Below are 1,153,433 nucleotides of genomic sequence, written 5' to 3' on the forward strand. Positions count from 1 at the left end.
CATCTCAGTGTCTTCACTTCATTAAGGTATATTTTGCTATATGTCTGAGCTGTGATCTGGGCACTATGGTGCCCAGCTACTAAATCTTCTTTAAGACTTGCCTCCAGAAGATCTGAGTCGCCACTGCTGCTATAGGAAGGGGAAAGAACCAGAAGGTCCAGGTCAGCTCTCTCATGTGCTCCCCTGAGTATGGCCCGTATTACTGTTATCTGCAGCCTATTGATTTGAATTTATCACTTTGTGCTCCCCAAGTACATGGGACTTGGAAATGTGAGAGGAGATGAAATGTTGAGTCAATAAATATGTTTGCAACAGTGACAATGACTATTATTTTATTCATTTTCTTTTTAAAGAATAACACATTAGAATAATTTGTGGCCATTTTTATTTTATAATTGTTTTTCATCTCTTATTGAAAGAATACATTTTGTGTTTAATTTTATAACCAAGTATGCATATACTTTCTTTTAATTAAGAGATATATGGTAAAAAATTCATAATATCACTCCATAAGTACAAAATGTAATAAAATTTTTAAATTGTACACAAAGGCACTGAAGTGGTGTTTTTCTTTTTTATTATAATTAGTTATATATGAGAGCAGAATGCATTTCAATACATTGTACACAAATGGAGTACAACTTCTCATGTCTCTGGTTGTACATGATGCAGAGTCACACCATTCATGCAATCCTACATGTACATAAGGTAATAATGTCCATCTCATTCTACCATCCTTCTCACCCCCAACCCTCCCTCTCCCCTCACTCCCCTCTGCCAAATCCAAAGTTTCTCCATTCTTCTGAAGTGCATACCCTCCCATTATGGATCAGCATCCATATATTAGAGAAAACATTTGGTCTATGATGTTTAGAGATTGGCTTATTTCACTTAGAATGAGATTTGATTCTCCAACTCCATCCACTTACCTGCAAATGCCATTGTTTCATTCTTCATGAAGCCTGAGTAATATTTCAAACAAGATATCAACATACTCCAAAGGACCTTCATCCTATAAAAAAACTGTACACTGCTTTCATACACTTATACTTGTATTTCTTAACTGGCAAAAAGTAAAGAATATCTTTGAGAAGCATAAAAATAATCTACATTAAAACCAGAGCTTAAAAAGGCAAATAAGCCCTACAAACAGGAGAGTAAGGTTTCGGAAAATACAGAGTTGATAAAGGAGGATTTGAAAAAAATTTAATCATAAACTAGAGATTTTGAAGGCTGGTTAAAATGTTCCCCTCTGATTTCACACACAAGCAAATACAGCTTCTCTTTGGAGGAAACTGTCAAAAATTGTGCTGCTGATTTTCCAGAGTGACTTCAACCATGTATGAAATAGAAAAAAAATCTCAAAAACATGGAAAAAAGTAATAATAGTCTATGTAAATAACTCAGTTGTTTAGCAGAATATGAAATAATTTTAACTGAAAATGTTAAAAAGATACATCATAAAACCATACATTTGTAAAATTCTACATTCCAATGTTCCATTAAATGTTTGACACAGGATGAAAATAATTGATTGGCAGGTGAATATAAAAGAAATTCAACAAGATGATTAAAATATGAAATAGAATGGAAGAAATAAAACCAAAAGAAAAAATCAAATTTGTATCTGAGTATCAGGAGTAAAGAGAGAAAGTGAGAAGTTAAAGTATTCCAAAAATTTGTACTAAAATTCTGAAATTAACTACTAAAAAAGCAGAAAAGGAATTAATAAGTTCTAAGTTGGCTGAGAGAAAAAAGATATAGGAGACAAAACAATTGATTTCAAAAATGTAAAAAGAATTATAAAAACATAACATGTAGAAGGGAAAATGGCGTATACATACCCACACACATATAAGTATGCATATATTTGTCTGTATATATATGTAAATGACTAACTTTAAAATTAAAATCAGATTTCCTAATAAAAATCAATAAAATTCTTAGTCCTGTAATATATTTAACATCTGATATAATTGAAATATAAGCATATACATCACCCAATATTACATATTGCTCATCAATAAAAATAAGCTAGCAGGAGACTATAGAAGAATGTCACAATCATAATGTTGAGCAAAATAAATCAGATACAAAACTGTACACATTTTTCAATTTCATTCATTTAAGTTTCAATTGCAAGCCAAATTCAATGAAAGCATTAGAAGTCACAGTAGGAGTCAACACTGGTGCATGTGCAACAATTAAAATGGGGAAAGGGAAGATTCTTGGGTTTGGTTGGGTTCTGTTGTTTTGAATGTGGGTGTTAATGACATGGATGTGCTGAGTTTGTAAAAACTTATCAAGTTTTAGATTTGCCTGTATAAGTAAGTATTCTACTTCAATAATACATTTTAAAACAACAAGAAAGCTATGTGTTACAACATAAAGACTTAAAGCCATTATTATATATATAATATATAATATAAAACTATAAAGTGGTATACAACTAAAAAATGATACCTACAAATCTGTTATGAAATTGGGTGCTTTCAACATCTCTCTAATTTATTGAAGCTTCAAGTTATTAAACTTTAGTTAGACAAGAGAAAATATAGCAAGCAAAATTAACAACAAAATTAACAAGGCTTGCTTTATTAAAATATGTAGCTAAATCCCTTTCAATATGGGATATTTACAAAATTTAACTGTACTAGACAATATGAGAAATGAAAAAAATTCAAAGATGTGATATTAATGAGCCCATAATATAATTAAATTAGAAACTTATTAAAAAGGGATAAATGAAAAGTCTCCACATCAAAGGCATAAAAAGCACACTTTCAAGTAATGCATAAATGAAAAGGGGAATAACAATGAAAATATAAAAATATATCTGTAACTAAAAAGTAATGAATATGCTAAGAATGTTGAAATTCTGCTAGACTTATAGAAAACAGTTCATTAAACATGTTACAAAGAATAAAAGTCTGTAAATTGATCATAAATTGCAAAAATCTTAAAAAAATTTCAAAATACCTGATGATGGTAGATAATAAAGAGTATTAATGAAGTAGAAAACTATTCACAAAAGGGAAATCAAGAGGCTGGGCACAGTGGCGCACACTTTAAACCCCATGACTCTGGAGGCTGAGACAGGAGGGTCGCAAGTTCAAAGTCAGCATAAGCAACTTAGTGAGGGCTTAAATAATTGGAGATCCTGTTTACCAAATAAAAAATAAAAAACGCCAAGGATGTGGCTCAGTGGTAAAGCACCTCTGAGTTCAATCCGCAATGCTACCCTACCCCCACAAAAAGGAAATCAAGAGAACAAAAACTGAATCAAAACAAAAATTTATAAAAGAAATAAACCTCTACCAAGTCTGATATAGGGAGGTAGTAGGACAAGGATCAGAAAAAGGAGAATGGAGGACAAATGAAAAAATTAGGAAAGGGGCCAAAAACAACTACCATGAAGAATGACAAGCTGGAAGTAGCATGTGTTCATCAGACATTAATATTTTAATAAAATGCATGCCAATTCATTTGAAAACTTGGACAGCATTAAACAATTTTTTAGAAAAAAGATAATATTCTATAACTCACATAACCATTAAATAGGGTGAATTAGTAGTTAAATCATTCCATGCACATACTAGGAGCAAATATTTTAAAGTTACATTCCACCAACTTATAAGGAACAGATTATTCCAAAATTACACCATCTCTTCCAACAAAAAAATTTGGACAAATTTTGTCAACAGGATGGTGAGAAAGGAAATTCCAGGCTTGTATTCACCTACTATATGAATAATAATTTTGTAGCTATTTAAGGGGGTAAAGGTCTTTTGTGGGAGCTTAGGGGTTGAGGTAGACTGTTGTGGTTAAACCCAAGCTCAAATTTAAGTGACAGGCTCATTAACTTGGTTTCAGGCACAGAAGCATCCCTGTCCTCCTGTGGGTTTCGTTCATTCCTTTTCAGCCTCGGATCTGCCACACGAAACATAAGCTAAAGGACCACCGAAGAGTCAAGCCCACTTTTGCCTCCAGTGACAGGGCTACAGAATTTGGAGTCAGCTATGGATTCTAAAGCAGTACTGAGAGTCAGCTACAGAATCTCTGCTGCTTGTCTGAGAAGTTTTGCTGCTCTGAGTTCCTGGGGTATATTTGCCAACCTCAGTGCCACACCAAACCTTGAAGTGACCCTGAGAATCAGCTCCAGTTCTTCTTGGTTATACTGGGAACATGCCTGACTACATAGAGCCTGGTGTTCTGGCTGGAATTCGTGGGGCAGATTGACCAGCTTCCTTCCCACAGCAGATTCTGAAATGGCCTTGAGACTTGACACCAGGTCTTCTCAGCTGTATTTGCAAGTCCATCAACTGTGGACTTCATTGCATCTCCAGAAACAGGCACAGGATCTGACTCCAATGTCAAACTATGATTTATCAGGGCACTCTTATAAGTCTGGGACCTAACAGAAAAAAAAAAAAAAGAAAGAAAGAAAAAGAAAACCCTTTACTTGCCAAAACTTGTGCAGACTGTAATATTTGCTTGCTCCTTCAAATGCAAATATAATAACACAAGAATCAGTCAAACATAACAACACATATTCATAAATGTGTATACCATCTTAATAGACTGAAGTATAAAAGTCATACTATCACTCAAAAGATGTAGAAAAAACTCAACAACGTTCAACATACTTTCTGTGATGAAGATCTCTCAATAAATTAGGAATAAAAAGTTTGCATCTCAACATAATTAAGGGCATAATTAAGTTACATGTCCACACTGACACCATACTCAGTGGCAAATGGTAGAAAGCTCTTCCTCTAATATCAAGAGGAAGACAAGGGTGTCCATACTTATCACATTTATTCAATATAATTGTAATAGATGTAGCTTTAACAAGTAGTCAATAAAAAATGTAGATACCATCCAAACTGGAAAGGAAGAAGCAAAATTTTCTCTGTGGATGACATAATCTTTTACATAGAAATCCTTAAAGACTTCACCAAAAGACTGTCAGACTCAATAAAATTTCAGGACAAATCAATATAGAAAAATCATTCATGAGGCTGAAGCAGGAGAAAGGCAAGTTCAAAGACAGCCTCAGAAACTTAGTGAGGCCCTAAGCAACTTAGGGAGACCCTGTCTCAAAATAAATAAATAGATAAATAAATAAAAGGGTCTGGGGATGTGACTCAGTGGTTACGCACCCCTAGTTCAATCAATCATTCGAACAAAAAAAAAGTCCTTCAGGTTTCTTTACTAATAATGAAATATCTGAAAAAAATAAGTCAAGAAAACAATCTCACTTATAATAGTATTAAAAATAATAAAATATTTGTGAACAACTTTAACAAAGAATGTGAAAAATATATACACTGAAAACTAGAAGGTAGTGAAGAAGAGACAAAAGGAATGATATAAGATTACATGAATTAGAATAATAGTGTTAAAATGTTCAAACTTGAAGACCTGTAGATTTAATGCAATACCTATCAAAATGACAATGGCATTTTTCATACATACAGAAAAACCTATTCTAAAGTGCATATGGAACCACAAAATACACCAAATAGCCAAAGCAATTTTGAGAAAAGAGAACAAAGCTGGTGGCATCACACTGCCTGGATTAAAAGTACATTATAAATGTATGTCAATGAAAACATAGCATGCTGACATAAAAGCAGCACATAAATCATTGAAACAGAATATAGAGCTCATAAGTTAACCAATGCATGCATTACACTTTGGAAATGGCAGTAAAAACACATAATGAGGAAAGGAAAGTCTCTTCGATAAATATAGAGTGTTCTGAAAACTGTGTACACACACACAGATAAAAGAAATTGGCCCTTGCCTGAAACCATACACAGCAATTAACTTGAAGTGGATTGAATACTTCTATGTAAGATCAGAAGACATAACACTCCTTGAAAAAGTGTGAAAAAGCTCCTTGCCCTTGGTCTTGGCAATAACTTTTTATGCATGACACCATGTGCACAGACAACAAAAGCAAACATAGACAAATAGAACTACATCAATCTACAAAGCTCATCTAGAGCAAAAGATACATTCAACAAAATGGATAAGGCAGCCTATGGAATGAAAGGAAATCTTTGCAAGTCATATATCTGATAAAGGGTTAAGATGAAAAATAAGTAAGGAACTCATGAACTTAATAGTAGAAAAGCCAATATCCATTTAAAAAATTAAAACAGACCTGAATAAACAAGTTCCCAAAGAGGACATACAAATGGCCAACAAGTATATAAAAAGGTGCTTAGTATTACCAATCATTAGGTAATTCAAAACAACAAGATATCAAGTCAGTCCTATAAGGATGCTATTATCAAAGAGAGGAGACAAAAGGTATTGACAAATGTGTGGATGGAAGGGACCCTTGGACATTGCTAGTGGGAAGATGTATTTTTACACGCATTATGGAAAATGGTATGCAATTTCCTCAAAGGGATAACATTTGAACATGAACAAGGAATCTCACTTCTGGGTGCATATCCAAAGAAATGAAATCATTACCTTGAAGGAATATCTGCACTTCTATATTCAATGTAGTATTGTTTACAATATTTAACAAACAACTTAAATGTTCATCATTGAAAGGATGGATAAAAATAATCTAATATATTTGTATTATAATATACAGTGGATGGGCTGGGGATGTGGCTCAAGCGGTAGCGCGCTCGCCTGGCATGCGTGCGGCCCGGGTTCGATCCTCAGCACCACATACCAACAAAGATGTTGTGTCCGCCGAGAACTAAAAATAAATATTTATAATATACAGTGGAATATTCTTTGGCCACAATAAAAGAAATACCATTGTGAAAACATGGGTGAATCTGGAGAACATAATGCTGAAAAAATAAGCCATAGATTGAAAAGCAAACCTGCATGAATTCACTTATATCTGGAATCTAAGATGTTGAATTTAAGAAAGAATAGAGTATACTAAGGCTGAGAGGTAAGAGAAATGGGGAATCTTGGTCAGAGAATACAAACTTTAAGTTACAGATGAATAATTTCTGAGTATCTCAGCTACCATGTGCTTAGTAACAGATGAGCTAATTAATTTGAGGTATTCATTGCATAACATATATGCATACCAAATTATTACTGTGTAAACCTTGACTATATGGAATATTTATTTGCCAGTTAAGTATTTTAAAAGTAAAAATAAAGAGCTATATTGGGAAAAAAAAACTAAAACCCATTTCATGGGACCAATAAAAGAACACTATCAAACCAGTCTAGAAGAATTAGAAAAATGAATACTAGAATAAGTAGCATTATATCCTGCCATTTTCAAAACACATAGAATTATTAGTAATACCAACATTGATACTGATAAATAATTCATTGAGCACAGATTGCTTCAATTGTTCTAAATGCTTTATTTATGAAATATCATTTCATTGTCACAAGAACAAAAGAGATAGATGTTGTGTTAGTCCATTTTCTGTTTGCACTAACACTATACCACAGACTGGGTTGTTATAAAGAAGAGAGTTTGATTTTTGACTCAGAGTTTTGATCCAATGTGGTGAGGCTCAATGTGGTGATGATGTTGCAAAAAGTCCTGGTATAGCTCCAAGAATCACAGAATGAGAGGCAAGGAATGCATATGTTCTAGCCTCTCTCCCTCTTCATGTAAAACACCAGCATCCATTGGCAGGGCTCCACTCTGTTGTCCTTATCTAATTATTGTCACCTCTCCAAAGCCCCACCTCTAAACAGCGTACTCAGATTAAGTTTCTATTCTTTTGCTTCCCCACAATAGACATCAAACTCTAACATGAGGGGACATGGAAGGGATGCACCACATTCAGATCACAGAAGGAATAGCCTTTATTTTAAAGATAAGAGGTTTAAGAATCATGGCTTGTGCTTGACTTTCCCAAAGGCCACAGAAGATAGAACCCGACTGCAAGCCCAAGAAATCTACTCTGAATCCACACTCTACCACTACATCTTTAGGTATTGCTTACCTTTTTTTTTTCCTATCTAAGCAGTTTATTGTAATAATCTTTAGGAATAGACAAAACACACACTATTTGTGCCAATAAAAGAACCCATTGCCATGTTTTACCCATGATAACAGATAAAAAATATTTCAATTATTGTAACATGCTATTTCATAGTTGCTGTCAGGTTTTTATTTCTTGACACCTTTTGTGTTTTTACTGGGAAGTGGTAACCATTTTATCAATACATTTTTCCAGTATACATTCTGAGTAGAGATTAATACAAAAAGAGACTACACTAGAAAGCAGGATTCAATGATTACAATAAGACACCAGGCTCACAGATATGTTCATAGATAGTCATCAGATATATTTGTTGTGTGAAAAGGTGGATATGTGTGATTTTCATATTAAAGCTGCAAGAGTCTATGGTTTAATTTTTAATGATTCTGTGAATTATGAACTGCTGTCAGCTATTTTCATAGTAAAAAAATTGCAGTAGCATTAAAGATGCCATTTTCTGAAAAATTTCTTTTGAATGTACTACAATGTCATAGTTCTTTCAGTACTCATTTTGAATGTTTTTGAATGTGTGGTTTTGGATTACTACATTAAACTTCAGTAATCTTACCAAGCAGTGATAAGAAGGCAGGTCAGTCCAAATTAATGAAAAAAAAATAGAAATAGAAATAGATTTCAGTCACCCATACTTACATAGAAATATAGGTCTTTTTTTTTTCTCATCAATGGCTAGTTACAATTTTACTTCCTGTAGCACTTGGTTCTGTACTTTAAATCAGTGGTGAGCAGACAGAACATTCTTTACTTGTTCCCTAGCTTGAAAAATAGCAAATCTTGAAAAAGCAGAATGGAGTTATAGCTTTAAATAATGTTTCTAAGATATTCTACTAAAAAGAAAATGTTAAAAAAAATAGTCCATTTCATGATGGACAGTCTGAATCCATGTACTTGTCTGAAGGTCGTATATAGTAGTTGTACTAAATTCTACATACTGAAACTATATCTCATGAATATCCACAAAATGGATTTATGTTGCCTTATGCCCTCTTATCACTGACCACCAGGAAAGATAAAAACATATACTAGTGATTTATGTGTCCCAAATATCCTTGGCAGGGAAATGAATAAATAAATAAATATCAGAAAATTCAGACCATTTTCCTTGTACATCCATGCTCAATAGAACAGGAAGGGAAAAAGTTACATTTGAAAATCATTTATAGTAAGGCATGTGGAAAAAGTTTTAGTACTAACAACCTTTTTAACTATCTTCTATACCCCACATTCTAAGTCTTTGAGAGAAACACATATTTAATACTAGCCTTTTATTTTTTATTACTCATAATTGTAGAAAAACAAATATTTCTCTCCTTCAACTTTGAAAAATACTTTTCAGTACCATATAAATGTCAGCCATTACTGATGATGGAATTTCATTAGACCAATGAAAAGCAGAGCATTAAGAAAGTGGTTTCTACAGTTTACATCTAGAATGTCCTCCAAAAGCCCATATGTTGAGGTTTAGTCCTCTGCTTGGTGATATTGGGAAGAGATGGAACCTTAAAGAGGTTAGGACCTGTGGGTAGTCTTTGGTCACAGCCGATATGCCCTTGATGGGAACTATAGGACCCTGGTCACTTCCTCTTTTTCTATTTTTTCTGTTTCCAGCATTGAGACAAGGCCTTTGTTCTGCCATGTGCTCACTAATAATGATGTGCTACTTCACTATAAACCCCAAAGGAACTGACCCAATTAATCATGAACTAAATCCTCCAAAATTGCAAAACAAAAGAAACATTTTCTCTTCATAATTGATTGATCTCTGTTATTTGTTATGGTTCTGGAGAACTAAGACAGTGATAGCAATAAAGTGTGATAATCACTTTGGCAGAGTAACTTAGGAATACACAAAACCAGGACTATGGCGTGGGACTTGTAGAAGTGTTGAGAGAGTTTTGTGAAAGAAAGTTGAGCAAAATGAAGATACTGCCAAGATTGCCTCAAAGGGCAGGCATTTATGGAGGGCTACAGAGAAGAGAGCATGACAAGAACAAGTAATCAAAAAAAAAAACAAAAAAAAAAAAAAATGGGAGGGAAACTGTTGCCAGATGGGGCAGATCATGACACACTGATATCATAGCTTCACTTGGAAATGAGCCTGAGGACAGGAAAGGAGGAGGGGCACTTAATGAAAGAACAACCGGACAAGGCTCATCCTCCGTGGCCAAACTCAAGCTGTCTAATAACCAACTCTTAAGGATCCAGAAGTCTCAACTCTATCTGAGATTTGGAATATTAACTTCGAGCAGGAAGAGTGCTTAGAAGTCATGGGTATGGGGAGGTTCAGGTGATCTGCAACTGCTTGTCATCCTCCCAGCATGGGTAGAAGGTTGATGACGGCCTGGTGCTCCCTATGGAAACATTATGGTCACCCTTGAATTGCAGGGAGTGAGAAAATCTCCCAATGAGTACAATAATTATTTCAATAGATGATAGATAATCTTTTAGTTTGTTTCAAACTTGTAGCACTAGAAATGTGTTTCCAGTGAATTTTTATTAAGATTATTATATGATATCTGAGGGAAAAAAATCCATTGTCTACTTTTTTTAGATGTTTCTGACAAAACACTAGGACTTTATAAGCCACTATATTATATAAATTATATAAAGTAAAGTTGCTCTTTCTCTTTCTTCCCATCCCTGGAAGAACTCCTATAGAGCATCTTCAATTTTACTAATCAAAGTGACTTTCTTATAGCTGCTACACAGTTGGCATTTCCCGGGAACATGCTATAAAATGATGAATTTCAGGTTCTTTCTAGGCTAATAGTGTCATGTTAATAAATATCCCCCAAAATATTTATGCACACCTTAACATTTGCAAATCACTGAGCTACTTTAATCACTTTAAAAAATACAAGTTTTTGGACTCCACTCAATATTCAAATTAAGCAGAGTGTGAGAGGTAAGCACTGCAGTAAAAAAATGTAAAGCTTTCTGGGTGAGTCTAATATGCTGCTAGGTTGGAGAACCTCTAAGATAGAAACAGCCTTCATTTTGACACAGAAGGAATGGAGATAATTTCTGACTTTTCTAAGCATATGTGACAATTTTTTGTCACAACCAGAAGCAGACACAAGGTAACATATTACCAGGTACATTCCAATTCACGGAAAGTGAAAGACACATTGAAATGAGATTAGATCAGCGTGCAAAATCATATAATAATAGAGAATTAAAAATAGCATCTATTCCAGAAGTATTCAGAATAGTATTTTGATATTCCAACAAACTTCAATTCATACTGCGCCAGAAAGAAAAAAGATGCCTCATTTGTGTCAAAAATGCCTTCACAAAAATAATTTTGTAATCTTTTAGTCCTTATATTCAAAATTAAAGTTTTATAAAATAGTACTTCCTTTCATAAGATTATATATAAAATGGAACTTGGCATTTTCTCACTGTTTTACAGGCAAAACATACATCTAATAACAAATGAATAGATTTTTTCTTCTTTTGTCTCAAAGTACGAGGTTCTGAAAAAGAAACAATTTCCTCTAATATTTATTCATTGCCTTAAATTTATCTCTTACCCTTTCCTCATATGTGTGAAATCAGTTGATATGATTGTTCCCAGTTTCATTTTATATGCAATATAATTTTTTGATTTATCTTGATTTCATTTCAGAAAAGAATTCTTGTGCAAGTAGTTTTTGGAATGAGTGTTTTGGAGGCTCAGCATTTTTTTCCATGTAAGAATCCTAGACTAAAAGAAGCATTATCACATTACAAATGTCTACAAAGCCTTATTATTTCTCACTCTGAGAGATGGCAATAGTTGACAACAGGTGAGCAACCTCTCTCCTACTGTAGAATATTAATAGCAGCAATAATATCACTCATTTTAGCCATTTCTTTAGTAGACACCTTGCCATCGCTGTAAAGAACAGTCTATGAAGAGCTTGTGAGACTAATGTGTAGGTAAGTCAATACAGGTTGAGGTTGACTGGCTATTTAAGACTATTTAAATTAGTCTGGAAAAACTCTTGTAAAATTAATATATTTTAATAGAAATTATATCAATGAATTTATAAACTAAGTTTCTAACATGTTACTCATAAACTTAATAAATAACTTATATGTTTGTTCATTTTACTCTTCAAATCCACCTCAGACTAATTGATCATTTGCTAGACAATAAGAAGTTAATAAAAATGGTATAAAGAGGAGGGACCTTGAAATCTGAAGAAACTTGATGTAAACTGTGTCTTTGTTCCTTAGTGATGAGTGAAGCTTCCTATTACTTGGTTTCTTCAAGCTGTTTTTCACAAAGGTGAGAAATGGAGACAAAAGCTATGACTTAACATTATAATAGAACTATAGGGCCTTGCTACTATAGGCACATAATCAAAGGTAATGTTTTTGAATCTTGTTGAAAAAAAAGAACACTTAGAAGATGAAAACTGTGGAGAGAGAGAAAAACCAGCTTGTCACCATAAAATCATAGCTTTAAAGTGAGAAGGAAAAAGAAAAGGGAGAAAACAATTCTTTGTGTCTGAGAAGAAGACAAAGAAAAGAGAAAGGAGCAGAGACTTTATAAAGGACTTCCAGGGAGTTGTAAAGACTGCTAGTCTACCCCATCATTTGTCAGAGACTGATTTCCAAACCTGTTCTCAGATTTACCTAAAGAGAGGAGAGAGAGAGAGAGAGAGAGAGAGAGAGAGAGAGAGAGAGAGAGATTATACCCTACCTTTAAATCACTGAAACACTAGTTTTGAGATTGATGAGAACTAAGACAATACAAGAAAATATTGATACTGAGTGAAAACATTTTAGAATACTAGAGATAAAGAAAGGATTTAAAGAGTTCTAGTGAAATAGATCAAATAAAGGACTCAGTGATCAGAAATGTATCAGACTTCTTGATAGCAACCTTGGAAGCAGGAGGTCAGCAGAGCAATGCTTTCCAATACAGACAGAAAAATCATTTACAACTTAAATAGCCAGTCAAACCCAGACACAAGGGAGTATAACATAAGAACATTTCTGGATATGCACAATCTCTCACAATTTTTTCTCTTGCTACCTTTTCTAGAAAGTGACTTGAAATGTCTACCTCTAAAAAGAGATAATATACCAATGAAGGAGTTCAATGAATGCCATTCTCAAATATGCCACTTTGTTATGCTGTTTTCTTCTAACAAATGCCACTTGGGAAACACAAATGCATGGAAAGACTCTGCATGAACTTCCTTTATCTATCTATGGACTGATCCACCAAAAGGAACTTAACCATGAAAATCCCTCTTGGATCTCATCAACTAGGTCAACACCACATAGAAGCAGGTTTTGTCACAAGATGCCACCTATTCTTCTGAGGCAAGCTTCATCTTTTCTGCAAAACATTTCTCTGTTCTAAGTTACTTATACTCCTCCTCCCTTCTTCCTTGTAGAGAGGGTGTATAAAATTCTAGATCTCTCCTGGGTTGTACATTATTCACTTTTTGTTCCTATGATGTACTCAGGCAAGTAAACAATTTGTAAATATATTTTTGCTAATTTGTCTGCTGTCAGTTTGTTTCATAGACTCAGTTATCAAATCCTCAGAGGGTAGAGGAAGATTTCCCTTCCATACAACAGGAAAGAGGAAGATTTGCTACCCAGAATGTGGGATATTCAACATAAGAAATAAGAAAACGAATGGGAATAGGAAAGACAGTAGAATGAACCAGACATAACTTTCCTTGGCTCATTTATAAATAAAGTACCACCTTAACTCCACATCATGTACAACCACAAAAATGGGAAGTTATATGCCATGTATGTAAAATATGTCAAAATACACTCTATTGTCATGTGTATCTAAAAACAAGAAGTAAAATTTAAAAAGTTTTTTTTTTTAAAAAAAAAATAATAAAAATGGCCAGGAGGACAATGAAACAGGAAAGCAAGAAGGCAAATGTGGACCAGGCATACAGTTTGCAGGCATCCATTTAAGGCAGTGTGCTGCAGGAGACAGGTTGAGTTTTCATCACCACAACTTCTACCTTTGCATCTTTTTAACTTGATGACACTACTTGAAACTGTGTGCCACCCAAACAATAGCATAAGCCAAGAAAGAAAATTTGGTATACAAGAAATGAGCTGTTCCATCTAGGATGGCAGTGAAGTGAATTCAAAGCTAAACAGCTGGTCTACAGAGGTAGACCATGCAGGACAATAAAGGCCTCCAACAGAAAATTCTAATAAAGGAATTTGGAATTTACAGGTTACTTAATTTTATGACTTTTTTTAAAAAAAATGCACTTAGTATATAATAGAAGGCAAATCAAGATTTAATAATGCATAATAAATCTAGGAAAATAAAATCAAGCACACAAGAATTCTAAACTTCAGGAAAAAAGAATAAAAAAGTAAATGTAATAATATTAACACAATGATTGTTTTTTTTAAACAACCTAACCTCTGCATGTTGCTTTAACCCCAAATTTTAACAGGATTATACAAAATAGGAGAATGAAGGATATGAAAGAAACTTTCAAAATAAGAGATCTAAATCCTCTTTTGCTATAACAGGAAGTCAACTGATATTCAAAATAATAAATCCAATGACAGTAATTTATTCATCGTCTTTAGGATTATGAAAACTAAACAACTATAAGAGGGCCAAGAGTGCTTGCTTTTGGAGACAAAGACGGGGGTGAGGGGTGGGGAGGGAGTGGTGAAGCAGAGAGTCATTTGGTTTTAATCCTTTTAGTTTTACTACTTAACTTTTTAAGCTATTGTGCATGCATTACTTTGATAAAATAGAATTTAATGAAAATATTTATGATGCAGGTTTTAAGCCTCTTTGACATTATCAGGCTTACTTCTCTGGATGGCATTCATCTGCTTTACTCTGTCCACTTGTGTTTCCATCTTGACTCCTATGCAGCACTAAGACAGGTATATGCACATGGGCGTGAACACTGCTAAGCAAGCCTTATCCCACCATATAGATTCACGAGGAAATGTATAGAGGACAAGGCATTATTTTAAAAAGTCCACAGATAAAAGAAATTCTGTCTTTTCTCTGCAAACAGGAGGCTGCCTAGCAACCATCATCCTGCAGAAGGAGCAGAGATTAGACCACACATTTCCATTCCTGTACCTATGATGAGAGTCAGCCTATCAAAAATAAAAACTTACATCCCTGATTAGTTTGGAACCATTTTACTACTCTTAAATCTAACTTTCTTAAGAATCAGTTATAGGAAAAAATAAAAAATGCATTTAAGGAGAAACAAGTGCATTAAATTGCCTGCAGTGTGTAAACATTATTTTTCTTTCTAAATGGTTTAATAGTGTTAAAATAATGTGTGCAAACCCGATGCCAGACAATAAGCCACTGATGTAAAGCATATGTGGTTCGAAGTTGAAGTTGAGTGAGTTCCATTATGTTTCACTGCATTATGTTTCATTGCATTATCCTTTCCACTTGAGTAAATGTTCTGTACTCAATTTGGACTTAGTCATGCTGTAGTTTGCCTGTCAGAAAATTTGCATTTCTGTGATCAAAATGAAAGATGTGTTTGAAATTTATTGGAAAAGTGGGTGCAGAAAAGGCTTTAAGTGCTTCTGAGATCATTTCTCTTTTATGATGATTTGTAAAGAGCTTTAGAGACAAGGTACAAAGCTTCTAGGAGTGTCAGGAGTATACCTCCATCCTCCTGGGTGCAAGATTCCTTCCCAATTAGCACACACTCCATTAACTCTTTAGAAAGAATGAGTCACGACTGCTTTTCTTTGGTATGAAAATGAAAGGATAAGAAAATCAAGTATCTTTTATTCTCTGGCTCTCTCTCTTTCTCTGAACTTTGGGCATCTAATAACTGATAAAAAATCATGAAACAATTAAATGTCTCAAACTTTCTTTTTTTTTTTTTAATTTGTAAAATCAGTAGCAGTTTATGTATCCAATTAATCCAGCTCCACACCCCTCCTCTGTAGCTGTACTAAACCAGATCAGAATGAGTTCAAGGAAAATACATAAAACACTTTATGGCTGTCTTATTGTAAGTCTTTGGCTAAATCTTTTTCTGAAGCTGCCTTCTCTCTTCAGAGTTGAACAATAATGTTCTTGAGTGTTCTAGAAAATAGATGCCCCAGTTCTTTTCAACCAAGTCACTTTGTCTCCAAAGAAAGTCTTGATTCGGGCAGAGGTTAACTCCGATTTTGAATTAAAAAAATAATTCTGTCTCCTAATATCACCATCAAAGTTCATTTTCTAAACCTATTGTGAAAATGATATAAGACTAGTATAATACCATGCACCATGTGGAAACTCTTAACAGCCACTATTAATGATAACATGAGCTCTGAAAATCCCCATTCTTCCTCTTGGACCTTAAGGGCAATTGTGATGCCAGAACTTTTGATCTACTAGCTAAGCATTATTATAGCAAATGAGCATTAGTCCTAGGAAAATGTAAGGATGTGATCTTTTGTCAGAAAAAGAATGTACAAGCAACTTGGGTTCCATGTTACTTTTTCAGAGCTCTATGGAAGCCATGCCCCTGGGAGGGAGGAAAACAAGTACAGCTAGAATTTTAAGACTCATCCTAGTTTTTCATTTCCAATAAAGGGATACAATTACTTTCCCTTTGACAGAAATGACATCTTGTTAGCTAGTTATTGCTGGAGGTTTTGTCCTCCTGAGACTCCTTCTTGCTATTGTGTAGCAAGCAGCAGGCTCCATATTAAACTGTTACCCTCAACCTATGAGGAGTAAAGTCACTTCCCCAGCAGCCTAGCCTCATCCCCCAAACTCCTTTCACCTCAGTGGGGATCCACAATAGTAAATCAGTCTATGCTCAGGACTGCCAGGGTGAACAATAAATCACAATAATTCTCCTACCGTTCAGAGAGTTCTCAATTCTTAGGAGATTTTTAATCATAGTGGAAAAGCAAGGGTGTTAATGAGGTCTATAAATTAAGTTAAAGCAGGGTAATTACGTCCTATGTTGTAATAAAAGCTGGGGTGGCCAATATCATTAAGGCAAATTAAACACTTTCTCAGATTGTGAAGATAAATTGAATAAAAATATTACTGTAAACAAGGGCCTAGTTTGTTGTACTACATACTAATTATGGCATGGAGGCTACAATTGCTGCCTGGAGTTCACCAGAGCTTAGGAATGGCTGTGAGATTTGAGATAAGCCCTGGGCTGCATGTGGCTGGTAGGAAAGCGGAGATAGCATTATATGAATGCTTCAAGAGCAGCTATGGTCAGCCTTACACAGTCCATAAAATTGTAATCAAAATCCTAAACCAGAGGCCTGACTCAGGAGATCCCAACTCTCCAGGTCTAGCCACTTCCCCCCAAAAAACAAGCAGAAGAGATAATGTGAAAAGCAGGAATGAAACTTCAATCAATATGGACATATTGTGAAGGTAAAATGAAATCTCAGCTGTATCTTCTGGTTGCTGACATGAAATGTAGGTTCATATAAAAGAAGAATTGGGACAGGGGGGTGAGAGGTATTCAAAATTAAGGAGTCTTGGTCAAATTGTTGTCTGGTCAAATTCTTCAGTTCTGGTTCTTCTAGGTAGCTCCAAAGAAATTTGGATCATTGGGGATTAATTTCCACTGGGCACTCGGGGTTTTTAACTGTCAGACTTGGGATTCTGGAAGAGAGCAATTCATTTTCCAGTAATCATTATTTCTGTTGTGGGGAATTCTCATTCTGAGGTGATCTGGAAGGTGTATGACAAGGACTGAAGACTTGTAGATGCCAGTCTAGTAGTCCAAAGCAGGATGCTGGGGATCTCCCTGCATTTCTGGCTTCAGTGTTAAAGGTCAATGAGATGTGTGAGGCAAATTTAAGGTTAATAAACTAAATTTCTAGTTCTTAGACGAACACTCTTTAAAAATAATTCACGTGCCCACTTGCAGAGCTGAGTGAGTACCCAACCCAAGGTTTAAACTAATAAAGGACACAGATACAAACAAAGGCAGAAATGCCAAGAATTTTCGAGCATCAAATGCTTCTTTTTTTTTCTTTTTCCTTTATTTTTTTTTCTAAGTACTGGGGATTGAACCCCAGGGGCACTCAACCACTGAACCATCTCTCCATCTCTTTTTTTTTTTTTTTTTTGTATTTTATTGAGAGATAGAGTCTCACTGAGTTGCTTAGAGCTTGGATAAATTGCTGAGGCTAGCTTTGAACCTGTGATTCTCCTTCCTCAGCTTCCCAAGCTGTTGGTTTTACAGGTGTGCGCCACAGCTCCTGGCTAAAGCACTGCTTTTAATAACCACAGTTTTTCTAATTCCCTGTTACAATATTACAATGGCTTCCTCTTGCTCAGTGACATGTACATATTTTATTGAGATTGGTATATATATATATATATATATATATATATATATATATACCTTTTAGATTGCTTATTGGAGTCATCTTGATTCATGAGTTCATGACAGATTCTAACATGCCAATAAATGAAGTAAATAGATGAGACCAAAAATAAGTGGAAAAGAAAATAAATCCATATGCATTTACCTCCAGGGTAAACATGTTACAAATGATTGAATAAACAAAATTCTATATCTCACATTTGAATATATTTGTAATATGCAAAGTGTTTTCTAAAAACTGTTCTGATTGCATCCCAGAATTGAAAAACAACACTACAAATGAAGTACTGTTTCCAGTATACTGAAATGGAGACTGAGGTATTGATAAATTGCCTACCATGTTAAAATGATAACCACTGCTACAGGTTGCACTTATATTCAAAAATAAGCCTTTCTAATTCCAAAGCCCACATTGACGACTACCACATGACATGGCATATTAATCAGCATCAGCCATCTGTGAGCTGCTCATACGAAGCAGGAAAAGTGACAATAAATGATCGATCCATATTCTGGAATTAGAACAAGAAAGGAAAATCATGGAACCAAGCAACAATATGCTAAGAAACCCAGGACCCAAACAGGGGCCAGGGTAGATCCATACATGTGAGATCTAAACATATTAGTATTTTTTCTATTTCTAGTATTTTTTGAATAAAATGTAGAGAGAGTTAATTTAATAGTGTAGTTATGAGTACAGATTCACCAGTGCCAAATTCAAATCCTAGCTCCATTTTCATTATAGTTAAGTTTTGGGAAAATTATTTAATCTCTTTTAACTGTTTCTTCATGTATAGGTTGGGTATAGCTTTTATACTGGTACACCTAATGATTGTGTGGAAATTAAGTGAATTAACAGATACAAGGCATCAAGAAGGGTGTGGATACAACTGTTAAATAAGCATTTTTACTTTAATTTTTGAGAATCTTATGCGGACATTTTATTCTAATATGTTTATATCAAATAGTAATACATTCCCTGAAATGTTTTTATCTATTTTTTCTGTATTGATTTTGCTAAAAACAGTGGATTAGATCATATTCCCTCCCTTTTTTTGGATAAATAACCATAAAATCCAAAATAGTAGCCAATACCTTGTGAAGTGCAATGCCCACTCCTGTAGGTCATCAGGCAACAATATTTACCATGTAATTGAAGAACAGATATGACCTACATTTTCCAAATGAACACAATGGATGAGACTCTTCCCTTGTGCTCATTTGAAATACACTCAGCAAACCAAAAAAACAATCTGTCCAAAAAGAAAATTGCCTATTCTTCCTTCTTTCAAATTAAATATCATAGAACATTTTGCCTTTTTCATAACATTATGCTGTTTTTTTTAATTTTATGGGTCTTTTTTCCTACACTTGTTCCCTGATATTTTTCACCAACATTTCCATCTCTTATCTATAATACTATATTAATCAATGCTCTCCAGAGAGCCAGAACCAATATGATACATAAATAAACAGAAGGAGATTTATTTTAGAAATTGGCTCAAGCCATTATGGAACCTAAGAAGACCCACAATCTGCATCTACAAATTGGAGGCCCAGGAAAGCCAGTGGTACGGCTATATTCCAAGCCCAGAAACCTGAGAACAAAGAGAGCCAAAGGTATAATCCAAGTCCCAAGTCTATAGGCCCATGAACTATGAGTACCAACATCTTTGGGCAACAGAAGATAGATAGGTACCCCAACTAAAGCATAAAGAGGAGTTTGTTCTTCCTCTGATTTGAGGTTTTATTCCAGACCTCAAAAGACTGGTTGATGCCTGCCTGTATTGTTGGGGCAATCTACTCATTCTAGTGGTTCATATGTTAATTTTTTTCAAAAGCCCCCAACAAACAAACCCAGAAATAATTTTTTACTAGTTTTCTGGGAATCCCTTACTTGGGTCAAGTTGACAACTAAAATTAGTCATCAAGATATGATAAAGCAAATAAAAGAGACACTGAGGGGGAAAAAAAAGATATAATAAAGGGACATGACATGGTAAGTAAGTTCCATAAGGGCAAGGATGATTTTCTACCTTGTATAATGCTTTATCTCCACAATGCCTCACACATAGAGTCTTTTAATGAATATTTATTTATATATTCTTTTGTGTGTATCTCTACAACCACTCTTAAACATTCCTGGTCATAAATATAAAAATAAGTAAAATTCTTCTGCTTGTTTAACAGAAAGCATTCTGTGTCCTTGAAACTCTATAAAATAAACATCCAACTACCTATTGCTGGGCATCATTAGCTCCAAGTATAAAAGATAACAATTAGGTCAACAACTTCAAAATTTTAAATTTCTAGGCATTTTTAAAAGATTTATAAGAAACTCATACTAGAAAAATAGTTGACAATATATAATACAATACATAAATTACATTTACATGTGTAATTTTGAAACAGCATAAACTAAACTTTAGTAAACTTAATTACTGCATGGGAAAATTAAAAGACACATAGATTGAATTATTAAAAAAAGAAAAATATCCACCAAGCTGGCTTTATGAATTACAATTGTAGTAAAACTTTTATATTAAGTGAGAAATCCAATTCATATAACTTGAGAGGACATAATATTCTATTTTTAGTTCACTCTACCTTTTTAGATTGGTTTTAACAAAATTTTTTATTCTCTTTAACACAACTATAAATTGAGATTCTATAAACTATAATCTGATGATAATAAAAAAAATTTTGAGCCAGTATAAATATCTGAATTTAATGAATATTGAGAGCTGTCCATTAGTAGAGCATCATTAGGTACAGCATTATAGTTTTGTGAGATCAGATCTACCAACACTACACAAGAAATTTTTTGGAAAGTTCTGCAGCATGAGTCCACAGTGAAGACTGGCTAGAGGCCCTGCATTCACAATCCCTCCTCATGGCACAGCTGGACTTCATTCTCTCCCCACCTTTTATTTAGACTGGTTCAGGTAATCAGAACTCGTTGATGGAGGGAGTATGTGTGGTGGTGTCAGTTCCAGGCATAGGCAGTTAGGAGGAGCAGTAGCTTCTCAGTACCATCACTCTTTTTCCGTCTGTTTGTGACCATCAGCTAGCTATCTTGGCTAAATAAATGTGGAGCCTCCATCTCTGAATAACCATGGGAATCTGAGTCTCCAAATGAAACTAAATAGTATCTCTCTTATTGGAAAACAAAATTGTATTTTGTTATTGAGAACGGAGACTTTATTACAGCGCTTAGTATCTTTACTAATATACTTTTTATGCTTTTTAACTAAATGGAATCACATTTACTTTTATTTATTGACACAACAAACTACTTATATGCCAAGTACTGTGGATGGTACATGGAAATTCACCATGCATTAGCCTGAACAAGTTTAAGCCATTCACAGTGTAACAGTCAGGGGTTATGAGAAAAATCTTACAAAATCCAAATCTTAATTAACACAAATATCAATTAATATTTCATATACTTGTGATTCAAATTCAATTCTAAAAAATATTTTTTATTTTCTCCTTATTGAGTAATTGTGAAAATGGAAAATCAATATCAAATCCCTCGATTCCATCTCAGACCCAGGACCTGGTAAATAAGAGAAAATATGGAGGAGTGTAGCTAAAGCTCCTTTTTCCTGTAGCTGGTACAAAAGAGTTCTTCACATTTTGTTCTTTGCTCTGCTTTTCCCTGCCCTCATTCTTACATTAGTAAATGGTTTGAAAGCAAGGGAGAAGGGAAACAAGATATCTTAGATGTTTTTTAGTCTATGCTGGGAAACTGGGGGGCACATTTTTCCACCTAATCCCACATAATTGGGCAAGGGATTCTTCTGGAGTTCAAGAATCATAATTTACACTAAAGTTTGTACCTTTCCTGACTCTCCTTTTGTATGTGTTCCTGGTCACTGGTGTGGTCAATTGGTCACTCGGCGACATCAGTTGCAGGGGGGTACAGATATGATATCAACACACGGACACTGGGAGCTGGTGAGAGCTGGCAGGTGACAACCTCAGTCAACCTCCAGGCAAGCTTGTTTATTTTTGGAATGCATACGGCTGTTATAGGGTTCTGGTAGGGGGTGCCCGCCAATCACACATAAGCAACTTAACATCTATAAACCAATCATCTTATGCCTAATATAATCGCACTATGAGGAAGCACTAAATATTGCTGTGGCGATGGAAGGCAGTCTGGAAGGGTCTTTGTCCCTAAGGGAGGGGGGCTTTAAGAGTTGGGAAGTTTCATGCCCTGAAGCATCTGACCTTTGGTTTCCTGACCTGGCAGTCTGGTAGCTTGGCAAAGGTGACCACAAGGGCTAAGGATGTGGTTTCACAGATGGCTCGCTAGAGCAGAGCACCCCATCCTGCAGGTGTTCCTGTCAGGCCTGTACAAGCATAGGTTTTCCTACCACTCTAAGCTGTTCATAACTACTAGCTGTGGACAGAAAGTTACTCCAACATCCCTTAGCTCAGATATTTCCCATAGGTAACTGGTATAGGTTGACTAGAACTAGACTTAGGCATCAAAAAGCCTGTTCTCTTCAGCTTTAATGATCTCTACTTCTGCATGTTTCCTGGTATTCTAAGTACTGATTTGCTCACTTTGTCCATATGGATGCTATTATTTCTTCTAATAATTTTTCTTTGTCCCATGTCAAATCTAAAATGCATAATAAATCTAAGACACCTGCAGGTATAAATTACATCAATCCCCTTTTATGAACATTTTTTTGTTTATAGGTTTACATGCATTTAGCAAAGTATTTGACCAACTTGCCTTGTATTCTCTTGCCTAAAATGAGAATCCATGGAGGAAAAGATTCTACTACTCCAGAAAAGAGCCACAGGACTCTGATTCCTTCACTTTGTAGAATTTAGTTCTCTTCCTTTTGTTTTTAAATTTTTTTTTTGGGGGGGGGGTAGTTGTAGATGGACACAATACCTTTATTTTATTTATTTTTCTTTTGTGGTGGTGAGGATTGAACCCCTGGCCTCACCTCTACCACTGAGCCACAACCCCAGCCCTCAGTTCTCTTCTTTAGTTCCATGAACATAATTATTAGATTAAAGGCTGTTGTTATAGTTTTCAATTACAATTTCAGAATCAAATTTTGACCTAAGGAAACAATAAGATCTAACAACACAAACATTAAATGCCATCTACTATGTTAAGACATAGGTAACTACAGCCACAATTCCATCTCTCAAATAAGTCCCAGCATTTAATATCTATGAGACTTCAACAGGCAACATGAAGATAAATTATAAGGTCATGATATTGTCATACTATATTGGAATAAGGCCCCCAGATGAGGGTGGGAAAATGAATTCTAATTCCTCATAAGCTAATACAGTTGGAATGCAGCATTCAAAATATGAAAATGGGGCCTATGGTGTTTGCAATTAATGATGATTTCCTCATTTAGCATTTGTTATTTCCCCCTAATACCAAATGTAAGGATTTGTGTTTGTCATCATTAAATATTATTTTAATATATTTTCCTTTACTCCAAATTGTTTATTTTAAAAACCTACCTTATCCATCATAGACAGCACATGTTTAAATTGCTAACTCCATTTGTTTTTGTAATTTTTCTCTAATACAAGTGAAAACAAATACATCTTCATAATCTAAGTCAAGGACTAAGCCTGAAAGCATAATTCTTAAATTCTTTCTTACTAGTTTGCTATTACAGAATTAGTCACATTTATGTGTGAATTGTCTGTTTTTAAATAAATTGAAAGACTTTCTGCTTTGCCCAAAATCAACATAATCAATGTATCTAGCAGCAATTTTAAATTCTGAAATACTGTTGTACTTTGTTTTTAAGTTATATTTTTCTTACAAAAATTGTCAGCCAGAACTAGCTCTGGGATAAACTACTATCAAATTTAAGTATTCTGAACTCCCATTTCATAGTCCATTCTAGTTGGGAATGAGACTTTGAGCTAAGGCCAGTTGGCCATCACTTCCCTCTCTGGCTCCAATCCCAGATACAAATGTAATCTCCAAAACTGGGAAGAGGAACACTTGTGGGCATTAAATAGAAAAAAAAAAAAAGATATCTGAAAGAGGCATCCAGGCCAGGCCAATATAAAAAAAATATATAATAAAAATGCTAAGGATCATTGCATGCTTTGGTATGTTGTGTTTAAAACTTTAAAAATGCTGAGGTCCTACTTATATTTTCTCCTCACTGGCTCACAAGACATTGTCTAACAGAATGCATACAAAAATCATTTTAGAGTCTAATCAGCTGTTTAAGATGCTAGGGGAAAAAAAGTGTATTCCCCTAGCTGTTGCAATCTTCACCTCTAGGAGTAGAGGCTGAAGGAAATTGCTGTTGTTTTTCATAAAACCAGCAAGACATTATAGCCCAGATGCAAATGGGCTGTTCCTTGTTATAACATGTTTTGTTTTTCTTGGTGTACAGCAATTTATCAACAGAGACTAGGCATATCCTCACCATATCTGTTCATGGACACTGAGCAAAGTAAATGCTGAATTAAACTAAAATTAAACAAAAACGTTTGCCTCAGAGAATTATTTCACCCTCAGATAAGAAACCTCACTAAGATAAAGATGTTCTACTGGAACTACACACATTGTTTTTCTTCCCACCAGGTTGGGTGGATGAGGAACAGACCATGAACAATTATAGCAATCAGCTTCCTGGTGAGATGAGAGTAATAGCAATCAGTAAGGCCATGAGGAAACTGAGGCAAATCTTTTCAAAATGTCCTGGGAAATGACCTCTTGACTTTCAAAGATTATTAAACAAAAATTAATGTATGTATAAATAAATACAATGTGGAATTGAGAAAATATTCTAAAATCTTAAAATATGAATATAATAAATTTAATATTTTGATAGTTTTTGCTTTATATTCCCCCTAATAAAATCATAGCAAATGGGCACAATGAAGATTTCTATCTGCCTTCCAACCTCTGAAGTCATTCCCTTTCTCTTATCAAAATAATACTGCCTGAGCCTCTTTCCACCTCTACATCACCTCAGGAAGCTGAAGAGAGACCAAAGTCCTTATGGAAATATGCATAGATGTTTGCAACTCTGTGACATTATAAATATATCTGCATTTAACACTTAAAAATAGTGTCTACATTTTCAAGATATGTAGACAAAATTCAAAACATGAGCCATAGGAGGTTGGTCAAAACTATGGCTACAGAAATGTGGTCATTTTGGTTTTTTGTTTATTTTCCTCTGGGCTTGAACATACAGATGGTCTTAATTCTAATGTTAATTATTAGATATGTGTTCCTTTTATTAACTTAAGATTTATTATACATATCATACACATGCATACTAGTCTTATGATTCAGATATCAAAAACTATGAAACCACAAAATAGAAAAGAACACAAAAAGAAACATGAGACAAAATCATAGAAAATTAGACTTAATTTCTCCAGAAAAGACAGATCCTAAAGTCAGGTTAAAAATGCCAAATATATACTAAGTGCAAAAATAAAATAAATAAGTGAAGATGATGTGTACAGGTAGGCATGATAAATTCAAAAACTGAAGAAGAAATGATTAGATGAAGAGAAATTCAGAAAGAATATTTCTGTTAAATCCAAACCAAAAGGTCACACAGAGAAAAATTAAAGTATATTTAGATTGCTAAAACTGATGTTAGATCTTGATAACAAAACTGTTCCCTATATAAATTTCCTTAATACTTACTAACCAAAGCTTTCTAAGGCTGAAAGCAATGGCTACACAACTTTGGGTGATAGAGAAGATGTATTGAAGATAGAGGTGGCTGAAACCACTGTCAGTAGGCAGGTGGCTCTCTTCCATCTGGCAGGCCACAGGTATTTACGTAGTCCATCTTGCTATGGACTTTGGGCAAGTGGTAGGGGCTGTTGTTGTCAATCAGTATACTGCATATGTCAATTGATGCTTTCTGCTTCCTCCACTGTAATATCAACTACAGGATGACAAGATATTTTTTTTGTCTGTTTACTTCTTTGTTCTTAGAAACATGTCTAGCAAAATGGAGAATAAGCCCTGATTATTTTTTGAGAAGGAATAAAGTGATGTATCTCTCTACAACTGTCTTCTCTGCTCCACCCATTGGACTTCCCCCAAATCAATCCAACTCCTTCCACCTTCCTGTCCTTCAAGAGTGAACACACCTGCAAAGGATTTCCTGCTTTTCCCACCTTCAACATAAACACCCTGTTTTATTTATTTTAATAGACTCTATGTTTTAGAGCATTTTAGTTGCACAGGAAAATTGAGCAGAAGGCACAGGACTCCCTCATTTTCAATGCCACTTTGCTTAGTTGCATTTTGTTACATTGCCTAGGTTTGATTTCAGTTTTACCCTTTCATTGTGCTTCAATTAGCATGGGCCCAGATCAGACCTAGATATGATAAGACCAACACATAATATAGAAATTGGGAAAATTAATGTGCCAGATATTTATATATGTCAATCATAACCTCCACTTGTCCCATGGTGTACATTTTATTTAGCCATACCTGTAATAGTACATGAATTGTTATACTTTTGCCTTTTTAAAAATTTTTCAAAATTGTCAAGTAAAAATAAGTAACCAATAAAGGTTACAAATTGATATTTAAAAATCTATTCTAAAGTTCTTTCCTATAAGCTCTGAGAGCCCTCATTCCTAATTTTAGGCCCACTCATACTCTATTTTTCATGACTTATAGAGGAAAGATCATAGCATCTCTCCTCTGATATTTTCATATCTCAAATGAAAGGCAGTGTGGCTCTCAGTGTGCACATTTTGTGTACAGTAACTTACCAGCATGTGCCTAGTTTCCGTTTAAAATTGAAAACTATCATTTTAATTCTTGAGGACCTGGGTTCATCACTGGAACAGTCTTGACAATCCTCCCATGGGCTCATGTGCTTCACATCCTGAATACTTGTCCAGGGACCCTCACAACAAGTACATTTTCACTCTAAAAATACATAAGAACAGGATATGTTTAACCAAATGGAAGCATAAGACAGATCAACTGTCTCATCTTGCAAAGGATTCAAAATGAACATCCAGCGCACCGATCTCTTATTGCCTCTTTCAGGAATTTTATTTGTCGATCGCCTAAGGCAATATGCTTGCTGGTGTTTTTATTACTTACTTCAATCAACAACCTGTTTCATTGCACATTATGTGGATCTCAAATTGCACCTTGGCTGTGGAGCTGTGGATGTAAGCACTCCTAGCTGTAGCCTCCATCTCCCGTTTTGACGGTGCCCTGAATCACAAAAGCTTTTGAGGTAGTGTGGGCTCTCAGGAATCACTTGGGTTCTCAAAAGTTTTCTTGAGAAGTTTCACATTTTTATATGAGCTTACAAAGATTTTGTGGAAGCACTGGGAACAATTTGACATAGAGCCTGGTGAACATATTTCCCCCTCACTTTTCAAAAGAAATAAGCTTAAAACTCAGTGAGTCCTCTCTGCACATTCCATGTGTGCCTGTTTACAAGTCTCTATTCTCCAGATTTGACTAAGGCAGGTTAGCAAGGGGTACTTGCAGCACTCCACTCAAGGTTCAAAGGGATCTTATGCAATGGAAGTACATGTCATTTTTTATTGGATCAAACCCCAATGATTGCATTTGCAATTTAATTAAGGCAGGTTTATTTTTAGTGTTTGCTTTGAAAGACTGGTAGGAAAAGAGGCATGTTATTGCCTCTCACTAGCCAGGAAAAAACAGCAAATCAAAGGTGGGAATCAGTAAGAGAAAAGCAGCTAGGTAAATGATCCTAGAATCAAATATAGTATCAAATTTCACTCTGATCTGCACTATTTAGAGGAAGGACAAAAACAATATTTTTTTTTCATTTTAATACTTCTTTAGCTCCCTCAGAAATAATTTAGGCTTTGTTCAAATTATGAAAATTGGTACTACACAGTATGAGCTATTTGGCCACCAAATGTGACAGAAGGCAATGTTTTGCTTTTTCTGTTAACTTTTATGTGTTCTGCTATCTTCTCCTCCTTTGACTAAGTGGAAACTCCTTCTTGAGAGTCTAGTAGGATTTACATTCAAATGAGTTTTTTTTTAAATAATTTTAACTACTACTCTGTATAAATTACAAGCCTTTGTCCTTTTAACAAAGGCAATTTAACAATTTGGAGAAAAGATTTGCACAGAGATATTTTCTGGCAGTCTTGAAATTAAAACAATTAGGCACCAGCCTGTTCCTCTGATTCATGGTGGACATGGTTACTCAGGCTGGCCTCAGAGACAAAGCGATTAAGTGCCGGGCAAAGGTGATAATGAAATCTTCTACCCTGGGGTCCTTTTACAGGCTGTACTGTCCAGATTCATCCTGCTTTGACTCCACAGTATCTTTTGAAAATCATTTCTGTTTTTTGTCCTTTCCAGACAATCTGAGCCATCATCACCATCCTACCTGGGAAAAATCAGGAACAAAGTTTTCAGACTGTCTGCCTCAGGGAGCATGATGGTGAGCCGGGGCTCTTCCAACTATGTACAAATCAGTGTGAGATCTTCAGCTCAAAAGGGAAGGGCATGTAGAAGGTAGAATTCAGGGATTATTTCTTTCCCAGAAGTAGAGGGACTGCTTCCTGCCAAGATATTAGGGGAGAAATCCCTGGCAGTTCAGCCAGATGCTGAACAGAGCTGATGTGCGCCATGTTCTGTGACCAGCAGTGGCTGCCATGATGATGTGTTCACTTGAGCATTGGCACTTAGCATCTCCATTTCTGTACATATCTTACCATAGATCAGTGATACTAAGAAGCTTTTAGAGCAAGTTGTAATTGCTCCAACATCCAAGGACACACTCGAATGAAAGGGATACCAACCAGGGTTTTGTCAAATGCACAGTTGAGTCATGTGCAGTGAGAGCTATAAACCAGGCAGTCTGTGTAGGATCATGTAAAATGTGTGTGTCATTTTATACCAAGAAAGGTATAACAATGTGAGAAAATGTGAATATCGTTAGAGAAAGACAAAAACCTGAAAGACTATTGTTTCTGCATAATATTGCACCATATTTCATGCTTTTCCATGGGTTAAGGGATGAATTTGACAGTGTACAACTGAGAAAGGTTATTAAAGGATACCTAATAAAATTTGATAAAGTATTATATTTTTCATCAAAGACTCATAAATAGAAAGTGAGTGGACTTGGAATCAATTTCTCCCTTTAAAAGTAAAGACAACTATGACTCTACACATTAAATTATTGAAATTGGCTACTGATGAGGATTAAAGTTCAATTCTGAAAATCTGTCAACACTTTTCTCACTGGTGGCCAACTCAATAAATATTCAAATCAATATTTTGTGAATGCCAAAATTGCTTTGAAATATTATCTTTCATTCCAGTATACCACCTCAGTGAGACTGTGTTTTCTCTACAATGAGCTTCTTTAAAACAAAACATTGAAACCATTCATATATAAATTACTTCTCAAGAGGAACATTGTCATCAATCAACTGGAAATAATTAACTCTCAGCAAGATTATCCATCCCATTAAAAACTTAAATATTGATATACATGATGTTCATTCAATATTGTGTACAGGTGTTTAACATCACAATCACTGGTTCTTTCCTAACTTTTTTTAAAAATTATGATTGTAAAAAATGAAAAGTTAGCAATAATGATTCTCCAAATTAGGCCCTTAAATGCACAATGGCAATGAAAAAAAATATAGAAATAATGATTTTTTTCTATATTACTGACTTACATTTATACTGATTATATTTACTGGAATACAACTCAAGTCTGAAGATCTAAGAGTGAAAACTTTAATCTTATATTTTCTGTGCTTGTCAAAGTTTGTTTTTCAGTAATTATTTGTATTGCACTTTATAAATGTATGCTTCCTGACTGAATCACTCCCACTCCTTATTCTATTACTCTCCTGGACATTTTTTTATAAGTTACCCCATAAGACCATCAAATGCATTCTATTTCTGGTTGGAATACCTGAAGGGGGTCTGTGTTTTGTAGCCTAGGCTTCTTGATACTATTTTCTAATACTTCTTTGCCCTTTTATACTTTTTCTATATGCTGTGACTTAGATAATAATTCACAAGTTGAAGTTTTAAGATATTATCTTCTTTTAAAAGATCTTTTAATATATTTTCATTACTATTAGAAAAAAAAGAAAAAATATATAGTGTGTACTATAAGAAAAGAATGGTGACTTCTTTTTTCCTCCATGATTTGCCACTTTCCAACTTATTTTTGATGTTCCATCTACATTTGTTTTTTAATTTTATTTTTCTTTTTATTTTTCTCTAGTTTCTCAAAGAGTGCATGGTGATTTCAAGCACTAAGCTATCTTTGGGTCAGCTGAAAATGGTTTATTTTCACTTATTATTTAATTTATCTTATCTCTCCAGATCTCAGGTCAAAGGACACTCCTTCAATGAAACATTCTTTTAACAGCCTACCTTTGGTTTACAACTTGTTTCAAGTTTGCAGAACACTGTACATTTCCATTTCCTATTATTTGATAAATGTAGCTTGTGAAAAACACTTGGTTTCTTCCAGAATAAAAAAAAAATTAAATAACCAATGCATTATTTTTTCCATTGAGTCTTTACTACAAAACCTATTGCAAAACACAAAGAAGCCATTCCAAAGCTGAAACAAAACCACCCACCCACCCACATATGCTACTGATGCAATAGATTGTAAACCTTCTTGAATGTTAAAGAATATATATTTTAAAGTATTTTTGAAGATCTCAGAGTAAAATTTAATCATACATGCATACTATAGTATATTTTCAATTAACACATTATAATATTGTTTTTCAACATTGACATATTCATAAATGCATACAACATAGTTTGCTCCATTTCAATCCACAGTACTTGCTTTTTCTGTTCCCTCCTCTCTCCTCCAACCCCTTTCTTCCTCTATTGGTCTCTCTTCTATTTATTTATTTTTAAAATTGGTACTATAATTATATATTAAATTGGAATGTATTGTGATATGTTCATATATGCCCATAGCATAGTTAGGTCAATTTCATTCCCAAATTCTTTCTTTTCCTCTCTTTCTCCTTCCCTCTCAGTTGCCCACTTGTACTCTACTGATCTCCTATTTTCATGAGATTTCCTTTTTTATTCCTTTTTTTTCTCTCCAGTTATCTACACATGAGTAAAAACATTCTAAGTCTGGTTTATTCCACTTAGCCTGATGTTGTCCATTTCCATCCATTTACCAATAAATGCCATAATTCATTCTTATCACTGAGTAGAACTCCATTGTGTATATATACCATATATTTTTTAATCCATTCATCTACTGACAGACACTTAGGGTGGTTCCATAACTTGACTATTGTGAATTGGGTGCAATAAACATTGGTATGAATGTATCTCTATAGTATGCTGACTTTAATTCTTTTGGATAAATAATAAGGAGTGGGATAGCTGGATCAATTGTAGTTCCATACCTAGTCTTTTGAGGAATCTTTATACTGCTTTTTAAATTAGTTACACTAATTTTCAGTCCCACCAAAGATGTATGAGTTTATCTTTACCCCTACTTTCTTGTTAGCAATTATCATTATTTGTATTCTTGACAATTTTCATTGTAATTAAAGTAAGATGAAATTTCAGTGTAGTTTTGAATAGCACTACTCCCTGATTGCTAAGGATGTTGAACATTTTTTAAATGTTTTTGTTGGGCATTTGTTCTTTTGAGAGAGGTCTGTTGAATTAATTCAGTTACCCACTTATTGATTGGGTTATTTGCTATTTTTGTTGTTAAGTTTTTTGCTTTGTAAGTATGAAATATTTCTAACGACTGATGACCAAATGGGCTGACAGTTCTTTAGATTTTCCTTCTTTTAGCCAGTTTAGATATTTTGAAGGAGTCCTGATCTGGTATTTTGTAGAATATCCCTCAACTGGAATTTATCTGATATTTTCCTCATGATTACACTGGGGTTAGGAGTTTCACAGTCAGGAAGATCACAAGGATAAAGTACCATTCACATCAAAGTTATCAGAGGTTTACTCTGCCAGCATGGCTTATTTTTAGTGTTAAACTAACCAAGTGGCTTGTGTAGTGTGTGCCAGATTTCTCCACTGTGACTTAACCCTTTACATGCTATACCTTTTAGAAGAAAGTTACTATACCCAGTATTAAGTCAAGGGATAAGGAGTTAGGTTCTGTCACCCTCTTGAAATATTCTATATAAATCTTTAAAAAAAATCATTCTGCATACATGGAACATTTATCCTGCATCTCCCATTTATTAATTTATTCAAGGAATCATTTATACCAGTGTGGGTTCACAGATTTTTATTCATATTTAGTACTATAGTCTAGTATTACCTTTATTGGTTGCTCAAACTGTTCTAGCTGTCACCACTGGAAACTTTTACCAGCTCCTATGCCCCTTTGACATTCCCTCATTGTGGAGTTTTTCTTTGTTTGTCTTGCTTTGGGCACTTTCTTATTCCAAACTGTTTCAGGTTCATCATGTTATTTCTATGCATCAGGCTTAGAATTAGACATTTCTCAGAGAAGCCTTATTTCCTTTTACTGGATAAGGATATTTAAGAACCAAAATCTGAGTACAGAATCACCAGGGATTTGTTGCCTCCAGGCTTTATTAGATGACTGAACAATGAAATCCATGTTTGCATATTAATCCATGTATACATACATATCTGTAAATACATCTGAATGTTTCTATATCCATATTAAACTAAACATAAGTTCATGCTGATATCTTCAATGACAATCCAATAACTCATTGATTATTCTGTACTTCTCCCTTTGATTTTCTGTAATCTCTTACTCCAATAGTGAAAAACCTGACTCCCATTATCTGCCATTTCCTTTTTTTAAGTACAAGAATATTGATATCAAAATTATTACTCAATATTTCTCTGGGAAACAATTTTACTGACTATAGTACAGAATTTATATTCCATTTATTCTGCCACTAGTCTTACAATGTCTACTCATGGCCAAAATTACTTAGGTCAGAAAATTTTCTCTCATTCCCTTTAGTAAGGTTATTTTATACATTTATCATGCAATTTGATTCTCCTGTCACAGTTTGAATTCTATTAAAATAGCCTAACCTCCTAAATAATTTCTTCTAAATTTCATACAATTATATCCATTCATTATGCTATAAAGTTCTGGGAGTTTTGTCAAATTTATAGTATCATGTATCCAGCATTACGGTATCACACAGAACAATTTCCTCACCCTAAAATATACCCTGTGGTTCAATTTGCCTTTGAAAAACCCTGGAAACAACTAATCTTTATATTGTTATTCTAGTTTTTGGCCAGTATATCACTTTTTCAGAATGACTTCTTTCATTTGCAGTATATTTTTAAGATTCACCTGTATTATATTTTTTTTCATGGCTTGAGTATTATTAGTCTGATTGCTGCTGAAGCAGAATATCACAGACAGGCTAATTAAAAAGAAAATAAATTTATTGATCACAGCTTTAGAAGCTGGGAAGCACAGGAACATGGAGGAATCTTCTAGAAAGGGTTTTATTGTTGTCTGACAGTGTAGTGGCCAAAATAACATGGGAAGAGAATGTGTGTGTGAGAGATGTTTTATAGCAAGGCCACTCCCATGATAACTAGCCTGCTCCTGCCACACAGCATTAATCCATTCAGAGGGCAGAGTGCCCATGATCTACTCACCTTTTAAAGATTCTACCTCTCAGTATTGTCACAATGTCAATTAAATGTCAACATGAGTTTTCCAGGAGACTTTCAAACCATGGCAGCTTGATAGCTCAATCCTTCTCATCCTTGAACTCAGCTTCCTTTTATCCATGCACCACAGTTCATTTAGACATTCACCTGTGGAAAGGCATTCACCTATTTTAGTTGCTTCACGTTTTTGTCAATTATGAACCATAAAGCTGCTGTGAGCATTTGTGTGGTGGTTTTTCTGTGGATAAAAGTTACCAAATCAGTTGGTTCAATACAAAGGAAAGTGAATATTGGATCTTAGGGTTAATAGTATGTTTAGATTTATAAAAACTGTCAACTGAAAGGGGCTGAATCACTTTGTAAATCTGTCAGCATGGAATGAATATTTCTGTTTTTTTCTACAAATCCAGAAGCAACTGATATCACCAATTACTGAATTTTAGCCATTCTAAAAATTGTGTAATGGTTTCTGATTTTAAATTTCCTTCATACAAATAGTGTTGGTAATTTTTATATATTTATTTTCCACTTATATATTTTATATGGTCAGGTGTCTGTTCAGATTTTGGGCTTTTGTTTTTCTATTTTTGGTGTTGGAAATTGAACCTAGGACCCTCTGCATGTTACTTAAGCACTCTGCTGCTGAGCCAATTTTCTCTACTGCTTGGCTATTTTTGAGTATTTGTTGTCTTATTTTGTAATATTTGTGAATCTCCTCCTCCTCCTCCTCTTCTCTTGTTCTTCTTTTTTTTGTGTGTGTGTGTGTATGTATGTGTGTGTGTCTGTATGGTACTAGAGATTGAACCCCAGCATGCTTTCCACTGAGCTATGTTCCCAACTCTTTTTATTTTATTTTGAGAGAGGGTCATGTTAAGTTTCCCAGACTAACTTCAAACTTGTGATGCCCCTGCCTTAGTCACCTAAGTAGCTGGGAATAATGGTGTGTGCCATGAAAGGGCTCACATTTTTTAACCTTAAGTGTTCTTTGTGTTCATTTGGATACGAATCTTTTGTCAATATATATTTTGCAAACATTTTCTCTTAATATCTGGATAATCTGTCTTATTAGCAAATCCAACTCTCAGCTGCTTTGGACGCTGAAGGAGGAAGATTACAAGTCAGAACCCAACCTGGGCAACTTAGCAAGATCATCTCAAAATAACCTTGTTGATCTTTGACATTATTTTGCCTATTATTTATTGAGAATAAATTAAAGAATCAAGTTGTTGATAACTTCTCACAATACTAGCTAAAATTTTAACATTTGCTAAAATTTTAATTTTAATGTACAGATTCAATTAAGAACTGACATTTTAATAGTGTTGGGTTCTAAAATCCCTTGAACATATATGCTTCTGTAATTCATTTTATCAGTGTTTCACAGTTCTCCATATATAGATCATGTAGGTACATAAATTAATTCTCTATATTAACAGATTCAGTAAGAAAAATACTCTGATCTTATTAATAAATTCAGAAAAAAAATCGACAAATTTTAATACTTATTAATCATAAAAACCAAAAAATATAAATTGAAAAGTTCTTTAATAAAATAAAAGAGATATATTAAAAATTATAACAAATATTATAATTGAAACTGAGAGACTGATACTCTTCCTATAAGAATTAGAGACAATGAGAAAATTCTTACTATTTCCATTCCATATCAAACTGCAAACCACAATAAGTAAAATAATAAAAATATACAAACTGAAAATAAATTAATCAGATTGTTTTTACTTTCAGATAACTTGGTTATCTGGGTAGATATCCCCAAGAATAAAATATAATCACTTGGAACCAATAAATCACAATAGCAAATCTCATGATGCAAGATTAATAGACATTCTATAAATAAGCAACTAAATGTAGAATTAAAAAATTCAAGTATAAGAATAAACAAAATATGTATGCATATTCCATTAACCATTGATTTGTATATTATTTCATGAGTAGAATTTTTATTTTTTTACAAATATCTCTGTAATTTTTAGGATGCCTTCACTTAAGTATATTTAAAATCTCACCTGTTACACATTATTAAATTAGAACCCAGAATTTTTTTTTCTAATCCTGAGCAATGTAGGGACATTTCTGATTCTAGCTTCATTGTCAGAATTGAATTTACTCAATAGTTGTATCAGTTCATTCCATGATAAATTAATATTCATCATGGATCTCATGCCTCGCACAAAGCAAAATATGTAAGCAGTAATGTGGGTAAAAGGCATAAACTATCAATTCATTAAAGATCTAGAATATAATTTTAACCTTGTAAAACTTGTCCAAATAATTGGTAGCCCCCCAAAAGTAATGTGAGTAGCAGAAAATGATATACAACAATCATTTTTTTGCAAGGATGTGTATATCTAGGCACTCTTTAGACACTGCTGGTGACAGCAAAATATGACTCAAGATTTCCAAAAATAATAGGTGATGATCTACATGAAAATATAAAGTGAATGCAGTGTACTCAAGACATTTCACAATGGGCAAATGAAGATGTTCAACAAATCATAATTTGAACATAAAACATCTTTAAACAATTTCAATACTATGATTGTTGGCTGAGAAAATAAGCATACATCTAAATTCTGCAATACTTTGCAAACACTGAAAAGTATCTTGTAGATTTATGTGGCTTTATATGAAAACATGTCCACAGTAGTGTAAATATTATGTACTTAAATATATACATATGTTTTAAAATAACTATTATTTTAATGTATTGCCTAATTTATTTTAAATTTTATGATTGCATCTGTGTATGTTTGCCAGTCAGTGTGTTTGTGTATAAAAATAGAAAGACAGGGACAGAAAGAAGTTTATCAAAACCTCTGGCATAAAAGCTTTCAGGTGATTTTTTTTATCCTTCAGCATGTATTATTTTTATTATAGGAGAAATAATAATGCTCTTTTTTGATTAAAAACTACATTTATTAATTTTCCTAAAGGAAAGCACTAAAAATGAGCATTAGTATATTTTCCCTTTTCCTCCACTTCTTAATTGCAGATATTTAGTGTTGACACAAATATTTTAATTCAGTAGTTTTTCTTTTTTATACTTATGCTTGGCACAAAAATTGGCCTAATTCTCTGTTTAATTGTTTCCAATACTCACCATCTGTCCTTTTCAATAATGACTTCTCCATTCTTGACATATTTAGAGATGTTACCAGGACTCAGGGAGAATTCAGCTGCCCTGAACTTATGCAAGAACTGCTTCTCATAATGAAAATGAGAATTTCTCAAGATGAAAAATATGAAAAAGAAATCTCCCATTAAGATAAATAGGGAGTTTTCTGAGAAGAAATAGTAGCATCTGTTTCATGGCATGAGGGAAATAGGAGCAAGATCAATATGATGAGAATGTTATCAATAATCTGAAAGACAGATGTGAGACATGTTCTTAACATTTAGAAGAGAACAACTGGGTTAAACAATGAAGCTGAATAAAAAAAAAAAAACATGGAGGGAAAATCATTAATAACTGGAGTCCCAGAAGAAGAAATGAAAATAGCAGAACAGAATGAATCATGGCAAAGTTGTTCCTCACGTGAATTTGCAGATATAAAGCACCCTGAAAGCACTAGAGAAACTTCCCTTGTGTGGGTGTACATTTATGTACATATAAGGTACTTTAATTTACTCTTGAAGATGTGTTATTAAATCATACTGAACATTTATTTCTGCTAATTTCAAAGGAAAAGTTGTGATGAATTTTTTATTGCAGTGATGAAATTTTAACAATGAAATGCATCTGCACAAAAATAGCCATTTAGTAAACATAAACTGAGTTTGTTCAGGTCATACTGTTCCTTGCACTTACTAAGCTAGAAGGAGAGCTGAGCTGACAGTGTGGAATTGTGGTGTAAAAGGGTTACAAGGAAGATGGTGCAAAGTGGGTGATCTACTTTAGGTTCAATTCGCAGCTGTGTTTAGTGATAATTTTCTTTTCTTTGTGAAGTTTACACTAAAAGAGAATCAAAACAGGCTTTATAAAAAAAAGCAACTTCAAAGTTTTCTTACCTTGTTCGTCTTCCATTTTGAAGAAGCCAAGAGCAAATGTGAAGTCATTTTTTAAGAATTTTCTTTCTTTCTCCCTTTTTTCTTTCTCTCTCTCTTTTATCTTTCTTTCTCTCTTTTTTTCTTTTTTTTGTGTGTGTATGTTTGTGCAGCACTGTGTATTAAATGCAGAATCTAGTGCATACCAACCATGCATGCAAAAGTGTTTTGAATGCATTTGTCAAACTTTTTTAAGGCCTACAATAAAAGCACACTAAACATTTAGAAGAGAACAACTGGTTTCAACAATGCATTGAACTGCATTTAAAATACAAATTAAAAAAAAATAATGTATAAATACCCTTGACATAAAACGATGGGAAAACTTCCATGTAACCCTTGAAACATGGAAGTTTACCCTTTGCTGAGGAGATTGTAGCAACAATGAATGCCTAAAACAAAGTGAAAACTCTAGAAATTCTACTTTTCCATTCTTCTCTCTTGGTGTCCGTATAAAAGTATAATATTTAGGTCCAGCTACACATGGCACACATTTCCATTTTTTTCACCCACCTATTTCTCAATAGAAGCTGTTGGGGTGAGTTTGTGAGTGCGCCTTTGTGTTGAAATTACAGTGTCTAAATATCACTCTATGCTTGTGTTCACTTAGTCTCTAGGATTGAAAAAGTAAGTATATATCAAAAAATAGTAATGGAATATTGGTGTAAGTTCTCAGCTATTCTTGTGAGGAAAATTTGCTAATTAAATTTTTGTTTTCTTTGAGAAAACATACCAAGCGGATCTCATATTTAATTTATGTAATATTAAGTACTTCTTCAGATGAAATAAGTTCTATGACACTAATTAATCATTTACATTTCAAATATTTACGTGCCAGTTTTCATACTCGATCTTAACCTGAACAAACTCTTGGTCTCATTTTTTCCCTGTACTACCTTTGGATAGGACAGCAATTACCAAGGAGAATTCCCAGGACTCCCCTACATTGTTTTTGGCAAAATCTATGCAGAACAAACACTATATGATGATATCTTTAGCCATTTTTTTTTCAGCTTAAATACATGGTTTTGTCCTCATACTATAACTTTGAATAGATAAATGAAAATTCTAGATATATTTAAACACCCAAGTTATAGCTGCTATTTTCTCACTCTTATATAACATATAAAAGTCAAAAATGTTTGCTGTTGGGCCTTTTTAAGACACTATATCAATATGAAGAGAGAGTCAGGCAGAATTGGCACTGATGCCCAATCACAGCCAGAAGTCATGGAGTTTAACTGGAAAGCAGGGAATAGATACAGGTGGGTCCAGAATATTTTAGATTAGAGCAATCAGCCATTTCAAAAGTAGGTTTCATGTACCAGGAAAGATATGGGAAGCACAAATGTCTTTAGAAATTGCCAGCTGTGATAATTCTAATTAGTACTGACACACTCTTGTTATAACATCTGTGATATGTATATTTACCAAGAAAGAGAGAGAGAGACTACAGACTACTGCTTTGGACTACAGAGTTCTCTAGAGCTGTATGTAATTATGTTTCAAGCAGCAGGCAACTAGTAATTTTAAGGAAGTTTGTTTAATAATAAATGATAATATAACAAAATCTATTTAGAATCATGGATTATTTAATTCCTTCAAAATCAATTGATGGAAAACAGGGAAAGTTAAATAGAAAATAATGAAAAATGTCACCAACTTGATAGGGCATGCATTTTTGATGACAGATAATCACCTCATTTATATATATATTTTTAAATTAGTGTTAATTGCTTGATTAAATATTTACTATGCATCATTTACTTGAAGGTTTGGGGACCCATGAACAGTATCTGTTATACTGAAAGTGTGAATGCTTTTGAAATGAAGCAATTTGAAAATATTTAAGACATTAAATTAAAAGAATGGAGTAATGTGTGTATAAAAGGATATTGCTATTCTCTCACCAATAAAAACTTTCATACTTAATTTCTTAGAAAACAATGAAACACCAATATCCAAAACTAAAAAATAACAGATAAATTTGTAGCTAACATCTTAATATGTGATAAAAGTGCAATAATTGTGTTAAAGTGGATATGAATAATACACCGATATATTTCAGTACTAGATTATAAGTGGGAAAACTTGAAAATAGTAGGCACTTAGTGCCTACTATGGGTAATAATGATTTTTGCTTAATAGACATGGATTAAATGTTAGAAAGGGAATTCTGAGTATGAGAAGTGGGTTCTATTCTATCAGCGATGGGGAAAAAAATTGTGTTCTGTCCATGGAATAAGATGTGGGGAAAACAGAAAAGGTGAGGAACATCAGAAAGTGCTGACTAAATGAATGACAAGATCAAGACAGCACTGGGAGACAGACAGGAGTAAGTATGAAGTATAGTGGCTAGGAAAGAATGATTTAGTTTCAGCATTGATGTTACAGGGATGGTTCAGTTAAAAGTTGCAAAGTAGCACTGATCTTCCTCTTTTAAAACGCCTTCTTTAACCTGACAACCAAAGATGAGGAGGAGAGGGCTTAAGGCACCATTGGCCTAAGGGAGAATGGAAGAAACTTGACAGTGACTTTTTGGTTTCATTCTGGTTTTATACTGTGATTGTCCCATTTGATAAAAGTGAATCTGTGCCTTTGTCATCATTTTGTCATGCATTTTTTCCCAAAGTTTTTCTGATGTTTGTCTTGCAATAAATTTATACAGACTATAGCTTACTCAGTGAAAACAATATCTTGCCAATTATATGGCTTTTCATGCAATATGCTAATATTTTAGTTCATGTTTCTGCCTCAAGTTTGCAGTCATTGATCCAGAAGACTTATTAAATCTACTTTTACGGACTTAATGAGTATATGTAAGGCCCAGAGCACATCTTGATTTATTTTAAATATTGCCAAGCCAGTTCAGAACATAAATTATTTTTCTGAGCACTTTACTTCACAGTCCTTATATCATAATAAACAGGTCTTTCCAAAGCCAACTTAAGGCTGTTGTTATTGTATATCCTGTTTCTAATAAAAATTCTCCCATTTGTATGACCCCATGTTCTCTCATTAATTATATTAAAGTCATTATTGGAGGGCTTTAAGCCATTAATCTGAAGAAAGTAGCTAATAAAAAAAGATGATATATGTATAGAACTGCAAGGTCCAGATACATAGAATAATTGGAAATTTTTATTTGTTTTCCCTTTGAGTACCTATCTGGACATGATACTGTGTCAGTCAATTAGATAATGAAATATAATTTACATTACATAAAGGAAATTTCAGTGAAACAGAAGAAGTGAGCAAACCTTTAAAAACATCATAAATTATAAACCACATTTTGTTATAACAATAAAAACAAACTATTTCCGTATACATTGTAAACTGTTTTCAGTACTGTAAATGCACTCCTGTTGCTATTTGCAAGGTGAAGGGATGATATATAAAATGTTGAACAAATTATAGCACAGAGGCATAATTAGGAAGAAGGTAAATTCTGGATACCTATTAACCCCATATCAAGTGTTAAAGTTCAGTTGCTGGATTTGGAAGTACAAACTAGAGACTGGGCTGCCAGAATCCAAGAGCCTCAGGGAAAACCTATTCATTATGTTAAGGATGGTATGTATGATTGACAATCTGGGTAATACATGATTTATTATTTTTTCACATTTTTCAGACAATGAAGACTTGAGGCTTAAAAAAATTGTTATTATCCCATGGTCACATAGGTAGAAGGTGCTAAAAGTTGAATAGTATACTGACTCCAAAGTTTATACTTATAAAGTCTCTAGTATGTGATACAATCCTCCTAGGATTGCAGGGAAGAAGAAATCATCTTGTCTGACTAAAGAGATTAGAAACTGCAAAGATGTGAAAATATATCTAGGCCTTAAAGGAAAAATCACCTTTCAGTGCACATTTATATCCACAGGGTAATTGATGGAAGATATGTGAGGACAGTCCTTTTCTACAGATTTAAAAATTCAAAGCTTTAGGTGAGTCATGTATTCATGCCTATGCCATGATTAAAATAAATTTTCTTTAGTACTTAATCCCAAATTAGATATCCCTAAACTCAATTTTTTAAGAGGCAATTAATTTGATACTTGGATTTAAAATCATTTGGTGTATTAACATCAATCTTTGCAGTGTTTAGAAGTAGATTCTAAGATGCACACATTTCTGAAAGATGCTACCTGTGAAACTGATCTCTTTGTATTAAATAAGGGTAGACTCCAAAATGCCAGGACTGGGGAGGAAATGGTCAGTAGATGCTGGCTTGAGTTGTAAGGCTAATTCATCTTTGGCTCTGCTGTCTGTAGAGATGTGGCCATTCCTACAACCTGGCTGGTCAATTTCTCCAGCCTTTGCCTCTGTCAGGACATTCCCCAGGACTGACCTCCTTTGAATCTCCACATGCCACAAACTGCTTAAAGCTTTACAGCTATAATATTCTGGTAATGGGGAAATTCTTTCAGCTCTTAAAATATGTTTCAACCTGTTTCTTTTGCCTCTTTTTGTGACTGTAATGTTCTCTGAGCTGTGATACAAACTCCTCCAGGGCACTAAACAAATCTGTAATGACATGATGTGTTATTGATGAGTTGCTTCTAGATTTGTACTAAATGGAGAAGTGATGTCCTCTCTGTGTTCAGAAGAACTGAGAACCAGAATAGAGGGCCTTTACTCATGTCTAGTGGGATTGCTGTTTAGATGAAAATATTTGCATGATTTCTTTTTCTTAAATTTGTTTTGTTCTAGATGAACATAATATCTTTATTTTATTTATTTATCTGGTGCTGAGGATTAACCCAGTGCCCCACAAATGCAAGGCAAGTGCTCTACCACTGAGCCACAACTCCAGCCCATGCATGCTTTCTTGATAAAGTGATGCTTGCCGTCTGCAACTAGGTTGTGAAGGGTTTATCATTTAGATAAGGTTGTTCTTTGCTCAGTGTTGTACTTCTCCAGATATTTAACAATTATGTAAACCTGGACATAGCCTAGGACGAGTCAACCAATGATCAATATCATCATTGGGTTTCCTGGCCATTTTTGGAGATAGCTCTTTTCAGCAATTGAATTTCCCTGGCAGTTGCCATATCCACAGATTTATGGATATAAATGTGCACTGAAAGATGATTTTTCCTTTAAGGTCTAGATATATTTTGACATCTTTGCAGTTTCCAATCTCTTTAGTCATACGAGATGATTTCTTCTTGAGTATTCCATCTAACCTTATGTCACACATCACGGATGTACTGACGCTCCTAGAAAAAAAAAAAAAAGACAAAATAAGGACAATCTAGCCAATGTGAATTGAGAGAGAAATGTAGGTGTATTGGGGGCAATCAGTAGTGAATGGTAAAATAAAAGATATTACAATAATTTTTTGGCCAAATTAAGTTAGGGGACAGCTTATGAGAACCACAAGTGTGGTTAGCATATTTTCTGGTGCCAAAAAATCATCTTACTTATTTTTGTGTCCCTAGACTCAGTCGCAATTGTTAGTATATAGATATCATTCAATAATTGCATGCTAAATTAAGCTGATGATATTTGAGTAAATTTGTATATGCAAGAGAAGATACCAGCAGAGCAATGAAAACCAAGAGTCCAGGGAGAGAAAAAAAAATGAATTTGACCAGAAGAGGATATTAATTAAATATGCATAGGCAAGGAAGAATAAACAAGCCACAGATAAGAAAATCATGAAGCAGCAATCATAAGGAATTAGAATCAGCATTACAATATGTAGAGACACATGTGACTCTTCCTACTACCCATAATTACTACACTCTGAATCTCAGGCAGGAATAAAGACAAAAAGTAGATGTGGAAGCATTAATCAGAATAAAAAACAGAGAGGACATACATTTGTTGAGGCTTAAAAAAATTTGTTGAAAATGACTAACCTTAAATATTTGCAAATATATCTTCTGAATAGTTACACATAAAATTTCCATTGCACTCAATAATCTCAAAATGTAAGTTATCTTCTCTGCCTCTTCTAAACTGACTTAACAGAATTATCCTTCTTCCAGCTAGTGTGAGCTAAGCAAAGAGCACTATAATTGCATTTAAGTTCCCCAGAGTCACCTGAGCAGGGAATCACTATGCTGTTTCACAGATGAGGCAATGAAGTTTATGGAGGTTTAGGATGTTCAGTCTCCTTCTTTGTTCCTTCCCAGGTCAATGACATTGACTGCTATATTAATCTTTATTTCTCTGGTGTGATCCAAAGCTGTTTGTTTATACTTGTATCTTAGTACACATTGAGGTTTGCTTGGATTCTGAGTTATTTCTACAGTTCTTTCTCCAGCTCTTCTTGAAAGGTTGCTTGAGAGTAAAAAAGAAGAAGGAACTTTGCCCCAATTTTGTTTGAAAATCCTTAGAACTTGGAGGGATAATTTGCATATATTAAGTTCTTATACTGATTAATAAATGAACAAGGTAATCATATTATTATAAGCATCATAGGAAACTTTACTTGACAACAGCTCCAGATTAAGTTAATCTATACAATAAAACTGAAAAATAAAATTTAGGAACCAGTGAGTAGAAATTGATCTCATTCAATTCTTAAAGCAGCTATAGATTGCTTCTTATCTAATGATACATCATAAATTGGAATCTGAATTAGTTAGCATTTCCTCATTGCAACCAAATAACTGATATAATTAACTTAAAGGAGGAAAGCTTTATTTTGACTCACATTTTCAAAAGTATGGGTCAATAGTCATCTGGATCTACTGCTTTTGGCCTGAAGTGAGCTAGTAGATCATGACAGAATGAAGTGGCAGAGGAAATCTGCCTAGCTCCTGGCAGCCAGGGAACAGAGAGAGAAAGAGAATGGGGCCAGGGACAAGAAATAACTTTCCAGAGACCTACTTTCTTTAACCAGATCCCACCTTCACTGCCTCCATTTAATCCATTCATCTATTAATGAGTTAATGAACTCAAGTTCAGAGCCCTCATGACCCAATGGAGTCACAAAATATCCACTTCTGAACATTGCTATATTGGAGATCAAGCGTTCAACACATGAGTCTTTGTGCAACACTTTGTATCCAAAGCATAATGTCAACAGGGTCAAATAAATAAAATGGAGAAGACTTGCCATCTTTGGAACACAGGGCTCTGAGACACACAGGGCCCCTTTAATGGAACCATCCCTATGTTATTTGCTTTAAATATCATGCTGCTATATTCCATGAATAAAATATTTCACAAATAGATACTTCTTAAAGTCCTGCTATTGAACTTTGGTTCACAACTCCAAGGAGAGTCTTATATTATTATATCACTTACTTACAAAAATATATATTTCCGCTTTTCTCTAAAGGCTAAAACAAGTCCTTCTAGCTCTTTTTCCCAGTATCAGAAATTGATTATGACATTCTTAAGACAATGCATTTAATGTGTGTGTGTGTGTGTGTAAAGAAAATAAAGTTGACTTCATATATCCTAATTATTCTTATACCTAATAAAGTATCATGCGTAGTACCATGACTCAAATCTTTTCTTGACCATCAGTAACATCAGAGTTATCTCAGAGGCTCAGGAGGCTGAGACAGGAAGATCACAAGTTCAAAGCCAGCTTCAAAAAAAGCAAGGAACTAAGGAACTTTGTGAGACTCTGTTTCTAAATAAAATACAAAACAAGGCTGGGGATGTGACTCAGTGGTCAAGTGCTTCTGAGTTCAATCCCTGGTGCCTGCCCAAAATAATAGTAGTAATACTACTATTACTACTAATAATAATAACATCAGAATTATCCTTTGAAAAGCTGGGAAAAGTTTCTACCACCCATAGAAGTTGGAAATTGCATCCAATAAGTAGCATTTTCTGAAAAGTAAGGATTATGTTTTATGCAATCAAAGACTGACTGAATTTCAGTAGACTCAAAGTGTCTGTTTTATACAATTGCAGTAATAATATCTCACTATTGTCTTACCAATTACATTCTCTTTTAACATCTCAAATCTATCAGATCTCACTTCAATCCTACCCACTCTTAGGTAGCATGTAACATGTATACCAGGCCAGTGGTGTGTTGCTTTGTAACATCATGCCTTGCATAAATTCCTGTTGGACTTAGCTGGAAATTTTCCACTGACTTGAGCACAATCCATATTCCTTGTAGATGGAGCCTGGCCTTTCAAAATTACATAGGCCCTTTCAGGCCTAATCAACTTGGATATATGAGGTTGTAGTTTATGACATAAACTATTAAAACTGCTTTGGTTTCTAAAAACAGGACATTTTAGTCCTACAAATATTCATAAATCAGGCCCCATGTCAGTATGTTAGCAATTACATTAATTGAATATTGACCTTTAAAGCAAATCCTTTTAGTGAGGCTACCCATCTCATTTATAAGAGAGTTCTTCCTCCTATAGTTTTATCATGACTCAAAATAAATGTTACCTTAAGAAATTATTATTTTTCCTCATATTGCTGTCTATATTTACAATGATAATTACTTCTTTAAGCTGATTTCATTTTAGAAATATGGTACCTTCCCTCTATTAGATCTCTCTTTATAGTTCATTGTTTTTCTGATGTGCTGTCTTTCAGAGCCTTGGTCCATATGACCATTGGGATGACAGTGCTTTGTAACTTAGATTGTCTAATTCTTTCCCTGTTTAGTTGCTCTCTTCTTTCGTGTAGGATTATATTTACACAGGGATAGGCAAGGAGCCTCATGCAGAATGGTCCTTTCATGGTACAGTGTCTGCTAGTTCAGGCCTCTGCTGTATAAAATGAGCAGAGGAACTCTTCTGAGCATAAGCAGAATACAAGAAACCTAAGACTGTGAACCAGATCTGTAGATGTTTTTCTTGCCTGAAATTTTGTAGCCTTAAATATTTCTTCCTTTCAGCACAGTGTGTAATGGTGCAAAATATATTTAAAGATGTTAAATATTATCTAGCTTGACATTTAGATGAAAATATGCTTGAAAAAAAATGCCTTTGTAAGTCTTGCTTTGTGAGTGTAATTCCTTCACTAATCATCCTCGTCTTGGTGAAGCAAGGGTTACCTCTCGGTTTCACTTTATTATTGTGATTTCCTTTGATTGCTGGAGATCAGTTTCTATATGATTTTTCTAGTTTAGAAATATCTAGTGTTGAATAAGATGCACATGTAGAGTTTGGAAAATTATTTCAATTTCCTTAAATAAGTCTATTTCTTTAGCTGTTTCATTTCAGATCTTTCTAATCTCATTGCCTCACTTTTTGTCCTCAAGGACACCTATTATCACTGGTCATATTCACTTTCTCTGTAGGTTTTTGCAATTGTCGCTTTATTATTTCCCTTTTGTCATATTTCCATACACCTGTTTGAATCAATGCTTTTCTACCTCTGTTCCAATTCCAATTCTCTCTCTCTCTCTCTGTGTGTGTATGTGTGTGTTTCTTATGCAAGTGAACTTCAGTGTTTTCAGTTCCAGAAAAAATTACTTATGTATGTTACTTGACTAAAATTCTTCCCTTTTACAAAATAAAAAGTAATAGCAACAGGAAGAAGAAAAGCCATGATATAAAGTATACAGGATTATAAAGCAAAGAACAGGACTCAGATCCTGAGGAACTTTAAGCCTGGCTTTGCCATCAAATTTGGTATGATTTCATGTTAATCATTGAAATATGACATTCCATATTAACCTACCTGTTTCTATATAACTCTAAAGTTGATTCATGAGTAAATATATATAACTTTAATTATTCTAAATAAAATTCCTTAAGTAACTTAAATTGATAGTGTTTCAAGAAACCACAATGATGAAAATGAAATCCAGCAACTCTTCTATTACAAGCTTTCCAATCATTAAAATAGAAACTGACATTTATAAACCTTAGTTTTAGTGAGCTGCTCCTTGAATGTCAGATTGGTGATTAGGTAAAGAGAAAAGATAAAGACATTCTTTGTTTTTTATCCTCTGAGCTCACCTGGCTCAGAGGTGATGGATTGTTCTTATGCTAGGTTGTATTAATTTTTTAAATTTGTCTTATATTTTTATGTGATCTTCCATAAATTTGACAGAGTAAGACAAAATACAAGCATTTAAATCAAGGCTTATTGGAAAATATGCAACTTTTAAAAAGATAATACCATTAAGGAAATTTCCTACAAAAGTACAAAATATTACTGTAAAAAGTGACCAAGAAATTGTCAGCAAAATGGAAGAGGATCTATCTCTGAGCTTCCATCTCCTGACAAAAATACAAAAAAAAAAAAAAACAGCAGAAATTACCAGAAATCACTTTTTTTAGAGTTCTGGATATTGATCAAGTGTTTATAGCAAGCAGATTAATAGGGAATCTAGAAAAAGGGAACTTAAAATTGTTAGAAAATATTTTCATCATTTTTATTTTTTGTGCATATAACTTAGCTAATATTAGTTACAAGTGAACTGGAAGAAGAAACTGAATATTATGTTCAGATACCAGTACTTTTACTTTTTCCACATTTTTCTATTTTGACAGCAGTTTTTAATACAGTAGCCTGTGTTTACAATATGGCCTGTAGAATTGCAGTCCCTGGTTTTAGAGGGAGGATAAAATATATCTATCTGCAAGTTACTCTATAGATCTATTCTAACCTTGCAGAGTAATTTCTTATACACTATGCTGTATTTTGTCTAACTTAGAAATAATGGCAGAACAAAAAATAAAAGAAGCATTGTTCAAAAACATTTTAAGGGAAAAACATCACCCATAAATGCCTGAGGCACAAGATTACAGTTGAATCATAAAATAGACTAAATAAAGTCTGAAAAGTCTGAGAGCAAAAGCTGATGAAGGGATTTCTTCAGGAAGTTAGGTTACTCAAAAACATCCTTGTATTTGGAGTAATGTAGAAATCCACACATATTCCCAGGTCAAAAAACATGCTTAGAAAAGATGTGAGAAGACACTTAACATTTACTTCAGGCTTTTTACTAGGGTCAGTGCAAAAATCTGAGTGAGTATTGAAAATCCCAAGCATAGAGATATTTTTAAAGACAGCTGGTAGTATGGGTTAGTATATCTTTTTCCAGCTTCTTATATTCAAGAAATTATCCATCAAAGCTCTATTTATACACAAATTAGTGAACAGAATATTTAGTGACCACACATGAAAAGGAATACAGTCTGAGAAAATGGATAGAGAAATATATTATTCAAATGGAACATTATAGCCTCAAGAGATTTTTAAAAAGCAAGTGGAGGATAATTATTTCCAATACTAATATATTATAATATACAAAAGTACAATTTTCAACAACAACAAAATATCACAAGCATGCAAATGAACAGAAAGATATATCAATTCAACTGAGCAAAATAGACTGATACAGATCAGGGAACCCAACTTGGGACTTGTTAAATAGACCATTTAGAACAATAGTCTTAAATTGTTCAAAAAGACTTAGAAGTTATGTCATTGATGGCAAATTAGGAAGCTCCAAATCATATATACCAATGAAAACACCAAGTAAATGGCAACATGCAGGCCAAAGTAGCTGTGTAAGAGGGGTAGAGATTTGTTTAAAATTTTTAGCAACAAAAAAGAACTCTCCAAAGAAGAAAAAGTCTCAGCATAAGAATGAAAAAATTTGAGTGCATTCTTGTTTTTCTTTTTACCACCCTCTATACTGTTCAGCTTGACAAGGCAGGGTGGGAAATCACCTAATTATCCATTCTTTTTTTCAGAATAGGTGAAAGAATTGAAACCTTTCTGTAATATTTGAGATTATTTTATGTCATCAGAAAAGATTTGTTTCCATCTTGCCTGCCTCAGAACACAGATAAGGATGGTGCCATCGTTTTTGTCTCAAGCTGGAGGCCACTGAAAACTGTGATGAGCATTGTGACAATACAGCAAACCTGCAAATTTGTGAGAAACTGGGGCAATAAATTGAAGGCAAAAAAATGCAAAAATGATCTAAGGTCCTGAGAAAAATGAATAGAGAGACACTTAGGGACACTAAGACATTTAAAAGCATTCATTTATGTGAGAGAATTAGGAAACACACACAGATTAGGTAAAAAGACATACCAAGTAAACATGAGTTAAAGTTGGGAGCCTTTATGCCAAGGTAAAAATGAAGAGTTTTTCCATGCACAGAGCTAGACTGCAAGGACTGGAGCAGGAGGTTCTTAATTCAAATGTCTACTTTTTTTTTTTTTTCAACAATTGCAGGACTTATAAAGAAACAGGGAAACATGGCTCATGCAAAGGCACAGTTTGAAGCTGTAGAAATAGCGCTAAATACAACACAGTCCTCAGAATTATTTGACCAATACTTTAAAGTAAATGTCTATACTTTAAAGTAAATGTCAGTGAGTTAAAGGAAAACCCAAACAGAGGAATAAGAAGAATAAAACTATGCAATAATAAAATAAAATAAAAAACAAGACAACATAGGAGATAAATAGGAATTATAAAAAAGAACCAAACAAATTTTGGAACTAAAAAATACAAACTCTAAACTGAAAATGTTACTAGAGGGATTCAATAGCATGTCCAATCTGTAGACAAAATTTGTTCAGCATAATATAGACAATTCATTTTAAATGATCAAATCTTTTGAATAATTAGGCAAATAAATTAAGAAAAATGAACAGATTTTAAGGAATTTGTGCAATGTGTTTAAGCATACATGCATATAAGAGTCCTAATAAGAAAAGACAGAGAATAAATTTCCTTCAACTATAAAATTTGTAATTTTCCTCTGATTAACACTTTGGGGAAATGATGTTCATATTCGTTAGGTCAATAGGAAATTATAGTGTGTGTGTGTGTGTGTGTGTGTGTGTGTGTGTGTGTGTCTTTTGATATAGAGAAGTAAAGATACACACACAAATACATACACACAAACATACACACACACATACACACACATAGAGGGTGGGGGCATATTTTTGCTCACTTGGTTATGACTGAAAAAGTTCCAGGATCTGCAGATGAGTTACAAATTTGGAGATCCAAGAGAGCTGTGAGTGTTGTTCCAGAATGAGTATAAATGCTTGAGAACTAGGAGAATCAATGGTTTAGTTCTGATCAAAATGTCAGCAGGTTCTACAGACAGAAAAAACTGATATGACATTTTGAGTGTGAAAGCAAGAGAAAATTGACATCCCCCAAAATTTATTGCTCTATGCAGATCTTAAAATGATTGGAAAGTGTAATCTAATTTACTCAGTCCAATTATTTGTTTATCTCATTCAGAAAACTCTCAAAAACATCTAAAATATCATTTGACAATCACACTTGTAACAGGTTTCTGAGTAAAGGGCAGACTTTCATTTTTAATTCTCCATGAATTTTAGTCCTTGAAAAATATCATTTGTTACTGACTTAATCTCATCAATCTAACAGGGACCAATTCCCTAAATATTGACTAAGCTCATTTTGAAATAGAATAGTATTGTAATAATAGTATATATGCCATGATAAATTATGAATGCATTCAAGGAGAGAATTTAAAAGAAAAAGTGAGGAATATATATATATAAATCAATAATCCTTAGCAAATTTATTAAAAATTGTATAACTCTGTGTGTCCCTTGTATAAGATTGTGGTTCTAGCAGAGTACTTTTGTGAGTAGTTCTTATTGTCAGGCATATATGCATAAGATCTTCTTCTTTATAACCTTCTGGCTTTATTTTTGGTTAGGGCTTTGACAAAAATTACTCCATTTGTATTCTGATAACTTTCACAGTCTGTTTCAGCTGCTATTACAAAACAGTATAAAATTGGTGACTTATAATGTCATAAATTTATTGCTCACAGTTCTAAAAGCTGGAATGCCAAGATCTCCAGCAGAATGACCATGTTCTCACCTCTGTGGTGGGGGAGGGGTCTCTCTGAGACTTCTTTTTTAAAGGTATTAAATCCCTTGCATAAGAACTGCACCTGCATAATCCAATGGCTTCCTAAAAGTCCCACCCACTAATACTATCAACTTGACAGTTAAAATTTCAACATAAAACTTGAAGGGAAAAAATTTATACCCCAGGAGTTTCAGTTTACCTACATGTCATTTTTCAATGAGGGCACATGATTTTTCTGTATTCCTATTATTTCTAAGAAGTCTGAACTTACTGTCAAGCATTTCAGAAGAAATGATCCTGGGTACCCCTGTGTACTTCTACAGGTAGTTTTATTAACTGCAACAGAATTCAACTGTCTCAATTTAGTTTATCAAACCTAATTTAGGTCTAGAGAGTACAGGAACCAAGGGAGGCCTAAAGTCCAGTCTTTTAAGGTGCCACTATCTGAATAAAGTTTTCAAACTATGTCTGGTTCAATGTTATACTTTGCTCAAGACTAAAGTAAAAAGAAAAATATTTATAATGGCTTGGATTGTTCTCAACCAGGAAAGAGACAGCACTGTTAATGAGTGTCAGAGTTTATAGAATGGCAGAGGGGTCATTCTTAAAAAAAAAAAAATCTGGACACTGTGGCTTGAAGAAGGAGCTTGCATGATTCAGTGGTTAAAAAAAAAAGAAATATCTCTGTCTCTCCTAATATTCTATTTTATATTATTGCATATAATAAATATAATTGATAAAATATTAATATGTTAAATTTAAAATTATTTCACTATAATCACTCTCAGTAAATTTTCCTCTTTCTTGACATTACTTTTTTTTGTTCTTTTCAGATATACATGACAGTAGAGTATATTTTGTTGTATTATATATAGGTGGAATATAACTTATTCTAATTAGGATCCCATCCTTGTGATTATACATGATGTAGAGTTTCACTAGTTGTCTATTCATATCTAAACATAGGGAATTTATGTCTGATTCATTCTGTTGTCTTTCCTATTGCTATCCCCATTCCATTCCCTTCATTCCCCTTTGTCTGATCCACTGAAATTCTATTCTCCACCCTTCTTGTTGTGTGTTAGCATTCATATATCAGAGAGAACACTTGACCTTTGATTTTTTGGTATTGTTTTATTTTACCTAATATAATTTTAGTCTTCTTCATGCTTGAGTAATATTCCATTGTGTGTATATATATATATTTTAAATATATTTATTGTTTCATATATTTCTTCTGTAAAGTGCCTGTTTAGTTCCTTTGTCCATTTATTGATTGGGTTATTTATACATTTCATTTATCCATTTATTTGTTGAAGGTCACCTAAATCAGTTCCATATCTTAGCTATTTTGATTTGAGCTGCTGTAAACACTGATGTGGCTGTCACTAAGGTATGCTGATTTAAAATCCTTTGGCTATATACCATGGAGTGCCATGACTGGATCAAATGGTTGTTCCATTTTGAGTTTTTTGAGGAATCTTCATACTGCTTTGCATAGTGATTGTATCAATTTGCAGTCCCACCAGCAATGTGCGGGAGTACTTTTTTCCCCATATCCTCACCCACATTATTTTTACTTGTATTCTTAATAATTGCCATGCTGACTGGAAATGAGATGGATTCTTAGTGTAGATTTGATCTGTATTTCTCTAATTGCTAGAGATGTTGGATTTTTTAAAATATATTTATTGATTCATATATTTCATCTGAGAAGTGCCTGTTTAGTTCCTTTGTCCATTTATTGATTGGGTTATTTGATTGGGTTATTTATTTTGGGGGTGCTAAATTTTTGTTTAGTTTTTTTTTTTTTTTTAATATACCAGGGATTGTATCCATGGGTGCTTAACCACTGAACCACATGCCCAGTCCTTTTTATATTTTAGTTTGACATAGTGTCTCCCAAAGTTGCTCAGGACCTCACTAAGTTGCTGAAGCTGTCTTTGAACTTGCAGTTCTAATGCCTCAGCCTCCTGAGCCCAGCTGGTGTCAAGTTTTTTGAGTTCTCTATATATCTTGGAGATTAATGCTCTGAGGTGCAGGTGGCAACGATTTTCTCATATTCTTTAGGCTCTATCTTCACGCTCTCGATTATTTCCTTTGCTCTAAGAAGCTTTTAAATTTTCTTTTGTGTTTGCATTCTCCAGAAAAAAAATGGCCCTAGTAAGTTTTTCTGTGTAACAAAAGATTTCAAAGACAATTTGCTAGTAAATATATTTTCTACAATCTAAATTTCTTCAGAAGGAAAACTGTGTGATATCAAATTCTAATTCAGATGGTTCACATAATATTTATAAGGAGTTTATGATAGTTTAACTTTAAATTTAACTTTTCATTTTCTCCTTTTCCACAAATAGACTTAATGTTACTTGTTTCAAATGAATATTATTTGACAATAACTGAATTCATTCATTCTTGTTAGACAATATAATTCTAAACCCCAAAGTGTTGGGAAAAATATTTAACCAAATCACAAAAAAAAGTGTAATAAAGTTTTACCCTATTTTAAATGTATTGTCAAATCAGTACTAGAACTACTAATCTCTTAACGCAGTTATTATTTTTGTACTCTAAAAGAAAACTTTTAGAGGATAAGTTATTGTTCATTAATATTATTATTTTATATGCCCTTGAATTCAAAAGAGTGGGAAAACAAATAGAATTTTAAATGCTTAAACGTAGTAATTCTAAATGAGATTGCTAATAACTCTCCTAGTCATATTTACTTTTCAATGTTATCAACAACTTTGTCAGAGAAACAGGAATTTCAGTGCCAATGCAAGTGTCATGGTAATATACCAACAAACAAGGCAGAGCTACTGGTGTTTGCTCTTAAATATGTAAGTTAATGTATCCATTTTTTTGGTGATTTTAATAGACTATCAATTAGTATTTACATATTCATTACAACCTAACCTCAAATAATAAATAAATGAATACACTTGGTAAATATAAAAGAATATTAGGAAAACCAAATACTTGACCATCAATTCATACAACATATATAAGATTATTAACTGGACATACTTTTCACTAAGCTGAAAGATTTCTTACTTCTGAGATAACAGAATAACAAGAATATACCAATAAGGCTAAACCTTAAAATTTTTATAGCATAGGAACAAAGAATTCTTTTTAACTAAATATTTAATAAATTACATTTTTTAATTTGTTCTAATTAGTGATACATGACAATAGAATATATTTTGACACATTATACACAAATGGTGCAAAACTTTTCTTTCCTCTGGCTGAACATGGTGTAGAGTCACATGGGTAGTCATATAGGGTAATATGTTCATCTCATACTGTTATGGGGAGTAGCTTCATAAAGCACTCTAAGTCCAAATTCAAATCAAAAGAGAGCTTTATTTACCTGGCCAGGGACTGTCAGCCACCCAAAGAGACTCAAACTCTGTGGGAAGACAGTAGCTTCCTGGTCCCCCCAAGGAGAATATAAGGACAAAAACCAAAACTCAGCAACTTGCTTATCATTATGTAAGTTAGCCAATCACAGAAATTAAGACATTAATAAATGGGATTTGTGGGCTCTAAGCAGGACAGGAATTTTCCAGTAAGCAAGCAAGCAATAAACAGAAGCTAAAAAAAAAAAAAAAAAAAAGCATTAGTTTTGCAATTCAATTGACTACAGTCCTGGGTCCAAGTAAGTGCTAGACAGTCTGTTCTGAATTTAAGCAGGGGTCAGCAGGGTGAGAATCTACTTCAAAGTCAGGTAGATCAGGTAGATGCACAAGGACATTCAAACACAGGATGTAGCTCACCGTAACCACTGCTGCATCCTTAGTAGGGTACAACTTGTATGGTACAAAGTATAGAAAAACATTTTTTTAAAAAATAAGAAAACAGCTTTAGTTTCTAGTTCCTAGAAATGGGTCATGCAATTCTCTCTTCACAGTGACAGTAACAAACAATCTAAGATGGAGTTTCCATAGTCACATCTTTTTACTCAAATGATTACAGTGACCCTATCCCCACAATCCCAGCAAAGTGGGAATTGTTGCAAGTGACTAATGAGTCTCTACCAGATCAATTGCTTTCCACACTCAGTACTAGCAACTTATTTGATACCTGCTTAAAACTATAGTTATCTTATGGCCTACACATACATTTTCATCTGTCATATTGCTAATATCTATAAACCCTATGTTCTTTATCCTATACAAGGTTACAAGATCAAGTTGCTATGTTAATCTAACCTTATCTATATTAACCTGCTTGCTTATTGATTATCTATTCTATCTTGCCTTATATCTATAACCTATATCTATGACTTATTGATTACACTGATCAGTTCACAACAGAATAATACCACCGTCCTTCCCATCCCCACACCCCCTCCCCTCCCCTCACACTTTCTGCCCAATCAAAAGTTCACAGAATTTGTCAGTGTGACTAATGTGCCTAATTTGTACTTAAAAAATTAGAAGACATTCAACTGGAGGCTTTGATTGAATTATAATGGCTGCTTGTCAGCCATGCTCCAAAGCAGTTTAAATAATAAGGTCATGTTAGGAAACAAAAGCTTGTGTTGGTGTCTGTGTCTTCAGCTAAGGACTGCTGTTTAGAGAGAAAAATTGATAGAAGGAGTGTAGAGAGGTCGCTGATTTGAGATCAGCAGAGTTTTGTCAGGGGTTGTGTGTGTATGTGTGTTGGGGGTGTGGGGGGTGAGAGAGACAGTGAGAGAGAGGGAGAGGGAGAGAAAGAGAGATGTTGATTGAGGTTATTGCCTGTGTTGAAACAAAATCCCAGCCCATAGTTCAAATGAAAGGGATAGATATGAACTTCTCAGAAGAAAGAGGAGATAGGTCATCCTGCCTATCAGCCCTGGGAGGTTTCAGGGCAAGCTGAATTGAAACATTAACAAGGAAACCGGGCAGAAGCTCATTCCCCCCAAAATGGAGGTTAGAGCCCAGTTTATGGAATGAGTTTCAGGAGCTCAACTTGCATATTTCTGGCTTAGGACAACAGAGTAATCCCAGAATTTCATCTTCTAGACAAGGTCTTATATTATAGTGCAGTTTATTTTCTCAATGACTCAGACTATAGTTTGTCGTGAGCCTATATAAATGAGCCTAACCCCTCAGTTAGGCTGGGGTTCAAAAGGACTGATAATAGGCAAGAAGTAAATTGATGGACTCTATTAGTTATATGAGAGAGTTCGAGATTTATAGGAAAAACTGAAAGCATGAGTTGTGTGCCTTCTCATCAAACCCATTCCTTTTCCAAAGTTATTCTTCCCTCATTGTGTTTGATTAATTGAAGCACTATGCACTTCCTCATCAGAGCTTGGAGACCTGGATGGTCTGTAGACTGCCAATTCTCCTAATTCTTCAGACCTAGCTGGTTCCTCATCCTGTTAATATCTGTTTCCTTCATATAGCAAAAATTTCTCTGCTTTTTTTTTTTCATCATTCCTATTGTCAAACTCAACCTGGGTTAGAAGTGGAGGGTTGCTGAGTGTACTCAGGAACATAGGTTTTCATCCATATTGATTTATATCATATTTAGATAAGCCTTGGGACATCAGACTTTAGAGTTGAAGCTGGAACGAGTTGAGACCTTTGAGACTGTAGGATGGAAGCAATGTGATTTGCAAGCGATAAGGTCATAGATTTAGGGAGAGAGGCAGAGTGTAATGCTATGAGGTGAAACACATCCCTCCAAAAATTCTGATTTTGAAGTTGTATCTCACAATTGTCTCCACTTGGAGACAGGTCCTTTAAGGAGATAACTAAGGATAAATGAAGTCAAAGGGTCAGGGCCCTTATCTGGTATGATTAGTGTACTGACCAGAAGAAACATTAGAATCTCTCTCTCTCTCTCTCTCTCTCTCTCTCTCTCTCTCTCTCTCTCTCTCTCTCTCTCTCTTTCTCTCTCTCTCTCTCTAGCTCTGTGCATGAACAAAGATTTCCTGTGAGCACACAGTGAGATGGTGGCTGCCTACAAGCCAAGAAAAGAGACTTCAGAGAAAAATACTACCCTGCTAGACCATGGACTTGAATGTCAAGCCTCCAGAACTGTGAGGAAATATTTTTGTTATTGTTGTTTAAGCTGGCATTTTGTATTTTGTTAGAGAGCTTAAGCTGACTGATGCAGATTTTGGAAAACAACATAGTTCCCTGTCCTTCCTATTATCATATCCCTACACTAACATTGTCATTTGCCATCTAAATTTCTCACACCTCTTCAAATAAAATGCACATGATATTTTTTAAAAATATGTCTTTTCTATCTGGCATTAGCCTTTTTCATTTTTGCCTCTTAATAAATAGTTGCTTAATCCCTTAAGACTCAGATAAATTTATTCCATCACTCTAAAGCCATTTGGTCAATTCCTCATTTTATTTTTCAAATAAATATATTGAACATTTAAATCGTGAGATTGTTCATTTATAGATCTATTTTCTTTGCATTAGACTATGAGTTTCTTGGTACAATATTCTTTAATTTGGACAGACCTATATTCAAACCCTAACTCTGTGGCAGATTATCTTTCTAAGTTAAACTCTCCAAGTAAATTGAATATGATAATAACTACTTGCTATGTTAACATGAAGTTTAATTGAGATCACATATTTCAAGTACCTGTCAACATATTCAATAGTAATAATGTTATTTTAAAAATTTATTAGCAAAACATAAGCATTGCCCTATCTTCAGTTGGCACTAATTGTAAAAATGAGTAAATATATTAATGCAGCTTGGAAACAGTTATAAAAACAAGTGTAAGAAAGAAAACCAATAGAGACAGGAAACTAGAAGTGATTCTGAAGGATTATAGGAAACAGGGTCTGCCAGTCATAATGGTGAGCAGTTGAGTTTTAAAGTAAATAATTAATCTGGTTTCCACCACAATTCAAACACCAGTAGCAGCTTTTGCATTGTGTGTTTATTTTGTTCTTTATTGAATTTAATGTCCCACCTACTCATATCACACATTCCTGAAACTCATTTCCCTAAACTAATTTAAAAGACAGTTGAGGTCTCAAGGAGAGTCTGAAATTGATTAACTTTTTTAAAATTACAAACAAGTAAACAGCATTTGAAGACAGTGAAGTAGAGGCCAATATTGGCTGACAGAACAGATATGTTAGAAGGTAGAGTTTTCAAGTTTGTTTTTTGAACAAGTAGAGTGCTTTACTTACTTCAAAAGAAATTCACTTAAATTTTCAATGATATTAAGTTAGCTCACAGATCAATGCATAAGGGAATATTTTACAGTTCTCAACATTTTCAAAAAAACGTTTAATAATTTTTCCTTCTTCTGGAAGTATCAACTAACATCTTATATCTAGCCTATTTTCACTTCTATGCTTGTTTTTAATATCACACTTATCACATTACATTTAATTGATTCAGAGTATTGATGTTGTGTAGGCTGAACCACATATTTTCAGTATTTTATTACCTGTATGCTACTGGATAGCACAGGCCACTCAAAAGTGTTTTGAGCAAAATTTAAGGTGTGCAAGTAAAAGAATGGTTGCATTGTCATGCACAGATACTGTGGCTAGTATGCTTGCTGCCTCTCCTCATTGACATGAGCCAGCACTCAGACCTGTGATAGCTCCATCTTTCCCTGGTCCTCTTGCAGCTTCTCCAACTTTTGGGATAATTTTTTGTGTCTAACTACATGGTGAAGGGTCTTGGTTTCTGCAGAACACCCTTACCAATGAAGATTGTGAAAAAAGAATTTACACAAGTTTTAGTTCATCCTCTTGGGCTTCATTTCATGCTTGGGAATTCCAGTAAGTTCTCCCCAATTCACACACACTTTAAAACTCTACCTCCATCCTCCTTTCCAAATTGTTTGTCCCGTGAACCTCATGTGCCATCATCAAACATGAAGATCACAGCTTTAGCATCATTCTTGATCAGCTCCTACAATTGCACAAGGCCAAGGAACTAACAAATTATTTCATAAATATGTGTATATCACATATCTATGTGACACATAAATACACCCACCCACACATGCATACTTCCCATAGGTTAAGCATCCATAATTTATTTATTTATTTGTTTTTTGTACTTTGTATTTTAAAATTAATTTTTAGAAATTAATAGACTTTATTTTCTTAATAGCTTTAGGTGTACAGAAAAACCTGAGTAGAAAGAATAAATACTTTACATAAAAAATACTCCCTTATATTCCCTACCCCTAAACTACCCAGTCTCCACAATTATTATCATTTTTTATTGTGGTACATTGGTTACAATTAAAGAGCTAATATTGATGCATTGTTATTAAAGTCTCTAGTTCACAAGAGTTCACTCTGTGTTGTGCATCACATAGGTTTTAACAAAAGAATAATTACATTTATCCACAATTTCAAAGCATATTACAGAATCTGAAATGTTCTAAAATCCAAAACATAGTGAGTGATGACATAATACTGCAAGTGAAAAATTTAGCACCTCAGTTTAAATTGCAGATTGCAGTCCAAACATATGTACAGAAAAATTTTGTTCCTTACTTTATATGGCAGGTTGTGTCAAAACAAAGGCATGCTAAAAGTGGAGTATATAATTACCTTTAGGTTATATATATACATATAAACCACAAATAAACTACATGTTTAGACTTGGGCCCCATCCACAAATATCTCATTGTGTATTTGCAAATATTCCAAGATACAAAAAGTCTAAAATCCAAAACACTTGGCGCCAAGCATTTAGGATAAGGAGTACTGACCTATACACACATGTATACACACATATGTAATGTATATTTATCAGAAAAGCTGAAGAACCACATATATTTGTATAAATATGTATAAATACATGTATTTATGGCTATCAGCATACCCTCATTATAATCACTGTGAGCTGCTAAGGATAAGAGTTCTGCTCTAGGGAAATGTGTTTTTATCACTCTGTTACCAAGAACTAACATATTTCCTGATTCTTAGTAGATGCTACACAAAATATAACATTTAATTAGTTTACATTTTAAAATAAGAAACAACTACAAAATGCAAAGAAATGGAAAATTTTCCCCAGGAAAATTCTTACAACATAAAATAAGATCTATATATAAGTAAAACATAACCTAGAAGTATTCATATAGGACAACTAATTTTTACTTAGCCTTTGACATATATAATGCTTGACTTAGGAAATAAGCCCCCCAGTGCCAAGGTGCTGATGTATAAATCATTTGAACTCACATGGGTCATGAAAGCTATAGGCATAACTGAAAATAAATATGGTGAACATAATCAAACATTAGGGTTTAAAACTTGGGGTAACCAATATTTAGAGGCAAATGAACAGTTCCAAAACGAGACATAGAATGAAGGATGGAGAGGCTGTTGGAGAAATAAAGTTTAAAAAGAAAGAAAAGATAATAGTATAATAAAAGTAAAATGAAGAGGAGTGACTAATAGCTTTAAATATAGCAGAAGGAGCAAATGAAGAAAACATGGAGGATTTTTTGCTCAGCACACATTTACAGAGCCTAGAAAGAAGCATTTGGTGGAGTGCTAATGGCAAAATCTATATTGCATTGACATATTGAGTCAACTAGCAGCAAGTCATTGAAGATGTTATGTAAACTAGCTCTTTAAGACATATATTTTTAAAAGTAAAAACAGAATGAAACATGCTACAATTCCATAGTCAGTAATTATTTTTTGTATTTTAAAGCTTAGAAACAATTGAGAATATATATTGTTTGTTAGTAGAGGTTAAAAAAAAGAGAGAGGAGAATGTGAAAGACTTTGAAACGTAGAAAAATTCAATAGAGAAACATCTCAGATGCCTCAAGGAATTAGTTATAAAGCATTGCAGTTTTAGGAGGTTAAATAATAAAATCCCTCTCCTACACCATTCTAACTTAGTTAGCATCATCCATGGCAGAAAAAGCTGACATTCTATATACCTTTTGATATGGCACAATAATAAATACCTAAAATTATTATTCAGGAGGGCCGAGGCTGTAGCTTTGTGATAGAGCACTTGCCTCCCAGGTGTGAGACCCTGGATTCAATCCTCAGCACCACAGAAACATAAATTAATAAATATATTGTGTCCATCTACAACTAAAAAAAATTTAAAAATTACTATTCATGATTCTTATCATAATGGTTTAATTTATGTAATCCTGATTAAACTATTAAAAAATATAAAAAATAGAGCCATTCTGATGCTCAGCTGAATGAAACCTTTAAAACTGGCTGTCATGAAAAACAATTCAAATAACTCACCAAGTAAATAAATACTATGGTAAGACTGCTCTTCACGAAATAAACAAAGGGATCATAATAATCATGAGCAGTGTGTAGACTTTGGGTTCTGAAATAAACACTTTATTTAAAAAGTAACATGTTTTCAAACATCCACAGGTATTTGAATATGAATCGCATATTTTTTGGATGAAAAAAAAAAACCTAAATTTTGTCATTTTTAGGCACAATCATGGCGCTGAGGTCTGTAGGAGACTGTTATTAGAAAATGTTTGGTTAGTTCATCAGGAATGAAATGTCAGGATATAAACAGGTAGATGAAGACAGAATTAGCAGATGTGGCAAAATGTTGTCACCTGGTAAGTTCTGATAAGAAGTGTATGTGTTGCTGTTACTTAAATTTTCCTTAGTTTCCTGAGTTTTCAAAATAAAGCAATGGAGGAATATAAAATCTCTGCCTTCTCCTCCCTTTCTGAGCTGTGATATCAATTGAGACATGGAGTAAGATGTGGAGAGAAAAAAGCTATTAATAAGGAGACCTTGCTGTTATTCAGCAATTCTGTATTTGTAAATTCACCTGTGTGCTAAAATTTATTTGTAACTCCCCATATTGACTCTTGTGGCATTTTCATGGTCTTTCACTGACATTCGCAGAGCACTGAAAAACTTGAGTTGTCAAACGTGAACATTCCCCGCTGAGATGGTAAAAAGGGATACTCTGCCTTATTGTCTCAGTTCAGACTATGAACAAGTGTGCTTTTCATGATCTAAGTAGAGCTCTGGTTCTCAAATTTACATACTTTGGTAGTGATGTCACTGTTTAAAATGCCCCCTAAGTATAGTGCTAAAGAACTATCTAGGATTCCCAAGTATGCCTTATGGAGAAAATAATGTCTTAGATAAAGTCTTTTAAGGCATGAGCTATGGTGCAGTTATCTGTGAGTGCAATGCTAACAAATCTAAAAAGTAAATATTGAATAGGATGTCCTCAAACAAAGATATATGTACAACAAGGCTGTATGTTGTGATTAGAGGTCCACAGGAATTGCATGTCCCTAAGAGAAATGGCTCAGTCCTCACTAATTCAGTGTTCACAGCCACTCTATGGAATATAATTACCGTGAATATGAGGACCAGATATTCAGTCAATTAAATGGGGCTTTGGAGTCAAATGGGCTTGCATTTACCTGAATTAGGTTTTTATCCTTACAATCGCTCTCTTTCCTCATCCTAACCAGAACACAGAAAAAGACAAGGACAGGGTAGTCAGTCTTGAAAAGCACAGATGCCAGGTTGAAGGAGCAAGTGCATCAGTACAATGGCTTCCTGCCAAGAAAAAGGCAAAGTCAAGGAGGGACCTCATTGTCCTTTAACACAAAACACTGGGAGTTTTTTTTTTTTTTTTTTCTATTGAAAGACTTAAAAAATGTTGGATAGTGTATTTCTTTTTTTAATATTTATTTTTTAGGTTTTTTAGGTGGACACACTATCTTTATTTTTATGTGGTGCTGAAGATCCAACCCAGTACCTCAAGCATGCCAGGCAAGCACGCTACTATTGAGCCACATCCCCAACCTTGATAGTGTGTTTTTTTTTTTAATTTTTAATATTTACTCTTTTTAGTTTTTTCGGCGGACACATCTTTGTTGGTATGTGGTGCTGAGGATCGAACCCGGGCCGCACACATGCCAGGTGAGCGCGCTACCGCTTGAGCCACATCCCCAGCCCTTGATAGTGTGTTTCTATGATTATAGACATGGTTATAAATCTGAGGCCACTAACGTGTGTCCCTCCTCCAGTGGAAAGACAGGCTATGGGTAACAAGTATGGTGGACCAAACACGGTGCCCTTCTGCACCAGTGATGGGCTTGCCAAAATGTTGTGACAGATGGAATAAACTATGGAGAGTGCTTACAGCCCAAAGTCCCCAGAGGGCCTATGCATCCATATGGACATTTTGTGGTCAGGTCAGAGGCCCCAGGGGCTTTGTCTTGGAATCTGGGCTTCCTCTGTGAGATCAGAGACTTGGTCTTCACAGGTGTGGATGATGGACTGGGCCCCTGACAAGGTCTGCTCAGACTCTGGTTGGACAACAGAGGAATTTAACAGAAATTTGTCCCTGTGTGAGTTTTTCATAGCAGGCATTTCCAGGGAAGAGTTTTGCCACAGGTTTCTGCCCCAGGTACTTATATCCTCTTCAAGGAGGCAAAGTTCTAGAATGCCTCAGGCTTCCTCTATGGCATAGAGCACAATCCAGGATGGAAAATGTTGGGTTTTATTATCTATGAGACTGTTTCATATTTATATGTTCTTTAGGCAGAAAGACTGCAGTACACTTGGCTTTACACCTAGATATTTAATAATAATAATAAAAAAAAAACTCCTTCTTACTCACTTTTAAGAGTAGTAAAGTGGCATTTAATTCAGCAGGGTCACTCAGGAGGAGGTAGGTAGCTTCCCTCTGGGTCTAAGACAGAAATTAGTCTTGGGATCTGGGTTATGCTAACAGCTGCCCACTACGGGCATAGGGTGCTCCCTCCTTGACATTCAGAAGCCCCCTTATCCCCTTTAGCTGAAGAGAAACATTCCAGGATCCCAGTGAATGCCCCAAACTACAGAGTACCAATTTCTTGCATATGATGATCCTCCTGTACCTATGAGGAAGTTTTATTTATAAATTGTGCATAATAGGAAATTAACAGTAACAAATAATGAAACAAAAATATTAACAATATACTATAATAAGGTTATTTGAATATGATGTCTCTTTCTCTGCAAACATCTTATTGTTCTGAAATCCCCTATGATCTTTTTACTTTCCTTATTAGGTAGGCAAGTTTCAACTAATGGAGCACCTTAGGGCTTCCCTTAGCCATACACAAATTACAATATCACTACTCACCCGCCTTGGGACCACTGTTAAATAAAATAAGCATTACTTGAACACAAGCAACTACCATGCCATAACAGTGGATCTGATAGTCCTAATTGGCTACTAACTGAGCAGGAGGAGTATGCTACATGGACAACTGGACAAAGGAAGGATTCATGTTCTGGCAAGATGGAAAAGGATGGTGCAAATTTGCATTCCACTTCTCAGAACAATGTGCAATTCAAACTGATGAAATATATTGGAAAATTTCCATTCAATATTTTTGAAGTACAGTTGACTGTGGGTAACTGACACTCCAAAAATGAAGCCATATCTAAAGGACTACTACATAGGAAATTTAGAGAATTTATTCAGAATATGTTTTCTTTGGCTCTTCTCCACCCCTCCCCCCAAATTTTATATTTATATCCTGCAGTATATATTCACTAAAGAAGCAAGTGACAGTAACATATTCCTTAGTGGAAAGAAACAATAGGCTTGAATTCATCATCATAAACACAAAGCATCCTATATAAAAGAGTTTTTTTTTTCTTATTTGATATGACAGAAAAGGCTAATTGCCTGCCCACTGCCAATATCACACCCCCCAAAACACACACACATACACTCCCCCATCTCATTCTATCAGCTTTTACCTTATATCAGAAATGTGCATGCAGATGACCAGGATTGACAATTCACTACCCTTCTTCAAGGGTCACATGGAGGAGTTTACCAAGGAGCTTCCGGAAGAGATTTTCTTCTTTAGTAAACAGTTGCCCTCACTTTTGTTTGTGCTGGGAACTGCCACACTTCTATGTCCATGAGAAAAACATGGCCAGATGCAGATGCAGGGCAGATAAACAGGCAGCACTTGGTTCCTGAATTCATCAACCCAAGATCCACCCACTTCTGGATTTCTGGATACAAGAGTTAATGAACTCTTATTATTGCCCTTCTTGTAACTGGATTGTCTGGTACTTGCAGCTGAAAGCAATTTTATGATTCAATTTGTCTTTTGTAAGAATGGACAAAAGGAAATAGAGCAAGAACGGATAACTTGCTTTATTTGCACATTTGCCTAATCTCTGTGATTACCATGATGTATGAGCATATGTATCTCTCAGGTTTAAGCACAGTCTCAGTAACCAGAAAGAACATATTCTATTTATAAATTTCTTGGTCCAAAATTCTACTTTAAAAATGACCAAATGACCCTGAAATGTGAGGTAATGTGTCTATTCATTCCAAAAAGATACTCAATAGAATACAATGACTACATGGAATATTTTGATCATGTTTTAAATGTTTATCATAGTAATATGTTCATGGAAGAAGTAACAATCACTCCACCAAGTGTGTGTGTGTGTGTGTGTGTGTGTGTGTGTGTGAGTTTTTGTGTGTGTGCATGTTTGTGTGTAAATAAAAAACCGGCAGTAATACTTTCCAAAGTAAATTAAAGTCATAATCAGGGAGAGAAAAATTGCACAGACTCTAATGCTTAGCATACAGGAAAAAAATGTCTTTTAAACCACATAGATGAACAAAAGCCCCTTAGAAGCATTTAGACAGCGAAGCCTCACATAAAAGTTTGAGGTTTTTGAAAGTAGTCTTTGTTATCAAAGAATTTGTAATACTGGATTACTACTATACTTCTTGAGAGATCTTTTTTTTTCAACTCTTTCAACTTATTTTTCATTGTCTTTTCTCTTAATCCTCCCAAATTCTTGGACTTTTCAAAATATTTTCTTTTTTTTTTAAATTAAACTTAATGATGCCTATACTATTTAAGATTTGTCTTTAATTCCTTTCATCTCCTTCCTCCCTCCTTTTCTTTTCCTTTTTATTTTTTTCCTAGTATCTCTGAGCTACATATCAAAGACAAAAAGGATATCTACCTACAAAACTCCAAATATATATATATATATATATATATATATATATATATATATATATATATATATAAAATCTTCTATTTTCAATCTGCTGTTTTATATCTCAGTTTTCAAGATAGAATCACATTTGACTTTTCCTCTTGGCCATCTTTAGGAATTATTGAACTTGGAATTATAAAACTTTCAGCTCTAGTTAAATGCAGATCTAGAGTCAATGTATTAGGTTTCGAAAACTATACAGTGGTCTTACTTTTTTTAGTCTTGTTAAGTCTTATATAATAGTTTTTGATTTTTAAGTATCATTGAAGATTTTTCATCTTAGGAGTTAGGAGAAAACTACCCATTCAGGTTGTTACTCCATCATTTAAACCTTTTGCCAATTGGAAATACTGTTGTATTTAATCTATAATTTTCAGTTATATAGTAATTTTAACTGTTGTTCATAAGATTCATTAACTCCCTTTTGTCTCAACATATCATTGTATGATTGATTTTATTGATTTTTAGAACATTACTTCAACTCACAAACCCAAACATTTGTGGTTAATTTTATATTGTTTTACCTTATTTTCTATTATTGATTAACCAATTTTTCCCTTTTATTACTTTGTAAATTCCTAAGAATGGAAACCATGACAACTGTGGACCCAAACTTCCATGCAGAAATTCAACCAAGTGATGCTTATAATGTACCTTGCCATGACATATGCTTGGGTAGCCTTCTCAAGCATTTATAAACTCATATTTCTTATTGGTTCTCTGACTCATTTTATACCATTTTATACTAAGAAAAACATTTGTGTGTGTGTGTGTGTGTGTGTGTGTGTGTGTATGCAAACACTCATGCACATATTCCCTAGTCACACACTAAGGAAGGGATGGTAGTGGGCATCAATTGAAGGGGCTTATCTCAAGGCCAGGATTTTCCTCCTTGGAAGAATCACCTGCTAAGTCACCTGAGTGATCGAAAGAATATAGGGTCAGATTGAATGAAAAGTAATCAGATATTAAAGTTTTTTTGAAAACCAATGTAAGAGAAAAGCAACCTCATGGGAATTGAGCCAAGATTGCAAGCAAAATCTTCATAAAGACAATATTAGAGTTTCCAGTAAATCATGAAAGGTGCTATGCTTAGACCTGAACAGAGTCTAAGACATGCTTAGACAATGTACACAGCAGGGTGCCACATCTTACATTTCATGTTGGTAACACTGAATAGGACAAGAATATAAGGTGTTACATAAAATTGGAGAACTGTATGTATGACTATTAGTGCAGAGTGTTTGCTAGTTTGTCTAGTAAGAAATTAAAAATCTAGAAATCTATTTTAGTAACATGCAAATGAGGACATAATGACTTATTTATAAAGGTATTTCTTGCAGCAATTGGTTATAGTAGGAATAAATAATTAAATAACGTAAACTATTTAGAGTGTATAAGGAAACAGTAATTCACAGGTTATTATGCAAATGTAATAAAAACCAGAGATGTATAGATATGGCCTTGGAAACATTGTCAAGATGTGTTGTTGAAGAAAAAAAAGAAAAAGAAAACACAGGTGTCCTCTTGTTCTATCCCTCACTATCTTTATATGCACAATCACACACATAAACATATGCACATGTATTTATGATCTTCTAGAATAAAAATTGGCTTCAACTGTTATAGTCTGTAAACAAGTCAGGATGGCACCTGGCATTTTGCCAGAGGGAGTGGTTTATGAAGTAACGCCAGGGATCCATTAAGTGTGGAGATTCCTTACTGGTTGACTGCTGTATCTAGTTTATGTTAATTAAGATAAACTGTGTGGAATGTATAAATACCCCTCCTGTCCTACAATAAACGGCTCCCACTCCTGCTGTATCAATGTACACAAGTTGCTCGTCACCCCCTGGTTATTTTGGGGCAGCTGGACTGCAGCATTCAACAACAACAACAAAAAAATGTAATATGTGTTTTTACATGATTGAGAGGAAGGTCAAAATGTTTACACCTCTACATAAAGGAATGGGAGTGGGATTGTCAATTTTATCTTTTGTCCTGATACTTTGCATAATTTGTTTCTGTGCTGATTCTATCAGATAGATAGATAGATAGATAGATAGATAGATAGATAGATAGATAACCACAGCAAAAGTTTATCTGGTGGTCTAAGGAGGGAGGGGGTTTAAATCCATGTTATCCAGGAGAGGGGAGAGAATCCAGGTGAGAGGCAACAGAGAGTCCAGTCCCTGAGGTACCACAGGGAGAAATGGAGCATGGAGTAGAAAGTCTGGCGAGTGGTAGACAGGTTTCATATGGTGAACTTGATTCTTACTTTTTTTTTTCTTATACTATACAAAACTAGATTGGCCTTCAAAAAGAGATAAATTAAGCCAGGTACAATGGTGCATTCCTGTAATCCCAGCAACTCTGAAGGCTGAGGCAGAAGGATTATAATTTCAAGACTAGCTTTAGCAATTTAGCAAGACCCTGTCTCAAAATAAAATTGTAGCTCAGTGGTAACTTGCCCCTCATTTCAGTCTTCAGTACAAAAATTAAAACAAACAAACAAAAACAAAAAAGAAAAAAAGAGATAATCTATACTTTCTTTAAAAAAAATTAACAAGATATATGCAATTAGACCTCAAATTTTCTTAACTGAATTAATCTCTTTTCCTCAGTTGATTGAAATCATCACAGAAATCAAGTCCAAAAACCATTGGCATTCACATATTCAATATTTGAGCTTTTAACAAAATAAGGAAACTATTCTCTCATATAATTATTTGTGATTTTAGCTAATGTTTCATGTTCAACAATGTGCACTTAGACCTTGGAGTTTCAACTAGCCATTTACAGTTTCTCCCTTAAGTTACAATCTGTTCTCTGACCATGCACAATAAAGAATTGAATATTTGTGTGCTCTCAGTAACCACTATGTGAAGATGGCCAGAAAGCAGCCATTGCCCACATGCCAGAGAAAGACCACTTGCCAGAAACTGAATTATTGAGAATCTGATTCATGCCTTCTCTAGCCTCTGGATGTAAAACTAAATATATTTCTGTTGTTTAAGCCACACAGGGTATTGTATTTTATTATGGACAATATAATCTCGTACACATTTTGTCTGATAAATTAAATGCATCACTGATATGAAAGATTTACAAAACATGTTGGAGTATTCTCTATTGTGAATGTAAAAGTCTTATTTACTCAAATACTATAAGAAGAAGTTACAAAAGTTCTTCAGCCTACCTTCAAAAATCATTCACTTAAGTATCCCCCAATTGAGGGAAAAATAAAGATGCCAAAAACTGATAATTAAAAGAATATAATATTAATAATAATTATTATTTTCAAAAAGAGTGGTATAAGATACATTTCCAGCTGGACATAGTGGTGTACACCTATAATCCCAGCAACTTGGGAGGCTGAGGGCAGGAGGATCACAAGTTTGAGGCCAGCCTCAGCAATTTAGTGAGGCCCTAAGAACCTTAGCAAGACCCTATCTCAAAATTTTAAAAGTAAATAAATAAATAATTTTGTTGGGGATATAGTTCGATTCAATCCCTGGGTTCAATCTCTCATATAAAAAAAGACAGAAAAAAAAGATACATTCAAAACTAAAATTAAGGATGTAAGGCTTCATAAGAAATCTAAAACTAGTACACTGCTTAGGACAGTTCTTTACAGTCAAAGAAAAATAAAACTAAATGTATTAAAGACTTAAGATAAAACATTACATTCTAAGCAAAGCTTTGAAGAACTGATCACGATCAATAAAGTCCTGTCAAGAGAGTGTTTTATGGCAGTAATGTGACCCACTTTCATACTCATACAGAATTTCTCTTTGAAAAAGAATGGGGTAGTAGACTGAATTTCAATGGCATCGAACAAAAGATTCATTGTATTTGCTTAATATTTTTTAAAGGTCTGTGTCTAGAGGCTTTTTCTGCTTGAAAATAGAGTTCAAGAAACATATTATAAGAAGGGTCTTCTCTTTTATGTTATATTGCAAGTGTGCTCCTTTTATTTCACGTGGCTTTGCACCTGCTCTTAGGTGAAGATGCTGCTGAGCTTTCTGAATACTTTTTTGGAGGAAAAAGTTCCCTGATTCGCTCTACAGGAGTCAAGTTGACATTATTGATATACTTTAGGCAAAGACAAGATGGGAGTTTTATGTCCTATAGGAGTTTTTGTTGCCTGGGAACCCTCCCAGATCACTTAACGAGCATATTTTGTGCTTAGTTTTGGGGGTCTTATCCGACTTGCTAAGACATTTCCAATGCACTTGGCAAAAGTTTTTACTAGGTAAATAGAGGTCACCAAACCACTTGATTTTCAAATGCTTATTTCACACTCATTGATACTTTCTTTTCTTTTAGAATAGTTGTTCATTTTATTATCAAAAAAGGAGTAACACAAATATTCACTGTCAAGTTAAAATTTTAAATATTGCTGTAACTGAGAGATCCATACATTCTTTTTTAAAAGAGCTTTTGTTTAAATTTTCACTTGATCTTTCTTCATACCTTCGTATAGATTTTGAGTTTTTCTTTATTTTAGTTTTCTTTTTCTTCCTTGTGCATCTCTATGTTTGCTTTTAGTTTGTCCAAATTTAAACTATAAAAAGACCTGTTTACTTGATCTTTTGGGTGTATTTGCTTTGAAAATCAGTACTTTGGTTATTGTTCTATTAGAAAACATTTTGTTCTACAATTTCAGGCATATATATATTTACTAAGAGGTCAGAAAATCAGATTCTTTTCAATTCAAAAATTTCCCCTACTATTGATTTCTAAGTCATCCAGTGTATCACATTTATAAAAATTGTTCAGGCTTTTCTTTAAACTGAGAAGAACAGGTACAGTTCTAGATAAGACATGTCAGTAGATTTTCAAATGACCAAGATGCAAATGCAAATTCTAATTTTTCTTGAGAGAGAGAAAATATTGTATTTTCTATTTGGAATAATTCTTCTCTTAGGAATGAAGTTCCTCTTTGGGGATTCTAAATCCTTTACAAATAAATCTTTTGACATTTTCTTCATTTTAGGAGTCTGTCCCATAAGTATTCACTAGCCTCCCTGAATCAGAGTAAGTTGTTTGTTTCTTACAGTTTTCCTTTCAATACATTCAGCTGACACGTAAGGTAGTAACCAGGTTTTTCTATCCTCTCTGTAAACAGATGTCTTGTTCCTCTTTCAAAAAATCTAAAGATTTTTCACTTTCCTAACCCAAAGCAACATTTTGTTGTTGTCTTGATAAATATTTAGCAGGTTAAATATCTTGGTTATTCTTTGGCATGGAATAACTATGAAAAACTAATATTTGCCAATGTCTCTTTCATTTCTCTCTGTGTGTACCTAAACACACACACACACACACACACACACACACATACACACACACACACACACACACACACACACTATCTTCTACGTTGATATGAAATGACTTTTAAAGACATCCTTTACCTTGACCATCTTCTTCTGCCATGGTCACTACTTAGTCACCACCTCCACTATTGCCATGTCCCCACCCACCCAAATGCAGATATTCTGAAAGGCTTTCTGATATCTAAACAAATCTAATGAAGCTTGTGCCTAGGTCCCAGCCCCAGCCCTCATGTCTGTGGCTCCATCTCAATTTCCAGGAGACTTCTTTGACTACATTCAAAATATTACTCTGTGTGTTCCCATTGGTTAATTGAGAGGCTATGATCACTAGGTTTTTATTATAGAGTACTTGGATAAAAGGATGACAGGAAGTATTAATGGCATTTTATATGCTCAGATATTAGCAACAGTATGCATCAGATTTAGAGTGATTTTCTGAGCTAACTAGCTGATTAAAAAAAAAAAAAAAGGAGGATGGATATGGTATCCAGAGGGAGAATTATAAGGAAAAGGAGATTGAGAGGCTAATTCTTTGTGAAGAATTTGGAGAGATTTGGAAGACACTGTGATTAAAACATCCACATGGTTTTTAATCAATCAGATTTAACCTGAGAGAGCAGATTTGGAGGGAGATTTGATGTGTAATTTTTGCACACCAGTGTGGCATATACTGTGTAAAATACACTCTCTTTTTTTACATTTTGATTTGTTATATATGATAACAGGATGCATTATAATTCATAGTACACATATAGAGCACAATTTTTCATATCTCTGTTTGTATACAAAGTAGAGTCACATCCTTTGTGTCTTCTTATGTACTTAGAGTAATGATGACCAGGGTTTCACATCTTTGTATTGGACAGATAAGTCCTTCCTCCTGCCTACCCCATATATGTTCCTTTTCATAGGTTCTTCTGAGATTGAGATACTGAGATTTCTTCATCATTATCTGTCTTCCCCCCTTAACTATACTCAGGCTACCAAAAAATGTAAAGTAACTAAAGCTTGTCATTGGGTTATATAAAGGGTAAGAAAATAATTTTCTTTTTCTAAGCATTTGTTTAAAGAAAGAAATTGTAGCAATTTTCTTACAGCAGCAGGATCCACATTTTTTTTCCAATATATAGTCCTTTACCCTGAAAAGTTCCCTTTTTTTTTTTTTTTTTTTTTTTTTGGTAGTAGATGTGATTCTTTTAAAAAGTGTATGTCGGGGTAAGTATTTGAGACCTGGGATTAGGGTTCACCTAATGCCAGAAACTCAGCATGGACTCACTGTAATTTCCAGATGAAATTTGTGTGCAGTGTAAGAAACACAGAGATGGGAACAAGGTCACTGAAGTAGAAATAAGGACTATTGCCCTCACCTGCCCTTAAAACTTGCTGTGCTCCAGAACTTTTGGCGAAGCTCTATGTGATAGAATTATACAAAATTAGCAGGGATTTCACGTGTCGAATCTTGGAAGAGAAGCAATTCATTTGTTTTCATGCACCTGGCTTTTTAATTGAATGGAAACAAGCCTCTTCTCTTTTTTATCCTTCACTCATAGGCAGCAGAACTTTCTCCAGTGAGGCCTCTTTGTTATACTAAGTTTGGGATATCCATGTTGGCAGAAACTCCCAGCGCTGGTACACTGCAGGCATGTCATGTGCTGAAACAAAGCATGGAAGAATGAATAGGTAATGCCATCAGATTCTGAGCTCAAGGAAGCAAAATAACACTTTTTGGCACAACAAACGCCAGAGGACTTTTACAACCAAGCACATCTCTTTCTGGGGCCAATAAGGATTTTTAGGCCAAATCCTGATCCCTGGAGAGTATTTTCTTTTTTCTTGAACAAACAATTTCAATTTGAAAGTTTAATATTCCTAAGCACCATTTATACAAAGGTGTTACAATCAGGATCATTCTTAGTGATCCATCAGCATTTTGATGTTTTATAAGAGAATGTCTGCCAGAAGAGAACTAATTACAGAAATTTTTTATCCAATTAGAAATGATCACTCTATTCCAAGTTTTCTAAGGAATCTCCACACTTCTTTCCATATTGGGTGCACCAATTTGCAGTCCCACCAGCAATGTATGAGTGTGTATTTTTCCCCACATCCCCGCCAACACTTATTGTTGTTTGTGTTCTTTATAGCTGCCATTCTGAATGGAGTGAGATGAAATCTTAGAGTAGTTTTGATTTGCATTTCTCTAATTTCTAGAGATGTTGAACGTTTTTTTCATATATTTGTTGATTGATTGTAATCATCTTCTATACCACTCCTCAGTCTATGGACTCCTCAGTCTATACCCAAAGGACTTAAAAACAACATACTACAGAGACACGGCCACATCAATGTTTATAGAAGCACAATTTACAATAGCTAAACTGTGGAACCAACCTAGATGCCCTTCAGTAGATTAATGAATAAAGAAAATGTGGTATATATGCACAACAGAATATTAATCAACAATAAAGAGAATAAAATCATGGCATTTGCAGGTAAATAGATAGAGTTGGAGAATATAATGCTAAGTGAAGTTAGCCAATCCTCAAAAACCAGTTGCCAAATGTTTTCTCTGATATAAGGAAGCTGATTCAATAGCGGGGTTGGAAGGGGAAGCATGGGAGGATTAGATGAACTCTAGATAGGGCAAAGAGAGGGGAGGGAAAGGAAAGGGACATAGGGGTAAAAATGATGGTGGAATGAGATGGACATCACTACTCTTAAGTACATGTATAATGACACAAATGGTGTAAATATACTTTATATACAACCAGAGATATAAAAAACTGTGATCTACATGTGTAATATGAATTGTAATGCATTCTGCATAACAAATTAGGATAAGAAATAAAATTTAAAAAGAAATTATTGCTCTAGCTGGGAACACACACAATACAATGTCATCTTGAACAACTACAACAAACTAATTTTTAACATGACCGTATATGATCCTATGTATTTGGGGATTAACTGTGTCTTTAGAAACTAATTTTCCAAGGTTTAATGAATGGTTATTCATAAATGGAACTTGAAATCTGATACTGTAAAATTACAATTCCATCATAATTTTAAAAGGATTGCTATAGATAGACAAGAGTTAGGTTCTGGTACATTATGTCTAATCCATCATCTTCAGCACAGTCTGTATGAATATAACTCAGTAAGACTAATGTGGAGGGAATTTTCAGATGCCAATACCCTTGGTAAGATATTTTAATCTATTGTATTATGCAGCTTCTGACCATACTTCACTCTGAATTTTTCTCCCATTCTCACCTACCTCACTACTCCATCATTTTCTTCTATCCACTATCATAGAATCTTACGCCTCAGCTAAACAGACAATTTTATACTATAAAACTGCTGTACGATGTGGCATGTGAATCTTACGCCTCAGCTAAACAGACAATTTTATACTATAAAACTGCTGTACGATGTGGCATGTGATCTACAGTGTAACTCTGACTTTAAATTTATACATACTCATTTTATAAACTTTAAAAAATCATAACTTAGAAGAATATAAGATAATAAGTCCAAGAAATCCATATTTTCATTACTTCCTAGTTTTAACTATCAAATATTTACCTTTTAAACCTTTTTGTAATAAACATTTATTAGGTGCTGAGTATGTACAAGGTATATTGTAAAATTGCAAGTGGCAACCTGACTTCTAGAACCATAGCAGAACACAAGATAAAATTTGATTATGCAAAACTGTATTGCACCAATAACATACAAAAGAAAACATGGATATTGCTATGTTAAATGATAATAAAAACGTAAAACACTATGAGAAAAGAAAAGGATTCCACTATTTTTAGCTAAAAATATTACAAAGTTCATTTGCTGACTTTAATGGAGTGGAATATTGTACAACTAGAATATGAAACTGGAAGAGAATTTATGAAATTTGGGCAAGCAGGGACCCAGATCTGGTGGGACATCCATAACTTGTTCTATCTTAATAGAGGCTGTATAAAGCAATGAGGTAATAGTGAGGGAAGACAACAGGGGACTATGGAGGGTCTTCGATCAGTGAAACATTAAGGTCTTCCCAAAGAAAGATGTAATATGTTAAAATAAGAATAATTTGATTATTAACAAGATTAAGGCATGAATAGTAGATGGAAGACCATTATGACTATCCAGACAAGAATTACTAAATTCTTACTTGGAAAAGTGATAGAATTAACACAGAGAATGAATGCATGACAAAAAGAGATAGAGGAATTTTAGACAACATAACAAGGCAGAAGTGAGATTTTCAGCTAAATTTAAAATTTTCCGTCCTTTCCAGGTTGCAATTTATCTATTAATAGATAAAGAAGAACAGAAAGGACAAACCTATAATTTTTGACAATGAGTTTTGTGATAATTTAGATTCATATGAAATTTTTAAGATGTCAAAATAGTACAGAGGTCCTGTATAACCCCACATCCAATATCCCTTGTGTTTACATCTTACATTAGTAGGTACAATGTCCACAACTAAATAAACCAATGCTTTGCTATTAAATAAAATCTCTTTGATTCAGATTTCCCAGCGTATACCTAATTTGCTTTTTGGTTCATAATTTCATTCAGGATATCATACTGTATTGATCCACCATTTCTCCTTAAGCTCCTTCATATCACCAGTATCTCAGATTTTCCTTGTGTTTAATGACCTTGACAGTTTTGAGGATCATAGGTCATATATTATAAAATGACTCTCAACTGGAATTTATATGATTTGTTTTTTCTCATGAATCCACTTTGGAAAAAATTTGAGGCAAGAAGACCATACAGGTGGAAAGTCATTGATTATATACAGGGGATATGCAATCAACATGAATTACCATATTAACCTTGACTATATGGCCAGGTACTATTTGTCACTATCTTAAAAATCTCTCTCTCTCTCTCTCTCTCTCTCCCCACCCTCTCTCCTTTTTCCATGGTGCACCTATTGGAAGAATGTCACTGTGCAGTCTACACTTACATGGTGTGGAGTTATGATCTGCCTTGTCAAGATGATAAATTCGAGCCAGGTTTGGTGGCATACACCTGTAATCCCAGAAGCTTGGGAGACTGAAGCGGGAGGATTGAAAGCTCAGAGCCAGCCTCAGCAACTTAGTGAGGTCCTAAGCAATTTAGCAAAAGCCTATCTCAAAATAAAAAAAAAAAAAATAAAAAAGGATTGGGGATGTGGCTCAGTGTTCAATCCCTAGTATAAAAAAAAAAAATGAGAGTACTTTTAGAGTTTTAGAGTTGGTATTTCAAAATGAAAAAAAGTAGCCTATTTGCTAAGTAGATCAGTGGTCAGTCTAAATTAAGTATAATTTTTCCATCCATATAAATCATGAAATTATCACAGAGGACAACAAGCAGAGGTGGACATTAAGGCTATTTAGGATCCTGGTTATATCAACAATCTCATAACAACTCTGTGACATATCATTTGATTTTCTAGAATGAAATCAGAGATAAAATAGCCTATGAAAGAGCAAATTGTGTGTGTGTGTATGTATGTATGTATACATAATATATATATATATATATATGTGTGTGTGTGTGTGTGTGTGTGTGTGTGTGTATCCCTACAAATGTCATATCCCTACAAATTATACATATATATATATATATATATACATATAATATAATGTATGTAATTACTAATTATGATTCAAAAGAAAATCACATAAAGGCAATTTACAATAAAATGATATATAATTTAATACATGAGGGCTAAAGCACAGACAACCTAGAAGACAGTAAACTAGGTTATAATTTCATCATTAATCAAGTTAAGTACCACCAGCTGCTGAATCAAGAACCTTTAATTCACAACAGCTTCTCAGGACTGGTTTCTCTCATAGTCTGTTCAAGCCCTACCCAGGTAGGTACCCAGGCCTATACCCTGCAGACAGTCCCCTACTCCAGGGCTCAGCTTTCTTCACAGCAGCCAGTCTTTCCAAGAGCCAACAAAGGACACATGCTGGGAAGGCACCTGCTTTGAACTCTTGGCTGTAGAGGGTGCATAGGATGAGAAATGCTCCCATGGCCAGACCTGACTCAAGGGAGGCTGGGAAAAACAGTTCAGCTGCTCAACAAGGAATAAGAAAAGAGGTGGGAATTGATCAACACGGCGCCTCTTATGGTTTGAATCTGGACTGTCCCCCAAAAGCTCATGTGTTGAAAAGCATAGTCTCCAAGGCAGCAAGATTCAGAGATGGAGGTTTTAGGCAGCGATTGGATCTTACAAATGAGAGTATGCATACACTTGATAGATGAATCCATTGATGGCTGGAAAAAAATATTGGGAGTTGAGACCTAGCTGGAATAAGTAGGTCACTTGAGTTGTGCTTTGGAAAGGTTTACCTTCTTTACCTTCTCCCCAGTCCTTTTCCCCCGCCCACCCCTCCCTCCTCCTCTGCTTCCTGACTACCATAAGCTGAGTAGCTTTCCTCTACCACACCCTACCAACAGTGATGTTTTGTCTCATGTCATATAAGGTCCAACATAATGGAATCAGCAGACCACAGACTGAGTCTTTTGAAACCACAAGTACAAAAATCTTTCCTACTGTAAGTTGTTCTTGTCAGATATTTTAGTCACAGCCATGAAAAGCTGACTAACACGGCCTATGTGAGTGGAGTGGCTACCAATATAGACCAATATAGATGTACTTAATGGGCAACTCAACATCTATAAGGCATTTCTTAGTGGTGTTTTTGTTGTTGTTGTTTGTTTGTTTGTTTTTTCTGAAGTGGAGATGAATAGTTGTTAAAACTTGCAATAAAATGATGGTGGAATGTGATGGACATTATTATCCAAAATACAGCCATGAAGACACAAATTGGTATGGATACACTTTGTATACAACCAGAGATATGAAAAAAAAATGTGCTCTATATATGTAATAAGAATTGTAATGTATTCTGCTGTCATATATAAATAAAAAATAATTAAAAATAAAGAAGTATAAGCTTCCATTGACTTTTGTGGTGTTTTTTTTTAATGGGAGATTCAGTTAATTAAAATTATACAAGATATTTCATACTTACATGGAAAACAATCTGATCCTATACATGGGTAATTATAATCACACTTTCACCTCCATTATTGTCCTGGTCTCTGCTTACAAAATGCCAGTGGGATTATTCCATCTCAGATACTGAGATAAAGTAAATTACACTCTTCAGTTTTCAAAAGCCCCATGCAGGTGTTAGTATCTTGACTGTGAACTAAGAACTGGTAAGAAGAAAGAGGGGACAGACAGAGGTCAAGAGAAAAACAGAGTAGACAAGATGAAACAATGTTGTAATTTGGCAAAAGCGGAAAAGACAGATTTGAGAAAGGAAACAATGAGAAAGTCCAGTAGACCTTAGAAGATAGAAAATGAGATATAGTTTTTTGTTTTTTTTTCCCATAACTTTAATTAAACTTGAAACTAGGTCATTAATACCAAATAACATGTTGAATATCTATGTGCTATTCTTGTCAATAAAAATATTCAAATGATGCATTTCACAGGAAAGAAAAACACTGATTTCACATGCAACTGTACAGTCTAATATTAGTGCGGTCCTTCTAAATGCTATTCATATTATGGAAACATTATCGTTTCCATATATGCCCAGTTTTGACCACAGACATACTTGGCAATACCATAATGCTGCAACTTTAAATTAGCAGAGACCTGATTGCCCTAAACACTGCCCTCTGTTATCATTTTGTTTGGATTTACACCCCTTTTATTGGGTCTCACTTCTGGTTTAGGCTTCCTAGAAGAGTCAAAGTCATGAAAAATAATAACTTTTATCCCCCCACCACACTCTTCCCTGATCCTTTACTGACGGAAGTCACTTTCAAAGGCAGAAAGAATAGAAAATACGATTTTGAAAATATAATTCATGTCAAGGACAGAGGATTTGTTGTATCACTATTTGTACAATAATTAAGAATCTACGGGACAGAGGTGTAGCTCATTTTCTATCTTCTAATGTCCTCAGCCCTAAAAATTTTTAAAATAATTTTAAAAAAGAAATAAAGGAAGGAAGGGACAAAAGAAGGAGAAAAAAAATTATTAGGTAGTCAAGTCTTAATTAAAGTGTGCCTGTTTAATTTATCTATTAAAACTGCCTCAGATTGATATAATGCAAGAGCCCCTTGTCCAGTTCTTTAGAGTTCTGTGAAGTTGCCTTCTGCCCTTCACTTCTGTTATCTATCGCACACATCTATCTTTCCTCAGAACCTAATATGACAACTGGGAATTAGTGTGCAGTATTCCAGGCAGGAAGCAGTTTGCCTGTGCTGTGTTGAGAGGGGATGGCAAGCACTATGAAGGACTCAGGGGCTATTGACAGGGCCTCAACAGGAGAAGACAAGGACAAGAGGGTGAGGCAGGTGTGCTGAGCAGAGTCCATGGGAATTCCACACAGGACAAGTACCCATGGACAGATTCCAGGGAAAAGGTTGATACTAAAATGGAGGCACTCCAAAAGTGTCTCTCACTTTGAGGATTCTCATTCAGTGGAACTTTGACCCTCTTCTCTATGCTTTTTTTTAATATTTGATTAACTGGTTTACAAGAAAGTCAATGATATAGCTTTCTCCTAAAATGCTGGGAGTAAAGAAGCAGATGGTCAAGAGGGATCCTAACCAATTAGCAGAGTTATTTGATATAAAGATGAGAAGTCTAGTGCCTGAGTCAGAATTCAATATTGGCATTAGAGTATTCAGTAAATAAATAAAAAGTTCAGTTTGCAGACGGTGTTTCATTAAGCAGAGCAAAATCTCATTATTTCAGAACCTACTCATTCAGAATAAATGACCTTCATTCAGGAATGATAGATATTTTACTCATTTGTCCCACTTTTTTACAAAATCTTCACTATATTTTTTTTCCATGAGCATACATAGAAACCCAAGTAGCTATTTACTTACAAATAACTTTCTGAATGCAACAGATGATGATTATCCAGAGAGTAGAGAAAAAGTGAGAGAAAAAAAAGAATTCTTTTATAAAAGGAGGCTTTTAAATTTAATTTTAGAATTTAACCTACAGTAAATTTGAATATTTTTGTGTGTGCAATTCTAAGAATTGTAAAACATGTGCAGACTACTCATGCAACTATCACCAAAGAAGTTTCATCACCATGACTACCAGCTTTTTTTTCTTCCCTAGGCAATCCCTTTTTAGGACACTCCATCCTTAAGGTTGTCCATCACTGTTCTGATCTCCATGCAAGGATATAAACCACTGAATACTAGATTCTGTCACTTAGAATAATACCTTTGAGGTCCATTTAGATTTCTTAGCATTTTAACAGATTTTTCCTTTCATTGCTGGGTAGCGTTTCATTCTATATATTTACCATGCTGTGTTCTCCATTCGCATATTGAGGACATTATATTCCAGATTGAAGCAATGATGAAGGGAGTTGCAAAGATATTCACATGCAGAGTTTGATGGGACTATAAATTTTTATTTTTCTAGGATAAATACCCAGAATTCTATGACCACTATGTATTCAACTGTATTAGGAACTGCCAAATGGTTTCCCAGAGTGGCTTTACTAGTCCATATTCACTAAAAATGTGTGAGGACTTCCTTGCTCCATATACCACAGCCATTTTCAACACTTTATATACTTGTGATTCTAATGGATGTGATTATTGGTATCTAACTGCCATCTTGAGTTGCATTGCTAGTGAGATTAAATATGTCTTCAAGTGGTTGTTTATCTATCATACATCTTCTCTGGTGAAGGATCTATTCAAGGTTTTTACTCATTCTAAATTTGAATTGTTTATTTATTGATGATTTTGAGAGTTTTTCTTTCTCTATTTTTCTTCTTTTTTTCTTAATTCCAGGTATAGGACATTTGTCAAATATATAGCTTGCAACTGGCTGCTTCTTATCTATAGATGATATTTTCATTATCTCCACAAGAATTTCACAGAATAAGCAGCTTTAATTAAATAAAGCCTGATTTATGGTTGTTTATAAGGGGCTGTGCTTTTGGTGTTATGCCTCATAATCTTTACTTGAGGCAGGATGGTATTCCTCAGTTTTCTTCTTAAAGTTTGATTGTTCTCATTTTATTTTTAAATTCACAATCTATTTTAAAATTGTCTTGTCTATATCTATAAAACTTCATTTTATGATTTTATTTATAATTGTGTTTAATCTGCAGTTTAGTTTGGAGTTGACACTGTTATTATGGTAAGTGTTCTAATCGATAAGAATACATTCAATTTATCCAAGGTATTCTTATATCTTTTATTAGTATTTGTGGTTTTCACCATATGGATCATATCTATATTTTGATAGAATTTACTTAAATATTCCATTTTTTTGAAACTTTTGGAAATCTTAGTCATAATAGTTTAATATATTTTCCAATGTTTATCTCTAATGTGAAAAAATGATTTAAGTTCTATGCATTGATCTTGAACTCTGCAGTTATCATAAGCTTATTTATTAGTTTTAGGATATATACTTGCATATTTCTTTGGATTGTTCATGTACATCATTCTCATTGTCTTGAAGAACAGTCATTTTATTTCTTCATTTCTAATCTGTAGGCCTCTATTTTTCTTACTGTATATTGTCTAGAACTTTTTTAACTTTTTAAAATTGATTTAAATAAATAAATGACAGCAGAATGCATTACAATTCTTATTACATATATATACCACAATTTTTATATCTGTTTGTATAAAAAGTATTTTGACACTAGTTTGTCTCTTCATACATGTACTTTGGATAATGATGTCTATCACATTCCACCATCCTTCCTAATCTCCTGCCACCTCCCTTTCCCTCCCACCCCTCTGCCCTATCTACAATTCATCTATTCCTCCCATGCTGCCCCTCCCTACCCCACTATGAGTCAACCTCCTTATATCAGAGAAAACATTTGGCATTTGTTTTTGGGGATTGACTCACTTCACTTGCATTATCTTCTACAATACCATCCATTTACCTGCAAATGCCACAATTTTATTCTCTTTATTGCTGAGTAAAATTCAATTGTGTAAATATGCCACATTTTTAATCCATTCATCTACTGAAGGACATCTAGGTTGGCTCCACAGTTTAGCTATTGTGGATTGTGCTGCTATAAACATTGGTGTGGCTGTGTTCCTGTAGTATGCTGTTTTTAAGTTCTTTGGGTATAGTCCGAGGAGAGGGATAGCTGGATCAAATGGTGGTTCCATACCCAGATTTCTAAGGAATCTCCATACTGGTTTCCTTATTGGCTGCACCAATTTGCAGTCCCACCAGAAATGTTGCATAGAAGTGCTAAGCATAGCCTTCCTCATCTTGTTGCTGTTTTAAAGGGGAAAACATTGAGTATTTTGGCATTGAGAATGACAAAGGCTGGTAATCATGGGCACCATCTGGGAATGATGAGCAACAGAGAAAAGTAGCTCATGGCATGGGTGGGAAGTTCCTTTTCTATTCTCTGGATCCAATTGTGTAGAATTGTATTCTTTCCTCTATTCAAAAATCAATCAATGTGGATCCATAGGTATATATATGAAGTTTTTTAACTATAAATTTAATACAAAGGTTTTTAACTACAAATTCAACTTCTTTAATAATAATGGTACAATTTGTTTACCTGTTTCATCTTGGATACATTATAGTTGTTAATGATTTTTTTTAATTTGCTTTATGTTTTTGCTCTGGGTATCAAACCCAGAGTCTTGCACTTGCTGGGCAAGCATTCTGCCACTGAGCCACACCCCCAACTATTTTGTGAAGTTGTTTCATTTCATCTATCTTGTTAACCTTATATGTTGAACCTTTCTATTACATTGAATCTCTATATGAATTAACCAGCTTTATGTGGTTTCTGTCTTTTAAAATTGGTTAAATTTGCTTTTTGCCAAGGATGATCTAACTTGGTTAATTTTCTATGTGTACTTGTGAAGAATTTGTATTTTACTGTTTGTGGTTGTATTGTCAGAAAAATGTGAATTAAATCCTGTTGTTTGATAAGGGTGCACATTTCTTTATTGTATTTGCTGATTTTCTGTCTATTCATTCTATCAATACTGAGAGAGGAAACATCCAACTAGATGGTTGATTTGTTTGGTTTGTTTCTCTTTTTAGTTGTAGGGTTTTTTTGTTTCAGGTTTTTGATTATGACTTTGTTAACATGAAATGTCCTTCTTTGTCCTTGATAACTTTCATTTCTCTGAAGTCTAGTTTGTCTAATACTAATATAGGTGATTCCAGCTTACTTTTGATTTGGGGATTCCTTATCTAATTGAATTTTCATGTTAAATATATGTAATATGTAATTATAAAAGAGCTTTTTACAGGTTTAGGTTTGCAGGTAAACTTAGGGTAGAAATGTAAGAACTTCCTTATGTGTTCCACTTACACACATGCACAACTTCTATTGCTAGCCACATCCCATGCCACATCAGTACATCCTGACTATGGATGAACAGACACTGACATATGACTATCACTCAAAGCCCATGTTTTCCATTAGGGTTCTTTCTTGGTGGTGTACATTACATGAACTTCAAGAAATGTATGCTGACATAATATATCTGCCATTCTAGTATAATAAAAAATAGTATCAATGACCTAAAAATCCTTTGAGATCTGCTTGTTCATTATTATAATTACTGACAAGCACTGATTTTACTTCTCCACTGTTTCTCCTTTTCCAGAATGTTAAGAAGTGATAATCATATAGTATGAAGAACTTTATAATCATATAATATGAAGCACTTTAATATTTTTTTTTTCACATAGTAATATGTATTCAAGATTCCATGCCAATTCCTGGCTTGATAGGTCATTTATTTTAGCACTAAATAATAGCCTTAAATAATATTCCATGGATATAGAACTTTTTCTATTTAACTACTGAAGGATATCTTGGTTGCTTTCAAATTTTGACAATATGAATAGAACTGTTATAAACATTGATATGCAAGAATTTGTATGAACATAAAGTTTTTAATGCTTATGAGTAAATAGCAAGGAATGTTGGATCATAGAGTAAGTGTTCAGTTGGATATGAAAATTCCCAGCTGTCATCCAAAGTGGCTGTATCATTTTGCATGACTGCCAGCAATGAATGGGAGGTTCCTATTCCTCCACATCTGTGTCAGCATTTAGAGATGTCAGTGTTTTGAATTTTCATCATAATAGCAATATCTTATTGTTGTTTAAATTTGCAGTCTCCTGATAACATACGACAATGAGAATTTTTCCTGTACTTGTCTAATCTCTGGATATTTTCTTTGGAGCAAAATATGTTAGGCCTTTTGCTCATTTTTCGGTTGTTTATGGTTTTATTGTGGAATTTTTAGGAGTTCATCATATATCTAAAATAACTGTCAATTATCAGATATGATCTTTGCAAATAGTTTCTAGTGGTGTGCAATGAATCTTTTTATGACATTGTTTTTCACAAAGCAGAATTTATTTTTAATAAAGTCCATCATATCAATTACTTTTCTCATGATCATGACTTTTGTATTATATCTGAAAATTTATTATTATATCCAAGGTCTTCTGTAGTTTCCAACAAATTTATATCTGCATTTTACATTTAGTTCTTTGATACATTTTTAGTTGTTACTAGCTCTTTCTTATTTTCTTTCTTTTTTTTTTTTGCATGTTTATCTTCAGTTGTTATGGCATTTTAGTTGTAGAGGTAAAAACACTGTACTTACTTTTGTTTCTTTGAAACAGCAGTTGACTAGATTTATGTGGTTCTCTTTCTGAACTCTCTGTACCCTTGGTTGATTTCTGTTTTTCATTAGTAACACACTGTATTTATAACTGTAGCCTTATTGTAAATCTTGAGGTTGGGAATTATCAGTCCTTCAATTTTGTTATGGTAATTAATTCAATATTAATGTTTTCTATTCTTTGCCTTGTCACTTCATAAGCATTTTATAATCAGTTTGTCAAAATCCACAATATAATTTGCTGGAATTCTGATTGAGAATACATGGAATCTATTGATCAGCTAAGGAAGAACTGACATCCTGGCAATACCGAATCTTCTTATCTATGGATATACAGTATATCTCCACTTGTTTAACTTTGCCTTGACTTCTTCTATCAAATTTTATAATGTTATCATAGAGATATTGCACATGTTTCTGCTAGATTTACATGTATATAGTTAATTTTTGAGAAGGTGCTAATGTAAATGAAAGCATATGTTTAATTCTATATTGCATTTTCTTGGTACTGGTATATAGAAAATGATCAAATTTGTATATTAATCATATATTTTACAATCCTGCCCTGATTTCTATTATATTCCATTTAAATACTTTTTCACTATGAATAACCATATATATGAAATAATTTTCCTAAAGAGAATTTACATTTTTATATTGTTTGGTGTTAATTTTAAACTTATTTTTATACTTTCTGACTTTCAACTGGTGTGCTAAGATCATTTTAATTTAATGTAACATTTGATGTGATTAGGTTCAATTCTTCTCTTTAAAATGTGTATTTTAGTATTCTCTCTTACATTATTTTTTTCTTCTATTTTGGTTTGGGTTATTTGAACAACCATTAGCACTATATTTTAATTTAAAATATTTTTTTTCTAAATATTTATTACTTTATTTTTTATTGGTTGTTCAAAATATTACAAAGCTCTTGACATATCATCTTTCATACATTAGATTCAAGATGTGTAACCGATGTGATTCTGCAATCTGTATTTGGGGTAAAAATTCAAAATATTTTGTATGTTTCTTTAAAATATTATTTATTGAACAAAAACAGCATGATAGTGGCATAAAAACAGACACATAAACTAATGGGACAAAATAGAGGTCCTGGAAATAAACCCACACATGTAAGGTAAACTGAGTTTTGAGAAAGATTACATTGGCAAATGGACAGACTTTTTAAATAAATGGTGGTGGGCTGGATTTTCAAATGCAAAAGACTAGAATTGTCCCCTATTTCTCTCTCCTAGTCAGAGGTTAACCAAAGTTGGTCAATAAATGTCAGACCTGATACTCACAAAGTACTACAGGAAAATATTATAATGGAAACACTTTAATTTAAGACATAGTTAAAGATAATGATTTTCTGGATTAGACCCCCCAAACCACAATGGGATATCAAACTAAAAAGCTCTACAAAGCAAATAATCAACAGAGAAGTCCACATATAGAATTGGAGGAAATCTTTGCCAGCACTTCATGTGACAGAGGATTAATATACAGAATATAAAGAAAAAATTCAAAAACTTAACAAAAACAAGTCATCCAATTAAAAAAAATAGACAAATTATCAGAATAAGACTCTAATCAAAAGAAGAAATATAAAATTTCAATCATTACATGAAAAACATTCAATATCATTAGTCAACAGATAGATGCCAATCAAAATTACAAAGGAATACCCCCTCACCACAGTCAGAATGGTTATGTTATATTTTTAAATTTATGTTTTTAAATAACATAAATTTATTTTCTGACAGTTGTAGATGATAAAATTTCAAGATAGTTATTGATAGTTATTTCTTCTGAGACTTCTCTCCTTAGCTTGAAGATGTTCACATTTTTTTTTGGTGTTTATTTAACATTTCTTCTATGTGCATATATCCCTAATGTCTCCTTGCATTTGCATTTTCAAATTTCCTCTTCTTTTTTTTTTGTATTTCACTTTTCCTTTAAAAAGTGCTCTTTTTAGACATACATGAAAATAGATGTATTTTGATATATGTATGTAGATTATAACTTATTCTAATTAGGATCCATTCTTTTGTTGGACACAATCTGGAGTTTTGGTCATGTATTCATAAATAAATACAGGAGTGTACTGTCTGATTCATTATACTGTCTTTCTACTCTAATCCCCTTCCCTTCTCTTCATTCCCTTTTGTCTAATCCAATGAAATTTTATTCTTCCTCCCTTCCCCACCATATTGTATGTTAGCATCCACATAACAGAGATAAAATTTGGCCTTTGATTTTGGGGATTGCTTTATTTAATTTAGCATGATAGTCTCAAGTTCCATCCATTTACCAGCAAATGCCATAATTTCATTCTTCTTTATGGCTGGGATATATATATATATATATATATATATATATATATATATATATATATATATATATATAACATTTTCTTTATTCTTTTTATTCTTTCATCTGTTGAAGGGAATCTAGTTTCATTCCATAGCTTAGCTATTGTGAATTGAGTTGCTATAATCATTGATGTAGTTTCATCACTGTAGAATGCTGAATTTATGTCCTATGGGTATATACTGAGAAGTGGGTTAACTGGGTCAAATGGTGGTTTCATTCCAAGTTTCTGAGAAATCTCCACAATGTTTTCAAAGTAAAATTACACCAATTTGCACTCCCATCAGCAATATATGAGTGCATCTTTTCCTCCATGTCCTTGCCAACAATTATTGTTACTTGTATTCTTGATAATTGCAATTCTGAATGGAGTGAAAAGAAATCTGTTTAGTTTTAATTTGCATTTATCAATTGCTACAACTGTTGAACATTTGTTCATATATTTGTTGAAAATTCATACATAACTGTATTTATGTGGTTTTGTCTCTGTTTCTTTTATTCTATTCCATTGGTGGTGACACCTGTTTTGATGTCAATACCACGAAATATTTTTTTTAACTATAGCTCTTTAGTATAAATTAAGTCTGATATTGTGATCCCTCCTGCTTCCTTTTCTTGCTAAGGATTGCTTTGGCTATTCTGTGCCTCATTCTCCCAAATTAATTTTATGACTGCTTTTTCTATTTCTATGAAGAACATTATTGGAATTTCAATAAGAATTTCATTAAATTGGTATAGTGCTTTGATAATTGACCATTTTGACAATATTAATTCTGCATATCTAAATATATGGAAGATATTTGCATTTTCTAAAGTCTTCTCCAATTTTTTTCTTTAGTGTTCTGTGGGTTTCATTATAAAGGTCTTTTACCTCTTTTTTTTTTTTGATTCCCATGTTTTTTCTTTGTTTTGTTTTGTTTTGTTGTTTTTTAGGCTATTGTGAATGGGATAGTTTTTCTAATTTCTCTTTCAGCTCCTTCATCATTGCTGTGAAGGAACACAATTGGTTTATGGGGATTAATGGAATATCCTGCTATTTTGATGAATTAGTTTGAGTTCTAGAAATTTTCTGGTGGAATCTTTTGGGTCTTCTAAGTATAGGGTCATGTTGTCAGCAAATAGGGATAGATTCAACTCTTATTTTCCTATTTCTATCCCTTTAATTTATTTATTTTTTCTAATTACTTGGGCTAGGGTTTCAAGGACTATGTTGAATAGGAGTGATGAAAGAAGGCTTCCCTCCATTTTTCCAGTTTTTGGAGGCAATGCTTTCAATTTTTCTCCATTTACAATGATATTGGCCTTGGGTTAGTATATATGGCATTTATAATATTGATGTATGTTCCTATGAACCCTGATTTTTCTAGTGTTTTGAACATGAATAGATGCTATATTTTGTCAAATACTTTTTCTGCGTCTATTGATATAATCAAGTGGTTTTTGTCTTTAAGTCTACTTATGTGACAAATTAATTTCCAAATGTTGATGATGGTGCACTATCTTTTTAGTGTTTTTGTTTGTGATTTGCAAGTATATTATTAATAATATCTGCATCTATGTTTATCAAGGATATTGGTGTGATATTTTCTTTCCTTGATGTGTGTTTTTCCAGTTTCAGTAGCAGGGTGATTCTAGCTTGGTAGAATGAATTTGGAAGGTTCCCTCATTTTATATTTCATGGAATAATTTGGGTAGTATTGGTGTACATTCCTCTTTGTAGGTCTGGTAGAACTCAGCTGACAATTCATGTGGTCCTAGGATTTTTTGTTGGTAGACTTTTGATGGCATCTTCAATTTCATTGCTTGAAATTGATCTGTTTAAATTTTCTATTTGGGTAGGACATATGTCTCTAGAAATTTGTCAAAGTCTTCATAATTATCTATTGTATTTTAATACAGATTTTCAAAATAGTTTCTAATTTATCATCTGTATTTCAGCAGTGTCCATGTGATATTTTCTTTTTCATACAAATTTTAGTAATTTGAGCTTTTTTCTCTCTTTTTCTTCATTAGAATGGCTAAAGGTTTATCAAGTTTACTTATTTTTTCAAAGAAACAACTTTTTGCTTTGTTAATTTTTTGATTTTTTTTTTCATTTTCATTAACTTCAACTGATTTTAATTATATCCTGTGTCCTACTGCTTCTGGAGTTGATTTATTCCTGTTTTTCTAGGTTTTGAGAGGTAAAGTTAAGCCATTTCTTTGGTGGCTTTCTATTCTTTTAATGAACGAACTCAATGTAACAAACTTTCCTCTTAGAATGCCTTCATAGTGTCCCAGAGATTTAGATATGATGAGTCACTATTCTCATTTACTTCTATGTATTTTTTATTTTATCCCTAATTTCTTTTCCTATTCATTGATCATTCAATAGCATATTATTTAGTTTACAGAAGTAGTTTCTATTTTTTACTTTATCATTGATTTCTATTTTCATTCCATAATAATCTCATAAAATGCAAGGCATTATAATTTCTTTTTCTTTTTTTGTATTTCTTAAGAGTTTCTTTGTGGCCTAAGGTATGGTCTATTTTAGAGAAGCATCCCTGTGCTGCTGAGAAGAAAGTGAATTCAGTTATTAATGGATGAAATATTCTATATATGTCTGCTAAATGTAAAATATTAATTATATTTTAGCTCTATTTCTTCTTTTTAGTTTTTTTTTTTTTTGCAGGATATCTATCCAGTGATTTGAGAGGTGTGTTAAAGTCACCAAGTATTATTGTGTTGTCGTTTATTTGATTCTTGAAATTAAAAAGAGTTTGTTTGATGTATGTATATGCTTCATTTTTTGGAGTATACATATTTAAGATTGTTATGTCTTGTTGATATATAATTTCCTTGAGTAGAGTGAAATAGACTTTCTAGTTCCTTCTGTTTAGCTTTGCCTTGAATTCCACTGGGTCTGTTATGAGGATAAAACAACTGTTGAAAGATATTTTTTTCCCATCCTTTTTTTAAACCTGCAGTCTGGGGATGTCTTTGCCTATGAGATGAGTCTCTTGAAGGCAGCATGTTGTTGACTCTTGCTTTTTTTAATTCAATCTGCCAGTCTGTGTCTTTCAATTGAGGAGTTTAGTCCATTTACATTCAATGTTATTATTGAGATATGATTTTTTAAATTTTTTCTAATTAATTATACATGACAGTATAATGCATTTGGTATATTTATACAAACCTGGAATATACCTTATTGTAATTAAGATTCCAGCCTTGTGAATATACAAGATGTTGAGAGTCACTGTGGTTTATTAATATACTACCTACATAGGAAAGTTATGGCAAATTCATTCCATTATCTTTCCTATTCCCATCTCTTTCCCTTCTCTTCATTCACCTTTGTGTACTCCACTGAACTTTTATCCCCTGCAACCTCTGCCCGGCCCTGTTGTGTGTTAGCGTCCACGTATCTGAGAAAACATTCAACCTTTGGGTTTGGGGGATTAGCTTATTTTACTTAGCATGATAGTCTCCAGATCCATCTGTTTACTAGAAAATTTTGTAAAGTCATTCTTCTTAATGGCTGAGTAATTGTCCATTGTGTATATATACCACATTTCCCATTCATCGATAGAAGGACACCTAGATTTGTTCTATAGCTTAGTTATTGTGAATTGTGTTGCTATAAACATTGATGTGGATGTGTCACTGTAGTTTGCTGATTTTAAATCATTTGGATATATACCAAGGAGTGGGATTACTGGGTTAGATGGTGGTTCCATTCATATATATATTTTTTTTTTTGAGGAAAGACTATAATGCTTAGTAATTATACCAATTTTCAGTCCCATCAGCAATGTATGAGTGTACCTTTTTCCCTACATCCTCACCAACATTTATTAGTACTTGATTTTTCATAATTCTAATTCTGACTGAAATGAGTGGAAATCTCAATATAGTTTGGATTTTCATTTTTCTAATGGCTAGAGTTGTTGAAAAAATTTTTATATATTTGCTGACCTTTTGTATTTCTTCTTTTGAGAAGTGTCTCTTTAGATCCTTTTCCCATTTATTGATTGGGTTATTTTATTTTGTGTGTGTGTGTGTGTGTGTGTGTGTGTGTGTGTGTGGTTAAGCTTTGTGAATTTTATTTATATCCTGGAAATGAGTGCTCTCTCTGAGGTACAGGAGGCAAGACTTTCTCCTGTTCTATTACGTTTTGGATCTTAAATGTTTCCCCAAGGCTCATGTGTTGAAGTCTTGCCCCCTAGCTGATGATCCTATTGGGAGGTGGCAGAATCTTTAGAAGGTAAGGCCTAGTGAAAGGAATTTAGGTCATTGGGGGTTACATCTAATGACCCTAATCCTTTCTCTCTCCCTCTCTCAGCTACCAGTCCACCATGAGGTAAGCAGCTTTGCTCTACCCTATACTTACTGTCAATTTGGCCTCATCACAGGCCCAAGATAATTGGGCCATGTAGCCAAGGACTGAAAACTCTGAAACAATAAGCCTATTTTTAAGGTGTTAATCTCAGGTATTTTTCAGAGACAAAAGCTAACACAGTCAAAGAAAGAAAAAGAAAGGAAGAAAGAAAGGAGAAGAATGTAGAAAAGAAAAGGGAATGTTTAGAAACTGTTAATGGGAATGTAAGTTAATACTGACAATAAGGAGATTTTTCAAAAAAATAAAAATGGAACTACCATATAATCCAACTATTCCACTTAGTGTATATCTAAAGGAAATGAAATCAGTATGCCAAAGAGATACCTGAAAGCCCAAGATTATTGTGGCACTATTCAAAATAAGACATGAAATTATCCTATGTGTCCATCAAAGGCAAAGGGAAAAGGAATATGTGCCATATATACACAATGGAGTGTTACTCAGCCATAGAAAAGAATGAGGTCCTGCATTTGCAGCAAAATGTATGGAAGGGGAAAACATTGTGTTGGATTAAATATGCCACACCCAGAAAGATAACCAGTGTATGTTCTCATATGTGGAGACTAAAAAAAATGTCAACCTGAAAGTAACACAGTGATTACTAGAGATAGGAAGAGTATAGGAGGGTTAAGGTTAAACAATGAGAAGTTGTACTTGATCAGTGCATGCTATGCGCATACACAGGATTACCACACTAAACGTTCATGAATTTGCAGAATTAAGGCATGTTAAACTTAAATTGATTTTTAAAAATATAAAATGGGAAAATATTGCTCTAAGAATTATAGTCACATACTTTACCTTCACGGTTTACTTACCATAAATATTTTACTATTTAAGTTGAATATAGAAGTCTTACAACCATATAGGCCTCTCTACCCTTCCCTCATACATGTTGTAGTCACTTAGGCATCAAGTCTATATAAAAACTTCTAAAACTAAAAAGAACCAATAAAATATTTTAAATGTAAAAAATAAAAGCTTTCTGCAAAGCTATTTTTTTTCAACCTTCTTTTATACTGTAAAGATCTCTGTAAGGGAGTAATAACATATTATTTCCCCAGATATTTACCATTTCTGTTGCTTTTCCTTCATGTCTGATGTTCCAAGGTGCCTTTTGTTATTATTTCTAACTGAAGAGCTTACTTTGCTAGTTATTTAATATCAAATATTCAGACGAAGAATTGTCTTAGTTTTCCTATTATTGAAAATTGCACTCTAATACCTAATAGTTATTTTTGCTGGATATATAGTTTGAGGTTGAGAGCTGTTCTTCTTTAAGCATTTAATTTTTTTTCAATTCCTTTTGGTCAACATTCATACATGCCATTTATATATTTTTAAATCATTATTCCTAATAACCAATGTGCCATTTTTCTGTTGAGAAAAAAATTTAATTTGCCATTATTCTTCAATAGCATGGGGATGTTGAAATCTTGAATTGGTATGTTTATGTCTTCTGCAAAATTTGGGGAATTTTGTTCTTTTTTTTCACATTTTTTTCAACACTACATCATTGATCACTTTTGTGATTTTAATGAAAGAAAAATTCGATATTTTGATATTTTCCCCTAGTTGTCTTATTGTCTGTTCATTTTTCTTCTACCTATTGTTCCTACTGAGTAATTTATTTAGGTCGACCTTCAAATTCACTGACTATCTTCATTCAAATAATGGCCCTGAGGAAAACTATGTCCATGTACTTATTCACAGATTCTGAGAGTGTGACCTTATCTGGAAAACAGTTTTTAGAGATATAGCTAAGAGACTTCAGAGGATTTCCCCGTGACAGTTATCCTTAAAAGAGACACATACATAAGAAGTGGAGCTAGCTGACAAAGGAGGCAGAGAGCAGAGTGATAACAACCACAAAGTCAGGCTCTTCAATCACCAGAAGCCACAAAAGTCAAAGAACAGAGTCACTCATTGAGCTTCTCAATGAAGCACAGCTCTGCTGATGCCTTGATTTTAAAATTCCCACTTCCAGAACAGTGAAAGAATGAATTTCTTTTGGTTTTAGCCATCAACTCTGTGGTAATTGATGACAACAGCCACAGGAAACTAATGCACTAAACTAACTCACCATCCAATGTTTCTTTTTGAATCTTTGTTATTCTTTCTTTTAGTGTACATTTTAGTCAGCTTTTCATTGCTGTGACAAAAAGACCTAATATGACCAATTAGAGGAGGAAGATTTATTTTGGCTCATGATTTCAGAAGTTCAGTCAACAGTAGGCTGACTCCACTAGCTCTGGGCCTAAGATGAGGCAGAACACCATGACAGAATGGCATGGCAGAAGAAAGCAGCTCGGGAGTAGCAATGAGAAAGCACAGAAAGGGGACACCAGGGACAAAATATAAACCCCAAAGCCACACCCCCAGTGACCCATCTCCTCTAGCCACACTTGCTTATAGTTACCACCCAGCTCATCCTTATCAAATCAATCTACTAATGAAGTTACAACTCTTGTGATGTAAGGATTTCACCTCTGGAAATTCTTGCATTGTGAGGTTTTGGGGGACATATCATATCTAAATCCTTCCAGTGTATATTACACGACTACAGATTTCCACTTGGCTCCACTTTTGAATTGTCCTAGATTGGCTCAGCTTTCAAAGCCTTTGCAGTATTGTTCATATCTGATCCAATTGAACACTACCAGTAGCCATTCTGTGAACTATCTCCATAGTTTAGTTCTGAAATTCTATCAGTGCTGCTAAGAATTAGATCCACTCACACATAGTTTGGGATGAAGTCAGCAGTAGTTCAAGTCTAACATCTGGGGCTCTTTTTCTCAAGCTTTACTCTTTCTGCAATCCGCCCCCCCCCCCCGGTTTTTTTCTGGTTCTTTTAGTCTTATCTTCCTGTCGTCATGCCAGTAAATTAAAATTTTGATTGTCTCACAGTGTTGTCCTTTTCCTATGACGCGTACCCATATAAGGGATTCAATGACAGTTACACAAGGAGAAAGATACAACAACAGAGTTTCTCACACTTGTTGCATAGCTCCTCAGATCACAGCAGAGAATTTCTCTGTAGAGTTTTGAAGCTTTTGTCACTATCAGCATCATATTGATGGGTGGCTGGGGTATCAAAAATGAAGGTGGGGAGAAAAGAAGAATGCAGGATAACCCTCATTCTCAGTGAGCATTAGGAATTCTCATTCCAACCCCTTGTGTAAGAAGTGGGGAATTTCTTCCTCTGCTTTCTATGGTATGCTCTGATGCCCATGTCTGGGTTTAGGTGAGGCTGTGTTCAGAATAATGGATACCGGAGGAAACTATGGTAACTATCCTCACGGTTCACTTACGGCTTCAATCCTGGTGTCTCCCCAATCTCTCTGCTATATTTACATTCCATCATCTCAATGGCTTCTCCATGTATTCTGCCTAGTTTTATAGCTATATTCAATGGGGGAGGGATTTAATGTGAACAGTAAATGTATAATCCAACAGGATACAAGTGAGAAATTACTGATGTTGCAGTGACATCTATGCTATATAGATTGAAATGATGAGGTTGCCAATCATAATGGACTGATGAAAATTTTCTGTGAGAGCTTCTTTCATTTGTGAAAGTCTCCTGAGTTTCAATGGTTAAATATCATCCATTTCAAAGAAGAAAAACCACTAAAGTAGAAGAGGCTAAGAGAAAAAGTTGAGATCTTAAGAACAACCAAATTGTACAATGTCACATGTGGACCTTTATAATACAACTACTAAAACATCCATCATTCTCATTCCAAATCCTGATTACTGTCAATTCCATCATATTAGTGTCTCTAGTCCTGTAACAAAATTTATATATATATATATATATACACACATATATATATATATATATATACACACACACGTGTGTGTGTATGCATAGAGATAGTGTATAAATACAATTTAAACATATATATGTATGTGTATATACTGTGTATATACAGTATATAAATACATACTGATATACTTACACACAAATATGTTACAGGCACACACACATACACATTTAGATATAGAAAGAAAAATAGAGAGAAGCTGTAATTTTTACTATTTTCAATAAATGTATGTGTTTTAATTGTTTTTCATTTTGAGTACTAACCAAATAAAATATGTGTTTTATTTCTGACTGTTAAAAATTTGCAATTTTTTTTGCTTTTAATAATTTAGTTGTGATGTATCCTATTAATGTAACATCTTCATGTACTATATGTAAAGTACGCCATTTTACATTGTGTGCACTGTAACATCTTTTCTATCACAGTGATTATTGTGTGAATCTATCTAAGTATAAGTAATTGAAGACAAATAAATTACTGTATACTCCTTGGGAAAGATAGTTTATTATTTTGATAATTAATATCTCTTAGTAAAATCAGATTTTCTAAATACTCTCCTAGAAAAAAAAAAAAAACCTTCAGATATATACTTGCAAATGGAATGGTCTTACAGTTTTCATCTATTTAAAATTCAAGATTTCTTTCCACTCCAGTGTAATTCAGATTTTTAACTAATTTAAACTGCCATCTCATTAGTCCTGGATTTCTGAATCTTGATTATGCTTGTCCTGAGTCTCGGTTTTAGTTATTGTGCAGTTCCAAAGAATAATTCCGTGCTCTAGTAAGCATTGCCCTGTCAAACCCTTGAGCTGTTCTCTTCCAACTTTAAAGATACCAGTTCCAGCAGCAACTGCTGCTTTATCTGAGGAAGAGTTTTTAAGATCTTCTTCAGCTGTGTCACCTCAAATTTAAACCATCACCTTTGGTCAAAAATTTGGGGTTTAAAGCCAGAAAATTCTACAAAGCTATGAAAACAGTATGCAAGAAAGCAAGAAAATTTCTAAGATGATATCCCCCATGTAAAGTGCTACTATCTTCTCTGTTGTGCACCTGCATCAAGGCAACAGAGGACTTGAGGTTTTGATATTACTTGGTCAAACTGTCAGAGGAAGGGGGGAACAAATCTTGATACTAAAAAAACACCATTTCGTAGTATTTGCATATTTCTGAAAAGTCTAATCTAATGAAATTAAGTTTTGTAATTTAAAGGAGATAGTGTTTTGACAATGTTTTCTAGCTTTCTAACATAAATGCAAATCTGAAATTTGTCTAACACAAAGGAATGTTACCTAGTCAATTATATAGTTTAATTTAAAAGACAGCAAGGATATATATCAACTCCTCCATTGAGCTTTGTCCCAAAATAACCTTTTTAGTAACTCTGCTGAAGTTTACTTTAAAATCTCTATCATCACTATCAGCAGCTAAGCTGGTCAGAGTTTTAAGGCTCAGAAAGGTGTAGAAAGTAGCAATCAACCAGGGGAGAGGATGTCCAGTTAGGATGGAATACCAAATTACTCCACGTGCTTAAGTGTAGAAAGAAAAAACGTAAACTCCAGGGCAGTCACTGAACAATCTAGAAAAAATGGCAGTGGAAATAAGAGAGATTCAACCAAGAAGGGAGAAGGAGTGTATGGGTGTCATATGGAGTATAATCAATTTAGGATTAGACATTTATAAATTCATAAAGCTTGCATACAACCAGTCTTGAATTTCCACATAAGACAATTTGAAGTTAACCACTCACCTCTTGCAAACACACACATAGCTTTTACATGCTCCCCACAAGCTTGCTGAGTCAAAACTCAGTTGTAAAAAAGTCCAAAGCATCAACTGTCATGAATGCATTCCACTAATGTGCAATATTAATATGAGAAATCAAGAGCAGGAGGGAGAAGAGGTATATAGGAACTCTGTAATTTCCACTCATTTTTTTCTATAAACCTAAAACTAAGCAAAAATGTCTATTAATCAGTTAAAAAGGAATAATCTAAGACAGATGTAATCCATGGGATTTTTCTCAGAATAAACATTTCTCTAGAATAACATTTTTTTTTAAAGCCAACAATCCCATTACCCAGTGCCATTATCATCTAAGCCTTTGGGGCATGCAATGGACTATGGGTTGAAATGTGAAAGCCATTCTTTTTAAATTTAGTTTGTTTTTCGTGGAAAAGCAGCTGTGTTATTTTCTAGCAGCCATCTGCTTTCCTCTAAAATAATCAGCAGTGACTTCCTGGTTGATAACTTTAAGTTATCTATTTGTGACTTTTCTACTTGCAGAAGGTGGTCTTCCAAAGGAAGAACTTTGGAAATTGTACAGACTTTGGAATGAGAAAAGGAAAGAGACCAACTATTGAGAAAAACCCTGTGCCATGACGAAGCCTCACCTGGGGTACAGAAGGTGCTGGGGATGTAGGGAGAACCATTCTATGCAATTTTGTATGATAGACATTATGAATAAGCAAATACATTGTACTAAACAGTGGAACTAGCATAAAGTGAGGAAAAAAATAAACTACCTAAAGGGTATTAATAGCCAAAATTAATTACTTCTTTAAAGTATGAAAGCATAGTATGTTGTGGAAAGGGGGGAGGGGCCTGATGAGAGTAAGTTGTATTGTCCACAGATGCTACCAGTAAGTATTAGAACCCCCAGGTTAAATCTGCATAGTGAAACATTTGAGCATCACTAATCTGAAATCTGAAATGGCTCAAAGTCCGAAATTTTTTGAATCCTGACATGACATAGCAAATGGAAAATTCCATCAGCTGACTTCATGAGATAGCTTGCAGTCAAACTGAAGTATGCCAAAAATATTGGATAAAATATTTATGCAATATTACCTTTAAGCTGTGTTTGCATCTGGGTTCATGGAGCACAGAGTACTCACAACAACCTTGACATCTATGCAATATTTATATTCATTCTCATTACACAGAAAAAGAAGTTAAACTCAGAAAAGTAGAAAAGTTAAGTCAACCAGCCTACGAATACAGAATAAGGATATTGTCATAATTTGTATTTATCTGACTCCAAATACTTTTGTGCTTGTGCAAGCTCAGTCCTGACTTCCTGCTTGTCTGTCTGTATGTGTATGTATGATGTTTGATTTTTGTAAATTTTCCCATGCTATTTAATTTCACTTAATTCCTCTGAAGCTCTCTCTTTCTTGTATTACAATTCTCCCCTATAGACATGTCTATTTTAGAAGAATGCAGTGAATATGAAAAATCATGGATGTAAAAGCCTTGGTACTGGGTCTTCAATATCATAGGTGGTCATTTGTTAGTACTGAATAATTAAAAACAACAAAACAACAAAAACACAAATCCTGGCCTTCTCAGTCCTCCTTTGTCTGGATAAATTCCTTTGGAAAGGATGAGCATACTACTTTGCTTTTTCAGTGAATTAGTCCACAGTGTTTGGACCTCAGTCTTTGCCTCCATTATCTCAAGATAGATTAGTCCCCTTCTCCTCTGTAACTTGAAATAGATTGAGTGCTATCAATTGCTAGTCAAGTCACTTCACTTTCTGATTTGGAAATGGAATGAGTTTGTAGATCTTTATCTGTTTCTAAAAGGAGCTATTATTTGTGATTCTACTGCTTTAACTTTATTTTCCCTAAATGGTAACCATTAATATTACTTAGAGTGATTTCCATTTAAATAGCATTTGTAACCTGAGGTGTGTGATTCAGTTTTCCTAAGATATTTTCTTTAAAAAGACAAGTGTCTTTTAAGGTTAAATGTTAATTTTATCTTTAAAAGTTATTTTGATGGTTTTGTTTTGCTTTGTGGGATTATTTTTGATGAAATCTGGACTCACTGATTTACCACAATGAATAAAAATGTAAATTCCCCAGTGAAAATATTTTAAAGGAAACAGTAACAGTATACTTCTTGCAAAATTCATTTTCACAGTTCTTTAAAAAAAGTTCTGAATGAATTAGCATGGTCCTATAAATACCAAGATAATTCTACACAATTCACAGAATTCCCACTGTAAATATATTTCTTATCAATATTGCAATTTAATATGAAGAAATATGCTAGATGATATGATTTATACTATAATGTTTTGAAATATACCAAGTCCTGTGTTTATATGGAGAAAACCAGTGTGTCGGAAAATCATCCTGTGACTTTGGAGTAGACACAGACTTCAACCCTAGGTCTGTCGTTCACTGTGGGCCAGACCCTAAGTAGGTCACTTAGCTTTTCTGTTTCTCAGTTTCTGTATAAAAAGTGCATGAAGTATTTAGAATAATACTATCCAGTTATTATTAAGTGGTGAATAAGCTGTCTTTCTAAAGCAAAATGTCTTTTCTTTAGCATGACAGGGTGGAAAGTGGCTTGTGAAGAATGCTGCAGGATACAGGGTCCTGTGTCCTCATAGAAGCAGGCTGAGGTAAGAGCAAAGCTTGAGTGGGTACTGGAGGAGGATCCACCCTGAGTGCTGGTAGCCTGGCCTGCCTGGGGTTAAGGTGCCAGGAGACTAGTCCTTAAGCAATCTATTCACAACCTCCTTGGGTCCAAATCTGGGTCACATGGTGCTGCTATTTTTGCTTTTCATGGATTTCATATATTATGGTAACATACAGACAAGATAAAACATGCTACTTTAACCATTTTTAAGGATATAATTCAGTGGCATTAATTACAGTTCTATGTTTGTTCAACCATCACCTATTGTTCAATCTTCACCACCACCATATCCAAAATGTTTTAATGTTTCTAAATACAAACTCTGTGTACAATAAGTAATATCTACACTTTCCCTCTACCCATTACCTCATAGTCTACTTTCTATCTTTAAGAATAAAAAAAAAAAGGTCTAATCAGCCTATGATGCACCTTTGTGTGGAAGACTCAGAAGAAAAATTTTAGAGGAAGGTGAGGAAATACACATACATTTATTTACATATAAATAACTGCATACAAAATAAACAACTGAAGAACAAAATCAACAGAGACTTGGTTACAGGAGAATTAGAAACAAAGAAATGACTGTCCAGCTTGTTATTATTAGTATTTGATTATGAGGGAAGTGATATTTTATATATATATATATATATATATATATATATATATATATATATATATATAAAATATCTGTATTTAACCTTTTTTACATTTCTGGCTTGGGCTCAATTCAAGAGATGGACATGGGGAGAACTGTTGAGAAGTAGATTGAAAAGTGTAATTAATCAAATAGATCTACGAGAAGAACAGAGAAGTCCTAGGAATAATCCAGAATAGTGATGCATCCTGAAATTTTGGATACCTATCAAAATGTGAACACTGATATGGAAAACATGATCCTGAGGACAAGAAGAAGGATATATGTGAAACTGCAAAGCACAGTTACTGGTGTACCTATGTGATCACCCAGAAGTCACTGCCTCTTCATTCTTTATTTCTTCCTTTTATTTTCATGTAAAAAAGCCAGTGAGAAATCTACATCAGCTACAGCACACAGAAGTCCATTCTATTGGGGACCAGCAGCTACATCCAGTGGAGTATGTTATTGGAGATTACTGGATTGTCTGTCGAATTCTATCCATTTATCCTTGAAATGACTTCTCTTTGTTTTTGGTAATTTTATTATTCTTCTATTCTTTAATCATTTGATGTGAATGGTGGCAGTAAAGGTTGGCACCTGCCCTTCAGGGTGTGAGCTATGGAATCAGAGCAGGCATATATGATCCAGTATGGGCCAATCCAAGTTTTTAAGGGCAGTTTAAGTAAAAGTTAGGGATAATTCAATCCTTCCCCATTGGAAAAATTGCCACTGCATGATACCTGATAGCTCTTGTTGTGACACGTCCTTCCATTATAGATTAATCTTGATTAAGAGAACAAACTTGTGTATAGTCCTAAAAATGTGGAAGTTTCGTGAGTACTGTTTTAGCTTTCTTAAGTCTTATAATGAGGGCTCAAAATACTTTCTTTTTCTAATTTAAACTGCTTCTATTTGGCATTCCCTTCATGCACCTGAAGTATCATATATAATATAAAAATGTACTTTCTATTGCCTTGTATTTTGATTCTAGTACTATGAGTTAAGCAATTCAATTCGGTGTAGTCTTTTGGACTGCCAGTCATTCAATATTGAAATTTTTAATATCTTCATATTTTTATGTAACAATTTGTCATAGGATACAGATTATAAATATGTATTCCCTGAAAAACTCTCTTTGAATTTGATGTGTCTTCCAGATCTCTTGGCCTCCATCATATGGTCTGCTTTAGTCACCTTTTAAACTTTGGATTATAGCTCTTCTATACCTACTTTCCATCTGTGATTTCATCTTGTTCCTGACCCAGAACATCAACATCCATACAAAATAATAATTTAATATTCAATATTAAGATTTTTATTGCTTTCCAAATCCACAAAGTTGTGCAGAAACAAAACTTGCTAACTTTGTTTACCCATATTTTATTTCTGTCCTCACAGCCTTATTAAATTCTTTATAATCCATCAAATCACTCAAAATCAGACCTTCAAATAATATCAGCTTTTTTCAATCATGTTCCTCATCTGAATTACAGGATACAGGAAATTATTTTGTTTTCTCCATTATCTCAAAGATGATAATAACTATACCACTCTAAATGTTAAGATATGCTAATTAATTTCTACTCTGTATATCTTAAAAAATTAAGACAATATATCATAGAAATCCAATTATCAATATTTGTTTTACCTTAAATATTATTTTATTATTTTATTACCTCTTATTTCCACTGCTATGACTTTGGCAAACTTAATCAGTTTCTTGAATTAGTGAGTCATTTTTCAATAAAATATCCTTGTCATGTCTCACCCTCATCATTTATCAGAATGTTATTTCTAAATCCAAAATTGAATCTCCCATCACAAATCCTTCAATGGCTCTATAATGGTATAAAATAATCTACAAACATACTTACCCTGTAATTCACTCTGGCTTATTTATTTTTATCCTATGGTACAATCTTTTTAAAATTGTCTGAAATAAAAGTACACACCATGCATATGAGAAAAATTTTAACCCAAAACTTTGAACTCCCAAATTGAAAATATTCTTTTTCAAGACTTCTGATTTAAGTTTCTGTATTTGATCATGTTGATGTCTGGTGTTTAGGGGTTTTGTTTGTTTGTTTTTGTTTTTGCTTTGGTAAATAATATTAAGCCCTTTCATTTTCTAGAAAACAAAGGAATTAACAATAATCCGATTGAAGGATCAAAGAATCAAAAGGTTGAAAATTCTGGGGTTGATTTTTAGGCCTTCCAAAGAGCAAATAGTTTTATATCTCAGGATTGAGCAGTAGCATCAGTCTGAACACAAGAATCCTTGTAAATTTTAACAAAAGCAGAAATTATTAGAGGTATTTTGTTATCTTTTCACTGTAATGATCAAAATACCTGACAAGAACAACTTAAATGAGGAAAAGTTTATTTTGGCTCACAGTTTCAGAGATTTCATCCATGCTTATAAGGCAGCACCATTGCTCTAGGCCCAAATTAGGCAGAACATCATGGCATAAGGTTGTGGTGAAGTGTGCTGTTTCCATGATAGCAACCAGGAAGCAAAGAGAGAAAAGAGAATAAGCTAAAGGGAAGGTGAACTCTTCCAGGGCACATCTCCAGTGGCCTACCCTCTTTAGCCATGGCCCACAAGCCTATAGTTCCTACCCAGCTAGTCCACTTGAAATAGGATGTACTGACTAGGTTAGAACTCTTCTAATCTGAACATTTCATCTCTCAATGTTCCTAAATTTAAAAAGGGGTATTGGGGTGATTCTTCATTCCAAACCATAACATTATGGTTAAGGTAAAATAACTATTGGGATATCCATAGAACTAAGCTTTGGAAATGGCCAGGAAACCAGGATCAGCCTAAGAAAGAGGCTGTTGCTGTTCTTGCTGCACCCCAGTCTCCTCATCTCTAATGTGCTGTACTTTCTTTCACATTGTCCTAGATGAAAGTTCTACCATGGGGATTTCATTTGGTACATTTTCAATTTGTGCCCATGTTCTAGGAGCTAGGCTTAAAGGCAGGCATTGGTTTTTTTGTTTTGTTTTGTTTTGTTTTTTTTCTTCTAGAATGGGAAAGTACCCTTTCTTTTACTGAGACACTTATAATTTTAGATTTTCAAGAAGTTGCAGTGTTCTTTTGCTGAGAAGGAGAAATAAAATATCCTCTGTAACTCACCTCCTGTAATTAAATATCCATTTATACATTTTTTTCTATGCTATTGTACTCCAAAAATTTACTTCAGTTAGTTTCATGGCAGCTTCCCTTCTTGCTTGACAGCCTCCCAAAACCAGAACAAGTTTGGCAAAGTGACAGTCTCCAATAAAAAAAACACAAAGCCTTGGGATGTTACCTATTCCTTATTACACATTATTATCTCATTCCAATATCCAGAACACATTGGAAGGGGGAATGTTAAGAGTTGCCTTTTTCCCTTTCACGAAGTTTCATTTCTCTTTGGCTTTTTATTCAATGCCCAGGGACTAGAACTTAACTTCTCTGACTTTTTCTCTTTTCTCTTCCCAAACTGTGTCCCAAATTAGCAGCACTGAACAGACTCAACTTAACTTCCAAAATGTTTAATTCTATTTTCTTTCTCAATGAAGAGGTGAATTGAGACAGTTTTGTGGACATTCACCCCAGTAAGTAGGAAACACGTTTCTTCCATTGAGGACTTCAGTTCTTCTTTTACTACAAATAATAGAGGTCAATGTTCTGTGTCATTTTATATTGCATTATTAAATCAGATCACTGCCTGTACCACTCTTCCTCCTATTCGGAGAATTAAAATACTCATTGTAGGGGCTGGGGATGTGGCTCAAGAGGTAGCACGCTCGCCTGGCATGCATGCAACCCGGGTTCGATCCTCAGCACCACATACAAAGATGTTGTGTCCACCAAAAACTAAAACTAAAAAATAAAAAAAAAAAAATTCTCTCTCTCTCTAAAAAATACTCATTGTAGTTGATACTGAAGTAAGATGATCTATCAGAACAGATGAGCATATTCTACCAGCTGGTTACACCCAGGGTTCTTTGCCTCTACATGTGTTTTTCCTGAAGAGGAACATGGCCCTGAGCAAAAAGGACAAGCTCCTCATTAAAAAGAAAAGGTTACCAATAGCAATGTTGAAAATGGTTACAAATTCTTCCCAGGGTCAGCTTTCTTCCCAAGATACATCTATTTGGAGAGTAAAGTGACTCAGTCCCTTATCTTAGTCCTGAATTTAAGACAACTCTGCTTGCCATGTTGGTCCAGAGATCTGCATAGATCTCCATGTTGAAACTGCACCCCTGCTCAGCCCTTTTTTGGTAAACCTGCTTTCTTCATTCCTTCATAGATAGTTTCCAAGGGCACATCAGTATGTTTATTGCATGTAAAATCTATCCCATAGTCTAGCAGTGATCTTGAATCATACAAAAAATGATTAGCTTTTTATAAAAATATAAAATATGCTTAAGACTGATAAATTTATCTATCTAGCATATTGATTTTTAAAGAAAAATTTTTGGAGTTGTGGATGGACAGAATGCATTTATTTATTTATTTTTATTTTTATGTGGTGCTAAGGATCGAACCCAGTGCTTCACACATGCTAGGTGAGTGCTCTGCCACTGAGCCACAGCCTCAGCCCTGATTTCTTATTTTTGTGATATGATTTAATGACAATAGTGAAGCTCACTAAATATTTTTGTTTAATCCACAAAATGTCAATATTATATAAACTTTTGCAGATAATGAAAAAAAAATAGGAAATACTTCTCAATATTTCTCAACTCATTTTATGATGCCAGCATACATATGATACTTATCCTTGACAAGTGCGTTTAGGATAAATAAAATTACAGGCTAGTGTTGTTTTTTACAAGCACAGATGCAAACATCATAAACAAAACCCATAAAACCACAACATATCAAACCATGTTGAGCTTATTTCAGGAATTATATTTTTCAACATATACTTTACAGAAATGAGATATGAATATAATAAGAACACACACAAAAAAAACAAATAAACAAACAATGACAATCATGGAGGCATTAATTGACATAACCAAAAAACAATAGAAAAGTTAACTAAAATGTGCTGTATTTAAAATGGAATGATCTGCAGCATTGAAAATAAATAATAACTAGAATATACCAACACAGATGAACTTCGCCACATAATTTTAAATGACCAAGGCCATACACCAAAGAACACATACTTAGTGAATTCCAAATTCTGCAAATTTTAAAATCGAACACACAATATGTAGGCATAGCAGTGAGAAAAACAGTGGCTGGCAATAGAGAATGGGTTGGCTAATGGATTGGAGATGGTTATACTGCAAACAGAATAAAAAAAAATTCTCTGCTCATGAGGCTTATCATCTAACTGGAGTTGACAGGCAATAAGTAAGAAAATAAATAAAATATGTAGGCTGCCAGTTCATGATAAGGAGAAAAAAAAATATACCAGGAAACTAGAAAGTACAACATGTCAGGGTGTAAGGAGGGTATGAGTGGTGTGCAAGTTGCCTGCTATCATTAAGTTGTCAGGAAGGACCTAACTGAGAAAGGTAAATGTACATGGAGACCTGATAGAGGTGAGGGAGGCAGCTATGTGTGTTTGATGCAGTTGAACAGTTACAAGCAGAGAAGTGCTACTATTTGGCTCATGTTTTCAAGAGCTTGACTCTGACTGTTCTGATGTGAGGTGATGGAAGTGAGCTTTGTACAAGACTGAGATGATAAAGTTGAGGAAGAAATAGCAAAATAACAGAGAGAGAAGGCATATGTGGAAAATATACAACTGGTAGGATTTCATGGTGGATTGGATATGGAGGATAAAAGAGTAACCAAGAACAAACATGAAGTTTGTTTTGCCTCAGCAACTAGATTGTTTCCATTTCTTGGCAGGAAAGTCAGAATTTGAGCTATGGACCAGTGGAGAGTTTGTGATGTCTACTGGACATTCAAATGAAGATGTCAAATTTCCATCATGTAAAATTTAGATGGGGTTTGAGTTGGGATAAAAATTTAGCAATTATCAGCAAATAGCATTTATCACCTATGACAACTACGTCATTTAACATGGTGGAGGTGATGACAAAGGAGTAAGTAAAGAAAACAAGTCCAAGAATGGATCTGTGAGACATTTTGAAGTTCAAATTTAGTCAAATAGAAAAAGACAAGCATTTGGACTGAGAAGAGAAGGTAGTAAAGAACAGAACAAAATTAAAAAATATATAATTGCTTATCATGAAAGCCAAATGAAAACCCAACCTTTTTTTAAAAATAGTAATATACAAATAGTAACAGGAGGATTAAAGAGTAGACATTGGATTGATCTGTGTGTGAACAACTGGTGAGTCTAACAGGAGTGAATTTTGTGTAATGTTGAGTGTAATGTGATGAAGAATAAATGGGAGGTGGCACATGGGAGACAGTGAGAATAGGCAATATTTTCTAAAGATATGCTGTAACATGAACCAAGAGATGGTGAAGTAGTTGGAGGTAAGTGAAAAATCCAGAAGGTTTTTTTTTTCCCCAAAATAGAAGAAATTCTGGTGCATTAACTGATAAACATTAACATTAAAGGGGAAATTCAGGATTGAGGTATAACAGAGAAGATAGAGTTACTAGTGTAATGGGCTAAAGTAAGATGAGAAAACTAGTATGCAAAGACAGGAATTGCCTTTGGGAGTAGCATGAAAAATTTATACCCAGTCACAGCAAGAAAGTGAAAACATATGACTACAGAGGTAAAGGAATTAATATGATAGCAGGAAATATTTCTACTTTCTCTTCCAGTGTTGTTATCTCTTTACTGTACTTCAAATCAGTCAGATTTTCTCCAGTCCCAGGGATTTTTGATTATTTGTTTTGCTGATTGTTTGCCACAGATGTTTATATGTGTTTTTTTCTTTTGACTCCTTCAAACTTCTATACATCTTGTACCAATCTTTTTGAGATATCCTCTAGCCACCATACAGATAATGGCAACCTCTTATTTTCATTTCCTGCTTTATTGTTTTCTTTATCATTTAGTATCTATGTAATATATTGCATTTTTTATTGTCTTATTCAATGTCTATTTCCTTTGTCTCATATTGAATGAACAAATGAATGATTTGGCCATAGCTCTATCCTACATTATTGCTACAGAAAGCATTAACCATGGTATAGTCATATTTGGGCATGCTTATGTCTGGTTAGAAGTTATTATCAATAATTAACAATATTTATATTGATTAGTTAAGCTATTCCAGGATGTATCAGGAAATGAAATTATTGTATATATCCCAAAGAGACTAGCTAAGCATCATCTTTGTATCAAATGAGATATAGCTCCAAGAAATGAATAGACTAATTACACATTAATATAAGTTTAGAAAACCAAAATAATATTTAATAAACATTTGAAAGATAATAATGTGGGTGTTTTTTGGGGGGTAACCAGGGATTGAACCCAAGGATGCTTAAACATTAAGCCACTTCCCCCAATTTTTTTTGCATTTTCATTTTGAGACAGGGTCTTGTCAGTTGCTTAGGGCCTTGCTGAGTTGTTGAGGCTGGCTTTGAACATGTGATCATCCTGCCTCAGTTTCCTTAGTTGCTGGGATTATAGGCATGCACCACTGCACTGAGCATTGTAATGGTTTTTGGCAAAGTGGATCTTATAGCACTGAAGTTGAATTAATATATTAAAAAAGAAAGTTATTATCTTTAATCATAGATATTGAAAATTACTTGATAAAACCAGCATCGATTCCATACTTAGGTATGCATTTTTATAATAAAACTAAAAAGACAATTTAGCATGTTAAATGGATCTTGCCTGAAGCCTACAGTAAACATTAAGTTTAATATTCAAACATTAAAGGAAGCCACCAGAATAGCAAGTTTAATGTTAAAATAGCTATTTAATACCTAACTCACCATTCTGGTCACTGCAATAAGATCAATTTAAACAACATTCTGTAAATATGGGGATGAAAGAATTAATATATAGTTAATTTGATTGATGAGATTATCTACCTAGAGAAGGAAAGACAGGAAGTTACAGGATACCTAGAATAATTTTAACCAGTGTTGAGCTCTTCACAGAGTTCACTTAAAAATTTAGTCCATTATTTTCTTTAAAAAATTTATGGAATGTTATATTCTCTTCAAAAGTAGAAAGATTTATTACTTTAATATAATATTATCTGTAAATTAATATTTGAATTCAATTCAATTTCATTCAAACTCCTCTCTCCAAAAGTCTTTGTCTAGAACAGAGATCAACCAAATATTGCCTCTGGGCCAAATCTAACTCATCAATTTTGTAAGTTAAGTTTTACTGGAACAAAGCCATGATCATTTGTATACATACTACCCATGCCTGCAATAGTAAAATTGGGAAGTTGTAATAGATACTATGAACTCTGTAAGTCTAAATATGATTACCTAGCCTACACAGAAAATATGTGTTAATCCTTGATAGAGAAGTATAATGACTTTACATAAGGCAAGGTCATTCACGAAGAAGAATACCATATTCTTTTCTAAGACATGATGCTTTAAAAATTAAGAATACCATACTCTCTTTTAAGACATGATGCTTTAAATACATGAACTATATAAAGATTAGTCCCATTTGAAAAAGTCATAAAATCCAATATATAAGCAAATATTTATCTATAGGAAGAATGGAGATGGAATTGGTTACCATTGGAGCATAAGTACATGTGGAGAGTGGACTGAAATCTCTATCTTAAGTGTCTTTATTGCTTGATTTTTTTTTTGTTTTTGTTTTCTGACCATCTATCTACTTCAAAAGAAAGATGATAAAAAGGGAGATTGCCAACCTATGAACATGGTTCTGTTTTTCTCTTTCTTCTGGCACCTGGAGGATCAGTGTGTAACTCACATTGCCCTTTCCTGTTGTCTGACCAGAGCTCTCACCCTTCACTCTTCTCATTGCATGCACCTAGAGTGGCGCAGAGTGAAGAGGAAGGGTGAGCAGTTAGAACTTGCCTTACAGGGTGCTATGGGGCCTTTTTTTTCAGTCCTCAGCAGCTCTGGTAACCTGGTTGTCTTCAACAGCCTCATACCCCCATGTTCTCAGTTGGTTCTTTGAGGCCAAAACTCAGGGAAATTTGAAGTGACACTCTATCATTGCTTCAGGTGCAGAAATGCCCTTCAAGGATCTCACATAGCTAATGCCTCCGACTCCTGGTGCCAAGGTCTCATTCAGTATTACCTGATTATTTCCACACTTTTCACACTTTCAACAAAGATCTCTGGGAACACCTTTTTCCTATCAGTCTGCGGGGGGGGGGGATCTAAGACTTACAAAATTCTCAGAATATTTCATAGTCGTTTTATGTTTGAGCACTAACCATCAACTATTCCCCTCGCCTTATAAGAAAATCCATTTCATTTTAAGAAGTTTTATTTACAATAAAATTCTCCCCTAAAGTGATTAGAAACCTATCTATCTAGGACATTTACTGCTGGTTATATACAATTTGAGATTAGGAACCAAAGAGAGTGCAGTTGTCTATCTTCAGAACAGGTGCCCAAGTGTCTGTGATGGTCATTGATTGCTCAGAGATTTTTCTCTCCCAGCTTCACCTTCCTTGGTTTTCTCAAAACTCTCTCTTCTTTCACCTCATATTCCTGTTCCTTTATTTCCTAATTCATATTATTTTTCATTTCTCTCATCGTGTGGATTTACCTGAATCTGGACACAGATTCTTGGCCTTTATACTAGGAAAATTAAAAATCTGTTCTTTCCAATAAGGAAAAAAAAAAAAAGTCTTTTTTTTTGTAAACCTAGTGGCTTACCAAACCAAATACCAGACATGTTGGTAGGAGGTGAATTTTCAAGTGGCAGTCTAGATGTGATTCTCAAAGAAATGGGCCTCTGGCCTTGAACAATAAGTTGAGAGTTTTATGTGTGATAGTTCATAAATTTAGTTAAAAGAGAAATGATTATTTATCTTTAAAAGAAACATGAAAATTCCTGTCTTGGATTGGGATGATCAAATGACTCTCTAGCCCCCAGTTACCCCAGTGGCTGTGTCCTGGCTAGGTCCTGAGAGCAGTTAGGAAGAAAAAACCCTGATTCTCCTACTCTCAGATGTTCTCCCCAAATCATGGGAACCCCTTTGCACATGCTGTTGAATAACAATAGTTGGTAGTCAACAATCAGAAATAGTGGGCCCCAATTGAGTTCTTGTTCAATGCAGAAACCACACTGGAGGTTAACCTGTAGGTAGAAATATTAATGAGCACCATCAAGGCCTATTTCAAGTGAAGAAGACCATGGGCCTCCCCTCCTTTGTTCCCTCCTTTGTCCCAGATGTGGGGAAAAAAAAAGGTGTGAAAATGGGATGTGGGGGTGAACCCAAACGGAAATTGATAGGAAGGATTAAAACTCCAATGCAATAGCATTGGTGCTGTTTTTAATGCCAGTTTTACATAGATTTTGCTTCATGCTCTACCCAGAACTATATAAACCCTTAAACTAGCATACCAAAATAGTTTTTTTCTGCTATCAAGCCCCTCCCACATGGTGACAATTCTCTCTCTTCTCAATTAAGTAAATCCTGCTTGGTTTACTTTTTCTGTGCCTTATGGATTTTGTTCTTCAAATTTGTGAGACAAGAACCCAGAAAAAACTTGGCAAAGAAGGGAATCTAGTCTCATTTCAAAATTCTGGTTTCACCTCCTGCTCTCAGGTGTTCTCCCAGAATCTTGGAAATCCTCTGTGCACGCTGGCATGTGGGATATCTGTGGGTCTAAAAAGCCCTAGCCCACATTTGCCTAGCTCCCATGTGAACCATTTGGTTTTTTATTTCTTATTCACTTTATTCTTGAATTCCCAAGGAGCAACACTTAATCTGTTATTACCTAATTACTTGTGATAAGATCATGCTTTTCTGAGTCTCTCTGCTTTGCTCAAAGCCCCATCACCAGTGAATACCAATGGCTAAGCAGAAGGAATGACAGTATTACAGTTTCCCATAAATATGGATTGGAGATGGTCAACATACACTACACAGGTGTTTTTTTTGTTTTTGTTTTTTTGTTTTTTGTTTTTTTTTTTTGTTTTTTTTGGTCATGTTTCAAAGCATGATAGCAACACAGTTGCAAACTAAAATTCTATATTCCTATTTATTGGCAATATGCAATTCTTAGTAATGTAAAATCTATAGCTGTGTTCCACTGTTTTAAACAGTAAAAGTCTCCAGTTTGACTTGAATTTAATATACTGAGTTTTTGTATCTTTTATCTTGTTTTAAATACATTATAATTTTTCTATTGTTTTATTTGGTAACATAGTTTTTCTCCATTAGGGAAACACCATATGTTTAAGCAATAAAGTTTACTTCCCAGATGTTTTACTTCTTTAAAATATAGCAGCTAATTCATTTCCACGTAAAGATGTCTGAAATATTGATCTTGCCAACTTCAGATAGAAAATATAAATCTCCCTTCCACTGTAAAAAAAAAAAAAAAGATGGTAAATCATAGTCAGTAAAGGGCTAATGATAAATAATTTACATTGTAGTTTTGGTGTTTGAACTCAGACAGAAGGTAACTTGTGAGAGATTTTACACTATGCATCTGTAATGTTCCCAAGCCAAATAGAAAACTTTACATATGTTGTTGGCCCTGACAATTCCCCATGCAATAAATTGAATTCTGCTCCCTTCCTAGAATAATTGGCTAAAGTGTTAGAATACAAAGGCAAACATGTGCTGATCATCCTGCCAAAGAATGCCGGAAGGAGGAAGGAGATGCAGTCCATTAATAGGCATAGATTTGGGGCAGCTCCACTGTTGGATCTACCCTGTAAGTGAGATCTGCTTGTAAACAGAGTTGAGATCTATGCTGAGAATAGCACAGGTCAAACACTGGCAGTCACCATAGTTTGTTTATGCCTTTGCCTCCTTGGGATGTTTTCTTTGCTTCACTTCTTCTTAAACCAGAGAAGGAATGGCAATCTCCTTTGAGCTTCACCCTGGAGGAATTCTCTTTTCTCCACAGAACCAAACTGTTATCTTCTAAATATGGCGAGAAGCAGTTATTTAGTAGTGAGGAACAGAGGTTCAGGAGTGTTATGCAACTTTAAATCACTATCCCCTGACAGAAAAGAAGGGAACTACAGAATCATGAACATGCAAATGAAATAACTAAATTACTGATATTCATCCATAATGACACAGCAGCTAGCCTCTTGAAATCAAGGCAGAGTTGATGGAAAAAAAAAAATTAGTTAAGGGCATTAGTCTTTTCCAACAAAACAAACAAAAAGACACAAAACTCAAACAAGGTACTAAAATTTGGATAAGACCTATTAGGGTACAATAACTAGATGCATGATATCATTAAGAAGGAAATATGGAATTCAATATTTACAATTAGAAGAAAGATAGCAGACTCTTCCTATACACTGAACTTTTAATGTTGTACCATGCCTCATTAATTTAGTAGCAAAATATTTTAGTCTGTGTCCCCATGTGTTTTCTATCATATGGAGAAATCATGATACCTACAGGAAGAAACAAAAACACAAATCCTTTAGGAATGACAATCATAGAAACTGATCACTTATAAAACTAGGAGTCATTGCTATTGTTATAATTAATGCATTCTATCAAGTGCTTGCTGATATCATCCTATTATATCTTACTAATGATGTCACTTCATTTTCACAGCAAATTTAATATATCTAATTTAAGTTAATGCCATTTGGGGAGAAAAATATTCATTAGTGTAGTTATATTTATTAATTCAATTGTTGAATTATTTTCATTGTCAAATTTTTGTGTAAATAGTCCTATAAAAAGTGTAAAAAAATATGATATGTAAATTTCAAAACTGTTCAAGCTTAATGCAATTTTCACGAATCGTTTACTTAATCCTTACTATTGACATTCCACAAATAAGTATGAAACAATTATGAAAAGTGATCATGTATTTCCAATGAAGCAAATCTCAACCTATTTCAAAAGCTTTTAAAAATTATACCATATTCACTAATCACAATGAAATTAGGATTGACATAAACATTAAAATCAAATCTTTATTAACTAATAATAAAACATGCATTTCTATGGAGTTTTAGAAAAGACAAACTCTAATAAAAATTCAAATACATAATGAGAACTAAATGATTAAAATATTTCAAATGTATATTCAACTGAAATATTAGATAGAAATTCATACATCTAAAAACATTTTGAAAATTAAGAAAGAATAAAATCAATCAGCTAAGTCTCTCTAACAGAAAAGTTAAAAATCTAACCGAAAAATAAAGTGGAATAAAATAAATATAAAATTAATAGAAAGACTAAAAAATAATAGTTTGAAATATATATAAGCAATATTGACAAACTAAAACTATGATAACAAAGAGATAAAACATATATTGAAGGCATCATGAACCTCCCATAATTTAAAAAATATTAATAAAGGCTAGGATTAGTAGAAACCTCTAATGGGAGCTAATCAGGAGGCTAAGGCATAAGGATGCAAATTCAAGGTTAGCTTCATCAATGTCATGAAAACCTGTCTCAAATTAAAAAGTAAAAGGGGAATATAGCTCAGTGGTAGAATGCTCTGGATTCAATACCCAATATTGCCAAAATAGATTATCATCAATAGATAGGTAGAATTATGTTTATAGATATTAATAAAATATTGATGACCAAAACCAGAGAAGTTAGAAGTATTTGGTTTATGCTCAAAGTTGGCATATTATTAGAATACCTACTACTGTAATCCATCATATGAACCAGTTAAAAGTTCATGTATTAAATAACACATACATATATTACATATATATTTAACATATATATATACAAATATACTATATGACTGTATAATAAATGGAAATAAGATTAACAAATTTAAATGGCAATGCATGAAACAGGAATTTCCTTTACAGATAGAGTACCTATCCAAATTCAGGGCAAGTGTTACAGACGAAAGACAATAAGCCTCTATGTCTCATATTTTGGCTCCCCTTTAAGAGCATTCTAGAGAACCCAGACACAGCAACCACAAATTTTCTTTCCAAGATGATTTAATGAGCAAAATACAAATAAATAACAAATGATTCTTATAATTAAAAAGAGAATTTTGTCAAATTTCTGAAAATGAGATAAATCCTAAAAGATAAAGAGTAATTGACTTTTTACACATCTAGACTAAAGATAATGTAATTAAAAAATAATAATATCTAACTGTAATAAACCCCAGGAAATGAAATGGAGCCATGGAGAAAAATTAAGGTCTTTCTTGCACATCTATTTTTTTAAAAAAGATAATACAGAATTAATAGTACTCAGATTTCCATTCAGAAAAATAAATAACATATAATGTTTCACACAAAATAAAAAATTCAGGTCTAGGTGTATTGAGGTGTTAAATATGCAAGGTAAATCTTCAAATAAGTTAGAAGAAAATGAGCTTATTTTGATCACATCAAAGTCGCTATAGATTTCTGACCAAGATGCAAGTACAACAATGAATCAAGGTAAAGACCATCAAGCACAAATCTCTTTAAATAGTGACCTTGTACTATAACATGATATTAAAAAGAGTATGAAGGACAGCCTAAAGCAGAAGGAAATTATTTCCCACAGATAAAGTAATAATAGACCTAACAATGTTAGTCTTAACAAAAAGAAATTTTGTTGTCACTTATATTTCAGTAAAATTTCTTATTTGGAATGAGGTCTTGCAAATGGTGATTCAGAAAATAAGTTTTTCATAAATGGTTCACTATAACCTGGGACTAAATCCTCCAGTAGGTCTTTTGGATGCTGTTGGATGATAATTGTTGTGAGCGAGTTATCAGCAACTCAGACCAAATTTGTTTGTGACTTTCTACAGTGTTAGAATTTATTAAATAACAATGAATTCATAGGCTACACCTCTTTCAACAACGGCAGTTCACTGAGTACTTATGAGTCATCTAATATTCATAAGTCAGGCAATCACAGATTCTTTTATTCCACTCAAAACTACTAAAGTCAATAACAGTCAAGACATATATACTGCTTTACATATATGTATGTGTGTATACATATATATGTATATATATATACACATATATATAATCACCTTGAAAAACAATTTGAAAGTATGTAGTAAAGTTGAATGCATAAGTTAATACTCTGCAATTCTACTCATAAAAAAAAATTTAAGAAATTAGGCACTGAGAAAAAAATGGCAGAGAATGTTGCTTTCCTGGTTGCTTTGTGGTATGAAACCAAGAAACCAGATATGCAGCTTCTCAGCAAGGTAAAAAGAGGAAACTTCACTGGGAATTAATTCTAGACATTCAAAGCATATTGGGGATTCAGGAGGTTGGCTGTAACAAGGAATTTCCCAGTGCTGCTGGTGCCAGTGGTAGCACCTGTCAGTGCAATTTCCTTTGTGCTAAAATAGTAAAGGAAACTCACATTTTTAAGAGGTCTGAGGCATTTCTGGGTACGGAGAGGTGGGAGATAAAAGATACTGCCAAACTAACCTGGAAGGGTTCCTGCACAGTATACTTGAGAATAGAGGAAAGAACCATTTTGCAGTTCTTGGGCAGGGGAATGGTAGCTTTAGGAACTGAATCCTGGCAACTGTGCCTCACTCAAAACACAGGTCTGGCAAATCTACAGGACATAGCACAGAGTGTGTCTAAGTGACCAACAGAAAATCAAACATGGAGAGGGATCTATACAGAAGAATACTGGTTGTGAAAACCCACACAGCTTCTCTCCTCACCCTCTAGACTGGGCACTTGAAAGATTAGGATGGGAATTCAAAAAGTGCTGGAAGGAATTGAGTTCAGAGTCTGAACCTGAGAGTCCAGAAAACACAAATTCACAAGTGACTGAGGGGAACAGGATTGGCTCCTCCACTGAATTATTAAAACCTAGGGTTTTTCCTGGGGGACAGCCTCCCAGCACGGTCTAGCAACTACTCTGCCAGGGAAGTGGGCTGATTTAAAATCTGCAGACCAATCCTTATTCAAGGAAGAACCTGCAAATTACTTAATCCTAAACCCCAAAGCCAGGAGACCCACAAATGGGGTTTCCCTTTACACTCCAGAAAGTGCATATAACACACCTGTGAAGGGAGCTGAGAGCCTTTTGAACTCAAATGGAAACAATAACTCATTGACTTTTCATCAAGATCCTTTTTTATTTTAATTTTTCTTTTCTTTTTCCTTCTCCTTGTTCAATTGTGACCTGAATCATTCAGGGACACTTTAGCATATTCATATCTGTTTCATTTTTCCCATTCCTAGAATTTTTTTGATGGCAGTTATTTTTCATGGATCAATATTTTGAGGACTAATATGTTTGATTTGGGGGATATATATACTAATATGATTTAATATATATATATATATATATATATATATATATATATATATATATATATATATACCAGTGCTGTTTTTTACTCTTTTATATTTATTTTTCCATTATTTTTAAATTTTATTTTATAAATTTTTCTCTCACTTATCTATTTTACCTTGATTCTCTTTCTCATTTCTTCTACTAACAGCCAATTTTTATTGATCTCTCTTTAATTCTTCTTTATTTTTTATTTCTATTTTCTCTCCTCCCTCACAATCATCACATCTTATATCACTTCTTTTTTATGACCGTTCACCGCTTAAAATTTTAAACCCCATTCAAATTTACTGTTTTTAATGTGGGCAATAATTGATCATGTTATATTTGTTTATTGTTACAATTAATATTATAGATGCCAAATCAGAAAATGTTTTGTTTAATATGCAAATGTTTGCATTGTTTGTTGTTATTATCTATCTTCTGATAAACTGTGATGTATTGGAAACTTTCGGTGACACAAAAAGTCCACAAAGAAGGACACAAAAAGTTCTCAATCCCATACTTTAAATGGATAAACAAACAACATGAAAAAGCAAGGGGAAAAATCATCCCCCCAAAACCAAGTTACTTCAATAACCAAGTCCATTGACACCACAGTGTAACAAATGTCAGGAAAAGAGTTTAAAATGTTTATAGTTAAATTGACCTGCAAGGTAAAAAATGAAGTAAGGAGTAACTTCAGGGGAAAATAAAAAGAGAGAAAAACCAGAAGATGACTTCAAAAGAGGTACAGATTCTGAAAAAAAAAATCAAGCAGAAATACTCAAAATGAAGGAATCAATAACCCAAATCAAAAATATGTTAAAAATTAAAATTCATTAAAAAATAGACTAGACCACTTGGAAGATGAAGTTTTTGGCTTATAATACAAAATATATAATCTTGAAAATAAAAGTTAGCCATGGAGAAAGGATATTAAGAGACCATGAACAGAACTTCTAAGAAATATGGGATAACAGGAAAAGATCAAACTTAAGGTTTATTAGGATAGATGAAGTATTGGAGATACAAGTCAAAGGAATGAACAATCTCTTCAATGAAATAATATCTGAAAGTGTCCCAAACATTTAGAATAAAATAAAAAATCAAATATAGAAGGCATTAACAGGAACCCAAACATACAAAATAACAGACCCACACCAAGGCACATTATTATAAAAATGCCTAATATATATAATTTTACAGGCTGCCTGATAAAAATAACTGATCACATTTATAATGAAATCAATCTGGATGTAGCAGATATTTCAACACAGACCCTCAAAGCTAGGAGATCATGGAATGATATATAACAAGCTCTGAAAGAAAATGAATGCCAACCAAGAATACTATACCCAGCAAATTAAGCTGCAGAATAAACAATGAAATAAAAACCTGCCTTGATAAATAAATTTGAAACAATTAACTACTAGAAAGCATGCACTGCAAAACATACTCAATAAGATATTTCATGAAGAAGAAATAAAAATTAAAAGTGAAAACCAGCAAAGGGAGGAACCAGAGTAGAATAGTCAATCAAAGGAGAAATTAAATCAAATTAAAAACCAGAAATAAATCAAAATGATAGGGAATAAAATCATATCTCAATAATAACATTGAATGTAAAAAGACTAAACTCATAAATCAAAAGACATAGATTGGGTTTAAAATAAGACCCAACAACATGCTGTCTCTAAGAGACTCACCTCATAGGCAAAGACATCCCCAGACTGAAGATGAAGAATGGGAAAAAATATATTATTCAAATAGATCTCCTCACAGAGCAAGGGCTCTATTGTTAAACCAGATAAAGTGTACTTCAAGCCAAAATTAAGCAGAAGGGACAAAGAAGGCCAATATATATTGTTTAAGGGAATTATACATCAACATGACAACAATTGTAAACATGCCCCATACAATGGAGCATCTACATGCAGCAAAAACCTGCTCAATTTAAAAATCAAATAGACAACAACAAAATAACACTGAGTGACTTTAACATGCCTCTGTCACCAATGATAAGATCCTCCAAATAAAATCTAAATAAAGCAGCTACAGAACTAAAAGATACAATTTACAATTTAGACTTAAAAGACATATGTAGAATATTTAGTCCATCAATGACTAAATACACTTTCTTCTCAGCAGCATAAGGATGCCTCTATAAAACAGTCCATATGTTTGGCCACAAAACAAATCTTGGAAAATAAAAAAAAAATGAATAAATAAATAAAGACAATACCTTGCATTATTTCAGAACATAATGGAATTAAATTAGAAATTAACAATAAAATAAAAATAAAAGCCACTCTAACAAGTGGAAACTAAATAATATGCTATTAAATGACCAACAAATAGTTAAAGAAATCAAGGATGAAATGAAAAAAAAAACACGTAGAAGTGAGAATAACATATCAAACAAACAACATATCAAAATATGTGGGACACTATGACACTATGAAGGAAGTTCTAAGAGGAAAGTTCATTGCATTGAGCTCATTCATTAAAAGAATAGAAAGTCAAGAAATAAACAACCTAGCATTAAACCTCAAAGCCCTAGTAAAAGAAGAACAAATCAAGACCAAAAGCTGTAGAAGAGAGGAAGTAATTAAAATGAGATTTGAAATAAATAAAATTGAAACAAATTTTAAAAACTCAAAAAAAGAAACATTGATTCTTTGAAAAAATAAATAAAATTGATAAACCTTCAGTAGAGCTAATGAAGATAAAAAGAAAACTCAAATTACCAAATTTGTGATAAAAAGAAATATCACCATAGACACTACTGAAATACAGACAATAATCAGAAATTGTTTTGAAAATTTATACTATAATAAAATAGAAAATCTTGTAGACATCGACAAATGTCTAGAGACATAGCCTACCTAAGTTTAATCAGAAGGACATAGAAATTTTAAACAGATCAATTTCAAGCAATTAAATTTAAGACACCTTTTAAAAGTCTGCCAACTCAGAAACCCAGGCAGATATATTCTCAGCTGGCACATACCACACCTTCAAAGAGGAAACAATACCAATCTTTCTCAAATTATTCCAGGAAATACAAAAGATGGGAACCCTTCCAAACTAAGTCTATTAACCTAGAATCACCATGATAGTAAAATCACAGAAAGACATCAAGGAAATAAAACTTCACACCAATATCCCTGATGAAAGTAGATGCAAAAATTGTTACTAGACTACTGGCAAATCATAAATAAAAACATATTATCAACAACATGATTCTATATTTAGAAGACCCCCCTCCCAAAAAAAAAACTTCACTAGAAAGTTTCTAGACCTCATAAATGAATTCAACCAAGTAGCAAACTATAAAATTGACACCCATAATTTAATTGTGTTCCTATATACCAATGATGAATCCATTGACAAAGCAATGTATCCCATTTGCAATACCCCCCACCAAAAAAAAAAAAAAAGAAGAAGAAGAAAATACTTGGGAATCAATCTAACAAAAGCATTAAAAGATGTCTATAATAAAAACTAAAGAACACTAAAGAAGAAATTGAATAAGACCTTAGAAAATGGAAAAATAATCCATGTTCTTGTTTAGGCAGAATAAAGATTGTCAAAATAGACATACTACTCAAAGCCTTACGCAGATTTAATGCAATTTCTATTAAAATTCCAATAATGTTCTTCATAGAAATAAAAAAAGGGTGAAATTCATTTAGAAAAACAAGAAGTCCAGAATAGCCAAAACAATTCTTAGCAACAAAAGTTAAGCAGAGACATCACAATACCAGCCCTTAAATTATACAAAAAGCCTATAAAAACAAAAACAGCATAGCACTGGCAACAAAAACAGGCATGAAGACCAATGGAACAGAATAAAAGACACAGAGACAAACTCACATAATTATCTCATTCTAGACAATGGCACCATAAATATACATTGGAGAAAAGATAGCCTTTTCAACAAATGATTTTTGGGAAAACTGGAAATCCATATTTAGTAGAATGAAATTTAATCCCTCTCACCCTGCAACAAAACTCAACTCAGAGTGGATCAAGGATCTAGGCATTAAACCAGTGACCCTGCACCTACTAAAAGAAAATATAAGCACAACTCTCCATCATGTTGGCTTAGCAACTGCCTTCATCAACAGGACTCTTACAGTGCAAGAAGTAAAATCAAGAATCAATGAATGAGATGATATCAAACTAAAAAGCTTCTTCAGAACAAAGGAAACAATCAAGTATTTGAAGAGACTGCCTAGTGAGTGGGAGAAAATCTTTGCCACCTACACCTCAGATAGATCATTAATATTGGGGATATACAACAAATTCAAAAAACTAAAAACCAAAAAAAAAAGCAACACATGAGCAAAAGAACTGAACAGGCACTTCACAGAAGAAGAAATATGAATGGCCAACAAATTTATGAAAAAAATGTTCAATATATCTAGCAGTTAGAGAAATGCAAATTAAAACTACAGAGATTTCATCTCACTCTAGTCAGAATGGCAAATATCAAGAATACAAGTAACAATAAATGCTGGGAAGGATGTGGGGTAAAAGATACTCTCATACACTTCTGGTGGGACTGTTAATTGATGTAATCACTGTGGTAAGCAGTATGGAGATGCCTTAGAAAACATGGAATGGAACCACAATTTGACCCAGTTATTCCACTCCTCACTTTACACCCAAAGGAGTTAAAATTAGCATACTACAGTGACACAGTCACATAATGTTTATAGAAGCTCAATTCACAATAGCTAAGCTATGGAATAAGTCTAGATGTGCTTCAGCAGATGAATGGATAAAGAAAGTGTTATATGGACACAATGGAATATTGTGCAGCCTTAAAGAAGAATGAAATTATGACTTTTGCTGGTAAATGGATGGAACTGGAGACTATCATGGTAAGTGAAATAAGCCAATCCCAAAAAAGCAAAGCCCAAGTGTTCTCTCTGCTATGTTCTCTCTGATGCTGACACACAATAAGGTGGTGGTGGTGGTGGGGGGGGAAGTACAGAAGTTCAGTGAATTAGACAAAGGGAATTATGGGAATGAATTAGACATAAGCTTCCTATTTTCATATACATATACAGGACCAGTGAAAATCCATATCCCGCACAATTGCAAGAATGGGGTCCTAATCAGAATAAGTTATATTCCATGCGTATAGAATATGTTAAAATAAACTCTACTGAAATGTATATCTAAAAAGAACAAATAAATTTTAATAAAGAAAAAAATGATAAATATTTGAAAAATTTATAAAGAGGAAGTTAGATAAATAGATTCCTTTGCAGTTTTACAAAAGAATCAAAATACATTTGGGACAACAAAATTAATGAAAGAAAACTGAGCAAAACCCCTATGTAAAAAGTATCTTTGAATATGATAATATATTATGAAGTGAAAAAAGTCACAAAAGCATATGCATAGTTAACATTAAATTATAAATCACACAAATATATTTTACCCTACATAAAAGCAAGAGAACTAATAAGCATTAATACATTAACGTATAACTCTTTTGAGGAATGTAGATGGAGGAAAATGAGCAAGAAATATATAAATTGGCTTCAGTGATGTTACTACTGCTATTCTTTAATCTGAGGTGGTGATTATACATTTTTTCATTTTTTACAGAATATACCTAATGCACTTATGTATTCCTCTTTTTATAAGACTCAAGTAGTTTTTTTTAACTAAATTCTGTCAAACTGTATGAGAGAAACTGTCTGAATATATGAAAGAGAAAAAGGGACTGAGAGTTTAGAATAAATGTACATTCTGAAAGTCAATTTATTTTTGACCAAAGTGCTAAGACCACAGGGGATAAGGGTTGTATCTTCAATAAAATGCTGCTAGTAAAAATCTTCAATAAATGTTGTTAGTAAAACTGTATGTACACAGACATATTACCAAAATTTCAGTCTTTGTCTCCATGCCAGTTTAACAAGGAAGACATAATTTTGAGAAAAAGGAAAAAGAGGGTTCATTTCTTGCTAGCAATACAGATGCACAGGGGACTCCTGTCCTAGAATCTGTGATTCTGCCCCTCCAGAAGAAGAGAGGGTTTTTAAAGAAGTGATCCATTCTGGCTCTTCCCTGTTGGGGATTGTGATTCACTTCTTCATTATGGAGATAGCCATTCTTCTGGCACCATTCTTAAAATCTGAATTACTTGGTTCTTTGGTGGGTGTACTCAAAGATAACATGGCCTAGGATGAGGGAAAAAATGTAATCCTGTTCCCTGACCCTAGGTTAGGGTGGGGGAGAGGAAGAAGAGAAAAACCAAAACATATCCCTTTAAAATAAAGTCTTAGAGCAGCAAGGGCTATATTTAAAAGGTGAAGTGTATCAGTGTTACATACAAAAGAATGCAGAATATGTATGTAGAATATGTTAAAATAAACTCTAGTGTATATCTACTTGCTTTAAATCATATGAAAAACCAGCCCCAAATGGATTAAAGATTTAAATGTAATGCATGAAACTCCTGGAAAAAAACATAAAGGTGAAGCTCTGTGACATTCATGTGAGTAATGATTTTTTGGATATGAACTCAAAAGCAAAGGCAAGGGAAGGAAAAACAGACAAAAGGGATTAGATCAAACCAAAAAGATGTTGACCAGCAAAAGAATAGAATTGACAAATTAAATTAAAAATATTTGATTATATATATCTGAAAAAAGATCAATGTCCAAAATATAAAAGGAACACAACTCAATAGCACCAGTTAGATTACAAATTGGGCAAATGATCTACCTGAATACACATTGGTCAAAAGAAGACATTAAAATGACCAGGGACAAATGCAAATCAAAATTAAAATGTGGTATCATATCACACTTAACACAATGGCTACTATCAAAATGATGGAAGATAACAAATGTTGGTGAGGATATGGAGAAAAAGGAAGGCGTGTGCCCTGTTGGTGGGAATGTAACTGATTTAGCCATTATGGTAAATAGTTTGGAGCATCCTCAAATTTGAAGAGAAAGAAGCCATCAGTATTCCAGCAATCTCAGTACTAGATATACATACAAAGAAAATAAAATTAGAAGATTAAAAATATTTTTGCCCTCCCATGTTTATTACATTATTCAAAATAAAATTTCCAAGATGTAGAAATGGCCTAAGTGTCTATTAGAGGACCAGTGGATAAAGAAAATGTGTTATATATGGAATAGAATTGAATGGAATGTTCTTAAGCCTTTAAACAGAAGGAAATCTTATCATTTGCAACAATATGGATGAACTATGAATAGCTTATATTAAGTGAAATAAGCCAGGTACAGAAAGACAAGTACTTCATGCTCTGACTTTTATGTAGAATCTAAAAATCATTAACTCAGAGCAGTAGAGATGAATGGTGTTTACTAGCGGATGGGTGAAATATATGGCCCATACTCAAAATTGCTAGGGTCATTAAAAAATTAATTAACTGTCATAGAAAAAGGGAAACTGAGTTGATATAATGATTAAACACAGTGTGGTATCTGGATTGGATCCTGGAATAGGAAGTGGAAATTAATGAAGAAACTGTCAAAATCCAAATTTACTTATAATCTTTAAATTAGATTGTAGTTCAGCTTGTAATAATGTACCATTGTGGGTCCCTTAGTTTTGCAAATGAACACAATGAGGTAAAACTGAAATTGATTGAAGTGTATATAGGAAATTTTTGTGAACTCCTGCCACCATTTGTATAAATTGGAAACTATGCTTTAAGTACATATTTTTAAAGTGTTTGCAAATAGGAAAATAGATAGTTGTCTGAGTGACAGGTGCCTGATTTTGGAGTACTGACTCATGCTTGGGTCAATGTATACCTTAGATAACACAAAATATTTTATTGATGACAAAATGTTTTTAAAGAACTGAGAAACAAGAAATTTTTGTTGGATATCTTCAGAGATTTAATTGTATTAGGCTTGAGGTGAGGTGAAAGGTGGTATTGCAGATGACTGACAAGTGATCGAAGATGAGGAGCAAATGAAATGTTGGTAGGTGAGGTGAACTAGAGTAGCAATGTTCTTTTTGTCAATAATGGGTGGGGGAATATTCCAGAGCAAGCAGGACTGCAAACCATTCACCAACTAAATTGGTAGAAATTTTAGGGTAGGAATTAAGATGAGAGGTACCACCATAAGAGAAGGTAACAACAGAAATGATGAAATGAAGAAAGTCAGAGAATCCAAAGAAACATTGGCAATGAGGACTCAAATTGTCATAGCCAGATTCACAAGAACTAAATGATTTTTTTTTTGTCTGTTAGTATCTTTATCCTTCCCACAGTGAATATAGTTGACATATGTCACCAATAAAATCCTATGGATATATCATTTGTGACTTCTGAGGCTTGAACTAAATCATCCTGCCTTTCACTTTTACTATACCTTTGACTTTTTACTGTGGAGGAAGCCAGCTACCATACCATCATCCCTGTGGAGTGGTCCCTGAGGAGAGAAGTTGCCACCTCTTTCCAAAGGCCACAGATAGCTCTTCAGAATCATGAAGGAGCCCATGGGATGCACAGTCTTGGTCAGACTCTAACATGGCTGCTATTTCACCAACATGCTGACAGCCACCTTGTGAGGATCACCCCGGTAAGTTGTCCCAAATGAAACTGTATGAAATCTTAAATAATCATTGTTTTTATATTTGACTACTTTTGGAGGATGAATGTATTATGTGGGGCCCAGATAACTCACAACATACAGGGGAATGAATGTATTGTGGATTCACAAGTCACAGCTGAAGTATTCCAGAGACAGGAAAGTTTGACTTTTGAGTTTTTTTAACAAACAAAGTGAGGTGATTATTTTGGTCATTTGAAATATTCCTTTCAACTCCATCATTTTGTGATTCAATTTGCTTTTATTGGGTGTTAAATGCACTCACTCTAATGTTTACTACTACTGAAACTTGCCCTTTGATTCTCATGCTTGATTGATGATAAAGTCATCTTTGACTTAGGCTTTTGTTGTCTACAAACCTCCTGGAATGTTTTTGTTTTCTTCGTTTTTATTTCTGCCTTATTGTAATTTAAATCAGCTATTATCCTTTCACTGCAAGGAATATTGTTGGATTGTATTTTGTTAAATGGGGACGAAAGCTTAGTTTCATTATACTGATCAGAGATAAGACCTACAAGTGTTATGAATATATAACTCCCAATCAGAATTTGAATGATGTTCAATGAATGCAGAGAGATTAGACCAGAAAGGCTTTTAAACCTAAGTGGTTAGGGAAACTCTAAAAGAAACCGCTATTTACATTCTGACTTATTTTAATGCTAATAGCAAATAGAATCAAAAGATTTTTAGGGTCTTGAGAAATCCTTTGCTCCATTCATCTCTCCTTCTTCTATAAAATTGATGAAAATTTGACCTTTTTGGAAAGTACTTTAGGTGGAAATTACATTCAAGTTAATAAATGACACAGATTTTTTTTGCTTTTTCAAGCATTTGTCAAGTTTCTAGAACTTCTCTTAGGCCCAACAGAGCAATTCCATATAAAAATCCAATTTTAGGAATAAACCTATTAATTCAGTTTAACAAAAACTCTCAACTTAATTGTCTTATCAACCTCCATATCCATGTGGGTTTCTCATTCTCTACTATTCCCCAGGTGATTTCCCATTACCTTGGCCTGCATTCAGCAAGAATCCAATTAGGTCAGTCCAGAACCTCCATTACCCCTTGTTCGGTATGATGAAAAATAAAAGATAACTAAAGTGTGATTTTGTGAATGAAACAGGTAACAGACACACAGGTAACTTATATGTGGTAGTGAGAAACTGATGTGACTCCATTTTTGAGAAATCAGCCTCTACCTCAGAGCAAAGCCTCTCCAAGGAAGGGGGAATGACCCTTGTCCTTGGAAAAACTCACAGAGCACTCCTAGGCACATACCCACCCTGTTGAGTTGTTTATATACAAATAACAGGAGAGATCTGTGGCACCAGGTGTCCCTGACTCAGTCAGGCTAGGTGAGGACCCATAGCAACTCCCTAGCAACCACCAATCAGCATGAGACAGGAAAAATACCTGGGATGCCAGATGACCCTCCCAGTAGTTTATGGTGGTTGATAACATGTTGGGAAACCACATACTACGTCCTCCCTTTGTAGCTAAAACCAATCAGTTCAAGCGAATCCCTTTCTTGTACTAACCAATCACCCCTACCCAACTTGTTCCCGCCAGTGAATGTGCTAATCATGTTTTAGAGTTGTTTTATGATTTTCCCGTGGTATGTGATGATTTTCTAAGAGATGCTATGATGTATGTAAAATCCCTGCCTTCCCCAAAGAGTGTATAAAACTTCTGCAAACCCTGGGCTCAGGGCCTCTCAGCATCACCAGTTGCTGTTTGCGCAGAGGACCAAGCTAGCTTGCAATAAATGCCTCTTTGCTGCTTACATTGATCTTGGTCTCTGGTGGTCTTTTGGGGGTCCCAAACTCAAGCATAACAGTAGTAATATGAGGTTAAGGAAATAATTTTACAAACTGGGTCCACTGTGCTGAACCCACATGCTCTTTTTAAAAAGCAAGTTACCTGCATCTGTGCCTGGTTTAAGTCATCAGGTTATGTTATATTCCAAAGCAAACAATGCATTGTCTGCAGGAGAAATGCAGGTCTGAGAGGTTCTTTCCTGATAGTAAGAATGTTAGGGAGTATTTAGTGGTTAGCAGTGCAATACATGGTGAGTTCACAGGTTGATTTTAAGTTAGTCTTACAGGTTTTGTTGTTTTCTTTTTTGTTTTTTAAGTTATTGCCAAGGCATAGGGGTAAATAATTTGTAGCAGATAGCCCATGGGAAAACATCAGTACACAATCCTTGAGGAGATGAACAAAAGTAGAAGAGAAAATTGGGAGAATACCTCAGGAAAGAAGAATTTATGGGACTAACTCTTCACAGGACCCATAAACGTAAAGATAAAATTAGAAGTTATGGTGCCAAGTTTCTCTTACTAACTCAGGGGCAGGATTCTTCAATTCACAGGCTCTATAAAGTAACCTCTAACCAGTCACTGACCATAGTACCTGCATTAACAGGGGGGCTTCATCTACAAGTCAACCCTATGTTAATGTTTTAAAGGTTGTCTTGAGAATTGGGGTCCTCCTTCAGCAACCTTGAGAGAGCTCTCTGATTGAGCCTTACATTGCTTTGACTTTATTTTCACCTCATTTCCACTCTACTGTCATTTATAATACAGTTCTTTTGCATGGTTTTTGGTGTCTGACTTTAAATTTCTTTCATGAGAACTCAAGAACCAAGGTTTAGAGTTTCAGCTCCCTGCTTTCCTGTGACAGAAACAGAAGCTACACTAAAAGGGTGGACTTCTGTGACCCTTAAACAGACCAGATACCAAAAACTAGGGAGATAAGAATAATTTTCCCTAACCATAAAATCTGTAAAAAAAAAGTTCCAATTAGAACCAGTCGGCATAGACCAAAGTGACTCAGAGTTGCCTTGCACTTTTACCAAGCCATGGGGACTTGGAAGGCTGATGTCAGCCTGCTGTCAGTGAAACGTCAAGAGGCCAACCTGTATAAAACTCAAGACTTCCCTGGGACTCCTACTAAAACAGGAGGGCAGGAGAGAAATGCCATCATCCTCTTTGAGAGAACCTACTCTGTCCCTTGAGAATATCCAAATTTCCCTTTTCCTATCCCTTCTAATCTGGACAGCATTTCTAAAATCTCTCTGTCATTATTGCAAGAACTCATGAGAATTCCATAGCACACGCACTTGATCTGAAATAACAAAATTGCTTGCCTTACAAAGAGAAATTTTTCTTAACATTCACAACACTTAAAGAGGGAGAGAATAATGTGAAAAATTTCATGTGGCATACACTCAAGAAATAAGGCATATTGATCACGTAGTATACTACAAAATTATTAAAGTCTAGTCATGTAATTAGGATCACAGCAGGCCTCTTTGGAAAGATCTGGAGGACTCTGAAAGTCCCTGGATCCTGGAGGGGTGGTACTATTACTAGAGTCCTAGACCAGAGGCCTGATTCTCATTATACAATTAATCAGTTCTGGCCTATTGCCACAAGAACATAATAAAAATGGTAATGGTGAAAAGCATGAAAGGAGCTTTATTCAGTGTGGATATACCAAGAAGAACCATGTCTTTACGTTAATGGTAAGGAGGAGAGAAAAAGAAAAAAGAAGGTTTATTGCTTTGCTAGCAAAGGAGAAACACAGGGGATTCCTGTCTCAAAGGCTGTGATTCTGCTTGTCAGCAGAAACAGGACTTATAAAGAGGTGATTCAAAGCCTGCATTTCATGGTTCTCTGTTGGAATTTTAATTCACTTGTTAATTTGGGAGATAGTCATTTCTAAGATCTTCTGGTGCTATTCCCAAAGTCTGGATTAGTTTATTCCTATGGAGGTTGGGTATTCAAGGAGAGATAAATCTGCCCAAAATGAAGAAGAAGGTTATCCTGTTTCCCCTGAGATTAGGGAGGGTGAGAGATTAGGTATGAGCAGGGAGGAAGGAAGAGAAATAAACTTGTCCATTTTAAAAACAGGTTACAGTGGCAGAGCAGCAAAGGCTATTTATATATTCAAAGAATAAAGGGGACCACTGTTACACCTAACCCTGTTTTGAAGAGCTAACAATGACATTGAGATTTTATGCAAACAGAAATGAGGGCAGTGGTTGAAAGGTTTGTACAGCAGTGATACCACCGGTTATCAGTGAGGAGTCCTGCTTCCCCACATGTTGAAGTTTGAACATTAGAGAAGCACGCTGAGACAAGCGTATGAACCAGGGTTTATTTAAAAAGGGATAACATAGACTTCTCCCACGAGGGAGAAGGGTGCCATAGCTGGTATCCTGATATCCCAAGAGGCGAGGTGTTCTGCCCTTTTTATATGTCCTAGGCTTCCTTTGTTCTCCTGCCTTTTCCCCCTTATCTTTCACCTTCCTGTGTAGGGAACTAGGCCCAGGGATGCTTGGTGGGTGGCCAAAATGTGGGAAACCAGTGGGCTGAAAGGGGAAAGGGCAGGATGGAGTAGCCAAAGACACATTGACAACCTTATAGCTCCCTGTAGGGAAGGGAAATTCCTGGGACAGGTTATCTTGGCAACTGGTTGGTGCAGCAGCAAGTTCTTGATAAGATCCCTCAGGCAACAGTCTCCAACTTTCCAGACTCACTCAAAATTGGCCTCCTAGATCTGACCTGACTTGATTTACCTATCTACACTGACTGCCTATCTAATTCTGGCTTCAGCAGGAGGCTTTTCAAAGCTGCCAAAGCAGGTGATCTTGATTAGGTGTGTTCTGATCCATCATTATCTCAGGATTGATTAGGTAGGGCTTATCCCAGGTAAGAAGGTTGCTATTGCCTAAGGGGTGGCTTGCACTTACCACACAATGTTTATGTTCTCTGTCCTCCAAAAAAGTAAAAGAGATTCATCGAAAGAAGTACATTGAAAGCACTTATGAAATCTCAAAAATCGAAAGTCTTCAGGAGGAGGTAGTAATAGATATGGGGTTTGCAGCCTAGGTAGGAGTTAGATTATGACAAAAGTAACTTTAGTGTGGGCAAGAGTATACACATATAGACATCCTGGATGAGGCCATATGCAAAGATACAGATGTGCACAGAGTAAAATATGTTCACAATTTACAAAGAGCCAGAAGAGAAGAGAATAATGTGGTAGATAAAGTGTGAGACTGAATCCATTCAGTAAGCCAGGTGCCGTATCATGAATAGCTTTATGAACTTGGAGTTTTACCCTTCAGTTTATAGTGAGGGTTTGAGAAAATAAACTATGCACTTAGAATAAAGGAGAAACTGAAGAAATGACAGATGAAGAACAAAAATGGTCAGAGGGCATAATCAACAGTAGTGAAGCATCCATCAGCTTTCAATCCTTCTCCCTATTTCATCTAGATACTCATGTATGCCCAATTTGAACCAGGTATAGTGGTGGATTCAGGCTTTTACTCTGTATGGAAAGTGTTTCTTGAATGGGCAATCAAATTAGTCAAGGCTTAGTCATGAATGAGGTCATGCACTTGTATTCAGTAAGTGATGTTTAACAGCTTGCATAGCAGTTGCAAGCATTTGCTCCATAGTCTGGATCAGATACCTGAACTTATTGCTATCTCCTTTGAGAGCTATTAGTTATCTTCCCTTTCTTGTTTCTTGTGAATGAAGGAATTTCTAGAATGCCTTTGGGATCAATCTGCATTCATTAAACTTAAATATTAGCTACTTTGTCTAATTGGAATGTAATGATACAGATCCACCTTCCACTTTATCTTTTCTCTTCTCTACCTTTATCAGGTTATATGAAGTAATTAACAATATTGTGGTGGGAACTAGAATCCTGTGAAGTGTTTTCTCCTGCTTATCACATCAGAATTCCTGCTATGTCTCCTTTCAGAGAACAGGTCAAACTGAAAAGATTTATAAGGGAAAAATGAAGGATACTTGTCCAAATTCAGGTGTCAGTATTCTGAGATTCAGCAAATGAGCTAGAAAAGAATGAGCAGATTTGTCATTTAAAATTGCAAAAAATTTCACAAATAAGAGCAGAATGACCAAATCCTTTAGTCAAATAAACAACATCCAAAGATATTGTGATAGAGAAAAATGTCCTCCAAAGATATCCATATCCTAATTCCTAGTGTCTGGGAAGAAGCTGTTCTGTGGTGAGGAGAAACAAAGGTTATAGTTTACCTAATCTGATGAACTTAAGATTTCACTATACTATCTATCTCAGGAAGCCCAGTTAGTATCAGAAGGCATTCTGCCATGAACAATGAAGTCAGAATCAGAATCAGGGAGTGGCATCATGAAAGAGCATCAATTGGTCACTGTGGATTTCCAGAATTGATGGAGACTGCAAGCCCAGAAACACAAGCTGCCTCTGGAACTTGGGAAAGTCAAGTCAATGGATTCTCCCCAGAGGCTCCTTAAGGAATGGAGCCAGCACTCACCTTGAATTTAGCCTAGGGTGATCCTGACTAGAATGCTGACTTACAGAACTGTACAAGAATAAGTGTGTGTTCTTCCAAACCATTTGATTTATGGTTGTTTGCTATAACAGAAACAGAAAAAAAACAGAGTTCTCCATAAATTCATATGTTCATATAAAATGTTTTATGAGGAAAAATAGTTTACACATCTACTTACATTCAGAGATAATCAAAATACATAAAGTTTATGCCATGGTGGTTATGAAGTTCAATAATTAATAATAAGCTTAGTAATATATAAGTTTAATAACTGCCACATAATTTAGGTAAAAGAATCTGTTGACTTTGATAGTTCAGGGCAGGCCCCCCAAAATAAGGCATTTTGACATTTGAGAAAACAGGAATAACAGGAAGGTAGCCTTCATCTTCTGCTGGCCCTTGCCTCTAAAGCAGGTCACAAAGACCCTTGTTCAACTGGTGCCTATAGGAAAGGAACATCTTTGTCTTTGAAGACACAGAGCACAGAGCTGAATCTGAATATACTTTGCTAAATATTCCCCAGTTTGTCACCACTTGATCATTTCCTTTTGTTCTCCAATCATATTTCCCATGATTTGATTCCTTATCAAACCTAAGCATAAAAATGTATGTTTATTATGCATGTTTATATGTATATTTATTTATGTTTATTTATCAAATGTATGTTTATTTTTGAGTACTTACTTGCACACTTACTTGTGTGATTTAAAGCTTTTATTAAATAATTTTTATGCTGTTTCCTTATCAATCTATCTTCTTCTATAGGGACTTCAGCTATGAACCTAGCAATGAGCAAGGAAGGGAAATTTTCTTTTTCTGTACTCCTTAAGTCTAGACAGTCAAATCATTGCTTAATTCCATGAACTTATTTTTGACATCTCTTCATTTTACCTACTCCTTCAATATAACAATACAACAAAAATCTCCTACAGATACTAGCACAGCTGGGAACAGTGGCACCTATCTGTAATCCCAGCAATTCAGGAGGCTAAGGTAGGAGGATGGCAAGTTGGAGGCCAGCCTCAGGAATTTAGCAAGACCTATCTCAAAATTTAAAGAAGGAAGAGCAAGAGGAGGAGGAGGAGGAGAATAAGAAGGGGAGGAGGGGCGAGGGGAAGGGAAAGAAAAGAACAGGGAATATAGCTCAGTAATAAACCTTCAGAATTTAATCCGCAATTCAAAAAAAAAGTAAAAAGAAGAAGAAGAAGAAGAAGAAGAAGAAGAAGAAGAAGAAGAAGAAGAAGAAGAAGAAGAAGAAGCCAACAACAACAAAAACAACAGCACTGGATAGTCAGAGTTTTTTGGACTCTAGGGTGAGTAGGGGAATTCATGGATTGTATCATATTCTTCCCAGGTTCTGAACATACTGCCATGTTCCTTGAGAGGTATGTGTGTGTTGCTGAGTCTCAAAGTCAAAGCCTTGCATATAGCCAGGGAAACGCTCTGTCAATGTAAATCCACAGTCCTTTTTAAATTTTATTTTGGGATAGGGTATGGCTGATTTTCCCAGGCTAGCCTCAAACTTGAGATCCTTATGCCTCAGGCCTCAAGTAGATGGTATTATAGGAGGCTTCAATGCACCTGCAGAGTCCATTTTTACTATGAGTTTATCTGAAATATTTAATTGCAGAAATCCCAACTACAATAGAATCCAATAGAGAAAACAAGCTATATCCATGCTGTTGCTACATTTTAGGTTTTTTAAAAAAATTGTTTATTTTCTCTTAGTGAATCATAAACTCTTCCTTTAAAAGTTTCACTGCTCAGTAAAATTGATCTAAACATTGCTTTTTAATGGTTACCCAGGAACTCTTTTATACTTACATAATTAATATGATAAACAGTAATTGATCCTGCAATTCACTTTCATCAGTCTCTTCATATGTTTACAAAATGTTCACTCACATGTTTAAAGTCATTTTCCTTTACACTTAACTCTTCATTATTCTTGTTGATACAGAAGTTATCTTAATGAAGATAACTGTGGATGTAAGAACTTTAATGGAAAAAGGCACTTTGAAGGGAAAAATAGGAGCATTTTTAGTGGTTGATTATTTCAGTTCAAGGAGAGAACAGAGAGAGAGAGGAAGCCAAGGAGAGACCAGGACTCTAACAGCTCTGCAAATATTTCACAGTTATGGTGAAAGAGTTCAGGAGGGGAATTTTTTTTCCAACTATAAATGTAGTTTTAGATTAATTATATTCAAATTTGGTCACTATGATCAGGTAAGAATGTTAAAATACTATAAACTTAAAACTAGATATACAAGAGAGGGTCTGGACAGATTTCAGGATCAAAAAAGATCAACATCATATTCTATTAAGAAATTAAAGGGGAGGATGAATTCACAAATTGAGAAACAACAACCTCTTCTAGAAAAAATTAGATTAATATGCTTTCTTACCTAGCCATTGACTAAGTTTATTTGCTACTCTAACATAGTACATTCTCTGAGACTGCCTTCAATCAATGAGTATGTGTGCACAAGCGCGTGTGCGCACACACACAACACACACACACATACATATATAGAGAGAGAAACCAAAGCACATGTATATATATAATGAATATACATGTGCTTTGGTTTCTCTCTATATATATATTCTTAGTCATTATATGTATACATATGCTTTGGTTTCCATAATAAAATCACAATAAAGAGGAAGCTAAGAGAGAGAGAGAGAGAGAGAGAGAGAGAGAGAGAGAGAGAGAAAGCCTAACAACAGAGATTTTGTTTTCCATATATCCAAAGGCTGAAAGTCCAATATCCAGTGTTTCCAGGGATGTTTTTTACTAAGGTTTCTCTTTTCACCTATGGACAGCTGCCTCTCCCTGTCTTCACCAGATCTTTGTTCTGTGTATCTGCATCCCTAGTCTCTGCTGGAATAAAGATTATTAGTTCAGAATTTAACTCTTGACTTAGGGGGATCAATTCACTTTTTAGCTTATATTTTTCTGTTCATGCATATAACTGAGATATTCAAGATGGGCACTTGGAGATATATAGGACCTGAGTAAATAAATTTGAATTTGTGGGCTGAGGAACCTATGATTTAAAGTCCATGCATGATCATGTTTGCTTTGTGCAGACAAGAAGGGAAGTGGTACCCATAAACAGCAAAAAAAAAAAAAAAAAAAAAAACAGGCTGAATGAGCAATTGCATTATTCCCAACAGATCCTCCTGTTTTAGAACACTAAGATAACCCCTGAAGAATTTCAAATACATCTATTATTTTAAAATATCATATTCTTTTGCTTAGGGTCAACTTGGCTAAGAAGCCAAAGATGAGAGAGGAAGAAAGGGAATACAATCTTCTGGTGAAATTAGGAACAGAAATTATACTTTCTCTTAACTTCAGAGGAAGAAACTTGTTTCTGCCAAAATATGAGCTTAAGTCCTAGTTTCCTTTAGACATGAAGTATTGACAGATATTTGAAGGGGATACATGTTCATTATCTGTTTTAATGAGTTCATTGATTTGATTTCCAATGGGAATGGGACTTAGGGAGGAAAAATAGGCAAAACTAATTCATTTTTTAAATATATATATTTACAAGTAAGGAAAATAAACTCAGCTTTCTACCTATTCTTCAACTCTATATGAGCCTTAAAAGAGTAACTGAGAAATAACAAACAAAATCAACTTCATACATGAAAAGTGAAAAACCAGCCAAATAAACAAAAATAAAGTTCCTTCAAGTCTGTTATGCTTAAAGAAAAGAAAATGATGGAAAAATATTGACCAACGTATTTGAGTTAGATAAATTCACACCATTATGGAAATCTATGATATCAAGCATATAAAACATAGCGGCTTTGAATTAGAGGACCCAATTCTCTGACTGTCGCCTATACATGCCATCATCTACATATTATGTACAAAAATTCTATATGTAAGCATAACTGGTGTTGCTTATATTCACTGAGTTGGGAAACTCCTTAATGCATTGCTTCTAAATAGTTGATATTATCATGATGTTTATTTCAATCTTATTTTGATTTGGTACACCTGCTAGATTGAGTCTACCCTGGCTGGACTGATATACTGAAGTTTTTGCACTATTTGGCCTTTGGCACTGAGTCAGACATAGTGCATTCTCGGGAAATCTGTCTGTTCTTTTGCGAAGGTTCTGCATGATCCTTTGTTTGCTGCATCTGTTGTTCAGTGGTGTATTTTCCGGGATTTCCTGAATGTGAACACCCTTGAAGTACTCTAAGTGGAAAAGAGAACAGGGCAAACTTCATGGTGATGTTGAAGCCTACCTCAGCTGATTGCAGCAGGACTGACAAACAAAGCCAGGTTCAAGGGTGCCTTGCAATTAATGAAGTGGTACCATTAGTCAAATGTGATCGTATGGGGTGCAGGGAAGAACCACAGTAAGAGGAGCACTTGGGGGCAGGGGAATGAGAATAAAGGAGGATAGGTCAAAGCAGCTGAAGCAGGAGAGGAAGGCAGAGGTCATATCACTGAAGTCTTTGTATACAATTCAAAGGAGTTCTAACTTTGTTCTATAATTCTTAGTATTCAATGTTTTTCTTTTTTTTTATTTGATAGCCAAGCTATGTTTTAGCAAAAGAAAGGTTTTTCATATAAGAGAATATATTTCCCCAAACTTAGTTTTCACTTTTTTTTTTTTTTTTTTTAAGAAACAGACAGTTATAGTGAGAAATACTAAGAGGAACTGAAACAGGGTTATATTATCAGTTGAGAGAGGCACTTAATTTATCTTGAACTTTTATAATATTTCAAATGTGTGTCTTACTTGCCTCTGTGTGGCAATTGACCAATATTGAAGGTTTACAGATCCCATATGCATCACTGAACTGGGGGATGACTCAAGAGTATATTACAAGCAGCAAAGTATTTTCAATGAGAAAGTACATTATTTCTAGGTAATCGGGCAGTTTCTAAACTGCATTATTTTTCCCTATGTTCCCATCATCATTTAGGTACTGATCGAAGTTGCAGGTGAACCATGAAACTAGCTAAAATAATACTGTTTTCTTTTTTTTTTCTCTCCTAGAATTGTGCTATTGAGCTCTGACATTGTATGATCTCATGCCTCACATTGTAAAAACATAAATGTGATCTTAGGAGGTTATTCTTGCTGGCTAAATCCAAGTAGCATCATTGTCCTTTGTCATTCTTGTTAAGGCTGCAGGATGATATCAACACAGACAATACATCAGCTAGGACTCTGATTGGGCACATTCAAAGCAGACAACCTTTTGGGCTACTCATTCTCTTCATTGTTTCTGTGTACACATTCCTCTTCAATTTCAATTTCAATTTCAAAATAATTTTCTAATATCTCTAATAAACATAAAATGTATTATGCAGCACCTTTTCAATGAGTCATTTGAAAATGTATTTCAAACTAAAATGAGATGTTCTTATTCTTCACTAATAAAATTTTAAAAAATTGAAATATTGATAATATAGGATTATGCATACTATGGTACATTTGAATGTCTTACCAGAATATAAATAAAAATATCAGTTCATTAAATGAAAAAAAAATTCGCTTCTATAATCAGATTTTTATTCACTAATTACATGTTTTACTATTTAGTATGCTACTTTTCATATTTAGATGAGTAATATTTTCTGTGAACATTAGATTAATTAGCAATTACAAATTGGTGTAGCTTAGGATAACAAAAGGTCTTTGGCTCTAAAATATATTCCAATTGTAAGTATGATCATTTCATTTTCAGTGATTAATGATGTTGGCATTTGGTTCATAATGAAATTGTATTACTTTGACTTTCTACAGCATTCTTTTTTTAAGAATTTCAAAGTGCTTTTTGTGTGTCCTCAAGAAGTAGTACACAAGCATAGCAATCTTAGTTTTATAATAGTTAAGTCATTAGCTACATTTTTAGAAATTTATGCAATCTTTTAAATAATTCAAAACAGAAAAATAGTCCAAACCAAATAATTTAGAACTTTTGAGTGCTAAAGGAGATTTTTATACATATACACAGATTATATAATAACTGTATTTTTAAATTTAAATTCAATGTGTAAACTTTTTTAAAATTGCAAACTGAAAACATTCTTTGCAAAAAAGGTGTTAATATTTGTCCCAGAAAACTTTGAAATAACAGGAGGACTGGGGTTATGGCTCATTGGTTAATTGCCCCAGGTTCAATGCTCAGTATGAAATAAATAAATAGTAAAAAGAAATGTGCTAGCTATTTTGTATTGAGTATTTGGGTCCTGTGTAATATATTTTCCCAATAAATATACAGTTTAATATTCCTTACCAATAGTGCTATTCTAAATTTGCAATATATCACTATAAGAAAATATAACTATTACATTTCATATAATATAAACGTTCAAAAATTAATACATAAATTATACAGAAAATATTTTTGTAGGTACTTTTCCAAATGTTCTGACAACTGAAGGGAAAAATTTATATATCTATCTGCAAATGGATAAGGTTATTTCAGTGAATGAAAAATAAATATTGAATTAAAAAGCATGTATCCCATGATATATAAACCATGTAAAAGTGTCACAAGAGAGATTCATATTGGCTAAGTCAAGAATATGAAGTGTTCTGGGTACTAACATAATAAGTAGTCAAAAAGTATCAACTGAATTCATTGGCCTAAGATTGTTAAGGTTAGAAAAAAAATTTTTAGAACTTCAAATGTTCCAGAAGAGATATTGATAAGGACTGAGAGAATGAACAACAAAAAAAGAAAGATACTGGTACAATTATGAGACAGGACCAAAAGACACGATGCAATTTGAACATCAGCAGAGTGACAGGCATGGAAAGTATGATGGAATTCTTTGAATGCACCTTTGCTCAGCAATTTAATTTCTTTCAATTCATCCCACCATCAGACACCAAATGAAAAGAAATTTAAGGAAATGCTATTGTATTTGTATTTACAGGAAAATAATGTAATTAGTGGTATAAATGTTTCTCATCTTATTTCTTATTCCGAATTCTTAGGCTATGTATTATAATCTGAGTGTTTCTTTTGAAAGTAGATATAAATGAAAAAAAAATGCTATAATTTGCATATCTTGGAATTTAATTTGCTTACTTCTTAGCCCTGAGTTTTATTGCCTGACTTATTATGAGGATATAGGAAGAAGAGGTAAGTTGAATGATCATTTAATAATCATAAGAGGCTAAGTGTTTATTGTAGCAGACATGCTCTTTCCCTGCCCTACATTCCAAACTCATGTTCAAAAGAGCAAAGTAATTTCTCATGGGTATTTCTACCCCATATATTTAACCCACAACACTGAGAAAGATTGACAGAATGTGCATTGAAATGGGTTATTGGAATCTTCATTTCTCGTTGACTCAAATACACTGTCAGAAAATTATAATGGATGGCGTAAAATTATCTTTGAAATACTGCAAAATTATAAATAACATTTTGCTAATTTCTGAACAATGACCATTAATAATTTCTTTGCATTTTTTACAAAGTCAGAGAAAATATGGCAATATTCTTTGAGGGAAAAATTTTGCAGCTAGGTATGATGATGTACACTTGTAATCCCAGCAACTCAGTAGGCTGAAGCAGGAGGATCACAAGTTCAAACACAGCCCAGCAACTTAGCAAGATCCTTAGAATTTTAGCAAGATACTCTCTCAGTGCTTTTTAATGTGCTGGGTATGTAGCTCAATGATAAAGCATACCTGAGTTCATTACCCCATTTTAAAAAATACGAATTCAATTATATATATATATATATATATATATATATATATATATATATATATCAATAAGTGTAAACAACACCTATAAAAATCATAATGTAGCAAAAATTTTCTTTTTACAATTGCATGATTTTTAGGTCCCCAAAAAATTAGACTTCAGGTATCAGAGTACTCATTATGGTGAGAATCTATCACCTGCCTATATTAATTCCTTACACATTCCTTAGGAAATTGGTGGATTTTAGGATACAAAGAGTTTGAGGTGTTTTCAGTTCTAAAGCAGAGTTCAGATCTGATACTTTCTGAATGTTTCATTGGCTTTGAATGAGCACACATATGCATTAAATTATCAAATATCATGAGGCTTATTTTGCCAGAGTAAAAGGCAAGAAATTTTTAAAAATGATAAAAAAAGTGATAGAACTTAGCAATAACTGTTGAAACTGTAAGAAAATGGTTGACTCTAAATTAAGAATGTTAAAAATGAAAGTAGAATATAATTATTAACATAGAATATTTTCCATGAAATGACAACAAATTTTGTCTATCCAAAGGTAATGTATATCTTGGTCAAGTTGCTGGAATTCGAAATAAATAATTATTTATTCATGAAGATAGAAACTGTTATTCTCTTAAAAGAGGGAAAAAGGTCAGACTGCTCTCAGTGCAAATATAACAGATGTTCAGGAAACACAATAGCTAAACTGTAGAACCAACCTAGGTGCCCTTCAACAGATGCATGGATAAAAAAAAAGTGATATATATACATAATGGAATATTATTCAGCCTTAAAGAAGAATAAAATTATGGCATTTGCCAGTAAATGGATGGAGCTGGGGAATGTTATGCTAAGTGAAATAAGCCAATCCCAAAGAACCAAAGACAAAATGTTTTATGTGACATGCAGATGCTAATTTACAATCATTGGAGGAAGGTGCTAGGGAAAAATAGAGGTGCATTGGATTAGACAGAGGGGAATGAAAGGAGGGGAGGGGGTATGGAGGTAGGAAAGATTGTAGGATGAATTGGACATTATTATTATATGTACATATATGATTATGTGACTGGTATAACTTTACATGTACAACCAGAAGAATGAGAAGTTATACTCCTGTAAAAAATGTATAATGTGTCAAAATGGGCTCTACTGTGATGAGGAACTAATTAGAATGAATATATGTGTATATATATATATATATATTAAAAGTTAGAAACAATCTAAAAATTAAGTGCAAGACAATGTGTCAAAAATGCTTCAAAGGGGAACATCAAGCTATTAGAACTTGCATCATGGAATATAATTTTTTTTTTTTTTGCTGTGATTTGTTTTGTTTTAAGCAAAGTGCAAGCATCCAAGAGATCAACAAGAACACAGGAAGGAACACACTGTGAAACTAGCATCAGGAATGACAAACACTGCATCACTGTGGATTCACCCCATGTTAAGATTATATTATGAATAATCTGTCACTAGTTGGCAAGTAAGATAAAATTAATCATTTTTTTCAAAAGCTCAACTTATCAAAGATGTAAAGGGAAAAAACAAATAAAAATCTGAAATTCAATCCCTTCTTAAAGATTTTCTCTAAATTAAATTAATTAATAATGCCTTATAAAAATTTAAAGAAAATTACATAAGCATCGAACAGTCTTCTGGAGAATGGAAAAGAATGTCTTGCTACTCATGTAATGAGGCCAACATATTTTGACATCAAAATATGATGATCACTTTACAATAAAGAAACATTAAGGAGCTGGGGTTGTATCTTAGCTCTTGCCTAGCATGTGGATTTGATCCTCAGCACCACATAAAAAGATAAATGGATAAAATAAAGCTATTGTGTCTAATCAGAATTATTTTTTTTTTAGAGAGAGTGAGAGAGGAGAGAGAGAGAGAGAGAGAGAGAGAGAGAATTTTTATTTATTTTTTAGTTCTCGGCAGACACAACATCTTTGTTGGTATGTGGTGCTGAGGATTGAACCCGGGCCGCACGCATGCCAGGCGAGCGCGCTACTGCTTGAGCCACATCCCCAGCCCCAGAATTATTTTTTTAAAAAAGAAACATTGATGTAGAATGTATGAACATAGAGACAAAGATGTCTCAGTGAAATATTCTCAAAATAAACCTAGCAACATATAAAAGTGATAATACATCAGGACCAAATGTAATTTATTCCAGAAGTGCAAAGCTTATTTAATGTCATAAAAGTAGTTCATACAATTTAACAGTTAACAAAATGAACAATAACAATAACAATGAAACACTAACAACAAAAATATCTTATGATTAACTCAGTTGATGTAAAAAAGGTTTCTCACAAATTTCAACTATTTTGAGTAAAAAGAGTCAGAATCATAAAAGGGACTTCTGAATCTGACAAAGAGAATGTATTACAGAACCTACAACTTATATTATAATCTATACATATTAAAAACACAAGGATAACATTATTACACTTTTTAAGAAAATATTCTGCTTTGTCAGCAAATTGCATATATAAGGGAATTTCCTGAACTTAATAAAAACATCTTTGAAAATCCTACAGCGAATATCATATTTAACATTGAGAGACTTGATGTTTCCCCTGAATGCTCAGGAAGAAGGAACTCTTTCTTCTTATTATACTAAGCTACCTAGTTCAATAGAATATGAAAAAAAGAAGTTAAGGAATAAAATTGTTTTGTTCATAGAGGGCTGGATTGTCAGTGCAGAAAACATGAATCAACCAAAACACCTTCTGAAATGAATAAGCAATTATAGTAAGGTTGCAGTTTACAAATTTAATATAACATGCAAAAAAGCCAATTGCTCTCCTATATAATAGCAATGAACCAGTAAAATTTGAAATTAAAAACATAATACCATTTGCATTAGCACAAAATAATGAAAACTTTAGAATAAATCCAACAATCTACATGATTTAAAGTACAAAAGTTTGGTGACAGAAATAAAAAAGAACTAAATAAATGAAGAGAACTTTTAGATTCATGGATGGGAAGAATTTATTATTGACAGTTCTTGCCAAATATACCTACAGATTTAATAAAATTCAGTTCATTATCCCAACAAGTTATTTGTGAATTTTTAAATTAATTTATTTTAATTAGGTATATATGACAGCAAAATGAATTTTGATTCATTGTACACAATTGCAGCATACTTTACATTTCTATCATTGTATATGATGTAGCATCGTACCATAAGTGCAGTTCTAAGTGTACCTAGAGTAATGATGTCCATCTCATTCCACCATCTTTCCTGCTCTCATGCACCCTCCTTACCCTCCTTCCCCTTTGCCCAATCAAAGTTCCTTCATTTTTCCCATGCATCGCACTTTGCCTTTATAGATCAGCATCCACTAATCAGAGAGAACATTCGACCTTTGGTTTTTTGAGATTGGCTTATTTTGCTTAGCATGATATTCTCCAACTCCATCCATTTACCTGCAAATGCCATAATTTTACTCTCTTTTAATTCTGAGTAATGTTCCAATTGTGTATATATATTTCAATTGTATATATATATTTCAATTGTATATATATATTTCAATTGTATATATATATTTCAATTATATATATATATATATATATATATATATATATATATTCATCCATTCATCTATTGAAGGGCATCTAGGTTGCTTCCACAGTTTAGCTATTGTGAATTGAGCCGCTATGAACATTGATGTGGCTGTATTACTACAGTAAGCTGATTTTAAGTCCTTTGGGTATAGACCAAGGAACAGGATAGTTGGGTCAAATGGTGGTTTTATTCCAAGTTTTGTAAGGAATATCTGTACAGCTTTACAGATTGGTTGCACCAATTTGTAGTCCCACCAGCAATGTATGAGCATGCCTTTTCCCCCACATTCTTGCCAACATTTATGGTTATCTGTATTCTTGATAACTGCCATTCTGACTGGTGTGAGTTGAAATCTTAGAGTAGTTTTGAGTTGCATTTCTCTAATTACTAGAGATGTTGAACATTGTTTTAGATATTTGTTGATCAAAAGTATATCTTCTTCTGAGAAGTGTCTGTTCAGCTCCTTAGCTCATTTATTGATTGGGCTGTTGTTTTTTGTTTGTTTGTTTGTTTTGTTTTGTTTTTGGTGTTAAGGTTTTTGAGTTCTTTATATATACTGGAGATTAGTGTTCCATCTGATGTGTGTGTGCAGAAATTTTCTTCCAAAAATGTAGGCTCTCTGTTCACTTCATTGATGGTTTCTTTTGTTGAGAAAAAGCTTTTTAACTTGAGTCCATCCCATTTATTAATTCTTGATTTTATTTCTTGCGCTTTAGGAGTCTTGTTAAGGAGGTGTGGGCCTAATTTGACATGATGAAGATCTGGGCCTACTTATTACTCTTAATCGCATATAAGATACATTAAAAAAATAGTGCACCCTGATCAAGTGGGGTTCATTCTAGAGATGCAAGGTTGGCTCAACATATGGAAATCAATAAATGTAACTCATCACATCAATATACTTAAGAATCATATGTTTACATCAATTGATGTTGAGAAAGCATTTGACAAAATACAGCATCCCTTCATGTTCAAAACACTAAAAAAACTAGAGATAGTAGGAACATACCTCAATAATTATGCTAAACCCAAGACTAACATCATTCTAAATGGAGAAAAATTGAAAGTGTTCCCTCTAAAAACTGGAACTAGACAGGGATGACCTCTTTCACCATTTCTATTCAACATAGTCCTTGAAACACTAGCCAGGACAATTAGATGAAAGAAATTAAAAGGATACTGATAGGAAAAGAAGAACTCAAACTATCATTATTTGCTGAGGACATGATTCTATACTTACAGGATTAAAAAAGAACTCTACCAGAAAACTACTAGAATTAATTAACAAATTCAGCAAAGTAGCAGGATATAAAATCAATACCCATAAGTTAAATGCATTTCTATACATCAGGGATGAATCATATGAAAGAGAAATTAAGAAAACTATCCATTCCCAATAGCCTAAAAAATAGAATAGAATAAAATACATGAGAATCAACAAAGAGGTGACAAACCTCTATAATGAAAACTACATAAAAAAAAAGTTCAGGTGCAAAAGTAAATGGTGATTTCTTCTGGACAGAGAGAATAAAAAAAAAAAGACACCAAAGAGAGTAGTTTTGTTTGGTCAACAGTTTCCTAAATTCTTTGCTAAACTTAACAGATGCTGTGGGAGGTATAAGAAAAGAACTAGATATGATCCCTGACCTCTTGAAACTCATGCCCTACTGAAAAGAAAAAAGCTTTAAAAGGAAACAACAAAAGCAGCTATAAGTATATCCTTGATTCCAGATAAGAATTTTCTTTTTTTTAAATATTTTTTAGTTGTCAATGGTCCTTTATTTTATTTATTTATATAAGGTGCAGAAAATCAAGCCCAGTGCCTCACACATGGTAGGCAAGCGCTCTACTACTGAACCACCACCCCAGTCCCAAGAATTTTCTTGAAGAATAGAGAAGGTTGCTCTCAGAACCAAAAAACAAGTAGTAACATAAATGATAATGAACTTTTCAGCAATTAGATAAATGCACTTAAGATTGCATTTAAGTTGTATCATTCTCAAAAACAAAAGGAAGCATTCAAGACAATGAAGTGAATGCTCACTTTCTTTAAATCTAATTTTACTAAATATAAAAGCAGTACATAATATTGCTTAGAATTAGGAACAATGGCCACAGATGATTTGTGCACCACCTTGCCTGTTGTCTATATGAACAGTTCCATTCTACAAACCCCACGCATCCAAACAAGAGAAAGGCTTCCTTACAAATTATTCTGTTTCCTTACTGACACACATTACTGTTTCTCATTTTAGTTGCCTTTATTTTGACAATCTTTAAGTTTCCAATGATCATTTAATCCAAACTGGATTGTCAATTGTATGCTAAGTATTAAGTCTCCAAATCTGGTCTTTTTTTGTGTGCGCCAATTTTACTGTTATTTAATTTACATCAAATTGTGATTAGTACAGTTTTGGAGTACTGGAGTCCTTGAAAATGAGTATCTAGGGAGCCTTTAAGAAAAAAAATCATAGTAAGATAGATGTAGTGTTTACTCAAAGGTAAATAGTTTGCAAATCATTCTGTGCTCCCAATTCATTAAATTTAAAAATTTGTGAATTATGTGTCTACAAATTATTATTTTCCTAAAAAAACTAAAGCTTAATGAAAATTATTTGGAAAAGTATCAATCAGAAACATAAAAACAGGTCTATATGTAGAATAAGAATATCACCAATAAAAAAAGAATATATGATATATAATTACTAAAAATATATATAAAGGGCAAGAGAACAATGATACATATTTGTAGATAAAATATTTTATAATCTTATTTATGCTCAAGATATTCTAAAATAGAAATCTATCTGTTCTTATCTAGCCATGCGTATTACATACTAGAATACAAAAGAGTTAGGTTTTCCATACACTCAATGAATCACACACACACACACACAAAATAATCAGGTTTTCCCTTGTGTTCAGTATGCAAATATTATACAGGAACTAACAAAGTAGATACATGAATAAATTATTGAATTATAAGTTTAATTATTAATAGACATGAAAACTAATTCACAAATTAAAATTATAAAATCAAAAAGTTGCATTGCATTTTAAATAGAAATTGCACAGTTCTTATATATTTTAAAGATGGTTTATGTTAGATTAAGAGCTAATGCGTTTTTTGTTTGCTTGTTTTTGTTTTGTTTTGTTTTCTGCAGTGTTGAGGATTGAAACCCAGGACTTTCACATGCTAGACTGAGCTACATCCTTAGTCCATATTAATTTTAAATAGAAAAAAATGCATATCTTTCTATTAAAAATGAATGATGTTAACCTTATTAAGGTTGGAAAAGTATATGTACTCATTCATAAATACACATGTTTTCTGATGTGTTTACAAAGTGCCACAATTATTGACCCTGATTAGATTGAACTCAGTGGTAGACATAATTGATTGCTTATCCTGCAGCTATTCTTCTTATTTTGTCCTTCTGGCAGAGCGGGAACCTTCTTTCTCATGCTCAACTGCTCTGAGCTCATGGACAATGGCCACTTTCGAATCCCAATGTGCAATTTTTCTTAATCTAAATCCAATTATGATAATTCTCTTTATTTTGGCAAAGAATAGTTTTGCCAAGATTTGTCAATGTGATTATCACCCTAGCCAATAAACTACATGAAAACTTCTTCTGATGTTGTGTAAGAATTTTTTTTTCTCCCTGATAAGATATTCTTGCAAAAAAAAAAATGCTCTTTTTGCATTTTGCTTGAGATTTTGAACATCTTATGTGTGGTGTTGTGGAATATATTTTAGTTAAGAGAAGGAAAGACTGAAGACACACAAAATACTGAGGATGTGAAACAAATATTATTAGCATCTAAGTTTCTGGTGTTGTATGTATTGGTCGGGTAACTGATTCTGAAGTTGTATTCCCAGGGCTTCTTTTGATCTATGGCATTAAATTCTTCATTGTTTCAAACAATAACTTCCTTTCAGGACATCTATTACTTGTAGCCCAAAACATCCCAACTGGTAAAACAACAAAAGAAGAAGAACAGCAATACACAGAATAGTATAAGACAGGCCAAATTATGAAGAAAATATTTACATTTAAATTGATTTTTTATGCCTTGTTAAATATTATATGATAAAAATATAAGGCAATATAGAAATGGGGAAAATCAATCTACAGAGCACCCTAGTCTTCTAAAACTATTAAACAGGGTGCTCTGTAGATTGATTCATTCACATACAGGTTCAGAAATCACGATTCCAAGAGGTACTTTTGGCTCACATAAAACTTTTAACTTGCTAGTGTTGAAGAAAAAAAAAATGCATCTATCCCAGAATCAAATGCAACACTGAAATAATGTAAAAGAAAATCTCATAGGAGACAGCAATCTGATATTGTTACTCTTGACTAATAGAAACTTAGGTGGTTGGTATGTTGAGCTTTCATGATTCTCCAGGAGGACTCACCAGACCACACACACAGTTGCTCATACCCATGGCTAAGATTTATTATGACAAAAAGATGGAAAACAGATTTAACAAAGGGACAAGAGTCCTGGGGTGAAGTCTGAGAAAACTGAGGCTATGGCTTTCTTAGACTTATCTCAGTAGAAGTGCACAGGGAGACTGGAAGCTCATAAGGGATTTGGTACCCTTGGTTCTTACTGGAGGGCTCCTCATATAGACACCTTCTGCTTGGCAGTTATGAAAAGTGTCAGAAACTCATAAGAAAGTTTATTCAGAGTAAGTTATGTTATTTACACAGTGGAGGCTATATGAGTCCCTCTGATGACTTCTGGGAGTAGAATCAACCTTAGAAGCAGGCCATATTAAGAATAAGCAGTTATGCCTGATTATCTTGTGATAATTAAATTATGTATGACTGAGCTAGGCTCTCTGCAGATTAAAGACTATTTCTGCATGATTCTGTGAGGATGGTTTCAAAGGAGGTTGACATTTGAATTGGTGGACTCAGAAAAGTAAGTTCCCCTCCCCCGTGGGGTATCATCTGATCCATTCAGGGCATGAATATATATTTATTTAAAAAAATTAAAAAGCAGAGGAAGAACTTCATCCCCTTCATGGCTCCCTGCTTGAACCAGAAAACACCCTTTTCCTACCCTAGGATCGGGATGTACACTCTTGGCTCCCCTGGTTTTGGGGCCTAAAGATTGACTGAAACTACACCATTGGTATTTTTGAGCCTACAGTTTGCAGATTCAGATGATGTACCTAGGCATTTCCTATTTATTGTATCTCTTTAATTTCAGATCAACATAGCTTTCTTGTTTACAGTGAGGAAATAAATAATGAAACTTCAAAATATATAGGAAGTAGATCTTCATTTTTTTTAATATCTTGGTTCACTTTTAGTTTTCCATACTTACATTGCAATTTTTATGGACACATTCCAGAATTTAGCACCCAAGCTTTAAAGTGCATTGAAAATATGAAAAATGAAGAATCCGTGATGGTTTTCATAGTGAGCACTATTTAGATGGAAAATAAGAAATAAAACAATTGTATTCTGGTGTCACAGAAAAATGTATTAAGTATTTTGAAATACCAGACATAGGGTCTGGTAAGTGAAGTGTTTAAGGATATCTGAGTGGCTAAAATATTCCATTGCAATTCTTAACAACTTCTCCAGCTAACCAAGTGAGCCTATGTGCCAGGATCTCCATATAATTTCTCCTGCTCTGCAAACACAGAGCTTTAGTTTTGAAGTTACCTACCAGTTCTTGACCTGAGAACATCTCCCACTTATTGAAATTGTTCTTAATGTTATTACCTCTGTGATATTTTCCTATGTTAAACTTTCTTTTTTCCTAACTTTATGTTAGATACAGTCCCACGCAACCAATCACTCAGAGCTAATTAAGTAAGATGAGATACAAATCTCTCCTTTAGGACAATCATTAAAATTATAATATTGTTGGCAATTACACAAGGAAACAAAAACAAAAACTTGTAACAAAGAAAGCAGAAATGGCCTTAAGTCACTTTTTTTTTTTTTCAGTTTAGAACAACCTTTAAAATCTTACATCCATCTACAAGCATGTGAACATAGAACTATAATACACTGCTGTGGATTCTTTAAGAATTCAGAGCTTTGCATAATTATTATATAGACATTATAAATTTACAAGGAAAAACAAATTATTGCTAAGCAATTATGCCTGAACTCTGCACTAATTGGTGATTTTTGTTTATTTAAATATAAGTAGTTCTTATATTTCTGTGCTAATTAATCCATACTCAAAGGAGGTGATCTTATATAATGGCATTTTAAGGGATAATGTTTACTTTTCCCTGCCACATGCTTACAGACAGGCTTTTACTTTTGTTTCTCTCTTAGGACACATGCACAAAATGATAATGCTTTGCCACAAATTATTTGGCAGCTGGTGGGGAAATATTTAAGTCCATTGAATTAAGAAACCATTTTCCAAGCCCCCCCCCCCCAAATTACACTATAAAAATAAGAGTAACAGTTCATAAAGCAGGGTTTTGCACAGAAACAATTAGATTCTGAATTTGAGGACTTAACCAAACATAAACAAATCATTCTTTTTAGTTTTGCTTCACAACAGGAAGTTATTGCTATGGGGTAAATGGGCCCACATTAAAACTGCAAATTGATTTTTGATGAAATAAAGCTACCTGTAACCTAGAGCAAATTTGATGCCTTACTAAAGACAGTGTTAAGCAAAAAAGTATACACCATTTTCACAGTATAACACCTGTGAAAAACACAATTAAGAGAACTGCCTTTAGTAAGTTTGTTGTTGGTATGTACACAAATAATGTGATTCATTAGTTATTTTAGAAAAATAGCAAGGTAAAGACAAAGATAAAAAGGGATTATTCTTTAATAAAAAGCAATGATACAAATAAATCCTTGAAATTCTTTTGTGCTAAAAATGATAGGCATCCAGTTCCAGCTCTGACATTTAAAAAGATTAGCAGGTGTATCATTCCCATCCTGAGAATAACAATACACACTATAAAAAAGAGAAAAATTACAATAAAAGCAACATTGAAAGAGCTTTTCAATAGGGAGCAGAGAGGCCATCAAGGGACAGGACTTTTGCATAATTCCAATTGTTGTCCAGAGTGTGAACTTTGTTCCCTCCATCATTTGACCCCATGCTTCCAGAAGAAAGTGGTCACATTGTGCCCAGAGGCTCATGATGCACAGTAAAAGATTGTCAGAATCCAGTTTTCTGGAAATTTTCATTCTTCTTATGCACAATTTTCGTCATCTTCTGTCTTAAGTCCCTCTTTTTTCTTCTCAACATTTAACAAGCCATATATGTTTGACTTCACCTGTCTTCCTCTGAACCAGATAGCTCTGATTAGAGCTACCTGAACCTGACTTTTTTTTGTTGTTGTTAAAAATTTTTCCCCCTTTTAAATTAATATATAGCAGCAGAATGCATTACAACTCTTATTACAAATATGGAGCACAATTTTCATATCTCTGATTGTATACATAGTATATTCACACCAATTCGTGTCTTCATACTTGTACTTTGGATAATAATGATCATCACATTCCACCATCATTAATTGTCCCATGCCCCGCCCCTTCCCCTCAAACCCTGTACCCTATCTAGAGTTCATCTATTTCTACCATGCTCCCTCTCCCTATCCCACTATGAATCAGTCTCCTTATATCAAAGAAAACATTTGGCATTTGGTTTGGGGGAATGGCTAACTTCACTTAGCATTATCTTCTCTAATTCCATCCATTTACCTGCAAATGCCATGATTTTATTTTCTTTTATTGCTGAGTAATACACCATTGTGTATATATACCACTTTGTTTTATCCATTCATCTATTGAAGGGCATCTAGTTTGGTTCCACAGTTTAGCTATTATGAATTGTGCTGCTATAAACATTGATGTGGCTGTGTTCCTGTAGTATGCTGTTTTTAAGTCTTTTGGGTATAGACAGGAGAGGGACAGCTGGGTAAAATGGTGGTTCCATTCCCAGTTTTCCAAGAAATCTCCATACTGCTTTCCATATTGGCTGCACCAATTTGTAGTCCCACCAGCAGTGTATACCATACCTTATCCCCACATCCTCACCAACACTTATTGTTGTTTGTCTTCATAATAGCTGCCATTCTGACTGGAGTGAGATGAAATCTTAGAGTGGTTTCGATTTGCATTTCTCTAATTGCTAGTGATGATGAACATTTGTTCATGTATGTGTTGATTGATAGTACATCATATTCTGAGAAATGTCTCTTCAGGTCCTTGGCCCATTTATTGATTGGATTATTTGTTTCATATTTATTTATTTATTTATTTATGGTGTTTAGCTTTTTGAGTTCTTTATATACCCTAGTGAATAGTGCTCTATCTGATCTGTGAGAGGTAAGGATTTCCTTCCAAGATGTAGGCTCTCTATTCACCTCAGAGATTGTTTCTTTTGCTGAGAAGAAACTTTTTAGTTTGAGTTTATCCCATTTACTGATTCTTGATTTTAATTCTTGTGCCACAGGAGTCTTATTAAGGAAGTTGGGGGCTAATCCCTCATGATGAAGATTAGGGCCTACATTTTCTTCTATTAGACGCAGATTCTCTGATTTAATTCCTAGGTCCTTAATCCATTTTGAGTTGAGTTTTATGCATGGTGAGAGATAGGAGTTTAATTTCATTTTGATGCATGTGGATTTCCAGTTTTCCCAGCACCATTTGTTGAAGAGGCTATCTTTTCTCCAATGCATGTTCTTGGCACCTTTGTCTAACATAAGATACTTGTAATTTTGTGGGTTAGTCTCTGTGTCCTCTATTCCATACCATTGGTCTACCAGTCTGTTTTGGTGCCAATACCATGGGTTTTTTTGTTACTATTGCTCTGTAGTGTAGTTTAAGGTCTGGTATAGTGATGCCACCTGCTTCACTCTTTCTGCTAAAGATTGCTTTAGCTATTCTGGGTCTCTTATTTTTTCAGATGAATTTTGTGATGGCTTTTTCTATTTCTATGAGGAATGCCATTGGGATTTTGATTGGAATTTCATTAAATCTGTATAATGCCTCTTTGGTAGTATTGTCATTGTGATAATATTAATTCTGCCTATGGAAGAGCAAGGTAGATCTTTCCATCTTCTAAGGTCTTCTTTAATTTCTTTCTTTAGGGTTCTGTAATTTTCATTGTATAGATCTTTCATCTCTTTAATTAAGTTGATTCCCAAGGTTTTTTTTTTTTTTTTTTTTTTTTTTTTTAGGCTGTTGAGAATGGGTTAGTTTTCCTCATTTCTCTTTCTGAGGATTTGTCACTGATATATATACCTTTGATTTATGGGTATTAATTTTATATCCTGCTACTTTTCTGAATTCATTTACTAGTTCTAGGAGTTTTTTGGTGGAACTCTTAGGGTCTTTCAGGTATAGAATCAAATCATTAGTAAATAATGCCAATTTGAGTCCTTCTTTTCCTATGTGTATCCCTTTTATTTCTTTCATCTGTCTAATTGCTCTGGCCGGTGTTTCAAGAACTATTTTAAATAGAAGTGGTGAAAGAGGGCATCCCTGTTTTGTTCCAGGTTTTAGAGGAAATGCCTCCAGTTTTTCTCCATTTAGAATGATGTGGGCCTGGGGCTTAACATAGATAGCCTTCATGATGTTGAGATATGTTTTTGTTATCCCTAGTTTTTCTAGTGTTTTGAACATAAAGGGGTGCTGTATTTTGTCAAATAATTTTTCTGCATCTATTGAGATGATCATGATTCTTATCTTCAAGTCTATTGATGTGATAAATTACATTTATTGATTCGTATGTTGAACCAACATTGCATCCCTGGAATGAATCCCACTTGATCATGGTGCACAATCTTTTTGACATATTTTTGTATTTGCTTTGCAAGAATTTTATTGAGAATTTTTGCATTTATGTTAATTAGAGATATTGGTCTGAAGTTTTCTTTCTTTCTTTCTTTTTTTTTTTAATATGTGTGTCTTTACCTGGCTTTAGAATCAGAGTGATATTGGCCTTATAGAATGAATTTGGAAGTGATGCCTCTTTTTCTATTTCCTGAAATAAATTGGAGAGTATTGGTATTAGTTCCTCTTTAAAGGTCTTGTAGAACTTGGCTGTGTATCCATCTGGTCCTGGGCTTTTCTTGGTTGGTAGACTTTTGATGGCATCTGCTATTTTATCAGTTGATATTGGTCTGTTTAAATTGTGTGTGTAATTCTAATTCAATTTGGGCAAATTATGACTCTAGAAATTTGCCGATGCCTTTGATATTTTCTATTTTATTGGAGTATGGGTTTTCAAAATAATTTCTAATTATCTTCTATATTTCCATAGTGTCTGTTGTGATATTTTCTTTTTCATCATGTATGTTAGTGATTTGAGTTTTCTGTCTCCTTCTCTTCATTAGCATGACTAAGGGTCTTTCAATTTTATTTATTTTTTCAAAGAACCAACTTGTTGTTGTGTCAAGTTTTTCAATTGTTTCTTTTGTTTCAGTTTCATTGATTTCAGCTCTGATTCTAATTATTTCCTGCCTTCTGGTGCTGTTGGTGTAGATTTGTTCTTTTTTTCCTAGGGATTTGAGGTATATTGTTAAGTCTTTTATTTTTTGACTTTTTCTTCTTTTAAGGAATGAACTCCATGCAATGCACTTTCCTCTTAGAACTACTTTCATAGTGTCCCAGAAATTTCAATATGTTGTATCTGTGTTCTCATTCACCTCTAAAAATTTTTAATCTCCTCCTTGATGTCTTCTGTAACCCATTGTTCATTCAGTTGCAAATTATTTAGTCTCAAGGTGTTGGAGTGGATTTTATTTCTTATTTTATTATTGATTTCTAATTTCATGCCATTATGATCTGATAGAATGCAGGGTAGTATCTCTACTTTTTTAAATTTGCTAAGAGTTGCTTTGTGGCATAGTATATGGTCGATTTTAGAGAAGGTTCTATGTGCTGCTAGAAGAAAGTATCCTATATTACAACTTATAATAAGATATAAATTTGGGATACAGAAAAACAAAAATACCCTGAGTCTCAAATGAGAAGCACCCTGATCTCTTAGAATATAAGAAGCACTCATGAATTTTTGACATGCAGAAGAAGCAACTCTTGAGTAAACCAACCCATATGTTCTGAGCCCATGCTCTTAGTCTGAGCCTTTGACTCATGCCCTCACACACTAAAAATAACATGAGGACAACATGAAAGGCCTTAAAAAACTGGTGCAAAATTGTATCCTTCCATGCTGGCTGTCAGAATAGGTAGGCAGATGTAAGAAAGAAAGTTGGGAAAAGAAAATTCAGACTCTGACCCTGAGCCTAAACGGCCATTACACTGCTCAGGGACACCCATCCTGCAATTATACAGCTTCCTGTCAATGTAGAAAATATGGACATGGTTTATGCTGGAAAAATTCGAACATGATAAAATTGTTGCATGCAAATTAAGCCATGGCAGGGAACCACAGTTTCCACTTCTAAAAACATAACATATGAGGAGCTAGGCTCCCAGATTAAATATAAATTTTCAAATGCTGGGAGACCCAAGATATCTTCTTCTCTTAGAGACAGCCTACTCCATGAAGAGGTATACTTTCAACTCACTACTATGTCTCTAGACAAAATCTTTTTTGGGGAATACCAAAATGGAAGAAACCCTCTATAAGCTCCAGCTCTAGTCTAGCCCATGTCTCTAGAAATATCAAATTCTCAAAGATTCAAATTCCTCTAGTGTTTTTGTTTTTATTTACATGTTTTGATATCAGGCTTTCCCAAGTAGTCCTCCTCATAAAGCATTTGAGTGTTACAGCTCTTCACATTGCAATTCTTTGTTTATTGTGCAGGATTTGTGTTGGTGGGGTGCCACCATGTCAGTGGGTGGCTGTCTCTCCCTCTGGAGATGGCCCACATTCACCTTTGAATGTGTGTTTCTTACTTTACTCCAAAAGACATCTTTTCCTGAGAGTTGGCATTTTTTTCTAAATGTATATCTGCTTCCATAAATAAATCTGTCTTTGTCTTCGACTGGCATATGCAAAAACTCTTTTCCATCATGTATGGCAGGACTTGGTTTGTCCTGTGTAGAGGATCTCCTCTCCAGGAACTCCTCTGATGACACTCTAGACACCAAATGAAGTCCATTTTACTTTTAAAGGTTCTCAGTTAAGACTGATCATTGGTAAATGTAAATAAACAGAAACTCAACAAATTTTCTTGGGCCCATGGGGGAAATGAGACAATAGTACAAACCATCATCCTTAACTTGGGAGAGATAAGTGAATCCAGAGAACCACAGCTGGAATTTCTTTAACTAGAATTGCTAGAAATATAAACTCACAGTGACATTTAAATGATAATTTTGAAGAACTACTGAAGGGTGGATATGTACTAGTGTCGTAGAGAAAAAAAAAATTGGGTTCCAAAGTTTTAGGGAAGCCCCTATACCTTTGTAGGTTTAACCATCAGTCATTTCTTCAGAATTTCATAATAATGATCCAAGAATAAGATTTCCTAGCTTTGACAGGGGAAGAACAAGAATGATCATTGTGGTCAGAGTGTTCTATTCTTCAAGAGAAAGGACTTTATAAAAACTTTGTCCCATCTGTAGGAAACCCTGCCCCATTAATCTTATAAGGTCTAACCTAGAGGTAAGAGTGGGCTATCCTACTGCAGAAACAGGTAGGAAGCTCTGTCTCTAGAGGCACAGACCCTTTTAAATACTAGGTTTTAATCATGAGATAAACTAATAGCTTTATTCCCCTTTATCTTAACTACCACATCAACACAAATTCTGCACAATAACAAGGAATGGCAATGTGAAGAACTGTAATACTCAGGTGCTTTCTAAGTAGGATTATCAGGGAAAGCTCCCCCTCCCCCCAAAAAAAGGTAAATAAAAGCAAGAACATTGGAGGAATTTGAATATTCAGGCATGTGCCTCATGTACCTCTAGTAAATAGTAAATTCAGCACATCTCTAATAAAGATTAATATATTAAAAATCACCTTAGGGACTATATAACTCAGTTTCTATAATGCAATAAATAATGCCCCTTCAACGTTATAATGCATGCAAAAAATTCAGGAAAAACAATTTAAAAAAAAACACGACAAAAAGGAAAAATCATTAGAAGGAAGCTCTAATATGAAATACATTAAACACATTTAAGAATTATCAGAGAATTTAATCTAATCATGATTTATAGGTTAAGAATTTTAGTGAAATAAAGCAAATATGCAAGAATTAGTGGGTGGAATAAAGAGAATTCAAATAATAAACAAAAGGTAATGCTAAAAATACAACACACAATAGGAGAAATAAAGAATGTCTTTTGATAGTTCTTCAGTGAAGTGAACATGGCCAGAGAATCTGTGTGTTTAAAGGTTTTTCTAATAGAAATTTTCAAACATGAGTACCTCTTTTTACCTTTTCTCTTCTTAATATTTTTCTAGCATTTTACTTAAATAAACAGAAGAGGTCAAAGTTCATTATGCCAGCCAGAAAAACAAAACAAAACAAAAAAACCATGACACACCTGAATGAAAGATTACATTTGCCATTGATCAGTCTTAACTGAGAAAATTTAACAAGGCCCAGCATCTGGCTCTCCTGCCTTCCTGTATGTGGTATCTCCTTTTCCTTCACCACATAGGCCTTTGCATTTCTAAGATATGGCTCGGCACTCTCCTAAGCTTGAGCTTCCCTGATATAGAGCTCTGAGAGGCTGTTCCCCTCTATTTTCTGCAAAGGTACATTTGAATAAATGTAATGTCTTCACACCTATTTGATTCATGAACTTTGGTAACTTTGAGCTGCAGATAGCCCATGCATTTGGTTCCTGTATTGACTCTTTAAACTACAATGCAAAGTGAAAAATATAAAGAATTAAAAATCTAACAGGTGCAGTGGCACACACTTGTAATCCCAGCAGCTCAGGAGGCTGAGGCAGGAGGATTGCAAATTCAAATCTAACCTCAGCAACTTAGCAAGGCCCTGAACAAACTAGCCAGAAACTGTCTGAAAATAGTAAAAGGGTCTGGGGATATCTCTCAGTGGTTAAGCACCCCCTGGCTTCAATTCTTGGTACCAAATAAATAAATAAATAAATATGTAACAGAACATCCAAGAACTGTGAAACAATTTTAAAAAGTTGTATCATAAATTTAACAAGAGAACAGAGCAAGAAAAAATATATATTTTAAGTGGCAATATTGAAGAATTTTCAAAAATTATAAACAAACACCAATCTACAGATCCAGAAAGCTTATGATACACCACACAGGAAAAAATAAAGTTAACATGTTAATATTTATAATTAAAAATATTATATTTATAATATTTAAATAAAAAATAAAGTTAACATGTTAATAACAAGTTAATATTCAGAACCACTAAAAACAAAAGAGAGAAAAATGGGAGATCTTGAAAGAAACCTTAAGGGGAGGAGAAAAAGTGACAAATAAAAGAAAAATTTTGAGATGCCTTAAATTTAATTTCATTAGGAAAAGGTGAGAGGATGAAAAAAAAAGATGGAGAATTTTCAGTGACAAGTCAAAAATAAAAGACTCTTTGCCCTAGAAGGTGGGTTAAAGCCTTCACCCAAGCCCTATTAAGACACACCTGCAAGGTGCCGCAGCATTCCCGTTTGCAGCACTAACCAATACAGATGCAGAAATTGCTTCTCCTTAAGAATTACCCTGCTAGCCCCAAACTCTCTGTATTTCTGTCCTTTTCCACACCCAAGATGGGTTCAATGTAAACAAATTTTGCCTTTCTTGCCCGATTTTTCATTAACAAATAATCTGACTTTTTAGATCTGACAACTGTGACTTAGCCTTGCTGGGTCTGTGGGAACTTCTCCCAGTGACACAGAAGAAGAGATAAAACAGGAAGAGAATACCCAGGAATGCCTGAAGAAGGGGGAAATTCAACTCAGGACAAGTGGATCCTTGATGTAGGTAAATGACAGAAAAGAATTTCAGCGCACAGAGACACATGTCCCCTCAGTAGAGACACAGAGATTTATGTTGGAAAGCAATGAATACACATTCAGAGGAGAATGTGGGCCATATTGAGAGTAAGAGGTGCATTTTTGTCGTTTCTGGATCTTCTTTTAAAGGCAACTTGGTAATAGGGGGGTTATGGGAAGGTATATCCAAGATGATATCAGTCTGGTCATTCTCAGGATCCTTAGACTAATATGGTTTCCATTATCTAATCAGATATCATTGAAAAGAGCCCTAATTTAGAGGCTTCTTATTCTTTATTTATTGGTGGGCTAACTAAAAGCATATGAGATCATTTTCATAAGTGGGTGAATTTACAGTGACTTTAATATTTACATATTTCCTAGAAATTTGAGAGAGGCCTTTGAGAGTCTTACTTGGGGAAGTGATTGGCCTAGAAAGGTAGAGAGAGCTTTTAAATTAAAATTATTTTTTCTAGTTCTTTATGCCTCCTTTCTATTTTTTAAAATTTTCATCTATCCTACCTTACCAGGACTAGTCTTTCTTTTCTTTGTAACATTTGTGATGGCTCAATAAACCCTTTTATTTCAGAGGTATCTCCATCTTTAGAGTGTGGTATTATACATTATAACAATAGAGGAAAAAGATAAGAATTACAGGTGAACTTGCATCAGAAACATTGGATAAAAGAAATTAGTGGAATCAATGTTTATAACAGCACAATTCACAATAGCTAACCTGTTGAACCAACCCAGATGCCCTTCAGTAGATGAATGGATTAAAAATGTGGCATATATACACAGTGGATTATTACTAATCAATAAAAGAGAATAGAATCATGGAATTTGCAGGTTAATGGATGGAGTTGGAGAAGATAATGCTAAATTAAATTAGTCAATCCCCCAAAACCAAATGCTGAATGTTTTCTCTGATATAAGGAGTTTGATTCATAGTAGGGTAGAAAGGGGGAACATGGCAGGAATTGATGAACTCTAGATAGGGTAGAAGGGTGGAAGGGGAAGGGAGGGGGTATGGGGTTAGAAATGATGGTGGAATGTGATGCACATCATTATCCAAAGTACATGTATGAAGACATAAATTGGTGTGGATACACTTTGTATATAACCAGAGATATGAAAAATTGTGCTCTGTATGTGTAATATGCATTCTTCTATCATATATAAATAAAATTTTAAAAATTAAAAAAAAAAGATAGTGGAGCAAAAAATTTAAAGCATTAAAAATATAATGCAAATGTAATGAACAAAGATTTAGACCTCTCAATTTGGTCTGCAAATGTCCAATGAATAACTAAAAGGCAGATAGAAAACTCGGCCTCTCTGCCTCTATTTTTCATTTGTCGTCTTTGCTCTGAGTCATGCTGAATTCCAGAAACAACACATTTGATTGTTAAACTATCCCCATCTTCACAGTAGTAATTTTCATATCTGGGACAAGGCTCAGCCTGATTAACCCTGAGATCATGAAGGAACAGACCAGGATCACCTGTCTGGGCAGGTAGGTAAAGCCTCCAGCTATGCAAATCCTCAATCCTTGCCCTTTTTTGCTTTCTAATACAACTCAAAATTATTAGGAACCTCTTGAAGACAGGACTAAGACAGGTCTTTTAAGTGTAACTAAACTGATTAAAGCTCTTTTCGGCTTTTTATCATAACTTTTTCTATTTGGTTTTTGGGGCGAGTATCTGGATCAGATTTGTTGGGGCCCCCAGAGTGGAATTCAGGTAACATGGCCACCAACATAGAATTCTATATCCACTGACAATATCCTACAAAATAAAAAAGAAACCTCTGGTTAGCTCTAATATATCAAGTGCCATCATTCCTGTGCTCAAACAAGTAAAGAGAAGAACAAACTGAAAATCAGACTTTCTAAGCTCCAACAGAACAGAAATCAAGTTCTCAAGACAAACTACCACTTAAAAATCTGGGGAGACAGATGACTACATAGAAGTGAGAAGTACAGCAAAGACTAGCTTCTTGTGAGTAAAAAAAATATTAACTAGGATCATTAAGAAATGAATTATAGAAGGTTGAATAAAGATTAGCTTGATAGTTAAAAAAAAAAACCTCCTGAGGGCAATTTTAGGGGGTCTCCTTGGATTCATGGATTCCTTTCAAAACTTTCATTATGAATACTGAACAAAAATCCACCTGAGTTTTGGGTAGCAGGAGGATAAAGTTATTATTATAAAAATTTCTCAGAGCATTCTTGATAACAAAGATCTGCTTTTTAATGAAATTCATGTTACCAAAACCTTATCTGACCTGGAGAAACATCAATTAACGAACTCAAATATCTTCTGCTATTGTGACTTATGTAAGAGACAGAAAAAAGAAGAAGAAAATAAAACTCCTGGCATTTCAGTTACAGCAAACTTTCAACAGGGGCCAGGTCCTAGGAAGATTATTTTAAAATAGCACAGTAAAAACTAATTATCTTAGATACTATTACCTGATGTGTTTTATCTGATTTACAACACAAAATTGTCAGGCCTGCTAAGGCAAGAGAAAACACAATCTGACAAGACAAAGCAAGCATGAGAACAAGAATCTGACATGGCAGAGAAATTAGAACTATCCAACTAAGTATTTAGAACTCATAGTAAATATATTAAGGGATCTAATAGAAAAAAACATACCATATTTGCAAACACATGGGTAATATATGTGTATAAAGGAATTGGCAGAAACCAAGAAGGTTATAACAGACATGAAGACTGTTATAATGGACTCATTTATAGACTGGGTACAGATGAGGAAAGAGAGAATCTGATTATATGAAATAGAGAGGTATAAGTTCCATCCATAGAAGGGGGGACAAGATGGTGGGCCAGAGGGAGGCAGTATCCTGTGTGATCCAGATCTCACCTAGTCAGAATAAGCATCTCTGAAAGTGTTAGAAGACCCCTATACAGCTGCTCTCTGCAGAAATCACCAGTGCTGTGACACCAAACTGAGGTTCTGGGCCTCAGCATTCAAGTAGGATGCCCAGCATTTGAGCAGGACCCAAATCCTGGAATTCTAGCCAACGCAGTGCTCACAAGTGCCTTAGCAGAATCACCTATCAACACATCTGAAGATCTCAAGACTATGTTCTGCACCCATGCAGGTCACTCAGATGCTACCTACCCAAAGCACAATGCCATCACCCAGCTCCCCCAACCTCACCAGACACCCCATTGTTGAAGTCAGACTGCATCAATCTTGGCTTAACATTCTCACCATATTAGGAGGGGGCAGCTCCCAAATTGGATCTCCAGCAGCCAGGTACAAGGTTTCCAACCTTCACCCCTCCCCAGCAGCGGTAAGCCAACACAGGAGCTGCCCAACATAGCTGTGCAGTGCCACCAGGGAGCTGCCCATGGGTGACCTGGTATGAGAGGTTCCTCAATTAGGAACTGCTAAGGGAGAGGGACATGGAGCTAAAGTTTGGAGCCTAACAGAGAGACCAGGAACTGGGAAATCTCCAGGCAAGATAGGAAGATAGTACTGGGCACTCAAGTCATATGAGTGGTTCCAAAAAGAGACTCATGAGGTACAGTCTCCCTGCAGGGACTGGTGGGTGCCACAGCCGGCTTCCAGATGTCCTGTGCAAGGACCAGTCTTCCCACCCTGGTTACCTTCACCATTCCAAGGGCAGAGACAACAGCTTACAACAAACAGCCCCACCTATTGGATAAGAAGAGAAGCAGGAAAGATATGGATCTCTAAAACTAGCAACAACACTGGTTTCTTCAAGTTTATTTTTACCTCTTGTACCCCTCTATTCTCCAGTCCTCACATCCCCAACATACATGAACCAAGAACTTTGAATGAAATAGGATTTTGAGGACTGAGTCATCTGAATAATATAATATAGAGGTGTTGTACATGCCCTTTATTTTTCTTTTCCTTTTTCTTCTTTCATGTTTCTTTTCCCCTCCAAATTTTACTATTTTAACATCTGTATTTTTCTAAATACATATGTGTATTTGTTTTATATTCTCTTCCCAAGTACTTGCCTATCCTAAATTACTTCCTGTCTATTCTCATGCTTCTAATCCATTTCATTAGATTTCTCTTTTACATTTCCTAAGATATATCAACTCTATATCCTCACATCCTACCTCCTCAGCATATTGTCCTATGCCCCACCCTTAGTTCATTGTCCACTGTCAGAAACTGTAAAACTTTTTACAAAACTACTGATTATATTTAGATAATAATTCAACATTTTTGTATATTGAGACCGAGCTGTAAATGTCTTAATAACAAAAAATTTTTCACAATTGGTATATTATTGATATTGGGATCTGTTAACATTGTTCCTCCCCACAAAGGAGAGGGCTTGGAACCATACAAGAGCACTACAAATCTATAGGGTAAAACCAATAACACTCCAGACCCTCAGAGCTAAAAAGGAAGAAAGTGCCCCAAGCAAATCAAGACACCACATCATTAAAATCATTGGCAGCCACAAAAGAAATTACAGATAAGTAGTTCAGGATGTACATGGTTAAAATGATCTGTGAACTCAAGGAAGATATAAGAGAGCAAATACAAAGATCACTTTAACAAGGAGCTACGTAAACAAATACAGGAAGCAAAAGATCACCTCAACAGGGAAATAAGAGGTTAAAAAGGAAAAAAAAAAACAACACAAATATCCTTGAAATGAAAGAAACAAAAAACCAAATTAGAAGCTCAAAAGAAAGAATCACCAACAGAATAGATTATCTTGGAAGATAGGACATTAGACAATGAACACAACTTATATAATCTTGAAAAGAACATAGATCACACAGTGATAATGACCCTGAAAGCTAGAAGATTCTGGAACAACATATATCAAGCTCTGAAAGACAATGGGTGCCAACCAAGAATTTTGTGTTCAGCAAAATTAAGCTTAGGATTTGAAGATGAAATAAAAACCTTCCATGATAAATAAAATTTAAAAGAATTTATAGCTAGAAAACCAGCACTACCAAACATCCTTGGAAAAATATTCTATGAATAGGAAATGAAAAACAAAGAAAATCAGCAGAGGGAGGTTGTACCCTAAAGGAAAAACTAATCAAAGAAGAATATTAAGTCAAGTAAAATAACAAAAATAAACAAATATGGCTAGGAATACAAACTATGTCTCAATAATGACAATGAGTGTTAGTGTCTTAAACTCACCAATCAAAAGACATAGGCTAGCAGATTGGATTAAAAAAAAAAAAAAGATCCAACAATATGCTGCCTCCAGGAGACTCATCTGATAGGAAAAGACATACACAGACTGAAAGTGAAAGGTTGGGAAAAGTTATAACCCTCACATGTACTGTGGAAGCAAGCAGGGGTTTTGATACTCATATCAAATAAAGTAGACTTCAAGCTAAAGTTAATCAAAAGAAATAAAGATGGACATTATATACTGCTCAAGGGAACCATACACCAACAAGACATAACTATCATAAATATATAGGCCCCAAACAATGGTGCAGCTATGTTCATCAAACAAATTCTTCTCAAGTTCATGAGTCAAATTGACGACAACACAATAATCTTGGGTGACATTAACATACCTCTCACCACTGGATAGATTTTCCAAACAAACACTGATCAAAGAAACTATAGAACTCAATAATACAATCAATAACTTAACTGACATATATAGAATATTTCAACCTGCATCAAATGGATATACTTTCTTCTCAGCAGCAAATGGATCCTTCTCTAAAATAGATCATATAATATGCCACAAAGCAACTCTTAGCAAATACAAAGCAGTAGAGATACTACCATGCATTTTATCAGATCATAATTGAATGAAATTGGAAAGCAATGACAAAATAAAAAAAATAAAGATTACCCCAACACCTGGAGACTAAACACTATGCTACTGCATGAACAATGGGTTGCAGAAGACATCAAGAAAGAGATTAAAAAATCTTAGAGGTAAACGAGAACATAGACACAACATATCAAATCCTCTGGGACACTGTAAAAGCAGTTCTAAGAGGAAAGTTCATCGCATTGAGTTCATTTCTTAAAAGAAAAAAAGTCAACCAATAAACGACCTCATATTACATCTCAAAGCCCTAGAAAAAGAAAAACAAATCAACATTAAAAGCAGAAGGCAAGAATAATTAAAATTTGAGCTGAAATCAATAAAATTGAAACAAAATAAACAATTGCAAAAAGTTGACAAAACAAAAAGTTGGTCCTTTTAAAAAAAATAATAAATTTGACAGACCCTTAGCTACTCTAATAAAGATAAGGGGAGAGAAAACTCAAATTACCAGCATACATGATAAAAAGGTAATATTACAACAGACACTACAGAAATACAGAGTATAATTAGAAATTATTTTGAAAACTTATACTCAAAAAAAAAAAAAATAGAAGATAGAGAAGGCATCGATGAATGTCTTAAAGTAATCTGACTTGCCCAGACTGAATCAGGAAGGTGTACACAATTTAAACAGACCAAAATCAAATGATGAAATACAAGACAACATCAGAAATCTGCCAACCAAGAAAAGTCCAGTACCAGGTGGTCACACAACTGACTTCTAAAAGACCTTTAAAGAAGAACTAACATCAATACTCTAAAATTTATTTCAGAAAATAGAAAAAAAGGCAGCACTACCAAACTCATTCTGTGAGGACAATATCACCCTGCTTCCAAAATCAAGCAAAGACACACCAAAGAAAGAAAACTTTAGACCAATATCTCTAATAAACACAGTTGCAAAAATTCTCAACAAAATTCTGGCAAAGCAAAATCCAAATCATATCAAAAAGATCATGCACCATGATCAAGTGGGATTCATTCCAGGGAAGCAAGGTTGGTTCAACATACAGAAATCAATAAATTTAATTCATCACATCAATAGACTTAAAGATAAGAACATATGATCATCTCAATAGATGCAGAAAAAGAATTTGACAAAATACAGTACCCCTTCATGTTCAAAACACTAGAAAAACTAGGGATAACAGGAACATATCTCAACATCATAAAGGCTATCTACAGTAAGCCCCAGGCCAACATCAATATAAATGGAGAAAAATTGAAGGCATTCCCTCTAAAAACTGGGACAAGACAGGTATGACCTCTTTCACCAATTCTATTCAACATAGATCTTGAAACACTGGCCGGAGCAATTAGACAGATGAAAGAAATTAAAGGGATACATATAAGAAAAGAAACCTTAAATTAGCACTATTTGTTAATGATATGATTCTATACCTAGAAGATTAAAAAAGCTCCACCATAAAACTTCTAAAATTAGTAAATGAATTCAGCAAACTAGCAGGATATAAAATCAACACCCATAAATCAAAGGCGTTTCTGTATATCAGTGACAAATCCTCCCAATGGGAAATGAACAAAACTACTCCATTTACAATAGCCTCAAAGAAAATAAAATACTTGGGAATCAACTTAATGAAAGAGGTGAAATATATATACAATGAAAACTCAAGACAGAACCCTAAAGAAAGAAGATGGAAAGATCTACCTGGTTCTTGGATAGGCAGAATTAATATTATCAAAATGACCATACTACCAAGGCACTATACATATTTAATGCAATTCCAATAAAAATTCCAATGGCATTTCTCATAGAAATAGAAAAAGCCACCATGAAGTTCATCTGAAAAAAAAAAGAGAGAGAGAGACCCAGAATAGCTAAAGCAATCCTTAGGAAGGAAAGGTGAAGCATGTGGCATCACTGTACCAGACCTTAAAGTATACTATAGAGCAATAGTAGCAAAAACAGCATGGTATTGACACCAAAACAGACTGGTAGACCAATGGTACTGAATAGAGGACACAGAGACTAACCCACAAAACTACAATTATCTTATATTAGACAAAGGTGTCAAAAACATGCACTGGTGAAAAGACAGCCTCTTCAACAAATGGTGCTGGGTAAACTGGAAATCCACATGCATCAAAATAAAATTAAACCCCTATCTCTCACCATGCACAAAACTCAACTCAAAATGGATCAAGGACCTAGGAATTTAGCAGAGACTCTGTGTATATTAGATGAAAATGTAGGCCCTAATCTTCATCATGTGGGATTAGGCTCCAACTTCCTTAATAAGACTCTTGTAGCACAAGAATTAAAACTAAGAATCAATAAATGGAATGGACTCAAACTGAAAAGTTTCCTCTCATCAAAAGAAACAATCTGTGAGGTGAAGAGAGAGCCTACATCTTGGGAGCAAATCTTTACCCCTCACACATCAGATAGAGCACTAATCTCTAGGATATTTAAAGAACTCAAAAAGCTAAGCACCAAAAAACAAATAACCCAATCAATAAATGGGCCAAGGACATGAACAGACACTTCTCAGAAGAGGATATACAATCAATCAACAAATATATAAAAAAAGTTCATCATGTCTAGCAGTTAGAGAAATGCAAATCAAAACTACTCTAAGATACCATCTCACTCTAGTCAGAATGACAGCTATTATGAAGACAAACAACAATAAATATTGGTGAGGATGTGGGGAAAAAGGTACACTCATACACTGCTGGTGCAGCTGCAAATTGGTGCAGCCAATAAGGAAAGCAGTATGAAGATTTCTTGGAAAATTGGAAATGGAACCACCATTTGACCCAGCTATTCCACTCCTCACTCTACACCCAAAGTACTTAAAAGCAGCATACTACAGGGTCACAGCCACATCAATGTTTTTAGCAGCACAATTCACAATAGCTAAACTGTGGAACTAACCTAGATGCCCTTTAGTAGATGAATGAATAAAACAAACATGGCATATATACCCAATGAAATATTATTCAGCAATAAAAGAAAATAAAATCATGGCATTTGTAGGTAAATGGATGGAGTTGGAGAAAATAATGCTAAATGAAGTTAGCCAATTCCAAAAAAACAAATGCCAAATATTTTCTCTGATATTAAGGAGTCTGAATCATAGTGGGGTAGGGAGTGGGAGCATGGGAGAAATACATGAACTATAAATAGGGCAGAGAGGTGGGAGGGAAAGGGAAGGGGCAGAGGGTTAGCAATGATGGTGGAATGTGATGGACATCATTATTCAAAGTACATGTATGAAGACATAAATAGGTGTGAACATACTTTATATACAGAGATATAAAAAATTATGCTGTGAATGTGCAATAAAAATTATAATGCATTCCACTGTCATGTAATTAAAAAAATAAAATCAATTTTTTTAAAAAAGATCCATCCGTGTGTGTGCGCATGTGTGTGTGGTATGTATACAGATATGTATTATTCACATATATACACACATATGAATGTCACATATAACACACATATATGTATATATGTTATATCTTTATGTGTATTAGGATTGGTGGAAAGAGAAGGAAGTAATAGATTAAATACTTGAACTACTACTAACTGATAGTTTTTCATAATAAATAAAAGATATCAAATTATTGGACAAAGAGACTCAAAGAAAACCAATCAGGGTGAAAACCAAAAAAAAAATCTATGTTTAGTTATAAATCATACTTAAAATTTCTGGAAACTAAAGGAAAGAGAAAATCTTGATATAAGTCACTTGAGGAAAAAGGGTACAGAATCACTGTAGAAGAACAAGAATAAATATTGTATCTGACTTCTCACCAGAAGTTGTGCAAACACTGAGAGTGGAGTGTAAAATAGAAAATATTGGAAGAAAAAAAACAAAGCAAGTACGAAGTCCTAAGATCCAGAATTGTCAACACAATGCTGAAGACTAGGAACAAATTTGAAGGAAAATTACTACTCAAATAAAAAATTACATTGTTACTAAAATCAAGATATTATAATACTGGTGACAAAATAGGTTCATAGATAAGTAGTCTAAAATTTAAGTCCCCAAAGTAAACTTTCCTAAAATATAATGAGTGGTTTTTGAAAAAGAAGGAAAGCATTTTAACACAAATTGAAACAGTTGAATGTATATACCCAAAATAATATACTCATACAAATATCTGAATGAACCTTTCTTAAAAATAACCACCAATGAATAATAGACCTAACATAAAAATACAAACTTAGGAAACTCCTAGAAGGAAACATAAGAGAAGATCTATATAAATTTGAGTAGGTGTAAGAATTTTTAAAAATTCTTCTAGTAGTTCCTCTGAGGGCTTTGAACATGCTAGCAAGTGCTTTATCACTGAGCTATATTCCCAGCTTGAAGTATGAGTTTGAAAAGCACAATACAGAAGATAAATACATACATACATACATACATACATACATACATACATAGTTGAACTTCATTAATATTAAAACTTCTGTGTAAAAGACACTATTAAGAAACTGAAAAGACCTATGTAAACAAAGAGAATATATTTCAAAACACACATATGAGCCAAGCCTCATGGCACACACCTGTAATCCCAGCAGCTCAGGAGGCTGAGGCAGGAAAACCATGAGTTCAAAACCAGTCTCAGCAAAAGTGAGGCTCTAAGCAACTTAATGAGACCCTGTCTCTAAATAATTAAATACAAAATAGGGCGGGGATATGGGCTCAATAGCTGAGTGTTCCTGTGTTCAATCCCTGGTACAAAAAATAAAAATATGAAAGAAAAACATTTCAAAACACACATATGACAAGAATTGGTATCAAAATATGCAAAGAAGTCTTAAATATAAATAATTTAAAGCAAACAACCCAATTACATTGTGGAGTAAAAACATGAACACACTGATCTCTGAGGGATATAAACAGATGGAGAGTAAGCATAAAAGGTAAAGCTTAAAATGATTTGTCATTAGGAGATTTCAAACTAATATAACAATGAGAAATCATTATAAATTATTATTATGCCTAAAATTTTAAGAACTGACAATACCAATTACTGGGTCGGTTATAGTACAATAGGAATTCTCATTCTTTTCTTGTGGAAATGAAAAATGCTACAACTAATTTGGAAGATAGTTTGGAAGTTTCCAACAAAGTTGAACATAGTCATCATACAATCAAGCAATTGAGCTTCTAGATACTTATTAAAATGATACTTATTTCAAAATGATTCCACACCAAATCCTGTAGTGATTATTTATAATAGTTTTCTTCATAATTACTAAAACCTGAAAGCAATCAAGATATCCTTCAAAAGATGAATGGGTAAGCAACTATGTTACATTTATAGAATAGAATATTATTCAAGAATAAAAAGAAATGAGCTATCTATTCATGAAAATTAATGAATGAACCAGGCATGGTGGGACATGCCTGTAATCCCAGCAGCTAGGGAGGCTGAAGCAGAAGGATTGTGAGTTGAAAGCCAGCCTCAGCAATTTAACAAGGCACTAAGTAACTCAGTGAAACACTGTCTCTATATAAAATACAAAATAGGGCTGGAGATGTGGCTCAGTTGAATGCCCCTGAATTCAATCCCCAGTTCCAAAAAAAAAAAAAAAAAGAAAGAAAAATTAAAGAATGAATCTAACATGGATATTTCTAAGTGAAAGAATCCCAACTGAAAAGGCTACAGAGCATATATCAATGATATGACATTCTAGTAAAAGCAAAACAAGAGACAATATAAAGTTCACTACTTGTCACAGATTAAGGGGAAGAAGAGAAAAATTAAATGATTACAATAGTAGTTAACATCAACCATGAAGAATCATAAAAGATGATCACAAGAACACTTTCTTTTATATATTTATTGTGTTTTCTTCTCCAAAACATATTATCCCACACTCAACACGATTAAAATATTGATATCATCTCAATAGAAGACTTTTTACAAAATATCTAAGCAGTATTTTTTAAAACTGTCAAGGTAATCAATTTTTTAAGTGTTTGAAAAATCGTCATGGCCAACAGCAGCCAAGTAGAAACAGATGACAAAATTGAACTGTTGTGATGTGAACTAATTAAATACAATCAATATGAGTGAAAGCTATAGGTTATAGATTAGTAATATATATATATATATATATATATATATATATAATAGAAATAAGATTTTGATAAGTGAGATAAGACAATTATAAAGCAAGAACTGTTATAGACAGGCCTAAGACTCCATTTTGCTGTCTTATAAAAAAAAATTGTTACAAGAGCTGTTTTTGAGAAACTGAAATGAAAGCTGTTTTCTTATAATATATTGTTTTCTGCACTTTGTACCCTCATGACCCTTTTCTATTCCTCCCTACTTTTTCTATAGAGCTAAAAATTTGGAGAACCTAAAACTGCTTACAGAATTCTGTCCAGCTTTCATTGTCTGAAGGCCCCAGAGGTGGGTGACGGATTGTCTACCCGGGGCCTGAATACCCACCTACTGCTCACCATGCATGTCAGAACATGTGCCTAGTGTTGTCAATGTAAGCCAGGCTGCCATGTAGGGATCAGCCCACACCACCCAGCTACTGTGTATGCCAAGTCATTTTCTGATTGTCATGAAGACACCCACCATGAAAGGTACCCCACAAAATGTACTCAACCCAGGATATGGTGGTCTTGGTGACCTAAGAATTTAAAGTAGATTCTTGCCACTGCTAACCACCTGTTTTGAACTCAGGATATAGTTGTCTAACACCTGCTCAGACCCAAGATGCAGTTAACTGAGTTGCAAGTTGACTGCTTTTTAGCTTCTGTAACTTGATTGCTTGCTAACTAGAAAATTCCAGTTCTGCTTAGGGCTTACAGGTAACTACTGTTTTAGCTTCTGTGATTGGCTTACTTGCATGGCACTGAGAATGAGAATAGCCCCGAGCTGTGGATTTTGTACTTAAAATCCCAAGACACAGCCAAGAAATGGCTGTTCTCCCTCAGAGTTTTAATCTCTATGGGTAGGTGACAGTCCCTGGCCAGGTAAATAAAGCTCTCTGACTTAAATTCAGACTTAGAGTGTTTTCAGAAGTGGCTCCTCATAACAGAACATGTTACATGATGAAACAGAAAAAAAGAGACATAATGAGAATGTGGGAAATCTGAATAAAGTATAGAATTTAGCCAATTTTGAGCATAGGAATTTCATGTAAATTGGAGATGGGCAAATGGAGCATTTGTGAATAAAAGGAATAATGGTAGAAAGTTATCTATATAGTCAACATTTAAGCCATCCCAAACTAATCAGAGTCAGTATGCACATGAATCAGTCACATTAACATGATCACTGTACAGCCCTACATTTTGCCATTGTCTTGTTAGACACTGCTTTGAGTCATAGCTCTATTTCTCTTCTTGACATCTCTCTATCCCTTGCTGTGCAGCCAGTTTTTAAGCCATAAAGCATATCAGGCCTTCTCTATGAAAACATGATGAGAGGCTTTCCATCCTACTCTAATGATATTTCAGGCATTCCCAAGGCTGCAAGTCCATTAATCCTGTGACTTGACTGCTCACCTCTCTTCCTAGCCCACTTAATGCCAGCTATACTTGCCTCATGGCTTTCCTTGTAAAGGCCATGCACCTTCCTAATGAGAAGCCCTTCTTTGATTTCACTCTTCCTTCTTCTAGTGAAGATTTTTTTGATTTTCCTCTTCCTTCTCCCAGTGAAGATTTTCTGGGTAATTCTATCGATATTTTACCCACGTCACTCAGGCTTCTCCAAAAATGCCACCAGTTCTGTACTTTATCTCTTCACTTGTTTTCTTCTGAGTTGTTATTATTTTTATATTACATATGAGTCTTTATCACTTATCTCTTAGTCACTTTTTCCCTCATTAGATTAAAATCCTTAGAGAATTTTTTCTTCTTTGTTTATTGATATAGTTTCAGCACTTAAAATAATAACATCCTCAGCAAAATTGTGCATGAGGGCTTCATTCTACCTTTGCCATGTTTGGATCTAGAGCCATCCTCCAAATTCCTATGTGATGCAGTTTTGTTCCCCCACATGGGGCTGTTGACAGATGGTGGAAGCTTTTAGGTGGGGGAATAGTGGGAGGGCTTCTGGACCCTGGGGTCGTGACCTTGAATAAAATTGGGGGATCTCAGTGCCTTTCACTTTCCCACTTCACATCAAGAAATGGAAAAGTGATTTCTCTCCACCACACACTCCTTGCCATAGAATGCTTCCTTTCCACAGGCTCAAAACAAATATCCCGAGGTGGGGGTGCAAGTTGTCATGAACAGAAACCTCCAAAACTATGAGCCAAAATAAATCTTTACTTTTCTCATTACAAGTTGATTACCTCAGGTATTTGTTACATTAACAACAACAACAAAAATAGCTGACCTACACTACCTTTGACTACCGTTTGACCATCTTGTGCTAGAACTTTACAATGATAAGACTTCATCTTAGTCCAGAGAAGTGCCACTTACTGGAGGAAATGTAAAGATTGGTCAGATTCTAGATGTCACATAATGTTGTCAGATCACAGACATTTATCTCAGGGCAAGAGTAACAGACAGGGGTTTTTGGAAAGGAAGTCTCAGACAAACACAGAAAGAAAACAAACAATAAAATCTCCTTTTCTCCATTTTCACACTTAAACATAATTGCCCTGAAAAAAGTCCGCCTTTCAATAAAAAAGGAGAAACTGATAAACACATCCAAAATGCGAAATAAAGAAAAGATAAATTTTTAATATTTTACTACACAAAAGTAGAAAGCATCCAAAACAAATTTTAAAATTGTTATTTGAACAAGCATTTCAATACAAAGGGGGTCTTTCTGGAAGCTTCCAAATTATAGGTTACTTTATTTTCTCCAGTAAGTCCTAATCACATTAAACATATCTATTGAATTAATTTATATCAAACAAATGCCTATTTTATTTCCACTCTTCCTCCTGGTATGTTTATGTCACCATGTAAGACAAGGGCATGGAAAATTAATAATAAAAAAGATCTTCATAATAAGGAAGACTGACAATATAACTATGTAAAGTTAAATAATTGTGAAGTGAATGGCTATCATTACAACCGCAAATTGGTACTCATGGTAACTTATATAGGCGCAGGCACTGCACAAAATACCAAGGAAAGAAAAAAAAATCACTTCTGAATACAGAAATAGACAAAGATTCCACATTGAGCTGTTAATATTTTCTTTCAGTACTAGAGATCAAACACAGGGCCTCATAAACACTAGGCAAGCTTTCTACTACAATTGAGCTACATCCTCAGGCCTTGGGCTATTATTAAAATGTTATATTCAACCAGCAGAGAAATGGAGATGAGCACTGATAGATTAACAACTCAGTGGAAGAAAGCCAAAGAGTTATTATGAAAAAATGTGTGAGGAAGTCTACTTACAGCTAGAGTGAATAACTAGTGGCAGACAGATGCATCTGAAAAAGAACAGAAATATAAAGTGATATACATATTTGATGGCAGTGTGGAGATGCTAAAGTTGCAAAGTCTTGGGAGACCAAGGACCAAGATCTCTGAGAAAAGCTGGGGAATGCTATTTTGAAGCCATTTTCACTCAGTGTCTGAGTGAAAAGTGAAAAGTCTGGGCATGTAAAATTCAGGCCAAATACACAACCAGAATATCACCTTTGTCAAAAAAAAAAAAAAAAAAAAAAAGTCAGGCTGAGGGCCTTCAGAGAAAAAATTGAAAGACAACGAAATTACTCCAACCTTCTGTTGGCTTGTTGCCAAAACTGAAACTATGTGGGAGAGGGTAATAAAAAGAAAAACAGGAAATTCTTAAAAATGCTATAAAATTTTTTAGCAGTCTTGTGGTACTGAGGAAAGACATATTAGAGTTTATAACACCCATAAGTGGCACAGAGACAAGGAACATTCATGCTCCTAATTGCAAGATTTAGGAAGTCACACAATAAAAGAGACATGGATTTAAAAAAAAAAAAAGTTGCCAAAATATCAAAGTGTTGATATTTTGAGTCAATTGTATTTTCCATACTCTTTCTGTCAGGTGGAGGGCAAGTAAAATACTCCTGTTCAGGGATTTCAAGGAGTTCATAAATGAGTGTCCCAGTCACTTGTAGGCATCTTATAAATGCACTATATAAATTGTACAAAAGGAAAAGACATCTGGTAATCAATGTTTTATATGCAGGTATACAAAGATCAAGATAAAAATGCTTAAAATTAAGAAATAAAAAATACAAGTTAATTGGTTTATGATGTAGATAGGTATTAACAGGCAAAAGTTAAAATATATGTGGATAATATATTTAGGAAAACAAAGAATAGTGATTATAGAAAAACAAAGGATGAGTTAAAGAATTCATAGCTACTCAAGAACTATGTATTTTTTAAATGTTTTTTAGTTGTAGTTGGACACAATACCTTTATTTTATTTATTTGTTTTTATGTGGTGCTGAGGATCGAACCCAGGGCATGTGCTAGGTAAGTGCTCTACCACTGAGCCACAATCACAGCCCCAGAGAAGTATGTATTTTTTAATTAAAAGAGTAGATAAGCAGAAAATACCCATATTAATATGTGAAAAAAAATGTAAGCTGACAAGGACTGGGAAAAGGCTTTAGAAATACATGGGACATATTTAAAAAGCAAACATAGCACATTATTAAATATGCAGTAGGAGAGATAAGACTGAATGTGGAAGAAGAAATATTTAAAGCTGTAATGGGTGAATATTTTGCAAAATTGATGAAGTATATAAAACAAGAAAATAAACAATTATATTAAATAATAATGTTTTTTAAAAAAAAAAAAACACACATACACACATGTATATCTTCAGTAGAATCTAAAGCTTTGAAAAATGTAAAAATATAAAAAGTAGCCAGAGGAAAATGATACTTTTTTATCAAAGCTATGATAGAAAAACTAAAAAAAAAAAATCAAAACAAATGTAATACAGGAAACAAAGGAATGACTTATAGCTTTAAAATATTCTTACAAATAAAACTTCAGGTAGAGATGACTTTCTAGTGAAATCCTCTACATACATCTGGAGGAAAGAACATTAAAAATTACACAAACATTTTTATATACTAGAAAGTTAGAAAAAATGCCCTAGTTAGTTTTATAAGAAGAGCATCATCATGCCTAACCATAACATTGATTTTTTTAAAAATTTTTTATTTGTTTTAATTAGTTACACATGACAGTACAATGATCTTAACATATCATACATTTGAATCAGATGGGATATTATTTCTCATTTTTCTAAGTGTACAGGTTGCAGAATTACATTGGTCATGCAGTCACATATATACCCATAGTAATAATAATGTCTATTTTATTCTGCTGTCCTTCCATTCCCCCCTTCCTCCTCCCCTCCCCTCTCATCACTTCTCTCTACCCAATCTAATATGACCCACTTCTTTTTTTTTCCCTCACATCATCATACCTAAATTCTAAATAATGAAGGGGGTCTCCTTCCCTCTTCCATGCAATTAACCTTCTCCCTCCCTTTCCCTCTCACCTCTCTTCCCTATCTAGAGGTAATTTTCTTCTCATGCTCTTCCTCCCTACCCCATTTTGAGTCACCTCCCTTATATCAGAGAAGACATTCGACATTTGTGTTTTAGGGATTCGATAACTTCACGTAGCATAATCTGCTCTAATGCCTCCATTTCCCTGCAAATGCCATGACCTTGTTATTTTTTAGTACTGACTAATATTCCATTGTGAATAAATGCCACATTTTTTTTTATCCATTCGTCCTTTGAAGGATGAATTTCATGATTGCCTTTTCTATTTCTATGAGGAATGACATTGGTATTTTGATTGGAATTGCATTAAATCTATATAGTGCTTTTGATAGTATGGTCATTTTGATAATAATTAATTCTGCCTATCCAACAACAAGGTAGATTCTTTCATCTTCTATATTTTTTTCCTTTAGGGTTCTGTAGTTTTCATTGTATAGATCTTTCACCTCTTTTTTAAAGTTGATTCCCTAGTATCTTTTTTTTTAAGACATTGTGAATGTTTTCCTCATTTCCTTCTCAAAGGATTTGTCACTGATATACAAAAATGCCTGATTTATGAGTGTTGATTTTTATATCCTGCTACTTTGCTGAATTCATTTACTAGTTCTAGAATTTTTCTGGTGGAGTTTTTTTTTTTTTTTTTTGGCTCTTCTAGGTATAGAATCATATCATCAGCAAATAGATCCAATTTAAGTTCTTCTTTTCCTATATATATCCCTTTAATTTCTTTTAGTCAGCATTAAAAAAGGACAAAACCATGACATTTGCAGGTAAATAGATGGCGTTAGAGAAGATAATTCTAAGTAAAATCAGCCAATCCCCCTAAAAACAAATACCAAATATTTTCTCCGATATAAGAAGGTTGACTCCTAGTGGGGTAGGGAGGGAGAGCCTGGGAGGAATAGATGAATTCTAGATAGAGAAGAGGGATGGGAGGAAAAGGGAGGGGCAGGGGATTAGCAAGGATGGTGGAATGTGATGGACATCATTATACAAAGTACATGTATAAAGACTTGAATTGGGTGTCAACATACTTTATATACAAATGGAGATACAAAAATTGTGGTATATATGTGTATTAAGAATTGTAATGCAAAAAAAAAAAAAAAGAATAGTATTACCTTAGATTAGGTAGAGGGAAGTGAAAGCAGGAGAAGGCAGGGGGATGTGGGATAAGAAAGATAATAGAATCATACAGACATTACTACTCTATATATATTTGTGACTGTATGACCAATATGATTCTACAATATGTATACTCAGAAAAATGAGAAATTATATCCCATCTATGTATGATATATCAAAGTAGATAAGTGAATTCTACTGTCATGTATAACTAATTTTAAAAAATGAAAAAAATAAAAATCTATATATTTATTGTCATAGAATGAGTTCACTAGGTTGAAAAATTGGGTTATAAAACAATATAATCCTATTATGTTTATTGTAAAGAAAAATATACCAGATATATGAACAAGAGGCATAAGCACACTCTTTGTATTAAGCCTGTGTTTGTTTTCTGTAAATCAAATGTTTTTTGGAGCCTTTCTGTATTTCTAACATCTGTGGTCTGGCTCACTGGAAGTTCTATACCTTCAGGAATTGTGGTTGACCAATACCTAGAGGTAGTGAACAGTTCCCTAGTGAACACATCTTTCATATTTAGACCAATCTATCCAGAACCCACACTCCAAACACCTCCTTTTTCAGGTTCTCACACTGATGCTGTCCCCATCCTAATTACCCCAGAACAAGGTATCAGGCAAGTACAAATAGATCCTAAGCTTTAGAAATTGCTGTACTTATTTCAAATAGCCAGTCCTAGGCCTATTTATCCTTTCCTTTCTTTCCCCTTTTCCTTTCCTATAAAAACCACCAAAAAATAAAAAAAGAAAAAAAATATGTATATATTCACATATACACATATGTGTGTCTGTGTGTATGTCTTGCCCATATATCCCCTCATTCCTACTTTCTCCTAATTGATCTCAGAGACCCACTCCCATGGACAGTTTTCTCTTCTTGGACTCACTGAGTAACAAATTATTACAAGATGACAATTGGCTTCTGGCTTATCTGATCTGTTTGCCTCAATATACATGAATATACATAAAACCTATACCTTAGGTAATATTTTATACATTAAGTATATTTATCCAAACTCCCAGCACATGCATAGGAAGATTCTCAACATGATCAGTCATCAAGGGAGTCAAAAGCGATACTCAATGATATAACTTTATGCACCAGCTGAAATGGTTAATTTAAAAGCAACAGATTATCCTAAGTGTAGGATTAGAATACTCAAACACTACTGGTGGACATTCAAGTTAAAAAAATTCCAGAATAATATTCGAAGTCATCAACTACAGTAAAATAAATGAAGCTACTGATGCACATATATTAGATGTGCAATAAGAATGTGTGTGTATATTCACCAAGAGCAAATAAAAGAGAATGTCCAAAGCATCACTATTTGCAATGCACCTGAACTGAAAATGGTTATGTTTTCACCAACAATGAATAAGGCTTAGGGTGTAGCTCAATGACAGAGTGTTTGCCTACCATGCTGGAGACCTTGGGTTTAATCTCTAACACTGAAAAAACAGATGAATCAATAAGAAGTGGCAACACATATGAACGAAATCCTTCCACATTCTATAATAATACAGTAGAAAGTGCTAGGCAAAAAGAAGCATCTAATATGTGCCCCAGTCTGGCTGGGCACAAAATCACGAGCCACTCAAGCAGGAACAAACTTTATTTTTGAAACTGCCGCCAATGCCCCATACGCACCCGGGAAGATTGCCCATCCACGCACACAGCGTTCTCCCGGAACCCCAGAGGAAGTTCCTCCCCCAGAATTCCCTCCTACTGCACTTCCCCAACCAATGGGAACTCTCCAGGTGTCCCGTAGCAGGCTGAGGTGAACAGCAGGAGTCCAATATCCATATGAATGCAAATCTTAATATAATCATATCATCTCAATGGCTAGCTGGCGTCACCTTTCAACCAAAAATGCCCTGCATCATATTACTTGGCTGTCGCTCTTAGCAAATATGATTTCAATTATATAATTTCCCCAAACAGTCAAAATGACTTATAGCATTATAAACCAGAATAATATTTACATTGTTTATTAATTACATTTGTATAAGGTTATTAATGAAATCCAAGTTGGAAGATTTAATGACATTTTTGAAGCACCCACTACTATGCAATATATACATTTAATCAATGCAAAACAGTAGGTTGAATTTTATAAGTGTATATGAATATATTTGTAGAAAATTGGAAGCTTTTTAAATATTTAATTGATTCATAGAGTTGACATATTTTATGAAAATAGCTGATGATAATGTCAAGAATGAACTATATTAGAAAAGATAAAGAAACATATCAAATGATATAATGTCAACTTCTAACCCTGGTGATTAAAATAATTTTTACACCATTTGAAAACATACAGATGGGAGAAAATTTGGTTTAGCATAACCTTAGTCAGGATTTGGCTAGAGATACTGTTGCTACACAGAAAATTAGCCGAGAAAAGAAGAGACTATCCTGAGGGAGGCATGAATAAATTTATTGAGAAATATTTCTGATAGTTATATAGGCATTAAGTGAATGAAAGTATATAAAGAACCCAGAAACTCTACATATAGTCCATCATCATTATTCATGGATTCAGTGTAAATACACCTACTTGCTAGAATAGATTTGTTATCCCTCGCAAAAAAATAAAAAATAAAAATAAAAATAAAACTACTGTTAGTGCTTTCATGGTCATTTGTGAACATGTACCAGGCACCAAAAAAAAAAAAAAAAATTACAGCTACTCAATTTACATATGGCACCTGAGAGGGAATAAGGTAGAAACCCTACTTTCTTTTCTCCACTCTCATACTATTAAAGTTTCCTTTTCATGGTCTACTTAGTGCCATGTTTTGCACATTTTTGTGATTTTTATTGGTGATTTTTCTACTTTAAATGCCCCTACTACAAAAATGTTAAGTAGTGTTCCTACATGCAGTAAGGCTGTGACATGTAATGCTAATGGCTATAAGTCCACTGCTAGAGAATAAACAATATATACCAAATAAGTTGTCTGGAAACAGAAAAATGGGGGAAAAAAGCAAGTTTATACTTTTATCCTTTCACAAAAAAAGTGGTGATCTAGGGCTCAAGGGAGCACCATGCCATGTTTCCTCAGAGCAAGTCTATATTTCCAAGGTGGGTTTGACAGTAATGAAGGGGTTCTTGGATGTAACACTTCAGAGAAATTGAGGAGCCAGGGCCAAGACTGCAGTTGATCCCCACACAGATCTAATTCAGTGGCAACCATACCTAACCTGTTTTATTGAAAAAGGCTTGAAATCTACATTTTCAGATGGCCTAGGGAGATAGACATTGTACTTGGACTATAACTATTAGCAGAACATCCATGTTGGCTAACCACCAAGTGCTGAGCCCAAAGAATAATGCTTGTATATCAAGGGAAAGGTAGGTGTTATCAAAACCTCATCCTAATGGTGGGAGGAGAGCTGTTTATTAAGAAAATCTGGGATTTTATAGTCTGACAAGAAAAGAGAGCTTGAGGATGATGATGGAGGAAAGGGTTTTATACCTACAATAAGGAAAGCAATTTCATTAGAATATTGATGGAAAAAGTGAGATTGTTATAAATTCAGAATCAAACTATTAATAAAGGAGATTAAGAGGAGTGTTTAGAATTTAAAAAAAAAAATCAGAAACAGAGTGTGAGGAGCAATTTTGACCCAGACTCAGTGTTAAGAAAATATGCTCTCTTAATATATTTTTAAAAAGAAAAATACGATCAGATTAAAAATGTTAGGGCAGGGGGCGGTGATGCAAGCCTGTAATCCCAGTGGCTTGGGAGGTGGGCAGGAGGATCATGAGTTCAAAGCCAGCCTCAGCAATTTACCAAGGCACTTATACCCTGTCTCTAAATAAAGTACAAAATAAGACTGGGGATGTATCTCAGTGGTTAAGTGCCCCTGAGTTCAATCCCCAGTATCCCCCACACCAAATATGTTATGGTACTATATTCTTACATGGAGATGAAAGAGGATTGAATCCACAGCAGGGCTATAGCATTGAGTATGGATCTGCCACTTCTATAATGGGAGTGAGGGATGAAGGAGTATGGGATAAAAAAAATGAAGTCATTAAAAAAAAGGAAAAGATAAACATAAAGAAATAACAAAAATAAGTTTTGCGAAACTATCAAATATCAACATGGTCATTGATATCACATTGTTTTAAAATAAGGTCAGTAAAACTCTACTAGGTAATTATTATTTGTTAGAATGTGGGAATGCCATTAAAAAAAGATATGGAAAGGAATCAAGTTTTGGCTCTCAAGGTGCACAGAGCATGAAAGGTATGAGTATAATAGCAACAGGTTCAAGGTGGTTTTGCAACAAACAGTGGTTGCATCTACACCAGCTAGGGGAAATATTGCAAGAAAAGGTATTGCTTGAGGCGAATCTTAAAATGTGTGCAGGAGAGAGCTAAATGAATAAAAAAAGCAATATCCTAGACAAAGAGTATTCAGAGGCAAGGAAATATGATGAAGCATAGATAGGTAGAGAAACTAAAGCAGCTGCAAAAAATTTAAAAAGTAGCATCTGTGGGGGTTTGAAGTCAGGAGCTGGGAAAGTGGGCTGCAACCAGATGATAGCAACAAGGAGTGAGGTGATGAATTTTGTTTTTATTTTAGAAACATCACACAGATGGTAGATTGTACAATGTCATCCATCTTCAAAGTAAAATAGATAGAAGAGCCTTTACCTGAGTGTGGAGGAGAAATCAGTTGGGGATATGAAAGCAGAGGAGAATATTTTTAACAGCTGCTAAGAGTTTTAATGGGTCAGTTAGAGAAGGGGGAAAGAATTGCCAAGTGTGTCCCTCAGATGCTGGCCAAAGTTGCCTAGAGCATGAAGTAGGTGTCAGAATTATGTCAAGAACAGGCTGGGATGAGTATTAAGAAGAGAAGAAAGAGAAAATATTGCTGAGTTATGGTGAAGTGAGGTGCCTGGTAGATGAGGAGGATGAAGGGCAAAGACATTAAAATGCTGAATCTAGGAGTCTAACATGGGTGTGGATGGAAAAATAAAACCCTGAGTGAACTCACAATGCAGAAAGAGACAGTCTGATGGGGTAACTGTCCAAATGAATGCAGAGTGAAATAAAGGAAAGAGTCTTACACTTCAAAGAGGGATTATTTCCTAGCAATAAGGTTGAGGAGTAAAGTCAATGATAGTCAATGGCCAGAGGTGACAATTGAAAGTCTGAAGAAATGAGAGACTGATAGATAATTAATGGTGGTAAAGCTAAGCATTACAATAATTGATTAGAATAATCCAGGGTGGAGTCACCTATCATAAGGCCACATTGACAACTATATTTTTCTTGTTTAATGAAAGAACACTTGCATAAATGTTTAATGAATTTCATTTCCACTCACTAAGAATGAAATATGATAGAACATATTTTTTTACTTGTGTTTTAGTAAATTGGAGATATTACAGACTTAAAAGTCTTATTCTCTAAAGGTTTCATCAGAGTATTTACAAAGATTGTAATTCAAGGTATAAGAAAATTCTCTTCCTTTTCTTCTCATTTTTGTGTATTCTATAACATAATAATTATCACTGGCACTATTTGTAGGCTCTGAGATGCATGGAACAATGTGCATAGATTATTATCTGTTAAAACTGTAATTTTCTAGCATGGACCACAGTATATTCAATACTCAATCATATTTGTGAAATGAATGAATTAGTGTGAGAATTGAACTAAAAGTTTATGAAATTAAATCTCTGTTTTGTCATTTCTACTTTCCAATCATTGACCAAATGTTCATATTATTTTGAGTTTTGAATCTTTTTATGCAGTATTGATTATATAATAACAGATTAAATAAGAAACAATATAAAATCAAAATATTGAAGTGCCTCATAAAATTTTTGAAAGATTTTACCTGAATTAGACATTTATTTTGTTTTTACATTGCTAAGTAAGCTTTAGAGAGATAAAATTTTATATTTTCTATGATGCCTTCTTTTTTAAAAAAAATTATTTGTTCTTTTTAGATATACATGCCAATAGAGTATATTTTGATATATTTATACAAACTTAAAGTATATCTTATTTTAATTAAGATCCCAGTATTGTGGTTATATGTGATGTGCAGATTCATTGTGGTATATTCATATGTATACATAGGAAATATGTTTCAGATTCATTCCACTGTCTTTCCTATTCCCATTCCCTCTCCCTTCCCTTCATTCCCCTTTGTCTGTTCCTTTGAATTTATATTTTTCACCCCCCACACACATCTGTTGTGTGTTAGCATCCACATATCAGAGAAAACATCCAACCATTAGTTTTTTGGTACTGGCCTATTTCACTTAACATGATAGTCTCCAAATCTGTTCATTTTTACTAGCACATGTCATAAAGTCATTCTTTTTTATGGCTGAGGATTATTCCACTGTGTATATATACCACATTTTCTTTATCCATTTATCTGTTGAAGGGCACCCAGTTTGATTCCATAGTTTAGCTATTGTGAATTGAGCTTCTATAAACATTGATGTGCTTGCGTAAGTATAATATGGTGATTTTAAGTCCTTTTGGTACATGCCAAGGAGTGAGATAACTGGGTCTAATGGTGCTTCCATCCAGATTTTCTGAGAAAACTCCATACTGCTTTCCAGAGTAGTTGCATCAATTTACACTGCCCCCAGTATTATGTGAGTTTACCCTGTCCCCCACAGCCTCACCAAAATTTATTGTTGTTCATATTCTTGATGATTGACATTCTGACTGGAGTGAGATAAAATATCAGTGTTGTTTTAATTTGCATTTTTCTAATTGCTACTGATGTTGAACTTTTTTCATATATTTCTTTTATACTAGTAATTGCTAATGCAAATACTTTCCTGGATTTAATCATAATCAATCAACTTTTTTGTTTGTTGTTTAAAAATAGATATGATTATTAAGTAGTGAAAATATGAATTGTTAAATATGTAACTATAGCATTTATACTTGCCTCTGTAAAATCATCATTGAGATTATGACACAGAACATTTCTATTCTCCTAAATAACTATCTGTATGTGTCCAGAACAGCATAGCCTTCTAGGTTCTGTGAACACATCTGAACACTTGTTGAATTTATTGGTAGATTGTTCCTTTCAATTTATTCTTCAGTACTGCCTTGTACAAAGGACAGATCATCATTTTTCCTACTGTTGATGGATATTTGAATATTTTCTTATTTTTTTGTAAAGAATATGCTTTCACCAGTCTTTTGTAAATGTATTTACAAAGTAAATTAGGAAGTGTTTTAAATTTAATGATAATGAAATTAAGACATGCTAAATATTGAGGGTCCCAGCTAATCCATGCTGAGAAGTAATTTATTATATATAAATTTGTTCTCCTTAGTTATACATGATAGTAGAATGCATTTTGACTTCTCATTCTTCTGGTTGAACCTGATGTAGAGTTACACAGGTCATGGAGTCATGTATGCACACAGGGTAACAATGTCAGATTCATTCTAATATCTTTTCTATCACCATGCCCACTCCCCTCCTTTCACTCCCCTCTATCTAGTCCAAATTACCTCTAATCTCCACTCACCCCTTATTGTAAATAAGCATCTGTGTATCAGAGAAAACATTCGGCCTCTGGTTCTTTGGAATTGGTTTATTTTGCTTACCATAATATTCTCCATTTTCATCCATTTACTGGCAAATGCCATGATTTCATTTCTCTTTAAGGCAGAGTAATATTCCATTATGTATATACACTACATTTTCTTTATCCATTCATCGGTTGAAGGGCACCAAGATTGATTGCATAGGTTAGCTATTGTGAATTGAGCTGCTATAAATTTTAATGTGGCTGCATCCCTGTAGTATGCTGTTTTTAAGTCCTTTGGGTATAAACCTAGGAATGGGATGACTGTATCAAACGGTGATTCCATTCCAAGTTTTCTTAGGAATCTCCACACTGATTTCTATAGTGGTTGTACCAAACTGTATTAAGACCAATAATGTGTAAGTATACCTTTTTGCCTATATCCTTGCCAACATTTATTTTTGCTCCTATTTTTGATTATTGCCATTCTGACTGGAGTGAGATGAAATCTCAGTAGAGTTTTGATTTGCATTTCTGAGAGGTAATCTATAGTTTTAAGTGGAAATGTATCAAAACAAAACCCCAAAATAAATAATATCTGCTTTAATAAGTAGGAAATGACAAACAGGAATTTAATCGCAAAAGAAGTAGTATTAGATAGTTTTGGTAAATAAAGTACATGACAGTTATTTTTTAACTTTCAGATAAACAGTTAAAAACTAGTATAAACAGGTTCCAAATATTGCAGAAGAATGTATCTATACTGAAAAATACTATATATATTAATTTGTAATTAACTATGGTGACAATTTTTTTTATTTCTCCTATGTTTTAAAATTTGGAAAGTTAATAACTATAGTAAGATTACTAGTAATGAAACGGAAAAAAATATATATAATAAAGGTAAATATACATAGTAAAGGTATCAATGAAAATAAAAGCTATCCTTTCAATAACTAATAAATTTGACAATAATCGAGAATCTTAGAGAAAATTTGAACACATATAGGAACAAGCATACTCCTGTAAATAAAAAGATAAAAATTAGAAGAGAATAATATAATCAATTTTATGTCCCTAAATTTATAATATTAGATAAATGGCTGAATCCCTAGGAAAAACTCATCATGAGAAAATGAAAATATGAACTGAAAATTTTTATTGGATTTTTGGCATGAAGAAACTTTAACCCATAATTTTGAAAATTTCCCTCAAAAATATAATGGCACATTTACTTCTTAACAAATATTTATAAAATAAATAACATAAATCCTAGAAAACCCTTTTGTAAATTAGAAAAAGAATAAACATGCCAATTTACTTTCTGAAGATTAGCAGAATTTGATGCTAAAGTCAGAGAATTATTTAAAAAATTTCTAGCTCTTAAATGAGAACATTAAAATAAAAGAACAAATTAAATCAATATATCAACATATAAAAAGAATACTTCATCATGATCAAGTTCATTTTACATTAGGACCTTAAGGTTAGTTTGGCATAAGTATTATCTGAATAGATGTGTAATGAAGTTGTGTAGTAAACTAGGACTGAAGAGAGATATTTTCAATCTTGAAAAACAAAACTAAAAATACAGAAAAGAAAGTTGAGATGTTTAGCCTATTTCTGTTGAGAAAACAAGAACATTCCCTATCATTATTTGAAGGTTTTAAAATATTAAATAAGACAAGATAGGAGAAGACACATAACAGGGTTCATGATGAAAGAATGATGTCCTATTTTGCAGAAAAAGTAATTTTATAAATCGACACAAGAATATAAACATACATTTTAAAAAAAATGACCTAGTACATATATTTTTTATTGAGCTCAACAACAACAAAAAAATGTCATATATCTTTAGTTTTATTATTTCCAAATACATTTAGCCTGCATCAAGTCCCAGGCAAAAATAGAGCAGAAGACATTCTTCAGAATAACATGTCTACACCTTTCTCAAATTAGTCAGTAAAAAAAAAAAAAAAAAAAAAAAAAAAAAAAAAAAAAAAATTGTTGTTGTAGTAACAATTTAGATTCTTAAAAGAAACATATAGAATCATACATCAAATGAAAAGAATGAAACCACATTGAGTATTAGAGTAAAAAACAACTATAAAGCACATTTTAGGAATATATACAACTCCATTTAATGATGTTATTTAATTGATATCATTTTCTTTGGTTTACATAGGCAGAGGTCCTTGTTCTTCAGCATTATTCTCTTTTTTTTTTTTGGATGGGGTACTGGGGATTGATCTCAGGGGCACTCCACCACTGAGGCCATCCTCAGCCCTATTTTTTTTTTTTTTTGTATTTTATTTAGAAACAGAGTCTCACTGAGTTGCTTAGTGCCTCCCCATTGCTGAGGCTGGCTTTGAACTCATGATCCCCCTGCCTCAGCCTCCTGAACCACTGGAAATACAGGCTTGTGCCACCGCGCCAGGCTGTAACACTATTTTTGAACATTAGAAGATGTGAACAGGCACATTAAAAGAAAGAAAATACTAATGGCCAATGACCAGTGTCCCCAGCATTAAAAAAAAAATCTAAAAATACTAGTTAAAACTATAATTTAATAGCACTTCAAACATACCAGAATGTCAAAGAACTGTAATGTAAAAGACATGTAATTCTAAATGCGTCCAAGAATGGGAAGCAGCTACAACCCCATATATTGCTAGTGATTGCATCAACCACACAACACCATTTTGAAAAATCATTTGGCATTATTATTAGAGTTGACTATTACCTAGAAGTTTTACTTATTAGTCTGAAACCAAAAGAAATGTAGACATATGTATTTCAGAGATGCCTAGAGAATTATTCACAGCTGACTTAGTCATAATAATTAAAACTGAAAACAAAACAAAAAAAAACTGAAAACAATATAAACACTTTTATCAATAAAAAGTATCTATGAATTATGGTGTATCTACACAACAAAATTGTGGAAAGAAAAACTAAAATTAACAAATTGCTATTAGATGAAATAGGAAACAAAGTCTAAAATATAATGTTAAACCAGTGAGAGTGAATAAAAATTATTACATAAGGTATGCTTTTATTCACATAAAAATTTTAAAAATAGCAAAATGTATCAATTATGCTAGAACTCTGAATGATGCTTTACTTCTGGGGTGGGCGTGGATTTAGTAGTGACTATTACATCAGGTCTCCAGAGGACTTAGTATGTTTTATTTCTCAACTAAGACAATAATTATATGATGCATTCACTTTGTAATGAATCATCCTGTTCAATTTGTGCCTTTTCCTTTAGGCTTTACTGAAAGATGAGAGGTTATTACCAAAAAAGCTTTGCTGTGGTCTGCAATGCCATGGATTCATAACAGAGAGCATATTCATATCCCCAGCAACCTTACCAGCTCTCCTAGACAGTTGGTGTTTATTTATCACAAGAACACAGTGGTAAAAACTGCTCATAAAAATCTTTCTTGATCATTTTAATTATAAAAGAAAAAGTATATTTTCTAATGAAATTTACATGTCTAAATTATTTCATATCTGAAAACTTCAACAGAGGGTCAAAAGGAAAGAAGTAATCTCTGAAAAGCTGAAATGAGATTAAAATGATATTTGATCCAAAGTCCCTTAGACTCCTGAATTATGTCTTTCAAAGGGCTGTTTTCTCAAAGAACTCTCTAAAGAATGGACAGGACACAAGGTACAGTGTGACCTATAATTTACTTCCAAATCCCTATTTCAAACCCGGTGGAGTGGGGCTAGACTACATGGAGAATTTCTACGCTGAAACAAAAGATGTTCCTTGAACCAGAACCCAATTACAGACCAAAATACTTAGCTTCTTTTCACACATTTTAACTTTAAACCTACTACTGCACCAAAAAGAAAAAAATAAAGAAAAATAGAAATGGATGGAAGGGGTTTTGAGCATGCTAGCAAATGAGGTATGAGAAGGGAAATGACAAGAACACAAAATCCAGTGCAAGAGGGGTGTCCCAGCTCCCACAGGCAACCCCAGATCAGGGCTGGGAAGCCAGAGAAAATACTTTTAAATATATATATATATATATATATATATTATATATATATATATATATATATATTATATAATATAGCACTTACAAGTATATATACATAGGTATATATGTATGTATATACATATAAATACATACATATATATATATGATATATATGCATGTATAGATTTCTTTCAAAATATAATTTTATAAATTTTAACTCTACCAGTTTCTGGAACCTGGCTAAGTAATTGTAACTTCTGCCTCCTGAGTGTGTGTGTGTATGTGTGTGTGTGTGTGTGTGTGTGTGTTTATTCGAATGCATATGTGTGTGTGCACTTTAGTGTGTAACACACTGAGGAGCTGAAAGTATCCTCTTGTGCTTGCTAATGGAATGCAATCAAATTTCTCTTAGGTTACTGTTGAAAGAAAAGTGTTCCTGTGAACTAAACAGAACTGTCCCCACATAAAATAACTCAAGCCACGTAAGAAGCTAACCAACTCATGTGTTTGTTTGTTTTTTTAATTGTTGTTGTTTGTTTGCTTGCTTGTTTTTGCTTTTCTTTTTATTTGGGAAAGATTCTACTAAGTAACTGAAAATTGAGGACAAGATCCCATTCCCAGAGCAAATGAAGTAGGTAAGGACTATGTAACTCAGGGTTTCAGAATAGCAAATGCACTCAGATCAGTCTACGTGGCCATATGCTTTCCATGTTTTCCATCTTGTCTAAAAACTGTGCAGTAATATGGTATAATCTAAACTTTTATATGGTAGTTGATAGCATTTTTAGGGACACTGGTGGTTTTTAAAAAATTTTTTATTTGTATTCTTTAGACTCAATGAATCCTGGGTACTTTAACAGTTTGACTCAGTTTGCATTTAATCATCAAAGACCTTGTCTACTATGCATCCTTGATCACTAAACACATTTACTGATTTATTGTTTTTTTCAAAATTGCATTAATCTGTCATTGACTCCCTGCTATAGCCCGTTAATGAAGATGTTAAATGAGATTTGAATGAACACCATTCCTGGGAATGGCTCTGTGTAGAGCAATGCACAGTGATTTAGTAATAGCATTTAATTTTTTTGCCCTTATTGGAGTGTGTATATGTAAATCAATTTAAATTAATGTCACAATATTAATATTTCATGAAATAATGTATTAAACTGTGTACTAAGATGCCTAAATAGTACAACTCCCGCTGTTGACTCAAGCATTAATCTGGGCAATTTCACTTTCAAATGTCAACTTGCAAATGCACATATTTCCTTAAGAACAGGCAATGGGACAGGTGGGTCTTACTTCTTTGAACTCAACTGGTTTGAATGCAAATGTAAATTCCAGGCATATCAGTTAGTAGAAGAGGATTTATTGAAAGTCAATCAAGCAGATCACAAAATCCAATGCCCTTTACACAGACCTGTCATAGGATTTTATACCTCCACCCAAAGAGCATGCTGTGTAGCTTGGATTTTACTGTCAATGACCTCTCCTTGTCCCACACAAGAAGCTCAAAATAACATTAGAAAAGATTAAGACCATTGTCTTCCTTTTTTATTTTTTAAAGAAATAATGTCATAATGTCATTAAATCTTGACAAGGTTCATTTTATTAAAGTAAAGCTTGCAATTATATGACATTTGTCATTTAACAATGTTTTCCTTTGACTTATTCCTTTGGCAAAATTTGATTTATTTTTTAAAGAGCTTTGAGCTATAGATACACAAAATGCTTCCAAAAAGATGGTAAATGTCTAATCACCAATCTTTACACAAACAATGAAAACCAAAGTAATATGCAAGCTATCAAAGGAATTAAAACATAAAATTATATATAAATATTATAGAAGGTTTCTGTTTCTCCATTTTAATTCTTAAGAACTAAAGTTGAAGAAATGACTCTTACAACATGAAATAATGCTCCAATTTAACTCTATCTTTCAGAATTCTCTCCTTTTTGAGACATTGAATTCAATGACTTATTAAACATCTTGGTCACATGGTTGCCTCAAACATACACCTGGAGAAAAATTTAGTTCCTCCTTGTCATTTGAAGCTTTCATTTTTTGGTCCTTATTTTGTTGTAACAAGTTATAATGCACCTAATTGTCCCTGTAGTGGCTTATTTTTAAGGTATCCCCCCCCCCAAAGTTCATGAGTAATACAATGTAAGAAAATTTAGAGCTGAAAGATCCAGTTATAAAAGATTCTTAACCTAATCAGTTTTTTAATCCAATGACAAGGATTAACTTGATGGTAACTGTAGACAGGTGGGGTGAGTTTGAAGGGGATAGTCACTAGAGGCTTTCCCTGGAAGGTCTCATCTTTTCTGTGTCCCCTTCTCTCTTATTTTGTCTCTGTTTTCTGGTCCCCACTCACAAGCTGAGCAATTTTCCTCTATTTTGCCATTCCATCATGATGTTCTCCCTTACCTCTGGCCCAGAGCAAGGGATTCAGCCAACTGTGAACTGAACCTCTAAAACAGTGAGCCAAAATAAAGTTATTCTACTCTAAATTGTTCTTTTCAGGTACTTTGATCACAGCGATGAAAAGTTATACAATCAAAACTCCTTGGTAAGGTTGTTTTGTACTTTACTCTCCAATCCAATTTATATTGAGTTTTTGAGTATGGTAAAAGATAAGGAACTAATTTACTGTTTTACACACGAATATCTAGTTTTCCCAACACCATTTGTTGGAGAGATTATGCTTTCTCCACTTGTGTATCCTTGGTACCCTTTAGTGGTATTTCTTCAAAGAAGACATGAAAATAGCCAACAATGACACCTCTCCAGCTTTGCCCCACCTGCCTGTCCTTCAGACTAGGATGGACTAATTAGGTTCCATTTCTCATAATCCAATCATTTTACCTCTAAATATTCCTGCATTAATGAAGGAGCTTTTGAAAATTGTCAATATGAATGTTCATTACTGCTAATCATCAAGGAAATGCAAATCAAATCCATGAATCATCACACCAAGAAAGATGAGTATCGTAAAAAATGTTGGTAAGGATGTGGAAAAATAATAAACCTTGCATACTGTTAGTAAGAATGCAAAATAATGCCATCTCTTTGGAAAATAATTTTGAGGTTCCCGAAAACTTTAAAAATAAAACTACATATGGTCCAGCAATAATTTTAGATATTTATCCAAATTAGTTGAAGTAAGGATCTCAAAGAGTTGTTAGTACTCTCATGTCAACTTAAGTAATATAGGTATTATTCATAATACCTATACAACCCAAATTTATACTGATAAATGGATGAAGGAAATACAATACATATGAATGCACAATAGAACATACTCTGCCTTTACAAAAAAGAAAGAACACTTTGCAATATATGACAGTAGTGATATACTTTGAGGACATCAGGATATGAAAATTAAGCAAATCACCACTTACATGATGTATATAAAACAGTTAAATTCATATCATCAATGATTGGGATGCTGTTTGCCATAACATGAAGGGAGAAGAAAATGGAACATTATTAATCAATACACAAAAAATTTCAGTTAAGATGAACAAAATCTAAGTCAATGTTGTAAAACAATAATTATACACGTAAACTTTTTAAGACAATAGATCTCATTTTAAGAGTTCTTACTTCAATAAATACATAAAAAGAACAAACCTGAATACATTTCAAAATGGAAACAGAGGAAAAATGAGACTAGAGAGGATTTGAATAACAATCTTAACAATTTGAATTTGAGAGTATTACATTTTCTTTTCATGCACATAAACAATGTTTATTTTTGAAAAGTCACATTATAGGATACAACAGATTAACTTCTCCAGAAACAAAATAAAACAAAACAAAACAAAATTACAGAACATGTGTTTGCCAACAATGCAATAAAAATCAGAACTCAATAAAATGCGACAACTAAAACAGAAAGAAAAGCTACACATTTTTTTGGAAGTTTAAGCCATTCAAAAGTTTAAGCTGTTTATTCTTAAAAGAACAAAAATCTGGATTGACACTGACAAAAATGCATAGTTTTTAAAGACACTGTTTTTTTCAGTTGTTGATGGACCTTTATTTTATTCATTTATCTATATGTGGTGCTGAGAATCAACTCTACCATTGAGCCACAACTCCAGCAACCGCCCCCCCTCCCACATATTTTTATATAGAGATAAAATGTTGGATTTGAAAGTTTATAAGTTAAAATGTATATATTAAAAAAGCAGAAAAGCTGGTTCACAGTTCAACTTAAAAGGCTGGGAAAACAACCAAGCAAACAAAAAGTTGAAGAAATAAAAATCACAAAAATTATAACTATCTTATAACTAGAGCAGACTAAAGTAACTTGACATCACTAGTTCTATAACACTTATCTTATAATCCTATTATCCTTCCTATTTCATCAAACTATATTTTCTAATCCTAATTTATAACCTATAACTTACTGTATTGATTAATTTGGACCATAACAGATGCATGCCTTATAATGACTAAATGTTTTTAATTTATGGTATTTTTAATATGTTTAAGGATAGTATCCCAATTTCAAGTGAACTCAAGACTATTTGCAATAATCCTAATAAAAGAAGACCCGGCTGTCAAAGAGCACGTACTCCAATGCATTCAGATGCCAATACCTGTGGCGCTCATCTTTCTTAAAAGCTACAAAACTACGTATCCTGCTGTGACATCCAGGGCACCAAAGAGCTTCTCTGGAAATCACCCTTTCATTATGTCTTTGTAATTACTGTTTTCTGTCTGATGAATCTTACACAAGCTGTGAGACTTTGAATTATGGATCTAGGAGTTACAAGAACTAGCTGCAGTTCGCTCAGCTGTGCCTGTCTGTCCTTACAGCCTCTGTCACAGCTCTCCACTCCACATCTGTATTCATCTTCAGTGAGTTGATCACAATTCTAACTTACAGGACCTTGAGGTGAATTTCTCATTTAACAAGTGTTGTGTATCCATGGCGGGGAAGGGATTGTATACAGCAACACACAAGAGACATAATCTTTGCCCTTAGAACTTTCATTTTCTGGAAGAAACAGTGCAGCATGAAATATCACTTCTATTTTTATTTTATGGATTGAAAGTTTTGACTCTAGAATTTTATCTTAACCGGATTTTAGCAAATACACGTTTTGTTCCATGTGTATATGACAAATTACAGGATGCATAATAGAAGCTCAATCAAGGAAAAAGAGCAATGACTTGAAGCCTTTTTCTAAAACAATGGAAATATAAATCTAAAAGTAAACTTTCTTAGAAAAGCAGAGTTCATGAGTGGAGGATAAATTTTGAATGTTTTCACACTGAAGGAAATAGTCTTTCAATAAACATTTATTAAGTGCCAACACATATACCACCTATTATATTCCATACTCGCTTCACAGTTTGGTGATAGGGAATTAATTTATGAGTCAGTGCACAGTTTCGAGTGTCAATCACATTACACAGTAGTACAGAGGACAAGTGTCATTTTCCTGATCAAAGGTTAAATCTTTTTATGAATGAGCATACTTCTCTAACAGAGCACAGCTGTGGATAAGTAAACAGAGCAGGATGGAAGGAAGAAGCTGCATACGGGAGCAAGTCAACTCATAAGTGCGCCCCCGCCCGGCAAAAAAAAAAAAAAAAATAGGATGACAGAGGTCATAGCACACAAGATATCCCAGGGCTTTTCTACCAGGAATAAAATCACATTCACTAGGAGGGTTTGAAAATATATTTTAAACATATTCCCAGAAACTCCTGAAGTTAGAATAAAAGATAGAATAGAATAGAAGGTAGGACATGGAGTTTTGCAGGTCATTTTAATGTGCATTTGGAGCTGAGAATATTGGAACTGCACATCTCAAACTTTAACATATACATGTTCCACCTGGGGATGTTAGTATCATGCTGAGGCTGATTTAATTGTTCTGAGCTAGAACCAAGGTTCTGCATTTCTAATCAGCAGCCAGGTTATGTCCAAGATTGCTGGCTCTTCAATAGCTTATTAACTGTTAGAAATGCACAATTTTGGAGCACACACTAGTGCTACGAAATCATAACCTGCATCTTTGCAATATTTCCAGATAACTCAAATGAATGCTAAATTTTGCGAAAGGCTTCTTAAAAGTACGTTTTATACCAAATGAGGATAATAATACTCAGTGTAATTTAGATGTTACATGGTATTCTTCTTCCACTTAATGATTTAATTTAAATCCATATACATGTAACAAATTCCAAGTCCTAAAACCAGATAACATACAAAATGAAGCCTATCGCTGTGGTTTTCATAGTAGGGTACCCCAGCCAGCACAATCAGCATTACTGGGAAGATGACAGAAGTGAAAATTTGGAGGACACACCCAGGCTTAGTTTGTTTCAGCAAGGCCTCCAGGTGATTATGATGTTACATACTTGGTTTGAAAATTACTAGTTTATAAAATTACTGTAATTATAATACTATTGTAATACAATAATACTAAAACTATAAAATCATCATAACACTATTGAACTACTAGTATATAAAATTATTATAATACCTCTATAATGTAGAAGTTAAAATAATTTAAAGGACACAAACTAAATTCGTATGTTCACCTTAACTCCCTTAAAATAAAAGTAATTCAAGGAAATAGTATATTGATCAGTGTATTGTAAAATGAGATGGGTATCATAAATGGATGTTTTAGAAATCCCCAGAAAAATGAATGTGATGAATCATCAAGCAAACAAACATGCACGTGCATTCACTCATACAGGCATTGGAGTTAATGTCAAAACCATACCCAGAGAGATCACAAAGCAAACAAACTAAGAATTTTAGAAAGTTCTATAAAAAATTTGGAAAGACTAAAGATTAAGACTAAGATTAAGATAAGATTAATACTAAGATTAATCTAAGACTAAGATGCCTGTATACAGAACCAGTTTCTCTCATCCCCCCCCCTTTTTTATTGGTTGTTCAAAATCTCATCCCCCTTAAAATAATGGGTAGAATTGGAATAGACATAAATTTATGAAGTTGTTCAACTAAATGGTGAATGAACTATGGAGGGTTTTTAAGATTAGGAAGTCAATGAACTAGATAAAAAGAGATAGATATGGTAAATATCAAGTTAATTTTGAATTTGATGATCTACCAACATCTAAAAACTTAAAAAAAAATCTTTAGAAAAAGGAGTAAACTACAACTACAACTACTGTGCGTTTCTCAAAAATATATTCAAATTATATGATATGAATGTGCTGGTATATGTCTATACCTATATCTATATGTCTTCATGACCTTGGGTTTAGCAAATATTTTAAATTGGATTTCACTAAATTTAAAAGTTTTCTTTTGATTTGTTGCAAAGAATGCAATCAGAAAATCCATAGAATGGTAAAAATATTTGAAAATTGTATACAATCACAACATAAAATTAACACTTCTAACTCAAAAACAAAAAAGATAAACAAGTTACATAAAATTGAGAAATAGAATAGATATTTCTTCAAAACAGAAATGTAAATAGACAATAAGCACAAAATCTGTCCCACACCATTAATCATTAAGGGAATACAAATTCAAATCAAATGGGATCTCATTTCATATAAAGAAGAAGGTCTAGAATAAAAAAAAATCAGAAAATAATCTGTATCGGGGACAATGTAGAAATACTGGAACTTTCATACATTGCTGGTGAGAATGTGAAATGGTCTGGTGGAAACCAAGATGAATAAAAATAGTTGAGCAGAAAATGCTTATACATAATATTTATTGCACCATTATTCATAAGAACCCAAAGATGGAAACAACCCACAGGTTCACCGACTGATGAAAGGACAAACAAATGTGGTATAGATAGCCATACAATGGGATAATTTTTCAATATAAAAAGGAATGAAATGTATGCTTGAACATAGATAACCATGAATGTGAAAGTAGTAAAAGAAATCAGTTACAAAGGGCCACATGTTATACAATTCCATTTTATGTAGAGACAGAAAATGTAGTGGTTGTTTACATTTGAAGAGTAGGGATGGGAAGGTAGCAAAGTGGCAGCCATCTGGTATAGGTTTCTTTCTTGATGATGAAAATATTCAAATTTACTATAGTGATGGGTACACAGATCTATGAAAATACTAAAAACTATCAAATTCTAAAGTTAAATGAATCAATTGTGTGGCAAATGAGTCATATTGCAAGTTGTTTTAAAGCCTGATGTGGTTGCACCCATTGGAGAGGCTGAGGCAAGAGAAATAGCCCATTTCAGAGTAGGGATGACTTACTGACCTCTGTTTAAAAATAAAAAAAAAAAATTTAAAACCTACGGGGTAGCATAGTGGTAGAGTATCCCTGGATTCAATCCCAGGTACCAGGGGGAATAAAAAGAAAAAAGAAAAGCTTTTTTAAAGGTTTACTAAAGAACACTCCCAAGTCAAAGAATCTATGAAAACAGTGATCAGAATTTGATAAAAAGTTATTGAACATAAAATTACCTCTATAAGCATGAGGTACAAGCACGAAACAAAGTAAAGATCCCAGGCACAGGAAAGACACACAAAGAACAAATATATAGTTAACAGGACTCAGGAAAAAAAAAAAAGGCAAATTATGAGGCGAGATTTTTGTCAGAAAAATGTGATTAGTGATATGTGTGCACTTTTTTTTTCAATAAGAGTTTTAGAATGATTTAGCACCTTAAACTCTCTGAATGTATGATATAATTTAAACATTAACATTAAACAACTTTTAAAAAGAATTTTTTTAAAAATTTGAGCACTTATAGACTTCTAGATAATACCTGACCAGTATTCTTCAAATGTATCATGGGCATAGAAAACAAGGAAGGACTGAGAAACTCAGAGGAGACTAAAAGGAATTAATTCATGGAAAAGAAAAGGGAATGAAAGGAAAAACCAGTGAAATCCAGAGTCTAGAGTTCATCTAATAGCATTGAACAGATATTAATTCCTTAATTTTGATAAACATACCATAGTTATATGATGACATCCAAGAAAGTGTGTAAAACAGCTTCTCAGTCTTTGTGGTATCCACATGCATCAGAGGGTAGTATGTGGTGCACTCCAGGACATTTAGCTGCTTTCCTGACCTATACAGATTACACGTGCATAGTATACCCAACCTTGGAACTCCAGCCCTACATCAAGACCCTGGGTGGATGGATGGGTGGTCAGACAGTGAAGTCACCTTTAATTGGATACCACTGGACTACATTAATTTCTAATATTAGCTAGCCAGAAAAATCCTATTATCTTTTGCAATATGGGAAGGAAAAAAAATCAGAGAGGTTCAATACCTATGAAAATTCCTCTTAACTAACATTTCCTAGTGAAGGTACATTCAGATGTGATTAACTTACAGCTACCATAGTGGTTTTTAAAGAAAATTTATGTACAAACCAAAATGATACCTATTAGGTTTTACTGCAAATAGGACATAGAAAGCTGTTGATCTTTTCTTTTCTTTCTTTCTTTCTTTCTTTCTTTTTTAAGAGCTTTAGAGTTGTATATAGTAGTTGGGTCAGGAAACGTGTATTTTAAGAAATCTATACCCTACATTAGCTGTCTACTATGATGATAATACCACTCTAAGAAGTTTCATAGCTATAAAAGGCATTGCCATTATCAAGAATTACTTTGTTAGGAAAATTAGAGCTTGGAATTTAATTTTATTTCCAAAATCATGTTACTTAAGGAATTGTGGATATGAAAACAAATTCACTCCCAAGGGAAAAGTTGGGGATTTCATTCTTCAGAACTCTTCCTTCCTCCTGGCCCCTCTCTGGACTGTGGAAAACTTGTAAACTTTCTTATTAAGCATGTCCATGCCATTCACTGGTCTCTCAGAACCTGCAAGAACCTGTTTGTTGTCTGCTCTTAGGTTGGGTTCTTACTCTTCCAGCCTTTTACTTTCTATCCCTCAGCACTGAGGACAGTTCAAGACCTGATCTCTGTACACCCTTCTGAGGAAAATGTTACCAAGAACAGTTTTATAGAACCTTGAACAACCTTCCAACTTGATCACTATAATCAATTACCCAGGATCTGTCAAACCCATTATTTTTGTTGTCATTTCTTTTTAACCAACTTTTATAGTAGTGAATCTTTCTAGTCTGAATACTATTAGTCTATTTTCTATTACTCTAATGGAATAATGGAGACAGGTTACTTTATGAACAAAAGATGTTGAGCCCAGCTTCTATTACTGGGTTGAAGGGCATGGTGCTGACATCAACTCTGCTCTGGTAAAGATCTCATGGTGGATGCTATAACAAAGTGAGATCACATATAAGACAGAGAGATCCTATCTCCAAGCAAGTTCCCAGAAAGGAAGTCAAAGAGATAGGACACAGCCATGGTCCCTAATAACAACCCTCTTGTGAGAACAATAGGGAAGACACACACCCAATTATCTAAAGGACCTCCCCCAAGCCTCACCTCTTAGCATGTTATTGAAGACAAATTTCCAAAACATGAATCATTGGGAGATAAATCTAAGCCATACACAAACCACAACACATAGATTACTAGTCAAAATAAACAAAAAAGAAATGAAAAGAAAAAGAAAAATGCATTAATATTCAGAGAAGAAAATTTGTATACGAATGTATGAAAGATTAAAATTATGGAAGCATCTACTTAAAACATAAACCATAGTCTACCACCAACATTTCCTTAAGAGAAAAATTGCAAAAAGTGATATTAAGAACCATGCTAGGAGAATAAAAATGTTTCCCACTTACGAAACAAAAACCTCTATGTATTTTTCCTTAAAAGCATTCAAGTGAATTATACTCATTGTTTATAATTATGAAAGAAAATGTCTTTCTGTCAATAGCCTACATGCAATTTTTATGAACTGCAGAAATTATTATACTTTCTCTCTGTAAATGTCAAGTACAAAAATAAGGCAACTTTGATGGTCAGATGTAACATGATACAGATGCTGAGAACAGTTCAGTAACTTCTTAAAAAGATAAATCTAGAGTTACCAAATGAGTTAGCAGTTCTGCTCCTAGCTTCATACTAAAGAGAAAGGACGTCATTTGTCCCCACAAAATATTGTATATGAATTCTTACAGCACTACTATTCATAGTAGTTCAAGGGTGAAAACAGGCTACATGTCCATCACGTGATGAAAGGATAAACAAATACACTCTATCCATGCAATGGAGTAATCTTTGGACAGAAAGAAGTACATGTCACAACAAGGCTTAACCTTGTGGTCACTATGCTAAAGGAAAGAAGCCAGTCACAAAAGACCACATCCTTTAATATTCTATTTATATGAAAGTCCACAGAGGGAAATCTGTAAAGACAAAAATGAGATTAGTGATTTCTGGGGCTAGGAGAAGAGTTAGAAAGTTATGGCAATGGAGTGCAGGGTTTCTTCCTAAGAAATGTTTCATATTTCTTATATTGACTGTGCTGATGGGTGTGTATCTGTGTATGTACTAGAAACCACTGAATTATACACTTTACTTGGTGGAGAGTATGGATGAATGGATGGATGGTATGCGGATGATATGACAGTAGGGATGTTAGAGAGAGACCAAAAACCAGACAGAGGATACAGTCAAGAGTTGTTAGCCCCTCCGTGGGAGACAAACAGTTGCTATGAACAATAGGGTGGGTTGAAAGGGAAGAGGCTTGAGCCTCAAGTTTCTTGCACAGGGCCAGCTAACCTTGGCTGTTGCAACGCTTGGGATCCTCGCCTGCGCGTGTCTTTGGCACCCACCCGTTCAGCGTCCACCACCAGTGTCCATTTCCCACGCGCTTTCCTCGTGCCCAGGTGCCAACGGTTACCCGAGCCCTGGGCACTTTGCCTCTGGCCGCCTCTGCAGGCATCGGGAACTTCTGGAAACCGAATCCCTACTAGAGGCCGGGACCCTGTCGCCCGGTTCCCATGGGCAGCACCCTGAGTTCGCCTCAGCCCGCGCCGCCACCCCGGGTCCGGGGACACCTGAACCATCAGCTCCAGTTGACCTCGGCTCCAGCTCTGGACCCTGTTCAGCATGGCCACAGTGATAGCTGTGTCCGGAGCGGGCCAGTTCCCAAGATGCCGCTGGCCTGGAACTTCACCAAGCCAGGGAAGGAAGGCACCGAGCCATGGGGACGCTTCTCTACTCCAGAGACCCTGATGGGGCCGGATCTTTCCAGCGCTTGGGAGAATTACATGAAGCGGCGGCTCTGGAATGCCCGGAACCCAAGACGGACCTGGAGCCCAGTGACCATCAAGATCGCTGCTCCTCAGCGCAGGGACAGCCCACTGGCATCCCAGGGACAGGGAGTTCCCTCTGCTGAGCGCAGAGTCTCTGAAGAGCGCCCAGACCCCTGCTCCAAGGAGAACGTGCTGAGAGCGCTCAGCGAGTGCAAGAAAGGGAACAGGAGGTTTGATGGACCACTGTGGTTTGAAATCCCAGAGATCAAGAGCAGGAGGCAGAACCCAGAGCCCAGGCCATCTGCCTTCAAGCCTCGAATAAAAAATGGAGTGGTGCCTGCCTTTGTGCCAAGACCTGGGCCTCTGACTTCAAGTATCTACACCTGGAGCGTTAGCCTCTGTGATGTGGAGACTGACTACCCAGCCTACGTGGAGCCTTCCTTGTCTGCCCCCCAGCCTGGCCAAGGGGCCACAACCATGCAGGGCACTGAGTCTCGCCTGGAGAGCTGGGAGAAGATACGGCCTTCCTGTGGCCTTCACAGGCCTCCTGAGCACCAGAGAGGTGCCTGTAGAGTCCCAATCATCCCTGAGGGCACCCAGTCTGCTGGTCCTTTTGGCTTCTGAATCCAGCTCTGCCAATTCCTTCCGGAGACTTCAGCCTATGTATCTACTTTTGCCATCTGACCTCCAGGTTCTACCATAGCCTAGGACCCTGATGCTCCAGCTTACCAAGTACTTACTGCTCCATCTTCCTTACCGGCCAACCCCCGTGGACCAGCCTGTCCTTACTCTGCAAACCCACATTGAAGAATTGTTCATATTGAAACCTTTGCCTCCTCTGTGCCTGCCCTCTCCTGCCTGCCCTTTCTTCCCAGACATTTCAGAAAAACATGTTTCTTTCCCCCCTCCCATTTGTTCCCCTCCCATTTGCCTAGTTTGTATAGTTAAATATTTGATTTTATTTAAAACTAGTCAATAAAAAGGAGCTTTTCATGCAAAACTAAAGGGAAAGTATATTGCAGGCAGGGAAAGCGCCAAGGCCTGCATTAGAATAATTTATAATAAATAATTTATCTAAATTCAGTAAAGCTGGAGAGTAGCAAGTGAAAAAAACACTGTGATGCACTATGATGGAATATTGCAGGTGCAGGGGCCATAGTGAATAATATGGATTGTATTCTAAGAAGTATGTGCTCTAGGCAGAAGGAAGATAGAGATATGGGTGATATATCTATGTTTATATATCATATATATATATATATATATATATATATATATATTGTTTTTTTTAAAGGTGATTCTGGCTGCTGTATGAATAGTACAGGATCCAGGGGTAGCTATTGAAATAGAAACAACTAAAGTTAATACAGAATTTCAAACGAGGTGAGCATGGCTTGATCTGAGATGGAAAGGATGCATAAGGGCTGAATTAAAGGTGTATTTAAAAATAGGCATTATGGTATATTAAGAATTGTAATGCAAAAATAAAGAAATAAAACATAAAAATAAATAAATAAAAATATGTAACAAAAAAAATTTTAAAAAATAAAAGATAGGCATTATGGACTTGCTATCACTCTAGATAACAGCTTTAGGAAAGCGAAAGAATCTCAAGTCATTATTAGTTCAAGAAACAGGATAAAGGTAATGCCATTTATTGAGATGTAAAATAAGAGAAAATATTTGGAGAAATGAAGATATTTTTTATTTGTTTCTAGAAGAACTAGAACATATTTTATGTGAGTGAAATTTATCAACAATGCTGTTGAAAGAAAAAAAAATGAGCCTAGAACTCAGTGTGTGAAGCTGGAGAAATAAATTTGTGAATCATGAACATCTATGTTCACTCATAATAATGGTCCTTAAATCAATAGGCTACATGAAATAAACAATGTAGAGAAAACACAATCATTCATGAAATCCATGGTGTTCCAATGTTTAGAACATGAAAGGAAAAAGGAGACAAGAGGAAACCTGAGAGACAATAGTCATTGAGATGGGAGGGAATCCAGGAGCAGCAGTAACCCTGAGAAGATTTCCATTGGCTGGAATTTAACAGTCATATTAGTTGCTTGAGAAGTTAAGAAAAGAAATGTCTCATTATTGACCTTTTTTAATATTTATTTTTTTTGGTTATAGGTGGACACAATGTCTTTATATTTATGTAGTGCTGAGGATCCAACCCAGTGCCTAATGCATGCTAGGCAAGCACACTACTTCTGAGCCACAATTCCAGCCCCATCATTATTGACTTTGAGAAGAGAAATTTACATAAAATTTGGAGAGCAGGAAGCCTGAATTTAGTGGGAAGAGGCAAGGAAGGTTGGATGTGGAGGAAGGAATTATAGAAGTCATTAGCAAGTACTAAGTTGTGAAGTAAAGCAGGCAAGTAAGAATGCTGGAGGGAATTTTGTTTTAAAATTTTTTTTAAGAATAACAAAATGTTTCAGCAGTCAAGCATTTTTTGGAAAGAATTGGAGCAATAGAATGATCATGGAGAGTGGGTGGTATATTGATTCATTATAACTTCAGGGTTGCACAAAGTCAGGGGTGCGGAGAGGCCTGACATGGTAAAGTCAGTGATGGGACCTGGAAAAGATCTTTATTTTATCTATAAAGAAATATTGTTAATAAATGAGAGTGGAAAAGAAGTATCAAAGTTTGGAGACAAAACTAAAGATTTGAACTAGAATTATCAGAATGGGAAAAGAAACAGAGTGGGCAAATTTATTAGGATTATAAGAAAATATAATGTGACCATTCAGATTGGATTTGAAATTATAGGGGAAATCAGTAAATATGTTTAATTTTCTCTAGATTTTGTTTTATTTGTATCAGTACAAACATGGAATGAAGAAACAATCTGTGGAGAGGGAGAAAATATTTGTCAAGCAAAAATATAATGGGTCAATATTCAAACCATATAAGGAACTAAAAGAATTCAATAGCAACACCCAAATAACTTGATTTTTTTAAAAAAAAAATGGACGAAAGACCTGAATAGTCATTTCTATAAAACACCCCAATATCCAGCAGGTATATGAAAACAATTCTTACCATCTCAAATCATCTGGAAATGCAAATTTAAAACTATAATAAGTTTCTACAGTATACTTTTTAGAGTGACATCAAAAAGATGAAAGACCAGTGGTGGTGGTGATGGAGAGAAAGGAAACCCTTGCATACACGGGGGAAGGGAGATATAAATTAATATACCCATTCTGGAAAATAGTATGGACATTCTTCAAAAATTAAAAATGTATCACATAATTCAGCAACCCCACTTCTAGCTCTATATTAAAAGGAAGTAAAATCAGTTTGTCAAAGAGATATCTATTCTCCCATGTTCATTTTGCCATCATTCACAAGAGACAAGATATGAAAACAAATGTCCATCAATGGATGAATGAACATTAATTTTTTTTAAAGTGTCTTTTGACCAAGCCATCTGGGCTCTGGAATGCCAGAAAAGGGGGGGGGGTGTGGCTTTGCTTTCAGCTAAGGGACATTGCATAGCCAGTGTTTGTAAGGGGAGGAGCTGGTGAAGAACATCTACAGGAGATGAGAAATTCAGTGGGAATTTCCTAATCATGAGTTTCAGAAGATACTGTGACAGGTTTGAAAAGAATTGAACTAGAATTCTCAGACTGGGGAAAGAAACAGTGGAAAGACAGAATGGGAGCTACCGTAAGAACTAGAATAGTCTTAGAGGGCCTGATGTTCTTAGAATGAGGTTCCTAATGATGTTATTCAAGGCGGTGTCCTAGGCCTATCAATCAGATTATACTATACAGTAGTACGTTTTGTCAGTCAAATTATTGTACACAGTATTTATAAGGAATATAATATAAGGACAAATCTCACAAAGGGCATACAACTTGCACCTTGTGAGCCAGTACTGCTTAAGTACTGATTCCACTGTGAATAACATGAGGCCCTCTGTTCTCGAGCATAAGACATGAATATACAATCCTTGGGATAGAACAGAGATTCTGAAGCAAGATATCTAAAGTTTAATATATGATCTTGACATCTTCTGAAATATGTGTGAAAATAATTAACTGGTAAAGAATTTGAAACAAGTGTCTATCCAAATAGATATAAGACTGTATTTATATCTATAAATATAAGGTCCTGGATTTCTAAGTGTTCTGTATCCAAGTATTCAATCACCACAGACCAAAATTTAAAAAAAAAAATCATGTCTGTACTGAGTGTGCGCAGATTTTTTTTTCTTGTGATCATTCCCTTAACAATTCAAGGTAACAACTACTTAAATAGAATTTACTTAAATAGAATTAATAATAGAATTAACTACAGCATATTCATATATATGTTTTATGTATATGTATATACATATGTATATACACATGTATATATTCATATATATATATTCATATGTATATATATGAATTTTCACTCATTTTTCAAAACAAGGCCTGATAATATCTATTAATTTATAACTTATTATATATTTTAGGTAATCTAGACACTATTTAAAATACATGAAAATATGTGCACAGGTTATGTCACTTTTATATAAGGGACCCAAACATCTGTAGGTTTCAGTATTAGAGAGAGTCTTGGGGCATTAATCTCCAAAGGATGTTGAGGAATGATATGTATAATTAGGAACTCAATCTCCTTCATCACAGACATTCTTTGATACCCAATACCCTTATATTTCTATCAATTTAATTGAATTTCACCATAATTTTTTTTCAATGTGTTACAAAAACCGTAAGTAATCTACTTATCTCATAGAAGAATGAAATGTAAGCGCAGGAAGGGAGTTGTTTTTCTCTTTAAAGTTAAAATTAGTAATTTGGAAGCTCTTAAGTAGAGTTTCCAAAAATAATCCTTCTGCATTAGCTGTGAGGAAGTTATCTGTAAAACATTTGGAAAAAATATACAAATTATAAAAACTTTAAAAGCAAGTGACACAAGGAAGGAGGCTACATTTGTGACCCTCAGAGAAGAACATGGATTATTCTTTCACAAATGTAAGAAAGCACTAAGCCTTAGTAAGAAAAATAGAATAGTACAAATATAGCTATACAATTCATGTAAGAATAAGTCAAATTATTAATGACCTTTAAAATATTCAAAGATATATTTCGTTTATTCAAAAAATATATAACTACAGTATATTCATATATATGTTTTATGTATACATACATATATACACACATATATATATTCATATGTACATATGTGAATTTTCACTCATTCCCCAAACAAGGCCTGCTAATATCCATCCTTGGCAAGATTATAGGAAAATAAGTAATCTCATATAAATCTATTATATTGGTGAGAATGAGTGTCTATAAATTCTCTTTGTACATTTGTAGTTATTCATTTATTTTAGCAGTCATTTAATATTACTAAAGGATGCAATGTGCAGCAAAGCTGTGAACCATGAAAGAGACTAAAAATATATTAACAAAACTAATAAGAAGAAAAAAAGGGGGAAAAAGAAAACCAGAGGAGTCATTCTTATAATTTACATCAAAATGGATAGCATGAAGCAGAAATGGTTATGGTTGATAATGATTCTATAGTTTTGAAAGTTTGATTCAGTAAGATGTATGTATGTGAGCTTTATGACATATTTTTTCCTATTCTTAATTTCGAAGTGTCCCGCCTTCTAAACCACATGCCCATGTTATTGTTAATCTTTGATGATACAGGCAAAGGAAAGGAACAAAGAAATATTAAGAAAAGGAAAAGAAAGATCCCTCAAACCTGCCTGTACCAAGACATCAATATTTTTTTTTTCATTTTCTCCTAAATGCCATTTCTGTCTACTGGGATTTCAGACAATAGATTTCATTTCAGATGACAAGAGATCTAGTAATATTTCACTGGAGCTAAATTTTAATATAGTACACAAAACATTATATGATAATATATAAATAGTATATAGGACACACAATTACATAACAATTACATAAATAAAATATTTGAAGTAATTATTACTTAAAACAAGGAAGCTTAGAAGGTGTATATTACCCTTATATTGCACATACAATTTACGTGGACATGTGTATAGATGTGTGTGCATAAGTATATATAAAAACACAATTCTACTACCTTCAGTGTTGGATAGTTAATCTGAACATTTTGTTTAAAAAAGGAATGGTGAATATATATTGCTTTAACTTCTAATATAAATGTGTATTTGCCAAATTTTTTAATAAAAAAACAGATTTTTATTGGATTTTACTAATTGCAATTCTGCACAAAATAGTCCCACATCAGGTCTTCTGTTTATTTTTATTTTTATTTATTTTTTTTAAAGAGAGAGTGAGAGAGGAAAGAGAGAGAATATTTTTAATGTTTATGTTTTAGTTCTCGGCAGACACAACATCTTTGTTGGTATGTGGTGCTGAGGATCCAACCTGGGCCACACGCTTGCCAGGGGAGCGTGCTACCGCTTGAGCCACAACTCCAAACCAGGTCTTCTGTTTCTTTTCCTGATTTCTTAAACAGTGAAGCCAGAGTTTGAATATTTCCAAAATAATAGGAGAGCAGATTGCTTGCAGATTTTTCTGAGTGTTTTAGAGGTGACATTTTCTCAACTAATTCTGAAGGAATATTTTGGGCCACTTTAATTAAGCCTTTCCAAATTATTAAACTTAATTTTACAAAACAACTTTCTTACTGTACTTGTAATTCATTTATCTGTAAAATAATTAGATTAATGGAGAGGAGCTCAGCTAAACATCATCACTTTAGAGAGCTCATATATACATATTTATGTACTTAAAATACTCTAGATATAAATAAAATTGGAAAACAGCACACTAGAATAAGAATGATAGTAAAAGCCACAATTATGAACCACTTGTTAAGAAAGAATATAAAGAAAAAGAGATCAGAAAATAATTTTAAAATCAATAAAACTAGAATATGTTTCTGGGGTTAATTTATAGATGTTGAATAATAATATTTGAATAATAATATTTCATAAAAGATTAAAATTAAAATCTAAAATTATGCTTTGAATATTAATTTGGATTTTACATTTGCAAAACTAAATATTTCTAAAATATTTAACATATAAGAGATAATTACATTAAAATCAGCAAATAATCTTCCCTGATTTTTGATAATGCTCATAAATAAGAATTAACTTTATTGTTTATCTTCTGAGTATTTTCTGACTCCAGTATGCCTTGTATATGCTTGTTTCTGTACTCAATCTACCACCTGTGGCCATAAAAAAAAAGCTCAAAAGTCTATATTTCATAAACAGGTATAATTTTGTAGCTATATTTCAAAAGGTTATTTAAAACTAAGGCTTTTTGTTTTCATTTGCAGAACTTTTAAACCCTAGTTCTAGTTTTATCTAGGAAAATGTTCTGAAACATATTATTATGTTTTATAAAATGTAAAAATGAGGGTTGGAGATATAGCTCAGCATAGTAGCCCTTCCCTAGCATTTGTAAGCTATGGGTTCTATCTCTAGCACTCGAGAAAAAAGAGAAAAGAAAAAGAAAAATTGTTCAAAAAAACTGGCTTAAGTACATATTTTATATGTACTTAGAGTACTGTGTTTCTAGTTAAATACATGACATTTCTCCAAGAGACATGAAATTATTATATTGTAAAGCAAAAGTTTCTAAAAAATCTTTTAAGCAATTATAGCTCTCAACATTTTTTGACTTTGGAAAACAATAATTATGATAATAGCATACATCATAAGCTCAGGATCTTACATTATAATACATTAAATATTTTATATTAAGCTTTCAAAATCTTGCAAAACTTATTATTTAAGTTAATAAGATATTTAGAATGTTTTAATTTTGAAATTCCAACCATTGTGTGTTTGTAGTGTGTGTGTGTGTTATGTTTTGCTGGAGATTGAACCCAGGGCCCTCTTACCATTGAGCCATATTCCCAGCCCTTTTTAAAATTTTGAGACAAGGTATTGCTAAGTTTCCCAGGCTGGCTTTGAATTTAAGATCTCCTGCCTCACCCTCTTAAAGGGCTGAGATTATAGATGTGTCTCACCAGGCTAGGAGAAAGACCAACTCAGTTTACTTCCACAGTCTTTTCATAGAATGTGGACTTGCTCTCTATTGAGTTTCTATCTTCCCTAATACACTTAGTCCCAGGAGTAGCTTTGCATTAATATTTGTTGACAAGTATGAGCAGACATGGAGAGGAGCTCAGCTAAACATCATCACTCCAGAGAGCTCAACAGTGAAGTTAATTTCTTTGTATTTTGTCTCCTTTTTTCACACTGATCAGTGTTAAGTGACAAAGACATTTAACCAGATGGTCACATTATAAAATATATATTTAAAAGGGGATTAGGAAAACATGCTGTGAAATGAAGAAAAGATCCTTTAAGGTGGGTCCATGTGTCCCTCAGAATTAGAACTGACATAGACAAATTATATCCAAGGAAAATGCTCCCCAAAGTGCCTGCTTTTAAATCATAATTCCTCTTTCAGGTCTGATCTTTGGTTCTTAAGGTTTTGAGTGCAATTGTCCAAGCAGTTCCTGCTGGGACCCTTTTGCCTGTTTAGTATATGGCTCTCTCCTTGCCCTAATGCTTATCTTTAAACAGACTCAGTGTTCATGCCACACACTTTACCTTCCAAGACCCTAGGCCTCTAGGTTACTTTCAACTCTTTATTAAAAATTAATTAATTAATTAATTAGTTGTCTGGAGATGTAGCTCCTTGATACAAAGCTTGTTAACATATGATGCCCTTGGTTTGACTCTCCCTGAACATCTATGAAGTTAATGAATAAATACATAAATAATCTACAAAGCTATGGAAAGAAACAAAGGAAATTTATTCATTTGTTTGTTGTTTATTTATTTTTGTGGTACTGGGGATTGAACCCAGGGTCTTAGGCATGTGAGGCAAGCACTCTACCAACTGAGCTGTATTCCCAGCCCCAAGGAAATTTCAATGTATATTACCATGTGAATGAAGCCATTTTGAAAATCTATATATTGGATGATTTCAAAAACATAATAGGCTAAAAAAGAAGAAAAAAAACTATGGAGACAGTAAATAGATCACTGGCTGTCAGGACTTGGAGGGAGGAATGAATAGGCAGAGCATAGAAAGTTTTTAGGACATAAGTAATATCCTGTATGGTACTAAAATGTAGGATACATGTCATTATACATTTGTCTTTACTCATAGAATGAACAGCACCAAGAGTAAACACTGATGTAAGCTGTAGATTTGGGGTAACAATGGTATGTCAACACAGGTCATACACTTTCACAAATGTACCGCTCTAGTGAGGGTTATTAATAATGGGGAGACTGTGCATAGGTGGGGGCACAGAGAGTATGGAAAATCTCTTAATTTTGCTATTAATTTAAAACTGCCCTAATAAAAATGTTTAATAACAAGAGCAGTTAGTATTGGTACATTATTATAAAGTGAGATCCAAACCGTTTAGATTTCACCAGTTTTTCCATTAATGTCTTTTTCTGTTTCAGGCACCAATTCAATATACCTTGTTGCATTATATATCATCATCTCAGATTAGATTCCTCCTCTGATGTGTAAAAAATTCATCAGTTTTTTTTAATTGTTTTTCATGACATTGTCAGTTTCTAAAATGTCTCTTGATTTGGGAAAGAAAATTAAAGAAGTTATAATGAGTTTTAAAAAAGTCTTGAAGGAGACAGATAATACAAAAAGAGTTCATGCTTTAAAATATGGGATTAAGGTACAGTTTTAAAAATTATAATCACATTTGTATGAGTGGAACTTTTTATGCATATTAAATGTGGCTATACTGTCAGTGCAAATGCAATGCTGGTTGATGATAATGCTGCTAAATGAGAAGGGAAGTGGATAGAGTAAAAGAATAATGCATTACTATTGACAGGATGGCAAAAAAGCTGGCCTAGGGTAGAATTGCATTAAGCCCAGTAGAGGAATTTAAATTTAATTAGATTAAAAGGGAATTTAAGTATCTGGGCAATTATATCACTCTGACTGTTGTTAGTATCACGTTCATTTAACATTCTTAAAGTATTTATGGAGCATCTATATTGACCCTAGGCAGCAGGGATTTGATGGTGAACGAAACACACAGGAAATATAAGATTTGTGGGAAGATACTACAAGAAGAGAATTCAATGCAGCTTGATAAATTTAATTATATAAGCAGGAAAAAGTTTCTTTTTTTTTCTGTCTGGTATTGGAATTAAACCAGGGACACTCTACCACTGAGCTACATCTCCAACATATTTTTTTTTGTTATTTTATACACACACACACACACACACACACACGCACACACATATATACACACACACGTATATATGCACACATATATATACATACATATATATTTCTTATTAGTTATATATGATAGTAGAATGTATTTTGACGTATCATGCATAAATGGATTATAATTTCTCATTCATCTGATTGTACAATATGTAGAATTACAGTAATCATGTAATCATATATGCACATAGGATAGTAATGTCTGATTCATTGTACTGTCTTTCCTATGCCTATTCCCTCTTCCTTCCATTTATTCCCCTTTGTCTAATTCAAAGTATTTCTATTCTTCCCTACCCCTCACCTTATTGTGAATTCATATATAAAACATTTGACCTTTGGTTTTGGGGGGGATTGGCTTATTTCACTTAGTATGATATTCTCCAGTTCTATCCATTTATCAGCACATGCCATAATTACATTCTTCTTTAAGGTTGAGTAATATTCCATTGCACATTTTCTTTATCCATCGTCTGTTGAAGAGCACCTAATTTGGTTCTCTGGTTTATCTATTGTGAATTGAATTGCTATAAACATTGATGTGGCTGTGTCACTGTAGCATGCTGATTTTAACTTCATTGGGTATAAACTGAAGAGTGGGATAACTGGGTCAAGTGGCAGTTCCATTCCAAATGTCCTGAGGAATCTTCATACTACTTACCATAGTGATTACACCAATTTACAGTCCCACCAGCAATGTATGAGTGTATATATTACCCACATCCTTGCCCAGCGTTTATTGTTACTTGTGTTCTTGATATTGCCATTCTACTGAAGTGAAATGAAATCTCAGTGTAGTTTTAATTTACATTTCTCTAACTTCTAAAGATGTTGAACATTTTTTCTCATATTTTTGGACCAATCATATTTCTCCTTCTGTGAAATCCCTGTTCAGTTCTTTGCTCATTTATTAATTGAGTTATTTGTTTTATTTGTATTATGTTTTTTGAGCTCTTTATATATATTAATGCTCTGAGATGCAGGTGGCAAATATTTTCTCCCATTTTGTAGGCTCTCAATTAAAACTAGGGATAGTAGGAATATACCTCAAAATTTTAAATCTCATATTTTCTAAACTGAAGGCAAACATCATTCTAAATGGAGAAAACTTGAAAGTATTACCTCTAAAAATTGAAACAAGTAAAAGATGCACTTTTTTACCACTTTTATTCAACAACATCCTTGAAACTCTAGACAGAGCGATTAGAAGAAACAAAAATACTAAAGGGATACAAATAGAAACAGAAGAATTCAGACTATAGCTATTTGCCAATGACATGATTCTATATTTAGAAGATAAAAAAAAAACACCAGAAATTTCTGGAACTCATAAGAAATTCAGCAAACTAGAAAGATAAAATTAACACCTGTACATCAATTGTGTTCCTATACATTAGTGATGAATCTACTGAAAGAGAAATTAGGGAAACTACCCAATTCACAATAGCCTCAAAAAAATGGGGGAATCCATCTAACAAAAGACATGAAAGACCTCTATAGTGAAAACTACATAACATGAAAGAAAGATATTGAAGAAAGACTTAGAAGTTGGAAAGATCTCACATGTCCTTGGATAGGTAGAATTAACATTGTCAAAATGGCTACACTACCCAAAGTGCTATAGATTTAATGCAAATCTTATTAAAATCTTAATGACATTCTTCATAGAAATAGAAAAGGCAATCATAAAATTAATTTAGAAAAATAAGAGACCCAGAATAGCAAAAGCAATTCTTAGCAACAAAAGTGAGGCAGGAGGCAGCACAATACCAGACCTTAAGTTATACTACAGAACTAGCAAAAATAGCATGGTATTGGCACCAAAACAGACTTGGAGATCAATGGTACAGAATAGAGGACACAGAGAGACAAACCCACATAATTACAGTTATCTCATACTAGTTATCTCATTCTAAATTTTAAAAAATTTTTTTTTAATTTTTTTTTTTTGAGAGAGAGTTTTTAATATTTATTTTTTTAGTTTTCGGCGGATACAACATCTTTGTATGTAGTGCTGAGGATCGAACCTGGGCTGAAAGCATGCCAGGTGAGCGCACTATCACTTGAGCCACATCCCCAGCCCAGTTATCTCATTCTAGATAGCCTTGTCAACAAATGGTGCTGGGAAAACTGGAAATTCATATGAAGCAAAATGAAATTCAACTCTTTCTTATCTCTCGCCCTGACCAAAACTCAAAGTGTATTTTAGTCATTAGTTCAGAGACCCTGCACCTAACAGAAGAAGTAAACCATATCTATGTAGACATCATATCAGCTTACGACATGACTTTCTTTATAAGACTCCTAACGTGCAAGGAGTAAAATCAAGAATCAACAAATGGGATGAAATCAAACTGAAAAACTTCTTCCCAACACTTTTTTCATTTTTTATTTTGAGATAGGGTCTTGCTAAGTTGGTCCAGCTGACCTCAAAGTTGCAATCCTCTAGCCTCAGTCTCTCAAGATGCTGGGATGACAGACATGCACCACAAATGTTCATGTGAATATAAAAATGATAATTTTTGTGCTGTGGACAATTTTATTTAAAAAATGAAACATAAGTAGAAGCTAAAACAAAGTCATGAGGAGGAGAAAGGAAACAAAACATAATATTGGATGTGTTATATTTAAATTGCTGTTGGATCAAGGATGAGTATTGCTGGGGTTCAGAAGGCTGAGTGTGTGAATGCAAGTGCAGGCCGGTTTAATACATGGTACTTTTACAGGACAGTTTCAGTGAACATTGTTTGATCCAGAACAATATGTTTTGCTTGTCATCCAATCACCTTGGTTGGGATGGCAGATTATATACACAGTCTTAAAGCATTTTGGCTTATACTCTGTATGTAGCAGGGATATATGAATTTAATTAGGTGGGTACAACTAGACGTAAGAAGAATAAACAGGAGTATCCTGGTTTCTTTATTTTGGATTATTATGCTTGAGGTTCTTTTGACACATTCATGTAGAAAGACCCATTGGATAATTCAATATCTGACAGTAATGAAAATTTCAGGAGGGGTGTTGTGAAGTGGAAATATATATTAAAAAAAAAAAGAGTGCATCTCAGACAGACTTCAGGGTTGGCGATGACTAAGCAAACAGATTTGGACTTGGTTAATTATGTCTCTAGTTCATCATTCCTAAAATAGGCCAAATATTATACAATTCACAGTATTGTCAAGATGCAATGAAATAGCACTTAAGCCCCTGAACTCAATTAGAGATATATGCCACAAATGAGATTCATCTATATTCATGTAGTTATTAATGTAGAAGCAGCTACCATTTCTGTTCTCGGGTTGCTTTGGTAGAAGAAAAAGAACAGCTTCTGGAAAATTCCTGTATGTGAGGTCTATATTTTGCCATCAAGTAACTAGGGATTTAAAACAACAGGGCTGATTTGTTTATTTATTCCACAGGGTAGTTTAGGTAGGCCGGTGTGCCCGAAGGCAGAATAAGTAGGGATAATAATAGACCCATGAAATAGCTGTCTCTGTTTTTGAATTTTGTCTTTGATTATGCTCTATCTGTGTGTCTTGATTACAGAGACCTCAAAGAGTCTGGGTCTTTTCAGCCGCCTTAATGTCCCTTGCCAGCTAAGCCTGTAAAAGCATGCTTAATAAGATTTAAAATGAATTACCTGAATTCCTCAAACAAAACAAACCCTAGTCAGAGGTGGCATATAGATTTTTCTTTCAAGAGATAAGTAAAAAAAGAAGTAGATGATTAAAGGCAAAAAAAGATCCAAGGGTCACTAATATTCTGGAGATGCGGAGTACACAAAAAGAAAAAAAGCTAGTTAACCACATTTATATCTGAAAGAAAACAGGGACACTCATCCACATAAAGTTTGAACAAAAGAGTCCATATCACCATTTGGTTTGCAACTAAAAAGAGAACTCATTGTTCAAGAACTGACTCAGTGACTACAGAGCACATTAAAAAAATCAGGGTGGATTTTTCCTCCCCCACAGCTCTAATGACTCCATAAGAATTAAACTTTAAGAAGCCTAATTAAAAACTCATGTTTGCAGGTGTAGTTCCATGGTACACCATGTGCTGAGCTTGCATGAAGCCCTGGGTTCAAAATCTAGCATAAATGAATAAATAATAAAATTAAGCTTTTTTTTTCTTTTGTAGGTAAAGTTGACAGTTTTGTAACAATAATTTATTAAACAGTATTTTGCATAATCCCAGGCATTTGTTAGTTCCACTTGTGTGAGTGAGCAAACACCTCTCAAACTCTGAGAAAAACTATGTTTTTTTGCTAACTGGTATTCTGTTTCAAAGAACTGCCTGGATGTCCACTTGACTGGTCAAACAGGTAGTTCTGTAATAACTATAGTACACTAATTTTAGTTCTTTGGGGTAAATATCAAGGAGAGATGTGGTGGTTCTATTCTTTGTCTTTTCAGGAATCTCTGTACTTGTTTCCAAAGTTATTGTGTTACACTTTCAAAAATGTGTAAGTGTACCTTAACTCCCACATCCTTGCCTGTGATTATTGTTATTTGCATTCTTGATGATTTCCATCCTAATTGGGGTGAGATGATTTTCATCTCTTTGATTGCTAAGAATGCTGAACATTTTTTTTCATGTTTGTTGTCTATTTAGATTTCTTTTTAGAAATGTTTTTTGCAGATCTTTCACTCATTTATTCAGTGGTTTGTTAGTTTATTTATTTATTTGGGGGGGTAACAGGGATGAACTCAGGGGCACTCAACCACTGAGCCACATCCCCAACCCTATTTTTTATATTTTTTTAGAGACAGGGTCTCACTGAGTTGTTAAGCATCTTGCTTTTTGCTGAGGTTGACTTTGAACTCGTGATCCTCATGTCTCACCCTCTCCAGCTGCTGGGATTACAGGTGTGCGACACCAGTTATTAGTTTTTTGATGTTAAGATTTTTTAGTTCTTTATATATTCTGGTTATTAATTTTATATTGGAAGAATAGCTGGCAGAGATTTTCTCCTCTTCTTTGTATCTCTCTTCGCACTCTTGTTTCCTTTATTATGCTAAAGCTTTTTAATTTAATGTTATCCCATCTATTGATTCTTTTTTATATTTTTTTTAAAGAGAGAGAGAATTTTTTAATATTTATTTTTCAGTTTTTGGTGGACACAACATCTTTATTTTATTTTATTTTTATGTGGTGCTGAAGATTGAACCCAGCGCCCAGCGCATGCCAGACGAGCACGGTACCGCTTGAGCCACAACCTCAGCCCCCATCTATTGATTCTTGATTTTATTTCTTGAGCTTTAGGAGTCTTACTTTAAAGAGAAGTTGTTGAAAGTGCCAATTTGTTAGAATATTGCTCCTATGTTTTCTCCTTGTATTTTCATAGTTTCTGGTTAATTCTAGGTTTTTTATTCATTTTGAGTTGATTTTTTTTGTGTAGGGCAAGAGTAGGGATCAAGATGTGAATATCCAATTTTCCCAGCACCATTTGCTAAACAGCTACTTTTATTCAATGTATGCTTTTGGCACCTTGGTCAAGGATCAGGTGACTGTATTTATGTTGTTTATGTGCCATTTAGTTTATATTATTGGTCTTCATATCTGTTTTTATATCAATACCATGCTGGTTTTGCTGATGATATACATTTTAAATTTCTCACATTTTCTCTTGGGTAATAGATGAAAAGTATAAAGTGACAGTGTGTATCCCCAGGATCCCATCTCAGTATGTTTTATCCAAATCATCCTAAAATTCACAAAGACCTCTAATGAACATAAAAGATACATAAGAGCTGAAAATTCATCCCCTCAATAAATAGAGAAAAGAAGAACCCTCCACTATCCTACAATTTGAACATCAATACTTCCTTGATATATTCAAACCCAAATTCACCACTCATTTTATGTTGTTGCCTTAAAATTATATAGGATGTAAAATAATTCAATAAAAGTTTTTACTGAGAGCCATAGCCAAGTAGGAATGACACATGGCAATTTCCTTGTCAGCCTACCCCATGTTGCTTAGAGGGAGGACTCTCCATTGTGGAAATGGGCTTGCCTTGGACCCAGGTCATTTGCAGTGACATTGCATGAATGTTTGAGAAAGGTGACCCTGCTCAAGGACCGGGGTGGATCCAGGTTTAGGGCGGTTCCAGGTTTAAGGTGATTCCTGCTGGGAATAGGGCATATCCTGCTGCCTCAGGCGCCTGCCCGCTCCTTGAGTTCCCATTGAGTTCTCCAGGGATTCAGAGAGTATTTTGGGATTCAGAGCCCAGTGGAGAGTGTGGATTTTCCCAGAACGTGCGTGTAGAGTGCTGGTGAGAGTTCGGGAATAAAGAATTGCTGTTTGAATCTACAAGGCTGTGAGTGGCTCATGATTTTGTGCCCAGCCAGACTGCAGCAAGTTTTTGTTTCTTTCTTATTTGGAATAATTTTCTGATTTTTGGTTCTCCTATCTTTTTTCTAGACCTACTTTCCTGCATCTGAATCTTTCTGTGAGGGCTTCCAAATGACCTTCTAGTTAAGAAAAATGCAGCACATATTTGGGATAGATGGAATAAAGAGGAGAATCCATTTTGCCTAAAAGTTTTGTTTCAAAAGAAAGACTCAAAGTTATTCTAATTTTACTCTATAGAAAATGGCCCTGCTGGGCACTGTGGTACATGCCTGCAATCCCAAGGAGAGATTACAGGAGCCTTCTCAGGAGGCTAAGGCAGGAGGATCACGAGTTCAAAGCCAGCCTCAGCAAAAGTGAGGAACTAAGCAACTCAGTGAAACCCTGTCTCTAAATAAAATACATAATAGGGCTGAGAATGTGGCTCAGCTATTGAGTGCCCCTGAGTTCAATCCCTGGTACCCCCAAAGAAACAAACAAAAGGATCAAATACCTAGGACTGTTGGTGAAATTTATACATACAGCCTGTTCCATAAAGAGTTGAAGTATCAAAGTTCAAGGACTACTGACAAGTTAAGAGTAAGCCAAATATTGAATACATTTATTAATGGATGTTCTGTAAGGTATTCAGTGGTGATGGAGCTGGTTCTAGAAGTTTGTCCTCATTCTGAAAAAGAAAAATTAACACTAAATTCTATAATTATGCAAGAAGAAAGCTATATCATATAGTTTTATTTGTAAGTGCTTTGTATTATAAAAGTATTTTTAAAATTTTAAAATATAAAAATAAACAGCATTACTCACAATAGCCAAAAGGTGGAAGCAATCCAAATGTCCACCAACTAGTGACAATAACAAAGGACAGAATGTTGATACATGTAAAAAGTTGATGAGCCTCATAATCATTATGCCAACTTAAAAAAGCCAGACTACAAAATCCTTATAGAGTCTGACCATTTCAGGAAAAAAAAATCAAAGCTATGGAGACAGAAGTAAGTGTATTAGTGATTGACTAGGGGCAGGAATAATAATTCATTGTCAACCAGCACCAGAGATATTTTGAAATAATAAAAATGTTCTAAATTTGATTTTATATAAATTTACTAAACAAAGTAGAGTTTTTCACTTAAGAGAACTTCAGAATATATGAATTTCTTGTTAATAAAACTGTTAAATATGATGAGATACAGTCTGCAATGTCCAAAGGAGCTATTTTATTTTGATTTTCGCCACAGTGACATTCCCCTTTTTTAGGTGAGGGATTCTATTTTCTTCAGGAAAGTTTAGGATTATTAATGTGTAAATTTAAATGTAAGGTATTAATAATTAGTTTCCAATACCAAAGATATAAATTTATACAAGATAATAATATTAATTGTTATTATATAATATAATGTTGTTATAATATTGTTGGTATGGAGACTTTTCAAAATTTCTTTACCTATTAAATATATTAATAGTGAAAAAGAGTCACTAGTGATTGGTTTTGCCAAACCCTTGAGCCAAATCTGCTTGCTCCCTATCTTTGCTAAAAAAGAAAATAAAGAAATAAGAAACTAACCTTTATTGGGATTCAGGCTTGCCAATGGATGGCACAATTTACACATTGTATGTTGGTGTTTTAGTGCTGCCAAGAGAGACCATGCAGTTCATGAGGCCTAAATTGGAGTTCACTCTTTGGTCCATTAAGGAAAATAAAAAAAAAATGCTGACTCTAAGCTAAACAGAAGATGATCCAGAAAGAAACTCAGCAGCTTTCATCCTGTGAAGTCGTTTAAGGAAATGGAGGAGAGTCACACCAGGTGTGGTAGTGTTTGACTGCCATCCCAGCATCCCAGGAGGCTGAGGCAGGAGGATTGAGTTTGAAGCCAGCCTCAGCAATTTAGTGAGGATTTAAGCAGTTCAGTGAGGCACTGTCTCTAAATGAAATATAAAAAAGGACTGGAGTTGTGGCTCATACATTTAATAAATACAAAAATCAAAAGATGAAAAAGTGTTACTCTAACATTAATTTCTTTGATTCTATACCTCATATCTAAATACCCCTCTGAAAGCCAACCAGAATCATAGTCATAACTTACTTAAAATCTTCCATAGCTGATATGTGCATATATCTGACACCAAACATACCTGCAGTTATTTGGTATTTTGTTGTAATTAATTCCAATTTTTCCAGCCTAATAATGATGTATTTTTAGGGTTTTTTCTTTGAAAACACAAATAATGAATGTAATAGTTTTGTTCACATGACATTTGGCCCATAAATGAGTATAATTGTTTGTTAAATTCCTGGAAGTAGAACTGCTGAAGCATAGGGTGCATGCAATTTGTATTTAAAGATATGACTTAATTACCTTCAAAAGCGGTTTACAAAATTTAAGCTATTATCTACTGTGTTGGAAGGTGTGTATTTCTCCTGCAAACTCAACAACATAGTGTCTCACCAATGATGATAACAAATGTCAACACAAATGGCCAGGGTAGACCCCTTCTGTCTTGCTGAGATGAGAACAGAACATACATTCATTCCACACTCATTTATGTATCAGGGAAAAAGGGCATGGAGTATAAAAGATTGAGAATTGATATAAATGAGCAAAATCATCCAAAATCGACATTTTAAACCCAATACTTAAGGTTACTAAATTTGGAATGAACAAGGTGTTTGAATGAAAAAAATTTCTGAATTAAGAAAAATCCTGAAGCATTCCTTGAAAAATCTAAATATGCCCTGAAACTGGCCAGGGATATAATAAATGATAGAACATACAAAGGAATACAGGAGATATAGCAAGTAACTTTTCAGAACTGGCCATAACTCATTATGGAATGCTCAAAAAAAAAATTAGGTTACAGCATCCATATAGGGAATTCACCAGAGCTCAGCAGGAAGCTGCTTTAAGCTTTACATGTTGGGGGTGGGGGGTCAAAAAGTCAGTCAGTGTAGGTAGAGAATAATTGGATGGGATTGGATGGGAGCTGGTTCCAAAGGAAAGGAAATAAAATGTTAATACCTTCAGAACACTTTCCCTCCTCCAAACTGTTGCCAAGGTGACCTGCCTCCAGGAGTTTTTTTCCCCCTGCAAATAGCTGTTAATGACTAGCCCTATGTGAGCTCCTTTCTGCCTGTACCCCTGGGCGGCTTCATTTCCTGCCCTTGGATCACTCAACCTTTGGGGTCAGGTAGTCAGGATGGGAGGAGAGGGCATGAGAACAAAGGAAATCTAAAATGTATAAAAGGGGTAGGACACCCCCACTTCCTTGGGCACTACTTGGATACCCTCCTCTGTGGAGGAGCCTCTGTCTATCTCTCTGTTCTGTCCTTTAAATAAAACATTTTTTGCTTGCTTCAGCATTTCTCAGGTGTTCAATCTTCAACACCAAGGGAACAGGACTTGTCCCTGATTCTCATCACCAGTATCACTGTGTACCCAGCTCTGTCTACTAGTGTGTGTAAAATAATTTCTCATTCTCCTTCATCTTCCACATAGGGTGCAAGCACATCTTGGAGACATCAACCTTAAACCAAAAGGCAAGTGGGATTCAGAATTGTTGTCCTCAACTTCTCCAGAATAATGTATTTTTGGAACCATCCTATGGTGAAGATTTTTCATTTTTCTTTTTTTTTTATTTTATTTTATTTTTTTTAATTATTTTTTTTATTGGTTGTTCACAACATTACAAAGCTCATGACATATCATATTTCATACATTAGATTGAAGTGGGTTATGAACTCCCAATTTTACCCCAAATGCAGATTGCAGAATCACATCGGTTACACATCCACAATTTTACATAATGCCCAATTAGTAATTATTGTATTCTGCTACTTTTCCTATACCCTACTATCCCCCCTCCCCTCCCCTCCCATCTTCTCTCTCTACCCCATCTATTTTAATTCATTTCTCTCCTTGTTAATTTTCCCATTCCCCTCACAACCTCTTATATGTAATATTGTATAGCAATGAGGGTCTCCCTTCATTTCCATGCAATTTCCCTTTTCTCTCCCTTTCCCTCCCATCTCATGTCTCTGTTTAATGTTAATCTTTTCTTCCTGCTCTTCCTCCCTCCTCTGTTCATAGTTGCTCTCATTATATCAAAGAAGACATTTGGTATTTGTTTTTTAGGGATTGACTAGCTTCACTAAGCATAATCTGCTCTAGTGCCATCCATTTCCCTGCAAATTCTATGATTTTGTCATTTTTTATTGCTGCATAGTACTCCATTGTGTATAGATGCCACATTTTTTTTATCCATTCATCTATTGAAGGGCATCTGGGTTGGTTCCACAGTCTAGCTATTGTGAATTCTGCTGCTATGAACATTGATGTGGCAGCATCCCTGTAGCATGCTCTTTTAAGGTCTTCAGGGAATAGTCCGAGAAGGGGAATAGCAGGGTCAAATGGTGGTTCCATTCCCAGCTTTCCCAGGAATCTCCAAACTGCTTTCCAAATTGGCCACACCAATTTGCAGTCCCACCAGCAATGTACAAGAGTACCCTTTTCTCCACATCCTCGCTAGCACTTGTTGTTGTTTGACTTCATAGTGGCTGCCAATCTTACTGGAGTGAGATGGTATCTTAGGGTGGTTTTGATTTGCATTTCTCTGACTGCTAGAGATGGTGAGCATTTTTTCATGTACTTGTTGATTGATTGTATATCCTCCTCTGAGAAGTGTCTGTTCAGGTCCTTGGCCCATTTGTTGATTGGGTTATTTGCTATCTTATTGTCTAATTTTTTGAGTTCTTTGTATACTCTGGATATTAGGGCTCTATCTGAAGTGTGAGGAGTAAAAATTTGTTCCCAGGATGTAGGCTCCCTATTTACCTCTCTTATTGTTTCTCTTGCTGAGAAAAAACTTTTTAGTTTAAGTAAGTCCCATTTGTTGATTCTAGATGCAAAAATCCTCAATAAAATTCTGGCAAATCGAATACAAAAACACATCAAAAAATTGTGCACCATGATCAAGTAGGATTCATCCCTGGGATGCAAGGATGGTTCAATATACATAAATCAATAAATATTATTCACCACATCAAAAGACTTAAAGATAAGAACCATATGATCATCTCGATAGACGCAGAGAAAGCATTCGACAAAGTACAGCACCCCTTTATGTTCAAAACATTAGAAAAACTAGGGATAACAGGAACTTACCTTGACATTGTAAAAGCTATCTATGCTAAGCCTCAGGCTAGCATCATTCTGAATGGACAAAAGTTAAAGGCATTCCCTCTAAAATCTGGAACAAGACAGGGATGCCCTCTATCACCACTTCTATTCAATATAGTTCTCGAAACACTGGCCAGAGCAATTAGACAGACAAAGGAAATTAAAGGCATAACAATAGGAAAAGAAGAACTTAAATTATCACTATTTGCAGATGACATGATTCTATACCTAGAAGACCCAAAAGGATCTACAAAGAAACTACTAGAACTAATAAATGAATTCAGCAAAGTGGCAGGATATAAAATCAACACGCACAAATCAAAGGCATTTCTGTATATCAGCGACAAAACTTCTGAAACGGAAATGAGGAAAAACACTCCATTCACAATATCCTCAAAAAAAAATAAAATACTTGGGAATCAACCTAACAAAAGAGGTGAAAGATTTATACAATGAAAACTACAGAACCCTAAAGAGAGAAGTAGAAGAAGACCTTAGAAGATGGAAAAATATATCCTGTTCATGGATAGGCCGAACTAACATTATCAAAATGGCGATATTACCAAAAGTTCTCTATAGGTTTAATGCAATGCCAATCAAAATCCCAAAGGCATTTCTTGAAGAAATAGATAAAGCAATCATGAAATTCATATGGAAAAATAAAAGACCCAGAATAGCCAAAGCAATTCTAAGCAGGAAGTGTGAATCAGGCGGTATAGCGATACCAGATTTCAAACTATACTACAGAGCAATAGTGACCAAAACAGCATGGTACTGGTACCAAAACAGGCGGGTGGACCAATGGTATCGAATAGAGGACACAGAGACTAATCCACAAAGTTACAACTATCTTATATTTGATAAAGGGGCTAAAAGCATGCAATGGAGGAAGGATAGCATCTTCAACAAATGGTGTTGGGAAAACTGGAAATCCATATGCAACAAAATGAAACTGAATCCCTTTCTCTCGCCATGCACAAAAGTTAACTCAAAATGGATCAAGGAGCTTGATATCAAATCAGAGACTCTTTGCCTGATAGAAGAAAAAGTTGGCTATGATTTACATATTGTGGGGTCGGGCTCCAAATTCCTTAATAGGACACCCATAGCACAAGAGTTAATAACAAGATTTTTCATTTTTCTTAAGACTTTACATGACCAATTCTAACAGCTTTTAATGTTTAATAAGCCCATGATTTTTATTACTTTTTCTAGCCAATGCAATATTTTTGGATATATAGCTTTTCTGATGTTTCCACTAATATAAATGTTTTTGGAAGGGATATTCTGATATTTTAACATTAGATCCCTAATGGTATCCTTTTTAGATACTCCTTAAAAAAATGAGATTAAGCAAAAGAGAAGAAATATTTTTTAAGAATAAAATAATTTACAGGAGTGGATAAGAATATAATTTCCTAACTTGTTTCTCAAAATGGCTCCATCTTAGAGACACTATGTATATTCATTAAAATAATTTAAAATATATATATATATATATATATATATATATATATATATATATATATATAACAAGATGCACTGCTAACTTAATAGAGAAATAGTTCCATCACATTTCAATGTAAATGTTTTTAGTATTAATGAAGCTGAGCAAATTTCTTATACTTATTTCTTTCATTGCTTTAACACCTTAAAAGTGCTGTACTATAAATGTTATGAAATGTCGGGGGATAAATAATGATGATAATGGATTTTTTAAATGTCTGCTTTTTGTTTTAAAGAACATTTTTTTTTTTGCATTATGGAATTTCAAGCTTTATTCATTCTACTAAAAGGGTGACAATACTGATGATGTTGGTGTACCATAGTAATATTTCTCAACATGGGGACTGGAGCTGCAGTCAGGAGAGAAAAGGTGAGTTCTTTGTTTGAAGTCTCCAAGTGATTCTGGAAGTCTTTCTAGGTTACAAATTCCAGTTCTACTAGCATAGGTATAATAATAAGGGTACCTGGCATGCTACTTATTTAGGAATATAAGCATGTGTTTCATCTCCTAAAAATAAAGAAAAAGCTAAGTCACATATTTTGTATGATCTTACCTTCTTTTTGAAGAATAATATCTTAAGCATAATAACTTTGTATATTTACATACATATATGCAGGCATATTATATATGTACTTACTTGTACTTAAAATATTAAAGTGATACTATAATTTCTTTACAAGGGAAAGACATTTTCAAGCAATATTTGGTGAAGAGCTTTGGTTCAACTTGAGAGGAGCTGAAACTAGTTCCATTGTAATCAGTTCAGATGTTAAGCAATTAGTAGGAACATTTGTTTCAATGCAATTCATCAAGAGTTGTAAAATTTTTATCTCTGAAATATGTTTGTGAATATAATGGTATTCCTGTAAAGAAATTTGGAGTAAGTCAAAAAGATTACTGGCTTTCTCCACCAGAAAATTATGCTTTGTTTTGAGCCCACTCATTCAGGTTGCCTTTCATTGCCTTCCAACTAGATTATAATTTTGTAACTTGTTTTAATTGATAGCAGTGACAAGTAACTCTTGCTATGGAATCATAATTTTATTGTATTCTCTAGAAATTCTATTACCTCCCATCCAAGAGTATCTTCAACCAATAATCCCTCACTACCCTACCACAAAGAAAGTCAATTTGAAGTCTTTATGTAATCATATTTTCTCATCTTTCTTCTATGTCTATCACTATCTATCTATCTATGTATCTATCTACCTATCAATTTTGCAAGCATGGTCATACTTCAGGTAAAAGTTCAAATCTGTTTTTTATAGAAAGTGACCATTATCAACATAATCTTCATCACCTGTTTTCATTTGCATAAAAGCAAAAGATTACTTATAAATAATCAAGATGACTTCATAGTAAAGATGTGTCTAGGATCCGCCATCTCAGTGATCTCAGTGTGTCTTCTAGCTGTATTTCCATATGATTAAAAACAACTTCTTCATGTTGTCCCAAATTAGCCTGAATATTTACAATTATCTGTATTTCTTAAAGCAAGATTTCTACTAGAACCATTGGCAATTATATCCTATAGTTAATTAAACTAATGTTCACATATAATAGAGATATTTTAGGAAGTTGAGGTACAGCCAAATAATAGACTCTTCAAGAGATAATGTATATAAATAAAGATCTACCTATGTCAGAGACGTTTGGGAGGCATTCAGTTTGAAAGCAACAAGCTTGCATGAAATTAGTCATGTGTTAGCATATTAAGTGCTGATAGGACAGGAAGGGTACCCTAGGGTGGGGAGGTGGCGGGCAGGGGGAACACAGGCCTTTTATAAGAAGTTCTTAATGGGATGAAGTGGCTGTGGATCGACACTTAACAGCTGGTGCCTCATTATGTAAACCAATTAAAACTACTAAATTAAAGATACCCTGTTGCTGCTATGACAAATTGGCAAAATGATGGAGGAGGCCAAGACAAGGACATGAAAACTGCTCAGGAGAATTTGTGGAAAAATAGATATACAAATTGGGAAATCGTTGGGTACAAATATAATTAGACTGGAGAAGAGTCAGAGGGGCATTTACGATGCAATTTTAAATTGGGAAGTTTTATTTGTGCAGGGAGATAGTTCAGAATCTCTTAACAGAGTCTGCTGGGTCCTTTGGGCTGAAGGTGAAGACCAAAACAACTCTACATTCTAACTCTTGGGTCCTGAGATTGACCCTGTAGCAGGTGCCTCAGGAAACACAGCACACTGGCTCCCTGTGGCCTTCCTCTCCCCTGTGACACAAAGGGCTGGTCCTACACTCTTCTGTATCTCAGAAAACTGAAAATATTACCTTTACAGTGAAGACAGACGGTGCTATTCTCTGTCTTGCTATTCCTCTGGCTTTTGCTCTTGTCTTTCTCTGTCTGGCCCCTCCCTCTCTAATTTCAGATATAGAGAAAACTCAGGATTGACTTAAATCTCTATGTTCATAATTCACAAAAGTATTTGTTGTTAATAAGCTCACCTTTCATTTTTATGCAATTTTGAGGAAATTTTCATTTGATCTCCACAGTAACACTGATGGACTCACCAGATTACATTTGTAGCAAAATTGAAGCAAAATTGTTATTTTCTACATATCTCTAGATCAAAATACTAGGATATTTTGAAGAGTATTTATTTTTCTATTTTTGAACACATCAATGAAAATAAATTAAAAAATACTCTTAAAGATATGATTGTTCTGATATTTACCCATTTATTCACAGTGATTCAGCATATACTTTCTGCTAGGCAGCACAACACACTGTAAATAAATTCCACTAAATGTTTCCCATGAAATTTATGTTCTTAATGAGACAAAACTATAAAGAAACAGCCACACAAATTCAAAAGAAAATTATAAGTGACTGCTAAAATCAATAGGCATTTGAAGTGGCAGGGGCATAATCATACCACCTAATTTAAATATTTTCTATACTATGTAACAAATTTCTTGGGAATTTACAGATAGGATAAGAACTCTATTTATCATTTTCTTTCTCTCTCTCTCTCTCTCTCTCTCTCTCTCTCTCTCTCTCTCTCTTTTTTTTTCTTTTGTGGTTCCAGGGATTGAACCCAGGGCTTTGGGCATGTGAGGCAAGTACTCTACCAACTGACCTATGTCCCCAGCCCCAAGAACTCTATTCCAACATAAGCTAATTTCTACATATGGATTACTATGTATGGAAAATATGAATGCAAAAAAGCAACAGAGTAAAATTAGCTCATTACTAAAGCATTTCATAAATATGAAGGGTAAGCATATATTGTTGATAAAGATTATAATGAAATTAAATGTTAGTTTCAAGTGAACCTTACTTAAAAGTGTGTTCAGTCAGTGGTAGGAGAGATGTAGGTGGGTGGGTGATATATTTCACCCTCCCAAGCAATCTCAGATTGATATTTTAAAGAATTCCAGCATTATCTGCCAATTCATTTCTTTGTGTAACACAATTTATAATATGGTTGTTATTTTATTGCTGGATTCCCTCCTTTCGGAAAATTTTACCTGCAGTAGTGAAGGCAGGTAGGGGAAATGGATTAATGCTACATCTTACATACTGATATGTCCCCTCTGCCTTTTCCTTAGTGAGCTAACTTAGCAAGTCATAGAGGGAAAGCAAACAGCTGTGAAGGTGACAAACACAGGCATCTGCCCCTTGGCTTCTGATGATCCCCAGGCAAGCAACAGAGCCAGAGGGAATGTGTGCCCTGGCTGTTGGGAAGCATTTTCAATGTAATGTCTGCAGCCATCTGTGAAATATTACAGGTCATTGCTATCCACATATTGTATTTTACATCTGGCTTAGGTAAACATCTTATCCTTCATTTTAGGTTTACAGACTGAAGTGACTGAACCATGGATTACAACTGTCTTCAAAATTTATTTGTGGTCTGCAAGTACACCTGTGGGGTTTTTTTTGTGCATGTGCTTGTAAGAAATCACCTGCCTGAATCCTTTCCAAATTACAAGGAAATGTGTTTCCTGAAAGAAAGAAAGAAAAAAAACATTAAATTAGAGGTCAACCTTTTTATGCAAAGGAGACAATTTTGAAAAAACACTATGGTATGGTATAGTTTTGAGCCCACTCATTGCAAAAGCAATATGCACTCATTGTGCATATTTTGCTTTTTCAATTACTGTAAAAAACCCAGAAACACTGGGTTTATGTAATGAGTAAGTCAGATGTCATGAAAGAAATAGATTTGGGATGTTTAAAAATAGCATAAATATTTAGCTGTGGAAGGAATAGGATTTATATACCTATTCCTATAAAATTCTACATACTCATTTCAGCTCTACATTCCAGCTCCTCATTCAAGCAAGCATGTATATTCCAGTTCAATTGTGAAAATATTAATGCATTTTCCTTCAGCAGGTATTCATCCCCCATATGGTTTACTGGATGCTAAGTATTGTAGATGTTGATGCTGATAAGAGAGATAGGAACCTTATATTTCCTCTTATAGTCTAGAGGGAAACAGCTGAATAATCAATTACTTTGTAAAGTAATGAAATGAGGTTTCTTCTGTGGAAGATGAATTTAATTGTTAGAGGACACAGCAAGGGTTGTGAGCTCAGTATAGGGAAGTTCTGAAAGTCTTCACAATAAAAAATTTTTTAAGATAAGATTTGGAAATGTACCAAAGGAGATGGGTAAAACGTATGTTCTAGGCATGTGTAATGATATGAATATTTGAGAAAATGAAATATATAATATAAATAAATGTAAATTATGACTAATCCATAGGATTCAAGAATAACATAGATAGTTGGAGAGCCAACCAAATGCAATTTGGAACATTTTTTTTATAGGTGGTAAAATGTTGCTTTCAGTTAACCTATGCTTATGCCAGAGTGCTTAGGATAATATAATTGGACAAAATAAAACAGGAAAACCTACAAAGGAAGCAAAGAATTGTAGGTCAGAGAAGCACCCAGGAAAGAATGACATGAGAATATTCTGATAGAGCATCAGGGGAGGAATATATTTCGGAGGTTGAGAGTAGGCAAGATGTACAGTTATATGGGGAGGTCTTGCAAAATAAGGGTTAAAATGTGTCCACTGGAATAATTCGTTGTCAAGTATCTCAGATTTCAAGAAAATGGTTTCAGTAAAGTGTCTGGGTTGTGTTACCACGTTAAAGAAAGAGAGTCAAAGGGTACAAAAATGAAAAGATATATAAGAGGGAGAAATGTAGGGCATAACTAAAAGACAGACTTCCCAGAGAGGTCATTTGGGGAATATCAGTACATAAGATGCAATTAGTCTAAGATTGGAGAAGGGATATGTAGTGAGACTAATTGCAAAGCAGGTCTATGTCTTCACTGTAGTACGTATGTTTTTCCCCCAAGCCCCGTGCCTTAAAGGCTTTGTCACCAAGGTGGCATTTTGGGATGTAGTGGAACCTGAAAGAGGTAGGATGTAATGAGAAGTTCTGGGGTCATGGGTAGTGTTTCTTTGGAGGGGAATAAGGAACACTTTTCTTTTTATCTTTTTTGCTTCCTTGCCGTGAGATGAGTGGTCTTGTTCTGCTGTGTACTGCTTCTAAGATATGCTGCCTCACCACAGGCCCCAAATAAGAGGACCAACTGACCATGGACTGGAACCTACAAAACTGTGAAACAAGTTAACACTTTTTCATCAGTTAATTATTTTTTGTTATAGCAACAGAATGCTAACTTGACAAAGCTATTGGTGGTTCCATGAAGGGCAGAGAATTCCTTTGTAGATGGTTCTTTTTACCTTTGTTAATGCAAAATATGATTTCTTCAGGATAGGTATGGATATCAATTGAATTGTAATATTTGGAGAGATTAAACAATTGAAGTGTTTTGTGGAGAAAAGGAGGGGAGATAATAATGTAGAAGTGGTATTACCGTAAATACGTATTCAACGTATACTACAGAGAGCTAAAACAATAGTGACTTAACTTATATATAAGTTTCTTTCTCTTTTATCTAACAATTGAAAATTATTTTCAAACCATCGATGTTGAAGAGAGAATTTTTTTCAATCTGTCACAAAGATAGTTTTGTAAAATATAGTAAAAATTTATCATCAAAGTCAGGTTGCAATAGACATTTCTAAATGCTACTCTCCCTGCTTACTTATCCCATCATGGACGCTAGAAAGGGTGTTAAAGGATGTTAAAGGATGTGATCTGTGATCTAGGACGAAGGAATCCTCAAATGGCATGGTATCTCTACTTTATCAGCTTATACAGGGACCCAGGCTCTTTCTGTCTTGAGGTTCTTCATTGCCTCCTAAAGACACTAACTGTTTTAGTTGGCTTTTCATCACTATATTAAATGCCTGCGATAATTAATCTCAAAAGAGAATGAGTTTATTTTTGCTCACAATTTTGGAATTTTCAGTCCATGATTGATTAGTGCCTGTTGTTTTATACTTGTGACAAGGCAGTTCATCATGGCGTAAGTGTGTAGCAGAGCAAAACTATTCCATGAATGGAAAAGAGGTAAAAGAGAATACAAGAAGGGAGCAGGATCCCACAGTCTTTTAAAAATCACACCCCCAATGGCCTAAAGAACTTCACAAGGTGCCAAATCTTGAAGGTTCCTCCACCTCTCAGTAGCAACACCCTTGGGAGAAAGACTTTAACACATGGCCCTTTGGAGGACCTTAAACACCCCAAAAGAAAATCAAGACACTAAAGGAAAAATTCAGTCTCTGTTACAGAAGGATAAAAGGTATGAAAACTCATGTGGACTATCCTACAGTGTTGAAGAGCATGATTTATAGTGACTTCATTTTTAATGAATATAAAATTTCCATCAACTTTGCTGGGAAACCGAGGTATAAATATGTAGACAAATGATCATTGGGATTCTTCAAAGCATAAATATTAACAGACATCAAAAGAGCAATGAAACAGGAGAGGTTAAGTTTACCAATTGTGAGATTAATCTTCTGCACTTAGGGGATCTAAGTAGACACTATAGGGGACTGTTATATGCGCCTAAATTGGACAGGTTGCTACATTAGTTTTCATAAGAACTTGCTCAAATAGCACATTGGGAATAATTTATCAAGTGATCTGTAATCGAGGAGGTTGTGATCAGAGACTGGGGCGTATGGATATTCTGATTCAGTTAGTGACAAGAAGATAGTACGAAGGTGAAATGTGGGCAAATAAAGTGGGACGAAAATTGACTGTGATAGGGATACTAGAGAAAAGGGAATAATCACAGTGACATGTCCAAAATTGTTGAATAACTTGTGTGGTGATCTTCAAATCATGCAGAATGATTAAAAGGGCTATTAAGTTCAAGTCTAAGAGATATCTGCTGATTTTGTAATGACTAAAACAATATATACCCCACATGGAAAGACAGTACAAAGAAGAGTACTGTGTAGCAAAATCCATTTTTAAAAATTGGAATATTTATGTACGTTTTATTTGTTTGCTTATTTGTTTAAGAGAGGAGTAATAGTCTGAAACTGGCAACAATGAGCAAGTGGATATCTTACTTCAGGCAAAGTCAGAAGGGGATCATTGGCATGTTTATAAATAACTGGGCTGTGTTAGAATGTCAAATCAGGGTTTTCTATCCTTGGCCAGACAAAATAATGATTCTTTCATTTTGTGATGATGTTGAGACAGTGACTCTCCACCAACTCGCCTTTTTAAACACTTGGTCTCTATTAAATGTAGTTAATGAACAATATTCTTTCAATCCTGAGCTAGTGATGCACATTAGCTAGTATATCTCTAAGGACTAAAACATAATGTTCTGTGATTGAGGTTGAAAGACGATTTTTTTGGGGGGTAATCAATATCAATACACATGTAGGGTATTGTTGATTTTTGTTATAGTAAGTAAAAATAATTTCTTCCCTCCAAGTCCTTTTATTACTTTTAGCAGGGCAAAACCAGTGAAACCTAATTGCAAATTATTTTAAATTTATTTGTGGTACTATTAGAGCAGTTACATACATACAGACTATTTAAATGGGAATTCTCCATTCATAAAGTAGATATGAAAGATTTATTCAGTGTTCTTGCTAACAAATGTTTGACAACACACCAGAAAAACATGCATGTATGTGTTTATGTACCCACAGTGATTAAACATTTTACTGATTTTAACAATGTTCAGCAGTGAATTTATAAGTCTTTATAAATATATACCACTTATTTTAAATTCCTATTGCCAGTTGATTATACAATACTTTCATTTATTGTTGGTTAATTCTTATTTGTGTGACCAATATATTGGGCAGTTCAACCTTATTTAATAAAATCAAAGTAAAAATAATTGCTTGATTACTATTTAATTAAGTCAATCATGCTATCCATGAATGAGTGTCATTTTGACAAATATGCTTTGTTCCTGTCAGCAAATATAATTAAAGTGAAAGAGGATGGATGTATATTAGAATTTCACTCATTTGCCAATGACATGTTGTTGAATAATATAAAAGGTTTTCTTTTGTTCTTTGGAGAGGGGGTTACCAAGTGTGGGAAGCCACTCCAAATGAATGCACCTTTAAGTCTTGATGCACCCTGGGGATCTGAAAAACCACTGTAGTCTGGCATGGTAGTGTGATGACTCATGATTTGGTCTTTTCCCTCACTCAGATAATAAGGTGTGGCCCTGGGAGTGGCCCTAGAAGTAAACAGCACCCAGAGGGGTTGAACTACACTCACCTGTTCTCTTGTAATCCTACCCCTCGCTTCATTTGAATGGCTTCTTTCCAATAAAAGGGTTCAGCACGTGTTCTTCTTGCTCTCTTTCCACAGACCCCTAAGGTCAGAGGAGCCTTCACAGGACCCAAATAAAAATGTATTTCTCCCTCTGTGTGTGATAATTTCGTGCAGCCCAGTTCCCCTGGAGTGACTCTACATCAAATATAATTAAAGTGAAAGAGAGTGGATGTATATTAGAACTTCACTCATTTGCCAATGACATGTTGTTGAATAATATAAAAGGTTTTCTTTTCTGGGGGGGGGTGGGGTACCAGGGATTAAACTTGAGGTTTTCTTTTTACTTTTTGTGGTACTGGGGATCCAATCCAGATCCCTATGCAAATTTTCAGCTATTAAAATAATTACCCACATGCATATAATCCCAAGAACTAAGGAGGCTGAGCAGGAAGATCCCAAGTTCAAAGCCAGCTTCAGCAACTGTCTCAAAATAAAAATTAAAAAATTTTTAAAAGTATAAACATTTTTAAAAAGTGCTGAGATATGACTGAGTGATGAAGTATCCCTGGATTAATTCCCTGGAGCCATAAATACATACATACATACATACATCAGGAAATTTCTTTTGTTTCTAAAGAAAACTATGTTCAGAGGTTTCACTGAATATTACTGGAATTCTAGGTATTAACAGTTGCAGATATTACCCAGAGACATTTCCAGTTTATACCCAACTCTTGCATGTATATCACTATATCTAACTAGATTTTCTTTTTCCTTCCTAAAAATGCTATCCAGAGCAAAGTATAGGGAATTATAAGCCCCTATTTTTATATGAGATTCAAAACAACCAAAAGGGAAATCCCTGTGTTAGTTATTTAAACTTTAAATTAAATTTCTTTTAGCTGATTATAAAAGTGTAAAAATTATACAGAGTAATGGCATACCATGTGATGTTCTCATGCACATTTGCATTGGGTAATAATTAAATCAAGCTAAGTTTAAAAAATCATAAGTCAGACTAATTATGTCTGTCTCTTCAAACATTTATTATGTCTTTAATGATGGAAATTTGAAATATCTTTTCCTCTAGCTCTTTGAAGTATACATAATTTTTATCTATACTCACTTTGCTGTGCAATAGACCCTGAGTTCTTGCACTTGCAGCATTAGAAGATCATGTATTTACTTACTTTATTACTTATTATAAGACATTCACTGATTTTTTTCTTTCCATCAATAAGTTTAAATTTACCCTCAAAAGTACATGACATTTCTAATGCTTTGAATTGATTCTAAATTTGGTTTTCTGTGTTCTTTTTAAATTGTCTTCCGCTTTTGACAATGGTGTTCAGTAGCCAGATAATTCAACTTGAACAATATTATCAACTCCAGGATACAGCATTTGCATATCTAATTATAGCCTTTGATTATTGTGACAATTAGTTCAATTGTTTCATGATGAAATTAATGTTGCAAATAGAATCTGTACTGTGGTCATGGCTCTTAATTGGAGCCAGAATTGAAGCTGATGAAAGGAACAGAAATCATTGCACTACTTCATATTCATAATTGTAACTAACTCTGGCTTCTCAGATGCCTAAAATTGGAGTTTATTAGGTAGGAACAAAAATGACTTAAAGTTTGACAGTCTCACAGACTTGCTATAAAGATTTAGACTTTAGATTTTGACATACACCACGTAATAACATACACCAAGTAACATAGGTAAACCTTGCTATATAAATACTGCTGGCTGTACTTGGTTTTATTTATTTTAGTTTCCTTGTGAAGAGGTAGAGGAAAAGCAAGATGGGGAGAGAGAACATGTGTGTTATTACCTTTCCTTCTTGTCCTTCTCAAATAATGTGGCAAGTTCCAAGGTATTATCAGGTTATACAAGTTATTAACATTGTTCAACCAGAGTTCTAGAAACTTGATTTGTTAAAATGTAGTTTGCAACATGTTTTATAATGAGTTTATCTCTTACATGCCATTATTTCCTAGGAATTACTAATACAATTCATAATTAAAGATTTCTGCCTCTCAGCCAATGATCAAAGAATTATAATTTATGACTGATTCATCCATTTATTTCAACAACTGGGTCAACTATCCAACCTATTCCTGTGTCCTACTTATAATACAGCACATTTAATTCTTCTTAAATTTAAAGTAATGTTATACAGTCTCAAGTTAGACATCAACTACTATAGATAGATACATGCTATTATTCCCCAATTTTTGTGAATCCACTGGTAATTCTTGCTATTATAGTATACAACTGTTATTTGAATTCAATTCAACTTTTTGCAGGGGGTGGGGGACAAAGAAGGAACAAACAACAAAAACAGCACAATCATATAGGGAACAAAAATACAGCCTGTTTATACCTCCTACAGCTAAAACTAAGGAGGAAATACTGGCATTTTTGGTAGATTCAGATGCCCAAATTAGCTCATTAGCATCTGTAAGTGGAATTCCTTACTTTCTCTGACTACAAATGTTGGGGTTTAGTCAGCACAGTGTTTGTTGTCTTTTCCGAGACTCACTCATCATTATGACTTACCCTTTTCCCTTAACAATATTATCACCTGGCCAGCTGCATGACTGTGATACTCTCCAGCCTCCTGAGTGGAAGTCATTGGCCAGCCTCCACAGATCATCTGTCCCACCACTCATGAGTCTCCCATACACAAACACGGATAACAAGCAGAACTGGACAATATAAGCAGAAAAATGAGTAAAAGTGGGAAATCCACTCTTGAGGGTTTGGTTTCTATGCAGAATTATTCTTGTTTGGGTTGGGTATCTGCATGAGTTAATCCAGTGTTTATGTACCAAAGCACAGGGAAAGAGCAAATGAAAAGAAGATAAAAATAAACTACTAATTAATTACAAAATAATGAAATATTTGAAACATTGAAAGGAAAATGAAACTGCAATAGAGGTTTAGAGGCTGCTTTTGCTAAATGTACTGATTTCACTTGGGCCAGAAGATGACTGACAGATGGCTTAAAACAGAACAAAAACCTGTCATCTTGGCCTTCATTTTGTATCTGCCTCCTCTCTACCTTAAATTTTGGGTCAAGTTACTGCTCAAGTCTGTATCTAGACATGTTAATCATTTAAGGAATTTTACTCCAAAACTTATAATCTTCTCTGTTCAAGGCTAACTAAGATTTGTAGGGATATCAAAATCAACAGATTGCCAAGTATCAGCTTTTAAAATTATTTTTTTGCTCCTGACCACTGTAGGGGGGCTCAGATGTCTATAGTTATTGTTCTAAGCCTTAAGGAATAAACTCCATCTTGTCTTTCTGACTTGTCCTTCTCTCCTGAGCCATCCTCTCCTGTACTGACTTTAGATTCCAAGAGCAGAAAACCTTGCTGGCAGATCACCCCATGATGACACTTCCTCCCTTAAGCAGGAAAAACTACTTCATAACAAGAAGAGATATTGTCCCCACTAATTAGGAAAAAATCATCTCGTGATCTGAAGAAGATTAACTCCTCAGGTGATAGCAATTTCCTTGGATCCAGCAAGACTTTAACCAACCCAGACATTAGATAATGATAAACCAGACCAGTTTGACCAAGGCAGCTTACCTCTGTAAACTTCTTATCCCTGCTTCTGTTCCTTCTCTATTTAATATTGAAGCTCTTTTCAGTATGCCCAAGACATTGCTAAGGATACTGGTCCCCTGATCTTCCCAGTTTGGCTATACTTAGTAAATTCCTTTCCTACTTCACCACTACCTTCTCTATTTAATTTTTTAGGCAAGTGACCAGATCTGGTCTGTTGGGATTTCCCATAGTCAGATCTCCCTCTGGCTTAGGAGTCTGGTTATAAAATAAATGCAATTTGCTTTCTAGTAAGAGGGATGACTCTGGTTATTTCTGTTTAAATGATCATGCAAATCAATTGAGTCTTTGTAGGTACCTTAAGACAATAATTATGTATATCAATTGGCAATATTTCCTTGCTTTACTTATTACTGTATATGTGAAAAAAATTCTCTTCTGAACATGACTTTTATATTAGGAGGTTAATTAAATATTTACTTAGACTCACCTGGGAAGGAAAAATCCAATAATTTATCTAGGACAAGTGTGGAGCTTGGCACAGATTGTGTTTATTGATGTGCAATAAGAAAGCCCCTTAACAATTGCACCTATGTGTATTGCTCACTGTCTTCTTACCTGCTGGTTTATAATGCAATGATTCAGTACCAATGCCTTATAGAAAGATATCAGAGAAGTAGTTAACAATTTGTTTTGAGCTCTGTCATCTAATATCTATTTTCTAAAGGTGACATTTTATTTCTATCTTGATGTTGCTTGGTACCTATCATTTATCAACTGTAGTAGGTCCTCTTTATTCAAGGTTTTCTTTCCTCAGTTTCAGCTACCCACTCTCAACCATGGATAATACCAAACTCTTTATATAACATGCAATTAAATATTTTGAGACAGACCATGTTTACTAATTTTTCTTCTTATTAGTTATTTCTGTTAAGCTCCTGTTGTATTTAATTTACAAATTAAACTTTGTCATAGGTATGTATGTATAGGAAAAAAATAATACTATGCATGTGGTTCGATAGTGTGCATGATTTCAGTCATCTGCTGGGGTTCTGGGATATAGTCCCTGAGAATAAAGGAGGTTGGCTGAATGTGTTTATTCCTTGGGATCATAAAACATCCTAACACACATTATTTCAAATTCCTCAGATATTAGTCCTTGCTATTTACTCTCAATGTATTGATTAAATGTTAGTCACTAATAATTTATTAATCTACAACAAAAATGTAAGTACAAGTCCCTGACCTATAATAATATAGGTAAGAATAAATATGAATAAAGATACTAGCTAGTCAGAGGTGTTGGGGTTGTGGATCAGCGGTAGAGTGCTCTCCTCGCATGTGAGAGGCCCTGGGTTCAATCCTCAGCACCACATAAACATAAATAAATAAAATAAAGATATTGCATTCAACTACAACTAAAAAATAAATACATATTTAAAAAGATACTAGCTAGTCACCATGGTGTGTGCCTGTAATCTCAGCAGTTCAGGAGGCTGAGGCAGAAGGATCGAAATTTCAAAGCCAGACTCAACAACTTAGTGAGGCCCTAAGCAACTCAGTGAGACCCTGCTTCTAAATAAAATACAAAAAAAGGACTGGGGATGCGGCTCAGTGGTTAAGCGCCCCTGGGTTCAATTCCCAATACCAAAAAAATTTTAAAAAATATATATGTATGAATGCTATTTGTTTTATATTTATTCTTTCTGGAAACAGTGAAGTTAATAATACTCCTTTCAGACCCCAAATTCTTCTCTGAAAGTATAACTAGTTATATCCATTTTCAGTAATAATATATTATGAAATAATTTTGCCTAAAATTTTTATGATTCTGTTGGAATTCTCCAATTGTTTTGGTGCCATGTGTAGTCAAGAAAAAAAAATCATGAGATTTTCAATTTTCTTTTTATGTATAGGTTTAAAAAGAATATATTAAACTGAAAACTTACTAAAACTTTAATATAATTATGTGAAATATAAAAATTCAGGGTAACAGCTTATGGTACCACATATAATTTTAGCTTATATCAAGGAAATTTATTTTTGTTGTTGTTGTTGTTGTTGTTGGTTTTGCCAAATACTGAAAATAAAAGTAATCACTTAGCCAGGCTCCATAGTGTACACCTGTAATCCCAGCAACTAGGGAGGTTGAGGTGGAAAGATTGCAACTTCAATGCTAGTCTCAGCAACTTATAGAGGCTTTTAGCAAGTTAGTAAGACCCTGTCTTGAAATAAAAAAATTAAAAGGATTAGGGATGTAGCTCAGTGTTAGAGTTCCCCTATTTTCAATCCCCATTACATTCATCATCATCATCATCGTCATCATCATTATCATTATCCAGTTAATATTTAATAGCAGCAAAATTATTTTTTTTAAATTAGATCTAAACATGAATAGTTCATACTCCTCTCTGTCAAAGACAGAATTGGGGAGGTATTTGCTGCCTTTGCAATCATGGATATAAGGGATAGTTGTGTGATTCAATCTTTGTTACAGCATTAAATTCTAATGGGCAAACTTGACGTCTAGCTACTTGTTCAGCCATAGTAATAGTGAACAATGGCCATCAGATATGCTGGGTACTAATCTCTGCAATCTGTAGATATTGCTTCATAAATACATTGAGATTAAGTTGAAGATCTTGAAATGTTTTGGTTTACTTGGGTGAGCACTTTTTACTCATGCAAGAGGAAGAGCGAGACCTGGCACATATGAGGAGAAAAAGGCAGAGACTGGAGTGATTCAGCCACATGCAAAGGAATATCAGTAGTGACCAGAGCTAGAACAAGCAGGGGGTGGATTCTCCCCTGTAGTCTGCAAACTGTACATCAGTTTGTTCTCAGTGAATCTGAATTCAAACTTCTTGTCTTTAGCATTGAGGGAAAATAAATCTCTTTCATTTTAAAGTCTTTAAATTTGAGGTCAAATTTGTTCAGATGTCTTAGGAAGCAAAGGCAGCCATCACCTGAAAATGGTAATTGTGAACAGGTAGTCCAGAAATTGTTAAGTACTACTGTAAGTAACCAAAAATGTCAAATGACATTATGTTTTATAAAATAAAACCACAGAGTGAAACAATTAAAGAAGATAATTAGCCTATTAATCATTTTGATTACTCATGAGAAAATACTACTTATATAAATTTAAAATATACTTTTAAGATTACTTTAATCTAAAATTTTTAAAAATGTAAGCAGGTTTTTAACGAAAACAAATAAACCATGCAATTGGTGAAATAAGTGAATCAAATAACAATATGTGATCAAAATCAGTTTACTTCTATTGGTATTCATATCCCCATTTCAAACATAAATTCTTTTAAACAGATGCTAATAGCCATCAATCCTATGTGTGTGTATATGTGCATTCTTTTAGAAATTTATATTCACTTACTTCTGTCTATATACTTAAGGAGATAGTTATTTTGTGCAATAAGATCAAAATTTACCTATCTTAAAATGTGTGTTTGTGTGTATTTGTTTCATCTGTGGATACTTATACCTTCCTCCTGAGCCCTCTCACTGCTAGGTTAGTGTGTTTGTTAGTATTAATATGTTTTCATACTATAACTATTTTCTTCAGATAACACTAGGTCTTCTTCATGTAAAATAACATAACCAAATTAAAAATTTCGATGTTCTCTTACTGATTAAGCTCCATGTCACTCCTAAAATGAAAGTGGGTATGGACCAAAAAAGGGTGTGCATTTTTATCATAAAGGAAATAACTAAGTTTCTCTGTCCACCTCCAATCACAGAATGTCCTTTTGGGCATGTCCTGAGATAAAAATAAAAAATCCTCTTGACAACTTAAACAATGCTGTCATCAAGGTATTAACCGGACCTTTCCCTAAACAAAAAAATGACTAAATATCCACCTTTATCTTTTTCTCTATCTTCGTTGAGTTATTATTGCTGCTAAAACAAGGAAAACTCTAAGACTTACATTAATTCCCTTATCTCCTAGATAAAAGATTATTGAGAGAATCAAAGTGAATTGTCTGAATGTTGACAGTACTGACCCACCTTCTGAATCATCTAAACCAAATAAAAAGTGCTTTCCAACTAAAAGCTATTAAAAAATGAAACAGAAATAACTTTTTAACCTATAGGTGTGCTATTGGTAGTCTTTGGTGGGTTTATTTCCAACAAAGTTGAGGCCTGCAATGAGCAAAATTTATATATATATATATACACACATATACATACATACACACACATATATATATAATATTAATGTTCATACATACTAAATATATAAATAAAAGTCAGGTAATATAAGGTCTCCTTCTCATCTTCACAGCATTTCGCCCATTTCCCTGAAAGTATCTCTTTTCATTGTTGTTTCTTCCATATTTCTAGGAGTTACCCTAGATAACTTAGAGAGTTTGAAAACTCTAGATGTTAATTGTGGAAAGATAGATCCCTAATATATATGTAAAATGGTAATGAAGACATCCTGCAAGTACTGTCATAGTGCTTGGAATTCCAGGCTATTTTTTTACTATTTAATTGCAATTTGATTAATGAAAATAGGTGTTGCTTTACTACTTTTCCAGTTCCTAAATCTCCATCAGTACCTGTCCCATCCCACTATATCACATACCCTATGTAGATGTAGGTTCTCTTTTCACCTCACTGATGGTTTCTTTTGCTGAGAAGAAGCTTTTGATTCTTAACATTTTATATAAATAGTAGCATAAGGAATACATTAACACATGAAATATTTTCTACATTTTAGACATTTTAAGAAATATTTTTTACTGAGATTGTCAAAATAATTATAAGAACATTTCATTGATTTATATTATCCTTTGCATCTTACATTCATTCATATTTTACTTGTCCATTTCCAGCAATGTGTTTCTCTTCATACCTGCAGAAACACACACACACCACACATACCACAGAAAAAATACTACTTCAGAACATTTACTCATTTTGATTTTTATCTCTTTTGATTGGCTCTTAATGTGAACAAAATTAAATATGGACTAGAGGGTAGAGTATGAATAATAAAACCCAGAAAAAAACAGATATAATTATTTAAGCATGGGATAGAAATTAATTTATTAGCAATAATGACATACTTCACAGGTGTCTTTTGGGGCACAAATGAGATGATGATTGCAAAAGACTTATTGAGACTGGCATGTATTAAGCACTTGATAAACTATAGGACCTGTTTCTGTCTTCTAAGACCTGGTCCAAATCATGTCCTCTGAAACAAGGCAGAGTAATTTTAGATGCTTCTTTGCATGATCATCATTCACATGTTTGAAAGTAAATGTCATGTCTCCTTTCAGTCATTTTTATATTCTTTCAAGTCTCCCTCATAAAATAAATTTCTCAGGGATTCATTCACTGAATGTTCCATAAACACACTTTCTATCCAGAATGACCATAAGCACATTATTCTATACATGTGTCTATTCACTGTAAAATAGTTTTACTTCCAAAATTATGAACACAGCATTCCTAAAGAAGTCATACCTATGATATCATAAATTTAACAAATATATTCTCCAAAAATCCATTGTGAAATTGTATTTAAATCAAATTCTAACTCTCTGATATGTATTATATGATATATATTAATAATCTTCTGGAACATTATGATATTAGGATAAAAAGTTATTTGTCTTATGGATTTAAATCTGTAATATTAATTGTAACATAATTATATGCATTTTTTGTTAAAATATAAAAAGGTCATTCATTCAGATGTTGGACACTAGTATCATATTTATTTAAAGTTGTCTTATTAATTTGATTTTCAGGCAATGGGTGGAATCCAAATAAATATAAAAATAAGATTTAAGGTAAATAACATAAAAGTGCTCCTGAAAAAAGCCATAACTCACTTTTAAATATTACTAAGAAATAAAATATTAGCAAAGAGAGTTTATAACATCATTTTGAAAATAGTACAAGATGTTAATACGGTATTCATAGCATGAATGTTGGGATAGTTTTACTTTAAAGGACTAGTCAAACTAATCATATAATTCACTATGTCAATTGAATTAAGGGAAAAATTCACATGATAACCCTCATAGGTGCTGAAAAGAACTTTGTCAAAATTTAGCATCTAGTTCTGATTAAATTACTCAATAAAATAGAAATTAATAAAAGTAACATTCTTTCGTGTACACAAAACCTGTGACTTATTTTTAGCTAAGATTACATGTTTATGGTAAAAATGCAATTAAGCCTATAAACAAGTTGCCTTTGAGTTGATAAAAATGGAATTAATTTGAGGTAAGTTGATTAATTAGGTGAAAGACATAAAAAGATACGCTTCTGCTGATTTTTTTTAGAAATAAATGACAGTGTTAATGGAGGGCCACATGACTGGGATGTGAAGGTGATTTCCTATTGTTTAGAGCAACCCAGAGTTCAACAGGTGGTGTGAAAACCATCTGTTGTATCTCTGCATCCGGTACTGGTTCTGAGGTCAGTAAGGCTGGTTGTTGCCAATGGAAGATAGAGGTAAATGGCTGGGATCAAGGTAAAATTTGAACCCATGAGTTAAAACTGCAGACAAATCTTTCCCCTATAGTATCAAAAATGCAAGTGAACTCCAGGATAAGTATTTGAGTTTCATTATAGAGTAGAAAATTATCCAGGCCTAAGATTTAGAGCATGTGAAGAAAGAGATTCATTAAGAGGAAGAGAAAAAGTTGGTTGGTTGGTTTAGCAAAGCAAACAGTAAGGGTCAATAGGTCAGTAAAATGCATAACCCCCTAAAACACCATTTATGAACATACCACAGTGAATCTCACCTTTATGTATACCCATAAGGTATTAATTTAAAAATAATTATGAATAAATAGAAGGGAGAACAATAGGATAGAGGAAGAGGAACAAGAAGGAGAAAGGATAAGGAAAAGTATTGGAGAATAATTTAGAGAAAATTATATTCCATGCTTTTACAATTATGTCAAAATGAACCCCACTTTAAAAGCATCAGCTTCACATCATAAGCACAAGCCTTCAGTTCATAAAAATGTTCACTTATTGAATCCCAAATTCCAAATCCTATGTAAATTAACCTGATATTCAATCTTAATTTGGAAGTTTGTAAGAAAGAAGAATAAGGGCAACTGCAATCCCAGCACAAAGCCATCACAGATGCCAACGAAGAAATATAAGTTTCTTAATCTAGGGAATTTTAAGGGGTGTAGAAGAAAAATGGAATCATGCACAGGAAATACATTCTAAAGGTTTCACAGTTAACAATGCATCATGTTAGCAACATCTCAAATAATTCAGGTATATTGAATAATTTCTACTATACTTTTAACTATTTTTGATAATTTTTTAAAGAATGATAATCTAGAAAATGACTTCTGGAATGCTGGAATGAGAATAATGATGACTCTTCCTCGTAAAAATTAATAATAAAACTGGCAAAAAATTGCTGAGTCAAATATTTCAAGTGAGACTGGAGAGGGCTCAGGCTAGTTGAACACAACAACACTCTCCACACTTAATAAGCACCAAGGGGTGGAGGGTGAGAGGGCTGGTAAAAAGTCAAGGATGAAGCATACCTATGCCAACCACTGGGTAGAGCAGAAGAATCACAATTTATGCTACCCGAATATTCAAGTTTCAATAAGAAATATGAGCTTCTTAAAGAAAAAGAGTGTGAGTCAGAAAAATTAATAAATAAAACCACTTAATATAAACGATTTTATCTCTCAGCAGTTCAGGCATTGAACCTTAGCAAAGGCTTCAAGTCAGCTATTACAAATAGTTTCAAAGCACTAATGAATTTAATATTTAAAGAAGTAAATGATTGTACAGTGACAATTAATCATCAAATACAGAATGTCCAATACGAAATAAACACCATGAAAAGTAATTAAATGGAAATCATGGAGACGGGAGGTATAATGCTCAAGGAAAACTTCAGTGAAGGTGTTCTCAGCAGAATTGCAATTACAGAGGAAAGATCAGTGGAGTTCAAAAAAGATCAATAGGAACTATCCAATCTGGAGAAAAGAAAAATAGAATGAATAAATATGAACAGAACCTCAAAGAATGATGGACACCATCAATAACAGCAACATAGATGTAATGGCATTCCTAGAGTACAGTGGAAACAAAAAAAGAGTATCAATGTATTTTAAGAAATGTGTCTAAAAACCTCTTGAATTTGATGGCAAGCACAAATTTATGTGTTCAAAAAGTCAAATGAACTCAAAGGAAGAGCTGAAAATCCTCTAAATTATGCCCCAACAAAGAAGACCCATATTTAGACACATTTGACAACAAAAGACAAAGAAAATTATTTAATGCAAGGGAATAAATGACCCTTCACATACAGGAGTCCTGTGACATGATCGTCAGCCATCTTCTCATGAGAGAATAATGTTGCTGACCTGCCTTAAAAGAAATACTAAGAAAAGTCAATCAAGCTGAGAGAACATGAAGTTTGATGCTAGCTAAAATCTACACAAACTAAAGAGCAATGAACAAAAAGTATATAGGGAATATAAAAGACTGTAACATAACTACTTCTTTCTGTCTCGTAAGTGATTAAAAAGAAATTTTCTTTAAAAAATCTATTCAACTATAATAATAAAACATAAAGAAGCAATATATATGATAATAACACAGAGGGAGAGAAAATGGGTTCTCCTAAAGCAGTTGGGTTGTTAGTTTTAATCTGAAGCAGACTTTAGTAAGTTAAAATATATATTGTATTCCATACATCAAACTTTAAGAAAACAAAAATGTTACAAAACAATATGCAAAAAAAAATAAATTTTTGCAATAGGGTATATCAACAGAAAGCAAAAATAGGAGTGCAGGTAGAAAAGAGAAACAAAAATATTTGAAATATATAGAAAATAGAACAAAATAGCAGATAAAAATTCAACAGTTGCAAAAATTAAGAATAAAAGATGAATGATAACTATTGAGCCTACAGAAGTTTAAAAGATAATAACATAATACTGATAACAATTATATGCCAACAAATTATGCAACTTTTAAAAAGGTACTATAAAAGATAAATATCAGAACTTTCTCAAGAATAAACAGAAAAATCTGCACAGATTTGTACTAGATAAAAGAATAATTATCAATTGAGTATCTTCCCATAAGCAAAAAAAACTCCAGATGACCTCCTTTGGTGATTCCTATCACAGATATATAGAAGAAATAATATCTATCTCACACAAACTCTTTTAGAAAATAGTTTCACCTTAAATCCAAAATAAAGGAACAATGCTAGCAAAAATAAAAACTGATATCACCCCACATGTACATGGACAGACAAAAAAAATCAGAAAATAAAACAAAAAAAAAAAAAAACAGAACTACACACAAACACACACACACACACATGCACGCACGCACACACACACAACCACAAACACAAACACAAACACTAAAAAGAACTTTATAACATGATCAGATGTGTTTCACCCCAGGAACATAATGTTGTTTTAATATTAGAAAATTTGTAAATGTATAGATCATATTTATACAATGAAATACAAAACATAGATGAGCATTTCAATAGATGGATTAAAAGAAAGTGGCAAATTCCAACTTGTTCAGGATGAAACCAACATGCTATTTAAAATGTATGAATTGTTTATTTCCAGAATTTCCCATTTAATATTTTTTGAACCACAGTTGACTTAAGGTAACTGAAATCACAGAAAGTAAAACTTTGATAAGTACTGAATATTGGACTATATAAGAAAAAAATTACATAATGTTAGTTCTTAAATACCACTACAAAAATGATCCTTTCATAAGTTGGGTAATATAAGATCAAAAGATATGCATCAAAAGTTAACATTGAGAAATGGGTAGAAGCTAGAGAGAAAAACAGGAGAAAAAGGGGGGTAATCTCATGAAAACTGAAGGGGTAAACAGGAGCAACTGGAGAAAACAACTGAAATGCGATTGTGTGCATGTATGAATACGTGACAACAAATCTTCCTATTTTGTATAACTATGCATCAATAAAAATACATTTTGCATGGAAAAATGTAAAATTAAGCAAGATAATGATACAAATTATTTTCAAATTATATCTGTGTGAAAGAATTTGTACTGAGATTTTAAAAACAATTTTTAACTCAATAATAAAAAGTCAAATAACACAATTGAAATATTGGAAATAAACATACAATTGATTTAAAATAAAACAATTTTTTGAAATGCAGATAATGAAGGAAAAATGAAAATTCTCATAATACTATGCTGAAAATATTGTCTCAAATCTATTATGTAAGTTTCTACGTCAAAAAAAAAAAGGTGGGAGAAATGGGGAAAAGAAACAGAAAGGGCTATGGATATAGCTCAATTAGTAGAGTGCTTGTCTCACATGCACAAGGCCCACCTTGGTTCAATCCTCAGCACTGCAAAAAAAAAAAAAAAGAAAAAAGAAAAAAGAAAAGAAAAAGAAACAGAAAAGAAGAAGTTGAAAGAAAATGATAAGAGTATAAATTGTTGAAAATGAACACAGAAGGAAGGACAAAGTGGTGGTCTAGAGGAAAACTTGTAGCTTGGAGACCCAGATTTAAATAGCAGGAATACTGCTTCTCTGTGAGGTGGGTGAAAGAGGGATTTCACTCAAACTCAATACTAGACAGCCAGAGTGCCATAGAGAAAGCTGGGGGTACACTAAACAAGAAAAAAGGGACAAAATAGAGCTGGGCTGCTGGTAGAAGCAGTAGAAGTGGCACATAAGGACAGGAAATGTTGAAAAATAGAATGGACAATCAGCATAGAAAATCCTGTTTTCAGAGGCTCATCCTGCTTTAGACCAATCCAGAGGCTGTTAGGCACATTAAATTGTTACAAGGCAAATGCCCCATGTTTAACAACTGTCCACAGAGAGCAGAGGCAGAACCCATCTTGAGCTGACCATACTGCAACAGCCATCAGATACAGGAGTTGGAAAAGGAAGCTGGCTTCAATACACAGTCAGGGCAACAACAGTCATATGACCTAGATGGAACCTAGCAAAATTGGAGGAAATTAGGCAAAGATTGTATTTGGCCTTGGGTAATACAAGTTCAGGAAGCTGGTCCATTCAGATTCTTAACCTGAAGGGACCAGCTGTGGCTAGCTGGTCAGGAGTCTGAACCAGCAAGTGTATCTGTGAACAGAGACTCCATTGACACTACAGTGGAGGAAATGTAAGAAAAAGAATTTAGAAAGTTCATAGTTAAACTGAGCTGTGAAATAAAAAAATGATATAAGAAGTAAAATTAGAGAAAATACAAGTAAAATATCACTTTAATAAGGAGATAGAGATCCTAAAGTAGAATCAATAGAAAATCTTTGCAAGGAAGGAATTAATAAACCAAATTAAAAATTCAATGAAAAGCATCCCCAATAGATTAAACCACTTCCAAGACAGAGTTTCAGGCAATAAAGATAAAGTATACTATCTTGAAAATAAAGTTGATTATAGAGAAAAGATGTTAAGAGACCATCAACAGAATTATAAAGAAATATGGGATATCATTAAAAGGCCAATTCTAAGATTCATATGTATAGATGAAAGCTCTGAAGGAAAAACTAAAGGAGTGCACAAATTTTCAATGAAATAATGTTGGAAATTTTCCCAAAACTTAAAGATAAAATGTAAAATTAAATGGAAGAGGCATACAGGATTCCAAATATAAAAACCTACAACAGACTCACCCCAAGGCACATTATTATGATAGCATTTTACAAGCTGCTGGAGAAAGATGATAGATTACATTTAGAAGCAAACCAACTTAGAGCTCAGCTGACTTTTTAGCCTCGACCTTAAAAGCTATTTCATTCATACCAAGCATGAATGAAAATGGATGGAAACCAAGAATAATATATCCAGCAAAATTAAGATTCAGAATTAAATATAAAATAAAAACCTTACATGATAAACAAAAGCTAAAAAAAATTCTCACCTAGAAAGCCATCACTATACAACATACTCAATAAAATATTTCATAAAGAAGAATTGGAGAATAAAAATAAAAACCAATAAAAGGAGAAAGTACACTAGAAGAATAGTCAAATGAGAATTAAGTTTGATTTAAACATTAGAAATAAATCAATCACAACAAGACAAGGATGCCCACTTTTACTTCTATTCAACAAAGGTTTTAAAACTTTAACCAGAGCAGTTAGGCAAAAGAAAGAAATTAAAGGGATATGAGTATAAAACAAAGAGCTCAACCTATTTATGTTTGTTAATGACATGATTCTATATTTAGAAGACACAAAAAACTCCAGCAGAAAACTTCTAAAACTCATAAATAAATCAGCAAGTAGAGGATACAAAAAAAGAAAACAAACAAACAAATAACAGCAACAAAAAAACCCAGAAATCATTTGTATTCCTATCTCCAGTGATGAATCAGTTGAAAGAGAAATTGAAAAACTATTCCATTCATAATAGCCCCCCCCCCCAAAAAAAAAATCTTGGTAATCAATATCTAACAAAAGAGGTGAAGGACTTCTAAAATGAAAACTACAGAACTCTACAGAAATAAATTAAAGAAGACCTTAGATGATGGAAAGACCTCCCATGTTCTTGGATTGCAGAATTATTATTGTCAAAATGGTCATACTACTGAAAGTGGTATTTAGAGTCAATGCAATCCCCATCAAAATTCTAATGATGTTCTTCACAGAATTAGAAAAAGCAGTCATAATTTAATTAGGAAAAATAAGAGGCCCAGAATAGCCAAAGGAATCTTTAGCAAGAAAAACAAGCAGGAGGGATCACAATACCAGACTTCAAATTATACTAAAAAGCTATAGTAGCAAAAACTGCAAGGTGTTGACACCAAAACAGGCACAAGCACCAATTGAATAGAAAAAAAGAAACAGACAAAAACACATAAATACAGTTATCTCATTCCAGACAAGGGCAAAAATAGCATAGATTGGAGAAAAGATAGCCTTTTCAACCAATGGTCCTGGGAAAAATGGAAATCCATATGAAGTAGAATGAAATTTAACCCTTACCACTCAACCTTCAGAAAACTCACTGAAAGTGAATCAAAGATCTATGTGATAGATCAAAAACCTGTACCTTCTAGAAGAAAACATAGGCCCAACACTCACTTCAATACATCAGCTCAAGAACCAACTTCCTTAACAAGACTCCTAAAACACAAGATGCAAAATCAACAATCAATGAATGTGATGGCATCAAATTAAAATGCTTCTTCTCAGAAAGGGAAACAATCAAGAGCATGAATTAAGAGCCTATAAAATGGAGAAAATCTTTGCAAACCACACTTCAGAAAGAGCTTTAATTGCCAGGATATTTAAGGAAGTTAAAAATTTAACACCAAAACCCCACAAGTAGCCAATTAATAAATGAGCAAAGAAAGTGAATGAACATTTCTCAAAAGAAGAAATACAGTCAACAAATATATGAAAAAATGTTCAACATCTCTAGCAATTAGAAAAATGCAGATTAAAACTACTCTGAGATTTCACCTCACTCCAGTAAGAATGGCAATTATGAAGAATACATGCTACAATAAAGGTTGGTGAGGATGTGGGGGAAAAGGTTCACTCATATATTGCTAGTGGGACTGCAATTTGGTGCAACCACTCTGGAAAGTACATGGAGATTCCTCAAAAAACTAATAGTGGAGCCACCAGTTGACCTAGTTACTCCACTTAGTATTTATCAAAAGGATTTAAAATCAGCATACTACAGTGACACAGCCACATATATGTGTGTCGCAGCTCAATTCACAATAGCTAAGCTTTGGGACTAACCTAGATGTGATGAAACAAAAGGAGAAAGAAGCAAGATGCAGAGGCAAAAATGCTACTCGTCTAAGCTGCCGTCTTTATTTATAACATTCAGTCACATTAGGTCATTGGCACTATTAGTACATTATTGTTCATTATATCATTAAGCAAGATACATTAGGTTATTATGTAAGATGTTCTTGCTTATGATTAGATATGTGTTCTGGCCAATTATGTATTAATTATCTTAATAGCTTCTGAAAATATTGCAGAATGTTCCAGCTGTGGAAAATAGGATGTCTGTTATTCTCCGTGAGTTTGCTCACCAAGAGAAACTCACTATCCTGTACTTTTCCACAGTCAGAACCCTTACACCTAGGTACCTTTCAACAGATGCATGAATAAAGAAAATGTGGTGTATATACACAATGGAGTACTACTGAGCCATAAATTGATGGAACTGGAGACTGTCATGCTCAGTGAAATAAGCCAGTTCCAAAAAATGCCAAAGACCAAATGTTTTATCTGATATGTGGAAGAAAGCTCATAACAATCGAAGTTCAGTAGATTAGACAATGCAGTATAGAGGAAAGAGAAGAGGGATAAAAAAGGGAAGACAGTGAAATGAACCTGACAAAATTTTCCTATGTACATGTATGAAAACATCACCAGTGAATTCCGCCATTCTGTACATCCACAACAATGGGGATCCTAATCAGAATAAGATATATTCCATGATTGTATATTTATATCAAAATGCATCCTACTGTCACATATAACTAAAAAGAACCAACACACACAAAAAATAAGAAGATGTTATCTCCATTATCAGTACCTAGAACATAATTTGAGTTATAGGAGGTACTAAATGCTGAACTCATGGCTAATTAATAAGCAAAGGATGTTCACATATTCTCTATCAAGTTGAGCATAAAAGTTAATGAGTAAAACCTTGTTTTTCAGAACTGCAGAATGCCACATTAAAAAGTAAGAAAAGAAATCTGAAGTTTGGCATAATGTGGATAGTGGGATAATATTTAAATAGTCTAACCTTATGTAACTTAGAACTACTGGATAAGTTGACTCCCTGAAGACTAGAAGTGGATGGTCTATTTAGTTAAATTTATTTAACACAGTCACCAGAATAACTTAGTACAAGATGCTTTGTCCTCTTTAAAACTTGTGCTTTTGTTATGTAATAAAAGGTTTAAATGGATCATATTCATAGTTTTATGTAAGAAGAATAAGCTGAAAACAAGAGCAGATGCTAGCAACATTGATTCTAATTAGTCATATGAGTTGGGATTGCTAGAAATTTTTGATAACTTTCTGTGGCCTAAATCATCATTTAATCTTCCAGAAGGAAGAAAAATAAATTTTAAAACAGGTGCTTTATTAAGAAGACTTAGAGAATAACTATCTTTCAGGATAAGAACTAAAAAGACCCCCATGTAGCTCAACCCTTTTGATTATGTGCCTTATTGAACATATACCCAAACTATGCTGGCAAGGTAAACGATAGACATTTTAAAACTAAAACTAATTTTGTGAAATTCAATTATGTTGTTTCTGTTGCATTTTATCATGTTCATAAGTAATGAAATAGTTATTTGATTTAACATAAATTGCTGAGAATTATATATTATAATCCGAAGCAGGCTAAAAGTTATTAGAAATAGTTCCTAAGTCTTACCTTAAGAAAGGTGTCCTAGGGTATTCATCACATTCATTAATTTGTATTATTCAGCTACATGAGTTGTGAAAACCAGAGTTGAAAAAAAAATATTACCTATTATTTAAATGTGGATGTTTGCTTCCTTGTTATCTACAACAGATTCTCTAGCATCATAAGCCAATGATCCTTAACAAAACCACACATTGGTGAGTTTCAACAGTTTGACTCACTTAAATTTTGCTTTTGGAATTTCTTGTCTTTTCTTTTTCTTTTTTTTTAATTTGAAAATACAGTTACATTGTATTTGGGGGCAGAGAATACTGGGCCTCAAACCCTAGGCCTTATACCTAGAGCACGTGCTGTACCACTGAGTATAATCCTAACCCTTGAATTTGTACCTCCTCCCTGTGCAGCTCTCTTCTGAGTGTTCTGCTCTGGGGCTTAACCCAGAGACCAAATATAATATTTTACACAGTCTATCCTCCTAACTCACACTTTTCTAACCTATTATTTAAAAAAAAAAATCAACTGTGCAGTTAATTTCAGTTTTGGGAGCTACGTATTTTGAAGACAGCATGGTATGGTTTAGTTGAATCAAAATGGATTCTATTTGAAATGACTGAATTCAAACCCATGGTCCATTATTCAGAAACTATAAGGCCACAAGCAAGATACTAAAAGCATTAAGCCTGGTTTCCACGAACTACAATATAGAAAATAACATTTGTCTATCCCCATTGTAACATTTTTTTACATATTAAAATGAGAAAATGACATGAAAGAGCTTTGTAAGTGGAAATGTTGTAACACGAGTATAGTATATTTATTAGTTAATGTACTAGGGATTCCAGTTTTAACCAGAGATGCTTTCCCTGGAATTAGCTATGGCTGAACCTCATGGGGGATCTGGTGAATGCAAATGAGTTAGAGAATTATTGGGCATATCCTTTCTATGAAAACTCTTGGCCAACATTTTTCCAATGGGAATAAAATGTTAAAAGCATACATAAATTCAAGGAAAAAAAGGGCCAGGGGCAAAGGAGTGGTTCAAAACACACAATCGCGTCTGCCAAATAGATTGGCCTCTGCCCCAGCCTCAAGTCCGTTGAGTCTAAGGGCAAGAAAGGTGCCTAATAAGATAGTCAGTAAAAGCAAAAAGAGCTTTTCCCTGGGCTACTATAGAATGCTAAGAACAGAAAGCTTTCAAAATCATTCACATCAAAAACTTTGAGGAGGAGACATAGCAAAATCCTAGAGATAGACGTTATTGTTTAGCTTTAGCCCAAGAAATTCCGTGTACAGAGTTTTTACCTGAGGAGCAATCAGGTTTAGAGGTGATAAATTAGCATAAGTTAAACTGAAAGCACCAACGTAGGCTTTACTCATTTGCAGGGTCTAGTGAAGCATTGTTGATTCCTCAGAGTTTCATAGTTTTCCATAGTGTTGCACCTGAGGAGAACCAGAATATGCAGTACAGATGGGAAGGGTTCATCTCTTTACCTCTGGAACCTTCAACAATAGGCTCTTGCCTTTTTATGGATGGGGGTACAGGGGCAAAGGTGAAGGGAGGACTGAGGGTGTAAACATGCTGAGTCAGAGTAAAGTTCCCCAGACATGGTCCCAAGGAAGAGGCTGTCAAATGCAGGTACCTGAGTTAACAGTGCAGATCTATGGAGGAGCACAGCTGGCCAGAGAGACAAGAGTCTGTGAATGTGAATGTTGAGATGTCAGATTCACCCACTGAATGCTGCCTGCCAAAGCCTACAGTCAGGCATGAAAGATGGCATTTAGGATTTTGATCTTTATCTCCCTGAGTGATGAGGACCGGGGCCTTGGTTCTCTCAGCAAGGACATGGTGCCCTGACAACATTCATCTGCAGCATTTGTGATTTCCAGATCAATGTCTGTACTGGTAAATGTCTCATTAGTGGGCATCAAGGACGTCATCAGAGCACCCGTTGCTGGAACTTGCTTGTGATCTAGTATGGGAGCAGGATGGAAAGGAATGTCATAGAAGCCTCCCTGGTGCACCTCAGAATGTTCTACCATGAACTTAATTGAGGTTGAAATTCATCCAGCGCTGGTTGAAACAAAAATAAATATTTGAGACAATGCTCAGTATTGAGAGGTTGAGGGTCAGATGTGGATTTATATACCTGCTGTCTGTCAGTTAAGATCTGGAAAACCAATGGAGATTTCATCATCTTCTCTAAAGCTTCAGTTTCTGCATCTTGAAAACTGGGATGATAGAAACATCCACAAACATAGGACTGTTGTAGGGATGAAAATAATACTTCATGTGCTTCGGGAGTGAAAAGGAAATAAAGACAATGTCAGGTGAAGAAAAACTAAGAGAATTTATTGTCTGCAGACATACTTTAAGATAACACTGCAGCCAAAGTACTCACCCTATTCCTGGCATAATAAAGCCTCAATACAATTCAATATTAGATTGTGACCTCATTTTCCTCCCAGATATGTGACTTTGGAATGATGTCACTTTCACAATTTTACATATTTGCTTAATTCCTTGAAAAAGTCCTTGCTTAAAAATTTTGATACTCTGACACACATTCCTGATATTAATTAGTGACAAGAATAAAACCTTCCCTGTTCTCAGTTTCCTCAGTATTGAGTTTAAAATAGACAGTCTCTATTTTCCCTGGCAAAGGATACTCTAAGATTCCATTAAAATGCACTTCATTTTTAATACTTTTCCATGCTTCTCTTCAATATTTAATCACTAAAGTCACCCATCAACCAGGTGACAACCACTTATACAGTCACAGACTCTAAGTTGGAGTGAGAATGGGGGATAGAGCAAAAGAAAAAGGAAAGAAACTGATTAAATTTGGCAGCATTGATAGCTTGCATACCACCAGGAAGATGGAGATTTCATTAGACAAATGAGGGCATGTTGTTACAGATTTTAGAGCAGAGTGTGATTTTGTGAAGATAGAGATTTGTAATTGGAAAGATTAAGGAGCATTTCTTTTAAGACTATGAGAAAATGAAGATAAGAGTGGAGAAGAACCAGTCATTTAATAAGTGTAATTATACATTCTCCAAGTACTTTTCACTTATCTAATTTAATTGGAAAAATAAAGAATACTATAGCACATGTTCAGTTAAAAAAGATTATATTGCCTAAACCTTGAACAAATTGCATCAAGATGTAAAATTGGTGGACAACATACATAAGGTTAGACAGGCCTGGAGCTGTCATTAATGATGGCTTATACCATCCATTGGTCCCCTCTGTTTTGTTTAATGTTAGGATCAGCTGGAGGGAGAACAATTTACCAAAGGAAAGTAAGACATTATAAAGGAGTCTTTGAAATTTAGTTTATATATTGAAGAATCATAAAAGGTTTTCATAATGTTTGGGGGCTTCATTTTACCTTGAAACACTACTTGTAATAAGATTAGGTGTATTTTGTACACAGTTATATCTTTATTTTTTAAAGGCTGAGACTTTGATGGATTGTGCAATCATCCTTCTACTCACAAAGTGAAATTTTACAAGGCAAAAATTATCTTTGAAATTTAACAAAGATTCCTGTTGTTTAGGTATGGTGACAGTTTTCATATCCTTTTATCACATGAAAATTCAGAACCAAACACTGGAAAATATTTTCTTGTGTGATTTATTTTTAGTTATATTGTAAAAGTAAATTCTGTGGTAACTTCCACCAGATTGCATGGTATTGATTTCTATATTGTGCTCATATACATATTTATTGTTTCTCCTGGCTTGATCCACTTTTCAAGACTAGAAAATGTCCCCCTTCTAGTGAGATGGGTTTAAGAAGTACATGAAGCAAGCAGAAATTTTGCTTAGACTCTTACATAAATGAGAACATTTCTCACTACAAGAAAATGTAAAATGGCATACAAGAGTAGCTCTTTCTTTTCTATTCTCAGAAGACCTATATTCTCTGTAGCAGATGGGAGTATCAAGCTCATTTCCTCAAACATGGAAATGTAACTGAATTATAATACATGATATTTAAATGGAACATAATGGCAAATACATCTGAGCACAAGATTTGATAAGCTACATCAGCCCATCAGCCCATAGCTGCATTATATTGGCTATGATGACTTAGATCTACCCTTCAAAGGAAGGTGAAATATTCCATTAATGCTCTCTATAATTATGGCTTTGGTGGCAGGATGTTTCTCTCCATGACAATCAGCTAGAGTTCTCAAGCATGAGATTTGATTACCATTGTTTTGGTATGGAAAGCTAAAACATAATTGTCATAAAATTTCTAGCATCTCTTGTTTAATGTTCAATAGCAATCACATTTTCATACCACAAGTACCAGAAGGTGCTTTATTGAGTATTGACATAAAATTCACAGCAATACACAGATCATAAAAACAAAAATAAAAACAGTCATCCTTCAGAAAATAAGAATTGAACAGTAAAGTATATACATTTATTTGTGTTTTTCTAATTTAGATAAACTACTTATAAAAGACACAAAATAATTCTTTTTTCCTGTCTTGTTTTTTTTTTTTTAAATATAGGAGTCTAATATTACAAGCGATGGTTTTGACAGTGTATGAATCCTTGTGATATATTACCTGTTATTCACATCCATCCAGAAACTCACATTCTTATTTATTTTCCCTTTTTCTTCTCAACAAAATTGATGTAACCTCGTTGAACATTCTCACAGGATAGCCCTTCTTCCATAGAGACATTATTTCTGAGTCAAATGGAATCCACCAATCTCCTAAGTTTTCACGACATTGATTTCATATTTTACCTGTAAAACCTTAATTTGTAATTTATAATAGTTTCTGCCTAAATAACTACATCATCAGTCCTTCATCCTTTCGTTCTTTTAGTGACCCATGCTGTCTTGTTCATAGTATGCTCTTAAAAAAAAAGAAGCGAAAGAAACCATGGATGAAAAAAAAAAAAAGATGCTACTTCACATGTGGTTTTAATAAAAGCTTTTATGTGAATACTTCAAGAAAGAAACCACACATCAATTATAGAACAGCATTTCTCAAACTCCAGTTTCCGAAGACCTGCTTCACAATTACAAGAGCATACTGCTACAACTGCAGATTCCAGAGTCCTCTTCTAGACTTATCAGAATCTTAGACAATGGAGTCCCCCAAAAACAATACTTGAACATGCTTCCTTACTGATGTTCATACATACAGAAACAAACTGGAGATCACTTATGCTAATATGGGAAAATATTAGAGATTTATTTTACATAACTAATTAAAATATAGGATATTATCACTGGCCTATTTGACATTCGAATCTTCAATTCTTGAACCTTTTCAAATTTGTACATGTGAAATATAAACATAGTCTTGAATTATGAATGTGCGCCACAGGTACAGTTTTTCCAACAATATTTTATTAGGCTACTAGGATAAGTATATTAAATTGTTAGGAAAATCCAAAATATTAGTACATTAAGCCTCAGGATTAAAATGTCTTGCATCTGTAATGTAAATATTGAATGTGTGTGTGTAATGTATAATGTTTGAACTTTATGTGGTATTACTTATCAAATTCCTAGGCTTTTATCATTGTAATAATTCAAACCCAGTGAAGGAATTTGTTATTCCTCTACAATACTGAAGTTTTCTCTAAATATCAAATATAGGTTGTTCCACATTTTCAAATCCTCTATTTCAGCTAGAATTTTTTTAAAAAGGCACATTCTACCATATTCTAGTACTAAGAGTATGTTTAAGGGGACGGGGTTTGCTCAGTTGGGTGTGGAATGTTTGAGAACTGCTTGCCCAGCTCAGCAGCTCTGCCTCAATATTCCGTTTGTCCCTGAGTGGACCCAGAGCAAAGAGCCTGCACTCAATCAAGCCAGTTATTATAGTCACTTCCTCACTCTTTCCTTATCATTGCACTTATTACACATTTCCTTAGTCTTACTACTTAATTAGGACTAGTTAATTCTACCTGGAAGATGCAGGTGTGACCTGACATTATTAGAAAGCTTTAATCCTTGAAATATTTATGTAGCAATTAACCATTTAATCCAAATATTGATAAATGTTTTTCCCCTTCTAAATTAACCTGGAGAGTTTGTTCCCCAGCCTTTGAGAGAGCCTACCATGATGGATAAAATGTGCTTAACTAATATGGTATTTCATTTGCAGCTCACAGAGTAGCACTTACTCTGAAATCCTCTCACCCATTTGGCTCATGATGTCATGAGTTCCTAGAGATACATAAAGGCATGATCAGATGTGACCAGATTCAGGCAAAGATTCTTGAGTTTGGTTAGAAAAGAGTTTCTCTCTAAAGACAACAGGAATAAGGCAATCAGGAACGGTCAGGAAACCCAAACTCTCATGCTTCACCTGAGAAGGAGGAGGAGAAAGGTCCTTCCCAAAGAGACTTCAGGATCCCTACATAGTGAGTAAAGAAGAAAACAATATCTGTGGTTCTCCAAGCATTCGATGATACAAAACCCAATACACAATTTCAATTCATCCTTATACAAATACTTTTGACTTACAAGAAACATCATAGAAATGCTATAGATATCTGGGAAGATTCATTTAGCCTGAAAAGAGATTCTGCTATCTTAGATTACAAAGAAAAGATCAAATTTTATATACTCAAACTTTTATACTTAGTTTACTTAATATTATTTTTTTCTTAATTTCATTTTTATCTTTGATACTAACTCTAATGTTTTTGATTATGAAACTAGTAAATTCTTATTGTAATTCTAATTGTACTTAAGTATATAAGGCAATTTTAAATCCACCCATGACTCTATTACCAAGAGTTAATATTTTGATGAGTGTTTTTCCAATTCTAGTACTCTTATCTGTACATATACTTAAATTATTAACAATCTAAACATAATAATTTATAAACTGTATTTCTTACACTATATTATTGGCATACTTCCTATTTGTAAATATTGCTACATATAATCATATTTTGCTCCTGTATAGAATTTCATTTTATTCAATTGCTATTTTTTTTCTTAGAAATTCCAATAACATGTTTATGACATTACCTAATTTACTTAGAATGTATTCCTAGACTAGAAATGTTGATGGCCAAATTCATTTCTTCTTTTCCCTGTTACGTTTCTAATAAAACTTTGAAATCATTTGGGATTAAAAAAATAGAGACTATATCTACATGAAAGCATGTACTGTGGCAGGAGAGTCCTCCCAGTGGCCAGCTAAAGTGGTGCCATCATTTGTTTCAATTTAACATCAGAGGAAACATGAGAGAGGATGAGTAAGTCAGTGACATGAACATCATGTATCAAAAGGGATACAAAATAGCAATTTCTTTCTTGACTGCATTTCCCTTATAATAAATGCTGTACCTTAAAAATTTTTATCTTATTAATCTTATTTTTAATTCTTTTTGCTTTAATACTTCAAGTGCATTTTTCAAAGTATCAAGAGATATGTATATCTCAATATCCTTTCTTGCAAAGAATTAATTCTTGACACTCTCAGAATTGGGAGACAAGTCTTCATTAAGATTCCACAGATTGGAGGACCCACTGATGTTAAAAGAATGAAAGTAGACTTGTGAAAATGAGCCCTTACTGTACTGTGTTCATTGGCGAAGATGAGCTGGGAATCCATGCTAATTTCCAAGAGTCTGGTCAACACTGTGTATGGAGTACGGCATCTTCTTATATTATCTAAAGAGTCCCATCAAATGATTCTTATTTGCCTCAACAGGTAACAGGCCCTTTGTTTTGAAGTAGAGGAAGCAGGCTCAGCTGTTCTGTTCAGTTCCTCCTTTATACTCTTTCCCAATTGACAAGCTGCAGATCATCTGCTCTTCATATATGTGATCTACTTAAGACATTTGTGCACGTTTCCTTGTTAATGAATGTGTCAATGCCTGAGTCAAATGTCAAAGTCAATATGTGAAATTTGGATGAAAGTACTTTAAAGACTGTGCTTACATAGAAGATAATCCATGTACAAATTAATACTTAAACACATCAACCTAGGGACCATAATACTATCAGCATACCTAGGGAAGAGCATTGTCTCAGCTTATTAAAGGCACACTCAAACATGCACATGTGCACACATAAACATAAATAAAGAACCATGTTTTTAAATCAAAGATGATAATTTCTCAATTCAGATTACCCTTTATATGAAGTCCCTGGTTTTTCTCAAATTATAAGCTAATCTTGTTTAGGATTAATAGGTAACTCTAGAGGAAATCATCAACATCATTCAGTGTTTTCTCATTGTATGAAAGAATATTAGTTAATCAGAAAAATTCATATTTTCTGAAAAACATTGTTATATGACCACTAAACAGTAAAAATGATACTTTAGAAGAAAGTATTTTAAAAATTCAGACATGCATAAAGTCTTGGGTATAATATCTCACTTTCGTTCAAATAATTCTGTGAAAAGCCATGCAGCACAACTTTCTTCTGATGTGACATATTTCTGAGTTAAATCTTAGAGCATCTTGAAAGATAGGAAGGAGATGAAGACATCGCTTCTCAAACACCTACGTCAAAAACCGTGCGAGAAGCAGTGCTGGATAGTGCTAAAAGTGATGACAGTTCTGGAGCTCAAATCCAGACTGTGCATGAAGCTACAGCAAAGGTACTAGCACTTCTGCATATGGAATTGAAATAGTGTGCTGATCTAAATAATCAATAAGTACTTATGCACCTTCCATTATTAGTTTTATTCACATCTTGTTTGATAACATTTCAATTCATTTAAATTCACTTTGTTGATCTTTTATAATAAAGGAGCTGAACCACATCAACAATAGGTAACCACTATGTCAGAGCTAAATGAATTAATGCAAACTTGCCAGATGAATTAAAATTTTTTGTTATTTCCATTCACTTTGATTGTCTCCCTAAGTTAGAATAACTTTAAGTGGAAGAAACTCCAGAGTTCCAAACATAAATGGACTTTAATTTGAAGGACAGAGTGGAGAATTTTAAAACTTTATTTTTCCTTTCTATCATAATGTTCTAGGAGCTTTTGGCTAATATGAATTAAAATCTCACAATGACACTAACACTATTACCATCATCATTTTCTCATACTTCTGTTAAAAATGTCCTTGTAGTAAGTCTTCTCATATTTTAAGAGTTGACAAATAATAAAAATAATACAGACTATATTAGATATAGTTTAAAATTTGAGAAAAAACATTGTGGCTTATTGTTTTGTAAGCTGTAGATAAACAATCCTTTACATTTAAAATATAATTAAAGATATAATTTCATGTTTACTATTTTTCTAACATAAAATTGTATATATTATTAGGGTTCAATGTCATCTTTCAACAAATGTGTACATTATGCATTGATCAAATACAGCCTCCCTCTTTTCCACTCTCCTCATCTTGCCATTCCCAATTTCTAATGCACAGCAATATGAAGATTCCTCAAGAAATTAAGTCCCAAGTTATTGGACTTTCTCTTCAGGGTCTTGAATTTCCCTTGTAGTAACCCAGCTTCCTCCCTTTAACCATAGACTTCCCCATTTTCTGCTCATATTTAGGTGTGGCTAAGGGTCCTAGGTGGTTGTTTGTCTTTTCTATCTCTTCTGCATGTCCTATCTTCTACCTAACACTTCAGAACACTGTGCAGCTTCTTCCTTCAACTCTGACCTGAAACAACCAAGAATCAATCTTCTAACAATTTGCTTCTAAAATTTACAAATTTCTTCTCTCTCTCTCTCCCTCCCTTCCTCCCTCTCTCTAAATCATGCTCAATGTTGCCTGCTTCTCTGTTGCCTGAAAAAAAGTATGAACCTCCTACCACCAGGATCATTCTTAGTAGTAATAGTTACAATGAGGCAAATTTGAGCATGGCTGCCAGTTTGGTAACAAAGTGCTCCCATCAGAACAAATAAGACAAAGTTAAGACAGCTGCCTGTGAACTTTTCCCCGTAATTAACTGCAAGCACTTTCCCAGTTTTGTCCTTATTAAGAGGCAATAAGGTGGGAGACTCATTGATTTCCCAGTTTTTCACATCTAATTTGGTTATTGATTCCCATGGACTTCCTTCAGATCACATTAGTAAGTCCATGGATGCTCATCCTTCCTTTTCCAGAAAGCTGTGTCTGTGGGGCATCAACTCCATCTCTGAGATTTTATTCTACATTCAAGCTATCAAATTAACCAGCTTAATTTCATTGGTGCTTGCAGAAGATATTTGACTTCTGAGTCAGAGGAAAAGGCTTTTATTAGAGTCACAGTGAAAGCCAGAACATCAGGCTGTTGTTGTTGTTATTATTATTATTATTATTAGCATCAATTTTCTTGGCCATGTCTAACAGTGTTAACAAGAACACCAGTAGGTGACACCTTCAACCCTTGTGGAGAAAAACTCAAAGCTTCTGAGTTGTTTTTTTTTGTTGTTGTTGTTGTTGTTTTGTTGTTATTGTTGTTTGTTTGTTTTGGTGTTTTTTTCTTTATTATTATTATTATTATTTATCTATTTTTTTTGGGGGGGGGGGTTTGAGTGGCAAGTAAGCAAGCCTCACCTTCACTTTCAAGGAAGATGTCAACTTCATTATATTAGACAGTAAGCTCCAGTCTACTATTTGCTCTAGGCAAGATGCTATCTCAATCTTTCAAAGTTTTCCACTATACAAACATTCTTGAAAAGATAATTGCAGAACAAAGGGCAGGCAGTCCTCAGAATAGCCCTTAGAGATTTATCTCCCAAAGTGAGAAACTGTTGTCCCCCCCGCCCCGTTTTGCTGGGATAATTTGTTTTGGACATCAAAATTGTAATTCTATGAAAGAAAGAAACTACAACATTTGGTATGTTGAAAATATCTATTTTGTCAAAATATTTTTTCTGTATTTTGAAGAATGGTAGAGATTTTTGCCATTTTTTCTAATATAAAGCTTTTGATACGATGTACAGGAGATAATTACAGATCGCAGAAACATACATCTGGAAGGTAAAGACAGCTGAAGCATAACATACTGAATGTGAAAATCAAATGTACACTGCGAGAACAATTAAAATAAATGACCATCTGCATTCTTGATGCATGAAAATTTCCACAGACTTGGAACCCTAGAAAAACATCCATAGCTACTAATTTTGTATGTTATTCTGTTGGGAATAAGATGAGAGTTTTATTTACCTAATAAAATAAATAATATAATGACCAAAGTAAAAGTTTGTAGGGTAGATTTTACAAAAAACAACAATAGCTCTTTCAGGTACTGTTATCCATGTGATTTTGAGATGTGTCTTGTGCTCCCTACTCCATTCTATTTTTCACTCCTCCCCCTGATAAGAGCCTGATATTTCTAGACTCTACCAACTGGCTTCAACTTAACCCCTGGCTTAGGCTTGGTTCAGCCAATGGCGCTTACTTTCCATAGATGAAAGGTCAGTTGGAGAAAGAGGTCTGGTTAACTTCCTGTTGAGTTACAGCCTGGGCATAACTGCATTACTCTACCAAAAATGATAATTCCTGTTGGGTTGCCTCCCTCTGTTGGTTCTAACAGGTTTAACCTAATTCTTCATATTTGGAAATGGAAAGGCTTTCTGATTTTAATAATACAGGTGTGCTTACCTATCCCTCTGTGAATAACCATTGATTTTAATGTTTACCAATTTATGAAGCAAATAAGCAACTATCCTCCCTGTAGCAACCTTAGACATATAGCAGCAGACAGAAAATTAATTTCTGAATTTTATAACACTTAATGCTATTGCCAATTCCTGTGGTTCTGCAGTGCAAAGAGTTTAATTTAACAGATTTCACCATTTCATGTTTTAGGATTCTGCTTTGCTGGTCCTAATATGTCAGTTAGTGCTTAAACTTCTGACTTTTAATTTTCAAAAATATTTTGCAATTGTTTTATTTAAAGTCAAACCCAGATGTGTTGAGTCAGGTGTGTTGGTGCACACTTGTAGTCGCAGTGACAACAGCAAGAACTTGTCTCAGAATTTTAAAAAAGAAGCCATTTTGCAGCTTAGTGGTAAAGCATCCCTGGGTTAAATCTCCAGTGCCTAAAAAAACAAATAAAAGTCAAACACATTCTTGTGAGCATAGGTGTTTGTAAAATATTATGTGACTGGAATTATATCAAGTAAATATCAAACCAGACAGCTCTAAGCTCTTATTTCATACAGAAACACATACAAACAAACAGCCACAACAAAACAGTCAGAATTTTTTCTAAACAAGCTCTGTAGAATTTCTTGAAACACCTAAATAAATGGTGAATTTTAAAAAGCCATTCTCAAAAAATGATGTTAAAATTTTCTCACATCTTTATTCACACTTGCCTCACCTCTTCCTGGGCAAAATGGAAATCGGTGTTGTGAATGCTTCCCAACCCAGTCCCGGTTATACCTTAGAACCAGAGGCAGCAGGAAGACCTATTCTATACAGTAGAATTAGTATACATATAACCTATTCTATACAGAATTAATGTGTGTGTGTGTGTGTATGTGTGTGTGTGTTTGGGGGGATAGGTGAAGGACTGCTATGAACACTTTGTCTTACTCAGAATGCAGGTACAGCTGTGGCAAATACTACCTATAAAAGCTGCCATGGAGAATACAACCTACAGACAACTGGTGAGGGATTATTAGTGGAAATTACAATAGATCATCCAAGATGTAGGGGAGAAGTTGGGGTAGGAAGCTTTGGGAAGTTGAGAATTCCAAAGCAGCCATGCATATGAGGAATGTAGAAATCCAGGCATACACCCAGTTATGATTTGTGCTCATAGAGCCCTGAGAAGAACTTCAGATTTCTACTTTGACTTGTCCCTAGGCTCAAAGAAGGCCCAGAGAAACACTGAAGTTCCTCAACACAGAACTAATCTGCAAAGACTGGTAGAGGTAGCTGTCTCTCCACCCTCCTTCTGTATTTACTGTATGTTGCTTCATCTCTTATCATTCAAAGGCAAACTTGTGAAAACTTTAAACATGAGATAAAGGAAGAAAGGCTTTAATGATCACACATGACAAGAAAGATGCTTTTCAAAAATAGTTTAAAAAAGCATCCAACAAAATGGCATGTGACAATTTTAGAATAAAATGGCAAAAAGTAGAAAGGGGAAGAATTTGGTTTTCAGGATTATCACATTAAAAAGGCCCAGTTTTGAACAACAACAACAAAAAAAAAAAGCCACAGGGAATATAGAGAAGCATAGAATACATAGAAACATGAAAACATGGCCTATATAAGTTATCAAAATAACATAAATCATACTACAGGAAGGGCAAACATCAAATTTATTAAACACCAATGGAACAGAATAGAAGACACAGAAACAAATAGAAGAGAATAATACAATTATCTTACATTAGACAAAGATGCCATAAACATGCACTGAAGGTAGCCTCTTTAACAAATGGTGCCAGGAAAATTGGAAATCCATATGTAGCAGGATGAAATTTAACCCCTATCCCTCACCCTGCACAAAAACTCAACATACAGTAGATCAAGATCTACACATTAGAGCAGAGACCCTGCTTCTACTAGAAGATAGTATAGGGCCAACTCTCATGTTGGCTTAGGAACTGACTTCCTCAACAAGACTCCTAAAGCACAAGAAGTAAAATCAAGAATCAATAAATGGAATGGTATCAAATTCAATATCTTCTTCACAGAAAAGGAAACAAGAATGTGAAGACAGAACCTATAAAATGAAAGGAAATCATTGCCACCTGTACCTCACATAGGGCATTAATCTTCAGGATATATAAAGTACTCAAAAAAATTAACATGAAAAATAAATGCAATCAGTAAATGGGCAAAGGAACTGAACAGGTCCTTCACAGAAGAATAAATACAAATAGTCAACAAATATATGAAAAAATGTTCAATGTTTATAGCAATCAGAGAAATACAAATTATACCTACACTGAGATTCCATCTCATTCCAGTCAGATTGGCTTTTATCAAGAATACAAGTAAATAGTAAATATCGGCAAGGATGTGGGAGAAAAGGTACACTCATACATTGCTGATGGGACTGAAATTATTTGCAGCTACTCTGGAAAGCAGCTTGGAGATATCTCAGAAAACTTAGAATGGGAACACCATGTGACTCAATTATCCCACTCCTTGGCATACCAAAAGGACTTAAAATTCGAATACAACAATGAATAGATGTCCTTCAACAGATGAATGGCTAAAGAAAATGTGCTATATATACACATGTTGGGGTAGGAACTGAATTCCTCAACAAAACTCCTAAAGTGCAAGAAGTAAAAGCAAGAATCAATAAACGTGATGGTGTCACACTCAGTATATACAATGGAATATTACTCAGCCATAAAAAAGAATGACTTTTGCTGGTAAATGAAGGATGTAGGAAATATCATGCTAAGTGAAATAAGCTAATCCCCCCCAAATCCAAAGGTCTAATGTTCTCTCTGATATGCAAATGCTAACACACAATAAGTGGTGGAAAGTAGGGAAGAATAGAAGTTCAATAGATTAGACAAAGGTGAATGAAGGGAAAGGATAAGGTATGGGAATAGAAAAGACAAGAATGAATCAGGCATAACTCTCCTATGTTCATACATGAATACACCAGTGAAACTTCACATCATGTACAACCACAAGAATGAGATCCTAATTAGAATAAGTTATACTCCATATATGTATAATATATCAAAATACACTCTGCTCTCTTGTATATCTGAAAAGAACAAAAAATAACAAATAACGATTATAAAAATACTGTCTTAGATATTATCAAAGATCTAAGGAAAGACACACATAAAACTAGAGGAACTCAGAAAAATAATATTTGAATAAAACAAGAATATTAACAAAAGGAAATTATAAAAGAGAACTCAATAAAAGTCTGAACCTGGGGAATTATAATTGTTTAAAGAAAAATTCACTGAAACTGTTCAATAGCAGATTTGAGGAGCAAAAGGAAAAAATTATCAATTTTGACATGGAGCAACTGAGATTATTTAAGTTTAAGGAGCCTGAAGAACAAATGCAAAATGAAAAATGAACAGGAGACTTGTAAAACACCATCAAGTGGACCAACTTACACATAAACTGGTATCTCAAAGGATAACTGAGAGAGAAAGCGATAGAAATATTACTGAGATAAACATAGCTGAAATCTTTCCATATTTAAGGAAAGACATGGGTATGTAAATATAAGGAACATATAAACCCCAGGTAAAAGAAAGTCAGAGACTTACAACACATCTTGTAATTAACCTCTCAAAAGTCAAAAGTAAAGAGAAAAGTCATGAAAGCAATAAGAGAAAGGTGTCTCAAAATGCATAAGGGATCCACATAAGATTATCAGTAGATTTCTAAGAAACCTTACAAATCAGAAGACACTAGAATAATGTATTTAAATTGCTTAAAGAAAAATAATCAACTGAGAATTCTACATAGAGCAGACATTCCTTCAAAATGAGGGGCAAATTAAGGCATTCCCTGAGAAATAAAAATTTTACAAAAATTTATTTTCATTTTGAATGGGGTGAAATGAAAAAAACAGACAGTATTTCAAAACTGTATAAAGATATAAAGATTTCCAGCAAACCTAAACATATGGGCAAAGGTAAAAGTCAGTATTATTACAATTTTTCTATGCAATTTTTTCTAGAGCATTTCAAAGACAAATGTTAAAAATAATTTTAAATCTATAATACGTGGTACACAAGTATAAAGATGTATATAATAACATAAATAACATATTGAAAATAATGAGTTGTATAGGGGAAAATATTTTATATATGATTGAAGTTGGTATCAATTTCAATTAGACTATATATAACAACAAATATATTACAAGTAATCCTCTTGGTAGCCACAAAGAAAATAATTTTACAATATACACAAAAGGAAATGAGAACAGAATTAACACGTGTTACTACAAAATGTAAACTCGGAAGAAGGCAGGAGTGGTGGAAATAAGGAACAAAAATGCTATAACAATTATAGAAAATAAGTGTCAAAATGGCAAAAATAAGCTCTTTCTGTCAGTAATATCTACAAAAGTAAGTGGATTAAACTCTCCAAATACAGAGCAGATTTTGGCAGAATAGATGAAAAGAAAGGGGGAGGGTGATAACCCAGCTATATACTGTCTACAAAAGATTCAATTTAGATGAAAATACAAAAATTGGTGGAAGTTGAAATAATAGAAAAATATAGGCCATGCAAATCCTAATCAAAAGAGAGGCGGGGTAGTAAGTTGTCTAATATCAGACAAGGTAGACTTCAAGCCAGAATCAGGTATAAAGTACTTGAGAATTTTATACTGTCAGCTTGGGCTGAAAAAGACAAAGAGATGGTAAAATGAAAGAAGGTGGTCAAACTCCCAAACTTCTATAGGCAGGAAATGAACCAATGGCATAATTTAGCTGCAAACACAAGCTAACCCTCATGGGGGGAAGGAGGGGAGGGGAATAAAAGGAAGGGGAGAAAAGGGAAGGAAATGGGAGGAGACAAGAAAAGAGATAAGACTGCAGGAGGGTGGAGTCAAAAATAGAGATAACCATTCCCTAACCTTGATATGTGTCACTTAACTGAGTTGCAAAATTTCTTGGAGCTAGAAATTCTTTTCTTTCTTCAACATCCTCCATCTTTGATAATGTTTCTTACTGTTATCTTATGCCTATCTCAGGAAGTAGTTTTGAAAACAATGGTTTGTTTCTTGAGTTTCCCAGATTGACAGGATCTTTGCCTCAGAATAAAGCACATCCAGATACTCTCCTGTATTTAAAAGATAAAATCTGGAATTTTTGAATTGAGGAGATTAGATAAATTTTTAAACTTTGAGTTGATACTGGAGAGGTTTGAAACTTTTGCAGGGATTGGGATTAGATGAACCCATTTTTCTTGTAGGACATATATGAAGTTTTGGGGACAAAGAGTGGACACCCCCTAAAAAAGTCCTGTCCTAATTCCCATAATCTGTGAACATGTAACCACACAGGAAAGTTAGGTCAGATTTATTCCACTGTTCTTTCCTTATCCCAACCCTCCTCTCTCCCCTCCATTCCCCTTCACCTACTCCACTGACCTTTCTTTCTACTTTTCATCCCCCTGAAACCCCCATCCCCCCAGAAGCCCCCCCCCCCTCACTTTGGATTAGCTTCCACATATCAGACAAAACATTTGGCCTTTGATTTTTAGGACTGGCTCCTTTCACTTAGTTTATTTCTATTTATTTACTTTTGTGTATGGTGTAAGGTCCTTGCTTAGCATCTGGGTGGCCTTCCAAATTAACAGGAACCATTTTCCTGCCCAAGGGCATATTACCACTCCCACATACCAGCCCCACCCTTAGTCACCTACTTTAGGACCCACCTGGCTCTAATCACTGAGCCTCCCCCATAAAAGCCCAAGAACTCAAGCCTCTCTGGAGGCTTGAGAGAGTTGTCTCTTTCCACTATGGAGGAATGTGCTCTATTTGTCAGCTCTGACAAATAAATTCTATTGTGTGTATCTCTGCCTCACCTCCATCTTTCATTTCTCACTTGCCTCTTTCCGGCTTTCTTGCTTCCCTTGTGTATGGTACTAGGGATTGAACCAAGGAGGCTCCCCTACCACACAGCTACATGTCCAGCCATTTTTATTTTGAGACCAGGTCTTGCTAAATTGCCTAGGCTAGACATGAATTTGTAGTCCTCTTGCCTCTACCTCCCAAGTCTCTGGAAAAACAGACATACTCTATTGTGTGCAACTAAGAAAACAACTTTTTATATGTTGTAAGAACACTTTTACAAGATCATCCCTTGTAATAGCATAAGTTAGAAGTTAAAAAAGAAAGATATCTCTCAAAAATAGCAAATTATGCTTTACCCTCAGTAGAATAGGCTACAGAAAAAAGTAAGACTATGGAAATTGTTTTTGTAAATATATATATATATATATTTACAAATATACATAGCATTTGTGTGTATATATATATATGTAGCATTGTATATATATAGCATTTATACATATATTTATCTATGAGCATGTGTCTATATGATAAAAAAAAATGTTGAGTAAATTGTTTTGAAAGTTGTGATATAAATAGCAGTATGAGCAGTATGCTACATTTTGCATAAGTTAGTATATTGCATATCTGTATATTTTAAAATATTCACTAATCTCAGAAGAAGAAACAAAAACAAACATTACTTTGGGGATGGGCAAGGACTGAGGGAAACGGAGTAGGGAGCTTATCATTAGGAGTATTAGTCCATCTTCCATTACTAACATAAAACATCTGAGGCCAAGTATAAGTAAAATAGACCTATTTGGCTCACAGTTCCGGAGGGTCAAGGGAGTGGTGCTGCCTGCTGCTTGGCTCTGGTGAAGGCAAATGACATCATAGAGGGGGATTCATATGAGAAGAACTGATAACATGACAAGGAAGCCAGAGGTACTGGGCCTCTGGAGGACACATTGATCCCTTCTGAGCAGGCACCGGCACCCTTGGTGACCTAATGACTTCCTACTGGGTATTCCTCAATCTCCTAAAGGTCCTACTACCTCTTACCCTTACCACAGTGGCTGCTGTAACCTTCACCTGTGAAAAGAATTCTTATATAATACTTGAAACAAAACAATTGATTTTTCCTTAATTAGTTTAGCATTAATCTTAATTAGATTATTAGAAATTCATTTGTATTTTGTTTCTCTCTATATCATCTCGGAAATTATGGCAATATTTTATAATAAAATGAAAAAAATAATACTGTCACTAAAAGTTTGGTCCCTGTCCCCAGTGCCAATTTAATAATGTGGACATGGTTTTAAGAGAAAGGTATTTGCCTTGCTAGCAAAGGAGAAACACAGGGGACTCTGATCTCAAGGGTGACAGTCTGGGTATGCTCTGGTAGGGAACCCCAGGGCACCATGATGGCAGTGTTAGGATTCACTTGTTAATTTGGAAAATATTCACTTCCTAGATCCTGAGCAGGCATCTCCTTCCTGTAGTAGGTGAGTTCAGGGCAATTAACTAGGGAAAGAAAAGATAATACTGTCTCCTTAGTCTTGTCGGGAGGGGGAAGGGGGAAGAAAGAAAAAAACATTAAAAAACAAAAAAAAAACAAAAAAAAAAAACTTTATCAACGAGGGATATATTCAGAGGGTTACGATACAAAGACATTCAATGTGAGAATTTCACTGTGCCATAGCATCCTGATCTATATTTTACAAACTCTTCCAATTACCTTCTTACCTGAAAAGTCTACTTCCTTTTAAATAAGTGACACATACCTAGTAACATAATTCTATATATTGCACCAATCTTATTTAACTTTTACATTTAAAATAGTCTTAATTTATCTTTTTCCAGTCTGGGTCCTACCAATGAGGAACAACAATGACTAATGCTGGCCATGAACTTGACCTTTCCATTCTTCTTTCTATATTGCATCCCCTCCAAAATTATCCAGATCCACATGTTAAATTTGAGTGCCTGCCCCTCTGCCATTCCTGCATTTCTCTCCTCTTTATCATTCTGTCTCTAGCTTAGCTTTTCAGTTATTTAATATTTGAAAAAGTTATTCTTCTCTAACCAGCTAACACTGCAAGTTAAGTACTGTGACTCCAGGCCTGTATTTCACAGAAAGCAGACACCAACCCTCAGAGCCTAAATTAAAAAAATTAGAATCATATAATCCATGTGATAGTATATATGTAGAACAACTCAACAAAATACTGTTTTCCCTTCAAGAGCATCGCTCACTTCCTTGGCCCACCTGGACTCAAGAAAGGCAGACAGAAAACAATCAGTATAAACTATAAAGAAAGAGAGTTGGAAGGGAATGATAAAATGGTGTATTTTATATAAAGTTTAACTAATGTGGCTTAAAAAAGTCAGGGAAATAATAAAACTCAAAATAAAAAGTAGTTTAAGCATAAAGATTAATTTATTTTATTGTATTTAATAGTTATTGTGCCTGACATTAAATTTTAATGCGAATTTCCTAGAATACAGTCTCTGGTTTTTCTCAAAACCAGCTATCTTGGTTTTGAAATTTAGATTATTATATTATTAGTTCTAAGAAGGCTCAGTAATCATTTGGGATTGCTGTTGTTTTTCTCCTTATTTAACTAATTACAAAATTTTAAAGTAAATTGTTTTAAATGGTTACTTGAGAAAATGTATTGAGGTTCACTGTGCCTGCTCATATAATCTATGCTCTATATAAAGGGAAGGGGCCAGCAAACATTACATACCTATACTTTTCATAAGCAGGGTGTAAGAGGCATGTACTTTATTCATTCAGTCTTGCAGAGATCTGTGAGATGTTTCTGCTTGATAGGATCAAGGAGCACTGAGATAGCTTATTTAATCAAGACAGAAATAGTCATAGCCTCTGTTCACAAAAAATGATGCTCTGCTCCCCCATCTCTTCACCAGGACTCCTAAAGTTCATTCATGCCCTAAGGGACTCATTTTCCCAAGAGAAGTGGAGGCATTAGAAAATCTGGGAAAAACCTGGGAAAATCCCAAATTAATTTGAATGGATCCCTGTGTTTCCCTTGAGTTCAAAACACCTTCCCACTATTTTAGTCTGTTTGCCTCCACTAGTGCAATTAGATAGATTATTAAAAAGAACATAGAAGAATACAATCATATTTCAAAAGTGACCACAGAGAAGTCATTAAAGGACATAGAAAGACAAAAAATGGTGAAATTGAGCTACAGAGCCAAGAAGGTACATGTGTCATAGCACAGATTTAGACAGCTAGTTGCAAACCTCTGTTTAATCTTTTGAAAGTTTCTTAACCAGACTCTGTATCGCTTTCTTCATCTATAAAATGAGAAAGATAATAAATACTGGTTCTGAGTTTTAAATAACTTAGTTTGTAAAAAGATTAGCAAAGCCACTGGCAAAAAAAAAAAAAAAGCCCTGAATAAAATATTGATTTTCTTTTTAAATTCTGAATTGTGCCTTGTGTTTGAAGTAAATCTGATTATTCAGGCAGAGTTCTTGACATTGATAAAGTTTCTATTACACAAAAACAATATTGACAAAAACTATTCAAAGATATATGTGTCAACAAAATGCACACTCCATGAAAAGAGGTTATTTGGGTCTTGCTATATCCCAGACCTTGGAACGATAACAAGCACATAGAAGGATATCTGTGGATACATAAAATAATTTTTCTATGTTAAGGGTCTCTGCCAATTTTCTTTTGGCATATATCTGTGCTGGAGCAAAGAGTTTTCAGAGACAAATTAAGCACATGCTTAGATTTGGCATTAAGAACTCTGCCAAGACAGGGACTGACCAAATCCATGGGGATGACAAAGTGGAGTGTTGTAGAGATTATATGCTGCAGAAAAAATACTTCCCTCTACATCCCTGAAGAGACTAAGGCCAGCTGTCATTCTTGGCTGCAAAAACAAATACCAGTGCATTCTATTCTACTGCTCTAGCAATACTATTTTCCCTTCTCTGTCTCTCTATTTTTTTTTTTTTTTGGTTATTTCTCTCCCTCTCCCTTCTTTTCCCCCTTTCCCTCTTTTTATCCTCTCCTCCTTCTGTTCCTTCCTTCCATTTCTTTTCTTCTTTCCATGCCTTTATCAATTGTCCAAGTGAAAACATTAGACAGCTAATTGAGAAATATTTTATAGCTGGAAACATTGAACTAGAGAATAGAAGACATATAAATATAATACAGACATTTATTTCTTTGAAAATATTTCAGATTCTTGAAAGTTTAAAGCCATGGTACCAGGGAGGGCCAGTGTCCATCTTTGACCGCTGTCTATGTTTCTCACATCCACCTATTAGTAGAAAGAAGAGTGATGACAATTAACTTCATGTTAACTATTTAGGCTACTTGACATAGGACACGGAAGCACTACAACATCAATTTCATCATGAGATTTTATTGCTCGGATCTCTGGCAAGATACTGAATGAATGAGCTAAACGATTCCATCTTACAAGCAATTTCAAGGGATTTATTTGAAGCAGTTTTCAAAGTTTCTCTTTTGACAATTATAAAACCTGTTAGCCCTGTTCAACGCAGCCCTAACTCACATATAAATGAGAGAATCCAGAAATTACAGATTTTCCTAAGGATCTTGTGGATGAGACTGCTTTAATTATTTTGGTGATTTTGAAGCTAGGACACAGAGGAACAAAGAGAACCCCAAATAGCATCTTGGAAGGAGGTTTTCTGATTATAGGAATAAAATTCACATCGGTTGTCCTTATTTATCTATTCATGACAAACCTCCCCCTACCATTTATTGTAATCCTTCCCAACCACCTGGGGTAAAAATAGCCAAATAAATAAAGGAGAGAGAATTCCCTGCAGGCAAAATATAGAAAGGGAGAACTATCACATGAAAACAGAACTCAAGCAAACAAGATATATCATGGTCTCTGAGTATAAGGGAGGGTATTCTTATTTTGTTCTTAATCAGGACAAATGTAAAAAATTCTATGCCTACTACTATTTATTTCATTTTGACTAAATTCTTGTAATAAGTGTCAAATAGGAAAGATGTTACTCTGGGATTTATATAATCATATATGTTTTCTCTTCAATATGTAAGTTTTTAGTTTCTCCATTTAATAGCCATCTATAATTTCTGATGCAGGAAGTTTTCAGTAAAATAGTTGATTCTGTTCAATATTCTAAAATAATTATGCCTCACATTATGGAGATTTATATATGTTTCTTGGCATTTAATAGTAAATACAGGTTCTGTTGCTAAATATATATTTATCCAAGATTTTGGAGAAAGGCCTGAACCCAGCATACAGAGGGATTTAATAGTTAAGAATTCATTTATAAGTCAAAACCCAACAAAATACATAAAATAGTATTTTACTTTTCCCTTTACAAGTCATTAAAATTCAATGATACTGCTTGCTTCAATGTGTCACAGGACTTTTGATAGCCAGATTTCAGGGATTTTAATTGTCCATCATTTAACGCAAAACCTCTCATTTTTATCCTAATATGTAGTTTTGATTTGGTTGATATAATCACATTAATGTTAGAAGAATATTACAACTTCAAAATACTTTTCTTCTGAAAAGCCTAATTAGTTTAAGCTACAGAATAAATAATTGATTATGCAAATAATGAAGCAAACATCTAAAGATCAAAAAACAGCATATAATTGACATTCTAGTGGCAAATATACTAGAAGTTGACAAGAGCTGTTTTTCTTCTGTGTGTCAATTATGTATTTTTCTTAATGTCAGTCTTTTCAAAGAAAATGAAGAATTTATCTTATTGTTCATAATTATGAATTTTAAGATTCTTCTTACATATTGTGATTAATTTAATTTGTCTACATGAGTAGACTAAATAGTATAGTCTATTAAATACCATTTTCTTAGCTCTAGGGCCTGGGTCTGAAACATCATTTAGACGGAAACTAATGAAATCATCCTTATCTGAATGCTTTAACGAAGATAAGGATGTAAATGTCAATTCTGCTATTTCAGCGGGGCAACAAGTCACAGTGCTCAACATATAATCAAAGGAAACATTTAAAATAATCTCTGTTGTCTAATTAAAAGTTCAATTAAGGAAACTATAATGATCTTCACTGATGAACTTTCATGAAAGGCACATTTCAATTGATAGACTTTTCCTTTGGAAAAAACAAACGTGGAAGAAAGCCCTATATTTTCAGTGGAAGTACATTTGCCATTAAATTGGTTTTGAGGGCAGTGGTTATCCCATTGCTATTTTAAAATACACATAAGCATCTACAGTGCTAGAGCAGGCTGTGAGCATCTTCGGGAGGGAAGCCTTATACTGATTTGATTTGTAAAACCATAATCCACGTTATGCTCATTGCCTCCGCTGTGTCCTAGAAAGGCTGCCTGATACAGGATGCAGTGGATCAAATAGCCAAAACCAAAATTTACAATAACAAAACATATTCTGTGGAAGACTTTACAGTGGGTGACATGCTTCCATAAGTGCCGTCTTATCTGATTTTCACATTATTTCTAAGAATTATACAAGACAACTGTTATTATTCTTAATGTGCAAATAAAATACAACCGTTATCAGCAACAAATACTGCAGCCATGGTAGGTTAAGTGATTTGAACTAAATCCACAATGTAAATTATGAACAAGGACACCAAAGGCTGGATTCTCCAACATGTGCTATGTTCTTTCTGCTACATAAAATGCCTCTCAAGAGAGCAGCCAAAAGTCTGTTTTCCAAGAGGCTCTTAAAGCTTTGAGAGATATTTAGGAATCCCTATTAACTGTTAACTGAAATAACAGTCAAATCCATAAATGTTGTAATTTTCCCACTGCTTTTGTTGCCTTTGATGTATTCTCAAATCAAGCATGTCTCCTGAAGGGGTGAGAGGAACTGCATAGAAACATTGGTCTTTCTGAGAGAGGCAGGAGATCAATTCAAGGGCCAAAAAAGAACAGAAATACCCTTGCATCCCAGGTCTGCACATTCACAAAGAAAGGCAACAAAGCAGGAGGCAATTTTGAGGAACTAAACACAAATGTATAAACATGCACAGTTTATGAAGACAGGTTGCCCTTATAACCACATGCCATTATCAAGTGAACTGCTAGGGAATGGATGTGGTTTGAATGTTCTTCCAAGATTTATGTGTTGAAATTCCATTCCCATTGCAAGGTATTAAGAGGGTGGTGGTATTAGGAGATAGTATGAAATCTTCAACAGGTGGGATCTGTGGAGGGGTGGTTAGGTAACTGGGGTTGTGTCTTTGAAATGGACTGAAGTATTGCTCCTGGAATCATTGTTAGCTCTCTCCAGAGAATTGCTATAAAATCCTGGCCCTGGCCCCACCCAGGCTCTCTCTGACTTTCTGTTTTGAAATATGATTTCTTTCTCTTGTAAATGCTGCATGTTTCAGTTATCTGCCATGGGCCCTTGCCAGAGACCATGCTGTGTTGTTTGGGATTTTCAGCCTTCAGAACTGTGAACTAAATAAATCTCTTATTTCCTTTCTTTTCCCCATGCTTTCCTACACACCTTCACATTTTCATTTTTCTTAGATTGATGGTACCTGGCTCTGCCTTCAGTTATCAAAATATAAAGGAGACAAAGCAACAAAGAGACTCCAAAGACTTCAGTGTTGTTCTGTACAGGAGTCACCAGTACCTGTGGCTATTGAATAGTTGCAATGTGGCCAGCATAGTGAAAATAGGGTTCTTTTAAATTTAATTTATAATTTTAAAGTTAAATTATATATATTAAGTTATATGCTAGAAACTTAATTGAGTTACTAGCATATTATTATTGTTTGGGAGAAAATGGATATGTAAATCTACATTTTCAATTATAAATTATATATAATTTATACACAGCACAAGTATTGAGATATCCTGGAGTACACAGCATGTAAATGTTTTATTAACATTTATATGATTACATGTTGAAATTATATTTTTTTTTTGCAGTGTCAGAGATTAAACTCAGGCCTGTGCAACTAGAGTGCTCTATTACAAATCCACAATCGCAAAATTATACTTTCTATGTGGTATAATTTTTTTATAAGTGGTCAATAATACTAACTTCTCCTATTTCATTTAACTTTTTAAAATGTCTTATTGGAAATTTAAAAATTACATTTGTGACTTACACTGTGTTTTGGTTGAATGGGAATGAACTGAAGAGTAAACAAATATTTATTTTAAGAAATATAATTAATCAACATTAATATGTAGTAATGAAAGGAAAGTGACCATGAGATTTTTATTGACCAAGAGATTTTTATTGCAGTGGTGTCTGGGTGTCTGATTGACAGGGAAGGAAGAGAAAAAGAGAGGGGAGGAGGAAGGAGCAAAGAGAGGGAGAAGGAGAGAGGGCAAAGTGAGGGGGGATGGTGAGAGAGTGAGAAAGAGGAGAGAGTGAGAGAGAGAGGACAGAGATGGAGATGCCAAATAAAACCCTAAATGACAAAGTCTCATTCTGGATCCCAACAGAATCTTTAACTCTCTTTAATTTTACTATTATAAGGTACAGAGAGAGTGAGAGAGAGAGAGGGAGGGGGAGAGCAAAGCTCAAGAAAGAGAGAGGGAAAGTGAGAGAAGAGAGAGAGAGAGAGAAAGAGAGAGAGAGAGCGAGCAAGAAAATAAAGAGAGGGGAGAAGGAAGAGTTTTTATAGCCAAAATCTAATGGGGTCTTTGGGTCTGCAAGCGGCCTTGTTGGCATACAATGATTGAATCATATAGTAGTTGCTAAGGTGTCATCTTTTGCCCTCAAGGAGAATAGGCAGGGGCTAGATGTGGGTTTCCTTTGCACTAGAAGGATTGGGGTCAAGTGTTCAGCCTTGAGTGGGGTTGAGTGTTCAGACTTGAGGCAAACAAGTGAAAGGAACCAGATGGGTGAGGGTGAGGGTCGAGTGTTCAGCTCACCCTGCAGCTAACATTTGTTCAGCCTGCTCCACAACTAACAAGTAATATTGACCCAAATCTAATTTATTTTTCAACCTTGATTTCACTTTTACTCTATATCAGTAAATTCTATTTTATTTTGAAAGGCTTTGAAACAGAAAAAAAAAAATTAGCTGCCCTATGGAATGTCAGGCTGAGTCTTCCACATTCTATGATACTGTTTATTTTTAAAAAACTTACTCTTACATTGATTAAATACCTATCACAATACTTTTGTCTATACTCATGACCCATCTTCCATAGTCAAATGTCCACCTCTGAATTCTTTTGATAATTTATATCCTAAATATCATAATCTCCATATAACAGTATTAATAAGAACAATTATAATAATTTTCTCCATATTTTTAGTATAAAACTTTCTTTGAAATTTCACAGAAGATCTCTGTAAAATAACAAAACATTGTGGGTTTTTTTAGCCTCATAAAAGGAGAGATAGTAAAAAAATATATTTTTATATGTTAGTACTATGAGAAATATATAAGGCTTTGTATATTAGTCCTTCCTGACAGTGAAATTTTATTAACATGAAGATTTTAGGAATTGTATGCATTTTGGGAAGTCCCTGGAGATTTTTCAATATACCCACTATCTATAACATGGTGATTGAGATGCCAAATAAAACCCTCAATGACAAAGTCTCATTCTGGATCCCAACAGAATGTTTAAATCTCTTTAATTTTACTATTGTAAGGTACAGTATTAAATTACCCACATCCAGAATGAAACAATGAAATATTTTTTTTTCCTCTCTTTCTCTGATTCTTGGTTTCCCTAGTGCTGTGAGGTCCTTCTTATCTCAGAGTCCAGGAAAAATGTTTGAGGCAGTTACTTTTAGCTACTGGTCAAACAGTAGATTTTAAGCTGCCATGCTTACTCAGGTCTCACACTGTGCCAGAATCTTCTGTTTCCTCTTTAGAAAATTACTGATGGTTCACTGGAAAAAGAAGAAATTACATGGCTCTGAATGCATTAATAAAAGAAATAAATTTTAGTGTGATTAATTGCTTGAATGATTGTTAATATTGCTTTAATAGTCCATTTTCGGAGTATTTGAAGGAGACCTTTCTTTTCATTATAATCTATTGATAACCCACAGTAATTTAGTAGGCTCTGCTTTTTATAAACTAAAATGACAGTTTTTAAATAAAGTCAGATTCTCACCATGCCCCAGAATTTAGAAACTTCTACTAAATCTTCTTACTCTTCATGAGAATTGGTTATTTACAAGAATCCAATAAGAGTTCATTCTCCTTTTTGCAGGATATGTGAGTAAATCACCATGAAGGACCTTACCTTCAGTGCCAAATTGGCATGGTGAGCACCATTGAATTCACAAGACCACTCATTTTTAAATGACAAGTGTTGAACTGATGCCTATGAAGCATGTACTAAACATGCCTTCATAAGCCTTTTTCTTAGCCTCACATGTATGGAGACGATCAGATTAAGAACCTTGGGAAAATATGGGGTTTGAAGAAGAACAATACTCTCAATGATAAATTTATAGTTTTTACTGATGAATAATGATGGAAAAGGATTCTGTAAGCTCATTTTCATAACACAGAAGTAAAAAATAATAGAGGCTTTTAAGCCTTTGAATACTCTTATGAAAACTTCAAGGTGGCCTGAATAATTGCTCAGTATTGCATGCTTTAGATTTGTAAAGCAAATTCAAGAAGTTCTCTATGATTAACATTTATGCACCTCTGAAAATCATCCGGCCTAGTCTAATGAGACCAGCATTCTTTGAGATGATGAATGCTTCTTTGAGATTATTATTATCATAAGAAGTGGGAGACATTCATAAAATTTTTGTCTTCAAATGCAAAAACACCAACATTATTTGATGCCCATTAGTCCATTTTGTGCTGCTATAATACTGTACCTGACACCAAGTAATTTATAAAGAAAAGTAATTTATTTCTTACAATTCCGGAAGGCTGAGAAATCTAAGATCAATGGACCAACATTTAGAGTCTGATGAGGCTTATAAGACAGGAGAAGGAAGAAGGGTAAGGGAGGCAGAGTGGTGGATGAAACCTCTTTTATAAAGCCTTAATTCAATTCATGAGTTGCCTTGATGGCCTAATCAAGTCTTAAAGGCCTTGCCTCTTAATAGTATCACATTGACAACACCTGAATTTCAAAAGAGCCCAAGCAAAAATAGCAGTCACCTGTAAAATTGCAGGTGTGATTTATTGGGGGAGATCAACAAATGACAGTGTTATAGTTTAGATATGAGGTGTCCCCCAAAAGCTTATGTGTGTGACAATGCAAGAATTTAATGGTTAGATTATGAGAGGTGTAAATCAATTAACCATTAATACTGATAAACTGGATGATAACCTTAAGCAAGTAGTGTGTAGCTGGAGAACATAGATAGATCACTGGGGGCATGCCTTTGAAGCTTATATTTTGTCTTTGATGAGTGGAGATATCTTTGCTTCTTGATTGTCATGTCCTGAGCTCATTTTCTCCATTAAGCCCTTCCAAAATAATGTTCTGTCTCCCCTTGAGCCCAGAGTAACAGAGTCAGCTGACTATGGACTGAACCTGTAAAACCATGAGCCAACATAAACTTTTTCTGCTTTAAGTGGTTCCTGTCAGGTCTTTTGGTCACAACAGCCAGAAAAAAACTGACTAAAACATACAGCCTTTAGGTCAGTCACTTGTTTTTGTAAATTCTGTTTCACTGAACTACAATTATAGCCCTGTGTTTATATATTGTTATGGCTACTATTTTAATGTAACAACAGCAGAACTGGGTAGTTGTAATAGAGAATTTATGTACCACAAGCCCCAAATGAGGTACTATCTGGCCCTTTAAGAAAAAGAGTGTTAATTAAAGCCTAATACTACCTTTCAAATTACCTGCTTCTGAAGTAGCATGCACCTTTAATGTCTTGGAACTATTTTTTCAATTATCTCTGTATGTGTAAATTTATTTCATTATCCTTGATTGCCTACCTGTGTGTATGCATGTGTGCTTTGTTGCTGTTGTTGTTAATTGTGGTAAAATACACCTAACAAATTTATAATCTTAAGCATTTTAAGTGTGCAAATAATGAAGTTAAGTACACTCATATTGCTGCACAAACAGAACTCTTTTATATTAAAAAACAGAAACTCCATACCCACAAAACTGCCACTGCTCATTCTTGCCCTGCCCAAGCTTTGGCAACCACCGTTCTATTTTCTGTTGCTATGAATCTTAATTACACACTATTTGTCTTTTGCTGAATTACTTTTTTTATTTAGTACACATCCTCAGAGTTCATCTCTGTGGTTTGTGTGGGTGTATATGCATGTGTTTTAATTCTCTTTTTCGCTATAACATCTTCTTGTTTCTCTCATTAAAATAAAAACAGAAATAATATTTTATATTTTTATTACATATTCTTTTCATACATATTATTTTTTATCTTTAAAAATATTAGCCTGTTCGAAAAAGATGGCAGAAGAACGCTAGACAGTAAATCTATATCTACTCATAGCAAAGGAGGCAGGGAAGGAAAAGCCAAATGAGAAAAGGTTATCAGAATTTTTTTCCAGGATTTGAGGAACTGTGAACAATAACAACAAGTTTTTGCTTCTTACAAGTTTGAATAGAACAAAGCATATATCTGAAGTTATTATAGTAAATAGGTCTCAGTGGCATCTCTTAAATTGATGCTGATATTGAGATCAACAACCAAGGACTCTTTGGCAACGAACATTCTACTGGTGGTTTAAGATGCATTGGGATAGGCAAAGTCTCCGAAATACAAGCTAAATGGATGCATAAAGAAAAGATGAAAGAAAGAAGAGCAAAAAGTAGTCCTTTGTTTAAAGGAGGAAGTGAAAACTATACCTATAGATGGGTACATTTAAGGACACAAACCATTTCCCAAAGCCCATAACGTTTCAACAACATTGACACCACAGTAGAGGAAATGACTGAGAAGGATTTTAGAAGTTCATAGTTAACATGTTCTATGAGCTAAAAGACAACGTAAAGAGTGAGATCAGAGATAAAATACAGAAAGTGAAAAATACTTCAATAAAGAAAGATTCTGAAAAATAACCAAATATTTGAAATGAAAGACTCAATAAATCAGATTAAAAATTTAATACAAAGGATTCCCAATATATTAGACCACTTTGTTGATATATTTTCAGAACTTTAGACAATATAAATTTTAAAATAAAGTTGACTTTAAAGAAAAGAAGTTAAGACACCTTGCACAAAATATTCAAGAATATGGGATAACACTAAGTGGCCAAATTTAAGATGTATTGGGACAGATAAAGTCTTTAAAATACACGCTAAATAGATGCACAATATTTTGATGAAATAATATCAGAAAAATTTCCAAACCTTAAAAGTGAGCCAGAAACTCAAATACAGGAGGCACTAATGCTCCAAATATATAAAATCACAATTGATCCACTCCAAGACATATTATTATGAAAAAGCCTGAGATATAGAATAAGGATAGAATTTTAAAAGTGTGAAGAGAAAAGTGATCACATATATAAGTAAAGCAATCTGGATTTCTCAACCTATACCCTAAGAGCCAAGAGGGCTTGGAATAAATATACCAAACTCTAAGAGAAAATGGGTGCCAACCAAGAATACAATACCCAGCAAAATTAAGCTGCAAAATTGGAGATGAAAGATGAAATAAAAACCTTCCATCATAAGCAGAAGCTAAAAAATTCATAATTAGGAAACTTTCACTACAAAACATAATCAAGAAAATATTTCATGAAGAAGAAATGAAAAATAAAAATGAAAACCAGCATAGGGAGGAATTACACTAGAATAGTCAACTAAAGGAGAATCAAGTGTGAAATAACAATCAGAAATAATTCAGAAGATCAGGAAATGAAAAACTCTCTCAACACTGAATGTAATTAGTATAAACTTTTCAAAAACATATATTGACAGATTATATTAAAAAACATGACCAAACAATATGCTGTCTGCAAGAGACTTACCTCATAGGCAAAGACATCCACAGACTGAAGGTGAAAAGATGAGAAAAAAACATACAGAATTGATAATGTGGATCTAAATGACATCTATAGGACATTTCATCCACCAATAACTAATATTACTTTCCTCTCTGAAGCACATGGAACATTTCTAAAAGAGACCATTGTTTTAATCACAAAGGAAATCTTAGCAAATATTAAAAAGATAGATTTGCATTCTAGCAGATAGTAATGGAATGAAATCACAAATCAATGACAATATAAAAAAAAAACAGAAACAACTCTAATACCTGTAGATTAAATAGCATGCTTTTGAATAAAGAATAGATAGCAGAAGAAATAAGGGGAGAAATATAAAATTTCTTAGAAATAAATAAGAATAGTGATATCAAAATCTCTCAATATGCAGGATGTTCTAAGAAGAAAGTTCATAACATTAAGCTCATAGATTAAAAAAAAATATAGAAAGACAGCAATTAACTAATCTGACATTACATCTCAAGGCCCTAGAAAACAGAAGAACAAACTAACACCAAAATCAATAAAAGATGAAAAATAATTAAAATCACAGCTGAAATCAATGAAATTTTGGGGAAAATTACAAAAGATCAGTAAAACAAGAGTTATTTTCTGAAAGGATGAACAAAATAATAAATCCTAGGCAAACTAATCAAAAAGAAGAAAAATCTCAAATGAGCAAAATTCTAGATGAAAAAGGAAATGTCACTATAGGTAGAGGATCAACATAAACTATTTTGAAAATTTATAAACCTTGAAGATATTAAATTCCTAGAGAGATATGACCCACCCAAGTTGAACCATAGGATATATAATGAAGCTGAAGCAGCTATAAAACGCCTTTCAAGAAAGAAAATACTAGGACTAGATATATTCTCACCAGACATTTAAAGAAGAGCTAGTACCAGTACTCCTCAAATTATTCCATAATACTAAGAGAAAAGGAGAAAATCTTTTCAAACTCATTTTATGAAGCCAGTATCACCCTGTCAACAAAACAAGACAAAGACATGAAAAGAAAACTTCAGATCAATATCCTTGATGAATATAGATGCAAAAATTCTTAATAAAATGTTGGCAAACAACATATTAAAACATCTTAAAAAGATAGTGCACCATGATCAAGTGGATTCAACATACAGAAATCAATAAATGTAATTCACTACATAAATAGACTTAATAACCAGAATCACATGATTTTTTTCAATTGATGCAGATAAAGCATTTGACAAGGTCCAGCACCCATTCGTTTTTAAAACAGGAGAAAAACTAGGGATAGAAGGAACTTATTTCAACATTGTAAAGGCAATACATGACAAATCCAAGGTCAACATTATACTGAATGGAGAAAAACTAAAAGAATTTCCTCTAAAAACAGGAAGAAGACAAGGATACCCACTTTGACCACTCCTATTAAACATGGTCCTTGAAACTCCAGCCAGAGCAATCAGATAAAAGAAGAAAATTAAAGAGAAACAAATAGGAAAAGAGGAGCTCAAATTGTATCTGTTTGTTGACAACATGATCCTATGTTTAGAATACCTAGAAAACTCCCAAAGTCTTCAATAGCTCACAAATGAATTTAGCAGAGTAGCAGGATGGAAGATCAACACTCACACATCAATTGCATTCTTACCCACTAACTATAAATCTGCTTAAAAAGAAATTAGGAAACTTTCCCATGCACAATAGCCTCAAGAATAAAATAAAAATCCAACAAAAGAGTTGAAGAACTTCTGCAATGAAAACTATAGAACAACAAAGAAAGACATTGAAGAAGACTTTAGAAGATGGAAAGACCTCCCATTTTCTTGCATAGGCAGAATTAATATTGTCAAAACGGCCATACTACCAAAAGCACTATACATATTCAAAGCAGTTCCCACCAAGGTTACAATGACTTTCTTCATCGAAATAGAAAAAACCATCATGAAATTTATCTGGAAAAATAAGAAATGCAGAATACCCAAAGCAATCCTCAGCAATTAAAGTGAAGTGGGAAACTCATAATATCAAACTGCAAATTATACTACAGTGTTATAGTAACTAAAACAGCATGGCATTGACACTGAAATAGTCATGAAGACCAATGGAGTAGAATAGAAGACACAGAGAAAAAAAAAAACATATGAATACACTTATCTAGTACTAGATAAGATGCCAAAAACATGTACTGGAGAAAAGATAGCTTTTTAAAAGAAATAGTGCTAGGAAAACTGGAAATCCATATGTAGCAGAATAAAATTTAACCTATATCTCTCATCCTGCACAAAACTCAACTCAAAGTGGATCAACTATCTAAGAATTAATCTGCAACTCCTAAAAGAAAATGTAGTCCCAAGACTCCAAAATGTTGGCACAATAACTGACTTCTTTTATAATACTCCTAAAAAGCAAGTAGTAAAAAAAAAAAAAATCAGCAAGTAGGATGGCATTATTTAAATGCTTTTTTATAGCCAAGGATACAATTAAGATTGTGAAGTGAGAACTAACAAAATGGAAGAATGTCTCGGCCACCTGCTCCTCAGACAGAGCATTAATATCCATGATATAATAAGAACTCAAAAAACTCAACACCAAATAAATAACAATAATGAAAACTGAATCAATAAATGAGCAAAATAACTAAACAGACACTGCTCAAAAAAAAAAATGAAAGTTAAATCCATTAGGGAAATGTCACTGGTATATAGACATAGTGGTATATATACTTAGCACTAAAGAAGAATGATATCATGGCATTTTCTGGTAAATGGATGAAACTGGAGATCATCATGCTAAGTGAAATAAGCCAGTTCCAGAAATCCAAAGGTCAGATGTTTCCTCTACCATGTGGAAGCTATTCTAAAAATACAGTGGAGGATACAAAAATAGAAGAGTTGGAGTCTTGGGACTTCATTTTCTTCTAGCAGTTGCATGAATAGACATACAGGGAAGGAAGGAGGGATAGGATAGGGAAATTCAGTGGAATGAATCTGACCTTAATTTCCTATGTACATAGATGAATATACCCCAGTGAATCTTACCATCATGAAATTCACAAGACACTAATTAAAAATATATAAGAAAAACTATAAATAGCAGAAAGATCAATACAGTAGAGGGAAGGGAACAGGGGGAAGAAGGAGGAGAGGGAAAGGTAAAGTACTGGATACTAAAACAGAACTATTTGTATTCCATGATTTTATAATTATGTCCAAATGAATCCTAAAGTTATGTGTAACTAAAAAGAACCAGTTAAAAAAGAAGAAAGAAAAGGAAGATCAGTAGAATAAAGGAAAGAGACAAAGGGTCTGGGGGGGAGGGGGGGATGCTGGGGAGTGTTAAACTATACTGTTACATTGTGTGAATGTTCCAATATGTAACAACAATTACCATCACTATTTAAAACTATAATGCACCAATAAAAGAAAGTAGTAGATAGAAAAAACAAGAAATCAATCCCTTTTTCTCTTCAGGCAATTATGAGAGTGGTTGTACATCATTTCAGTTTTGAACACCTGGCATTGACTTGTCATAAGACATTTTAAGAGTTTGAGTTTTACTCCTGGGAAGCTAATATTTCAAAAAGTTAAAGAGTATAGATTTTCAACATGAGTCCAAGTTAAATAAACCCTAGGGTGTTTATTTTAGAACAATACTCATACATATTTTATTTGAAGAAAATATGTCAAGAGTTAATGGTAATTCCAAGGTCTGTGAAACAGCCTCTTAACTAAGCAACCTCTGGTGTTCTTTGGATAGAAAATCCCTGCTAATATAACCCATAATTTCTAATGAACCAATCAGTGCATAAAAAAGAAAAAATAATAATTTTAATTACATTAATTTACATTTGAATAGCCACATGACTATTATCTACCACAATGAGCAGTACAAGTCTAGAGAAAAAAATCAATAACCATATTAATAACTGAATAACAAGTGCCAAATCCATGTTAATTTGTTCTAGCAAAATGAATACAGTGGGGTAGTAATTAGAAACACCAAATAAACCCACTAATGTCAATTCACTGATTCTTCCAAAACCATTTCATTCTTCTCTGGACAAAACAAGTAGGAAAGTTAATTGTGAATTTGCCAGGAACCATTATCTTTGCATATTTTAAGGTCATGATGTGGATAATCATTCATGAAATTCTTTCTGTGTTGTGATTCTGCATTTTATTCCTATTTTTTAGGGAAAAGAGTACTTTATCCCTGACTAAAAATTATTTTTCTCCCTTCCAGATTGAACATCCTCCAAATCCATTCTGTAACATAACTATTTTTTTTTGTAAATTAGGAAAAAAAATGTGCTTAGTGTGCTAAGATTATTCATTTTAGTATTGACCATGTAATAGACCTATTTTGTATATAGAGATCTCTGTCACTATTTGGGAGCTATTAAGATCAGGAGAGAGGGTACATGAGAAATGACAGAGTCTGGCAAGGCAAAGATACTCTCAAGCCAGAAAAGACTTATGTTACATCAGGACATCTTGTTTTGCACTTAAGGGATTCAGTGTTGTTTGGAATTCAGTTTTTTTAAAAGCCTTCTATTTCATTTCATTCATTACTAAACATAGAGTTAATTTTTGGCACAGGCATTATATGACAGGGAATTCCTATTACTATTTAGCAGTCTTCAGATTCATTTATCTCTATATAACTTAGTTATGGTCCACTTATTGAGATGGTTAAGAGTTCCATTAAGAATGGAAGAGAAAATCTGGTTTTCTGACCAAGACTTGAGCAGAGAATATAAAGGCCTCCAATGGTTACTAATTCTTTCATGTTCCTTTCTTTATCATCTTCAGTGATGTTGAAAGCAGCCACAGTTCTGGTGTTTTTCACGCTGTGAACATATAGCACAATGGTAGGAAACTGGGCTGATCCAACCTGTTCTTTCAAGAACCACTGCATTTTAGGTGACTTATTCTTATTTGTTTGTTTGTTTGTTTGTTTGTTTATTGGTACCAGGGATTGGACCCATGGACACTTAACTACCAAGTGACATCCCAGCCCTTTTTAAAATATTTTATTGGAGACTGGGTCTTACTGAGTTCCTCAGGCCCTAATTAAGTTGCTGAGGCTGGGTTTGAATTTGTGATCCTCCCGCCTCAGCCTCTTGAGTTGCTGGGATTACAGGCATGCACCAGCATGCCCAACTCCTATTCCTTATTAAAACATCTGGATAATCTGTCTTTAAATCTAACCAGATCGGGTAATCTTCCCTAGAGATTTATAAGGTTGGATAGATGGAGTCACTTTTGTAATCATAATGATTGCAACAGAAGGATACAGTTACATATAAACTCTATATAGATATTTAGTAGAAGAATATTTAATAGGAATACTTGATAGAAGAATTTAGGTGTGTACACAATTATTAGAAAAGATAGTATGGTTTCTTGCCTGAGCTTTAAAATAAATGAAACTTGGGCTGAAATGGGAACTGATAAGTCAGTCAAAATCAGAATGCTATTGCATTAATTCTGTCTCCAGAATCTCATTTGTGATTTAATTTTGTAATCATGGATTATGTCTGAGCCTTAGGGATTTGAGGATATTTATAGAGACAGACATAGACATAGTCTCAAAAGAAGTACCCAGGAACCACTGGACTGCAAAAGGTGCCCATGAATCATTGCAATTGCTGAGAAACATAATCATTACTTAGGCCCTTATCTGCAAAATGTAATATGAGGGCAATACACAAGCTCAGGGGAAAAAGTGCAACTCCATTCTGACTCCAGGACCTAGCAGCTGTCCCTCTATAAAAATTAATGTCCCACATCAGAGGATTGCTCTCTCTCCCTATATTTTCCCTTGAATGGTCTTTCTTGCTCTACTCACAAAGCTTCTCACTCCCAAGATAGTGTACATTCTGTTCTGTGTCTCTGCTTTTCTAAATAAACCTTTGTCTGTGTCTCAGACTGGCTCCGGCTGAATTTATTTTCCATCATATAAGCCAAGGGCTCCACTTGTTCTAAGCTGATGTCCCCTCCTCAAGAAGTCTTTATACATCCAATGACAAAACAACTGGATCACTACTGGTGGCAAAAGCCATCTTCCAGAGCTTGGAATCATTTTCAAATTCTCCATTTCTTTTTCTTTTTTTTAAAATTGATTTAATTTTTTAAATACATAGTAGCAGAGTGAATTACAATTCTTGTTATATAGAGAGAGCACAATTTTTCATATCTCTGTATATAAAGTATGTTCAATTCGTGTTTTCATACATGTATTTTGGATAATCAAATCCATCACATTCCATCATCATTGCTAACCTTCCCTGTCCCCTCCTTTCCCCTCCCACCCCTCTAATCTATCCAGAGTTCATCTATTCCTCACATCCTCCCCCTTCCTACCCCACTAGGAGTCAGTCACCCTATATCAGAGAAAACATTCAGCATTTTTTTGGGGGGGGGGAGTTGGATAACTTCACATAGCATTATCTTCTCCAGCTCCATCCATTCTCCATTTCTCTAACTGCACTCATCCAATTTATCTGCAGTTATGACTGGCTCTTCTATTAAAATGTACAGGTGGTGTGACCATTTCTAACCACCCACACCATTAGGATTTCAAAACACTTTTTTCCCTCTGGATTATGAGTTTCCTGACTTATTTCTGTGGTTCCTTTCTTTACCCCTTCAATCTATTCTTCACAATGTAATAGATGAATCCCTATAAAGCATAAACACGACCATGTTAACACCAGGTAAAATCATCGAACAGAGCCTTCTCCTATTTAAAATTAATTCAAAATAACATTGTAATTAAAAACAACCTACATGTTGTTCAACAGCATGGTTTGTTTCCAAGACCTCTTTCTGACATATCTTTTACTCTGCTGCATTGGCTAACCATATTCACATTTTCACATCTCAAAAAAGTTCGAGTCACACATTTTTTAGTTTATCTTTTATCAGTAGGGGTGATTCTTTATATGACTGATTTCTGACTTCTTTGAGGTCTATTCTCAATGATTCCCTTTATTTTCTGTCTAAAATACAAATGATCAAACACAAAAATGGAAGGTTTGATTATTCCTTATCCCCTTACTATGCTCTGTTGAGTATACAATATCTGTTTCTTCTTTGTTCATTTGTTTCTGTATTCGGTTACACAATTCCTGTGAGGATAGGAATTAAGTCATTACTATTAATGTATGCTGAGCTCCCCAATTACAGTTTGAGAATTAATACATTTTCTAAATGGTTCAATAAATTCTTTCACAAATAATTAATTTAATAACTTTTATGTCAAAAAATCCCATATTTGCAATATGAAGTATATAATGCAAAATAAAAATTCCATTAAAGGATGTTGAACAAGTTTTACAGAACGTTCTCTTTTTTGCTGCATAATGCAGATTTTAATTACTGACACATTTTTTTTTACATTGGAAAGGTATACTGGTAACATATCTGGATTTCTATGTGATACAGTCAGATAAATCTATATGCCCAGCAACACTCCATACCCATCAATAAATTTCTTTGGTTATTATCTTAAGGAAGTGAACACTGTCCTCATAAAATCAAACTTAGTGATACTACATGGTACCATGTACTCAGCACCTTTTTTTTTTTTTTTTTGGAAGCATACATCCAACAGTTTTATTTGTGAAGTTATGAACAAGATGCTTTGCCTGATTTACCTATGTTAGACTTTGTTGAGGACTTTTTTTTTTAAGATACATGACAATAGTGGAATATATTACACTCATTATTACCCATTTATAGCACGTTTTCGTAACTCTGAAATGTAAAGTATGTTCATGCTAAATTATGCCATTATACATGTACTCTTTTTTGCATTACAATTCTTAATACACATATATACCACAATTTTTCATATCTCTATTTGTATATAACATATGTTGACACTAACTTTAAATCTTCTTACATATATTTTGTATAACGATGACCATCACATTCCCCTATCCTTGCTATTCCCCTTCCCCTTCCCTTTCCCTCCCACTCCTCTTCCCTATCTAGAAATAATCATCCTCCCATGCTTTCCCTCCCTATCCCACTTTTAGTCTCCCCCTTATATCAGAGAAAACATCCTGAAAGCATCATAGATCTAATAACACAGTGAAGAAGTTGAAGACCAGGATAAAGCAGGATGTGGAATTTCATATGTAAGCCTTGCATTTGGGTCATCTATTTTCTTTGGATTAGGGATCAATTCCAACTAATAGCTAAGGAAAGAGAGAATCATATCTACTAACATAGTGAGGGTATTTTAGCATCTCTTAGTAATTGAGGAAATCAAAGAGATGGAAAGAGAAACTGAGAGACAGGCCAAGAAAGGAAGAAGGAAAAAGAGGGCAACCAGAAGCAAAGAGAGAACAAAAAGGGAAGAAGACTGAGAGGAAGTAGCAGTTCTGAACAACATAATTTATGTATCTCAACAATAGTTGTATTGGTCAGCTTGATGGTGTCCCACAAGTTTCATGATCTGTTCATTTTTATTCATTATTCTTTAAATGTTTTTCAGACTTGGTATTTTTAATTGTCTTATCATCCCATTTCCTGATTTAAAAAGTGAAATTTTATATTCCATCATTGTAGTTTTAGCTCAGGATATTGGTTTCATTCTTTTGAGTAATATTTCATTTTTGATATTTCATAATTTATTTTTCAGATTCCTTTATTTCTTTGTCCATGCATTCCATTACTTCTTGAAGCATATTTAAGACAATGGTCTTAGAGTATTTGTCTGATAAATTTGATATCTGAGCTTCCTCGCGGGTAGATGCTGTCAAATTATTTTGTCCCTTTGAGTGATCCATACTTTATTCTTTGCATGTCTTTTGATGTTTCATGAAAACCAGTATTTGTTGACTATAATGTGGTAAGTCTAAATATCAAATCACTTTCTTTCTCTTATACTTTCTGAATTTATAAAATTTATTTATGTTATTGTAAAAGTCTAGTTGCTTAGTGGACTTCTCCAAATTGTTTTTTATAACTATATTCTTTATAGTGTGATCCCTGAATTCCTGTTCCTTTTACTTACTCTCAGCTAAAGTTATGACAGAGAAGAGATTTCCTTGTATGCCAAAAACTAAACAACCACACAGAACAAAAACAACAGGAAAAATAAACAAACATAATGAATTTTAAAAAATGAAATTAAATATATCTCCAAGTCTATTGCCCTGGCTCTGTGGTGGGCATCTTTTAACATTATATTATGCTTTCACGGAATATAGGGATCAGTCCAAGATAAAAGCAATAATATCTTATAGAATTTGTGAATATTTGTCTTGACCTATGCATGCTATAACTGTTTAAATCTGCTATATGCATGAGTGCTCTTAAATGTCTTAATTTCCCAAGACTCTCCTCCATGTTGTCATACTATGTTCTAAATGGTCTACTTTTCCTTTCAATAGTAGGAATTTACCCCAAGAATCTGTAAGTTGTTAATTCTTGAATAATTATGCCTATCCCTTTTTAGACCTGAGATTTAGAAGGGGGATACCTTAGATCCATCCTTTATGTAGCCCCAGGCCAATTAAACAGGCACATTCAATAAGTAGTCATTAACATCTGCTTTGCTTCCTTTGGCATAATGACAGGGTCCCACACTAGGAATATAAGCTTCTGCCATTTCAAGACTGCCACCATGCTGTGGAAGTTTGTGATAAAGAAAAGTAAGAAATAAAACCAAATTTCTTCAATTGCCAAGCTGTCTTTTCTTGAATCTGCTTTCACTTGGTTGCTGTAATTCTTTTAACTGTTTTCCAGAGACTTGACAAAGTTGCTTCTGACAGTTTCTGCTTGTGTTTTTGATGTTTCTGAGGGGAAATGAAAGATTGCAGCTGTCTATTCTGCTGTTATGTTGATTTTGCTCTTATGTAAGTTTTGGCTTCCTGTTGGTGTTCTCTGTTAATTAGATTTATGTATGACTTTGCTAGGGCTGCCATAAGAGAGTAACACAAACTAGATGACTGAAACAATAGAACGTTATTGTCTCGGTTCTGTAAGGTAGAAGTCTGAGATCAAGGTGTCAATGGGGATGGTTCCTTCTGGGACCCTGAGGGAAATTCTGTTTCATACCTCTTTCCTTTTGCTTTGCTAGTAATCTTTATAATTCTTTGTCTCATCTCTGCCTTCAAATTTACATGTGCTCTGTGTGTGTGTGTCTTTTGGTATCCGAATTTCTTTTTTTTAATAAGCTTTCCAGGGATATTGGATTAGGATCCATATTTTGAATTCATCTTAACTGATCATTTGCAAAAGTTCTGTTTCCAAATAAGTTCATATTTATAGGTTAGGATTTGAACATCTTTTTAGGGACCCAGTTTAACCCAAACAAGCATATGTGAGGTGTGTGTGTGTGTGTGTGTGTGTGTGTGTGTGAGATATATATATATATATATATATAATCTTTCAGGTGAATTGACCTCTTAATCTCCATTGACTTTTTTCATAGTCTATATTGTGTGATATATGTAGATGATGACTCAAGCTTTCTGTAGTTATTGCTTGTATGATTACTTTTTTCATCTTTTAATGTTTAATCTATTTTCACCTTTAAATCTCAGATTGTCTCAATAAATAGTTTATAGTTACAGTTAAAACATGTTTCTTAGTCCAATATCTACCTCTTAATTGGATTTTAATACACCACATTTTTGTTGTTATATGTAATAGTCATCAGCTACAGAACATTGCAGTTAATGTCATACTGCATATACATTGGCCTGCCTAGAGGATTATTTCACTCAATGACATTGTTTGTGTAAATACACTTGAGGATGTTCACATTAGGCCTAACAATGCATTTCTCAGAATGTGTCTACATCATTGACACTTGCCTCTGGTTTCATTCACAAGTGCCATTTGATTGTTTCATTCCTAATAGTCTCAAATTATTTTTATTTCTCTTCATTACTCCTCCTTTTGCATTATGTAAATATATTCCTACATAGAATATTAATTTCTTAATAAATTATTTTATAATATATATATATATATATATATATATATATATATATATATATATAGAGAGAGAGAGAGAGAGAGAGAGAGAGAGAGGTTTTTTCTTTTGGCTGTTCTAGGTTTATCATATAGACTTTAAATTATACAAGCCAGATTATAACTAATACTAGTTCCATTGATATATTATATATATAACTATTTTCCTCCCTTTTAAAGATATTATTATTACACATATTAGTAATATTCACATTTCAAAGCCAACAATGCATTTTAATAATTATTACTTTACAAACTCTCGTAGATACCTGAGTCTACTAGAGCTTACTTCCATCTACCTCTTTTGTGACATTATTGACAAATCTATTATACATACAGCACATTTCTACATGTTATAGGCCCACAACTATATAAACATTATTTTATGCAATGGTTTTACACACCAGCAATGAGAACACAGGAAATAAATATTTCTACTGTCTCTTATAATTTCATAATTACCAACAACAGTGGTTTCCTTTATTTTTTGGTGGTTGATCTTCATTCTACCTTCAGTTTTGAAAGATAACATTACTATATTTAGGATCATTGGTTGGAAGTTTATATTCTTTGAAAATATTGAATATGTTTTTCTAGTATTTCTTCCTTCATTTTTACGTTATTGAGGTTTCCTAGTTATTATGGTTTGAATGTGAGGCATCTCCCAAAAGCTGACAATGCAGAAGGTTCAGAGGGGAAATGATTGCATTGTGAGAGCCTTAACCCAATCAGTAAATTAATCACCTGATGGGATTGAGTGGTAATTGAAGTTAGGTAGGGCATTGGAGGCTTGGCTTTGGGGTATAAATTTGTATCTGATAAGTGGAGCTCTCTCTCTTTGCTTTCTGGTCGTCATGCAGGCTGCTTCTCTCTGCCACACTCTTCTGCTATGATGTTCTTCCTCACCTTGAGACCTGCAGAATGGAGCTGCTGTCTTTGGATTGAGACGTTTGAAATTGTGAGTCCCCAAATAAACTTTTCATCTTCTATAGCAACTTTGAGAAATGGCTATCTTTATCACATTTCTAGAGCTTGATATTATTTGTTTCAGTATAATGTTTTTAGTTACTTATTGAATAATTGTAATGAATCCTGTTCTCCTTTTCCCACTACACACTGTTCAGTGCATGATTTTCCTCATGGAGATGTAGCTGGACACTTGTCCACGGTTACCCTGGGATGACAATGGTTTGGATAGGGCTTTCTAACACATCCAAGAATTAAACTCTACAATTTGTCGGATGTTATTCTTGTTTTCAGCCATGAAATAAAGCATGAATTTAACTTAAAATAAGGTTAATAATTTGTTTATTATGACCCAGGAAGATTTTCCTCAGCTATTATATTCCCAGTTCTATCCAGAAAACAAGCCAACATACGCTTCGTCTTGTATATTATTCTCTCTCAGTTATTTTCTTCACAGTCTCCATTATTCTTGAAAATGCATTTAGGCTTAAAGTCAGTTTTGTGTATATGTATCAGGGGCAGTATTAGGAGCTATTTTTTATGCTAATCTTCTCCACTCAAATAAATATTTGAATCAGACGCTGAAACTGAAGATGGATGACAATGGACATCTTCTATCTGAGTGACACCACATCTTGTGATCTGAGTGCTTTATGGGATCGTGCCATCCTGAAGTTCTCTCTGTTCACCTCTCTGTGGAATCACTAGCTTATGAGCTATGTCAAAGGAGACCAAGGCCAAAGTATTCCAATATAACATGTCCAAGGTAGGGCATTCCTTCCACTAGTCCCTATGAAGTGGGGAAAGGAACACCCAATTGTAACACACATCTTGGTTCAAATATCAGATCCTTGCATTTCAACTATTTAACCAACATAGGTGTTCCTTAATATATGTTTCTTTTTCATGTTTACCCTTACAACCATTCAAGATCCTTTACATATCTTAAAAATATATTTTTATCATATTCTCTGGTAAGGGGGTCAGCAGAACTCTTCTTGTGAGAAGTCTATCTCATGTTGGTTTCCTAAATCTGACATGAAAAAAGTAAGTAACAAAGGACAAATATGTTCTATGCCTCAATGGATACTGTCAAGACAATGAAAACACAACATACAGAATTCGACAAAATATTTGAAAATTGTATATCTGGTTAGAATCTTGTATCTACAAATTATAATAAATACTTCTTCAAACAAAACTACAATCAAACAACCCAGTTAAAAAATGAGCAAAGAATTTAAGCAGACATCTCTCTAAAGAGAATATGCAAATGGCCAATACCTAACATTAATTATTAGGAGAGTGAAAATCAGAAGTATAGTGAAATATCACATCATATACACTAGTTTTTTTAATATAAATAAACTATCAGAAAATAACACATCATCAAGGATGTAGAGAATTTGGAGCATTCATAATGGCTGCTATGAATATAAAGTGGTACCATTGCTGTCAAGAACTTTATTGGTTCATCAAAATGTTAAACATAGAAAACCATATACCCCAGTCATTCCATGTTGTTATAGTTTAGATCTGGAATGTCCCCCAAACATGTCTTGGTTCCCAGTTGGTGGGTATTATTGGGAAGTGATGGAAATTTTAGGAGGTAGGGATTAATAGGAGGAAATTTATCACCAGCACTTGATCATGGTGACCAAGGGTCACATGCTTGAAAGATATATTAATGTCCTGGCCTCTTCACCCATCCACCCACTTCTCACTCTTCTTCCTGGCCATGAGGTGGGCAGCTTTATTTCAACATGTGCCTCCTGTCATGATATTCTGACTCACTAAGGGCTCAGAAGCAAAGGAGTCAAGTAACCATGGACTGAACCCTTTGAAATTGTGAGCCAAAATAAATCTTTGCTCCTTTTTAATTTTCTCAGATATTTTGTCACAGTGATGGAAAGCTGACACTAACACATGCATCTTGGAATATCAGATAATTGAATGTAGATGTTCAAACAAAAATTTGTACATTGATATTTGCAGCATCATTGTTCATATAGTTGAGATGTAAAAATAACCCAAATGACCATTAGCACATGAATGGATATAGAAAATATGGCACAATCACATAATAGAATATGATTCAGCCATAATGAAGAAAGTTGTATTGATACATGGTATAATATAAGTGAATTTTGAAAAGAGTTTGCTAAGTAAAAAAGGACAGGAAAAAAAAGACATATGCTTTTACCCTGTTAACATGAAATGTCAAGAATTGTCAAATCAATAGGTAGCAATCAGATGAGTGTTTGCTGGGACTCAGAAGATATGGGGGATTGGTAAAGACAGCTTAATAAACAATGGGGTATCTTTTCAAAATATAGTTCTAGAATCAGATAGTAGTACAGTAGTACAGATAGTATAGTGTTAGTTGTAAACCAATGTGAGTAAACCAAAGCCACTCTATATTTTAAAATGGTTTAGTTTTATTTCTGTGCTATGTGTATTTAATCTCCAATAAAAATTTAAAAAATAAAATAATGAACTAGGGTTCATTAGGTTCATTAGGGTTCACTCCATACACAATAAATTGAGATATGTTGCATATCTATATGTGAAACTCAAAATAATGAAGTATCCAAATAATAACCAAGAAGAATATCACTAAGAATTTAGAATAAGGAGCCACACATGCTGACACACTCCTGTAATCCCAGCAACAAAGGGAACTGAGGCAGAATAATTACAAATTCAAAGCCAGCCTCAGCAATTTAGTGAGACCCTAAGCAACTTAGTGAGAGCCTTTCTCAAAAAAAAAAAAAAAAAAAAAAAAACTCAAAAGGGCTGGGTATGTGGGTCAGTGGTTAAGTGCCCTTGGGTTAAATCTCTCTGGTACTAAAAAAGAAAAAAAGAAGTTTAAGATAATGAAAGATTTCTTTTTTAAATTTTAATTTGTTTTATATGACATCACAATGCATTACAATTCATGATACACATATAGAGCACATTTTTTCATATCTCTGGTTGTACACAGAATAAAGTCACACCATTCATATCTTCATACATGTATTTAGGGTTGTGATGTCCATCTCATTCCACCATCTTTCCTTACCCCCATACCCCTCTGTTCTCCTCCCTCCTCTTTGCCCTATCTAGAGTTGATCTCATCCTCCCATGCCCCCACCTCCAATACCATTATGAATCAGCATCCTTAAATCATCCTTAAATCAGAGAAAACAAAAAAGAAAATAAAGCCAGTAATTAAAAAGGAAAACAAAGATCACTTATATTTTCCCCTCCCCATTATTTATACTATTGAGTGAAAAATGCAAGCTTCAATGTATAAAGAACAATTTATAAATCCATGAAGAAAATATGAAAAAAATTAAAAGTTGAGGGAAAAATTCAAATGTACAATAAAAGACTCAGTCTCATTAGTCATTATTAAAATGCAAATTATAACTGAAAAAGAGATAACTATAGCTCACAGAGAAAGGCTGAAATTAAAAAGACCAACATCATCTATTTTCTGGATGGTAGAAATCTGGGAAGAAGTTTTGCTCTTTAATTTATTTAAAAAGAAAAAAAAGGAAAAGGAGACAAAGAAGAAGAGGAAGAAGAAAAAGAAGAACTCGTTTAACTTATAAGTCATGACTTTATTTCTTTACCCATCAGAGTGCCAATAACTGAGTCAAAATGCAGAAGAGTCAGGTGCCTTCAGGGAGAAAAAAAATAAGGAAGGACATGATGACATAGGAGGCATGCAAATGAACATTTTTATGATTAGTATAGGAGGAATAACTGACAGATTTCCACAGGCCATGTATGGCTGGCCAGACTATGAAATGAGGACAGCTGCAGAAATTGGGAAAGGTCCACCTTTTGCAATTTTTTTTTTCCAGAAACCCCACTGGTTACATACAGGTGATGGTTAAGAACTCTAAGAAATGAGCATCATGATAAAGATAAAGGAAGAGTGGAAGGAAAACATTGTGAGAGATGCAGGAAAACTCCTAATATTCTATCAACCTCCAACTATGGTCTGAAAGTGTCCTTTAGATATGCATATGCTAAAATCCTAATCCCCAAAGTGATAGTATTAAGAGCTTTGGGGAGGTGACTCAGTCATAAGAGTGGAGCCCTCAGGAATATGATAGATATCTTTGTAAAAAGAGGTCTATGGAGTTCTTTGGGCCCTTCTACCATGTGAGGATTCTGCAAGAAGGGCCATCTTTGAATCAAGAAAATGGTTCTCAGCAGATACTGAATCTGCTAGTGTTTTAATACTGACTTTTAGTTTTTACTGTTTTAAACAAATTGGCTTATGGTATTCTGTTATAGCAACCCAAATAAACTAAGAAACTCAGTTGTGTAATTTATATTTGGGGTGAAGGCAGCTGTTAATGGATTAGCTAAGAGATATTCTTCAGAAGCTCATTTGTTAATGCAGGAATATTCAAATGAGTAGTAAAAGATTATGAGAATTTTGATGTAATCAGTTCATCTGAAGTTGAAAAGACCACTGTGCCTGGTGTTAACTGGGCTGATGAGACATGGCTAGAAGAGGTGGGTCACATGCCATGGAAGGTTTTATCTTCCCCATGACACTTCCTTTTCTCTTTCCCTCTCTCTCTTTCTACTTCCTGCTTCCATGAGGTGAAATACACTCTTCTACTATGCTTTCACCATGGTATTCTGCTTCACCTTTAGCTAAGAGCAATGGGCTTGGCTGACCATAGAACGATGTAACTCTGAAATCATGAGCCAAAATAAAGTTTGCCAACTCTAAATTTTTCTTCTCAGATGTTTTGAGATGCTATTATTTTGTCTATCAAATAAAGACATAATCTGTTTTTGAAGATTTAAAAGCTCCTTATTCTTCTCCCAATTTTCATCAAAAGTTAGAGTAGGGAAGGTAAATATTACAAATACTGTGTTTTGACTTGAAAAGAAAGTATGGAATGAAGTTCGATACTCAAATCTCTTCAAGATGAGAAGGTTGTTCTGCAAGGGTAGGCCCAATGTAACCATAAAGTTCCTTCTAAGTGGAAGAGGGAGGCAGAGGAGAAAAGAGATGGCAACTTGAGGACTATTTGGTTCAACATTTTTGGATTTTAAGATGAAGGAATGAGAACGTGATTCAAGGAATGGAAGTAGCCTGCAAATGCTGGAAAATCAAATAAACATATTATCTGATAAAGCCTTCAGAAGGCATGAAACCCTTCTGATGACTTGATTTTAACTTTGTCAACCCACTTGAGAATTTGGATGTCCAGAAATCTAAGATAATAAAATTGCTTTGTTTTAATCCACAAAGTTTGTGATAGTTTGTTATATAGTAATAGGAAGCTCATATACTAATTTTATCTTAAATTATTACTAATGCTCTCTCCCTCTGGAGATGGCCTACATTCTCCCTTGAATGTGTGTCTGCTTTCTTAAATAAATCTGTTTTGCATCTTTGGGGAAAAATTTTTCATCCTAAAAAAATACTATTTTTTTCCTCCTTGGTGTTGAAACCAGGTCCTTGTTCAAGTTAAGTAAGGTCAACCACTAAGCTTCAATCCCTACTACTAATTTTAACCCTACAACCTTCCTGTTTTTTGCTTTAATGTTTGAAAACTTGGGCATGGATACAGGTTTATATTTATGTGAATGACAGAGTATAGGAAACTGATGCTAAATAATGAAAATATAAGCCATATATTCAGTTACACTTATGTCTTTTTTACACTGTGAAATTTAAAGATAATTAAATTTTGGTGAAAATAGACTAAAACAAAATGGTTTAAGAACTTATCTTTTCATTTTTATGACGTGGTCAATAAGGAAGTGACAGTGAGAAAGTAAATAAGTAAAGGTGATAATTTAGGACATGGGAAAGATAGTTTAAACTACAAAATTGTGTCTAACTAGTAAGCAGTTAGAGACATTGATTGATGAACTGAATAGCTTATGGCTTTGCAAGGGCATAAAATGAGAGAAGCTGAAGTTTGCAAATTTGTAATCTCCTTGTGGAAAAACAGGAAAAGACATCTCAGCATAATAAGATTAATCTATTAAAAAGCCAAGACTTGATCCATTTATCATTGTAATTCAAAAACAAATTCAAATACTGATCTGAATATTGTGTTAAGACCCATTGCTGATTATTATAGCATACCTGGCATTTTCTTTTATCTAATATCTAAAATAATCAACAATTCCTGGACTTTCCACTTTCAAACAAGATATTTTTTGTTTATTTATCTATTGATATTTTTGTACCAGGGATTGATCCCAGGGTATTTAACCACTGAGTCTCATCTCCAGCCCTTATTTATTTATTTATTTATTTATTTATTTATTTATTTTTATTTTGAGATAGGGTCTTTAAGTTACTTAGGGCCTCATTAAGTTGCTGTGGTTGGCTTTGAACTTGAGATCTCCTACCTCAGACTTCTGACCTGCTAGGATTACAGGTGTGTGCCACTGTCCCAAGCATAAGTCATGTTTAAATTTCAATCTTAGAGCCCTTGCCACCATGGCATCTTTCCCTGTAGTTCATCTATGGGGAAGAATAACACAGATACATATATGTTTACCCAAGAGAACATTTGTTAAGTGCAATTTACGATTGAAAATCAACAACTTTAAATCATTGGTTTTACTGATTTTCTTTTCTCCCCTCTGGACATAAACTACTTTCCTCAGGTCTTTTAACATGAAGAATGGTGACTTTTGATTTTCTATACTATTATCCATTAGTTTTAATATTTTACAAAATAAGTTCCTGTTGATTATGGCACAGATATCAAATGACATAAATAAGAAAGCAAAATAATTTTTCTGACAGGTTACATGTTGTCTTCAAAATGCAGAATTACTATCTCTGTAATCCACTGGTTGATTTTATTAATGCATATGAATTCTTTCTATTTTCTTTTCTCAGATGATGTTGTATAAACTAATTTTTAATTTCAATTACTTATTTACTGATAATGATGAAAAAATGACAATATATACATTTTGGGAAAATTACTATTGTGGAAATAATGATAGCACAATGACAGAATTATGTGCAAAACTAGAGAAGAACATGGTCTTACAATATTCTATCACATTATATTTTAAAGATTTTGTTAAGCTCATGTTTTGGCTAAAAATATTCTTTCCATTTAGTGAACAAACAAACCATGAAATTAGTATTGCATTATCTCTTCCCTTTATTAATTAAATATAAAGAATGACTGTGACAAGTACTCATGGTTAAAAAAATACTGAGAAATGAATTATTAATTATATTAAAATTGTACTTTCTGTATTCTATAAGAATACAATTTTAACTTGATATGATGAAAAAAAGTGATTCTGTATTAAGAAAACCTGTGATTTTTTTTTTTTTAGATATTAAACACAAAAACCTAACAGAAACCCAATTAGGCATTAAACTTGATGAAGCAAAGACAAATTAATTGGTGAATAAATATACTCAAAGTGCTACTTGATGTCTCAAAACAATAGGATTTAAAGGAGACTGTGGTAGATGAGGGTAACATGTTGATTCACAAAAAAGAACATCTGCATAAGGAGATTTTTGACCATATATCTTACTCAAATAACCATATAATTTATTCTCTAATATAGGGATTATTTCAAAATTAGAATTAAAAAGTCACTCAATATCCTGTATTGGGAAATCAAGATTTGGATGCCTTATTCTGCCCATCATAAGTGTTCTCCACCAGGGGGAATACCTAAGGATGAGTGAAGACACCACCACAAATTTGCAGGCAGTAGTACCAGAGAAAGTCATCTGCATGCTTAAAGCAGATATCAAGTCAAAGAGAAAATCAGACAAGGAATTCTATCTAAAATATATCAACAATCAAATAAAATACATAGTCTAGAGAAATAAAATGCCACTGTTGTATTAATAAAAGTAGGATATCCAAATTATTATGTTGTTTTTTATTTCTTCAGTTTGGTCCTGAATGTCTCTGGAGAGTGACCATAAGTTCTAACCCTGCCCTGATTGGGATTCAAAGGAGGGGCCTGAAGCTTTTTGCAGAACTATTTCATTGAGATTTTTAAGAAAAATCTTGCTGTTCCAAGTTTTCACAGGAAACTTGGGTATAAGAAGTGCGAATGGTTTATGTCTACCTGTGTCCAGTTTATTCCTACCAAGATAGTCAGTCTCTAAGAGATGATATCTGGGAGGAGAGTTAAGTTCAGGTGTGCTGAACAGGTGAGGCACAGAGGAAGCAATATAAAAAAGCACACAACACAAAAGAAGCAGCTTTGTTAATTACAGATCCCAGAGAGTAGAGGGAAGTGTATCTTGTCAGACCAATAGGAAAGGAGGAAGTCTCCAGGACATGTAAGGTCAACCAGCAGGAGGGCGACCTGAGAGAAGGAAAGAAGTTGTGGAACTGAAATCTTTCCTGGGGTCCAGGATGTAACCCAAATTGTTTTCACACAGGGATTTCTGACTGGTGAGTTTAAAGCACATAGGCATGAGTTCTGAAGGATCAGTCTGTGTGGAATGTATGCATCAGAGGAGGAACTTGGATAGGTCCTATCTGGGTGTCCCATAGTGAGGTTGTCAATGGGAGATGGTTGTATAAGGCAGGTATTCTGGATCAACCACATTGAGGAACTGGAAGGGAGGTAGAAAGCTGGAATCTTTATCAATGGTGACTGAGCCCTGCTTCTGAAATGAGAACACCCAACATGTTCAAAATGGAAGCCAAGGTGACATAAGATTATAACAGTTCACTACATTTGTCCTCCATATAAATATGAAAGAAGATCTTGATGCATATTCAATCAAGCATTGTAAAAATACCTTGTTATTATAGATATAGATAGTAAAGACATACTTAGATACAAATATAGACATATTTTATATTTATCTCAATTAGTATATCAATTTATATAAAATAACATGTTATTAAAAGTCCCATTACATTTTTCCTTTTGTTTCCTATAGATGTTTAATTTGAACTTGAATTTTTCTTTTATACAAACTCAAATATTTATACCAAGTATATATAATATTGATTTTATGCCTTTAATTTTATTTTATCATTGAAATATCTTTATAATTGTCATACATATTGGAATACAAATGATAATTATTTAATATCTAAAAATATTTAAATTTCACCAATATTTATAATGGCTGTTTTTATTCTTGAGCTTTATTTACTGTAAGTATGATAATAAATTTTTATTTGATATTTTCAGTCAGAATAGCAAATCAAACTATTTATCTAGGTCTCTACCTTTAGTTAGTAATAAGAACACTTCTTTCTTCCTCCTGGATATACATGTGAATAGAATATTTCATATTATGACCTTTAAAATCTTTAAAGACATAAATATAATGGGTTTTTTTGTATGTGATTTTGGGGTTTGAACCAAGGGGCACTTTACTATTGAGTTATATCTCAAGCCCTTTTCATTTTTTGTTTTGTTATAAATTTTGAGGCAGGGTCTCACTAATTTGCTTAAGTCGTCCTTAATTGGCCAAGGTTGGTGTCGAATTTGTGATAATCCTGCCTCAGGCTCCCAAGTCTCTGGATTACAGGCAAACACCACCACATCCAGACAAAGTAATCTTTTAGCAAGTCATTTTCAGCTTGTATTGATAATCCCATAGTTATTTTTTACTTAATCTAATTACTATGATTATTTATACTACTAGATAATAAAAATAATGCTTTCATTTCTAAAGTGGAGATTTGTTTAAACTTGATAATTTCCTGTATTAATGTTCCAAATATTGTTTGAGATTATTTCACTTGACATTTCTTTTATCAATATTTGTGTTATTTTACTCTGCATTTTTAGTTTTTCTTCATATCTTTTGAGTTTTTTAATTAATTCTATGTTAGATTTGTAGAAGGAACTGGCAAAATATTATTTATCTATGTTCTATAATCATACAGAAACCAAAAAATATTATATGCATACCTTAAAATAATTTTTGAATGTATATTTTATGACCTGTTTTTTTCTTCTGTGCTTTCTGGCCAGTTTATTAGATTTTGTTTTGAACTTAATTTTTCTTAATCCTCAAAAATAACTGTTTTGTATCCTTTGTATTGATGGGGACTTGTGCAACTTTCCACATTGATTAAACTATTTGCACCCTTTTTCCTGAGTGGATGGTGATGTGTTCTAGTGATAATTTCAACAGTCAAAATGGCAATGCTGGATGCTTACCCCTGCTCTCTAGTCTTTAGGACCATCCACTCCGGTCTTGACAACCCAAATTATATCCCAAGTGTAAAATCTCTAGTAGGTGAGGTTGGAAATTGTAGGTTGAGTTCTTATTAATGAATACATTTCTGTCTTTTTAAAATTTGTGTTTACTTAATACTTTCATTCCTAAGTTTATTACATCAAAAGTAAAGAGTGTATTTTCTGCTGCCTTAGTTTTTTTCAAAAATTATTTTTAATTCCTTGTGAATAATATTTTAAATAGTACATGTAATTATACCTATATATTCTTTAATTATAGCATAATTATATATATAGATATGTTTATTTGAACATCACCATAAACACTATTCTAATATTTATTATTTCAAATCTCATATTTTCTCCATGATTTTGTGTTCCATTTTGCAACTATTTCTTGCCATATAGTCACCTTGAATTATTACTAATATTAATATTAATAATATTAATACTAGTAGTAGTACCAGGGATTATACCCAGAGGTGCTTAACCACTGAGCCACATCCTCAGCCCTTTTTAATCTTTTTATTTTTAGACAGGTTCTCACTAATTTGCTTTGATTCTTGCTAAGTTGCTGAGTCTAGTTTTGAACCTGTGATCCTGCTACTCCAGACTTCTGAGCCTCTGGGCTCACAGATGTACGCTACCATGCCCAAACTTACCTTGAATTATTGCTGTTTACATTTTAGTCAGAGTTTTTATTTGGAATTTGATTTCTTAGTCTCACAAAGTCATATTTTCTTTTCCACTAAGAATATTTTTATTTTTGTTGTAAATGTTTCTGATATTTATATTGGCATCATATATTTAATATTCTCTTTTTCTTATGTTCCAAACTATATGCTTATTTTCTATTCTAGATTATTAAGTATGCTAGTAATGTTACAATTAAATATCTATTTCTCTTATTTTCATCTTTGCAAAATGAGTCACATTTTATTTTAAATGCCTAACATAAAAAGGAATAGTAAATATATAATGCTAGGATAATGTGACAAATTATAAGAAAAGGAAAAGTGAATTCTAACTACTTCTAACATAGAAGTAGTTATAAAACTATTCGATAACATTAGTCCATGATAAAAATGAACTTAATTAAATAATTAAATGAAATCATAAAATTATTAAAAACATAAGAGTTTTTATAAGACAATAGGACATTATTAGGATAGGTTCAAATTCAAAAATCAAAATGAATTAAGAGATTTAATTAAATGAGATTAAAGCTGAATGCATATAAAACCAATTAAGATATATATTAACAGAGAATTATTATAAAACATATACATTGCAGTATTAATAGTTGATATTATTTGTTCACCATTAAATGTGAATATCTGGCCTTAATAGAAAAGACTGGTTATAGGAAAATTCCATACATATACACAAATATTTGCAAATTGCATTATGGTCAATAGAGCCACTTTTATGTCAAGACGTTCAACTATGCTAGTAAACATAATGTCTTTTCTCTAGAAAAGAGTAAAATCAAAAGTCAGAGTACCAGCTATTGGGTGTGGAGAAAAATCTTAAGATATGTATAAATGGTAATGTTTTTTGGAATGTAAATTGTTGAAACCTTTAAAAGATGTTTTTGCAATTTATATTCAAATGTGTACTGAAATACACATTTACCACTTATAACATTTATCTTCAAATAACTTAAGCTAAACTCGCTAGATTTACAAAAAATAGCATTATTTATATGCAGCACCTTACTGTATATTCTGTAACCAACAATTTAATATAGAGAATTGATTAAGGTTGCAACTACTTTTAAAATATCATCATCTTTTTAAAGATCTATTAAATAAAGCAAATAACATTTTAACTTTATTTTTAAATTTGCAGAATTGTCTTTTTCAGCAGATGGTTTATCCTAGCAAATTTCATGTTCACACTGTGCTTTGCTTTTACGAGTTCCAGCTGTTAACTGATAATATTTTACTGCTGAATCTATCATGTGTGATATAATTGCTCATTATGTGCCTTAAAACACCAGCAATATAGTTATTTTCAACTTGGAACAAATTAAAATCTTATCAGCATTTTAAAAATCTACAGTTGTCTTCTTCTGGTTAATTATATTAAACTTATATTTTTTCTGTGTCTGTATTTTAGTGAGTCATATTGTCAAGAGTAAGAACTCAAGCTGGTTAATCTTTCATTTTTCTTCTCCATATACCTTGCACATATGCCAACAGTTTCATTTCTGAAGAAATATTCTTTTATATCTGTTTAATAAGATGAGAAGCCTTATAAGTTCTTCTACTGAGATATGATAGCAATGGTGGAAAATATTCTGGCTTCATGAACATAGTGATACAAATGATTATCTGTCCAACCTCCTCCAAGTGCTAAATGTTTGCTTCACTCAGTGGAATTCTCAGCCGACTGGGTTTTTCTTGTGAAATTATAAATGAGAGAATGAGAGCTCAGGCTACTTTGGGTACCTCATGTGACTCCTGGTGTAGAAAGTTGATTCTGTGGGGTACAGATAAATGAAGTGTTTGCTTTTCTGTCTAAACTAGTTTCTGCTGTTTCTCATCCTGTGAGATCTCAGATAATCTATATCAGTTTTCTGTTAAATTAAATAAAAATTAATGTAAAACTGCCATGCTACATAGTAAACTGCAACCTATGTGTTCATGTAACAAACATCAGTCTCAGCCAAATTAGTTATTAAATAAATGAATTTTATTGTCATGTCTTGCCAGCTGCCATGTTTCTGTATGCATTGCTTCCCAAAAGCAAATGAGTGAGAGAACATCCTTTTTATGCTATCCCCAAAGATTATTGTTAATCACTGTATATGGCAAAAGACAATCAAAAACTAAAGCTAGTGAAATCTACACATATTTTATATTCAATTTCCTTTATGTAGTGTTCCTAGTCTTGTAAGATGATATATTGGAAGTTTTAATGAGCACTTATTAAGATCTTGTTTGGGGAGAGGCTCAACACAGCTTATATTCTGAATCATCCTTAGTGGAAGACTTAATGAAGCACCTGATGTTCCTATTATAGAAGAGTAAGGAGAAGAGTGATATATATAAGCTACCTATGGTGAACTGTACCCTGAAATAAGGACCAACTTAATCTATGTACTCATTATATTAACTTCTGAGTGTGGTAGTGGTAGATATTCCTTTCCAAGTAAGGAAATAAGGGTTCAGCATTGTTAGCAACATGCATAAGCTAAAAACTAGTTATTAATTGTGTTCACTCAATACTGATTATTTCCACCTTAAGTGATACACTTATCATTGGTATTCTTTTGCCACAATAATTTCAAATAGCTCTAAAGGTAAGTATTGTATTAGTGAATACTTCAGACCATTTTATCTTTTTGATCCAGGTTATATAAATATTTAGCATGAAAACCAAAATAAAATGGTAACTTACATGTTCTGCACTAAAGTTGTTTATTTTAGAACAGGAGATTTATAGATTTACCTTTTCATTCATTTATTTCTGTAGGATTTGCCAAATCCCTGTAATTGTACCATTTGTGTTAATCTTTCTGTTCATTATTATGCCTAGAAATACCAGATGATTTAAATCATATTCCTCACTCTTGGTAGTGTTTCTAGACTATGAATCTATCTTTATTGCTTAATATGTCTATCTAGGCTTTCTCCAGTTTTCCAGTGAGTGTGTGTGTGACTTCTCATGTGGGTCCATATACGATTGATATATATGATAATATGACAAGATCACATATGATATGTCAGGATGCAAGATGAAAGTAAATTAATACCAATGCCTTGCATTATCTTATATGTATCCAGCCCACAATGGATAAATGTGGGAGAGGTAGTTGCCCCTTTCAATCTTATTAAAAATGTGTATGAGATGACAACATCTAAGTAAAATTAAGAGTAAATATTTAGAGTATTTGGGGAAGTAAAACTTGTTTGTTTGTTTTTTGTATTTTTACTTTTCACTGGAGATAATGGAAAATCAAGAAAAATAACAAAAAAATTACAAAAAAAATAATTAAGGAAATAAGCCAGACAGATTTTTAAATTAAATTTCCTTTAAAGTTAATAACATGATAAAATGTTTTCAGATGTGTTTTAAATAAATACATATGAATTATGAAATTATACAGCCACTTATTTATACAACAGTGGATGACTAGAATTTGAATTTTAGAACATATAAATATTAAGCTGACAAATTTTCTCATAAAAATTCTATCAAACAAAAATCCATGTTATATCCATCTGGTTTAAGAATTGAAATAGTTATTATATATCCTATGTGCTACATATAGTAATAAAAGTATAAATAATTCATATATAATTGATAATACAAAATAACAAATATATAACATAAATTAATAAACATGAAATAGTAATATATTAATACATGTTATTGCCAAACTCTATATGAGGACATTTTGAACTCTAATATCTCATAAAATTCACAGAAGTAAAGTAACACACCAGATGGGTATAATATTTAAGAAGTAGCCCATTCCTATCTTGGTATAAGACATTTCTGAACTTAACATAATGTTGCATTTATGGAGGGGGGAATGTGGGATAATGCTATCAAAAAATTCTAAAATTATTTTAAAAGAGTTTCTTGTGTGGACTTCTTTCAGTTCCCTTGTGTAAACATCACAACCAAGTTTTCCAGATGGTTTGGGAGGACCATGTTTGGTTTTATACAAAAGTTGCCAAAGTCTTCCAAAGTGGCAATGCCACTTTGCATTTCCATGCTGTTCTTTCCTGGCTCCCTGTGGCCTTTGTTGGTGTCAGTTTTCTTAGATTTAGCCTGTTAAGTAGGTGTGTCCTGCCATAGCCAGCCTGCCTTCCTTTCTCTTTTTCTTTCTTTCTTTCTTTCTTTCTTTCTTTCTTTCTTTCTTTCTTTCTTTCTTTCTTTCTTTCTTTCTTTTTTTGTTTAATTCACAATTTCCTAATGGCATACAATGTTGAGTAATTTTCATATACTTATCTGCCAATTGTGTATACTTTTTACTGAGGTATTTTCTCAAATCTTTTTTCTATTTTTTAGTTGAGTTTTTTTTCTTACTCTTGACTTTTAAGAGTTCTTATTTATTTCATAGATTAGTCCTTTACTAAATACATATTTTGTGGACATATTCTCCCAGCTTTGGCCTGTCTTTTCTCATATTTATTGACTTTATTTTGCAGGATGTGTTACTGAATATTGAATTAATAGTTTTGCATATCCCACATACTTCAAGTACTTATACATATCATCCCATATCACCTGGCTTGCATGGCTCTGATTGTAATCCTAGGTTATTCTGTGCACATATTCTTGTTCTGGTTTTAATGTTAAGTTTCACTAGGGGTTACCATACTTGGATTCTCTCTAGATTCTTGGGCCTCTGTATTTATGTGTTTTGTTAAAATTTGAATGTTATTTATTCAACAACATTTTTCTTTTCCTCATTCTTTTTTGTCATACCTATTATTCATATGTTTCACTGCTGGATATCATCTGATGTACCATGGAGTTTCTGAGTTACTTTATTCTCCTCTATTTCTTCAGTTTGTATTATTTTTATTACTTTGTCTTCAAATTCTCTGATTTTCTCATACTGTGTAATCCACTGCTAATTCCATCTAGTGAAATTTTAATTTAAAATATTAATTGTTCATTGATGTTCCATTTCTCATTTTTAACTTCTAGCTTTACCTTTATGTTCAGTTTTTAAATACTGCAATATATGCATAGTTATACTTCAAATATCTTATAAAGTCTTTCTTCTGTATCAGTTAAGTTAATCAAGTTTTCTCAGATTTATGGGTTGTGTTTCTTGCCTTTTGTCACATTAAATTATTTTGTTTTGGATATTGTGATGTTACATTATTGAATCTATATTTTACTGGCTACTTTAGAACAGTGTTTTACCCTATTCGGACAGGCAGGTCAGTAATCTGAGGATCAGGTTTTCTTCTTTTGTTGTTGTTATCATTTTAAAAGTTACTTTTTAAATTGCATTAGTTAGCATAAAGTAATATTTATCTCCACTTAGCACTATTACTGGGCATAAGCCTTCCATGGTCTCTATAGAATGTCCTGGGTGTTTGATGAGGACTCTGTTCTCTGAATGGTCAGAGTTTACATTTCACCCTGTTCTGCGATATCTTGGAGATGTTTAACCTATAACTCCTTGATAAGTGCTTCTTGCTGAGCTTTATAGAATTTCATCCTATATGTTTTCCTGTCCCCTTTTCCTTTCCTTTTATTTTTCTCTTTTATCAATAAAACATCTTCTTCTACTACAAGTTCTAGACTTTTAACTTTCTTTCTCACTTTCCTCAGCTCAGTGACCCAACCCTACTCTCTACAGGATTGCTCATCAAAGACATTGGTTTTGACATTGTTCTCAGATTGCAACCTGGAAAGGAAGTGGAACTCACTGTGGTTCTGTTTATTTTCTCAGGGTTCCAAGTTCTATTCTGCTTTATGTTTTATGCCTTGACCAAAGTTGTTTCCTGTGATTTACACAGGGTTTTTTGTTTATTTTTTTACTATAAGAGTGCAAGTCCTGTCACAGTTTCTACATTATGTCCTATAACAAGATTTCCATTCCTTGGTTCCAAATCCTGTATCTCAGGTGCTCTTCTTTTCTATTTTATAATCAGCCAAAGAACATAACACAACACTCACTACAGCAACACAGCTTCACCAGGTTGTATGGCAAATGACTGAGACTATGTATAACTTTATGCAGTACAACTACCACTAAAGCTGTATTTTGATTAATGCATTCCATAACTTTGTATCATTTACTTTCAATATATATAAAACATAAATATAAATTATAAAATCCTTAAGAGAATTCACTTTAAAAATATGACCTGATTACCTTTTAATTATTTCATTATAGTGTTCATTATTTTCTCTGCAGGGTCTAATATAAATTGGTACTTGAATCTCTATAGAAAACAAAAGTACCTGACAATATTTCTAAGTTAATTTATCTCAGTGTCAGAATATTTGTTCTTGCCATTGTACATTATGTACATTTTAAACCTCATGAGATAGCATTTTGTGGTACAGTCAATATCTATCTGAATTTCTCTTTATGTGTATTTTTTAATTTCTTTTTATAACTTCAAGTTTTTCATCAGGGATGTTCCATCCAAAAAATATCTTTTGGTATTTTCATTATTGTGGGTCCACTGGTAACAAATTCTTTGACTCCTGATGGATATTTTCCCAAGATGTAAAGCTCTAGGTTGACATTTCTTATTTCGAAACTATAAAAAAAATCAGTATATCATTTGTTGGCTTTATTTGTTTCATTTGAGAACTTGTCGAGTCTAATGTATTTTTCCTATGGTTAACTCAGTAATTTTTTTCTGTAAGTGCTCTTTACATTTTTATTTGGCATTTCAGAAATTTTCTGAAATTTCACTACTCTGTTTGTAGGGGTATTTTTTCTGTTCATTTTCCTTTAATGTTCACAGCTTACTAAACCAGTGACTTTCTGCCATTGGTCAGTCTCAGTAAAATTCCTGCCTTTCTCACTTAAAAGGGAGCATGGAATATTTCTACTTCCTTTCTTCCTAAAACTCCAATGTGTAAGACTCTTAACACATTATATTTTTAATGTTTTTTCTTTATTTTCTTAACTGCAATGTTTTCTCAATTCTCTTTTCTTTCAATTTTCTGGGTATTACTTTGGATTCTTTCTTCTGAATTAAGTAACATTTGACTTCATTTTCTTGTATGCTCTCAAATACATTACTTGTTGCCAAAATTTTCATCACTGTATTTTTCAGTTCTAGAAATTTAATTAGTTTGTTGGGGATGAACCAAGGGACTCATATACTAGATAATTTTTCTTCTACTGAGCTAAAGCCCCTGCTCAAATTTTAAAATCTTTAAACATTTACTAAAGTACTCGTCTTAATTCTGTATCTTCTATCTTCTTGACTATAATGAAAATTATTATTTTAAAATCAGTTTGGATTCTTTGTGTACTTAATACTGTGCCTGTTATTTTTATTTGTTTCTCATCATGTTATCTATTCTTTTACCTGTATAACTTCTGATGGCATATCAGATATTTATGATGAATAATTTCAAATAGATTTAGACTAAATTGATGTGATCTTCCTCCTGATCAGCTTTCATTTTGCTCTCTACTGGAGGCAAAGGCTGGGGAACATGGTTCCACTCCATGGAATCAAGGCTTGAGATAGTTCTAATTATTTTAGCCCCTGCCAAAGATGACCTATTTACTGCTTATCTCACTGAATAAATAACCAATGGAAGTCTAGAACAGAATGATTAAACAAATTTACATACCCATTAATACAAACATGAATACATATAGCCATATTGATAAGTATGGAAGTATTTTCATGAGTATGATTTCAGAATACAGTGGTATCACTCTTTAAACTGATAACTAAATGTAAAAAGAGCAATTTAAAAATCTCTTTTTCTTAACTAATTAAGAAATATTTTTGTAATAGATGTTAGAATATATTGTAATTGCTTGGGAATATTCCTATTTCTGAAGAGAATGTCTTACTTATATTTTATATATATATATATATATATATATATATATATATATATATATATATATATATATACATGTCAATAGGTGAGAATATTTCCAGTAGTCTTATGGACTTTTACATAGCATTGACATGTGCAATTTTATGGCTACTAGAGGTATGATCTCATGTGACATGTGTAATTTTATGTCACGTAAGATCATACCTCTATTGCCATGCAATTAAAATTGCTAATTAATGAAAATGTAGATTGACAGCAAAACAGTTCTTTGAATTTTTTCCCATAAAATACAATATAGAAAACACTATTATAAATATACTTAAAACCTCTTACTTTTGAAGATGGGGGAAGTCTTTGTAGTGGATTGGTATATGATAGTGAATAAAGAAAGATAGCTGATAGCAAAAGCATGTATGGATACCATGAATTTTTAAAGTTATAACTGTACAGGAAGGTTTAGGTAGATTTTGGGTTCTTGGTTATGGAGCTAAAAAGACTCTGAGAAGATGACCTTGGCATTCTTTGACTTGCTCTAAAACCCTGAAACAGAAAGTAGCAATGCTCTGGTGCCCAGTTTATTGGCCTCCAACAGAGAGACATGTTGAGCCAGTACAGAATGAAATGCACTTTAAAAACAAACAAACAAACAAACAAACAAAAAACTCTGTTTTATGTGATGAACAGGCAGTGGCTTTGTGGGATCAGATGGTTTCATTTCAAGTTTTCTGTTGTTTTGTGTTAGCATTAAATCCCTACAGATGAAGGCCTTGGGGGCTGTAAAGAATTTTGCAGCTCTTCTGCTGAGGGTAGACAGAATGTAAGAAGCAGAGCATCTCGTTTCAACTGAAGTAGACGGGAGTCCTAATCAGCTTTCTACCAGCCAGGCCTGGAAGAGTTCCCATGTTTATTTACTCACCAAATAATCCTCAATTTCTTTTATTTATGTGGGCAACATGGGAACTTCAGGAAGTTTCTTCTTTTTTTTTTTTTTTTTTTTTTTTTTACTTTTAGCATTCATCTCTAAAACTCTTTCCTGTTTTGAGAGAATAGTCACCCTCATTCCTTTGATTGGGTAGCAAGTGCTCAATTTCCATGTGTTTTAATTCATTTTGTGCATGTGAGAACTAAATGGCACCTATTAAAATCATCTACCTTGTGTTTGAAATGGTTCTGGGATCAAAGAATGACAGAATTCATTCTCTATCCATGGGTATTTGGGTGGCTGAGAATTCAGTTTTCCTGTGACAATAATTCTAGCAATGATAGAGGCAAAATAAAAGCTTCCATGCCAAGGCAGGAAAAGACTTCAGCTCCTCAATGGCAGTATAGACTGTAGTGTTTTCTAGTGGATACCTGGGTCACATGACTTGGGCATTATTTCTGGCTATACTGACTTTACATTGGATTGCCCAGTTGCCTTGGCAATTATTTTAAATAACCCCATTTCTCTTTACAAAAAGTCAATCACCATTTGTATTGCTTACAACTGTAAGTTGTACTGATTTCCCAGTCATCATTCAAATACCTTATTAAATAATCCTGCCTTTTCTTAGATTGTACACTTTTTCCCTAAAAATTTGCTGCTTTTTACTCACTGCCTCCACGTTATTGAGTACTGTTTTCATGTCCTCAATTCCCAGCTGATTTTCAAAGGTTTGCAATTAGATTCCATGTTTTATTTATTTATTTATTTATTGTTTATAGACTTTTTTTACAAAAAAAAAAAAATATTCATATATGGTGCTGAGAATCAAACTCAGTGTCTCACACATGCCAGGCAAGTGCGCAACGGCTGAGCCCCAGCCCCAGCCCTGTTTTCTTGATTTATATGGAATAAGAAAGATACATTATTTTTGAAAGCAAAAGTCAAAGCAGAGCAGGATTAGAACATTGGTGACATAGTATAAGTTCTCAGTTATCTTTCATACCAGATCTCTGTTTTGCTGACAGTATGTTATTATGGATAAAATCATAACTATTTTCCAAAACTTAATTCACTTCCAAATAAACACAGAAATAATTCCAAAAACATTCTAATCCCTTGGAAATAAAATATGTAAAATAGTCCATCCAGAAAATCTAGTGCTGAGTATATACTATGATAATTTTATTTTGGGCTAACAAATGAAGTCATAGCAGAATTAGACATGTGTATTATGGATTGTGGGTGTGTGAGAGTGTGTGTGTGTGTGTGTGTGGTGTGTGTGTGTGTATGTGAATATATGTTAATGAATACCAAAGATGTTGAAAAGTTCCATGCTATTATTTTTTCCAGGAGGGTGAATGTCAACTTTTGAACCTAATTAGGAAAAGGGTATTGCTTTTTCATATTTTTATTAAGGCAAAGACATTCTAGTTAAAAATAATTCAACTTACTGTAGAAATGGTATAAATTGCTGTGAAGTGAATTGCTAGCCATGGCCTGTCGGAGCAAATTTGTTATACAAACCTTAGATGGAAATTAGTGCTTCTGCATTAAAATCATCTAATTTACCACACTAAGAAAAAGCTTAAATTTTAAAAATAATTTTGAAGCCATGAAAAAGGCAAATATGCTCAACAAAGAACCAAGCAACTTGATTTAGAATCTCAGAAACAACAAGTACTCACATGAACCAATTGCCATATTTAGACAATTTTATAGTACTATCCATTCAAAAGCTTTCTTGTGACAGTCATTTTTATGGAGGGAAACTTCAGACAGCCCAAAACAATAAAATAATGACAAGATACTTAATGACTGATGTATCTCAATAAGTTTAATCTGTGGGTAAAAATGGTGAGTGAAAAAAATACATATTCTCTCTGAATATTGGTTCTTTGTCCTCTACTTCATTGGGTCAGTGTGTCAAATATAGGACTGGGGAACAGCAAGAAATGCATTCAGTATTGTAGACCTAATCTGGATAAATGCCACCCAGTTCTCTAAAATGACGCAGATCCCAACTCATAGATCAACCTTGATCATTTAGGAGATTAGATCACTATGCAGAAGATCTATGAACAGAACCATAGGAAACATGACCAAAGTGTCTTAGCCAAAGGAAGGGTCTGCACAAATATCTATGTATTGATAATACCCAAAAAGTAAAAGCTGATGTATGTTATATTAACAACAGTGCTGCACAACATAAATAAGGAGGCAGTAGTTCCCTTATATCTATGAGATAATTTAATCCAATTCATCAGGTAAAAATTTTAGTGATTTTTATTTTACCTTTTGAAAACACAGCCTCCACAAAACATGTATACACGCATGTCTGAGGCAGAATAAAACTGTAAAAATAGATGAGCTTAAGATGAGAAATGTGGAGATGAGTTGAGATGGAGACACTTAACTAAAATGAAAAAGAAACTGAGTAAGGTAAAATAATTATAAGGAAATTAATCTTCAAATAATAAAGAGGGAAAACATTTATTTGATAATGTAAAATTTCAAAAGAGGGTGAGCTGGAAATACAGTTCAGTGGTGGAACACTTCCCTAACATATGCCTAAGACCTTGGATTTGATCCTCAGCATCACACACACACACACACACACACACACACACACACAAAGACAGTAAACACAAACTTGAAAGTTTTAATGAGAATATGGAAAAGTAAGATAATTAACATAAAAGTATGAGAAAACATAAAATTGTGAGTGAAAAAAACTTAGGTGAACTTTAGAATTTTATATATTTTGGAATAAATCCTGAAATACATAAGGCAAACAATGAGAAATAATGTGATTGAAAATAAGCTTAGAGAACAGAATTAAATTTTAAAATTTTTGATGTTTTCTAAATTTATCTGAAATCAGATATTGACACCTTATTCAACATGATGATTACTGGAAAAATACTAGATGGCAATATGTTTCTACTTTATTGCAATAAAAAATAATACCTGGATAAAATTCTGTTGAGGGGAGGAGGTGAAGAACCACTGTAGACTATTTGCAGAAATATAAAATGGTACATCTTCTGTGGCAAATAGTATTATACCTCCTAAAAAATTAAAGATAGCATTTACATATGACTCAGAAATCTCTCTTCTGAGTACATACCCAAAGAACTGAAAGCAGGACCTTAATTAAGTATGTATACACCCATTTCTGAGGCAGTACTATTCCCAATAGCTAAAACATGGGAGCAACTGAAGTATTCATCAACAGATGAATGAATGACAAAACATGGTGCATACATAAAATGCAATGTTGTTCAGTTCTAAAAAGCAAGGACACATTTTGATACATATTTCAATGCATACAAAACTTGAGCACATTATTCTAAGTGAAATTAGCCAGTCACAGAAGAAAAATACTGTGTGATTCCTTTAAAATGAAGTACTCAGATTAAATAGATGATAGAGGAAGAAAGAAGAATGGCAGTTGCCAGAGGCTGGAGATATGGAGAATGAGAAATTGGGAATCGTTGCTTAATGAGTAGAGAGTTCAGGTTTACAAGATGAAAAAAATCCAGATAAATGATGGTGATGGCTTCACATTAAGAATGTATTTAGTATCATTGAACGGTAGTTGCAAAAATAATTAAGACGGTAAATTTTGTGTTGTATGAATTTTACAGTAAAAGAAACTCAAATATCTAAGAAATTTTTGTGAAATAGGTACAGGAATATTCACATAAAACTCATTTTAATGCATATATATATATATTTATGCATAACATTGTAAGTTTCTATATTTTATATTTATATTCAAAATTACATAATGTTAGTTGGACTTAGTGGCTATGTTTCTTGTTTCTCCTATGCTATATATAGTGTACAAATATAATAAATTAATTATTAATATCACATCTATTATTTCCTGGCTTGTACCGGGCTTTGTGGGTTCACTGTAAATAGAGAATTTTTGTACTTATATCTACATGGTACCTATTAGCATCCCTTTCTTAAATCAGGAGAAACTGAGCCTCTGCAAGGTGAAGTAAACTGCCAAAATAAAACTCAGCATTTAAGTTTGTATAATTCAAGAATCTGCCCTCTTTTCATTTATCTTTGCTGCCTTTTATGTACATGTTATGTGTTCAATAAATTCTCCTTCTTTAAATTGAATTTAAACTGTGAAGCTGTGTTTTGTTGAACAATAAATATGATACAGGATACTCTTACTATCATTCTGTCATGACCTAGTGCAGAAAAGAAGAAATTCTTTCATTTTGCTAGAAGCTTAAACTAATGAAAACGGCACTTCTCATGTTAACCAGAAACTGAAGGGAATCAAAGTGGATTGCATGAAATATAAACAAGCAAAAAGTAAATTAAATATAATCTGTCCTTTGTATCCCCTTATTATTTAACTTTTGAGTAAATATTTTTCCTCCAAAGAGTTCCTCCTTTTTAATTTAGGTCTCTAAAAAAAATTTTTGTTGTTCACCTGGGGATTGGACCCAAGGCCTCCTGAATTTCAAGGACACACTAAAACATAAATGTTTCCTGGACATGCGTCTTACCAAAGTATAAATGGAGTCTTGCTACAGAAGAAGTTCTCTCCATCATGATTAATTAAGAGCTAAACATTAACATGCTCTTCTCTGAACTTGAATGAAAGCTATCTGTAAGCCATACACGAAATGATGGAAAATGTGAGCACCGAAGATAAATGTTATGTCAAAATTTTCCAAGATGACCTTCCTTCTGTTTTCAATTCTTGATATGTTAAGAATTTCAATTCTTGATGTGTTAAGAATTAATCCTTTCATCTCTCTTTGCCCTTGGTCCAAAGTTGAGATGTACCCAAATCTTGTAAAATAATCTTATAATATAATAAAAAGGGAAACTTTCTTTCATGTGGATTCAAGCTACCTGGCATCTCTAAAGTCAATTCCTTTTTCAGTTTTTCATGCTGCATTGGACATAACTGATTTCTAAGTGGATAGAAGTGTGCCTGTGTTCCTTTTGATCCAAAATTACTGTACTAGAAAACAGTAAACTTGTATAAGATGCCTCTTTCTTTTAAGTTGGCTTTGAAAATTATGGGTCCAGTTTATATTCTCAAGTTTAAACATTTTTTTCCAATATTGGGAATATTATTTATGCTTTTAATGCATTTTGTGTTAACATTTTTGTATAATTTTGTATGATGGTAATAACAAAGATTTAACAAAGATCACAATCATATTTTCCTTTTCACCATCACAAAGTATGTGATATATTGCAATTGATATCAATTTAATTTCAGATTATGTGTCAATAGAATCCTATTCTGGAAACTGAAAATCATATTTTTTGTAATTTGATCGAATATTTGTTATTGGTAATTAAAATCATTGACTTTGGTTTCAATTTATTCAACTATTTTAAATAATTGCTAATAAGACAATGATTTGTCTACAAATCATTTAGAGGAAAAGCCAAAATTCTTATAATGGTCTATAAATCTTTTGTGATTGGATTCCTATATTAACTCCCAAACTCCTCTTTTTGCCTCCATCCAGATCTGTTGGTGGTCCTGGCCTCCTTACTTCTCCTTGAATTTCAAGGAGCCTCAGGCTCTAACTATTTCTTGGCCTGGAGTGATGTTCCTCTACATATCTATTGATTAGATCCCTCACTTTCCTCAAACCTCAGATTCTCAGTCAAACCTTATCTGTACGCTCTGTTCACAACTGTAAACTAAATACCCAACTGCAAAACTCTAAAACCCCAGAGACTTCTGTGTATTTCTTATTTTTTTAACTGTCATATTAATTCATCATTGATAATTTTCATCATTGATAATTTTCATCATTAAAGTGTGGCAGTTTTATATATATATAAATATCCACAGATGAGTATACCCATCACCAAAACTGTAGAACAGTTTCATTATCTCCATGAAACCCAGACCCTTTAATTATCAATCTCTTTTGCACCCATTCCCCAATCAGCCCTAAGCAACCATGAATCTACTTTTTGTTAAGGTTTTCTGAATCTAAATGGTTTCATATGAATGGAATCAGGTGAAACACATGGCCTTTTGTGCCCGGCTTTTTTCACTTAGCATGATGCTTTCAAAAGTTAATTTACATTGTAGCCTGTACCAGTTCTTCATTTTATGGCCAGATAATATTTCATTGTATGGATATAATATTTATCAATGGGTTGTTTTCATCTTTTAGCTATTGTGAATAGTGCTGCTATAAAGAAAACACCTGTGCACATTTTATTTTTGTTTGAACACTGTTTCACAATATTGGGTATATTTTTTATGTTTTGGTTCATTTTGTGTTAACATTTTTGAATATTTTTTTATGATGCTAACAAGGACTAAGATTCCTTCTTTTGCATGGGGCTATCCAATTGTCTTAGCATTTATTTAGAGACTATCACCTGACTTATTGAGTGAATTTGGCATCTTTGTAAATATACATTGTAATACTTTGCATTTTTATAAATATGCATTGACCATTGATTTGGTTTTATATAGACTTTCTATTTTATTATATTGATTTATGTATCTATCTTTAGCCAGTACCACATTTGTTGCTTTACTGCAAATTTTGAAGTAGAGAAATTTGAGTTACTCTAATTTGTCCTTTTGGCTATCTGAGTCTCTTGCTAATCTATATGAATTTTAGAATCACCTGGTCAATTTGTGCAGTTAAGTTAGCTGAGATTTTAATAGAGACTGCATTGAATCTATAGATCATGACAAAACTTTTGGTCCATAATCCTAAGATTTTTTTTCATTTTTTTATATCTTACAACAGTAATTTATAGTTTTTAGAGGAAAAAATATTTTACCATTTTTTAAAACTTCATTCTTATATATTTTATTACTTTTAATTATACATCAAATTGTTTTCTTAATTTTATTTTTTGGGGTATACATAGAAAAGTGTATACAAATAATTTTTTTTTGTATTTTGATCTTATGCTGAAATAACTTCTTAGTTCTATTAGTTGGTTGATTTATTCTTTATGGTTTTCTCTATTCAATATAATGTCATCTGCAATTAGAAAAAAAAGTTACTTCTTCCTGTCCCATTCAGACACTTCTTAAAACTTTCCTTGTCCAAATGATCTAGACAGAAATTCCAGTACAATATTAACTAGAAAAAGTACAAGCACACATCCCAATCTTGTGCTTGATCTTAGGGGCAAATGTGTCTTTCACTATTTGGTAGAATGTTAGCTATGGGTTTTTCACAAAAGCTTATACTCTTGAAGTCTCTTTCTATTTCTGTTCCATGTATGTGTGTGTGTGTGTGTGTGTGTGTGTGTGTGTTTAATCATTAAAATGCTTGGATGTTGTGAAATGTTTTTTTCTGCATCTATTGAGATGATAATGAATTTTTTAAATATTAAAATGACCTTGCATACTTGACATAAATCTCATTTAGTCAAGGTAATTATCCATTTTTTATGTTAGTATATTTTGTTTGCTAGTGGGGTTTATTTGAGAAAATTTTGCATTAATATTCATAGGACATTTATTTTACTTTTCTGGTTTTGTGATCTTTGTAAGGGTTTTGGTATTAGGTTAATACTTGTTCTGCAGAATTAACTGAGAAGTGTTTCCTTTTCTTTCATTATTTTTTTCCAAAAAGTTTGTCCAGGATTAACATTAATTGTTTAATCATTTCTTAGTATTCATTGATATAGTAATCTGGAACTGGTATTTTCTTCTTTCTCTTCCTTCTGTCTTTCTTTCTTTAAAATCAGTACAGAGCATTTATTATATATTCAGTATATACCTATTGAATTAAATCCAATTGAATGTAATCCAAATGCATTAATTTGAATTTAACTCTCCAATATACACAAAACAAGTTAATTAAATGATGTGAAGACTAAATATTCAACATTATAATTCTACATGAAATGGGAAATAATATGCAGGTTTTTTTTTTTAGAGAAAATAAAATCAATGTTCATTCTAAGAAATGAGCACTCGATAGAGACCAGGTGATAACTGAGTTTTAAATTCCTGTACTTTATATATTTTCATAGTTAAACACCCACGCCTCCCAGACACACACTCCATAGATAATATAATCATTTATATATCCCAGGGCCATTCATATTTTCAATTTTTTCTTGAGTCAGTTCTGGTATTTTATAGTTTCCTATAATATATCTATTCTGTCTCCTGTAATAATTGGGACATAATTGTCTATAGTTTAAAATATTTTTGTTTCTGTAAAATCAGTAGAAATTATTTTTTTTTCAATTCTAATTCTGGTTTTTTGAGGCTTATCTCTTTTCTGTTCTCAATTATTCTAGTGAAAGTATGTCAATTGGTTATTTTTTTTTAAAGAACCAAATTTTATAGTCATAAATTTTCTGTAAAGGTGTATATTCATTTCCTTTTTTTTCAATATAAACCATCAATGACTTTAATGACATCTTTTTAAAAATTTAATATTTTTAGATATACATGACAACGGAGTCTTTTGATATACTATATATATATATATATATATATATATACATATATATATATATGTACTATAATTTAAGGTCTGGTATTATGATACCTCTTGCTTTGCTTTTCTTGCTAAGGATTGCTTTGGATATTCTGGGTCTCTTTTTTTCTCAAATGAATTTCATGACTGCCTTTTCTATTTCTATGAAGAATGACATTGTTGGAATTTTAATAGGAATTATATTAATTCTTTGTAGCACTTTTGGTCATATGGCCATTTGGACAATATTAATTCTGCCTATCTAAGAACATGGGAGATATTTCCATCTTCTAAAGTCTTCTTCAGTTTCTTTCTTTAGTGTTCTGTAGTTTACACTGCAGAGGTCTTTCACTTCTTTTGTTAGATTGAGTCCCAATTTTTGGTTTTGTTTTTTTAGGCTAATGAGATTCGGATAGTTTCCTGATTTCTCTTTCAGCTGATTCATCAAGTGTATATAGGGATAAAACTGATATATGTGTGTTAATTTTATATCCTTATACTTTGCTGAATTTGTTTATGAATTCTAGTTCTAGTTTTCAGGTGGAGTTTTTTTTTTTTTGGTATGGGGGGGCTCTTCTAAATGTAGGATCATGTGTAGGCAAATAGAGATAGCTTCAGTTCTTTTTTTCTACTTGTATTCCTTTAATTTCTTTCTTTTGCCTAATTTCTCTGGCTAGGGTTTCAAGGACTATGTTGAATAGAAGTTGTAAAGGAGAGTATCCTTCCCTTGTTGCAGTTTTTAGAGAAAAGGCTTTCAGTTTTTCTCCATGTACAATTATGTTGGGTTGGGGTTTCTCTTATACAGCTTTTACAATTCCTACTAGCCCTAGTTTTTACAGTTTATCCCTAGCTTTTACAGTTCCTACTATCCCTAGTTTTTCTAGTGTTTTGAAGATGAATGGATGCTGTATGTTTTTCAAGTGATTTTTCTGCATCTAGTGAGATAATCATGTAGCTTTGTCTTTATATCTTTTGATGTGGTGGATTACATTTATTGATTTCTGTATGTTGAAACAACTTTACATCCCTCAGATAACACTGACTTGATCTTTTTAATATGTTTTGTATGTGATTTGCAAGTATTTATATAAGTATTTTTACATCTATGTGCATCAGGAACATTGGTCTGGTGCATACTTTCCTTGACCTGTCTTTGTCTGTTTTTGGTATCAGAGTGATACTAGCTTCATAGAATGAGTTTGGACTTAACTATTTCAGAATAATTTAAGAAGAATTTGTTAATTCTTTTTTGTAGAAATGGTAAACTTGGCTGAGAATCCATCTGGTCCTGGGCTTTTCTTTGGTAGGTAAGTTTTTTATTTTATCTTCAATTTCATCAATTTCAAAACTTAGATTCATAATTTTATTTATTTGATTGTTTTGCTTTCTCTGTTCCTCAGTATACTGTCTTTTCTTGCCTTCCTTTTGGATGTCTAAACATCAAAAAAATTTAAACCTTGAAATATTTTATTTGGGAACATATTAATTTGAATGCCTTTATTGTTCCTAAATATGCATACATCGATGTATAAATAAGTCGAATCATATACATAGAACTTATTATTATGTAACAGTGCAATAGCAGTGTTTTACTTGTTTTAATGACCTATGGAAACTCTTTCTATTTAAGTACATTTACCTTTCCACTTTTTAAATATAATTAATTAATTAATTATTTTCCATACATTGAGTGCCACATTAGATATTATTACTTTTGTTTTAACCATAAAATAAAAATTTAAAAATGATCAGAATAAAGGTCATCTATCAATTTATCTCTATTTTTGCCCATTCTGATTTTTTTGTAGGTGGTTATTTTTTTTATTAGTTGCTCAAAACATTACAATGATCTTGACATATCATACATTTGATTAAAATGGGGTATGAATTCTTATTTTTCCACATGTACAGATTGCAGGATTATGATTTTTTTTTAATTTGGCTGAAGTTCTAAGTCTCATCATTTGCTATCTGTTTAAAGAAATTCCATTAGCTATTACTAAAACACCAACTTCCTAATAAAATATCTGTCAGTTTCCTTTTGTCTGAGAATATCTGTATTCTTCTTTTATTCTTGGAGGATATAGAATTTGCACATGGCACATTTTTCCTTTCAGTACTTAAAATAATCTTATGCTGATTCCTTTTGGTCTTCATGACATCAGATGAGAAATCTGCTGTCTTTTGAAATGTTTTTCTCTCATATCATTACTGTGGACTACTTTCAAGATTTTTTTTCAGGGGTACGGGGGTTCCCAGCTTCTTGAGTCAGCAGATATCTTTCACTGCATTTAAGGAGTTTTCTCCAGTATTTCTCTTTGTGCTTTCCTAGTTCTTCCATTTTCTACTGCTATCTTTTCTGTCCTCTGGAACATCAATTTACAAAGCTTAATTATTTTGCTGTTGATTCCTAGGTCTCTGAAAGTGTTAATTTTTAATTTTTTCTTTAAATTTTAGTTTATTTTTTCTGTTGTTCAGTTAGATTAGATTCAACTGATCTGTATCTAATAGAGAGAATTTATTCTTGCTGTTCTATATTATGTTAGACTTTTTAGTAAATTATGGAAACCGAGGATGGTTTAAAGAAACAATTGTCCATTGGTGTTGAAAATGATAGTGACCTCAAATGGATGCTTTCCCTTGAAATTGTTACTATAACTGCAATGCTGCATAGTTTGTGTCAGAAGTCTCAGAATAAATTTGTCTTTATCACATCTTTTAATTGTTGCCTGTAAATAAATTATCCTCATGTTCTTTTCCCTACATACTTGGGAAGATAGGCCAGTTGAATCCCTATAATATAAACATTAAAACAATGATCTGTAGAGCTTCACAGTGGTCATTTCATTTCTCTTCTCTGCACCAAATATTTTTTCTTTTCTTTTCTTTTCTTTTCTTTTTAATGTTTCATCCATCCACAGATGAATATACAGTCTTCCCAGCACCATCTGTTAAATAAGCATCTTTGCTCCAATGTCAAATGTGTTTTGGCACTTTTGTCAGGGAATAGATGACTGCATTTATGTGGATTTGTCTCTGTGTATTCTCTTCTATTTCATTGTTCTTCATGCGTGTTTTTATGCCAACACCATATTGTTTTTTAGTACTATATATCTGCATCATAAATTGAGATCAGATATTGTGATGCCACCATCATCAATCTTACTGCTCAGGATTGCTTGAATATTCTGTGTCTTTTATCATTTCATATGAATTAGAAATGTTTTATTTATTCTGTGAAGAATTTCATTGATATTTTAATGATAATCACATTGACTATCAATGTTTTAATAGGGCCATTTTGACAGTATTAATTATGCCTATCCAAGAACATGGGAGGTCTTTCCATTTTCTTGTGTGTTCTTCAATTTCTTTCCTCAGCATTCTTTAATTTTTATTGTAGAATTTTTTCACCACCTGAGTTAGATTTATTCACAAGTATTTTATGTGTCTTGAGGCACATTGTGAAATTCATTGTTTTTCTGCATTTTTTTCTTTAATAGAAAAATCAGAAGGAAATCTAATTAACTTATCTCTTGTGAACTGCAATTTTTCTTTTGTAGCTTTTAAAATTTACCCTTAATCTCTCTGGTAGACATTTTAATTGTAATATATTTTGGAGAGAATATTTTTCAATCTTGTCTATTTGGGGGTTCTAAACATCACCAATATTCTAAATTCAATCTTATTCCCAAGGTTTGAAGCATTTTCTGATGGTATTCTTTCACTTAAAAAGTGATGCATTCTTTTAGTTTGTATTTCAATGCCTTCTTCTAATGCCTTCTTGGAATTGGCCTGTTAATGTAATTGCAGATTTTTCTGGTTATGGTCTTGTATCATCTTTTTTTAATTTCTCACTCTGTTTAAAAGTTTATATACCTTGCCTTCATAGTCTGAAAAATCTGTCATCTACATGCTCTAAATTATTGGTAATGCTTTCAATTGAATTTTCAATTTGATTTATTGAATCTTTCATCTTTAAGATCAACATAGACCTCACATTAATACATAGTTTATCCAAAAATAACCCAAGACTCTTCAGAACTAAAAAATAATAAGAATCAAATGTACCTACCAGACATCTATAGAATATCCTATCCATTGACACAAATTAATTCACTTTTTTTTTTCAGTTGTACATGGAGTTTTCTCCAAAATGGACTGTTATTTCAGGAAACAAAGTAAAATAAGTTTTTGAAAAAAAGGGAAAAGAATACATAATTTCTTTCCTTGAATTTTACCAGATCATAATGGTATAAAATTAGAAATCAAATAATGAAACCATTTTATGCATGTGGATTGAATAATCTGCTTTTGAACAAAGAACAGGCAAAAGAAAAAATCAGGGAGCAATAAAATATTTATAAAAATATGTTAGCAGAGATGGAAAATATAAAAAAATTTGAGGCAGTATGAAAGCAGTTCTTAGAAGAAAGTTTTTATTATCAAGTGTGCATATTAAAACAAACAGAACAGAAAAAAAACAGAACAGAAAAAAAAAGATTTGTTTGGTTCCTTTTCACAATTTCTGTTTTTATTAATATATTCTTTTATTTCTTGGATTTTGTTTTAGTTTGTTTTTTAGGTCTTCATTTGTCTTTTTGTTCATTGATAATTTTGAAATTTCTAAATTCGTTATCTGACATTTTTCTGTACTATGGGGTTCATGAGGACAGTTGTTGAAGTCTGGAAGCTATTTAGGATTACTCGTGCCCTTGGTTTTTATATTATTTGTTTCTACTCATCTACTGTAATGATAGTATTTTCTTCTTTTATGCAAGATAATATATAGTGAGCCTCTTTGTCTTAATTGTCTCAGGCTAGGTGTATGTCTAAGTGTCCGTTTTCCTACTCAACTAAACCCTGTTTGCTGCAATCAGTTCAAAACAAAGTCAGGTACTAATACACCTTAGGTTAAAAGCTTATTGAAAATATTCTCCACAAGTCCTCCAACCCAAGCATAAAATTGGAGTACTGTTATTGAATAGGTTGCAAAATTCATTATTAAAGGTAATAAAATTACTATTAAACTACAGAGCAGTAGGAAAAGAGAAAGAGTAAACATGAATAGATAAATAAAAAAGAGAAAAGTAATACAAATGAAGATAAAGAGAAGAAAAAATAAATTGAGGGGCAAGTGTAAACCACAGCTAGAAAAGATAGAATGAATGATTCCAATTAATCATTTGAAAGATTTGAAGAGCCCAGGCACTATGGTACACACATGTAATCCCAGCAGCTCAGGAGGCTAAAACAGGAGGATGGCAAGTTCAAAGCAAGCCTCAGCAAAAGTGAAGTGCTAAGAAATTCATTGAGATCCTGTCTCTAAATAAAATACAAAATAGGGCTTGGGATATGGATTAGTGGTCAATTGCCCTTGAATTTATTCCCTAGTACCTACCCCCCCAAAAAAAAAGATTAGAACAAATAGCATAAATTGGGTTGAGGACTGAAAAATTAAATATTAAGGAAGTAACTTTGATTTAATATGAAAGGCATTTTCTGCAAGATCAAAATTGATATTAGAGCTAGTTATCATATTATATACCAAGATATTGAAATTGGGGAGATTTTTTTTTTTTGAGTCTTCTTGATTTGGATTTCATCAGGATGTTGGATCTTTAGAAGATACCTACTATTCCTTAGCTATACCTTTAAGTTTCTCCAGGTATACAGGTGGCGATCATACCAGGATAATTCTGATACAACTCTAGGAGGCCACCTCTGATCTTTGGTGTGTCCAGGCATCTATCAGCTTTCTGGTTCATCAGAGATGATTTCCCCTAGTTGTCTGTGACTAGGAGGTGCCTGGGTACTGTATCTTAGGGGGTGAAATTTTCTATGCCTTCCTGAAGAAAAGCTTTGTTTACCCAGTGCTGTCAAATTTAATGTGGGTTCCCCTGTGTATATTTCACAGTTTGTTGGTATGGTGGCCTAAAGGTAGAAGTATGGCTGTCTAGTTGAAGTGGTGCTGGGTGGCCCATAGGATATTCAGGGATGCTGCCCTCTCTGGAGTACATAGGTTGCAGATTGCTTAGCTTATCTCTGGGCACACTGGGCAATGGCTGGTGTGTGTGGGGTGCTCCTCTGTAAGAACTTTGTGGGGTATACTGCATTGAGCATGTGCAATATTCTCTGCTAGTTGCTTGGAGTTAGTCTCAAGAAATGCTTTCTATGGGTTCATGTATCTGAATGAGAATTGTATCAACTAGCAATTCTTTTTTTTAAAATTTGTTCAGTTTAGATATATCTGACAGTAGAGTGTATTTTGACATATACATGAAGAGTGTAAATTATTCTAATTTAGCTTCCATTCTTGTGGTTGTACATAAGGTAGAAATTCACTATAGTGCATTCATATATGAGCATAGGAAAATTACGTCCAATAGCACTCCCAAATGTGGACCTTCCAAGAGGTGATGGGGAACAGGAGCCACTTCCTTGGTTGGTATGGTTTTATCACCAGCTTCTAGTGCTTGTTAGTCATTCCAGATTTTCAAATATGCATGTTTGGTGGGCACTGCATCTGCTGACTGTTCCTGTTTGATGAAGGAGCACAGGGCTCAAGGCTGTCACTAACTGCTGTGGGTTGCTGAGTTCTTCTCTTTGACAAAGCTTGTCGGTGAATGCTGTTTATAAGCACTTGATCCCCCCACCAAATCTTAGCAATCTCAAGCTTGTTGTCCAAATGACCACATTATTATTGACTAAAACCACATATTTTTTAAAAAGTTCATATTTCCATTTTATTATTTCTCTCAGAAACATTCATCCATTTTAATACTCTGTAGGTGACCCATACTTGAGAAGTGCATATGTTTTTTAGGGCAGTGTGAGCAAACTGTCTTAGAGAAGGCAGCACTTTCTTCTTCCCAGGAACTTTGGTGTTTGCAACCATACTTAGGTGATGAAGAGAGATTTTTGTTTCACATGGAGGGCTTTAATTCTTAAAGTGTTTTAGTATATAACAAAAATTAAATAATATATAACTAAAATGTATACACTCATATATCTAACATAGTATAAATTTAAGATCCTAATAGAGGGACTATTTTTATACCTATAAGCTAGAGTTCTTGCCTACTTTTTTTTTTTTTTTTTTTGTATCAGGGATTGAACCCCACTGAGCAACATCTCTAGCAACCCAGATCATTTTTAATTTTTTTTTTTTATTTCAAGTTGCTGAGGCTGGTTTGAACTTGTGATCTCCTGCCTCACCCTCCTCAGCCACTGGGATTTTGCTTAGCAATCTTGAGGCTCTGGGTTCAGTCCCCCCGCAACATAAAAAATAAATCAAAAAAGAAAAATTAATATTCATCAAATATAAGAATTAAATGATTAAATGATCATATTTGTGAAATAAAATATATTTGAGTAGAGTGTTTGTTTTAATTATAATTTATGTATTAATATATTTTAAGTATGCATATATCCTATATCTTTCCTGTTCAGCAACATATACAATAAAACTACTGGGTCTTAAAAATTTAATATTGCTTGAAATCAATTAGTACATTTATGTTAATGCAAAGGCATGAATTTGTTTAGTTTGTGCATGTGTGCATACCTCTGTGCATAAACTGTAATTCTATGCTTATAAATACAATCATCCCACACCACCCATGGGGGATCAATTGAAGGACTCTGCAGATACCAAAATTCATAGGTACTCCTATATGTCTCTTCTATAAAATGGTGAACTTATTTGTATGTAAACTACACATATCCTCCCTTATACTTTAAATCAACTCTAAGTTATTTATACTACATAATACAATATAAATGGTATGTAAATAATTATTATACTTATTGGTTAGGAAATAATGACAAGGTTAAAAAAATATGTACATATTATAAATAGTTGTAATCAGTTATCTGCAGGTGGATAAATCTTAATACTGAATCACATATAAGGAAAGTCGACTGTTGTTACAATTGTCCAAAGAATTTCTAGGATTTCAAGTAATATTTTAAATTGATGTGAATACAAATCATTTACCTATTAAAACTCTAATAGTGGAAAATTATAAAGATGCTCTTAAACTCATTCTGTGCACATCATTTTGCTTTAAATTGAGACGTTGTTTACAAAATATGTAATGATGCCTGTTTATAAAATAATCTTCTACATGAAAAGACATTTTCATCATTCGCAAACCCTTAATAAATTCAGACTAAAATTTCCGTTTATAGTACCTAAATTTTCATATGTTGTAAATATTTTACTGTCTAGAACATATTGGCATTTATTAATGTCCTCCACAAATGTTGATTTTAATGAAATTATCATGTACATTATGAATTACAAGAGGTTTGAGTTCTGATTTAATCATATTTTACATGTTAAATTGCATTTTAATCAGTGAAACAACATGTTCCTTAGCATGAGAAAGATCAAATAGATCACTGAGACATTTTTTGGTGACATATGCTCTTGCTTTACCCATGAGAAGCAATGGTTATAGAATGGACAGTTATAGACATGAATGGACAATGCAGATGCACTGGAAATAAGAAAGACAAGGCATTTGTGAAATAGTAAAATGCACATATCTTAATATTGAAGATCAACTCTTGAGTTTCTGTCTCAGTTTATGATCTCACTATAAAAATGCAGTAAGTAATATAAAATTTTGCACAAATGAAAGCATTCCTATTTGATTACCATGTAGATATTAGCATTTAACATGTGGCAATTTAAGGCCATCTTAAGATAAAATCATGGATGTAAGATAATAAAACAAAAAGATAAATCATAAACATTATATAAAATTTTTCTTGACCTTTTATTTAATACTTAATGTTTTCTTTAATAGCATCCAAACAAAAATAAATATACTATCTTAACTAGGAAACAGCCATAAGAAGTTAACAAATTTATGGCTTATAATAATAAATTTTGGAATACTAAACTATTTTTTCCTTACATATGCATTCCTTAAATATACATAGAAAATACAGATGTTTATTTTTATAATGTTATAATATGTAACATATGTGCTCTTATGGGAGAAATTTTTAGATAAAATTAATTAAGTTCATTCATTATTCATTTTCAATTGCATAGTATATGTTTATGCTTTTTATTATAATATACATCCAATAATATACATCATTAAATTATCATTCATCTGTAATGTCTTATTTGACAAGGACACATTTAATGGAAATTACTTGTATATAATATTCAAAATAATACTTTAAAAATAAATTAATTGCTTGAGGTAAGTGTATGAATTGAATATTTTAACACTTTATGAGCATAAACAACAGGTAATTAAATATTTAGATTCCCAAAATATTCATTTAAAAGTTTGATCTCTGTTTATAGAACGCTATATTGTTATTGGCTTAAGTAATGTCCAAGTCTCTCTATAGCTTGGACACATTTACTTGTTAATTTGAATTATTATTGTGTAGAAACAGTGTGTATTAATTTGTTAATATATTTCAATTTAAACTCAACAGACTTTTCTGTTTAATGAGAAATTTCTGTCCTTTTAGAAATAATTTTTAAAAATAACTTTATAGTAATTTCAATGCCTAGAGCCCAGATGTACTTGATCCTGAAGTTTTGCTATTTCAAATAGCAAAACAACACTAATTATAATTACAATAATAATACATTAGGCAGATACATGCAATCTGTTTTAGTCTAAAACTGTATGATTTTGATAACACAAATATAAAATTTTAAAGTATCTATGAGATTTGATATTTACAAAAACTAGGCTATGAGAGCATATTTTGGTCAATGTACAACTCTACCAAATACTGACAAAAGTGAAAATTACCTATCACATTTCTTCACTGCAGATGACCTGAGATCAGTAAGCTTTAAGATGTATTTTCTAAACCTGGATTGACACTTGAAAATAGTATATTTTACTCGTGTCTCCTAAATTTGAATTCTCAGGTTTTCTTTGTTGTTATTGTTGTTGTGTTTTTTGTTGGTTGGTTGGTTTTTTAATATATGGGAGGAGAAGAGTCAAGCATTAAAATATATCTTCAGCATGATAGCAGAGTCAAAATGCATGAGAATGTGGTGAAGCTGTTAATATCTGTCCCAGGAGCCTTTTGTGACTTTTCCCAGACTTTTCTTCCCTACTGATGTCAGCATTATTGGAAACATCATGTGTTAGTCAGCTTTCCATTTCTATGACAAAATACCTGAAAAAATAAATTTAAAAGGGGGGAAAGTTTATTTTTGCTTACATTTTCAGAGGTCCAGTTGAAATTTGTTGGCTCCATTATTTTGGACCTGTGGTGAGACAGAATATCATGATAGAGAGCATGTGGTAGAATAAAGCTGTTCATCTCATGGTGGCCAGAAAGCACAGAGAGACGGAATGAACATGTTTGTTTAGTGATTTAAGAGACTGAAAGGGTCAGGGCCCTAATATCCTCTTTAAGGGCACCTAACATCTTTTGAGGAGGCCTCATTTTCTAAAGATTCCGTTACCTCCCAGTAGCACCATAGGCTGGCCACCAAGCCTTTAGCATATTATCCTTTTGGATACATTTAAGATCCTACCATCTCAAATGTTTTTGTTTTTGTTGTTATTGTTGTTGTTGTTATATTCTCTATGTCAACAGCTCCCAAAGCCTTCTCCGTCAAAATGATGAAATGAGCTGTGTGTGGTGGCACATGCCTATATTCCCAGTGACTAAAAGCCCGCCTTAGCAACTTAGCAAGGCCCTAAGCAATTTAGCAAGACAGCGTCTCAAAATTAAAAAAAAAATAAAAAAAGGGCTAAGGATGTGGCTCAGAGGTTACGCACCCCTGTGTTCAATTCCTGGTAAAACAAACAAACAAACAACAACAACAAAAAAGATGAAATGAGGTGTTTTCATAGCATTCATCAGGAACAAGGCCTGGCAGATAAAAGGGAACATACTCACTCATGTTCTTGAATTTGCCTTTTCTACCTTCCCATTTCATTTTCCCCTTCTCCTGTCTGACTTCTCTTATGCCTAGAAGGTGCTTTTGAAATCACTAAACAAATATGCTCATTTCTTTTCTTAACTCCCAGAACAGATATGACATTTCAAGCCATATTCTTTCACTGTAATAACCATAACAATAGTAAGAAAGAGAAAGTAGATGCCACATTAGTTAAGAGAAGATAAAAATAGATATTCATGTTTAAAGCTTTTTAAAAAACCAAATAGGATATTGTCTTCCTGTGACTCTTTGCAGGTTCTTGAATGCCAACTATTATTTTAAAGGAGAACTTGCCCCTAGGAAAACTTGTGACATACAGAATAAATTATTAAACAATTTGTCCTTGGAACCTCCAGGTATTTGAGCACTTTTTTATTTTTCCACATATATCCTTGAGTTGAAAAACTGCTTGTGTATTCTTTTCATGAACAATTTTTTATGTAACTATATTATTTATGACAGAGATTGAAGGCTTAAGGATTAACATATTCTACTCAGAAGACAAAAAACAATTGTTTCATAAAGAGCACATGTATATGTTGACAAGATAGCTAGAGATATTTTTTAAAAAACATATTTTAAACCAATTAAAGTATTATTTTTCAATCCGCCAGCACTTTTTAATCTGTCAAAATGTACTTGAACTAAGAAAAACTATCTTAAACAATTTGAAATTTATTGTTCCTATGAGACTGATTGAAAGAATTATGGTATAATGAAATATCCTGATTGTCATAGTTTGGAAGTGGAATAATTCCTCAGAAATTAAACCTGCCAAGATAGTTTATAATGACATAGAGATGATCTAATTTATAAAATTTATAATATAAAGGAGTACAAGGAAGAAATGATAGATAATACAAAGATTTGAATTATAACTATACTAAAAGTACCTGTCTACATAAATTAGATGGACATGTTGTGCATATAATTGTATATTTGTGCATTTTATTCTTGCATGATATTTTTTGCTTTAATTTATGTTGTTTTTTATTTTTATGATGACTATTTTACATACAAAAGAAAAATTTGATCCAAAAATGAAGAAAAAAAATAGCTATTAATAACCAAAGACAATAATTGTATGAGCTAGGAATGCATGATGTATGTCTCACGCACACAGAATTTCCAGTGTTTATATATATATGATGGGCTGGTAAAAAGACTACAAGGAAATTATGTGTAAAGAAACTTGCTGTACATAAGTGTTACAAAAGTTATGGAATTTAAAAACACTGATAAATGACAGACAATGTTTAAGGATTCTTGGAAATTGCATAAATATCTGTGATAGGTGTGGAGCATCATAATGATACTTATCCCAATAATGTTTATTGAGGGTAGGACTGAAGCAGAAGTGGGGACAAAAGAAAATTCAAATTTTGATTATTTGAGTTTTATACAAATTATTTAGTTAAGTATTTGCTTCTGGTTCTGTTAACATTAACCAGTCTTATATTCCTAGGAAATTACAAGTGAAGATAATTTTGACAATGATTGGATTGAAATAAAGTAAAAAAATGATAATTAATCCATAACAGTGAGGCATTTTTAAGGTGTGTATCCCATATTTGGGAAGTTCAACAAACTGTGAGGGAGAAAAATTAATAGGAAGTTGTCCTAAATGGTACCACTACTTCTTGGAACCAAACTAAAGATCTCTTGGCTTACTTCTATTCAAATTAATTCTCAAAATATGCACACAAATAGTCTTGTAAAAAAATGAATATTTCCTATTCAAAATATATAAAAACACAAGGAAATAATATTTTATAATTTAAAATAAAAAATAGAGAATATAATCAGATCGACAATGACATCAGTTAATGGAAATTTCAGTGTTAGATAATAAAATAAATCTGCTTTGAGAAACAAGAACAAGCATACATCCTTAGGAAACTAAAATATGACTTTGCATATTTGAATAGTAGTTTGTATAAAAACATAGAATTTTATATTAAAACCCAATGGTGAAAACAGTGCATTAAAGAATATAAGACAAAAATAAATATTCCATAATGCACTACAGATAATCTGAAAGATGCAAAATGTCAATAGAATCATAATAAATATTGAGGATAATATGAGAAAATGCAGCATGAATTTAATGGGTATCCTAATGGGAGAAAGAAAAAAACTGGAAAGGATAATATATGAAAATATTCTACCTGAAAGTTCACTAGATTTCTGAAAGATATTACTCCACATATTCAAAAATTCAATGAATCAAAAATGAGATCTATATACCTATAAATCTCTTAATGAAATTGAGATCAAGAAAGATACTTTAAATGGGGCTCAAAAATCAAATTATCTTTAATTATATTGAAACCTGAAAATATGAAAAGTAAAATACAAACTAATTTATTGAAGGTAACTAAATGTCATTCTAGAATTTTCAACTAAGAAAAGTATCCATTATGCTATGACCAAATAAAAATATTTTTAGACAAACAAAATGCTACTAATAGATCTACAAAAAAATAAATTTCATGAATGGGGGTTGGAGTTAGTTAAAATAAAAATATTTTAAAAATGGATAAACACTGAAATAAGTAAGTTGGGAAATTAATTAATAGGATTGAAGTGTTCAAGGACCCCTATATTGTTTAACAAGAAAAAAAATCTTTGAATTATTTTAGAACTTTGATAACTTTGGCATTATGAATTTCTCTATTCTAACACAAAAAGTGTGGAAATTAAAGAAAAAAATGAGAAGAGGAAGTTAATAAATAAAATGAGACAATGAGTCATAATGTATATATACAAACTAGACAAAAATAAACAAAAATTAAGTTTAAACATAAACTTCCAAAGATTACCTAAAACATAGATAACACATTTCCATTATAATACCAAGAATGGCAGAATTTTTTTGCTTTCGTTTTTACTCCATCTGTGTGATGTTTACAAAGATATAACCAATATATAGGTTTGCAGAAGGCATGAGGTTCAGACAATATACATACTATGTCTATACAATATTCCTACAAATATGCCATGCAAACATATAAACTAAGTATAAAAATACATACAAACATGCTATACCAATACAATTTTTTAAAAGTTGGTGTTACAGCAATATTAGAAAAAAATTAATTAAAAACACTGAAATAAGAGACTGTATTCATTACAATAAAATTTTAAAATTAAGAAAATGTGATGATTAAAGTGTAAATTAGATATATAAATATACAGACATACACTTAAAAATATAGAGAGCAAAATTATCAAAACTACAATGGGAAATGGATTTGCCACTAAATCATTGTAGATTTCTAAAACATATCTTTCAGTAAAACAAAAAAATTAAAATGGCAAGTTTGAAAGAGCTATTTGATTAACATTAATTAAATGCTGTATGTAAAATATGAATGTTATAATTCATCTTATTTTCATTCTCATGAAGAATACTTACAAAAATCAACCTTTCTAGGACATACCAGAAATTCCAAGAATTTTCAAAGAAATAAAATGCACAAAACATATATCCTGGATGAAAGACATAACAATATATATCATATATATTTTGAGGTGAATAATTAACACAAGGAGAATAATTAAATATATGTGTAACAGCATTCATATACAGAAAGGAAATTTGAAACACCATATAGACAAGATTTATAAAATGAATGAGAGAGATATAGAAACTAAGACTGAAAAGGAGTAAAAAAAAAAAAAAGTAAGTAAAAGAAAGGAACAAAACAAAGAATGAAATCAGTAATTCACACACAGATGGAAATCAAAAACAAATTTAAAAATATAAAAGTTTATTCTTTGAGAAGAATATTAAGATAGACATTTTTAGCAAGACTGATGAATAAAAATAAATTGCATGAATAATGAAAAAAATGTTTGTTTGTTTGTTTGTTTGTTTGTTTTGGTACTTAGGATTGAACCCAGGGGCTTTTACCACTGAGTCACATCTCCAGCTCTTTTTTATATTTAATTTAGAGACATGGTGTCTCGATGAATTGCTTAGGACCCTGCTAAGCTGCTGAGTCTGGCTTTGTACTCATGATCCACCTGCCTCAGCCTCCCAACCCACTGGGATTATAGGCATGTGCCACCATGACTGGCTAAACAACCAATTTTATGAAATAGAAATTATACTAAATCTGAGCAACTGTAAAAATATGTAACAATGACTTTCTATTCAACCATGATAAACTATCATACATTGAAATGAATCTCCCAGAAAAAAAAATGTAGTTAAGTGATTCAGAATACACTAAGAAGTGGTAAGTTCTTCCCATTCTGCCAGTCACGGGATTATTTATATCCTATTAATTCTCAAAACAAAGCCAACTTTGAAGCCTGGATAAAATAAATACAGTAACTAATGGCAGGCATTGAAATGCACCCAAGCAGATTGGACGTGCTAGGCTACATTCTCTTGGTCAAAGCATCTAATATCCACATATTCTTTGCATCCTTAGTTCCACCATTAATCTTCAATGAATCATTAAATATATTCAATATTTCCATCAATCCTTTTGTCAAAATTTCCCTACTCATATCTTGCTCAGTGGAGTTCTAATAAACTCTTCAGGAAGGTCTAATTAGAGAATTCCTCAAAGTTTTGTACTTTAAACTGAAATTTAAAAAAAAAAAAAACTTTGGTGCTTGAAATACAGTGGAACTGACAGGTGAAGTATAAATATAATTTGTGAGGCAAGAGATTTATTAGGGATCAATATCTCTGAAAGGAAGCAGGAAAGCAGCATTCGAAGAGGAAATTGGTGAGCTATAAAATCCCAATTCCTTGGGAGACTCCACTTTATACAATAGGGATAAGTATTATACTCAGACCTGACCTAATGCCAGACCTTTTTACATGCCTTAGTATAAATAGATGGCATCATGACAGAGATGACCTTGCATTTGACAACCTTGCAGTAGATGTACTTAGCAGGTGGCATCAACTGCAGTACTCTTCACCTGTGCAGAAAGTGTTTCTTTGAAGGGGAAGGGATCTCACATTTGTGTCTACAATTGATAGTCTTTATTTATACTTTCCATCCTCACATATTTTAAATTGTTTTTCCACCACTTATTCTGTATGTCACCAACATTTGGTCTTATCAGTCCTTTTAATTTTAGCTGTTCTGTGTGTAGCAATATTTGTGTTTTAATTAGCATTTACCTGATGATCAATAATGTTAATAATTTTTCATGAAAAAATTTTAGTCATTTTTACTAGTTACAGAATTAGGATGACATTTCTGAATTTTTTAATTAAAAAAAAAGAATGTTGTTGTTCTTATTCTATGATTCCATTAGTCAAGCCTCTAAATTTTGGTCTGTATTTTCAGTTGAATAACTGTGGTATTCAATGAAGTAACTCTGTTCTGAATAATATAAACAACATTTTCTACTATTGTACAATCACTGTTCAGTCCACACTGCAGGTATTGAAATTCTCTGACAACCTGGCAATTTGCTGCCTTATGAAGGTACACTTCAGTATACAGCCCACAACTCTTGGGGGACTCAACTTAGGTATCTAAGTGGACTTCTTTGCACAGAAGTCCTTCATTTCTCCTACCCAGCCCCACTAATTTCATCCCTTAAGCAATCCTAGAGTTTAATTTAAATAACTTTTAGTCACTAAGTCAATCTTTAGTCCAATTCCTTTAACATGTTCTGAAAAATTCTCTCCAGCAGAAGCCAGGGTGAATGAGTGGCTCACTCTAAAGGGTTTTTACTCTTATGAGGTTATAATTCTAGCATCTGCTGCTAAGTACCTGGAATCAATGCTTCATATTTTTACTAACATTCAGTTGTTAATAATGAGATACTGATTTGTTTTTTTTAATTTTTTTTTATTTTTTTATTTTTTTATTTTTTTTATTGATTGTTCCAAACATTACAGAGCTCTTGATAAATCATCTTTCACACATTTGACTCTATTGGGTTTTGACCTCCCATTTCTACCCCAAATACAGATAGCAGAATCCCATCTGTTACATACTCACATTTTTACATAATGGCATATTAGTGACTGTCTTAATCTGCTACCTTTCCTAACCCCTACTATCCCCCCTCCCCTCCCCTCCCACCTTCCCTCTCTGCCTCCTCTGCTGTTGTTCAATTCTCTCCCTTTTTTCCCCCCTCCCCCTTGCCCAAAAAAACCTCTTATACTTTTGTGTATCATTGAAGGTCTCCTACCATTTGCATGTCCTTTCCCTTCTCTCTCCCTTTCTCTCCCCCCATTCGTCTTTGTTTACAGTTAGTCTTTTCCTCATGCTCTTCCTTCCTGTTTTGTTCTTAGTTGCTCTCTTTATATCAAAGGAGACATTTGGCATTTGTTTTTTAGGGCTTGGCTAGCTTCACTTAGCATAATCAGCTCTAATGCCATCCATTTCCCTGCAAATTCTATGATTTTGTCACTTCTTAGTGCTGCATAATACTCCATTGTATATAGATGCCACATTTTTTTTATCCATTCATCTATTGAAGGGCATCTAGGTTGGTTCCACAGTCTAGCTATTGTGAATTGTGCCGCTATAATCATTGATGTGGCCGTATCCCTATAGTGCGCTCTTTTAAGGTCCTCAGGGAATAGTCCGAGAAGGGCTATAGCTGGGTCAAATGGTGGATCCATTCCCAGCTTTCCCAGGAATCTCCATACTGCTTTCCAAATTGGCCTCACCATTTTGCAGTCCCACCAGCAGTGTACAAGTGTACCCTTTTCCCCACATCCTCGCCAACACTTATTGTTGTTTGACTTCATAATGGCTGCCAATCTTACTGGAGTGAGATGGTATCTTAGGGTGGTTTTGATTTGCATTTCTCTGATTGCTAATGATGGTGAGCATTTTTTCATGTACTTGTTGATTGATTGTATGTCCTCCTCTGAGAAATGTCTGTTCAGGTCCTTGGCCCATTTGTTGATTGGATTATTTGTTATCTTATTATTTATTTTTTGAGTTCTTTGTGCATTCTGGATATTAGGGCTCTATCTGATGTATGGGGGTAAAAATTTGTTCCCAGGATGTAGGCTCTCTATTTACCTCTTTTATTGTTTCTCTTGCTAAGAAAAAACTTTTTAGTTTAAGTAAGTCCCATTTGTTTATTCTTGTTGTTAACTCTTGGGCTATGGGAGTTCTATTAAGGAATTTGGAGCCCGACCCCACAGTATGTAGATCGGAGCCAACTTTTTCTTCTATCAGACGCAGGGTCTCTGGTTTGATATCTAGCTCCTTGATCCATTTTGAGTTAACTTTTGTGGCTGGTGAGAGAAAGGGATTCAATTTCATTTTGTTGCATATGGATTTCCAATTTTCCCAGCACCATTTGTTGAAGATGCTATCCTTCCTCCATTGCATGTTTTTAGCCCCTTTATCAAATATAAGATAGTTGTAACTTTGTGGATTAGTCTCTGTATCCTCTATTCTGTACCATTGGTCCACCCGCCTGTTTTGGTACCAGTACCATCCTGTTTTTGTTACTATTGCTTTGTACTACAGTTTGAACTCTGGTATCGCTTTACCTCCAGATTCACACTTCCTGCTTAGAATTGCTTTGGCTATTCTGGGTCTTTTGTTTTTCCATATGAATTTCATGATTGCTTTATCTATTTCTTCAAGAAATGCCGTTGGGATTTTGATTGGCATTGCATTAAACCTGTAGAGAACTTTGGGTAATATCGCCATTTTGATGATGTTAGTTCTGCCTATCCATGAACAGGGTACATTTTTCCATCTTCTGAGATCTTCTTCTATCTCTCTCTTTAGGGTTCTGTAGTTTTCATTGTATAAATCTTTCACCTCTTTTGTTAGGTTGATTCCCAAGTATCTTATTTTCTTCGGGGATATTGTGAATGGAGTGGTTTTTCTTATATCAATTTCAGAGGTTTTGTTGCTGATATACAGGAATGCCTTTGATTTATGCGTGTTGATTTTATAACCTGCCACTTTGCTGAATTCATTTATTAACTCTAGGAGCTTCTTTGTAGACCCTTTTGGGGCTGTTAAGTATATTATCATGTCATCCGCAAACAGCGATAATTTAACTTCTTCTTTTCCTATTTTCATGCCTTTAATTTCTTTTGTCTGTCTAATTGCTCTGGCTAGTATTTCGAGAACTAAATTGAATAGAAGTGGTGATAGAGGGCACCCCTGTCTTGTTCCAGATTTTAGAGGGAATGCCTTCAATTTTTCTCCATTTAGGATGATGCTAGCCTGAGGTTTAGCATATATAGCTTTTACAATGTTGAGGTAAGTTCCTGTTATCCCTAGTTTTTCTAGTGTTTTGAACATAAAGGGATGCTGTACTTTGTCAAATGCTTTTTCTGCATCTATCGAGATGATCATTTGTTTCTTGTCTTTAAGTCTATTGATGTGGTGAATAGCATTTATTGATATCCGTATATTGAACCATCCTTGCATCCCAGGGATGAATCCTACTTGGTCATGGTGCACAAGTTTTCTGATATGTTTTTGTATTCGATTCGCCAGAATTTTATTGAGAATTTTTGCATCCAAGTTCATTAGAGATATTGGTCTGTAGTTTTCTTTCCTTGAAGTATCTTTGTCTGGTTTTGGGATCAGAGTGATGTTGGCCTCATAAAATGAATTTGGAAGAGCTCCTTCTTTTTCTATTTCTTGAAATAGCTTGAAAAGTATTGGTATTAATTCTTCTTTGAAGGTTTTGTAGAACTCCGCTGTATACCCATCCGGTCCAGGGCTTTTCTTGGTTGGTAGTCTTTTGATGGCTTCTTCAATTTCATCCTTTGTTATTGGTCTGTTTAAATTTTGTGTGTCTTCCTGTCTCAATCTGGGCAAATCATATGCCTTAAGAAATTTATCGATATCTTCACTATCTTCTATTTTATTGGAATATAGGGTTTCAAAATACTTTCTAATTATCTTCTGTATTTCTGTAGTGTCTGTTGTGATATTGCCTTTTTCATCCCGTATGTTAGTAATTTGAGTTCTCTCTCTTCTTCTTTTCGTTAGTATGGCTAAGGGCTTGTCTATCTTATTTATTTTTTCAAAGAACCAACTTTTAGTTTTATCTATTTTTTCAATGGTTGTTTTTGTTTCAATTTCGTTGATTTCTCCTGTAATTTTAATTATTTCTTGTCTTCTACTACATTTGCTGTTGTTTTGCTCTTCCTTTTCTAGATTTTTGAGGCGTAGTGTGAGTTCATTTATTTGTTGTTTTTTTCTTTTTTTGAGGAAAGAACTCCAAGAAATGAATTTCCCTCTTAAAACTGCTTTCATTGTGTCCCATAGATTCCGGTATGTTGTGTCTGTATTATCATTTGACTCTAAGAATTTTTTTCATCTCCTCCTTTATGTCTTCTGTAACCCATTGATCATTCAATAACATATTGTTCATTTTCCATGTGGTGTAGGGTTTTTCCTTCCTTCTTTTATCATTGATTTCCAATTTCATTCCATTATGGTCAGATATGGTGCATGGTATAATCTCCACACCTTTATATTTACTTAGAGTTGCCTTATGGAATAATATATGGTCTATCTTTGAAAAGGATCCATGTGCTGCTGAGAAGAACATGTATCCACTTGATGATGGTTGATATATTCTATATATGTTGGTTAAGTCTAGGTTGTTGATTGTGCTGTTGAGTTCTATAGTTTCTTTATTCAATTTTTGTCTAGAGGATCTGTCTAATGGCAAGAGCAGTGTGTTGAAGTCACCCATAATTATTGTATTGTGGTCTATTTGACTCTTGAACTTGAGGAGGGTTTGTTTTATGAACGTTGCAGCTCCATTATTTGGTGCATACACATTGATAATTGTTATGTCTTGTTGGTGGATGGTTCCTTTTAACAGTATATAGTGCCCTTCTTTATCTTTCTTGATTAACTTAGGTTTGAAGTTGATTTTATTCGATATGAGTATGGCCACTCCTGCTTGTTTCCGAGGGCCATGTGAGTGGTATGATTTATCCCAACCTTTTACCTTCAGCCTGTGTATGTCTTTTCCTATCATATGAGTCTCCTGAAGGCACCATATTGTTGGATTTATTTTTTTGATCCAGGTTACTAGCCTATGTCTCTTGATTGGTGAGTTTAGGCCATTAACATTTAAGGTTACAATTGAGATATGATTTGTACTTCCAGTCATGCTTCTTTATTTATTTATTTTAGTTTGGCTAATTTTACTTTTTGGTTATTTTCCTCCCCCTTTACTGAGCTACTTCCTGCTATTGGTTTTGTGCACTATTTTTCAATTCCTCTTCTTGTAGTATTTTGCTCAAAATACTTTGCAGTGCTGGTTTTCTTGCTGCAAATTCTTTTAGCTTTTGTTTATCATGAAAGATTTTAATTTTGTTGTCAAATATGAAGCTCAATTTTGCTGGATACAGAATTCTTGGTTGGAATCCATTATTTTTCAGTGTTTGAAATACGTTGTTCCAGGATCTTCTCGCTTTCAAAGTCTATGATGAGAAATCAGTCGTTAACCTAATTGGTTTACCCCTGAATGTGATCTGCCTCTTTTCTCTCGTAGCTTTTAATATTCTCTCCTTGTTCTGTATGTTGGCTATTTGCATTATTATGTGTCTTGGAGTTGGTCTATTATGGTTTTGAATGTTTGGGGTCCTGTAGGCTTCCAGGATTTGGCAATCCATTATATCTTTCATCTCTGGGAAGTTTTCTACAATTATTTCATTTAATATGCTGTCCATTCCTTTGGTTTGAATCTCTGTTCCTTCTTCTATCCCAATGACTCTCAAATTTGTTTTTTTTATGACATCCCATATCTCTTGAATAGATTGCTTGTGGGTTTTAAGCATCTTTTCTGTGTTGACTATACTCTTTTCAAGTTGATAAACCTTGTCTTCATTATCTGATATTCTGACTTCTACTTGATCAAGTCTATTTGTAATATTCTCGTTTGAATTTTTAATTTGGTTTATAGTTTCCTGCAATTCTAGGATTATCGTTTGATTTTTTTTTTTAAGATCTCTATCTCCTGGTAGAGCTCGTTCTTTGCCATTTGAATTTGTTTGTTTAATTCATTTTCAAAATATACTTTTATTTCTTGGACTTGCTGTCTTACGTCTTCTCTAATATTCCTTTCCATTTGAGTTAGGTATGCCTTGAGTTCTTTCCCTATCCCTGCTTCTGATGTCCTTCTGATGTTCCTATGTCCTCCTGTAGAATTAAGTTGTCTTGCATTGTTTGTACTCCTTTTTCCCCTTGTTTTCTCATGTTGTCCACGTTACTTCCCAGCTCTTTTTGATTGTCGTGTTTCTGCTTTCTTCTATAGCTTTGTTTTGGTTCTGTATTACTCTGATGTCTCTCCTTTGTGTTGTTAAACTATGCCTGCTAACTTGGATTCCGCTGGGAAGGAATTCTGACGTCCGAGCTCCAGTGACAACACTGCTCTGCTATGGCGGGCCCCAGGCTCCTTGCTGGGGTGTCCTAAAGGGGGGTGTGACTGGACTATCTCTGTTTGGTTTCAGTTCCCAGTCACGGCAGGCAGGCAGTTTCCAGCCGCCCAGTATCACAGGCCGCTGGCGGGTGATCGGTCGTCTGCGGGCGGCGTTCTCCTACCGCCCAGTTACGCAGGCAGTGGGTGAACTGTCGCCAGCGGGCCTGCGGTTTCCAGCCGCCCACTCGCCAGGGTCTTGCCTCTAGTCTCCTGGTTTCTCCTGTTAGTCTTGGTTTCTCCTGTTTTGTTGTTGCAATCTGTCGGAAAGTGGTGGTGGATACTTTAGCTTTCCAAGATGGTGTCCACTGATTGCCTCAGTGAAGTGTCCACTGTTTTGATGTTGTAGTCTGTTTTGATGTTGCAATCTGTCGGAGATTGGTGGTGTATACTTCAGCTTTCCCAGATGGTGGCCGCTGACTGCCTCGGTGGAGTGTCTGCTGTGGGGGATGGGGCTGTACCGCTTTCTTCCCCTTCTGAAATCCCATACTCAGCCCAAGGGTCAGTGTGGGCTTGGCTGGCGGGATTCCACCTAATGGCAGTCCCTAATCTCCCTGCTTGCTAATTTGAGATACTGATTTATACATACCCCTATGTTGCTATGTCTTGCCTAATTGGAATTGGAGGTGTAAGTTCATTTTTTTCTTTTTCTCAATTTAAAAAAAAATTGCATATTTTAGATATTCATCATATTATTTTTGGTTATTTTTGATTCTTTGGTAAATAGCATTCTTGTGAATCAGGTCATAGAATTTTCATGACTTATGTCTACCCAAGGTAGCACTATTTCTTTCTGAGCTATTTTTCTGTTTTTATTATCATTGATCCTCTCTTGCATATTTCTCTTTATTGCCCTTTTAATTTATATCTCTCATGTAGACTTTAAATGTTTTATGTATTTTTCCCATGAAAAATAAAGTTTACAGTCACTTTTGTCTCCCGGTTTTTCTGTCATCATGGATTATTTTATATGTTATTAGTATAATATTATTCTACAACAACTAAGAAAAATATGAATAATTTATGCTATTTAAAATCTGCTTTATGACAAATGTTAATGTTTTTACTCACATAGATTCATCATTAGCATCTTTAATCAAAAACATGTCCTAAGAAAAAGTTTTTCACAAAATGTAGGCAATTTAAAAATGTGAATAAGTATTTATTTACTTATTCTACTGAGCAAATTGAAAATGATGCCATATATAGGCTTTATTTTAACATGAATCAGCATGTATGCTATTCAATCTTTATATGAATTATTTTGTTGTCTCTGATCCTTACAATAATCATGAATAGTTTACCTTCTCCAATTTTGCAATATAAAATTATAATATCACAGCTAAAAGATACAGAGCAGAATTCACACTCATATATATCAAGCCTCAAAGTTAATGAGATATTTTTCATATACAAGTAACACAATGTCTTCATAATTCTGTTTCACTTAAGCAATTATAGCCACTGAAAACCAGGAAAACAAATAACTGTACAACTATAACCTTTTAAAAAACCATTAGAATATTTCAAATTATTTGATAAATCTGGACCTTGAATTAAGAATCTCAAACATTATTCTCAAAATGTGTATATAAAAATACTATATATTTAACATAAAATGTTTTATAAATAAAAACTGCAAAATTTGTTATCATTATGCATTCCAGATAGTTAAAAAGTTAGAAAATAATACTTCAGTAAATGCTTGTGTCTAGAAATGGCTCACATCTTGCTCAACACCAGTAAATGATCATCTGTGAAATTGAAGCCCTGCACTTCACTGGAACCTTGCTGGATGTTCCAGGAGAGCAGGTGGTGTTATTATCAGCCCATGCTCTTGTAAAAGTATATAATGCTTCTCATAAGGAGCCCTTCATATTCAATTCCTAGCGTGGTATTTTAGGATAAGATATTTTTGAAATACTTCAATTCATAGGGAGAATATGAATAGTTTCTTAAATGTCAATGAAATGCCATTTCTTCATGTTTGAACAACTCAAAATTGGCCAAAGTACTTCTCTTCCAACTTTCTAAAACATTTTTTCTAAATTCTAAGAACAACCACAATAGATTTTAGCTACAAATGTGAGAATATTGTAAATGTCAGAGTGGATTAATTTAAAAAACAATTTTATATTCACTTTTTCATCATCATAAAATCGTTCTAAATTCTCCTAAATTTTACTGTAGACACTCATTTAAGTCAACATTCTGTCAAGTTGCTCTTCTAAAGACTATAATATGGTTTCATGTACAACTTACATATGCACATAAAATTAATATCTATGGCTGATTTCTCGAATATTTGAGAACTTGTCAAAAAAACTCTAGGTTAGGGCTGGGGTTATGGCTCAATGGTAGAGCACTTGCCTAGCATGTGTGAGGCACTGGGTTTGATCCTCAGCACCACATAAAAATAAATAAAACAAAGGTATTGTGTCTGTCTACAACAACAACAAAAATATAAAAATAAATAAAAATCCACTAGATTACTTTTAGACAAATATATTTAAAATAATTTTTAAAATAGTTGTTCTTAATTCTACTCTTTTTCTATAAGGATTTATATGCTTATAATAGTATGATCTATAAAGTATTCAAGTAAATTTGTTCCTCATGATCAAATGACCAAGGTAAAATAGCTTTTTATTTGAAAGGAAACAAAAAAAGTCCAGGTACAGTTTTAAATGACTACATTGTTAACAACCCGGATAACAAGAATTAGAATAAAAATGCACAAAAGTACCCTGTTTCCAGCAGTGAAGATACAATGACTACACAATCACAGCATATGGTCATGTGCATTTTTGTATACCAAGATGCACAGCACCCTCACCTTATCCCTCTGTTCTTCCAGATGATGAAATTCTGCATGAATTTGAGTGTCATCACAGTATAAAACAGGGGGTTCAGCCATTCCTATGTACCTACTCTTATCTTTACCTCTTTGGGTATTCAAAGCAAAAGTGTCTTCTAAAAGTAGAACTTCAAATTTCAGTGCAAACTATGTTTCCAACAATTGTCTTTGTAATGGTTTATGCAATGTTGGAAAAATAAAGTGGATTTTAATTTTTGATGTTTTCAAAGTGAGGTACAAAACATTGTCACCAATTCATTTAAAGTCAGCTACACTTTTCACTTGCTGTAGAAAAGGATTTTGTATCATTTATCTCTTGAAGGAATTTTACTATAGACACTGTTTAAATAGAGATTCTGTCAAGTTACTCTTTTTAAGTATACCCAGTGAAAAACAATTGATTTCTATCAATTAATATTATGGAAACACTCTAAGATGCCAAGAAAATAAGAGTAAGAATTTTAAGTACAGCCATGTTGTTATTAATGAAAATCAGATTTAGCTATAAAGTTTTAGTCACACTATAAAATTTGAATAATGATATGCATTTAAGGTAATTATTGACAAGTATTTTCTATGAACTAAAAGATGTCTATGATACATATTAAACATATATTGAAATTAACTTAAATATATTTTTTCTGATTGAAAATTAGAACTTATTTAAATCAATGATTACAAAATATAAATAAGAAAATGGAAATCATTTTTAATTTCAGATTACACTATTTACAAACAATCAATGCCATCACTTTGGTATTTCTCCTTTTACTTATTGCTTTTCTATCTCTATATGCATGTAAATTTATTACAAAAGAAATTATTTATGTAAAAGATTTATGCTTGAAAAGTATACTTATATTGCATGGTTATTTTCAAATTTATAATAATGTTCTTTTTATTTTTAATTGTAGCACATACCATTTTAATTTTAATGTACTCCACTCTGATTATCACATCAAAAATTCAAACAAGCCACTATTGCTAAATATTCAAGATTATATTAGTCAGTGTTCTATGAACAACATAAAAGGGAAAACCTTGCATATGCATATTTTAAGAGATATTCAAATATTTCTTTTAGATGTATTCCTGAAAATAGAATCTCTGAGCCAACATAGTAATATTTTTCTCTCATATTATTTGAAAATATATCAACATTACATTTCCTTTTGGATATATGAAAAGGTTGAAACTTCCAATTCATCTTTCTAACCATGTCTATATCTTTCATTATATTTTATTTAGATATAAATATGTCTTCAAATAATTATGTATTTTAAATATTTTGTTGTTTAATATGACTGGTAAAATATTATATGTATTCATTATATCAACTTTTGCTTTTTATTTCCTGGATCACCTTTTGTTATTGTTGTTTCTACCTACTATTATGCTTAGTGATACATATTTATATTGAACTATGTAACTAAAACTATAATTTTTAAATTTTCATATCAGTCTATTATATTAATGTTCCATTTATTTTCCCATTTATTTATACTTGGACATTTTAAGTCTCAATTTTTTAATCATTATTTCAAATACTAAATAATGATTGATATTAGGTTTTTTCAAGAATACTGGAACTTATATGCAAGGACTGCAGTACCCCAGAAAGTATATACATTATTGATCTAAAAACCATTGCCAGACTACAGTACCATAAATATTTAAAAGTAGAGTAATCATTTAGAAATATTTAGTAGGTGCCTAATGGAATAACTCAGGGCTTTTTAATATAAAGATAAATATATAGTGATGTATTTTTTTTCTTTTCCATATCAAGGATTTTTTTCATTGTATTTATAAAACTGTTTCCTCCTGAGAGATTGGAAATAAAATGTTCCTTTATTAGAGTTAATTTTTGAATCTCTGATCAGATTTGTATGTCTAAAAATGAAAATGCTATTCATTTATTTAAATTTTTTAGGTGATAAATATTTCCTGAAATATTTTTCAAAATTAATGTTTCTATCAATTATGTGGAAGAGGATTCTTGTTTCATATTTTTACAAAACATAATGTCATTTTGTGAATTTTTGAGAAAATCATATTGATAAATTTAATTGCAATTTTTTATATTTTTAAAAATTAGTATTAAGAGATTACTATTCAAGTTTTTCCCACCTGTTGGTTTACTTTTAATTAATAATATAATCTACTAATAGTTTTAATTAGTACAAATTGTTTTGTAATCAAATTATTAATAGTTAATAGTCTAACCAGAAGGGCTTATTCCTCTTATCAGAACACAAACTAATTACCATCAAATAAATGTTTTTCTCTCAGACAATAAGAAAAATCATTGCAAATATGATGTAATATAATGCTGTATGCATTTCATTGTTATTTATTTTCAGTTTATTTATTTTTAGAAATATCTGTTTAGAACATTTTGATTGTTTATATATCTTCTAATATAAAGCACTGGTTTGTGGCTTTACACAATTTAAAGATTTTTTAATGTTGTCTTTATAAAATTTTATTTTAGATATTATAACTAATGTTTTAATTGTATAATGCATATATTCCTAAATAGTCATTTTTTTTACATTATTCAGAATAACCTATAATTTAAAAATCAGAATAGTGCAACTTATGTTTTTAAATTTACTTTATTTCCAAACTAACAAAGTGTATCTAACCTCTGTGATTATAATAAAGAAGACTTATTTTGGGTGGTTTATTTATTCATTTAATCTTTAATAAATTTGAATTCTTTTTGTAATGGTCCATTGCTGACAGCACACCACAACAGCTGTATATATAATGAATGCTGTCTATAATTATTTTTTACAATTTTTGTTACCTTTAAGTGAATATGGTGCCGTACATTTTAAATTATATGTTTTTTAAGTTTGAAAATGCCCCCATTTTTGTTCTTTCTCAAGGTTGGTTTGGTTATTTGGGATCCTTTGTGGTTTCACATGAATTTTAGTTCTTTTCAGTTTAATCCTGATATCTGCCTATGGGGTTTTAGTAAGTGATTGCATTAATTTTGTTGATCACTCTGTATCATGTAGCCATTTCAACAATGCAGCTATTTCCCTTTAAAGAACATTCTCAGATTCCCCAGTGGATGTCTGACATCACAGATAGTACTGAATACTATATAAGCTGTATATGCATACTGTTAATAAAGTATATAAAATTTCGTTGATGTTCTTATTTAAAAACATTCTTTCACCCCAAAGATAAATCCCATTTGTTTGTAGAGCATGATTGAAAAATTCACATATAAAGATTTTAGAATATCCAAAACAGCTTGGAAAATAACAAGGTCAAAGAGCATGAACCACCATATGTTCGTATTTATTGTATTTATTGTATGATTTTGTCAAATCAATGAAATAAATTAAAGAGTTCAGAAGAGACTGAGACACAGACTGCCAATTGATTTCCAACAAAGATGCCAGGGGAATTCAATATGGAAATGTGTATTTTTATCAATAAAATCCTGCTATGAAAGTTAATATAAAAACTAAACTTTTTCCATCACTTCATGTACAAAAATTGAATCAAAATGGATCATAGAATAAAATTCAAGATAGGACACCATTAAACTGAAAAGAAACAAAAATCATTGGTGGCATTTGTCTACAGAAAGATGTCTTAGGCCACAAAAATCATGGAGCAAAAGTGGAACTACACAGATAAATTAAACATCATCAAAGTACATGGAGATTTGAAAATGTAACCATAGTAAGTGAGAAAATATTTTCAAAATATATTTCCTGAGCCATGATTATAATCCCAGCGTCTTGGGAGGCTGAAGCAGGAGGATTGTGAGTTCAAAGCCAGCCTTAGCAACTTAATGAGGCCCTCAGCAACTTAGCAAGACCCTATCTCTTAATAAAATACAAAAAAGTCATTGTAGTTCAGTGTTTAAGTGCACCTGGGTTTAATCCCTGGTACCAAAAATATACATAGATATATAGAATATAGATATATCTATATGTAAATATAGATGAATATATCTGTATAGATATAGATATCCTGATAAGAATTTTATCTACAAAGTGAGAAAAACACACATACCTCAAAAATCAAAGATATATCATCCAATTTAAAAAAAAGCAACAGATTTGAGCACTCATTTTACTAAAACAAATACATGAATGGAAATAAAACAAGAAAAGATGTTTATACTTCTCAATAATATTCTACTGAAACCACTATAATGGTTAAAATTGAAAAACTGGGACTTATGAATCTTTGCTCAGGATGTGCAAAGCTCATGTAAAATGGTATTAAAAAATTATATAACAATTTAAACACATATCTTCCAAGTGATCTTAGAATCCTACTTTATACATCTAAGAGAAATAAAAATGCATACCCAAAGAAGGACTAGTAACTAAATATTTATAATAGCTATGTTTATAAATGTCAAACACTAGTAAATGCAATTTCCAATAATAGGTAATGGATAAAAAAATAAAAGTATATCCACACAATGACAGGTAGTCTAGCAATAAAAAGCAACAAATTATTGACACATGCCAAAACAAGAATGAGTCTCAAAATAATTACACCAAGATAAATTATTAATTAAATTATTAATTAAATCAATGTGATCTACTCTTCTCAGTTACTCAACTATTCTATCTGACAGGATATGAGTTACATGAATGAGTCTCAAAATAATTACACTGAGTGAAAAGTAACCACATCAAAAAGGGGATATATATATATAATATAAATAATATTTAAAAACATATTACGTATGTATATTTCCATTTACACAATATTTTACAAAATACAAAGTAATCTGTGGGGACAAAGCAGAGAAGTGGTTATCTTACAGAAATTGAGTAGGTATGGTAAGAAGGATGAAATACAAGGAGCAGGAGAAATCTTTTGAGGATGAAAGACACATTCACTCTTTGTTGTGGTGGTAGTTTCATGGGTTCATACTTAACATTAATACTCATTAGATTGTACGTTAATTATGTGCATTTTATTTTATGGTGTTATAGATCAAAAATCTATAAAATGTTGATATAGGATGGGGACAAAAGTGGCCACCATAATTTGACCAAGACCGGTTGTGAATTAATAATTGTTTAACCTGAGTTATAGGTTCATTGGGGACTTATCACACTACTGTTTTTATATTTTACATACTTGAAACTTCCCCCAAGACAAAGTTATAAATCAACATGACCTGTTTTTCTCAGTTACTCAACTATTCCATCCAACAGGATATGAGTTACTACTTATGATCACTTTGGGAATGGACCTCAGGTTGTTTTAAAGGCTGAGATACTTTCTTCACCTTCTCCTTTCCAGTTTGTTACCTGAAGTTGCAGTCCGGTGAATGTTTTCAGTCTCCAAACTTTGTTTCAGGACACCAGCCATTGGGATAGAATGTAAGGTCTTCCATAGTTACTGAGTTTAAATTCTTCCCATTCCCTGCAGATAAATACATCTGGGTCTTAATGTGTCCTGCTTGGAAAAAAAAAAAAAAAAATTCTTAGATCAGACAAGATCTTTGGAAGGTGGTTCAGGCACTTCCTAGAACACTTTCAGTTTTGAGACAAGGTTCACCCGTTTTTCTGGCATTTACATGTGAGGCAACTGACACATTAACCAAAACATTAACAGCTGTTCTGCTGTTGTGACCCAAGAGAGTCATAAAAAGCAGTAAAGGAATGAGTCAAGCCTCCTTTCCATTCTGGATGACCGTGTCCTCCCACTGGCCAATATCTGGTGACAGCCTCCTCTGTACCAAGCAGAACACTCTGTGCTTTGAGTTGGGTGAACTGAACTTAAAACCTCTTTAGCCTCTTCAGAGATGGGTCTTTTTCTTATATTATTGCACACGTAGGGAAAAGATTAAAAACATTAAGTAAATTTTCTAAACTAACACTCACACTAAAGAAACCTGGTCTTTGAACCCATACATTGAACCCAAAGGCACATCTTTTTAAAAATTTTTCTTTTTTCTTTCCTTTTTAAAAAACTTTTCTGGGTTTTGTTTGTTTGTTTTTGCAATAGGAGATAAATTGTATTAATTCTTTCCTAAACCAAGTGACCTATTTTTCTGGAAATTGGGCTCTGTCTTTGTTGGCCCTGGGGTGATAAAACACTCTTCCAAATAGGCTGGTGCAGGTGGATAACTGCTAGTAAAGAGACATGAACCTGTTTACAAAACCTCAGGGTTCCTGCATTAGAGAAATTATATTCAGAGAAGTTTCTGTTGTGAATATGGGATCTATGGCATATAAGTACCATTCTGGAGGTTTATTGATGGCAAACTTTCCTAAATAATGAACCCGAGAACACCTGCATCAGAATCACCTGGAGTGCTTGTTAAATGGAAAGACAAAAGGTCTACACCTCAGCATAATACTGCTGCATCTCTGGCTTTGGTGATTAGAATTTACTGAATGACAAGAGATCATTTTGATGTTAGTTAATTAAAATATCACAAATGTAATGGGTTTTGAGGAAACAAAAAGCAAATACACAGTGCACCTGATATACAGTTTTTGTTTGTTTCTTTAGTTAGATTCCACAACTAAATAGTATATATAGTATAGTTTATATATATATATATATATATATATATATATATATACACACACACATATATTGATAGTATAGAATCCCTCAAAATTTCATTTGCACTACAGATTTTTGTCTTATCAGACAAAGAAAGCTGATCAATATATACTATATCTACTCCTACAGGAAAATTGTTCAGCACTAAAATCTGCCCTCTGAGGTCATCATATTACAGTGCATTTTACAATCTGTTTAATTACTTTTCCATCAACATAAAAAATTAATTGGACAAATATGTGTTGGTCTACTATTTCAGTATTCTATAATGGACCAAGTGTCTTTTTCACTGAAGGAAATATTTTTGTCCTTGTTTTTATGCTCCTCATTTGTAGACACTCACAGGGGCTCAAGTTGAGACAACTTTCCTTTTGAGAGAATTTTGCTTATTTTAGCAGAGCAATAGGCTCATAATGTGGTACAATACTAATCTAAATTAATTTAATGTATTTTATTGGATGTTTTTTCTCTTTTATCCATTGATTTTTTTTAAATGAATTCATGATAAGCTATTGCTTCCTACCAGCCCTACCCTGAGTCAGACTAGGAGTAGCCAGTTTTCCAGTAAATTACTGGATTGGCAAATGATGATGATTATTATTTTTAAAACTACGTGCTTGTAAAAAAAGAGATCCATTAAAGTCTCCTGGTAAGTACTCACATTAGAGATCTTTGGGAAGACTTTATTTCCTGTCTACAGATATATGGTCATTAGTCTCTAACATTCTAAATGTGTTTGATCTAATGTGTTTCCTCCGAATTTTTACCTTAAAAACACATATTGGTATTGGTGTACTTTTAAAGGAGACTCCGGAGAACTGTCTTGACCCCTCTGTCATGTGAGGACACAGTGAGATGACCATCTGTGAATCAAAAAATTGCCACCCCCAAACACCATATCTGACCATGCTTGATCTCAGATTTCTCAGTCTTCAGAAATGTGAGAAGTAAATTTCTATTATTCATTTTTTACTGAGTTAATAGTATTTTGTTATAGTGGGCCAGTTTGACTAAGACATTATTACATTAAATCACAGTTTCCACAACAGAGAGGTATTTGTTATTTGGTTGAAGGGTAATCTGCTTAAATTTTGCTTTTTTTTTTTTTTTTTTTTTGTCTTACTTGCTTTTTACCTTTTTCTCTGATGATATACTGTTTTTCTTCTAGGGATGACTCTGTATCCCTTGTTGTCACATTGACTGTAACACTGGATTAATGTTGTCAGACTTTGAGAGCCTACTGCTCTGCTAAAGCAAACGAGATTCTCTCAGAAGGAAAGTTTCCTTAACCTAAGCCCCTAAGTACTTCTGCAGATTAAGTTCAGCAATATAAGGACAAAAACCCTTTCATACATAAGAAATGGCACTTGACCAGCTAAAAACCCAGAAGTAACTCACCTGCATGAATAGATACAAGGAATTTTTGATAAAGATAAAAGAGCAATGAATTGGAATGTGGGTAGCCCTTGTCATAAATGGTGGACTTCAGCAGGGAAAACAAAAACTGAATCTTGATCAAAATATCAAAGCTTATAAAAAATTAACTTAAATTGATCATGAACTTAAATGTATAGTAAAAACTATACTACTTTAAAAAAAATAAGAGAAAAAATTTAGTGTCTAATGTGTAATAGTTTGTTCAGTTTGACCTCAAAGCACAACCATTAAAAGAAAAAAGAAAAGAAATATATAAATATATAGTTCTTTGTCATATGTATATGATATATATATATATATATATATATATATATATATATATATATACCAAAGTTCAACAGGTTATCAAAAAATAATCATTTAAATTAAAAACTATGAAAGGAGAAGATATACTGATGGAAACAAACACAAAAAGGATATCCAACTTCATTAATCAATAAGAAAAAGCATATTAAAACCATGATAAAACCTTTCAGAATGGGTGAAAGAATAACAATAACAATGGTAACACTAACTTGTGGTGAACAAACAGAACTGAAAAAAAAAAGTCATACTTCATTGGTGGCAAGGTAACTGTATAGAACTCAGAAATGTAGGCAGTGATTTTAAGAAACTAAACATGAAACACCCATAGAACCTAGCACAACTGTGTTAATAGAAATATATTTTTATCTCAAAGAAATAAACACTTGTGCTCATAACAGATTTGTTTGTAATAGACCAAAACTGGAACCAAACCAGATGTCCTGTAGTGGGTGAACATTTAAGATCTTATAATCCACATCATACACTACTCTTTGGCGAGGGCAAAAAACAAACTGTAGATACACACAATAATGGTTGTGAATCTCTATCCAATTATTCCCAATGAAAAAGGTCAGTTAAAGACAATATACAGTACAATAGCATTTATAGAATATAGTTAAACAACAAATCTGCAGAAATGAGAACAGGTTAGTGGCTAGAGTGTTCAGAAAGAGGTGAAGAAAGGAAGGTGATGTAACACCATAAGGGCAACAGGAGGGGTCCTTGCAGTGATGAAAAGGTTATGTCTCAACTGTGCCAATGTCAATATCCACACTGTAATATTATGTGACAGTTTTGCAAGACGTTACCATTGGAAAAGTTGAGTAAACAGAATCTCTCTGTATTTTTTATATGTTCATGTGAATCTATAATTATTAAAAAAAATTCAACTAAAAAAACCCCTTGATCACAAATTTTAAAAATGCAATAGAATTATAGTCATCCTCCAAAGTAGACACTGAGATTATCAGCTAAATAATATAACATATAAATGTAAAATTACATATTAAACATTTTAAAAATCTAAAATGAGTGAAAATATATCTCAAGTGAACATAATAAAAATGAACAGATTTGGAAACAGGCTGAAGATGACATGTGTGTGTTTATTATAAAGGGATGTGTTCATATAAATATGTATTTATGAACTTAGTGTAACTCTTAATAGCATGTTTAATGTAGCTGAGAACTCGTAACATAAAAAGATAAATATGTAGTCAATAGAAAGAGCTACATATAAATATAAAGAAAAAAAGAAACAAAGCATTGATAAGCAACTAGAGCCCAACAGAAATCAAACATACATGAAATATGTTAGAGAAGTAAAATTAGGGGAGAGAAAAATATCAAAATATTACTGGTTTGCAGAATGGATTTCAAATATGCATCATAAGATTCAGAAATCTAATAGTATATAAAATAGGTTATTAATTTTAAAACTTAAGATTTTAAAATTATATAAAATAATTTTAAGAATATCTCAGTTTTATCCATTTTCCTCTCATTACATATTTTGTTATTTTTATTACTAACCATAGAGTTATATGGTTGTACATCTCTCCTGGTGCAGATTCATAAGAATTTCACTGGGGAATCTATCTAGTATCAGGAATGGACAGTTTAGAAAATTAAAGATAACATTATAAATCAGGACAAGTTAATCTGTGGGTTTGTTTGTTTTAATAAAATTACATACAATTTCCATTGGTGCTTTGAAGCAGGTTATCATAGATTATATAAAACCTTAAGATTAACATGGTACATCATCATGGAAATGGATTTTCATTGATCCTGAGTAGGTTAAAATAGCATTTATATATTAAAATATAACTATAATAACAAACAATGTAATCCTGGAATAGTATTTAAAATGAACTGTGAGAGGAAGTTTTCTCTTTGCAGTATAGTGATCTACTATATCTTTCCTTGTGGATGTTGATCTCCTATAGTCTTCCACAAGGGAGAATTTAGTTGGTGATTATGAGAAACACTGGTCTATAGCCAATTTCTAATCACCCAGGTCAGAGCACCCGGATACCCTAAATGGAATTCAAAGGATTATGGGCTTGTTAACATGTCTATTTGTTCATTCATTCATTCAATTTCTTTCTTCATTCATGCAACAAATATTTATTGAGCATCTACCATGTGTAAGACACTAGGAAGACAGCAGAAAGCAAATCAAACAAAATGCCTTCCCACCTGAACCTTATGTTTCCATGGAGACTGTTGAATGTTGATGAGTGCTAAAAAGAATAAAACAGTGGAGAAGAAACATAAGGAAAGACTGGGGATGGGGAGACATTTTTTAATAGGATGGCTAGAGAAGGCTCATTAAGAACATTGTCTTGGAGTAAAGATTTCAAAATGCTGGAGGAGAAGCCTGAGTGATAAATCTTTCAAGCCTAGGGAAAACAAACCGGAAGTCGGAGGGTAAAGATATTCCTACACATGACCAAAGAATAACAAAACCAAGAGTGTCCCTGAAGGCAGACATGAAGATGGCTGCAACAACAAGGTCAGAGAGGAAGCTGGACCACAGACAGGTTGTACAGGTTCCTATAGGGACTGAGCACACATTCTAGTACCCACCACTGAGAGTGTGGTGTCTTAGCAATTATGTATGGGAATCAAGGGTAACCTGGGTGTCCCAGGTAAGCTGGACTATAAAGTCATCCTGTTTGCAGGCTGCATTTGAGACTTTAGGCTGATTGAGGTCACAGGGAAGTATTGAGTAAGTGATGGATGACCTGATTTCCATGGTGAAAGAATCAATAATGATTTTTGTGAAAATTGATTGAAGAACATGAAAAGTGGAATAAGAGGTATCTGCTGGAGTTATACTGGATTATGGTTAGGCCAGGGCAGGATAGAAGGAGTGAAAAGGTAAAAGCTATTGAGAAATTTGATAGATAGACACACACACACACACACACACACACACACACACATTAGGAGTAGATTCATCAGGATATAGAGTACTAGGCCTAAACTAAAATGTTGGATTTATTCTGAATGAGACAGACTGACATTTATTTTGTTGTAAGCAACACCTCTGCAGACCCTCAGATAGATTTTATTTTCTCTGGATCATCTGCAAGTGAAAATTTTTACACCGCTAATTTTATATGTTATTTGTAGTATATTTCTGACTTTTCTGAACAAATTGCCACCAAAGTGAAAGATTTTACTTTTCCCTTTGCAGTATTCAAATGATTTGCCTATAAAAAACTCAGCATTTTGGAATGAGTGTTGTGGCCCAGGTTAAAAGTCAAGTTTGTTTTTATTTATCCACTGAGTATAGGGACATTATAAATCCAAGCCTTATAAATCAAAGATTCCGCTAGACATGATATTTCCAAAAATTACATTTCTGATGCAGGGCTAATGACATGATGGTGTGATGTTATCTGCTTTTTAAAGTTTTCTCAGTTCTGTGTAGCATTGATTGGATAGCTGAGGGTGAAGGCAAGTAGGCAGTGATTTCACATTTACCATTAAACCTTCCCTAGTGATTTGGTGGCTAGTCTTGCTCACAAACTATACAACACAGCAGTGGAAGCTAAAGAAATACAATCAGACTGAACAAATCCTTCCTGAAAGTTTATGATGGTTTTGAAGGGTTACATAATTTGTCTTCAGTAATTCACTGCAAGGTAACTCTGTAACTCCTATAGAGATGACATATATCTTCAACTCTCTCAGTGTTTTAAACACTTTCTCAAAACTAGGTGTAGCTCAATGTTAGAACATTTGCCCAAAAAGTTTGAGGCCCTGGGTTGAAATTTCAGTACTACCCAAAAACAAAACAAAGGACAACAAAAAAGCTAATAGAGCAAGTTATACAGAAGTATATACAGAAGGTTATTATTTATTTCTGGTACTGGGGATTGAGCCCCCACACAAGCTAGCCAAATGCTCTACTACTGAGCAAAAACCCCAGCCTAAATTTTCCTATTATAAATTTCATGAAATAAAATTATAAATTTCACAAGGAGATATATATATATATATATATATATATATATATATATATATATATATATATATAAAACAACAAATATGGCTGGAGTATCAAGCTAGGTAAGTATATAGGCAAACAAAAACATTATTTCATGTGGCATTTGTATGGGGTCTTGATTTAACATCTGAGCCACCATCTTATAAGTTTTGCTTTCCTATACTTCCTCTTATCTGAATTCCCCCCGTCCTCCATTAGTGACCTATCCCATGGTACCATAACTCTAAGCCAATCCCAGAAGGACACAACTCCTTGAGTCTGGAAAGCCCCATGGTGCCATCAACTTAAGTCAGTCCCATGCTATTCCTATCAGCCTAGCTCTGATGCAAGCATCCCTGAGCCTATCCATAGAGCCACAAGTACAACTCCAAACCCCTAGCCCACAAAAGCTGAGCACTAGACATCTTGGGGCCTCTCTCCTCCCTCTGTAGAGAAATGGCCTTTATTTATCAGTTTTGACAAATAAATTTTTGTGTGGATCTCTGCCTGGTCTTCATCCTTTATTTCTTGCTCACCCATCTCTCGCTTTCTCACTTTCCTTTCAATTTGATTCTCTGCATCCACACTGGCTATGAAAATCTGTACATTAAAATATGAAGTTTTACACTACAATTAAAAGTAGAAAATAATTTATATACTTAACTAACTAGCACTGTAATTTTATTGGTAACTAAGATGAAAAAGAGGCTGAATACAATGACATGGTGTTTCCACTTTTATAAGAAAATAAAAACATCCCCACTGTGAATTTCTTTAGCAAGTAAAAGTTTTTCTCAAGTAGGTAATTATGCAATTGTTCAATTTTTCACAATTACTTAAATTTAACTATGGATATGTAATGTGCACAGAGATTTACCAGGGTTCTCTTAAAGTCAGCTTCAACAAAGATTGATTTTTATTCTTTTCTACAAAGAGATATGCATGTTGAATTAACTGAGATTTTTGCAATCAATGATTCTGACTTTAAAACAAGTGTGAGATGAATTCAACTTTACTTTCCATATTAAGCTTAAAACCCTGCTTACCTCAGGTCTTTGTTTTAGTTTGCTTTTAAAATCCAGGACTTTTGAGCTTTATTCATACCTCTGAAAAGTTTTGAGTACATATGCAATGAGTTTTTTAAAAAATGGTTTAGGATAATATTTTTTGAGTCCTTGAGTACCAGAAAAATAAATTCTACTATTTTTACATGTAAATGGGTTTTGACTGATTATAGATTTTCCAGGGAGTCTGCTTCCTTTGCAAAATTACAGACATTGCTCCATGTGCTTTGGACAAGCTTCACTGCAGAGGGGAAAAGATAACAAAAAGAATGTATATTTGAAAGTCACTTTTGCCTGACAATTATAACTTAAGACTCAATCCTACCAACCCACCTGGCCCCTACCATTATATTTTTCTATTTTAGCAAGTTTTTTTTTTTTTCAGTCAAAGCTGATACTGTTTCCCTTTTTAGTATATACAGATGACCTTCTGTTCTTAGTTTTTAAATTTCTACAATACATGTTCCAGAAATTTCTAAAAAAAAAAAAGTTCTGTTTTCTCTATTTCCTATAAATATGGGTGTCCAAAAGGTAACTAATTTTTTGATACAAATAAACAAAACAGTAAATGCTTTAAATTATGTATGTATGCATGTGTTTTAAAACTATGTATCAAGGCAACACACATGAGAAGGCACACGCCAACAGACTCACAGATTGCTTTTCTAGTTTTCTACAAATTCTCCCTAAAGCAGGCACAATGAGTATACTGTCCTTATGCCAATCATTCTGTTTTCTTTTCCAGCCTATACTTAAATCTTTTGAACTAGTATCCATTGTCCTGCATACTTTTGCTGCATACTTATCTGCCAGTTATGGCTTCTAACTGATTTTTAGTATCTATTCCAGAGCATTTATTTCACAGCAAAAAAAAAAAATCAACTGTCTTAGCATAGAGTGGTTTCCCCCATTGATGTTGCACAATCATCTGAGCCAACTGAGTATACAGGTCTCTTTACTTCACTCAAACTGGAAGCTGGCATTCCTGTTTCTATTCCGTCTGCATAGACTTTTTTTTAAAAAAATATTTACTTCTTTTTTAATAAAGAAAAACAGTGTCAATGCAGACATAGTATCTGCCCTCAGGAAAAAAAAATGCATTGTCTTCTCTTAACCATTCTCTTTGTCTTCTTTGTACTGGAGAAAGCTTCCTTTCATATTTAGAACTGGTGGACAGGTTGATGTGTGGTTAGGGCATTCAGAGCCACTGTCTCTAGCAGGTATTCAGTTCCAGCTGCACCTGCACCATTCACCAACTCAGCTGGCTCCAGAAAGCTATTCAACTCTGTAAATGTGGGAGAAAATAAGTGGATTTTAGAGAGACACCTGAATTCCCTTCCATTTTATCTAACTTTTTATGCCTGTGGACATGCTTTCAAAACAAGGAAACGTTTTAACATCAGCATTCAAATTTTTAAAAGGTAATGCCAACAATTTTAGTCATTTTTTTGTAAAGGCACTGAAATTTTTACCAGGGTTAAAAATAAAATGCAAGAAAGATTAAAATTCGTATCTCCAAGAAAGCAAAGCAAAAATATATAGTCATCCAGAAAAAAAAAAGAATATATAGTCATCCCTTGGTTTCCGTAGAAGACTGTTTGCATGACAAAATAAAATCCATGGATGCTCCAGTCCCCCCCACATATAACAGTGTATTATTTACATGTAACCTGTACACATCCACCCCTATACTTATGTCATCTCTAGGTTACTTATAATACATAATGCATTGTAAATGTTATACAATAGTTATTATGCCATGCTTTTTTGTTATAACATATTGTTTAGGGTAAAGGATAATAAATGTTTTACACCTTCAGTATAGACACATTTGTTTTTCAAATGTTTTTCATACATAGTGGGTTGAATCAACAGATGCAGAATGCATGGAGACAGAGGCCCAATAGTGTGTGTGTGTGTGTGCGTGTGTGTGTGTGTCATATACATATATGTACATTGTAAATAAAAAATGCAAATTAAGATCAAAATTATATATGCCATTGTACAGCCATTATTCAGGAAGCCTTTCCTAGGCACAGGTTCTACAATCATGACTTCAATCAAAAAGATAGAAATAATGAACCAGATTAGCCAAGAAAATAATGAAGCAGTTGGTAAACTGACAGACATGACATCATTACTCACACTGAAGTTACAATGATCAAGATAATTTGCTATTGGTTGGAGAATAAACACACAGTTCAATGGAATTAAATAAGGAACTAGAAACAGACTCATAAAAATGTACTCAAAAAATATTGATAAAAATAGCAAAATAATTCAAGAGGTAAAAAAAAAAAAAAAAAAAAAGATGATCTGTTCACCAAATTGTGTTGGAACAAATGGATACCCACAAGCAAAAACAAGAAGAAGAAAGAGGGAGGAAGAAAAGTGGAGGAAGATAGGTGGGCAGAGGGAATAAGGAAAGAAGGAAAGAATTAAAGAAGTAAAGAAGTAGGGAAGAAAGGGTAAAATGGCCCTAGTCACACACAGTTTTGACAAAAATTAACTCAAATGAATCACAAACTTCAATGAAAGTTTTAAAACAAAAGTTCTCAAAGATAACATAGTTGAAAATCTAGGTGACTTTGTATTTGGTGATAACTTTTCTTTTGGATAAAACACCAAAATCACAGTTGGCAAAAGAAATAATTGATAAGTTGGACTTATCAATTTTAAATTTTAATTCTTTAGAATACAAGTGTTAAGAGAATAAAAACACAAGCCATAGATTTAAGAAAATATTTTCATGTCATTTTATTAAGGTATCCAAATATTCAAATAATGCTTAAAATATAAGAAGGAAATAATTGATTCAGGTAAAAAATGAGCAGAAAATATGAACAGATTCCTTAGCAAAGATATATAATGGGAAATAAGCATATGAAAGAGCAACATCACAGGTCACCGGAGAATTATAAACTGAAGCATAATCAAAATACTATCATATACCTATTAGAATGAATAAAATCCTAAAACTGGCAACCTCAAATTCTCTCCAGGGTGTACAATAACAAAAATTCTCTTTCATTGTTAGTGTAACTAAAAAATGATACATCAACTTTGGAAGGCAATTTGGCAGTTGCTTACAAAATGAAACATATCCTTACAATACAGTCTAGCAATTTCAGCCTTAGGGATTTATTTAATTTGCTTAAAAGCTTATCTACAAAAAGTCTGAATATGAATGTTTATAGTAGCTTTACTTTTAGTTGCCAAAAACTAAAAGCAACCAAGCTTTCCCCCAAATGATAAAGGGATAGAATTTTGTATACATTACATTTATACAATGGAATGCTATTCAGGGGTAAAAAGAAATGCACACTCAAGCCATGGAAAGATTTGAATGAATATATCTAAGTGAAAGATGCCAATGTGAAAAAGACTAAATGCTAAATGATTCAAATTATATGACATTCTGGAAAAGGTATAATTATAGAAATTTAAAAGTCAGTGATTATCATGAGTTTGGAGAAAAAAGTTTGAAAGGGTTATATGCATGAGATTTTTTAAGGTAATGAAACTATTCACTACTATTATAATGTAATCATGGTATGTGATATTATTAACCTGTCAAAAATTGAATTTCACAGAAAAAAAATTGTGCCTTGTTTATGTGATTTTAAAATAATCACAATTTGAGTATGAATGGAATGTAAGTTTAAAGGGAAAATAAAATTGGGCATAAATGAATGCTGTTCTGTTTGGCAAAGTTGTTTCCCACAGTGGTACTGGCTTATGCCACTGTATGTGTGCACTGGCAGTGAATAATTAAATAGATGGTTAATAATGGAGCCTGATTTGTCACTGTTGGAGTGCGAGTTCACAGAAAGGCCAAGGGAGGAGATGGGGATGTTCTATGTGGTAATGGATTTGAATTAGAGAATTAAGCATTCACCTGTATTTAATATAATATAGATACATTCAGCTGCATACAAGAATATTTGTAAATTTGTGTATACATGGATTTGTATGTGGACATATACTTCTTTGTTCACTAACTTAAAGTCATATAAATAAAATGGCACCCTAGTAACAATAAGTACCCCGAGTGCCCAGTTCTTTGTTTTAAAATCTGTTCTCCAATAATAGAAATCAGGATTCTTTGGAGAAATGGTTGCTTCTAGAAATGGTGACATAAATTACAGAAGGATCAATTCACAGTGCCACAAAATAAGGAAGTACACAAAAACACACACACACACAAGGAAATCAACATTAAGGTTCGTATATCAAATGGACAGATGGGCCAGCTCTCAATGACCAAGTTCCTCAAATAAAGTAGTATTAGATTTTAAATTCAAATTTGAAATGAATCTCCATGTGTCCATACATGTAGTAATTACTTTTAGAAATTAATAAATTGGAGAGAGATAAATCTCCAATTCAGAAGTCCCAAATAAATTAAGTAGATTCTCTACCCCAAAGGTGAAAGCATCATTCTTTAGTCTTCAAATGTCAGCTCGGCATAGAGTCTTCATTCTAAACAGTAGAGAACAGAAAAGGAGAAAGAAAGGAATAACTTAAACTGGAGAAATCTGACAAACTCCACCTCATCCAGGAAATCAAGATCACATTTCAGTTATAAATTACACTGACAACATGAACTCTTGATATGATGTGATAAAATGCCACTTTTTCCATCTGTGATCTTCCTTCCTAACACCAGACTCTAGTGTAATCATAAGAAAAACACCAGACAAATTCCATTTGAAAGACATTTTAAAATATATTTGACTGATAATTCTAAAATTTTTTAAGGTCTTGAAAAGCGAGAAAATTCTACAAGCTAATAAGACATGAAGATATCATGGATTATATCTTACAACAGAAAAAAGATATTATGTAAAAGCTAAGAAAATCTAAATAAACCATGAACTTGGTGTTTTGATATTGGTTCCTTAATCATAACATATGAGCCATAATAATAGGGGACAATATGTGTTCCATATATGCATAGTCTGTATTATCAAGATTTTTTTGTAGTTTTGAGTGTTCAACAAACAATGTCTATAAACTAAAAATTAAATAAAATGATCATTTCATTTGAGTCTTAAGTTAAAAACTAACACAAAGGGGTAGACTTTGAAGAAAAGTGTTTGGATAAAAATTGGTGGTAGTTAAGCAAAGTGAAAAAAAAATCCCTGTTTATACAGTGAACTCATAGGCAAATTTTAAAATAATAGAAAAATGTAAGTGTTTTGGTATGTCTTATGCAATGTATATATGCTTAAGTGATCAGTCATTGACAAGAACTTTGTATTTTATTTTTGTTCTGAACATTGTTTTATTTTTTTCTTTCCATATTTTTATTTCTGCTGTATAGCTGTGTATAATGGTGGGATTTCTTGTTACATATTCATACATACACATGATATAACAATATAATTTGGTCAATAACTCTTTCCTACTCCTCCCCCTACCTTCCCTTACTACATGTTCCTTTCCTGCCTTTGATTTTCATGAGTAAATTTTATTTTAATATAATAATTCTTACCCTAATCAGTGTTAAATAAATAGTTTTGTGCATGCATGTGTGTGTCGAAAAAAAAGAGATTAATTTAGGGCTTTTTGAGCAATTACTCAAATGTAAAAAGTTATCAACTGGCTAATGTGTTGCAACTGGGTTTAAAGCTCATTAGCACTCCAGTCACTTTTCTCCCTGAAGTAAGCAGGAAGTAGCATATGATATGGCCCCACATGTGACTGGTTAATACAATTTCTTTAACCTTCAATGAAGGCACATCCAAAGTAATGAGATCACTCACCTTTGCTACCACAGGCCTTTGGAAGTTCCCACTGCAGATGTTGCTGTCAGCATTAGTACAAAGATTGGAGTGACTTCCAACAGTTTGGCATGGTCTGAGAAGGTGAGAAAAGCTTCACTACTCTATCAGCAGTGCGCTGTTGAGTCAGAATGGTTCCTTGCCTCAAGCAAAATGACGAACGCATTTGTCTTGTTCACTTGGTCCTTTTGGAAAATGGAATGTTAATATGAAATGTGTTAACAGAATATATATCTGAGGCCAATTTAGCAAAGTTTACTTGAGCTAGAAAAATGTTCTAGAATTCGTATTATTCTACATCAAAGATGGTTCCAAATGCCCCCTTGCCAAATTTACAGGTTACTTTCATAGCCAGAGAAAAGGAAATGACAGGAACAAACCTATTGGTTGCAGTTGGAGTTTGCCTTATATACACGTTCCAATGAGCTAGAAGCTTTCTGTTTGGCTGAAGCTCTACTGCTGTCACTGGCTTAGACTCAGTTGCTTAATTAGAAGAGGATGCTCTTAAGTTAGTTTACAACTTGTTACACTTCAAGAAGCTAGGATACTGTTCACTATAACCTGAAGCAGCTTTGGGCCAAACTTCATTGCCAATTATGGAAACGAGTTTAGTCCAAACTTATTTTGCTTTAACATGAGACACATTTTACTCACATGGAGATTAGGATATAAATTAACAGACAGGATTTTTTCAATATATACTCTATAGTTATTTTGGTGTATATAACTCCCCTCAAAATTTTGGGTTTATATATTCCCTCATATAGAGAAAATGGAGTTCCTTTAATTCAATTTCAAAGAATAATCTATTGTACTTGTTGAGTATATTTTTCATACTTAGGGCAAATAATTAGAGAACCAAATATTTGAAACAAAAAAGACAAAGAACAAAATGAATGAATGTTTTATAATGTTCAAGATATTTTTGAAAATCAATATCATACCTGATATTCCCTCAACCTGATTGTTAAATGAAGTTTCAAAAGTTTTATATAGATGAGTGTTATTTCCAAGTTAATTACTCTATAAGGGTTAGAATGATTTCCATGGCATGTCTTTCTATAAAAAGGCTATTTTTCTAAGTTGTCTCCCTCATCAAACTAAAATAGAGAACTACTTTATTATTGATTGCTAATAGGTTGACTACTGAATTATGAGAGGGTCATAAATTTAACAACTTGGAGGCATATACAAGTTACAAATGTCTCTTGGTCCTGACGTTCTTGTATATGGTATTAAAGAAACTGATAATTTCTAAAATGTTTCATCTGAAGTTAGACAACAGAGATGCTCCATGAAAAAGTAGGATTTTTATGTTATTTGTTTCTGAGATACCTTGCAATTTCTGCTTACTTTTTGATGGTTTATCACAATAGGATATTAAAGCTCTCACAGGCAGAGTTGGAGTGGAAAGAACATGGATAAGATGCTTACCTGGCTTTACTTATTCATTGCAGAAGTCATTTTCAAACTAAGTATTATCAGTAGCTCAGAAGAATCAGTATTTCTCACAAACAGTTTTGAAATATCACATGGAGCCCCACAAATATGTACATATTTGGGCTTTTATGTATCATTTGAAAACAAATTTAAATTTTAAAAAAATTTTAAAGAAGCAAAATGCTAATCTAACATCCAATGAAAGGTCGAAGTCAAGTTTTTTGAGTTTAATGGTGAAAATAAGGAATGACCACTTAGGAAAATGCTAACTGTTATAAAACAATTATAAATCTCTTATAAACCTTAACTCATTTTCCAGGAAGAAAAATAAACCCAAAGAGTATGTAAGAGGTCTTTGTAAAGGAATAAAATTAACAAATCATAGTTTAAAATATTCTCGAAAGTGAATACACAACAGCAATAATGAGACCTATTGGTCCCCCTGACTTGACAGCTAGGACCTTGTTTTAGGATTACTCTTTAGCCTCAGGAAGAGTTCCAGATTCTTACTTGCACAATGGATACTTAATGAAAAAATGAGTATGAGAAGTACTTTTGTGAGTTTCTGAACTATTTTCTTTTCTGCTTCAAATTTCTTATTAATGCTTCATTAAAAATAATGTTTCTAAAGGAGAAAAGGCCACTGACAGACTCCAATGTTAGATATCTTAACCAATTAAACATCTAATTATTAGATATGTTGGTTATGTGTCTTTTAAAATTATTATCTTGGAAGAAAAATAATTTCTAAAATTAACATTTAGAAATATTTGCCTGAATAAATGCAATCATGATATTACTAAATGTCTCTTATGTTTTTATACTAAAGAACACATTATCAAAAATTAAAGACATTTATGATGTTAAACATACCTATTTTATTTAAGAATAAGTGAAGCAAGAGGTACAGTGGCACACACCTATAATCCCAGATCTTGGGAGGTTATTTAAAGCCAGCCTCAACAATTTAATGGAACCCTAAGCAACTTAGCAAGACCTTGTCTCAAAATAAAAAATAAAAGCGCTGGGGATTTGGTTCAGTGGTTAAGCATTTCTGGGTTTCAATCCCTGGTACAAAAAAAAAAAAAAAAAAAAACAGAAAAAGAAGTGAAGTATATCTACCTTTAAAAGAGGTTCAAAAATTATGCATTTTTCTTAATTTCTCTATTTGGAATTTTATGTAAAGATATAACTGATTATATACAGTACACATTTCAAGTACTACAGAAGCTTAATATCTGAATGATTGATTTAAATTTTCAATGTGATCAATCAATTAGAAATAAATTAGCAAAACTGAACACAATCTAGATTATGGGCATGACTTTACTTGTGACATTATGCAAATTTAAGCTTGAAGCTTTAATTTTCAGTTGTTACCAAAATCATTTTAAGAGTGACATGACTTTTTTTGAAAATAAAAAAAGTCAACTATTTAATAATGAATAATAACTTTTAAAAGATTTTGTAATACATTGATCTATGTTTTTAGTATTTTTATTTTAATTGTGATAAAATGCATAAAATACATCATATTAACCATTTTTAGGTGTATGCTTCAGTAGCATGGAATGTATTTGCATTGTTGTATGACAAATCAACAAAACATTCATCTCTCAAAAGTGTAGCTCTCTATCTGTTGAACACAGTTCCATTTCCTCCTTCCATCCCCTAAAAAAACCACCATTTTGCTTTCTGTTTCTATGACTACTTTTGAAATCTCAAATAAGTGCAATGATAAAGTAGTTGTCTTTTTTGACCGTTTTATTTCACTTAGTATAATGTCCTCAAGGTTCACCTATGCTATGCTATATTAACAGGATTTCTTTTTTTCTAAGATTGAATAATGTTCTTTTGGGCCTATGTGCCATACTTTATCAATTCTTCTATCCCTGGACCTAGAGATTTCTTACACATCATGGCTATTATGAATAATGGTGCAATGAACCCTGAATGGTAAATATTATCTTTAAGATTCTGCTCTGAATTTCTATGGTATCTGGATATTGTATTATTTAATTATATGGGAGATATTTTAAACAATTTTTGAGAAAATTCCAAATGGTTTTTCACAGCATTTGCATCATTTCACATCTCAACAAATAGTATGCAGACCTATTCAAATTTGTCCAGATCAACAACTTATATTCTCTATATATTTTTGACAGCATCTACTGTAATGGGTACAAGATGATAAACTACTACTACTATTATTATTATTACTATTATTATTACTATTTTACTATTTCTTTTTTTAGCTTTAGGTGGACACACTATCTTTATTTTATTTTTATGTGGTGCTGAGGATTGAACCCAGTGCCTCTCGCATGCCAGGCGAGCACGCTACTACTTGAGCCATATCCCCAGCCCCTATTATTTTAATTTACATTTATTTCATGATTAGTGATACTAAGCATCTTTTCATGTGCTTGTTAGCTACTCATATCTCTTGGTTAGAAAAATAGCTATTCAAGGTCTTTGCCCATTTTTTTTTTAGAGTAGATATTTTTTGTCATGGGGTTGACGAAGTTCTTGTTATAGCCTTGATATTTATCTCTTATTAGACAAGATTTGGAAATATTTTCTGCCTTTCTGTACCTTGTCTTTTAACTATGTCATTTGTTTTCTTTAATGTACCAAAGTCTGTGAAATTGATGTAGTGCCATTTGTGTATTTTTGCTCTTTTCCCTGTACTTTTGATGTAATAACCAAGAAATCATTGTCAAATACAATGTTATAAAGTTGCATTGTTGTATGACAAATCAACAAAATATTTTCATCTCTCAAAAGTGTAGCTCTCTATCTGTTGAATACAGATAGAGAGCTAAATGTAAATTTAAAAAAAACAAACAAACTGTGGTTTCTGGCTACAGTACCATCTGATCCTGTTTTCTTCAGGGAATTTTACCATTTTAGGTATTGAATTTAGACCTTTAATCTGGTTTTGGAGAAATTGTATATGTAACACAGTAAGCATCAAACTTCATTCTTTTATAGGTGGATATCCAGTTAACCAGGACCATTTTTTAAGAAACTACCAGTTCCAAATTGAACAATTGTGACACACTTACAGATCTATTGTCCATATACACAAAGGTTTACTTCCCTTCCAGGGTCTCTCTTCTGTTTCATTGTTCAATATATTTGTTTTTATGTCCACATCACATTGTTTAAATTATTATAGTTTTATAATATGTTCTGAAACCAGCAAATGTAAGGCTTTCAAATTTGTTCTTGTTTTTCAAGATCATTTTGGCTACTTAGAATCCCTGAGAATCCATGTGAATTTATTTTTTTTTTCATTTTGTTTTTTTTTCCATTATTGTGGGTTGATATTTTATCCTGAGACATTACTAAAATTTTTATTAATTTTAATGTTTTATGTCTTCATTTGGAGAGTTAAATCTGTTCACCATTAGAGTAATTATTAATACTCAATAACATATTACTACTATTTTTTAAATCCTTCTCTTCCTTGTTTTTATATCCTTTTGATACCACAATGCCTTTTTGTGTGTGTTTCATTGATTTTTAAAAATATTTTGGCAGTGAAATATTTTGATTCCCTTATTCTTTTTCTTCGGGCATAGGGATTACATAGAATATATTAAGTCTATAACAATCTACTTTAAACTGATAAAAACTTTATTTTCAATAACTTATTAAAAATCTACTCTTTTACATCTCCGTGTTCCCCACCCAAGACTTTGTAGTATGGATGTTTCAAATTACAACTTTTAAAGTTTTGCTCCTATTAACATCGATTTACAATTATTTTATGCCTCTCTTGTAGAATTAAAAGTGATATATATGTTGGTATTATGTTATAGGATTCTGTTTGCTTATATGTATTTCTTTACATGTGTGTACTCTGTAATTTTATATAGCTTTGTGTTCCTTTTAGCATCCTTTTCTTTTTTCAATTCAGAGGACTCCCTTATCGTGATAAAATCTCTCAGCCTTTACACACATTCCTTGGGTATGCTGGGTTATGTCTCAATAAATAGTTCATAAGTTGAAAATATCTTAAATTGAAAATGAATTCAATACATTTAACCTGCCTAACATCATAGTTTACCAACACAGTTATACATGTGTTGTCATATATTTGTAGTTGTCTAACTTTATATTTCACTGAGTATCTTTAAGATCCTTTAAAAATTTTTATTTCTCTGATAATCATAATTGTCCATTGCTTTATGGACATTGCTGGCAACAATCTAACAATCTTTTTTTTTTTTTTAATTGACATTTAAGCCTGTGAAAAGCAACCTTCTTTTTCAGTCAAATACTGGCTTTGTACAGAAGACTTTGAATCAGCTTGGCTAGAGATTTGCAGCTCCTTTCTGGAAAGGCATCTTTTCTGAATTTGCACATGAATTTCTCAATCATAGGGATTTGGCCATGTTTCCTTCTCAATAGTCTTATCCCCTGTGGTTTCTGGCTACAGTACCATCTGATCCTAATTCTAACTCATCTAGGGCTTTGTTTTCAGCAGCTTTTAACCTGGTTTCTGTATAATGAGGACTTTCCTGTTGGGACTCTTGAATATAGACAGAAACTAGTCAGTTAGGTTTCCTCTCAAAAACATTAGACCCCAGTGTGATTTTTCTCCTTCCCATTGAGGGAGAAGCTGTCAGTGAGGGCTTTTTTCAATCATGGGGGATAGGTGTAAAATAAGCAAATGCCAACTATTTCATTACTGCAAAGGTGGTTCTAGGTTTTGTACTCACATAGGTGCTACAGCTTCTTAACTGACTTCTGGAATTCTCACAAGGGCAATTTGGTCCACATAATTTTTTCTAGTCAGTGTCTTAGAGGTATGAGATTGCCTATAGCTCACTGACATTATAAATATTTGGTATAGATAGATAGATAGATAGATAGATGATAGATAGATATTAAAAAGATTAATGTATTTTAAAATGTACTTATTTCAGAATATTAAATAAAAAATAATAACTGCATTTTAAAGTTTCCCCTATGGAGGGGCTGGGATTGTGGCTCAGCAGTAGAATGCTCACCTAGCACATGTGAGACCCTAGGTTTGATCCTCAGCACCACATAAAAATAAATAAATAAAATAAAGGTATTGTGTTCAACTACAATTAAAAAATAAATATTAAAAAAAATTTCCCCGATGGAATGCATAGTTTATTTTTATAGTTTATTTATAAATTCATCTTTAATTTACATTTCCACTTCATGATAGTTTTTTTTGCCAATATAACATCAACCTTATTCAAAACTTAAAAATAATATTCATTTATATACTTTATTATAATACATGCAATTAGTAGGGTACTCATTCATCAGGATGCTCATATTTTATCATCAGCTATGATCCTCTTTATTAAGGTTGATGTTTTCTTCAGATCTGAAATTAGGCAATTCCTTAGGTAATTGTCAAATAATGTAAATATATTTTTCAAAATACAATGTTGATTTTGATATCCATTTTTCTAGTGAAATTTGAAAAGTGAGAATTGTTAAACCCTTTATCAAGCTGTTGTAGTCATATTGTGTCATTAGACAAGCCTCCTAGAATTTTTCAGTTAGAGTAACTACCCATTCTTTTCAGTTGTTTAAAACATTTCAAAGAACAGACATAATCCAAGCATTTCAGAAAAAAATATGTATGTGATTATTATTATTTTATCTCTATTTATTTTTTTCTAACTTTAATATGTTTTTGAACATACATTTTTAAAAATATTTTATGTTTTTTACATTTAACATTTTTCATTTAGTTGCTTGTGGTACTTTTTCTAAATGAAAAATTTTATCCACAGCAATCAATTTTTAAATCATTGTACTTATATATTTTTAAATATCTTTCTATTTTTTTGTTTTGTCTTTCTCTAACAAATCACATTTGGTTTTAATGAATTTCTTGATTCAATTCACTTTATTATTTCTAATTTTTATATTTATTATTTCATCTGCAAATCAAAGACTATGTTTTTGATATTAGGGACTCTGAACTTGAATATGCAACTCATTTTATTTTCTTCAATTTCTTACTCAGTTATTTTTTAAATTCACATTTGAGGGTATACACTTACTTTGGAGCCCTGTAGATTTTATGATATAAACATTTTTTTCTCCTTTAAGTCCTGAATCAATTACAAGTAAAATTTAAGCTTGAAAATCTTTTATTTGTGACCATTGATTCATTTCTATTAGTGAGTCACACTTTATGCCATTAGAATAAAATAATCTATTCTGTGTGTTTCCTATTACATAATATGTGTGAACTCATATTATTTACAAATATGTGTGCATATGTGTATGCTTTTTTGTGTGTCTAAATCTGAGTTAATGTCAGTTTTTAATATACATTTAATCTCTATTATTTACTTTCTTTTAACAAAATAGTTCTTTATTTTTACTTTAGATAATAAACTATTAAAAATTATTTTATGTTTTATATATTATTTTCTATCTTTCTGACTTGTTTCATTGATAGAAATTTTCATCCAAACTTTATACTTCTTTGTTTCCAGAAACAGTTACAATATATTTTTTACAATATTTTTGATCACTGTTGAATTTTTAAAATATAGACAATCATTTTTAAAGCAACATCTAGTTGCTTCCTAATTGTGTCTTCTTAACATTCATTTTTATCTAGTTAAAATGCCCATCATAGCTTTGGTTTTAAGTTTTATTTTATCACTATCCTTGTGTTTTCCAATATTATGTGGGTTTTTAAATTATTTAAATATTCTTCATAAAGATTTATAAAATTTGCTTTTTTTTTGGTTAAGTGCTTCATATGATTGAGACATATCCCTTTACAGTTCCATCGTTATAATAAACCTAATTTTCTCCCTATTAGTGCCACTATGACTGTGTTTTTATGTTTGCTGTTCCTGCATTTCTACTTTATAGCTCTGTTACATTGCATTCATTAATGATAGACCCAGGTTTATTCCAATCTGTGTTCTTATTCTATTCCACTTTGAAAAAATAAAAGCTATTAAGATTTGTTCCAATTATTCAGCTGAATTCAAATTACTTTAAATAGTTCAGTGCTTTTAATTATTTTTCTTAATTAGTCAATAATTATTGATTCTTTAAAGTGTTTATTATTTTACTTAACTTTTCAACATTTTTGCTGATGGAACTCCAATTGAAAAAGACTTGAAACAAATCAATTTATCATTTGAATTCTTAACTGGTTCATCACATTTTTATCTTTTATTATCATGACTATAGTCTTAACTATGTTCTTCATAGTTATGCTTCAATTTGATTATTCTTTACTATTAGTTTTGAGACCGCATTGCATCATATGTTTTTATTTTATGTCAATCATGGTCTTTTAAATATGTGTCATGTGTTTTTTTTCATAATTTTAATTTATTTTATTTATTGTTTACTTTTTATTTCTAACTTGTTTAAAATTTCCTATTTATATTTTTGCTGCCACATTAGTGGTAGATTTTCTTCATTTTGTGTTCTAATCATTCTTATTTGTATAAATGGGTATTAATGAATATTTAATGTATACTTAGTTTAGAAATTATTTGTTGATTTACAAAATTAACTCTCTAATCATTTGTAAGTCGGAAATCATTATCATTTTACTCAAGCATTTTAATTTTTATAATGCATGGAGCTTTCTCTTAGTTATTAGTCTAGCATAGGCAGAATATTGTTAAAACTTTCTCTTTTTTTATTGGATTTAATGAAAATACCATTATACATGAAACTGGTTAAAGATGAATAGAAATGTTTAGTTGATATACTGAGTGTAACTCAGTCACCCATAAGGTTGGCCTCCCACATTCCATTATATTCTTGTATGTTTTTCTTCAAACAAAATTGAAAGTTGAATTTTATCACCTATCTATACAACATAAAGAAAAAAAATGTCATATAGTTTATTGCTATAACTCCATGTATTCTTGGAATAATCTCATTCAGTCATGGTGTATCTCTTTAAATATCTTATTTGTTTAGTTTGCTAATATTTTGCTTTTGACTTACATTCATATGCTTAATCAAATTAATCTTTGGAATGTTTTTTGGCTAAATATATTTTGTCTTAATGTCCAATATTTTATTTGCTTTGTAATAATAATTTGGAAGATTTTTTAATTGTTGATAGATATGCAATGTTTAATACTGTTGTCATAATCAGATTCATAAAAAAATTGGAAAATATATTGTAAATCATTTTCAGTGAATGAGTTTTTTATGGAAGATCAACATTAAAACTTTTAAATTCTATTTTCCCATTTTTCTTGGGTTAACCAGATAATTTTACTTCCCATAATATTATAATCTGATCAACTTTTTCAAATATGTTAATATTTATCAAAAATAAGTTTTTACTGTTTTCATTAACATCCCCTTTTAAATTATTATGTTTTCATTATGGTTCATTTTATATTCTGCATTAAATTTTAAATCAGGTTAATCATTTTACTTTCATTTGTATTAATATATGAAATAAGACAATACATTTTCTTTTCTTTCTTTTATTTATTTACTTTTTGGTACTAGGGATTGAACCAGGGGTGCTTAAACACTAAGCCACATCCCCAGCCCTTTTTTAAATATTTTATTTAGAGACAAGGTCTGACTGAATTGCTAAGTTTCTCAATAATTGCTGAGACTGACTTTGAACCACTGCGCCCGGAAGGGCAACACTTTTCTTCTGTGGAGAATTTGTACTGCCTTTCATGGCATGTATGTGGAATTTTCATTATTTGTTACTATTATTAAAATTTCGTATATACTTCACTGTTGGTTTTACTTCTGCTTTGAACCTGCTGGTGATTATGAAAGTTTAAATTTCATGAGAAGGAAACTTTTGTTTCTAGTTGTGTTATTAATGCTTAGTTAAATTTAATGTAAGCATAGGCTATTTTCTTTAGCATTTTAGTTTCTGGCAATATATTTATGTTACCCTCAGTTTTTGTGACTGTTTCATGGTATTATCAATTTATATTGAATTTGCTCATGTGTCATGAGTATGCAATAATAATGATATCTATTTTTATGTGTTTTCTCCATATCAATAAATGGAAAAAATAATAATCTATTATCAAGTGGATTGGAGAAGATGAATAACATTTTCCTCCTATCAAAATGTTGTCCTAGTATTTCGGTAACTTATCTATAGTTTTGCATCTCAATAAATACAGTATACATTTTGCACTGATATTATTTTATCATTACAAATTGGTTTCTTTTATTCTACTTAATATATTTCCTGATTTCAGAGAGTTATTATTTGTTTTAGTGTAGTACAAAGAATCCCCATTACTATTTCAGATTAGTGTTTTAAATTGCATTGATATAATAACTATCATGTTCAACCTTATCATATTTAATGATATGATTTCCATTTGTGTTGCTAGATTATTTTAAAATATTTACTATGAAGCTTTCAGTTTTTTAATTTTCATGTGAAACTATGTATTTGCATATCACTGTTTTATTGTTCATGTTTTCAGTCTGATAATTGGAAGGCTTGTTTAAACAAAACTAGTGTGAAAATATTCAAGTGCTTTAAACCATTAATAATTTCATAATATTTTCCTACTGTGAATTGTAGTAACTTCATGACTCTGGGAAAGTAAAATTTAATTTTTTTCCCTCACCACAGTACTTGACCTTAATTTTAAAATATTTATATGGGGCCTAAACATATTAAAAATAAATTTGACAAAGCAGATAATAATTTTGGCTATAATATTGTTACTATGCTTTTAGAGTTTGGAGAGTGAGACAAATATGGAAAAAGAAATACATGAGATTACATGATAGGCATACTTTACAAATTATTTCACTTTCCCATTTGGTTCTAATGAAATGCTAGGTGCTCTTTCAAGTGGAAGCATGACTACTTTTTGAGAGACCTAATTGAATTTGAATAGCCATTAACAACAACAAAAACAACAACAAAGTCAGATAATGTAATATATAGAAAATTATGAAGAAAGGAAACATTTGAAATAGAAATTTTACATTTACTTTGAGCTTGTGTTAGGGAATAGACATATATGAATCATGGGAACACAAAATTAAGATACTAATTCTACAAAATGAGCCCACTGGGCTGCTCCCCACATACTCTCTTTCCCAGGGAGCATTTTACCTTCAGCCCTACCTGACCTAAGTGGACAGGATGAGTCACTTTTCTCAGTAAACTACTGTTCACTGCAGGGGAAAAGCAGGCCCAAAATAATGTTGATAAGAGGAGCCCAAGTTACCCTGAAGCGAGAGTCTTTGGTGATTAGATTCTGAAACTAAAAGATAAAGATAGTTCCTCTTAATCATGAAAATTGTGAGAATGTATGGTTAAGAATCCAATTAGATCCCTTCAGCATGGGCCCAGATCTGACATCATCTTGTTGTCAGTCAAAATCGAGGAGGTGGACCTGAGGAGACTCTCTGGAGACTTCTCTAGGATCCCCAATAAAATTGGAGTGCAGGAAAAGCATGTTGTCCCTCTCTTCTCTGAGAGGGCACACTCTTTCCCTTGAGAGTGTCCCCTTTCCTTTTTTCTTAACCCTTCAGTAAACTCATTTTTGTTACTCTGAGTGACATGTCTGAAATCTTTCTGATTTGATGGCAAAATCTGGGTTTGAAGGGTGGGGTCTTTGCACTGCCTCAGTTTCTCAGAAGACCCCAGCTCTGTACTGCTTGAAGGAATTGAACATATTCTAAAATGAATTATATTGGAATCAATTGGGTAATATAGCTTTGTTATAGAAGAAGAGAAAATATAAATAATAATGAGAAAATAAATACATGCAATCCTTATGTTAAGATTGCTTTAATAATGATTTTTGTTTTTTTTACTTTACAATGTAGTGAAAACAAACTGTAGAATCATTCTCTCATAAATTGCGCATGATAATCAATGGTTCATTATAAAATAGGCTTTGAGTTATATGATTTTTCCCAACTCTAGGTTAATATGACTGTTCTGAGTATGTTTAAGGTAGACCAAGCTAGGTTTTTTAGTATTACAGGTGGACTGGATACATTTTTAACTCCATAATGAGTTTATTGGAACAAAACTCCAATTTTTCCCCAAGAGCATTTGTGCCTAAATAAAGTAGAATTCCTGTTTTAGTTTCCTGTTTCTGTGTAACAAGCCACCACTGACTTGGCAGCTATAATGCCTGAGGTTGTGTGTGTGTGAGAGAGAGAGTGTGTGTCTAATTAGTTTCTGTAGGTCAGAATTCAACTGCAGGGTGACAGAATGTTCTGCTTTATGTCTGATTGTTCTGAGATCAAGATCTCAGCTGGAGCTGCAATTTTTATTAGAGGCCCCAAATTCTTTTCTCAAGCAGAATTCATTTCCATGGAAGACAGAGAATCCTATTTTTTCCTGCCAACTATTGACGGAAGCCACCCATGGTTCCTTTCCACTTGGCCACCAGCAATCAACAACATGGATGGTTGTTATTTTCCAGATAAACTAGACTATATCTCAAAATTCCATGTTTTAATCAGATGGGAAAAAGACAGCTTTTATAAAGTGACCAACTTGTTAGGTCACAGTAAGGATTATCTCGCTTTCTCCATGTAATATAACAATCAAGGGATTGCTATTGTTCACAGTTTCTTCTCATACTCAGAAGAGAATGGACTATAAGAATAAGGGTTGTACTCATGGGATTTCAATTTATATTAGTTACAAAAGTCAATGCCATCAAAAGAATTTATGATTAAATTCCCCAAAGGAGCAAATGTTGCCAAAGCTCAGTCCTTGCCCCTGATGCCAATTCAATAACAAGGACACAGTTTTGAGAAAAAGGAAAAAGAAGATTATTGCTTTGCTAACAAAGGAGAAACAGAAGACTCCTGTTCCGAAGGCTGTGACTCTGCCCATCAATAGGAACAGGAGGCTTTTAAAGAGGTGATTTAAGGCTACATTGCACCTGTTGTGTCTGGAGTTGTAATTTATTTGTTAATTTGGGAGACAGTCATTACTGAGATCTTCTGGTACCATCCCCAAAGTCTGAGTTACTTTGTTCCTATGGTGGGTGTGTGCTCAAGGACAGATAAATCTGCCTAAGAGCTAAAGAAAAGTAATCCTGTTTCTGCCTGAGATTAGGGAGGGAGAGACATTAGGGAGGAACTGGGAGAGAGGAAGAGAAAGATACATGTCCATTTTAAAAATAAGTTGCAATGGCAGAGGATAAAGTGGACCACTGTTACACAAATACATCACACCACACCAGGCAACTTGGAGAAGCACCAAGCTCAGCTGGGAGAGAGAAGAAGCAAGGAAAAAAATGGCCCATAGCCTTTATTGTGTTTTCAATGAGAAAAGATGGAATGAGTCAGATTAAGCAGCTGAGTTGAATGTGGATGAAATAATGCTAATAATTTGCATTTTGTAAAATAATAAGTAAAAATCTGGACCCTGGAAGAAACTGGTTGATCACTTGACAGGAAGAGGAATAGAATTTAGAATTCATGACTCTACAGGATTAAAAAGACTCCCTCCCTGCTTTTGGAGTTCTCTACTGAATTGAAAGGGCAAGAAGAAACAGGAAAGAGATAAACATTAACATAACACAATAAATTGAGATTAAGAAAAGAAAAAAAACAGGCATAAAACAAAGAACTATAATTATGTTTTGAAATAACTCTTGGCTTATTAACAAAGATTGTATCATTAAATATGGCAAGAGCACAAATACAAATTCTTTATTCAAGTTTCAAAACAGCCTTCTATCTTCTTAGGTAATAGCTCTAGCTGAAAAAATGTTTGTGAAAGCTTTCAGGATCTGCAGAAAGCATTATTAATGATCACTTCAGAAGAGCCCAAGGCAATGTGATAAGATACCCAAGGGATCTGTAAAAGGTACAGTCCAGGACTAATTGAAGACATTTCCCTAGCATTCTATGGAGACCTGCACAACATCTGAGCAATAGCACTTGTGGGTATTTAATGAGCAAGCAGTAAATGTTTTTTTATGAAACTATTGTGGTTTACGTATTAGGAACCTTATATAATTCAATAGTTTACACTTAAAAGTCAAAAACAGTCTCTAACAGTTTCACCTGAGTTATGATTTCATAGAGACAAATGCCAAAGTTTTGGGCTAAACTCTTGAGGTTTCTTGATATAAAGATTCCTTGGGTTCCCAATGGTAGATATAGGGGTGGGTTGAAGAAACTGATAGAAGTTGATATAGAACCTCGATCCCAAGCAACCAAAGCCAGTAGAAAATCTTAGATTTTTTTTTCTTATATTGGAAATGAAAAATGTGTTTCAGAAAAATCACACACAAAATGATGCAAGAATGGAATAGTACTATGAATACTTTCTCTAGCATTTATGATTATGTCAAAATGAACCCCACTATTATGTGTGACTATAATGCACTAATACAAGCATAAAAAGATGCAAAAAAATTAAGAAAACATCTGAGAGGAAAACTGAACAATCATTGCTGCCTATAGAATTATAAATCTCTGCTAATGGGATTGCTGTTTCATAGTACCAAACAAAACAAGAATAAAATGAAAGGAGCATTTTGTAGTTAGGGCAATCTTCTGTGGAAATGAATAAGTTCAATGGCATCAGAAATTCTGATCTGGCAAAAATCACAGCAATGTGAGGTCTATTTGCAGAAGTCTCAAAAACATGATGAACTTCACACAGAGTAAAGGAAAAAAGTCCTGAGCCAATTTTATTTAAATTCAAATGTCAGGATGACATAAATTGTGATTTCTGGATTATATTACTAGAAATATGAATGCTATAAGCCTTATAGGATAAAAAAGTTCTGTGATTTTCAACTATATTCCAATGCCTCCTCAGTAAGAAAATCAAAACCTTGGCTTTTCCAGAATGTTTATATATACATATATATAAAATAGATATTCAAATTACTGATTTTTCACTCAGAAATATTGGTCACTGATGTGCTTCAAATGGTAGAAAAAGGAGGTGAGAATTAGTTAGACACTAATTATCTGTCTGCCTGTATCAAATTAGCCACAGGGCTTCAATTTAGGGCATCAAGCAATTTATGCTCTAATCACACAGTTGAAACCTCCAAGGCAGAAACTAATATCTAACTCAAGAAAAGCAGACAAGATTTTAAGTACATGGTAGATAGTGCAATCTGCTTCAAGTAAATTCTAATCCTGTAGATGACAAATATTGCCTGAAATAATTGTTATATATAGAAAATATTATTTGATGATCAATTTATTTCACTATGTGATAATAGGGTAATGGTAAGAAACATAGAATCAGTGCCTTGGCATGCAGATTTGGGCATTGATTGTAATTCTGACACTTATTAGTTTTACTTAGTTTTAAAATTCATTTAAAACTCATCTATTTTAGGAAATTCAATTTTCCAATATATGAAATGCCCAGATAATTATGCCAATCACATATATTTAATTATTTGAACAGTAATAGGATAGATGAAGACCATTGGTAGTCAAATAATCTAGGACTAGAAAATTTGAAGGTTTTTTTCAGATTTCACTTTTGATAGGAATTTATGAAAATAAGACAACATTTTAAAGGAATTTATACCTGATATATCTACATTTATGAAAATGATACATATTCTTGAATATTATGAAAGTGCAATTAGACATCATCAGAAATATAGCAGAATGATTTTATTCAAATAAGCTACCAATGGTTTACCATAAATATAGAGTTCTCTGTTTTCTAGGCAAGTAAGAGAATAAGATCTCTTGTTAAATGGGGATAGCAAAGTGATGATCTGGAAATGAAAAATAAAATTTATGCAGAAAAATCAAGGTTTCCATCATCAAAACCAAGATTATTTTAGAAACTTGGGGATGTTTCTAATATTTAGTTTAAAATATTCTAAAAAAGGTGTTGGACATTTTTACTGCTTATTTTTAAGCAAATATTGATGTTGAAAACCAAATATGTGTCAAACATTATGCCAAGTAATTTGGATCTAATCATGGAAAGGATACAGCATGAGCTTTCATATGAGAAGGCAGATATTTGAGCAATTGATAATTTGAAATACTGTATAAACTGGTAATTTCAAGACATTTTGCTATATGCAAGATTTTATGAGACTGAAAAGAATGTGCAAATTTAGGTATGATATTTTCCCACCTATTTAAACAGGAAACAAAGAAATTAGCATAAATTTTCATTTGAATCTCTTCATGTTTCAAATATGTTTTATTGGCAATAATTTCAACATTATTGTTTCTCCAATGCAAATTTCCCTTGTTGTTAAATGTATAAGAAGTTTAAATTAAATTCAAAGTAGTGTTCCATTAAAATAATACACTGAAAAATTGTTACTTTTAAGTGTTGAAGAGATTAAATCACAGACAGAAAGCACTACTAATTGTCCCAGTATGCAGGAAACCTCTTTCACACATGTTCACAGCACAATGCTAGGCACATAGAAACTATAAATGTGCTCAAAAAGAATGCTTTAGAATAGAAAATGAGAAAGGGATATGTCGAATTATGTTAGAAGATAGAATAATTACAGCATTTTTAAATTGTAGGTTGTTTAGTCTTGATAGTGCAATTTCATCCTTTCAAGAAATAAAACATGAATTTCATTTTGTTTTCACCCTGCAGGATCCTAGTAAAGGCATAATATAAGAAATATAATAAACATCCAAATAAACCTAATTATTATAGTGCATCACATAATATGATCACTTCCTTTTAATTTACAGAACTCCAGACTATTTTATTACTGCAAATCTAATTACATTTAAGTTAATTTTTACTGACTAATTTACATTTGTTTAGTTCTAGTGAGTTATTGTTAAGGATTATAAATACATAAAGTAAAAATATGATTTTATGTTTATGAAAGTACATGAAAAATGTTAATTTGTTATGTAAGGTTGTAAGCTTTTTTCCCTTTGGAAATTATATAAAAGACTAAAGCTAAGCAGTGTAGCTTTAGAAAATTATTCTTATAATTTTATTTCATAATCTATTAAACATAAAAAGTAGAAGCTATAATATAATACAAATAAAAAGTACAACTCTTCTATAATTCTTTTCTGAACCACATATTTAAATAGAATTTATTACAATAAACACTCAGATTATTTTCTATTTTCATGAAACTACAGTTAAAAATAGAGTTTGTAATATTTCTATGGTCTGACTTAAAGCATATATTTTCTCAAATACTAATGCTACTATATATAATGGGTAGCTATTGAAATAAAGAAAACTATAATGTGAACAAAATGATCTTTTTTTCTGAAACACTAAAAAAAATATAAAACAGATTCTCAATCCTAGAGAGCAAAATAACACTTAAAATGTGGATATTAAAATAGTCTGAATTCCTGATTTATACAAGGAGGAACTAAGAAGTTTATGAGATGTCTTACATGTCTCCTGTGATATGGCAAATTTAATATGACAATTGAAATAGATTATAAAATCTGTCTCTCTAAGTTGATCTCAATACTATATTTTATTGTATAATTTTACTGTACCCAAATACTTGGATTGTCATTTCCACTTTACTTGCTATTTGCATTTTTTTCTTTTAAAAGGTTTTTGGAAATATAATTAACATGCCATACGATTTAGACCAAATGAAACTGCATATCATTTAGGGCTACCTCTTCACCCTAAGCTCTAGGCAACCAAAGATTCAGATTCTGCCTCTGTAGATTTTTTTTATTCTGAGAATTTTATACATTTATAAAACTGAGCTGAAAATTTTGTCAATTTTTTTCTGCCTCTCTTGACATGATTATATCCCCCTTTTGGTATAGTGATATATATATTATATCAATTGATCTTTAAATACGGCAATCTTGGAAAAACCACACTTGATTATTTTGTACAACTTTTCCAGTAGTAGAATCAGTTGACCAGGAGTTTTGCACTTGTATTTACAAGAGATATTGGTCTCAAGTTTTCATTTTTATAATATTTTTGTCTGATTTTGTTATAGTAGAATAGGCTTCTTAGGATGAGTTGAAAATTGTTCCCTCCTATTTCATTTTTAGGAAGTATTTGTGAAGACTTGTCATTAATTATTCAAACACTTGGTGGAATTCTCCAGTAAAGCCATTTGAGACTGAGATCTTCTTTTTAAATTTCTAATTCAATCTCTTCTTTTAGGTCTATTCTCATTTATTATATATCTCAGGAGTCAGTTTGGGGACTTCCTGTATTTTAAGGAATTTGTTTCTATAACTGTTGTCAATTTTTTTTCATAAATTTTTAAGTTGTTTATAATTCTCCTTATTATTTCATAATATTGATAGCAATATCCACTTCTTCTCTATTCCTGACTCAATTATTTGCGTCCTCTTTTTTTGGCCAATCTAACTAATGGCTTGTAGTACTTTAATATACTTAGAGAATCAAAGTTTGATGCTATTATCTCTTATTATTTTTCTGCTCTCTATTTCATGACTTTTTGTTCTATTCTTTATTACTTCTTTCTACTTTTTGTTTGTTTGTTTCTTTTTCTACTTTTCTCAATGTCTTATTACAGTAGATTGCTGTAGTTCTTTCCTGTTTTCAATACAGGTATTTAAAATTCTAAATTTCTTCTGTATAATTAAAATTTGCCTGCTTTTATCCCAAGTCTTTGGCATTCAGGTGATGAAAATTTGTAATTTTCCAAGTGATAGATGTGTCTGGGTTATTCCATAACCCTTTATATCACACATAATATAAAGCTAATGAAGTAACTGATATTGAGGATGGTAATGCCAAGAAGACCAGTCATGTGATTAGAGGGTTGGAGTCTTGAATCATGTAATATCAGCCTGACTTCCTCCTCCCCCAACCTTCACGATAGGGAGGAAGACTAGATATCAAATTCAAATTTAAATTAACCATGTCTATATAATTGGATCCCAATAAAAACTCTGGACACTAATGATCAATAGAACTTTCTCATTAGAAAACATATTATATTATATAATATGCTCATTGGATGTTAGGACCTGATTCCATGAAGCTCTGCGTTCTGAACCCTCTCAGATCTCACCCTTTGTGTCTCTTCATTTGGCTATTTCTCATTTGTACCCTTTATAACAAAACTAAAAGAAAAAGTCATAACTATAAGAATAAGATTTGGATTTGGAAATTTCCTCCCAAGACTCATTTGTTGAAGACTTGGTCCCTAGTGCAACAATATTCCGAGGTGGAAGGCAATTGGATCATGAGGACTCTAATCTCATCTGTGGATTAATTCATTGATGAATTCATGATTTAATGACATTACTGGAAAGGTAGAAACTGTAGGAGGTAGGACCTGTTTGGAGGCAGTAGGTCACTGGAAGGTTATGTCTCTCTGCCTCGCTTTCTTTCTTTCTCTCTGCCTTCTGGTTGCCATGAGATAAAGAGTTTTTATCTGCTACACTTTCATCATGATGTTCTGCCTCAGTTTAGGCCCAGAGCAATGGAATCAGTCCACTATGGACTAAAACCTCTGAAATTATGAACCAAAATAAATATTTCCTTTTAAAATCTGTTTTTCTCAGGAATTTTGTCACAATAATTAAGAGTTGGCTAACAATAAGTGTACTGATTTCTTACTGTACTACTCATGTAAACAGGATAGATATGAAGAAGTTTGGAAGATACATATGCCTATAATTTTCATACAAATATCCCTAGAATTATTTTATAGCTGACATAGGAATATATTTTAAATATTGAGACTACTGAAATGTATTTTAAGAATATATGGATAAATTGAGGAATCCAAATTAAACTTTAAAAAGTATAAGGAAATTCTCAAAACATTATAATATGAAGTGGAAAAGTATAAACAAATATGAAATACAATCTATACCAGAATCACCTTCAGTGATTATTAATAATACCAATTCCTGGGAAAAGATTTTCAGAGATAATACATTTTGAGGATAAGGGTTGGAAATCATCATTTTTGTAAGACATCCAGGTAATTTTTATCTATACTAAAATTCGAGAACAACTGTTCCAATCTAAGACATTGTCCAGGTACCTGGAAATATAGAACCTCATAGATAAATAAATTTCTTTCTGGAATTAAAACATCAACATACATTTCCCCCTTTGTCCACTTAACTAACATGTTTTAGTCTGAGGTCTTTGTGGTGCAGAAGGAAAAATCTTTCAGTGCCCTACAACCATCCTTACATAAATAAAAGACAAGGGTTGGCTTTTACTTAATCTTTTCCTAAAATAACAGTTTTCATTAACAATCTGTATCATACTATTTCAAGTTAATTTATTATAAATTATTACAAGAAATTTAAGTTCACACGCATTAGAAATTTATTTAATCTAGATAAATTAGAGTCACAGTAAAATGTATCAGTTTAATCTCAGATAAGCCCAGTAACATTTTTATAACAAAACACTTGATATTTATTATACTTGTTATAGCTTAAAATCAGATTTATATGTTCTGAATGTCAGTCACAAGAAAGGAGAATTGATTCCTATGTAAAAATAAAGGCCATAGGTTTATCTTAGTCCTTTTATGCTGCTATAATGAAATACCATACACTGAATTACCAACAAACATTATTTCTCATAGTTCTGGAGATTGGAACATCCAAAGTATAAGTACCTACAGATAGATCAGTGTTCTGTGAGGCCCTATTACTGGCTTATAGATGATGTTTTCAACTATGTCTCACATGGTGGCACGGGAAAGGCTGCTTGCTTGGATTTAATTTTGTTGTTGCTGTTTTATTTTGTTTTCCTGGGGATTGAACCCAGAGCTACAAAGCATACCGGTCTTTTTTATTCTTTTAATTTTATTTTTTAATTTGAGATAGGGTCTCCTAATTTTCTGTGGAATTCACATAAATTGAAGACTCTCCTCAAATTTATGGTTCTCATGCTTCAGCCTCTTGGGTCCTTGGGATTACAGGGGTGTGCCACAGAACCCAGTTTGGATTTGTCTTTTTTAGGAGCTAATTTCAATTATAAGGGTGCTACCCTCATGACCTAATCACCTCCCAAAGCCTGCACTACCTAATGCTATCACATTTCAGGTTCAGATTTCTATATGTGAATTTGGAAAAACCACAAATATTTAATCCTTTGGAAGTATTACTGAAAATTCTACTATGTATTGAGGGATGACTTTGGAAAAGAATATTAAATATTTGTATTTCCCTTGTACATTATATAATTCACTTGCATAACTTGGCAAGAAAAAAAAAAGGAGGTGACCCAAACTTCCAAATGCTAACCAACTGAAACTTCTGTGTGAGTATTTTAAGTTATCAAGGAAAAATAGTAACTAGAGATGAAAATTAGTGGCTATTATGAAGCTCTTCATTTTTACCACATTTAAAAAAAAATTATTATGAAGTGAAAATTCTCATGAGAGTGTAAAAGTCTAATGAATGTTTTATAATTTTGGGCTTCATCCATTGGGAAAAGAATATTTTCAAGATTATAAAAGAAAATGTGAAAATCACATTATAAAGGTTTTACACTCTGCAACTACAGTTTCAAATCATTTAATTTTTTTTCAGTCATTACTATAAATTAGTTGGCATTATTTTCAATGTTTAAAAATATTTATTTAGCTATTTTGTTTTAAACACACTCACTTATTAATAATTTACCTTCTCTTAAGGTAATATTATTTATACTTAAAGAAATACAGCAATGGTACATTTTCCCCAAAGCTTTACATAAAAATTATCAGAGTACAATTTTTATGCTCAACTTCATATGATTTGTGTTTCTGTCACTGAAAGTAGCAGTTCAACATTAAGTATTTAAAGACAGTTACTTATAAAGATGCATGGTGACTTGATTTCTGAACTAATATTCATATTTAAAAAATAGTTCAAAAATTGTTTATTTGAAACATTAGTGTTATATTAATGATATTTATACCTATTGCAGATATTTCTCTTTTAAAATATATATTTATTTATTTTTATGTGGTGGTAAGGATCGAACCCAGTGCCTCACATGTGCAAGGAAAGTGCTCTACTGCTGAGCTATAACCCCTGCCCCACAGATATTTCTTAAAAAGCAAGTGTTTTAGATAGCTGTTTCCCTGCTGTGACCAAAAGATCTGACAAGAACAATTTCAGAAGAGGAAAAGTTTATTTGGTGTCTTAATTTTAGAGATCTCTATTTGTAGAGGGCCAATTCCATTCTTCTGTACAAGAGGTGAAGCAATCCATTGTGGTGAAAGAGTGTGAAAGAAAAGCCAGCTCAGAACACGTCAGGAAGCAGAGAGAGAGACTAAGCTAGGCTCACCAGGAACAAAAATTTTACCCCAAAGGCTTGCCTTCAGTGACCCACCTCCTTCAGCCACACCCTACCTGCCAACACATACTACCCAGTTAATTCCCTTCAGTGTACTAATGAACTGATTAGGTTAAGGCTCTTATAACCCATTATAATCATTTCACCTCTAAACTTTCATGCTGTATCTTCCACAGGAGCTTTGGGGGAACACTTTATATGTAAAACATAAAATTTTTGCCTTTGGCTCCCAAAAGCTCATGCTAATTTCCCAAATGTAAAATACATTTAGTCCATTTCCAAGAGTCCTCATAGTCTCACCAGTTCCTGTTTTGCCCCAAAGTCCAAAACCAATGTCTCCTTTGAAACTCAAGGAAAATTCAGCATGATATCCTATGATAATAAAATGCAAGTTACTATATCTAATATGTAAAGCCACAGAGTAAACATTTCCATTCCTTAAGGGAGAAATGGGAGATACAAAGGACAGAAATCCAGACTTGCAAACAATACTTTTAGGTCCACATTCAGCATCTGGAGCACATGGTAGCCTGATGTTCTCTCCAAAGGGCTTCTGTAGCAAGATAGTATACTTTACAATAATCTCTTATGTTCATACTAATGTAGTTTGAAATAATGCAGCAGAACTATGTGGGATTCTCCCAAAGCCTAACACTCATAATCTTTGTGTTCTGAACAGATAACCTTTAAAAATGTATTACCTTTCTACATGGGATGGTTTCAGATATCTTCTTTATCTACTTTTAAATATAAATGGTGCTTTTTAAATGAAAAATGTAGGACACAGAAAAAACACAGACAAAAATACATATGAAGATTAAGTAAACTTTGCTTTAGGTCTTACTCAGTAGTACATTTTCATGGTAATATTTGATTTTTTAAATTCATCTTTTAAATTTAAATTTTTATTAGAAGTTGACATGTTTGTATAAATTTATAAGGTATAAAGTGTTATATGATTTACGAATACAATGTAGAAAAACTACATCAAGCTAATAAACATATCTATTGCCTCAAATACCATTTTTTGTATTGAGCGTATTGAAATCCACTCTAATTATTTTGAAATGAACATCGTATTGTTACTTACTATCTTTGTCACACTGTGCACTATATCACAAGAAAAGAAAATGTATTTCCCCTGCCTAATATTTTTTAGTAGTTTTTTAATCCCTTTAACCATCAAACTTTTACATCTTAATTACTGGAAAATCTTATTAGAAGAGAGCCTTGAGCAAATATATCAATTGGCCAGTTGGCTTAAATGATGCTTAAACTAGACAAAAATCACAAGCAAAAAAAAAAAAAAATAGCACATTTTAGAAAAAAAAAAGTAGTTTACATATTTCCCTAGTGTATGCAGTATTGCTGAAATCTGTGTCTATATTCCATTTATATTTTCATTTTTATTACCAACCTGCTACAGTTATAGTGAAGAATTTTGTTTTCTTTGAACCCTGCTGTGTCTGGGATCTATGTCTGGTCAGGTTCTTTATTCTCCCGTGACTGATACTTGGAATTAATTCTCCAGCACTTTCTCAACTAAGTGCTGAGGAAGCCACTTCTTATTTGTTCACCTGTCTGGTTGGAATGTTATGTCAACAGAATCAATTCCTATCATTTTTTAATTCTCACCAGTTTATTAATGTCCCCATATTAATTAGATGATTCTTATCTTAATTAATATGTAGATTATCATAGTTGTTAAATTTGGATTAAAAAACTACTAAAAAATAAAAATTGCCAAATTAAATTATTTGTGGATAAGTATTTTACTCCATATATTTTGTGTCTACATACAACCATTGTAGGAAATTTCAAGGGCACAGAAGTATTTTGATGAGGTTGTAGATTAAATTTGATAAAATCACTAAGCCAACTGAAACTGACTATTCAAGAGAAAGTTTCACATAAACCCAACAGATAACTCTCATATTAGCATTAAACAAACTGGTTAGAACAAGCAATGCATCTCTTACCCAAAATGCCTGAGGCCGAAAGTATTTTAGATTTTCTTTACTTAAAGTATTTGACTATATCTGCATATATGTAATAAGATATCTTTGGGATGGGACTCTAAACACAAAATTTATGTTTCATATACAACTTATACACATACCCTAAAAGTAATTTTATGCAATGTTTTTAGTATAGCTGTGTTTTGACTAAAGGTCATTACATGATTTGGATTTGCAATTTTCCACATGTGACATCCTATCGATATTCAAAAGGTTTCAGGTTTTGGAGCATTTCAGACTTTAAACTTCTAAATTAGGGATTATCACCATGTCAATGAAAATTCTTTGAGTCATTTATTAGACACTCTTTTTAAGAAATAAGAAATAAAGGCACAGTGAGATAGAAAGAAAATGGAAGATAACATAAGGAGACTTTTAAAAGTCAAATAAGATTTTCCATGCTAAACTGAGATCTGATGGAGAATGGGAGTAGCACAGTAGTAGAAAGGTGGAGAATGTAGCAGGAGGCTTCTAGGCAAGAGAACATGGCAGGGGCAGGCTTTCAGAGGTCAGCTAGATTGTGCAGAGAACTACAAGTTCCATTTTATATCAGTATTGAAGGTATACTACCAATAGTGAACATAGTGTTTTAATTTTCCCTACTTTCAATATCTATTTTTATGATAAGCAAGTAAAGGTTTATGTTCAGAGGTTTAAATGCCATTTTGGAGGTTCCTTAGGTGAAAAGAGGCCTTAGGGGCATGAAGTAATGGCACTTCAGGTGGAATTCAGAGTGAAAGGCACTTAGAAAGTTGCTCATAAGTTCCTCGGTGCCCAGATGAGGAACTAAGAGATTAGAGTGTGTATCCCATGACCACATAAAAATCTCAGTATTTGTCTCAAGTGTCAGATTTTGCCAGTGAATGCCTAAAACCTGTCTCTAGATAGCCATCTTAAAATTCAAACCTGGTACTTATCTTTTTCTTTCTTGAAGTCTGTTTCTGATTTATCAAATCTTTGTTTGTTCCCCTGAACAAAAAACAGCATCTTAAGTATCCTTAATGGTGTGGCGGGATCTTTAATGCCTAGTTAACAGATTCATAATATACATCAGGGTTTCTATGAGGTATTTGAAATGGTCATTAGAAATTCTACATCATGAAACATCTCCTTGGCAAGTAGTAAGCCATATGGGAGGACTCCAATAAATTAGATGGCTCCTAATCAACCAGATGGAAATTAGAATGCATAGAAGATGAAGTTGCATGTTCTATCGAGGCCATTACTCCCCATCATGTGTCCAGTGACTTGAAGATACACAGCTGCCATGGGCAGACTTGCTAAAGGAAGCCTGTAGTATCAATATTTAATGTTACCTACTTATGTGAGACACAGGGGCCTTTTCAGTTGAAGAGATTTAAGAAAATGTATCAGCTTATCTGCAGCTTATGTTGAGAACCAATTCTCCGATTCTCTGTATTCATTCCAGAGGTCCTTTCCCAACATATCCACCTCGAAACAAATGAGTAGAGAAAAAGGCATTATAAAATGTAAAAGAAAAATTTTAATGTGATACATATTAAACTATTTCAAAGCAAAGGCACACTTATGTAGAAGTGAAGATATTCTGTATTCAGCAGAAGGGTCTCCCACTTTGACAATTGATTTTGCTGCTTTTAATTCCTAACTAACCCTTTATCAGAGTAGAGAATTTTATATTTAAGAGGAAGCTGATAAGCAACTTACAGGTTATAGAAAATCAAATAACATGGTTAGGTAATACTTGTTAATATTTAAGTATTGTCTAGATCCTGGTCCCAGGGATTTGCACATTTCATTTTTCTTGACATATTCCTATGTGGGAAGCAATCGTATTATCCTAATTTTATAGTTAAGTACACTGAAGTTGAGACAGTATGACTTTTCTATGTCCCCCCTTTAAGTATAATATTATAATCGTTATACCATTCTGACTCCCTTTGCTTGAATTTTAAATTTAAGCAGTAATACATTCTTTATAGTGTTTAACTCACTAACATTGCTTTATTCCCATTCTCAGTTCTTCAGTAAATTTAGAACACTCAGGTGTCCATGACACCTCTGGTCTCTGCCTCATAAGCCATTCTTGAAATCTTTCAGTTATGTCCACTGCACACAATCTTCCAGAAGTAACTGGCAACTGGAGAAAAATAGAGGGTTCAGGTATAAAGAAACAAAGTGTTCCCAAGATCAGTGGGAGAGACATAAAAACCAATAACATGGCACAAGTGGTCAGTGCCATAATAAGGAGAGGGTGGCACTGAGGTATAGCCAAGAGTAAGAAGGAACAGAAACCACAGAGGAGGAGGGTGGGAACATCTGTCTGTCTGCAGCTGTGTAGTGTGTAATCAATATGCCTTTTAAAGAATCTAGAGTCAGAGCTAGAGCCATTGCTATTCTGTAATTAAAAAGAAATAATCATTCCCTCAAATTTAGCTGGGCTAACAATACATTCTATGAGTGGATATGCTGATTTCTTTACCAAGAAATTAGAAGAAAAAAATTAAACGTATTTGTACACAATCTGAAAGTCTATGAATTTCCAAGCCCCAATTCTATAGTGTACTTGCCTTTATTATTATTAATTTTTTTTTATCTGATGATTCTTTTTGTGAACATCATCCTCACTCATGTTTTAAATAGTCATTATAAACTGGTCAAATTATATATAGTGATGATATATGATCCTCCAAAGAAAAATAATCAAAGAATCATTAAAATGTAAATATTACATATATACATATATATAATGTAAATGTTTAAATATATATGTATGTGTAAAAGTGGGGTGTGTGTGTATGTGTATTTATATGTCAGTCACATTGACACATAAAATTACCTACCAAAGAAGGTTCACCTGATGCCGCAGTCTGGCTGGGCACAAAATCACGAGCCACTCACAGCCTTGTAGATTCAAACAGCAATTCTTTATTCCTGAACTCACACCGGCACTCTACACATGTTCTGAGGAAATCCACGTTCTGGGCAAAATCCACGTATTCCACCAGGCTCCGTATCCCAAATACTTTTTGAATCCCAGGAGAACTCAAAGGGAACTCAAGGTGCCCCGTGCCTGAGGCAGCAGGATACTCCCTATTCCCAGCAGGATACACCCTAAACCTGGATCCGCCCTAATCCAGTAGGATCCTCCCTAAACCCGGATCCACCCTGGTCCTTGAGCAGGGTCACCTTTCTCAAACATACATGCAATGTCACTGCAAATGTCCAAGGCAAGTCCATTTCCACGAGTCCTTCCTCTAAGCAACATGGGGTACGCTGGCAAGGAAATTGTCATACCTACTTGGCTAATGGCTCTCAGCAACCTGAGACCAATAGATATATATCAACTGGGAATTGTTTGCATGTACTTTTTGAAGCCCCATTCTAGATTTACCTATTCATCTACCTATTCAGAAACTTGGGGTAGGCTCAGTTATCAGTGTTTTCAGAATACTTCAGTCAATTCAGATGTAAGTTAATGATGAAGATAATAAGAAAGATTTTCTGGATTCTTGGTATAATATTATAATCATTATACCATTCTGACTCACTTTGCTTGAATTTTAAATTTAAGCAGTAATACATTCTTTATCCTGTTTAACTCACTAACATTGCTTTATTCCCCATTGTAACTTTCCAGGTCAGAGAAGAAAGTTATAATTTAGGGTTATTTCCTGCAGTTTGTATCTACACCAGGAAAACGTCAGGCCTTTTAACCCAAATACATGAGCTATCTTTTATTTGGTATGATAATTTTCCAGGTGTGTGTTTAATATGCTACACATAGAAATTTTTGAAGACTGCTGGAAAACTGTAGAGTTAATATGCTTCAGAAAACAGCACATAAATTTTGAACTAAGCATCAGAACACCAGTGTTTCTGTCTCAGGTCTACCATCCACTCAACCTTACTGTGTTTGTAACTTCAGTTAAATTCTTCAAGTATCAAGGTCATCAGCAGTCACTTGCACAAATATTGCCATTCTGTCCTCCTTAGAAGTTTGTTTGAGGGTAAAATGAGAGAAAAACATGAACTACAGTTTTTGAAACCTGTAAAAACACTGACAAACACATAAATAGAAACTGGCTAAGTTTGACCCTAGAATATATTGAAAAAGCAGTGTCCCAAGAATCAGTGGAGAAAAAAGCATCAGTATGAGAGAAGGCAGCAAAAGAGTTATTGAGCGGTGCCGTATTTGTATTTCCTTTCTTTTGAATCATCCATTAGGGAACTGAGGTAGCAAAGGAAGAAATAACTAGGTCTCTAAGTGGTGTTTATTCTTGGTAGTTTGCAGGCGACATTGACCAGGAACAAACAGATGAGAAGCCAAAAGACTTAGGAAAATGTACTGCGAGATTAAAAAAAACTTCAATGACTGCTTAAACTTATAGAAATACCATTGCTATTGAAGCCATACACACAGAAAGTGGCATTCAATCTGAGCAGCTCACAGAGGGTGTTTTGCTTCCAAGCTTGACTCAGGTTCATTTGTGGTTGGTTGGGGAGCTCTTAGGAAAGTATCAGATCTCCTGTCAGAGATTAAGTTTTCTCTCTTGACCACCATGATGTTCTTGTACTGTTTTACATTCTTCTTACTGAATGGCCTTTTGTGGTGCACTTATTATATTCATGTTTCAACATTGTGGGGTCAAGAGGTTGTCATGCAGTTTGAGACTAGATTAAATCATAACTAATAGATTTCAGAGTAGTAGCAACATAGGTGGAGTTCAAGGTTATCTTTGTTCCTAAGATGAGTGCTGTTTTTTGTTAGGAAAAATTATGTTTATATAATTCAGCCCCCAACAAAATGTTAAAGCATTTTTTAAGCTGTGTAGGAGTCAGTGAATGCCAAAAAATGTCTAAGAATTCATATGGAATATATTCTTAATCATAATCACATGTAGAATCAAAAACAGAAAAATAACAAAGCAAATAAACAATCAAATCTTGTAGTCTCAGAAAATTATTGATTAAATTTACACAGAGTAACCATCTGCATAATTTTTGCTTTTCTGGACAGTCAAAAAGAGAATTAAGCTGAAAAATTTTAAAGCATCAAAATAAAAAAAAAATTACTGACTTTTTTATATTTCATGAGACATTTAGGAAAAAATTTCATGAAAAAAAGAATAAAATTAAATTTTTAGTGTTCAATGGAGGAATCCAGGGGGGAAAAGTATTTTTTAAAATTTGGAAAAAAAAATATAAATAATGTTATTTAAAATTTAGAAACAATGAAAAGACTGAAAAAAATCAAACCTTAAATTTCTGGGAAAAACACAAACACACAAGAAACATTCAAACCTTTGAAGGAGAAGAAAACAATATATAAACTGCAATAGGAAATGTAAAAAGTACTGAATTAAAAACATTGCTTATAATTTGAACACTCAACATATAGAATAAATTGTTTATAAAGCAAATAAATTATAAAATGTATCTTAAGACATACAAGATTTGAGTATCATTCCAATTATACAAATACTTGTGTTTCCTGCAATGGGAAACCTTTCTCTTCTTATATTACTTTTTCTTCTCTGTGCTTCATTTTTGACATCAAATAATTTTGACATTATGCCATCCATCTCAATAATCATTCATTTCAATACCTCTTTCTCCATTGGTATGTAATATGCTGCTTAATCTATGCACTGAGATTTTTTAAGTACTATGTTTTAATATGTCCAGTTAACTTTATTTAAAACCTGACATTCCTGCAACCTGATAGAACACATTTGGAAAATGCAAGGCTATCAACACATCACTTAAGTGAAAGAATGTCACTTAAAATTCTGAGATAGGCCTATTGTTCCTCTCCAACCCTATATCTCTGCTTCCTCTTCTTGACTCCTGAGATAATTTCCATTGTGAGGAGATCCATGGAACAGGGTGGAGGAGAGTGTGGTTGTGGAGTCATTAATCAAAACCTCCAGAGACCAAGCAGGAAGCAGGTCTGATTTTATTGTGCACTTACCATGTAGCTAAGCAGATTATAGGCAGCCACCAATGCAATTTCTTCAAACTTTCCTTGCAGCACCCAATTGAGGAGCAGGCCGTGGAGCAAGCACAGGGACTGAAACATGTGGCCTCATGCCCAGGGATGTGTCTATGGAATAAGCTGGTTTGCTGCTCACAGGCCTAGCGTAGGGGAGTGGTTTTCCCCTCAGATGCCCTTGATATATGCCATGTATGCAGTACTTCATGCACTTGTCCCCACACTTCATTCTAGTAGGTGAATTTATCATTAGTTTGGTTTCTTATAAAATATCTTATGAAACCAATGTATGTTTTCTTTCAACTATTTTCCTTTTGTATTCCACTTTATTCTAAATTTTAATTTCTTTGTACAGTTGTATTAAATGTTTACCTCAACATTATTGTTCTACCATGCATCAGTGTTGATTCATCTAGGCATCTGTAAATTTCACTGAATGTAGTACTTTACATGTAGACCTTTACATAAAGACCTAGTTTTTATGTCTGTTCTTCTTGATGGACATTTAGAATGTTTACAGTGTTTGCTATAAAACAGTTTTGCTATGAACCTTCATATACACTATATCTAAAGCATTCCCCAAAAGAGCATATATTAAAGGCTGGGTACTCAGCCCACAATGCTATTTACGAGCTGGTAGAATCTTTAAGAAATAGAACCTCTTAAAGGAAGAGGGATTTGTGTTATTGAAGGTGTGCCCTCAAAGAGGGTATTGGGACCATACTACTTCCTAGTTCTCTTTGCTTCTTGGCTGCCATAAGGTGAACAAGCCTTCAGTGTCATACAATCCTCCATGATGTACTTACTGTGTCATTACAGTCTCAAAGGAACAAGGCCAAGTAACTATGGGTTGAAACTTGTGAGACTGGGAGTCGAAATAAATTATACAATTTTTTTCATTTTAAGTGGATTATCTCAGGTAACTTGTCACATTAAGGGAAAGCTGAGTAACAACCGCATATACATTTTCTGATAGCTATATGTAAGGTTTTATCAGGTATCTAAAACTAGAGAAGTTAAATCACAACTAAATCATAAAGTACAGGCATGCTTATGTGTAAGATATATTCTAATTGTTTTCCAAAGAAATAGCCTCCCATGAAGTGACTTTTCAAGATTTTGTATCTTTGCCAAAAGTGTTCCCTGAAAAGTACTTAAAAGTGAAAAATTAAATAGAATTATGTTTTGGAAGTTTATAAATGTATTTTATCAAGTTCATGGCATATCTATCAATCTGTTCATTCATCAATCATATACCTATATATAATTTACGTTTTTCTTCATGCATGGATATTGTACTACTTAAATAATCTATTTCTAGTGAGATGGCCAAACATTTTATCTTGTTTTTCTGTTTGTATTTCTTTCTCTTCCCCTCTCTCTTTTTTTTCCTTTCCTTAGACTTTTTCTATAAGAAAGAAATGTCTTGCTCTACACTGTGTCATACAGAAAAATACTTCAATTTTTTTTTCTGTAAATGTTTTTACTTTACTCTGGTTAAATCAGTTCTTGGACATCAAATGGCTTGTGGCTATTTTATTATCTTTTTTTATTTCACTATAAATTGGGGTGGTATATTTTTGTTGTTTCATTGAATACTTATCCTGTGATGTTCTAATACTTAAACACATAGTTCTCTTTCAATCCTACAAAATCTACACTTTGATACTACAAAAGCTTTTGTCTTGCAACAGTTGTAAAAAGTGAAACTCATTGACCTTATGTAGCAGGAGAAATGTTTGATTTTAATTTTCACTGCTTTGGGGACTCTTGAAGATATTTTACCTATAAAACATAATTCCAAATAAGACATTGAGGTAAGTAATTGGATGGAGTTATTTGGTGTTGCAAATGTTAATGTATGACAAACTCTTTAATTTAATAGTGATTTTGATTTAGGTACAGTAAAATCAGCATAGAGTTTTTCTCTAACTAAAGATAATAAAATGACACAATCAGATGTTTTCCCATCTATTTTAATTCATTATATCAAAATAACTTATACACATTAAAAACTGTTTTCTATTGGCATGACAGGAGACCAGACATCCATATATTTAACACTCACTGTGGAAGGCATACACTTTTTCTCATAGACATCCAAGTGGAGTTCATTTTATTTTCATCATTTATGATACACTTCTTGAATATTTTAAAAAGGCTTTTGTTCTTAGAGTTTTACCAAAATTTATACTTCAGAAGCAAACTTGCTTATTCTTCATGGAACAAAGTCATCATAACAAAAATTTTTACTTTATGCTAATTAGAATGTTTGATAAAATCTGAAGGTGAAGAAAAAAGAGCAATTAGCAAAATGATATTACATGTACTGTCAGGTAACTTCTAAACTTTATTTTATTTAAACTCTATGATAATTGACAGCTTTATAAAATTTATACTCTTCCAGATTAGCAAAATAAGTGATAAAAGTTAACCATCCCATTCATGTCAAAGAAATATCAAGGGGTAAGAATGAATATTTGAATGAATAATTGAAATGTTTCAAGTCTTTTTTCTTCTTTTAAAATTCTGCATTTATTTCACACTGAGTCTGTGGATGTATTTTTTTACTGTTTTTAATGTGCATTCAAATTAAGTCTAAAACTATCTTAAGATTCTTGCTTTTCCCATTAAAAAATAATGGAGAAGTTTAGAACAATCATTTTCTCTCTAAGATAATTTACAGCAAGTCACTTTCCTGATGTAAAATTCCTTTCATTCTTTTCCTTTTTTCTTCTTATGTATTAACAAATTAGAGCATTCATATCTAAAAAGTATAAAATGGCATCGTGATTTTTTAATACAATGGGGATTGACCAAATTAAGTTGATTAACATTCTCAACTGGATCAGCTCATTATGCTTTTAAAAACACCAATGCCTCACTAAAAGAATCAGTAGTCTGGAAATGTCATGACAGCATCATTCCAGTGATTCCTAATAATTATAACTATTTTGTGAATTGTTTTCTTCAGAAAAACTTGAGCTTGTGATTTTACTGAATTATTAAAATGTTTTAAAATAATTTTAGTATATATTTACATCTGTATGCACATATATACATAAATATCACTTATATGCATTCTAGCTATAATTTTATTATGTAGTGATCATTTGATAAATAAAAAGTAATCTAACTTAAATGCATCGTTTAATAGCTTAACTTCATTCCACAAAACTTTTTGCTTAAAATAATCAAAGTATTGATATTTAGACTTTGGTCTTGAAATCCCTTTAAGTTAATTAATAGATAAGTTTATGCATATTTCCTATTTTAAAAATTAAATCATTACTTTTATTATCTAGTATTCTACCTCACCATAACTTCTCTTTAATTCCTCAGAGTCCATTAATTTCATGTGTGTATCTGAAAGGCCTTTTCATACTGTAAAAAAAAAAAAAAAAAAAAAAAGGGATTTAGCTTGATTCAGAGTCATTGCCTGATTTGACACAGAATACTTTTCTCAAGTTTTCATAGAATTGGGAACACTCAGTGTTTGAAGTGATTTGGACGTATGCTATGTTTTATGAAATTTGAAATCCTACCAAGAAACTTTGAAATCTATGTTTGAGACACTTCAGTTAGGAACAGTTCACCACTTCCATTTACAGACTCAAATTTGTGGAAGAAATGTCTTTATGTGGAGTAGTAATCCATTTGCAGAACCACCCAACCAGGGCCACTGCTGTTACTCTTAGCTTTAATCCACATAAAATTATACTTACATCATCATAAATGATTTTCATATTTAAAGACAAAATTCATTTTCTCCTTTAATAAAAATGTCTGGAATATATATATATATATATATATATATATATATATCTCCAAAAACAGTAATTATTTTCAATCTTATTTCTGAAACTGACTCCATATCTACAATTCTCCATCCTGTCCCCATGCATTTCATTCTATCTGTATTTTTCAGTTTTAACATTTTCAATTGAGTGCAATATTTCCTCTATAATGTTTAGCACTAATGCGTACTATCATTTGAGATACATTTCTAAGCATTTATGCTGGATTTTATATGCAATGCCTACTTTAAATTTCAAAACATCTATGTGTTTTTAAAATATTATTATCATCGTATATAATTTATAAAACTAAATTGGGGAAATTAAAATATGAAACAATAATCTGCAACATATAATAGAAATGTACCTTCATAATAATCACAATTATTAGGTTATGGCATATATTTTTTGACTCTCTTCAGTGCCATGGCCACGCAACAAATCTTTCTGTCTCCTGCTCTTTCTAGAAACATGAAGGGTCTGTGGAGCACATTTCAAGACCTAGGAGCACACATTTTTCAGCTCTGTCCACACACATGCAAACAGCTTCCTTCACTTTGTAGAGCTAAAATGAGTCTACCTTGGGTTAAGTGGAATAGGAAAGAGAGCCATGTAGTTTCTGGAAGTGGGTTCAGAAAGTTTTAGTCATGAATAGGCATGACTCCAATAATTACTATCCCAATATAACAACCGATTAAGTATCTAGTACCCACAGCACAACAGTATACTAAGTTTAGATGATATTTAGGTAACAATGAGACTTTGTCAGGCACCTTGGCACACTCCTGTAATCCCAGTGGCTTGAGAGGCTGAGACAGGAGGATGGCAAGATGGAGGCCAGCCTCACTAAATTTACAGAGGCCCTAAGTATACTAGTGAGATCCTGTCTCCAAATAAAATTTTTAAAAAAGGTTGGGAATGTGGCTCAGTGGTAAAGTACCCCTGGATTCAATTCCTGGTACAAAATAATAATAATAATAATAATAACAACAACTATAATATAATAATAATAATAATAATAATAATAATAAAAGCTCTTTGAGATGAAATGAAAGGACACAGACATTAATTCAAACTTGCAAAAAAAAATATATAATGAATGAAATACCAATATGTAAAATGACTTCATGTCAACTCAGAGCTAAATGGAACAGAAAGTGCCCCATCAAGCCACACCTGATGATGCAGATCATCAGACATTTGTTTTAGAAGAGAGAGCCACAACAAAACTTGCCCATTAACCAGTCACACAACAGAGCAACTCCTGACAAACGTACCTGCTTACCTGCTTTAGTTAGCTATTTTGTCATTATGACCAAAAAAAAAAAAAAAAAAAAACTTGTAAAGAACAATAACAATTAGAGGAGAAAAAGTTTCTTTATCTCATGGTTTCAGAGGTGTCAGTCTATAGACAGCTGACTCCACAGCTCTGAGCCTGAGATTAAGCAGAACTTGTGGTAGAAGGGTGTGGTGGAGGAAAGCTGCTCAGAACATGGCAATCAAGAAGTAAAGAGAGAGAGACCACACAACTCCAAAGGCATGCTCCCAATGACGGACCTCCTCCAGCTCACCCTGGTTGCCTGGAGTTACTGCCCAGTTACTCTCTATCAGTGGATTAATGCACTCATAAGGTTAAGGCTCCAATAACACAATCATTTCACCTGTGGGCATCTTTTTAGGTTGTAACTAAGTTCAAATTATTCATTCCCTGATCATGCTTTTTAATGCTTTAATAATGTCCACACCTATTTTTCTTTATTTCTTCATTTTTTTTTTCTTCAGGTCTGGTTGGTGGCTGCTGCTGGGCTTTCCCTTCCTGCCCATAGGTGAAGAATAGCCTTCCATGTCTCAAGTATGAAAAACATTGATATGAATACAGGGATGTGATTCTCAGGTTTCCGTTTTTAAAAGAGCATGGTGGGGTCTCTGGTAACAATGTGGACTATTGCAGGTCTGAAATGAACCCAGGAAGAGCACTTCAACAAGTATCCCCAGGTCACCTGACATAAGTGATCCCGATCATACCTTGAAAAACAATGAAAAAAGGAAGAGACTGACATTTGGTGGTGACAAATAAGACTACCAGATATATAAAAGGCTGGTGAAGACGTTTCTGCACCCACTGTCTGACAGGGTCACACTGTGGGGTTGCTGTGGCAGGGCCACACCAGTCTGGAAACTGGAACCATTAGGAATATTAAGGGTTTTGTTTGTGATACTCATGATATGGATAACAGGGCATATGACAATCAATAATAAAAGTATGTATTGCCTGAGATTGCAGGAAAATTCCCAGAATGAGACTAAGGATACATGCCGTGAGGTGTGTTTCAGTATCTCTCAGGATACAAACAACAGTGTTATTCCTCAAGCTTCAACAACAAGAAATATTTATCCCATGGTTAACAATTTACCCTAGTCCCCCTACAACCCTAGGCCCTGCCACCGCATCCTCCATGCTGTGACCCTGTCAGACAGTGGGTGCAGAAATGCCTTCACCAACCTTTTATAAATCCTAAAGCCACAACCTGTACAACAGCCTAGCTACAGAAAAACAATTGCTGTGCCAACAATACAAGGACCACCATATGTAGCTTATGGTATCCCCCTTGAGGACAAGAGGCTAATAAAAATACATCCCCCCAAACAATAAAACCTCCTTTGCTTTACACAGAAACTTATGATGAAAATGGAAAACCACATAGTTAATATAAATGACAAATGGGTTGAGGTGTAAAGCCCTTTAGTTAAAGATTACAAAGACATAAGAATTGGTGTGCTCTAACCAGGGATCAAGGAAGTTCTTTAAGAAAGCAGTTGAACAGGTCATCTGAAAAAAAGAAAATTACCTTGGAAATTTAAAAAAAAAAAAAGAATAATGTAAAATTAACATAGCTATATTTTAGAGGCATTTCAGAGTAGTAGGCTTTTAAATAATAGACTTTCACTACTTTGAGTATGTTTTAAAGTATGCTTTAAAGTTAAAGGTTAATGAAATATTTATAGGTATGCTTTAAAATCACAAGTGAATAATAGGTCAATAGTCATGTAGTCTAGTTGCGTTGCCTAGCACCTAGTGATTGAAGTGAAAACGTAAAAGCTTAATCATGACTGACTAAGGTTACAGAAAAATATTTTATTTTTATTTATTTTTTTTGTGTGGTGCTGGGGTTTGAACCCAGGGCCTTGTGCATGTGAGGCAAGCACTCTACCAACTGAACTATATCCCCAGCCAGAAAAGTATTTTGAACAATGTACTCAATATCTTAGGTAATCAATGTATGCCAGAAAAGATTGTAACTATTGAAAATTATGTAAATCAAAAAGTTTTGGGCTTTGAAGCTATCCGTTAACATATACGTGAAAAAACACCTATATAAAAGGTATAAAAATAAAGATCCCTCCAGGGGCAGCAGAGATTTCTTCTGGAGGTTGCTGGTATCTTGCAACCTATCATCCCAACTCCTCTTCTTTCGCTGACGCCACTCCTCCTTCAGGACCCCTGGAACCCCACTCCCCCGACAAGGGCTGGACCTCAGCAAAAGACATCTCAGTCAAGTTGTGCTCTAGGCCTATTTATTGCCAATGATCATCTCCACTCACAAATAATCCTCTCCTTTATGTGTGCCTGGGGTACTATTTTGTGAGGTGGTGGGTAGTAGAGTCAGGCACATGTGTACATTTCCTGTTTTAATTCTTGAGCTTTGTGGTAGGTGTTTGTCTCATCTATTCTAAGGATTTGGTGAGATGTGACCAGTGCAGTCCATCTTCTTGAGTGGACTTCCTATAAATGCTGCTGCGTCAGGTCATGCTGACCTTGATTGTACAGGATACAGCTCTATGCTGGGACTCTAAACTGCCTCCTTCTGTGGAACAATTCCTCAACCCAGACTGAGCTGACATGCTATAAATTTAATATGGTATGCTATTTGTAACTACTTTTCAAATATTCTACAACTTGGTTATTGATTTTTTCTCCTGAAGGTAAAAAAATTCTAAGATGACAATGACTTACCAAGCAATTTAATTTTTATTTTTATTGTTTTTTAAATATTATCACACTTGAAAATCAAATATCATTCTAAATTATACTTTGTAGACTGTATTATTGTTTTCCTAGTAATCTGTGTTTTGAAAAAATAAATTATCTAAGTGCTTTTGAAATTAAGTGCTTTTGATCATATACACCTCTAATAATGAGGTGTATATGATCAAAATATATAGTATGTATGTTACAAACATGCCACAATGAAGCTCATTATTCTGTCTAATTAATATACACTAATAAAAAACTTACCTAATTAAAAAAAGAAATTAAAAATATATTTGTCATCAAGTTGTAGCATTTAATATCAGGCATCCAACATAGAACATCTCTCAAAATAATGTTTTCTCAGCATAATGCCCCTTGACTTCTTAATCCAACCATGGAGAATACCAAAAACTCTCAATATGCCTTTCAACCAGGGGTGATATAGGAAGACAATTGGGTTTGATACAATTTTTAAAGCATTTTATAAAACAAAAACAAAATCAGGTACAGTCAGGCAAAAGAATGAAATTGGACTTTCTTATACTATATACAAATAATAACATATAATGGATGAAATACATAAATGTGAGAGCTACAATGATAAAAATCTTAGGAAAAAACAGGGAGAAAATTATTGAGACATTGAATTTGGCAGTGTTTTATTGGCTGTAACAAAGAAGCACAAAAACAAAAGAAAAAATAGATTGAAATTTATTAAAGTTAAAATAACAAAAATAAAGAAAAACTTCTGTGCATCTAACTATGTATGTTTAGAAAAAACTAAGTTTGATTTTTTTTAAAAACTCCAGCAGTAGTCTCTGTGTGACAGGCAAATATAACATCTTTAGGTTAAACATAAAGAAAATTCCCAACCTAATAAATGAAATGATACCTTTATGTATCTTATTGAACTAAGTAACAAAGCCTCCTATTTCTTTATAAGAAAAACTCCATAAATTGAAAAATCAATTTCAAAATACTTTTTTCAGTCTATGATATAACAAATAAACAAAATGCACATGTTTTATATCATCTTAATAATATAAATCATTACAATAATGCACATACAAACTTAATGTTCATAATTGCTCCTGATAATCCAATATGCCACATAACATTGCTAAATAGAGCCTATTTTCCATCGTTTTTAATGAAGAAACCTAGAAATACACTACCAATTACCAACTACATAACAAAAACATTGAAAAAGCCCTTGCTTTTCTAACACTTATCATGCTGGAGTATAAGATGCTTGAACTTTATCACCAAACAGCTAATAAAGCTGTTAGCAAGTATTTGCAATAGTGCTCCTTGTATAACAAACTCTTCTCACTTTCTTCCCTTCCTTTCCCAGTTTTCTTTGGCACTTGTTCAACCTTGAACTTACAATCATTCTGGCTCAGATTTCTGAGTAGTTGGGATTATAGGCCTGTACCATTGCATCCAGCTCTGTTTCGTTTTTATAAATCTTTATTTTCCCCTTTTTGATAATACAGTTTTGGCCTTCTTTTCTTTCTTTCTTTAATTGGAAAGTCTTTTAAAATTCTTATATTATTTAAGCTTTAAACTTAATTTTCTTGATTTGTAACTTTAAAAATAAATTATTATCTATTGATGAAGAAATTAATAAATATTTATTACTTTGAAATTACCTACTTGTTTTAGTTTTCAGGATTTCAGGATTTCTTCACCATGCAATTTATCAAAACTGGGGCTCAGGAAACAGATCCTGAATTTCTGCATGTCTGAGAAGGCCCAAAGACTGCCTTCTAACTTGAAAGACAACATAAAGGGTCTTTGAATGGTTCCTGGAAGAAGTCAAAGAAAAAATAGATTTTGTTCCTTAAGTTCCATATTTTTTTAAAAAATATCACCTTTTATAGCATATGTATTCATAAACATTTACTTTTTTAACCTTTAATATTTTATAGGCTTAGTAGAATATCATTATATATTGGTTCTTAAAATGATTTTGAAATTGATGATTGCTCAATATGCAAGTAAGAATTTTATTCATTTAATGACAATTTTACATTTTTTGCATATAAAGACATTTTAGTTCACATTGTTGGGTACACAGCTTTAGGGACACTAATTATTTGATTTTGGAGTCTTTATACTTGCACTGTTGCCTTTATTAATCATCACTTTAATTGTGCTCATTTTTGTTTATTTCTTTCCCTGCATATAGTTCACCTCATAGGTAATTAGTTTGGGATCTCTTTGTATCGGGAGAAACTAGAACATTATGATTACACTTAATTATTTTAGTTGATGATTCATAATAGACCAATAAAAGATATTCTCCAGTTCAAATAATGTCCTCATCTCAGATAAACCAGGTCTTTTATGTCTTACAAGCTTGTTATGGTTTAGATGTGAGGTGACCCCCCAAAAGTTCATGTGACACAATGGAAGAAAATTTAGACATAAAATGATTGATAGGGTTATGAGAGTCTTAACCTAATCAGTGTGTTGATCCCCTGTTAGGGATTAACTGGGTGGTAATTGTGGGAAGGTTTGGTGTAGCTGGAGGAAGTAGGGCACTGGGGGCCTGACTTTGGGTTATATTTTGTTCTCTTAGACATACCTCTCTTGATTCTTCATGAGCCATGTTCCCAGTCACTTTCCTTCACCACACTCTTCTGCCATGATGTTCTGCTTCAGGTTGAGCTCCCAGAAATGGAGCCACCCTTTTATGAAGTGAGACTTCTAAAACCATGAGCCCCCAAATAAACTTCTCCTCTAATTTTCCTTATAAGGTCTTTGGTCACAGTAGCAAAGAAAACAAAATAAAAAACCTTGACTAAAAAAATACTGCTATTTACTGTTTCATATTTTAAGTTCTCATTTTTATTTATATACACTTATGTATATATAAATATGTATGTACATATCGTCTGCGTATCCATTATATATACGCAATACATATGTGTATATATATGTATGATTTTAAGGTAGAGCTAATTAGAAGAAAATGATTTGTTCACCATCTTTCCAGGAAATATTATAGGAAGATAGATATACAAGTTTTAACTCTTTCCTATTTTTATAAATTTCCGTTAAACCTTCTTCTCTCTGTGACTGTTTTCTTGTAACTCAATTTTACATTTAAGGGCTAGTGATTTAAATCATATTTCAATAATGAATGTTGTTTAATATTTTGCTTTAAATTACTTCTTGAACTCTTGTGATGTGATTTTTTTCCTGTTAATTGGTATATTCTCTCTCCTTTGATTTTTTTCTTCTTCAAACATTCAAGAAGAAATGTTGTTCTTTTATTTGCTGAAACAATTCCTTATCATGTATTCTTTCTTCATTAGCCATAAATTTATTATTCTCATGCTGTCTTTATCTATAGAGAAGCTCCAAAAAATTTTTACTAGGATCATTTTGGCAATGGTTAATTCTATTAATTTAGTTTTATCCCAAAAGCAATAAGCTGGAGCATAAAGCACCTTCAGTATTTCAGAAGTTTTTTTTCACCAGATTTGCTCTAGAGTCTATTTCAATTTTTGGAATATATTCTCTTTTACTTTGTAAAGTGCGTTCACGCTAGCACATGGGTTCTTTTACTCCCAAGTTTTTCATGCGAAAAATCCAGACTTGGATGCCCATACTTTTTACCCATCAAATAGAAGTTTATTTGTATTTATTTAACTGACTGTAGTTAACACAGCCTAATTAGTTCTTGAATTTTTGTCCTCTCAATTCTTTTTATCCTCCAGATGATTCTGTGAGGAAAATATATGAACTGCAACAAAGTACAAATTTCAGGAGTGGAAAATATTTGGTTATCTTAGAAGTTGAAAGTGTATTTGTCATCATCCAAATCTCCCATATTCTGTAGTATACATATGGATCAATGCTGATTGTCCCCAATTTTTTGGTTCTATCTTGTTGTATGTCACATACTAATCTAATTCATTTACATCATGTAACTAACTTTGAAAGAAACTTTGACACTTAGAGAAGTAGAGGTTTTCTTTGTTGTCATCCTTCCTTATTTTGGCCCTAAATTTCTACTATCAGGGTAACTATTTCTAATGTACACTTGTGTCTATTCCCTTATTTAATTGAAGATGTCTAAGTCAATTCATGCTTCTATAACAAAATATGTTATACTGGGTAATCCATAAATAATAGGCACTTTTTCCTTGTCATTATAGGGTAAGAAAAGACATCAGCAGATCATTGCCTATAGAAGGCTCTCTGCTTCACAGATGGCCCCTTGCTGCTGCTTCCTCACATGGCAGAGTGAATGCTGTGTTCTTACATGATAAAACAGCATAAAGGTTGAAACTCACTTCCTTGAGCCTTTTTATAGAAACACTAATTTCTCGTATGAGTCTAATCAGCATCTAAAGGCCCCACTCAGTACTAATATTGCATTAGACATTAAATTTCAACCTGAATTTTGGAGGGACTCAAGCATTTAAACTACAGTCATGTATTATTGATTTTTTAAAGAATTTTTTGTTTGTTTATTTATTTATTTTATGTGGTGCTGAGGATTGAACCCAGTGCCTCACACATGTGAGGCAAGCTTTCTACCACTCAGCCACAATCCCAGCCTATATTATTGATTTTTTTTTAATTTTAAGGGAAAGGTTAAGTAAAACAAAATGGTTTGTTCATTATCTTTCCTGGAAATATTCAGTATTTAATGAAGTGGCTATAAAATTTAACTACAAGTTATATAGCAACACATTCTTAACCATCTTTTTTTTTCCACTGTTTCATATAATTGTAACTAACCCCCTTATGCCCCCTTAACCTTGTTTATCTTTCAGTTACTTTCAAGATGTGCAATACCAAACCATGAATGAGCAGCATTCATTTCATCTTTTAGTTTTCCAAAAGTTTTATATCTGATTGTTACATACTATGGAATGAACCTCAAGTACCACTGATGTGATACTTGTGGACATTATCTTGTCAACACACAGAGAAAATTTACTCACACTGACCTGTTAAATCTCTAATTCTGAAGAACTAAAGCACTAGAGGGCCAATGAAATTGGTGAAGTAGGATCAGGGCTGGGAAATGCACAGAGAGCTACATCTTTTCTCTGTCCCCTGATGCCTGTGTGATGACTGGTTTCTTAATGTAAAAGGAAATAGTAAACTCTTAGTATTCTCTGTGTGATTATGAGATCAACAGAACTACTCTCAAAGGCATGTCTACAGACATTTTGTCCAAAAAAAATAAATAAATAAAAAATAAAAAAGCAGGAAAAATCTTCTCTGTATGGGAAAAGCAACAAATCCTTTATTACATGTGCATCATTAAAAAAATGATCTTTTTAAATTTTATTTTCTACACCCTCTCCCTTTTAAGATATCTGGAGCAGATTGATTTGCTTAAATTTTTAAATATGTTTATATTTCTCTCTTCATATATATTATTTTAAAAATCTTTTTTTTTCAGGAATTGTGCTCCAAGCTACCTTCATAGAATAAAAGCAAGAAATACAAACTATTGCCTGAAATCCCAAGTAGAAGACAAACAAGTGAGAGAAATAAACAAAAACAGTCACAAAGGTAGTTTTTTCTTAGGCATCTTTCCTTTTCCCTCTGAGAGTACCACTTTTAAAAACGAGAGCAAAAATCTGAGATTATAGAGGAGGCATCCTGGGGAAGAATCTATCCTGTCTCTCTAAGGTGTGCTGCAGCTGCAGGGAGTGGAGATGGCTGTTTCTTTGTCTGAAATAAGCCTTCCACAAGTATGATTTTGAACAGTGAAATTCTACTTATTCTTCAAATCTCATTTCAATGGTTTCTTTCAGAGAATCTTTTCCATACCCTTCAGAGCAGGTAAGGGAAGGAGACCTACTGCTTTAGCCAGCAACTTTTGTTACAGTACTTGCCACAAAATATTATTTAAAAATTCATTTTGAAATTCTTTAAGTCTGTTTCTCATGCTGGAATATAATCACCACGAGAAAGAGACTTATTATCTTTTTTTTTTTTTTTGGCCATTTTTCTTGTGGTAGTTGAATGCAGTGTCTTTAATAACATATGGTCCTGAGATAATTTTAGCCAATTTTACACACTGCAGGGATATTTATAAAATTGGGGAAAGTACATTTCTCATGCAGAGTTCTCATAAATGGAGTACATCATCTATCCATTCTGTTTTCAGAAGAGCTTACTTTCAGGTGTGCAAATCACTCAAACATTTACAAAGAATGTACCCATGACATCTTTAACCTACTCCTTTGTTCACTCTTAGGAGAAAATAAAAAGACAATTCAGGGTGTATAAGTCTAGGAAATTCGGAATGGTTTTTCCAAAATTCTATTCACAGGAATGAATGAGTATCATTAAATTTGATTAGTCCTAAAGAGAGCTGGGAAGCAGTAAAGGATTCTCAGACACTGAAAAGAAGGTGATGTTAATTGATGAGTTCCAGGATAAAGATGGCTCTTCTCTGCTTAAAACTGTGTTCATTCCAGGTTCCCCAAATGAAGGGAAATTGAATTTTCTTATATTGCTTCCTAAAGCCTTTAGAGGTGAGGGTCAAGCCCAGGAGAATTTCTGGTTTTTCACCCTCAGCTGGCTATATTCCAAGGCTATGGACTAATAAGGTAAAAATGCAAAAGTCAAACAAATATGGTTGCTAGTAGATGCTGAAGGTTCATGCATCATATTAGTAAGCAAATCATGGAAAAGATAAAGTTTGAAGAGCATTAAGAAGCACGGCTAGGAAAAGATTGCCAAAAAAGGCCATTACTATCTAAATCCCTAACTGGTTCATGTTCTAGGATAATATTCATGTTTATGTGTACTAACTTCTAATATGATAAGGCTATAAAATATCTAAACCCTTGCTATTAAGGGAGGTTAGTTAAAATAGATTCCCTATAATAATCAAAGTGTCAAATGAAGGCTCAATCTTATAGACAGACACATATACACGAAGATAATGAAAGATATATAGATTGATAGATATTGCATATATATGTACGTACTTACACAGATAAATATGCAGATAGATAGGCAAATATAAATACACAGATATATATAGAGGCAGACAAAGGTAGTGAAATACATGGGTGGATGGAAGGATGGATGGATGGATTGATGGATGGATTGATGGATGGATGGGCAGATATATTATCAAAGCCAACATGATCTTGTTTTATTTTCTAGTTTAGATTGACTTTTTAAAATAGAAATGTGAATGAGGTATCTCTGAGGTTCTAATAACTTTAATTTTCAAAAGGGCAAAAATTTTAAGGTATCTCCTTTTACCTGACGGTACCACTGTAGGGTAGTCAAATTTTCGAAAGAGTGGATGCTACTCTGTAACTAACAAAAGGAATTATCACAACTGCCACTAGGTCCCTTTACCCCAAACAGCATTTACAAGTTGCAAGTAGTTCCACTTAAATTGAATGTTGAAACAAAATGTTAATCAGAAGTCGGTTGAGATCATTAGATTTCTAAGAGATAAAGCATCTAAAATTAGAGACGGTCAGATGAGAGGAGAATGAAGGTGAAGCCCTGGTAACCAGAGTTGTCTCCTGACCATAACCACCAAAACTACCTTCCTTTGAGCCTAGTAGAATGTAAACCATAATAAAAGACCACTGAGTCTTTAATGCCAAATAGTTTCCACAAAGTTAAGAAAAAAAATTATTCACACAAAGTTGCATTATTTTTTCAAGTTATCTATGTGATTTAAGTTAAATGACAGTTTTTTTTTTTCCTAGCATTGGCTCTAGCAGATAGCATTGAATTGCTGCTCAAAAAATGAATATTACTACCTTTATTTTTTTATTCCACTGAATTTTTTGAATAAGGCATTTTGGAAATAAAAACTTCAAGAAAGACAACTACCAGGATTAGGGGTGGCAGTGGATTCCGCTATCAAAATGTGCTGCTAGAAAGAAGAGTAGCCACCTCTGTCACCTCTTGATTTTCTTTCCCAGAAATGGAGGCAATTAGGACAAATTTAAGTCCAATAAAAGTCCTCTAACGTTTTTCTATATGCAGATGGTATTTTAAATTCCTCTAATATTTTAGGGAGGGATTTAAAGCATTCTGAAAATTAATTTCTGAACTCACTAAAGTTGGGGTTTCTTTCATTCACATTTTTACCTTCATTGATTAACCCCAGGAACATCAAAGCTTATTTCTATTAAAGATTTGTGGTTTGAACACTGTTTTGGTTTGGATAAAACTCTCATGTGAGATAATACAAGAAAGTTCAGAGAAGAAATGATTGGGTTGTGAGAACCTTAACCCAATCTGTCAATTAATCCCCTGATGGGTTTAACTGACTGGTAACTGGAGGAGGTAGAACATTGGGCATGGGGCTTTGGGTATATATTTGTATGCGGTGAGTGGAGTCTTGCTTTCTGCTTTCTGATCACCACATGAGCTGCTTCCCTCTGCTAAACTCTTCCACCATGATGTTCAGCCTCACCTTGAGCCCCAAGGAATGGACCTGGCTGTTTATGGACTAAAAACTCTAGAACCATAAGCCTCCAAATAAACTTTCCCCCTTCTACTATTATGTTGGTGGGATCTTTTAGTCATAGTGACAAAAAATCTGACTAAAACAAACAATTTCAGCATTTAGCCACAATTCAAGAGACTCATGATACAGAGTGAGAGCTCTTCTCAGGCTGCTAGATTCTACCAGATGGAGATGAACACCAAATAAAATAAAATAAAATAAACACTATATTCCAAGGATGTAAAGGCCATATAAATGAAAAATAAAGGAGTGTAGCAAAGAAGAGGAATGAGAGAAATTTTAAATAGAGTTGTTAGGGTAGGCCTTGCAGAGACATTTGATTATAAATTTGAGGAAGTAGTAGTAAACCTTGGTGATACCTGTTGAAGGATCTTTCCTGAAAGAAGGACCTTCCAGTGTTACAGTGTTAAGGTAAAGCATATCTGTTATGTGTATGAGATGGTAGGGAAGAGAATATAACCAGGGAGAGTTGAGCTGCTGGGAAAATGGCATAAGCTAACAGAAAGGGATTGGGTCCAGGTGAAACACGGCTTCACAAATCGTGGTGAGGATTTTTTTGCATCTATTCTGAGTTAAATGGGAGATTTTCAAATTGCAAGATTTTGAAAAAAGAGTAACAGGATGTGGATTTATGTTTTAAAATAATGTGCAACTCTGTGTGATATGGAGAAGGGGAGGGAAATGAATAAACAAGAAAAGGTTATGCCATTAATACAGATAAGACTTAGTGAGGTCTTGATTGGAGGCCAGGTTCACAGACCAGGCAGAGCAGTGAGAAATGACCAGACTCTGGATGTATTTGGGTAGAATGAGCAACAACATATTCTAATGGATTTACATCTTTATTTATTTATTTATTTATTTATTCTAATTAGGCATATATGACAGCAGAATGCATTTTGATTCACTGTACACAATTGCAGCACAACTTTTTGTTTCTCTGGTTGTACACAATGTAGCATTGCACCATATGTGCAGTCATATGTGTACCTAGGGTAATAATAATCTCATTCTACCATCTTTCTTGCCACCATTCCCCCTCCCCACCCCTCCTTCCCATTTGTTCAATCAAAGTTTCTCCATTTTTTCCACACCCCCCCCCTTCACATTATGGGTCAGCATACACTTATCAGAGAGAACATTTGGCTTTTGTTTTTTTGGAATTATCTTAATTAGCTAAGCATGATATTCTCCAACTCCATCCATTTACCTGCAAATGCCATAATTTTATTCTCTTTTAATGCTGAGTAATATTTCATTATGTATATATACCACAATTTATTTATCCATTCATCTATTGAAGGACATCTAGGTTGATTTAGCTATTGTGAATTGAGCTGGTATAAACATTGGTGTGGTTGCATTATGCATTATTATAGTATGCCAATTCTAAGTTCTTTGGGTATAGACTAAGGAGTAGGATGACTGGGTCAAATGGTAGCTCCATTCTAACATTTTTAAGGAATCTCCATACTGCTTTTCATTTTGGCTGAACCAATTTGCAGTCCCACCATCTATATATGAGTGTGCCTTTTCCCCCACATCCTTGCCAACACTTATTGTCGTTTGTATTCTTGATAATTGCCATTCTGACTAGCATGAGATAAAATATTAAGAGTAGTTTTGATTTGCATTTCTCTAATTACTAGAGATGTTGAAAATTTTTTTCATATATTTGTTGATAGAATGTATATATTCTTCTGAGAAATGTCTATTCAGCTCCTTCGTCCATTTATTGATTAGGTTGTGTGTTCTTCTGCTTTTGCATTTGAGGGTGAAGAAAATGTGAGTAGCCAAGGTTGACTTCAGTGTTATAGGTCTGAGTAAGTTTAAAACAAAAATATACTGTGCATGGGATTGAGGAAAGCTGTTTGGGGAGCAGTTGGGTAGTGATGGTGGATGCGGAGGTATTGGGCTAACACTTGGATTTCTGCTTTGACATTTCATGTTAAAATATCAAATAGATATCCCATGCAAATTTCAAGCATGCCATTGGGTATTAAAGGCTGCAACAGAATTAGGAAAGGTCTGAAATTGGGATATTAATTTTGTAGTCAGTATATATGTATATTCAGCATTAGTTTGATACTGGAGAGATAAGCAAAAAATATATAAATTATGGAAGCAGGTGTGTATCTACAGTAAAGCCTCATCTCTTTGCAAAACAAAAAGTACATAAGAGTAAGCATACATGGTAAATAAAAGAGATTAAGACACTTCTTCTTGATTTCACAATTCTTATTCTTTTCTAACATTTGCTTTCCAAAAGTATTTTTTGAGTGTTAAATAACCAGAAATAACTTCTTGTAATTGCATAATCATATGCTATTCAGAATTTCCTAATGACAGTCATTTTTGCCAGTGAATAACCTAAGTATATTAAGTGGGTTTGAGGCTGAATTTTTACTGTCACACATTGCTTCATTCAAACTAGTTTTCTAATTCAAACTATATATTCCTTCTTCTATTATTTTATATTGTATTATTAGATTGTCAAGATAAAGACTCTGATTTAAGAAAAAATAAGAACATAGTTTAGTATGAGCCAAATATGAGTGACTGTGGCCCAGCAGCAAGAATTTAAGTTATTCTCAATGTCATATTCTGCCATGGGAGATGTTACATGAGCTTTTATAGCCACGGAACAAAGTCATAACTTAATTCATTCAGTAATTGTATTGGTAGGGGCACTAGGTAGACAGGCTAGATACAACAAATCATAGAAACACTCTCTGTGGGTTTCAGATGTTATCTTACAGCATCCTGAGCTGTAGGGTTGGTAGAGACTAGAAGAAGTGTGCTAAGCTAAATGATATATTCCAAGAGGTTTACCTAATAGTAATGAAAATCTTAGGTCAGATACAAAAGTAAATGTCTATTAAAGGGCTTAAGTTATATTAAGACAAATTTTTTTTTCTTGACCATTCCACCTCTCTAAAATCATGATGGTCTTCGCTAAGGTTAAGCAATTTGCAGAATCTTTAATATAGGTACTACTTCTTCAAAGAACTACAGTTTCATGTGACTGTAAATTCATACTTTCTGGTTATTTCCTTGGAAAAGTTAATCTAACATGAAGTGAATTCTCTTGTTAAATCTGATCAGAAATAATGCATGTGATGAATTTAAAGCAATAAGAATGGAAAAAAAACAAGTAGATATAGACAGAGACTTATGGACTGCATAATATGAAAAATTTTGCTAATGTCACTGGATTGATTAAATGGGAATTATAAAAAATAATTTTTTTTTTTATAACAAAGTACAGCCACTTGAATACTGTGATCAGCACAGATCATTGAACAGAGAATTAAACAGCAACTGGAACTATGCCTCCTGGCAAAATAGAAATATCTTCTCAAAGTGTAGATCATCATTTCCATTAGAGTGGTAAGGGTCTGCTACAGTCATGTGACACTGTCAGGTGGTTTCCAAGGCAGGGAGCAACATGATCTGTGGCACAAAGACATGCTTCTGATGGTGGCACCAGTGATCCCTGGAATGGCCTCAAAGGTGTCAGAAATGAATAGTGAGTAGCTGGAACTGGAAGAGACCAAAATGATGGAGCACACTTGGTCTTGAAAAGCAACCCAGCTCAAGGAAAATTCTTACTAGTGGTGATGATCTTTTCAATGCAGAGCAGACATCCTTGTTTTTGAAAAGAGCTGAGTGCTTGAAATTTTCCTGAGCAGAATGTTTGAAGTCATGCAAACTGCAGTGGCAAATAAGGCAAAAGCATTCTCTACATGTAGAAAAATCAGCAGAAGCTTTCAAACATACAAGTTATGAAACGACACAGCTGGGATTCTTTTAAAGCAGTGTGTCAAGTTATTACTCAGAGACTGAAGATGTGGATTTGCTTCCTGCTACATTTCTCTGAAAAGCAGTTGAAAAGAACTGACTGTCTTCAAAATGTGGAGAGAAACATGAACATTATTTATGCTATTCAAGCTGGAATTTCTCTACTTGTGTTGAAACTTTAGCCTTTAATGTCAGTCAAAATCACTTCCACTTAACCAGATTATTGAGATGTTGAGGCCCTTCTATGCCATGGAGAGGTGGCAAATATAGTAAAAGAGGGTTGAGAGAATCAATGACTTCAGCCCAAAAGACTAGGATTAAAATACTTGTTTCAAAAGAGTCTTAGATAAGAGAAATGAATTTCTACACTTCAAACATGAAGATAATAAGAGAATATGTCAAAGTATAGAAATTTTATGATGAGTGAGAAAATTTTTGTGAAAATTACTTTTGACAATGTAGCCTCTCACACACAGTAGGTTGACTATAGCTAACTAAAGTGAAAAATGGGGAAAAATATTGGCAGAGATATGGAAAAATTCAAACACTTTGTGCATTGTCAATAGGAATGTAAAATGGTGCAGACACCATGGGAAAAAATATGGTTGTTCCTCAAAATAATTAGTAATATAATTACCTTATGATCCAGAAATTCCATTTTTGAATATAGACCCACATGAGTTAGCTAGGTCTCACAGATTTATTTATGCATCTATATTCATAGCCATTATTTATAATACTAAAATGTAAAAACAAAACTAGTGTCAAAAGATAGAGCCCTTCCTCCACCCTATCAAGATACTTGTCCCTGCTCCAACCTGTTGCTAAGGTAACCTGTCCCAGGAATTGCCTTTCTCTATAGGGAGCTATAAGGTTGTTAATTAATGTGTCCTTGACTGCTCCATCCTTCCGTTCCCCCTTCAGCTCACCTGTTCCCACCTTTTGGTCATCCCAGGGAGCATTCCTGGGCCTAGTCACATATGCAGGAGGAAGAGAGATAAGGGGAAGAGGGCAGGAGAACAAAGCAATCCTAGGACCTATAAAAAGAGCAGAATGCTTCTTGGGATACCAGGATACCAGTTATGGCCCCTTCTTCTTCCTGGGAGAAGTCTATGTTACTCCTTTCTAAATAAACCCTGCTTTATATAATTAGGGTAGACAGAGAGAGAGAGAGGGAGGCGGGGAGACTCAGAATAACAAGACACTGGGGAAGAAGTGCAGAGTTAAACTAATACTATCTGAGTTTAAGACTTAATCTAAATCCATAGTAATTAAGGTAGTTTGGTACTGATGAGAGAATAGGAAAAAAAAAAAAGTAACAGAATAAAATGTTGAGAAATAGATGCCCACAAATATATTCAACAAATCTTTGACAAAACAACAAAATATAATGAAGAAAAGAGAATGTATCTAACAAATGATTCTGGAAAAAATTGGATTTCCACATGACACAGGAAAGAAGAATCCAGGAAAAAAAAAAATCTTTCACAAAAGTTAACTCAAAGCTGGGCGCTATGGCTCACACCTGTAATCCCAGTGGCTCAGGAGGCTGAAGCAGGAGATTATGAGTTCAAAACCGGCATCAGCAACAATGAGGAGCTAAGCAACTCAGTGAGACCCTGTCTCTAAATAAAATACAAAATAGGGGGAAGATGTGGCTCAGTGGCCCAGTGCCCCTGAGTTCAATACCTGGAACAACAACAACAAAAAAATTAATTCAAAATGGATGACAGAACTCCTTGCCAAATTCAAAGCTCTAAAGCTGCTGAAATATAACATAAGAAAAAGTCTAGATGATGATTTTGGTGATAGTTTTTAGATATGACACCAATGGTACAATTCATGAAAGAAACAAAAATTATGATGGAAACTTTCTTCTCTGTGAAAGACATTGTCAAGAGAATGAAAAGAAAAGCCAAAACCTGGGAAAAATGTTTGCATAAATAAATACCTGATCAACTATCAGTAAAAATACAAAGAACTCTTAAAAAGCAGGACCAATCATTATTGGTGGGAATGCAAACTGGTACAGTCCCTTTGGAAGATAGTGTGGCTGTTTGTTATAAAACTAAACAGAGACTTATCAAATGATCCTATAACTATGATCCCTGGTATTTGCCCAATGGAGCTGAAAAGTCATATCAATATATGCGCTTAGAGAAGATTGGTTATTAGATATATATTAATATATATTATATAATGAACCCAAATACACACACACTTTTGCACAAAATGCTATGGCATTTTCATGTTTTGGTAATCTTAATTAGGAAAAAAATTGGGGGAAAAAAATGAACCAGAGATGCTAATAAAAATCTTAACGTACAGCAATATTACCGAATAACTCTACTTCTGGGATTCCCTTCTATGAATATAATTTGTAATGTTTAAAATAATAATATTCTTCATAGAAAATATTAGAAAGCAATTTAAATGCCCACCATTCAAAAACTGATCATGCAAATTATTGTAAATTAAAATCTCAGGAAAATATGCAACCTTAAAAATTATTGATTTCTTTTAATAACACTGCTTAATACTTTTGCATTGCTATATAAGAAGTGACCATGTTTAATGGCTTAAAACAATGCATGTTTATCTTAGTTTCACTACGTCAGTACTCTGTCCATGCCTGGGTACTTTGCTCAGGGTCTTAACAAGGGTAAAGTCAAGGTACTAAATATGCTCTAGTCTTTCTGTCTCCTCTCTTACCCAAATGTATTTTTTGTGTCTAGGTGATGGAGGATCAGACTCATTCCTGGGTATTGGCGGGAGACTTGTGGCAGTCTGTGAAGCTGTCCATGCTTACCTGCTATGTGGTTCATCCTTTGTCAAGAGAATGAAAGTTCACAACAAAGCTGACTATTTGCTTCTTCAAGATTAGCAGGAAGGTCCTTCTTTCAATAGCTAAGACAGAATTTACATTTTTAAATATTCAGTGAGCCAGACATGGTGATTTATTCTTGTAACCCCAGCTAATTGTATAGCTGAAGCTATAGGGTTGCAAGTTTCATACCAGGCCAACAGGGCAGGTTAAGAAGACCCCATCTCTCTCTCTCTCTCTCTCTCTCTCTCTCTCTCTCTCTCTCTCTCTCTCACACACACACACACACACACACACATGCACAAAAAAAAAAGAAAGAAAGAAAGAAAGAGAAAAAGAAAAACAAGATAAACAAAACGGCCTTGGGATGTAGTTCAGTGGTAGACTCTGGATTCAATCCTTAGTGCCAGAAAAAAAAAAAAAAAAAAGCACACATATGTGTGCTGTGCTATTCCATCATTTGTTGTATTTTCTTGGTTGGACACAATCACAGCTGCTTCCCACATTGTGATAGGAAAGGATTAGACAAGCACAAGTCACAGGCATTCAGCTCATGGTTTGTCTGCCACACATGGTAGAGGAGTGAGTATAAGAGTAAATAAAAGTAAAAACAAAAAACAAAAAAAAAAAACAGAATACATGTTGTATAACCTTGGATACAAAGAATACTTTCAATAATAAACAAATATTCAAAAATTTATGGGCTGAAATAAATGAAGCACCAATTTTCTGAAATCATAATATTTAATTTTTGAGTTAAAAATACTTAGAAGCAAAGTAAAAAATCTTGAGTTTTGTCTAAAACAAAAATAAATAAGTAAATGAATAAGATACTCTAAATTTCTATTAGGTATACCCAGGAAATTTGAATAGGTTATATTTTCTTAATTTACCCTCATATTATTAGCACAGGCTCCACATCTAGTTTAAGATTATACATTATAGAGTTGCTTCAGTGTCCTGGTGCTGCTACACCACGGAGCCCATGCAGTTGCCCAGTCAAAATGCAGGAAGAGACCTAGACCCAAGACCAGCTCAGGGACCAAGTGAAGATCTTTGCTTTCCAGGTAGAGATTGCCCAGAGATTGATTTTGTTGATCATCAACACTTTCTACTCCAACAAAGAGATCTTCCTGCGGAAGCTGGTTTCCAAGTCCTCAAAAGACCTGGACAAAATCACACAAAATCTTGACGGATCTCGTTAAGCTAGACTTGGGGAAGGAGCTATGCATTAATCTCATTCCAAACAAATAAGACCAAACCCTCAAGATTGTGGATACTGGAATTGGAATAATGACCAAGTCTGATTTGATCAATAACCTTGGTACTATCACCAAGTCTGGGACCAAAGCATTCATGGAGGCTTTGCAAGCTGGCACAACATCTCCATGATTTGCCAGTTCATTGTGGGTTTTTATTCTGAGTTTTCAGTTGCCTGGAAAGTGACTGAATAGTATGACTGGGAGTCCTTGACAGGGAGGCTTCTCCATCACCATCAGAACTGACACAGGGGAACCAATGGGTCATGTTACAAATGTTATCTGCATCTGAAAGAAGACAAAACTGAGTACTTGAAGGAGATTGTGAAGAAATATTCCCAGTTTATTGGCTATCCCATTACTCTCTTTGTGAAGAAGGAAATTAATAAAGAAGTCAGTGATGATGAGGCTGAAGAAAAAGAAAATAAAGATACTATACCTCTGCTTCTGGGGATGAGATTGTCTCTCTCAAGGACTATTGAACCAGAATAAAGCAAAACCAGAAACACATCTATTATGTCACAAGTGAGACCAAGGACTAGGTAGCTAACTCTGCCTTTGTGGAGTGTCTTTGGAAGCATGGTTTGTAACTGATCTACATGATCAAGCTTATGGATGAGTACTGTGTCCAAACGCTGAAGGAATTTGAGGGGAAGACTTTAGTTGTCTGTCACCAAAGAGGGCTTGAAGCTTCCAGAGCTGAAGAAGAGAAGAAGAAACAGGAAGAGAAAAAAGACCAACTTTGAAAATATCTGCAAAATCACGAAGGACATCTCGGAGTAAAAGGTTGAAAAGCTGGTTGTATCAAATGGATTGGTGATCTCCCCATGCTTTATCATCACAAGCACATAGGGCTGGACAGCAGACATGGAAAGAATCATGAGAGCTCAAGCTCTGAGTGACAACTCGATAATGGGTTACATGGCAGTGAAGAAACACCTGGAGATAAAACCTAACCACTCCATTAATGAAGACCTTAAGGCAAAAGCAACTGGAGTTGTGCCTTCTGAAAAAAACAGAAAAATCTTCTGAAAGTGTAGATGGTCATTTCGATTAGAGTGGTAAGGGCCTGCTCCAGTCATGTGACACTGTATAAGATCTGGTTATCTTGCTGTATGAAATTGCACTCCTGTCTTCTGGTTTCAGTTTAGAAGATCCCCAGACCCATGCTAACAGGATCTACAGGATGATCAAACTTAGTCTAGGTATTGATAAGGATGATCCCACTGCTGATGACAACAGCACTGCTATAATGCAGAGATATCCCCCTGGAAGGACACGAGGATATGTCACGCGTGGAAGGAGTAGACTAAGCCTCAAGAACCATTCATACTTGTGTTCCCTGCTTCACCTTCATTCCTGATACGTTTTCAAGGATTTTTTGTTTGTTTGTTTGTTTGTTGTTGTTCTTTGTTTTTGTTAATATTTATTAAACAGTCTTTATGGCATGACAATCACTACTTAACGGGGAGATAAGATTTCTTTCAAGTGATGCTGTGATACTTTAAGCACTAAAACAGAGGCTAATAATCTTTTTTTCCAATTTCACATTGGCTTATTTTAACAGGTTGAGATGTTTGTTCTAAGACCTGTAACTGAATGTTAACTTTGTGGTCTAAAGTGTTTGTTACCAAGTTGTATCTCTTTTGTTCCAGAAGTGTTCTAAGATAGACCTAGATGTTTAAAAGAAAAAAAAAAAGTATTTGTTAAAATGGCTTGAGTTTCATCTTGTTAGGATCTATTTTTAAAATTTTCCATCCCTTATATTCACCCATTGTGAATGTACTAGTCCTCTAGAACCCAGTATGCGAAACTGAAACAACTGGCTTAGAGGAACTCTCCAGGGCTTGTTTTCCAAAGAAAAGTAGTTAGAAAATAAAACATAAATCTCCCTAGTTGTGTTACAAAGCTCTTCAAAAGTAATTCAGTAAGCCTCCTAGATGGAAATAAGTAGATCCAAGTCAATATTTGGCTGTAAAGAGTAAAAAATGCAGAAAAGTCAAAACAAAAACAATAACAACAACAAATTTCTACATTATAATGTAATTTTCCATCAAGTATTAAATGTAGCTTTAGACGCATATTAATCACAGGAGCATTTGCATTATACATTCAAATTTTTCTAATGGACTGAATTTAAGCCCCTATAACTGAAGAAATGAAGTTTCAAGTCAAAGAAATGTTTTCCAAATATTTGAAAATTTAAAATTTCCCAATATTTGAAAATTTTCCTGACCATACTTTTAAAAAAAATATTAACCATCATACTAGAGTGTAAAATGATACATACAAAATTTTTAGAAGACCAAAAAGAATATAAAGGTCAAGACAATGAACTTGGGGTTCACCCAGAAGATTTGGTAGAAAAATAGTAGTTGAAATGAATACAAACAACTTCAAAACAAAAAGGAATGAGAAAGCGATATGCCTGTGCAAGTTACTTCTCTTACAAGAATATATTGTTTTAGCTGGAATAATTTCAGTGATTTAAAATCAGTAGTTTCTTGTGCTCTTCAGAACTGAGCATTGAAATCTGAACCCAATAAAGTATGCACACACCATTTTAGAAATAAGTGGAAGCAATATTAGAATATGAAGTCACAAGTTTCTCTGATTTCTCTGATTCTTGTCTCCACTACTAAGGCAGGTCTTCAAATGCTGCAATGTACTTTTGTGAGACTGATCAGGTGAACTACTTTCTGCATACCTTCAGCAGTTTATCTGTTGATTCTGCCCATTTAACTCTGCAGCTTCCCTGAAAATCAGCAATCAGTAGCAAACCATGAATTGCTTGACACGGATCATTACCTCTTGTGAGTATCAGTGCTCTCTGATCATGTTGGTGATGAAATGATTTTGATACAGCCTCTGCCCACTGGAAACTTCCAACACAAAAGACTCAGAAACCTTGATATGCTGGATACATTTTCAGAAATAAGGTATTCAAGCAAGTCTATTTCTGTTTATTTTCTCAATGGGCATCTTATAAGATAAACACAATTGCAACTCTGGTGAAGAAGACAAAGGGGAATAGTCACAAGGTCTTTAGATTATACTACTTACTTGCTGAGGGCCATTGCCAAGTAGGAATGACGCATCGATATTTCCTTGCCAGCGTACCCCATGTTAAATGGACTTGCCTTGGACATTGCATGTGTCTTTGAGAAAGGTGACCCTGCTCAAGGACCAGGGTGGATCCATGATTAGGGTGTATCCTGCAGGTTTTAGGAAGTATCCGGGTTTAAGATATTTTGGGTTTAAGGTGTTACCGGTTTAAGACAATGTGGTTTTAGGGAAGTTCCAGGTTTAAGTTTATTGCTGCTGGGAATAGGGCGTTCCTGCTGCCTGAGTTCCCGTTGAGTTCTCCTGGAATTGAGAAAGTATTTGGGATGTGAATTGTGTGGGAGAACGGAGATTTCCCCAGAACGTGTGTAGAGGCTGGTGTGAGTTCGGGAATAAAGAATTGCTGTTTGAATCTACAAGGTGTATAGTGCCTCCTGATCTTGTGCCCAGCCAAGACATTGGCACTTAATATACATTCAAACTACAAAAGTGAGGTAACAAAACAGAAGGCTGCCATTTTATTATAGAGAAACTTTTGCTCGTGGGGAGACATGATAAATGTCTATGAATTCTTATGAAGTAGTTCATTTCTTTTCAATCTATCCAGAGTGAATGACTTTGTTGTGCCATTTTTAATTTTAATAATGCCTAAATATTTTAGCAAAACATAACCAACAATGAAAAGAAATAAAATTACTTTGCAACAATAATAATACTTTTTTTTAGAGAGAGAGAGAGAATGAAGAATGAATCTTTTTTTTTTTTTTGTAGATGGACACAACACAATGCCTTTATTTATTTATTTTTTTACGTGGTGCTGAGAATCGAACTCAGGTCCCGCCCGTGCTAGGTGAGCTCTCTACCACTGATCCACAATTCCAGCCCAATTCCATAATATTTTTGAATGCTTTATTCTGAATTTCTTCTTTTCTGTAATCATAGACAAGGAGCAAATTTTGTGGAATCTGCTTTCTTGTACATTCCAGGAAACAATGATATATTAGATAAGCTTATTGACATGATTGTTGAAGTACATATAATCATAAGTCTCCAGAGCTATTTATTATAATGTCCCTTAAAGTAAATAATAGAATAATGCCAAATTAAATTTCAATAGTATACATTCTAGGAATGACTAGACTAAATTATTGCCCAGAGAAATAATTCTTTAAAGATGTAGATTTAACCTAAGGTTAAAATTTAAAATGGTTTACTAAATAGTGTCAGAAAACTTATCTGCAAAATTTATTTCTCTAAAATTGCTGTTATAGGAATTAATGAGCAGGCAGTTAGCTCAGCATACATTTTTTTTCCTTTTTAAATATAACTTCACTTTGCTTTTTTCTTTAAAGAAAATAGTTTTACCTGATGAGATTTTGTTAGCTATGGCCAAATAATTACATTGTATTCCATTTTTGCAACCAAAAATATGAAGATATTTTATTTACCAAAATAACACTTTCCAAATAATAAATTATCTTTTACTACAATGTTAACTTTCCATTCCATGGAAAATTTTAAAAGATTTCAAAAAAGGGTATGAATTTGGGGTGGCCATGGTTTAAAAATTAGGATTCAACTGAAACTAGAGTTAGAACCCAAAAACTTATTTGCTGAAAATTTTGAGCTCTTTATCATCTAAATATCTTGACTGGCAATTAATTTAACAATTTGGATTTTTAAAAAAAAATAATGTGTGTAGATATATAATGTTATTTCAATTAAAAAGTACTACTTTATATCTTGTCATGTGATTCTAAACACAGCATAAAAGGCTAATTAACAAGTCAACTGAATTCTTCAGTGGTTGAGGATTTTGAATACTTCATCGTTTTATACTTAAATCTTTACCATAATCATATTCATATGTATGAGGCTGAGCTATATAAAAAGATATAAGAATATCCCCTATACCTGGTTAATTAGATATGCCCTTATTAACTTCTTTACTATTTACCCAAGGTATATGTAAGAAAAAAGACTAATTTGGTTATTCAATAATGATTACATAAAAATCATGTAAATTCTCAAACATGTAATGAATTCATCATAGTCTGAGCTTTTAAGAACACTGATTGCTAATGGTTAAGTAGTTTTCAGATATCATTAATAAAATACATGACCATCATTTAAAAAGTTATGCAATGCTTCCGATTTTATAAATAACATTTTAAGTTAGGCCCTACCACAACAAACTTTCTTTCTGCCTTAGTTGAAGTATAATTTTTTTCTAAAGATCTTTCTTTAGATAAATTAATATGGATTTTTAATCAACAATAGAAATTTCTAAGGTTCTTATAAAAATTAAAATGAATAAATAGACATATTCCTACACAGATTGTCTCTTTACCTCTTCAAAGAATGAAGTGAGTGTCCAAAGACTGTTATTTCATCTTAGGGAAAGTGTTCTACATTGTCTTCAACAACTTGAAAATGATAATTGAAGAATGGAAATTTTATAATATTGAATTTTCAATATTATTATTGATAACTTTTGATTGAAATTGCACATTGCAGTGAAATCCATATACAAGCACACTAAATTAAATCTCTGGACATTTATGCTAAGTAATTTCACTTTTTAGTGAACCACAAAATGAATTATTGGATACAGTTAGCCCCAGAGAACTTATATATTTTATATATTTTATGCACTTGTTGGAAAGCTGCCAATTAAATATTGGATGACATCTGCCAAAATAAGTATTATATTTTAAATATATCTGACATTGTGCCATTCTTCCTGCAATTAATAAGGTGGCAGAGCTAATTGTCTGTTGTGTCCACTTCTACAATATGAAAAGAAAAACTTTATACTTAGCATTGAAGAACAGCTATATAATTTTCTATATAATAGTAGGAAGGAGTACTTTAAATTCATTCTAAACTAGGTTTAATCCATTAAAATCTGCAGAAATATAAAGTAGAGTATGATCCATTGTGCAAAAAAAGATTAACTCACATATTTTGAGACTACTACAACTAATTCTGATCCTCTTTTTTCTTAAATCAAGATGCAAGAACTTTAAATAAAAATGATGTATGGGATCATGCAGATTTTTTACAACTTCCTCTGTATTGATTTGTGTCAACTGAGGTAAAATGTGAGTGATGAGTGTTCATTTTGACCTTACAGACTGCTCACAAAGTGATAGGAAGTAAAGCCAAGATTATAAAGAAGTTACTATGTCCAAACCTTAATGCTCTGTGTGGACAATTGTGACCCCCAATGGCCATACATCCAATGAGACTGACATACGTTGTGATGTGAATAAAATGATAGGTTTTCAGCTGGGAGTGAAAATGAAGGTTCTCAAGTTTCTACATGGGGGAAAAAGAGAATGAAAAGAATGAACAACACTATTATGGCTGGCTAAGTATGATGATGTCCATAGACTTATCAAGGCCACACCTATAGGGGACTAAAAGTTTCTGCCAGTTAAAAGGCATTCACAGGCGGAGAAATTGCATCATAAGCTATTTATTTTATTCTATATTTTTAATATTCATGCTGGAGATTTAAAATCATTTTTTTAGATAAGTTGGCTTTCGTTTATTTTATTTCTTATGGGTGTGCTAAAGAAATGGTGAGCTATATGCAACAAATAAAATAATTGAAGACACTTGTATTTCCTTTAAAAGTTAGAACCAAGTAAACAATGTTTCTTATGCCTTAAACAGTATCTGGCCTCTAATATTTTACATACTAAGTTCACACTATGTTAGCTTCAGCAGTTTGACTTTGAGAAGGAGAAGGTGACACTAGAACCTAGAAATAATAACTTCAAGTTTGGTAAACAAATGACCTGGGACTTAACTTAGCCTGTTAAGTTCTATTCCTTCAGAAGCAAAAACTGAATATGTTACTAAGAAACCATATGTCCAGGGAGAAAGAGAGAAGGACAGAGATACAGGGAAAAAATAGAGAGATCCCCTCCTGGAGTATATCATCAGGTGCAACTGGTTTGAGTTCTACAACACCTTCTCAGGGAGATTTTGTGAATGCATGTGTCAGAATCAAGAAATTCCATGTTAACAATCAATCAAATGAAGTTTGGATTTCTGCATGAAATCAGGAAATGGGGAGTGGATGGTAATAACATGGAAAATGGAATCTTTCAATGAACAACAAAAACAAATGGAATTTAATTTTGCTGTGAAATGAAAGAGTTAGAAGTTAGCACTCCTGCTTATATTGTAATTAAGTGCCAAACAAATAAAAATCAACATCTTGTCTTGGATTCATTCCATACCTGAGTTTTCAGGGCTAGCAGTCATTTTGAAAACTGAAAAGATAGACAAATCCCATAGTAACATCTTGGACTGCTTTCTGCTTTCAGATAGGAGATAGGGGGCCATAAGCAGAAAGAAACATTTAAATAATAATTTTGACAAATTGCTCAAAGTTAAGTGTAGACTCTAATGATAGTATAAAACTCCAGGGGGTTGCAATCTTGTAAGTGGAATCACCTATTCATGGGTTGTATATCTAGGACTCCAACATGTTGTCATGGTTAACAGCTAAGGCAGTTCCCCTTTTGACTCTGACCAAGGATGGAAGAGTAGTAACTGTAAAATAGACCCAGAGCCTGCCCCATAACAAAAGTCTTTCCAGGGGGAATCATTTAACTATCTTTTCTTTTGTGGAAGAATTTCCTTTATTCTTGCCTGCCTGTCTCTATAGAGTAGTGTGTGTGTTTGTGTGTGTGCGGGTGTATGTGCATGTGTGTGTGTGCGCTCGCACACATGCGTGCATGCACACAGTCATAAATACCATACTATTGGAAAATGTTTTGGAAGTGCACAGTTAAGATACAGAGGTCAATTAGAATATTGAGGTTTAATCATATTACGGAATTCTGCTGCTTCACACCTTACCATTACTGACCTTCAGTAAACAAATACTAGATTAAAAATGAAAGAAATTACATAAGCAGAACCTCTCTGAGAAGTATTAAAACAAGCCTAAAATCAAGAGGGAGTCAGAACAGTTAGTGGAACTTGAGAACTTAGAGACTCACAGCATCAACAAGCATTAAAGACACATCAACTCCTGGGAAGAGTTATATAAATTCAAACTCTGTAATGGATTTACTTCAGTTTCTATTTGCCTTCATATTATATCCTGCTGACAACTAAAATCTCCAATGATATCCAAATTCAAGTGTAAAACAGTCTGAAAAAGATAAAGTAACCAATACCACTAGACACAGTGATGATACAAATGTTCGAAAAATCAGGAAATGACTTCATCTATGATTAATGTGTTAAGAACTCTTAATGGAAAAAGTAGAAATATGAAAGAAAAGATAATGTGAGCAAACAAAAAATGTGTTGCAAAATAAACGCTGGCTTCAGAAACAGAGCACTGATCCTAGTATGAGGACCCCACCTTCATGACCTCATCAACTCCAATTACCTCCCCAAACATCCATTTTCAAACAAGTCACATTGTGGGTTAGAATATTAACCTGTAAAAGCAGGAGGAAGGACAATAAGTAATCACTTAAAAATATTCTACCATGGCCCCTTCCCCCAAACTCATGTCCTTCTTGCATGAAAACTACATTCTGATTAAAAAAAAAAAAATCTGACTAGTCCTAAATTTAATCAAAAGAGACAGAGACTGGAGCCTAGGAGATAGAATTATTCACCTAACAGCTAAGGGTCAAATCCATAGAAGCCTTTTTCACACTCCTGAATATATGTTGAACCCTTGATTTACATCATGATTGCCCACCAGATGCCACAACTGCTTCTGATTTTTATAATATTTTTCCAGACTATTAATATCAACCAATCTGTAAGCAACAAGTACATCTTATGAACTGTATTTCTATCCTAAAGCTTTTCTTGCTTTACACTATCCCACACCATTCATCTATAGCCAATGTAAGTTCAATGTAAAGAATTTGGCCTGCTTTTCCCCAATTTTTTTTGTACGAAAAAATGAAAATATTCTGGGCTTTAGGTTTGGCTGACATATTTCTATCTACTATCTATCTTTGATGCTAACCTTGTCCTAGGACCTGCATTCACTCAATAAACCCTTTTATTTCAAAGAATTCTTGGTTTCAAAGTTTTGCTTTAATAATTTCTTTCCAACAATCCAAAAGTCTTAAATTGTTCCAGCATTAACCCTATAGTCCAAACTCTCATCCAAATATCATCTAAATCAGATACAGGTGAGACTAGCGGTCTCACTAGAATTTTTTTTCCATCTTTTGGAAAAAAATTCTCTATAATTGTGAATTATTGAAGCCAGATAAGTTATGTGATTTTAAAAGAAAACAATGTAATAACCATAAGAAAGATATTCCCATTCCAAAAGGGAAGGGGAAGAAATGATGTTAGGAGCCAAGAAAGTCTACAACTAGCATGGCAAATCCCAATATATCCTAAGCCATGAGAACAAACCTCTTTTATTTGATTTACAAAATAATGGGGAATTGGCAGAGAAATTTTCAAATCTTCAAATTTGTTTTTTGTTTCTTTCTTTCTTTTGTTCAACACTTTCTTCTTACTACCCTGACATTTTATTATAACCGGTTAGGAACAACTACATTGCTTTTTGGCTAGTTTATAAATTTTATCAGCTATATGTCTAATTTCATTATTCACAAGTCCTACTTTGCACAAACCATTAAAAAAATCAGTCATATTTTTTTTGTCACTTTATATCAAGAATAGCCTTAACTCCATTTCCCAATAATATATTCTCTACTTCTATCTGAAGTATCACTGGAACCTTAACATCTGCCTTTCTAAATATGCACCTCAAAATTCTTCCAAACTCTAGTCATTACCCAATGGAAAAGTTGTTTTCACATTTATAAATACTTATTGTACCAACACTCTCAAATAAAAACATCTACATTTTTAACTTGGCTTCAATAACAAAATACAGAAACTGGGTGGCTTAAACAAAAGAAATTGATTTTCTTGCTGTTTAGAAGAATGGAAATCAACATAAAAGTGCAGAGCAATCCAGTTTCTGGTGAGGAATGTTTTAATCTTGCCCATGTGCTCCTTTTTGTTGTGTCCTTGCAGAGGACAGAAGAGGGGTGAAGAAAGCATTGAATACTTAAAAGTGATAATCCCACCATGAAGGCAAGAATTTTATGAACAATTCCAACCCTATTTACCTCCTAATAACATCACAATGTGGATTAGGGTTTCAAGGTATGGGGTTTGGAGAGACAAAAGAGTCAACACATGACAGAATACAACTGTAAGAAAAAAAAGTGAAGCTTTATTTGGTTCATAAGTACACTGGAATTATTAAAGAAAGGAAATTAGTGAACTGAGTAATGAAAAGTAAATAAATAGAACACAACTTCCAAAGTTAGGACTGTTTCAGAAAATATAATTGAAGTATCAGAAGGGGAAAAAAGGAAAAGAAATGTGCAGAACTGCCATGGTGGTCAAGAACTTTCTGCAACTAAGGAGACATCAAACCATAGATCAGAGATCAGCAAGGAAAATAAAGATGAAAATAAACAAAAAAAATCTAAATTTAAATCTGCCATAGTTAAGTTGCAGAAACCAAAAGAAAAAAATGAAGAAGAAGAAAAACAACACTTTTTTCTATTTTGGAACAAAGATAAAATTCACAAAAGACTCTTAATCAGAAATTACATAAGCAGGAAAAGAAATGTGGAACAAAATATTGAAACATCCTCATAGAAGTTAAAAACTTAAAATTTTATACCCATCAAAATTATCCTTCAGAAGTAAAAAATGATTCCAGGAAGTGACATGAGAAAAATAGTAGAATACAATCCCAGGGCCTGATTTGCATTTAGAAACATAAATAAAAATAAAAATAATATGTAACTTCAAAAATGTTCTTAAATGGGCTGGGGATGTGGCTCAAGCAGTAACGCCCTCGCCTGGCATGCGTGGGGCTCTGGGCTTGATCATTAGCACCACATAAAAATAAAATAAAGAAGTTGTGTCCACTAAAAACTGAAAAATAAATATTTAAAAAATTCTCTGTCTCTTCTCTCATTCTCTCTCTCTTTAAAAAAAAATGTTCTTAAATATAGTCAAAGTTTACAACAATCAATAGAATATCCAATAATAAAATATGACTTTCAAAATGGTAGGAAATTTTCAGCCATTTTTATTCATTCTTCCTTCAATTTCTCCCTGGTACAAAATAAATTTATTATGGAGGAGGATGCAAATTAATTATCAGTTTCTTTGCGTAAACCACAGAGACCTTTGCAATATTCAAATTAGTCTAGTTGCTGTCTGAAAAACTTATCTCTGGGCTTTTTACCTGGAGCCTAGATAGGGAAAATAAGATTATTTAAATTTTAAGTTGAGCAATGTAGTGAAAAATGGTAGGCACTGATTATAAAAGTTTCAAGTAGACCACAGGATGCCTAAGGTACAAAATTGTGGGCAATACACATAATACACGATCTAAGGCATCAAATAAAAGCTAGGGTAAGAATTTTTGACACACTACATTATTCAAAAGCAGTAATGAAGTAATTGTAAAATTTTTCACAAAGAAGATTAACACCAATCCTTCTCAAATTCTTCTAAAAAAATACAAGAGGAAGGGACACTCTCTAACTGATACTATGAGGTAAGCATTTTTTCCAATACTAAAGTGAAAAGCACTACAGGAAAAGAAAATTACAGACCAATTTTCCTTATGAATACTGATATAAGATTAATGAAGAATAATATTAAATATATCATACACCATGACCAAGTGGAACTTATTTCTGGAATGCAAGGATCATTTAATGTATGAATAATGATCTATATAATATTATACATCGAAAGAAAGAATTAAGGGTGGGAAACGTGATCATCTCCATTGATGAAGAAAAAGCATTTGGAAAAGATTCAACATCTCTTCTTGATTAAAAGCAAAAACAAAAATTCTCAATAAAGTAGGAAAAGAAGAACACTTCTACAATATAAAAAAGATTAGAGAGGAAAAACTCACAGCTAACATACATAAAGATAAAAGATGGAAAACTGTTTGCCTAAGATCAGGAATAAAACAAGGAAATCTAACAATTGCCACTTTTATTCGATATGGTATTGGTAGTTTTCCTTTGAGTCATTAGAAAAGAAAAATAAATAAAATGCACCCATAAAGAGAAGAAAGAAGTCAAACTGTCACATTCATGGGATATGATTTCATGGAAAACCGAAAGATTCTTCCAAAAACAAAATTTAAAAAGTCAGAAAGTTTCCGGATACAAAATCAACACTCACAAATCATCAGCAAAATGAAAGAATAGTAAAAAAAGATAAATAGTTGCTCAGGGTCTGGGGAAGGAATGAGACTTAATAGATGAAGCACAGGGTGATTATTGTGCTGTGAAGCTATTCATTGCAGTTCTTCTAGTGATGGATGGATAAAACCTTACAAATCAAATTTACAGCACAAATAGTGAATCTTAATGTAGATAATTGTCTTTTTAGTCATCAGTTTGGGAAAACTCTGATGCAGTGCAGAATGTGGAAAAACAATATAATTATATTACAAGTATATGAAACAAATTCACTGAAAAAAATGAGATAAAGCGTTACTTTGCAAATGAGTGAAGTCTATAAAACTAAAAACAGAAAGTAATCCACATTAGCACTGTATTCAAGCCAATGAACTTGCTTACTACAAGTTTACAGGTTAATAATCCTGATACTTCAAGACAACTTGAAGCATATTGGCATTTACAATAAATAAAAGAATGGCCAATGGTGGGATCCAGACTATTAAGTTCTCCACTGTTGAAGTAAAAGTTAGGGATAAGCAAGAGGAGGGGGCTCTAAAAATCTAAGAGATAAAGGATTTGAGTATGTAGAATGAATTCATGTATAATTTAACACAGATAGAAATAGTTATAGATGTGTATACATACATGGGTTAGTATATACATATGTATTTCCTTGCTCTGTGTCTGAAATGACCTTAGAGCAAGTGTAATCTGCAAAAAAAAAAAAAAAAAAATGAATGAACTTAGTGTTCATATCTTGGTTTCTAATCCAACTCTCCAAAAAAAAAAAAAAAATGAAAGTAGGTCTTTTGGAAGAATTGGCTGAGTCTGGGCCTAGGGCAAGAAGTGCTTAAGAGTATGCAATGCCAAAAGGTCAGAAAATGTTCAAAAAATAAAACCGAGCAAAACAAAACAGAACATAATAACAAAGGCATGTTAAAGGGACACAGGAGCCAACAGAAAGACCTTCCAATGACCAATTTGGGACAATTTTAAGCAACACAGTAAAGTTGTATTTGAACTATAACCCAAATGTAAAATAAATTTGTGATAAAAGTCAATAAGTGCATGGGAGAGAAGAGACTAATTTTCTGTGAAAAACTCTAAATAATTGATGTAGATTCCACCTTCTCAAGAGGTAGGGCACCACTCCCTACTTTTCCATAGTGTTATGCTTCCAAAGAGCACAATATGGGAAGGGAACTAAAGAGCAATTGTACGTTGGTGACATCTGGCACAACTTACCTCAGCCAGGTGGTTAAAATGAATAACAGTGATGTCATGTCATCAAGTACGAACCTTTGCTATGATGACCTAAAATGGCTTGTTTTGATCTTGTCATCCACTGAAAACAAAACAAAACAAAAAAACATCTGAGTAACAGCAAAGTCGGTCAAAGACCCATGTCTACTCAATTAAACATGAGGCAACAAAGAAATCTGAATAAAATATGGGTATTAGTTAATAAGTGTGTGTGATAAGGGTTCATTGATTGTAACTATTATACTACTAATATCAGATAATAATATAATGTGGGGAAAATGTGGGGTAAATGTAGACTCATTTTCTCTAATTTTTGTATAAACCTAAGACTGTTCTAAAATTAAAAGTCCTCTAAAATTAAATGCTTGTTTAAAAATAAGAGTACTGAATATGTGTATTGTGTATTATAGACCAAGAATCTTGAATGTTAGATCAGTATTGTTTGCCAGTTGTATATAATTTACCTAGTTATGAAGCTTTTTAAGACATTTGATTCATTTTCTATGAAAGGATGTAGAGAATTGGAAGATCTCAATTACTTCTATCTTTAATATGGAAATACCTGAAGGCAACAAAACATTCTACGTCTACTTAGTTTACTTAACATGCACCCACATTATAGTTTATAATCAAAGGTTACAAAACATTTTTTAAATTGTGATCAATTGCTAATAGGAGTTAACTGGAAGTATTATGTGGAAGTTGAAGGTTAGTTAGAGAAAGGTCATGGGTTAGTAAATAAAAATTGAAAAAAAAAAACTAGCCAAAACTAAGTCTACACAAAATACTTTTCCATGTGTTCAAATTTTTTTTTCTGTATATTCCAGCAAGTGTGAAATACACCATATGTTTGTGTTCATATTTTACCAACTAACATCTTGGTTTTACTTTCTACATTATATCCTTCCTTGCCCTACTGCCTTCTATCATGAGCAAATACTGTCAAATATTAATATTAAACAATGTTCAACCTGTTTTATAAATCCCATCCCAGTGTTTGAATTTGGTTAAACATCCCACTAGAGTTATGTTCCATTCAGATGGCCTGAAGGGAAATCTTGTCCTTCAGTTTAGATGTTACCTGGAATCAACTTTCCCTCCTCAATTGTCAGTTGGACAAAACTGCTTTACCTGGTTGATGATCTATAAATATTTTACTCCTAACATCTCCCTCTTTTCAGTGTGCTTTAATCTCTTATATGTAAGTATTAATTAGTGTGTTACTTTTCTTTTAAGTGTCACAATTATTTTAATACCTCTTCAGGGTGATAATCACAGTTACATGAAATGTCTGAACCTCTCTACTTTGCCTCTCTACTTTTATCTATATATATAATTCACGATAGTACTTTACACTGAAGTATAATAAGTCAAATTAAGCATTTGGATTTTCTTTTTAGTTAACTTACATGCATATTTTGCTTTTGTGTGGGCATTGTAATATAAGGCATATTTTAATTAAACCTTCATTCACTTTTGCCTTGTGATGTCTACAGAGACAAGTGGATAGAGTTCATCCTGGAAAATAATAGAAACTATTATTTTTTCTCACCATATAGGTTCAGGCTGGCATGATGACAGCCATCTTGAGTAGAATGTTCCATGATGGCTCCTGAGTTACTTGGGTCAGTTTTCCTTACATACTTCTCAGCATGCTATGAACAGACCACATTTTTGGAGTGGTATATGGACTAGAACATGGCGCCAGAAATGTGTGTGACCATTTGATATTAGTCTATGATAGACCCAATATATTCCAGCTTAAATGAAGCCACTTTTCCTGGCCATTTATATGTATATAGTTATACATGAATATAGTATCATTATTTTATTTTATTTATTTTTATGTGGTACTAAGGATCAAACCCAGTGCCTCACATATGTGAGTCATGCACTTTGTCACTGTGCCATAACCCCAGCCCTGTCCTGGCCATTTTTTAAGGTCCTGTCCTTGTAACCTAAATTGCAGGAATTCATCTGGTCTTGCTGTCACTGAGAACCATGCTTCTGTCAATAAGTCCCCATTAAATTGAAACTTGTGCAGTCCTGGATTAGTCTGCCTCTTTTCTCAATCTCATAGCACTCTGGGGCTGGCTCTCACACCCTGGGACCAGGTTTTCTGGAACACTCACAAATCAGACTATGATTCATAAAGAAGCATCCTCAGCTGGGCATAAAGGAGCTTACTTCTCTTTCTGCAATCACCATCTCCATTCTCCTATCTTCCCCTGTGACCTCCAGTTCACTAGCTTTTTAAAACCTATTATTTTAAAGTGGAAAGAGCCCCACAGTCCTGTATAAGAATTAAACTTGAGTATTTACAATTTAATGTTGAGGTCCACTAGGTAAACATATTTTGCCTCCTGGGTAAGTACTAAAACTCCCATTCCCACCTACACAAATTTTGATTCTAGTTGATGTTAAGTGGCCAGCTGTCTCACTAGAATAAGGATAAAAAGGAACACATTGCTTTTTATTCCTATTCATGCAATATATTCTGTTGTGCATGTGCAGTATGATTTAAGCACTTAGAAGTTAATTAAAACATATCAGATATTCATGGCATATTTATACAATTTATCAGAAATAAAGTAGACAGAAAAAATTTCTAAACATGTCATAGGGATATTCTTGCAAACAAATCAGTATTACTGCGTGACTCCAACTCAGGTACTCAGGAACTATTTTTACAGATATATAATATCATCCCCATGGTTACTGACTAACTTTGTCCACATGATTCTTGAATATAAATCTGAAGTAGGAAGTAGGGAAACTTAGGTCTTACTTTCCATTATCTTGTTTTTAATTAATTAATTTGTTCTAATTTGTTATACATGATGACAGAATGCATTTCAATCCATGGTACACATATGGAACAACAATTTTTCATTGGTTGTACACAAAGTAGAGTCACACCATTCATGTCTTCATACATGTACCTAGGGTAATGATGTCCATCTCATCCCACCATCTTTCCAACACCCATTCCCTCTCTGTTCCTGTCCCTCCCCTTTGCCTTATCCAAAGTTCCTCCATTCCTCCCATACTCCCTACCCCATTATGGACCAGCAACCACTTATTAGAGAAAACATTTGGCCTTTGTTTTGGGGGTTTGGCTTATTTCACTTAGTATGACATTCTCCAACTCCATCCATTTACCTGCAAATGCCATGGCTTTTTTCTCTTTTAATGCTGAGTAATATTCCACTGTGTATATACACCACAATTTCTTTATCCATTCATCTATTGAAGGGCATCTAGGTTAGTTCCACAATTTAACTATTGTGAATTGTGCTGCTATAAACATTGATTTAAATCCTTTGGGTATAAACCAGGAGTGGGATAGCTGGGTCAATTGGGCCCTGGATGACTTCCTTAACAAGACTCCTATAGTGCAAGAAGTAAAATCAAGAATTACTAAATGGGATGTATTCAAACTGAAAAGCTTCTTCTCAGCAAAAGAAAGTATCAGTGAAGTGAAGAGAGAGCCTGCAGAATGGGAGCAAAGTTTTACTACACACACATCAGATAGAGCACTAACCTCCACGATATATAAAGAACTCAAGAAACTTAACACCAAAAAAACACAAATAACCCAATCAATAAATGGGCTATGTAACTGTACAGACACTTCTCAGAAGATGATATACAATTGATCAACAAATATATCAAAAAAATGTTCAACATCTCTAGCAATTAGAGGAATGCGAATCAAAACTACTCTAAGATTTCATCTCACTCCAATCAAAATGGCAGCTATTAAGAATACAAACAACAATAATTGTTAGCAAGGATGTGGGGGGAAAAGACACACTCATACATTACTGGTGGGACTGCAAATTTTTGTAATCAATGTGGAAAGCAGTATGGAGAGTCCTTAGAAAACTTGAAATGGAGTCACCATTATCTTAAAGTAAAATATCAATTCAATGCTTTGCAATGGTTCCACCAAAACTTTAACTCCAAATATAGTGAAAGCAGGGAAATTCTTTTTTTTTTTTTTTTGGTAGAATTTTGGCTGATGAGTCAATGTAGTTTAATACAAATACTACTACAGTATTTCCCTTTGAGTTGTCCTTCTTTATGTAATTCAATCGGTTTTAAAACTCAAATTGTATTAAAAGACTCAAGAATTCTTTACATTTGTTAGTTATAAGATGGAAAAAGTAAGACATGACAGACAAGGAGTGACAAGAATTCACAAATTATGTAAGATCACAGATGTGTTTGTTAGGGAAATAATATCCATAGTATGTGTAGTATACAACATGTTTTGAAAATTGTTCTAAAAAAAAGAAAGAGCTTTTGAAATAGCTTTAAGCACTTTTTGTCAGCTTCTCTAAGTAATGACAAGTGGTACAGCTGATTATGATGCCCAAAGGAGAATGTTTTCAGATTCAGGAATTGATATGGTGAAATGGAAAACAATACACTGCTGTGTTCAATTTTCATTTGAAAGCCATTATCAGAACTGGGTAGTAAAGGTTCAAAAAAAGGGGAGAGAAGTCAGGCCTGTAATTACAAGGTATAGTTCTTCTAAACATAATGTTCTTCTGAAGCCAGCAACTAAAAGGAGCAAAGACATTAACTCATAAGGAAATATAATACACTGATATGGCCAATGGATAAGATCCTTGTGGATATGTCTCTCTGCTTGGAGACTGGGAGATAGAAAGTAATATTTATCAATATTGTGAAAAAGATTATCACAAAATTATAAATATGCATATTTAAGAGCTTTGAAAATTCAATGACTTTAAGAGAAAAATGTTTTCATAAATTAATAATTTAATATTTGAGTCTAGAATTGTTTGCCATATTTTTTACAACTAATTCTCCACCAGTACCACACACACAGGCACTCACACACACATGCACACCAAACACTCTTCATTAGTTTATCAAAAACAAAGAAGTTAAAAGCATTTTTACTTTTTAATAATCACATATTACTCTCTCCTTTATGTTTTAATGATAGCAAAAGTACATCCCCTCATCTGAGGAAATAACAGGGACAGGGCTGTAACATTTAAGCAAACAGATCATTCTATGGTATTATCTGTCATCTCTTTTCTTTTATGATCCTGCTTCCTGACTTAGGGGTGCAGTTGAGATGTATATTTTTCCCTCAAAGAAATAGAAAACAATGATAGAGATTACAGGTGAAAGATCTAAGGACATTGGAAATAAACAAAAACAATGCGCCATTAAAACAAACTACAAAATAAGGGATGAACTGAATTTTTAAAGGAAAATAACCTCTGTAAATAACCCACCCCATTACTAAACTGTACAAGAATGTTAACATTCCTTGGAATTCATTCTGTAAACTAAGTAATATTTGACTTGAAGAAGAAGGCATGGGAGAAAATTCTGAAAAAATAGATTATTCTATTTTTTATCAGATAGATGTGGGCAACTTTTATATGTTCATCACTCATGAGAAAACTAGAAAATAAGACTTGAGATTTTCTATGGAACTGTTATCTCCTGTACCTACTAGTGAAAAATTAATAAGTTTAATAAAATATCATGAAGATGAAAATAATATATACACATAGACTATATCCACTGGATTAATAGAGATTTTACAATTTGAATAATCATAAATCTTGTTAATTGATGAAAAATATTGGTCCTTTTCTGGAAAAAAATACACATACAATTTTACATGTGAAATTATGGATTATTATCCATTAACAGTGAAATTCTAGCACCCTAACATCCTCTGAAAAAGAAGTTGTACCTAGTCTTTACACACACACACACACACACACACACACACACACACACAAAGTTCATTGGGGTTTTATATTAGTACAACAGGAATGTAATATTTAGAAATATCTAACTTCCTTGTAATCCTGGTTTCTGTTTTGCTGTTGTTAAAAAACAAGGTTTCATCATATTCTAATAGTATTATTTAATTAATTACCAGAACTTTATTTGGAAGTAAAATCATCAAATTATTGTATCAATTTAAGAATTAGATTTTTTGTAGAGTACTTGCCCAGCATGCACAAAGAAGTCTTGGGTTCAATCTCCAACACCACACAAAAAAAGGAAGAATTATATTTTTTAAAATGTTGCTGTGGTAGTAACCTAATAAAGAAAAAAATATGATTCCTTAATTTCAACTCAATTTAAAATTATATTCAGTTCCTATGAAGAAATAACAATGAAAAAGTACAGAGTTATAGGATATTTCATACAACTAAGAATTTGGCATCATCTAGTCTGTAGCTGAAGACATGAATATAATATGATCATTTTCAAATAATGTACAATACAGATGGAGAAGAACAAATGAGACATCCGAAGTTATAAAGCATTATAATGTCCCTATGATAAAAGAAATAAAGAGGGGCTGGGGTTGTGGCTCGGTGATAGAGCACTTGCCTAGCATGTATGAGTCTCTGAGTTCAATTCTCAGCACCACATATAAATAAATAAAATAAAGGTTCATTGACAACTAAAAAAAAAAAAAGAAAAGAAAAACCTTAAAATATATTAAAAAAAGGAGTATTTTTTTAAAAAAAACTCATAGAAAGGGTACATAAATCTAGTAACATTTCAGGTTCAGGAAATTTTATATAATCTAACAGAATCTAACATTTGAGCTAGGTATGAGAAATATCTGGGGATTGAACAGATGGAATATATAGGAAGAATAGAGTGAAAAACTGAATTGCATTTTAGAAATTAAAAAATTTAACAAATATGGAGTGAAAACTCAATGAGCCCTGCGTGATGGCACATGCCTATAATCCCAGCAATTAGAGAGGCTAAGACAGGAGGATCATGACTTTAAAGCCAGCCTGAGCAACTTAGAGAAGCCCCAAGCAACTTAGTGAGACCCTGTCTCTAAATAAAATATAAAAAGGGGTAGGGATGTGGCTCAGTTGTTAAGCACCCCTGGATTCAGTCCCTGGTGCAAAGAAAAAGAAAAAGAAAAACCCACTCAATGAAAGGTCCCTTTTTAAAGGAACATTTGATAAGCATGACACAATCATGAGACTATTGTACAATAACTAAAATACTTTGATTTATTATAGAACATGATCAAATAGTACTGAAGGATTCCATCAGGAAATGACAAGACTAGGTAGAACATTAGAATATTTATTCTGGCTGAAGAATGAAGGATGGACTAGAGAAAAATAAGAGAAATGATAAGGAAACGAAAGACTGAGATATTTGAGTAGAGTTTAGGTAGTAGATTGACAGAGCTTTATCATCGAATGCATTAGAAGACATGAGAGGATTCCAGCGTGATATTTAGGTTTTTGGTATAAATTGTTGCCCCAGGGATTCAATTCTCAATAGTAATCTCTATGTTCTCTTATTGACAAGGAAGCATTTCTTGATAGATAATAAACTCTAGCTACCACTCTGCTAAGTCCCCAGTGGAATGAAAAAGAAAGTATAGTTCGGTAAAACTTACCTTGGTAAAACTTTTAATTTGTTGAACTGATATGACCACTTACAAGACAAGATTTCACTCATCTTTTTGAAAGATAATTATAAGAAATGATGGAATAAATTTAGAAGAATGGACCAACCAATATTGTTTTCTGGGCAAAACAAAAACAGACAACAACAGAAAAAAAAAATGCATGGTGATTTGAACCAGAAAAGTGAAGTGGGTCTTTATTTTAGATGTGTTGAAGGCCTACTGTCAGGACCTTGATCAATAAACAAAAATGTAATGAATACACAAATACACAAAAATGTAATGAATATCCAAGGAAATCATTATTGCCCATGTTGTTTAAATACAGAGTTCTTTGAAGGTATTTCATTTTAGTTTAAAAGAAAAACAAATGTTTATAAAATATCCAGATTCTAATAATATTTGTTATCATTTATAGGGATACATGAGCATTTGAACTGAAATTGTTTTCCTAGAGTATGATGACTGCTGGGTCCATGGAGGAGAAGTGATAAAATAAAGCAGCTATTGCCCATGACAAAAACACAGAAGCAAAGAAGAACTTGCTATCCTCAATCACATTGCATTGGTGGAACCCAGTCAAAAGTCACCTGGCGTGAGAATCTGTGTGACAGAGAGACCAACTTCTGGGCAGAGTCAGACAGAGCAAAGTGGGGAAAATGGATAGGAAAGAGGATAAGTGAAGAAAATACATAACACACACACACACACACACACATCCCTTGAAAGCAGATAGAAACAAAATATATTAATCAATGACTAAAAGAAATCATAGGTGGTAATAGTAAAGGATCAAAGGCTCAATATAAAAACTGGTGAAATATAGAAGCAGACCATTTTGAGAAAATAAGAAGTATAAGACACATATAAAACTTTTAAGAACTGGTGATAAACATCATTGATATGCATACATTCAAATAAATCTTGATTTTGTGAACATTTCTTAGCTATCATGGTAACGAGAACAAAGTTTATGAGCACACTTTATTGACAAGGCTGTGATGAAGTGTCTTACAGCTAGGTGCAGAAGTGAATTCATACCAGCCCTAAGAATGACACTTTACAACACCACTGTTATTTCACTTTAATGTAATTATTCTTAAAGGTATACATTTGTACACTTGAAATGTTATATACTTATGGTAGTCTTTCTAAGTTCTAAAATTTAAGAAAATCTAAATAGAGTTCTTGGCATGTTTATGGCATGACACTACAACAGTTTCTATATATCCATAAAGAAAACGATAGATTAAGTCCAATACGTAACTGAAAAACTCTCTGAGGGATAAGCATATTGGGTCAATCTCTGTAAGTTATATTTTGAAACTAATAGTAACTTGTCAGATTTGGGTGATGGATGCTGAAAACTTAGAGAAAAAGGTGACTTTAATGTATTTATTTATAACTAAAATATAAAATATGTAACATTATTTGTTTAAATATATTTATCTATTACTCTGTGTACTCATTTCTAAAAATTCTAATAGTCAAAAATTAGAAACTTCTGGAAGTGAATGCAGCTATATAGTCTTCCCTCAGAGACTTTTCAATCCTTCTCTGCTCTCATAATTTAAGAGTGAATATATGCTAAGACAGAGGAATGGTCACGGTGAAAGGAGAAAAGGGTGAAAGATTCAGTCTATGTCATACAACTAGTATTAATATTAACATATTAGTGTAAACTCTGTTAAAGGGCACTATAATTTTTGAGTTTATTAGATATTGGTCTCTATGTCTCTTTTGAAAAAAGCTTTAACAGTTTTAAGATGTTTTCTACTTTATAAATAACATTTTTGACAATTCAATGAAAAAGTCATAACCATTTGCATCATATAATTGCAAAGTGGAATTTTATAAGTTTTTTAACCACTTTGAGCTTCAAAAATATACATGTCTATGAGATTACTCAATGTTGTGAAATAGATATATACACACACATATATACTATACATACATATATATAAATTTATCTTTAATAGGGATAATTGGTTACTTGATAGGATGAAAAGAATCTAAAAAATTACATCTCTAGAAATATTAGACAAATAAATGTTATTTTGCTTTTTGAAGATTTTTACAGCTTTAAATGCTTCTTGAAGTAGACATTGAAAGAAATTAAATATACCTGAAGGAGAGGCAACAGTTAAAGTATTAATAATTAGAGACACTTTTTAAATCCATTTTGTGTGATTCCAGAGCATTCTGTTGGTCAACAAATAAGTAGATAATTGATAAAATGTGGATAATAATATCACCTAAATAAAAATATGTAATTTAATCAATCTAAAACAACAAATTCAAATAAATTTTAGTACATGTAAATATGTAAGTATTGAGTTTGTATATACACATATATATGACATACATACACACATATATCTGACTTTATAAGATTTTTCTGATAATGGAAAATAAAAAAATGCTCATTTAGTACATATAAAACCTGCTGCTTCTATGATATGAGAGTGACAGAATTTCCTAAGTGACAGCAAGATACTTTTGTTGTACATTGGGTAACTTTATCCATAATATTGAATTATTACCAGTTATCAAACACCTTTTCCTTTAAAAAATTCTTGAATAAAATATGTACATTTTATGACTAATTGAAAAGTTTCAAGACCAGTATGGTGGTATATACTTGTAATTCCAGCAGTTCATGAGGATGAGGCAGGAGAATTGCAAGTTCAAAGCTAGCCTCAGCAATTAAGCTAGGTTCTAAGCAACTTAGTGAAACTGTTACAAAACAAAAAATAAAAAAGGTCTGAGGATGTGGTTCAGTGGTAAGTACCCTTGGGTTCAATTCCTAACACCCCTCCAAAGAAAAAGAAACATTTCTTATATTTTTTATTTTCCCAAATAATGATCATTTGCAGTGTAAGTGAATGTTTTCTATTGATTGAAAGTAATTGATTATGAGGCTCTGGGCATAATAAATGTCCAAATGAAATTGGTTGCATGATATGACAATGTATTCCTCTTTGCTTGAAAAAAGATAAAATTACTAGAACTAGTTAAATGATAAATATAATATTTTAGAATTCATAAGTAATAATCTGTGCTAAGAATTTTCTTTCAAAAGAAGGTACATTTGTTATGCAGAAACAACTTTATGGACTTTGCCTTTATCTAAGGTTTCTCTTAGTTTCATATTTTGCAGGCATTCTATAGTAATCTTGTACCTAAGGCAGAGCAACACAAGCATTTATTTAATTTGTAGTTGTGGCAGGAATTCTTATTCATAACTTTGTCTAACAGTCCTAGAAACTTTGAAGTAAGTATTATTTCTTTTTTGATGCAGGTAGTATTATAATTGAAACTCATAATAATGAAGTGGGAACATCAAAGTTGAACTTAAAATAAACCAAAGCAGTCAGTCAGTTTGAGATATTAAGCACTGGTTCAGTAAAGACTTGACAATAATTTGACAGTTTTAGTTATGTTGGGGTTTAATTTAAAGGAGATCAGATGTTTCACTTTGAAATTCACACTTCTAGTGAAAGAGTGCTTTGCTCTTAAATTTCTTTGTCTATGCCATTCATTCAGTCTGATTTTCAAGAAATGGAATGACGTGTGCTTAGTTAAGAAATTTCTGGGAGATTCTTGATAGCTTCTGCAAAGTCTTTTGCCCCTTTTGACCTTTTGAAATTGTACTTTAGAATAGTAAGTTCTCTTCCATTTAGAAAAAGTCTCTTTATGTCTGTAGCAGTTTCTTTGCTCTTAAGCCAGAAGGAGGCTATTAACATTTTTCAGAGAAAAAAAAATATGTGGAGTAGTTACAAGAGATGCTTATGTTAATACGAACTGGTTCAGGACTCTTTTTGTCATGAAATAATTACTGTTGCAAAATACCAGCAGGTGTTGAAAGAACAGGATTAATTTGTAAGAGTTGAATGACATCATTTTCAAATGGCTTATTAAACACTAATTAGATTTCAAATTGTGTGACTTTCCATATACTTATGTCAGGATGGAAAAGTTTAAACATCTGCTTCCTCTATGACGGAGATGAACAAGGTTACAGTCTAATTTTCACAGGCGACAGTTTATCAAATGAAATCAAAATGTAGATCTCTAGATTCATGTTTCATAGAATGAAAGGTATGTTTGAATCTTTCGTTCTCAGTGTTCTTCGCTAATTAAGCAAAGTTACTAAGCAGTACAATTCCCTGATCTGCTCTTTGTAATGCAAAACATTTATGTAATGAGATTACTTTAGCTGTACTGTCAAATGAGAACAAGGCACTCCTGGTCTGAGAAAGAGTCTCAAAGGGCATTCAGCCTCAATACCACATTTCATCTTTTTAAATTTAGAGAATAAATATGTTGAATTTATTCAGAGGAAGTACACTTATTTTATTAATTTTATATTAATTCTAAAAAGCTGATGTAAATACCCAAGTATACTTTGACAAATAAAAGTGTCTGTGGCATAGTATTAAACTAATGCAATGGCTTTTTTAAATAACAAGGATAATTTAAACTATATGTAACTTTAAAAAAGTAAAAAGGTTTATTAGGTTTCTACCTATTGAACACACACTCACATTCCCTTATAAGGTAAAGATAATAGCAGATCAATAACAAAATACATTGTACTCTGGACAGACAAGCTGTTACCAGTATTCTAAAATAAATAAATTAAATAAATAGAGTAAAATAGTAGAACAAAGAAAATCAATTGATTTAATGTCATTCACCAAAAAAGCTCTTTTCATGTCTACTGCTTTAAATGCACTGGAATAAAAAAGCACAAATTGCAAAATATACCTAAACTTCTAATGTGCCTGTCTATCATGATTCTAACATCATAAACAACTTCCTTCTTTTCAACTTCCTTCTCACCTACCTGTACTTGAACTTGTTCAGTGACTTTTGCAGAACAATTTCAAAAGAAGTAAAGGTATGGAAGGGTAAATAAAAGATCCTCAATTTAAAAAATAGCAATATATATAAAAATCTATGTGCTACCCAATCTTCTCATAGGCTCTCCACCAATAAAACTGTGTTGTGGAGACATCAGGCCAGCAACAAGCAGCTAGTCAAGACAGATCAGAATCCACTGTTCTTTCACATGATAACAGGGGGTCATAAAGCAAGTCACAAGAACCTAAAATACAAAATGTTTGATATTTTATTCATCCTGAAAATTCTGCTCCAAAATATTGCATTTTAATATTTGTCTTGATTATTAAGTATTTTTATTATCTCTTTAAATTTTGCAACTGAGAAAGTGGCATTCTCTTTGTCCCTATAACATCTCTAGTCTTGGTCTTTCAGTAATATTTCTCAGTCAATACTATCTCTAAACATTTTCATTTGCTTTCGCACTTATTTCTAGAATTTTCCACAAAAGACTCTTCTCCTTCATTCGGGTGTTAGAAAAGTTATCCTGTTGAGTTTCATTTTCTTCTGTAGTTGCATAGTGTTTTATTGACATACATGTTTATGACCTGTTTCTATTGCTTCCCATTATTCTCTCCATTAGAAGTACAAGTTCCATTAATTTGTTTCACAGGTCCTTAATCATCTTTTCTGAAACAGAATAAACATTATAAACATCCTTTTTTTTTTGTGTGTGTGGTAACAGAGATTGAACTCTAAGGCACTTAACCACTGAGACACATTTCCAATCCTTTTTTTTTTTTTTTTTTTTTTTTTTTAATTTGCAACAGGGTTTCACTAAGTTGGCTTAGGGCCTTGCTAAGTTTCTGAAACTGGCTTTGGATTTGACAATCCTGCCTCAGCCTCCTGAGCTACAGGAATCTGCAGGAATGCCCATGCCACTGTGCCCAGCTCAATGAATGCTTTGAATAAATAATTGTGATTATTATTTTTCTTTTGGCATGAGATATGCAACTTTTTTTGGAAAATTTTTTATTTAGTTATCATTTTTCTGAGAAAGCATTTATCATTATTGAAAAAAAATGCAAATTGTATTTGTCTATGATCATTTATACTAGCTCTGTTGATGTTTTGAAAAAAAGAGCAGAGGAAATGGCCTGTTGGAAATGGTCTAAGCAAATTTTACTAGCTACTACATGTTAAAGGGACTCAGTGTGCCTTAGGTAGAAGTTTTGCTTTTTGTTTTATTTTTATTTGTTTATTTGTTTCAGCAGTTGGGGCAGAGAAGCAGGTGGGGTTCTCTGAAATGTGTTACCTGCCATGATCAGGACTCAGTTACATTAGTCCAAAGGCATAATAAAGACTTGAAAGATCCAATGTTTTGTAGAAAAGTTCATGTACCTGCTGTATAGAAGGCATGCTAAGGAGAGTTTACCTGACAGTGACGATAAGAAGGCAGTGAGTCAGCAAGGTGTTTTTTGTTTGTTTGTTTGGTTTTTTTTTCCCTTATTTTAGGGTGAACATCAATAAGAGCCAATCTAATCCAGAAACAGAGAAACAGCTTGAAAAGATGGCATAAGAAAAATTTCATTTTTTCAATTATAGTAGTTTTGGCCCCTTGTTATACCATATATTATTCTTAAATGAAGTATTCTATTATTTTTTTTCAGCAAAGCTCCTTCAATCATTGATGGATTCATTCATTCACTTATTCATTTAAAATATATATTTAGAAGCGTCTCCTTTTAACAACTTCTGTATGCATAGTTCTGAACTTAAAGAGTACAGACATAAAATGAATGGTAATATTTTTTAATGAAAAAATATTTGAGTAAATAAACATTGAATTATGAGAAATAATCTAGTTCTAAAGATGGTTGAAATTTAAAGAGTTCAACTTTACATTATGCTGGTATTAATAATGATTGGAAGTTTTTAGAGGATAAATCACAAAATATCTTTCACTGTGACATATTTCTAAGAGAGTAAGTCTTTTGTAAGAGCACAGGACAGTTATATTTCTCCCTCCAATCAAAATATAATACGGAACGTGGCTCTGACTCTTGTGTCTATTGCCCAGACTAAATTTCATTAACTGCATTATCTACCCAATTGGCTGTGCAAAAATCAATTTTGAAGACTGATGAAAGCATTGATCAAGTGAAAAATGGCTTGGTAGCATCATGCAACAGTGACCAAAGTCTTTGTCCACAAAGGCAAATGAATGTGTAAAATAAATGATTCTATAGAAGTAACAGAAAACTAAAATCATTTAATGAAATATATGCAACCAAGTTCTAGCTTCACTTTCAATCAATTGTTATGTTAAAATGGAAAATGATCTTTATGAGAATACTAACTGAGCAATTTAAAATTTATGATTAAAATCCGTTTGGTGAGTCAATATTATTTATTGATATGTTCATTTGAAAACAGCTAGAAACTCATGAAAGTGTCACACGTATCACTCGTAAGAGTAGGTTAATGGCTCTCATTCCAAATATTTTGTTTATATCAGCATCCTAAACATTTTACGTAATAAATGATAGTGACCTTTTCCAACATAAATGTTTGCCTTTTTTAAAAAAAGCAGTGTTTCTTACTTTATGAGACTTTGTACAGTAAAATACATATGTCTTGTACTAAATGTAGCAACTCAAAATTTTTACAGGGTTAAATTTCTATAAATTTCTACATTGAGCACAGTTAGTGAAGCAGTTACTCAAAATATTGTATGAATTAGTGTGAATGAAGTTATATGCATTAATCTTTTGAACAGCCTGTTGGAATTCTCCTTATTGAAGTTTTTTATTTTAGTTTGACTTAATTTTGCAACAAGTGAGAGAAGTTTTTATTTCCTAAAATTTTTACCATTTCAATTGTTGGTAAGATTCTTGTTGAAAACCAGACCTATGAGAACAGTGGCATTTCTACTTAGAAATTTTCTACTTTCTTCTTCTATTTTTTAAACCTATTCTATTTCTCTATCTATACACAAAAATATCAATTAAAAAGGTACAATAAGTTAAATCTAATATCACTCTTATTCTAGAGGGAAGTACTGTGTATATATTGATGTGTCCAACTCATGTCTGTAATGAATTGTTATAAATCTTTTAAAATGGGGGTAGGAAAGATGGTGGAATGAGATGGACATCATTACCCTAAGTACAAGTATGAAAACAAGAATAGTGTGACTCTATTTTGTGTACAACCAGAGACATGAAAAATTGTACTCTGTGTAATATTGAATTTCATATATAACAAATTAGAATAAATAAAGTAATATAGATTTTTAAAAATTGCCTATAAATTCAACATAATTCTATTAAACAGTATTTTTTGGACTTGGTAAATACTTTTTAAAGTTCATTTTTAAAACAAAGTACTTGACTTTAATTTTCTAATACATTAGTTACTACTCCATGTGTTTGTTGAACAGTTGAAATATGTGTAATTTAAATGGTCAGCTTCACACACATCCCATCATACACACAATTGTATATATACTCAGTACAAAACATGCCCTGTATTTCAGAATCTTAGCATAAAAGCATAATATACCTTAATAATAATTCTCATATGATTATAAAATGAAATATGAGTTTCATATTATTAAATAAAATTTATTAACAAGACCCTTATCTACTTGTTTAGCTTTCATAATGTGACTACTCAAAATTTTAAATTGAATATATGTCTTAGATTATATATTTATGAGATATCACTGAGCTAGATTAACCACAAATAACAGAAATAGACTTGAACTTTCATATATTAAAATAAGCAATAAACTAAAAATGTGGAATAATGTGAAATGAGCAGAATAGTTAGGTTATTTGAATAAAGCAACACTTCAAGAACAAACAACAGTATATATGGAAATATCTTATTTTAGGATCACATATCAAGCATATCAATATTCTAGTAATGAAATATCCATGAAGAATACTCAAGAAATGTTATTAGGCATTTGGAAATGTGTTAATTCTATTTTTCAATACTTTGCTTTATACCCATCAAATCCTAACATAGTGAAAAATAGTATGTTGATAAATTAAAACACATGAATATTACCAACCTTATGAAAAATTACCATAATAATAGAAAGGCAAATGGGAAATCTTAGGCTACATAATTTCTAGCATTATTATAGCAAAAGCCATCACAGAAGAGCTGTTCTTAATATATGAGCTAATTAACAAGTAAAAGGTAATGAGGGAAATAAAAATGCCCATAAACTCTTGTTAGGGTTCACATTAGTATAATCAATCTGTTGGATAATTTGGAAAACATATGAAATATAGAAATATGTGTTTAAAATTATATAGATATATAATCGAAGTAGCATTAATGCTAAGAAAATAATGGAACAAACCCAAAATTTTAACTTTTTTTTTGTATAAAACAGTATATGGTCATCTGATTAAATGGGTTGCAATCAGAAAAAGGTCATGGTCACCTAAAACAATTCCCCAAATTTCATAATATGTGCATATTTGTATATATCTGCATGTGTGTATAATTACTCATGTATAAGTGCATGGGTTCAGTGTGTGATTTTAACACATGTATGTGTGAAAATTAGGATCCCTTTCTTCAGGTGCTGTTAACATTCACAAAGAGGCTGTGTTGGGAATCACAACGGAGGCAGGGTCCCTGAAAGATGCACTGCAGCATGTCGGAGCAAAGAATGGATATACACATCATATTTCCTAACTTCATTAGCATGTTCCACTAAGGACATTCTTTTGGTGAACTGAATAAAATGCTAAAGAAGAGAAGAATGATCAAAACATAAATCAGGTCAACCCTTCTACAACAATGAATAGGTTCTTCAGTGATGAAATCTTCTTGTATGTCTTTCTTCAGTTTTAGATACGTTTGCAGAATTATACTCCTAGAATTCTGGTTATCAGGCTTATTTTTGGTAATTGTTGGTGTGCTATCTTTTTCATCAGCAACTTTATTAGGATTCTTGTGCTAATATCAGAACCCAGACTCTGGAGAATCTCTGCTTGATCTCAAATGATAGCCTTTCCACAATGGCTGTGTCACTTTGGGCAATGCACTTAACCAAGAGAAGTATCAGTTTTCAAAGTTCTTTAAATGGTAGTATGTATTATTCATTTTCAGTGGAAAACTCACTTGCATTTCATTTACTTTGTTATACAAAATAGAAAAAAGATGTAATGACTTTTATTGCATTCCACCATATATTAAATTATTCTAAGCATTCCTATAGAATTTAAACATCTGTAATTGTTCATTTATTGGACATTCTGCATTGGGGAAAATATTGCTATTTCTCACATTTTTTAGAGAGAGAGAGAGAGAGAATTTTTTAATATTTATTTTTTAGTTTTCAGTGGACACAACATCTTTATTTTATTTTTATGTGGTGCTGAGGATCAAACCCAGCGCCCTGCATATGCCAAGCAAGCGCGCTACCACTTGAGCCACGTCCCCAGCCCCAATATATTTCTGACATTTAATGTTATTTTCCCATGATTTTTATGATCCTGGTATTACAAAATTTTCACAATACATTTTGTTTTCCTATTTACAAATCTTCTTAATTGTAATTAGATTAAATCTGAATGGATAATTTTGGTTTTTTTTCATTAAATATGAGAACATTTTTGTTTGTTACAGGAAAGTTTAGTCTGTAGTTAAAATTTAGCTCTTTATGAGTTACAATCCTGTTTTGTATTAAATCCATATTTTATTTAGTGCTTTGTTTCCACAATTTTTATTAAGATATTTTAACAAGAATATAGTAGTTTTTTTATTCATATTATGTCCTTGTTTCTTGTATTTAAAAGTTTCATATTAAAAATAATCTTATTTGCATTTATTTTTAGATTTGTTTAAAATTGTCAGTGATGCCAATCATTTTGGAAAATGAATTTATAATTATTGAATGAGATTTATCATCTCAATGTGAAAGTTTTCTTTGTAGATATGAGAATGCCTTCCCTTTGTTTTCTGCTATAGACCATAGTTATGATGTGGAATTCTTTGTCACAGAATTCTTTTTTTCAAATCTCTAAAATCTGGGACTGGGGTCCTAGATCAGTGGTAGAATGCTTGCCTTGCATGCATGAGGAACTGGGTTTGATTCTCAGCACCACATATAAATAAATAAAGATCCACTGATAACTAAAAAAATATTAAAAAAAAATCTCTAAAATCTGTATTACTCCTTGTCTTCAGTTTAGCAGAGGTGAAGTTTAAAACAGTATTTTTTTCCCTCTTTTACAGTAACTTTTTATTGCTGCATACACCTATTTTAAAATTAGGATTTAACTGTAGGAATTCTGTGGCATGTCATCTCTATTAACAACATATAACCTTGCCATTGACCTCTTAAAAGGATTTGAGGTAGGGTGTAGTGCTCAAACCAGAAAGCAAATTCATATTCATATAAAACATTACAGAATGTATTTAAAAAGAGAATAATGACTTTTTTCATTCAGTAATGTACATTTAAATATAATACATGGAAAAACTATAAACCTTTTGTTAGCATAATTGCAGCCATCTTCCTTTCCCCCTCCCCCACTTTATGAATACTGTTCTTATTACCAAGAATAGAAACTAGCCATTCTCTCATTGAGAGACAGATGGGAGACAACTTACCGGCCACTGAGATGGGGGCCACTGGTTTCCCTGATCTCTCCTTGAGAAGATAAAGGGATATGCCGGGTTTTTCTGTTCCCTTCTGAGAGATAGTAAAACTACCTGTTTCTGTTCCCAAGAAACAAACTTGCCTTCCACAGGATCAGGGATGCTTACTATGTCAGTCAAGACTAAACCTAGCCCGTGGCCTTGATTCTAGCCTATAAAAGGTAGCATTCAAGTGCGAGGTGCTGCTGCTGTCCCTCTCTGTGCAGAGCAGCCTTGTCAGGCTCCTGACAATAAACTCGCTTCTTGTTCCAGGTGTGTGTGATCAGCCCTCTGCCACTTTTCTTTCACCCTTAAGTGTAAGTGCCTTTCAAAATAAATATGGGTGTTAAAACCTTATGAAGGTTAAAAAGGCAAAAATCATGGAAGACTGACCCATTGTCTCAAGAAAAGGGGCACAAGACAAATTCATGGTTTAGGATGAAAAGATACCAACGGAAAGAAGCAGAGAAGATCTTGGTGTGGAGTTCAACTGATTCACTAGACCTCAGAGCAAGTTAGTAAAAAGAATAAATATACAGCTATACAACACATATTGACAATATTTGTTGAGAACCTTATGAATGTTCTTTTGCCACAAATTAGAGAAACTGAGTGTTTGATCTCAGGATGTCTGTTGTGATATCTCCCTTTGGATGACACTGAAATAATTACTGACTGGAAGAGTGGATTATAATTGAGAGAATGAGTATAAAAGTTGAGAAGTATTTGCAGGCGGAAGTAGTGGTAGTAGTGTCAAGAATGAATAAATCCCCAAAGTGAAAAGAGAGAATGTGATGAAAGAGTTTGATGAAAAAAAAAATAATAATCAACCAAATTTAAGATAGCAGAAAGCTCAAGGAGCAGCAAGTCAAATAAAGCACTAGGTGAGCCCTTATTGGACTATAATTTCTTGGTGGACAAAGACTAAATCTAATTTTGTGTGTGTAGCACCTATGTCTTTTGTGGTGTTTATCACCTAGGGAACCTCAATAAATACTCCATGAGTGGAAGAAAGAATGACTTTAAGGACATGAAACAAGGTAAACTATACATCAACTTTATGAGAAAAAAAAAAAAAACACTAAGCAAAGCAAAACCAGGCATTATTTTGTGGATGTTTTAGTAAAGCATTATTTTAAAATTATGGTTCCCTTAAAATTTCATTGATTACAACTTGAAGAAGTTAAATGTAATTATGATTAATAGCTGTTACCATAAAGTTTTAACAAATTTTTATGGAAAAAATATCATTCTTCTTGTTTCATTTTTTGATTTTTCTATTTTATTTTTCATTCTTTACATTTTAATGACACACCATACACATTCATAGCAAGTGTATTTCAAGACTTGGTTACCTATATTATTTTAAATTAATCTACTACATAGAGTCTCTGGGAATACATTTTTCTAATTAAATTCAGCTCTTGTTACAAATGGAAAGACAGGGGTTTACTTACAAAGTGTGAAATTACCTAATAATGTCTTTCAATTCTTATATGTGGTGAATTTTATAGAGTATTCTAATAGCCTTCACAAGGTCAGGTCTAAGTTTTATTTCCATCCAAAAGTTCAAAATAACCACTTTATACTGCTAAAAATAGGATCCATGGTAAAAATTTTCCTGTCCACTTAAGTTTCAGATGTTATATTGATGTTCCAATTTCTGCCAAAGTCAGGCAATCTCGTAGCATTAAATCCTAAAATAAATGATAGAGATATTGAAGTAATTAGCTTCAAATGTCCTCAGTAAATAATAATTATTTCTAAAATGTTAAGAGTTGACCTTTAGAGATTGAAGGTGTTCAATGAAAGAAAGTTACCTAAAATATATTACTATAGAAAGACTTGTTTCTCTTTTAAAGTACAATCAATACAGAAAAAAATATGAGTCTGTTCTCTGTTTGCATATAGTGTATTAATTTTAATAAAAGCCAATGAAAAGTATAAGACACATTTTAAATTATATCTACCTGCAAAGCAGAAGATATTGTTTTTAACCATGTATTTCTGAAGGGAAAATAGCCATGAATATGAGCAATTCAGATTAGCAAGTTATATGAAACAAATTTATATATGCTTACACAGTGTTATAGTGGAATGCATTTTTTGGTCTTCTTATAATTATCTAATATGTTAAACTAAAATAATTCATAAAATTTAAGGGACAAATGTCACAAGCCATCCATGGGCTGTGTCTGAGCCATGCACATTTGAATATGATGAAACTGGACTGGCATTACACACTTCTTGGGCTGTGTGACACATGTGTGCCTTTCTTCTCACTCTGCCTGTGATCCCACACAGTACTTGAGATAGGTGTGGCGTTCCAAGATGTCAATAAACCTGCTGACCATACGACATCACCAAGCAGGACTCCACCCTTAGAAACCCAATCTCTTGCCTTATTTGGGTTGAACATTATCGAATGTCTTTTTCCCAATAAGTAGAAATTTTCCCGTGTGCTAGCACTCTTGCTCCTTCCAGCACTGGTTCTCGGTGAACCCTTGGTTCACCGAGCTGTCCTGCCTTAGAAACTTATGTTTGTGTGCTGTGTGATTTCTTTGCCATTTTCATAATTATTGATACAGCCAGCTCCTTTGAATCCAACTCATATCACCAGTCCTGCCAGCTGGTGATAGGCAAAACTTACTATGGCTTTTATGTTGTTTCTCCATACACTGATAATTTAGAGATTTATAGTAATCTGCATAATGGATAACAGTGTTAAATAAATGTTTCTCAATTTTATCTTACTATTAATTTCATAACACAGTACAAAAATTGAGCTTAGAAACTGAAAAGTGAATATTCACTCAAAATGCTCTTTGGCCTGAAATAAACTCTACTCTTGCCATAAATTAGTATATCCTTGGATTTATTAAAAGATGAACTTTTAATAAATTCTCCATGCTGTGTAACTCTTGAACATTTTTTAATTGGAGTAACCTCTTTGACGTAGAAATGTGGCGATGGACACATGGTCAATAGCCTGTAGTCACAATGCCAGGCACATGTATACATGGTTCCAGAACTTTTTTTTTTTTTTTAGAAGGAGTTGTCTTTAGGAAAAACATGGCTTAATGAAAGTCTTCTTCAAAAGTGTTCAGATAGATAACCTAATGGTTATCTTTAATTCTAATACTGCCCCAACATACAAAAGCTTGGCAAAGATGTTGTCTTTCAGACTCAGTCATTCCATGCTGTATTGCTGCTCTGGTGGTTGAATACTTCACTTCTTGCCTGGTGGATTATTTGAAGGTTTCATCAATACATCATTCTCATGGAGTATATATTCACAGGGGTTTAGCACACAGTGATTTTTTTTTTCATATCAAATAACATTGTGAGCTATTTTTCAGGTGTGATATAGAATGGTAAAAAAAATTGTACAAAAGTGGAAATCTAAAATTATTTCATTTTAATCCCAGCTCCATTGGGAATTCTATGATGTCAGTGAAGTTACCATGGTCTGCACCCTTAAAATGAGATTCTAACAAGATTGCTCCCAAGACACTCTATAATTCTATTTTCATCACTCAGAATAAATGTATTAATAGGTTCTTGCTCATGACTTTTACCCTCAATTTATTTTTAAAATAAAAATTCCTCCATATCTTTATTTTCTTCCCAACAGTTAATACAAGTGTTTATTTGAAAAGTTAATTTATAATGGATCCTTATGTAAGTAGTTTATCATACAACAATGGTGAATAGGTAAATAGAAGGGAGTTCTGTGATGATATTATCTAATTTTATGTTATGTTCTATCATAATTTGTGACCACAGGGCCTTCTCATTGACTTGGCTTCCTTGGAATAATGATCACACTTATCCAGGAAAATATGATAAAGAATAACTCATTTTCAGAATTGTTATTATACGTATAATTTATATTATACAAGTATTAGTCAAGCTGAAATTATGGCATATAAATAAGTATAAGTAACTATTTCATTTATATGCTAAAAAACTAAATATTTTTAAGATTATTAAAATGTAACTACACATACAAATGCAAGAACACATTATTATGAAATAAGTACCAAAGAGAGATAAAGATACTTTCATATGTTAGCTATTAAAATTATATTTATATAAGAAGACAAAATCATTAATTTGTGAGTTTAGAATATTTCCCCTGTAAGCTAAAATTTAAAATTTTCATGGTGTATTACATGCTTATGCTCTCATACCTATATAATATACACATGTATGTGCATAATGTCAAGTATGAGTACATTTGATTTTCATTACTTTAATATAATACCATGAGTTTAATCAAGACTTTCCTTCTTGGATATGCCACTTCACTCTCCAACATTTAGAAATCTTGCTTCTACTATCCTCTATCCCTTTATTGATTTTTTTTTCAATTCCTGTATACATGTCTAATCTTCTAAGAATCACTAACCTCCACCTCCATAAGAATTGACTTTACTCACTGGAGTGCCTCATTTGTGTTCGGGTCTTCTATCTTTAGCTTTACTTTCCAAGTTAAACACCCTTGTTAAAATCTACCTGGGTGAGCAGCTTCTTTCTTCCTTCCTTCCGGTGAGATTATGTCAACACTTGTAATACAAAAGAATATACTTTTTGTAATCTGAATCCCTTTCTGGAATCATCCAGCACCCTGCATGATTCTTCATTTATCTTGTAGCCAGTAAAGTTTATTCTTGGTGCTACATAACTATTTGGGTTTCAAAAATACATAGAATCAGATATCCAAATCAAAACATCATCTAAAAGTGTATGCCACCATAAAATTCCCTGTGATTGTGTACATGGCTGGATTAAAATCTGAAAAGAGGAAGACAAAAAGAGAAGGATAGAATAAAACTTGAGGAAAAGTAGCCACAAATTTACTAAGTTAGTGACAGATGTCAGAATATCCAAGGCATTGAAAAAATATTAAAAATATAAATAAAAAGAATGTAACAACTAGAGATAATATACTTGAATTGCTTAAACCAGAGACAGAAAAACTTGAAGGTAGCCCATCTGGGTACAAAATCACTTTATCTACCAAGTTAAAAAGGAAAATGAGTTATACTGTACTGCTCATCATAAATAATTCAAGTAGAGTAACATATATTTAAAGTATTGTAAAGACAACCAACCTAAATTCTAGATCTTTTAAAAGGTACACAAAAGCAAATGAAAGGACATATTCCATAAAAAGTGTCAATGAATGCCTCCCAAAGAGAAGGAATTTGATTGGATAATTTCTATTGTGTCTTCATGTTCAAATTCACTGATTCTTCTCTTGGCTCTGTCAGGTCTACATACAACCACATCAAACATATTTTAAATATCTCTTATTTTGTTTTTCGTTTCTAGTGTTTCCATTTATTTATTTCTCATAGGTTATAATCTTCTGCTGAAATTTTTTGAACCTTCGTACATTGTTTATCCTATTTGGGGCAATGTTATTATATTAAATAATATTATTTTAAAATTAGCAGGCTAATAAATCAGTATAGTTTTGCATTAACACCCTTTTATCTCTTTAGACTATTTTTCTTGCCTTTTGCATGCCTTTTTTGATTGTTTGTTTGTTTGAAAGGTTGACATATTTAAAGACTACAGATGCAAAATCAAATTTTCTTTTATGCTTGAAAATAAGCATGCCTTTCTATTTTTTCATTTGTTTATTTATTTATTGGTACTAGGTTTGGAAACCAGGCCAGAGGCACTTTACATTGAGTGGCATCCCCTAGTCCTTTTTATTTTTTATTTATTTTATTTTGAGAGAAGTTCTCGCCATGTTTCTGAGGCTATCCTTGAACTGGTAATCCTGCTGCCTCAGCCTTGCAAATCACTGAGATTATAAGCATGTGCCATCATGATGCCCAGCATTCCTAATATTAATTCTTTAATATGGTGATTTGTGTTAATCTAGTTAAATGTTGTTGATAACTAGTTAATGTTAAGATTGCTGTTATGTTTACTGTCAGCTCATCATTTTTCAAATTCCTCTGAGGACACCTTGCTTTGCTTCTGATTAAATTTGTATTATCCCTTCTTGGTTTCCCAGAGAAATTTCATGTCTTCCAGCTGCATTTCACAGCTACTATATTCAATGCTTGCCAACATGGAGTAGTGAGGTTTAAGAGGAGGGATTCCCTAATGTTCTGATTAATTCTCAGTCTTTGGAGAGTACCAGGACACTGACATGTAGAGTGGGTGTTCTTCATCAAAGGTCCTGACATTTTTCCATATGATCCCCCCTTTCCCTAGAGGTAGAGCCCCTTTCAATCTTTACTTACTCAGTTCCTCCACATTAATGGTTTTCCAGCAGCGCCCTTGTTGTTGATAACTAGTTAATGTTAGGAAACCACATCCTCTGCAGGCTTCCATGGCCTCCCCTTCAGGATAAAGTTTGTTCTGTAATGGAGATAGTGCATGGAGTATTACTGGAGGCTGCTGTTTCCTTCCCCTCCAGTAAGAAAGTGTTGTCAGGATTTTCCCACTCTTCTTTGTGAGCGTATGGTAGGGTTTGTAGAAGAAAAAAACAATGAGTATATAAACCACTGATGCTATAACTGTTATGGGAAGACCACTCTGAAAACACACTAAGTGCGAATTTGAAACAAATCAAAGAATTTTATTTTGCCAATTTTACCTGGCCAGAGTCTGCTTCTGTCAGAGATTGAGTAGCTCTCTGAAAGAAGAGCAGCCCCGAGTTGTTTGTGAATAAAGCTTTTAAGCAAGAAAATCAGACCCTGGGGACTTTACTATGGAATTTTGTAAGATTTTGCAAATTGCACGCAAGCAGAATACAGAGGCTGAAAATGCAGTTAGCAGAGCAAAACCAGAAAACCACATCCTCATTTGTATAGGCCTACATCTTCATTTGTATAGGCCTACATCTTCATTTGTATGAGTCTTACACGAAAACAATTTATAAATAAAATCTCCAGAACATACTATGTAACAAGTTTCTCACGGGAACCAAGAAGATGAAGTCCCTATGGTTATACTTACTTATGCTTGTATATAGTTATTTCTTATACTTAACTACTGTTCTATAATCTATATCCATCTCTATATTCATCTCTAACTATCTGTAACTATATTAGACCTATGAGTTTACACTTATCACCTCACATTATCTATATCTTATTGTTAGCAACTTAAATCCTATGTCTTATAGTGATTATATTATTGTATTGTTACTTCTTTTATCTTACAACTAGGGCAGACTGGAGTAACTTAACATTCCTAATTTTATAACATTTACCTTATAATCCTGTTATGCTTATTAATTAATATTCCATTAACCTATAATCTGTATTGATTAAATTCAGACTATAACATAACTAAATACTCTAGACTGGGTAACTTGTAAAAACTATATATTCATTTCTCACAATTATGAAGACTATAAAGTGCAAGATCAAGGAGCCAACAGGTTGGAGTCTGTTGGCAGATGCTCCCTCTGTTTCTAAGATGGAACTTTGTCACTGTGTTCTACAAAAGATATGTTGCATGGTGGAAGCATGGAAGGGGAAGAAAACACTTCCTTTAAACTAAAGTCCTTTTATAAGGCTGCTAATCTCATTTGAGACGGAAAGCCTTCATGACTTAATCACCTCAAGGCCAAATCCTTTTTGACCACCACAAGAGGGATTCCAGTTTCAGTATAGCCATCAAGAACCTCATACTCTCGCATAGCAGCTCAGACCTGGTGTCCAGTGATTCATTTAAATTTTTTGACCATAAAAATTCCTATTGCTCTCATAACAAATAAGCACAAATGATTACAAGCAATACAAACATATCTGAAAATTTCCATGGGTTGGAAGTTTGCGTACAGAGCTACTCAGTGGTTCTTTGCTTAGGTCCTCAAATAGCTGAAATCAAGGTGTCAGTCACCCTGTGCTCTTATTTAGAGTCATTGAAGCACAGTTTGCCTTCAATCTCAATCATGCTGCTGGCAAAGTATGGTTCCTGTGTTGCAAGCTTGGGATTCCTGCTGTCAGTGTCCTATTCCTGTGTTTGCAGGCCTGGGATACCTGGTTCCTTGTAGGATGTCACCTGGGGGCTGTCCTTGGTTCCAAGAGTCCTCTTTCTAGTCCTTGCACATAGACGGTTACATCTCAGAGACAGCAACAACATGCCAGAGGAAGTTTTATTTTATTTTAATTATATATAAAAAATTAGCTGATATATAATATGTGTGCCTATATATGGAGAATGATGTGGTGTTTCAATATAGGTGTGTAATATTATAATATATAATGATCAAGTTTGAGTAATTCACCTCTCTATCACCTCAAACATCCATCATTTCTTTGTGAGGACATTCAAACTCCTCTTTCACTCATTAGTAGACTCTAAAAACAGTCAATTTCATAGAAGTAGAAAGTAGAGTGCTAATTAGCAGATCCAGGAAAGTTACTGGGGAGGGGCATGGGAAGGTTGGACATCCTGTACAAAGTGAACCAATAGGAGAAATAAGTTTGCTGTTCTGTTTTATGGCTGGTTGGCATATAGTTAACAAGAAAATATGTATTTCACAATAGCTAGAAAGTTTTCCTCTATAAAGGGCTGATGTGATTATATTGAGCCCACTGAACAATCTAGGGTAACCTTAAGAAAACCCTTTTGCCATGTAACAGCACCATCTCAGTTTCCAGAGATTATGGCACAATTGGTAGAGTCAGTATTTTGCCCACTAAACTACCTAAATATTTTTCCTGGATTATGTGGAGTTGAGTCACATCTCTCCTAAGCAAGCACAGGCTTATGACCTTGTCCATGTGGGTTTTGTCAACTTCAGATTTTGAGCTGGATTTTTGCCTTTGTCTTCATTTTACTTTCTATTACTACATTATGAGTAGATATAATATTTGGGCTCATTTTGATATAATTATACACGCATGGAATATATTTCAGTACCCAAACTTCTCCCCTTCCTTCCACTCTTCCATCTGCCAGACTTTACTTTCTGATAGATTTAAGAAAAAAAGTGTTATGTCTTATTTGTCTTTCTTTTTTCCTTATTATGTATTGCAGTCACGCTTCCATCAGATGAAACCTATAGGCCTATTAGATTTCTAATTTTACACTGATGTTTTAATTTCACTGTTATTTCCTATGAATTTTCACTAAAGTTTATATCATAGTCTCCCTGTTAGTAAAGATGAATTTTAAAATTCTATTTATAACTGTAGAGATAAATTATGTGGGTAGAAATTTCCCACTGGCTTGCAAAGTGATATTGTGAATAATGCATGTTATCTTCATTAACTATTTCACAATTTCACCATTCCTATATGCTTCTCAATATGACATGGTCTCTACAAGTTTATCCATGACTCACCTTGTATTTAAATCATTATATTGAATATGTGATACTTCATGTGTAAAATCTGGGATTTGAAGATACAGTAATATTTATACATAGTTCTAATTTTTCAATAATTCTAATCTACAACTGATTATGAAAAGTTTTGGTCAAAAGAGCAAAACTAACTTTAGGTTAATTTTTTCACATTTGTTTGTAATGTTCATTTGAAAGCATTTTAATTATATGAAACATATCTTTGCTTTAGTTTCAAGATAATTTGGTAAAGGATATAAATTAATTTTTACTGGTACAATAAAAAATGATATGTTCTATATGGAAGGGTCTGTGGTCTTCAGTGAACTGAAGAGGAAGCTGTGAGGTACAGAATGCTAATTCAAGTTTGGGAAATAGTATGGTTAATTTATGACTTGAACTATATTAAATGTAAGTACTTGGAAACCATCAGGGAATAGAGATCTTGGTGAAGTTCCCTGACTGGCAATTTAGGGGAGCCTGCCTTGAAAGGCCACAGAAACTTCTTCCTAAATACAGAACTCTGAGAGATGAAATTCTGGATTGAGGAAATCAGGCTGAAATAATCTGATTCTGCCAGTGTTGGGGAAGAAAGGAAGAAGCTTTGCTGGTCAGGGAGAACAATGTATTTATAAAAATGTTCAGATAATATGAACAGACAGATTAAATTAAGTCCTTTCACTTACCTGTTAGGAGTGCAAAATGGTTAAAGGACCATTCTTAAAGTGTCTGCTTTTGACCAAACTACATCTTGACACCCAGCAGCCCAAGACCCAGGGATGACCTGGTCACTGCTTTAGCATTTGTCTAGGAAATGTAGAACATCCAAAAGAATTTACCCTTTGTTTCAGAAAACATCTGGTGAAAGTCTCCTGACCTCCCTTTGTTATTTATTTTTTAAACAATCCACAAAATTATAAAGCCTTTCTCTATTCTTTTGAGATGTTTAAGTGTCCCCTCAACTCAAAAACATCTTTCTCAAGGACCTGAAAATCACCATTCCACTGTAATGTCTTCAACAGGACAGTCTCTCAGGGAGGGAGTCTTAGCAGAAACATTTGGTCTGGTTGCATTGACACTGACCAATCTGCTCACCCACTTTTGTAACTTTTATTTCTCTGACTTCTCTCAGGTCCTTAATCTTTACCTTCTTTTCTCCTTCATGCTCCCTTTGTAATGCCACACCACATCTGCCCACATCCAAGATGTGTACAATTTACACTGGATTTTCTTACTTACTTCAGTGGACTGCCTTTAACTAGCATCCAGCTTTGTTTATATTTGATAATATTAGCTTCCCAGTAATTCTGACCAAAGGTTTAATAAACAATAAAGTTATTCTGTGAAAGAGTAACAAATAAGTAGTACCAAGGGAAAAAAGAGAAAATGAAATTTTTTTTAAGAGGCAATATGATTTTACTTTGTTAAAGAAAAAAAAATTAAACTGTGAAGGTTTGGATAAGAAATGGCAGGTGACTGGTCTGGAGCCTGTATCAGAAGGAGCACAGTCAGGTAGATACCTTACAAGAGGCTAACAGTGGGTAGGGACATGGGATCTAAACTCCTCTTCCTCACTGAGCCATGCATGGGTGACACTGTTTCACCAGGTAAGATCCCAGCATGCTGGCACAACCTGGGGCCAAACACCTTCCAAACTGGTAGTATAGGAACATAATTTTACATAAGTAAACACAAAGTTTACTTATGTAAAATAAAGAACTACCCTATTTTTGTTTCAGTTAAAGAAAGAATTTATTCCTATCTCAAGAGTAAATTATATTTGTGAGTATACTGCACCAAAATGGAGAACGCTTTGAGGAACCAAGTTGCTTTTCCATTTCAAAAGCCATGAGCTATGCATTGCAATACCCATGATGATGTATGCAATCAGAAAATACATGTTCAGATTTTTAAAAATGGCTATTTCTTCACTAATAAGTCAGGATCAGCTTTAGTGGAGCCTGGGAATAGCTTTGATCTCTGCTATTTTACAATTTATTTTGAACTTCTTAGATAATCATCACTTCATCTAACGAGCCCATTTAGTTACTATCAGAAAATATTTATTTTATAAAGCATAGAAAGGAAGAAATAACGAGATTAAATCTTCAAATGTTTACAGTAACAAATTGGGTTGAGGCTGCTTCTCACTCTCCAGAAGCCCCACATTCTCCCTTGTATGTTTAGCTGCTTTCCTAAACACATCTATCTGTATCTCTGAAAAAAAATATGGCTGAAAATAAAAATATTTTTAAAATTTGCTAAAATGTTCTAACCGAGATTATATGTGTGTAAATTTTTCCTTTCTGGATAGGACTAAAGACTAGAATTCAACATATGCATTGTTCCTTTGGTCTGAGAAAACTCTGAAAATTTGTCATATTATTAAATGTGGAGCAAAGACACTTCCTGGTATGAGAATATTTAGGAAGCTCAACAGGAGTTCTGGGGATCAATTTCAATTAATTTTTTTCAAGTGATAAAATGAAATGTTAGGTGTTTGCGTAAGTGCCAAGCCACTTTTTAAAATAACTTTTCTACATATAAATCTGAGTTGGGCTCAGATTGAAAACCATAGTTGATCCTTGCAGAGACAAGTACTTCTGTTCAAGTAAGTGTTCCTGAAGACTAGTAATTGGGGCCAAAAGAGGAGAGAAAGGAACAACATTGGCAGATCTTCACTCCCTTCTGGAAGAGGATGTCAAATTATTAGAAACTGAGGAGTAGACCTGAATAGATACTGGGAACCAGTACTTTATCAGTTCTTCATTAATGTAGATTTTAAGAGAAAGAGGAATAAGATAATAGCATAGAAAGGTATTGTGTTGTACTTTAATTTGGAAGTTATTTCATCATATACCTGGCATCATATCATCACATAAGAGGCAAAGTCGAAGACAATATCTTGACAGAGCATGGTTTTTAAACTTAACATGGTTGTAGTTTATTGTCTGTGCATTCTTAGATCACTTGATGACCTGGACATTCTCTGGGAAATGTTATAATACCTGACAAATCTGCATTGAGACAAAAATCAATATGATTGTGACATTAATTTTCTACTTCTGTTGTAACCTATACTAAATAACCTACCTCTAAAAGATCTGTGGGGCCCATGCTAGGGAAAGGCTGAAATTCCATTTGGTATAGGTCTAGGAATAGTCTAAGTTGCAAGCATTGTAAAATATCCTTCTAGCATTCTTAATTTTTAAAACAATATGTTGGTAAAATGCTGCAGCCTTTTCTAAGATACAGAGAAAAGAATCATAGGTAATTGTTGGGAGAAAATTCTGCATGAATCTGCATTTCTTCAAATCTTATGAAGAGGGGTTGACAGCTTTAGTTACAGACTTACATGGTGATGATGTTTATATAGCAAATGACCTTGGAAGACACTGTGTCTTCCTCTTAGGAGGGGCAGGATAGGAAAGATTTCTTTCTGAAACAAAGGTTGAGCAGATTTACCCAGTGTCCTCTCATAAAGAAACTAGAGATGCCCTAACCTCTGTTTTCTAAGCTGCTACACAAATTTTCTGTGTACTCAACATCTGGGCCACTCTCCACAAACCCAAATAGAATTGGGGGCTGGAAACTGATGTGCACATAATCTCATAATGCCAGCTGTGCCAGGAATAATAAAGTCCTTTGCCTAGGATTCTTTCGCCAGCAATCACAAAACTGTGACTGGCTAACTTGTTAGGTTACAGATAGGGAAGAAGAACTTAAGACTCTCCAATAGTTCTTTACAGTAGGGTTTGATAACACTGTTTGCAATATGCAAATAGAAATAGATCCTTCCACATACCAAGAACACTCAGTGATGATAAAAACACAAAGGAAGCTTTCATATCTTACCTTGGAGAAAGAACTGTTTAAGTTATATTTGGTGAGAACAGTGATCCATGAGCTTGAATCAGGGTGGTGTTAGCCGTACCTCTCTCAAACACACACTTATGAGATTCAAAGCAAGACTCATAAACCATAAAACATAAGAAGTATAATGAAGTCATGCAAATCTTTTGTCTATTTCATACTCCCCTCTAAAAAAACAACTATGAATATTTATAAATACATATTTTCTCAAGTTTTTGTGGTAATGTTTTGCTGCTGTAATGAGCACCTATTTTGATATGAAAATGCATGGTCTGCTGTTAAATAGTTGAACAAAATCTGTAATAGCTGTAAATGTGTCAGTGACTAAATTGGTATAATGTGTTATTCACATTCTCATTTTTTCTTCAGTCTTAGAAAAATAATAAAATAGTATTTAAAATTATTTCTAAGGCCCCTTGCTCACAATATTACCGCTTTGTTGCTGACCTCTTTAATTTAACTCAAATTTTAAATTCTTCTATTTTTCATCTTCCAATTAATATAAATTAGCTCTGGAAACTCAAAATGTTCTCAATGCATTTCTATTTTTACTCATAAATATATTTCATTCCAATCCATCCAATCTGTCCTTGTGCTCAATGATTCTATGTGTAGATACATTCACATGTACACACAAATGTATATACTTATACTATTCTTCAACTACTTTAATGGCCTATATTAGCCTGGGACTCACTTTAGGCTTATTTGTCCACCATATTCTTGCTTTACTTCTAGCTGGCATTTCCCATCCTGCAGTTCATACCCTGTTATCCTCAAGAGATTTCCAGTTTGTTTTCTGGGATTGCCAGGTAATAAGACTCTAGCCTCAGCATACTTTCATGGTCCTAAGCCTCAGCTGCAGCTATCAGATCCCCAAGACAAGTCCTTATTCCTTGACAGCATGTCACATGAGCTTGTTTTCTTCCTTGATCCACTGTCTGATGCTGGGCATCCTCCAACACTTCATTCAAGTACTCCTGCAATTCACAGGATTCCTGTTCTAGACCATGACAATTATATTTTATCTCACACATTATATGTTTTTTTTTTTCAATGTGGTAGGCTCTATGTGTGGGGATTGAGCAAGTGAGAAGATAAAGGCCTTGGTAGTGGAAAAAAATTGAGTTCATTTAAGATTTTTGGACTCTCTTGGAAGTAGGTTAGTGAGAAGGCAGCATTTATTGTCAGGTAAGTGTGTAGCACAGGCCCTTGGAAAAGGCTACTTCAGCAATAAGGGGAGGTGATATAAGACAGCAGAAGATGAGTAGATAAGGCAGTGGAAACAGTGGAAGCATCAACATGGTCCATTGCAATTATATCCTGTTTCTACAGAAAGCTTCTGGAACAACCTGTCTTGTAGGGGATTTTGTTTTGTTTTGTTTTCCTCTTATAAATACAGAAGAACATCTTTAGCTTTCTCCAGAGAACCAAGTGATGGTGCAATCAGAGTTAGTTTTATGATAATTATAGCTGAGTCAAAGCAGTGACAGGAAGAATTTGTGGAGACTTTCATTTAATCTTCTGAAAGCATAACATTTCATACAAGTACCACTTCACAGATGGATTTATTATATTTGGGTTGAATTTAGGAAACAGAATGATTTGTTTTTCCATTTCAAGTTTTCCTAGTTCATCAGAAGAAATCTAAATAATATGTTCATTTATTTGTCAGCACATTATTCCAAATGTAATCTTTATTTTCTATGCCTCACTATGAAGTGATTACTTAGGAAATTGCTAGTAGGAAACTTCCCAGTGTTGTGAGTTACTCTGGGGTGAACAGCCTGAGGACCCAAACTACTGACCTTTAAGTATTCTTGTTCTATAATAATTTAAGGTGACTAAAATATACAAATTAATATCCATCTATATACTGTTTCTAAGACTCAAAAAGAAAACCCAAAGAGCAACTAGTCTTTATTTGCTGTTTACCTATAGGTATGCACGAGTGTGTGTGTGTGTGTGTGTGTGTGTGTGTATTTTCATAATGAAGAATTTTCTTTCCTAAATTAACCCTGATCATTTCTAATGAACTATCTGCAGTGATCACAAATATCATGAAAAATGATACCTAAAATCTGAACACTCTCACTTTGTTTATTAATTTAATAGATATTCAGTTTTTCTTGGTTTGGTGAATCTTTGTGCTGTACACAGTGAATGGATTATACACATTGGAAAAATAACTTAAAAACATGACTCTTAAAAATGCAGTTCTTATGAAGAGTAGGCAAATAATTATAGTATAGTTATGAGTATACACTGCAATGGCTATGTAAAAATGTGTTATAGAATTAAAGAAGGTTGCATCTAACTCAAAAAATAGTATAGGAATTTAGTGATCAGAGAAAACAACAAAGCTCATAGTTGGAAAGTTTGTAGATATAGGAGTTTAAAAGGAAGAAAGTTTAAATAGAGGCATGAGAAAACATTTTCTAGTTCAAGAATTGCAAGTGATTCGATATAAAAAGACAAAAGGAGATGGAAAATCGATGCTTCTAGGAGAATAAGTAAAGGTCAAGTTAAGAGCAAAGATGTCATGGAAAGGAATTTAAGGGTATCATCAAACAAGCAAAAATTAAGTTTTCATGTGTAATAAACTGAGGTGCATTTTACAAAAAAAATATTTCAATGTGAAATCAATTTAACAAAAAGTTGGCAAATATTGGTGTCAGACTATTTATGTCATTGATATAAAACTCCATGATAATTTTGAATGGAGGAATTGCCAATGGGGAACCATAGAAAATAAAAGTACTTTTAGATGTTTAAATACATCTAAAGTGTTTTTAAATAAGGACTTATTTGTTCACTATGATTCGCCAGATATGAGTTTATTTGCGTTATAAACATTTATTCCTTAAAACTGCCATATTTTCATTGTCATCCTATTGACAGGAAACATGCATAGAAAGATGAAGCCTTTGTCCAAGGCAAAAGAGGTGGTGAGTGATAGAGCTAGAATTGAATCCTACCTAGTGATATGGCACCAGAATCTGTTCACTTAACCAGGAACCATGTTGTTTTCATGTTTAGTCTTTATTAAGTGAAAATGCACCAAAGAGTGGAGAAAGAAGATCCTCAGCTAACCTCCTGGTATTTGGACAGTTGATTGTTATCGAGTGTAATAGGGAAATATTTAGTACAGTTGGCATAAATTTCAGTTCTAGTTAGGAGTCTATTGTAACACCATAATGTCTTTCTACAAAACCATAAGTAACATAGAACAAAAGTTGAGAAAAGTGGTGTGAACTGAATACCAGATTGTGAATTGAAATTTTACTCATAAAAAAAAGAAAAAGAAACAGCATTATCATGAGGAAAAAGTATGTGTTTGAACTTGTGCTTCCAGCCAGGATGTAGTAAGAGAATCAAACTTGCCCTATAGTCACTCAAACAAAGGAAAATCAGACATAATATTGGAGACAGATATGACAGATTTGCCCAATGAAGAACTGTGACTCTGAGACAGAAGTAAAACACATTGAGAGACACCATATTGTTCAAGCAATTTATCTAGAGCCTCTATCAAGTTATCTATCTATGAGATAGTCTACATTGGTCACAGTCATTATTGTCATTTCAGGAGATGGAACTGAGATTCTGAAGAGGCAAATAACTGAAAATTTCAGGCAGAAGTACCAGAGGAGTAGGAGACATACAGAGAATCATTTCTAAAACTTTTTCTTGGGTTATTTTGAATATGTGAATGAATAAAAACTACCCATGTGTAAAGTGAAAACTCCAAATCTGGGGAAAATAGAATGGGAAACAAAGTTGAAAAATTTCCAAATTTCACTGAAGCCTGGAAGACACTCAAACCCCACCAGCTAGAAAAGAACATACATTGTTAAATACTTGTATTCAGAAAAGATCCAAGAAAAGTCATATTTAACAGTAGAAGGAAACAGCTTTAGAATGAATTCTGCCACAAAATGACCAGATAATCAGCAAGTAAATCAACTGTCTGATCCAATACACTTCAACCCTCTAAAAAGGAATATAAGAAAATGTAGAGTATTTAAAGTATTTGACACTCAATCAAAATTTTCTGGATGTTCAAAGAAGTTCCAAATTATGCTTCATAATTAGAACATAACTTAATCCAGAAAAACAGAGTTAAAAATGAAAGAAGTGAAACAAGAACATTAAAATATCTATTAAAAATGCTGGAAACACCCTCACAAACAAATCCCAAAATAATGATTTTCCTCTTCTCTTGGTATCCTTCATGCTAGTCAAAGTGATATTCAAAATTATCATTACAGGAGGTATGCACATACATACCTTCTATAATTTCTGCCCCTGGTTCCTGACACAGAGCTCCTTCAACCCTTATATGATAGGAGAATCTTTGGCTCTAATATTTGTTCTTTGATCTAATTTCCTGAGTCAGAGCTCCCAAGACCTTTGTAGTTTCTTGAATGACATAAGTATCTATTATTCTAACAAGGTGGCAATTGGTAACATCCTGAATAGACTCAGAACAGGGGCTAGTTTCCAAGTTTGGAACTTTCAGCCTATATCCCTTATCTCTCAGTAGTAGAGAAGGCTGGACGTTGATTTGATCACCAATTGCCAGAAATCTGGTATAGCATAACTATGTAATAAGCCTCCACAAAACCCCTAAAGTACAGGGTTCAAGGAATTTCTGGGCTGCTAGAATATGGAAATGCTATGCAGGTGGCACTGCAGAGAAAGCATGGAAGCTCTATGTGCCTCCCCAAATGCTTCTCTCTGTGCATCACTTCTATCTGACTGATTATCTCTATTTTTTTGTAATATCCTTTGTAATAAATGGGTGAACATAAGTATTTCCAGGATTATGAGCTGCTGTAGCAAATTAATCAAACCAGAGAAAGAATCTGTGGAAACCCAAATGTAAAGCTGGTTGATTAAAAGCACAGGTTGCAATCCAGGTCTTGCAACTGTCCTGACCTGGGAAACAGTTTTATGGGACTGAGACCTTAATCTATAGTATCTAATTATATCTCTATACTGTCAGAATCAAGTTAGATTATTATATACCCAGCTGACATTCTCTAGAGAATTGGTTGGCTTGGTTTCAAAAGTGTTCTGCATGTACTAAACCCAAAGAGCAGTGAAGAAGGGTAGAAAAGCGGCTTGGTTGGTGTCAACATATTTTGTATACAGAGATATGATAAATTGTGGTATAAAGGTGTATTAAGAATTGTAATGCAAATAATAATAATAATAGAGCTAATGTAAAAAAATAAATAAAAATTTAAAAAAATAAATAAATGAAGGATGAAAAAATAAAAAGAAAAGAAAGGACGCTTGGTTCCTTTTCAACATACTAACAGGAGCTCTCAAATTTTAGGTTGTGTATTGTTCCCATATTTATTTTCAGAGACAGGTAGTCTGAATTGTAAAATTTTCATAAGAATATTTCTTTCAAAATTGACAAACAGTATAAAATTATTTAGAAATGTAAAGTAGTTATGACACTTAAAATAATTTTGAAAAGAACAGATCATTATGGCTTAAAATAACTGATTTCAGAATTTATTATACAGTTACAATATTCAAGACAGTATGTAGCTGGTGTAGGGAGAAATATATAGATCAGTATAGTAGACTCAAGAGCCCAAAAATAAATCCACATTATATGTGGACAATGAATTTTTGACAAAATTGTTACTGGGTACTAATTTTTTTTAACAATTTCTGTTGGAACAACCAGATATCACTCAGGAAAAATACTCTACAAACTTTACCTCTTACTACATACAAAATTGAGTTGAAATATATTGAAAACTTAAATTTGTAAGTTTAAAATTCCATGAGTAATAAAGGATTAATTTTTTGTCCTTTTTATAGCCAAAATTTTCTTAGATGAGATATAAAATGCATAGTCATAGCCAGTAACAATAAGTATATATAAAGCATAAATACTTCCAAAATGTCTATTGGTTCATATTGATAACACTATACTAATAAAATGGATAAATTGTTTTTGCAGAACAAATTAATATAATTAATTCATCAAAAGCAGAAATTTGTTCCAAATTATAAAGCAAATGGGAAGTGTTAAAAATTTTAAATTATAAAAAGGAAATGCCTGTATTTTGAGAAAAGTAACTTAAGTTGCAACAAAATTTTCAGGATATAAGCAAAATGTTCTGTATATCATTGAAAAAGTTTGAAAACTTCCTAATTCATTAAGGAATACCAAAATAACCTTAATACCAAAAAACTGACATAGAACACCTGACAGAATGAAAAATGAAACTCCAGAATGTCTTAGGGATGATGATAATGCCAACATTTTAATTTAATTCTAGCAAATAAAATTCAGCAGTATATTTAAAATTACAAGTACAATTTATTCTATGGAAAACCAGTTTCCACATTAATTTCTTTCTTTCTTTCTTTCTTTTTTTTCTTAATTTACAGGTGCAACTTTCAGCACTTTCTGAAGCTCTTGCACTTCCAATATAGCACTTGTACATGTGAGACATATACATTGACCAAATTTATTTATTTTAAAAACTCATAAAGTAGAAGAGAGGTCCAAGAAGAACTGAGTAGAAAATACTTTTTATTTTATCCTGCTTTTCCTCTTCTCTCTTGCATGTGTGGTAACACATCCCATTCCATTCTTTTTCATGCCCCGGTAAACATTATCTTAAAATCTCTTCTGCACAGTTTTCACCATTTCCTGAGTTCTCAATTAAAGAAGTAGCTGCTGTTCTCCCTGATAAACAAAACATCTTATATGATCATATTGTTTTCAGTCGACTTTATACAAGTGATAATTATTTCCCTGTTATATATATTCACTTCTTATGTTCCCAGAGAGAATGCAACTCAGAAAATGAAGGCTCTGGTTTTTAAAATATCCCCTTATTTACTTATCAGTGCATCCTCCATCCAGCATGCTCTTTAATAATCATCATTAAAAATAAAACATTTCTTTGTTCCAGAAACAATTTTAATGTTTTGGTTATTCCATTGCCACATATTTTTTAAATGTTAAATGAAGTAATTTAAACATAGCAAGATATGTGCTCCCAGTTTAAGAAATACTACAAACCTTTATATTTAACCTACAAATTTATCATACAAATCAAATCCCCTTTAAAAAATTATCTTTATCTTAATTCTTCCCCCAAGTAGTGAATACTTCACTTTTTCATGTATTTTTGTCTTTCACTATGTTGAATACATCACAGTCATAGATAGCATTATTTTGCATATCTCAAAACCTTTATATAAATGCTATCATATTACATGTTTCACTTTAGAATTTGCTTTACTCCATTTTTTCTACTGATACTTTTAACCTTACTAATGCATTTTCACATTTCTCTGGCATATGAACATTTTAAAAATATCGATTTGCCTGTTTACGTAGTGAAAATTGCTATAAAATCACCCTGTGTATATCACCTTGGACAAACACACAGTTGCTTGCTCATGTGGTAGGAACCTGAGTCTTTAGCTTTCCCAGGTATTAATGTGTTTCTCTTGATAAAAGTGATGTAATTTTTATAATCTTCATCATGTTCATTTCCAAATAAGTCTCTCTCTCTTTATTTATTAAATTTTTAAATTTATTTTTTACTTGTAGTTGGACACAATACTTTTATTTTATTTATTTATTTTTATGTACCTGAGGATTGAACGTTGTCGCGACCCCTTGCCCGCAAGGAAGACGCAACTCAGGAATCTTCTTTCAGCAGTTTATTCAGGTCCTTGATACTTTTTCTTCTCTCAGCTGTTTATTCAGGCCTTTGTATTGACATGTCTTTTAGCTTCTACTGCTACTCCTACTGCTACTACTACTACTACTACTACTACTACTACTACTCCTGCTACTACTACTCCTACTACTACTGCTACGTGCCCCAGCCCTAATAAAGCAGATAAAGCCCCAATGCATAACTGCCACGTGGATCTTTCTCATAGGGTGATTTACAGCTACGTGCCAACTCTCCCAAAATAAGGAGTTGTTTATCACAGGCCACGGTGCTATCAGCGCCATCTTGTAATGGCGGCCACAGTACACAGAAACGGTTCACCACAGAACGTAGCATTGCACATGCTAGGCAAGCACTCTACCATTGAGCCACATCTCCAGCTCTATTTAATTTTATTTTTTGATATGAGGAATTGAATCTAGGGGTGCTTATCTAACCCTGAGTTACAGCCCCAGCCATTTTATCTATCTATCTATCTATCTATCTATCTATCTATCTATCTATCTATCTATTTATTTATTTTAGGGAGAACAGCTGCTCTCCCTAGGTTGCTTACAGCCCCCCTAAGTGCTGAGGCTGGCTTTGAACCTGTGGTCCTCCTACCTCAGCCTCCCAAACTGCTGGGATTTAAAGCATACAACACCACTTCTAGCTTTCAAAAATCTTACTTTATCATATTTCTTTCCATGAAATATAGCCTGCCAGTTATTCCTCACTCCTATGAAGTTTCATTTATTTGATGGGCAGCTTCTCAGGTACTGCTGAGCTGTGTTGCTTTAAGATGATTGTTGTAATAATCATGAGAACTTGTTCATTCTGCTTCTGTGAGTGAGAATTAGGAGCTGCAGATAGTTCCAAGTTACAAGGGATTCCTATGTTATCATTTCAGTAAAATGCTAAAAAACCATAGTGAAGAGGATCAACAGGCTTGCTTTGGGCTTAATTCAGTGGGAATAATCTCTATTGTTTTCCCCTTAATTAAGTGGCAGTTTTGTTGAATTTGGGGCTGAAGTATAGGTTAGATTCCTGCCAGTGAGATATTTTGAGTGCTTTTAATAGAAATAGGTAACATGTTCCTATCAAGATCTCAGAAATCATATAATGTTTCCATAGTAATTCCATTAAATTGTAGACTATATTAATTGTTTAAAGATTCACTTTTATATTCCTGTAATTAAACTTGGGGATATAGAATATTATTTTTCCCTAATATATTGCTGGATTATGTTTAATAGCATTATATTTAAGATTGTTGCATTGAAATTCTTATGGTATTTTGGTCTTCTGTTTAGGTTTTGTGCAATTTTTATCAATAACATAATATTTGATTCATAAAAATAATTCAAAGTTATCTTTTCTTTTGTTTTCTATAAATCTAAGTAATATTGGAATGACCTAGACTTTTAAATACAAGAAAAATTCTATGGGAGTTCATCTGATTCTAGTGCTTCTTTGTGAAATACTTTCTTTCATCTTTCTCTATTTCACCCTGTTGATATGCAGAGTTCGATATTTAGATATTTCAATTTTACTGGGGCCAATTCTGACATATTAGATTCTAGTTTAAAATTTTTATTTGGTCTGCATTTTCAAAACCCTCAATTTTTTTTAAATCCATTTACATCATGATTCTTCCCCTCACAACATCTTCTGAAACTATTTTTGACTTCTGGTTTACATCACTCCTTTAATCAGTGTCCTTTATTACTTTCTCTTAAGAAAAAAAAACTATGTTAGATTAATTTTTGTTTTTTAATTCTGCTTTATTTTTTAAATCTGAATTATTTTTCATGCCTATTAAGGTGTGCATGTCACTTTTTTCATTATTTCACATTTATCAATAAAATGCTTAAAGCCATATCCATATATTTTTTGATAAATTATTTTAATTCCTATAAAATCATACAGATAATATTTCATTAGTATTATTTCTTAGAAATTCTGTAATTTTAGTCTATATCAACTAATTTTCGCGGTTTTTTTAGTAGACTTCCTCCTCACTGCCAAATAAAATAAAACATTTTTTTTTCTTTTTTTTTGGTAATTTTAACATTAATATTAAAGTTTCCTAACTATATCTAGTGTTCATGTTATTCCTGAATTATGGCATTCTTGAGGTCTTTTTGTTCTCTTAGTTTATCATGTTTTTGTGAATCCTGTATATGAAATGCAAGAGGTTACATTCTCTAATTAAATTTTATAATTAAGTTGTATAATACCTATATGTATAGGCATAAAGTCTATATTAGTAACATCTGGTATATCCATACTTAATTTTGTTCCTTTTGTTTCTTTGTTTTTTCTTGAACTAAAAGTGCAATGTTGAAATAGCTATTGCAAGTATTTTTCTTCTTATTCCTCTTGTCATAATAATTATTTCCTATTTTTCCCCCACAATTTTGATTGCTTGTGACTAGATGCATAGATATATGTAAAAAAAATCTCAACTTTCAAAACTGGTAACTGTCCTTCTTTTCTCATTTAATACTTTAGAATATGATGTATGCATTTCTGGCACTGGTCTTCCTATGAATAATAGTATTTTTTTCTGCATATACCAGACATATTTACCCATCTCTTCAGTGTTGATGATTAGCCTTTTAGCTGAGTTTTTCTTATCTAGTAAATTTGAAAAGAATTCATTTTTAATTAAAGAATATAAAATGATATGAATATTTGATGCAAAATCTGTTATAATATTTTGAAAGTTTTTTAAGTATAATTGAGATGAAGTTGGTAAGAATTATACATTTTTATTTTATTTCATTTTATTTGTACTGGGGATTTAACTCAAGAGCACTTAACCACTGAGCCCCATCCCCAGTCCTACTTTGTATTTTATTTAGAGACAAGGTCTCACTAAGTTTGCTAAGCACTTTGCTGTTACTGTGGCTCGCTTTGAACCCCTGATCCTCATTGTCTCAGCTTCCCGAGCTGCTGGGATTACAGGCCTGCACCATGGCCCCCTAGCAAATTTATACATGTTTAAAGTGATTAATGTGATGAACATTAACATATGATGCTAGAATTTGGATCTTGAAACCCCCATCAAAAAAACCTAAAGTCTCAATGTCTGGGGTAGCACTGCTGGGATGTGGTAGAAGAAGGTAAGGCCTAATGGGAGGCCTTTAAGTCAGTAGGGGTGTGTCTCTAAAGGAAACTATGGGACTTCAACCCCTTTTTCTTTCTCCCCTTTACTTCCTGCTCCCACCACGATGTGCTTGCTGTTTGGCCATAGGCTCAAAGACTCAAGACCAACTAATCATAGAATGGAACCTCCAAATCTGTGAGTCAAAAGAAATATTTTATCTTTATAAATTAATTACCTCAGATATTTTATTATAGTGATGAGAAACTAATACTTGTGAATGCACTTTTATAATGATCCCAAATTTAAATAAAAGAAGGTATTTCTTATTATTCTTCCTAATCTCATTCTGTTCCTCTTATTCTCACTTAACCCCATTATTATCGCTTAAACACCTCTTGCTCTAGTTCATCACTATAGAATAGTTTCTATTTTTTAGGATTTTATAGAAATGGCATAAAAATAATGTGCACTTTTATTCTTCATGTATTTTCATACTACATAATTATTTGAGATTCATCCATGTCTTGCACATCAACAGACCATTCCTTTAATAAAAAGTTGGACTATATTCTATTGCATGAATGAACATATGACAATCTGTTATATATAATTCATTTTGGGGAATATTTGGATAGCTTCTAGTTTTTTTATTATAATTACAAATAAAGTTGCTGTGAATATTCCTTTACAAAGCTTTGCATACACATACACTTTACTTTTTTTTTTCATAGGGCAAATATTTCAGCTAAATGATACAGTAGACTTCTTGGTAGTATGTAAGCAATTGCCTAAAGTTTTCAAAATGGTTGCACCCCTTCTGATTCACACTATTAAAGTTTGAGAGCTCTAGCTCCTCCATGACCTTGACAAGTAATTGATGACATTATTTTAGTTTTAATTTGCATTTTTGCAAAGAAAAGTAGTGTTGAGAATACTTTTATATATTTATGATCTATATATCTTCTTTGTAAATTGTCCAATGTTATTGCCATTTAAATTTTCATTATTTTTATGTTTATTATTTTTAAGAGTTAATATTCTATATAAACTTATCATGTAAATGTGTGTGTGTGTGTGTGTGTGTGTGTGTGTGTTTAGTCAGATTTCCATACTGCAATCAAAAGAACTGACAAGAAAACATTGAGGAGGAAGAAACCTTTATTTGGCATTCACAGTTTCAGAGACCTTAGTCTGCTAAAAATATTCAACATGAGAACTATAGGCAACAAAACTGTACTCTATTTGTAATTCCTGCTAAATTAATACATTTTAGTTGCTCTTGCCACACAAACACAAACAAAATGGATGATAATGTAAGATAAGGGACATATTAATTTGCTTCACTATAGTCATCATTTTATTAGCACTTAGTTGTGGTCTGAGCATAGTGAATCCTTTCTAAAGATTACCATAGAAAACCAGGGGTAGAGGTGGTGCAAATTAAATTTCCAGGGTAGGAACCTGACAAACACTGGTCCAGGAACATGACTAAGGTTTCAACAGCAATTAAAACTCAGCATTCATAGCATGTACCCTCAACATGATACAGTGAAAATAGTATTTTAATTTGTAGTCTTCTCAAAAGTCATTATCTCAATCTAATAGTGGGGTAACTCCAGACAAAGGACCATTCTACAAAATTTCTGGACAGTATTTCTAAATATTCAAAGAGGATTCAAAAACAAGAAAAAAATCTGAGGAACTATCAAAAAAAAGAGGTATAAGGAGATACAATAGTGAAATGTGTTGATATTGTTTGGAGATTATTTATCCCCATCAAAATGTAATTCCTGTTGTGGCAATGTTGGGAGTTGGGGCCAGGTGGGAGGCATTTTAATCATGGTGTTAGAGCTTCAAGAAAGGATTGTTTTTCTCCTAGCACTGCATTTATTACTTTGGAGTGAGTTGTTGCAAAGTGAGTTTGACTTCTCCAGCTTTCTCTTGATTTCCCTTTCAGCATGTGTTATCGTTGAAGCTGAGTACCCATGGTCACCTGTTCTTAAATTGTCAGCCTCCAGCACTGTGAGCTGAATAAAATCACTGTTCTTTATAAATCACTCATTCTCAGATGTTCTGTTATAGCATCAGAAAATGAACTAAGCCATACCAAATGATATCCTGGATAGGATACTGGAACATCAAAATAACATTTGATTAAGAACTAAGAAAATCTTAATGAAGTTCCTACTGTGTCAATATTGATTTATTTTCTGGACCCAAAAGTTTCATAGTGACATAAGTTGTTGAAAACAGAGAACACACAGTGTGGGGTATGTCGATTTTTTTGCTCTATCTTTGCAAATATCTGTCACAGATATATATGTGTCAGATATATAAATATCTGTCATATATATATATGACACACACACACACATACACACACACACACACACACACACACACACACATATAAATGAATGTAAGTAATTCCAAGATCTTAGCATCCCAGGTAGCTTAGAATACATGATTATTGTCTCAAAGAATTCTTCATAAATGCTTATCAATCCTGCTAATACAGCAGTATATCTGGCAGAACTTAATAGATTAAATAATATTTGTGATTCAAGGACTCAGCACAAATGATTGATGAGTTTAACAGCTTCTATTAGGAAAAAATGGATTGCCAAGGAACATAAAAATACTTTGGTTTTAAAGCAAAATAGTTCTCTTTAAATATAAAGAAGGAAAAACAAGAAATGCAGGTACAACTAAAAACTATATTCAAAACCTGTAATACATGGCAAACATGCAGTGTCTCCAAGTATGTGTGCTTATTGTTTTGTTTCTATAGCATATTTTATATCTAATCTACCATATTTTATGCGTTGTATATTAAAACATTATAAACACTCTATTCTTATTATTTTTGTTGAAATAGTCATCCTATCCAAGCAATATGCAAGTTCAATGTAATATGTATTTAAAAAAATGGAATTTTTCACAGATATAGAACCAATAATCCTAAAATATGTAAGACCCTGAATGACCAAGTTCTCAGTTACATAAGAAATATATATTTAAAAAATATAAAATGTATACTGATGGAAAATAAAACAGTGGTTACCAGGGGTGAGGTTGATGGATGAAGAGATAGATGTTAGTGGGTACAAAGATGAAGATACATAGAATAAATAAATCTGGGAATCTAATGTACAACATGAGGACTATAGGCGACAAACCTGTACTGTATTTGTGATTCCTGCAAAATGAATGTATTTTATCTGCTCTTGTCACATACACATACAAAAAAAAAATGTGTAACAATGTACAATAAGGGACATGTTAATTTTCTTCATATTGTAATTATATCATCATGTTGTGTAGCGTAAATATACACAATAAATTTTACTTTCAAAATTATTTTATCATGTTTCACATATAGTCTGCTTGCCAGCACTTCTCTGTACACACTATAGTCATTTACTATCTATATGGCAGGAGAGGTTTCTCCAATCCTTTTGATTACACTTCACATTTCTCTTATAAATAAAACCACGTGACCTACAGAAAACCAACGAATCCTGAATGTTTACTCATTTGGTCCATCTAGGACTCACTTAACAAAGGGCAAGGTGCATCAACTAAAATTTGAAAACTCTGTATATGGAGGACAAATTATTGATATTAGGTCATACTATATCATGAAAAACAGAAGGGAAAAAAACACAGAAAGTGAGATTGAGCAATCTGAAGCTATTATTTAGGATGACACATAAAACTATTATGAAACTGTTGTACTATGTCTCCTAAAGGAAATCATGGTCCTAGCCATTCCACAATAATTCTAGGACACATAGTCTTGTTGTCCAAATAGTTGGACAGAATTGGGATTTAGTGAACATTTACAGATCAATGCCACAACAGAACTGATAATTTACCCTACAGTTCAGATTACTTAATTCATAGAGTCATCCAGCAAACACACAATGAGCACTCACTCTGCATCTGACATTGCAAAAGTCCTGTGAATACACAGGTAACCTGGTCGCCTACCTACCATTTAGGACCTTACAGCTGGAAATAATGTAGGGATGGATCCCTTTAATAAGTGACATTTTCTGCTTATAGCTTTTCTCTGGAATCCAGGGAAGTGGGTTACTTTGCTTTCAAATCTGTCTGTGATATTTTGTCCTCCTCTAGGAATTTGCTTGCTCTAGTGTAAAACATGGTTCAGAAATGCATCAATAACATTATTCTGGTAAAGGACATATTTTAGGCTGCTGAACTCTCTTGCTTGGTTAATTGATAATTTTCAGTAAAAGCACTCTAAAAAATGTCTTTATTAAGAAAGTGCATAATTTATTTGCTTTTCAAGTCTTTCTTAATTCTTCTAAATTTATTTATGGCAGAATAATTTTCTTATATACTTACTATACACCATAGGGTAAATTGTTAAAGTAAATATTTTATTGCAATATATAGTAGTGACCAAGAATATAAGCTTTTGAAGCAAATAGATTTGGGTTTATGCTCCAGCTCTCTAAAATAATTGAGCTGTGTAAGTGGGAATAGTCACTAAATCTTTATGTTCTTTACTTTTTTAAAAAATCGAGATTAATAGGATTCATTTGTGAATTAAATGATGTAAGTATATAAAGCTTTTAGCACAGTCTCTGGCAGGAATATTGCTCAATATATGTTAGCTCTCATTATGTATAAAACTTGAGGACCTTTTCAAAACCATAATTGTAAAACCTATAAGAAGATTTTAGAGAAATAAGAGGGGTGAGTGAAGCCCATAAAATGCAAAATTTACTAATTTATTAAATACAGGACCTTGAGGGTGAGTTATATATTAAATTTCTCAATGAAATTTTCATAAAATTTAAGAAATAAAAATAGTACAGTGAGATAATTTCACAATATTGTTATTAAATGAAAAGAATAACTGGTTCCTTGTGAGCTACCTGAATTTTGTCAGACACATAAATGTAGTCTTTTTAAATAAATGTAATTATGCTATAATTAATTTTATCAAAAAGAAAAGAATTTCTAGAGGTAATGACTACCTGCAATATGATACATTGTAATAGTTCATTTTAGCCCCAAAATGGGTTGAATTTTACATAATAATCAAAACTCTTATTTAGGGACAGTAATAGAAATGTTCATATAAATAGCACATCTGTGCCTTTTACGTAAATAACATTAAAATGATTTGTACTGCCTTCTATTCTTCCTGTAATTACACAGAGGCAGGGTTTGCCTTTTCTAATTACCTGATATGCCCATTTTTTTTTATTCAGACAAGGAGGATTAAATAATTTCCCTTTTTCTTCTGACTGAAGAAAAACTATAACTAAACTCCCTTCCAGTATGCAGAATATACATTTTATAGGATTTAAAATATCTGTGTATATACAAATAGACCAATTTTTTTGATCATTCTGACTTAATATTTTTTGGCTTTTTATGAGGCAGTTCACATTTTTGAATGGGGATATATGTCATGCATCAATCTGTAATGTATAAAAGAACAGCAAAATTTCCTTTGTCATATGATTTATGTGGATATACTTATAAAACAAAAGTAAATGTGCATTACTTATATCTTTGCTGCAAAATCTTCATTATTTACTTAAGATGAGAAAGTTCAGATTACATTAAAGTGATCCCTATGTCATCTGCATCAGGATCCTTCTAGCAACAAATATAAACCATACAGTTCAGTTTCTGCACTTTGAGTAGTTGCACTTGAAATAGAGACACTTCACAAAGACAAAAGGAACCTGGAGAAATTTGAATTATTTTTACCATTAAAATACTAATTTGATTTTTTTGTTTATTAAAAATAAACCACAGTTCACATTTTGATTTGTGATAACTCTCATGGCAGATTTTTTAATTGTTTAATTTCAATTAATCTTCAGATAGGTAGAATGCTTCACAGGATTCACAGAATTATATGCACAGTACTAGAATTATGTGCCTGGTTCCTATGGTGGATCTGCTCAAAGAGTCAGTTGCATCTGGAAGCTCTTTCTCTTTTTTTAATTTATTTTTTATTTTTATTTTTAGTTTTATAGCAATGCCAGGGTAGCATCAGGGAATGTGTTCAGAATGTTGATAAATAAGTGAAGGAAATAACTCTGAAATCAGCAGCTGTTCAGACACATGCATCTGTTTAAGTGAATAGATGCATACATCTCTCTAGTAAAAAGATATTCTGAATATAACTCAGGCCTTAAGCATTAGAAGCAAGACACTACCTATTTTTAAATGTTAAGTTAATTGCCATGAAAGCTGCCCAGCTGGCCAAAGACATTGCTTCTTGAGAATTGACTGTGAGTTGAAGAAAGATGGTGATTATGCAATAAAATATATGGTCCGGTATAGTGAACTGAACACCTTGGTATTTGGCATTCTGTCCTCATGATTAAACAATCTTTTCCCCCTTTTTAAGACACCTGTACATTTCAGCACAAAATAAATAATTTCATGTTTCATTGTATTTTTAAATAATTTGTCCTAAATAAAATATTACTTTTAGTTAGAGTTGGACTTACGTGCTTTTAGCCAAAGAATAACACATACAGATGTATGGTTAAAACGGCCATCTGGGATTTATAAATAAAGTACAATATGGGCAGAAATAAAAAATATCTGAGAAAAACAAGTTGGTTCCCAAAACTACCACTTATGGACTTAGAAAATGACTTATCCCTCTAAATGGTATTTCCCAATGCATTGCTTTCAATCAAGGTAGTCATTAAAATTAAAAGTGCATCAGTGGGCCAATGATCATTAAAATTCTTTGATCTTACCATGTTTCCAACCATCCTCGTGCATCTGGTTTAATAAAATATGTAATGGCATTAGGAAGAGTCTTGCACTTCTGGGGTGTGGTACTCTGTGAGGCTGTATTTGCTCTGAATTAGCACCCTATAGCCAAGATTCATGGTTTCAGGAATTGAGAAGAGCAAATGACAGGGATACTAGTACCTATTACCCCTGGTGATCCACTAGCAACATATTTGTTTCCCCAACTATGAGCTTGTGTTTTGCTGACCTCCAGGACCTACTTCTAAAAGAAGGAATGCTTTTGTCAGGAGACACAGCAGAGATTCTAATGAAATGGAAGTTAAGAGTGCCATTCAGTGTCTTTAGACTCCTCTTGCCTCTCAATCCAAAGGCAAAAAAAGGAAGTTATTCTGCTGGCAGGGGTGATAATCATGATACTAAGGAGAAATTGAATACTATTCCACAACAGAGGTGTAAAAAAGTTATGTCTGGAATACAGGAGCCCCTTAGGTACCTTTTATTATTACCAAACCCCATGCTTAAAGTTAATGAAACACTGTAAGGACTCAATCCAGGCAGGACTTTAAGTGACACAGATCCACCTGGAATGAAGGTCAATGTCATACCACCAGGGAAAGGATGAATGTCTCCAGCCTGATGGTCTAACCTATGAATGTACTTGCCAGTCTCCCATAACTGTGGGAGTTTTTCCTCTCTTTTGCCATCTTAACATACATACAGCAAATGAGTTTTATCAAAGACCAAAGACAATGCAATGCAGAAAAAGTAGACTTCTCAACAAATGGTAGTGAAACACCTGAGTATCCACGTGTAGAACACATATAATATGAAGGCCTGATGTCCAAAACATACAAAGCAGTCTTAAAACTCAACAAGACAATTTAAAAATGTGTTAAGGATATGGATACATGCATCTCCAAAGTGGCACAGATGGCAACTAAGCATATCAAGAGATGTTCAATATCACATGCCATTACAGAATGGCAAATTAAAATGATCCTAATAATACATACCTACTAGGATGACAAAAAGAAAAAAAAAAGAAAACATTGACAACAACAAATCCTGGTGAGGATGTGGATCAAAAGGAACTCACTTTGTTACTGGTGAAACTGCAAAAATGTGTAGTATGGAAGATTGGCAAGTACATACAAAACTAGTATGCTATCACCATATAACCCAGCAATTATGCTTCTAGGTAGTTACCAAAATGGATTAAAAACTTATCTCCAAACAACAACCTGGGCAAAAAAAAAAAAATTATAGCAATGCTATTCATAATCCTCAAAACTTGGAAGCAGCCAGTGATAACTACCAGTTATGGGTGATGAGTTCTACTCCCTCACACATTGAAGTACAACATTAAGAGAAGCACAACAAGAAAAATATATAAAGTAGGGTTTATTTAAAAAGGGGTAACATACACTTCTTCCAGGAGGGAGAAGGGGGCCAGAGCTGGTACCCTGGTATCCCAAGAAGCAAGGTGTTTTGCCTTTTTATATGTCCTAGGTTTCTTTGTTTTCCTGTTCTTTTCCATCTCTTTCCTTCCTGCTGTGACTAGGCCCAGGAGATGCTCAGTGGGATGGCCAAAATGTGGGAAACAGGTGAGCTGAATCCAGAAGGAAAGGATGGAGCAGCCCAGGACACATTAATGAACAATCTTATAGCTCCCTATGGGGGGGGGGCAATTCCTGGGACAGGTTACCTAAGCAACAGGTTGGAGCAGGAACAGGTATCTTGATAGGGTGGAGGAAGTTCTCTGAAGGCATTAACATCTCAATTCTTCCATTCACTAGATCTGACCCTTGTCTATTTGGCTTCACCAGGAGTGGTGGCCCAACATTTCCTTTGGCTGAGGCAGGAGGATCAGGAGTTCAAAGCCAGCCTCAGCAATTTAGTGAGGCACTAAGCAACTCAGTGAGACCCTTTCTCTAAATAAAATATAAAAAAGGGTTGAGGATGTAGCTCAGTGGTCAAGTGCCCCTGATTTCAATCCCTGGTACAAAAACAACAACAAAAACAAACAAACAAACTAACAAAAATTGGAAGCAATCAAGATTTGCCTTAAAAGGAGAATGTACAAACTAACTGTAGTACATTTATAAAATGGAATATTATACAGAATTTAAAAGAAAAGATCCCAAGAGTCTCTGTTCTCCTATAAAAAACATTCTTTTTAAACATCCATAAACTGTCTAAAATAACTTCATAGGAACAGTAAAATTTACAAATAAACATTAAATTAAAAATATACTATATTAAATATAATAATAAATGACATGGCTTTTAAGTATATTTTGTTCATTCCTTCCCTAGCATTTTACATGTACAGTCTTAGATAGGAGACAACAGTGCAGAGCCCAGTTCCATCATGCAAACCAGAGGCAGCAGATCATAGTTGCTGTGCAACATTTTAACATGTCTAGGAGCTGCCCAAAGCACAAGTAGCTCTTTCATGTCTCAGAAGAGAGAAGCTAAGATCATTGCTAATGAAAACTACAGAAGGAGTAAAGACTAGTAGTTATCCAGAGCAAACATTTATGGTAGAAAATGTACAGTGAAAATCTGAAGAGAATTGTGGGTAATGTTTTAATCAGTTTTTTCACTCCTCTGACCAAAAGACCTGACAAAAACAATTTTACAGGAGCAAAAGTTCATATGGCTCATGATTTCAGAGGTCTCAGTCCATAGATGGACAACTCCATTGCTCTGGGCCTGAGGTGAGGCAGAATATCATGGCGAAACATGTGATAGAGGAAGCAGCTTAGAACACAGGCACCAGGAGAGAGAGAGAGAGAGAGAGAGAGAGAGAGAGAGAGAGAGAGAGAGAGAGCTCTCTGCTCAGCAGAGACAAAATATAAACACCCAAATTATATTCCCCAGAAACCTACTTCGTCCAGCCAAATTCTACTGGCCTAAAGTTACTGCCTATCATATCACTGGATTAATGCACTGATAAAGTTAATGCTGTCATAACCCAATCATTCGACCTCTGAACCTTCTTTCATGGTCTTACACATGAGCTTTTGGGGGTACACCTCATATTTAAATCATAACAGGAAAGATGTTATGAAATGACAATATAAAGGGAGCTAGGGTTGTAGCCTAATGGTAGAGCACTTGCCTAGCATGTGTGAGGCACTGGATTCCATCCTCAGCAACACATAAACATAAATAAATAAAATAAAGATATTGTGTCCATCTACAACTATTTTTTAAATTACAATATTAAAAAGCAGCATGTGTATTGAGAAATAAAAAAAGTCACATACTAACTCTAGTAAGATGTTTGCTTAGAAATCTGAACATACCGTTGCAAAAGGGTTAATATTGAGTTAATGAGTGATCCGTACCTGTAACAGCACAAATCAAGTCTGTACAGCCTGGAAGAAATTCCTATTTTTTAAAAAAGCCCAATTTTTAATAACACAAACTTATGCACACAAAATCACAAGATACAAATGAAATAGGAAATATGGTTGATTCTAAGGAAGAAAGTTGTTATTTGCATTTCCATGCTTAATTATGTTTACATTATTTCATCATTTGGTCATTTGTATGTCCTATGTTTTGTTGTTGTTGTTGTTGTTTTGTTTTGGTTTTTGGTTTTTTTTTTTTTTTTTTTGCACTGGGGATTGAACCCAGGAGCGCTTATCCATAAAGCCACATCCCTAGCCCTTTTATATTTTATTTAGAGACACGGACTCCTAAGTTGCTTATCTGAGGCTGGCTTTGAACTCACAATCCTTCTGCCTAAGAATCCTGAGACACTGGAATTACAGACATGTGCCATTATGCTCAGCTTATTTTTATGTCTTCTTTTGAGAAATGTCTATTTAGATCTATGGCCGCCCTTTAATTGCTTTTTGCTGTTAGTTTTTTTGAGGTTATTATATGTTAATTACTTATTAAGTGTATAATTTACAAATATTTTCTTCTACATTATATATTATCTCTCACTCTGTTAATTTTCTTTCTTGTACAGATGACTATTTGAGCAGTTTTGTTTAGACCATTATATAAAATTAAATAATACAGGCAGAGGAAGATACATAATGTATGATCTCATTCTTGTGTGAAATATAAAACAGTTGATCACATAGAAATTGGGAGTAATTTTTTTTTTCAGTGCTAGGGATAAAATCTAGTGTCATATGCATGTTAGGAGACAGCTGTACCCCAGTCTGAAGTTGACAGTGGAATGGAACAAAGGCTAGGGAGAATATGAAGAGGCAGAAACGGGAGGAACTGATACAGCTGGCTACTAAGTTATAGTTAGGAGTAAGAAACAATTCTGTTGTGCTTTTTCATAGTAGGGTGATATAATGATATATAATAATGATAAATGATAATCTATTATATATTTCAAAAGTTCTAATGAAGGATTTTGAATGTTTTCATCACAAAAAAATGATAAAGGTTTGAGGAAATAGATTATGTTTACCCTGATTTAAATATATAAAGTAGAGAGTGCCAGGGATCCCAGCAGCCTGCAGCAGGGCCCCGGAGATCCAGGCCAACTGATTCGCGTGGCCTGCCCTGCGGCTACAGAAGGCGTGGCGCCTCAGTGAAGCCATTAATTGGCAAGCAGGGAGGTTAGGGAAGGCCATTAGGTGGAATCCCACCAGCCAAGCCCACACGGACCCTTGGGCCGAGCACGGGATCTCAGAAGGGGAAGGAAGCGGTACAGTCCCATCCTCCACAGCGGACACTCCGCCGAGGCAGTCAGCGGCCACCATCCGGGAAAGCTGAAGGATACACCGCCACTCTCCTTCAGAGTGCAACATCAAAACAGCGGACACTCCATCCAGGCAGTCAGCGGCCACCATCCGGGAAAGCTGAAGAATACACCACCACTCTCCAACAGGTTGCAACATCAAAACAGCCAGCAGCAGGACCCCGGAGATCCAGGCCAACTGATTCGCGTGGCCTGCCCCGCAGCTACAGAAGGCGTGGCGCCTCAGAGAAGCCATTAATTAGCAAGCAGGGAGGTTAGGGACTGCCATTAGGTGGAATCCCGCCAGCCAAGCCCACCGCCCACGCCCGGAACAGGCCCAGCGACCTGCCAGCATTGTAGTCACGACACCCCAATCGGAATAGGGACAGAGCAGAGCCGCCTTCCACTCCCGGAACAGGCCCAGAGAGCCGCCAGCGTGGTAGACACGTCACCCCAATTGGAGTAGGGGCACAGCCGCCGCCCGCACCTGCAAGGGAGACTTTTCAAGTATACAAGAGCAACATAAATAAATAGGGGGTAAATTTCAAAACACAACAGTTGCACCAAGCAGAAAGAAACGCGAGCAGTATGAAAAGACAAGGAAAGAAAGGACCACAAGCAATGCAGGTCAACTCAACTTTAGAAGAGGTAATAGCTGCAACAGATGGAATATCAGATAAAGAGTTCAGGATATATATGCTTCAGATGATCTGGAGTCTCAAGGAAGACATGAGACAGCAAAATCAGACAATGAAAGATCACATTGACAAACAAATCCAGGAAGTAAAAGATCAATTTCACAGGGAGATAGAGGTAATAAAAAACAAACAAATTGAAATTCTAGAAATGCAGGAAACAATAAACCAACTTAAAAACTCAATTGAGAATACTACCAGCAGAGTAGATCACTTAGAAGAGAGAACATCAGACAATGAAGACAAAGTATTTCAACTGGAAAAGAACATAGACAGCTCAGCAAGTCTGCTAAGAAACCATGAGCAGAACATCCAAGAATTATGGGACAATATCAAAAGACCAAATTTAAGAGTCATTGGGATACAGGAAGGCACAGAGCTCCATTCCAAAGGAATAAACAGTCTATTCAGTGAAATAATACGAGAAAACTTCCCAGAATTGAAGATTGAGACAGAATCCCAAATCCTAGAAGCCTACAGGACGCCGAATGTGCAAAATCATAAGAGATCCACACCTAGACACATTATAATGAAGATGTCCAACATACAGAATAAGGAGAGAATTTTAAAAGCTGCAAGAGAAAGAAAGCAGATTACATTTAGGGGTAAACCAATCAGGATAACAGCTGATGTCTCAACACAGACTCTGAAAGCTAGAAGATCCTGGAATAACATATTTCAAACACTGAAAGACAATGGGCTCCAACCAAGAATCGTGTATCCGGCGAAATTAAGCTTCAGGTTAGAAGATGAAATTAAAACCTTCCACAATAAACAAAAGTTAAAAGAATTCGCAGCTAGAAAACCATCTCTTCAAAAAATCCTTGGCAAAACATTACAGGAAGAGGAAATGGAAAACAACATTGAAAACCAACAATGGGAGGTAGGACAGTAAAGGGGGGAAAGTAGTCAAAGAGGATAACAAATCAGGTTTAGTAACATCAATAAACAAATATGGATAGAAGAACAAACCATATCTCAATAATAACCCTAAATGTTAATGGCTTAAACTCACCAATTAAGAGACACAGGCTAGTAGAATGGATCAAAAAACAAGACCCAACAATATGCTGTCTACAGGAGACGCATTTGATAGGAAAAGATATACATAGACTGAAGGTGAAAGGTTGGGAAAAATCATATCACTCATATGGACTGCGGAAACAAGCAGGAGTGTCCATACTCATATCTAATAAAATAGATTTCAAGCCAAAGCTAATCAAAAGGGATATAGAAGGACACTTCATACTGCTCAAGGGAACCATACACCAACAAGACATAACAATCATAAATATATATGCCCCAAATAATGGTGCAGCTGTATTCATCAAGCAAACTCTTCTCAAGTTCAAGAGTCTAATAGACCAACATACAATAATCATGGGAGACTTCAACACACCTCTCTCACCACTGGACAGATCTCCCAAACAAAAGTTAAATAAGGAAACTATAGAACTCAATAACACAATTAACAATCTAGACTTAATTGACATATATAGACTATACCACCCAACATCAAGTAGCTACACTTTTTTCTCAGCAGCACATGGAACCTTCTCAAAAATAGACCATATACTATGTCACAGGGCAACTCTTAGACAATACAAAGGGGTAGAGATAATACCATGCATCTTATCTGATCATAATGGAATGAAACTGAAAATCAATGATAAAAGAAGAAAGGAAAAAGCAAGCATCACCTGGAGAATGAACAATAGGTTGCTGAGTGATCAATGGGTTTTAGAAGACATCAAGGAGGAAATTAAAAAATTCCTAGAGTTAAATGAAAACACAGACACAACATATCGGAATCTATGGGACACATTGAAAGCAGTTCTAAGAGGAAAATTCATTGCTTGGAGTTCATTCCTCAAAAAAAGAAAAAACCAACAAATAAATGATCTCCTACTTCATCTCAAAATCCTAGAAAAAGAAGAGCAAAACAACAGCAAAAGAAGTAGAAGGCAAGAAATAATTAAAATCAGAGCTGAAATTAATGAAATTGAAACAAAAGAAACAATTGAAAAAATTGACAAAACTAAAAGCTGGTTCTTTGAAAAAATAAATAAAATTGACAGACCCTTAGCCATGCTAACGAAAAGAAGAGAGAGAACCCAAATTACTAGCATACGGGATGAAAGAGGCAATATCACAGCAGACACTTCAGAAATACAGAAGATAATCAGAAATTATTTTGAATCCTTATACTCCAATAAAATAGAAGATAGTGAAGGCATCGATAAATTTCTTAAGTCATATAATCTGCCCAGATTGAGTCAGGAGGATATAGACAACCTAAATAGACCAATATCAATTGAGGAAATAGAAGAAGCCATCAAAAGATTACCATCTAAGAAGAGCCCAGGACCGGATGGGTATACAGCAGAGTTTTACAAAACCTTTAAAGAGGAACTAACACCAATACTTTTCAAGCTATTTCAGGAAATAGAAAAAGAGGGAGAACTTCCAAATTCATTCTACGAGGCCAACATCACCCTGATTCCGAAACCAGACAAAGACACATCAAAGAAGGAAAACTACAGACCAATATCTCTAATGAACCTTGACGCAAAAATCCTCAATAAAATTCTGGCGAATCGGATTCAAATACATATCAAAAAAATTATACATCATGATCAAGTAGGATTCATCCCTGGGATGCAAGGCTGGTTTAATATACGGAAATCAATAAATGTTATTCACCACATCAATAGACTTAAAAATAAGAACCATATGATCATCTCAATAGATGCAGAAAAAGCATTCGACAAAGTACAGCATCCCTTTATGTTCAAAACGCTAGAAAAATTAGGGATAACAGGATCATACCTCAACATTGTAAAAGCAATCTATGATAAGCCACAGGCCAGCATCATTCTGAATGGAGAAAAATTGAAGGCATTCCCTCTAAGATCTGGTACAAGACAGGGATGCCCTCTCTCACCACTTCTGTTCAACATAGTCCTCGAAACACTGGCCAGAGCAATTAGACAGTCAAAAGAAATTAAAGGCATAAAAATAGGAAAAGAAGAACTTAAATTATCACTATTTGCAGATGATATGATTCTATACCTAGCAGACCCAAAAGGGTCCTCAAAGAAGCTATTAGAGCTAATAAATGAATTCAGCAAAGTGGCAGGATATAAGATCAACACGCATAAATCAAAGGCATTCCTGTATATCAGCGACAAATCCTCTGAAACGGAAATGAGGACAACTACTCCATTCACAATATCCCCCCAAAAAATAAAATACTTGGGAATCAACCTAACAAAAGAGGTGAAAGATTTATACAATGAAAATTACAGAACCCTAAAGAAAGACATAGAAGAAGACCTTAGAAGATGGAAAAACATACCCTGCTCATGGATAGGCAGAACTAACATCATCAAAATGGCGATATTACCAAAAGTTCTCTATAAGTTCAATGCAATGCCAATCAAAATCCCAGCTGCATTTCTTGTAGAAATAGATAAAAGAATCATGAAATTCATATGGAATAATAAAAGACCCAGAATAGCAAAAACAATACTAAGCAGGAAGTGTGAATCAGGCGGTATAGCGATACCAGACTTCAAACTATACTACAGAGCAATAGTAACAAAAACAGCATGGTACTGGTACCAAAACAGGCGGGTGGACCAATGGTACAGAATAGAGGACACAGTAACCAATCCACAAAACTACAACTATCTTATATTTGATAAAGGGGCTAAAAGCATGCAATGGAGGAAGGATAGCATCTTCAACAAATGGTGCTGGGAAAACTGGAAATCCATTTGCACCAAAATGAATCTGAATCCCTATCTCTCGCCATGCACAAAAGTTAACTCAAAATGGATCAAGGAGCTTGATATTAAATCAGAGACACAGCATCTGATAGAAGAAAAAGTTGGTTATAATCTACACGCTGTGGGATCGGGCTCCAAATTCCTCAATAGGACACCCATAGCGCTAGAGTTAACAAATAGAATCAACAAATGGGACTTAATCAAACTAAAAAGTTTTTTTTCTCAGCAAAAGAAACAATAAGAGAGATAAATAGGGAGCCTACATCCTGGGAACAAATCTTTACTCCACACACTTCAGATAGAGCCCTAATAACCAGAATATACAAAGAACTCAAAAAATTAGACAATAAGATAACAAATAACCCAATCAATAAATGGGCCAAGGACCTGAACAGACACTTCTCAGAGGAGGACATACAATCAATCAACAAGTACATGAAAAAATGCTCACCATCGCTAGCAGTCAGAGAAATGCAAATCAAAACTACCCTAAGATACCATCTCACTCCAGTAAGACTGGCAGCCATTAGGAAGTCAAACAACAATAAGTGCTGGAGAGGATGCGGGGAAAAGGGCACTCTTGTTCATTGCTGGTGGGACTGCAAATTGGTGCAGCCAATTTGGAAAGCAGTATGGAGATTTCTCGGAAAGCTGGGAATGGAACCACCATTTGACCCAGCTATTCCCCTTCTCGGTCTATTCCCTAAAGCCCTAACAAGAGCATGCTACAGGGACACTGCTACATCGATGTTCATAGCAGCTCAATTCACGATAGCAAGACTGTGGAACCAGCCTAGATGCCCTTCAATAGATGAATGGATAAAAAAAATGTGGCATTTATACACTATGGAGTATTACTCTGCATTAAAAAATGACAAAATTATAGAATTTGGAGGGAAATGGATGGCATTAGAGCAGATTATGCTAAGTGAAGCTAGTCAATCTTTAAAAAACAAATACCAAATGACTCCTTTGATATAAGGGGTATAAACAAGGACAGGGTAGGGACGAAGAGCTAGAGAAGAAGATTAACATTAAAGAGGGATGAGAGGTGGGAGGGAAAGGGAGTGAGAAGGGAAATTGCATGGAAATGGAAGGCGATCCTCAGGGTTATACAAAATGTCATATAAGAGGTAAGGAGGGGTAAGTCAAGAGAATACAAATGGAAGACATGATTTACAGTAGAAGGGGTAGAGAGAGAAAAGGGGAGGGGAGGGGAGGGGAGGGGAGGGGGGATAGTAGACAATAGGACAGACAGCAGAATACATCAGACACTAGAAAGGCAATATGTCAATCAATGGAAGGGTAACTGATGTGATACAGCAATTTGTATACGGGGTAAAAGCGGGAGTTCATAATCCACTTGAATCAAACCATGTAATATGATGTATTAAGAACTATGTAATGTTATGAACGACCAATAAAAAATAAATAAATAAATAAATAAATAAATAAATAAATAAATATATAAAGTACATGTGCATCAGATTATCAATGGTGCCTCATAATCTGTACAATATCTGTTTATATATGGTAAAAATAAAATTTAAAAATTAAAAATAAATAGTATCAAAAGAGTGCTGAAGTGGACTTCTAATATTAAAACAAGTAAACTTGGTCAAAAATTTTATAAGAGCAAAGGATAATATATATTGATAAAATAATCTATTTTCCAAGTAAATATAACAATTGTAAACATGGATACATCCAACATTCAAGCTCCAAAATATGTGAAGCAAATATTCTCATTTTAAAGGAAGAAATTGACTGCCTTACAACCATAGTAAAACAGAAAAACTGACTGCTTTACAACAGATGGATACTTTCACATCTCACTCTCAATAAAAGAACAAAGGAATAAAAAAGTCAGTATGTAAATAGAGGACACAGAAAACTCTGTGTAGCAATTGTATCTAATAAACATATTTAGAACACTCCATTCAACACAGCAGAATATGCATTTTTCTCAAGTGTATATGGAACATTCTAGAGGATAGTCCATATACTAGAGAATAAAAGGAGTTGTAGTAAGTTTTAAAAGATCAAAATTATACCAACTATCTTATGCATTCACAAATAAAAGAATAAAAATTAATAACAGAAGGAAAACTAGCAGAGCTACAAAAACATGGAAATGAACAGTGGGTCAAAGATCAAATCACCAAGAAATTTAGATAATACATTGAAACATGAACATTTCAACACTATATGCCAAATCATAATTATGGGATGCATTGATAGTAATACTAAGAGGAAAATTTTTTGTCATAAATGCTTACATTGACTAGAAATATCTCAAGTCAACAGCCTTACTTTATACGCTAAGGAACTAGGAAAAACAAATAGCAAAAAATAAACTAAAATAAGCCCAAGTCTAAGAAAATGAAAAAAAAATTATGAACATGCAAAATTAGGTTGAAGATAGTTAAAAAAAAGAAAACAGAAAAAATAAAGCATCATTGCTTTCAACATTTATATTCAACATAGTATAGGGAAATCTAGCCAAAACAATTACACAAGAGAAAGAAATGATGTTGGAAAGGAAGAATTAATGTTAATCCTACTTTCAAGTGGCAGAATTACAGACTTAAAAATATACACATTAAAATAATTTATGCTTCTGTATGTTAACAATAATAAATCTAAAAAGAGAATTATGAAAAAAATTCATTTGTACTAGAATAAAAAATAATGAAATATTTGAGACTTAACCTAGGAGAAAATGTGCTTTTCCACTAAAAACTAAAAAATATTCCTGTTCTGCACTAAAGTAAAGGGTATATTAATAAATGGATATGCTCTACTTGTTCATGGACTAGAAGACAGTATTGGTCAGGTGTCCACTGTAAAATACATCCACTATAAAAACTGTCAAAATTCTAAGTGTTTCTTTTCATGAAAAATTTCATATTGAATAGCCAAATTAATTTGGAAAAAAGATGCACAAAGTTGAAAGATTCAGATTTCCTGAGTTCCAGAAATTACTAAAAAAACTCCAGCAATTGATGCAATATGACAATGTCATAAACACAGGCCCAAAGAACAACAGAGTAGGAGAAAGGTCAGAAGTAAACCTTCACAAATATGGTCAGAAGATTTTTGCCAAGAGAACCAAAGCTGTTTAATGGATAAAAGACATTCTTCTCAATAAATGGTACTGAAAAAACTGGATATCCACATGGAAAAGAGTTAAATTGAATCCTTACTTCATACTTCATACAAATAGTACCTCAAAATGGATTTAATATAACAGCTCAAAGTATAAAATCCCTTGAAAGCACTCAGATATTTATGATATGAAATTTGATAATGGTTTCTTAAATATGACACCAATAGTACAGACTGTCCAAGTTCAAGATCAGTCTTGGCAAACTTAGTGAGACTCTATCTCAAAATGAAACAATAAAAGGTTCTGGGGATACAGCTCAATGGTAGAACACACCTGAATTCAATCACTAGACCAACAACAACAACAACAACAAAAAAGATGAAAAAAAGACATTTATCCTAAGAACATATCAAATTGCCAATAAACACATGTAAAGATGCTCAACATCACTAATCATTAACGAAATGCATATCAAAACCAAAGTGATGTGCCATTTTAAACATGCATGGATGACTATTATAAATACACACACACACACACACACACACACACACACTAATGATTGGCAAGAATAGAAACCCTTGTGCTATGCTCATAGAAATGTAAAATTATTCAGCTACTCTGGAAAATAATCTCATGATTCCTCAAAAAAAATAAATATATAATTACTATATGATTCATAAATTTACTTCTAGGTGCATAGTGAAAAAAATTGAAATCAGAGATCTGAACAGATTTTTGTGCATTAATGTTCATAGCAGCAACAATGTTTACAATAGTTAAAAGGTAGAAACAATCCCAATATCTATCCCAAATAAGTGGATGATGGAAATGTAGTGTATATTTACAAAAGAATTTTATGCAGTCTTAAAAAAACTGAAATTTTGATAAATAATAAACTTTGATAAGTCTTAAAAACATTATGCTGAAAGAAATAAACTACAAAAAGGCACATGTAAAATTATACTTCTGTGATGTTCCCGTGATTGTAAAGTCATTGACCCAAACTAGAATAGTGGTTACCAGGTGTTGGAGGATTTATAGTTTGATGAGTAGAGATGAATAGCGGTGAATAGAAATAAGAGAGACTTGCAGAGGGGAGGACAGAAATAGGTGAAGGATAAGTGATAGTAGTAAATACACATCATCATACATTTTTTCAAAACATACAGGACCATGAAGCACAAAGAATAAGTTGATATAAAACTATAGACTTCAGTTAATAATAAAGTGCTAATATTGTATCATCAATTTTAAACATATGTGACGCTCTGAAGCAAGATGTTAGTCATAGAGGAAATGAAGGGGTTGTTCAGAGGTATAGGGGAAACTTATTTTTCACTCAAAGTTTCAATAATGCCCATTAATTCAAAAAGTAGATATAATTAAAATTTGTTTCATGAGAGCACCCTAAAGGTTATTTAGATGGAAGTTTTTCTCTTGTATCTTAAACAACTGCTACAACTGCTGGTCACCAATTTCTAACTGAAGGAAGTCATCCCACTAAGGAAATGTTAGTGGTGGGGGGAAGAATATGTAATGGCTTTAAATGAATTGGATCCTAGCGATTTGTCTGTGAGTAGGACACAGGTTTGACACATCATACTTATTCTATTTAAACAAACCTTTACCTCTGGAGTAAAGCACAGGTATAATAGATTAAGAATCATGGTTTCAAACCCTCTGTGTAATACAGATGTTCCTAGTTTCCTGTACTTTTGCACATGATATATACTTGCTAATATCTATTGATGAGTCATTAATTCCAAAAATATTTTATTCTTGGTTGCTCTACTTCAGTTTTATTTTATTTATTTATCATATTATGTAAGTACAGTAATATAATTACTTTGCTCTATAACAAATAGTGTCCAATGGAAAAGGAAACTGAGAAAATAGACCTTACTTTCAGCTCAAGTTGGAAATCAGATGGAGAGTTAATCTTACATTCTGTAGTATTTCAGTGCTCTTTAGGTTTTTTATAAATATGCATGTGTGTGTGCACGCGCGCGCGCACACACACACACACACACACAGGAAGGACCTGAATAAACAACATTTTCATTTTAGTTAACAATCTTTCCTAAAACTTACAGTTCTTGAGATCTGAATGTTGTCACAATTTTTCAGTGCTGGTACTTAGGCATAGACAGTGTTGTCTTTGTTATTCTTCAGACCTGGGTGTGGTGTGTTGAAAAGATAACCTTCATCTGAAATCAAAACACTGGAATTTCATTCTTGACTCAGCCACTTAATACCTCTAGGGTTAAAAATGTTACCTGTAAACTTACTTTTCTTCCCAGTTTATTAGGTCTTTTACTTTTAAAAGGAGATTGATTATAGAATGTGAAAATCAAATAAACTTTGTATATTATACATGCTAGGACATACCCCGAAAACTATAACTGTAAAATTCATGAAATTGTAATGCATTCAAATTGATTAAATTCAGAGGATTTTATTTTTTGTTGTTGTTATCTAAGACTAAAGAACATGATGTAACCAAGTAAACAGAGATTTCTTTCCTTCTGTTTGTTCCTCTTTCCTCTCCTTAGGGATAACAAGAATATAACTTGGACTGTCGCCTTTCATCAACAAATAAATGTAGCATGCTCTGTGATGTTAAAAAAAAAAAGGTTGAAGGATTCAAAGCAAGTTAGCATACAAAATGCAGCAAATTAATAATTCCTAGGAAACTGAATCTTTTACATGAATAAAAAATTAGGAGTTTCTTAGGTAGACCCTGAAGGAGATCTTTGAGATTACTTGATTTGTGCTGCAAAAACTTAGCCTAATTTTAAATATTTTAGGAGAACAGTGCATCAATTTCACTCTATGCTTAATTCCACAAATAGTCATCACATCACAGCCTCTATTAGAAAGCCAAACCAAAACAACATCAACAATAGGAGCCTATGTTGATGAGATCTCACGCAATGCTATAATGCAATAGAATATTGAACAAGGCAGGATTTAAGGAACTCAAATAAATGATTATAAGAAAAACAATACCAAGAAGAGCCTTTCCTTCATCCTTAAAATAGATTTTGTCTCACAAGGGGCATCTTACTGCCTCTTGAGCTGTGATGGACATGGATTGACTTGCTGATAGGCACCAATTTAACAACTTGTTCTGCACCTGTGCCACTAGACCAGGGAAACACCCTTACATAGAGAAACACCTACAGACCCCTCTAACCTGCATAGACAGGCAGAGAATGCTGCGGAGACTTTGAAGGTCTTGCCTAAGGATATTCAATAATGAGTTTCTGAGGAAGAAACTAAGGTCTCTAACTGGGACTTTTTTTTTTTTTTTTAAACTTGGTTCAGTCTCTAGGAAAAGGTTAATGGCTTCAGCATGTCTGAATATCATGCAAAAATTAGTGTGTGTGTGTTTATAATATCCATTCTAGTATGTATAAAGTGGCACATTCCTTGGATTTTAATGAGAATTTCATTAATGATTAATAATGTTGAATATCTTTATATGTGTTTATTGGCAACTTGTATGTACTCTTAGGATAAATGGTTTTTTTTTTTTTTTCACTTCATGTCCAAACACTCCTGATATCTGGACATGTTTTAATAATTAAGCTTAGTTAGCATATTTAACCAAGTCCCTTTTCAATTGAGTAATATGTTTTTAATTCTGAGTCTTAAAATTCATATAATTCTTTTTAATTAAATATTTTTGTTAGAAATTTTAATTGAGTACTTTTGTTTTGCTGAGAAACAGTTAAGCATTTTAAATATGCAGTACAAAGGAATTTGAAAATATATAAAGAATGGACCAAAGAAATACCTTATCATGACATGATTAATATTCTAAATATAAAGTAAAATTATATACTATTCTTTCAATCCCATGAGTCAAAATTACTTTTATTTAGATCAACAGGAGGTAAAATAGATCCAGAAGAAAGCTAAGCTATTTCTTCATCGCTACGCAGCCCTGAAGGTAGTGGAATGGAAAGCTGGTGATAATTTACTGTAATTACGAAATAACTAGTTGAAGCTAATATATTCTACAACATCGGCTCTTCAGAATCCATACATTTAAGATAAGTCAGTCACATCACTTGTACGTTTCTTCATTTAGAGTGCTAAAAATAAATTATGCCATATCAAATGTCACTCAAAATAATACAAAACCCTGTGCATAGGGATTTAAATGTAATTCTTTTTTGTTCAACTCAGGTGTAATTCATGAAATGTAAGAGTTTTGTGGCTGCACTTATTCAACAAACAGATTCATATTTCTTAACCTAATATTTCAAGTCTAAATTACAGAACTTCTTTTTTCAAATCAGGAACATCCCAAGACCAATGATTTTAGGCAGGGCTTGACTCTTGTTGTTGTTTCCCCCCCACACACACACCACCACCAGTCTAAGCAATTTTAATTTAAAAAACCAAAGAGACAGTTTATGATAACATCCCTTCTTCTTTGTGGAAATGTACACACATAGTTCATTTGTGACTGTTACTCACTTATTTGTAGGAAAAAGAAAGGAAATATATAAAAGTATAAAAAAAAATATTACATGCTACCCAGAAACTGAAACTGTGAGCTGATAACAGGGGAAAAAAAGGGTAAAGCAAAGAGGAGAAAACAGGATAGAGGGTTGAAAGGTGTTTTATGTGTGCTCAGCAGGAATACTGTTTCCTGATCCTACTTCTGCCACCACTGACACCTTACTCCTTTGTGGGGCTCATCCATTATCTGTGAAAACAACAATTGTCTTGTGATATTAACTAAGTTCTAATTTTACCATTTTCCCTCAGATATTTGCATTTTTTTTCTGACTTCCAAATTTTTTATAGATCCTCACTTAGCCAAGGCTGAGATTCTGCTTTCCTTATATTCTACACACTTGGTTGAAAGAATGAATTCTAATTATACCAAGAAAGTAATAAACAACTTGCATTAGGACATTTTGACAAAAATGTTAATGAAATGTTTAAAATCAAAGTTGGCAAAACTTAAATATGTCTCCCAGCTTGAAAGTCCAGTTGGATGAAAACCTGGGTTTTTAAGAGTGAACTTTAGTTTAAAAAAATGCAATTTAGGGGCTGGGGATGTGGCTCAAGCAGTAACACGCTCGCCTGGCATGCGCGGGGCACTGGGTTCAATCCTCAGCACCACATTCAAGAAAGATGTTGTGTCCACCGAAAACTGAAAAATAAGTATTTAAAAATTCGCTCTCTCTCTTCTCTCTCTCTCTCTCAAAAAAATGCAATTTGACAGAAATGTGACAAATATGGATGAGATAATGATTTGAAGTAATAAAGGAGCTCCTAGAATGATCAGAAGGGAATTTATCAGTGTGTCTCATGGAAGAGAGGATGAAAAGGCAATACACCCACCCAATTATATAACTGACAAGTGGGCCAAAGATGCCTCGAGAAGCATGATTATTTCAAGTGAAATCAAGAAAAAAGAAGGTAAGAGCCTTGGAAATAAGTGAAGGGTAGAGTATATACAAGGAAAATGCCCATGTTATACAGACAATGCTCTGAGTGAAAAGGAAGAATGAGTGAATATAAATGTACTGCCACAAAGGGATGCTATATATTAAATAATAAATGAGCAATTATTTCATGAATGGGTCAATTTTGTACCCTTCTTGGAGGTCACTGCAGTTGGACCATCTTTTCTGTTTGACAACATGTTCAATAAACAGTTTTTAACCTCAAGAGGATATTTCCATTTAAATAGTTTCAAGAGAGAGTTATTGTGTACCAAAGTTTTTTAAAGATAATTTTAATAAAATTAAATTTTATTCAAAGTCCCAATGAGTATGCCACATTTTATATTAATTTATCTAAATTTTATATCTTCTCTCTTTCCTCCTATCAGGAGGTAAAGTGTTTGTCCTTCTGTCAATGGATAATCTCTACATACTATACACTTATTAATTTCCAAGTGTTCCATCTCTTATTCTGTTTTTCTGTTGCATCACTAATATTACAATTTATTGGATGAATTGTTTCACACATACATATTTGCTAATATATACCTTGTAAAATAAGTCCACACAAAATATACAATTTATTTCTCTCATCTCACACCCTCTCAAGCTGATACAATTTTGTTTCTTTGCTAACTTTCTCACTCAGATATTCAGAAATTTTCTATCCATATGTTTTCTGTGCTTTTGGTTTTATTTTTTCAATCCACTTTCTCTGGATGTGTAAATAGTTAAGTGTAAAGCTTGATGAATTTTTCACTAAGAAAATATCATATATATGATAGCCTTCAAAATAAATAGGATGTTACCAACCCCTCTTCCCCAAGTAACCATATTTTGGGGGGATTGTATTTTCACAGTACACAAATGTAATCATATGCTCACTTGTTCTTGTTATTGTATTTACATTGACTAGCCATCTTTTCCATTTATTCCATGTTGGAAAGTGAAGTACATTTTTTTTTCTAAGCAGTTGTTTTCCAGGGTTTGTGGTTGAGCACATACATAAAGGATCCCCCAGTTAATGAACTACCTACAGATTTGGGAATAACATCATCCACAACCTTCACTGGATGTCCTAAAGATAAATAAAGTATATCTCAAGATTTTATGTGCATTATGAAAAGATGATGAGTTGATACATATTTCTGTCTATCTCTATCTCATCACTTTATATGGCTATCTCTATCTTTAATTCTATCAGCACTCAGAAAATTGTAGCATACACAGGGGATATGTATACCCATGTGTTCTTTGACTTCGCATATTTTCTTCAACAATTTGATTTATACACTGACCTTGTTGATTCTTTAACTTTTGTGTGTATGTGTGTGTGTGTGTGTGTGTGTGTGTGTGTGTGTGTGTGTGTTATATTTTAGTTCATTATGAGAAACTTGCCTTTCATTTATCTATTCTCCTAGTAAATGGACTTTTTTCTTTCCAGGGTTTGACTAATGCAAATAATACCATTATGAACATTCTTTTACATGTCTTTTAGTGCACAAATATATGCTTAAAGAGGAATTTCTGGGTCATAAGAAGGAATATATTCATCTATAATAGTTATTTCCACATTCACTAAACATGTGCTATTTTCTGTTTCTTTTGTTTTATTCACTCTACAGGATGTATAAAAACTCTACATTACACTAAAATTGCATTTTCCTGATGTCTGATGATATTGTGCACATTTTTCTTATATTTATTGTCAACTTTGTAAAATACATATTTAGAAAATTATTAATTTTTATTGATTCCTCCCCTTTCCTACTCATTTCAGTTCTTTATATAATGTTGATATGAGCTTTTTGTTAATATTTTACATATGCAAATATTCAGTGAATTTCACTCTGCAGTTTGCTTTTGTTTTTTATAATAAATATAATTTCTTGACTTTAATAAATGTCATTTTTTCATCATGGCTAGTATTTTTGCAAGCAGGTTAATAAATATTTATCTCTTTCACTGGCATTAACATAGTAACTTATGTTATCTTACAAAATTGGTCTTGTTGTACCTCTTCATTTAGGTATATAATATATCTAAAATTTTTTATGTGTTGTGAGCTAGTAATGAAGATGTTCTTTGATATGAATATCCAACTGATCCGGTATCATTTCCTTAAAGTTCAACTATTTCCATTGCTATTCTAAGGAAGAAACAAAAGTCTCTTTTCAAGTATCTTCTACTTTACAGACACTTAAAGGTAAATCTGGATAGATAATGAGTGGATTCTTTGCATCTTTTTTATAAATCTGACATCTCTCTATATGTCTAATTCTAGACTATATTTGTTTTCCTATTTTTGTTTTATTGCCACACTCTCTTAAATATTGTTTATTTTTTTAAAAAATCATTGATATTCTATACTTTTATTCTTATTATTTTTCTTAACTTGCTTTCGAGATCTCTGTGATACAGGGATGTTATTTGTAAAATGGTGAAATTTGCAGAATGTTCCTTGACTAATTCATTACATGTTATATAATTACTGTTTATTCTATGCACTTGATATGTATTGACACATTTTATACCCCAAATAATCCACTGAGGTAGAAACTATTACTATGCCTCATTATAATTGAAGAAACAGGGTCACAGAGGCATATACACAAATTAAGCAGGATTTGAATGCTAGTTACCAAACACATAGCTAATGAGCCGCAAGTCTGTCTGAATCTAGGTACCTGGCAGGAGAGTAGAGGTTTTAGAAACCATGCTTCGATGGTTCTCTTTGCAGAACTGTTTTCTTTTTTCCTTTTGAGGAGTATTTCCAGAGAGTTGGTGACTGAGGATAGAGTTTGATTGTAGGAATGGTATGATCAGCTAGTTTTAAACATTTTTATTTAGCATAATAAATGGAATCTATGTTCAGATTTGGATTTAAGATGAGAGGAAAAAAAGAATTCTTACTTTTTTGGAGCCTGAGTTAGCAGGGATTAGCACCATGTAGCTGTGGAGATGGGGGGGGTGAGTGTAAAATGTGTACTTGTAAAATGAAGTGGAGAGTTTTGTGAAGTTGTAAACATCTAAGAGACAACTGTATTAAAGCCAAATAGGAAGTCTGAGGTATACATGTGATATTAAAACCCTGAGATTAAATGAGATCCCTTGGAAGAGAATATACACAAATAAAGTAAAACAACTGATAATAAAGTTTTGGGGGCATTTTATTTAATTATATGAATAGAGGCTGGCTTAGATTATTTGAATTTTTCTCCTTCTGGAAGCCAAGAGAAATAAAAGAGAGGTTAGAGTGATCACAGCGTCATACTGATGACCAATAAAATTCCACTATTGCCTGCTTTTCTTTAAGACCTGTATTTAACGATTATTAGGGAGAAATTGCACAAGGAAGAGTGGCTTGAAAATATTTATCATCTCTGGAGTCATATGGACACACACAAGGAAGGAGGTGAAAATGCACATTAACCTTCAGGATTCTGAGTGCTTTGTACAGAAGATACATGGTTGTGCCCTTATTAATCACTATTATTACAAAACTAAAGTGAGTAATTTATGCATTTAAATTTATGAGTAAAGAACTCATACCATCAGTAGATTATGAAATTAACATACTATACTTTTGAAATATTTTTAGAATGCTATATTATTTGAGGAAGTACAATGCCTAATCAAGGAACACATCAGTAAAAGAGCAAATTTCAGAAAACAGTAATGAAAGATTTTTAAAAATTCATTTCTAAAACGAAAATTCTGATCTATTATAATGTCTAGCAACTGAGAAGTATTTTAACAATGATATTAATAAGAGTGCCATATTCCTTTCGAGTCTATACAACTGAAGCCAAGGCATAAGTACTGTTCTAAGTATTGAACACATTCTTGCATAGTTTTATTTCATCCAGTGGAATACTTAGAATACTTAATCTATTTCTCCTACCTTAGCATATTATATAACTGCTCCCCCTTTTCATTTTTGTCTGAAACAGCCAATAATAAAAAGAAAAAAAAAGAAGAAAAGAAAGAAAGAGTTAAGTTTAATGTTTTGAAGAAGGAGGTCAAGACAGTCATTCAAAGTAAAACTAGGTGAATTTGGAGTTATGAGAAACAGAGGCAGGAGTGATCAAGGGGAGAGTGGTCACCCCTGACAAATGTGGTGAGGAACTGATTATAATAAGGACAGAGTCCTGAGCAAGGTGTTTGGCAAGCTACAGGATTGTAATGACCTATATCTGGAAAACAGATTCAAAGCAGAAAATGGGAAGAAATATGATTGAAATGAATTGAAGAGAAATGGATGCTGAGGAATTGGAAGCATGTATATAGAAAACCATGAAAGATATTATGCTTTAAGTGGGAGAAAAGAATAAGGAGGTAATAGAGGAAGTGAAGACTCAAGGGAGGGTATTAAATATGTATGATCTGAGATGTATTTTTATAATGGAGATAATAATCCATCAGGAAAAGAGAGTTTAATTGCAGTAACAAAATCCATGAAAACTTGAGAAGGCAGAAGGCGAAGGACACAGCTGAAGGACTGACCTTCCATAATTACTTTTCTAGAATAGTTTCCTTTTTATATTTAGGATTTTAAACACCTTGAAATGTACTTATCTGAATGGGATGAGCTTTGAATAAAATTCTATTTATTTTTCAAATAAGCAATCAATGTTCTAACACTATGTATAAAAGAATATTTTTTGGAACACATTTAAAATACCTTTTAATCATACTAATATGTATGAATATACATAAGGTTATGTTTGTTAACACATAAAATTAAACTAGTTGTCTATTTCTGAGATATAAGAAACTATTTTAATTATACAATTTTCATAATATTAGGTTTTATACATTCATTCTGTTTTTAAACTGTCATTGTTTGTACTTAAGCCATTTATTTTATTCTTTCATATCAATTTTAAAATCTTATATTGAGATTATAATTTTATTTAACTTTTAAATAGATGTAGTTGAATTTGACATTTTTAGAATATTAAGTTTTCTTATTCATGAACTTGATATATTTCTTCATTTAATCAAGTCATCACAAAGGTCCATAGTATTTTATTACACCAGATGAATGTAATTATAGTACATCAAGAAACTAGTGACCAGGGATTGAAGAGTCTATAAATCATGTCAGAAAGATAAATGAATGTGTTTAGTTTGGAAAATAGTAACTTAAGACACTTATAATAGCATTCTAAATTTTTGAAGTGCTCTTTTGTAATAAAAAAGATTAAATGTTTTTTTAATTGTAAAAGACAGAAAAGAAAAAAAGTTATGAAAAAAGCAACATCGTAATTAATCAAAATTAAAAATTATATTGAAATTGATTGAATAGTCATGTTATGAGGTTTTTATCCCTGGCAAAACCCACCGTAGCAAGAGAATACAAAGTATTCCTGCCTCGGAGAAATCAATGCTTCCTTGAATCAGGTGTTATTTGCTCTTCAGGGGGCTCATGTATCACTTGTTCTCAATTGATTTACCATATTAGACACCTGGGTATATATGTATAGATCTAGTTTTAATTGTTCAGACTTAACTTTTAAAGATTATAATGCAGTTTACATTTTGAATGAGGATATATATCATACATCAATCTGCATAAATGAACAGCAAAATTTCCTTTGTCATGTACTTTATGGGAAAAGAGGAGGAGATCACACACCCAGAAAAAATCATAAGCAAAAGAATGGGGAGAGAACTCTGCAAAGTATTTCTAGGAGACACTGAAATAAGCAAATACAGGAGTGAGTGTAGGTTTAGGATAGCATGAGTATTTGGAGTTAACTTGATTAGGAGTGTAGTAGCAAAATTGCATTACCTTGAATATTAATCTGTAGATTTTGAATTTTTTGAATCAATTGGTTATAAAAACTTCAGGGTTGAGATTTGGGTAAAATTGTGAAGAATTTCACAAATTTTGCTTTTTAGAAGAGATAAAATACTAATAAAATTAATGAATGTGTTGAATTTTTAAGGCTCTAGAAAACAAAAACTTTGTAGTATAAATGAAGACAGGTACCAAATGAATACTCATGGAAAAATATTCAACAAGACTTTAGAAAACAAAATTCAACAGATCACTAATAGGATTATGCTGTATTACTGAGTGGGATTTGTCACAGAATGCAAGGTTCTTCATCACATGAAAATGAACCAATCATTAACAAAATGAGCAACACTCTGTTTAAAAAAAGGGCCACACAGAAACATATATTTGATCAGACAAAAGCACTTTAGAATTTTCAAGATTTTTAAAATAAAAAAATTTTAAAAACTGCTAATATGTGAAACCATATCTATATAATAAAGACCATTTTGTGACATGTTAAGCGCCCATGATAATCAATAATGATGACTTAAAACTTTCTAAGAGGAGAACAAGAGATGGATGTCTATATGTATCACTTCTATTTCACACAAAATAAAAGCCTAGCCAAAACATTTAGGCAAGCGAAAGTAGTGAAGGCCATCCAAATTGGAAAAGGAGAAGTAAAAACATTTGTGTTTCAAAATGACATGAACATACAATTGGAAAAACAGAAGAAGATCTCATAATAAAAAGGAAGCCAGAATTTGACAGGCAGTCAGTATAGACAGGTAAATCAAAGTCAGGTCAAATCAAGGAGGCCAATTTGGAGTCCAGAAAGTTGGAGACTGTCCCCTGAGGGATTGAAATGTTAATTTCTTCATAGCCCTTCCTCCACTCTTATCAAGAACCTGCCCCTACTCCAACCTGTGGCTAAGGTAACCTGTCCCAGAAATTGCCCCTCCCTACAGGGAGTTATAAGGTTGTTAATTAATGTGTCCTGGACTGTATCATCCTGCCCTTCCCACATTTTGGCCATCGCACCAAGCATTTCCTAGGCCTAGTCATAGGAAGGAGAAAGTTAAGGACAAGAAGGAAGGAGGACAAAGGAAGCCTAGGACATATAAAAAGGGCAGAACACCTTTCTTCTTGGGATACCAGTATACCTCTTCTCCCTCCCAGGAGAACTCTGTTACCCCTTTTTAAATAACCCTTCTTTATATGCTTGCCTCAGTGTGCTCCTCTAATTGTTCAAACTTCAACAAGTGAGGAAGCAGAACTTGTCACCCATAACCCATGGTATCAAGAAGAGACCACAAAAATGTGGGAGTGAATGGGGTTGTGACTTAGTGGTACAGCCCTTGCCTAGCATGTGTGAGGCACTGGGTTTGATTCTCAGCATCACATACAAACAAATATATAAAATAAAGGTCCATCAATAACTAAAATATATATTTATATAAATTGTGGGAATGAAAATACAAAAACTCCTTCCAGAGGATTTGCAATAAAGATAAATGGGGGTAAGTGAGGAATGTTTCACACTCATAAAAAATATTATTTTAGCAATAAACACATCCACAAATATTCAGGAAACAAAACTATACTCAAAATTCCATTTTGTTCCTATCTACTAAAATGAACAATTCTAAAAGAAATTAATAAGGCAATTTTATTTATAGTGACAACAAAAAAATAAAATACTTGGAAATACACTTAACTAAAGAGGCAAAGACTTTTATATTGTCAAATCTAAAATATTGCTGTAAGAATTTGAAGTATACACAAATAAATCAAAAGATATCTCATGTTCATAGATTGGAAGATTTACTATGGTTAAGATATTCATGCTATCAAAAGTCATCTAATTTAATGAAATCAATATTAAAACTTTTTAAAGAAATATAAAAATGCTTCCTAAAATTCATAATCTCAAGGCACCCTAAATAGCAAAAGTAATCTTGAAAAATTTCTACAAATTTACAGGGCATAGTGGTACATTGTTGTGATCTCAGTGGCTTGGGATGCTGAGACAGGAAAATGACAAGTTCAAGGCCAGCCTCTTGGCAACTGGCATGGCCTAAGCAACTAAGTGAACAAAATAACAACAACTAAAGGGCTTGGGATGTAGATCAGTGGTAAATAATTGCCACTGGTTTAAATCAACAGTAAACCTGAGCTCTACAAAAAAAAGTTCTACAAAGCGAGATTTTCACATTTCCTGATTTTAACATGTATTATTAAAATGTCACAGTAGCCAAAATAATTTAATATTAGAGTAAAAAGATAGACACATAGGACTGTACAATAGAAAAGATATCCCTGTATTAAACCACAGAAATAAACTCTCTCATATATGGTCAAATTTTTTTTAATAAATTTTTGAAGATATTTTGTGGGTAGGGAGCTTCTTTTCAATAATTGATGTTGATCAAATAGGATATACAGTTATTAAAGAATGAAGTTGGACTCTTGTCATAGACATGTGCACAAATAAACTCAAAATAGGTCAAAGACCTTAACATAAAACTTAAAATCACATTTATTAGAAGAAAATATTGGAAGAAAAACTTCATGACATTGGATTTTAAAATAATTTCACTAACATGACACCAAAAGAACAGTTAAAAAATAAGAAAGCATAAAACAGACTAAATAAAAATTTAAAACTTCTGTATGTTCATGGAATCTAATAAACGGAGTGAAAAGGCTACCTACAAAATGGAAGGAACAATTTTCAAATCATTGAAATGCAACAAGAATGAACAAGCTGATTAAAACTGGGTCAATAACTTGAATAGGCATTTCTCTAAAATATAAATAAATTGTCAGCAAGCATGTGAAAAGGTACTAAAAGTCATCATTAATGAAATGTGAGTCATAACCACATAGAGATACCACTTCATCATAATTACTTATGATGAAAACAAACAACAACAACAACAACAAAATAACACATATTGGAGGCAGAAATCCAGACACCTCTACTCATATTATTTGAATCATGAAGGGAGTAATACATAATTGGTTTTAATATTTATTACTTCATTATAGTTATAACAATGGTGGGGTTCATTTTGACATATTCATAAATGCATATAACATAGTTCACTCCATTTCAATTTCAAATCCTTCCTCTTTCTTTCCCTGGTACCTCCCATTGATCACTTCTTCTACTCTATTTGTCTTCCTTCTACTTATTTACTTATCTATAGTTGATACATTATAGTTGTATATAAAATCGAAACACATTATTATATTTATGCATGCATATAACATCATTTTTTCCACATCATTACCCCATTTTTCTCCTTTTAAATACCTTTTCCTCTACCTAAATACCCTTCTTATAATATATTATTCTTCTTTGCATTTTTACAAGGTGCCTTTTTAAAATGCACTCCATTGTGTATGTATACCACAGTTTCTTTATCCATTTGTATATTGATGAGTAAGTTGGCTTGTTCAATAACTTGACTAGTATGGATTGTCCTGCTCTAAGTATTGGTATGTTTATAACATTGGTTTGCTTATCCCAATTATTGTTAGCACCACAGTATATTGATTTTAGTTCTTTTGAATAGATACCAAGGAATGGGATAACTGAGTAATATAGTGGTTCCACTCCTAGGTTTTGAGAAATTGCCACACTGATTTCAAAGTTGGTTATACTAATTTAAAGTCCCACCAACAATGTAAGTATACTTTCTCCCTCACATTCTTGCCAGTGATTATTATTATTTGTATTCTTGACAATTATCATTCTAACTGGTGTGAGATGAAATCTCAGTGTAGTTTTGATTTGCATCCCCCGACTGCTAAAAATGTTGAGCAATTTTTTATACATTTGTTAGTCATTTTTATTTTTTCTTTAGAGGGATGTCTCTTTAGAACTTTTGCCCATTTACTGAGTGGGTTATTAGTAGCTTTTTTCTTCCTTTTGGTGTTAGCTTTTTTTAGTTTGTAATATATTCTTGTTATTCATCCTCTGTCAGAAGAGCACCTGGCAAATATTTTCTCCCATTCTTTACACTCTCTACTCATATTCTTGTTTCCTTTGCTATGCAGAAACTTTTTTAATTTAATGTCAACCCACTTGCTGATTTTGCTTGTATTTGTTTAGCTTTAGGAATTTTATTCAGTCAGTTCCTGCACTTGTGTGTGTTGTAGCATTGTTCCAATTGTTTTCTTGTAAAAGTTTAATGTTTTCTGGTACAATTTCTATGTCTTTGATCCACTTTAAGTAGATTTTTGTGCAGAGTAAGACATTAGGCTATACTTTTGCTTTTCTGTATATGAGTATCCACTTTCCAAGCAACATTTTTAAAAGATTATCTTTTCTCCAATGTAGAAAGATGCTTTGGGGACCTTTACCAGGGATTAGAAAATTGTGTTTCTGTTGATTTGTCTTCTAGCCCATTCCATTGGTCTTCATATCTGATTTTATGCCAACATCATGCAGTTTTTGTTACTGTAGCTCTATAGTATAATTTGAAATCAGGTATTGTGGTGCCTCTAGTCTCACTCTTGCTGCTCAGGATTGTTTCGGTTATTTTGGGTCTTTTTTGTTCTTCCATATAAAGTTTATAAATGTTTTATCTATTTTTTTTTGGAAGAAAGAAATTGAAATTTTGATGGGAATTGCATTGAACATGTAACTGTCTTTTGATCATGAAGCTTATTAGATTATATTTACTCTATCTACTCTTAAAACATGGTAGGTCTTTCCATTTTTTAAGTTTGTGTTCAATTTTTTTTCCCCTGAGTGTTATATAATTTTCATTCTAGAGATATTTCACTTTCTTAGTTAGCTTTATTCCTAAGTATTTCAAGGGCTATTATGAATAAACTAGTTTTCATAATTTACTTGTTAGCAGATTTATTTTTGAGAATTAAGAAAGTTATTGATTTTGCATTTTGATCTCTGTATCCTGATACTTTGCTGAATTAATTTATCACATCTGCAAAGCTTCTGGATGAGGTTTTGAGTCCTCTATATATAGACTCATATCATCAACAAACAAATACTTTGATTTCCTTTTCTATTTGTATCTTATTTTCCTTCTGATTACTGATTGCTCACTAGAGTTTCAATAATTGCATTGAACATGAGTTGTGAGTAGGGACATCCTCATGTTGTTCATAATTTTAAAAGAAATGCTATCAGGTTTTTTTTTTCTATTCAGTATGATATTGGCTTTGGATTCATAATATACAGCCTTTGTGATGTTGAGTTACATTCCTTCTTTTTTTTATTTTATTCAGTGTTTACATAAATTGGTGTTGAATTTTTTTCTGCATTAGTGGAAATGGTTATGTGATTTTTGTTTTTGATTTTATTTATGTGATGTTACATTTATTGATTTACATATATTGAACCAACCTTGCATCCTGGGTTGAATCCAATTTGATCATGGTTTACAATTCTCTCAATGTGATTTTGAATGCAGATTGGAATATATTATTTAGGATTTTTGCATCCTTTTTCACAATGGTTTGGACTGTGCTTTGCCTTCCTTGATGTGTCTTTCATCTGATTGTGGTATCAGAGTGATGGTAGTTTCATAGAATTAATTTAAAAGTGTTTTGTCACTTTCTATTGTAAGGAATAATTTAAGGATTGGTATTATTTCTTCCTTGAAGGAGTGGTAGAACTTGGCTGAGAATTCATCTGTTCCTGGGATTCTCTTTGAAGAAAGTCTTTTCATTACTCCTTCAATCCCTCTGATTGATGTTGGTGTGTTTCAATTTCTATATCCTTGATTCAATATGTGTAGTTCATATGCATCTGTATATCTCTCAGTATTTTCTAGGTTTTCCAAATTATTGGAATAGAACTTTTCAAAATATTCCCTAATGATCCTCTGGATTTCAAAATTGTCTGTGGTTTTATCTTTCTTTTCATCTCAATTATATTTACTAGGAAGTTTTCTCTTGTTCTTTTGGTTAGTTTGACTAGGAGTTTAAAATCTGGTTTACATTTTTTAAAAAACCAACTTATCTCTGCATTGATACTTTGTATTTTTTAAAACCTTTTTCTATTTCATTAGTGTCAGCTCTGATCTTAATTATTTCCTGTCTTTTATTGGTTTTGGAATTAGTTTTTTTCTGCTTTTCTAGAGCCTTAGGTTTTAGCATTATGTTTTCCATTGGGATCATTCTGCTTTTTTATTTATTTATCTATTTCCTTTTTATATTTTTAAAGTGGAAATTTAATGCTTTACACTTTCCATTTAGCACCACTTTCATAGAGATTTTGATATTTTGTATCACTGTTTTCTTTTGATTCAAGGATTTAATTTTTTATTTCACCTCTTATATTTTTCATGATCCATTGTTATTTTTAAAAATTTTGCTTGATCTCCAATTGTGGCATATTCATGATGATTTCATTCTAAGGGACACTGTATGGAGATGGGGGGGCCTGTTTTCAGGTGGAGAAATATGACACACAATATCTTAGCCAAAGGATGAATATAAAAATCAATAGTCATAAGTTGATAGTTGTTCCCTTTATGGCAACTTAGGTCTGTGCTGTAAATTCCCAACATCTATAACATTGATCTAATCACAATTTGGGGACATTCTACAAAATATCTCCTGAGCAGTATTCCAGAAACTGGCATGGTAATCAAAAACAGAAGGCAAAAACATCATCAGACAATTAGTCACCAGACTAAATATAATATAGTATCTTGAATGTGATACTGTAATGCCATTGTGTGAAAAGTAAAGATTTCAAATACAGATTTCATTTAAAAGAATATAAGTATGCTAGTTCATTAATCATGAAAAATGTGTTACCTTAATGCAAGGTATTAATGAAGAATCTGGTTGTCAGATGCAAGAGAAGTCTCTCCATTCTCCGTAAACCCACAATTAATCCATACTAAAACCAGGTTATTACAATGTAAAATAATAGGCATTTTAAAGAAATGGTCATGGCTACCATTTCAAGAAACAAGTGCCCCAACATTGTGGCAGAGATAGCAATGTTCCCCAATGAATGTGTTACTTTTTTTCTGAAGTTCACCTAGAATATATTCCACGGCCTTCTTTATGTGAGGGCACGTGATAATGTTGTGTATAATGCAACATGTGCATAAGTGATGTAGCACCATCCACATTTGGTCAGCAAACCCTATGTGTGAGTATCTTTCTGTGCCCTTTTCTCTGGCTGAGCAGTGAGCTCTGTAAGGTAGAGACATAATTTAGACAAAACCCAAGTCTCTAAATCATAACTCAGAGCAGAAATTTACCCATGACTTTTTATATCACTTGAACAATAAAGTGAGAAAATATACATTTTATTGAATCAAGTTTGTAACTGAGGCATATTTTATTTAACATATTTTGTTTCTAATAGTATTGGTTTGGATATGAGGTACACTAAAAGCTCATGTGATAAAGAATGTAAGAATATCCAGAGAGATAAAATTATCCAATTATGAGAACCATAATCAAATCAGCAGGTTGCTCCATTTGATTGATTGATAATTTTAATGTGTTTCTGGGTCGTAACCATAGGTAGGTGAGACATGACAGGAGATACTAGGTCACTGGGAGTGAGCTCTTAGGGATATCTTGTTCCTTCCCCACCCTCCCTTCTCCATCTCCTTTCCTGCTACCTTGAGTTTTGCAGCTTTCCTGTACCATGCCATTCCACCATGATATTCTGCTTCACAGGGATCCCAGAGCAATGGAATTAGCTGTCCCTGGACTGAATCATTGCAACTGAGCCAAAATAAGCTTTTTCTTCATCTAAGTTGTACTTGTCAGTTATTTGGATATCACTGCTGAAAAACTAACACATAATAAAAGCATCTTCAACTAGAAAAAAAATCTTGGAGCATGAACTCTAGTCCAAGCTTAGTTTAGAAGTCAAAGGAAATTGAGCACATTTGTAATTTATCCTTAATCATTAGAAAATAAAAATAACAATGGTTTCCATGGTGTGGATGGATGGATGGATAAATTGACAGAGAAAATGAGAGATGGAGAAAGAGTACAAACAACTTATGGCCTTACGTAATTTGAGCTTATGTTGTAGCCATGAGCTATACTCCAGATTCTCAATAGCTGTTTCAATAATCAACATCATTATTACTGGATTATATCAAGCAGTAATGCAGCAGTATATGCCACATAAGATCTAAGCAATCTTTTCAAAATCTTATTTCAAAATACAGGATTTATAAACTATTTTAAACTTTGTAGTTATATTTATGAAATGTGTCTCAAAGTTAATATACTATATTTAGGAAAATAGTGTTTTACAAAATGCTTCCTAAATTGCTATTGGGTGGTGTTGTGAATTATAGTATTTGTACACTGAATGGATGACTTTATGCTCTGGGAAAAACATACATATTATTTAGCAAGTATTCTGCAGTTTAATTATGTTATATATGTTATTTAACTGAAATGATGAAATAATATTTTTAAAAAATTGAAAGGAACTGTATTTTAATAAGACCTCAACCAGGTTAGGTCATCTTAGGATGCCATAATTAAATCATATAATATATATAATGCAGGGATATGTAATTTGAAGTCCTGACCAAAAATAGATTGCAAGCATACCAACATTTATAAACAGAATAATAAGGAGATATTTTTGAGAGAGAGAGAGAGAGAGAGAGAGAGAGAGAGAGAGAGAGAGAGAGAGAATTGAGAATTTTTTAATATTTATTTTTCAGTTTTTGGTGGACATTACATCTTTATTTTATTTTTATGTGGTGCTGAGGATCAAACCCAGTGCCGCACTCATGTCAGGCGAGCACGTTATCACTTGAGCCACATCGCCAGCCCAATAAGGAGATTGTTGTAATGCATGATTGAAAGAAATAAAAGTAGAGAATTAGCTCTTTAATGAAAATAAAACTAAATTATGACTCAGAATTGCCCTCAGATATAATTTTTTTAAGTTTAATATAAAGTTTGAAGAGTTGTTACAACTAAGCAGTAATATGGACACATAGATTAATTTGATAGGATGAATTATTAAATGTGTCTAAAATAGTATCTACTTAATTTTATTAATTAGGTAAAATTCCACATTGTACATTGTATCTGATTGAAAAATGTATTTTTCTTTCCTTCCTTTATATTTTTTCCCTTCCATTCTACTTTCTTTCTTTCCTTCCATGTTTTCTCAATTTATACATTACTTCAATATTACTTTATAAACTAAGATATTAAATCATTTTGTTTAGTATTGGAGGCTTACAAAAATGAACCATTCAAATATATGTTCCCAATACAATAAAAACATACATTTTATATCATAATATAAGGCATATCTTATGAAGCATATTTCAGGATGCCTAAGCTGGGAGAATAATTATCAAAATATGCTTTAATTTTATTCAAGATTTAACATTAACTGTTAAATTTCAAACTTTAAAATAAGCCTTCCGAGAGAGACATGTTAGTGACAGTTGTGAATTTTCCAGGAAAGACATTATGTTTTTTAACATCTTCTCAGATATATGTTTAGAGTGTTATGATATCAAGAAAATCAAAAGTGAATAAAAAGACAAAAAACAAAAACGAATAAAACAGGTAATCTCTTCAACAAACCTAGGTCAAACAGAATTTTCAGTTTTTAAAATAGGAGTATGTGGGCCCAAATTACAACCATGCAGCAATGAGCATGGTTACTTCCGGCATGTTAGCAGCTATTTTTTTGAAAGTTTTATGAATTTTCACAGAGAGAACTAGAGGTCTAGGACATGGAATTTATGTACTGGGATTACTATACACTCTAAATTACATTTTCCCATCACAGGTACATTGATATTTTAAAATCTGCTAGGTTGTATGGCCCGAGAGGAAGGTGGACTTGTGCTATAGCCTAAATTTTCAGAGGAGTGTTTTTCCGCTCTGAGTGTCACTCATAGCTAGAAATTTTGGGATCACATTACAAATGGACTTTACATCATTCACAGGTATATAACATTTACTGTTGCCTTATCTCCAAGAAGCCTATTAAACATGGAGTTCCCATCTCAGAAATGGGAATGCAGTGATATGTCATTTATTTTGGAGGGCAATTCCTACCATAATTTTCTGATCTATTAAAATTTTTAGTAATACAGGATTCAAGATGGCAGATTAGAGGAAGGCTGCTTGAATTTAAAGATTCAAGCAGAAGGACTACTGCTTTTCAGCAAGGTGGGTGAAAGAAGGAGCTCACTAAAATTCAATATCAGACACTCAGAGACTCAGAGAGACCCAGAAATCCAGTTGCATTGAACAAAAGACAAAAAAAAAAAAAAAAAAAAAGAGTACATTGGAATCCAGCCAGTTGCAAGGCAGTCAGCCATAGCAGTGCCACTTCACCGCAGAGGGGAGGGGTAACAAAAACGGAAAGAGAAACACAATAAAATTTGGCTTCGAAAAATGCTTAGAACAGAAAAGCAGTCTGAACTGAGCTGAACCAGAGGCTGCAGAATGAGCTTGTGTTTGAAAACTGCTCTGTGCTTCTCAACTGGCAAGTGGAAATGAGGCAAGAGCTACCTTGAAGAGGCCAAGCTGCAACTTGGTGCTGTGGGAGGGGAGCCTGGGAGATCAGAGCAGATATTGCCTTACTGTCCCAGAAAGGACCTACCATATGGCCTAATGTGACCCTAGCAGAGTGTGTTTGAAGAAGGCACAGAGAATATTGTCCCCAAGGAGATTCATGTCAGAGACAACAAAGGGAGAACAACTCGCTTTCCTTTTGATTCTGGTAGCTCACACTACCTGCTGAAGAGGGTCCGCAAACTGAACAGGTGAGCATGATTACACTGGAGGAATGAGCCTAAGACTGTATTTGTGGCAAAATGTGAGAGACTTGTGGAGGGCTGGCTCCCCTAACCATATAAGTACAATTCTCAGCAGGCCTCTGAGATCCAGATTCTCACCAGAGATGGGCATCTTCCCAGCCCTAAAACTGTGTTGAGCTCATGTCTTTAGAGTGATAGTACCCAACAAAGCCCCAGGGACTTGATTAGAGCTAAGTTCTAGCCACCTGAATCCTCTATTTGCAACTCTGTAGTAGCCCTACCCTTTGAATGCATTGATCTGATCTATGTAGACAAAATTCCTGTCGACAGTATTTCTCATTCTGTAATACCTTATAAGATGGGAAGGAAAACTGACAACTATTTTAACCAGCTTGAGTTTTAAGACACTCCAGCTGGTCAGGCAGTAAGCAACACAACAAGAGGAACAGTTTAAGAGTCCCTAGCCTTTAAAATGGGAAGGACAGGCACAGGCCTCGAACAGCCATTCTTGTCTACAGTTATGACAAGGAAAGACAATTTTTTCATCTTTATTAAGATTTTGTTTTTCAGTGTTCTTGTTTTGCTGATTGTTTTGTGGAGATGATGTAGCTAGATGTAGGTAAAGATAGAGATATACATACACACTTTTTTTTTCTTTTTTCTCATTTTTAGCATTCTTTTAGTGTTTGGTATCTGTCTTTGAGGATTAGGATTTTAGTTTATTATGTTTTTGTTTGTTTCTCTTATTTTTTTCTCTCTCCTTTCTTTTCCCTCTAAGAGCCAAATTCTCTTGTTCACTCCTCCTCTCTCTCTTTACTTATTTTTTTTCTTGCATTTATTTTTTATCTCCTTTATAGCCATCATTTGCTACATCTATGGACAAAGAAAATGTGGTATATATACACACAGTAGAATATTTTGTGTTATCAAAATTATGTCACTTGAGGTAAAATTGTTGGAACTTGCTAACATTAGGTTAAACAAAATAAACCTAACTAGAAACTCAAGAGTTGTATGTTTTCTCTCATATGTGGAAGCTAGAGAGAAAAAAAAAAAAAAGAAAGATGGGGAGTGTCTCATGAATATTGACGAGAGCCCAGCAGAGTACAGAAAAGAGACCAAGGAGATGCAGGAAAAAAGGGAAACAGGAAATACTGGGGGATATTATATTGTTATATTATGTGCATATATGAATGGGTATCATTAAATCCCAACATTATGTATAATTATAAAGCACAATTAAGAAATATGGGGAGGAGAAAAGAAAACAATTGAAACTTTCTCAAAAAATTTTCCCACCTATGAAGTACATATGTCTTTCTAAGACTTCCAGTTCACTGGTTACTTCTACTACTTCTTTTGGGAAATCAAACGTCATTGATACAGTTTGTCCATGTGATGGCAACAGTTGAAAAGAAAGTGTCAGCTAGATTGTTGACCACACATCGTATACCTAAAGTTTTGTTAATCTGAGTTAGGAAATAATAGCATTCATGCCTACCAATTCCCCAAGTCCATTATTTCATGACTGTGGGAGGATGGTTTTAGAGGCTTCCCTTTGGCCTTGCTTAAAAATATGGACAAAGGAACCAATACAAGTGTTCTGACAATATATTTGCTAGTTTTACAAACTAAATTTAACATTTTCTCTATACCCACATAGGAAATATGCCTTAATATATGTCATTTATTTAGCCACAATATAGAAAAATTAGTATTTCTTTTTCCCTTGTAGTCTATATTAGAGATTGAATATAGAAGTTGCATGGTGTTCCTTATGAATTTCTGATACCTGAACAATAACCAATTGTGAGGCAATTTTCAATAAATATTTGCTGTGTGTTTGAATTACATGTGTTTCCTATCCTTGTATTTAATGACATACTGATACTATTGAAGGACCTATTTTTTTCCTCACATTTTCATTTGTGCCTGCTTTTCTATTTAAAATGTCAGGATTTATGTTCAAAAACAATATACCACAGATGCATAACTCTACATTTATTCTTCCCTTGGAAAAACTTGAGAAATTACATAGAGAAAAGTTGTGTGTGGTGCTGAAAACTGTGAAAGCTATCTTTCAAAGACTAAGATATTTCTGTAAATGAATTGCAGACTGGAGTGGATTTAATGAGGTATGATAGGATAACTTGAAATTTATTTTTCTTTGAAAAAAATCTGGGAAGTAACTGGAGGAAACTCTAACAAAATTCTTTTAATGAAAAGGAATGAGGTTAAAATTTGGAGAAAGCAGCAGTAAAAACAGTCCAAAATAATGAAACTGTTTCTGAAAGGAAAGGCTACCATGAGGAGCAAGAGAGCAATCAAATTTCCACTTGATGAACTCTAGCAGCCATTCCGAGAGAGGAAAGTAAGATAAAGAATGTCTAGATCCAAAAGACCAGTGTAGAACCCAGAAGGACAAGAATATAGCAGGAAAGATCCTTCCTCTACAGTCCACATTAAAAGCATGTTGAAACTTCCTATGGAGAATTTCATTCTGAAGTAGATGACATAGAGTCCTATGGGCTGATGGAATCTTATAGCTAAGAAGAAAGGACCCTCCCTGGAAAACCAGAGAGGATTATTCCTAGTTTACCTTCTTGAAGGTTTACCCTCTGCTTTACCCTTCTGGAAATACATAGCAAAGAAAATAAATTAATGCCTTAACCATCAGCATAACACTTCCTGTAGGGTACCACATTATTAAAAATGGGGCCTTTAACATGAAAAAGAAGAAGAAGAAATAATCTGACAACAGGAGAGATTGCAAAGAAGAAAATCCACAATTTTCTTTGTTTCTTTCTTTTACTGCAGGTAGATTGATTTTATTATGTTATCTGTTTCTCTCCAAATTCTAATTTTTATTCAGGCTTGTCATATATATCCTACTTCAAAATGTCTTCCATTGTTCCACAACATAGCTTCCCTTTGTGGTTTTTAGGCAGCATTAAATCTGTGGTTCACACTAATTGTAATCAACTTTGCAAAATGATTAGTGTTCTGTGAATTAGGTCACAAACTCAGCAAAAGACAATCCTTTCTTTAATTCTATAAGTCCAAGGTAAAATATGTCACATAGTCCATAGATAATTTATGAATAATTTTTAGTTGTTTTGCTTTTTACTAATTTTTAATTACTAGCCAAAATTACTAGCAGCAGATGTTATTACATCTTTCAAGATGCCAAGCATATTGATAGTGATATTTACTGGTAGAAGAAATTGAGAAGTGGTTTCCCTTACATGTTCAAAGGAAATTATAGCCTTGATAAATCCTAATTACACATGTTATTACCTCCATCATTATTCATTAAGGTGAATGCAAGAAATATTATAGAAATTTTGAAATCTCCACATAGTCACTCACTTTTGGACAGTCAGCTGGTGAATGCCATTAGCCACAAAAGTTCAGAATATATAAAAATAAAGATAGAAAATACCCGTTGGTTGGTTACATGTCCCCTTTGAAAGCATATGCCTTTTTTAAGGCATAAAAACCTTTTCAGAGAGAAAAATAGGCTCAGTCACATTGGCTTATATATTATATGTAAGTCACATTGACTAATAAACATGTGTTTTACTGTACACTGTTTTTATTAAGAACAGGATTATATTCTAAAATAATGATAATAAGTATGATAATGCATAACCAGAAACATAGCCATTTATTATCAGGTACAACATACAGCACAAAATTGTAACGTGACGGCAGTGCAGTAATCGTTTATACCAGCACCTCACAATACATGTGCTCTGCAATTTTGTTGGCTATGACATCTTGGGGAAATAGGAATTTTTCAGTTCCATTAAAATTTTTATGGTATCATCACCACATAAACAATCTGTTGTTGAGAGGATCATTATTATTTGGCTCATTACTATATTATAAAGGTCCCACAATGTCCTGCACCCTTTTTCTTCTAGGCACATCTCCAGTCACTTCTGGTACTCGCCCATTATTGCTGCACCAACCCATAGGCCTTTTGCTGATTTCTCCCAATTTAGACAGTTTGAACTTACATTTGTGCTTCTTCCACTTGGACTCTTCTTCATGGATCCTTTATTCTCTTCAAGTCTGTCTTCTCAGCAGATGCTTCCTATAGCCCTTCTTACTTTTCCAACACCCACACTTTGGTAGCAATTTCTAGTTTTTTTCTCTTTTACCCTCATGGATAGAAGTTGCATCATCTTGCATGTTTAATAAGGTGTTATTATGTTTTTATGCATTCAGTTCACTCTCCTCTCTCCAGAATCTACAGTGGTCCTAAACTCATACTTGAGTCTCTCTCTCTCTCTCTCTCTCTCTCTCTCTCTCTCTATATATATATATATATATATATATATATATATATATATATATATATATATATTTATGTGTCTCTGTGTGTGTGTGTGTTCACAATTGATGGTTTTATGTGTCTAAACTTGGATAAGAGCTAACCAGCAATCTAGCCATTTATTCTCAGATATGATTCCTCACAAACTTCTAAACATTATCATTTCTTCTAAAAATATTTCTAGAGCATCTTTCAGAATTTTAAAACTGTTTTAAAAATCAGAGACCTGATGGTAAAACACATATATACACATACACACACATATGTATATATACACTCATATATACATATATACAAGTACACACATACACACATTTATTAAATAAATAAAAATGACTGAGATGAAGAGATGAGGAGGCTTACAAAAGTCATATGCTTCATCATGGATCTTCCATTTTGAACCCTGCTCTACATGAGTGATGAGATCTAAGCCTGCTGCTGATGTCAGTTTAATTTGCATTCAGAATTCAGATCAGCAAAGCATGAGATTCTGCCTGAATAAAGAGAATACCTGAAAACTTTAACAGAGAAAAAGAAGTTACCACAAATGAAAATTGAATCACATATGTGAGTGATGTGATTTCTATGTTAATCTGAGGACCAGAACATCCAAAATGCAACATACCCAGAGCACTCTTATTCAAGCACTCTTCATGTCCATAAGTAGCAATTGAATGATTGACTCCTTTTTGCTAGAGACTAATTTCTACAGAAGCAAGGAGGACAATTGAGAGCCAGTGAATGTAAGAACAATCACATTTGATTTATGCAGAAGAAAATTAACTTTAAACTTGATTTTTTTCCAAATGTATCATATACCTCACATTTAATTCAGGATTTTGAGATTCTGAGCCTATTTTTTTTGTGAACATCATAGAAGCAGTGACAAATGGCCCTGCTAATTATATCTGCATGGCTGAGGTGGTTTTTTCCTGTTATCTTTAATTTCAAATTTTAATTGAGTAAGGAAGAATTTTCTAACTTACAATATAAATGTTCTACTACTTTTCTTTCAAATTAAAAGTTCGTTTTTTTACCTGGTATAACTGGGGCCTCATAGTAAATAATGGCATTTGATTTGTAAACTGATTTTTTTATTATATGTAATTTCTAATTAAAAGCAGAATAATTTATTGCTTTAAGGAATGGAAACTCCCATTTTCTCTATTCCATCAACAATTTCCAAATAACCTATGCACTCCACAATACAGGTGTAAATAAATTGGATCATCCATTTTATTTTCCATATTACTATAGGGGTTAGGCCTCTTTATGTAGTTTAATGATATCTGGATTTCATGGAAACATTAAAGTTTGATGTAGTATTTTTAAAATTGGTGGCTTCATGCTTCTAAACTTGGATAAAAGCTAACCAGAAATCTAATACATCATTCTCAAATATGATTCCTCACAAACTTCTATACATTGATCACTTCTTCTAAAAATATTTCTAGAGCACATTTCATAATTTGGAAACTGGTTTAACAACCAGAGAAATTCTGGTAAAATTTGGGAAAGGTATTAACCAAAGAAGTCTATATTGGGAATCCTGTTTATAGTGTTTAACTTAACAGAAAAGTCTTTAAAATAATGTTTTCTATTTAATTATACAATTTGAATTAAAGAGAAATAATTTTAATAAAAATGATGATTATAGTAAAAATATTTATAGCAAGATCCTTTTAAACACATTACCTGAGAATTTGTCTCCTGTGACTTCTAAAAAAATTGGCCAATGATAAAAATGGGTGTCTTTCGGTGGTAGGCTTATGATGGATTTACCTCTTCATTCTATTTTTATAGTTATTTATATTTAATATAATGTATCAATTTTATTTTTATACTAGTACTGTTAAAATACATATTTTTTATTTTTTTTAGTTGTAGATGAACACAATACCTTTATTTAATTAATTATTATTATTATTATTATTTTGGTGCTGAGAATCAAACCCAGTGCCTCACACATGCTTGTCAAGCACTCTACCACTGAGCCACAACCCCAGCCCCTAAACAATGTCTTAAATTCAATAATGATCCAAGAGCCCGTGGATCTTACAGAAGACCTGGGTTCTTTTATGAGTATCAGACAAACCTAATTCTATGTAACGCTCTGCTGTGGATATGGCAGTGATGAGGGCAGAGAATGTCTTCTTAACAGCTCTTTGATTTGGAACATAATCATAGTCATATGGCATTGTGTTAATATTCCCTCCCCCAAACTTACTAATAATCCAAATTGTATATTTAAAAAACCATATATTAAAAATAAACAGAAAATCAGAATATTTGCCTTTCTACAAAACTTAGTGAAGCTTAATCATAGAGGGTATTCCCAATCCAACCTTCCTCTAAACAAAAACATACATAAAATATATATTTCCTTAAAAAACTCCTAGTTTGTTACTTCAAAAGATTCAATTTTAAGTTAATTAAAGAAAAGGATTAAAAGTGAGTTTGTAACCCATTTTCCATTCTTAGGGATGATGAGATAAGTCTAATTCTCAACAAAATCTCTGGCATATGTTTGCTACAGGATTTACTGGTTAAGAGATAAATGGGAATCAGTGGTTTCTCATTGCCAATTACTTTTCTACACATGCTATATTTTTATATACTTTGTGATGAGAAAAAGTTTTCTAAAGGCTGAGACCAAAGAGAAAAATCAGGAAGTATTTGGTCAATTGCCTTTGATTACATGAATATTTAAAACTCCAAATGTCAAATCACACACAGAGAAATGCATGTGCACTTAACCACACAGGTAAAATATTTAGAAAACATTCTAACATATTTAATAATTAAGATCTCATAAAAAGAAGTAAAATGTTTCAAAATACTTTAATCAAAGTTTTTTTATTAAATATCAACAGAAATTAACAATGGTTATATTTCATTAAAAAGTTCAATATTACATAAATCAAAGATATACAAATGTAAACAACATTATATTTTCTAAGATACTTCATATCAATGAAATAATGCACTGTTTATCTTGGAGAACATAGTAATTTTGTTAGCATAGTGATCTCCAGGCTCCTTCATGCTGTTGACTTTGGTAGAATTGCCTTCTTTTTTTTAGGCCAAGTCATATTTCATTGTATGTATATGCTATGTTTGTTGTCACCTATTCAATCTATCAATGTACATTTATGTTGTTTCTCTAATGTTATTTATGTTGTTTCTATATATTGGCTATTATGAAAAATTCTGCAGTAAACAAGTGAGTGCATATATTTCCCTATATCCTAATTTCAGTTCTTTAGAATAAAGGACCAGAGCGGGGATTGCTGAATCACACAGTAATTCCATTTTTAATTTTTTGAGGAATGTCTATGTTATTTTCCAGAGCAGTGACATCATTTCATGTTCCTATCAGTAGTGTCCAAAGATTTCAATTTACCTATTTCCTTCTAAACACTTATTGTTCATCTTTTTGATAATAGCCCTCCTAGTAGATATGAATTTGATTTGCATAACCCTGATGATCATTGATATAGCTCATATTTTGTATAATTGTTAGTCATTTGTAGGTCTTAATTGGAGCAATATCTATTCAAGTTTCTTGCCCATTTTATAATTGGGTTATTTGTTGGTTTTGATACTCAGTTAGGGATTCCATATGTGTATTTGAAAACCATACAGAATGGTTCCTCTTATGAAATATCTGTTGCTGGTATTTCATCTATTCTATAGGTTGTATTTCACTTTGTTGATTTTTTTTCTCTTTACAGTGGCAGAAGTTTTTAGTTTGATATAGTTCTACTTATTAACTTTTGTTTTATTACTTAAGTTCATGGTGCCATATTCAACAAATAATTGTAAAGTCCACCATCACAAAACTTTGATCTGGATGATTTCTTTCAAAAGTTTTATAGTTTCAGGTCTCAAGTTAAAATTGCTAATCCATTTTGGGTTAACTTTTGTGTATGCTATAAGATGGATGTTTACTTCCCTTTTTTTAGCATGTGGTTATAATGAGTTCTTCAAATTACATACTGCCTCAGTATCTGTTTTGAATATAAGTTGGACTTTCTCACACCACAGCCAGAACTTAGTCACCCTTAACATGATTTCTAGTTCTTTGCTTCTTCCAAGTTCCTCAGTGTTATTAATTCAAACATCTGCCATGTACAACCAACTGTTAGTAACCACCTCCTTACCAGACTCCTGGGTATAACTTATGTTACTCAGCCCACTGGCCAGAGGCCCCACATGATTGGCGCTCATATTGCACAGTGACCACTTCTCAGGCATGCTGCTCTAAACCACCTAATTAGTTTTCCAATTAGGAAAATTACTTTATAATAATATCCTGGACCCCAGTAAAGACTTTGGCCCAAGGATCCCTTGCTTCCTCTCCTACTCACCACCTGAAGGTTGATTATGGGTTTTCAAGACAGTTCCTGCTTCCCATTGGCCCTATGAGTGTGCTGCCTTCTTTCTGTGTTCTCTAATACACTGCTTCTGACAATTCATCTTATTGTTTATTTGCTCCCTCTGTGTCTCATCTGACCAACAAACTCAAGTGAACATTTTCTCCTGGTCAGGACTCTCCTAGTTACTGAAAATCTTGGCTGGAGTAAATTGCAGTATGTCTGCAGTATGAACAATTTTCCTATAAACACCTGGTAATGGTTGAACACTTAGGCATCAGTCCTCATTCAGGATAAAGCAGTATCATATGAAAGGAACACTGGAAGCATCCATAGCCAAATCCTCTGAAACCACATCAGGACAGGTATGGAATTAATAGCCACTCTCCAGAGAGAGATCTCAAAAACAAATCTGAAAAATCACAACACTGGTTTTCTCAGTATCATTTGTTGAAGGGGACTGTCCTTTCCACACCATGTTCCCTTGCAGATTTGTGGAAGATTACTTAATATTAATCTGTGAATTTATTTCTTGGCCTTCTATTCCGTTCTACTGGACTCTATGTTTAATTTCATGCCAGTGTCATACTACTTTGTTTATTAGAGTTTGTATTATATTTTAAATCAGGAATATGAGGCCATGATTTCTATGGCTCTTCAAAGTTTTTGGTGGTTCCATATGAATGTCAAGACTATTTCATCTATTGTTATACATACTAGCCATAGTTCCTTTAAGCTTCTATAATAAAACAGCCTATCGTGAAAGCCCCACTCCTTATAACCAACCATCTTCTCACTATAATGTCAATGCAGAAGGGACTTGCTAGCTCTTCAGGATCTCCTCTAGAAGGGTACTAATCCAATACTGATGCTCTTTTCTCATGATCTTATCACCCCCAACAAATAATGACATTATTATCTTAGAGGATAGGATTTCAGTATGTGCATTTTAGAGGAGCACAAACATTCAGACAGTAGCAGAATGCTACTGGAATATTGATAAGTTTTATGATAAATCTGTGTATTTTTTGTAGTATAGATAGTTTAACAGTTTCAAGTTACTGAATCCATAAACACAAGGTATCTTTCCATTTATTTCTGCTTCTTTAGTTTCATTCATCAATATTTTTTTTAGTTTTCATTATGCAAATCTTTTATTTGCTTGGTTAAGTTTATTCTGAAGTATTACTAGAAAATACTTAAGTATATTTTTAGATACCATTGTAAATGGTATTGTTTGATTAAATACCTCATTATAGTTTGTTTTTAATAAATAAGGAAGGTCTTTATTTTTCAATGTTTAACACATATTTCCATATAGTTTATATTTCTAAAAATGTTTAAAACTGAGTTCTGGAATTACTGCTGTCATTTTATTTTGTTTATCTGTATTTTCCAGGTTTGCTAGTATAAATATTTATTTCCTTTCAGCTTATTTATACAGAGAGTTCAATTTACAGTTGGCAGACTTTTAAAGTACTTATCAGATACTTTGTTTCCCAGTGCTTTGTAATGCTATAGGATGCCCATGGAATGGAATTAATGAACATAAACATTCAAGAAGGTTTTAAATGCTCGAGTAGGAAAAGAGGAAAGACATTTTGATCTATGACAAATTGCTTTGCCACTCATTCAAATTTATATCAGTTCTCAAACATTTTGCTAATAAAAGGTAATTCTAAGGGCTATGCTCTCTGAATTGAATGAGATGGGAATATCTTATGTGCCAACCTGTATATAGTTTTTCAATCTCATATCCTCTGAATTAGTCATGCAATTTCTACACCTGTCATCTAAATTTGCTTAGGAATTTCAAAAGAATAGGTAGTGCTGATTTTGTTATTCTCTGCTTAAATTAGACCATTTTAAGTTGAATTGTAAAGTGGTAAAAACCACACAGCACATGGAAAATAGTTGAAACTAGATAGGTTGCTGCTAAGAAAGTAAGTTGAAAGCATCATGTTGGAAAATTCTTATTACCTAGATTGCAGTATTCAGGACCAAATTATCACTGATTATAATTCAGTTCTCATTGTCTATTTATGCAAACCCTAGTCATGCATTTCACATTACTATTTACAAAATTACTAATTCAAGATGCACATTTTATTTTCTTGTATATTGGTGATATTCCTCTAGAATTCAGGATGGGTAGTCTAGTAGAGGATGCAGGGAAATTGTGTTGCTTTTCTATTGCTGCCTAACAAATTCTGCAATTATACTGAAATATATTAATATATGCCTTTTGTCCCACACTTTGAAGGGATCACGAAATCTGGCACAGCTTCACTCAATCCTCCACTCAGTTTCTACCTAGTAAAATTGAATGTTGCTCTATCTTATCTGAGGCTCTGTGTCCTTTTCCAAGCTTATTTAAGTTGTTGGCTAAAGTTAGGTTTTGCAGTTTCTAAGATTTTCTTCCTTCCTTCCTTCCTTCCTCCCTGCCTCCTCCCTTCCTTCTTCCTTCCTTCTTTCCTTCCTCTCATTTATTCATTTATTTTTTACCCCTGATTTTTAGTTGGATTTGACAGCCATTTTCACATTCTAGCCATACTGACTTCCAAGAGTATAGCTGATGTAGATCTTGAAAGGCAATAGGTGCCTGTTACAGTTCTAAATAACACAACACAGTGGAGGGAGAGACTATATGGTCCTATTCAGTGACCCACAGAGGTGAGCATACAATTTTGTACACTAATGAGTGGTGATCTTGAGGACATCTTAGAATTATGGTTGTCATATTTAAAAGTTATGCTACTCAAGCCACACAGTAAAGAAAATGAAAAGATCAGTCGCACACTAGGAGAAAATATTTGCAATACCTATATTTGACATTGGATTTGTGTAAGAACTCTTAGGAAAACAACCAATTAGCTAAAGAGTACATACTTCACAAAGTATTCTATAAATGACCAGTAAGCAGACAAAAAATATGCTCTACATTATTAGTCATTAGGAAAAGACAAATTAAAGCCATAATGAGATACCATGATGCATTCACCCAAATTTCTAATGTTAATATGGAGATACTAAGTTGATGAGAATACAAAGCAATTTAAGCTTCCATACACACCAAAACCAAGATGCAGAACTATTGAATCACCACAAAAAAATTATCTCATCCTTTCTTTTATGATCACACTCCCCTACTCCCTACCCCCATGCCTAACCTCTGACAACTAACTGCTTATGTTTTTCCATATCTTTAAGATAATATAAAACAATATACATCCCCCTCTAATGTTACACTTCATTTAACATCATAACCTGTGATATTTAATACTTATTTTTCCAAATATTTTCTTATTGTCACATAATTTTTTTTTAGATATAAGTAAATTTTTATGTGGATTTTTGAAAGAAACATATATTGGTTCACTCATAGTATGTCCTTCTAAAAATAGAATTTTGCCTGGAACCTTAATGTTGCTGATGAAAATGGCCTGTTTTGGCTGGTAAAGCTGAATGCAAACTGAGAACTAGCATAGTAGGCAACAATGACTAGGACATCACATCCACTTAAAAGATGACTTATTCTCTCATGGAAGACTAAATATAAGATTATTTTTCCTACATGACCTTCTTGTTACTGTCATACTTTTTCTTCTTAGCATGTCCCACACTGAAATATTCCAGAGATTATTTTAATTAATATTTCCTTTCCAGTAAGTTAAAATCCTAGTTGTAGCAGGAAGCATAACTAATTTATTTCCCAATTCTGTTCTTAGTACTTGGAACATAGAAGGCATTAAAAAGTGGAAGTAAATAAATGGCTTAATTGGAGGGAGTACACTGCAAATAGAGAATCATTTCATAGTTAACCAAGTTCATTAATTTTCAGTTGGATTTATGGTCAAATAATCTAATCAAAATACTATTTAATTTAATGATGTACATAGTTTACTAATTTTATAAATCATTATTTTTCTATTAAACTATGAGCAAACCCTGCTACTTCAAAGGAACTTCTACAGGATTCATAATGTAATTTAAGTATTCCTAGATGATGTCAATGTTCAGTAGGTAAAATACAATTCATAAAGGAGACAGTTACCAGATTGATGTGCAATATTATTTGTAATGCTTCATAGAGTTTATTGAAGCATCATTTCCTTATTTCCAATTTGTTACATTAATCTCGTTTTAACTTGCACAAAAAAATATATTATTTATGGTCAGACTCTTAAGTATTGTAGATGGTCAACTTGAGAAAAGGGAGCCATTGCTCATAGTTTGGGAGCTGGAAACCATTTGGCATAATTTTTCTTCCCTCTTATCTCACTTGCTGGTCATAAACTCATCTCTGCAGTGAGTAAGTGTGATTCCAACTTAAAAGCCAAGGAGAAAACAGAAAATTCTGTCCTGAATGCTTATTCCTGGTTCTATTGGCTAGTTCAATGGTTAATTTTATATATCAACTTGATAGGGCTACAGGATGACCAGATAGCTGGAAACCATCCTTTCTCAGTGTGTCTATGAGAATATTTCTGGGAGAGATAAGAATTGTATTGGTAGACTTAAGTGAAGAAAATTGCCTCATTAAGAAGATCACACTATTCACTCTACTCATGGCCAGAATAGAACAAAAAAAAATGAGAGGAAGAATGAGTATGAACTCCCTTCATGAACTGAGGCATACAGCTTCACCTGTCTTTGGATATAAGTGTTCCTTATTCTTAAACTTTGATACTCTGACACTTACAATAGCACACCCCTCTTCTTTTTTTTTTTCTCATTCCAAGTCTCATATGACTGGAATCATTTGAATTGTATAATTGCTTTCCTGGTCTTCTATTTTGCAGACAGCTTATGGGGTTTCAAGATTCCTAACCTCATGAGCTAATTCCATCTTTATATATATGGCCAATTTCAATATGTATCTATTATTATCTATGTATATATCTATGATATGTACATATATATTGTATAATATGAAATATATGTCTCATTTATGTATCTTATATTTGGGGAATCTGTTATCTTTGAAATGTTCCTTTTCAGTCTTTCAAGAGATGGCTGTAGTCCCAGAGATGTGGATAGATACTAACTTTTTGTTCTTCAGGACTGCTTAATTTTGTCTCCCCACTATTTTTTCTTTTGTCATAGAATCTTAACATTCTCTTCTGATTGATATGCTTATGTAGATGACATTATTTGAGTCACATTTTATTATTATCACATTTTTATTATTTATTTTTAATTATTATTTTATCACATTTTATTATTATCAACTTCAATTTCAATTTTTTATGCTAATAATATTAACATAGGATCTTGAGTTTAAAGCCAGCCTCAGCAAAATCGAGGCACTAAACAATTCAGCAAGACCCTATCTCTAAATAAAATACAAAATAGGGCTGGGGATGTGGCTCAGTGGTTGAATGCCCTTAAATTCGATCCCTGGTACCCTCACTGCAGACATATCAACAGTATTAGAGTAAGAATTTGAATAAACATATTTTCTAATAAGATCCAATGAAATGGCCTATAATTATCTTGTTTATGGTAAACTTCATGTTAAACATGTTGTATTGTATAATTTGGACTGGGAATTTAAGTCAAGATTGTAGTTTTTAGATATCAAGACATAGACTGCAGAAATCTTCCTAACTATAATTTCAAAGAAGAACAATAGGACTATATATTAAAGACTATTTTTCAAATATATTTCTATTTTATGGAAGGACTAAAATTTATTTTTCAGTCTATTAGGTTTATGTATTAATGCCTAATGGATCATCTTACATAGGGACCCTCCTTTGTATTTCTATGCCACTGCATTAGTTCAAGATTCAATTAACCCTTATAGAATTTGTGGTATTTTATGAAAATCCTGATATTCTAACTCCTTCTGCCCTAGTCACTCTAGAGGTCACTGGAACTTTTCTATTACTCAATAAGTACATTTCACATATTTCCCTTATTATATGAACCCATTGAACTTGATTGAGACCATTCCTAATATGAATGTAAACTAATGTTAAACATCTCTCATCTCTACTGAAGTGTAAGTATTCTTCAGCCAAATTGATCTACCCATAATTTGTACACACTCTTTTTATCTTCCTGACTGAAAATTCAGTGAAAGTTACTGGCCCAATTCTCATATCTAATACTTCTTTTCTTAAGTTTGACATTGAGTTCCATTTTCCTCAAAAATGCCTTTCCCGACAATCAAAAATAAAAGTTATTTGCTTATTCCAAATCCATTGACTTGTATGCATTACAAATGCTTTGAATTTTCTACATGTTATTATATCTTGAATAGTTAGATGAAATATTGCCAGTTATACCAGGGAGAAATGTTCAGAAGTTTGCTCTGAAATTTCTATGAAATTCTTGTCCAAAACAATAAAAACCAGAGATAGAAAAAGATCATTACTCTCCAGGAGATGTGTTGGTGCTCCACACTCCTAGGCAGGTGCAGAGCCCTGTTCTCAGCAGATTCTGGACACACAGGGATGTATAATAACCTTGATGCTCTCTTCTCCCTTCCTCCTTCCCTTCCTCCCTCTTTATTTTTCTTTTTATCTTTCTCTCCTTTGCCTTACTACAGCTGCAATGGATTTTTAATGGGAAGAACAGTTTTCAATGCTTCCGCAGTCAGCATTTTCTTTTTGGACCAGGGGGTATATAGGTGTGAAGGACCACAGTGGAAATTGGTGTTTCCCATGAGGATTACTATTCTTTCCTTCACACTTCCACTTCAATGGAGATTTTGCTGTAAATGTCACACTATACCTCCATTCCTTCTTGAGAGGCAGGTAGAGAAAATTCTGTGAGAAGTTGTGAATTCCCCTGTCTTCAGGGCCCAGGATTTCTATTCTCTCACATCTTCCCACACTTGATCTTAAGTAAGTCACTCAAAATCTCATGAAATGCTTTTCATTAACTCCTCTGTCCTCCCATGCCTACTTCTGGTAGTGAACTGCTTGTGTGCATGTTTCCCTGTTCTGTCTTCCCATAGAGTGTTATTCTGCCCTTAACTTTCTAGAAGTTTGAAGAAGGTTGTGATTTTATAGACTATCCTGAATTTTTGTCATTGTTTGGTTCATTAGACAAGTGAAAACTGGGTTGCTTTGAGCTTTCTGTATTCTAATATAAACCAGAAGTATTACATATTCCCAAAGCTATAGAACAGAATTAAGACAGTTGTCAGAGAAAAAATTATAACTTTGTATTACTTGGATGCATACACATAAAACCTCATATTCATTCATACTCTATTTTCTACACATTAACCACTGAAATTCTCTTTGTTTCTTTCTATCTAGATTCCAAGTTTCCTCTGATCTTTTCTACATGCTTCTCTTTGAATGGAAATCCCCCACACCAAGACTTTCTAACACTCCTTCCCCAATACACACATCCTTTATTGTTCTGAAGGATGGGTAGCACAATCCTGTGTGAAAACTGTAAGTATCGTGTAGATGGAATTTAATTTCCCTTCTTTAAATGGAAATGATTTATTCTTAGGTATTTGGTATTAAAAGCATCATATAAGTAAAATGAAAGAGACCCATAATGTAAGGGGAACTTGGATCTCTGATGTCTGACTTCAACAAATTATAAAATAACTGACATAATGTTTCTCATCTTTGATCCCTGGGGACATGGTATATTATCTTTTATGGGACTGAAATATTTGTACACAAAAGACGTTCCCATCTATTGGAGTTCTTGTATTCATTCCAGAAAATCTGTTAGGCACTTGCATCTATAGAAGATACTGGACAGTAACTACAATCAGGCTGCCATATTCCTTCTTCATTTTCACAATTGTCAGTTGGTCTGTACCCATATTTGAAATCTCAGAAGCATCTAAGCAAAGTTTTCACAAGACTGATTATAATAAAATATTAGCTATTATAAACACTTGTGAGTATCAGTGCCATATTGAGGGTGCATGTATATTATTAGTGTTCATTGATCAGGCTTGGAGAAAGGGGGACCAGATTTAGTAGACAAAAAATGAAAGAAATATTAATTAGTAAAGCTCAGGGAACTGATGCTTTGGAGGTCTGGCTAAAGCAGCATTGAAATAAGATTCTTCTATGTTTTAATTCAAATATATATATATATATCTCCTTTTTTTTTTTTAAGCCAGGCACAGGCACTAAGCAACTCAGTGTGACCCTGTCTCTAAATAAAATACAAGAAAGGGCTGGGGATGTGTCTCTGTGTTTGAGTGCCCCTGAGTTCAATCCCTGGTACCAAACATAAATATATATTTCCTAAATGAGAAGGAAGATTATAAACTGACTAATTTTATGAAACCAGGAGAACACAAATGCTCATGTTATTTAAAGTGCTATAAAAGTAGACACGAAATATTAATTATTTCTCTAAAATTTGACATTGGCTAAATAATTAAACTGTGTTATGACCTGAGCATTTTCTATATAGAAGACTTATGCAATGGAACTAGATAATGGAAGATCTTGTTTTATTTGTTTTGCTGTTTGCAGAACCTAGAATTGAGTGAGTTGACTTTACAACTAATATCAGAAGAAAAGCAAAGGACAATGTACTCTAAATCAAAGACAGCGACCATTTCTAAGATTTTCTTGATGGACCTATTCTTAGGCACAGGAGGCTTAAAGAGATGAAACTAACAGTACAAGAAAGACATTCCTCAAGATTTAAATGCCCAGTCCATCCTCCAGTAGGAAATAAGAGCCCAGGAGAGTTCCAGCCACAGGGTTCTCGGTAAACAGAGAATAAAGAAAGGGAAGATAGGGCTTACTCTGTTATCTAAAGTTTAATACTTGCCTCTGTGCCAATTGTGTTTTGATTTGCCTAATATAACTTTTAGAGGGACAATTTACAAGTTCTGCAATAAATGAAAATACAAATGCTGGATTGCAGAATCACAATGGAAGTGCTGCTTGAATTTCAATGACCTCATCTATATCCTGGAGATGGTTATATATTCACTGCAAAGATGCATTGTGGAATAAATGGAGTGATGTTTCTAAAGCAGTCAGTACCATGTCTAAATATAGTAAATGATCAGAACTGGATGTGGCAGATTTATATTTTTACACTAAATTACAATAATTCACAATGCATAAAGTAATTAGCTTCATTTTTTGAATCTCGAAGATAGAGCTAATCCATATTTGTTTGTTGGAAGTAAATGTTATTGTAAAAGAATTACATGGAAAGGCTATTAAATATCCATTGAATATGGAACAAGAGGGAAACCACATGCAGTAATAAAGGAAAAATATTAAAAAGTTATTGAAGGGGGCCATGATTTTTGAATATTAATTTCAATAGAATAATTTAAACTAGGGTAAAATCCTGAATGTGTTGGCTAACCTTATTTTATTCAAAAGTAAGCAAACTTCAGAAGAGCATTAAGTTGTCAAGGGAAGAGCTCTGGGCCTCAGTCCTCATTGACCTTGAGTGGAGCAGATAATGGGCTCTGTCAGGGAGGGAATGTCTTAATATTTATGATCATCAGTTTCTCCACAGTTAAAATGAAGACTTTAGATTATTCCTAAAAACTACCTAAAATAACTGTTTGTACATGCTTATGTTCCTTATGCTACTACTCACTTGTTGGAAAAGTCTTAACAATTTAATTGCCTAGAATCGATGGCATAAAAAATATGCATTAAGATAGATAAAAGTAACTCGATATATTTCATAAAATTTTATTTGATAAATCTTTATTTAGTAACCTGCATGTGATTATCAAGAGTTTGATTTCAGTTACTTTTATCATTTTCAATCATTTGTATTTTTATTAAGTATTGATAAGCTGGTTATAATACACACAAAAAAATTGTTCTGGGTACTAAGAAAATCATGCAGAACAAAACAGATATAACCCTTCTCAGAGTGTACATCCTAGAGGAATGGATAAATGCTATGTAAATCTAGTACTAATATATTTAGTAATTCTGAATTGTGATTTGCATAATTAATGCAAACTCCAAGGACAGAAGGAACAAAATAATATAAAAGGCATAAGACATTATTTCTCAATAACCTGTGATGTTATAATGATCTTTATTTCTTACTTATAAGAAATAAAGAAACTTGGTGTTCAATCCAATGATGTGCTACTTCAGAATTTATTCAGGTTTGGCAAATAAATAATAAATAAATAAATTCATAGTGTTCTCATTTGCTTGACTTTCTATATATAATGAAATTCAAGAACTCCTGCAATAGGTGCATTGTAACACTTTTCATATCAATTCTAGAACACTGATTGTTTTTCTAAGTTATAAGCTTTTAATGAAAGATTTGTGGATTTTTATATATAATTTATAATAACGTGATAGCTATAATTTACAAATATGTGCTAGCTTCTTCAAAGGCCCATGTGTTAAAATGTTGGCCCCATCTTGGTACTATTGGGAAGTAGTGGATCTTCTGGACAAGGCTCTTAAGTGGTATGTATTCAGGTCACTGGAGGCATGCACTCAAAGATAAGTGGGTCGCTGGTCTTGGCCTTTTTGTCTTGTTTGATTCCTAATCATTCGGTGTGTGGTTTTGTTACACCACTTACTTTGCCATAATGTGCCACCAGAGGCCCAAAGCAAAAGGTAAATCAGTCATGAATGGAAACCTCCAAAATTGTGAGCTAAAATCAATTTTTTTCTAAATTAATTATCTCAGGCATATTTTGTGGTTTCAGAAAACTAACACAGTCATATTTTTTGAAGATATTTATTTGTTTTTTTAGGTGTAGTTGGACACAATGCCTTTAATTTATTTATTTATCTTTATGTGGTGCTGAGGATCAAAGCCAGGGCCTCTCATGTGCTATGTGAGCACTCTACAGCTGAGCTACAACCCAGCCCAACACAGTCATATTTAAAAAGGTAAATTTGCATTTGGAAATCATGTCCTGCAAATGTTTGGTATAGAAACACTAAGAATAATTTTAGGTATTTTATATATCTTTGTTAAATACATATATAACAGGTAGCCCCATTATGGCACTATGTATATCATTTATACTACAAAATGTTCCTTTGACAAGAAAATGATCTCATTTTCTGATATTAAGTATAGAAAAACTTAGGAAAATTGAGATTCCTACAAGAAACTGAAAGCCAAAATATTTCATCTCTCTATATAAATCTTTTAAAATTACATAGCTAAAAAATTGGAGCACACAAAGCCATTCAACACCCATGAGAAGAATATACATAGGAGACAGAGAATACTCGAAATGTCAATTACGCTTAAATGTTAATTGCACTCAGGCAAACAAGGAAGGACCACCTCCATCTCATACACAAGAGCAGAAAATCAATCTGAGAATACACAGAAATGAGGAAAGACAGCTGCTTTTTCATGGTGATGGATATAATCCTATAAGAAAGAATAGGTCTCACTGTAAATGATGAGGTGAAGTGTTGCAAAAGGTCCAACATATGGGCAGTCAGAGAAGTCACCACCAGAAAACATTAAAAAAAAAAAAGAGCTGGGATATATACATAAGCAATGAGAACGGTTGAGAGCACAATAGTTTTAGAATAAGAAATTGTGGTTTGAATGACCTGGTAGCCCTTGGAGATGAAGAAGGAAAAGAAAGGAAGTGATGGTCCTTCAAGAACTAAAATCAGCATTCTATAGTGATAACCTGCACATCAATGTTTATAGCAGTTCAATTCACTATCAGCCAAGTTTTGGAACCAGGACAGAGTAACCTGATGTTGGGGATCCCAAATGCAGAGAGAAAGTATACATCTAGGGGAAATAAAGGTTTAAAAAGGACAAGAGAAAAAGTAATTCTGGAAAAGGGAAACTGTTCTTTGAAAGCACTCAGAGTGAGACACATTTATTTATTTCTTTATTTATTTTTGTAAATTTACCACAAAAGGTCAAAGCAATCTGCAGGCAATCACAACTTCTGCTGACATTTCAGAGACTCCCCAGAGCCTCTGTAGGTCACATACTGTAGTGCCCCAGCAGGACTTTCTCTGACATGATGGTGTTTCACAAGCAAGGGCGAAAAAAATTGTATCTGACTATCATTAAAAATGTAATATTTATTTTGGGACTGGGTTTGTGGCTCAGTGGTAGAGCATTTGCCTAGCATATATGATGTACTGGGTTCAATCCCCAGCACCACATAAAAAAACTAAATAAACAAAATAAAAGTATTGTGTCCATCTATAACTAAAAATATTTTTAAAATGTAATATTTATTTCTGCTTATAAAGATTATATTTATGGAAAAATTAGAAATTACATAAATGTATATTTTAAAAATAAGATAACAGCACAAATTAGAGATAATGCAAATAACATTTTTAATATAGGACTTTAAATTATGTGACAAATTACTTCAATATTGCATGATTTGTATCAAACTAAGAAGTCATTCTTAGTTTGGGGAAAAATCTAAGTATTGAAGTCCCCAACCACATATTCTTTGTATGTTATTTATAAATATTTACATGCTAAATTCATAAACAAAACACATTTCTAAAAATATACTCTTTGTCTTCTTTCTTATCAGTAATCTGATTAAAATCTCTCCAGTTATTATCCATATATATGATCCTGTATAATTAGGAACATATTTTTTCCTATTGTGAATTCTTGAGATCCCTTGTCCATTCTAGAGAAAAAGTCTGATCTATTGTCCAATTTATAGTATCTCTATACTGTGTTGAAAATTGGCAAATATTCTTGATCCTTACTTATTCCCTAAACTTTTTACTTCATATTTCGGTACATTATAGTATTAATAAAGTAAGAAGTTGAGTAATCTAATAGAGGACCAACAAGGGCTCAGGAAAAGATAAATGTATGTGTGGGAACTAAATATACAATTGAGGTTGTAATATAAACAGATGGTGAAAGAGTAAGTGGCTGAACATGGTGTTGGGGAAATTGCCCAAGCTGTAGAGTTACAAATTAAAAAGTGAAATCTATGTGTATTTCAAGATGATTTGTAAAATACAGAAGTATTATTGAGATAAAAATGTAGAAAACTATCTTCTTAAATTTGCATATGGACGATATTTTAAGCAAAACATCTAAAGCACAAACCTTGAAAAAATTGCATTGATCTAATTATGTAAAAATTAGTAATTTATCTTTACAAAAGGACATTATCATCATTGTTAATATTCAGATTGGAAATTGAATGAACTTATGAAAGAAGATAACCAGGAATACTGCATTAAAAACAAAAAAGACAGCAACTTCCATGGAAAAAATGGGCTAAGGGCACATAGGTAAAATAAACAACAGAAAAACCCTCAGAGCTAACTAGCAAAAGAGAGGCTTAACATTATATTGTGTAAAAGCAAAAATGCTAATTATACATATAAAATTTCATATCAACATTGTTTATGTAGAATATAATTCTATATTAATTACACATACTAATTTACTCAGTCTCATAGAACTAGCTGAACGTTAAGTGTTGGTAGAAAGATGAGCATAAAAGGAACTTCACTTAATGAAAACAGATTAGTACAGTCTTTCCGCAGTATTAGTCTACAGTCATTCTGCTGTAAAGAGAAAACCTTGCCTAACTTTTCCCTCTGAATTTGAAGTTCAGACCAAACAAGAAAAAGTAAAATAAAACATCAAATCCTCTGGACAATTTGCTTATTCTACCTTGTTGTCTTTCAGAATGACTGAAACAGTTGCATAACTCAGGCGTTAAATCCAATGACTTGATAATTTATTTCATTTGATTTTTTTGTGGCTCTAGAGATGGGATCTAGGTCCTCATGCATACTAAACACATGCTCTACCACAGAGTTACCTCTCCAGTTTAAATAAGTTAACCCCAATGTGATATGAACTTTGATATTTTAAGAGTAATTGAACTTTTGTAGAATGACATAGAAATAGATTTCATGAAAAAAAAATCATAATGAGTGTTGGCAAGCATGAGGGGGGAAAGGCACACTCATGGGACACTGGTGGGACTGCAAACTGGTGCAGCCAACATGGAAAGCAGTATAGATATTCCTTAGAAAATTGGGAATAGAACCACCATTTGACCCAGCTATCTATCTCCTCAGTCTATATTCAAGGGACTTAAAAACAGCATACTAAAGGGATAGAGCCACATCAGTGTTTATAGAAGCACAATTCACAATAGCTAAACTGTGGAACCAATTTAGATGCCCATCAGTTGATAAATGGATAAAGAAATATGGTATATATACAAAATGGAATACTATTTAGCATTAAAAGAGAATAAAATCATTTCTATGAAATGATGGTGGAATGTGATGGCCATTATTATCCAAAATACATGTATGAGACACTAATTGGTGTGAATATACTTTGTATACAACCAGAGATATGGAAAATGTGCTCTATATGTGTAATATGAGTTGCAATGCATTTTGCTGTCATATATAAATAAAAATTAATTTAAAAAAGGAGAATAAGTCATGGCATTTTCAGGTAAATGGATGGAGTTGGAGAATATAAGGCTAAGTGAAATTAGCCAATCCCCCAAAAACCAAATGCTGAATGTTTTCTGTAATATAAGGGTGCTGTTTCATAATGGGATTTGGGGGGAGCATGAGAGGATTAGATGAACTCTAGATAGGGTAAAAGGGAGGGAGGGGAAGGGAAGGGGCATAAGGGTCGGAAAGACGGTGGAATGAAATGGACATCATTACCTTAAGTATATGTATGAAGACACGAATGGTATGACTCTAGTTTGTGTTCAACCAGAGATATGAAAAATTGTGCTCTATATGTAGAATATGAATTGTAGTGCATTCTGCCATCATATATAACAAATTAGAATTTTTTAAAAAATGTAATGAGGTGGCTAAAGAGAATTGGAAAAGAGAAGTAGGAATGCAAGGGTAAGGTCAAGTGAGAGAATGGCAGCGGAAAATGAATAATTTTTTATTTTATCTTGTAAGGAATCCTTATGACTTTCTGTTCACCTGATCCTATATCCATGGAATCGATCAGTTATGCACTAATTACCAGGAGCTTTCTTTTCTTGTTTTGGGGGGAAGGGGTGTTTGCCAGGGATTGAACTCAGGGGCACTCAACCACTGAGCCACATCCCCAATCCTATTTTGTATTTTACTTAGAGAGAGGGTTTCACTGGGTTACTTAGTGCCTTGCTGTTGCTGAGGCTGGCTTTGACTTCGCAATCCTCCTATCTCAGCCTCCCTAGCTGCTGCAATTGCAGGTGTGTACCACTGCACCCGCCAGGAGCTTTCTTGCAAAGGAACAAAGAAGCAAATTCTGGGGGGGAATGGAACCGTGAGTGGCATTAAAAAGTGGTCTAATAGAAACTGCTGCCGAGTGAAGCATGAGGGAGACACCAGAAAAGCCCAGGAATTCTATCACTGCACTAGGATGGACAGTGTACAAATTCTAGAATTCTACTGGAGCATCTGCCAAATCAATGTCACTCGATGATGATTTAATGGAGCCTGTATATGGTGCCAGACGTTATGAAAATATAAATCTAAATAGATTACCCATGCTACTGAATACTTCATTATTAAGTAAAAGGTATAAAATTTCTTTCTCCAATTTTGATGAAATAGCTATGTGAATTTAATAAATAGCAATGAAAAAAATGTAAAGAGAAGATGATGCTAGAGCTGAAATTGAAGCCTAAAAGATATAGTGAAAATTTACCCAGTATTCCAGGAAGAAAAAAAAATGTATGTATAAAGTATAATAAAGTAGCTGAACAATAATATGATGTGATAATAATAGTAATAATAATAATAATAATAATAATAATAATAAGGTATTGAACAAATACTCTATGTCAAGCCTGATTATATTATTATTTCATTTAACTCATTGAATAAACCTTTAAAATTGCCCATTGTATCCATCTTTAAAGAGTGAAGAAACATTAAGTCTAATGTCAAGAGTAGCTTAACTAGGTATTTAGTAAGTAGCAATTGTCTATTTGAAAGTCTACATTCTATATATTCTATGTGAAGGATATGGAAATGACAACCCCCAAATGGTGTGGCCTGGGAAGAGGAAGAGAAAAAGAAGGCAACACATTGATAATATGGATCCTTCCCCCAATTAAATCCTTTTTCAGTGACAGTACAATAGACCCTGGAAAGGAAGATATAAGCACTGTGAATACTGAACTCTAAACTGTCCATTCTTGCCCAGTAAAAACATATTTCAAATTCTCACAAACTATTTCCTGAATGCCCAAACTGATATGTTCTGTTAAGGGCTTCAATGGTTATATCATCTCCTAGTGTGTAATTCATAGAAACCCTTACTTCATCTGTAATTGGGACCATTTTTCTACCTCAAAAATGAGTCCTCCCATGCCTGATTGATCGACTCCACTGCTGAATAAAAGAAAGCTTTCTGATCTGTTTGAGGTCTGTTTCCATCCCGGTTATTTGTGCTTTCATAATGGTGCTGAAACCGTTTTGGTTATTTTTGCTTACACTATGGGTTTCCTTCAGGTAGAGAAAATTACATAACATTTTGAAGGATCTTACAGTTATTGTGTGCCTATAACATAGAGGAAATTATCAGTGTGAACACCTAAGAAAGATAAATTTGAGTCAGCATAAAAAGGCCTCCAAAGCCCAAGTAAGAAGATTTTGTATAGGGCTAGAGAATAATATCAGAAATATTTTATTTTATATTTATATTATTATTATTATTGTTATTATCATTATAATTATTATTACTTTAAATTGGGGTACTTTAATTTGGGGGCTGCTCCATTAGGAGCAAGAAGAGAATATTGCCTGAGAAGAGAATATTGCTCTCACCAGAGAAGATAAAGTAGTGTAGAAGAGGCCAAGGCAGGAAGAAGGCACCATGGAGCAGCAGCAGAAGGACTTCTTTTGTAAAATGTCCTTGAAATTCAGAGGTAAGAATTCTGGATAAAGCTGCGTTGCTTCTGTGATTCAGGGGACACTGAAGAGAATGCTTTTATTCTCCTCTATTTCCTTTAAACTCTCTTTGTAGTTTCTCTCTGTTACCGAATGGATTTTCTGGTAGATTCCAAAAGTTTTCAGTCATACTCGGGCAGTAAATAGCCTTCTGACCACTCTCCAACAAAGAACCGTCAAGTTTAACAGTTCTTTAACTCCACACTCTTCCTCTATTTAAATTATCTTCCTCTGCTTCCTCTAACTTTGTATCACAGTTTATTTCTACCCTGGAAACCTAAATTTGATGGAAGGTACATATTCTGCTTCTTTCTTTCAGAGTTCCACCCAGAGGCCCGTGTGCTATGGTGGTGGGAAGTGACAGAATCTCCAGGAGATGAGGCCTACTGGACTGTTGTAGGTCTGTTGGCAACTAGACTGAGGCAAGCTGACTTTGTAGTTGTTTGCAGTTGGCTTCTAGGAAAATTGTAAAAAAAAAAAAAAAAAAAATACCTCCATGGCAACACCTAGGTAATGTTCAATTAAATCATTTGGTAGTGCATACTAGTTAACACATAAAACTAACCTTCAAAAAATGTCACCTAAAAATTGATTTTCCTTCATTTATAAGCTTTTAAAACAGATTTTATGGGTTGATTTTGTTTTGTTGTCAGCGGTAAATTGATTTGAGTTTTTTAATGTGAATATTAAATTTAGAATGGCCAACTTTCTCTCACACAAGCATACAATTCAACATTTCTCAAATATTAAATTTTATACTTGTGGAGACCTCTTATTTCTGGACATTTGGTCTGCTTTATTTGTCTGACAACAAAATATACAATATCTTCATTTTTTCTATTAATTTTTTTTTAGTTAAACTTATTTGATCCTAAAATTTTTTTATATGTAGACACATTTTGAAACATGTTCATAATTCTGTTTTGATATATTTTATACTCATTTAAAATTTTCTGTAAACATGTTCTTCATACAATCTCAAGTTCTCTTTTCTAGTGGGTATTTCAGCCCAATTATATTTGTGGCATTGAGATTGTCATCATTTTGCTTTGTTGCTTACTGTAAACTAGTTTCCCACCTTTTGCCATTCCTTGAATATATTAGGGAATTGTACTTTGTGTGTTTTATTTTATTCCCTATGTCTTTTCCTTCCCTCCATCATTTCCTCTTTTTCATTTATTTTTAAAGTGTTTTACATCATATCTTATTTTTTTATGTACTCTATCACCACTGTGTTTCAATGATTAATTAAAAAAATGCCCATTTGTTTATTAAGACATGAAACTATAACACATAAAGTATATAGTGTTTTACTCCATATTTAGTATACAATTGCTTTATATTTTAATATGAACTTTATTCTTTCAAATTTAGCATTAAATGTATTATTGTAAGTAAAAATATTTCTTTATATTTTCCAATATAATTATTTTGTTTCATTCCATTTTAAACTTTTTCCCAAAATTATGTTACTTCTTGAAATATGCTTTTGGAAGTTCTCTAGTAGAGAACTTTTGAAAATAAATCTCAAAATATCTCAATTTTTAACTGGAATTATCTTTATTTTGAATTCATTTAAAAATATTATTTTGCTGTATATATTTAATTGAGAATTATTTTCCATCAACACAGTGGAGGTATTTTTCCACTATGCTCTGTCTTTAAGCACACATTGTGCACATATTGATTTGCTGTGATTTTATTTTTCACTAACTTAGTCTATTTCTTTCTGGTTTCACTGTTTTCCAGTTTCATGTTTTTGTTCTATTTATTCCATTGGAGTATGCTTGTGTCTTTTATGAGCAAGCTCAATTTTTCATTAAGTCTATACATTTTCAATCACTGATGCTTTCAAAGGTTTCCTCCCTCACATATCTCTTTTGCTCTTTCTGTAATAAGTGTAATGTTTATTAAACTCCCATTTCTTCCTTCCATTTTTAAACTTCTTGTCCTCAAATTCATCATCTCCTTTTATATCTATGTGCATTGTAGACAATTTATTTTGATCTATCCTCTAGTTCAACAAATCTTTTGTGAACTCTGTATACTCTTATATCTAGTCTTTTTGTTGAATATTTTATAATTATTATTTAATAAAATTTTAAAATCTAATTTTCATAACCATAAAGTTAATATAAAATGAAATAAAAGATTTATACTAGAATAGGTCAATAGTTAAAGATTCTCAGTCCAAGCTAGCAGCACAAGCAAAAAATTCTATTCTACACACTGACAGATATTGATAGAGTATGTGTGTGTGTTTGGTTGGCTGCTTGGTTGATGGATTGATTGGTGACTTCCACTTGTTCCCTGTAGCCTCTTCAAATGCTTTGGACTTTTGTGGATATTAGATCTGATAGGCATTTTCCTGTGATCTTGATCATCATAAATAAAACTCTATTTTTTTGATGTAATCCACATTAAGGGGGGGAAGAGGAAGAATAGAATTTCAGTGGATTAGACAAAAGGTTATGAAGGGAAGGAAGACAGGATGAGAGTAGGAAAGACAATGGGATGAATCTGACATAACTTTCCTGTGTACATATATTAATACACCACAGTGAATCTCACCATTATGTACATATATAAGACTGAGATCCTAATTAGTACAAGATATATTCCATGCTTATATAATTATATTAAATTTAGTTATACATGTCTACTGTCATGTATAACTAAAAAGAAAAAAATAAAATAAAAATTAAAAATTAAAGAAAAAAAATCTATTCTTCTTGGATATTTGTCCTCAGGATATCTAATGTCTAGTTTTAGATTGACATTCATCTCTGTCATGGATCCCTATAATTTATGTTGCCTCAACTTCATGTTTAAAATATAAGTTGGATTTTTTTCAAGCCAGAGGCAGAGCTTAGTTACCGTTGACACTATTTCTAGTTCTCTGCCTCTCTCCAGTTCCTGAGTTGGACTGATGCAGGTATCTACCTTATACAACTGCTTCCTGAAACCTCCCTAAGGGACAGCAAGATACAACCTCCTTGACTTGCCAACATCAACTCCAGCACTAACAAGGACTGTGCAGATAAGACAGAGAGACCACCTCAGTTACCATTACACCACAGAACTTAAACCTACTTACTATTTTAACCCAGCAATTAGAGCCTCTTACAGCAATTCTACATGGGTAATGTCCAGAATACCACTAAAGGCTTTAGGTCCCATTTAGGTCCCTTGCACTCTCTTCTGGCTTCCCATCCACCATTTGACTATAAGACAAGACCCCCTTCATATTGGCCCATAGAGGTCTGCTGCCCTTTCTCTGAGATCTATACAAAATGCAGTGCTTCTGATATTTCACTCGTTTTGTTGGAGTTTCCTTCTCTTTATCACACTTAATCAACATGCCCAGACAATGCTTTCCTAAAGACTGAATATTTTAGCAAGAATAAACTGGGTGGTAGACGTCATAAGGGCATATACCCATATAAACAAGTTTCCTATTAGGTCACAAATTGGTCACATAGGCATTAGGCAAACCATTAACATCCACAGGATAGTCTCTGGAATACTATCAAGCAGGGCTAAAGTTTAGTCACTCTTCAAAGATACATCTTAAAAACAAATAGAAAAATAAATAAATAAATAAATAGCATATGTACCAAAAAAAAGTCTCTTAATTCACTTTCATATGCCTTATTTTCTTACAAGCTTAGCAATGCACTCATATGAATGAATATCTCACGTGATTTATACAATAACTAAGTATTTAAGAAAAACAAAACAAAACAAAAAACAACAGCAAAACAAACAAACAACAACAACAAAAAAAGACCCTTTAAGCTCTCTCTTCCACAGTATTGTTAGGAGTTAAAAATTTGTAGTTATTTTTATGAATCAGCCATAGATTTTGCTTATTTGTGACTCAGAAAGTTATTACTATTTTTAAAAAGTAATGAGATATTTTCATGAGTGCAAATTTCTAATTATGATTGCAGAAATGTAATATTCAAAATATTGAAAGAGAACTAAGCAATGGGATCAATGTTTGTGATTGCTGGTCAAAGGCTTTAAACAGGTGAATGTTCTTTGCTAATAAGCACACTGTACCTTAGGAATGTGTTTCAGAACTATTCTGAGATAAAATTTGAAACAGAATGAGTATTGAGGTGGCTGTGAACTTAAGTTTTTTATAGAAAAATCCATTTCAGTCTATAAATAACCAAGTTCTTAGATGAAAAATAATGTATCTAAATAAGATTTTAAAACTTAGCTTATATTCAAAATCTAATAACTGCGCCTGAAGGGTAGGCAGACCTGCGACCCACCAGCAGTGCACGTCCAGCGGCCTGCTGAGGGGCAGGCCCGCCCCCTCCCTCCATGCCTGCAAGTTAGGCGGAACTCTGACCACCGGCATATCAGGCCCAGCGGCCTGCTGAGGGGCAGAGCTGCCCCCTCCCCCCGCACCTGCAAGGTAGGCGGACCTGCGACCCACCAGCAGGTCAGGCCCAGCAACCTACGGAGTGACAGAGCTGCCCCACGTGCCTGCAGGGTAGGCGTGCCTGCGACCCACCAGCAGAGCAGGTCCAGTGGCCTGCTGAGGGGCAGGCCCGCCCCCTCCCTCCATGCCTGCAAGTTAGGCGGAACTATGACCACCGGCACATCAGGCCCAGCGGCCTGCTGAGGGGCAGAGCTGCCCCCTCCCCCCGCACCTGCAAGGTAGGCGGACCTGCGACCCACCAGCAGGTCAGGCCCAGCAACCTACGGAGTGACAGAGCTGCCCCACGTGCCTGCAGGGTAGGCGTGCCTGCGACCCACCAGCAGAGCAGGTCCAGTGGCCTGCTGAGGGGCAGGCCCGCCCCCTCCCTCCATGCCTGCAAGTTAGGCGGAACTATGACCACCGGCACATCAGGCCCAGCGGCCTGCTGAGGGGTGGAGCCGACCCCTCCCCCCGCACCTGCAAGGTAGGCGGACATGTGACCCACCAGCAGGTCAGGCCCAGCAACCTGCGGAGTGACAGAGCTGCCCCACGCTCCTGCAAGGTAGGCGTGCCTGTGACCGACTGGCACAGCAGACCTAGCGGCCTACCAGCGTGTTAGACAGATCACCCCAATTGGAGGAGGATCATAGCCGCTACCTGCCCTGCAAGGGAGTTTTTTCAACTATACAAGAGCAATATAAATAAATAGAGGAAAAATTTCAAAAACACAACAGTTTCACCAAGCAGAAAGAATCGCATGCAGTATGAAAAGACAAGGAAAGAGAGGACCACAAGCAATGCAGGTCAACTCAACTCTAGAAGAGGTAATAGCTGCAACAGATGGAATGTCAGACAAACAATTCAGGATATACATGCTTCAGATGATCTGGAGTCTCAAGGAAGACATGAGACAGCAAAATCAGACAATGAAAGATCACTTTGACAAGGAACTACATAAACAAATCCAGGAAGTAAAAGATCAATTTCACAGGGAGTTAGAGGAAATAAAAAACAAACAAATAGAAATCCTAGAAATGCAGGAAACAATAAACCAACTTAAAAACTCAATTGAGAATACTACCAGCAGAGTAGATCACTTAGAAGATAGAACATCAGACAATGAAGACAAAGTATTTCAACTTGAAAAGAACATAGACAGCTCAGCAAGTCTGCTAAGAAACCATGAACAGAACATCCAAGAATTATGGGATAATATTAAAAGACCAAACTTAAGAGTCATTGGGATACAGGAAGGCACAGAGCTCCAAACCAAAGGAATAAACAATCTATTCAACGAAATAATATGAGAAAACTTCCCAGACTTGAAGAATGAGACAGAATCCCCAATTCTAGAAGCCTACAGGACGCCGAACGTGCAAAACCATAAGAGATCCACACCTAGACACATTATAATGAAGATGCCCAACATACAGAATAAGGAGAGAATTTTAAAAGCTACAAGAGAAAGGAAGCAGATTACATTTAGGGGTAAACCAATCAGGATAACAGCTGATCTTTCAACACAGACTCTGAAAGCTAGAAGATCCTGGAATAACATATTTCAAACACTGAAAGAAAATGGGTTCCAACCAAGAATCATGTATCCAGCGAAATTAAGCTTCAGGATGGAAGATGAAATTAAAACCTTCATGATAAACAAAAGTTAAAAGAATTTGCAGCTAGAAAACCATCTCTTCAAAAAATCCTTGGCAAAACACTACAGGAAGAGGAAATGGAAAATAACAATGAAAACCAACAGTAGGAGGTAGGACACTAAAGGGGGGGAAATAATCAAAGAGGAAAACAAATCAGGTTTAGTAACATTAATAAACAAATATGGCTGGAAGAACAAACCATATCTCAATAATAACCCTAAATGTTAATGGCTTAAACTCACCAATTAAGAAACACAGGTTAGTTGAATGGATCACAAAACAAGACCCAATAATATGCTGCCTACAGGAGACGCATTTGATAGGAAAAGATATACACAGACTGAAGGTGAAAGGTTGGGAAAAATCATATCACTCATATGGACCGCGGAAACAAGCAGGAGTGTCCATACTCACATGAAATAAAATAGATTTCAAGCCAAAGTTAATCAAAAGGGATAAAGAGGGACACTACATACTGCTCAAGGGAACCATACACCAACAAGACATAACAATCATAAATATATATGCCCCAAACAACGGTGCTGCTATGTTCATCAAGCAAACTCTTCTCAAGTTCAAGAGTCTAATAGACCACCATACAATAATCATGGGAGACTTCAACACACCTCTCTCACTACTGGACAGATCTTCCAAACAAAAGTTGAATAAGGAAACTATAGAACTCAATAACACAATTAACAACCTAGACTTAATTGACATATACAGAATATACCACCCAACATCAAGCAGTTACACTTTTTTTCTCAGCAGCACATGGATCCTTCTCAAAAATAGATCATATATTATGACACAGGGCAACTCTTAGACAATATAAAGGAGTAGAGATAATACCATGCATCTTGTCTGATCATAATGGAATGAAACTGAAAATCAACGATAAAAGAAGGAAGGAAAAATCATGCATCACTTGGAGAATGAACAATAGGTTACTGAATGATCAATGGGTTTTATTTTTTTATTTTTTTTCTTTTTTAAAAATTAATTCATTTATTTGTTCTAATTAGTTATACATGATAGCAGAATGCATTCTGATTCATAAAACACAAATGGAGCACAATTTTTCATTTCTCTGGTTGTGATGACCATTTGTGTCATCATACATGTTCCTAGGGTAATGATGACTGTCTCATTCCACCATCTTTCCTACTCCTATGCCCTCGCCCTTGCCCTCCCTCCCCTTTGCCCTATACAAAGTACCCCCCCCCCCATTGTGGATCAGCATCCACTTATCAGAGAACATTCAGCCTTTGGTTTTGGGGTATTGTCTTACTTAGCATATTCTCCATCTATATCCATTTACCTTCCAATGCCATGATTTTATTTTCTTTTAATGCTGAGTAATATTCCATTGTGTATATATACCACAGTTATCTTTATCCATTCATCTATTGAAGGACATCTAGGTTGGTTCCACAGTTTAGCTATTGTGAATTGTGCTGCTATAAACATTGATGTGGCTTCATCATTGTAGTATGCTGTTTTTAAGTCCTTTGGGGTATAGATGGAGGAGTGGGATAGCTGGGTCAAATGGTGATTCTATTCCAAGTTTTCTAAGGAATCTCCATACTGCTTTCCAGATTGGATGCACCAATTTGCAGTCCCACCAGCAATGTAAGAGTGTGCCTTTCCCCCCAGATCCTTGCAACACTTACTGTTGCTTGCATTCTTATTAACTGCCATTCTGACTGGGATAAGATGAAATCTTAAGAGTAATTTTGATTTGCATTTCTCTAATTACTAGAGATGTTGGATATTTTTTTTCATATATTTGTTGATTGATTGTATATCTTCAGAGAAGTGTCTGTTCAGTTCCTTAGCTTATTTATTGATTGGGTTATTTTTTTTTTTGGTGTTAAGTTTTTTGAGTTCTTTGTATATTCTTGAGATTAGTGCTTTATCTGATGTGTGCATGGTAAAAATTTATTCACATTTGTTATGCTCTCTCTTCACTTCCCTGATTGTTTCTTTTGCCGAGAAGTAGCTTTCTAATTTGAATCCATCCCATTTATTGATTCTTTTTATTTATTTATTTTTTTTTCATTTTTTTTTTATTGTTGGTCGTTCAAAACATTACATAGTACTTAATACATCATATTTCACAGTTTGATTCAAGTGGGTTATGAACTCCCAATTTTACCCCGTATACAGATTGCTGTATCACATAAGTTACCCTTCCATTGATTGACCAATTGCCTTTCTAGTGTCTGATGTATTCTGCTGTCTGTCCTATTCTCTACTATCCCCCCTCCCCTCCCCTCCCCTTTTCTCTCTCTACCCCTTCTACTGTAAATCATTTCTTCGATTTGTATTATCTTGTCTTACCCCTCCTTTCCTCTTATATGTCATTTTGTATAACCCTGAGGATCGCCTTCCATTTCCATGCGGTTTCCCTTCTCCCTCCCTTTCCCTCCCACCTCTCATCCCTGTTTAATGTAAATCTTCTTCTCAAACTTTCGTCCCTACCCTGTCCTTGTTTACTCCCCTTATATCAAAGGGGTCATTTGGTATTTATTTTTTAAAGATTGACTAGCTTCACTTAGCATGATCTGCTCTAATGCCGTCCATTTCCCTCCAAATTCTATGATTTTGTCATTTCTTAATGCAGAGTAATACTCCATTGTGTATAAATGCCACATTTTTTTAATAAAATAAATAAAATCGACAGACCCTTAGCCATGCTAACGAAGAGAAGAAGAGAGAGAACTCAAATTACTAGCATATGGGATGAAAGAGGCAATATCACAGCAGACACTTCAGAAATACAGAAGATAATCAGAAATTATTTTGAATCCTTATACTCCAATAAAATAGAAGATAGTGAAGGCATTGATAAATTTCTTAAGTCATATAATCTGCCCAGATTGAGTCAGGAGGATATAGACAACCTAAATAGACCAATATCAATTGAGGAAATAGAAGAAGCCATCAAAAGATTACCATCTAAGAAGAGCCCAGGACCGGATGGGTATACAGCAGAGTTTTACAAAACCTTTAAAGAGGAACGAATACCAATACTTTTCAAGCTATTTCAGGAAATAGAAAAAGAGGGAGAACTTCCAAATTCATTCTACGAGGCCAACATCACCCTGATTCCGAAACCACACAAAGACACTTCAAAGAAAGAAAACTACAGACCAATATCTCTAATGAACCTAGATGCAAAAATCCTCAATAAAATTCTGGCGAATCGGATACAAAAACATATCAAAAAAATTGTGCATCATGATCAAGTAGGATTCATCCCTGGTATGCAAGGCTGGTTCAATATACGGAAATCAATAAATGTTATTCACCACATCAATAGACTTAAAAATAAGAACCATATGATCATCTTGATAGATGCGGAAAAAGCATTCGACAAGTACAGCATCCCTTTATGTTCAAAACATACCTCAACATTGTAAAAGCAATCTATGCTAAGCCTCAGGCTAGCATCGTTCTGAATGGAGAAAAATTGAAGGCATTCCCTCTAAAATCTGGAACAAGACAGGGATGCCCTCTCTTATCACTTCTGTTCAACATAGTTCTCGAAACACTGGCCAGACAGACGAAAGAAATTAAAGGCATAAAAATAGGAAAAGAAGAACTTAAATTATCTATTTGCAGATGACATGATTCTATACCTAGCAGACCCAAAAGGGTCTACAAAGAAACTATTAGAGCTAATAAATGAATTCAGCAAAGTGGCAGGATATAAAATCAACAGGCACAAATCAAAGGCATTCCTGTATATCAGCAACAAATCCTCTGAAATGGAAATGAGGACAACCACTCCATTCACAATATCCTCAAAAATAATAAAATACTTGGGAATCAACCTAACAAAAGAGGTAAAAGACTTATTCAATGAAAACTACAGAAACCTAAAGAGAGATATAGAAGAATACCTTAGAAGATGGAAAAATATACCCTGTTCATGGATAGGCAGAACTAACATCATCAAAATGGCGATATTACCAAAAGTTCTCTATAAGTTCAATGCAATGCCAATCAAAATCCCAACAGCATTTCTTGTAGAAATAGATAAAACAATCATGAAATTCATATGGAAAAATAAAAGACCCAGAATAGCAAAAACAATGCTAAGCAGGAAGTGTGAATCAGGCGGTATAGAGATACCAGACTTCAAACTATACTATAGAGCAATAGTAACAAAAACAGCATGGTACTGGTACCAAAACAGGCGGGTGGACCAATGGTACAGAATAGAGGACACAGAAACCAATCCACAAAATCACAACTATCTTATATTTGATAAAGGGGCTAAAAGCATGCAATGGAGGAAGGATAGCATCTTCAACAAATGGTGCTGGGAAAACTGGAAATCCATATGCAACAAAATGAAATTGAATCCCTTTCTCTCACCATGCACAAAAGTTAACTCAAAATGGATCAAGGAGCTTGATATTAAATCAGAGACACGGCATCTGATAGAAGAAAAAGTTGGCTATGATCTACATACTGTGGGGTCGGGCTCCAAATTCCTCAATAGGACATCCATAGCGCAAGAGTTAACAACTAGAATCAACAAATGGGACTTACTCAAACTAAAAAGTTTTTTCTTAGCAAAAGAAACAATAAGAGAGGTAAACAGGGAGCCTACATCCTGGGAACAAATCTTTACTCCTCACACTTCAGATAGAGCCCTAATATCCAGAGTATACAAAGAACTCAAAAAATTAGACAATAAGATAACAAATAACCCAATCAACAAATGGGCCAAGGACCTGAACAGACACTTCTCAGAGGAGGACATACAATCAATCAATAAGTACATGAAAAAATGCTCACCATCGCTAGTAGTCAGAGAAATGCAAATCAAAACCACCCTAAGATACCATCTCACTCCAGTAAGATTGGCAGCCATTAGGAAGTCCAACAACAGCAAGTGCTGGAGAGGATGTGGGGAAAAGGGTACACTTGTTCATTGTTGGTGGGACTGCAAATTGGTACAGCCAATTTGGAAAGCAGTATGGAGATTTCTTGGAAAGTTGGGAATGGAACCACCATTTGACCCAGCTATTCCCCTTCTCAGTCTATTCCCTAAAGACCTAATAAGAGCATGTTACAGGGACACTGCTACATTGATGTTCATAGCAGCACAATTCACGATAGCAAGATTGTGGAACCAATCTAGATGCCCTTCAATAGATGAATGGATAAAAAAAATGTGGCATTTATACACAATGGAGTATTACTCTGCATTAAGAAACGACAAAATCATAGAATTTGGAGGGATATGGATGTAATGCCATCCAGATTATGCTAAGTGAAGCTAGCCAATCCTTAAAAAACAAATGCCAAATGACTTCATTGGTATAAGGGGAGTAACTAAGGACAGGGTAGGGACGAAGAGCTAGAGAAGAAGATTAACATTAAAGAGGGATGAGAGGTGGGAGGGAAAGGGAGAGAGAAGGGAAATTGCATGAAAATGGAAGTTGATCCCCAGGGGTATACAAAATTACATATAAGAGGAAAGGAGTGGTAAGAGAAGAATAATACAAGTGGAAGAAATGATTTACAGTATAGGGGGTATAGAGAGAAGAGGGGAGGGGAGGGGAGAGGAGGGGAGGGGGGATAGTAGAGAATAGGATAGACAGCAGAATACATCAGACACTAGAATGGCAATATGTAAATCAATGGAAGGGTAACTGATATGATTCAGCAATCTGTATACGGGGTATAATTGGGAGTTTATAACCCACTTGAATCAAACTGTGAAATATGATATATTAAGAACTGTGTAATGTTTTGAACTACCAACAATAAAAAAAAATCCTACAATGAGGCTGTTGAGACAGTGTCACTTTAACAACTGATAAATTTAATCTCAGGCATTCAAGATGGAATGCTTGTTGGAAGTCAAGCATATCAGGACATTTTATAAAACCTCAACTAACTGAAAACAAAAAAAATCTAATAACTGTTAATTATAATAGGAAATACAAACTTTTTTTATCATTTCCTACAGAATAATGTAAAATATTTAAGAATGTACAGTTTCTCTTAGTATGTCTGAGGCCCTGGATTCCATCCTGTGTATCAGAACAAAAAAAAATATACAGTTCCAAGTGGATTTCATGTAGAAAACTTCTGGAACCTTAAGTAAATGCACTTGAGAGTGGTTCAATACAACTAATACTAACCACAATTTATTTTAGGTGAGGGCATGACATTTTATTTAAGGTAAAGATACTGTTTTAACTGCCATGATGCAGACCTGTTAGCTTAGTTTCCTTCTTGTCCTATTATATATACTCAAATCAATTCTGAGTTTAAAAATTTCATTTTATAACTATCATGTATAAGTAAAAAATGTAAACCAATCAGTTCTTCAATATGTCATTTAAGAAATTTATAAAATAGAAATTTGAGATTAATTATGACAAAACTATGCAATAATAGTTATTTCCTTATTATTTGGTTGTTCTTATGCATAAATAGAATCTCTGAACAATAACAAAATAACAAAATAAAGAAATACCTTTACAATAGTTTCAAATATCTCACACTGGGAGAAACAGGAAGTTACTTCTTAAAATATATGGTGGCTTATGTGTTCTAATTTTGAATTAAAATATTAACTATTCCATTTTTTGAATACTTCACAAATGTATTAAAATATCTGCTTTATTATTCCATCTTAAATAAAAAGGAAATCCTTCAATAAATGACAATAGCTTGGAGAAAATTACAGTAAATTAAAAAAAAATCACAGAAGAAAACTTAATAATTCATGTCTACACTTATCTGAGGTGTCTACTATCATAGGCAGTCTTTCAGAAATACAGTAGAATGGTGGGTGCCAGGGGCTGAGGGGAGGGATCAACTAGGAGTTGCCTGGCAACTGGAATAAAGTGTTCTTTGTGCAAGATGCATACTTGGGCTGGGGCTGTAGCTTCCTGGTAGAGTGTGTACCTAATGTTGGGGAACTTGTAGAAATTTTCAGTGCAATAGTGAACCTATTGTTTACAAAGTATAGCATGCACTTCAAAATATATTAAGAGATTAGATATGTTAAATATTTTTACTACAATAAAAATGCAATAAAACAAAGAGATCATCTGCATATAAGTCCAAGAAAGTTCCTTAGTGTCAATTCAGGAATATACCTAAAGTTTCCTCTTCAAATCTGATTCTATTCAAGTGCCAATCTGCAGATAGCATTGAATCCATCCATCTCCTATGTATGAGTATATTTGGGCTACTAATAAATCAGTGCACTGTGAATTACACTAAAAACAATGCTTCTATTCTTTTGGACAACACTAGGGTAGTTTAAAGTTAAATATTTTCATTAAGGTGATAAGACATGTAATATTATATTGTTCCTATTTATTTCTAATGCCAGATATTACTTATGTAGTACCTATTTTGATTGTAATACTTTGTATAGAATATCAGAAATAAAGGAAAGATTTTAGGGGAAAAGCCATTTAGACTGAACAGATTTGGAAAAAGAAAGGAAAATGCAATAATCATTTGATGTGAACAAGAGAAAGTAAGAAAAAAGCTATAATTATTTTGGCTTCCCATTTCTACTTACTGATAACATTGGGAAAAAATGAAGGTTGAGAAGACTCAGCTCTCATCCTTTTGTTTGTTGAGTATAGATAGACTTAGAATGGCAGTGAAATAAAATAAAACATAAGGAACTACTAATTATATATACTTAAGTAGTCAAATATGGAGCATATATTTCATTACAACTTACTATTAATGAGTTATAAAAATGCATGGATTATAGCAAATAAGTACTATAAAAAGTATGAAATAATAACTATGGTTTCTGAGTACATTTTGTTATTTGAGATTTTATGTAGTTTTAACTTTTTTTTCTTTGCAAAAAAGAAAAATTTTCATATCTTATATTTTGAGAATTCTGTTCTTAATGAAAAGAAAAGGTTTTTTTTTTTTTTTTCTTTTTTTTTCCTGAGATTTTAGGATCCTTAGCAGAGCCTTAGTAACAGTTTTTCACCCATGGTAAAGTCTCTCAGCTTGACTTTTTTAGTGTGATTTTTCAGGATGAAAATAATTTTGGAAAGAAAAAAGTAATTTTCAAGAATGTCCTGTCTGCTTTCACACTTATAATAACAAATATAAACCAATCAGGTACACAAAGAAGTTCAGAGGCAAAAATATGTGTACAAGCAAGAGGATCTGGACTTCAAAGTCAGCTTCAGCAAAAAGGAGGCACTTAAGCAATTCAGTGAGACCCTGTCTCTAAATAAAATGCAAAATAGGGCTGAGGATGTGGTCAGTGGTCGAGTGCCCATGAGTTCAATCCTCAGTGTGTGTGTGTGTGTGTGTGTATATATATATATATGTATATATATATATATATATATATATAATTTTATTATTCCATCCCCTGAAATATTCATGTCAATATACAAAGATTAAGAAACCACTGCATCTAGTATTAAGTGATCCATCAAACTTTTGAAATGTTTCCATACGTGAAGCCTAGTATGTAGTCCTCAGGGTATAGCATAGGAGCACATAGTTAGAAATGGCAGGAATTTTGTACACAAATGCTTCCTAGAATAGTAATATGATTATATCACAGTTATAGAATTCTTACTACGTTCCAGGCTTTGTGTTAAATGCATTATCTTATTTAAATCCCTCTAAATATACCATTAGAACTCTCTATATATAGGGAGGTTAAGTAAATCTCCAGGGTTACATAACTAGTAAGTGATAAAAGCAGAAATTAAACTCAACTTGCAGCAAAACCTACATTTAACTGGATACATACTCACAACCCACCAAATAATGTTAATGCTAATGCTTAACAAAAAGGCATATCATCTCTGTTAGACAAAGCCACTATTTTCCTTTGCTCAAAATGTGATCTCTCCAAGATAATCACTGGATGGAAAGTAATTATCTGTGCAGAAGGACATGCTGCAACTTTGGAAAGTGAGGGATGATGAATGTGCATTTGGAAGATCATCAATAAGAAAAAAGTGAGAGCATGAGATTGAGTGCAATTTCCTCCAATTTAATGTACCTGGTGAATAATTCTATTCAGAATAAACATGGTGAAGGAGATGTCAGCAAATTTCCTTCCAGTATGAGTGAAGAAAACATGTCAAGGTTTCTGAGATAGCAACAGTATATATGTTTGGGGCTGTACTACACATCTACAAAGAACATGTTGTGCCAGTGCAATGCGAATGTGCAGGCACACAGAATAACACACATTCTCCTGTGCCTCCGAATATTTTTTATTGTATGTGATTGTGGTACTTCCAAACCTGAGTCACTTGGACAAGTCAGGGCTTCCCTTAGCAGTCCCAATATACATATTTTCTACTTTAGAGTAAATATTATTGTTTTCAGTATAATACCCTAACTCATACAACTAAAAATAAATTCCTTAGCTTAAAATAAAGTCTATATCCATCAAGTAATTCCTAAAGAATTTAACAAGCACCTACTATGTGTTAGGTTCACGTGTAGTAATATGAAATGCAAAGATGGATAATTCAATGACTCTTTCAAAGGATCTGAAATCTAGTGAGAAATATACATGAGGAAAGAGTGATTTGTAAGACAGTGAATTTGAATGTAAATACGACAAAATAAATCAACGGGCTGTCATGGGAACATAGAGGAGAGTTAAAAAATCAGATCATGGGAAGGGAAGGAATTTGGAATAAGAAAGCAAAACTAAACAATACATCTTGGGAGAAGTGACAATGAGTTGAGTAAATTTATGCTTTAATTAAAAGAAGTGGTAGGAAAATAGTGTTTCAGTCAGATTAAAAACTTATGTGTAAATCCCTAAACATTAGAGAAAATCCTGGCATTTTTAGGGAATTGATAATGATCCAGAACAGCAGTTCCTAGATGATAAGGGGGGATTACAGAGAAATGGGTTTGGAGACTCATGCAGGGGTCAGATAGTAATGATCTGATCCTCAGAACCTGCTAGAGTATTTGAAGAGGAAAGAACTTTATCTACGAAGCAGGTTTTACTAGGAAGCAGGTTTAACAAACATCCCATGATGAATATATAATTTATACACACACACACACACACACACACACACACACATATATATATATATACATATACACTAAATACAATGAACAAATCCAACACAAACTTGGCTACAAACCAAGCCCTTCAAACATAATCTCAAATTTAAAAATAGGAAGGTTTGATTCTTCCAGCAACCAAGGGGAATTTTAGAATCTGTTCATTTAATGAATTTTCACAGAAAATTCCAGCACTAGCTACATTCTATGGAAAGGTGAATAAATGGGAAAATGGTATCATGAAGACAACAAAAAACAATGAACATAAAATAATAAAAAAAGATAAAGAGAAACAAAAGCATCCAATATGAAAGTTTACTACATGGAAAGAAATTACATTATAAAAAACTGTGTATAGTGTTGATAGAATTCAGGAAGAAATTAACTTTACTCAACATGATAAAAAATGATAGGGCAATTATATATATCTTTGTAAACGTCACTGACAAATGTAGGACAACTGCGATAGGAAAACAGTTTTTCAGTGACATGGGGACTAGGGTGTGTGGATATTGGATTCTATTCTTATTTCCTTTTCAGCAGGAAAAAAAAGACAGAGGCCTGCAAAGAATTTCTAATCCTCACACATATAAGCCAGAGAGCATTGTCCTCAAACACTAGCAAGGAAACACCTTTACATTTAACAAAGATGATGAATATCATCATCTTTCTGTTCCAGTTTGCAAGAATCTTAATTTTCAAGGAAATGACCTTTCTTATACAATCTATGTTAACAGAAGAAATTTAAACAAGTATATTTAAAAGAAAATTTGTCAGTGGTTATGAAATTATTATTTTTTTCATTTAAAAATATTCAGATTCCTCTACTTCTCTGAATATATAAAGTAAAAGTTTTTATAAGAGTGTTCAACAATGTTGCATGTGAAATTAAAAATTTGCATGAAATATTAAATTCATATGCATGCAAATAGATTAAAATGTGTGATATGGAAGTACTGTGAAACTCTGAAAACATGAGAAACTGAGGAATATATTATATGATCTTCATCCCTTTTTTGTCCATTGAGAAGAACAATTTTAAAAGTCATGGACACAATATAATTTCAATGATGTGAAAGTCCTGTGTAACTATTAATATTGAATTCACTTAAATGTTTTATAATTCTCAATTTTAAATTTTGTCCAGTTTTCTAAATCGTACCAGTACAGAAATCACAATAGAAAAGATTATGCACACACATATTTACTTTTATGTATATTTATTTCAGTCAAATAACATGTTATTCAGAAATTTTATTTTACAATATTTGTTCACTTTTGGCCTGATTTTAATGTAAAATTCATTTTTTAAAATAATTAATATAGAATTTAAAGGGATTCCATCACCATCTCCTTAAAAGAATTCTTGGTGTTTGCCAACTGTGACATCATCCAGGAAATTCTTATTTACATTAAATACATCTTGTAGAAACTTCTGTGTCTTGCTACAGTCATTTCACTGTCATGTCACAGAGAGATGTGAGATGATGGCTTCTCTGCCAACAAGCTCCTGTCAGGGAAGAAATAGCCGATTTTCTGGTATTGTCCAAAAAACATCATCTTTAAAAAAATCTCCCCTTTCCCATCCAGTGTTCAATTTGCTGCCAATAATTTGTGCTGGAGGCATGAACAATTATTATTTAAATTTAACATTCCCCCAAGAGAAGGAATAGTCATTTTATTCTACCTAATGAGTTCATGGGAGATTCAGAATGGCATGAGGATTACCACAGATTGTTCCTCTCATAAAAAAACATCATGAAAAATCAAAGTTGAGCAGAAAAAAATTGACTGGTATTTTATTTGGGTTCGATGGCTGAATATCTGAACTACTTTTAAAAATTATTACCCAATGTTTATGGAGTGTTTATAGAATCTAAAGGAATATAAAAACTAAATTATTGTTTTTAATGAAACCCCCAAATCTTTGAAATCCTATAAATTGCTGTCATAGAGAAAAGTTAATAAAATGAAATGCATCTGATGAGATCTCACATAAGATTAAAATGAATACATATGAAATATCTTTAGATAACACAGTAAACCAAAAAATAACATTGATTATAAATTTTTATAATTTTCAGTATCATATTTTCTGAATTTATTCATATTTTCAGTCAATTCAAAGTTTAGTCTTTCCTCTCTCTTCCAGCCACAAGGCGTTCTTTACCTTTTACTTTCTTATTTATAACAGAACTTCCAACAAATTTCTACCCTTCTCTCTCCCTCCTGCTATTCCCCTCATTTCTGCAAGGTCCCAAATCTTCTTACTTATAGGAAGAAATTTCAGGAAGTATGCAGGCAAGCCCCCCTCTCCAGACCTTTCTAGTAACATCAGTTCCTACTTCTTTATTTTACCTCCTACAAGTTTACTGATATTTTGCTATTTTGCCCATAATTTAAAAAATAAAAAGAAAAACCTTAATGACTTAGTGAATTCTACTTCAACCTTTGTGTGCTATCTTCTTTATCGATCTCAATGCACAGCCAAAAATTATGGTTTAATTGTTTCTGTGTCTCCAAATCCACACATTCAATCTCATCTCTGCCCTTTAAAATCAGTGATTCAAAATGAACCTACCTCCACTTGCCTGAAGCTACCAATCAGAAATTCTCAATTTTAAACTTGACCTAATACAACATTTGGTCCAAGTGGTCACCTCCTTCTTCTAGAAATCCCTGGAACCCACTGGCTTCCAGAGCACCAAGTTGTTCTGGCCTCTTTCTTTTCTTCTCTGTCTCTTGTTCCTCCTTATGTCTCAACCAAATTGTCCCAGATCTCCATCCTTAAGCTCTTTTTATTCTCTTCACACACTTCTTTGGTTAGTTGATGGATTCCAATGCATGAAATATCACATTTACTCTCTAAGGTTTTTTATCGGGTCTGAACACTCCACCAACTGCAAAACCACAAAGCCACATGCCATGGCTGCATTACCACTGACAGTTCGATAACTAACCTGAACACAAGACCAAAACTTGCTCCACTCTGAGTTTCTCTTTCAATTCATTTACACCTAATTCTTCCAGCTGCTACTGTTGATAAACATAGGAAGCTATCTAACCCCCTTGTACTTAATTTCACACACAGTCATTTCAGCCTTTTGGTCCACTGTCATAATACAATCTGAACATAGCTACTCTTCATAATTTCCATTGCCATAAATGCTGACTGCTCATTCTGGTCATTACCATCATCTCTTCCTGAGTCCCTCACTTTTACCCTTTTTTTCTCCACTATGCATTCTTACCATAATAGCTAATTGAGCCCTTCAAGGCATTTATAGATTATGAGGGCTCTTTGCTGAAAATAGTTTCATGGCCTCCTACCCCATTCAGGGGAAAAGGCAACTCACCTCCAGTACACTACAAAGTCCTTGACAACCTGATACATCAGTATGTCTGACTCTGTCTCCTGCTTACTTTCTTCCAACTCATCTCAATGACAGCAGCCTCTTGGAGCTTCTTCAAACACACCACCATTGCACACACCTCTGGACCTTTGCATGTGCTGTTTCTTTCCTCAGAAAGGTTCTCTTCCATGATCTACAAAACACAGGTCTTTGGTCAGTTATAAACTTCTTAAACAGACATTTCAACATCCTTACTTGCAATTCTTTCCAATGTGACATTTTCATCTTTCTGGATGATGTTCCTCAATTTGAACATTCCTTAATTAGTATTAACCTTGCTTATTGTCTTTTCCTACAAAACTATAAATTTGCTGAAAGCCAAGTTTATATATTTTCTTTGACTATAGTCTTCCCTGTCTGGAATATTACATAACATAAACACATATTTACTAAATTAATTAAAAGGGTGGGTTTTCAAAATCATTCCCATGCTTTTGTTTTTGGATGTTTTGTTTAATGTACATTATGGACCAATGAGGTGGAAAGAAGGAACACTGTGTTTCTGCATTCAGATCCCCCAGGTCTAGTCCCAGCCCAGCAAACCACAGGCACTGGGCATCAGTTTTCAACCTTATATAATAGGGACCTGAACAGGACTTAATTCATACATTTATTAGAAAATTTGGATGAGTAACTCATCCAAACATTTAAGGTGCTGGATAAGTCTACATAATTCTAATGTTTTTATTTTCTTTGCCAAGGCTATATGTTTGAAAGACACAACCCCCCCCCCCGCAACGCCCACCCCAGACCTCTGCTTCCTTGGAAGACATCACAGTAACATAGGGTCTTACCATATATCGATGTTGTAACAATGTTTCAATTATTACCCTTCTAGCCTATTGCCATCAACAACTCTTGCCTCCTGGTTGCTAAAGAACAGCAGGTTCAAGAAGGCATATAGAGTTTGAAAGGGAGAGAGGAGTTAGAGCCTAAGGAAAGGGTTTGGATATAACTGGATTAGAAAAATAGAGTCTAAATCCATTTGCTGAGGGTGCCTTCTGGCAGTGGAAATTAAATTAGATAATTACCTCCGGAGTTACATATTTCAAATGGGGTCTAGTGGAAGAGAATTTAAGGGAATGGAGAATTTAATAAAGTCACAAAATTCTAGGCCTTTGTTCTGTTTTTCCAAGTCTCTCCTCCCTCTCACTCCACTTCTCTGTGTCTTTGCCCTTCCCTATCTCCTCCATTCTCCCTTCTTACTTTTCTGCAAATTGAGTATCTATGTTTTCATCTTACTTAGCTTTCCCTTATCTGTGTCCTGGACACAAAGATTCCTATGTTTTTGGAAAAGAGAATGAATACAAAAAAAATTAATATAATTCTCAGTAACAAAATAATATATTTGCATATTCAAATTAAAGTATACCTATCCCTATTCATAATCTTCTTAGAATAATGACAAAAAGCAAAAGGAGTCACACTATTATTGCTGAATTTTCATAAGGAGTAAGGAATATGCTCTATCCTTCCCATTATTTCTACCCTGCAGGACAGATCTTGCAGCTTCAGGATCAGCTGCAACAGACTGTTCTCACACACACTTCCTTATCCTTCTCCACTCCCTACACCACGTTTACCTTAAGTAATCTTTCACTTAGAGAGAAAGGTGAGAAACTTTTTACCAAGACTTTTTACCTATGAACAGATATGATAAGACAAAGGCAGGTTACAGGTTTATTAAAACAAACAAATAATAGAATAATGGAAAACTCATGAAAGACCATCTTTCTGTATGGGAAAGGAAATATCTCAGTGTCAGAGGTTCAAAGAAACTAAAGTTTGAAGATTCTAGGCAATGAGAGAGGAAACAGACCAAGCAAAACTGAGAATTAAAGCAGAAGAGTAAATCCATTGCAAAAATGAAATGAATGTTAGATAAAGCAAATTGGAAAGCAGACATTGAAACAACAGAAATGAGGAAGATAGATCTTATTAAGACCAGGCATAAGGAGATGAAAAGAGAAACGTGGTAAAAATCAAAATAGCGAGGAAAGGAAGACAGATGATGTTCAATGGTCTAAAGGAGAAACCGACAAAAGCAGTCAAGAAAAAATTAAAGGTAAAACAACCTTAAATGAATACATGTGATAGATATCTTTGGTAGAAAACTGAAATGATAAATGTATTAAATAACAAGTTAAATTTAAAAGTGATAAAGTTAGAATTTTAAACTGATTTTATATATCATGTAACAAGGTATATATTACTTTGGTTTGTAATTTCTTCAGAAATCTAATTTTGATGAATCTTAATAAAAACATGCTTATTTTGAGCAAAGTAACTTTCAAATCAATGTATGTGTAGATATGTTTTTCTAGGATTTAAAGATATATCATTTTAAATATGATTTTCTCTCAGACACAAAAAAACTTAACATGGTAGAACCATGATCTCCCTCTAAAGATGAAAATCCAAAAATGTTAGTTAATTTCCAGTATTATCTCAGCAGATATCTTTAGTATAGACTTTTTTTAAAAAAGTCATATGAAAGTTCAAATGCTTGAGACTATCCAAAATTATTCTGAAAAATAAATTAATGACAGAGAACTAACAATTATTGTTGTGTTTTTAAACTTGCTTTAAGAAAACACTGATTGGCATATTGTTATAGAAACTGATCATAGGAATAGAATAGATGCAAATGACATGACAAATTAGTCTATGATGTTACTGTCTACGGGTCTTGGTTCCTTATTTCAGCAAGAATTGAAGAACAGGATACAAAGCAAACAAGCAGCAGGTTGACTGTAAGAGCAAAAGTAACAAATTACAGACTTCTCCATAGAGAAAGGGCCTTAGAGCCAGGAGTCCAATAGGGAAGTATTGACTCTTTTCATAAGTTTTAGACTTTCCTCCTTTTTCTATCTTGCCCCCTCTCCACGCTCTCCTTATTATGGCTCCTTGATATCGTGTATCCACATGTCTGTTTTAGTCTTTCTGTTGGATCTTCATTATGTCCAGGAGTACAAAAGTGTGCCTGACTGGGTCCCCTGCTTGTGTCCACAAAAACTTTCATCAGCTAAAAGCTGACCTTATTGGGGGACTCTCTTTGTGTTCAAACTGTCTGGACCTGTTCCTGACTACCTTCTAAGGCACCTTGCCCTGACTGACTGTGCAGTTATAAATCTCCCTCAATGCTGAGAAATATCTTCAGAGGGGAATATACTATTAAGAAAATTGAAAAGTTCTTAAAATTCAGGTATAAATTTGCAATCAGTAAAATCAACCTCTTTGGCACACAATTATGGGTTTTAAAAAATAGATATTATCATGTAAGAACTACCATAATTAAGATAGAGACCAGACTTATCACCTAAAACTTTTGCTCATATACCCTTATAGGTAAACTCTCCCAACTCTCTATTTTTCAGCATAACTGACCTTGTTTTTATCCCATAAGTTTTGATCTTTGTAGAGTATCCTATAAATTCAGCCATATAGTATAAATCTGAAAAACATTATTTTTTCAGATATTTCTATGTAAATAATTATTTCATTTGTGAATAGAGACAGTTTTATATCTGGCTTTCAAAAACATAAGTCTCTTATTTCTCTTTCTTGCCTTCCTATATCAGCTAGAACTTTCAGTTAAGTAAGAATGATAATAGTGTACATTCGTGACTCGTTTACTAAAAGGAAAATTTATACCTTTCAAACTTTTGACTGCTAAACATGATACTAGTTGATGGAATTGGGTAGATACTATTTTATAAGTTTGACTATATTCTATCTACAATCTGATAACATTTATTTGTGATTTCCTGAAAGACTTTATTCACTATTACAGGGTAAATTTGAAAAAAATATATTTTATAATTATTAATTGCAAAGATACTATTAAATTTTTATAGTCTGTTTATATGGATAATTGCACTGATTAACTTTTGAAAGTTTAACCTATCTTGCATTTCTGGAATAAGGTTTAATTGGTCACAATATATTACTCTTTTACATATTACTGAAACTGATCAGTTTATATACCTTTGAGAATTTTCATTTGTATACAGACCTAGTCAGGTACTGGCTATAGTCAGCTGTTTCACTGCTGTGACTAAAAGACCTGACAAGAACAATTTCAAAGGAGGAAAAGTTTATTTGGTGACCCCTGGTTTTAGAGATTTCAGTCCATAGACAGCAAGCTCCATTCCTTGGTGCTCCAGAATATCATGGCAGAAGAGTGCTGTGGAGGGAAGCAGCCCTGGATATGCAGGAAGCAGAGAGAGACTAAGTTCATCTCATGAAATATATACCTCCAGGCATGCCCTCAGTGATTCACCTCCTCCAGCCATACCGCATCCTCCTTCAGTTACCACTCAGCTAACCCCTATCAGGAGATTAATTCACTAATTGGGTTAAGGTTCTCATAAACCTATCATTTCACTTCTAAGACTTCTTGCATGATCTCACACATAAACTTTTTGGAAACACTTCACATCTAAACCATAACATGAGGTTTTGTTTTCCTGAGTACACATCTTCAATATCAATAATTCATTAGAGGAGCTCACAGGACTCAGGACTCAGAAGTAATACTCATGACTATAATGTATGACAGCAAAAGTTCACAGATTGAGTTAAAGTCTGGAAAGCACCAGGTGTCCCTTCCCAGAGGAGTTTCAAGGGATCAGCTTGATTTCCCCACCAATGATATGTGACAACATATGCCAAATGTTGCCAAACCAGAGAGGCTCACTGAACCTGAGTGCATATGAGTAGTTTTTATTGGGAATTCTGCTATGGGAGTCTGCCACACACTGCAATATAGCACCTGTGCAATTGAATTTGGTTACTCAAGCTTCAGTCTCCCAGAGAAAGAACAGACATGCATTATAAACCATGTTGTTATTGTAAGTTATATGGACATTCAAGCATAATGTGGCTTAAAGCTTCAAGCATGCAAAGACACTCTTATCAGACATAACTTTCCAAGAGCTTGGTTTTTGAGGAGCCAGTCAAGAAAATGAGAAAACAGGCTTTTTTTTTTTTTTTTTTTTTTTGGATATGTTCATGCTTTCAGCAACCCAGGCATGCTGAATTCACTTTCCTGCAATCCCTACCACCTGGGTTCCAATATTTCATGCTAAGTTACCTTCTGCTAAAATGCACTTATCTTATATTTTTCTCTTTCCATTATTCCTCACTTTATAGTGTTTGTCTTCCCATTGGTATGCCTATATGACATTCTATATAAAAAATAGTTTCATTTGTAAAATATTAAAAACACATCACCAGAAAACACATCCTAAAACACATCACAAAAATTAATGCTTTGTCATGAGAAACACTTTATTTGAAGGAAAAAGCCAAAGAGTGCATCAGCTAGTACAGGAAAAAATATAAATGGGTACGAAATATATTTTCCATACCACATTGCTTCTCCACAGAATTCCTCTTCATTGGAAAACCTGTCTCCAAATTCTGCATCCCTTTAAATGAGTGCACTTTTACCTTTTGACTGGTATAAAACTATTGTGCCTAGAAACTTTTAAATATTGCAGTTGGGCTTAAAGAATCTGAAATTTAAAATTTTTACTTGAAATTTAAAGTCTTCAGTCTTTTACTCATATTTAGTTTCATAGTCACATAAATAATTTAAAGCATTTTTGATACTTTAATATAAAAATTTTTGAAATTAATGACTTCTTGCTCAAATGAGTAACAAATCATCGATCAGCCTCCATATGGGGTTGAGATGAACAACAAATTTGGAAGTAGAAAGGATTATGTGTCTGATATGCTTATTCATAACCTAAAATGCCTACCAAAATCTTCAAGAGAATAAATGGCATTTTGCTTCTTATTAAAGCTCTCACCAAAACCAGATCAACTGATCTGCAAAATATTTAATTTCATGTGTAAAAGAAAGTTCTTGTTTTTAAAATAATTTCAATTACTCCTCAAAAAGTTCTAGTTAGAGTGAAGGCTTTAACTGCAGAAGAAAATAACTTTTGCTAGCTCTGCAGTGTTAATTCTGTAAGTGCTTCTGTAAGAAGATTACATATACACACACATAAATATACATACATGCAGCATACATGTGTATGTGTATTTTTATATTTGAAAATGTATATATGCCACATACATTTTTTCCTGTATTACTCCTCTTACATAACAGTGGACTTTTCTTCAATAATGATTTATTTAGCATTTAAAATTAAAATTAATAATGTTTGGTTGCTTACTTTTACACAGCTAATAAAATTCCCAAATTTTAATAAATAAATAGGTAAATGAAATACCAGTGTTTCAGTAAATAACAATGATCAATATTACTGAAATTCAAAACATATACTTTTACTTTCTCTAGAAAACATTTCATGATTTCTCATCAAACAAAAGAATTTGGTGTTACTATGAAAATTCATACAAATGGTCGTGGTCCTATTTTCACTATAAAAATAAAAAGAAGCTCAGTTTCTTTCATGGCTTATAAGAAGGAGTCGTCTGTTTCCCCATCAGTCAGCCCTATTCAATTTCTTCTAGAGACATCTGCCCAGGAGGAGTTGCTAGGAATGGCATGGCAGAATTACTGTTCAACTATAGAGCATCAGAAACTAATAAATCCTCCAATGTTGCTTTTCTGACTGCTCATCCTCAGCTTTCTCCCTATGGTATTAACACTGAAATGAGATGGTCTCACCTTAGACCCATGAAAAGGAGAGGTGGTTGCAATTATTTAAAAAAAAAACTGAAGAAAATATGTCAGCACTTCTACGTGGCAATGTAATATATATATGAATATGTGAATGCGTGAATGCAGCATTTCATGTACACATGAAGCTGGAAAGAATATAACCTTTTCCTAAGTTGAATAAGAAACTGATCTATCAGCTCATATAATTTTGAGAGAGAGGTTTTAGAATGGCTTTTTGCTGTAATCAATACTCCAAAATCACACACACACACACACACACACACACACACACACACACAAACACAAACACACAGCCCCACCTTTGGCTTATACTATTTGGACAAGAGAGGAGAATATTAAATTAGCATGATATAATAACATGCATTCATTACAAATGATCACCTGATGTCATAGAAATATTTTATGTTACCAGAATTACACTTGTAGTAATGTTTCAAAAGATGTCCATTATAATTTCATCTTGTTGAATACATATGTGTGCAAATATTTACAATATGAAAAGTCAGAAAGAATGCAAACTAAAACATTCTTAGTTGTAGAGAGATGTTTTTAGATTGTAAATTTCCTAACTTATTTAATGCTTTATTTACTATAATTTATCAAATCGTGGAACAAAATTTGAAAGTAAAAATTAATAACTTTGAAAGAGAATAAAAATATAACATAAAGAGAAGGTCAAATAATGAGTAGCATGTTGGGTGCAGTGATGCACACCTGTAATCGCAGAGGCTTGGGAGGCTGAGGCAGGAGGACTGCAAGTTCAAATCCAGCCTCAGCAACTTAGTGAGGTGCTAATCAAGTCAGACCCTGTCTCTAAATAAAATACAAAATAGGGCTGGAGATGTAGCTCAGTGATCGAGTGCCCCTGAGCTCAATCCCCTGTACCTCCCCCCCAAAAAAGTGGGATATTTAAATATATACATATTTTATTCATGACTATAGAATAAAATACATAAATTTATTTGTCCCATCTGTATTCATCTACTTATATCTATCCATGATCATTTGCCCTAAGGTGGTACAATGCATTCTTTTAAGTGAATTATTAAGAGACATTATTTTATCAAATCTTGGGCCATACAAAACAAGTCTGAATAACATTGAATAAGCTGAATTAATTCATCATAGTTTGACTATAGATAAAGATAAAATTTAAAAAGAAAAGTCACCAGAAAATCCTGAAACATTTCAATGTTATTCAGTACATTTATAATTTTAAATGACTCTCAGTGTGGTATTTTAAATGCTATTTATTCAGTTCCAAACCCAGTAGAAAATATTAGCACACTACATACCTCCTCTGCTCAAATCCAGAGAAGTAGAAATATAGCATCTCAGCAACCTTTCCATCAGATCATTTGAGTAAATAATTATCTTTGTGTGGATATGAGGAAGTTGCCATTTAAACTTTTAAATAATGCTTAAAGGGTATGAAAAAAATCCTACTGCACAAGATTTCATGGTCTAAATATCTGCCATTGAATGTTTACAATCTTTATCTGTGTCCTAGCAAAAAAAAAAATACTGTGGGAAATAATATTATTCTTTGTGTGTGTCTCTCTGTGTGTATGTGTGTGTGTGTGTGTGTGTGAGTTTGAACCTATGGGAAGTTTACCAGTAAGCTATGGCCTTAGCACTTCCTTATTGATTTTATTTTGAGACAGATTCTTTCTTAGTTGCTGAGGATCTCACTAAATTCCTGAGGTTGACCTTGAATTTGCAATCTTTTTGCCTCAGCCTCCTGAGTTTCTGGATTATAGTCATGTGACATCATGCTTGATGGGAATAATATTCTTCTGTACAGTGCATAAATATATATTGTCTTATACATGTTAGGGGTGCATAGCTAGCACATGGATATTTATTTCAACAACTACCAAGAAAATTGTAGAATTTACCTGGATCAGTACTAAATAAATGAGCAAAATTAAGATGATTGTGTGTGTAGTGGACCTTAAAGTTATGTACACAAATGAAAGAATAATTGTACACTATAGGAAGAGCTGAGTGTTCTTATTTGTCTGCTTAAATTGAGATCTCACTATATCATATTATATATAATACATATCATATACTAATAACATAATAGTACAATACACATGCTTGACTCTCATACTATATACAAGACAGAGTCATTGAATTTCAGTTCCACAGGAAGAAGTAACATTAAACATATCATCAGAGTCTTCTATTTTCTACTTGGAAAATGTATGGTCCATGTGACAAACATCTCACATGAAACATCACATGGTTCCTCATTAATATGTCTCAAATTTATAGTCTTTTAAAAAAAAAACAACTAAACATGCTTGCTATTTTCAATCTGATATTTGGGGAAAACCTTATATTCTTTCTTTCTTTTTTTTTTTTGGTTTCCAAACTTTTTAAAAATCAAAGAATAGAAAAATTTTACATAAAATATGTCACTTTTAGCTTGCACATTGTTGCCCACACATACAAAAGAAAATCAAAACATGATAGCTTTTTGTTAACCTGCAGTATACCACCACAGGTGAAACCAAAACAATTCATTTGGTTCAACATTACAGGAATGGATATGGTAATTGTGTCTCTGGCTGAAGCTTTGGGAAAGCCCTATTTTAAGGTCTTATGTGATAATTCTTCCTTACTTATAGTCAGCATGCATGGCTTCATCTATATAGTCACAATATAGATGTGACAGGATTCAATTTATTTTTAAAAGTATATGATGATTCACCTGTTAGTTGTGTAAAAAAATTGGCCTACCAATTAATTTCAAGATAGCTTTACGTCTATTTAATAGACACAGTATAAATGAATTACTAACAAAATTTTCGAATATTATACCTTAAGTATGCACTAACTGTGCCAGGCAAAATTAATTCTTATGCAATTGAAGGCAATAGGACTAAAACACTGGCCAAAGTCAATTTGTGTGATAAAGAGGAAGCTAGTCAGTCTCAAATAGCTTTTAGTGAATTCTTTTTCACTTTTTTTCCCCCTATCATTGCTGAAGCTTAAAGAGCAAGAGATAAAAGTCAAATACACATATAATAGTTCTTCTCATTCTATTCTTTTGCTGAACCAAATAAATTGAACTATGTGAAGGGTTTCTGAGGTTGTAACTTTACTTCTAAGAAAAATGAAAGAAAAAGATGGAAAAGCCCCTGAATTCTGGTCATTTGCACAGCAAAGAAGTGTTTTCCATTGACTCACATTAATTATTCAAATTGCTTATAACTATATTTATTATACTATTTATTATATTTATTAACATTAGAGAAATTCATAGAAATTATGAAGTAAAATGGAACTATCTTGCAATAATTGAAATGGACAAAATACAGATTAAATGATACGATTCAATGTATGTATCTATTACATATGTGCATCCAGATTAGAACTTCTCAATTTCAGTACTTTTGATATTTTGTGCCACATATGTCTCTGTGGGGCACATGCAGGACATTCAAGACTTACTGAGGAGTGAGACTTACACAGCTCCCAGACTCTGAACAACTCATTTGCCAACTCTGGCCAGGCTTCCCTGTGGTCAGGTAAGATGTGTTTCTCAAATTTTGAGTGAATTAAAGTTAGTGGGAAGATTTTAGAAAACACACAGCCCCAAACCCAGATTTCCTAATTCAAGAGGTCTCAGGCAAGAATAAAAATATGCCTTTCTAATGAGCTCCCAGGTGATGCACATGTTGCCAGATGGGGAACAGAACTCTGAGAGCCACTGATTTCACCATCCCCTGTTGGGGCCACAGGATGCACTGTGTACATATGTTGAAACATGTTCCTCATTAATATGTTCAATTATTATATCTGTATGCATCAGTTAAAATAAATTTAAAAGTAAAAAATACATTTTTGAAATTTAAAAATCAAACTCTTTAATTGTCATAGAATTTTACTTGTGGAAAAAAACAGCTCCACTAATCTCTGTGGGTTACACTGAAATTTAGATTTAAGAAAAAGTTCTCTTAAAGAATAGAACAATTATATATCAGGTATATTAGTAATGAGTACAAATAGGTTTTTCTGAAATCTGGCATGTTTTGTCCTAGGATAATGCTAAAGTCTGGAAGAAAGAGTGAGTCATCATCTATGGTGTCTCATTCTCATTCCATGGCATTTTCCATGTATACCATAAAATTGCCACATTTAGAAGTGCTGTGATATCCCCAGAAAATCTGCTGCTCTTGCTAGATGCTATTGGTGATCATTGCAAAATATGAGTCCAACTTACATTTAAGAACACTTACTATATGTCAGGTGTTTTGCATTTAGTTATTTCAGCACATAATGTGGTAGATATTATTATCATTACACTTAATTTTAAAGAAAATTAAACATACTTTAGCAAAGTCAGGCTGCATACACAACAATCCTGATCATTAAATAGCTTTGTATAAAATGAGAATTGTTTTCCCTTGTAGTTGCTATGTAAATAATAATATACATTAGCAAACATTTCTGTTTAGAACCTGACACTTCCACAGTTTTTCTGACCTCCAAAGCTCAGAGAAAAATGGGAGAGTATGAGTTATCAGCATATGTTGTATTCATCTCTTTTTTCATGAAAAAATATTTATATTTATATGTGTATATATACACACTACCTATGCATACATATAATATATATATATATATATATATATATATACCTCTCTATATATATATTGTATCTCTCTACATATATGCATATAAATACCTCTGTCTGTATATATCTATACATCAATATGTATATATATGTATGTTTTTATATATGCCTACATATCTATTTTTGTGTATACAGCCTTCAATTTCTATTACCAGGTAAATGCATCAAAGGAAAAAGAAATCGAGTATATGTTTAAGTCAATTCTGAAAACAAAGCTATTTGGCAATCTAGACCAATTGACAGGAAGTTTGAGACAAATCTGTAGTTTTTCAATTCTGAAGAGTGGAAAGATAGGAAGTAGATGGAATAAACACAGTGTTGGTGACTTCACAGCATGTCACACCAGAAAATATCTGAGCAATCTAGAATCCTACCTCAATTTGTGTGCCTTTTGATGCTTCCTTTTCTTACCTCTTTCCCTTTCAAACATGGACTTTAAAGAGATCACAGTGTGGAAGGATTGCGGGGATGCTGACATGCCAGCAGAGACAGCCCGTGGCATCCTGTTTATGCATCTACTTGCTGCACTTCAGAACTCTCTTGGTGTCATTTCTCAGATGGTACTTAGAGGATTTCTGTGTCCTCAAGAACCTTTCACAAATTCTGCTAGGGCAGAACTATTTTCTAAAAATATTTTATTTTCTCTCTCATTCTCTCATAAATGAACAGTAGAGTTTACCAGAGATAGCAATATATGTGCTGCAATAAATGGACTACAGAAGTTAATTTGGCAACCAAGCTGTCTTTCATTAAGCCATATTTGCAGAGTATAAAGCAGTGCTCCTCTTCTTAATATATTTTTCACTTGAAAAATAGTTACTTTATTTGCGCTAACCTTTAATAAATCTATTATTTTAAAACAAAACTTTTAAGACATACATTTAAATTTTTTATTACAATTTTTTAATATGGTTAACATTTAAAATGTTTCTTTTTTGTAGTGGTAGATGGACAGAATGCCTTTATTGTTTTTTAATTTTTATTTATTTATTTATTTTTTATGTGGTGCTACGGATCAAACCCAGTGTCTCACACATGCTAGACAAGTGTTCTGCCACTGAGCTACAGCCCCAGCCCTATTATGTTTAACAATTATAGATGCATCCTGGTTTTTAAGAACAATAGGTTCCTGGCACTAAAATGATGAAGAACAACTTATATAAGGCATCGATGTATTAATTCACATTTTTATTATTTTTTTAATGTATAGACTATTTTCCGTATCTAAAATAAATCAGTTTTTTAGACATTGAGAATCTTGACAGTGCTTTTCTAAGAGCAAGTTCCAGGTACTCATTGCATTTAAAACTTAGTTGCTCACCAGGAACTTCAAAAATTGCTTGCCATGGACTGTCTCCGGTTGCAATTTGTTACACACAAATTTCTTGTTGGCTTTCTGACTCAGTCTTTCAATTTGTAGTTACCTGGTAATTCCTTTTAGGAATCCTTCTGTGTGTTGGTAACAAGCTTTCCTCAAATGTCTTCAGCTCAAAGTTAACAGAGAGCAGCTGTTGTCTATTACGTACATAGTGAAAGTAGTAAGGTCAGATAACCTCTCGCATCACTCCTGCTGAATGCAGTACTTCTTGACTTCATGGCTATCTTTGAGAAATAACAAATAGAGGAAGGGAAGAAGTGTACTCCTATGTGTCACCCACCTATTGTTGTATTACAGTGTTTCCTTGAAGGCTTACAATAACCTGTGAAGCTAGGTTTTTATCCATGGAGAAAATAAATAATGAAATTCTGAAAGGTGAATCAACTTGACTAACTTTTCTCTGCTTGTGAGTCATGAAGTTAGAATGTGTGATTAGCTCTGGTTCACTCCCAAATCCCACCTTCTTTCCATTATGTGCTGCTTTATGTATATTTAGTGATAAAACCAACTAATCGATTAAAAATATTCCTAACAGTAGCTAAGCCAATACTGTTGTATATTAATGTAGACCATAGGGAATTTGTTACATAATTTTAAAGTGTTTATTCAGGTAACCACAAAAGCCAAGAGATAGAATACAAACACTCCTTGAATTATAATCGGGTTACTCTCTGATAAACCTATCGTAAGTTGAAAATATCATACATCAAAAATGCATTTTTAGGGCTAAGGCTGGCAACTCAGTGGCAGAGCACTTGCCTAGCATGCTTGAGGCATTGGGTTTGATCCTCAGCACCACATAGAAAAATAAACAAATAAAATAAAGTTATTCTGTCTATCTATAGCTACAAAAAATATTTTTTAAATGCATTTTTATATAAACTCCTGAACACCACAGTTTAACAGCACAGTACACTGTAGAGTATCAGTTCTTTAGCTGCATGAAAAAGTGGTTGATTAGGAAATGAGAGTTTATTGCCACTATCTAGAATTGGAAGATAATATCATACTGGGGTTGGGAAGATGTTAGTCAAAAGAAACAAAATTTCAATTATAAAGAAGGGGTAAGTTTAAGATATTAAACAACATGGTGAACATAGTTAAACATATTAAACAACATGGTGAACATAGTTAATAAAAATGGGTTGTTTTTGCTAGGCCTAGTGGCTCATGCCTACAATCCTAGCGATTTAGGAGGCTGAGGCAGGTGGATCACAAGTTTGGGGTCAGCCTCAGCTGAGAGGGGAGACCCAGTCTCAAAATAAAAAAAATAAAAAGGACTTGGGGATATGGCTCAGTAGTTAAGTACCCCTAGGTTCAATCCTCACTACACCCCCCCCCCAAAAAAAAGAAAGAAAGAAAAAAGAAAAGTATTTTTCTTGAAAATTTTCATTTTCCCTAATGATGTGTGTTTTGGCTTAATAATGTGTGCTTTGATTAAAACTATGGTTGCATTCCAAAAACAAAACAAAACAAAATTATTAAAAGAGTTAAAATTGATTTATGTTTTCATAACATTCTTGCAACTCAACGAAAGGCATCCACCTACCCTCTGTTGTTTTTTTTGTTTTTGTTTTTGTTTGTTTGTTTCTTGTACTGGGGATTGAACTCTGGGGGCCCTTACTGCAGAATTATATCCCTATCCTTTTGGTTTTAAGAAAGGGCCTCGGGCAGGGGCTGTAGCTCATTGGTAGAGCGAATGCCTCACATATGTGAGGCATAGGGTTTGATCCTCAGCACCACATAGAAATGAATGAAGATATTGTGTTCAACTACAACTAATAATAATAATAATAATAATAATAATAATAATAATAAAGACAGGGCCTCTCTAAGTTGCTGAGGCTGGCCTCAAATTTGTGATCCTTCTGCCTCAGCCTTCCCAGTCACTGGGATTACAGATGTGTACCACCTTCATTTTTGTTAGATACTATCAAATTATCCCCAGAAAATTACATTTTCAGTGTAAAATATGATTAATAGTTTGTGAATAACTGATCTTCTATGCTTCTTCTAACATTATATGTAAACCAATCATTTCTTAAAAATGATTAAGCAAAACAACCCTGATTTCTCATTGTTTTATTTGCATGGCCTTGATCAGTGGAGCAGAATGTAGTTCATCTTACATTATCTATTTGTACTTTTTGCTTCAAATTGCTTTACCATAATGCTTGCTCATTTTCCTTATTAATTTGTAAATTATTTTTAATATTTTGAATATTAATAATGTCGATGTGTTTTCTACTGCATATATTTTCCCCTAATCTCTGGAATTTAATAAAAATTTCTTGCTTTTAACATAATTTAAATTTGCCAATTTTTGCCTACTTCTGTTCAGTTTTGTGTCTGATTTCAGAAAGCTCTATGCATGCACAGATTTTTAAAATCTAATATTTTCATCTCTCACTTTCAATAGGTTTTCATCCTTTTATAGTTAATCTATCTGCATTTATTTTAGTCTACTATACAATATATTTCAAGGATAGACCATCACACATTTTGTTGCTTTACCAATTATTATGCACATTCCACATGCAGTTCTATATGGTTGTAGTTTATCCTAACAAAGGAAGGAAAGAGGGGGACCCTAGGCAAGCAGATCATATTGAAAGTGACCGAGTTAATTGGAAAGGCTGTTTATATTTTCTCCTACCATGGTATAATTTGAGTTCAGGTGACAATGAATAAAACTTCACCAACTGACTTACCAGTTGGTAAAAAACAGGGTCTGTTTTGCTTAGAGGAGAGTAATATTTAGAAGTTAAGTTTAAGAGAGAGGAGCTTTATGTATTGAGTGCTGCTATAATGTCTTATCATCTGTTTTCTTTCAGTGAGCAGGGCAGGAAAATAATTTTTTTTAAAAAACATGAATTCATATTGCTATTTGGAATTCAAATTTACCATTGGTGCTTTTACCTACTTTTAAATTTTATATTTTCTAATTTTTTTCTTCAAAGTGAGACCTTGGTTTCTAGCAATGATAACTCATTTACTTAAGTGCTTTGACCTTCAACGTATTTAATTTACAATACTCATAAAACTCTTAACAAAAAACGTTCTAAGTGGAATCTAATATTTATTTGCAAATTATATTATCCTTGAAATATATCCTTAAGAATGAGCATTATGCTTGTTTCATTTCCTTAAAATAATTCTTTTCTATGGGTGAACAGATTGCTAATTTGATGTACCATTAGGCTCATTTGTTTCTGCTTTATTTTAGGATTTTCTGTTTTACATGTTTTGGATGTAAATTTGCACAGTGCAAAAGGCAAAATCCTATTAATTGGAACACTCAGAGGGGTTTGACTTCTATGCCTTATGCCTTTATTTCACCCTCTCCCCAGTAACTAATTGTATATCTTTTAATTTTTAAAAATAAAATCTGCATTGCTTTTAGCAAAAAATAAGAGAATAGTTGTCATTAATCCTTGTATGAAGATAAAAGTCTCTCTGCATGTATCCTATTCCACTCTTTGTCTAACTCAGTGACATATCCTGCATATCCTGCATAGAAATATTTCTTAAATTTTTGAAGACTGTGAAGTATTCTGTTGTATAGATATACATGATTGATTGATTGATTGATTCATTCAGTTCTTTATGGATGGCCTCTTTGGTCATTTCCTAGTAGTAACTATTATAAATAATTACTGCAGTAGGGAACATCCTGCAGATTTTTCTCTTTAGTTAAAAGTGTCCCGAGTTAACTGGATTCTTTCTATCACACAGAGGTGCCCATGTGAGGCCTTTGTGGACAGCTTTCTGTGAATTGTGTCTTTTTACAGAAGAAATCCCTTTATTCCTCAACAATGAGACTTCTAGTTCTATTGTTGAAAATTAGCTTCAATCATCTCAATGTAACTGGAATTATTTATCATAATTTTCTTAAATAAAAGTCATACAGCAAATATCACAATACCTACTTAATTCTTACTTTAAAAATAAACACCTTTCTGACTCACATGGAGACTTTTGAATTGAGTACATTTTGGTATTAAAATCATTTTATCATGCATTTAGAAAATATTCTTACTAAAGTTTACATTTATAGAGCCCCAATCAGTTATCATTGTAACTTTCTTAGCTTGCACACTCATTTATTGAGTTCCTTTACTCTTTGGAACACCTGGGTCTTCATTCATTATAACATTATCTTTGTTGACCTATTTGACTATAATAATTCTATGAAAATGCAGATGCCTTTCTGATTACGGAAAATTAAGTTCTGTTCCCTTCCTGTTTTCACTGAAGATTCACTTAAAAACGGGTTGTATGGCTAGAATGTGTATTAGACCTATTCGAATTTTAATACTTTTATGTAAACCTTTTTTTCATTTGTTAGAAATTGTCCTCAGAGATTACAGGATTCTAGCTTGGAATGAAAATTTTATATTGTAACATATTTTTTTCAGTTAAGCTTTTGTATATTAATAATTACATATATTACAAGAACGATGTATTCTTTTTGAAAATGGAGAGAATTTTTTAAAAAATGGACAGAAAATCTTTATGAAAAGTTGTTTTCTCAGAGTTCACTTTTACAAATTCCTCTAAGCAAGAGTTGCCTGAATAGGTTTTCTAAGAAAACTGTTTTTCAAGAACTAAATAAACATCCTTTAAAAATGTAGGGTAAAAAAAATCTGTGAAATGCTGCTGTTCAGAAGTTTATGATGCCCTGACTGGTAATTTTACGTAATGCTCAATCAAAGAACTCTATTAAACTTTTTTTGACATGTCCTTTCTTAAAACTGTGAACACAGCTGTCTTTCAAAGCACAACTGTAGAGACACTTTATTTGAAATGTACTTATTGAGTATTGATTATGTATGCATTCTCTATTACAGTCTTCGAAAACCCATAGCAGGCTCAAAATAAGATTCAAATCTCAATTTTACAGTGCTTTCAGTTGCTTGACTCTCTTTTTTTTTTTAATCTAAAAATACAGAATCTTCTTTATGTCAGTGTGATATCTCATACAAGGACTAATAATAAAAGCAATAAAAGGGCTGGGGAAGTAGTTCAATGGTAGAGAGCAATTGTCTAGCATGTGCAAAGCCCTGGCTTCAATTCCCAGTACTGCAATAACTAACTCATGAATGAATGAATGAATGAATGAGTAAATAAATGAATAAATAAATAAATAAATAAATAAATAACTTACTAAAGATGAAAATAGGCAATGGAAAACCTCCCAAATATTTGACATCACATGTTAGAAATTGAAATTGTTAAATTAAATTTTAATTATTTATAATTAGCCTCATGAATTTCATCAACAAAGTGGTTCCGTTACTCAACTGTATATAACCAAAAATCCATTTTTGTTTGGCTGATCATGAGGTTGAGTTACATAGTGCTAGTGATACTTTTTCCAAAGGTCATCTACATTTTTTTCTACCTTCTGTGAAATCAAATATTGACTATGAGGTGAAGGAATACTTTTCCTTAACTTCAGGAATCAGATTTTTCTCTTCAGAATTGCAAGAGGAAAAAATATTGAAATATTCAAAGATTCTCCATGCTTCAAAGCCTTGAAGACGTGAGATATTCTAGGCTGGTAACTTTGCATTACCATATCAAAAATATTGGAAAATAAATTATAGAGTTATTTTTTTTTTGGCTGAGGATAAAGGAGTTTTTAAATGAATCTTTAAATATTTTGATTTTCATTCATTATTACTGATAAATCTCACTATGACCAAAATTTAGCTACTACTTCAAAATAAAAAGAAAAAAAATAGAAAAAGAAAAAGATGTGGCTTTGTGTTTTATAGTTAGAGCTTAGTAATTCATCAACATACCTTTTCCATAGAACTCAACTTTGAGTATCTGTCATGATCTTACATTGTTTCTGAGTCCTCAAATTGTATTGAGTATTTTCTTAGTAAATTCAAACTCAGAAATTCCTCAGCTATTTTATTTTGAGTAATATCTAAGGACATTTTTTAGGGCTTAGCTACTTGACAACTCACTGTTCATTGGAAAGATCTCCTCCTCACTTTCCCTGAGATGTCAAAATCCTTCATTGCTTTTTCCATATGGAATTTGTCCTACAATTTACTTCTATGTATCACCAGTATCTTCTGAGAGGCAATTGTGTCCTTGGGATAATCCATAATATTCCTCCAGATTCTATTCTCCTGTTAAAAGCAAAACACCACACACACAGTTCTACCTCAGCAAAGCTCCAACTTGCAAGTCAAAGTATCACCCAGTCCTTTCCTGCATTGACACATGTTGTCACCTAAGTGAGCTATATAGGCCTCACACCCCATATCTCTACAATACCATCTCACCCAGATCTGCCATTATTGCAATAATTGGAAGAAGGTCAGGAGAATTGGGAATCAGTGCCTGTAAGGTAAAAAGAATCTTATCTTTTTTGACCCTTTGCTCTGTTCTGATACTTTTGTGTGTATTATCCCCCACTTTTTGCATTTTCTGAGCAGCCTTAAGAAAAATAAAAAGTGTACAGAAAAGAAAACATTTCGACATTTATTTTTTCTCATCTTTATTTATTTTTATTTTTCTTACTTTTCTTGGTGAATCACAGCAGGTATCATCGAGCAGTCCTGTTTTGCCATCTAACATCTCTCTATGGCTATAAAAGAAAATCATTTCTTATTATCTTGCCATAGTAATGTTGAGAGGGTTTCATCAAAACCAAGTTAATTTAGTTGAGCTTCTTGTACAGGTACCTTGTAATGATTGTATTGGAGATTTTTCTGTAACCCAGCAAATAGTATTTTGAATCTAAATTTCTAGTACAGGCTAAGTATCTTCCAAACTGAGAGCACAAAGTGAAAAGTATCAGCGTGTTACTTAAGAGTGGCAAATTCAAAGGCAATATCATAGTTTAACTTTCTTTTTATCTGTCTTTGTTTCATGTTGCTAAAGCAGAATACCTGATGCTATGTAATATATAAAGAAAAGATTTATTTGGTTCTCCATGTGGTGACTTGGAAATCCAAACCGAATGGTGTGACCATTATTTGTATCAGAACATAGTGGAGAAGTAGGAAAAAAAAAGCAGACAGTCTAATGTAGAAGTGACACCTGTGAGAGCATTGAAGCAGGAGGCCCAGGAGGGGCCAAGCTCACTCCCAACAACCAACTATCAAATTAATCCAATTCTGCAAGATCAGCATTTAATTTCTTTCAGGGTGAAGTCCCCTGGGCCAAATTACCTTCTATGAGGGCCAACCTCTTAAAGGTTCTGCTACTTCAACAAGGCCTTAGTGAAAATCGAGTTCCAGTATATGAATCTTTGAGGAAGACAGTCATATCCATATGACAACAGAGTCATTGATGATGTTGCCATAAAAGATGGGTTGGTATCTAGTGATGCTTCTCTATATTTCCATATATTCACGCAATGCCTGGAAATTTTTCATTTTTTTGTAAAGACCTCAGATGTGAACTATACTGGATATCTGATTATGTGACAATGTTATTTGCTTGGCAGCTGCCTAAGGGTAGCGCCAAGTGAAAACACCTGCTATTTTTTGTTTTGTTTTGCTTCTTTTCAGTTTGGAATTGGAAGATTTAGATAGAAAGCAGAAAGTGTATGTTTGAAATCAGCTTCTAGATACGTCTTTTGGAAAGATAAAATTTTGTCCTGAATGGTTGATATTTGATAGCTCTACTTCTAAAGTGCTGATTATATAAGCAAAATAGACAAGTAAAAAACTAGAGTCTACTTGGAGTCTTTCCTTAGAGAAGTTTTTAGAAGGACACAGCATTATGTATAACTTACTCCATTTCACTATTCTCACATTCACCAGTGAGAAGAAAGAAAAAGCAGGTAAGAAACAAATTACAAAGAAATAATTAGGCAGGCAATTCTAGGTAGATTACTGTTAAGTAAGCATGATCCAACCATAGGCCTGAGATTTGGAAAAAAAAAAAAGAAAAGTTGGTCTTTCAAGGTAGCAATCAATTTAATAAGTGGTAACAAGAAGAAATCGTCTTACAAATGTTATCAAGTCAATTAACTTCATAGATAAAAAAATTAATTCATTTATTAGACTTTATGTCTTAGTAATTTGGTTGGAAGTAAATGGCAAAACTGGCTTAAATAAAAAATGAAGATATGTAGATGTTTAATTTATGTGCATAAAATCTGAGGACATCCCCATATACCTATAAAATCAGGAAAACAATATAGAAAGTTTAGGGGCATGATACCAGCAAAGTGACTTTGCTGTTGAGAGAGAAGAATCAACAAGCAAACAATGAAATGGCTATGAAAATTTACATTAAAATTTTAATTTCACTGTGACTAGTCACTGAAGGCAGCATGTGACAATTTTGGAAACATTGATTTTAATTTTATATATGGAAAGTAATTTACAGATCATCAAAATTCACTTATAATAAGTTTGATTTGGTCAGGAAAACTTAAATTAGGTGTTTAGAGTTATATTCTAAGAGACTGATGATAACTAAGACTACATGTTATCTTCAAGCCCCAAAATAACAAGTCTACTTTCCTGGCCTTATCATCAAATGTGGCAAGCATACATATGCCCGTAATGGGGAATGTGTTGTATCACAGACCCAAATACCTAATTATATATTTACATGAAGTACATATATTCTATTAACATAGAATATATGCAATAAGTAAATCAAGTAGAGTTACATGTCATGTGTTCACTGAAGTAATATGATTCTACAATCTCTTCTTAGTAAAAGAACTAACACATTAGTATATCCAAACCCTTTTTACCACTAAGTTTTCTGATTTATAGAGAAATATCTAGAGTAATTACAAATGGTCATTGAACTACAAATTTCTTTTGTACCAAATAGTTTACTTATCCCATAATGACTCATGGAATGACATTCAATTTTTCATGAGTGCATATTCCCGCCATGAAATGATGACAGAAAGATCCAGAAGAAGGAATAAACCTGGTCTCAAAGGGCTTTCCAGTATCTAAATAATAAACTTTGATATAATGTGAGCATGCTGTATTTATCAGCTTCTTTTATCTTTGTTCCCATGCATGTCTGCACTGTAGAACTGCATGCCAACACCAGGCCAATGGAGGTTTTTTTTTTTTTTTATCCATTTATCATTTATGAATGGCAATGAGTACATTTAGCAAGTGCAGAGAACAAGGCCCACAGATATCAATGTAGTGTTTGGGATAGATTCATTAAAGTTTAAGAAATTCACATTTTGTCCTAGGAATGAAGTTCAGCTAAAGGGCTCCCTGCACATCACCTGAACACAGGCTCATAGACAACAATATTAGCTCTTTAGGTAGGTGCAATATGTTAGGGGCTATCATGTCTCAGCATCTTAATATCTTGAGTGAAGCATATAAAGCATATTAGTATAAAGGTCAGGGCTTCACTAATTGGTAAGAGACATGATATCATACACTGGTGGATTATGGAGAACTATACTCAAATTGGAACTGAGTGGAAGACTAAAGTAGTCTGTTTCAGCAGCACAACTTTGAAAGGTTCATTACTTCCAAGCTTCATAAGCCTGATGAATCTGAGAATCTAAGGTCCTGTCAATTTGATCTTTGCTCTGGTATTTGTCCCACAGGAACATCTGATTTTCTCTGCTGCTGTTTGTTCTTTTGATATTTTTGACCTGAGCAGGTTAATCAAAGATTGTTGTGAAATGAGGATTTTCCTCAGGGAGCAGATTGTAAACCATTAGTGACCTGGTAGAAGACCTGGTGTAGCCTACAAGTTATCCCTGAGAGCAATAGGTCCCAACATTTGTCTGTTACATTATTCTGAGAAAAAGAATTTAACTTTTATACATACCAAAAAAAGTTAGTCATAGAAAGCTTTTTTTTTAACACTCTCAAACACTTATTATCCTTGTTTCTGAAAACCTATTTACCCATCTCTCTACTTACTGATTAAATAAGCTCTCATAAGGTTTCTATTGTATCACTGTCCTTGATAGAAGTACACCCAAAAAGGAATCTTAAATCTGAATCTGCTGACTATTATAATACCAAAATGTCTCTTCTATAGCTTTCCAATAATAGTAGGGTTTTTAGGATTTGAAAATAAAAGAGACAATCTAAATGATACTATTTAATAAATACAAGTACTGTGAATAAGTTGTTAGGGAAAAAAACATTCAAAATCAGGTAGAAATATGTTATTCATTTTTTAGAAAAATTTCCCACTTATCTAAATGAATTACATGAAATGAGTCATTTAAAAATGTTTGAACACTAATATCATTCATTCCTTTCTTATTTTGTTAAACCCATTTTTAGGAGTAATACACAAACAGTTGGAATTAAGAGATGTTCTGTTTTTCCTAAAACTACAATTTTAGTATTGAATTGTGTTTTATTTCACTGTGATTCCTGAGTGACAATCATGTAACATTGTTTTGTTTAGTGTTAATTCAACCATTGAATGCCTGTGTACTTGAAGAAGGCAAATATTCCTTACTTCTCAATTTTGCAACACATTTAAACTAATAACAAAAGAACATTAGATTTTGAAGTGACCACAGCAGTCATCAAGCCAGTTTCCCCATGTGATCCCTTTCCAAGAATTTATCTCTTGTTATTTTTTCAAAATGTTATACAAAAAAATATAATAGATTAATTTTGTTGAGACTTAATTTTATAAAATTGATAATTTATTTAGAAAAGCTAATAAAAACTCAAACCTATAAATTTATTACTCTATTTTTTATAGAACTCAAATAAATTAGAGATAATGTACAGGTTTGTATTTACAAATAAAGCATTTAGAGAAACTAAATCATTAAATCTTTTTTCTAAAACTCATATAACTTGTCTACTATCAGAAGATAATTTTAAGGCTAATATTTATAGATTATTGATAAATACAAAACAAAAATTGTGTTTGTTAAAATTATAAATAAAATTTAAAGGCAAGAAATCCACTCGTGGAAACTGAAAATCTAATACAAAACTTGTTATGAAAATTTAAAAGGATCACTTAAAAATGATCAAGTGAATCTTAAAGAAGAAATCTCAAGTGCTTATTCATCTCATTGATAGTAATTTTAAAAGGAAAGTAAGAGATATTGGTATAGAACAGAAAATTAAAATATAAATTATAGAAATAATATTATATAACACACAATAAACACAAAAATATGAGAAGGTTTTCATTGTATTGCACTGTAAATGAATGATTTCTTTAGTAAATGTGCTGGAACAATTAGATACCCATAGGGGAAAAAAAGTGAATCTTGATGGCTACTTCATATTTAAAATCAATCTGAGATGGAACATAGAGCTAAAATTGACGGTCATAAGACACAATGGTGAAGAAGACATCTGTAGCACATAGAATTTTTGTCAAATAACTCTTACTCAGAATATGTAATAACTTTTTTCAAATAATTAAGAGAAAGGCAGACAATCCAACAGGAAATTTTTAAAAAATTATATCCATGTAATAAGCATGATAACAGTAGTTACTCATGGAAATACAAATTAAACATAGCAGAGGACACCACTGTCTATCCATCTGGGCTAAAATTTTATAGTTATATACTAAATCTTGCTGATGGTATAGAAAAACATGAACTTTTTTATCAACTCTTCTGTGGTCATAATCATTGTTAAGAGAACCACTTTATGTCTTTTTTTTTCATATCTCACAAAAAAATTAGTGAAATACACTGTCATCTCTTTCAACCCGCTCCTTAAATGTTAAGACTTTAATCTGCATAGCTCCAAGACAATTTTGGTCAGGAAACTTTTTATATACAATCGTTTGGGTAAAAACAAGCACATTAGTTTAGCATAAGTAATTTCATAAGGGAATATCTAGCGTATTTTTTCACCCCACCATTGAATACCAGTTCTCCCGAGGTCTGTACATTTGTACAATGAATACAATCAAAACTATTTTTAGTGAACTTAACTTAGAAGAAATAAATAACAGATAATCATAAGAGTATGTTTCTTGACATGTATGGAAATTATAGAAAAAAAAAAGAGGGAAAAAAAAGTGGGATCTAATGAAAATAGGTAAGAGACCAGTAGAGGAAGGGGATCAGGAAAAGGGGGCAGGGGGAAGGAAAAGATGAGGTAGGGGGAATGAAACTGACCAAATTAGTATGTGCATCTGTGAGTGCACAATATATTCTACTGTGTATAATCACAATATATCAATGATAAAACTTTTAAAAAGCATATTTGGATATAATTTGACAAAAAGTATTTGCTAATTCATTGAATTTATTTCATACATATAATTTACTCTTTTATCTATTGGAGTTCCTATCTATATGAATAATATGTAAGTACATTAGTCTCTCAAGGACATTTATTATCTTCCCAGTGAATGACTCCACTTTTGTTCAAGTGCGATCATTTTTTTGCACACTTTTACTTTTGCCTCATCTGTGTCATTATGCTTAAGTTTTAAAGCAGTTTAGTTTTAATGCTATTCATTCTACTACGTATGCAAGGGTTCTGAAATTCTCTGTGGCATTCACATAATGAGCAGACAAATCAGAGCAGTCTGGCATCTCCCTTAATATTTAATAAGAAACATAAGGAAGGGATACAAAAAAAAAAAGCATTCAGGAAGGAGGATACAAAATCTTCTGAGTTTGGGGCCACTATTTAAAGAATGTTTGGATTCATTTTGTGCTACCTAAATGCATTGCTCAGTATGTGTTGATTTTTTAATAGCCTTAGCCTCTGAAAACAACATTAACTGATATGGGGACTGATTGGTTGGGTAGTTTTATTCACCAGGTGCCATCTTGGGACTGAATTGTAGAGGAAAGTAAGTAGAACAATGGAAATGGGGAAAGGGAGATAATTCCTGACATTTCTGCCCTGCACCACGGTCAAACCTAAAACCATGGAAAATCTGTAGGATTCAGGAGGAGTCAACATCAGATTCTCCTGGATGGAGACCTGTGCACTATAGTTAATTGCTCTTTCCCAGAGAACATCATAAATTAGAACCAGGGTGAAGAATGGTTTTTATTTCCACAGTCAATGGATTGTTGTTTGTTTGTGATTTGCTTGTTTTCCATTAGATCACTATAAAATTAGCCCAATTTCTCTGTGGAAAACAAAATATTTTGCTGTTCAGAGAATTGAATGTGCCAGCTCACACATGATGGACAAGCATCCTACTACTGAGCTTTGCTCCCCCAATCCCCCTCAAACTTAAAATTAACAACCAAAGGTTTTCTAGTGTATTAGATCTGAAATGTCTCTATTTTCACTCACAAACTCTATAGAAATTTACAAATTTTAGTTTACATAAATTTCTTATAATTTTTTGTGGTCATTTTTTTATTTCTTTATTACCATTTCCTTTATAGGTGTACTTTTAAAAATTACTAGATAATTTTCAAACTATGATTTTAATTGCTAATGTAATAACAATACAATTAGCATGTAAAAAATATTCTATATCATTTTTATTTTTGTGTAAAGAAAATTGAATTAAAATATAATTTTACTCTTATCTTTATTCTCTTCACTTCCATCCCCTTATCTCACCCCCCACACACACACACACAAATAAGGTACTGGGATTCTCTGTTTTTTGGTTTTTTTTTAAAGCTTCATTGTTTAAAACAGTCAATAACATACAAATAAACAACAAAAACAACAGCAAAATATCCTTAACTATTTCCCTTCAACACCAGGCTAAGGTCACATAATTCTTACAAAACACATTTGCTGTTACAAAAACATACTTTCAGCTTTTCTCATAACCTCATAGTCTACTGTATTCTACACTTCTTTCTGTGACCTGGCAACCATGGATTTGATCTGGCTTTCGAACTCTCTTAGCTCTTCTCAGGCAGAGGAAACATTCTAAAATATCTAGAAGACATGTCTAAATTGAATGACAAGTGAGAAGGAAGTTGACAAAGGCATGAAGATGACAACCAAGTTCTTGATGTGACCAAAAAAATCTTCACTTGTTGGGACCTCACTAGGCCCAACAATCTTCTTGGCATGAGTCCCTTTATGTATGTTGCAATTTTGTGCATGGAAATAACTTCAAACGATCATATGCACTGAAAACAGAATGACCACTGGACTTGGAACGTTCTGATTTCACTGCAAGAATAGATACCGAGTAGTAGTCCCCCCACCCCCAAGGAGTTTTCATGTAACATCGAGCTAGAATTTGAGAATTAGAGCTCTGGAAAGCATTCCATATGATGAAATCTCATGTTCTGCCACTGGCTAGATGGTGTGCTTATTTGCAAAGTAAGAATCAAAAGGAGACCTCTTTAAAACAAACACCTAGTTCTAATACAAGTGGTCAAGGGAGATTGTTTTTTTTTTTTTTTTTTTTTGGTGCGTGGCTGTGCCTATCTACAATGAATAAAAAGTGTGCTCTTTATGTCAGTAAAGCTTTAAAAATGACCCTTGTGATAACTAAAAATAAAAAAGAGTAACTGAAATTCAGAAAGATTAATTAACTTTATATTAGCCAAATAGCTAGGGAGAAGCTGATTAGGACACTGGCTTCTGAATCAATATCCCTTCAAAGATGGTATAGTAAATTATTATTTCATTAGAGACTAGCATCTCTTTTCTCAGAAAACATCAGCATATCCCTCTGCTCTTGTGTGTTACTCTTTCACACCATAACACATCCATAATGCATCTTCCTTGAGGCTTATTGCTTTCCATCATTAAGTCATTATATTTAAAAATATAGTTACATTCAGAAACAATCTCTGGAACAGTTAAGAAAAACTGAAAGACTGGCAAGATATTTTTCTCTTGGGAGACCAGCATATATTTTTAATGCATCTTCTATCTTCATTAAATAAAGTTTCAATAAGGAAAAGAAAATATGTTAAAATTACTGTTCTCCTTCCTACATAATTGCAGTTACTTCAGATGTAGTGTGTTGAAGCCAGGTGTCAGAATTACTAACAGCCTGAGCTTACCTGAGCACTTGACTTTCTGAATTACCATGTATAGAAATATTTAGGCTGCCACAGGGTGCAATGGCACAGGCTTGTAATCCCAGCAATTCCTCAGGCTGAGGCAAGACTGCAAATATAGCATCCCTAGTTTCAAATTACAGTACCAAAAAAAAAAAAAAAAAAAAAAGTATGACTCAAGTGTTTCTGAAATCTTGGGTTTAATTACTTCTTGGAGGAAATTGGTTTTCTATTTAGTGCTCCATTTTAATCCCTTCTTCCTGCCTGATTGCCCCTCCCCTGACTGGGGATTGAAGGAGGAGTGCTCTTATGACTAAGCTGAATCATTAACCCTTTATGTGTGTGCACATACATGTGTGTGTGTGTGTGTATGTAATTTTTATTATCTATTCTAATTTGTTATACACCATGGCAGAATGCAATTCATTTCACATTACACATATACAGCACAATTTTTTAAATCACTGATTGTGCACAAAGTATTTTCACACCATTTGTGTTGTCAGATATGTACTTAGGATAATGATGTCTAACTCATTCCACCATCATTCCTACTCCCTTGCCCCCTCCATTCACCTCCCTTCCCTTTGCCCTATGTAAAATTCCTTCATTTCTCCCATGTTCCCCCTCCATTACCATTGTGAGTCAGCATCCTCATATCAAAGAAAATATTTGGCCCCTGGTTTTTTGAGATTGGCTTACTTCATTTAGCATTATATTCTCCAGCTCCATCCATTTACATGCAAATGCCATGATTTTATACCCTGTTAATGCTGAGTAATGTTCCATTGTTTATATATGCCAAAGTTTCCCTATCAATTCATCTACTGAAGGGTATCTGGGTTGGTTCCACAATTTAGCTATTGTGACTTGTGCTGCTGTAAACATTGATATAGCTGTGTCCCTGTAGTATGCTGTTTTTAAGTCCTTTGGGTATAAGCCAAGGAGTGGAATAGTTGGATCAAATGGTGGCTCCATTCCAACTTTTCCAAGGAATCTCCATACAGCTTTCCACATTGGTTGCAACAATTTGCAGTCCCACCAGCAATGTATGAGTGTGCCTTTTTCCCCATATCCTTGCCTACACTTATTTTTGTTTGTGTTCTTGATAGCTGCCATTCTGACTGGAGTGAGATGAAATCTTAGAGTAGGTTTGATTTGCATTTCTCTAATTGCTAGAGATGTTGAACATTTTTTCATATATTTGTTGATTGATTCTATATCCTCTTCTGAGAAATGTCTGTTCAGTTCCTTGGCCCATTTATTGATTGGGTTACTTGTGTTTTGGTGTTAAGGTTTTTGAGTTCTTTATATACCCTAGAGATTAGTGCTCTATGCTATGTGCTTGTGGTAAAGATTTTCCCCCATTCTGTAGGCTCTCTATTCACACCACTGATTGTTTATTTTGCTGAGAAGAAGCTTTTTAGTTTGAATCTATCCCATTGATTGATTCTTGGTTTTAATTCTTGCACTATAGGAGTCATATTAAGGAAGTTGGGGCCTAATCTGACATGATGGTGATTTGGGCCTAAATCAGGATGATATATACCATTTAAAAGATCAATTTCAAGCAAGGAAATAGAGGACACCCTCAAAAGCCTACCAATCAAGAAAAGTACAGGACGGGGTGAATACACAGCTGAGTTCTACAAGACCTTTAAAGAAGAACTAACACCAATACTTCTCAAACTATTTCATGAAAAAGAAAAAGAGAGAACACTTCCAAACACATTCTATGAGGCCAATATCACCCCGATTCCAAAACCAGATATTAAAGAAAGAAAACTCCAGACCAATATCTCTAATGAACATAGATGCAAAAATTCTCAATAAAATTCTGGGAAATCTAATACAAAAACATATAAAAAAGATAGTGCACCATGAACAAGTAGGGTTTATCCCAGGGATGCAAGGTTGGTTCAACATATGGAAATCAATGAATATAATTCATCACATCAATAGACTCAAAGATAAAAATCATATGATCATCTCAATAGATGCAGAGAAAGTATTTGATAAAATACAGCATCCCTTCATGTTCAAAATGCTAGAAAACCTAGGAGTATCAGGAACATACCTCAACATTGTAATGGCTATCTATGCTAAGATCCAGGCCAACATTATTCTAAATGGAGAAAAATTGAAAGCATTCCCTCTACAAACTGTAACAAGACAGGAATGCCCTCTTTTACCACTTCTATTTAACATAGTTCTTGAAACACTAGCCAGAGTAATCAGACAGACAGAAGAAATTAAAGGGATATGGATAGGAAAAGAACTCAAATTATCACTATTTGCAGACAATACTTAAACACTCAAAACATCATGCCAGAAATCTCATAGAACTAATAAATGAATTAAGCAAAGTAACTGGATATAAAACCAACACCCACAAATCAAAGGCATTTCTGTACATCAGTGACAAATCCTCAGAAAGAGAAACTAGGAAAACCATCCCATTTATAATAGCCTAAAAAAACAAAACAAAACAAAATACTTGGGAATTAATGAAAGAGGTGAAAGACCTTTACAATTAAAACTGTAGGCTAAAGAAAGAAATTAAAGGAGACCTTAGAAGATGAAAAGATCTCCCTTGTTCTTGGATAGGCAGAATTAACATTGTCAAAATGAGCATACTACCAAAAGTACTATACAGATTCAATTCAATCCTAATCAAATTCCCAATGACATTCTTCATAGAAATCCAAAAAGCAATCATGAAATTCATCTGAAAAAATAAGAGACCCAGAATAGTCAAAGCAATCCTTAGCAAGAAGAATGAAGCTGGTGGCATCACTATTCCAAACCTTAAACTCTATTACAAAGCAATAGTAACAAAAATAGTACGGTATTGGCACCAAAATAGACCTATAGACCAATGGTACAGAACAGAGAACTCAAAGACTAGCCCACATAACTATAGTTATCTTACATTAGACAAAGGCACCAAAAACGTGAAAAGATAGCTTCTTCAACAAATGGTGCTGGGAAAACCGGAAACCCACATGTAACACAATGAAAGTAAACCTTTACCTCTCACAAAGCACAAAACTCAACTCAATGTGGATCAAGGACCTGCAAACCAGAGATCTGGTACCTAATGGAAGAAAACGTAAGCACAAATCTCCATCATGTTGGATTAGGCCCCAATTTCATATATATATATATATATATATATATATATATATATATATATATATATATATATATATATATATATATGCTTTGTTTTGTTTTGTTTGTTTCTTTGTTTTTAACTTTTAAATTTGTTTTTGTTTTGTTTTGTTTTGACACAGGGTCTCTCAATGTTGCCTAGCCTGGCCTCCAATTTGTAATCCTCCTGCCTTAATCTCCCTAGTAGCTGAATTGGATCCAGCTTCCCTATTTTTAAAGAATAAGGAATAAGCAAACATCTTCCTATAGTCCATGTGTATATTTGACACACACAATGATTTCTTTTTAAATATACCTTTCTTTCATTGTGTGTTTCCTTTGCCCCTTTGTCTCCTCAATCTACCTGAGCTATATACTAGATTCTAGCTTGTTAAACACCATATAAACCAGAATTTATATCTCTTAAAGTATTTTAAACTATTTTTCTCAATTTTTTTATTATACTTTTTTGGTCATTCATTTGAGCATCCTTCCCTTTGTCCTGCCTTTTATTCTGACACACAAAAGCTCCTCTGTAACCTTAACAGCTAAGCATTTCCCACATTTCACCCTTTATCTCATCATTGCCCAGAGGAAAGTCATATACTTAGTAGATTGTACACTGAGTCACTGTTAATGCTTTTTTTTCTTTTCTTTTCTTTTTTTTTTTTTTGCTATTTCCTAAAATTTTATGTAGTAGAAATTGGAGTAATCTGGGCCAATATTAAAGGATTACTGTTGGAACCTGCCAATTCCCTTCCCAGGATCAACACAAAGTTTCTCATACCCCTCTTGCTCCTGGTTCACCTACTACTGGTAGAACCTTTAATCTTTTAATTCTTGTGTTGCTGTGAGATGTATCTTCACACCTGATACGTCCCCATAAACCATCTGTCACAAATAATCCTAGTTCTGTAAAACTTTAACTTTTCTCATCCATTCTTCCACATAATTTTATAGGGATTTGTTAAATTGTGACCTGAAAATAAAATCTCTTTTGGAATGGTCCATAAGGAAAATCACCTCATCATTTCTTTCCCTGTCATTCTGTTAACATAGGGAAATAAAAATCAGTAGAAATGAAAAATGATTCAATTGAACCTAGGTCAAGTGATCGACTTTCTCTTTTTGAAAGCTGATTTACTTAGCCCAAAGCAAAATCATCTATGTTATGATCTAATTTCATTGAGATAGAAAAGATTCATTTAAAACATTTTTTAAAAATTTCTAGTGTGTATTTTCTTCATTTCACAGTTTTTCCAAATCACAGACTGCCTAACAGATTGTTCTGTAAGCCACATGTTGAGTACTATATTTATTACTTTGGATCACTGACGAACTTCACTGGATTTCAGTGAGAAAAGGAAGAGTACATATAATTCATTTAAACAGTAGAATAAAAATGACATTTATTTTTAAATAAAGCTCATTTTATGCAAAAGCAAACATCATCAAAATGATACATTTCTTGACTCCTTCCTATTAGAACATAAAAAGCAATATTTTCATTTGAATTGCTATTGTTGTTATTTAGTTACAAATCCCTAAAATGTTAATTTGTGATGCAAGTAGAAAGCCTCTTAACTTTAAGCAGCCACTGGGATAAAATAACTACATCTATAAATCTAAGGTAAATATTTTGTTTAATCCTCCTCTCATGTAGATAAAACTCTGAATTTTGATGTTTAAATGCTTTTAATATAAAGTGAGATGAGCTCTCATTCATCTGAGAATGACATCTGCTAGAGTACACATATAGTCTTCAGGTCGATTGCTGAGAAAATGAATCTTTTTAAAATATTTTTCTTTTAGTTGTAGATGGACACAATATCTTTATTTTATTTATTTATTTTTATGTGTTGCTAATGATCGAACTCAATGCCTCACACTTGCTAGGCAAGTGCTCTACAACTGAGCTACAACTCCAGCCCAGCAAATGGATCTTAATGAACAACATTTTATGGAATTATGCAATTTCTGGGTTTATAAAAAAAATATTGATTCCAATTTTGTTTCCATCAGCAATCTCTGAATATTTTATCATACTTTTATATGTTTTACTGGAAATTTCCTATTGAACAAACATGCTGCCAATTGGGGAAATATTATTTTCTAGGGAGAAAGCTTGACAACTTGTCTGTGGCGGGGGGAATAAAAGGAAGTCAAGAAAGAAGATCCTATCAGAAACAATAATTGAATGCTTCCTATCTTTCAGTGCTCTGGAAAATGCATTTAATTATTTCTCATGTTATGCCATAAATTGACTCCCATAGTTTTAAAAATGAGTCTATTTCTCTTAGAAACACTTATGACCCAAAACTAAGGTGCAAAAAAAAATGCAAATATAATTATTTAATAAATTTTACATCATTTCTGCTGGCATGCTTTATTTAGAAATATTGATTTGAGAGGCATAGCCACAGGAAGTGGCCCTTTTCACAGAAAATAGAAAGAATTCTGGAGGATAACTCTACCCTTTCCCCACCTCCATGCAAAAAAAAAAAAAAAAAAATCAGAGCTTAAGATTTATTCCTAATAATCATCACTGATTTATTTTGTCACTGTGTATTTAGTAAATGCACATGAAACTTTCCAATAGAATTTATAAAGTTTTCAGAAATAAGGAGATGGGCAGGTCCGGGTATATTAGTAGTCCTTTTTTATTTCTCATTTGAGGATGAAAATGGGAGAGGATCTGAGGAACTTTAACATGTTAAAGGTGGAACAGTGTAGAGGAAATTTTGAAAATAGGAGTCATTAACCATTGTGCCTCATAAATACTCAAATCAATGAAAGAAAAAAATTATATGTGAATTTTATCCTTTCCTTACTCAGTACAAATGAATAAAGAAACTTATGTTCTAGAGATGAAGATAAGTGCATAGGATATACAGAGACTAGAGATACCACGTTATTAATGTCCTATTTAAAACAAATGTGGTTTTTGACCATGAAACTATAGGCAAACAGCTTATTCTGCTCAAGGCCACAGTGGGAAAAGCAATGTATTTGTACTTTAATTAGGCAATAGAAATCCATGAAGCTGCCTTCACTTGGCTTTCAGCTGTTTATTTTGCATCAGTAAAATCCATAGACTCTGAAGGAGAGCTCAACCATAATTAAAAGTGTTATTGAACTAAACACAATTACCAGCATTTACCTCATTATGTAATACTGTTGGCACCAGAAGCAGATTTCAAACTAGTTTTCTCTTCTGCATTCTTGTTAGACATGGAGAAAAGAAAAAAAGTCTAATTCAATTTAGTGATGGCAAGTACCAAAATCAAGTATGGAAAAATTGCTGACTTGCACATGAAGGCACCCAACTACATCACTGTTCATTTACCATGTCTAGCTCCCTGGAAACCAGGAGAACTTCTAGTTCAAGACTGAAACATTGGTGCTTTTTTGATGATACTTTAATTAGGGATTTTAGCTCCCTAATCCTTAGTTACTTGCACTGCAAGTGCTCTGCTAAAAATAAAGAGATTTATCCTTTAAAATAAGGTCAGTTGCACAATAGTTTTTTTTTTTTTATTCTGTGAATATAATTATAAGGCTAATAAAATTGTATCAAAAGGCAAACATCTGGATAAAATGAACGTGATATAAAGAGTTTTTGGCATATTAGTAAAAACAGCAATATCTGTGTATAAATTAAGTTTTTATGGCATTTTTCATATGCTTCTAAAGACAAACATGAGGTTCTAAACTGAACAGTTTTATTTTTTAATATTCCAGACCACAGAGAGATATAATGATAACTGGGAAGTTGGTTCAGCACTAATGATACACAGACCTGGAATTGAAGAACCATATTTCCTTCCTATTTTGTAGATTCTTTGATGGCTCTCTCAAGTGCTTCAGGTGATAGTGCCTCCAAGCAGACAGCTTTAGAGATACATTTTTCTTTCACACTTTTTTTTAGCTTAATTTTATCTTTAGTCCTGAAGAAATCTAAATTATTTATTATTATTCTGTTCTTTTTAAACTTGTGCATTTCTTCTTTCATTAGGCCATGAAGCCTTTGAATTCCAATATATATATATATATATATATATATATATATATATATATATATATATATATATATATTTTATTTCTGGTAATAAGATGCTTAGGACTTTCTGGCATATACTCGGCTCTTTTTATATATTTAGTGACTGAATGAGGCTGCACAAGATTAAGTTTAAATTGTAATTTAATTATTAAATATTCAAAGGATAGCACGATTAACAGAATTGGGGCAGGGGAAAGATTGAGGTAGCTGAGGGGTATAGAGATATTATATGATACCAATCCATAACTTGATGTAACTCTCCCTCTGACCTCAAAATAAGCAAATAAAAGAAATATACAAGAAAATAATTTATTTTTTTGCTGTATATCAATTTCACACTGCACTTTGAAAAATTCTAAAAATATTAAGTAAAATCTATGAGAGTAAATGTATTCTAAAGGGCTGCTTTAATTTTCACTTGCTCAGTCAATCAATACAGTTCCTATTCCAACAAGTCTATTACTGGATGTAATTCTCATTCTAGAGAGTTAGAAATCATCTACCAGACTGGCAATGTCATACAACTTAAAATAGTTTTCTTTAATAAAAATACATTATGTTTCCGTTCAAGAGGATGACTTCATCCAAACTCATATATTTTATGACTTCTCATTTTCTTAAAATAGCAAATATTAAAAATAATAATTAACTTTTACTATTGTTGAATTTAACTTATGTCTATGTTGGAGATGTCTGTCTTAACATTGTCCTTGATTCCTGTGATACCAAATAGTATGATAGTATGTTCATCTTAATCTTCCATCTTATAGTTTTTTTCACATGTAGCTTATATTTTTATATTTCCCCTGTTCTACATGTGAATTTATTTTCATCAGTCTCTACCCTAATTTAGCTTTCAAAGTAGGATTTCTAGGACAAAACATTTACCTGACTCACATACCAACCCAGCATGGGTTTATAGTTTATAGTGTTAGGCACCAAAACTGTTATAGTATACATTTTATGAGAGAAGTCTTCCATGACTTTTTTTGCTTTTCCTCCCTGATTTGTACATTTAAGATTTCTCTCTAAACTGAAACAGATTCTCTCCTTAATTTGTGCTAAATTTAGTCCATTCACTTTTATTCCAAGTATGCTATCTTCTTTCATAGATGAATTTTGCCCTCCTTTTTGCCTTGGCCTCCTTGTCCCCCAGTGATTCTCTGAACCATTGTAGGAGGATTTTTCTAATTCAAGTTTGACACTCATGTTTCACTGATGTAGCTCTCAATCATAAATGCCTTGTATGTGCCTAAATGATTACCTATTTCCGAGTTGTCTTTCCTTGTTCAATGCCTCTCTTCCTGGGGATATATTTCTCCTTCCTTGGCTTCTGTTTCAACATGCAACTCTACTCAATAAATCCAACACAGTCCCTTTCACATAATCAGGTGTATCTGCTTATCCAAAATTAATGTACCATAATCTCTCTCACTGAATTCAGGGTCATTTGAGTGTGGGAAGGGTGTGGTTACATCTTGTCATCAGTATCAGATATATATCTTTCACAGAGTGTGTATTTAACAGATATGTGTAATATTAATAAATGTCCATACAAGGAATTACTTAAAATAATTGTATTCAAAGAACAGCAACTATATATGTGTGACACTCTTCTAGTTACTTGTGAAACAGCAATGGACAAAACAAATAATAATCCTGACCTTGTAATATTTACATAAATCTTAAATTCAAAGATTTACATATATATATACTTGTGTGTGTGTGTGTGTGTTTTGTATATATATATTTAATCCAATTTTGTGTTATAACCCTAAATCTTTAGAAATAGCAACTGAGTGTTGGGGATTCCATTAAGAATTAATTAAAGTTTCTTAAATAAGGTCTTGTGCTTTTGGTACAGACTCTGAAATTCAGCTTAGCAGTTCTATTAATCAAAACCTGATTTATATTTGGGAATACTTAATAACTTGATGTAAATCTCTATGGATTCTGAGCATATAAGATTTAGGATGTGAATACTCCATGGATTTTCTCAGATTTTTACAAGCGGTTTTTATGTTTTGAATATTATTAATAAGGACTAAGCAATTCTTCATGCATGACTATAATTTGTTTTATATGCAGTATATCATGCTCTTTGAATATGTTAGGCCAGAAATCAAAAGGATTTTGACTTTCTTTATTTTCAAAGAACCAATATTTCTTTAGGCATTTCATTGTTCCCTCTGTTTTCCATTCATCACTTGATTACTTTTCTAACCACAGTTATCACTCTTAGTTTGCTAATTGTTCTATCCAGTGGAGACAACAAAAGAGCTTCCAAACAAATGACGAGGAAACTGAACAAGATATACTGAAGTTATAATAGCAAGTGGAAAATTGTGCATTGATATAATATCTTTGAGAGCATAAATAATTTTGAGCTCTTATGGGCAGTGTTGGGGTTTCAGAGGAGACTTTATTAAGGAAATCACATGAACTAAGTCTTGAAAGTATTATTGAAAAAAATGAGAATGATGTCACTAGAAAAGAGGAAAGGAACATAATGTTTATTACAGAGGAAAAAAATGGTGAAGGGAGTTGTTATGATTCAAATATTAGCTATCCTACAAAAGCTCATGTGTGAGACACTGCAAGAAAGCTTAGATGCTGAGAGCCACAGCCGAGTCTGTATGGCCCCTGGCATTTTGCCAACAGTATTGATTGACAGGCAAGGCGTTAATATCCGCCTCTGCCGCTACTTTTGAGTTCTAGCGCTAATTTTGAGTTCTCGCGCTATTTTTAGTTCTCACGGGGATTCCCCGGGAGTTCCCATTGGTTGGCGAAGGGCAGGAGGAGGGTTTTCCCGGGGAGATATTTCCGGCTGGGGGTTGCTGGAGGAGCCTCGTGGCTTTTCGGGAGGATTCCCCAGGAGCGTGTGTGAGGTTTTTTCTTGCAGTAGAAAAAATAAAATTTGTTCCTGCTTTAGTGGCTCGTGATTTGTGCCCAGCCAGACTGCGGCATTTGGCGGCCTGGACGGGGAACGTCTGAAGCTTCGGGGTAAGTAAAATTGCTTACCCCTAAGGGAAGGCAAGAGAATGGGTGACCATTTTAAAAAACAATATGTTCTTGCTTTGATTTGTTTTGGTTTTGTTTCAAGCTGCCTATCCCTAGAATTTTCTCAGGCAGACTGGGAAAAATGGTTGGCTCAAGGTTTGAAGTTGTTTGCCCCTGAGGAAGAGATAGAAATAGACCACAAATGCACATGTCCAGAAAATAGGAAAATTGATACAACGATTTTTTGTTCCATTTTTGTTTCATTCTGTTTCGGTCTTGTTTTGTGTTATCTTTTTGGGTTGCGTTATCTTTGTAACAGATTAGAAATTAGTAAAAAACAAACTGAAAGAGTGTTAAATAAATTGTTAGAGGTTCAAACCATGGAGAAAGACAATTTAGATCAAGCAAAAGAGAAGGTCTCTCAAGCTAGTCAGACAGAGGAAGAAAATTTAAAGGAAGAAAGCTTAGAGGAGAAACAGCTATCAGGGGGGAAGCAACAACAGGAGGCTGCTACTAACACCGATCTATCACCAGAGGGCGTAATTCAGCCAACAGCTCCACCTATGGAGATAGCTGAGTGTCCCTCAACCCCCTCAACCCCCGTAGTTGATAGATGGGATCCTGAGACAGGACCTCAAAGATTGGCATGCCCTGTACTTGAGCAGGCAGGAGGGCAGCGAATTCACCGTGAGTTAGAGTTCAAAACAGTGAAGCAATTAAAGGAGGCTGTAACAACCTATGGTCCTCATGCACCCTTCACTGTAAGCATGGTCGAATCCATTACTAACTTGGACATGACTCCAGCAGATTGGGCTAGCATGTGTAGATCTGTGCTAAATGGAGGACAATATTTGTTATGGAAGGTTGCCAATGAGGAATTTTGCAGGGAGACAGCTAGACGAAATGCAGCAGCCGGTTACCCTCAAAGAAGTCTAGAGATGTTGCTAGGAAAAGGACCTTATGAGGGTCAGCGGCAACAAATTCAATATGATCCTGCTGTATATGCACAGATTGCTGCAGACGCAGTTAGGGCATGGAAGACTTTACAAGGACATGGAGATTTACAAGGTCAGCTATCTAAGGTAATACAGAGACCTAATGAACCTTACGCTGACTTTGTAGATAGGCTTATTCAAACAGCCTCCAAAATTTTTGGTGACACAGAACAAGCAATGCCATTTATAAAACAACTGGCTTATGACCAAGCAAATCGTTGCTGCAGAGAGGTCATTAGACCATGGAAACATGAAGATTTAAACACATATATTAAATTATGTAGAGACATTAATGAACAAGGACAAGTTTTGGCAGCAGTACAACAGGCTTTAGATGCCAGGCCAAAAACATGCTACAATTGTGAACAAACAGGACATTTTAAAAGGAGTTGCCCCATAGGAGGAAGGTATAACAAAGTTAGGTATCAAAGGAATAGAACACCAGATATTTGCCCACGATGCCGTAGAGGGAGACACTGGGCTAATGAATGCCGTTCTCAAACCACCATAGAGGGTACTCCATTATCAAAAAATGGACAAGGACCAGGTGGTTACCCACGATATCGTGGAGAAAGGCATCAGGCTCCATTGCCAAAAAACGGACAGGGGGGCCCAATGCTCCGGGGCCCACGACCACAAATGTACGGGGCACTGGAGGAACCCAGAAAAACCATGGAGGAACCCAGCAACCCCATCAGGGTAGTACCCAGGACACATTATCCATCCGATCTCTCATCAGACGAACCAGAGGGAGCGCAGGGTTGGACATCTGCGCCTCCGCCAGAGCAGTACTAACTCCAGAGATGGGAGTTCAAATCATTCCCACAGGAGTAAAAGGACCTCTTCCCCAAGGAACAGTAGGCTTATTGTTAGGACGTAGTTCTTCTACGCTAAAAGGACTTATGATAAGTCCCGGGGTAATTGATCCCGATTATGAAGGTGAAATAAAAATTATAGCTAGTTCTCCAAAGGGTATATCAGTAATTTCACCAGGAGATAGAATAGCACAGTTATTAATAATATCCAGCCTACATGATAAATTTTCCAGTACTACTATGGAAAGAGGTTCCAGGGGTTTAGGCTCCACAGGTGTAGATTGGGCTATGCTGTCTTTGAATTTAGATTCTCGCCCAATGCTAAAACTAAATATTCAAGGACATGAATTTAATGGGCTACTGGATACAGGTGCAGACCTTAGCATCATATCTCGTCAAGAATGGCCAAAACATTGGCCATTACAACAAGCCACTCAAACGCTTCGAGGCCTAGGAGTGGCAACTAATCCCCATAGAAGTGCAATGGTCTTAGATTGGAAGGATCCTGAAGGATGTGAAGGAACTATACAGCCATATGTATTGGATCATCTTCCCGTAAATTTATGGGGACGAGATGTCTTAGATCAATTAGGTTTGACATTAACAAATAATATCAATCAAAATGCACCCACTATTATGGCTAGACAAGGTTTTAGGAAAGGAAAAAGATTAGAAAAACAAGAACAAGGTATAGCAGCACCAATACAAATAGATCAAAGAATAAATAGACATGGACTGGGTTTTCAGAAGGGGTCACTGAGGCAATAAAAATCACTTGGAAATCAGATAGACCAGTATGGGTTTCTCAGTGGCCCCTGACTAAAGAAAAGATACAAGCAGCCCATGACCTGGTCAAACAACAATTAGCGGAGGGACATATACAACCTTCTGTATCTCCCTATAATACTCCCATTTTTGTCATTAAAAAGAAATCTGGTAAATGGAGATTATTACAAGATTTAAGAGCCATTAATAATGAGATGGTTATTATGGGACCTGCTCAATCAGGGATTCCTCAATTGTCTGCTTTACCAAAAACCTGGTATGTTTTAGCTATAGATATTAAAGATTGTTTCTTTTCAATTCCAATTCATCCTGAGGATAGTCCACATTTTGCATTTACTATCCCTGCACTGAATCATGAAGGTCCTGATCAGAGATATGAATGGAAAGTGCTCCCTCAAGGGATGGCTAACAGCCCAACTATGTGTCAAATTTATGTTAATAAAGCAATCCAGCCACTTAGAAATCAAAATCCTGAACTACAAATATTTCACTATATGGATGATGTATTGTTAGCACACAAAGATAAAAACACATTGTTGGAATGTTATGCCACACTTACAAATTTGTTAAAAAATTATAATCTAGAGATAGCAATAGATAAAGTACAATTAAATTTTCCAATTAATTATTTAGGAGTTCTATTATCCTCAACCATGGTCCGTCCACCTAAAATTCAAATACGAGTAGATCAACTCAAATCGCTTAATGACTTTCAAAAGTTGTTGGGAGATATAAATTGGATAAGGCCTTATCTAGGCATACCAACAGGAGAGTTGGGACCTTTATTTGATATCCTAAAAGGTCCATCAGATCCAAATTCACCCCGCATATTAACTCCTGAAGCAAGAAAGGCATTAAAAATTATTGAAACATATATGGAAAATATGCATTTGGACAGAATTGATATAAGTTTGCCTTTATTATTCATTGTAATACCAACAAAAAATATTCCTACAGGAGTATTTTGGCAAGAAGGTCCATTATTGTGGATACATTTATCTTACTCTCCTAACACTATTCTTACTAGGTATCCTGAGGCTGTAGGACAATTAATACTGAAAGGAATAAAAGCAGCAAAGGGAGTGTTTGGAATTTCTCCCAATAAAATTATTACTCCATATACTATGGAGCAAATTGATGAGTTAGCTAATGAGTTAAATACATGGGCAATAATCATGTGTAAATCAAATGTTTCATTTGATAATCATTTACCATCTAATCCTTTGTTGTCTTTTTGGTCTAAGCATCCTGTAGTTTTTCCTAAAATGACAAGAAAAACACCTATCGTGAATGCTCCAAATATATTCACTGATGGGTCTAATAATGGTACAGCAGCAGTAGTTACCCCTGATCAAACTTTTACATTTTTAGTTCCCAAACAATCAGCTCAAAAGGTAGAGCTCAATGCAGTTTTACAAGCTTTTGTGATGTTTAAAGATTCTGTATTTAATTTATTTTCTGATAGTCAGTATATAGTTAATGCTATAATATCCCTTGAAGATGCTGGTAGGATTTCCCCTTCCTCTACTGTTTTCTCTTTGTTTTCCACTATACAAAGTCTAATCTGGGATAGAAAAGATCCATTCTTTATAGGACATATCAGGGCACATACAGGATTGCCTGGAGCCCTTAGTTTGGGCAATGATTTAGCAGATAAAACTACACATGATATACATATTTTTTCTACTGTAGAAGAAGCTACAAATTTTCATAAAAGGTTTCATGTTAATGCTAATACTTTACAAAAGCGTTTTAAAATAACTAAGGAACAAGCCAGGCATATAATAAAACAATGTCAAAATTGTGTGACCTTTTTACCACAAGTTAATCTTGGAGTCAATCCTAGAGGACTGATACCTAACCATATTTGGCAGATGGACGTCACACACTTGCCAGAATTTGGAAAATTAAAATATTTACATGTTACAGTTGATACTTCTTCCGGATTTTTGATGGGCTCCCTTCATGCTGGAGAAAAAACTAAAGATGTTATAGCTCATTGCTTACAAAATTTTGCCACTGTGGGTGTTCCTAAACAGTTAAAAACTGATAATGGTCCTGGTTACACTTCTAACTCTTTTAAACAATTTTGCTCATCTTTTGGTATTACTCATATAACAGGAATCCCATACAATCCACAGGGACAAGGCATAGTTGAAAGAGCTCATCAAACTATTAAAACGTACTTATTAAAGCAAAAAGAGGGAATTGGAAAGGTGTATATATCCCCCAAAGATAAACTTAAAATAACCCTTTTTACTCTAAACTTTCTAAATTTGGATTCATCAGGACTTAGTGCTGCGGAAAGACATATGTATCCGAAAAATGTACATAAGCCTAAGGTACTTTGGAAAGATATTCTAACAGGACAATGGAAAGGTCCCGACCCAGTTATTGTCTGGAGTCGGGGTTCCGTTTGTGTGTTCCCACAGGGAGAACAGCAGCCGATTTGGATTCCAGAGAGGTTAACCAAAACAATTTCTACAGAAAAAGAAGATGATTTGACTGAAATCCATAACAGCTGATATCCAGAGCTCCAGCTTGGCTATTCTTACATCTGCGACAGTGATTAACCACGGTGCCTTTTTTCAATATCTATTTTATTATTGCATTTTTCCCACATCATAAAGTTCTATTTTATTTTTTGAGCTCATACAAACCTAGGTTAATGTTTTTCTGATCAGTTTTGTTTTTTGACTGTGTTTTATTTTTTGATTGTGGAGTTTTTAAACATTGCAATGGAGATTTCACCTAGGTAAAGCTACAAGGCCTTTATTATTGTCTTATATGTTGTATGTTATGTGCGCACACTTCTGTTTTGTGTTGTATGTCTGTATGTGTGTATGTCCATATATCTTATATGAGGAGCGCTCATGAATAAATGGATCCGAATTTTTTTTTTATTCACGTGATTTTAATGGTTTAATTTAGATTGGGTAAACAGCTGTTGAAAATTGTTTTAATATGTGAACAAATAAGGAGGTTAACAGATCTGTTTGTTTGCTTTCACCTTTCCTTCTCATTATATTTAATAATTCTGTTCAGGATAATGTAAATTGTTCAAAAAATTGTTTTCTTAATGCCTGTTGGAATGTTACATAATTTTTTTCCTAGCATCATTGCCAGAATTCCTATCTTCATCCCAGTGCCGGTGAAGACAAAGATAAAACCAAACTACAGCTTCTTCGGTAGCTATCAACAAACTGTATAAACTGATGCATCAGTGAATAATAACTCAACAAGTAATGCTCAATCAAGGAGTAGATTTACTTTGGGAGGAAATGGACATATTGACAGATTCCTCTACTTTGAACTGCTTGCACAACTTGCCTGGACTATGTATCACTTGTATGCATTGTGAACTATCTGTTGGTGCAGCGAATTGTGGTAATGCTGGCATCTTTGCTGATGGTGTCACCGGTGGTACAATTTTTCAAAGGAGCCCTCAATTGGCTTGGTGTCATGGCATTTTTCATCCTCCTCCCTTCTACTAGTGATGGTCTAAAATTTGGGGACCAACAGAGGTGAGGCAAAGAACCTCACCCCCCCATTGGCACCAAGGACAAGTTTGGGGGCCAACAGAGGTGAGGCAAAGAACCTCACCCCCCCCACTGGTGCAAAGGCCTATCCACAAGTATGGCTGTATGCTGGACCGGTAGTCAGTGACGGGTATGATCCGATTGCAGTGGTACCAACCTAAGACAGGAGGCTGACGCCTAGAGGTCAGTTCATCCGATGACGGGTAAGGACCATATGTTGAATTGGACTACCTAACAGGCACGGTCCCTAAGCCACATTACTTGTTGTTTATTTAAACAGAAGGGGGGAGATGCTGAGAGCCACAGCCGAGTCTGTATGGCCCCTGGCATTTTGCCAACAGTATTGATTGACAGGCAAGGCGTTAATATCCGCCTCTGCCGCTACTTTTGAGTTCTAGCGCTAATTTTGAGTTCTCGCGCTATTTTTAGTTCTCACGGGGATTCCCCGGGAGTTCCCATTGGTTGGCGAAGGGCAGGAGGAGGGTTTTCCCGGGGAGATATTTCAGGCTGGGGGTTGCTGGAGGAGCCTCGTGGCTTTTCGGGAGGATTCCCCAGGAGCGTGTGTGAGGTTTTTTCTTGCAGTAGAAAAAATAAAATTTGTTCCTGCTTTAGTGGCTCGTGATTTGTGCCCAGCCAGACTGCGGCACTTAGAAGCAAAATGATTGGGTTTTGAGAGTCTTAACCTAATCAGGGCATTAATCCCTGAAAGGGATTAACTGGGTGGTAAGTAACTGTAGGCAGGTAGAGTGTGGCTGGAGGAGGTAGGTCCCTGAAGGACGTGCCCTTGGATTTATATTTTTTCTTGTTGAACAGAGATTCCTTTCTCTGTTTCCTGTAGCCATGTGTTCAGCTGCTTTCTTCTGCCACATATTTCTGCCATGATGTTCTGCCTTACCTGGAGCCCTGAGGAATGGAGTTGGCCATCTATGGTCTGAGACCTCTAAGACCATGAGCCCCCAGATAAACTTTTCTCCTCTTATTGTTCTTGTCAGGTCTTTTGGTCACAGTGACAAACAAAAATGACTAAAACAGGGGTTCACATGAGAAACAGAAACATGAACACATAGACATATCAAGTTAGGTAGAGGTCTATTCACATCTAGAACTTGAAATTGGCCATGAAGCACATGAAGCATTTTGATCTTTATGCTTACTCGATTGGTAAGTCACTAAAAGCTTCAAAGGAAATAGTGATAGGTGTGTTGTGCAAACTTCATTTTTACTTTAAAGAAATGAAAAGACCAACAATGGATTCGGAGTGTTCAGTTTAGAGACAGAGGCAGTTTAGGCCAGAATGTCAAAAGAAGTAAAAAGAATTAAGTGAAGTAAACAAAAACAATGTAGCAGAGTATTTTATGATGACAGATAAAGTAGAGGCAGACTATCAAGGAGCGGGAAATCTAGAGGTGAACTTTACAGAGTGAATGGTCTAAGGGATATTCACTAAGATAGGAATTCCTAGTAGAGAGCCAGATATGGGTGGGAAATCATGTTTTTTTTTCTAATATATTAATTTTTATAGCTTTTGAGACACATTTATCAAAATCTTGAAAGTGCAATTGAAATATCTGTAACAGAAAAAACAGAAGTATATAAATTCTGATATCACTGGTATAAAGATGGTGGTGTGTGTGTGCATTTTTTCTTTCCTGAGAAAGCTAATGGACATTATTTTCCCAAAGTTCAAAGGTATACACAGGGATAAGACCCAAAATTGTGGCCTTAATGGCAATTAATGGAAATACCCCATAATTTGAGTAACTGACAAAAGAAATCACTTACTTGGGTACATAAAAATGTGAATAAGCCACATTTTCAGCTAGCTGTTTCATTGTCAAAAATGATATCTGTTCTGCAAAACTTATGACTTAGTCGTAATTCTTAAGACTGTTTGTTAGTAAAATCCCAGTAAAACCTAGTGGGAACCAACTTCCAAAAATACTAATCATTGTTAAACGCTTTGTCTTAGATCTTGATATTTTCATATTATCTTCCTTTTCTTTGGCACAATAAATCTCTGGAATTAATGTCTTTTTTATTCCTGTCCATAATGCAAGTACTGCGTTTTCTTTTTTTTCTTTTTGCACTGGGCCTCATGCATGCTGGGCAATTGCTCTACCCCTTAACTATACCCCCAGCCCTCAAATACTCAATTTCAAAGGACTGGCTAAAGTATTAAATCTGTCAAGTTGTTCTTTTCTTTACTTGACACACATCCTCACTCATCCCTAGCCAATTAAGATAACAGTCATCTCCAAATTCCAAAATTTTGGAATTGACTTCACTATATATTTAGCTCTTAGGCATATTTTTCAACATAGCTTTTATGTTATTTTATAAGAATTTAAACAAATGGAAGTTATGAGCAGACATTGCCTAATATTTGTAAAATATTTAATTATTATGTAATATAAACTTTTATTTAATTGTTATAATTTTGTATAAATTGTAAAATCTATAGATTAATACACAGATAGAACCAGATATAATTTTTTAAAAAACTAAGCAAAGTCAAAACATACAGCATAATATCTCCATGATACATAACATAGTCTATGAAGTAGTAGATAGGAACACAACCACTTATTATGAGTGTGGATTATGAATTGAGTTTATTTTTCAGAAAATGAAGTTTTCTCCATTTCAGTGAATTTAGTTATCCTTTTTTATCTTACGGTTTTGAGGTAACATAGTTGATGGAGCAAATGAACATTTGGCATCAAACATTACCATGGGAGATGCTTCTTTTGTTCACGAGGTTGTGAATTTCCTTAGAGGAAAGAATTCATAGACTGACAAAATGGTTTCATTGCCTGGTCCATGTACATTGGAGAAGTATTTGGCATATGCCCTACAGCCTTGTTTAGACTAATGGGATTTTGTTTTTTAAACAACTCCACGGTTCCTGGCAATGAATAAATTTCATATTACATTGGGAATTTGCCATGATTAACAAATGTGATGTAAACTACTTTGATGGATTCTGGATTAAATTCTAATAGATTTTGAATGTTATGAACTCTAAAAACAGATCTTCATTATGATAAATCTGTAAGACACAAACTTTATCTTCTAACAAAATTTTAATTAAAGTTAGGCAGTGTTGTCACTGAAATGATCATTAGTACAAGGTGCTAGCCTTCATTTTCCTTAAAATCTAGGAATTAAAAAAAAAGAAGAAGAAATTTTTCATTCCTACAGTAAGCAAATTTTATGTTGAAGTTTGTTGTTGTTACTGAGACTTCTATGGAAGTGAAAACATTGGCAAGTTTCTATATCAAAATTTAAGTCATGATAATGGTGAATGTGTTATATTTTAAATGATGTAATAATGCCATGAAATAAATTAGTATTATAATACTTGGGAGACCAAAAAAAAAAAATGATTCTATTGTGTATCCTATATGGGCTCTCCAAAATGATGCAGTATAAAAAACCTTTTCTCAGGACTTTAATCTATGATGTTGCTGTTGTTTGTTTGTTGTTATTGATGTTCTACATTGCACTAATATGTTGCCCTCTTCCCAATCACTTCACCACTACAACAATATCTATCAAACACCCAGTGCTAAGGTCATAGCAGTTAAAATATTGAAATAATGTCTTACTGAATAAAACGTTCATAAAACTTTCCATTTTTTCCTTAGAACCCCACTGGATCTTCCAAAGATGTAGAAACTCATTGATTTATATGCCATGTTTTTCAGCCTGTAGTGACTAGCCCCTACACTCATTCTGTTCAGAGACTGCCCAACCCATTCCAGGAAATAACACTGTGAATAGCAAAACTGTTCTTCTAGAGTGCTATTAGAACTCCACTTCTGAATGCTAGGTGTGATCTGTTTATGTTATTCAACCACTTAAAATATCTAATGATATCTTGAGTAATACTCTAACTTAGGTTATGACTCAGGAAGAATCTAATACAATGCAGGCCCTTCTTGTCACTAATTCCAAGTTAAAATAGGTCTTTTTTTTTGCAAGAGCTCTCTAAATAGAGGAAAAGATGATTGCCTTCCTGTGTTAAGCTGCAAATTTTAACAGCGTATTAGCACAGAAAAATGAAATATACTACAAAGGATTAAATGACTTACAAGTTAAATGCATTCAGGTGGAATCTAAAAATCTATCTAAGACAAGAGCACACACATCAGAAACATGGGAAACTGATAATGTTTAGAATCATAAAACAAGTGAAAATTATAAGAAAAAATTGGTAACGGCTATGTTTCGGGAAGAAAAATTTTGGCAACTAACTTCTAGTATTTATCTCTCTGTAGAATAAAAATGAGAGAAAAGGGAAGAAATCCTTTGTCAGAGGTTTAGAACTGTATATATTGTGAGCTCTCTAAGCATGTAGTTACCAGTGTTACATGTGTGTGTTTGTATTTTTTTTTTCCACCGAGAACTCATTTTACTCTCTGTGGAAAGAGGTAAAATTCCCTTGTCACAAAAAAATTTCCAGCCAATTTTCTTCAAAAATAAGTTAATCATTTAATTTGCCCTTTACCTACCTTTACAAGGTGGGGAGTGGAAGATCTTGACAAAGTGAATATCCTGACTACTTCGACAGATAAATTTTTATGGTGAATTAATAAATCAGCATAATTGTCTACACTCAAGCTTCTGGCCATAGAAGGTCTCTGTTCTTCCCAGTTTGAATTTCTCATTTTTAATGGTATAATGGGTTCTTTCCATGTGCAGTTACTTCAGTAGATTCCATGATAAATGCACACCAAGCTCTATTGTACCAGAATTTAAAATGCATCTCCTGGATTATAAAATGTTACATAAGAAATATTGCCACCCATCTGGTCTCAAACCTCATCAGCATTGAATGAGCACTCAAAAACTGCTTATCTTAGTAGGAGGGAATAAAGAGCCCTTCATTAAAGGTTAAACGGAATCCACCTGCCAATCTTAAAAGCATAAACTTTGTATAACATTTGTAAGAAAACAAAATCATACAGTCCTGAAAATGAAGACTTTGCAATGCTTGTCATCAAATGAATCATTATTAGGAAGGCAAAATAACACATGACACATTTTAAAAAAAAGTTATTCAATCAAATCTGATACAAAGGTGAGATTTTGCAGAAATGGACATTACAGCCTTTATTATAAATACATAATATGTGTTCAGAAAGTCAAAAATTATGGAAGATAGAAGATCCCAAATTTTCACAGGTTATAAAAAACACAATATCTGAAGTGAACATTATGCTCACTGACATCAATGCAGATTGACATTAAAGAATAGAACAGAAGAGTTGTTTCCTGTTTTATCTAAAATAAAGCACTAGAGAAAACAAAATTCAAACAAAAATAAAAGATTTTCAATGATTCATGAAACAACTACCCAAATATTAAATCTCTTGGTAGGAAAAGGCAAGAAAAGATATTTAAGGAAATCTTGGAGAAAATTTTTCCTAATTTGATGAAATCTATAAACTCAAAGCACATCATAATAAAATACACAAAATTAATGAGCTAGATTTTTAAACTTGTCAGGTATTGGGAGGGAGCATATTTCTACAAAGGAATGAAGAGGTGGATGAAAGAATAATCTTGTTTGAAACAATGCAAATTTTAAAAATGAGAAACATCTTAATAAAACTGAGATAAAAGGAAAGAAAACTGTAAACCTAGAAGGATATTCACAAAGATAATGTTTTGAAAAATAAGTAAAATAATTTTCATACATAAAAGTCTAAAAGTATTTATCATCAGAACAACTGAATCATAAGCAATGTTAAAAACACTTTTCTTCTGGAAAAGAAAAATAAATTATACTGTATGGAAAGAGCACTATGCAAAGGAAAAACAGATCACAAAAATTATCTAAATTTGGAAATAAATGTCTCCTTACAGTTTAAATATTTTGCGAAAATAATTGACTAGGCCGGAAGCAGGAGTGCATGCCTGTCACCCCAGTGGCTCCAGAGGCTAAGGCAGGAGGATTGCAAGTTCAAGTTCAAAGCCAGTCTAAGCAACTTAATGAGGCCTAAGTAATTTAGCAAGACCATTTCTCAAATTTTAAAATTACAAATGGGCTTGATATGTGGCTCTGTGGTTAAACACCTCTAAGTTCAATTTCTGGTACCAAAAGGAAAAAAAAATATTAAGTGTACTGTAGAGTTTATAATACATGAATAAGTCATGCAAATAATAGCATAAGGCTTGAAAAGGGAGAAAGAATTGAGAAATATAGTAAGGTTCTTATACTACATATGAAATGGACTTTTCACCTGAAACTAGACTATAAAAATCCTGATTAAAGAGCTGAAAATAATTATCCAAACAGATAAATAAAATGCAATCATAAATTATGGTCAGTTAATTCAAATAAGACAAAAGAAAATTTTGAAGAAAAGCCATTCAGTGGAAATAGAAAACTAATAGAAAGATTATAGAGATACCTAAGCACTGAATCACATAAAGTATGAATCTTAGGTTTGTCCAAATTAAAAGATAGATTGATTAAAAAGCAAGACCCAGCTGGGCACAGTGGCATATACTATAATCCCAGCAGCTTGGGAGGCTAAGGCAGGAGCATCATGAGTTCAGAGCCAGCCTCAGCAACTTAGTGAGGTGATAAGCAACTCAGTGAGACCCTGTCTCCAAATAAAATACAAAATAGGGCTGAGGATGTGGCTCAGTGGTTGAGTTCCCCCGAGTTCAATCCCTGGTACTAAAATAGAGAGAGAGGAAAAAAAAAAGGTAAGATCCAATTCTCCTGATTTTAACATACAGATGTTAAATGTAAAGACCAAAATGGCTCAAAGGTAAAGTTTAGAAGAAATCTATACTGTGATGTCACTAATTAAAATAGAGCAAGTCATAGCTGCTAGGACAATCAGTGAAATCTACAACCAACCAACCAACCCAGAAGTTAAGAAGTTTAGATATAAAGGACTATTATAATTTAGATATAAAATGTCCCCCAAAAGCTTAAGTGTCAGATATTGTAAAAGCATCCAGAGATGAAATGATTATATTATGAAGTTTTAAGCTAATCATTAATCCACTGACATGGATCAATCAACTGGGTGGTAACTCTAGGCATGTGAGAAGTTACCTGAGGAGATGGGTCAATGGGGGAGTGACTTTGGAGTTTAAATTTTGTTCCTGGTGAATGCAACTCTCTCTGCTTCCTGATGGTGGTGTCCCCAGTTGCTTCCCTTGGCCATGTCTTTCTGCCATGGTGTTCTGCCTCTCCTTCATCCCAGAGCTATGGAGTCTTCTGACAAAGAAACCGACCTCTGTAACTGTGAGCCAAAGTAAGCATTTCCTCCTTTAATTATTCTTGTCAGGTCATTTGGTCACAGTGACAAATAAGCTGATGAAAACGGGCATGCAAAACAATCATAGCCCTTGTTTATTGATAGAAATCATCTTTCCTTTATCCCTATGAATTTTCTCTGGGCTCCCTGTAACAAAAGAAACACTAACAAGAGAAAAATAAACACATGTATTTCATATGTACTTCTCAGTCAGTAATTCCCAAAGAGGTGGCTTAGAATTCTATATCATATACCATCTTTAACAAAGGACAATGAATTTTAGAAAAGTGACAAAAGAAGGGAAACAAACCTGAGTCCCTAGGAACAGCAGAACCACATGACAGTAAATATTTAGGAAATTAATGCTCAATAAAGGAGAGCTAGTGAAGCTTGTTGTCTAGATTCCTCTGGTGCCATCTCCAGTTAGCTGCAGGTCTCAAGTTATCTAATTGATCAAAGTTAATACTTCCTAGCAGATAAGAGAGGAAGGACACCTGTGAAAATTTGGGTTCCATTTTAGGCAAATGGAGAGAGGGCACTGAGGCATTTTTTTTTTAATGTTGTTTCTTAGTTACCTGCAGCTCAAAATATTTCTCATACAAGTGTGGCATACTCTGGGAGTGACATCTTCTGCTTCACCTCAGTACTATTAGTCATAATATCTAAAAAGTAGAAGCAACACAAATTTCCACTGATGTATGGTGAATAGCAAAACATGTTTTACACATACAATGGAGTATTACCTTTGGAAAGGGAGAGGATTCAGACACATGCTATGAGAGAAACTTGACGATAGTTATTCAGAATAAAATAAGCCAATAAAAAAAGGACAACGGTATGTATAATTCAACCAGCACAGAGCACAACGCATATTAAAAAGCCAAATTTATAAGGACAGAAACGATGCCAAGGGCGGAATGATACTTTATTTTCTAATAGATATTGTGTTTTGGTTGGGGAAGATGAAGAATTCTGGAGATGAAGGATAGTGATAGTAAAACAATCATACACTTCAAGTGGTTAAAATATTTAGTTGCAAATTCTGCATATTTTACCACAAGAATAAAAGCAGAAATTTGTATTTGCACCTGACGCAGTGGTGCAAGTCTGTAATCCCAGTGGCTCAGGAGGCTGAGACAGGAGGATTGCAAGTTCAAAGCCAGCCTCGGCAAAAGTGAGGTGCTAAGCAACTCAGTGAGACCCTGTCCATAAATAAAATACAAAATAGGGTTGGGGATGTGGCTCAGTTTTCCATTGCCCTTGAGTTCAATCCCTGTACCTTCTCCCCAAAAAGAAATAGGTATTTGTGAGAGGTTGGGAAGGGTACTTGGGATGCAAGGTAGAAAAAAAAAGTGGTTAGATTTGATCAGTGCACACTTAATATATAAAATTAATATGTGTAAAGAAAAAAAAGTTTGAAAAGCAAAAAAAAAATTAAGAAAAAGAAAGTACATTCAGAATCACAAAAGATCAATAGGGAAAAGGAAGGTCATTTCATTATGAAAAGATTAAATTCATCAAGAAAAAATATTCTATGTACCTGAAACAGAATTTCAAAATATATGACAAAAAAAATATATGACAAAAAAATGGAAATAGGCAAATCTATACTTATAACTGGAATTTCCATATTATTTTATCAGTTTTTAATAGGATGCACTGACAAAAATATGATCAAGGATAAAAAATAGAATCAACTAATATTACCATAGTTGACATAAATAAATCATTCTACTCAAAAGTAGAATAATTGCATTTTTAAAATCTTTGAACATGAAATAGTTCCCAACATGGATCAAATTTTCTGCTATAAAGTATTATTAAATTTACAATTGTTTAAATAATACAAAATGCACTTTCTTACTACCATTGAATGAAAAAGAATGTTAGAAATAAAATGATCTTGGCAAATCTCCAATACATGAAATAAAATACTGCACTACCAAAAATCCTGAGTAAATTACAAAAATACAAAGGTTAGTAAGGAAGTATTTCTAACCAAACTAAAATCATAACAAAAATGTTACTATAATTTGTGAAATTCAGACAAAGGAGAATATGGATGATGATTTGTAGTACTAATTGTATAATTAGAAAGGAAAAGTATTTTAAACCAGTTAATTCACAGTCCAGTTTAAGAAATTATTTTTTAAAAAGAACAAGTTCAAACCAAATAAACAGCAGAAACTAAATGAAGATAAGATCAATGTAAAAAACAACATACTGATTCAGTTTATCAAGTATGTTATGGGTAATAATTTTTTGTTGTTGTTGTGGGGCTTTTTTCGTACTAGGGATTGAACCCGGGACACATAACTACTGAGCCACATCCCTAGCCCTTTTTTATTTTTTTGAGACAGGCTCTCACTGATTTGCTGTAATCTTTATCAGATATCACAAACTTTATGTGATATCAGATTACCATTCTCAATCACTACACAATAACTCAAAAGTCGCAAACCTGCAGCTGCTCACTTCCATAAGCAATTATCAAAACTTCCCACAGGCAATGAGGATATCTGTTGTAGCATTAGTTTTTCATAATAATTTAATATGTGTAAATGGTATCTTTAATATGCATAAAAGTTTAAATATTATTAGATTTCTATTAAAAGTGTGGAAGATTGATACTGTGTTTTTATTTTTGGGAGGCTTACATCATTTATTGATAAACCATGTGGGTTTTATTGTATAATTTTAAATAATGTTACTGGCAGGAGTCAAGTTTGGGTTTGTGTTGCATGAAGTCAAAGAATAAACACTGCGAACACATAGGTAAGCAAGTGAAAAGGGATTTTACTAAAAAGGAAGATTAAAGAAAGAATCAGCACTCAGAGCGCTAAGCCAGGGAGGAGCAAGAGCACTCTAAGTATTACAGATTTCTTCTTTTAAAGGCCCAGAAGAAGTTGATAAGCTCCTCTTGATTGATTCTTCACTGTAACTAGGGATGTGTGCTTTGTTGATTGGTTCTTGATATTTCAATTTTTCTACCCTCAGGCCTCATCACACAGTCCAGTCGCAGAAACTTTGCCCCTTCTGAGGAACAGGCACTGTTTTACAATAGGTGGGGGCATGTTAAAATAGCTGTTCTCATGCCTGTCCTCTTGTCCACCTTTTACTGTTCGTTCTCTACTCTCTGTTGCCTATCCTTTTCTATCTTATTAGCATGGTAAACTTTTCACCTACACACATAGTGGATTACATTCATATACTAACAGAGAAATAGTCAGAAATATGAAGAAATGAGCATATTGCTATGTCAGGGTCATCAACACTGATACCATTGTCATCATTAGGATAATAAATGACTATGCCTACAAATTTTATAGTTTCAATAACTTCAGTTTTGTTTTTTATGATCATCCATGCAGCTTTTATTTTTCCATTCCTTTACTTTTGATATGTATATTTTGTAACTTTAACATGATTTTTTTTGTACACAACATAGAGTTGCATCTTTTTAAAAAATATGTTCTAATAGTCTGTGGTCTGTGTCTTTTAATCGGTATATTTAGACTTCACACAGAATGATTAAAACTAAATTGGGTCAGTTTCTCTGTTGATTATAAATCTTGTCTACTTGGTGTAAATCTTCCTTTTTTTCTTTATTTCTTTATCAGTCTTATCTATTTTATCATGTTAAATACACATAACTCAAAATTTGCCATCTTCACCATTTTTAAATGGTATTAGGTGCATATTTGTGGACACCCGTCACTCTGCCATTTATTTCCAGATCTCTTTTAAACAGCTGAAATATTTAATCTACTAAACAAAAAGTCTCCCTAGCTCCCTTCATTGGCATCTGAAAAAAAAAAAAAAGCATTCATTCTACTTTCTGTCTCTATGAATTTTACTCCTCTAGGTACTGAATAGAAATAGAATCATTCCATATTTAACTAATTGGCTTATTTCACTTAGCATGTCTTCAATTTTCATCTATTTTGTAGAAAGTATTGGAATCTACTTCCTTGTTTAAGCCTTAATAGTACTACATTGTTCTACCTAATAGATAATAGCTATATCTATCTACTATCAGATTTCAAATATATTATATAAATATCCAGTTTTAATTGAACATGTTATTTTTCCATTTACTCTTCTTTCTTTCTACATCAAATATAGTAATAAAACAGCAGTTGGTTACAATTTGCAATATACATTTATAACTAATTTAAATTCATTTTCAAATTATAACATATAACATATAACAAATTGGTTCACTTTGCATGGGTCACCACTGTGGTATACTAAAGCTCAAGCTGAAATTCCTACTACTCAAATAAATCTGGTGAGAAAGAACATGTTCACATGTGAATTGCATGAAGTATGTTTATTACATACAAATAGTCAGCAAAGGACAGAAGAAACCTAGGATTTAAGGTGAATTGGTTCTCAAAATGCTCAAGAAAGCTGATCATGGTTGATACAATCTCTTTTGGCTATGCCCAATTCTACTACAACTGAGGAACCCCAGAAAGTAGTCTGCCCTACATTCTATACCTCAGGGGACATAGGATATTATTTGTCACATATTGAAGGACATTCTGCTACTGGAAAGGATAAGAACAAAGCCCAGGTCTGGTATAAGTTCAGAAAGAAAATCTCTCATTGAAATTTTCTCATCATTTATGAAAAGCCCATAGCTAACATCATAATCAATGAGATAAAAACAAAAGACTTTTCTTCTGTATATCCTGGGCAAAGTTACCCACTATTGCCATTTATGTTTAACAGATTACTGAAAGTATTATCAAGAAAAATCATACAAAGAAAAGAAGTAAAAAGTCATTTAAATCCAACAGAAGAATATTTCCCCTGTATACATGACCTTAAAGACTTCATACACACACACACACACACACACACACACACACACATACACACACACACAAGCACACCAAAAAGTTATTACTCCTATTTCATAAATTCAACATAACTTAAGGGGTATAATATTGGCATGTAAAAACTAGTTGCAGATTGTAACTCAGTGGTAGAGCACTTACCTAGCATTTGTGAGGCACTGGGCTCCATTCTCAGCAACACATATAAATAAATAAATAAATAAACAAATAAATAAATAAATAAAGGTCTATCAACAACTAAGAATTATTAAAAATAAACAAAAAACAGTTGATTTTTAACACTAATAATGAGCCATCAAAAATTAATTCCACTTACAATGTATCAAAAATAATAAATTGCATAGAATAAATTTATCCATGGAGTTGTAAGATCTGCATACTTATAATCATAAAACATTAATGAAAGGAAGTTGCAACAGATGCATATAGAAACAGTACACATTCATAAATTGGAAGAATTAATATTGTTGAAATGTTCATCTGACCCAAAGACATGTAAATTCTGTACAATCCCTACCAAATGCCAATTGTACTTTCCCATAGAAATACAGAACAAAACAATTTTAAATTCATGAGGTATCACAAATGACCACGAATATCCAAAACATTTTGGATTTCTACCATTTGGATATGAGACAAATAGATGAAATGAGAGAGTATTTATCTTGCTTAGTTTTCTGAGCTTTGTGGATCTTTGGCTGCATTATTTTGTGTTCTCGAATGCATTTCTGGTGTTACATTTGATATACTAATCATAACTACTTGATGATTTCAAAATCTACTAACGTGAATCTGGTTATGATACTCACTTTGATAATTAGAACTTTTCTCTTTCTCTTATATGCCTTGTATATTTTTGTTGGAAGCTAGATATGATGTGTTAGAAAATAGAATCTGGGGTATTAAAGCTTTTCATATCCGATTTTATGTTAATATGGATAGGAGTCTTGCTTTGTTTAATTTTTTACAGCTTTAGGTAATAGATTATTTCATTTTCCTGTTTCGGTTTATTTTATAACCAATGACACCTTTGTGTTTCCCTAAGAACTTCTTGACTACAGTCTGCGTCTTGCAACTTTTAGCTGTATTTTGCTGTGGGTGTGCTGGAGCCCTTTACACATAGTGGGAAAGGTGCCAGGAGGGGAAGTGTTTTGTAAGATTATGATTATATCTCATTTTTAAACTGGTTCTGAGTCTCTGGGCAGTGAAGTTGAGAAGTCCTCCTTAGTTTTATTTTCTCTCCCTTTATATGAGACAGTAAGACAAGAAGGGTTGACATTTTTGTGTTATCCTTAATTCATGTCAGATAGGCTTTGGTACAGAGTAGTTTTCCTTAGAGGACAGTTTTTGTTATAGAGAAAACTCTGAAAGTATTTCAAATGATTATTTTTCACTTTCCTTCTTCTGGAAAGAAGAAGGGATATTTTTTTCTTAATCTTTACCATGGGAACCTAATGAAACTCCTAGAGGTAAAACCCATGAATGTGTGCTGTTGTTCCACACCAAAGGGGCTTTTAATTATCAAGCTGACCCACACTCATCTTCGAGTATTCATCAGGATTGTCACTTTAGTGTTCTTATCAATTACTTGCTCTAGCATCTTCTGCTTCTGGTAAACTGATCTGAGGTGCCAGTCTGTATTTAACTATACCCCAAGTATTGCAGGTGAGAGTTTGTGATTTCATTTCTCTGATGAGATTATAAAAACTTGTTAATTTTAATTTTTGGAGTTTGAAACTGAAAAACACCCCTTCGTGATTTAATTTTTATTGTATAAATTAAGTATTATTCTCTTCGATGTCCATCTCACTTGCCCTTAGTACACCATGTTTTATTAAACATTTCTTAATGTTCTGCAGGTCAGGAACCCATGGCTGTCACTCAGGCCTTGCTGCTCATTATGATAATTGTGTCTGTTTTGCTTCCTAAAGTTAAGCTCTGCACCCTGGCCCTATTATTTCAGCATTGTTATCATGTCCAGTGTTGTAGAAAACCAAGCCCTGTAATAGCATCTCCCACAGTCATCTAAACCTAAAGAAGCCAATGACTACTAATTCTCTCAGTGAGTATGCTGGTTTCATCAATAGGACATTCTGTACAGGCAGTGTGTGTTCACAGATTTTCCAGAGAGCATAGTCAACTAGTACTTTCTTCAACTTTATGTAATAAAAATATTCGAGTAGGGCAAAGTTCCTAACTATTTCTATTAAGATTTTTCTCTGCTTTTATTCTTGGAATTTCTTACAGATATACGTCATGTTTGTGGAGTTATTACTTTGAGCAAAATTCAAAGAGCCACCTAGCACTTATTAGGTACACATAGGATTCTTTTTTTTAAGAGTTTTGGTTCTTTTTTTTTTTAATCTTTATTTTATTTATTTTATGTGGTGCTGAGGATTGAACCCAGGGCCTCCCACATGCTAAGTGAGCGCTGTACCACTGAGCCACAATCCCAGCCCATAAGATTCTTTATGAGGGTGTTATCTACTCATTTTTTTCCTTCTCCTATTTTTCTGAATTCTTCCTCATCTAAGCATACATTCCCTTCCCCTAACTCATCATATGTGTCTGACCATGTACATCTAAACTGGGTCTTGTCATGGAGAATATGGCAATCCCTTTTAATTCTTTTTTTTTATTAGTTGCTCAAAACATTACAATGATCTTGACATATCATACATTTGATTCAAATGGGATATGAATTCTTATTTTTCCATGTGTACAGATGGGAGGGGAGGGGAGGAGAGGGGGGATAGAATGGGCAGCAGAATACAACAGACTCTAGTATGGTAGTAATATAAATGTGGTTGTATAACCAATGTGATCCTGCAATCCCTTTTAATTCTAATAGCAAACACAGTTCTTGCTTAATTGAATTAAGTATTGTCTGATGGGAAGAAATAGAGTTAGCAGTAGATGCTGTGTATGGTACTTGATGACTTGCAAGGCAGAAGTCTCTTTGTTTACAGGGAAACAGTAACCATTAGTGTTTGGCAAGAAGGAGTGAGCTACACATAGACCAACACTTTTAGAGCACATCTGGAATTGTAAAGTCCTTATTCACATCAATCTGAACATCACAGTCTCAGCTATCAGGTCACTTGTTCTTCAAATCAAAACCTTGAATTGCATGTCATGGATTTGCAGGGTAGAAAATTCAACTTTCTTTGGAAGTTATTCACCTTTAAACTTGAGTCCTGCGTTTGTCATTTAGCTTATTCATTACTCATACTGAAAAAGATTAGAATATTGTTTAAGCTTCCAAGGGGACCTAAAACCAATAACTGATCACTTCAGCTTTTATTATTATTTTAAAACTCTTAATAACATTCAACAACAGATATCCAATTCCATGATACATAAGAACTATTCCCTATACTCTTCAAACATCTAAGATATTTTATCAGCCACAGGCATCCTATCAGAGTTCACACCACTGAAAATTTTCTTAATTGGATTATCACAGTATCTCAAGGACTCTTCGTATTTTCATCAACTACCAGCAATGGAGGGCCGGGGTTCCGGGGGCCGGGATGGCAGGGAGTGAGCTAATGGAGATAGAACTCCAAAATTCAATTTCAGAGTTTTCTTCTTATTGCTCCTCTTGGAACAAAGTGTTTTAGAACCATTACTGGAAATAGATTCTGGGAGAAAGTGTGGCATATGAGAATTTAGTTTGAAGGAGATCTCTGGATAACATCATATTGATTGAGGGAAATAGGGCTAAGCAGAGGAATAAGTAGAACTATGACTAACATGCAATAAACAACAGCTGATCTTACGGAGAATTCTACATCAGCAATCACACTGAAAATGTGTCAAAAACTGAAATAAAAGGACCAATTTTTGTATTCTGCATTGTGAAGGCATTGAATGGGCTTTGACTAAGGATCAAGTCAACTTCTTTAGCAAATCCCCAGTGAGGAATGGAGTTAGAATGGGGGAGTCAACTATCCTGACAGTAATGGGGGAAATATCCTTAATTTTACAAAGGTTGGGGGCAAGAATCATAATACACTGTGCATCTACTAATCCCTGCCAAACAAACTTACCTTTGTTTTAAAACTATATTTGAACTACATATTAATATGGTATTAAACTGAATTTTAACAACATATGGAAAATATGTGATGATTCACATTTTTAACTCATTTCCATATTACATTTCAATGTTTCCCTATCAACTTTACCCAGCTCCAAGGATCTTCAAATTTGCCTCTGAGTCCACTGTGAAGAAAGTAATACAAGGCAGAGAGGGATAGGCTTTGCATCTCAACCCTGCATAAAATGATATGCAATGTGTTGTTATTTTCTGTTAAAGAAATTTTAACAGACTGTATTAATTATTTTCCTATACAATTCCTATTTGACAAAGCACCAGACATAGGGAAGTTAATATATTTACTCAATTATACTAGGTTGAAAGGTCACAGGATAGGAGTTGAAAGGCAATCATTCTAAATCCAAGTCAAATATTGTTCTTATCACAGAGCTTTTAGTGATGTTGGAAGAAGTTGTTAATTTGAATTCACTTACTAATAAAAGTAATTAATTACAGGAGTTAATTTATGCTTGCAAGATTACAATTCTAAGTGGGTTCTATGCTGGTCCAAGAAATCCAGATGTCGGCATTTCCTGTTTAATATTCTGGCATGGAGATAAGTTTTGCTGAACTACCCATACCATTTCCTTGATTAGATCTGTGTTTTGTCAGCAGCATCACTTTGCTTTTACAAAGCTTACTATACAACACTGTAATTAAATACGAAAGTATTAAGTATTAAGATACTCTATTTTCGATCAGCATAAGTGTACACCACTTTGCTTTCTGGGTAAGTGCCTGTGGAAGAGCATTACTGTCAATTTTAATTTCAAGTTGTTTCAATGGAAAAGATAAGAGATCCTGAGCAGATGGTTGTCATCACATAATGCAATTGAAAGCCCTGTAAAGGGATGCAACACTTGCTATAGCACTTAAAATCTATGCAAGCACCTCAGGCAAATGGGAAGTAAAATAAGGACAAGAAAAAAAAAGAAGATTTAGCCTGCTGATTCGTTATTTATGATTAAGAAGCAATGTAAAACAAGAAATATCATGTTAAATTCACAAATAAAAGTGAATATAGGAATCTTGAAATGCTAAATCACTCTAAATTTATGTCATCTCTCTTGATGACTTCTTGCTTGAACAGGGAGACATATATTAATTTAGTTGGTTGCGTATATATTCAAAAGACTTTAAATAAAATTCACTATTTGTAGTTCCCATTTATATCCTACTACTGCAAATAAAAACTATTGGACATGTCCATGTTTAAGAAAGTAAATTTATACTTTGGTTTCCCCTCAGATTATATAAACCTTTTGCCTTTTTAAAAAAATTTTGTGGAGAAGAACAATTCTGAATCTTAACCGAATTTTTTGAGGCGCTTAATAATAGTTTATAATAATAATAATAATAATAATAATAAACACAGTAAACTGCCTTTGGTTTTGGAGACTTTTGAAGATTTTTTTTGCAATTTATCTTATAGTTTATTTATATTTTCCAAAGCCTGTATTTATTAAGAAATTATTTTACAAATAAAATATTCTATTTTGTCTGCATGTGCCATGTAAACTCCTAAGAAATTTATGTTCATAGTGACCTAAAAATCTAATTGTTATTAATAAATAATAATGACAAAATTAACTCCTTGTTGTTATACCACCTACAAAGGAAAAAAGAATGGTGCTTTGCTAACAACTTTATAGATTAAGATTATTTTAAGTGGCACCACAGAAACACTCACAATCCTTACCCAGACTTATCTGCTATATTTCCTGGTTTTCTTTCTCCTTACATACAATTTTCAAAATTTTATTTCTAAATGATTCCAAGTAAACCAAAACTAAGCCCCAAATTTTTCACTCTTTGCTACTGACAATCTCTTATTTTTCTCTAGAGTTCCTGTAATTATACTTTCATGCCAAGTGTTGAGTTACCAACAAAAGAGCAATAAATAATATGAATAGTTATAACAGAAAGTAATTTTAAACATGGAATGAGAATTGTAATAAAACAGCTTTCAAAGTAGTAATATCATCCAGTGATATCAATGGACACTATCATATCAGAGTTTTTCAACTAGGCTTCTCTTGCACTAATAAATGCTAAAGCATTTCTACTTCAGTGGCATGAGTATATGCCAGGAATCATGGGTTACCAAGCCTGCCCATTGGCACACCATCTTCCATGAGCTGTGCCCTCTCTATCTTGATGTAGTCTAACATAAAAACCATTTTCTCCATTAATGAACAACTGAGTTTGGGTTAGTTGAGACAGCTCCTTGACTGTCATGGCCATGGGACAACAGAGGGCCACTCATTGGGAATTTGAGATAAGAAATATCCCCAAGAACTATTGGCTGTCTGGAATGCATCTCTGGAGGCACAGGTTATACTCTCTTGGATAGGAACTCTTCTATTTAAAGTATTGTTTCTAACTTTCATTTTGGGTACAGAGACATGAGGAAGAGAGATACTGATATGATTTGAAATTGGTGGCACATGCCTGTAATCAAAGTGGCTCCGGAGGCTGAGGCAGGTGAATCATGAGTCCAAAGCCATCCTCAACAACTTAGTGAAGCCTTAAGAAACTCAGTGAGTGAGAACTTGTCTTCTAAATTATATACACACACACAACATAAAAAAGGCCTGGGGATGTGGCTCAGTGGTAAAGTACCCCTGGGTTAAATCCCTGGCACCAAAAACAAAAACAAACAAACAAACAAACAAACAAACAAAAAAAACAAACAACAATAAAACCCATGAAATTGGAAAGGTAGAGGGATGACAGTGTGCAGGCTTTGCAAGGTTTTCCTAAGGTATTAAAATTTAATTCTGGTGCAGAGGAAGAAAAATCATTGCAATATCTTAAATGGATATGACAAGACACACTTGCTTTAAAAAATCATTCTTTCTTCCCCATAGAGAAGTTTTGGAAGCAAGATGATCAGCTGTCCAAGAGCACCATGAAGACAATGAGGGTGTCTAACTAACAAGGTGGTAACAGAGATGCAGAGGAAGTGAAAAAAGAGATATATTTCAAAAACCAAACTGATTCAAGGAGAGATTAGTGGGATAAAAGGAATAAAGAAGAGAAAAGCGGTGGTGGGGGGGGGAAGTATCAAACATAGCTCACCAAAATGTGTTGATTTTGGTTCCATTTAATGAGATAGGGTGACAGAGAGTAGACAGACAATGAAAGTAATTCTGTGAGTCAAAAATCTAAATTTAGCACAGGAACTTGTCTGTTCATACTTCAAGAAAGCTTCTTCCAATGTTTCATCAAATACTTGAAAACATACATATTTTTCAAGGGACAGAACTTTGAAACTGGAAAATGCAGAAATTGAGAGTAAAAAAGAAATTACTGATTTCTACTTACAAGACACATAATTCATATGAGTTTATTAGGATTCCTTAATGTTTTCTCCATGTGTTTTTGACTACCATGGTACTGTGCATATAAATTTATGAAATTATTTTATAAAGAACCACAGCAAAAGTATTGGTTTTATTATAAGATATCACTTTCTAATTTTGCACTATAATCATGGTATAATTTTACTATAGTTTTACCAATTTGTTTAAGATGAACCATCCCATAAAGTCTTCATTGAAAGGCTGCTGGTGATAGAATAAACAAACTATTGTTTTCTTCTGCCTTTTTTTTTTTTTTTGCATCTTTATATTTATTTATTTTATGTGGTGCTGAGGATTGAACACAGGGCCTCATGCATGTGATGCAAGCACTCTACCACTGAGCTACAACCCCAGCCCTCTTCAGCTTTTTATGATTTATTTAAGCTCTGAGATTCTACACAGGGAAAAAGAGGTTCAGGTTCACTTCAGCCTTACTCTGGTGTAGGATATATATGTGCTCCAATGAAGCAGAGATGAGTGATGGCTAAGTGCTCTAATCCCTAAGGGGACTCCACTAAACCCCTAGACAGCTTCCACCTGCCGAAAACACTCCTTTCTCTTCATTTAGGGCAATGAACTGTTTTCCTCAGTGGTTGTTTGAATGACCCATTTCCATTCAGTTATTATCTTCCAAAATCACTAAAATATTTACAACATCCTAATTACATTATACTTCAGGGAATAATAACAGAGGAAAAAAAAGTCACTGAAACCATGAGAACAGCTAGCTCATAAAGAATGTACCCTCAGTTACTTTACAGTAACTTTGAGTGAAGAAAAAAAAAGCATTTAATTATTTGTCCAGATATGTAAACTAATATTAGTATAAACAGAAAAAGAAATTCTGAGACACACACACGTGTGTAGGTAATAGACAAGCAACCAAAAACAAACAAACAAACAAAACAATGAAGCAAAATCACATCTGTGTTTTTCCAGTATTTAAATACTTGCCAATGACACTGAAGCCAGTTCTCCATGTCCGTCAACTACACCTCCACAGATTCAACCAACTACAGACTAAATGTATTTGAGAAAAAAAAAAATTGTACTGAGCATGTAAAGTCATTTTCTCTTGTCACTATTCCATAAACAATATGATAAAACAACTATTTGCATAGCTTTTATATTACACAGGAATTATAAGTATTATAGAGATCACTTGAAGTAAACAGATGTGCATAGGTGATACACAAATATTACATCTTTTTATATAAGATACTTGAGCATATGCATTTTGTAGTCCATGGAGATTTTGGAACCAATGACCCAGGAGACCAACTAATGAATGACTCTATTGAAAAGAGCATGCCATCCCTCATCCAAGCTTCCTTGTAAATTTTCTGCCTTTTAAAAAATATGTGAAATATATAATTGATTATAATTATTTAATGTAAGAGATACATGCAATTGCTATTTGTTCAATATTTTAATGTGTGTAAATAGAAAAGTAAAATTTCTAAGACCTCAGTTTGGGTCCATACACACATGGAGGCAGTTTATTTAATTTCTACACATAGTCCAAGTCCTAGAAATGTATCAGAATGGACATCACTTTGTCTTTGATAATGGACATCACTTTGTCTTTGATAAGCAGGTGAAGAAAAGATACTATATTCTCAATGAGCAACTTGCTGGCTCAAAACTAAAACTTGGGTAGTTTGTTGTGTGTGCCTGGCGGCATTGAACTTTGATAACCCCATATGTTCATCTTTACAATTTAGCTGAGAAATAGGAGATGCTCAAAAAAAAAAAAAAAAAAAGGGAGGGGGTCTTCCACAGAGCCTCCAGAAGAAATTCAGCCCAGGTAAAACCTTGATTTTAACTCTGTGAAACTGATTTCAGAGTTTTACACTCAAAATCTGTTAGAGAACAAATTTACATGGTTTTAAGCAACACAATATATTATAATTTGTTGCATTAGTCACAAGAATCTAATACAATCCACTTGGAGGCAGAAGAAAATGAGACGCAAAAGTAATATGCTACAAAATTAAAAATGGAAAGTTTTGTAAACAGAGATATTTAACATGTGTGTTAGTTTCCTAGGACTTCCATCATAAATTGCTGTACATTTAATATGTTAAAACAACAAAAATACAATCTATCATGGTTCCAGAGTCTGTAAGTCTAAAATCAAGATTACAGCAGGATAAAGTCTCTTTTGAAGGCTGTTAGAGGAAACCTTTTCTTGCCTCCTCCAGCTTCTGTTGTCCCCAAATCTTCTTGGCATGTAGAAAAAAATATAATTGGATTCTCTCTCCACCGTCCCATTACCTACTCTTCTGTAGGAAAATGATCCTCTCCCCTTTTTATAAGGATGCCAGTCATTAATTTTAAAGATTACTCTGAATATCAAATCTAGTTCTTTAACGAAGCACATCTTCCAATACCCTAATTCCAGATAAGGTCACATTCTGAAATTCCACATTGACATGGATTTTAGAAAGTCAAAATTTAACCCCCTTACAGTTTGTGATCAATCTTGTTTTGTTAAAAAAAAATCCATAAATGATATTGAACATAAGGAAGAAAAGAAATTTTGAGAGGTAGTGTTTTAAAACTTTAAATATCATATCTATTTCTATCCTCACAGCAACTCTCCTTTTTATAGGTAAAAACTGAAGCTAATGATCTTACTATGATTAAAGACCAAAGCAAATTAAAAATAACAGAAATACCAAATTGCTACTCTGGTTTATGTAACACTGGGTCAATTCTAAAAATCTAAATAGTTTTTTTTTTAATTAAATTATCAATGGAAAATTCTTGACAAGTCTTCAAAAGGAAAGAAAGCATGCTTTGGTATAATATATTGCAATATTCTTCTACCACAAAGCAATTTATTGAAACCAAGTGTATGCTTCTTCATCTTCTTTCTTTCCTCCTCCTCATTTCCCATTTTTCTTCTCCCAGCCTTTCATTTTTCTATATCCTTTTTTTTCTTTTCTGAATTTCAGAAAATATCTGGATATATTCAACACCTAACTTCTTTTTTGGTGGGGGTGGGGGAATACTAGGGATTGAACTCAGGGGTACTAGACCATTAAGCCACATCCCAAGTGTTATTTTGTATTTTATTTAGAGACAAGGTCTCACTGAGTTGTTAGCACCTCACTTTTGCTGAGGCTAGCTTTGAATTTATGATCCTCCTGACTCAGCCACTTGAGCCACTGGGATTACAGGCATGCACCACCATACCTAGCTCAACATCTAACTTTAAAAATTGCTATTAACTATATATATTGCTTATATATGTCAATTAATCATATTATTATTAAGTATACAATATATTAATAATTATAATGGATAACTACATTATTACAGTAAAATTATTATATTTTGTCAACATTTTGATTAAATTAAGAAACAAAGTTAGAAGAATGACCCAAAATAATTTTTTTAAGAGAGAATGAGAGAGGGAGAGAGAGAAAGAGAGAGAGAGAATTTTAATATTTATTTTTTAGTTATCAGCGGACACAACATCTTTGTTGGTATGTGGTGCTGAGAATCGAACCCTGGCCGCACACATGCCAGGCGAGCGCGCTACCTCTTGAGCCACATCCCCAGCCCGACCCAAAATAATTTGTGAATGCAAGACTGTGTTCTTTGATTGTTTTCATAATAAAAAGAAAACCAAAACACCTTCATTAAAAGTTCTGCTCTAATTAAATTCCAAAGATAGTCATATAATTTTAAAACCATAGCTCTAAAATATTGACTCCTGATCAATCAGCCTCACTTGTTAGAAAAATTCCTCAGCCCTGTGGTGGCCTTCTGGATCAGAAATTCTATGTGAGATCCTGAATGATGTGTATTGACTTCAGGGGATTCCAGTGCCTGCAGAATTTTGAAAACCACTGGTTTAAACATATTATTGATCTCACTGACAATTTTCTATTTAAATATTTTTCCCTCACTTAAAAAGCCAGAGTTTAGTATTTCAAGAAAGAGATCAAAATTATATCACAATGTTACAGACAAAACATTAATGAAAGGAACAGAAGTGAGAGTCTTTGTTTTCTTTTTTCTTTTTCTTTCTTTTTTTTTTTTTTTTTTTTTTTTACTCTTTGTTTCTTTTCATCATGAAAGCGGGAAGGGGGTTATTCAGTTTATTTTAAGGTATTTTTATTATTTATCCTGTTCTGTGCTTCTAATATAGGAGAAAGGGATGTTTACAGCTACATTTCATTGGGAGAATGATATTGAGATACAAACTATAAGTTGGGTATTCATAAGGAAGATGCACATATTTCTCAATTGTTTTCAGGAGATTTACTAGTTGGTATCTAGGATTGTATTCTTGCTTTCTGCAATCTATGTTCCATCAGGACCTACAATGACTGTTACGGTTTGGATGTGAAGTGTCCCCCAAAAGCTCCTGTTCATGCAGACGTAGAGGCATATTATTGGATTGTGAGAGCTGTAACCTAATCCATCCATCCTAAATTGAATAAATCTATTGGGTGTTAACTATTGGGGTGAGACTGTCTGGGGATTATTAGGGGTATGCCCTAAATGGATGAATCTTCCCTGTGGCTCCTTCTCCTTCTCTCTCAATGCTTCCTGACCCCATGAAGAAGTTAAGCAACTTTCTTCTGCTACTCCCTTTTCCCCATAATGTTCTACCTCATCTTGGGCACAGAGTAATGAAGTCAGCTATTTGTGGACTGAGACCTCTGAAACTGTGAGCCCCAAATAAACTCTTCCTCTGCTAAGTTGTTCTTGTGAAGGATTTTGGTCACAGAGACCCAAAAAGGAACTAAAACAGTGACCTATTATTCAAAAACTATTCTTGTAAAATTGCCTTTGAAAAATCCTTTAGCATTTCCCATTGTCCACAAAATGCTTTACAATCCTGCTTTTCCTACTTTGACACCAAGTGCTCCTTTATTTGGTAAGGGTGTTTAAGTCACAATAGCTTCTTTGCCTTTCTCTCATCACTCAAGCTTTCAGAAATTGTACAATTAATATGCTCTCTACCAGGAATGCTATAAACTTTATAATGTGATGAAATGCTTTAGAGAATGTGCATCATCATAGATATTTACTATATATATTTTGAATCCCAAATGCTAAAAGCAGAACCTGTCACATGGAAACCATTACATGAATATCTGTTAAATGAGATCCAGTACATGATTTGTCAAAAAATAAGTGGTTAAAGCAGGAATCTGGAATCAAATTTGAGAGGGTTATGTGCATGTAAATATTAAACTTCTGACTCAGTCCTGTGTTTATCTTCCCATGAAAGAAAGTGCAAGGTAATTAGTTATAGAAGAGATCTTCAAAGAATTTGCCTGCATAAGACTATATAAGTCTTATGTATAAGCCATATATACATATAGGTCTTATATAAGCTTTGTATAAAAACTATATGAATGGGGCTGGGGATGTGGCTCAAGCGGTAGCGCACTCGCTATATGAAGCCTATATAAGACAAAAAACCTGAAGTTTATGTTTGAGATTATAAAACATGGATTGATTAATATATCAAGATTATACATTATTTTAATATTATTCTCAGTAATGAAGTCATTAAGTATTGTGGTTTGATCTAGTAATGTCCACAAACATTATGCAACATAGTAATATTCAAGTTGAAAAGATTAAATTATGAGAACTATAATCTCTTCAGTATATTAACCAATTTGATGGATTAATAAACTAAATGAACTACTGGGTAGTAACTACTGGGTAGTAACTGTATGGGGTGTGACTACAGAAAGTAGGTCATTGGAGGTGTGGGCTTGGCCTATCTGTACTGTGCCCCAGCTGTCATGAGCTGAGATCTACCCCTATCCCCTTCCTCCATTATGTTCAACCTCACCTCAGAGCCAGAGCAATGGAGTCAGCCAATCATGGACCAAGTCTCTGAAACCAGGAACCTAAATAAATTTTTCCTCCTCTAAGTTGTTCTTTTCAGGTATTTAGGTCACAGCAACCAAAAGCTTACTAACACTTCCAGTTATATGCCCATGAGGATAATACTGTAATCCTAACTGATAAATTATCTTGAATAGCAATAAATTAAAGAAGAAACATACCTACCCTTTTCACTTTTCTATTATTAGGTTGTTCTTGGGGATTCTTGAGGTCATTTTAGATCATTAGCCTTTATGCTAAGCTTAAAATGTTATTCTCATCAATTGTGAAAAAAAGGCCATAATCTTATACACAACTTTCTATTTATAATGAACAAGAATGCAAGAGAAAATTTACTTGGGAAGTGTGTGCACCTATCATCATAAGCAACAATGTATTCCCCTATAAATCCATTGTATCTGCTCCAACAGGCTACATCTTACTATTAACTTCCTATTCCTTATTATAAACTTCTACTCAATATCTTCATACCCAGATCTGGTTTTCCTGAAGAGATTTCAATATTGGCTAAATTGATGTAAGAATAATTTTCATGTAGGTCATAATTGAACATAAGATTAAATTGAATGACTAAATCAGGGAATTTAGAATAGAAATGAAAGGGGCGAATAGGAAAAGGGAAAAACCAGTTTTGAAGGGACAGGATTACTTAACTTGATCTCTGAAAATAGCTTAACAGGTAATAAAAAATTTATGTAAAGAACGGGAAGTAAATTACTACTCCAAGAAGAAAGTATTCCTAATTTATAAGAGACAAGATGAATGAATAATCAATCCAGAAATGAAATAGTCAAGGTCTGATTCTAGATAAAGAACTCTACAACCAAACAGAAAATGCAGAATTTAGTTATAAATTCATGTGTAACCAATAAATTTTAAAAAATTAATATATTTGAAAAAGACACCACATAGTGTAACAAGACTTATAAAATATTTCGATTTTCAAATGCAACAAGGGTACTGAGATAGGAAATAATAGAAAATAGTGATTTTGGTCAGCTTTTGCAGCACTGTGACTAAAATACCCAATAAGAACAAATTAGAGGATGAAATGTTAATTTGGGGCTCAGGGTTTCAGAGTCTCAGTCAATAGATGGCCAACTCCATTACTTCATTGCTTTGGGCTCACTGAAGGGCAGAATATCATGGGGGAAGGAGCCAGTAGAATAAAGTTGCTCAGCTTATGGCTGGGTCAGGAATCAGATAGAGAGAGAAATAGAGGGAGGGAGAAGGGACCTTAGGGTAGGTGAACCCTTCCAGGGCATGCCTCCAGTGACTCATCTTCTCCAGCTATTCCCCACCTGCCTACAGTTACTACCCTGTCAGTCCATATAAACTAGGATAGACTGGGTAGATTACAGCTCTCCCAAGCCACTTGCTTTACATCTGAACATTTCTGTATTGAGAGAGGAACTTTTGGTGGGACACCTCATATTCAAACCATAATAGGAGGTGTGAAGAAATAGCTCAGAAAGGCAGTTTTTGATCAGGGTTCATGCAAAGGCTGCTTCTGGCTTACCCGCAGGGATTGCATAACTCATGCAGAAGCTACTGTCTTAACCACAGGAATTCTAGCAGCTTCTGATTATACAAAAAGCCTATATAACCATAGTGGCTACCTCTTGCATCAACTCCAACTACTTTCTCCAGAAGCTGTACCAGAAGAACCCCTTGATCAAACTTCATCTTTCTTTTCATTAGATGAACGACCACATGCACTCACACACCTCTTAGCTACATAATTAAATACTAATAAAATTGAGCTGGATTCCACAAAGGGCCCTCATAATTTCAGAGAATTTCATCCATATTCAATTCTCGCTTATGAATTTTAACTCCCTTTATATAAACCACACCTCACCTCTTTGTGGCATGACTCAGCCCCTGAGTACTCCCACACTCCCCTTGAGTGTGTCCTTAGCTTTCACAGTAAACCTCTTCTTCTGCTACTGAAACCTGAAGCATCATCTTAAAATTCTTTTTTTTTTTTTTTTTTTTTTTTTGCCAAGAAAGTCAAGAGCCTAGAGGGTTTGAATAGATTGTCCTATACTCCCAGAGATCTCCTCAGATCCTTATTCTTGATCAGTATCAGTACTCTTATCTATTATTCCATGGTTGCCTGGAAAGATAGTTGGTCTAGAAATCTCACTGATAATGTACTCATTTTCTAGTCTTAAACACTTATCAGAGAGTATTCACTTTTTCACTTTTTCTCCTTTTGTTTTTACTTATTGAGTAAACAGAAATCAAGGGAAGAAAGAATAAGAAAAATATTTATAGATGCAAACAATTTTGACTTTGTAATGTTCATGTTCATGCAGACTTTGGAGAAAATTTTGTGCTATGGAAGAAAATGAACTTAACCTTAACTGATGCTTTAAAATTAAAATAAAGAACAGTGCTCTAAAATATGATCCACTTTTTCAAGTGCTGATGGGATTTGAAGAAATAAATGGCTGATAATAGGTCATTGGACATAGGGTTCAGAAAATATTAGTAGAAACATTTTTTAAAGAGTATGATGAGCATGAAAACCAGATTGCAGGAATAATTTAATAGACTTATATAAAACAATGGGTTTGCTTCGATAATTTCATAAATGTATATACATAATTTTCTCCATTTCAACCTTATTAACAGCATTATTATAATTATTATTATTATTTAGTACCAGCAATTGAACTCTGGGGTGCTTAACCACGGAGGCACATACCCACCCCTTTTTAATTTTTTTTTTAATTCTAGAGAGAGTCTAAGTTGTTTATGGCCTTGCTAAGTTTGTGAGGTTGGCTTTCAACTTGCAAACCTCGTGCCTCAGCCTTCCAATCACTGAGATTATAAGTACGTGCTATTGCTCCCTGCCAGTAACATTATTTTTAGAAGCTCTTCTTTATACAGTAAAAAATTATTGAAAGGAATAAGAATTGGAGACAAGTTGTTTGTTGGATTGTGAAGATGAATCCCAGAGAAAGTGAAAGTAGGAAGGGTTGGGATTAAGATGACAGCCTGAGGAGAACATATCTAGATGCATTGTCAACTGGGAAGAGAACAGAGGACATTTGGGAGGTAGAGAAGTATTAATCTACTCATTTTACCTTCCATGTATGTCCACTTTGTGTGTAGGCCTTGCCAAAGAATCTTGGATTTTATAAACATATGCTTCCCACAGATCATGGTTTTATTGTAAATTTTCATGCAGAAAGAGGCAAAGGTACAATAACACATTAGCTGCACAGTAGCACTGAACAACTGCATCAAGTATGATAGGATAGACTATGGATATAACACACAAATGCAAGATCTCAAGTGATTAATCTTTAAAGCAAATGAAGTGTGGCAAGTCCCTCTCTGTTGTGATCCTTAAGGGTAAGGGCTCTTCAAGGATGCTGCATTAGGGGACAAGAAGAATGAAGTGAACACACAATCTCTCAAAAGTCTTAGCCTGAAAATAACCCACTGCATATCAGCCCAAAGCTCTTCAAGGGAGGCTAGGAAATATAGGATAGCAAAAGGCTATATCATGAGCACTAAACATCCAGGCCACAAACATACAAAAAATTCCCCAGGACTAAAACTGCATACTTAAAAACCCACATATTTATGTAATATACAAATATGTACATCCATGTATATTTTGTATGTGTTTTGGATATATAAGTATGTGTGTGTGTGTGATAATTGGCCTAAAAAGATCTTGAAAGTATTAGAAATGTATTGAAGTTATGTTCTTTACTTAGTCTTATTTGAGCACCTTTAATTGAGATGTGCCTTTTTAGGTATTGTGGATTTAGCAGAATATATAAAAAAAAAAAAAGAAAAACTCCCATTCCTTAATAGAACTTATGTTTCTGTGAAGGAGCTATTCATTCCATAGGAATATTAAGAAAGTGTGAATTTGAATGACCGTAGGCAATCTTACCTAAAAGTGTCCCACAATGAATGTAGCATTTTAGTAAAAAACAAAGCTGATTGTGAAAACTTTGGTCAGGTGTAATTGGCTTTGAAAAAGTTTTTAATTTTTTTCTCCCTTCCAATTAAACACTATTTTTTGTTTGTTTTTAGCCATATTAGAGTCTAACTTATTCCTGAATCTGTATAATTTCTTCTAATTTGTTTCTTTCGTTAAATGTCTTATTTTTTCCAAATAAGAATAATAGAATTTTTTAATTATTCAACTCAACAGACTATTGGCAAAAGAATTAAATTCATCTTTATACAATCTGTAGAAGTGGGTAAAATTTGTATTCTATTGCTCTAGTCACACCAATATTTTCTTTAAAAACAAGATTCCTTAGGAAGTTATCCAGCATATTTATAAATGTTTATCTGTACAACTCTGAAAATTATATTCTCACAACTGCTTCTACCACTTCATGATGCATCTTCACAATGTATTTTTCTCTGAATTACTGGCCATGAGATAAAACAAACTCTTAAAATGATGAGTGCTTTGCACACCTCAAAATTAGATGTTTTGTAAAGAAAAGAATTGTCACTTAGCCAAAGAAACAGCCATGATGAAGGTTCAGTACAACTGTGTGAGAAAGAATAAAAATGTGTGGCTACCTTTGTAACTGAAAGATATGAAGAACACACTTTTGTTAAACAACCTATTTCCCCAGTATTATTCATAGCTAGAATGGTTATTTTATCACTTCTACATCTCCTCTTTTTAAAATCATTTACATATTTTTTCTTCATGAATTAATTTTGATATTATATTTTTACCATTTTTTTTCCTTAGGAAGTTGTATAATTACTGATAAAACTTTGCATCCATGAGAACAAAGAAAATAAAGATTGGCTTCCATAGGCAAAATCCTCCCATGAACTAACTATATTTATATTTCTCATGACCTGAGGATAAAGTTTTATAATTTGAAAGTTTTTAAAAAAATGTAGGCTATGTGACAGAGACAAGTTTGGCCTGCAAAGAAAAAAAAAATTACTACCTGAACACTTACAGAAATATTTTTGATTCCTACTTCAGCTGAGGATAATAATTTTCCATTATCTTCATGAGAGTTTTTTTTCTTTAAAAAGTCAAGAAAATTGACAATGGATACAAAATTTAATTCAATGCAGTTTAATAGACCTTCATTCTGTGCAACAAATTGTTTTCATTTACTTATTATTTACAAAGTACCTAGGAAACTACATAAATACACGAATGAGAAACTTTTTTTTTACTTTTATAGAATGTAAATTGACCAACAAACACCTCAGAACTGTCCAAATGCTTTCACAATTCCTAATTGTCCAAATAAAATAGGTCAACTTGACATAGCAAGTGTAATTTTACCATCCTTTGCCAAAATTGGCTGGATTTTATGTCATTTGCTCCTGTTTTTATTGTTAAGGAATCTAGAAAATTGTTCTTCATATGAAAAGAAAATGTTTTATCATAAAAATGTATTTATTGTTAACTTTTTTATACAATGGAAAACATTTGAAATATCCCAAATGCCCAAACTAAAGAAAAGATTGACAGAAATTTTGTGGGTTTTATGGTAAAACATACTAAGCTATTATTCTAGAAGAATCTCAAAAGATAATGGGAGCTAGCATCATAATGTCAAATAAAATATTATTAACAAAAATGTAATACAAGTATATTTATATGCATACATTTATAACAACCTTGGAGATACATATAAAACTATTCACTACAGTCATATCATTGTCAGAATATTAACCAGTTTCATTATTTCTAGTAGACATTAAAGTAATTTGCAAACCTGTAGTAATTCAAAGACATTGTAAAACAATTATTAAAAGCTTCATACTTAAGGTTTTTTTAAAAATGTATTCAAAGGAAAATAGAAAAAGCTAGTATAAATTACAACTAATACTGACAGTAGCAGTATAACAATGTAGACTTTGTTATATAAATTCTAAGTTTTAATTATTGGTTTGGAACTTATCAACTATGTGCATTTGATTATATATATATATATATATATATATATATATATATATATATATATATACCCTTTCCCCATCCTCTTTACCAAAAATGTTCATACCTTGATACCTGGATGCAAGGTTGGTTCAACATACAGATATCAATAAACATAATTCATTGCAGCAATAGACTTTAAGACAAGAAACATATGATCATCTCAATAAATGCAGAAAAAAAATTTGACAAAATGCAGCACCCCTTCATGTTGAAAACACTACAAAAATTAGGGCTAATAAGAACATACTTCAACACTGTAAAAACTATCTAAGCTAAACCCAAGGCCAACATCATTCTAAGTGGAGAAACATAGAAAGCATTCTCTCAAAAACCTGGAACAAGATAGGGATGCCCCCTTTCACCACTTCTATTCAACACAGTCCTGGAAACTCTAGCCAGAGCAATTAGACAAAAGAAAGAAATTTAGGGGATTTGAAGAGAAAAATATGAACTCAAATTATCACTATTTGCTGATAACATGATTCTATACTTAGAAGATCCAAAAACTTCTATACATCAGTGATGAATACTCTGAAAGACATTAGGAAAACTGCCCCATTCTCAATAGCCTCCAAAAAAAAATAATAATTTGGGAATCCAGCCCTGCAATCTGAGAATTTGATATATTATACAGCAAAACTAATTTTAAGACAAAATTAATTATAGGGACTTTAAAACAGGAAGATTCGGAAGGAATCATCAGGTGGGTCCAAACACATTAGCTTTTATTAATTGATTGATTGATTGATTGATTGGTTCTGGGAATTGAACTCAGGGACACTCAACAACTGAGCCACATCCGCAGACCTATTTTGTATTTTATTTACAGACAGGGTCTCACTGAGTTGCTTAGCACCTTGCTTTTGCTGAGGCTAGCTTTGAACCCGCAATCCTCCTGTCTCAGCCTCCAGAGCTGCTGGTAGCTTTGGAAAGAAAAGGAATTTCTCCATCTGGAAACAGAAACAAATAAAAGATGCCGAATACAATGATCTAATGCTTGAGGATTTAAGATGACTTGAACCTTCAGTAAGAAAGAAAAGAACCTGAATTCTGACAGCAACCTGAATAAGACAGAAGTGGACTTTATCTAGAGCCTCTGATATGATTTGGATATGGTTTGAGTGACTTTCCAAGGCTCCATTTGATATTGTAGGATGGCACCATTTCCAAATAGATTTATGGACAAATAGAATTCAATCTATATTAGAATTTCAGCTGAAATTTGTTTTAAAAATTACAAAATAATTGTACAAATTTATATGTAATTTTCAGTGACTCAGAATAGTTAAAAATTAACAAGCTAAAAATACTAAAAATTCTTCATTGCAATTCATATATTCCTCCCATTGCAAAACCAACAATGGTAATTCAAGACCATGTGGTACTGGCAGAAAGAAAATTATATATGTAGTTATGCATTTATAGATATAGATAAGATATCCTCATGAGTTTGTATTTAGCAATTTATTTTTAGGTGTGACACCAAATCTAAAATGACAGAAGAAAAAAACAGATAATAAGGCATCATCAAACTTTGAAATATTTTTACCTGAAATAGTGCACTATTAAAGAAAGTTCTCAGATATAAGAGCTGAAATTATAAAACTCTTAGAAGATAAAAACAGGGAAAATCTCCTTAACATTGGAGGACAGATGACCAAAGCAAAAATAAATAAGATGGCATCAAATTAATTAATTTATTTATTTATCTATTTATTTATTTTTCTTTATTTTTTATTTTTTAATTGATTTGTTAAAAACAAATGACAGCAGAATGTATTACAATTCTTATTACATGTATATAGCACAATTTTTTATATCTCTGGTTGTATATAAAGTATGTTGACACTAATTCATGTCTTCATATATGTACTTTGGATAATGATATCTATCACATTCCACCGCCCTTGCTAATCCCCCACCATCTCCCTTTCCCTCTCACCTCTCTGCCTTATCTAGAATTCATCTATTCCTCCCATGCTCCCCCTCCCTACCCACTATGAATCAGCCTCCTTATATCAGAGAAAACATTCAGCATTTGTTTTATGGGAATTGGCTAACTTCATTTAGCATTTTCTTCTCCAACACCATCCATTTACCTCCAAATGCCATGATTTTGTTCTCTTTTATTGCTGAGTAAAATTCCATTGTGTATATATGCCACATTTTTTTTAATTCATTCATCCACTGAAGGGCATCTAGGTTGGTTCCACAGTTTAGCTATTGTGAATTGTGCTGCTATAAGCACTGATGTGGCTATGTTCCTGTAGTATGCTGTATTTAAGTCTTTTGGATATAGACCAAAGAGAGGGATAGCTGGGTCAAATGGTGATGCCACCAAATTTAAAATAAACATAATTAAAAGGTAATGTATAGAGTGGGATAAAATATTTGAAAATCATATAGTTAATAAAAAATAACATCTAAAATATATAAGTAACTTACACAACTCAAGAGCAAAAATCAAATAATTCAATTAAAAATGGGGGAAATTATCTGAATAGACATTTTCCCAAATATGAATGAATAGCCAAGCGGTATATAAAATTGTCAGAAGCTTTCCAGGGGTTGCTTGGGTCATGGTTCATGGAAGCCTCATGGATAGAGACATCTGGTGTCTGGGAATGACCAGTGGACACTTCTTCTGGTCAGTTGCCCAGGGACAATGTAAATCTATGTGCTTCTCTGCTGTGGCCCAAACAGCACCTGAGTTGGGTGTGACCTGCCAAGATTTAAAGCAAGACTCTGCCCTTGAAACCTGACCTCTGCCTTTGATGTACCCTCTTAAATAAATCACCAGAAGCTTTTTGTCTTTGTCTAGTTGCAGAACCCATGTGGACTAGATCTCATCTGGGTCTTTGCTTTCTGTAAATATATTTCTAGGTATTTGTGCTTTGTTATTCACTAATTATTTGAGATTGTAAGTTTTAGGGTGGCTTGGATTATCCTGGCAGGAAAAAGAAGTCTTTAATGAGATGTTGGCCATTGCCCCCACCCACCCCATATAAAATGTTGCTTAGCATCACCAATGATCAATGGAAATACAAATCAAAATCACATTGCACATCACACCTGTTAAGCTATTATCAAATATATGAGATATCCAATGGAAATGAAATAAGTATCTTAAAAGAGATATGTATATAAAGAGTACATATATAAAATCATTGTGTGGTGCACATTGAAGATATTTAATCTGCATTTGACATTTAAATGATTTTAAATAAAGAGGAAGTAAAGTGATAGCTTATGGTGAAATTATTTTCCAAATTTGAACCCCAAATTTTAAAGGAATTAATACAACTCAGTAATAAAAAGAAAAATAATCCAATTTTTGAAAGAATAAAGAATATGAAAAGTCATTTCTCAAATTAAAGTATACAAATGATCAATAAGTACATGAAAATATGATCAAAATCATTAGTTACTGGGAAATGCAAATCAGAATCACAGTAAGACAACATTTCAAATCTACTCTGATCTTTTGCTAATATCAAAAATTCACATTCAAGGGCTCATGAGTATATGTCATAGTCAGAGTTTTCATACACTGTTGGTAAGAATTTAAAATGTTGGGGCAACTTTGAAAAATAGTCTGACAACTCCTCTAATAGTTAAATATTAACTTGAAATATGAACCAGCAATTCCACTTCTAGTATATATCCAAAAGAAGTGAAAACATATATTCACACAAAAACTTCTACATGAATATTTATGGCAACATTATTCTTAAAAGCTACAAGAAAGAACTCAAATGTTCATCAGCTGATAAACAAAATGTAGCCTGCTCATAGAGTGGAATATTACTCATCTATAAAAAAAGTAATGAAATATTGACACATACTACAACATTGATGAATCTTGAGACCATTATTCAAGGAAAAATAGCTAGACACAAAAACAATATATTATATTTATGTGAAATACTCAAAATGGGTAAAATATGGAGACAGAGTAGGGCAATGGAATATGTTCAAGGATTCTTTTCAGATGATAAAAAATAGTCTAAAACTGGCTGTGGGAGATTTTTGCCTATATCTGTATATTAGTTTTCTAGGGCTCCAATGCAAAAATACTATAAGGTGGGTACCTTCAACAATAAAAACTTATTTTCTCACAATTTTGGAAGCTGTAAGTCCAAGGTCAAGGGTCAGCAAGGGTTGCTTCATTTTGAGGGCTGTGAGAGATCTGTGCCTCTTAATCTTTTAGTGTTCTTCTGGTCTTTAGTCATCCTTGGTTTGCAAAAGCATCACTGATTTCTGACTTTTCTGCATATGACATTTCCCCTATTTAAGGACTCCAGTCCTATTAGATTAGGACCCATTCTAATAATCTCATTTTTATCTGTTATCTCTATAATGATCCAATCTCTTTATGTGGTCATATTCTGAGGAATTGCAGGGTGAGTAGGGCTTTCAACATGTGAGTTTTGGAGGACATAATTCAACCCATATCACTGCACATATACTGAAAACAACTAAATTTAATACTTTATATGAATGAATTATATCTCAATAAAGTGTTAGTAAAAATATCAATCAATAAAAGCTGGCTGTGCCTACATGTCTCTTTTTAGCAAGGATTTCAAAGCAACTATTAAATATGTTTTATAAACCTAGTGGAAATAATGCTTAAAGAACTAAAGGAAAGTATGACAAATTGAATCAACAAATATTCTCAGTTAAATTACAGATATTATGAATGAAGAGCTGGGCAATGTGGTGCATGCCTGTAATTCCAATGACTTAGAAAGCGGAGACAAGTGGATCACAACTTCAAGACCATCCTCAGCAACGAAGAGAAGCCCTGAGCAACTTAGCAAGACCTTGTCTCAAAATATAAAAAAGGACTGAGTTCAATCCCCTATACTAAATAAATAAATAAATAAACAAATAAATAAATAAATGAAGTTAAAAAAATAATGGAAATTCTGAAGTTAGAGAATATTGTAACTAAAATAAATTCGCTAGGAGATATCAACAAAAGATTCAAGATGTCAAAGGAATGAATCATCAATTATTCAGATTGAGAAAAAAAGAAAATGAAGAAACATGGAAGAAAAATAAGAGAGTGTCAGACACAGATGGGACAATGGAAAACAAGTAAAAGTAAGAGGAAAAAGAATTGTTAAGCAATAAGGGTCAAAACTTTCCAATTCGATGAAATCATTGTTCTGCAGATCCAAGAAGCTCATTGATCTCCAAGTAGTATAAACACAGAAACATCCATACCTAGAACCTTAATGTGTCAGTGAGTTGAATGAAGAACCCTAAGCAAAAACCGCAGGTTCCCTTCAACTTTCCTAAACTTTAACAGAAGAGAAATAAAGTTGCAGTCATTTGCTGCTGCCAGATCCAGAAACCAGATGTGTCTAATCTAATGCATGAGATAGACAGAGGGAAAAGAAATAGCCAACAACCAAACTCTATGTCAAGTTACCCAGTGTTAGAAGGAAGATTCTGTTTTGAAGCCTCCATCAAGATGTCATGTTGGAATTGGAATACTGAAGTAGGGAAGGAAGAACAAAGGCAGGAGATAGAGAAAGCATTTAAAAAGTCATCAGACAGGAGTGCACATTCATGCACACACACACACACACACACACACACACACACACACACACACATACTCCCCAAGATGGGAAGACCCTAATAAAGATGAGGGTTGTAGAATGACTTTTCGAAATGTTGGGGAAACTACATTCATTGATTTAAAAAAACAAAACTTACAAATTCGACAAAGTAGGTCATTATAAAGAAACTTCAGAAAAAATTCTGTAAAATGTGCATGTTGAAATATGCATGTCTGCCACCTTCTCTCTCTTTTGTACAGTGGCCAAGCAACAGCTATGGTGTTTCATTCACACTTTTCTTTGTAAGGACCCTGGCAGTCAACTGAACCACATGACACTATCCATATGGTCAAAGTAATAATCTGAGACAAGGGAAGCACCCTATTGACCAGACAAACTGATTTTTGCCAGCCAACAGTTTGAGGTTGGCAGTGCTCTATGAATCTACAGCTCCCAGGAAGAGTCTACCCTGCATTTGATGTCACATAGCAGGAATTTTATCAATAAGATCTAATAAAGCTTTCCCTCCTACCATCTTGCCTGGAAACTCTATGGTATGGGGGTTGACCTGGCCCAGATGTCATACATCCCTTAGCTACTCAAAATGCTGCACAAATAATCTGTGCTCCAACAACATGAATTAAGTGTCCTCTTCACTTCTTCTTTATTTATATAGCAAGAAGTAGCCTCTTCATGGACCAGTGAAACTTGAGTTTCCCATGAGATACATGGAAAAGAGTTTCTAAGGAGATAAAGCAAAGACAAGAAATTGGGAAAATATATGCAAATCAAAAGCACCAGAAATTGAATCAGAAAAAAGATAAAAGAAATATAGAAAATTGAAATTGTCATTCACATTAAAATATCAGACTGATAGGTCAGAAATGTTTTTAGAAAAGTCACATATGAAGTAAAGAAAGGCTTTAACTATTGTATCACACACACAGGGAGAGGAATATTAAGGAGCTGGCTGCTTCTTTTCTCTTGAATATTCTATATAATGTTTAGAATGCGGAAAATATGAATCTATAGGATACTTGAAAGAATTTGTATTGTTCACTGTGTCATAAAAATATCACATGTATTATTATATATCATTGATGTAGGAGGAAACATGCATTTCACTGTTTTAAACATGAAAAAAGGTGTATGATTATATCCTTACTCTTACTTATTTTGGAAGCTTGGGAAAAAAGCAATTAAGGTTGTCCTCAAAGAGATGTACCTTATAGAACCCTGGCATGTGTGCAATAAAATAGCAGAGTGGTGGTGTGCCTCTGGGATGAGGAACTGGGGTAAAATGGATTCTCAAGTTTTGCTTGAGTACATGAGATAATTTAAAAAAAGATTTGGTAATTGAAATATTAGTAGGTAGCATTGGTAATGTTAATTATCACTGTATATAACTTAAATATAAAAACATTTCATTTGTGAAACTCTATTGACAGTTCTTTCCCTTAGAGTTCTGAAATGTTTACTTACTTTATTATTAAAAGGAAAGACTAATTATTGTTGACTTGGTGGAGATCAAATATTTTACTTTAGTCCAAAACTTTCACTAAAGGATTCAAGTGCCCTGGTATGGAGACAGATACAGGATGCTCAGTGCTATCTAGGGTTCACCTAGATGCTATTTGCAGAGAAGAGAGACACCAGTGTCCCCACCCTCCTAGTGAGCCCTACCTCTTTATGTTCATGCCCTTGCAGGTTTCCTTCCTCTTTAGTGTTGGAAGGAACTGTGACTGACTTCAATAAAATATGGCAAAGGAATGGGATTCCACTTGTGGGATTATGCTACATCATTCAGCACTCTGGATAGCAGACTTGCTCTAGAGGTCCTATTTTCACCTGACAAGTGGCTAGTTTGGGACACTTACAGTTAGCAGCACTGGGAAATGAGGGTAAGTCTGTAGCTGATATGAATAAGAACATAGGGACATCAGTTCTATAATTACCAGGAAATGAATTCTAAATTCCATCAACAACTGGAGTGAGCTGAAGAGGGGAATTTCCCAGCTTAGCCTCCAGATGAGAATGTGGCCCAGCTGAGACAATAAATACAACTTTGTGAGATCCTGCCTAGAAAGCCCAGCTAAACCAGGCTCAGATGCCTGACACTTAATACTGTGAGGTCATGTGTGTTTATTTAAGCCACTAAATTTCAGTCAATGTACTTTGCCTGAATAGATAAAAGAAGGAAGGAGGCTGTGAGTTAATCCAGAAACTTGAATGAATGGAAACTCTTGAAAAAATAACTCTTGAATAAACTTTCTGGTAAACAAAAAAAATGTTTCTTTGATAATACTGCAATTTGTTTCTTTCCTTTTCTATTTTGTGTTTTCGTGTGTATGTGTGTGTGTGTGTGTGTGTTTTAAAAATGTGGTATGCAGTAACAGGAATTCCAAAAATTAAAGCATTTGCCAAATCTTTAATTATAGAAGAAAACTTCTAGGAGTAATATTTTGGGAAAACTTAAATATAATATATACCCTTTCTATTAGCCAATTATGGAGGCAGTTACAGAATTTTAAAAATGTAATTAAAGAGCTTGATACTTCACAATTTGGGGTTCAGACATCAGGGTCACCACATATTTCACTTGTAAGATAAAACTGGTTCCAATGAGGTGAAATTAAATGGAAGAACTTTGGCAATATGTAAAAAGTTCTTGAAAAGATATTCAAAGTGTAATTATCAGGAAATTACTAATTGTCTCTATATGGTGTTCTAGTTATACTTAAAGACAAAAAAAGGAGTTGTGCATGCAAAACACAATTTAGGAAAATTAACATTTGTAATTTTTGAAATGAAATAGTTAGGGAAGTTAGTATAACCTCTTTTCATGAGAACAAATCCTGATAGAGGATGTTGCATTTGAAAACTCGTACACCTAGTAGGACATCATTCAGCATCTTGAATTATCACTGTTTATTGCTAACTCAGCACTGTCGAGGCCTACCACCTCTTTCCTATGTCTTTGCATAAATCTATTCTTTTACCTTTTGAATTTCCTATTATACTGTCTAAAAATTAATGCTCTTGATGAATGAGAGATTTCATAAGAAAGGATACCAAGACTACATACCAAATATTGAAAATAAATCTGAACATCAGTAAAAAATTCCCTTTTTTGACATCAGTGTAAAATTATTGTAAAAGATATGATTGTGTGGAAACAACATTGTAAGATAAAGAGACAACACAGCTTAATGAGATTAAAATGGTTAGAAAATGTATCAAACTTTATGAAGTAGAAGCACGGAAGCTGACTCCAACATAAGGATAAAGGGGAAACAGTCACTAAATAAAACTACCAAAAATAGGATTAGGAAAGTTAGAATGGAAAATTCACATGTATCTACTTACTAACCAGATCACAGGTATGTTCCAGCTAGACATTGTGATGAAAACAAATTGTATCTTTGTTCCCTCAAATTGACAACCTGTTTTCTAAAAGATGTTGTTGTAATCCCTAATAAGAAAAATCATTAAAAGTCAGTGCAAGACTTTCCTCATGGTGCAGAGGCCTAATATAGTTATACTATTCTATGTATAGAATCATATATTATAAGGCACTTTAGAAATGGGAAAGAAGAATGGAAAACTGTGAGGAGCTTTTAGTTCCCTGCATGAAAATATGATGCACTGTTGGATTCTAGAATTGCAGAGTTAGAAGAGAATATGGAAGTGAAGGGACTTCCATTTTTATGCCTTCTACTAGTCAGATTGGCCAGTCTGTTAAGACAGAGCCTATAGTCTACTTTTTAATTATAAAAGTTACAATCAGAAAATATACTAAATACTAAACAGTGGTAGGATTAAGACAATTCAACATCAGAAATTAAGAAATATTTTCTCAGAAATTTTTTTTTCTAGAATAGGCAGCAGTCCTATGGATTCTAATGATGGCTGCTGATGCTTTTGTTGGAGTCTTGGTCCACTGGTCTATTGAAAAAAAAAAAAGAATGTCAGCTAGGTGATTTATGAACAAGCATCTACTTCTCACAGTTTTGCAGTTTAGGAAGTCCAAGATCAAGGTGCCAGCAAGCTGGTGTTGGCTTATTACCATATTGTCTACTTTCAGGATGATATCTTCCTGCATATTCACATGGGAGAAGGAACAAACACCCCTCCTGAAGTCTGCTTTATACAGTCAGCAATTTCATATGTGTGGACAAAGCTCTCAAGTGTGTCCACCTCTTGAACTTACAGCATTGGGGGATAAGGTTCCCCTATATGGATTTGGGGGAAACAAGATTCAGACTATAACATTTCATTCTTACCCACAAACTCATGTCATTCTCACATGTAAAATACATTCCTTGTATCTCAGTAGCCCCCAAAGTCTTAAATTCTTCTACCCAACTCAAAAGTCAAAGTCCAGAGTCTCATGCAAACATCATCCACATCAGACTCAATGGTGTGTTTTATCCTGAGGAAAATCCCCCTCCTTCCACCTATAGATCTGTGAAACTAAATATGTTATGTGTTTTCAAATCACAATGGGATGGGGAGACAAGAATAGGATAGACATACCAAATTCAAAAGGGACAAGTATGAGTGGGAAAAGCATAAAAACAAAAACACAAGACAGGGGTAACATGTACAAACCGAATCTAAAATTATGCGGGGCAAACATTACATTTTTAAATTTTTTTTTTAATTAGTTATACATGACAGTAGAATACATTTATGCACTTTGATATATAATTCATAGATGGGATATAATTTCTCATTATTCTGAGTGCACATGTTGCAGAATCATATTGGTCATGCAGTCACATATACACATACAGTAATAATGTCTGTTTCATTCTACTCTCTTTCCTATCCCCACATCCTCTCCCCTCCTCTCCAATCACTTCCCTCTACCTAATCTAAGGTAACTCTATTCTTCCCTAGTGCCCCCTCACCTTATTGTGAGTTAGTATCCACTTATTAGAGAAAACATTTGGCCTTTGGTTTTGTGAGATTGGCATATTTGGCTTAGAATGATATTCTCCAACTCCAACCATTTACTGGCAAATGCCATAATTTTATTCTTCTTTAAAGCTGAGTAATATTTCATTGAGTATATATACCAGATTTTATTTATCCATTCATCTATTGAGGGACACCTAGGAAGGTTCCATGGTCTAACTATTGTGAATTGAGCTGCTATAAACATTGCTGTGGCTGTGTTACTATAGTATGCTGATTTTTTATAGTTTTAAGTTTTTGTGTATAAACCAAGGAGTGGCATAGCTGGGTAAAAGGGGGGTTTCATTCCCAACTTTCTGAGGAATCTCCATACTGATTTCAGAGGGTTGCACCAATTTACAGTCCCACCAACAATGTATGAGTGTACCTTTTTTACCACATCCTCGCCAACATTTATTGTTGCCTGCATTCTTGATGATTGCCATTCTGACAGGAGTGAGATGAAATCTCACTTGACTTGCAAAAACATTACATCTTAAGACTTGAGAATAATCTTCCTTGGCTTTAGTTTTCAAAACTATGAAGCAATTAATTTTCTGTTGTCTTAAGCAACCCAGTTCATGGTAAAAAGAAGAATCAGGCTTCCTCACACCTCTTTTACAAGGACACTAATACCATGCTTCTCCCAAATGACCTGATAGATTCCTAAGATCCCTACCTCCTCTAACACTATAACCTGGAGGATTGTCCTCAACATATGAATCTTTGGGGGACACCAACATTCAGGCAATAACAAACATTCCCATTCATTAGGAAGGAGCCCTCAAGATAGAACCAATCACCTCCTAAAGGCATCCTAATACCTTGGGGCTTAGGGTTTGACATAAAAATGTAAGAGGGCACAAATCTCTAGCTTATAGAATTTAGCATTAAACTTCATTTTTCCTGAGGCCCAAATAAAAATATATGTGATTTGAAATTTGTAATTTGTGATGAAAAATAGTACAAATTTATTAAACATCATTTAAAAGTTCAATTGTCTAGACTAATAAGCATCTTCCACAATAGAATGAAGTTCATTCAGTGACAATACATGAAATAGCTCATTTTTATTCCTCACTAACATTAAATTACATTAGCAACAATGCCACCAGATAATAATTATAAGAAATATATAGTGAAAGCCTATCAGATTTTTGTGTGCCCTATATGTAAGAACATATTTACAACTTATGATAGTAGTATATGGCATACTCTATTATGATAATTTTGGAAATGGAGAAAGTAAGGCACAGAGAGTTTGAATAACTTGCTCCAAAATCAATCATCTGAAAATTAGGAGACCTGGAGATTCATATTCTATAAATCCAGGGCCTAAGCTTTGACTATTAAATTTCACTCTGCCATTAAGATTCCTAACCTGTCACTACATAAGATAGAGTAGGTTCATTTTCTGCATAACAAGTAGAGTCTTGGGTTCCTGTAAAGTGCAGGTTCTATAAAATTGCCTAGCTTTGATCTAAGAGACAGCCATACTGGTTCACTAAATTGATGGGGGTAAATAATGAGCAACACTGGGTCTTTTCTGATCAAGTTAATTAAAGTTATTATATTTGCCTATTAGTGCTCCTGAAAGGGTTATGGCTGGCCTATAAGGTGAAGAGTCCATAATAGTAGAACTTTATTGGCTTAATAAAATGGTGCTCCAAAGAGCTAGTGATATCATCTTGTGACCAGCAGGAGCAAGGTTCTTTCTTGGTTTCCAGGTCATGTTAATCTGGAACTACCTGATATGGAAATATCTTATCTTGCACTAAAGATTCTGTGAAGGAGGGTTGTGCATTTGGACCTAACATAAGACATAGATACAGATTAATGACAAATTTCATACTTGATCATGACAGTATCTAAGTGTAAATAAAAAGTCTATCAAGCTTGATCTATCTATCTATCTATCTATCTATCTATCTATCTCTTTTCAGTCCTTGAAAGTCAGCTATTTATAATCAGAATCTTTATCAAAATTTCCTATATTATACTATTGCTGAGCTTGAAGTAAATGTTTTCATTTTACCTTTTATAATAGTAAAACATAAGAATTTCTATAATTTAAAGATTATTGTATTCATCTGTTCCCCAGAAGAAGTAAAATCAAGGGATGAATTTTTCCAACTAAGATCAAGTCTGCATACAAGAACAAAAGTGTATCTATTGGACACGTAAAAGGAGAACATTCAGGTCACAGTAAACAGACACTGGAAGTATGTCACAAAGAAGCTTAAGAAAATCATGAAATTACATGAGATAATTTATGTAGATATGAACAGCTAGAAAATTAAAATGTGAAACCTTCTAGTCTGTATAACTTACACTAAATGACACAAGGAGAGCAAGTTCATTCTGTTCTAATACATTTTTAAAATATTTTTTTACCTTTATTTTATTTATTTGTTTTTATGGGGGACTGAGGATAGAATTCAGAACCTCAAACATGCTAGGTAAGCACTCTACCTCTTAGTCACAACCCCAGCCCTGTTCTAACATCTTATTTGGACTTGACTCCTCTTGTACTGAATGGGAAAGAAAAAGTTGTTAGTGAATATAACAATGTCTGTGAGTTCTTAATTTATCTATTGTTGCATAACAAACGAATTAACAACTTAATGGCATAAAATAGCAGTGCTTTATCATTATCATGTCTTACAATCTAGCAGTGTGATCAGCTAGGACATTCACCTGCCCAGTATGGTATTGACCATGTCTCACCTGCATCTGAATTCAGCTGGGAGTGCATAGGAGGGCAGGCCTTCCAAGAAGACATTTCAAATCCAAAATTAGATGTATTTCTTCATAGTTTCTTATTATTCTAAGTCTATCACAAGTTTCTGAACAGCTTGGCAACTGGTGACAACAAGGAAGATTTCCCTAAGGATAAACCTCAATTCCCAAATGTGTTTCCAATTTCAGGTTTTAATGCTCTTGCTAATGTTAAATTTACCAAACTAAATCATACAGATGTGCTCAGGAAAAAGGTGAATATTAACCAGCTGAGGTCATAATATATATATAAGTGGCTCATTGAGGTCACCAGGGTTATAGTATGCTCCAAGGAGAAAAAATGCCCTAGTTTATACATAGAGTGTCATAATTGAAAAAGTCCTTTGTCTTGACTTCTTCTATTTTCGGGAATGGGATACCTCTACTCCTCTTGGACTTTGAAAAGCTCAAGATCCCACTCCTCAAAATCTGTGAATATATTATTACCTTACATTGCAAAAGTTTTTGCAAATATAATTAAAATGAGGTTATCGACATAGAAAACTTTTCCTAGATTATAAAATTTGGACTAGTGTGACACATAGTTCTTATAAACCAAGAAGTTGGAGAGAGAGAGAGAACAATACTGGAAACAGATTTTCAGTTGATACATTTATGGTTTTGAGGATAAAGAAAAGTTATGAATCAAGAGAAAAGCAGGTGGCCTCCAGACCCTGGGAAAGTGAAGAAAAAGAATGCTTTCCTAGAATCTGTGGAAGGAATCAGCCCTGAAAACACATGTAAGCCCAATAAACTGGCCATAGACTTCTGGACCCCAGCACTGTAAAATAATACATTTCTATTGTTTTAAGATGCTATTTTTGCGGCAATTGGGTATACCAGCAATGGAACACTTTTATAATTCCCTTGAAGTAACCTGCTCAGTGATAATCTGGGCATCAGAATCATTATTATTGAGTTAAAAATAATGATATTTAATGGTTAAAATGATGGTGGGAGTAAAAATTAACATGGCCATTATGTAAAGCATATAGAGTTTTTTCAAAAATTTAAAAATAGAATTGTTCTATGATTTAGTAATTTGACTAGTGTGTATATATTCAATGGAAATGAAATCAGTGAATTGAAGAGATATCTGCACTCCTATGTTCCTTGCATCACCATTCACTACAGCTAAGCAATGGAGCCATCCTAAGTGTCTATCAACCGATGAATGAACTTTAAAATTTGGTACACATACATACAATGGAATTCATCCATAAAAAAGAAATGACATCCTCTCATTTGCAACAACGTGATTGAAACTGGAGAGTCATTGTTTTTAGTGAAATAAGCCAGGCAGAAAAGATAAATACTGTGTGATATCAGTCATATACAGAATCTAAAATATTTGATCTCATAGAAGTAGAGAACAGAGTGGTGATTACCTAAGACTAGAAAGAATAGAAAAGGGATGTAGTAGAGAAAGATAAATCAACAGGCAATAAATTTTAGTTGATAGGACAATGATAACAATAAGTTAGTTTATATTTCAAAACAGTAGAAAAAAGATTTTGAATGTTTTCACCCTAAATAAATTATAACTGAGGAGATATTTATGTTTACCCTGTTTTAAATATTATACAGTGTAGGTCTAAGGGTATAGCATAGTGATAGAGCTTTTACCTAGCACGTGCCAGACCTGGGGTTCAATCCCCAGTACCTCAAAAAATAAAAAATAAAAATTTTACACAATGTATATATGTATCAAAATATACATGATATCCCATAAATGTGTATGATTTTCATGCTTTTGTGTATAAGATAAAAACAAATTTAAAAAGTCAAGGAAAAACAACTAGTACAGTAAATATCAATATCCAAATAAGGTGTCAATTATAATTTTTTAGAACACAGTATTAAGCTAAAAATTCAGATTTCAGCTCAAGAATAATGGAGAGATGGAAATTATGACACAGAATCTGGAAAACATGCAGGAGCATCACAGCTGTGCCATGCTTCTCATGATAAGTATAGCAGGAACAAATCAAGAAAATTATTATTTTAGAGGTAATGATGTTTAAGAAATTGACAGAACTAAAGAATTTAACACAATAAAAGATATGTCAGCACTGAATCTAAAGAGCAATAAGGATGAAGCGAACAACTCATGAGACCAGGAACAATAGACATCTATGAATGCACTGTAGTCAGGCCAGAAGTGGATTTTTCAATAGTTCTAAGGAAATGCATACATACATACATATTTATGCATATACACATAAACATATATACACATATATGCATTCATACATATTCTCATACATATAAGTTCTTGAATGTATACATTCAAGTTTATCAGAGAACATTATAACCAAAGTAGAACTTCATATTCAGCCAAATTAAAATCTAAAATAAAGCCAAGAAAAGTATTAGCTACTGGTTGTTGATGAACAATTACAACAACAACAAAAAATTCACCAATAAGTAAATTAAAAGGTAAAGGATAAAAAATTTGGTGAAGATTTTGATAATACTTCTTGATAATCCTAATTGCTGAGTTAAAACAATGATTAAATTATCAGAAAGGTGAATTAAAATTTACTCTATACATAATAGAGGGAGCTAAGCCAAAGGTTGAGTTTGTGGTCTTATTTCTGAGAAGGAGTGATATTGTACAATGTCTTTAGACCTCACTAATGTATAACTATATATGAAAACCATTTTAGGATATCATTATTTTTGATGATCTGTGGCAACACTTCAAATTGCTGTGGAAAAAGGAACAAGCTAGATTCTCTTCAGACATTTTATGGGAAAATGAAGTCTAGATAGTTCAAGTCCATTCAGTCATCCAGTAAGTGTTTACTATCACATGTATGCCAGTCACTGAATGGTAATTGGAAATGCAAGATACAGTTCCAACTAAATGTTATAGAGTTGGAAATAAAAAATATACAAGACTAATTCATGTAATATAATGACATGATGAATGAATACATCCCGTGAAGAAAAACAGATCAGGCTTAAATGCTAAGGATTAATGATTAATGGAGTGCATTCCTTTTTTAAAAAACTTGTAATTTATTGTAGATGCATAAGTCTTTTTTAATTAATCTCATAGATTTTTTGGGTTTTTTTCTAATATAAATCATTTCCATCTTTGAAAATATTTTATTTGGTTTGAATTTTTAATTTATTTCTTCAAATACCTATTTACTCAGAGTCTAAGTGAAGGTCACTAAACAATGAAGGGGAGACTGTTGGTGAATAGGACACAAGGAACCTCTGTCATCAAAGTCCTTTCAGTCTAAGAGCAGAAATATATAATGATTGCAGAATAGATTGATTGTAGAGGATCCTGGGAGGACTCTGCCCCAGGTATCTGGTATTCAGAGAAGGGTCTTCTGAGAAAGGAATGACAAAGTGACAAAATGAAAACAATAATTAAGGAGTATCAAGTAAAATTTGTGGAAGCAGTTAAGAAGAAGCAGTATGGAATACCAAAAAAAAAATTAAAAACTAGTGGAACTGAAGCAAAGAGAGCAGTGCCTGTGGCATAAAGACTTCAAACCTGGAACATTCTACCACGGAAGCTAGAGGTAGGAGGAGAGTAGACAAATCATGTTATTTTGTTGTCTTTTGGAACATTTGTATCTGAATATTTGAGTAAGTAAAACCTTTTCTACTTATCTATTTCAAAACACATTAAAGAAGGAATTTTTCTGTGCACAAATTTTTTAAGTGATTGTTTCCATTTCATCAGGAAAAGTTGATACCACTAATTATGGGATCTAATTCGAAATTTTATATCATATTATGTTATAGAAAAATAAGCAGCATGTGTCCTTATACCTTTGTGAATTATCACACCAAGTAGGATAGTCATTAGAAAAATTACTAACTCAAAATAACCAGACTAGCATATATCACTAGGTATTAAGCCAAGGTTTCAAAAAACATAATCATATTTAATCACCTTATTGCCATTAAAAATAAAAATATTGATAAAATAATGTTAGTATTAAAAGAGTATGTATACCATTACTGAATTATAAAATAAAAGATACCGAAAGACATTTTTTACAGTTGGAAATAAAAGGTCGATTGTAACAAGACAATGTGTCAGGCAATGGTTCATGTGTGTATATCTATATATTATATACAAGTACACACAGGTATATCTAAATATACATGGGACATGGAATAATAAGGTTGATGAATTTCACCTAATTTAAACAGTCATGCATAAAGATGTACTCTAATAAACAGAACCCACTAGACTAGAGAAGTGCTAGTCTCTGTGGGAGGATTGAAATGAGTCTCTTCTGTCTTTCACGTCTCAGAGATATTGGAAGCATCCCTCTTCTGTGGGCTGTGACTCTCATGGCTGTGGTAGAAGTTCTAATGGGTTTCACTTCACCTGGCTCTCTGCAGGAGCACTGCCAAGGACTCTATTTTGCCCCCCAGCCATATGTTTCAGTATGTCTCTATTGCTGTTGAAGCCAAACTCTGACGTGCTTCATAAATTTTTGGATGAACTTGCAGAATGTGAATTCAAAAATTAATGAGCATGGATTAACACTCTCTCTGGGCAGTCTTTGTTTATGTGCTTAACACATTAGACCTGTGACCCATTCAAATCGTTTTCATTGCATTATTGCAAACCTATGATCCAGACAGGTACAGTGCAATGGGATAACACACCATAATAAATAACACCATTGTCCTAGCAGCTTCATTTCACCAGTTTAAAAGCGTGTGAAGCTCTAGGGCTATGTTTAAATGCAAGCTTACCAAATTGTCTCCGAAAAAAAGTTAAAAAGTTCATGCAAATTAGAATTATGACATCATATTTAAAAATTATTGAATGAGATTATAAAATACAGAAAATGCACTTTAACATTTTAAATTAATATTGTAACAAAACAAACCAGAAAGTAGGTAAATTTTGTAAATGGGATAATGAAATGATGTCTCTTTTTTTTTTTTTTTTTTTTTTTTTTTGGTGTTTGGGTCCTGGGAGGAGCAAGGAAAAATACCACATGAGTTCTTCCAAAAGAAAACTTGGCAAAAGAAACACAATTGGAAACTTTAAAGGACACTTACATAAAGTCTGGAATAGTCAGGATATACAAGCCAGTGGAATTTGTCTATTGCATAGGTTGTTATCTAAATCTTGCTAAAGAAAGCTGAAGCCAAAACCATTTGAGAAATTTACATAAATCCACAGTTTCATCCAGGAAATCCTACACTGTGTAGTTTATTTGAGTTTTAACAATATTGCTTTCAGGGTTCTTCAGGATTTATTTGTGCTCATTCTTGGATTATAGCAATAAAAAATGGTCTGAGCAATCATAGTCAAAGAGTGATGAGTAAAAAAAACATGCCCACTGAATGGGAATCTCTATGAAATGATTTATGTTAACATCCTTGGCCTTATTCTGTGCAACATTTTTATTAAATCACAGATAGCACAGATGACACACTTATCCAGCTACTGGAGAGACCCAACTGCAATATACATCTTAAGATATCTGAACAGCTCATTGGTGTTCACAGTGAACAAGCTTTGATTTTTTTTTTAACAGATATGTCTCAGTGAATGAGAAGAAAAACAAAACTAGTGGGCAATTCTATTTTCTAAATTTCATAAATACAAAATAGAGAAATATGTTGAAAAGATTAAGATTGTGACAGAAATCATCTGGGCAATTATTTGTTATTTGCCCAGATAACTCTTCAGTTTTACATTGCATTAATTGTAATCCAGATTTAGGAAAAGAATTCATTACAAGGCTTCTAGGTAAAAAGGTTGAAGAAGACGATTAATGCTGTTGAAACATATGTCCAATCCCATAATCACATAGAGATACATGTGTTTACTTATTATTAAAACCCAGTTAGTTCTTTTTTATTTCTGAAATTTCTGTTTATTTTTAGAAAATGTTTTCCTCTGTTTACATTTGTCTTTTGTTATTGACATGATGAGTCTTCTAGTTTGGTACCTGAAGAATAAGACGTTTTAATAGGTTATGTTTGTACTGTTGTTGATTTTGGGTTCTTTTATAAATAAACTTTCTAACTGGAAACGTTAGACATTCTAAATAAAGGCTTTGGATAGCATTACTTATTTTCCTCTTGATGTTTTTTAAGTACTCTATATATCTGAATTTTCATTACTCTGATGCATATTTTAAGAAGCCATGGAAAAAAATGAAATTCTCTTCTTAAATGAACTGATATATTCTCCATTTTTCCTACAAGCTGGCTTATATACCAAAAAGTATAGAATTTCCTTTAATCAACAACATAAAATAATGTCTTTCAAGTTTTGATTATAAAACGCAACAATGATGTTGCTAACAATTTCTTCCTTTGTTCAATCAGTGTAGGAGAAGTGCATTATTTTTCTATTGTTTATAACCAATTACCACAATGTTCATGGGTTGGAACACATGTTTATTGTCTGTAGCCATATGTTAGAAATTCAGGTAGAGTGTGATTGGAAATTATGCTCAGGGATTCAAAAGTCGAAGGTGTACAATTTAACACTCATGAGGGTCCACTGTGGTGTTCACCCTGTTCTCATCAGGAGCTGATACTCTCTCACACACTCACAGTGGTTGTTGTAGAAATCCAGTTCCTGGCAGCTTAGAGGAGTTCCCTCTTTTATTATTGTTGGTTGTCTGGGCTCTCACTCATTCCTAGAGCTGCCTTCAGGGTCTAGGCTTGTGACATTCTGACCCTATGGCAGCTTATTTCCACAAAACCAACAGAAGTCTCCAGTCTCCTAAAACAATGATGATTTTAGTAGTTCTGGTCCTTATCTGTAATTTGGCTTTTTATGGTTTCAATTACTCATGGTCCAAAAATATTAAATGGAAAATTCTAGAATCTAATAGTCAAAAGTTTTAAATTTCATGTCATTCTGAGTAATGGAATGAAATCTCATGCCAAACCACTTCATCCCATAAAGGGAAAAAAATAATTCCTTTGTTTAGCATATCCATGCTGTAGATGGTATTCAGTAGCTCTCTCATATAACATACCAACAGTAGCCATATCTCAGTATTTATGTTTGAGTAACTTTTATTTAATTTAATAATGGCTAAAGGTGCAAAAGTAGTATTAGCATAGTCCCCCTAGCATAAAACATGGAAGTAAAGGTTAACTTTGATACTGTGCAGCAATGGTCCTAGGCATACAGGAGAAAACAGTCTAGATAGAATTTCATAGCATCCATGGTTTCAGCCACCCACTGATAGCCTTAGAATGCATACCCTGTGTATAAAGGGGTCTACTGCATACCATTACCTTTGTCTTATTTACAAGGGAGTGACTATCTGTGGCGACCCCTCGCTGGCAAGGGAAACACGACACAGGATTCTTCTTTCAGCAGTTTACTCAGGACCTTTGAATCATGATGAGAAAACAGGAACAAGAGAGCGAGCAGTTGGTCTGCCCTAGCTTAAGTACCCAGCCCCCGCCAATGAATTAGCACCATACGGGAAAGTCTAATAGGTACAGTGCAGCGGAAGCAGGCCAGAGCCCAGCCCACAGCCTTACAAGGAGTTGTTTACTTCTAATAACTCTAACCGCTAACGAAGCGGAATCAGAGACCAGCGCCATATTCAGGGTGCGGTCGCCGGCTCCCAACAACTATCCCATTTTACCAAATTCTTGTTTATAGTCCAAGGACATACCCAGTGGTGGATTAGAATTTCAATGACCATCTTAGAAATCTGCTGACCACAGCAGAAAATATATAAAGTTTGCATGAATACCCCCCATCTCTCTGAAAGTTGAAATTTTATTTTTCATTCATTCATTCATTCCTTTAGTAAAGAATTAAAAGTGCCTCTGCAGTAGTGTAATACGATTCTTTTGGGGGGTGAGGGGGATTCTGGGAATAGATCTCAATAACTGCACCGCATCTCCAGCCCTATTTTTTGTATTTTATTTAGCGACAGGGTCTCAATGAGTTGCTTAGCATTTCACTTTAGCTGAGGCTGGCTTTGAACTCAAAATCTTCCTGCCTCAGCCTCCAGGACCACTGGGATTACAAGTGAGCACTATAGCTCCAGGCAGTGCAATTCAATTCTGATGCTAATTACCTGGAGTTGCACATAATCTGCAATTTAAATGCCTAGCACCAGCCAACTCTCCCAGCAAAGCCATATCTCAGACACCAGCCACAAGTTCTATCCACACTTTTAACCAAATGCCTATAAATTTCCATAGTTCTTTCATGTTTAATAAGTGGTTCCAATGACTGAAAGAACCCAGGAAAGTGCTCTATTTATTATGGCTCTCATTTTAGAGGCTACGAATCAGCATTGGACAAATAAGAGGCCAGAGGGTGAGGTCTGGAAAGGTTCCAAATGCCATACTTTTTTGAGTTCTCTCCCCATACCAACCATACATCTCTGTCTGTCAACCAGAAAGCTATCTTTATGTGTTTATTTTGATTGGAATTTCACCACACTGGCAAGACTAAAATGACTAAAGTCAATCTTCTGCAGCCCTCCATTGTCTGAATGTTGATGGTATCATGTGGCTCAAATCTCCAACCTGGTAATCATATGATTTGGTTTTCCACAATGATCAGACTCTATTCTTAGTTATCTTCTCAGGAAAAACTCAGATGTGGTTTAAGAGTCCACCATAAATAACAAAGAAATGCTCATCACTCTGAAAATCCCAAAGGTTTAGAAGTTCCCTCCCAGGAATCTAGGACAAAACAGAAAAATCTCTACCGTACAATAGTGTCTAATAAGTCATTAACTAATGAAGACACTGTGGCTCTGTGGTGAACATGGTGGAAAGAGGTGTTGCCCTCTCAAGGCTAATATCTAGTGAAAGAATAATGATAAAACATCTCTATAAAGAATTTAGATAAAATAGAAAAAATCGAACTGTGAAAACATATATTAGGGAGAGTTGAATTTTCTAAGAGGATAGGAAAAGCCTTCCATGAGAAGTGATAAGTAAGTTAAAGTAAAAAAAAAAAATGGATAGTAAGATAGAACACGGTAAAGGTGAATAAAACACAGTAAAATGAACCACCATATAGGAAATTACCATACAAAACAAAGCATGGAACAAAAGGAAAAATGAAGCAACAGTTCTCTATCAAAAATGCAGTTTCATGTTAAAAGTCCTGAGAAATAACCTGTATAAGTAAGAAGGTAAAAGGCCATGGGGAACCCTATGGGACCTTTAAGGAATCAGAAATTTAATATAGGAAGTGGGAAATTACTAATGGGCTTTCAGTGATAGTTCCCTGATAACCAACATGGTACGGAAACTCCTTCCAGATCCCAAGAAGAAACTTGAGCAGGGAGGAGGAATGGTGGTTTTCAGTTCTAATGAGAAATGATATGGACTGTGCTGCTGGGGGTGCTAGCAAGAATAAAATAAGCTGAATACATCAGAAAGGTACATGAGAAACAAAATTAGCCTCTGGCAATTTTGAGTAGAATTGTACTTGGAGAAGGAAAGGTGAAACAAGTAAAATTCTACCCTTCTGATCTAAGTATTAGGAGGCAATGAAGAATACTGCAGGGGAAATTCAGCAACACAGAATCTGAATTCAAGTCAGGAACATTGAATCTGATGTACCTAATGAGTACTCATGTAACAATGTCAGCAGGCAGATAGGTATGTTGAATTTTAAGAGAACAGAGCAACAGATTTAGGTGAACCCTTAGGATACACCTGATAATGAAAGCCTCTGGGTTAATGAAATCATCAAAAAAATACACATAATGACAAAGCAGTGTTATCTATGACAGAGTTCTAAAAAATGCCCAAAATGACAGAAAATATAGAAACAGAAAACCTGACTCAAGGCTGACTCTCAAACATAACTGAAAGAGGTATAAAAACAAAAATAAGGAGAGCATAGTTGTGGAAATCAAGGTCATGTAAACTAAGTGTTTGTAATAGACTAACTTGATCTATGAGATTCACTTACTTGATTAATAAATTCAACATTGATGAATTTAACTGAAATCATTATTCTTCCCCTGGAGTAGGAATATTCCAGACTATAGAAGTAAAAAATAAAGAATCAATTGTCTGTATTTGTTCATGAGAATGGAGAATGCATCCAGAGATAACTGCATATGGAGGAAGAATAGGAGAGACAGATGCAACGGTGATCACCTTCAAGGTCTGATAGTTTGAGGGAGAAACCACGTAAACATTTGAACCAAAGCTTAATAGATCAATGTAAAGAGATGTATGGATCGACTAATATCTGAAGAAATACAAAAGAAAATTGATTATCATGGAGTAAGTAGGAGAAAGCTAAAGTAGAAGGAAATATTGCATTCAGTGAGAAGAACACAATTTCATTCTCAATTATTTTGTGAGCATTTTGTTGATCACAAATCAAAAGCATTTTTTCCCTCTTTGTAAACCATGGAATAGTACACATACAAATTTATTTACATGAATGTGGTGTAAAATTACAAGGGACAGGGTTCAGGAGAAAGAATTTGAAGGAAGAAGATGAAGAGTCTCAAGAGGTTTATCTGACAGAAAAAGGAAAATGAGTCCACCAAAGAAGAGGCGCAGCCACCATAGACAGGGACCCCCAAGGGGTCTTCAACAGAATCACACTGTCCCCAGTGCATGAGTCTCTTCAAACAACTAGCTGCCTCTGAGAAAGAATTCCAGTATAATTTTACTACAGAAAATGGGTCATTATTCCCATTATAGTCCTCAAGAAGCATTTCTGGCTTTCACTGGAGCAGTTTATGGGATTCTTCTTATACCTCGGTTGTTACCACTTTAGTCTATGGACTGTTCTGTCTTTATCCCAGGCAGACAATAATTCAAAGTCAAACTTCTTCTCCATGTGACCTGCCTATCCAACTGGGCCCTCTGTCTCTCTTGCCTGTGACTTGATTATAATCTTGCCAACCAAAGCACAGGGTTTGTCTCAGGGCATCCACCCTCAGTCTTGACTTGGCGCCTCCTTTCCCTCCACTGCAGCCAACTTAGATTCACCACAGGGTTCTGTCTCCCCTAGATCTACTCCCATGTTCGATAACCAGAATTAGTGTACAGGAAGTTTTTAAGAGAAGGTACAGTTTTCTTTTTATCTTTTTGGAGAATTCAGAAGCCAAGAAAAAGAAAAAAATCTGAATGCTATGCAGGTAATCACACTTCAAGTTGGTGTCCATTACTGCGACAATGGAGCAATGTCAGAAGATTCTTGAGTAACTTCTCAAGGAGTATTCCAGAGAGCACCTGTCCCCTGGCCTATCCATGTGCAGAGGGCAAACTCATGCCAGGTATTTACAGGGTAAATCTGTAATTTCTAATCTCAGAGCAATTCACAAAGAAAGGAATTATGAGCTACTTTCTAGAAGAAAGTAAATTGATAGTAACAGAGGTTTAGTAAGTTCTCAAAATTGAAAAGTAATTCTTATCCTGTTTAAATGTCTGTATACCATACTACATACACACTTAGACATTTAAATGATTATGTGATTTTGATTAATATTCCTTAATAACTCTATTAACCAATAGTGTTTTAACTAACATGAAGAGAATTGGAAATACCATATTACTTCAAAATGATACGATAGCTTATATTCTAACTGCTTAGACTGTTAATTGGCCTCAAGGAGTAAGTACATGGCTTAGATTGGACAGTGAGTCTTTCAGTTCAATTCTTATCACTTGTAGAAAATCATTAGATGGGATGAATAAACCTATACTAAATGTGACAAGTCCATAGACTTTTTTCTGTCATATTTTACTTCTTAATAATTTATGAAAAATATTATCTTGTCATTCTGAACTCATATTATAAATATGCCTATGAACTTTCTTCAGGATATACATTAACTTCAATCATAAATTTGACTGGGTGTCATAACAATATGGGAGGAGACTCATTCCTATTTCTTCCCATCTATTTTAATGAAAAAGCAGAAACCAATAAATTATAATAGACCGGAATTGATGACAAATGTCACTAACGTGGAGAATGGCCTCATAAATTGAGGGAAAAAACAATAAAAACAGCAGAACTGTACATTTAAAATCTTACTTTTGTTCAATATGCTTGCTTTAAAGTATATTAAGAAAATAAAACTTTGTATATACACATAAATTATTCTGCCGAAAAATGTCACTGAGGTAATATGTCTATGTGCCCTTTATAAATGATTCAACATAGTGCCGATTATCTTAAAGGCAGGTAGGAGGGTGAGGAGGTCCTTTTATCTCCATGGGATAGGATTTATAGTTTTGATGTCCTGAAACTGTCAAACTAGTGCCATTGGTATTTTGCCATAATATGCATAAAATGATAAATTTTTCCATCTCAAGATCCAAATTCTGAGTTTATGTGAGCTGATACAAGAAAGCAGAGAGTGGAAGGAGTGTGCTGTGTAGGTAACCTCTCATTTATTTTAGATTGCTTTCATTTTTCACAGTCATATCAATGATCTGATGAGTAATGCTAAGTAACTCAGTGCTTTCATCAGCACGCTATTTGCATGGCAGTTCCCTGTATAACCCCACTGGTTTGTATAACCAAAAGCCTTTGCTTGGACACTGTGCAGAATATTCTAAGTATATTATTTTATTTTCATGATATTTGAAGCTGCTTAAATCTTATAAGTAAAATTTGGAAAACATCTGCATTTAACATCAGCCAATTTGAAGCATTGAAAAGACAAGAATTAAAGACTCTGGAATATGTTGCAGATCTTGCAAGCAAGAAATTACCTTAGCTTGTTCAGCTTTGCCTTTAATTTAAAGAAAAATCATCTAAGAATTACCAATGTTCAAAAATAAAGTGAATTACTTAGCTGTCCATTTCCAAGGACATTTGAGCAGACAGAAAAGACTATCCAAATTATAAAGGATACTGTGATTTTAAAACTGGTGAGATAAATAAATAAAATTATTTGGCCCTCAAAGCCTTATGCCAAAATGGAAGCTTGGGTCATTTCCTCTTAGGGAAAGAAAAGTAGCTAGTTTTAGGACAGAAGAGAGATAAGTTACTTTTGAATTCATCATTAGAAAATTAAATACAGAATTTTTAGATGAAACTAGAAATTTAAAAAAATACTCTGTGATCAAAATTTGGGGAGCATAAATACAAAATTTTACAATTTCAAAAATTGTATCCTCTTCTATTAAGTTCACCCACACTGTTATGAAAATACTAGTATTAAAATGATTTTTAAATGCCTATCTATAAATTTGATTTCTCTTTCTACGAAAAGCAGAATTATATGATATTTAGTACATTGAAGAATCTGCCCCATAATCCATCCAGTTCATATTTAAATCATGCTTCCTGAAGGTTACTTCTGTGTCCAATAATCACATAGACATTAGGCTTCAGATTCTTATTTTAAAATCTGTACCCATATGGTAAAATCAAGTCTCCATCAGTTTGGGGGCATTCTGGAAGCAGGACTTGAGAAAAAAATAAACTTGCATTTAAGTTATTTAGGAAAAGTAGTTAACAATATTTAGAAAATAACAAAGAAATAATACTGTAGTATGCCATACAAAACACAGGGATCTTGGAAAATAATTACATGTACTTAAATTTATATCTGTATTTTCTCTATTTTGTTAAAAGTATGGTATATTCTGTCTTCTGTGGGGTGAGAAAATTGTTTAAGTTTTTTATTGAGTAAAATTGATCTTTTGAGATTTTTGTCTTTCATCTATTTCTTAATACAGTTTTATCTTATAATTTCATTAAAAATAAAAATAAATTTTTGGTAACAGAAATCTGGTCAACATAGCACAGAAGGAAATGAATGACAGGAGATGACCCACTATAAAATACTTTTTTATTATACTATTTGTGATGATAAAGGATTATCAAGACAAAAATTTATCTTGGAGATTAATTTTTCAGAGACTGGATACATTTTTGGAGTGTAATAACATCTAAGAATCTTTTCATGTTTAAGGGTGAATGTTTGTTGGCAAAGGTTTTATTGTACATAACTCAGTAATTAAACACATATATTATACTAATTTTTAAAAACTGTTTACCTCAACTAAATTTTCAAAAGGTAGAGAACAGTGAATAATTTATTTTTATATTTTTAAATATAACCAGTATATACAAATAAACTCAGAACTCAGGAAATATTTGTGAAGTGATTATTCATTATGAAAATTTAGATTAATTTAGATTATATATATTTTCCTATTGTATCCACTTTCTTTTCCTGTGGTAATAAAGAGAACCCAAATAATATCATTAAAATATATATGTATAGGTATATACATATATATATATATATATATATTATACATATGCACATATGTATATATTATATGCACATATATACACAAACATACAAACATGTTTAAATTATATTGCAAAAATTGTGGGAAGCAGATGATTCATCAGTCAGAGACTGGGGATCACTACAAACCATTTCCTAGATACATCAAAATGACAGGTTTTCTTTTGTATCTGAGTCAAGTGTACCTCCGCACTTTGTGTAAAAGTCAAGACTGAGGTGGACCTGAGTAGATGAGACCTACTGACTCAGCAAAGGAGGGAAAAGTAACTTATTGTTGGATAGAAACATCGAAAAAGCCAAGTGGAAGGAAAAATGATACATTTGAAAAAGGTTTATTCCAGCAGTTGTCTATTAAAACATTTTAGAAATATAAAAAGGTTCTAGTATTTTCCTAGAAATTTTAAACATGGATATCTATAAAGGGAGTATAGTGAATGTACATAGGAGTAAGATATTAAGAATCTCTTATAGATATTTCAATTTATAGATATTTCAATTAATTAAATCATATATTTTTTATTTGAGAGACTCATTTCTTCCATCATTTCTGTCTCAATAATTAATATTCTCAAATTTTCATTTTTTATTTCTTTCATACACACACATTCACATATATATGAGTACATATACTATATGTATGTTTATTTATTATGCATATATATGTGTAAAATAATGTGTAATTTTATTTTAAGTGCATTGAATTTTTTATAAAGAGCATATTGTTTTATAGGTATTCTGTTTCTTTTGTTTCCTTCTTGACTTTATAAACTCAACATCATGTTGGAAAAATTTATTTATCAATGTTGCATGGAGATCCAGATCATTTTGAATACAATGGGTTACTCTGTTATATAAACTCTATGAACAAAGATTTAATAATCTATTGAGAATACTAATAGGCATTTGAATTATTTCCATTTTCTATTTGTATTTTGGAGGATTCCCCTATAAACATTGTCTTACAAGCTTGTGTAACTGTTCAATAATTTTTCTTCACTATTCACTTAGAAATGTCATTGTAATTTTACAGAATGTGTGAATTTCAACTTTGCTAAGTAATGCCAAAGCATTTCATAAAGTTATGTTTAAGAGATTTAATAGTCTACACTTTAACAAATGATTCTAATAGACATTTTCATTTTTGCCATTTTTAATGAGTTCACAAGAGTGTTACATTATGGGCTTAATTTGCATTGCCCTCATTAAAAATTTTTTAATTGCCTTATGAGTGCATTGACCATAAGTATTTATGTTGCAGAGACAATACTAACAAACATTTAATCTAATAAGTATTGTGGATTATTGTTGCCAAACTCAGCAAGATTATATGAAATTGGGTATCTAGAAATAAAGACATATAATAGACTTAAATTCACGAAAATATAAACAGAGTCATGATGAATTTTTTCAAGATCAGAAGCACTTGCACTCCATGTCACTAGAGATCAAATATTACTCTCATTAAAAAAATAAAGTATTTCATCTTGATTGTATCCACTAACATTTTATTATGTGTTCTAAGAAGCCACCATAACATGTGACTTTGAACTATACTTTGAGAGAATAGATTATACATTTTTTCTATTCTTAATCTGCTGACAAATATGAAATATAATATATACTACATAAAACATGTATTTTTTATCTTTTTAAATAGCAGATGTTACTTTTCTATGCTTACCTATTGATTGGCATAGAAATATATATTGTATAACATTTAGCTTGGTAGATTAATTCAGCAGAATTAGAGATTACTTTTGAATGGACATATGGGGAAGGTTTTATTAAGAGCCACTTCCTGCAGAGTGGCCAGGCTGATAGCACCATGGTTAACTAGACAGGAGAAATACAGTCAACCTCCCCAGGGGTGAACTTGTGGATTACTAACTAGCACATCCTGCAAACACCAAAAGGAGCCTCCATCTGTCTACCCCAGCAGGAGCAGGAATAGCAAATTCTATAATATTCCTAAATGCCCAAATACAGGGGAAAGGTTAGATATCACAACTTCTGTTTTTATGTGAGGTATTTTTTTCTTTTTCTAAACTGCATGCACAGAAAATGGTTGAGAAATGTGAAAAAAATGTATGTTTTATTATACTAAATGAAAGAGTTAAGTTGCACAAATATAATTTTAATCCCCAAATTGGGTAGCACAAGAGAATGAGCAAACATAAATGCATCTCAGGACAGGAATACATAGTAATTTTTCTTCTTTTTGGTTTAAAAAACTAAATGGCTACAAACCTTATCAGAAGAGATAAAATTTTAAAAGAAGCCAATCACTTTTCCATAGCCATGGCTGAGCCAAGTGACCTAAAACCACACTTAAATTTACATAACCACATTAGTAATTAACACCATAGTGAGACCCTTGACCCAAACAGAGACTTCAGATGTCTTTGCCAGATGGTTGGGACTGGTTTGGAGATCCTCAGAGGCTGGCAAGAGGTGAGAATGGTGGTCACAGTAGGTTTAGACTTATGTGGAATAATGCCTGCATCTCAGAGAGAAGATACAATCACTCTGCATACTCACATACCTAGAGACACTCATTTTCTTTATCCTATAGATATGAGTATATTGTATGCCCTTGTTTCTTTGATCTTCAGCAATATCCCAAAATAATATGCAAACTGTGTTTGTCTGATATGGCTGCACAAAAAATGTACTATAAACTGAGAGGCTTAAATAATGAAAATATTCTTACAGTGATAAAGGATAAAAGTTTAAGACCAAGGCCTTGGCAAGATTGGATCTTCTGAATTGTCTCTTTTTGACTTATACAGCAATGCCTTCTCTGTGTTGTGGTCTTTTCTGGGTTTGTGTCCTACTGATCTTCTTTTCTTATAAGAACACCAGTCATATCAGATTAGGGTTTATGATAGTGACCTCAATTGAACTTAAATACCCATTAACAGGGCTTATCTCCAAATACAGTCCCATTTTGAACAGCCACTCAGAGTTAAGGATCCATCATTTGAATTTGGGAAGACACAATCCCACATAAAACACAAACCAAAGTCTTTTAAAAATCAAAAGAAAAACAAAGTTTTGTTTTAAGAAAATCTTAGTATAAAGGAGCTGTTCAAATTGCATCTAACATGATCTCTGAATTCAATAGAAGCAATATGACAAGCAGGAAAATTTTAGGGCAGTTCAGAACACACGCACATACACACATAGAACTTTTAATTAAGTTGGATAGATGCACAAAATGTCAGAGAAAAGCCTCTGCAAAAGTTAGCTACGTAGGGGTGGTGTTGTGATTCAGCAGTAGAACACTCACCTACCACATACAAGGCCCTAGGTTCGATCCTCAGCACCACATAAAAATAAATAAATAAAAGTTTTAAAAATTTTTTTTAAAAAGTATATGTATTCTTGAGAATGAGGAAATTTCTCCTCTTTTCTGTGAGGCAATATCTTAATAAACTTAATCCAGTGTATTTTTATATTTCAACTCTTGATTTCTAAAGAAAATCAATTTGTGGAATTCAAACAATGTACCTAAAATAGAATTTATTACAGAAAATTTTTATTTTGCACTTAATTTTTTTTCAAAAGGATTAGTACATATTATTAATAATAATATTTATTATTAATAAGTACATATGTACTTCATAAGTAGTCTGGCTGTTACAAGAAACCCAATCCTCAATTGTGTTTGATTAAAGACACTTTAGCTGGATATTCCCTTAACAATTATCAAATGCAAATTGTTGCAGAACAATATCAATAAAAATACACTTCCTAATTTATTTTTCCTCTTGAGAGAAATACAATTTCCCTTCAAACACAACCATGTGAATTGCTGCCCTGGGATATCTTTTACAAATACCTTTGCAGGTGGCTATCTCAAATGTATTGCACAATCTGTAACATGGTTTTCAGAAGATGATGGCAGCAAGCATTTCTGATACTTTTTATGTACTGATAATACAAAGTTCACAAGCATCTCAGGTCTTACATAAAACAGAGATGTTAAATTTGTATCTTCAATACATTGACTAAAATTCAGTATTTACTATTTCAACTCCTAGAAATTAAGTAAACAAACAGAAGAAAGGAAACAATGTTTTTAGTTTCAGAAAAATTGACAATCCTCACACATCAAATAAAGATATAGAAGGGCACAGGTGAGAGGGACCCTGAAGAAAGAACCTGAGAGGATACATATGTCATGGAGAAATATAAGCATTTCCAAGATGGGAAAGAGCTGGCATAATACATTTCCTTACAGTGAAAGGCCCAGCTTACAGTTGAAAGCCCTTTATCTGTTTATGATGGCAATCTCCAAAATGCATGGCCTAAAATATATCAATGTATAACAATAATGTGTGACCTGGAAACAGACTAGCAACAACACATTATTCCTCTCTAGAAGAACCAAGTTAAAATTGCAGGACAGAAAAAAAAAAGGTTAAAAGAAAACATCCTTGGACAAAATCACAAAACTTGAAATAGTGCTCTGGACTTTTTGTCATCTTTCAGAAACCTCTTCCAAAGATAGACCAGGAAAATTTGTCTGGAATATAAGTACAAGTTAATTAAAAAAAAAAATGAGCACCTGTGTGATGATTCCAAAAAGAGGGGGAGAAAAAAAAGAATAGAGGAGAAAAAGTGTAGGCCAATCTAACAACAGGACACATTGAAGAAAATTCGTTGGAATACATAAAAATATAGAAGAAACATAGTACCTTGAATTTAATAATAATTTGTCGGTCACATTTAAAAATAAGGCAACAGAATACATACACAAGTATCAGGAAACACTGCAAAATATAAATGTATATATGCTCTAGAATTAGGTAGAATAAAAGAAAAGAATGAGAAAATTGATTACCTATTTTATAAGAAATAAGAAAAATAAACCTTATGAAATATTCAGTTATTCAATAAAGACAGTAATGGCAGGAATATGAAAACTATTAAAAGAAAACAATTTTAAAATGATTACGGGGGCTGGGGATGTGGCTCAAGGGGTAGCGCGCTCCCTGGCATGCGTGCGGCCCGGGTTCGATCCTCAGCACCACATACCAACAAAGATGTTGTGTCCGCCGAGAACTAAAAAATAAATATTAAAAAAAAATAATAAAATGATTATGGGAGTAGGGGAGAGAAAGGGAAGGTACTTGGCAGTGAAATTAAGAAATAATGTTGTGTGCATGTATGATTATGTAACAACAAATCCCAGTAATATGTGAAACTATAATGAGCTAATAAAATTTTTTAAAAAATTGGGTATAATATTTGTTGGTTACACACATCATGTGTATCAGGGCCTGATTATTTGAAATTAATAAGTACACAAAATAAAAATTTCATCTAATAGTGTTTGGGAGATTATTCCTGATAGTTACAAGGTGCTCAAATTTATTTGTTGTAATTACTACATATTATTCCCATCAGCAACTCTATGGTATTTTACTTATTCATTCTTATTTTTGACAGCCATGTGAATATTTTTTATTTATACGCTACAATGGATACTGCAATTTTGAATGTTGTTTTGTATATAATCTGTTGCATAGGTGTATGGATTTCTTTTAGTTATTTATTTAAATATAGATATAGATATATAACTATTATAGTAGTAGTTACTTTTATAGATTCAGATTGAGAAGGAGCTTTGTAATTATTACTTGAATCAATAATCTATAAACAATAAATTGGTTACAGTAGTAAACCTGTAACTTAAATTATAAACCAAGTATGCAAAATATAATCCCCCCAAAGTATTAAAAATGGTTCTTATAGACAAAAGATCTCATTTTTAAACACATTATGTACTCCTGCCAATTAATTTTAAAAATAACTATTAGAAAAATAAGTGTATGAACATTAAGGCGAGCTATTTTACTCTACTAATTTCCCAGTTATGGTGGCAGAGATACTAAAGCTTAACAGTACCCTATGTTGGGGTCTGTAAGAAAAAGATCATGGGAGGTAAAAAGCATATGTAGCTGGTAAGAGTTCACATTAATAGAATGTCTTTGAACAGTCACTTCTTAAAAGGCATTATAAACAGTAATTCTATTTATAAAATTTGCCTTTTAGACTCATATACATTTTCAAAAACAACTATGCTAAAAGTAATTTATTACAACATTGTTTATAATACTAATAATATAACTCCACTTTAAATATTCATGGGAAGGAGTTTAATTTTAATATATATCAATATAATAGCATTTTATGCCTAAGAATAAGAAATCTCATTACACTCAATATGAAAATACTACTATCTTTCTTTGAGAAAAGAAGCTACAGAATATTGTGTATAGCATGTTATTATTTTATTTGTAGCAAAGAGAAAAAAGACATTATCTCTTTGAATTTACTTTTACATGACATATGATATATATATATATATATATATCCTGATAATATAAATATATACATGTATAAAAGTATAATATATATAACATGTCTATATATAGATAGCTAAATTAAAGAGTTAAAAGCAGTAGTCACTTGTACAGAAGAAATCTGTGTTACTAAATGTATAACTACATGACTTTTTTGTATTTCTGAATCATGTAACATTGAAATATCATTGAACCTGTTAATAAAGCTATGCATACCAACTTACAGTTCTTTTCTTGGGCTGTGATAGACTGATAAATTATATTTGTATAGATCTAAACTTTACCCATTTGTATATAGGGATATTTATTCAACCACATAATTCTATGATTTTAGGATGATTCCATGACCAGACTCTCTGAAGAATAATCTGCATGGGAGTATTCCATTTTTTAGCAATAATAATAAAAATTGAATTCTGATATCAATGGTGAATAGCACCAGGAAAGAAGGAAAGCAGGAGCTTTCAAACAAAATCAATTCTACTTCATAAAAAGTGCTCTCATAAGGTCATTCTCTCAAGATGGTTCTGGGCTTTTAGTTAACAACCTTCCATGTGCCTTCTCTCATCATCATCTGATTATATGCAAAAGTGGAAGAAGAAAGAGCAAAGAAAGTAAAGAACAAAGAAGATATAAGTTTTGAATGATCCAAAGCTCAAAACAATGCAATTAAAATGTGTATATATAAATGTGGCTATATAATCAATGTGATCCTGCAATCTGTACATGGGGGAATAATAAGAATTCATATCCCATTTGAAACAAATGTATGATACATGATATGTCAAGATCAATGTAATGTTTTGAGCAACCAATAAATTTCTGATGTTTAAAATAAAAAAAATAATTAAAAAATTTAAAAAAAATGTTTGAGGCCCTGGGTTCAATACTTAGCACCAAATAAATATAAATAAATAAAATAAAGATGTTGTGTTCAACTAAAAAATTAAATTAAATATTTAAAAAATTAAATATTAAAAAAATACTTTATTACTATTGCTCTGTTAGTGTCTGGTATTGTGATGTTTCCTGCTTCACTCTTCTTGCTAAGGACTGCTTTGGCTATTCTGGGTCTCTTATTTTTCCAAATGAATATCATGATGGCTTTTTATAGTTCTATAAAGAATATCAATGAAATTTTAATTAAAAAATTTTAAAAAACACTTTGTTCTAATTAGAGAATTGATGCACTGAGTGTAAGTAGTTCAGGAAATAAAGATTGATGAAAGGGAAAAAATAACATTTCTAAACCACCACCCATAAAATAACACAAATATAATATGTAAGAATCATAAATTTGTGAACCATGACAGTATAGTATATGTTATCTTTTTACTTACAATTATGTAATATTTCTGATGTGAACATTTTAATTATAATGCTAATGTTGTTTTCCATATGTATATAATTGTAATTGAAATAGTTAATCTTTTATTTTGAGCACTCATGTAATATTTGGTTTTCATTATCGAAAGCAAGACTTTAGTGATAAATTTTTATAATTGCATTCATAGAAATCCAATTGTTATGGTAATATGTTATAAAGTCTCAAAAGATATTTTTATGAGGAGGATACAAAAGATCTCTTAAAAATGTACTGTAAACTTCAAATTCTTGATTGTTTTCTTTCTTGTGAAGAAGATTTTTAGTTTGATTCCATCCAATTTTTTGGTTTTTGATTTTACTCCTTGTACTTCACAAGTCTTGTTAAGGCAGTCTGTTCCTAAGCTGACATAATGTAGATTTGGGCCTACTTTTTCTTCTATTAGGTGCAGGGCCTCAGTTCTAATGCCAATGGGATAAAATCTTTGCCATCTGCACCTCAGATAGAGCATTAATCTTCAGGATATAGAAAGCACTCAAAAAACTTAAGATCAAAAAAAAAAAAAAAGCCCAATCATTAAATAGGCAAAGGAATTGAACAAGCACTTCAAAGAAGAAAAAATACAATCATTGAACAAATACATGAGAAAAATGTTCAATATCTCTAGCAGCTAGAGAAATGCAAATTAAAAGTACACTGAGATTTCATTTCACTCCAGTTAGAATGGCAATTATCAAGAATACAAATAATAATAAATGATGGCAAAGATGTGGGGGGAAAGGTACACTCATATGTTGCTGGTGGAACTGTAAATCAGCTCAGCCACTCTGGAAAGCAGTATGCAGATTCCTCAGAAAACTTGGAATGGAACCACCATTTGACACAGTTATTCCCCTTCCTGGTATATAGCTAAAGGACTCAAAATCAGCATACTACAGTGACACAGTTACATTAATGTTTATAGCAGCTCAATTCACAGTAGCTAAACTATGAAATCAGCCTAAGTGCCCTTCAACCGATGAACTAATAAAGAAAATGTGATATATATATATATACACACACACACACACACACACACACACACACACACACACACAATGAAGTACTACTCAGGCATAAAAAGAAATGAAATTATGGCATTTTCTGGTAAATGGATGTAACTGGAGACTATCATACTAAGGGAAATAAGCCGATCCCAAAAAACCAAAGGCCCAATGTTCTCTCTGATATGTGCATGCTAACTCACAATAAGGGGGTGGGGTGTAGGAAGAATAGAAGTACTTTGGATTAGACAAAGGACAATGAAGGTAACAGAAAAGGAATGGGAATAGGAAAGAAAATAGAATGAATCAGACATTACTTTCTGTGCATATATTATTCATATATTATTACATGACCAATGTAATTCTACATTATGTACAACCAGAGAATGAGAAGTTATATTCCATATATGGATCATACATTAAAATATATTCTATTATCAAGTATAACTACTAAGAACAAAAAGTATGTACTGTAAATTTTTAGAGGAGTTTTAGAATCAAAGCAAAAATGAGCAGTAAGTATAGACTTCCTACAAATTTCTGGCTTTCTACTGTTTCAACCTCCTCTCATATTGCCATCTCACACCACAATGATACATTTGTAACATGGGCCAATATTAATACATTATTGTCACTCAAGTCTAGAATTTTCATAAGGGTTTGTCTTGTGTGTTCTATGGGTTTGGACAAATGTTTAATGAAGTGTTCACCATTAATGTATCATAAAGAACAGCTTAAACACCCTGAAAGTTCAGTGTGTTCCATATATTCTTTCCTTTCCCCAAAACTTTGGAAATCACTGATCTTTTTTACTGTCTCCATAGTTTTGTCTTTTCCAGAATATCAAGTAGTCAGAATCATGCAGTATGTAGCCTTAACAGATTGACATTTTCATGTAGTAATAGCATTTATATTTTGTCCATATCTTTTGATGGCTTGAATATGTATCTCTTTTTAAAGCTTAATAATATTCCTTTGTCTAAATACACCATTATTTATTAATTCATTTACTTACTGAAGAACGTCTTGGTTACATACAAATTTTGGCAATTTACATAAATAGCTATTGTACACATTTGGATTCAGGTTTTCATGTAAGTTTTTAACTCTCTTAGGTAAATACTAATGAGAATAATTACTGGATTTTATTGTAAAAATATTTTAGTATTTTAAGAAATTCCAAACTCTCTTCTAAAGCAGCTGTAGCATTTTTCATTTTTACAACAATAAATATTGATTCCCTTTTCTTCACTTTCCACACAACATTTGAAGTTTGTGTTTTGGGTTTTTTTTCCTCTTGATAGATGCATAGTGGTATCCCATTGTTTTAATTTGCAATTTCGTGATATCATATGATGTTGAACATTCTTTCATATTTTTTATATTCTTTCATATGCTTAACCTGGGTGAAGTGTATCTTCAAATATTTTGTATATCTTTTAAATTGGTTATACTTATTGTTGAATTTCAAGAGTTATTTGTATATTTTAGGTAATAGTCCTTTATCAGATTTACATTTTGCAAACATTTCTCCTAATTTGTGGCTCATACTTTTATTTTTTTGACAGTGTTTTTCACCTATAAGAAGTTTTGTTTCATTTTCACTTCAATGATGACAAGCTTGTTAATTATTTTTACATGGATTGTACCTTTAGTGTTGTATCTAAATTGTTACTGCCAAACCTTAAATCATCTCAATTTTCTCCTTGTGATCTACAAGGAGTTTTATAATTTTGCCTTACATTTAGGTCCATAATCCTTTCTGTGTTAATTTTCTAAAGTATGTAAGTTCTGTGTCTAAATTTATTTATTTGTGTGCAAATGTTAAGTTGTTCAATTAGTAGAAAAGGCTAATATTTGTTGATTGAATTGCCTTTGATCCTTTGTTGAAGATCAGAAGACCATATTCCAGTGAGTGAGTTTGTTTCTGGGCTCTGTTTTGTTCTATTCATCCAAATGTCTTTTCTTTTCAGCAATACCATACTGCCTTGACCACTGCAGATTCATAGTAAGTCTCAAAGTTGGGTGGTTTCAATATTCTAAACTTGGTCTTCTTGAATTTGTCATTCTAAATATTTTATCTTTCCAAAACAACTTTAAAATCAGTTTGTCAAAAACCACAAAATAAAAATTGAGATTTTATTGCAATTGCAATGAATTTAAAAGTTAGTTTCAGAAGAACTGACATCTTAGCAACATTGAGTCTTTTGACCATGAATGTGGAATATCTCTCCACTGGTTTAGTTCTTCTTTGAATTCTTTCATTAGATTCAGTTTCCCCCACAGAGACCTTGGGCATATTTTATTTCTTTTTAGGAGGTGATAGCATAAATGGTATTGTTTTAATTTCAAATTTCACTTTTTTTTTAGTATATAGGGAACAATGGACTTTCTAATACTTACCTCATATTCTCCAACTTTGTTATAATTGCTTACTAGGTTCAGTAGTTTCTTTTATTGTTGTTGGTTTTATGATATTTTACATAGACAATTATGTCACCTGCAAAGTTTTATTCTTACCAGTTATTTCCTTTTTTGTCTTAATCTTTTGCTGTGATGATGTCAGATGCTGAACACAAATGTTGAAAGAGTACATTCTTGCCTTGCTTCTGAGCAAAAGGATTTTAACTTTCTCAAAGCTCTTTTTTACACTTGATAGTATTTTTTAATACTAAAATAAAGACATAGATATTTTTAATCCATTTTAATTTTCTGATTTACCAGTGAACTTAAGCATACTGATATATCTATATTTACATTTTATATACACACTTAAGTAAATTTTCTTTTAAATAAATTCTTTACTTTCTACCAGTAGTCAGAGGGCTTTTTGTGAATCACTAAAAGTTCATTTGAAAATCAATACATGTTCTTTTTGGTAATTTTCATGAATACCTACATTATTAGGACAAAAATTTAAAAACCTATAATTTTACTGCATAGAATAACCATTTTTAATGTTGACATATATGACATATATACACTACTTATAACATATTATATATATTCCATATAACCTAATTTTATATGCAAATTGCAGCAAATAAATAATCTCAAAGATTCATGTATCAATTAAATTTTAAATACGTGTTTCCCCAGTGGTAAGTTATACTATGAAAATTTTATTATGATAATTGGGATATTTTATCATTTAAAATTACTTTGGTAAAATTAATTATATAATTGACTAAAAACAACTAGTGAATTAAATATTAACCATCCATTTCTAATAAAAATCCATAATAAACATAAAGTAGAACACTTCTTAAATTCAGTAATTTATATCAATATTAGAGATGAATCCAAAATAAGAATTTTAAGTTCCGGATATAATGTCCAGCCAATAACAGGCATTTGAAAAATGGACAAATAATTTAATAAGCAATAAATTAATTGCTGGAAAATTGATACATTCTCATTAAAATTCAGTACTAACTAACCTCTATCACCCCACTAATAAACTATATTTTAATATTCCACTGATGGAGTGAGTTGAGAATAGTATGGGTATAAACAACAGATGGTAGTATTCAACATTATCATTATTTGTTCATGTGAAAATTATTTGAAAAATCCGACATACTGACTGAAAAATATTAAAATTAATGATAGATTTCTATATATTGGAAAGCTGTGCGTATATACCATTAAATAATAAATTAACCAAATAGAGATTATAATAAAAAAGAAAAACTTAAGTAATTGAAACTATGATAAAATATTTAACATTAAGTATTATAAAATATTTAAATAAAATTAACAATGAGCAAGGGTAGTCAATAAGAGTCTACTTAAGAGACCAATTGTGACAATAAAGACTTGCATAAATTTCTTCTTGATAGAAATATCTGTTACACTGAAACACATCAGAGGGTACTGATATCATCTGTGGATCATGAGTAATTCTAGGCTATTTCTGCTTTCATTTTTCTTAACATAAACATAAGCATGGATGACAAGTTGGAGCATTTTAGCTTGAAACCAAAGCTACCTCCTGTTGAAGTCTGAGCTAAACTATTTTTGCCTACCCAAGAAGCTGATATATATATTTTACTGTGTAGTCAGGACAACATTTCTATCCATCTTTTACCACCAAAATCATACCCATATCTATTGTGATACTCATTTGGCCATGAAAACACATTAATGCAGAAGTAAATCTTCAGGTTAGAGAGACAAAGAAGAGGGCAGACAGAAAGGGAGAGAAGAGAGAAAGAGAAGGAGACAGAGAGACAGTAGTTGAAGTAAGAAAAAGAAATGAACTCTGCTGCAATCTTTGAACTTGAATCAACTTCATGCTTCATTTTCCATTTATTTAAAAATCCTGATTTTTTTTCTCATCCCCCTAATTAAAACATTTGCACTAAGCCAGTTTTTTTTCCTTTGCTTCCATTTTGGAATTTCACCTGAAATAGGTTCTAAGTTAAAATCATAGAAGGAAAGAATATACTTATGCTCCAATTTCCCCTGAACCTGTAGAAAGGAGACATCGTTTTTGTCATAAGGTTCATCTTTAATTTTCACTCCATAAGGGCACTCAGCAGACATTTCCAAAGGATCTTTTAAATGATGCAGAATGTATAATAATATAAATACCACATTGTGAACTTGCATAAATCACTCTTTATTTCTCCAGTGTAGACAACGACATGAAAACACAAACCATGGAACCATGTCATGTTCAAAATGAGGGCACTAGTATAACTTGCCTCTTACTGCTGTCATATGGGTTAAAACTCTTATTATCATCAAGAAAAGGAAGGCACTTTATCTTCTGTCAAGGCACTATCCTCTGTGAAAGAGGAATAATCTTAAAAAGAAATGGAGAAAGGACACTTAGCTGCCAATATAAAAATAGGCAAAAGTATAAATTAAAGAAAACAGACTTTCAAACTTTTTGTTTGAACTAAGACTACCACAAAGAAATGGTTTTTATACCTTCGTGAATACAGAGAACACCGAAGAAATAAAAAGCAATTGTACAATTATATATAATTTTAGAGATAAAGAGATGTCAAGTAATCTTGTATTATCAGAATTGCATTATCAAGAAAAACAGCAAGTTTAAATTAAAGATATTTTAGAAATTTGAGATAATTGCTCAGGTAATGGCAAAAGTAGCTGTATCTTAAGACATTCTTTCTATAAATAAAATTCCCTAGTATAATTTTATAGTCACAGACACGCGCACACACCACCCCCACTACACACACACATGTGCACAGACAGCCAGAACTGGCAGGTATAGTTATCAGAGTAAAGGCCTATCATAGTACAAGGTCTCAGCCTCAATCTGTCTTTCAGTCCCTGCCTATTGTTCTCTTTCTCCCTTCAAAAATTTTGTAGCTTTTATTTTATTAAGAAATAATTTATACCCATTATTTAAAGTTCTCTCCAAAATCTTTTGTTTCTCTATTTAAAGTATCTTATGCTGCTAATTTTAGGGAAAAAAAATGCTACTTATGCCTCTTTATAAATTTATACCTAAAACTTTCATATATCTTGTTAAACTTCTTTCTGATATTTCCCCCGTATTAGAACAGTATTTTGTTCTCTTTTAATTTCTACTTAATCTTTCTAGTTATACAAAACCTATTGTTTTCATATTATTAATTTTTACTGAGCCCTGATCACAAAAGCCATTTATATACTTTACTAAATTTAAAATCAAGCTATAAGAAGATCATATAAGACAGATCTTCAAAAAATTATATGTTATTAATCTGATAAGAACCTTAACTCAATAGGAAGCTTTTTGGTTCATTTTAAAATTTAAGTAATTTTGAAAAAAAAATGGAATGAATCTGTTGGTTTGCTTTCATGTACCATTATCTTGATGTGAAATATCTATCTTCCTTTCAACTTTTCTGTTGATTTAAAACTGCTTTATGCTGGGCACAGTGTTGCATGCCTGTAAGGCTGAGGCAGGAGGATTCTCAGTTCAAAGCCTGCTTCAGCTATGGCAAGACACTAAGCAACTCAGTGAGACCCTGTGTCTACATAAAATACAAAATAGGGCTGGGGATGTGATTCAGTGGTTGAGTTCCCCTGAGTTCAATCCCTAGTACTAAAAAATATTTTTTTTAAAAAAAAAACCTGCTTTAAAAACACAAAGTCAACCTCCTTTAAAATGTCAACTCTTAAACAGATACGAGTGTATTAATTTTAAGTCTTTTTTCTATTAACTGAAATATATTTTGGTACATAGATTAATAAAATAACAGAATAATTTTAAGAACTTTTACAATCTGTTTCAGCCATTAGTCACTTATATTTTCCAGACATAATATGGCTGAATTACGTCCCATCAAAATTCATATTTTGAAGTCCTAATCCCAGCACCAGAAAGTGACACATATGGAAATGTTTTTTAAAGATCTGATTAATTTTAGATGGTGTTACTAGCAATATTCTAATTCAATTTGACATGTATCCTTATAGAAAGAGAACCTTTGGACACCCAGAGGAACACTAGATCTGCAAACACACAGACCAAAGACTGCAATGACAGAGCACAGAGTAGCCACCTGCAACATATGAAGAGAGATCTGGGAAGAATTCAACACTACTGACACCTCAATTTTTAATTTCCAATCTCTAGGACTGTAAGAAAATAAATTTTGGTTGTTTACACTAGCCAGTCTCTTGTATTTAGTAAATTCAGCCCTAGAAAATGAATATAATCATTATATGAATCCTTAGAGGTGTTATCTCACAACTTTTAAATAGTAATGCCCCCATTTATGGTGCATACCATATTCTCACACTAAGATATAAAATAAAGCTTAATGATTCTGACAGTGAGCAAGCTGATTGTGTTCCTGGTGATTGAATGTCTTCATAATTATCACAGCTGGGACAAAGCCTCTACTTACATATATGAGTAATATGAATTACTGAATTGAAATTCGCAGAAATGTTGTCCTACTGGTAAAGGTTTCTTTGAGTTGCATGCAGGGGGCCATCTTGGGGATCTCCCTATAATCATAAATTATTTGCTTCCTTGGATAGAATATGTTTCATGAGAATGCTTCAAAATCTCTTCCCATCAATACCATGGACTCCGGTTCCTCAAATTTTCAACACAATAAACAAGTCCTACCTGACCACACATTCATTATCATCCTTATGTCTCACACTTTATAATTAAAAGTTTCATGTTGATGGGGCCTCCTTGCTCTTTCTATCAGTTATTTTTTTAGATTAGCCTCTATTTCATAGGCAAAAAATAATTTCCTTGGTGTTCATTACTAAAGTTTTTTTTTAATTTATGATTTTTACTTTTCTCTTTCAAATGGAAAATTAGAAAGTAATGAACCAGAGATTTGGTTTAAGTAATAACATTTAATAATGTGAGGATCTTCCTTAGAATATTTTTTTTCCTAAAATTAATGCCTAAAGGTTCCTAATGCTTCTAAGAATACTGACAATATCTCTAACCATATTTCTGAAGAAGATCTCCAGAATTATTGTTCTTCTGTATATACTGATTTCATAAAATCTGTCTTAAAAATTTGTCTTAAATAAAAATGTGGTATATCACCTGTAAGATTTGTGTGCTATTGCTCCTTTAACAAACAGGAGGAAATCAGTATTTTGGAAATCTGTAAAAGGAGAGAGATGGAGGCAATCATGAAATCCTTTAGACATTTAGAATATTGTGCCTATCAGCTGTGAAGTTCAAAGATGTTCTTTGTTTATGCTCAGGGATTTCTAGAGTCCTTGAGGTTAATATGCTTTTCGTTATAGTGCCTTAGAGTCTGGGGCAGATATCAGTATGATAGATATGTTGATGTAAAACAAACAGGAAATATCATAGAAAGTAAGTAGAATATTTGAAGTTGGTGCCAAATTTACTTTTTATGGGTAGAGAAATCTACTTATAAAACCATGCATAATCAAAAAATTGTTTTCTACAAAATAGGTTCAAAACAAATATAATTACATGACATAAATATGTAGTTATGGTTGTTTCACTTTTTCACAGTGAATATGGCTTTGACAGTACACTCTCTTTTCTACACAGAAAGAATCTGCATTGGGATTCAAATCTATGTCTCATGCATATGTGTTGTGTATATATGTTTTTATATGTAAATGTTTGCATACATCAACTTATAACTTTATTTTTTTCCAGACATTGGTTTGTTTTTTTTAATTTATTTTCTAATGTAACATCATTTTATTTTAATAATAACCCAAAACAATGAACTACAGCCCTTTATTAGAGCAATTAATGATGACACTTCTTATACTACTTTAATAAGATATATTATGTTCAGCCCATTAGCAATGTTCCATCATGTTCATGTTCAACTGTATATAACAACAAATAGCCTTTGTTATCAAGACATGGGAGATAGAGTGGTTTGCCTATAGATGTTACCATAGCTCTTTTTATATGACTAATGAGGATCTTCTGTTTGAAAAGGTCCTCAAATCACAGGGTTTCAGAGACTTATTTGTCCCTATGAAAATTGCCTGCTGGAATACAGTAAAACCTACTTCAAGATTCTTGGCTCCTTTAAATCTTTTATTTCAAATGTCCTTCTTCCCAGTATAGATTTAGAGGCTCTGATTACAAAGCTTCAATGTGCTTTGCTACAGCTTTTTAAAACAAATTAGAGATGTCAGAGCCAACCCATTAGCCTCTGTCTTAGCAATCATCTTATTTCTCCTCTAGTATCCTAAACATTCTAAATATTAATATTATTCTATTCTAAACATTAATATTAGTTTAAATATATTAACTATTAAGTATAATATCAGATTTAAATGAATTGAAGTGTGCATTAATTTTATAGTTTGTATATATTTATACATGCATATTGAAAATAATCATGTGCATATATTTATTCATGTGTGCATGTGTATATATAATTATATAAGAAGAGCATAGTTGAAAATTTATGACCTACCACATCATGTTCAATCACAAGACATGGGATCCCAATTAGAACATGTTACATTCCATGTATGAATTATATGTCAAAATGCATTCTACTGTCATGTTAAAAAAAAAAGAAAAAAGAAAAAAAACTCTAAAAAATTTAAGGCCTGGGTTTCATTACTAAGTTCAAACACATTTACATATCTTCATATGTATGCTTTAGTTTCTTGGCCTTTGAGATAGATGTAGTTACATCTGTCATAGTTTCCTCTGAGCTTGAGGGATTATTATTGAAAATGTGCTTAAGAAGTCTAAATTTTTAGTAAAATTCATGCAGCATAATAAAATATCACAATATTATTAGTATAATACCATGAATGATACTGCTGAAATTTAAAACCACAATGTAGAGTCTACAGCTACTTTGTATTTTAAACAGTTTTTCTCCATTCCTTGATAGTGAATGTTTGTAGGAACCATGGTGGTATTAGGTACACATTTATGATTCAAAGAATATATGCTGTAGAGGTCTAAAATATGTAAGTTCAAACATTTTTAAAAGCTTAAAAGAAACATATTTCAAGCAATGCTGTAAATATAATGGTTAATAGCCATCTGAATAAAGGTTAGTGACTTTAAGTATAAAATGATACATTTATATTTGGGTTCTGTGAAAATTTCTGAATGCTATAATAACTGAGTGTTTTAATATTTTTCATAATACTGTTATATATAGATAGAGAAAGAAACAAAGATAGATGCTTATAAATACTCTTGGGTTGTGTAAGCCACCTACAGAGTTAAGAAATCTTAATAATGCTTCATGTGGAGCCTAACCCTTAAGTATCCAGCAATGTTATTGCAGCATATTCAAAATTAATCAGCACAATCTCAAATGATGCCTGCTGATTCTTTTATAAATTCTACCTAATAATATGACTCTTTGGATAAAATTTAGAAAACACACGCTAGTAATCCTCTTGAAAGTATGGCAATTCTACACAATTTGAACAAAAGAATGCTCTAGCTTCTAGTGATATATGTTTACGGATGAAGCTATTTTTCTGAACTAACTACAATGGCATTCATTGTTCACACCCTCACTCATGGTTAGACATTTATATGAGAATGAACTAGGGGTTTCCTAATTCCTCTTCATATTTTTTATGTGATACTTCCCTAACACTTCAGTATGGATTTAAGTAAATGGGAAAAAAAAAGGAACAAGAATCAATAGTCATTTTTGCTATGAACATTCTTCTTTGGATAGTGCAAGTCATTAATCCCTGGAGGGTCAGAAATGATACTTATTAAAGTATAGGCATCAAAGTCAGAGAGGATCAGAAGTAAATCTTACCTTCCATACATACCAACTGTGTTGATGTCAAAAGTTGAATTTCTGAGTCTACATTTTGTCATTTCCTCTTACTTTGAATAAAAATGATAAGAACTAAAGGATGTAATGGGATGACTTACTAGGTTCTTATAGTAAAAACTCAATAAATTATAGCTACTATATATAACTTTTCAAAATTACCAAAGTTAAGAGAAAAAATATTAATGTACTGCATCATTAATTGAGTTCACAAAAATAAACTAGTGGTCAAGATCTTGTACTCATACAATGACTTTTTTTATATGAAGCATACAACAAAACAAGATTAGGTATATATAAATATAAAGCAAACAGTACAAGGTGGTCCAATAGAAGTACAGAAGCATTTGTCATAAAATAAAGAACTAATAGAGACTAGTTCATTCTTAGGACTGAATATAAAAAAAATGTATATTTCATAATTTTAAAATAATATTTTTTTAAGTTCCTTTAAGCAGAAATTGTGACCTTAAATGAAAATAGATTTTATTACTGTGAAGACATTAATATATATATATATATATATATATATATATATATATATATACTATCTGAAAGAATTTAAATTAAAGAAATATCAAAAAGCCAAAATGTATGTAGCATAAAAAAGAGTAACAGAATGAATCAAATTATATTGAACCAATTATTGCTATCCAACAACTATATTCAAGTAATAGAGAGCACTGTTAACATGCACAAGAAAAAGCAAACTAAAAAACAAAACTTAGCAGGAATCAATCCTGGAATGGCAGAATAAAAACCTCCAAAAATTTATACCTTTATAAGCAATCAAAACCACTGATAGAAATTGTCAAAATCAAATTTTCACAACTTTCAAAATACCAGGACAGTCACAGCAACCGTAGTTGCTGTGTCAGAGCAAGCAAACCAATTTCTAGAATTGCCATGTTTTGATTTTGATATCCAGTTTTTAAGATATAACCAACAGAATTATTAAGTGCGCTAATACAGACAGAAAATAACAATGAATCAAAACTGTTTCAAGAAAGCCCAGACATTAGATTTTCTAAACAAAGACTTTTAATTATCCATTGTAATAAATATGTTTAAAACTAGAAGAAACCATGTCCAGAGAACTGATGGAAACTATGAGAATGAAATATCACCTAACAGAATTTGAATAAAGACAGGGAAGACTAAAATAGCCAAACAATTGTTCATTTAAAAAGTATGATGCCAGAAATGAAAAATTCACTATAGGAAATCAACAGCATTTAAAAACTGGCAAGAAAAAAAAATCAACAAAGTTGACAAAAGGTCTGACATTATCAAGGTCAAAAAAAGAGAAACAAGTGTTAACAGATACATATGAAGAGCCATTGAGTATGCTAACTTAAATAAAGTGGGAGTAATGGAGAAGATCAAGTGCAGAGAATAGAAAATAAAATTTGAAAAATAGTAATCACATTTTTTCACACTGATGCAAAACATTAACTATCCGAGAGAAAGTCAACCTACTTTAAATAAGATAGACACAGAAACACAAGCTTAGAATCATCAGTGCCAAAGTCTTCAAAGTCAAAAACAAAAAGGTAATTTAGTAGCAGAAAGTAACAACTGATCCTGTTCAAAGGACACTCAGTAAAAATAACAATGGAATTCCTTCTTGGTGGAGGGATTGGCTTACTTCGCTTAGCATGATATTCTCCAATTCCATCCATTTACCTGCCAATAACATAATTTTATTCTCTTTTATGCTAAGTAATATTCCATTGTGTATATACACTATGGTTTCTTTATTCACTCACCTGTTGGGGGTCATCTAGGGGCAGGAAAAATGGTGGCATGAGATGGACATCATTACCCTAAGTACATGTGTGACTGCACATATGGTGCGATGCTATGTCATGTACAACCAGAGAAATGAAAGTTTTGCTGCAGTTGTATACAATGAATCAAAATGTATTCAGCTGTCATATATACATAATTTTAATTAATTAATTAATTAAAAAATTAAATTCCTACCAGTGATTTTGTAGTCATAGACATTAATGGGAGGGGAAAGGCTGGGATTTTAGTTTGGTAGTGAACTTACTCAGCATGAGTGAAGCTCTGAGTTCAATCCTTAGCAGTAAGGGAAAAGAGGGGGAAAAAAAAGAAAGTTAGTGGAAACATATATTTGAACTTTTGAAATTAAAAATATGTCAACTGAAACTCCATAAGATAAAAATAAAGTGGCCCTAAAAAATAAACATGGATTAAGACATTCTTAAATAAACTTTAAATGAGAAATAACTGCTAGAAGACATGTTTTACTAGAAGTACTGTAAAGAGTCCTTCAGTTTAGATGAGAAGACAATAGTTAATAATTCAAATGTACTGAGGAAAATAAAATCACTGGAAAGTATCTGCATAGCTAAATGTAAGAGGCATGTGAATGGGTATTTGTATGTAAATTTTTAATCCTAATTTTTCAATAGCTGCCTAAAGCAATAATAATTCTTTGCTTGTAAGTGTCTAATACAACATGATCTAGTTTGAACAAGTACAATGTCACCAAAGAAAGGGAAAGGGGGAAAGCTACATGACAGCAATGCTTTTCCATACTTTTTGTTCACCTTATTTTTAAATTTATTCGAATTAGTTATACATGACAGTAGAATTCATTTTGACACATCATACATAAATGGAGTATAACTTCTGATTCTTCTGCTTGTATATGATGTAGAGGTATACAGATGTGCAATAATATATGCACATAGGATAATAATTCCTGATTCATTCCACTATCATTCCTATCCCTTCCCCCCTTTCCCTCTCTTTACTCCCCTCTGTATAATCCAGAGTACCTCTGTTCTTCCCTAGTCCTGCCCCCTTTATTGTGAATTAGCATCTGCATAACAGAGGAAACATTTGGCCTTTGCTTCCTTGGGATTGACTTACTTCACTTAGCATGATATTGCCCAGTTCCATCCATTTACCTGCAAATGCCATAATTTCATTCTTCTTTAAGGCTGAGTAATATTCTATTTTGTATATATACCACAATTTCTTTATACATTCTTCTGTTGAAGGGCCTCTAGTTTGGTTCCATAGTTTAGCTAGTGTGAATTGAGCTTTATGTTTGTGGCTGCATCACTGTAGTATACTGATTTTGAATCCTCTTGGTATAAACCAAGGAGTGGGATAACAGGGTCAAATGGTGATTCCATTCCAAGTTTTCTGAGGAATCTTCACACTGCTTTCTATAGTGGTTGCACCAATTTGCAGTTCCACCAGTAATGTATGAGTATACTTTTTCCTCAATTTATCGCCAACATATATTGTTGTTTGTACTCTTGATAATTGCCCTTCTGACTAGAGTGAAATAAAATTTCAGTGTAGTTTTGATTTGTGTTTTTGCATACTTTTGAAAATAAGTTAGTATTAATTAATTAATTAATTAAATGATTTAGCTAATGATGTTAGTTGTAATCCCCAAGACAACCATTAAGAAATTAAGTGAAAAAAATTGTAGAAAAGAAAATAAATGGCAAAAAAAACACACTAGAAAATATTCATTTAACACAAAATAAGGGAGTAGGAAGGTGATAAAAATATGTAATGCATATCAAAAAAGTAGTAAAATTATAGATATAAGCATTCCATTATTAGTAATTACATGGATTAGGCCACAACAAGATATCATTATATGTTTACTAGGATGGCTATGGTTTTAAAAATAAAAGGAAAATAACATTTGTTGGTGAGAATGTAGAATAATTAGAGCCTATGTATATTGTCATTGGGAATGTGAAATTGTGCACCTAATAAATAAAACAATTTAGATATTCCTCAAAAAGTTAAAAATAAAGTATGATCCAGCAATTAAATACATAATTATACCCCCAAAAGCTGGCAATTCATTTTAAAAATAAATTTTATACATGAATGGTCCATACCAGCAATACTCATAGCAATTGCCGAAAAGAAACAACTTCATGTCCAACACCACATGAATTGATAAATGCAAGTCATATGTCTGCAAAGTGGAAAATTTTTCAGTCACAGGAAAGAATTACATACTGGTAACCATTACAGTATAGATGAAACTTGAAAACATGCTAAATGAAAAAAGTCAGACAATGTAAAAGACCACATATTATGAGAATATTTATATGAAAATTTCCAAATAGGCAAATCCAGAGAGACTTGAAGCAAACTCGTAGTAGCCAGAAACTACTGGGGGGAAAATGAATAACTGGTTAAAAGTTTGGGAATTTCTTGTTTGGTAATAGAAATGTTCTGGAATGAGGTAGTAAAGATTATTTAACAATATTTTGGTTGTACTGTCACTGAAATGTATACTTCAAATGATTTAAATAGTAAAATTTATGATATATGTAGATTTGCATGTGATACATGTGTGTATATATACACATATCACATCTATGCATATGTACATATATAATAAAATAATTTGACTAAAAATCCCAGCTGAGCAACATGATAAAACTATATGCTAGGGCTAGGGCTGTAGCTCAGTGGCAGAGTGCTTGCCTAGCATGCATGAGGCACTGGGTTCCATCCTAAACTCCACATACAAATAAACAAATAGAATAAAGGCATTCTGTACATCTTTAAAAAAACTGTATGCTGTTTAAAGGCATTACACTTCAAAGTCAAAGATAAAATAGGTTAAAATTAAAATAATGAAAAAAGATACGGCATTCAAACTGTAATAGGAATGAGCTGAATTAATAGAAACAAAATAGAGTTTAAGAATAATAAATTAGTAACAAGAAAGATGGGTACTTCATAATGATAAAAATTATTGAGATATAAGAAGTATAAACATATATGCTCATGAGAAGAGTCATCAAATATATGAAATAAAAATGACAAAATTGATCTGAGAAGTAATCAATATAACAATAAAACAACAGTGGGAGATATCAGTAATCTTCAACAATGTATAGAAAAAGTATCAGAATATCAACAAAGAAATTTTAAAAAAGTTGAAAAGCAAATACCAATAAATCAACTAGACATCAGAGATAATCTACAAAATATTCATCCAAGAATAGGAAAATACTCCTTCTTTATAACCATAAAGTATTCTCTAGATAGCATATGTTAGGTCATAAAATATGTCTCCATAAATTGAAGATGCTTAAAATCATGCCAAGTATGCTCTTTTGTTTGAATTATTAATATTAAAAAATCAATAAATGATAAATTTTGGGAAATCCATAAATATTTGGATATTAACAAATAAATAATAAATAATCAAATAAATTCACGAAAAATATTGAAAATAAACATAAGACCTATCAAACTTTAGTAGATATGACACATGGTGTTCTTAAAGAAAAATTATCTTTGTAAATGCCTGTGTTAAAAATAAAACTGGAGGTGGTAGGGAACTACAATATTGTGGAATAGAGAAAGGAAGTAGTTCTCACTTGCTCTGCCTTTCAGAATTGAAATGACAAACATACAGCTTCATAACAGGATGGGTATTTGAATAAAATAATTATAAATCAATATTTATTTGCCAGAGATTGAGAGAGGCCTCAGATTCTGGTGCTGTGGATGAGGAATAAAGAGGAGTACCCCTGAGCCCAGCATTAGTAGTTATGCTATGTCACCACAAAGAGAGGAGCAACACAAAGGGAAACAGCAAACTCATTGATCACATAAATACCTGCAGAAGGCAGGCTGTACTTAGCTGCTACAAAGACTGTTTAGCAAACTGGTGTTGGAAATGTACTCTGTGTTCCCAACTTGTAAGCATAGAGGTGGAGATCCAGCTTGAGGACTTTATACTAAGCTTTGTTCCAACAGGAACTTGAGAATTCCTAGTAAATGCTTCCACTCTGTCATGGCCAGTGTTTACTGCATGACCTAAAGTGCACCTGATAAATCAGACAATAGTGAGTCAAACGCTTACAGAGAATGGTGGATTCAAGGTGATTCAAAACACAGAAATGGAAGAGAATGAAAACTGCTCTCCCTTTGAGCTCTGTAGCATCCACCTGAAAAGCATGAGCAGGTATGATTACATTGGGATCAGTAGAGTTTAACCAGCTCTCTCTTTGAACTCTGTGGTGCAAACTACCAACTGAAAAGTTTTGGGTATGATTTCATTGCAATAGGCAAAATGTTAACTGCTTTCCTTTGGTGGGGGTATGGTTGTAAATGATCAACTGAAAAGAATTTGGTTAAAATGAACAGGCAAGTGTGATTAAATTGAGGTCAGGAGAGTACAACCCACTCTCCCTTTGAATTCTATGGCACAAATGGCCAGCTGAAAAGAATCAAAGTTATAAAAAGGTGGGTGTATTTATATTTGGGAAAGGATACTTGGAAGTCCATTTGTGGAGAAGAGTGCTAGGAGAAATCTGCCTTATGTCATCCACCGAGATTAGTCAGTTAACCCCCTAAAAATAGAACTCTACAAGACACTAAAAATCCAGATTCTTTGTAGAATCCTGTTTTTAAGTCCTTTGGGTATAGACCATGGAGAGGGATAGCTGGGTCAAATGGTGGTTTCATTTTCCCAAATTTCCAAGAAATCTCAATACTGCTTTCCATATTGGCTGCACCAATTTGCAGTCCCATCAGCAGTGTATGAGTGTACCTTTTTCCCTGCATCCTCACCAACACTTATTGTTGTTTGTCTTCATAATAGCTGACGACATTCTGACTGGAGTGAGATGAAATTTGAGTAGTATTGATTTCCATTTCTCTGATTGCTAGAGATGATGAGCATTTTTTCATATATTTGTTGATTGATTTATATCATCTTCTGAGAAGTATCAGTTAAGTTCCTTGGCCCATTTATTGATTGGGTTATTTGTTTTTATGGTGTTTAGGTTTTTGAGTTCTTTATATACCCTAGAGATTAGTGCTCTATCTAATGTGTGAGGGGTAAAAATTTGCTCCCAAGATGTAGGCTCTATATTCACCTCACAGATTATTTCTTTTGATGAAAAGAAGTGTTGGGAGCCGCAAATCAAGTCAAGATGGCACCTGGCAGTTTGCCAGGAGGAGTGGTTTGTGAGGCAACTCCACTGAGCCATTAAGATGGTGGAGATTCCTTATTGGCTGATTGCTGTATCTGAATGATGCTAATTGAGTCAAGCTGTGTGTTATCAATTAGGTATATAATACCGCAGTTCTTCCATAATAAAGCAGTTCCCCATTCAATCTTCAAGTTGCTTGTCACCTCCCGGTTATTTTGCCCAGCCAGACTGTGGCAAAGAAGCTTTTTATTTTGGATCCATACCATTTGTTGATCCTTGATTTTAATTCTTGCACTATAGGAGTCTTATTAAGGAAGTTTGGGCCTACTCCCATATTATGGAGAATAGGGCCTACTTTTTCTTCTATTAGACACAAGGTCTCTTGTTGTATTCCTAAGTCCTTGATCCATTTTGAGTTGAGTTCTGTGCTTGGTGAGAGATAGGGGTTTAAGTTCATTTTGTTGCATATGAATTTCCAGTTTTCACAGAACCATTTGTTAAAGAGGCTCTCTTTTCTCCAATGCATGTTTTTGGCACCTTTGTCTAATATAAGATAGTTGTGATTTTGTGTCCTCTATTCTGTACCAATCGTCTACCAGTCTGTTTTAGTGCCCATTGTTTATAGCAGCACAAATTCATAGTAGCTAAATTGTGGAACCAACCTAGATGCCCTTCAGTAGATAAATGGATAAAAAAATGTGGCATTCATACACAATGGATTATTACTCAGCAATAAGAGAATAAAATTATGGCATTTGCAGGTAAATGGATGAAGTTGGAGGAGATAATGCTAAGTGAAGTTAGCCAATCCCCAAGAAGCAAATGACAAATATTTTCTCTGATATAAGGTGGCTGATTCATAGTGGGGTAGGGAGTGGGATCATGGGAGGAATAGATGATCTCTAGATAGGGCACAGGGGTTGGAGCGGAAGGGAAGGGACATGGGGTTAGAAATGATGGTGGAATGTGATGACCATCATTATCCAAAGTACATCTATGAAGACACAAATTAGTGTGAGTATACTTGTATACAACCAGAGATATAAAAAATTGTGCTCTATATGTGTAATATGAATTGTAGTGCATTCTGCTGTCATATATAGATTTTTAAAAAATTAATAATTAAAAAAATCCAGATTCTCATAAAAGATTGGTATCTACTCTGCCATATGGGTGCAAATATTTAATCACTCTGGAGTAGATACCCAAAATGAAGTTCCAAAGTTCCATTTAGGGTTCAATTCCATCTTTCAGAACTTCCCAAAAACATTTCTGCACCACTTCCAACCAGAAAAAGCAGATATCTAAGACATACAGACAAAATCCCAGGGGAAGGTATTTCAATTCCAATCCCTCTGGGATAGTGAGTAGAGAAGCTAAGAGCCATTTCAACCAGCTACTCTTCCAAGCCACTCCAGCAATCGGAGTGGCAAAAATCACAATATGAGGATAAGTTTAATAACACTCAGCCCTTGTTCTAAGTGGCCAATAGCCCAAGAAGTGATGGACATAAGAACATTCTGGAATTGTATGTAAATATTCACAATATTTGCCACCTCAGTAGAAAAAAAAAAACATATAATTTTCTATTAAGAATTTCTTTTTCTTTTTTAATATATTTATTTTTAAAATTTTGTTGTTTATTTGTATTAGCTGATTAATTCATGTATATATATATATATATATATATATATATATATATTTATATACATACATGTTGTTTTTCCTATTTTATACTTTCTTTTCCTTTTATCAATACATCTTGCCATTTTTTTTTTGTAAGATGTAGTGTTTGCTTGGTTTTTTGATTGTTTGCTTGTTTGGCTTTTGGGAGTGGTATTGTTTTGCTCTACTTGTTTGATTATTTCATTACTCTTACTTCTTTTAGCTTTTAATAGCAAAATTTCTTGTTCTCTTTTGTCTTCTCCACTTCCTTCCTTATTAGGGCTCTCTTCCACTGCCTCTCCTCTCGCTTTCATAAGTCAGTCTATGATTTATTAATTTCTATAAGTCTATCTTAAAAAAGAATATTCCAATCTTTCTTTTGCTTTAATAACCCAATTAATTCACTCTTAATGATTTATATTTTTTAAAATCCTTTTAATCTACGTAATGGAACCACTATATGATCCAGATGTCCTACTTTGTGGAATTTATTCAAAGGAACTGAAATCAGCATATTATAGTGACATGAGCATATTAATGTTTGTAGCAGCACAATTCACAATAGTCTAGTTATGGGAATACCCCATGCCTGTCAACAGACAAATGAATAAAGAAAATGTGGCATTTATGCACAATGGAGTTTTGCTCAGCCATAAAGAAAAATGAAATTATGGCATTTGCTGGTAAATAACTACAACTGAACATGATGTCAAGTGAAATAAATCAGTCAGAAAGCCACAGATTAAATGTTTTCTGTTACATGCAGAAGCAAGAGAGAAATTAGAAAATAAAGTAGTGGGAATCCCATGAAAATACAATAGTGGAATAGGATCGAAGGAGGAGGAAGTGGGATAGGAAAAGGGAAGTGCTGTGGAATAAAACTGACCAAATTAATCGATGCATATGTGACTATACATTGTTAGTTCTACCTTTATGCATACTTATAAAACTCAAATTTTACAAAGGCAATAAATATATAGAAGGAAAAATAAAGAAAATTCATCTCAAGTCAGAAACATAACTAGCAATAGAAGCAGGGTATCTACAGAAGTCATAGCAAATGGTGAGAAACTGGACAATTTATTTCTGGGACTACAACAAGAAAAAGATGCTGCTCTCCTACTCTTACTGAAAATTGTACTGAAAGTCACAACTACTTAATAAGACAAAACACAGAGAAAGGAAAACTATACAAAGAGAGGGGAAAATAAAACCTGTTTAAAATTGCAGATGACAATTATGATGAAAATCCCAATTAATCAATAAAATATTGCAACAAATTAGAAATTATAGGAAGCTTTCAAAATATAAAGTATAAATACAAAAGTCATTTTTTTTCATACATACTACTAATGAATATCATTTGAAATAAAACAATACCATTCATACTAACATCAAACAGAAAATGGTACAGCATTAAAAATTGGTCAAAATTCTGTAAGAATATATATATATATATATATATATATATATATATATATATATATATATATATATATTACTGAAGGAATATCATGTTAAGCAAAGTAAGCCAATCTCCCAAAAAAACAGACACCAAATATTCTCTCCAGTAAGTGGATGCTGACCCATAATGGGAGGGAGGGGTGTGGGGACAAGGGAGGAACTTTGATTGAACTTTGACTGAAAGAAAAAGTAAAGTTGAATTTTTACCCTATTGAGACTTGCCTTCAAGCTATATAGTGCTAAATAGAGAATGGTCTCAGTGAAAGAATGAACACATGAATCTTTGGAATAGAATCGACATTTTGGAAATAAATCACAGCAAAGGGCAACTGATATGTAATGAAGCCAATTAATTGGAGAGAGAATAGCTTTCACAATAAATGGTTTTAAAACAAATGAGCATCTATGTGCAAAAAATATATGTAAATAGATCTAAGCAGAAAACTTAACACTTTTCACAAAAAGAAACTGAAAATGAATTGATGAAATTTAATAAATTCACAAATAAAATTTTCTAGATAAAACTGGAGAATATGTATGAAATTATGAATTTGGAAATGGGTTTTATGCAAAACACCAAAAGCATTATGAATGAAAGTTGTAATATTTAAGTTAGCCTTCATTGAAATTAAAAATTTCATATTGCAAAAGACAAAATATTAAGAAAATATAAAAATAAGTTGTATACTGAAAGAAAATATTTACAAAATGCATATTTAATAAAGAATTTAAATTGAAAATATATAACTTTTTCAAAGTAAAAAAATTAGAAATAAATTTTAAAAAGGTACACATTCAGAACACCTAACACATTTAGACACCTAACCAAAAGGGTCATGTATTAAGCATATGAAATTATATTCAATCTCATCTGCAATTTGGGTATTGCGAAATTTAACAGCAATTAGATATCTTTAGTTATTAGAATGGCTAAAGTTACAACATCAAAGAATAAAAAACAAGAAAAAAGAAAGTAATCATACCAAGTGCCAGAAAAGATAGAGAGGTATAGGGATTCTCTTTCATTACTGGAAAATGCAATCTGGTACATCCGCTTTGAAAGAAAGTTTGGCAGTTTCATACCAAGGTGAACATAAACTGATGTGTCCCTAAGAGTTTACTCAACCAATCTGAAAATGTGTCTTCACACAAAAACCTGCAAGTGTGTTTATAGCAATTTAATTTATACTCATCAAAAATTGGAAGCAAGTAAGATGTCTTTCAAAAGATGAATAAATTAAACTTTAGCACAATCATACAATGAAATTTTATTCAGCAATAAAAATAAATAAGCAATCAAGTTATGACAAGACATGGATAGATGAACCTTAAATGCTTGCAAAAAGTCAGACTGCTTGAGATTCAAGGAGAGGAGAAGGTTGTACAGATGAAGTACAAATGAGTTCTTATCTCTGTAAAACTATTCTGTTTGATAGCTTAATGATAGAGGCATGATACCTTGAATTTTTCAAAACTCATAGAATTTTACAAAACAAAGAGTAAACCTTAATATATACACATTAAAAACCAATCATTTAGGATTTGGGGATCCCAGGATAGAATGTAAAATGTGACAAATGATTTCACTGTATGCAAAACTCTCAATGAAGAAGGCTGGGAAATGGGTAGGAAAGATGGTGGAATATGATGGTCATCATTACCCTAAGTACATGTATGAAGACATGAAGGAAGTGACTCTACTTTGTGTTCAACCAGAGATATGAAAAATGGTGCTCTATGTGTGCTATATGAATTTTAATGCATCCTGTTGTCATATATAACAAATTGAAATTTTTTTAAAAAGAAGGTGGGGGGAAAGGATGCTGACTGAAGTACCTTTGCACAAATGTGAGTTCTGTAAGACTAAGCACAAACAAAAGAGAGAGAGAGAGACAGAGAGAGAAGAGAGAGAGAGAGAGAGAGAGTCTAGAGAGAGAGAGAGAAAACTGCATACAATCATTGTACTCTCATTGATAAAATATGTCCACCATATATGTATACTAGGATAGAACAGTTAAGTAAACAAAAGACTCATGATGTGAACCAGATTTCTTATTATTGAAGAGGGAGTTTACAGATATGCAAAAAAATGAAGTTAGAATAGTCTGTATGGTAATGAAACAGTGCTAGAGGTATGAGTATAAACTGTTCAGCTTAACATAAAAAAAAAGATCATTCTTTAAACATGTCAAGCTCATCAAAGAAAAACATAAGAAGCCATCACTGCCTTGAAGTCATGACTACTAATTGTTATAAAGCTTCTTGAATAGGTTACTGAAACAAATAGTAAAAGAAAAAAAAAAGAGGTAAAAACTAAGTAAATCTTAAGTATGAACTTTAGTTAACAAGAACAAATCAGTATTATTTTATTCACCTTGAAATTACTATGTAACATTCTTAAAAATAAATAATTTTAAACATTGATAGTGGCTAATATCTTATGAGCATTTAATATCTGCCAAGCATTGTACCAACAGCACTACATACTGTAAGTAACTTCCCTACTCCCCAAATTGTGACTTCTGGAATTTGCCCTCTAATCACTTCTACCTCCTGTTCTCGAAAACACTTCAGTACTCTAAACCATGCACTCCTTCAATTAAATGTGTACATATATTTTATTAATATTTAATATATGTAGAATAGTGTTATATTAAAATCATATTTATTATGTTAATATTATGCATATATTATTAACGAATAAATTTATTAATCTATTTATTAAATGTGCCATATGATTTTAAAGTGTTAATAATAGGGAAAGCTGGCAGTGAACATCAATGTCTCAAGATGTTCCTTTCATTAATGATATATTCCTATATTCTATGGCTTTATGGCACTGTGTTATCCTTAAAAAAAAAAAAAAAAAAACAGTGGGAAAATAAAACATCACATCCCTGAATTTCTCTTTACATTCAGAAAATACCAGTTTAGTTAAGGAAAAAAGAAAGTAGATCTGGAGTGGAATGTCCAGATATATATTATCTTGAAGGACACTGTGTTTTCTCATGTATCTTCAGTAATTAGAGCAAATTAGTGTTATCTGTAAAAAGCTAATTTTTCACAAGTATGCCAAGATAGCAGTTCCTTGAGATTCTGGTCATACAATGAAACAAAGAAAGCTAAGCTGATGCTGCTTATATAATCGCACCCCCTCCCTATGATACCTGGTGTGGACTAGAGTGCTGTGGAGAGAAAAATGCTCATCTAGGTGCCTACTCATGGACAAAATGTGGAGAGGGATAGAAGGTGCTACTTTTTGGAGAGGTACTAGAGGCACTGTGTACAGCAGAGGTACGCCTGTCCAGTCTGTCACCACAGGGCTTTCTGGCAAAGTACCTGCAGAGCTTATAGCCTCTGGATCTTCTGGTGAAACACTTGTCCAGCCTGTTGCTACAAGATCTCCCATGTAAGCATTTCTCAATAAATCTCTATCTCATACCCCATCTCTGGGCTTTTCCTTAGTCTCTTGGAAGTCTATCTCATGGCCCTAGCACAGATGATTAGTAAATGGGACAGGCACATTTTATACCTGAAACTTCTCTGTAATATTTTTGTAATTGTTCAGTTAGCTTGAATTATTCTTGACTAAAATGTTTATTTTAAAATATCCATGTATATTACGTGATATTTAGGTACATCAGTCAATTTGATTTAGGTGAAGACATAGCTAGTAAATGGCATGCTTGAAGGAATGATAATGTCTTTTAATACCAGGAAAGGAATTGCAAGTTGTGTAATGAACATTGGCTGAAACTTGCTCTTTAACATTAAGGATGGACTTAGATCCAAATACTGAGAATAAACTCAGATTGCAGCTGTCAGCTTTTCAGAGGTCTCCCCATCAGAGAGCTGCCATGCTCAAGGTCTTTTGACCATGTACAAAGACTCATGGGTATGGTGGTCTATCTTTACCCAATACAGGACAACCCTGATGGGTCTTCTTAACCCTAAACTCATTCTCAGTGTCCAGTGCTCTCATCAGGCCTATATTGCATGTCACTTCTGTGTAATCCTGCTTCTCTTATGCCTTCTGCAAGAACAAAGTCCAAAGCTACTTTCATATAAATATTTTAATATTAAACATTAACCTCAGAGAGCATTTTCCAGAAAACACAACATATGGAAAGGGATATGGATAGAACAAAAAAAAATTTAAAAACAATGTTATTTTGGTATTAGAGATGTCTATTAAAAATTCAAGAATAATATCAGTTAAAAGGGACATTTTGTCTGTAAAAACTGGGCATCTTATGGAGAAAGAATAGACACAAGTGGCATAAGGAAGACAGTAAAAACAGCTAGAGAAAAGATGGAAACTTTGTAAATATGAACAAGAATCTTTGGAAATATTAGTATGTTAAATATTTAAAATAGAGAAATAGAAGTTGTTCTTCAAGAAGATCAAGAATAAGCACTGCAAGGAATTTCATGAGTAGAGATTCTAGAAAAGAGAGAAAAGAAAAAGTCCAAGGCAGAGTAAAAGCAATCTTCCTTCTTTTCCTTTTCTCTTTCTTTTCTTTCTTTCTTTTATCCATTCATCATTTGGTACTAAACACGTTAAGGAGATGTAAAGTCATAATGAATAGCAACTCTTTTAACTTATTAATAATCTTGTTCCAGTCTAGTTAAAAGCACTTAATGGAGGGATATACTAGGGTCTTTTGAGATAAGAAAGCTAGCATTTCATGACTAAATTGAGAGATTCACAGGAAGAGTTCTACTTTTTTTGAAAAGTAAGACTCTAAATAGGATACTTCCAGATGTGATAGGGAGGAATGAAAATGGAAGGAAATACAAGTGTGACAGTAATTTATACACAAGAATAATAGAATTTAGAAGGGAAAATAAAATAGAAGAAAGAGTAATTCAGGAGTAAGAAGGGAGTAAAAGTCTAATGTAGTGAAGTAATTGGACTGGTGAAAGTAGAATTTCCCAGTGAATACAATTGTTGGATTGAGATGTAATCATTTTCTTCAATGAGCCTCAGATTACTCAAAATCATCCGGAACTCACATTCTTGCTGCAAGACAATTATTTCAGAAAATTACCTAACTATTCAGGAGAATATAAGTTATATGGTGAGATGGATTTGTTATTTGAATTTTTTAAATTTATGACATTTTCACAAAATGCCAATAGTTTTCATGGTACAGCTAGAATATCTCATTTTTCCAAAACATTTGACAATACTTTGTAAAATAAAATGTTTCTTTTTCATCCATTTAGATTATGTACTAATATTTTTTTCATCAATGCTAGGTTGTGGGAGATATAAATTCCAATAAGTGTTTATTCATTACATGCTACCAAATAAGTAATGCAAAGAATATTTATTTTCTACACCATACTAATTTTAGTGACTCTAATATGTTTTATTCCACAATATTAGAAATAAATTTGATGGGTTCACCATAGCATTCTAAAATTCTGTGTTGTGAATGAAAGCATTAAGTATTTGCCAAAAAGAGGTTTCTAATGGCATTTTTAACCTTCCCTTTGTACACTGTGCATGATGATTAAAATATGTGTTTTCCACAGTGTTGATTGATGGTCATAATTCTATTCTAAATGTGCAATTTATTCCAAACATTTGTTAATATTAAAAGGAAATACCTTATAATAAAATTTATTTTCAGAGTCAGTTTTTAGAACATAATTCACATAAGTGGAATATCAAGTTTGGAAATTATCCTAAAGTTTACAAAACTGAGTATTTGTTGACTGTCCTCTGTATCTTCCAAAAGAAGTTATTCAAGTTATGTGGAAAAGTAATTTTTCACAACTCAATACTTACTGATTATCATAAATAACATATTTTAGCCATTTTGGAAAACAAAAAATATGGCTGTCAGTATCCAATAAATTACATGATTTAAATATCTTTTGTAGTTTTCATATGCTAATGGTTTTGGAGATGTATAAACTTGGACCACATTCTTTCCTGTCAATTGCTTCTGTATTTAATGATATTTACTGCTGCAAAATGAATATCTGAAGATGATCTTGTTTTTGCCCCTCTGTAATTAACTTTGTATTTTGATGAGAGTATTCAAATAATTTTTTTTAATTTAAAATGAATTTTCCAGGTGGTGATTTCTGAATATTTGCCTGGAACATGTGGATATCTCTTAATATAAATCATCAGATTTTGTATTTACAAATTTTCTACCTAATCACAGAAATCATTTCATTAAAACCACTCATAATAAAAATACCATTTTATACCAAATCTGTGTTTGGTGGAATATTTAAAACATGTCTGGGGCTGGAAAGATTGGAAAGATGGGTTGGGATGTTTTTCCTTTGGGTGATCAAGAGTTTGTGGTAAGAAGCTAATAGCTAGAGCATGAAACAAGATTTGGATGAACTCATTTATTTAAAAGTCAAAGGAAAGAGGAACAGGTATTTCTGAATATGCTAGCAAGTGACAAAGGAAGTCACATGCATCCAAGCCTGAGTGAAGAGTTTGAAATTTAAAAGAAAAGTTAGAGAAAGCTTGATTCTAGTTTTTATAGTCCTTGGTACCACAAAATCTTGTATTCAAAGACTTTATCTGCTTAGTTGGTTACCCTTGCACAGAACATAAAACAAAGTTGTTGAATGCTAAATAAATAAATATTATGTAAGTTAATAAAGAATTAATTCAGGGCTGGGGTTGTAGCTCAGTGGCAGAGTGCTTGTTTTGCACATGTGAGACACTGGGTTCAATCCTCAGCACCACATAAAAATAAATAAACAAAATAAAGATATTTTGTCCATGTATAATTAAAAATATTTTTTATAAGAATTAATTCATTACATATTTGGAAAAGATAAAAGCACTTTTCATTGGCCTTCCGTAGCTTGCCATAGATTTCACAGAGCAATAGGTCAGGGCTGGCACTTTGGCTCACACTAGACACTCTGTGTCTGGCCATCACCATATCTGGTCCCCTTGCTGGACTTGCCTCCCTGGAACTTTTGAAATTGTCAGTAAGAAGAAATATCACTCTAACAGAATCAGGAGGGGAAACAAAATGGTTGATGCCTAGCAGCAGTGAAGACAAAGTAGTCTAGAAATTTTTTTTTCAAAGGTCCAGACTTCTGGAGGAGGTGCTACACTGGGAGGCTTGAAATTTTGTGAGATAAAGTTGATTTTATGTTATGATTGCCCTGTTATAAATTCCGAAATGGATTTAGCAGAGATCATATGCAGTAATCACATCAGATAGCTTCTTTAGAGTCTATTTTTTTTTTAATTTGTTCTAATTAGTTATACATGACAGTAGAATGAATTTTGACACATCCTACATAAATGGAGTATAACCTCTCATTTTTCTGGAGGATCTATTATTGAGCCTCCCCAAACATACAAGTTGCAGTTTATCATCTCCCTCCAATGTCTCTTGATTTCTAACTCTCACTCTGTCCATACTTTAGCCATTCTGCTTAGTCAGTGTTTTATAAGCTTATCTTCGGCCTTAAGTTTGCTTTAGATTTGTCTTTTGTAGTACAGATAAAATTTTATTTAATATTTTCTTGCACTTAATTTATTTAAGCTAATATTATATGATTTATGGCAATTTCCCTTTGTTGACATATGGAAACTATTGAGCAGTTTAAACTTTACTAGAGACTATTTTTTTAAAAAGTAGTTAAAATAATATTTATTTCAGTTTAGATGAGTTTACGTGAAGGAAACCTGAATAATAGTTCTGTGGGTTTTTACATTTTTAATAGTTTATGGATGTTATTCTCCCTATTTTCTTAAAATAATTAACTTAACAGACATTTTTGTGAACCAATTAACATCTGTAGTGTTAATTACTCTTATTGAAAATGATGCTCAAAATTTCTAGAGTACTATATTTTCCTGTAGTGTTTTATTCTTCAGTTACATTTTATTATTTTATTATTTTCAGCTATTTTATGAGATTTTTTTTCTTTTCTTACTTTTCTAATACACCTCTTCAAGTGTAATTTATACTGCAATGCACACATTTTAATGGATGATCTTGGGTAAATTTATATAACCATATAAATACAATAGAACATGTCAATCACCACAAATAGAACACTCATGACAGTTGATCTACCCCTCAGCACTTAGCTACAGGCAACCATGTCTCTGCATTCTCTGGTGCATTTTGTTTTCTTGTTTTTTTTTTTTCTTTCATTGTCTCTAATATATACAAAATTGTATGCTATTAATACTTATCATGAATTTTTCATAGATAAGTCTTTATGAAGTTGAGGTGAGTTATAGTGATTGATTGTCACTGCTAAATCATTCTTGAATTCTGTATGGAACCAAATTTGTTACAGTGTTGCATATATTATATTTTGCAGTATTCTATTCTGTAAATTTTGAAGAGTATTTTGAAAATATACCCATGAGAGATATTGGCCTATAGTTTTCTTTATTTTTATTTTGTTCATCTTGTTTTAATGTGAGCATAATATTTGCTTTGTATATTGTGTTGGAAACTGCTTTTTTTTATTTCTGTGTTCTTGAATCATTTGAGTAGAAGTGATATTATTTTTCTGCTCCTATTTCTTTTTTATTGGTTCTTTTTAGCTATATGTAGCAATAGGATTCATTTTGACATAATTATAAAAGCATGAAAAATAATTTGTTCTAATTCAGTCCCTAGTACTTTGCCTTCCACCCTTCCCTCTGCCTGTTTCCTTCTTCCTACCCTGTTGATCTTTCTGCTCTTTACTTATAGTTTTGTTTCTTTTACATAGTATCTTATGGATGTACATAGTGATGAAATGCACTGTGCTGTATTTTCTTTGTAGGAAGACATTTGTGCAACCTTCCAGTTATGTTAGCTAGGAGTCATATAGGTAATAGTACAGTCATACCTCAGAGATATATAAGGTTCAGTTTCAAACCAGCACAAAAAATAAAATATTCCAACAAATTGAGTCATAATTAGTATGCCTATTAAAACTATGTTCACATTGTGCTGTAATCCATAAAATATGCAATGGCATTATGTTTAATAATGTATATACTTTAATTGAAATTTACTTTATTGTGAACTTTGCCAATGACTATCTGACCAGTGAGTTATGATCTTTTTGCTGGTATAGGGTCTTGCCTTGATGTTGATGGTTACTGATTGATTAGAGTGTTGATTGCTGAAGGGCAGGTTGACTATGGCAATTTCTTAAGATGAAAAAGAAGTTTGTATGACTGATTAACGCTTCCTGTCCTGGAATAATTCTTTTAACATTTAATGCTATTTTATGACACATTAGCAACAGTAGAAATTCCTTCAAAATTAAGTCAGTATTCTCAAACTCTGCGAATACTTTTTTAAAAAATTTATTAATATTATTTAATTGATTAATTAATAACTCATTGCTTCCATATTACTTGGATTTTACACTTCCACCATTTTTCTGATTATTTCCTGCTACTCCTATCATACCAATGTCCCTTCCTGAATCAGACAATACTTTTAACAACTAAATTTACATGTTCTTCTAAATGCTGTGATTTCAAAAATCTTTATAGCATCTTTACTAGAAATAGATTCCATTTCAAGGAACCACTTCCTTTTCTCAACCATAAGAATCAACTCCTCATTCTTCAAAGTTCTGTATTGATAATGTGGCAACTTAGGCACATCTTCATGTTTTACTTCTGGTCAGGAGTCCTCCATGGGTTGCATGTGGGTCACTGTGTATTGAAGCCTAGCAGATAGAAACATCTGGTGTCTGGGAGTGACCAGTGGACATTTTCTGTGGTCAGTTGCCCAGGGGCATTGTGAATTTCTATCCCACTCTGCTTTGTCCCACACAGCACCTGAGAGGGTATGACCTGCCAAGATGCCAATCAATCTGCTGACTGCAAGACATCACAAGGCAAGACTCTGCCCTTAAAACCTTATCCCTGCCTTTGATGCACCCCCTTAAATAAACCACCAGAGCCATCTTTCCTTTGAGTAATTTCCAGCTCATGTGTGGACTGGATGTATCAGAGGCTCCGCTTTTGCAAATATATTTCTGACTCTTTGTGTTTTGTTCTTCACTAGTTATTTTAGACTTTAAGTTTTCAGATGGCTTACACCTCCTCAGCAGGAAGAAGAAACCCCCAAAGAGATGCTGGCCATCATCCCTGTTAACTTCTAATCCTATTTCTTTTGCTATTTCTACCACATCTACAGTTACTTTCTCTACTGATGTATTGAACCTCTTAAAGTCACCCATGAAGTTTGAAATCAACTACTTTAAACCTTCTGTTAATGTTAATACTTTGATCTTTCATGAAAAATGCTCTTAATGGTACTTAGAGTAGTGAATCCTACCCGGATATTTTCAATTTACTGTGTCTTGATCCATTACACTTATTACTCTCAATGACTGCCATAATGTTATGAAATGTACTCTTTTTTTCATCTTTTATAGATTTATTGGTCCATTACTTTAAGTTAATTGAGGTAAAGAAACTTTATTTGAATTTACAAGCTAATAGTTTATCAAGCAATACAAATTCTTTATTTACCTCAAAATGTAAACTATTAATTCCATAGTAAACAACAACAGACAGATTTTTTAATACACAGATAACATGGAAAAAAAAGTGGGCAAGAAACTTCGTGCCAGCATCAAAAATTCAACAAAAACAACTCCTCCCCCCCACATTCCATAATCTCTGGGTGACAAGAAAAAAAAGGTGACATTCTTTCTAATATTTGTTAGCTTAATGAAATAAAGACTTCTGGTCTGTAAATAAACTGCTTTCTCATCTACACACACTCTTAGTGAGCACTTTTTATATTCACAGCTTTTGTTTTGGCTTAATGGCAGCATGAAGAGAAGACAACACATTTACACATCAATACCTTCATCAATACCTCAGAAGGAGTTTTCTTTTTCTCTTAAAGTCTTAAAATTAAAAAATAATTTCTAAAATTAAAAAAAACACAGTCTATAATTTGGAAATGTCCTAAGTAAAATTTTAATCTCTTAACAGTTAAAATACAAATTAGAAAGTTTACTGGCAGTTGATTTCGTGGGAGTATATCATCCAAGGGTAGGTCACCTCTCAATGCATCTCAACTCACAGAGATGGGATAGGCGCACAGGCTCAGGGATGTCCAGAGGACAGTGCTGACCATTAAGAGATGCTGGCTTGTTCCCTGAGGCTGTGACAGCTAGATTCCCATGATATGTATTCTTTAAATAATAAGAATTGAAAGTCAAAATCACTTCTTCATCCACAGGCTGCAGAATAGATATTTGTATCTGCAGCTGTTAAGGTTTGTTTGCATATAAATAGTCTCTCTCCAAAGGTCCTTGAGGTAAAGGGTTGTTCCCCAGAGTAGTGCTATTGGGAGATGTTGTGTAGGTGAGGCCTTTTGGAATGCCCTTAGGTCAGCTTTCCATTGCTGTGATAAAATACCTGAGAAAATAAATTTTAAAAGTAAGAAAGGTTTAATTTGTCTCAAAATTTCAGTTTATGAGTGATAAGTCTAATGGATCAGGACACAGTAAATTGAAAATATCTGGGTAGGATTCACTATTCCAATACCATTAAGAGCATTGTGTGTTCTCTTTGGTCCACTAACTGGCTGTTCCCTCTCTCTCCCACTCCTCAGGCATCACTACTCTCTGAGATAACATTTATATTGGGCCAGTTAATAATATTACAATGACCTTCACATGGTCAAGTGAAAGAAATTGTCACGTCTCCTCCTTTAAATAAAAAGGGTAACATTATTAAGCTTACTGAGAAAGTCATATTAAAAACCAAGACAAGCCAAAAGCAAGGCTTTCCGTGCCAGCATTTAGCCTATTGTGAATAAAGTACCACTCCATATTTTTTTCTGTGCACATACATTATTTATTCACTAATCAATTTACAAATAAAATTCATGTAATTTGTTGGGGGGGGGGACTCAAAGTACCACTCCAGTAGCAACATGAATGAAGGTAAAATTGAATTGTTGCTGATATGGAGAAAGTTTTCACTCTCTGGATAGAAGAAAAAAACCAGCTACAGTATTCTATTTATTCCAAGTCTAATCAGAGCAAGCCTCTACCTCTCTTCTGTGAAGACTAAGAGAGGTAAGGAAGCTTCAGAAAAAAAAAAAAAAAGGTGAAGCTATCAACGATTGGTTTTGTGGTTGAAGGAAAGAAGCTTTCTCTGTAACACAAAAGTACTAGGTGAAGCAACAAGTCATCCAGAAGATCAAGCTAAGAAAATTGATGAACATGAATACACTACACAATAGATTTTCAGTGTAGATAGAATATCCCTGTTTGGAAGATCATATCTATGAATTTCATGGCCAAAGAGCAGAAGTTAATGCCTGACTTGAAACTTCAAAGGACAGACTCACTCTTATTACAGGCTAACTCATATGGTTACTTTGAGTCCACTGCTTATTTACAATTCCAAAATCCTGTGTGCCCTAAGGGTTATCCTAAATCTATTCTACCTTTGCTATATAAAAAGAATAACAAACAGTGGTGATACTTTGTGTGCTGTCACAACAGAGTTTAGTAAATATTTTAAGCTTCCTGTTGAGACCTTTACTATTAAAAAACATCATTTCAAAATATCAGTTAGGGTCGGTGCTGCCTGTATTATTATTAATAATAATATTTATATCAAAGATCACTAATCACAGATCATTGCAACAGATATAAAAATTCAAAAGCTTAAAATACTGTAATAATTACTAAAATGTGACACAGAGGCATGGAGTGGCATGCTGTTGGAGAAAATCTGACATACTTGTTCAGTGGAGGGATTTTGCCAACATGTTAATAAATATAACATTTGAGAGCAAAGAACAAGTAAACAAGGTATGATAATACTCTCTTCTTATTTTCTATGCCCCTATATATAAACTATCATTCTATTTCCATTTTACCTTTTATCTGTCCATGAGCTTGTCTATTCTGCTGAATGAGATTATGAAACTAGTTCAAGTACACATTTTTTCCTCCTAGAATAACCATGATAGAATCTATAAATCTTTACTCACCGTGAGAGAATGCGGGTATATTTAAAAGTCCTCTGATAAGATCATTATGATTTAAACATGAAAATCTTTGCTTTGACCTATAAGGACCTGCATGTCCTCATTCTTATAATATCTCTGGTCTTTATTTCTATTTTTTCTCTCTATTTTGTGTGCTCTTCTTCCTCTTCCCTTTTCTCACTTCCTAAAAATTTATTCATTTGCTTTAATAATATTCATTTTTTAAATGTTCGGTACTTGTGAATCAAGATTTTATTATTTTAATGAATGAATTATTTTACTATATTTTTCTATAAATGACTTTCTGATTCACTGATTTTATTATTGAACTCTTCGGTGTACTTACTTTATATTGCTTATTTACCGTATAAGTATTGAGAAGCACTCAAATTTTCAACTATATTTGGAGATTTGTACATTTCTCCTTTTACTCTATTACTTTTAAAAAAAATTAAACTATTTTATTTGCTACATACATATTGCATAATGGGTTAAACATTTTATCTTTATAAATTATCATTCTCTATCAATGATTGTTCTTAAGGTCTACTTTGTCTTGTATTAATATAACCACAACAGCTCTCTTATTCTCATAATTGCATGATTTGTCTTTTTCTAATTTTTTTGGTCCTGTTTTTATATTTAAGGTGCATTTCTTCTATTCAGTAGATAGTTGGCTTGCTTTTTGCTTTTTTTTCATTTTTATCCTTTCTGACAACCCGACTCATAATTGGAGTGCTTAGTTAATTCACATGTAATGCAATTGTTGACATAATAGGAATTAGCTGTGCTACTTTAGTGTTTAGTTTCTATGTATCCCATTTTTTCCTTTAATTTCAACTTTCCTGCAGTATTAGACTAAATAGTGTTCTCATCCCCAATAAATCCCCAGAGTATGTGAATATGACTGTTGCAAGGGGAACTCTGCAACTAAGCATAAATTAAAGATATTGATAGTGTGATAATATTCTAAATTATCCATGCAAGCCTGATGTAAGTAATCACCAAGGTCCTTATGAGATGGACTCTTGAAGGGTCAGAGTCACAGGAGGAAAACTTTGTGATGAAAGAGTAGAGTAACAGAGGCTGGAGTAATGTGGCCAAGAGCCAAGAAATGATGCAGCTTCTAGAAACTGAATTTGTCAAGAAATGGACTCTACTTGGAACCTCCAGGAAGAATTAATTCTGAGAATTCTTTGATTTTAAAAATGACAAAAGAATTAAACAGACACTTTCTCAAAAGGATAAATATAAATGACCAACAAATATATAAAACTTTTTCACCATTCCAAGAAATCCGAGTATTGTAAATCAAAGCCATAATGAAATTTTATCTCACTCCAGTTAGAATGGCAATCATCAAGAATACTAGTAATAATACTAATAGTAATAGGTGTCAAGGATGTGGGGGAAAGGTACAGTTGTACATCGTTCATTTAATTGAAAATTAGTATGACTACTTTGGAAAGCAGTGTGGAGAAGCCTCAAAAAACTAGGAATTGAAACTCTTATGACCCAGCTATTTCACTATTGGTCTTTATCATATGGTACTAAAATCAGCATGCTATAGTGACACAGACTCATCAATACTCATAGTAGCACAAGTCACAATAACCAAGTTATGGAACCAGCCAAGGTGTCTGTCAACAGATGAATGAATAAAGAAAACATGATATAGATAAACAGTGTAGTTTTAACCAGCCCTAAAAATGACTGAAATTATGCCATTTGCCAGTGAATGGATGGAAGTGGAGAACATCATGATAAGTGAAATAAGTCAGATCCAGAAAGTCAAAGATAGAATGTTTTATCTCATACATAGAAGCTAGATAAAAATAAGGGGAAAAAAAGAGTAGGGGAAATCCCATGAAAATAAAAAGGAGTATCAGCAGAATAAAGTAGTTTGAGGGAGATGTAGGAGGGATGGGAAAAGGAAGAAATGATGGAAGGAAATTGACCAAATTATGCCATTTTCATATATAATGATTCCACAGAGCATATCTATAAAGCGCTAATTAAAAATGGAAATAAATAGAAGGAAGACTAGTAGAATACAGAAAGGGGAAAGGGACAGGGATAAGTAGAATCTAAGAGGAAGTGCTAGGGACACAAGTAGAACACATTATATTCTATTTCTGCATGATTATGTGAAAATGAACCCCAGTACTATGTCTAACTATAGTGCACTAATAAAAACATAACAGAAGGTTTGTCTTATTTTTGATAACTGACATCCAGAACTGTATGAGAATATATTTTGCCACTTGAAGCCACAAAGTTAGTGGTAATGTTTTAAAGCAGAAATACAGTATAAATATACTTGTCTTCTATATTGGTTTATTGAATATTTTAATGTTACAATTTAATTAATTTCTCCTGAGTTATAAATTATCAATTTTCTGTGTTGCACTAAAGATTAAAGTGTTTTTACTTAAAAGATGATTAGTCATTTTTTTGTTTTATTTTGGTTTTGGTACGGGGATTGAACCCAGGGGTACTCAACCACTGAGCCACATCCCCAACCCTTTTTTATTGTCTCAGGGTCTCTCTTAGTAGTTTAAGGCCTCACTAGCTTCTTGAAGCTGGCTTTGAACTCACAATCCTCTTGCTTCAGCCTCCTGAGCCATTAGGAATACAGGCGTGCACCTCTGCACTTAGCATAGTCTTGTTAATTCCTAAGATCATTTTATTATAATGGACATGTATATATATATAAATGTGGAGCATCCTACATGGCTATTAATTCAGGTTCCTGGACCTGGTGGTGAGGGGATAGAGAAAAGACATATATGTATGTATGTATGTGTGTGTGTGTGTGTGTGTGTGTATATATATATATATATATATATATATATATATATATATATATATATATATCAAATGCCTTTTCTAGTGTTTTAATTGCTGCTTTACACTGCAGGTTGTATTTTCAAAGAAATTAAAAATTTAAAAACCTATGGCATTTACAACACACTTAACATTTCAAGTTTTCTTCATTTCTTCAGATGTATATCTTAGCAGTGTGATTTTCCTTATCACTGAAGAACATTTTTTAGTATTGTTTGAAACAATGAATTCAATCCAGTTTGGATTATATACACATACATAACAATAAACTATTTCACATAAATATGTGCAATTATGTGTCAACTAAAATACAAAATACTTATTTCACCACCAGTATTTTTTAAAAGATAGGTTTACTGGACTCAGAATTCTGTATTGAACTCCACTTCAGGTATTTGAACATATTGATACAACTGCACCCACTCTTTCTGAATAGAGTTCATTTTCACTTAATTTTTACTACTGTTCCCCTAAATGTAATGAATACTTTTTACTCTAATGGCTTAAAAACTTTTTTTTTTGCATGATTGGTTTACAGAACTTTGACTATAATATCACTACTGGATTTCTTTTTTTTACATAAGTTTAACTACTTAATGAAATTGAGGAAACACTTATTTCTTGCCTCATTTGCTTACTCTTTTTTTTAAATCTAAAAATGCAGCAATAAAAACACACATCTTTACACATTTAGAATGCTGAAAATTCTAAGAAAACAGTTACCTGTACAGACTAGATTTAATTGCTAAAATTAGCATTAAAATAAATTTTCACTATAAGTACATATAGTGTTTTACAGTAGTCATTTTCACCAAAGATTAGCACCATTAAATAATTAAGAATAATTTTGCATATTTTTATTAACCTTTATAATGGTGTGGCATTTGTTATATGAAGTAATTTTGCTTTTTTTTTTCTTTTTGACCTTGCTTGTTTCTAGTAAAAGATTAGATTGAGAGTGCAATGAACATTTGTTTTAATATAATATGATGTTAGGTAATATACATAAAAGACATTTTCCAATTAGCAATGACATAAGGATCACAAAGTATTGAAATGGATGTAAAACATTAAGACCTTGGGAGCATTTTTTAAAAACGTTGAATTTTACCTAATGTCCTTTCTGCTTTGAAAATAACTACTCAAAAGTGGAGCGTCCTACATGGCTATTAATTCAGGTTCCTGGACCTGGTGGTGAGGGGATGGATAAAACACACACACACACACACACACACACACACACACACACACTCACACACATACAAACACACACACGCACAAATAGAGACAAAGCTGGGTCTTGGTGGTTGATTCCTCCTTAATAGAGTGGTAGTGAACACAACAAGCTTGGCACATTTATTTATATAGGTATAAACATAAAAAGGATTTATTGTGAGAAAGTTTCTTTAAGGAAGCAGAACCAAGGTCCTGAGTATGATTATCGCAATTATGATTACCAGCTTGCACAAATAACTTTCTACCCCTGAGCAGATGGCATCTGAACCTCAAGGTCAAGAACTGAATAGCTCCGTGGCTGGTACAGAACCACATTGAACAGAGTGTCACCATAGCAAAGGGCAGTCTCAGAATTATACCTTTGTGGAGAGTTCCCAAGAGAGGCATCACATTTGTCACAGGACAGTTCAAAACCCATAATTCAATTGCTGCTCCTGACACAAAAGTGTATGCGTTTTTTGATGAACCCTATAACACACAATTCAAATTCGTTAGTCATCTTTGATGCTTTTCTCATGGCACCCAAATCAAAATCATTGCCACTGAACCATGCAAATAGTTCAATTTATTTATTCATTAACACACATCTATTGATTTGTGTATTCAAGACAGTGTGATATAGAAGCAAGATTAAGAAATTAAGATGCTTTCATCATCTAAAAATAAAGATTTTAAAGCTTTAAATTTTATTAACAAATCAAGAGCTTCCCTTAAAATATAAATTGAATTATTCTATTACCACCTTCTTCAAAATTCTCATTATTCATATGGTAAAACTCAAATTTCTTAATGGGATATACATACCATAGTCTATGTCTATGTCACAATTGTGACCAAGTCCTGTGAACTCCTGGAATTTTCCAAATACATTAAGTTGTCTCCTCAGTTTTGGGACTTTCAGTAAACAGACAGGACCTTTTCACCTTCAGTTTTCCCTTGACCAACATAGTGCTGCATGGTACAATGGATTCTGAAATGAGTCTACCATATATCCTTACAGGAATGAGTAACTCCCTCTCCTAGTCATTTGAAGTTCTTCCAGCACAGAGCCTCCATCTGTCTCCCTTTTACAAAGGTTGCCTGAGTTGAGAAATTATGCTTTACTCAAAAACATGCTTTCTGACCATTTGGAATACATCTAATGACCAAACAATAAGGTAATAAAATTATCATTCCTGTGTTCAGCTCAAGACTCTCTTTTTTCAACTCTTGGTACAGTTTGCTAAAGACTCTTTAGGAGCAGTGTTACAAATTGTTCTAGCCTTAATTCCATACTACAGGTACTAATTCTAAGGACGTCTAGTAAACTTCATGATTCTAATCTTGATTTTAGAATCAGGTTCACAGAGAGGACAAATTGCAACACTTTGCATTGCAAAAGTGCACCATAATTTGTTCTTTATTATTATTATTATTTTCCTTTGTAGTACTGAAGATTGAACCCAGAGGTGCTTAGCCACTAAGCCACATTCCTGAGTCCTTTTTAATTTTTTTTTTTTTTTTTTTTTGAGACAGGATGTCCCTAAGTCGCTTAAGGGCCTTTCTAAATTGTTGAGGCTGGCTTTGAACTTGTGATCCTCCAGCTTCAGCTTCCCAAGCAGCAGGGATTATGAGTATGCACCAAAATGCCTGACACTTTTTTTTTCTGTATTTTCTTTGTGACTCTATACTTTTGAATCTCTATATTTGAGCCTTTCAGTATTAGATTATCTAGTATTTCTTCAATAATTCTTACTTTACACTTCCCCATTTCTAGCATGTAATATGTGGGATAAGATTAGATTGGAAAAAATATAATGAATATTTTTTAAGGAAAACAAGAGTTTGAAACCCTCTACATTGTATTTGACATGGTGGACATTGACTATAATGTACCTAAAAAATGAATTTTGTCAACTACAAGTAATATTGACCCTGTAGTTAACTGTGTAGATAGGGCATACAAAAAGATGAGTCTTACCGTTTTTCTCATATGCCACAATTGGAGACTGAAAAAAATAATAGTAATAGAAATAAGTAATATGGGGTACATTATTTATTGCAAAAGCAAATAATTTAAAAAAGTACTCTAATATATGATGCAGTAAATACTCTCCTTTTGTAGTGTGAAGCAATGCCACAATGAATTTTAGTGCATTTGAAGCTTGCTTATTCTTCTGTAATTTCACAACAAAATTATTCTCTTTTAAATGAAAGTTGTTCAGGCTGCTCATGAAATCCCCATTTTCTGTATTGGCATGTTCATTTTCTGTTCATGGGCATGTGTGGTTAAGCAATGTCCAAAGAGAGGGGTCATTCTTCTTCCTGTATCAGTCAGTCTTGTGCATATCTAGTGGAGTTGAAAATCAGACCACACTCCAAACACACTTTTCTAAGCTTGAAAATTTCTATAGCTAATTCCCCTAAACACCGGTTCTCTGCCCTATTTCATAAAAAGAATGTATTTGAATCTTGATCAGTCTCTATGTAGCCATAAACAGCCTATTCTGGCAAGTCACTACAGATTGGACTTTTTTTACATCTGGATTGAAAGACCCATCACATTCCCTGGTACAATGGAGCAGAAATGTCCAGCGGTTTCCTTCACATTAAATTTATGCTCTATGCAACAAAATGAAATTCAACCTTGACCTAATCAAACAAACACAAACTAGTGAGATATATTATATTGAAATTTTACATTGCTGTACAGCTTTGGTCTAACTATCTATATAGCTATTTATATTTGGTATATATATTTATATGTGTGTATATATTATATATATATTTATATGTATACATACATATGTACATGTGTGTGTGTTGTATCACACACACTCACACAGATGATTGAAGTGACAATGAACATCCCATTAGGCAGTTCGGTATTCTTAAAGTTTCTATAGCAAAAAGGAAAAGAACATCTTGCCCTGGTTATGAACCTTCTATTTGGCATGATTGATTTTACAGAATGGAGTCACAAAACAAAATGGAGTCACATTTGCTTTTACTATCACAAAAGCAGACTGGGAACTCAGAAGTTGGATATAATAAAATCGCTACTGCCATCACCTGTGCCAACCAGAGTGGTTCCCCTGTGAGCAAAGTGGAAGGATAAAGAAATTAAAATAACCTGTCTTTTTAGGAGGCCACATATTTGGGTACAGAGAGATAAGGGATCAAAGACACTGATTAAACTGAAAGGCATGCCACACACTATCCTGTCATCTTTACTGGCTGCTTTCAGATAGAGGAAAAAGCCATTTTGAAGATACACGGTTGGGGCCAGCAGCTATGGGGGCTGATTCCTGACAAACTCAAGGTGGGCCCAAAGTGTGGGCCTGGTGGACCCACATCCCATGTAATAAAGAGTGCCTAAGTGACCAGGAGAAAGTCGGGCATGGAGAGGAGTTTACACAAGGGAATACAGGTCTTGGAAACCCACTTAGCTTCTCCAACCCCCTTGAGTTCAGCAGCTTTCAGGAACCGCTGGAAGAGAAAAGCCAGGCTGGGAATTTGAAAGTGTGGGGTGGTATTGATCAACTTCCGAGACTGACCTAATAGACCAGAAAACACGGGGTCCATGGATGATGAAAGGGACATAGTACCAGCCCTTCTGCCACAAGAATAGAACCCAGGGGAGATTCTTGGAGGGTAGTCTCCCAGTGTGGGCTGGCAACTGCTGGGCCTTGAAGGTGTGCTGATTTAAAATCTTCAGAACAATTCCATTCAGTGAAGAAACTGGAACCTAGGCTTAAATCCTGCCTCTAGGAGATCTGCCTATGGGATCTCCTCTCATACTCCAGCCACCCCATCCTGAGTGTGGACCAGATATTGCACCCCACCTAATACTGTTGAGAAGGGAAGACCGAAAAATTTTTTACCACAAACATGAATAATTTTTAAGCTTTTCATCAGGAACTTATTTTTCCCCTTTGTTCTCTTTAATTGTGAGCTGATTGGTTTGTGGACAATTACATATATGTGTGTGTATATATATATATATATATATATATATATATACATACACATATACATATATCTTTTTTATCATTTTGAGCAATTTTTGAAGGCAGTTTTATTTTTATGGCTGAGTGTTTAGAGGGCTAGTATGTTTGATTATTATATTTTGATTTTATTTTATATTCTTTTATTTTTATTTTATTTATTTATTTTTAAGCTTTATACACACACATATATTTTTGTCTCACTTATCTGTTTCTTTTGATTCTCTTTTCTTCTGCTAACAGACGGATTCTATTATTCTCTTTTACTTTTCCGTTAATTTTTAGTTACATTTTCTCTCTTCCTCCCTCACAATTATCACATTCTACACCTGTTCTGTTCTCTTCCTGTTCACCATTCAAAACTGTAAACAATATTGAAAACTTACTTTTTGTACTGTTGGCAATTACTGATCACATCATTTCTGTTTATTTTTACAATTAACATTGTAAATGTTTCAGCATGAAATATTTGTTTTAATGTGCATACTGTTTGCACTGGTTGTTAATATTTATCTCCCCCTAAACTGTGATGTAACTGAAACCTTTATTGACACTATAAATTCACAGGTTAGAAGCTCTATTGCCTTAGATACATATTATTATATGGGTACACACACAAATACCATATAAAAGGAAGGGAACAAACCACCCAAAACAAAACAAAATACTTCAATAAGAGACTTCATCAATACTACAGTGGAAGAATTGTCAGAGAAGGTGTTTAGAAAGTTCACAGTTAAAATGGTGTATAAAGTAAAAGATGATACAAGGAGAGAAATCAGTGATAAAATACAGGAAAGAAACAGAACTTCAGTAAAGAGATAGAGAGTCTAAAGAAAATCAAGTGGAAATCCTTGAAATGAATGAATCAATAAAGCAAATTAAAAATTCAATAGAAAGCATCACCTGCAGATAGACACTTGCAAGACAGAATTTCAGGCAATGATGACAAAATATATAATCTAGAAAATAAAGTTGACCATGGAGAAAAGATGTTAAGAAACTGAACACAATTTTGAAAAAATATGGAATGACATGAAAAGACCAAATATAAAATGTATTGGACTAGATGAAGGCTCAGAGATACAAAACAAAGGAATGCACACTATTTTCAATGAAATAACACTAAAAATTTCCCAAACTTACAATGAAACAGAAAATCAAATAGAGAAGGCTTACCCTAAATATACAAAATTATAATAGATCCACACCACATTATTATGTTGTTACACCAGTCCTCAGTATCTATCCAAAGGAGTTCACATCAGTGTACTACAGTCATACAGCCACATCACTGCTTATAGCAGCTCAACTCACAATACCTAGCCCATGGAAGCAATGTAGGTACTCTTCAACAAATAAATGGGTAGAGGAAATGTGACATGCATACACAATTGAATATTACTCAGTCTTTAAAAAAATGACTTTATGACTTTTGCAAATGGATGAATCTGAAGACTATCATACTAAGTGAAATAAGCCAGTACCAAAAAAAAAAAAAAAACCAACCAAAAACCCAAAGGTTGAATATTCTCTGATATGCAGATGCTAACACACAACAAGGAGGAGGACAATAATAGTTCACTGAAGGTTGGGGGGGATAGGATAGGAAAGATAGTAGAATGAATCAAACATAACTTTGTTCATATATGAAATAACCTCCAGTGAAACCACATCATGTACAACCACAAGAATAGGTTCCTAAATTAGAATAAAGTTGCTCCATGTATGTATAATATGTCAAAATACACTATTGTGTCATGTATATCTGAAAAGAACTAATAAAAAAAATACAAATAAATATTTACTATAATTCCAAAGCTGCAGATAAAACTTTTTTGATGTTTTTAAATATGCTTTTGTGTTGGATGTGCAGAGGAATTTTATATAATTTTGTTCACTTTTCAGGTTTTACTCTAAATACATTGTTAATTACTTATCTGTCATCATTTTTTCTCTTTTGTCTATTTCTTCTCCTTTTCTTATGTAAGAGTAATGCTTAATAAATTGACTTTATTACTCTAATCTTAACTTTTTTTTTACTTAGCTAGTAAAGCCTCCTACTTTAACTTTTTCAACTATCTGTTTTGGAATGTATATCAACAACAGGACCAATCATTCTTCTTACTGATGAAGTTCTCTTATAATCTATGAGTCTAGAATATATTCTCTATTTGAAATTTATATATTAGCCATTGCCAATTGCCCTTTATAATTGTCATGTATATTTTTCAAAATGTGGTAGTCAGCTTTCTGTTGCTATGACAAAATACATGAGATGATCAACTTATAGGGAGAAAAGATTTATTTTACTTCACTATTTTACTTTACTTTTATAGGTTTCAGTCCATTGTTGCTTGGCCCCATCACTTTGGGCCTGTGGCTTCACAGTACCTGATGGCAGGAATGAGTGGAGGAGGAGGTCTGTTTATATCATGGTGGCTGGGAAATAAAGAGAGAATCACAATGGGTTGGGTCTCCAATATTCCTATTAAAGTTGGGGACAAAAATGACATAACTTGCACCTAATAGGTTCCACTCTACCTCAATAATGCTCCACCAACACTTTAGCGCAAAGCAGAGGACCAATCATTTGACATGTGAACTTTTGGGGGACATTTTAGATCTAAAGAATAGTAGTGTCTGGGTTCCTCCAGTATCATAATTGGAAACTAGTAGTTATATTTTTTTATTTCCAGTCATAATTTTCAAGAGACCAGACAGGTTTTTATTTAGTGTTGCTTACTCTATAGTATTAAATATATACCTCTCTAATTTTAAACATCTTTAACATTTTTATTTAATTATTTTAAATGCTACAAAATTTTCCCTGTTTTAAAATTCTACATATTTTTGTCTTTATTTAGCTTCCCTTTTGTTTTTCATCTTTTCAAACACTTTTTTTAATGAAAAGGAAAAAGAAGTTTTATTGCTCTTCTAGCAGTGGAGAAACACAATGGACTCCCATCCCAGAGGCTATGATTCTGACTGTCAGGAAAAACAGAGAATATATATATATATATATATATATATATATATATATATATATATATTGGTAAATGGTAGCTTTCCAATTTAATTTTGTGTGAGATGTCATATATAATAACATGTGTATAATAAAGTACTCAGTGTGAACCAGTTCTCACACTTGCAAAAGATTGCCAAAGGCCTTTTGGAGAATGTAATGAAAGCTATGGAAAATCGTCCAATAAAAATATGATGTGTTAGCTGGGTGCAGTGGTGCACACCTGTAATCCCAGTGGCTTGGAGGTCTGAAGCAGGAGTATTACAAGTTCAAAGCCAGCCTCAGCAAAAGCAAGGTACTAAGCAACTCAGTGAGACCCTGTCTCTAAATAAAATACAAAATAGGACTGGGGATGTGGTTCAGTGGTTGAGTGTCTCTGAGTTCAATCCCTAGTACCTCCCCCCCAAAAAAATGATGTGAGCCTTGTATATAATATTAACTTTCCTAATATTCACATTTTAAAAATAACATACTTGATTTTAATAGTATATTTTACTTAAATATAAAAATATAATTTCAGCATATAATCACCATAAAATTATTAGTTTGTCTTCATACTGAATTTTTATTGTTTTTTTTAATTATACATGACATGAAAATGGAATGCCTCTGCAATATTTTTCTGTGCACTTGTATGAATATACCATAGTAAATCCCACCATCATGTACATTATAAGAATGGCGTCCTAATTAGAATAAGATATATTCCATGCTTTTATAATTATATCAAAATGAATTCTACTGTCATGTATAACTAAAAAGAATCAAATAAAAAAATCAAAGACATTGTCTTATCTTCTGTACCTATCCTAAATTATTCAAACTCAAATACTTTTTTTAAATTATTATACCAGCCTAAAGTAACAACACTTCTCTTCTTCCACTGTAAACAAAATTATAATAATCTACTTTTGCCTTCTTGTTTTTCCTACTTTCATCTATGTTTAGTTTTTGGAGTTTAAACAAAAGTATGTCAGACATGCTTCCTCTAAGTGATTGGAAAACAGATCATTGTTTTTCTCTAGTAGTTACACAATTGTAGGATGATAAAAATAGCTTAATTTTATTTCTTGATCCTGTTTGACTCCACACCAATAAGTATAAATGTAGAAGATTTGTATCAACTAGCATCAAATTCAAGTGTTTTGTTTCATTTTCTTAATGGTAGACTATCATTATGTAATATCTTTGAAAATATTTTGAAAGATTTCTGTTTTCCCCAAATTCATTCCCTGGTTTTCTTTTTCCTGTTAAAATATATAGCAGTTTCATTTCACTAAGCTTCATAAGAATTTCTAATGTATAAATCAATAATCATACTATCATGGGTTGATGTTGAATAACTTTTCCAGAGTTTCTTTAGGATAGGAGGCAACTAATCCAAACTTGGTAACAAAAAAATATTGTCTGACAATATAAGGGAAGGAAGAATAAAGGATAAATGACTCACATGCCTGATTTCAAGGAATTACAAAACAAGAAAAGAAACAGTGAAATATATACATACATGTACTTTAAAATGAATATGTATATTTTCCAATTTTTTTTACTTAGCTCTTATATTGCATATTTTTTCTTTAAAAATCCATATTTCTTATAAAAATATATTTTTATAAATTTTATTTTATTTTATAAATTTATAAAAACATATTTTTATAAAAAATATTTTATATTTTTATGGCACCGAAAAGTGATAGAAAGGAGTATATGATGAAAGAAACAAATGGAGATGAAATGTATGTTGCAATTGTGGTATCATTAACCTAAGTATGGAGCCATGTATTAAAAATAAAAATTGTGATCATTTGCATCATGTACAGCATTGAAAAATAAATTGAATTACATATTAGTGACATTTTGAGTACTATGAAACTGATCATAAGCTGGACTTGGGAGCTGATTGGTTATGTCAGAAGTGACCTCAGGAAGAGGCTTATGGTAGCTTTCTGTCCTTTTGAGATTTATTTTTACACAATCTGAATGTGTTACTATGTCATTAGAAAAAACCTTTGGGAAGAAAAGCAGGAAAAAAAACAATGTATTATTGAAGTGGGAAACTATTGACAAGAATCTAACCTTGCAGGAACTCTGCAGTACAACTGCAACTGAAATCGGTGTTGGACCAAGGGGCTATGAAAAAGAAACCAAGAGTTTCAAGTAGAGTCCACCCAGTGTACTGCTGAATGCATGTGCTCTGCATTATGTCTAAATTGTTACTGTCTTTTATAGGTGGTGTGGAGTATATTATCAGAGTTCTCCAGAGAAACAAAACAATATGAAAGACAGGGAGAGAAAGAGACAAAAACATAGACAGAATAATAAGGAATTAACTCATAGGAGTATACTGCCAAAAAGTCTTATAATAGGCCAACTGGAGAAGCAGGAAAGCTGGTGGTATACTTCAAAGGAGAACCAGGGTTGATGGTTTTGATTCTAGTGTCTATCTGAAAGCCTGAGAACCGGGAGCCCAAAGGACAGAAGTTCCATATCCCAGTTCATACAATCTGGCTGAGTAGAAATTCAACTTTCCACCACCTATTTGTGTCATTCAGGACCTTAGTGGATTAGCTGATGCACACCCACAATGGAAAGGGCAATTTATTTTACTCAGTTCACCCATTTAAATGCTAATCTCGTTTGGAAACATCTCCACAGATATACTTAGAATCAATATGTAACCATATGACTGAATATTCAAATTGACACATAAAATTAAACAACATATGTAGTTTGTCAATTCCCTTTTTTTTTGAGTTTAACGTGTTTTTATTTTTTATTGATGCATTATAATTAAACGTTATAGTGGGATACATTATGCCATATTCATACATAGACATAATAAAATTTGATCAATCTCATTTCCCAGCATTTTCCTTTTCCCTTCTCTCCTCTGTTCTTCCGATGTGCTCAATGTCCTCTTCTGATCTGCTTTTCAATATAAGATTTAATAAAAACTATCTACAGTCTTTAGTCCTGCAAAGAGCCCTGAGGCTATACATGATAGTTATTATGTCATGCTTTCACACTCAGCATCCTAACTGGTCTAGATTTTCTGAGGGGGAGATAAAAACCTATAAGTCAAAATCTTTATTTGCCTTTCTTTCATCAAGTTATGGTTTAGCAATTTTATTTTCACCTGGATTTTCAGGAAACTCCCAAATGTGTCTCCTAATTTGCAATATGCTTCTTTCAGAAACTATTATGTAGTAGCAATTCTGATTTCTTCATGATAGCCAGTGTTAACTACTCCATTATCATACGGTCTTGATTTACTCAATTATTAATTTTTGTCCATGCTGCTCCACTATCATGATAATACAAAATTAATCAGTCAGTCATTGTAATTTCAGACATATAGGAAAATTTTCTAATTACCATTTCGCAGGACATTATCCAACAGAAATTAGAGTTGTAGACAAGGAAAGTAAGAATACATCATTAACTCAATCACTAAGATAGTATGGAGAGTGTGCCCTCTGACTTCTAAGTCTTTGACTTCTTATTTTGGAGCTTCCCAGAAGTGTACAAAGATGCTGGCTCAATGTGTGCACCATTATCTCAATCTGAAAGTTGTGATGCATACGTTTGCTGAGTTATTTATAGGGCTTTCCCAATATTTTGGAGGGTCAGGAGCTTCCCAAGGATGCAGTTTCTGGTAGGGACACTTGCATGTCATGATCAGGTGAGAAACACAATATGAACTTCAGCATCAAAGGTATTTCTTGGTAAGAGGTAATGCGATGTGGGACACTCCATTAATATAGCAGTCATCTTTTAGACTCTCAGAGGTAAGCTAGAGAAATATCAAGTAGAAAAACAAAGTCACATTTATGAGTTAGATAAGAATTTCTTTGTGTGAAAATCCAGAGTTAAGAGGCTGCAGTGATTTAACTACCATTCAGTGATTGCCTGTTCTCTTCAAGGAAAGCTTATGATAAGAAACAGGCTAAAACTGACTGTCCTTGATAAGAATGAACCTTTGTTATACAGTATACATGTCACCTCTGTCACTATGGATACTCCATTTATGAGCATATTAGAAAAGAAAGGGGGATAAAACAGTCTGGCTATTATCCTCTGAACAACATGGACATTGATGTGTGAGTTTTGACCCTGAACTGTTCTCCATATTAGGTACCTACTTTTTATTGTCTGTCCAGCTGTTTCTTCCATCTGATCTCCTAATCTGGTTCATCCCATTCCCCTGAACATGAGGCACAGTTATTTGCCACAGCCCCAAATCCATATATATGTATTTAACCTCAGTATAGTTTTTACTCAGTATAAAGTAGTCAAGGATTATATACTGCTCACTATTCCACATGCCAGTATTATTCTCATCTTCCACCACTGTGGGGTCAGTACAGCAACACTCCTTAGTCAATTCATTCAACACCCACTGAACTGATTCTTCTCTGAACCAGGCCTAGATTTATGCCTTCCCTCTCTGCTTCCAATCACAGAAAGCCATTAATGTAACCTTGGTGTTGTATCTCACTGGTGAAGCTGAAGTAGGTGATGTGGTGACATGGGAAACAAGTCCACATAACTTATTGGGCCTACATATAATGACTCTGAGATTTGTTCACATAAAGAAAAGAGAATGAAGTATTTATCTCCAAATAAGTACATCTCAGAGTGTTACTTGTTATATTCATACTGTACATGGACGAAGCATGTTTCCCAGAAGGTGCTTAGAGAAGAATAATCATGAAATGGGATGCTCTCAGCCTGAATCTGTTTTACAGAACTGTTCTCTATGGCTGCAGCTGAACTCAGCTGAGAGTATTGGATTCAAGCATCCAAACATAGATAATAAATTTATCATTTCCTTTCCTGAAAAACTATTAAAATTGATATGCCTTAATAGATTCATGAGAATAAATGAAGTATGGAGTTTAAGGAATCGGTAATTTAATAATTTAAGTCAATTTCAAGAAGTGAGACAAGAGTTAAGAAATAGTAGTTGATTCAACCAATGCAGACAAAAGTGTACACTGAATGTCAGAAATGAAAGTATGAATCCCACCACCTACAATAGAACCCCTAGAAATGTCTAAAATTGTAGAGTGAAAGAATCACCAGAAAATAGGATGACCAAACACTTGTCAGAAAGATGCCTGACAGAATCTGAAAGACCTCTGTCCTGTAAAAGGGTGAAATAACCAAGTTTGTCTCAGAAATGAAAGGGGAGGAAAAGCCACATTATTTAGAATAATTAAGCTATCTTTGTGGAAGAGAGTAGGGCTCTCAGATGAGAAGTCATTATTAGGATACCACATAGTGTTGACCTTTGGTGGTTGTTGTAAAGGCTCATATTCCTTTCTATATTTTCATTATTATTTTAAAATATGTTTGCATATTTGAACATATGCCTAATATATATCTTAAATATCTAGATGAAGAGGCAATTTATTTCAGTATTACTTTTCTAATAGATTTGGTTAATTTGCATTTGCTTCCTCATTTCGCACTTCCTAAGCTCTGGAGAACTTATATTTGGAAGGAATTCTGGATGTAAAATTACAGGAGAGGCAATATCTAAACTATCCCAAACCCAGTTACCTGGCTCTGATTGGGACAAAAATCTTTGTAATTTATTTCGTATTGTCTCACTGAGCACACAGAGCAGCAAGTGTTTTCTGGGAAAATGTCTACACAGTTTCCATTCAGGGGAAAATCCTAGGAGAAAGTGTTGTCAAATCTTTTAGAGCTTGGATGTGACACTTAGACTGCCGAAGTCTAAGAAGAGAGTTTTATTTCAAGCAGAATGGCAAATTTGAACAAATTTCTGCCTGGGGTGGCACATTTAACTTTGACCTATAAGTTAATGTATCATTTAATTTCCATGAATTAGTCCCAAGGGGTAATGGACCAAAAAAGTGGTTGGGCACTTGAAATTAAATCAGTTAGTATTTCAAAAGAAGTTACTGGGATACATCCTATCCACACAAATTCTGGTTTATTTGCATTCATAGGAGCTATCCAAGGGCTTTTAGCTTCCACAGATAAAGATGGTAAAAACAAGAGGACATATTATTGGGCCACCTATCTAGAAAAAGCATCTGTAGCAATATGAATTAAAGATTATTTTAAAATTATTTTTTGAAAAAGACTCCAGAAGGTAGAGTTTATCATACTGGTTCTGCCCTCTGGAAGACAACTACTTATGTAACAAATAACCTTTTGGAGACTTGAAATAGAAAAAGGATAGATGCAATTAATCTGGATGTTATGGTGGTTGTGGTATACACAATTAAGAAACATGGAATACAGAAAACAATTTACCTATAATCACAATATAAAAGTACAGCAGTTTTTTAAACAAAGTTTGGCTAAATGACATTTTAAAAATATCTCCTTATATATTTATCATTACCTCAAACTCAGGCTTGAAAATAACCCACATTTCTGATACTTTCTTATTTTCTTATAGAATTAATTGTTGTTTTAATATCTCCAAACTTCCTATTTATCTTTCTAAGTTTATCTACATGGAAATGTTTCATTAAACTCAACACAGATATGCACAGCATTTGTATACATAATCACTCTTGTACATCTCATAAACTTACTCCTACTGTAAAAGTACAAGCACCTTTTAAATGAATATGAATTTGACATATAGACAGTATTGCCTGCATAATTAGTGGGACCCTTTGCAAAATTAAAATCAACTTCCATGCAAATCCCCTACTTGATATTCTCATTACCTGAATAGCAGGTAGATGAAAGGCCAGTGTGGGTTTTTTCATTAAATGTACTATAGCCAGGTCAGTCTAGAATGGGATACTCACTGATTTGTCCAACACAGAAATGCCCCCAACCCTCCTGAGGTGAAGCACTCATGGGCAGTGGAGTAGGGTATCAAAATGTATATGTCAGTTGCTCATATCCCTAAAACTTTCTGATAACTGCTCTAGATGGAGGGCAGCTGTGGCCGTAGAGCAGGTTGAAGAACAGGGACAGTGATAAGCAGACCTTATGGGGATATGTAGATGGGAAGATGAGGCCGGGAGGACATGAGAGTTTAGACTATATGTAAGTTGAGGTGCCAAAACACTTCTATGTGCTCCTTTGTTCTATCAGATTTAAGTTACAAAACACACAAGTTTATAGATAAAATTATAAGGATTTCAAAACAGTAACCACAGAATAACAAACACATGGAATGGAGCCCTAAGTGACAATATCAGAGGCAACCTGTGAAACAGATTGAGATTTATGTACTCCATTATCTCAAAAGTGTGAAAATGCCCTCAAAGACAATCCCTAGAGCATGGGGATCTCAATCCAATTATGAATATCTCTGAAAGGTCTTACTTCAAGTCTAAGCACATGCTTGCTCTGATTCCCACTAATGCCATCAGACAGGTCCAGGCTTGCAGGGGAACTAATTTTAATGTAAATCAACAACAGATACTGACACCATTTCTCCATACATACAGAGTAAGATTGGAAAAATGCAATACAGATTTTGAATAATGTAAGTGGTTCTCCACATTTCTAAGTACCCCAAATCATTCACAATATAGCACAATTTTGTGAAACACTATAGAGTTTGACAACTAAATCAATTGCTTCTACATTACTTCTCTACTGGTATTGTCCAGCCTGTGATTTGGTGAACTCATTCTCCTAGAGAATAACATTCTATGTCTAGACATCTTGATTATTAGAACATACTTCAATGTATCCAAATGAATCTTTTTCTTTATAAATTTTGCTTTCTAATCCTCATTCTACCCTGAAAAACTATAGAGTAAATTTAATTTATTTTGCTATGAAAGCCATTTAAAGAAAGCTAAAATATCTTCTTTAGATTAACATGTTTTGTATTTACTAGCTGCGAGAAAAATGAGTTAATTTGTTTTGTTAACAATTATTGAGTGTCTCCTCTGTCACTTTGTAAAGATAAAAATGATATACAAAAGAGGCATTGCTCTCGCTCTCAGAGAAACTGCAACATTGTTGATTAAACAGATAATTCTGCAAATAAAAAAAGGTAAGATAAATGGGATTGGGTGGAATATGTGGTGCTATGGAAGCAAAGAACATATCTGTCACCTAGGTAAAAATGTCTGGCTATGAGCAAGGATTTTTGAGAAGAGGGCATAGGGATGAAATTATCCTAGGCAGATAGCTCTGTGAATAATAAGTTCTAAAAACAAATGGAACATAATGTAACTAAACCAATATTTTTGTTTATCTGGGAAATAATTGCATTGGAAAAAGTGATGGAGCAAAAGCTCAAAATGGAATTCAACTAGAATTTATAGACCATTATAAACCATTTCAACAAATTTGAATTTTACTTGCAGGTTAAAGAAATCATTTAAGTAATTAAAAATTATTGGCTCATGTTTTGGTTAAAGGTTGGTGCTTTTGAATTCATTATGAACCAAAGACAGAAGGAGAATATGCTTGAGGTTATGAGATCAGCGAGTAATTTAGTTGAAGGAATGAATTTAGGTAAGGAATGCTGATACCTATTTTAAGACAAAATCTGAAGGGCAACAAATAAAATGGATGGATATAAGTATTTTTTAAAGTGGAAAAATTGAAAGGCATGTATCTTAATTATAAAAAAAAGAATGGAAAGGAAAAGTTAATGTCCTGATGCCTTTATTTGGAAAATTTGTTAATGTATATGCTTTTCATCCAAACTAGGAATTTCTGGAGCATAGATTTTAGGGAGAAGGGGAGTTCAGTTTTGGACAGTTTGAAGTAAATGAGATTCATCCAAGTACGAAAGTCTAAAAAGAAGTTGTAAATTTAATTTATTTTGCTATGATTCCCACTAATGCCATCAGACAGGTCCTTTGTAGATCAAAGGGTCCATGAAGAAAGTGGCTGTGTATATGTGTTGAGATGGCAATATTGATAGAAGGTAATTGAAACTAGGGATAGGGTGAGACTGACTGAAGAGCAAGATAAAAAGAGACCATGTGGCAGAGAGTGCTGTGACCATAGACTTCAAGGGACAAGCTGAAGGCAGTGGTGGAAAGGCACTGAGAATATAGTAGAAGGGCTATGAGACATGTCACCACAATTGTGATTAGATAAGACCTGTGGTTCCAGTCAGCCTCAGGAGGAAATGGAGATAGAGAGAAAGGATGACCCTGGTCAAAGGAACATCTATCAGTGACATGGCAGGAAGAAATAGGGTAAAACACATTGTACACAATAGTGTAGCTTTGTAGACCTTAAAGAACCTTCTTCGCAATGAAATTAAGGTAATTTGCTAAGAAGGAGAAAAGAATAATTGAATTTCTGGAACAAAACATGTAAAACAGTTTCTGTGGAGAATGAGAGAGAAAACTGTCTTGCAAAATAAAGGTCCCTGAATAGGAGGGTGGCCCTGACAAAATTGACATCATGAATTTACAATGGCATAAATCTAGGCTTTTGAACTGAATTCTTCAAGGACACTCAGTAGCATAACTTGATGAATACAGTCATAGCTACCAGAGTAGAATTTTTGCAAGCATTCTTCTGGGAAGTGACTAAAAGCTTGAAGTCAGAGGAAAGGATGATGATCCAGGACTTTGGAATTTCCAGGATAAGAGTCATATATATATGTGTGTATATATATATATACACATATATATATATATATATTACTTATTTAATTTTATAAATATGAAGAATAAATAATGTGAGTAACATTAGAGAATCTATTAATTTTATTTTAGAAGGATAAAGGTTTTTGTTGATAAGATGTGTATGCACAGTAGCAAGCAATTGAAATGGATTGCACAGGGTCACTGGTAATGAAGTGCTAGGGTTTGAGAGGAAATTGATTATTGCAAAATAAAACAGGATCTATTCCATAGTCATTCAACAAGCAAGTGATCAAATAATGCAGCAATGTGATCCAATTTTCTTGTGAACAGGATCCCTCTGGCTTTCGTGCTGAGAATATATTGAAATAGGTAAGCAAAGAGAAAGACAAATTATCCAATTGAGAGGTTAATCTTTACTAGAATAAGGAATATTCAGCCATAATAACAAGAAAGAAACTGGAGTTTCTGGGCAAATATCCAGGAAGGCATCAAGGACATCAATTTCTCCATGATGTAAATAGTGAGATTTTCTACTGAGTACTGGAGGGGGAAGCAGAGGGAAGCAGTGTTGTGGGTTAGAGGTAAATAGGGAAGGCATGAAGTAGTAAGGAAGGAGTGAACGGGAAAAGACAGCACAGTTTTTAGACAGAATTCAGCACCTTGATTGTAAATTTAAAAAGACAACTTTCAGCAATGTTTAGCACTTTACTCTAGTCACATTAACTTGCAGGGTGTAAAATGTAGGGTGCTGAAATATAGGAATTTAAGTATAGCTTTTATTGACCTATCAAAGAGTAAAGGGAGTGTTGATTGTGGATGAAGGAAGTGGGAAAAGGACTGAACATTTGAATTAAACATATCAATTTACACTTGATAAATAAAATGAAACATGCAAAACAGATGAGCTGGGGATATAGATCACATATAGCTAAAATGTGGTTCAATCTGCAGTACTTCCAAATAAATAAATAAACAAACAAATAGAATATAGATTCAGAAGGACTAATTTCTTGTTCATAAATATTATGAAATATTGTGTCAAAGGAAATTAAATTACTGTATATATATATATATATATATAATTGAACATATCATATGTATATGATATGTTCAATTTCATTCAAAATGGCAAGATCAGTGCGTTGAAGATTTCTTGGAACTGAAATTGAATAGGGTTGCAGTATACAAGGAGGTGAGAGTAAAAGACAGGAGCCAGTAGGAGTCAAGTTCAAATTTATAAATAATATTCTGGGGAAGTTGAAAAGGTAATGACAAAGCCCCAGGGTATAACCATTGGAATGACTTGTTAAGGCTGGCAGGAGGGCAAGTTCATGGAGAAGATGAGTTGAAGGCCTGAGAAGAGAGATTTCAAAAAGTAAATTGGTGCAAGCTTTCTGGAAAGCAGGATGGAGATTGTTCAGAAAACTGGAATGGAACCACCATTTGATCCAGTTATCCCACTCCTCAATATGTATCCAAAGGAATTAAAATCAGCATACCTTAGTGGCTCAGCAACATTAATGTTTACAGCAGCCCAATTCACTAAGCTATGGAACCAACCTAAGGACCCTTCAACAGATGAATGGATAAAGAAAATGTAATATATGTATACAACAGAATATTATTCTGCCACAAAAAGAATGATTTTATGATAGTTGCTGGTAAATGAATAGATCAGAGACTATCGTGCTAAGTGAAATAAGCCAATCCCAGAAAACCAAAGTCTGGATCTTCTCTTTGATATGTGGATGTTAATATACAACAAGGTGTGGGGGCACAAGTTCAGTGGATTAAGCAAATGGGAGTGAAGGAAAGGGAGAGAAGACAGTAAGAGGAAAGACAGTAGAATTAATTAAATTTAACTTTCCTCTGTTCATATATTAATATACCACCAGCGAAATTCCACATCAGTAGAATAAGTTATACTCTCTGTATGTAAATATGTCAAAATACACTCTTCTGTCATGCATATCTTAAAAGGACAAAGAAAACATGTAAAAGCTTATTTATATGAATATATAAATGATGAAAAAGAACTGTGACTATCATGCTTTCAGAGTAAGTGAACGGGAAGAGTAAACTAATCATCATAATAATGGGAAAATCTTGGGACACTCAGTAGCATGTCCAGATTTTATAAAATATATATTATTGAATTTAGAATTTGGTTTCAAATGAGATACTTTGGTTAATACAGGCTAAATTTACACACTTTTCAACCTGAAGCTGTATTCTCATTTACTGAGAACCCTGAGAGTAAAATAGCAGTGCACTCTGTATATTCACGATGCTAATCAGATGTGACTGGCTATTGATTGTGAGTTACTGCTGTGCAATGAAAGTGCATGATTATACAAAGAGAGTGGGTGCTTGTATCACTCTGATTTCTTTCTGCTTCAAAGACTATAAATTAATTGTGTCTGATTAACTGGGCAATCCATTACATGAATTATTACCAACTGAAACTGTGTTTCCAGAGGTCAGCTTCAAATTAGCAGCAGAATGCTACATGCATTTTATCTCATCAGTGAAATAGACATGCTAGGATGAAATATCTCTGAGCCTGGCCATAGCTTAGAAAGGAAGTAAAAGTTTTACTGCAGTTATGCTTTTCTTAAAATAGTTCTGTGCTTTAAGAGTTTTTAATTTAAAACTTTTGAAAATAGCCAACAAGTCAAATTGTTCCCATATATTGAAGATCATTAAATATTTAAAATATATGATTCAGGAGTCGGGGATATAGATCGCATATACCTAAAATGTGGTTCAATCTGCAGTACTTCCAAATAAATAAATAATAAATAAACAAATATAATATAGATTCAGAAGCACTAATTTCTTGTCCATAAATATTATGAAACATTGTGTCAAAGGAAATAAAATTACTGCATATATATATATACTCAATTTCCTTCAATCATTTAATACTTTTCAGATTTAAATCTATGTTGATTCAACATAGAAAAGTCGTAAAATTAAAAATGCTTCTGAAAACTTCCATATGATCACTCAATGATAATTCAACTATATTTCAATGTGTTTTCCTGGCAGGTTTCAGTGTTGTGGATATGATTGAATAAAGGGCATGTGTTCTGTATGAATGTAACAGTGATATCAGCAGAAAATTACATCATTAAAATAGCTCAAGGAGGTTGGGGATGTAGCTCAGTAGTAAGGGATGACTAGCATGTGTGAGGCTCTGGTTTGATATGCAGCACTCTAAAATAATCAAAATAAAAACTAAAAATTAAATAAATAAAAGAGATCACAGTGTCAGAGTAGGCCTTCAAAGTAAATAAATGTATATTAAGATGTATGAATTGAAACTCTGAGGCTGATACAAGAATAACTAGATCAGTAGAACACAAGTGATAACCCAGAAAATATTCTAAAATGTATGGAGCATTTGTAAATGACAGTGCATTTATTTTGAATAAGTACAGCAATTAGCATAATACTTTTAGTAAAATATCTCAGATTCATTCCTTATATCAATATTAATTCCACTGGGGAAAAGTTGAAATTCTGACATGAAATTCTAAATATAATTTAGCATAACATTTTAATATTTTGGAGACTGGCCAGGCGTGGTGGGTCACACCTGTAATCCCAGCATCTCAGTAGGCTGAGGCAGGAAGATTTTGAATTCAAAGCAAGTCTCAGCAACTTTGTGAGACCTTAGCAACCCAGTGAAACCTGTCTCTAAATAAAATATAAAAAGGGCTGAGACTATGACTCAGTGGTAAAGCATCCCTGGGTTCAAGCCTGGTACCAAATATATATATATATATGACTTCCAAACATGACATAGGACCTAAGACTTAGAAAGTTTATGAGTAAATTTTTTTTATTTACTACCAATTACATTTTTAAAATCTTTTATAATCAATTTTTTTAAAAAAAAATCCAAAATAAAGAAATAACTCTGAATATACTTTTTGTAATTTTAGGAAATAATTAATTTTATTCCACAAAAGTTGTTTGCATGAAACAATAATTTAAAAATTTAATTGGAGCTGAGGTTGTAGCTCAGTGGTAGAGCATTCGCCCAGCATTTGTGAGGCCCTGGGTTCGATTCTCAACACCACATAAAACTAAATAAAAATAAATAAATAAACCATTGTGTGTCCATCTGCAACTAAAAATATATATAATTGAAAGAATATAAAAATATATTAATATAATAATATCTACTATTAACATGATAATAATTAAATCATATAAATTTAATAACAACAGTGAGTTAACCAGGCACAAAAATCTTAGGAAGATTGTATATAGTAAAATTCAATGAGAGTACATAAAGCATGTAATTTCATTATACAATGGTATGAATTGAATGTCTCTTTAGAAAACAAGTTAATGCTATGTATCATAACATTTTCCAAAAGTAACTTTGATCAAGTAACTTCACTTGTAATAATATATCTAATCGATAGAAATGTTCAATTATGTGTATAAAAAGGTGTTATTGTGTAATTAGCACATATAATAAAATTGAATAGATATCAAATAATCAAAATTACAAAGAAAGTGCTTTATACATGTATGTGCACCAATAACAGAATTCTAAAACATTTTTTTAAAAAATATAAAGACTACATAGAATATTGATAATGATATTGTAAAGAAAAAATATTTATTGAGAATAGTGAGCTTTATTTTATAATAAAAGTATAATTTATGTTGTTCAACTAGGGTAACTTTGTGACAAATATGCTATAAGTGAAGTAATTAAGGAAAATATTTCCCTTTGTAAGTGACTGAAGTATTTGAGAGTAAGGCAGATAAAACTATGCATAAGCACTGTGCTTTTACAAGATATTTTGCTTTTACAAGATATTTTGTACATTGTGATCACAATGTACAAAATATATTCTAAAAGTTATTCCCAGGTATGTGAATAAACAATTTTGAAACTCCCATACCTATGTCTTAGAAGTTAACAATTCCTATGTGAGTTAGTAATTACCAAGTAATGTAGAAAAGTTTGTCCCTATTGGAGTGGGGATTTAAAGATATAATATCTATCTATCTGACAGATAGATAGATATAGATAGATAGATACAGATAGATAGATATAGATATATAAGGATAGGGGTTATGATGGTCTATATGGTAATGGATTAGATTTTGAGATGTTGGTGTGAATTCATGTTTAGCTAAATAGAGGTAATAGGTGTTTACATACAGAAATATTTATAGGTATATGTCAGTACATAGGTTAGTGCGCACACATATTTCCTTGCCCTGTTAGCAGAGATGGCCCAGAAGTAATGAAACCCTGGTAAGAATGAACAAACCCAGCTCTTAGGTATTAGCAGCTAGTATTACTCAATAGATAGGGGTAGGTATCTTGGAAGAAATGGTGGACTCCGGGGCTGAACAAGAAATATGCAAGACAAGCATGGAACAGTTTGTTGTGGCAAAAAGGAAAGAAGTTCTAAACACACAGAGAGACACACAGACACACAGTAACAGACAATGTCAAAAGAACACAAGCATTCCACTGGCAAAGCCGAAGCAACCTAAGCAATAACATGAAAAAAGCAGCAAAGAATGATTACCAAATCATTAATAACTCAAAATAATTTGTTTGGATACTTTCTCTGAAGGAAGTGAAGGATATCTTACCACCCCTGAATATAGGTTGTGGTATCGCCTTCTTTCTAAAGGTATAATATCAAAAGAGGAAGTAGTTTACAACGGAAAAAATATGGCAAACTTTGCATCAGTCAGGAGCCAAGGTCACGATCATCCTTGGAAGTTCTGTGACAATTTGTATGCTTGCTACAATGTGGTGAATACTGCTCTTGTCACCTTTTCCCCCTAAACACATGTTTAAATGTATTAGGATATACCCAAACAGAAAAATTTTACTGGGTAAAAATGAAGGAAATATGACCAGGCACTGTGGCTGGCGCATGCCTGTAATCCCAGCGGCATGGGAGGCTAAGTCAGGAGGATCCCAAGTTCAAAGCTAGACTCAGCAACTTAGTGAGGTCCTAAGCAACTTAGAGAGACTAGAGAGACACTGCTTCAAAGTAAAAAAAAAAAAAAAAAAAAAAAAAAAAGACTGCAGATGTGGTTCAATGATAAAGTGCCCTGGGTTCAATTCCCACTATAAAAAAAAAAAAAAAAGGATGCAGTGTAGTTGCTAATGTATTAATATGATTTTTTTCTTTGCATTTTAGCAAACAGTAATGTAAGCAGTTCATAATAGAGGAAAAGAGGAAATTGGGTACAAAGTATAGTGAAACTCTCTATTCTTGCTTTATAAATATTCTGTGAACATTTGTAAATATACCTTATTTATTTGCACATTAATCTTTTACACATAAAAATAAAATAGAATAAAATCATAAGTATATAAACAAAACATGAAATTAAGTATATACCAGAAAGTCAATGCAACCTGTTTGTCTTATGAAATGGTATAGTGAAATAAAAATACTTATGTTGAGATTAACCAAGACAAATAAAGAGAATAAAAAAGGAAAAAGAATAACCAGTCAAACAATAATACAAATAAAAAAACATATAATCACAGGCCATCCATACATTCTGTAAGTCATAAAATGAAATGCGGTGCTTTAATAAATGTAGAAATTTAGACAAATAGAAAAATTAAAGGAAAAATTTGAAAATACTCAAGAACGTTCCAAAATTGATAAAAAATAAATAGGAAGAAAACCACATTAGGAACATAAAATCAAGCTGTTGAAACATGAAAATCAAAGTAATGAATCTTGAAAAAATGCATAATCTAAATGAAATGACAATCACATCAATACCTGACTTCAAAAGAAATGTTGGAAGTAAAAATAAACTGAATAATATCTTTGAAGTCTGGAAAGAAAAGAATAACTGCTGGCTCAGATTCAATATCCCTGAACTAAATGAAAGCACTGGGAAAAGATGGAGAAATGTTTTTCAAAAATGGGACATTTGGCAATTTGGGACATAGATCTTTGCAATGATGAAACAAAATGAGCTGTTTGGGTTTTGCAGCTACCTATTCAGGTCAGTGAGTGGACCCTCAGATTACAGCAGTCTCCACAAATTGAAAGCATAGAGCTCAAGAGTCCAGGAAAGCCAAGGCAGCAGGACTTTACAGGGTAGAGGAGGAAAAAGGAGCAAAGGGTTCAGTGGCCATGCTTCATAGCGGCCTTCTGGAGAAGTACCAAGTGAGCCTTCACAATGGAATAGACCGATGCATAGGCCGACCCTCACTGCCTGGGAAAAGTACCACCAAACAAATGCAGAAGGAACACATCTCAGAATTTTTATAGAAATTGTTGATATCAGCTTGCCTCTTTGGAACCTTCATAAATTAAGCCAGCTTTGATAGATGCTTAGAAGTGCCTTGCCACAGAGTTGGTATAAAATTAGCCCTGGATGAGAGATGTCGCTTGTCTCAATATAAGTCTCCAAATAGGGTAAACCTCCCAAGGTTTGGCAACTGTTGAAAAAAATCAAGTCATTCAACAGTGGCATAAAACATGATCCACAATAAAGAAAGGTCAATCAGTAGAAGGAGTTTCAGAATGACACTTATGATAGAATAGAAAATGGCTCTAAAAGAGTTATTATAATTTAACTTATGCCTTTTAAGATGATAAAGATTGAGCATCTTAAGATAGAAAAGATATGAAAAAGACTTAAATTGCAACTTTTAGAAAATAAAAAAAATAATAGCTGAGATGAAAAAGAGATTACAGAATTTAAAAAAAGGATTAAACATTAAGGACATCATACCAGTGAGCAGAGGATAATTTTAAGCTGCCTAATGTGTGTGTGTGTGTGTGTGTGTGTGTGTGTGTGTGTGTGTAAAGCAACAAAAGAAGAAGAGTTGGGATAAAACAAATATTCAAAGAATTATGACCATTTTAAAAATGTTGAAAATGATGAATGAATACATATTCCAGAAGCTCAATGCATCCTAAGCATGATAGACTCATCCTAACATTTGCGAAAAGAAGACAATCTTAAAAACAGAGTTAAGAGAGGGAAAAACCACATAGTATACAGATAAACAAATTTCTGTCAGAAACAACATAAACCAGAAGGTAGATCAAGGTATTTAACAAACTGAAAGAAAAATTAGAAGAAGAAAAAAGCACCCTAGAATTCTAAAATACATTTTTTAAACAAAGGCAAAATAAGGACAATTTCAGTGGCATGGAATTTGGCACACTTTATCACCAGGAAATACACAACTATAAGAAATATTAAAGGAAGTCCTTGAGAAAGAAGTAAAAAGATAATAGAACAAATTTTGATCTAAAAAGAACAATGAACACCCCAAATGCATATTACTTACTAGCAAGTTCACTGGAATTATTTAAATGCCATATTATATGACAAAAGATAATCACTATCTTTGTGTTACTAGAAAAAAAGTACCACAGACTAGGAAATTGATAAATAATAGAAATTTATTTCTCATAGTTCAGAAGTTCAGGGTGTCCCAAGACAATGTTACAGCTGGACCTCTATTCTGTGAAGCTCTCTCTCTGCTTCTAAGATGGTGCCTTGTTATTGTGTCCTCCATTGGAAGGGACACTGGGTGCTCATGTGCTGGAGGGGAAGGAAGGGCAAGAAAGGTACAGTCCCCATCCTTCCAATCCTTCAAATAGGCTATAATTTCCACCTCTGAGGGCTGAGGGTCATGATTATTAATCACCCTCTAAAGGCCCCACTTCTTTATGCTCTCATGTAGGTGGTTTTCAGCATTTGGATCCTAGGGATCCCATTCAGACAGAGCAATCACTAAATAAGCAACAGAAACAAAAAAGAAGTATACTTAATATACTTTAAAGGAGATAAGTGGAATGTAAACCTACTTAATTTTGTACTAAAATTACAAAATATGCTCATGCTTTCTTTTCTGATTTTTGCAGCATGACTTGTAATGTAAAAATTTTGGAATAACTGAAATGTCCGTTCATGGTTTTGCTGAATGAACATACACAATGGACTAATCCACACCTCTATAAACATTTTAAAAACATGAATCCCCCCCCCACACACACACACCATAGACTATTATGGATTTGTCACTAAGAAAAAAAGAAAATTGGATAAAAATATGTAAAGAATGCATTTCTATTTATTGATTGGGTTATTTGTTTTGGGGGTGTTTAGTTTTTAAGTTCTTTATATACCCTAGAGATTAGTGCTGTATCTGTTGTGTGAGGGGTAAAGACTTGCTGTCAAGATGTAGGCTCTCTATTCACCTCACAGATTGTTTCTTTTGCTGAGAAGAAACTTTTTAGTTTAGATCTATCCTGTTTATTAATTCTTGATTTTAATTTATGCCAAAGGAGTCTTATATTAAGGAATTTTGGACCTAATCCCACATGATGGAGATTAGGGCCTACTTTTTTTTTTCTATTAGATGAGGGTCTCTGGTTTTATTCCTAGGTCTTTAATCCATTTTGAGTTGAGTTCCATACATGGAGAGAGATAGGGATTTAATTTCATTTTGTTGCATATGGATTTCCAGTTTCTCCAGCACCATTTGTTGAAGAGTCTATCTTTTCTCAACTGTAGGTTTTGGGCACCTTTGTCTAATATAATTATAATTTTGTGGGTTAGTCTCTGTATCCTCTATTCTGTACCATTTGTCAATCCGTCTGTTTTAGTGTCAATACCATGCTGTTTTTGTTACTATTTCTCTATAGTATAGTTTAAGGTCTGGTGTAATGATGCCACATGTTTCACTGTTCCTGCTAAGGATTGCTTTATCTATTCTGGGTCTCTTATTTTGCCAGATGAATTTCATGATTTTTTTTTATTTCTATGAGGAATGTCATTGGGATTTTAATCAGAATTGCATTAAATCTGTATAGTGCTTTTGGTAGTATGGTCATTTTGATAATATTAATTCTGCCTATCCAAGAGCAAGGTAGATCTTTCCATCTTCTAAGCTCTTCTTTGACTTCTTTCCTTAGGGTTCTGTAATTTTCATCATATACATCTTTCACCTCTTTTGTTGACTCTCAAGTTTTGTTGTTGTTTTATTGTTGTTTTTTTGAGGCTATTATAAATTGTATGGGATAGTATTCCTTTCTAGGACTTGAACAGACACTTTTCAGAAGAGGATATACAATCAATGAACAAATATATTAAAAAATGTTCATCATTGCTAGCAATTATAAAAATACAAATCAAAACTCCTTTAAGATTTCATCTATCTCACTTCAGTCAGAATGACAGCTATTATGAAGACAAAGAATAATAAGTGTTGGCAAGGATGTGGGGAAAAAGGTATACTCATACACTGCTAATGGGACTGCACATTGGTGAAGCCAATATGGAAAGCAATATGGAGATTTCTTGGAAAATTTGGAATGGAACCACCATTTGACCCAGCTATCCCTCTCCTCATCTATACCCAAAGGACTTAAAAACAGCATACTACAGGGACACAGGCACATCAATGTTCATAGCAGTACAATTCACAATAGCTAAACTGTGGAGCCAACCTATATGCCTTTCAACAGATGAATGGATAAAAAAAAATAGGGTATATGTACACAATGGAATATTACTCAGCAATAAAAGAGAATAAAATCATGACATTTGCAGGTAAATAGATGGAAGTGGAGAAGATAATGCTAGTGAAGTTAGCCAATCCCCCAAAAAGAAATGCTGAATGTTTTCTCTGATATATAGAGGCTGATTCATAGTGTTGCAGGGAGGGAGAGCATAGGAGGGATAGATGATCTCTAGACAGGGCAGAGGAGTGGGAGGGTAAGGGAGGGGGCATGGGGTTAGTAATAATGATGGAATGTGATGGACATTATTATACAAATTACATGTGTAAAGACACCAATTGGTGTGAATATACTTTGTATACAACCAGACATATGAAAAACTATGCTCTATATGTGTAATAAGAGTTGTAATGCATTCTGCTGTCATATATAAATAAAAAATTAATAAAAATGTACAAATATGAAAAAAGAATGCATTTGTATATGCTTGATAATATTTAAAAATGGAAGTACAAAGATATTTTGAGTACCCTTTTGAAAAGGAAAGAAACAGTATTGAATAGTAGATGAGGTAGGTTAATCTTTTCAAAGTGTACCTTGTTTCATACATTTATATAAGTTATTAATATAAATATGAAAATTTATATTAAAATAAAATAAATGAAACAAGTATGCTAATAGTTCATCAATTTTCTAACAAAACTTTGCAAAGTAGGACTATTCTAAGTAATTTTTAAATAATAATGTTAAAGAATAATATAATTGGGATACAACATACAAATGAAAGAATTACAAAAAAGAATCTTTTTTCTTATATTGACTTGACATATCCTTTTCAGTAATTATATTGGTGGTAGCATTTTAAAATATGTTTAACATTTGCAGATATGTAATAGAGAAACATGTCATAAAACAATTTTATCATGGGGAGAGAATATGTTCAACTAAATTTCATATTTGAAAGTATATTTTTGAATCACCAATGCTGATTGTCATTTGTGACATATATGGATGTTTATATTTAATCTTATCTTATGATTTTTAATTTTTATTTTATAATTTCTTCTTTTCTTGACATATTTTCCTTTATTGGGACATTTAAAACATTATTCCAGTTCTTTATATATCCTGGAGATTAATGCTTTTTCAGATGTGGATGTAGTAAACATTTTCTCCATCTGTAAGCTCTCTCCTCACTTTATTAATTGTTTCCTGTGCTGAGATAAAGCTTTTTAATTTTAATCCATCTCATTTATTAATTCTTGATTTTATTTCTTAAGCTTTACAAGTCTTGTTGAGGAAGTCACAAATCAAAACTACTCTAAGATTTCATCTCACCCCAGTCAGAATGGCAATCATCAAGAATATAGGCATCAAGTTTGTGGTGAAAAATACACTGCTGGTGAGACTGCAAATTGGGGCAACCACTCTGGAAAGCAGTATGGAGATTCCTTAGAAAACTTGGAATGGAACCACCATTTGACCCAGCTATCCTACTCCTTGATATATACCCAGCGGACTTAAAATCAGCATATTATAGTGACACAGCCACATCATTGTTTATAGCAGCTCAATTCACAATAGCTAGACTATGGAACTAACCTAGGTGTCCCTCAATAGATGAATAAATAAAGAAAATGTGATATATATATATATATATATATATATATATATATATATATATACTCAATGCAATATTACTCAGCTATAAATAAGAGTAAAATTATGGCATTTGCCAGTAAATGGTTGTAGATGGAGAATATCATGCTAAGCAAAATAAGCCAATCCCACAAAACCAAAGGCTGAATGTTTTCTCTAAAATGTGGATGCTAATTCACAATAAGGTATGGGGCACTAGGGAAGAATAGTGTTACCTCAGGTTACATAGAGGGAAGTGATGGGAGAGGAGGGAAGAGGATGTGGGGATAGGAAAAAGAGTAGAATGAAACAGACATTATTACTGTATGAATATATGTGACTGCATGACCAATATGATTCTGCAACATGTACACACAGAAAAATGAGAAATTATATCCCATCTATATATATCAAAGTGCCTAAATGCATTCTACTGTCATGTATAACTAATTAAAACAAATAAAAAATATTAAAAAATAAAATTAAAAAAATTCAATTTATCAAAAATACTTTTTTCTTTAAATTAGAAACTATAAACCTTATACTTAGTCAATGATTACTTTAGGATTTTGACAAGCCTTTCAAGTTCAACTAATTATATTATTCATGACGTCCTCTTTTTTGTCCTGCCTATTACAATAAAGGTTCACTTACTTCAAATCATAAAGTTTCAATTTTTATTTTTATTTTGAATTATACTAACCAACTTAGCATTATTAATATTTTTCAGATTGCCTTAACTTTGTACTCTGAAGTATATTCAGCATTTACCGCCAGAGATTTTGTGTCTGGAATTGACTGATCATAATCTGAAATACAAACAATGAAATTTGGTTTATATGCTGCGGAAAATAATGATTGACCAGATCCACTTATACCAACTATGGCCATAGCACTCCATTAGTAGCTACATATGGTCAGACTCATTAAGCAAAAGAAATGAAGTCCAGGACAAATATCATATAACTGACAATTAGAGAGGTAAGAAAGCACATCAAAATTATGAAATACAATTGAGGACAAAGTATTAGTGATAAGCAATAACTTACTTAATCACAAGAATAGCCCTTCGGTAGATAATTTTAATTTTCCCCATTTTTCCAAGGAATCCTAGGTTTTAATCTGTTATGGTTGCCATAATAAATTATCCTAGATTTGGAACTTAAATAATGGTATAATATTTTTCTCAAAATTCATATTAGAATTTTATTTTCACATGATTTGGGAGGCAAAGAGTCTGAGACAAAGTTTCATTAGTGTTTGTTTCTTTTGATCTCTCCTTAGCTTGAGATGGTTGTGTTACTCTTGTGTCTTCATATAATCATCCCTCTGTGTGTCTGTCTAATTTCTTCTTTTAACAAGGATACTAGTCATAGTCAATGAAGGCCTGCCTAAAGTCCTCATTTTATCTCAATCAATTCTTTAACTATTCCATCTCCAAATATAGTCATGTGTGAACTAGTGGGAGATAGAACTTCCACATGTGAATTTGGGATACATAATTCATCCATGATGTAATTTTAAGCATATTGAGTTAAGTAGTTTGTCTAAGTTCAGAGAAGTCCTATTATCAGCGTAGCCATGTTTCAAACCAAGCTGTCTTGAGATCAGCAGAACCCAGACCTTATGATAGAAAATCTCCACCAACTAGGACTCTAATATCTTTAAAAATAATTAGTAGCACGTCATGGGTAAGATAGCATTATTAAAATAATAATGTTTTCATCTAAATTTCTAACCATTTTTTTTAACATTTGCACTTTGAACCAAAATTATTTCCTACTATTTCTAATAGAAGCATAAAGTTTACTAAATGAAATATAAACACAAAGGCAGAAAAAGTTTCCACATTATTCATTGTGTGGAAAGTATTATTGTGTAGCTATTTCATTTTCATATATGAAGTACAAGTTTATACATATTTATGTAGCAAGACAGTGATAAATTTGTTTTGAGAAACTAAATTTATCTGGAATCGAAATGTTTTACTTTTATAGGCATAGTTTATGGCTACTGAGCATTGCTTTGATGTTTACTTATCTTTGTTGATCAAAGAAATATACATTTACTTTCCTCATTCAGTAATTTTTATATTGCCATTTTTCATATGTCAATTCACTTATGGATAAACCTCCCTACAAGTTGAGACTGAACACACTGGGCTTGGCTACAAATACCTGACATGCTTTCCATGACAGGTAAGAATTGAGATTTACGATTTCTCCTTTACTTCAATTGCCAAGGCTATAGACTTGCTCAGTATGCACTCTCTCATAGAGAGAGCAGTATTTCCTTGCAATACACAAAGTATCTATATATTTAGTAGATGACTGTTACATAGTCCAGAACTGCATTAACATTATTTTAATTACCTTCCCAAATAAAGAACTCACTTTAGATTTTATTTATTCTTAGACTTCCATTACCAATCTCATAAAATAATATTATTGAGAATACAGATCATTTAGGACACTGAGATTAAGGACTGTTGGTACTAAATTAAAAATATATATTTATGGCAACTCATACTCAAAATAGGCACTTATAAAACAGAGGAAGTATCCTGTAATAAAACAATGTCATCTCAAGTAATATAAAGTAAATCTTCCTTGAAAGTTGTGAGTGGTAGTGATAAGACGAAATAAGAAGGTAACAAAATAGAGGCTGTAGCTAAGTTCGAAAGATAAGACTTTCTCAAGTATGTTTATTCTTGCTGCCTGTATTTTCACTTGTCCCTGAAGACTATGAAGACTCTGTTGCCCTCTGGGTTTGTAAAGAACTAATAAATACTTGATCATACACTTCTCCCTGATGAGTCAATACATTAAATTTTCAGGTTTTAATAGGTAAAATTAAACATCACATATCTATACAACCTTATATCTTAGACATGTCAGATCTATCAAATTGAGATAGGAACTATTAAATTCCAATAAAATATCACTTATGAATTTTTTGCTTCCTGTATTTGTAATAGGTTCTTGTACATTTTTAAAAGTCACATGATTATAGCAGTAGGAACCTTCTAAATATTTCTTGAATATCTTTAAACATATCCTGTCAAACATTCAGTAGGTTCCTCAGCAGGAAATGAAATGCCTAAGTAGAAAAGCATTGATTATGAAAGTTATTTTCACGTTCACCAGATGAATAAAGGACCTAAGCTATCTCATTCAAATAAAATTTTGATAGGAGAGCATGGAGCTCCAATTGTTGACTAAGCTCTCCTCACTGTCACAGGGAGACCTTTGCCTACAGCTGCCTATGTGGGGGAGAGCTCAGGTGCCTCCACCCTGCATAGGGACAGCAAGAGAGTGTGACACATAAAGGGACATGTTATTGTGATATAACCACTGAGAGATATTTCTGTGGCTTAGAGTTTTTCTGAATGATCCTAGATTTTATAAATGTCTCTAGATGGTGGTTGTAGTGTCATTTGATTTATAACAACAAAGACACTGTGTCCCATGTATGAGATGAATAAAGTACAGGAACAAGCAAAGTTTACTGAAATTCTGCCAGAAATTTTTGGTAGTAAAAACATAGCACTTATGTACATTCCCAAATTGCCCAGTGTCCTCACCTGTTGTAATAGCAGCTGCAGGTTGTGAACAATAAGCAACAAAGCTCAACAATGGTGCCATTACTTACCTGAACTTTGAGTATGTTCTCAAAGTACTGAGTATGTTCTCATCCAAAGCATACATAGAAATCAGAAAGAAAGAAAAAAAGAAAGAAAGAAAGAAAAGAAAGAAAGAAAGAAAGAAAAGAAAAGAAAAGAAAAGAAAAGAAAAGAAAAGAAAAGAAAAGAAAGAAAGAAAGAAATTTGGGGATGCAAATCAAGTCAAGATGACGCCTGGCACTTTGCCAGGAGGAGTGGTTTGTGAAGCAACGCCAGCGAGTCATTAAGATGATGAGGATTTCTTATTGGCTGACTGCTGTATCTATATGATGTTAATTAAGTTAAGCTGTGTGTAATTAGTTAAGTATATATACCTCGGCTGTCCGGCAGAGAAGCGGCTCCTACTATCTGGGTGGCCGCTACTTTGAGTTCTAGCTCAGTTCCTGCTAAGTTCACTGGCAATAAAGTAGTTCCCGCTTCAACCTTCAAGTTTCTTGTCACCTCTCGGTTATTTAGCCCAGCCGGACTATGGCAGAAGAAAACTAACAATCACAAGACTCAACTGCAGCAGAACTTCACATTGGTGATTCTGTATGGTATGACTGAACCCATATTTTAGTAACCAAAGTAACTTAGTTGCCTGTACCTACCTCTCACAAGCATACAAAAATTTGCTAATAAATTTCATTCCATAATACAGAATAAGACCTTCACCTTAGCCACATATTAAAAATTTATATATTTTTTTCACTTTTCTAATCACTTACAAACAACTTGAAAGACAATGGATTGAGAGGTTATACAGGTTATAAAAACTGCCAATTCCACTCCGATTTTTTTGAGTCTTCAATAAACTGAGGTAAATTTATTATTCACTTGATAGACATTGATTTTTTTTGAAAATTATATTTATTTCACCAATTCATACTGCATATTTTTAAAAATGTTTCTTTGGTCACCATCAGTTTTAAAGCACACTATATATAGTATTATATATACAGTATTATAGTTGTTGCCACTTTGAAAATTCTGATGCTACCTACATCTTTGGAAAAGATATTCTATGAATAATTTGTGGTTTAGTCATTTGAAAAAATAATGTAAAACTAATATTTTAAAAGATGCTCAATGCAATAAAGCATAAATTGAAAATTTAAAAGAGTGTTCGAAATATATTCACAATACTTCCAGGAATAGTAAAAAGAAATTTATTAACTTGTTTGGCATCTACACATTAATATAGTTATTTCTATAATTGGACTATGTTTCAACCAGACACTGATTAAGAAGGGCTACTGAGCACATAAGCTGTCTTGGAAGATCTAGCCTGCATATGAGAGTAATGTTTTAGTGTAATGTTTAATCTTATATGAAGAAATTGAAGAAATTACATCAGGACATTATGAATGTAAAGATCCAAACAATAAATATACAAAGTTAAATCTGTGGCTTATTGTGATTTTTACAAAAACCTAATTTGAGGTCAAAAGTCACTGTCAGAACTTCCAGATTCTATTAAACGTACAACAGCTGGAAAAAGTAACTTTTTCAAGAAGACTCTATGGAGATGGAGTGGGGATTGTATGATATACACGTTTATAATTTTTCTGTGCCCACCCGAGATCTGGGGTTTCAGAGCAATTAAGTAGTCTAAACTCTAAGGAAAGAGAGGTGCCTTTTAACAGAGATGAAAGGTATGCTCTGGCTTACCTGTGGAAAACATGGAAAGAAGACACAGATAAAATCTATAATCAGATAAGAAGAATCTATGTAAAAATTTTGGTAGATTCAAAGTTCAAGTTTAGTGTTAAAAAAGAGCAACCCTAGTAGCCATAGATAAAAATGGAAATATTTTCACTTCTATATTTTTCATGGGATTAACTCTAAGAAATATAATTGAATTAGATAATGAGATTATACGCTTCTACTATCATGGAAAGAAACTTATTTAAAATGTCCTTAGTAGGGGTTTTATATACTTTGAATTTAGAAAGAATATGATTCATTGGGGGACTGAAGGTGAGTGTGACCTTTGTTTCTAAATGACTCACAAGGATCCCCACCTCCAGGTATTCACACCCCTGTGTAACATCTTCTATTTTAATATGTACGATGAGCCCAGAGATTTACCTCCAATAATTAGAAAACAGAAAAAGTGATGAGATGTTGATCCTAAGATTAGATACAAAAGAATATTGCTTCTATCTTGCTGGCTATTCCCACTCCCCATCCGCCCACAGGTTCTTGCTCTGAAGGACAAGTTGCAGAGGCCCACAGGACAACGAGCTGAGGGAACTCACTGGCCAATCAGGCACTGAAACCTTCAGCCCAATAGCCTGTAAGGTACTGGATCCTGCCAGAAACCTCTGAGTGAGCCATCCCAGTTGAGTCTTCAGATGGAACTGCAGCCTGCACCAAAGTATGGAGTTCACATTATGAAAGATGCCAAATCACAAGCCCAGCTAAGCTATTCCTAGATTCCTTACCACAGAAGCTGTGCATTGATATGCAAATGATTTCATTTTGCATAACTTATGATGTAGTGGTAGATAATTAATACAGACTGAAAGGGCAGTGTGGGAAACCTGAAGCCTCCTTCAGTGGTACAGGACTGAAAGAGGACAGTGACCCCTCATGTAGAATTAGAATCAAGTCCAGCCTGGATCTTTTTTCCCTAGAGAGCAAAGGTTTTTAACACTGGGGGAAGGGGGTTGCTCATGGTTCCCTGAGGATGTATGTGAAGACTAAGGAAGGATGGGCAAATGAAAACAACAAACCATATATTCCAGACGAAAAGGGAAAGCTAAAACGAAACACAAAACAAACAGCCATCAACTGTTTAAAATAAATGAAAAATGCTGTGTTGCGTGTACCAAAACATCAAATAATTTATTAGAAGTAGAGTAGTACCAAAGAAAATTAGGCAGAAACTAGTACCTGACAGAAACTGAGATATACACAAACCATATAAAGACCTTCAACAACTGTTACAGCTACCCATGAAAACAATTTTCTTATTTTAAATTACTCAAAGTATAATTGACTGCCTAAAGCAAAAGTACTAGTAAGGGTTGTTGTTTTGCAGTATAGATATAAGTAAAAAATGAAACAAATATCAGAAGAGAGGAATTGAGAACATACTGCATTAAGATTGTTATAATGTATATGAAGCACCATTATATTAATTAAAGGTCAAATATGACTAAATAAAGAGTATATTGTATCCAGGTATGATGACCCATATCTGTAATCCCAGACACTTGGGAGGCTGTGGCAGGAGGATTGCAAATTTAAAGTCAGCCTCAGCAACTTAGCAAGGACCTAACCAACTTAGCCAGACCCTCTCTTAAAATAAAACATAAAAAAAACCTGGGGATGTCACTCAGTGGTTAAGCACCCCTGGGTGCAATTCCTAATACCAAAATATTATAAAACCCAAGGAAGCAATGAAAATCTCTGAAATTAAAAGGCATAATTAATAAACTAGAGGTGGAGATAAAATGAAATCATAAAAATTACTAAACCCAAAAGCAGGCAAAAAAGGGAAAGATAGATTATCAAAATACACATGCACATGATGGTAAATATTTTATACAACAAGAGAAAATTATATTAAATGATCTGAATGTTTCAATTTAAAAATAAAAATTGCCAAGATTTACTTAAAAATACCTAACTGCACATTATTTAAGAGATACTACTTTAAACATAGACATAGATAAGCAAAGATGATGAGAAATGTTATACCATACAGACATTAACTAAAAGGAAACAACTATTTTGAGACAGAGAAAGCTTCAGAACAATAATATTTAAAAGGTAAAGAAGGACAGGATCAATTCACCAAATGAATTATCATTGTCAATGTGTACCCAGCTACAGTACAGCTTCTAATGACTGAGTTAAAAAATCTGGTAAAACTGAAAGAATAAGAGGATACTTCTCCCCAAATAAGTATTATATCATGCCCATATTTGTTCTGTCCTTATAATACAAGGCTGTTATTAATGAAATGATATCTATATCAATGAATGGAAAATAACAGATTCCAGAAATAGATTCATTCAGATAAAGCTAATCAGTTTTACAAAAAGGTATAATGGAGAAAAGGCTGAATTTTCAACAAATGTGCTTGGACATTTGGATATCCATGTACAAAATAATGAGTCTTGGTAAATACCTCATACTTAATATGAAAATTAGCTCAAAGTTGGATCATCCATTTTAATGTAGAAATTAAAATTATAAAATTTCTAGAAGAAACATAAGAGAAAATCTTTTTTGGACTTGGATTAAATGAGAATTTCTTAGTTATGATACCAAAAGCATGATCCATGAAATACTAAATGTGATATACTGAACTTTATTAAAATTAAAATAGTTTGATCCTTAAGAGGTACTATTTACATTTAAAAATAGAGATTAAAAACTAGGAGAAAAACATGTGCATAATATTTCTGATAACACATTGTATTTGAAGTCAACAATTCACAATTTATTTTTAACCTTGAAATTTGCCAACAGTTGTAAATGTGTGTAGGAGAGAGGCTTTGAAGGTAAGCAGAATAAGTTGTTAGGTGTTGTTTAAAAGAGACAAGTGTATTACTGTTCCATAAAAAAATAAGACACAAACACACAAAAGAAAAAAAAAATAGGCTACTTGCTGCCTATGTGATTTAGGAAATAATACTCCTCTGAGACTTTTATTTTGTACATTTAAAATTGTGTAATACTTATTATACATTTTATGAAAAATAAATGAAACAATGCTTGGGGAAATAGATTACAAAATGTAAAGAGTTATTTGATTATTATTACTGTTTTATTCAAAGTACTACCAAAATGTAAATAGCATTTGTGTGTGCGTGTGTGTGTGTGTGTGTGTGTGTGTGTGTATGCTGCTGAAGATTCAACATAAAGCTTCACACACGCGGGGCTGGGGATGTGGCTCAAGCAGTAATGCAATCGCCTGGCATGCTCAGGGCGCTGGTTTCGATCTTCAGCACCACATAAAAATAAAATAAAGATGTTGTGTCCACTGAAAACTGAAAAATAAATATTAAAAAATTCTCTCTCTTCTCTCTCTCTCTTAAAAAAATAAATAAAAAATAAAGCTTCACACATGCTAGGCAAGTGCTTTACCATTACTTACCCACCCCCAACCCAAGTAGCATACTATTAACAAACCCTTCCAATAAACACATTCATGTACTTTTAAAATTTAAGACACTGTAGATCCCTTAGTTTTAAAGAAAATAGATAGAACTAAGTAACATTCAAAATAAGGACTATGTAAATAATTAACCAGAAAAAAATCATAATCAATGGTTGAAGTTACTTATATTTGTGTCTAATGTTCTACACTTAACATTAAGTTCAATGTTGGTAAGTTCCAAGAGATTAAGCACATTTCATAAAATATGATTAAGAATAAATATATATGCATAAAATAAGACTCATTACAATCTCCTTTTCTAATATCCTTATTAAAAACAAACAACGGTAACAAAACAACAACAAAAAACCCCAGCCTCAAGCTTTATTCAATTAATGAACTAACAATGATGGTTAAAACTGATGAGTTATCCCAATGACAAAAGAACGGTTATATTTGGTCATTAACCCCAATGAATTGTGAAAGATGGAGCATAAGTCCAATCATTCATACCACTGAGGGTGTGCTTCCCTAATAACACCCTAATCAAATGTTGTATTTATTTTTCCTGGAGGATGTACTCAGAATACAGACAAAATATCAGAAGCAAAAGAAAGGGCAAGCAGTACAAAGATGAGCTAAAATAAACATATCTAGAAAGGTAGATTAGAATAAATAGGTTTCCTTACACTATGACTACTAGCCTCATAAATAGATTAGCTTAAATTAAAACTAGCAGGACATCCACCTTGATTTGGAATCCCAGGGGTTTTTTTTGTCCAGAAATTTAGGTAGGTCAGTGAAACAATTAGATGAGAACAGAGACAATAGAAGGAAAGAGAAGGAATGGAAGGGAAGAGGGAAGTAGGAAGAAAAGGAAGGCAGGCAGGAAAGATAAGAAGGAAGGAAAGAGGGATGTAAGGGTGTGAGGGAAAGCGACTGTGGGCTTCCCTGTCTAGGGCCAGTAGACTGTTGTTTCTGCTCCTCTGCCAAATTAATGTGTGGATCCCGAACTTTCAATGTGAGTCATTGGAAGCTAGGGAGTTTAGATTTAGGTGAGGTCATGAGAGTGGAACCCCATGATGGGGTTAATGTCCTTCTAAGAAGAGGAAGAGATATTAGAGAATCTTCTTACTATTTAAGAATACAGGAGAATGCAGCCATCTGCAACCCAGAAAGAGGACCCTCACCATGAAAAAAGTGAAAAGACACCTTGATCTTGGACTTCTAGCCTCCAGAGAATCAGTCCTGTCTCCCTGTCCCACCCCACCCCCAACACACACACGTTCACACACATGCACTACATATATACTAAATACAAATTTCTTGGTACCTGAGAGCACTGGGTTTAGGGTGTATCATCCCCCTTTCAATGGCGTGTTCTTATATCCTGAACTATAACAGTGGATCTGATTGGATTAAAAAGTATGATCTCATGACAGTCTGAGGGACTTAGCAAGGCTTATATGTTCAGGTTCTTCTGTGTGCTGTCTTCAGAGAGAAGGATATTCTTTCCTCTAGTTACAGGCAGAAGAGGCCAGTGGGAGAGTGGCTTTCCTGCTTCTGCTATATTTCCAAATGCCAAAGAGTCATATTTTGGGGTTGAGTGCCCTGCACTCTATCACTATATTAAAAGGCTAAAAACATTTTGCTCCAGTGTTTTTAGTTTCTTCAATAATTTCAGGACCTTTATCAATAGGAACTAATTTGTTGATTCTAATCACCTTACCAGGCAACATGGTGACTTTCTACATTATATTTGGCCGTAAATGAGGTTGCTATCTGCATTCCACTTCATGTAGGTAGGAGTGGCAGCCTTGTAACTGTATATAATCAGTTTGTTCCTGCGGTGTGGCCTTTAATCCTCATGTTCTTCTGTTTTAATAAAATTAACTTAAACTATATTTCCAATAAAATAGCTCTTTTTGTTGTTTACAAATAAGACTAATTCTTCAAATTTCATTTTAAATACTTTCAATATTTAAATTTGACTATAAAAAACAATGCTTTTATTTTATAATTTTGATTTATAAATAAGTGAGCATATTAATAACCGCACATTATTATTATTATCTGCAGTTTTGCTTTTTTAAAAAAGACAGGAATTAGGGCTGGGGATGTGGCTCAAGCGGTAGCAGGCTCGCCAGGCATGCATGGGGCACTGGGTTCTATCCTCAGCACCACATAAAAATAAAGATATTGTGTCCACCGAGACCTAAAAAATAAATATGAAAAATTCTCTCTCTTTCTCTCTCTCTTAAAAAAAAGACAGGAATTAGTTATTATAGGTTATTTGCTAATGGCTCAATATTATATAATCTTGATTCCAATTCATGCTATGAAAATTAATCATTCTCATAGTACTGGAAATTGTATAATAAAATAATTACAAAGTATGAAGAGGACCTTGTCTTAAAGACTGAAATCTGAGGGTGAATGAAATTATACCATTAGAACTCAATTATTCCATTGCATGTCTGCATTCCTTCACTAGAAGTGCAACTCTTCATTCATTGATACCACTTTCCAAAAGCTTTGCAGCTAGACATTAATGGATTCATATCTTCGGAGACAGTTTCAGGTACATGTACTAAAGGGATGGAGTTGAAAAGTGGCAGATGTATGGCTCAATCAGACCACAAAGTTAGAAAATGGAACTCTAATAGCAGAGAGAAAGGGAATCATGACAAGCAAAAACAATCAGAAAAGGATACCAGTTTACTAGAGCCTGACATATCTATTATTTGGGGGTATTGTGAGAAAAATATGACTTTAAAACAAAAATTTTGAACAAAGTCTTAAAAGGAGTACGAGAGTGTGGGAAAAGTCTAATGAAATCTGACCTTCATTAGCTTCATTGCAAATCTGATTCTGAAACAAAAACAAAGTGAACCTAAAATCCTGTCACTTTTTTTTAATTTGCACATGCAAATAAATCACCCAGAGAAAAAATTCAAGAGATGCAGGGAATGGGATTTTTAAATTGATATTTGCTTTCTATTGACAAAAAGAAGGAGTTAGATAAAACAGGGTTTAATCTAAACTGTTTTTTTTTTTCTGTGTAAGAGTACATGGCAAGATGCTTTTTTATTAACTCATTTTAATCCTCATTAAAATCTATGAGGTTTTATTTTCCCTTTCATACAAATGAAAATACTAAAGTTGAAAGATATTGAATGAATTATCTAAGGTTACATAAAGCTGACAGGGAGTGATGGCAATTAGAGTCAAGTTGTTCTGATTTAGAAGTTAAATCCCTCAGTGAAAATCAGTGGAAACTTGCGTCCTTCATGAAAGTGAGTCTTGGCAAAATATTGTGAACTTAAAAGTCTGGAAAATGAAATCAGAAGAGAAATTCAGAAACCATGCATGAAAGTGAATTGGGAAAATCTGAATCTCATGTGTGCCAAGGAATAAACTGATGCATTGTCAGAAGAACAAAGGGAATGTGAGTAAGACCATGGGCCACTCCCCATGGCTCTACCAGATAGACATATTTTCTATTGAGTACTTTGAGTTCTTTCCTTCCATTCATCCTCAAACAGCCCACGTGTCTTTAAATAACAAACAAAATTTCTTATTTGTCTGCAAGTATACTAAGACAGCATATCTATAATGATGGTAATAGATTGGATTTCAAAGGTTACTTGAATGGTTAAGTCTAACATTTGACTTTTGTAAAGTTAATTTTGGAACACAACACACACACACACACACACACACACACAATCTGAGAGTAGACAAAGGGACAGATACAATATTACTATTCATATATGAACCAAACAATTCCCAGTGGTGTAGGTTATATAATCATGCCCACTTGGGCTCTAATTACATCTGACTCTAAGTTTTTTTTATTAATATCATTTTAAGCCTTTATATTGTGTCACAAACTGTAATATCTCATACAGGGTTTTGAAGGCTGCTATTACTACTGTTTCAATAGAGGAAGAAACAGTGGCTTAGAGAGATAAATTAGCATGTCCAAGTTCACACAATTATAGGAGAGAGAAATGTGACAACTGTTCCAGAAACTCTGAGACAAATATATTTGCAACAAGATTGAATTTTCTTTAATATATATAAAGCCAAGCAGAACCAAGAGGCATCCTAGGAACATCTTTATAAAAAGAAAAATGGAATGCCAGATTCTTTTAAACTTTAAACACCCCAGAAAGAATTACATAATATATTTTCCATTGTTGAAAAACATTAACTATTGTACTACTCTCTTATTTAAGACTATTGTGAAGGCAAACATTAATAATATTGTAATCATTCTTAAAAATTCAGCATCAATACTTCTTACAATAAATATTCACTACTTTATTTCATATGACAAGGCGACCTCAACATTTTTTGTTGTATTTTTTGAATCCTGGGCAATTGTTTCACTTGGCTTTAGACTAGCGATCTTCCCAGAGATGGAAGTTATAATCCAATAGACTTGGAAAAGTAATATTTACTCTACTTGCTAGTGCTTTGGGGCATTTCCTTAGGGTTCAGCTGGGAGTGCTAATGTTTACTTTCAATAAGTCTGCTTTCATATATAACAAAAAATATTTGCAAGCATAACTAATCTGTACTATTGGATGCCAAATTAATAGTGTTCCTTGGCAAGGAGTGATAACCAAAAGGGTAAACAAGGAAACCTACAGGTTACAGCAACATTCTTTTTCTTTCTTGGCACCAGAGATTGAATACATGGGTACTTTGCCAATGAGCCATATCCCTAGCCATTTTTTTTATTTTTTATTTTGAGACAGGATCTTGACTAAGTTGCTTTAGGGCCTTGCTAAGTTGCTGCAGCTGGTCTTGAGCTTGATATCCTCCTACCTCAGCCTCTGGAGTCACTGGGATTATGTACATGTACCACTGTGCCCAACATCAATATTTTTTTCTTTATCTACTTACATTGAGGTATACATTGATAAGTGAGGTTCCTATATTAATATAAAATTTCAATGAAAAAATTTAGAAAGTAAAAAGTATCTCTTAAAATGTTAAAATAATAATTTTAATTGATTTTTAAGAAAACTAGGTGGCTCCCTAAGAAGGAACTCTAGCAACTCTTTTTATACATACCAAAAAAAAAAAAATCATGCAAATTTTAATATTAATGGTTGTAAAGCAAATATGCACAACTTAAGTTTTTTTCTAATTCATTTATTTGATTCCAGACCCTGTTGATTCTGGTTTTATCACTTGAAAAAATAAGTAAACAAATATTCAAATGTCATTCAATTATGAACATTTTGTCTCAAGGTGTTTAATTAGAAGTGATTGATGGCAGCTATAAGTTGACCATGCTAGGAAAGATCCCATAGAGGAAAGATATATTGCTCTTATAGATAACGTCTGTGATTTTTCTCAGTTCATCTCCTATATAAGACCTTTCTTCTAAGATCCAAAGACCTGTGTCTAATTGTCTTGAATATTTACATTTAAAAAAAATAACCCCAGTATTTCCAAACTGGTCCCTCCAAAGCTTGACAAACTACTTTTTTTTTTCCCCTCATTAAAGCAGACAACAGTAACATCCATCCGGGAACCAATTCTTAGTGACATCTTTACTTAGTGACATCTTTCCTTATCTTTCACCCCTCACCTCACCAAGCCTGTATAGTCACCAGCAGTGGCTTCCCTCTCCCCTTTCCTCCATCTAAACATTTCACCTTCCCCTTATTCTTTGAACACTCCATGTTCTTTACCACCTTAGGATTTCCATGTGTGATATTATCCTTGAAAGTATTTTCTTTTCATAGTCTGCAAAATTGACCTATTCCCACCCTTTATATTTCAGGAAGTATTTCCTTAAAGAGGCATTCTTAGCTCACCCAGATAAAAATTAATCCCCTTCTTCCTTTAGCATTGTTACTCTTTCCCATATGATCCATAGCAATTTTTCTCCATAGCAATTACCAAAATTAAATTATATATGATTCTGTTTACTTGCCAGTCCCCCAAATTAATGACATTGCATGAATCAATCCATTAAAATAATACATATGCTATATGTGCATTTATATAGATTATACTATAAATATGTACACATTTATATATTTACATGCATTTGTTTAATTCTACCAAGTTAATTGCACTCATAGATATAGATATGGATATAATCATATTAGTTTTATTTCTCTGGAGAAACCTAACTAATGCAATTACAGTATTCAGAAATTGTTTGATTTGAGTTTCAAAGAGGGGTGGGAAATGGGGATTTTATTCCAACCATAAAAAACTGGAGATAAGGTTTTGTTTCTTGAACAGAGGAAAACAAAAACATTCTTAGTCTAAAGGGGAGCGAACTCACTATCTATATGAAATGAAACAGCTTGGGAAGCTTGTTAGCATTCCTAAACTATACTGTTTCCATGCTGACGATCCGTTGGAAGAGCCACATAATTTGCCTGATTTTGAGTGTGCAGTCCCCTGAGGAAAGTGTATGGTGAATAGACCCTGGAGAAGCTTATGTTCTGGCCCTTGTACCTTAGGAACTCTCTACAAGATTGTATGTACTCTCAGATGATCTGGCTCTAAATACTGCTTTCCTTGACAAATGTTAAAATTAATTTACAAATCCAGAGCACACACTAGCATATCAGGGGGCAGCAGCAGTACATCAAATCCAAATTTAATATTATCTGTGATATGATTATTAAAGTGCTGGGAATATTTAATAATCTATTCATGCAATAGAATAAAAAGGTATTGTAGTACATATATATTGTACTATTTAAAAAGTCCTAATAATTTCATAACCATTTTCAAAGTACTTAAAATTCACTTTTAGATGTAAGAAAAGGTGGCAAAGAATTGCTAGCAGGGACTTTATCTAGACTCGGGAAAATATTAAAGAACCAATATTAAAATTTCATTTATCTGTCATGCCTTGTAAAGCAAATGGCAAAGATGAATACTTTCAGCATACAAATAAAAATCTAAGGCAGGGAGAAGTTTCAGTTCCTTATCTAATGTGAACCAACTTGTCAATGCAAGAGCTGAGAGACAAAGGACATAAATTTTTCCCTGAAACTGATGATTGGTATCCTGCACACCGAATTCTAGTTATGAGAAGGAGAACCAATGACTGCAAGAAGTGGATGGAAACTCAGGAGAAAGGCATGTTGCAGTGTCAGTTTTTATCAGAGATCATTTACTGAGCATGTCATTTTCATCGATGTACTTAAACTGGTAAGTGGGCTGCTTCACACAGACAGGCAGCATCTGTTCCACAATGATTTTACCTATCTGCATGAATTAAGCAAGTGGTTCTTTTATTGTTCATTCTGTCAAAGTCAAAGTTCCACATCAGTTATTAGTTGAAGGGAAGAAGAAAATGGCATCTCTATATCATTCCTTTTCAGGCACTAATTCTATCTACTTTATGGGAAAATAGATGTGGATCTTAGAATGACTCATAGTGGCAGTTAAAGAACCCACAAAATAAGAATCCACAGAGGTAAGTCAGGGTATATTAAATGCACTGGATTTTTCATGTAGTTTGACTTTTGTTGTAATTAATAGGTCATGATGAGAGTAAAAGTAAGAGTTCTAGAAAATCTTTTGCCAAATTAGTAGCCTCAGTATGTGGCATGATGATGATATCATAGGTGCGGCTTTTTCCACTTGCAGGATGCTAGCTGGAGGATCCAGACTGCTGGTCTAGGGACACTGCTCTGAAAAGTGACATGGAAAGTGTGTTTGGGGGAGAGTCAAGAAGCCACATAAGTACCTATGTTGCTTACATAGGTACTTATTTCTGTCGATAGAAAAAAAGTCACAGGAATTTCTTCTATTTCTTTTTCTTTATTTTTTCATCCCTTCTCTGAGTGGGTTTTTTTTTCCCATTTCTAAAAACCCAGTCTTTAGTTTTCAATGTTTTTTTAATGATATTTTTGAAACTGATGGAATTTTACAACTAATTTATGTTCATTCAACTGTTTAATATTTATACCTCGAATGAGTCCTATAATTAGTTTCTCCTTGTTATTTCCAACCAGGGATAGTGTGCAGGAACAGAGAATAGAGCTGATTCAAAGACCCAGGGATGTTTAGTCACGCAGGCAGAACGCAGAATATTGAACAGAATGAATAATGAGCGACCAGAATCCCCATTGGAGGAAGATCCAAAGGATATCCAGGTGTTACAGTGGTCCTTTTCATGCTTTTTTAAATAAACTACTGTGTGTATGTGCATTTGCGTGTATGTGTGTGTGTGTGTGTGTGTGTGTGTGTTTCTTCTTTTTCTTTCTCTTTCTCTCCCTCCTTACCCACTAGGGAAAGAAAATTAACATTTTTTCCTTTCCTAGATCAAGTTATTGTGTCCTTCACTGACCAGGAAATAATAAATAATAAATAATAAGTAATAAATAAATAAATAATAAATAATAAATAATAAAAAATAATCCTTGCCTCTAAGCAAGGAATCTTTCAAGGTGACAATCTGGACATTAATTATATCTGCTGATAATCACTACACTTGGAGTTCAGTCCTTGTATTTCCCTTTAAAAGCACATTGTTTCCCCATGTGTGTGGAACATATGTCTTTGGGGACCTTAGTACGCTACCCTCCCTTTTACTAGCAAATCAATACAACTTTTTTTTTTTTTCCTCTTTCTCAAAAACCTTGTCCTCATTATTTAGATGTGCACCAGGGACCAGGACTGAGCTTTAGGTATCACAGGGAGGAAATCCCCTTCAATTTTGTCTCTTTTTAGGGAGGCTGGGGAAGGGAAATGCGATTCAGAGTCAAGAGTTCAGTCCTAGTCTGGGGAGAAAAAGGCCAGAAAAAATAAGAAAACCTCAAATCATCAAGGAAGGCAGGCAACTTGCTGAAATAATGCTCAAAATGGCTTTAATGCAGAAGCACAGGCAAGGGAACTTGGTCATCTCTTTGGCTTGGTTCATGAGACCAGGATTGTTTTAGGAATGCAGTGCAGGAGCGCTAGCCCCAGCATGTACCACTAGCCATTCCAGAGTCAGTCAGCGAAAACATACAGTGTCTGATTTATGATGGTTTAATTAGGTTTGTTCTCATACAACTATTGTGCTTTTCACTTCCAGTATAGTCTATAATACATCACTTGCGATATTTAACACTTCCTTATAAAATACTGCTTTGGATGCTATTCCCCAACTATAAGCTAATGTAATGTTCTGAACACATTTAGGTAAGCTAAACTGTAATGTTCAGTAATTAAATGCATTTCTGGCTTATGATACTTTCAACTTATGGTGTTTATCAGGAAGCAATCTTGCTGTTAGTTGAGGAACATGTATATTCTGGGCCAGATAAATATCAGGCAAGAATCATTCCAAATCTTGAGGCGTAAGTGTCCTGTTAAAAAAGGTGGTACCCATCTAAGGCTCAGGGAATGACATAACAGCTTGGTAATTACCCTGGGAAAGTTTAACAAGGTCAGACTAACACAGAAGCAACTCAATATTTTTATTTTAAATTAGCAATATTATTTATTTTAAATTAGCATTAACTGATTTGGGATGTTGGGGAGATTTGTGTGTCAGCTACAGTAATTAAAGAAGCTTACCTCTACCTCAGCACCTACATATTCATATTCTCTCCCTCCCCCTCTCTCTCTCTTATTTATTTCTCCCAATAGAAGGTGGAAAAGCCAGAATATTGATACAATACAATCAGAAATATTTTCAATTTTGATTTGTTTTCTTTTTTGGTACCAGTGGTTGAACTCAAAGCCACTAGAACACTAAGCCACATCCCCAGCCTTATTTTATATTTTCACTGAGTTGCTTAGCACCTCACTTTGGCTGAGGCTGGCTTTGAACTCGCAATCCTCTTGCCTCAGCCTCCAGAGCCAGTGGATCACAGGCAGGTGCTACCATGCCCTGCCAAACATTCATTTTACCAAAATATTTTTTCACATATACAAAGTCAGGTATTCAGGAGCTTTATAAGAATTCTTGGTCCCTGGGTATTTTAGCTCTTTTGGGTATTTTGCCTCCCTTCTCCTACCTCTGATTCCAGGGAGAACTGAGAGTGATGCCCAGAATTATTTGCTTTATTAATACCATGTATTATTTGCCTTATCAGTACGAAGCTTGATGTGCCAACATGGTTGGCACATGGTTTACTGAATACAGGTACTTTTACCAAGGTACTCAGGGAACTTGAAAGAACTAAAAGTTGCATTCAAATAATTCTCTCCTACACTGAAAACCCTTCGATGCTCTCCTTTGACTTACTTGCTTTGAAAAAGTTTAGTAGATCAACTCTTATTTAGTCTCTATGTAATATTCATACAATTTGGCCAAATTTTAGCTTTATATATTGAAAACAGAAAACGTGTCTCTAAAGATGAGTATGTTAAGGCTACTATGAACACCAGGCTACATCATTTCAAATTATATACCTTTTATTGGCTGTTATTTCCTCTGTGGTTCTTCCCTGAGGTAGACTGGTGCAAATCTCATATAAATCATCAGCTAGTTTTCTGCAAACTAGTGGGATATCTTTATTGAAAATTTCAAAATTTTTAGGTCATTTCTATGGGAGGTCATGAACTTACTTTATGTGCCATTCTAACTTACTCTTGGAAAATGAGCCATTTCAAGGGTTATATTTTTAAATCTGTTTTACTAGAGATACAGTAGAGGAAAAAAAAGAGAAAACAGATGAGCATTTCAATACTATTATTTTTTACTGGTTATAGAGTCAGAGTAGTATTTCTACTGTGTATGCTGAACTCTAGAGCATCCCATTTATTCATGGTAAAAAAGCTTTTCTTGGGAAATCAATATGATAATTTCAGGCAAATAATAAACCCAGGCGTATTACAGAACTATCTACCAAAGCATATACAGACATATCTCTCTTTTTCTGGCTTGGTTCAATGTACATGAAATCATTTGTGGTTTCTTAACAGCAAGGAGTTCTTTCCACAGGTTCTGTTTGTGCTGATTATCAAGGCTAGGACCAAAGTGATGATCCCTACATAGATAAAACAAAAGCCACTAGGTCAACTTTAAAATCCGTAGGAAAATATTTGCTATCATAATCATATTGGATATTGGCAGCAAGAATCCTATTTCATTTCATATCTTAGCACACATAGACCTACAGCTTTTAGATCTGTGGTTAATTCTAGTCAGAAGCTGAGCAGGAATGATTGGTACCATTCCAAAGTTGACCCATGAAACTGCTCTTCTCTGAGTTCTGCCCCATTCTCCAAATCGGATACAAGATCACTTCTCAGCCTTAAACACCATATGATGAAGTTGGTAGAGCTGGAGACATGAGACCAACATCTCTTATGCTTCACTTAAAGGAGAACTATCCAAAGCTCTGAGATCTTGATTTTATAGTTTTCATGAGAACGAAACAAGCTTTCATTGTACTAAGCCACTGTGTTTTGAATCTCTGTTGGTTAAAGAGTGAATAATTTCTAAACTAATACATTAGACTACCACTTCCCCACCAAGAGATCAACGGAACTAAGAAATGTAAAGTGAACTCTGTAGGCAACAGGAAAAATAACAGGAGCAGGTGTCCACATGTCGCGACCCCTTGCCCGCAAGGAAGACGCAACTCGGGAATCTTCTCTCAGCAGTTTATTCAGGTCCTTGATACTTTTCTTCTTCCCCCGGATGCCCCTCCCAGCCTTAATAAATCACCTCAAGCCCCAATGCGAAGCTGCCACGTGGACTTTTCTCACAGGGTGCCAAGTCACAGCATGCCAACTCATTCTGATAAGGAGTTGTTTGTCACAGACTACAGGGGAAACCAGCGCCATCTTGTAATGGCGGCCACAGTTCACAGAAACGGCTCACCACAGTTCCCCCTTTTTTGTTTTTGTATGACAATACAGGCGAGAGTAGAGGTCCTATCCCACTGTGCAGAAGTGGCTGCATAGTATGGCTCAGCCCTAAGGAGGGCCCTTCCCCAGATCCGAGGCCATATCAGCCGACGCCTTTTTTCGTGGGGCGGGGCGTGGATAAGGTGGGGTAAGGAAGGACGTCAAACCCGCATGCAATAGGACATGCTCTCCTTGAGGTCCACTCCAAGGATCACTCAAGTGCAGTGCCTTGCCTCGCATCCTGTACCGTGACGATGGTGGACGGAGGGGGATAGCTGAGGCTGAACTGTGGCTGTGTACAATGACAAACAAGTTGACAGCACCCTGAAAGAAAGGCACGGACTTTAAAGCGATAGAGAAGCACTAGTGTGGAAACCCATCTGCGTGCAATGGCAGCAAGACCGGCAGAGTGCAAGGGCTTTCCAACACTAAGAGAACAGCGAGGAAAGACATGTCGATCCCAGTGCAATGTTATAATAACTTGGGGTGCAACGACCATGTCAAAGATTTACTGTTTAAGATGCGCAAGCCAGACCTGTGGCGAGTTGCCGTTTTCTAAAGCAGCAAGAGCTTGTATGATCATAGCCTTATCGTGAGCACTGCGGGCCTTGAGGCGACAGAGAAACCACAAGCAGAGAAACATACCAAAGCAACACATTGCATCAAAAATGCCTATTCCCACCCACTCCTTAAAAAAGGAAAAGGCAGATGACAACCAATTGGTAAATTGACCCAAGGTCACTGGATTGACATGGGTGTTATTCAAAACAGCAATCTGAGTTAGTTGAGACTGGATCAAGTTTTCTGCTTCCATGGACCAGGTTCCGGATAGATATTCTCCGATGATGCATGAGGCATTTCTGGAATCATAAAATCTGACAGAGGTTATACATAAATGTGTTCGTTGATCAATACAACCCAAATGTACTAGGTCAGACAATTCCTCAACTTGAGCTTGAAGTAACTCTATCCTTTGATTAGCAGCCAAAATCCCAGATAAAATGTGTTGATTAATTCTACTTTGAGATTTAGAAATTACTTGATTGTATTTTTACTTAAAAGCAAATTTATATTAAAAACATTTATCTCAAATATCTGTAACTGAAAAAACAGAGTATCTGATAAATGTAAATATAAAACTTAAATTATAGGTTTTCTGTTGAAGAAAAACAATTAGGCAAATATATATTAACTAATTAATTAGGCATGTACTAATTAATTTATAGATTAACAAATATAGGTTATCTAAATATCTAAAATATATATATATATTAAGAATAAGAATATGACTTATAATTTTATTAACTTTATGTAACCACGTGGTCTTAAAATATTTGGATCCATTTTAATTTATTTTTAACTAGGAGTGCACTCTTCTATGTGACGTCACTTGATGTAACTGAAATAAGATCCTTGAGTATACATTTTTATTTTTATAGTTAGCAATGAAAATAAGGATTTTTTGGTCATCACAGGAACTTTGCCGGCTTGTTCCTGTGGCGAGCAAATGTATCCTCATAACCTTCAAAATTAAAAGTAAAATATAAAGAAGCATATTTGATATCTCTCATCAATAGAACCTTATTTAGTAACACAACTATAGAGAAAAAGTCAGGTTATTTAACTTAGAACTAGCTTAAATTTAGGACTGTAACATAGAAACCTGTGGAATTAAATTTTGTCTGAAAAAGATATCTTTCATTAGCATTTACAGGTAGGCATTTTGTTGTAAAAAAAAATACAGGCTCTGAGCAGCTCCGGTAGAAACCTGAAACACAGCAGTACAGGTTAGTGGCTGGAAAGCGGGACTAGAAGTCCTGTCTGAGTGACTGTGGAAGAACCAATCAGAAGCCCGCAAAAGTGTGGGAGGTGGGACCAGGAAGCAGCTATGCCGGCCAGGCACCCCATGGTTACCATGGTGATGCAAACAACATGGAGTCTGGTGCCCATTTTCAGGGCAAAAGTTCTCCAAGTTTTCTTAGCCGATTGTATTTTGTTTGATTTTGTCTGCATTTTCCCCCGCCTGGCCAAGATCTTACTGCGGTAGCAGCTTGTTCTGTCTCTGCGACCTGCGGTTGCAGTTGTACATCCTGTACTTCCTGGCATTCCCCTAGGGAGTCTACAGATAGAAAGGGGTTGGTCCGTGGGAGGTGACAAAGTCGCCCACTCCCCGGGGTACCATTCCGTCCCTGGATTGCCCCATACACCTAGGCTTCCGGGGCCCGGGTTGGGCCCCTGTTTCCGTTTTGAGGGCAGCGGCCAGAACCTGTCCTGTAATATGAGCTCCATCAATATCCTTACAAGCTCGAATCATGTCATCAACACTCTTTGCTCTGGTAGATTTAATGGCATTTTGGCAATAGGAATTTGCATATTTAAGAGCCAATTGCTTAATGACCGGCATGGCTTGTTCCAAGTTAGGGAATATTTTTTCTGCTACCTGTATCAATCAGGCAAGGAAGTCAGAATAAGGCTCAGAGGGTCCTTGAGCAATTTTTGAAATTTTTGTTTTAGCATTTGAAATAGGTAGAGCCTTCCAAGCCCAAATGGCTGCTGTAGCTATCTGAGCATAGACCCCAGGATTATAATTAATTTGTTGATTTATGATAGCATATAGTCCCAAGCCTGTTAACATTTCAAGGTTATGCCGTGGGAAGCCGGCGTCCTGATTGACTCGGGCTAGCTCGCGACACCTCTCTTGATTTTCACTTTTCCACAACAAAAAATCCCCTCCGGACAACACAGCCATGCAAAGCTGTTGCCAGTCACTAGGTGTCAGCTGATTGGCAGAGAAAGACTCGAAGAGAGTCAATGTAAAGGGGGCATGGGATCCGTAATTAGTAACTGCCTCCTTTAGTTGTTTAATATCCTTAAAGGCTAAAGGAACATGTACTCTGGCCGGCTGTCCATCGGCATCCAAGTTTTCAATTACTGGGAAGTTTGGGCCGTCTTAGGCTGCCACTGAACACCCCCCAGCCTTCTGGGGTTGTCCTTGTCCCAATCGGGGTTATAAGGAGGGAGCGTGACAGCGATCGGGGCTGTAGGTGCTTTAAATCTTGACTTTTACAATTGATCCTCCAGTTCCTCTATCTCCCTTTCCAATTCTTCCTCCTGCCAGCTGTTACCATGGAGCCCAGTTAGTAACTCCCTTATCTTAGAAATGTAGTCAGCACTGTGAAGCCCAGCTCAAGGCCAGAGGCCTTGTTACATATTTTTGTGAAAAACTAGTAAGGGAGTGTCCCGTGCCTGGAATGCTGATTTTTTCAGACAGTAGCCAAATAAAACAGGGCAACATGAAAATAGGAAGTTTATCTACATTAAACCTTTTTGTAGAGATTCTTTTGCTGAAAGTCCTAAAATAAGCCATGGTGAATATTCTGGAGAAGGTCAATTAAGACTTTTCTGTGGGCCTGATAGGGAGGGGGAAGATGAGAAGGCGGGGTTGAGAGCGGCTAGGGTGGATCTAATTCCTCAGAACTGTCCGAGCTACTTGTGTCCTTGGGAGTTTTTAACTCAGTCAAGTCCGGATAGAGCCTTCTCCTCTGTTTAACTTCAGACTCCCTTATCTGTTTACCACTCTTACTCCTAAGACTTTCTGCTACCTCGCTATGTGACCCCTCTGATTTTTCTTCATGCAATTGCTCAAGAACAGCCTGGCCCTCGCTCACAGCTTTCTGGCATTTACCATCCATTATATACCCCCTCACTAATTTCCAAAGCGGAATGGTACTGCCCCTTAAAGTTCCTTGTTTGTAAGCGAAATCCAGATCTTTTCCTAATTTGTCCCAACTAGGTATAGTAAGGCTGCCCGAAAATGCAAACCATGGTGCAGCAATATCTGTCTTCTGTAAAAATCTCTCTAAAGTACTACGTTTCACTTCCAGGCCCTTGGAACGTAACAGGTCATCTAGGGCCAGGAGGAGCGGACTTGAAGATGCGACACCCATGACACAACAACAAAAGACGCACAAAAAACAATAAGAGATACCACAAAAAACAAAAACGAGATGACACAACAAAAGAAACACAGAAAACAAAAGTGAAAGTACACAGTGCAGCTGCAATAAATATGAGGCTCTCTCTTTCTTTGTAGAGGAGCTGACCCCGCTTTGGACTCGGATCCCACTTACTGGGATTATCCCTGCTTTCATCGCAGATCCCACTTACCTGGGACTAACCGGTGCACCACCCCTGACTGACTGAAAGTTCTGGTTCCCGGGTTTCGGCACCACTTGTCGCGACCCCTTGCCCGCAAGGAAGACGCAACTCGGGAATCTTCTCTCAGCAGTTTATTCAGGTCCTTGATACTTTTCTTCTTCCCCCGGATGCCCCTCCCAGCCTTAATAAATCACCTCAAGCCCCAATGCGAAGCTGCCACGTGGACTTTTCTCACAGGGTGCCAAGTCACAGCATGCCAACTCATTCTGATAAGGAGTTGTTTGTCACAGACTACAGGGGAAACCAGCGCCATCTTGTAATGGCGGCCACAGTTCACAGAAACGGCTCACCACATCCACATAATTATGAAAGCCACTGTGGAAGAAATTTTCTTTCTTTGGACCTTATAGGCTGCTGGGATCCTCCTGTTAGAAATTCAGATGTGACCTTCAAGGTAAATTTAATCTATGCTGCAAAGGCTTATGACTACTATATTTATTCAGCATGCTGGTGCTCTGAGACACAATTAAATAAAAATATTTATCATTAATCTCTACCTGGAATTTCTGTTGTGTCTACATTTAGCATAATTGACTAACTGAATATATACATACATACATGCATATGCATATACATGTGTGTATCAATATACATACACACATATAAACATAATCATACAGTTTGTGTTAGAGAAGATACTCCACTAACCAGGAAATAAATGAAGTCAAAACATTACTTGTTCCTGGTGGTTTATCAGGCTGCTTTCCTATTATGACCCAGTTTCCTAATGTGTTGTCCATCTTCAAGTTTTCAAATGATTTGAGAGTATTAAGCTGATGGATTATCATCACACAGCAGAGAATTTTAATATGTGCTATTTAAAATCCAATGATAGGTAAGCTTTGAAAGCACTAATTCAGATAAATTAGTGCTTTTTTTTTAATGTTAGAGAAAGTAAATTGGGAATGCCCTCCTTATGTTACCCCTAGCAAGTGCTGTTGCTGCCAGAGTTATTAGAAGCCAGAGTGATGCTACATTCTCATGGTTTCCAAGTGGCTCATGAAATTCATGCAGCCTTTTACTCAAAGGCCCCTTGTCCTCTAATTCTGCTAGATTTTGCTGTTGTTTCTGTTTTCTTTTTCTTTTCTTTTTTTTTGTGTGTGTGTTAGTTATAGTTGGGTGACAATTTAGATTTTCAAGGACAGAGTAGGAAGGAATAAAATCATTGTTTTCCTAATGTTTATTTTAATAATTTTAAATAAAGTTTTGGGAATAGTGGAAAGAAAAATTTATCAAGATTATCTCCCCTGTTATTAAGATAAAGATACTTTAAACAAAGCTATAAAATAGATAAATCTTCACCAGTCTCCAACACATTGTTAATTGTAGATTAATTTCAGTGTGAATTGAATGTAACCCTGTATAGGTATGGAACAAATTTGGTGAGGACCATGCTCTCTATAATTACATGAATAATAATGAAAGAAAACAATTTATAAGAAAGGGTTGTAATCCTAGAATCCAAATATATTAGTGCAGAAAACAAAATTGTAAGTATGCTAATAAAGTCTTGTTATTCCAAAAGTCAAATCTCAAAATATGATTCTAAAAATCATCATTGTAGCCTGAGATTATCAAAGCAAAAAGACACTATTGATCACTAACATTTCTCCTGTCAGTCCACATTATCTTCAGTGCGCTTTAAGACAATTATTAAGTTTTAATCTTATTTTACTTTCTTCCATTAACAATAAAATATTCTTATTCTTGGAATATTGTAATATGTTATTTTACAGTTTTATCATAGGCATGGCTCAATTCCTACCTCAGTCAGTGTGTCCTTCTACTTTATATTTTATGATTATTTGTCCTTAAACAGTAGATATAACTGCAACCAAACAACTAGAACAACACAAAACATGCAGATATTCATTTTAGCAAAATTTGTATCTAATCATTGTTAACATAAAGTATGACACATAGGGACAAAAGCTCAATTATTTATTTGACCTTATTAGCACTGTGGATTGGAATTTATAGTGAAACTTACACTGGATAAAAATGGTATAGGCTCTTAAAAATGTCACATAAAAGAAGTGATCCTCCATCCATTTATTCATTAAAAGTAAAAACATGTTTTTATAGTTTAAGGTCTGGTATAGTGATGCCACCTGCTTCACTCTTCTTGTTAAGAATTGCTTTAGCTATTCTGGGTCTCTTATTTTTCCAGATGAATTTCATGATTGCTTTTTCTATTTCTATGAGAAATGCCATTGGGTATTTGATCAGAATTGCATTAAATCTGTATAGTGCTTTTGGAGTATAGTCATTTTGATAATATTAATTCTGCCTATTCAAGAGCAAGGTAGATCTTTCCATCTTCTAAGGTCTTCTTTGATCCTTTTTAGGATCCTTTAGTTTTCTTTGTATAGATATTTCACCTCTTTCATTAAGTTGATTCCCAAGTATCTTTTTTTTTTTGAGGCTATTGTAAATGGGGTAGTTTTTCTCATTTCCTTCTCAGAGGATTTGTCACTGATATACAGAAAAGCCTTTAATTTATGAGTGTTGATTTTATATCCTGCTACTTTGCTGAATTCATTTACTAGTTTTAGAAGTTTTCTGGTGGAGCTTTTGGGGTCTTCTAGAATCATATAGTCAGCAAATAGTGCTAATTTAAGTCCTTCTTTTCATATACATATCCCTTTAATTTCTTACGTCTGTCTAAGTGCTCTGGCCAGCGTTTCAAGAACTATGTTGAACAGAAGTGGTGAAAGAGGGCATCTCAGTCTTGTTCCAGTTTTTAGAGGGAATGCCTTCAATTTTTCTCCATTTAGAATGATGTTGGCCTGAGGCTTAGCATAGATAGCCTTTATGATACTGAGATATGTTCCTGTTATCCCTAATTTTTCTAGTATTTTGAACATGAAAGGGTGCTGTACTAGAGAGCAATTTTTTAGTAACAAAAACAGAGGACACAGAGACTAACCCACAAAATTACAATTATCTTGTATTAGACAAAAGTGCCAAAAACATGCCTTGGAGAAAAGATAGCCTCTTCAACAAATGGTGCTGGGAAAACTGGAAATCTATATGCAACAAAATGAAATCAAACCCCTATCTTTAACCATGCACAAAACTCAACTCAAAGTGGATCAAGGACCTAGGAATTAAACCAGAGACTCTATGACTAATAGAGGAAAAAGTAGGCCCTAATCTTCATCATAGAGGATTACGTTCCAACTTCCTTAATAAGACATCTGTGGCACAAGAATTAAAATAAAAAATCAATAAATGGGAAAGACTCAAACTAAAAAGTTTCTTCTCAGCAAAAGAAATAATCTGTAAAGTGAATAGAGAGCCTACATCCAGGGAGCAAATCTTTACCCCTCACACATCAGATAGAACACTAATCTCTAGGGTATATAAAAAACTCAAAAAGCTAAGCACCAAAAAATTAATAAATAACTCAACCAATAAATGGGCCAAGGACCTGAACTGACACTTCTCAGAAGAGGATATACAATCAACAAATATATGAAAAAAAAATGCTCATTATCTCTAGCAATTAGATGCAAATCAAAACTACTCTAAGATATCATCTCACTCCAATCAGAATGGCAGCTATTATAAAGACAAACAACAATAAGTGTTAGTGAGGATGTGGGGGAAAAAGGTACACTCATACATTGCTGGTGGGACAGCAAATTGGTGCATCCAACATGGAAAGCAGTATGGAGATTCCTTGGAAAATTGGAAATGGAACCACCATTTGACCCAGCTATCCCTCTTCACGGTCTATACTCAAAAGACTTAAAAACAGCATACCACAGGGACACAGCCACATCAATGTTTATAGCAGCACAATTCACAATAGCTAAACTGTGGAGCCAAATTAGATGTCCTTCAGTGGATGAATGGATTTAAAAATGTAGCATATATACACAATAAAATTTTACTCAGCATCTATTTACCTGGCATTTGCAGGTAAATAGATGAATCTGGAAAAGATAATGCTAAGTGAAGTTAGCCAATCCCAAAAAACAAATGCCAAATGTTTTCTCTGATATAAGGAGGCTGACTCATAATGGGGTAGTGAAAGGGAGCATGGGAGGAATAAATGAATTTTACATAGGGCAGAAACATAGGAGGGTAAGGAAGGGGGCAGGGGATTAGCAAGAATGGTGGAATATAATGGACGTCATTATCCAAAGTACATGTATAAAGACATGAATTGGTGTCAATATACTCTATATACAACCAGAGATACGAAAAATTGTGCTGTATATGTGTAATAAGAATTGTAATGCATTCCACTGTCATTTTTTAAAAATCAATAATAATAAATAAATACATAAATGTTTTTTTTCAGTAACTACTTTTTTCTAGGAATTAAGATTACCCACAACACTAATAACTACAAAAAGAATCATCAAAATAATTTTTAAATATATAATGATAATTAAATTTCTGTGCTTTACCAATTTCTAGATTTACTAAAGATGACTAATAAAATGTCAAAACATTATAAAATTACATTGGACATAATTATTAATTATATAAATAAATGATTAATAAAGTCATAATGTGAAAATATGAGGAAATTTTTCTGTAATATCAAAATTAACATTAACCTTCAAACACTGCAGCTTTTTAAACACAGCTGCTAATAACTAACAATGACATTTAATTGGATGCTTGTATTCAGAAAGGTCAAAAAAATACAAATTGATTAGGCCATATTTATAAAGCATTTAACAGTTTAATGTGCTACTATTATTTAAAATTTATTTGATATTGATGAAACTGACATCTCATGTGCTATTAATTTTTTAGGTATTTTCTTAGTTCTAGGTAGACACAATATATTTATCTTATTTACTTATTTTTATGTGGTGCTGAGAATGGAACCCAGTGCCTCACATGTGTGAGGCAAGTGCTCTATCACTGAGCTACAACCCCAGCCCCCTCATATGCTATTATTATTCTAAGAGCAAATCAAAATGTTTATGTGGAAGCAGCAGGAATTTTCATTCATTGTTATTAGGAAAACAAAAAAAATACATCTTGAATGATTTTTTTGGTAAAATATAACACAATACATTGCAGTAATTTCATTCCTAGATAACTGAAGATAATTGAAAGTGTTTCTCTTTTCATAAGTCTGCACATGAATATTTGCAGTAGCTTGATTCACAGTCACAAACAACAGTAAATTCTTTAATAATCTGTGAATGAGTGATCAAACTGTCATAATCCATATCATGGAATACTTACTGTTCACAAATGAAAAGAAATGAACTATTGAATCATATGACAACATGACTGAATCTTTTAAAAATTCTTTTCTTGAATTTTTTTTCTTAATTTGTTCTTTCAGTTATACATGACATTAGAATCTATTTTGACTTATTTATACAAGCATGGGATATATCTTATTCTAATTAGGATCCCAGTCTTGTGGATATAAATTATGTTGAGATTCACTGTAGTGTATTCATATGTTCCTAGTAAAATTATGTCAGATCCATTCCCTTGTCTTTCCTATGTCTGTCTCCCCTTCCTTTCCTTCATTATCCTTTTTCTATTCCACTGAATTCCTATTCTTGCCCACCTCCGCCTTGCCCTGCTGTGGGTTAGCATCTACATATCAGAGAGAACATTCCACCTTTGGTTTTGGTGGATTGGCTTATTTCACTTAACATAGTCTCCAAATCTATCCATTTACCAGAGGATGTCATAAAGTCATTCTTCTTTATGGCTGAGAAATGGAGTGAATACTAAAAGCATGTTTAAGTGAAAGAAGCTAGGCCTAAATACATATTATGTGGTTGACTCTATTTAGGACAGTAAGAAAAGTAAAAATGATGGGGAAGAAAACAGATCATTCATGAACAGGAATGAAGTGATTAACTACAAAGACCACACAAGGGAAATTTTAGGTTGAAAGCAACATTCTGCATGATATTGAAGTGCTAGATAGCAACCAATATGTTTGTTGAAACCCATTTAAGCATGGTATTTACCACTTTATGCAAATAAAGAAGGAGGAAGAAGAAGAAAAGGAGAGAAGAAGGTGGAGAGGAAAAGGAGAAGACAACAATGAATCCTAGGATAGAATATGCACTATAAGAAATGAGTCTGAATGAAAAATGCCATTAAAGAGTGTACTAAGGAAAGAGATGGCCTACACCCTTTAGAAACACTGGGTATTGTGAAGCTGAAAAAAAACTGTAAATAAATTGGATACTGTAGAATCCAATTAAACCTTTTTCTTTCAGAGATATGGTTTACCAATTCTCAAACTATTTTACATGTATACATTTTTTGAGTGAATAAATAAATGAGTCAGAGATAACAGTCAGACAAAAAAGTTACTAGTAAAAATGCAAAGACAAATAAAATGAATGCTATGGGCAAGGATGTAGCTTAGTGGTAGACCACTTGCTTAGCATGCATGAGATCCCAGTTTCATTCACTGGTACCATTAAAACAACAGCAAAAATGATTCCCTGTTGCTGGATTAGCTTGAACATTCCAGTATGAACTCATTTATCTTAACATATATTGAGATAGATATATAAAATGAATGTACATATGATTACTGTATACATGTATCTGTAAGTTCTGTTTGCTGAGAAGATCTAGAAGCAGTGAGTCCCAGAAACAATGAACACACCTGCTAACCAGATTTTAGTATCTAAATACTATTCTCCAATAAAAGTAAACAGGGACTTTAAAGAAATGGCTGATTATATTTCTGGGACTGAGTAAATGAAAGGTAAAAAAAAGTGCATCTTATTTTATTAGCAAGTAAGGAATGCTTGCCTGCTCCCAAACCAACCAACCAACTAAAGGACATAAGCATCAACATGAAAGATCTCTCAATGAACAAACTTACAATTTGAGCAACAACAAATGAATAATGGATATAATATAAAACACAAAGAATAAAATAAATATGTGTAAATTCATATTGCCACAAATATAAGATTAAATAAACAAATTAGCAAATCATCTTTTTTTTTTTTTGCCCAAAGTTTCCAAACATACTAAAATACTCCCCCAACCCTTGAGAAGCAACTTAACTCCTCCCTGCTCAGAGATATGGTTTACAAACTCAGTTTGAACTAGTGGTTCTTCTCCAAAGAATAGAGATTGGAAAGTTACAATAATAATTTTACAGTGGAGAAAACTGGCAGACAGCATCTTACTCAAATGATGAAGGATAATGTCAATTGATAAATCATATTGTATTGTTGTTATATGGTCTCTAACTTGATGTGATGAGGATACCTCATCTTTGTGATATTCTTTACAACAGAATAACCTTTGTCTAATCAAGAAAAAAACATCAAAAATACTCAAATTGAGGAACATTGGACAAAATTATCTATCGGTACTCTTCAAAATCCTCAAGGAAAGACTGATAAATTTTTATAGCCTGGTGGAGATTAAGGAGTTAGGATGACTAAATTAAATTCAGAATATAATAAGTTAGATTCTGGAACAGAAAGATGATAGCAATGAGGAAAATTGTGACATCTAAAAAATACTTTGTTCAGATAATAGTACTGTGACAACAACAATAATTTGTTTAATTTTGATAATTGTAACATGTTTATGTAAGATGTTAACATTAGAGGAAGTTGAATAAAGGGAAATTTCTGTACTATTTTTGTAATTATTCATTTAATCTAGCAATCAAAAAAATTTAAATTAAAAGGTACTGTTCTTATATAATAAGCAATGTACACTTATAATTTTTGAAACTTTATATATGCAGCATAGAAATGACCTGAGAATTGATTACCGTCCTTCATGTTCAGAGGTTTAAGTTGAGTTTATGCATTAAATATTTTGAAGAAGCAACTATAAATATTAATCAAAACTTCCCTCTGACCTATATCATAATTTAATATAAATTTGAATTTTTCAAAGAAACTTAAATGCAGTATAATCAATCAATGTTGTTTAATGCTGCAAAGATCTTCTCCTGAAGCATTCCCTAACATAGATATCTTTCATTATCAAACACTGGACTCAGAAAATATTTTTATTTAGCGAACACAAATATCAATTTCTTTTTTTATCCACCGTGTCATTATCAACCCTTTATGTTGACAGGAAATAAATCTAATTAAATACCTGTAGTTCTTGTACATTGACATCACAAGGGTAAGTAATTCCAAAACTTTCTTTTTGTTTCAAACATCCTTATCACTTTACAAACTACATTTAAAAGTCTTTACATATTTCTCATAATATCTTAGGACTAAAACTGAATGGATTATATTCATTGTGGTTTCATCAGCAAATATTTAAGGGCAACTAAATTTTCTTATCTATCTGTTTTCTATACTAACAATCTAAATGCTTATAAATTAATCACACTATTAAAAGTAATGTTTTATACACAAATTCTTTTCATATGATTCTTATGAATATTTTCAGTCCATATTTTTTCTAGACTGAGAACATGTTTTAGTTATTGTCACGTTACAACAAGTCTTACAAGAGTCACTGTATTTTTTTCTCCCTTTCAATCTTTGAAAATATAAAGAACTCAAAAAACTTAACCCCCCAAAAAGTAATACCCCACTCAATAAGTGGATGAAAGGTAAAAAGAGACATTTCTCAAAAGAAGAAATACAAATGACCAACAAATGTATGAAATAATGTTCAACATCTTTCACAATAATGAAGATGCAAATCAAAACTACCCTGAGATTTTAATCTTACTCTAGTTAGAATGGCAATCTTTAAGAATACAAATAGCAGCATTTGCTAGCAAGGATGTGGAGAAAAAGATGTGCTTCTACATTATTGGTGAGACTGCAAATTAGTATGACTCCTTTGGAAAGCAGTTTGGTGATTCTTCAAAATATTAGAAATGGAACCTCTATCCTACCCAATTATCCCATTCCTTGTTATTTATCCAAAAGAACTAAAATTAGCTCACCATAATGATACATGAATACAAAAGTCTATAGTAGCACAACCCACAATAGACAAGTTATGCAACCAGTCTAGGTGCCTGTCAATAGCTGAATAGGTAAAGAAAATATGGTTTATATAAGCAATGATGTTCTACTTGGCCAAAAAGAAGAAAAAAATTTTGTCATTTGCTGATAAATAGATGGAGCTGGAGGAGATCATGCTAAATGAAATAACCCACATTAAGAAAATCAAAGGTTGAATGCTTTCTCTCACATGGGGAAGGAAATGAGAAAAAATAAAGAATGAAAAAGGGAGATCTTTCAGATATAGAAGGGAGATCAGTAGAGTAGGAACTGGGACCAAGGGGAGGGAGAAGGAGAGGGAAAGGAGAAGAACTGGAGAATGAAATTGATGAAATTATACTAAGTAAATGTTTGAAAATACCACAAGGCATTCCAATTTTATATATAATTATAATAATATATCAATTTTTGGAATAAATAAATGAATACCATGACTTCCATAATATTTCTCCAGACTAAAATCTACATTTTACATGTAAGGTGCATACTTGCATCTTGTTTACAAATGTGAAATAAATATTATTCAATCATTTGTTAAAATTTAATTTGTTTTGTCTACTAAGTGTGTGTCTGTCTAGTATTAATTACAAAATTAAAGAATATAAACAAAATGTACTTTGTCTTAAAATTTCTATTTATTCCTAGTGATAGAGAATATGTATGAAGTATATGTATATATACTCACGGATATAAAAATACTCCTTTATTAAGTAAAATTAGACTACTGAACATGGATTAAAGTGATTGATAACACATGTATTCTTTCCAACTTTTAAAAATATAATAACTAATTTTGTATTTTCAGACACAAATTATTCCTCATATTATCTATTATTTTTCAAGATCTTTGACATTATTAGTAAAATATATTCCTAGGCACTGTTTCCCTCTAAATCTTATAAGCCTTCAAATTCTTATAAATCATCAAGACTGAAGAGTCTTGACTGTTTTTCAAGATAAACATATAAGCAGTTTAGAGACAAGAAGAGACACATATACAGATATATTAGAATTTATATAGATTATATACAGATATAATACAGGCTAAAAACTGATAGATTATTATTACAGGCTGAACTGTTTTTTCAAGGCTCAAATGTTGAAGCTTTAAATTTCAGCACCTCACAATATAGCTGTTTTTGAAAATAAGATGGTTATGATGCTATTACTATATCCTTACAAAAGATGGAGATATGGACCCAGGCACACAGAGAAGAAAGACCTTGTGAAGATCCAGGGAGATGACGGCCATCTCACATCAAGGAGGGATCTTCAGAAGAAACCAGCCCCAAGAACCTAGCCCAAAACAGTGAGCAAAAAAATTTTATTGTTGAAGCCACCCAGCCTGTAATACTTTGTTGGGGCAAATTCATGCAATTATATGTAAAACTAAAGATGATTTTGATCTCATTTAACAAAAATGACAAAAGTTTTGAGGAGAATTACTATGCTTGTTTATAGTTACATACAAATGCAAATACATATGCATACATGCAAGGAATTATAGTGATCCTAGGAGGATGTCGGATATGAATTTGAAGCTCCCTTTAATAGGGTCAGATCACAAACTTGAGGTGATATCAGGAAATAGCTCCTGTCCTGGTTCTGCCAGATCACCCTGACGCATGTCAACTACTTCCTTGTTACTAGTCAGAAATGACATGTGAGAATTTTAAAGTTCTTTCTCAATGTGTGGCCTGTACTGATGTTTTGTTTCGGTTTGCTTTGTTTTCCTTATGTTTGGAAAATTTTACTATATACAGTTTGCTACACAACTTGATAAAAATAATAGAAATATTTTCTTGTTTTCTGTAACCTCTGCATTTTAATTTTGTATTTAACTTGTCCTTTCCTTCCCACTTTGTTCCTCTGCCTCCATCAACATTTTAACACTGTAGTGGCACAAAGGATGGTTTGCACCTTCACTGTGGTGTAACTTGTATTTGAAGTCCAAGAAGGCAATGAATATGTCCTTGTCCATATCAAGACATATCTTGGTGACATCAGAGACAAAGTTTTATAAGAACTTCAGACCATTTAATTGTGTGACTGTCCTTTAGATTATTTTTTTTCAAATATTTTTAATACCCATGAGGTTTTATTTTGTCTATTTCAGAGGTCCACACATGCTAGCCACTTTTATGTATGGATTATTTTCCTTACAGATGAAAAGAGAAGTTTGGATTCTTCATTGTGAGACTGTCCTCTCTGATCTTTAGTGAATGCTAAGATCAGGTTTTTTATTACTCTGGGTCACCCTTGAAGAGTATCTTGACTATGATGATGATGAATTGCATGTTATTTAAAATTGGAAAAAAAGCTAGAGTAATGTACTGTGTAGTATGTAATTGTTTAACTCACCAATGACAAGGGTTCGTTTGTAAATGTTAACTTGCTAACAAAATTTGAAAAGTGGGTTAATGATTGCTCTAGCATCCTTGGACATTAGTGCTCTTCAATATTGAGCAAATGCATTAACTGTTCATATATAATATCTTGTGGTTTTTTCCTTTGGAAACTGAGAACAGATAAAGTTAGAATTCTTCCCTTTGGTTAATTAGATATTATATACATGTATATACTATATATTTTGTTACTTCAATATATAATTATATATGTATAGTTTCACTTAAGTAATTTTATGTATATATTATATATGTATATGATATTACAGAATTATAACTTTATCTATATCATTACATATTATATGCACTACATTATATACATTTTCTTTCAAATAACTACTATAACTTAACTGAAAAAATATGATAACTCTGACTAAAAATGCTTTCATCTATAGCAAATTCCACTCACATAATGAAGGGCAGAGACATGTATTCATCTTGGCTCTTTATAATCTCTTTATAATCTTCTTGCCCAAACTGGTTAAGGAAACTTGTGTGATTATTCTCTCTGTGGGTGCCTTCCACTAAGAAAGGCAACTTTAAACATGAATTGATTGATATACACCAAGGAATTATATTCTCCTGCAAATATCTCTGAAGTGGACCTAGTAGTCCTAGTTCTGTGTCTGATTCACCTATCCATAATGACTTTTAGTTATTGATTTTAAGATATGACTTTGATTTTGACTTAAGTAGGATGATCTTAAAAGGGATGGTGACAAGCAATAAGATAGGAAAGGTGTTTTATCCACACATGCTAACTAAATAGATTTGAACTTGAGCTGAACCCTTAAGAATTTGCACATGATGAATCATAGTGCCAGAGAATAACACCTTCTACAAAATGCTAATTCTCTGATTTCTGATGTTGTCCTGGCAACTGTGGGAACACCAGCTGAAGTGTGTATGAACACAGACCTGGTCCACAAACATGGATCCATTCTACCACATGACTAGAGGCCATCCAGAGGAGGAGAATATTCTTTATACACTATTCTGATGTATATGAGCCAAACGCTTGAAACATGTTTAAAATTATGATAGTTCTATTTTGTTCCTTTTTATATCTGAATTTTCTCTCCTCTTAGATGTTAAATGCATAGGTGGCATAAAACATTTTTTCTCAAAGAAGTATGCTGCCCAAGTCTCATTTAAATGAGAAGTTGTCTGGAATGTTAGTTGTTGAGTTCTTCCTTTAAACCACAGGTATAATTGAAAATTGTAGAATAAACTATAGATAGTAGCTCTAGCAACTTATAAATATTAATAGAGCATATAGAATTGGCAAATTCAAGGATGATTCTTTGTGTTCCCTCAAGTATCACTCTTGTTTTATTTGAAGTAGCCAGAACTTTGTTCTACATCCCTGCAACATCAGCCTTGAGGGGAGAATCATCTTTTCTTCTCACTGATTTGTATCTATTATGGTTACCTGGACCAAATCAACTTTGTTTATACTACTCAACTTTCATGCAAATCTCCATCTCTACTCTCATGTCCCTGGTACTTTAATGACTCAATATGATGAGGCCATTGCACTAAGTAATTCCACCCTATTCCTTCACGACACCTTGGTTATAGGGAAGACCATGGGCTCTCTGTGAATCCTCTTCCCCAGAGTTCAAGCAAAGAAAACATGTCCTGTCCTGATGCATTCTGAGTGTTTGCAGAGACATAAACTATAAAGATAATATACATGAATTTCAGAGCTATAAGAAAAAAATGTAAAACCTGCTGTAGATTTTTCCTGTTCTGGATATTAATGTCTTATATGAAATTAGAGATTAGTGTTTACAAATTTGTTTGAAACAGTACAAGATTAATTATTTTTTAAATAGGAAATTTTAATATATATATATATTTCCTATTTTCTTCAACTATAAGGACCCAAGTGTGGGCCCCTCAAGAGGTTAATAATGGGAAGAATGGAGACAGAAAGAGGTGAAATAAGAAGAACCATAACACAAATAGGAGGAATTAGGTCAGATTTTATATAGCACAATAGGGTAAATATTGTTTTTAACAATCTATGATACATTTCCAAACAACTAGAAAAGAGGAGTAAAAATTTCTCGACATCTGGAAATAACTAATGTTTGAAGAGATGAATTTGCTTATCACCATGATGTGATCATTACATGTTGTGTATATATATGTAAACAATCATGCTGTACCCCATAACAATGTAGAAATATTGTGTCTTAATTCTAAAAAGAAATGAAAATAATATACATACTCTGAAACTGTGTTATCAGTTAAGCATGATTCCAAGGTGCCTCTTGGTTACTATTGCATTATATAAGCAAAATTATTTTTCAGTAGCTATTTTAAAACAAATTTATTATCTTTTAAAAAGCAAATAAATATCATATATACAAAGTTATAATTTAGTTATGCATATTGAAGTTAAAATAAAAAATTCAAATTTTATTCTCCACTCATCCTAAATAGATGTCTCCATATATATAATCCTTAGAATAGTTAATATGTATCTTTCTAGCCTTTTAAATACAACACAAATACAAAATCAAGACTCTGTAACATATACTAGCCATTTTTTTTTTGTATTTGCCTTCTACTCATTTTTTCCTACTTAAATGTATTTTGCTGTTTTACTTTCTATGCACACAACATTACCTCATTCTTTTTAAATGATGCCTACGCTTCCATGAACATACTCTAAAAGTTAAAACCAGTACTCTGTTAAAATTTAAATGAGTGCCAGATTTTCAATATTCATTTTTTTACATTATAATTTCACTCAAATTATCTATTATTAGTTTTATAATACTGGTCATGTTTATATCTTTTTTATTTGCATAGCTGAAACTTTGCAGGTCTTTCTATATTTGTAACACTGTTGGGGAAACAGATATGTCCATTTTATATTTTGATACATACTTCTAAATTAATCTCTAAGGATGTTTTACAGTAAACCCTTCTAAAATAGTTATTGCGGTTATTACTTCATGGAACCCCTCAAGGAATTGGATATCATTAATCTGTTTCAGTCTTTGCTAATCTGATAAATAATGTATCTCAGCCATGTTTTATTTTTAATTTAGTTGTTTAAAGACTGAGATTTTTCTGTAAATTTTATTAAAGTCTAGATTTTCTTTTTATGTGACTTGATTGTTCATATCCATTGGCAGTTAGCTATTCTATTGGATCAAAAGCCTTTATAAAATTATGTTATATGCATGGGTGAATATACCAAGATGAGACCCTCATTTAAAAAGTGTGTTCATTAACTGGGTGTTGGGTTTTATTAAAGGATTTTTACATGTATAAGAATGATAGTGATGCAATGGTACTGTTCAGGGAGAAGAGTCTACATTTTAATATCCATAATGTACTCTACAGAAAATTTTATTTGTAGTATAGAATTGGTTGCAAAATAATTTGTTATCAAGAAATTATAAGTTGGAGTTAGACAAAATGAAACAGGACATTATATGGTTAAATTTTTCTAAATGCAAATATTTTTAAAGGAAAAAAATTAAAAGAACACTTTATTCTTAAAGATGTCGAGGCAAAGAAAATATTAGAGGGGAAAACAATCACAGACTGATTGTTTTTCATGAACCTAAATGTTCTAAAAATCTAAATAACATAGCACTAATCAGTTAATAAATTAAGACCTAACATGTCATCCATTTCTGTAACTGACTGATGACCCATTTAAGTGTATATTTGTTTCTAGGTGTAAAAAGTACTTCCTTTCTTATAATAATTTGACCCTGAATTCACTTTCTAACTCTATTCTCCCTGGTTAGTTGAGATAGTCCAACATGCTTGTATGTCCATGACTTGCCTCGGTGAATATACCACAATGAAACCCTCTATTCTGTATACTAAATATAAAACAATAAAATTTTAAAACACAATGAATAAGTATTAGTAGAATTTAAGAAGAGTCTTAAAGAAACATTAAACCTTGGGAAAGAACCCTGAAGACCTAATGGGTGACTATACTCTCTGGCTTCCAGAGGGTAATACATCCTAGAACTGGTCAATTTCTTCTGGAAGTGTAGCTAAAGATTCCAATAACCTTATATTATTATGGACATGAAATATTGACTCTATGAGGAATAAGAACTTTAGGGTCATTTCCATGTCCTTCTCCCACTCCTCCCCCCCCCCAAATCTCTCTTCTTTTTTTTTGTCCCTAAATTCCACAATTCAATGAAAAATATGTTGTGAGCTCTTCTCATAGCAACCATGGATTCTATATTAATTGGTTAAAAATAAGAGTGTGTTGGACATATAAATTATGTATACAACAATTAATTCTTGTTTTGTTATTTTTTTAATTTAGTAAAGACTCTTTCACCATAATACTTATGTCTGAAATTCTAAAGAGAATTATTTAAAATGAGATTCACAAAAATATCTGACATCACACAGTGAACAAATGTTCAAAACAGTTCTTTTACTTAATACATTGGAGATATTTTTGGAATTCACTTGGCTCACTTCCTATTTGAAGCATCAGATGACACTGACCTAATACTGGCAGCATTTAACTATTGGTGAGATTCCTTTTTTTTTTTTTTTTTTTACTAATAGAACTGAGATAACACAGAGAATGAGAGTGTCAGTCAGACCTACAAGAATAAGTTTTACTCAATATCAAATTTTTCTGTAAGTAAAAGTATAGAGATAACTATAAGGTATGAATAGAAATTTATAGAAGTCTGAGAAACCAAAAATACTTCCCTAGTTTGGAATGAAAAAATGCACAGCTCAGATCTGCTGTGGGAATTGTAACTGACTGATGACCCAGGCATCTGCCCTCTGTTTCACTCTTCTTTATCCTCAGAGACATGATCTTCAATAAATTTCTTGAGTATCTTATTTTATGTGGTGTCTGTTGGTCAAAATCCCCAAACTAACATACATAATTGGTAGTAAGAATTGTCTTTGAAAAGTGTTGGTAAGATGAGCTTTTCAAACTTCCTGATTCTTTGCCGGGGAACAAAAAAATATGCCACCCTATTTTGTAAGGAGGTGAGCAGGATATGGAAAGGAGACTACCTGGCACTAGGCAACAGGATAATTGCTAATATTTCATGGGTGACTTGGGAAAGTGGCTTTCAAGTAATTGTGATCGTGTTGGCAGGCATTTGACCAAGGTAAGAGCAGCAAAGCCTAGAAGAGACCTTAGTTGTTGGTTACTATTAACTTGGACTGACGTACTGAAGAGAGCTCATGAGAAAAAGATCACCATCAGTAAGCAGCTAAAAGCTAAATGCAAGATAAAGAGGCTCTATTTCTTAGCTTATAAAGATATGCTTATGTTTGGCACAAAGTCAAGCACCAAACTGAAGACCTGACCATATAGAGTATACCGAGCAAAGGTACATTAGCCATATAAAGTCCAAATTAAATAAATAAATAAATAAATAAATAACAACTTCCTTGAGGTGCTTGAAACCTGGCATGAGATCATCTGCATAGATTTTTCCAAGTATATTGACACTGGTAACATGTACCCGGCTCCTTGCAAACCTGTGAATTTGCAGAAGCTTCCTAGTGAAAATGAGGTATTCTCTCAAGAAAGAGATAAATAATAATAACCCATAATAAACTAGAATAATCATGATATATTGTGAAAATCTCTGCAGAGACCCTCCACCTCTTGGCTGATAGGTAGAGGTACCACCCAGTATTGGCCCCTTAGAAGCATGATGGGCCCATAGTGGGGAAAAGAATGAGACTACAGTTAATTTTTTCTTATTCATGGTTTCACTTTCTAAAGTATTAGTTACCCATGCTCAAAAATATGAAATGAAAACTTGCAGAAATAAACAGATCACATTCATATAACTCATAGTATATCATTACAATTACATCATTACAATTCTTCTAGCATATTATTGGTCATTATTATTAATCTCCTGCTGCACCTAATTTATAAATTTAATTTTACAAGCAGTATGTATGCCTAAAGAAAAACGTAGTCCATATAGGGTTCAATACTATCCACTATTTTAGAAATCCACACAGTCTTGAAACATATCCCTGCTGATGGTCTCATGTGGCAAAAGGAAAGCTAACCACTAGATAGATCTTCGAAAAGTGGAGAAGGCAGTGGCCAAAGCAGAGTCATATGGACATGGTTGAGTTGCCCTGCACATGTTAGAGGAAAGAATGTAGACTGATAGAAAAATGCTTTCTGGAATATTACAAGTGAACAAAGTCACCAAAGTTTTAAGGTCTACTGGAGGACCTGGGGAAACACATAATTGACCAAGTCCATTGCGAATGTTTTGAAGAGGAGCAAAAACTATCACTAGGAAATTCAATTGTAGCTGTCCTCTGAATGAAAGTTGAGAGTGAAAATGATTGGGGCTGAAATATCCATAATAAGGTCCTAAATAGTGGAGGGCAGTTAGCAGTATTTACTACCAAAATCCAAGGAGCTTAGTTTTCATAATAACAGCAAGTTTGGAGGGGAGAAAGGCTACTTTCTCTGTAGCAAAAAATTTCTGTGTACTTTGAAGAACAACTCTTGGCCTGTGACAGCAACCTGGAAGACACAGAAAACCTGATGCAGCCATATAGATGAAGCATTACTGTTCGTACAGATGGAATGCTCCTCTAAAGAAACAGTTGATGTTCTAGCAAAATACAACACCCCAAAAGAACTTGGCACCTTTATTCATGTTAAAATTTGTGCATTTACTCAGACTGTTATGTGGCACTGTGTTAACCAATAGGAAGAATTTGGGGGTTTGGAAATAAATGATAAAACTACAAGTGGATTTATTTACCATTACTCCAGTGACCCATCAGAATATTTTGTTTCTCATTTCCACAATCCTGGTCTGAAGAATTGGAGATCATGGTTTCCCAAAGGGAATTCACTACCAATACAGCAAGGTTTCTGCTGACTGCAGACTATTACTACCATGAGTGTATTTTGGACTTAATGTCCAGAATCTAGCAAAGAAAGGAGTCATCATGTTAACAGAGATAATCAACTCAGATTTTATCCAATGTAAGTATGGAAGGATAAGTCGAAACAGAAAGGGGTACACTTGGTACCCTTGGTACTCATTTGCTCCATTGTTACTGTGAGCAACATGTTCAACACCACTCTTAGAAGAGCATAATTGTAAAGGATTTTGACCAATGATGGTTTTTAGGTTAGACCACTAGGTAAACCATCAAGACTACAGAGGGATTAGCTGAGGGTAACAGAATTAAAAAGGAATAGCACAGGAAACAAAGGAAGAATTGAGGCCCTAAAACCAAAAGCAGCCATGGGGGCTAGGTTTTATTCCACTGACCTTTGTCTTCTATTTCTCTACAGGGAAAAGAGCCCATTTCAGTCATGGAGAATGTTTCCTGAAGCCAGATAGAAATGTAGACCTGTGCGGGGGAAGGCATGAATTGTGGAGTCATAGAAATGTGCTTGAGATTTCTTATAGTCGGAAGAACTATTTCCTTGTAGCTCCAGAACTTGCCCCTCTGGATCCATCTTCACATTCATACCAATATTGTGCTTCCATGGGCTCCTATACTCCTAACTGGTAATACAAGCCCTCTCCGGAGAGACTGAGGACTCCTCCAATGTACATATTTGATTCCATAATTCTCTGTATGACACTATTTTCGCCCAACTTCCTTCATGTGGCTCTCTCTTTCACAGATGGCAGATTGCATTGTCTTAGGACTCTTCTCACATTTTGTCTCATGTTCCATATTTTTCCTAGATATTTCCATCACTAAATCTCATGCACATCATCTCCCATCTTGGTGTGTGCTTGTCCAGTGATCCAAACTGACATACCAGGTCTTTCTCTGCCACATGAGGATGCTCTTTTGTCTAGATTTACACATAGATATTAAAATTATGCAAGAGAGCCATGACTTATATAAACAATCATTTCATTGACAAAATATTTTTCAGAAAGCCATGCTACATAAATCCAATATTCCTGATTTTCTATTTAGAGAGACCAATATATCCATAGATAATGATTTTCCTTTATATTTTGACTATTAAATTATATCAGGAAAGGAGGGAAGACTATCTATTGAAATGTTCATTTGCAGATAACAACATATTTGTTGCTTCTGGTATTGAATTCTGTGGAGTTCCAGATGGTACCTACACAATCCACATGTGCAAACGAATCAAGGCTTGGAAAATGAAAAGCCTTGAAAAATGAGAAATAGACACTCATGGATATGTTCTTCTTATTTTCTTCCCCAGATGAACTACCCAGGTAAGTGATTTATACAATTTCTTGCAGACAGCCTTTCAAGATTAAAAAAAAAAACAATTGGTTCACTTAACCATAACTAATTCAATAATATAATCTCCTCTTGACTCTCACCTCTCTCTATTGCAAACAATATTGTAGTAGTTGTAAAATCCTGGCAATATTCATTTTTTTCCCTGAGTGGTATGTATATATTAGATTACTTTACTTGTTAATTTTAAATATCCATCATTTTATTGTCTCCAATATATGTAAGTTATTTCCCAACAAAAACAGTATTATTATACATATATATACACACACATATATTTTTACTGCCTACAAGGCATATGATATATTTTCAGAAAAGTAATTTTTAAATATTATATATGACCTAAAAACAATGTTACCTGAAAATATATCTTTAAATTTATAAAATATATAGAAATTTACTGAAAGACTATACAAGACATAAATAAATTAAAGCTGTTCATGTGCAGGAAGATTGAATATAATAAAAATACTAGTTTTTTTCAAATTTTCTATACTCATTACAGTTCAATAACTATTGCAACAGAAATTTTATTGGAAGTAGAAAATTGATTCGATAATTTAGGAAAGTTCTACAACCTTAATTGCGGCAAGATAATCCTGAAAAGAGGAAAAATAAACATGGAAAGAATAATAATAGTTCAATAGCAGGACTCATTTGAACATTGTATTAGTAAAAATAGGGTGTGTCTTTGGCACAAAGATGAAAAACTTAAAAAATGGGATCATTGATAAAGTAAGATCAGACTCCTGTGTATGAAAACATGGTAGGCAATAGGATTGCTATTCAATTATATGGCCAGAGACAAGAAGTTTAAATAAGAAAACAAACCTGTATCTTTACCTAGGCCCACACACTATAATAAATTCATAATGAGTTAAAGAATACTTCTGAAACTTCAGAAATAAAGGTAACAGTGCAATTTTGGCTTAAGAGAGATTCTTTACTATAACATAAAATAATCAATAACTTTTGATAAATTAAAGAGCATAAAAAACAGTAACTTTTATATGTCTAATGAATTCTTAAAAGTAATAAAAGGACAAGATACAAAGTGAAGATTTCATAATACTCATTATGAGATATACCGATATGGATAAAAATAGAAAGATACAACATAGAAAAATAGGATGGAACATATATCACAATAAATAACTAACAAACAATTAGTTTCCAGAATATGAAAGAGTACGTAAGAATTCTTGTAAGAATATTATTGTAAGAATAACCAGAATATCCTAATAAACAAAGGATAACAAATGCAATTGAAAAGAACAAAAATTTTGAAGTGAAAATTTCACAGATAAGGAAACATAAATAACTATAAACCATATTTATATACATAGCTATAGTATGGAGAAAATAATAATGCTTTACATGCATCTATTATTTTAGAGGGTGAAAACATATAAAAACTTCAAAGCGAAAGTTAAATCACACTCAAAAACTGGTTAAATAGAAAATTAAAAAGAAAAAAAATTATTTTAATTATAAATTAATCAAATCTTCAGAAAATTTTATGAATGATCACTTAGATTAAAAATAGAATGAAGGAAAGGGAGGAAGATGGGAATAGAAAAGAAAGTAGAATTAATCAAACATAATTTTCCTATGTTCATATATGAATACGTAACTAGACTATTCCACAAAATGTACAACCACAAGAATGGAATCCTAATTAGAATAAGTTATATTCCATGTATGTATAATATTTCAAAACACACTCTACTGTCTGTATATCTAAAAAGAACAAATAAGAAATAAAGGAAAATAATTCACATTTTTCAAACCTATTTAAAGCTTTACTTCTGAAGTCCTGTCTCACATCTTATATTTGTTTTACTTCTATTAAATAAAGAAAAATTTTGAAAAGTAGACTGATAAATACACAGATAAAAATATATAAAGTATATGATATTTTTTTAAAAGAAAAATACAATAGATATTTTTTAAATTATAGAAGTGTGTTATAGGGCTGAGGTTGTAGTTCAGTGGTAAAGCATTTGCCTAGCACATGTGAAGCACTGGGTTTGATTCTTACTACTGCATATAAATAAATAAATAAAGGTTCATCAACAACTAAAATTTTTTTAAATAAATAAAATTATGTTATAAACAATTTATATATGCTAAAATTTTTGTTCCACCAAAAAATAGAAATATTTTGGAGATGTTATAAAATTTAAACTACAAATAAATAAATAAAACCTCCAGGATACCTATTTTTTCATATGTATTCTAAATTCAAAACTGAATAAGGATAGCTTGTTTTACACATGCCTCTAGATAGGTAACTAATATCTGTGCATGAATCCTTAGGAACATACTGAGGTGACATTCAGGTCATTCTCCTAGTCTCATCAGGGAGAGACTAAACCTCCATTATTAGGGAATAAAGTATGGTGGCTACAGATTCTGTAGGATAATGTGGCAGATAGAAACAAGAAGTTACTTCTATGTGAACAAACATGGTGAGATCATGGAACTGAGTGAAATAAATTGGGAATAGAAGAAGACTGATACTGTTTAAATAAACTGAAATGACACAAAACTCACAACATATGACTTATCAGAAAAGAATAAAATAAAATGGGGACATCAAGCACATTTGCCTCTGGGTAGAGTAGAAGGAAAAATCTGATTTAAACAAACAGAGCAGCAAAGGAGCTACATTTCACTGAGGGGTGCAATAACATCAACCTTAACCCTATTTCTTTACTTAATTTATTTTTATTAGAACATCATAATTATATATAGTAATTGGGTTCATTTTGATAAAAATCATACATGCAAGGAATTTGATTTCAATGCCCAATTTCCCCTTTTCTTCCCCTCTGACTCTTCTTATTGTCCCTCCTCTACTTTTCTGAACTTTTTTTTTGTTCTACATATACATGAAGATGAAATTCCCTTTGGTATTGTTATGTAGGAGTAGAACATAATTTTGTTAAATTCATTCTATTTATCTTGCAGTTTCCCTTCCTTCCTCCCTCATTCTTGCTCTCCTTCTACCCCTGACCTCCCCCAATCTTTATGATATTTGATCTTCTTCCAACAGCTTCTGTTCCTTATTATGGTTTTGTATTCACATATGACAGAAAACATTGATTTTCTGAGTTTGGCTTATTTTACTTATCATGATTTTTCTCCACTTCCATTCATTTGCTGGCATGTGCCATTATTTCATTCTTCTTATGACTGAGTAAAACTCCATTGTATATATTGTTGAGGGCTAAAATCAAGTCAAGATGGCGCCTGGGAGTTTGCCAGGAGGAGTGGTTTGTGAAGCAATGCCACAGAGCCATTAAGATGGTAGAGATTCCTTATTTGCTGTTTGCTGTATCTGGATGATGCTAATGGAGTCAAGCTGTGTGTAATTAGTTAGGTATACATACCCCTGCTGCCCCACAATAAAGCAGTTCCCATTTAAACCTTTAAATTGCTTGTCACCTATCGGTTATTTGCCCAGCCAGACTGCAGCAATATATGTCAAATTTCCTTAATCTATTTACCTATTGACAGGCATTTGATCTGATTCCATAATTTGGTTATTGTGAATTATGCTGCTATACACATTGAATTAGCTATATCACTGCATTATGCTGACTTTACATGTTTTGGACAAATATGAAGACTGGAGATTGCTGGATCACATGGTGGTTCCATTTCTAGTTTGTTAAGAAAATTTCACACTGCTTTCCAGATTGGTTGTACTAATTTACAGTCCCACCAAAAATGTTACAATTTTTCAGTTTCCCCACATCCTCATAAGGATTTTTTATTACCTGTGTTCCTGTGTTCTTTTTTTTTTTTAATTTTTCACCATCTTTATTTTTTTTTTCTTTATTGGTCGTTCATAACATTACATAGTTCTTAATACATCATATAACACGGTTGATTCACGTGGATTATGAACTCCCGCTTTTACCCCGTATACAAATTGCTGTATCAATTGCCATTCTGACTGGAGTGAGATAAAATTTTAGTATAGTTTTGATTTGCATTTCCCTAACTGCTATGGATGCTAAACAAGTTTTATATGTTTCTTGGGCATTTGTATTTCTTCTTTTGAGAAGTTTCTTTGTACTTCTTTTGACCACTTATTGATTGGGAAAAATAAGAAACCCAGAATAACCAAAGCAATTCTGAACAAGAGAAGTGATGCAGGAGAAATCACAATACCCAATTTCAATTTATACTATAGAGCTATAGTAGCAAAAATAGCAAAGTATTGAAATCAAAACAGACAAGAAGATGAATGGAAAAAGACAGAAGGCATAGAGACAAACATAGGTTTTTACAGCCATCTGATACTTGACAAAGGTACCTAAAATATATCTTGGAGAAAGGCATCTTTTTTAAATAAATTATACTGAGAAAACTGTATATCCATATATAGAATAATAAATTTAGATCCCTACCTTTCACTCTACACAAGAGTCAAATCAAAATGGATCAGAGACTTAGAAATTAGACCAGAAACCTTTCAACTGCTAGAAGAAAACACAGGGTCAACATATCATCTTATAGTTGCAGGTATTGACTTCTATAGGAAAAAAAAAACACAAAAAACTGATAATAATGTGGCTTGAAATAGAAAGCAAAGCAAAACACAACTAAAAGATGTGGGGAGAATTCAAGTACACTAGATGCTTGAAATCCATAGTGAATTATGTAATTACCTATCATTCACACCTGCTATAGTAGCACAAAAAGAAATTGTCTAACAAAAATCAAGTGGTGGTCAATATGTGGCAAAATGGAACTCACATACTGTAGTTTGCTTAAACTGAATTTTAACTTAATAGACATATCAATCTTTTTTAATTGGAGAAAGTATATCAGTTTTTAAATCTTTATAAGCAGAAAACTTTTCTAGGTTGGCTAAGATAATAAACACATTTGCTGTCATAAACATAACACAAAATATTTATAATATTAGCCATTTTAGCATTTGTATTAGTCAGATTTTTCACTGCTGTGATGAAAGGATCTGATCAGCACAATTATAGAGGAGGAAGAATTTATTAGCGGGCTCATGGATTCAGAGGTCTTAGTCCATAGAAGGCTGGTTTCATTCCACAAGCTGGAAATGAGGCAGGACATCATAGCTGGAGAATGTGGCAGAGGGAAGCAGCTCACATCATGGTGATCAGAAAGCAGAGAGAGAGAGACTCCACTCTCCAGATACAAATATATACCCCAAACCACACCCCAGTTCCCACCTCCTCCAGCTACACCCTAGCACTTCACTTATCACTCAGTTAATCCCTATCAGGGGATTAAATCTCTGGTTGAGTGAATACATTTACAACCCAATCATTTCTCCTCTGAACCTTCTTGCATTGTCTCACATATAAGCTTTTGGGGGGACACCTCATATTCAAACCATAACAACTTTCTTTTTGTTCTAAAAATCTTCTGACGTGGAATGGAAAGTATATAGTCAACAATTTGGCCTTGAGTTCATTACATATACAAGGTTGTTTATTTGGTTTTGTTTGCTTTTATAGTATCAAGGAACAAACCAGTAACATTCAGGAGAAACTGGGAATGATTTAAAAGTACCTAGTGTATTAATCAGGGTTCTGCACAAGAAATTATTTCATATGATTATGGAGGCTGAAAAGTCCCAATTGCATGAGCAGAAAAGCTGGAGATTCAGGAGACCAGTGTTGCAAACACTAGTCTGAAGGCAGAGGGTAATGTCTTGTAGTGAACATTCAAAGAGGTAAAGATCTTAATTATTCATTGAGTCTTTTTGTTCTACTCAGGTCTTTGATTGATTAGTTGAGGCCCACACACATTAGTGACAGTCAACTGCTACCCTTATCCCATTGAATCAAATGTTAACTTTATCCCCAAATACCATCACAAACACCCACAGAATAATGATTGTGCATGTATCTGGGGAACCCAGTCAAGTTAACTAAAACTTTCCATCTCTCTTCATGTATTTGAAAATGTACATATCCAGTGACTCAGTAAGTCCACTGATTTGTAAACTTGTAGAAATGTTTGTATATGTGTCCCAAAGAATTTAACTATTCATCAAGAGAACAGAATGCCATATTGAGAAATTATTTCAATGGGATATACAGGCAGTAGAAATGAATATATGGATTGCTTCACCAGCAGGAATGAATCTCAAGTATAAATACTTATAAATACTTAGAGAAAACAAGTTACAAGGCAATGCATTTATTCTGTTTCCAATTTTTTTTTGAAAATTCAAAATTGGCAAAATTACAGAAAGACAGGGAATAAAAGTATGAGATTTATTAATAAGTTAACCTCAAATACAAGATTACCTCTGTGAGAATAGCAAAGAGATGAAGCATTCCAGAACTGGCACAAGGCAATTCATGGAGTGCAGTAATGAGATGTTTTCAACCTGAGCATTGGGAGCATAATGTTTCTTTCGATATTCTTTAAAATAAGCACCTATGTGTTATATGCCTATGAAATTTAACTTAATAGACATATCAGCAGACATATCTAATATCTTGACAAAATAGCATTTGGGATTCCATGTTAGATTATTTATGGGGCTCTTTTAGAATCAAAACTGGTTAAAAGTTTTATGTAATATTTATTTGCTTAACTTTAAGAAAAATTTATACCCAAGTGCAGCTTCATACAGGCTGTACACTAACCATAATGGAATTAAGTTTCAGTGAAAAGTATATGTTATACAATTTCACAACTGAACCCCTGAGGTAACTCTGATCCAGGCCATCTGGTCTGCTGGATGAAAAACAGAATAGTGAGACCTTCAGTACTGTTTTCTCTGGCCCAAACAGCAGCCCTGAAATCATTATTTTTCCCTTCCTAAATCTTCAGTATTGCTTCCTCCAGTCCAAACAGCCAACACTAAAATTCCATTATCCTTCCTTCCTAAACATTGTAACATGGAGTGAATCTCATTATGATGTGTATCCAGAAGACTTGATTAGAGATATAAACTCTATAATTTTTTCTTTTAAATAAGCAGTGACCTAAAAACAAAGAAAAGTATTTGATAATACTTAAGTATGGAGTGCCTGCAAGCGAGGCGAACCTGCAAGCCACGGGCGGGAGGGTCAGGCCCAGCAACCAGCCAAGTGACAGCAGCTACACGCGCCAGCGGGGAACGCAGACCGGACCCACAAGGACAGGTCCGGCGGACGGCTGAGGGCTAGGCCCGTCCCCTCCCCCAGTGTCTGCAGGTAGGAGGGGGACTGTGAACACCAGCAGAGCGGGCCCAAAGCCTGCTGAGGGGCGGAACTGGCCCCTCCCCCAGTGCCTGCAAGCGAGGCGAACCTGCAAGCCACGGGCGGGAGGGTCAGGCCCAGCAACCAGCCAAGTGACAGCAGCTACACGCGCAGGCGGGGAACGCGGACCGGACCCACTAGGACAGGTCCGGCGGACGGCTGAGGGCTAGGCCCGTCCCCTCCCCCAGTGTCTGCAGGTAGGCGGGAGACTGTGAACACCAGCAGAGCGGGCCCAAAGCCTGCTGAGGGGCGGAACCGGCCCCTCCCCCAGTGCCTGCAAGCTAGGCCAACCTGCAACCCATCGGGAGGTTAGGCCCAGCAACCTATGGAGTGACACAGGTGCCCCTGGCGCCTGCTGGGTAGGTGGACCTTTGACCGACCAGCAAAGCAGACCTAGGGCCTGCCAGCATGGTAGACGGATCACACTAATTGGAGGAGATCACAGCCACTACCTGCCCTGCAAGGGTGATTTTTCAACTATACAAGAGCAATATAAATAAATAGAGGGGGAAAATATCAAAGACACAACAATTTCACCAAGCAGAAAGAAACGCCAGCAGTATGAAATGACAAGGAAAGAAAGGACCACAGGCAATGCAGGTCAACTCAACTTTAGAAGAGGTAATAGCTGCAACAGATGGAATGTCAGATAGAGAGCTCAGGACATACATGCTTCAGATGATCTGGAGTCTCAAGGAAGACATGAGACAGCAAAATCAGACAATGAAAGATCACATTGACAAACAAATCCAGGAAGTAAAAGATCAATTTCAGAGGGAGATAGAGGTAATAAAAAACAAACAATTAGAAATACTAGAAATGCAGGAAACAATAAACCAACTTAAAAACTCAATTGAGAATACTACCAGCAGAGTGGATCACTTAGAAGATAGAACATCAGACAATGAAGACAGAGTATTTCAACTTGAAAAGAACATAGATAGCTCAGCAAGTCTACTAAGAAACCATAAGCAGAACATTCAAGAGCTATGGGATAATATCAAGAGACCAAACTTAAGAGTCATTGGGATACAGGAAGGCACAGAGCTCCAAACCAAAGGATTAAGCAATCTATTCAGTGAAATAATACAAGAAAACTTCCCAGACTTGAAGAATGAGACAGAATCCCAAATCCTAGAAGCCTACAGGACGCCGAATGTGCAAAATCATAAGAGATCCACACCTAGACACATTATAATGAAGATGTCCAACATACAGAATAAGGAGAGAATTTTAAAAGCTACAAGGGAAAGGAAGCAGATTACATTTAGGGGTAAACCAATCAGAATAACAGCTGATCTCTCAACACAGACTCTAAAAGCTAGAAGATCCTGGAATAACATATTTCAAACGCTTAAAGAAAATGGATTCCAACCAAGAATCTTGTATCCGGTGAAATTAAGCTTCAGGTTAGAAGATGAAATTAAAACCTTCCACGATAAACAAAAGTTAAAAGAATTCGCAGCTAGAAAACCATCTCTTCAAAAAATCCTTGGCAAAACATTACAGGAAGAGGAAATGGAAAATAACATTGAAAACCAACAATGGGAGGTAGGACAGTAAAGGGGGGAAAGTAGTCAAAGAGGATAACAAATCAGGTTTAGTAACATCAATAAACAAACATGGATAGAAGAACAAACCATATCTCAATAATAACCCTAAATGTTAATGGCTTAAACTCACCAATTAAGAGACACAGGCTAGTAGAATGGATCAAAAAACAAGACCCAACAATATGCTGTCTACAGGAGACGCATTTGATAGGAAAAGATATACATAGACTGAAGGTGAAAGGTTGGGAAAAATCATATCACTCATATGGACCGCGGAAACAAGCAGGAGTGTCCATACTCATATCTAATAAAATAGATTTCAAGCCAAAGCTAATCAAAAGGGACAAAGAAGGACACTTCATACTGCTCAAGGGAACCGTACACCAACAAGACATAACAATCATAAATATATATGCCCCAAATAATGGTGCAGCCGTGTTTATCAAGCAAACTCTTCTCAAGTTCAAGAGTCTAATAGACCACCATACAATAATCATGGGAGACTTCAACACACCTCTCTCACCACTGGACAGATCTTCCAAACAAAAGTTAAATAAGGAAACTATAGAACTCAATAACACAATTAAAAACCTAGACTTAATTGACATATATAGACTATACCACCCAACATCAAGTAGCTACACTTTTTTCTCAGCAGCACATGGAACCTTCTCAAAAATAGACCATATACTATGTCACAGGGCAACTCTTAGACAATACAAAGAGGTAGAGATAATACCATGCATCTTGTCTGATCATAATGGAATGAAACTGAAAATCAATGATAAAAGAAGAAAGGAAAAATCAAACATCACCTGGAGAATGAACAATAGGTTGCTGAGTGATCAATGGGTTTTAGAAGACATCAAGGAGGAAATTAAAAAATTCCTAGAGTTAAATGAAAACACAGACACAACATATCGGAATCTATGGGACACATTGAAAGCAGTTCTAAGAGGAAAATTCATTGCTTGGAGTTCATTCCTCAAAAAAAGAAAAAACCAACAAATAAATGATCTCATACTTCATCTCAAAATCCTAGAAAAAGAAGAGCAAAACAACAGCAAAAGAAGTAGAAGGCAAGAAATAATTAAAATCAGAGCTGAAATTAATGAAATTGAAACAAAAGAAACAATTGAAAAAATTGACAAAACTAAAAGCTGGTTCTTTGAAAAAATAAATAAAATTGACAGACCCTTAGCCATGCTAACGAAGAGAAGAAGAGAGAGAACCCAAATTACTAGCATACGGGATGAAAAAGGCAATATCACAACAGACACTTCAGAAATACAGAAGATAATCAGAAATTACTTTGAATCCTTATACTCCAATAAAATAGAAGATAGTGAAGGCATAGATAAATTCCTTGAGTCCTATGATCTGCCCAGATTGAGCCAGGAGGATATAGACAACCTAAACAGACCAATAACAATAGAGGAAATAGAAGAAACCATCAAAAGACTACCAACTAAGAAAAGCCCAGGACCGGATGGGTATACAGCAGAGTTTTACAAAACCTTTAAAGAGGAACTAACACCAATACTTTTCAAGCTATTTCAGGAAATAGAAAAAGAGGGAGAACTTCCAAATTCGTTCTACGAGGCCAACATCACCCTGATTCCGAAACCAGACAAAGACACTTCAAAGAAAGAAAACTACAGACCAATATCTCTAATAAACCTTGATGCAAAAATCCTCAATAAAATTCTGGCGAATCGGATTCAAATACATATCAAAAAAATTATACACCATGATCAAGTAGGATTCATCCCTGGTATGCAAGGTTGGTTCAATATACGGAAATCAATAAATGTTATCCACCACATCAATAGACTTAAAAATAAGAACCATATGATCATCTCGATAGATGCAGAAAAAGCTTTCGACAAAGTACAGCATCCCTTTATGTTCAAAACTCTAGAAAAATTAGGGATAACTGGATCATACCTCAACATTGTAAAAGCAATCTATGATAAGCCACAGGCCAGCATCATTCTGAATGGAGAAAAATTGAAGGCATTCCCTCTAAGATCTGGTACAAGACAGGGATGCCCTCTCTCACCACTTCTGTTCAACATAGTCCTCCAAACACTGGCCAGAGCAATTAGGCAGACGAAAGAAATTAAAGGCATAAAAATAGGAAAAGAAGAACTTAAATTATCACTATTTGCAGATGATATGATTCTATACCTAGCAGACCCAAAAGGGTCTACAAAGAAGCTATTAGAGCTAATAAATGAATTCAGCAAAGTGGCAGGATATAAGATCAACACGCATAAATCAAAGGCATTCCTGTATATGAGCGACAAATCCTCTGAAACGGAAATGAGGACAACTACTCCATTCACAATATCCCCCCAAAAAATAAAATACTTGGGAATCAACCTAACAAAAGAGGTGAAAGATTTATACAATGAAAATTACAGAACCCTAAAGAAAGACATAGAAGAAGACCTTAGAAGATGGAAAAATATACCCTGCTCATGGATAGGCAGAACTAACATCATCAAAATGGCGATATTACCAAAAGTCCTATATAAGTTCAATGCAATGCCAATCAAAATCCCAACAGCATATCTTGTAGAAATCGATAAAAGAATCATGAAATTCATATGGAATAATAAAAGACCCAGAATAGCAAAAACAATACTAAGCAGGAAGTGTGAATCAGGCGGTATAGCGATACCAGACTTCAAACTATACTACAGAGCAATAGTAACAAAAACAGCATGGTACTGGTACCAAAACAGGTGGGTGGACCAATGGTACAGAATAGAGGACACAGTAACCAATCCACAAAACTACAACTATCTTATTTTTGATAAAGGGGCTAAAAGCATGCAATGGAGGAAGGATAGCATCTTCAACAAATGGTGCTGGGAAAACTGGAAATCCATTTGCACCAAAATGAATCTGAATCCCTATCTCTCGCCGTGCACAAAAGTTAACTCAAAATGGATCAAGGAGCTTGATATTAAATCAGAGACATGGCATCTGATAGAAGAAAAAGTTGGTTATGATCTACACGCTGTGGGATCGGGCTCCAAATTCCTCAATAGGACACCCATAGCGCTAGAGTTAACAAATAGAATCAACAAATGGGACTTACTCAAACTAAAAAGTTTTTTTCTCAGCAAAAGAAACAATAAGAGAGATAAACAGGGAGCCTACATCCTGGGAACAAATCTTTACTCCACACACTTCAGATAGAGCCCTAATAACCAGAATATACAAAGAACTCAAAAAATTAGACAATAAGATAACAAATAACCCAATCAATAAATGGGCCAAGGACCTGAACAGACACTTCTCAGAGGAGGACATACAATCAATCAACAAGTACATGAAAAAATGCTCACCATCGCTAGCAGTCAGAGAAATGCAAATCAAAACTACCCTAAGATACCATCTCACTCCAGTAAGACTGGCGGCCATTAGGAAGTCAAACAACAATAAGTGCTGGAGAGGATGCGGGGAAAAGGGCACTCTTGTTCATTGCTGGTGGGACTGCAAATTGGTGCAGCCAATTTGGAAAGCAGTATGGAGATTTCTTGGAAAGCTGGGAATGGAACCACCATTTGACCCAGCTATTCCCCTTCTCGGTCTATTCCCTAAAGCCCTAACAAGAGCATGCTACAGGGACACTGCTACATCGATGTTCATAGCAGCTCAATTCACGATAGCAAGACTGTGGAACCAGCCTAGATGCCCTTCAATAGATGAATGGATAAAAAAAATGTGGCATTTATATACTATGGAGTATTATTCTGCATTAAAAAATGACAAAATCATAGAATTTGGAGGGAAATGGATGGCATTAGAGCAGATTATGCTAAGTGAAGCTAGTCAATCTTTAAAAAACAAATACCAAATGACTTCTTTGATATAAGGGGAGTAAACAAGGACAGGGTAGGGACGAAGAGCTTGAGAAGAAGATTTACATTAAACAGGGATGAGAGGTGGGAGGGAAAGGGAGTGAGAAGGGAAATTGCATGGAAATGGAAGGCGATCCTCAGGGTTATACAAAATGTCATATAAGAGGAAAGGAGGGGCAAGACAAGATAATACAAATGGAAGTAATGATTTACAGTAGAAGGGGTAGAGAGAGAAAAGGGGAGGGGAGGGGAGGGGAGGGGAGGGGGGATAGTAGAGAATAGGACAGACAGCAGAATACATCAGACACTAGAAAGGCAATATGTCAATCAATGGAAGGGAAACTGATGTGATACAGCAATTTGTATATGGGGTAAAAGCGGGAGTTCATAATCCACGTGAATCAACCGTGTAATATGATGTATTAAGAACTATGTAATGTTATGAATGACCAATAAAAAAAAAATACTTAAGTATGTATATATATATATATATATATATTATATAATTTTATTTATAATGTGTATATTTGATTATGCATTCATAGAACTTTCTTAAATATAGTTGATAACAGTGATTATATGAAGATAAACCTATTTGTAGTCCTAGGATACATTTTGAAAATTCTAAGTAAATGTAAATATGAAAATCTATTATGAAATTATTGACTAAACATTTTGGATCATGAAAAAGAATGACTATTCATATACTTGCTGAGTGCTTCTAACCTATGTTCACTGATTTTTTTTCTCTATTTTCCCATTAAGAGAGAGAGTTGAAAATTACTGTACCAGCTTATCATGGCAGAAGTGTCATTGGTGTTTTGTGGCCCTGAAGACTTTCTACTTTCCACAGCTTCTACTTTCTCTTTCTTAACTATGTGCCTTGACTCTATCCACTCAAGCACCTGAGAAGAGACTGAACCAGGATTGTGAGGGTTTTTTTGGCTCCAAATGTACCCTTTCTCCAAAACCCATTATATCTCTTTACTAAGTCCATATTCTTAAATCACAATTCAAAATGGCTAAAATAGGACTATTTAACTTCTATTATATGTCCCTTGTGGGACATAACATGGTGATTGATACCACCTTCCAAGCCCATCCTGCATTCTAGAAAATAGAGAGAAGACCTCAAAAATTTCACACTCACTGTAATCATTCAAATAGTAGCAGAGTTCTGTAGATATTTAAGCTCTTTCATATAACTCAAATTCTTCTTTGCTTCATCTTTCTTTTCACAGTCTTGATCCTTAATGCTCTATAATTGTATATTCTAACAACTTAACTCCTTCTTACTGATTTCCAAAATTAAAAAATAGAGTCATTTCCATTAATAATATTATTCTATATTTGAAAAAAAAATCTCAAAATAACATTACTTTGAAATTATAATATATTCTTATCTACAAACTACCATACATATAAATTAATGTATATAAATTAATTACATTAATTATATATAATGTAATTATATACATTTATGTATATAAATTAATATAATTTTTTTATATAATCAGCTATGTGTTATGTCAACAAAATACCTGAGAGAGGGTTCCCATGAATAGAGAAGTTTTATTTGGTCTTATGATGCTGGAGGTTCAATTCTAAGTTCAGGTGGCCCTATTGGTTCAGCTTCTGATAAGAGAGCTAGATGGCAATGGTGGGAGCACATGTGAGACCAAGATTTCTTATCATGATCCAGGAAGGAGAAAGAGAGAGAAAAGGATAGGGCCCTACAATTTTTTCTGGGTTGGGTATTGGTATTGGGGATTGAACCCAGAGGTACTTTAGCACTGAGTCTCATCGCCAGGTCTTTTTATGTTTTATTTTGAGACAAGGTCTCACCAAGATGCTTAGAACTTTGCTAAGTTGCTGAGGCTGGCCTTTAACTTGCAAACCTCCTGCCTCAGCCCCCTGAGTTGCTGGTGTGCACCACTGCACTCGGCCTCACAATTCTTTTTGAGGGCAAGAATCCAGTGACTTAAAAACCTCCCACTGGGCCCAACTTCAAAGTACCTTCCCATACAGCCACCTTGAGGACCAAACTATATATGAACCTTTTGGATATGTTCAACATCCAAACCATAACACCACCAAAACTTTTTAAAATAGTAGTATGTAGTGATATCAAGCAGAAAGAATCAAAACTGAAAACACTATTCTAGATTATTATCAACAGAGGTGAAAGCTGATGAAATAGGAGCAATCACAGGAAATATAAGATTGAGAAGAAAGAAAAATACTAATGAAACTCAAAACAAACATGTGAATGACAATGCTAATAATGCCTTTGAGTTACCGGCACAGTTCCAGATAAGATTTTGGTTATCAGAATGCTTTGATGGACCATTTCTTTGATGCTGAGCCTAATCATGTTAATAAAGAGTACTTTCTAGACATTAAATTTCTAATATGTGGCTCCTAAGGGTAACTGGTAATCAGGGGAGGCAAGGCAAAGTGAAGTTATTCCCAGTAATGTTTCCTTTGAGGTGCCTTGTAGAAATGCCAAGCAATAAATGGAGACTATGGCATTATGGCTTTGAAGTCAAATTTGGGAAATCAAATTTGGCAATATCATTTCCCCATATATATATATATAAGCTTAGGTCCTCAGAAATGTAAGGTAATAATTATTCATCAGTCTAAAAGTACTAATTAGGAAGCCAAAATATGTACAGTTTTGTACTGAAAACTTTGGGAACACTCCCAAACAATGTGTTCATAAAATTTATCATCCTGATGAGCAAGATTTCCCTATAATTTTTGTACTTCCATGTGCTCTTTATCTCCTTCCCTAACCCAATGGACATTAATTATTATTTGAGTTTTATATGAAATAACACGATTAATTAAATACAGTTACAATCAATGATTGTAAATAGATATTTAATTAATAAATGATATAAAGTAACAAAATTCTTCCTATATATTTTAATTTTCTATAGAAATAAAATGCTCACATCAGTGTTTTTCAGGATATTGTTTGGAATATGTTTCTTATACAGAGATATTTCATTGTTGATTTGATTAATTTTATAAATCTTGAAATGTCAAAGAATGGATCATTTAATTGGAAGTATTTTTAATAATACACAGAATGCAGCAAGATATCTTTTCCAGATGTGCCATATATTTTTTTCTAGACTGAAGTTTAAAAGCTTGTTAAGATCTCTATTTAATAGTTTTCTTACAGTGGTTTAAAAAATGGATTATCTGCATGGCCTCTTAAAGTTTTACATGCATTATTTTTTTTTTCCTCCCAAGAATGAAGAGGACAATGAAATTCAAATAAAAATCTAAACGCACATCAGAAGTCACCTTATTCACTGATTCTCTTTGTTCTGAATATAGAACATTCTTGTTTATTACGTTGGCAGGGATTTTTAGCATAGCCTCTCAAACACTCCTTTTTAAAGAAAGATGGGGGAAACATTTACTGCCTAGTGTACTACCTCCATCCTTTTATAGTATCTCTTATCCCTTGCTCTTCCATGGAGTTTTCATTCTAACATCTTATGAATGAAACATATAGCCAAGGGTGAGTGATGATCCAGGCACATTTTTTCAGGTACACTTAATTCTCCAGGATCCATAGCCCAGGAAGTTAAATTTCTGCAATTCCTCTACATCAGAACTATTTGAATAGTGGACAATACAAGGCCAGAGAGAATAATCCATCATTTACAAAGCTATCTGTCCCATAGGAAACACAGTGCTCTGAATGGAGCCTCACCGCCCCCTGGGACTCAACCACAAAGGGCCAGTACATTCCCACTGACCTGAGGGGTCAGACCTGCCTGCAGTTTAAGCAGCAATGCATTCAGGGTTGTTTTGCAGGTGCAACAATTACTACTGGCTTGTCTCTGCTTGCAAGAGAGGAATAATAAAAATGTCACTTTTAAAATTCTGAAAACACAAATTTTATACATTGATGAACAAACACATATGCTGTCACAGATGTCTTACAAAAGACCAATGGTTACATAACCCTGGGTTTTTCCCATTTGGGAAAGCCCTCCACATACATGTTTTTTTCTTTTCTTTTTTTCCTTCTGTCTCTAATGAACAAAACCAGATTTGCAGCCTTTATTGAAGCATCTCCATAATTCCCCCAGTGCTAAAACACTTTTTGTCTCTGTGTGGAAATTATAGGTGATCATGACCAATTATATAATTTTTTAGTCCAAATTATTACTTATATATAAAATAGTGATAATCATCTTAAGTCATGGATTTATGTGAAATGAATGGCAGGATGTAAATTAACATTAATTATTTCATGGTGCCTGAAACATGATAATGTATTATACAACATATCATCATTTTGTTGCTAATTTACTGCTATGGAATTTATTTTAACCCATAATTTCAAAAATTCTCTTGTATATTGTCTTTTATAATGTCTGCTTGACTTACTTGTCATTTCTTCAAACTGTGTAACCATGAAAGCTTTGAAACCTCAGGAACCCATTAGCAGGATATGAGTCTCCAAACATTAGTTAAAAGACTCTTCCTTAATATTCTTAATGTAAGAAAAACAGTGGCAAGGAAAGAGCAAAATGATCAGTATCCAAGTCATTTTAATTTGGCTGCCCAAATACAATGATTGATCTTTTATAGGCTATAGCAGACAGCAAGGATTATTGAGCTCATGAACAACAATAAACACATAAATATGTATGCAATGTATTCATGAGCAATTAGACAAGCAACTCATTTTTCCTTATTTTGCCTCAATTTCTCTGCTTTGACAGCAAACCATTTTCCATGGCAAAAGTTCCATATTTTCTTTTAGATGTTTCAGATTGAACATTCAATATTCTCTTCTCATTTATTCCTATCTGTCACACAACATCTTACTCCATTACAAACATTGGGACTTGAATACTTATTGAAAGCAATTATACAACCACTGGTATTGATCCATAGAAATATTAATTTGACTGCTCATTAGATAGGCTGGAGTGCAGAGTTAATTAAAACAAGGATATAAATTAGTTTACTATTTTAATGGGTTAGTCAAAATGTAATGAACTTGATATAATAATAAAAATGATAATTGAGAAGTGGACACAATTATAAGAACTACTTTCAGGGTGGGGCTGTAGCTCAGTGGTAGAGCACTTGCCAAGGCAATGGATTCAATCCTTAGCACCACATAAAAATAAATAAATAAATAAACAAACAAAATAAAGGCATTGTGTCTATCTACAACTAATATCTATCTATCTATCTATAAAACTACTTTCAGATATAAGAATTTATAAAATTATTTGATGAGGGAATATAAGTTCTAGAAATGGAGATTGGAAAGTGGTACAGAATTCAACACAGGGAAACACATTTAGAAGTAGGAATAAATTTCATAGGTCTGAAATATTCTGAATTTGTAATAATATGATGGTAGAAATGAACTGGAGGTTATTAAAATGTAACACTCTTGTCTGAATAAGGAAAAAATATGAAGATACTATTAAGAAATTGTTCACATGGATGGTGGTTTGGAAAAAGTAAATAACACAACTATGAAGAAGACTCAAAATGTTTTCCATGAAATCTAGGAAGTACATAAACAGAATATTCAAAGAAGTGACCAGAAACATAGACCTATCTATGAAAGTCAAGAAAGAGCAGTTTGTCATGGCTACAAAGATGCAGGGTACAGGTACAGGGAAATCATGATGAAGCTAAGTCTGAGGAGGCTGGTGAGAATGCTATTGAGAAAATATATTATGGATTACTAATCTGAAAAGAAAATTCTCCAAGGCAAGAGATAAAAATCAAACAATCAATTAGACAATCTAAATGGGCTAATATTTTTTTAGAAAAACAAGGTAATCCATGATTAACCACCTTGCAAAACAGAAAGCACAGGCCAGAGGACTTCACTGATGAATTCTGCCAAATATTTAAGGATGAAATTATACCAATTCTCTCTTCCTCTTTCAGTCAATGTTGTTATGTTTTGTGTTTTAGCTTTTTAATCTTAAAAGTCTTTTATTCTAATGAATGAGATTGGAGTTATTTGGGCATTCCCTTATTGCTCTTTAATGTCTTTAAAGTCAATATATATTCCCAATTTTTGTTATTGATTTTCTCTGTGCTTTTTCTGCTTTCTTTGATTTTTTTTGTTGTTTTGTTCTTGTTGTTTTTGGTTGTCTTTTCTGATTGCCATTATCTTCTATCTTCTGCATAATATCATTCAATTCTTTTCACTTTTCTTTTTGTTGGCTTATTAACTACAAAATGATTAGTTTTGCCCTTTTAATTTTTATAATAGGTTGAAAAATCTTTTCATATGTATTTTTATATTGAAAAAATCTTTTACCTATCAGTCAACTACACTTTCATGTTATTCTAACAATTCCTATAGTATTAAGAAACTTCCATTATTCCATTTACATTCTTTTCATACATTATATATTATTTGCACATGTATTTTTACATATTTTACATATACATTTACAAACATAAACTTACAAGTTTTAAATGACACATTATATTTTGTTAATCATGCATTACATTAATTTTCTCTTAAAGAGATTTGAATAACAAAAAAACTTATATATTATCCATGAAAAACATTTATAGAGTTCTTTAATCTTTTTTTAGATTTAATTTACTATTTAATATAATTTTCTTTTTATTGAAAGACTTTCATGTTTCATGCAGTAAAGGTCAGTCTGTGACTCATTCTTTCAAATATTCTGTACCTAAAGATTACATATTTTATCTTTTAGTCTGAAAAATGTTTTGCTAAGTATAGAATTATGTGTTATAGGGTTGATTTTTTTTTTCCCCTTTTGGTAGTAAAGATGATTCTCAAGTTCTTCTCTCTTGAACTGTTTTACAGTAAGAAATCTGGCATTATCCTTTCTCTTTATTATTCTGTACAAAGCACTATGATTTTTTTCCTTTACTCTGATTACATTTGATACTATTTTTAATCACTGATTTTAAACAATTTAATTGTGATTTAAGTTGCTATAGTTTTTCATGTTTCCCCTTTTGTGGGATTTATTCAGCTTCTATAATATGTGGTTTATAATTTTTATTAAATGTAGAAAATTTTCACCAAATATTTTATTTACCTATCTTTTCTTTCTATTTAGGGTCTGCAATATATAAAGCAGCCAAGAAATTATACTATGTGGTGTTACCTCAAGGGTCCCAAGTGCTGTTTATTTTCTTGTTCTTATTTTGAACTGAATTGTTTTGTTCTCCTTGTGTATTATTTTGGATAGTTTTTATTACTGTCTGTACAACTTCACAATCTTTCCTTTGGGAGGGTATAAACTACAGTTAATATCAGTTGTGTATATTTGTGTCACATATGATAATTTCATCTTTATGATCATTATTCAAGTCTTTCTATATCTTCCATGTTCTTACTTTCATTTCGAATATATGTAAAACATATTTTTAATCATACTAATATCTTTTTCTGTTAATTCTAAAATCTATGACAGTTCTGGGTCATATGAATAATTTTCATTCTTTTTATATGTTAATTTTGGCTTCTTTGTATGTTTGTTAATTTGTGATTACATGCAAGACATGGTGAGTTTTATCATCTTGGATATTTTTGCAATCATATAAATCTTTCTAAGCCTTGTGGTAGGATACAGATGAGTTCCTTAATGAGAGTTTGAACTTTCAGGTTTTACTTTCAGGACTTGTTATATGATTCTTGAGCAGTGGTCTGCCTAGAGATGATCAGTCCCAAATACTATACCCCATGTTTCATGACTGATGGGTTCTTCAAGTCTAGCTGCTGACAGTTGCCCACTGTCAGCAATAGTGGGCACTGTTCCAAATCTGTGTCAGCATAAGGTCTATCATTGGTAGTAGTTATAAGTAATTCTCTTCCCTAGTCTCAGGACATCTTTTTTTTTTTTTATTAGTTGCTCATGACAATACAATGATTTTGACATATCATACATTTGAATCAAATGGGGATCTTTGATGCATATGTAAGTTATTTCTGTCCTAAATACTGGTGTATGGTCTTCTGGAGCTCCATTGTGCTCTCTTTTTGAGCAGTTTGCTCTTATTTGGCAATTGTGTACAACAAACTCTAGCTGCCATGATGCTACCAAGTTCAAAGCTCTGCCCCTCAACTTATGGAGTCAATCAAGCTAGACGTGATGATTAAATCAAAATCAACCTAACCAGCCTATGGGACCCATTGTTTAATAAAAATAAATAGGTTTATTTTTTAGTATGGATGTTTCTATGAAAGGTTTTGTAGAATGTTTTTGTTTACAAGTAGTTGATATAAGGATATTAATCTCAATAACTTCGGTGGGTTTTATGCAATCAGGAGAAGGACTTAAGAACAAGTATTAAACTTTTCAAAGAAGAATTTAAGCCTCAGGACTATAATAGAAATTCTGTCTGATTTTCCAGGCTTCCAGCCTGGACTACAGATTCTGACTTGCTTATTCCCACATAATTATATGAAATTTCTTTTATAAAAAGCATTCATGCACACAAACACACAAATTAATTATATACATCCCTATCTATCTAAATATATATATATATGTATATATATATATATACATTCTATTTACTCTTTATATGAATCTATAAAAATATTATTTTATAGATATAGATATATAAGTATCTATATATACACACATATATTTATATATGTGTGTATGTGTGTATATATATATATATATATATTTCTCTGTAGAATTCTAATGACTATACTGAACCTCTATTACATTAAGTATGTATCTTGTCATGGAAACTTGTTTCAGAATAAGACTTACCTAATTAATTTCTGATTTGTCAAGAATCCCAAATCACTTGATGCCTTATGTCTAATATTTTGAAATGCATTGATTCATAGATTCTGTCACAGTTTGCATGCTTCAGAAGAGAAGGTAAAGCTGATGGCTAACACTTCTGCACTTCTTGCTAGAAGTGGAAGTTGTCATTAAAGTTCTTGGTTATGGCTGTTTCTAAGAGGGCATTACACTTTACAACAAGCAGACACTTAAATCAGACTGACCTTTTGTCTGTTAAACACCTTTGTGGATCCTTTGGACTCATTCTGCTAAGTTCCATTGGATTCTACTTTATGGATGAATAGATATGGAGAAAACATCAATTCCCCCTTTGCATTTTTGCTTCCAACTACATGCTATATCTAATTTCTCCTTAACCTCAGCACTCAGCAGTTGATTCCATTACTTCTTAATTTCAGTGTCTTCTTATCTCTACACTGTGGCTGACTTTTATCCTGAAAAAAAAAAATGCATTCTGAAAGAATGATAACCCACATTATGCAATGAATATATTATTTGATTATCAAAACAGACTTGCATTGCCAGATATAGCAATGTATTTTTGCTTACATTCACCAGTGGCATTATTTACTCAGGATACATGTCAGGGTAAAAAAAAGTGAAAAAAAAAATACCTTGAATTATTTTGGGCATTAATTTGCCATGTAATCTTGGGAAGTTCATTTGTCTTTTGTGTCTTGCTGTTTTGATTTCTTCTTTATCCCTATAGACTTAAAAAATAGCTATGTATCCATCAAACATATTATATATTCATATATATATATATATATATATATATTTGTATTTCTATATTTAAATCACTAAAGAAATGACTAAACTTTCATTTGAAAAAGGGATCGTCTTGCATTTCAGTGGAGTGTTTTGGAAGGAACCCAAGAACATGTGAACAAAAAGAATGACAAAAAGAGCTATCCAACCAGCAGGCCAGGCAAATTCTGCTTAAATGTATTCTTTAACGTTTTAAGATTTATTTTGATTTTTGATTTCTGAATAAGCATGTTTTGATTGCCTTTCATAATCCTGATGGATTGATTGTCCATTTGTTTGATTTGATAATACACTTAATTGTCTGCATTCTTTCCTACTATTCAAGAGTTAATTGCATAATAATTTTTGCCATGTCTAACAAAGCTGAGTTACTTACCAACACTGTGGTAAGAGAAACAGTTCCCTAGTAACTTTTCAAGGGTCAGATATTGAGGTTAGCTTTGAATAACTTGAGGAAATGAGAACAAGTAAGGAGAGAAATGCTGGGTCAGACCTTACATTTAAAAATACCTTTCACTGAGAAAAAACATCACCATCATGAAGATGAAAGCAACCACAAGCACTTATGGAATGTCTACAAAACTACTATGAGGCAACCTTAAGGTCAATGGAATGCATTAGAATGTCTCTGCTTCTAGAGAAAAAATAAAATAAATGTTTAGCCAGAAAAAGAAGATACAAAATCAATCTTCTGCATGTAGTATTTTAAAGAGATATGATTCTTTTAAATTATTTTCAAAGACCGTTAATTCCAAGGCTAGAAGAAAAGTTTATTAAAATTTGCATTGAAGTTTATTTTTCTTCTCATGTTTGCTTTATTCCAAATGTATGATGGTATTCATGCTGTTTTATGTGTTCTCTCTACTCCCTTTTTTATGTACATGGGGTCTTAACAAAAAAATAATGAGTTTTAGATGCAGATTTCCTTTGAATGATACTGAGTACACAATTTTGTGTTTGTTTTCAATCTAATCATCTACAAGTATTTGCTATTCTGTTACACATGGTAAAATCTATTGTACAACAATTTTACATATATGGTCAAAAATAAAACACAAATATAATTTCATATTCACATTAACATTTGATATATTATGATAATTCTTCTACAAATTGCAATGATAAGAAGTTTGAATACGTATGCAGCAGACTATATGTGGCAAATCTTTTACAAATAAAATAAAAAATCTTTTACAAATACATATCCAGCAGGGCACAGTGGATTGTGCCTGTGATTTCAGGAACTCGAGGGTGGGAGGGAGGCTGAGGAAGGAGGATTACAAGTTCAAAGCCAGGCTTCTCAACTTAGAGAGACCATGTCTCAAAATAAAAACAAATAAGAAGGGCTGAGGAAGTAGTTCAGTGGCTGAGTACCCCTGGGTTCAATCTCCAGTACAGAACAAAATGTCCATGTGGTCATGTTATTTCATCTGTAAATCTTGCAGAAGAAATTAGTTAGGATGAGGTTATCCTTATTTAGGAATGATCCCTAAATCTAAGATTAGTGTTTTAGTCCATGTTAGTCTCAAAATACCTGAGACTGGATAATTTGAAAGAAAAAGAGATTTATTTAGCTCACAGTTTTAGAGGATAAAAAGTCCAAAAGTCGGGTCTTTGATGAGGACCTTGTCACTACATCACAATATGTTGGCTAGTATCATATGATGGGAGCATGTGTGAGGGTACAAAGCAATGCACATGGAAGAGGTCACATGATGGGAAAGGAAGCAAGAATCTGGGGAAGTGTCAGCCTCATACTTTTAAATAACAACCAACTCTCTCATGAACTGACCCTATGAGACCAAACCCCCTCCGTGAGAACAGTATTAATCCCCTCAAAAAAGAGGATCATGACACAGTGCACCTCTACTAGGTCCCACCACCTTCCAATATCATTAGAAGGGGGAACAAACTACTAGCACATGAATCAGTGTGCGACAAACTACACCCGAACCATACCAACTACTATCCTCTTTATGAGAAGATTGAAGGCTGCACAGAGACATAGACTGGAGTGAGTAAGCCACTAGCCAAGTGATGCCAAGGATAGCAACCACAAGGAGGAATGGAACAAATCTTCCCCCAGAAACATTAGCAGGAATTTTCCAGTCTGACACCTTGGTTTTATAATTTTGGACTCTGGAATAAATAAATAAATTTCTGTTCCAAGTCATTCAGCTTATACTCATTTTTTTTTAAAAAGCAGCCTTGGGAAAGTAACATAGCATATCCTACTTAAATTAAAAGTTAATTTGACTCTATTTTTTTTCCTAGAATTTTACATCATCTAATTTTTAAATCAAGGTAATACAACAAGTATATTAAAAGTTATTTTCCCAAGCTATATAATTAATTGCTTCCACCCACAAAATTATTTCAAATATCATTGGATTGTTTTCTAATGGGAAAAATACACAGGAAAGGGTCATTTTTAATGTGATTAAGTTAGTTTCTCAATTTAACAGGACAGAAGAATCTGTCTTTATTTTATTTTTATTTTATTTTATTTTTTTGAGACAGGATCTTGCTAAGTTGCTGGGGCTTTCCTGCAACTTGCAACCTCCTCCTTTATCCTCCCAAGTCACTGGGAAGAACCTGTTTTCTAGTACATCTCCCAGAACCCCCTAGAGATGGAAAATTCATTGCCCAGCTTCCAGAGAATAGATTATAAGAAAATCTTAGCTGAGACCCTCTCAGAGACTTCCCTTGGCTAAAGAAAGTCACTTTCCCCAGGGACAAGTCTCCTTCCGGAAAACAACCACATACAACATTCTACAGCTGTTCCATTTTTTTAATTGCCAGAGAATGTAAGCTTGTTGTATAGGGATAGCTCCATTAAGAGATATGCCAAAAGTCGAACAGCAAATGTTCAAGTTAGCAAAGCAATATGTATTTTCTGATACATAAACCATGCTGTATCTAACTTTTCTCTGAAAAAAAAAAAGACTAAAGAGAGAGATTAACGTTAAAAATATGAGGGCGGGGCGGGGGGAGAGGAGAAAGAGAGAAAGTTTTTTGAAAGGGCAAATTTTATTAACTTTAAATTTTAACATCATGATCAAATTTTTGTGATTTGTCTCAATGACAGATAGTGTTGATATCAGGACCAGGATAGTAAGCAGCTCACATAGAACAAAGTTTACCTTTTCTCTCTAGACTCCCCTCCCAATCTGAGAACAATTAAACATAGAAGCATGAAGCAACTTATCATTTGCACATTAGCTTTTTTACTGTAAACTAGAATGATCTAAACTAATATTGATACAATTCATATAAGGATGCTGTATTTGCAAATAAGTTATGACCTCACATTTTCCTTCCAATTTATTGAAAGTTTTACAGAGTAAACATTCCCTCAGATTATTGTTGAACAGGCAAGTGGAGTAATTTGTCTGGTGCAAAACTGGTTCTTAAAGAAAATAACCTCCTCTAGAAGAGATTTTATAACCAGATGTGTACCCACAATTAGCTTTAGGATGCTGTCTTAAAGGTGACCTTGATTTATTTAGCTGGCTAGTCAGTAGATACTTTATGGAGTTCAATATTCTAAAGATTGATCAAAAAGGAAACTTTTAATGTCTTTAATGAGGTCATTAGTGATATTACTGAATGAAATTAAACTGAAGGACAATCTCAACAAACCTCTTTTTAGTTCTAATAGCATACCCTTGGGTAAGTTAATAGCTAGTGTAAATTGGTGTCTATTTCCTTTATCTCATTTTCTCTATCTGGCTTAAGTAGATAACAGATGATTACATTGAATATAAATTAGAAGCATTCCCTGTTTTCTAAACTTGATTCTTATAAAAATAAATGCATAGACCTTTATAAATCCAAGGAGAATTTTTATGGAGAGTCAGTAACATCTTCTAAAAGTAGGTACTATTTTATGGAAAATAATAGAACTATCATTTTTCTGTGTGGAATGACATTGGTGAATTTATGATTCAGCCTTTTATTTCAATTTTGACTTGTAAATGATTAGTCGAGATTACAAAGTTAAAATTAACCCAGATGACTTAAGATTCTCAAGTCATCAGGCATGAACACATTATCCAAGAAGCCAGCTTCTTAAATCATGAGACAGTATACACTTTTATGTACTACCCACCAAACGAAGAGAATGTGATACCATGGAAAAAACTCTAGAAAGAGATCAGGAATAGCTTCTTCTAATTGAGACTTTAACAGGTTGTAGGAGACAAATTGCTGTTCTTTCAGGGGTAGAATGACTAAACATACTTAACCTGCTCATGTTGGAATCAAATAAGATATTAATATGAAAGCTATCTAAAACTATAAAAATGCATAGACAAAAGAGATTTGTGAGATATTGCTGTTTTATATTCAAGTCTTGGTTTTATTTCTTTAGAAGAGCAGATAGAAGAATCCTTTGGTCATCGTGCCTTTTTGCTTCTTCCTTAAGTATATGAAACAGATCCAGTATGTTCTAGTATCCCTTGTAGATAGAACCTGGGGATTGGGAAAGGGAATTTGATGTACAAAAAACAAAACAAAAAAAAAAAAAAAACAAAACTGGAGATTAGGATACACAATGATGGATCTAATATAAAATTTTCTCAACACATATCAAAAAGAAAAGTAAAGGAAAATAAACAAAATAAGAACTATTAAACAAGTCTTCAAGGTCACAGTTATATGAACACATAAAGATAAATCCCACTCATGGTAACATCAAAAAGCATAAAAGAATTAAGGATAAATTCAAGAAAAGAATTCCAATATTTGTAAACTGCAAATTATAAAACAATGATGAGAAAAATTAAATATATGAATGAATCAGGAGATATTCTACATTTTTATTGGAAAACTCAGTTTTACTAATATAATATTTCTACCCAATTTTATATAAGTACTTCAACAGAGTTCTTACCAAAATCACTGTGTGCTTTTGTTGGAGAAATTGTAAGTTGATTAAAAAAATTATATGGAAATAGTTCATACTATAAGCCAAAATAGTTTTTAAAAAGGTGTACAAAATTGTAAGACTGTAGGACTGATCTTACCTAATTTCAAAATATGCCACAAGGGTATAATACTCAAGACAAAACAGTACAGGTGAAAGAATAGGTAAGGTTCATGGAAAAGAATTGAGACTCCAGAAATCTATGTTTACTTTTGTTCAATTGATTTTTTTTTAAAAAAGTGCCACTGTGATCCAACGTGAAAAAAGAATATTTTCATAAATGATGGCAGAATAAAATGTGCATCTACATAAAAAAGAATAAGGAAAAAGAAGCAGAAGAAGAGGAAGGAGATTCTTCTTTACCTCACATTGCACACAAAAAAAAAAACAAACAACAACAACAAAACCCAGCTAAATATGCATTATATACTTAATATATAATATGACCATATAGAGCTTCTAGAAGAAAATGTAAGAGAAAAACTTATATGATCTTGGGCTAGACAAAGATTTCTAGGTGTGACATCAAATAACACAAACTGAAAAAAAAATTAGATTGCATTTCAAATAAAATTAAAACAAACATTTTTCACTTCAAATGATGCCATTAAGAAAATTAAAAAGACAATTCAAGTGTGGAAGAAATATTTCCAAATCTTATGTCTAATAAAATTTTCATAGTCAAAACACATTAAAAACTCTTTCATCTCAATATGACAAACAACTCTTCTTAAAAATTAGCAAAGCCTTTCTAAATAAAGCAGATATGTTAGTCAGATTTTTTGTTGCTGTGACCAAAATACCTGACAAAAACAACTTTTGGCTCATGGTTTCAGATGTCTCAGTCCATGGTTGGCCAACTCCTTTGCTCTGGGACCAAGTGAAGCAACACATTATGGTGAAGAGGTGTGAGAGAGATTCCGCTTATGGCAGGCAAGGAAGTAGGAAAGGGAAACCATGGCTCCAGTGACTTGCCTCCTCCAGCCATGCCCAATCTGCCTACTTAGTACCCTGTTTGTCATTTAAACTAGTTTGGACTAATTGTGTTATAATTTTTATAATCCAATAATTTCATGCCTAAATATTGTTGCAATAACATAAGAACTTTTGGGGGACACCTCATATCCAAATCATAACATTCTACCGCTGACCAACAAAACATGTTCATCTCACAATGCAAAATGCATTGAATCCATCCTTAAGAGCCCCCTAGTTTTAATAGCCCCAGCATTGCCCAAAAGTCCAATTCTAAAGTCTCATGTAAGACTAAAGGCAAACTCTTGTCTGTGAGCCTCTTTAAAAATCAAGAGCAAGTTATGTATATCCTGTGTACCATGGCACTCTGTTTTAGTCAGCCTTCTGTCATTGTGACATAAATACCTTACAGAAACAACTTAGAGTAGGTAAATTTTATTGGAGGCTCATGCTTTCATAGGTCTCAGTCCATAGAAAACTAGCTCTGTTGCTCTGGGCCCAAGGTGACACCACATCATGAAGGAAGAACCCAACAGAGGAAAGTTGTTTAGCTCATGCAGAGAGAAAGAATGAGGAAGGTGATACAGGGAAAATGCATTCTTCCAGAGTATTTTCCCAATGACCCATCTCCTCCATTAAGTCAATTAATTTAAAATAGGATAGACCCATTAGATTATGGCTACCATAACCCAGCCAATTTTCCTTTGTACATTTCTGTATTAATAAGAGCTTTGGGGATAGGGACATTTCATATCCAAACCCTAACATACCTCAAGAAGTAGGAATAGGAGCACATAAAGAAGGGATGAAATGAAAATAAGTGCAAAACCCAGCTGGGTAAATAAGTCCTATAGCTCCACACCTAGCATCTGGGGCACACATGGAAACATATATTATTCAAAGGACTGGGCCCACCCCTTTGGCCTTGCTGGTTATAGCTTTTATGGCCTCTCTATTAGCCTGGCTATATCTGCAACCAGAAACTTTTCTTGATAGACATTCCATTTTACTGGAATCTCTTCATTCCTGAAGTCTTCATTACAGCTTTGATTTCACTTTCACAGCTTCACCTCTTATGGGCAACACACCATTATTTTGACCCTGTCTCATTTTGCCTGAACTCCCAAGCCTTACGTTGAAATCTGAGAGAAGCCTCCATGAAGTTGTAACTCCACCAGCACCCTGCATTCCTGAAGAAATAGCATCATGTGAATGAAGCCAATAGCCTCCACCAACTTAAGCAATAGCCAGTTTTCCTGGTACCACTGCTGCAGCAGTCTCTTATTGCTTGGGTTGATCAGCAGGTGGAACACCTTCCAAGATCCCCCCTTGATAACAGGGTGACCCTATGGTTTTACCTCAAAGTAATTTTTACTTTTGTACCCTGTTAGCCTCTGATAGGTGTGGTCTTGCCAATTCCTGATATTCCCTCAAGGCATTTTTTTAGTGGCTGTGTGATTCTTCAATGTCTGCAATCTCTTTAACAATTACACCTTACTTGAACCCAGCTTTACATGCACTTTTTCTGGACAAACTTGCAAGTTTTTAAAATTCTTCTTTTCTGCTTTCTGCTGCTCTTTACAGTGTACCTAACTAAAAGCAAGCAGCAATACCCATATACCTTTGAAAGTTATGTTGCCTTGAAATTTCCTCCACTAGTTTAATTAGTACATCACCTTGAAATTTATCTTCACACAACATCTCAGAACATGGGCAAAATGTAGACAAGTTATTTGCCAGAATGTAACATGAATGGCCTCTAGTCTAGTCCCTATTCACTCTTAAACCTCATGAGTGCAGTCTTTACTGTCTGCAGTATTTCTATTGGCATTCTGTTTTTTTTGATCTCCTACATGAATTACCCATTTTTAAAAAAAAATATATATTTAAAAGGAAAACCAACTCACCATGGATCTCTGCTATTTTTCTCTTAAGAATTTTCTCAATGGAAAATATATATGAACACAAAGACTTGTACATAAAATTATTCCTAACTACCCCCAAAATAGCAACATTCCAAATTCTATCAAATGATGACATGTGGTATCCATACAACAGTAAAACAGATGAACTTCTGATATATTCTGATATAGATGGTGTTATAATATACTAAGCTGTCATTGCAAACATTTTACTAAAGAGGCAGGTAGTAAATATTTTAGGACTTGTAGTCATACAGTCTCTACCACAATGTCTCAATTCTATTCTTGTACTGTGAAAGCAACCATAGATAAAACAAATGGGAAGACTGTGCTCTAAGAAAACTTTATTTACAAAAGCACATAGCCTTCTCACAGGCCATGATTGCTGTCACATGTACTAAATAAAAACAAAAATAGATCAAAACAAAAAACAGGAACAAAAGGCTACATTGACTTTTAATATCCAGAAGGCACACATTTACAGTGATGAAAAACATTGCTTTCCTAGGGTTGGATTTCACATTTGAGAAGAAGTAAAAGAGGGTTTTAGGACATTTATAGAGAATAATGGTGGTGTTATATATCTGGATTGTGATTATTCTGGCACACAAATATGAATTTACTAAATATCATCAAATTGTCCAAAGACAATCAGCAAATTTTAGGATACTTAATTTCTATATCAGTAAACCTATAATGCATACATAAACACAAAAATCAACCTAAGTGGAATAAATGACTAATTAAGGTTCTAAAATCAGAAAGTAATAATGTGACAAGCACAAGGATCTTTAGTATCTATACTTTTTACTGTAAAAAAACAAATCCCAAGTATCTGAAGTTAAATTTGAAAATATTCAACAAGCAGAGGACAAAAATTGAAAGAACTAAGAAAAATTTTCTATTTCTCTTATAATTGATTTTTTTTTCTAAACAATCCTCTCTCCACAATGTGTTAATAAAAAAATTATATTATGCTTTACTGACAACTATTATCACCCATGTTGCAGAATATTCAGCATAGTCAGAAGATCCTGGTATTCCTACAGGGAAAAATGTAGGGTTTTTAATAAATGGGTATATGGAAATCAAGTGGAATAATTATAATTAAAAATTTTGATTAAAGAATATGAAAGAAGAGACTGAATTCTTATGTTGTGTTGAAAACATGTAGATATATATTTATTAAATACACATATGATATAAATTTGCAAGATCCAATAACAATGACAATATTATTATTATTATTATTAGGCTATTATTATTATAAGGCTGAGAGAAGTTGGTAGATAGCAACTGTAATATATTTCAGATCACAGTATGAATGCCGAAGGTCTTATAGTTTAAGATATACTATATTTTTAGTATTTAGTAGACACTCACTTTCATGCTACTGAAAAAATGAAAGATGCACCTCATACTTCGACACATTGGTGAGACTATACCCAATCCAAGGCTTTCAGTTTTAGGTACTATACTTTAATAAAATGTAGATTTTAAAAATGAAAAACATTAGAGGAGAACAAATGAATCACTTGACAGTCAGAATTACAAGGGTTCATGATGAACATGTGAGGATAAATGCAGGACACATTCATCTAAGAGTAGCTGCCACAAAAGAGGGGACTGAACTGCAAAGTATGTAATCAAGTTGTGCTTATCCAAAAGAATATTAGGCATGTGGAAGGGTGAATAGTCAATATTCCATAAATTGTAGAGAAATTTGTGAGCATTAGATCCATGTAAAACAAAAAGTTCCATTCTAAATATAGTGAGTATTCCACCACTGGAGGTGTGCAATAAATTATTTAGTGTTGTTGGCCAAATGTAAGCATCAGTGAAACAAATGCTATCACATGGTACAAAGGAACTTCCAGTCCAATGCTGAAGTAGGCAGGTAAAAAGACACTTATAATGAATAATGATATAAGCTCAGTGAAAAGAGTGCTTGTAGTAGTCAATAGCAGTGACACAGCCACATCAATGTTTATAGCAGCTCAATTCACCATAGCTAAATTGTGGAACCAACCTATATGTCCTTCAATAGATGAATGGTAAAGAAACTGTGGTATATATACACAATGTAATATTACTCATCATTAAAAGAGAATAAAATTATGGCATTTGCAGGTAAATGGATAAAGTTGGAGAATATCATGCTAAATGAAGTAAGTCAATCCCCCAAACCAAAGGCTGAATGTTTACTCTAATATGTGGATGCTGATCTATAATGGAGGTGGTGGGGAGCATGGGAGACATGAAGGAACTTTGGATAGGGCCAAGGGGAGGGAGAGAGAAACGGATATGGGGTAGGAAAGATGGTGAAATGAGATGGACTTCATTATCCTAAGTACATGTATGAATACACGAATGGTGTGGCTCTACTTTGTGTACATCCAGAGAAATGAAAAATTGTGCTCTACATGTGTACTATGAATTGAAATGCATTCTGCTGTCAAGTATAACTAATTAGAATAAACAAATTTTTAAAAAGAATTATATTAATCTGAGACCTGGAGGTCAGAAATGGTTCTCAAAATAGGTTTCAACTGAGCTGATATTTTTTTTTTTAAGAATGAATAGAAATTACCCATAAAAAGCAAGGAGGATGTGATGTTAGAGACAAAAGAAGGTACAAAGGCATAAAGACATTCAAATTTACAAATATTTATTAACCATAAATATGTATTATTCATAAACATTATTACATACTCCTGAATTAAACATTGTTGTTGATGTCTTGAAATATAATGGTGAACAATATATATATATATATATATATATATATATGTGTGTGTGTGTGTGTGTGTGTGTGTGTGTGTGTTCTATGTTTACGTTTTACTTGAAAATAGACACTGAAGAGGAAATAAAACAGAGAAGTTACATTGAAAATGTAGTCAGGGGAGAATCACAATTATAGGTGGGTTAAATTGGGAAGGTCTCACTAGGAAGGTTGATATTGAGTACAGATCTGAAGGAAATAAGGAGGAAACACTATATGGGAAATAATGTATTTGAGGTAAAAGCTACAGTGCTAAAATGGTCCTGATCAGAATTGAACCTTGTTTCCCACAATGAGGAGTCAAGTACGTCTGGATGAGAGTTTAAAGGAAGTGTTGGACATGAGATCAGAGAAATAATGATTTGATCTGAAAGGACAGATTATGTCAACCTTTTACAAGGATTGAGACAATGGGACCAAATAGTTATTTCCAAAAGCTTTATCATTTGAAGACAACCAGAATTTACAGAAAAGGTATGAGTAATGGCAGGAGATAAAGTTCAAGGGAAAGCTTGCAAATCAGGTATTGGAGACTCCTGAGTAAGCTGACCACATGGCCTGGTTTGCTCAGAAGAGACCCAGGATTCTCTTGTCTGGGGTGGTTTTTAATGTGCCCTGGATCACTCTCAAAGGTGCTTTGGTTTGGAAACTGAATTTTATGCTTCCTAACACATAATGGAGCATGCCTTTTATCTTCTGAGGTATAAAGAACTATAAAGGACGGTGGCACATAAACACAACATGGCAATCGTGTGGAGGCCTGGCTATGTGAACATCAATTCCACCAGGCAGGAGAGATACACCCAAGGCTTCAGTGAGCACACTTGGCAACAGAGGGTGGAGAAGACGGATAGCTACAGCACCAGGGAAGTGGCTTGCTGAAGTTTAGTGAGTCTACTGCCCATTGTATCTTGCATTCCTTTAGGGAGACGTGTGGAAGAGAATTTACTGTCACACAGTAAATTAAATGGCTAGTGAATTTTTTTTTTTTTGTAAGAAGGAAATAGAAATGTTTGTCATCTAAAAAGCACTAGAATGCATTGTGCTTTAATGTCCCTTTCATACTTTGTGATATTGACCTCAAAATTCATAACAACGGAAATTATCAAATGATTTGGTTGAATATTTTGGAATGCTGTGCAAATACAAAATATCCTACTGAAAAGTGTTTAAAGCTGCTGAATGCCTCAAATGGAGAATAATTCACTATTAATATTATAGTTTTAGGCGACAGCATCTTTTATGTAAGTAACTTCAATCTCATAAAAAATTCACAAGCAATAATACTACTCTAATTCTAAGCAACTCTACTAGACAGCTGAATCAACTAAATAACCGAAGCGTCTGGCTTCTTAAGCAATTTTTAAATCAAATAAATCACAATTTTTGTTTTTAATACACTTACATTTGAGAAGCCTATGAATCTCTTAGGCATAGTGGCAAAAGAAATTAGCATTAATTAAGCAACAATATATAAGATAGTATTCACACATCTAAATTTATAATCCTAGTGTTCGCTGCTAATAAATTTTATCTGACTTCAAAATAAAGAAACTGAGGCTCACCATCATTAAATAACTTGCCTAAAGGCATTCAAGTAGAAAATGTCAAAAAATGAATGCAAAGAAGGTCTACTAGACTCCACTATCCATATCTTTGTTGTAGTTTACAAATAAGTATTCCATTCTATGAAAAACAGATATGCAGTTCAAAATTTTTAAAACTAGAAAATGCATTCCATTAAATGTACTGTTGTTTGTTTTCATTATGTGTGCAACTGTCTAGGGCATTTTTTTCTGGAAAGATGCTCATGTTACAGAATAAATTGGTAATAATAACTGGCACATATAGACTTTACTATATTCTAGAAACTTTTCTGCCTGTTGTTTATGTAGTTTTGTTTAATCTTCTCAATGATCCTACAAGGTTACTGGCATCATTCTGCAGAGGAAGGAAATGAATTGCAATGCAACATGCAGAGAGATTTGAAGATGGTTCAGGCTAATCACCTGGATTGCTCTAGAAACCTATCAGATGGGATTCTTCAGTGGGTAAAGCTGCGTTCAGTTAAGTTATCTCCTGTTGGATGTGTGCAGCTATTCTCTCAGCACGGGGCGCTAGAGCATCCCAAAGTCTCTCTAGTTAGGACCCCAGATCTGCATTATTCAGCAAGAAGTTCTGGGTTACTTCTATTGCCATGAGAGTTCTTTCTCACACTTGTCTTTAGAAAATTAGATGACTGTGGAGTGCAATTGGTCTACCAGAAGATAAACGGCAGTGGACATCTCAGTGGCAGGAGAGAGTGTCTCTCTGGGGCTGGGCTGATACATTTTGGGGTCTTTGGTTATTCCTCCTTATGCATTGTTTCTATTTATTCATTTGTTTGACTTTTATAATCCATGATTATATCACAACATAATTTGTACTGAAACCTGATTTGTGCATTGATGTACAAATCAATTGTACAAGAGCTCCAAGGTTATTAGCGATGAAGCAGGGACCCAGAACCAGGCTCCCAACTCATATATCCATGCCTTCATTTATTCTTGTATTCGTTAAGGTTGAATTAAAATAAACTGGCAAAATGTCAAATATAACCTCATAATAATCCATTTCTTATTGAGATTGTTGGGATGTACAACAAAATTATGTTGACCTAAAATGTTAAAAAAAAAATGTTTAACCTAAAATGTGATAAGCTGGAATGAGATTAGAAGATTAATTTTTGTTTTATGCTTTTTTGCTTGGATAGAATCTACAATATGAGATCCTCTTGGAGGGAAATGGGCATGTGAAAGTTGATAACTAAGATAATAAAGACACTTGATGCAAAAGAATTAGAAAAACCAGTTAGAACCATTGCTTGAACTCTAGGCAGTTGTGTGAATTTGGTGAAATTAATCTAGTTAGCTAAGCCCCATTTGTTTGTTAGGGCAGTAGAGATAATAATACATAATTTTAAAGGGTTGTTGGGAGGATTAAAGAAAAACATAATATATTTAAAATACTGCCCAACAAAACACATATATGAAAATAACTCTTGTCAGTAAGTGTCTTTCATGTAAGCAAATTCATTTCAGCCAAATAAAATCTAAGAATCACAGAGTTCCACAAAAGAATTGCTGCTAATTACTGATTTGGCTCAAAAGAGGAAAAACTAATTTTGCACTTATATTTCTATAACATTAATAATTGTTATTTTATTATAAATATTCTGTAATGATTTTAAAAAGTGGAAGACAGCCTTTGTGTGCAGATAAACAGTAAGAGTATTGCTGGGATGACCTGTACTTAAGAACAGAAATAACTGATTTGGATAGTTTTTCCGCTTAAAGGAATTCAGAAGAAAATACGATTCAAAACGGATGCATAATGTTGCAAAATATAATATTTGCCTCAAACTACAGATTGAAATGATTATTTCTGATGAAGGCCTAAGGTGCTTCTTTAGTAGGAGCCCATGTGGTTTCATTTCTCAAGTCATGTTTTTATGAGTTTTAGTTAGATTGAACTTTCTACTAATTTGAGAAAGAAGATTTTTCATCTCTGCACATTAAAATACTTGTCCTGGACTATACCCTGATCTGAAAATTGTTTTAAAGGGAAGAGTGCATCTAAATAGGAATGACCTTGGAAGTGAAAATTGGAAATTTTTACTCTCTGTTCTATACGGGACAATGCTATAAATATTCAAAAGGTATGAAAAAAATGTAGTATCAATGTATTGTTTTATATTTCTTCATATATTAGACAGTTTTGTGCACCACAGAAAAGATAATATTGATTTCCTTTGAGACAAAACATATTTATGTATAACTTCTTTAGTATTGGAGGTGTTATTAGCTGGCCTTCTATTTGTTTCTATAATTGATTGTATTCAAAGTGCTCTGTGCATTCCATGGAAATGAAAGTCAATAAGAATAAAACATTAAGCAAATTGTTTTATTTTGGTTATTACTTTATTGGAAAATTGTCTTCTTAATCTCATAGAGTTTTTAGATAGAAACATATGATTTATTGGATATAAAAATTTATATGAGTATGGATTTTCTTCAGTGTTGGTCAAATGAAAGTAACATTTTTCAAATGAAAGATTCTATGAATAGAAAGATTACACATTTAACACACATAAAACTTTTGTAAATTTAATTTCATTGATCTGAATATTCTAGGAAATAATATTCAGCACTATTATCAATTGGATAAATACAGCCATGGTGCAAGATGCAAGAACATAGAAAATATCTGGATTGCAAAAAAAAAAAAAAAAAGCTGTAACCCATAAAATGGATATGCTGTGTCACTCACATGGAAGATTTTTGTTATAACTTACATTAAAAACCCAGTTCTCAAATGCCTGTATGAGAATGGCATTTAATTTCAAAATATTTTGACTTTTAAACTAAAATGTTCTAATCACAAAATTTATAGATAAAATATGACCTCATTTTAACACTTTGTTCTGAATTCCAATTTTTTAAAAATGTGGAGATATTCTTAATTAAACTGCAAATGTTAATAATATAAATAGTGACAAAATAGTGGTCACAGAATTGCTTTTCCTCTTATCTTTTTAAAAATGAATAAAAAATTACTTCTTCACATCAAAGTAAATGTCCCCATATAAGAGGGCTGAATATTTTATTGGAATTTTCAGGATCCATTTCATTATATGACCTGGAAATCTCAATTGGCACATCTCCTTTAGTCACACACACTAAGCCAATTCTACTGAAAAATTTGACCAGTTACCTAAGTACTTCAAATTGTAAACATTTTTGCTTCAACAATTTTATTATCAGTGTTGTTTTTTCAAAATAATTATGTATTTCTCTACTCTCTATTGTGCCATGCACACTGTTCAGTTAACTAGTGTACATCATGGCCAAGCCAGTTATACTGGCCACTGATGTGTCTAGCTGTAAAATAGAATGACATGAGGATTAGATGGAAACCCTCAGGGGTTGGCAACAAAAAAATCTAGCTCTGTTACTGAGATCTAGTGTTGATGTTTTATTGCTTGGTTTTCAATAACATATTTTACCTATTAGACTTTAAGTGCTATGAGGACACAATTCAATGTTATGTACCCACTGTTTCTTCATGAACTGTCATATTTCCACCACAGGGTGTAGGCCTAAAAACTAATTTCTGGCTTACCAGATTCAAACATTGTTGCTATACTGAAGCCTTAATAAAATATTCTATTTTACATATAATAGAATTATATGCAAGTATATATACACAGAGTATTTATTTATGTTTTATGAAGACTGCCTTCATAAAACATTATAATATATATATTTTATAATATGTATATATATAGTATGTATATAATACAAACACATACAGACATACAACATACCATTGACACTCCAAGTTTTTTTCATCCACAGATTCAACCAACTGTGAGTTGAAAAAAGTTGAGAGAACAATTGCTTCAGTACTGAACATGTACAGAACCTTCCTTTATGTCACTATTTCCTAATCAATACAGTATAACAACCATTTATATAGCACTTCCATAGTATTGGATAGTATTAGCTATTTAAAGATGCACTGAGGTACATAGGAGGATGCGCATATGTGACATGCTATACTACGCCATCCTGTACAAGAGACTTAAGCATCTGTGGATGTCAGTGTCCTGGGAGGAGGTGTCCTGGAACCAATATCCCTCCAATAATAAGGAATGGTCGCATATATGTAAACATAAACTATGAATATTGAATATAATTTGAATTTAATAATAGTTTCTATTATAAGATAAACTAAGATGTAGATATAAGCGTATAAAATGCACAGATATTTTAAAATAGAGCTATGAAACTTTAAATGCAGACATGAAAAGAGACTCAAAACTATGTACCATTTATTATATGGTCAGGTTTAATAGTGAAAATATGTTTGTGTTGGGAAATTCTCTACACATGCTATGAATTTAATGGATTTTTCATTATAAATAAATAAAATCACCAAGAAAAGATTAAAACCAGGAGTTATGATGAAATATTAACCCTATTAAGTATTGAACTAAATCATGAAATTATAATGATTAAAAACTTGTACACAGGCATAGTGTTAGAAAAAGCAAGAAAACACAAAGCCAGTTTCAAATCACAAGGGAAGTTAATATAATATGACATTTCTGCTCAGAAGGAAAATTTGTTTACTTGTTTGATAAATGCTATTGGAATACTGGCTACCATAAACCCCATGATTTAAGCAAAATAAAAAGAAGCCATGAAAGTGATGAGACCGAAACTTAGAATACACAGAAAGTTTATACAGCATAATTTGTTCAAGATTGTTTTTTTTTCTTAATATATAACAAATGGAGGAAAAAATGTTCAACCTTGCATATAAATACAATTTTAAGTAGCTATTTTTTCCCTTAGTGAGATAAGAAAGCTTAGTTATCACCTATGGTGACAATGGAGGAAAGAAAAACTGATAGTTATGAATCATTCTTGGGAGTATAAAATCCTGTGTACTTCTGGAGAACAGGAAAGTGTCTGTCACAAATGAGATTAAGAAATGCACACATTTCCTCACTTTACAAGTCAGTTTGTGATAGTAACTTCCTATTTTTACATATATCTGTTGATGCATATGCCAGGATCACACTTGAAGCATTTTATTATTTAAAAATATGAGAAAAAAAACTATCAATAGAGTCTGAGAAGATAACTAGTAGTTCATTCATGCTGTGGCATTCTAGGTAAAAATTAAAACACAGTGAATTCTGAGTATGGTCTCTGATTTATTAAAAAATGATATTTTCCAAATTTCTGTGTGACATTTCAAAAGTGTAACAAAATAATTGATTTAGGGGAGATAAACCACAATTTATTATGAATAATTATAATACAAAAGTACACTTGATGAGATATTGATTTTTAAGATCCTACTCCATTTTAAGCTTTTCATTTTTAAAATACTTAATTTGAGTTACATTTTCATCATAATTAATTTACTAGTGATGAATTTTTTTATAACTTGAAAGTTTTTTAGGTATCTTACAATGTACCTTAAAATTACAATAGAAACTAATACATTTTTAGGGCACAGTGGAGCACACCTGTAATCCCAGTGGCTCAGGAGGCCCAACGCAGGAGGATTGCCAGTTGAAAGCCAGCCTCAGCAACCTCAAGGCAATAAGCTCAATGAGACCCTGTCTCTAAATAAAGTACAAAATAGGTCTGGGGTTGTGGCTTAGTGGCAGAGTGCCCCTGAGTTCAATCCCCAGTACCAAAAGAAAGTAGTACTTTTAACAGAGCATTATTTTATGGAATAAAATACCACTTACATAAACAGTGAATTACTATTTACAACATTTGAAAAAAATTGCCATCTGAATTTAGTTGGTATGGGTGCTTCTATGTGTCAGAAAATTTTAGAGTTTTAAGCTGAGTAAACTATTTAGATTTAGTTTTAAAAGAAACTCATAATCTAGTAATTCAATGATTTAGTCTTTCTGATTTTTAGAGAACTAGGTTTCTTCCTCCTACTAAGTGAGTATGAACAGATAGGAAGAAATGGAGGAGGGCCATGTATCTATTTTCTGTAATAATTTGGTTGAATAGTTGCTTATCCATGAAGTGTTTAGTGTGCGCATTGATAAAAATATAATTTCAGAAAAGTTCAAACGCTTTAGAATCATAATCTGTAAATATTTTTATAAATGCCACTAAATAAATTAAAATTTCTTACATGAAGAAAGATTTTAACTCCCACGGAAAAAAATTAAAATATTGAATAATTCACAATTTATTCAAGTGGAGCCTGTTAAAATGTTCATTTTTCTGGTTTTCCCAAAGACATTTGGAAAATATGTAGCTTTACCTCTCTTTTAGTATATCTATACATATATACAGGGTTAGTGCTCATTGGTTCTGGACAGTCCCTCCCTCACTTCCTGTGTTCCTGCCCCGCCCTTTCATTTCAGTTTCTTCTCAGAACTCATCCAATGCATCTAGTGTTTAAGAATCTTGTTTATTTTATATTCCTTGCCATGAAACTATAAATTCCATAAAAGCAGAGATTTTGTTTGCCTACAAATAAATATCTGTTTAATGAACAGATATTTAAAACAAGCAGTAGATAAATACATTCCTGTAGATAAATACATTCTGTGTTGTAACAATGTTCCCCGAATGTCCAGCTTCTACAGATTTTTCTTCTTATAAATGGAAAATGAATTGCTACCAATTTCTAAATTATTTATGTACTAAGATTTTTAAATAGTATTTATCCACATGTTTTTCTGACTATACTGAAGATAATATTTTTTAATATCCTTATAGAAATACTGTGAGGTTTAATAAGATAATTCATTGTATGTATAAAGTCTTCAAATATAAAAACAAGTCTATTCGTTCACTATGTGGAAAATACATTTACAAATTGCTTAGTATAATTCAGTTAGATTTAATATAATAATGACTGTAATAAAGTTATTGAAGCAAACACTCTTTTTGTGGGTAAGCTCTAAGGTAGAATTACATTAGCCTCAGCATGTGACAAAACTAGAGGAAATTATTTGGAATGACAATAAGACCATTACAGATCATCTGTTGGACAAAATAATCTACTAGTTTGATTGTTTATGATGTTTCTGTCTAAGTGCTTTGTATTTATCTTTGCTTAATTCTCCTAAATTACATCTCCAGCTACAAACTCCATCCTTACTAGCTCCATAAATTTTTCAAGCCATTTAATCTGTAGTCTTCAGTACCCTCATTTGTAAAATGGGTATAAAAATACACCCAATGGGAATCATCAATATTAATGATGTGAAGGAAACTGGTGTATAGAAACATTGTAAAGGTATTAGTAGTAGGAAGCAGAAAAAAAAAATGTCTTGTTGAATAAACTTAAATATAAGAAATATCTTTAGTAGGAAGTAAAATGGCAAAGTAGTTTATCACTAAATTTTTATCACTAAATTTTTTTATCACTAAATTTTTAATATTTATTTATCACTAAATAAATCTCACCTTCAATGTCCACAGTAGGATACAATTTCTAAACTTTAGAAAATCATAAGAATATTGATCAATTAAGATTAAAGACAAATGCAGAACAACAAGTATGCATCAACCAATAACAATGGAATGCATCAAAATTTTAAAAGTGATTTTTATTAAGTTGTCTGGCCTAGATCAATTGATTTATTTTTCAGTTTTTATTCTTGCCATATAACATCACATCAATATACTGCAATATATTCATCAGTTCTGCTATTTAGTAATATTCAGATTATTTCCAATTTTCAGCTATTTGAAGAACATGCACATATGGAAATAGGCAAATAAGAGAAACATTTTAAAATGCCAAAAATAGAATATAACTAAAAATCACTTAAAAATCAGGAAAGAAGATTACATTCCAAGAGTACATTTCTACATAGAGTATGAATATGTCCTATTCCTATTAAATGATGAAGATTATTACTTTGCATTAAAGCATTATTTTAGCTCTATACACCATTTAACTACAGAGATTATAAACAGAAACTCAAACTATTTAGAAGACGCAACAAACAGTGCAAAAGTGACACATTTTGAAACATCAAATGAGGCACTAAGGATATAAATATTTCATAGGCACACAGGCACGATTGACAATAAAGTCATTTACATCATGAAACTTTTTGGAGAAATATTGAAGCAAATACATATATACACACAAAACAATCTGACATTCAATTTTTATTTTAAATGCAGTGATAACTATATTAAGCTTTGGAAAACTGACAGAATAACTCTTTAGACTAAAAAAGGATATCTAATGCAAATACCAATATCTCATTTAAGCAGAAGAAAAAGAAACATAATCACTGAAAAAAAATCAAAAGGAGTGTTAATGAAGACTACTGTAAGTGTTGTTAAACACCCTCTAATAATTACTATAATTATCTAGTCAGTGGAAAAATTAAATAAAACTGGAAAAGACATAGAAATTAATATAAAAACCCATTAGGTTGGATAATCAAAAAAGTAAATTAATATTTTAAGACATAAGACATTTCCTATGTACACGTATTCTGGAGTAGAATGAGACAAATAAGACAGGTAGGAATAAAGGAGAGATGGATGATTGCCAAAGCAGCATTCCATAACAACAGAATTTATACATTTTATTAATGTCATTCAACTCTTTTGTTAAGGTTTTGGAAATGATTGTAACTAATTTTTGTAATATTCCATTAAGCAATAAAAATTAAATATAAAACACAATATAAAAATAAAATTATGAAAGCAATTTGTATACATTTATATAAATTTGTGATAATTTTTTTTTCATCATGACACAATGACAAAAATCATATTAAAAATGGTGATAGGCTCTTTCAGACCTTATTTTTTTTTCCACATTTAAAATGGATGAATTTTATTATATACAAATTACACATCAATAATCCTGGGATGGGACAGACAGACTTGAGGGCCATTCTACTGTTCTTACATAGGTGATATTTTTTTTCCCCTTGTTTTTTTTAAATATTTTTCTCTTGTCTTTGGTACTTTAAAATTTTTCTGTCCACTTAGTAAGATTTCTTTTTCTTGGTACCAGGGTTTGAACCCAGGTATCCTCAGCCCTTTTTTTAATTTTTTTTTTAAATGTGATTTTTGCTGCCATGGTTTCTTGCTGAAAAAAAAGTCTTATTGATCTTGCCTGTTTAAAAAGAGTGATTTAGGAAAAAATTTAGAGAACGACAAACAATAGCACAAATATTTGCAGACAGTGGTTAATATATTACATAAAGAGCCTCTCAAAACAGTGAGATTGTGGTAGATGGCAAATAGGAGAACAGGTGAAAGGTTTGACCTAGCAATTCACAAAATCATGTGAAAGAAATCAGCTTACCATCAGAGTGAGAAGGACAAGAAGGAAAAAAAAAAAAAGGAGAAGTAAGGGAAGGAAGAGGAGGAAAAATTGAAAAGAAAAAAAATATAAATAAAAATTGATTACTTGTTTTCAAATATAAAAGTAAACAAGAAAATAATCCCCTGTCAGTTTCCATTGCCTTCGAGATCATTCATTTGCAATTTTTTTTCATAGATTCACTGGACAATGAATTCACAAATGTATATGAAATCCTGTATATTGCTCATATTAGGTTAGCTGCCTGAGATTGAAAATGAAAATACAGAAAAAAAAATCCCTATTTCTTAGTTTAAGAATACTTTTGTGGCTGTTTTTATACTATTCTATTGCTATTTTTAAGTAATTACTATGCTATATGATTGATACCACCTGTAAGTGGCTACCTTTATGAGTCAGGTTTCCTCAAATGTTGAAGTATAACCCCAGAGAAGAAGGCCAAGGAAGTGAGGAAGCGAGGAAGCGTAGAATAGAAAGAATGTTTCTTAAAGGATAGTAAAACAGACTTCTCCAGATGGAAGAAGGACGCAAAGGTATAATCTGTGGGAAGAGGAAATCCTGTGCATTTTATATATCTAAAATTTCCTTTGTTCTCTGCATTCTTCTCAGTATCTTGTTCTCCCACTCCCCCCCCCAATCCTATAAACGTGATAGGGGGATGCAGGTGGCAAAGCCAAAAGGTGGGAACAGGTGGGCTGGAGGCGCCAAGGTGGAGTAGTCTGGGCAGGAAGCGGGCCCAGGGAGCATTAATTAACAGCTCTCCACTGCTCAGGAGTTGCTTCATTAACAACTCTTTAGGAGGGGCTGTACTGGCAGGGATCTGGGGGCATTAACATTTAAATCTCCTAGGTGTTGTCTCCATCCTCCCCCATCCTAGGGCTCTGCGTTTTGTTGTTGTTGTTGTTTCAATCTGACCCAATTTACCGAGCTACACTGATGGCTGGTATTTCATTCTGGCTTCAAGATCCACTAGGGAGATATTTATGCCCTTTTCATCATGGCAAGCTCTTGTTCCTGAAAAGGAGATGGAAGGTATCACTAAATATCTCCCAGAAAATATCCCCCGAACTAACCAAAGAGTAAAATAGTGCTGTAACCAGGGTAAGGGAAAAGTACAACAGCTTAAATTTCACACTTAAATAATACTGTGAAAAACAAGGGACTGTTCAGATAATAGGTTTCTGGTCAAATATTGAAAGGGGTGGATATATAAGAGTGTTTACACATTTTCAAAAGATACCTAAAAGTATTCCTAGTTAGTGCAGTGTTGTATCAAAATGCTTAAAAGGAAACTATTTGTGGGGTGACATGGGATTGCAAACAGACACAGTTATTATCACTATGTGACTTGCTTAGGTATGCACAGTATTTGGCAAATTTATTTTCTTTGTTTATCTCTCTTTCCTAAGTTTTGTATAATTCATAAATAGAAATTATGAAACAGAAATAATAGCATAATACCACTTAACCAAAGGGAAGATCATGGATATTCCACAAACTTTGCACATAGATAGATATAGTGTAAGGGTCCGGTGGAGCGTCGGAGGGAGAGAGAGAGAGAGAAAGGAAGGAAGGCACCTTACTACTTACCCCCGAAGCAGTCCGTTGGGGTCTCCCTGTCCGGAGATGCGCAGTTCCCAGCCAACGCACCAAATGTAAGGGTCCGGCGGAGCCTCGGAGGGAGAGACCACACAAGAGACTGGCTTCATGCAATTGGCAAAAGGGGATTTATTGAACCAGCATGCTGGGGCTCAAGGCTCACTCAGGAAGGGAGAGCAGCCCAGAGCCCAGAGCAGAGGTCAGGCAGAGCTTAAGTACACTTTTTGGAGAGGGTGGGGGGCTTTGCATACATCAGAACAAATCATCTTGAGGTGGGAAAATTGAACAACAACCCTGAGCCATGATTAGTACATTCATTGGCAGGAACAGGCTGGACGGGGGTGATTGGTCACTACTAAGCGGGGTACACATTTAAACTGATTGGTTTTGTGGCCTGGATGCTTGTGTATTGAGCTATTTGGAGCCCTTAGCTAATAAACAACCAGGGAATCAATGGAAATATTTACTGGGCAGTTCAGGTATTGTCCTAACAGCTACAGAGATTACAGGTTCCTGGGGTTGCAGAGGAATTTTAACAATACCTGGTCTATTATTATTATTTTTTTTTAGCCCAAGTCTTTCAATTTAGAAACTTTACAATGCCCAATCTTTTACACTTTAACTCAGACTCTTGCAGCTTAGAATCAGCTTAGAAATTTTACCTTTACAATAGAACTTTTAGAGATTTTTTTTCCTTTTCTATATATGTCTTTTAACATGAATTTAAAAATATAATTCAAGTTGGTCTTTTCACCATCTTGTTGTTTTCCAACAGTATTGACACCATTTTGAAATCAGACTTACGTGATAACAATATTCTTCATAAACATCACCAAGAGATTTAAGGCAGAAAATTGTTAAAAAAATTTTAAAACACCCATGCTTTCACAACACAGATTATACCTATAAAAGCACACATACCTGAGGAGTTGCAGTCAAACCATTCTGTGTAATATTTCTAAATTCTTATCATATGATTGAGATGTGGTATTAAAATTATACAATTGGACTTTAATTTCCACATATCATTTCTTCTCCACAGCTAATTGAGTTTGTTTTTCAACTGTTTTACGTATTCAAGATGAAACGTTAACTTCCTTTTTGAAAACTGAATTATAATCTAGTAATCTTGATTCTGCAGTTAGGTGGATTCAATGTTTACCACCTTCCTCTTTCTGTCACATTTTCTCCATCCTCTTTGCTTTGAGGAAAATCACAAGATTTGCCTTTGATTTATCTAGCTGTGGTTTTTTATTTAGTTATTTTTTGTTTTCTTTTAAAACATCAACATGGCTATCATTTTCCCAGATTTATTGGTTTATGAACGCTTTTTATTTCTTTTCTCTAAAGATCATTTTTATGTTTACATACATACAGAAACCTCAGTAAATAGAAATATTTTAAAATTATAATTTACTTACTGAATTTCCTGGTAAGTGCAATTCGCTGCTCTTCTGGAACTGAAAATTAATGGGCAAGTCTAAGGCAAGAATAATATTCTTTATCAACCCACATGTATCCACTTCTTCCCACAGGTAACTTGCCTTCTTTTCCATAATAATAGAGGTTTGGTCCATCAAAGTTCTCCCTACTTAACTAGAGATAAATGTGGCCCTCTGGTTTTCAGTTCTCCACTTTAGCATGGATCTGGTAAGCATGGGCAGGCACCATGATGACCCATTCTGCCTCAACTGAGATCACTATTTATTGTGTTCATTATTTTTTCCAACTTATTAATCATATCTTAATCTATTTTCCCATAATTTGGTTGATATTAATGAAAAAAACTTTTTCTACTGAGTTTTTGTGTTTTTACTCTCATGGGGAGGGAGGAACGGAGGGGGATGTGAACACAGGTGCTGTCAGGAGCCAGGTAAAGTTGCTACTGCATATTCTTAGTCCTTCCCTCGCCTGCCTGTTTCACTGGGCACAAGGCTTTATCACATTTTCATTGGAATACCTTCTATTGTTACTTTCAAATGGTGAATATCAGTTTTACTTTATGTCTACCACAACCTTATAATTTCTGTTTCTAAATTAAGCGAAGGCTGAAATATAGGAAGCATATTCCATTTTGAATTTAAAAAGAAATATGGAATTAAAGCATCTACAGATCATAAATTGGTGTTCAGCAAACTTTTCCTATAAAGAGCAGAGACTAAATAATTTATGAGCCACATTTTCTTAATTTGGCATTTACCCTTACACTCAGCTTTGAGATTCAGCTTTGATACCCCAGGGAGCTACCATAGACAACAGGTGAGAGAGTACTTTGTGCTAAGAGCCATAGCCAAGTAGGAATAATGCATGGCATTTTTGGTTGAAAGGTGACACCAGCAAGCCATTGAGATGATAATGATTATGTTAAGATGTGCGTTCAATTGGAGATTAGACCCCTGCTGTCCGCCTCAGCCTTCTACTTTGGAGCTCTTGCGACTCCCGAGAGTTCCCATTGGTTGGGGAAGTGCAGTAGGAGGGAATTCCAGAGGAGGGATTTCCTGTTGGGGTAGTGTATCCCGGGAGAAGGCCGCATGCGTGGCATTTGCGGGAGTTTTGGAAATAAAGTTTGTTCCTGCTTGAGCCAGACTGCTGCAACTTTGTTCCAGTAAGATTTTATTTATCAACACTAAATTTGAATTCCATATAACTTCACATGTCCCTGTTAGGACAAAGAGACCAGGCTTGACACAAACTTCACAGATCATCTCAGCCTTTATTCAGGAACCGGAATAGACCTACAGGAATGGACCTACTTTCCTGGTGGAAAATGAGCCACTGAGCAAAGGAAGGGACTGGGCTTATGCAGATTATACTAAGAGGTGACTTAATTAATGAGTGTGTCATCTTGGGCAGTCAGGAACTTAGGGTCTGTTTTTACTGGGTGAAATGGGAGACTGACTGGTGACCTTACTGGACCTGATGGAGGGCCTGGGTCAGTGCAGTGGTTGGTATCTGGAAAGGATTTTTTTTTTTAATGAAAGAATTATTGCTTTGGCCTCTTCCTGAAAAACCAGCCTCTACCTCAGAGCAAAGCCTGTCCAAGGAAGAGACATGACCTTTGTCCTTGGAAGGACCCACAGAACACTCCTAGGCACATTCCCACCCTGCTAAGTTGTTTATCTACAAATAACAGGAGAGATCTGCTCCACCACGTGTCCCTGACTCAGTCAGGCTAGGTGGGGACCCATAGTAATCCCTTAGCAGCCACCAATCAGCATGAGACAGGGAAATACCTGGGATGCCAGATGACCCTCCCAGTAGTTTATGGTGTTGGGAAACCATGTATGTCTGCATGAATACCCCTCTTGGCTTAACCAATCAGTTCAAAGGAATCCCCCTCTTGTAGTAACCAATCATCCCTACCCAACTTGTTCCAGTCAGTGAATGTGTTAATCATGTTTTAGAGTTGTTTTATGATTTTCCCGTGGTGTGTGATGATTTGCTAAGAGATGCTATGATGTATGTAAAGTCCCTTCCTTCCCCAAAGAATGTAAACCCTGGGCTCTGGGCCTCTCAGCATCACCAGTTGCTGTGTGCTTGCAGAGGACCAAACTAGCTCACAATAAACACCTCTTTGCTGCTTACATTGATCTTGGTCTCTGGTGGTCTTTTGGGGGACCTGAATTTGAGCATAACATTCCCAGAGACTGAATTTCTAGGTTTGATGGACACCACTTCCCCAGGGTTTGTTTTATTAATTACCGGGAAAGAATGTACTGGGAAAGGATCAATGTTCTCAATGTATGGCTTTCCTTCTCGTTTCCATTGTCCCAGGTCTCACTATTTTGGGGGTTTGTCATTTTCCATGTGTAATAGTCACCAATAGTATTTTTCTTTCTTTTTTTAAAAAAATCTACTTTTTAAAAGTAAGCCCTATTCTTTGCTTATGGAGAAAAAAATAGATGCTTTTGCCTTTATAATGATAAGTGTTCAAACCTTGATGTGCAAGGCTACATTTTGGACATTTAATTAATATGAATCAGGAGATGTCATATTGTGCTTATTCATCCAATTGAAGATTTTTACAGAATCAAAAAAGTTTTGGATTAAGGTGAATAAAAATTGGAGTATTCACCTCAAGATTTTCCCATGGATGAGAAGCACCAAACACACATTACAGGGACTGCCTAAAATAGGAGATTTGTGAGAGTGTGCAGGTAACTGCTGCCTTGAAGTAGTTTCCTTTCAATGGAAAAAAAAAAAAAAACTTAAAGGATGATACCCAGGAGACTGAGTATTCCCTGGAGAATTTCCCATGCTGTCAGATGTGAAAGTTTCACTCCTGTTTAATGTTCCCTGCTGAACCTTGAGAGATCTGAGAGGTAGGAATTATAGAGGCTGCACTGTATTCATCTTGATCTTTTTTATAAGATTTGTAATGATATCTCTTGCGCTAGAATTTAATCTGTTTTTACAGCATCCACAGCTACTAGAAAACTCCCTCGTGACATTTTCAATGTGTAAGGTTCACTCAAGACATGACTTCTTTCTTCTGGTACTAGTTTGATGGCAGATATGATGATTTAGTACATGCTCTCGTATCTCAGCAGGACACATTTTTGTTACAAAAGAAGTGCTGCCAGGTCACCCTCTACAGAGTGTTTCTAGCACCTCAGGACACAGTGGGAACAGTTACCCCACAGAGGTCGTGGCTCAGAGCTCCTCAGGAGAGCCTTTGCTGGCAGAGGCAATGTCCCTGCCCCTCCCGCCTCCAGGCTTGGCATATCCCCAGACTTGTTCCCTGGGTGGGCTCCCAACCCAACAGCACAGAATAGTTATGCTTTAAATTAGTTAAAAAAAATAGTACCTAAGTCTCAGTGGCCTGACACTTTTAAGGTTAATTATCTTTTTCTCTCTAGATAATATATTCATAAATTACTAAAAAAAAAGGGAGGGGGTGGTGTTAAATCTTTTATGTTTACATAAAATATTATTAATGATGTCATGAAGTCTATGGGTACTTCTAAAATATACTTAAACTGACTTCCCATAAAAGTTTTCATCATATTAGTTGAATATTCTTCTAAACATTTCTAGTCTTTTTTTATTATTTTACTTTTTAAAGAGTAAAATTTATCTGATATCAAAATAGTGACACTGTGCTTTTTATAAAAACAAATTAATATCTAAGTCACAGGAACTCAATATTTCAAGAATTTAGCACCTAGGACTGGACATGTAGTGCATTCGTAGACTGCTTGCTTAGCACAAGGGAGACTCCGGGGTTTCATCCCTGGCAATGCAGGGGAGAAAAAAAGAATTCAGTATCTGAAGCAGATGCTTACTATCCAGGGCAAATCTGATCAGTAAGGAGAACACGAATCCTGAGAGCTGTGACTGTGAACCTTGTTATCCTGATACAGGTGTAATGTCACAGAGAACAGAGAGAACCACAGAACAATACAGTCATTAGTACATCAGTCTGGAAACTGAACACTGTTTCCCTTTCTGAGGATTGGTAAGAACCAGCCATTGGATTCTTTGTAGGCCCCTGCTCAGAGAAGGCCCATGGATAGTCAGATAGCAAGAAAAGATTTGGCTATGGTATTCTGCTAAGAGATTTTATGATTTTATTTAAAAGCATTCCAATTTATTTTTACAATTGTTTTGCTAAGCTGACAGGCATGACCCTTTGCATCCATATTTATCTTGTTCTAATCTTGTTGTTTAAGCTTCTCATGTGCTTTTTGCAGAGAATCTTCTAAGGAAACAACTCAGATTAATTTACTCTTTTAGAGGCCTTCACATACTCTAAAGAACATGTCACACTGTTTTTGTTTCTTGGTATCAGGAATTGAACCCAAGGGTGCTACATCCCCAGTCCTTTTCTTCTTTCTTTTTTTTTTTTTTTTTTTTTTTTTAATTTATTTTGAGACAGAGTCTCACTAAATTGCTTAGGGCTTTGCTAAATTGTTTAAGATGGCTTTGAACTTGCAATCCTCCCATTTCAGCTCTCACAGCCTCTGTGATTATAGGCAAGCACCATCTCCCTGGGCTAGTTTTTTGGTTCTGTTTTTTGTTTTCTTTTGTTGTTGTTGTTGTGGTTTTGTTTTGTTTTATATTAGAAAGAGGTATGGATCTCTGTTTTTCACAAATGATCAACTCAGTCCAGTCAAATATTCCCATTGTGGTCTCTGCTTTTATAAGTTGTTGCTAGTTAGGTTGACACATTTTTTCCAAAAAATGAACATGATCAGAGATTAAAATTCTGATACATAAATCTATCTGGAGTCCTATAGGGTGGATTTCTAGATTCCTTGGATTGTGATGAACCCATTACTTGAATACCAGTTCCTTTTACTGGATCCAATTCACTTTATTTCCAAACACAATCTGACTCTGAACCTAGTTCAGATTCTGTCTGACCCAGATTGAAATCTCTGAATTCGATTCAATTTTTGGATGCAATCTGACTTTGGAGGGAACCTGTGCAGTCTGGCCAGTAACTGACTTGTTGGCTACTACAAGGTCACATGCTCACTCACAACACAAAATCCTGTTTTTAGAAGCTAAAAGAAAAAAAAAAATATATATATATATATATATATATCATATATAAAATATATTATATATATTAATATAAATTAATATTATATATATATATATATATATATATACACACACACACACACTTAAGGGCCTTGTTTAAGCTTCTCATGTGCTTTTTGCAAAGAATCTTCTAAGGAAACAACTTAGATTAATTTACTCTTTTAGATGCCTTCACATACTCAGTAAAGAACATGTCACACTGTTTTTGTTTCTTGCTATCAGGAATTGAACCCAAGGGTACTACATCCCCAGTCCTTTTCTTGTTTCTTTTCTTTCTTTCTTTTATTTTTTTTTTAATTTATTTTGAGACAGGGTCTCACTAAATTGCTTAGGGCAATATATATATATATATATATTTTTAAGGTCCTTAAATAGATCCATTCCATTTTAGTGCTGAATACAATTCAACTCTAAGCCCAGTTTATTTTTTGTCTGATCCAATCAGACAGAGGCCACTTAACTGAATTCAATCAGTACAGTAGTGAAAAGAAAAAGTAAATATCAAAATTGATGGTGGTATAAATTTGAGCTCTGAACACAAGCCAAGAAGAGCTAGGGTCCAAGAAAGAGACCCCTGACCCAGTTTTTGTGAGACATTGTAGATTTAAGGGCCCCCGATGGTAACTCTCATGGTCACTTGCTGCTCCTGGGGTTGCTGAAAACTTTACTTCAGATCCTCCTAAGGGCACTAAAACTATTAAAAGAAATCCTGATGTCAGTTCATCTTACAGAAGTACAGGTGACCAAGAGAAAGGTTGAAGAACTGGGCATCATTCCACACCAAAGATGGCTTCAGAATATTCCTCCAGCAATGAGGTGAACTACTTTTATAAGAAGAAAAGCAGGAAATGGCATACAGAGATTATTTGATTGCTGCAGTTGGGCTTTTACCTTTTTTGGCTATAATTTGGCATCCTGGTTTAAGGTAAGAGTTGAGCTACTGTGAATGACTAAGGCACATTTGCCTAACAGCAAGAGTTTTTCTTGGATTAGGGTCTGCTTGTATACCAATTTTGGTTGTAATTCACCATACACAGAAGCTACTTTGGGTCACATTAATTATTTAAGTACAGAGGCTGCTTTGACCCCATTTATTTCATTTTGATGATGCCATACCTGATCTTTCCATCCACCTGCTTATCTCTCTGTTTGAACTATCCTGTCATTCTCTTCTGTCTGCTGTGTTCATCCCATCCTTCAGGTCACAAAGCAATTGCCACTTTCCCTTTCAGTACATTTTTTCATCCCCAGAGCAGAATTCACTTTTTTAATACTGCTATGCAGGAATCACACTACATTTCTGAAACATTATTTTTTATTATGTGCATCTCTTCTGTGGGTGCCTTGGGAGAAGGGACTACATTGTTTATGTCTAACACTGTCTGGGAGTGCACCTGAAGTAGGTAGCACACTGAACAGTGAGATAGGCCAGAACTCAAAGGTGTTTCATATTTTTTTATTACTGATGTAATTTTGATTAAGTTACTAGTCACTTTGGGCTTTATATTCTCACCTTAAAAATAGTTACAAAACCAACATATTTTTCATAGGAATTAAATGGAAAAGTTTATGCACAATGCTAACTACCATGTTCAACATAGGAAAGAATATTAACTACTCTCATTTTTTAAAAAGAAAAAGTTCTCCTTTTGCTTGCAGAATTTTATTTATTTATTTATTTATTTATTTATTTATTTATTTATTTATTTAAGATTCAGGATCTCCATGAGTTGTTTAGGGTCTTATTAGTTGTTAAAGCTGGCTTTAAACTCAAAATCCTTCTGCCTCAGCTTCCTGAGCTGCTAGGATTACAGGCATGTACCACCACACCTAACATGCATAATATCTTATAGGATAGAATCTCTAAAATATTTAAGAGCTGTTATATGGCAAAATGATTTTCAAACTTCATTTATTTACTCACCAATTATTTAATCTTCCAATTACTTTCTACATATAATCTTCCAAATATTATTTTGTTTTATATTGACTCAATTTTTAGTTACATGACTACTTAGTTTTATGCCATTAGCATTAATGAAAAAACAATATAATACCATCAATAATAGGTAACAACCCTTTTAAGTTAATAATTAAATTGTAAAATAAAACTAAAAAATAAGTTGAAAATGCATTCAAATGATTGCAAAAATACTTATTAGGAAATAAGTTTTTTAATGAGAAATCTATAAAAATATTTATGGTTTTTCAGTAATTAAAGGATATTTGTTCAATATTGGTTAAACATGTTAACATGTTTCTATATCTAAAATAAGATTATTTTTAATTTTTTGATGTTAATCCATACTTAGAGAATCCAAGTTCAGATATGTAGCCTGGCTAAAAAATAACAAACATTTAATCAATTCTTTGAGAGATCTAAACACGGATACATAATATTCACATGTACATTGTAAATTAACATTAGTGTACGAATTTTATCTTTACATGCTGTTTTCTAATAATAATCTTACACATTGTCCATAAACTCTCATATTGAAAGTTTTAGTTAAAAATAATTGAAGTAATTGCAAATGCCTAAAGATCAAAATTTCTCTTAGCAAATCAAAAAACTTCAAAATAAAACAATAATTTAATATCCATCTACATGCTTAAAGTCTTAGAGAAAATATTCTAATGATCTCTTCTTAATATAGTTGGTAATCGCATGTATTTTATAAATATATCCCATGGATGAACACACACCTTTAACCAGAGCACTCTCTTTATATCCGCACTATGATACATGTATGAAAGTTTATTATTGGACAAATCTTTGCATTTTCACTATTCTTTTTTATGACAAAGCATTACTTCCAGGATATGTTCTTATTTTAAAATTATATCCTCATTTCTATAAAGTGATAAATGTTGGCAGAATGCCATGAATTCAGGTTTTCATTTGAAACCTCCAGGCTTGTAAACACCACAAAGTTTTCTGCGTTCACAATTTGTTTAAAACAGAAACCACAAGTTCATATATTTGCTTGTATCTCTAATTATATTATGCACAGTGTTTTTCTTTTTCTTTTTTGACAGACATGCCTTATCTATCAATTTCTTGCCTTTTTCATGATTATTAGTTTCATCATTTTTGATAGAATTTTTGCTGTATATCTATAAGTATTTCAGCATCTGTGGCCCTATAAGGCTTTAGGGAAATTCATTGTTCGGTTCTTGTCACACTGAGCATTAGTTTCTAGGACACTTGAGTAGCCTTCTACTTTGCTTTAAAAATTTCAGTTAGTTTTGCATGAAATTCTTTTTGCTTTCATGAGAAAATGAGCCTTGAGGACTGATGTGTTTGTTACAGAACATGAGTGTCTACAAACATACAATGCACGATGGAATAATTCAACCATAGCCTCAGAAAATGGAAACACAAATTAAAAATAATAATCATCATCACATTGTTTTTATTGTTGTAGCTGGGAATGCATATATAGTTGATTTAATCACATTTACAACTAATGTATACATTTATCATAATCTTCAATATTGTACTTTAAAATGTACTAATTTTTAAATTACAAGACCTGAATATATTTGTGTGTGGATAAATTTCCACTATATTAAGCTCTTTAATCCTCTTCTTCAAATCATCTACATTTTTACCAATGTTTTTACCTGCTTAAATGATCCACTTCTTAGAAAAATTTAATATTTTCCATTTTTATGATGGAATTTAGTTTTTGCCTTATATTTCTATGTATTCTTTATATATTTTATATATGTAATATGTATTATATATAATATATATTTATATATGATACTTTTATATATAGGACTTTATTATTATATATATGCATATATATAATATATTATATATATATATATGAGACTTTTATTCCCTTATGTTGGGTTGTTCTGATACCGCCAGTTATCAGTGATGCTTCCTGCGTCCTCACATGTTGAAGTTTGAACATTAGTGAAGCACACCAAGGCAAGCATATAAAGCAGGGTTTCTCCTGGGAGCCAGAAGCGAGCCATAGCTGGTATCCTGGTATCCCAAGAAGCAAAGTGTTCTGCCCTTTTTATATATCCTAGGCTTCCTTTGTTCTCCTGCCCTCTTCACCTTATCTTTCTCCTTTAGGCATGACTAGGCCCAGGAATGCTCCGTGGGATGGCCGCCAAAAGGTGGGAAACAGGTGGGCTGAAGGGGGAAGGGCAGAATGAAGCAGCCAAAGACACATTAACTAACAGCCTTTTAGCTTCCTGTAGGGAGAGGCAATTCCTGGGACAGCTAACTTTAGCTACAGGTTGTTGGGGGGGCAGGGGGGAGTAAGGGTGGAGGAAGGGCTCTGAAGGAATTAACATTTCAATTCCTGGGGGATAGTCTTTACATTCCTGGAACTCACTCAAAATTATCCTGACTCATCCCACCTGATTCAATTTACCTCTCCATACTGACTGCCTGTCTAATTCTGGCTTCACTTTTACAGACCAGAAGTCTGAGATTCACTCTCTATTTTTCTTCTATGTAGGGCCACAAACCTAAGTCATTGTTAGCTACTATCAATCAGGGGACAGGTCCATTCCAGCCTCTGCTTTCCCAAGAAACCATGGTTCTATTCTTTGGCTTTTTGTAGCCTACCTTTAGAATTTGGGTTATGATATTGACATTCTCAACTGCAGCTACTTGTTCCTGATCCTGAAATTTAGCAGATTTGGTGGGCATTTAATGAAAAGTTAAAAATGAGTAACTCAAGAAATACTATCCTATTGCCACTTCAAATTAGAAGTCATTCTGGGATATTCAAAATATAAGGCATATTTTTAAAGATGTTTAGTGTTTTAGTCAGCTTTTGCATTGTTGTGATTTAAAAAAAACTGACAAAAACAATTTTAGAGGAGGAAAATATTATTTGGTGTTTATAGTTTCAGAGGTCTCAGTTCAGTTCATAGACTGCCAAATTTCATTGCATCAGGCCCAATATTAAGGCGGAACATCAAGTGGAGGAGCATCACTCCAAATTCATGCTCCAGAAACCTGCCTCCTACAGCCACATCCTACTTGCTTACAGTTACCATCCAGTTATTCCTATCAGGAGATGAATGCACTGATCAGATTAATGCTCTTAAAACCCAATCATTCCACCTCTGAATGTTCTTGTGTTGTTTCCCACATAAGTTTTTGGGGGATACTTCACATATCAACTATAACAGTTGGTAATCAAACTGTTATTCATTTGAATCAATAGCAATAGCTATAAAAACAGAGGCTGAAACATGTTCTGTGTCCTGCTTAGGGCTCCCTGGAGCTGTATCTCTACCTGAGCATTTTCATCTGTAAATATGTGGGTTCAGTGTTAAAAGGATAATAGGTATCAATAGATATCACTAAGTCCAAAGCTTTTGATTTCTCATAGGTGACACACAAACTCAGAGTGATGAAATGTCATGATGATTCATACAATCCCAGTTATGAAGTATATTAGGATATATATTTTGTGATAGATCTGTACTCTTCTCACCTTGTCTTTTACCAGATGCATTAGATATAAGGAAGTACCTGTTATAAAAGACTTTTCATTTTCTCATCATAAAATGAGAAAAGTTAGAGCTTTCTTGTTCCTGGAGTTGTGTTTTGATTGTGTCAATGGTTGCATGTACATTGATTAGGGAAGATATTCCTTCACTACAGTGTCAATGAAAATAGCTGCTGAGTCATTAATCTACAAAATTGTTTGTCTACATTTTTAATGGTATCTGGAAGAGTAGTAGTACATTTTTGGGGAAGTAGAGGGAATCAAAATCATGGAGGATTGTTGGAAGAGCTGACTATCCCATATAAAGGCCAGTGAGAAGTCACAGACTAGAGAAGACTACTTGTTTTAAAGTCAGAGACATGCATGACTTCAGCTAAAACTAAAGCTACCTTGGAAATAGATGGATGAGAAAACAAAGAGATAGTGAATTCATTCTGACTTACCTCAAAATGCTTGCCTTTCACTTTTATTTTATTTATTTTTTTACTAATGTTTACTTGTTAAATAAGTCTCAAATGTTAAAATATTACTATTTTTTTCTGACAATAAAGATGAATCCCCTGATACATAAAGCTATGATTCTTAGATCAACAGGATAGATGGAAAAAACCAACTGCAAAACCTTCCCAGCAGCAACCCATTTTAGGATATGCTTCTAACATGGAATAAAAAGTGGGCAAGGTGGTAGATGAGGTGACAGTACCAAAGGTTGTAATCTCTGAAACTATTGCAAGGCTTCCATAGGGTCTTCCAAACTCTCACTCACAGCTACTTAAAGATCTGAGTACTTGACTTTGGACAAACACTTTTTTTTTTTTTATTCTCCCATAAAATTGCTGAGTAACATTTTATGAAGAAAATTTGCAAATAAAATTCAAGCAGCCCACCCTGAAAGCTGATAATAGTAATGACTAAATCATCATGTTTCACATATTTGGAAACATCCATTGTATCTGTAAACTTTTCATTTCTTCAAATTACAGTACTCCTAAGTGGTGATTTTATCATTGTTTAATGGGGAGTGATTATACTATAACAATGTAAATATGTTACTGTAACAAAGTATAAAAGAAGTAACAGATGGATATCTATTATAGAACAATTTTGCCTTCCTTTAAATGTGCTTATAGTAAAAGAAAGAAATGAAGTTTTAAAAATACATGAGTAAAATATCTCTAAGAAGAGAGTTTTTAAATATTTATCCATTAAATATCAAATGGTCTGTATTGTTTTATTTCTGCAGAACATTAAACTGATGTTGTTTATATCTCTAGACCAAATTCCTGGGTTGACTATATTAGCTGCTATCAGTAACACTACCAAATACTTTGTTCATCTGCTTGTTTTAAAAATTAATAAACAGAGACCAAGAACAGACAATCTCTTGCTCACAGTTCATTACTAGTAATTATAAGAGGCAAATTTAAAGCAAGACATTTTGGCTCTAGACTTTTCCACAGTTTTCTATACTACATATGCTAATTTTATTCTTTATTTAAATGATGCACTAATTTTATGAGTTGCATGTAATTGACACCACAAAAAAATGTCTTTTCTGATTTCATTCTATTCCTTACAAAAATCTGTAACAGAGAGTAATGAGACTTGTACTCATGGACTAGAACTTCAAACATCTAATGTAGACCTTACCGCTGTCTCTCACAGGGTGGAAGTAGTTGTATGGGTAGCTCAAGGATGGAGAGAGTTTGAAATTGATGATGAAAAACTTTCCAGAGAGGGAAAATTGAAAGAATTTCTGAGTGATATTAAAAATCCACCACAAAACGTTAAAAGTTTGTCATGGGATTAATCTGTATCATGATGTGACTTTTGCCCAGACGTACTGTGGCTTCATAAAGCAGATGAAATATCTAGCCAAGGAATTGAGTATGTTTGCAGTATATTTTAAAACCAGTTATAATCATTCACTCCTAGCTCCATATCCATTGCAATGTTCTTTTAAGAGATTGTATTCAATTTCTTTTTCCTTTTAGACTGGACTGTGACTTGCTTTGTTCTATAGAATGAAGCAGAAGTGATGGTGTGCAGGTTACCTGTCTATCCTGCAGGGAGACCTGCATGTTTTTTCTTTCTGTTTTGAAATTCCTTCCTAGCCCAAAAGAGCAGGTTCAGAAACTGAGGAACTATGTGCATAAGACCAGCTATTTCAGCTGCAGCCCCTGGTAATGAGACAGAGAAAACAGTCAGAGCCAGGAAAGATATCTATCCAATTTACTATTGAGCATAAATGCACCAAAGGTCCCATTCAAAACCAGAGTCCATTAGTAAACTTGAAGAACTCCAAATAAATAAATGATTGGTACACAAAGTTTTGGGTGCTTTTTTTTATACAGCAATAGCTAACTGATAGCCTTTGTAGTGCTATTAGGGAAATTGTTTTGAAAGAAAAGGAAGTAAGAATAAAGATGATAGAGGACATGCAACAATGATGCTAGATATTATCAAGCATTCAATATGAAGAGAAAATTGAAATCAGGATTTCAGGCAGTGGGGTACCATGAAATAAATATCTGAGGATTTCTGCATGGAAGATAGATTGTCAATACTCTTGAATCCATTGCAACATCATTTTTCAATTCTCTGTAACCCTTAAATCAAATTGTCAGAAAAGCAAATATATCTACCACTGAAGAACCAATTAGTTGGCTTCTCCTTGGTTGAGTCCACTATGACTCAACTACATTCTTCTATATCCATATGTAAGATCTTATTATGGCTCAGCAGGACCCACTAGATCTTTGTGAAGACATATAAATGTCATGAAATAGATATGAGGATGACTGCAACTGATTAATTATAGTAATTGATCTAGATTAATTATAGTAATTGATCTAGAAAGAGGGAATGTGGGAACTTCAGTAATGTCAAAAAAATATCCTTAGGGGAAAAAAATTTGAGAAGGAAAATCAAAGATTTTTTAAATTATTATTATTATTATTATTTTTTACTTTTATTACTGTGAATCAAACCCAGGTCCCCACACATGGTAGACAAACTGCACTACTGAGCTACATCCACAGCAGCCGAGGTGGCTGTTAGCATGTTAGTATGACTAGTTGGCTTGTGTCTGAATGAGGAAGAGTTTGGGCACAAAGGTGAAAAATTTATGGCCCACAATGGGGCTTGAAATGGGCGGATTCATCTGCCAGAACAGGGGTAACAGGAAGAATTATGTGGAGTCTGAGAAATTTTCCATTCTGGCAGGTCCAGGCTCAGCAGTTATTGACACAGCTGCCTGCTGAGTTGACAAGCAAACCAGATAATGGTGATAAAACTGCAGGATCATAAAGCATTTATTCTATTCTGAGAACTTTCAACCCTTAAACATAAGAAGGTACTTATAACCACAATTTCTTTTTTCCTCCTTATGTACAATTTGGGGTATTATTAGAAAAAAACAGAAATAAGATCTTATGATGTGGGGACAAGTGCATGGAATACTGCATACATGGAATATGTTAAGGGTGTCTGAGTGGCAGGGCACTCCCCTCATGCTAGGCATGTGAGTGGCAGACTGCTTACCCTGTAGGTACAGCCCTGGGCGTGAGACCATGTGCTGCAGTCGCCATGCTTGTTCCATAGCCTGTGCCTCCACTGGTCACTGCAAGGATAGTTAGCATGAAATTGTATTGGTGGCTATCTATAATCTGCCTAGCTACTGCCCGAGTATATACACATGGTAACTGCGCAATAAAATCAGACCTGCTTCCTGCTTGGTCTCTGGAGGTCTTGATTAGTGACTCTACAGCCACACTCTCCTCTACACTATTCCATGAACCTCCTTGCTGGATGAGAGAGAGCCCATGCATTATATAATTGGGAAAATATCCAAGAACTAAGTGTAGAAATTGGTTACAGATAGTGCTAGCAATTACAAACCTGAATAAGCCTTTAATATGAGCCAAACCAGGAACACATCTAAAGTACACATGCTGGGGCTGGGGATGTGGCTCAAGTGGTAACACGCTCGCCTGGCATGCGTAGGGCACTGGATTGGATCCTCAGCACCACATAAAATAAAAAATAAAGATGTTGTGTCCACTGAAAACTGAAAACTAAATATTAAAAAATTCTCTTTGTCTCTCTCTCTCTCTCTTTAAAAAAAAAAAGTACACGTGCTCATGCACACATACACACAACACATTTTTTTCAATTCTTGTAATAACTTATGTTATTATATAAGGAAGTAACATAACCTGATATCAGCATTCATAGTCTTTAGATTTCATAACTAAGGAAGATTTTATTTTTCAGATATGACAGAAGTGCTGTGCTTCTAAAAAATGGACACTTGACAGAGTTCAATGTGTTTCTATAATAATCAATTATATTCTTGTGCAGAAGGCAATAAGGAATAATTTTTTTTAAAAAAGTTAGAACAAAACATAGAGTTGGACAAGAGAGAGAAAATTTTAAAAAGTCGCAGCAGAATTGGTACAATGTGCTATGTGCCCACAGTGAGGTTCACAACAGGGAATGGTTCTGTGTTCCAGCATATGGAATCTAGAGACACAAACCTTGTGTTGGAATCTGTATCCTGCCACTATAGGTGTATGGCATGCTAACCCTCAACGTCCTCATTTGTGAAATGAAATTACTGATAGGAGCACTATTGTGAATTAGCATGCTTACAAGAAGCACTCAATAAATGATAGCTTTTTTTTTTAAGGCAAAACCAGAGACTTAATTAAAAATGCATCTTGCATAATTAAGCTCTCTACAGACTGGGATCATTAGTAAAGACTAAAAGAAAAAGTTCAAACACATGCAGCAAAATCACATGAATGAGGGTTTGGAGAAACAGTGATGGGAAATATTCATCAGGCCACAGAAAGCTCTGAGTCAATATGCAATGTAAACTAATGGAGGTTCTGGTAATTTTTAATTTAGGAAATAAAGCTAACTGAAACCAAACCTGACAATGCTAGCTAGCAGTATCTTGGGATAAAAGGTAGGTCTGAGGAGTGAAAGACAAAGCTATCACAATAGAGCCAATAGTAGTTAATGAGACCTGAATTAGGGTTAACAAAATAGGCTTCTCAAGACAGTCATATTCAGAGAAGTGAGAGATGAAAAGTATATAGGACAAGGTGCCTGGAAAGTATGTAGAAGAAAGGGAATGAAGGACTAAATAAGAATGTGGAATACTGTTCTGGGGACTCTGAGAGGTTGACCTTCAGATTGTAGGTGAAGACAACACAGAATACCATGTGGTCATAAAGGAAAGGTGAAATCCATAACTGGAAAATGTAGGGATTTTGATAGAAGACATGGAGATATTTAGAGGACAGGCAAAATCTTGGAAAGAATATATTCCTGGAAGTAGATTTGCCTTGAAATAGGCAATTTTCTATTGTCTATTCTTCTGGTCATAAACCATGAGGAGTGTCTGATTGTTCTTAGATAAATCCCAAACCCTCACAAAACTGACAGGTGAGGCTCAACTAATCTCTTCACTCAGCCTCTTTCCACTCTCCCTTGGCTCATTCATACTTGGCCACACACTGATTTACTTACCAATGGAAATCCTGTTCTTCTTTTTCACCCCAAGACTCTTCTCATTCCTTTCTCCCCTTTTAAAAAGATTTCCATTCAGATCTTTCTTTAATATTTCTTCAAAGAAATTGACCTTTAAACTTCCTGAATAGTTCTCCTTAACTGGTCTCTTCATACTGTACAATATTATGTATATATATATATATATATATATATATATATTCATTTATTTTTATGTGGTGCTGAAGATAGAATCCAGTGCCTCACACATGTGAGGCAAGCACTCTACCACTGAGCTACAGTTCAGTCCCACTACAGCAGTTTAACTAGCTGATTCCTCAGCCTTTTCCCCATTATTCCTCTCTGTGTTCAATGAATAACCATGGGAGTGCATGCATGTGTATGTGGCTGAAAGCATGAGTCAAGGCTGGAAAAGAATAGGCATTTTCTTCACATGAATGAACGAATAAATAAGTGAACTACTTTTTTAAAGAGCATCTGATGATATTATTTATCATTTTGTCTTGTTTTCTAACCAGTTGAGAGAAGTAAGTGAAAATGAATAGCAAGTTGATTTTGAGATAAAATAAACTTGCATAGCTCCAAGTGAAGCCCATTTGTTGCCTCACGTGCGAGTTTCCTTGGTAACTACATATCTATGACTTTCAAATGGACCTCCGTTTGAATTTTCTCCAAGATGTTAGGCTGTATTCCTCATCAAGATAGGTGTTCATTACAATCACAGTGTGTTTGGAGCCGAGTGGGGAGGAGAGTGCCATTTTTTCCGGGGTAACAGCTGTGAAGATGAACAGATGCTGTTGATTAGCTGTGCGGTGTTGCTGATTCTAAGTAATTGTTATGAGTATTGAAATGTGGCTGAAATGATACGCTTGGCAATATCAATTTCTGTAGCATCTTATTCCTATTCATCACATTTGTAATTCTTGTGTTTATCCAGTTCATGGGAATTTTCCTTTTATGACTATTTAGATTTCATTAGTCATCTCTTCTGTTAACATACCAAGCCGTGGGTATGTTTGTTCATAAATGATCATGAAGGAGAAATATGAAAGGAAATAGGCCTCTCAAACTGAAGAGCCAAAAGGATGAGGTTTCATGCATTCTTATCTACATGGAGTCTGGGACTGAAATGATATGGAGGAAGAGAATAAGCTTGTTCAATTCATGAATACTCCACCTTCAATCACTCATCAGGAATGGGTTTCATTAAGGTATTTGAAGAGTGCTGCAAATAAAATGTTAGGTTAAATACCTATGTGGACCAGAGAGATCTGACCTGTTAAATTTGTTGGGGTCAGTATTAAAAATGTCAGCTCACCTACTTGCTCATTGTTGCCCAATCAAAAGAATTTATCTTAGTGTTTGTGATTAAGTATGGATAGCAGCAGTGCTGTCATTGTAGGGAAAAAGGATTGTTGTAATTTTAATCTCAATAGAAGAGAGAATGACATTTCACTATCTTTGTAATGGATTTGTGTGAATAAATCTGATGACAGGAATTCACTTTCAGAACCCCTGCAAACCATGAGATAGAGGGATATAAAATATGTGAGCTTCACATTTTTTGGTGGAGGGTATCAGGGATTAACTCAGGGGCACTCAACCACTGAGCCACATCCTCAATCATCATTTTGTGTTTTATTTAGAGACAGAGTCTCACTGAGTTGCTTAATGCCTCACTTTTGCTGAGGCTGGCTTTGAACTCAGGATCCTCTTGCTTCAGTCTCCCAAAGCCCTGGGATTACAAGCATGCACCACTTTGCCTGACTAAGCTTCACATTTTTTTGACTCCAAAACTGCTCTTCTCCCTCATGTTTTTTTTTTTTCCCCACAATTCACTAATAATGAAATTTAGTTGAGATTGAAGGAAAAAAGGAAGAGAATTGATGGACTTGGATTTTAGAACTTGATAATTATTTAATTTAATAACATTTTAGTGTAGTTGATGAATAACTTTGTTGGTTCATATGTTCATGATTGGATTTCTGCTTTTGTGCATCTCTCCTCAGTCCTTTTTTTTCTTGTGTTAAAACTTTTTGTTCACACTGTACAGCATTTAAATATATATATATATATATATATATATATATGATATATATTTTTTAAATAGCCACATAAATAGCAACAAAAATAGCAACATGAATTCTATAAAATAGTTGCTATTTTATGGAATTTTAAAATGTAGAATATTCAACATTAATGAGTCATCTCCATATGAAGATTAAATGATATTCTCATTCAATAAGTTCTGTGAGAAAATAAAATTAATTTATACTTTGTAAATGTACTTAGGAAAAATGTTTTGGAAAATAAAGAATTTAGTATTTAATAAATGCAGGTAATGCTAAAATTCACTTTTTGCAATGTCAATGTAATGAGGAAAAAATGTTGATTGGTTAAAAATAAGAAGTGAGTTAATTGAAAAGCTCCCAAGATGAAACTGAAACTTCAGTTTGCTTTTCTATTTTATTTTACTCTGAAATAATTGCATTATAGTACAACATCCTTGTGATCCTGAAATAATAATTACTGTTTACCAATTCTCAATTGGGATTCAATGTCAAAAATTCTACCTCTTGCCCTGTGGTGCTACTAACATGATTATGCCAATGTTAATATGCTGAACTGAATGCACATTAGACTAAAAGGTAACAATCCAGGGGCTTTCATTCCATCTTTTAAAAATCTCAGTTGCTGAAGAACATTCTAGAATGCACTAGTGATTCACAACATGGGAAATATATCATGAGGACATAACTCAAATTGTCAAAATGGTCAAGAAAAATAAGTCTTGTGGCATCATCTACCATACTCATCTAAAATTGGAGGAAATGTCAATTTGTAAAACACCAGTTGGATATTTAAGAAGTGTTTTTGTTTGTTTTGTTTTTCATTTTGCTTTAGCTGTATTGAAAGAAATCTTCAGATCAGGGAAAATAGGACAATTAAATCACTCCCTAAACCATGAGGATCATCAAGAAGGACAAGCTGAGTCAGTATATGGCGACACTACCCCATGCTAAGCCCTGCTCTTAATTCTCTCCTAAACCATACTTTTAGTAGCAACACCATTTCCTACCCACAATTTTGAAATTAAAATGAAAATGACAATATGAAGGTAAAATCAGATATAAAATGAATGAAACTGTTATGTTTTCCTTACTTGGCATATTCATACATTTCTTTACTGAACTAATCAGAGTCCTCTTCCACCCATCCCCAAAAGAGGTTTTTATTTTGTTTATATGACTGAATTGTTTGATTTCACATACATTTTATTTCAAGTGTTTCAGATTAAATATTGTACACTTAGGTATCTGCTACTTCAATGAGTATTCACACACCTACACACATACACACTTCTTTCAGATTTTAGATTGCCTTTGAAGTTCCCTGGGGAGTCACATGCTGGAATCTGGAACCACCATGACCAGACTGACAGCATTAGCACAGAGGTCATGTTCGCAGGGTGCTGCTGACAGCTCCAGGCATTTACAGGATGTGTGGCCAGGGGCAATTTTAATTCTATCATTGTTCAATTCCTCATGTATAAAATGCAACAGTGCTTATTTTATGAGTTAGTTTAAATCATAGAGACATTGTATCTGTGTATTCAAAGCTCAGGAGACACACTAAGTACCTTACAAATGGCAATTATCAATATGACAAAGGTTTTCCTTTTTGGATTTTATTATTTGATAAAAAGAAAAAATCCTATGAATGCAGCATTAAGAACTGCTTTTGTAAAAATGGAGTGATCTGAGTCACAGAAACTTTCTGGATTTTAGTAATTAATAGAAGGGAATCTCTGGAAGCTAAATTGATCACTTTAAATGTGTACAGTGATTTTAAAATAATTTTGTAATTTTGTCCTCCTTTTTGACATTTCAATATCTGCATAATTATGTCCTCAGAACAAATGTATATCTTCTCAGAAGTGTATGTTCAGCTCCTTAGCCCATTTATTGATTGGGTTCTTTGAGTTTTTTTTTTTTTTTTTTTTGTGTGTGTGTGTGTGTATGTTAAGTTTTTGAATTCTTTATATATCTTGGAGATCTGATGTGTGTAGCAAAAATTTGCTTCTAAAATGTAGGCTCTCTCTTCACCTAGTTGATTGTTTCTTTTGCTGATAAGAAGCTTTTTAGCTTTAGTCCATCCCATTTATTAATTCTTGATTTTATTTCTTGCACTTTCAACGTCTTTTATTCATTTGATCAACAAATACATGAAAAAATGTTCAACATCTCTAGTGGTTAGAGAAATGCAAATCAAAACTACTCTAAGATTTCATCTCAAGCCAGTCAGAATGGCAGTATCAAGAATACAGACAACAGTAAATGTTGCAGAGGATGTGGGAAAAAGGGCACACTCATTCATTGCTGGGGGGACTGCAAATTGGTACAACCAATCTGGAAAGCAGTATGGAGATTCCTTAGAAAACTTGAAATGGAACCATCATTTGACCCAATTATATCACTCCTCAGTCTATACCCAAACAACTTAAAATAAGCATACTATAGTAACACAGCTACATCAATGTTTATAACAGCTCAACTCACAATAGCTAAACTGTGGAAGCAAACTAGATGCCCTTCAATAGATGAATGGATAAAGAAACTGTGGTAAATATACACAATGGAATATTACTCAGCATTAAAAGAAAATAAAATTATGGCATTTGCTGGTAAATGAATGGAGTTGGAGAATACCATGCTAAGTGAAGTAAGCCAATCCCAAAAAAACAAAGGCCGGATGTTCTCTCCCATAAGTGGATGCTGATCCATAATGGAGGGGGCATGTGAAAAATGGAGTAACTTTAATGGACAAAGGGAAGGGAGGGGCAGGGAGGAGGCATGGGGATAGAAAAGATGGTGGAATGAGATAGACATAATTACCCTAGGTACAGGTATGACTACACATATAAGTGTGATGCTACATCATGTACAAGCATAGAAATGTAAAGTCAAGCTGCAATTGTGTAAAATGAATCAAAACGCATTCTGCTGTCATATATACCTAATTAAAATTAAAAACAAAGAAACAAAAAATGTAATGTCCCTAGAATTCTGAAATTTGAATATAGATTGTACAGGGTAGTTACATATATATAATACATACAGAAGAAACATTTAGAAATAATCTTAAATCTAAAACATGGACACTATAATCCATGTTAAGATATAATTCTCTGTTAATTTTCAGTAAATTAAATGCTTGCATGCATATTAATAAAATGATGAAAAACTCTTTAGTATAAGGTTATAAAACCTATTCTTCAGTGTTTGATGCCAATGTGATATCAATAAATAAAAAACCTGTAAAAATATGGCTGTTCTCAGTTTAGTAACTTCATATTCACTTTGAAAATTAATATATACTTTATAATATAATAAATGAAATCTATGGGACAATAAGCACAAAAAGCCTGTCAGTATCAGCATTAAATTGTCATAGTTATTTTTTTATTTAAATCTTTGGAAACATTTCTTTTAATAGTGAAGATTTCTTTGTAATGTTATTTTAACAAGTGAATTTAGTTATTGAAACTAAAATGAGAAAAAAGTAATTATGGAAAATGAAATTGTTGAAGTTTCAAATGCACAATGTATAATTAGTATCTTAGTGTAATTCCATTGCATAAATACTCTGCCTTGTAATTCTAGAGCCAGTAAAGTATTAAATTCTCTCCATAATGGATTCATTTGAAGAAAGATAAAGCCTCTGGAAGTCAATCTTAATGTGTTCCCATTTGGGATAGTACTACTAACCATGGAATTATTTTATCAGCAAGAAAATAGCTTGCTATAATAGTTATAAATATTGCCAGCAGATGAGGAACCTTTAATGAAGGTCAAGGTTAATTATTTAGCAGTAATGACCACTGTGGTGAGTGCTAATGCAGTTTCCATGATAATCCCAGTGGGGCAGGCTTGGGAGTATGTATATATCTTTCAGCCGAAATTGAAAAAAAAAAATAAAACCACAAAGTGTTTCACATTAAGAATAAATATTTACAAATATCTACTATTTTAAATGCATTAATCAGCTTTCAAAGCATAATTTCTCAATATAGATATGTATCATTACATACACACTATATGATATATTGATCAATCATTTATATTTTCTAAACTCTTTTTCATAAATATGCTCTTATGGGTATTTAACTCAGTTTTTCCAAAATATGTTTATTGTGCAAAAAAGAAAATGATGATGTTACACATTTGGCAACAAAACATTCTTACACTTTTTCTGCCCCTTCAGGTCAGGGAGGAAAGCTTTGGAAAAATAACAGTGCTCAGGTTCCATTGCATTACTCACATTGACCATGTGAGGACCATCCACCTGTAAGATGAAAATCTGCATCCAGATTCCCACTGCCTCCACCTACCATATCAGTGTTTCAAGATATGTTTTAATTTTTCTCTACCATCAAGTAAGAGTCTGAATTCTAGACCACATTAGTTTCACAATCCACAATTAATGCTGTCACAAAAATTTATATATTTAACCATGTAGAGTGAGGAATTATTTCTTAAATACGACAAAAAAAATCAATAAAACATTAAATTTTATGCGTCCTACTACATTATTAATCAATATCTATGCCACCCAAGATAAAAGCCAATCCACAGAAATAGTAGAATATGTGCACAGAAAAACTGATATTCAGAAAATATAATAAATATGAATCTTTAAGGTATAAACTCAGTACTGTCTTAAGGGGGACAGATATGGTGGAGTAGAAGGGTACAATGGCTCTGGATTCAAGCAGTGGGAATACTGTTTCTCAGTGAAGTGGATGACAGAAAATTCAGTGAAATTCAACATCAGAATTGGAAGATTCACATAAATTCTGGTGCTTTGAACACAAAGCAGGAAAGAAATCTTGAGAATTCAAACTATAACGCTGTGGTGCTAGTCCCTGTGAAGGAAAAGAACGAAAAGCAACGAAAACAGGGGTAAGTGGGGTGAATACAAAGAAATTGAATCAATGGAAAATAAAGTCCCATGGAACTGGTGGAACAGAATAGTGATTTTCACTAAATTTGTGTGACCCAGAGGCAGCTTAGCACCTCTGGAACGCAGAGAGCTGATGTTGGGGGAGAGCACCTTGGAGCAGTGGTGCTTGGCCTTCTTCCTGCTATGGCAACCCAAGAGCTCAGGAATTCATAACACATTAGCAACTTGTCTCTGTCAGGTCCTGAGTAAGACCTAGAATCTACCCGTAAGGGCCTACTGAGGGCAGAGAAAGAATTGTTATCAGAGAAATTCAGGCTGAGATGGTGAGTGGAGTGTGGTTCACTTTCCCCCTAGGTTTGGCAGGTTAAGAGATTAGCCAGAGAAAAACCAGAAAAATAGGAAGGCATGCACATTTGCACTTGGTCTGATCCTGGAAAGACTATATTTGTGGGAAATGGACTCTATGAGACCAGAGGAGACTTAGTTGCTTTGTCCCAATACTGGAGTTTCAGGAGCCACTCCCAACACCAGCCCTGTGCCCAGATCCAGATGCTCAGCAAAAATCAGCATCTGTAGGGCAATAGGGTGTGTGTGTTTAGTTATTTTCTCTGGAGCAGATCTCTCATGACAATTATGATTTTTGTTTTGTTTTGTTTTTGGTACTGAGTGTTGAACCCAGGGCACTCTACCACTGAGCTATACTCCCAGTCTTGTTTAATTTTTTATTTCAAGACAAGCTCTTACTGAATTGCTTTGGGCTTTGCCAAGTTGCTGAGGCTGGACTTGAATTTTTGATCCCCCTGCCTCAGGCTCCAGAATCTCTGGGATTACAGGCCTGCCTCACCATGCCCAGTTATCTAACAATAAAGTTCAAAAAGAAGTCTGAACTAAAAACCCCCTGCCTGAACTTCACATTTAGAACTTTGAATCAGCCCTTCCCTGAGAGTGTTATCTACCTAGTTTGCATGGACGAAAACTTTAATTGTCATTCTATCCTAAACTAGCAAGAAGAAAAGTTAAGAGCTATTATAACTAGCTTAGGTTCCAGGCCACTCCAGCTGAGAGCTTACTAAGGTTTTGCAACACACAGCAGTTGCCCTCCTGAAGGGCCATATAGTCCAAGAAGAAATGAAAAAAAAAAAGCTCAGCAAGGCATAGACAGTGAACTGCCATTTTTGTCTACAGTTCTTAGCAAAGACAATCCTTTCATTTTTCATACGATTTTTACCCCTCATTTTATCACTTTTATTCCTTCTTTGTTTTGTTATTCCCCCTTCTTTTGACAGAAGAGGAGTAGAGGTTTGGTTTTGGTTTGACTTTTGTTAGTTTGTTTTGGCTCTCACTTTGTTTCTTACTATACTTTCTCTCCTCTTTTTAACAGCCAATTTAATGCTTCTTCCTTTCTCTCTCTCTCTCTCTCTCATTATTTATTTATTTATTTTTATTTATATCTTACTCCTATATTTTTTATAGCCACTAATTTTTACTTCACTCCCTCTTTAACATAGCTTTCAAATGATTTAGGTTTTCTTTTGCCTTTCTACTCCATTTTTTTCTTCAAATGAACTGCAATTTTACTATCTTCAAGAAAAATTTAGCTTATATAATTATACCCACACCATTTATGTTGTTGCATTATATGAGGAAGCATAATTGACACTTGCTATATACCTTAATGCTACATGAAGTTCGCAACTGTTTAATGTTGTTAAACGCTGACCCCCCACCATTTCTCTTTTTGTAATAATAGTGTATATGCTGTATATTGATCACTACTGTTGCTTCTATTGCTTATTTCCCCTTTTTCTAAGAGGGGCTGGAAAGCAGCTAATACTCTACAAGTTTACATATAGAGAAATTGTAGCTGAACTACAGCCACAACTCAGCAAAGTGACAGTGTTTCTTCCTCCACACACAAACTAGCCCACTCAAGCTTAAACTATACTTTAAAACAGAATAGGGGAGAGAAAAACTCCAATGAATGTCTAGGCCCAAAGTAGGAATGAATAGGGGAGGATATCAGGTCCCAGTTGTGAACATATACTCCTAGAGAAAGACTCCAAAATTATGGCTCATAAAAAATCCTCAGTGTTGCAGTAGTGCTATCAGAGTGAATTAATTCAGCAGTTCTGTAGCAGCAAACTGAGAGGCATTGGAAATTGATACTAACACTTGGACTAAACTGAATGTATGCAGTGAAGCTAAAACATACCAACAATACCGAACTTTTTACAAATGAGATACCTACCAAAAAAAAAAAAAAATTCTCACAAAGAGTAGGAGGAATGAAACTTACTAGATACACAAGTCCAAGACTTCTGAAAACACAAGGAAATAGACAAACAAGTCTACCTCCAAAATTTACAATCACCCAACAAAGGAACATAGAGACGTGGAAGGGGATGACTACTGAGAAATAATTTTTAAAATAAATTATTAAAATGATTAAAGAGCTAAAAGAAAGGTTTAGAAAATGAATTATTGTCTGAATTAAGAGAGAAATTATAAGAGTTGTGAGATCATTTCAATGAAGAGATAGAGACTGTGAAAGAAAATAATCAGATTTCCTAGAAAAGAAAGACACAATAAGTGAATTTAAAAGAATCACCAACAGACAAGATTACATAGAAACCAGACCCTCAGGCCTCAAAGACAGGTTTTTTGAGTTGTAACACTCGGTGTCTAAAGGAAAACAACAAAAGAACTTAAAAAAAAAATGTACAAGAACTCTAGGACAACATTAATAGACCAAACTTAAGGGTCAGTAGAAGAAAGGAGAGCAGAAAAATACAAACTAGTGGCATTGAAAGTATTTCAGTGAAATAATAGCAGAAATAACAAAGCAAAACAAAACAAAACCCTAGAATAGAATGGAGATCCACATACAGGATGCATGTAGAACCCAAATAGACATGATTAAAAAAAAGAATTTCTCCAAGACACATCACAATCAAAAGTCACATGAGAAAAATGTCAGAACAGGGCTGGGGATGTGGCTCAAGCAGTAGCATGCTCGCCTGGCATGCGTGCAGCCGGGGTTCGATCCTCAGCACCACATACCAACAAAGATGTTGTGTCCACCGAGAACTAAAAAATAAATATTAAAAATTCTCTGTCTCCTCTCTCACTCTCTCTTTAAAAAAAATGTCAAAACACATTTAGTGGTAAGATAATAAGATTTACTTCAGATTTTTCAATACAGACTCTAAAAACCAGGAGAGCTTAGAATGAGATAATCTAAGCTCTGAAAGAACACAATTGTCTGCCAAGGTTGCTTTATCTGGCAAAGCTAACATTCAGAATTAAAAGAGTAATGAAAATCTTCTTCAGTGAAGAGATTCCAAATGGAAGAATCTCTCCACAAGGACAATCAAGCAAATGAAAATCAAGAACAATCATTTCTATGAAAGATACCAAAATGACTGAAAATAATAAATCTATCTCCATAATAACTTTCAATGTAAATGATCCCAACTTTCCAATTAAAACTCATAGGCTATCAGAATGTATTAAAGAAACAAGACCCAACCATTGTGTTCAAGATATTAATCTTATAGGCAAAGAAATATACAAACTGAGAGGAAAAAGGCAAAAAAAAAAAAAAAGTTATTCCATGTAAAGGGAGTCTGAGCAAACAATTCTCAAAGCTAACAAAACAAATTTTAAGCAAATATTAATGAGAAGAGGCAAGGAAAATCACTACATGCCATTAAAATTAGAAGTAGAACAAGAAGATATAACTATAGCCAATATTTATGCCTCAAATACAGATGCACCTAATTACATAAAATATTTCTTGACAAAAGTAACTTGTGGTTTTAGTAGATTCCTCTCAAAAACAGGCAGGTCATTCACACAGAAAATCAATAAAGAAATTTCTAAACTAAAGAATATAATAAATAACATATATCTAACAAATATTTATAGAATATTTCACCTAGCAACAGACACACTTTTTATCAGCAGTTCATGGAAACTTTTCTAAAATAGAACATAATTTAGGACATAAAATAAGTCTTAGCAAATATAAAATAATCAATATTACTCCATATACATGATGGATTAAAATTAGAAATCTGAAGAAAACTTACAGAAACTGCATAAAACTGTGAAGACTAAACAATACTCTTTCTACATGAAGAATTGATTATGGAAGAAATACAAAGAGAACTTTTTAAAATTTCTAAAATCAAACCATAATACAATATACCACAATCTTGGGGACACTATGAAGGCAGTTCTGAGAGGAAAGTCTATAGCATTAAGTACCTATATTTTAAAAAATCCCAAATAGTCAATCTGCAGCTGTAACTCAAGGCACTAGGAAAATAGGAATGATTAAATTCCAAAATTAGTGGAAGAACTGGAAATAATTAAGATCAGAACTGAAATTAATAAAATAGAAAATTATAAAAAAGAAAAGATTTATACAACAAAGAGTAGGGTCTTTGAAGAGTTAACAATATTGATACACCCCTTGCCAAAATAAACAAAATAAATAGAAGTCCAAAATCAGCAAAATTAGAGATGAAAAAGGAGACATCAACAGAGATTTTTTTTTTTTTTGCTCCAAACACATTCACATTTCTTTTCTTTTTTAAAGCAGATGACAAAGACCCAGTTTATCAGCTTTTTAAATCTAAGCTTAACATTACGTATTTAAACAATTGTCAAAACTTTACTAAGTTGCCAGCATTCATGCACAATTAGAAAACATCCTTAAATTTATACTGAACCAGAAATGTATTACCATTAATGCATTAATATCTTCATTACTAAATACTGGAAAAAAATATATTTCTACAAGAGGCTCATCCTGGCAATGTTAGCTAACAGCAGGCTGACACTACTTGGCTCACACGTCAAACAATGGAAAGCAGATCCATGCTGGTGTTTGAATACAATCTTGTCCTAGTGCTACTCAAAGTCAAGGCTCACCTTGGAGTACATTTGATAAAAAAGCAAAGTGCATAAAGAGATAACAACAATTTTAAAGACAAAAAAAATGGTCCTATTGTGTGGTCCCAAATATAAACTCAAAAGTCTATGACAAATAGGGACTTTGATGAGGTGTTTATAAATACTTTAGATTAGGTACAATTATACTGAAAGTCAAGCTCATCTGAAATCTTAAAAAAAAAAAAAAGTTCCTGTTAATCCTCAAATGGTGCTTGTTATAGTTTAACATTTCTGTTAAATGCATTTGTTGAATTACTTGTTATCCAAGCGTAGCAGCTGCTCCTTACTATTTATTGTTAAGGAATTTAACTGGCTGTTTTCTTCAACTTCTATTCTTTCTTGACCATTCTGGACAATTCTTTTTGTAGTGATTTTTCTCCCATTTACTATTTTGGTAGAAGTTGATATAAATTTGAAGTTACCCATCCCACTGCTACCAAATGATGTAGAAAAGAATGAAGTAAGGCCACCCTGACCTAGGGACCCAAATGAAGTAAATCCTGTATCCAATGAAGAAAATTCACCTCCAAATGATGGAAATTCACTGAAAACAGAAAAAAAAAAAATGAGCCAGCATTTTGGTATGTTTCCTCAGGGACTCCTTCTGTTCCCCAAAAAAGTCTTCAAATGGGTCTTAAAAGAAGTCAAAAGAAAATGGATCCCTGACTCCAAAAAATTCCCTGAAGATATATCATCTGGGTTCCGGAATGTAAAGTCAAACGCAAACGGACTGTCACAAGGACTTCCACCTCCACCTCCACCATTTAAGCCTTCTTTGCCATACTTGTCATAGATGTCCCGTTTTTAAGCATTTGATAACACCTCATATGCCTCAGCTACTTGTTTGAATTTTCTCTCCGCTTCTTCTTTATTTTCAGGATTTTTAGGTGGATGCCACTTTAGTGACAGTTTCCGATATGCCTTTTTGATATCCTCCGGTGAGTTATGCCTCAGCACTCCTAGAACTTCATAGTAATCCACTATGTTTTAACAGATTGTTGGAACAAGTCTGAGGACTGGGGTGCCCATGGTCCAGCACAGCTGCGCTGGTGGTGCTGGCAGCCAACAGAGACATTTTTAAAATGCAGGGACGAATTAGGGACTATTTTGATATCATATATTTCAATATATTGAAAAATCTAGAAGATATTGAAAATTTGTACCCACATATGACCTATCCAAATTTAACCATAAAAGTATAGAAAACTTAAACAAACATCAAGAGAGTGAGGTAGTAATAAAAAAGCTTTTCACAAAGAAAAGCCCAGGATCAAATGGCTTCTCAGTTGATTTCTTCCAAACCTTTAAAGAAAAACTAACATCAATCCTCCTCAAATTATTCCATGAAACAGATAGTGAGGGAACACTTTCAAACACATTCTTAGAAGCCAGTACCACCCTGATACCAAAATCCAATGGAGACAAAAACAAAGAAAACCACAGATAAATATCCCTGAAGGACAGTGATCCAAAAGTTTCCAATAATATATTAGCAAGCAGTATTAAAAAATAGGTTGATAAGATTGTATACCCTGATCAAGTTGGATTCATCACAAGGCAAGTTTGGTTCAACAAATTTAAATCAGTAACTGTGATTAATCACATACAAAATCAAGGACAAAAATCACATGCTTATTTATTGAATACAGAAAAAGTCTATGTCAAATTTCATTATCCATTCATGTTTAAAGCACTGAATAAACTAGAGGTAGAAGAAAAATTCCTGAACATCTTAAAAGCTATATATGAAAAACCGGAAGTCCACATAATAACAGAAAGGAAAAAAAAAAAACTGAAAGCACTTCTTCTAAAATCAGGAGCAAGGAAAGGATATCCACTCTGATAATTTCTAGTCAATATAGTTCTTGAAACTGCAGTAGATTGAAGGGATATATACAGGGGAAAAATGTCAAAACATCATTGTTTTGTACGTGATTCTATTCCTTGAGGATTCATCCCCCACTTGGGGGAAAAAATCTCCACCTAAAGACTTCTAGATCTGATACACAAATTCACCCAAGAAGCAGGATACAAGATCATATACAAAAATCAATAGTTTCTTACATTCCAGTAATGAATCTGTCATGAAAGAAATCAAGAAAACTCCATTTATGATAGCCTCAAGAAAGAAAATTTTTAGAAATAAGTCTAACTAAGGAGGTAAAAGATGTCTACAATGAAGTCTACAATGAAAATTATAAAGCACCAAAAAAAAAAAAGAAAGAAAGAAAAGAAAAAAAGAAACTGAGAAAGACCTGAGAAGATGGAAAAACCTACCATGTTTACAGATAAATAGAATTTAAAAATATACCTCCTAAAATTTATATGGAGAAATGAAAGACCCAGAATAGCCAATGTAATGAACAACAAGAATGGGGCTAGAGGTTCCAATACCTGATTGAAAATTATATTACACAGGTGTAGTAACAAGAACAGCATGGCATTGGCATAAAAATAGACATGAAGACCAACGGACAAGAAGAGAAGACTCAGATAAATTCACATAAATACAGTCATTTGATCCCTGACAAAGGTGTAGAAATATACATTGGGAAAAAGATAGCCTTTTTAACAAATAGTGCTAGAAAAACTGTATATTCATATGTAGAAGAATTAAACTATATCTTTACCTCTCAACCTGCACAAAAACTAACTCATAGTGGCTCAAAGACTAGAAATTAGACTGGAACCAGTGAAACTCAAAGAACATACTTACAAAAAAAAAGTTAAAAAATATTTACAACATATTCAATTTTAAAAATAGGTAGCAATTGAACATGGGTGATAATTTAATGATGTAAATTATTATATTCAACTTTTCTTTTGTAGAATCAAATTAATTATCTTTATCATGTAGTGAGAGAACTGAAGAAATATCAGAGTGGTTCAAAATTCTATGAAGATCCCCCATATAGCACAATCATGGATAGCTCCATATTTTAGTGATTGGTGGTCCCAGTATCTGATGTCCTTGAATAATCTTTATTGTTATTATTGTTTTTCCTATTATTTGTTTTTTATGCTTTAAGTGCCCATTTTATTTATTTTTATTCTAATTTGTTATATATAAATATTTATTTTTTTGTTGTAGTTGGACACAATCGCTTTATTTTATTTATTTATTATTATATGGTGCTGAGGATCGAACCCAGGGCCTTGCATGTGCTAGGAAACTACTCTACCACTGAGCCACAGCCCCAACCCCTTATTATTTGTTATTTTTATTTTATTAATCTCCATGGGATATAAGTATTTATATCCCATGGAGATTAATAAATCTTTGTATACGCATCATTTAGTTCATTAATATTAATATTTAGCCTTAATTTTTTGAAAACTTGACTTGTTAAATCACTGGCCATATCCAAAAGAAATGTGATCTATATTTTCTTTTCCCTATCTTAGTGTTATCATAGTTTAAATTATTCCCAGGATTATCCCAATGTTTGTTTTCATTTTTGTGCTTTTAATTGAGGTAGAGTAATTTTTCATGTGTTCAGCAGACATCTGGCTCCTTCTTTCTTGAATATACTATTGTTGTTCTATGCCTACATTTCTTCCCAGTTGAGCTTATACTTTTTACCTTAAATATTTCTATTTATTATATTTTCTGAATATATATATATATATGTCATCAAATTTTTTATACACATATACTACTTATCTGTGGCTTGATATTTATCTCAGGTCTTTGGGTAGCATAAACATTGATATATAATGTAGTAGAACACATTAGTTTTTATTTTATTATTTACTTTTTATGTCATGTTAAGAAATTATTCATCCTACTATATTTACAAAATATTCTCTTACATTTTCTTCCAAAACAATTACAGTTATTTTTTTCCCCATTTTGCAAACATCACTTGAATGTCTGTGTAGCTTTTAGGAAAGTCAAGTTTCTGAAGATTGTTGTATTTATAAGAAATTAGAAAACAAAATAGAGGCAGCAGTCCTGGTCTTGCTTTCTTGGTGTTGAAGAGAAAAGGTGGAGAAGCTTGAGTTTTAGTAACCTTTGATCAGGCTCCAGTGCCTAATTTTATCACCAGATTAGGTGATGAATCATTGTGGTAAAGAGCAGATCCCACCAGACCTGGCTGGAGAGAGCACAGAAATGCAGAATGACCTTCTTCTGAGGCTTCCTCTTCATCCAGTCTCTCCAGCATAATATATGAAGCTAATATGAGGGAGATTCCCTTCTTTCAGTGTGGTACAGCTTTATGCTGATCAAATTTGAAAGACTATAGATTAGTTTTTTACAATAAATTGGTCTTGCAAATTCTTTCAAAATACTGCAAAGATTCTATTTCCTAGCAAAGTAATACAAATTAAATTAAAACAACCCAAATTTCTCTCCCTAGTTTGTATTTTTTTTGAATTGTCAAACTTCCTTTCTAAGCAACTGACTCCTATGAATGGCTTTTCCTTTACTTGATAGTGACTATCTGCTGATCCTTTAGAAAGTTAGTTTGTGATGTGGGAGGGCGCTCCATCTTTGCTTCATCTCTCTGTGTGTCTTAATAAGACAGCAAAGTTTGGGAAAGGCCCTGAGTTTGTTTTATTTTTGTTTGTTTGGTAACAGAATCATGCAACTCTTTCTACTTCCAGCATTTTGATCTCATAAATTTATTACTCTGTAGTTTGAAACTCTTGGTAACCCATCATTAAAGTGATTCTATTAGTGAATATACTGCATGACATAGCACAGTAGTTTTCCAAGTTGAAATATCTATTTCCTTGCTATCTACTCCTCAATCTTAAGAAAAATAGATTCCAGTTACATGCATCCCTCTCCCTCTCTGTCGCCCCATACCCAGATCCTTGTCATAGCTGAGTGCATGGGGTAATGAAACTTCAGAAGGCCAGAATGACAGATTTGCTTATTATTTCCCACCATCATTCTCCTTCCTCTTCTTAGAAATAGAATGTGCCCCACATGCATACCCCACTCAGTTTTAGTTAGGTCCATGGCAGTCAAACTCCATACTAAATTTTACAAAATTCCTGGTAGCTGTTGGCGAATAAACTAGGGAAATGAGATGTGAGTTAAAACATCCTAATCATTTAATTAAAAAGACTCTTACTCTAAAGTTTGCCTTGATGTTTCCCAATCGGCCAGGAAAAGAATGAAATGTGACTTCCCTGGACCTAGAGGCATAAGCCATATACTAAGGATGACCCAACCCACTGGCAGTTTGCATCCTGAGTGGTGTTAGATACTGAAGTTTCAACAATTCAGAAAGCAGTAAACTTCCATCTTATAGAAGCTGTACTGTGTACTGTGTACTGTGTACTGTGTATAGCTGTACTGTACTGTGGAGTCTTTTACAGAAGTTTCGTTCCTACTCTGAATAACACAATGGCTTACTTACATGGCTGTCTAGTTCAACACTAAGTCTTTAACCTGCTTACCTGAGCCCAAAGTTTCCTAAGAAGAAAAAAATCCTACCTAGTGTTTAGCAGTAGTTCCTTTTCTTCCCTCTCCTCTACTCTGAGCAGAGAACTCATTCCTAGGGAGACTCCACTGATAATTTTTATTAATAGAAAATAAACACTTATTCCAGTTTCAAAGTTGTTATACTTGAAGTTCCTAATTTTTAAAAAACGAATTTAAAATTAATCACTTAATAATCCTACTTTGACTAAGACAATGAAACTGTGGCTTAAAAAGAAAAAAACAACTATTCAGCACCATTTGCTTATAGGTCTTTGAGAATTTGTTCTTAAAGTGTCTGGGAACTATCCTGTCGGCTAAGTACAGGAACTGCTGAGCTGCATGAGAAAGCCTCTCTGGGACTGTCAATGGGAAGCTAAGCCACCATCACCAGAGGAATCATTGTACTTCAGCAAGGTAATACAATGGTATACAATGGTATACAACGGTCTCCTCCCTACCCTTCAGCCCAGGAGGGACATGCTTCTAAGAACTGAGGTATGAGTAGTTAGACTATTATTTGCTGTTAGAATTGATCTTTCCAGCTAATAACAGTAAATCTCTGGCATAGATGCAAATAGTTCTTAATGTCTGTGATTTTAGGAAATTCTATAAATAATTTGGATTTAGTTTACTCAGAAATTACACGTTTAATAAGGTTCACTACTTTGGCAGAGTAAAGGTCTGCCAGTTTAGTGTCTTTACAAACTATATACAATGTGTAGGCATATCATACTCTTACACCATACTTTAAAATACCGCATTACTTAAACAAATATTTTAACAAAATGTCAATAATTTGAAGCAGCTGATGAAACTAATCCAAAGTATGACAAAGCATATTCACTCTCACTTAAACTATGTTGCCTAGAGAACTTTAAAAACTATGTTCCCTTCAAGCTGTTCAAGGAGAGGTAACAGGCCCCACTCCTCATTCTCTACTGTGGAATTCCAACTGGGGTTGGGCTAGAAATTAGCACTTTCAGATACTTCAGGAAAGTCCACAGAAGTGTTAAAGAGTCTTCTAGGCAAAAGAATGTCTAATGACTGTCTCCATGCATCCATGAGAAGTCATGCTCATCAGAATTTCCTAGTAAAACAAAGACAAGTCTATATACTTCATCAGACGTCAAAGGAATGAGGTGGATTATTTTGTCAGAGTTTCTGCTGCCTTTTTTCTATATTCTGTTCCATCAATGTGAGTAAAGTGAACTTTGGTGAGAAAACAGTGTTTGATTGCCAGGACCTCTTTTGGGCATTTCTTTCTAAGTGGAATATACAACAGATATGGGAGTCGGGGAGATAATACAGGGAAGCTACTCTTTCCAGCTCAGAAGGAGTTGATGAAACCCATAAATGCATTCAAGAAGCCCATGAGATCCTCTAACACTCTAGTGGCTAATGTAGTCATCCAGAATTGACACTGTGGACCACGGCAGCGTTTTCCTGTACAGCTCCAAAAACTCTGGATAGGGATTTATAGGATCCAATGGCCCATAGATAAAATGAATGGGAATAGTTACAGAGGCAAGAGCTCCCACCCAGCATCTTCTAAACTTCTTCCTCTGATTAATGTACTGTAAGAGACTGTCAATCACCAAGTTCCTGTCATTGTTTCGGATTCCTTTCCACATATCCCACAGCTCACTCTCAGAGGGTCAAGTGTATGGTCCAAAGACTTTCTGGAGTAAGACCTCGAGAAAATACAAAGAAGTTCATCAACCTGGTGAGGATGGGTAACAGCACACTTCCATCTTTAAGTAGATTTTGGAGAAGAAGAGGCCTTTGAGTCTCAGGAAAGATACCTCCATTTGACAGACAGAGACTCTTTATGGTAAGCCGGCAAGATCGATTTTGCTTGTACCTGTACAGCAGCTCCTGAACAACAATGTCTCCATAGTTGTGAGACAACAGGTTGATCCTAGGGTTCTGGAGTCCTAGATGGCGCAAAAGCGCCTTCACGATGCTGGCTGGTTTGTCACTGAAGCCAAAGCCTAAGAAGTCAAGGGCAATCACTCTATGAAACCTCAGGGTCAGACCTTCCCAAATCTTGTACCAGTCATAGCTGGACGTTGGAAAGCCACGTAAAAGCACAACTGTCTCAGGACTGCCAACTACACCCACAGAGTCCTAGTAGAAGATGGGCAGTCCCTTGTAGGTGAAAAACTTGCCAGAAGTCTTCCATGCGTGCAGAGCAGGAGAGAGCTGAGGGGGTGGGATGTGCAGGTACGCGACCAGCAGAGGCACAGCCAGTACCTGGACCCACCACTCCCTCATCCTGACTCAGGTAAGACCTGGGCTACAGGACTCCTTGTTTGGGGGACCGGGCGCGCATGCATTCTAATTGAATCTCTTATAGCCCTGCTCTCCACAGATGTTGAGCTTTGAGGAAGGACTGTTGATCTTTGTACTAGATCTTAACTGTCTGCAGCCAGCTCTTTATTGCTTTGCATTTCTCTGCAGTTTATCATACATAGGAGCACTTTCTTATGCATAAAACAACACTGTAATTTTTTTTCTTGCTTTGCTTAATCTATCAGTGATGTGTTATATGTTTAGAGAAGATGGAATCATCAAAGCACAGACTGATTGAATTGTACTGTCTTAACATGGTTTAGAAAGAAAAATCTGAAGATGTGTCAGATTTCCAAAATTTAATATGCATTATTTTGTTCATTCTTGGTAGATAAAATAAATGAAACTTTTTTTTTTTCAAATCTTGTCCAAAGGGGCTTTTTAACTTAATAGGGTTGTTTTAAAAATGATAGATAATGTAGCAGCCAGGCAGATAGGTTAGTGTTGGGTATGCCAGAGAGGTCTGAGATCTTTGGAAGGTTAGCAGTGATAAAGCATATTCATAGGTGTAACTCTAGCTGATGGGATTGTATTTACCCTGCTTCTATTTTTCTATATTAAACACACATTACTTTCATAGAAAAACTAATTATTTTTATTTAAAGAAAATTTCTAAGGACATAATTTCATGAGTATTTTAATTTTTTTCTTGTTAGATGATCAGAAAAAAAATCAAGCTGGGCATGATAAAGGTAAAATGGATGTTAACTAAAGTGTGAGAAATGTCCTGCATAACATTATTATGATTTCTTCCTCTTGGAAGAAGAAATAGAAATGTCATAACATGTTTAGGTTACATATTTTTGGATCACTGAACCAGGCCAGATGGAAGGCTTGTTTTGTTTTGTTGTTTTAATATTAGCAAAACAATCTGTTTTCCCAAGTCACATTGTCTGGTGATACAGTAATGAGTAGCCATTCTCTCTACATTGCCTTTGACTGGCTCATAGGAGAAGAGAAATGAGTGACAGATGGCTTATTGCATTGAAGGCAGTGCTTCTATTAAGGGTAGGTCTCAGCAAGCAGCAGAAGTGGACATGCTTGGACAGGCACTAAAAGGTCGATGGGTGCCAGGCCACGATTGGAGGTTGCAATTATATTTGCTCTCTTTACCTAATCATGAGACTTAATCCTAGTTTTCCAGAGAGAAGAAATAAAGGGAACTTCAGTATTGAGCCTAAGTTCATAAAGAATCAATACTTCACCTTGCATGACCTGTTCATATGCATGACCTGTTCATGAATTCAAGGGGACATGTCTAGATAAAATAATACTACTAACAAATAGTTGGATTAAACCATCTTGGTATGAATTCATCAAATAAAATACTGTTCACTTGCACATATGAGAGAAAACATTTGACCCTTGATTTTCTTAGTCTGACTTATTTCTCTTGGTAGGATCTTCTCCAGTTCCACGCATTTACCAGCAAATAAAGGATATCATCCTTCTTTATGGTTAAGTAGCTGAAAAGTGGTTGGAATTGGATATTCTAATATAGGGAAGATCAGTGTAGTACAAGGAGATCAAGAGGAAGGAGTGGGAAGGGGGATACATGATATGAATTTAACAAAATTATTCTGTGTGCATATATGAATATGCCACATTGAATTTCACCTATATCTATAATATACCAATCAAAAATAAATAAGTAAATGAATGAAAGGAAGACCAGTAGAGTAGAGGAAGGAGAATAGAGGGAGAAAGGAGAGGAGACTAGCAAGGCTGGGGAGGGAGACTGGGGACAGAAATGGAGAAACTCAAATTCCATGATTGTATGACTTTGTCAAAAATGAACTCAACTCATATGTATAACTATAATACACTGGCATTAAAAAGTATTGTTCACTTTTGTTAAAGTTTGTAGTATGAAAATTATTTCCTTTGATCCAACGATACTTCTTGGAAGGAAGAATTCAAAGATATTAAAAATTTAGTGAAAATTATGCAGGTTGGTCCTAATGATATTGTGAAAATCTACTTTACATAACATATTTGCCTTTTCTGATTATCAGATAGATCATATGGATAAATCTTCCTTTGGTTGCCTTAGAAGGGTCAATGTAGATCATGGGAAGCTTTCTAGGCTTGGTCGCTCTTTAACAATACCATTTGGTATTTTGGGTCTTTGAAGGTCTCCTCTCAACTGCCCAGTGAATAAATCCTAGCCAGTTTGAGCCATTGAATCTGGTACTTTTTTTTTTCTTTTTTAGATTATTTTCTCTTTCTTTCATTGTCAATCAGATTACTGTGAAGAAAACTATTTATTCTATAATTGCAGCCCCCAAAACTTTCCTAAGAGTTAAAATTCTGGTAGTAACCTTTGTTAACAATACACATTTTTTTAAAATTTAGTTTTGTATTATAAAATAAGTTTTAGAATAAGTTTTGGGAAAATGCTTTTAAACACAGTAAATTATTACTTTATGCATATAAGGTAATTCCATAATATTGTATAAAAAGAACAGTATATAAAACAGATGTTTCCTAATTTTTTATTATAATAGAATCTGTCTTAAGCAAGTACTTGAAGGAAGAAAATGTTTCCTATTCCTTAGTGCAAGTTTCCTGTGTTATTTTCTTCTACAAACATTGCTTTTGGATGATTTAATGTTTAAGACATATAAAACTATTTTTGAATACGAGAAATAATGACTGTTACAGATTACTTGATTTTTCATTAAATGCAGTAATATCATTGTCTTAAAAGACTTAATGTACTTTTTTAATTACCCAAATTAAATTTAGAGCATAATTAAGTGCTAAAGATTTCTTATTTCTTACCTTAAATGTTAGTTATAATGTTACAATTTAATTATCTATAACAGCTATCCAAATAGACATCAGTATTAGTTTTCCACTTGGAGATTTCTTTGTTTTCTAGTCTTTTTAATAAAGATTTTAGTTTTGACTTTCACCTTTAATAGTTGAGATTCATATGCACATTATATGAGTGTCTGTGCTGAAGTGATATGCATCCTGTCACTGAACAGAGAACTGCAGTGTGATCTTTAAATTTACAAGGTATTCATGAAAGGAAATTATTTTATACTTCCTTCAGCAATATTAATTTTTATATTTTTAAATAAACTGTACTCTTATCCTGTGATTTGCTCTTTTCTACAACAAGGCTCTCTGCTACTGTATGACAAATGTCTTGCTTTTTCTACCTGAGAGCATGTGTTTGTTGTTTCATCAGAAATGGTTTCTTTCAATTCACTCACAAAAAGAATCTGATCCATTTGCTATTGTTCATTAGTTTTGCATTACTTTGTTACTGTGCTATAGGTTAACAATTGTAAATCCTCTCTTTAAAAAATCCTCAACTTAGTTTTCAGTATAAAAAAATTGTTGTAGGAAAACATTTAACACATCCCATTAATGTCAACAATATATCAAAAATTCTTAAAAGTTTAGGCTGAGTGTGTAGCTCAGAGGTGCAATTTGTGCTCAGCATGGATAAGGTCCCAAATTCAATCCCCAGTACCATAAAATATCTTAAAAATTAGAGCATACAAATTATTGTATATTCTTGTCAGTCTTACTATCAAGTATGAAAAATAAAGAAGCCCAATAAAGATTCATCAGGAATTTATAAACTAAAATTTGCCTGTTTATGGAATTAATAAACGTGAACACAGCAAGTACATAGACCATGGGGCAAGAATGAACAAAGTAGCTTCAATGGTGAGAAAAATCCCTGCATGTCTGGAAAAGGGGAAAAAGTTTGAAGTTGATAGGATGTAGACCAAGGCAGATCTTGATAAAACTTGAAATTCTGGAGTGATCATAAGGTTTTGAAGAAGAAGTAATATAATCCAAAAATGTGTGGTATCAAAGATCATTGTCTGCTATATGGGGAAAAGAACCAAGAGGGGTTAGGGAAGAAACAGAGAGCCCAGGAAGGAGGTCAATAGAGTAGATCAGGTAAGAGTGGGGATTGCTAGGACATGTTATACATGACGGTAGAAAGCTCTTCAATTCCTTGTCTTAGAGGAAGTTGTAAGACAAGTAATCGTCTATAGATTTGTTTTAAAGATAGGTATGACATGATTGGGTAATGAGCTAATTTGAGTTGGAAAAATAAAAAGTAAAAATCAAAGCTAAGAAATTTTGGTGTCAACAAGTATGAAGAATGTTAGAGACCCTGCCGGAAATGGAAGTGGATGGGAAGTGATAGCATTGCTTTCTAGAAAGTAAGTGGACAAATGAAGTAAGCAGCTGGGTGTTTGATACTAGAGCCCAGTAAAGGAGCTGGGGCTAGAACATACATTTATGAGAAACTGAAGATCACATTGTGTATAAAGCCTCTAGATGGATGTGATGCCCAAAGATAATATGAGGCCATGGGAGTGAATATTTTGTGCCGTGTTTGTTTATGTTTGCTTCTAGTGCTTCTGTAATTTCTACTTTCCTCATTTGATAAATGTTTTAATGGTAGTTAGCTCTGTAGGTCAGCTTATTGTTGTTGTTCTTTTTTTTTTTTGATTAGTTCTAATCAGTTATACATGACAGTAGAAAGCTCTTCAATTCATGGTACACAAATGGAGGAGAATTTTTCACTTTTCTGGTTGTACATGAAGTAGAATCACACCATTCATGCAATCATACATGTACCTAGGGTAATGATGTTCATCTTATTCCACCATCTTCCCTACCCCATTGACTGCTTCTCTTTTCTTCCCTTTGTCCCATCCAAAGTTCATCCACTCATCCAATGCCCCCACCCCCCATTATGGATTAGCATCTACTTATCAGAGAAAACATTTGGCCCCTGGGTTATTGGGATTGGCTCATTTTGTTTAGCATGATATTCTCCAATTCTATCCATTTACCTGAAAATGCCATAATTTTATTCTCTTTTAATGCTGAGTAATATTCCATTGTGTATATATACCATGGTTTCTTTGTCCATTCATCTATTGAAGGGCATCTAGGTTGGTTCCACTGTTTAGCTACTTTGAATTGTACTGCTATAAACATTGATGTGGCTGTGTCCCTGTACTATGCTGTTTTTATGTCCCTTGGGTATAGACTGAGGAGTGGGATAGCTGGGTCAAATGATGGTTCCATTCCAAGTTTTTGAAGGAAATCTCCATACTGCTTTCCAGATTGGTTGCACCAATTTTTAATTCCTCCAGCAACATATGAGTGTGCCTTTTCCCTCACATCTTCGCCAACACTTATTGTTGCTTGTATTCTTGATAATTCCCATCTGATTAGAGTGAGATGAAATCTTAGTTTTAATTTGCAATTCTGTAATTACTAGAGATGTTGAACATTTTTGCACATGTTTGTTAATCGACTGTACATCTTCTTCTGAGAAGTGTCTGTTCAGCTCCTTAGCACATTTATTGATTGGGTTGTTTATGTTTTTAGCTCAAAAATGATTTGTTTTGCTTTTATCTCCCATCTGTTCTGATTTAATATTTCCTTTGGAGCACCTAAATTTCTTAGGTTGAATTTTCTTTTGTCTCTCTTAACCTATTCAAGTAAAAGCAAATCTGAACTTAAATAAGGACAGATAATTCAAAAGGACTATTGCAATAGGGGAAAGGAAATATTGCAAGAGTAGAACACTCCAACTATAAGGTTCATTTGTGTCATGGGTGAAGCAGAATGGACTTTTCTTTTATAGAGAGGAGTATATAGGTCTAGAAGAAACTGAGTGTAGGGTATTTGGATGAGCAAATAGCATGATAGATAAGTTGAGGAGGGATTTTTTTTTTCCTGATGTCAATTGATTCTTGAAAGGAGTCCTTAAGGAGAAATTGTTCCACTTTCTGTTGCACTGAAACTCAAGAGTTGGTCAAAGTCTAGGGACCCAGAGAAGGACTGAGTATTGACTGAAGTTTGATCAAGTGAATTTAGAATATTTTGTGCAGCATTTCTGCTCATTACTTACAAGACAAAGCATGGGAATTTCAAGGATCTGTGTGTGTCCTTGTCATAGATAAACAAGGGGAGTTTTATTGAAAGAAAACTGGTTCTCTGAAATGAGTTAGTCCAAAAGGGTGGGAGATATTTTAGCCATTGCTATTTTTCAAGAACACAGAATCAGGCAGAGTTCACCATTTTCAACTTCAATAATATTTTTTCACCCTTTTCTTTTTTCATCTTTATTCTGGGATAAAACTCTAAAGATTATTTTTGATCTCTATTTTCCATGCATTTGTGTTCAGTTTTCAATAAGAATCTGATGTTTGCTATTGAATTTTCTCTTTCCTTGAACTTTTTGTACTGATATAATTGATTTACCTGTATGTCTCATCTTGTTTAGGCTTGCCTTGTAGATATGTTTTCATGGAAGTCTTGTCTAGTATCTTACTGTGTATACTAGAGCACTTTCTATATTTTAATCCCCATTTTTTCTAGGAAATATTCAGAGCTAAGTTTTTCCTCTAACAAAGACAAATATTGGATTCCTCTTGTGATTTACAAATCATTTTGTTTGTTTTTATACTTTTATTGTTATTTCGTTTCACTTTATTCAACCTGCAATGAATATGGCTGCATATTTAGTATTTGTAATTATCCATGATGATTCCTTTGTGCTGAATCTTGCTCTTTGTCCAATTGTTGTTTTCAGAGTTCTCATTTTTGATGCAAAACTAGAAGCAGGGGTGCTTAAACACATATTTCAATCACATCATGCAACCTGATTTCACATAGGAAGATTTGCTTTTACCTGCTTCTCTGAAACATTCAAACATTGATACATATCTAGTTACTTTGAAAATGCACTTCAGTTATTGATTTTCCTCCCACATCTGCTTCATAGATATTTCTCAAGAAGTAATTCTTTACTGACACTCTAAATTTATGATTTATGTGTTGTCTGAGTGAGAGAATCCAAAGGTATAAAATGTCAAATTTATCCTTCAGAGACTATTGCTTTAGTTTTGCTGGTAGAGAGCACATCTCTCAGAAGACAAGGATCCTGTAAGAAATTAGTGAATGAAGAGACTATTAGGTAGGCATGACTCAGTAATGTTCCCTTCATTCCTTTATTATTATTCTTACTTCCAATCACTACTGATGTTGCAGATACTTAGTAGGTTAGGTTTCCTTCAGATTCTCGGGGTAGATTAAATTATAATTGTAATTTCTATTGTTTTGTTGGTTTTGTTTATGTTCTTTACCATATTTTCAGTCCTTTTAAAAAATTTTATTCTTTGCTTGATATAGCTGAATGAATTGTCAGCTATACACCATTTGGAACTAAAAACCAGTATTTACCCAAAACGAGTAGAAAAGAATATTGAAGCTATGCAACACAATGATCCAAACTCAGCCATACATACATTAAGTCAAACCAGATCAGACTCATGGTAAATTGGGTCATAGTTTTTATTGTATTACGATATAATTTTATAAGAAGTTAAAACAACTAAATTATTCATTTTAACAGGTTTTGGAACTGTTGAGGGAATTGCCTTTGCAGCCTGCTTAGATTTTATCTATTTGTTCAAACTAAAATAAAAGAATTCGTGAAATTTACAGAAAGCAAAAAGTAACCTTTGGAAATACTAGCATGCATATACTTTTCACCTTCTTCTGGAGCAACTGGTAATGTAACCCCTCAGTCTTTGCCATTTACATGTTAATTATTTTCAACTCTTTATCTAAAAGGGCTTTCTTCACGTATTTTAGTCCAACATTTCATGCTTGGCATATAAATACCTGGTCAAAATAAAATGTTTTCATGTTATATAACAGATATTGTGGCTGAATTTTCTAAACAACTTGTCTTGAATTAGAATGGGCATGGGTTAAGTATAATACAACTATTCTTATATAATTAAAATAAATGAGTAAAAATAACAGTAAGAATTTAATAACTATATTTAAAATCAGTAATTTGTAATCTTCTATATAAGTTTTTTTTAAAATGTAAAGATAACTATTAGGTTTATACTCAGCCAAAACCAGGTATTTTTTAAAAATCATAGTTGCAATCATGCTTAATACAAATCTGATTTACTTGATTTTTGCACAGACATGGAGCATTTAAAGAGGGTCGTGATGCTAAATGGGAATCCTTAGAGGATATATACTCAATAACACCACCATAAGACAGACTGACTATTATAGGGGTTTATAGATAATGTCTGCCCAAAACTTGAGTTACAAGTAATTCTTACTGATTTATCTCCTTTAACACTTTCATTTTTGCTTTTAGTTCCATAGTAACAGGGGAACAAAGAAATGATCCAGTAGTTCTTCTTGTTTCAAATCCATTGGCAAGTTGTTCCGTGTATAAAGTGCTAGCAATACAATATACAATGTCTCAGTCTTTGGGACAATCAAATTTCTGATTGGAATTTTACTTCCTCCACCAAATTTTCTTTCCTTTTCTTTTAAAATTTCAAAAGACAGCATAGTATAAAACTAACTACTAAACCCACTCATTATATCAACTAATCACATTTTTCAAATTTAATAATGATTCTGCCTATATGTAATAAATAGGTAACTAGTCTCTAAAAATTATCTTTAATGGAAAAGAAAGTTGTAAAATAATCATTTTAAAATGAAGTTTTAAAATGGAGACTATATGAATAACTGTTGATTAATGAGAGAAAGGAAAATTTATTCTCACTGAGGAGGAACATCGGCATAAATGAACATTTGACAGAAAGAAAAATTAGAAAATATTTAAGAACAATGATTAAATACTAGATTTCAGTAGTGTCTGTGGTAATATTTTTTTAACTCAGATTTTATTAATTTGAGTTTTTCCTTCTTTCTTTGGTTAGCTTGGCTACAGGTTTATCAATTTTGTTTGTCCTTTCAAAAAACCAATATGTAGTTCATAAATTTTTGTATTTTTTTATTCTCAATTTCATTTATTTCAGCTCTGATTTTAATTACTTCATGTCTTCTACTGACTTTGGTGTTGGATTGTGCTTATTTTTCTAGGGTAAGAAGTAAGTTTAGATTATTTATTTTGTATCTTTCTATTCATTTAATAGATGAGCTCAATTCTATGAACTTTTCTATTCATTTAACAAATGAGTTCAATTCTATGAACTTTCCTCTTAGAATTCCCTTGATACTGTCCTGGAAATTTCAATGTTGTATCCTATTCTCTAGAAAGATGAAAAGTCTTAAGTGTTCAGGAAAAATAAGCATAATATTACTAAAATAGAAAATAACTGGAATGTTAGACCTTGAATGTTTTAATATACATACTATAATGAAAGTGTATATTGTGAAGAAAATATTATCCTATAGATAAGAGATGGTCTACATTAGGCAAACAGGAACAAAAGCATTCTTGAAGGAAGGAATTAAGATATCTCGGCTTGTGTTTTATAAGATATGATTGTGACAATGTGGTGGAGAATGGAATTCAAAGGAACAGTGAACATAGGCAGCATAACTGAACACAGATCTGTGATTTAAGGACATTATGGTGCCCTGAGTTTTAGTATTATAAACTGTTACAAGCAGTGAAAACAGATTTGAAAGATATTTTACCTATAGAAATTCCATTACTCATGTGAAAATGTGTGAGGAATGATGAAGAGTCAAGAAATAAACTTTCTTGAACCATGGGAGTGTAACTATGTCTTTATTGGAGAATGCAGAATGCTGTGGAAGAGATTTCTCAGTACCTATAAAAGAAACAAGTCTCATTATTTCAGTTTTATGTTTTCCAGGTGGCCTATGGTTTTTAAAGCAGTCAAAAATGTCTGTATTGAGCTCCAAGATGAGGTTTTTTGTTTTTATCTGATATTTATCTTTTTGTGGTGATTGGAATTTGCCTTAATAAAGTATGGTCAGACATATAGTCTTGGAAAAGTTTGAACTAAAGGGAAAGGTTTCTGTTATACACATAGTACCCTCAAAGGACAGACAGCAGGTCAAACAAGGTGACCAAGTGCAGTGGCCAGGCAGAGGGGGAAGAACTATGGACAAGAGATAGTATTGGTTCTCCTGAGAGGAGATGGCCAAGAAAAAGCTGGCATATGAGCAGGTTTAGGTTGCATCATTTAAGTAATTTGGCATTCACTTGATAATAGAAGTGGTCTCTAGTTGTCTGACATTGAGTCTTGTTGTACCAGAGAGAGACCAACAAAAGGAGGTATTGGGTATCATTCAGAATTAGTTGGTTGTCAAGGGCAAGCTCTCAGGAAAGATGTTTACTATCTCTAAGAACTAAGTAAGCCTGGAAGGAATAGTCCCTCTAATTTCATCTAAGTCTCAGATGTCACAGCATCAAGAAGGCACACAACAGACTGGGCACAGTGGCATATGCTTGTAATCCCTGTAGCTCAGGAGGCTGAGGTGCAAGAATCATGAGTTCAAAGCAGGCCTCGGAGATGACAAGGGGCTAAACAACTCAGTGAGACCCTGTCTATAAATAAAATACAAAATATGGGGATGAGGATGTGGTTCAGTTGGTTAAGCACCACTGTACAAAAAAAAAAAAAAGAGGCACACAACAAGAGAAAGTATAATTATGTAAAATGAACTAAATTCAGGGATGTTAATCTGATGTTTTGGGGAGAGTTTATTTATTGAGAAGAAAATAAATTCTATGACAGAATTCCCACTGAACATCAACATATATTAAGAGGATAGAGAAAGACCCAGAAAAAGAGACAAAGAGATAGTCACAGAGGTTAAAGGAGAGCCAGCTTAACTAAATTGTGTAGTAGTCCTTATAAATACTGGGGAAATTGTCAGTTTATTGTCTATCCATTGTGGATATGAAGTTAAGTATATGTTTCTGATCATTGCAACTTCAAAAGTGAAGACACTATTAGGACTAGAGGGAGAGAGAAAGAGTAAAAAGGTAGTTTTTATTCATTTTCTCTGTGCTTTAGAAAATAACTTTGGATTTCATAGAGGTCAGTACAATTAGTTGAACATTTCATGACTTCAGAATTTAAGGAATCTTTGACATTTACAAGTTAGGATATATACAGATTTCTATTTATTTTCTCATTTTTGTCTTCATATCATCTGAAGAAATAGATAAGCTTTAAATAAACACACCTTTACAACTTAAAGACTTAACTTAAAAGTCTAACAAAAACAATTGAAAAATGCCATCATTGGACTTTCTTTAATTTAATAACATGAAATACTTGAAAGGAGACCATATTATTTTTAATGACTCTAAAAATAATATTTTAAAACAATTTTCTATTTACATACAGGGTCAAGGCATGGGAAGCATTTTTTTTTTTTATCAAAGGTGTCTCTGTTTTTGAACATATTCGAGAGATAGTTGAATTTTTATTTGTCATTGAATTTCAAATTGATAGTTCAAATTGTGATATGACATTTGAACATCAAATAATTACTAAGAAAAACAAGGAAGTTAAATTGAATATTTTATGGCTATGATATAATCAAAACAACAAATATTTATTCCTCAATTTCCAAATAAAATATTTTAAAGAACATTCAATCTATACCCGTACTAAAACAGTAATCATAACTCAAGCTAAAAGTTCCAGGACTTTCTATTGAACATATTTTATAGGGGAATAGTTACAATTCTCCCTGACTCCATTCAAGAAGAGAAGAAAGGAAATTCCAAAAATAAGAGATATTTTATAATTAAAAAGAGTAAGTCTGGCACAACCAGGGATGACAACTCTCAATTCCTCTTAGATCACCTAAACCACGAAGTAATAGCTTCAAGAAGATGTCAAAGGTATACAGTATTTTAAAATAAAATATATCTACTAAGTAATATACGTGAGATCTATCCTCAAAGGATGTCTTTGTATGGTTGTTATGTTTAATTGCATAGGCTGTCATACTATACAGACAATCTCACACTGCCTGTCACATGAGAGCCTACTGGAGTGCTATGCTAGTCATTGTCAACCAAGGACTGAAGCTGATGAAAGTGTCATCTCATTTATTGCTGAGTAAAATTCCAATGTGTACATATGCCACATTTTTTTATGCATTCACCCACTGAAGGGAATCTAGGTTGGCTACGAATTTTAGCTATTGTGAATTGTGCTGCTATAAACATTGATGTGGCTGTGTCCCTGTAATATGCTGTTTTTAAGTCCTTTGGGTATAGACCGAGGAGAAGGATAAAAAGAGAATAAAACTGTGGCATTTGCAGGTAAATGGATGGCGTTGGAGAAGATAAACGCTAACTGAAGTCAGCCAATCCCCAAAAAACAAATGCCAAATGTTTCTTCTGATATAAGGAGGCTGACTCAAATTGGGTAGGGAGGGGGAACATGGGAGAAATAGATGAATTCTAGATAGGGCAGAGGGGAGGAAGGGAAAGGGAGGGGGCAGAGTGTTAGCAAGGATGGTGGAATGTGATAGACATCATTATCCAAAGTACATGTATAAAGTTACAAATTGGTCTTAACATATTTTATATACAACCAGAGATATGAAAAATTGTGTTATATGTGTAATAAGAATTATAATGCATTCTGCTGTCATTATTTTTTTTAAATCAATAAAAAAAGAAAGTGTCATCTCAGTACATATTTCCATGAATGATGGCAAATCATGCACTAACATGTCATTTCCACTTAACATTTTATTGGATACAACTTGTCATATGGCCACATTCTCTTTCTGTAAGACATATAAAATTCTATGTGCCTAGAAGTTTGAAAACTAAAAATATTTGGTGAACAAAATAATGACCCTTTTGGTCCACTTTTCTTGTCAGCAAATATTCCACTCCTACAGAAAAATGCATTTACCTATTCACCAAAGGAGCCAATCCCCCAAGTCTTACCCAGTAGTTACTTTACTTTCACATAAGTTATGATGCAGTAGTAAAGTGCTCCACTTTATTGATCTAAAATAGCAAAGCTTTATTGCAGGATTGATGGGGCTCTGCTCCAAGTTGCACTGAGGCTTGGACCTAAGCTCATGCCAGAGCCATCATCTCAAAGGTTGATACTCATAATGGAAAAGTGTGTTCTAAACACTCAAGCCATATCACACTTTTCTTTTCACAGCAAAGAAAAGTGATTCCCCTATTTTCCAAGTACCAAGACATCTCTAAAGTAGATAGTAGGAGTACTAGTAAGTTTTTAGAAGCAGGTGCTCCTTTGGGGAGAATGTGAAATATTAAGGGCTGTGTAGACACTGGAAGTGATGCAATGGCATTCCAAAATTGAAGGCAGAGAAGAAGAATGTTGGCTGTCCTAGAAGGCATCAAGGTCCCAGATAACAAACCTAATAAATACACATTCGTTACACTAGTCAGAGATCCTTCAGTGTGACCTCAGGGATAAGGCGGCATCACTCCGCACACACTGTGTTAGTCTGTCTTCTGCTACTATAATAGAACACCTGAGACTGGGTGTTGTTAGTTAATTTTTCATCACTCTAACAAAATAACTGATGGAATAAATTTGTAAAATAATGTGTTCATTTGGCTCACAGTTTTGGAGATTCCAGTCCATCATATGAACTGCCAAACGGTAATGACAGAGAAAAAATGGCAGAGCAAAACTACTCAACTCATCAGTCAGGAAGCACCAAAAACACAACAAAAAAAAAAAAAAAAGAAGAAGAGAAGGGGGTCTTGCATTCTCACATTAACTTTCAAGGGCACACCTGATGGCCTAGTGGCCTTCCCACTAGGCCTCAATTTCTAAAGGTTTCATCATCTTCCAATAGTGCCACACTATTGGGAGATGATGTGTATTAAAGGACTAAGTCTTTAACACACGCACCTTTGAGGGGACACATATGCAAAACATAGCATTGGGTATTTTAGCAATAACAAATTCATTGAGGTCATAATTCTGGGTGCTGGGAAGTACAAGAGCATGACACTGGGATTTTATAAGGGCTTAATTGCTACATCATACCATGGTGGACAGCAGAAGGATGGAGGGTACAATGTGTGCAAGAAAGAGAGCACTGGACTCACTTTTATAACAAATCCATAATTATAGTAACAAACCTGTTGTCATGATAATCACATTAATTCATTCATGAGTGCAAAACCCTCATAAGCTAATGATGTAGCATGAGGCCCCACCTCTCAACACTGTACCATTGGAGATTAAGTTTCCAACAGTGAACTTTGAGAGACACATTCACACCATAGCACACACTCACCAGGGCCAGAAGCCTCATGGGACTGCAAATGTCCAGCCTCTCCCACCCTGGCTCCACTCACTCAAATTTTCTGGTTCATGTAACACCTACTTCTTTGCATTTCCTACAAACAGGTTTTAATTGCTATCCGAACTACTTGAGTTTAATTACTATATGCTAGATATATATTTAGTCTTTTTTATGCATTGGAGGATCTACAGAGTGGATATAAACATGAAGTTTCACAAAATAACTATGAAACTAAAGACAGTTAAGATCTGAATGAGGTATCTTCAAATTTTCTCAACAATGTGGCATCTATTCTTTTATCTTTACTGGATGGTGCCTTTTTTATGTCTGGACAAATTTCCTGTATTTCAATAAGCTATTCTCTACTCTCTTTAAAGTCAGGAAGTTACATGAAGTAGTTGTCAAATCATATTCTTTGACAAATAGTTGCTGGTTTGGGAAAAGAAAGTAATGATCTGAGAATTATCAATTTCCTCAGAATGTTTAGAATGCTCTGGTCTACGAAGAAACTTTCAAAGGCTGCCTGATCATTGTCACTTACCTGGTATTCCTAGGAATGCCAACCTAGGAGGCAAACACAGCAATGATTTTTTTTAACTCCAGGGATGGTATCCATTTACCCACTTAACAGTTAAATTCATAGTAGCAAGGTCACTGAAATCCATGTTCATATATCATAGGTTAGGCTACATGTCCAAATGTGACTGTGATTTTGAGAATCTCAAGATGTATATAGGCACATGAACCATTATGATGATAGAGGAGGAAAGCATATATATATATATATATATATATATATATATATATATATATATATTAAAAATGAGGTTTCATTTGAACTAAAAGAGATAGTTTACATGATGTTAGGAAAAAGGTTATGCCAGGATACAGACACATGGTGACAGATGATCTTTGCCAGAGTTGGCATATATCACATGCTCGATAAAGTTGTTCAGAAATTAGTAAGACTCATTGGTATCTGCATTAACCTTACTATTCCAGAGATCAGAAAACGGCTGGCAACTAAGAGAGAGCCTTTCTATTGCTTTCTATTGTTATTCATTATGTTAGGATTTTTCTTGAGTTATAAGGGCTTTTGTCTTCAATATTTTTACCTATTACTAAACAAACAGCAGTCTCAAAATACATTATTTTTAGAGTTACAAAATTAAACCATGGCTTCTTTCATACCAGCAAATGTCCTTTACACTGCTGGTCATGGGAATTTACAGGAGACCACACTTTTTAATATATAAGCAACTTTAGTTAACATACCCCTAAAGGATGTTAAATTCACCCTGTGTAGCTGCTGCATTGAAAAAAAAAACCCACAATCACAGTGAGACTAATTCACAGAGGTTTTACAGTGACTTTTTGGAAATTAAATTAAAAAGTAGATTTCGATTACATTTTGTGACTTTCAAGCTTTAAAGATCTTATCAAGAATTAACTTAGGCTAACTTTCTCCATTTTCTCCCCCTTAGGGAGCATACATTGAAGTAGTTCTTTCCTTTAGTGGTTGGATAAAAATATCTTAATTTAGGTGTTTTAAGGGGTGATAAAACTGACCCTGTATGTTATAGACCAATCAACTTCATTAATGCTGCAGTTAAATTGCACATGAGAATTTTATTGCACTAGTTGGAAATGATGAAAAAAAATGTAAAAGGACAGATCTAATACGCTAATGGTAGTTAGGTAATTTTCCAAATATCCCAAAGCAAAGCAATTTTTCTTATTGAAAATTGATCTGTTCTTCACTGATATTTCAGTATATTTATTCAAATTGGGATGATATACAAAATGTAATTTGTGTAATTCACAGACAGTATCCTTTGGGGTCCGTGCCTGGACTACATTGCAGTACCCTCTCTTTGCATTCAGGATTTTACCTGATATTAGGACAAAATATTAAAAATTTACAGCTTTAAATTTTGGGGGTATCTACTGAGGTGTGGAATAGCTGGGTCATATGGTGTTTCCATTACTTCTTTTTTGAGGAATCTCCATACTGCTTTCCAGAGTGGTTGTACTAATTTGAATTCTTACCAACAATATATGAATATACATTTTTCCCTACATCGCCATCAATTATTCATATTCTTGATAATTCCCTTTCTGTCTGAAGTGGCAGAAAGATCAGTAGAGAGAGAGGAAAGCAGGAGGAGAGAGGAAGGGGCAGTGGGAAAGTGCTGGGGACTGAATTAGAGCAATATATATCCTATGTTTTTGTGATTATGTAAAAATACGTGTATTTATATATGACTAAAAAGAATCAATAAAAAATAAATAATTAAGAGAGAAAGGATTCACAGCTTAATAAAAAATAAAGTATTTGAGAGGGATCCAAAAAGCTCTCTTTTCACTTTATATATGTGTGCCTAATTTACTTAGACAAATATATTTAAATGCATATTTATATACCCGACCATAAATATTTGTCTGTGTATGAATGACTATACATGTAGGGCAAACTAAATATCATGAGTGATTGTATCTAGTATCATTTTAATTCCTCTGCATATATTCACTCCTTCAGTCCTCAAAAGAAAGAAGCCTCTATGAGCATGAAGTCCTACATGAAAAAGTCGCATGAGAATACATAAGAACATGAACACAAGCCACAGAGACTCAACCAGGGGTGTATACTTTCCAGAGAGTTTATAATGGCTCAGAACCCACTGTGCACTTGCTGAGTCACCTCAAGGATTAAGACTCAGCAGTTTTACTTTTAACAATTTCTCAGATAGTGCTAGTACTCACCAAAATTTATGAATCACTGTCTTGTACAGAAATTGTCTTATTTATTTCATATTATTTTTTCAATAGCGATTCTAAAAATGGTAGTTATGTGTTTCAGCATCATTGCATTCTGTGCTCCAATTCAGTCCTTTCCGACAGTTTGTAACAGTACTCAGATTCACTCCAAACACAGTAATCATGTCTTAAAGAGTTATTGCTTCATACTATAGAAAGTTTTTATCACTGATAATATATTCCCACTATTGAAGAACTTCCTTTTTGACCTTTACAGATTTTTAATTGCATTCTTGTATAATGACCTTCTTTCCTCTTTAGTAGCAATCTGCATTGTGTAATACTTTATCTTTTAATTCAATATTCTTTATTGCTTTTAAAATTTTCTAGTCATAGAGGCCAATTAACAGGCCCCTGAGTCCCAGATGGGAACTTTCCCCATCAAGAGATTATGCTCTCAGTCACTCACTGCTAATATTTTCTCTAAGGACACTGCAGCTTCATCACTAGCTTGTGATCACTCATCTTTGCCTAGCACTATGGTCTTTATAGAGACTGGCACATCTTTTTGTCTGAAAAGATTTCCAGATTTACCTGTTCATAAGCATTACTTCATTCCTTTCTGTCAGGCTGTATCATACAGAAGAAAATAGATCTTTGTTATCTCCAGTACGGTGTTCCCTCCTCCAGCTGGTCAAAGCTCTCAGTGGCGTTCTGACACTTGGATGAAAACCTCTGATCTAAGAGATGCTCTATCTTGCACATCCCAAGGATCCCTGAGCTCTCTTTGCTCAGCATGATGGGAGGGTAGTTTATCTGCCTTTTCAGATTTGGGAGAGAATGAGCAGCATCCAGGCAGGTTCACTCCTGGGAAATACAAACAGACATTTTCTCTATGATCTTTTTGGTTTCATTTTCAGATTTATTTTTATAGACAGCTTCATCATAGCATCTTTGGAAATAACTTTTAACAGTGAGATGCAAAAAACAAAAGATGTTTATCATATTTATATTGCGAGGTATAGAGTTTTAGAAGCTGATATTATAAAATATCAAGAATTGGATCCCACCTTTAATTTTTCATTTCCTTGATGCCATAATATTAAATGGAGTAAAATGCACATACAACTATTAGTATAATGTATAAATCTGAAGAAGCCCTATGAAGGTCATTCAAGGTTATTGTAATTTATAAATTGAAATCCTATATATCACATGTTTGCAGTCATCCTTAAATGGAGATTTGGTTAATTTATTACATAGCATATCACAGAATGGAAGAATTGAGATGGACATTCAGGAAAATCCATCCCAGTACCTTTATTTAAAGATGAATAAATGAAGTCTAAAGAAATTATATTATATACCCAAATGCTTTAGTTTAGATTTTGATGTAAGACAGATGAGACTGGAAACCCAAGGGATTGTAAAGGAAGCAGGTTTATTTAAGCTGCAGTGGTCCAGAGGGACGAATGTCTAAAAATCTCTAGATCCTGGGTCTGGAAATCCTTTTAGATTTACACCCAGTGAGGTGGTTAGAAGACAGTGGGTGGGTATATAACAGTTATTCTTTGTCCCATATTTTTAGGCTAGATAGAGGTTTCACAAGTTTTTACCAAGAAAACAGAGACAGTATCTTCTGCACAACAACAACTTGATTGCAGACCTAGCTTTTACAAAAAAGAGGAAGCTCAAACCACAATGAGAGCTCTCTGAAAAAAAAATGCTGCTAACATTCTTTGTAAAATCTAGTTGTGGAGAAGCTTAATTATGGTGAGGGTCCTTGGAGAAGCTTAATTATGGTAAGGATCTTTTGGGGGACTACTTCAATATGAGGTGTCCCCAAAAGCTCACAGATGGGAAAATGTAAGAATGTTCAGAGGTGAAATAATTAGATTAGGGGAGGTATAAATTAATGAGTGAATGAGTTCACTGATAGGGATTAACTGGACAGTAACTGTGGGCAGGTTATGGTGTGACCAGAGAAGGTAGGTCACTGAGGGGGAGCCTTTTGGGTTTAAATTTTGTCTCTGGTCACTTAAGCTCCCTCTCTGCTTCCTTATTGCCGTATTCTGAGCTGCTTTCTGCCATGATGTTCTGTGTCACTTGGGCTCAGAGCAATGGAGTTGGCCAACCATGGATTTTACCTCTGAAACTGTCAGCCAAAATAAATGTTTCCTCCTTCAAGTTGTTTTTGTCTGATCTTTTGATCACAGAAATGAAAAGCTAACTAAAACACCAAGGTCACAGACACAGTTTAATTACTATTTCCATAGATATGATAAATCTCTATTTGTAAGTAGCACTCATTTCCTCACAGACAGAATGTATAAAAAAAGCACTTTGTAATTCATAAATTAGAGAACATAGGGGCAATATGTAAAAAATGAAAATTGTTGCTAGAGAAGATTCAGGATATTTTCAAAGTCATCACTGGTGTTCTATAGTTTCATTTAAAAATGTGAATTTAGAAGTTGTTATTTAAATATATCTATATAGATGTTTAAGTGGACAACTTTTCTGTGTAAGAGTTATCATTTTTTTTTGCGTAGATTTTGTTATACTGCATTTTGTTGTTGTTCTTGACATTACAGGGTCACAGGGGGAATCTGATAGCTGTTGACAGAATTTCTGAGAAGCACTTACCTTCTCAGTAGGGTAAGGGCAGCTGGTCATGGAACCTAAAGTTAAGATTTACAACACTGGTGCTAAGAAGAATGTGAGACAAGGTGAGATGAGAACAGTTCAACAGAAAGTAAGACTGTTTCTAGCAATCTTTTCTTCAACAAATAAAAATATCCCTGTAAGATTATCATCTGCTTCTTCATCTTTTTAAAACAAAAACAAAACAAAATAAAATTTAAAAAAGCTTACCATATGATGTTATTGAATTCTAAATCTAAACTGTGTAAACTTCAGCAAATTATTCAAATTTTTTGTCTCACTTTACTCATGTAAGAAATAAATGAATGCCTATAAAACACCCACAACATCAACTCACATTCTATCCATCATCTCTATAAACTGCCACAATAATTATTAGTGGTAGCTCTCCTCAGAATTATGTACAGTCATAGAAATTTCCAGAAAACATTAAGTTCCCTGGCATATTAGTAAGCTTTCTGTCACTCTGACAAAAATACTGGAGGTAATCAATTTAAAAAAAGAAAAGACTTATTTTGGCCCATGGTTTCAGAGATTTCAGTCCATGGTCTATAGGTTCCTTTGCCATTGGGCCTTGACAAGGCAATGCTTCATACAAGTAGGGTATGGTGGAATGAGTTGCTCACACCATGGCAGCTAGAAAGTGAAAGAGAGAGTGGAGAAGAAGAAGGCTGGGGTTCCAATTTCCCTCTAAAAAGCATTCCCCACAATGACTGAACTTATGTCCATTAGACTCCACCTCCTAAAGGTTCTACCATCTCCCAGTAGGACCATGGGCCCATAAGTAAGTTTTAACAAATAGGCCTCTGGGGGATAATCAGGAACTTTATTAGACAAGGTTCTCTACAGGAACAGAATCATCAGGAAGTATAATTATAAAAAAGGGGACTTATTAGATTTGCTCATGTAACCAGAAGCTGGATAGTCCACAATGGCCCTCTGCAGGCTGGAGAGCCAGAAGAACTAGTAGCCACACAGTCCAGGAGGCTGGAGCCCCAGACCCATGGCTTCTGGGGAATCACTGGCAGAGTCTGCATTGGAAGAATGAAGACACAAGGGTCTGATATCTTCAGAGGATCACAGCAGCAATCAAGAACCTGTTCCAGGGCTGGGATTATGACTCAGTGTTAGAGTGCTTGCCTAGCTTTTCTGAGGAACTGGGTTCAAGTCTCAGTATCACATAAAAAAAAATAAAAAAAATAAAGATATTGCATCCATCCACAGCTAAAAATATTAAAAAACAAACAAAAAGTTCCAGAAGAATTGAGTTTACATCTGCTGCTGCTTCCTTGGTCTTCCAATTTTTATTTCATCTAAGCCATCATCCTATTATTCCGAGTTGCCCAAGCTTAGGGAGGGTCTCCATTTCAGTTGGCTATCCCACATGCCAATCATTTCTAAACACACCCTCACTAACACACCCATTATCCCCTTTTTTTTTTTATTGGTCGTTCATAACATTACATAGTTCTTAATACATCATATTACACGGTTTGATTCAAGTGGATTATGAACTCCCGCTTTTACCCCGTATACAAATTGCTGTATCACATCAGTTACCCTTCCATTGATTGACATATTGCCTTTCTAGTGTCTGATGTATTCTGCTGTCTGTCCTATTGTCTACTATCCCCCCTCCATTATCCCCTTAATCCTAGGCATCTCAATCCAATCAAGTTGACAATTCAAATTAACCATTACAGGAACCAAATTATAGAATTTGAAAAAGAAATATTGTAACTAGCTAGTGTTGGTTATTTTCTCTTATTCTGTTTCATTTGAATTCTATTCTTTTGAGAGCTTCCCTCAGCAATCTTTCTTAACTTGAATTCTCATCTCTTACCTGCATTCACATTAGTGGTAACTCTTGAGTTCCAAGACTATTTTCAATAGAGTATTTTGTAATATTAATAAATCAGGCATCAAAGAAATAAAACAGGCATGTAAGTAGACATTGGCAACAAATAGATAAAGAATACAGCTATAAGCATGTTCAGGTGAAACACACATTGAAGATCTACATGCTTGTTATCCTACATGTAATTTAGAATTTGGATCTGTGGTTCAGGCAAGAAATAAAGATAAGAGTGATAACCTTTGTTCAAATCATTATTAAAGAAGCAATATTTTAATTTATATGTCATAAAATCTCAAGAAAGAAAGCATGGACAGACACAAAACCCCACATAATAGGATTAAATAGATTTAGCAGGTAAAAATGCAGTATTATTCTCAGATGCAATGAGTATAAACCAGAAACACATGATAAAGAATCTGAGACTTCTCTTCTGGAAGATGCCTTCAGGGATTTAAGAATGAACATGACATCAGACAGTACCAACCAACCAACAAACAAAAAACAATAACAACAACAACAACAACAACAAAAACTGTAAAGTTTATAGATGGGCCAGAAATTTACAGAAAGCCAAAAGGCTAGCAATACTGAAAGGTCTGAGAAGGAAAAAAAGAAATGCAAAGTTGCAGTGTGAATTTTCACTAGAAACAGAAGAGTAGTCTCTCACCTTGTGTTATTGCCTTCAATTTATGTTTATTTATTTCTGTACTCTCTTTTCATTTTCAATCATATAGACTTCAAATTCCTTGTGTTTTCATATTACCTTAGAGAGCACATAAAACAAATAACAAAGAGTTAGAACCATGGCTTCCTCGTAGAGCATTTGTGTAGCATGTGCAAGGCCCTGGATTCGATCTCTATCACTGGAAAAACAAAACAAACAAAAACGATAGGAAAAAGAAAAGAAAAAGATAACAGAAGTCAATCCCTGAGAGACCACTACTATAAAGTTACTAAATTTTGTCTATAAAATATGTTTAAAGAGTTAAATACAAGATTGAAGATGAATTGCATGCAAAAAAATAGAAATGCAAATAATATAACTAAAATTATGTAGTAAGTCATCAGTTTCAAAGCAGCATAAACATAGCTGAAAAATAATTAGTTAATTGGAAAATATATCAGAAAACATGATCCAATAATGCAGTTTAGTGATGCAAGAAGATGAATTAAAGTGTAAGAGACAAAATAAAGTGAAAATTCTAATGAGCATTCCAGTGGAGTCCTAGGAAGAAGAGCAAGACTAAGAGATTGGATGAGATTTGGGAAATATAAGGACTGCTATACATCTAGAATGTCATAAAATCAAATATTCAAGTAGAATTTTGAACAGCTGGCTGGAAAATATAATAATAAACATAATAATTACATAATAATATATAAACTTTGTAAAATAAAGAGGAAGAAAACATTTAAGTAGAGAAGAGAAAAAATATTACTTTCAAAAGTAAAATAAATTGACTGCTATATTTTTTTCTTTTCTTTTCTTTCTTTTTTTTTTTTTTTTTTTTTTTTTGCACCAGGAATTGAACTGAGAGGCACTCAACCACTGAGCCACATCCCCAGCCCTATTTTGTATTTTATTACAGACAGGGTCTCACTGAGTTGCTTAGTGCCCGAGGCTGGCTTTGAACTGGTGATCCTCCTGCCTCAGCCTTCCAAGCTGCTGGGACTACAGGTATGTGCAGGGTGATACCTGTATTTTGACAGATGGAATTAGAAGAAAATAGAATGATATCAATAAAAATCTTGGGGAAACTTTTCTGTCTATAATTATATTACAAGTGACAATATCCTGTAGGAATGAAATTCAAATAATGACATTTGCAGACTAAAAAAATATTGAGAGATTTCATCACATCTAACTCATAATTTTAAGAAAATATACATAATTTATTCAGAATACAGTAACATGATTACAGAAGAAAAGTTAGAGAGTTAGGAAGGAAAAATATAACAAGAACAAACTTAAGTGAAAATTGAAAGGAGTGAAAACAGATATAAAAAGAGAACACACCTCACACACTAAGAAAATGTTTACAAAGGACTCATATGCAGGGTACATGTAATACTATACTCTTATATTTCATGAAAAGATAAGTAATATAATAAACAAGTGGCCAAAAGATTTGAATAAACATTTCAACAAAACTTTCTCAGTATCATTAGTTAGTAAGGACATGGTAATTAAAATAACAGTGAGCTATATATCCACCAAAAAATCAATATTAAAAAGTCCATTCATAACACATGACAAAAGTATAAAGCAAATAAACTCTCTAAATTGTTGGTAAGAATTTAAAAGTCATAATCTCTTTTGCATTTTCTTCAAAGTATCACAACACATTAAGTAATATAAAAGTATATAATAGTAAAAACTGGAAAATATCACACTATGATTCAGGCATTGCAATCCAAACAATGTAAGAGAAGTGAAGAAGATATATGTTGACCTAAAACATATTCATAAATGTCCATAGAAGCTATACTTATATATAATAGCTAAAAGAAATAGATAATTATATAACTGTAAAAATGAATCCTAAATTCATGTGACAATGTAAACTAATATCAAGGTAATTAAGCTGAGCAAAATAAATAACATGAAAATAATACATAATTTATGATTTCATGTACTACAATTCTAGAATTGTTGACTATTTTGACAAAAAAAAAATGCTCACTAGTTGTTGGTGACTAGAGCCCATGATTATAATAAGGGTGGACTTTATAGCTGGGTCGAGAAATTTAAGGAATGATCACTATGTTCTTTATCTTGATTATTATGATTCATACATATGTAAAAACTCTCTAAACTTTAAACCTTAAAAATGTTCATTTTACTACAGGCCAATTATACCTCAAAAATCCTGTTTAAAAAGGAAAAAAAAATAAACAAACAAACAAATGGACTAAATCTTGCTATTTAAAGACAAAATATCCAGACTAGATTAAAAACAACAACAACAAAAAGCCATATAGTATTTAAAGAAATATAATGAAAGAATAAAAAAGCCTACATGTATAAATAAAATAATTTTTAAAAAGTGCTGCCAAATAAATCCAAATAAAGTAGAAGACAACAAATAAAACAGGAGGAACTAGAAATCCATTTCAAATTATTAATTCTAGGGAAGAAGAGTTGATGTAACATTTAAATGACAGAAAACATACTTCAGTACATTAATGGAATATAATATGATCATTTGAATTATACAAATCAACATTTAATAAAAAATTCTTTGGAAATAGCAATAAAATTCACAAATCTTTAAGTATATTGCTCTAGAAAAAGAGAGAAGATGCAAATGTACAAAACAAAAATAAATGATATCACCAGTGAATCTATAAAAATTAAAAGAATTATAGAATAAAATATTAAATAATCTCATTATTACAAATTGAAAACATAAAATAAAGCAGATATTTATGAACACAACTTATCAAAACTATTCCAAATAGAAATGGAGACTATAAATGGATCTGTATCAAGTAAAAATATTTAATTATTAACTAAAATTATTCCCCAAAGAATTGTCACATGATTTCACCAGTAATTATTAGCAAATATTTAGTTCAAGAAGTGATTACCAACAATCTTCAGACATTCTGTCAAAAAAATAAAGAAGGAAAGTCAGGCATAGTAGCACATATGCATATTTCCAGCTACTCAGGAGGCTGGAGTAGGAGGATTGTTTGTGCCCAGGAGTTTGAGACTAGGTTAGACAATATAGCAAGACCTTTACTCAGAAATAAATAAATAATAAATAGACAAGGAATGCAGGAACACTTTTCAACTCATTCTGTAAAGCTGATATTGCCCTGTTACTAAAACTAAGCAGAAGACATCAAAAAACACACAAATTATAGAGCTCCAACCTACATGAATGTACATGCAAAATACTTACAGATTGTCAACAGATAAAATCCAATATTTTAATCAAATAAATATAAACCATTTACAAATGCAGCATTTATTTCAGATATAAACAACATTTAATGAAATACACTATAATAATACAATAAAGAATGAATGCAACCTTATCATCTCAATGGATGAAGAAAAGAATTTTATAAAATGAGATTTCATTCAACTCTCAGTGAACTAGCAATAGAGAGAAAATTTCTCAGTCTCAGAACACTGTAAACACATTCTGAGGGATGTGAATGTATCAATGATTTCCCCTTAGAACAAGATGAGGATGTTCTCTTTCATCAAAAACAAAAACAAAACAAAACAAAACAATGATGATAAATTGATTTTATTAATAAATGCCAAAATTTTGAATTTTAAATGTATCAAATCTCTTGTATTCATGCCATATATTGCCGTAGTCAGGCTGGGCACAAAATCACGAGCCACTCAAGCAGGAACAAACTTTATTTCCAAAACTCCCAGGAATGCCACACAAGGCCTTCTCCTGGGACACACAACACCAACCGGAAGTCCCTCCTCCTGAAATCCCTCCTACTGCACTTCCCCAACCAATGGGAACTCTCCGGGAGTCCCCTTGAGAGCTCCAAAGTAGCAGGCGGAGGCGGACAGCAGAGGTCTAATATCCAGTTGAATGCACATCTTAACATAATCATTATCATCTCAATGGCTTGCTGGTGTCACCTTTCAACCAAAAACGCCATGCTTCATTCCTACTGGGCTATGGCTCTTAGCAATATATACAGACATGTACATAAAATTATTAGAACTCAACGTTCAGTAGTCTCAGAAAATAATACCATACAGATAACAATCAGTTATCCTAACAATGACAGACAATGACATTAAGAAAACAAATTCAGTCAAACTAACATTCAAAAAGTCAAAATATGTATAAATAAATTTTTATGATAAATGTAAAATATACAGTAAAAGGGGCAAACATGATTTAGAGAAACCAAATGTAGATGCATTACATGTTTATGGGTTGGATAACATATTTTTCCCCAAATTAATTGTAAGTCAATGTAATCACAATAACAAATATTCTAAATGCTACTCTATTTTTGCTAACAATTGGAAAACTGATCCAAAATTGTACTTGAAAATGCAAAGGACCCAAAATTGCCCAGTTAATTTTGGAAAAGATGAAAAAAATTTGGGACTTGAACTATTCAACTTCAAAATTTACTCAAAACTGAGGGTTGATTTTGACACATGAATAAGCATAAATATCCATGAGAAAGGGTTCAAAGTCCAGAAATAAAGCCTCATTTTTGTGGTGATCTTTTAGAGCAGGAAAAAAATGCACTAATTCAAACATAGAATATTGACCTAAATGTAAAAGCCAAAGGTCTAAAACTCTTGGTAAAACATAGAAGAAAACCATGATGGCATTGAGAGGGGCAAATGTTTTCCACTATAACAACGAAAGCCTGACTCATAAAGGAACAAATTGATGAAACTGACTTCATTCAAATTAAGAACTCTGTGCTCTAAACACACTAATAGGAGGGAAAAATGACAGAAACTGTGAGAATAAAGTTGCATATTATATACATGATTAAAGACTGTGGTCATGAACACACTAAGAACTCATAATTCAATAACAAGACATCTTTAATATATACATAAAATACTGAAATCAGCATCTCACTAAAGAAGGTGTATAAATGGCTAATGCAATATATGGAAACAAAATGTTCAGTATCATGAGTCATCAGGGAAATGTAAGCAGAAATCACAATAAGACATCCACCACTATACACACACTACATACACAATACAATTATAAAAGACAGACAACAATGAATATTGAAAATAAGAAGAAAATGGAAACTTCCTCTTTGCTGGTGGGAATGTAAAATGATAGTCACTTTAGAAAACAGTTTGTAAATTTTTTGTAAACTTAACCATAAATTTTATATATTACTCAGCCATCCTACAATGGAAATCTTCCAAAAAGAAGTGAAAACAAATGTTTACACAAACATGGGTAGCAAATCAAATATTTTTAGCAATGTTATTCATAATAGTGAAAATAATTCACATATCCAACAGCTGGTAGTCTTAACATGTGATATTTCCATGATATATCCATATCTTCTTCATTGGTTAAAAGGAAGTACTGATACCTGCTTTGGTATGGGTAAAACTCGTATGCTGTATGTTAAGTAAAAGAGTCAGACAAGGATTATATGTTATATGATTCCATTTACATACATAAATGTATACAGAGATAAATAATTAGTGATTGTCTGTAACTAAGGTAGGTATGACAATTATCTAAGAATAAACCTAAAGAAAATTTGGGAGTGATGAAAATTTTCTGAAACTGTATTTAGTGAGATTTATACAAGTTTATAAATGTACTCAAAATAATTGAATCATGCATCTATAGTCCATGAATTTTATGATTTATATTTTTCATAATAAGGTTATTTTCAATAATATAAAATAAATAAATATAAATATTTAAATGTCAAGTATATATATTGGAGGAAAAATAGTTGCCACATAATAATCAAAATAAAAAACCCCTTCTATTTAATATATTTTATTTTATACACAAAAATTACAATCAATAAATGAAGATAAAATATAAAATTATATAATAGACTAAAATAAGTATTTGACAATAAAATAAAATAAGTATTTGACAATAAATGATATCTAGTTGCCCAATAACGATAAGAAAGAAAACCCCTAATCTCCTTACTGATCAGAGAAATGAAGATAGAAACCACATTAATATACTATTATACTCACACAAGAATGGTTAAAAGTTTGGAAAAAAAAATCTCATTGTTGTTGATATTTATATGCCTTTGGAACTTTCATATATTTTTGGTATATCCACTTTGAAGACTGATAGATTGTGATTTTTAAAAATATTTTTATTAAATATTTGTTGATAGATCTTTATTGTATTTACTTATTTATATGTGGTACTAAGAACTGAACTCAGTGCCTCACACATGCTAGGCAAGTGCTGTACCACTGTGACACAACCCCAGCCTAGATTGTGATTTTTTCAAGTATGGAATGCTTCATAAATTTGAAGGCCATCCTTGTGCAGAGAGGATGCTAATCTTCTTATCAGTCCAATTTTAGTATGCACGTGCTGTCAATGGATGACCAGGTGGACAGATCTTACAATATGGAACATACTTGAGATGTTTAACAAGAGAAGTGAACAAGTTTTATATGAGGAGCTTCATTAATAACAATCAAAATCTGGTTGTAAATCAGATGCTTATCCACATTATAATAGATAAGTCATGGCATCTATAGTCAGGAGACTGTAAGAACAAGCATAAATAATTTACAGGTGTATAACAAATAAGGTCAAATCATAGAAGAAGGATGTTGAGTAAAAGAAGATAGGAATAAAAAAAAAGTTGTGTGATTCTACTCCAAAAGTTTAAAAAAAAATAGAATAGTATACTTTAGATCTCAAAAATGATAGTTACTATAGCATAATTATACAGAGATCAAGTAGATGGTTAATAAAGATTGGAATAAGATGGGAAAGGGAATCCATTGTCAAAGATTTAAGGGGGCTTCTGACAATTGGCAATGTTCTAATCTGCTTTTGGATGTTAAGTACATTGGTTATAGTTTCATGAGAAATATATATAGTTGTATATTGATTCTGACCTTCTTTTATGTTCATTGTATATGTATGTGTGTGGTGTGTGCTATTTTAAAATGATCAAGAATAAAAAAAAATCAAGAATTTTGGTTAGCAAATACAGTGTGGTAGATTTTCTTTATAGAAAAAAATAATTTATTTTAGAAAAGGAAAATTATTTCTAATATGAGTTGTTCTTGAACATTTTTTTAGAAAATACCAATTATTGCTATATTCATAACTTATTAATCATTTTCTCAAAAGTCTCATGTATTTTAATATTCTTTTGGGATAATATAGAATATGAAAAAATAATAATAAACATTCTTAGACATTCATCTCCAATAATGCATTAACCTATGCTTCAATTTTTATTTTGTATATTTCTATCAGATTAGGGAGACTGGTTATTAATAAACAAAACTATAGTATTATCCAAATTTATTATTTTTGTCTTAAGTAACTTATATCCTGGCATTACCAATCAATATTTGTTATAAACCTTATAAATAGAAGTTCAACTTATTATTTCATCATACTTTTGGGAGCAATCTCATAAGTGTAGGGGTTCTGTGTTTGGGATTTAGTTCTCTGATAGGTTTATGAGTGTGGCATGCTTGGTGGCTAGGACATCTCTGTGCAAAGACAAAAAATGCTTGGCTGCTGGGAAAACTTCTGTGCAAAGACACAGAATGCCTGGCTGCTATAGCAATGTCCTTCATGGTTAGGCTCTGTGTTAGAATCTTATCAGCCTGGACCTTGATCTCCAGCACAGAGCTTCTGGAAATAAAAGAACTCTTTTGTTAGACAACCATAGTGTTTCACTGAGCCTACACTTGTCCACATAACAGTAATTTTATACAATGGACTCTCTTGAGAGCTACACAAAACTCCTAACTTTACACATTTCAACTTAGTATGTAACTGAGGGATAATCTGCAAATGTTGCTAAATCTGTAATCTGCCTAATAATACAATGAAGTATATGTACTAATGATGTTAATGACCTAAATTAAACTATTGATATAAATAAAGCTTGGCAGCTTGGCTTTTCTGCCATTCTGCCATCTTTTAATCCTGCCTCTGCATCTTGTCTCTGTGTTTCTTTTTATTTTTCTTACACGTAGGCTTAAAAATATGATTTGTGTCCCCTAGTATTTCTCCATCTCTCAACAAGACTGATCTTCACAGAATATAAACTAGTACTGGATTGCACACTCTAACACTGCCTTCTTCTTTTACTTTTTATTATCATCAATATTTGAAGTCATTCATGGATATATGTTTTTCTCTGTCTTTTCCATAAATGTTTAAGTACCAGTAAAAACCATGGGTATACAGATGATAATTGTAGCAGGCAGAGTGACAACACATAATGCCTGAGAATACTTAGTGACTTAGTAATTTAATATTAATATCCCTTCTCTGTCCATGGCTGAATTCAAAAGTTACACACACACACACACACACACACACACAAATGGAACTCACTATAATTTGTCTGGCATTAACATTGATAAATAAAGAACTTTTCTCTAACAGTTCTAAATTTTCTGGGAATCTTAGGAAACATTTTTCTCTTGGTGTGTGTCAAATATGACCTTTAATAGGAAAGTTGTTAAACCAATGGTATATAGCAATTTGATTGCAAGCAGCTGGAATTCATGCAGCCATTTTTGACAGCTTATATGTCAATACTGTAACTAGTTAGCTATATCTCTTCAGTTCATTAAAATTCTAAGTGTCTGAAGAAGAAACACATATGAAAAGAAAAGGAAGCATATTTTAGCATCAGCATATATACATTTCATATGTGGTAATAAAGACTGTTAGAAACATAATTTGTATAGCAAAAATGACATTAAATTAAATTTGGACTATAGATGCCTCCCTGTGTAACAAACTGTAACATAACTGAATATGTAAACATAGTTCAACCTAAATTGAAAGTGTATTCTTGTTAACAAGTAGCCAAATCTCTATTAAAGGACAGCCAAGCTTTCAGCCACTCACAAGCTATAAATTGACAAAGCATGTTCAAATAATGCAAACTTTGAAGGGTAACCAATCAGGCTCTTTTTTTAAGTCATTTCCCTTTTCTTACTAGAGGTATTCCCTGCCCATGTTGTGGACTCAAGCTCTCAGAAACACCCTTGGACCTGCCTGCTAGTGGCTCCTGAGTCTGTTTTTTTTTTTTTTTTTTAAATCTATGTTAAATTTAAGTTGAATAAGCTTTTTTTTTTTTTTTTTAAGAGCATAAAAAATCATTAACTATTTTTACTCCTCAATCAAACATGTTGAAACCACCCCAACTCCTGGATGTTAGAATCCAATAACTCAAGAAAAATTCCACAAGAAAAAAATTTTAAATCTCAAATAAAAAGAATTCTATATGCAGCCATCTGAGAAAAAAATTAATTCTGCTTCTTAATTTTTCTGATAATCCCATGTAACTGATTAACAACTCAGTAGAAGAGATAATTTTTTGAGATTCAATTAAAAACTTAACAAGTCAAAAAAATGAAAAATTTTAAAAATGATCAAAAACTAGATTAGATGTTTCTCTAAAGAAGAAATACCAAGAAACAATTAGAAGGTGAATAGATATTTAATATCACTAGTCATTAGAGAAACACAAGTTAAAACCAGAATGAAATACATTTTTCATACCTCTTAAGATGACCTTAATGAAAAAATAAATAAAACAGAAAATATCACATGTTGCCATGAATATGGAGAGGACGTGGCCTTTGGTGAAATGTTGATGGAAACTTAAAATGGTGCTGCCTCTGTGTAAAACAATGTAAAACAATGTGAAGATTCCTCAAAAAGTTCGAAGTAAAATTACCATATAATCCAGCAATTCAATTTTTGTGTAAATACCTAAAATAAATAAAATCAGGGATTTGAACAGACATGTGTCCCCCCATGTTCATAGCAGCATTATGCAAAATAGCCAAAAGATGGAAACAACTCAAATAATCATCAATAGATGAGTGAATATACAGAGTGTAACATAAATATACAATGGCATTTTATATTCACTCTTACAAAAAGAAGAGATACTAGTACAATATAGACATTAAGACAGAGACATTAAGCTAAATGAAATAAGCCAAACAAAAAGTGCAAATAGTATATAATTTCATTAATACAAGATACTTTTAGTAGTGAAATTTAGAGACAGAAATTAAAATATGGTTTTCAGGGTTTTGGGAGACAGCAATTGTTTAATGGCTGCAGAAGTTAGAGAAGTTGAAAATCTTTTTCTGGAGATAAATGGTGGAGATGGTAGAACAACAGGATTAACATATTAAGGAAAAATAACTGTACACTTAAAAAACAATGCAAATATAATAACAGTATAAAATTTTCTCTCAAGTAAGTTTGCTGGTTGACAAAAAATTATAGTCAATGTGTATTGTGTATACCTTCCAATTGTGGTGTCAACTGACTTCTTATATTTCTCATTCTTGAACACTGTGTATTCATCTTGTTCTATTTCTTGTTACTACATACTTTTTTATTATCTTCTTCACAGATACACAGAAGGGTTCTAGTTCCTATCCTCCTTGAATTTAATTATGGGCATTTTACTTACATTAGCTACTGGACTACGTGTGTCACTTTTAGGAGAAACATTCAATTTGCAGTTTGATTTCAAACTCTGTATTTCAAAGCTGTAGTAAATATGAATAAAAACACTGGTGTGTGTATATGGAAAACTGGAGCCATCAAACAGAAAATAGGTACTTTGAAAATCACCCAAACCTTAATGTGACTGAAGATGGAAGAAACAAACTTTGATCATTTAAATACTTTTTAACTTGACACAAAGAATTTAAACACATATATTGTCACCAAAAATTAAAACATTTGATGGGGTATATTTGAGCAAATTTGTTAGGTAATGGATGATTTCTCTATATGCCAGTGGTGGCAGTAAAAACAGATGCATATATGTTGGAGGGCCAATTTATATTATAAAATTTAGAATGCATGTATTCCTAGGTGGCTAAATTTCAACAAGACATAAAAATGAACATACAAGGATGCTTTAGCACAGCATTGTTTTAGAAATGGAAAAATAAATAAATTGGGAAAATATCAAATGTGTATTGGTCAATGACATAAAAGTATGATTCATAAGTAATATAAAATACTATGCGGCAACATAAGAAGCATGAATAGCTTGGTTTATTGTTTCAGAAATATATTCATATATTTATGATGTATTAACAATGTAATAACCTATGAGTTCCCTTTTACTGATGGAAGACCAAGTAATTCAAATCCAATTAGACCTCTGAGAAAAACTGCATAAGCCAGAAACAAGCAAATAACTGCTTTTTTGATATCATCAGAGAGGTAAAAGGAATTGAAGAATTATACAATCAAGATCCAGCAAAGAAAAGTACTAAGGCAAGTTGAGCATTTGTTTTAAAAATAATAGAAGCTGAGAATCAGCAGGATTTTGGAAGTTTTGTGAGATGTAGACATCTCACAAAACATAAGACATACCAATTCAAGGAAGACCTTGTTATTTCTATGTTATTTGAGTTGAGATAGTTAAGTTTAGTGCATACATAAGGGTTCAGAATCTAGCATTGAAACCTCATATTGGATTAAGTGGAGATGAGATTATTGACACCTCTTAGATCTCTTTTAGAAGCCAAAACAAGACCAATTATAAACTGAGAAATTGGACACCAACATAATGTTCAAATAATCTCCACAAATATTCATACACATTATCTGTGATGTTATTAAAACTGTCCAGGCACATAAGGAGTAAAAATCTGTGACCAAGTAATAACAGGAGCTATTATGCAATAGATATAGATCCTTAAAAATCTATATAATGTAGTTTTCAGATACAAATTTTAAAATAAATATGCTAACATGATAAAAATCTGTTACTCAGTAGAATACTGGAAAAATGGAAATGGAAACACTAAATTAATAATTAAGATAACTGAAATGAATCAGTAGAAAAGTTCAATAGCTGATTAGACCTACAAATAAAAATAAAATATACTGAAATAAGAAGTATAAATATTACTTTATGTTAAATGTGAAGAGAAGCAAATAAGATGTGAAATGTAAACTAAGAGACTAAAATCATAGTGGATCATAGAAAATGCTTATAGTGAAATGTGAACAGGAAAGGGGAGGATACTTCAGTGGCAGTACTTGAATATAAAATTGTTGAGGTAGTCCCAAAATTGAAAAAAAATAAAAAGAAGATTTCAAGCCAAAATAGATGATTCTTTATGAATTACAGTTAGGATCCCTCAAAACCAAAAAATAAATAAGCACATAACAACATAATAATACAGTTAAAAGTCAAAGTTTGTGAGAAATTCTTGAAAGCATTCTGAATTTAATTATGGGCATTTTACTTACACTTTTAAAGTTACTGCTTTTCAAAGACAAGTGACTTCTGAGAGGGAAGGAAAAACCAAAGAAAATGGTATGAGATCAGCATATGTGGTAAGCAATGCTAGCAAACCTAACATGCTATACCAATTTTAGGAATGAAGCTAAAATGGAAAAGAGTGATTAAAAACCCTATGCTAAAAAAAAAAAATTACTGAAGGTTTTTATTTAAGTATAAGAAAAATATCTGTGTTAAACAAATACATAAATCAATATATCTACTTGATCTCATATATAAGAATAAATTTCAGGGTAGTTGTTGATGTTGGGAAAAACAACATTTAAAACAATAGTGCATCTAAGAGATAATAAATTTAAAATTCAAACGTCATTCAGGCTGAGAAAGTTGTCTAAACACACAAGTGCTAACACAAATTTAAAAAAATACAGGAAAATTAAAAATTTTATTCAATAAAGATATTAAAATGAAAAACTACCTTCAAAGTTGGAGACATATACTCATACAAGCAAAAGGCAAATTTCTTTTTCATAATACATAATATTAATCTTCCTAAAAAACAAAGCAACGGTGGGGGGAGGGGCTGGGGTTATGGCTCAGCAGTAGAGCGCTCACCTCACATGTGCAAGGCCCTGGGTTTGATCCTCAGCACCACATAAAAATAAATAAATAAATAAATAAATATATGTTATTGTGTATGACTACAAAAATATGCAAAATAAAAACAATATGACAAAACATGAATTTCAGAAAAAAAGGTGTCTCTGGTAGGCACCTCAGAAGATGGCTTCCAATTCTCTCTCTTCCCTGTGGAATACCTTCCTTTTGAGTGTGGGTTAGATCTAGAGACTTGTTTCTGAGTTAAAAATACAGCAATATTGATTGGAAATCATTTTCAAGAGTATGTTATAAAGATACTCACTCTTACTCTCTCTAGATCTCTCTGAGGAAAGCCAGCAGGCATGTGCTGTGAATGGCTGGCCATGCTGAGAGACCCACATAATAATTGGCAGGAAGACCCAAGGGCTGCCAATAGCAATGCGGATGAGCTTGAAATTGGATCTTCTCCCAGCTCAGCCCGGACAAAATGTATGAGACCTTACAGAGACACATTAAACTGTGTTCAAATTCCTTACCCCAAAACTATGACATGACAAATGTATATTTTTAAGCCACTCAAATTTGGGCAATGTCTTCCAATAGATAATTAATACATAACTCAGTGTTCAATAAATATTTAAAAAGTAACTCAAGATAATTTTTTTATTAAGAATAACTAAACTCATTCATTTTTGTCTGGCAGCCATCAGGTAAGTCAAGATGGGTATATACAAGTACAACCAGGAGTTATAAAATGAGAAGCAGTCCTATGTGATATGCTGTCTTCTGAGGTTCCTGGGACTGGCAGTATCACCAGTTCTCTGTACTTCAGAGGACTCCCTGTCCCATTTGGCCTGATAAAGAGCACAGAACAGAGTACAAGGTTAAGCAAGGTTATGTCACATAGAGGATTCTTGACTTCGATGCAGGCCATAAATGCCTAATTCCTAAAGGTACAAACTGTGGCCAGCCTTATGTCCAGATCTCTTACCTGTTGAAGTTTACTCAGAGCCTTCATTCTGATGCCAAAGAGCTAGGTGGATGCCACAGTGTGGCTTTAAGACTCCTGGATTCTTACTGGGTTGTAGAAAGTTCCACATACAAATTCATTTAGTTATCCCTCATTGATCCATTCCAAAAGTCTATCAAAAGAAATCCTGAAACCCATGGATCACCAAACCAGTTCACATGCACAGGGAGATGTACTGGCTAACATCTGCAGGCCTCACGTGGTGGGTGCGCTTGGAAAGGATCACAAGTTCCACCATACTATTGGTGGTTCTCACCATGCAGCCAAGGAGCAATGTACACCAGTTCCACCATGACTGTTAATATAAGCAAGTTTTGTAATACTCAAACCTCATAAAGAATTTAGAACAGAGATGTGTGCTTAAAGGTATTATCTGTAAAAACTAGTCTGCAGATTATTTTGCAATTTTTTTTCAAATTATGGAATTTAATGCAATACTGTTTGAAGACTATAAATGATGTGGGGTTTTTTTGCTTTATGTTATTAGGGAGTTATATGTTAGTGTTTAAAACATGCTGAGTATAATAATAGGTGTAAAATAAATCCTTTAAAACGGGAGTGCTGAAACTAGGTTGGTAGATTTGTTTGGTGTATGCGATAAAACCTATAGTTTTATTTGGATGATGCAGTGTTCTGCTGGTTTATATAAAAGTTGCTGGTTTTGTTGTTGTTGTTGTTGTTGTTGTTGTTGTTGTTTTGAGTTTTGCAAGAACAAACTTTTAAAACTGGATTTTGATTAGAATCTTTTAGGATAAAAAGAAGATAGCATAATCCTATGCTATGGTCATATGTAAAAAAGTGTAAGCTCAACTAACGCACACATTTAAAAATTTAATACAGTTTTTCATTTGTGAAATTGCTGTTTCTGAAAATAAAAAAAAAGTTTCCAAAATGCCACCATTTCAGAAAAATTGAATAAACCTGTGTGAAGAAGTTTCTCTTTAAAGTTAAACAAATCCAGGTAAATTACCTAAGAGTCTACAGTACTGGATAAGTTACATAAAAGGTAAAAATTCCCAATTTATTCCTCTGACTCCATGGAATATAGAATCCTAAATTCATTGCACAGTGGTCAGTAGTGATGTTTATACTGATATGCTTGGAAACGAAGCATGAATTAAATAAGAATTATATGACTTAATATTTGTAAGCTAGTAACAAATGTTATGTTGTGACGTCGATAAGACAGTAGACTCTCAGTAAGTGCCTCTCAAGTGTGAATTTTGAAAATTAAAGTGAGTTTTAATCAAGACTTCAAAATACTTATGGTAATTTGTGACCATTATGAATCCTCTAGTTACAAATGAGCTAGCTATGTAAAAGTGCATCATCTTTGCTTAGTCCGGTCAACAAATTATCTTGGACCAACTTAGCTTACTCTTTCCCTTAAAGTTAGTGAAAAAAGTCAACTGACATCAAAGCAGTTTCCATATGTGTCCTCTGCTGTCATTTTTTTTCTCTTCCCTGCTCAAACTACCCTCAAAATCCTCACCATTGCACAAGTTTGATCCATCAGGTAAGCATACCAACACATTATTCTGTTTGTATCTCATCGTCCAGTAGACTAGGCTACAATTCCCAGGGTGCATTTGACTGTGGAAAAAATACAGGAGGAATTGCCCTTATAATTTTAAATTCCGAGTGTGGTGACTGAAGATTAGATCTTTTGATTTCAAAATATAATTAGTGCTTTTCCTGTACTGGTGTTTCTTATTTTCTATAGAGGTTTCAAAATAGTAAATTAATTGATTTCCAGAAAATATACCATAACAGACTCATAGAACATTGCAAACTTTCTACTTAACAAAATAATGAAACATAAAGTTTGGGTGTAGAAGTTGTTTAACTAAAGGAATAAATGTCTATTAAATAACAACCACAACAGGAGGGGATCCAAGATGGCAGGCCAGAGGTAAGCAGCCTTCTATGTTGCTTCGTGACCTGGGACTCAAATAGTGAGAATACTGTTTCTCTGAGAGGAATATTCTTGCTCCAATGCAGGAATCATGGCCACCATGCCTGGGTGGGGCTCCAGACCTCAGTGTCAGAGTAAGTTTCCCAATTACTTGCCCACACAAGACTACAAGGTGCCTGAGTGGGACCATCGGCATCAGCACCAAGACAGAACTTTTAGCCACCAAACTGAGCAGGAATCCTGGACACCGCCTCCATGCAGGACACCCAGCAGCTACCCATGTACAGGAACTCTGGCAGTCACTCCCATGTGGACTCCCATCTACCAACATGGGGCTCCCCCATTGCCTCCATCTTGGAACTCTGCAGCAACAGAGATAATCTTCTACTCTCAGTAGCCTGCTTGTACCTAAGAACTTTGCACAGGCTCCAAAGATAGCCGAAACCACACACTGCATGCCACAGAGCTGTCTCTGAACATATCATTTACATTCAACCATCACCCAGCTTCTCCCACCCAACCCAACACCTCATCACTGAAAGCAGATGCATCCATCTTGGGTCACCTTATGACCATCTTCAGTGGGAGTAACTCCCAGTTTGGAAATCCAGCTGGCCAGGTATCCAGTTTCTAACTCCCCCCTCTCCCTAGCAAACTATAGCTGAGCACAGTGACACTCTTACCTTCACCATCCTGAGGACGTAGATACCAGCTAACAATAGATGACCCCCCCCCCATTCGATGAGAGGGGAAGCAGGAAAGATACTGATTTCCAACCAAAACAATTCTTGTTTCTTCCTTCAAGATTTTTTTTTTCTTCTCCTTCCCTATTTTCCTGCCTTCACAACCCGAAGATATGTGAAACTAAGCACTTTACCTGAATCAGTATTTTGAGGACTTGGACTTCTGAATAGTACATTACAGTTGTATATTCTTTTTTTGTTCCTCCAATTTTTACTATTTTAACATTATATATATATATACACACTTATTTTATATACTCTACTGTCCTCCCACTTACTTGTCTACCCAAAATTACTTCCTCTCTATTCTCCTGCTACTAACCTTCTTCTTTAGATTTCTCTTCCACACTTCCTAAGATAAAATAACTCTATATCCTCACCTCCTAGCTTCTCAGTGTATCATCTTACACCTCACCTCTGATTCTTTGTCTACTATCAGAAGTTGTAAACTCTTTAAAAAACTTACTGATTATATTGTAGATAATAATTGAATTTACCCTTTCTGTATATTGTGACCAAACTGTAAACATCTTAATAGCAACTAATTGTTTTTAAGGTTGTACATTGTTTATATTAGGATCTGTTAACATTGTCCTTCCCCTCAAAAGAGAGGTATTGAAACCCTAAAGGGACACTATAAGCCCATAGTGTAAAAACAATAATGCCACGGATCCACAGTGCTAGAAGGGAAGACACATAAGCAACATGAAAGGACAAGGGAGAAAAGTGCCCCCCGAAAATAAAGATACTAAATTTTTAGAATCCATGGTGAGCACAGCAGAAGAAATGACAGAGAAAGAGTTCAGGATGTACATAATTAAAATGATCTGTGAATTAAAGCATGATATAAGAGAGCAAGTAAAGGCAGCAAAAGATTATTTTGACAAAGAACTACATAAACAAATATAAGTAACAAAATACTACTTCCATGAGGAGACAGAGGTTCTAAAACAAACAAACAGAAATACTTGAAATGAAAGGAACAATAAACCAAATTAAAAGTTCAATTGAAAGCATCACCAATAGATTAGACCACTTGGAAGACAGGACCTCAGACAATGAAAACAAAATATATAATCTTGAAAAGAATGTAGACCACATGGTGAAAATGATAAGAAACCATGAGTAGAATATTCAAGAAATATTGGATAACATAAAAAGACCAAATTTAAGTCATTGGGATAGAGGAAGGTTTGGAGTTCCAAACCAAAGGAATGAGCAATCTATGCAATGAAATAACATTAGAAAAAATTCCAAATATGAAGAATGAATTGTAAATAATTCAGGACACTTAAAGGATGCCAAATGTACACAACAGATTCACACCAAGACACATTATAATGAAAATGCCTAACATACAAAATAAGGAGAGAATATTAAAAGCCATGAGAGAAATGAATCAGACTACATACTGGGGGGAAGTCAGTTAGGTTATGTGCAGATTTTTCAAACCAGACTCTGAAAGCTAGAAGATCCTGGAACAATATACATCAAGCTCTGAAAGAAAATGGATGCCAACCAAGAATCTTGTATCCAGCAAAATTCTGCTTTACATTTGAAGCTGAAATAAAACCCTTTCATGATAAACAAAAAAAATTTACAGCTAGAAAACTTATACTACAGAACATCCTTGGTAAAATATTCCATGAAGAGGAAATGAAAAACAACAATGAAAATCAGCGGAGAGAGGTATTACACTAAAGGAAAAACTAATTAAAAGTGAAACCAAGTCAAGTTAAATAACACAAATAAACAAAAATGGTGAGGAATATAACTTATGTCTAATAATGACTCTGAATGTTAATGGCCTAAACTCACCAATCAAAAGATATAAGCTAGCAGACTGATATTAAAAAAAAAAAAGACCCAACAATATTCTGCCTCTAGGAGACTCATCTCATAGGACAAGACATCCACAGACTGAATGTGAAAGGCTGTTAAAAATCATACCACTCATTTGGACTGTGGAAGCAAACAAAGGTTTCCATCCTTGTATCAATGAAAGTAGAGTTCAAGCTAAATTTAATCAAAAGGGATAAAGAAGGACTTTTCATATTGCTTAAGAAAACCATGTACCAACAAGACATAACAATTATAAAAATATATACTCTAAACAATGGAGCGTCTGTGCTCATCAAACAAATTCTTATCAAGTTCAAGATTGAAACTGACCACAACACAATAATTTTGGGTGACTTTAACACACCTCTTTCACCATTAGATAGATCTTCCAACAAAAGCTGAACAAAGAAATTATAGAACTCAATAAAACAATCAATAACTTAGACTTAACTGACATAAATAGAATATTTCATCCTTCAATGAGTAAATACACTTTCTTCTCAGCAGCACATGGATCATTCTCTAAAATAGACTATATATTATGCCACAAAGCAACTCTTAGCAAATACAAAAATGTAGAGATACTACCATACATTTTATCAGATCATAATGGAATGAAATTAGAAACCAATGACAAAAAATAAAGACTAGGGCTGGGGATGTGGCTCAAGCGGTAGCGCGCTCGCCTGGCATGCGTGCGGCCCGGGTTCGATCCTCAGCACCACATACCAACAAAGATGTTGTGTCTGCCGAGAACTAGAAAATAAATATTAAAAATTCTCTCTCTCTCTCTCTCCCCTCTCTCACTCTCTCTTAAAAAAAAAATAAAAAAAAATAAATAAAGACTACTCCAACTCCTGGAGACTAAATAATATGCTACTAAGTGAACAATGGGTTGCAGAAGACATCAAGGAGGAGATTAAAAAATTCTTAAAGGTGAATGAGAACACTGATACAACATATCAAAATCTCTGGGACACTATGAAGGCAGTATTAAGAGGAAAGTTCATTGCATGGAGTTTATTCCTTAAAAGAAGAAAGAGTCAACAAATAAATAAACTAACATTACATCTCAAAGCCCTAGAAGAAGAAGAACAAATCAACGGCAAAAGCAGTAGAAGGCAGGAAATAATAAAAATCAGATCTGAGATCAATGAAATCAAAACAAAAACTACAATTGAAAAAATTAACAGAACAAAATGTTGGTTCTCTGAAAAAATAAATAAAATGGAGAAATCCTTAGCCATGTTAATGAAAAGAGGAGAGAGAAAACTCAAATTACTAACATATGTGATGAAAAAGGTAATATCACAACAGACATACAGAAGATAATTGGAAATTATTTTGAAAACTTGTACTCCAATAATAGAGAAAATATCAAGGGAATCGACACATTTATAGAATCATATGATTTTCCCAAATTGAATTAGGATGATATACACAATTTAAGAAGATCAATTTCAAGCAATAAAATAGAAGATACCATCAGAAGGCTATCAACCAAGAAAAGCCCAGGACCTGATTGATGCACGGCTGAGTTCTACAAGACCTTTAAAGAAGAACTAATATCAATACTCTTCAATTTATTTCAGAAAATAGAAAAAGAGGGTGCACTCCAAAACTCATTCTATGAGAATAATATCACCCTGATTCCAAAACCAAGCAAAGACATATCAAAGAAAGAAAACTTCAGACCAATATTTCTAATGAACATAGATGCATAAATTTTCAAGAAATTCCTGGCAAATTGAATACAAAAACATAGTAATACAAAACCACCGTTTGACCCAGCTATCCCACTCCTCCATCTCCACCCAAAGGACTTAAAAACAGCATACTACAGGGACACAGCCACATCAATGTTTACAGCAGCACAATTCACAGTAGTTAAACTATGGAAGCAACCTTAGATGCCACGCAGTAGATGAATGGATAAAGAAAATGTGGTTTATACACAATGGAATATTATTCAGCAATAAAAGAGAATGAAATTATGGCATTTGCAGGCAAATTGATAGAGTTGGAGAATATAACGCTAAGTTAGTCAATACCAAAAAACCAAATGCTGAATGTCTTCTCTGATATAAGGAGGCTGATTCATTGTGGGGTAGGAAGGGGGAGCATGGGAGGAGTAGATGAACTGTAGATAGGGCAAAGGGGTGGGAGGGGAAAGGAGAGGACATGGTGGTAGAAAAGATGGTGGAATGAGATGGATATCATTATCCTAAGTACATGTATGAAGACATGAATGGTGTGAATATACTTTGTATAGAACCAGAGATATGAAAAATTGTGCTCTATATGTATAATATGAATTGCAATGCATTCTACTGTCTTATATAACAGAGTAGAATAAAAAAATAAATTTTAAAGAAAGAACTTCCCCAGTTCCCAAGATAGAAGTTCTTGACAATTGTTGCAGTTAAGATTTCATACTTGGGTAGTTTTGTGACTGCTGAGTGCTTCCTATTTTTCCTTTATTCAAATGAGAGCTCTAATTGCATATACTCTACCTCTGTTCAACTATGGAAATTATCACACATTGTTGCCTGCAGTATAAATTGATAACATTAACTTTGAAAAATAGATTCAATACACGTATGTGGTATAACCCAGAAATTTAACCTAGGTTATATAGCACAAACAAAAGTAAGGTGCATATTTAAAGAGAGAACTGATAATGCTTGGATTAGTATTGTGTCTATTCATAAAATCCCTAAACTAGAAGCACTTTAAATAAAGATGAAAGTTAGAAAATAAAAATAAATATAACCACAATGAAATACCATAAACTACCATTGAAAAAATAAAGATACACGGAGGTAGGAAGCATAGTAGTATGAATTGTACATTATAACCCTACATACAAATATGATTACACCAGTGTAACTCTACATCATGTACAACCAGAAGAATAAGAAGTTATACTCCATTTATGTATGATTTATCAAAATGCATTATTCTATAGTCCTTTATAAATAATTAGAACAAATAAAAACAAAAGAGAAAAGTAAACATACAGGTATATTCAAGGGCACAGAGAAAATGCACAAAAATAACTCTCAGCAAAACGAAAGGATTTAACTCAAGTCCCTGGGTTCAATACCCAGCATTACAAAAAAAAAAAGAAATGAAAAAAAAAGAAAAGATTGGTCCAGAGGCCTACAATGGTTTGATAACATAACATTGATAAACAGGTGCTCAGCCATCATTTAATTTATTAAGAGCCCAAATAGAACAACAACAACAACAAAAAAGAAAGGTAAAGCGTCTCTCACTTCTTGAGGTGGGCTATCCATCTTCTCTAGCCTTCTACATTGGTGCTCCTAGTTCTCTGGTCTTCAGACTTATGCGAGGGCTCCCCTATTTTTCAGGCCCTTGAACTTGGATTTGAAGTTCACATCTACTTCTGAGTCCCCAGAAGATTGTGGAACTTTAGCTTCTTTAGTAACATGAGCCAATTCCTGATTAAAATTTATATCTATATCTATCTATCTCTCTCTCTCTCTCTCTCTCTCTCTATATATATATATATATATATATAGAGAGAGAGAGAGAGAGAGAGAGAGAGAGAGATAAATTTAGATCTAAATATCTTCCTGATTCTGTTCTTCTAGAAAACCCTGACAAATTCAAATATTAAGTGTCATTTTAATGGTTCCTTTCTGAAGGAGCAGGGTCAGAAATGGAAAGACTTAATGGCCCTTTAAGGTCTTTGAAGTAGTAGTCCCTCATCTGCATAGGTGACATGGGTATTCTATGGACTTCTTTGCATGTAGGCCCTATGTGATATTTCTAAAGGTTAAAAATTAAATGAAAATTAGTATTTAAAAATATAGGGCAAAAACTTTCCTCTCACATTTCTGTTTTGGAGAGGAAAGCTTATTTTCAACTACCAAGAGCATTTCTAAATTGAGATCTGTCCACCTTTGGTGAGAAGACATTTCTCCAAGACTTTGACAACATTGATGGCCTTTGTTTCATTGTGTCAGTTGTTACATTTTTTGTCAGCTAATATAAAAGTGTTAGTAGAAGACACTAGTTTATTAAAAATACTTTATCATTTTACTAAGATCTTAACATTTTTTTTCTAGATTCGTAGTTGACAGCGAACAAGAGAATAAAGAAAGTAAGACGCTACTCCTTCTATATAGTAGCAAAAGTTCTCAAAATGATTAAACACCTAATTCTGTTAAGATATAGTAAAATTCCTAAGTTACATATTACATTTAGAAATTCATGAGTGTGATAAAATTGTTAGAGCTCTTTGTATAAAAATTGCAATCTGCAGAAGACTATCATAGAATTTAATCTCTTTCTCAAAAAATGTAAATTTGGTGAAATTTGTTATGATAAAATTGTTCATTAATATGAATAGCAAAATAATTTTTAAAAACTCATTTTTAATAAACTAGCAAATAGATAAATTATCTATTTACTTTAAATTCTTGAACTACAAACAGAAGAGCAAATGGGAATGTAAAGGATGTTGAGAGAAAAAAATAAGTCAGAATTTAATGTATAAATTATTGAACTGAGTAAAATGTGAAAGCAAAAATTATTGGTACAGCCAAGGGGGTGGTATTGAATCAAAGGAGTGAGTATGATATTGTGATTTGATATATATTTTGTTCTTTCTGAAATTTCCAAATTAGAAAAGTTTAGATATTACAGTGTACTGCAAAAACAGATGTTTGCATTTTAGAAGAACAAAGTGCCTGCTCGACTCTCTAGTACATGTGGATTTCTGCAAAGTTGACAGGAGAAGATTGTTTGGGATCAGATTCTGAAGAATCAAACAAGAAATTCACTGAAAAGTGACTGTTATTTTGATTTCCAATTTAATTTTTATGTTTCTATGGCTCTGGCCATGTGTAATAACCATATCTCACTGGTAGCAATTTGTTTTCCAGCAGCTGGATGAAGGGTAAAGAGACCTATGAACTAATCCTGGTTTTGTCAGTACCTGACTGTATGATCTATAATATAACTTCTTCCTTCTTCCTTTATTCCTTAAAGAATGAGTTACTGGGCTGGGGATGTGGCTCAAGCGGTAGCGCGCTCGCCTGGCATGCGTGCGGCCCAGGTTCGATCCTCAGCACCACATACCAACAAAGATGTTGTGTCCGCCGAGAACTAAAAAATAAATATTAAAAAAAAAAATTCTCTCTCTCTCTCTCTCTCTCTCTCTCTCTCTCTCTCTCTCTCTCTCCCCTCCTCTCTCACTCTCTCTTTAAATAAAAAAAAAAGAATGAGTTACTTAGAATAGTTTGTTTCTAATGTAACTTCATACTTCCATTTATTCTAGATCAGTGCAAAATTTTATCAGCCAAGAAAACTTGTTATATTAATTCAGTACTTTGATAATACTATGATTAAAAACTTTTTTTCTAGTGAATAGTAAGCTAAAGCTTATTTAAAACTCATAGGAAACTCCCTTGAGACAGTAGTTGTAGTGGCAATTAACACTATAATTGAATTAATTTGATCATTATGTAAAAAGTTAACAGATTTGCTAAAATTTTAGATTTACTTTCTAAGATAGAAGCTTCCTCGGACATGTTTAAAATTATTGTTGTGAATCACATAAGCTCACCTTCAATTTTAAGGCATTTTAGTCTAATTTTCATGGCAATAAAGGATTTAGATTTTTTTATAATTTTCTAGTTAACCTAATGGAGCATTTTTTGATTTTACATTCTAACTAATTGAGAGGAATATTATTATAATTTATGCATAGATTTTCTCTAAAATATGCTATCTTACCTTGATGTTTTAAATCTTATTGATATGTGTCTATCAGTGGATTATTTATAGTACAATATGATTATTCATATGTGTATTTATAGTTCTTTTGTTAACTTCTGTAAAGCGTATATAACATGAAAACATCATCTATGAAGTCATGTTTTCACATAAATAATGTATTAATGGTGTACAGACTAAAATTATTTGACTAAAGTTATGTAATTAAAATGGCATATAGCATGCTAGACTCAGAAACAGTTTATCATATTAAAAGTTGTAATCTCTGCTTCTAATTGGTTCTTTGTGAAAACTCTCAGTCATATCCTCAAATACTTTAACATGAAGATACATTTTATAGTTACCTGCTTTTTATATAGTTTATTTTAAGGGCCACTGGACATGTAATCTTATTTGGAGTAATCATGAAACCTGAAGAAGAAAAAACAATTTAGAGATAAAGACATTATCTGAGGCTATGGATTCTGTGGGGATGGAGTAGCAACTGTAGCCTGGACCCTGTATACAGGGCAAAATGGATACATAATTCTAAAAAGGGTCACAAAATCCATTAATTCTTTCCTGGTAGAAGTGTTCTTGTTTTTGTTTTTGTTTTTGTTTATCTAGGAGCTTTCTGCTCACCATCTAAGTGGAAAATTTTACCTAAAAGTTCATTTGTTTATTTATCCAGAATATACCACCACTCAAGTTTCTAAGACCTATATAAAGTCTGATAATACAGAGATACTGATGAACCTATTTTGTTTCAAGGAAGCTCCTGATGCAGAGAGGAAACAGACCAGAAACCAACAAATCCCAAAGAAGTTTCTGCTGCCAGCACACTGGGATTCAGGGTCGCAAAATGGGTATCTGTGGAGCTCTCACTGCTCTGCAGGAGTCTGGTGGCTGCACACTGGGCTCCTGCTAGTGCCTGCGCTGACACAATTTCTCTACCTATCCTTAGGTCTCTAAAAGTGATGATAGCAAAAAGCAAAATTTGAGAAGACTTTTTATTTAAAATAGGTCAGGTATGCATGCGAAAAGCAATATATATCTAAAATATCTGACTTTCCACAGTAAAATGTGTTTGTTTGAATATATCTAAAACTGTGTTTGTACTTTTCTTCCAAAAGGAGTTGCTTTAAAATATGAGAATTATGAATCCAATTGAACAATTACTAAAGTTCATAATCGTCCAAAATTTTCATTGTTCACCAGAACAATGCATGGTAGAGAAAAATGTAAAAATCTGACTTTCTCTGCAGCCACCCCATAAATGCTGTCTCAGTATTAATATTTTCCTCCTTGAGAACATACATAGTATAGAGCCTTGTCTTCTTTCAGCAGTAATGTTATTTCTATGACATAGTTTTCATGAAATCACATCAAAAACATTACCATCATGTTACCTATTACAAATCTAACGAATTGAAAAATTTAGCAACATGGAAAATCAAACACTAAATTAAAAACCAAGATTTGGAAATATTTCTACCTCAGATATCAATTGTTTTTTCTAATCATATAGTCATCTTTCTTTATAAAATAATGCAAAAATATCATTAGGTTTCATTTAGTTTGCATTTTCTCTCTCATATAGTCCCTTTTTTATGCCTGAACATGTCATACTTTACTTTTTATGGTCGTGTGATTCCAAGACTGGATTCTGTTTTGGAACCTGAATCTTTGGAACCTGAATCTCCAACATGTGTATTATTTCTGTTTTTCCTAGTCTTAAAAAGATTTTTAAATTATTGTAGATGAGAAAGACTAATTATGCATACGTATAATTTTATATACAGTACTCTTCATTCTTAGAGTTTCTCTATATGGTTATGTAAGCTATAAAGATGCAGTAAATTTCAGAGTTGTGCAAAAAAACACTTAAGTCAGACTACTTGGGTTCTAATTTTTACTCTTCTACTTATAAGTTAGTTATCTGACCCTGGGAAAGTCATTTAACCCATTTGTGCTTGAGCATTCTCATCAGTAAAATGGAATTGAGAATAGAATTACATCATTCAGGCTACAATGGGCAGAAACCAATTGAGTTGTTTCAAACATTGGAGACAACACAGAAAATTGGTCATACAGTTAGTGGAAGTCTGAAAAATGAGAAAGTAATATTGAATACTCAAGTAACCCAGGAATAATAACCTCAGGAAACATTTATCTCCCTAGGATTTGAGGAACAAAAGAATTTTCAATTGGCAGAACTCTTCAAAAAGTCAACAGGCAAGGAATATGGTAAACACAGTGTGCCACCTTCCAGGACCAGCATGAAAGCACATAATATAGAATGGAATAGAAGCAGAGAGCCTGCACATCAGTAGAAGTCCACTCCCTGGGAATGATGAGAGAATTCGATGAATTGATTCACATAGAACAGTTACAGCAAATCCTAGTAACAGAACAAAAACTAAATAACTGTTGACTGGTTTATATTAGTATCTGATTAACTTAAATACAAGTCTCCTCTCATCATTTCTTTATTGTCTTCATCATAAATTCCAAAACTCCATAATGAATTCACCAAAAAAATATTACACTGTAAAAGCTTAGACTATCAGGTGCAGGTACTCTAGCAGTCATTTAATTTAATTGTGTTTTCCCTGTAAGAATATGCTCCAATTTCAATTTTCTTTACCCAATCAAAATTCTCTTCATAAACTTTTTCCCACTGTCTGTAGGTTACATGCTTTCCTTTTGCATGAATGCTTGTAATACTCCTCTGGAATTTTAAAAACAATGGACATGACCATTGGTTTTATTCACTGCAAGGTAGTGAATATGCAAACAGATGTGTGGAAGTATGAACATGAAACATATTAGAGTTGGAAAATGGGTTTGTATTTATAATGATCACTCAGATGTCTGTTTGTAGACTGGAAAATAATACAAGTGAAGAATCAGAGAAGATTTGGAAATCTTTTGAAGTAATCTAGTTGAGAAATGACTGTAATAAAACTCAGGTGTTGCCAGTACATATGGATGGAAGAGAAAGTTTCAAGATATGCTTTTGAAAAGGAAATGCCATGTAGTAATGAATAATTGCTCGAAAAAAAAAAAAAGAAAAGAAATAGTCTTGTTGGCTCTCCAATTTTTATATGTTTTAATTGCATGTATTATACTGAAACATTTTCTTTTTAATTAATTAACTAGTACTGAGGATTGAACCCAGGGGCACTTTACCAGTGAGCTACATTCCCTTCCTTTCTTTTCTGTTTATTTCTTTGTTTGTTTGTTTTCATTGTGAAGCAGTTACTTAGGGCCTGGCTAAATTGCTGAGGTTGGTCTTGAATTTGTGAATTCCCTGCCTCGGCCTCTAAAGTCACTGGAATTTCAGGTGTGTACCACCATGCCTCCTGAAGAGTCCATTTTCTATAGAGAGGATCTACATTTGTTTTTCCATATTTGAGAATATAAGCGAATGTATATTTTGAGTTTACAAATATTGACACATAATATACATTAGTTCTTACTTTTATATATTCTAAAATATTTTAAGCTTTGCCACTTTAATACTGAAAGTTAGTTTTTGTTATTACAGTTTAAACATATATACCGATAATCTTAGAGTTTGACTGGCTATAATTCTATTTGACTAGAAGAAAAAAAGATTCAGAATGCCTTCTCAAACTTTTTAAATACAAGAAAACAGACATGAATGCATGAATTCTTAACCTTTCATTTAGATGATACTGCAGCCTAAATTTTAGACATAAAATTGCCAATATTAACTCATTTTGGTGCCTTTCCATATTGATAGAGCCAAGAAGAGAAATTTGGTATTCGGAATGCTTAATAACTGAAATACAACTTGAACTAGATTGAGAAGAAATGTTTGTTTCACTATAATTGATGCTATTTCTTTTGAAGGTTTGAAATTTTCTCAAATGTATTATTCGCAAACTGAGTAAATAATTGAAGTATTTAAAAATAATGTTGAAAAATACCATGAAGTTCTTAAATAATAGATGCCTAGTCTGAATTTCCCTTTAGACATTGAAAGCTTAATCAAGTTTTGCCAAAGTAGGAAGTAATCTAAATCCTGGTTGCTTTAGAGTCAGCCTATGAATTAGAAAAGAGTGTGATGAATCTCCTCTCCTGTATACACTGTTGCTGTAGCTGCTAACAGAAGGTAAGAGAATGAAAGAACTTGCTTAAAAACAGACTGCAAATCAATGATCTAGTCTGGCATTTTTGTAAACAAGGCAGGAAAAGCAACACAGCAGTTTCACAACATCAGAAAACCATTAGAAAATGTAAAAATATAACAATCAGTAGTATTGCTTTTGAGATATGAGCATATTAGTTTATTTCTCTTTCTAAAAATCTTTAAAAATATGAACATTTCCAGTGTTCCAATTGTCTAGGGATGAATGCACATTTACCCATTACATTAAATAATGAACATACTGTAATTTGCATATAACAATTTGGAAACTAGTGATAACAGTGGTTTCAAGATGTCACCTTGAAGGAAAAGGCCAGCACATTGCTTTACCACCTCATAGAAACAAATGTTACTTATGATGCATTGTTAGATTTACTTATGGTAATAATAACCTAAATGGTTCAGTCTTTCAAATGAAATGAGAAATGAGATTTCAAATGAGTTTAAAAAACATCCAAAATGTCAAAAAAGATAATTTTTTGCATGATTATTTAGACATTCCAGCCAGCCGTGCATATGTTGATTTGAGGAGAGAATGCTGAGAAACTGAGAGGTACATCAGAATTTTTGGCAAACTTGCTGAGATAAGAAGACAGCCTGCAGTTCAGGGCTTGTCTTTGAGAGATCTGATAATCCCTCTCATACCTATGGTCCCCAAATGAACTTGGTCCACTCTTACATAGATAAAAGTTAAAACAAAAAGGAAAACCTCAAGGAAATTATAACATGTGCTACAATATGTGAGAACCTTATAAACAATATGCTAAATGAAATGAACTAGTCAAAAAAAGAAAAATACTATATGATTACAATTGTATGAGCTATCTAAAGTAGTTGCACTAATTAAACCAGAAAGTACAATGGTGAAATGATGAGTTGCTGCGCATTGAGTCTATAATTTCAGTTTTTTAAGTTGAGAAGAACTATGGAAATGAATGTTAGTGATAGGTAGAGAGCAATGTGAAAGTACTTGATAACAGTAAGATATAGATACAAAAGTAGCCTACATGGTGAATTTTATGTTGTGTGTATTTTAGTGCAACAGAAAAAAAAATCAGGGAGGAAAGGTCTAAATATTTTAGTTTCTAACTGAACTAAGATGATTTCACTTTGCCGGATTTTCCAGACAGCACTGAAGAGGAAAGTTAAAATCCCCTATGAAGAGTATAACATCATCTGAGGTTGTAATTATTTGTAACATTTTAATAACCATTGTCCAGCAAAAATAATACATAACAAGAAATTGAAGGAGAAAATACTATATTTAAACAGGAATAACAAAATTGGAACAATGTCACAGGGGATCCAGCTATAAAAGTGTCATCAGACATGACCTAGAATAACTATCCTTAATGCATTGAGGAAATGGAAGATAATATTGAGAACTTAGGCCAAGAGCTTAAAAATAAAAATATACAGAGTGACTGAATGGCAATTTGGAAACAAAAATATAGAATACCTGAATTAAGAACTACAATGAGGAATTTTAATAATAGACTAGGAAAAAACAAACAAAAAAGATAATTGAAAACTGGTAGACAAGTTAGAAAATATATTCTGAGTGAAACAAATGAAGATTAAGACTAGGGAGAAAACAGAAAAGCATCAGAAAGACAGAGTACCAGTGTGAAAATCTAATATGCAAGTAATTGATGTTCCTGAAGGGGAAGGAGATTGGGCACAAAGTCCACAGGCATGTTGTGTTAGTCAGCTCTGTGTCACTGCGAACTAAATACTTCAAAAGAACAACTTAGAGGAGGAAAAGTTTATTTTAGACCCAAGGCTTGAGAGTTTTCAGTCCATAGCTGGCCAACTCCATTGTCCTGTGCCTCATGTGAGGCAGAACATCATGGCAAGAGGACATGGGAGAAAGCTACTCAGCTCATGGTGTCTGGGAAGGAGAAAGAGATAGGAGAGGGAAGAGAGAAGAGAGAAGAAGAAAGAGAGAGCAGAAGAAAAGGGCCATAAGGAGATGAACCATTCCAGGGCACACCCCCAATGACCCATCTTCCACCAAACCCCACATCCCTACAGGTACCACCCAGTTAGTCCATATAAACTGGAATGGACTTATTAGGATACAGCTTTCATAATATAATCATTTCACCTCTTGAATTAATGCAGGAGATTTGGGGGAACACCTTATATCCAAACTATAACACATGGATTACTAGAAACCCCCCGGTTGTTAAGTAAGTCAGTTCCTGTGCTGACATGTTGGAGCATTGGGCCTACATTATAGTTTTAGAAGTTGCAGGGGTTCTGATCTAATTCCTAGCTCTTTGATACACTGTGAGTTGACTTTTGTGCAGGATGAGAGATAGGAGTTAAGTTCCATTCTATTACACGTATATTTCCTTCCAGTTTTCCCAGTACTGTTTATTAAAAGGCTATCTTTTTTTTGACTTGTGTTTTGGGTACCTTTGTCAAGTGTCAGAAAACTGTATTTATGAGGGTTTGTCTCTGTCTTTTATTCTATTCCATTGGTCTTCATGCCTGTTTTGGTGCCAGTACTATGCTTCTTTTGTTACTATAGCTCTGGAGTAAAATTATTATTATTATTATTTTAGGATACAAGGAAAACAGTACTCCCATACATTCTTTGTGGAACTGCAGATTAGTGTAACCACTCTGCAAAGCATTATGGAGAGTCCTCAAAACCTAGGAATGGAACCATAATATGACCCATCTATCCCACTCCTCGGTATGTATCCAAATGATTTTAAATAAGCATACTACAGAAATGCAGCCACATCAATGATTATAGCATAAAGAAAAATGGCATTATGGTATTTGCTGGTAAATAGATGGAACAGAAGACTATCATGCTAAGTGAAATAAGCCAGTCTCAAAAATTCAAAGTCCAAATGCTTTCTCTAATATGCAGAAGCCAATCCAAAATAAAGAGGGAGCCAGGCATGGTGGCACATGCCTAGAATTCCAGCAACTCAGGTCACTGAGGCAGAGGATCACAGATTTAATGCCAGCCTCAGCAACATAACAAGACTGTGAGCAATCTAGTGAGACTCTGTCTCAAAATAAATAGAAAATAAAGGGCCAGGGTTATCACTCAGTGGTTAAGCACTTCTTAGGTTCAACCCCTGGTACAAAACCAAACCAAACCAAACAAAAATAAAATAAAGGGGTATAAAAATAGAATAAAGGTCAATGAATTAGACAAAGGTAAATGAAGGAAAAAGGAAAAAGGGATGGGATAGGGAAAGACAGTGAAATGAATTTGACCTAACGTTCCTGTGTACAGACATGAATATACCACAGAGAATCTCACCATCATGTACATCCACAAGATACTAATTTTAAAAAGCTATAAGTAAATAACAGAAAGACCAGTAGAGTATAGGAAAGGAAACAGGAAGGGAGAATGAGAGAGAAAGAAGAAGTACTGGGGACTTAATTAGAACAAATTATATTCCATTCTTTTATAGTTATGTCAAGATGAATCTTAATGTTTCGTAGAACTAAAAAGAACCAATTAAAAAAAAATCCTCCCAGGCTGGTTCAATTAAAATAAAACTATATCTACTTACAAAATTGTGAAGGTGAAAAAGGGGTAAGTGTAGAATAAAAAATGAAAAAATTACAAAGATAGATTACCTTTAAAAGATCAGGAATTAGACTGTCAATTTTTCTTCAAAAAAAATAATGTGAGGCTGAAAATGGCAAATGAAATTCCCAGATAGAAGGTCAGAAATGCTGGAACTAATTAAAAGAAATGAAAGTGGAAAACACAACAGCAACCAGTATACTAGCAAGTGAACATTAGAATTACAACCTATACAGATACATTCGTTAGCTTACTCCTTTCTGCCCGTGGATGCCGCTGAGAAAGCATTGGTCAAGTCTCTCTTCCTGCTGCCATCAAGTGTAAATCAGAGTCCCCTAAGGAGCTCGAACAGCTGAGGGAGCTATTCATCATCAGAGGGCTGAGCTTTGAAACAACTAATGAGAGTCTGAGAAGCCATTTGTAGCAATGAGGAATGAACACTCATGGACTGTGTGATTGTGAGAGATCCAAACACCAAAAGCTCCAGGGGATTTGGGTTTGTCACTTATTCATTGTGGAGGAAGTGGATGCAGCCATGAATGCAAGACCACACAAGGTGGATGAGAGAGTTGTGGAACCAAAGAGAGCTGTCTCAAAGAAAATTCTCAAAAACTAGGGGTCCACTTAACTGTGAAAAAGATCTTTGTTGGTGCCATTAAAGAAGATACTGAAGAACATCACCTATAAGATTATTTTGAACAGTATGGGAAAATTGAAGTTATTAAAATCATGACTGATGGAAGCAGTGGAAAGAAAAGGGGCTTTATTTTTGTAACTTTTTATGACCATGACTCTGTGGATAAGATTGTCATTCAGAAAAACCAGACTGTGAATGGCCACAACTGTGAAGTGAGGAAAGCCCTGTCAAAGCAAGAAATGTCTAATGCTTCATCTCGCCAACATGGTCAAGGTGGTTCGGGATACTTTGTTGGTGGTCATGGAGGTGGTTTTGATGGAAATGGCAAATTTGGTCATTGGGGAAACTTCAGTGGTTGTGGTACCTCTGATGGAAGCTGTGGTGGTGGTGGATATGGTGGCATTAGGGATGGCTACAGTGGATTTGATAATGATGGAAGCAATTTTGGAGGTGGTGGAAGCTACAAAGATTTGGAAATTACAACTATCAGTCATCAAATTTTGGACCCATGAAGGGTGGAAACTTTGGAGGCAGAAGCTTTGGACCTCATGATGGTGGAGGCCAATACTTTGCCAAACCACAAAACCCAAGTGCTATGGTGGTTCCAAAAGCAGCAGTAGCTATGGCGGTGGTAGAAGGTTTTAGTATTGCCAGGGAACTAAGCTTAGCAGGAGAGGAGAGCCAAAGGAGTGACAGGGAAGCTACAGGTTGCAACAAATGTGTGAACTCAGCCAAGCACAGCGGTGGTAAAGCCTTGCTGCTACAAAGAAGACATGATTTAGACAATACTCACATGTATGGGGGGAAAAAAAAAACTTGAGGACTGTATTTGTGACTATTTGTATAACAGGTTATTTTAGTTTCTGTTCTGTGGAAAGTGTAAAACATTCCAACAAAGGGTTTTAATGTAGACTTTTTTTTTTTTTTTTGCTGTTGATTGCTAAATGTTATAGTCTGATCATGATACTGAATAAATGTGTCTTTTTAAAAATTTGCTGTGTAAAGTTAGTCTTCTCTGAAGCCATCTTGTTAAAACTTCCCCAACAGTGTGAAGTTAGAATTCTTTTAGGATGATGCCAAGTTCAGAAACCTTGGTTTAGTTGTGACCTTCTGAAGTTCACCATTGAAAATGTCATCAAAGCAGTCGTGGAATTATTTGGTTTATAAATTTAAAAATGATTGTTGGCACATCTTATCCAATATCTAAATTGAATAATGGTACCAGATATGTAATAGATGGAAATGAAGCTTGTATATCGTCCATTATCATGTAATCAATAAATGATTTAATGCTCTTGGGAAAAAAAAAAGAATTATAACCTATACACTATTATCCCCAAATAATAGAAAATATGTAGTATAAGTGGAAGAAAAATAAGTATGAAAGCAGTGTATTAGAATATCAGTCCTCATATTATATAAAAAACAAATAATGTCAGGTATCTATGTATTTCTTTATCTACATAGACTTTGTGTGCGTAAGTATGTGTATGTATACTGCTTCAAAGAAGTACCTACAATTTTAAGGATATAGAGATGATGGAACTAAAGAATAGAAATATCAATAAGAGAAAAATACAAACATACACAAATTCTGGAGACACTATACAACAATCATATACTAACATCAAAGGAAAAACATATGAATAAAAATATTATTAGGATTGTTTGAGGCAGTTTTTTCACTGCTGTGACCAAAAGACATGAAAAGAATGATTGGAAGAGGAGAAATTTATATTTGGCACTCATAATTTAAGTGTCCAACTCCAATGCTGTGGGCCAAAGTTGAGGAAGAACATCATGGCTGACAGAAATGGTAGATAAAAGCAGCTTGGGACATTGCACCAGGAAGCAGAGAGAGAGCCAGCTCCCCTCACCATACACAAAATATAGACCTAAAGGGCATGGCCCCAGTGTCCCGTCTAAATTCTGTGTGCACCTGATAACAAGCTTCACAATATAGTAAAAAATAATCAATAAAATTAAATATAAAGATAAGAAATTTTAAGGATTTTCATGTCTTTTTTATCAAGCAGTCCAATGAAATAATAATTTCAAGATCACTTTGAATGAAGTAAAAATCAGATCAGATGATATATAAAAAACACTATTCTCTGAAACCATAGAATATATATTCTTGTCAAATGTAAAATTGACCTTAGACTGGATAATAAAGCAAGTCTCAACAGCTGTGCAAAGATAAAAATCACATAGAATATTGCATCTGACTGTAGTGGAGGAGTTAAAGTAGAAATCAATCAAGGAGAAGAAAGACAAGGGGGAGAAAGTGAAGGGAGAGAGAAAACTGATTTTCTATCATTTTCTCTACTTATTTCTTCCCATTTTCTCCAGAAGTAACACTGCCAGTTATTTCAAATTTGCTTGTTTTTATTTGAATGTACAGCTATGCTTTCTTCACACTATCTAACACATCTACACAGCAGCTCTCATTACAATTCCTCCACAGTCAAATGTGTCAGCTCATTGGAGAAATGATTGATTCTAGTGCAAGGGCAGAGAAAATGCAAGATGAGACTGGAGCCAAAAATAAGAAAGACTGTGGTTAAAGAGAGAGAAAAAGATATTTAAAAAAAAAAAAGATCAATGCCAAAGGAGAAGGGAGCCAGCCTGAAATGAGCTTCTAGACAAAAACTGGAAAAATTTGATCTATAAAATAAGTAGTAAGACAACTGGATTATAATACAGAGAGCAATAAATAATAAGTATATGTGAGTTTATATTGGAATAAATAAAGTCTACATGGACAAAAGTAAGTGACAGAATGAATTTTAAGTTAAGGAAAAGTGACAAATCTTCCTCCAATAAAGAATTACAAATGAAAATCATTCAAATAATAATGGAAATAAAAACTCTAATCTCTGACATTCTTACTGAAAGCATATCACCCCAGTCCAGTCTTGAGAAAAAAAAATCAAGCAATCCCCTATCAGGAGGTGTCTCCAAAATATATGACCATTATTCTTCAAAAGTATCAATGTCATTGAAGACTAAGAAAAACTGAGGAGCTATTAAAAATGGGAGGAGACGAAGGAGATACAGCTACCCAAACTAATTAATAGGTTCAATTAATAATATTTTATTAATGTTTATTACATATTTATAAAAACGCCATAGTTATTCAATATGTTAAAATGTAGGGGAAAATGGGTAAGGGGTAGGCAGTAGCCCTCTGTGCTTTGCAATTCTTATGTAAGCCTAAAACTACTTCAAAACTAAAAATTAAAGATAAAAATCAATAAAGATGGTTATTCAAAGGTGACATATACATAAGAATAGAATGATTCTAGAAGTGTCACATTAAAAGTTTGTCATTGGAATTTTTTATTACATTTTTATCTCTGCTATGGCCTGTATTTGTGGATGGAAATTATTCTCCATAAACCCAGAGAAATCTGGGCAGAACATACTGCAAAACTTGCACATTTAAGGTTTATAAGTGATGCTAATACCTTGGAATTAATACGTTGTTATTCCTTTTACATGATAATTAACTAGGGAAAATTACATGAACAGGTTTAAAATACAAAACGTCTTTTATGAGAAAATGTAAGTGGGCTTGTATTTTCAGATTATTAAAACTTAAATGAAATAGTGTCTCCTAAAATCTCTCATTTATAAAATACCAACTTTTTATAAATTTAACTGTTATGCAGTGAAATATCCTCTTTATCACTGTAAATTTTTCTTCTTATTTTTTTTAATTGTAGATGGACACATACCTTTATTTTGTAAATTCTTATTTTTGACAGTTATATTATATATAGATTATTATCTCTAGACACTCAGAAAATATATATTTATAATGTTTTATATTTGTACTAATATTCCTTTTTAATCTATTATCAGTTGAAAATTGAACTAAAGTATTGAGTCTTACATAGATAATTTGTTTTTAATGTGAGTGCAACTCAAGTTACTTTCTTAAATACTTGGGGATTCAACTTTCCATTTCTATTAACAAAGATATGGGAAAACTTTCACCTACATAAATAGTGAAATTTTTTATTGAAATCAACCAAAACCAAAATGTAAATGAGGTTTATAAAGATAAATGGAAGGATTAAATCTTTCTGGAGAGACTGATTTAAAATATTGTCTTCTTTCAGATTAAAACAATTACTTAAAATTCTAAGTTTTATGAAAAGCAAGTACAAAACAGTTTCAACAACTATCAAATCATTTAAATATCACATTATTTCTATCTGATGATCATATTAATTTTAGCTGTATGATTTTTCTTCAAAGTGTTTTGGTTGTATGAACTTTTGTTTATGTAAGATACAATGTTCCAAGAGTGAAAAATAATATAAAACCTTCCAATGTGTAAAGTGCTTTCAAATTAAAATAGATATTTTTATTAATTCTTTATTAAAACTCATTTTAAAAATCAGTTAAGGAGGTCAATAATGCAATAATAAAAATTTATTAAATCTTTAAAAACTTCCATGAATAGGTGTAAAACAGGGCTGAGAGTACCTCAGTGGTAGAATATTTGTCTAACACATGCAATGTCCTGGTTTCAAGCCCAACATTACAAAAAAAAAAAAAGACAATTGCAAAACAATGTTTTTGCCAAAATACACATATACACAAACAAATAGTATATTTCAGTTGCATATATTTTGCCATATTGGGGGTCACCCCAGAAGTCTTAAATTTTTACTATATTTGAAAACCATTGTTAATGGAAGAATGGGAATCTAGATAAACTTCCCTCAGCTATTCCTAACTAAGAGGCACTAAGAATACAAATGGAGTTCAAACCTTGGGAAAGCAAAATTTCTTTTACCTTATTTTAAGATTTCCATTGTAAGCTAAACCAACATTATTTCCAAAGTGAAAAAGGTTATTTTAAATATTTCAGTTATATTATATCCATACATTATAATGTGATTACTAGGAAATAAGCCTCATCTTCAAGGTGATAAAACATGATAAATTTCTAATGTGTCTTTGATACAAATGTTAACATGTTTTCAATAATCAATCCATTATTTAAATGCTTTACTGTATGTTAGCCACAAAAGTCAATAACAAAAATTAATTTGAAATATTTTTTTCTATTTTTGCATCTAAAACTCTTCAATTTTTCTCCCTGAAGCATATCTAGTATAAGCAGACAATGATTTCTGCATTCTCTGACTACCACCATTTTTTAATAGATTGTAAGATAAAAGGCAGTCTTAATGTCAGCTACATGTAAAGGGAGATAATCACAGCACACAATTTAAAATGGCATTTTAAACCAAGTTTTTATATTAGTATTTTATAGTTCTCTTTTAACTTCATCAGATACTTTTGCATTTCTGTCAGTAATTTAAGAAATCAATAACAACATAATCATCAATAATAATTAAAAGCAGTGGCTCTTAGGCCTGTAGATGCTGGATAGATAACTAAAACCAAGATAAAGCTTAGTCTTTATTTTTTGTTTGTCTTTAGTTCCTTTCTTAATCTCTGTTATGTAGCCATAGTCTTTCAAGAACAGCAGAACAGTCGTCTCATGGAAACTAAACAGTTCCCTTCCAGGTTCACAGGTTTAATAGTAGACAAGGAATGCTGCCTATGAGAGGGCTTAGAAGAGTTGCACCACAGTTGGGTCAAGGAGGACTCTTGTCACTTCTTGGTAAAATGGTGTTTCTTTAAAAACAAATTTTGTAAGAAATTCTGGAGACTACTATAATTTTTTTCTTCTCTTATTTTTGGGCACTTACAAAACAGAAAATTCTTCCTTATACTTGTAGAAGCCAGAAAACTGAGATGATGTTTTGACAGGGCCAAATGCTTCATGGGGGTCCTTAGAAATTTCCATGTATCCCATAGCTTGTGAAGGCAGCCAGCCACTTGGTTTGTGGTTACATGGTATCATTTCAATCTCTGCCTCCATCTCCACATGGCCTGTGCTTCTTCTCTGAGTCTCTCTATTCTGTCTTTTATAAGGGCTTTGTCACTGGATTTAGGGCAAACTCAACTACCTCACCTTTCCAAGGTTAAAACAGATTTTAGCTAAACTTTTTTTATATGTTGGAAATTTTCTTTATAAAAAAGAAACACCAAAAGTTAATATAACCTCATTGTGCCAAGAACTTTAAACATATTAAAATAAAATGCACAGCATTCGACGGCAAATATTTAAGCATAAATTGTTTATGAAAGCTAAAATGCTATATTTTAAATGTTTTCTGCATCATTTACTCTTAATGAGAGTTTAGATTTAAAAGGCAAAGAGCTTTTGGAAGTTCCAGTTCCAACTTCCTTTTCCAACTTCCTTTATATTCATTCAATTATAATATATTTAAATTTTCTGTTGTTATTTTAGGGTCAGCTATGTAATGTCAGAAGAAATGACAATTATGATGCAAACTGAAATATGATTCAAATATTTTAATTGAATCAGATGATCCATTTAGTAGGAATTTTGACCTGGAAATTTCCCTGGTGAAGAAGCACAAGCTGTTCAAGTACCTTGATATTATAACTGTACTTTAGCTCATACTTGGAGCTTCTATTGTGGCTTTTTCTCTTTATTTTATCATTTTACCTTCCTTTCAGCCTAACTTACTGGAACATTATTTCTTCTTTGGTAGGAACACAAAGTGAATACATGTAAGGTATATTACAGGACATTTTCCTCTTTCCTTGGGGAACAGGTGTCTAAGGACTCAGATATGATTCTAGCATTTCTGAATAAACACCTTAAATCTAGCTAAGGAAATTTCATTTCAGGCTTTACTTTAGTACAAATAGTTTAGAATTTTTTGTTTGTTTGTTTGTTTCAATAATACACAGATCAACGTGTAGGATATGTATACAATAGAATGCAGACTTCAGTTTGTATTACTGTATAAATAGATTTGAATATCTGCTACATTGTATGCTATTTGTTTTAAAAATTAAATATTCCTATATAAAATTAAAACATAAACAAACCCAGCTATGAAAAATATGCCTTGAGTCAAATAGAATAGAAACATAAAGTAATAGCTAATCTATACAAAGTGAATATAAATTTTTAAAAATTCATGAATGACTACGTGATCAGAAAAAAATAGAACTGGATATATTAACCTGGAAACCTTTTTTATTTTATTCCTGATGTATACAATCACAATGATGAAAACAGTTAACAGCTTGGTGAAAAATAACAAAACATCAACATATACAAAATAAAGTCTGTGAGAAATAAATGAAAGAACATCCCAAATCACATATTAACATAAAATATGAATAAAAGGTAGAGTCATGGACTCTAACATAGATAAGTTTTTCTGCTCTAGGAAATAAAGCCATTACTTCTGCTCTTTATTTTGTGAAATTCAGAAAATTCCTAATGATGAATTTGTTTGAGAAAAATTAAGAGCATATTAATAAAAAATAAGCCATATTAATGTCCAATTGTGCATCCTGTCTACTTTTCTCACAGCATTTATCTCACAGAAATTTTAATTTATTTTGAGATAAATCTATTTGCAAGATTCTATAGAATCAGTGTTTTTTTCTGCTTAAATTATAATAGTATAAAAATTATGTAATATACCCTTTATTATTTGGATACTCTTTTTAATTCAACCTAGAATTTTCTACAAAAAAGTATCATAAATAAGAATTGACTAAAAAACAAAGAACATCCATAGCATCTAGCTGACTACATGACAAAGAAGCCATCAGTGATCATCAAAGGGCACACAAGCTAACTCAAAGAGGTTCTCAGGGGCTAGAAATGGAAACAATTAAAGATCAATAAATTTAAATACATTATTTATTAAAAAATATATGTACACATGTAACAAGACCTACAACACTCATATACACAAACACCCCTGATGTTTCTCACTTGGAGAATATTTACTATATCAACTATAATCTAAGTAACTAAAAGAAAATAAGCATTATCTTGATTTCGCTGTCCAAATTTTCTGTTAGGGCAAAGAAATAGCTGAGGAAGAGATGTGGGTAAGCAAATAGTTGATGAGGAAATGTGTCCTTTTTAAATTAACATTTATTTTCTCATTTTTTTTTGTTGATGCCCTACAATTGTACATAATGGTGTGACTCATTTCATATTCATAATTGCACACAATAAAACAATAAAATTTGTCCAGTATTATTAATCAGTGGTTCCCTTTCCCTCCCTACTTCTTTCCCCTGGTCTCTTTCCGCTACTCTACTGATCTCCCTTCTATTTTTATGAGATCATCCCGTATCTTTTTCTTTGTCCTTTCTAGCTTTAACATATGAGGAATAGCATATGACCTTTGACTTTCTGAGTTTGACTTATTTCACTTAACATAGTGTTCTCAAATTCATCCACTTTTTTTTTTGCAAATGACAAAATTTTTCTTTATGGCTGAATAAAACATCATTGGGTGGATACACAACACTTTCTTCATCCATTCATTCCTTGACAGGCACCTAGGCTGGTTCCATAGTTTGCCTATTCCAAATTGTTCTGCTATAAACATGGATATATAGCATACTATAGTATGCTGACTTTATTTTTATAGGATAAATATCAAGGAGTTGTATAGCTGGGTCATATGGAGGTTCTATTCCTTGTCTTTTGAAAAATGCTGATTTCCATAGTGGTTATACTATTTTACAATCCCACCAACAGCATGAATTGTTCCTTTATCTTCATAATCTCTTCAGCATTTTTTTTTCTTTTATGGTACCAAGAATTGACTCCGGGGCACTCAACCACTGAGCCACATCCCCAGGCCTATTTTGTATTTTATTTTGAGACAGGGTCTCACTGAATTGCTTAGCACCTTCCTTTTGCTGAGGTTGGCTTTGAACTTGCTATCCTCCTGCCTTAGCCTCCCAAGCTGCTGGGATTACAGTCATTTGCCAGCTCTGGAGAAATTAGATCAATGCCTAATGTTTGGTATATGCCAGTCTCTGTTGGGTATCTGGATCTCAAGAGCCTCCCCAGAATTTTATTCATGGAACACAAGAGCACACTCCACTATCTATGAATATGGCCTTCCCAGACTTAGTCCTGAGCGTGATCACAACAACCTGTTCTGTTTCCTGACGCTCTTAAGCTTATCATGTGAGCTTCCAGACACAAAGGGAAAAGTTGCACTCCCTTTCATATCTCTGATCAGCATCCTCCTGGGTACTGTCTTCTCCTTGCCTGCTTCACTCTGTTTTACTATTTATATCTTATGCCACGTATTAGACAGTTGCCAGAATAGTATGGCAATATTTTCTATGATCTCCTGGGCTCCTGTAGGAACAAGTGGCAGAGTGGGCCCCACAAGATGGCTTCCCATCTCAGTTCTCTCTTAGCCAGTTAAGAAACACAGAGTACTTTTCAAGCAACAGTTTGCTAAGCAGGCACTGGTTTAGCTAAGTTCCAACTGCTTTTCTGTTCCACATGTTCTTCCATACCAAATGTGTCTACTATGTTTCTCTCTGTGATATCCCTTTCTCTGCAGCCAGTGGGAACTGCTCCTGTTGCTGCAAAACCAGCTATTCTCCACTATACTCTTTGTGGTTGTTTTGTTTTGTCCTTCAATGCACCCAAATTTCAGAGTCTCTAGGAGACTGTCCAATATTGAATTTCAAATCTCATTAATATCTCATGACTGAGTTTTGATATTTCTGCTGCTCGGAATCCTGAGCCATGGAGCAACTGGAAATGCAGCCTTCCTCTAATCTGCCATCTTGAATCTTCAGTTGAGTATTTCAGTTTATAAATGAAGCATGATTGAAAAATTACAACACCCCAATTACAACTCATATTGATCTAATAAATATATATAATGTTTTTATACACAGAAAGAGAAAGACAAATAATAGTAGCTGCCTCATTTAGAAAAGTAGCAAATGCCAGCTATGGAGCATCTTTGTGAAAATATCACGCTTGAGTCTAATTTAGTTGTTAGATCTAATCATGAATAATGATTTTGTTTTTAAAGAGAGAGAGAATTTTTTTAATATTTATCTTTTAATTTTCGGTGGACACAACATCTTTATTTTATTTTTATGTGGTGCTGAGGATCAAACCCAGCGCCCACTCATGCCAGGTGAGTCGTGACTGTTTGAACCACTTACCCAGCCCATGAATAATGATAATTTAAGGAGACAAAAGGACAGGTGAAATGTCATTGCAGTGATTCAGGCCACAAAATGCAAGCTGTGAAAATCTATAGGACTAAAACTCTCAGTCCCTTTTATGAATCATTGTTAAAAAGATTAATGTGTATATTTTCAAAGTATTTAAAGTTCATATCAACAAACTTCAAAATCTACACATTATTTTGATAGGTTTTTGATTTAAATAAATTAAGAAAAATGAAATGTAAGAAAAATTCAAATAACTTGAATGCAATTTAATGACAGCATTTTTTAAATTTTTAGATGAAATGTATATATTTTTGTTCTATGAAAAGTAAACAAAATTTTGAAATATACATTAAAATATTTGCTGATGAAATAACTTGGTATTTGAGTGAACATATTATAGGGAGAGTAGAAAAGTTAGTAGGGATGGAGTTGAATTAAGGTGTTTCAATGTTTGTAAATGTAAAATCTTGACATAGAAATATAAGTAAGTAGCAGTTTAATATTTCTCAACTTTTATACATGCTTGATATATTGCTTATTTAAAAAATCTACTCAGAATCTCATGATACTTTTGAAATACTTTAAGAATGTGAACAAAGTTTTTAGATTATTTAACTAATTTGTTATCAGGTGCTTGCAGTTATACTTTTTCTTTTCTTTTGGTAAACCACATTTATCAAGTCCTAAATTATTCAGATTATCATTTATAAAATCAGAACTATTTGCCCAGTATCACTTAGCAGTTTAATTTAATTGTATAATTATCATAAAAATTACAAGTGACATAATAGTTTTAGGAATAAATACAATTGACTTTTAGTAAGCAAACAGCTCAGTTGATAGAAAATATGTGGGGATTTTACAAGGTATCCTATTAGTCATTCATTTGCCAGGCATTAGTCAGAAACATTTACAGAGAAATAATGATTATTAATCTGGTAAATTGATTAAGCACAAATTGCTAATATTTCTCCTTTACAATACATCCACAAAATTACATGACATCGTTCTACAAATAAGACTTTATTTGAATACATCAGTCCATCTGATAATAGAACTTCACAATTACACACCATTTAAAATTCTTTCTTTTATTTTCTTCAATAAAATATAACAGTAAGAGACATTGGGTTTATCTGATCCATGACTTCCCTCTGTGACATAATCCATCTTAGGTGTTCAGTTAATTTATAATGATGTAATTCATTATTATTAGTACTTGTCATAAAAATCATTACTACCAACTGCACATACTGGATTCATCAATATTAAATTATGAAACTAGCATTTTATAAATAAAAAGGGTTTCTAGAAATGATAAACTGAATCTAAAGTTATCCTGTTTTATAATTTATGGATGAAGAATATTAAAACTTTTTTATAATTATTTTATAATACAAATGATACTTACAATATACTATGCCATACTATATAAATTGTATAAATTTGAAATATAATGCTATCTTGGGCAGAAAAGCTTTGTTTAACTGGATGATTTAAACAATAGACATTTTTTTTTTTCTTATAGTTCCAGAGACTAGGAAACCAACATTAGGGTGTTGGCCAATTTGGTTCCTGGGGAGAGCTCTCTTTCTGTCTTATATAGGACAGAAAAAGAGGAACTCTGATGTCTCTCTCTTTCTCTCTCTCTTTTTTTCCTTATAGAGAGAGACTAATCCCATCATGGGGTACCATCTCATGATCTAATTTTAATTACCTCTCTACCTCCTAATACATACCATCTTAACAGGGATTAAGGGTTCAAAATATCAATTTTGGAGAGACACAGATATGAGTCAGATATGAGTTGGCTCAAAAGACCATAATGTGGAGTGTGCTCATGAGATTTTAGAGGAAATTAAGGACTCTATTGGGTATTCACATAGAGGCCATCAGCATTATATTTTGGCAAAGAAAGTGGCTACATTTTGCCCATGTCTGAAATTATGTGTGATTCTGAATTTAAAGGTGATAGACTGATTAATCTGTTCAAGAAAATTTCAAGGTAACATAGCATTCATTCAGTGGCATGCATATTGCTGGCAGTTTTTAGACAGCTTTACTGTAAAATTAGGAGCAGAAAGCAGAGGTAAAGGATTTTTAAAAATCTGTAGATTGGCCAGAAGAATGCATGTAAAGCTGGAGCCAAGGAAAATGTGGTTGTTGAAGAAATTGGATTCCCTAACGAAATGCTAAGTACTTCTGAAGGAGATAATTGTAAAGATGACTGGAAGACATTTCAGGAATTTGCAAGACCACAACCACTACAGTTTCTTGAGTATAGAAGAGAAAATCATTTCAGAAGAGAATATGGGGGTGCCCTGCTTGCACAGAAAGACATAGGAAATTGTTTCACCACATTGAGCTATTCTCGCTCAAAGGACACTGCACTCAGGATTCAAGGGAGTCCAGATAAGGAGCAAGCTGGCAGCAGATCTTGGTATCATCCATATTGTTATGGTTCTGCAGGAATATAAGATGTTGGGGTTATGAGGTCATGAAGGATTCCACCAAGATTTTAAAGGAAGACCTGAGAAGCCAGGCAAAATGTAGTTTCGTTGGAGTACCTTGAGAGGGTGATACATGAAACTGTGAAGGTGAAGCCCAAACTGAAATGGACACCCAAGAAAAAAAGAGATTCCAGTCATGTGGACTGTCTGCCAAGAAACCTGCTGGCTGTAGAGATCCAGGCTAAAAAGGAGCCCTTGTGAATGACAATGACAAGGCAACAGAGACAGGGCAGCACAAACCCTCTGTAAACCACATCTCTCTGTCATGTCTTCTAGGTGTTATATGCAAAGTTCCAGGACCTGTTTTCCTGGCTGGGTTTTGGTCTTGTTTTGACCCCATTTTTTTTTCCTATGTTCCTATCCCTCCTTTTTGAAATGGGAATGTTTACTCTGTGGAATTGAATATCGTATACAACTTGCTTTTGACTTTTATAGGGCTCACAGCTGTGAGTTTGCCTTGAATCTCAGAGGAAGCTTTGAATTTGAATGTTTTGGCAATGCTGAAACTGTTAAGACTGTGGGACTGTTGAAGTTGGACTAAATGCATTTTGCATTGTGAGATGGGCATGAGCTTTTGGGGGTCAGGGGTGGAATGTTATTTTCTGGATATGAATTGTCCCTCAAATGCTCCAAATGCAGGAATACTCAGAGGTGTAATTACTGGACTATGAAAATTGTAACATAATTCTAGTACATCTTAGTTTGAAAGGACTGCTTGATTGGTAATTGTAGGCAAGTAGGGCATGGATGGAGAAGGTGCATCACTGGAACCCTGCCCTGAATGGTTGCATCTTCTGTGCAGCCCTTTCCCACTACTCCCTTCCCACCCCTTGCTGCCATTTGGGCAGCAGATTATCGTTACTGCACATATCCCATAATGTGCTGCCTCACCTTAGGCATAGAGCAATGGAGTTAGTCATCTGTGAACTGAGACTTTTGAAACTGTGAGCCCCCAATTAATGTTTTCTCCTCTAAAGTGTTCTTGTTAGATATTTTGTTCACAACATTTTCAAAAGCTAAGTAAAACACAGACATTTATTCATAATTCTAGTCTATCTAAATGCTGACATAACATAAATTCTTGTGAACCAAAATAATATATACCAAAAGGAATAACTGAATCTTTTTTTTTAGATAATTAGAAAAATATGTCTTAGCTATAGTTTATTTCTGTCATGCCTTTCCATGGGACTCCGAATCTTGAAATTGATCTTTAAACCCTGCATCATATCAAGGGCATTTAAAAGCATCTCATTTCCATGAGCATCTGATGCTGCATTCTCTACACAGGTTTCCCATAACCAAACTATTGGCACAAACAGCAAGAAGGACTGAAGATTTATTTCAAAATGAAAACATATTTTTTATATTAAAATTGTATACTATATTTGATAGAGCAGAATCAGGATATTTCTCTGGGTTTTAAAAATACTCAAATTTGGGACTCCTAATTTTCTAATATTTCCATGTACATTATGATCACTTCTATCTTTTAAAAAAAGGCACATGTCCTGAATAATTACCTCTGGTTTTGCAAAAGGTTTAGCCAGAAAATTTAGGCCTTTAATTAATCTCTGAAAACTGTGTCAATACAATGTTGCTTTTTTTGCTAGTCACTAAGGAAGTCAAATATAATTCCATTTAATTATAGAAATCTTTAGCTTTAGTTTTAAGTGCAAATATCCCTTGAGTTCCCCTTTACTACTTGACTCTTTCCATTTTATTCTTAGGTTTATTATTTTGAGTTAAATTAAATATTTACTGTCTCTAAAATTACCTTGGTTCATTTGAAATGTCTGTGCAATATATTTTGAAATTTAATTTTCTGAGCATTACTAACATAGCACAGTAACTTATACATAAATCCTATGCATAGAAAAGTATCTTAGTTCATTATAATGGAATACAGAAAATGTCCTACTTCTAAATATCACTTTAAATATTATACACATTGCAAACAAAATATAAGTATCAAGACTTTAACAGTTAAAAAAACCAAAAGAAAACAAAACACTGCAGTACTGGATGTTAGTTACTAGAATTTGAATGGACAGCTAAACTTTTTAAAATAATAATTTAAGTGAATACAGACTTTTTATTTCCCCTAATGTCTGCATTGATTTATTTCTGCTTGGCATGAAAGCATGTTCACATGTCACCCCTGCACACATTCATGAACTGCCTTGTTTACATGTATCAGGTAATATATTTCACTTATTCAAATTTTGCAACCTGAATATAATAAAGAATAAGCACATTTCCTTGTGAATACCATACCCCATGGTACATTCATAAGGTTCAGTTCCCTGAAGCAGAAGGGTCTCTAAGAGGCTGACCCACCCACAGTACATTACAGATTGTACAATTAAGTATAGTTTCTACAAAGCTCAACCCTGCTGCTCACATTAGATAACTTCAAAACATCCAAACTTTCTCATTTGTAAAACAGAAGGATAATTTTGCAACATAGGAATTTTATGTAGAATTAAATTTGTGGGATACATAGTAACGTAGAATGTGTATGTGTGTGAGCATGCATGCCCTTAGTTTTGTACTTGTATATATTATAACTGAGACTTTTTCCCCATGAAAATGAAATATTCCCTATGATTTAAAAATGGAAAGAGAAGCTATATGTAACTGATTAGTTGAGTTTCTATCCAAAGAAAGGGAGAATCTTTAAACCCTTGTGGTAGGAAATGATCATGTATATATTCTGGCTGTAGAAGGTAGGGATTTGGAGTTGGTGACTGGATTCATCTTGGACTTCTCCTGAGACAGATGCTGCCATAGAAGAAGTGCAAGTGGGTAGATCTACTTAAAGCAACCTGGCAAAGATACCATAGGAATACCTGGGAGCTTCATGGGAGCAACATGTCTGCCAGGTAAGCAATGATGACATGGCTCTGAACCTCGTAACATCTGCACAGGGAAAACTTACTAACTACATGGCAATTACTTGTAAGGGAGAAATGTCCTGTGAATGAACTCTTTACTTGCAGTCTGATGGTCATCTTCCCAAATCAGGACACTAAGCCAAATGAGCCCCATGTACAAAGGGTCATAAAGAGAGTACAACTCATGAGGCAGAATAAAACTCGGAAATAAATTTCTAAACAGGAATAAAGAGTGACAAGAATTAAACTAACCCATCAAATAGAAATCAATTTCAAGTAAGAATAATATTAACAACCATGTTGTAGGTACTCATGTATTGAAAGAAGTGACTGTAATTACATTTATTTATTTCAAAAATATACATACAGATTTGACATTAAACTTCTAAAATACTCTTCAGTAAAATCATTGTTTCACTTAGGTCAAATGAATAGTATGTCAAGTAATATTTCACTATGAACATTATAAAAATGTTAGTAATCAATAATAACACAACATGTATGAGACAAATGTTTTCTATTTCTTTTTTGTTCCTGTAGATATCTCATGGAGTCCTTTAGTTGTCTCAGCCAAATAGGAAGGCATTTTCTCTCTCTCTCTCTCTCTCTCACACACACACACACACACACACACACACACACACACACATACATACACATACACAGAGACACATGCACACACTGGCATATCCTTTGTTGCTCAAGCTTTGCTTCTCTGCCTACATGATAATTTACAATAAAGTTCTGCTATCTCAGCAGGAATATTTTACTTGAATGGCTCTTGGGGGTTTCTCAGAGTTGAAATTATCCTATAACTTCTTCAAGACATTATTTTCTTTAATTTTGTTTAAAATCTCATATGTACCTATATCAGATTTAAGACACATCAATCACTGAAAAAATTTGAAAATATGATTCAATTTAAATAGGTATTTCTGTAATTTAAAACTTGCCTAAAACTCATATTGTAGAACAGTTTTATAACTGTCCACTGCTTGTAACCTAATACAGATATTTCCAGGGGAGAGTAAACAACCATTACCTTCTCATCTGTTTCAATTTTCTATTCGTGTCAGTTACCTTTTCTTGGCTAGCCATGGAAATTCATAAACATCAATGTTGGTTCATTTGTATTCCTGTTTCCAAACATCAAATAAAGTCATCCATAAATTAATTTTATGAGCAATTAAGTTCTTCCAAGTCAATACTTTCTAAATTGATTTCTCTTTTACAATCAAGACACAGTTTAGCTTCATTTTATAACATTATGCACAGCTCTTAGATAGTTTGCTATTTTTTTTTGGCTTCTACTTTCTTTTTAATTTTCACTTCAGCTTTTGGAATTCTTTCTGTGCCACAACATAGAGGCCCCCTTCATTGCCAAGTAAAATCAGGCAACTATGTATGAACGGGACCAATGTGCATAGAGATCTTGGAATCAATTTGTGAGAGAAGGTAAAATCCCTTGTTAAATCAGAGTCTTAGGAATTAGTAATGCCAGTGATAAAGGAACAAATCAGATACATAGAATAAGAACCTGTAGAGACAGGTCAGCTAATGTCACTGAAGACATCATCAATGTTGTGAGAAAGGGCTTTTATCATTAATGCTTATCTTTATTTTTATAGAGGATTTGATTTAAGTTAAATAAATATTTTTGGTACTGGGGATTGAATTCAGGGGCCCTTAACTGCTAGGACACATCTACAGCCCTTCTTTGTATTTTATTTAGAGACATGGTATCACTGAGTTGTTTAGGACCTTACTAATTTGCTGAGGCTGGCTTTGAACTAGCAATCCTCCTATCTTAGCCTCCTGAGCTGCTGTGATTAAAGGTGTGTGCCACCATGCCCAGCTTAAGTCAAATTCTTAAATTTAATTCTCAAAACACTATTATACACTTGATACTATTAGCTTCATTTTACATCTGACAAAGCATATGCTTCCCAAAGTTCAGTAACTTGGCTAAAGTTCCAATTTAAGCAGTGGACCTTGGATTTGAATGGACTTCTATTCTGGTTGGTTTAAAGGTCTCTATAAGAATTTACCTCGCCTGTCTCAAGGACAGTACTCAGAAAATAAAAGAACAATACTGAGAAAATAAATACATTGGTAATTTCTTCCCAAAAGGATTTTGAAAGGACGCTATAGTTCTTCTAAACCATCTGAACATTATTTGGATTTTAGATTACCTCCTGATTCTATATTTGTTCAGGATGTCCCATTAAATGAGAGAATCAAGAATCCCTTCTCTTTGTAAATTAAAAAAAAAAAAATACATGTTCCAACAATTTGAATGTGTATTCAACTGGAATCAATCCAAGTAAAACTCAATATCTCATCTCATTTTGAATGCTTTAATATGAATATTTATAAACAAATTATAATTGTTATACTTCAGCAAATATTAAGTGATCTTTGTTTAAGTAGTAAGAAAACAACAAGAACTAAGCAATGGTTTTTATTTTCCTGGAATGAACACATTATCAAAGAGGAATGAATGCAAGATATGATTGTCATAATATTTGATATATGTTATGTGATATGTACAAGACAGAAAAGTGAAAACATTTAAAATATTAACATCTTTTTGAGGAGATGTAACATGAAATAATTACCTGTGTGTGCAGCTGCTAATTTGGTAGGTCAGATGTGATAGACATTGAAGACACTCCCTTTATACAAGGTAGAATTAATTTTAGTAATAATACACAAGCAAGAGCAAAAGCAAAAGCAAAAGTGATAGGTGGAAAGAGAGAGAGAAAGAGAAGAAAATAATCACCTGATTGGGGAAATACCAACACCTGCAACACCTGCAGTCATGTAGCTAGGGAGTCCCAGGACAGCTTTGTAGGGTCCTGACTGGGAATTCTCTAGCAGAGCGTCCACTCCACAGGTGAGATTGCGAAGTTTTATTCCCAGTGAGGCTCCTTAAATACAAGTTAGAACAAAGAAAGATTCGTTTTAATAACCTGTGTGACCTAGTAATTCCCTCAAGGACACTTTCTTCCCCCAAGGACTGGCCAGGTCCCTGAAGGAATGGAGTAATATCCTTGAGATAAGTAAATGACTCTGAGTTTTCTTGAGTAAGCCAAACCCACTGAGAAGTCAGCCTTCTTTAGTTGTTCCCTCAAGGGTATGTGAAAGTCACAGCAGGCAAGTGGACAGGGAAGATCTTTCACATTTTCCTTTGTCCTTTAGGAGGACAGAAAATGTGTCATGAAAAAAAATGTTTGTCTTGGGACTTGAACAAAGAAAGTGTATATGAAATAAAACACAGAGATATGGAATGGTAATGTGCAAACTGGAAACCTTAGATCCTTTTACTATCTTCTTTTGCTCTCAGTAACATCTAGAAGGAAAATATTAGAGTCTTGAGAGAATGTTGACTTTCTCTAATCATAACTGTGAACATGAGACATAATAATAACACTGAGGAGAGACATCCTTGGTCTCTGGTTGTGGGCTTTGCTCACACTAACCTGCTAAATGCAACATCAGGAAAGGCAAATAGCTAGTCAATACTGCAATGATAATTTATACAATATGATAAAGATAAGGAGACCAGGTGTTTCAGAGTTTTAGGAAAGAATCTTAAATTGGCATTGCATGCCAGACAATGTGGTGCACAACTGTAACTCCAACTACTTGGGAGGTCGAGGCAGGAAGATCACAAGTCCAAAGTCAGTCTTGGCAACTCAGCAAACTTCTGTCTTAAAATAAAATATAAAAAGAAATAGGGTTGTAGTTCAGTGGAAAACTGCCCCCGGGTTCAATACTTAGTACTTAAGTTGGTATTCAAATAAGTAATAAAGCTAAAATTATTGAAGATAGAGACAATGGTGTGTTTGAGTGTCTGAGAATGTGTATGTCCCAACAATACAAGTAGAGTGTTTCAATGAGGGACGGAGAGGAACAGTGGGTGGAAGGGTTAAAGAATTACATAGAATGAATACTTATCAGTTTATTGACTTTCAATTTGTACCCCTAAACATACCTAAAATGGCATTGCTCATGTAACATAATATTTCTAATTCAAGAGTTTACACAGATAATGCTTTTTCTGTATCTTCCTCTAGGAAAATAACTTCAAAATGCTACTAATAATTATCTAGTACTGGATTATACCTTTGCAGAGTATAAATTGACAATATGCCATGCACTTGACAATAATGAGTACCAAAGTTCACAATATTCTTAAGGATATCATTCAAAGTGAATATATATCCTAACAAAATATCCTGAAGATTTCAGTTCCTTTTGCTTCATTTCTCAAACTGTTCATACATACATAATCCATGTCTTTTCTTAAGAAAACAAACTATTTTCTTTTATAAGATTAAGATAAAATCAGTGCAGAAGTGTTTGTGCAAATACAAGTGAAATTAACATTGTCAAAGGATATGATAAAAGTGATCCCACTTTTCCACCCCCTGGAAAGAAGAACCTGTCATCTTCTGTGGTGGATTCCTAAGAAGATTTTCATGCCAGAAGCATTAGTGACACCTAGGACCAAACCTGACCTCAAGAACAGAGTGTCATTAACCCAAGAATTTCAACACTCCCCAAGTTCTGGAAATTTTTCCCTCCCAAACAATAGTATAATTACAGACACCTTCATAAAATAAGTCTAAGACTGTGGCTGCAGCTCGGCCATTTCACCTACCACATAGGCCACCACAACTAGTCCCCTTACTTTTTGCTGGTTCTCCGTACTTGGTCATGTTCAGTATCACCTACCACAGAGAGGGATTGAGACTGAAATAGGCATTTTGATTCTCAGGTTTTTCCTATTTGTCTAACATTAAAGATCTGAAAATATAGAAATAATTACATAAATTTTACTTACAGACCATAGAAAAAATGCAACATTTGAAGTTTTTCCAGTGTTGTTTTTCTCACTCAGTGCAAGACTAAGAGCTGAAACACAAACAGTAAGAAATCTTGGAGCCCCTATGAAAGCCAAAAGCAAACTCCCTCAAATTAATTGTTCTCAGATTTAGTTTCATTGAATGACTTTAGCTTCAAGAATTCTTTCTGCCCTTCATGTTTTTCAATTTATTTTAGCTATCTATTAATAACAGAAGACATGGTTTTAGAAAAGATGTCAGAGAAAACCACGATAAAGAACAGAAGGTCATCTATTTACATGAGGAGCATCAAGGGACATAGTGGAAACCAGGAAAATACTGGTGAGAGGAAAGTTTCTCTATAATGTAGTTACTGGGAAAAAGGTAAACAATGACCAAGGTATTACGGAAATAGATTAAAAAGCCTTTGATTTAACAAGTCTAGTCTTTTTTATATTTATTGAACACTCAATTTAGTGGCCTTGCAAAAGGTTTTCTTCCAAATTCTCTAATTTATTCTTGTAATTGATAAAAATATGATCTTGCAAAATCAAAACATGAGTATATCTATCCATTTGTACAAATATGTCTATGAATATAAAGTGAAATGTGAGCTTCTGAAATTTATTGGGTAATAAAAATTGAATAACACTATTAAGTCATGTATTGGCACATTGTTTGTTGACATAGTAATAAAGCATGCTTTAAACTGAGAGTTAAAATTGATTTTTGAGATCTATGTTCATGGAGTAGGAAAGAAAATCTTTTCAAAGAGTAAGAAGCCAGTTAAAATTAAATATAATGGGTTTTGCAGAGCAGACCTGTTTTCAAAGGCCAGATTATTATCACTGTCCCTAAAATAAAAGCTTCTCATTTCATCATAGTATTGAATTTTATAGAACAGGATGAAATAAGGGTTGTTACAGTAAGCATTTTGACAAATCAATTGACACTCCAAATAAAGTTAGCTTAAATTTATACAAATAACTACATTTTGTACAGCATTTTACTGCAATGCTGGTGACACTGGTGGATGTTTTTAAGGCATTATATCATTTATCACAACAATTACATAAAAGAGGTAATAGTAACTCCATCCCAGCGATGAAGAAATCAATCTTGAGATTTAATAAATTAAATAATTTGCCCAATGTTTCTCTTAGGAAAAATATAGATGGAATTCCAGCCAATGTATCTATGTCAAAAGCACTTGCTATGAACCTCACAGTCATTGCCCCATTTGTCTTATTAAAGCAAGTGATGGGAACTTAGAATATATCCCTATGTATCTGAGTAAATACAGTAGTTTGCTTTATCCATGGATGATACATGCCAAGAATGTCAGTGGATATCTAAATCCACAGATTATATATGCTGTTTGTTTCCTATATGCATGTGTTAGTCAGTCTTCCCGATTCTAACAAAATACTTAAGATAAATGTTAAAAAGGAAAAACTTTTATTTTGACATGTTCAGACCTGTGGTAGCACAGTATATCATGGTGGGAGCATGTGGCATAGGAGGCCTGTTCAACTCATGGTAACTGAGAATCAAGGTGAGGAACTGAAAGGGTTCCAATATTCCCTTTGTTATGGTTTGCATGTGAGGTATCCATCAAAAGCTCATGTGCGAGACAATAGAAGGTTTAGATGGGAAATAATTGGGTTATGAGAACCTTAGCCAATCAGTGAATTAATCCCTTGATAGGGTATAACTGAGTGGTAACAGAAGGCAGTTTGGGTGTGGCCAGAGAAGATAAGTTATTGGAGGTGTGCCTTTGGGGTATGTATTTTGTCTGGTGAGAGAGGATCTCTCTCTCTCTCTCTCTCTCTCTCTCTCTCTCTCTCTCTCTCTCTCTCTCTCTCTCTCTCTCTCTCCTTCCTGGTGTGATATCTTGAGCCACTTCCCTCCACCGCACTTTTCCACCATGATATGGAATGGAGTTGGCCATCTGTGGACTGAGACCTCTGAAATGAACACCCAAATAAATTTTTCCTCCTCTTATTATTTTTGTCAGGGCTTTTGGTCAGAACACTGGAAGAGGTATCTAAAACACCCTTCCTGGGCATACCACCAGGAGTTTAATGTTTCCCATAAGGCCCCAAGTTTCTGCAATGCTTCTAGGGATTGAGCTCAGGAGCACTCTATTGCTGAGTCACATCTCCAGCTCTATTTTGTATTTTATTTAGAGACAGGTCTCACTAAATTTGCTTAGCTCATTACTCGATTCCCCTGTCTCAGCCTCCCAAGCTGCTAGGATCTCTGGTGTGCACCCAGCTTCCTCAATTTTTTTTTAACAGCACCCAGGGCTAAGAATCTAACCTTAAATATGTAGGCCGTTTGCAGGTACTTCTAAACCATAGCAACATGCTTCCCTATTCAAAGTTTAATTTGTAAATTGAGCAAGATAAGAAGTTAACTTAGGAATAGCAAAAAAAAAAGAACAATTATAATGATATATTATAATAAAAGTCATATAAATATGGTCTCTGTCTCTTGAAAGTACAAGACAAACATTAATAATTTCGTGTATGATTGGCTGGTGGTAACTGAAAGTGAGGAATGCAGAACTGTTGGAAAAGGGGGAAAAGGGGATCATAATTTTTCAGGTGTGAATATTTTGAATATTTTGTTAATTCAGAATATTTCTACAGCTGGAATTAAAGTTTAGGCCTTGGAAATACTATTCTTGTTCCAATCACATTTTACATTTTATGGGAGGTTCATGTATTTACAATTTTCTCTACAGACAATATTTGACATAAAATTGTTATCTAAGTATAGCTACATGTGATTTTTTTAAAATTTATCATTTGCATAGGATGACTTTTTCCAAAACTTCTCTTCACTTTTAGCTTGTCTGTCCTTAAATCTAAAGTGAGTTTCTTTTTTTTTAAATTTTTTTTTTAGTTGCAGTTGGACACAATACCTTTATTTTATTTATTTATTTTTATGTGGTGCTGAGGATCGAAACCAGCGCCTTGCCCCTGCTAGGGGAGCACTCTACTGCTGAGCCACAACCCCAGCCCCTAAAGTGAGTTTCTTTTACACATCATATAGTGGGATAATACGTTTTTTGTCCATTCAGCCAGCCTATGTCTTTTGCTGAACTACATTTAAAGTAATTATTGACAGAGAAGGATTCACTATATTGCCATTTTATTAACTTTTTCCTGTATTTCTGTCTTCTTTTGTGTTTATTCTTTTGCTTTTTTAATGATAGAGTTTGATTTCTCTCTCTCTCTCTCTCTCTCTCTCACTCACTTTCTCTCTGGCATATGAGTACATGTGCATGTGTCTGTGTGCTTGTATGTATGTGTATTGGGACTTATGTAAAATATTCTGCAGTTGCAACTATTTATGTTGATTTGGTTATGAACACTACATGATTCCTTCTCCCTCCTCACACATTATATTTTATGTCACAATTTGCATCTATTTATATTGCATTTCTATTAACAAGATTTTGCTAATAACTATTTTCAATATTTTTGAATTTTAACTTTTATACTAGAATTAAAATGTTTTATAATTTCTTATGCTACAGTGTTGATGTTAAGCAACTTTTCCTTGAAACCAACTCTCTTAAGCATTCCTTGTAAGGCAAGTCTAATGCTAATAAACTTCCTTAACCTTTGCCTGAGAAAAATCTTCATCTTTATTTTTTCAGAACAACTTTGCTTGGTATTGCATTCTTCCTTAGTAGTTGTTTGTTCCTTTAGCACTGTAAATATATCATGACAATCTTTTCTTGCCAACAAGGTTTCTGCTGAAAAACCCATTGACAATCTTATGAGGGTATCTTCGTATGGGACAAATTGCTATTTTCTTGCTGCTTTCAAAGTTATTCATCATTTCTCTCTGTTCACACTCTCTCTCTTCCCCTCGCTCTCTCCTTCTCCCTCCCTTCTTTTGACAATTTAATATAATGTGTGTTGATGACTTCCCTGTTTTGCTGTTTCTCCAGTTCATTTCAAGTTCACTTTTGGTGTTATTTGGGCTTTCCAGTTCTGGATGTCTATTTAATTTCTAATTGGGAATTGTTCAGCTATTATTTATTGCAAGAATAAGCTCTCTGTTCTTTCATTTCTCTCTTATGTTTCTGAGACTCCTATATGCATATATTGATCCTCTTGATGTTGTTCCAAAACACCCATAGGCTTTCTTAATCCTTTTAAATCATTTTTGTTTATTTCTTAAAATGGATCATTCCTAATGATCTTTGATTTCATAAATCTTTTTTCTTCTACTTGACTATTCTCAATTGAACTCTCTACTGAATTTTTCAGTTTAGTTATTTTATTTTTAAGCTCCATGTCTTTGTTTATATATAATACATTTACATGTACATGTATATGTTTATATATACATATACATATACATATACATATACATATACAAATATATGTGAAATATTTAAATACACAGATGCATATACATATGTATGTACATATATATATATATAGATATATATATATTGTTGTTATGGATTAGATATTAGGTGTCCCTCAAAATTTATGTGAGTCAATGCAATAGGTTTTGAGACGAAATGATCAGTTTACGAGTCTTAATCAGTGCATTAATCCCCTGATAGGGATTATCTGAGTGGCAACTGTAGGCAGTAGGATGTAGCTGTAGGAGGTCGATTCCTGGGAGATCATGGCTTTAGAGTTTATACTTTGCCCTTATTAACAAACAAGGACAAACTGAGAGTAGCGGGCTTGGCAGTCACTAACCTCCACCCCCAGTGGAGAACAGGACCAAGGAGAACAAAGAATGGTTAAGAATGGGAAATAGGCCTCAGTGTGTCCACTCTATCATTCTTAACCATTCTTTGTTTTCCATGGTCCTGTTCTCCATGGGGGGTGGTTAGTGACTGCCAACACACTACTCTCTCTGCTCTCTGATGTGATGTCCTGAGCCCTTTTCTCCAGCACACACTTCTACCATGATGTTTTGCTTCACCTTGAGGATGGAGCCTGCATATATAGATTAATATCTCTGAAACTGTAGCCACCCAAAAAACTTTTCCTCCTCTACATTTGTTCTTTTCAGGTCTTTTGGTGACAGTGGTAAAACAGAAAACAATAAGATATACACACACACACACACACACACACATATATAAAATATATATTATATGTATATAATATATAATATATACATATGTTTGTGTATAGAAAAGATATAGATATTTTCTATATCTTCACTGAAATTCTCATTCTTTTTCATGTATTTCTCTCCTGTCCTCATTGAGCACTATTATGACCATTATTTTGAATTTTCTATTGTGTAAACAAGACATCTCCTTTTCATTAGGTTGGATTTTATTTATTTATCTCTTTATTTGGAAATTATTTTTCAGTTTCTTCATCTTCTTTGACTACATGTACTTGCTTCTGCCTTAGATAAAGCAGAGCTCTCTGTCTTTACTTATTTGACTTGTTCAAGAGAAGATCCCTGCCAGTCAGCATGGCCAAAAATTTTGGCTTTCTTTCAAGGTTTTGTGCTGGTCTCTTATCTACAACTTTTGTTCTTGGCTGCCCCCAGAGTCTAGAGTATGTCAAATCTTTTCAGTGTCCTGAGACAGATAAGATCAAAGGCAGTCCTTTGGATAGAAGGGAAAGAATTTGAGCTCATAGCTATATTGTCCAATTCCTTCTCTCCTCAAAGGGAGACTGGAAATGGGAGTTTTTCACCCAGTTCCTCTCCACTGAGTTAGGGAGGAAAGCTGTGGCTAATGCCTTCATTATCTTTCAGACAATAATCTCTTTCAAACCATTTCCTCACTTTTTATGGCCCACAAGGATCTTGTCAATGCCAGACTTGATTGGCTCTCAATGACAAACAGGTTAGAAGTCAGTTCCATGGCTATGAGCCAGAAAAAATAGGGGGTGAGGCATGTAGTACAACTCTTTATAGGGAGAACCTGAAGGTTTGGTTTTATTTCTGAAACAAGCTATGGGTAAAATACACAGACAATGCCCAAATACACATTCAGCCTCCCAGAGAACTAGTTATTATCCACCTCATCAGCTCTTAGATAGATGTGTTAGAAATTAGAAAAGCCGGGGCACCAAATGTGTCGTTTGATTCCTTCCAGGGATTATCAAGGAGCTGGACTTTGATATTGGCTTACTTTGTGATGAGCAAAGGTAATAGGCCTCAGTGTATCCACTTTCCAATTCTTAACCATTCTTTGTTCTCCATTGGGGGTGGAGGTTAATGACTGCCAAGCCCACTACTCTCAGATACAGGCATATTAGGAGCCAGATCATCAACCAGCAGCAGGAACATATAGGGTGCTATAAATGTGATTAAAACTTTCTGCCTCTTAGGTAGCCACTAAGATGTTGGGAGATGGAAGTGTTATACAGTTCTCATTGTAAATCCTGTCAGGGGTGGGATTTATTGTGAGATTATGTCTTGCATTTTCCTATCAAATTCAGTGTAAGTATTTTCTTACCCAATATTCAGAAGTCCCTAGTATGTCTATGGGGAGAGAAAGAGTCTGAAACCCATTATTCAGCCATGTTGAAGATAATATCTTCTCCCTATAGCATTTTAAGAATGTTTTACAGACTCTTTGACATATGACATTTTATAAACTCTCAGAATTACTTATACTATATTATTTTGCTAATGGCTGCAATGATCATGCAGCTACAACTGAGTGGCTGGAGGCTGGATGTCTGAATCAAGGTATGGGCACAGTTGTTTCTTCTGATTCCACTTACCTTGGTGTTTAATGGTTGTCTCATCCCTGTGTCTTCACATAGTCTTTCCTCTGTGTATGTCAACATACTAATCTCTTTTTATAAGGACATCAGACAAATTGTATTACAGCCCACCTTAATAAGTTAATTTTAAACCAATCTGCATTCGAAAGTCCCTGTCTCTAATACAGTCACATTCTGAAGTACCAGGGATTAAGACTTCAAATTATGAGTTTGGTGGGGAAGAAAAATCAGTCCGTACCACTCTACTCTCTGGCTCCAAAAATTTCATGTCATTCTCTTGTGTGTAAAAAATATTCACCTATATATACAATTAAACCAAAAAGTCTCAACCCATTTTAATATAAATTCTACATCCAAGTTCTCACCTAAGTTTTATCTAAGTCAGGTATGAATAGGACTAAAGTTATTTTTTATCCTAAGGCAAAATTTTTCTCTAGTCATGAACCTGCAAAATTGGATGACACATTAGTTAATTCCAATATATAATGGTGAGACAGGCAAATGATTAATATTCCCATTCCCAGCAGGGAATTCAGAAAGTGGAAAGAGATTACAGGTCCCAAGAAAGTCCATATTGTAATAGGGGTGAATGCTGTTGGACTTCAATGCTTAAGAATAATGTTCTTTTGCTCCATGTTTGGTTCTCTAGGTCCACTTGTATACCTCTGACTCCTGTGCTACCAGTATTGAATCCCATCTCTTAATATTAAACAGTGGTACAGAACCATTTCAAAGTGATAAGGAGATAATCTCATCCTACCACCCTTCTAGCCCTGTGGCTTCTTGAACTTTGGAGGCAGTGACATCATTGTAGACTTCTGAAGTCTCTTTGACATTTCAATATTGTAAATTCAGTGTTTACAGGTAAATATCTATCTACATGGGCCTGAACTGCAAATAACCAAAAGTCCAATAGGCTTCTTTAACTTGTGTTTTAGTCAGCTTTTTGTTACTGTGATGAAAAGATCTGACAAGAACAATTTAAGCAGAGACAAAGTTTGTGAAGCACTAATGATTTCAGGGGTCTTAGTCCATATATGGCCATCTCTATTGCTTTGGGGTCCAAGTCGAGGCAGAATAATATGGCAGAAGAATGTAGCTCAGGACATGACTATCAGAAAGCAGAGAGGCTGCTTCCCTCATCATGCACAAAATATGTACTTCAGAGGAATGCCCCCAGTGACTTGCTACCTCCAGCCACACCCTACCAGCCTACAGTAACACCCAGCTAATTCCTATCAGTGGATTAATGCACTTATTATGGGTAAGGTTCTTATAACTCAATCATTTCATCCCTAAACTTTCTTGTATTATCTCACACAGGAGCTTTGAGGGGGTCACCTCATATCTAAACCATAACAAGTTGATTCATAAATTCAATCTAAAAGAGAAAATTACCCAAAATGAGCTTATGATATAAAACTTACACAAAATTGAGTTATCTGGTTTTTGGTTTTTTTTTTATTTTTATTTTTTTGTTTGTTTTGTTTTGTTTTTTTTTACACTCAAGTTCCATAGGAATCACATGAAGCAGGCCCAAGTGGAAGCTATACACTGGAATATGTCTCAGAAAAGGAAAACCAAGTCCTAACAAATAGTTAATCTTAAAAGGCCCTTTGGCAAACCTATTCACCCTACCCTTCTAAAATAAAGATTAGGTAAATTACAATGTAATGTAAGTATGTCTAAGAAAAAGGAAGATTTTATTATCTTGGATTTTCATCAAGATTGTAGCTTCCAAAGCTCTTATGTGAATAATTTCGTGGTTACTCATAAAACTTGCAGAAATACCAGAATTGGGAGAATCTCATAAGGAAATGGTGGTAGATTCCGTAGACAGAGTTCAAATTCTTTATTTCAAAATGTTGAACCTATTTCTTATAATATCTAAGCTCAATCCTTGTAATCATAACCATTGAGAGAGAAGTTTAAATTAATTTTCTTTAGGGATAGTACTAAGGTACTCAAAGTATTATTTTTATAATAAAATTTTCTCTATTTTATGTAGTCTCCATCTTCAGTTACTTCACCACACTTTGTATCTCTTCAGAGTAGAATTCAATGGATTTCATTCACTTTAATTTATTTCTCCTAGGTGTTACATAAGCCATTGTGTTTAGAACTAGTTAAGGAACAAAACATTTTCTATCTTTTGTAATAAATTACTTAAGAGAAACTTTAAATAAAAATACTTTTGTGATTTTGATGTTATTCTTAATGTTGTGAATTTAGTCTTATTTAGTAGAAGCTGTTAGATATATTATTGAGCTTGTACATTTGTGTTTCTATGTAAAACAATAAAACAATAACAAATGCAGCAGAAGTCAAAGATTTTTTTTATTGGAAAAACAAATACAGGAGATCTAATGATCCCTATTCACAGGACAACATTTCTACCTGTAGACTTTCTCTTGTTTCTAAGCCACAAAAGCTATGGTATTTTATAAGAGCAACTCAAATGGGCTAAGATACATGCATTACCATAAAATGTGTTAAATGAATGAGGAAGATGCTCTTAACCTGAGGCTAACTGCTTAATATGAGTTTCTGTCTAACAAACCATGGTCAAATTTAAGAGTATATTTTTGTAAAATATAGCCACGTTTGCATTAGTCACAGATAGCCACACCTCAGTCATGAAAAGCAACTAACTGGGTAGACAATCCAAATATAGCAAATACCTAGCTCTTATCAATCAAATGACTTTTTACTTTATTTCTATGTTCAATATACTAAAAGCTCACTGTACTTGATGTTGGATAGAGTGCTCATAGTTTGAGTGCTGCCTGATTCATGAATTATTCTTTGTTTAAATAAATCCCAACTAATTTAGTCAGTCACAACTTTATATTTTATGAAATGACAAAGAGTAACAAAGCTGGATATATGTTAAAAGTAGAAAGATCAATTTTATTTACACCACTGAAACAAAAAGTATGGGGCTATCTATGTATCCATGTATGTATGTATGTATGTATGTATGTATCTATCTATCTATCTATCTATCTATCTATCAGCACCTGCGATTGGACTCAGGGGCACTTGACTACTGAGCCATATCCTCAGTTCTATTTTGTATTTTATTTAGAGACAGTGTCTCACTGAGTTGCTTAATACCTTGCTTTTTGCTGAGGCTGGCTTTGAACTTGCCATCCTTCTGCCTCAGTGTCCCAAGCCACTGGGATTACAGGAATGTACCAGCACACCCTGTGGCTATGGGACTTTTTATAAATGTTGTGGTGTATTCATGGAAAAGTACTGGAGTGAAAGTGGTTGACAATGTGATTAGAATAGTCTAACTTTATTAAGTGGCATTTATCAAACTTAAGTTTCTTCCCTTTCACAGAGGCACGGATATAGGGGCCCATATATTTAAAGGATATGTACCCAGGTCCTTCAGAAGACATTTTGGGGTTGTAAATTTGCAATTCAAGGGACAGAGAAAGATTAATTATTGCAGGGTTCCTAAAATAAATTTTCTATGAAAAGGGAGGTCAGGGATTATAGTCAGATTTCATCTGGAGCAAACCATAAGTTCTTTTGAAAGGCATTGCATTTTTACAGGCTGTCATTTTAAGGGGGATGTGGGGATCCTAGGTCATGGCCTTGAGCTCACAGAAGCCACATTAGAGTTTGATCAATTCTTTTAGTGTGTGTCAGATGAATTGAATCAAATATGATGAAAGAATGCCATTCTCTGTTAAAATGGTAAAATCAAAGCACATAATATACTGATATATTTTGTTATCAATTTCTTTTAAAATGTGCATTTAAAAGCATTGTCTATTTTCAAAGAGTGAATAATGGAAAAGTACAAATAACCTCACAGAGTCAAAAAATGACAAAAGTAAATAACTATGTCATTAGGGGCAGATGAGGAATAACATCTTCACATTGGTTTTTGAAGCAAGGACATTGCATAGACAATGATTCACCATCAATTTCAATGTGAAATTTTTCTTACAATAATCTCTTGCATATTTAATGAAGAGTGGAATGTAAAATGTACTCTTCCTGGAGAATTATTGAATAATTACCAGACAAAATTTGAAGGAAGATTATTGACAGCTGGAGTACTTGGAATATAATCATATTTAAAAGCATCAGTTTTTCTAGTGAGTTGTCATTTCCTGGGTGTTGAAGGGGTAATCGTTTATCTAAATCATGAGACAATTGTGTATTTCTGGTTTAAAAGTGAAATCCAAAGATATCAACCAGGAAAAATATTATACTTAAAAACTATTATAGTCTTTTTAACTTTAGATAAAGCTAAAAAGAAAAAACATTGAAGTACTTGATGTTTTCTGAAAAAAAAAATCCACTAAATGTCTTCATTTTTACATTTCTTTTTAAGCTTTTTAAAGAAGATACAGAAAATTTAATGTTGGAGCAACAGAAACATGCAAAACTTATCACTAAATAAATTAAAGACAGAGAATCTTTTATTTTTTTCTTGAGTGCCAAGGAATTTCAAGTAGGTGTGTGTGTGTGTGTGTGTGTGTGTGTGTGTGTGTGTGTGTATTTGAAAAATATAAATTCTCAAAGGATTCGGTAAATGCTTAACCTTTGGGCCTCATTATCATGAAGTGCTACAGCTACATCTCAGAAAATCCTGGGTTGTGGACTATGCTTTGCCACTTCTTTCATAATTAGTATATATTTTTCATTGTAAAAGGATACTTGTAGAAATTCTAGTATGCAAAAGATATGGGAATTAGGGGGAAAAGTAACACATGATCTTATTTACCAACAATGTTCATTTTAATCATTGTATTATTCATAGGTTTAGTTAAGTAAAATCCTGGAGATATGCAATTTTATACACTGATTTAAAAGAACTTTTTTCTATTAAAATATACTTGTTATTATAAAAATGTGAAAACTAGAGAAATTAAAGGGTAATTAAGATATTATTTAATACTTCTTAGAAATAAACACAGTTGGTGTTTACATGTGGGTCTATTTAACCTGTATCTTATGAATAATTGCATACCTGAGAATGTATGTACACTAATTTGGGGATAAATAATGTAGATATTTTCAGAAATGTCAAATGCTATAAAATAAGTAGAATGACTTAGCAAATAGCATATATTAACCACTAAATTGTATAAGAATTTTGTTCTATCTGTTCAAATATCTATACATGTCAAGTGAAGCCTTTGAATAATGTCTATTTAAGTCTATTTCCCATTTTTAATCAAATTTTTATTGTTGCTGTTATTGAGGTTTTGCAGTTTCTAATAAATTCTGGATATCAAATCCTTGTTAGACATATAGTGAACAAATATTAGTCTCAGAAAAGCTTTTTAGTTTGATGAAATTCTATTTTTCAATATTTGCTTTTATTTCTGTGTTTTTTAGGTCTTTTCAAAATATTCTTGACCATTCCAATGTCTTGAAGTGCTTTCCTCATGTTTTCTTGTAGTAGTTTCATGTCTTACATTTAAGACTTTAATCCATCTTGAATTTATTTTTATAACTAGTGAGAGATGAGGTTCTAATTTCACTCTTTTGCATGGATATCTAATTTTTCCAGGACCATTTACTGAAAGGACAATCTTTTTTTAATATAATTTTTTTATTGTTGTTTTATTTTTTATGTGGTGATGGGGATTGAACTGAGAAGCCTCATGCATGCTAGACAGGTGCTTTACCACTCAGCTATCTCTCTAGCTCCAAGGACAATCTTTTATGCAATGCACATTCTTAAGACCTTTGTTGAAAACCAATGGGCTGTAGACATATGGGTTTACTTCTAAGATTTCTGTTCTGTTTCTTTGGTATATGTGTCTATATTTATGACAATATCAATATTTTTAAAGAAAGAAATACTTTTCTTTTTAAAAAATATTTTTAGTCATAGATGGATACAATACCATTATTTTATCTTATTTTATTTATGTGGTACTTAGGATTGAATCCAGTTCCTAACATATGCTAGGCAAGCACTCTTTCACTGAACTACAACCCCAGCCCCCCAATATGTTTTTAGTACTAAAGGCTTGTGTTATATTTTGAAGTTACTAGTGTAATGCCTACTGCTTTGTTCATTTAATTAAAGATAATTTTGTCTATTTGGGGTTATTTGGGGTTATTTATGTATATATAATTGTATCTACTTATATTTAAATGCATTTACATAAAATATTCTATATATTTCAAGATTTTTTATCTAGTTCTTTGAAGAATGGCATCAGTTTTCTGATGAAGATTGCATTTACAATGAGTATTGTTTGGGTAGTATGGACATTTTAACAATATTAAATTTTCCAATCTGTGAAAAAAGGTTGTCTTTCTCTTATTTTTGTGTCCTCTTCAATTTTCTTAATTAATGTTTTATAATTTTTATTAGAGATTATATAGACCTTTTGGGTTAAATTTATTCCTAGATATTCTATTTTTTTAGCTATTACAAATGAATTTCTTTCTTAATTTCTATTTCAGATAATTCTCTATTGGCATACAAAAATCTCACTGATTGTTTGATGTTGTATGTTGTATCCTATGACTTTGCTGAATTTCCTTGATGGTCCTAATTTGTTTTGATGGAGTCTTTGGGGATATATATATATATATATATATACACACACACACACACACACACACATACATACACACATACATTCATGTGTTTGTGTGTAGATCATATCACCTGAAAATTCAATTTTTATCTTTTTATGTGTCAGTTGGAATACATTGAGCTAAAAAGATAATAAGCGAGGTCATTTCTGCCCTCCTTCACAACCAAATTGTACAATAATATCAGGACCTCAATCTAAAAAGGGTGTCTAGTATTCCCAACTTCCAAGGTAGAAGGATTAGGTAACATAAGTTTACTGTTGCACTGGACATATTGATTAAAAAGGGAATTAATTTTCTTGGAGGTAAAAACATTCATATTAATTACTATAAATGAAAAGGGTGAAATCAGTAAATTCAGTTCTATGTCTGTGGGTTATCATATTATGTGAAAAGACTGAAAATGGAACTTCAACTATTTAATGTATTCCTATTACAAACTTAAATGAGCCAGGAAAGTTGTCCTTAGGGAAGTGAAGCAGAGGTCCAAATGATGCTGAATGTATTTCCCATTGTTATTGGAGCAGAAGCCTCTGAGGAATTCCCAGAGAGAGGAAGAACTCAACTCAGGAACAACAGGGTTCTTGACATACGTGACAGAAAAGAATGCCAGCACACAGCACTTAAAAACACAAACAAGGGAGTATTTAGAGACGTAGACACAAATTTAAGGGAGAATGGGGGCAATCTCCAGAAATAGACACCTTTTGGGGGTAAAGCAAGGCATATACATATAAGAGAGAATACAAACCATTTTGAGAGCAAGAGTCATGTTTGGGGGTTCCCAGCTCTTTCTTCCAAGGAAACATGGTGGCAATCTGTACTACACAAATTTTTCCACAGCATGAAGAAGGCAAAGGCCAAAAAATAGGAATAGGAACATAGCAATTGATAGTTGTGAATGCCAGGTGAAAATAGGAAAGAAACATTTAATACTGTACCTTTGCACGCATAAGAAGGTAAGGTTTAAAAGGATTATTAGTATTGCCAAGAGAAAGCAGATCTCTTGCCAAAAGAATGGCTCTAGATAAAGTAATTCTGAAAGCCGAAAATAAAATCTCACAAACGGAAAAGAAGCAAGGTTTTGGAGATAGATTATATAGAGAAACTTGCTTGTACTCTTTAAATTTTTTGACCAGGACTTGTAGATCTTCTGGTGGCTCATACAAAAGAGATTTTTTTTTTCTTTGAAAAGTTGGCATGTGGTCCTGGACCTGTAAAACCTCAAAAAGAACAGGTTTAATTTTGTAGCAATATATAAAGACTCATTTGAAGAGAAGTTTTGAGAGATAGTGCTATATCCTATGTATCCCATAAACCCAAAGTTAGAGGTACTGTTGTGAACTGCAAAGTAGAATATAAGAGAGGGCCTAAATTAGAATATATCTAATTAAATAAATTATGTGGGGGGATTAATGGCTTCATGAATATGTCTTTATTTTTATCCCCATTATAGAATACTTGTTTCTAGTTACACCTCCTTATTTGATGTAGAAGACTAAGCAGGTAGCCCTATGTTGGGCAAATGTGTATATTTTTAGAAAATTTTATTAAGGTCAGTCAAAGCTACCCAGATGTGACTTTTAGGTACTTTGTGAGGAACCTCTTGGCTTCTTTAGTTATTTTCCTCTACCAGTTTTGCCATCTGCTAAGATGCATCAGGGTCCTATAGACCACATGACTTCCCTTGGAATGTGTAGTGGTGGCTCCTAGTATCTTATTTTAATTTCCTGATCAGGAGGTTGGGTGACTTATCAGAGTTGTAGGGCCTTTAGAAGAGTCCCTTAATTTCCTGGATCCTACTTGACCTTGAAGGGTAAGGGCCCAAAGATTGGCTGGCATTGGAAATATTATATAGCATAAATTAACCTCTTTAAACTTGACTCTTTATAGATTATTATGAATAGTTTTATATTTATTTAGGTTATCAATGCCTAATCTTTTAGTCATCAGACAAGTATGGTTTAGGATGCCAAGTGTTTGGGCATATGTCAGTATTTTTGCTTAATGATGATGGTCATAATACAATTAGGAACATAAAAATACAAACTGATAAAGGCTATTATTGTTAATATTTTAAGTTTGGAGGACTCAAGCTTGTTAAAGTGTTTTTTTGTTATTTGTTTGTCTTGATTTTGCTTTTGTGTTTAACTTTTGCACTATAGTTTGTCTACTTGGGAAACACAAATATTTTTAACATACAAAAGCCATAAAAATTAGCACCACAGTTACATAGAAACACTTTTTATATTAACTTTTGAAGGAAAATTTAGAATCCATGACTTCATAAGATAACTATAAGTCTATACAGTTTAACACCATTGACAAAAATCAAAGATCTAAATCTTTAGCTCTAAGTTTAGGAAATAGTGTTAATGATTTATTACCTGACATACAAGTGCATCTAATTTATATAATAGGGAAGTGCTTATTTATTTAGGGCAAATAAATATATATCAGGTTTTAAATGGCAGGGACTTTTTAAAAATTTAATCTGAATATAAAATTTTATCTACATATAAAAAGTAGAAAATTTAAAGTTTCATTGAACAGTGTATATGTTAAAATACAGATATAATTGATATAAAGGAACACTTATTCATTGTCCTATATGTATTAGACCTATAAACCTTTAATTTTAACATAATTCTGCATAATATTTTTTAAAAAGCTTTGATAGAAAGCATCATCAGTCCTCTGATATGTATACATCTTTAATCTCATATATATATATATATATATATATATATATATATATATGTGTGTGTGTGTGTGTGTGTGTGTGTTAAAAATACTAGAATAACCTAAAATAATACTTGTTTATTTAGTGAGAGTTATAAAATGGCCATTTAGAAATTGTAAAACATTTGAATAACTCGATTTTGCTGGGACTTAGATTTTTAAATAATCACAAGATATTGTCATGATAAAACACACATTTTTATTTCTTAAACTAATTTGTTTTTGTTCTTTGTTTTTGGCAAATGTTCAAAGGAGCAAAAATCTTCATTCCTTTAAATACAGAGAATTAGATTTTGGTTTTACACCCATGTATTAAGTTTGTGACCTTAGAAATCCCTTTAAATAATACTTTAAATTATAGCCAACATAATCACAAATGCTCAACCTTTTTGCAATTCACTTATACACTCTGAAACTTATTTACAACTTCGTTTTTGTCCTATCTGTCTTTTGCCATCTGGGAACAATTCAGACATTTTATTTTTTTGGGGAAAAAAAACTTACTATATAAAATCTTTTCTCATCTAAAAGGTTTTTCTTTTAACTATCTTTACCAAAACATCTTTTCATGCTCCTAACTATCTTTTTAATAACTTCTTTTGCTTTTTGTGTGTAGTTTTTCTTGCCTCAAAAATTTTAAACTTATATTTTGAAACTATTTTTTTTGTAAAAATTTTGACTTTACACAAATTATATCCTTGTATAGGAAGATAAAATAATTTATGCTCTTAATAGTTCTTTATTAAAATACAGCTTAAGGCTTTTTTAAATTTCTTACTTGTAGAATTACTTTTTAAATAATTCATAATAATTAGCGAAAATCCAGGAAGAAAGCAATCTTAATTTTTTTGAACATGAAAACACATTTGATATATATATTCAAATACCTTATCTTCTTACAGGCTTAAAAAGCCAAGTGTGGTTGAATTTATAGTCAGCAATTGATGTTTTAGTATTTTAACTTACAAACATTGCAGATGTATTTTTTTAAACATGTGTTTATAAATGTTTGTTCTGAATATAGTTACATAATTTCTCCATTTTAATCGTTATTTTAGATCATACATAAAAACCAAGATATCAGACAAACATGTTAGCATATTTAGTTACTATTTTTGTCAAAGAAAACACCTAAAAGCAATGGACAGTATATTATAAACATCTAAAAGAGACAGACATATACAATCTGATTGACTAGCACTCTCAGCAAAAACATTATTAATTTTAAGGACTTGTTCACTTTTATTTAACCAACAAATTAAAATTAACTTGTTTGTTAAAAATATATTTAATTTACACAAACTTAAATGCATTTAGATAGATTTAAAAAAAATTATGATTGCTCCTTTACCTATAAACCAACTTGGTAACACATAGATTGAATATACACACACACACACACACACACACAAACACACACATACACACACACAAACACACACATACACACACACACACAAACAAAACACACAATAGACACTCTGATTTTATAGTTCTTAATTACTAGGCCCTAAATCCCCTCAGATAGGATAAAAGAGAGTTACAGGTGCTCATTAAGCAAATGACCAACAATAGATATGAAAGAAAATATAGGAGAATATAGTTAACTATAGAATAATTGCCTAAGATAACAGCACTTAAGTAACTGGTTCTCTTAGAAAAGACATCAGGAGGATAGATAGTGAGATCTTTGTCCATTTTTCTTCCCATTTACACAATGAAAGATGCTGAAATATTTCAGGTACCATTTCTTGGCCATATTTTTTCATTTTCTGTATTGTGGCCAAGCTTTGTTACAGAAAAAATCAATTTTCTTTTCTTTAAGTCCTCTACCTTAAAACAATTCCATTTATTTATTATGTACTTGAGTAGTGAGTTCTCAGGAATAGACTCTAAATTACCCATGATCTTGTAATTTATGTGCTTCAATTTTTTTTTGTGTGTGTGTGTGCATGCACACACTTACTTTAAAGAAAAAAATATAGAGAAAAATTAAAACTAAAGAACCAAAAATGTAGACTATGGGGTATTCTTTTTGTTCCCATTAAAATCAGAGTTTTCTGTTTGTCTTATATTGTGTCTTTGGGTAGTCTATGAATCCCCACCCAAGATAAAACTTTTTAGTCTATCCCCTTGTAGACTCTAAGGTACTCTATGAGCTCCCATCTGAGATTGGACTTTGAAGTCTTCCTCAGATTGTTTGCAAATTGTTGGCAGTATGAGCATCTTTATTCCCATTAAGTTTTTCTCAGGGTGTTTGATAGCTACTAACAACAAAAAATTCTATTATGAAAAGACCCTGAAAAGAATGTCTCTAAGATTCCAAATGATCCATTTGCACTTGAAAACTTGATGTTAAGATAATGACACCAAAAAACTTGTAGAGATCTTCAAGAAGACTTGGATTTCTGGATAAAACAAAAGTAGATTTCAATAGAAAGAGATTTCCTTGTCCCTGACATTTTATCTTATGACTAAGAAGGAAGAATAACTGTGGTAATCATGTCTCATTATGGTGTGGTCTAATATAAAAGAACACATAACTTAAGTGTAGCAATAGTTACTCTTGGAAGGTAAAACCATCATTCTTTTGTTTAGATAGTAGTACTAGAGCGGGTTTTTGTCTCCACTAAAATAAGAGGCCAGACAGAGAAGAAAACACCTCAGGGCTATTTAAAGCAATTAAAGTAATGGTTCAAGATTATAATAACTTACTTCTTCAAATATTGAGTAGATAGAATCTAAAAATAAAAACAGTAATAGTACAATTGTAGTTAAAGAAAAGGTTGAAACTACTTCCTAGTCAAGAGCAGCTGTGTGGGCCAGGCTGGTTTAGCTTGAGCATGAAACAAGAGATTATAAAGAAATAGTACAGAGAAGGTAGTGAAGGAAGAGAGAACAACACTTAAACTCAGAATTTAGATTCATAGCAAAAGTTTAAAGAGTTACAAGATTGCAAACTTAATACAACAGGTATGAATGTGGTGATATTTTAATGGAGGTAGCTTCTTTCATAGGTACCTGAAGGATAGGTTCTTCTGATAGGTAACAGATGGACATGAAATAGTGGGAATATTAGGAGGGTACAATTCTACAAATTGGGCCTACTTTTCTGACCTTCACATACCTTCTTCTTTAAAAAAAATTTTTTTAAGTTGTTGATAGACATTTATTTATTTATCTATCTATCTATCTATCTATCTATCTATCTATTTATTTATTTATTTGTGGTGCTGAGAATCCAACCCAGTGCCTCACACATGCCAGGCAAGTGTGCTACTGCTGAGCCCCAGCCCACAAATACCTTCTTTGAAAAAAGCAATTTTCCTGCAGCCTAGCCTGGCCTAAGTCAACAAGATTTGCTACATTTTTTAACAATGACCAGTTTATCTGCAGGTGAAATGCAGACTCACAGAAAAACTTCTCCCTGCTGATAGAAAGAAAATTAGATACCCAGAACAGGGAGGATTTTGTGATCTTTATACAGACCAGATTCCAGAAATCAGGAAGATAGGAGCTCTAAAATCTCTCTCCATGCTTGAAGTGATCCCGAATTGCCTTAGGTCTTTACCCTGTTCCTAGAAACTCAGAAGTCTGAGTTAATCCTGCTGTAAGTCGAAAGTTAAGAAGTGGACCTGAGCATGGCTCACAAAACTTCTCTGATTCCCACAATAGAACTGAAGTGCTAGAGGTATGCTCCATTCTTCTGAGAAAACATACTTCTCCTTTGAGAGTATCTCCTTTGAGATATGGGCTCTCTTTTTTTTTTTTTTTTTTTAAAGAGAGAGTGAGAGAGGAGAGAGAGAGAGAGAATTTTTAATATTTATTTTTTAGTCCTCGGCGGACACAACATCTTTTTGGTATGTGGTGCTGAGGATCGAACCCGGGCCGCACGCATGCCAGGCGAGCGCGCTACTACTTGAGCCACATCCCCAGCCCCATGGGCTCTCCTTTGAGTGTCCCCTCTTTCCTATCCCTGTCCCTGTTAATAAATTCATGCATACTATTCTGAGAGAAATGTCAGAAATTTTCCTGGCATGATTGCAAGAACCATGGCATGACTATTTCAGCTTCCTTGGCCCTGCAAAGAAACATTTGGTATTTCTCTTCAGTTCATTTGCCTGTTCTGAACTCTTAATCTATGACTTAGTTTTTCAGTGACTGGGGGACATATTTGGACATAACTGACAGTTTCTAGCCAAGACACACCTTAGTGGTATTGAAAAGTATTCTTAATTGATAGTTGGTCACCCCTGTCCTTTTAAAGGGTGAGAATCTGGGGCTTCCAAATTTGGTCTTTTGGGTGGATGGGGCTTTTTTGATAATAGCTGAGGGCTTCTGATAAGGGATTTACTCACTGTGGTTAAACCAAAGGTTATATCGATGTTCATAGCAGCTCAATTCACGATAGCAAGACTGTGGAACCAGCCTAGATGCCCTTCAATAGATGAATGGATAAAAAAAATGTGGCATTTATATACTATGGAGTATTATTCTGCATTAAAAAATGACAAAATCATAGAGTTTGGAGGGAAATGGATGGCATTAGAGCAGATTATGCTAAGTGAAGCTAGTCAATCTTTAAAAAACAAATACCAAATGACTCCTTTGATATAAGGGGAGTAAACAAGGACAGGGTAGGGACGAAGAGCTTGAGAAGAAGATTTACATTAAACAGGGATAAGAGGTGGGAGGGAAAGGGAGTGAGAAGGGAAATTGCATGGAAATGGAAGGCGATCCTCAGGGTTATACAAAATGTCATATAAGAGGAAAGGAGGGGTAAGACAAGATAATACAAATGGAAGAAAGGATGTACAGTAGAAGGGGTAGAGAGAGAAAAGGGGAGGGGAGGGGAGGGGAGGGGAGGGGAGGGGGGACAGTAGAGAATAGGACAGACAGCAGAATACATCAGACACTAGAAAGGCAATATGTCAATCAATGGAAGGGAAACTGGTGTGATACAGCAATCTGTATATGGGGTAAAAGCGGGAGTTCATAATCCACTTGAATCAAACCGTGTAATATGATGTATTAAGAACCATGTAGTGTTATGAACGACCAATAAAAAAAAATAAAATAAAAAAAAAAAAAAAAAAAAAAAAAAAAAAGAAGACAAAAAAAAAAAAAAAAAAATAAACTTCGTAAGTGTAAATTGGGTAATTTAAAAGTAACACTAAAAAAAAAAAAAAAAAAAAAAAAAAAAAAAAAAAAAAGAAATTGAAAGTTCCTCAATGCCAGTGTGAATTAGGGTAAAGGGACATTTTTCTCTTCTTTTCACCCTATAATCTTCATCTCCAGACCAGTAGAATATTATGGGACCTCACTCAAGATTCAAATTCACATCTAAGGTAAAATGGGACTCTCTCTGGGTCAGGATGCCCTAATTGAGCTTTGCCTCCCATGTTCAAAACTGCAGCTTTCATTCATTATCTCCTTGTCTGATATCTGTTTTTCCAATGTTTACATTTGAAATGAAGCTGTGTGAACAACTGCCCAAATGTGTTTTGAGGAAAAAAAAATGTGACTTTTAAATTCAAGCCACTGTGGGGCATAAATGATGGTTCGTTCTCTCTCTCTCTCTCTCTCTCTCTCTCTCTCTCTCTCTCTCTCTTCTGCATCTCTCAATAAGTTACTATCTAAGTGCTAACAGAAAGGAGAGGAGGGAAAAGGATCTAGATACATTGGCTGCACCAGATCTGATATCTCTTTGAGGATGCTCCAAAAGATGTCCTTATATTCTGCTTTTGAAATATTGCAGATGTTATCCCAAATGGGAAGAACTCCTCTTCAAAAGATAGGGGTAAACTGATATTACGCCCAGGAATGTAAGGAGATGCCTACTTCTGGTGCATGTTCTTTCTTTCTAGATGTTACAGTGGAAACATCCCCAAATAAAAGTTTGTTGAAAGCCTTTTTCTGAGCTCCATCCCCTTCCCTGACCTCATGGGCTGTCACATTCTTTAAGTATCTAGAGTGACTAATTTAATCCAAAAGTATATTCTGATCTAACATACATTTTTCTGAGTGCTCTTTTACTAGAGAAATTATGGGCTTAAAAAAATTAAAACCAACTACTGCCTTCTCTTTGAGGCTTTTTTTTTTTTTTGACGTATTCACCTTTGGTTCTGTGCACCTAGATTAATATGTTTTCGTTCTGAGTTGTTTTGTTTTGTCTAACTAGAGTTTTCTTTCTTTAATTTATTTATTTTTTACTTTTATCTTTTTTTTTCTGTTATCTTTATTCAAGTCCAATTATTCAAGTGTTAACTTTCAAAGTCACTGGAAACTAAAAGAAAATAGATATCTTTTGGAGGAATCTAAGAAGGTAGATAAATAAATACAGTAGTGGTGGTTGCAATAAATCTGTCCCCATGCAGGATTAATGGCCACTTGGATATTTAATTTTGGCATACATCAAAGTTTCCCAACTCTTCTCCAACTATCCCTGACTTGACTGGCCCTCCACTGTCTTGAGTAAACTGTAAAGGTCTATTGGTCTTATTTTAATTTCTAAGGTGTTAAAACTGACAGACACTCTGTTTAATGAACATCTGTAGCTATTTTGTCTCCTACCTGTGGGAATATATATTTGGTTCCTGTCTGCTTTTATGTATATTAGCGCAGCCCATGTATTGTGTATTGTTTATATATGTGTTTGTGACTATATACTGTTTACATGTTACCAAAGTAACTTATTGATAAATGAACACTCATTAATTCAAAAAGCAAACTCTATCTAAATGTCTTTTAGTTTACACCACTTAAGTAAATTGTTAACAAATAAGTCAATTTAAATAGGTTAAAAAGATAAAATTAAAGATGTCTTTAAAATTATTGTCCATGTTTTTCTAAGTAGCCATCCAATTAAGAGAGTATTAGTTTTTATAAAATGTCAAAGTATAATGTCCATTGCTATTAGGCTTTTACTTTTACAGGAAAATAACCTAGCATGTTACATATGCTTGCCTGGTGTCTAGGTTTTCATGGATAAATAAGGTTCAATATTAATGGAATAAACGTTTAATAAATGTGTTCATTAGAGACATCTGGTTAATTTGCAATCCAAAGACTAACACATCAATTGCTAAATAGAAATTCAAGTACTCTTGGCTTATTAAATTCTATGACAATATTTTATATTGGTGTCTATTGATGAATGTGTTTTTATAAATTAATGGTATATTAAATCCAATTAAAAATGTTTTTCTTCTGGTTTTAAACTAATTTATTAAGAGTTAAAATTCTAACTAATAGATATAATTTTATAGGTGAATATATATTTCATATTTATATACTATCTACTTATATTTAGATAAATATAAAGAATTTAATTTGTGTTTAAATTGGAATAATCTATAAAAAGTAAAATGGTCAATCTTATTAAAAAGGGCAATTTATCTAAGTTCAACATTTTGGAAAGATTGTTTCAAAATGTAAACTTAAAATGAGTCAACAACTAAAAAAGCAGAGATAAAAAGCTATAAGTAGGGAAATGTATTTTGGCAAGGAAAATTAAAAGGAAAAAGAACTTTTCTTCATATAAACTATAGAGTGTCTATGTAAACTACCAAGGTTTTTGAAAGGTAAATCTTAAGAAATGTGTATGTGTGATTAAGTTGGCTGTAATTAGCACAGTCAGTGCTAATTATTTAAGAATTTTTCTAAGTTCAAAATTTAATGTACTGAAATACAATCAGTATCTAACTCTTCATGTTATTAACAAGAATTTCTTAAAATATAGATCTGCTCTTAATTGTCAAGGTAAGTGTTTGTGACTATTAAGATTTTATTAATTAGAAAACTAGGCTAAATTTAACCTCATTTAATGTTATGTTCCAAAAAAATGATTTTTGTTGTAAAGATTACTATGATCCAAAAGAAAAATTAATATAATAAAAACTAAATAAATATTTGGATAAATTTTAAAAGGCATTCAAATGTAAAAAATAAAGGCATTTTTAAAAAGTAAGACTTTTAAAGATTTTATGTGTGATTGAGTTAGTTGACAAACAGGAATTTTTATAGATACCAAAGATACATTGGTGTCATAAATTATGTTTCTTTGTTAAAATCTATTATAAAAACTGAATATGGTTTTACTGAATATGGTTTTACTCTTGCTAATTTCATTTTATATTTTCCTTGTAAAACTTTAGGACAATTGCCTCTAAGTGTTGTGCAGAAGTAGTACTTCTAAGAGAATAACCTGATTTAACTTAAGGTAATATACATTCACCTATAGGACAGATAGGATATGATGCTCATTCACAGTACTAATTCTGACCTTCCATTGAATGGAAGGGTAAAACCTCACTTCTACCTCAAATCTTCTGAAATGGGCATGTTGGATGTTTAAAACCAAAATTAGTAAACTAAACCCAAGGAAGTAAAAAGATTAAGAAAAAACAGCCAAATTTTTGTTGTGGCCTTCTCGAACGAAGGTCAGCTAGGACCCAGGGAACAATGGGGTCACTCTTAGGCCCAAGAATTCTGGTGAGCCACCCATCCTACCAAAGGGAGGGATTGTAAGGACCCTGGAGAACAGGAAGCCAACCAGTGTAAATTCTGGAGAGAAGTATCATTGGAGAGAGTTATATCTCTGGTGCTTTTAAGGAAAGCCATGTGTGGTCAGGAAGACTCTGACCCATCCTGGCAGATGGCATAACTGATAGAGGAAAAGTTAAAGAAGTCAAGAAACTTCCCACAAGTTAAACTCTGAGAAATCTCAGATAACCCTAACTGTAGAAAAACAAGAGAATAATTTTTGATCAACGGAAGAGTTACCTACTTGGTCTTAAACACCCAGCTGGAAAGTATAACCAAAGCCCAGCCATAGATAGATATTTAAATGAGAACACAATGGCCCCATTAATGAGATGTACACCTGTGTAAGCCCTACCAAAAATAAGTAAAGCCAGGAGGCTTATTTTGTGGAAGTATTCTTTTTAAAAATTTTGTTCTATTTAGTTATACAAGGAAGTAGAATGCATTTTGACACATCCTACAGAAATGGAATATAACTTCTCATTCTTCTGGTTGTACATGATCTAGAATTACACAGGTCATGTAATCATATTTACACATAGGTAATAGTGTCTGATTCATTCTACTATCATTCTTACCTCCATATTTACTCCTCTCCTTTCACTCCTCTCTGTCCAAACCAAAGTACCTCTATTCTTCCCTAGCTCCCTACTTATTGTGAATTAGCATTTGCATATCAGAGAAAACATTCAGAATTTGGATCTTTGGGATTGGCTTCATTTGTTCAGCATGATATTCTCCAGTTCTATCCATTTACTAGTAAATGCCATAATTTCATTCTTCTTTAAGGTTGAGTAATATTTCATTGTGTATATATACCACAATTTATTTATCCATTCATCTATTGAAGGGCACCTAGCTTTGTTTTATAGTTTAGCTATTGCAAATTAAGTTGCCATAAACATTGATGTGGCTGAGTCATGTCACTGTAGTATGCTGATTTTAAGTCCTTTGCATATAAACATAGGAGTGGGATAGCTGGGTCAAATGTGTCCCATTATAAGTTTTCTGAGAATTCAAATTCCTTTTTGTTAGTAAAGATTCTTATTTGAATCAGAAACCAAAATCTTCTCAGATTTTTGTTCATAGAAAAAGAGGTAGTTAGTTCCTTAGTGGAATGCTCAAGTAAATGGTCCAATTGTGTGACAGCAATGTCTTTTCACCGAAAGATCTATTTCAAAAGGGAAAGGTGTCAGATAATTTTAAATTTCTATGTTTATCTTTTTTTTTAGATTTGTGCATCATAATTTTTCATTTTGAGTATTCAGACATGCATGGATGATAGTTTTAAGAAGGCATGGAAGTAGAGGTAGAATTTAAGGGTTTGATCACTGGCCCTTCATTATACTAATTTATCTAAAATGCCTTTGTCTGAAGTACTATTTTAAACTTTTCCAAGCATCACCCATTAACAATGTTGAAAACCCCTCACAACCCCAATTTAATATTAAAATTATTTCAAGCTGGGGACATTTGAGATTTAACAGATGCAGGTAAACTTTTTAGAGTTTGATCTGATGAAATACAGTAACTTCTGGAAAATGAGGCTACTATAAATTTTCTGGTTGTGGGTAGGATTACTACCAGCAGAAAAACCAAGAGAGAACATACTCATAGTAGTCTTTTTGGATGAGTTTCATGGCTATGAATAAGGAAAGACCAGTTACACCTGAAAAAAAAACAAAAACAACATTATCACAAATATTCTTCTCCCCTGTTTGTGCTAAAAAAAATCCATTTTTTCGCTAGAGAATGATATGTTTTTCCTATTACCTTCTCCTAGCCTCCTCTATCCCCTGAAGTAAATTAGGTAAATAAGCCTCTACCTATATTCTCCTACGGAAAGAGATACTTGGCTCTTACATGTGTGTGCATAACCCTTTTCTCCTACATGTCTGCCTTTTGTCATTTTAATTCACAGGGTAATTTCTATGAATCAAAAGGAGTAAAGGTTTTCCTTCCAGGTAACAAGGATGTTTCTTAGACATCATGCAATTCTTCTCTAGTTGGGGAAGAAAAAAAAATTTGTATTCCATGTGAGTTTCTTCTATAGTGAAACAGATAATTTAGACCATATAACAAGCTTTATAACAGAAAAAAAAAATATCTTTGGCAAGATTTTCAGTCTGAAGTGTTGGGAAAAGTGTAGAGCACACACACAAAATGTATTCTTTGTAGTAATAATAGTTAAAATAGAACAATTGAGGAAAAATTTTAAAGTTCATTTTTCTTTTTAACTACATGTTCCTGTAATATAATTAAAAGTCATTATGATTGAATATAAATACTCATTAAAGTCTTGTGTACCTTATTATCCTATTTTTGAGTCCTTAAATTTGATTCATTTTGCATGAAGTTGGAGAGTTCAATTATAGCACTAGGATTCTCTATCAGTTTGTATTAGACTCAGCTGTGAGTAACAGAGACTTTAAAAATAGTGTCAAAAGAAACTTAAGTATTCAAAGCAGAGCAATAAAGTGTAGCTATTATGGTTTTCCTCTTGACTTCTGCTTCTTTGTCTGTAAGGCATGGCCCTTATACTTTAATCTCGGGAAAATATCAGTAGCACCCCTGATTCTCAGAAGAAGAGATTTATTTGAAAGCCTCTACATTACTGGCTCACCTTAACATTAACAGTAACACTGATAAACCTGTTCTGGAAGCATTCTGCTATAAGGACTGAAAAACTTGATTTACATTGTGCTTATCACCATCATTAGTATCACAAATTTCAGCTGTGTAGTAGTAACTTTCTTTTTTCTTTTCTTTCTTTTTTTTCTATTTTTCTTCTATGTTCCTCCCTTCTGATAAAGAAACACAAATCACCTTGAATGGGGAGACTTTTGTGACCTTTATACTTATCAAATTCCAGAACTCAAAAATATGATAATTTGAAGCAAGACCCCCCCCCCCCGCAAAAAAAAATAAAATAAAATTTGTAAGAAGTAGTTTCAATTAGAATTGATCAGTGTGACCAAAATGACCTAGAGTTGCCTTGGATCTTTAGCATACCATTAGTAAAATCCCCCCTCCATGATGTAAGACCAGTGCAGAGGGGATTTGAAAGTCTGACACACTTGGGGCTGGGGATGTGGCTCAGGCGGTAGCGCGCTTGCCTGGCATGCGTGCGGCCCGGGTTCGATCCTCAGCACCACAAACCAACAAAGATGTTGTGTCTGCCGTGAAAGTCTGACACTATTCTGCTGTCATTCACAAGTCAAGAGGTAGACCTGACAGGACTCTGGAAACATACCTGGGACTTCCCTCCACCCCCTCAGTAAAACTGGAAGACAGGAGCAGTGCTCTATCTCTCTCCTCTCTGAGAGGACCCACACTCTCCCTTCAGAGTGTCCCCTTTTCCCTTTTCTATTTTGTGAATAAACCCATGCTTGAGTTTATTGTGAATAACATGTCCAAAATCCTTCTGGCATGACTGCATGAATCAGTAACCAGGGATCACTTTGGCTGTCTCATCTTTGCAGTAGACCCTTGCTCTGTAACTCTCCTGATTAAAATTCTTATAGAACAGAGATGCATTTTCACACCAAATTCAGTTATCCATGTTCAATAACTTTAAAATATTCTCATCCTATCTAGCTAGGGTGTAGTTTCTCCCTTCCAAAGGGAATCTTTTCAAAGAACAAGGTTTGGGCATTATTAAATTTATTTTCTCTATTTTTTTATTTTAATAATTTCTATTCTTATCTCTTGTATTTCTATCCTTTTTCTTCCTTTGAACATTTTTTATCATATATTTCTTTTAATATTTACTCATTTAAAAAAATTAGTTATAGATGGACATAATATCTTTATTTTTATTTATTTACTTTTATGTGGTGCTGAGGATTGAATCCAGGGCCTCACAAGTGCAAGGCAAACACTCTACCACTGAGCTACAATCCCAACCCACTATTTACTCATTTTAATGTCTGTGTTTAAACATATAAATTACCCTCTAGTAACATCAACTGTGTTCCACAAGTTTGATTTAAAAATTAGTTTCATTTTCAATAATGTTGCTATGTGTTCTAATCATTTATGTATTTCTTTTTATCCACAAATTATTTGAATCTTTAAAATTTATTCATGTACATTTTATTTCATTTTTATGTTATTGTTATATTGGTTCAAAATTTTAAGGCATTATTTAAAAACTTTGTATGATATAGATTCTGCTTATTGAAAATTGGTATCTAACATAGGCAGGTGTCTAAACCTAGGCAGCCTAATTTTATAAATATTCTAATATGCCCTTTATGATTCTTCTGGAAATCCTAATTATATCATGTAATATAGGTACCTAAGAAATATTTTATGTTGATAATGAGTTTTATTAGCATCATTCAAAATCTTCTACTCATGAAACAGAACATATTTTCCACAATGACTTAAATATACCTTATTTCATATATACATATTCTGAATATTCATACTTCTGAAATCTCTGTCCAGTTTGTTAATTCTGTTTTTCCTTCTGTATGAATATTATACAATGTGAAATATTACTGCTTTAAAATATCTATTGATATATGATAAGGAATAAGTACCTTTAGTTAGTTCTTTAGAAGATTTTGGTGCCATTTACCTATAAGATGCGCTCATGTGTGCATGTGTATCTATCTAGATACATTGATGCATATAGGTTTAAGTGCTATACTCTTAAAATTATTTGATTGAAAATATAAAATGAACTACTAAAAAGTAAATTATTCACAATGTTGTAAATCCACTGCTTCATCTATCTAGTTCCAAAATATTTTCAGTATTCCAAAAGAAAACCCTATACACATTAAGCAATTATTTTCTATTCCCTTTCCTCTAGTCCCTAGTGACTACCAATTAGCATTCTGTTCCTAAATATTTACCTATTATGAAAATTTTATATATGTAGAATCATACAATATGTGATTTTTTAGTCTAACTTTTTTTTTTTTTTAGAATATCATTTTCAAAGTTCAACTCTGCTGTGGCATTTACAAGTACTTCAGTCCTTTTCATGACTGAAGAGTATTCTGTTATATGTATTAATTATGTTTTAGTTCATTCATTCATCCATTAATGGACATTTGAGCTATTTGTACCTTTTGCTATTATGAACATGTGTGTCCATGTGTCTTTTCTGAGTTTTCAGTTTTTTGGGTTGAATTAAACCTAGCTGAGGACTGCGTGAAAAATGTGTTTAACTTTTTTTTAATGTTTTAATTTGTCTTAATTAGTTATACATGACAGTAGAATGCATTTACATACTTTGATATATCAAACATAAATGGGATATGCTTTCTCACTTTTCTGAGTGTACATGTTGTAGAATTATATTGGTCATGTACTCACATATATACATAGGTAATAATGTCTGTTTCATTCCACTATCTTTTCTATCCCCACACTATCTTTTCTATCCTCCACTTCCCTCCCATCACTTCCCTCTACCTAAACTAAGGTAACATTATTCTTCCCTAGTACCACCTGCCTTATTGTGAATTAGCATCTGCATGTTAGAGAAAACATTTGGCCTTTGGTTTTATGGGACTGGCTTATTTTGCTTAGAATGGTATTCTCCAACTCCAACCATTTACTGGCAAATGCCATAACTTCACTCTTCTTTAAAGCTGAGTAATATTTCATTGAGTATATACACCACATTTTCTTTATAAATTCATCTATTGAGAGACACCTAGGTTGGTTCCATAGCCTAGCTATTGAGAATTAAGCTGCTATAAATATTAATGTGGCTATTTCTCTATACTATGCTGATTTTAAGTCCTTTGGGTATAAACCAGGTAGTGGGATAGCTGGGTCAAATGGTGTTTCTATTCCAAGTTTTCTGATGACTCTCCATACTGCTTTCCATAGTGGTTGCACCAATTTTCAGTCCCACCAGCAATGTTTGAGTGTGCCTTTTTCACCACATCCTTTTTCACCACCTCACCAACATATATTGTTTCCTGTATTATTAATAAGTGCCATTCTGATGGGAGCGAGATGAAATCTTGGAGTAGTTTTGAATTTTATTTCTCTAATTGCTAGAGATGTTGAACACTTTTTCATATATTTGTTGATCAATTGTATTTCTTCTTCTGGGAAGTGTCTGTTCAGTTCCTTAGGCCATTTATTGACTGTATTATTTGGTTTTTTGGTGTTAAGGTTTTTGAGTTCTTTATGTATCATGGAGATGAATACTTTATCGGAGGTGCATGTAGTAAAGATTTTCTCCCAATCAGTAGGCTCTCGCCTCACATTATTAATTGTTTCCTTTTCTGACAAGAAGCTTTTTAATTTGAATCCATTCCATTTATTGATTGTCAATTTTACTTCTTGTGCTTTAGGAGTCTTCTTAAAGCAGTCAGATCCTAGGCTGAGATAGTGAAGATTTGGGCAAACTTTTTATTCTATTAGCCATAGGGTCTCTGCTCTAGTACCTAAGTCTTTGGTCCACTTTGAGTTGATTTTTGTGCAGGGTGGGAGACAGAGGTTTAATTTTATTTTGCTACATATGGATTTCCAGTTTTCCCAGCACCATCTTTTCTCCAGTTGAATATTTTAGGCACCCTTATCTAGAATGAGATAACTGTATTTATGTGGGTTTGTCTCTGTGTCCTCTATTCCATAACCATTGGTCTACAAGTATATTTTGGTGCCAATACCTTGTTGTTTTTGTTACTATAACTCTGTAGTATTGTTTTTTTAAAGTCTGGTATTGTGATGCCTCCTGTTTTACTTTTTTTTGCCAAAGATTGCTTTAGCTATTCTGGGTCTCTTATTTTTCCAGATGAATTTCATGATGCTTTTTCTTTCTATGAAGAATGTCATTGGGATTTTAATAGTAATTGCATTAAATTTGTATAATGCTTTTGATAGTATGGCCATTTTGACAATATTGATTCTGCCTATCCAGGAGCATGGGAGATCTTTCCATCTTCTGAGGTTTTCTTCATTTTCAATTTCTTCCTTTAGTGTTCTGTAGTTTTCATTATACAGGTCTTTTATCTCTTTTGCTAGATTGATTCCCAGGGTTTTTTTTTTTTTGGTGCTATTATTAGTGGAATCATTTTTCTAATTTCTCTTTCAGTGTATTCATCACTGATGTATAGGAATGCATTTGATTTAGGGGTGTTGATTTTGTATCCTGCTACTTTGCTAAATTCAGTTATTATTTCTAGAAATTTTCTGGTGGAATTTTTTGGACCTTCTAGATACAGAATCATGTCATCAGCAAATAGTAATAGTTTGAGTTCTTTTTTGAACCTAATATATATCCCTTTAATTTCCTTCTTTTGTCTAATTGCTCTGGCTAGAGTTTCAGGAATGATGTTGAATAGAGGTAGTGAAAGAGGATATTCTTGTCTTGTTCCAGTTTTTAGTGGGAATACTTTCAATTTTTCTCCATTGGCTGTGAGTTTAACATATATAGCTTGTACAATGTTTAGGTATGTTCCTACTATCCCTAGTTTTTCTAAAGTTTTGAACATGAAGGTGTGCTGTATTTTGACAGATGCTTTTTCTGCATGTATTGAGATGTTTATATGATTCTTATTTTTAAGTCTATTAATATGAGGAATTATGTTTATTGATTTTTGTATGTTGAAACAACCCTGCATCCCTAGGATAAATCACACTTGACATACTGCACTATCATTTCAATATGTTTTGTATGTGATTTGCCAGAATTTAATTGAGAATTTTTGCATCTATGTTCATGAGGGATATTGGTGTGGTATTTTCTTTCCATGATGTGTCTTTGTTTGGTTTTGGTATCAGGGCGATATTAGCTTCATAGATGAGTTTGGAAGGGTTCCTTCCTTTTCTATTTTGTGAAATACTTTGACAGTCTTGTAGAACTTGGCTGAGTATTCATCTGGTCCTGGCTTTTCTTAGTTAGTAGGTTTTTGATGGTGTTTTCTATTTCATTACTTCAAATTTATTTGTTTAAACTTTTTGAGGGAGCAATACTGTTTTGCACAGTGACTGAACAATTTTACATTTCCGTTTAGAATTTATATCGGCTCCAAAAAAATTAACAACTTCAACTCAATTTATTTTTCATCTATCCTATAGGATTTGAATTAATTCCTCATCTTGTATTTTATTTTTATTTCTCCAGTGCTACTAATATTGAGAATTTTTACATGTGTGGTTGGCCATTTGTTTATCTTCTTTGGAGAAATATCTATTCAAATCTTCAGCCAATTACTTAAAAATTAAATTCTCTTTTCTTTTTTTCTTTTCAGGTGTACAGCCTAGCTTGAAATATTTCCAAAATATCTGTTCCTATATACTTCAGTCCCCTTTTATATATTTATGTTCTTACATATGTCATGTGCCTGTTATAATTATTGCTAGGAATTTATCTTTTAAATAGTGAAGAAAGTAGAAAGAGAAGTAACAGATTTTCAAAATGCTGACATTTTTGCTATGAACTGTTGATTGCTCTGTTATTCCTAATGGATGCCAAAATCCATGGGTTCTCAATTCTCTTATATAAAATAACATAGAAGTACTTACAACCTAAGTATATCTTCCTGTTAACTTTAATTATCACTAGACTACTTATGCTACCTAATTTAATGTAAATACTGTGTAATCAGTTGCTCTATTGAATTGTGAAAATGAAAAACATCACTATTGTTGAATATAGGTGCAACCATGGTACCTAGAACACATTGGCAACAACTTCATGTTTTAATCTGCCATTGAGTGAATCACAAATGAACAATCTATACATACACAAGACCACCAGTGCTGATATATATATATATATATATATATATATATATATATATATATATATATATATATATATATATATTTACCTTTTATTTCTTTCTATGGCTGCAGTCTAATATCTAGTTTCCCTTCATTTCAGTCTGCAGAACTCCCTTTAAATTTTCTTATACTGGCAACAAACTTGTTCTGTCTTTCCTTATCTAAGAATATAACTTCTTCATTTTTAAAGTAATTTTGGCTGGATACAGAATTCTGGGTTGATAGCATTTTTAAAAATAGCCCTTTAAATACTACTTTACTGCCTTTTGGACTTCATGGCTTTTTAAAGAGAAATTGACTGTTAATTTTATTGAGATTTCCTTATACATAAAAAATCATTTTTTTCTTGCTTCTGAGATTCCCTTATACATAAAAAAATCAGTTTTTCTTGCTCTTTTCAAGATGCTTTTTGTCTTTGTATACAGTTTGAGTGCAATGTGTCTCTGTGTGGATTTCTTTGATATTATTCTGCTTACAGTTTGTCGAACTCCTTAGATGTAATATTGACTTAATTGGGAAAATATTCATCTAATTTGGAAAGTAATTTGCCATTATTTCTTCAAATATTCTTTCTCTGTCTCCTCAATGTCCTGTGAATGCACATGTTTCCTGTCCTACAGCTTACTTAGATTTTGTTTATTTTTCTTCACTATTTTACCTGCTCTTTAGATTGGACCATTGTAATTCTTTGGCCTTCAAGTTCAATGATTTACTATTCTGTTTGTACATATGTGTCATTGAATATCTCCAGTGAACTTTTTAATGTACTTACTGTTTTTCAGCTCCATAATCTCTATTTGATTCATTTTTTATCATTCTCTTTATTTTTTTATTCTCATCCTGTTCTTATATCATCTTACTGATTTATTCTTTTGGTTCTTTGTTCATGCTTTCCTTTATCTCTTTGAGCATATTGAAAACAGCTGTTTTGAAATTGCAGCTAGAAAATTTTCTCATCATTCTAAGAGACATCTTTCTGCAACTTGTATTTTTCTTCCAATGGGCTGTGCTTTCTGACTTCTTCTATGGTTTTTACTTTTTATTATTGTTAAAAACCAAGGATTTGAATAAAATGATGAGATAAATCTGGGGGTAAGATTGTTTATTCTTATGATTTACTGGTTTTACTTGCTGAGTTCTATAGTTATGAATTTAAGAAACTTCAAAAGTATTTTTTTGCAGACTCTAGTCCTGGTCAGGTGTGGTCACTGAAGAATCTGTTCCATTATCTCTCTGATCATCCAGTGACCTGAAAGAGATTTTTTAAATCTCAGTACCAGGAGGAGGGTAATAATTGTTTGATCGTCATACAAGCTTAGTTGTAGGACAACGTAACTGGGACACTTCTTTAATATTAAGCAGGATGCCTATAGCTTTTCTTTTACCTTTATTTCCTATTTGCACTGATCCCATGTATCTGCCAGAGTTATAAATCTAGAGTCTTCTGAGATTTTTTATCTGAATATGCATCAAGTCCTGATCATATGCATATGTATTGCACTCCCTCTTTAGAATCCTTAATCCCATAGAAGACTTGCTCCTTTACCTTCTCCTACCCTTTGCTGTCCCATCTGCTGTCTGTGGCCTGGATGGTTACATAATGCATGTCTTTAAATGTTTTGACAGATGTTGCTGCTGGTCAGAAAACTGCTCCAGTCCAATGTATGGAGGAAGGAGCAGCAAAACAAAGGGTAGCCTCTGCACTAGTACCTATGGGAAATATCAGAGGAGTCAAAATGTGCAACTCTAACATTTAAAAAAAAAAAGATTTGCTCCCAAGATGTAGGCTCTTTATTCACCTCACAAATTGTTTCTTTTGCTGTGAAGAAACTTTTTTAGTTTGAGTCCATCCCATTTATTGATTCTTGGTTGTAATTCTTGTGCTTAGGAGACTTATTAAGAAAGTTGGGGCCTAATCCCACATGATAAAGATTAGGGCCTACTTTTTCTTCTAGTAGATACAGGGTCTCTGGTTTTATTCCTAGGTCCTTGATCCACTTTGAGTTGAGTTTTGTGCATGGTGAGAAGTAGGGGTTTAATTACATTTTGTTGCATATGGGATTTCTAGTTTTCCCAGCACTATTTGTTGAAGAAGCTATCTTTTTCTCCAATGCATGTTTTTGGCACCTTTGTCTAACATAAGATAATTGTAATTTTGTGGGTTAGTTTCTGTGTCCTCTATTCTGTACCATTGGCCTACCAGTCTGTTTTGCTGACAATACTATGCTGTTTTTGTTACTATTGCTCTGTAGTATAGGTTAAGTTCTGGTATAGTGATGCCACCTGCTTCATTCTTCCTGCTAAGGATTGCTTTAGCTACTCTAGGTCTCTTATTTTTCCAGATGAATTTTGTGGCTGCTTTTTCTATTTCTATGAGAAGTATCATCTGGATTTTGATCAGAATTGCATTAAATCTGTATAGTTCCTTTTGGTAACATAGTCATTTTGTAATATTAATTCTGCCTCTCCAAGAGCAAGGTAGATCTTTCCACTTTCTAAGCTCTTCTTTGAATTCTTTTCCACTTTCTAAGCTCTTCTTTGAATTCTTTTCCACTTTCTAAGCTCTTCTTTGAATTCTTTCTTTAGGGTTTGTAATCTTTATTACATAAATTTTTCACCTCTTTCATTGATTCCCTAGTATTTATTTATTTATTTTAAGGCTCTTGGGAGCAAATCTTTACCCCTCACACATCAGATAGAGCACTAATCTCTAGGGTATAAAGAATTCAAAAAGCTAAGCACCCCCCCAAAAAAAATTAATAACCCAATCAGTAAGTGGGCCAAGGACCTGAACAGACACTTCTTAGAAGAGGATATACAATTAACCAACAAATATATGAAAAATGCTCATCATCACTAGCAATTAGAGAAACACAGATCAAAACTACTCTAAGATTTCATCTCACTCCAGTCAGAATGGCAGCTATTATGAAGAAAAACAACAATAAGTGTTGGCAAGGATGTGGGGGAAAAGGTGCACTCATACATTGCTGATGGGACTGCAAATTGGTGCAGCCAATATGGAAAGCAGTAGGGAGATTTCTTGGAAAACTGGGAATGGAACCACTATTTGACCCAGCTATCCCTCTCCTCAGTCTATAACCCAAAAACTTAAAAATAGAATACTACAGGGACACAGCCACATCAATGTTTATAGCAGCACAATTCACAATTGGTAAACTGTCCAACCAACCTAAATGCCCTTCAATAGATGAATGGATAAAAAAATGTTGCATTTATACACAATGGAATATTACTCAGCCATAAAAGAGAATAAAATCATGGCATTTCAGGTAAATGGATGGCGTGGGAGAAGATAATGCTAAGTGAAGTTAGCCAATTCCAAAAAAACAAATGCCGAATGTTTTCTCTGATATAAGGAAACTGATACATAGTGGGGTAGTGAAGGGGAGCATGGAAGGAATAGAGGAACTCTAGATAGGGCAGAGGGGTGGGAGGAAAAGAGAGGGGGCATGGGGTTAGAAATGATAGTGGAATGTGATGGACATTATTATTCAAAGTATATGTATGAAGACACAAATAGGTGTGAATATACTTTGTATACAACCAGAGACATGGAAAATTGTGGTGTATTTGTGTAATGCAAATTGTAATGCATTCCTCTATCATATATAAATTTAAAAAATTAAAAAATATTTTAAGAACAAAGTTGTTATTAGTGTCCTGACACCAACAAGCTGCATAAGAAATGTGGGAAGCCTTCCAATACTATCACTGTCCTAGAAGATGGAGACTGTGGATGAGAAGGTCGCAACAGTTTTTTACCAAAACTCAGTTTTCTTATCTCTAATGAGGCAGTACTCCTGTTGGTATAAGTTTTGGATAAGATACATAAGTTCTGCAAAACTTGTGCTGACCCATTTTTGAGTGTTCCACTCTGTCTTTTTCTCTAATGTTACTCTTAATGTCAAACTTCAATATTCAGTGCTGATATAATAGGAGAGCTATTTTTTCCCTGTATTTAGTATTTATTAGCTTTTATTTTTTTCTAATTCCAATATGTCCAAGTGCTTGGCATATTAATTTTTACTTTCTTTTTCTTTTAACCATTCCTCAGGATTTTTTTCATATTTTGTAATTTTTGCTGTGAGATCTTATTTAGTGTGTGTGAAAGGTTGGGACATATTTATAATGGGATATAGAGAGAAACTGAAGATCTACATTGACAGGCTTTAGCTTTTGTATAATTCCTTAGCTTACAAATATTGTCTACAGATAAGTAATACAAATTCAAACTTCACATCAATTTACAATACCAGAGTTTAGTTAATCTATGTTAAATTTCATTATTTTTGACCTACAACTTCAGGAGTAGTAAGAAACTTCATTACCCTTTTGAGTCATCAGGCATACTTTTTGCTAGATTTTATAAGCTTGAACAGTCTACAAGAGATGTATAGGAATAGAATAAGGGGAGGGGCAAAACTGGGTAGTGACTGTATAAAGATTCCCTGGTCAGGAATTAACTCAGGTTACAAGACTCCTTTCACATTCCAGAAAGAGGCCTAATGCTGTCTCCTCAGGAATTATAGGTATTTATCATGATCCGAAAGCCATGCATGTCCCCTAAAACTGCTCAAAGGATAAGTTGACTGTTACACAATCTTCCAGTTATATGACCAGATACTTATATGACCTTTCCAACCAACCAGACTTGTTGGGGATAAAAGGGCAAGATGACAATAATCTGCAGACATATGCCCTCTACTTTTGCGCAGCACAGGTGTATGACATCTCCCAAATGGGCAACAGCTAGACAGAGTAAGTTTCCTGGCACTGCAAGCACTACCCTTTCTTAACAAATGATAAAACTTAGTTATCTCAGTATATTTTGACCCTCAGGTCCCTAGCCAATCAGCATACCCTCTTTGTCTGCAAGTGTATCTCCTTTTGTCTTTCTTGTGCCTTGCCATAAGCCTGTCTTAAATGCTTTCTCTCCCACATTGTATACTTATGTGTGTCTCCCAGGATAATTGTCTAATCAAGGACCAAGAAACAAATCATGTGCTCCACAATGGATTCTCTACCTCCCTTAACAATTTTTCTAATGGTTCTATCTTCCATGCATGTTTCTCAGATCTAACTTCAAACCATGTATTCTCTTTAATGGATATTTAAAGCCATTACAAAGTTGGATTCTAGTTTATTACTTCCCATGAGATTCTCAACTCTCTCTTTCTCTTTTTTTTTCCCTGATAACTGGGAATGTCCCCCTTTTTTTTTTTATAAGTACCAAAATAGATTTTTGGGAAAGCTTTCAGTTGTACAACATTTCTAAATATTTCTAAATAGAACAGAATTCTGCATAGTCTTGTCCTATTTTGACTGAACCTGATGAAATTTTTTGACATATATAATAATATCTTTCTTTTTATATTTGGCAGAAACTGGTAAAACAAATAATTTTTTTTCTTTTGAACATACTTGTATTTATTGTCTATGTCATTCATATATATATATATATATATATATATATATATATATATATTACATTCTGATTGTTCTTTTCAGTATTTTCCCCAGATGTTGATTCAATAATATTTGTTATTGACAGTTTTCTATACTTTAATACCAGGTTCTCTTCATTTCTCACTCTGTAGTGTATTACCTGGTATTCTCAAATATTCTTATGAATTATTAATACATATAGATACATATATGTACATAGATACAGTTTTGGGCTTGTTTTTGACTGACACAAATGTCTCATATTTATACTTAATTCCTTAGGCATTTCAATCACATACTTCCAAATTTTGGCACTTATTGTTTTTCTTCCTAAAACAAACATTTTCACTCTTCATTTTCTGTAAATACCAAATCTATTCTAATTTATTGCTCAAGTTAGAATCCTGTGAAGAGTCAGTTAGGCTTCATCTTTTCATCTGTTACTTATAAATAAAACTTGTCATTGCTACTTGTAACATAATCTTGATTCCACTCACGTTTTTTTTTTACCATTTTAATTGATATATCCATATCTAATGCATGATATATTCTCATGTAATAGTATACAACTTCCTAATTAGTTTCATAATTTCACTCTTCTCTAAACTATTAAATGTCCAAAAAATCAGAAATATTTTCCAAAAATGAAAAAAGGAAACATGTCTGACGGAAGTTCATCTATGGCTTCCCAAAGCAAATGATGAGAGAGAAAATAGAAAATACAAAAAGAACAAGCCAAAGACAAAAACCAAAGTGACATACTTAAATATTAATATAGCAATAAATGCATTAAATATAAATGATATAAACACAGCAAATATAGGCAGAGTTTCAGAAGGAATTTTATAAGTTACCTGAAAATATGCTTTTCTATCAGAAACTCACTTTTAATGTAAAAAACACTAGATATGAATATATAAAAAAGGAACATTGGAAACTTCTTCCTATAATGCTCAGAAAATAATTTAAGGTGTGTTATAATCTTAAAGATAAGTGAGTCAAAATTAAAAGTGTTTTGGATGACATCATGTAAAATATGTATAATTTTAGTGGATTCAAGTATTGCGTAAAGCACAAAAAGTATAAAGTGATAAATTTTACCTAAACACAATTTAAATGTTTAATTCTAAATTGAAAAGCAACCACTGGAAAAAATGAAGAAGAAATATGTATGTTTAGATTATATATTCTACACATACCTTTATAAACAAACACAGATTTATAATACAGATGTGGAAACTTAAAGAATTTGTCCCAAATATGAAAAGAACTGTTACAACTTAATTATAAAAAATAAACAATCTGTTAAAAATGGACACACGACTTGAGCGACAATTCATAAGAAAAGATATATATGGTCATTAGAAACATGTAAAAGCACTCAAACTAATGACCCATTAGGAATATACAAATGAAAACCACAAAGATATACCACTACAAACTTACTACAATGGCTAAAATTTGAAACTATGAGAAATGAGATTTTCATAATATTGTGGTGCCAAGTGAATCTCTCATGCATTATCGATGGGCCTACAAGCTAAAATTATCAATTTGTAGAAGTGTTTGACAGTTCCTACTATTGATAAATACAGATAAAACATACAGCTAAATAATACATTTTCTAAGCATTCTCCTCCTTGATATCTAAGATGAACTAAGTCATATAAAACACAAATACTTGTAAACAAACATTCATATATCTTTTATTAATAGCAGCCATAATGGCCAAACACTGGATACAACCTAAATGTTAACCAGCAGGAGAATATATAAGCCAAATGTGATATATTCATGTAGTGTGCTATGACTACCATAAACAAATGAACAAAGAAAGCAAACATTCGTATGCACAATGATAGATCACTTTTCAAAAATGGTGGTGGTTGGAGAAAGTTAGACACAAAGTTTCTACTTCATGATCCTATTTATATGAAATTCAATGAATGGCAAATCCAATCTCTATCACTAAATATCAGAACAATGGGCAAGAATTATTAACTAGAGGGGGCCATGAGAAAAGTTTTCAAGTGATTTCTTTTCTATAACTTGGTTTTTATATGGTTATACACATTTATCAAAATTCATCCTTATTATTCACTTAAGATCTATGTAGTTGTCCATGTATAAATAGGTAAAATAGACAAATGTTAAGGGTATTTTTCTATGATACATCATACAGTTTGAAAATAGGCAACCTGAATTTGAATAGTATGCTACTTCATTGCTGAGAACTTCTCTCTCCTTAGCATCCTTCATATGGACTTTCACTCTCAAGGTTGCCTAATGGTGAATTGATTGTTAATAGAGCTTCAGGAATAATTGTCCCTTTTGTGTTAAGAATACAGAATAAAGAGGAAGTTCAATATGAGGACTCTCAGAGTATAAGCACAATTTTAAGATTTGGGATATATGTTTCAACTAATTACTATCAATTCACATGTCGTTGGACAGTTATCCATAAGTGAGATGAGCAAATACAATTTTAAAAATTTAAGCCCAATGCCACTCTCCACAGCATAGAAGTACTATTGTTAAAAATAAAGTGGTGAATGGATTTGGGAAAGCAAACACTAGTCTCTATCATCATCTCTCCACTGAGGCTTATGAATTTTCAGAAGTTGCCTGAAAATCACAGTTTATATATAATGCCTTTCCACCATCTCTAAAGATGATTAACTCCTAAGCCTCTCCGGTTATTACATTCATTTTTGACAAAACAGCCCAAATATATGTTGATATAAAGACCTCTCTGCCATATACAGTTAGAGATCCTCACTTCTGAGTAGCCAATTATTTTATGATATATACATTCTATACAGTAGTTGAAAATAAAACATACGAATACTATAATAGCTTCATTTGGAAAGTGGAGAAGTGAAAAGTTCACAATAGTCACTCGCTCATAGCAAGCATCACCATCTGGGAAGAAATAGCAAACATTCATTTGCTAATTCTTTTTTTTATTATTATGATTCACATTTGAGCAAAACCAACAAATTGATGAAGAACAGTATGGACAGGACAGATGGTGTTCTGTGTCTTCTGCTATAGGAGCAAGTTTTTGTTTTTCTTTCCTTCTCTCAGATCTTAGGTTCCCTTTCTTGAATAAGATCCATGAACCCACCTGCTCTCCTTGTAAGAATATGGTGATTGTTATTCCCCATCTCTCTCATTCTACTTCAGCTCTGCCCCAAGGTGGTCATACTTAATAAAAAGTGGGTATTGATTTATTTCTATTTAAGTTCTACCTCTGCTTTTGTCCTTTATTTTGAATATCCTCTAATTTGCATTTGATATTTCTTTTATTGACCCAATTAATAATTTGTTTGATGGAACTTATAAAGCAATAACACTCATTTTAAAGAATCAGTATTTTTTTAAACATTCAAAGTAATATCCATTAGTCCAAATTTCCTCCTGGACTCAGATCAAAATCAATCAGTATTTAATAGGATTCACTTTATGTCTTTGATGGGGGCTTTATTTCCTAAATTCACAAAGGTTAATTATTTATTTTTAATATTTTATTTTGAATTATTCCAAGAGAAAGAAAAAAGTTGTTTTTCCCCCATTGTATTAATATTAAATGGGAGACTTGAGAGATCCTTAGCACTATTTAAACTTTTGGATGGACAGGCTTTCTGTCTTAATAATATCAGGTCACTAACATATCTGCAGCATGTCCATGGCAAATGTGCCCTAATTGTGCCATGCTTGTGGTAATGACAGCACATCAAGCAGGCAATAGGAAAACTATTTTGAAATATATTTAGATAAATATTTTAAAGTACCTTATTTCCTCAAGAAATCTTGAGTAAAACAAATCCCAGTGAGAATTTCTTGGCTTTCCTATTAAGGCTATTAATAAATATAGATTCCAGGACAGAGTTGCCTCATGGCTACAATAAGAGTGATTGTGCAAGTACAGATTCCTATTGACATCTGGTTGCCCTAATTCTCCTAGTTTTATAGGAATGAATACCTGAAGGAAATTTAAGAGTGCCTGCATATCCCTCAATGATACACTTCATAATGATTTCCATGAACCTAATCCTCTTCCACAATTTCAATTGATTAAAGTCTTTTATTGAAGAAAATTTCTTACGCTCACATTTTGACGCTTCTTTAAAATAAAAGCTTGCCCACTATCCTATCAAATAATTCAGGTTAAATAATTTATAAGTTCAGTTTCTCTCTAAGCAACCAGAAAACTTCTCTAGTTCAATTAAAAATTTTTTTTTCAAAATGTTCTGTAAAATTTTAAATTGCACATTTGTATTTTCAGATAAAATGGAATTTTAATCTATAATATTCATGGATTCTGAAAGAAGGAATTTGAAATTTTCACAAGAGAAGAATGTGAACAGGGTAGGTATGAAGAGAGCCATTTTCCCCTACATAAAGGAAGAGGCCAGTTGCCAATTCATACTGCATCTAGGGGTTGAATTAATTTGTCTTCATTTCATAGAAGCAAAAAAGGGTATGGCTTAAAGCAGTTTTTGACAGGGTCATGAATAAGTTGCATCTTTGCTCCATATGGCTGTATTTATTGAGATAGTAAAAATGTTTCCTCAGCAAAGAATTAAAGTAGATTATAATATACTGCAGATCTGTAGATGACTGACATTAAAACTTAAGAAGATACTCTGGAACAAACCTCAAATCACTTGCTTCATATTCTGGGATGTTTACATTCATCCTTTTAATCCTGGCTCAAAGTTCTGTATAAGCGTTCAGTTTCAGGTTTTAGAAGCCCATGTCTACCATATGTTTCCTAATATCATAGATGTTCCATTAGGGGGGTCCCAATAACAGAAGGAAAATGGCGATTATAAGAATTATTATGACTTCAAACAATAAGAACCATAATTTCAAAGCTGCAATCAGTTAACATGAGAAATGCAGGGTTGAAAGTACAAGAAGGGAATTTTCAAAATGAAGAAGTAAATTAATATTTTTATTAAAAAAGTGCTGGTAGCCAGATTTTAAAAAAATGTAAGTGTTCACAACTTCATTATTATATTATAAAATAGGGCAAAAAAGTTTCCAAAAAAATACATCAATTAACATAAATTATATTAAACATAAATATTATAATATTTCTAAATGTTTTGCATTTTTTAGTAAATTATGATAAACTTGATAACTGGCATGTGCTTTGGGAGCATGTGCTGACATTGATGGTAATTGACCTGAATTTGGTCTTTGTTATGCCATATCCTTTTTGCTTCTATGAAATGAAAACAAATGAGTTCTTTCTGTCAGTAATTCTTCCAGGAAATATCAGAAATGTTGCTTTAAGAATAAAAAGTAGGTAAATTGTAATAATAAAATGGCTTTTATTCTGTTTATAAGGTACTTGACAATACAACTAGTGTATTGAGCCTGTTGATAGTAAAGATCATTTAATCTGCCTGACAACCTCATGATGAATATGGTGCTGTCATATCCATAGCTGAACACATAGTAGGTTATCAATAATCACTATCTGCTACTAATTTGATTTTTAGTGATATTGTGATTGCAACAAATATAAGATTATAACACACCTCCCCCCCCGCCCCCGTGGGATAAGAGTAAGCCTAGGTCAAATGTTGTCAGGACCTTCAGAGGATATGAAAAGTAGAAATAATATTGAAGTACAAATAAAATCTAAGAAAATGATTTTAAAATCTTCTTTTTCCCCCTATGTTTTATTTTGCCCTATAGACTTATTTTTGGAGACAGCGGAGAAGAAAGGTTAGAAATTGCCTGGATTTAGTTCCTACCCGGCCATTTACAGTTTTGTAATCATAGACAAACTACTTAATCAATCTTTACATTGTGGGGTTCCCTTTTAACACTTGATATCTCTTCTTTCAAGTGTAGGAGAAAAAACAAACTTTTACTCTCCAAAATACAATTCTACTTTCTATTTCTCCATCTTATGGCATTAGAAGGATATAACTGGAAGGTGCAATCGGCTGTGATTCTCCAGCATCCCTTTGCATTCTTGTTCAGTGTTTCAAGACCAGACTGCTTTTCATCTAGATCATTCCACAAGACTGTTTTTGCTGAACAAACCTGAAGGATTATATGTAATAAAGAGAAAACTGATTTCATTCACTATAAAACTTTGAAATTTCTAGCTGGATCTTAATGTTACACGTGGGAAATGATTGACTATCATGAGCATCATACCTATGCTCCAAGTACTGTGTTTCTGTGTGAATAAAAGTTCTTTGTCTCTGACTCAAGAATTTTTTTTATCTCCATGGAACTTATATATGGCAGACTATTTTGTTAGCTTTTATATAGGGTAAAATTTCATGTTTTCTTACTCTTCATAATTGTTGACAATCACACCTTGTATTAGTCATGGTTCTCTAGAGGGACAGAATCAACAGAAAGTATGATAATAAAAAGGGAATTTATAAGATTGTTTTATGTAACCAGAAGTTGAATAATCCACAATGGCCATCTGTAGGCTGGAGAGCTGGAAGAACCAGTAGCTGCATAGTCTAGGAGGCTGAAGCCCCAGAACAAGAGGGATCAATGGTGCTACCCTCGTCTGAGACAAAAGGCTTCTGGAAACTCCCTGGAGACATCACTGGCAGAACCTGCTTTGGAATACTGAAGAAGCAAGAGTCTGATACCCTCAAGCAAATGAAGCAACAGTCAAGAACCTCTTCGGGAAAAATTGAGCTTGCATCTGGTGCTGCTTCCTTGTTCTTCCAAGCCACCATTCTTTTAGATGGTGCTGCCCACACTTCAGGAGGGTCTCAACTTCAGTTTGCTATTGCATATGACAATGATTCCTAGACACACCCACATTCACACACCCAGAATCCTCTTAATCATAGTCATTTCTCAATTCCATCAAGTTGTCAATTCAAATTAACCATTACACACCCTATGGTGATAGATGTGATATGTTTCTCAAAAACAGGGAGGAAACTCCTTTAACTGACAGAAGATAAACAATGTAAGAGAGATTTCATAAGAGCACATTGCATGACCTCGAAAATTATGGTTGGTCAAAACAGAGACTTTGAGAAGTGAAAAGGAGGGGTATGTAAAGTGGGAAAATGTAAAGACATGTAAAGACATGAGAACTTAGGTTTCTGCATGCAAGAACTTTTATCTGTTTTTAAATATGTGGGCGTCAACTCTAAAGTCTCCACGCCCACATATTTAAAACAGATAAAAGATCTTGCATGATGACCCATGGCAGGTTATTGCCTTTGGTTAATGCAAAATCCTTTAAGTAAAAACAATTAAAAGATTGATGAGCATTCTTTATTCAGAAATATGCCCTAACTAGTAAAACAGTTGATAAAGCCTGTAATTAATGGTTCACACCTATGATGATGTGATAGGATAATGTCCTTTGAATTATTTATTTTAGAGATACAGATTTAGCAACTTTAAAAAATTCGGTAGAAAAAGAAATATGCATCTTCTGCAAATCTATGTAATATCCTAAATACAAACTATTTGCAAACTGATAAGTTTAATCTATGTTAATTATTATGGTATAGACATGAGGTGTTCCCCAAAAGCTCATGCATAGAACAATGCAAGAAAGTTTAGAGGTGAGATGATTGGGCTTTGAGATCTTTAACCTAAACAGTGCTTTAATCCCCTAATGAGGATTAACTGGGTGGCAACCATAGGCATGTAGAGTGTGGCTGGGGAGGAAGTAGGTTCCTGGGGGTGTGTCTTTTGGGTGTATGCCTTTGGGGTATATATTTATCCTTGTGGAGCAGAGCTCTCTCTCTGTTCCTGGTGACATGTTCTCAGCTGCTTTCCTCTGCCCCATTCTTCCACCATGATATTCTGCCTCATCTCCAGCATGGAGCAATGGAGTTGGCCATTTAAAGACAGAGACTTCTGAAGTCCTGCACAATGAATACACTTTTCCTCTTCTAAAATTGTTCTTGTCAGGTCTTTTGGTCACAGCAGTGAAAAAAACTGATTACAACTGTATATGAATGGAATAAATACGGTTAGACTAGTTTAAGAATGTATCACAAAATAAGATAAATTAATACAATTGCTCTAAGTCTTATAAAATTAGCAGACAAACTTTACTTCCAAATTAGCATAAGTAGAATAGAAATAATGATTAAGCTTTCATATATAATAGAATGTAATAGTCTATGGCAAGTATATTCTCACTCATATAAGCAAGAGCAGCTGGATAAATTATGAAAATCATAGGTTTAAAGGTGTCTAAACCTCAGAATACATTAAAGAAGGAGAGAATCTTTATAGCTGAGCTGAGCTTTTGTAGCTATCTTCAGAGGTATTTACCAATTCAGGGAAAGGCTAGTTTCTGAAAATTTAGGCCAGACTTAGGTCAACAGATGTTACTGGGAGATATAAAGGTGATGTAGTAAGATGGCAGATATTAATTCAATTAATTACATTTATTAACTAGAAAGTGTAATATATAATATATATATATAAGCAGAGATAATGCCAAACTATAAACACAAAATAAGAGATATCTGAATAAACCATGGATCAAAATAATAAATTAAAATCCAAGTATAAGATATATTTCCAAATGAATGATAGTTCAAACATGAAAATTTGTAGAAAGAAAAAAGTAACAGAGTATGTATTTTTTGAAGAGGAATTACAACATTTAAAAAAAATCAATGATCTAAACATTTATCTTACTAAGGTAAGAGAATAACATATCAAACCTAAAAATTAAAGTAAATTAGATAAAGAAAAAGAATATAAAAATAATTGCATAAAAAATAAATGTTAAACACAGAATATTAATAAGTAAAAAGTTTGCCTTTCAAAAGAATTGATAAAATCGATAGACCTGAAGCTAAATTGCTTAAGAAAAAAAAAACTTTTAAAAATGTTTGCTACTATATCATGGACATAGAAGATAAAATCACAATTGATTTTGCTATTTTAAGAAAGTAATAAGGTAATTAACATGGTAAAAGGATGACTTTTTTAAACTGCAAATTCAAAGTATGAAATAAATTAGATTTCATAATTTATTATTAGTAAATAAAATTAATTTCAGTTTTAAAATGCTCTCACAAACAAAAGTATAACACATATATTCTATCAAACTTAGCTTCTGTGTGGAGACAACAGGAATCTTTTGTCTTGTGTGGAACAGATTCTTATGTCTACCAGCCAACTGGACAGGAACATATACACTGGTGTATCTAGCTCCAACAATGAGAAATAGCATCTAACAATCAATCTCTAATCATAACTTTAATAACATATAGTATAGCCAAATGGGCTATACAACTAATTCCTCTCCTAATAGGATTAGAAATGGCTGCTGGAGTTGGTACAGGGATAAGTGTAGGGAACTAACCTCTCCTATTTTTAGTGTTTATTTATCTGATAACCTATTCAGTTTATTTATCTGAAAAGCATAATTTATCTGTCAAATCAGATAGATTCATTAGTAGTAGTCACTTTCCAAAACAGAAGGGGACTATAAGTGTTAATTGCTGAGAAAGGGAGATTATGTCTCTTCCTGAAGGAAAAATGCAATTTTTATGCAAACCAATCTAGGATTGTTATGGATCCAGCAAAGAAATACCAGTATGCACCTCTAAAATTCAGTAGCAATTGTCAGAGTCATGGGGATGATGGTCAAAATTGTGGAACTGGATGTCTTGGTTACTATGTTCGGCAGGACACCTTTTGATGCTTCTTCTTGTCTTTGTAGTTTGAATCCTGTCTGTTAAACCTACTAACAGAGCTTGTCTCTTCTCATACTGAGGCCATCAAACTCCAGCCAGTACCACAGCAAGGCTACAAACTGAAACTCTAATGGGCAGATGAAGTCCAGTGGGAGGACTTTAGGTTAACTGGGGACATGCCCTCAAAAGGTGTTTCTCAAGGTACCGTCAACAGTGTTCTTTAAAGGAAATGCCTGATTCTGTTCCCACCCAGCATTCTGCCTTCCTGTGTGGAAATGTAATTACTTGCTCCCACCCATGCTCCCACCATTTAGTTGGCTATGATGTGACTCAGCTTAGAGGACCTTCACCATTACTGAGTCACTGCAAGTGCCATTGGGTGCCCTTGGACACCCCAAACTATAAACTAAATAAACCTCTTTTCTTCATGAGTAGCCTGCTTAAGCAATGTATTATAGTGACAAAAAGCTGGCTGATATAGTGCATTGGAAAAAAAACTGTGAAATATAATACAATCACAATGGATGGTTATACTGTGAAAATAGTTTGGAAGACATGATATTATAGAGTTCTTCCAAAAGGATTATACTGTCAGTATAATTCCCAAGCAAAATTCTTGAAGGAATATCAGTGAGACTGTATGTGAATGTATATGAGGGGGTGGGACAGTTATTCTAAAACTATGGAAATGCAAAGAATAAAAAAAATTCAATGCAATCTTGAAAAGCTATGTTTTTGTAAACAAATTGTACACAAAAATGTTTGTCGTAGCTGTATTCATAAATGTCTAAAACTTAGAAGCAATCAAAATGTCATAAATATATGAATGGGTAAGGAAATATGATACATGCAATACTGGGTATTTTATCACTGTACAGTGTTAAAAATAAATGAGCAATCAAGCTGAGATGACATGGAGGTATCTTAAATGGGTATCCCTACATAGAAAAAATCAGTGGAAAAATCATTGATTAGGTTAAAACTCTCATATGGAAAAGTTTATTTATATGATTTGAGTTATATGTAATTCTGGAAAATGGAAAACTATAAAGGCGATAGAAAGTCAATGATTGCTATGGTTTCAGGGATTGGAGGATAAATACATAAAACAAAAGGGATTTTTAGGATACCAAAATTAATCTGTATAATGCTATGCTTATGGATATAAGACATTATGGGTGCAAAGTGTTTACACTGTGTTTTCAAATTTTATATATCTGAGGAAACTTGGAAAGATGCAGATTATATGTAAGAATATTCAATTGTATAAAAACAGCAAGAAGCAACTGCATTGAGGGATATGGATAATGGGGAGATAATTGACCTATAAAACATTGGAAATGAGTTTAATACTATAAGTGAAAAGAACTGCACATACTGTACTCTAGTTGCTAAAGTTGTTTCTCACAGAAATATGCATTAACAATTCTGTTATTTCTATAGATGTTCATTGTAATAAATAGTCACATGAATGGGTGACAGATGGTGGAGCCTCATTTCTCACTGTTGAAGTGGGAATTTGTAATAAGAGGAGGAAACCAGAATAATCTATGTGCATATGAATAGGAATTGAAGATGTCAGGGTAAACTTAGACTTATTATAATATGTTGCATATGGTAACATATATTTTAGATGTGTGTATATACATGGATTAGTATATACATGTACATTTATTGTTTTGACAGCTGAAACAAATTAAGATAAATGTCTGGCAGTATAAACATGCCTCACACTTAGAGCTCAGTTCCAGATAGCATTTTATGATAAAAGGAGCAAGGATTTCTTGAAGATAAGAAATATACCATATAAGAATTGGACACCCAGATTTCTTTCCAACACATAGAATAGAATAGGTGAAGAAAAAAAATGATTTTACAGTACAAAAGTCTGACAAACTTGACAAGCACCACTTTAGACACTTGACCAAGGCCACCATTAATAATCATACATCAGTTTGATACTATCTATATTCAAAATGATGCAATAAATGTAACTTCTTATCTTCATAATCATTCACTTAACATCTGTTTTATTCAGCTTTGTTGTTGCTCTGACCAAAAACAAATAGAGGAGGAAAAGGTTATCTTGGGGATTATGGTTTCAGAGGTTTTTGTCCAAATACAACCAACTGGTTCCATTACACTATCCCAAGATGTTGCAGAACATCATGGCAGAAGAGTGTGGTAGAGAACAGTGATTCAGGACATGGGCACCAGGCATCAGAGATAGGCTAAGCTCAGTTCACAAATACATACCCCAAAGGCACACACTCCCAATGACCCACCTTCTCCAATTCCCTGCCTAGAGTTGGCACCCAGTTAATCCCTATAAGGGGATTTATACATTGATTAGGTTAAAACTCTCATAACCCAGTCTTTTAATCTTTAAACTTTCTTGCATTGTCTTACATGTAATCTTTGGGGGACACCTAGTATCAAAACTATAACATTATCTTATAACAACAATCTTAGGATAAAAACAAATTTAAACAGAGGTGCACTCTAAAAAAGCACCTATTTGTCTTTGAAAGTGTCAATATCATGAAATTGTAGAAATTGTAAGAAACTGTCATACTCAAGGGGAACATAAAGATCCATACAGCTATGAGGAGGGGAGGAGAAGGGGAAGAATGAAGAAAGCTTATAGCATTCATAGATCACCATCAAGTGAACCAATATATGCATTATGGAAAAAGACTAAGAGAAAAACAAAAGGGTAGAAACACATTTAAAGAAATATTGGCTAAAAGTATTTCAATTCTATGGAGAAAAATGAATATCTAGATCCAGGTAAACCAAAGAACCCCAAAACATGTTGACCCCAAAGATATACATACAAATATCCAAAGGGGGCAAACTGAAACTTTTTTGGAAGAAATTGATAATTTTATGACATTAATAGTGGCAGAGATAAGTTAATGGTTTTGATAGTTTTGATAGTTTCATGGGTGCAACTACCTTCAAGTGTATCAATTTGTGTACTTTAAATGACTACAGTTTTTTTGCATGTCAATTATACCTCAACTTAGTTAATAAAACAACCATGGACCTTAGTTAACAATGATGAATGCATATTGGCTTATTAATTACAATAAATGTATCATATTTAAGTCCAACATTCATAATAGGGGAAACTATGTGAAGTGTATATGAGAAGTATATATGAGTTATGTTCTCAATTTTTCTAAAATCTGAAATTTCTAAAAAAATATTTTATTTGAAATAAATTTGAAGCCAAATCCTTCATACCTATTTCACATAGACAAACTTGCTTCTTTATGACTGTGACAAGATTCCATTAACAGGCTGATTGATTTGATAGATATTATAATAAGGTTTTCTCCTCTTGATAGTTGGTGTTTATGATGGTATATAATATTGAACATGTGGTTGTTTATTGATGTTCTTTCAAAGAGGCAGCAGTTTCTAAAGTTGTTGTCATTACAGACTGGCTACCCTGAGAAAAAGTTTGAAGTTTTAAAACTAGTTTATAATATTGAATGAATCTCTTTTAGTGATGTTTATTATGTATGAATGTTAACCAAATAGCATAAAAATCAATAAAGGAGGTTAATTGTGTGTTTTTTCTCCTCTCTATAGAAATATCACAATTCTATTTTTTATTTTTTTTTTATTTTTTTTTTATTGGTTGTTCAAAACATTACAAAGCTCTTGACATATGTTTCATACATTAGATTCAAGTTGGTTATGAACTCCCATTTTTACCCCAAATACAGATTGCAGAATCTCATCTGTTACACAACCACATTTTTACATAATGCCCTATTAGTAACTGTTGTATTCTGCTACCTTTCCTATCCTCTACTATCCTCCCTCCCCTCCCTTCCCATCTTCTCTCTCTACCCCATCTACTGTATTTCATTTCTCTCCTTATTTATTTACCGGTTCCCCTCGCAACCTCTTATGTGTGATTTTATATAACAACGAGGGTCTCCCTCCATTACCATGCAATTTCCCTTTTCTCTCCCTTTCCCTCCCACCTAGTGTATCTGTTTAATGCTGATCTTATCTTCCTGCTCTTCCTCCCTGCTCTGTTCTTGGTTGTTCTCATTATATCAAAGAAGACATTTGGTATTTGTTTTTTAGGGATTGGCTAGCTTCACTAAGCATAATCTGCACTAGTGCCATCCATTTCCCTGCAAAATCCATGATTTTGTCATTTTTAAGTGCTGCGTAATATTCCATGGTGTATAAATGCCACATTTTTTTTATCCATTCATCTATTGAAGGGCATCTGGGTTGGTTCCACAGTCTAGCTATTGTGAATTGTGCCGCTATGAACATCGATGTGGCAGTATCCCTGTAGTAAGCTCTTTTAAGGTCTTCAGGGAATAGTCCGAGAAGGGCAATGGCTGGGTCAAATGGTGGATCCATTCCCAGCTTTCCCAGGAATCTCCAAACTGCTTTCCAAATTGGTCGCACTAGTTTGCAGTCCCACCAGCAATGTACAAGAGTACCCTTTTCCCCACATCCTCGCCAGCACTTGTTGTTTGACTTCATAATGGCTGCCAATCTTACTGGAGTGAGATGGTATCTTAGGGTGGTTTTGATTTGCATTTCTCTGACTGCTAGAGATGGTGAGCATTTTTTCATGTACTTGTTGATTGATTGTATGTCCTCCTCTGAGAAGTGTCTGTTCAGGTCTTTGGCCCATTTGTTGATTGGGTTATTTGTTTTCTTATTGTTTAATTTTTTGAGTTCTTTGTATACTCTGGATATTAGGGCTCTATCTGAGGTGTGAGGAGTAAAAATTTGTTCCCATGATGTAGGCTCCCTATTTACCTCTCTTATTGTTTCTCTTGCTGAGAAAAAACTTTTCAGTTTAAGTAAGTCCCATTTGTTGATTCTTGTTATTAACTCTTGTGCTATGGGTGTCCTGTTAAGGAATTTGGAACCCGACCCCACAATATGTAGATCGGAGCCAACTTTATCTTCTATCAGACGCAGAGGCTCTGATTTGATATCTAGCTCCTTGATCCATTTTGAGTTAACTTTTGTGCATGGCGAGAGGAAGGGATTCAGATTAATTTTGTTGCAAATGGATTTCCAGTTTTCCCAGCACCATTTGTTGAAGATGCTATCCTTCCTCCATTGCATGCTTTTAGCTCCTTTATCAAACATAAGATAGTTGTAGCTTTGTGGATTAGTCTCTGTGTCCTCTATTCTGTACCATTGGTCCACCCGCCTGTTTTGGTACCAGTACCATGCTGTTTTTGTTACTATTGCTCTGTAATATAGTTTGAAATCTGGTATCGCTATACCGCCTGATTCACGCTTCCTGCTTAGAATTGCTTTTGCTATTCTGGGTCTTTTGTTTTTCCATATGAATTTCATGATTGCTTTATCTATTTCTACAAGAAATGCCATTGGGATTTTGATTGGGATTGCATTAAACCTATAGAGAACTTTTGGTAATATCGCCATTTTGATGATGTTAGTTCTGCCTATCCATGAGCAGGGTATATTTTTCCATCTTCTAAGATCTTCTTCTACTTCTCTCTTTAGGGTTTTGTAGTTTTCATTGTATAGATCTTTCACCTCTTTTGTTAGGTTGATTCCCAAGTATTTTATTTTTTTTGAGGATATTGTGAATGGAGTGTTTTTCCTCATTTCCATTTCTGAAATTTTGTCGCTGATATACAGAAATGCCTTTGATTTATGCGTGTTAATTTTATATCCTGCCACTTTGCTGAATTCATTTATTAGTTCTAATAGTTTTTTTGTAGACCCTTGTGGTTCTTCTAGGTATAGAATCATGTCATCTGCAAATAGTGATAATTTAAGTTCTTCTTTTCCTATTTTTATGCCTTTAATTTCTTTCGTCTGTCTAATTGCTCTGGCCAGTGTTTCGAGAACTATATTGAATAGAAGTGGTGATAGAGGGCATCCCTGTCTTGTTCTAGATTTTAGGGGGAATGCCTTCAATTTTTCTCCATTGAGAATGATGCTAGCCTGAGGCTTGGCATAAATAGCTTTTACAATGTTGAGGTAAGATCCTGTTATCCCTAGTTTTTCTAGTGTTTTGAACATAAAGGGATGCTGTACTTTGTCGAATGCTTTTTCTGCATCTATTGAGATGATCATATGGTTCTTATTTTTAAGTCGATTGATGTGGTGAATAACATTTATTGATTTCTGTATATTGAACCATCCTTGCATCCCAGGGATGAATCCTACTTGATCATGGTGTACAATTTTTTTGATGTGCCTTTGTATCCGATTCGCCAGAATTTTATTGAGGATTTTTCCATCTAGATTCATCAGAGATATTGGTCTGTAGTTTTCTCTCTTTGAGGTGTCTTTGTCAGGTTTCGGAATCAGGGTGATGTTGGCCTCATAGAATGAATTTGGAAGTTCTCCCTCTTTTTCTATTTCCTGAAATAACTTGAAAAGTATTGGTATTAATTCTTCTTTAAAGGTTTTGTAAAACTCCGCTGTATACCCATCCGGCCCTGGGCTTTTCTTGGTTGGAATTCTTTTGATTGCTTCTTCTATTTCATCTATTGATATTGGTCTGTTTAAGTTGTGGGTATCCTCCTGACTCAGTCTGGGCAAATCATATGACTTAAGGAATTTATCGATGTCTTCACTATCCTCTATTTTATTGGAATATAGGTTTTCAAAATAATTTCTAATTGTCTTCTGTATTTCTGTAGTGTCTGTTGTAATATTGCCTTTTTCATCCCGTATGCTAGTAATTTGAGTTCTCTCTCTTCTTCTCTTCGTTAGCATGGCTAGGGGTCTGTCGATCTTATTTATTTTTTCAAAGAACCAACTTTTAGTTTTGTTAATTTTTTCAATAGTTTCTTTTGTTTCAATTTCGTTGATTTCCGCTCTGATTTTAATTATTTCTTGCCTTCTGCTACATTTGCTGTTCTTTTGCTCTTCCTTTTCTAGGTCTTTGAGATGGAGTGTGAGCTCATGTATTTGTTGGTTTTTCCTTTTTTTGAGGTATGACCTCCAGGCGATGAATTTCCCTCTTAAAACTGCTTTCATTGTGTCCCATAGATTCTGATATGTTGTGTCTGTATTTTCATTTATCTCTAAGAATTTTTTGATTTCCTCCTTTATGTCTTCTATGACCCATTGCTCATTCAGTAACATATTGTTCATTTTCCATGTGATGTAGGATTTTTCCTTCCTTCTTTTATCATTGATTTCCATTTTCATTGCATTATGATCAGATAAAATGCATGGTACTATCTCCACCCCTGTATATTTACTGAGGGATGCCCTATGGCTTAATATATGGTCTATTTTTGAGAAGGATCCATTTGCTGTTGAGAAAAAAGTATAGCCACTTGATGTTGGATGATATATTCTATATATGTCAGTTAAGTCTAGGTTGTTGATTGTGATATTGAGTTCTATGGTTTCTTTATTCAACTTTTGTTTGGAAGATCTGTCCAATGGTGAGAGAGGTGTGTTGAAGTCACCCATAATTACTGTATTGTGGTCTATTTGATTCTTGAACTTGAGGAGAATTTCTTTCATGAACGTCACAGCACCATTATTTGGTGCGTAAATATTGATAATTGTTATGTCTTGTTGGTGAATGGTTCCTTTTAACAGTATATAATGACCTTCCTTATCCCTTTTGACTAATTTAGTCTTGAAGTCGATTTTATTCGATATGAGGATGGCCACTCCTGCCTGCTTACGAGGACCGTGTGCATGGTATATTTTTTCCCAACCTTTCACCTTCAGCCTGTGTATGTCTTTTCCAATCAGATGTGTCTCCTGGAGGTAGCATATTGTTGGATTTGTTTTTTTAATCCATGTTACCAGCCTATGCTGCTTTATTGGAGAGTTTAAGCCATTAACATTTAGAGTTACTATTGATGTATGGTTTGTACTTCCAGCCATGTTTGATTATTTATCTTCTTTTAGTTTGTTTCTCCAAGATTAGCTTTCCCCCACCCTCTGACTTTATAGAGGCACTTCCCACTGATGGTTTTGGTTATTGTTTTTCATTTCTTCCTCATGTAATGTTTTGCTCAAGATGCTTTGCAATGCTGGTTTTCTGGCTACAGATTTTTTTAGCTTTTGTTTATTCTGAAAGATTTTTATTTCATTGTCATACCTGAAGCTTAATTTTGCTGGATACAAAATTCTTGGTTGGCATCCATTGTCTTTCAGTGTTTGAAATACGTTGTTGCAGGATCTTCTCGCTTTCAGCGTCTGTGATGAAAAATCCGTTGTTAACCTTATTGGTTTTCCCCTAAATTTAATCTGCCTCTTTTCTCTTGCAGCTTTTAGTATTTTCTCTTTGTTCTGTATGTTGGATATCTTCATAACAATGTGTCTTGGCATTGGTCTACTGTGATTTTGTGTGCTCGGTGTCCTGTATGCATCTACAATTTGTATAGCTGTTTCCTTTTTTATTTCTGGAAAGTTTTCTGTAATTATTTCATTCAGCAGGTTACTCATTCCCTTGGTATTAATCTCTGTGCCTTCTTCAATCCCAATGACTCGTAAGTTTGGTTTTTTTATGTTATCCCAAATCTCTTGGATGTTTTTCTCGTGGTTTTTTACCAGCCTATCTGTGTTGGCTAGACTCCTTTCAAGATGATATATTTTGTCTTCATTATCTGACGTTCTGGCTTCTACTTGCTCCACTCTGTTGGTGATACTCTCGATTGAGTTTTTAATTTGGTTTATCGTTTCCTTCATTTCTAGAATTATTGATTGATTTTTTAAATAATCTCTATCTCCTGATAAAGATGCTTAACTTCTTCTTTTATCTGTTTATGTAATTCCATTTCAATGTGATCTTTAAGGTTCTTTTCCATCTGTCTAAGGTGTTCCTTGAGTTCTTTATATGGCCATTTTTCTGATGACTCTAGGTCCTCCTGAATATTTAGGCTGTCCTTCATTGTTTGTACTCCTTTTCTTCCTTGCTTTTTTATGCTCATATTACTTCTTGTTCTGTTTGACTGTTGAGTTACTGTTTATTCTTATAGATTTATTTGATGCTTGGGAGGAGAGATATTAGAATGGAAGGGAAGAAGTCACTAAAGAGAATGAGAGTAAGCAGGTAGAATTCAGGAAAGGGGAAGTAAGATAATTGAAAAGAAATGAAAAGACAGAAGAAAAAAGTGAAAAGAAAGAAAGAAAAAATGAAAAAATAAAAATTTAAAACAAAAAAAATTATAGTGATAATAAAAAATGGAAATTAAAGTTTAAAAAAATAATAGTAACCATAATAGAATAAAAAGAATTAAAAAAAATTGAAACCATTAATAAGCAAGTTAAAGAACAACAACTACATCAACAACTAAAAGTAAAAATAAAATAAAAAAAAGTACTAATAATAATCATTAAAAATAATAATAATAATAAATGCAGTCATAGAGCTCAATTAACTTCTTTTCCAGTAGGTGGAGCCGTGCCCACTGGGCCAGGCTTCTCTTCTTGATAGGTGGGAACCAATCACTGTGTCTCAGCTCTTCTTCCCAGACTGTGCAGGTCTCCAATCCTGAGTGCCTAGGGCCTTCTCTTGTGGTTCCTCGATCCAGGCCCCGCTCACCTGTGACGCTTACCACAATACTGGCTACACGCTGGGTCTGCTGCTCCTGGGAGCTCTGTTTTCATGGATGTCTGGCCACACCCTTTCTGTTTGCATCCCTCAGACCCTAAGTTTGTATGGCTTGGGGCTGAGGGCCCCCAGCGAACTTGTTTGCCCTCAGGTAGCAACTCCCCTGGTAGCTGGTGCAATGGGCCTCTGTTGTTAGCACTGGTGGAAGCAATAGCCGGAGTTCTGCGCTGCAGGTCCCACGTCCCTCCTGATTTCCTGGGTCCGGCTATGGTGCTCAGTTGGCTTTTGCCTCTGTGAGTTCAGGTGGGCTGACTATTTATTTCAGTGGGATCATTAGTGCTGAGACACAAGAAGCAGGCAAACCAGAGCTTGAATGCAGCTGATTCGTGCTCAGTGTGTGTTTTCTGAGGGGCCCAGGCTGTGCGCCCTAGCTCCACGTCAGCTCAACTTTGCCTAGTGATCCTGAGCAAGCAGGCTTTAGATAATTTACAGTTCCCTATGACCACACAATTGAAGAGGTCAGAGACTTGATCTCTCCGCGCCTGTCGCCGTGTTAGACCACCTCAATGATATTCATGTTACCCTTACAGTTTCTTGGCATAAGCAAGATCTTGGGATTATATAAACTGCTGCTTCTGTTTCCAGTCCAGTTTTCTAGAACTGAAACCCTGCTGCCGTTGCCTCCACCTCTGGGCCTTGCTCGGGCTCCGCGCTTGTCCGCGGCCTTAGCAGCGCCGCCAGGACCTCCGTCGCTCCTCGGCTAGGTGCCTGGCTCCCGGGGTCCAGGTGGCTGCCGCTGCGGCTCTCCAGCCCCCACCTCCAGAGCACGGGTCTCCTCGCAGGGGAATGCCGAACCACCCCAGAACAGGCTCTGCTCAAAGGTCCAGCAGGGAACAAGCGACCGCGGCGGCTGTGGCGCGCAAGGTCGTGGTCCCGCCTTCGGAGGATAGGACTCGGCACACAGCCCAGTTCCTGTCTCTAGGTGCGGCAGCTGTACCATGTAGACATAGCCATTTCACAGCATGCAGAAAGCAAATGGCGGCTCCTGCGGAGTGGATTTTCGGCCCCGAAACCACAGCCCAGCCAATAATCCCAATCCACTAACTCTCCCTGTATAGAAAATATTCAAAAAAAAAAAAAAAAGAAAGAAAGAAAAAGAAAGGAGGGAGTGTACTGAGCTTTCTTTGACTCAGGTACTTACAATCTGCTCCTGATTACGTATTCAGCTTCTCTGCCGGGAGCGAAGTGAAAGAGGCAGCAGATGGGCGCAAAGCGCCCGCGGCTCTGCACAGAAAAACGTCTCTCTTTCAATTTCTTTGTTTTTTCTGTTGCTTGGCAAGGTGGTCCGCTACAGATTAATGGTGAAAGGTGCTCTAACAAGCTGCGTGAAAATCTCGCTTAAAGCTGCTGCTCAGAGCCCCACGCTCAGCACTTCAGCGATCCCCGTTCGCAGCGGCCATCTTCCCTCGAAATATCACAATTCTAAATGTTGCACAGTACTAATTCAATCAACATTATCCAGCTGTCTACAATATATACATTAATGTGTAAATACATCCATCTATCTGCCTAATAGCTCTACCCTACCTATGTATTAGATATCAAATACATGAATGGTCACCTATAAAACATTTTAAATAGTGATAAAATAATTAAATGAAAATGCATTTCGGGGTGGTTATTGTAAGTACATATGAATTTATTAATTAAAAAAAAACAATCCTTGAATGTTTATAACATGTATGGCTAAAATTAAGTTTCTTCCCATCCTATTTTCTTGATAGGACTAAAGGCAGTTTGCTTGTTTTCATTTTGTTCTTGTGATGTACAGAGACCATCATATAGTAGAGTTGGGATAGGAAGTCTTTTATAAAGTATATGGTACTTGTGTGTCACTCTCTCTTGGATAAATAAAACCACCACACCATATTAGTTCAAGTTCCTACAGCATTAATAACTCCAGCATATGCTGTCAGCTCAAAAAGACTGATTGGTGATGGTTTATGAACACTTAAATACCATTCAACTAAATTGGAATATTCTGAGGAACACGTGAGCATTATTACCAAGAGAGAAGAGCTTCAATGGTCTCTAGTGCAAATGCCTTGCTAATACTACTTTGTTGGCTACTTTATCTGACTCATTTCCTAAGTTCATCTCTCAAACAAGTTACTGACTATTGGGTCCTTGTCTTGGAATTTGCTCATGGAAACTATGATATATACTTTATGATAGGCACCAGTAGCAAGCCAGCAGGAAGGCCGTGTCAAAGGAAAACATTTGTTAACAAGGATTCCGTGTGTGTGTGTGTGTGTGTGTGTGTGTGTGTGTGTTCTGAGCATTGTTAGTTAAACTACAGCTAAGATGTCTGTTATGGTTTGGAATATGAGGTGTTCCCCTAAAGTTTATCTGTGAGACAATATAAGAAGGTTTAGAGGAGAAATGATTGGGTTATGAGAGTCTTAACCCAATTAGTGAATTAATTCCCTGATGGGATTAAGGGAGTGGTAGCTGAAGGATGTAGCTGGATAGGGTAGGTCATTGGAGCATGGAGTTTATATTTTGTATCTGGCTAGATATATGTATGCGGATACATGTATGTGTGTAAAATGCATAAATACCCATTTCATATTGGCTTGTTACTACTATTTTCTACTAAAAATATATTGGGATTATATCTATATTAATCAACACTTCAAATTATTCATATTTCAGAATATGATACAATATATTTACTTAGTTACCTACTATAAGGTATTTAGGTCATGTAGTATTTGAATCTTTTGATCATGAGTGGGAATTTTTGTGATAAAATACATAGTTTAAATTATTTCTATAAGATATTTTTATCAAAGGTAGCACATTTTGGTCTTTTAATTAATTGTTCTTCATGAAAAATATACAATTGATATTTTCATCTTGAATATTTGAGAGTGTACTCTCTCTCAGATATAAATCTATACCTGGCTTTATCATTCTTTTAATCATTATCAGTCTAACAAAATAAGTACATATGTCATATATTTATCATATTTATTGAGGAAAATTCTTCTTTTGTGAATTGTTTTGCCTCTCATTGTAAATGCTTGTCTTAAATTCTATCCATATATCTTTATAATTACTCTAAGATAGTCCTCACTCTTTTTACATCTTTTCCAAATATTTTTTCTGAATTCTTATTTTTTAAAATATTGTTATTATAATTACTTTTCTTTAATTTCTTTATATTTCTTCCTTCCTTCCTTTGTCCCCTTTTCCTTTGTTTTTTCTTTTTCAAATTTTCATTGTTTCATTCCATTGTGCTTCTTTCTCTTAAAGATATAATGCTTTAAATTTTTAAATCTATCAATAATTTGTAGATTAATTAATGAAGTTAAATTAGAGACTCCTCAATCTTGTTAAATGATATGAATTTCATCTGTATTTTATTTTAGGATTTTCATGTTTTTACACATTCACTTTTTAATTCATTTTGAGTGTATCATTCTATAGCATTTTTATCCATTTTAAGAGGAAATATTAGAATTACTGATTGTAAAAATACAGTGCTGCTAGTTTGGAAGAGTAGTTTGAGAAAGTAAGTTATGTACATAATCTAAACAATTATTTTTAAATAAGATAAGAGCAGTTATCTCTGTAAGGAAATTATTTTGGAATTTAGATTAATTCCAGTTAGCAAAGTAGGTAGGAAGTTTATGCTATATCTGAAAATGATAAGGCAGAGAGGGATTGATGATGAAGATTGTAAAATGGGTGAATGATAGTTACCAGTAGCAAGGCAGTAGGGTCAAAGGAAAACACCTGTAATCAAGGACTCCATTATTCAATCATGAACATTATTCTGGTAGTAGTGAAAAAATAAACAATTTATAGATCTTTTTTTTTTCATGTCATAGATCCCTTGTAGTGCCCTCATTTTTTTTCAAGTGTATTAAACATCAGCTCAGTGGCAGACCTTCTCAGTTGTATCTTGGATAATGAAGGAATACTTATACACACACAAGGTGAGGCAGCCACAATTGCAGTATTCAGACTATTTGAAGCCTGCTAGATACACCTGAAGCCAGAGTCTGGAATAAAGGTTATACATGACAATATGGACACCTATGTGTTATTTGGCAATCTCCTAAAACACACTGAAATAAACTGGATCATTTGATAGTCAAACAGATTGTGGCTTGAGAAGCCAGAAAATTGGTGGACACATTGCATGACAGTAAACAGATAAAATACTACTTAGGTCAAGAGCTTTTCTTTTGCTCTTTGCATGATATATATGTAAAAACAGTACAATGCAACTAAATACATTTTAAAATCATTTAATCATGAAAAATACCACTGAAATCTGACTGAACGTATGTTCTATTTAAAGACTGATTTGGGGAGAATTTTACTATTTCAATATTCATTTTTTCCTAAAAAAAATAGGGCAGGTTCTCTTTCTGTTCAATATTTATTCATATTTCCTGGTGGCATTCTATAATATTTTCAGAGAAGTCCTGCATAGTAAACATTTGTTCTTCATTTTTGAGATATTTGTACATCACTATGAACAAGATTTGTAATTCTGTACACCAGTATTCTATAATACTATAAAGAACATAACTTTTCAAGTTTTATCATATCATTTTGCAACTTAATTAAATCTCTTTTTAGTTGTAATGTATTTCAGTAGATTTGCTTGAATTTTTAGTTATAAAATATTTCTACTGGCAAAAAATGATATTGATGCTTATCCAATTTTTATAGAAATATTTAAATTCTTTGTGCAGACCCTATTTCAATGGCCAAAATAAAAGAAAAATATTGACTGGTACTGGTGATAATGAATAATCTTGTTTTCTTAAAGCTTTTTCTGGTAAAACATAGAGTGCTTCAACACTTTACAAATTTTTTCTATTGACAACATGTCCTTCTATGGATGTGAAAATCTATTAATTTTCATAATAATTTATTTCATGATAATAAGGGAGTCTTAAATTTTAATGGCTTTCCTATATTTCATGTAATAATAAGTTTTCCTTGTTAAAAATTGATTAGTAGATTAATACTAAATTATTACTCTTATAGTCTTATTACAACTTTGGGTATCATAGTAATTTAATTAGACATATGGAAATACAGAATTCTTCATTACAGGGTATGGAATACTATGATCAAGGGTCAACATGGTTTCATGGTGACCTTTTTTTATAAGTTCATCAGAATTATGCTGATCTTATAAATTTAATTGGAAATATTTCTGTCTTCTGTTTCCAGAAAACCAAATAAATCAATTGAAAGTTATTATAATAGAAATGATTACATTATGTAGAACTCTAATTCTTTTCTAGCTCATGTAACCATCTGGCCAGTATTTCTCTAAGAGACAATTTTACAACTTCTTTTTTATCTGTTCAATTTTTATAACATTTTGAAACAAATTTAGGAATTATTAGTTTTCATAGAAATTTGTTAGGAAAAAAAAAACCCAGAATCTAAAAACATAGCACTAACATTATAAAACTAAAATTTTGTAAGCCCAACTAATTGGGCTTATTTCTATATGTTCTATTTTTTCCTCTTCATCATTTTTTCAGCTTCAATAATTTTTATTATTTCTTTTAAAATAGTCTGATTTGATCATGAATTTCCACAAAGTCTTCTAATTAAAATTTTTACTCTTATTTTTCTCAACTTAGTTTTTTGACCTTTCAAAGTTTGTTTTATTTCAGATTTTAACACCCTTTTAGATAGATATACAATTCATTTGTTTGATTGTTATGTGTGAAAAACTTCTGTGTTATAATATTTCTTCTATATGCATTTGGATGAAAACCACTTATCACATTTTCCTCCACTTTGTCCACTGAAGAGCTTGAGTTACGTTTGTTTACAATGGTGTTAAATAAATTGCATTACTGTTTTTGCCAACACTTGTTCCTGGAAAGTTCCCAGGTGTCTTGTGACCTTGATCTTATCATGTTAAATAAAGTAACTTCTGCTCTCTTTTTTTCTTTGAAACTATTGTGTTACTATAAGCTACAATTTTCTGAGTGAACATAGAAAACAAAATAGATCATTAGCATCTCTTCAGAAGGAACTCTGTGATTGATAAATTCAGAGCTTTCTGTTTTATTGCCAGGCTTAATCCTGTGATAGAGATTGGATATGGACATGGGTAGTCGCTAAAGCCACATTTTTTCTTTCTTTTTTTTTCAAACAGTTATGAGTGACTTGGTTACCAATTACTTCTTTCTATGGCTCATTCTTTTCAATTAGTGACAATTTTTCAGGAGATTTGGCACACCCTTGAACAATAGCTTTTCCAATAGATTCTTTTTCTTGTATTCTTTTGAGTGTTTTAATTTTAACAGGGAGATTTTGAAAAGATGTCTCAGTACCATGTGATTAACCAAAGATGCATTACATATATCTTATGGACTGCTCATGTGTGAGCATCCTCATATACATTGTAAAAAGAAGTTTTACCGGTATTACTGATAAATATTATATTAAATATCAAATTAATATTTTTCTGATTTTTCTATTTGAGAAAGATCTTTTTTTAAAGAGAAAGCTGTTTGAATATAGTCTGCATTAAAGAAAGAGATACAATTGCTAAAACTGTTTATGCATTTCATATAATGACATATCAGCAAAATGTCTAACAACAGGTTTTAGTCTGCTTTTTTGCAGCTGCAACTGAAGACCTGACCAAGTCAATTGCAGAGGAGGAAAAGTTTATTTGAGGGCTCACAGTTTCAGAAGTCTTAGTCCATAGAAGGCTGTCTCCATTCTTCAGGTGAGGTGAGGCTGAATGTCATGGTGGAAGAGCGTGGCAGAAGGAAGCAGCTCACATGGTGATCAGTAAGCAGAGAAAGACTGTGATCCAGATACAAAATATATACCCCATAGCCACGACCCCCAGTGAGCCACTTTCTCTAGCCACAACACACCTCCCTCCAGTTACCACTCTGTTAATCCCATCAGTGATGAATTTACTGATTAGGTTAAGGCTATAGCCCAATTATTGCTCCTCCAAAACTTCTTGCATGTCTCACATGTGAGCTTTTGGGAGACACTTCACATCCAAATCATAACAACAGTTTATTGAATAAACTACATGTATATTTAAGTTTATTATAAATTTTACTTGTATAAAATATGCATAACACAATTTATGACCAACAAAATAGCTTTTAATTATTCAATTTAGCCACCAAATCTCACAGAATGCTTTCAACTGTGTTCTGCCAAGGTCCGAGTTTGTAACTAATTTGTGATTGAAATTGTCACTGCTGTAGTTCCAACATGACTGTTAGTTGATTGTGTTTATACACTAATGAGAAAGATGAACATACAAAATAAGGGTGTACTTGCACAGGGGCTTCCCTCATTCACTGGAAGTGACTTTATTGAAGTGGCTAATAGTTTTCTAATATTAAAAAAAACTTTCCTCAATATTTTTGTGTTATTTATGACATAATAGGTACAGACATCCTGCACCTCTGACCTCAATCTGCATGTTTACAGCTCTCTAGGAAACAAACATCACAGCCAGATAATGAGCACTCTCCTGGCACAGGCAAGTCTCCTCCCCTACATCTTTAAATAGTAAACACAGAAGAGCCATGTTGCACAGTGCTGATAGTTAAACATGAGGGAAGATGCAAAAGAAAAATATGAATGCAAAAAATGTAGGAGTATTTAAAATAATATTCTAGCATTATAGGTTTTCATACAAACATTTTATATACATTTTTCCTTCTAATGTTTTTGCATAGGTGTTATGGATTTTTTGTGTGTGTAAAACTCAATGATGATTTGTCAGTTTAATGTAAATCAAGTCTCACTAAACTAACATGATTATAATTTTATTTCAGTTTAATAATACAATTGAGGTTCTTTAATGGTTCATTAACTGAGTGAACTAGATTTCAGTGTGAGCCAATCTATTGATGTAGGAATTGATTTACCACGGCATCGATACATAAGTTAAGTATGGCGTGTAATGTGTAGCCAACATAGTCCTTGATATAACTTTGAATATAACCAACAAAATATACACTATTTTCTTATATATAGCCAGGTTCATTTTGAGAAAATTTTAATTCAAGATAGTAACACACTCTTAACTAACTGATCCATAAAAGTCTTTGCCAAATTTAGATTATGCTACAGAATGTTCATTTTAAAAATTTTGTACCTAAGGAGACATTATTGATAGTAAATTTTTAATTTGAATTATCTTTTGATTTTCTCTTTTCTCTTTAAAGTAGGATAATTATCCTTCTTTATCACTAACTTCACAAATTATCTTAATTGTCATGAAAGTATTGCTTCTGCCTGAAGGTAGTTTCCTTATTAGAGATATATATTGTAGATATATAATACAAATTTGAGTAGACTCCACATACCTTATTTTTCTGAAAGTAAAATTAATTGTTATTAGGAAGAAAATCTTTCTTACTACACTTCTACTATATTATATCTTTCAATACCATATTTCTTATAAGACATATCTTTAAAATATTTAAATTGGATTATTAATTTACTCTTACAGCTCAGGGGCAGAGTTTAAATTTATATGCAAATGTCACAACTTCTAAAGGTCTGAATTCATCTAGTTTGTTGAAGTGTGACTTTGCATCACAGATAGTATTCATATAATCTCCTAGAATAGAAATGACTTTCTCCAGTTATTTTTAGTATAGTAATTGAACAGTAATATTTGAATACTTATAAATGTATAAGATCTGCTTTATAATTCCATACATATTTTATACAATAGAGCCTTACAATATGTATTACCATCCACTTTCAAGTTTATATTATAAATAACAAGATTAAGCCAAATAAATATCTCTTTGGATTTACTGTCAAGCACTAATAAAATTAAAATCACAAAATATGCACACAATAATGTGCAGAGGAAAAGAGTATTTTCATACAATCCCTGGTAAGAAATATAATTATACACAAGTTGATTTATCCTTATTTTGAAATAGCTCCAGAAATAATAATTGTGCACCCTATGCTAACCTATTTTTAAATAACTATTTATAGAAACATATTCTTCATATGGTGCTTAATAGCCTCTTAGGTTTTCAGAAAGATTGAGAGCAGTTTAATGCCTCTTCTTTCCTAACCTTAATATGATCACACTCTGTTATTAAATCATCCCTAATGGATCTGTTTTTCAGGCTAAGTGCATCCAGATCCTTTTTTCATAATAAATTTTTTTCCTGCAGGTCAAATTGTCTCAACTACTTGGCTATAGAACCATTCCAGGGCAGAACTAGGTCTTATTTATCATCACTGTGTCTCTCATAACTCATACCATCCTCTACACTTATAGTAGACACTCAATAAATATTTTTAGAATGAAAGATTTCCAAATCAAACTTAGTACATTGCTTAGCTCTAATCATGCAGCATGAAAGATATTTGAGATAAATATGATTTAATAGTATATTGCAACTGAGAAAATTTCAAATATGGACAGAGCATGTTTATAAAGAAAATGATAAATGTAGTTGTAGAAAGATGAAAGGTGAGACATATGCAATCAGGAGAGAGAATTTGAGGTAGAGGAATTGCAATATTCAGCACCCTTGAGGTTCAACATAGGCATTAGTTTTCCAAGAATATACATAATTTAGTATTTAGAGACATCTAAACTGAAGGAGAGTTATTTGGGTGTAGACAAGAATATGGCATGGAAACATTTAGCTGGTCACTTGTTCATACAATATTAAGGATATATTATACATCCATGTCTCCACTGCAATGAAATGCCACCTGTGTTTTGAAATTAAATTTTTATGTATTTGGTTCTATATTGTGGACTTTGAATTAAATTCAATTGTCTGTCTATTCCTATACTATTTGGAATGCATTAATTCATCTAGATTTATACTTAATTTGACTAGCCTGTATGGTGAATTTTCTTTTCTCAGTAATTTACTATATGAGCTGGGCATGGTGTGGCACACATCTGTAATCCCAGTGACTTGGGAGGCTGAGGCAGGAGGATGGCGAGTTCAAAGCAATGGTGAGGTGCTTACCAATTCAGTGAGACCCTGTCTCTAAATAAAATACAAAATAGTTATGGGGATATGACTCAATGATTGAGTGCCCCTGAGTTCAATCCATGGTACAAAAAAAAATACTATATGATAAAGAATAAGAGTGATTTTAGATTTGAGGAGAATGGAAAGATTTGGAGTCTATAAGTTGCAAATGGAATATTGTAGTTGGCCAACAGAAAGAAATACCAGAAGTTTTACAAAATGAAGGATCAGGAGTTAGAAAGTGCAAAGGAGGAGGAATAATGCTGAAAGAAGCAAATAATTCAGAATTGCTTTTCGGGGTTAAAACAATTCCTAGTGAGGACAGGATACAGTTGTGATCATGAAAGCCCATGGTAAAGTAAATTAGAATTTTGGTCACATGACTTAAAAGAATCTTATGAATCAGATTAGAATGTAAAATGTTCTTTCTTCATAGATGATGATGAGCTCCCCTCAGGGGGAGATAATCTTTTGAAATATGAGGTGCCTTTCTTTAGGATATCTGACAATAAACAATGTGTTTAGGAAAACCCAGGAAAAGGAAATGAGGGAGGCAGGAATAAAGAGTGAGTGCTGGTATAAAAAGAATGTGGTAGTTGCCATTATTATGGAATTTTCTGAGCTGTTTTTATGGCTACATGCTTGATAATTATGATGACACTGAAAAGGATTATTTGAATGACTGGCACTTGCACTTAACCTAAGGACTACATCTAGTTTTTTTATAGCCAATCACGATCAGATCATGTAAGTAAAATATAGTGGGATTAAAAAACTCTTAGCTTGACCTTGGGGTGTAGCTCAATGATGGAGCATGTGTTTAGCGTGTGCAGGACCCTTGGTTCAATCTCCAGCATCCCCCACAAAATCCTTAACTTGACATTTCCCAAGACCTTAATAATTAGCTTTTATTTTCTATGTCTTAATTGTCTCTCATGCCAATCTAGTCTGGGATGATATCACCATATCTCTGGGCCTTCTTCTCAAACTCTGCTCATGTACCTAGTCAAACAAATTATATATTAAGTATTTTTTAGAATATTTATTCTTAAGTTTTAGGTGGACACTATATTTATTTTAAATTTATGTGGTGCTGAGGATCAAACCCGGTGTCTTGTGCATGCTAGGTGAGCACTCTACCACTAAGCCACAACCCCAGCCCCCATATATATTAAGTATTTGTCGATTTTATTTTAAGGAGTGTTTGGTTTTCTTCAGCTACATTGCAAAATTCTCACCACTGTTTATTCAAACTTTAAAATGAGGTGCTTTGGCACAGTCTCACAGTTTGTTTCTTTTTCAAATCTGGGAGCTCACTGAAGTACATCCAGCCTCCTTAGACTCTTGCTTTTCTGTTCCATGGAAGAGATGTTTTTCACAAGTGCAAAAATACATGGAAGCAATGGGATTTCTTATCAGTACTGATAGAAAGTCTCCATGACTCAGGTGTCTATTGTGCTATTGTATACTAAACTGTATCTTCTAACTTTGTATTTTCTTCCCTATAAGTTAGAAGACATTTGAAAGCATTTGAAAGTACCATGAATTGCTTGGACTAATACTGCACTAATTTGACACTCACTGAATTAGTATGGTTTATCCCCATTTGATTTATTTAATTCTTTATTTGATATTGTGGGCCACAGAGTATCAGAGGACAAGGGGAAAATGAGACTACTTTATTTTTGCTGGGTTATATTATACTATACCATACTGGCAGAATTTCTGTGACTAAAAACCAAATCCATTTATCTCTATTTTTCTGACTTTTTTAGCTTAATAGCTAGACAAAATTTAATCAGAATTCTCCTCATAAAACACTTTGTCATTTATTAAACAAATACTAAATACCTCTTCTATGCACAACTCTCTTTCATGGGTTTAAGGATTAAAGTCTCATAGTTGTCGTGACCCCTTGCCCGCAAGGAAGACGCAACTCAGGAATCTTCTTTCAGCAGTTTATTCAGGTCCTTGATACTTTTTCTTCTTTCAGCTGTTTATTCAGGCCTTTGTATTGACATGTCTTTTAGCTTCTACTGCTACTCCTACTACTACTTCTACTGCTACTCCTACTGCCACTACTCCTACTGCTACTCCTACTGCCACTACTACTACTGCTACGTGCCCCAGCCCTAATAAAGCAGATAAAGCCCCAATGCACAACTGCCACGTGGATCTTTCTCATAGGGTGTTTTACAGCTACGTGCCAACTCTCCCAAAATAAGGAGTTGTTTATCACAGGCCACGGCGCTTATCAGCGCCATCTTGTAATGGCGGCCACAGTACACAGAAACGGCTCACTACACATAGTGAAGCCAGATTTAAAGTTAGGTAGTCAGTGCAGTTAGGTAAATCGGGTCTAATACCGAGTGAAATCTAAAATGGAGGCCATGCTGGGAATGACTCAGGGAAAACAGGACAACTCATGGAATGTTAATGAAGTCCCAAAAAGGCCCTAGGCCAAAGTCCACCTGGAAGAAGTATTAATGAATAGCCCCCAGCAGATTTGGAGATAGCCCATCACCAAGAAGTGATAATGAAGTCCTTCCTGCTCAGACTACTTCTTTGGCCCACCTGTGTCCACCCCTCGGGCCTTCCAACCTACATTCCATCACTGAAAGAACTATAAAAAGGGGAGACAACTGCACTTCCACGGATTCCACCTTTTGGGTCCCCTTCTTCCTCCGGGAGAAGTCTTTTCTTCTGTCCTTTAATAAATTTCTAATTTCTATTCTGACCTTGCCTCGGCGTGCTTCTTTGGTGTTATTCTTCAACATCGGGGAGCAAGAACTCGTCACCGGTCAACAGCGGTAACAATAGTACATTAAAGCATTCTTCTTAGGCTATTTGATTTGGATTTCACCTTATGGGTTTGCTGATGCTTTTAGAAAGTAGGAGTTTATAAACACATAAGAGCACCCAGATAACTAGCTTGACATTGTAGAAAGATGGGTTTATTTGAGGAGAAGAGCAGGGAAGACTTTACTCTCCAAATAATAAGAAAGCTGAAATGATATATCTTTATTCAAATAAACTTGCTTATGGGTTTTTTAATATTTATATTATCTGTTTATAAACATTCATTTTAAGCTAATTTCCAAGTATATTTTCCGCATTAAAACTTTGATGCTTGTTAGCATTATGTTCATTACAAAGATCACCATTATGTTTAGCAAAATTTTAAATTGAATAATCAATTAAAGAAAATTTTACAGGCTTGAGATCATTGAAAATTTTGAAATCCATATTTCAGCCATTGAAGTTGAGAGTCATTACATGTTCACACATATAAATAGTTGGCCCATTTTTGATCAAACACTAAAATTTAAGAACTGAAACCATAAAATTTATACAGGAAGATAAGAGGGCAAAGCTTTGTGGCATTAGGCTACTTAGCTTTTTCACCATAATATCCCTCACTTTACAAATCGGAAAACCAGGACATATATTCTGCCAGCTTCGGAGTATAGATTTCTATAGTGCAGTCTGGAATTAAGGAAATAAATACAGGGTAGTTTCAGGCACTTGCTGGTCCAATTATGAGTTGGTTCTGACATAAAACTGTATCGATAGCTTGACCTCCATAAGCCCTGACTTGGATGGGAGGGCTGCAGTGAGGTTTTGGGTCTCTTGGAATTATTGTCAGACAGTCAGAGACAGATCCTGTAGTCTCTGAAAAGTCTATTTCCTTTACTCGATTTTGTTGTTACCCTGGTAAAGGTCCCTTTAGAAAAGTCTGGAAGATTTTGTTGTTACCCTGGTAAAGGTCCCTTTAGAAAAATCTGAAAGAAAGATTAATAGAAATTTTGTGAAATTAGTGGCATTTATCCTAAAAGGATTCAGCCTTCCTTCATTCACAGGATTCTGAACCTGTAAACTACTGTTTATTAATACAAAAATGAATTTGTGGATGTACTAAGGATTCAAATTTTGCTTTGAAATTCAAGCTAAACCTCTGTTCATTATGTTTCTACAGATCAAGTGTGAATAGTGCACTTCCTATCCATTTCACTTGTAGAGATGCCATAATGAACTAGCCAATGTTATGGATTCTGCAAGTCAGATTTTTCTGATTCTTGCTTTTACTCTGAGGTTCATTAAAATAACCACACCTTCTTTATTTTTGGTGACAACTCTTGGCACTTGCCACCCCAGGATCCAATTATTCCTATGGTATTTATGGATCCTGTTTCAATGTACAAGCAGTTCATGTTAAAATTTCTGACCTAAACTACAGAGCACCATCAAGGAGGTTGAGGCCTCCTTCACATCCTTATTCTTTATAGTCATGATAAAAAGTGTGCTCTGTGGACCCCTCCCAGCCTGGGTGACCAGGTATCACGTGAAACATCTACTCTAACATTTTAATCTCCATAGGCCTTTGAATACCATACGCTTATCAAGACATTCTGTGATTTAGAGTTGGCCACTTTTCGATCTATGTTTCAGTCAACCAAGAAAACAAACAGAGCTATTTCTAACCTCTCAAGCTGCAACATTAAATCCAGAATTTCAGTTTAGTAGTCATATAACAATAAATATGTCCCGGTACAACTTCATGTTCTTTCCACAATTATTCTCCACCCTTAATATCCATCCACACACCTATTCCCTAGATATCTGATTGTATAAATTGTAAGAACCTTGTAGTTCTTTTTTAGCATAGTAGATCTTTTAATGGGTCACACTTTAAAACTCACCTCTTAGAGCTTGCAGGGATTTGAGCCTAGTTATAGATGTAGAAAGAAAGATAACGGAGGAGGAGGTCCTAAAGTGAATCAGCATTGTCTTGAATGACATGTAACTCAGAAAGGCCAGTGCAGTCTCTCAAGCAAAGCAGGTTTTACCTTCATAGGAGCAGAGCGGATACTTCTACTGGCAAAGAAGACCCAGGAGAATTTAGAGGGTCATCAACTCTATCTTTATGAGGATCTGTCTAAATGTCTCCATTTCAATTTTTCAAGATTCAATTTCTTTGCAGTCAGTGCTCTCCTTTAAGAGCACATATCCTGAGTGACTGGAAATTCTATTTCTATTGTAGTTCTTCCACTCTCAAGATGAGACTGTGGGTTTGTTTTCCAGAGATCTTGGCTCTACAGAAGATACAAAATGTCATATGCTGAATGATTCCATTTGTAGAACATTCTTGAAATGTCAAAACTGTACAGAACATTAACAGGGTCAGAGATGGGATGAGGAAAGTGAGGTGGCCAGTACTAACTAGGCTCCTGAGGTGATGGAAATGTTCTGTGTATTCACTGCATCCAAAGCATCATCCTGGTTGTGATATTGTGATATAGTCTTGCAATATGCTATCCCTGAAAGAAAGTAGATAAATAGTACAATGCTCTCTGTATTTTTTCTTAACAGCTTTAAAATCTATAATTTTCTAAAAATAAAGGTTTAAAACCACTATAGACATTCTACTTTTTAAAAATGCATGACCTTCTCTATGTCCTTATACCATCATATGCTCTCTCAGAACCATATCAAGTCATAGTGTCATTTGCCTGCGCTGATTTATGGATACATTTCCTCATTAATACAATCTGTTTTGTTTGTTTTCTAGAATCCATTTTGTGCCACCCATTTTAGCTACACTACTGCTAAAGCATTTTGAAACATTTCTCTTTAGCAATCTGACTTGTAGAAAATTAAACAAATTTGTATGATATTTATCTATGTACAAAAAGGAGCTAAATAAACCACTTTGTAACATGAGCTAGTTAAGCAACATGACATTATTTTTCCCCACAGCCATTTAGCTTATGACTTCCAACTGTTCAGTTCTCTATGGCTCCAATAATAATTCAACTCCTTATTATAAACTAAGCTGAGCAGTTTGCCATTCTTAATAAAAAAGATAATAATAATGATACCATTTAAGGATGGACAACAATGTAATTAACTCTGAGTTGTTTATATAAAAGAGAGATAAAGATGTTATATTCATTGGGGAAATAAAAATCATGAATATCTGTTAATTATTTAGGAAGTTCTTAAAATACTTTCATGTCTTTCAAAATTTATAAAGTAATATATAAAGTGATTTCAAACTCCTGGAATATTGAATACATTAAAATGCCCTAGGTAATTAAATGATTCTTCTTTATATTGATTTTTTTCTCATTTTGAACTAAGTATCAGAATAAATATCCAGTTTCAGATATCTCTAATAGTTCTTGACTTATTTTTACCTAATTTTATACTAAAATAACCTTTAAAATTTGGGAAGGGATGAAAAAACTTAAGAGAAAATCTCTGTAGTATGAAATTGATAAACCCTGAGAAAATTTCCCATAAATGCATGAATTAGATATTTAATTTAAAGAAGCATGGGTGGCAACTGATGCTGACAAAATCTTCACTCCTTATAACTGTCTGGTATCTACATTGTTCTTTATTGTCATTGTATATATATAAATATCCTGACGGTGATATTGTAGTATATAACAAGATGTTACCTTTGGAGGAAACTGGGAACATGAATGGTTCATTGTACCTTATTTATTTTATACAACTGCATGTTAATTTTCAAATATGCGAAAATAAAAATCCGCATTTGCAAAGCTACATAAATCAATGTTTTATTATTTTGAGAGAATGTAGTTCCCTTTATTTGCTCAACTTTTAACATTTAATTACTGTATCTCTTCATTTTATAAAGACTTCATATCAAATGGTATTATAATTTTTGCTTAAACTACCAAATATTATTTATATTACATTGAGATACTTATTCCTATTTTTATTCATGCCAATGTTCTTTCCTATTTCGTGTTCCAAGCTGTCTTGTTTTCATTTTCTTTCTATTTGAAGGTTTTTCTGGAGTCTTTCTTTAAGGGTAGATTTAAGAAATTGTCTTTTTTTGTATGTTTATTTCTTTTTGTGTACGTTTATTCCCTCTTTATTTCAGAAAGGTATTTTTGTCAGGTATGAAATTCACATTTGACAGTTTCATGCTCTCATTACTTGCAAATGATTTTGCCACTTTCCTTTTTGCCTCCACTGTTTCAGAACAGAAATTTCTGTCATTTGAATTTGTGCTCTAAGTACTATAACATTGTTTTCTGATAAAATCTCTTGAGATTTTATTCTTGGTCTTATAACTTTCACAGTTTTGATAATTATGTGGCATGGTGTGGATTTCTATGCAATTCTCTCATTTAGGTTCCACTCAATTTCTTGAGTGTGTATGTTTACAGTTTTTGATAAAATTTGGTAATGTTCAACCACTATTTCTCTGAAAACTATTTTATTTTCATTCTCTTTTACTTTTCCATCTCTACTTCTATTATCATATTTGATAATATGAATGTTCACTCTTTTTTATACATATCCATGTGACTGTTTATTTCCTTTTTAATTTTTTTATATCATATAAGTTCTATTTATTGGTCCTAAGTGTATTGATTATATCTACTCTCATCTATCATCTATTGAGACCACCAATGAGTGGTTTATTGAACTTCATTAAGTGTTTATTTTAATGGGTTTAATAAAAAACGCATTATAAGGCATTTAGGATAATAAACTGCTTTATTTTTAGTCATACTTTCCATTGGTTCATCGCTATAAGTTCTATTACTTTCTTGAGATTTTTCTACTATTTATGTTTCAAGAAACTCCCTAAGTACTTTTCAAAAATAACTGATTTAGAATCTTTCCCAAATAATTCCAACATGTAATTTGCCCTGGTGCTGACATCTGCTAGCTATCTTTTCTCCTTTATTTTTTGATGTTTCTGGTTTTTCGAGATGATAAATGATTTTTAATTGTATGTTGAGTATTTTGAATAACATACTATGAGTTTCTGTGTTTAGTGAACATGATTTATTAGCAGGCACTCCCCTATTGATGTATTGCATAATGATCAGGTGTGTGTGTTTGTCTTCTCTCTGGGCTTCACTTATCTCAACTTGAATATGGTAGATAGATCTAACCACCTCTTCTTACAAAGTGTGGTTGTAAGATCTGGTCCTTGGTAGGTTCCAGTGCCACCAGGGAAGGTGGAAACAGAGGTCTGACTCACACCAATTGGTTGTTTTATTCTGACACTAGAAGATCAACTCCTTGGCTGGGCCCAAATGACTCTCAGGAGGTGGGGGAAAGCCAAAACCATCAGGTAGCTCCTTCGTTAATGTACTTTATAGGTGGCAACTTAGCTTTCCACCGGCCTTGCTGAGGTCAAGGAGGGCTGTAAGCTGAGTTTTGACTTCCATACCTGGTTTTAACATATTCTATCTTGGTGGGGTTGTGGCCCAGCTTCCTTCTAGGACCTGTGACATCAGTGTCTAGAAGAGGGGATACAAGTGACAGTTCTCACTGTTTTTAATTTCTTATTTCAGTCTCATTGCTTTTATATGAGCATCTGGTTTCAGCTTGCTCCTGCACCCAGTCAGTGACATCAGGCATGTGGATGAAGGAGGATTAGAATGATATCTAGCTCTGACTTATCACCTTGATCAATCTTGATGGCAGGTGAGGGTCAAGTTGGTTATCGTCAAAAGCTGGATAGTTTGAAAGTGGGTATAAAGAGAAAAAGGCTAGATGTGAAAAACATCCCCTTTTTTGCACCACCTGAGTTCACTCTTGTTACTACTGATTTGAGGTGGGAGCTCAATTTGATTCTGGGCTGTGTTGAAACTGTCCTTGTGGGATGATTATAGCATCCCCTGCCACTTCCTGCAGGGAGTGGAAGAGCCCTGATGGGCTCCTCCAATACTACCCCAGGAAAGAAATTGTGCACTCCTCTTACCATTACATGTGGAAGAAAATCACTTCCCTAGCAAGCATGCTGACACCACTCTATGGGACTCTAGCACTGCTCTCTGCTTCCTCAAAGGAGGGAGGATTGTGTTGAAGAGGAGTAGGAGATGGTGGATCAGTTTTCCACTAGGTCTCAGATGAATCTTTGGGAGGAAACAATTTGTCATTGGTGCTGAACTGAACTCTGAACTTGGGTCCTATGTCTAGAAGATACCTGCTATTAGGCATCATTTTCCTCACTCATTGTCTCTAGGAACAGGCTATCTTGGAGCCTTGATGGTCTGTTCCTGTTGGAGACAGGTTGGAGGCTTCTGTAACTCTCTTTGGGGTGCATGGGAGGAAAAAAAAGACATCCTTCAAGTTACAGGATCCCTAGGGCATTTTAGACACTTTCAAAGTATATTGGTTTGTTAATTCTGGCTATAAAGGGAAAGTCTAGGAGTATTGAACTAGAAGTCTTAAATGCTTTTGAAAATAAATTTCTACTTTTTGTTCTTTTCAACAGGGTTTTACCTATTCTTGTTCTTTTGGTTTTTCTATGCAAGTGTCAGAATTAGCTAGTCAATTTTCCCAAAAGTATCTATTTGGAACTCATTTATATTTTATTTAAATTGAGATCTATATGGAGATAATTAACATTTCTTGAATCTTCTAATCCAAGCAGACATAAAATTTTCCATTTATTTTGTCTCATTTTCTTTTTTTTTTTTTTTTTTTTTTTTTTTTTTTTTTTTTTTTTTATTGGTCGTTCATAACATTACATAGTTCTTAATACATCATATTACACGGTTTGATTCAAGTGGATTATGAACTCCCGCTTTTACCCCGTATACAAATTGCTGTATCACATCAGTTACCCTTCCATTGATTGACATATTGCCTTTCTAGTGTCTGATGTAGTCTGCTGTCTGTCCTATTGTCTACTGTCCCCCCTCCCCTCCCCTCCCCTTCCCTCCCCTTTTCTCTCTCTACCCCTTCTACTGTAAATCATGTCTTCCATTTGTATTCTCTTGACTTACCCCTCCTTACCTCTTATATGACATTTTGTATAACCCTGAGGATCGCCTTCCATTTCCATGCAATTTCCCTTCTCACTCCCTTTCCCTCCCACCTCTCATCCCTGTTTACTGTAAATATTCTTCTCAAGCTCTTCGTCCCTACCCTGTCCTTGTTTACACCCCTTATATCAAAGGAGTCATTTGGTATTTGTTTTTTAAAGATTGACTAGCTTCACTTAGCATAATCTGCTCTAATGCCATCCATTTCCCTCCAAATTCTATAATTTTGTCATTTTTTAATGCAGAGTAATACTCCATAGTGTATAAATGCCACATTTTTTTTATCCATTCATCTATTGAAGGGCATCTAGGCTGGTTCCACAGTCTTGCTATCGTGAATTGAGCTGCTATGAACATCGATGTAGCAGTGTCCCTGTAGCATGCTCTTGTTAGGGCTTTAGGGAATAGACCGAGAAGGGGAATAGCTGGGTCAAATGGTGGTTCCATTCCCAGCTTTCCGAGAAATCTCCATACTGCTTTCCAAATTGGCTGCACCAATTTGCAGTCCCACCAGCAATGAACAAGAGTGCCCTTTTCCCCGCATCCTCTCCAGCACTTATTGTTGTTTGACTTCCTAATGGCTGCCAGTCTTACTGGAGTGAGATGGTATCTTAGGGTAGTTTTGATTTGCATTTCTCTGACTGCTAGCGATGGTGAGCATTTTTTCATGTACTTGTTGATTGATTGTATGTCCTCCTCTGAGAAGTGTCTGTTCAGGTCCTTGGCCCATTTATTGATTGGGTTATTTGTTATCTTATTGTCTAATTTTTTGAGTTCTTTGTATATTCTGGTTATTAGGGCTCTATCTGAAGTGTGTGGAGTAAAGATTTGTTCCCAGGATGTAGGCTCCCTATTTATCTCTCTTATTGTTTCTTTTGCTGAGAAAAAACTTTTTAGTTTGAGTAAGTCCCATTTGTTGATTCTATTTGTTAACTCTAGCGCTATGGGTGTCCTATTGAGGAATTTGGAGCCCGATCCCACAGCGTGTAGATCATAACCAACTTTTTCTTCTATCAGATGCCGTGTCTCTGATTTAATATCAAGCTCCTTGATCCATTTTGAGTTAACTTTTGTGTTGTCTCATTTTCTATCAATTCTACATTGTAGCTCACTGCATAATGTTATTTCACTTCTGAAATTTATTCCCAACTTTTAAAATAAATTGTTGCTATTGTAAATGGTTTCTTAGAAATTATGAATTAACACTGTTTCTGCTTTACATTACTGCAATTGATTTCTTTACTGACACTGCGTACCTAGCAAACTTGCTAATGTTTTATTCATTCTAGTAATTTATTCCTTTCATCTTCTTGATATAAACTGGCATCATCCATTGATAATGACAAATTCACTTTTCTTTTGTCTTTTTCCCCTGCTTTATTGGTAAAACTTCCAAAACAACATTAAATCTAACTAGTAATGTAAATCATCTATTTCAATATTTCTTTATTTCTCAATATACCTTATTGTTTATATATAAAATATTGCTTTGCTTTTATTTCTTTATTTTCTGAGAGATATAATAATAATGTCTTAGATTTTATATGCCAGAAATTGCATTTCTTTTTCTCTCAAACATCAAAGTAACTTGGAATTATAATTTCAGTTTTCTAATCTCTGTTTTATCTAATTTATGCTCTATTTATTCATAGCATTAACTCTTTATTGATTTATAGAAAAAAAAAACTAGTGTGAATCTGGTTGTCATTTTCTTAGATATACCTTTTTCTTCCTGGCAGTTACATGTCTGTATGTGTGTGTATGTGTTTTGAGTGATATTCAGAAATTTTATGAATTGTGTGCTATTATGGTTACCTTTTTTCCATGTGAATGGAGCAATCAAGTTTTTATTCCACCAGTGAAGTCATCTTCGGATGATCATTATTCTTTAATATTCCTCTTTCATTTCTTACCAAAATCTATTTACACATTATGGGAACATCTAGATTTGATCTTCATGTCCTTTATATTCACTCTGATGGGTTTAATCCTTCAGCTGCTTTCAATCTGACAAAGCTAGTGTTTGCATTACTTTAGTGATTGGTATTATCTTTTTGTATACATTAACAACCTAAGAGGAGATTATGTACCCCAATATCTTGCCTAGGGCTACAGAGGCTGTGCCTATGCCTGGTGATTATTTTCTTACAAAGGTCTCATTTTGTCTTAGTGAATGGTAGTTAAATTCCATCATGAATTGTGTCACCTCCTGATCAGTGTATTTCTGATGACTTCCATCCTTTGTCATGGGGACAGAAGGACAGGATCTTTATTTAGACTGTGCTTCTAGTTTGGTGAATTGTGAAGGCTTGGCTCCTGACTCACCTTCCCACTGGTCCCATAATGGCTGCCCTGTTCTTCTGAAGCTTGACAGGCGTCCAGATTCTAATCAAGGCATGTGGACAAAGCACGCAGAGGGCTCTTGTACACATCTGGATGAAAATAAAGCCAGGGGTGGGAATAGGGATCTGACAATAAACTCTGCTTTAGAGTGGGGAGTTACAGACAGAGGAATGAGCTTTCTATCCTGCTTCTGTGTTTCTCCTCAAAATTCTCAGATTTTAGGTATTTGGAAGAAGTTCCTTTTTAAATAATGCAATCCACCCCTAGGTATTTAGAAATGAATACCCATGGCTGTGTTGTATTCAAACTTATTTGCTAACTTCAGTGTTAATGATTCCTTGACCTAATCTAAAGAAATAAAAAGAAAAAATAAAAACAAAAAATTGCCCCAACCATCGGAAAAAATTAAATTTTCTAGAGAAAACCCAATGAAATCATAGAATTAAAAAGCAATTCAAAATAACCAGGATTAAGATTGTTGAATATCAAAAAGTAAAGAAAAATCAACATTCCACTGATCAATAAAAACTAAGGAGGCAATATGAGTTTTTTAAAGCCTCACTCAGAGTAGCAACCTACCACTAAGATTTTGAAGATTAAATCTAATAAACGAGGTTAAAGAATATTATGGAGAAAAATATGAAAAAATTATTAAGAATATAAATGTAAATTGACTAAATGGAGAGGTAAATTCTATGTTCTGAGGTAGAAAATACATGCATTAGAGTTAAGTACTTCCTAAGATGTATTAAAGTGCAACAAAAAAATTTAAAAATTTTAACAATTTAAGATTTAATTTATGTTCATAGATAGCATCTAAAATGATAGAAAGCTAGCTAGAAAACATCTAAAAGAATCTTGTTCCTAAACATAACTTTATTTACTCACAAACGTAATGTCAAAAATTTAAAGAAGGATCAGAAAGAAAATCTTTAACTATTAGCTATTAAGACTAAAAATAAAGTACTGTGACATTGATGCCAAAATAAGCAAATCATAAAAATAAAACCATTAAGATTGGAAATAAAAAAAGAATCCAAATTTTTTTTTCAAAAATATCAATTTTTAAATACAAAAAAGGAATATTTTATGATATGCAGAAAAATGAACTGTGGAATAAAAATTTGAATACACTAGAATACATTATAAACATATAGAATACCCTACTACTTTCAGGTTTCCATAGACTTTGTTTTATATTAAAAGGATTTTGATAAGACACTACTAACCTCAGGTATTCTTTAGTTGACAAATATTATTTCTTTAAAAGTTGAGAAAGTCATTGAAACTTTTGGAATAATTAAACATTAAAAAAATACTGTTACATCGTTCTTTGAAATATTTCCAAAAGGATTTACATAGTGATTTCCTGTCTTCCATAATGGTCAGCATTTCCTGTAATATCAGAAATTGTATGTTCTGTCTTTCTTCTGATAACGTGATTCCACTGCATTTCTCCTGCAGAATTTTTTCCTAATATATTTTGTGCTCAAAATTACTTTTTTAATTACTCTATTATAAATGCTGCAAAGTTATGTGTGAAATGCAATGTCTAAAAAATCTATATTTCTAAGTGAAGGAATAGTCTTCACTGATTTATTATAATGACTAGTATTAAACTTGAACATTTTTTCTTCTATTAGACACAAAGTTTCTGGTTTGATTCCTAGCTCCTTGATTCATTCTGAGTTAACTTTTGTGCAAGGTGAGAGAAAGGGATTCAATTTCATTTTGTTGCATATGAATTTCCAGTTCTCCCAGCACCATTTGTTGAAGATGCTATCCTTTCTCCATTGCATGCTTTTGGCAACTTTGTGTAATATAAGATAGTTGTAATTTTGTGGATTGGTCTCTGAGTCCTCTATTCTGTACCATCGGTCCACCCACCTGTTTTGGTATCAGTACCATGCTGTTTTTGATACTATTGCTTGGTAGAATAGTTTAAAATCTGGTATCACTATACTGCCAGTTTCACTCTTCCTGTTTAGAATTGCTTTTGCTATTCTTGGTCTTTTATTTTTCCAGATGATTTCATGATTGCTTTTTCTATTTCTGTGAGGAATGCTGTTGGGATTTTGATTGACATTACATTAAACCTATAGAGTATTTCTTTTAATATGGCCATTTTAATGATATTAGTTCTGCCTATCTATGAACAAAGTATATCTTTCCACCTTCTAAGGTCTTCTTCTATTTCTCTCTTTAGGGTTCTGTAGTTTTCATTGTATAGTTCTTTCACCTCTTTTGTTAGGTTGACTCCAAAGTATTTTAATTTTTTTGAGGATATTGTGAATGGGGCGGTTGTTCTCCTTAACTTTTCAGAGGATTTGTCACTGATATACAGGCATGCCTTTGATTTATGCATGTTGATTTTATATCCTGTCACTTTGCTGAATTCATTTATTAGCTCTAGAAGTTTCTTGGTAGAACCTTTTGGGTCTGGTAGGTATAGGATCATGTCATTCGCAAATAGTGATAATTTAAGTTCTTCTTTTCCTATCTTTATGCCTTTAATTTCTTTCATCTGTCAAATTGCTTTGGCCAGCGTTTCGAGAACTATGTTGAACAGAAGTGGTGAGAGAGGAAATACCTGTCTTGTTCCAGATTTTAGGGGGAATGCCTTCAATTTTTCTTCGTTCAGAATGATGCTAGCCTGAGGCTTAGCATAGATAGCTTTTACAATGTTGAGGTAAGTTCCTGTTATCCCTAGTTTTTCTAGTATTTTGAACATAAAGGGATGCTGTACTTTGTTGAATGCTTTTTCTGCATCTATCAAGATGATCATATGGTTCTTACCTTTAAGTCTATTGATGTGGTGAATAACATTTATTGATTTTTGTATATTGAACCATCCTTGCATCCCAGGGATGAATCCTACTTGATCATGGTGCACAATCTTTTTGATATGTTTCTGTATCCGATTTACCAGAATTTTATTGAGGATTTTTGCATCTATGTTCATTAGAGATATCGGTCTATAGTTTTCTTTCTTTGAAGTGTCTTTGTCTGGTTTAGGAATCAGGGTGATGTTGGCCTCATTGAATAAATTTGGAAGTTCTCCCTCTTTTTCAATTTCCTGAAACAGCTTGAAAAGTATTGGTATTAGTTCTTCTTTAAAGGTTTTGTAAAACTCTGCTGTATACCCATCCGGTCCTGGGCTTTCTTAGTTGGTAGTCTTTTGATGGCTTCTTCTATTTCCTCAATTGATATTGGTCTGTTTAGGTTGTGTATATCCTTCTCATGGGGTCAGGCTCCAAATTCTTTAATAGGACACCTATAGCACAAGACTTAAAATCAAGAATCAACACATGGGACATACTCAAACTAAAAAGTTTTTTCTCAGCAAGAGAAACAATAAGAGAGGTAAATAGGAGCCTACATCCTGGGAACAAATATTTACCCCTCACACTTCAGATAGAGCTCTAATCTCCAGAGTATACAAAGAACTCAAAAAATTAAACAACAAGACAACAAATAACCCTGTCCACTAATGGGCCAAGGATCTGAACAGACACTTCTCAGAGGAGGACATACAATCAATCAACAAATACACGAAAAAATGCTCACCATCTCTAGGAATCAGAGAAATGCAAATTAAAACCACTCTAAGATACCATCTCACTCCAGTAAGAATGGCAGCCATTATGAAGTCAAACAATAACAAGTGCTGGCGAGGATGTGGGATAAAGTGTACACTTGTACATTGCTGGTCGGACTGCAAATTGATTCAGCCAATTTGGAAAGCAGTATGGAGATTCCTTGGAAAGATTCCTTGGAAAGCTGGGAATGGAACCACCATTTGACCCAGCTATTTCCCTTCTCAGACTATACCCAAAAGACCTAAAAAGAGCATACAACAGGGACACAGCTACATCAATGTTCATAGCAGCACAATTCACAATAGTAAGACTGTGGAACCAACCCAAATGCCCTTTAATAGATGAATGGATAAAAAAATGTGGCATTTATACACAATGGAATATTACTAAGCACTAAGAAACAACAAAATCATGGCATTTGCAGGGAAATGGATGGCATTAGAGCAGATTATGCTTAGTGAAGTTAGCCAATCCCTACAAAACAAATGCAGAATGTCTTCTTTGATATAAGGGGGGCGACTCAAAACAGAGCAGGGAGGAAGAGCATGAGAAGATTACCATTAAATAGGGATGAGAGGTGTGTGGGAATGGGAGAGAGAAGAGGAATTGCACAGAAGATGGTAGGAGACCATCATTGTTATGCAAAATTGCATATAAGGTGGTGTGAGGGAGAAGAAAAAAGAGAGAGAAAAAAACGTGTCACAGTAGATTGGGTAGAAAGGGGAGGGGAGGGGAGAGGAAGGGCAGCACAATATAATAGACACTAATATGGCCCTATGTATAAACGTGGCTGTATAACCAATGTGATCCTGAAATCTGTATATGTGGAAAAATAAGATATGTACCCCATTTGAATTAAATGTATGATATGTCAAGATCATTGTAATATTTTGAGCAACTAATAAAAAAAATAAAAAAAACTTGAACAAACTATGGAAATGCATTGTTTTTATAATTATTAAACATTAAAATATTATTTAACTATATCTACATATATTAATAAACAGTATCAAGATTTATTTTAAAATATGTTTCTATGCCTCTGAATAAGAATTACCTCCTAATTGGATGAATTAAATTCAGCATCATACAGGCATTGAGTATGTGTTCACCAAATAAATAGATGAGCATGAGAGTTCTGTCACTGCAGTGACATTTAATTCTTTAAATTTCCTTTGAGTCATATGCCAAAAATGATCTAGTGGTTTGTCATCAATCATCACCTTCAATGATCTAATAGCTGTCAGTTTGATTAGCTCTTTTCTCAGTTATTGAAAAGAAATGAAACCAAAATCTCAGAAAAACATGATTTTTCTTCACTGTCAATTATAATTATTTCATAAAGTAGAGAAAAGTGATTGACAAAGTCACACCTTGATCTTAACCAAAGGTTTATTCCTAGATGAATTGTTTTTAGGAAACACAATATAATAATGAAATTGATAACCTGGAAACATACTTCTTCTATGAAATAGAGTTCATAGATAGCATCTAAAATGATAGAAAGCTAGCTAGAAAACATCTAAAATGAATAAAAAATGGAACTAAAATACACATCATAAATTAATTACAAAATGTATATTTGTCAAATTACAAGCTGCAAATGCAATATACTGTATTATATCTTCTCATACAAACACAATATACTATATTATATCTTATCATTTCATGAATTTTCAAAACACACAATAATTATGCAGACACACATATGCACACAACAGAAACCATATTAAATATGAGGTACATTTTAAAAGTAGAGAAGAGGGGATAAATTTCAAAATTTTGATTTCTATGAAGGTAGCATAGAATGGCTTTCATTTTTTCCCCTAAAGTATGAAGGAAGGATAAAGGGAGAGAAGGAAGAAAGAAATGAAAGAGAGAAGGAAGAGGAAAGTTAAGTCAGGGAAGGCTAAGTAATAAAAGCCAGGGTAAATTTAAAATGTTCTCACCAGAAAAATTAGAGAAAATATCACTTCCTGGTGAAATATCAGAAGACAAATAATATAAAAGATGCACTATAAGTGTGCAAAAATATAAAAGTTCAGCAATGAGTAAATCATTCTATATCAGACATGAATATCCTAATTCATATTGAGATTTCATACTATATGTTAAAAAAGAAGTAGCAAACTCAAAGATTATCAGACTAGAAAAGGAACATGTTTTGCCTAGTTATTTGTTTTAGAATATGTAAAATCACAAATGACCAAAGAATAAGGACATTTTCCATATAAACCAGATTTAGAATTACCATTCTATATGAATACATTGTCAGATACAATTTCAGTACATTTTAATAATTTTATGTTTAAATGTTATAACAGCATTCATCTATGTGTTTTAAAATATCAGATTGAATAATACATGTACAAAATTGAAAGTCAATTTTCCTATGATCAAAATCAGGACAGAAATTGAACAGAAATATTTCAGTAAGAGAAATATAGCAGAAGGGTTGGCAGACATAAAACTTTGACCTTTTGTAGATCCAGAGAAATACTTGAAAACTCATTCCCTTAAGAGCTCTGAGAGAATAGGTTTGCCTGACTTATCCTTATTCCCTACTGTGTCTGTTTACTATTAACTATTCTACCCAGAAAATAAAAAATCACCAAAGTTATTGGTTATGCTAGAATGGAGAAAAGAAGGCCATAAAAGATAACCAACTGTTTCTATTTTTGTGAGTAGGACGGGGTGGGTGTCCCAATTCAGCTGTTGTGTGAATTAAATGCTTTAAGCCTCATTTCATAAACAGAGCATTCTCATAAAGGATGAAATAAAATTCATGAACATAAATGAACAGCTGGTTTACAAATTTTCATTGTCTGGTCACTCTACAGTTTTACTAAATGAGGGAGGAACTAAGCTTTGGACTCACTAGCCTCAGTGAAATCAGATTTTAGTGGCTATGCAGATGGCTCATGTGATCAGATTCAGATCCTCTTAGAACTGAATTCAGCTGATATTATTGAAGAACACTTATAGATTCTTTCCACACTTGTTGACTACTTCCTAATATAAAAAAAAACCAAAAACAGAAGATAAAGCATTTGAAAGCACTGTTTGGGTAATAACTGAGTCTGCTTAGAGGACAGTAAACAACTGATGTTAAACCTCTTTTCAGATGCTATCAGTTTGCAAAAGGAATTCCTTCTTTTGAAATTTTTCATCATACATTAAGATAAAAGACATTTCAAGTACTTATAAGGGAGAGGTAGATTCTTATAACTACAGAATAAAATGAAATATATTACACCTTGCCCATTTTACTGCACTAAAGTTCTGTTAAATTCCTGGAATTATAATTAGGTTCACATGCTACATCCATAATAATAGTACCTTGGAGCCACAAATTTTGTTAGCATAGCAACTATGAATTTTTTTTTTTTTTGGCAGGGGGATTGAACTCAGGGACATTCAACCACTGAGTCACATCCACACCTCTTTTTTGTATATAATTTAGAGACAGGGTCTCACTAATTTTCATTGTGCCTCACTAATTTGCTGAGGTTGTCGTTGAACTCGAGATCTTCCTGCCTCAGCCTCCTGGGCTACTGGCATTACTAAATGCATCACCACCTGAAATTCTTAATGTGCCTGGCTTGAAATTCTTATTTATTCTACCTGAAGTAAATTGTACCTCATGAAGTATGTCTGAAATTAACTTCTACATCATTTAACATCTTGAACTGATGGTCAAAAACTTGAAAACAATGAATGATAGAATTTTTACATTTTTATTCTATTGGTATTATTCTTTTATTCATTAATCATACCACTTGGGAAAAAAAGGTTAATATGAAAATAACTGCACAACTGAAGTGGTTGTTGAAAGTGTAAAGTAGTTTATAGAGGATAGGAGAGTTGCGATTCATGGGCAGCAAGATTACTTAGACTGCTTAAAGTTCTGAGCAGTTATTCCATTTGTGAATTCAGCTTGTGAATTACTGAGCATATGTTGTTCAGCTGAGTGTTTACACAGAGAGGGGGGTGTCATTAAATAACCTTATAGCAGTAGCAGACATAACCCAAGATATGATTGAACTACAAAGTTGAAAACAACCTGTGGGATGTGAGAGCATACAAAGATGGTTCCTGTAAAGCAAGGATAGCAGAAAAAGACACAGAACAGACTAGTTAAAAACTGATTCTGGATTTTTCAATTTTGTCAGAATGGGAATCCACATTTGGTATGGTAGTAGAGATTAAGTTGAATTTGCCCTTTCTTTAATAGATAACAATTATATATTCTTCAAAAAGAACTGTATAATGGCACTGGAAAACTACAATACTTGTAGAAATGGAAGAAGAGTAAAAATTTAAAGAAATAGCATTGGAAATTAGGTTCTTTCCAATTCTCCCAGTTGAATCAATAAGCATGTGGCTTGAGGATTCAGGTAACAAACATCAGGGCTACAAAAACACAGGAGAATGATGACATAAATTCCTGAAAGAATATTGTCACAGGGGAGGCCGCAAATATTTGGCTGACTTCTTAATGGCAAATAAGGACAATAAAAAAATAAGGACACAAACAGAAGGTGACCCCCTTAAGTGATCTGGCCATTTCCCATCTCAGAAGAGGCAGCTTGAAGTTACAGATGAACTAAATAAATTCTCTGCCAGAACAAAAGCCAATATTTCTCCATAGAAAATAGTGGATTTCACAGTCTCTACAACATACAATCCTCAAATGTTCAATATATCATAAAAATCATTAGCGAAGTGAAGAACTTAGATAATATGACCAATTTTCAAAAGGAAAACTCAATAAAATACAAATACTGAACAATTTAGTATTGAAATAAACAGAAAAGAATGTAAAGCTATTGAATGTATATAAATGTATGTTTAACATAAAAAATATGGGTAAAATGTAAAATCCAACTAATTGGAATCTTAGATCTTTGCTAGATAGACATGAAATTGAAAGTGAAAGAAGAAAGGGTTAGTAAATCTAGAGAAATGCTCATAAAATTAACCAGAATGAAAAACAGAAAGAAGAGTAAAGTGGGTAAAAATATCAAATGTTAAAATGATATGACACATATAAACATTGAAGATCCATTTAAAAAAAAAGGGAAAAAAAAGTATCCAGAAAAGTAATTAATTATGGCATAACCATTCTGAAACATGTTGAAAAACTTCAAAGTACAATAAAAAATGGCTTGACAAACTTTTAGTATAAGAAAAAAAAACACACCTATCTACATACATCATAGTTAATCTACATACATCATGGTTAATTTTACATGTGAACTTGACTGGGCTCAGATTGCAGACAAAAACAATGTTGCTAGATGTGTCTGAGCTGGTGTTTCTGGAAGAGATTAGCGTTTGAATTAGTTTATAAAGATCCCCTTCACAAATGTGAATGTGCATCATCCCATTTTTTGAGGGTTTGGGTAGAATAGAAAGAGAGGGTAAAGTAGTTTCGATTTTTGAACCCATACATCCATCTTCTCAGATGGATCTTGGATTCTCTTAATTAGACTGAGACTAACACCATAGAATTTGATCTTGTGTTACTCAGTTTTTTTGTTGTTGTGACCAAAATACCTCACAAGAAAACTTTGAGGAGGAAAGATTTATCTTGGCTTACGGCTTCAGAGGTTCAGTCCATGATTAGCTGGCTCCAAGGCATGAAGATATGGTAGAGAAAAATTGCTAAACTCTTGGTGATTGGTAAACAGTCAGGTAGTGTGTGTCCTAAAAGGGATTATCTTTTCCCTGCCACTCTCTGCAAATATAAGAAACACGAAGAAACCTACATTAGGAATCTTCAAAAATTATTTAAAAAGAGTGATGCATTTTAAAAATAGTCTCTTAAATATGTCATGCTATATAGAGAGGAAAAAAAAAACATAAGAACTGAAAAAAACAGGGGAACATAACTTTAAAATCTGCAATCTGAGCCCAAAGGAAAAAAAATACATTGATCTAAAATTTTGTACCTAACAAAAATATCTTTTAAAACATGTAAAAAGACAGGTGTAAAAAACACTTTACAGGCTTAGAAATGTGTTATTCATCAGTATCTAAACTTAATTACAAAAAAACACTGCAGAATCTTTTTTAGACAGAAGAAAAATATTCACTAAGGCAAATCCATACTAGAAAGGAATGGAGCTGGGCTTAGTGGCACAATCCTATAATCACAGAGAATTGAGAGGCTGAGGCAGGAGGATTGCAAATTTGAGGCCAACTTCAAAAACTTAGTGAGACCCTGTTTCAAAATAAACAATAAAAGGAACATGAGATTTATTTCAGTGATAGAGTATCCTGGGTTTATGCCCCAGTTAAAAAACAAACAAACAAACAAACAAAAAACCTAATGGAGACCAATGGAACCAGTAACTAAATGAATAGTTGTATATGGACATTTTGCAAATTATTGCTTCTATTTTCTATTGCTGCTATGATATCAAACATAATGACATAATGCAAATGTATTATCTTACAGTTTTTGAAGTAATGAATCTAAAGTCAACAGAGCTGTTTTCTCCATATATTTTGTAAAATAATCTGTTTCCCAATTTTTTTCAGTTTCTAGAAGGTGTCAATTCCTCTTGGCTTATGGGTCCTTCATCCATGTTAAAAATCTACACAATATAATCCTTGTTCCCTTTCTACTACTCAACTTCTCATCAGGATCCATGATTATAAATTGAGCCCACACAGGTAATGTCTCCATCTTGAGATCCTTAATCACATCTTCAAACTCCTTTTTAGCGTGTGAGGTGACATAGTCATAAGTGTTGAGGATTAGGGTTTGGAAATTTGGGGAGGGAAATAATATGCCTATCACATTAAATTCTTAAAAGATAATTTATTGCTAAAATAAAAATAGAAACTGTATTATGATGCTTATACCAAATATAAGATAAATGATTAACATTAGCAAAGCCTGTAAGAGATATTATACACTATTAGGTAATATATAGTATCACTTCATGCTAGTTGCAGTAAATTTGTGGGGATGAAAAAGATTATTTTATGAAAATAGAATATACTAACTAAAAGGACATAGACATCCTAAATATTTACAACAGGAATAATATAATTTAAAAATATATAAGCAAAACTAATAATGCCAGCAAGAGAAATGAACACATTTATAGTTGTAGTTAGATATATCAAAAGCCTTCTTTAAATAATTAATAGAAAAGGTATGCAGAAAAATCAGCAAAGATATTATAGTCTTGAAAACCACTACCAACCAAGGTGCCAGATTGATAGTTACTGAACACTCCAACTAAAAACAGCAAAAAACACATTCCTCTTGAGAGTGCATAAAACATTAACCAAATTAAAACAGTCTGTCCACAAAACAAGCCTCATATTCAAAATGACTCAAGACCTTTAAGGTATGTTTTCTGACAATAAGAAGTAAAGAGGGGCTGGGGCTAAAGCTCAGTGGTAGAGCGCTTGCCCCTCACATGTAAGGTACTGAGTTTAAACCTCAGTACCACATAAAAAATAAAGATATTATGTTCATCTACATCTAAAAAATATTTTTATTTTTTATTTTTTAAAATACTTTTAAAAAAGAAAATAAATAAGGAAAGAAAGAAATCTATTTTTAATAAAGAATTAACATATTTCTAAATTATTCATGAATCAAATAAAAATTTATAAAAGAATTTAGAAAGAAGTTTGAGCTGAATCCAAATAACAAAGCAACCAATCAGAATTTATAGATTATAATTCATGTTCAGGGTGAAATACATAGCAAATGCTTTAATTAGGAAAAAAAAATAAGCAAAACACAATGGACCTGGAAGTTCACCTTTTATATTAGAAAGAGAAGAATAAACTAAATACACACAGGCAGAAGAAAGAAAATAATGCATTTTAGAGTAGTAATTAATATATTTGAGATAGAAGTTAAAGTATGAAAAAGGAATATGGATATCAAATTCTTCCAAAATTATTAGCAAAACATATTTAGCAACATACACAAAAGAGTATGTACCATAAAAATTTGGATTTTTTTCCCAAGGATTCAAGTTGGTTGAAATTGAAAAATGAATTTCTATAATATGCTAAAAAATTACAAAATTATCTTAGTAGAGGAAGCAAAAAAGCATTTGATAAAATCCAACACGAATTCATGATAAAAATCTCTGACGGTTAGAAGAGAATTTTAGTAACTGGACAAATATCTTCTTTAAAACTTCTACAGCTAAAAAAAAAAAGGAATAAGAATTCTACAGCTTAGAGTATTTAACAATTTAACAAAAGAAGCATGATGTTTGTACACTAAAACAGTGAATCATTGCTAAAAGGGTTAAAAGAGGATCTAAATTAATTAAGCCATTTCTATTTTTATTCATTGGAAAAACCAATATAGTTAAAACAGCAATTCTCTCAAATTGAACTATAGATTCAACCCCTCTGTTAAAATCCCAGCAGAGTTACTTTTGCAAAATCTACCAACTGATCCCAAAATCTACAGGGAATTTACAAAGAATCCAAACACCCAAAAGATCTTGAAAATATTTGGTAACTTGGAAGATTTATTTTTTGTATTTCAAAAATTACTACAAAGCTACACTATTTTTAAAAAGTATGAATCATGGGCTGGGGTTGTGGCTCAGTAAAAGAGCATCCGCCTCACATGTGCAAGGCCTTGGGTTTGATCCTCAGCATCACATAAAAATAAATAAATAAAATAAAGTTATTGTGTCAAACTACAACTAAAAAATAAATATTAAAAGAATTTTTTAATAGAGACAAGTAATGAATCACATAATAGAGACAAGTAGATTGATGGGAAACAGTTGAAAATCCTAAAAGAAAGCCCCTTTATGATCAATAGAATTTTAATAAAAGTGTCAAAGTCATTCAGTTGGGAAGGACTCTTTCAGCATTTGCTAATCACAGGCACTTACAGAAGATATATTTAAAATCCAGGTCAGCAAAATGCACTCACAAGGAATGCCCAGTCCCAGGACATTTTACAAATAATCTTTAGAACATGGACATAACTAATCCATGTTTCCTGTGACTGAGTTACAATACATCAGCACATTTGAACAGCAGAGGAAGGTACTACAGCCCCCAAAGCCTAAATGTATACTATCTCGTGCTTTACAGATGAAGTTTGCATTATTTGATTTAGATTCGTACCTCACACTATCCAGAAAAATTAACAAAATGGAAAACAGACCTAAATGAATCAGAAGAAGCTACTAAATTCTTCAAATAAAACCTACAAATAAATCTTCTTAACTTTGGGTTTGGAAATATTTTATGTAATATAACAGAAGTACATGCATTGAAATTACATAAAATGAGAAAATTAAACTTCATCAAAATAAAAAAAATACCTTAAGCTTGTCAAGGCCATCATAATGAAAACAAAAAGATAAGACAGTTAGAGAGACAATTATTATAGATAATATAACAATTAAAATTTCTGAATTCAGGATACATGACGAACCCTTTCAGTTTAAGACAAATAAATGAATTTTTCTAAAAATGGGCAAAATATTGAACAAACAACTTAAAAAAATGTAGAAATGCCCCCCAAACAATGCTTAAAAATATCTAAACACAATTAGTTGTGAAGGAATTGCAAATTGAAACCACAATGTCATTATTACTTTAAGATACACACTAAGATAGTTACAATAAAAAGGAGACAAGCACTATGTTAAAGAGGATGTGGAAAAAAACTAGAAACCTCAGCCTTTGATGACATGAATATAAAATGATTCAGCTTCTATCGAAAACATTTTGTCAATCATTAATAAATATAATTGTATACCTAGCTTATAATCCATGTGCAGGTACTTACCTCAGAAAATGGAAACCTATATTTCCACAAATATTCTCATTAATCTTTGTAGAATCTTTGTTTATAATCACCAGGAATTAGAAATAACTTAGATGTTTCTGAGCTTGAAAATAAACTCTTGCACATCAGTATAATGTACTATTACCCATAAAATATATAAACTATTGATATGCACACCACCATTTATGTTTGCATTTTACTGTGTGAGATAAACCCGTCTCAAAATCTTCATGCTATATCATTCCATTTATATGACATTCTATGAAAAGGCAATGCTATAGGAGTGGGTCATAATTCAGGGGTTATGAGGGACTGTAAATGAGACAGGGTTGATTACAACAATGTGACAAAAGATTTGAGAAGAGAATGATGGAAATATTGGTTGGGATGACTGGTGTAATGACATTGTGCATTTTTCAAAATGCATAAAAGAGTATATTTATCAATATGTAAATTACAAAATACATTTTAAACAGAAAAAAATTAGAGAAATTAAAAGGAAGGAAAATATATTAATCTAGAGGAAAGTAGGAAAAGCAGGACTACAGTGAGAAAAGGGTAACAGAGAGAAAAATGGAATTTACAGCAACATCATATTGATACACAAATGCAATCATGCCAATAAATTAAGTGTAAATGCACTAGACACTGTAATGAAATTCAGAGATTGTCCAGCTGTATAGATAAATAAAATCATACATATTCTGTGTTCAGGAGCCATTTTTCAAATATAAAATTTTCTGGTAAATTAGGTAAAAGGATGAAAAGTATATTACATGCTAATTTTAAGCAGAAAAGTAACCTAAAGTAGTTGTAATGATACTAGACAACCTGGACCTCAAAGCAAGGACACATACACAAAGCGGCATATCATACACACAGACTGATTTATAAGAAAGACACAACAGTCCTAAATTGTAAGTGTATAATAGCAGAGCTCCCAAGCAGATACAGCAGAACTAACAGAATTAAAGGGAGCAATAGGCAAACTTATTTGGGGATTTTAATATACATTTATTTTAAAAAGTGTTTGATCCTGGTGGGATAGGAGAATTCACTGCAGAGTTACTTCAGAGAAATTTCTGGTTTGAAGAAAATGTCCCATTACCTTGAGAGAGTCATGAATTACTTAAAATATATTCATTAGTCAAAATTAATAAAATTATACATTTAAGATATATGGAAATTTCAAATATATGCATATTTTAAAAATAGAGCTCTAAGAAGACTGAATGTTTGATGATGGACTTTTTAAGTAGATTGAATCAGCACTTCTGAACCTCAATTCTCTGTATCTAGCCTTGAGCAAATGTGTAAATAGATTGAAGGTAAATAAAGGAGAGCAGATTTCTCACTCCAGAGAGTGGAATTACATAAGGGGTGCAGGGTTAGAGGGATCAATAGACAGGGCAGGCTTGGTTGTCTTACAAAGATGAAGGTCATTATTGTCTGTGAACTGAAGCAGGATCTGGGTGTTGACTGTAATCTGAAATACATTAATGACTTTTTCTTTGAATCATTCTCACCAGACACAGTCCCTTAAAAAACACTGGGAATCCCTTTATGAAAATCTATTCAACAAGGGGGATGTATGCTAATTTCCTGGCTTCAATAACTGTTCTATAATTAAAGTTTGGTATATTAGGGGAAAATGGGCAAACTAAATTTTCTATGCTTGTACCTGGAACATTTTATTGAAAGCTAAAATTATCCCCTCCCCCCCAAAAAAATAGTTTTAAAAAAGTCTATTCCCTGGATCTGGAAGATCTGTTATCATCTCCTTAGTATCTATCTGTGGGCAATTTTCAAGAAATATCTGAATACCATCATGGATTGTTAAAACCTCTGTCAGTTCCATTGTGTGTTCTTACATTCCCCTTAAAAATGGAATAAGAATCATCATTAATAAATATGAGTTGCAACTTTAAAAGAAAAAAATGCTTAGTTTGCAAGCTCCATATGGTAGCTGCTAGTAGGCATCTGTTACATGGTATACATTTATATGTTTGTGCTTCTATGATCCTGAATGTTTTCACTACCAACAGGATGCCAAAGTGAATGGAAATCTTAATACAAAATGTGTATGAAGAGTGTGGCTTCAGGAGGCAGGAAGCCTTCCTTTTTCTCTTTATACTGCACTCTGCACTATACTCTGAGATAATCACATACTTACTTCTGGTTGCCAGGTTTCTTTTCTCTCAACTAAAAGGATCAGGGGTCACTCTGCAGAAACAGAGAGAGCAAAAGAGCACGTGCTAACCCCTTTTATTGAGGAGAAGCTATTAAAATGAGGCAAGGGGTCAGGTTTCAGGGGGATAAGTATCTTCATGATGTCCACTGTCAGCAGGTTGACTGACACCTGTGTAGGCCACACCCAAAGGCACAGTAAGAGAAGGGGACACACACAAGGCACTTCCATGGAAGATTCTATCCTAAACAGGGCAAGGGGTCATATTACAAAGGAACAGGTGAGCATAGCTTCACCCATGGGGCTGTAGCAAGACATACCCATGCACAAGACAGGGACCCTCAAATCCCCAGCCAGGGAGTGTAACCCATTCACATGTAAGGTTGGTCTCCCACATCTGGCATTAAATTAATTAAATTGTCCAAATACATCCAAGATATGTGCTGATGATCCAATTGTAAGTTCCTTTTACATAAGTCTAATTCAGAACCTTAAATGATGATCTCTGTGATTTTGGGGGGGTGGGGGGTACATTTGTTTTTTCTTTCTATAAAAGTATCACATTAAATAGAAAAAGTTTAGAGAGCATACAATGAAAATAAGATTCACCTTAAATAAACATTGCTACCTAACTTTATCATTCTTAAAATCTCCTTAGATTTTTATACCTTTCTATAACAATATATATTTTATAAAATTGTGGCATTCTTTAGATTATACAAGATGATTTTACCTTCAACCTCTAGTATTATACCATTTCATATATTGAATACTATTGACAATTTTTTCATACATAATAACTTTTCCTTGAAAAAACCCACTCATCTAAGATAATTTGTAGACAGTTTCTTTTTAATCTGCATCTTTAAATGAATACATTTATAATTTAAACTGTTCAAAAAAATGCCATTAGCTGGGATGTAGCTCCAAAAATGTCTTTTTTTTAAAGTTTCCAAGATCCACTTATTATAATTAATCAAGAACCTGGAGATGTAAATGTTTTCTCAGACAAGAATAGTCTTATTTGTTCAGCTGCCACAAAGCCCTGCTGAGACTATATTCCTTCTGCAAGACAAGAAAAAGCTTTCTACACATTTTCCTCAAAAATGAGGCACCAAAGGTAAGAAACATGTTACTTAGCTGAACTCTCCACTTGCTTAATCCGCTATAATTGTGGATAATCATCCACTAAAGAAGTAGCAAGACAAAAACAAATCAATTAGTCTAACATCTAAGTCCACAAGATTAAGATACACACAGTTACAAAAGGATAAGTAGGCATATTGTGTTAAATGAATTATGTGTGTGAATAAACAATGAATCAGAGCTAGAGAAGATAATCAGAAAATTAGGAAATTTGGGACTTAAGATTTAATTATAAAGAAAGTGCATATATTACCTTAAATAAAAAGCCCAGCATGTTCTCTCTCTCTCTCTCTCTCTCTGTGTGTGTGTGTGTGTGTGTGTATGTACATGTATGTGTGTATATATATATGTGTGTGTGTGTGTATATATATATATATATATATATATATATAGAGAGAGAGAGAGAGAGAGAGAGAGAGAGAGAGAGAGACTTCATTGCAAAGAAGCATATTCACACACAAACTTTACTAAGAAGAATAAAATAACTATAATAATTGATATACATTTCAGTTACTGACCTCCTTTTGTCTGCACATTTGTTGCTGGTAGGAAAAGAAAAAGTGAATTACTGATGCCATGGTTACAAGATTACAGATGCATGAACACAACTTTAATTCTTCATTTAGCATTGTCTAGCAAGCTTATAAAGTTTATAGAGTAAATAGATTCTTTCACTATTGTTATGGTAGATAGTGAGGTATCCCCCCAAAGTTCTTGTGTGAGACAGTACAAGAAGTTTTAGAGGTGAAATGATTGGGTTATGAGAGCTTTAACCTAATCAGTGCATTAATACCCTGCTAGGAATTAACTGCATGATAACTATAGGTGGATGGGGTGTGACTGGAGGAGGTAGGGCATTGAAGAGGTGCCCTTAGGGTATATATTTTTGTTACTGCTGAGTGGAGTTTTCTCTCTGCTTCCTGATAGTCATGTCAGTAAGCTACTTTCCTTTACCACACACTTCTGCCAAGATGTTCTGCCTCATCTCAGGCACAGGGCAATGAAGTTGGCTGACTAAGGACTGAGATCTCTGAAATTGCGAGCACCAAATAAACTTTTACTCCTCTAAAATTGTTCTAGACAGGTCTTTTGGTAACAGTGGTGAAAGAGCTGACTAAAACAACTATTTTCAACAATGATTTTATAACTTAACTGCCTTGCACCCTTTTCTTAGGATTTTATGTTTCTTAATATAGTTGCTTCTGATCTTTGTTTTTTTTTTTTTTTAAAAAAAGATAAACATTTAAAATACCTGTACACCATTCCCCAACCACTGCTAACTCACTCTGGAGTGTCCTACTACTTTGAAATTTAGTACATTCGTTTGGATCTACACGTACTATAAAACAATGTGCTTGCAAAGTTGTACTATTTAATTGTTTGGAAGTTAAATTCACCAAGCTGTATAGAGCTATATTATTCCTTAAGGATGTTCTATACTGACAAGCCATGGTTGTGCACACTGCTAATCCCAGAACTTGGGAGTCTAAGGCAGAAGGATTGCAAGTTTGAGGTCAGCCTCAGCAATTCAGAGAGGTTCTAAGCAACTTAATGAGACCCTATCTTATTATAAAGAATAAAAAGGACTGGAGATGTGGCTTAGTGCTAACATGCCCCTAGGTTTAATCATTAGTACCAAAAAGAAAATAGAACAACGCCAAAAAAAATGATATATAGGTTTCCACTGAATGAGACACTAATTCTTTCTTTTTTATGTAAAATAAGATTGCTTTTATTTTTCCTTATTCCAAACATATTGTGATAAAAATCAACCTATTGCTTGAAGTGTATGTGTGGCCCGTTACCCATAAATACCCAGGATATTAATTACTTTCTTATGTAATATGCTTATTCTCAATTTAAGTAGAAGCTGTCAATTTGCTCTGTAAATTGATTTTATCAGTTTTCATTACCAACACCATGGTAAGGATTCACTTTCCTCCATATAACCAACCACATATGTTATGGTCAGACTTGTGAAATGTTTACTGGTCCAATGTGTGTGAAATGCATTTGCATCTAACCTGATTATTATTATGATTGTCATGTTTGCATAATTGAAGATATGAATTCCCTTTTCTGTGAATTACTTATTCATCTACTTTGCACATGTTAGATTGGATGCTTCTGTCTAAACCTAGGATTGATTAACATATTCTGGAAATTAGTTCTTTGATGAAATATCTTCTTGCAGCTTGTGTCCTCTATTTCAAAATTAATCTGTGTCCTTTTTCATATAAATTTATTCATCTTTATACAGTCCCATTTAGTAATGTTTTCTTTATAATTCCCTAAAAATTTTGTTAATTTGTTTTTATATATAAATTATCAATTTATAAACAATCACTGTATAAAAGAAATGTTAAAAGTACAAATTGATTTTTTTTCATGGATACTAAATTGTCAAACTTGGTTAAGTTGTCTTTTATTTTTCAACTGCTTTGTAATACTGTTTTACTCGTACACCAAGTATATACTTTGGGTATAGACTGATTTCACACTCAATATGTTCCAAGGAATTATTATTCCACCTTGACCAAATACACATAGACTTAGTATCACAATTTTTAATAGCAATTAGAATGATTCTATAATCTTATTCAGATTTAAAGTCATATAGCCTATTCTTGCCTTTTCATTATCTTCCTTTTGTATTTTCAAATATGTTATTTTTATTGTGTGTTCATCTGAAGTTGACAATTTTCTGTCCAACAATTTTTATGAATGAACAAATCATTATATAATCAGGAAAAGAATACACAAATTTTAAATTATTATTTTAATGTAATCATCCAACAAATCTATCGAATAGTCTATTTACTGGGCAATTATTAATATCTCATAACTCATAATTTCATATTTATAATTTCAGCCAATTAACTACTTAAAGCTTCTTTGCATTTTTTTCTTTTTAGTTATATATGACAGTAGAATGGATTTTGACATATCCTACTTAAACCGACTATAATCTCCCATTCTTGTGATCTTACATTATGTGGAGTTACACTGGTTGTATAATCATATATGACTATAGGAAAGTTATGTCTGATTCATTCTACTGGCTTTCCCATTCCCATCTCCCATCCCATCCCTCATTTCCTCCTTTGTAATCAGGTGAAACTCCACTCCTTCCTCCCTGCTCCCTATTGTGAGTCAGCATATCAAAGAGAACATTCAGACCTTGGTTTTGGGGGTATTGGTTTATTTCACTTAGCATGATAGCCTTCAGTTTCATCCATTTTCCAGCAAATGCCATAATTGCATTCTTCTTTATGGCTGAGTAATATTTTCTTGTATATATGTACCATATTTTCTTCATCCATTCATCTATTGAAGGGTACTTAGGTTGGTTCCACAGATTGGCTATTTTGAATTGAGCTGTTATGAACATTGATGTGGCTGTGTCATTACAGAATGCTCATTTTAACTCTTTTGGGTATAGACAGAGAAGTGGAAAAACTGGGTCAAATGGTGGTTCCATTCCAAGTTTTTTGAGGAATCTCCATACTGCTTTCCAGAGTGGTTGCACCAATTTGCAGTCCCACCAGCAATATATGAGTGTACCTTATGAGTTCTAGATGTTTTCTGTCATGTCATCAACAAGTAGGAAAAGTTTGAGTACTTATTTACCTATTTGAATACCTTTAATTTATTTCTTCTGTCTAATTGCTCTGGTTAGAGTTTCTAGAAATACGTTGAATAGAAGTGGTAAAAAAAAAGCCATCCTTGTCTTATTCCAATTTTTTTTTGAGAGAATGCTTTCTATTTTTCTGTATTTAGAATGATGTTGGCCTTGAGTTTAGCATATATAGCTTTTACAATATTGAGGTATGTTCCTACTATCCTGAGTTTTTCTAGTGTTTTGAAAATGAATTGATGTTCTTTTGCATTAAATGCTTTTTCTGCATCTATTGAGATAATTATGTGATTCTTTTCTCTAAGTCTATTGATGTGATAAATTATGTTTATTTATTTCCATATTTTGAGGCAAACTTGTATCCAGGGATGAATCCCACTTGATCACGGTGTACTCTTTTTAATGTATTTTTTCCAGAATTTTATTAAGAATATTTTCATCTGTGTTCTTCAGGGATATTGGTCTGAAGTTCTCTTTCCTTTGTATCTTTGTCTGGTTTTGGTATCAGCGTGATACTAGTTTCATTCTGAGTTTAGAATGGTTCATTTCTTTTCTATTTCATGAAATAATTTGAGGAAGATTGGTGTTAGTTTTTTGAATGTCTGGTAGAATTCAGCTGAGAATCCATCTAGTCCTGAGCTTTTCTTAGTTGATAGGATTTTGATGGTGTCTTCAATTTCGTTGCTTGAAATTTATCTGTTTAAAATTTTTAGGTCTTTCTGATTCAATTAGAGTAGGTCATAAGTCTCTAAAAATTTTCTGATGTCTTCAAGATTTTCTATTTTATAAAAGAATAAATTTAAAAAATATGTTCTGATTATTGCTTGTATTTCAGTAGTGTCCACTGTAATATTTCCTTTTTCATCAGGATTTTAGTAATTTGAGTTTTCTCTCTCTTCCTCTTTGTTAACTTGGCTAAGGGTTTGTTCATTATATTGATTTATTTTCAAAGAACCCACTTTTTGTATTGTCAATTTTTGAATTGATTCTTTTGTTTCCATTTTATTGATTTCAGATCTGAATTGAATTATTTCCTGTTTTCTACTGCTTTTGATGTTCATTTATTCTTCTTTTTTTTCTAGGACTTTCTGATGTAATATAAGGTTATTTATTTGTTGATTTTCTATTCTTTTAATGAATGAGCTCAATGTAATGAACTTTTCTCTTACACTGCCCTCATAATGTCCTGGAGAATTTAATATGTTGTGTCATTATTTTCATTTACCTCTAAGTATTTTTTTAAATTTTATCCTTGATTACTTTGCTATCCATTTGTCATTCAATAGTGTATTGTTTAATTTCTAGGTGTTAAAGTAGCTTCTATTTTTATTTTATTGTTGATTTTAAATTTCATTTCATTATGATCTGATAGAATACAAGATATTATCTCTATTTTTTTGTATCTGCTAAAAGTTGCTTTGTGACTTAAGATATGATCTGTTTTAGAGAAGGATCCATGTGCTGCTGAGACAAAAGTGCATTCTATATATGTCTCTTAAGTCTAAATTATTAATTGTGTTTTTAGTTCTATAGTTCCTTCCTTCCTTCCTTCCTTCCTTCCTTCTTTCCTTCCTTCCTTCCTTCTTTCCTTCCTTCCTTCCTTCCTTCCTTCCTGCCTTCCTTCCTTCCTTCCTCTATCCAGTGGTAAGAAGACTGTATTAAAGTCACCCAGTATTATTGTGTTGTAGTCTTATTTGATTCTTGATTCTTGAAATTGAGAAGGGTTTGTTTGATGTACATAGATGATCCATTGTTTAGTGAATAAATATTTATGTTTGTTACATCTTGTTGATGTATAATTACCTTAGGCAGTATGACATGTTTTTCTTTGTCCCTTATGACTAACTTATGACTAATTTTGACACATCATACATAAATGGAACTTCTCATTCTTCTGGTTGTACATGTTGTACAATCACACCTGTTCTATAGTCATATATGTATGTATGCTAATAATGTCCAATTCATTTTGCTATTCTTCCTAGCCCCATAGCCCCCCTCCCTTTACTTCCCTCTGCCTACTCCAAAATACTCCTATTTTTCCCTATACCCCCCCATTGTGAATTAGCATCCTCATGCCAGAGAAAACTCTCAGCCTTTAGATTGGGGGGGTTGGGTTATTTCGCTTATCATGATATTCTCTAGCTCCATCAATTTACTGGAAAATGCTATAATTTCATTTTTTCTTCCAGATGAGTAATCTTCCATTGTGTGTGCATGCACATTTTTTTTATCCATTCATCTATTGAAGAGCATTTAGGTTGATCCCATAGTTTGGCCATTGTGAATTGAGTGGCTATCAACAAGTCATTGTAGTATTCTGATTTTAAGTTCTTTGTATGTAAACCAAGAAGTGGATAGCTGGGTCAAATGGTGAGTTTAGACCATTTACATTCAATGTTATTAGTGAGATATTATTTTTATTCCCTGTCATTTTGATTTATTATTAGGTTTAATTTGAAGTAGTTTCTCCATTGACTCACTGCTCTTTTAGTAGAGTTCCTTCTTTACTGGTTTTCAATTTAGTTTTTCATTTCTTCTTCATGAAATATCTTACTGAGTTTATTTCATAGTACATGCTTTCTAATTGTGAATTCTTTTAACTCTTGTTTACCATAGAAGGTTTTTATTTCATCTTCAAATCTGAAGTTCAATTTTGCTGGATATGGAATTATTGCTTGTCTTTCATTTTCTTTCAGAGCTTGGTATATATTTTCCCAGGACTTCCTAGCTTAGAGTGTGTCTGGGTGAGAAATAAGCAGAGATATGAATCGGTTTCCCTCTAAATATCACCCAACAGTTTTCTCTTGAAGTCTTTAAAATTCTATCCTTATTTTTACGTTAGGCATTTTCATAATAATGTGCCTTGGTGTGGGTGTATTGAAATTTTGTACATTTGGGGTACTGTAAGCCTATCATATTTTATTTCCCATTTTATTCTTTAGACTTATGAAATGATCTGATAATATTTCATTGAAAAGATTGTACATTCCTTTGGTTTGTATCGCCAAACCTCCATCTATCCCAATAAATCTTAAATTGATGTTAGGCTATATTTCTTGTAAGTTCTGTTCATAGTCTATTAACATATTTTCTCCATGGACAACTTTGTTTTCAAGATTATATATTTTGTCTTTATTGCCTGAACCTCTGTCTTCCAACTGATCTAGTGTTTTGCTGATGATTTCAATTGGGATTTTAATTTAATTTATTGTTTCCTTCATTTCAAGGATATTTTGCTTTTTTCCCCCCAGAATCTGTCTTCAATTAGGTGATTTTTTTACGTCCTATATTTGCTCTCTGATTTTATTCCTTATACTGTCCTTCACTTCAGAGATCAGTTTAACTATGTATATTCTAAACTCATTCTCTGACATTTCTTTCATGGTAGTATCAATGGGTTCTGTTATTGGAATATCTTTATTGTATGGAGTGAATTATTCCCTTGTTTTTTCATGTTGTTTGTGTGTCTACCCATCTAACAGTTTGGATTTGAGGTAGTAGAGTTTTTACTCTGTGGACTTATAGTATCCCTGAAGGTTCCCACTACCTCACAGTTTATGGGGAGACAAATATTAATAACCCCCAATGCAAACAATATGTAGCATTAAGCCACATAGTTCTTACTGTGACCACTAAAATGTTAATTATCATAACAACAGATATCACATGATCAGTTATTGCCTACAATTAAAAACATGAACTTTGCAAATGGATTTAAAATCCAAATGGGGGACATGGAAAGAACAAAATTATATAGAATGTAATGATTATGAGGGAGGAGGACAGGAGATACAAGTAAAAAAGAAAGAGTGAAAGAGAGAAAAAAGAGGTTGGCTGTTAGTAGAAAAAAGAGAGAAAGAATGAAGGGAAACAGGTAAAAATTAAAATAAAAGTAAAAATGAAAGAATACAAAACAAAACTAAAATATGCTAATCAAACATCCTAGTTCTCTAAAACTGATTCATGAAAAATAACTGGCTTTAAAAATGCTAGAAATGAGAAAAAAATATGTGTAAGTATAAATGTCAATGTACCAGTCAGGTCACAATAAATAGAGAAAAGGAAAAGAAAGGAAAAAGAAAAAAGGGTGAAATAAAAGAAAAAAAAGAAAGAAATCTCAGTGAAAAATTCTAGAATTTTTTCTGTTGGAGATCAAAAGATTCTCAGCTTCTCTTCTCAGCAGTTCTTGGTGGAGTCTCTGGATGGTGATGCTCCACTCTTTGGATTGCTGGAGTGAGAGAGGTAATCCCAGATGCTGAATTTCTGTAGGCAGGGTTTGGGCTTAGGTGGGCTCCAGTCTCTTTGCTGAATGCCAATTGATCTGGAGATTTAAAAATTTTAAATCAGTGCACCCAGCAATTGTCAGTCCATGTTGTAAGACTGTACCGAGTTCCACTTAAGTGGTAAAGGAGCCAATTCTTACTCCCCTAAGGCACCTGTAGATCCTACATTTCCTGGTCTTGGGTTCAGTTTTCAAACTCAATCTCTTCTGCTCCAGCCTTTCCAAATTCCCATTGAGAAGCGTCTCCCAGAAGTTCTAGCAGTTGGCTGGAATGGAGGGGAAGGAGAAGAGCTGGGTAGGTTTCGATGACATGACCAGTTTTCCCCTCTGTAAACCTCTCTCCATGTTTGATTTTCTCCTGGGTACTTACACACACTCTGTGTCACAAATCATGTGTTTACTGGGCCTGTATTTTGGGCCAGACTTGAGTTGCCAGTAATCCACACCCTCAGCTGCCAGCCCCCATGCCATGGCTGCAAAACTGTTCCTTCCTTTGTCCTCAGCATGCTTCCTGGAGAGATGATGGCTTCTTCCGGCAAAAGGGTATTGTGCACAGTGCCTTTCTGTTTAGTCAGGCAATGCCCTTGATCTCTAAACCTTCAGCTCCCAGACTCACTGTAAGTATCCTAAAAGATTCAGGTTCCTAGAATTCCCTGCACTTTGCTCACAGAGGGACTGCTCTGGCTGGTGCTATCAGTGGAATTTCTTCCTTATTTTATTGTATCCAACCTCCTGAGTCCCCGGTACGCTTTGAATATTCAGCTTTAAATTCCAGTAAGTCTCCCCTTCTTCCTATTTTTTTTCACCCACCTGGCTGAGAAGCTGCCTGTTTTCTTGGTTTCATGCTACAGAACATCTAGGAAAGCAACCTCTTCTATTCTGCCATTTTGTAAAACCCCATCAGTCTGAATTTCTGCCTCTCCGAAGTCAGAGAAACGTTTCCTGCCTCTTGCTCAGCCCTGCTCCTAGGACCCAAAATTGGGGAGAGACAGAAGTCCCAAGGCTTCTTGTCCCAGCTCTTTCCCTTTGGTAGGGTCCTTTCTTAGCATTTTAACCCAAAGCTTCTTTCATCAATTTTATTGAGTAAATTTACATAAAATAAAATTTACCTATTTTGGTTACAACTCAGTGACTATTGCAGTGTGTTACTGTAAATAGATTAGTGATGAATCCCCACTGCCATTTTGCAGTCTGATTCTTTTACTTTTCCTTATATATGGTTAACTTATTATATTTTTCCATATTAGCATATTTTATTAATTTCAATATAACTGCATTAAATCTCAAATTATAGTTCTGTGTTTTAATTGTTTTCTGAAAACAAAGAATTTGAGTTAGGGTTAGAATTTGTGATTTATTAGGGTTATCCATGGCTTTTCATTAATTATTCAATTAGTTTTGCACATTTTCATTTCCTTGAGTAATGAGATATGTTATACACAAATAAATGCACATATACACACAGATATATATTTTCATAAATATATATCTTTAGATTAAGTGGTATTTTTATATAATAATGTATATTTTGGTATATTACATATGTATACATATATGTATATTATAAAATAACTTCAGTATTTGATAGGAAAGTTTATTTTTTTCTTACGGTTTTTAGAACTTCCCAGATAAAAGATAGTCAAATGATAGATTCGTAAAATTGGTCTTCAGGACACTCTGGATTGGGATTGGGTTAAATATTGAGGGAATCTTAAGATTGACCTGGAACTTCTTTGACACCACTTTTACTCAACTATGTGCTGCAGGTGTTATATATATCTTCACATGGTGATAAGCATGAGTCAGAAAACACTGTGTTAACATGCATGACATAGTAGTGCTAACTAGCAGAGACTTTATCTACAAAAATATTTTATGGTACCTTGCTTGGTGTAGTTATCCCAGTACTGATTTTTTTTTTTTTTTATCATTCTGTCTTATTCTTTGCTAGTAAATGTGTAACTTTTATCTACTATTAGGGGTATCTGCTATCCTTTATATCCTGTTGTTCTTGCTTTGTAAATACTACCTAATGGGGATAGATTAAAAAGATACAAAACTCTTAAAACCAGAATGATTTGAATGAGAAATTTGAAAAACAAAATTACAAGTGCCAGAAGTGCCCACATCATCTTTTTTTTTTTTTCCAAATTTACCCAAGCATTTCTGTTGTTATCCTGATATAAATTGGGAGGTAACCCTTGGCTTCTAGGTGTCTGTATTTGAAAAGTGGTTACAACCATATTGGCTGAATCCCTTAAAATGGGAGTCAGAAATACTGAAAGATTTCTGCTGTCAGGTCAATACTGAAAGGACTCTACATTAAAATTTAAAACTAGTTAAGCTGGAAAAAACAGATTTTGATGCATGATATGGAAAAGTGTCTAGCATGAACTGAACTCAACTTTTATTTGTAGGCAAGGTTTTTTAAAGGAAGACCAAGGTAATCGGGAAGTGGGGAGACACAGTAGAGTCAGGGTAGTAAATAATAACAAAAAAGTAGAGGGGAATTGGTCCATATGAACCCATATGATTTTGCTTACTGATTCTTATTATTGACAGCCAGAAAACAGTCCAGCTTAAGGGTGGAAAAAATAGTAAATTATTTTAGCAGCCTTGAGTTTCTCAGGCAGGCACCTTATGTGTCCTCCCAGGAATGTGGCCTTAAGTTATTAGAAACTACATTAGTGTTTGCTCAAGTCTTTATAGAACAAAGTTGAGGTCCCGTGGAGAAGAATGGAAGCCTGACTAGAGTTTGGTAAAAGAGAGAAATTTTTTACTCTAGGTGACTGCCATGCTTCCTTGCCTTTCTTGAAACATCCAATTCCTCTCCCCCAGAGCTGCTCTTAGTTTTGTAATTCACTGAAATAGTAGAACTAATGGAAAAGGAATGATTTCAGCTTCAGGTACCAGTAAAGCCCAATTACTGTTTGAAATGGGAATTTATTTTTCCCATAAAATAAAAATGTGCAGAAGTAGATAGTTCCATACCAGTGTATCATCTCAAAGATGTGTTTAGAATTCATTTTAAGCATGTGTATTTTGTCCTTAGATCTCAAAATAATTTCTAAGCATTTGCTTCAGCATTCTAGATAGTAGAAGTTAGAAAATGGACAAGAGCCCAAAAGGACAAAAGAGAAAGGCTCTTCAACTTGGAAGGCTTTTTCTTTTTTTTTTTTTTTTGTTCTTTTATTTTCAGAAAGGAAAAAAAATCTCCACAAATACTGTGGCTACTCCTACTTTGCCCAAGTACACCATATGACCAACCCTCACTACACAGGTGTTTGAAGAGTCTGTCCCTTATCATTCCAGGCCACTAAGTTCACCCACATTGTGACTGATTTGTTGCTACAACTGTATGTTGAAAATAGCAGCTGGGCCTGAAGCTGTTCTACTTTAGCTGAGTCTTCCTTTAGTTTCTTACTGCTGGGTCAATAGTTGCATTTAGCTCAGGACTCAGGTATATCTAAGTCCTGGCTGCATCCACACCACATAGGCCACAGGCAACTGGAAGTAACTGACACAGTTCCTGTGAGTCCGTGTTCATGTGGTTTCAGCTCTTATGTCTAGTTTCCAGTTTGCTCTTGGTCTCTCTACTTTATATCCATCTTCTAATCCAACTATCTAACCTTTAGACTTCAATCCCCAGCATCTGATAAACAGGCAACAGCATTAAATAGGCCACTTAACCAGATTCCAAAATTTCATAAGACCAAATGTCTGTAATTGATCATTCTCCTCCTCCCTGTGTATATATGTGCATGTATGTATGGAATAGTGTGTATAAAATACAAATGTTCTTTGACTTACCATGAGGTTTGTGTTCTGATAAAAGTATTCTTAGTAAACAAGTGTCATCAGTTGAAAATATATGTAATACCCAATAAGCCCAGTAGAACCTATCTAAGCAGCCATATGTGTGTGTGTGAGTGTGTGTGTGTGTGTGTGTGTGTGTGTGTTTGTTCTATTAAAGCTTTCACCTGAATAGATGAAGCCCATCTGCATTCCTAAGAGTAGTTTTCTTTACTTCCTTTCTTGATTTCAATGCTATTCCATCTAAAAACACTCTTATGAAAACACTCACAACTAGGTTTGACTGATTGTCTTGGCACTGTGGCCCAGCCAAATTGACATAAAATTAATTATCATAGTATTTTTCTGACATATTTTTAAATGGTTAATTTTGAAATGTTCAATATTATTTTTCGTTATGCCTCATAAGCCCTATTTAGCTGCAATTTAAATTTTTAATGCAATCTGACTCTCTTCATAGATGGGATTGTCATATTTATGTTTGTCAATGTGCAATTATTTCTTACATAAAAAGCTGTGCTTCTTATTTGTCTTCATATTTATTGGCTTCCTTTTAAATTTTCTCCTTTAAGGTTGGTGGTATAGTTTGGATTTGGAATGTCTCCAGGAGGCTCATGTGTTGAAGACCTGGCCCCTCCTCCAAGTAGCAATGTTCAGAAGTGGGGCTTTGGGGAAAAGATGAATAATGAGGGCCCTGACCTAAATTACTTATAGATTAATATTTTGATGGCATTATGGGAAGGTAGGAGAAACTGTAGGAAGTGGTGCCTAGTTGAGAGAAATAGATTACCAGAGGTATGCCCCCAAAGGGTATATCTTGTTCCCTGCCATTTTCTATATCTATTATCTATCTACCTATCTACCTATCTATCTATCTATCTTATCTATCTATCTATCTATCTATCTATCTATCTATCTATCATCTATTATCTATCTATCTATCAATTATCTATCTATCCACCTGTCCATCTATCTCTATTTCTTGCCTGCCAAGACCTGAAACATTTCCTTTAACATACTGTTCCACTACACTCTTCTATCATGTTCTGCCTCACTGCAGGTTCAAAGCAATGAAGTAGCCTAGCAGGGACTTAAGCCTCTGAAACCATGAACAAAAATAAATCTTTGCTCTTCTAAGTTGGTTTTCTCAGGCATTTGTCACTGAGATGAAAAACTAACACAGTTGGATTAATAAGATCTTAATAACTTCTTTTTATTTTCCTTCCCTTATTTTGAAGTTATATAAAAATTTAACTATTTAATTGCAACCCTTAAAATTTTAACATTTAATTTTTCAGTATATCTCAGAGAGTCTAAAATTATTCAGCAAATCTTTTCTCATTCTAAATAAAAACAGAAACTTTGCAAAATCTAATTTGTTTTAGACATTTTTCTGTCTTTTTTTATTCATTTATGAATAGAGAGGGAGTTTTGGCTTTTAGAGACAAAGTGCTGATCAAGATTTTATAGTTAATAGTTAATTCATATGTATGTTGTATTTGTTATTTACTTGCACTTGTCTTCAATTTTTCAAGCCTTCTTGTTGGGGACACTTTTTCTCCACTGAGGTAGAGTTGGCTCTCGTGTCCTTTAAATTCCTTCACAGCTGCACCTCTTTACCACTTTGGATGCCAGATGATTACTCCCATACCATCTTGCAATTGATTTGCAGGCCAACTGTTTTCAATCCTGCTTATGGTTTGTTGTGACAATTGGCTTTTTAAAAATTCAACAGTTATAATTTGCTAATATTTAAAATATTTTTTAATTCCTTTTCTTCTTTTTTACCTATTTCATAATTTCATATTGCCTTTTCTAGAGATGATTTTCCAGTGTTAATATTTATTCTGTTTCTATGGTTTCACTTAGTTTTATACATCTTTGTGTTTCTTTTCTGTTTTGGTTGCTTTATAGATGTTTCCACTTAACCTCAGAGCCTATTATTTTTAGGTGTCTTGAAACTTTGCTAAACGGTTATATTGAGGATAGGACAGATTTGATGCCAGGCCTGTGGTTCATATCTTATTTGTGAGAGGATGTCTATGTAATGCAAACTCCCTAGAAGGCAGCTAAATAAAACCTCACTTCTTTTCAGTTTGTACAAGTGAGAGATCTCCAAGTTTGAAGAGAGAAAATGATTCTTGACTTGAGCCTCATGAAATGAATTTTGTTTTCCTTAAAGCCAAAGTAAGAAACTCCCATATTTCATCCCTCCTGGAAGCAGAGAACACTTATTGTTGACATGCTCTTATTTTGACTTTCTTGATATTTCAACTTTTTTTTTTGATTCCCATTTCTTATTTATTTTCTCTTTGCTCACTTTTTCAGTTATGGCCTTTTTTTTTACTTTAAAAAAATTTTAATATCAAATAACTACTGTATATTTTATGGAATGCATTGTAATGTTATATGTATATGTGGAATTATTATATTAAGGTAATTAGCAAGGAACAGCAGCATATATCTGTAATCCCAGTGATTTGAGAGGCTAAGGTATGAGGAGTACAAATTCAAGGTCAGCCTGGGCAATTTATTGAGATCCTATCTCAAAAATAATAAAGAATAAAAAGAAAAGGGGATATAGCATAATGGTAAAGCCTTCCTGAATTCAATCCTCAGCACCATAAAAAATCAAAATAATGAGGGTGATTAACATTGCTGTCACCTCACATAGTTACTTGATGGTGAGAACATTATTTAAAATCTATTCTTTTACCAAATTTGAAATACACGGTGCATTGTAATTAACAAGAGTTACCATGGAATAGATCACTGAAACTTATTGCTCCTGTTGAACCAAAACACAACATCCTTTGACATGTCTTGCCTCTCCCCATCAGTGCCTCCGTCCAAGACCACCTCTACTAACTCTGCTTTTGAGTTTGACACTTTGCATTCTACATATAAGTAAGGTTATGCGGCATTTGCCTTTTTGATCCTGGCTTATTTCACTTAGCATCACTAAACTCATGACCTCCTGTTCTTAAATAATACCTGAATGCTGACAATTTACTCATTTATTTTCCTTCAAAGACCAAACCTTAGAAGATTCAGACATCCATTTATAGGTTACTTACTAATACCACATACTTAGCTAGACCATATAAAATGGTCTAGAGAGGATACAAGGATTTTTTTCTTCACACACATTGCATTTGTCTCAGATGTTAATTCCAGTATTTCTTACTGGAGAGTCCAAACTATTGTTTTTTGCTAATTTATTTTTTATTTTAATATTGTGCCTTGTGCTGGGAGGTTTGTGTTTTAATATCAACACTGCATTCTGAATGGCCCCACATTAACAAACATTTTAAAGATTAGATCAGGGTTCAAAGAAAATATGTTACAATTAAGATATTTTATCGTACATTTGTGCATGTGTATTTCATGTATAATGCATTTGCTAATAATCTAGTTACCTTTTATTTTACTCATTTCTTTGTCTTCAACTGAAAGTAAGTTTTCTATATAAAAGTTGCACTTTAGAAATAGAGCTTAGAAAATGGTAAATAAAAAAAAAAGAAAAAAAAAAAAGAAAACCTCTAGGAAGCAACACTTGACTCCTCCATCGTTCAGAAATGAAGTAGTGAAAGGACTGCTGACCAGAAAGTTGGGGAATAGAGTGAACACTCTAATACTCAATACTGGACAGCTTAAGATTTGGAGGGACTTGGAATTTGGTTACTAGAGAAGAAAATAAAGAAAGAATTCCTTGATCTTAACCCTGATCAGGAGGGTTCAGTGGGAATGGATAACAAAGAAAGAGGGAGAGGAAAAGACCATAAGCTTGCACAGTTAACAAAACAAAACAAGTTAAAATGGGACAGGGGCTTAAAAGACAGCAAAGGAAACCACAATTGAGCACAAATATGGGCCAGACATCCATTTTGTAGAATTCACAGCTTATCAGCCTCTAAAGAAGAAATTAAATCAACATAGCTTCTTCCCATCTACAAATACTAACAAATAAAACCATAGGGAACACTTGTACAATGAATTATATCAGAAATCCAACTAGAAAGAATTTAAAGAGGGCTCACTGCTAGCCAAGTTTACTGAAGCTCCCTCTTCTTTACCATGGACCAGGAGAGTGAGATGGAGCTAACACAAGAGCCAGTCATTCCTGGGGAGTGCTAACTGCATGGCAACACCCCCACTGCCTCCTCAAGGAGCTCAGGCAAAGATGGGCCAACTGATACCTTATCTCCATTATGGTGACAGGTAAAGCCTCAGTAATCTGCCACAACCAGGATGGAGGATTCTGTGCAACAGACTGCCCACAGATAGCCTGTACTCATAGTTGCAGATTATGCATAGATAGGGCTACAACAAAGAAGCCCTGACAGAAGGGAGCCAATGCTCAGCATTCCACAGCAGTCAGCCACAGCCCTAACCCTGCATCCTATGCCCCAGCACCCAGTAGAAACAGTAAGCAGATGGAGTACTTTTCAAGCATGCAGACTTTGGTCTCTGGGCTGACTACTAAGCGCCAGATGGTAAGAAAACCATAGTAACTAGGGAAGTAATTCATGTGACCCAGCTCCTCCAGAAAGGTCCACAGCTGTGAGTCCCACAGTTGTCAGTTAATTCACTTTTCTTTTAGATGCATAGATCAATGGCCAATGGAGAACTTCACAAACAGTCTAACAGAGGGGCATCCCATAGACACCAGTCACTGTCCACAGTGCTCAGATATAAGACTAACCTGAAATTTGTTCCTCCAGAGGAGCCATCTGCATCACTGCATGGGCCACCCAGCATCACATCTGCCATTCTATAATACTTCTACTTTAGACCTTCATATAGCACATACTCCAAATTGTACATAGGGGAATCCTCACTGAATTTGACAGTGCTGAGTATGAAAAGCTTTTTCTAAGGAGGGTACATAAGACTGTCTCCTAAGAGACAGAAAGCTGTCTGCTAATCCAAAATTAGGGACCATCTCCTCTGATCAAATTAAAAACTTGGTACATATGTTGATACACCAAACACTGGAGGGGGCCACCTAGAATTGTATCAGAGGTGATTTAATGCTAAAACCAAAGTTTTGATATAAAACTCTATTCCCTACTTCTGTTAGCAGGTGAGACTAGAATTTCTCCATTTTGTCAATTTATTTTTTCTGGGTTTTTGTTTAGAGAATTCAAAGAATGAAATCCACAGATCAGAATGAGGGAAAGAGCAGGATTTATTGAAGAATAGAAAGAGTAACATAACTCTTGCAACACAAGAGGGGACCCAATAGCAGATTTTCTCTGAGTGTGCCAATATAGGGGTTAATGTAGCATTTGGGTCACTGCTATTGGTTGAGACTAATGTCAATTAGGATTTGAAAAAAAGCAACACTGATATTGGTTCAATATCAACTATACTAGCTAGGTTTTGGAAAGTTACTAATGCCATTGGTCCAAATTTATGTTAATTAGAGTGAGATAATATACAAATGTCATTGGTCAACTCTTGAGTCCCAGTTTCCTTTCAGGTCTGCCTTACTTCCATTTTCTCACCACAGGTCAGAAAGTATGAGGTTGAGGTCATTGGATGGTCTATGCTCTCAAGTTCTAGGCTGCAGTATAGAATGGAGCAGGCTTCTGAAGTAGGCATCTGTGCTGTACTAAGGTCTGGTCACCAAAGGATGTTGTGCCTTGGCTTGTAATGTCTTAGGCCAACTATATCTGCCGAGGAGGATCCACAGAGCCAAAGGCATACTGCTCATGCTCCTACCCAATGAGGCACACTCCAATGCTTCTTCACTCCACTAATGCTTCTCAGCAGGGACAGGAAGGTTGGCTGCAAAGCTTGGCAGCTGGAGAGTCATGTTAGTGTGATCATTACCTCCATATTCAGGGAAAATAAGAGGTTAAATTAAAGAGTGTTGAGTGAGCATCTTCTAAAGGTCTGAAATCCTGATGCAATCTAAATCAAGAACTCAATAAGAAATCTCTCCCCTAAACATGGCATATCACAAATAACTCCAAGGAATGCACTAAGAAAGAAAACAGGAAGGAAAAAATAATTTCAAGAAAGATATTCTGGGGGGAAAAACAACAGAAATGATGGAAATAAAGATTAAATAAATAAAAATTAAATTGAAAGCCTCACCAACACATTTGACCACATAAAAGTCAAATTCTCATAACTTGATGATAATATATGCAATATATTGAAAACAAAGATGACAATAAAGTAAATATGTTAAGAGACCAGAATATTCAGGAAAACAGAATATTCAGGAAACCTACAATAGTATTAAGAACCCAAATCTAAAATTGATAGGCATAGAAGAAGTCACTCAGATATGAACTAGGAGTGAACAACATTTTCAATGATATAATACCAGAAAACTGTGCAAATCTTAAGGATGAAATGGAAACCCCAATACAGAGGTATTTAGAAAACCAAATAGACAAGATAAAAAAATTATTCTCTCCAAAATGCATTATAATAAATGCCTAACTTACAGAGCAATGACAGAATTTTAAAAGCCACAAAAGAAAAATGGCAGATCATATTAGCCAATTAGACATTCTTATGCTTTCTCACTCAAGACCCCAAAGGCTAGGAGGAATTATAATAATATATACCAAACTCTGAAAGAAAATGGGTTCCAGCCAAGATTATTATATCTAAAAAAAGTATTCTTAAGAGTTGAAGCTGAAATAAAAACTTTCTATAATAAACAGAAACTAAAATAATTCATAAACTAAGCCTATATTACAAAATATATTCAATAAAATATTTCACGCAGATGAAATAAAAATGTCAGAGCCAGTATATGGATAAATGTCAGTAGAAGAATAGTCAATTAAAGGAGAATCAAATATGAATTATGCATTAGCAATAAATAAAAATACTAGAAAATAAAATTATCCTTTAAATAACACAGAATGAATATCATCTGTCCTCTCCAATCAAAAGACAAGAATTGGCAGAATGAACCAAAGGATAGGACATAAATATATGTTGCTTAGAAGAGATTCATCCAATAGGCAAAAACATCCACTGACTAGGCCCAGCCCAGATTTGTCCACACCAGCCTGTGCTGGACCCAGGCTCACAGTAGGCCCGGGGTCCACCCCTTTACCAGCAGGGGAGACACCCACCTGAGACCAGCCTCTGCACAGGACTGCCTCTTCTGACCAGTAAACTACTGAGGAAGCTCAGGCCCAGCCCAGATCTGCCTACATCCAACTTGTACAGACCCAGATCCAGGGTAGGTCCGAGTTTGCTTCCCCCACCTGGGAGTCTAAGCCTAACCCACTTCCATCTTGGGACACTGCAGTCATTGCCATAGCCTTCCCCATGCAGTAGCTCCTAACTTTTTGACAGTAGACAGGGCCTAGAAGCAGCTGCATCTCAGAGAAGATGTCCCAAAGAGAGTGTAAAATCCACCCTTTCAGCCCCATCTTTGTAAGACATTGCTTCCATCTTGGGGCACCTAATCTATTATCTGGGGTTACCTTGGCTTACACCAACTTTAGATTCAGTAGCATACATTGAGGGACACCAGCAGGGTCTGGAAGCACAGCATTAAGAAGAAGTACAGACAATCTGTATGGGTACTACAAGAATATAGGGAAGAAATTGTAATATATCAGGTCCACACTACATGAAAGGAAGACACATAGACAACATGAAAAAACAAGAGAGGAAATTGCCTCAAACAAACCAGGATACTGATATAGTAACAGAACCCATGGACAACAAAGTCAATAAAATATCAGATGGAGTTCAGAAGGTTCATAATTAAAATGATCTGTGAATTAAAGAATGACCTAAATGAGCACATATAGGCAAAAATTGATCTCTCCAACAAAGAGATAAGAGAGCAAACACAGCAAAAGATTACTTCAAGAGAGAAATAGAGACTCTGGAAAAAAAAAACAGTCAGAAATCCTTGAAATGAAGGATACAATAAACCAAATTTTAAAAACTCTATAGAAAGTGTAATCAACAGAATAGATCACTTAGAAGAAAGAACATCAGATAATGAAGACAAAGTATACAATCTATAAAATAAAATTGATCACATAGTGAAGATAATAAGAAACCATGAACAGAACATCCAAGAATTATGGGACAGCATCAAAAGACCAAATCTAAGTGTTATTGGGAAAGAAGACGGAAAACAGTTTCAGACCAAAGGAATGCATAATCTCTTCAATGAGATAATATCAGAAAATTTCCCAAGCATGAAGAACAAATTGGAAAACCAAATACAAGAGGCATACAGGACACTAAATGTACAAAATTACAACATATCTACACCAAGGCACATTATAATGAAATTGCCTAGCATACACAATGAGGATAGAATCTTAAAAGCCTCAAGAGAGAGGTATCAGATCCCATATAGAGGGAGACCAATTGGTATCTCAGCAGATCTTTCAACCCACACCCTCGAAGCCAGGAAGGAGATCATGGAACAACATATACCAAGCTCTGAAAGAAAATGGATGCCAACCAAGAATCTTATATCCAGCAAAACTAAGCTTTAGATTTGATGATGAAATAAAAATCTGCCATGATAAACAAAAGTTAAAAGAATTTACAACAAGAATGCCTGCACTACAGAACATCCTCAGCAAAATATTCCAAGAAGAGGAAATGAAAAACAATGATGAAAATCAGCAGAGGGATGTATTACACTAAAGGAAAATCTAATCCGAGAAGAAACCAAGTCACATTAAATATTAAGAATAAACAAAAATGACTGGGAACACAAATCACATCTCAATAATAACCCTGAATGTTAATGGCCTAAACTCACCAATCAAAAGACATAGACTAGCAGATTGGATCAAGAAAAAAGACCCAACAATATGCTGCCTCTAAGAGACTAATCTCATAGGAAAATACATCAACAGACTGAAGGTGAAGGGTTAGGGAAAATCATACCACTCACATAAACTGCAGAAGCAAGCAGGGGTTGCCATCCTCATATCAAATAAAGTGGACTTCAAGTTAAAGTCAACCAAAAAGAGTAAAGATAGACACCACATACTAATCAAGGGAACCACACCAACAAAACTTAACAATTATGAATATATATGTCCCAAACAGTGGAGCATCTACATTCATCAAACAAACTATTCTCAAGTTCATCCTTCAATGAGGGAATAGACTTTCTTCTCAGCAGCACATGGATCCTTCTCTAAAACAGAGCATATATTATGCCACAAAGCATTTCTTAGCAAATATAAAAAGGTATAGATACTACCCTGCATTCTATCAGATAATAATGGGATGAAATTAGAAATCAATGATAAAATAAGATATAAAACTCACTCCAAGACATGGAGTCTAAATAATATGCTACCAAATGAACACTGGGTTGCAGAACACATCAAAAAAGAAATTAAAAATTTCTTAGAGGTGAATAATGATATTGGTTCAATATCAAATTACAGATACAACATATTGAAATCTCTGGGATACTAGGAAAGCAGTTCTAAGAAGAAAGTTCATTGCATTCCTTAAAAGAAGAAAAAGTCAACAAATAAATGGCTTAATATTACACCTCAAACCCCTAGAAAAAGAAGAACAAATCAATATTAAAAGCAGTAGAAGACAGGAAATAATTAAAATCAGAACTGAAATAATGAAGTTAAAACAAAAGAAACAATTTAAAAAATTGACAGAACAAAAAGTTGTTTCTTCGAAAAAATATTAAAATTGACAGACCGTTAGCCATGCAAACAAAGAGGAGAAACAAAACTCAAAATAATAAAATATGTGATGAAAAAGGAAATATCACAACAGACACTACAGAAATACAAAAGATAATTAGAAATTATTTTGAAAACTTGTACCCCAATAAAATAAAAAATATTGAAGAAATTGACATATTTCTAGAGTCATATAATTTGCCTAGGTTGAATCAGGATGATATACACATTTTAAACAGATCAACTTCAAGTGACAAAATAGCAGACACCATCAAAAGTCTACAAGCCAAAGAAAGTCCAGGACCAGATGGAAACAGCCAAGTTCTACAACACATTTAAATAAGAACTAATACCAATACTCTTCAATTTGTTTCAGGAGATAGAAAAAGAGGCAGTACTTCCAAACTCATTTTATGCAGCCAATATCACCCTGATTCCAAAACCAGGCAAAGACACATCAAAAAAAGAAAACTTAAGACCAATTTCTCTAATGAACTTAGATGCAAAAATTCTCAAAAATTCTCACAAATCAAATGCAAAAACGTATCAAAAAGATCATGTACCATGATCAAGTAGGATTCATCCTAAGGATGCAAGGTTGTTTCAACATATGGAAATCAATAAATGTAATTCAATTACATCAATAGACTTTAAGATAAAAATCATATGATCTTCTCAATAGACACAGAAAAAGCATTTGACCAAATATAGCAGGAAAATTAGGGATAACAGGAACATATCTCAACATCATAAAGGCTATCTATGCTAAGTTCCAAGCCAACATCATTCTAAATGGAGAAAAATTGAAAGCATTCCCTCTAAAACCTGGAATAAGACAGGGATTCCCTCTTTCACCACTTCTATTTAACATAGATCTTCACTGGACAGAGCAATTAGACAAACAAAATAAATTAAAAGGATACACATAGGAAAAGAAGAACTTAAATTGGCACTATTTGTTGATGATATGATTTCATACCAAGAGGACCCTAAAAGTTCCACCAGAAATCTTCTAAAACTAGTAAATGAATTCAGCATAGTAGCAGGATATAAAATTAATACCCATAAACCAAATGCATTTCTGTATATCACTGACAAATTATCTGAAATGGAAATGATGAAAACTACTTCATTTACTATAGCCTTAAAAAATACCTGGGAATCAATGAAAGAGGTAAAGCATCTACATAATGAAAATTACAGAACCTTAAAGAAAGAAGTCAAAGAAGACCTTAGAAGATGAAATATCTATCTAGCTCTTGGATAGGCAGAATTAATATCATTAGAATAACCATATTTCCAAAAACACTATACAGATTTGATGCAGTTCTGATCAAAAACCCAATGCATTCCTGATAGAAATAGAAAAAGCATAATGAAATTCATCTGGAATAGTGCGAGACCCAGAATGGCTAAAGCAATCCTTAGCAGGAAGAATGAAGCAGGTGGCATCATTATACCAGACCTTAAACTATACTACAGACCAATAGCAACAAAACAGCATGGTATTGGCACCAAAACAGACTAGTATACTAATGGTACAAAACAGAGGACATAGAGACAAACCCCCAAAATTACAATTACCTTATATTAGATAAAGGCACCAAAAACATGCATTGGAGAAAAGATAGCCTCTTCAACAAATGATCTGGGAAAACTGGAAATCCATATGCAACAAATTAAACCCCTATCTCTTACCATGCACAAAACTCAACTCAAAATTGATCAAGAATCTAGGAATAAAACCAGAGACCCTGTGTCTAATAGAAGAAAAAGTAGGCCCTAACTTCATAATATGGGATTAGATCCCAACTTATAGGACTCCTCTGGTTCAAAAATTAAAACCAAGAATCAATAAATGGAATGGACTCAAATTAAAAAGTTTCTTCTCAGCAAAAGAAACAATATGTGAGGTGAATAGAGAGCCTACATTTTGGGAGCAAATTTTTACCCCTCACACATCAGATAGAACACTAATTTCTAAGATATATAAAAAACTCAAAACACTAACCACCAAAAAAACATAAATAACCCAAACAATAATGGGCCAAGGACCTGAACAGACACTTCCCAAAAGATGATATAAAATCAATCAACAAATATATGAAAAAAATGTTCATCATCACTAGCAATTAGAGAAATGCAAATTAAAACTACTCTAAGATTTTATCTCACTCCAGTCAGGATGGCAGCTATTATGAAGACAAATAACAATAAGTGTTGAACTCGAGGGTGTGGGGGAAAAGGTGCACTCATACATGGCTGGTGGGGCTGTAAATTGGTGCAGCCCATATGGAAAGCAGTATGGAGATTCCTTGGAAAACTGGGAATGGACCCACCATTTGACCCAGAGGGATACCTCTCTTCAGTCTGTAAGCAAAGGACTTAAATCAGCATACTACAGGGAAACAGCCACATCAATGTTTATAATAGCAGAATTCACAATAGCTAACTGTGGAACCAACCTAGATGCCCTTCAACAGATGAATGGATAAAAAAAAAAAAAAACGTGGCATATATACACAATGGAATACTACTCAGCAATAAAAGAGAATAAAATCATGGCATTTTCAGGTTAGAGAAGATAATGCTAAGTGAAGTTAGCCAATCTCAAAAAAGCAAATGTCAAATGTTTTCTCTGCTATAAGCAGGTTGACTTTTAGTGGGGTATGGAGAGAGAACATGGGAGGAATAGATAAACCTTAAATAGGGCACGGGGATGGGAAGGGAAGGGACCCGTATGGGATTAGAAATAATGGTGGATTTTGATGAATATCATTATCCAAAGTACATGTATGAAGACACAAATTGGTGTGAATATATTTTGTATACAACCAGAAATATGAAAATTGTGCTCTGTATGTGTAATAAGAATCGTATTTCATTCCACTGCCAATATAAATAAAAGAATAATTTAAGAAACAACATCTACTGACTGAAGGTGAAAAAGTGAAAATGCAAATTTGAGATTGAAAACAAGCAGGAGTAACCATTTTCATGTATGACAAGGTAAACTTCAAGTCAAAATTAATCAAAGAAATAAAGAATGTCATTTCACACTCTTTAAGAGTATCATTTAAAAACAACATATAATTATTTTAAATATTTATGCCCCAATTTAATTGTACTTAAATACATAAAACAAACCCTTCTCAATATCAAAATCAAATAGATTCTAATGCCATAGTATTGGGCAATTTCACAACATGTCATCAATGTGTAGGCCATCTGACATTATGAAAACACTTTTCTGAAAGAAAAATTATTGTTAATTAAATGGCCCTAACAGACATATATAGCATTTGTGATATTTCATTAATCAACAAATGAGTTTCCACTCCTTTTAGCTGCACAAGAAACATCTCTAAAATTGACCATATTTTAGGATACATAGCAAGTCTTAGCAAATACAATATTTAGAGATATTTCCTTGCATCCTATAAAATCATAGTGAAATTAAATTAGAAACCAATAACAAGATAAAATAGAAACATTTTAACACATGGAAATTAAGTAATAACAATTTTAAATAAGAAAAGTGTCAAGGAAAAATATCAGGATAGGAATTTAAAATTCCTAAATAAATGAGACTAGAGATACAAAATATCAAAATCATTGCAACAGCATCAAAACAGGTCTAAGATGAAAGTTTATAGCATTCAATGCCTACCAAAACAAACAAATTAACAACAACAACAACAAAAATACCAGAACAATTCCAAATAATAATCTAATAGTACACACTAAGGTCCTAAAACAGCAAAAACAAAGTAATTTTAAAATCAGTAGAAGAAAGAGAATAATTAAGATCAGAACCAAAATCAATAAATCAATAGAAAAAATCAAAGAAATGAAAAACTGTTTCTTAAAAAACGTAAACAAGATTAATAAATTCTTAGCCAAACTAAACAGATAGTTCTGAAATCCAGAGGATCATTAGGAACTACTTTGAAAATTTATACTTCAATAACCTGGAAAATCTAGAAGTTCTTGACAAATTTCTGGACACATATGACTTACTGAAACTGAATCATAATAATATAGGCACATAAACAAACTTCAAGTCATGAGATTGAAGCAGCAATTAATAACTCTTGTAAAATACAAAGTACTCTTGTAAAATACTAGATGGATTCTCAGCTGAGGTCTACCAGACCTTTAAAGAAGAACTAATGCCAATCCTCCTCAAATTATTACATGAAATAGAAAAGGGAGGGAATACTTCCAAATTCATTCTATGAAGTCAGTATTACCCTGATATCAAAATCAGATGAGGACATATCAAGAAAAAAATACAGACTAATATTTCTCATGAACATAGATGAAAAATTACTTAATGAAATATTACCAGACCACATTCAAAAACAAACTAAGTAGATACTATACCATGACTAAGTGGATTTAATCCTAGGGATGAAAGTATGTTTCAACATATCCAAATTAATAAATGTAATTCACTGCATACATACGTAGAATTAAGGCAAGAATCATATGATAATCACAATAGATGTGGAAAAATCCTTTGACGAAATTCAGCACTCCTTCATGTTAAAAAAATAGTAGAAATGGCTATAGAAGAAACTTATCTTACACTATAAACTATACATGATAAACTCAGAGCTACCAAAGAAACTGAAAACTGAAAGCTTTTCTTCTAAAAAAAAATCAGGAACAAGACAAGGGTATTTACATTCACCATTCCTACTCAATATAATTTTTGAAACTATCCAGAACAATCAGGCAAGAAAAGAAAATTAAAGTCATACCAATAGGAAAAGAAAAAGTTAAATTTTTATTTTGCTGATAATATGGTCCTATATCTAGAAGACTCAAAAAACTCCACCAAAAGACAAATTCATCAAAACAGTAGGATGCAAAACTGACATATGGCTTCACTATACTATAGTAAAAAAATTTACTGAGAAAGAAATCAGGCAAACTATTCCATTCATAGTAACATAAAAAAGTTGAAATAAATCTTACCAATGAGGTGAAAGACATCTACATTGAAAACTACAAAAAAAAAAAAAACTCAAGAAAAAAATTGAAGACCTTAGAAAGTGAAAAACATCCTATGTTCTTAGATAGGCAGAACTAACACTGTAAAAGTGATCATATGACCAAAAACATTATACAGATTCAGTGCAATCCTTACTCAAAGATCAATGACATTCTTTACAAAACTAGAAGAAATAGACCTAAAATTCATATGGGAAGAATCAAAATTCAGAATAACCAAAAGCAATACTGAGCAAGAAAAGCAAATTTGGAGGCATCACTTACAATACTTGATCTCAAATTATACTGCAGAGCTCTAGCCACAGAAATAATATGTTATTGGCATCAAAACATGCATAAAGATCCATAAATAGAATAGGAGACACAGAGACAAAACCACATACATTACAGTCTTCTGATAATTGACAATGCTACCAAAAACTTATGTTAGAGAAAATATAGACTTTTTAATACATGGTGTTGGGAAAACTGGTTATCCATATGTAGAAGTATGAAACTATATTTATTTCTTTCACTCTACAAAAACATCAACTCAAAGTGGATCAAAAACCTAGGAATTAGACCAGAAGCTCTGCAACTGCTATAATAAAACATAGGCTAAATATGCCAACATATTGGCACAGGCACCAATTTTCTCAACAAAATCCCTAGCCATAAAGAAGTTAAAAACCAAGAATCAATAAGTGGGGTTTCCTCAAAATAAAAGCTTTTGCACAGCAAAGGAGACAAGAATGTGATAAGAAAATGGGGAAAAAAAATTTTGTCCACTACTTCTCCAATGAAGTGTAACATCTAAAAAATATAAAGAACTCAAAACATTTAGCACCATAAAAAGAAAAGAAATAATCTAACCAATTAATGGAAAAAAGAACCAAACAAACACATCTCAAATGAAGAAATACAAATGAAAAAACTATATTTAAAAAATCAATATTCTTAGTAATCTGGGAAATGCAAATTAAAATTACATTGAGATTTCATCTCACTTCAGTTAAAATGGCAATTATCAATAATTCAAAAATACTAATAAATGCTAAAGAGCATTTCTGAGAAAGGTGCAATTATACTTTGTTGGTGGGTCTGCAAATTAGTAACAACACCTTGAAAAGCAGTATGAAGTTTTCTCAGATTAATAGGGAAAGAAACATACGATCCAGCTATTCCACTCTTAGTATTTATCCAAGAGAACTAAAACAAACATACTATATTGATATAGGTACATCAATGTTTGTGGTAGTAAAGTTCACAATAGCTAAGTTATGGACAGGTTAATTGCCCATCAAAAGATTAATGGGTAAAGGAAATGTGGTTTCAGTACATCCTGGAGTTTTATTCAGTCATAAAGAAGAATGAAATTATGTCATTTTCTGGTTAATGAATGGAACTAGAGAACATTATGCTAAATGAAATAAACCATACTCAGAAAGTCAAAGGTCAAATGAGCCAACGGTTTTCTGTTATATCCCGTAAAAATAGAAGGGAGATCAGTAGAGTAGAGACAGGGGATAGTTTTAGTTCTCTCCTTTTACTGTTGTGACCCAAAGACCAGAGAAGAACAATTTTAAAGGAGGAAAAAAAAAAAACGGATTCGGCTCACTTGGCTTCAGAGATCTCAGTCCATAAATGGCCGACTCCATTGTTCTGGGCCATAGGTGAGGAGAATATCATAGCAGAAGAGTGTAGAGGAGGAAATAAGATCAGGACTTGATCACTGAGAAGGAGAGGGCGGGGGGGGGGGAGAGGGAGGGAAGGAGGGAGGAACACTAGAGAAGCAGAGGGAGAGGGGATTAATGTACTGATTAGGTGAAGGCACTCATAGCCAAATCATTTCACATCTAATCTTTCTTGCATTGTCTTACATGAGCTTTTGGTTTCCACCTCGTATCTAAACCATAGCAGGGATTGAGAAGAAATGGATGAACTGGGTGGTAACTGTAGGCATGTGGGGTATTACAGGAAGAAGTAGGTAACTAGGGGCATGTTCTTGGGATTTATATTTTATCCCTGGCACTCTCTCTTTCTCTGTGCTTCTTGGCCATCATGAACATCTTACCTCTGCCATGGACTTCCACTATACTGCTCTGCCTCACTTTTGTCCCAGAGGAATGGAGTCAATTGGATACTTCTGATACCATGAGGCCCCAATAAACTTCCTCCTTTAAGTTGTTCTGGTTGGGTATCTGGATAACATTGAGGAAAAGCTGACTTATACATTATATCATTTCATTATACATTATATTATAATGAATAATACATTATATTATTCATTCATTGTTCCTCTTACCTTCACTTCCAAGCTGATAGCACCCCATCCTATGGCCTTTAATCTCATCTATTTAATGATTCTAAAATATATGCTCACTTCATTCATCTTTAATTTAACTCCAAATTTTATAATGAAACTGTTTATTTCTCATCCCTACTTGAATGTTCATGTCTGGATTAATTTATTATCTCCAGGGAATTACTGTTGGGTGTTGTCTCACTCTAAGCATGAGTCCCCTCTTTTGGCAAGTTTTATACTTCTACACCATTCTCTCAATCATTCCAGAGAAAACCCTAGAAGACATTCCTACTTCCTTGTCTGTCTCTTTCATTCCACATCCAGCTTATCAACAATTCCTGACAACTGTACTGGTGATCCATGCCTTAGGATTTACAAGGTCAACATCAATATATCACCTTGATCTTTGCAAATAGTCACTTTGTTCTCCTTCTTTTCCATGACAGTATTTATATTTAAGTACAATAGTTGTTATTTGAAAATATAAATCAGATCCTGAAATGTTCCGTTCAGCATATTCTAAGGTTCCCCATCATACTCAGGGGGAAAAAAAGGTTTTCACTATGGTGGGCTTTCTTGATGTAATCTGTTGATATTTAGACCAAAAAGTATTTCACATCTAATTACATGCCATCTGGTTCTAGCCTCTGGAGCTTTGTACTGTCTGCTCCTCTGCCTAACATATTTTCTCAATGTTTGCATAGCTAACTCTTTGCCTCACTGAGACCTCAGTTTAAATGCTACTTCCTCAGAGATGATGTTACTATAGGATACAATTTTTTTTTTATTATCATCAACAAGCTGTTTCTGGCACCTAGTGCAAACTCAATATTATGTATTTAATGAATAAATAATAGTATCATGTGTATCTGATACATTATTGTTATAATATATTCTAATATAATATAATAGTAGTATTATTATAGGGTTCTCTGTGAAACATGCAGTGATGTACTAAAATGTTTGTTTTCCATAGAACTTTTGTCTAGAAAATAATTTTATTATATAAGCTTTTATAAAATTTATAGTCTCATGAAAATGATATTGATTTACAGAAAGAGATGATTCTGGCACTGTTCCTTCCTTTTCAGTTCTAGAGCAATCTTGGAACAATCTTTTTATGTGTTTCATTGTCAAATGCATCATTCTTTACTCATTTCCTATCTCCAACCTAATGTTGGAGACACTCAGATTTTCATACACTGCCAGAGTGGAGAGGGCAGGCTTGACCATGAAGCAAGCAATGGCCTGACTTGTGAGCACATCCTGAGGAGTAGGTGGCTGATCTCAGCACTGTGACATGCAGGCAGTGTAGGCAAAAGAGGATTGGGTGAAAGTCTGAAATATGCCTGACACATACAGAATCAGCCCAGAGCACAGGGTTGGCTCTGCTTCCAAAGTAACTATTGTCACCCAGAGTCAGAGGGTCAACACTACTCTGGTGCCCCAATCACACATCAGCCATTTGCTAGTCACATTTACCAGAACCTGAGCATCTGAGATTGGGTACCAGCTCATGACTTCCAATTCCCTGAAGGTCAAGAACAAGAGAAAGGAATAGTAGAGAAAAAAGTAGAGAAAGCCCTCAAGGGGAACGACAAAGTTGGATGTGCACACCCAGTAGTTTTTCAGAGCACCCAATCCAGAATAAAATGTGTAAGGTCAGGCAAAGGTGGCAACCAAAAGGAGGCAGATTTTAAAAGGCCGCTGAAGGAGGCTTTACTGAGATTCCACTCCTGGGCAGAACTCTACCAGATGGACAGAGCAGATAGGAAGAGGATCTGAGGAGAAACTGCGTTGGGGCTCAACTAGATTGGAACTTTATAGGGCTTAGGGCAGGAAGGAAAGGCTTGGGACAGCAAAAGAGGTCTTTAGAGTCCTTTGTCCCACTGAAGTTGGTCAGGGGAACTGGATGAGATCCAGAATTGGCCAGGAGACCCTGATGATTGACAGATGGTTCCAAAGGTGCCTGATTGATACTTCTTTCCTGGGTGTTGGGCTCTGCTTTGTTCCTAAGTCACCACCATCAACCTGACACAATGCACATAGCTTGTTCCAGGAACCTAATGGGATCTTGGGAAATTTCCCTAATGCCTCTCCAAAACCTGAAGCTGTCTTGCCTGCATCTAAGGAAAAAAGTACAGTTCCTGTTTAACCATTATCAGAAAAAAAGATTAAATTATTTTCTGCTAGGAGTAGAGCTCAGTGGTAGAGCTCTTGCCTAACATGCGTGAGACATTAGGTTTGATTCTCAGCACCACATAAAAATAAATAAATAAAGGTATGGTGTCCATCTAATTTTTTTTTCTAAAAAAAAATATTTAAAAAAAAACATTAAATCATTTCAACATGAAATTATTGTTTCAAATATCCTCAAATAAGATAAATAGAAATATCTAAAATAAAATTAAATTTTTATAAAAGCAGAAAAATTCATGGTTGATAAATTGACATTTTATTGTTCTTGTCCAAAGTGACATGAATTGTGATTTTCAAATAAGGAGATTCTCATTTTATTATTTAACCTGAAAATTGCCTCTGAAGGCAGTTGCTGCAAAGGACACAAAATTGTTTTGAGAAATAGACCATCATCAGAAAAAAGTATTTTATCTGATATAACTACTTAAAAGAATAGCATTTGGTGGTGTATGTACTATTTTGATTATTTAAAAATCAAGTCTTACTACTGATCAAACAAAGAAAAATGAAGAAATCCCCAGTGATATTAGACAACCTATTTGCCTCATTTGTATGATGCAGGCAAAACACTAACACAGGCTAAATTCACTGGTTAATTTTCCAATTTTAAATGGGCAAAAAAATAAATTGGAGAGAGAAGTAAATCAAGCAATAAAAATAATTGAAAGACTAGCAGAGATGAGTAGGATTTGATTTAGTTGACTGAAAAAAAATGCCCAAGGGGTAAAAGGAATGTCTCTATTACTCTTCTCAAATAAATGAGAGGAAATGCTCATTATAGAGCACATGTACACAGAAATGAGTTCTTTAGCAAGGCCATTTTTGTACTGTGCATACATTTCATCTTCTATACACACACACTTCAGCCCTATGTTGATCTAGCAGGATAAGAAGCAATGCACACATATACATACACACACACAAATACAACATTACTACAGAGTATTAGTATGGCTTAAGACCAATGCAGTAAAGAACTGAGATAAATTTATTCAAGGTCAATCTATACTATTTGGGAATCCTTTTACTAAAAGAATGCAATCCCTGTGACTGAGCAATAAGAAAAATAATTGGGAATAAATGAAAGGGATCAGCTCAGTGCTTCATTAGTTTCATAACATTTTTTTTTCCAAAACAATTTAGGGAGCTGTATTAGTTTCCTGTTGTTGCTATAACAAATGACAATAAACTCAGTAGCATAACAAAAAACATTTATTCTCTCACAGTCCTGATATCCAGAAGTCCAAAATTTGTGTTACTGGACTGAAATCAAGCTGTTGGAAAGACTGTGCCACTTCCAGTTGCTGATGGTTGGTACAGTCCTTGGCTTATGGCACATTATTCTAAGCTTTACAGCTAGTACTTCAAATTTCCCTCTGTTGCATCTTCCATCTCTTTTTTCCCCGTGTGTGTGTGTGTGTGTGTGTGTGTGTGAACTCTACCTTTGCCTCTCTTAGAAGGATACATATGATTACATTTAGGGCCCACCCATTTAATCTAAGATTTCTATCTTGAGATTCTTAAATCACCTTGGCAAATTCTCCCTTTTTTTCTGAAAAATAGATTTTTTTTTTCACAGATTTTAGAGATGAGTCATGGATATCTTTGGGTAGTAGAGAAAATCTCCTTGGAAGATTTTACCATTTTATTATACCATAGAGAAGATTTAATATGTAAAAAAACTCACCTTTTAATGTATACATCAAGATTTATTCTAAAGGATTCAAACAGAAGTGGCATGGGATCCTGGCATTAAATTGTATATAGGACAGAGACAGCATACAGTCTTGTACAGGCCTCCAGTTTTTCTTAGAGAAGCAAACAATAACAATAGTGAGTTGGAGATATGCATATAAATGAGTCCATAAGATTCTTCATTTTGAGAAGATTGGGATTTTGCTTATTATTATTATTATTATTATTATTATGCATTAGGAGTTGAAACCACAGGTACTTTTTCACTAAGCTAAGTCCCAGTACCTTTTTTTTTTTTTTTTGAGATGAAGTCTTATTAAATTGTTGAGGGTCTCACTAAGTTGTTGAGCCTGGCCTTATACTTGCAATTATTCTGCTACATCCTGCCAAGTGGCTGGAATTACAGGTGTAAGCGACCATGCCCACAGTTCTACTTTTATAGCAGGAGAGGAAGATACAGACAGCTCCCACATTCTTCTTTGTCCTCCTCTGTATGTACAGCTTCTCCCCATCAGCATCTCATGCTGAAGTGATATATTTCTTACAATTAATGACCTGCATTTTCATATCAATATCACTTAATTTATAATCACAATATTACTTAATAAACAATTGTCCATAGTTTACAATTATGTTCACTTTGGGAGTTGTAAATGTCATAAGTTTTGAAAAAAGTATAATGACGTGTATTTATGATGATATTATGTGAAATTGTTTCACTGCCTTAAAATATAAACTTTGCCCTTTCTCCTCAAAACTCTGGCAATTGCTAATGATTTTTGTGTCTCCATAGTTGCCTTTTTCATAATGTTATATATAGTTGGAGTCAAATAGTAAGTCATCTATTCTGACTGGCATGTTTCATGTTTCACTTAGTAAAATGTGTTTTATTTGATATTTTTTCTTGACTTGATAGCGCATTTTATTTTTAGTGATGAAAACATTCCACTGTATGGATGTACCACAGTTCATTTTAACCATTTACTTATCAAAGGTTACATCTTGATTACTTCCAAGTTTTGACAATTATGAATAAATCTGGTTTCTAAGTATGTAATTTCCAGATTTGAGTTTTAATCCCTCTCACTACCCTATAGATGAGAATGACCTTTTAATTTGGAGGCAAATTATCACCCATTCAGCATCACTGCCTCGTTCAGAGCATAGGACCTAAGGCTGAAAACATCATGATTATGAGAAATGTTTACTCAGTCCTCTAATGAGGCTGTGATAATATTTTATCCAGCTTCCTGGTAACTGCTTTTCTGCTTTCTTCTTCAAGCATAGACTTATGTCTGTCTTATTAGTACTTTAGGCAAATAAGTCTGGTATTATCAAATCCATTTATATTTGAGAAAATTTAGGCCTTGGAAACTAAATATCTTTTTTCAGAATCACAAGGTCTATAAGAATAGAGGTGGGATTAGAATCCCTTTTATCAAAATACTCTGTTACTTAAACTATACTCCTATTTATGGGGTTCCAGTCCAGTCTCAAGTTCTCAAGGGTCAGGACTGATTTTTGAATACTGGGTGATGGCTTCTTAATTAAATTCTCAGGACTTCATACATAGAATCAGTGCTTGATAATCATAAGCAGTCATAAAGAGTGTGTGCATTACTTATCCTTCCTCCCACTTCCTTGGGTTTTTCTTATAGTTGGAAAGTTAAAACACATAATCACTGGGTTTATCTGAAAATTTGAGGTAAAAAAATTAACTCCCATCCTGTAACTCTACACTTAGCCCCATAAGTCTTTAGATTTAAACAGAATTAAGATGTCACATCTCTATCCCTACAATTTTGGCCTAAGTCATGATTTGGGTTTATCTTCATACATTTTCTGTGGTTATAACAAAATATCACATACTGCATAATTTATAAAGAGATGAAGTTTATTTGGCTCACAATTCTAGAGACTAGGAAAACCAAGGACATGGTACACATCGGCTTGGCTTTTTAAGAGGGTCTTCTTGCTGTTTCACAACATGCCAGAAGGTAAGAAAGAGACAAGGAAAGTAAAATTGCTTTCATAAAAACCCATATTTGTGAGAACAAATCCACTTCCCAAAATACCAACTCAATCCTGAGAGAATGGCATTAACTCATTCATGAGGGTTGAGCCCTCATGATCTAAATGCCTCCCTTTGACCTCACCACCCAACAGTGCTGAATTAGGAGGTAAGGTTCCAACACCTGGGATTTTGGAGGACACATTCAAACTATAGCTCAGTTTTACAAATCTAGTTCAATTTTTTATTTCTTGAGGCAAATTTAATAATTCTATCAGTTTATCTTGCTCACCCCATCATAACATAGATAGTAAGAAGCCAACCTTTGAAACTATCATGTGATAAAAAAAAATATGGCACAAGGCAGGCCAGAAAATAAAGTATACCCAATTGTCTCTGTTCTGAAAGATATCACACCCTACTTGATGATAAGATTTACTTACAGGGAAATATCTACTTCTAATAAAAGAATGTATGTAAAATAATATTGTCCTTGATATTATTTTTTATGGTTTAATTTTTTATCATATAAGCTTTTTTAACAATTTTTGAATATTTAGACAGGTATATTGGGGTATAATATACAACATAAAATTAACACAACTTGAAATTTATAGTTTGAGGATTGTTAGTAAATATTTATACAGCATTGTATAATCACTACCATGATACAATTTTATATTTTGATTTCTGTTATCCTCATGCTCATGTGCAGGAATATTCTGTTTCCACTCTCACTGTGTAGTAGGCGAAAATCTAATCTACTCTGTCTACAGATTTTCCTGTTTAGAGATTTTGCATAAATAAAACCACATATAATATCTGATCTTTTGCCTCTGGTTTTCTTTGATTAACCATTTTGAGGTTTATCCATGTAGAGCATGAATCAATACTTTGTTTTATAATGTTCTAATCTATGTGTGTAACATGTTTGTTTATCTATTCAACAGTTCATCAACACTTCGGTAGTTTCTACAGGCAGATTGTTATGAATCATCCTGGTATGAATACTTGGAAACAAGGTTGTAAAGGGACATATATTTTTATTACTCTTGAATATTTACCTAAGAATGGGATTGTTAGGTAGTATAATAAATTTAGTACTCATGGTTTTGAATCATTTGAAATAGTGTTTGACTAGATGAACCTGGAAATTTCTATTAATCTCCTCTAATATTTCAGTGGAAATTCAAAACATCGTTCAAAAATGGAAAGCATAATAATTTGTCAAATGTTTGTCCATATCTTGAGAAATTTAAACTAACTTCAGTTCTGAAAAATTATAATGTACAATGTATTCTTCATTTTCAGAAGACCATGGTTAGAAAAGGAAAAGAAAATATCTTATTAGTGGAAGATAAACAACAAAATTCTAAGTATCTACTATTTAAAAATATAAAACATGCTAATTATTGGAACTGAGATGCCACCCATTTCCTACAAATGTTTAATTGCTAGATATTGGAGACCTAGTTTCCATACCACTCTTCTTTTGATAAGCCTGAGGACTGATGCAACAGAGAACCCCCCACATGAACAGGAGAAAATTAGCTTCTGCCCCTGATGAATATGCTCTGAGAAAATTCACTCAAATAGACCTGTGTGAAATAAAGATTGTCAACCTCCATCTAAATACACACACACAAACACACATATACACAGCCCCCTTTGGCAATCTAAAGCAAATTCTAACCAACTAGAATAAGGGTTACCAATTTACTTCAAGTGCTAGACTCAGAACTTAAATGTTACTCTTAACAAGGAATAAAATTAAATACAAGTTTGTGAAATCTAGAAATGTACAAAGTTTTTGAAAAATATTACTTTTTCATAATGCAATAGCAGAGTACACTTAATTACATAGATATAAATTTTTTAACACAGAATATCCATATAATAAGATATTCTCTTTTAAGGAATCAAAAAAGGTGACCTTTCTTAAATTATGCTTGCCACCTGACAATTTTCATTATAGTTCTTTGTCAAAAATATTCCATATTTTAGAAACAATAGCCTTAGCAATTATAGATTAGCAAAGACATGGGCATATTAAAAACATTTCCATTTTTTTTTCTTTTGGCATAACCCCATTTTAATAATTTCTTATTCCTTATAAAGCAGAACTAACTCTATGTGAATAAATGCACTTCATTTTACATCAATAAGCCCTCAAGGGTGACATAAAGTTTGACAGTGATATAAGTGGCAAACCACTATCTATTTCTTGCATGTCTGTTCTTGAGTATTAATCGTGCTGTTGGTATTTAAAGGGTTGCAATGAACATTCCCATTGGTATTCTATAGCAATTTAATCACAATACTATTCATCATTAAGTGTTACCCTGTGGATAATGTCATTCATCGTAGGGCTGATATTATGATACACTGGGGGGCCAGATAGCTTTGTCTTCATTAGCTGACTTATGTGGGGAACTGGTAAGATTAAATGTCATCAATGACCTCCTAATTGCCAAACTCATTGGCCTCCTTAGAGTTCTTATGCTAATCGTCCTTTCTGCAGTATTTGACCCTGCTGAACACCAGCAGCCTTTTAAAAAAAAAAATATGTATCATTGCTTCTCACTTTCTACTACACTTTCCTAGTTTCAGTTCTTTTCTCTTTTAAGGACTTTATTTCCTCTGCCTTCACCTTAATTGATGTCACATCAAAATTTCTTTAAGGAAGAAATTTTTATATTTTTAACTGCTAAATACAGATTGTACATACAATGGATATATATATATATATTTATATATATATATATATATATATATATATATATATATATAATATATATGTGTGTGTGTGTGTGTGTGTGTGTGTGTGTGTATGTATGTGTGTGTGTATCTTAATCTAGGTAGAGCACTTGCCTTCATGTGTAAGACCCTGGTTTCCATCCCCAGCATGTGAAAAACAAACAAAAATTAAATTAATGGTGGACATCTCTTATCATAAGGATTTTGGTAAATTTTATACAAGATCTCTTTGAAGTTCCTAATGTCAAATTGGAATGTATTTCTTCATGCTCAGAATTAATCTTTGAATCTGAAATATCAAGTGTATATTCAGTTAAAATTTAATGAATCATTTTATTATTCATCAATAATATTCTCTATCAAAAACTGTCAAAGGCTGGGAAATTTACCCTAATTGGAAAGCTAATGATTTAATTTGGCTCAGCTTTACGGATGCTGAAAGAAGAGAGGAGACTTCTGGATCAGAGACAAAGAGCAAAAGCAGTGGCTAGAGTATGGGCATTTGTGGCAGTTGCCTGAGCTTCAACTCCCACAGTGATGCAACCGGATTGGAAAATATTTGTACCTGCAATAGTTTGTGTCATAGAGGAGAACCACCACTTTAGAAAAATCAAACCCTTTGTAAGGGTCAATAAATATAATTGACCTTTGTCTAGAGGAAGATACTATCTTTGTCATACAGGACAGTAAACAAACCTACTCATTGCTCTGGGATGCAAGAGTGCAAGAGTGAGGAGAGATCCTAGCGCTGAACCGCCTGAGGCCGATCCCAATGATTTACAGTAGAAGGGGTAGAGAGAGAAAAGAGGAGGGGAGGGGAGGGGAGGGGAGGGGGAATAGTAGAGAATAGGACAGACAGCAGAATACATCAGACACTAGAAAGGCAATATGTCAATCAATGGAAGGGAAACTGATGTGATACAGCAATTTGTATACGGGGTAAAAGCGGGAGTTCATAATCCACGTGAATAAACCGTGTAATATGATGTATTAAGAACTATGTAATGTTATGAACGACCAATAAAAAAAAAAAAACCTATTAAAAAAAAAAAAAAAGAGTGAGTAGAGAGGGGGCTGGGGATGTGGCTCAAGCGGTAGGCGCTCGCCTGGCATGCGTGCGGCCCGGGGGTTCGATCCTCAGCACCACATACCAACAAAGATGTTGTGTCCGCCGAGAACTAAAAAATAAATATTAAAAAATTCTCTCTCTCTCTCTCTCTCTCTCTCTCTCTCTCTCTCTCTCTCTCTCCCCCCCCCCATTCTCTCTAGAAAAAAAAAGAGTGAGGAGAGGACAAAATATTCCAAGGTCATTCACTATATAAACATCCTTGGAATTAAAAAAAAAAACTTTATTAAGAGTTAATTGAATTGATAAAGAAACAAGTGAAACACTCAGATCTGTCCCCCTGATTGTTCAGGGAAGAAGGACATTAAGGCTTTTGTAGAAGTGAGTTTGATAATGTCTTGTGTCTTGATTGGACCCAGCTGTGTCTTTCAAGGTATTTACTATTTCAATCCTATATCATAATTTTATGCTCAGCTCCTCTGGCTCTTAATTATATACATGCATGTCCCTGCCCTGAATCTATGGTATCTTTGTTTGGAGATTTTTAATTCTGTCCAGTTCAGGGTCATTAGTAGGTCAGATTTTAAGGCAACATGTTCTATAAAATATCTTATGTAGCAGGTAGAAATGAAGCATTTATTTTACTGAAGGAAAAGCTTAGTTCCATTAGCTTTTGGGTGTGTTAAAAGGAGGTAGGAAAAGGGGGCTCCAAGAGTCAGAGAAATAAAAGGTACAAAGAGTTATTTATTAGTTTATTCATTTTTATTTATTTATTTTTTTTGGGGGGTACTGGAGATTGAACTCAGGGGCACTTGACCACTGAGCCAAAATCCCAGCCCTATTTTGTATTTTTTTTATTTAGAGACAGAATGACACTGAGTTGCTTAGTGCCTTGCTGTTGCTGAGGCTGGCTTTCAACTCACTATCCTTCTGCCTTAGCCTCCCAAGCCTCTGGGACTACAAGCCTGTATCACCACCACCATACTGGGCTCAAAGAGTTATTTAAAGTAAATGAGATTAAATCAACTACATTTGTTAACTGGCATTTATCAGAATTAGAATTGTGTCCTCCCTTGAAGCTTGGAGACAGAGGTCTCCATTCTTTTGATGATTACATCCTTGATAATGATACTCTAGTCTTTGAGAGGTATTTCTGAGTTTCAATGATGCATTTTACAATTACAATCCCTTTTTAGTAAATACCTTACAGAAGGTTGTGATCTGAGCCCAACTAGAAAGCCTCTTTCTTCCTTGTGCATAAAGCACTGTCAATTTGCCATCCTTATCACAAACAGTGAAGAACTGTGAAATGGACAGGTGTGGTGGCTCAGAGCTATAATCCCAGCAGCTCAAGAGACTGAAACAGGAGGATTTCGAATTCAAAGCCAGCCTCAGAAAAATAAAGGCACTAAGCAACTCAGTGAGACCCTGTATCTAAATAAAATACAAAATAGGTCTGGGGATGTGGCTCAGTGGTGTAGTGTCCCTGAATTTAATCCCCACCTCCACACCTCCCCAAAAAAGAACTGTGAAATATAGAAGATTTTGTTCTTCTACCAAGCTAACAAACTTATTTAATTCATGAATCCAAGAAGGAGTTATAACCTCATGGACTAGGAAAAAAAAAAAAGACAGATTAATTCAGACATAGCAATAGTTCTGTGCCAGAATTTGTACTGATCCCTCACTCCATGGTTGATTTCATTGCATGACATAAACAAGGTTAGGTAATACTTTCATGTGTATGAGTTACATCTGAAAGAGACTCCAAACTTATGACCCTGAACCTTTTATATTAGAGACTAAGCCTTCAAAACTCTGCCCTGGAGTGGGATGTTATATTTGTCATACTGAAGAGCAAACTGATCTTTGCACATCTCACTTGATTCCAAGGTTGTTAACTGCAAATATTCTTGAAGAAAGAGACTGGAACAGAGGAAATCAGTGTCTTTTCTCATAGGATACAAAGAAACAAAAAATGCCCTTGGAAAAATTGTCTATCAGTATCAATGATATATCACAAAATAGATAAATAAATTAAAAACATCAGAAACAGCATTTATGGAGCTCTTCCAAGAAATATGAATTGATGAAAGTATTGTTTATAAACCACGTTGTAATATAAGTCATTTTAAACAATTAAAGAATTAATCAAAATCACATTGAATTATTTCCTCTCCTTCCTAGGATTTACATTTATGATAATTGAGGAATACATCATGCAACTTTTTTTGTCAAGGGGTCCCTAGCAGCATACCACTTAAAATCTCACAGTTACACATTATGTCCCACACTCAGCCTGAATTCACTCCTTTGCTATTTCTAACAGGAATAGCAGTAAGAATTTGGATAATAGAGACTTATGTGGAATGAGGTCAATGAAACACCTTTAGGATATTTTGAGCAATCAGAGAAGATAAGTTGACTTCATACAGTCATTTTTAGTGATAAACATCCATGGGTCATGGATGAGTATTCACTATTGGTTGTCCATGTTTAGTAGCTCCCATTCTAGGATGCAGAAATAAAACCCATAAACATTAATTAAGCAGTAAAACAAATGAAAAAGCAGTAAAAACATAATAGATGCATATAATTGTGGCAGATTTTGAAGATGCTTAAGTAAACAGTGGGTTGTGGGGTTTATTGTTTGTATTTAAGCTCCTTAGAGCTCTGCATATTGTCTTAATTGTTAATCTTTCCCAACTGACAAATACAATATTTAAACTTTTTTATTCTTATACTTATTTTGTATATTGTATATTATTTTACAGGCTTGTTATCTGACTACATTTTCTTGATAATCTATAAACTACTTATTTATACCCTTTCCCATTATGTACCAAATTGTTATATTTTTTTTATTGAAAACCTTTTTAAAATTAAGGAAATTAGTCCTATGTGTGTCACAGATGTTTGAAATAATGATCCAAGGTTTCTCTCTAATACAATTCCTAAAATAATTCACTAGCTCAGAATTATTTTAAATGCTAGTTTATCAGATTTTAAATCATTGTATATTTGTAAATTTAGTTTTATTTATTTAATTTTATGTGTTTCCTTGCAAAACCCATACTCTTTTGATTATCAGAGAGTAGAATTTACAATAGAAATTATTAAAGGTGTTCAGCATTAAAGTATTAAAGTTGTATTTTATACACATATAGTATAATGTGTTTGAATATTCTTGAGTATAAGAGTAAATAGTTGAGTGTTAAAAATATCCCAGGAAATTTTGTTTCTACTGATAATGTGTCATCCTGTATGTGTATGCTTTCTCCCTGGTACACATAATTTAAGTAATTTCAATTAGTTGGCTAGTTAAACACTAGCTTCTATTTTTTAAGCCTAAAGAGAAGAATATTATTGGCTAGTCCAATTCATTTCTTGCTCAGGTGACACTTTTTAAAAAATAAACAGACATAAAACCACCCTAGTAAACGATTTTTCCTTGAGTGAAAATAATGTTCTCCAGCCGACTATGTTCTCCTAGTTACGTTTTCAATTGACCCATTTTCCTCTTGAGCATTTTGCCACCATATTCTTAAAATGTTGCCTGTACAGAGCAGACACATTCAACTCCATTAGCATGTTTAGAGTTCATGATACATTCTGAACCATATATTTCATTTTTTGCATGGCTATTACTTCTATTTGATTTATGCAAAAGGAGGTCAGAGATGTTTGTCATATTGTCTTATCACTTTGTCTCCAGCCAAAGACATTTAGCAAGCCTGCAAAATGCAAAATTAGAATTTTCTCAAAAATGTAATTGGCCTTCTCTTGAGTTATTATTTCAATGGTTACAAGGAGGTTAGACATATAAATAAAAATTAACAGTGATTTTACAAAGAGCACTAAACTTTCAATCTTTGTTCCTTACACCATTTTGGTGCCTATACACAAAACAAAATAGGATAGCTATGAATAACAGTTCATTTACAAAACAGTGTACTTGTCTTTTAATCAAATTTGGCTCAATTACATCCTTTTTAAAGAAATCTGAATGTATAGAAAGCAAGAATATTTATTCGCTGTCAATTTGTAATATCATGGTTTAGCCTGTAGCATCACAATATCAATTAAAGGCCATGATCTACAATACCTATGGGTAGATGATGAAGAACATAAAACAAGAAATCTTTGCTGAACCAGAAAAGATCAATATCTTCTAAGAAAAAATGGGCATGACAGTGGCTTTCCTTACCATTCCTCCATATACCCTGATCATACTGATTTGGTGGATTATAGTATTGGATTGAAAAATGATGGAAAGGATTTTGTGTACCATTCATTCTTAAATTCATAGACTGTTTCAGAAATCCACTCGGAAAGTTAGAATTAAGATAGAACAAAGCCCTGGAGCTGTGGGAGAGGCACAGACAAGAGCAATGCCTAAGATTCTTCCAAGCAATAATTCTATATTAAATTTCATGACCCTTTCCTGCAGGCTTGACTATAGTGTAATATCCTTGATTTTGGTTATTAGATTTTAAACCCTAGATTTAAGCCCTAATTAGAGTGATAGTGAGACCATATTAATGCTGTTCCATTGGAAAATCAAGTTAACCTGTGTTGACTAGCTACCTTGAGTTGGATACCACGTTTTTTTTTTTTTTTCCTGTAAGTCAGGATAGTCTCTTCTTTCATGAGGAGGTCAAAATAGACTTAGCAGTTAGAACATAAACTGTTAACTAGGAGGCATGTCCAGTTTCAATTTTTTTTTGACATCTCAACAAGATAACTTTATGTCCATGGTGCTCTGCTTTTTGTGTCTTTTATGTGAACATGGGGACCTGGCTTTTCTTTTTTTCATTCAGATCTCCTCCTGACTGACATCTTATGAGTGGTGTCTGAAAACCACTAGAAGTTATCTGTAATAATCACTCACCATCTAAAAATATAACTTTACCATACCTTCTCCTCTCTCTCTGTGAAAAACTTATAGTTTCTTGTCGTTGGGTAGAATCTGGAGCAAGTAAATTGACCAAAGGATACAACCTCTAAAAGGAAAGTGAATTTTACATCCTTTGACTGTCTTACATTTTTTACAATAACTGAGTGAATGTGAATATATTTGCTAATGGTTACCAAATTCGTACCTCTGATATTTCTATCTTCCTTGAGAATATTTTACTTGGATATGCAACAGCCTTCTGGTTTATTATATTTCCATATCTCCTGTGCATACAGAAATCAATGTACCCAAAATGTTCTTTTCCTTAAGTGAAATCATTCACCAACTACTTCAGGCCTCAAACCAAGGATCTAACTCTCAATCACTCACTCACTAGATTCAGTCATTAAGTGGATTTTATTCTATCACCTCAGAAGCATGTATTTTTAAGCTAGCTTATTTTGTCATTGGGTATTGGCTTTCATGCGTGAACACAAAAATTCATAACCTTTTTTTTAAAAAAAAGAAAGTTGTATTTTTTGCATACAATCTTTTATTATCTTCTAAATTTATACTTAGAGGAAAATACAAAGTCTAATAATGTGAAGCCTAAAACCATTAGGTATCTGCCTGCTTCTCTAACCTGTTACCCTGCTTTCTCACACACACTTTCATATGTGATAAATTTTTGTTTGCTTATTAAATGTACCAAATGAAAGTGATTTCCAATTTTATTTCCTTTGCTCAGAGGCCCTCCCCCATTTACATCCACATAGATGACTTTTCCTTATCTATTAACTCTTCTTCTTAAAGAGATATTCCACTCCAGTCACTTAAAATAGCATTACTAGATTTTTGTATATATAACATCTTATCATTGTAGTTGTCTAGGTAACATTTTTTTTATTTTTATTTTTAATTTTAAATTAAGTTTTTTAAAAATAAATGACAGTGGAATGTATCACAATTCCTATTACACATATACAGCACAATTTTTCATATCTCTGGTTGAATATAAAGTATGTTCATACCAATTCATGTCTTCATACATGTACTTTGGACAATGATGTCCATCACATTCCACCATCCTTGCTAATCCCCTGCCCCCTCCCTTCCCCTCTCACCCCTCTGCCCTATCTAGAGTTCCTCTATTCTTCCCATGCTCCCCCTCCCTACCCCATTTATTTTTGTAGTTAGTTATTCTTTATCTCTTCTCTTACTCAAGGACAAAGTTCATCAGAACAGAATGATCATTTTCTTCCTTGCTCGTTACTTGCTATCTAGAATAGTACCAGCTCATAGTAGAGCTATTTGTTTACTTGAATTAATGAATGGAAAGATGGATGAATCAATTTATTCAGGAAGGAATGATTTTTGTACAGGCATTGGTGTAAGCTCACAATAATTCCCTTCCCATTTCCGACTTTTCTAAATGGCAGTATTCTTTGAAGACCTCCTATGTCTTATACACTGTTTTAAAATTAGCATGTTAGAAATAACTAAACCTTTGTTTTGGTTTATAGATTTCAAAGATATCCATGAAACCATGTGAAGTTCACATTAAGAGAAACAGAAAAGGTTTAGAAATTTTAAACATATAATTAACTCTAGTGGATGGCTATGGCTTTGAACTAGTTAGGTGTGCCTTTCCTTACATGCAGTTTTTTGTGTTAATAATTTTATCGAAAGCATATAAATTGTCTCTTAGTTGTTTTTTTTTGGGGGGGGGCGGGGCTGGGGTTGTGGCTCAGTGGTAGAGTGCTTGCCTAATGAGGCACTGGGTTTGATCCTTAGCACCACATTAAAAACAAACAAACAAAAACTAAAAAAAGGAATGCATATAAATTGTCTTTTATACAGAAAGATATTCATATGCCTATCTCTGTGTACACACTACCAGGCAGGCAAGAATTGACTCCATTTTTTGTTTATAGTTTTAAAAGTTCTGAATAGAAGAATATCTTTTTTTTAAGTATTTCTTGTTTATGCAAACTATCATAGCACATATTTCTGGTTCAAGGGGGAAGAATTACACTCACAGACAGAGGAAGAAACCAGAATTGACATGCACCAGGGTTCAGCCCTCAGCTGGACTTGTTTTCTGAGGCATCATGGCCAGTATACTTCCCTGAGTCCTATAAGCAAGGAGGACTGAGAGTATAAAACATCCTGAGAAAAGTGGAGGAGACCATAAACATCCAGGAGAAAGGGAGGCTCAGTCATCTGCTTTGATCTCCTAACCACAACCCTTGATTAAAATTATTTAAAACAATAATTTATTTTATGTAAGCTAGTTCAATTTGTATATAAGACCTCTACAACCTAAGAGTCATAAATAACTTCTAGATTGTTATAAGCCAATGTGGGTGCCTTAAAAGTCTTCATTAGTATCTTGTCCAAGTTGCTTTGCGTTTCGGAACATTTCTTTCTTCATCTGTTTAAATGGTCATAATATTACCTAGTTTATTTTAAAGTAAATTAAATAATGAGATTGCATGTATAAAATGATCACCAAAGCAATTATCCTTCCAAAAATACTGTTTATTTCTCTACTACCACTTGACAAGAAGCTTCTAAAGCACCAGAAATGTTGCTATATGACTGTACAATGTCGTTGAAGTGATTTATCTAGGACATGACAGCATTTTTAATATCTCATTGTTAACCTTTGATCCTCCATTCATCCTGCTTTCCTCTTAACATTATGTATACAAGGTACATTAAGATTTAACAGGTTTGATTTTATTTATAAGAGTTAAAAGCCAGATATTTATTATGCTGGAAAAGCAAATGTTTGAAGAGACAATTTCCCATTTCATAACCTATTATTATAGCATCAATAACAGAAAAAAACAAGAATACCACTTTTCAGGTGAAAAATGCCTTTAATTTATTTCTCATAATTGTTAGTTTCATGTATTATTATTTCTAGCATAGTAAAAATATATGATAAATATCTATAAACTAATGCCAAAGTATTCTATAAAATTATTTTTTCTCTTAAAATTTAAAGTCAGCCATGTAGGAAAATAAAGTAATAAATTCACTAAATATTTCCATGAAAAGGGCTGGGGATGTGGCTCAAGCGGTAGCGCGCTCGCCTGGCATGCGTGCGACCCGGGTTCGATCCTCAGTATCACATACCAACAAAGATGTTGTGTCCGCCGAGAACTGAAAAATAAATATTAAAAAAAAATTCTCTCTCTCTCTCTCTCTCTCCTCTCTCACTCTATCTCTTTTTAAAAAAATAAATAAAATAAATATTTCCATGAATAGATACATACTTTCCTACTTCTCAAAAGTACTTGTTATATATTCATTTCATTTTTACTTTACTTACATTTTCTTGGACATATAACAAGAATGTAATATCTGATATTTTGCAAAAGTTTATTTTAAGGAGAAATTATTATATATGATTTGTCTTATTACATAAGATTTAGTTTGAATTTTCTGCTACAGAGTTTAAGATTGTTGGATTAAATTCACACATTAATTACTAATTAACTGAGAGACCTATTGCTTTACATTATTCAGCTAATAATATGATTGGAGACATTTTTCTTCTACTAAGCTAAGATGTTGACCACATTGATTTTTTGCTTATTTACTTAGTATTAGGTACATTTAAGTGCATTCTTTATTTCTATCTCAAGGGTATGCTTTGACAATGTATTAAACTCTACAAGAATTATGGTTTATATTAAACTTTTCCAGAGAGACAGAGCCAATATATGGATGGATATATGTGGAATATATGCATCTTGGTATTTATTATGGGAATTGATTCACATGATTATGAAGGCTAAGAAGTTCTATGACAGGTGGACAAGCAGGAGACACTGGACACTCATAGCATGTCTCAGTACATGTCCTATGGCATTATAACCAGGGAAGCAGATGATATTGCTTTCAGTTTAAGACCAAAGGCCTAAGAACCTGAAGGGTTTATGGTGTAAGTTCTGGAGTCCAAAACCTGGGAAGGTATATCCCAGCTCCAGGAGATTGATAACACATTCACATTGTCTCAGATTTTGTTCTTTCTGAGCCCCAGCCATGATGTTTGCCCACACCAGGGTTGAGATTCCTCAGTGTCTACTAAGGCATACATTGGTTTATTCTAGAAATAACCCTACATATACAACCAAATTTAATGTTTTCTAGGTTTCTAAGTATTAACACAAGTCAGCTTTGTTTCACTGACCAAAATATCTGACAAGAACAACTTACAGGAGGGAAAATTAATTTTGGCTTGTAGTTTCAGAGATTTAATTCATGATGGAATGACTCCAATGCTCTAGGGCCAAAGTGAGGCAAAACACCATGCTTAAAGGGTGTGGTGAAGAAGTGCTGCTCTATTTCTGCTCTATTTCTTGCAAAGAGAGGAAGGGAGCACAGGGAATATGTTTTCCTCCAGGACCTACCTCAGGGACCTACTTCCTTCAGCCATGACCCACATGACTATAGTTACCACACAGTCCATTCAACTAGGATGAACTGATTAGGTCACAGCCCTCATAATCTAATCATTTCACTTATGAACATTTCTGCATTAACACCGGAGCTTTTGGGAACACCTCATATCAAAATTATAACAGTATTACTTAAACCAGTCGAATAGATATTAACATTAACTGCCACATTAATGACTGTGGCTTATAATTATAATTTTTCTGAGACTATTATTTTCTTCACTTACTGGAAAATTCTGTGCATAGTAACAGCATGTACTGACAAAGTTTTATTTGCCAGTAATGTCAGCAGGAGTAAAATATCTTGCTGTATAATTGAAAATGAAAATGTGATAGTCATTGTCTGTATTAAAAAACAGAATACAATGTGGACATTGATGGCCTCTCTGAATCTTGTATTTGTTTGGACTTTGTAGTTTGAAAGTTAAAAAGACATTCCGAAACCTATAATACTTTAGTTATATGTTGAAACTTTGGTATTACTTTTTAGAAAAGCATGGTTTATTTGACAAAGTATTGAGGAGGTATTTTTGCTCAGAACTATGATCAATAATGAATAAATAATAGGTGTTTTAACCAGCTTAAATTAAACACACCGTTTATATTGAAATCCTTAAGATATGTCATTGCTTTGTCTAATAAAAATGCCTCTGTCAAAGAGATAGTTATACATTCATTAATATGGTGTTCAAAAAAGTTTAGTATCAAATGAATAATACATAAGATATGAGATAAGAGATCTTGCAAAATTATCATCAGACAGTGTCCTTTATTCAACAACTAAGTTGCAGGCAGTAAACTAGGTAACAGGAACTCGGCATGAAAGAAACAGGGAGGCAGACAATTGCCTTGCAGGATTCATTGTCTCATGGTTTATTGTCTCAGCAGATATCTGACTATTTTGAATGTACAAGGCATTACATTGAATGCTAAATGGCAAATTAATAAGAAGTAAATCTATAATAATATAGATCATTTGAAGTACCATGACTGATTCTAAAAGAATGAAATTTAAAAAAAATATGTTAAAACACTAGCAAATCAATAACCCAGTGTCATCAAACAAGATACACTCTCTATTTAAGCATTTTATTAAATTAATGCACATTCATTATGGATTTAGATTCTATCCACTTGTAACGTAAAGATGGCACAAACATGCTTTGGAGAAGAGATAACCTTTTTAACTAGTAGAACTAGGAAAACTGTATATTCATATGCATCTTTAACCCTGCATGAAAATCAACTCAAAGTGATTCAAAGACTTAGACATTAGACTGGAAACACTGCAACTATTTAAAAAAACCGAGAGTCAACATTTCATCATATTGATGCAGGCACTGACTTTCCTATAAGATTCCTAAAGCTCAAGAAATACAACCAAGCTCCAACATGTGTCATGGCTTCAAATTAAAAAACCTTGCACAGCAAAGAAAATAATTACAGGTAATATTAGGATTTGTTTTTAGAAATTAAAGATAATACATGGATCATGGGATTACTGATATTAAATATTTTGTAAATGCTTAATTTAGTCTCACTCCCATCCTATGTTAATTCATGAATGAACCAAAATAAAGCATTAATTTTTCTTAAGATATATACATACTTAAATAATAAATTGAATGTCTAAAACCATATCAAGAAAATATAAAACATATGAAGGAACAACAATAGTAGAGATTGGAAATCAAGGTATGTAAATATGTTTGATTTTTTTCATTCAGTTTAAACTTTTCATTAGCTAATTATAATTTTTAAATATTTTCATTTCTTTTTTTTAATTGGTGCATGATAGTATACTTGACAGGGGAATTCATTGTGGTATTTTCATGCATGCCCAGGATATTGTTTGCTTAATTTCATTCTGCAGCTCCTCTTCTTTCAGGTCCCTTCCCTTCATTCCTTTCATTTCCCTTCCTTTACTCCACTATTCTTTGGATTTTCATGAGATATTCTCTTTTCATTTCCTTATTTTTCTCTAGCTTCTGCATATTAGAGAAAATATTTGACCCTTGACTTTTTGAGTTGGGCTTATTTCACTGAGCATAATATTCTTCAGTTCCATCCACTTACCACCAAATGACATAATTCCATCCTTCTTTATGGCTGAGTAAAACTCCATTGTGCATATATATCATACTTTCTTTATCCAATTGTATATTAAGTAGCACCTAGGCTGGTTTCATAACTTAATTATTGTGAATTGTATTGCTATAAATACTAATATGGTTGTACCTTTATAGTAATGATGATTTTATTTCTTTGGGATAAATATCAAAGAGCTGAATAGCTTGTTTATATGGTGGTTCTATTCCTGTTCTTTTGAGGAATATACACACTATTTCCAAAGTGGCTGTACTACTTTGCAATCCCACTAACAATGCATAAGTATACTTTTTTCCTGAATTCTTGACAGCATTTATTATTATTCAAAGTTTTTATGATTGCTATCATAACTGAAGTGAGATGAAATCTCAATGTAATTTTGATTAGCATTTCTATCACTGCTAAGAATGTTGAACACTTTTTTTTAAACATTTGTCTTCTATTTGCATTTCTTTTTTGAGGAATATTTGTTTAGCTCAATTGCCCATTTATTTTTTCCTTAGGTTGAGTTTCTTTCTTTGGGTTAAGTTCTGGACATTAATATCCTGTCAGAAGAGTAAATGGCAAGATTTTCTCTCACTCTATAGATTCTCTCTTCATACTCAATATATCCTTTGTTGTGAAGAGTTTATTAATTTGAAGTCATACCACATGTTAATTCTTTGTTTTATTTTTTGAGCTTTAGGAGTCTTATTAAGAAAGTCAGTGCCTGCATCAGTATGATGGAGTGTTCATCCTATGTTTTCTTCAGGAAATTGCAGTTTTTCTGGTCTAATGCATATGTCTTTGATCCACTTTGAGTTAATTTTCATGCAGAGTGAGAGATGCATATGGATATCCAATTTTCCTAGTATCATTCATTGATAAGCTTATCTTTTCTCCAATATGTGCTTTGGCAATTTTGTTAAGGGTCAAATGACTATTCATGTGGATTTGTTTTCCTCATTTCTATTGTAGTTCATTGGTTTTCATGTTTATTTTAATGCCAATGCCACACTAATTCTTTTTAATTTTAGCTCTACAATATTTTGACATCAGGTATTTTGATACCACTAGCTTCACTCTTATTACTCAGTGTTGCTTTGATTATTCTGGGTCAATTATTTTTCTATATGAATTTTGAAATTTTCTAGTTCTGGGAAGAATGTCATTGGTATTTGACAGGAATTACATTGAATCTGTATAACACTTTTAGTAATATGGCCATTTTTACAATATTAAATGGTATCCAAGAACATGAGAGGTCTCTCCATCTTATAAGGTCTTCTTCAAATTTTTTCTCCAAGTTCTATAGTTTTCCTTGTAGAGGTCTTTCACTGCCTTGATTACATTGATTCTCATGTATTTTATTTTACTTGTAAGAGACTATAGTGAATGGAATATTTTTCTTGATGTCTTTCTCAGCAAATTGTGATTATTGAAATATAGAAAAGCTATTTATTTTTGTATGTTTGTATTGTATCCTGATAATTTGCTGAATTTGTTTACCAACTCTAGAATTCTTGTGGTGGAGATTTTGGGGTTTAGAGGAAGTGTTTTCAGGTTTTCTCCATTTTTCTCATCATTCAGTACGATGTTGGCCTTGGGTTTATCAAACACATATTTTATAAGTTACTTTGTAAGTTCCTTCTATCTCTATTTTCTCTAGACATTTTAACATGCATGGGTGTTGGATCTTGTGAAAGTCTCCTCCATGCATACATGGCTGCATCTTTCAAGACAGTCCAGAGTCACACTGTCACCAGGACCAGAACTGTAATTTCCTCTAGAGTCATTGAGAATTGGGAACCCGATCCACCTTGGATCTCTTTGGTCATGTAAGATGACATTCCAATTGAGACATAGACATCTCTGGGGTGGGATGGGGGATATATTCAGCCTATCACCCAGTCAACATATATTTTCTCATGCATTATTAAATGATTAAGAGTCATAATTAATTTATATGGGTCATATCATAGGTGACAATTCATTGAAAATTTTTTAAATGAAGAAATAAATAAAAAATGACAGATCAGTTACAGCCACTGGGAATCTGTCTAATGGTGATGTCAGAAGTTCTTGAGATTTTTATGATTTCCCTTGATATTTCCTTATCCCTGGCCCTCTGAAAGTAGGCTTCCCCTCCCAACATGATGCCAGGCATGCCTGGTATTGGTGTAGAAAATTACTCTTTTTTCCCCCAAATAAGAGTATTTTTATTAAAAAAAAAAAAAGAAAGAAAGAAGGAAGGAAAGAAAGGAAAAAAAGAAAGAAAGAAAGAAAGAAAGAAAGAAAGAAAGAAAGAAAGAAAGAAAGAAAGAAAGAAAGAAAGAGGAAAACACTCTTCCTGTGCTTTTGCTAATTACTCCTTCTCTAAGTTGGGATCCAGCTTTTCTAACAGCTTGACAGCTGTTGGTTTAATTCAAGCAGGTAGCAATAAGTATACATTGGTTGTTACTCATATGCTGATTTTTGATTTTAGTCCATAAGACTGATTTCAGAAATGTAAGATAATAAATCTATGTTGAATTAAACCATTTAGTTTGTGATAATTTGTTGAAACTACAATTGAAGCTAAAGTAGTATTTTAAAAATCTGCTACAATCATTCTGCTATTTAAGTTTTATTTCTCCAATTGTTCCTCATTTTTGTGAGATATACAGCTTTAAGATAATTATAAATTTCACTTATGTTCTTCCCTGCCTTTTAAAAATGTTACCATAGAATTGCTATTAATGAGGCATTCATTCCACTTACTTCTTAACAGTATTTGCTGTGAATAATTTTCATTATCTTAGCATAAAAGAGAAATGGTATTTGGAGAGACTATTTAAAGGGATATAATACAAAATAAAATTGTGGAAACACAGACTTTATCAACTCAAGAGCAGAGTAATATGTTCTACATCTAGTAAAAGACTGTGTGACTCAAAAGTGAAAAATTTAAGGGTAATTGATAGGGATAAAAACAGCCTTGAAACCAATCAAATTTTTGATCTTTTGTATTCCCAATTAAGGTTAAATAAATGAGTTTGTTCTAATCGTTTCATCAAATATGACTGTACTTTTCTTATTATTATCAAAATACTCCTTATACCATGTTAGTCACTATATAAAAATGTTGTCATTCCTATTTCACTATACTTTTATTATAAGAAATCATTTACAATAATAACAAATAATCAATCTGTTTTATTGGAAAGGCTAAAGCTTCTTAACATTCTTCAGTTTCATTTTTTCAGTTAGAACCTGGCTGGGCACACTGGTGCAGGCCTGTAATCCCAGAGACTCTGGAGGCTGAGGCAGGAGGATCACAAGTTCATAGCCAGCCTCAGCAACTTAGTAAGGCCCTAAGCAACTTAGCAAGACCCTATTTCTAAGTAAAAAATAAAAAGGGCTGGGAAAGTGGCTCAGTGGCTAAGCACCTCTGGGTTCAATCCCTGGAGAGAGAGAGAGAGAGAGATCTGAAAAGAAAAATGCATATTTCGACATACATAGTAAATAAAAAAATATCATAAGTTGTTTTCAGTTATATGATGCATTTAATATCAGCTAGCTTTAGATTCCAACAATGGTACCACATATGGGTTATCATAGGAAATCATAGGAATAAGGCAGAATCTGAAGCCAGGTAACAGGTTAATTCTGTTTTAAAGGGTTTTGCTAGAGAAACATTATCTCAACTTCATATTAAAACAAATACAGGGTGACATCAAAACAAATACAGGGTGACAATCATAAAAGACAAAACATGGCAATAACATTGGAAAAGTAAAAAAGAGGGTTAATGAGAGCGTCTTCTGATGGTCCCATGATTATCTGAGTCTTTCAATTTAAACAACGAAGATGATCAAACTACCAACAGGAAGAAAACCCCCACTATTTTAACCAATCTCTGAATTCCCCTGAATTCAGATGGAAGAATTTCTACATGTTTCCAAAAATAAATCAACTATATTCTTCTTGTGGTGTACAGTGTTTTATGGTTTCATCATACCCATGTTGATCATTCTCTACATCATTTGCATCATTAAAAGAAAGCATATTTCAGTTGCCTCATACAAACTAGTTTTGAATATAATAATTGTGCAAAAAATACTCATTGTTGCTTAGGTAAAAGTTTTTGTTCTCTCTCTCTCCCTCCCCCCCCCCCTCTCTCTCTCTTACCTCAGGGACATATAAATAGCCTATTTGCAGATGAACTGAATTACCAGCTCCTTTGAAGTTAGACTCATTTCAGGTGTTGTGTGCATGGGTTGTATTATTGAAAGAGAAAACTTTAAAACCAGTGCAGGGATGTTAGAGGCACCCAGAGCAGACAATGTATTGGAAGCATCCATCTTACTGTCAAAAGTGGACAAGAGAGGTGAAGAGGTCTGGCCTGCATAGTAAGAAAATCAGGAGGTGTAAGATTGAAAATACAATGAAGTATTCCATAAGGACCCAGTGCATGCTGCCTTTAGTGATATTGTTCAGTCCTAAAACTGCCAAAAGGAGAAACCAAAGGCCATGGGGTAACTATTTCCTTCTGAAACAAGGGTACAGATGCTAGGAGTCATTACAGAATATTTGGAAAAATGAGTGAAAAGCAAGGACTTTTGAATTTTTCTCAACCTGAATATCAAAATTATTTTAACAACAAGATTATAATGTTGGATAAAAATACCAACTTAGCTAAAATGACAAATTAATTTTATAGAGCTTTTTTAGTTAATATAGATGTAATTAAAAAAACTATCAGCAAGTTGAATCTAATTATGCATCATATCATTTTTTAACTATAATAATAAAGGCTGAATGATTTTAGGAAATTTTCATATACTAAGTATCATATTAGATGATCAAAACAGATAATTTCTAACTACATGTCTTCAATAATATGGATCAATTTTTAAATTCATGGTAAAATTCCTTTCAAAATGTGAAATATATGTTTGTTTAAAAAAAAATACTTACTAACCCTATTGACCATATAAACTAAAGTTTCTTAAACTTTTCAGATCAAGCCATAAGGAAGAGAAAAAGAAACTGAATATATTCACCCAAGAACATCAATGGAAAGAATTGACGAAAATTTAATAATGTACAGATAATTTATCAAAGCAATAACTTTTCTTAATGATAAAATAACTGAAAGATGTAGAAAAATATATGCAAGTTTTTTTGGTGTATATAAGGAGGTAAATAAATGGAATGGTAAACCGTATAACTACATGGAAATATTGAATCCTACAACTATTTCTAAATTAATGTATGAATTTAAAATAATTTATAGTAATTCTCAATGATTTTATTTTAATTTTTCGAAGTTTTAAGCATACTGATACCTGGCTACAGTTAACCATTCTCCCAGGATTTATTTCATGTCAAAATCACCCATTAATATAAATAAGACTTTATTGAAAGTATTTTCAGATTAATGGTTCTCCTCATTGACTTCAAATCAGAGTCACATGAGAATTTTCACAAGTCTTTAATGATGGGAACAGCCTAAATTAGAAATTCAAGCATCAACAATTTTAAAGCTTCCCAGGTGATTCTAATGTTCAGTCATGTTTAAGAGCAAATTTTGGAAAACTATCTTTGTACAACCAATTTATTTTATTTGGATGATTTCCTGGCATGGAAATTGGTTATCCAAAAAGCACAATATATTTTAATATATTGTTATGCATTTTTAAAAGGATATAAGTATTCATAATTTCTATAGGTAGAGATTTTTAAAAATCACTCATTTGTATTTGGTCAAACTGCTTTATAAGTTATTTTGTCACTGTCAGTTTGGTATAAGAGCAATAGTAAAATATGTAATGCTAATATATAAAATCTTTTGACTCAAAATATTTGTGTATCTCTTGTAAATTTTCTATTCATAGATAAGCCAATATTTAATGCATTTATCTTTTCTATGCTTCTTTTAAAGCTTCATTTAATTTTAAATATTCCTAATGTTTTGATTTTTTTCTTTTTGTCTGTATGTTGCATTTTAATTTTACTAAGATCTTTTTGTTATTTCTACTTTTAAAAATTACCAATAATTTCCTTATCTAATTCTATAAGATAGTAATTATCCCTATAACACATATTTTGGTATATTGCTGTATTTTATTATATTTTTATTATTATGTTTTCTCTATATTTACATATTTATGATTTAATTTTAAAACTTTCTACTTAATATATTAGGAATTTCATTCTTTATAATTAAAATGGTTTTTTTAACTCCAAAAAAGAAACTCTCATATTTTATAAATAATTCCATGATCTTTCCTTTTATTCATTGATATCCAATGCCTCAGGATATATCTAATACATACTAATATTTTCCATAATATATTAAGTTCTTATGTGCATTTATATCTATATATGTATGTCTATTATATTCTGTTAAGTCTCTGATTTTTCTTCTAATTTTATATAATTTTAACTTTATTCTATGCTTACTATTTGGTAGCAAAAAATTCTACTTCTTTCTAATTTTTCTCAGAAGAATCCCTGCTAATTTTATACACCTTTTTATAGGCACACATTAAAATTTTGAATCATTAAAAAATTAAACTCCTTTGATATTTCATTGAGATATATAAACCATATAATCATTCACATAAAAATAAATATTTCCATTCAGAAACTTGGTTTGTTTCTGCATATGTTGAAATCCTACTTCAAAACAAGTAATATTTTAAAGTGTTTTCAGTTTTATTATGTAGAATATATGTTAATAGGCAGAAAATGTTTTCATATAAAAATTAATATGTATAATGTGATTGTTACCTATGATAAATATTTTTTAATTTTATTGAAACAAATTGAATACTTCTCCCTCTTATAAACAAATTGATGATTTCTCATAGTAAGAAAAATTGTGGATTATTTATTCATTTTATATAAGTGGCATTGCTAAGTTCCTATAATAGCTCTAACAGGATTTCAATGTTTTTGATTATGATTTTTTCAGGTAGAGTATCATGTTTGTATACTCTGTCTTCTAAAGATAATTTCAACTATCTCTCCCATGCCTGGGAGTCAAGAAGCTGAGTCTCTGTCTACAACCTTATTGAACCTGGGCAGGCTGGGGCTCTCTTGTTACTAGTGAACATGGCAGAAGTTCTGCTGATGATAAGTGATGCAACTTCACTCATCATTTCACTCTACAGAGGCCTTCCTAAGAGTGATCAGTCAGCTGCTGTGAAGACACCATTACCATCCTGAGATCAGAGTAGGGGAGATGCCAGTATATCAGTTCTAATAGGCATCCCCTAAGTGATGGTTTGGGGACTGTTTATTATCCAGCAACAGGAAGGTTAGCACTGAAAAATGATAATTTCTTTGCTTTTCTAATATTTTTATTATTTGTAATTTTATTTATTCAACAATTTTGATAGTCTTTAGAATAGCATTAAATGATAGAGTGATAGAGGCCTTTTTTTTCTTTGTTCTTCCTAAATTGTAATTCCAAAAGTATTAGAATGGTAAGTAAGATGTTGGCTGTAGCCTAAAGGATTTTAACACTTGGCAACCCTTTCAGGATCTCTTTGCACCACAACCTAGGAAAAAAAGCATGGTTCAAGGTACACATATAGATATTTTCTCCTTAGGTATAAAGCAGACAGATATGACACTAACACAATGATGAACAATGACTAATTCACACTTCATTTGTCTTAGATATGTATGATACATTACAAATTGAATCTCACATATCACTCACAGTAGTAACTAGGCTATCTATAAATTAAAATATAGTGAAATACCAAAAAGTAAGAGCTTGGAACTCATGTCTATTTGACATCAGAGACATGGACCCTTTATAATGGACTAGTGAAGAATGCATTTCACAAAACAAAACAACCCAAACGTTTTAGTTACATGAATCATTTTGTCACCATTCTTTTATTTTTTTCTGGAAATTCTATTTGCATAGAACATTCCAAATTATGTTCAATTTGTTAATGTAGAGCAAAGAATTATTGCTTATTTCTTACTTCTCAAGATAAATGCAGAATGATATAAAAAAACAGCTTTTGGGAAACTAACCTTGGATATCTAAACCCATAATGTTAAAGGAAATGCCATTGGGTCATTAAACATAGCCATCGGGAACTAAATTAACTTCTCCTTGATGAGAAATTTGACTTGTGATTTCCTTGGAAGAAAACTTAATTAGCGCAATCTTATTAGAATATGTTCTGATTTAAGTGAATTCAGTGTGTCAATATCTATTCAACTATAACTAATTATTCATTTATTTTTATAACTTACCTTGCAACAAAAAGTGAATTTGTGATGATTTGCAAATATAAATGTAAGTAAACTAGATAAACTTTACTAGAAATGATAAAACTGGGCTCTGAAAAAGGAAGGCTAATATCAAACCATATAAAGAAAAATAAGAAATTCACATACTAATAAAAAGGAATATATAAAGTTCTGAAATTTCTCAAGGTAATAATATTTTATTTTGAACAAAGTTATTTTAAAAGTAATTCTATATAGCCTCTGTATGGAATAATTGTTTTTGCCAAACCTATCCATATAACATTTAGCCTTAGATTTGCAGACTGATAAAATATGCTGAAAATTAGATTAAATGATGACTTGTACTAGAAATTGACAATATTCCCTGTTTCATCAATAGGGGATTTTTGGATTTTCTTCATTTTTGCTAGGGATAAATGATAAGGGTAATTCATGTTAATATTTTTTTCCAGATATAAAAGTGGCTTCATGTCTCCAGGAGAGGTTATTATTAATTATGTAAAGATTAAAACGAAAATAGCTTGTGTGTTATGCCTGTCAGTTACATGGTCCATGAAGCCACAATTGCCTTTAAGCTGAATTGTCAATTTTATTGAAAATCAGATAGAGAATATAACATACTGAGGTTAAATAATAAAGATAGATCAAGAGGTTCATATACCTGCACTAATAATTACTGTATTAATTTTAACTCCACTGTGTATAATATATATGTTTATATATATGCATATATAACATAATATATAATTTTATAACACATATGTGTATATGTATGCATATATAACATATATATGTATATCATATGTATGTATTTACTTTTACTATCTATGTGTGTATATATGTATACTTTTACTGAGATGAGATAGGGCAGTGACCTAATCCTCAGTTATAAATATTAATTAATCAAGTAATGCCAAGCTTAAGATATGTTGGTTACTTTCATTATCATTATATTTTCCTATTAATCAAATACATAACGTCATTTTTCAATAAAATTCTTACCTTGACATATTGATCTGTTAATAATTTTTAATATTTTGGATATATCTCTTCTTTCTCATGTATTTATTTCAATATATTTGTTTTCTTGTTCTATTACTTTAATTGAGATATATTGTCACACTTTAAATTACAGATGCTTTGTGACAAAGTTTTAAATTCCTCCTAAAAAGAATTATAATGATTGAAAATAATTTACCATACTGTATTTTATAATTATTGACTACTACCATTATTTAAATTAAAATTCCTAAGTAGTTAGGATATCCTATGTAATTGCACTAATATTTTATAAATTAAGTTCCTGTTTATTTAGAAACTGGGGCTATTTTTCAAATTTAGGGTCCAGTTTATCTTTTTGTTTTCTTTGAAGGAACATGACAAGCAAGTACTTTTTCACTAAATTGTTAAAACTATTAAAATGATAAAATATTTATTTATTTATTTATTTATTTATTTATTTTGGTATGGATGCTGGTACTGATCTGGGACTCAAGCATGATAAGTATGTGCTTTACTACTTAATGTTGGTGGTTTTTTGGTTTGGTTTGGTTTTCAGATTTTCTGCAACAACAGGAATAGAAACCAGGACACCTTGCATATGCTAGACATGCACTATACCACTAAGCTACATACACAGAACCCTTTGAGAATTTTGGTTAATGATTTATACTACATTACTCACGGTTATAAGGTTTTCTTCTCCCTTTTCTATTTGTCCTGATCTGAAAAGAATTAATAAAATCCAAGAAGTGGAGGTAACAATAGTGGAAGATTATAACTAAAAGGCAGATTAATGCAACCGATTGTGAAGTGAGGTGAAGTGAAGTGAGGTGTCACTTTGCCAGGAGTAGACAACAGGCTGAGATTTAGGGAATGGTTAGTAGAGAAATAGCAGCCAAGTATCAGCTACAGCACATCTGGTTGTGCATACACCAAAGAGGGAGGTAAAAGGTAGAGTATCCCTAAACTCATTAGGAAAGTATTTCTAAAGCTTCTAGAAGTGAAGCTTAAGTCGTGTTCACTCCTCCAGCATTCACATGGAATTAAATTCCTATGGAAATTAAGAAAGAGGAATAACTTGCCATTCATTGTTAGTCTGCCATTCCACATGAACTAGCAAGTGGAATTTTACAGCACAAAACTTGAATTTCATATGCCTAGAGAATTTCATTGCCAAATTGGTTCCTAAATTAAGTCTTTCTTGCTAATCAAGTGGTGCTATCATCCTTCCATTGCAGTGGCATAATCTGTAGCTTTTCTTGCTGTTTGTTTTATGGAGGCTGAATGAAAGCAAGTGAATTGGAACTGATCCTTTCATGCCTGGGTTGTAATCTAAAGCCCTTTTGTATACTTTTGCTGCTGTGGGTGGAGATATTTTTCTCCCACTAGTTTGTAGTATTGTTAAATTTTACACTGTTATCATCTCAGCATCTCAAATATGGAAAAAGGAAAAAAATGCTTCTAATTTCTTTATACCTAAAGGAAAGCCTGGAGTCTCCATTTTATCTTAATCTTAATCTTAACACTTGAATGTAACTGTGAATTGCATATAGCACAATAATTTACTCAAACAATGAGCTGAGATATTTGGCTAATCTTAGCCTGCCTTCCAGGATCTTAGCCATGGCTATCATAGGCAAAGGTGACTCAAGCCCCTGAGTCTTTGGTCAATACAATGAAATTATTCCATAATTCCTAAGTGAGTTTATAGAATCAATCTCCCTTTCATGGTGTCTGACTTCCCAGGAATAGAGCATAGGAATTAAAAAGTAGTAACTTTATAGTCGAAAAGCTGGAAGACACCACCTTATCCAACTAACCATGGTTAACCTCACCAATGGTAAGACATGCTGTTACTATGTACTCCTAGCACGGTATAATGAAAAGATTCATTAGATTTCTTCCCCCAAACCTATAGCCTCACTATACTGATAGTAAGATATGAGGCTAATTCAAATTAAAAGACAGTCTACAAAATATCTTATCAATATTCAAAAGTATCAGAGTAATAAAAGGCATGAATAGAGTAATACAATGAGAGAGACCAAAGAATATTGGAATGGACTAAGTGTGATATCCCTAAATTCAGATGATGAAATCTTGTATCTAAGAAAGGTGGCATTAGGGAATGAGCTTTTGGGAGGCAAGTAGAGTAAGTAGGTGGTTAAGAGTAGAACCCTCATGATAGGATTATTGCTTCTATTAAAGAGGAAAAACATAATGTGATATTTGTCTATCTGCCTCAATCAAAGAAACAATAGATGTCTGCAAACCTGAAATCAGTCCTTCACCACACATCACATCTTCCAGGGTCTTTATTATTGACTCCAAACCACTAGAATTAAGGCTAGTAAATATTTGTTTTCTAAGCCACACAGTTTGGGGTATTTTTTATATAGAAGTTGGGTATAACTAATACAGAGACAAATAACAAAATAACTAGTATATACTACAATGCTTCATCCTAGATTGCATCCTGAATCATAAAAGGATATAAGCAGAAAGAACATTAGTGGAAAACCAAATATGAATAAATTCTCTAAAACTGCAACTTTATTGTACTAATGTCAGTTTTTCGGATTTGATGAATATGCCTCAGTTCTTTAAGATGTTAACTAGAAGCTGGGCAAAGTATTTATAGGAACTCTATAATATGTTTATTAAAATTCTATAAATCAAATTTTATTTTAAAAGTTTTAGATATGTCTATTTAAACTTGACATTTGTAGAACTGAAATTTTATATTTTTTGCACATTCTACCAGATATCCCATAGACATCTAAAAGTAAGAATGGACCTGAACAAAACTCTTCCTTCCTCCAGAATTATACTTGCAGATAAAACCCTGTTTTTTAAATTAATTCTTCAAATGATTTTGCAAATTTTTTCTTCATTTTAACTCCATTGCTTCCCCTCTCTTTTGTTGATCCTTTATTTTCCTTCTTTCAATATTTGAATATCACTTCAGTTTTCTATCTTCACTTATCTGTTTCTCTTACTCTGTGTACAATTCTTAGATGAATTTGCATTAACTGATGACATCAACAGCACTTCCCTATGACGAATCTCTGTTGTCTACATGTAACTCACAATTATGTGTTAAGCAAATCTAAATGAATAATGTGCATTGGGACAGTTCAGGTACTTATACCCAATAGAAACTAAAAACATTCCCTAGAGATGCTACTGAGTCTGTGTTACTTACCCAGTGAGTTATAAACCCAGTTAGTTATAAACTCTCTTTTTTCCTCATTATGAATCATCAAACATTAATCAGTCAAACCCTATTTCTTACAGTAATTACTATTTTAATAGATTATTTTAAGGCAGTTTTAGGTTCCCATCAAAATTGAAAAGGTAGAGAGATTCCTTATATAACTCCAGTAATCATACATGTACAGCATCTTTCATTATCAACATCTCCCTCAAGAGTGTTACACTTGTTACAATTGATTATGATTTCCATTATCAAATCATAATCATACAAAGCCTACAATTTACGTTAGGGTGCACTTTCGGTGCTGCACCTTTTATAGATTTAGATAAATAGATAATTTTATATACAGCTTTGTATATAAAATTATTCATATATCCATATATTCATATGTATATATTCCCACCACTCTAATTGCAGTGCTCTAAAAATCCCCTGTATTCTGCTTATCCATTCCTTGTTTGCCCCAGCTCCTCAAAATACCTGATTTGCTTGCAGTCTCTAATGCTTCACATTTTTTAGAAAATAATCTAGCTGGAATCATACAGTATGTAGCCTTTTGGATTGACTTCCTTTATGTATGCTTTTAAGTTTTCTTCATATTTTTTTATGATATAGTTGTTCATTTCTTTTAAGTGATAAATAATATTTGATTGTCTAAATATACTACAAGCTTTTTTTTTTAAATCAACTCATCTATTTGAGGATACCTTGGTTTCTTTCAAGTATTTTTATTGATTTTATTTTTTTAAACACATGACAGTGAAATGCATTGCAATTCTTATTACACATATAGAGCACAATTTTCCATATCTTTGTATATAAAGTATGTTCACGCCAATTCATGTCTTTATATATGTATTTTTTGCATTACAATTCTTATTACATATATATACCACATTTTTTATCTCTATATATAAAGTATGTTGACACCCAATTTGAATTTTTATACATGTACTTTGGAAAATTATGTCCATCACATTCCACCATCCTTGTTAATCCCCTGCCACCTCCCTTTCCCTCCCACCCCTCTTACCTACCTAGAATTCATATAATTCTCCCATGCTCCCCCTCTCTATCCCACTATGAGTCAGCCTCCTTATATCAGAGAAAACATTTGGCATTTGTTTTTTGGGGGGATTGGCTAACTTTACTCAGCATTATCTTCTCTAACGCCATCTATTTACCTGAAAATGTCATGATTTTATTCTCTTTTAATGCTGAATAAAATTCCATTGTGTAGGCCAATAGTAGAGAATAGAGGACACAGAGACTAACCCACAAAATTACTATTATCTTATATTAGAAAAAGGTGCCAAAAACATGCACTGGAGAAAAGATAGCACCTTCAACAAATGGTGCTGGGAAAACTGGAAATCCATATGCAACAAAATGAAATTAAACCCCTATCTCTCACCATGCACAAAACTTAACTCAAAAGGAATCAAGGACCTAGGAATTAAACTAGAGACTCTGCATCAAATAGAAGAAAAATAGGCTCTAATCTTCATCATGTGGGATTAGGCCCCAACTTCCTTAATACGACTCTGATAACACAAAAATTAAAACCAAGAATCAATAAATGAGATGGAATCAAACTAAAAAGTTTCTTCTCAGCAAAAGAAACAATCTGTGACGTAAACAGAGAGCCTACATACTGGGAGCAAATTTTTACCCCTCACACACCAGAAGAGGCACAAATCTTTAGGATATATAAAGAACTCAAAAAGCTAAGCATCACAAAAACAAATAACCCAGTCAACAAATGGGCCAAGGACCTGAACAAACACTTCTCAGAGGAGGATTTACAATTAATCAACAAATATATAAAAAAATGCTCAACATCTCTAGTAATTAGAGAAATGCAAATCAAAACTACTCTAAGATATCACCTTACTCCAGTCAGAATGGCAGCTATTATGAAGACAAACAACAATAAGTTTTGGTGAGGATGTGGGGGAAAAGGTACACTCATACATTGCTGATGGGACTGCAAATTGGTGTAACCGATATGGAAAGCAGTATGGAGATCCCTTGGAAATCTGGAAATGGAACCACCATTTGACCCAGCTATCCCTCTCCTCAGACTATACCCAAAGGACTTAAAAACATCATACTACAGGGGCACAGCCACATCAATGTTTATAGCAGCACAATTCACAATATCTAAACTGTGGAGCCAACCTAGATGCCCTTCAGTAGATGAATGGATAAAAAAAATGTGGCATATATTCTTTCAAATTTTGACAATTATAAAATAAAACTACTATATATACCTATTTGAGTATTCAGGTCCTTTGAGTAAATACAAAGTCGTATGATTGCTAGATCATATAGTAAGATCATATGATCTTTAGTTTTGTAATAAATCACCAAGCTATCTTCTAAAGCAGCATTTTGCATTGCTGTCATCAATGAACAGGAGTTTTTGTTGCTCCACAATCTTGCCAGAATTTTATATTTTCAGTATTCCATGGGTTGGTTTTCCTAATGGGTGTTTTCTCTTTGTTGTTTTACTTTGTATTCCCTTGAAAATGTATGATTCTGATCATCTCATATGCATAATTGGAAACTTTATATCTTCATTGGTGACGGTTTTTGATAAGGTCTTTGACCCAATTTTAATGCAGAGTTGCTTTTCTTATTGTACAGATTAGATATTCCTTAGCAGACAAACTATTGCTTAGTCTGTGTAATAGAGGAAAGAATTACACTAGGTAGAGAATTTAAGTAGAAAATGTTTGGAGCAGTTGGCTAAGATAAATGATACTGGTTCATAGAAATCGTAAGTAAAGTTATAAGTACTCTCAAATCAGATAGAGAGTCATGGACTCTCAGTGGCTGAAGTATGGATAGCCTATGGATAGGTTATTCATTTTTTTTCCCATAAACATTTAGCTCTTGAAATCCTTATAAGTTTTTATGACTTACCAAAAAAGTGGTAAGGGTCAGAAGGTAGTAAGAATATCATAATATGAAATCTTCATTTGTAGAGAAAGAGAGTAAAAAAATCCCAGAGGCAATAAAGTGAGTGTCTTACTGAAGTCCTAGGACATGTTAAAATATAATTAGTTTTTTTGAAGGTTAAGGAAAAAAAAAAGTAATGGACTCAACTACTTAGGAATTTAACATGTAAGAAGTGAATCAGCCTTTTAATAATAAGATCCAGAAAAATTCAAATGTATGATATGTCAAGACCATTGTATTGTCATGCGCAAATTAAAATATATATTTTATCAAATTAAATTTAAAATGTCAATATGTAAAAAAGAAAAAAAAAAGATCCAGAGAGTGAGTGACTGTGGGAATGGATTTCTAAAGTGGAATTTAAGAAATTCTGAAAGGTGGAGATATTCAATAGTTAGGTCAATATGGTGGAGAATAGAAGTGGAAAGTAGAACTGGATGGTAAAATGGTAAAATGACAAAAGAAAAATATTGTATGAAAAAAGGGAAAACAGTGTATAGAATAAGAGGTGATATTTCTGCATGAGCTTGTCTGATTAATTCTCAATCGTGTCAAGGACCACTTCCTGACCAGACTGCATGTGGAGAGGGAAAGAACCAGATTCCTCTGATGCAAGTTGTCTTCGTCAAAATGATGTTTCAGTTAAGGTGAGGAAATTTTTCCAGTGCTTGTGAAAGAGTGACAGGTCAGGATTTCCTTCTTTCTTTCTTTTCCTTTTTTTTTTTTTTTTTTGGAGGGTGGGGAGTGTAATAAGCTTCCAGAAAGCACAATAGGAATTTAGAGAAGGGACTAGAGCTGGGAAATGAGGAGGAACTTTATATATTAAGATCAATAAGATAAAATGATGAATCCATGGAAAGTATGTAATTTGATCACTACCCAGGGATACAAATAAAAAGGCAAGACCTAAAAATCCTCGTTAGGTAAATTTAATACTGTTTTTTTTTTTTCCCACTCATGGATTGCCTCTTCTTCCTGTAAAGCTAATCCTAAAGCATTACGAAAATGCTTTTCCTGTCCTGCAGCAGTGACTAAGAGATAGCTCTAGTATTCCAAGGGGCTTCAGAGAAAAGTTTCTGCTCCCTAGACAAACAGGGTGGAAGTTTGAGACCATGCAAGAGATGGTGTGTTTGGTGGACAGTGGATAAAGGATAGCAAAGTACACCTATAAGCTTAGGGAATTATTGGGGAGGGAATTACTTGTTCGGCACCATCTCATTCTCGCTCCCCCTTCCTTTCATCTACTCAAAGCATGGTTTTTATGCTCAAGAAAAATGCTTGCCTATTTGCAGTTCTTTGGTTGTTCTGTTACTGATTTCTTATACCCTGTTACCTCCAAATTCCTTCAAAACATTGTTTTGCGTCTTTCACTTGGCCAGTGAACTTTGGAAGACTTAATTCATTCTTCTGTGCTCTTCTGTATGGAGGTGACATCCTTGCTACATATTCCTGTGCATATTTGTTTACATGGCTCACTAACATTAGCTGGGAGGTGGATAGTGCAGAGGTTGGTAAAGGAGATATACCTGTCTAGACCACAACTCACAACAGTGAGAGTAAAAGTATGCATATTTTTCTAATGGGAATTTTTTTTTCTTTTTTTTCCCCAAAGAGTCATAGAGGAGTGCACAGAATTATAACCTATGCATGAAAGAAATGTATCACCAAATCTATAAAAATAATTTTAGTTTTTCTCTTTCTCACATGTTGTAGATCATTACCCATTTAATGGTAATTGTTCTTCCATTATAAAATGAAGCCATCTGTTCAATTTCTATAGAGATCACTAAAAATACCATAATGATAATAAAAGTCAAACCCATTTTGATAACTCAGAACTATTGCATATTTCAATTTGCACATGTATATTATTATTTTGTGATGCTATTAAAGATTAAATGACATCCTATTAGTAGTCCATGTTACTCTGGATCCCTTATCTTTGAAAAGAAACTACTTGTGAAGAAAATATCCATAGGTTGTATTTGACCAATTGCTCAAGAATATGAAACTTCTTTTAAAATGATGTGAACATAAGTATTTGGTGTAAAAGTCATTAGAGTCTGAGCTGTGACATGAATCTTGATATAGGAGACAAAGAAGAACAAACACATGCATGGAATACATCCCTTGAGACATAAATTGATTTCTGCAAGTGACAAACAATTCACCACATGTATGAACAAGTCTATAGGTTGCTACACAACAGTCAGGATCAAACCCCATGCATTCTAAATATGCAGAATATCCTGGGGCAATGTGACAGTAAGAATGAGAGGCTCCTGGTGCAGGATAGATGCCACATGTAATTTTCAGAATTATAACAAAAAAGGGGCCATCTCTGTCCTTAGAGTGGTATCATTTAGGGAATTTTTAAAAACTATTTTTTCTTTCTATTAACATGACCCGAAATGGCATTCTAGAATTCAAGTTTAAATAGATTTTGTTGTATAAAAAGAATTGATGAAAATAATGAATAAGATTTTAAATCCTATACATTAGTAAATGAAATATATTTGCTGTTATTTATGCATAAACAATTTATCCCTTCTCTCTCTCTCTCTCTCTCTCTCTCTCTCTCTCTCTCTCTCTCTTTCTCTCTCTCTCTCTCTCTCTCTCTCTCTCTCTCTCTTTTCCTTTTGAGCTTGAGTTGAATAAAGACCCAGATTAAACTAGGCATGATGGCACATGCCTATAATTCCAATGGTTCAGGAGGCTGAGTCAGGAGCATTTCAAGTTCAAATACAGCCTCATAAATTTAACAAGGCCCTAGTAACTTAGTGAGAACCTGTCTCTAAATAAGAAATAAAAATAGTTGGGGATATGCCTCAGTGGTTATGTACCCGAATACCAAAACAAACAAACAAACAAACAACAACAACAAAAAAAAAAACAGTTCCAGATTAACCAGATCCAATTTTGTGATATTGTGTAGTTACTTTCTCTACTGGAAAATCATTCTTACCTTCTTTTCAGTTCTCTGGGGTAAAAATGGAAAACAAGAAAGAGACATCTCCTTCTCATACTTTTATGGTTACTTAAGGAAAATCAATGCAATGAAAACCTGACCAAGGTATTAGAATCCTACATGATATTTAACTTTCAATTTTCCTAAATGTTACTTACATTAAGTTAAAAACCTACACTTTCTTTGTGAGTTTAATGGTGAGATGTCCGATGAAGAAGACTCACTGATATACATGCAACAGCTCATTCTATTTACTAGATCATTAAAATTATCTTCTGCTGAGGTCACTCTCATGGTGATGGGCACTCTCATGGTGAGACAGGGGCAAAGGACAGGTAGCTTTCAAAGAAAATAAGTGGATAGCACTTCCACATCAACCAGTGGCTAACATCTCTGGGGGGAGGGGAAGGATCCAACACAAGCCAGTAACCTTGGAGCTATTCTTTCCTGCCTTTTGGGCACATCAGCTGTAAAGAAAGGAGGTGGGGGGGTCTATAAAAGTGCAAGACACCCCCAATTCCATGGGTCCAGCTCTGGGTTCTTCATCAGAGGAGTACCAATCCCCCTCTCTCTTACATAAAGTTTTCTTTCCACTCTTGCCTCAGTATTTCTCAGGAGTTTCATCTTAAACACAAGGAAAACAAGGACCTGATCCTGATTTATATGACCAACGTACTCATGTTTTTACTGAAGTTTCTCTGAAACTTTCCCATATACTCTTTCCCAAGATTCTCTTGTCACAGTTTTTCCAGATTCCTTCGAAGTCTCTGACCACACAGGCAAACCATGAACTAATATACACTCCTACCTCTAGCCATTTCTCCACTCATACAAAAACAAATATCCAAATCATGCCCATTTGGAGAATTTTCCACCATCAATATATTTCAACAATGTCCCAGAAATCATGTGAGTTTTGCAACTACAAACTTTCAGTTGGTCCCTGCATATTGCACATGATTATGTGTAAACCAGCTCAAGTTTTACTTCCTCAATTTATTGTAGGGAACTTTCTATGAGGTCACAGGGGTGAACTAGAACAACAACAATATAAAGGAGTTATATTCATAGGCATTTCAGTCATTTCTTCATGATGATCAGTTCAGGCTGCCTGGTATCTTAGTATCCCATGGGTAAACATATGGTATCTAGCAATTACATTAACAAGCAAAAAGCTGTTTTTCAGGAAAAAATGAGTTATCTGGGAGGAGGGAAGGGTTTTCCTCTAAAATCCTGAAGGCACATGCTGTAATTTTCCTTTCGTACAACACCACATTCATCTATATTATATTGATGACATTATACTGATTCAGCCCACTCAGAAACAAATCCAGACATATTGGTAAATATATGTATAGTAAAGAATGGGAAATAAATTTGACTAAAACTCATTGGATTTCTCCTGAGTGAAATTTCCACATGTCTGTTGGTGTGAAGCATATAAGGGGAAGAATAAGTCTTTGGTTAGTCCACCCTTCAACTGGAAAAAAAAAAAAAAAAAGGCAAGATGCCTGCTGGATTTCTTTGAATCTTGTGAACTTCCCAACACTATCCCTTTCTGCCAGACACTTTAAGCATCTTTGGATCTGCTGGATCCTGTAGCCCACATGGAGGAACAGCTCACACAACAGCCTGGACCTACTACAGAGTCTTCTCTTAATGGGCCAGAGCAGCAGATCTAAATAAACTGTATGTTGATGGCAAGATTCAAAGAGATCCAGAAGGCATCTTGCTTACTGTTTCAATGCAACAATTTATTCTTCACCTTCACAGGGATATCACAACATGACTCACACTGTAAAAATTTCACTGAAGAGAAATCCACTGAATTTTACTTAAATGTATAGTAAAATTTGTAAGACATTTGCATGCCTTAATAACTCTAGATTAATTGCTACCTCTTACTCCCTGTGTTGAACCAGCACAATATTATAAATATAGTGGAGGATCAATGTGATGTATGAAAGAGAAGATGATACAGGTCCCTGTGAATAACATCATTATGTAGGTTTGAGTTAGAAATTGGAATTCCTGGTTTTATTCTTTTCTTTCCCTATTTACTGTTGTACAGTAAGAACAAGCATCCAGTTTTGTAATATTAGTTAGCCTGATAAAAGATATTCTAAGGTATGAAATATAGTTTCCCCCAAAGATTACTATTTAATATGCATTTAATTATGAGCAGCTAATGATGATAATTTCTGTGGCTATGCCATGTGATTTTATAGACTTTCCGTGCTTTTTAAATAATGGCAATAGGATATAAAAAGATCTAAAGAGTTGACGCTTTGATTATGTTGACAAACCTAAAATTTATAGGGCAGGTCTGTAAGCTATAAACTCAAGCATGATTTGAATCTGCAGTCTTGGGACAGAATTTCTTCTCCTCTAGGGAAACTTAGTTTTAAACTCTAAAGGACTTCTACTTAATTAATGAGACCTACTATATTATCAAACATAATCTTACTTATACTCCCCCAAATTTTACAATAACTATGCCTTTATGTTATCATTGCTATAGAGTTGAAAAATAATATTTACATTTACCCATGTAGTTACTATTTGTGATGTTATTTATTTGTTGATATAGATCCAGACTTTAATATGATGTTATTGTCCTCCTGCCTAAAAGAATAGCTTTAATGGTTTTTACAAAAACAGAGCCTTTAATCGCAATAACTTTTTGTGTGTCTGAAAATTATATTAGTATTTCTTTTTTAAGAAATATATTTCTGCTTGGTACACAGATTTACTTTTTTCTTGTGTATCTTTCTTTTACTTTTGGTATTGTGATTAAACTGAGGGCCTCACACATGCTAGCCAATCTTTTACCATGGAAGTTCACCAAATCCAGCACTATCTTCATTCATTTGTATGTAACAAGGTCCTTTTTAAAAATTTTTTGGCAGCTTTTAAGATTCACTGTTCTTACTATTTTTGATACATTTTACTATCATATATATTTATGTAGTATTTTTGTGCTTAGAGTTTTAAACCTTCTTCGATGTATCAATTCATAGTATTCACTGTAAGCGAGAATAACCAACATGATTTTGGCACCTTTATGAAAACACAAATAACCAGGATAGAAACAGACCTTAAACGAATCAGCAAGCTTTCCTGTATCCTGCAACCGGGTTAATCAATCAAGCACTGAAAGGGCTCATTTTCTGGGTGCAAAAATGGCTGCTGGCCCATTTATTGATTGGGTTATTTGTTTTATGGTGTTTAGCTTTTTGAGTTCTTTATATACCCTAGAAATTAGTGCATACATTGCTGGTGTGACTGAAAATTGGTGCAGCCAATATGGAAAGCAGTATGGAGATTCCTTGGAAATCTGGGAATGGAACCACCATTTGACCCAGGATACCTCTCCTGGGTTTATACGCAAAGGAATTAAATACAGCATGTTACAGGGACAGCCACATTTTGTGTGTGTGTGTGTGTGTGTGTGTGTGTGTGTGTGTTTATAGTAGTACAATCCACAATAACTAAACTGTGGAACAAACCTAGATGTCTTTCAACAGGTGAATGGATAAAAAAAATGTGGCATATATGCACAACAGAATTTTATTCAGCAATAAAATAGAATAAAATCATGACATTTGCTGGTAAATCTTTGGAGTTAGAGAAGATAATTCTAAGTGAAGTTAGCCAATCCCAAAAAAACAAATGCTGAATGTTTTCCTTGATATAAGGAGTCTGATTCATAGTAGGTTAGGGAGGGGGAGCATGGGAGGAATAGATGAACTCTAGATAGGGCAGAGGGGTGGGAGGGGAAGGGAGGGGGCAGGAGGTTAGAAATGATGGTGGAATGTGATGAACATCATTATCCAAAGTACATGTATGAAGACATGAATTGGTGTGAACATACTTTACATACATCCAGAGATATGAAAAAATGTGCTCTATATGTATAATATGAATTATAATGCCTTTCACTGTCATATATAAAAAATCAATAAAAAATAAAATTTAAAAAAATGGCTAATGGTTACAGAGAGGCTCTGAGTTTATAGTTTACAATGAGAATGAATTAATCCTTGGAAATTGCAGACAGGCCAATTGGACAATCAGGGAACTAGTTGTGCAAGTTAAAATTTTAACTCAAAAAGGCTTTTGTAAAACCTTTGAAACTCTTTGCTACAGGGAGCCGTAGGAGTACAGATCTGAATGGATGAACACTCAAATCCCACTCATTGCCTTTCTTCTTCCTCTGGGATTCATTGTGTCCTAGAGCTTCACTATTTGTTTCCGTTCAGGACTCCTCTGCAATCTGAAAGGGTAAAAGTCCTGTGCCTAAATTTTCAATATCTGCCTCCTCCCTTCAGGGCCCATTGTTCCTGGAAAAGTATTTACTGGGAGAAGTTTAATGTTTGGCTAATTTCCCTCCCTCCTCCTCAGCCACACTGTCTTTTGTTTCTCCCAGGGAGTGTCTTGTAGAAATACTATTTTCCATAATCCTTTATTCAACACATGTGTAAAATTTTCAGGCATTTCTTCAAATATACTTCTTGCCATTGAAGGGAAAGCGAGGAACAAGAGATGGATCAGTGACAAATGAAAGATCCAGACCAGGCAAAGATACACAGGAGAGTTTATTTGTCACAGCTGACAAATAAAGGCCATCTCTCTATAATGGAGAGAGGCAAAATAGGCCTGGGTTCCAGGACTTTTATGAGGCAGACTCAGGAATCAGAGCTGAGCAGGACCTTAGTTGTTAAAGTTGAGGTTGGTATGAGGGGGTGGTGAGCCTTTCTCAGAAAATGCCCTTGGGTAGCAAAGTTGAAACTTTATCCTTTAAATGACAGCTGTCACTTGAGATGGCCGTCCAAATACTAAGCAAGGACATTATAACCATCCCCTTAAAGGAACTCAACTACACCAATTGTTTCTTTTGCTGAGAAGATTTTTAGTTTGAATCTTTGTTTTAACTTTTGTGCTATAGGTGAATAGAGAGCCTACAGAATGGGAGCAAATCTTTACCACAGGCACACCAGATAGAGCACTAACCTCTAAGATATATAAAGCACCCAAAAACCTTAACATCAAAAAATAAAATAAACCAATTAATAAATGGGCCAAGGAACTGAATAAACACTTCTCAGAAGAAGATATGCAATCAACAAACATGAAAAAAAAATGTTCAACATCTATAGAAATTAGAGAAATGCAAATCAAAACTACTCTAAGATTTCATCCCACTCCAGTCAGAATGGCAGCTATTATGAAGACAAACAACAATAATTGTTGGTGAGGATGGGGGAAAAAGGCACACTCATACATTGCTGGTGAGACTTCAAATTGGTACAGCCAATATGGAAAGCAGTATGAAGATTCCTTAGAAAGCTTGAAATGGAACCACAGTTTGACCCAGCTATCCTACTCCTCAGCTTATTCCCAAAGGGCTTAAAAATATAATACTACAGGGTCACAGCCATATCAACATTTATAGCAACACAATTCATAATAGCTAAATTGTGGAACCAATCCAGATGCCTTTCAGTAAATGAATGGATAGGAAAACTGTGGTATATATACACAATGGAATATTACTCAGCATTAAAAGAGAATAAAATCATGACATTTGCAGGTAAATGAATGGAGTTGGAGAAGATAATGCTAAGTAAAGCTAGTCAATCCCCAAAGTCCAAATGATTAATGTTTTCTTTGATATAAGAATGCTGACTCATAATGATGATGGGGGATGAGCATGAGAGGAATAGAGGAACTTTAGATGGGCAATGAGGAGGTAGGGGAAGTGAGGGGCCATAGAGGTAGGAAACATGGTGGAATGAGTTAGACACCATTACCCTAAGTACATATATGAAGACATAGTGCAGAAATACTTTAGGTACAACCAGTGACTTGAAAAATTATACTTTATATGTGTAACATGAAATGAATTGCATTCTGCTGTCATATATAACAAATTAGAATAAATGAATAATTTAATAATTTAATTAAAAAAAAGGAACTCAACTATACATGTGTTAGGGTGCTTGAAGTTTTGCCAAGGCTAACTAGTGCTCTTTTATTTTTAAGTTTTTTGATTCATTATAGAAAATGTCTATTTCTATAAATTCAAGATTTTTTAATGTTTACAGCTGCAATATCAAATCTAATATTCTCCAGTGTAGAAATTGTGTTTTCATCTATTAATTGGGTCTTTCTAATATTTTCCATATTTAGAACAAAGTGGATGTAATGATAACAACTGCTTCCTTGTTCTTATTTGTTAATGCTAATATGCATGACAGTTGAAAGATAGTTTAAATTGGTTTATTTTCTTCTTTAAAGCTGCCTTTTCCTGTTTTTCATACTTGGAAATCTTTAATGGGATGTCATATATTGTGAATTTTAATTTACTGACTGATAAATATTTCTGTTTTCATAAATATTCTTGAGCTTTCTTCTGGAACATATTTAAATTACCTGGGGAAAGATTGGCCTTTTATAATGTTGCTTTTAAGATTTATTAGAAGGAATCAAAATATAATTTAACCTAGAGATATTTTTACCCCCTTCTGAGGCAAGACCTTTCTAAATATTATACAAAATACACTGTTAATTTTGTGGTTTGCCAGAATAGCACTCTTCTGCATTTTATGTGAAATTCAAATATGTTCCCTCAAGTCTTTTTGGTTATTCTTTTTTTTTTAAATTTTATTTTGTTTATTTATTTTTATGTGGTGCTGAAGATTGAACCCAGTGCCTCACATGTGCAAGGTGGGTGCTCAGCCCCCTGGTTGTTCTTTTCCTAACTTTATGTAGTTTTTAACATATACATTCTGATCATTGTTTTGCTGAATACTTGAGGATGGTTCCCTCTAGATCTCTAGAGGTCTATCTCTGTTCTTCTCTCTCCTCTGATGTACTCTTCCCTGTGAAATCTACCAAACTTAATCTCTGGGGAGTTACCTGCACTTCAGGAATTTTTCTGGGCTCAATCTGAGTTTGCCTTACCTGTGCCATACCAAGAACCCTTAAGGCAGTCTACTGGTCTCAATTATTTTACATCAAAGATCACTTTCAATTGCCAGTTATCAAGTAATTTGGAAATCATTCTCTTTCATATGCATGTGTATGGTTTACCTGAGGAATGGGTCCTCTCCCTTATTCTGTTTTCCAGAGAAAAAGCAACATCTATATTTAATAAGATTCTCCAATAATACATATGCCCATTAAAGTTTGAGAAATATTGATATATCATGCATGTTATCCTATAAAGCCCCCCATGGCATATCCACAATAAAACTAAAATATTTAGAGTAAAAATTTCATTTGTTATTACCAAATATGCTGATGATACACTTTTTCCAAGCAATAGGTACTTTTTACCATTATCATTTCTCTTGTAAGAAATTCTTAGAGATAAATAGGAGCCCCTTTTCTATCATTTAATGCAAGTGGAACATTGGTAATCTCTCAATAGTTCTCTATAGTCTTAAGAAGATAGAATGAAATCAGGTACAGATTTAACAGGCATAAGGATACTTACTATCATTGGAATATATACTTGTATGTACTCATGCTTTTATGTATTAATATAAGTATAACATGCTAAATAAAATCATCTGCACACAGACTATAAATTTCTTGAAGTTAGCATTGTCTTAGCTGTCAGCCTTTTATGCTTAATATATTATGTAGTATATGTAATAAATAAATTCATAAATAAATTAATAATCATTGAATGATTGTTTCTACTTACATAAATTTATGTTCAAATAGAAAATAATCTACATAATATATGGGATTTTATTGAAATTGTTATATGTAAAGGTAACACTGATATAAAAGAAACATAAAGGTCTTCATAAATGGGTAAATGGATTTTACAGTCTCATTTTTACTAACCTAATGACTGACATAGTTTAGTGTTTTTTGTAATCTTTGAAAACTTTTTGTTTGTTTGTTTGGGTAAATGGAAAATCTAAATCTAACTCTAAACATTAATTAAGTAGAACTCAGTCAACCAATACTTTTTTTTTCTTTTCTTATTTTTTTTCTTGGTGTTGCCGGGGCTACTAGGGATTGAACTCAGGGGCACTGAACCACTGAGCCATATCCCCAGCCCTATTTTGCATTTTATTTAGAGACAGTCTCATTGTGTTGCTTAGCACCTTTCTATCCCTGAGGCTGGCTTTGAATTTATGACTGTCCTGCCCCAGCTTCCTGAGCTGCTGGGATTACAGGTGTGCCCCACTGCACCCAGCAACAATGTAGTTTTGAGAACACAGTAGATTCTTAATAAATTACTTGTTTTGCATTATTTTGCTAATCACATTTAGTACATAATTACAGACCATCAAAAATTTAGATACAGTTATATATATTGATCTTTATTCAACCACTTGCTTTGCTTTGTGTGGATATAACTATTTTCAGTGGAAATAATATTAGAGTAGAGAAGCACAACTGTGCTACATATGCTACTAACCAGATCAAACATGTACAAGTACATGTTTACACACCTCAGAAGAAGAAGCTCTAACACTGTTCAGTCTACATTTTTTATGGGAGGTATCCATATCATCAGATGGAGAGGTAACTGTGTTCAAGGATATATAATTCATTTACAGTCTTTGAAAACAGAGTGATGAAGTTCTGTGGAAGCCAAAAAGCACCTATACTCCATGCTGAAAGCAATCCCTTTCTTATATTTTCATAGAACGTTTCCTATCCCAGTTTTGTGTACTACACAAACTCCTCCCAGACTCCTACCTGACCTTTCCTCAATGGAAGGTTAACTGTGTCAGGTGTTATCTACTACCAACTACAACTTGCTTTGTTTTACATATTGCTGAACATTATATAGCTAATGTTATAAGAAGTAGGAAGCGTAATCATGCTAACTGAAAGTGTTGTCATAACTTCTTCATGGAAGATAACTTTACTCCATTTGATTGAATGTCATCTATGTTTCTGGATATACTCAAGAGTTGCATTTACAAGAATGTTAATAAAATATAACATTTTCTCTTTACCTTGCTTTTTACAAATAAGTTATGTTCTTCTGATCAATTTCTACTGACAGAATATGTGCAAATCTCACAAACATATATAGATATTATTTAATATTTCTTGATACTTCTCTCTTAAATGAGATAAGTTTTCTTTCCAATTGATACATCTATACAAGTAGAAATATAGTATATTGTGTCATTTATTTAACACAAGAAAATAAATTGGTCATAAAAAATAACAGATATATTCAAAAGTTGTGATTTGAAATTTTCATAATATTCTACTACTTTAGTCAAAAATGTAGATATAGATATATATCTATATAATGTTGATATCTTCTGTAAAATCCACTCTAATTTACTTTAAATTATTTTAGAGCACCCTAAAATAATGAACAATCAACAAGCATGTAGCATATTTTTATTTCCTTCATATTATAAAACTGGTGTAATGAACATGTTTACTACGAACTCTTGATTTTCTTCTGGATCATTTTATTTAAAAAATAATTACAGAAGCAGGCTTAATGGACTAGCGTATATAAACATTTTTAATGATCCAGATAAATATTGCCAAATTGCTTTCCTCAAAGCTTGTAGCAAATTAAGCTACCACAAGCATTAGATACATTGCCTTTCCAAATTATTTTAATATTAACAACAAAAAGAACAAATTAATGTGTTTTTTATTGATAAAAACATATTTTTACTTTTTGTTTTTTTTTTTTGATACCATGAATTGAACCCAGGGACATTTAGTAATTGAATCATATCCCCAGTCCTTCAAAATAGCAAAAGAAAAGTGTTTTAAACATTTTAATATAAAGAAATGATAAACGTTTGAAGTGACAGATATGCTAATTAACCTGACTTCATCATTATGTATGTATCAAAACTCCATATTGTACCCCATAAAATATAGAATTATTATTTGTCAATTAAAAATAAAATTAACCTAAATTAAAAAGCAATGAGGGAGCTGGGTGCAGCAGTGCATGCTTGTAATTCCAGTGACTAGAGAGTTATCAGGAGGATCATGAGTTCTAAGCCAGCCTCACCAACTTGGCAAAGCTATAAGCAACTCAGTGAGACACTGTCTCTAAAGCAAATACAAAAAAGGCTGGGGGATGTGGGTCAATAGTTAAGTCACCTGGGTTCAATCCCTGATACCAAAGAGGGGGAGGGAAGCAATGAGAGAGATGGGAAATTATTAGTAGCTTTGAGCAAACCAGTAAAATAATCTAAGTTTTCTTTAAGATAACTGTGGCTGATTATCATATTTTTACATTAATCAAATGGCACTATTAATAATACTTTTATAGGAAAATTAATATATAATTATTTTACACAAGTGATACTTTCAGGAATATCTTTTCTGCCTATCGATTTTAAGTCATTATAATTGTATACAGAGAAGAAATGTAATGTGCAAAACCAACCCTTTTTCCTAGGTTCATTGACTGGGGTTCTGCAGCAAAGATAGACAAAAGATGGATCCACAGAACAAACAATTTATTATCACTGTGCAGCACACATCATGTGGGAGAAACCTCAGTGATAATCATTTCGAGGAGTAGTTAGAATTTGAGGACTGTGTGGCTTCTTATCAAAGAACACTAAATTTGAAGGAAAATGACAGGACAAAAAAATGATTTGTATTTTTAAAGGTGGCAATTTGGGAGAAGGTTAATATATGGGGAAACAAGTGGAATATGGCTTTTTTGTGCAGCTCTATCATGGTACCAGCTTTCTCTCTTCTTCATGGTCGTAAAACTCCCTTAGTTGAGGGAATTTATGGCTGTCCTTATTTATCAGCAGTTTGTGCTTTAGTTAGGTAAGGGCTCTGAGAAAGCTTCTTTTCTGCATCTGTTGACTGTCAGACGCCATCAGCTCAGATTAAGCATTATGGTCAGGTGGAACATTTTAGGGTGGCATATTTTGACACCCTAACAATGTAATGGATGTACAATAGATCTAGAGCAGGCCATCTGTGTTAAAATCTCAGACAAGTGCATTTCTAGTGTGAGACTTACCTGCACCTTAACTTCCTTATCTATTTCAAATGTTATGGTGAGAATGATAAATGCATCATTATATGTTAGATACTTAAATGGATCCTAGAATATGATAAGCCCCCCAAAACTTGGAAGTTAATTTTTAAATCATAATGTATTTTTTATGTCTCCATTTTTTATTTTAATATTTCCAAATATAAAAAGGTCAAGATTCTTACACCAATCATCTCAAACGAGACCATGCACTGCAATTCAGTATATATATTCTCCTCTTAAAATCCTCTGCTTTATAATGGCATGTGCTTAGTTGGAAAAAATGTCATCTCTTTACAAAAACAACAACTTGCAAGACATTTTCTACTTTGTCTGCAAGTCAGTTTACAAGAATTCTTGTTTTTCATGAAACTGAAAACTTAAGCTTCTCAGTTGTATTCAATTAGCCCACAAATAAACACAAATGACAGTCTCTTTGCTAACTTTGCAGGGTTAAGAGAGCAGACATTATAGGTTATTGTGAGTAGATTTAACTATTAACCTGAACAAATCAGGTTTTTCTCTTAAGTAAATCTCCTTGGGGCTTTCTTCTAGTTTTTCTAGTTTGGGTTCTAGAAGAACAGTGAAGAAATCTAAAAGGGATAATTGTAATGTACTTTGTACTATTATACAAATTTTTGCAAGTTGCATAGACTAAAGACCATTAGTGCCACTTAGACCAAAATGATTCTGACCAAAAAAACCCAAATTACACAACAATATTTATAGGCTAATTTTTAAGAGATGATTAACATTAATACTGTATATTTTTGCATGTCAAATGCATAGATCAAGAGTTTATAAATTCATGCATTATTAGTTCTAAGAATTCATAAATTATTTTAATCTCACCCATTTATTGTTTTTTAATTGATTAAATTGTAGAATTTTTCACATTTCTTGTTCTAAGTAAGCCTCCTGTTTTCTTATTAATTGTAAAATTTCATTTAATTAATTTTTTTTAAATTATTGTGAAAAATTATCCTAAATTTTTACTGTTCAAGCAGAGACAAACAGCCATAAGGCATAGCTATTCTTTGTCAAAAATATTTTTATAAAATTTACTAGGTTTAATTATACCCTTTTATACATTTCTTATTAGGTTTTACACACAGGTATTTTTTAATTCATTCTTTCATAAATATTTTTGTGTGTGTGGTCTCCTAAAAGTCATACAGAAAATGGTAACTGTATGTGTTTTAGGAAGCTGTATACATTTATAAATATTTTTCAGTGATGACTCTGTGGCTTTAATGGACTTTCCAAAACAAACTCCAAATGCATGAATATTTTATTTCAAATATCTATGTTATACTTTCCCATTTAAAACCCCACTGTGGGCTGTGGTTCACAACAGAAACCATTTTGTGTTTTCTTTGATGTTGTTGCCTTGAATTCAATTTGGGCAGAAAACAAATAAATCGAATAAGAAATAAAGCAACAAATCTGTGATGTGACTTTTGTGTGCCTATATGACAGGATTCCATTAACATAATCCAGGTGCTGAGTTTTAAAACAATTTTCCTTTCTTATCCCCTTAGTAAAGGTGACATAATAAGTTGTAAGTTTATAAATGGCAGCTTAGTTGATGCATATGTTCTTTTTTTCTAATGAGTATTAAATGTTCCTGAAATTATTTTTCCACTACTGTTAGGCTAGAATTTTAGTTCCATGGATTTCTTAGGATTCACATTGCATATGGGTACATTGAAACTTAATGTCTGTCTTTATCACTGCACTTCAATCTCAGCTGACTGACAGTTACTGCTTTTTCTTAGGGGATGCAGGGCAGTCTCAAAAGAGAAATGTGTTCATGGTTTAAATCCTTATACCATATTATTACAACCATCACAATGTCCTTTTATTGATAGAATGACTAAGCAAACAAATCAATTGACCTCAGCACACTGCACAGTTTCAACAATTGGGTTACCCACACAAGAATAACATTTTTGTAAAATAAAGTGTTTCTTGCAACATTTTTGTGATTATAAAGATTATCCTAATTATACAAATTATCTTTTTTTAGCACAAACTTCTATAACTTAGTAAGGTACACAGCACAAAGTAAATTAATTCAACAAGTGTAGCGCTTTCTCACTTTCACTCTATTCCTAAAACTTTATATATTTGATAAAACGAAAATACATATCCAATAATCTCTTCAGATAGTGAAGATGTTCTGTACAAACTTAATCATATCTTGCTTTCTGTAAGACTTTTTGAAAGTATTTAAACTGTTTTGGAGAATATTTGTATCTTATTCAGACTTTTCTTTTCTTCTTTAGACAATTTTTATAATTTTTAAAAAATCAGAATTCAAGTGCAGTAGAAGATGACATTCTAAGGCTCCCTGGCTGAAATATTCCACTACTTGCTTGTTGGTGAGTTAATTTATATGCAACAGCCCCCATCAGATCTCAAAGAGTTGAGTACAACAGACGCAGCATGATAATGTTCTTCCATTTCTGCTCATGTGATGGTGGAACTCTCCCACAGCATTTCTGAAGCTGCAGAGCATTTGAAGGGCTCTAGGGGAGGAGAATACTCTGCCTGACCACTTATGCACTTCATATTTTCCCGTTTTGGCCTTTTCTCATACTCTCTTGAAGGCTACTTACTAAGTGTGTGAAGTACAGTGCAAAGGATGTTTTAAGATTTGAGAGAAATTTTGTTCTGTATTTGTTCTTGATGCAATCAAGCAAATCAGAGGTCCAAGTGCATTCTTGTTGCTTGAAGACCCCATGCTAGTATATCCCCAAATGAACAGAGTTTTCTGACAGGGTTTAGTTTCTCTTACCTTTCAAGTCTGAATGCTCAAATCTTGGCAAGAAATCATTGGGGAGCATAACTTTTTCAATACACCATAACTAGGGGTATATTTTCTTCCTCAGGAATTTCATAAATAAAGTACAAAAGCAACATAGATACTAATAGTATTAATTCATGTTATACAACAAAGAGTGATGTAGAATCAATGCACATGTAACTAACTGCCTTGGGCAGGAGGAGATCACATTTTGCCTGCTGATAATTAAAATGGAAAATTTAAAAATCATACTAAAATTCAGAAGAGTTGAATATATTGTGTGATCCCTAGATGTAGCTTACACTGTATGAAGCCCTTTGTTACAATCCTCATATACAAAAATCAATTTGCAAAATCTCAGCATTATGTATTTCATCACATCTATCTGTAAGTGCAATGTTACTCCATGGTTTGTTTCCAAATTTACCTCTCTGGATAATTAGAAAAGACACAGAAAGGGTACATAAAGACAGCCCCTGTCCAATTTTGTACACTGATCATCTCATATAATTTTATAGGCCATTACACATATCCTTCTTTAACCAAGTCCTAGAAAGTTCATTTTATGTTTTCCTTAGATAAACTTATTTTAAGTATACAAATATTGAATATTTTTTCTAATGATAAACAAGCTTTAAGATTTTTTCATAAACTGCTCATGTTATGAGCACATTATATAGGCTTTCTTCAAATCAGATTGTTCATGAAACTGAATATTCCATGATACAGACAGTCAAATGGTATACATTGGTATAATAATTTAATAATAAATTTGGGTCTTCATGTTATTTAAGAAAGACATCATTCAGCACATTTAAAAAACCCAGATGTCTAATTGAGAAAATATTATTTGAAACACTTAATGCTACAGGCATTAGCATTATGTCAGTGAATATTTATTCTGAGCTATAAATTTTCAATTAATTCACCTAGAGTGAATTTCCTAGATTATAGCATGTATTTCACAGTAATATTAGATACTACTTTATAATATTCTTCCTATGGTATCAGTAACTGAACAAAAATAAGTCAACTATGTTTCTTTAAAATAAGTGGTTTTAAAATATTAAGCAAAAAAAATCCTCAAGGAAAAACATTCTTCTTTTCAAAACCTAATAAGTTCATTTAAAAAATGCTTCACGTCAACTTTAAGTGTGTTTATGACAGGAGATATATTACATGAAACAAACTACAAGTTATTTTGCAAAAACATATAGTCATTCCTTGGCTCTGCAACGGATTGGTTCCAGGACCCCTGGTTTCAGATACCAAAATCCTCAGATGTTCAAGTCCGTTGTAAAAAATGGAGGAGTATTTGCATAAAATAAATACACATCCTCCTGAATACTTTAAATCATCTCTAGGCTACTTATAATACCTAATACAATGTAAATGATATGTAAATTGATGTTATAAACTGCATAAACTGTGTTATTTGGGGAATAATGACCAGGAAAAATGAATGTCTAGTACAGATGCAAATTTTCTCCAAATATTTTCTATATGTGGCTGGTTGAATCAGTGGATGTTAGATACAGAGACTCACTATATTTCACACCAAATAATGTGTGTCCTTTTCATGTTATATAGCATTATTATAAAGTTTTTGAGTCATGCAATTGAGATTGAATAAAAAAGAATAGCACAATTATGGTATTTGAAGAAAGATTGTTCTTGTGAAAATTATATAATTGGACAACTTTAACAATAAAAAATAATTGTAATGGGGAAATCTCTTACATCCCTCGAGCTTGCATAATAAAAAATTGTGCTTTAAAGAATAGGAAAGAAACACTTTATTTGCGGGAATAGTGTCACTATAAGTATTTTGAAATTAATCTGTGCTACAAAAATATCATCTACCTTTTTCATAGGTACTACTGGAATATTTATATTTGTATTTACATGTTAGGCCACAGTGTCAATAACCATGGGACATCAAAAAATACAAATAAAGTTCTTTGAGAATAATGATAGTAATACTATAAATAAGAACTGCTATCTATACCAGTATGTATTGAGTAATAACTATATGTCAAACATTTTGTAAAATTAAATAAGACATGTAGTTAATTATTCAGCCATCATAACCTGGATGCAGATAAGTCATTCAAAATTTACATTTGTTACTAGAATAACAATGGATTTTAAAAGTTTGAAAAACAATGATTTCAACCAATTGGAAATTAACAAAAGTAACCTACAAATAACTTCAAAAAGATTTAAATGCCAGCTACAGAATATTTTAATTTATTTTAAATATAAAAGCAATAAACACTCATTAATACACATAAAACATGAACAGGAATATAGTACCATTAGTGAAAAATAAGCTAAATAATTTCATGATTTATAAAAGAAAAAGGAAAATTAGCAATAAATGAATGTTATTCAAATGTACAAATTTAGTAAAATAACCATTATAAAGATTTAAATCAAAATACACTCTACCGTCCTGTATACCTAAAAATAACAAATAAAAATAATTTAAATAAAGCAGAATTTTAGAATTTTCTGGAGAAATATATTATTTAAAATAAACATTAAGACAAAATAGGTTTATTTGGAAAAGGGGATGATGTAGGTATTAGGATATTTTTAAAAATAAGCATGATATATAATACTTGTCTATGCCGAACCTGTTTAAACTATTACTGCAAGTGAATTGCCTTCATATTTTTGGATAATCAAAATTGCCCGAGAACCTTTTTTAAATAATTTGAAAGTTATATTTTCCCCAGAATTACCTTCACAGCAGCTCTAGGACTAAATGGTTTTATTTCTATTTCGTCCATATATATATATATATATATATATATATATATATATATATATATATAATTGAGTTTCTAAAAACAGCAAATATTGCTGAACATAGGGAAAGTTATTTTATGAATCCAAGACAGTTCTTATGCTAAATTAAAACAAATGTCAAACAAACAGCACTAGACATTCAAGTCACATGTGACCATTAGTGCACTCTTTTTCTTAATTAGCTACTTTGCTCTGGCAGTATATTAAAGGAATTAATACACCATTACCAAGGCAGATGTTCTCTATCAGTGTATCAAACCATTAGACTAATGGAGAAAAGATAAAAATGAACACACTGATGGATGAGAAAAAGCAACTTGATAAAGTTCAATAAGTATTTATTATTTTAAGCAAGTATTACTAAGAAGCAATGAAAGTATTGGTCAAAAATATTTTCTTATTCCTATCAAAATATCAGATTTACTTATGATGGAACTTAAAAAACTGATTTCAAAATTTGTTTCTAAAAATAGCATGCATAGGAATATTCATACTCTAATCATGTTTTTATCTAAATTATTGTCTAAATTCTTGTGTTTTCATTTTTACTTTTTAATTAGAAATTTTTAAGGTTATAAAATCCTTGATGGGGCAGTCTTGATCTAGTTTAAGTAAGCTATAAAATTCCTCTATTAGGATTTTTGAGAGAAATAGAATCAATAAGATCCACATACATAAAGATACATAAAGAGATTTGTTTTAAAGTATTGGCTCATGCAATTATGGAGGATGAGAGGGCACACAATCTTCTACCCACAAACTAGAGAGACCCAGTGGAGTAGTACTGACTGAGTCAACAGCCCTGACAATCAGGTGTATCAACTGTGCAAGTTCCAGTTCAATCAGTGATGCATAGTGATAATTTGCCCTTCCTCTGCCTTTTTTCCATTGAGATCCTCAATGTGTTGGATGAGTCCTACATACAGCGAAGACAGCCACAATCTGCCATCTGCAGTCTGTTGAAATTCTAATGTCTTCAAGAAATCCAGAAATAATGTTTAATCAAATATCTTGGCACTTTATGACTCCTTCTAGTTGACAGATTAAATTGACCATCACAATTCTCCTATTTGTATTTCTGAGAATGTCTACATGCATTAGTAATAATTTTTCATCAAGTTTACCATATATTTCTCCTCAAATTCCAAATGTACATTTATCTAGCCATCTACTTTGTAGCTGAGTGCTCTTATAAATTAATGGTCTTCCCTCTCATTTGGACACTCAGCATGCCTGACAAAATTTGTATATGTCCCCAGATCAATTCTCATTCCTCTCCCACTGTTATTGCCAATTTTATTTCCATGCCACATCTATCCCATATTTCATTATTTTAATATTTAAAACGATGTGGCAGCTGTGTGATAGATTACTGGCCATGGGGTTGAGAAACTTAGGCATGCCTAGTGATTTTTTTTTTTAATGAAAACATGCCTGAAGTAGCTTCTTTTGACCAACCTGAATTTCATTTGCTTTACCTAAAAATGGAGTTTAAATTACAGACACATGCCTTGCACACAAAGAAAGCTGATAGATACCACTACTTTTTCTCATTTCCAGGAAAGTTGAAGTTATTTTCTGAATCCTTTTTAAAACTTTGATCCTATAGTACATAATTGGGCTCAGAAATAAGCAGAAAAAATCATTCATAAAACAACAAACACTCTAGGGCAACAGTTTAAGAGAGCTACTGTCCCAATCATGCAAAGAGGCCAAAGAAACTTTCATAGCCCCTCACTAATTTCTCAACTATATTTATTGCTGTATCAGGGAACATAGTTTTGTTTTTGGTTTAATTTTTCTCTTACATGTGTATTTTTTCTGAGTCATGAATATGGAATCTTCACATTTTAAAAATAAAGTTCTGTTCTTTAATAGTTAATTTGAATTGTTAACTTTATTGAATTAAGATATGTGGAAGATTGAGGCTTCTGGGTGTGTCTAGGAATGATTGGTATGTGGGATAGGGAACTGAAGTGGAGACTCTCCCTAAGTGTGAGCAGCACTGGTCCAATAGGATGGTGGCTTGGATGGAATAAAATTTGGAAGAACAAGGAAGCAGCAGCAGATGGAAGCTCAATTGTTCTTGAATGGGTGGGTTCTTGGTTGCTACTGCAATCATCTGAGGATATCAGAATCTCATTCCTTCACTCTTTCTGAGGATATTAGACTTTCTCTCCATCATTCTTCCAAAGGGGATTCTGCCAGTGATTTGCCAGGGAGTTTCCAGAAACTGGGGAAGCATTGTTAATCCCTCCTGTTTTGAAGCTTCAGCCTATTGGACTTTGCATCTATCTACTGGTTCTTCCAGCTCTCCAACCTGCATATGGCCATTGTGGACTTTCTAGCTTCTGGTTGTGTAAGCCCATCTAATTAATCCCCTTTTATAATCATAATACCTGTTGATGCTCTTCCTCTAGAGAACCCTAATACATGATCAAATACAAATGATGGGTCCATTAGTTTTCTAGAACTGCTGAAACATTAGTTACAAACTTTGTAGCTTAATACAACATGTATTTATTCTCTTACTCAGAAGTTTGAAATCAAGATGTCACTTGGTCCATACTTCCTCCAAAGGCTTGGTGGTGAATTCTTCCCTGCTGCTTCTAGCTTCCAGTGGTTCTGGGAAGACTTCAGTTTGCAGCAGGATCAGTCCAATCTCTGCCTCCAACATAGCATGTCCTCCTCTTATGCATCTTCATCTTCTCCTTTTCTTACTAGAACACAAGTCACAAGATTTAGGGTTCATGCAGATAATCCAGGATGATCCTATTTTGATATGCTTGATTACATCAACAAAGAATTTTTTTTTCAAATAAGGTCACATTCATATATCATAAATTGTGTTTCCTGGGAGCCTCCATTCAACCCACAACATTTGTAAAGATAAAGAACTTACTTTCACTGCAGTGTATTTATGCAAAGTTTTATTTACTCAACAAAAGCATGCAATACCAAATTCATGCTATATAATGTACAAAAGTTATGAAAAGTCTTAGTCTTGTTAAATGCTGTGGCAGAATTATAGAAGGAGGTAAGGAGAAGAAGGGGATATGTATGATGAAATAATAATCAAGGGCATTTTTATGCCTTTTTATGCATTTTAATCATGGCCATTTCAATATGAAATTGTATTTACAGACAAAATTGCATTAACTTAAGAGTGTGAGATTTTTTGAACTGCATGAGCATAGTGGAAAAAAGAGAGTGGGCTTCTACTTTCTAGAAATCTAAATTAACTCTTCTTCTACCACAACTTGTCAGGTAAGGGCTTTAATAGCAAAATCTTTTCAAATTTATAAAAGCAAAAGAAAAGACATAGACACCATGAATCATCTTTGGATTTTTTATGATATATGTATCAAATATAAATACATATTCATCCTGGAATCAAAAGTATTAAATTTTAAAGGTATGATCATTCATAAATATTTCATAGCACAAATTCCCACAATCTCTTTATTCTGAAGAAAATGTATTGGTGCCTTCTATTGATGTGACAGGAAGATTTCCTATGTTATGGTGACCAGGAAGTCCTTAATTCATTATTATAGCATAATTTAAAATGTATCTTCCAAATATACTCAGGGTTTTAACTATTCGAGATGATGGATAGTATTTGCAATCCTCTTTACTATTAATTACTTTGAAATCCCTTCATCTCTGTCCCCAAATCCTACAACTACTTTTGTATAATTGCAATTACAAGGAACCCCTTCAATTTTGAATTCAATGTTTGACTAATTTTGGAGCTAAATTTTTTAGTACAGTCTGCTCTTTGATTAATTTCTACCCTTGGAGTCAAACAGAGCCTTTTCCACAAAGTGGTCCTTCTAATATTCTACTCTTCTAACTGTATAGGCATATTCTTGGGTTTCCCATATTACATAAACTAGATCCTTTATAGTCCTGGCTATATGTATCTAAGTAATTTTCAGATATTAATATTTGTTTTCTAGAGTAGTGTTTAAAACAGAAAACCAAAGTCCAATCATGGAGAATTTCAATTACCTATGAAATTCTCAATGTGAAATGTTTGTTTACATGTTTTGCCAGTGGCAGTGGCTATTTAGCACACATATTATTCTTTTGGTTCATATTTTTCTTACTCTCAATTATCTCTTCTACAGACTGTTTTCCATAAGTTTTATTGTTAATGCATCACTATTTCCATAACAAAATACCTCAGACTAGGTAATTTATAAGCAGCAAAAATTTGTATCCCACAGTTCTTGAGGTTGGGAATTCTGAAATCTAGGCACTGGAAGATTCAGTACCTAGAAAGATTGCAATGTCTTTCAAGATGGTGCCTTGTTCTTACATCCTCATATAGCAAAGGGGAGGAGGGCAAAAGAGAAAAATAACTGCTTGGCACCTCCTTTAAAAGGTCATTAGTATTATTCATGAGAACTCTGCCCCTATGAACCATTCAGGTCCTGAAGGCCTCACCTCTTAATACCATAACATTGTGATTAAGTTTCAACACATGAATTTTAAAGGAACACACATATTCAAACTAACTTCTCGATTTTGTTCTTGCACACTTTGTTGCCATTTATCTTTTGAACCATTTGCACTTCTTGTTGCCAGATTTAATCTATTGCTCTTGCTGCTTGGAATTTTATGAGTTTCTCATTCTGTCACCACAAATTTGAAGTTTTTCCATCCATCTTTATATAATGAACCTATTTATTAAGCATACATTGTATACCTAATCCAATTTATTGAAAAAAATGCTTAAGAAGGCAGGCATGAAGACAAAGTTCTCATACAAAAATAATTAGTAACTTTACTTTAAACATATTAAGTAATTACTTAACTCCTCTAACTGAACCAGTCACAAGCCCACATTTCTTCACCATTTTCCTTAAATCATACTTTTTATAGAGTATTGGAAACATAATTACACATTTACATTGTTTAACAGGCCAACAATCTTGTCAGATAAGAAAACAAGATTAGTGTTGCCTAAATTATCTTTGGTGAGTCAGAATCCATTTTAGGAGACACAAGACACATTTTATTGATGCATTAGATTTTTCTAAACTCAGAGTCAACTCTATGGACATGAAATATTAATAATGAAACTGTTCTTGAGTGGATCACCATTGCCAATTGTTCATTTTCCAATTTCCTGTCTAATTCTGTATTAATCTTAAATGGTTACTTATAACACATCAATGATGCTAGTAGGACTTAACATCTTTATGGCCCAAAGACTTTGTATATATTCATATTGATTTTAGATCATTTTGCCCACTATTTTGATTTCAATTCCTAGTTGGCTGTACTCTATAACAGCATAAGACCTCTTACAAGAACAATGACTTCTTGGCTGAGAATAGGAAATAAAATAAGGATGAGCAATTTCACCTCTTTTATTATAACATAGTACCAAGTGCCTTCTTACCAGCAAAATGGTTAAATTATGTTGTCTCTAAATGACTGGAAATAAGTATTTATTTTATATAGGGTGCCTCAATGTTAATTCAAGTATTTAAACCACTATAATATTTTATTTTTTCATTCTGAACTAAGTGGTCATTTCCTGTAATATAACCCACATGACTTTTGTAACTCAATTTTTCACATTGATTAATAGAACATACTTATTCCTACTATTAAGATCATGAATTATTATTCAATTTATGTTCCATAAAGTGCTGGATTGCAACAAGGAGAAAAAAAAGAAAGCAGTAATGGATCACACTAAAATGGATAAAGAGAATGTCCTCTGATCTCTGGGGACAGCACTGCATGGTCCTTGGTTCACAGAGCCAAACTTGCAAAACGTTTCTTTCACTATTAATTTGACAGTGTTACATCTTATAATGGAAAAAAAAAATCACATGTACTTGTTCCATTGAGATTAAGTTGTCAAGTTACCCTTCATTCTTACTAAACATATGCTGAATGTAGTTCTATAAATTTTAATTTTTTAAAAAGTTTTTACTAGGTAGATGTAGTTAGAAATGCTAAAACTTTATAAAGGTCAAAAGCAAGCTAGCATTCCTACATAGTAAAAATGTGAAAGCTATTCTGTCAGAGATATATCTTTATATCTTGTTCTAAAGCAAAATAATTTGCATTGAAGTTTGGGAGTAAAATAACTTAGACTTTAAAATACTTTATCTCATATGTGAAATTTAGTGTTAAACATTAGGATAAGATGTGCCTAAAGGAGTAGAAAGTTCATTTTAATGGGCTTCTTATTTATAATAATGTTTGAAATAAAGAAGCAAATATTATATTTCATATTTTATATGGAGGAGTTAACTTATGAAGTGTATTTTTTCAGTTTGTAAATGTTACTGATTTATATTGCTAAACATTTAGAAGATTCCAAACATTGAAAAATAGCAGTAAAAATTTGGAAATGTGTCCTCAACTTGCTTTCAGTGACTTATTCTAAGCAAATAACCACCAATAAGGAACCTTTTCTCCACTTTTCATATTTATCTTTGCACTGTGCTGTGATAACACACTACAGTAGTCTGGGTAATTAATAAAGAAGAGAAATTCATTGCCTATGTCTCTGAAGACTAAGATATTCAATATCAAGGGGTCAGCACCTGGAAAGAACCATCTTGTTAATGGGCATTCTATAATAAAAGGACAAAGAGCAGGTGAGAGACAGCAAACAATCAAACTCACAGCCTTAAACCATTTTGTAATCTGTATTTGATCCATTCAGGATGGGGAGGTACCTCATAACCTAAATACTTCACATTAGGTCCCACTTCCCACACTGTTGCATTGGTAATTAAATTTCCAATTCATACAATTTGGGGGATATATTCAAACAATAGCAATGTTCAAAAGATTGATCTTCCATCTCTTTATAAAAAGAAGGGGTTAAATATTTGGGGTCAATGTCTTAATTGGTCCTTAATATTGGCAAGAATTCAAGTTAATGTTCTCAATGTTTAAGAGGCTAAGAATTTCTGAGAACACATAAATCCTTGTGGCACTTAAGATGTTTACACTTGGTGGGCTGTGTCTCCTTATATTGTTCAGATTTCCATGGTATTGAAACTAGCAGGGATTGTTAAATAACATACACTTTTGATATCATAAAACCTTTTATAAAATTATGGTTTTAATTTATTTTAATTAACAAGGAGAAAACCAAATCCATCTTGGTCTTCATAAACACATAGGCATGGTACCATTGCCCTGTCAAGATATAGAACAGTTTCATCTATCACCCTCCAAAGCTCCCTTGTGCTACCCCTTTGTAGTATAAATCCATTTTCCCAACCTAGGTATCTGTACTTCTTCTTTATTTTTTTTTCCAGAATGCCATATAATGGAGTCACTCACTATATGGGATTTTGAATACTGAATAATAGATTTCTTTTTCTTAGCTTAACACATTTGAGATAAAACTTGCATTGTTGCAAGTATTAGTAATTTGTTCCATGATATGATTGCATTACAGTATTCTTATTCCTTTACCCATTAAAGAATGTTTGTGTTGTTTCTGGTTTTATTCATTATGCATAAAACTGTTCTAAATATTCCTTCTATAATATATATTATAGAATATATGTTATATATATATATATATATATATATAATATTTGTATAAATGTAAGTTTTTATTTCATTTGCACCATAAGTAGAAATGAATTGCTGGGTCATATGTAACATACATGTACATTTAACTTTATAAAAATGATAAGTCTTTTCAAAGTGACTATTAATTTTTGCATTTCTACCAGAAACAGATTCCCAAGACCTCTGCACCTGTGTCCACACTTGCTTTTTTCAACATTGATTTTTAACATTAACTATTCTCAAAAAAGTGGTTAGTAGTATCTGACAGTGCTTTTAGTTTGCATTTACATAATACCTAGTGATGCTAACATCTTTTTTGTACTTATTAACAATCTGCATATATCTTTTCTTGTGAGAGGTCTTTTGCCCTATTTAAGCTTCTCTCTTTATTAAACTTTTAAAGTTCTTTAAAAAAATCTGGCTGTAAGCCTTGTATCAAATATGATTTTTAAAACATCTTTCCTCAGTCTGTGGCTTATCATTTTATTCTCTGAATGGTGTCTTTCATAGAGCCAAAGTTTTTTCATTTGCTTTTCTTAATTTGATGAGGTCTATTTTAGCATTTTTTTCATTTATGATTTGTGCCTTAATTTTTTTTTTTTTTTGATACTGGGGATTGAACTCAGGGGCACTTGCCACTGACCCACATCCACAGCCCTATTTTGCATTTTATTTAGAGAGAGGGTCTCACTGAGTTGCTTAGCACCTTGCCATGGCTGAGGCTGGCTCTGAACTCACCATCCTCCTCCCTCAGCCTCCACAGCTGCTGGGATTATAGGTGTGCACCACGATGCCTGGTTTGTGCTTTACAAATTTTTGTGTGATTAAGGGCATAAAGATTACCTTCTGTTTTTAATAACAGTTTTATAGTTCATAAGCATGCTCTATTTATGTCAATGATCCTTTTTGTGTTATATCTTGCATAAGATGTGAGACATAGATCAAGTTTCATTTTTCTGCTTGATATGTCATAGCTTCAGCATAATTTGTTAGGAGGACCACCTTCACTCCATTCACTCAGCTTAGGTCCTCTGTCAAAAATCCATTAGCCATGGGCTGGGCTTGTAAGCTCAGTGGTAAAGCGTTTGCCTAGCCTGTGTGAGGCACTGGGTTCAATCCTCAGTACCACATAAAAATAAATAAAAAATAAAGGTCTATCAACAACTAAATTTTTTTTAAAAAACATCTAGACATATGTTGGACTCTTTATTCCATTGAGTTGTGTGTTTATCCACTCACCACTTTCACAGTGCCTTGATTATTAAATCTTCATACTAAATTTTAAAATCAGGTAATGTGAGTCCTCCTGTTCATGCACTTTTTTGAGTTTGCAGTGGGAAAAAATAAGCATCAGATGTATTCAGAAAGAATGCAGCACTTGTTGTGATAAACATCTCTCTCTCATTGTCTTTTCCTCAAATGACAGGATGTTTTCTATTTACTTTTCAAAATTACTTTTGCTTTGCCTCTCAGGAATCTCTGTCATTGGAGCCCACTCCATGTCTGTTTTCAAAGCTGAAGCCTACTGGGACCTTGTTAAATTTTGTTCTCTGTTTCTGTATCTTGCCACAAAAATTATTAATCTTACTAATGAGCCTACCTATGTCTTTTTGACAAAACTTCCTATTTTTTTTTTTCTCTCACTGGTTTGTGTTCACTGTACAGTAGGAAGGGAAGTTCCTCAAACTTTGGAATTATCAGATGTTTCATAACATGTCAATCCCTCTTTGATGAATATCATGATATATAAGCGTTTAAACTATAAATAATACAAAGGGCTTCTGCAGAACTATTTTCCCATACAACAAATTTGCCTACATTGCAAAAGTTAGAGTTACTTTTTAAAAAATATATGTAAGCCTCTCAGCTTAGCAATTTAGTTTACTAATTATAGTTATTTGAGCAAGCCCATTTCACCACATGCTGCATGGGAAGAAAGGAGATTTTTTTTAAGATCAAATTTTTTTTAATATTTAAATTACTTTATGCAAAATTATTTTAAAAATCATTTAAAAATATTTATAAGAAAAAAAAGAAACATCATTTGCTAACATTACCTGGAAATGTAGGTAGATAGTTACTAAAAAGTTTTGCTATGAATATATCTAGTGATTATTGCATGTAAGTATATTTACAAACACACCCACACAAACACACATATGCACTCTCATCTCACATACACACACACTTGAAATCCTATAAAATGTAAAAAGATGAAACTATACGTAACAATTTAACCTGACAACTAAAAAAATATATCTTTAGAAAATACTTCATGCCAAGAAATATTGGTTTATATAATTTAAGAATTGGATATTAATGTGTTTAATTATTTAATATTGGAGTTTAGTTTTGATCCTATCCATGATTTGTAAAAAGTGACTCTTTTAATGTATTGTCTGTGAATTTAAAAGTGTCCCATTATTTCAATTTGCGTTCTATTACAATTAACAGCCATTCCATTTCTCTTGTGTATTAGCCATTTGCCAGCTTTAATCAATTTTTACAGTATAATCTTCCAATTTGGCTATTGAGCTGTGATCTTTTGCTTATTATTTGAAAGAGCTTCTTATAATTTTCCTTTTCTCTGTAATACATAATACAAATTATTAGATTAGGTTTTTAATTACACTAGTTTAGTTTCATATTATTTACCTCTTTATCATTATCCCTATTAACTTATTATTTTGCTTTTATTCTTTTACTTAAGCTTTGTTTTGAATGTGAAACTAATGTATTTTCTTTTTTTCTATTTTTTTTGATTGCTTGAATTTGATTTCTCACCTAGAGTTTATAAATTGGACTTATTTTTACATCTCTATAATTTTCCAGCATTGTATATATTTGCCCTTTTGATATGAACTTTTATCATAGTTATGTATATATTTGCCCTTTTGACATGTCCTTTTATCAGAGTTACTAAGGAGAAATTTTTCTTACCATGTTTATGGATATTTTACATTTCTTTGATATTTACAGAAAATATTTCCCAATTTATCACATAATCATGTTTTATATAAAATTCGCAATTTTATGCAATTATCTATCCTCATATTTCCTTTTTCTCTCTAAAAATAACTTGATGAATGGTCCATTAACTTCATTTTAATATTTCATATTGATGTCCCCTTTCCATTACTCAATGTTGTTTTTCTTTTAGTATTGATTTCATTTGTCCCTACTCCAAAATCTTAAAGCACAAAGGAACATAATACAGATAATCAGAGACTTAAAATGAATAGAGAACTTAAGAAGAGAAGACTTTAAATGAGACTTCAGAAATGAATCACCCAAATGGTCCACCAAGAATCCTACCACCCCTGTTGAGAAAAGGAAAGCAAAGAATAATGAAACTATGGAGCTCTGACTGGTTGTGTTCAAGACAACATTATCCTAACAGACCTAGAAATCAGGAGGCAACAATAACCTCACACAGAAAAAAATAGATATTTGCAGTCAGAAAAATGAAAGGCAGTTGAAAGGCACAGTGGTAGTTCTATACCACATGCTTGCTGCACTGTCAAGCTGTGTGTGTTTTTTTGTTTTGTTTTTTCTCTTATTAGAAGCTCTTTTTGGTTGTGATCACAACCATTTTCACCTCTTTCATTGTAACCTGACTATAATTAATTTTTCTACTGTGCTTTTGTATTTGTCGATTTGATTTATTCCTGATCTTACCTAATTTGATTTCTCCACTTTTTCTTCAATGTTTTACTGTTACTACTATGAAGATTCATTAAAAAATTTTTAAACTATAATTAATTACTCAGTTTCTTTTTACATACGAACTTCATTTCCTTTACTCTGCCCATTTCTGAAGGTCTAATTTGCTGAGAAATTTATACTAAATAACTTTACTTAGGGAAATAAATTCTTCAGCTTCAGGTAAGTGCAATAATTTATCGAGTTTAAGTTCAAATGCAATTTCTACTCCAAAATGTTATGTTCTTAAAATCAGTGCTAAGAAATAATGCTAGAATTAGCCACCCAATTACTCATAACCACACATTTTCTTCATACTCTTCTACCACCCAAATTCTAAATACCCTCAGTTTTCAGCATGCCTCTACATATGCTTTTGTATTTTTATATAAGGTGTACCTTTTCAATTTCCTTTGCTTAGCTTCAAATTATTTTTCAAATCTCATCTTAATATTTTTTTCTATTTATAAAAGACTTTTTTTAAAACTAATCACTTTCTTATGGGTGTACTTCTTAATAACCACCTGAACCTGTCTTTAGCAACTTTTGAAAAAATATTTTCCTACATGAAACTAAGAATTGATTGTGGTTCAATCTGTATCTTGAAGAATCTCACAAATCACTATGCACTTAGTAGATATTAGGAAGAACATCAATTTTACTGCAATGCATAGTATAGAAAAGTCCCTAGAATAAGACAAACGTGATCTTTTTGTGCAAAATTGCAATTGCCTACAAGAGGATACTAGTAGAATAAAGAAATGGATAATGTAAACACAGAAATAATGAGTACAGAAAGCTGAATAGGCATTTTTGTTTTCCCCTCCAAAAAAAAGAAAAATATTACTGACCTTGATTCTTTGGCATAGAATCATTACCAATACTAATGTGTTTTATATATTTGGGTACAAATACATAGAGAAATGCCGATGTCTTGGGGGGGCACCAGAATCAGGAGGCACCACAGCTTTGTAGGTTCAAACAGCAATTCTTTATTCCGGATCTCACACCAGCCTCCACACACGTTCAGGGGCAGTCTCGTTCTGCCGCACACTTCACCTACTCCACGAGGCTTTTTCCAAAATCCCATTTGAATCTCACGAGAACTCAACGGGAACAAGCAACAGGAACACCCTAATCCCAGCAGCAATAATCTTCAACCTCAACTTCCCTAAAACCCATATTCTTAAACCGGGAAACGCCTTAAACCGGGAACACCCTAAGCCCAAGGACCGGGATACTTCCTCAAACCTGCAGGATACTTCCTCAAACCTGGATCCACCCTCGATCACCTTGAGCAGGGTCATCTTTCTCAAACACACAAGCAAGGTCGCAGCAAATTTCCAAGGCAAGTCCATTTAACATGGGGTACACTGGCAAGGATTACGATGCGTCAATACCTACTTGGTAATGGCCCTCAGCATCTCCCCCCTTCTGATTAATTAAACAACAAGCAATGTGGCTTAGGACCGTGCCTGGTAGGTTGTCCAATTCAACAGGTGGTTCTTACCCGTCATGGGAGAGCTGACCTTTGGGCGTCAACTTCCTGTCTTAGGTTGAATCCACTGCAACCAGATCAACCCGTCACTGACTACCGGTCCAGCATTCAGCCATGCTTGTGGATAGGCCTAAGCACCAGTGGGGGGGTGAGGTTCTTGCCTCACCTCTGTTGGCCCCCAAATTTTAGACCATCACTAGTAGAAGGGAGGAAGACACAGAAATGCCAAGACACCAAGCCAATTGACGGCTCCTTTGGAAAAATTGCGTCACTGGTGACACCATCAGCAAAGATGCCAGTGTTACCACAATTAACATGGGGTGCGCTGGCAAGGAAATTGCATCACTGGTGACACCATCAGCAAAAATATGCCAGCAGTACCACAATTCGCTGCACCAGACGATAGTTCACAATGCATGCAACTGATATATAGTCCAGGCAAGTTCTGCAGGCAGTTCAAAGTGGAAGAGTCTATCAATATGTCCATTTCCTCCCAAAGTAAATCAAGTCCTTGATTGAGCATTACTTGTTGAGTTATATTCATTGATGCATCAGTTTATACAGTTTACTGTGATCATAGAAGCTGTAGTTTGGTTTTCTTAGTCTTCACAGGCACTGGGATGGAGATGGGAATTCTGGCAATGATTTTAAAGAGACATTATCCTGAACAGAATTATTAAATATAATGAAAAGGAAAAGTGAAAGTAAACAAACAGATCTGTTAATCACTTTTAAAAACAATAGTAAGCAAACAGATCTGTTAACCACCTTTGAAAACAATCATTAACAGCTGTTTACCTAATTTAGATTAAACCACTTAAATCACGTGAATAAAAAAAAAAAAAAATCCGGATCCATTTTTTCATGAGCGCTCCTCAAATAAAAATATGGACATACACACATACTGACATGCAACACAAAACAGTACACACATAACATACAACACATAAGACAATAATAAGTAAAGGCCTTGTAGCTATACCTAAGTGAAATCTCCATTGCAATGTTTAAAAACTCCACAGTCAAAAAATAAAACACAGTCAAAAAACAAAACTGATCAGAAAAACATTAACCTAGGTTTGTATGAGCTCAAAAAATAAAATAGAACTTTATGATGTGGGAAAAATGCAATAATAAAATAGATATTGAAAAAAAGCACCGTGGTTAATCACTGTCGCAGATGTAAGAATAGCCAAGCTGGAGCTCTGGATATCAGCTGTTATGGATTTCAGTCAAATCATCTTCTTTTTCTGTAGAAATTGTTTTGGTTAACCTCTCTGGAATCCAAATCGGCTGCTGTTCTCCCTGTGGGAACACACAAACGGAACCCCGACTCCAGACAATAACTGGGTCGGGACCTTTCCATTGTCCTGTTAGAATATCTTTCCAAAGTACCTTAGGCTTATGTACATTTTTCGGATACATATGTCTTTCCGCAGCACTAAGTCCTGATGAATCCAAATTTAGAAAGTTTAGAGTAAAAAGGGTTATTTTAAGTTTATCTTTGGGGGATATATACCCCTTTCAGATCCTTTTAAATTTAAGTCTTTCAAAAGCATTCTGCCTTAGTTTTAGAATTACTTTAATCCTTTTAATTTTTAGATGTGGTTTTAAACCATAGTTGTCTTAGCCTTTTGCATTTTCTATCTGAAATACCTTTACTTGACATTTTCAATCTTATTTCTATATTCTAGTTTTCTTCTAAGGTTTTTATATTTACCCTTAGTTGCTTTTTTCCTCTCCTAGTTTTCTTGTTTCCTATTTTGTGGGTTTAAAATTCTTGTCTTTCTACATCTTTATTATCTTCCTATATCTTTATCTTTCTATATCTTCTCTCTTTTTTTTTTACCTTTCTGTACTTCTGTTTTTGAAGTTTTCCACTTCAAATTTTTAATCTTCTTTATCTAAATCTTTTATCTTATTATCTTCCAGTTTTCATGGTTTTTTTTCATCATGAAGGCATCTTAACCACCTTCAATTTAACCTTTTAAAATCTTTTGTAACATACTTAGACATTTTACAACTTTTTACTTTACCACAAAGATTATCTCATCTCCCTCTTTTTAGTTTAATAAGTACATTTTAATAGTTTGATGAGTAAAGCAATCTTTTTTTTTTTCCGCCATGAAGGTATCTCGACCACTTTCAAATTAATCTTTTAAAGCCTTTCAATTATCATCTATACTGTACTTTTAAATGTACTTTTTTCACTACCTACAGCTTTACTCTTTAAAACGAGGCTTAGATTCTGTTTAAATCGCTTAATATTAGTTTACATGGCTGCCCTTCAACCAAAGGCTCTTTTTTACTCCATTGAGAAGCTTTGTCTCAATCTGCCATGTACAAATATCTTTTTCTTCTTTCTTCCTTTCTTAAGCTTTTAAAGTAAGTCTAGTTTCCTCAAAATCTTTTTAAATGGCATTTGACAACTTTTTACTTTACCACACAAAAATTATCTCATCTAGAAACATTTCTTTTTCCTTTAACCTTTTATATTAAAATATATTTCCACATCTTAAATATTTTTATATCTCTTTTCTAGCTATTAACCCTTTTTATAAATTCACATTCTGAAACAACCCTTATAAAATTACTCCACTTTAATAAGATGAAATACTTTCATGTTTTTTAAGGTACTATTATGCTGTAATTGAAACCCAACTGAAACTTCTTATACTATTTGTATATAAATTACACATGATAGAATCTTAACACTCAGTAACCTTGTTTCAGCAAAGACACAGACCAAAGCAATATTAAACCTTTTTCCATTTACCAATTTATGCAAACACACATAATGTTTAAATATATTACCTTATGGAACTTAATAAGTAAAGAGTACTTGATTTCATATTTAGTGGTTGATATTTTAACACTTTAGCTTGGTAATTAATCAGATGTCTGTAAAAACCAAGATCTTAGACAAGCGTAATAAACAGAACTAGCCATCTCTTTCTTGTTGAAGAAAAATCCTTCTACAGGATACCATGATGGTCCCATTGATATACTTAATAACTCGTCTTTAAAAAGCCATGGGCCACATTTTTGTATTATATCAACATATGTCCTAGCTGTTCTTGGTCTCACTGGGGTGCCTCCTTCCTCTAACAATTTCTCTTCCTTGGAGGCGAACAACTTCAAACCTTGAGTCAACCATTTTCCCCAGTTTGCCTGAGAAAGTTCTAGGAACAGGCAACTTGAAATAAAAACAAAATAAATCACAACAAGAACACATTGTTTTTTGAAATGGTCACCCATTTTTTTGCTCTCCTTCGGGAGGGAGCAAATTCACTTACCCCCAAGCTTCAGACATCCCGAGTACGGGCCACCATTTGCCGATGTCTTGGGGGGGCACCAGAATCAGGAGGCACCACACAGCTTTGTAGGTTCAAACAGCAATTCTTTATTCCGGATCTCACACCAGCCTCCACACACGTTCAGGGGCAGTCTCGTTCTGCCGCACACTTCACCTACTCCACGAGGCTTTTTCCAAAATCCCATTTGAATCTCACGAGAACTCAACGGGAACAAGCAACAGGAACACCCTAATCCCAGCAGCAATAATCTTCAACCTCAACTTCCCTAAAACTCCTATTGTCACGCCCTAAACCCAAGGATGGAGATAATACACCCTAATCCTGGATCCACCCTGGTGATTGAGCAGGGTTACCTTTCTCAAACTCACAAGCAAGGTCGCAGCAAATTTCCAAGGCAAGTCCATTTAACATGGGGTACACTGGCAAGGATTACGATGCGTCAATACCTACTTGGTAATGGCCCTCAGCAGAGAAATGTGTGTTTTTCTATTTTTTGAGTTCCTACTACAGATTTTTCATCTTCAATTTATACATAAAGCATTTCTATTCTTCCCCCAGTCTCTGTTTCTCTTAGTTCTCACTTTTAAATTTAAGTGAGTGACAACCCTAAAAAATATGGGTAAGCAAAATATATGACATGCAGATCTCTTTCCATTTCATATACCCATCCTGAGTTTCAGACATTTGTCAATAATTGCCTTGGATAAATCCAAGTCAACTAACTGTACAACTATACTCAACTAAATTCACATTTTAATCCTAAACAAAGCCTTCTGTTTTTGTTTTTTTTTTTTTTTGTCTTGTTTTTCTTTTGATTTAGGAACTTCATTTATTTATTTGTTATTTGTAACGATACTCATTGCCATCTTCTTAGCTAAATATTCATCTTCTTCCCCATATTTCATCCATATTTATTTTTCCTTAATGACCACTTACTTAGTTTGTTTTCAGTGGTATTTACTGTAGTTAATATCATTGTTAACATGCCATTTTAAAAAACTATTTTATTGGCCAGTTCCTCTGACATACAAGGGAGCCCATAAGTTCCCAGGAAAACACTGGAATTTTTAGAGCCACCTAGAATCACACTGGAGAAATCTCTGTGATCAACCTGGCCCTAAGTGATTCTCTCAATTTATAAAGAAAAGCCCAAGATCACAAAAAAAAAAAAAAAAAAAAAAAAAACCTGCCACACACAGCAATGAAGTTCCTTCAAGTCTAAAGTCTGCAAAACCCAGTATCCTGCAGAGAAAATAACGACAGCCCACTCCACCTCCTGGGTATGTGGCTTTTCACACTTTTTCTGTCTCCAAAGTGTCCAGGTAGCACACAAAGAGCCATGCCCATGCTGGAGAAGATAGGTCTGTGGTACTATGCAAAACCAGGGGCCCCACAGATTCCCAGGCAGGTCAAGGAATCTCCACAGCCACTAAGTCTGTACTGAAGTAGGAGGGCTGGGTGAAGTCTTAGTGATTAACTCTGGCCTGTGGTCCTTCTTCCCTCATACCAAGCAAACCTTGAGAGCATACAAAACTGCCATCTGTACCTGAGGGGTACCTGGCTACTGGGCTGGGAATGGAATAATCCCCAGATGACACAGGAGCTCGTACACCAACAGTACAATGCCTGTTAATGCTTAAATTCATGCAGGAGAAGGAGGATAATTGGGTGAAGACTGGGTATATAGGCTACAGTCAGTGAGTTCTGCAAAGATTTTAAAGCAAATGTCTGATCTACATATGGGGAAAAAACATACAATCTCTGAGCCCAAAGTGGAACCAAGAGTTTTGGGCACAGCCTTTTTAGCCAAAACCAGTCAGAAGATACGCAGCCAAGGCTTGGTCATTGACCATGCCTAAAATACCTGGCTGATTTCAAACTTGGAAGTACCTGAAAGAAGTCTCTACTTGTCAAGGGGAACTTTATTTTTTTTTTCATAAAGTTGTGATTTTACCTGCCCTGTCTTCTATGTTGGTTTGTTTGGCTTCCTAACACTACTTACTAATTCATGCTTTCAGAAAATTTAAGTATTTTTAATCCATTGTTTGGATTTATTTTAGTTTTTCCTCTGTCATTTGTGTACTCTTCCTTCTTCTTTTATTTTTTTCTTTCTTTTTTAATCTTGTGAAGATTTTCCAAAATTGATTATGTTCTAGACATAAAATAATCTTAGCAACAACAAAATCTATTTTAAAATAATCTTGTGCATTTTTTTCACATATAATAGGATGAAATTAGAAATCAACAATAGTAACAAAACTACAGAAGCTATACAAATACACTGAGATTGAATGATACACTTTTGAGTGATGAGGGGTTAATGGAAGAAATTAAGGGGAAAATGAAACCTAATGTCAATCAAAGATGGAAACACAACATCACAAAAACTCTAGGATATGGCAAATGAAGTGTAAGAGGTGACTTTATAGCCATAACTGCTTACCTTATTTTTTAAGTTTTTAATTTTATTTATTCCAATTTGTTGTATATGAAAGCAGAATGCAATTCAATTCATATTACACAAATAAATCACAATTTTTCATGTCTCTGGTTGTAAACAAATTAGAGTCACACCATTTGTGGTTTCATATATGTACTTAGGTTAAAGATGTCCATCTCATTCCACACTGTATTTCCTACCCATATGCCCCCTTCTTTCCCCTCCCTCCCATTTGCCCTATCTAGAGCTCATCTATTCTTCCCGTGCTCCCCCCAAAACCCCATTATGAACCAGCATTCTTATTTCAGAGAAGATACTCAATATTTAGTTCCACGGTCTGGCTGGGCAAAATAACCAGGGGGTGACAAGCAACTTGTGAAGGTTGAAACAGCGGGAGCCTCTTTATTGTAGGACAGCAGAGGTATTTATACCCAACTCATTATACTCAGCATGTTTCAATTAACATCATCTAGATACATCAATTAGTCATTAAGGAATCCTCATCATCTTAATAATTACACACAGCTTAACTTAATTAACATCATCTAGATACAGCAGTCAGTCATTAAGGAATCTCCATCATCTTAATGGCTTGCTGGCTTTACTTCTCAAACCACTCCTCCTGGCAAAGTGCCAGGCACCATCTTGACTTATCTGTGGCCCTCAACAATTTAGTTTTTTGGGGGGAGGAGATTGGCTTACTTCACATAGCATGGTATTCTTCAACTACATCAGTTCACCTGAAAATGCCATGATTTTATTCTCTTTTAATGCTGAGTAATATTCCATTGTGTATATATACCACAGTTTCTTTATCCAAGGGTATCTAGGTCTGATCCACAATTTAGCTGTTTTGAATTGTGGTGCTATAAACATTGAAGTGGCTGTGTCCCTGTAGTATGCTGTTTTTAAGACCTTTGGGTATAAACCAAGGAGTGAGATAGCAGGATCAAATGGTAGTTCCATTCCCAATTTTCCAGGGAATCTCATTACTGCTTTCCATATTGCCTGCACAAATTTGCAGTTCCACCAGCAATGTATGAATGTGCCCTTTCCCCCACATCTTCTCCAACACTTATTGTTTGTATTCTTAATAGCTGTCATTCTGAATGGAGTGAGATGGAATCTTAGAGTAGTTTTAATTTGCATTTCTATAATTGCTAGAGATGTTGAACTTTTTTCATATATTTGCTGATTGATTGTATATCCTCTTCTGAGAAGTGTCTGTTCAGTTCCTTGGCCCATTTATTGATCGGCTTTTTTTTTGGTATGAAGATTTTTGAGTTCCTTATATATCCCTAGAGATTAGTGCTCTCTTTGATGTGCTAGTGGTAAACAGTGGTCCCATTGTCTAGACTTTCTATTTACTTCACTAATTAATGTAGACCAATGGTACAGAATAGAAGACACAAAGACAAACTGACACAAATACAGTTATTTTAGGTTAGACAAAGGTGCCAAAAATGTATATTGGAGAAAAGGCAGCCTCTTCAACAAATGGTGCTGGGAAAACTGGATATCCATATGCAACAAAATGAAATTAACTTCCTGTCTCTCACCATGCAGAAAACTCAATTCAAAGTTAATCAAAGACCTAGGAATTAAACCAGAGACCCTGCACCTAATAGAAGAAAAAGTAAGCCCAAATCTCCATCATGTCAGATTAGGCCATGACTTACTTAATAAGCCTCCTAAAGCACAAGAATTAAAATTAAGAATCAATAAATGGGATGAATTCAAACTCAAAAGTTTCTTTCCAGCAAAGGAGACTGCCTACATTATAAAGCAAAACCAAACGATCTCAAGCAAGGTAATGATTCTGCTTATGGCCTTAGAAAAACAGGAAAAAAACTAATAGAAGCCACTCATTGGTATTTATTCAAAAGAATTTAAACCAGCATATTTTAGATATACTGTCCTACCCATATTGATTGTAGCACAGTTCATAAAAACCAACTTATAGAATCAGCATAGGTATCTGTCAACAAATGAATATATAAAGAAAATGTGGTTCCTATATACAATGGAGTTTTATTTGACCATAAAGAACAAAATTTTGTCATTTTCAGGAAAACATATGGAAGAATTACCATAATTTTGAGTAAGATAAGTCATTCAAATGGAAAATTTGCATGTTTTTCTCTTATATGTAGAAAATTTAAGGATAAATCAAAAACAAGAAAACAAACAAAGTGACTTCACAAAGTTGGAGGAGTGAAAAGTATGACAGAGAAAGGGAATTAATGGGAGAGAAGGGGTGGATAGAGGAGATTTTGGAAAGTGAAGTTGATCAAAAGTAAATTTTTATGTATGATTAAACACAATGTAATAATACTCACAATCCTGTATAATTAATATGCACCAATAAAAATTATGGTGAAAAACTTATTTTATTGTGGAAACTTAGTGAACATGAGATCTACGCTATTAACAAATGTTCAAGTGCATAATGCTATAGTATAGTAATAGAGATAATCTTATATGGCATTTCTTTAGAACATATTAATCTTGTACGAATGAGATGCCATGCCTGCTGATGGGCAGTTACTTTCTCCTCCTCATTTCAGCCCCTAAAAATCACCTTTCTGATTCTATGAGTTTGACTGTTTCAAATACTTCATGTAAGTAGAATTCTGTTACTGGCTAATTCCACATAGTATGGAGTGTCCTTAGGGTTGGTCACATATACCTGAATTGATTTTCAAGCTCTTTATTCCATTCCATTGGTCTATGTTTCTAACATCACCAAATTGCTTTAACTAGTCTCACTTTGTAATATATTTTGAAATCAGAAAATGTAAGGGCTCCATCTGTGGTCCTCTATCTCCAGATTGTTAAGGTTACCCAGGTAAGTGTGTAAAGTGAGTGGGTGTTTCCATATGCATTTAATACAGTTTTTCTTCTATAAATAATTAGTGGAATTTTGAAAGAGGTGTATTGTTTGTATTCTTGGTAGCTGCCATTCTGACTGGCATGAGATGAAATCTTAGAGTAGTTTTTATTTGCATTTCTCTAATTACTAAAGATGTTGAAAATTTTTTCATACTATTTTGTATATCTTCTTTTGAGAAGAGTCTGTTCAATTCTTTAGCCCATGTATTGATTGGGTTATTTGATCTTTTGATGTTAAGTTTTTTGAGTTCTTTATATATCATGGAGATTAGTGCTCTATCTGAAATGCGTGTGGCAAAAATTTGCCCCCAAAATGTAGGTTCTCTATACACCACGTTGATTGTTTCTTTTGCTGAGAAGAAGCTTTTTAGTTTGAGTCCATCTCATTTATTAATTCTTGATTTTATTTCTTGCACTGTAGGAATCTTGTTAAGGAATTCAGGGCCTAATACGACGTGATGGAGATTTGGGTCTACTTTTTTCTCTATTAGACGCAGGGTCTCAAGAATACAAAAAAAAAAAAAAATAATAAGTTTTAGCTAGGATGTGGGAGAAAAGGCACACTTAAACATTGCTGGTGGGACTGAAAATTGGTGCAACCATCCTGGAAAGCAATATGGCGATTCCTTGGAATATTTGGAACAGAAAAACCATTTGACCCAGCTATTCAATTTATACACAAAGGACTTAAAATCAGCATGCTTCAGAGATACAGCCACATCAATGTTTGTAGCAGCACAATGCACAATAGCTAAATTGTGAACCAACCTAGATGCCCTACAATAGATAGATGGATAAAGAAATTATGGAGTATATACACAATGGAATATTACTCAGCATTAAAAAAGAATATGGCATTTGCAGGTAAGTGGATGGAGTTGGAGAATATCATGCTAAGCAAAGTAAGCCAATTTAAAAACAAATCAAAGTCTGCATGTTCTCTCTGACAAGTGAATGTTGATTTTTAATGGGAGGTGAGGCATGGGAAAAATGGAGAAACTGTGACGAGGCAAAGAAGAGGGAGGTGAAGGGAGATATGAGGGCAGGTATGATGGTGGAATGAGATAGGCATCATTAACCTAGGTACATGTGTGACCCTACATATGGTGCTATGCTACATTGTGTACAACCAGAAAAATGAGAAGTTGTGCTGCAGTTGTGTACAGTGAATCAAAATGCATTCTGCTGTCATATATACCTAATTATAATAAATAAATAAATAAATTTTAAAAAGTAAATTGAAACTGTATTTGGATTTTAGTTTTGTAGTTTTCAACATGCAAGTCTTTCACTTCTTTAAACTTAATTCTACTCTTTTGTTACTCTTAGTATGTTTTTTTGCTCTCTCAGATACTTTCTTTTTAGAGAATGAAAAATCAACTGATTTTTGTATTGATTTTGCATCTTGAAATTCAATGTTTTTGTTTGTGTTTTTTGTACTGGGGATTGAACTCAGGGGCACTCGACTTCTGAGCCACATCCACAGCCCTATTTGTGTATATTATTTAGAGACAGGGTCTCACTGAGTTTCTTATGGCCTCGCTGTTGCTGACATTGGCTTTGAACTAGTCATCCTCCTGCCTCAGCCTCAGAAGCCACTGGTATTACAGGCATACCCCACCACAACCAGCTGAAATTCAATGAATTTATTTAATGGTTTTGATAGCTTATTCATGGAATCTTTAAGATTTTTTGGATATAAGATCATGTCATCTAAAAATATGAACAATTTAATATCTTCTTTCAATTAGTTGTCTTTTAATTCTTCTTGACACCAAATTTCTCTGGCTAAAATTTTCTTTCTATGTTGAGTAGAAGTAGCAAAGGTGGGTATCACTCACTTTCTTCCTGATCTTAAGTTTTTCAGGGATGAGTATGACATTATCTGTGGATTTTTGGTATGTGGTCTTTGTTGTGTAAAAGTAATTTAATATCACTTTACAGTGATTTTTAATCACAAAATGATATTGAAAGCTGTCAACCAAATTTTATGTATATACTGGATGATCATATGATTTTTATTGATTTTTTAAAATTTTATTTTCTATTTGTTTATTGTAGGGTACCAGGGATTGAACTCAGGGGCACTAAACCACAAAGCCACATTCACAGCCCTATTTTGTATTTTATTTAGAGAGAGGGCCTCACTGAGTTGCTTAACACCTCGCTTTGGCTGTGGCTGGCAATGAACTCTCCATCCTCCTGCCTCAGCCTCCCTAGCCATTAGGATCACAGGTGTGTGCCACCATGCCTGGCTATTGGTTTTTTAATTATACATAACATTAATATTCATGTTGATATATTATAAAAGCAAAGAATACAGTTTGTTTTAATTTAATCCCTAGTACCTCCTGTTTTCCTCCCCTCCAAACAACCCATTCCCTTTCCTCTACTGATCTTATAGTTTTTTTCTTTGTTTGTTTTTGTTTTTGTTTTAGTGTCTTATGGATATACATGAAGATAGATTCACTGTGGTGTATTAAGGCAAAAGAAATAAACAGACACTTTTCCAAAGAAGAAATAAAATTGACAACAAATAAATGAAAAAAAAAATCAACATCTCTAGCAATTAGGGAAATGCAAATAAAAACTACACTAAAATTTATCTCATTCCAGCCAGAATGGCAATTATCAAGAATATAAATAATAATGTGTTGGTAAGTGTGTAGAGAAAAACTATACTCACACATTGTTGGTGGGACTACAAATTAGTGTAACCACTCTGTAGCTTCCTTAAAAAACTAATAATGGAGCCATCTAGATGATTCCAGCTATCTTATTCTTTAGCATGTATCCAAAAATTCTAAAATTGTCAGACTTTTCAGATACAGCCATATAAATGTATATAGTAGCACAATTCACAATAGCCAAGAATAGTTGCTCTTGAAAAGATAAATGCATATGGGGCTGGGTATGTGGCTCATGTGGTAGCGAGCTCGCCTGGCATGCACGCAGCCCAGGTTCGATCCTCAGCATCACATACAAAAACAAAGATGTTGTGTCCGCCGAAAAAACTAAAAAATAAATATTAAAAAACTCTCTCTCTCTCTCTCTCTCTCTCTCTCTCTCTCTCTCTCTCTCTCTCTGTCTTTAAAAAAAGAAAAGATAAACGCATAAAGAAAACATGGTATATATACACAGTGGAATATTGCTCAGCCACAAAGAGGGAAATTATGGCATTTTGTGGTAAATGGATGGAACTAGAGGCTATCATGTTAACTGAAATAAGTCAGATACAAAACTTCAAAGGTCAAATATTTTCTCTGATATGCTGAAGTTAGTCCAAACTAAGGGGAAAAGAGAGCAAGAGAATAAAAAAGTATTCCATTAAAACAGAAGCAATATCAGTAGAAAGTCAGAGTATGGCGGGTAAGAGAGGAGAGACAGAATAAAGGAAAAACAGTGGAATAAACCATGTAATTTTTAACATCCATTCTGTTAATGTGCTGTATTACATTCATTGGTTTCTCTACATTGAAACATGTTTACATCCTGTAGATAAATTTCACTTGATCACAATGTATGATAGCTTTAACATGCTTTTAAAAATGTGTACTAGTGTTTGGTTGAGGATTTTGCATTCATATCTGTCAGGGTATTGCCCTATGGTTTTCTTCTCTTTGGGTGGCCTTGTCAGAGTTTGGTATTGGAAGAGTGTTAATCTTACGAGTTTGAAGGTCTTCCCTCTTCAATTTTGAATTGAAATTCTAGAAGTCTCTACATTTATTGTGCCCTAAATGTTTCATAGATTTAATGAGTGTAGTCATCTCTTTTTTTTTTACTTTGCTTACTTATTTATTCTTTTCAGATATACATGAGAGTAGAGTATATTTTGACATATTTATACAAACATGGAGTACATCTTATTCTAAATGGGATCCCTTTCTTCTTGTTGCACATGAAGTGGAGATTCTATTTATATATGCACATAGAGAGTTTTGTCCAATCATTCCACTGTCTTTCCTATTCCTATTTCCCACTCACCCCCTCTGCTTTTTCACCCTATTATTTATTTAACAAATTACCTATGCTGGGCCCATCCCCCATGATATGCTGCCTCTCCTTTGATCCTGAAAAATGGAATTGGCTGCTTGTGGATTCAGACCTCTGAAACTGTGAGTTCCAAATAAAGTTTTTCTCTAACTTGTTTTTGTCAGATGTTTTGGTCACAGTAACAAAAAATACAGCTCAAACAATTGCTACGATTTTTTAAATTGATAATCAGAATAATATTAATCATTTTACTTATTATATAACATAAGTAATATTAAGTAATGTAGTTTATCATATTGCCATTATTGCATAATTATAAAATAGCTCATCAGTAATTGTTGAAAATATAATTAATGCATTACACATCATTGCACCCTTTTCCTGTTGTAATAAATTTTTTACTTAAAGTTTATTTCATCTGATATATTTATATCTACCTCTTATTCTCTTTTATGG

General features: G+C 33.5%; 1 protein-coding gene, 1 non-coding gene and 4 pseudogenes across 2 annotated transcripts; 3 read left to right on the forward strand and 3 right to left on the reverse strand.

Moving 5' to 3' along the window:
- The first annotated feature begins 201,148 nt into the window (after positions 1–201,148).
- On the forward strand, positions 201,149–201,874 carry Pom121l12 (POM121 transmembrane nucleoporin like 12). The gene has a single exon (XM_026381662.2). It carries the CDS (start codon positions 201,149–201,151, stop codon positions 201,872–201,874), a length of 726 nt encoding a protein of 241 aa, XP_026237447.2.
- Positions 201,875–422,618: 220,744 nt separating this feature from the next.
- On the forward strand, positions 422,619–423,619 carry LOC144253725 (heat shock protein HSP 90-alpha A2-like; annotated as a pseudogene).
- A 439,497-nt stretch (positions 423,620–863,116) lies between these two features.
- Positions 863,117–867,833, reverse strand: LOC144253726 (dnaJ homolog subfamily B member 6 pseudogene; annotated as a pseudogene).
- Positions 867,834–869,628: 1,795 nt separating this feature from the next.
- LOC113175403 (mesoderm-specific transcript homolog protein-like) lies at positions 869,629–870,575 on the reverse strand (annotated as a pseudogene).
- A 28,413-nt stretch (positions 870,576–898,988) lies between these two features.
- LOC113175404 (U6 spliceosomal RNA) lies at positions 898,989–899,098 on the reverse strand. Its single transcript, XR_003299960.1, has one exon. It is a non-coding gene; the product is annotated as a U6 spliceosomal RNA (small nuclear RNA).
- Positions 899,099–925,332: 26,234 nt separating this feature from the next.
- LOC113175401 (heterogeneous nuclear ribonucleoprotein A1-like) lies at positions 925,333–925,885 on the forward strand (annotated as a pseudogene).
- The last annotated feature ends 227,548 nt before the right edge of the window (positions 925,886–1,153,433 follow it).

Source organism: Urocitellus parryii, chromosome 3, assembly GCF_045843805.1.
Source record: "Urocitellus parryii isolate mUroPar1 chromosome 3, mUroPar1.hap1, whole genome shotgun sequence".
NCBI lineage: Eukaryota > Metazoa > Chordata > Mammalia > Rodentia > Sciuridae > Urocitellus > Urocitellus parryii.

What these genes read in the sequence shown, in the direction of transcription:
- Pom121l12 (XM_026381662.2), top strand. Translation starts at nt 201,149, where the DNA reads ATGCCGCTGGCCTGGAACTTCACCAAGCCAGGGAAGGAAGGCACCGAG.